Source organism: Podarcis melisellensis, assembly GCF_964234715.1.
Source record: "Podarcis melisellensis genome assembly, chromosome: 5".
NCBI classification, from domain to species: Eukaryota; Metazoa; Chordata; class Lepidosauria; order Squamata; family Lacertidae; genus Podarcis; species Podarcis melisellensis.
In genome coordinates, this window is record NC_138537.1 from 65244625 (window position 1) to 66280661 (window position 1036037).

The 1036037-nt window shown below is 41.2% G+C and overlaps 7 protein-coding genes and 4 long non-coding RNA genes across 28 annotated transcripts; 4 read left to right on the plus strand and 7 right to left on the minus strand.

Annotated features, from left to right (window-relative positions):
- Window positions 1-11563: 11563 nt before the first annotated feature.
- PTEN (phosphatase and tensin homolog) lies at window positions 11564-61078 on the minus strand. The gene is made up of 9 exons (XM_081912986.1): window positions 60365-61078; window positions 39969-40053; window positions 37035-37079; window positions 33928-33971; window positions 33103-33341; window positions 22151-22292; window positions 20002-20168; window positions 15704-15931; window positions 11564-14395 (listed from the first exon to the last, which is right to left on the minus strand). Exons 1-9 carry the CDS (start codon window positions 60441-60443, stop codon window positions 14210-14212), a joined length of 1215 nt encoding a protein of 404 aa, XP_081769112.1. The 5' UTR covers window positions 60444-61078; the 3' UTR covers window positions 11564-14209.
- A 15221-nt stretch (window positions 61079-76299) lies between these two features.
- ATAD1 (ATPase family AAA domain containing 1) lies at window positions 76300-97466 on the plus strand. Of its 2 annotated transcripts, none has more exons than XM_081912894.1 (10): window positions 76300-76523; window positions 83563-83738; window positions 85503-85601; window positions 86168-86288; window positions 87396-87596; window positions 89023-89129; window positions 90896-90985; window positions 91460-91510; window positions 91837-91970; window positions 92920-97466. In XM_081912894.1, exons 1-10 carry the CDS (start codon window positions 76511-76513, stop codon window positions 93038-93040), a joined length of 1113 nt encoding a protein of 370 aa, XP_081769020.1. In that variant the 5' UTR covers window positions 76300-76510; the 3' UTR covers window positions 93041-97466. The 2 variants fall into 2 exon arrangements, with proteins under 2 accessions (XP_081769020.1, XP_081769021.1); XM_081912895.1 differs by lacking the exon at window positions 76300-76523 and adding an exon at window positions 79688-79808.
- Window positions 94220-99006, minus strand: LOC309370798. The gene is made up of 2 exons (XR_014168696.1): window positions 96556-99006; window positions 94220-96512 (listed from the first exon to the last, which is right to left on the minus strand). It is a non-coding gene; the product is annotated as an uncharacterized lncRNA (long non-coding RNA).
- A 1361-nt stretch (window positions 99007-100367) lies between these two features.
- On the minus strand, window positions 100368-144733 carry PAPSS2 (3'-phosphoadenosine 5'-phosphosulfate synthase 2). 2 transcript variants are annotated; one of them, XM_081912975.1, is made up of 13 exons: window positions 144575-144733; window positions 120189-120303; window positions 119083-119318; window positions 117982-118120; window positions 117370-117488; window positions 117130-117243; window positions 114535-114646; window positions 113414-113443; window positions 108717-108922; window positions 107229-107364; window positions 105930-106198; window positions 104536-104765; window positions 100368-103625 (listed from the first exon to the last, which is right to left on the minus strand). In XM_081912975.1, exons 1-13 carry the CDS (start codon window positions 144599-144601, stop codon window positions 103484-103486), a joined length of 1875 nt encoding a protein of 624 aa, XP_081769101.1. In that variant the 5' UTR covers window positions 144602-144733; the 3' UTR covers window positions 100368-103483. The 2 variants fall into 2 exon arrangements, with proteins under 2 accessions (XP_081769101.1, XP_081769102.1); XM_081912976.1 differs by lacking the exon at window positions 113414-113443 and having other exon boundaries at window positions 144575-144731.
- Window positions 144734-162901: 18168 nt separating this feature from the next.
- MINPP1 (multiple inositol-polyphosphate phosphatase 1) lies at window positions 162902-188081 on the minus strand. Its single transcript, XM_081912981.1, has 5 exons — window positions 187003-188081; window positions 177885-178082; window positions 174808-174905; window positions 173448-173581; window positions 162902-164813 (listed from the first exon to the last, which is right to left on the minus strand). The coding sequence occupies exons 1-5, from the start codon at window positions 187592-187594 to the stop codon at window positions 164402-164404; spliced, it is 1434 nt and encodes a 477-aa protein (XP_081769107.1). The 5' UTR covers window positions 187595-188081; the 3' UTR covers window positions 162902-164401.
- Window positions 188082-209459: 21378 nt separating this feature from the next.
- On the plus strand, window positions 209460-276230 carry SGMS1 (sphingomyelin synthase 1). Of its 5 annotated transcripts, none has more exons than XM_081912997.1 (8): window positions 209460-209663; window positions 237209-237267; window positions 246443-246514; window positions 264380-265220; window positions 268440-268557; window positions 271936-272089; window positions 273813-273979; window positions 274601-276230. In XM_081912997.1, the coding sequence occupies exons 4-8, from the start codon at window positions 264601-264603 to the stop codon at window positions 274778-274780; spliced, it is 1239 nt and encodes a 412-aa protein (XP_081769123.1). In that variant the 5' UTR covers window positions 209460-209663; window positions 237209-237267; window positions 246443-246514; window positions 264380-264600; the 3' UTR covers window positions 274781-276230. The 5 variants fall into 5 exon arrangements, with proteins under 5 accessions (XP_081769123.1, XP_081769126.1, XP_081769124.1 ...); XM_081912998.1 differs by lacking the exon at window positions 209460-209663 and adding an exon at window positions 209728-209797; XM_081912999.1 differs by lacking the exon at window positions 209460-209663 and adding an exon at window positions 209873-209895.
- On the minus strand, window positions 275780-279445 carry LOC309370883. Its single transcript, XR_014168723.1, has 2 exons — window positions 279234-279445; window positions 275780-277797 (listed from the first exon to the last, which is right to left on the minus strand). It is a non-coding gene; the product is annotated as an uncharacterized lncRNA (long non-coding RNA).
- A 79-nt stretch (window positions 279446-279524) lies between these two features.
- On the plus strand, window positions 279525-937105 carry PRKG1 (protein kinase cGMP-dependent 1; the record flags this gene model as incomplete). Of its 9 annotated transcripts, none has more annotated exons than XM_081912963.1 (20): window positions 279525-279656; window positions 280579-280667; window positions 360860-361279; window positions 472936-473102; window positions 630926-631039; window positions 757287-757392; window positions 788167-788230; window positions 813148-813225; window positions 817772-817866; window positions 851009-851074; window positions 865410-865484; window positions 900417-900513; window positions 917558-917697; window positions 918889-918978; window positions 921380-921521; window positions 922966-923129; window positions 925545-925667; window positions 926177-926239; window positions 927011-927077; window positions 928399-928752. In XM_081912963.1, the coding sequence occupies exons 3-20, from the start codon at window positions 361014-361016 to the stop codon at window positions 928750-928752; spliced, it is 2271 nt and encodes a 756-aa protein (XP_081769089.1). In that variant the 5' UTR covers window positions 279525-279656; window positions 280579-280667; window positions 360860-361013. The 9 variants fall into 9 exon arrangements, with proteins under 9 accessions (XP_081769089.1, XP_081769090.1, XP_081769087.1 ...); XM_081912964.1 differs by lacking the exon at window positions 279525-279656 and adding an exon at window positions 280084-280103; XM_081912961.1 differs by lacking the exons at window positions 279525-279656; window positions 280579-280667 and adding exons at window positions 310643-310903; window positions 930412-937105 and having other exon boundaries at window positions 928399-928503.
- On the minus strand, window positions 408662-411128 carry LOC309370448. The gene is made up of 2 exons (XR_014168573.1): window positions 410582-411128; window positions 408662-408927 (listed from the first exon to the last, which is right to left on the minus strand). It is a non-coding gene; the product is annotated as an uncharacterized lncRNA (long non-coding RNA).
- Window positions 927085-974440, minus strand: LOC309370878. Of its 4 annotated transcripts, XR_014168715.1 has the most exons (6): window positions 974355-974440; window positions 973244-973538; window positions 972702-972805; window positions 930525-930575; window positions 928428-928548; window positions 927085-927823 (listed from the first exon to the last, which is right to left on the minus strand). It is a non-coding gene; the product is annotated as an uncharacterized lncRNA (long non-coding RNA). The 4 variants fall into 4 exon arrangements; XR_014168716.1 differs by lacking the exon at window positions 974355-974440 and having other exon boundaries at window positions 927085-927632; window positions 973244-973747; XR_014168717.1 differs by lacking the exon at window positions 974355-974440 and having other exon boundaries at window positions 973317-973741.
- On the plus strand, window positions 955560-958970 carry DKK1 (dickkopf WNT signaling pathway inhibitor 1). Its single transcript, XM_081913056.1, has 4 exons — window positions 955560-955972; window positions 956112-956274; window positions 957390-957527; window positions 958382-958970. The coding sequence occupies exons 1-4, from the start codon at window positions 955763-955765 to the stop codon at window positions 958630-958632; spliced, it is 762 nt and encodes a 253-aa protein (XP_081769182.1). The 5' UTR covers window positions 955560-955762; the 3' UTR covers window positions 958633-958970.
- Window positions 974441-1036037: the final 61597 nt, after the last annotated feature.

A 1036037-nucleotide genomic window follows, 5' to 3' on the forward strand; every position in this document is an offset into this window, starting at 1 on the left:
AAGACCTGAACTCAACATAAGTCATAACCCAAGGGAAGACTCAAAATGTAGTAATAAAAACATGGGTCTAGTTAATTAGAATATTAGACAAAGAACAGTACATATTAAGAGTATGACAAAAACAGAGAAAACTCCATTCCTTTAAGGCAGAGTTGCCTTTATTTTTCTCTCCTACTTGGGCAGGGGTGGGGAAATAGTATGCTTCCAAAAAACTTCTGCCGTGACAAACGACAGCTCAGCTCTTCTGGATTCCATGACAGCAGAACAAAACTCTTTACTTTTTACCACACTACCACAGCCTTGCAAATAATGGCACCACGATTTATCAGACCACGTTACTTGCATGTGTGCAAGTTTCACAGTGTCTTACAAGGTACTTTCCCACAAGGAATCCTTAGCAATTCACTTTCCTAACGAAAACAATATGCATGGCTGCTGTACTCAGTGAAGGATGCCCACAAATGTAACACACACCTCTTGTGTGTCTGTGTTTTCCACTTAACATTTTACTGATTTTGTTAAGAAGTGCAAACATAACAAAAAGAAGAAAAGCAAAGAATAAAAAATTCTTGGAAGGACAAAAGTAGAAAGGTACAGGGCAGCTCCAAAGAAGTAGTCTGATTCATAGAAAGATTCCCTTTACAAGTAACAAAGTTATATAAAAATAAAAGTATCCTCCACCTGTGAGTGACATCATTATTGAGAGCAAACAATTAAGGTTTGGATGAGCCAGGCGTTTGAATATTATGGTGACACTGAGAGACCTTGTGCCTCAATATTCTTACGAGAAATAAAATCATGCCATAAAGCAAAAAAGGAAAAGGGGATGAAAGGTCATTCGAGTCTGCCCTTTAGATATTTTTAGTTGATGAGGTATATTTCCAAAGAGGGCAATGCACGCCACTTGTGAGCCATTGTGGACAAATGCGCCCAGCTAGCTATGACTCTCCCCCTACCAGATGCTCAAAATTCCCCTCACTTCTGTAGGTGCATCAGAAGCTGCCTTATACCAGGTTTGACTGTTTGGTCCATAAACCTACTAACTGATCCTTGTAACTGGAGATGCCAGGGATTGAAGAAGGGACCTTCTGCATACTGTTGGGGGGAAACTACAGGGCCAGGAGATGAGGTGGTTGGAAAGATCCACAAACACTCTCCAAGAAAAAATGGAAGATTTGCATCCAGTGTCAAGGTAGCAGCCCTACCATATAAGGTTTGAGGTTCCAACCCATGTGACTGAGGTAGACACATTACTTTTAATACAGGGTTTGCAATACATAGCAGGTCTTCCATGGCACCCAAAGGGTACCTCCCCCTACTGAAATTGAAAGAAACATTCTGTTGTAGCCAATAAGTGTAGCTTGTGGTGCGTGAAGTATGCCCAAATGTTTCTCCAGTGCACAAATGTGCCCATGGGCCCCGAATGGTTGGGGGACCCTGTTTTAATAGCATTCCCCAACTTTGTAAGCAAACAATGCTGTTCTCAAAACACAAGGGCAATTCTTCAAGGGTCAAGAATGGCTTGTCTTCATGTGACTTTTTAACAGACCCAGCCTCAGAAGTGCTTAGAACTGTTTGCAGATTTGCTAATCTCAACTAGACAGTCCATTGGTGCTCACTGGAAATTGGTCAGAACTACTCATACTTCATACTCATACTTGGGGTCTTTTCTAAATAAACTTGCATATTTTAAAATAGATGCACAGTGTACAGACAGCTTAACAGAGAAATTTTGTACATTTATAGATGAAGCAAAATCATGATGTCTACCTATATACTTTATTTTCCCTTATTTACTTGGCTTTTAACTATTTTAATCTTTCTGATCTAATATCCATGTATTTGTGATTTCTCTGTATGTGTATGTAGGCACATTTGCCCTTGGTACAGATCAATGAGATCTTTAAATATGTTGGCTAGTAAGAGGATATTTCTCAATATCTTAATAATAAAGAATGGTTTTAGAATGACTTAGGAGTGCTGAATCCACTCTAAGCACAACATCAAAGATGATGGGGGGAAATCCACGCTGACCAATGTCAAGCCAGCACTTCTCTCTCCATTAAAGGCTGGGTAAGGACTCACTTGCATTCCTAAATGACTGTGCCTTTGATCTACTGTGTACTATTTGGTTTTGAGGCATTTGTTTTGTTTATTCATTTGTTTTCATCTTTCCTGGTCAAAAAGGCATTTTCCCACATACCCCAATCTGCCTCCAATAAAAACCTGCCTGCTAGCATTCATTCCAGTCAATTTTTGCTCTTTCCCCCTCCCACACCCTTAAATCTAATTTACAGGTCGTAACTCTAATATCTTGTCCGAAATTGCCTGCATACATTGGCTAGGCCCATCTCAAATAACCACTTTCAACTTAAAAAACAAAACAAACAACAGCTAATTTAAAAGTATGGAAAGCTTGCCATACTTGAATCCTCTTGCCAGACAAGCAAGTTCGCAGTACTGAGGAAGCAGAACATTATCTATTCTGAGCAGCAACAAAAATAGGGACAAGGACAAGGAAGATCTTGGGAACAGATGCATTCCATGAAGTGTCTTCAGTGAGTGAGCTGGGATACTAGAGCGGGTTAGGTCAGGGTCACCGCCATTGCCATTTTTCTTGGCTTTTTTATTATTATTATTTAAAAAAACAAAAACTTGTCACTCGAGCGTAAACCCTGCCTGAATCCTAAAATACATCAATATTCTCAAAGGGTTAGTGCCTTTCCTCTTTTGTGAGAAGTAACCCGAAAGAAAATGTACATGTGGTATTGAAAGGTCTCTTAGACAACACACTTGGCCTCAGAGAAATACATTCTGCCACCTGAGGCAAAGGGACAGATGCCACCTTTCCCATTCCACATCTGGACTGGCAGCTGAATTTTCCATTAGCGGTGTTGAAGTGACACCATCCATCATACCTAAGGGAGACACTACCTTACAGGGCACAGGGAAGGCCATGGGGTACATATAGCTTTTGGCATCCCCACCCTCCAGTTTATGGCACTTTACTCTGCCCAATGTTAGGGGCTGGCCCTGTCTCAAAAACCAAATCAGCTATCAACACATGCTATTCAGGAAATACTCCCTCCTGTCAACATGGGGGGAAATGCAAACTCAGTTTTCTTGAAGTGATACAGTCTGAAGAGCAGCACATCTAGTGCAGAACCCAGTGCACTAAGGCCTTCCTCTTTTGGAGATTAAGCGGGGAAGGGGGCTTTTCATGGATGGCACCCCAACTCTGATATAGCTTCCTAGGCTTCCTATACCTCTTACTGATTTGTGATTTACTTTGTTGCTGGTGAATCATTTTAGATGCTGTCAAAAAGCTACTCAAATGTTTTAAAATGAAAGTCTCTCCACAAACAGAAGTTTATCACTTCTTTTGCATGTTCTTAATTGATAATAAGAGCTTGTGAGACAATGTAATCATTTGAGAAGTGTAAAATAAAAGCGCTTTTCAGTTTCCAAAGCATGTTTAGCCACTCATAAAAAGCACTACCGTCACTCTTTTGGGGGCTGGACTAATATTGCCAAGCAAGAAACCATTCAAAATTTATTTGAGGCTGCTTTTGAACCTACCATGTGCCATGATGAGATCTGAGGTTTCTTCTAGATTGCGCAGAGTTATACTGCCTTGCTTTTGTACTGGTTGGAAATTTCAGCATATGCAAGGTACAAAGTTGCCCCAAAAAAACGCTATTTAGAGCAAATTGCTAATAGATGTGCACAAAGCTGGGTTAATAAATGTCAAACCCTCTTAACTCAGCATGGACTGTTTCCCAACCTCCTTAAGGTTGCAACTCCAATAGCAAAAGCAGTGATTTAAAAATAAGGTTAAAGAGTAGGATCTCTTGCTAACTAGATGTGATCTTCAAGCGATGCAATTTTCATCATTTTATTATTCTCAGAAATATGATTATGGTCTTTCAGATTACTTTTCTGAATTATCTGCTTATGCGGTGGGGAAAGCATTTACAGCTTTGAAACTCCAAACTATGCCCACAGGGGAGATATGCTAAAATACCTGTAAGCTGGCATTTGTGCATTTGCAGTCAGAGGATTGGAAATGATTGTTCCACAATGCATTATATTGTTCTCTCCACAGCTTCTCTTTGAAAGAGATTCTTCAGACAGTTTGACTATGTACACATTAGCAGCTTGAACTGCAGCGAGGGCACCCATTGCATTTCAAGTTGCATTTTTATGCTGATGTTCACACCAGAGTCTCCTGCCAACCTAGCAGTTCGAAAGCACGTCAAAGTGCGAGTAGATAAATAGGTACCACTCCGGCAGGAAGGTAAACGGCATTTCCATGCGCTGCTCTGGTTCACCAGAAGCGGCTTAGTCATGCTGGCCACATGACCCAGAAGCTGTACGCCGGCTCCCTCGGCCAATAAAGCGAGATGAGCGCCGCAACCCCAGAGTCAGTCACGACTGGACCTAATGGTCAGGGGTCCCTTTACCTTTACCTTCACACCAGAGCATAGGTGGGGAGGCCTTCACCCAATGCCCATTCCCTGATTTATTTCTCTCACTGAACTCCAGAGGAATGCTGTGGACATAGTGTATCTTGATTTCAGTAAGGCTTTTTGACAAAGTCCCCCATGGTATTTGTGCGGAGAATATGGCAAAATGTGGGCAGGACGAAGTTGCTGTTAGGTGGTTTTGTAGCTGGTTCATTGGCCGACGAGTGTTCACAAATGGTTCCTCATCATCCTGGGAAAAAGTGACAAGTGAGGTGCTGTAGGGTTCTGTCCTGGGCCTGTTGTTCCGTTCCTTTATAAACAATTTGGATGAAGGAACTGGGGGGAATGCTCATCCAATTGCTAGATGACAGGAAACAGGAGGGGTAGTTAACACCACAGAATATGGAATCAGGGTTCAATACGACCTTAACAGGTTGGAGAAGTGACCCCCCCCCACACTAACAAAATGAATCCCAATAGGGTCAAATGTAAGGTTCTACATTTATACAGGAAGAACAGCTGCACAAATATAAGATGGGGGAAGCCTGACTTGCTAGTAGTACATGTGTAAAAGATCTAGGGGTCTTAGTAGATCACAAGCTTAACATGAGTCTACAACATGATACAGCAGCAAAAACACACAAAACAGCCCTAATACTATTCTTGGCTGCATCAACAGAAGTATAGTGTCCCAATCAAGAGAAGTAATAGTACTGTTCTATTCTGACTTAGTGAGACATCACCTGGAACAGTGTGTGTAATTCTGGGCCCCACAGTTTAAAGATACTGACATGCTGAAACGTGTGCCCAAGATGATCAAGGGTCGGGAAACCAAGCCTTATGAGGAACAGTTAAGGAAGTTTGGCATGTTTAGCCTGGATAAGAGGAGGCTGAAACGAGATATGATAGCCCTTTAGACATTTGAAGATGGCTGTCACATGGAAGATGGAGCAAGCTTGTTTTCTCCTGCTTTGGAGGGTAGGACTCAATCCAATGGCTTCAGGTTACAAGAAAGCAGATTCTGACTAAGCACCAGGAAGCACTTTCTGACAAGAAGAGCTGTTTGATAGTGGAACAGACTCCCTCAGAAGGTGGTGGACTCTCCTTCATTGGAGGTTTTTAAGCAGAGGTTGGATGGTCATCTGCCATGGATGCTTTAGTTGAGATTCCTGCATTGCAGGGGGTTGGGAGTAGATGAGCCTCAGGGTCCTTTCCAATTCTACAGTTCTATGACCTTTGGACTGTGACCAAGTACATCATGTGTTTTTTGCATCAAACACCAGTGGCAGAAGCATGCTGAAACCCGTGTAAGCAGCAAAAAGGCTATACATAGCCTTAGTTTGCTACTGGTAGATAGCAATAAATGTGTTTACATAGGTTTCTACATCTGCTGCAGCGGCCCAACTTTGTGTTTTCAGAAATCACTTTTATGAAGGTGAAGGCTATAGCTAGTAAATATTTTGAAGACAGTAAAAGGAGTTCTGCTCACCTCTGTATCACTTTCATTTTGCATAGCTCATTAGTCCCTTTTTCCTTATGAGAGGAATTTAAGTCAATTTCATGCAGCTTTGTTCAACCCTTTTAATGCTGGAGTCAAATTCAAGAGCTGGGTGAGCGAAAGTATGTAAACTAAATCAGACTGAATTTATGGACCTTGGAGTGGACAGTTCTTTCGCTCAAGATATACACCCAAATATCTGTCAAATATGGTGAACCTCTAAAATGAATAAGGAAAGCTGATTGTACAAACTATCCAATCCAACAACAATAAATACCAGGAGTAAAGGAACAGTATATGAATAAAGCAAAACTACAAAGACAACATGCTTTCTGCCAAAGCTGGTGGTAGCATGCCTAAGTTTTCCTTCTCCACTGGCCTGAGAAGAGCTGAATGGGATATAAAAGGACAGAAAAGAAAAGTAGCTTATATAATCCTTAAGAGGCAAGATGGCCTCCTCCATATGCAACTGAATGCATCAACTGAGGGCACAGCAACTCAGGTTGATCATTTACCAGAGTGGTGGGGAACTTCAGGCCCAGAAGTATGTCCCTCTGGTCTCTTTCCAGGCCATGCCCTCTATCCCTAGACTTTGCCCCTCATGGTCTTACTCTGTACCTTCAAGTGCTTTTTTCTGGCTGGAATGTGTCCTTGAACTGTGGCAATGCCCCTTGCTTGACTGGCTGGAAGATGCTGAGGTATGTGTGGGATTTCATTGTATAAAGGTAAGACTCCTACCTAAAGAAAGGGATTTTTAAGATGAGACAGAAGGGATTCTATAGTAAAATAATGCTATCTGTAAAACAATAATGGCATTAGAACTCACTCACTACATCTTATTTAACTCAACATCTCTCATTAGGTCTGACGGAACATTCTCAACGTCAGTAAATTATGAAGTTTACTCAAGACAGAGGAAGGACTGCAGCATTTGCTAAAATTGTGGTTGACAAAAGAAACTACCTTAGTTGCAGAGAGGGAAGGGAAAGCAGACCTAACATAAGAGCCAAGCTCACGCAGCAGCAGTGCAGGAGAGACCCACCAATTATGCAGGACTGTTGGCTGCAGTGAACTGCTTTGCTGATGTGTTCCTGCAGTGAACATGCCAGCATACCAGGATCCAGCAGGATTGAACCATTATGCTCTCTATGGTTCATCAGGAGGTGGGGAAACAAGCTGCAGTGTCATTGTCCCCCAATCCCTAATGAAACATTAGCCTCATTCCCAAACTGATCTGAACCTGGGCTTTTTTATTATTACTTTGCTAATTTTTATTAAAGCTTTTTTTTGATAGGTAGGTAAAGGTACCCCTGCCCGTACAGGCCAGTCGTGTCCGACTCCAGGGTTGTGCGCCCATCTCACTTAAGAGGCCGGGGGCCAGCACTGTCCGGAGACACTTCCGGGTCACGTGGCCAGTGTGACGAAGCTGCACTGGTGAGCCAGTACCAGCGCAGCACACGGAAACGCCGTTTACCTTCCCGCCATAAAGCGGTACCTATTTATCTACTTGCACTTAGGGGTGCTTTCCAACTGCTAGGTGGGCAGGGGCTGGGACCGAACGACGGGAGCTCACCCCGCCGCGGGGATTCGAACCGCCGACCATGCGATCGGCAAGCCCTAGGCACTGAGGTTTTACCCACAGTGCCACCCACGTCCCTTTTTTTTTTAATACAGCAAAATAAAAAGGGGGGGACGGGAAAAGAAATGGGACTTCCAATTCTCCATCTGTCAGTTACATTAAAAGAATTATTCAAAACATTTGCTCCATGACAACATCCAACTATTGCACTTTCAATAAAAAAGTATTTGCCCAATCTTCAAACCCAAATATTGCACAAAAAGGGTCCCAATTAATAATATTGATCTGTCCCTCTAATAGTTTCTAATTAAACATAACAATTTGGCTGCCAACCATTTCAGCAACCATGCCTCTATGGTAAATTATGATAAATCTTTCCCGCTCTGTGCTGATAAGTCTCTCTGCTGTGAACACATCGAGACAATATTCCATATCCATTGGTCCATGCTCAGTTCTGTATCGTCAGTTTCCACTTCCTGTTGTATCTACCATGTTTTTCCAGCCTTCTCTTTTCAGTTTCCATATGCATTTCTTCCATTCTTTTTCCAAAAAGAATACCAGGGATTTAAAGCTCTATCCCCTGGGATCACTCCCAAGTCATAGATAAAACGCTTCCTCCCTCAATTCCATAGATGTCAGATTATCAAAATATCTCTCCATTTTTAACTTCGTTTTTCTTTTCCAGAATCTCAGCTTTATCATTTAGTTTCTTCATTTCTCCATAGTGGATAGTGAATTCTTCCACCTGATCAGTTGCTCCTTCTAGCTTTGCCAGTTTCATCCCTCAGTCCTACCTGTTTTTTATCATCTAGAGCATCTATAACATTTCTGATCCCTTTTTCCATTTCATTCATCTCCAATTTAGTTTCATTCCTCATTTCATTGACTTTTCCGTCTAATCTTCTCAAATTTTTATCTATTTTCCCCCTCTAAAACCTTCATTTTTGCATTAAGAGACTTTGTTTGCTCTGTCAGTATCTGCTTAAGAATAGCCACAATAAGAAGGGACCCTGAAGATCTCCTTTCTTCCACCATTTTTCCTTTTGCCTCCTTTTTTCCTTTTCATTCTTGTGATATTCTGGATTTTAATGCTTTGCCTGCATTTTTATAGACCCCATATTTTTCCGTGTATAATACACCCCCATGTATAAGATGCCCCCTACTTTGGGGGACCCCAAATTTAGAAAATGGGCATATGCACTATCTGTGTATAAGACACCCCCAGATTTTTAACCTTAAAGTAAAAAAAACCCTAGTCTTATACACAGAAAAGTACGGTATATTACTTCTGTCTCTTAACAGCTTCCATCACTACAATTTCACAGCTTGCACCTGCCTCGTTTTGAAAGCAGCATATTCCATTCCCAGGAAGTGTCAGCTGGCAAAGTAACTTTCAATTTCCTAAACACACATTCGCCAAAATAATAATAAAAAATAATCCACTTCAAGCTCCATAGATTCCCCTTGTCAGGTCAAAACTTTCTCATTCCATGCCATAAATCCAACTTTTCGTCACTTTTACTTGACGCTATAAGCAGCAGCTTTTTCCTTCTCCTTTATTCCAGAAAGCTGTTAACCTACGATTTTCACTGGCAGACACAGAAACGCTTCCGAGTTGTAAATTATCTTGTTCCGAAGATAATTAAGAAAGGGACGTGTTTGCGGTCAGTGTCCATAATAGGACTGCAGCATGGTTTGGGCAAGATGACAGTCCTTGGCCTCCTGTCACTCAACCCACAAGGCAGGAAAATTTGCAATCTCCCTATCTCACAAAGAACAAACTTTTTAAAGCAACAGTTCCATTCCTTCGGTTCAACTTCTTTTGACAAACATGTGTCTGGCTATCATCAGAGGCTACACTGCTATGTCCATCAGTAAGAAGCCGATGAGAAACCTTCAGTCTGCCATGATCCCTCCCCTCTGAAACACCCCGGACCTGGGCTTTGTGTATAGCCCAGAAATCAACAAATTAAACAATCCATTAATAAATCTTGGAGGCTGTTGTGTTGTTTTGGTTTCTTATCATTCCCAAGCAACACTGGGTTAACTACCAGTTAATTTCATATATTTTGCATACCGGTATTTTATACTTGAAAAGTCTGTAATTTTATCGGGGCAAGTTGTTTGTTTACTGTTGCAACAATTGTTTTCTCAAAATGAACTTTCTGTACCACGAAAAACAAATAAAAACATTTTTTAAAAGTATGCAAGAACTTCAGATAAAAGTGTCATCAATGTAGCCCTTTTCACACATTATGTGCATGCAGAAGGAAAACCATGGTGGAAATGGCAGAGTTTTTAGCCCAGACCCCCAGAATTGTGTTCCTCCTGCTGTTGCTCCCATCACCGTGCTAAGCATACTTTCTGCAGCAGGGGATCTTTTCTGATGGAGGCTTCTTACAGGGTTTAGAACCTTGATAGAACATTCTGCAGCTGTTAATTTTTCTTACATTTATATCCCGCTTCTTCTGTCATGAAATTCAAACCAAATGTGGCTTCCAGGCGGTCACCCATCCAGACTAAGGCCTGCTTTGCTTTAGCAGAAGGTAGGCTCATGCGCTTTCAGACCATACTCTGGGAATTACATTCATCACAGTGGCAGTGGAAGCAGGAGAGGTGTGACTTTAAAGGTGGAACTTACAGAGTGTCTGAAAAGGACAGTTGTGTCCTCATTCAATTTAGAATGTATGTTTCCATATGATGAAAGGGGAAATCAGGTAATATATAATGAGCAATACATGGGTCTTTTCTCTCTCTTCTTCAAGTGTTACTATCAAAAGCTTGACTACTTGTAGGAAAGAACTGAAAGGTTAGGGATTTTTAAACCAACAGATAAGCAAGCACTCCAACATGATTTTGGGACTATGCATCACAAAATGGAAAAAATCTGAAATGAAATGTATCATAAGGCTCAACTTTTCAGTTTTCATTTCATGTAAACATGGAACGGTTACAGTACAAGGCTTCTCTGAGCCTCCATTAACACTATTCTGTGGTTTTAGACATACATTCGTATTATTCTGAAAGTATTGTACAAAGGTCTAGGAAAATTAGGAGCAATCTTTGCCCCATACAGCTTTTCACAACTTAAGGTATTAAATGAACACTAACATGGCAACGCTAGAAATTAGACAATCTTGCCTAATTTAACAAAAGCATATAGTTTCCTTTCTTCACGCTTTATAAAAAATGGTAATGCAATATATAGTGTCCACTGTAAGATCTGAATAGGCTCTTTTGGGCACAATAAATACAAAAAACTAGCATCAAAAACCATTCTGGACCAATAGGAAAAAATTGATTGTTCAGTAGCAGTCACCTCTGAAACAATGCATCAAAGCATTTGATTTCTTACACAGGAACAGGTTGATATAAATACTTGTTTCTGGTGGTAATATTTTTAAAGCTACAAAATTAACCCATCTCGGATGTTCAAGTTTCATTTACGTATTCAGGCTGACAGTTTACCATGAAAATAGCTAGGTGTGCAAATTGCCCTGTGCTAGATGTATATTAGAATGAACAGGAATAGTTTAATTGCTCTAGATCTGCACAGATATAAAGGAATTGCCAAATAACCATTTTAGACCAATGGCCTATTTAGCAAAGCACTGTCTTTCTTAGCTCTAAGGTCTCAAACAGGTTTTTCTTGTCCTTGCAACTACAGTACTAAAAACAGCCATTGAGGATATGCTCTATATTAACCTAGAACTTTATTATGTAATGCTTGAGCTTTACCCCACTAAACTACACCCTCTTTCCTGCACCAGAAAAAAAGTTCACCATACTGAAGTTATTACAGAAGATTCAAAAATACAAAACCAAATTATGTAGTCATATTCATATTCCTACACTAGTCTAATCACAAATTGTCAAAACCCCACCAATTTCCCCCCCCCCAACATGTTCGTCTCTATTAAGCAATGCCCAGGCTTTTAATCACATGTGCTTTTCATTATTTTACTGAAATATAAGTGATTTTATTCCATGTGCTTCCATATAATAATACACCCAACACAGTGACAAGAATGAGACTTTAATCAGTTTTAAGTGGAGTTTTAACACTACGATAAAGGGCTGTTAAACACAATAACAAACGGACATCTGATTTGTATGAGACATTATCCTGTACATGTCATTTTCTTGTTTTGTGTATCCTCGGTGCATAGCATTACACACAGAGCCACTGTTGCACAGCACAATAGTATCTGAAGAGGCTGAATCAGAATAAGGCTGCTTAACAGACTTTTTTTCTTAGTGTATATATATATGTATATATATATATAATATTCTATATGAAAACAGACTGAGAATTTTGAACTGGCGGAGTAAAGAGGCAGCTCTACCAAACATTGCAGTTAAAGCCTCCTTTTAGTGCACAGTTCCACCCCTTCCATCTGCATGCATGACACATTTTAACAGTATTTTAAAAAGGTAAACGAGGCACTTTGTGGCAACCACAGGCATCGTTAACATATTGCACGTTTGCTAGAATTTTAAACATGGAACTGCACACTGGCACCCCAAACTCTTTTTCCTTAAAGCTGAAAACAATTGATGCTGCATGTAAACATCCCTTCAGTTTACAATTTGTGCCACAGCATATAACCTTGGTGCTATTTTATACAACTGCCCTTTAACTACTGTGACAAACTATTTTAAATGGGGCTACAGATGATGAGGGATGGCACAGGGCCTAAGAGTAAGCTCCTGTCAAAGTGATGCCTTCAAGTAATTTCAGACATGTAAGCTGCTGCACATCCAAGAATTTAAGCACACAGTCCAGAAACTCAAGAAATTACCTACAAGAATGCATTTTCAAGCTAAATGATGAATACTGTCATAAATAAAGTTTTAATTAGGACTCAAACCTTTCAGTCATAGTAATTCTTGCCATGTTCTATGGGGATGGTAGCTGAAATAAAGTATAGGAGAGTATGCATAATATATATTATATATATAATATATATATAATACCATTTTCCTTTTCCAATGACTATACCATAAAAACGTAAGCAAGGCTTCTCAGAACCACTGACACATTCAAAATCCAAACCCTCATTCAGACCTTCACATTCCAAAGGAAGAACAGTGCAAAAGGCCACTGAAATATTTCCAATCTGACCCTCCCATGTTACACAGTAGAACTGTACAAGACACCGAACACTGTCAACATCCAAACATTTTAAAGCACAAACTTTTTAGTTGGCTAATGTGGCTTTCAAATTGTCTTAACATAAATCAGGCTTAACGTAAGTTGCAGGAGAAAGTCAATGGTGACACGGTTGTCACCTCTCACCAATAAGGTCCATCTATGGTATTGTAGAACTGGATCGAATCTGAGGACATCTGAACATTAGCTTTGAAAAAAGTTTACGTAATAGATGAAAGCTATGATCCTGTGCAGTTACACGCAAGTTCCACTAAAAATAATATGAAGTTATAGGCACACAACTACACAGATTAGAAAAGGGAGCAAATTTACCAATGAATGTTGAAGCAGCATGCTGCCCCTTTGTTCGGTATTCAGCCTGAGTTCTGCCTTGACTAGTTACCATATATACCCTTGTTATCAATGCTAACGGACTAGGAAAAATGGATTATTCCAAATTCTTTTACTCAAATGGGACAATAATAAACAAGTTTAACTCCAATAAACCAATGGGATTTTACACCATGAAATTCGAAATAGCAGTTCCAAATGTTTGAAAGACAAGGATTTTTTTTTATTTTCTTTTTTTAGAAAAAATATTACTTCAACATTTATCATCCACAGCTGGGGGCATGGCAACTGTAACACACAAACAACTGTGTAAGCCCATTTCTGGTAGACAGCCTCCACATTTGTATGGTTAAGTCATTGTTACGGTGTCTCACATGTAACCAAATTTTCATATCCCTTCATTTGTAGATCTTTTAAGATGCTGTAGAAGGTTCATTCCTGTACCCCTAATACAGAACCACTCCCTCTAGCTGCCTTTTCTAGCACCATTATGCTTTAAAAAAAATAAAATGCACAAACAAGCAGTGACAGCGGCGATTCCTCAAATGTCCAGGATTTATTACTGTAGCATGCTAAAGAGGTGCATGTAAGTAAGCTGGAAATGGTACACAGTCCAGGGTCCAGCACAAAACAATCCTTTCTGAGCTTCTCTTTCCACTCTCCTACCCATATTACATGCATTTGAATGTAGTAAAACCCGTTACTTCTCCAAGCCAACTGCAGACTTATCTGTTGCCACATAAGTGCAAAGAAAGGGGCAGGATGTGAACCTGTGTATTAGAAAGAGCTTTACAGCCACTTCAATTGGTGACAGAACACAAAAGGAAAATTCCCTACGTATACACATCAGATCTGTCTCCACTTTTATAAAACTGGAATCAAATGGGAAAGTGCCATCTTTGTGTTTTCCTAATTGAAGTTTAAATGTTCTCTTGACACGAAAAGGTATATACATAACATAGCTACGTAACCTTTTTTTTCAACTGGACAAGAAGTGTCAAGCCCAGAGACTTCATAGGGCAAAATGAGATTGGTCAGGAAAAGAACTGTTCCTACAACTGATAATTGTGACACAATGTCCTATTGCCATTTCAAAAGGTCCATAATTCAGTTTATTCAAGTTTTCTTCTTTGTGGTATTTTTTCCCAAATAAAAAAAAATATTCAGACTTTTGTAATTTGCGTATGCTGATCTTCGTCAAAAGGTTCATTCTCTGGATCAGAGTCAGTGGTGTCAGAATACCTATAATGATCAGGTTCATTATCACTAACATCCGGTGTTACTGAAGTTGAGCTGCTAGCCTCTGGGTTTGATGGCTCTTCTACTGTTTTTGTGAAAAATAGCTTCACCTAGAAAAAAAGACAAAAGATATCAGTCCATATTTGCTTGGAAAAGAAGGAATAGGTTGCTCCCTGCATCTGTAGTTCTTTGTGTGGTCATCTGTGCACAGCACTGTTATGAACAAGAAAAGCGAACGCAGAATATTATCACAACCTAAGCATTAACACTAAACAGAAACCCAAATAGCAAGTACTTTATGTGATTAACTGGGGATCTTTAAGGCAGCACCAGTAATTTCAAGATTTATTAGTATCTTACATTTTTCATTTCTTCTAGACTGACTGACTGATCCAATCTTCTATTAATATGGCAAAGCCTCATATTTTTAGCTTCTTCCTAGTTATTCTAACAGTTATTCTACTCAGGATTTGGTCACTGTCTACTCTATCAAAAGATTTTAGCGAGATCCCAGAAACCTTAAGAAAAGTCTAACAAAGTACTTATTAAATGTGTGCTTCTGAAATAGAATTATAAAAGGAAGCTATCCCCCACCCTCACATACTATAGACCAAACATCAATTAAGAGAATTCAGCTTGGGTTCTGCCAAAATCAGCTCTTGCTGTATTTGTATGCAGGTACGGATAACACAAATGAAAGAGGAAAACAAGTCAGTGTAATAGTAGTTTTAACATACAAATAAAACAGTTTAACACAAAATTCTCTCAAATTTCAACATCTTCCTGTTATTGATATTCAAAGGTAAGATTGCCAGAGTAATTCATGCTCTAGTAACTGCCAGTTAGATCACTATAATATGCTTTACATAGGGGTGCCCTTGAAGATGACCCGGAAGGAGTGCAGTCTGCTGAAAATCTTATGATACTGATTCTGAAGCTGCCACTCTCATTTTATATTTATTGGGCAGAATGATGTTATTTTTAAGTTGTGTTTTTGTACCATACACTGGGATCACTTGTGATGAAGAGTGGGCTAAAAATATTTTAAACAAATAAATTCATTGCTGGGTTGTCACACATTTACCCTTAAGGTATACAGTGGAACCTCAGGATACGTACCGTCTTCCTTACGAACGCTTTGGGTAACGAGCTCTGCTAACCCGGAATTAGATGCTCCTGGTTGTGAACTTTGTCCCAGGATGCGAGCGGAAGTCGTGCGGCAGCAGCAGAAAACCCCATTAGCGAAAGCGCTCCTCATGTTAAGAACGGTTTCAGGTTAAGAACGGACCTCCGCAACAAATTAAGTTCATAACCAGAGGTACCACTGTACAATAAGACCCCGGATTTACTATGCATGGCATACTTTCAATCTCTCTGAGTACACTTCAAGTTTCTTTGATGCCTCTGAATATACCTACCTTGAAGTTTGGAGAAAAGTAACGATTTGCCTTGTCTTTATTTGCCTTGTCCAAATCATTTTTTGTTAGTGTAAGTATTAGATATTCCTTATCATTATCTGAACGCTCTGTACTGAAAATCCCATCAAGTTCCTGATCTCCAAGAAGACTTCCGTTTTCTACTTTGTCAGAATTTTCTTCTGGTCCTGGTATGAAGAATGTATTTACCCAGAAATGAAACATTTTGTCCTAGAGACAAAAAGAAAAAACTTGTTTTAACATAACATAAACATGGCACAATATGAATATATTCTATTGAAATTTGGCTGCACAAATAGATACACAAGAAGTTTTATGGTGGGGAGAGTTTTCCCCCATCTTCATTTCTGCACTGACACATATACCTCCACTGCCCTCCTTTCTGGTAGAGCTGCCCCAATGCCTAGCATGATTATTCATTAAAATTTTGTTGAGTGCTTAATTTCAAAATCTTTTCTCCTCTTTTTTACCATTTGAAAATTGACTGCAATAATAAGTAGCTTTCTAACTGGCACAAAGACCAGATGATCAGTGCTGCATATAATGCCTTCTCTGAGAAGAGGGCAGATGACACTATAAATATGAAAAATTGGGGAGGTTACCCCTAATTCCAATCTTGGGGAGAAGGCTGTATGTGTTAGAATTCGCTGCATGCTCTTCCCACTCTGAATTTATATATACCTGTATACACAGCTGTTACATCCTGAAATCTGGTCAGCCGAAATCATGAGAATTAGGAGCATTCTGTCCCCCTAACTGTAACTACCATGGCAAGAATTTTAACACAACCCCACCCCACCTCAGTCCAACTCTTTATTGGCCTGGGGAACTGAACTTTTTCTTCCTCTTCTCTCCCACTTCCTTAAAAATTGAGAAGTGGCTTGACATATTTCAGGAGTAATTATAAGTTGAACTTGTGATGATTGCAATGAGGTTGTGATGGGGTCACCTCCATCCTCAGCTTCCTTTTCCAGCAGAAGGTAAGCTGTATATCCACTTTATACAAGTGCTGGTACATAGGTTACAGGTACAGCATCAGACCAGTGTCACTGGAGGAGCAGGAAGAGATAGATCTTCCTCTGCTACTGCTGCAGCAGCCACCAACGTCAAGTGAATGCAGAAAAACGGTATGGATGGCAGTTGGAAGGGAAGGAGAAAGATTTGAGTTCTCTCACTCATATTCAACCATGCACTAAAAAAGAATGCAGTGACTGTAATGCTCATCCTCTTATAAAAAAGTGAGCACTATAAACCAGGGTTCATATTCCAGGCCTGGAGGTTACAAGATGTGGCAGCATCAGATGCAATTCATTAGAGGCCTTTCCAACAATTAAGGATCACGTCAACTAAGTACCACCACTCTGTACAAGTACAATTAAAACAGGCCTAGTACAAAACAAAACATTCACAACCTCTGATATGTGTATCTACTGATGTTAAACATCCATGAAAGTCTGTATGGTAAATTAGACACTGCTAGTGGTAGCTGCAATTGGTAAGAAACGAAAGTACTCATTAACCGAGGAATAAAATTAACCACAATGGGGATACTAAAATTATCCATTGCTACAGTCAAATTCTCTTCAAGAAATGTTTTCCATGATATACTTCCTATAAGAAACTGTTCGTTTTCTCACATGTATATTCTGCCTTTTAAGTTGAAAAAGGAGACAACCTGCTTTTCATCAGTGCAAGGAAAGCATAAAAAGTTGCCATATTAAAGAAACATTGTTTCTATAAGGAGTAATTTTGCTGTTACAGTAATGTTAAACAAGATAAAGAACAATATGTTGCCTTACACTCCACTAGAAAGCTATTGCCATCCCGTCCCTCCAAAAAAGTTTGTGCTGATTGTTTTAGTCAGATGTTTCATAGTTCTATACTGAAAGGATCATAGAAAAAACAGAAATGATTCTAGACTTCTATATTTACTTTCCTGGTCTGGGGATTCTATGAAAAGGCTGCTAAACCGAGCACCTGTACGCCATAAACATCACAATTATAACAAATAAAGGCTTGACATATCTCGCTTTGCATGTCATGAATCTATCTCATATATTAGTTTCACCTTTTAAGTTGAATTACTGAAATAAATGAACGTTTCCACAATATTCTAATTTTTCGAGTTTCACCTGTATATATACAAGGTAGTCATGTACGCAAGAGGGCAGATTACATTCCAAGTAAAAGGTAAAGGTACCCCTGCCCGTACAGGCCAGTCGTGTCCGACTCTAGGGTTGTGCGCCCATCTCACTTAAGAGGCCGGGGGCCAGCGCTGTCCGGAGACACTTCCGGGTCACGTGGCCAGCGTGACGAAGCTGCTCTGGCGAGCCAGCACCAGTGCAGCACACAGAAACACCGTTTACCTTCCCGCTATAGAGCAGTACCTATTTATCTACTTGCACTTAGGGGTGCTTTCGAACTGCTAGGTGGGCAGCAGCTGGGACCGAAAGACGGGAGCTCAGCCCGCCGCGGGGATTCAAACTGCCGACCATATGATCGGCAAGTCCTAGGCACTGAGGTTTTACCCACAGCGCCACCCGCATCCCACATTCCAAGTAGTTATGTGTATTAAGACACCATTGTGATAGTCAGGATCATAACCTTCTAATGTCTTAAATGCACACTCATCTGTGCTTTCAGGGCATAAAGCCAGGTAAATCCACAAATCTCTAAAGGCAGACCAACATAACTAGATTCCAGAATTATTTAGGAATTACTAATTTGGATAACTGTTGATGATCTGGGTGAAAGATGTTGGCTGCAACTATATCTCATTATTACAGTGGCAGAGGACACTCTGGTATATAGGATACAAGAGGTTACTAAAAATAGGAATGAAACTTACTAGAAATGCAAATTTGTGCTGAAGCCAATTATAGCAACATCTTTTTAAAAAATACTCTCATCGTGCAAAAATCAGCAGCAAAGAAAGCTTACTTTGCAGGTGGTACGACTGTACCAAAGCACAGTTCAAAAGTGCTCCCAATGACCTAGTGCAACTGGGCTGCTTCCATCCCAGAACACATTCTGCTAATGCAATACATCTGAAGCCAGTTCAAAAACAAAAGTTACTTTTGTTCAAAGCAGCTCAATTAGCACAGGCTGAAAAACTGGGTACAGTTGAGCCAACCTCGTCCTACGAAATTATGTTTCAGTGTTTTTGCTCATTTCTGTTAAGAAATGCTGACTGGTAGTTAGAAAAACTAACTACCAACCGGTCAGCTTGACATCAATACTAGGAAATTTTGTAGAACAAATAATTAAATGGTCAGTCTGTGAGCACTTAGAAAAGGATGCTGTGATTACTAAGACCCAGCATCAGTTTCTCAAAAACAAGCCATGCCAGAACAATCTCATTATTATTATTATTATTATTATTAATTATAAAGTTACAAGCTAGGTGGATCAGGGGAACACTGTGGATGCAGTGTATCTTGATTTCAGTAAGACTTTTAACAAAGTCCCTCTTGAGATTACTGCAGAGAAGCTTGTAAAATTGCAATATCTCATGCCAATATCCTCTGACTACAAAGAACAGCTTTTCTGTGGCAAGGGGAATGGACTGTAGCTGTGGGAAAAGGCTGGGAAACCCCAGTTTACAAGCCCAGTACTACTGGTACCACTTGCAATGTTTGGGCTTCAGCCCTGCAATCTCATTTTTCACAAAAGGTTGCTCAGATGATAACAGCAAAAGAAGATAAGACTGTACCAACATGTTCCCTTTTATGCTAAGATTAGACCTATCCTACTTTAATTCTTTACACATAAATAGGGCAGGCATGTGAGCAGCAGCCTGCCATAATATTCGATTTGGCCCTCAGACTTGAAGCACTTGTGGGTCCACTGAAGCATTTAGAAACATTTAACCACCTAATTAGCAAGTTGCCATTCTTTCTGATTTGGGCTCAACAACCACCATTCATGAATATATAAGCTAAAGACTTCAGCAACTGATGGTTTGGAAACTTCAGATAGTGCAGAATGTGGTAGTCCACATCTCTAAGGTAAAGTCATGGAAAACAAAACAGAAATCAGTCATCTGCACTGACTTCCTATAACATTTGATACAATACTAAGTGAGCAGATGGCATATATACATTGTCCCCTTTCACACAATATCCAGAAGCAATGACAAGAAAAGCATGAGTGAGTCATATCTCCTTCCTTATCACTTTGGTAGAATGCCTAAAGCCACCAATAGCAGACTGAACTGCAAGGAATTTTTTTTTGGGGGGGGGGGTTGGAATCAATATTTTTTCAGATTAAAACAAACACACCTTTTTCAACATCTTGTTTTGCTTATGGAAGAATTCCACCTTGATATCACCACACACTGGCAATGGCTGAGGGAATTCGAAGTACATGTATTTGTCTTCACGTCTTGGGGGTCCTGAAGAGGAGGTGAATATCTTTACCTTAAGTTGGTAGACCACAAACTGAGGATCTGCAAGATAAAAATAGCCAAGCAGTTTAAAATTAATTTAAAGTCCAGAATTAGAAAGACACTTACCTAAAGCAAGTATTTTTAAAGCGTTTGAGTCATGACTATCAATATGAATGTTGTTATACTAAGCAGTCAACCATTCCAAGTTAAGTCTGTTGTGAACAGTGACATTTTCAATACATACATCAATCTAGCACTGGATTACTTAAGAGCCTTCTATAAAGGTAAAGGTACCCCTGCCCGTACGGGCCAGTCTTGCCAGACTCTAGGGTTGTGTGCTCATCTCACTCTATAGGCCGGGAGCCAGCGCTGTCCGCAGACACTTCCAGGTCACGTGGCCAGCATGACAAGCTGCATCTGGCGAGCCAGCGCAGCACACGGAACGCCGTTTACCTTCCCGCTGGTAAGCGGTCCCTATTTATCTACTTGCACCCGAGGGTGCTTTCGAACTGCTAGGTTGGCAGGCGCTGGGACCGAACGGTGGGAGCGCACCCCGCCACGGGGATTCGAACCGCCGACCTGACGATCGGCAAGTCCTAGGCGCTGAGGTTTTACCCACAGCGCCACCCGCGTCCCTTCTATTGAAGAATGTTAATACAGTGAGCCTCAACTAGAATGCAAGTGACTGGCAATTTAATCAGCTGAATTAGCTAGAAAACGTCTAGCCAACCAAGGAACAAAACTACTCAACAGAACCACAGATTTAATATAATGGCCTGGTTTGCATAATGGCAAGCAAAGCTATGGCTTACTGGGACTATGTGAAGGCCAAACTAGTTTGTTCACTTCAGACTCATAGCAGCAAAGTATTGTTAAATATCAGTTCTGCTTTTCTAAACTGGGAAGAAAGTTTGTTCTATATACTTGATCACATACAAGTTTAAATTAATGCAAACAGTTAATATAATAAGAGTTGAAACAAATTAAGCTCTTGTCAAATTGTCAAATTACACGTGTAAAGATACTGAATCTCTTAAAAATTAGGTATTCTTGCTGCCAAGTATCCATGTGGCAGGGGAGCTCATTCCTTTTCCCCTTCTAACACAGCTTGTGCTTACTGAGGACAGAGTTTAACTATAAGCCATGGGTCAGACGACACACTAAGCCAATTCCTGGCTTGGTGCAGCAGCAAAAAGGACCAGGGAGTAACAAAACAGCTACAAGCTTCTCTCTTGAAAGCCCATCTTCTCACCTCTAAAGCTTCTCAGCATCTTCTCACCAATTATGTATATTATGATATGACGTTAAGTTTTTAAAAAACCAGAAAATACAGTAATGAGAATTTATGGCTTGAACTAAAGGCTAGTATGGAAAGGTCTTACCTTGCCTGTCCAAGAATTTGGGCAAAAGCAAAATAAGCTTGCTGACCAAGACAACAATCCTATGCATACATATGTGGGAATAAGCTCTATTCAACTCATTGGTACTTATTTTTGAACAGCTTAAACATGCATATGATTAGGCTGCGTGCCTCTTACATGGAATGTAGAGTCGGAATTTCATAATTCATTCTGAATTACAAACTAAACTAGAAAGGAGAAGCGACAGAAAAAAATGTAATGAAGCATTTAGGTGAACAAATGAATACTCCAGCCAATTTCTTTAACAGGCAGGGAGGGAAGAGAGAAAATGGAATTCAACGTTGTACTAATATGATAGTTCCATCAACACAAGAATTTTTACTTGCCAGACAAATGGCCTCTCCTCTCCTCCCATGTGCTGTTTTAGGTGTCTCCTGACCCTCCAGAGAGGATCTGAGGGAGGTGGGGGGCACAGAGGAGGACAGCCCTATTGTGCTAGTATGAGTCCTTACACTAGCTGCCACTGTGCACCAGGCTAGTTGACTCTGATCCTTAGTCTACAGACATGGCTAACTTTGCCAAAATTAAAGTGGTTATGAAATGAGATCAACAGTGAACAGATGTAAATACAAATATTAGTAGACAACCTTTCAAAGTAAAAATGTTTAAAAAGATACTTACTGCAAGTGCCGCCACTAAACATCGGAATAGTTTCAAACATCATCTTATGAAACAGGAGGGCCACTGGTCTGTAATCCAGATGATTCTTTAACAGGTAGCTATAGTAATATACATAGCGCCTCTGACTGGGAATAGTTACTCCCTAAATAAATAAAAAAATATCTATAAGATCAAGAATACTAATCATGTATGCCATTTTCACACTTTGTTACTTGACTTTCATACATTTCTGAATATGAATCTTATCTCTCAATTAATTCCTATGCTCCTTAATATGTACTCTTCAAAGCCAGTATGAGAGCACTTAAACATTGGCAAGCCTGTAGCATGCTATAAAATTAACTGTAACCAAAAAGAAAAGACAAAAGCTATCAGTAAATGCTTTCCCATTATGTAAATCTTGGAATGGTTTTCTATGTATATTCAATGTTTCTTGAACTTCTTCTTTTATAACAGTTTAATTCCATATTCTGTCACTCACTTCCATGATGCTGCATAGAAGACTGGTTACCTACAATAGTTGGTTTTTATTATTATTAAAAAATTTCTTGGTTTACAAAAGTACGTCTTGTCTCTTTTTACAAGTTGTACAGTCTTTTCTACAGATCATTTACCTTTGTTATAATAATAATGATAATAATTTTTTATTTATACCCCGCCCTCCCCAGCCAAGGCCGGGCTCAGAGCGGCTTACAAGCAATAATAAAAGCAAAATGAATGATTACAACTTAAAAACAAAATAAAATACAACATTAAAATAATGGAACATTAAAATATTAAAATGTAGCCTCATCGCAGGAGGAGAAGGAAAAGAAAAAAGAAAGAGAGGGAGGGAGGGAATCAAATTGGCTCCAAGCCAAAGGCCAGGCAGAACAACTCTGTCTTACAGGCCCTGTGGAAATAAATCAGATCCTGCAGGGCCCTGGTCTCATGAGGCAGAGCCTTCCACCAGGCCGGAGCCAGAGCTGAAAAGGCCCTGGCTCTGGTTGACGCCAATCTAACTTCCTTAGGGCCTGGGACCACTAGGGTGTTGCTATTTATGGACCTTGAGGCTCTCTGTGGGGCATACCAGGAGAGGCGGTCCCGCAGGTACGAGGGTCCTAGGCCATGAAGGGCTTTAAAGGTCAAAAGCAGCACCTTAAATCTGACCCTGTACTCCACCGGGAGCCAGTGCAGCTTGAAAAGCACTGGGTGAATATGCTCCCATGGCAGAGACCCCGTGAGGAGCCTCGCTGCAGCATTCTGTACCCGCTGGAGTGTCTGTAACAGCTTCAAGGGCAGCCCCGCGTAGAACGAATTACAGTAGTCAAGCCTGGAGATGACCGTCGCATGGATCACTGTGGCCAGGTCGGGGCGGGAAAGGTAAGGGACCAACTGCTTGATGCGGTGAAGGTGAAAAAATGTCACATTTTTGAGATATTATGAGATATTAGTGTTGAGTACAGTATAAGGTCAGGAAGAAGAGCGGAGAGAGAAGGGGTGGTGGTGAAATTTATATTTTTTACAGTGTACGTGCAGGGTTTTGTGTCAGCATCAACTAGATAGATTATTTTTCTAGTCACTTGTTACTTTTCCTTGGTAGTGAGAGAGTTTGGAGGCCCAGGGTGTGGTTGGTTGTCTGTGATTAGTTGCAATGGGGTGTGTTTGCATGGGGGGCAGCTTGCTGGGTCAAGTAAGCCAGGTTGATTTGTATGCTGTTGGTGGGTTCTTGTTGTCTAGTTGGGCTGTGTATGTGATGAAGTGGAGCCATATCGGGGTGAAGGCGCCCTCTTCTATTTGTCCCCGTGTCAGTTCCAGTTTATAGGTTAGCTTTTCTAGCAAGGCTGTTTCCCATATGATTTGGTACCACTGGTCCATGTTCACCCTGACAGGTCTCTCCAGTGTCTGGCTATGAGGCTTCTGGCTGCTGAGAGTAGGTGGGTTATAAGCTCCATATAATGTGAGTTGTCATTATGGTCTTGGAAGGTGTTCTGTAGTGCCAGTTCTGAGTTGAGTTCTAATACTGGTTTAGCTATTTGGCATATTTCTTGTAGGACTGCTGTCCAGAAGAGTTGGATTTGGGGGCATTCCCACCACATATGGAGGTATGTGCCTGTGGAGGTGAAATCTCTCCAAAGTTTTGGTGAGGTTCCTGGGCATATCAGCACCTGTTTCCATAGTGTTGAGTACCACCTGTAGGTGAAGTTCAGGGTGAGTTCCCTTCTTTTGGCTGAGATGGACTAAAAGGGAGATTTAGACCACATTCTAGTCCATTGGGTGGGGTTAATTAAATAGTGGATTATCCAGGTCCTGTCTTCCATTGCAGCAAAGTTACATGCAAAAATACATAAGTAGTTCATTATAAGAAGTAGAAATATAAGAAGAAACGGGCAGAAGGAGAAATTTCAGCAGGCCCTGTAGTTCTGATATTTTAAATGGTAGCAGGAAGTATCCACAGAAAGCATCAAGATAACACTAATTTATTCTACTAGACTCCACTGATCTTCTGCTTTTCTCTACTTTATCGTGTATAAAAATACTAATACAGAAGATTAAGTTCCAGTTCAGTTGTTCAAAACAGACTACACATCACCAACTATCACTAGTCATCATGCTCCTGTTATTGTATGGAAATAAGTACTAGTCCTTAAAACAAATAAAGTGCAGTCAACTGTTTTAGTCATGGAAATCACAGCTGAGTTGTCATAGTTTATCTGAATATGGGCCTAAATTCATATATATTCCACACAGAGAATAGGATGGATTATTTGTACAGGTCGAATTCTGATCATGAGAGCTGAGCTGAAAGTTATAGTATAACCACTATCCTTTTCCTTTGCAAACCAATACTGAGAATCGTAAAACTGTTTTCAAAACCAGGACTGTACATTATTTTTCCATTCTGCACTTTACTTTGATCTGCATGCACATGAAAGCATCTGCATTGTAAACTATGGAGGCTTTTTCTTCTATAATGAAGTAACTATTTTTCAGAATTTTCTATTCACAGACATGTTCTTTTCCAATTTCTAAACACACCAGTCATTTTTCAGAAGTTTGGAATATAGCTAAATATATTAATGACCGAACTTTGCAGCACATACAAAATATTTTGGTATACTGAAAACAATTTATTTTAAACAAGGGGTAGTTCTCGTAATTTATGCCATATTTGTTCAATACTGTAAGCCATTTACATGGTACAACTCAAAACAAATGTTGATTCTATTCAGCCCAAAATGAAACAAGGTATTTATTGAGATTAGAAACTAGAAAATCATGTTGTTTGTTTTTATTAAATTTTCTGTTTTACAATTTCAAATACTCATTTTATATCCTTAAGATATCAGTGACTTCCGTTCTTCTCTTTCCATGGTTCATTTTACATATCTTAAATCCCTGCATATTTTACAAAAACTATACCAATCAGTATTCCATTATTGCATCCTTCAAGTCTTATTTACACTGGTGAATTTATCTTAATGCTGCCAGCGTTTTCAGCTGTAAAGAATTATTTTACATATATTCAATAAATGTTTAGAAAATCATTTTGACCTTAACCAGTGCTGAGCATCAATACACTCAGGTATAGTTACGTAAAGTGTTCAGACTCACTCTTGCCAAACTGCATCCAAATGAAACAAAAATCACTTGAAAATTTCTCTCATTAACTTTCACAGTTCGTAACATTTCTATCCTCCAGATTCTTCTTCACATGTAACTGATTTCTTTTTCAAGCTATAAGTCATTGTTGTTGTCCCCAAACATAAATGCAACACTAAAACTTCAGACAAAAAAAAACCTCAAGCCAGAATGTTGAACCAGGGGTATCACCTGTAGAAAACCACTAAATAGCAGTACATTAATGTACTGAAAATGACAACTCAACTCTGATAACACTGAGTTAATCATGCACTTCTGAGGGTATATACAGAATCCAACTCCAGCAAGGTACCCTCAATTCTGCATTCCAAATGAAGAGAAAAATATTGATACCTGTACATTCAGAGATTTTCCATTTGTTTTGATGTTCAGCCTACTAAAGCAAGATTAATTCTGAACCTTTTTAGGCGCTTTAAAAAGCAGCTCAATTCTGCAAAAACCTCAAGGCTCCAAGCAAAACACTGTATTTACAATAAATTTCTTATGTCACAATACCGAATACATAGATATCACATCCCCCCTTCCCCTCCCATGAGCAAGATCAACAGGAAATGTATTCAACTAGCACTACAGAGAACAGGGACCTAAGTGAAAGCATAAAAATGTTACTGGACCCCATGTGAAAAGAAATAGTTATGAAGTTCAGAGCTACCAGGGGATGGGAAGGTGGAGAGAATTAAAGAGCTTCCAGGTATGCATCCTATTAAGAAAGGTAGCTTAGAGGATTAACCCTGTTATCCTCCGAAATATATTGCAGTGGAGAAGCTCGTATTCTTCATAGGCTGCAATGCTGTGGAAGAAGAGAAAGTTAAAGAACTCCAGTTACCTCCTGAAGCCCTTGCCTGCTCAGAGATCATGGATAATTAAATACGGCTCCTTGGATTTTATAATGATAGTGCAATTAATATAAGACTTTGTACAAGAACACTAGCACCATGATGCCTCATGTTTTTCAAGGTGAATCTGAAAAGTTACTGCTTTTCCACCTCGCAGCAGCTCTATAAAGATTGATATACTATGACGATCAAGCACTGCTATTTCACACACCAGACCATGCCCCTACCAGCCTAGGTCTCTCAACTTGCTAATGAAAAGTAGCCATGTCCAAATAATACCGAATTGATACAAGAAGCAACCATGCAAGTTCTGTACTCTAAGATTCTATCAATACTGATGGCTAAAACTCTCTGCAAGTTCAAGCACAACAGCATGTTCTTCTCCAGAAACCTTAGAGGAGGAAAAATGTTGTGAGTAACTGTTGTGGAAATCATGAAATTAGTGGATTAAAAGCAGGTAAGAGTTAACATGGGACGTGGGTGGCACTGTGGGTTAAACCACAGAGCCTAGCACTTGCCGATCAGAAGGTTGGCGGTTCGAATCCCCGTGACGGGGTGAGCTCCCATTACTCTGTCCCAGGTCCTGCCAACCTAGCAGTTCAAAAGCATGTCAAAGTGCAAGTAGATAAATAGGTGCCACTCCGGCGGGAAGGTAAACGGCATTTCCGTGCACTGCTCTGGTTTACTCATGCTGGCCACATGACCCGGAAGCTGTACGCCAGCTCCCTCAGCCAATAAAGCGAGATGAGCGCCGCAACCCCAGAGTCAGTCACGACTGGACCTAATGGTCAGGGGTCCCTTTACCTTTAAGAGTTAACATACAAAGCTGAAAATTCACTAATATGACTGGCTGAAGTAAGTGCCAAAGCAACAATATTGTAGGATCACAATTTGTACCCTATCTTAACTATAGGTTCCAAGAGTTTACTTATGACTGATGGAAGAGCAAACTCCAGGTGTGGTACTCAAATTAAATATGACAAGAAAGTTTTTCACTATGGCATATCAACCACAGCATCTTGTCCAGAGGCAAATGGGAAGCCCAACCTGCCAGTGCATGTACTTTGATCAAAGATCAAGATGATTCACTACTAAGTACAATACATAGAGGCACCCTAGGAGGAAAATAATCAAGAAATCCAGAGAGAGAGAGAGAGCCGTATGCACTTAGATAAGCAAACCTTGTGGGTGGAAAGTTTTCAAGCATTAATAAGTATATCCACACTCCCCTCCACCAAACATGAAAGGTGGACAAATAAGAAGTGAGGTGTATTGAAAATAATGGACTTGAAAGATAAGTGCTTAACTGCAATGGTTACATGACATGACCAAAGAGGTCATGTAGGTGAAGCCAATAAGGTCACATGGGCAGGGCCATTTGGTTTTATCCCATCCTCTCTTGCAAAGAGAGGAGGACACTAAAGCATTGCAGTTACATACTTAGTGCCTAACCAAACTGAAAAGTGTCCAATCTTCATTTAGAAGGGATCCCTGCTGTCACAATTTTGAGTGTGTGTTAATGTCACAATAACCATATATTGCTCAGAAGTAAACCGACTAGATTTCATGGGGATGGCTCCCAGATAGGACCAGAGCCTGAACTGTTTAAAGGTGCCAATCTGAACTGCTAAAAAAGGTAATGCCCTAAACTTTCAACCCTACTGATAATATAATCCCCACCCCAATGTATTCACTTCTTTGCCTTTCCAGAACATGGGCGGACTAGGATATAGGAGACCAGAGTTAAAATCACCACACAACTATGAAGCTCCCTGGGTGACCTTGGGCTACTCACTATCAGCCTATGTCTCAGTCATAAGGATAGCACGTGGAGGAGGAGAATCATAAATTCCAACATAAGTTCCTGATAGGACAGAAATACAGTTGTTTTTATATGATGAGATATATCTTCAAAGAAGAAATTACAAACTCAGTGCAATCAACTACTGTAGAGCCAGATGCCATTTCCCAAATCATAATCATTTGAAAGTAACCTTGTATTTGCTATCAAGGGAGATTTAGCGGCCATGGAATTAGAAATAACAAAGAAGGAAGGTTCCATAGCTTCCGATCTAGAAAAAAAATATCTCAATGCCAAGATATAAAAAGTAAAATATCTCAATGCCAAAAATTTAAAGCTAATCATCTTGAAAGTGGAAGGCTTGCATGACAACTTTGAGGACAGATGATAAGTCTTTGAAGAAGTGGACCCTGTAGCTTGCATGAACAACACAGAATGAATGACCGTCAGAAGAGAGTGCCAGAGGGTGTTGAACACAAAGTGCGACCACGATAGCCTAAAAGTATTTGTCCAATAAACATTAAGCTTTCTGGGTTTGACCATTCTTACTTGTGTCAACAACAGGATCCTCTCCCAAGCAGATGCCATGTACCGTATTTTTCGCCCCATTGGACGCACCGGCCCATAGGGCGCACCTAGTTTTTTGGGGGGAAATAAAGGGGGGATTTATTCCCCCCCAGCCACGGCTTCAGCACGCCCCGCATTCCGGGCAGCAGGCTGCTATCCGCAGCCTAGGGAGCCCTATGGGAACTCCCGCAAGGCTCCCTAGGCTGCCGATATCTGCCCGAAGCGCGGGGCGCTCTGAAGCAAAGAACTCCCGCGGGCTCCCCAGGCTTGCTGATAGCTTCCTGAAGCCTGGAGAGCGAGAGAGGTCAGTGCACACAGATTTCACCTTCATTTTTGGAGGGGAAAAAGTGCGTCCAATAGGGCGAAAAATATGGTAAATGACTCTGAGAATTTACTACTGCATTTTCAGCATGCCTTAGAACTCATTTTGTAAGTTGCTTTGAGAGCCCTTCTGGCTAAATGGCAGGGTATAAACGATGAAAACAATTAATAAAAAATACATAATTTCTAAAGTAAGGTTTCAATTATTACAGAAGCAAGATGAAAGCCACTATGTTGATGAAAAGGTGAACTAAGAGATTCAAACACCACAACTGACTTACAGAGCTCCCAAAGAGAGGTCCCTTTCTGATGCTATTTCCTGTGTGGTCAGGAAGAAACTAAAGCGGAAATTACAGCCTCCGATCCCCATGAGAGAGTGAGTTTACTGCATGATTGGTAGGCAATGCTCCTAATTTTCGAGAGCTTTTTAGGTTCCAATGGCAATCTGTACAGGTGTATTTCTACATATAGGACTGCACAAAGCCAATTAGTATTTGGATTAAAATATAGTATGACAGAACCTATAGGGTAACAATTTAAAAAGGTAGAATGTCAAAACACCCTTAAAATTATTGTAGTCAAATCAGTAATGTTTTTATTATATATTTCTCTAGTGGAGACTGGTCTATTAGGGCTAATGGTCCTTTCCTGGTCCTGCCTACCTGCTTACTTGTCTCCAATCAGAAAGGTGGCCCTGCCTGTCAGTTTCCTCCTCCTTACTCTCAGTGTTGCCCTTCTAGAACACAGCTGGGAGGAGGGTGGGGAAGAATTAGTTGGCTCTGCCCTTCATTGGCTCTGTCTCCACCTGCTATGGGGACTGCCAGGCTTCTGTCCTACCAGTCCCAATGGGCACCAGCAACTACTTTATTTCTCATGCTTCATGCTCAAATTCAGATTCTGAAATAAGTAATCATATACCAATTATATTACACTCCATTTGACTGTTTGAGCTGCTATTGGAAGGAAGAAGAGGCTCGGCATCTGTGAACTGAAGACCTATCTTCTTTTGGCAGAACTTGTGTAGATGCTATAATAATTAATAATAATAATAATAATAATAATAATAATAATTTATACCCCGCCCTCCCCAGCCAAGACCGGGTAGGAGAAAGGAAAAAGAAAAAGGGGGAGGGAATCAAACTGATTCTGAGCCAAAGGCCAGGTGGAACAACTCTGTCTTACAGGCCCTGCGGGATCTGATCTCTTTCCGCAGGCCGGAGCCAGTGTTGAGAAAGCCCTGGCTCTCGTTGAGGCTAATCTAACTTCCTTAGGGCCAGAGACCTCTAGGGTGTTGCTATATATGGACCTTAAGGTCCTCCGTGGGGCACACCAGGAGAGGCGATCCCGTAGGTACGAGGGTCCTAGGCCGTGAAGGGCTTTAAAAGTTAAAACCAGCACCTTAAATCTGACCCTGTACTCCACCGGGAGCCAATGCAGCTGGAAAAGCACTGGGTGAATATGCTCCCATGGCAGAGACCCTGTGAGGAGCCTCGCTGCAGCATTCTGTACCCGCGGGAGTTTCTGAGACAGCTTCAAGGGCAGCCCTGCGTAGAGCGAATTACAGTAGTCAAGCCTGGAGGTGACCATCGCATGGATCACTGTGGCCAGGTCGGGGCAAGAAAGGTAAGGGACCAACTGCTTGATGCAGCGAAGGTGAAAAAATGTCGCCTTGGCGGTTGTTGTAACCTGCGCCTCCATGGAAAGGGAGGCGTCAAGGATTACACCCAAACACTTAACGGAAGGCAATGGCACTAATTGGGACCCCGCAAGAGAAGGGAGTTGGTCCCTCATCCCCATACCATCCCGACCCAGCCAGAGGACCTCTGTCTTCAAAGGATTTAGTTTCAATCGGCTCCCACGAAACCATCCAGCCACAGCTTCCAAACATCTGGTCAGTGTGTCAGGGATCGAGTCGGTATGGCCATCCATCAGCAGATAGAGCCCAGTGTCATCAGCACATTGGTGACAACCCAGCCCAAAGCTCCAGATAATCTGGGCAAGGGGGCGCATAAAGATGTTAAAAAGCATTGGGGAGAGGACTGCGCCCTGCGGCACTCCACACACCAAGGGGTGGCGCGCCGACAACTTCCTCCCTAGTGCCACCCTCTGTCCCCAACCAGAGATAAAAGAGCACAGCCATTAATGGACTATGCCCTGTATCCCCACATCAGCGAAGCGGTGGTCCAAAAGATCATGATCGACTAGTTCCAATAGAGTCTAATCCATCTCTGTGATGTTACATTATCGATGCACACTTTAATATAGGAGAGTATAGCATCTGTGTATCTATGCAGATCTTGATGTTCAAACACGCTCCAATCAGTGCTCTCAAAACAATCCTGGAGCTGACTAAGAGCACCCTCTGGCCAAATTCTAACTGTTTTTATAACTGACTGAATTCTTCTCCTGAGAGGGATGTATATCGGACATAGAAAACCTGAAGAATGGTCGAATGAGCCTAAGTGGGAGAAGGGGATTGCCCTGTATGCCTGTTTCAAGTTGGAATACGTGAGATCTAGAATATTCTGTCCTCTAGTGGGAAATTTCACAAACTGTTCAAACTTAGGAAAAACCGTCTTTAGGCAGGCTTGATTGATGTCCCCTGCCACAACAACGGCACCCTTTGGGTGGCTATGCTGCTGCTCGGAGATGACGTCATATAGCTTAGAAAGTGCCGCACTGACATTAGCATCGGATAGAATATAAACAGCTATAATAATGACAGTTCCTTCTCTAGGCAAATAAAATGGCCGACATGTAACTGCCATCAATTCTAGATCTGGGGAGCAATACTTGTAAGCTACTTTGCTGTTAACGCACCAACCATTGTGTATGTAAATACAGACTCCTCCGCCCCTAGCTTTACCAGAATTACCATTTCTATCAGAGCGATAAATTATTCTATTTATCAGCTCAACTGCCGCATCCGGTACTGATGAAGAAGCTTGTTTGCTGCCATCAGCAGCTACAGTTGGTCAATTTTGTGGACGAGAGATCTGGTGTTGGTAAGGAAGACGCTTGGCAGTGCTGGTCTCGTGGGTTTTTTTCGAAGCCAGGTTAACAGACCAGCTCTGCAACCACATTTTTGCTTTCGCTCTTTTCTCTTTCGCTTCTTTCGGCACTTCCCCCTCCCGTCGACAATCCATAGAGATCCTGGAGGTCTTACTATGCAGTGAGACCTTTGAAACTCTCTAGTTATCTCTATTTTTCTTGTGAGCCCAATGTTTACCAGTTTTGTGCGTGAGTAGGTGAGGTATTGGGAGCTCAGAGCTGCAGCGTATGAATGCGCCGCCATCTTGGAACGGAATTCCTGCCCATGACTGCCCATACCTAATACAGGTAGGTAGCCATGTTGGTCTGCCGTAGTCAGGGGGAAATAAAAAATTAAAAAAAAAATTACTTCCAGTAGCACCTTAGAGACCAACTATCTGGAGGTATCTGAAGAAGTATCTGAAGAAGTGTGCATGCACATGAAAGCTCATACCAATAACAAACTTAGTTGGTCTCTAAAGTGCTACTGGAAGGATTTTTTTTATTTTGCCCATACCTAAGACTGAGTTTCCTCTCCCCCAACCTTTTATTGGCAAAGATTGCTGACTCCATTTGTGGAAGAAAAAAATCTAAAAAATTGTACCATTTTTTCAAATACTGTACATTCATGGCACAAACATAAGCATGTCAAAAAAGCAAACATAAAACAAACCACCCACCAGTTTCAAGATACCCTACACAATTGATTTACAAATAAAGGCATAATGCATATGTAGTAAAATCAAGCTTCTTACCTTTTTATCTCTGGTCCTTACTTCCCCATAGAAATCTAGGGCTTCTTGTGCCTTCTGAAATCTTCCTCGATGTAACAAATATGCACAAATCATTACACCAGTTCGTCCCTTTCCAGCTTTACAGTGGATTGCTGCAACATGACTGCCATCTTCACTAAGCCATTGGTCAAGATCTTCACAAAAAGGTTTGATAAGCTCCAGCTGTGGTGGATTATGGTCTTCAAAAGGATACTGTGCAACTATAAAACAGAGTGTACTGATTAGTCAAGAGTCAGATTACTGTTAAATCTAACATATCAATATTAGATGTTTTAATCATTATAGGATTTACAGTATACAAATTACATAAGCAATCATCTATTAAAGGCTTGTGTAATTTGTCACATACTATGGCAAATGCAGCCCATCAGGCATTTATTATGACCTGCCAAGTGTTTGGGAATCCCAGTAAAGCAGCAAAAAAATTAAGTCACACGTGGGCTACTATATGCTGTTCATGGCCTATACAGAGTTTGGTATGTCATAATTTGGTGTGGAATAAAACAGAGCCAGCCAAAAATCAGTAATTTATATTATCAAAAATTTATAGAGAGACAAGTCTCTTCCGAATAAATTTTGAATGATATAGAACAGGAAAAATTGATTCATTGAAAAGATAAATTCCTTTCCTAATCATTATTTACTGTCTGGGGCCAACACAGAAATTATGGATATCAAATTAACAGGAAATCTGTGGCTTGCTACATTAGCAACATCCCTCTCTAATCACTTGCAATCCATTTTGCTTCTTAGTTTAGGAGAAATAATATGAAAGAACAGGCATACCTCTGCAGTTAAATTTGGCGGTGTCATAATGTCTTTCAGCACATCTGAAATAAAAGTTGCAATACATTAACTACAAGTTCAACAAAACTACTCACCAGGGAGAAAATTTATCATTTTCAAATACATTTTTAACTAATACTATATCCATATTAGAAACAACACTTCCATTAAGCTTAATATATATGTTGAGCCAGAAGTTTCAGATGTTCTTCAAGCCATATAAATAAATATGTGGTGCATGTAAGTCCACAGATATGGAAGGGAGGGTAAGTCTGTAACAGTGAGGCATCAGACCTGGATCAGAGAGAACCAAATCCACATTTCCATGCTCTCATGAAGCTCAATGGGTGACCTTCACGCTCTGTCAGACCACCAACTCCTGGCCTAATAAGCCTACTCCAAAAAGTTGTTATGAAGACAGATTTAGATGGAGGTTCCCTTTCTATTATATTGCCATATGACATTTTAGACGATTCCTTTATTTCGTCAATTTTTCCTTTTTTTGTTTCCTACAGTTTTGGGGATCAATTCTATCCCTACTGGAATGACTGAGAAAACTGAAAACCATACACAGATGTTCCTGTGGGTCTATGTGACCCTGCAGGCTGCTATGTATTAGGTACTCATTATGTCTACAGATACTTAGCACAAAACTAGTTCTTTAAATTTCTTGTAAAAGAGGAGCATAGAGGGTAAAAACAATACTTTCAAAATAGACAACTTTTTCAGTTTCCTTAAGATCACTACAAATGGTACTGTGAATTTAATAGTACCCCATAGGTTTACAAAACCCAATGTATATATTTGGTCCCCAAAAACTAAATGCTGTATTCCGTCCTCCAACCGCAATCAACAGGCTGTTGGTAAACTGCTTTATAATGGTAACATTCTCAACTGGCCAGCAAGCTATTTCTGAATTTTAGATTGAAATCTGCCCTGGTGAAAGGCACATTTTTGAGAGTGCTGTGAGCACCAATTATGGCAGTCATGGAAGGAGCATCGCATAGCACATTAGAGAGACAACACCACCCCGACATGCTCATCACAGGAAGTCAGCTGTATGCTGCTGGTCCTGATTCCTGATTCTGGAGACCACATACACAGAGAAAGAGAGAGATGCTGTTGCTGTTTAGTAACAGGGAGCATTTCTCACTACCGGGGGGGGGGGATGAGGTAGCCACACTAATCACTTTAAAGATACCTGCACATTTTGCTCCACAATTTTTCTTCTAGGAGGGCTAGGCATTTTTTTAAAAAAATGAAAGCTCAGAGTCTGGGACACCTACTGGGTTGCTGATCCCTGTGCTAGATCAATACCACAGCTGTCATGAAGCCAGTTACTGAAAAGTGAGCAATTTCTTCTAAAGCTAATATGGTTGGAGTTGTAAAAAATGCTTCCATTGCAAGTTGTATATATTACATTTAAGGAAGCCTATGAAATGCAACATTTTGAATCTACCATGGAGTTTTTAAAAAGGTATTTAAAAGTTCACCATGTACAGTATCCAAGTGACAGTCCTGAGTACCACATAGGTAAAACATTTAAAGCCAGTAGAAATAGGTGAAGTTAAAACAAAAAGAAGCTCAGCAAATCAAAATACCAAGCAGATTATTCCACCAAACTGTATTACTATTAATGAGTAACATTCTGGAGAAGTAACAGATATTACAGACTTGAACAATAAAATGAACCTGTAACACAAAAAAGGAAGAAAGCTTTGCTACTGATATTCTTAGTTAAAACCAATCATTTTGCAGAATTTGGATGTCACTGTGATTAGTTCTAGAGGGAAAGCTTTCAATTTTCTCTGTGCATGCACAAACTAGGAAGACAGACAGAACAGTACAAGTCTGAGGCTTGTGTAGGCTTATTCTTGTAACATAGGGTAGAAAACCTTTTTGGCCCAATGGGCCAGCTCTTTAGCTGACCCCAAACTGCCAGCTAACTTTGACGGAGGGGCATGACAATCAACCTGTCAATCTGATCTCATTATGACAAAAGATGGGTGACAGGTAGGTTGTCATGCCCACATAATGTAGCTGGATAGTACTTCTCAAGTGCCTGACAGCCAGCTGTTTGTCAGGCACCTGAGAACTGCAGCATAAGAGCTTTGCTGCTCCAGTAGCACCAAGTGGTTTGCATTGAAACTGCTGCTAAAACTGAGCTTTCCCCCTCTATTTTACCAGCTGTTGCAATGGAAACCACTTGACACTATTAGAACAAGACTGAGACATGTTGGTCTGATCATATTACATCTGGGTTGAAAAAGTTTTATTGGGTCTTACCGAGTTCCCAGGCACAATTCAAATGATTTTGACCTTAGGTACTTCAGGGATAACTTTCTCCCATATGAATGTAAATTTATGTTGTTGTTTTTAATGGGCAACTGATGGCTGCTGCTCTTTTTATTGGTTTTCTTTGCTCTAGCTGTTACATCAAGAAATGTTACATCATTTCTTTTATTAAAAATCCTAAACATTTAACAGCTTGAAAAACATAACTTTTTTAAAATGGTAAACTGTTCTGGATTTTAAAAAATCAACTGTTCAGTTGATTAAAAATCAAATCTGGAACATAAGTATCATGTGTGGATGTAGTCATTCTTATGTTTTTCTTTATATATATTTTTCAATTGATAAAAATGTTACTCATACATCTGTTTCTTTCTAGTTTACTATAAGCCCTAGGATCCTTGACATGAAATTTAACCATATAGCAAAATCTGAAAGAATTCAATATATAAAATGTAGCCTGAGAGTAGCAAACTAAGGCTTTCAACAAAAAGTTTAATGAAACACATAACAATTTTGCTTCAATGTGACGATGTCATCAAATCAACAAAAGCTGCCAGAATAATTTCACTTTATCATAAGGTTACAAGCTGCAAAGTAGGCATTCTACCATGTTATTTAAAGCAGCCCAAGTAACATTAAACTGCACGATACCTCCACCCTTACAAAATAAGTTCCCAATGCTTACATTCAGCATTTTTTCATGTTTAAGTCTGTTGAATATCTTTGAGATCTACCTCTCAAATAAAAAGGAACTTAACTTCCTCTGTTAGAAATATTTGGGTCAGTATATGTAAGAAGCAAAGTATACTTACAGATTGTATATCTTGTAATGGTTTTTATGTTTTGAATCCAAAAACCTTAAAGAAAAACACACACAAGTCACACAAACATATATTTGACATCATTATTTTACATAGTTGCTCGATAAGACGTATCTATCTCCACCTAAATGTTGATATCAATTTTGAGGTGTATGTAGTACCTACTATTGCTGCTGCCCTTAATTTGCACAAATGTTTCCTCACAATTACTAATGTGGGAAAGTGTGTGAAATTAAAATTGCAGTTTACTCCACGAAGCATTTTTAATGATAAACTGAAGCAGATGTTGTTCTAAAGATGTCCTTATTGTTCTATGCAAGGGTAAGAATTAGTACTCTTTAATACTAGCATTTAATTTTAGATTTCATAGAATCTGCCTCAGAATAAGGGATTCAACCTCAATTTAGATGAGGAAAACTAAAGCAGCTAAATGAAAGTTAATCACAAACTACATTAATTGCCCAATTCCAAATAACTTGCAAAATAAATGCAGCTGAGAAAGTGCAAGCCTTAATCTCATATAATCAATCCCTACTCATTGCATAACCAATGAAAAACACTGCCTATTGTTCTATGCACACTTTCACTTTTGCACAATTCCCCAGTACTCTGCTCTCACAAAACAGGGAACAAAGCAAGGTCACAGTGAGGAAGCAAACAAGAATTTAGCAAGGGTCCAAACCATGGGTAGGCAAACTAAGGCCCGGGGGCCAGATCAGGCCCAATCGCCTTCTAAATCCGGCCTGCATGTAGAATCAGCATGTTTCTACATGAGTAGAATGTGCCCTTTTATTTAAAATGTATCTCTGGGTTATTTGTGGGGCACAAGAATTTGTTCATTCCCCCCCCCAAAAAAAATATAGTTCAGCCCCTACAAGGTCTGAGGGACAGTGGACTGGCCCCCTGCTGAAAAAGTTTGCTGACCCCTGGTCCAAACCTTAAGCAGAAAGCATTAGTTATTGGCATTATGCCACTTTTGATATGCGGTAGCTCTTTCACTTACAGGGTAATAAAGGCCACTGAAACCAACATCCCTGATAAAATTCACTAACTTATTTAGATAGATACAAGTATATCTTGCAAAAACATCACCTACCTTTATGAATCAATACCTCTCAAACTCTTTTTTTTTAAGCCCTGATACCTGCATATCACTTAAGTATCTGCTATTTCCTTGACCATTTCATGTTAAAAATATGACAAGAAACTCACTCTATGGTTTCAATAGCAGCCAAATTTTCTCCCTCCCCCGCTCAACTGCATTGTTCACCAAGTAGTCTGATGAAGAATTCTGAAGAACTTGAAAGCTTGCAAAATATTTTAATATGAGCTGTTTTTTGGTTGGTCTACTAAAGTTGTTAATAAAGGTTTTGTGCTAATATTTGCAATTTTCTTACCTTTACTTTTTGTGTAAAAAAAAATTTTAGAATGGTTTTTAAAAAGAATTAACTCATATGTGTCTATTCCTTTCTAAATATTCAGAAGTGCTCCATTGTAAAGCTATTAGATAACCAGCATATCAAACCACAACTAACTAATAAAAATCTAGGGAACTGCATAGTAGCCACCAATATGAGGACATGCAAGCTCAGTAAGCTATCCTGATGCTCTGCTCCATACATTTTTGTGGTAGGTAATGAGAAATTGGACGAAGGTGGAAACACCTGAACTACTTTGTGAAAGGTTGTAATTTTATGTACAGATGCAACTGCAACATCCAAAGAGTTCCAGGTGCTTATACATATGCCAGTGCGATGCATTTTCCTAAACGCCCCCCTCCCCATTTTTAACAGGTGAAAATGAAATGCCTATGTTGGAGATAAGAGCATGAACATTCATATTTCAGAAATCTTCAAATTCTCCTTTAACTCAATTGATCTCGTAGAAGCATCTACTTAGCTTAAAGATTAGTAACAGGACTTACATGCTTATATCCATATTTAATATTAGTCTAGCATGTAATGATTCCCCCCCAAAAAAAAGTGGGTTTTCTTTTAAAATAATGTTTTTATTAAATCATTGATCTTATTTACCCTGGTTTTAGATGAGTTTCACCTTTCAGCACTAAAATATGATACTTCTCTATCACCAGAACTTTGTGTAGCTGCCCTCCCGCAGCTTTTAGATTATAACGCTAAAATAAATTGTTATAGTCACCCTAGAAGTCATTTACGGTGGAAAATTTTGGGAGGGTAAATACTTGAATTACAGTTTCACAAAACAATGACAAAAAAAGGAACAAGACTATATAAAATCATCATGAGGTCATTCCTGTTCTGTCATCCCCCTCCCTTTCTTCCATCTATTGTACGTGTGTGAACTGCTATCTGTGGGCTGGCATGGAAGGAGAGGATTAGAAAAAAAAGTGAAGGGGATTGGGATTGGAATCTGTTAATGTTACACCTAATACGCAGATTTCACATACTAGCAGAGATTAAAATTAGAGAGGCAAATGTTCATTGAAGAGCTGGAGAATTAACAGCCAAACTTGTCAACTAATTTCTGCCTTACACAATATGGCTATTAAGTGCATAGATGAATTCAGAGGTACTAGATTTGCTGAACTGACACCAAACTGCAGAATTATACAAAAATAAAAATAGTAATGATGAATGCACTAGCTAGATTAAACATAACGCTGATATATTGTCATGTAAAAAAGTAATACTTCAGTTAATTACCTTAAAACTTCAAATCTTAATATTTGCTTTTGTTTCAGATTTGGCAGAGAAAAACACACTGCATTGTAAAAGATACCAAAACATTGTTTTAGTTCTCATTTGAATAAAATATGTGATAATCTCAGAAATGGGGAAACCTGTGGAAGGGAACATACAGAGGGATGTAACATTTTGTCCCCAAGAAATCTCATATTTATACATTTACTCCCAGATGACATTAAGATGCACAGACACAAATTCTTACCTCACAACGTCATCAATATTGTTTCTGTATACTCCTTCAAGTCTTTCTGCAGGAAAACCCATTGCAATTATATTTGGATAAATATCTGAATAGTCAAGTTAAGAGAAATATTTACAGAGCAACATTGTGAAATAGTACATAAAGTGTTAAATATTTCAAGTAAGTAACTATAGAGACTGAATTTAAGCAACCATTTCAGACACTTTCTATAGAGAAAAAGGTTCTAGTATTCCACCATCAGGGAAACAACTGTTTGGCAGGCTAAGAAGAACAGGACTGGGAGTACAGAGGGGCACAGGCGGTGGTTTGCCAATCCCATAGGGAAGGTCTTTGAGGGCCTTGGATTGCTCACATGTAATCTTAACAATTACAGTACTTGGAAGCAGAATGGTCTTGTTTTCAATAGAGAGAAATTAATATCTACCATTCTGAAAGATCAAGCAGTGTAACAACAGTATTATATGTCATATAATTCACAATTTTATTCAGTCTACCCTTCAGCTTGAGGGTCAAGAAACTGTTTCATACCCATGCAGCCCCTATCATCAAAACAGCCACCATGGATCTAGTGATTTATGCATAGTTGACCACTAAGTTTGACTTAGTTGCTCTCTGGTGTTTCCTAGCTGCCAAGACACAGCCTTGCAAGGATCAGATTACTGAAGAGCTACAGAATCTCCACATCCAGGGCGCTTCCTTCCCTTCACCAGAACCTCCCAAGTTGCAAGCTTGCTCCAGTCAGACCATCTGTGGAGTACAAACAGAAGCATTTGGGCTACTTCGGCAAGCTCTGAGTATTCAGAGACTGGGTAGCTGCATATGCTGCCAAGAGATATAGAACATCTCCTGTTCCTGTACCACAGCATCATATGGCTCCAAGCTTCTCACACACAACACAGGGGAGAAGAATGCAAGTCCTGGGAGCTTGAAAGCTGTCCTTCAGCTCTTTTGTATGCATGAAGGTACATATAAATCTGCATATAAACACAGGGAAAAGAAAATGTTCCGATTTGTTAAGATCTAGTCTCTACTCCAAAAGCCATCATCCTGTCTCTCACCAGAATAATGCACTCAAATCCAGCTCACACTATTTTATGTACTGCAAGTTTTACAATTTGTTAAACTCTCATTGTTATAAATATTACAAAACTAGACTGACACTTCCCTTTCCATCATCTGCAGCAAAATGCACCTGCTCAACAGATACCAGCTGTTATCTCCAGAACCTTCTGTATAGTAATATCCACTGAGTCATGGTGCTCACTGGATTACCTTGGGTCAGTTATGGTCTCACCTACCTCACAGCCTAACCCACAGCATAGGGCTGTTGCAAAGATAAAATGGAAAGGGAGAGACCTGTGTAGGATACCTTGAGCTCATTGGTGTAAAGGCAGGATATAAACGTAACAAAATAAAAAAACTTTTCCATGCATGCCACTCATTTTAAACTGATGACAGCAACTCATTTCACCCAATCAGAGAATTGTGATTATTATACATGGTAGGAAACAAAGCCAGGATCGTGAACCATATTTTGAAGTTGGCTTATTTCCCGAAATCATAGTCAAGTCTAACCAAACAAAAGCAAAAACCTTCACTTGCACCTGCAAGTAAACAAAACAGGTGATTACAAACCAAAATAGCACTTATCAAAGTGGTAAGCATCCATGTTGTTTGGTTGATCATGCTACTTTTTAAAATTTGCAACAATAATTCATATAGACACACACAAACTGTGATATGTAAATAAAGAAATACACAAACGCCTTGTCCTCAGAAGTAATTTTCTTTTTTAAAAAAATCTTCTACACAGAAATTCATATCGTATGCTTGATAGAAATGAGATTCATTTCAAGGTAAATTCAGAATTATCTGATTTTATCTTTTTTAAAAAAACAACCTATACACTATCTTGTACACTAGTAACTTTTGTGTTGGGGTAATTTGCAAGACATCCAGAAAGAGAGTAAGTTCTTCTATTACACACTTTTCACCAGATTTTACATAATATGATTTTAAATCAGTCTTTCGCTGATTTCTGCACTTCATTGGGAACTTATGTAAAAGGAAGTGAAATCTTAATTCCACTGAAGAAATTTACATGATCTAAGTTCAGGTATAGTTCAAAAATAATAGTAAGCTACGTTCTGACATTAACATCCTTGGGCCTTAGCCTTGCTGACATGGGATATTCCTCTCTCCCCTGCTGATGTAAGGTAGCCATGATGTTCCATTTAATCCAAACCAGCAAACATATGGTTTGCCCTTGCCCTACTAACTAGGAAAGAAGATCTAATTTTAAAGTGTGTTTTTTTTAAAAAAAAAAAAACAACTTACCGTATTTTTTGTCCTATAGGAGGCTCCGTCCCATAGGACGCACCTAGTTTTTTTTTGGGGGGGGGGGAATAAAGTAATTTCCCCCCTTTATTTCTCCCCCAAAACCAGGTCAAGGAACCGTGGGATGGCGACGCCGGGCGGCAGGCTGCTATCCGCAGCGAGGGGAGCCCTGTGGGGAACTCCTGCAGGGCTCCTCACGCTGCAGATGTCTGCCCGGCGCGAGGGGCGCTCTGCTTCAGGGCACTCTTCGCGCCGGGCGGCAGGCTGCTATCCGCAGCGAGGGGAGCCCTGTGGGGAACTCCTGCAGGACTCCCCACGCTACGGATGTCTGCCCGGTGCGAGGGGCGCTCTGCTTCAGGACGCCCCTCGCGCCGGGCGGCAAGCTGCTATCCGCAGCCTAGACAGCCCTGCGGGAACTCCCGCAGGGCTGCCTAGGCCGCGGATGTCTTCCTGAAGCCTGGAGAGCGAGAGGGGTCAGTGCGCACCGACCCCTCTCACTCTCCAAGCTTCAGCGAAAGCCTGCATTCGCCCCATAGGACGCACCCAGATTTCCCCTTCATTTTTGGAGGGGGAAAAGTGCGTCCTATAGGGCGAAAAGTACGGTAACCATGTTGAGAATTTTATTTAAGTATAGTATATATATATATATATAAAAATAAAGCGAGGGTGGAGAAAGCAATGAGGCCAAGAGTCCAGTCAGGCTCATTTGCATAATTTCAACCATCACGGGCTATACACAGCCTACATTCCTCTTAAGTAAAACTACAGATAATTTTCTATAGGTTCTCATACTGGATCTTTTTATATAGCCATCTCATCCAGGAATTGAAATAGCAGAATTTCAGCAAACAAATAGAAGCCTCACGTTAACATTAGATTGTCAGTAAGTACTGAAATAAAGAAGCAAAGTATCATATATTTAGCCTGATATACTGTACTCTATCAAATTACCTTTGCACAAGCACTTAAGCCTACTAAAAAGGAAAGGAACCATTTTTCTTGTCTGAAATACGTTTCTCAGATGGCATGGTGGGCTATGCTACCCATTTTTGCCCAAAGACACAAAACACAGACCTTTCTCTGTTCCTTGCTCCTTCATCTCTTGACCAGTCTGTTTCATTACTCATATACAGAACAAATCACCAAAGCAATGCAGCACAGGAGAAAACCTAAGAACATAAGAAGTGTCTGCTGAATCAGGCCAATGGCCCTTCTAATCCAGCATCCTGTTCTTACAGTGGCCAATCATTTGCCTGGGGAAAACCAGAACCTGTGCTGGACCTGAACACAAGAGTATTCTCCCCTTTTGTAGTTTCCAGCAACTAGTATTCAGCAGCATATTGCCTCCAACTGTGAAAGCAGAACAATCCTCCCTACATTCATTCATTCAATTTATATAGCACGCTTCATTATAAGATCTCAGGGCAGTTCACAGAATTAAGCATTTATGCAGCCTGCCAGTCATCCCCAAAATTCAAGGACCTACCATGTGTTCAATGCCTCTGAGAAACCCCTTTCAAGTGAGAGCAAGGATTCCTTCTCTAGAGGTGCTAATATATGGTATGGTGAGATGCACTAAAGCTAAAAACCTCTCAGTGGGAACCATGCAACAGTTGCCTATTAAATAACCTGCTGGAGGACTTCCTCCCCAAAGCTGCCTTTGCTGAAGAACATTTATCAATTTTGTAATGCCTAATGAATGCTGTTGGTGTAGCCTGCATAGCCACTCTGCATACCTTGCAAAAAGGCGCATTTGCTGAAAAAAGCTGCTGAAGTTGTCATGGTTGAATATGCTGAGATGTTCTGGCACAAATAACTTCAGTGATTCATAAGCTAATGTGATGCATGCTTTAATCCACCTAACTAAGGTGTAGCTTCTTACTTTCTATCCCAAGGTGTTAGGGTGGAAAGAGTTTGTTTGCCTCAGTAGTTTGTTCTATTAACGTATGCTCTAATAGCTCTTCCCACATCTAAAGAATGCCAAGCCTACTCATGGAGAAGTGGGATAAAACTTTGTCAATATCAATTCTTCTTGTTGCTGCAAAATTGAATTTATTTTAGGCATGTCCTCAGAACCACGCTGCCTGAATGAAAATACATACAGATGTTTTGCTACTGAGAGCTGATACATCTTAAACTCTAGAAGCAGGAGAGACAGGGTACAGCTAAACAACTTTCTCTTCAGAGAAGCTGAGTGAAATGAAACAAACAAGAAATCAGATTGTCTGAAAGGTTAGGAACAATAAATTAATATCAAAAAGTCCTGCACACATCAAGAGACCGCCACCATTCTCAGAAGGTTAGGATGTGACCATGTAGAGATTCAACAAACTTTGTGTAGGGTATTATTTGCAAAAACTGCAGATACTACCACCAATCTGCAGAGTAAGCCATAATGTTAGATGGAACACGTAATTTAGAGTAACCTTTCCCAACCCTATGTCCCCATATGTTGTTGAGACTACAATTCCCATCATCCCTGACCACTGAGCCATGCTGGATGAAGCTGATGGGAGTCATAGTCCAACAACATCTGGGGGACTCAAGGATGGGAAAGGCTATGTCAGAGAATATGAAAGCAAGGAAAATATAGCCTTTTATTCACCTTGCTCTGGTGGACGCTCTCCCTGTCATTTTGGCTGAAAAGGGTTAAAGAAAGCCTCTGACTGCCTAAACTGTTTTGCTTCCAAAGCAAACCTCAAAGCTCTTCACACATCCAGACAATACCATGCCCTTTCCAAGGCTGGAAAGCAACAGGTTGTAAGGACAAGCTCCTGCTCCTGCTGAAAATGGAAGCATGTTTATGAGATGAATGACAAATTTGTGCAAAGAACCACCACCATGACAGACTGAAGTGATGACAACTAGGGGTTAAAAAAAAACCAATCTGAGAAACAACAAAGAGACACAGATTTTAACAACACAAATGGCAGCTTCTGCAATGCTAACAAGGTAGTATGAAGATGCTGCAGTAATCTCAGCATTCTTTAAATGCAGTTGACCTTCTTTACACTGTCTAGGAAGACTGATCATGCAGAATGATAAATGCAGAGCACGGAAGGATACCTGGATGACAGAATGGTACCTACCACTTTAGGTGGGTGGCCTTTAGGAGCCTTCTATTCAACTTCCAGGCAGAGACATTCAGCCAAGGCAGACTGGAATGCAGAAGCATACCTTGAGACATGGTCTTCTCAATAGTGGCATTGGTGGAAAAGTGAAAAGGAGACCTGATGGCTATGGTGAGTGCAGAGCAGTGGTCTAGAATGGTGCCTGCCTAGAGAGTGTTAAGTTTTCTTAACTATACAGCTAACTCACAACTTACGTGCATTTAACTTGCACGCATCCAGCTTTACACAGTAGGCAATTCTTTATTTTTAGAAAATTGAAAAGGAGGCAGAAAGAGGGCAGGTGTCCAGGAAAAAACTATTACTTTGGCAATCCCACCCACCACTGAACCCAAAATGTGTTTTGACTATATGAGATTTTGGCTTTATGCACTATCCCTGGAATGTAACCCGCGTGTAAGTTGAGTCACCTGTATAGGATTCACTCCTTTGCAATCAGCACTAAGCTCTCCCTGATAAAGAGGCATGGAACCTGACAGATATTTGACTACTTGCTGAAGAACCCATTAAGCACTGCACTGCAGGCTCACCTGAAAACTTCAGAATTCTACTGAAAGTATAAGCCAACTGCACTGTTTAGGCAACTAGAAGTTGAAAGTGCACAGATGAAGTCTTGAGTCAGATAAGCAATCAGCACTGGAAGAAATTCTGAAAGTTGAGCACTTGAATGAAAGTAATGTTCTAGCGCAATTGTCTTCAGAAGCCTATCAGAGTTCCTTGTGGAGCTTCTGGCATTGGCAGAAAAGACAACACACTTCATGGAATCCACGAACGGTGGGGAGTTCCCTTCCTTGACAGCCTCTATTATTATCTTAAGGCTTCACATGTGTTTACATACAAAGAAAATGGAATAAATACTCCAAAACATTTCTGGCTCAGTACCTGAACTACAACCAGAATACTGGAATAGATATATCTGCTCAGCATCCTGTAATCAGAGGATGAAGAGAACCACTAATGGGCAAAAGAAACAAAGCCCCACTTTAAAGTCAGTGAAAGAAAGTAGTATCTTCTCAAAGCTCCAGGCAATGGCAGAATATTGTCATGCAATAAGAACTTGCTCAGTGCTAGTCATCTTAATCTTAAACTGCTATTTAAATGGACACAAAGGAGCAGTATAAGACCCAGAAACCTTATTTTTGGTTTAATTATACAATATAGAAAGACTCATCTATTTGTCTTTGATTCTAAAGTACTGACATCTTCAAAAACTATCCAGAAGACTATCTGTCAAAGAAACGATTAAAGCCAATTTAACTTACATTTAAAGTATACTTACTTTATTATTGTACTGTCCATATATACATAGTATCTCAGCTTGCATCTACCATCCTGTGTAAACCCTCAGCCAAGTCACTCAAATTCTACCAAGAACTAAGTACTATCAAAGGTGTCATTTGTTTTAACTGTTTTAATGATGAATTTTAAACTGTTGCAACCCAGCCTTCGGACCTGATGGTGAAAATCAGATAATAAAAGCTGGGGGAAAATGATGTTGTGGGAAAACACCAGTAAGGTAAAACCTGGAGGGGGGACTTCTGGCAAGCAATACAAAACACAGATCAGACAAAGACTAACCATACACACACCGACAAAATGTATTTAAAACACCAACCACAAGTCTGAGGAGTAGGCAACTGAGGAGTACACACACACCTCTGCTCCTGGTCAAGACAGGAAACAGACTGGTCAAGAGGAGGAAGGGAGCTATTAATGGACAAAGGTATGTGTTTCCTGACTCTCAGCACAAGAGGGCAGCATAACCCACTATGCCTTGTGTTCACCACCTCTGCACAATGAGATATTCAGCAGTGAAATCTATTACCGTAAATTACACTCCTAGAGATTATTCCAATTTCTACTTATCAAGCTTTCCAAAAAATTGTGGGGGGAAAGATTAACAGTAGCATTGTAGCTTCCAATGAGTATATGCATGAAAGAGCAGCACAAACACTTCTGAAGACTAGAACTCAAAAATATTATATCTATAGGTACACCTAAAGTGCAGTTATGACCACGAGAGACAACTGTTAATACCTGTGGGTATGAGGAGAAAGACCAGTGAAACAAATTTACTAAATTGCATTAACAAGGAAGCACAGATAAGCAAAGGCTACAATCAAAAAAAAACTTTAACTAGCCATCCAGTCTGCAACTTGCAAGGGAAAACCAGTTACTGTCCCCAGTCTTAGGTTGCATCATACTTACTCACCCTACCCATCCACTATTGCTGCTATTCCTGAAAAGCTATTTTAGGAGTCAGGTGTCAAAGTTAATTGCTGCACTTCTCTACCTTTTTCATATTTAAGGGCCAACTAATATAAAAGCCTGCAATAGAGAGCATAGGCATGCAAACATACTAACAACCACAGTTCTATACTGTTTCACCAAGTTAGGAAAAACTGCAGCACAGTGCTCTATTACCTGTCAGTTCTACCTCAACATTCTATCACCCATCTCTTTCAACCACAAGTGTTAAAGACTTACGAATCCAGATATCCTAACCATGTAGATTTGATACTGAAGTCCAGTTATCAATTAACCTGACTTTTAAGCTCATGGTGAAGTGTCGCAGCAACAAGAAGATAGCACATTTATAGTAGGGGTACAATAGTAGAGGCAGAATGGGGTAGGATGAAGGAGCAGCAGCACAAAGTATACAGGGTTAGTTAGGGCGGGCAAACATTCCCTGTGTAATTATTTGCAAAGCTGCTTAAGATGTTTACATAGACTAAGGAGCAAACCAGACATCATGGCAGCAAACCAGTGTCCGAGAAATCTAGTCACTGCTGATTTCCGGGGGGGGGGGGGTATAAAAGTGCAACAAGGGCAGGAAGGAGGTTTTTTCAGTCATAATAGCTGCCCAGCTGTTCTTCCCCAGGTGGGGCTGTGTATAAAATGGAAGGACAAAAAAGAAGAAGCTAAAATGTAGATGGTTTCCAAGAATCACTCCAACCTATTGTACTTTTCTACCAGAGACTTACCTTTGCAATAAGAAGTCTAAACCAGTGGTTCTCAACCTCCCTCGCCCTAAGAACACTAGAAAACAGCTGATGGTCTTGGTGGACAGTTTAATGGTTTTTCTGCCTGTTGTAGAGAGTGTATGAGATATACTGTATAATTTCTTATTGCTATTTTTTTGTTTCTTTTAAAAGAAGCAATAAAAATGCAATTAAAAATCAGTATGAATATTTAATGGTGGACATACCAGACCACCTGAATGAAGATAACAGACAATTGGTGGTCCATAGTTTGGAAACCCCAAGCCTAGACTCTAAACATCAGCAACTGCCAAATATTATATATCATTTATGCATGCCCTACTCAATGTGGTGGACTGCACACTGGTCTCGATTTGCAAGCCATCAGCTACTGGTCCCTGATGACTCTACCACAGCCCAGTTTGTGTGGGACACTTCAGGGACTGGTCCCTGGCTTATTTGAATGGAGAGGGTTTACAGGTCCACCACATCAGATAGCTTGAGAAGCACTGATTTATATAGCCTATAGATGTGGACTGATCTCCAATTTACAAATAAACTACTATCAATTTTAGGAGGTTTAATGTAATAAATAATTATTTTATCAGCACTCCTGGAAGAGTAAGAAAAAATAGTTGTCACTGCATAACCTCAGTGTGCCTTAACATTTTTTTAATGCTGTTTCAGCACAGCTATAATGCAAAGAGGTTAAAAGCTTGTTTTAGAAGTGGAAGCAAGCTACAGTTGAAGACTTATGGCTTATTAGCTATTGGCAGTGAATTTGGTTTTGCTATTCTACCTGATGTCCAGCATTCCTCTTTGCTAACATTTTAGTACAAAGTGATGGAATGGGAGAGCAATGAACAGAGCAGGAGGGGAACATGACATCAGAAAACATAAACTCATCTTTCAGGAACAACAAGTTCTGACTGACCAGCTTAAATATGCAAGTATTAATCTCCAGGAAGAAATCATATGTGCACACCCTTAGTCACATGCCCTATTTCTTTCTCTAGCACTTATCAACCCTGCAAAAACCTCTTTGTAAAAGGCCTCAGCCATTGCATACTTTTAAATACCTGGCATTTTAGGAGAGATCTTACTCCACCTCTCTGCAGTTGACAGCAAGATATAGTTACGTTCTGGCTGGAGGTGTCCGAAGTAAAACATACAAAACCAATACTCTTATGTTGAAGCTGCACAGTACAGCATAGGGCCTGCAGAAAACACAAACTTGTGTCCTATCCACACCTATTTCAGAATAGGTCCCATTGAACTCAATGATATTTTCTTCCTAGAATTCTTCAGAAAAAGACACCAAAGGATTTATTATCAGTGTGCACTTAACCTCTGAGAATGCTGATCTAGGCGCAGGCCAAGGAACAGCTTTTCCCCCTCAAAGGTACCAGCCATCTCTGTACAGCCATTAATTTAAAAACTTGCCTCCTTAGTATCTCATGGTTTGATAAAAACAAAAGCCTAGTTTCCCCCATATTGTTTCTTCTCTAGTAGAATGCAAATTACTGAAAAACTCATCTAGCAGCAGCGAATTTCTAGAAAGCATTGCTCAAATAACTAGGAATGATTCAAAAGACCCAAGTACCAAGGAATGGTTCAAAACAACCAAGTACCAAGTCATATGAATTAAGCAAAAGGTATGCAGTGCAATGTGACTTAATTATGTAAGGAAAGCTATTTATAAAAAGTAATAAAACATAGGATATTTCACAATGGGGAGGGGGACCAAGGGAGAGAAAAGGTCACAGATCACGAGTTTTAATTTGTTTTAGTCTGTTCTATTGTGTTTTTTTAAAAAATTAGGTTTTAAATTATGATAATAATTTTAAGTAATAATTTTTTTAATCTTTTTTGTAAACTGCTTTGAAGTTTTTTTCAACAATCAGGTAGTATGTATATGTGTGTGTGTGTGTGTGTGTGTATATATATATATATATATATATATATATATATATATATATGAAATAAATAACTTCACCATACTCTTTTTGTCACCTGCTAAAAACACTCTTGTCTGGACAAGCATACTGAGATACTTAGATAGTTGAGGTAATTTTTTATTTGTTTTAGTATTTTAATTTTTCTAAGTATGATTATGAATTTTTCTCAATGTTATTGTTTTATTTTTTTGCACCCTGCTTTGAGGGGGGGGGGTTACCATCAAGTGGTATATAAATAACCAAAGAGGAAATCAAAGAAATATTGGAGAATGTAAGCATATTCAAGTCGGCAGGTCCTGATGACATTCACTCAAGGATCCCATGGGAGTTACGCTGGTCTCTCAGAACCACTAGTAATTATGTGTGTGAACTCATGGAAAATGGCATAGTCCCAAAAGACTACAGAGCAAAAGTAAAGTGCATCTTTTTTATTTTAAAAGGAAAGCAGAAAAAATTATTCTGGCTTCTACATTTTAAAATTGGAGCACATACTGAAGCACAGAGAAGAATATGAGTGACTAGCATTCAATGGTTATAAATTGTACTGAGCCAAACAAAGTTGCTTTTTTAAGAAGCCAGACTGGATTAGGTAGAGAATAACCCACTGATATATCTTAGCTATGCCGAGGCTTCTGATCTCCGTCTTCATGACAACCACACCAGAAAGGTTATTTGGGAGGGTAGCAAACAAGCAACAAACTATTGCAAGAGGAATATAATTTGTTGAAAAACTGCACAAAGAAATAAAATAGATCAATATCAAATTGTAAAGAGATTTCCAGCCGTGCTGGTAATTCTCTCTTCAATTTCTTAATCAACACAGCGGAAGATGACCATACACCATGTTGGATCCAAAATAAAGGGATTGCAAACACTAAAACGTTAGATGTATCTATGAAAAGTAAGGTACACAGCAATATGATAAAAACAAAAAAAGTTGTATATTTAAAACAAAGAACTATACATAAACACATACAATACTGTGGGCAGGGGAGACGATGGAGAAAAAATTTAACTGGGTGAACAGCTGCACTTCTAAAAACTTCAGCTTATAGGGAATAAACTGAATGAGTCAATGTGATGTAGTGGAACAAAATAACAATGCCATTATAGACCACATTAAGAGCAATACTGTCTTTAAGATACAAATGAATAACCATAGCATTCTATTCAGCACTGATGAAGATCTCATTTGTGTTCAATTCTGGGCAACAGAAGTCAACAATGATGTAGATAAACTGCAAAAGATTGATAATATAATAAGAGCAGCTTTGCTGGATGAGAACAAAGATCAATCTAGTTTAGCATCCCGCTTCTAACACTGCCTAGTCAGATACATCCAGAAAGCATACTACCAGGTCATGCAGGTAACAGCCATCCCCTACTGTTCATCATCCCCCAGCAACTAGTCTTTATTAGTTTACTCTGATGGCAATATTTTCCAAGTAAAGAGATAAAGGCAAGTAGGAGACCATGGGCCCTCCTACATTATATTCAAATTTAAAATGACAGCACTAGTTAGGAACCACCACTTTCTAACTGAACTAATACATCTTATGGCAGACTTACTTGGCAGTAAACCTCACTGAGTTCATTGATATTTATACCCAAGTGTGCATGTATAGATTTCAATCCAAGTTCTTAAAAACCTTAAAGATCAAATTCCAGTACATTAGTGCATGCATGTAAACACCAACTTCTGGGAGGAAAAAGGTCTGGGCATTACTTGTTTTGAAAATCACTCAGTTGGAAAGTTCTATGCATACATCATGTGAATAAGACATAATAAAACACCCTTTTAGGTGTTTTTATTCTACTGTCCCCCTATCAATGTAAGGATTTTAAATTTGCTAGAGACTAAGGACTCATTTTCATTTAGTTGGGGAACATACAAATGGCCTGTTAAAACAAACAGCAAAGTAGTAATGGATTCTTACTGTAAAAATGGCATTTCTCTGAGTTTTCAATCAAGTCTTCTTAAAGCTACTGAACTGTACCATTAGAATATTTACCAAAGCAGCAGTATGATGTTATTAACCACTGATAACTCATATATATGTGCATAACACACACACGCAAAAAAAAAAAAAATCCCTGCCAGGAAAAATACACTTTTTAAGCCAAACCAGAACTATTTTATAACTCATTATTCCTTTTCAGAGTCATCGCTACTTTCCCTAAAAATATGCACTACCACAAGGAAACTTTTCTGCATTAAAATATTACTGTATTCTATCATTATTGTTCTTGAGATAGGTACAGACGCATTTTTTTTAATCCAAAAAAATACAATCCACTGAGGATGTCAAATATATGGTCTTAAACTATAATACTGCTCTTTTCCCAATGAACATCTGGCGCAACTTTCAGAACATTTATGACCCGACTTAATTTATTTCATAGCAGAAAAAACGTTTACTACCTACCCATCAAAAAAGCCTGTCCAGGGAGGAGGCCCCCCCATAATGGTTTTTCTATGGCAGAAGAATAAAATTCCCATTTTACGTGAAACTTGTTATATTGCGTAATATGAACTTTACCAAATTCATAAAAATCCAGGAGGATTAGAAGCAGAAAAAATGAGTAACAGCTTTCACATACCAATATATGGCATGGGAAGACTGTATTCATTGCACCAAAGGAATCAATTTATTTATTTTACTTACTTATTCATTCCATAAAAATTTATACACCATATGATTGTAAAAAATCTCAAAGCACTTTACAGAAAACAAAACTGTAAAATAAAATAAAAAATTACAACCCTACATTAAAATCTACAAAAGTTAAAGTAATAAAACAGTTTAAAATTATCTCAACTTTCTAAGTATGCCAAGTATGCTAAGGTGCCAAAGAGTATGGTGAAGGTGCCTGCTTTATGTCAATAGGCAGGGAGTTCCAAAGTGCAGCTGCTGACAAACTAAATAATTTTGTTCAAATAGCACTGAAACTACCTTTTTAAAGTATTTAACCCCACTGCTTTTTAGGTATTAGTAACAATATACAACAAAAAATGTGAGCAAAGGACCCATACACTGCAGGAATACCAAGGGACACAATGCTTCTGTAAGCTATGTTAGCTTACAGTTAGAAGAATACATGACATTCTTCTGCAAGAACCATGTTAGTGGGGGCCAAGTCACATAATATTAAAAGAAACTGTGCTTAATTTGCACTGACCAGTGTTGCTAAGTACAAAGCCCATAGGAAAGGCATTCAGCAGTTTTCAGGAACTAGTGGGAAATGGAGATAAATATCAGATTTACAATAGAATTATTTCTGGTTTCTTTGCTGCCAAGAGTAAATGCACATTGTACATAGTATCGAACTTTATGAAAACGACGCATCCTTTCTGAGAGGAAGTGTACAGATTAGAAACACTATTTAGCCTTGTTTGCCCAACCACTGGAGAAATGGGAAGGTTCTGCTATTCAGAACTCTTCTTCCCCACCCCATTTTCTTTGGCACCACAAAACTAATGCCTTTACCAGTGTACCCCTTCTGGATGAAACTTCATCTACAGAACCAATCTACAGAGAGAGAGAGAGAGAGAGAGAAACACACTGTATTTTAAGTTAGATATATCTTACAAATGGAGCCGCTAAAAATCTACAATCTGAAGCATTTTGTTTTAAGACATATATGTATGCGTATATCTCTGTGCGCACAAATAAACACAGAATGAATCCAGTTCTCAAAGTGAATATCCTTACATAGCAAAAACAGGATCATACAAACTCCAGAGAGATGCATCAACAGGCTTGGGGGGAAACCAAGTTGTGTAGAAGTAAAAGCAAATTAGGAAATCCCTAAGGTGGGGGGTCCTCAAAAATCAGGACGACTGAGCATGCTCAGCTTCTATAGAGTGCAGACTGACTGTTGCAGGGGGGGAATTACAAATCCTAGCGGTAGGCTAGAAAGAGCATGGTGGTTGGCTGACACCCTGAATGGGAGCACTCCATGCTGCAATCTTGTGTCTTCTATTTTAAGTGCCTGTCATAAGAAAGTGCAAGTGCATACATGGAAATAAGCATCAAAAGTGGAAAGGTCTTCCAAACATTGCTTCCATTCAAACCCTGCCTTTCGTTCTGGAACAGATTGTATAGCACCCTATCTGTCAGAAAAGACATACTACAATCACAAAAGTCATTGTGGTATAGTTAGTGGCAAGGACATCTGGCTTACAGGAGAGAAGACATAGCTTCAGATCTCTCACTCAAAGAAGTCACTAGGTGACCTTGGGCAAGTCTTTCTCTCAGCCTAATCTATCTCAGATTATATACTACTCTATACTGCTAAAGTATAGCCAAGTATTCACAGAAACATGCATTCAATTTAGCCAGTCCAATAAAAAGTCAGGTTATTTCTGGATCCGTTTTACACAGGAATTACATTTTAGGCTGGTCCAACCTAAATCCACAATACCAACACTTATAGGTTGATTTACAATATTTTGAACTCTTTAAGCAAGATAAAATTGACATACTAAGAATAATATTTCATGATCTTCACAAATACAAAAGTTAAACAATCTTATTGAAGTTAAACAAAATCCTATTGAATCAGCTAGCCAAATATAGCCAAAAGGCAGTTCATAGCTGCACAGGAGCAGTGTTGCCATTTTGATTTTGCCTTTTGTGGTAGGATGCAACCGGCTAAACCATGATGCAGAGAGAAACTAAACTCCCAAGACAAAAAGCAGGATCTGTCTCTAAAGGCTAAAAAAAACCTGGGAATCAACCACTCAACCACTCAAAATGCACCTATCAAGACTGCATGACCAACAGTCAATTCAAATGGAAAGCTTTGCTACTGGGGGTGAGGGGAGTAACTACCTGTTGAACCTATGCTGAAAAAACAGAGACAAAGTGAAGGGAGTTCCATCTCTCTGGAAAACTACAGTAAGCCACTGAGCATTCCCAGAGGCAGAAAGAAGTCCAGATAGAGAAACAGTCTCCCAGAAGCCTGCATTATATTCACTAAATTAAAAAAGGATGAAAAAGATTATTACTAGAGATGATATGTTTGTGTTATATAATCCAACTGACAAGGTACACTCCATTGCAGACTACCATCTACTTTGTGTGGTACTTGGCTCACCTCAAAGCAGGTAAAACATTATTTGAGACCCAAGACAGCAAATGAAAATGTGCAGTTAACACCCTGAATTTCTACAAATTTTCCATCTTTGAAACACTTGTGTTAACAAGGGACGCTACTGACAGAGTAAGCCATTCTACCTTCTGCACACCATAATCTGGATATTTGCAAACTAAAATGTTTATTTTATTCCTAAACTCTTAGGAATATGGGTATAGGGAAATCCTGGGGAAGACTCAGCTTTAAAGCACTTCTATGCAATATCTAAAAACCATGATATTTATAGGTATCCATTATATGCATCATTACTCTGAAATAGTGGTTTTGTGTCAGAATTAGTGAAAATAAACTGTAGATGCCAAAAAAATATTTTCAGTGGGACATGGGAAGTGTACTCCTTACCCACCAGGAAGGACAGAAAGTGGTGTTTTCCTTGCTACTTGACAGATGCTGAAGATGCTTATGAGTGCACAGATTGACTTGTAAATTACAGATATTAAATGTGTAATTTGTAACACAGTTCAGAATCTAAAGAGATTTAAAATATTGCTGTAAAAATGCATTGTGTCTCCTACGTCTAAAATAAAGCCTCTGATTAATCTATCCTCAATATGGGAGGAGATACTTTAAAAAGCAGTTTGAAGTGAGTTTATAAAGACGGATGCACAAGCATCAGAATATAACACATTTTGCATTCATAAAGGCCCAAAGTTCAAAACCTAGAACTCCAATTAAAAGGTGTATTCAACAGTAAGGCTGAGAAACACCTTCCTGAGGTCATGGAGTGCCACTGCCAGTCCAAACAAGCAATATTAATCTAGACAGAGCAATGGCCTAACTTATACACACTCACAAAGTCATAATCAGGGAAAAAACAATGCCATTTTCAGTGCAAATTAATGTATAGGTTACCCACCATTTCAAAGTTTCTACTAAAACATAGATCATATAGGTACTGCTTGTACTACAACTATTACTGACGAAAAGAGGACCAAAAGTTGAGACTTAAACTGTGTACACAGTAACACTTGTTAATTGTTAACTTCATGTTTAACTTGTATAACTTTACAAATCTGCACATTCTATATACAACTTTCTAAAACACAAGTTAAGTAATTCCAGCTGAAGGGGATGCCATTCCACATCACTTGAAAGAACTGAGGAAAACTCAAAGGAACTACAAGAAGAATCAATCAGGTATTTAAATTTACCACTATGTACCAAAACTATATGATCTCAGATGTACGCACAATAAGAGAATCTATTAACTATCTATTTTAATGACTTTCGAATTGGCAAAATAGAATAATTACACCTTTTGCAAATAAAATGTAAATCTTAAGGAAATTAAGGTAAATTCTACTACCTCTTTCAGGATCAAATATCCACTCTTATTCACATACTATGACTTACATTGTCATCATATACAGAGTAACAGCTAATTTTTAAAAAGCATGCAATCTTTCAGATGAGAAATTCTACCTATATTAGGCTGCAGTCCTAAACACATGAACATGTAAACTGCATTGAACACAGAAGATCTTACTTCCATGAAAATATCCACAATTACTCCATTTATCGGGTATTTTAAGTGTACAGCAATTTAGATTTTGATAACAATGCCCCTCCTAAAAAGAAAGGATGAAAAGACAGATATACTACAGAAACAGAATTTAAAATATACGAAGTCATGTCTGAGAAATCAAGACATCCCTTTCTGTTTTCATTAAAGCTAGGTAACTAAATTTACAAAATCCAAACTACAGCACTGCCTTAATCTTATGTACTCTGAAGTAAGCTCTATTTAATTCAATGAGACTTATTCACAGGTACATGAGTTTAGGACTGAAGTCTCCCAAGCCCACTTACCTGGGAGTAAGCCCCATTACATTAGGTATTACATTCCAGTGAAAGAAATGGAAGAGGATTTACAATACGTAATTATAAGCATGTATACTCAAAAGTAAAGTCTCCCCAAGTTTAAACAAGCTCAACCAAGTATGAACAGGATTGCAATTAGCTGCAACTAACTTCTGTTTGATCATGTACACTGTCTTTCATATTAGCGAACAGGACATATAATTACTTGTCTCATCAAGTTAAGTAGGAAGTACAATTTTCTACAAATGGAAGAAGTGAAATATTTCCAGGCTACATCCAAGGAAGAAATACCCATGCCACAGCACAACTACAATCCTTAGGTACCGTAATTGATTCCAGAGGAGTAATTCTGAAATAGGTATTTTCATTTATTGCTTTTTGTATATATGACTAAGAAATGCCTTGTACAATATTTCTATGCTTACCAATAGGTTATTTCTATATATGAGTTGATTTAATTTAAAATCTATTGGCTTAACAAATGGTTTGGATTATTTTTGTTTGTCTAACAGCACAGCCATAGGTATGTTTTCTCACAAATAAGCCCATCTAAGTTCAATGGGACATGCAACATAACACTATACATATTTCCTTGGAAGCAATCTGTGTTCAGTGAAGCTTATTCCCAGGGATAAGTTTGCAACCTCAAGATCTAAGAAATGTTGCTAATATTGCAGAATAAGACAGTGGTGGGCAGACCTCAGGTTTGCAGAATCTACTTATTTTTTACCTTAACTCCAAGACCCAACAACTAAAGCCAGGTACAAAAGACATTCACTTAGAATTAAAGAAAAGGATGTCTCTGAGCAGCTACTGATCAAAAGAACCAAAAATGAGTTCAGTTACTTCCTACAAAAATCTATTCTTGGTTACCCAAAGGTTTGCTTATGTCAGCAACTTATTTGGGGAGGGGGGCACTTTGTTGTTCTTATTGTTAAACAATTTGAGACTCAGATCTTTGGATTATTGCAGTAGATCAAGAATATCTGTCAGTAGATTCTGATCTAACTTCTGCCTGTGCCTGGCCTAAGAGATTCATTTTAACCTTGTGATGTGTGAAGAGATTTCAACTTATTAAATGGCTGGAGGATTCTCCAATACACTGGTGACACTTTACTGTTCCAGTATCAAATATTTAACCTTTGGATTCTCTGTGCTACAACTTCACACACACTGTCCAACAGTGAGTTAAAAGAGCTGTCTTTCAATTATGTATTGGAATAAGAACTAACTAGTTTTCATTTTTAAATATTTTTTAATGCTGTTAGCAGAAACACCAGTAGCAAGATAATTTGAATTTTCTTGCTCTATGATCAAAAATCTTGCCATGTAAAAGCAGCTCTATTATTCATATATTTAAAATAATCAGTGATATAATTAAGTTATCACTTTCATGCAGTGTGAATTGCTTGCTACAATATCAGCAGCACAAATATACTATACATATTTACCTGGCAGTAAGCCCACTGAACATAGTCATACTTCTGAGGAAACATACACAAGTACTGCAAATGTGGTAAACTAATTGAAAGATGGAATGTAATTTGAGCTAATAAAAAAAAATAAGTTTTGTTGCTTAAACGAGTATTTTATTATAAGAATATGTATCTTTCACCAATTAAGAATACCTAACATTCAAAAGATTAGAAAAACCACCAAAGGGTTAAGCAGATGTAACAAACTGTTTGGTAAGCAGTTCTGAACACTTGAGATTTCAATTAGAGAAATCTAGAGTAAGACCACAGAGCCTCTCAATACAAAATCTTTACAAATTTAACAGCCTCCCGCCCCATCAGTTTTCCTTCTAAAGAGATATTAGCCTAATGCTGGTATACTGTACTGAAAAAGTGTTCCCACTTTCATTGTTTCTCAAATTTACTAAGCTACAATTTAACACAGAATCACTTCCCTATAACATGCTGTTTCTATTGGGGGAGGTGAAAGAATTCACCATGTTAAACAATGTAGGCATTTGCAGATGCAACATAAACTATTGGATGAAAGTTTTGTTAAGAACCAACTTCCCAGTTCTAACTGCTTTGGGGTCATATTATCAATGCAGTATTTTAGGACTGTTAAAGAAAATTGTCTTCTCATCCCTATGTATTTAAAGTGATGCTGCCATCAACCATGTGTACATCAACCACACCAACACTTTAACAGAAAATAGTTACTGCAGTAATAGTCTGAAGCTTATTAGGTACTTATAAGTAGGACGTAACACCCCACATTAAATGCATGTTAAATAATGCCACGCAATCATTTTATTCCAAATGACCACTAATACTCTTTGCTTAAAACATATAAATATGCATTAATCTATGTGGCATTATCATTTAGGAGTTTTATTTTAATAGCTATGTTAAAACACAAAAATTGCAACTTATGAACAACCCTCAATCTACTCATTCTACAGGCAAGAAAAGGAACAACACTAAGTACTGTAAATTGACTCAGTGTGCATTTTCTATACTCCAAAAAGGAGCATTTTCCAGAAGACAAAAGGCATTACAAACTAACCAACCAGATCTTTGTCACTGTAACTGGTAAAGTCTTAAACAGACGAAGCTGCAATCCTAGATTGCACTACACCATGTAACGCATTATACAAAAGACACTGAAAGAAACATGCTAAATAATCGCTGCATAATTCTGATGCAACAGCTGTATGTGCACTACTGCTTTCCACTTGAATTTCATCTCTACCTTTTAGTGCCAGGCCTAGGCCTGAGCCTGCCAGATTCTAGCTGCTGCAAATCAGCGAGGGGGGGAGGGGAGGCGAGGCGAGGGGGGAATCACAGCAGCTTTTTTGAAAAAATTACCTAAGGGGGAGAGAGAAAGCGATGAGGGACAGGGGGACACAGGTCTCCCTTTGACTGAGGGTGGGGGTGGGGAGTACAGGGAGGGTGGGGGGATTTAAGACATATGGGTTCCACCTCCCCTAAGGAAGAAGAAAAAAGGAAAAGCCTCCCCGGCCCAGCCAGGCCAGGCCTGCACAAAATTTGGGATACAGGTCAGGTCTAAATCGAAGCCATCCTCCTGGTATCGCCTTTTGTTCCTGCTGACGATCTCTTTGATGATGGCGGTCATGTCTGGGAGCCGGGAGCCGCTCAGGAACAGCGCGGATAGGCACGGCGGCGGCTGCAGGGCGCAGATGGCTCGGAGCCTCGGCGGAGGAGGCTGTTCCCCCACCTCTCCCCGCCGCCGGTGATGAAGAGGGCGGCCGCGGCGGCGGCTGGAAAGCGATGCTGCTGCTGCTGCTCCTTCTTCGGGCGCTGCGAGGACGGCGGCACCGCGGACAGGGCCCGCTGCTGGTGGTGGTTGCGGCGGCAATTCAGGCGAAGGCCCCGCAGCGGCACAAGGGCCCTGGCCAGAAGGCGGCGGCGGCTGCTGCTGCTGCAAGGAAAGTCCTCCTGCCGCTGCTGCAGCTCCCGCCACTGGCGCGGCTCCCCTCAGCTCAGGCAGGCTATACCTTGAGCGCGGCGGCGGCGGGGGAGAAATGGGGCCCCGAGTCTCCTTAGCGCTGCTGCTGCTGGGCGAGAAAGAGGAACCGCCGCCGCCGCCGCCGCGCTCCCTTTCCCTCTCGCTCGAACGGCGGCGCTCCAGCACAAACGGTGACAGCAGCTCCGCGGCCGCGGCGGGGCTCTGGGCCCCCGGCTGGCTTCCTTCTCTCCGCGCCCCCCGCCGAGCACCGCACCCCGCGTGAACCGGGGCCGGGCGGGCGGGCGGGCGAGCAGGCTGAGGCTTTTCCGCGGAAGGCGGCCGGCTTTAAAGTTTCGGTGCTCCTTTGGCTCGCACCTCCGGTGGTTGGGGGGGGGGAGGGCAGCAAGCGGGGAAAAGGGGGGGAGGAAAGGGAGGGGGAGGCGGCTGGGCCTGGAGGGAGAGGGAGGGAGGGAGGGAAGCGGAGAGGGAAAGAGCAAGCTCAGGTCCTGAGGGGCGCGCGGGGCTGGAGGCTGCCCCGTGTCATTTTCCTTTTCTCTGCTGCCGCCGACGTTATAGTTCCTTCTCCCTCAGTCCATCGGGGCGAGCGCGCTCCCTCGTCGCCTCAGCGCCAGATCTCTGTCACCGCGAGCGAGCGAGCGCCACCCCCCCTCCCTCACACCGCCGCTCCCGCGTCGTCGTCGCCGCTGCTGCCGTCTCCTCCGCGCGCCCGGCTTCCACGAGCGTCACTGCCGTCAGTTCGTCCGACCGTTCCCTGGCCGTTGGGCTGTGGCTCCCGAGCCCCAGCGCCAACCGCCTGAGCTTCAAACTGCCATCATGGCTGCAGTTTCCGAGAGGAGGGGGGTGGAGGAGGAGGAGAATGAGGGAAGGGAAGCAGGGAGGGGGGAAGGGAGAAGAGGGAACGGCAGCGAGAGAGGGAGAAAGAAGCGGATGGGAGGGGGGAGAGACTCAGAGAGAGAGAAAGAGAGAATCGGAGCTACGGCACCACTCCTCGCTTAGGTCCTTCCGCCGTTGCTGCCGCCGCGTACGAAAAAATTAGTTCTCTACCGCCACATCACCGCCTCCTCGGCTCCAGCGGGCTCGCTGCGCGCTCTGGCCAAGTAGCAACCCCCTCCCCCTACCGCCGCCGTCCAGGTTCCTTATAGCGCTTAACGAGAGGAGGTTTGGCTCTTCTCACACGGAAGGGTCTGGCCGAGACATAAGCGATCAAAGGGGGGGGGGAGGGCGGGAGGAACAAGGAGAGCAAGCGCGCGCGCGCACACACACACGTACTGAGTGGCGGAAGGATACAATAGACTATTGCCTCATTGCAATGACGGGCTGATTCCCTGCGGAGTCACGTGACGAGCGCTAGGAGCGGGGGGACTTCCCGCTTCCCTGTCTCCCTAACCACCGCCGCTGCCAGCTTCGACCGCGCTCCTATGCAGCGACGGGGCTTCCCCCCCCCCCTTCTTAAGTGGTCAGGTTTTTTGTACTTTAGTAACAGGGACTGGAGATATTAGACGTTGGCCGTTGCAAATCTTGTCGCTTGAAGTCCGGGGCGTTTGCAAATATGGTAGCCAAAGTGACGGGGGGGGGTAGCCTGACCTCGCCTGCTCTTGCGCTTTTTGCAGCAGTTTGGTTTTTGTAGAAATCGGCAGGTGCAAGTTTGCAACGGTTATCGCCTGATAATGTCTGCAGATATGTGCGTGTGTGTGCTTTAATGTTGGTAAAATTAACAGATTGGGCCTTGGAAAGCTGGCTCCTTCAGCAGCATTATTCGATAGAAAGCGGTGGGCGAAATGGGTGGCTGCGTCGTCCTTTCAGCAAAGCTGAGCGTTGGATCCCTGCAATGTGGCTCTTAGCCTCCTGCCTGGTGCTGGATCTTTAATTAAATAAAAAAGTGTTCTTTCTCAGTCCTGTAGACACCTGTAAACTTTTAACAGGGAAGGGTTGCCTTTCGTGGCCTTGCGTGCCTAGTTGCTGATGTCACCCGGCGCTCAAAAAACTGACAGCAAAGTCGTCCTGGTCACAAGTGGCTGCAGGAAAAGAGAAGCCAGGCCAGGCGAGTCGGGGCGATCGTGCAAGAGCAAGTAGTGATCAAAAGCAGCGGGGCGAATACAGGGAAGTGCCAAGAGCAGCCCTGAACGCGGTGGCCCCCAGGTGGCTGCAACGCAGCGCCAACTATCAGCAGCAACCCTTCGCTCCATGGCTTCCGTCTGAGCTTGGTCTTTAACAGCGAAGCATGGCAAGAAACGGATGCAGCGGTCGCCAGGGCTGCTGCGCCACCTATTGCCTTGGAAGAGGGAACCGCAGTTGCAATGAGCGCACGCAACGCCCGCCCTCACCCCGCCGCTGTCCTCCTCAAAATTCCCAGGGCCACCGGCCCAGTCGGCCCCACCCACCTCTTGTTAGGGCACCCAAGCTATGCTTCAGTGCTTGCACGTCAAAAAAATAAATACATGGGCTACTCCTTAGCGAGAAGGGGTGGGGTAATACTCAAAGCCAAACAACAGCGAAAAGCAAAACTGATCACACACCTCTGCTTTCCCAACCTTTAAAAAATGTTCTCCATTATGTGGGCTAGAGAAGACATTAAAATATTTATCAGTCCTTAGGATTCCATGGTCTTATGTGGAAACTTATCTTGCACATGCTGCAGATTTAGAGTTGCCAACCGATATTTTTTAGCAAACTATATCTTGTGTCTTTTACAGCACTGTACAGTACTTTGCTTTGCATCAGTTTACAGTCTTCCCCCCCCCCCTCAGGCTGATGAACATTTTTCAGCTGATGGTCCTTCACCTTTGTGAGGACAGATGGGGAGAATTCATTAGCTTTTCTGCAACGTTCCTGTCTTAAGTGGTTGTCTCATGCCTTGGTGCTCTGGTGGCCTGGCTAGTTCTTTGGTAATTTTCCTGCCTTTAGTGAATTTTAATGTATCTTTCTATCATGAGAAAGTATGAGCACTTGGATTTTACTCGTTTTAGTTATTCTGTTAGAACCTGTGGCTGTGAACCATTAATATGCACACTTTAGTTTTCCTACTTCCCTTCCAGGAACTCCCTCATCAAACATCCCTAAAAAGCTTTTAAACTAACTTGAATTTTAAAAAGGCTAAGGTGCTTCTAAAAGGGTTCACAGAACACTCTAGAGAACATGCACTATTTTTAAACGCTGATTACTATCCTACGATTTTTATTACTAAACTCACATCAGAGTGTAATGAAGATTGTGATTTCTCCCCTTTCTTCAAAAGATGTAGAAATGTATTTTATTCATTTATAATAATGGTTGCAACTTCCTACCAGCTAATAGTTTGCTTATGGAATCCACTCCACTTGGGGCTCCGATAAAAGGGGGAGAGCACAGTGGTTTCCTAAACAAAGCAAGTGGAATTGCATCTATCTCATTTTAACTACTTTCACAGACTTATTTCACTTTAGAATGAAGGAGAAACCTTTAGGACAGTAGATATTTAAGTTGATGCTACACCATTTATGAATGCCATGCCATGCCATGAGACTGCTTTGTATGACAACAATATTGCTGCACACCACTCCAATCCCCGAACGGTGCAGGATTCCAGGCATTCCAGGTTCCATGCTTACACGGGGTGCATGTTTCCTTTTGGAAATGAGGCATAGTGGAGACTGGTGTCTATATGTTATGTGGTTTATTTACATATATATTCAGCCCAAGCCTGCAATGGAGGGGTTCACAGCATTAACACCTCAGAAGGGTCTTGTTTCTCCCATAGCCGCAGCCTTGCATTCAGCCACAGCGCGCTCTGCCTTCATCAGCCAGCAACCTTTTTTTCCTTTGGGTCACATTACAGCCAACTCTCAACTCTGACCTTGTTGTTTTCACTATTTAAAAGCTGGAGGAAGGGCCCTACTCATTTGGTGTCTAGCACAGAGTCTCCCCTCTCCTTTGCTCTCTTAATGGCCTATCACTTTTCCTTTGCTCTTTTCTTAATGGCCCATCATTAGGAGATTGCCTGAAGCTTACCTGGTTTATATTTTTAGCACTTTTGGATACAGGGATTTAAAAGGTCTGGCATCCAGTTTAACATCCCAAGCCCTGATTAAATTCTAACACTTCCTGGATCCATGTATTATAGATGTCTGGCACCCACAAACTCATAGCATTATGCTCTCGTGAGGAGAATAGCTATTCTAAGTATCAGTCCACCAGTCTTTATTATTGCACTAATACCCCAAGTCCATTCTTACTGTCGTCAAAACATCATTGCTATAAAGGAATTGTTTAGACAATAACATTTGAGTTTGCTCACAGTCCAACTTTATTGGACTTGTAAGTAGAGTTCTAAGAATATTTTTTGGGAAAGCCCACGAACTTAAGCTCTTGAGAACTGCATGTAGATGCTACATGTAATAACAGGTTCAAAGAGAAGATCCAACTCCAACTTCTGTGCCTTGAACATATCGTGTGAAATTGCTGTGGCCTGTACATAACATAATTGGAAACTTCATCACCATGCATTTCGGAAATAATTGCATGCTCACATACATTTTGTTTTATCTGAGGCAACTTCAGCTATTCCTAGGGAGTGTTGGTATACTTTGGTCTCTATTGTTCTCCTACATCCTCTCTACCTCCAGATGCTTACTGTGAGAATTGTGCGATTGTGTATTCATTGAAATCATTTGTACCTGCTTTAATTAAAAATGGTTTTGCATTTTCAAGGTTATTTCCTATCTAGGAGCCTCTAGAGACACATTTAATGCACGCCTCAGATTGCACGAGGGTAGAAAAGATTGGGAGGGGGGAGATTGCTTCACCTTGGTAACAAGGAATCGTTACGGGGCAGGAACTAAGGAGGGGGCAGGAACAGAACAAGCTGGTCACAGATGAGGCCTCTGGTGTCCCATTTGCATATTTTTGTCTACAAACATTTCTGAAGTGTTTGAAGAGGGGAAGCCCCTATTCACAGCCGTACTGTCTGATTTTCTTTGCAGCAACACTGCATGTTGACATCACAGCTCAAGCAAGGCAGTTCTGGTACATCATTTATAACTAGCTCCAAACAACCAGCTGGTTTCAGAGGGAGGTGGAATGCACTCCACATCCTCCTCAATGGTTGTATATGATTACTGCAATAGAATGAAACTGGCCTATACTAGGTGCTTGGCTCATCTGCGTAAGTGCTACATTTTTTTCATTCTTTGCAAAAACTCAGCACATCTACAGTGAGGATGTAAAAGTTGAGTAACCTCCTAGCGCTTGCTTCAGCCTTTCAGCCTTTTCAAAATCACTGTTAGGCCAAAATATGTAACCCAATTATTGCTATGTACACCTGTATTCGCTGCTTTTTACCTCCCAATTATTTCCCTATATAAAAACTAAATCCCAAAACAAAAATGATGGAACAATGCTACCAGTGCAAGCCATGCTAGGTAGCATGTTCCAAACCAGCAGCTGAAGACCGTTAACTGATAGTTAAGAAAACTGAGGTATAGCGAGAAAGCAAATACTTGAGAGATCTATAATGGGCTATATAGCTCGCCACTTGAAATCTGTCTCAGTACCCACATTAACAAAGGCAAATGGCTTTAATTTCTAGGCCTACTTAATGTTTGTCTCAGTTTAAATATATTATCATCCAACAGCTCAGCCTGTGCTGGACATTAGGTGCAAAACCATGAAACAGTAGAACAAACATTAAATCAGATGTACAGTGTAGGGACTTACTACACATACTTGCCTTTAAAAAAAATTAACTTTGCTAGGGGCAAAATTGTATCAACTCAGGATTTTCTCTTACAAGTCACCTTTAGCAGCAGCTATTTATATAGCAAGCTCTTCAGGGTAAAGAACACATCTTAATCTGTGTTTGCAAAGCACAGTGTAAATTTAAAGTCCTGTAAAAGTGGAATGTCCGGGAATAATAAAGCTGTATGAGCTTTATAATGAACTGTTTGCCTCTCAAGTGGGATGAAATAGAATCCTCCAAGCCAGTTTTTGTTTGGTTTGGTAACAGCTCCCCCATCATTTTCCCCCACCCACTTTACAGAACACGACAAGATGAGTCACACAACTCTCTTTTCGGGAATGTCAACAAAAGAGACTAAAGACTGTGCAAAATTACATAATAATAAACTATATTAAATGGAAATTAGCTTGCCATTTGCAAACTGCAAGGCTGACAATTTTCATACAATAGTAAGACCACTGTAGTTGAACTAGTGTTTTCATTATTAGTGGAGTAATATGGAGTAGCCCTCTGGATGTAGTCTAGCAGATGTAGACCAGTGGTATGTAGGCTTGGTCAGATGGTAGGTAGTCCAACAACATCTATCAGTCTCTACCAAAAAACAGTAAAAAGCCTGCCTGATAAAAGCCACATCTTAACAAGACAGCAGAACAAAACAGGAAGGCTTACTTGAGAAGGGTATTCCATAATCCTGACATGGCAAATGAAATGGCCTTCTTTCACAAAGTCAATGGTGGAACCCATTGCAGGATCTCTTGAGTTCTCAGGAATGAATGTATAGAATATGGTCCCTAGGCCATTCAGTGTTTTTCCAGACACCTTGAATTAAGCCCCCAAACAAGCAGAAAATCAATGGAAATTACAAAGGGGCATAGTAATGTGCTCTGTCCAAACAGCCCCAGACAAAAACCTGACAGCAATCTTTTGGACCTCATGCTTTTCAATGGCAGCTCCACGTAAAATTTGGTAAAGGTGACTAGTTTGGAGTTTTTAAAACATGGAAAAATCATAAAGGTTTATGTGATGGGACGATGAGCTGCTTGTGCGTAAAATGCAAGTCCCTCAGAGTTTGATCAGGTTTTCAAACCTCTGCCTGTGACGGAGCCCCTCCAGCATGGCTGCGTCAATCACTAGTAGAATCCGAAAGTGGCTGCTTTCGGAATCGTTTCCAACATAAAAGCTCTTTAACGGAAACACGTCGTCTGGCCTCTCGGCGTGACAGTTTCCGGCGAGGTGTGGGTGTCCCTATAGGAGGTCCTGAGACCTCCCCACTGTTTTCGCTGGAAGCGTCTCTGAGCCATCCCTCCGACTCACTTTCCCTTGGAGTTCTTGCTCGCCCTCTACTGGTTCCCTCTTCCGCTGCTACTCCTCTCTCAACCTCAGTGAGCCTTTGCGCCCCCGGCGCTTTAGATGTCAGTTCCCTGACATCCACCTCCCCTCCAGGGCCCCCTTCACCCCCTCCCGTCTCCTCCCCTACTGGCGGTGAGGAGGTAAAACCCCTGAAAGAACCTCCTTCGTCTTCCGACGTCGCGAACACTTCCCTCCACTTGTTGCTGTTCCTACTCTCTCGGTAATCTTCGTCATCGGAGTCCACTCCCTCTTCCAACTCCGACTCCGCGAACCCTTCCATTTCCTCTTCCTCATCGGTGGTGCCGAAATACTCCCTCCTAAACCTTGCTATCGGCTGAGGTTTCCTCGGGAACCTTTGGTGGAACGTTTCTGTTAAAACCTCGTCATTGACTTCCTCTGCATTCACCCAGGTGTTTTCTGACTCCGGTTCCCCTTCCCACGCCACCAAATACTCCACCTGATTTCCCTTCCACCTGGAATCGAGGATTTCCGCTACATGGTTGCGGCGTTCCCTCTCTTCCAAGGCTGGTCCCCTGACGTACTCCCCTTCACGTCCCCCCCTGTATGGTGACAGTAACGACCTGTGGAACACTGGGTGCAATTTCATGTGGTTGGGTAATCGGAGTTTGAAAGCTACCGGGTTGACCTGCTGAATGACCTCAAAGGGTCCCAATCTTCTGGGCCTCAATTTCTTACAACCCCCTTTGAACGGCAACCCTTGGGTTGACAACCACACTTGATCCCCCACCCTTATGGTTTCACCTTCCCTTCTGTTCTTGTCTGCCTGCTTCTTATATTGTGCCTTAGCCCTTTCTAAGTTGAGCTGGAGCTGATGATGGATCGCTTCCATCTCTTCTACAAAATGTTCAGCCGCTGGGACGCTCCATCTCTCCCCTCCTTCCCCTGGAAATGCCCTGGGGTGACACCCGTAATTAGCCAAAAAGGGACTCATCCCTGTGGACACATTCTCCGCATTATTGTAGGCAAATTCTGCCAACGCCAACTTTTCGACCCAATCGTTCTCTCTGTCATTGACATAACACCTCAGATATTGTTGAAGAATGCCATTTGCTCTTTCCGCCTGCCCGTTGGTTTCAGGGTGCCGGGCAGTTGAAAAATTGACTTCCACGTGTAGCAAGCTCATGAGCTTCCTCCAGAACCTGGAAGTAAATTGTTTGCCGCGATCTGAGATCACCCTCAAGGGAGCCCCGTGCAACCTAAAGATGTGTTCTACAAACAACTTCGCGGTTTCTTCCGCTGTGACTGCATGTGAGCATGCTACAAAGTGGCACATCTTAGTTAACAGGTCTACTACTACCATGATGGCTGTTTTCCCCTTGGACTTTGGCAGATCCGTCATAAAATCTATTGATATCGCTTCCCAAGGCCGTTCTGGTGTGGGTAATGGTTCTAATAACCCTGCCGGCGCCCTTCTTTCCCCTTTGGCTCGCTGACATTGGTCACACCCTCTTACATACTCCCTTACATCTTCCCTCACCTTAGGCCACCAAAATTCCCTGGTAACCAACCACATGGTCTTGTGTTGTCCAAAATGTCCCGCCGTGGGGCTATCATGCAACTGCTTGAGTACTCTCCCCCTCAATTCACCTTCGGGTATATACAGTGCCCCTTTGTAATACAATGCCCCATTTCTTTCCTCAAAACCTCCGGGGCTCTCGCCCTCCCCCCTGAGACCTCTGAGCTTATCCTGGGCATATTCATCATTTTCCGTTTCCTCTACCAGTTCTCGTTGCCCCACCAGCGCCGCCCCACACACCCAGCGGTCCTCAGGGATGACATGTCTCTCTTCGATCACCCCCTCCCCTTCCCAATACTCTGGTTTGCGTGAGAGCACGTCCGCCCTGACGTTTTCTGGGCCTGGCACATAACAAATTTCAAAGTTGAATTTGGAGAATTCCTGTGCCCATCTCACTTGTCGTTGGTTGAGCACTCGAGCTGTTCTCCAATACTCTAAATTCTTGTGGTCGGTGCACACTTGCACCTTGTGTTGTGCCCCAATTAATAAATGTCTCCACCTCCGGAATGCTTCGTGAATGGCAAGTAGTTCCCTGTCATACACCGTGTAATTCCTCTCGGATTTATTCAGCTTCCGCGAGAAGAAGGCACACGGTCTCCACTCCGACGCACTCCTCCCCGGTTGAAGAAGGACCGCCCCTACCGCCCGGTCGGATGCATCGGTTTCCACTCTCATGGGTTTTCGTAAATCCACATGCAGAAGTTGTTCTTCCGAGGCGAAAGCCCTTTTCAATTCTTCAAAGGCTCGATCCGCCTCTACCGTCCAAACAAATTTCTTCTTGCTGCTGAGGCAGTCGGTGATGGGCGCCGTCAAGTGGGCAAAGTTCTTGATGAACTTCCGATAAAAGTTCCCAAACCCCAAGAATCTTTGCACGTCCTTCTTGGTCTTCGGTGTCTTCCATTCCAGTACCGCTTGGACCTTGCCTGGATCCATGGCCAATCCCTTGTCTGACAAGCGGTACCCCAGGAATTCCACCTCCTTGGTATGAAACTGGCACTTCTCCAGTTTCACCCACAGCTGGTTGGCTTGCAGCCTGCCCAACACTTCTCGAACGTCCCTCACATGCTGTTCCTCATCTTCCGAATACACCAACACGTCGTCTAAAAAGGCCACACAATTCTTGTAGAGCAAAGGTCCCAGAACGTGGTTTATAAAAGCTTGAAAACACGCGGAGCCCCCTTGTAGACCGAAGGGCATAACGAGGTATTCAAAGGCTCCCAAAGGGGTAAACATGGTGGTCTTCCATTCATCTCCCTTCCTTATGCGTATCAGATTGTACGCCCCCCGCAGGTCCAGCTTTGTAAAAATCTTTCCCTTCCTTACTCTGGTCAAAATGTCATCAATTCGGGGCATAGGGAAAGCCAGGGGCTCCGACACTGCATTGAGGGCCCTAAAGTCACACACCAGTCTCGGTTTGTCTGTGTTCTTTTTGTCCACAAAAAACACTGGGCTGCCCCCCACCGCTCGGGACTCTCTGATGAAACCTCGCTTCAGGTTTTTGTCAATGAACTCCCTCAGCTCCTGCATCTCCCTGTCTGACATGGCGTACAGTTTGCCTACTGGGAGTTGGGCCCCAGGGAGTAGGTTGATTTGACAGTCAAAGGGTCTATGCGGTGGCAGTTTGTCTGCTTCCCTTTCGCTGAATACGTTGCTCAGATCTGCGTATTGCGGGGGCACCTTCCCTTTGTCCATTACTTCCAGCCCGGCTAGGGTGACTCTGTCTCCTCCCGAAACCTTCCCCTCCTTGCAGTGTTCTAGGCAATGCGCTGACCCAAAGGAGACCACCCTCTGATGCCAGCCCACTAGCGGATCGTGTAGCGCCAGCCAGCTCATCCCCAAAATGATGGGCGCTCCTCCCAGGATGGCCACATTAAACGCTATCTGTTCGGTGTGCCTTGCCACCCTCATTATCATCGGGACAGTCTGTTGGCTAACTTCTCCCCCCAACAGCTCTCTGCCGTCAATCGTAGTCACCTGCAAGGGGTTACTTAAAGGGATGGTTTGTATCTGGTGCTCAGCTGCAAACTCCTTACTCATGAAATTACAGGAGCTGCCTGAATCTAAAAGCGCCTTGATCTTTAGTGGGTGTCCGTTTGGCAGTTCTAGTAACACCTCTATCACTAAAGCGGGTCTGGGAGGTTCCGGCATGGGCACTTTCACTGCTCTTTGGCCTGGCTGCTGTGCCCCGACGGTGGCAGCCAGGCGTTGGCTTTTACTTGCTCCTTGCCTTCCTCTTCCTTTCCCCCAACAGCTCCTGCCATCCCTTGCCATTCCTTTCTTTGTGGGCAGACTCTGGCAAAGTGCCCTGGCTGTTGGCAGAGATAACATCTCTTGGCGCTCCTTCCCTCCTTCTTCCGCCCTTCACTGGGATTTGAAACTGCGCGCGCCCGCGCTGTTCCAACTTCCATCGGCTCTGCCGGCGGGAAAGGTGGCTCTGGAATGTCTGGAATGCGGAACTCCCTCCAACGGTCTCCTTTCCCTTCCCGCTTTTCCAAAGCCCTCGCCTCCTGGCGCGCTCCTATGCTCAACGCAGATTTGGTTAACTGATCCATAGACTCCGCCCTGGGCCCCCGGGAAAGCTCATCTTTGACGGTTGAAGAAAGCCCCTCTTCGAAAAGCATTTGGATGGGCTCCGCCGATAGGTCCCACCCCAATTTATGAATCAGCATAGTAAATTCAGTCCAGTACTCACGGACAGATCTGCTTCCTTGCTGGCAAGCCATTAACTGCCTTCGCACCACCCCCTGCTCAATATCGCTGGAAAACATCAGGTCCATGGCACGAAAAGACTTCCTCGTGTCCTTTAGGATCTCATTATTCGCTGCCATCAGGGGTCTAACCCAATCTTTCGCCCCGGATTCGAGATGGCCAATCACAAAAGCCACTCGCGATTCCTCGTCGGGGAAGTCATCAAACTGCAAGTTTAGAGCGTATTGCATCTCTGTTCTAAAGGCATGATAGTTCCTGGGATCCCCCCCGAATTTCTGCACCAATCCTGGCACCTTTCTGGCGAGCGGGGTGGTTTTCTCCTTTCCCTTTTCTGCATCCTGAGCCCTCCTCTCCTCAAGCCTCGCCGTTTGCAGCGCCAACTGGATCTCCAACGCCCTGTACCTTTCTTCCAGGCTTGGACCCCCTCCAGCTGCTCCTGCTCCTCCGGTTCCGGCTGGGTTGCTCATGATGCTTTTCCCTGCACAAGCTGGCTTTCGGTGACTTTCGGATTGCTGTGATGGGACGATGAGCTGCTTGTGCGTAAAATGCAAGTCCCTCAGAGTTTGATCAGGTTTTCAAACCTCTGCCTGTGACGGAGCCCCTCCAGCATGGCTGCGTCAATCACTAGTAGAATCCGAAAGTGGCTGCTTTCGGAATCGTTTCCAACATAAAAGCTCTTTAACGGAAACACGTCGTCTGGCCTCTCGGCGTGACAGTTTCCGGCGAGGTGTGGGTGTCCCTATAGGAGGTCCTGAGACCTCCCCACTGTTTTCGCTGGAAGCGTCTCTGAGCCATCCCTCCGACTCACTTTCCCTTGGAGTTCTTGCTCGCCCTCTACTGGTTCCCTCTTCCGCTGCTACTCCTCTCTCAACCTCAGTGAGCCTTTGCGCCCCCGGCGCTTTAGATGTCAGTTCCCTGACAGTTTATTTATTTTGATTTTCATATCCTACTCTGGTTTGGGGAGGTTGTGGGAGCTTATTACAGAATTAAATTTTATATATTCCACGTCTGTCACAAGACTCAAAATTGCAGTGTATAAATTATCCCAGAAGGAAAAGAGGAGACTAAAAGTTGGCCAAGGTCCAACTCTCATTAGTAAAGCTGCTTAACTAGTACTTGTCCTAGTTTACACTGTGGACTCCATAGAAAGCTCCATCTTACTGCAGCTCAAGCGAACTAACTAACAGTCCATCCTTCTGATTCTTCAAATTTCTGCCAATATGTTCAGTTAAAAAAAAGACAGGTCACGTGAGTACAAGGTCAGAGTTAAGCAAGCCTACCTGGTATGGGGAGGAAAGAGTTATGGTGGATGCAGTAACAAATCTGAAATAGATTGGGAGCAGGCCGGGGTTTTCCTCCCCCCCCCTCCCCTTTGCATCCGTGGGCCCCCTTCACTCAGAATGTTCCCTGCAATGGTCAGTAAGAGGGAAAATTAGTAAATCAGCTGGTACTTCCGCCCCCTGTTCCCCCTTCTCAGGACTGAGAGGACTCTGGGATCCAGCATTCCCTCTTTTTGCCATTACAGTATGACAGCAAGAAAAGTGAAGGGCAGTTCTGAACATGCAAGAGGGAGATTTCCAAGGACAAACGTTTTCATTCATGGGTCTCCCTCTTCACAAGCCCCATAGGATCATTCTATAAATCTCCTATTTAAATAAACGGGAGTTAACTTTGGTTGCATTGTGCCCATACTGTACATAATATTCATAACATAATACATAGCTCTAACAAGGGGATCTGCAACAAAAGTTGTTGTGTATAGTACTCCTGTTCAGGGCACAAACCACTCAGGAAACCCATCTGCTGTGCCTTCCGCCACCCACACTTCTGCTTTTCCTGTTCCCCACCCACCCAACAGACAACCAGCATTTCATAGCCACTGAGCATGCTCACTGAATTGGTATATTTGAGGTAGGGGGGGGCTGCCCCCTTAGGGTCTTTTTTTATAAGGGGGGGAATATTTCTGCAAATCGTGGGGCTTGTAGAAGTCTGCTGATACCTCTCTCTTGTACCTGGTGTCAAGGATCAACACTCAGAGAACGAGTTTGCTATGCATATATCATATGAATTTGCAACTAGCTGGTACACTGTAGTGGTCAGACAGTGTCAAATTCAGATCTGGGGGTATCCGGGTACAAATTCCCACTCAACCATTAATTTCACTGCTTAATCTTTGGCCAGCCATTGTCTCTCAGCCTAACCAACCTCACAGGGTTGTTGTAAGGAGACACCGGAGAGGGGAGACAGACATCTATGCCACCTTGATTTTCTTGTACAGTAATAAAGAATATACCATATATAAATATGATTAATGCAAGTGTGTTGCAATAATTCTATAATTACTACCTAGTTCAGTTTGCCATAGCTTTCCAACCACTCAGAAATAAAATGAAGTGGTGACATACTGTTTTACAAATACATTCAAGGGCATTCTTCCACATGCAGGTAAATCAGAAGTTGCAGGTGGCCTACTTACAATAACATAGCTCCGGGTTATAGAGATAGGGAAAGCGAGCACAGCTGAACAGTTAGGAAAACACAGCATCTGGAACCATTTTATGCCTCATCTATCAATCTGCTTTATGGGACTGGAGAATTAACATTTCAAACCACACATCATTGCTTCATGACTGATATATCCCAGAACTGTGGTCATTACTTCACCCCAAAGCAATGCGGATGGACATCTGCAGAGGTCACATTGAAGGATCATGGGTAACTACCTTCCAATGTCTTTCAATTAAAAGTTGCAATAAAATTTTATATGTTATAAAGTTAGCAGAGACTGTAAGAAATATTCCAATATAACCCCACATTTCCACATCTCCAAAGGTCTTTTAAACATCTCAGTAAGCTTATATTTCTCAGTGACAGCAGGGGGGCAAAAAAACCATGAATACCTTCAGATAAATGCAGCAGTGTTTTTTTAAAGAGTCATTTCAAAGTTAAGAGTTTCTGCACAACTTAAGAGGCTTGGTGTCATACAGTGTAGCTCTTGTATTATTTGATAATTCTACCCCCACCCCCTACCCCCCAAAAACGAAGACACATTTAGGAAGTGTATTAAGAACTATTTGTCATGCTGGAACAGATTGGCCAAGCTATAGGAAATATATTTGATATACTGCTTCATCCCCAATCCCAGCCCACTATTTCACCAATGTAGCGTTGAAGTTGGAGACGGGCAGGATCTACTCTTACAGGCTTTTACGGTTCATTGAAGCTGTAGAGATCTGCACAGTCCTGCATCAGCCACAGGGACTGGAGTTTCCAGAGAAGCAGGGCAGTCTCAACTCGCTCAGCATTGAATTCACCTTCACTGGCACAAGCCACTACTTGCATAACAGCAGCTTAGGCCAATAAAACAAGGTCAAGGTGCTACATAGAATGTTATCTCCCAACGAAAGGTTTGCAGAATGTAAGGGTTTGTCTATACGGTGTCAAAATTGGGTACAGTAGCAGCTGATCCCAGTAGTTATACTTGATGCTAATCTGGGAGGAAAAATACTTATACTGTACTATAAGGACAGTGTAGTGGGGGCAAACAAAGCACCCACAAATCTGTAGACAGTCTTTTTCATACTAGAAAGTACTGATTAAGTCATGGGGCAGTATTCTAACAAGTCCCGTCAGGATTTCCTATTGCGCAACAGAACTTCCCTTTCTCTCCTGCGGTGAGGCCTATGATGATAATGAATGTCATTGTTAAATTTTATGCCACATTTACCCACTGCTCAATTTTTATTATTGATTCTGTGGGTCATTCTTCAGCCTTATATTGCCTGTTTGGGAGGCACCCTGAGAAGACTTTGGGTGCTTTTCAACTAAGTTTTACTCAGAGTAGGCCCATTAAAATTAATGGACCCAACTTAGCCATATTCATTCATTTCAATGGGTGTGCTCTGAGTAAAACGTAGCTGATTACCAACCTTTATGTTGATGCATATGCATCTTAGAAACAAAGTTATGATTTTAGTTTATAGACTGCAGATTAAAGGCTAGCAAAATCAGCTTCAGCTCAACCTATCTCTGTAAAAGACTGACACATTAGTCAAATTTTAAAGATATTCAAAATACTACTGTCTTATGTCTGTGCTGCTCCCATACCTACTGTATTATTATGCGTGTGGTAGTCACAAGACCATTGTATTATGCCTGTACAGATCACACATCCTTAACATCTGGCCTTGCTGATTTTTTTTAAACCTGTTCAATGCACTATGTAAATGTCTTGAATTGGATTAGGTATAATGTACTGTGACTATATAAACAATCTAAATTTGCAAATAAAGAAGAAGGATGGGATGAGGAGCCAAAACAAGAAAATGGGAGGTGGAAGAGGGGATTCACTAGTTAGTTTTCTCAACTGTTAAGACAGCAAGTGATTATACCACTTAGAAAAACATGGAATCTTTCGGTAAGGCAAGAAATATCTGAAATATTGTTTTTTCACTTTTACTGTATCATTTACATACGGGCAGCAAAGCCGTTCAATCTTTCTGAGTTGTATCCAGGTAAGTCAGATTAGACACACTAATTAAGTTAGTCAAAGCTATTGATTTCAATGAGACTATTCTGCATGTGACATAGGCCGCAATCCTAAACTCAGTGATTTTTTTCCTGGGGGCACTCAAGGGTATGCAGTACCTGCACCTTTTTTCTGGAAGAAAAGCACTGGTTTAAAATGTGGCACTTAGTGTAACAACTTCATGATGAGTACTGGCACCTCCCCCCTCCCCCAGAACCCCACTGGTTTCAATAGGACTTCTCTGAGTAGACATGATTTGGATTTTGCTGCTAATTGGCTACAACGCTTTGATTGTAGAAGCACTGCCATGAGTGCATTCATTTAATATTGTTGTACACCAACCCAATCTCTGAGCAGTGCGAGATTCCAGGGGCTTACCCAGGGGCTTACCTTATACTTCAGGAATAAGGCATAGTGGAGACTGGTGACTTTTAAAATGCATGGTTTATTTACACATATATACAATTGGAGCCTACAATGGAGGGGTTCACAGCATTAGCATCCCAACAAGGACTTGTTTCTCTCATAGCTGCAGCCTTGGATTCAAACAGAGATCAAACATTACTCTCACTCTTTCTCCAGCTTGCTGCTTTACTTCTAGGTCACATCACTGCAACTCTCAACTCCAAAATCTGGCTTCCTTCTTCTAACTAACCACAAGCTGGGGTCCCACCCATTTGCTGCCTCACATAGAGCGCCTTTCGTTTGTTTCTTTTAATGGCCCATCACCTGGTATATCACCTTAACGCAGGAAGATAGCCTGGGTTATATTTTAACACTTGCTGGATCCAAGAGTTAGAAGGATCTTGCATACAGCCTACTTCCTCTACCCCAAACTCAAAACAATATGCATATCCCACCTCATCTAATTTGTTTGTGACACCTCAGACTCCTTACATTAAGACAAGAATGAGTTGACAGAAAGTAGATTTTGATGGTGAGGTACCATGAGAATCAGGACCATGTTAGGCAAGTTCAATGAAAATAGATTTCTCTATATCTTATTCTGATGGGTAGTTGTAATCTTTCCTTAAGATATATTTAAGGTAGGCTACAATATTGCCAGGTAGAGTCTAGTTCACAGTAGAACAACTACAAATACAAATGTCCATATATTTGCATATATAAACATGCAGCAAATGGTGTGGACCTCTTGCAGAAAATCTATTTTTCCCTCATGATTGTGGAGAAATGGTGGGAAGCGTTCACAAAACCCAATCCATGTCATGAGTCCTTATAATTTCATTCATTATTGGGCCCCACACTGTTAAAAATACAATTCCATTTTGGAACGTCGTGCCTGTGCAATATACTGTGTAATTAAGGTCATCCAACATGTTTGCTGGAACTGTGATATTTTTAAAGCAAACCAACTGTAAAATAGGGATTTATGGAATCACATAGCACTCGCCCTGGGTGGCATCTTTGTATCATGTACACTGTCAGGGTGTGAGACTACGAAAGCTTAAAAGGAATGAATTACTTCCTTTTAGAGACCAGTTGGTAAAGTATTGGTATTGCTCCTGGGAAATTTTGACCTAATCTCATTTCAGACAATGACTCATTTAGATAAGTCACTTTCAACCTCAGTTCCTTAATTTGGGTGGGGATTTGTAACATTAGCCAACCTCACCAAATTGGGGGGGTTTTCTCAGGGCAAGCAATAAAATAATGTAACACTCTTCATAGTAGAATCCTAGGCATGATTACTTAGGAGTAAGTTCCAACATGTCCAAAGGAATTTAAGGTTGTAATCCTGTGTACACTTACCTGAGAGTAATCTCCACAGACACAACAGGACTTCTGAGAAAACATACAAACAACTGCAGCCTTAGATTGTAGTGTGCATGTACAGGATTACACCCTCATCCTATTAAAAATATAAATACTTTGTGATAATTAGCATTTAACTAGAGCTCAACTCAATAGCCATACAGTTCCTACGCAATCAGATCTTGTGCCTCAAGAATATCCCACTGAAATCTAGAGGATGTAGAAATGAACTAAGAACACCAAACCCACCCCCAATAATCTGCTTTTAAAATCTGACCAAACTCTAAAAGAAAATGTTTTTTTAAATACTAATAACTTGCTTGTTTAATAATAGGCAGAGTGGAAAATATGTGTGGGTTACATAGGGTTGCCACAGCTCCCCACCATAATGTCAATGATTCCCATCAGCTGCCCGAAAGAGACCGCTTTTCACAACTTGGAAGTACAGTGAAAGTAAGAACTTCACCTGCTGAATTTCTGCTTGTCGCTGCCAGTGTGGTGATGTAGTGGTTAGACAGGGTCTGATTAGAAGACTAAGGATGGGAGCAACCCAGGTGTGAACCCCAATTCAGCCACGGTATCGTGAGAGTTGTGAGAATAAAACGAGGGAGAGAAGGGGGAACCATTTGGGAAGCCTCGACCTCCTTGGAGGAAAGTCGGGATGAAAATGATTTTTTGATATATATTTTTTTTGTGTGTGTGCACGCTCAGGAACTTGCTACGAGGAAAACACCCGCCAACTTTCATATCAGTTGTGCTGCCATTAATTCCTCCCCAAAACGAGTACGATGCCCAGAACGCTGCGATGTACTGACAAATAAGCAAGGACAGGAAGGGGCTCCCGCATGGGAGCCAGTCCCATGATGCTTAGGACTCAATAAATATATTTGGGATTGTGCTGCCTTTACATCCGAAGAGGCAGTTCTGTATAGGGAAGCCTTTTAACGCGTAATGTTTATATATACATATAGAGAGAGAGAGCCGCCCAGAGTGGCTGGGGGTGACCCAGTCAGATGGGCCCTGGGTACCAATGATAAAATTAATAATAATAATAATAATAATAATAATAATAATAATAATAATAATAATAATAGCCTGGGCTCTTGACTTCCTGCCTCAAGAATGCGTGTCCCCACCCCGCAGCGCGCACCCAAAGTCAGAGCAGAGGAAGTCCTAGTAACGAAACCACCCCCGTTCGCCGTTGCCACAGCGGCAGCTCTTCCCCCTTCCGTCTCGAGCGGAACCTTTGCGACGAGGCTCCGGGGCAGAAGCGGAGGGAATTCGCAGGCGGCCCTGGGGCAGGCGGGGAAAGAGGCGAGGCCTACAAGGCACTGGCGGCTGCTGCTTCTGTTGGTGCCGCTGGAAGCCGCTTCCTTTCTCGTCGCTTGCTGGCCGGTCGGGGTGAGTGTCCCTCGTGCTGCAAGCCCCGTCTCCTTTGGGGGCTCCGCGCCCTGCTCCTCCTTTGCCCCGGCGCCGAGGAGGAGGAGGCGCTGCAAGGGGAAAGGAAGCCGGGCGGGAAGGTCACCGCGAGGGAGCCCGGCGGCGGCGGCCGCTCCTTTCGCTTTCGTATTCCTTCACGGGCTCGTCTGGACCGTGTGAAGCGCCTTCCTGTGCAGCCTCTTTCGAGAGGCCTCAGACCCTGGGTGACTTTGCGGGGAGGAAGGCGAGTCTCTGGGAAACCCAGCCAGGTGGGCGGGGTATCAGTAATAAATTATGATCATTAATATATTGTGTCTCCTCCCCTTATGTGGTCTTGCTTTCCCTTTTGTGCGCTTGCCAGGCTCAAAGCCCACCCACCCCGCTTTATGGTCAGTCTCTCTCCTCTCGCTGACCCAAGGTCACCCCAGGCATTGGTTTCTCCATTTCCTCCCTCCGCATCCCTCCACAAAAGCTGCCTGTACGGGTGTCGTTAATACCGCTCAGAGCACTTGGCATCTATGCATTGCTTTGCAAGCAGCCTTCCCCAGCCTGGTGCCCTCCCTGACCAACTCCTATCCTCCCTGACCATTGGCCATGCAGGCTCGAGGTGGGGCAGGGGGCGGGTAAGGCACCCCTGTTGGTAAACAGGCTCCAAGCTTTTATGGGGATTTATATACTGATAGCAACACTTTAAACTGGGCCCGGTAGCCAAATTGGCAACCAGTGCAGGTTTCTGAGGAGAGGTGTTGTATGCATGCATGCATGTATGGTCTCGTTCCTTTCAGGAATCCTGCTACAGAATTTTGCAGTCATAGAAGCTTCTGGTCCAAACACGAGGGACGTCCCATATAGAGTGCATTGCAGTAATCCAGGCTTGAAGTAGCTAATACAGGAACTACTGTGGTGGTAGTTTACCGGTTGCAGATAGTAAAAGGTCTTCTAGCCACTGAGGGCTCATTCACACTTCTGCTTGTTCTCTGCTTTCTAGGCACAGGTTTGAGCTATCTTGCCTTTGCCATGCTGCTTCCTCCCTGTGGAACACACTGCCAATGGAAATTCAGTGGGCGCCTTTTGTAAAAACTTTTAAACGCCTGCTGAAAACTTTTCTAGTCTGTCAGGCCTATGCAGGCAATTAAGAGTACATCCCCCATAATTGTCTACTGAAGTTTGTTTTTAATTATTTCCCTTTTTTATTATTTTACTGTATGGCTTAACATTTATATATTGTTGTAAACCACTGTGATATTTCTGTGATACAATGGTATATAAATATTTTTTTTACAAATAAATAGCACTCCCTGCCTTGCTTCTCTGAATTTCCAAATAGTTGTCCAAGGCTGCAGTCCTAACTCCCATTTACCTGGAATAAGTCCCATGGAATTCAGTGGGACTTCTGAGTAGATAGGGTTAGAATTGTGCTACAAATGTTATAACATGCTGTACATCATGTCAATGCTTCTCACTGAAGTTGGAGCTATCACAACACAGGTTAATAGTACTGTGGTCCTGGCTCTTTTAACTCAGCTTTTTAAAGAAACTCAGAAAGCAGGTAGAGAATGTCATACAATGCCTATGTACTTGGCACATCTTAGCTAAGCAGCCTGGCAGCATAGGACACTGGTGATATGTGAGGTCTGCCATGTTCTTGATGAATCCAATTTTTGCCTGAGCAGGCAACAAGAATTGTGACTACAATGCACCTGACAGGCCACAACTTATTGATAATATTCAGTATATGGCTTGAGGGCTTCAGCTTTTGGCTGTATGTGGCATACTAGCTATGGATGCTTGACCACTTTCTGGCAGATAAATAGTACCTCTTGCAGTCTACTGGCCTTACATTTGATTTGTATTTGCGTCTATATAAATGTTCCTATTTAAGAAAAGAGAAGACTTAAGAGTGGTAAACTTAAATGTAACTCTTTAAGTCAATATATAATAGTGAGTGATGTAATTGGCTCGACTTTAATGAAACTACAGTATTCTTTTCACTGAAGAGCTAGGAGAGGCAGTTAGCTGTTTGTTGACATTCCCATTATGTTATGGACAAACATTTAGAGCTAAGTTAACTCAGTTGTTTTGAATGTAAGAAGAAACACTGAGATAATGTAAATTTCCTTCTGTCTTCTCAAATATCCTTGTTGTGGGCTTTGGTGCTCTTCGGGGGGGGGGACATTTTCCACTGAAAAAGCTATTTTTAGTACCAGAAGTTCTGCTTATAGTAAATTAAGCACTGTTGAAAGGGGGGGAAATGACGCATGTTATGAGAAAAAGATAAAAAGGTTGTGTTTAGTTGACACAAAATCTCAGTTTGAATTAAGATTAGGAAATATGTTTGGGCATCAGGATTCAGTCTCTGTGTGGAATTGCTTTGCATTAGTTCAAAATGCAAAATTACCAGTCTTGTTGGTTGCAGGGAGGGAAGGGGGGACCATAGAGCAGGGTATGAAGTAAAGTGACAATAGATGAATAATTCTGATCAATAAGTACTTGTAAGAAATGCAGGCATAATATATCCACAGGGCAAATAATCAATTTGACCCAAATACCAAGTTGATCGCTGTGTGCCTCTCTCCAGTTATCCTCTTCTGTTGCAGTAGGCTCTGGGTTGGCCTACGGCCTGAAGCCATTGAAGTTGATATGTTTTAATTGCAATCATTAGTTGGAGCATAAGCTGTATGGAAGCAGAGTGGAAAGTGAGAGCAAAGACTCTTAATAGGTGCCTTCTTTGTTTTTCTTGGGCTTCAGCTCCTTCTATGTATGTGAGATTTGGTTGGAACTCCATCCACGTTGTATGACTTTCTTGTACTGCCTCTGTCCCATCAGTGGTGTAGTACATTTTTGTATCAATATCATAAATGAAGGTAATGTATTCTCATGTTTTATCTGGAGGATCCATTCTAAGGGCAATGCTCACAGGTCCCCAAAATTATGTAGTTCTGGGGGCGTGTATCAGATCTGGCTCCTGGCAAGAGTTTGTACTTGAAGAAGGGCTGAGACATTTTGTGTGTGTGTGTTCAACTGATACGCGACCACTGATGCGTGAGTCCTTTTGGACCCAGAAAAGGGTAGAGCAAGGGGTGTAGCAGGCTTATGCATGCTCGGCCAACACATGCAGAGGCCAGGAATGGAATCCCCATGCAAATTAGTTGCCACCTCTATTTGTAAAGGCAGTAGTAGAAAGCAGCATTTTCACAGTACAAGGCCTATGAATTCAGGTGATGTTTGCAGTTTGCAATTCCCTCTAGTATCCAGAACTTAGCAGCTGTAATTCTTGCTTGGTGTGTCCAAGGTTGAGGACATTCTGCAGGCTTGCATACAGTAGTACCTCGTTTTGTGTCTGCCGCATTGAGCGTCCATTTTGTTGAACATCCGCAGCAAACCCGGAAGTACCGGAACAGGTTACTTTCGGGTTTGCTGCATGTGCAGAAGTGCAAACTGCTCCGTGCACGTGCGCAGAGCAGCGTTTTGCCATGTGTCCTTTTAGTCTAGTGTCCGGGGCTCCAGAACGGATCCCGGTCGCAAAACAAGGTATGACTGTAGTGGTATAGACTGTTTTTAAATACTGTCTATCTTAAGATGGGAACAGTGCTTCAGATGATGGCAGTTTCTTGATAGCAAGTAGGAATAAAGACACATGAGCTGGACACATCAATAGTCTTGCCACTTTGCCAGTTAAACACAATATGAAAACACTCTTTTATAAGAACTTTCTCTTTCCTTTCTTTTGTCGTAGGTGAAACAAGCAAAATGGTACATGCTGAAGCCTTCTCTCGTCCTCTTAGTCGGAATGAAGTTGTAGGTTTAATTTTCCGATTGACAATATTTGGTGCTGTGACCTATTTTACTATTAAGTGGATGGTAGATGCAATCGATCCAACAAGGAAGCAAAAAGTAGAAGCTCAGAAACAGGTAGGAGCATATAAAAATATTTCTTCTTAAATATCAATTATTCAGAATGTTCATTTTGGAGCATAAAAGCTTATGAATGGGAAGGCCAAGTGCTCAAGGACGTTTTCCAAATCCTTATTGTTGTCATTAATGGCTGCTAATATTTAGACATGGGAGTGAGGAACTGAATCTGGCCAATGGTGGGCCATTTTTAGGGGAGGTACAAGCTAGTCAATCATCTGATGTCACTGGTGTTAGGTGACCAATTTTCCTATGTGCTGTAGGGAATTAAGGCACGCTAGAAAGGAAAATCCAAGCCCAAACAAACAGGGCTTTAAAGTGACTGCCAGTGTTATGCTCCACTTCTTGCTAGATCTCACAGAGCATAAAGTCAGCACCTGTCAGCTGAGATGTTTGGAGCCTGGACTTACTCTCACTCACCTGTCACATCCCTGGCCTAGGATTTTTTTAAGGAACAGGGTAAGCAGTAAGGCACTTGGCTGCTTTCCAGCTTGACTTTCATGGGGCATTTCCTCAAATTTGCCCTGAGCAAGTGGTGGCAAAGCATTAAGCTCCCCCGCTTTACCAGGACAGTCAAGCCCCTTTTTGCTATGTCCGCTGCTCAGCATGGTCTGAGAGGCGAGAGCACATTTGATTTGCTGCTCCCCTTCAAGCTTCTGGAAAGTACTTGCTACATTTTTTGGATTTGCATCACTAAAGGCGGAAGAAGGAAGGAAAAGCAGAAGCCAGTTTTACACACACACAGTGCCTTTGCTAGAAGCCTGATGTGCTTTCCCATGAATCACTTCCCTCTTTTTCTGATCCACACACACAAAAATCACGAACCTGCATACTCACACCATCTAACTGATACAAAATCAGCTGAGGAGCAGGAAGAGGTGTGTGCACATGCACATGTAAGTGTGAAGTGGCTTCGTGTGGACAACGGACAACTAGCCATGAGTGAGTGAAGCCCTAGGGCTATAAATGGTCCTCAGCTCCTGGGCTAGTTAGAAATATAGGAAGAGGCGTCAGACCATTGATCCATCTATCTTAGCGTTGTGTGCTGACTGGCAGTGTCCTTTCATACAGGAGTCTTCCCAGTGCTACCTGGAGATACCAGGGATTGAACCCAGGATATTCTTCACACAAAGCCCTTGCTCTGCCATTGTGCTATATCCCTTCCCCAAGCGTTGATTTACGTCTGCCCTGCATCTCTTACGTGGGTGTTGCATTGTTCCTTTTTTGAAACCACAGGTGTGGTTTTTTTGCTGAGGAAATATTATTTCTCCCAATAGTGTATGTTGCTGTCTTAATTCCTGCATGAAAGTCAGCTGAGTTTTTTTGTCACAGGATCTCCCTTGAATATTGTTTGTAAACAGGGCAAGGGAAATTTGCATCAAGGCTGTTCCCCCCCCTTCCCCCTTCCTGCCCCAATCTGTTGTGCTGCTGCCTTACTCTAACAGTAGTAAAATGCAGATGGGGCTTGCCTTCATTTATCACAGAGGAAGACCCTGAGACAGTGGCCTCGTTCTGTGTACTTAACCTGTTGAACAATTATCAAATAACAGAGGAGTCACATTTTAACTAAAAGGGGTGGGGGTGAAGTCACGCTACATTCAAACAGGTGAAAAAATTGATGGTTCTGTGTAAAGATCTTCGAATTTCAATTCTTTGGCCTTCAGTGTTTTCAAGTAACAACACACCTCCAAATTATTAACTTTAAAAAGTGAACAGTGTAATGTTATTGAATGTTAACTTCTTTTTAAAAAAACCTCTTCATAGGCAGAAAAGTTAATGAAGCAAATAGGCGTGAAAAATGTGAAGCTTACAGAGTATGAAATGAGCATTGCTGCACATCTCGTAGACCCTCTTAGCATGCACGTAAGCATTTCTCTTTCTCACTTTTTCTTACTTATTTAGAAAAACGGTGCTTCGGGGAGACAATAAAGTGTAATATTTGGGATAAAACTTTGTAAAATGCAGCTGCTGTTACTCATGCAGGGATTACACTCTAATAAATGAAGAGTCCTCCTAACTTAGGAAACTTCCAAGTGTTCCTGACTGTTTTCTAGCAGGAAATCATCTATATTTTACTGAATGGGAAGTTGGTCAGGAGACTTTACTTCAGGTCCAACTATAATCTGCTTTGCATATCACAAAACTAATTATAATTGCAGTCAGATCTGTACAATAGAGATAATGTGATCCTATTCATGTTTACTCAGAAGTAAGCCACACTTAATTCAATGAGATGATTTAGGATTGCATCTTAAATTGACTTAAAACATGATAATCAAAAAAGTAATACCACAAATCTTACTGTGGCTCCACTCTTATCTGCTATATCTGAATACACACAATTACAGATAGACATAAACTTCTTTAGCTGAGAATGTGACTGTTTTCTTACTTGATGATGACTCTTTAATGTTGTAATTGTGCCTCAGGTAACATGGAATGACATTGCAGGTTTAGACGAAGTTATTACAGACCTGAAGGACACAGTAATTTTGCCAATCAGGAAGAAACATCTGTTTCAGAACTCCAGACTCTTACAGCCACCGAAAGGTAAGTATAGAGAGGTCATAGAGGATGTTTTCTTGAAACTGGCCATGGTAGATTTCAGTTGCATTCAGACACTTGTATCTCATCTTAATAAACGAAGACATGAACAAGCCTTTTCAAGTGCACACACAGAGCCCATTTTCAGAGCAGGTGAGCAAATAAATCGGGAAGTCTTCTCTTAACTACAATTTTCTTTCTTCTGAATCAAGAATCTGGTTAATAGCTTTGGCATGATTAGCAAGCCATTTTTATGATTAACACTTACACTGATTGTACATATATTAAAAGGTAAGATAGACCCTTCCTGCAGGCTAGTAATCCAATAGACATACAAAAGGAAAAAGAATGGGAAGGGAAGAGGAAAGCAGGCACTAGAGCAGCCACTCTTTCACTGGCCGGTGGAGTGATTGTTCTGCCCCTTGCCATGATATTCTTCCGGAGAGGCAGGGGCTAAGATTTCAAATATTCAATTCGTAGTAATCAAAAGGTTTAAAAAATGTTTCCTTAACAAAAAGCAAGAACCCTTTATGTCGAGAGTTGCAGAACCTGTATTTCTCCAGGTGTTGCCAGACTGGATTTCCCATCATCCCATGCTGGCTGGGGCTGATGAGAGTTCCAGTGTAGCAATATCTGGAGAGCCGCAGGATCCTCTCTTACTCTATGTAAACCGAAGAATGCAGATTGAAACGTTACGACCATTTCCTATGAATATTGGTGAAACACAAGGCTATGTGTATTTACATGAGAGCAACTTTGGGTAAACTCGGTGGGATTTATTTCCAAATTCACCTTTCAATGCTAAGCTGTATGGAACCAGTGCTCTTTAACTTTCAGCTGTACAGATCTTAGTGACAGTTTATGCCTCTGTTGCTCCCTTTTCTCTTCCATTGAGATCACTTTTGTTTTTAACAGAAAGATTGTAGCCTGAACAAAGTAACATGTTCAGGATTCATTGGGTATGGGAGCCATATATGAATGGCGGTGCAAATCTTGAGTATCTGAAGACACTTAGGAGCAATCTTATTAATAGCAAATGTGACTCCGTTGGTGTTCATGCTGTGTCTGTCAAACCAAGCGGCAATAAAATGTTAACAATGTGTTGCTTTTTAGGAGTACTTCTCTACGGCCCTCCAGGCTGTGGTAAAACCTTGATTGCCAAAGCTACAGCAAAGGAAGCAGGTTGCCGATTTATTAATCTTCAACCCTCCACACTGACAGACAAATGGTACGGGGAGTCTCAGAAGCTGGCTGCAGCTGTTTTTTCTCTTGCTATGAAGCTTCAACCTTCTATCATCTTTATTGATGAAATAGGTAAAATACGTACTTTCTGTATGTAGTCATAGGAAAATATAATTGCATTGAAGTTTTAAAAATGAAATGAATCTCATCAGGTATGCATGCCTTATTTGGCAAAATATCAATGTTAAGAAGGCAGTCACTCTGAAAATAAGGAAATGCTTGGTAGCACAAGTTTATCTTGGTTGCAGCCAAAGATGTTTATTGCTAATGCCACATATATGTGGTGTTTACTACAGGAAGAAATTGAAAGGTTTTCTGCTTTCATTTGGATGCAGAGATTGATGATGTAACAGAGTTATCTCACCCACTTCAACCTTCATTTACATTCACTATGAAACTCCAAATTTCAAATGTAATGTACAAATTAAACCTCTTTAAATTTTTGCATATTTTAATTGTTTAACTCTTAATTTATTATTTATATATTGTCAATTTGGCTATTCCAGGAGCTGAACAGTTAAAATATGGTGGGGAAAAATTAAAGTAACGTTTGCCTAATGTTGTGCTTAGGTGTGAATATTTATATGTTGTATGCCACTTAATTCTTACAAGAGTGAGGCAGGAGGCATGCTAGAGGGGGGACAATTCTGGACCAAGCAAATACAATTTATTTGCCCAGAAGAAATCAACAATAGTTTGTGTTAAATCAGTTTAGCAGTCCTGTACATTTGCATACTTCATTCTTTGTTGAACTTGCACTTGTTCATTCACTTTTTAAAATAGTAGTTGTGTGTTGGCAGATGGATGTATTGTTTAGGGAAAATGGTTGGAGGTGATGCTACTTAGTAGATATGACAGATTCTTCTTTTTTATGATGGCACATCCAGTTCTCTGAGAGACTAATCCTTTTCATCTAGAAAAATGAACAGCATTAGGTGAGGCAGCTTGTATTGCAGGATCTGAACAAAATCCACTTAGTTCGACATTCCTTGAAGTCTTCTCTCCATTCTTCCCATATCACAATCAGAAGTAGTTTATGGCAGGAGAGGAACTGTGGGCTTCTTGCTTGAGAAACACCAGCCAAGACCCCCACCTCCCTTAAATATATACAGTGGTACCTTGGGTTAACATACGCTTCAGGTTACATACACTTCAGGTTACACACTCCACTAAGCCAGAAATAGTGCTTCAGGTTAAGAACTTTGCTTCAGGATGAGAACAGAAATTGTGGTCCGGCAGCAGCAGGAGACCCCCATTAGCTAAAGTGGTGCTTCAGGTTAAGAACAGTTTCAGGTTAAGAACGGACCTCCGGAACGAATTAAGTACTTAACCCGAGGTACCACTGTAGAACTAGTTGTATGGTTTCTGGGAATCTTCTAGTGTTTTGTAGTTGGTGCATGTTTCTTCAGTAATGTTCAATACAGTAGCGGTAGCCAGAGTAATAAGATAAAATAGCCATGAGCACAAGCTTTAATTAAAACGCTCTCTTAAAATTCAGATTCCTTTCTACGAAGTCGTTCAAGTTCCGATCATGAAGCCACAGCTATGATGAAAGCCCAGTTCATGAGTCTCTGGGATGGCCTGGACACCGACTATAACTGCCAGGTAAGTAATAACTCTAAGAGAAAAGGGCAGAAATTTATATGCATAAAAAGGCCAGGACAACTTAAATGCTAAAGAGCAAGGAAATGCAAAATTCATCCGTTTCTGCTAACTGCAGCTAAACCGGTATTTTATTTTACCTTTTTGCCTTTCTTTGAGATCTCTTTTCCTTGAGAGCAAGGAATTAACACCAAGGTTCACTTTCCCATGTGGAGGTTTTGAAAGGTTGAACAGGAATGCCCCTCTCAAGGCAGCTACACAAGGCAGGCTCCTGGGACTTTGGCTTCAGTGTTTTGTAGACGGCCACCGATCTTTCCTGAGATGATTGTCATATTGGGTATTTAATTGGATTCACTCTTACTTGGCTTGGTCGTGTGTGTAATTCAGGAAAAGGGTAGATGACTCTGGCAGTTGAGATCTGTATCTCTGAAGCGTCTCAGATTAAGAAACTTGAGGTGGTGATCTCATAACCACAGAATTTTGTGGTTGCCACCACAGAGATCAGAGAGGGAAAAGGCCTCAAGTCAGCTTTGCAGGAGGGAAATTGGCCTGCAAGTTACAGATAAAGCCTCTCTGTCCAGTATAGGCTTACAATAGGAAGCCCCCAAAATTTCAACGAGATCCCATTTGCTCAGAGGCCCTGGTGATATTCTTGGCTCTCACTACTAATGACTAGTGTTGTCCTGTTGGCAGGCCAGTACCGCACTTTCTCCTCTGCGTAAAGGGGAATTCTTTTGGCATGGTTTGTCTTTTCAACTCTAGAGGGCAGTCTCTCTCTCTCTCTCTCTCTCTCTCTCTCTCAGCAAATAGAGCAGTATTTCGAAGCCAGGCTCCTTTACACATTGCATTTTTCTCTGTATAGGAAAATAGGGTTGTCTGTGGCACAAATGTGTGTTTGTCTCATTGTGGGTGTTGTACAAAAAGTGATGATGCTTGGAACAAATGTAAGCCAGTGGCATTTGCAGGGCAAGGGTACAAGATTGAGAAAGCAGTATTTGAGCATGAATGTCGAACTAAATGAATTAAAAAGAAACCCCCACTCCACAAAAAGTCTCAGTATTTATGCTTGGTCAAGTTCAAGTTTGGGAAATGGTTGCTGGGAGACACGTAACCTAGAATGGTTAAATATTACTTTACATCAGTTGTAGAAGGTGAACATCATAACTTTCCCCCATTTGATCTGATACTATTTTATGTTTCTGAAACCACATGCAACTTTGAAAATGTGACAATTGACTCCAGATACCAGTTTTGTTACTAGCAGATAACTTTTGGGGTGGAAGGCTTCTAAGACTATTCCCCAGCAATTTATTGATGGCATCTTTAATCAGCCTGTTTCTTTCATTGTTTAGAGGCAATATGGTGGTGTTTTCTCAGGTTTTTGAGACTGACCTATTTTGCTTCATATTGGGCAGGAGAGCTTTTTAAACCAATTACACCAAAGCACTTTAGTACTTGAGGAAAATTGTGGAATATATTATGGAACATACTGCTTCATAAAGTACATTGAGCTGAGCCAAACCTTTTAGAATCTCGATTGTCATGCCAAAATTTTCATCTTCAGCTGTGGTGAACTTATTTTGTCTTTCAAAGCAGGAAGTGTATCTCTACTTTTCACCCAAATCCTGGGCACTAATCACTTTTGGTTTTAAATACTCGTGGGAGCTATATATTCCTTGAGTTTGTCTGGCCTGTGTTGACTTCTGATTCTGATTTATCTTGCAACAAAAAACCTTTCTGCTCTTCCTTCCTTTTTTGACTTCTTTTAGGTGATAGTGATGGGAGCTACCAATCGCCCTCAGGATCTTGACTCAGCTATTATGAGAAGAATGCCCACACGATTTCATGTCAATCAACCTGTAAGTCATAGAAGATTCACAGCCGTGAATTGTATAGCCTGAATCCTCAGTTATCTGTTGACCATTATTATTTATTATTTACAGCTACTTTTCTGACCAAAGGATCCCTAAGACAGTATACAATATACTGATAAAAATGTAGTTTGGGTAGTTTAAAAAAAGTTTAAAGTTCCTTTCCCTGGAATTTATTGTCCCAGCCAGTCCTAGTTCTTCCTTGAAGAGGGAAGGGAACTTTGGGCGCTGCTAATGGGGGGAGAGTAAAAGCCTATTGCTTCAAGGGGTAGTCTTCACTTACTTTAGAAGATTGTGAATGTATTACCACTCTGCTGTCCTTCTGCAGGCCCAGTGACACGAATGGGAATTGCACAAGCGTGATGCCGTGCCATTACAGCACATCAATTTCTGTTTATCCAAAATCAGTGAGAATGCTGCCACCCTGTTCTTTGTAACAAATGTTTTGTTCTCAATTTATAGGCACTGAAGCAGAGAGAGGCAATCTTGAAGCTGATTTTGAAGAATGAGAATGTAAGTCGGTTGTTTCTTATGCAGCAGAACTTGGAAAGGTTTGCATTATTGGAAGGGCTGTAAGATCCGTAATGGTTTCAGCCAGCTATTGCATCCCAGTCATGGTGCTTACTTTTCTCTAATGGATGCTGGTTAAACTGAAAGGGCGCAGCTCTCACTGTGGATTGTGCCCATAGCCTTTTGTTGTTGCTGCTGTTTGCTAAAGTCCATGTTGGAACAGAGTCAGTTGTGATAACGTTTCTTAATCCTCCTTCAATCTGAACCGCTGTTAGAACTTGGTAAAATGTTTTCAAGGCATTCATATCCTGCTGCTCGTTTGCTGGTAGGTGGACAGGCGTGTTGATCTCCTTGAAGTTGCTAAGGAAACAGACGGGTTCTCAGGAAGCGACTTGAAGGAAATGTGCCGTGATGCCGCGCTGCTCTGCGTCAGGGAATATGTTAATTCAACATATGAAGACAGGTAATTTTCATTGAAACTACAGAGATTTTTAATATGAGCTCTAACCCGGTGTCTATCTTTAAAGTGGTTTTTTAAAAACAGAAATCATAGACTCATAGCATTGTAGCGTGGGAAGGGGGGAGAGTACCAAGGGTCACCTAAGCCAACCCCCTGCAATGCAGGAATCTTTTGCCCAGCTTGGGGCTTGAACCCATGATCCTGAGATTAAGAGCCTCGTGCTCTACCGACTGAGCTATCTCAGGATGTTGTATTGGAGAGTACAACTTCACATTTACTTAAATGTACACAGAGTACAAAGGGACACGGCTGGCGTTTTGGGTTAAACCACAGAGCCTAGGACTTGCCGATCAGAAGGTCGGCGGTTCGAATCCCCGCGACGGGGTGAGCTCCAGTTGCTTGGTCCCTGCTTCTGCCCACCTAGCAGTTCGAAAGCACGTCAAAGTGCAAGTAGATAAATAGGTACCGCTCTGGCGGGAAAGTAAACAGCGTTTCCGTGTGCTGCTCTGGTTCGCCAGAAGCGGCTTAGTCATGCTGGCCACAAGACCCGGAAGCTGTATGCCGGCTCCCTCGGCCAATAAAGCGAGATGAGCGCCGCAACCCCAGAGTCAGCCACGACTAGACCTAATGGTCGGGGGTCCCTTTACCTTACACAGAGTACAACAAAAATGGGAATGACATCCTTCCTATCCCTTCACTTTCCCTGGTGGGATCCGTGTGCCCCTGAGGCAGGAACAGTGTGCACATCTCTCTGCCTATGGGGGGCAGAATATTCATTAATTCCACATTGGACTTTACAGAGAAGTTCAAAGAACAGGAAGTGAAAGTCATTCAAAGCACTCACCTTTTATATGTACCATGTTCTTTGTGTGTTTCCTTACTGTGGATTAAACTACCATACTTGTGTTGCACAGCATTTAAACCCTCTTTACGCTTTTTGGGGTTTTTTTAGTAATGAGGAAGATGAAATTCGACCCGTGCAGCAGAGGGATCTGAACCGGGCAATTGAGAAGATGAGGAAGTCCAAGGATGCTACAAATCAGAGTGTTCTAATGCACGTTAGTTTAGATTAAGGCTAAGGAATGCCCTCACACGGTCTCACTTGGTGACTGTTTTTTTGTCGTTTAGATAGTGGAAATGAATTGGAAGCAGAAATATCCTTTTAATAAGTGTTGACAGAATTGTTTTTTTTATATGCAGATATCTTAAGTTATTGAAATCTGATAATATTGCAAAATTGGATATGGCCTCTGTAACAGATCATGACATGGGAGAATGTAGTCTAGCTCGAAAACAATGTCTTGCTTCATGGTTTCAGCCTTAAAAGCCTGTTGGTTGGTTCAAGTATGGCACATTGTTTCTTTGGGGAGGAGCAAACTCAGTTCATGTATATATATGTATGAGTGTGTGTATGATATGTATATATATATATATATATATATATATATATATATCCACACAGTTTTTATATATAGACATAATGTGTAGATATCTTGAATATGAAAAGCCTTCTCTCTCTCTCTCTTTTTTCTTTTCCCTCTTTTCCTTAAAAAAAACAACCTCATTTTCAGGATCAAACCAAGTCAGGGGATTAAAATATTTCAGTAAACATCTATTTTTTGTGTAGTACCTTAATATGAAGGAAGAAAACCTGCTTCAGGAAAATAAATTTCTGGAATGCAGACAAATTTGACTTCTTCCATTTAACCTATGGTATCCACTGGTGCCAATCAGTTTAGATAGAAAAAAACACATAATGCCTCGTGAACCTTTTGATTTTATATGAATCCAATACTTTTTTTTTTAATAACTTTTTTTATATGGTCACATGATAACCATTACGGAACATCAGTAACTGCATATTACCAAAATTTATTTTTCTACTTCTGAATTTCTGAACTTCAAAGACCTGGAGGGCTCCTATTGCTGAAGTTCCTTTATCACTGTAAGACTATATTGTCTCACTTGCTGGTATCTATAAGTGGTCACAACATTATTACATTAAGTACAATGATCTGAAACATTTGCTTCATTTCATTTCTCCCCTACCTTTGCTCAATTGAGAAGCTCTCCACAGGTCTTGTAGTGGATAGAGGGAATGACATAACATTCAGATATTCTTCAGTAATGGTGAGGTGGCATTTCAGCATTAAGAGTAAAAAAATTTTCACCCTTAAAGCTGTTCAATGGTCATATGAATCCACACTAAGCAAAGTAGCCAGTTACCTAAAACAGTCACAGCCTTCATAAGCTTTTTAGTAATTGAAATGAGTGTTGAAAAAGATGCGTAAAAAAGCTGATGAAGGGAATGATTAATTCTAGACTTCCCTCAACTCATTATATAACTTGATTATGGTTATTCTTGCAGGTGCTATTTTGGGCACAACACGTTTATATAAAATGCAGAATGTCCCTGCATCTCAGCTCATAGGCTTGCATTTTCTTTCAAGGAAGGAAGTTAGCAAATGGTTTGTGGCTAAATAAAACCAAGTGCAGTGCAGGTTTCAGGTCAAGATCCAGAGGGGCTTGTGGGTGTGGGTTTATAACCTGTGTTTACATCACTTTTTCTCAGTTTTCTTCCCAAAAGGAGCCTGTAAGAAAATCCCCAGATCCGTTTTACTATTTGGGTTAGATTGAATAGGTATTTGAGGTTTTGCATGAAGCATTTCCTTCTTTAAGGGGAAATATTGCTGCAGTATGTGATTTCTTTTACTCTGTTAGTCTTTCAAAACCTCTCTCATCCAGTCCCAAAATGGTTATTGGGGACGATTTTGTGGAACAACTTCTAAAGGAAAATCCTGATGCTTATTTACGTGCTGCTCTGGATTTCAGCCATTTTTTGTCTGAAATGTTGTTACTTGTTCTTGCAGCTAGTGTCTACCCATACATCTGTGTTACTGAATCCTTTTAAGAGCGGTTTATGTGAGCTGCTTTTGCAAAACTGAATCCTTGGACACTGGAGTGCATAGGTAGAATTATGACAAAAGTACTGCTTTGTACAGTCTGTCACCTGTCAGTTCCTTTTGATAATCATGAGTGTCTATATTTTGAGAGAGTGAATAGATAGCATTTTTATGTTCATGCCCTTCATTTTTTTTCCCTGAATTTCATTAAAAGCACAGAATTCAAAATCAGTATAATTATCTGAGCACCTCATAGGCGTGCTGTTTGTTTCTATCATTTCCTACTGCTTGTGAATAAAAAGGTCACACAAATTGAGCTAAACCTCCAAATAATGAGTTCATATCAGAAAATTTGTGCCTTAAAAAAAAATAATTATGACCACTTCCTGCAAAAATAAGAAGTTGTCAGTGTATTGTTCCTGCTTGCATTCTACCTAATATGTTAATTTACAATTTTGTTAACTCAGGCGCAAAGCAGCCCCAAATAATAGAAGGTGTGCCATTCAACAGGAAGGTTCCACCCCCCAATCAAGTGAAAGGCTTTATTGAATCCCTTTTCCAGTTATTTACAGTTGCCAATTTTCCTGGAGGAAAATGGAATTTCGTTTGCAATTGCTAGGCTCCAAAGGTAGTAGCAGCTCAGGAAACTCAGCATCGTCTCTCTGCCTCCACAGAAATACTAAGTGTCCATACAAGTCTCTTTGGATCCTGCTCAGTATTCCTGTGAATTCAAACAATAGAGCCTTTGAAACAAGAAGCCTAGCTATATCACTATATGTGATACATTATTTGGAAATTTCAAAGTGTTTGTGTCATCCCCCCAACTGCTTTTCCCATAGTGCTTGTTTGCTGGGCATGATTTAGAATGGTTGAGGGCAGTAAACCATACGAAGATTTTAAATTACTAATGCAACATAAATTGGACCATTCTGCCATAATAATTCCCAGAACAATTCTTTGGGCATTTATCCTTCCAAATAATTCTTTTATACTTCTATTTCTACCTGCTTTGTCGCTGCATGTTCTGCACGTTTATCTCTTGTCTGCTGGTATGTCTCTAGCTTTCCAGCTAGTGACTTAATTCTTCACTATAAGTGTAGGTTCTGAAGTTGCTATACTAAGTTGTTATTCGCAGCATCCTTTCCCCACCCTCTCTCACTACATAGGGTCATGTTAAAGTTTCTGGTTACTTCCTCAAAAAGGAGGGATGCCCCAGTCCAGCAGATGTCTGCCTGAGTTTTGGGCACTTCTCTCTCTCAGTTAAAAATCAGGCAAATCACATTTTCTCTGGATTGAAGTCTTTACTGTGATAACATTGTTTTATTTTTTTATTGCTCCCCCAAATACCCCAGTAAACCCTAACAATGTTTTTTTGCCTTTTTGCTGAAACAACTGCCTTCACTGCAACCAAGCCATCTCTTCCTTACATTTATTTCAACTTAATGCTCTGCTCGTTTTCTCCACCTTTTTCAAGGCTCAGTCTTAAGCAGTATCCAGTCACTTATTCTGGAGAAATCTTTGTGGAGCTTTTCAGCCCACTTGGGATTTGTTGTTGGTGGTGGTGGTGGCGGCGGCGGCGGCGGCGGTGGCGGTGGAATTGTCAAGTTATGCTGCTTCATGGCTTACCCTACTTCTTGGAACACTGTAGATTGATTCAGCAACCTTTTTTTGCGCAGTGAAAAAACGTTTGAACACCTTTCCCCTGTACCATGCACTTAACATGTGAGGTTGGGGTTCATTGTGTGCACCTCTTGGAAAAGAGACAGAGAAAAGATCAGGTGTACGTGTCATGTACCATGGAGCTGTACATGGAGCTTCTGCCGTGTGTGTGTGTGTGTGTGTGTGGAGGAGGAGGAGGAGGAGGGAAGGAGTCTATACTTGTTTCTCCAACACACAAAGATGTCTAAAGTGGACCTGCGAACAGTAGTTTTGTGGGTGGCCATTGCTTATCCTTCCTCGTTTTGAAAGCTGAAAAGTTGTCTTTCTTTTCACTATTTTCTCCCATTTGCTTGAGGAAGCTTTGCTTTGGTGAGTTACCGTATTTTTCCATCTATAAGACGCCCACATGTATAAGATGCCCCCTATTTTGGGGGACTCAGATTTAAGGAAATGGGGGGGATACATCCGTGTATAAGACTCCCCCTAATTTTTGACATTTTTTTTAGAGGGGGGACCTAGTCATATGTGGAAAAATACGGTACTTAACATATAAGCAACGAACAAAGTGCTTTGTCTCTAAGGCACACCTGCTCCTACCTGAATGCAAAGCAGAGTTCCTCGGGTCTCAGGAGAAAACAATACAGCTACTACCGTTAACCAAGAATTGTTATCTGTATGGTCCCAACCCCCAAATAAAAAAAAAATATGTTGTGACAAATGAGACTGGCCTTGGCGCTGTTTAAATGGATGACGAAGCAATAAGCTTGATGCTGATTGTAGCAAAACATTTGCAACTGTGCTTTTTTTTTCTGTGTGCTGCTGCAGCAAGAACATTTTCCACATGGTTTTTAGGATCAAGCAAAAGTACACGTGTTAATGGTGAAATGTAAATGAGGGGGAAAGAAATAAAACTTATCTGGCCTCCTTTCGAAGTCCAGCTCTGTCTTTGTGTTCCATTTCATTTCCCAAGAAGATTCTTCCGTTGGAGTGGTATGGGTCAGTCCCCCCTAAGTAAGAGGCAAACTGCACACAAATGTAATGTTCATTTTGTAAAAGAAGCTGTGGGTGGCCTTGGGCGGAGGTGGGGGATAGAGGTCTAGCCCCTTTCTGTGTTGCTGTGAGCTCTGCTACAGATCCCCCTGCTTGAGTTGCTGCTGTTAGTGTGTTCAGGATTACAGTCTTCGGCCTGCATGTTTCCCCTGCCATTGCAAAGGTGTAAAGTTGGTTGAACATAATAAGATTTTGCAGTGCAGCTTTATTCAGTAGTAAGCTTTTCCCTCAGTGACTAGCAAGACTAGAGCGGCATCTGGTTTAGCACGGCTCTCTCCCTGCTGCCATTATAATCCAAATTAGGAAGTCCCATACCTTTTATAAAAAGAAACTTGCATTGGAGTGATGGCAAGCAGAATGTTGATGGATTTGAGTTAATGACGTTTTGAATTAAGCTTGCCTCCTTGAATGCCTGAGCATAATTTGCATGACCCTTGTAGAAAGTTGTAATGTTGGCCTCCCCAAAGGCCTTTGCTTGTCAGGAGAATTATTGGTTTCCTTTTGCAACTTATTTCTGACCCTTTATTTAAGCTCATAGTGTTTCATTCACGCTGGAGGACTGTCTCTTGTTCTGAGTGTTACACTGTGAAATTTGTAAGCAAACTGGAATGGATTGCCAGGAGGGCAACAAAGATGGTCAGCTGCATGGAAAACGAGTCTGATAAGGAAAGGCTGAAGGAACTGCATGTGGTTTTCCCAGAGAGGACTAAGGGAGACCATGATGGCATTCTTAAAAATACTTGAAGGGCTTTCTCGTAAAGGAGGCTTTGTTTCTGCTACTAGAGAGGGCAGAGTAGATCTAATGGACTTAAGGTTCAGGAGGGTAGCTTTCAGTTGACCATTAAGTTCTCCTGTCTGTAAACTCAGTTCAACAATGGACCAGTTGCCTAAAGGGATGGTGAAGTCTGCCTCACTAGAGGGCTTTAAGCTGCATCTGGACAGCCATCTCTTGGGAGATGTTCTAAACCAGCTTTTCTCAGCCTGGTGCTCTCAGATGGTGTTGGGATCAACCCCAGCCAGTGTGGCTAATGGCTGAGGACGATGGCAGTTGTAGTCCAAAGAATGTGGAGGGCACCAAGTTGGGTGAGGCTGCTCTAAACTGGACTTTCCAGCTCCAGCAAGAAGTTGACAAGATTCCTCCAACTCTAATCTTACCTGTATTTATGGCCCAACACAGCAGTTTTGCCTGGGTGCATATTAATTACATGCAAATGCTATTTAAATCCTGCTTTCAGAGTGCAGGATCTAATAACAGTTCCTCTGGATGGAGACCAAAAGCATAATGTATGTCCTTGTGCCAGTAAATGCTGTTCTTATCAGCCCTCCCTTGTGATTTCTGGAATCTCAGTGAACCTGAGTGTTCTAGGGCTTGCCAGGCAGCTGCCACACCCTGCTGCCTGTGCACAAGCGATGCCAGCAGGAAGGAATTTGGGGTCTTGTGTGTTGTTGAGAAATCAGCTCACCTTGAGTGGCACTCCTCTTTTAACACGCTCTGTACTAGAGTTTGCATAAATTTGCTTGAGCAAATTTCAATTTAGCCCCTATTTTCTCCCTCATGGTAGTAAGTGCCAGATGGTAGTAAGTGTCAGATGGTACTCAGGCCAGATACCTGAGTAAAGTTCACAAACATACCTACTTCTGGTCTCAGACATCCCTTGTAAAGAAATCTGTTGTATTACAGAGCTCTAGAGCACCAAAAGGTGCTTGTTGTCCTTCAAGTGAGCAGTTAAATCTCCAAAGTGTGTACATGGAAAAATAACTTCCACTCCCCCCCCCAATCTCATTTTTCATTAAACAGGAGCTCTTTTTTCTCCCTTAAAAGAATTATTTAAGCCCCTAGAGGTCTTGGACCATTTCATGCTGATTTGCTGTGTGACTTTTACATATGGCAAGGCACAAGAGCAGGACTCAGGTTAGCACATCTCCCCTCACCGTATGTCAAAAGCCCACTGCCTGGATTGGACTTTAACGTACATCCTTCCATGCATCTATGCCTCACCCACCTGTGGTGGATGACAGAGCATAGGGACTGGACATAGCTGCATGCATGTTTCAAGTCCAGTCCCTTCTGCACATTCTTGGGCTGCCCAAGCACAACCTGTCATGTGCAAACTGGTTGTTTGAATGTGAGACAAGTGGGGAATAAGTGGAGAAGAGTTGGGTTTGTAGAACATGTAACCCAGTCTCAGTGCAGAGCCCTCCCTACCTGAAGCTCCAGTCTCATTCCATATAGCCATCTTCCCCCTTCAAACCAGGTTAAAACCAGGTTACCTCATTCCAGTGATAGTGTTGCCATAACGAAGCAGCAGGGGAAAATCAGCTGCCAGAGGTTTCTGTCTCGCCTTTGGGTTTTTTCCCTCAGCTCTCTCTGTGCTTCTGCTCAGTACTTCTGAGACATTTCCATGGAATCATCTTACTGACTCCATTAGCTCTCCTTTTGATTTAAAATACTTAACATCATGCTTTTTAGCAAAAGCTTGCCATGTGATTCCTTCCTATTATGTTCTCGGCCTTCACTCTGCACAATGCGTACACACACCCTGTTTGTTCCTGCCTCCATCTTGCCTTCCTAGTAACAGCACATAGCTCTTCTGCCTATGTAAATGAAGCTTCGCTTTCTTCCAAGTTGGACCCTGACAACATTCTGCCACTGGCAACTTCACACTGAGCATGACACAGTGCCACACAGAACATTCCATGACATCACAGCATCTTAGCCAATGGCTTTTGGGGTTGCAGACAGTAGGCAGCAGACTTTGGCCTTCGATAAATAAGAAATGTCAGGAAATAGTTAAACATAGAAATATTTATTGATATTAAAAGCAAATTCTAGTAGTAGAATACGAAATTCAGAAGACATTTTAATCAAGATATCAGTTAAGGCATACATTCCAGTCTCGTGTCTGTAATAAATATGCTATAAAATATTACAGAATATTCTTCTTTTAACTATTTAAAAGGAGTAGTACCCCATATATATTTGAACTGATGGCAATGGATATAGTAGTATAAGGTTAAAAAGAAAAGAAATATATAAACACTATTTAAAATATCAATTAAATTATAAAATGGCAAGATCGTTTCTATCTTCAAAGTCCCTTCCAGAGGGCTTGGATACAAAAGGCACTCTTGTTAATATACATTAGCTGATTTTCAATCTCTAGTTAATTCATTGCAGTTTGCTGCAGATCCCATGCAGCCTGTTGTACAGCAAAAACAGCTGATTCTCTCTGCCCAGTGGCTGCATTTGTTTCACACAAGTTGTAAGAACACATGGGCTGTATCTGACCAAGTCATCCCATCAGCCCAAGGACTTCTGCTTGCACAATGGAACTTCCCCTTCCTCTTCCTGAATGCTGCCGCACCCCCAACCACAAATCTGTTCTGGAGTTTTGGAGGAACCACCAGAACAGATCTGGGGTGCACAGGGGGAGGAGGAATTCCAGTGCACAAGCAAAAGTCCTTGCGCCAACAGAACAACTTTTGGATGCAGCCCTACTATACTTTTAGGGTTTTTGTCATGAGGATTCCAAAACTTTAAAAGCTGGAACCGTTAAAAGGCATTCTCAAATATGATTTTGAGACGGTAAAGATGCGTTTGTTGCATGATTGCTACAGGAAATAAGAACATCATTTCGCAATCTTTAGAAACCTTATTATTTCATTCCTAGATAAGACAGATGGAGAGACAGATCCTTTTTTTAAGTTTGCAATTTGTATTGACTTAAACACTTGGCCAAAGTTTGGGCGCAATCTGGTCCATGCCCTGGCCTAGGGCCTCTGTTGGGCCAGCTCAGCTCTCAACATGTTGGGAGGAAAACTTATCGGAAGAAGAGCAGGGAGGGAGGGAGTCCCACATATGCAATCTGCTCACATGGGAGAAGGGTTTGGTCCCCCGTGTATTGTCATTAACCTGTTATATTCTTAACTTTTACAGCAACTTTACATACACAAGTACTGCCTGTTTCTGTGCTCTGTCCCTTGTACGACTGAATAACATTCAGATCAGGTGGATTTGGTGAAATTGACTTCAATGGGTTTGTGTTATCTGAAATCCAACTACTACTACCACCAGCATTTTGTGAATTCTGCGGATAAGCTGTCCCCTTCTCCAAGACAAATAGATGGGACTCTCTCTGCTAAATCTATGGTTCCTCTTCTAAATCTATGGATGCTTTTCATGACCAAAACACATGCTACGGTTCCAGAATCTGTAATTTGAATGTAAAACCTACGTGGGCTACAAAATACATTTCTCTTTGTATTCCATATGAACAATGTTCACATGTGGAAGAAATTAAAGCAGCAATCCTATACTCACCCGAGAGTAAGTGGCATTAAACTTAATGAGACTTCTGAGTTAGCATGCATAGGAATGCACTGTTAAAAAAGGCATTTTTAGCAGACTAGGGAACTATTTAGTTACTATTCTGAAAGAATAAGGTGGACTGATACCAGTGTGCTAGGTCTTGTGCCTAAATCAGTGTTGGGCTTCAAGTCCCTTTTTTATTTTAACTACAGCAGTTAAGATTGAAGAGAATGAATATATCCTGCTTTCTCCCCCCCTCTATGCTAAAGTCTCATAATAAATTTAATATGCAGTCACAATCGACTGAAGCACTGGCACAAACAACCACTGCTTTTGTAAGTGTATTAATATTTGTATAACAAATCGTGTTTGCACTTGAATGCCTAGATCACATTTCGGAAGAACCTTAGATTAATCAGAAACCTCAATGAGGTTTAGTACAACTATTGCTAAATTGTGAGAATATGACTAGCAGCTGGAATTCCCATACAGCACCAGGGATGGCTGATCTGTTCTGCATTATGGAACAATCTTTGCCAATACAACATCCAGTCTGCATTCATGAAGGCTAGGGGTTCACTTAAAAAGCTTGGATTCAATAAAAGTTCCAGGCTGTTCCAAAGAGCTTCACATATTGAATGTGGCAGACAAACCTCAGCAATGGATTCATGGTATCAACTTCAGACCACAACACCCTAGTTCCCTCACGGCACCTGCAATGTTTACCGTCCAATGTGTAAAAATCTAGGAGTTCAAAAGTAGAACAATGATCAAACCTGCGATGTTGGATTTATCAGCATCATGCTCTAACCAACTGAGCTGAGTTTTCTGCCTCAGGTGCCAAAATAACTTGACTGGCTTTGGATTCTATGCACTTTGAACTGGAAGGCAGGGCACTGTTTGCTGTTCTGCCTCAAACAACAAAGTGCTCTGAGCTGGCCCTGCAACCCCTGCTAAGTGTTAAATCAACTTCCCAGGACTCTCCAAATTGCTTGCAACAGTTTGAAAATTGATTTGAGATGATGGGGGAAATCTGATGTGGAATTATGAGGGTTTCTGCAGATGAATCAGGAGATGCTGGTGTTTATTAATAATCACCATAATTTAAAAAACAATGTCGCATCAACCCGCTAAAAGGGATATGAAAGGCCATGCCAAAGTTAGGCAGAAGGTAAACTTCCCATTTAGTGCTGCTCAGGAGGAGGAGGAGCAAAAGTCCTACTTAATTGCATTGAGCAAGCTGGGAATGAATTAAAAGCAGCAAAGAAGAACAGATAAATAACTCCAAATTTTTTCAGCTGCATAATTCTGCACAGTTCAGACAACCTCTTTCGAAAGGCTGTGATAAATCAGTATATGGCTTTGGACTCCTATAATCTTTCTCTTTATATATATATATATGTACAATAAAATCTCTTCTATGGCTTTCCTTTGAAATTAAGAGGAAATTTCCTAATAACTTCAGAGGGGGGAAAGCTGGGAAGAAAATGCCCACAAACAGCAGAAAATTTCAAAGTAGAAGATGTAGAACAGCATATAAATCAATTGAAAGAGCCCATCTTTAAAAACCAAGACGCACTTGGATAAAAGCAAAATTAATTATTTTTCCCCAGTGACATGTAGTATTCAGTTAGCACTTTCCAAGCTTTTGGCGCCATGAATCCTTCAGGGGGGTTTTCGCCTTCACGAGCCAGCTTCCTCATGCGTGTTCCAGAAATGAAGTCAAATTCATTGTGCCTAGTAAGCAAAAAAAGTTATCCATGAAAACATTACAAATACAGTTCTACCTTGGTTTTCGAACAGCTTAGTTCTCGAACATTTTGGCTCCCGAACACCACAACCCCGGGAATGAGTGTTCCGGTTTGCGAACTATTTTTGGAAGCCCAACATCCGACAGGGCTTCCGCGGCTTCCGATTGGCTGCAGGAGCTTCCTGCAGCCAATCAGAAGCCATGCTTTGGTTTCTGAATGCTTTGGAAGTCGAAGAGACTTCCGGAAAGGATTCTGTTTGACTTCCAAGGTATGACTGTAGAAAGAATGAAATACCAGCAGCAACACACAGAAGTTGCAACTTTTCTGTTCATCTTAATGAGCATACAAATGAGATGAATATGGTTGCAATGGCCTCTCCAACAATCCTAGAACTGAAACCCAGATTTCAAGATTGCGCTTCACAATATCACGCAGGAACAAATCAAGCCCATGAACCAGAACGTAATGTTTGCCGTGCTATTTCTCTATGGGCACTTATCAACTGGGCAGGTATTTTTGTAAATTCTGATTTTGTGATTTTCAAAAATGAATCTTGGACAGGGCGAGCTGCCACACAGCTACAGGCAGTTATATTTCAACATCCTGGCTAATCCAAAACCCAGAAACAGATTTTTCAAACATTTTCGCATGCTGCAAAATGAGCCTCCCCACAGTTTTGAGCAATTTGAATTAACAACATATACTTTTTTCATCTGTGAGGCTTCAGTTGCCTTTCAACATACCTCATGCCATTTCATTTGAAGTCTCATCATAGTTCATGTGGAGGAGAATGTGGGAAAGAACCGTTTCTGATGCACATGAGCACATAGGCCTAGGTAAGCTATTACAAAACCACTAAGCCTCTGCTACAGGTGGTCATTTACCGTGTCACTTACCTGTCCGGATCATAGAAGACCATCGCCTTTTGTACTATGCTGTATGCTGCTACTCGGAAGGGAATGATTTCCACAGAGTTCAGTCCTGGAGCCATGCTGAGCACCTTCCCACCTTGTGTGGGTTCGTACAGATCTTTCTTGGTCTCTGGGTGAGGCATACCGGCCGGATCACGGCCCACAATGTAGAAATTGGCTCCAGCAATCATCCGAGCCCGACAGTGCCACTGGACCTGAGGAAGCGCCACAGGATTAGAGTTTGACGGATGTATGGATTGAGTTTGGCTGAAAAAACTTTGAGGGATCACAGAATGGTAGACTTGGAAGTCCACAACTCCCTGCAATGCAGGAATCTCAGCTAAAGCATCCATGACAGATGGCCATCCAACCTCTGCTTAAAAACTTCCAAGGAGGGTTGGATGAAAACCCATAACAAATTCATGCTCCTCCCTCAACTTTCAGCAGCCATTCCATCACACTATAGGAGAGGAGAAAAGACAGGCTACAGGACTTCTCTCTCGGCTTTGCTGGAAGTTCAGCAATTTTACTCCCCTCTCCATTTCCCCCCTGCTCCATATGCTCACCACAAAATCCCTGTAACTAAGAATTAGTGCCTGAACTTGATTTTGCCTGCTCCCTCCCAAGCCCTCTTTTGTGTTGCATCTATACTGAGCCTGGGGACGCGGGTGGTGCTGTGGGTTAAACCACAGAGCCTAGGACTTGCTGATTAGAAGGTGGCGGTTTGAATCCCCGCCACAGAGTGAGCTCCCATTGCTTAGTCCCTGCTCCTGCCAACCTAGCAGTTCGAAAGCACGTCAAAGTGCAAGTAGATAAATAGGTACCGCTCTGGCAGGAAGGTAAACGGCGTTTCCGTGTGCTGCTCAGGTTCGCCAGAAGCGGCTTAGTCATGCTGGCCACATGACCCGGAAGCTGTACACCGGCTCCCTCAGCCAATAAAGCGAGATGAGCGCCACAACCCCAGAGTCATCCACGACTGGACCTAATGGTCAGGGGTCCCTTTACCTTTACCTTTATAGTGAGCTTGAGGGCTGTGACTGTCTTCTCACTGATATTTGTAAGCCCTTTTGAGCTTACAATGGTTTTGCACCAGTTTGCAATGTTTATCTCCAAACAATCCTGGAAATAATAGTTTAGGCAAAAATCCTATACACATTTACTTGAGAATAAGCCCCACTGAACTAAGTATGTACAGGATTGTTCTGTTAGGGCATTGGATTGTTCTGTTAGGGCATTGGTCATGTTCTGTTGGAGATTTGTAGTCCCCATCACTGCAGCTACAATTCCCAGGGAATTCCCAAGACTTAAGAGAAATCATTTAAAAGGAAAAGAATCCCACTGTAGGGAGAAGCAAAGGAGGACAGCAAAACGATGCATACCTCTGTTGGTCCAGCATACAGCATTGGAGAAGGGAAAATGGCCACAATGGTGGACTTTGGATCCAGCACGTGCTCCTCCAGCACTGCAGCATGCTGCTTCATGCGCCACTCGAGGGGCACATCATCATCCTTGGTCCATCCCCCGAGAGGGTGCAAGAGCAGCACAGGATGCTTATAGCCCCTCTCAAGGAGGCGCCGTTTGGTATCCTGCATCAGCAGGGCATGTCCGTTGTGCACAGGGTTGCGCAGCTGGAAAGCAAACACCGCATCTGAAACATAAGAAGGGGGAAATGCAGATGTGAAAGGATCCAGGACATGCAAAACTGCACCATGATGTTAAGCAGTGAAAAGTAGATGATATGGACCTACATTAAACGCAGCAGCTTTAATATTTACAGGCTTAATAATAATATAAAACATACACACAGAGATCCCTAAACCAGGGTCGTTATAAAGTAGGGATGGGGAATCTTCCACATTGGATGTTGCTGGACTGTAATTCCCATCATCCCTGACCGCTGGTTGGGGCCAATGGAAGCTGGAGTCTAGTGACTTCTGTAGGGCCACTGGTTCCCCATCCCTGTTAATAAAGCCAACATCAGCATTGGAATTCTAGCATGAATATCATTCACTCCTGGGAGGCCTTTGACTTTCAAAGAACATAACTTTTCGTTCTCTCCCCACCTTCCATGAACAAGAGAATCGCATTGTTTTCATTTCTAAACATTTTATGGTCCGCCTCATTTTCAACATCTCTTGACTTCCACAACAACAAAAATCCTAATAAAAGAACAATAAAGCCGTCACAGAGACACTTGCAAATCTGCACATCAGAAACAATCATCCTAATAAGAAAATTAAGCATCCTAAATCAAAACCTCTCTCCAACATTGCTCTCCAACAGAGCTGCTCAACGCCAGCTATGCGCTCAGGAAAACTCCTGTTTTACTGCCTTTTTGAGGCTTCGAAAATGCTGCTGTCCCATCATTTGGAAGGGCAGGACAGCCACCTCTGTGTTAGTCTCAGTGGACTATAGAGCAGGGTCAAACTATCTGCTTCTGCAGAACACCTGGAGGGTGGGAATAGATGAAGGCAGGAATTGGTGCAAATCTTTTTAACAATTTACCTTAGTGGGGGACGCCACTTGGGCTCAACATCAGGCAACATAATGCCTTGGATCAGTGTGGTTTATATATGTTCCTTAACACTTGCAGGGCATCTAGTTCCAGAGTGTTGGAACCCTCTGCTCCCTGCTCCCTGCCACATGGTATAAGCAATGTTGCAAATGCAAACACTTACCAGCATTCATTTCTGCGAATTTCTGTCTCAGCTCCAAGGGAGTCAAGCGGTATTGGTCCAGCCCATCATTCCACTTAATTCTCTCTAATACAAGGAGGTCTCCACCAGCCAACCAGTCTCCACTTTCCATCACCATCTATCAAAGGACATCACAGTTAATTAAGGCAAAATGATACTTATAATGTAACTGTGGGGTTACAGCTGCTATCCATGGTAAAATGAAGGAGGGACCTTATCAAAGAGGTTTTGTGGTGCTGACTGCTTAAAAAGCAGAAATTGTAGCAGGAGTGGCAGGCAAACTGTGACTTCCAGGCAGTTCAAGAAAGTTCAAGATAATTTGAAGCAGAGAATGACAACTTTCGCTTCTCCTCTCCCAGCTACATGTTTAGAAAAACATTGCTTGAAAATTCTGATATCATGGCCATATTGCCATATACTTAGATCTCAGAACTTTGCCTATTTACAGTATAAATTGTCTACTGTTGCTAGCTTCCGATTCATAAACTTGATTTTGCAATGAGTTCAGAAAGACTTTCCAGGAACTAGGTTGGAAGGAGTGACATGTGGAGCCCTGAGCATGCCAGGGAGGGCAGATTCTGTTCTCACTGGTGCATTCTAATCTGTCCCCGCCCCCCATGCGCTGCCATCCTTTCAATTTTTCAATTTTCAGGCAGTGCTTAGGTGAGAGTTGCAAAGGCTCAGGCTTAGCTGGAAGGCACAAGCCTTCAGCAACCCCAGCAGCCATTCAAAAGGCCAGGGGGTGGGAGGTGGACTGGTGCAAAATAGCCATTGAGACTTCTGCATACTTCCTTCCTACGAAACCTGCTATCTTTAGCTCCTAATACAAAGATGCATTTATTTCAAACCTTGCCAACCTTCATTTAAAAGAAAAGAAAGGAAAAGGAAAGGAAAGGAAAACTCAAGGCATTTAAAAACCCAGTATTAATAGCCACAGTAAACAACAACAACCATGTGTTGTATTCAACGTAGAGTTAAGCATATTGTTCTGTCAGCACAGGCATTTCTCACTGTGCAACGGAATGATCTCACCCTCTCCTAAACCCCCTAAATCTGTTCTGGGGGTTCCACTAATTCTCCAGAGCACAACTGGAAATGATATAAGTGGCACGTGGGGGGACAACCCATCACACTAGTGCAAATCCTTGCACTAGCATGCGACTGTATCACCTTTCTCACCTGCCCCAAAATAGAAATGTTGTGAGAAATTTAAAAACATAGCAGGTGGCTACTGAAATCCCAAAGTTTTTCCTGATAAGTGAGTGAGCTTTTACATTGCCGTTGGGGGAGGGTATGCAACCGCACCTCTTGAAAGAGTCCTGGGGCCACTCCCGAGGGGGGCCTAATTCTTGCTGCAGGAGAATTTATATTTTCTATTGAAGTGATGCAGAGCTATCAACCTAAATAGGTAGACAGGTTGCTCATATTCATCGCCACAGAAATAGAGGAACTTATTCTGTGATCACTTGCCTTTACATGCGGGTGCTTTGCACATGTGGTTCCCCAAACACGTGCGCAACGTTCTTCTTTCCTGTGCTCAAAAAATTCTGGATTTTGCAGTATGGCCACCCTCCGCCCATTGTACTCCAGTGTAAACGCATTGCATCCTTCCAGGCGTTTCTTGTCTTCCGCAGTTATTGGTAGTACAATTGGAATGGTCAGGTTAATAACGCCATCTGTTGAAAGAAATTTTATTTCAATTAACTTTTTATATATATATAAAAACAGTACATCAGGGATGGCTCCACAGATGTTGCTGGGCTCCAGCTCCAGCCAGCATGGCCAATAGCCACTGATGATCAGAGCTGTGGCTCAACAAGATGGGGCAGGCCACACAGATATGTGAAAAGGATGGTTAAGTTGCTTATCTGGAAGCACTGAAACGAGAAGGTCCTTTGGCGATTTACTTATTTATTTAATCAATCAATCAATCAATCAATCTATACATCATGCTTTAACGTTAAAACAAAACAGCCAGGGAAGCTTACAACATAAAACTTAAAAGAAAAGAAAAGAAAAGAAAAGGGTGGGACCCCCCAGGATAAAAACAGCAGCAATTAAAAACAGATCCAGCATAAATTGATATGTAAAAGAGGAAAACTTGTCCCCATCCAATTTCTCCATGCTGAGACACCTCCCAATCAGCTGCCCCACTTCACAGTCTAACAACCATATTTTGAACTAACTGTAGTTTCCAAACAGTCTTCAAAGACAGCTGCACCTTTAACATATTGCAGTAGTCTAATCTGTAGGTTAGCAGAGAATGGATCACTTTGCTAAGGTTGTCTCTGTCCAGGAGCTGTCACAGTTGACACACCCAATGGTGAATATATTTGTTTTATAAATGAACCTTTTGGTGTTTCTGCTCCAAGGGCAATACCCTTCAAAATGCAATAAAAAACCATTTGCAATAATTAAAGCATCGGAGCAATGAAAAACATTTTACATTAAATCTGTGATTAAAACCAGGTTAAATAACACCAAAGCACGGGGAGTCACAAGAGAGTACACTAGATGGCATAATCTCATACTTTAGACTTAACTTGAACTGACTTGAAAGGTTGGACACCAAATGAGGTACTAAATAAAAAGTTTATTCGCCTTGTAAAAAACAAACACCCTTTCATACCACTACAGTTTGTTGGTACCACATCAACCTCAACAAAGATGTTAGAGGATGCAATATCTACCTCCTTATTGGACTTTCAAGTTGTTGCTTTTATTTAGAATGTTACAGATCCATACACACTGGTTCCTCGCATGTTGCCACAAGGAATGAGCATTCAGGTGCAAGTAAGGATTTCTTCATCCACTTCAATAGGAGGAGTTCTGTGTCAACATCCCTTTATGCACACAGTACTGTGCCCTCTTATTGGAGCAAATGGGGAAAAACACACAGGAACACTTAGGAGTGGCTGTGCAACTCCTGGATCAAGGACAAAGTGAATCCCTTAGTTCAGAACCAGAGTTCAGAATGATATGATGTCTTGTAATGATTACTGGTTTGTTTGCTGATTGCTTCCAAGACTCATATAATCGTTAGCATTTTATATGAGTGATCTTCGGACCTTTGCTCTTCACCAGTAGCTACTCTCTTCTTTTTTTAAACTAAGGTTCGTTTTCTTTGATTTTGCAGCAAAATTTATCTATAAATTTGTAGGGTTGCCATATTTTAAAGAGCGAAAAAAGAGGAGACATTGGCCAACTTCTACTTTTAATTATGGATCTCTAGGATGACTCTACCCATGAAAAAGAGGAAGTGTCCTGGAAAAAGAGGACATATGATTGCTACACTGATCAAATGACATATATAGCCATAAACTCTGCACAAATTGCTCCTTCAAGTAGGTGACTCAGTGGAGTCACAGCACAGCTATAGCAAGACTGACATTTCAGTTCAGTTCGGTTCAGTGTGCTCTCAAATCAGCAGAGTGGCCTGCTCAATTTCTTCTGCCACAGCTGTATTTTGTCTGCAGAATTAAGATGCCAACCAACAAAGCTTTTTCAAAGTGTTTTTAGAAGGTCTGCCTCAGACTCAGTCCAGGCCTATATTTGGTCTGGTCAACTGAAAGGCCTGACTAGGAAAAAGAGGAGTTTAGTGAGCAAAACCAAAAGGGATTAATAAATTAGTAGGGAGTTCTCTGGATTACGGTAGTTCAATGACTGGATCTCCTCTGCCTGTCATACCCAGCTGAAGTTAGATATTTGTCTTTCATGCAATGGGGGAAGGAAAATGGTGAGTGTAGCACTCCTCCAAGATATGTATCCATACATATATACATACATGTGAACTATGCTTTCATTAATGAAAAATTGGGCCATTTTGTGCTGAGAGTGTGTGCTCCATGGATTTGAAGGGCAAGGTCAAACTCTTTGTAGGGTCATCAATTTGCAATAACCCTTCTGCAATCCTCACCCGTATATTTGCTACCAAAACCCATCATGCCAGCACCAAAAGGCTGGTAAGTGCAAACACTGGACTCAAAATGAAAAGCAGGACCCAACAATTTGTGGAAACAAAACACTTCTAATACATCCATTATAATATAACATCATTATAACATCAAAATATATAATATAATATCAAAACACCAGCTGTGTTTGAATAGACTGAAGAAGGAACACAGGGTGTGAGACAGGCCTAAGGCACAAAACAGGAGTACTTTGAGAGTATTTACAAGGATGCAAAGAAGCATTATCTTCTCAAAGATGAAGGTGCAGCAAAGGAGGTTCTGGCCCCAGAGAAAAAAGTCTTTTAATACAGTAATATGGAAACTCAGTGCATTCTTTCCTTACATGATTGTGTTCATATTGCCCTCAACACAGTAAAGTGCTTAATAAACAAATATACCTAGCATGTCTCATCCCTCACACCAATTTTTCCAAATGCACATTATATTTCCAAATGCACATTATTTTTCCAAATGCACATTTTCCAAATGCATATCCACCCCCCCCCAACCACACACACTAAAAAACCCTGTTACTCATTCCCTTGCTCATTCCAGTATGTACAATACTGGGTAATACCCAACATCAGACCTACTCAGAGTTATGTAAATTGATTTATTTCAATAGGTCTACTCAGACTGTGACTAATGTTGGCTATCACACGTTGACTTTATGCCACTTCTTAGCATCAAAATATCACTTTGCCTTTCTGATTTGTTGTGCATCCAGTGTTCCTATGCCAGGATATTTACAATCAGTTTTGTTTTGCTGTTGTTCAAACACAACATTTACTTTGTAAAAACTATACCCTCTAGTAAACTTACCCAATATTTTTTTTAGCTGGTGGTTGTTTTTAATGCTCGCAAACATATTAAAACTTTTTTGAAGGTTTCAGTTCATAAAAAATATAATCAATGACAAATTTGAAATGAAGTATCATGGCAGTTTTAACCATTGAATGCATGTGATTTCCATTACAATTTCAAAGTAAAATTTTAATGGATTTGGTGATTATTTGCACTACTCTAACTATCCTTGAGATTATCCAAGGATCATCTTGGTTATGGGTTGGATCCAAAGACGCACAAGCAAAAAGCAAGTACAGTCGTTAAGCACTGTTCTTTGAAGACTTTATTTAAATCTCTTTACATTTGGGCAAAGCAAGCCTTAATGGCTGGGTTACAAGCTGAAGGTCTAATGCAATAAAGTATCTTGGACTACACTGCAGCATCCAAATTAATTGTGCAACTACATTGGACACATGCCGTTCACCCCTGGAAAGTATGACATCATGGCTGGAGAGCAAACATGCCCCCATTGAAAAGTGCTTGCAATAGCCACTTAACAAACATTAGGAAAGCCAGGCTTGCTTGGCTCTTGGTGCTTGGGGATTTTAAATAGCTGTGTTTGCAAGTGGCTGCTATAAGTGCTTTTCTGCATTCCAGCTGCGAGGGCTTGCTTTGCACATATGTCAGGGATGTAAAGTAAAACTAGTTACTGTATGGAATCCAGAGCAATAATAGCAAATGGTATTGCGGAAACAGAAGAACTGTTCTTATGCAACACTCTTCCACAGCCCTTCCATGATCAAAAGAGGTTTTCTGCTCACGGAGGGGGAACCTTTGAATCCAAGCCACCGTGCAGATTCTGCTGACCTTAGTTTAAATTTTATACTTACCAAGTCTATAGGTCACCCATATTTAATCCATGCATAATCAGGAACTTTTAATATATTCATAGTGCAATTCAACCAGATGCATTTTTATTTAAGTCTTGTCAAAAGCTCTTTGGAAATATATAGATTTTAGAGATAAAACTGCGGGTTCCGCCAATGGCCTTATCATCAAATATTCAGCGTATGGGACTGAAGAGCTGCATGTGGGTCAGTGGTTGACAAGTTGCACATGGCTAATATTCAGTGAGGAATCGCCTTAAACAAAAGAACTGAGTGCAAGCCTGATCTATGGAAATTAATAAGAGCTTTGCCAATCAGGGATCAAAGCCAATTAAGACATATCCTTTCCCAGCCAATAAAAATGCTTGAGGAACCTGGTACTGGTAACTGGTTGGATCACGAATATACTCGTAACAGATTGCAGCCCTCTACATCAAAATTTCATTTCTATAACATACGTTTTCTAACTTTTTAAATGAAAATCTCATAACTGTAATTATTTTCATACCATAGTGGGGGAAGAAAACAACTGAATACGTACCAAGCTCGGATATATCAACTCTACCCCTTCCTGGCAAAATATAAGCACAATTATCAACCATATTTTAACTGGCCCACCCCCTCACCCCCAGGCAAATAACTTCAATTTGATGTTCTAACCCTCAACATCCTCTTGCTTCATTCAGACCAATGCAGGAAGAGAGGAAAAGGTTCTCAAGGGTGCAGCTAACACAGGTGCAGTTGTGCATCCTGTTCTGTATTATGATGCAAGGCTGGAACCCATTGACTGAATCTGTCCTTTTATGCAGGTGAGAATGTAGGTTTTTATTTGGGGCCGCTAGTTGCACATGATAAGGGCTCTGAGGTTTTCCTATTTTATGTTAATAACAGCAACTCCATATAGTAGGCAAGATTAAAAGATCACATGTGTTATCTCACAAAGGTTCTTTGCAAATAAATATTATGGCAAGCAGTGGAATAGGACTTAAGTGAAGAGGGCTCCATTCCACTTTCCTAAGATTTCCAGGTTGTGTATTCTTTCAAAAAAACAAAATCCTATTTGCAGGGGGCAATGGTGGGACATAAGAAATGTGTGCATACCCCATGGGATGTGTGCATACCCCAAGCATCCTTTAAATGTGTGCATACCCCAAGCATCCCTTAAACTACTTTCAGCTCTATGTTTCAGGGGAATTTAGTTACAACTAACTTTTGTTGCATTATGCCCAGTAAGTGATCCAAGATAACTAAGTGAGATTCATGCATGTGGGGGTTTGAACCCAAGGCTTCCTAGACCAAGGCTTCCATTACACCACAAATAGCATTTTAAAGCCCAGCAACTTGGGAAATAAAGAGGAAAGCCTGAAATGCTCCCCCAAAACAAAGGCTTAGGCTTTGTGCATTTTCTGTGGCCCTTGGGAGTGAGGCTAGGTCTAGTTCAACTGGACATGCCCAGAATCTGGCATGGATGCACCTGTGATCAGCAGGTTTTTTCACATCTCCCAATACAGCAGTAATGTGAACTGTTTCATTCAAAAGCTATGCTCCAGTCACCTCAACAGGTAAGTGTTCTGAACTGATTTCTTCTGCTGAATTTCCCGCAATGTGCATATAGGCAGGCAAAAGCTCTAAAGACAAAGTGTAGGAGCCGGCAAATCATACCATCAAGCAAGGTGCCAAAATGGATAACTTGCAAGTATTCTTTCTCCCGCATAAACCCTTTCAATGGGCTGGCCCAACCTTCACTTAGGACTTGAACCCACTGTAGATCCAACTGAAAAAAAGAGAACACCATATGGCAGATTTACAACACAACTAAAGACTGCCTGTTTTCACACTTTTAAGTATTGCAAATTACTTTCTAATTAAATACAATGGAGCGTCCCCAATTCTTGTTTGGCCCCCTCAATTATGCAATTAATAATAATACACACACAGCCCTCAAAAAAAAAAAAAGCTAGCATTTCTACAGAAGCAGCCGGATATTAATTTCTAATCATGCAGTTGTAGAAGCGTAAATGGCTGCACCTGCAAATATTAGCCAGTAGATGGCCACAGGTGTCGTGGGAATCATTTTGAGTCCAATTGCATTGGGATCAAAAGCATCAAAGATAAAAGAAGCCTGGGATAAACTCAGTGTTTGTTTGGGTTTTTTTAAAAAAAGAAAACAGCAAGGGCATTGCATTTAAAGAGATCTATTCTTAGCTAGTACAAGGAATTTCAAACATCTTGCCCTCAGAGAATCCTTTCTAAACTGATTTGTCTGTAAGTCGGCCACAGGACACCTGTGTGTAGCTGAGTACCTTAAGGAATGTTTTAGACCCTGGAATTAACACAGGGTGCAGACTGGGGCCACTGGGCCTTGGTGTAGTCCTGGCTGAAGTGAATGACTAACCTAGAACATTGGTCTTCAGATGGTGAAGTTCCCTCACACTTACATGGTTGTGGCCTGATCTGAAGTGGGCTACAACAGCACTACCACCATACAGATGCACAGTAAAAATAATAATAACAATTAGGAAATGGATCCCCAAACTCACAGGTAAGTTAAAGGTTGGTGGCCTAAGCATACATCAAACACTCTCCTTTATCAACTTAGTGCATTCTAGAGGGAGACTGGCAGTGACAAACAAGCAGCCTTTTACTCCTCTTATTATTATGAAAGTCTGGATAATCTTTAGAGGGTTCCTTAGAATACGGTTTGAATATTATGGAACTGGGAAAACCTAAGGTACACGCAGGATTTTGGATTCTGGCTCCATGAGGCATAATGGCAACCCATCTTGTAAACTCTCTCATTAGCATGTCCATGACAGATAAGGGGGCCAGCAACTTCTGCCAGAGTTAGCTGAGCGGAAACGGGTCTTTCTGAGGAACCTTTTCATAGTGTAAATCAGGAAGGGAAATCCTTAATTCTCCAGATGTAACTCCCAACAAGCCCAGCCTGCATAGCCAATGGTCAGAGATTATGGGAGTTATAGTTCAACAAATAGTTCCTCACCCCTGGTGCACCCAATGATGACACAAGGCATAAGGTAACAAAGAAATGTTTTAAGTACTGATTATATATGACTGTATTTTACTGAACACACTGAGAAGGATACATATATTTAGCTAGACCCTGATTTCCCTAGTTACACAGTAGACAGAGTGATATGGATGATTACCTAGAACAGAACTATTTATCCAATTTACTCTCCCATCTCGCATTTGAATAAGTAGATCCTAGTCTACAAAGGCATATGACACAGTGAATGTGTCGGGCTTTAAGGTGCCCTGGGAATGTTTATTTACCACCTTTGCCAGCCGCCTCTCTACCAGGTAGGTGGACAAGGTGACGGGCAATGAAGTTACAGTAAGTTCATAATTAAAATCTACAAAGATCACTTCCAAAATGCATTACAAACAGGAAAGCAACTATTTTATAATAAGCATATATCCATTAAAATCCAGAAGTAGTTAAAAGAAGCCAGTAAAAATCTAGGATTGGAAAGCATTCAAAAGGCAATCCAAGAGATTTTGATACCCGATGCAGAACGTTCAGATGGTACCCCTCCAAGAGTAATAAAAATATACTAAACTATAAAATTGGCAAGCTGATGCAGTATGCTCGATCGGCTTGATGGCAGAGCTAGTTCTGGGTCTTTTTTTTGTTATCTTCTGATAGAACATATATAGAAATAAGGATTGGAGAGCCTTCTTGGGAATATACTGCCACAGGCTTTAGTCCCATCTGCACTACACATTTAAAGTAGCATCATTTCACTTTAAACAGCCAAGGCTTCTTCTCAAAAGAATCCTAGAAACTGTAATTCATTAAAGGGTGCTGAGAGTTGTTCAAAGACCCCCATCCCCTTTACAGAGCTACAATTCCCAGAGAGTTTTTAACAATCAAGCCCTCTTCCCAGAGATCTCTGGGAATTGTAGCTCTGTGAGGGGGAATAGAGGTCTGCAGTCCTAACAACTTTCAGTGCCCTCTAGCAAACTACAGTTCCCAGGATGCTTTGGGAGGAAGCCATGACTGTTTAAAGTGGTATGATGCTGCTTTAGATGTGAATGAAGACAGTGGTGAAGAGGCAACAACAAGAATTAGTGGCTCCATGCACTGATAGACCTCCCTGATACACAGTGCACCAAACAATGCATAATCTTTGGAACACAGGAAGGAATGTAAGGGTGAAGAAATCCACTACCATTGGATGGTTTTGCTACAGCAGATTAACACAATTTCACTCCTCCAGGTTACTACTCTCTTACCTTGGTAATCTTCACAGAAGGCAGTATATTGGCTTCAGCCCGAGCTTGTTCAACTTTATTTTCAGGGACAAACAGTTCAAGAACATCTTTGATCGCAGTTGGCGGAACAATGTTCTAGAGGATAAAAAGAAGATGTGTAGGCCCTTAGTGACAATATTCATTTTTTAAAATGGGTCTGGGAAAGGGGGGGGAGAGAGAGAGATTCATGCTTTTCTAGGTTTCGTTACTTAAACAGTGTACCTGGTCTTGCAAGAGGTCCACAATCTGCTGGATGCATTCAGTGACAGAATATATGTTGGTTTTCAGCACAATCTCAGGCGCTTCTGGTTTCTCATAATCTGAGTCAATTCCAGTGAATCCTAGAGGGTGGAATATTCATTTACATAAACATAAGCATGGCAGTCAAAGGGCAAGGAAATGTGTTCTCTTTCAGGACACCCATTCTTAGGAATGGCTTTTGCATCTTTTGCACGGAACTGCTGGAGACCTCTCATCAACTACTTAAGTGAAAACACAACAGAGAAATCGCTACATTCCAAGGCAGCAGAGTTCCCTATCTAGCTCATTGGGTTTCAAACAGGAGAATGTGTCACCAGAGTGCCCCTTCCTTCCTGCAACACAGCTGTGTTGGGTGCATAGCTGCAGTTAGCCATGGCACAGCCATGGGAGGCCCCTGGCATCTCTCAGCTGGGTATCTAGTAACACACAAATTCAGACTGGAGCAGAGTTCAGCCAAAGCAAGTCTGCTGCTCAAGGGAGACTTCTGGAAGAAGTGGTGTGGGGGGTGATGTGAACTGGGGATTTCATGTGGGGAATAGAATACATTATCAGTAGACGCAAAAACTGGCATACCTTTTATTTCTCCAGCTCGTGCTTTTTTATAAAGGCCTTTCACATCCCTGCTCTCACAGATATTCAGGGGAGCATCCACAAAGATTTCAAAGAAAGGAAGTCCAGCTGCCTCATGAATGTTTCTTGCATTCTGGCGGTCCTGTATAAAAGGAAAGCAGAGTAAATAATAGCATACCAATGCTAACATTTGTTTCCTTTTACGTTACAGTACAAACACTCACACTCACACAGAGAGAGACATGACAGGACATTGATACAAAGCGCTCTCTCTCTCTCTCTCTCTCTCTTATATATTTGTTCATTTGTTTCTAGGTATTTATCCTGCTTTTTCAGGGCATCTATCCACAAATAGCAGCAAAGCAGCACTATACGGCAGCATTAAGATAACATTTAAAATAAAAGAAGAGATATACCCACATTTAAAATACCAATATCAATCCAAACATGGGACGTATCCAGACCTACAGGGCACACAAACACAGGACACAGCCTCTCTCTCTCTCTCTCTCTGCCAGAAACATGTTTATATTTTATAAACAGAATTCTTTTGCATAATGCTGAATAAAAATATTGGACCAACCTCCATTCCAACACTCCTTGACAATGCTTTACATGGAAACAATATATTTAAAGGACTGTATTTTTAGCCCCCAAATGTTGAAAGAGGAAGAAACAAAGTGAGGTTTGGCCAAAGGGGTTGGCCTCTTTCCCTTGGCCTTCACCCCACCCCCAGCTGGCTGTCCATTGTCCTCCCAGGCCGGGGGCCGGACGATAGCCACCCTGACCCAGGTGGGAGGCACCAGACCAGGTAAGCCCGCTCAGTGTCGCAAACCCCGCCCACCTGTTGGGAAGGGAGGGCGGAAATTATGTATCTTCTTTCCACAAATAGTAGCAGTGGCATAGCGTGGGTTGTCAGCACCCAGGGCAAGGCAAGTAATTTGTGGCCCCTAACCCATGGATTTGCGCCCCCTAACCCTAACCCCCAGATGTTGCGCCCGGTGCGGCCGGCCCCCCCTGCACCCCCCCCCACTACGCCACTGAATACTAGTAAAAGTAGCTTTTACAGCATGGGAAATATGCTGTTTTTCTTGAAAGGTTTACCTTTGAGAATGGAGAAATGAAACTTGTTATACAAACAAGTCCGGCATCGGCAAACAGCCTGGCAACTTCAGCAATGCGGCGGATATTTTCTTCTCGGTCATCAGCAGAGAAGCCAAGGTTTTTGTTGAGTCCGTGACGAATGTTATCCCCATCAAGGGAGTAGCAAGGGATGCCATGAGACACAAGGTACTCTTCAAGTGCAAACCCAATGGTTGTCTTGCCAGCACCAGAAAGACCTGTATTAATAATAGGCAGTGCATAAAATCTGTGATTTTTCATGTAAACCAAAGGACCCATCACATTCACAAATGTGTTATAAAATAAGTTCTCAAAGATCATGCAACTAAACTCATTTAATAAAACATTTTTATTCCTTTATAGACAAGTTATCTAACTTATCAAACAACAGGTATGTGTGTTTGTCTTTGGTCATGTATGTGTCTCTTTATCCATTGACTGAGCTGCTGGGAAATGTTCACAAATATTCTAACTGCTCAGGGAAAAGGTGTCTACAGTGGAGTGTTGACTAACAGAACAGTTTGTGCAAGCTTCTTTCAGTCCATTTTGGCTACAGATATATAAAAAAGCTCTAGCTGGGGAAATGGGAGCCAGGGAGCTGCTGTGGCCACCCAGGACTGCTCTACATGAAGTATGGCTCTACATGAAGTCTCAATTTCTGAGCATCCAGTGACAGTAACAAACACGTTGCCTCACATATGCACCTATGCCACATGCACCAAACACACACAGATACAGGGCACACGTAGATCAGCTGACACACAGGAGTTGTCACCCCCTAACTATTTGTCAGATGAGCCACGCCACTGGCAAGGTTGGTGGGTGTCTGTGGCAGGAACAAATGAAATAAAAATAAAATGGTTGGGGAGACAAGCACAAACCATGGGCCGGCAATTCCCCACCACTGTATTAAAGCATTTGGAACTCACACCTCTTGGCCATGCTGAACTGAACATTAAACAACACCTCTTTCTCCTTATATGTGACTTATTATAATGGACCCATCAGTTACAATACAGTAACTTTGTTCACTGTGTGAATAGCTTTTCCCATGCGCCAACTTGCTGAGTTAATCATGAGTACAATACCTGTGAGCCACACTGTACAGCCTCGAAAGCCACCTCTTGAGCCCACGACTTGCCCTCTCTTACTCCTGCTAACGTGGTGAGCTTGGTAGACCACATTGGTGGACCTATGGAGATTCTAAGCACACAGAAACACACACAGATAACATGAAACGAAACCGTTTATGTCATGACTGACAGTAACAAAACAACCTGAGCGTATCATAAAGCAAAAATAAGAAGGAACACATGTTGCTGCGCAACCACAGGGCTATGAGGCTTTACAAAGGAGGAGGGGTTTGATCCTCAGGAATCTTCAGCCCTCTCAAGTGGGCTCTGGGAACAAAGCCCCCAACCCCCATGCTTGCAGAAGGTACTTCTGTTCATACAAGACAGGGCACTATACACTGAACCATTCTGTGCTATATTCCATACTGTTTTGGAGTACCCCTCAATCCTCAGAAGCAGATTTTGGGCTGGGGCGCAAGTGGCTGAGCAGGGCAGGGGGTTGGAATCAGTGAAAACCAGGTCCTTAGCCAATCACAAGCAGAAGTCCTTTCAGTTAGCTTAAAGGTCACCATTGGACAACCCTCCCTTATCTCAATAAGTCTTACAACAATCCTGGAAGTCAACACCCCCACATATTTTGATTCTCATACTGCAGAATCAGGGACTAAGACTGCAGATACATTTAAAGCACATTTCCACCCCAAAGATTTCTGGGAACTGTAGTTTACAAAGCTACACTTCCCGGCACCTTAAACTAAATTTCCCAAGATTTGATGTGGCAAGGTGTGTGGTTTAAATGTATGGTGTGTACACAGCCTAAGAGTCACAGACAGAAGCTTCCTTATCACAATGAAGAGAGACTTGAAAGGAGGACTTTGTATATCGCACTCTTTGAATCTTCACTATAGCATCTCCCAAAACTCTACAAAATTCCAACTAAAATCCATTTTTGTTTATCACCACAGAGTCCCAAGTAAGAAGCTTGTCTTTATAAACTCTAGAAACGTTCAATGTTTGTTTAGCTCTGTACCCTGCTGGAATTATTTAGCTTGCAGGAAATACCAGCATGGGCCCAAACTCCCTTTTGACCTGTTCTTTCTTCGCCTTTTAGCTGAATCATTCTTAAAGAGACAAAAGTCCCTAGCAGCTGTGTTTTGTGCAGAATAAATCCACACTCTTATTCATCCCTCCCAACAAATCTCCTGTTGTTTTCAATATGCATAAGTTTCATATTATTACAGTCAGGCAACCTTATGAACCTTTTTAAAAAATCAGATGGGTCGAAAGCAGTGTTCGAAACTCCCATTGTTTTAGGTGCATTTTGTGACAGGGAATTTCATTAGCGCAAGCAGTTTCTGAGCTCTGGGTGCAGTACTGTCCCCAAAATTTCAGATTAAAACTGCAGAGTGGAAGGAAAGGAGGAGCTTTTTCTGCCTCCTCATTTCCAGCTACTCTCTGAAGACTGGAGAAGAGACCCTCTTAAGAATATTAGGGGGGTGGGCAGGAGAAGGACTAGATCATGTGAAAAATGAACATAATATTTTAGTTCATTCATTTTCAGCTTGGTATTCTTATTTTAAAAATGTGCCTAGACATTCTGTTGTTGCACCCATAACCTAAGCTTAAGATGCCATTTAGCTCCTAGCTTTCATATCTCAGTTTCTAACACTGTTTGAAAGTGGGGTATACAAGGTCTGATTGTTCACCAGGACATACCGCCTTAATCCACAACCATTCAGAAACGTAAACAGCAACAACTAGAGTACAGTCAAAAATGTCGTCATCAAAACTCTCTGTATATAGATCAGACGTTTGAGAATGATTCCTAGAAGAAGATTGCAACTCTATAATATAAACATAATGTTGCTATGTTTTTGTGCAACAAGTTGTAAGCAGAATATATCTGCTCTGTTGGGAGAGAAATGCTTATAAAATTTTGACAAACGCGGAAAGCTGTTTTTACCAGTGCATATAACTGAAATCTATCTTTCTGATCTAAAAGAAATCACTGTTATTCATAGACCTTATCAATCTAATGCAAATATATTCTAGAGAAACATGTATATTTATAATGCCATTGAAGTCCCAAGTCTTTAAAGAGAGAGACAGTGTTGTTTTTTCACAACACATCTGCATCCCAGATGAAGAAACCAATCTAGAAAGCATGAAGAAGCAGGCAAACTGCAGACTATCAACTACTCACTCACTTCCTAGGATTCAAACTATAACACTGCTAATGTGCAAGGCAAGTGGGGTTGGGAACGCTGATACTTTTGAAAATCCTGTTTCAGCGACAAAAAACCCCTCCAAATTAACATGCAACATGCCCGTACCTACTACGGCATCCTAGGTAAAGGACCCCTGGATGGTTAAGTCTAGTCAAAGACAACTATGGGATTGTGGCGCTCATCTCGCTTTCAGGCCGAGGGAGCCAGCGTTTGTCCACAGACAGCTTTCTAGGTCAAGTGGCCAGCATGACTAAACCGCTTCTGGCGTAACGGAACACTGTGACAGAAACCAGAGTGCACAGAAACATTGTTTACCTTCCTGCTACAGCAGTACCTATTTATCTACTTGCATTGGTGTGCTTTTGAACTGCTGGGTCGGCAGGAGCTGGGACCGAGCAACGGGAGCTCACTCAGTTGCGAGGATTTGAACCGCTGACCTTCTGAAAGGCAAGCCCAAGAGGCTCACTGATTTAGACCACAGTGCAACCCGCGACCCACTGGCATCCTACCGCGATACAGATTCCAAAGTAATAATAACATACAGTTTCTGTTCTTTGTCACTTTCAGCATTCACACTCCCAACCTAGCCAGAGTTGGTGCTGGGCACAAGTCCCAGCAGGGACAGAATTAGAGCCTGAGAGCATCTGCAGAAGAACCAAGGTGGAGCAAAGGTAGCTGAAACCAGCAAGACTGTTATTAAGAGGCAAAGGGAACACCTGCTTCCCGTCAAAACTTGCTTGTGTTACTTACATAGCACCAGCAACAAGGGCAGAGTGCAGGTTCAGAGCCTCTCTAGACCTCCCCCCTTACTGTGCATTCATGATGATTTGTGCTGCTGATGACATTGAGGGGGTTAAATGTGTCCTTGCTGTCCTTGTGAGAGCCAGTGTGGTGTAGTGGTTAAGAGCAGTAGACTCGTAATCTGGGGAACCAGGTTCGCATCTCCGCTCCTCCACATGCAGCTGCTGGGTGACTTTGGGCCAGTCACACTTCTTTGAAGTCTCTCAGCCCCACTCACCTCACAGAGTGTTTGTTGTGTGGGAGGAAGGGAAAGGAGAATGTTAGCCGCTTTGGGACTCCTTAAAGGGAGTGAAAGGCGGGATATCAAATCCAAACTCTTCTTCTTCGTCGTCTTCTTCTTCTTCTTCTTCTTCTTCTTCTTCTTCTTCTTCTTCTTCTTCTTCTGTCGGTCCTGTTTGCAGCTGCAAGGGTTTGGGGCCGTCTTAGTGCTTTGTTTTCAATCAGCACGTGTCCCATAACTCAGAATAGGCCCCATAACTTCCTGATGGAATCCTTTGGTTTTTCTCCATAGCTGGGGTGTGTGGCACTAGTGGGGGGTTTTTGCCCAGGGTGAAGCTGCCCAAGGGGCACCATGAAGCTCCCAGCCTGTGCGTGTGTGTGCAAATGCACATGGGAGGTGACAAAACGGGTCTTTCACCTGGGTGAAACAAAGCCTAGTTTTGCCCCTGCTTGAAATACATTTGGAAAAACCACAGGTAATCAGCCTTTGGAAGGGGGCAAGGACAGCAGGCGTGATCACTCCCTGCAACACAGAGAGAGAGAGCATACATTTTGAAACATTTTTTAAAAGAACAGCAGAAAGGAAACTATTTACCTGCATCCCCAAGGAATGCGACGCAAACGACTTTATCCTAGATGGAGCTGAATAGAATTAAGAGTCAGCAACTGGAGACTCTTGGGCCAAATCTGCCCCGCTATGAGGCAAAACTTGCTCCCTCAAGTGCTGATGTAGGCCAGAAAATAATGTGAAATAAGGTGGGAACTGAACTTGCCAGCAGGCCCACTTAGGAAGCCAATGGAGCTGAGGAGATGGGCTATAACCCCTCATTCAGTTCTTAAAGTGTTCTTCCAAGAAAGCTAGCTGACAGCCAGGGATCTAGGTTGAAGTTAAACTTTAAAGAATAAAGTTTAAATCAGAGCAGCTCGTTACAGTAGCAAGTCACTAACAGTTGTACACCTTGTACCTTTTGAGGTTTTTCAGGGAAATGGTGGAAATACACATTCAGGGAATATTTTAGATAGCAGGGCATCCTCCCTCAGAATAGGCAGGCCCCTGAACAAGATGTTCCTTTAGGAACTCTACAGTTTGTGTACACGCTGTCCTCATTCACTCCTGCGTAGTGCATAATTGAGCAGGGTATTCCTGAGTCCAGCCTTAGTTCTCAGTGTCTCCAGTGCCAAAAAGGCTTCCTTGTAGCCTAAAAAGCAGCAGTCTGACATGGAGGTACAGAATCTCCTACATAAATATTCATTTATTCCATGGCCTCAGCTATAGTTACCTACCAGTGCCAGAGCAATTGCTCTTTCAGAATCTCATTTTTCATTCAGTGCTCTTTGAGCAAACTTGAGAGAAACCACTTTTGCCCACTGGTACAATCTTAGCACTTTGTTCCTGTTAATTTTGGCACTAGTACCCCAGTCTTTCGCCTCTACTGGGATATGTAACACAGAAGGTTTTTTTTCTCCCAAGGAGATCCACAAAGACAACCTAGTTACCTCAAACAAGCAGCTATTCAGCTTGGAGACAGACAGACCAAAATGCCAAGGTCTCTGAACTGACAAAAAATTTCCTCCTCAGCTGCTAACCCAACAATACTCTAGCTGTTAAGAAATCAAGCTTTCATGTATCATTCAACATGAAATGCAGCACATAAAGTTCATTTTAATATACCTAGATCTTTCCGTCTGTGGAACTGCAAGTGCTGTTACACTGAGGCATAATCAGAACCAATTAAGAATATACAGTCAAACGCCTTGCAAGTCAAACGTTTTGGCTCCCGAACCCCACAAACCTGGAAGTGAATGTTCCAGTTTGCCAATATTCTTTGGAACCTGAATGTCCGACGCAGGTTCCGTGGCTTCCAATTGGCAGCAGGAGCTTCCTGCAGCCAATCAGAAGCTGCGTCTTGGTTTCCGAACATTTTGGAAGTCGAACAGAGTTCCAGAACAGATTCCGTTCAACCTCCAAGGTGCGACTGTATTTATATAGGTGTTTATAAGTCACTGTGTTTCTGTTCACTAAATAAGTAATTATCCATACTTCAGGGACCCATCAGGAATAGGCCACACATTGAGGGGAAAGAAAGGAATCACAAAGTGAATATTTCATATTGGTTTTATTGATTTGGCCAAAACATTGCTAAAATATGACAAGGAGAAAGTGGCAGTTTCAAAATTTGTTACAAAGTGTGATAAACCTAATGGATAGTCTTCCCAAAACAGAGAAAAACAATGTGTTTCAATCACATAGTCAAAAGAAATCCACACTGTTTTGTCCTCCTGCAGCGATGAATCAGCAGTTTCATTAATAAATTCAAAACTCATTTTGCATAGTAACATATAATAAAATACAACCTTTCCCCCTTCTATTACTAATAAATTAAGGAAGCAATTTATAGTCATGGTAAATTATAGCAAAATGAAGGAAGCAATAATCTTTCAACTGTAAATCGTCACTTTACAAGTGGAGATTTTTCAAGAGATCCTTAATCATTTGAGGTGGAGTGCAAATTTGTTCTGAAGTTCCACAAGCTAAAAGGGTGCAGCAGGGCTAACTAATACGGTGCCCTCCTTATGTTGTGGGACTACAACTCCCATCAATCCTGCCAACGTGGCCAATGGCCAAGGATTATGGGAGTTGTAGGCAGCATGTTGGCACAGGTGTAGTGACATTGGGAGAGGCACTCTGGCAAAATGGCGGAATGGGGCCATCTTGGGGAAAGCATAATGGCAGCAAACCCCTGCGCCCTTTAAATCAATGGCCACAACCCCATGGATGGCACAACTTTATACCAGCCCCAAACCTGGTGCAAGAAATCTCCCCCCCCAATAAAGTCAACATGAGGTTTTTTTAAAAAAAAAACCAAAACCAAAGCAGTACTCTGTCAACAGATCTGCTCACGTCACCATGGCAGAGCCTAGATTATAGTGTAACTCCACATGCACCCTATGAAAACACATTACAACCAGTATGCAAGCCCCACAATGGTGAGACCACTTCTCTGATATTATGGCATGTGGCATGGAGCTGTATCTCTCTGGCCCCATCTTCTGCACAATTAGACCCTTGCACAGCAGAACTCTGGTGATGGAAACCTGGAGAAAGGGCACTGCATACAAAAAAGGGATACCATTGCACAAAACAGTCTGTCTTCAGAACACACCTGAGAACTTAAGCTCACTGCTACACTTCTCTGCCTACAGCTCTAAAGCACCTCAGCTTGAGACTCCAGGTACAAATACACCATACGAAACTCTACGCCACTCCCAACAACTGGGGGTGCCAGGCAGGACTGTGTGTACTCTCTGCAGGTGTCCCGCCCAAGGGGAGCTGCATGGGCGCTGCATTGTACAGGCTGTCCTTCCTCCCCTTTGCATGTTGGGCTCATAAAGCAGTGCTTGGAAGGAGCATAAGGGGGCTTCGGACCACTGTCTGAAGGGATGCTTGGGGTTTGGCAACAGCAGACTTGTTACGGGCTGAGTCTGTAGGGCCGATGAAACTGGGGCCCTGCAGGATTGTCTTGCATGTTGTGTATATGGTGGTGCAGGGATGTGGACTGGGGCTATATCCTTATCACATTGTGTTGGCTCTCTCCATGTGTGAGCAGCATTGGGTGTCATTGCTGACACAGATCTTGACTGGTCCATTGGCAGCGTTTCTAGGGATGCCTGTCATTTTTATGCCATTTTTGTATTTTCTAGCTGTATGGTTTTTCCATCCCCTCCCTGAGTATTCATCACAGCAGCAGTATAGCTCCAGTCCTAGTGAAATGTGAATATGTGTGCCCTTGGGTAAAAGGGAATGTGTGCAATGCCTGTTTTCCAACACAGGAAGGGCAACTGCACATAAATAAGATTTTAAAGCACACAAGAAAAACTTGCCAAACAGAATCTTTAAAGTCTGTAGAAGTTAACACACCATCCTGCTGCATTGTAAACACACAATACATATATTGTATATCACACTATTTTCCTCTCAATGTTGAAATGAATCGATTATTTTGAGTCATTTCTGTAAACTGGTGAAATTTGTGTAGAAGGCTTGAAAAGTAAGTTTTGCCAGACGCCTGGGAATTATTACCCATGAGCTGGACAATACATCCAGAGTGGCCCTGCTAGCCTGAGAGACCAGCGAAAATAATAATAATAATAATAATAATAATAATAATAATAATAATAATAATAATAATAAATTTTATTTATATCCCGCCCTCCCCAGCCGAAGCTGGGCTCAGGGCAGCTAACAACACTAAAATAGTGCAACATTATAAAAACATTATAAAAATTAATTAAAATCAAAATTGATGGCAACCATAAACTAAAGTTCTGTAAAGATTGCCAAAGGAGGGAGTCAGGCTGCGCCCTGACCAAAGGCCTGGTGGAACAGCTCTGTCCTGCAGGACCCTTGTCTCTTGTGACAGAGCATTCCACCAGGTTGGAGCCGCAGCCGAAAAAGCCCTGGCTCTAGTTGAGGCCAGCCTAACCTCTCTTTGGCCTGGGACCTTCAAGATGTTTTTATTTGAAGACCGTAAGTTCCTCCGTGGGGCATACCAGGAGAGGCGGTCCCGTAGGTACGAGGGTCCTAGGCCGTATAGGGCTTTGAAGGTTAAAACCAGCACCTTAAACCTGATCCTGTACTCCACCAGGAGCCAGTGCAGCTGGTATAGCACCGGATGAATGTGATCTCGCAGTGAAGACCCCGTAAGGAGTCTCGCCACGGCATTCTGCACCCGCTGGAGTTTCTGGGTCAGTCTCAAGAGCAGCCCTATGTAGAGTGAGTTACAATAATCCAGTCTGGAGGTGACCATTGCGTGGATCACAGTGGCTAGGTCAGGGCGAGAGAGGTAAGGAGCCAACTGCTTAGCTTGGCAGAGATGAAAAAATGCCGCCTTTGTTATAGCTGCAATCTGCACCTCCATGGAGAGGGAGGTATCGAAGATTACACCCAAACTCTTAACAGACGGTGCTGGCACTAATTGCACCCCCGCAGCAGATGGGAGTTGCCCCCTCAAACCTATATCGTCCCATCCCAGCCAGAGGACCTCTGTCTTCGAAGGATTTAACTTCAACTGGCTCCCACGTAACCATCCAGCCACAGCTTCCAAGCCTCTGATCAGTGTGTCTGGGGCTGAGTCAGGATGGCCATCCATCTACAGATAGAGTTGGGTGTCATCAGCATACTGATGGCAGCCCAGCCCAAAACTCCGGACAAGATGGGCAAGGGGGCGCATAAAGATGTTAAAAAGCATCGAGGAGAGTATCGCACCCTGGGGCACTCCACACACCAAGGAGTGGCACGATGACAATTCCCCCCCAAGTGCCACCCTCTGTCCCCGACCAGAGAGAAACGAGCGCAGCCATTGAAGGACTGTGCCCTGGATCCCCACGTTGGCAAGGCGGTGGTCCAGGAGTTCGTGATCGACCATGTCAAAGGCTGCTGACAGGTCTAGAAGAATCAGCAGCCCCGACCCGCCTCGATCCAGCTGCCTGCGGAGATCATCTGTTAGGGTGACCAGTGCCGTCTCGGTCCCATGACCAGCGCAGAAGCCAGACTGGAATGGATCCAGAGCCAATGTTTCATCCAGAAACCTACCAAGCTGTTCAGCAACTGCTCTCTCAATCACCTTACCCAGGAATGGAAGATTCGAAACCGGGCGGTAATTGGATCGATCTAAGGGATCTAATGATGTTTTCTTTAAGAGTGGGCGCACCACTGCCTTCTTCAGTTCCCCTGGGAATGTCCCGGTGCCAAGGAACAAATTGATGATATCCCCCAGGGGGGCCCGCACCTCGTCTGGACACGCTCTAATCAGCCAAGATGGGCATGGGTCGAGAGGACAAGTGGTGGGCTTTCCAGCTCAGAGGAGTCTGTCCACATCGGCCGGGGAAATCCGGTCAAAGTGGTCCAATACTGGACCCGAGGATAGTCGAGGGGCCTCCAGTTCCTTTATTGTATCCAAATTGGCAGGAAGGTCATGGCGGAGCAACAGGACCTTCTCCGCAAAAAAGCTCGCAAATGCCTCACAGCTGTATGTCAAATTGTTATTTAAATTTGGCTGTCCTTCGAGGGACGTTAAAGAGCGAATTATACTAAACATTTAAGGTAGTGGAAGATGATACAGCAAATAAACAAAACAGAACACCAAAAGTTACACATGAGGTTCGTGCGTTTTTATTTTTTAAAGAGAATTGTAAAAATAAAAATCCAACTGCCATGTTGAAGTTGCTTTTGTTCACTGTGGCTGCTTTTGAGAACTGCCACCAAAGTTACTCTAAACATTGGTTTTAATTAAACAGACTCGAGTTGAAATGGCAGCTAGCCAATCCTGTCTGTTCATTAGTCCAGCAAATTGAAGGGTTCCACTTAACATTAGTTCCACAATCTAGTGAAAAACTAGATCAACTGATTTCCGATCCTATGTTGCAACAATAATATAGAGGGAAATCCAATGTTGCAGGAGCAAACCTGCTCATGCAATGGAATTTTCCCTTCTTCCACTTGCTCCTACAGCCCCCCCCATCCCAAAATGTGCTCTTAAGGGTTGGGGGACCCAATAGAGCAGCCCATGGAGGTTGATGGGACCTACAGGGAGGATTTTTTGACAGACCGTCTCTTATTTTCAAGTTAATAAGCTACTCCAAGAAGCATTTAGGGTTCCTCAGTTTGACAGAATAATTGCTTTCATGGTACTCTTTTAATGATAGTGACTAGTTAAAAAAAAAGTTAAGCAAATATGAAACATAGGTGGAAAAGGTGGAATAAATCTCATAGCATACATTTTCCCCAAAGCAAAGTGAATGCAAGTTTCTACAAAACAATCAAAAGGGCCAACGCACATGAATAAAAAATGGGAAATGCACTTGAATGTTCTGTTCCTTCCAAGATCAGCCAGTGTCTGAGTATTAGTCTTTTTAGATTATATTAGACACACTTTTCTTCCATTGTCATTTCCTTTAAAACACATGCAAAGATCAGACAAAAGCCAAGATCCTGGTTTTACAACAGCTTGCTGACCACTGAGGCCATCTCCCATTTTTTGTGTGAAGCCCTAGACAAGAAACAGTGGCTATTTCTCCATCCCTCAAGGAAAGATTTTATCATTTGCACACTTCTCAATTCACTTCTTCCTGATCTTCTGAGCACAGGAACTGAAGAGTGTGGATAATTATGCCATATCTATGGTTCAGCTTGATGAGCCCTTCAAACAACCATCGGCCCTGAACAACTGCCCTGCCTTTCCAAATGCCATTACCAGCCATATTCCTCAGGCAGAGTAAAAGTTTAACCCTAGACTACCTTATCCTAGCTTAAGTTCACATATAAAATCCTGTCTACGCATGTACAACAGCAGGCAAAAAGGAGCTTTGTATTCAGAGTAAGGATGGGTTGCCTATGGCAAGCAACATGAAATTTGCACAACATAGGCAAACTATAAACATATCCAAATTGTTATGGAAGGATCCATAACACTGAAGGACAACCAAAGCTGAATCCTGAGCAAATTCATCATATTTAGATCCCACTGGGCTTAAGTTGATCGTGACCAACTTTCCACAAATAATAAGCTCCAAGCCCATGTACTATACTGTAGCAATGGAAGAGCAGGTTTAAAGAAAGTTCTTCACTACCTTAAATGAACCTGGGACTCAACTCAAGTCCCTTCTGTCCAAGGGGGAACCATAAAAGAACATTACCGTTGTTACTGCTGTACCGGTTCAAGATAAGCAAGAGAATCTTCATCATCATAGATCATAACACAATAATCTGTTAACTGCAAAGCTTATCTAAAACTGATAAACCCAAGATTAAAAACAGAATGTCTCCCACTTTTAAGGAGTCGTATTGAAACATAGTTGTTCTCAAGTTAATGCAAGCTTCAAAACCATTCTGATGAACCAAAACATAGCTCCTGATAAGGTTGGGGAAATTTCATTCTTCTCCATTTTCCTGCTAAAAACATATGACCTCCAGCTCAAGAATTTTTATTTATTCATTTGTTAAATTTGTATACTGCCCTATAACCATAGATCTCAGGGAGGTTCACAATAAGGAATCCCCTTGCCAACAAAGGTCTGTATAGTTAAAGCTATGGTTTTCCCAGTAGTGATGTATGGAAGTGAGAGCTGGACCATAAAGAAGGCTGATCGCCGAAGAATTGATGCTTTTGAATTATGGTGCTGGAGGAGACTCTTGAGAGTCCCATGGACTGCAAGAAGATCAAACCTATCCATTCTTAAGGAAATCAGCCCTGAGTGCTCACTGGAAGGACAGATCGTGAAGCTGAGGCTCCAATACTTTGGCCACCTCATGAGAAGAGAAGACTCCCTGGAAAAGACCCTGATGTTGGGAAAGATGGAGGGCACAAGGAGAAGGGGACAACAGAGGATGAGATGGTTGGACAGTGTTCTCGAAGCTACCCACATGAGTTTGACTAAATTGCGGGAGGCAGTGGAAGACAGGAGTGCCTGGCGCGCTCTGGTCCATGGGGTCATGAAGAGTCGGACACGACTGAACGACTAAACGACAACAAAGTCCACAAAGCTAACCGGCACTCCTGTTGCTGTGCTTGACGTTAGCCCCGCCAGACAGATCTGTTAACAGGGCTGATCATCTTAAGAAGGAGAGAAAGGAAGTGCCTGAAGGCAGACTGGTGCTGTGAGGGTCCAGGTGGCTAAAGCAAAGAAAAAAGGATTGGAGGAAATAACACTTTTAATCTGAAAAGTTAATATTAATATCAGTCTCCCGAATGCCTCTATAGCAGCTGGCTCTCTGGGTCTGTGCATAATCAAACTTGACAACCCAGTGCTGCTCAACAAAGCAGATAGCATTAAAGTCAACCTAAGGCAAGTATTTTACACATTAAAGTGCTGAATAAATAAATTTAAAAATCTGCTTTCCATATTGAGATGCCTACTGGACCTGAAAGATATACTGAAACTAAATTATAAAGCAAAATGGAATGTCATATATTTTAGACAATGTTTGTTTTGCTTTACAAGGCTACAAAATCTCTACTAACTAGAAATAAACCAGCTGTATTTCACTAATACTGTGTAACGTAATGGCATTATATATCACAGCTTGGAAGTAAACACACTTAAGGGGAAAATGTCAAGGGGAAAAAATCCATCATGTACAATTGCAGTAAAATCAGTTTATTGCAGTGTTGGATGTTAACGTTTCACTATTTTTTTTTTAGTATCTGCGATTTCTTGAAATGTTCAGAGCAAATTTATGATGTAGTTACTGGCCAACCTTATGACATTTTGTGCAACCTTATCTAAATATTCATACCATTCACAACACATTATAAATCTCCCTTTTTTAACATTATGGTTTCAGCTGAAGATGTTCAGCTAATGCAATGTACTTAATTTCTGCAATAATACAAGAACATTGTGTTTGTTTAAAGTAATTGCTCTTCTCCATAAAATGTTCTTTGATAAGCCATTGTAGAATAGCAGTCTCTTTGACCTCAGTCTAGAAATATTTCAGGTGTTGAACTCTGGCGTTCAAATTCTGATTGAGAGAGGAACCCAAGTTAGTATTTAACATACTTAACATATTTGCTGAAGTAACATTTTACCACTGTTAAGGAACAAGGAAGAAACTTGCCCCAAGGCAAATAAGATTACCGGTAAGTAATGAGAAGAAAGGGGTGGGATGCAGGTCATATTCACACCAAACATCCAATGCACATAGCTTCCCCCAAAGTATGCTGGGAACTGTAGTTTGCTTAGGATACTTGGAATTGTAGCTCTGTGAGGGATAAAGTGCATTTCCCCTTATTCTTTGGGAGAAGCCATGTGCATAAACAAACAAAAGAAATTATATTTGCCATAGTCCTGCCGTACTCATGTAGGGATTCAAAGTTATGCTAACACCAGGTCCAAATATTTGCATCAATGTATTGGTACAAACAAGGCATTAGGATGTTCTGGCAATGCAATTATTTGCACACTCCAGTCTAAGCTCTTACTGCACGTGCTCTATTCTTAACTATTAAAAAGCCACTTCCCTTTGAATGATAACCTTTAAACTTCACATTACAGTCTTAAAGCAGCCAGTAAGGTGGAATGTAAAGAAATGGCTTCCTTGCTTGCTTGTTGCTTTTTGTAGCTATAACTTTTCAAAAGGGTTGCAGACATACAGTTATTATACAGTATTATAATGTCCAAAACTGGTTAGAAGATCTCAGGAAGCTCCAAACTTAGGGCCAAGAAATAATGCACAAGAGAGGTGATGGTGGGGAGAATGGCAGAAAACTTCTGTTATAACAAACAGATCTTGCTTGGCTCTACAGTTGCTCATTGAATCCAACAAAATGCCTTTTTTTTGCCAAAAATAAACTAGAAAAGAAAAGAAAAGAAAACATTCACTTGTGTTGCATAATCTTTCTGCAGCCCTAGATCACCAGTCTTCTGAGTTCTTAATGGTTTGGGAAATGAAACTCTTCTCCCCTGAATATATACATGAGAATGTATCTCAAGCACTGTTTACATTCACGACCAAAGTTTTAAATGAAATAGGCTAGCTTGCTGATCCTGCCTCCCATGGAGCCATGCAACTGATAGCAGCTGGACTACTGAACTGTTATTTGTGGATCAGTTGTAACAGCTTGTTTCTCTTCCTGTCTAGTATCTTTTTATTGGTGCAGATGTACTCTGTGTATCTTACTCGATTTGTGTTTTCTGAGCGGCCTTGGTTTCGTGCACTTTGTATCTAGTGAGTTGCGTTTGCAACTCCATTGTTAATGGACAGCTATAATTCTGTCTGTCTCTTTCTGTGTGTAGTATGTTGATCCATTTATTTTCAGACACCTGCCATGACTCTTGGGTTGGCAAGCAAAGGCATGAATTCTAACTTGACCACTCTCAGCATTGCTGCTGCTGCTGCAAGCCTTTAAGTTTGCAATGATGAGAGAACTATCCCTCAAAACCACCTCATCAGCAGTGACGAAAGCAGATCCCAAATTCTTCCGTAACATTACATTGGCATTCTATACTTAGTGATATATGTGGGTGAAATGTTTTCATTCAGCAACTGAGCCCTCCACCAACCTATTAACCTATGGTGTCTGAGAAGAAACTAGCTGTTTGTGACAAAGAATAACATAATAAAGGAGAGCAGTAGGGAAGAAATAGTTATTTTTCTACATGAGGGAGTTTCTGTTATGAAAATAAGAATCCTTAGTGTAACTCATATCTTCTGGGGGGAAAGTAATTTCCTTTTTTGGTCTCCACTGGATAAGTCTGCTTTGTATAATCTGGAACCAAATTAAAGTTTTCACATGGCAACGAAGTCATAAACCTTAATTTCCACAGCATCACAATGTTTACACCTCTAACACATAAATGGGGATCACAGGAGAACTGTACAAAAAACCTTATGACCCAGTTTCTCACAGCTACACATAAAATATACCAGCTGCATTGGATGCCCATACATTTTTTGTTCGAAGTTACACTGCTGGTATGGACTTTTAAAGGGACCAGGTTCTCTGAAGGGCTGCCTGCACTCCTATGAATCTGCCTGGGCCTTGAGAGAAGCCTCAGAGGCCCTGAATGTGTACCTGAAATCAAGATCTACTAGACTGAAATAAAAGCTGTAGAATTCTGTCCAATTTCAGAGATGGATGGGACTAGGATACTATCTTCCGCTTGTAGGACAGATGATTTTTAGCTTGTTTTGCCTGAAGATCTGGACAAACTGCTTGGAATTTTAAGACCTACAACTTCCTTGCTTGACCCTTGCACTTCATTTTGAGGTTTGGGGGACTGGGTTGTTAATGCCACTTTGAGAGAGGGAATTGTTTTTCCTTACCTCAAGGAGCTGACAGTGAAACCGCTCCTTAAACAGCCAAATTTAGAACCTTTGGTAATGAACAACTACCATCTAGTCTCTAATTTGCCTTTTTTTTGCCAAGAGAATAGAGTGGGTGGTGACTTCAAAACATCAGTCATTTCTACTCATAGGCCTGCAGTACAAAAGCCAAATACTTTTGATGATCATTCAAACATGTAATTAGCTACTCCTCCGATAACTTGGGGAGACCAAGAATTCTGTCCAGTTGACCAGGCTTGGAAACTTTTGAAAATTTTTGAAAACTGACTATAATTCTCTCTTAAGGTCCCTCACATTTCAGAAATAACTAACGTGTCTTTGTGTGGCAATACTTTCAAGACCTAGTTAGCAAGGCTATCTGTACAGAATAGTAACTATCTGTACAGAATAGTTTTAAAGCACATTATTTGAAGTACAACAATTCTGCTGTTTGGAATGTTGGGCATGTCTCATTCTTTAATTCCAAGGAAACGGTTCCGTCTGGCCTTATTTGAGCTGTTTTAGCGTATATAAAGTGTCATGTGCAAAATAAGGTCCAAAATAGTAATGAAGATTAATCACTGCAGATTTCTGGATTCCAAACAGGCTTTTACGAGTAGGAAGAAAGAATGTGGAATTATTACAATGAAAGACACACAGTCATACGTTGACTTGATCTACAACGGCCTTGCCATGATTACACCTTGCAGTTTTCTAACACATCTTGGCACAGGACACATACAACTGAGCACACAGCATAAGCTAACCAGATTTTACATCCTCTGGACTATGACAAGTCCCATGAGGATCTCTCTCTAATGATTTATTTCCAGCCAAAGAACTCCCCTAATGAGTAGTGACTAGGAAACAGCACAATTAATGTGGAAGAACAACAAAAGCAATGCAACATGGTTTTGCTGCCAAAAAGGACATAAATATTACTGTAAACCGTCATCTTATGCACACTCTGTTGATTTCATTGTTGTCTGAGCTTGCATCTACTCTTCTAAAATTTGCTAAAGTCGGTTTATGTGATTATGTGTCAATTATCAGTAAAAAAAATAATGCTGTCCGAAGCAGCCTTTCAAATACTGTTGAAAACCCACCCAGTTCCCACAAGTCATTTCTTCCCCTGCCTAGCTGCTCACCATTTCTGCATTCTGTAGTATTTCCCCAACTCAAAAAGAGCACCAAAGCACAAATTCACATTTCTCTCTCGGATTAATCCCAGATGAGCAGCAAACCATACCTTATGGTTCTTAAGGTTTTGATTTAAAACAGGTATAGCACAACTCTTAAAATAATTGAGTTATCTATTCTAGAGCATGTCATTTGAGGACAGCAGTCCTGGGTCTCAATCTACAACATGTTTGCTTTAAAATAAGATCCATTGGAATCAGTCAGTCTACTATGGAGCAAGCTGAATAGCTAGAAGCCGATTAAATGTAAGTTAAATTTCAGGTTTTGCCCCCCCCCCCCCGTTTTTAAAAAGGAATAGCAAAGCAGAATGCAATTCTTACTTCTAGGTCGATTCCTTCATTGACCTCTGTATTGAAAATTTTAAACAAGTTTTAAACCCAAGGTTTATTAGCTCACAGTCCTGAAGTGTACACTGACAGATTTATGAGCTTGATTCAGTCTGCCTTGCCAGTACATGTCAGCCATGAGTGGCCTTCAGACTCTGCTCCCGATGTGAGAAAATCATTCACTCGCCAAGTGTATTGTCCTTTAACTTCCAGGCTGCCAACAAGGTTATCAAGTTAACATTTATTATGGCAGCAAGTCCATAAGGTTGACAGCTTATCCACTCATGTCCTGCAAGATTATTTCACTTATATGTATTACAGAGCTGTTATATAACATTCATCTAAGGAATTTCTAGAGGGCAGAGTAATAGTCTCATCCATCCTGGTGACTCCTACGTAGAACATTAATCCACAATGAAACTGTTACAATTTTGAAAAAATAAGATTGTGAACTAGTTAAGTGTTTAGGTGACCAATTTCCTGGATTTTAACAAATTAATTTAAATGTTTTGCATATTACCAATCATATTAATATGTATTGTCTGCATGCAAAGAGAAGAGCCACAGCTCAGTGGTAGGGCATCTGCAGAATGTCCCAGGTTCAGCTTCCAGCATCTCTACGTAGGGCTGGGAAACCCTGGAGAGCCGCTGCCAGTCTGCAGACAATAGATGGTCCAGTTACAGGGACGCTTGCTCTGTCCCAGCTTCTGCCAATTTAGCAGTTCGAAAGCACACCAGTGCAAGTAGATAAATAGGTACCGCTGCAGATTAGTACATAAACAATGATGAGAGCTAACTAATCTACATTCTCTGAACTACAGAGTGGTTATTCCAATGCATATTAGTAATGCTGGTAACAGAAGAACAATATCCCCCCTCCCCAGGTAAATGCACCCAGAATGTAAGGAAGCAATTGCCTGACTACACTTCCTATGCAGAAAGCTGTCCGTGGACAAATGCTGGCTCCCTTGGCCTGAAGTGAGTTGAGCGTCACACCCCATAGTCACCTTTAACTCGCTTTAATCATCTAGGGGGCCTTTACCATTTACCTTTACACTTGCTATGTATAGTGTTTGTACAAATAGAGCTGTTAATCCAGGAGAAGTGTTAAAAACACTTATCTGATTTTTACTCAGGATTTGCCTGTGAACTTGCGCATTACCCATGTTTACATTCTGCACCTGTGTATTTAGGAAGCATGACCAAGTGAAGATGGATATCCAATTACATTGCTCAGTACCTTAAGGTTTAGTCAGGTCAGGTGGCATGGGGGGTCATTTTGAAAGAGGCTGAGAGTGAGAGGAAACCTGGGAAATAACAAGTCTAAACCCAGCTCACTGTGAGGTAATGGTAACTCACAGGCAGTCTGAGTATAGGTTATTTCCTGCCTATACTCCCAGAAGTGAGGGGCAGGCAACTAACAGGTGCCCTATGTCCTAGGTTGCAATCCTATGCACATGAGGACTTCTAACTATCCAAGAAAAAGGGGGAGTGGCATTCTTGTGTGCCTTTCAGAAAAGCTGGGTACGCAGAAAGCAGCACACAAACCTTTTGACAGCATGCAGAGAAACATCACCATCTGATTGTCAGTGTTTGAACATCATTCTGCTGTCACAGGCAAAGCTACAGTGGTTGGCTGGCTCAAAGCCAGGTACCCCCAGAGTACAGTGGTACCTTGGGTTACAGATGCTTCAGGTTACAGACGCTTCAGGTTACAGACTCCGCTAACCCAGAAATAGTACCTCAGGTTAAGAAGTTTGCTTCAATATGAGAACAGAAATCGCGCAGTGGCAGCACGGAGGCAGTGGGAGGCCCCATTAGCTAAAGTGGTGCTTCAGGTTAAGTACAGTTTCAGGTTAAGAAAGGACCTCCAGAACAAATTAAGTTCTTAACCCGAGGTACCACTGTACACTTATTTGGTAGAGCAACCCTAGATCATGCCACACACTGACTCAGGAGGAGGAGCAGCCTCCACTGGAAACAATAGGACTTAACTTTCCAATACAGTGGTACCTCAGGTTACAGATGCTTCAGGTTACAGACTCCGCTAACCCAGAAATAGTACCTCAGGTTAAGAACTTTGCTTCAGGATGAGAACAGAAATCACGCAGCAGTGGCAGCAGGAGGCCCCGTTAGCTAAAGTGGTACCTCAGGTTAAAAACTGTTTCAGGTTAAGAAAGGACCTCCAGAACGAATTAAGTTCTTAACCTGAGGTACCACTGTAAATATGACCGGGATCAGGGTACATAAAGTAGGCTGAGGTAAGCCCCAACCCAAAGCTAGGCACTTTTTAGTCTCATTGATTTCCCATGCTTAAACAAATGGGACTTGGTGGTACTGAAAGGACTTTGGCTGCAGTGAGCCCTTAGTTTCAACTTTTAATATCCTGGCAAAGTTCCTATTGCCAAGAATTGTCAAGCAGTTCAATGTAGATTATATATAAATACACTGGGTATTTTCTTTTCAGACAAAAACAAACAAACTACAATACTGTTTAAAAGCGTGCATTCCACTCACCCAGCTCTAAACATTTTTAAAAGCAAGGGGTCACTAATTCTGCTTTGTCTGTTGTCATCAGTTTATTTATGGGGTTTCCTCCCCTTGTTAGATACAATACACCAACATATCCAGAAAACATGACAGCTGCACAAACCCTGAGGTGTCCCCTGTGACAATGTTAAGCATTTAAACTGTTGTGAGATGCAATGTGCCTAATTGGCTGTGATTAATGTTGGTGAGTGAAACTCTTTATCTACACATCCATTCCTGACATTTGGAGTTGTTTCTTAACAAGCATAGTTCGGATCTAAGCCAAGGACATGAGGTTCTAAAAAAAATAACAAATAGTTATGTAAGTGTAACATCCAACTAGGGAGAAATGGGCTTCTTTCTTCTTTATTTTGTTTTCATATACTGAAAGATGACAATCAGCTAGAGACAAAAGTAATCATGCTTTATAAGAACCACCCAACCTATGTTGGCAACAGTGCTACAAGCTTTCACGCTTCATAGTTCTCTTCTCTTGTAAACAGCTATGTGAAGTCTGAAAGTGTACACACCCTGATTTGGGGACTGCAAAAATCCCAGGCACATCAAAATATTACGTTGTTTCCTGGGCATATATGACATCTTTATACAGGCCTTCTATAAGTCTGGGTCCTACAAACATGATTCAAAAAGACAAAGAAAAGAAGCAAACTTCAAGGAGGTATAAAAAGAGAGTATTTATTCATTCAATTACATTTCTGAACACATTCAGGGAAAACATTCAGGGCCACATTACTGTTTGGTGCTGTCCTTTGTTGTTGCTTCCCCCCCCCCGCCCCTAAACAATTTCAAATATTTTCCCATCACTGCTCACCCAAAAGAAATTAGAGCAATAAAGAGTTACATCTTCTGTATTGTCACTTCAGTCCTGTGTACAATAAGATTTTTGAGAGAGCCTTCAAACAGCCTAGGAAACACAAGTCAAGAGTGCCAATTTGTCAAACAATGAAGCTGAACGTTAAAAAGGAAGCAAATGAGATTAGAGAGCTTCCTAGGCTGCAGTAATCACAATATGAAGAAAACCATGATAATAGTGGAGGGAGGGAGGATCTTACAGTGTTTCTACTCTCCTGTCATCTTATATCTCTTAGCTACTTCTTCAAGAATGCATTGCAGTTGAAGCAGAATATATGCTACCAGCCGAGTAACTCTGATGAAATAATGTAAATAATACAGCGGGATCACCTAGCTACAGGATATAAGAACTATAATCTGGGTCCCAGCCTTGTCACTCTGACATCTCTGTACCCGAGCCCTGACAGCAGTTTCTGATTTATTAACATTCTTGAAAGAACCATATAACCCCAGCCCAGCCACAAGATTATATGCTCAGTATCTGGCAAGTCTCCTAACGGGCACAGAGGATGATGTTGTAACTGCTAAGCATTTCAGAACACTAGCTTTTCTCTTTGCAGTTTACACTGCTGGTGGTTTTCTTGCCTGAGCCACCTAGGTGTGTCTTGCTAATATCATTCCTTCTCCTGAAACAACCTCTGGCTTCCCGTACTTTGGGCCCCTCTTTCTCTCTGCTCTAGAAACACTGCATTCTGGACCATAATTCCTACAAGGACGGGACTTTCCAGCATTCTGTGCTCAATGAGGACATTTCCAGATACAGAAGTTGTGTCCTGCAATCTAACTCTACTGGCACCTTGGAAGAAATGGCAGACAAAGTAGTTAAGATGGTCACTGTGGAAACTTTGCAAATTTTGCTGTGCAAAATAACTCTATCTCCCTAGTGGGTTTTGTTAGGTTCCCCACCCCCACCCCCGGAGTACCCCTTTCTCCATGCTGCTTTTCAGTGTTTTGCTATAGCAATCAACTGCAGTAACTGTAGCCTGGTTTTAGCTGATCTTTATCCTTAAATCCAACACAACTGATATTTATTGCTTGTAAGCATAGGTCATTGCAAATACTGTAAAATGCTAATTAGCACAGACCTAAAATGTGGATGGGGATGCGGGTGGCTCTGTGGGTTAAACCACAGAGCCTAGGACTTGCTGACCAGAAGGTCTGCAGTTCGAATCCCCGCAACGGGGTGAGCTCCCGTTGCTCGGTCCCTGCTCCTGCCAACCTAGCAGTTCGAAAGCACATCAAAGTGCAAGTAGATAAATAGGTACCGCTCTGGCAGAAAGGTAAACAGTGTTTCCGTGTGCTGCTCTGGTTCGCCAGAAGCGGCTTAGTCATGCTGGCCACATGACCCGGAAGCTGTACGCCGGCTCCCTAGGCCAATAAAGCGAGATGAGCACCGCAACCCCAGAGTCGGCCACGACTGGACCTAATGGTCAGGGGTCCCTTTACCTTTAAAATGTGGATAAATTATACTCCATTTAAAATGCAACCAAATTTAAAGTACATCTTAAAACGTCCTGGGGTTAGTCTTAGATTTGGCTTTTTCAAATTAAAAATCTCCTTTACAAACCCCTGACATTTGGATCAAGTGTCTCACTTGGATTTTCTTTGCCGCAGTTGCAAACAGTGCAATGTAATTTTATGGAATCTGTATCTTTTGCCGCATCCCAGTATCCAGTGAAATGAATCCAGAGTTATAAATGCTCTTAATAAAATAACCACACCTATCTTTTTTGAAACAGTTGTATATCTACACAGTGTGACTTAACATATTGTTATCACTCATGTCTACTATGCTGATGGGCAGGGGGCCGCATAGGTTAAACTTTGGGTTCTGTGCAAAGAAAATGATGCTGGGTACTGAAAGGAAAGATAAATCAGCTAAATCACCCTGTCAGGTAAATGTCTCAAATACATCCCCCACCATAGCTAAAGCCTTATGCAGTCATGCCCTAAGCATCTTGACACAATACATCAGCGCCTGAATACTATGGCACCACAAAATAGACACTTCCAACTTAGGCAGCTTTCACAAGTCATGCCAAGAAAGTATTTGAATCTATAATTCATCACACATGTATGTTCCTGTTAATGCCAGGGAGAATGTCGAAGGAAACCACTTTTAAATGGAACATATATTTCAGACAATATAGAATTTGTACATAAATTCCCACGGGTGCAGAAAATGCTAATAAATCAATATTAATCAAGCACCCCTTGTTTAAAACTTGTTATTTTAAAATGTTAATCTAGAAACTTTCCAGCAAGCATTGAACTGATTTAGGCTTCAAATCCAGAATCTATTTTCAAAGCTTTTGATGCATGGAACCAGACTTCTTTCCTCTGTCCATATGCAGAGTGTTTTTGCCCTGTCACTGAATAATCACAGTTGCCACAGTAGGCAAGCAAGAAGCATCATCAAAATTCCAGGACACATTCCAACCAAGCAAAAGCACTTAGGGTGTGAAGCGGGACCACTATGGGGTGTGTGGCCTGAAGAGAGTTTCAGGGGCCAGATAGGGGGGCCCTTGGGGTCACTTGGGGGCCATGGGTGTGAGGCTCCCCATCCTTGGCATAAACAATCCATAACATACCACTCAATGAGACAGGGTGATTGAGAAGAGGCAGGAGCAGCTGCTGCGTTTCCATATAATTGCTCAGACTGTTCTTCTCTTGACAGGAAGGATCAGGCAAAGAATGGCTACCCCAGTGCCTCTCACTGCTTGCACATCCTTGCTCCCTAGGCTGTGCAATGGAATGACTGGGCCCCAAAGAAGCCCCCGGATGAATGAGTGAGCGAGCAAAAAGAGGAAATGGCCACTGCTTCTAAGAAGACAAAGCCCAATCTGCTCACTCTCTTACTTGCTCTCTACAGGTGGTGAAGCACAGCTGAAGGTCAGGGAAGGAGCCACCACCTGCCACTTGACCACCTGCGCTCTCCCTGTAGGCGGCACTGTTATGTGGACTGGGATGACAAAGAGGGTGGGTTAGTAGACAGAGGTGGCTGCTTGCAGTTCATGTCCAATCTCCTCTGCATGGTGCCAAGAGAGGAGAGCTTATGTTTTCCTTGAAGTTCCATTGTACGTAACAGGACTGAAACCGAAGCAGCTCACGTTTTCAGTGTTCCCAAATGCTTAGCTTTGGAGCATACAGAACAGCAATTCCTCTGTGTCCCTTCCTGAACGCTTTCACCAGAGTGACCCTAGGACCCGATCCTCAGCAGATGACTCACCTCTTTTCACTCTGTCTCCAATCAGCACAGAAGGTGAGAAGATTTCTTCTCAGGAGCTACAAAGCTCTCATTTCTTGCTGACCAGGCAGCTCTTAGTTGTTGGAGGCAGGGGCCGCACTAAAGAAATAATAGTCACAAGGTCTTTGACTCTCCCCCTGTAAACCTAGACCAGGACACCTGTGGTTACTTGGCCCTGAGACTTGCAGCCCAAACTCCTATACTAGGAAACGAAGCCCCACTAACAGTGCCAATTCTGAAGACGATGACTACTATGCCTTTAAAACACATTTGAAGAACACACAGAGAGAGAGTTTATTAAGGAGTCCTGGGCACTGTAACTCCATGATGGGTAGACTACACTGCCCAGAAATCTTTGAGTGAAAGAATAGCATCGTAGAATTGTAGAGTTGGAAGGGACCCCAAGGGTCATTCAGTCCAACCCCCTGCAATGCAGGAATCTCAGCTAAAGCATCCATGAATGTGCTTCAAATGTGCTTTAAGGGTACCATGCGTCTGAACGCAGCCACGACTCTACAACAAAAACAGGATATTTGCCAAGACACAGGGCATCATGACTTCAATGTCCTCTCACACTCACACACCAGCCTAGCGGACTCAAAAGTTTGCTCAGCATTCATGGCCATAACCATGGGGTTTGGGAAGACACCCCAACCATAGCTGTCAACTTTTCTTGCGAGGAATCCTATTCGGAATAAGGGAATTTCCCTTTAAAAAAGGGAAACGTTGACAGCTATGACCCCAACCCACCTCAGCCACAAAGTGCCAGTTTAACTCTTAGCCACAGGATGCTAACGTAACCTACCTCCTCCTCTAACGAGGGTCTCTCTGACAAAAATCACCTTTCTGGCTAGTAAAGGGAGAGGATTTCCCCTGCCCCGCTGGTGGGAGACCCGGGGGCTGCTGCGCGGACCAGGATGGCATCTTCCAGCTGCGCCCTGGCGCGACTGCCTCTGCCCCAGCGGAGAAGGGGGCTGCAGCCAGCACGCCCATCAGCGCGAAGAGAGAGAGAGAAGAGCGCGAGCGCAGTGTGGCGGGGCAGATGCTTAAAAAACAAAAAAAGGCGCCTCCCGCAGGGCGCCGGCACTATGCCGCTGCCGCTGCTGCTACTGCTGCTGCCGCCGCCGCGAGAGAACTGCTGAGGCAGCACCTACCATCCTTTGCTTCTTGGTGTCGGACATGTCGCCGGCTTCGCGGCTCCCTCGGCTCCTGGCAGCAGTGACGGGGTGGGGTGGCGGGCAGGAAGGCAAGCGGCTGGCTCCCGCGGGCTGCTGAGAAGCTGCGAGGGGAAGGGAGTAGGTATAAAAGCGGCCGAGGAGACACGTAGCACTTCCCCGGACCGCCTTTCCAGCCCACGGCTCACACCCCGCGCCCTCCTCTGGCTCCTCCCCTCGCTACTTGCTCTGCTCCCGGCTGCCACAGGCAGGAAGAGTGCGGGGTTTTTTCCCCTTCCCTGTGAGGGGAAAGGGCTCCGCGAGAGTATATTCACAGGAAAACTTTTCTCCTCTCGTGCCTGCGTCCTCCCCCCCCCCCGCGCCAGTTAGGACCCGCGCTTTTTTATTGTTTAAATCGCCTCAGACGGCGCTCGCTTAACAAAAACGTGTGTTCTTGCTCGGATAGGGGACACCGTCTCACCCACGCGTTTCCCTGGCTATAGGTTTGCAGGCTGGTGCTGGACGGAGGCGAGGTCCAACCCTCGCCAAGAATCTCACCTTTGTGCAACGAACAAAAGCAACAACAACCCCGGGCTTTCCCTCGCCTTAAACGCTGGTTTAGGGAAGCCTGAGAGCAAAAAAAGCAAAGTACTGTATGTCAAAGGACACTCTGGGTGATTCTGGGCTGGGAAAGTGGCTGCCTATTTTGTTTTTCTATATAAACCCTGCTTCCCAGCCCAAAGCAGCTTGCAGTGACACAGCCACGCAGGCAAGTAAAGGCGCGATATATTAGGGATACTTGGAGGTGTTTATAGCACTTCCTTCTGGTCCTCGGCAGTTGTTATCATAGCCTATCACAGCCAGCCACATCCTCAGCACACCTTTAAAGCACTCTGATGACACTTACAACAGTCATGGAGAATCAGCGGTTTGTCAAAGGCTGCTGACCTTAGAGAACTACAGTTCCCAGCACCCACGGAAACTACATTTCCCAGGATTCTCTGTGGCTGCTAAAGTGGCGTAAGAGTGCTTCATATGTGTTCTAGAAAGAAGAAGCAGTAAGGTGGAGACATGGGCCGATGGATCATAGTAAGAATAACGACCCAACAGTGTGTTTCAACCCTACAGGCAGGGCGTGAGGTGGCAGTGCTACCAGCACATTTAAAAGACACACACACAGCTTTCAGACACAAAAGCAACACCGTGGCAGCTTCAGGCAGTAGTGCCATGAAAAGTCCTCTCCTCCATAAAGGTAAAGGTGACCCCTGACCAGGTCCAGTCGTGACTGACTCTGGGGTTGCGGCGCTCATCTCGCTTTATTGGCCGAGGGAGCCGGCTTACAGCTTCCGGGTCATGTGGCCAGCATGACTAAGTTGCTTCTGGCAATTTAGAGCAGTGCACGGAAACGGCGTTTACCTTCCCGCCGGAGCGATAGCTATTTATCTACTTTCACTTTGACATGCTTTCGAACTGCTAGGTTGGCAGGAGCAGGGACTGAGCAACGGGAGCTCACCCCTTCACGGGGATTCGAACTGCTGCCCTTCTGATTGGCAAGTCCTAGGCTCTGTGGTTTAACCCACAGCGCCACTTACCCTTCTGTCCTTCCTCGCCTCCGCTTCAAGCCAACTGCATCCCTGTATTTTCTTTCACTCCAGCTGCAAAGAAGCAGCAGTGCTAGGAGAAGCTCACACACTTGAGACAATTTCCACAGGGGCTGCTCTTGTTAGCCTGCTGCTACATAAACAACAGGAAGCTTAAAGACGGGCAAATTTTATTATGGCATAAGATTTTGTGGACTGGAGCCCATATCATCTGACAAGGCCACTATATATAATACAGTATAGAAAGGGCAGGGATTCGTTGTTGTTTTTCAGGAATCCCTAGTATCAAGAGTAGAAAGCCAACAGTGCAAGATGCACAGCCTGCCTTGGCCCTAAATTGTTAAGTGTTGCCTTGGGGAGACTGGGAATGTGACACTAGCTGTGTGTGCCATGGAGGTGTGAGATGTGTGAGAACTTCAAAAGTTATAATAATACAGTAATTTATTATTTATACCCTGCCCGTCTGGCAGGGTTTCCCCATGTTGGCCCCAAAGAGCTGCTGCAGATACATTTAGGTGGTCATTCTTCATTTACTGCAGTGAGGAAGGCAATTTAATTGGAAAATAAATTTATGACACCTGTTCTTTCTTCTTGTCATGTGTGTAAATAGTCAGGGCTAGCCCAAGACATTTTGGCACCTGAAGCAAACCACAAAAGGGTGCTCCTTTCCCCATCAGGGAAGAATGGGAGAGTAAAGGTCTACATTGGGAACAGAGGGCGGAGAGATAAAGCTCTACATCAGGATCTGCTGCCCCTGTGGATCCTGCCACCTGAGGCACTCATCTCACCTGGCCTCCTTGCTGGGCCAGCCCTGTAAATAGCATTATAGTGGGAAGGTAAACCCAGCATACATCTTGTGGTTCATTGCACTAAAATAAACCCTTTGTACAGAACAAGCAATTGCTCTATCACACATTTTAAGTGATATAGAAGGAGAACATGCTATACTCTATAAGCAGTTGATTACATAGATAAGAAAATGTAAAACCAAGCCATAAAACGTGAATAGCTAATCCACAGAAAGGTACTTATGGTGTGATAAAATTTCCATTATGTCACACACACGAGTTTGAACCAACAACATGCTTAGAGTCTCTGTACTCATTTGGAATGTAATCCATTGAGATGTGTTTGTTTGTTTGTTTGTTTGTTTGTTTGTGGCTCCAAGAGTTAAAACCGGGCTGGAAGATCCAGCAAAAGCTTTGTCACAAAGGAAATTGAAGTAAAGTGTTAGAATACTATATAACTGATGTAACTCCAGGTAGGTACAGATAAGCAGAGATCCTTTTTTCAAAAGCAGCACTCTTCTCACTCCCTTCCTCAAAGAACTGCAAAATGTACACAATATTTCCTGGATAACATTTTAAACTGTTGGTCACTTTTGCTAACAAATATCTAAATAGAGTGAATATGTTGGCCTGAGATATTTCTTCTTGAACAAATAAAAACTGCCCCCCTGGCAACACAACACAGCTCCCTTCTTGTAATAATGAGGATTAGTTCAGATTAGTATACATTTACTACATTTATTATTCTATGCTTCTGTTGTTTCAGAGGATTTACTTACACACTGTGAATTCTCTCAGGGTTACTTTTTGTCCTACAGCTGGTGAAAAATAATATCTCATGAGCACATATTCTCATACTTGTGACAATGAGCTTCCCTAAGACAAGAAACATTATTCAAGCTTATTCAGGTATTAGTAAAATTAAGATGGCTGGCTGGGAAACTGGGGAAAGTGGGTGTGTGTGTTACTTCCCTGCACACATATCCCAGGTCTTTCCAGCAGTTCATAAGTTGTTAAAAAAAAAAAGTGTCCACTGATAAGAGCAAGGGAAGGGGCTTGGCCTTTTTTTTTGTTTGTTTGTTTCCATACACTGGCCCATTGACCAATGTAGTTGCTGACTGTTATTCCTAAATATGGTTTGTTCTCTTCGAACAATAAATTGTAAAACCTGAAAAATGCATACTGAACACTCATAGGTAATGGAGCAAAACTGATTTACAAACAACGGTCCAGTTTGCATGTGAAGCCGAGCTAAACTATGGTTAAGCAAGAGCACAAGGGTGTGAAAGTACAGGCTGTGACCATTTTGCGGGCATTCAATTGACTTGTGGGTCATTTTGGACCCAGAAGAGGGCAAAACGGTTGAAAGGGCAGCTAATAAATACCAGTTATCACCAGGGAACATAATCCAACAAAAACAAACTCACACCTCAAATAAGTCAAAGGTCTGCATGAAGAGGAAAACTCAAATTGATGTTTGTTCCGACTGAGCACTTAAGAGCAGTTTTCCCCAAGATTGAGAGGAAGCAGTGGGTCAAGAGGAAGTGTGGATAAACCCACAGTGAGTGCACAGTAAATGGGAGTGTGAACACAGTCTCCACAAAATGAAACCAGAGATCCATCTCACTGTCTGGAGAGGGAGGTTCCAGGTTTTTATTGGAAGTGATTCAACTTCCCCAAGGATGGAAGTGAGTGCTACCCATGGAAATCAGTGGAGAACACCAACATCTTAGTAGTGGCTGGGCAGCAGCATGCCTACTGCCATGCAAAAGTATCAGCAGAGATAGGATTTACTACTCTATTGTCATATTCCATGAGAAAAAAACATTTTGAAATAATCCTGCCAATGAAACGCCAGTGTAAATATAATATATTATTCCCATATTGCTGTTTTGGAGGTTGAGAGAGAGCAAGAGAGAGGTTCACAACAGCCATGCAATGGAGCCAATATCAATACTGCAGGTTACAGGTCAAATGCTTGTGAAGTTTGTCCTTGCATAATAGGTTTTAGGAAAAAATAACAGGAGCTTTTTTAAAACCAAACAAATGTGTATTAAGTTAAGCATGTAAAATACTCTCCTGTTTTGATGAGGTGTTGAAATACCCTTGTGTCTGCCCAAAGGAAACAGAGTACTGCACTCATCTTTAAAGATGTTTGTTTTCCCCCCCTAATCTGAGGCTGAACATCCATAGTAACTCATGGGATTTTAACTTTTGCTGGGCTGGTTGCTCACTCATGCTAGATTTGTTGCTTGCCCAGCCAGTAGGGACTGCAGCTAGAAAAGCGGGGATATTGCTTAAGAGGTTGCAAGGCTCCAGAATCCTGTGGATGGAAGGAATCAAGGAAACCAGTCGAAGTGCCTGAGGCTGCTTTTCATGGGAGATTACGGTAACTGGAGGGGAGCGACAGGCCTAACACACACACACACACACACATCCCATTTGTTGCAGTGCTTCCCAGGTTGAACAGGTTGGCAGGAAATGTAGTACAGGTTGCTCCTGAAATAAGCTGGCAGGGGCAGGATGAATTTTACAGCCTGAGGACCACATATCAGAGGCGGGTAGGGCCTGAAGCAAAAGTGGATGGAGCAATTAAAGTACAGTTTACCTACACACAGTCCAGAAGATGGGAAACTGCAAGCCTCAGCTCTGCCTCCTGAACTTGCAAAAGGAGCACAGACGATTGGGCAGGCTGTTGAGAAGGATGAAGAACTCTCAAGCCACATGTGTTGGATCCAACCTTAAGGTGGGGTGTGCTAGCCCTGCTGGACAAAGTGGGGCAGCAAAGGGAGGGGATTGCATGGACAGGTGGAGTCCCCCCAGCCCCAGGCGACTCTCGAGTGGAATAACAACTCAAGACAACGTGCTACAGGATTAAAATTGGCCACAACTTTGTTAAAGTTTCAGATGTACGGAGACCTTGGCTTAGGCATTGGGCGTTTATCCCTCCCAGTCCCTGGCCGGGGATCTGGGGAACATCAGGGTTATCCAGAATGTGTGGGGATTGGGCTGGCTCTGGAGAACATATGTTCAAGCAGGGAGCCCGCCCCCCGTTTCGCCGCCATTGCAGGGAAGAGCAATGACATCCAATTGGCGTATGGCCAATGCCTCCCCTCAAAACAACCCCTTTAACAGGGAACCCTGGGATCACCGCTGCAGGGGGAGCGTGGGCCACTGCTTCACCCGCCCCATTAAGGGAAGATAGAGTAAAGGATTCTGCCCAATGCCTGAAACCGCCAAAGTTGTGACATTTTGCTATAAGGAAGGCAAAACCTGCCAATGCAGGAAAATTCCTTTCCGGCCCTTCAACAGCGACCATAATGTAGCACCGCCCTCGTACCTGTGGAGAAGAGATTAACCTGCAAAGGAAGGCTTAACTGAGGGAGGGCAGGGTGGGAGAAGCTCTGGAGCCAACTGACAATTCCCAGGTAAGATCTATTGTGTGAGTATGGCGGTCCCTCCTCCTACCTGGCCAGGTCCCCTGGCAACGCCTCCCCAGGTGGGATTGGGTAACTGCTTGAGGTAGGTGGAGACCTCCAGATTTCCAACCTGGGAAGGGCGAAGCCAGGCTATATGGCTGGGAGCCACATAGGATCTGGGGGACTGCATGCGACCACGCAAAAGGTGACCCCCATTTGATGTGGGGAGCGGTCATTCCTGTCTTAGGATCTGTAGAGCTGGTAATGATGTTTGGAGAGCGCTGCAGGGTCAGGGAGAGTTGTAGCATTTGGCAATGTGCCACAATTGTTAATTAGAATTTACATTTTTTAAAAAATTGCAGTCGTGTCCACAAGCTGCTTAACACCAACCAATCTAAGCGAGTGTTAGTTAGGCAGCTCAAATGTTTGCTTAATGGTACCCATGTTCTCCAACACACTGAATCGATTTCAGTAGCTTACTCTGAGGCTATGGGAAGAACTGGGGCAAAAGTTGCTATGAGGCCCCAGGCCTGTGCAAAGGCTTGCACAAATATCTTGCATGACCTGGAAGATGTCAGGTGGTAACGACCTCAACAAACACAGGTTTATGATATACCGCACATTTGTAGGGAGAGATTTCTCACGCAATGCTTTCATCACTGTTAATTGCACTCCTCTTGTATGTAGACAGGATTATGTTGTTGTGGCACAAAGGGGAGCCTGAAAAATGTAACCTTTAGTGTGAGTTTTGTTACCTCGCTCACATCAACTGCCATTTATCACCAATATTTTAAAATGATACTAGTTTGCCCCTTACAAAGCTACAGTTCCAGCACCTTTGAAGAACTACAGTTCCCAATATTCTTTTTTTTTTTAATGTGCTGAAATGTACACAGATACATCCTCCTAAAAGCTTAAGAATTATGTTTTGGGCATTTATGGAAACATACATACGTTGTGATGTCAGAAATTTGTTGACATTTATTGCTCTTTTTTAATATTTCAAAAATCCCAAAGGGAAATGTTCATATTTGTTGGCAAGTCTGCTGTAGTAGGGAATGATCTGCTGATCCCAAACACTCTCACAGCTAAACTAACCAGGGTAACACCCAGCATCACAACATTGTATTTTGCCAATATTCAGATTTGTTTATTCACCCACATCTAGCCCATTAATATCCCTCCCGAAGCAAAGATCCACAGTGGAGAAAATGACTCCAGGTCGACTGAAAATGAAAAATAGACCTTCAGCCTTCAGATGATCTCATCCAGCCCCTTCTTACAATGTTAAATGGGACCATTTACCCGTCCTGGAGAAGTACTTCATAGTGGCTGGCCTTTGCCTTTGTTTACTTCTTACAGGGAAAGCGCAAGACTTGTTCAAGGGAAACACTTCAATGGAGTATAGGTAAGAACAGTTCCCAAGTTCTTGTGTGTCCTGGAGCTCCTTTGAGCTTCAGCTGTGCTGTTTCAGCACATTCAGCCACCCCAACAGCAATAAGGACTGGCCAGGTAGACCTTAAGCGGGTCCTACATGAATTCTGGAATGTAGTTCAGTAAACATTTAGAATGATGACACAACATAATCAATGGAGTAGTCTTGCCAGAAACCTCTTCTCTTGTAATACCAGCCAAATATATTAACAGAGATAACCATCAGCTGTGGCTTAACTCCACTGCTTTGGTACCACACCCCTTCATCCAATCTTTGGCTCTGAAACAGGAGTAGCCAACACCCTCCAGATGTTATTGGACTACAATAATCAATGTTTTATATTTGCTGTTAGCCGCCCTGAGCCCAATTTTTAATCTGGGAAGGGCGGGGTATAAATAAAGTACTACTACTACTACTACTACTACTATTATTCCACATCAGCTGTGGGAAAGGGCAGTAGATCAATGGCAGAAGATCAATCAGGTTTAATCAGCAGCAACTGAAGGCAGGGCGGCTGGGAATGCCACTTTCTGAAATCCCAGAAAGCTGCTGCCAGTCAGTGTCGGCTCAGTATAATGTCACTTCCTATGTTGCTCTGCAGCACTACACTGGCTACCCCTGCCCTAAAACTTTAGATTCTAAACTAGCCTTCCTTAACCTGGTGCCCTTTTAGATGTTTCACATTACAATTCTCATCGATGCCAGCCAGAATGGCCAATGAGTGATATTTGTCATTCACTAAAATACCTGGAGGGCACCAAGTTGGAGAATGAAGGATGAATGGGGATGGAGAGAAGCCCCAGAGACATAGTGTGAAAAGGGATACACAATTCTGTCCCCCACCCCAAAAGAGAGTCAAAGTGGATTATGCAGGTCTGAAAGACCAGGCCTACATACATCAAATGTAATCGCTGTCTTGGGCCAATGGTTTTGTGAAACTATCATCATATTCTGGGTGTAACATTTTGTACGGCACTCAAAATCTGTCTTTGTGCTTTTGAGGAATCTTATCTGGAAATGACCCAGTGATTAATTTAAAAGTACACCCACACCATTTCAAGATATGGCGTCCTAGCATATGTTTTTCTAGCTTTGCTTGAAAAATGTATGAGGCTTTCTGTTGCTCAAATTATAATAAAATGTTGTGGTTGCACAGTGCTGGTAAATTACATTTCATTGCCATCTTTAACCTCTCTCTTTCTCTGTGCTCTAGATGAATCATGTTAAGCAGAAGTGGAACAAAAAGAAATATTATTCACACAGCGCATGCTGAAGAAAAAATATCTAGAATTTATCTGGTTAGCCTTCAATATAAACATACTAACTAGGGAGAAAGCCCTTTTCAACACAATATGACTTGCTGCCGTGTGAACATTGCATAGGATTGCAAAGTCAATACAACTTTTGGCTTTAATTTTGCATCAATGTTAATGTTTTCCCCTTGTTAACAAAGCTAAGAAAACAGCAAGCTTTCACACAGCTAAGATGTTTGGCAAGAAGTTCTCTGAATAGAGAGGGGCGGAGAAGCAGTACAAAAGTTCTATGAATGTGTGTCTGTTATGCAACAAGCCCTGTGCAATTCCTCTTTTGGATCGTGGCAGTTATTTTGACTCTGCTAATCTTGGCAAGTATTGGGTGTGTTCATAAAGTATGCTTGAGATCTTCGGGGTGGGGGGGATCTTCACCTAGAAGCACTCAAAACCAGCAAGGTAATTTGAAGGGATTCAGTTAAACAGAATGGAGGGAGCTCAGTTTCAGATAATTCCCATTATCCCCTTTTCGTAGTTGCCTTTAAGCTAGTTATCTAACATCACACAAAGTTCACAGCCTGATCAAGGTACATTTTCTGCAGGTAGTTATTTGCTCACAGTTTTGTTTTTTTGTCAGGACTCTGAACGGAGTTGTGTAAATGGCTTATTCAGCTATTTGCCACTCACATCTAAACTCAGGCTATGTACACACCAGCAGCTCAAAAAGCAGCGAGGTCATTCCTGCCACTATCCCCCCCCCCCCCGCCACCCCAGCATTTCAAGTCACTTTTTATGTTGCTTTTCACACTAGAGAGGAGGCGTGGATGTCTTCACCTGGTGCCCATTACCTGATTCGTTCCCCAGTGCCAAATTCCAATTCATCAAAGCTGTCATCTGCATGCGCTCTCACCTGTTGCATGTGCAACAGCTTCCTGAAATGCACACACCACTTCAGTTTAACCATGACTTCCGTTTGCTAATTGGATGGAAGATGGTAAGAGCGAAAGAGCAACAGATGGGGCCATTTCTCAAGAAACTACACAACACCTTTGCATTGCGGCTAATGTCTTCTTCAAAACAGCAGAGGTGGGAGCGCTCTGGAGCCAGAGTAAGCGGTAACATATACACAGCCTCAGAATAAATCCTTTTGCCAAAGGATTAAGAAGGCAGGGGCATTACTGTGTAGAGGTCCCAAGCAGCTGAAAAATGATCTAGTTGAGAACATTTTGCTTCCTTCTTGCCTCCACATTGACCTCAAGCAACAAAGAGGAATGCATTTGAAGCTTTTGCTAACACAAAGATGTGTTGGATTTCAAACAAATGCGAAACTAATCTTGCCTCTGGCAAGTGTTCAGAAATGGGAATTACTAGTTTCCCAACAGCTGTGTTAGTCTTCAAATTAATTATTACTAAGCAGACCGATCCTGTGCACATTTACTCAGCAGTAGACCCTGAGGTGTTCCACTTCCTCCCACATAAAAGTACGCACAATTAATTAAGGAGTATCCCACCTCATGCAGTTTTATTGGTTGCAGATTGATCACACAACACCAGTAACAAACAAACAAGGACCCCCCAAAAAAACCTAAAATGCAACAGCAACGTTAATTTTATGCACTGATGAGTTGAAGCAATGTGTCTTGCTACTGTAATGTGAGTGTTTTCTTTATAGGCTTACTGGGAAAGGTGTGTTTTCATGAGGAATCTAAAAGAAAAGAGGGGGGAGAGGTAACTTCAATGTGTGGGGTATTCCTGGACAGGGCAAGGCAAAATTGGCTGAAAGGGAGAATGAACTGAATAACATAAGGGAGGAGTCCAAGAGACAAAGTGAAGGCCATGGGCAGTTTATCGCAGAAAATTATAACACAGTGCTTTTTTTGGGGGGGGGGTACTCAAGGGTATGCAGTACCAGCACCTTTAAAAATAAAAAAATCATCGGATGACAGTAAGACTGGAGGAGGAGACTGTAATGCAAGAAGGAACTAATGTGATTTAGAAATGGTTTTTGTGTGGAACAAGTTCTGGGTGACACCATCAGGGAAAGGAAGCTAAGAAGACCTGAATCATTTCAGTTTTGCATATAGTTTGGTAAAAGGTAAAGGTAAAGGGACCCCTGACCATTAGGCCCAGTCGTGACAGACTCTGGGGTTGCAGTGTTCATCTTGCTTTATTGGCTGAGGGAGCCAGCGTACAGCTTCCAGGTTATGTGGCCAGCATGACTAAGCTGCTTCTGGTGAACCAGAGCAGCGCATGGAAACGCCGTTTACCTTCCCGCCAAAGCAGTACCTATTTATCTACTTGCACTTTGACGTGCTTTCAAACTGCTAGATGGGCAGGAGCTGGGACCGAACAACGGGAGCTCACCCCATCACAGGGATTCGAACCACCAACCTTCTGACTGGCAAGTCCTAGTTCTAATCCAGTATCTGAGGCTCAGCTAAGATGAAATTGTTTTAGAACATAGAGCCAAAATGCTTTGTGAAGGGACATTTTTAAACAGGAGCCTCCTGAACTCATTGTTAGTAGGTGCATGAGGATAAGCGGAACGTAGAGCTCTACAGTGCCATAGTGGTACAAGCTGTGGAGTGGAGCCACTCTCTTGACACCAGAGCCACCTCTGCTACTTTCTTGCATGGGAGTAGAACTGGGCTATGTGAATACTGGATTGGCTCCACTGGGCATTCACATAGCCCTTCTCTGACTACTGACCCATCTCTATCCTGGTCAGGTCAGCCACAACAATGCCAGCGTTGGGAGGCTGGTTCTTCCATGCTATATTACCTGGGAAACTACAGCTAAGTGTGTACACACTTGATTCCAGTGGGGCTGTTCAGAACAAACAGCCTTTGCAGAGCGTTAGATTTTTGTGTGTGTGTGAGAGAGAGAGAGAGTAAACAGGCCAAAAGTTGACAAAGGGAGTTTTCAGTGCGGTGGGGGATCACCGCCTTAAAGGAACAAGCTGGAGGTGTAAACCTTTGTCCCACTACAAGCCAGAAACTCACATAGGGAACATTATCATTCGAAAATATGCCTTTTATGCATTAGTCTAAAGTGAACAGTTAAGAGAAGACAAATCTTCCATTCATGTAGAAGTCACTCTAATTATGCAATTATACACTGCATAGGCAACATACGTCACACTAGTAACTGGTAGAAGTGCTGGATCAGGCACAATGCCTGTCACACTGGAACAACACCATGGTAACAGCTACCATTGGTAGATGACAATGCCTTTAAAAAAACAACTTGTCTGCATGCACCCATGTCCTACAACCTTGGGTCCCCAGATGTTGTTGAAGTATGACCACCCTCAGCCACCATGACCAATGGTCTGAGATGACAGGAGTCCAAAAGCACCCTAAGGTTGGGGAAGGCTGCCCAAGAACTTGTTAGGTTTCAACCCTTTCCACCGGATTTTCTCTCAGGGTTGGAGAACCTCAGGCACAGGAGCTGAAAGGTCCTTCGGGTCCTTCTACCTAGCCCTCAGAATTGTCTCCTGAACGCAACCATCAGTGCTTTTGTCTGACTAAAATGTGTCCTTGAGCTCTAATAATGCCTCTGAGGGAAGTGTGAATTTGTGTAGCAATTAGCGCACTGCAGGGAGGTAAGATTAGCATATCTCGCTCCACCTGCTTTTGCTCCTGGCCCTGCCCAACACTGACCTGCGACCTTCAGAAGGTTTTATAGAATTGTAGAGTTGGAAGGGTCATCAGGCTCAACCCCCTACAATTTAGGAATCTTTGGCCCAGCATGGGGCTCGTACCCTTGACCGTGACTCTCATGCTCTACCAGCTGAGAATGCAGCCCTTGGGCTGAAAATGCCCCTCAGCTCTGCTCTAGAAGTTACAGTTTGGAGGATGTGTGTGTGTGTGTGTCAATCTGACTTCAGTGTGCATGCAAATAAATGCATACGTGAGTGTCATGCCCTTCTACCTCATCCCCTCAATAAATGTCTGTATACACAGAATAAATGTTTATGGGTGTGCGTGACCTGCATCTGTTATATGGGAAGAACAGCTGAAACGATTGTGATATTGTGCTTTCCTGTTTCTTTTTAATAAAGCAAACAGCTATAGTCAGATTACTGTCAAGCAGGTGAAAGAGAACCTCCAACTATATGGAAGGGAATGGTCTAGCATTGGAGTGGCGAGAAGAGAAGCAATACACACACACACACACACACACAAACACATGTATGTGTCTCTATTCTCATCTGTGACATATAACAAGGATAAGAAGCTGCCCGCTGCAAGCTATACTTCCTGTGATGCATTTTGAGTGATTTTAGCATCATTCAACAAGAGTCAGGAATTGGAGAGAAGGACTGCTGAAAGAATTACTCAATATTTACAGGGAAACATAAGTTGCCAAGTCATCACGAGTTACTGGCACGCACATTTGAGCCCAATCATTAGGAGAGCTATGTCCTTACGTGACTACAAAAAATGAAATCATCATACTATTAGTTCTGCATGAACTACTTTCCAAGCACCTGTGATGTTGAAATTCACAGCCAGTTGTTCAGATGATGGGGGGCATGGGGGTGCTAGGAGTGGAGTAGTACTTCTGATAGTGGACATGATGTGCTCTTTCTGGGGTAGTTTGTCCCCCCTCAGTCCCAACTCTGCACTCAGCTCTCACCTATGGCTCCTAGAAGCTGTTAGCATAGGACAGTAGCCACACCCTGGGAAGAGCTTCACCTGGCCGGCTAAACCAGGTGAGGATAGCCAGTGGGTCTCAAACCCTCAGTGAGTCTGGGGCTTCCCCTGCATGTGAAGACAGTTTCCAACAGGTTGAGCGGACAAGACCAATAGCGGGTCCACTGGTCAGGAAGATGATTGCTGTATTGTAGAGGGGAGTGAGTGGCAGATGGGGTTCAACCACCTCTGAAGGTAGCTAGGAGAAGGAAAACTCTGATCCTAAACCTCCGCTGCCTAGCGGGATATCTGTGGGAGAAGAAATGGCTAAGGAGTAAACCCTACACAAATCTAGAGTCCCTAAGAAAGTTGGATGGTGCCTTGAATGCTTCCTTCCAGCAACTCCTGTAGCCAAGCTGGTTCCCAACACATTGCTCTGCTTTCCTTTGGGCCACATCAGTGAGGCCAAGAGGTGGGGTCTTGTCATCTGGACAGCCCAGGACCTCCCTACACACCACCAGGCTTGCATCCTGGAGAGATCACGTCAGTGCTGCTAATGCAACCACTTTGACTTCACCCCTGGAGGCACACTCCATTGTCTATTGAGACAGACAGAAACTAATCCCAAATGCTCACATGATGATAAGAAACGTGACTTCCCACAATAATTTATATGCATAAGCATTCTATACCATTCACAGAAGACTGTCATATGGAAGAGATACTATCGCCCTCTTCTCTCTTTTGTTGTTATTGCTGGTAAAAACATTGTATATATAGGTATTAGGGGAACTCTACTCCAAGAAGATTTGAGTAAGATCAATTCAAAGCTTTTAATTCAGCTATAGGTAAAGTGACCCCTGACCATTAGGTCCAGTCGTGACCAGCTCTGGGGTTGCGGCGCTCATCTCGCTTTATCGGCCGGGGTAGCCGGCGTACAGCTTCCGGGTTATGTGGCCAGCATGACTAAGCCACTTCTGGTGAACCAGAGCAGCGCACAGAAACGCCGTTTACCTTCCCGCTGGAGCGGTACCTATTTATCTACTTCCACTTTGACATGCTTTCGAACTGCTAGGTTGGTAGGAGCAGGGACCAAGCAACGGGAGCTCACCCCGTCACGGGGATTCGAACTGCTGACCTTCTGATCAGCAAGTCCTAGGCTCTGTGGGTTAACCCACAGCGCCACCGGCATCCCTAAATTCAGCTATTATCTAGTATCTATTCTGGGAAATTGTTCATTGGTCCACTGTGCACTTGGACACCGCTTAAGATATCATAATCATTTTTTTACATGATGGTTCCTGAGATCAAGGAGCAGGGTTTTTACCTGTTTGGATACAATTGGATTCCATGTTGAATCAAGAAGGTGGACTGAACCCTTTCAAAATTGTACTGATTTTTCTTTTTTTCTTAGGACTTCCAAGCAATGCCAGACACAAGCCTGCTAGTAATTAATGTTTTAGGAAGGTCCTAAAATCTATAACGCTGTGTGTGCAAAAGCCTCTGTTCACGTGATGTATTAACACATATGCAACTTGCTTTTATGTGTGTCCATTATTCCACCTTCACTTGGGACTGCTTCATCAATGCAAGGGAGGGTGTGGTGAAGAGAGGCTGAAAAAGGAGTCATAAAGCTTTCCATGGAGAAGCTGTGGCTTTTCACTACGGAAACAAACCCACACCTTTTCCCTCCCAAGAGCTGCAAAGAACAAACAAGCAAAAAACCCAGCTGACTGCAAAGCTGGTTATACAGGCTTAAATACCTTTGCTGCTGCTGCAGCTAGACAGCCCTCTACTTCCCTTTCCCTCCATTTGCCTGATTAGAAATATCTTTGCCACAACATGCAAATAATCAGTATTACCTGTTTCAAAAGGTTATGTGTCACTCAGGTCCTCTAAGTCTAAGCATGCATGCAAGGCCTATGGAGATGAGGAGCACTGGCTTTGCATCAACATGTTTACTCTTGCATTTTAAAACATACAGATTGCTGCTGCAGTCTAAGGCCAGTCTTCAAGAAGTCAGGCAACTGTTTGCCTTGCTTTTAGTCAAAGATTGGGAAGTACACCCAAAGATCTTACAGATCGTCTATTAGGCAAATCGTATTCCAAGTACCGGCACTAGCTACCCCAAATGAGAAATGAGATTCCTTTATGGATGCTGCGATATGCGAACAGCAAACGAAAGCGAGCAGCAGAGAACGTTTATGTGAGCAAGCATTGCATTGTCTCCTCATGACAAGGTAGTATAAGTGCAAGTAGATTTCTTTATAGAATTTGTAATAAATTTACCCACGTTATGACTCACCAAAATATTTGCATGATGCCAGAATTCTTCCTATGGTTGAAAATGCAGAAAATCTTTCTAGAGCAGGGATGGAGCCACAATTAGGGAGCCACTAAAAAAGTCCATTTTGTTATTTTGTTTCTTAAGAAGGGTGTTTGTGAAGGGCAATGGATTGCTAAGATATTTTTGCATGTGTGTACAAACTGACTGCCTTGTGAGAAGGAAATTTCTCTCCAGTGAGCCATCAATGTGACTCTTAGCACCTCCATCTGTCTGCATAATTTCTCTATGCTCTTATTTCTCTGTATCCAAAACTGTGCATTGCAGTGTATTACCATTATTGGGTTCGGACTGTACACAGAACAATTTAAGTCTGAACCTTTTTCTGTCTCTCTCTCTCCCTCCCCCATCCCTGTTCTAACAAATGATCTGTGTTTTCAATTCTGCTGTGTCAGCTTCCTGATCAGCAGGAAGGTAGAAAACTCATATGGGTAAATTGTGTAACCATTCAAGAAGACAGTTTTACCTTAAAAAAAAAAAAGAAACTTAATTGCAGGGAGTTTTAATTTCTTTGAAGCAATGTAAACAATACTTTTTAATCCACTTGTCATCACTTCATTGAAAGTTGTTGAGGACTAATGGCTTGCTGCCAAGAAGAAAAAGAAAAAGCTTACATAAGGCAAATACAATGCAATTGTTACTTTGTAGGTAGTAACTATTTTGGGGTACCATTGCAAAGCTGCTCTGTAAACATGAAACTGCATTTTCCTGGACATTTGACTACATTTAACATTATACAGTCGTACCTTGGTTGATGAACGCCTTGCGACTTGAACAATTTGGCTCCCAAGCACCGCAAACCCGGAAGTGAGTGATCCAATTCACAAACGTTCTTTGGAACCCAAACATCCAATGCTGCTTCCTGAAGCCAATAGGAACCCATGCCTTGGTTTCCAAACATTTTGGAAGTCGAACGGATTCCGTTCAACTTCCGAGGTACCACTGTAGTCTTAAAATATGGAGATATCTTTAAGTGTTATGACCCATGCTAGGACTACCAATGAACAGCTGAATGAAAGACCCAAGGGCTGCCAGCTTAAAGCTCAAGGACAGAAGCATTTGACCCACTTTGTAAATTACAGAAGCCAAAGCCTGTTCCTGCACTAAAATACATTTCCCCACCTTCTGCAAACATTTTTAATTGATTGCAAATCATGTCCCCGTTTTATCTTCAATGCTTTAAAAGTAGCCGCTCAAATCACTATTTTAACAAGCACTTAGGAGTGGCAATTTAGAAAGCAGGTGTGCTACCATAACCTCATACCACATTTAAGTAGGGCATCAGGTACAGTGGTGCCTCGCAAGAAGAAATTAATTCGTTCCACAAGTCTTTTCGTCTTGCGAGTTTTTCGTCTTGCGAAGCACGGTTTCCCATAGGAATGCATTGAAAATCAATCAATGCGTTCCTATGGAAACCGCCTTCAGACCAGGTCCAGGGACAGTCTGTCCCCCGACCTCTTCTGAAGGCCGGCGGGGGGCGAAAGTCTTTGCTTCCCCCCCGCCTGCCTTCCCGGGACAGCGGAGACTTCTTAAAATGCGATCTTAAAATGCTGGCGGGCGGCAGCGAACCCTTCGCTGCCGCCCGCCAGCATTTTAAAAACCTCGGGACAGCGGAGGAATTCTCCGCTGTCCCGGGGAGATTTAAAAGCCCCCGGGAAGGCAGGCAGGGGGGACAAAGACTTTTGCCCCCCGCCAGCCTTCAGAAGAGGTCCAGGACCTCTTCTGAAGGCGGGTGGGGGGCAAAGGTCTTTGCTCCCCCCCCCGCCTGCCTTCAAAAGCCCTCCGGGAGCATTTTAAAATCGCCCCGGGACAGCGGAGGAATTCTCTTCCTTTTGATGACTCATCACTTCCTGTTGATTCTTATCTTAGGACATGGGTTGCTGAACAGGTATAAAATTGTGCGTGTATATGTGTGTGCACATACAGGTATATATGTATAGAATACAACTTCAAGCAGAGAGGCAGAGGCTGCAATGGGAGGTGCTAAACCCTTTCCCAGCCCTGTCACCACAACACCTTCCTGAAACTGAGCTCATTTCCAGTCTCCAAGCCCAGACAGGGGGAAAAAAGCAGCTGGCTGAGAAAAGTTCACTAGCCTCTCTAGTTTGCTCTTCTTCCACTTGAAATGACTACTCCCCACATTTTAGGTCTGTATGGTGCATTTTGTGCCTTAAGCCTAAACATCTATCCTGCATTTAACAAATGAGACAAATCAGTCCAATAATTACTTTTTTTATTTAATTTTTTTTCTTGGAATGGCGTGATTTAGCTATCTGACAACATTTGAGGTGTTTAAACAGCTTGTACTATCGTGAAGTTTTCCTTCCTTTGTTATACAGCAACCAAACCATTATATGATATGCAGGAGTTTGAAACCATAAACTGAATTATAGGCACACAAAAGGCTCCACTGTAAGCACACACCTTAGCAACCACATTGCTCACAAATACTTATATTTATCCAGTTACAGATAGGTAGCCGTGTTGGTCTGCCATAGTCAAAACAAAAAATATTCCTTCCAGTAGCACCTTAAAGACCAACTAAGTTAGTTCTTGGTATGTTATATTTATCCAGTATGAAAGTAGCTTTATCATGTGATATGCTACATTTCATTTCTCCTGTGGAATTGGATAGAGGAGACTTCAGTGTCAACAGACCTATCCTTACAGGTTTGTTCACCTGACACTCCTAATTAAGAACCTCCCCTCCCCACCCCACTCCCCAAAATTGTCAGTATAACCTTCTCTTTAGAAAGAGCTCCCTTCAAAATGGTGGTGTATGGTATCTCACGTTATAGACCAGCAATTTAACACAGAGATACGCTGCACACTGTATAACCACGATGCAGTCTCTTTTATGGATAGTTGTTCTTTATTAATTTTTCTTTAAAGCATGGTTTTTTTTAGCAGCAACTCTTGGTAAAAACCAAAACCAAAATCTTCAAAGTGTTTAGCAATACTGTATCCAAGATAATGCCCCACTAAAAAAACAACACTCCGGTTTCCAGGAATGGTTCATAGGAATGAAAAAAAGTTACAGAGAAACAGAGAGAGAAAAAGCCAAGACTGAGGTGATAATACTATTTTCAATTCTGAAAAACTAATTCCTGCTTCAATGCATGATTGAATATATTTAGTTGGGAAAAGCAGTCTCTTTACAGTTTACATATGGAAACCACACCCAAGAATGGATTTAAAGGGGGAAGCCATATTAAAGCATCATGGATTTCCTCTTTAAAATGTACACTATGCACTACAGTTGTACCTTGGTTTCCGAACAGCTAAGTTCTCAAACATTTTGGCTCCCGAACAGCGCAAACCAGGAAGTGACTATTCCGGTTTGCAAACTATTTTTGGAAGCTGAACATCTGACGGGGCTTCTGATTGGCTGCAGAAGCTTCCTGCAGCCAATCAGAAGTCATGCTTTGGTTTCCAAATATTTTGGAAGTCGAACGGACTACCAGAATGGATTCCGTTCGACTTCCAAGGTACAGCTGTGCTCTCTCTAGCTGAGCAATTTTGTTCGTTTTGAAACTGAACTCAAAGCAGTGACCCCCTTCTCTTCAATGTTATTATTATAGAATACCTGAATGCCCATCACAGATTGGCATCTGCCCAATTGGCAAACGTACGACGCCTCTTTTTGAAGCCACAGAACCACATTATTGCTGGGCAAAAGCTACCAAAACAAAACACAAAAAAGACTGAATTATGAAAATAGATTATGCAGCACTGGTATTCTATTGCTTTACAATTTGGGGGTTGTGCGCAAATAGGTCATATTCAGAGCAGACCCATTAAAAACAGTAATTAGTAAAGCCCATTATTTCAGTGGACTATTTTGAGTATAACTTAACTAGATGCAACCTTTTATGCAAGGTCTCCAAAATACTTGGCAAAAACCAATTATTTTTTGTAAAACATAACCATGAAAACCACCTGGAATCTTATATAAGAGATGTTTATACTTAGGAGATGTTTGTACATAAGAGGCTGTATTCACAAGTGAATATTCCAGTGAAGCAGCAATTGAGATCCACGATAACTTCCAAACTATTCACATTAAATAACTGGCATAGCTATGAAGTAAACTGTATGCCAAATACCATGTGGTTACACCTAGATAATTCTTGATCCTGAAAAAGGCAGCTTTTTTCCCAGAAACAGCTTCAGAGGTTTGTTTGAATGTTTTGAGATGTCCTGTATCTTTGTTTTTGTAATTTTGTTTTTGAATTTGAGAAACCAGTTTATGAAGTTGTTTTTTTAAAGTGTGATGGTACATCTTCCTAAAAAGTAGCAAAAGCAAAAGAGCTACATTTTATCAAACACTTCCACACACAAAAAACGCTTCCTCTACTTTGTCCCCTTTATATACAGATCACCTTCAGTAGTATTTTTTGGCATGTCGCACACTTCGGAAAAGTGACAATTTTGGAGGGCTTCATTATAGTGGTTTTTCAGGTCGGTGTACAAAGCAACTGTTTCTCCTGTGTGTGGAAATTGCAGCAGCTTCTCGTTGAGCAGTATCTGGATCTTGTACTCTTCCTTTGGAGTTGCGGCTTGATCACAGTGATAAAGCACAAACAACAGGTTTGCGGCATAAGGGACAATGCGGCCACTACGAAATTTCCGGTGCATCTGCCTGTGGTAGTTGTTAGCTTTAAGAGGCTCTTCGTCTTTGAAGTAGCCCATGAGAGCAAGGAGAGGTTGAAGGGTTTCTGCATGTCCAAACTGGAGGATCACGGGAGAGGAAATAGGCTTCGAACTAGAAAGTTTAAAAGCCAAGCAAAAGATGATTAGTCAGATGAATCTAAGGGTGGATCTACACATTCGGGGGAAAACACGCTATAAATAAGTCAGAAATTAAATCGTTATAACAAAAGAAAAAGAAACGCTATGGAAAATCACATATATATTTTTTTACTCTCCAGCACCATCTGGTATTGCATGTTTATAACGCATTCAAAACGCTGTTTTTTTTACTAATGTAGTGGAGTTCCAAGCAGTGAGGCACAACTACTGTATAGTTACAAGAATTAGCAAACTATGCTACTGTAAAAGAGTTGTTTTACTTTTGGTGGTCTGAACCGTAGGAATGGCATGCTAAAAAACACTTGGTCAAGAAATCATTTTTTAAATAATAATAATAACAATAATATGTTATTTTAAAGAAAAGAACTAGAAGATTACAGAGTTCAATCTCATTCCCGGTTAAGAGATGACCTGCAGTTACAGCTGAGATCATGTGGATATTGGGGTGCAGTGGAAGAGAGCAATTCTCTAAAGAGAATGAATGGCAAAGCAGAGAATGTGCAACTCGCAACTCATCTACAGATGATGCGCTCACTCTGTAGTGATTTTTTTGGCACATGAATGGCGACGACTTCATTCATCCTATTGTCCAGGCAAAGTGTCACAGCTTCTCTTGGATTAGTTTCTCTCCACTGCTACCCACCTGTTTAGAACGGCCATGTTATGGACCTTTCTCCCTGTACAACATACTAAAAATCCAACTGTTCCTCTCTGTCCTCGTGGCTACAACTCTGGTTTATGTAAGCCCTCTGGCCTCTTCCTCTTTCACATCTTAGTCCTCTCCCGTCTATCGAGAAACCAAAACCAAAATTATTCTCATTTCTCACTGATCTGACCACATCATTTGTTTCCTTCCCTGACTTCCCATGATCTTCTATAGTCAACAGAAAGCCTGGCCTTCAAGACCTCTCTCTGCCCCTGCTCAACCTATATTTTGACTCCTATTTCTCATTTTATCTCTGCCCATGATCTCCACTCCTCCACCTTGACAGTCAACTGACCCAATGCCTGTTTCATTTCAGATTGTAAGTTCCTACAGCGTCTATGTTGCTTAGGTAACTCTAATGTACCGCGGTGATGGTACAATATAAAAAAGTAATGCAAAAGCAGCTGTCTAGTTTCTTCTCCCCAAAACTATTATCATCACTACTATTTATAGTTAATATATTTTTTAGAAAATTTAAAGGTCCGAGATCCCATGTTACTCATGATTCCATGTGCTCATGTTATAGTAAAGCAGAATGTCAACTCCAGTATTTTTATTCTTTGTATGCTTTGAAGTAAGGTTGTGGATTTTTCTCAGTTTTCTCTTTTTGTAAACTGCTTTGAGGTGTGCCCCCCGCATCAAGTGGTGTATACATTTTAAGAAATGAATAAGTATCTTTAGAGAGTCCCAGCTAAACCAAGCTTCTCAGTAATAAGCTTGATAAGATACTTATCACACTATGCTGCCCCTACCTTTAGAAGCTTGTAACATAATCTATATAAAGGAACATACAGGTGTAACTATAATTTGCATTAGGGGAAACCATGCTTTACATATGTTGTGTTTTGTGAATGGAATAAACAAAGCCCAGTTCATAAATCCAGGTTTTCATCACAATTAAATGTAAAAACTTTCAAGCCTTAGAATTATTAGCAGCAGCTATGACAAGCATACGAAGGCCAAGCAACAAGCCAAAGCTAAAATACAGTTTTTAATTCAACAGAGGAAAGTTCTTGGTACTTTAAGTTAACCTGTAACATCAAGAAGGAAATAAAATGCAACTACTTGTTTGACCTGTCCCATTTAGAGAAGAATGCTTTGAAGTATCCTGCTTCTGAAGTTTAAAAATGACACTTTGACATAATAAAGTACTGCACAAGTTATGTTATATCCTCAATTCTTTATAACCGGTCGCAAGCATTAAGGAAATAAGATAGATTACTCATTTCTCCAAGAATTCATATACATATTTTTGTGCTTATGGTGGGGTAGTACAGAAGAAATTCCCCACCATACTGTGATTTAGCAAGCCCAAGAAAACAGACTAAAAACTGTTTTTACATAAGGAAATGAAGGTATACAATTTCCCCTTTCCCATAATTACTGACCCAATGCAAACAACAAATACCAAATTTCCTTCTTTTCTTTCTTTCTTTTATTTTATTAAGAAAACCAACACAAGTGAATTTAGTCTTTGGTCAGGATGAACATTTTAGCTGTTTGATGAGATGCTTCCTTTACCAAAGTAATTGCTTCCTATAGTCTTTACCATGTGGCCTGTGCTTCTTAGTACATGCTTCTTACATTCAGGTTTCTCTGATGCATAGCCTAAAGGTAAAGGGACCCCTGACCATAAGGTCCAGTCGTGGCCGACTCTGGGGTTGTGACGCTCATTTTGCTTTATTGGCTGAGGGAGCCGGCGTACAGCTTCCAGGTCATGTGACCAGCATGACTAAACCGCTTCTAGCGAACCAGAGCAGCGCACGGAAACGCCGTTTACCTTCCTGCTGGAGCGGTACCTATTTATCTACTTGCACTTTGACGTGCTTTCAAACTGCTAGGTTGGCAGGTGATGCATAGTCTAATAAGGCGCATAAGAATAAGCTAGGTAACTCCAACATAAAACTCAAATAAATGAAGCCTGCACCAATGTGCTATCGCACATTTTTGAACACTGATCAGAAATCAGTATCAAAATTCTGGGAGCAGAAATGTTTCTGCCAACATCTGACATCTGAAAGAACAGCATAAATTGCTTTCTGTTTAGTAAACTATCATAGCAAACAGATCTTTGTTCTTTTTCTTTAGGCAAAAGGTGATGTTTGGCATTTTCATCTGTTGGCTGCCAGCTTAGAAGCCTCACCCACAAATGAAGGCAGTGTCTAAGTGGTTTAGAAAGAAGGCGTTTCTCTCAAGCATGAACTCAGGAGTTTAATGCCTAATGAGATAGTCCACTGTATCCAAAATTATCTTCTGACCAAACTGTGGGAGGCAGTGGAAGACAGGAGTGCCTGGTGTGCTCTGGTCCGTGGGGTCACGAAGAGTCGGACACGACTAAACGACTAAAAAACAACAACATCCAAAATTCTCTAGCTTGTGTAATAAGAGTTTGGGAGTAACGTACAAACCCATTCAGTAAAGAGATATCAGAAAACAATCAAATCTGAATTTACTTGCTGGCATTTTAAAGTTTTATTTCTGTTTCAAAGAATCGGAAGTGGGTATCCCAAAGTCAATTCAGCACACAGAATTCCTTGCCACCAAGCTGTCAAGATGTGTTCAGAAACCCTAAAACCTATCCCTTGCTATTGGGTGAGCTGCTGCAGGTCACAATACATAACACAGGGCTGGATCGGCCTTGGTCAATCTGGCACTCTCCAGATCAGGCTTCCTCAAACTCAGCCCTCCAGATGTTTTTGGTCTACAACTCCCATGATCCCTAGCTAGCAGGACCAGTGGTCAGGGATGATGGGAATTGTAGTCTCAAAACATCTGGAGGGCTGAGTTTGAGGAAGCCTGCTTCAGATGTTTTGGACTTCAAATACCACCAGTCCCAGTCTAGACTCTACAGCAGAGATGGGTAACCTCCGGTCTACAAGTCTAGTCAGGCCCAGCATGGGTTCCAGTTTGGTCTATGAGACCATTTTCCCCAAGCCACACCAACCTGCCTGACACCTGATATTATCTGCAATGTTAAGTGTGGAGCAGGTAGAGACGTGTTTGCCAACAATTAGGAGCCTTAGAGAGCACTCTCTATTGTTCCTTGACAAAGCAAGGCTTGCTGTCAGTGCAAATCATCAAGTCTGCAGTCATCGGAGTTCCCATTGGACCCCATCTGCCTGTCACGATGGCCCATGAGAGGAGGTGGGAGCTTTCAATATGGCCCCAGGAAAAGATTCCCCACCCTCTAGAGCAGTGTTCTTCAACCTTGGATCCATCCAGTTAGCCAGTGGTCAGGGATGTTGTCGTGGTCCAACGTTACCTGGGAACCGAAGGTTGAGGAACACTGTTCTCGCAGATGGACAGATAGTATGACTCAGAAGAAGGAAGGTGTTTAACCAGACTACACAATCTCAACTTCAATCATTGTTAAAGGACTCCTGTTACTCCTTCTGTTGACTACCAAATGCCTTTTGAAATGATATAATAACTAGAAGCTACCCTCTCATTTCTAAGCTGCAATGAAGAAGAAAGCTCAGTGTAAAACTCAATTCCAGGCAGCATGTTGGGAGTTGTAGCCCTTGTAGCCCTAGAGCATTTGAAGGACACTGTATTGGCAAAGGCTGAATCTGATGAAATAACACTGGAGCTATCTGACTATAGTGGCAGTGTCTTCAGTTCTTGCTCTGCTTCTCCCTGCCCTTCTGAAAAGTATCTGACAGTGTAAACCTGTGCATGTCTTACGCATACACATGCCTTACTGTGTTCAGTTATGCTTGTAAAGCAGTACTACGCAGGAAGACAAAAAACAGGCAGAAATTGGCACCAAGCTTATAAGGCAACGGTGACAGAACTCGGCACTCACAGCTCAACACTGAATTCTCAAACCAACCCTAATGCTGCCCTCCCTACCACCTGTTGGCCCGATGACAACCAAACAGCTCTGATCTGTGTACTGTTCTCAGTAAGGAAGAGAATGTAATGCATTATCTCTATTCGAACATCAGCTGCCAGCTGATAGCGTCCCAAAGGTCACTGGGTTTGCAGGTATAGTTGGACTAGATGAACCTTGAGATCCCTTCCAACTCTGCAATTCCATGATTCCAACTATGAGGACTGCCATTGCTCCTTCTAAGTTTTCTTCAATTTCTTTCTATAGCACGCAAGAGGACTAAAAACATGGCCGTGTCTTTGTAAAAATAAACGCAATCCACAACAGAAACACAACCATTCACTTCATAGGGCTTTGAAAAATTCAGTGCGCATTGTTCAGAAGCTGAGGCTGTGGCTACAGTCCACCAGGTGGAGTCTTAACTTCTGACAGGAATCAAATGAGAGAAGTTGTTCCTCAACCTCAGGATGCAGTTTTAAAAGTCACTGCGGTTGGGACAAGTCAATTTCTCCCCTAAATTGTTTAGAGCTCTTAAAAATCTTTACAAGGTTATATAATTAAACATTCCATAAAGCCATTCCAAACAAAACTAATCCCTAAACACACAAAGATTAATACACAGAGTAGCATATCTCATATAGGGTCAATAATAAGGCTGTATTCTGATGTCAAATAGTGATCCCTCCCAGTCACTGAAGAGAATCTTTCTTTCTTTCTTTTTTTCTTTCTCTCTCTCTCTCTCTCTCTCTCTCTCTCTCTCTCTCTCTCTCTCTCTCACACACACACACAAACACACACACCTCCACTGATTCAAATAAATCCTTGGTCATAAGGTATTAATGAATCACAATGCTGAATAACCCAATTGAACTTCTGAACGTTTAAAAGTTGTGTAGAAGAAGATTTAAGCACACAAAGTGTCTCTTATCCAGGCATAGGATAGGCTGCACCTGCTGAAATTCCTCCCTCAGTTAAGAAGCACAGAGGCAGTGCTTTCCTTTGCATATGGTCACTCTATTAAGGCAGGGGTTAACCTTATAATAGGGGACGTGGGTGGCGCTGTGGGTTAAACCACAGAGCCTAGGACTTGCTGATCAGAAGGTCGGCGGTTCGAATCCCCGCGACAGGGTGAGCTCCCGTTGCTCGGTCCCAGCTCCTGCCAACCTAGCAGTTCGAAAGCATGTCATGTGCAAGTAGATAAATAGGGACCGCTCCAGCGGGAAGGTAAATGGTGTTTCCGTGTGCTGCTCCGGTTCGCCAGAAGCGCGCAACCCCAGAGTTGGTCACGAATGGACCTTAAGGGCCAGGGTCCCTTTACCTTTACCTAACCTTATAATAAACATATCATATACAAATTAAAATTCTTAAGGGGGGGAAACAATTTACGAAGTGAGGAGGAAGAAATTATGAAGCAACTATGCATCTGCCTTGGATGCTTTGCTTGAGATTCCTACATTGCAGGGGGCTAGACTAGATGACACTTGGGGTCCCTTCCAACTCTACAATTGTATGTTTCTATGTAGCTTAGTCCAGGCATAGGCAAACTCAGCCCTCCAGATGTTTTGGGACTACAACTCCCATCATCCCTGACCACTGGTCCTGTTAGCTAGGGATGATGGGAGTTTGCCTATGCCTGGCTTAGTCAAATGTCTGGTCATATATGTATATGTGTGTGTGTGTGTGTATATGAATGATACTGAATGGAATTGTGGAATAGGACATATCTAGAGATGGGCACTTCTCAAAATGTTACCTTCGCATGGAAGAAAATTAAGTTCTACCCCAAATTATAATAGAGTTTAAAGACTCCCAATGATTTCACAGTGTTTTTTAAACATTAATTCATGTTGTGGGAAAGAACTGTTTGCCTCTTGGTACAAGTAACACTTGGTACAAGTAAATACTCTACTATTCCATACTAAGTACATTTTAATAGAAAAATGGTAGATAAAAAAGTGGCTTGTTATTTTGAACGAGGTATGAGAATGCTTCTTTTACATTAGCTCTGCATACGTTATCTCATCTAGCTGCAGCTTTAATTGAGGATTAGTGACTGGAAGTTAAACTTATCTACTCGAAATCAGTGTCACATACGGCAAGTCACTTTGTTTCCCTGTGTGTCTCAACTCACCCTCCATAGAAGGCAACAGCTGCCCTCTGCTGTCTTGTCAGGATAAACAATTATCAGTATTCAGAAAAAGCTGGTAGGTGAAAGGAGGCAATTAGGTACTTTAGTTTACTAAGCTTAGTTAAGAGAAACCTATTCAAAATTTAGATAAGCATCTTCTGTTTATACTGCCATCAACTGTTAGGAAAAGGAACAGCACTGTTTCACAAAGCTCCTAATTATATCAAATCTAGACACGATGCAGGCAATTCATAACTGGGATCTCCTGCAGCTTTTTGTTGTTTAACAATCAGCTGCCTACAGACTGCCACTATTTTTCAGGAGGGATTCAATAGCTTATGGATATTTAGGTCTGCACAATTTAAAGTGCTCTGGTGCAACAAATCCATTTAAAAATAAAAATGACTTATTGCAGTAAGGAAAGTGACAGGGAAGGGCCCTAAAAACTGGGATAATGTTTGATGGGAAGTCATACTGCCTTTCTGCAAATGATTCAAAATAAATGCTCACTAAAGAACGGACACCATATGTTCTCCACTTATTTTAGAATATAAAAAGTTATAGTCATGTGTTTGATATCCTGGCATCCAGAAACAAACTGAAGGGAGGTTTTGCCACAGATCCAAACTGAAGTGGGAAATCGGTCGCAAGTGGGCTGCAAGCCAAATAAAATACCTGCTCATACACCTAACTGTGACCATAGCGGTTCAATTGAATTTAAATCTAATAATAATAATAATAATACAATATATTTTATTTATACCCTGCCCTCCCCAGCTAGAGCCGGGCTCAGGGCAGCTAACACCAGTAAAATTACAATAAAAACATAATAGGAAAAAGAAAAAAAACAATTTAAAATACAAGTTAAAATACAATTTAAAATGCAGCTTCATTTTAAAAGTAGCCCATAGATCAAAACCATAAGGGGAGGGAAACATAAGGGTCAGACTGAGTCCAAACCAAAGGCCAGGTGGAACAGCTGTGTCTCACAGGCCCTGCGGAAAGATGTCAAGTCCTGCAGGGCCCTGGTCTCTTGTGACAGAGTGTTCCACCAAGTCAGGGCCAGTACTGAAAAGGCCCTGGCCCTAGTTGAGACCAATCTAACCACTTTGCGACTTGGGACCTCCAAAGTGTGTCATTTGTGGACCTTAAGATCCTCCGTGGGGCATGCCAGGAGAGGCGGTCCCGTAGAAGAGACTTCTCTCAATAAATCATCCTCTTGTTTTGTAAGCATCTATATCTGACATTCAGGACTTTTTCCAGGCCGCCCCCTCCTCCCTAGGCCACTTTCCCTGCTCTGTGGCCTCAAGTGCTTTTGGCTGGCTAGAATGAGTCCTTGAATTGAGATGCTTTGGGCTTTTCTGACGGTAGGAAGAGGCAGGGGTGTAGAAAAACTAGCCTACTGTACAAAGTTAACATTCAAACTTGTTGCTCTGCCTCTTTTTGTCCCTGGAACATAGCCCAGAAGGGTATGCACCCCTTGGGCTGAAAAAGGTTCGCCAACCCACATTCCCTGTCCCCTTCTTCCAACACCTGCTACACCAGAGCTTTTCAAATTGCATGTTACACCACATTACTGTGTTAGCTGCAGTGTGTGGGTGTGTTGTGTGAATGCTCCTCGCACTCCTCCTGGGGCTGAAAATGGGTTAATTTAACCTCTGGTTAGCTAGTAAAACTGAATTACTGTTTCACAAAATGATGCATGTCTAAAAAGTGTGTCACCAACATGAAAAGTTTTGAAAGCTCTGTGCACACACTCATTTTGGTCTTTTAAAACATAAAAAAGAATGCTTACATATATTGATCATTCCACAAATAGCAGCTGTGGCACATTCAAGAAGGTGGAACCATTTTAGTGACACCTAGAATGGGACCACGAAACAGAGTATGTGTTTTCCCACCACCACCACACACTTTTTACCTTTTACTCTCTGTAACAGCCTGGTCCAAATGTTTGAAGATATCCTGCATAAGAATGCAGCTGGAGCGGCTGTTGATAGGATACCCATAAGCTCTCTTCCAGTACTGCTTCAGATCATTCAGATACTCAAGAACCTAGTATCACACACATTTAAAAGTTGTTACAGAGAAGGGTTATTTTAGTAAATTGCAGGCATGCCATTCCAACGCACACAAACTTTCATATAACTATTGGTACCTAACCCATCAATATAGATAGATAACACGTTTTCCACCCCAGGCAATGGGTTCTTTCCTCTTCCTAACCCACCACCATTGCAATCAGGAGCAAATGCTTTGGCGGAGAGCTGCCTTTATAACACTGCAGTTGAAGCCTCCCAGGGGCAAGCCAGGAACAGCAAACGGGAATGAGCACTGAAGTCTACAATTTAATAGGAATATGAGTGATTGTTTTCCTGCACAGGAGTGAAGTCAATAGGTGCAGCTAATGCTAAAGACATTGGTTATGAGCCCTGTTAAAAGCAGATGCTACTTTTAGGAACTTAGTATTCCTTAGAAAGAGACTGAAAATAGCCAATATATATGCATCTGGTACCCTAAGAGTCTACATGCAGATGTTCAGGGTGATAGGCTGGAAGGTTGGGCAGAGTAGGAGAGGGTATCTAACGAGAGCAGGAATGTTAAATGACACTCCCCAAAACCAAACCGTGCTGGTACCATTTGTATTTGCCTCAGTAGGCTGTTTTGGTCAAATTAAATCATGTTAAGTGAGTGCCAGATTTCAGCTCATGGTTAGAATTCAACTAAGTTTTCCTCATGGTAGACCACTGACATTAATGGACTTAGCTGAGTAATGCTGATTAATTTCAGCGGCTCTAGGTAAAGGTAAAGGGACCCCTGACCATTAGGTCCAGTCGCAGACGACTCTGGGGTTGTGGCGCTCATCTTGCTTTATTGGCTGAGGGAGCCGGCGTACAGCTTCTGGTCATGTGGCCAGCATGACTAAGCTGCTTCTGGCGAACCAGAGCAGCGCACGGAAATGCCGTTTACCTTCCCGCCGGAGCGTTACCTATTTATCTACTATTATCTAGGTTGGCAGGAGCAGGTACAGAGCAATGGGAGCTCACCCCATCGTGGAGATTCGAACCGCCGACCTTCCGATCGGCAAGCCCTAGGCTCTGTGGTTTAACCCACAGTGCCACCCGCATCCCTTTCAGCAGCTCTACTCTTGGCTGAATACTACCCGCTATGTCCTATATAATTCTGTGAGACCGAATAATAGTTTTTTTCACAATACATTGCAACATTCAATTCTCCATTTCTTTAGTTAAGCGGGTTGCAGATGTGTACACAGTACCTACCTTGCCATCTTCTTCACTGAAGAGTGAACACCAGGGGGAGCTAATGTTTTTTATGGCCAGCTCAAATGAGCAAGTGAAAAATGCCACCTGAACCAAATCTGTTGTAAAGAAGAGCAACAGTTAGCAACACACCGACAGTACGTCAGGCAGGATGCCACAAGCCATCAATGAAATGTTTATGCAGAAAGGGCAAGACACAAGGACCACATCAGTGGTGAACAAAACCCCCCTTTACAAAACTGCTATGAAGGTACGCAATAAAAAGAGATACAATCTGGGAACCAGGTCCTGTGTATAGAACAAGGCTGGGGAACCCTTTGTACGCTGAGAGTCATATTTCCTCAGGGATAACATCTTGGGAAATGGATAACAAGCGTGGGCAAGGTCATGATTTTCTCTCATTTCTGAACTCCTATCCTCTGTACATCAATTAGGCTTTGAAAAAAAAAGCTTCCATTGGCAACAACAGCTTTTTTCTAGTCTAATTACTGTGTCAAGGAGGGGCAAAGAGGGACGAGGCAGAATGGATCCAAAGGCACCAGGAGCTAGATCTAGCCTGCAGGCAAGAAATTCCCCTATCCCTGGCACAAACAGAGGGGTGACAAGCAAGAACTATGCTTGCAATTCCACAAATGGGTCCGTAGTCTTCTGTATCCCTGGAATCAATACATATAATACACTACAAACTATAAGCAAAAAGAAATGAGCTAGTAAATATGGGATTTTTATGTATTTCAAGCATGTTTTTAACATATGATACAAACACGGAATACATGGTGGGTATTAAATATTAGCAATGAATTATTTGATTAGATTTGTATGAACAAGAACACATCAGTGCCTGGAGTGTTTTATGCATGCATGCCCTTCTGAAAATATTCACAAACTTGTTCAAAAACTCAACTTAATTAGAATTGCAAACTGTATAAATATAAGCCTCGTTTTTAAGGCTGTTAGGTGAAACTTAACATGTTAAACTTTCTACCATTGAAAGAATCATAATCATATATTCTGTAAAAAACCCAGCATGCATCCTACAAGTGAATACGTATACTCAGACAACATCTTACTACCTGCTCTTGTTTCAATCACTCTTAGAAGGGTTATGATTAAAGTAACTAGAAATCATTGTTGCATGTACACTACAGGAAACTCGATATTCTTTAGTTAGTTCAGATGGTCAAGTGAAAAAGGACACCAGAACCCAATCTGTAGAAAAGGCAAGTGACAAATGAAACTGTCAAAACTGCATCAGTTGGAGTTACGGAAATGTCAATACTATATCATATGACACTGACCTTCTTTACTACATTTATATCTGCGTATCTTAGAGCTCCTTCTCCATTAATTATGGTTCAAAATCCCTTGCCTAATGAATTCAAGAGTGAGACAGAAAGGGCTTTTTATGCTGCTAGAAAACTTGAATTGATGCACCTGCCTTTATCTATCACAAATAAAAACAGGATAGAGTTGTTTGCAGTGGCTCTGGGGAATAGTGAACTGTAATAATGATACTACCTATGTTCATCCGATAAAAGTATGTCTTTCCCCCACTTTTTGTGTTTGATTGGTGCTTAGTGATGTTCTGTTGTATTTTAAATGGAATATTAACCACCTGAAACGGTTGATAGGAATGGAATGTTAACCACCTGAAACGGTTGATAGGAAGGATAAAATACTGTGGAATGAAATAATACTTCCTGATTCAGTAAAAGGAGATCCATAATGCAAATAATTAATGCAAATGCACATCCAGATGCCCATTTCACTGTTCATCTGTGTCCCACTAAACTGGGTGCATGTGGGTTTTTAGTACCAGACTGGCATACCTAACACCGTCTTGATTCACAAAGTTATGTGGAATATCTATCACCAGTGCTTTTCTTCTAAAAATATGTTTAGGGGTACTCTCATTTTCCTACTCGTATTGAAATACTGTCCCTCAATGAGGCCAAACTTAGATTCACAAAATGTTTAGGGGGTCCCCCACAGAAAAAAAGCACTATCACCATCTGGATCCATAAAGTTTGTACAACAGCAAGATGAGAACCTCTCTTTTCTCATGAAAATACTTTCTTCCTGGTGAAATCTAATAAAGTTAGCCTGTGGCCCAGGAAGGGGGGAAAGGTTGCCACAAAGAACTTTGTGTATGATAGTTGGTTTCTCATGCTTCTTAAGTGTTTGACCACAAGCCAAAGCATTCCTTTAGGCAGCCCCAAACATCTGCATGTACCCAGGAGAAACAGACTTACAAAGAAAACCAACCACAAACATCCTTCCTCTACACTTCACCACCAGCAGTTCTTTAAACAACTCTGGCAGCAGCCAGTTGTGGGTAGATATCAGCTGGGCACAGAGAACTAGTTGTGCATTTCTTCTAGGCATAATTTTGGAAAAGTTGCAGCTCTTGTGGTAGATAGTTTTAGTTGTTTGCTCTTCCTACAGAGGTTCTTGAAAGGGTGCCGACACCAGTAGCTTGTGCCACACACCAAAATAAAGCTTATTAAAAGACAATGTTGATAATGGGTCGTGACATGGATATTGTTAGTTACTAGCTACAGAGCTTGCTGGTAGTGGATGTTTTGTAGTTAAAAAGAAAAAGCACTGTAGCAGTGAAATAGGCATGTGTGCACCATTACCTGAAAACCGCATGCAAGAGTTGATAGGCCATTTCCTTTCTGCATTCCGCACTTCATCGTACAAATTTTCCCAAGCATCTTCAATACTTCTATGAGTGTGTCTCAATGGAGCACGACTGTCTGCTCTCTCCAGGCTACCACAGAAACATGAACTAGGCTTCAGTTTTCGCTCTGCGTGGCACAAGTGTGCATCTCTGCACTTGTGAGAGTCATACAATGCATGGAGCGGAGATACTTTAACTTATGTGAACCAGTCCCTAAGAGTGATGAAAATGAAAACAAGGCACTGGGCGGGGGGGCGGGTAAATATTTTATGTCCCCCAGTCAGGTTCAACAAAAGTTAACCTTTAAAGCTTTTCCAACAGATGTTTATGTTTACTGCTTATTTGCTCTTCGTAATAACTGAGAACAGGTAGGAAGCTGATAAAAGAACATTACCTGCGTTTAAGTCATTCACTGGTAGACACAAGGTATTTGCGATTTTCCCCACTACTTCCTTCATCTCAGGACCTTCCTTGAAGGCATCCAGCTCATGCATAGCCGTATCATTGTCCTCTATATCTTTAACAAATCTTTCACATAGATCAAAAAACCTCATCAGTTTGTCGTTGGTTTCAATTCCTTCTGTCGTCGTGGCTGAAAATGAAAGGGCAAAAGGTTGTTAAATGTCGTAAGTGGCTTTAAAGTGGAATATAAATTCACAAAAGCAAGCACGTTGCAAAATACACACTCTTAAAACTGAATAATCTTCTGTCAAACACTGAGTTAAAGGTAGTTGCTTCAAGTAAACTACAGGGGGCATAAGCTTTTTTATATAAAGCATTTTGCACAGAATTTCTCAAAAGGGTTCTGAAACCAAGGGTTCTGTGAATTCCTCTATTAACATAAAACCTTGCTAAAAGTAAACTGGACGAGTGGTTTGCGCAAAGAATATTGTGGGCTTGATTCTAGAAACAAGGGACTATAAACTTACATCACCACAGGCAATGGCCTGCCTGACACTATTCAGGGTCTCACTAAAATCAACCATCTGAATGATCCTGGACCGCTCTTATTTTATCCTTTCCAAATACCAAGCTCTGCACTTTCCCTAGTTCATAAAATTATGATTATCTTCCCAGTAACTACCACCCCTCACTTCTGGGCACTTGGAACTTAAGGAAGTGATTTTGCTCAGTGCCCTTTAGCACATCCATTATTCCTTATCTCCCAACTTTGTGCTACAGCTCTTTAGCATTCTGAGCGCCCCTACCTGAAATCCCAGTACAAAAATCTGAGACTGATCTTCCTCTCTCCCAGTTCCTACATATAAACAGAATACACAACCTTGGAATGTTTCATGTGTTTCAACATGCCTATCTTCTGTGTAACAATTAATATGAAAATCTCATGTAAATTTAACCTACTCTGACATCAATCACATTGGTTTTTCAATCTGTTGGTTGCAGTTCTCAGTATGCACTGTTTTTATCGTGAGCGAGGAACAAATGGCCCAAACGTTGAATATGACCCAAGGAGCCTTTGGTTCAAGATTAATTTTAACTGCTGGCATACGCAGTACTATCCAGTTACCAACAGTGTGTCTTATGTTATTTGTTTATTTAACACAATTAGTGTATTGCTTAATCATTGAAGTGATTTACATAAAATATTTTCACTTTATTTATTCATTTTAAATTTCCTTAATATTACTAAAATTTGTATGTTTAAATATACTGCAATATTTCATACCTGAAATGTCTTAAATGCCAACGTTTCCAATCTATACTGAGTATCACGTTAGTTCCTGTGCAAGCATATCTGCCATGTATTATTAGTAGTAAGTGCTATCTCTGTACAGTACGTGTCATTTCATACAATAACAAAAGCAAATGCACGCACAAACGTTTTTGAAGATCCAACCTAACCAGGGTGCAGGGGGGAGAGTGAGGCTAACTTTTGAGGATCAAGGTTAGAGAATGATAGTTATACACTTCAGCTTAATTTCTGTTGTGGAATAAGATTTAATCTAAAGGTTCTGTGGTAAAGCGGACACGTGTAACATGCAGGAATTCTGTGATTTATTAAATAATCCTCAAAAAGTAAAATGGGTAAGTATGGCTTTTGGAAAAACAGCTTGAGTAAGCAAAAGATCAGTAAAAAATCTGGCTGAACTAGTTCAAAATCCATCTAATCCATCTGGAGAGTAAAACACCCACTTGAAAGAGAGGGAACCTTCTATTCTGAAGCTAAAATGACTTGGACCAGAATTGATCAGATTTGGATTACTGGAGAAATGGCACCGAAGATAAAAAAAGTTGAAATCTGCCCCAAAACATGCTCCGACCATAATGCGGTAAAGATGGTGATGGATGTTACAACAACTGGTACCTTCAGATGGAGGATGAATGACTCATTATTTAGAGATGAGGAGTTTTGTAAAAAGGCCCAAAAAACATTAAAAGACTACTTTGAAATTAACATGAGGACTGAAGTAGAAAAAAGAATAATCTGGGATGCAAGTAAAGCAGTGATGAGAGGATTTTTGATACAACAGAACACAATTAAAAAGAAAAGTCAGAATTATAAGAAAGAAAAAATCCTGGAAAAGATAAAGGATGGAGAAAGGAAATTGAGATCAAATCCAAAATCTCGGGACATTTTGAAAGAAATTAAATATTATCAATCACAATACTTGGAACTGACGAACCAAGAAATAGAATGGAAAATTAAACAAATGAGACAAAAGTCTTTTGAATCAGCTAATAAATGTGGCAAATTGTTGGCTTGGCAGATAAAAAAGAGACAAAAATTGAATACTGTTACAAATTTAGAAGTGGATGGAAAGAATATCTATAAACCAACAGAAATTAGAGACTGCTTCCAGAGATACTTCAGACGACTTTACACACAAGGGCCTCAGAAAGAGACTGAGATAGAACAGTTTTTGGAGAAAAACGGACTGAGAAGGATCACACAAGAAAGCAAAAGAATCTTGAACCAGAAAATAACAGAGCAAGAAATAGAAGCCGCCATTCAGAATATGGCTATAGGCAAATCTCCAGGACCGGATGGACTGACTTCCAAATATTACAAGGTGTTGAAAGAGTGGTTGATACAACCTTTGAAGGAAGTTTGTAATGAAATATTGGAGGGAAAGAGGGCACCAGATACGTGGAAAGAGGCTTTTATCACACTTATACCGAAGACTGAGATAGAGAAGACTCAACTTAGAAACTACCGTCCTATCTCCCTATTGAATGTGGATTATAAAATTTTTGCTGACATTTTAGCAAAAAGACTGAAAGTAGTTTTGATGGAGGAGATTCATGGGGATCAAGCAGGCTTTCTCCCGAGAAGACATTTATCAGACAATGTAAGGAACTTAGTCGATATTTTGGAACAGTTGGAAGAGAACATTAACACTAAAGCAGTTCTGATATTTGTGGACGCGGAGAAAGCCTTTGATAATATTTCTTGGAGTTTTATGATAAAAAATCTACAGGGGATGGGGGTAGGTCAAGGGTTTGAAAACGGTATAAGTGCGATATATTCTGAACAAAAGGCAAAATTAATTGTAAATAATGTGGTCACAGAAGAGTTTACCATTGAAAAAGGAACACGACAGGGATGCCCAATCTCTCCATTACTCTTTATATCGGTCCTGGAGGTCTTGCTGAATATGATCAGAAAGGACCAGTTGGTTAAAGGAATACAGGTCGGAGCGAAACATTATAAACTGAGAGCATTTGCAGATGATTTGGTACTTACATTACAAGAGCCTGAATCCAGTACTAAAAGAGCTTTAGAATTAATTCAAGAATTCGGTCAAGTGGCAGGATTTAAACTGAATAAGTGTAAAACGAAGGTTTTGGAGAAAAATTTAACAATAACGGAAAAAGAAAAGTTTCAGAACGAGACAGGGTTAATGGTGGTTAAGAAAGTGAAATATCTGGGTATAAATATGACATCTAAAAATCTGAACTTATTTAAAGATAATTATGAGAAAACTTGGACGGAAGTAAAAAAAGATCTAGAAATTTGGTCAAATATGAAGCTTTCCTTGTTAGGTCGTATTGCTGTTATAAAAATGAATGTATTGCCTAGAATGTTGTTTTTGTTCCAAACATTACAAATATTGGACAAAATGGATTGTTTCAAGAAGTGGCAGAAAGATATTTCCAAATTTGTCTGGCAGGGCAAAAAGCCAAGAATAAAATTTAAGATACTAACTGATGTGAAAGAAAGGGGTGGATTTGCCCTGCCAGACCTTAAACTGTATTATGAATCAGCGGCTTTCTGCTGGTTGAAAGATTGGCTACTCCTTGAGAATACTGATATATTGGACTTGGAAGGCTTTAATAATTTCTTTGGGTGGCATGCATATTTGTGGTATGACAAGGTTAAAGTTCATAAAGGATTTAAAAATCATATTGTCAGGAAAGCATTATATAATGTCTGGATTAGATACAAAGATCTGTTGGAAAGTAAAACTCCGAGGTGGTTGTCGCCAATGGAAGCAAAAGCCGTTAAAAAACTGAATATGGAGGCTAATTGGCCGAGATATTGGGAAATTTTGGAGCAAGAGGGGGACAGATTGAAATTGAAAAGCTTTGAGATGTTAAAAGGGAAAGTAAGAGATTGGCTTCACTATCACCAGATAATGGAAGTCTTTAAAATGGACAGGAAAATTGGCTTCCAGGTGGAAAAATCAAAATTAGAAACTGAACTGTTAGAACCCAGTACTAAGAATTTGTCAAGAATGTACAACCTGCTGTTGAAATGGAATACACAAGATGAAATGGTCAAATCGGCAATGATTAAATGGGCACAGGACATTGGTCATAACATTATGTTTGCTGACTGGGAAAAGTTATGGACCACCGGGATGAAGTTCACGGCATGTAATGCCTTGAGAGAAAATATTATGAAAATGATCTATAGGTGGTACATGACCCCAGTCAAACTGGCTAAAATATACCATTTGCCCGATAACAAATGTTGGAAATGTAAGGAAATGGAAGGATCGTTTTACCACCTTTGGTGGACGTGCCCTAGGATTAAGGTCTTCTGGGAAAAGATCTATAATGAACTGAAGAAAGTACTTAAGTACACCTTTACTAAAAAACCAGAGGCCTTTCTCCTGGGCATGGTTGGCCAATTGGTGTTAAAGAAAGATAGAACTTTTTTTATGTACGCCACAGCAGCAGCAAGAATACTCATCGCAAAATACTGGAAGACACAGGAGTTACCCACCGTGGAAGAATGGCAGATGAAGGTGATTGACTATATGAGCCTGGCGGAGATGACGAGTAGAATTCGAGACCAGGGAAGAGAAACCGCGGAAGAGGACTGGGAAAAATTTAAGGACTATTTAAAGAAATATGCAAAGATTGGTGAAAGATAGGTTGGTGCTGAATGGGAAGATAGGGGTTAACTGCGGTAATAGATAAGAGAATGAAAATGAGAGTTATTAAGATTAAGTTGAAATAAGCTGGGGATTTGCTTAAAATTTATTGACAGGAGAATGCAGCAAGGGGAGGTATGAGGAAGTCGAGAAAGTAAGGCACATGAAGCTAAGATTCAGAAGTATATCTGTTTTACGTTTAATTGTTTTGTATTTGTTTGTGTTGAAAATGTTGTGGAAACTTTAATAAAAATTAATTAAAAAACAAAAACAAAATCCATCTAATTCAGCCTACTGTTCCATACAACAGTTGCTTCCAGGAAGCTCATAAAACAGACACAGACATGTTGACCCTCTTTATCCAGCTTCTGATATTCTAAGCCACTGCAAGTTCTGAACTTGCAGTTTCCATTAACTTACTTAGCATGGCAAATAGATATTGATAAATGTAGAAGGGCGAGGGGGGGGATGTCAATTTAAGGCTGAATAAAAACATTTAAGGAAAGTTAGGAAACAATTCATAATTTGCCAGTTCTGTTCCGGAAGAATAAACAGAACCTATAAGGCATTTTATGAAAAAATAAAATAGAAATGCTTGCTATTATGAACACAAGGAAAAAGAACAGATGTTCCTGAGCATAATTGTTGCTGGTTTCTATCAGTCTCAGGAGCCAATGTAGGAGTGTGCCTTCGAGGATAAAGTCGAACCGTTGGGAGAGATACAGCGTCTGCTGTGGCTGTAGAGACCAATAAGGGAGAAACATGTTTTATTGCAGCTGGGGCGGATGAAGGAGTCTGGCTGCACTGATGCAGGTGTGCTATGGCATTTCTTCTGTCTGCATTCCTCCGAGTAGTCATTCCTCCTCTGGTCACTGCTGTAAATGCACAACCTGTCTGTCGTTCTCCAGGCACTCCAATCATCTGCAAGGGATTCCCATACAACGGGACTGATGTTGCCAGACTTTGTGTCATGTTGGCAGCCATCTTTGTAATGCAGACTTGGTCTGCCAACAGGTCTAGTGACAGCTCCCTTTTGGGGATCCTGCCATCTTCCATTCTGTGTACATGACCAAGTCAGCAGGGATGTCACTGAGACAGAACTACGAACATGCTGGGAATGTGGGTTTGGGAGAACATACCTTTATTAGAGACTCTGTCCAAAATCTACCTGATGCAATGCATATGGAAGGCACTGAGGCATCACTCCTGGTGGGTATAAGTTACCCATGAATTTACTTCCATAAAGCAGCCTGCTCAACACACAAGCCCAATAGACCTTCATCTTGGCATTGGTTGTTAGCCTCACATTCTCCCTTACCCTTTTGAATAGGGAAACCATTGCCATAGATAGATGCCTTGCCAATGCACTTGTCCAGCTCAGCATCAATGGAAAGGTTGCTGGTTATGGTGGAGCCCAGGTAGATAAAATTGTCTACCACCTCAATGCTGATGCTGGAGTGCTGGTAACATCTTGACCCAATATGTTGATCTTCATCAGGGTGGTGGTGAGGCCGAACTCCATGCGAGCTTGGACAAAACTGTAGACGAGTCTTTTCAGAGCTTGCTTAAGAGTGTGCTGTCAAGGCTGCATCATCTGCAAACAACATTTCGCAGACAAGAACCTGCCACACTTTTGTCTTGGTGTGGAGACATGTCAGGTTGAACAGACCTCCACCTTGAATGGTGATCATTAGGCCAGGCACTCCTGAGCAGACCTTGTTTCTTCCAATAAAGAATTAACATCACTTACTCTGTGTGATTTATTCCTGGCATCCACTTCTGACACTGTGGTGACACATGTCTTGTGGCATGGATCCTTGTTTTCAACACTGCAAGAGAAGGCTGTGGAGGTGTATTATGAGGGAGAAATTGAGGCCGGCTTTCAGCACTTCTGTTGGGATTCTGACCTGTCCTGGGGCTTTACCACATGCCTGAGAGTTGATGGCATTCCTCAGCTTGCCAAGGGCAGGAGATGAACCTAGCTCTGCTGTCAAGAGTCTGGATGTTGAAAATTGTTGTGTCAGATAATTGTTGTTTTCCTGTGAGTATAACTCTTAAAAGTGCCCTGCTTCACCTGCTTGCTGCTGTAATAATCTCTCTAGAAAAGGTTTTCAGTAGTGCAGTTTTCCTTACTATTGGTCCAAAGGCTGCCTTCATGCCTTCAAACATTTTGCGAGTATTAAACCACAACAATAAAGGCTGGTATTTAAGTTAGCTGCGCAGTGAGCAGGAATATTAGATAAGCACATTAACTATGATTTGAAAGTTCTGGCCAGGTCTTCTTTTTTTAGGAGAGGGACCAGTACCACACACAAAGGGGGACAAAAGCAACCCTTATCAAGAGAAAAGGGCTGGGACTGGGGTCTTAAATGATTATCCAACCCCCTAAGTTCAATCAGGGTTTAGACCCAGTTTTGGCACAGAAAGAGGAGAGAGACAGGGAGATGTCCCCCTGTTGATTCTCCTCAACCTCTCACCAGCTTTCAATACTATCAACCATGAAATCCTTCTGGATCAGCTGTCCACGTTAGGGGTGGGTGGTGCTGCTTTGCAATGGTTCCAGTCCTACTTGGACCGTCATTTCCAGTGCATGATGCTTAGGGAGTGCTGTACAGCCCCATGGAGACTTCAATGTGGAGTTCCTCAGGGTTCGATTTCATTCACCGCGCTGTTTACCTGAAACTCCTGAGTGGCATTATCTGGCATTTTGGAGTATGTTGTCAGCAATAAGCTGATGGCACACAGCTCTGCTTCTCATTTACACCTGCAGGGTGTGGTAGTAGATGTGCTGGATTGATGTCTTTCCTCGGTAATGGACTGGGTGAGAGACAATAAACTGAAGCTCAATCCAGATAAGAACGAGACACTGTTAGTGGGTAGTTCCCTAGAACCGATGGATAGGAAGTTGCCTGCTCTTGATGGGGTTACACACTCCCTCTGAAGGAGCAGGTATGCAACTTGCGGGTATTTCTGGATCCTTTGCTGTCGCTTGAGGCTCAGGTGGCCTTGGTGGCACAAAGTGTCTTCCATCCGCTTCAGCTGGTGGCCCAGGGACAGTGATAACCTAACTTCTGTCGTCTATGCTCTGGCAACCTCTAGGTTAGATTACTGCAACATATTATCTGTGGGGCTCACATTTGGCAGCCAGGTTGCTCATCAGAGCAAGACCATTTGAACATATAACACCAATCCTGGCCCAACTGCACTGGCTGCCAATTAATTTCCGGCCCAATTCAAATTGCAGGTTTTGACCTATAAAGCCTTAAACGGTTCAAAACTGCAATACCTCCAGGGCTGCCTCTCCCCATTTGAACTGACCCAGACCCTGTGATCAGCATTGCAGGACTTTTCCATGAGAGTCCCAGAGGGTGGCAACACCAGAAGGTGCCTTTTATGCAGTGCCTCCCAACTTACAGAATGCTTTCTCCAGAAAGTATTGTCTGGCGCCATGATTATATATATTTAGACGCCAGCCTGGCATTGCCAGGCAAAACCTTTCCTCTATAACTAGGCCTTTAACTATCTCTGTGGCCTTTTAGAAGTGGATGGGGTGTGTTTTAATTTAATTCCTTTCCTCTTGGTTTTAATGTATCTGCTTGGGGGTGGGGAGGGTCTCATATTGCAAACCTAGGCTTCTCTACTGACAACCCTGTCCTACTGAATTCAATGATGACACTTACTCCCAGGCGCCAAACTGCTTTCACGTGGCGCATTTCATTTTGATGCTTTTTCTTTGCCTAAAGTGCCTAATACGTGCAAATAATAATAATAATAATAATAATAATAATAATAATAATAGTAGTAAGTGGGGTACATTATTGCCACCGTGGGGTCTTTAAATGATCTGGACCTCTGCACCCACACCCCAAAGTGCCATCAGCTATCATGGGCATGGCTGGGGGGTGGGGAGCAGGGGGGCAGTCGCCCCTCCAAATACTTAACTGAAAGTAGCAATTGTAGAATCACTCTTGGGGTCAAAAGAAAGTGGTTAAAAAACCTGTTGTTGAGACATATCATTCGGAAACTGCTGGACAGAGCCAAACAGAGGACGATGACAGGTGGGTGTCCCCGCCCTCACTAACATAAATCCTAGCTACGCCCATGCAGGTTATAATGAAGCAGAGAATGGACGGCTTGCTGGGAGTGGAAACGATGCGGGGTTCCTCTCACCATGCTTTTGGGACGTGCCCTGCCGCTGGCCGTCGAGCGCCTGCCGGAGCCCTTCGCGGAAGGCGGCGGCGCTGTCCAGGCACCGGTGCTTGGAGCTGCTGACGAAGGCGAAGCGTCGGTTCCGGGCCAGGAGGCTGGGGAAACGGCGGGCGAGGCGCCTGGCCAGCATCTCCATGTCGCGGCGCCCCCGAGGGGCCAGCTTGCCGTCCATGTCTGGCCGGAGCCACATGGTCCAGCGCGCCAGGCGGGAGGCGGCGCTGGCGTTGCATTTCCCGGCGTTTCCCTGGATGAGTCCGTGGAGGCGGCCCAGCTTCTGGATCTGCTTGCGCGTCGGGAAGCGGGTGCCGTGGCGGAAGACGGCGCCGAGCTGCAGCGGGGCGCAGGAAGCCGGCGGCAGCGGGAAGCCCGGCTGCGGCGGCCCGAGCGACAGCGGGTCCCGCAGGAGCTCCGGGTGCAGCTCCTCGTAGCGGGACTTGGTGCCGAAGTAGGGGCTCAGCCTCTCGGCCGCCGCCTCCGCCTTCCCCTCGGCGGGCCCCGGCGCCAGGAGGAAGAGCAGCGGCAGCAGCAAGAGGCAGCCGTCGGGTCGCAGCATGAGAGCGGCAAGCAAGCGGCTGTTCTCCTCCTAAGCGCGGTGCCCGGACCGCAACCCCGGTGTAAAGCGCGAAGCCCACGCAGGAAGTCGAGCCACAGGGGCCTCCCCCTCCGCGCTGTGGCTTTTCCTTTCCGCTGATTGGTCGGCGACTCCCCGCCCACTTTCTGCTTGCCCGCACCCAAAATGGCCACCCCGCCGCATGACTTCTAAACGCTTTAAGCCACTGCCGCCCTCAAGCAAGATGGCGGTTGTTGCTTCCCATCCCTCCCCGTTCTCCCCGCCATCCTATATATACAACAGTGCCCAGCCCTAAGTGGCGTTCAGCCTCCTCGGGAACCTGCTGAGAGAGGCTGAGGAAGCCTGACAAGATCTTCCCAAAGCCGACAGGGCAGCTGAACAGAAACAAGCACCCCTCTACCACTATCATGTATTCTTCCCTTTCCCTTGTTCCCTCAAGTCCATTCAGCGCCTTGGGAGGGCGCAATAATTGTGCAAAATAAGCACACGACCATGTATCTTACTGAGGGTCTTGTCAGAAATACTCAAACAACAAAACAATGCTGCTGCGGATCCCAGTTATTATAAGGCTGCTTTGACTGCAGGTTGAATGGACTTTGGGTGATGCCAACGCTGTTATTTTAGATGTTTAGACTACCCACCCCCGTGGCTCAAAGTAGCCCTGTGCTCATATGAAGCTGGGGTCAAGGCTGAGTGAGTGGTTAACAACAACCTTGCAATGCAGTCCAGTCCTAGTATCCTCATAATCTGGGAAACAGAAGAGGCTAAGGCTGAAAGATTTACAGCAAACTTGCAGTGCAATTTCTCTGTAATTGTTACATTCTAAGGAACATCTAGGTCCTTACAACAAACAGGCTCAAACTGTAGATAATACTGGCAAATTGTGAAAGATCTGGTGGTTTTGCCTTTAAAAAGCGGGGGGGGGGGGGGAGAGGCAGTGCAAGGCTACCAAGCTGCTTGCTTGCAGGAATCAGAGACAATTCCTGGTCTGAGAGGACCCTGTGCAGGGAGCTGAGATTCTCACTCCTCCAGAGAGGGGAGAGCTGCTCTTTATGAATATTCTAGATCCTGCTATACCTCAGCCAAACTCCTGCAAAAAGCAATAAAAACCACATTGGGGAGGGAAGAGGGGAAACTGTATATTGAGCATATGCTAAATTTCTGCATCCAAGCTACAAGATTCCAAAACAACAACAATGTGCAGTGATTCATACCCATTGATGAGAGACTTCTCCCTGGGAGAGCAGGGGAAATACTGAGGCTATCTAATAAGCAGAGTGCCAGCTCATAGAAACTAACCAGATTGCTGTTATTAGCAGGCCACAAACAGATTATTAAGCATTGCAAACATCCCTCCCTGGCATCTTGCAATCAATGGATAATTTACATACAAGGCGGATAATAAGCATGGAAAAACTAACGTCAGTGTTTAAAAATAGAACCAGAAAAGCCAGATGAAGTCTGGCTAGCACCCTGAGTGGGATGCTTCAAATAAAGAGTTGTAATGTGATACCACAGATAGAACATGCATTTATGTCTCAGTGCAATTGTCTCTCTTTAAGTTGTCAAATAGCACGCCCAGCAAACTAGGTATCATGTCAAGGTACTCAAAAGACTGCCTTGTGCAACGTGATTCTGTCTTTCCGCTCAGGTCTTTGGCAGAGGCCATCGTCCGCCTCCTACCACAAACTGAGGTTGGTGAGGACATAGCAAGGCCTTTTCCATTGTGGCACCCAGGCCTTTGTGCCCAGGAGGCCCAGCTGGCCCCATCATTGATGGTGTTTTCATGCCTTAGACAAACACTTTTATTTTACCATGTTTTCACCTAGAGCAGGGATGGGGAACCTGTGGCTTTTCAGACACTGTTGGACTACAACTCCCATCATCCCTGACCATTGCTTAGAGAGTTCTGAGTGATAGATCTCTAAGTGAGATGAAGTTATTTAACATTAGCAGCAAGAAACTTATACCCCACTGCCCCAAAACAGACACTGCTGAAATGAAGAAAGCTCAGGTGGGGATTGGTTAACCAAGGGCGGGGTTTGTGTGGGAAGAACGTAAGCTCCATTCAGTTTTTTAGAAAACAAACAAACCATGGCCCTTCAAATTCCTTAATTCTTGGCCTCATAATTCTTTAATTTGGAGTGTTACACCAGGCTCCAGCACTCAGTACAAATACAAGAAGAGTTTCTTGTGCTGAGGACCTGGTGAGTGACACAGAAGAAGAGAATGATTCTAATCCTACACTTTTCACTAAATATGTAAAGTGGCTCACACTATTTAGAAGGGGTTTCACATACCCCTTCTATGTGAAACCCCTTCTAAATAGTGTGAGCCACTTTCCATATTTAGTGAAAAACTAAATAGTGTGAGCCACTTTCCATATTTAGTGAGGGTGAAGAACTGTCTCAAAGAGACAACTCCCAGTACCAAACACACTTTTCCTTAAAAACTACAGAGCAGCTCCCTTTTAATAGCTTAGTTCAAACACATGCGAGTCAGTGACTGAGAAAGACACACCTTTAATTAGTGCAGACAGGGAAGCAAACAGAAGATGTTAGGAAGAAATGGGAGGTATTCACAAATACATCACCACTGTGTACTCTGAAAGAAGTTGCAACATCAGCAAAGCAAAGGTAGCATTTCTGGCAGAAGGAAAGTTAGATCATCTGTTTTGAGTCCACGTGGCTCTGAGTCATGTCTCTTTCCTATTCAGTCTGTGGTGCTGGGTAATCTTTGCATTTATAAAATGAAATAATGAACAGATCATCACATTTATTTCCCTGTAACTCTGAATGAAGGGCAAGCACTGAACAAATACATGCAGATTTGAGCACAAATGTTTTGGAAGCATTTGGGCTTGGTGTGTTACAATTCCAAGGAATAATGAAAGACCCTTTAGATGGCCTAATTCAAATCAGATTGAAGAGAAAGGCAAATGTATCAAAGACTGATGCAAAGACTGATTTATTATTATAAATGTGCTTATTTGTTACATTTGTATCCTGACTTTTACCCACTGTGACAGTTAATATAATATAGATGCAAAGAAGTGTAATAAAATACAAATAAAAAACAAGGCACACAAACATAAACAAACACAACTAGTAGAAGCCGATTTATACAAATCTGCATCAGGAGCCTGAAAAAGTAGGCTTTTGCCTACCAGTGGAAAGTCGTAAAAGACAGTATTATCTTGGTCTTCTTTGGCAGGTAGTCTGGGAGCAGCCACCAAGGAAACCCATGGTGTTTGATTTATGTAAAATAAATGAAAAAGCAAATAAAATAAATGAGGTACCAAAAGCAAACATAACACAACACACTCTGTGTGGCTCTACTCATGAAGGCAATCCAGAAACCAGTGCCAAATGCAGCTAGAGTGTTGAGCAAACTAGAAGCAAACAGAAGCAATTAAAAGCATATTTGAAACTCTAGCTACCATTTAATCCAGGCATGTCCAAAGTCTACTTTGGGGGTCTAATCCAGCCCCCGTGGCAGTATATGTCCTGGTGTAAAATCCTAGCTCAACAACTTTGGTCAGCCCTCACACATGTTCACTTCATCAAATCTGGCCCTCTTTGAAAAAAGTTTGGGCACCCCTGATAATCTATTGGTTACCCTGGGACTTCAGAACTGAAGGGAAGCCCACATGGTCCCCATCCATCTGACAGAGGACTCAGAGACAATAGGACACCGTACTATTTCTTTTACAGAAAAAATACAAGATCAGACAAGGCCCAGCCCTTGGCTAGAAAAATCACATCTTCTTCCACACCCACTGCCAGTAACTACCAGGTGCTCTGGGACTGCGAAGTCGAGGGACAGTCTGACTCTATTTCATTGCCAAATAACTTGAAGCCAATGATAATTTTTGTTACTAACTCTAATCATGAGAAGTGGGTGGCATAATTAAGTGTATTATGAAACATATTCCTTAAGCTTTAGAAGAAAGTCAGCTTTATGGCTCCTGAGTGTACTAAATCTTTTATATACACACAGCCAACCACATGCCCAATGCTTCAACATAATTGTTGCATAGCTTTCTGCCCAGCCTAGGGTAACCCTGCTTTTAGTAATACTAGTGGGGACATGATTCATACTTGGAAAAACACCCTGCACTTTTATTGTTTATAGACCTATCACTGATAATGCATCCCTCCCCCCCGAGTGCCTTCAGTTTGCATTCAAGTTGGTGCAGTATGGGTGTTTTAAAAATATATGCCTGCATGTGTCCCTGAAAAGAAAATATACCGTATTTTTTGCCCCATAGGGCGCACCAGCCCATAGGACGCACCTAGTTTTTTTGGGGGGAAATAAAGGAAAATTTCCCCCCCTTTATTCCCCCCCCCAAACCAGGTCGGGGAATCCAAACCAGGTCGGGGAACAGTGGGATGGTGAAGCTGCGCCTCCCTGCTGTCCCCCGAGCTTGCGGGGATGGCGCGCTTCTCCCCGCCACCAACCTTCAAACCATGTCAGCCTTCAAACCATGTCGGTGCGCACCGACCCCTCTCGCTCTCCAGGCTTCAGCAAAAGCCTGCATTCGCCCCATAGGACGCACACACATTTCCCCTTCATTTTTGCAGAGGGAAAAGTGCGTCCTATAGGGAGAAAAATACGGTAGTCTGATGCTAATATAGCAGTCACATTTTTTTGTCTTTAACTCCATATCAAACTTTTGAAAAAGATCTGTGGCAAAAAGGGATTGGAACCAAGGTCTCCTAGTCTGATTATGGGGCATATTTAAGGAACTCCACAGAAGACATCTATCTTAATAAGACCATCAGGTGAACCTGAGAGTGAATGGAGGAACATGTTAGTGACATGGAATCATAGAATTGTAGAGTTGGAAGGGATCCTAAGGGTCATCTAGTCCAACCCCCTGCAATGCAGGAATCTTTAGGCCAACATGGGGCTCGAACCCATGACCCTGAAAGGAAGAGTATCATGCTTTATCAACTGAGCTATTATGAACAGAGTTCTAAACATCTTGCCATATATGTACTACATATGATATATGCAGTGATTTCCTACTTGCAGACTAGATGACCCTTGGGACGCCTTACAACTCTACAACTCTATGATTCTATTACTGAGTAAACATGTTGTCTAATTATTCCATTGCTGCATGTGTGAAATACAATGTGCTGCAATTACTAGAGTTAATTGCCACCAATCCCACTGGTAGGACTGGCTCAGCCAGCTGGTATGTAGGGTAACTTCCTCCTCCCACGAAACTGATGTGGGCTAGAGTGGGTCAAAGTGATCCCCAAGCTTATACTGGGGACTATGAGTCCCTACCCCCCACATTATCCTGCCCCCTCCTATATCACTGTGCCAAGTTGCTTAAGAAGTGATTACCCTATGAAGAATATTTTTGTACCATATTTATTTAAATGATTCTTATACTACTTTCCCCAGCGTACGAAGCAGTTTACATAGCAATAAAAGAATACATTTTAAAACAACTTAAATACCACCAGCAATACCAAATATTCTAAATCTTAACAGTTCCTACAGAAACTGGGCAAAAATCTGGTGGAAAAGATTACATACTCCTGCAGCCCTTTCAAAGGTCCAGGCCTGCAAACTTCTTCCCTTCCACTGGGAAGACATTCCAGCGTCAGCTACTGTAAAAATCTTAATATAAGCTGCCATTCCTGCTGCAAAGGTGGCACAGATGAGAAAACCTGTAGGTGGGCTTTTATAGGGAAAGGCAAGGGACTGGGGTCATGGAAGGCTTGAAAAGTTCAAACCAGTGTTAGAAACTGAGATATGAAAGCTAGGAGATAAATGACATCTTAAACTTAGGTTATGGGCGCAGCAACAGAGTGTCTAGGCACGCTTTTTTATAACAAGAATACAAAGATTAAAATGAAAGAAATGCAGCTAAAATATTATGTTCATTTTTCACATGGTCTAGTCCTTCCCCTGCCCACCCCCCTAATATTCTTAAGGAGGTCTCTTTTCCAGTCTCCAGTGAGGAGCTAGAATTGGGGAGGCAGAAAGGGGTCCTCCTTTCCTTCCACTCTGAAATTTTAGGCACAGTACTGCACCCAGAGCTCAGAAACTGCTTGCCCTAATGAAATTCCCTGTCACAAAAATGCGCCTAGAACAATGGGAGTTTCGAGCACTCATTCAAACTAGTACCTTGAACTGGAACTGGAAGCAGACTGCCAGAAAATGTATGGCACAGAACAAAACGGATATGGGTGAATCCTTAAAACCACTTAGAAAGCGCAAAACTGGAATCTGTACCTGTTGAAGCTGCATAGTAGTCGTCAAGGGTAGCCCCACGTTGAGCACATTGCAGTAATCAAGCCTAGAGCCGCATGGCAAGGTCTGGCCTGTCTATTAGAGAAGGAGGATTGATTAGCCAAACAAAAGGTAAGAGGTACTGGCAGCACATGTGACCTGTTTCTCATGAAGTAATACAGAAACTAGTTAGGCGTATCCCAGGCCTAAGCTATATGCAGCAATGGGAACACGCTAGCCATGGGTATTGCCTCAGCTCCTTCCCTGCACTGTGTACATCAATCAGGCTTGATAAAACTCTTCTACAGGAACTCATTGCTATAAAGGGGGGGGGGGGCACATTGCAGCTTCCCTCCCCATGAGCTTGGCTCTCTCTGCAAAATCACTACCTTCCCCTTTTACAGAGCAGTCCTTTCCACAGCCGTCTCCTATCTACATCACTGAGGAAAGATATATCCGAAAATAAAATCTGATATAAGGAATGAAATGTGAATTAAGAGATAAATATGTAATATCAAGCAGCAATGGGGGGGGGGAGGAGTAGAGATGCGTCTAGGGCAAAGAGTTGGGAGCCAACTTTTTTGGGGGGAAATAATTTAAATCTGATGTGATTTGATATTGATTCGTTAAAAAATTGGAAAACTAAAAAATATTATTTGACAGAAAATAAAACATATAATGTGATGCAAAGACAGCAGTCACATATTTTGTCTGTTCTGAGCGAAAGTTAAAATTCCTGGGGCAGTACCTCCCATTATCTGTGCAGTTCAAGGGTTTTATTTCAAGATATGCACTTTCAAACAATACAATCCCTCTGATATAGGAAAACAGCATTACAGCTTGCTGTGGCCAAAAAGGATATTTACAGGGTACTGTTTTCTACAAGAGCTTCAGAGTCAGGTACACACCCGGTTTCAAGCCAGCACATGGGACGGATGCCATATGTGTATCCAGTCTCTGTCTACGTAACCAGCTTGAATTTTGAATGTAGAGGTGTTCCCAGTTGCTAGCGTAAATATCCTCCCACTGCCTCTGTTAAATAACGTAGGAGGCAAAAATCTCTCCTCATGATGGATTGTGGTTTGTCCCAGATTCAGATTTACATTCCCAGCCTCCCTTACATTCCCTTCCCTGCTCCACAAATCTGGTGTTCATTTAAGAAACTAGCACATTCTGGCAATCCGTTGTCCATATGGACCAATTGTTACATTGAGGTAATATACGTAGTCCAGGTGCCAAAGAAACTGCATAAGAAAATATTATTTTCAGATGTGTCTAAAATGCAAGATATATTGGAATCCATGAATATCAGTTATCTGTCAGGGGAAAACCCAAGGAATTTTGATTCTCTTTTGAGTCTGTCAGTCACTGATGTCAAAGCAAACCATCCATCTATATAACCTGTAGATTTTCAGTTTCCTAATTTAAACATCTAATCATAACTGAACTATTGAAACACCTGCACTGTGTGGCAGATTTCAGCTTTTGCTTTTCTTTATGAAATGTCCCATTGAATACTGGTACTGTCAACACTACACATTTTAAGCACTTTTATTGCATCATGGCTTTCGCCAAAGAGACATGGGGATTGCAGTTAGTTAATGGTCTCCTAACAACTCCAAGCATCCTGACAAAACTACAGTTTCCAGGTTTCTTTGCAGGAAAGTCATGATTGTTAAAAGTAGGATAAGAGTGTTTTAAATGTAGGGTCTGGATGTGCCTGAGACAACACATTTGAATCAAGCGACAGCTTATGTGAACCAACTCTAGTCATTCTCAAAAAAGTGTCTGTGTCTTTCACACAGGACTGAGTAATGATCCTACTCTATGGTATATTTTCAAGAAGGGATGCATTTTATTGCCAAGTGCACACAAGTCATCCTTTGAAGAGCACTTCATTCTATTTCCTGGATTTCGCTTTCTTTACTGCTAGAAAGCAAATTAGCTTCCAGGAACGAATCTGTATAATTTAGACAGTGCATTGCACCACCCCCTTACATGCACATACATTTTATTTATAAATTTTTTAAAAGATCTAATCAGAATATCATAGAAGGTTAAAGCTTTGTGAACTTAGAAAATATCCCTTGCTCTTCTTCATACTGCCTTAAGGTGCTGTGTTGGTATATTCCACTTGGGGGCATTACATTTCTATGCTACCAAACAGGGTCAGAGAGGCATATACTAAGTGTTATTATGGCTGGATCAGCCTCTTTTCAGCCTGTGTGAATTGTGCATGCAGGTACTCATTCACAAGTCTGTTCTCCCCTGTTTACATATTAATTTGTAAAAATATATCTTTTTAAAAAACCATGAGAATTATATTTAACTTTGATTTCCCCCCACAAAATATGTATCTTATCTCAAAGTATGTGTTTCTAAAAACACATTTTAACACAAAATATACATTTTTAAAATATGCATTGTGGTATGTTTTTGAGCTGAGAAATGTATAGGGAAAATTCAGAGAAGTTTGAAGGACAATTATGTTCCAATCCACATGCTAGTTGGGGTGACGTGGATCAAGTCAGTCCACTTTGGAATTCACAGATATCAAATTCCACCTGCATTTTTAATGATAAGTAACTTCTTTTCTGTTAGCTGATTAAGAAACAATGGAAAATGTTGAGTATGTTTCTGATTCAGCAGTATAAATCAGGAGGCATCTTCATACCTTCCCATATTTTCTTCCTGATATTGTCCCTCAAATTATTTAGACTGATAGTTTTTCAGGTATAGTTAAAATGCTATAGGTTTTTAAAAACTATTTATCAGTAAAGACCATAGTTGAAAATGACAAAATGGGCACTTTGTCAAAACCCATTTTGCAAGACAGAAACATCATTCCTTACAATTGGTGTTAATCTATGTTAGGTACCCAATACATTTAGTAATGAAGTAGATCCCAGGATCTTTGGTGATGCTAAAAAGTCAAATGAATCCACAAAATCCCAGGAAAAGTAAATTCATGTTACATTTTTGCTATATAGACTTCATACAGCTCCAGACTGGATTGATCCTCTTGAGAATAGGATTTTAAATAATAAAAACAATAACAAATAATTTACTTAAAATAAATGTGCATAGGATTTCAAACTTACACAGCAATTCTAAGCTTACAAAGAAGCACCCCCGCCAAGTAATCAGTGTACATCCTTCCATCTAAATATGCTTTGGATCAGATACTTAAATTAGCTTAAAAAGCCAAAGATATATGACTGGGTCCAATGGAGTCATTCCCTGAGCAGTACAGCACCTTCAGATCCAATCCAGAATCTCTTTTGAAAATTGTTGTACTTATTTTCCATTTTTTTGTTTCCTCTTGCTTGATCTTCTCCCTTTTATTTATACAGACAGGTTCCAAAGTGGTGTTTTGAGCCAAATCGTTTAAAAAAGCATCCTCTGGCAGATTCCCTATAGTTTAGCTAAGTTTCTAAACTAATTCAATTTACATTCTCTTCCTCAAGGGTACTGGTTATTTTTTGTCCCTTGCGTTGGCATTATAATGGGTGGCATGTCAGCATTAATAAAGATTAATGGTAATGTACTTCCTAGCAGGGACAATGCGAGCACTAAAACTCAAAACCTGTTTTCTCCTCCCAGCGTTCTTCTTACTGATCTTGGTTTCCTAATGTTAATAGTTCTATTAACCTTTCTTATCTTTGTGCTATCAAAACACCAGAAATTTATGGCATCTCCTAACTCCTTAAATGTTTGAGCATGCTGGGAAACGCCAACGAGTTAACCTTATCCCAATGTGCACTGGAGATAGGTTTATATAAAATTTACAAGCATTTTGAAGGGACTGGATAGGGAAGAGTTATTTATACACACAGTGCAAAAGCTCAGGAACATCCAATGGATCTATAGGTTTAAAGTAGTACTTAGAATGCATATGGGCCATTGCTCAGTGGTTCAAAACCTGTCTTACATGCAGAAGTTCCCAGACTTAATCCCTGGCGTTTCTGAGCAGGGCTGGGAATGTCCCCAGTCTGAGCTAGACGGAACAATGCGTCTGATTCAGTATAAGGCAGATTTCTAAGTTCCTAAATAACACCATTTTAAAAATACAAACAAAAATGGCTGGTGGTTGTTGAAAGGAGACCTCACGGTCTTCCTTTCTTTTTTAGCTTCTGCAAGTACCATAATCACATCTTGTTGTAGCGGGGAGGTGTTCATTCTCAAAAGTAAAAAAGTGAATTAAATAATTTGAAATTAAATCTAAAAGCGGCAGGGGGAGGACGTTTAATTTTCTCAGTAACACTATAATGCCTGCCCCCCCCACTTTTGGGGGTTATGATAGTTTTTATTCACTTTCATCTTTAAACTGTTGAACATGGTTCCACTGATATATACATACAGTGGTACCTCGGTTTAAGAACAATCCTGTTTACGAATGATTTGGCTTACGAACTCCACAAAACCGGAAGTGGTGTCCCGGTTTGAGAACTTTACTTTGGTCTAAGAATGGAATCCGAATGGTGGAAGGGCACTGGTGGCGGGAGGCCTCATTAGGGAAAGCGCACCTCGGTTTAAGAACGGTTTTGGTTTAAGAACGGACTTCTGGAACGGATTAAGTTGGTAAACCAAGGTACCACTGTATTTGTTTACTATAGAGTATTGTACAATTGCATAAAATGAAAAATTAAACAACAAACACTCAGGTTCCTTCTCCCCTTTTAGCCAAAAAAATCCCTATCGATTTCCTTTCAGTGTTGTTTTCAGCTTTTTATGAAGAAACTCACCGCAGGCCAGGTTAATGGTTAACAGACTCGATTTCTGATGATGTCAGGGAAACTTCTTCGAGTAGTAAAAAGCTTCTCCAGCCAGACCATACTTCTGAGTCCGCTGTCTGGGAGCAGGCTCCCTGGGTCATAGCTATTTTTCTTACAGGGCTCATGTGCCAGGATGCCTAGTTGATAATGCACACATTACACTGACAACTGAGGAGCTACTTTTCAAAACACTGCCTCAATCTTTCATAATAAGCATAATATGCAACCTGGAAAAATCTAGACTACAACACTATATATGTGTGTGTGTATAATATAAATCAGTATTAAGTTTGTTCTCCTATCTCCATTTCAGCACTTTTATGCTTGCTACTGATACCTTCATTTATTTGCTCTCCTACGGAGGATGTCGGATAAAAGGATAGAATGTCTTGGTATAAGGTATAAGCAGTGTTTTCTTTAATTTAAATATTTATTTAAACATTTATATTCCACTTTTTCAGAAACGTCCTCCACAAAGCAATCTATAATCTCAAATCCACCTGACAATAAAATAAAAAGATACAAAATACAGTACAACTAAACAATAAACCAGCATAAAAAGTGGAGTACAGAAATAGAATATAAAACAGATTAAGTCATAAAAACAAACAAGAATTTAAAACTAGAAATAACAATGATTAATTTGAAAATGTAACAATGCAAGAGTTTTTGCCATTTCTAAGGGGAAATAATTCAGGTTCATAATTCTCTTTGCTTAAAACAATAAAATAATCATAAAAGCTTTGGTGGATTGCAGAGGACTTAATAGTTCTCCATTTTTCTACATGCTTATTTGTCCCCTATTTTTCTCATCTCCTTATTATTCAATGACCAATTAAAGTCAATTAATCTTAACAGAAAGTCCAAATTGGCTGCAATAAGTTATTTCAAACAAGTAATTAGATCTTTTCCCAGGAGAGAAGCTGTACATGTATCTATTCAGACAGCAAAATATATATTATTTGCAAATACAGTACTTTATTGCATGGGAAAATTAATCACAGCTATTGCAAAAAGCAGCAATAACATTAGCTGACTAAAGACAACTGGGTCATTTCACCGAGAACCTTTCATTTTGACAATACATTGAACCTGGAGAGGATTATAAGGCTAGAATAATGGTGTGATATAGTACAGTTCCCGACCACTAACTGTGAAATATTGTTGTGCTGGCTGCAATGAACTCCTATAATAAAATTCTATTTTAGTCTCCATATGACTTTAGCTTACAAAATTGGTGTGGCTTAACAATATCACTGCAAGCACAGAGAAGAGCCCTGTTCGTTTCACAAATCCCTCTGCTGTCAGAGACACCCACTACCACCTAAGACCAGAGAGCAAAGATCCATCAAATTTAGCATTTTGCTTCCCAGAGTGGCCAGCCACATGTTGGCCTAGAGCGCTGGTAATCCATTAAATTTAGAGGAGGGCCAGCTTGTGGGCAAGAAAGAGGCTGAAGACGTCTCTCCTACTGTCTGTCAAATATTGTTCCACAGATTTTACAATAGTAGCCAATCATTATACTGGCTACTGGAAGTGCTCTTCGCATTGGCCCCAGGATTAGATTGCTGAGCCCTACTGTAAGTTACTTTAGCTAGATTTTTGGCCAGCCTTGTGATGTGACCCAGAGCTTTGCCTTGAGACTATTGTGTTTCTGCTGCCATAAACCACTTCTTTGCAGGCTTCTAAAACCACCTTTCTTTCTTTCTTTCTTTGAACATTCACTTTCACTGAGGCAGTAACATTTCAAGCGAAATATGAGAAGCAGCAGAAAGAAAGGGCCACATGGATCCTATGTATCTTGTAAGAGGCAATATGCTTGCAAATACAAGTTGCTGCAAATCGCAAGTGGGGAGAAAGCTATTGTACTTATACCCTGCATGTGGACATCCCATGGGCATCTGATTGCTGCGAGAAAGCTGGACAATATTGCCCTTTGGCCTGATCTAGTAGGCCTCTTTTTATATAAGAAATATGAGTAAATATAAGGCTGTGTGGGGTGTTAGGGGAAGGATAGTACCAATGGTGAGGGACATGTTGTGCTCCTTCTGGGATAATATGTCTTCGTAGTCATTGTAGGGATGTGGGTGGCGCTGTGGTCTAAACTACTGAGCCTCTTGGGCTTGCCGATCGGAGGGTCAGCAGTTCAAATCCCCAAGACAGAGTGAGCTCCTGTTGCTCTGTTGCAGCTCCTGCCAACCTAGCAGTTCAAAAGCACGCCAGTGTAAGTAGATAAATAGGTACCACTGTGGCGGGGAAGGTAAACAGCATTTCTGTGCGCTCTGGCTTACATCACGATGTTCCGTTATGCCAGAAGCGGTTTAGTCATGCTGGCCACATGATCTGGAAAGCTGTCTGTGGATAAAAGCTGGCTCCCTCGGCCTGAAAGTGAGATGAGCACCACAACCCCATTTGACTGGACTTAACCATCCAGGGGTCCTTTACCTTTGCCTTGTATGTCTGCTTTTGGTCCTCACCCTGCATTCAGCTCTCACTTGTGCCTCCTAGAAGCTGTCACCATGCAACAGTGGCAACACTCCAGGAACACCTCTGACTGGCCCACTAAACCAGATGAAGGTAGCCAATGGGTCTCAAACCCTTGGTGAATTAGGGACTTCCCCTGCATGCGAAGACAGCCATTGGTGGACTGAATGGATGAGACTAATAGTGGGTCCAGTGGTCAAGAAAGCAGTTTTTGCATATGCTGTAGAAAGAAGTGAGGGGCAGATGCAGCTTGTCAACCTGGGAAATAACTCATCTAGAAGGAAAACACTGATCCTAAATCTCCACTGCCTCGCGGGATATCTTTGGGAGAAGAAAGGCTATGGTGTAAACCCTACAGAAATCCAGAGTGGAGTCCCTAAGATGGTTGGATGGTGCGTTGTATGTCTTCTTCTGGCAACTCCTACAAGCCAAGCTGGTGCCAAAGCGTATTTCTCTGCTTTCCTTTGGACCACATCAGCGAGGCCAAGAGGTGGGGTCTTGCCATCTGGACCTCCATACAGACTGCCCAAGTTTGTGTCCTGGGTAGGTCACTTCAGTGCTGCTAATGCAGCGGAGGCACATTCCATTGTCTTGCGAGACATATGGATGCCAACAACGTGAGTTTTAGTTAAACTAAAATAATTAAATTGCAGGAGCATGGGAAGAAAAAAGGCAAACATCTTTAGTTTAACAGTCATGTTCTAGATCAGGCCTTCCAGATGTTTTGATACTACAATTCCCATCATCCCTGACCCCTGGTCCTGCTAGCTAGGGATCATGGGAGTTGTAGGCCAAAAGCATCTGGAGGGCCGAGGTTGAGGAAGACTGTTCTAGATCTCAGGATCTAGGAAACTTAGCAGAAGAAATGGGAATCCCATCTATACAAATATACTAGTTTCAGCATTTTCAGTCATGTCATTATAACCCAGGATGAACTCTATACAGATTTAATCTAAATAATTATGCTGAGAAGCTGTTTAAGTTTCCTGTAGTCAACATTTTGGAAAACCCCACATTAAAAGAAAGGTTTTGGAATGCAGCCACACAGTTTACATAACCTTTAATAAAGATACCAATATGATTATGCATTAATTGTATGGATGGAAGAAAAAGCTTTAAATGATGGGAAGGGCCAAACTGGATAATAGCAGACTGGGGAAAAAAATATCAATAGTGGTTCTCTTTCATTTTTCATCTTGCCAGATCATGTATTAGAAATCTCAAGAGCAACCTCCCTTGCTCACTGTTTGAGCCACTGCTAATGAAATACCACTGAAGGAGCAACAACAATAAATTGCTTTTCTTTGAAGCCACTAAAGGATCCCAATTATTGTTATGAAATGTTCTTGGGAGTCCTACAACTGGGAACACCACCTTGAGAAAGCAGGATAGTTCAGTGTCTTAAGGCTAAAGCTGACTTTAGGTTCAGTACAGTACTGTATTCAAAACTAAAAGTTTAGCAAATAGTTAAACAAGGACAACATTATGGATGTGATTATATCCTCTTTTGAGAATTAACACTACAAAGTTTAGGATGAACTAAGTCACACTAAGGATAGGCTCACCGAAATCAGTGGATTTTGACTGGATCTATTCTGACTAATGTCAGAGACCACCTTTACAAAATATTTGAGAAACAAGAAAGAGTTATCCTTGTCATCCGGAAAGCAATGAACCTCGGCGTACATATACAAATTGGTTTTTCTAAGTAAAAATGCACGAAACCTAATTTTACAAGCGAATATAGACAAAGGCATTAGGTAAAGTACCACATACTAAAGCCTGACACAGGATCTACAGGATATAGTCTTGCTCTTATTCCTTTAGTGCCAACAGATGAAATGGCAATCAGCCCAGAAAAAGATTCTGTACCTCTACAACAGATGCTGCAGAAATAATCTTATGGGAAAATTGCACTGGCTTATGTGGATTTACTATGCAGGAACTCAACAACCACCAGATCGCAGTCAAATCATATTGGAAAATCTCCAAGGGGCCCAGGCTGTTTCATTAGTGTTAATAATTATTATTATATTGCAATGTATTCAGAGCCGAAAGTCCTCCCAAAGCTGCTCACAATCAAAAGATTATAGACAAACCACACAACAATACAATAAAGCATAATCAAAATTCCATTGCTAAGATCACATGTAATTTTTTTCGTGAAGGTATTAATCTGTAAAGGACAGCCCACACTTTTATGGAGAGCTGTATTGCGTCAGGGGGGTGGGGAACAAAACAAGATATACATATATGCCAATTCACTGAAACTAAAGCAATCTACATTGGTCAAATGCTTAATGTAATGCAATGAAATCTGAAATGAATGCCTTACTGTTTGAATATGTACTATGCTGCTGCAACCACCCAATTTTAAGAAATAGGCTAAATAATAAGGTCCTTTCATTCCCCCACCCCAACTCATCTCTTATTAAAACATGGTGCCGTATGATCTTCAGTGGTTATTATCATCAACTTGGTAATAACTGACCTGCTGATCATGAACCATCATTGGAATAAATGACTGGAAGCCAGGCTGAAGCACAAGTGAAGTCAGGCATGTCACCGTATTTTTCGCTCTGTAAAGCCCTCCACTTTCGCCCTCCTAAAAAGTAAGGGGAAATGTGTGTGCGTCTTATGGAGCGAATGCAGGCGGGAGGCTCTGCTCAGTGCTCCCTTTAAAGAGCCGCACAGCGATCCTGCTTGCTGTCCTGACTTCTGGGATTCATAATATTTTTTTTCTTGTTTTCCTCTTCCAAAAACTAGATGCGTCTTATGGTCTGGTGCGTCTTATAGAGCGAAAAATGCAGTAGGTAGAAAGACAACCACAGAAAAGCTCATTGTATGAATGAGGCCAAAGGTATACTTAAGAGTGAAATTCACACAAAATGGAATAAATCAATAGATGCCAGGAGCTGGAGTCAGGGATAGGTCAGCAATAAAACAATAAAGCAGCCAATGTCAGTGAAGTTAACTCTTTCTTCAAAGAAAGCAAGCAGGTCAGTCCTAGCAGCTGCAACAACCCTTCCCAGTAGGTCTTGCTCCAATGAAGCAGTTGTGAAAGTCCTCACCTTCCCACCACTAAAGCTCCCCACCCCCTGGTTCCTTCCCTAGCAGTCTAAGGCTTTGTCAACTTGCCTCTCGTTCATTTCTCTGCATGTTCTGAGAGACCAGGGGAGAGGGGAGCTGGTTGCAGGAGGAGTGGGGGCTTCCCTAGATTCTTCAGCAGCCTGCCTTATCTCTATCTCCTGGCCCCCCCCCTCCTTTCCTGCCTCTGAGTCTGGACTGCCCTCTGCCACAGCCTCTTCCTGCTCACTAAACTCTGTTGCCTCTTCAGCTTCCAATGCCTCCTCTTCCCAGTCTTCTCCCTCTGACTATTCATCATCATCCCACCACCACTCCAGTGGCCCTGAGCCTTCTTCCCCTGGGGGTTTCCCAGCTGGTGCCTCCCACCACTCCATGGCATCCAGCCAGTTCATGACAATAGATTAACAGAAGAGTTTAGGCATGCTGTGGTCTTTGCCTTCTGTCTTTCAGAAATAGTTGACATGAAACACATATGTGCAGCTTGAAAGAGGATGTGGGAATGTGCTCCCAAGTCTGGTGCCACCACAGGATTTTTGTATGAATGTATTTGAAACCTCAGGGACTCTAGTTCAAAACCGACCAAGACACTTTCCCTGCTGTCTTAAAGGCACCAAAAAAAGTATTTTCATTGCACACAGTCCAAATAAAGTAAGGTTTGATGGGTTTCCTTCAAGTTCCCAGAGGGGAAGCGGCAATAAACTAGTTGCATAAACCAGAAAAACTGCAAACCTTTTGAATAAGAACAGCCAATGGCTGTGGTAGCAGCTTGAGGTTAGAAGCACACAGGAGGCTGCCATGGATTCTGCTTTCCCAGTTTACTAGTCTTTTGAAACCCTCTTTAATCACTTTCCATTTTCCTGGATTCTCTTCTAGAACTTCCACCCAATTCTTTTTCTTTCTTTGTCTTTCTTTCTTTCTGCTTGCCTCTTAGCTACTTTGAAGAATGACATTGATTTTATGGGGTTCTAGGTTTTATTTGATATGTTGTATTTTAACAAAATGTTAGATTATTGTCAGGGAACTGCCATCGGAAGTTCAGGAGGTGGAAGGGCTCACGAAAGGTAGGAGAGACTTAGCAGCAGAAGAGGGAACCAGCAGGGGGAGAGAAGGAGCTCCGAGGGAAAGTGAGTCGGAGGGATGGCTCAGAGACACTTCCAGCGATAACAGTGAGGAGGTTTCAGGACCTCCTATAGGGACACCCACTCCTCGCCGTAAACTGTCGCGCCGAGAGTCCAGAAGACGCATGTCCGTTAAGGAGCTTTTATGTTGGAAGAGATTCCGTAAACACCCACTGTCGGATTCTGCCAGCGACTGACAGAGCCATGCTTAAGGGGCTCCGTTAGAGACAGAGGTTTGCTGATTTTGCCAAACTCTGAGGGACTAAGTTTTTACGCACAAGCAGCTCATTATCCCATCACAATTATGTTGAACCTTATTGAAATGTTCTGAACTGCCCTGAGAAAAGGAAAGCAGGGCAATGCATTTGGCACCAGCTTGGGGACAGGAGTTGCCGGAAGGAGGTGTACAAGCCGCCACCCAACCGTTTTAGGGACACCACTCCAGATTTGTGTAGGGTTTACTCCTTAGCTCTTTATTCTCCCAAAGATGTCTCACAAGGCACTGGGTGTGGATTTTTCCTTGGGGTTTACTCCTGAAGCCTGTGAGAGTAGAGTAGGCATAATTGTGCTGGGTTTCCAAGTGGACAAGGGCTACTCCTTCATTGTCCATGCAGGTATGCGGTTGCATTATCTGCCTTCAGGAGAGTTTGCCTGTTGCAATTCTGCATGAGCTTCTGCTCTGCACTTGCCTTCTGTGCATACTTTTATTAAGAACACATGCTGTACATGCAAAAAGTCAAAGCTTCAGTAACTGGAATCTCCAACTACAAGGTTTTCAGGTCCAAAAGACATTCACTTGATGCTGAGAGCCAGATTATGTCTACTGGCATAGACAGACCAATTGCTTGTAATGTGTTTCCTCCCAGTGTAATGCAGTTTCATGTGCATTCATTTATAAATGTTTATTTGATGTTAAATGCTTTATACTGTTAAAAGTATTCAAGGTTGGGCCCACTCAGCCACCTCCTCCCTTCATTTTAGAATGCTATATAATAAATATTGATACCTGTAGAGGCACACTGTTTATCATTATGATTGGGGAGAGGGCAGGATATATAAAAACCTGAGCCCAACATCCCAAGAGGAGAAAGTGTGTTTTTCTACAGTCAAAAAATGAGTAGCAGTTTTAGGATAAATGGAAATGAAATGTGACAATGAATGATAGTGTAGAAGTTGCTAAAACCAAGATTCACCTTGTGGGCAGTGACCTTCCTTAAAAAGGAAGCACAAGCAATTGAAAATAATAATAAAAACTCCTGCGTGTTTCTCCCCAAGTATTTTGCTTACTTACAGAGGACTCCTCTTTGGCTGAGTATGTCAAGCACTGAACACTAGTTGTATTATACAGTCAATTTTACAGCCCATTAGTTGCTGAATTTATGTAGGAGAGATGAATTGCAAAAATTCCAAGTGCTTATTCTCCTTTTATCCAATTTATCACACCTTGTTCTTTCAATACACCCCCATTCCAATTATTTTTAAAGTCCCTTCTTTGTTGTCCTTCCTTGTAATGTAGCCTTTTGTGTTTCTCTTCCGTAACTACTGAACTATTTGTCATAGAGCTAGGTCTAAAGCTTATTAAAGTTATTGGACTTCGAAGTATAAGCATTTGTATAACTGTCATATGCTATGGTTGCTATTTAGAACAGTATTCAAGGCTCCTTTTATGCCAGTTACTGCCTGTAATGTTTTATTAACCTCTCCCTTCCCAACAATGTCTGGACATTTTAGATATATTTGTTGAGAATTGGTAGGCGGGGGGGGGGGGGGAATCATACATTGCTTTCTAGGTTCACCCACCACAGAGAAATACTTCCTTCCTAGAGAGCAGAGTGTGAGCGGAAAAGATTCTAGGTCAGATATACTGATTTCAGGATGATTTTATTTATAGGGGGAAATAGAGAATGTACTTTGGTATTAAAAATATGTATGTAATTAATACAAAGGGTGCCCTTCCATATTGTTTACATTTTATATTTAAAAGCTCCCCCCTTTACTTAAACTGTTATGAGGAAGCGGTGTTTTTTTCTAGAAAAAGAGGTGTCGGTATTCACCATGAAGCTATTATAGTATCACACTTTTTAACCAAAAAGAAAGAGGTGCAGGTACTCACCATTGAGTTGTTACAGTACGTCAAGTGCCACACTTTTCAACAACAAAAGAGGTATCCCCTAAAAAAAAAGCACTGTGAGGAAGCATTATAGTATAGTGACTATGAATGTAAGCTAGACAATTCGCAGTTCAAATCCCATTTCAGCTGTCACCTTTTCAGGTGGCCCCAGACAAGTCACTGTTCTCTCAACTTCTATCCTGCTAGTCTATAATACAGAGACAGACAGGTAAAGTTTACTTTACAGGCTAGCATCATCTGAAGTATTACAAAAATTGTGTATGTTGAAGTGGTTTCATCACTGAGGAAATGGAGCTATTTATAAACACCAGGCACTGTCTATTGCTATTTATGTCAGTCTCTTTCCTCCTCTCCAATAAAACCACTACTGCTACTTTGCACCAGCAGAATTTCTCCAGATCAAACTCCCAAAACCAGGGGCGTTGTCTGGGGTGACCAAAATACTGTTTTGTGCACAAGTCTTCTCACATACACAGGGTGTCAGAAATTCCCATTTTGTAGCTTAGATATATCCTAGGGACATGCTTGCTTGGAAACAGATACTACTGTACAAAACAAAGAAAACTTCTTTGAAGTTACCCTGGGATAACTACTCACTCTCTGTAAGCGAATGTAATTCGCTTTAGCAATCTTTTAACAGTAAACTGCCATGCAGAAATACCAGCAGCTTGAAGCTCCCAACTAACCCCAATCCGTATATACCGGGAAAGGTTTCACGCGTTCAAATGCCTGCATGTGGGGACGCAACCCTCCACACCCTTGTTTAGGAGTTCTGGATCCCGGTGGGATTCACTGCTCAGTTAAGAGCAACAGGCTCAAGATGCAACCCTGTGCACATTTGCTCCACTGGGCATAATGGGGAATATTTGAGCAAACCACTCAAACAGCACACACGTACTCGCAGCTCCTAGTTGGGTTTCCCCAGTCGGTGGTTTGTCCCTTTTTAATTCCTACTCACACGGACACTCCGCTTGGCCACCCGAGGAGCTCAACTCAACATGCTTTCCCCCCCCTCCCCACTCCCATTTCACCCTCACTAACAACCCTGCGAGGTAGGTGAGGTCCCGAGTAACCTGGCGGCTTTCACACCCGAGTCAAGTCACCGGCTTTTTTCCGCCAAAGAAAGCGCTGCCGGCGGGTCTCCCGCTGCCCCTACAAGCCGGCCGAGTAGCCACCCTTGCATGCATCACGTCCCTTTTCCCCGGGCCGCCTCCTCTTTCGGGAAACCGTCTAGGCCGCGCCTGGGAAGCCAGCTCCGAGGCCGACGGGATGCCGCTGCCCTGTCGCCGCCGCCGCCTTCTTCCAGGAGGAGGCGCGGCAAGGACGCAAGATGGCTGCGCAGGATGACACTGCCCGTCACGTGGCGGAGCCGTCGCTTTCCCTCCCTCCCTCTTTCCCTGCTTGCCTGCCTGCTCGCCCGCCCGGCCGACAGTCCCCTCCTCCTCCGCCTCCGTCCGAGACCGCACGGGCCGCCGCGCGCTCCCCGTGTTGCTGGCGGGCGAGGAGGCGAGGCAGCCCCGTCCAAAGAAGCCTCCTCCATCCCGTCGCGAGCTAGCCCAGCCGGCGGAGAAGCGCCTGCTGCAGAACCACAGCTGCTGCTGCTGCTGCACGCCAGGCACTGGCAACCGGGAGCCTCCGGAGGGAAAGCGGCCCACGGAAGGTAGGTGAGTGCCCGGTGGGTCCCCTCGGGAACCTTCCCCCCGCCCGCTGGCTAAGCAGCGGCGCCAGCGGGAGCAACCGGGATTCCCAATATAGCTCTTGACGCGTCAGGGGAGCGCGGGCAGAGGGCCAGGTTTGGAGACATATGCGAACTGGTGGCTGGAGGGGGGAGGCGGGAGCAGAGGCGAAACGCGCCGAAATTGGGGGCGAGGGAGGCGCGAGTGTGGGGTTGGGATGTTTGCAAGAGTGGCCGGGAGAGCGGGGGTCGACACTTGAGGAATTGCACTCTAGCTAGTCGCAGCAGCAGCAGCAGTAGTAATAATAGTAGTAATAGTGGTGGTGGTGGTATTTTTTCGTCCTCCTATTAAGCCTTCGCTCTGGTAGCAACGTCGGGGCGGCTGAGGGCGGCGGGGTTTCTGCTCGAGCGAGGAGATGCGGCCGGGGCGGGGCGCGCGCTGGCGAGGAAAGGAGAGCAGCAACTCCGGCGGCCGAGGTCGAGGTGCGGCTGGTGTGTTACGTAGGACGGGGTTGCGGTTGTTGGCCAGGTGAGTTGCTACGATATGAGGGGGGGGCGAGGAGGAGGAGGGAATTGAGGCGGAGGGGCCTCGTCGCCTCAGCTAGGAGCCGGTCGAGTCGAGAGCTGTTGTGTACACACGCCTTGCCCATCTGAAGTGACCAGGTGAAGTATTTCGTGAGACCAGTTGCTGGGGAACGTGGACGGCAGAGAGGGCTGTTGTGCTTTCCGCCCCGCTTGTGGGTTTCCCTCACCTCTTCCAGGTATCATCTGCCTTGGCCAACAGAAAGCTGGACTTAACTTGGTAGGCCTTTGGTCTGATCCTGCAAAGGCAGCTCTTAGGTTCTTAAAACTATGACTGGAGGCAGTTACAGGGCCAGGTGTGTGTGTGTGTGTGTGTGTGTGTGTGTGTGAGTGTGTGTGAGTGTGAGTGAGTGGGGTGAGACAGCAGCTTTGTAGAAAGGCTGGGCCTATGAAGTCCCAGTGACTTAGATGGGTTTACGCTCAAGTGTGCATAGGATTACAGCCTGGGGTAAATATATAAGGCAGGAAGTGGGATGAGGTGGGGCTGGTGATTCTGGTTAAGAGTAGTAAGGTTTTAACGGTGTGTGTGTGAACAGGAGGCTACGGGATGTTTTGTGTGAAAACTAGATAACACCTGTTGTTCCGTCAAACTGCTTTGTGTGCATTTATATCAGTGCACATGCACAGTGCGGCAATATTAGACACCATGCAGATGAGGGGCTTTGGGTGATGGCATAAAGCAGAGGTAAAACTAGGCTTTATTTCACCTGTGTCAAAGACTCAGTTTGGCTACCCCCCCATGTGCATTTGTGTACACACACACACACACACACACACACACACAAGCTGGGAGCCTCAATGGCACACCCCTCTGGGCAAAAAACCTGGCTAGCTGCCCCTTAACTACGCCTCTGGCATAAAGCCATCATTTGAGTTCATACCTGATGTTGGCTTTGAACTAGTTGGTTAGGAAGCAGCTCTAATCCCACTTATGTAGAAGCAATCCCTGTCAGTTCTTTTGAGTAGAAATTATTAGAGTTGTAGCCTTAGCATGCTGTCTGAAGGTGTGCTAAGATTAAAATTAGAGTTTTCACCATAGAGGAAATTGATTTGGAAAGAAGATTTGTGTGCTATCTGAGGTTAATGTGAAGGTTGGAGAGGGGTGTGTTTGGGAAATATTGGACCTGGCTAGTGTGCTGTTTGTTAGTCTCTTTTAGCAGTGCTATGGATAGCAGTTCTTAGGAGAACATTTAAATAACCATATCACATGCCATGTTGCATGCACTGTTAGAATTGTCAAAGATCTGTGGTTGTAAAGTATTTTTTTAATACTATACCTAGTTCTTGGTCACTGGAGGAGTGGAGCATAGATGAAAAGTTTAACTTTGCTTTTAGAAGGCAGGGTCAAAACTATATTTTAAAAAACGGTTTGCTGTGGCTACCCAGAAGAGGAAGGAACCTTTCCCCCACAGTTTTGACTCTTTCAATTGGAGAGCATGACTAATTTTTAGGTCTGTGTGCTTTGCAGGCAGGAGCAGTTATGATTTATTTCCCTTTCCTTTTCCTTTGCTCTCCAGCATCACATCTTTTGAAGGAAGGGAAGCTTCTTATTTTATCTTTCGTTCACACCCCAGCGTTGTAACCAGGAGAGACAGGGATCCAGATTAAGGGGAGGGTATATCTAGAGGCCCCTTCTGGCTCTTCCCCTCCCTAGCGTACCACCTTGCAGAGGGACAACAACACGCTTTTGTACAGCTTAGCATGTTAGCTTAGCTTAGCATCTGTCCTTCCACCCCCCCCTTTCTTCCTGAGCAAACAAAAAATTGGGGCCAGTGCTAAACACAGCATGGCTAGCTCATGTTGGTGCTCTGTTTCTTTGGGGCCATGTTGATAGGCAAGGAATGTGCTCCAGGCAGCTCTGTGTCTCCTCACCATCTCTAAAAACAGTAAGGAGGCAGGTTGTAGCAGAAACTTTGGCCCATGCCAGTTGCTTGGGAATACAGACTATATGTTTTGAGAGTGTAGGGAAGGAATGGAAGGCCCAACATGTCTCTTAGTGAGAAGAGTGGGACGTGCTTCCATTGCTTGTGAGGCATCATCTCCTTGGATGGAGGGAAACTTCAGACATGTAGCAAAGGACAGGAGCTTTTATCTGGGGATAGCCCTGCTGCAAGGACAGTGAATCCTTCAGGGGATCAGATCCACTTGCCCACAGAGATATTGGGCTGGCTTAATGAAGAGGTTATGAAAGAAACACTTGCCGAATGTATTTCATGCCTGCCTAGGCACTGAGAGCATAGATCAAAGAGACAAAGGGAACATTCATTTCCCCCACCATCTTTCTCTTTTTCTTCATCAGCTCTTCCAGAAAGTGCTGCAGGGACATAACCTGTGGCTCAAACCCTGGTAAGGCAATCAATAATCTAAATCAAGGTTGTCCACCATACCTTTTTTGTAGGGGGAGGGTGTGTGAGTTGTTCTTCAGTCCTTGGCACTGTTGGCCCAGCTGTGGCTCATAGGGGTATACTCCTATCCTTGTGTCAATGGTAAGATGTTCAGGGTCTTTCCTACACCAAATCAACCAGGAATGTTCAGGTTATTTTTTTCATCATGAACTCATGCTCCTTCAGATAAGAATCACTGGAAGAGTTCTCTCAACATTTAATATTGAATTCAACATCTTGAGGTGACCATAAGCACTGCTCAAAAGAGAGAGAACTGGCCAATTCCAAGTTTTAACCATTAGACCATGGACTTTGCTTGCTTTCAGGGCTCCATGGCAGTCATCAACTTGCTGCCCTAGGGCAGTTCCATGCCACATTCACGGGTGCCCCGTGCTCCGTGCTGCAGGCTGCCGTCGGCAAGCCTTGCACGCCCGGGGGGAGATCCCCCGGGCGCTGCAGGCTTGCGGACACCTGCGCAAAGCACGGGGCGTCCTCCGGAGGGCGCCCCGTGCTCCGCACTGCAGGCTGCTGCCCGCAAGCCTTGCGAGCCTGCGGGAACTCCCGCCGGGCGCGCAAGGCTTGTGGATAGCTTCCTGAAGCCTGGAGAGCGAGAGGGGTCGGTGCGCACCGACGCCTCTCGCTCTCCAGGCTTCAGCGAAAGCCTGCATTCGCCCCATAGCACGCACACACATTTCTCCTTCATTTTTGGAGGGGAAAAAGTGTGACCTATAGGGCGAAAAATACTGTATATTAGTAGAGATTCATCAACCAGTGAAACCACACATACTTGGATCAGCAAACTTTGCTCACATTGTTTGATGAGCGCACATGATAACATCATTGCATGGGAACCAAGTCAGTTGCTCTGTGGTAGGCTTAATATAAAACTCTCAGGCAAGAAAAGAGAAATGAAATTCAGGAGTGTTTCTACAAGCACAAGACATTTTTCAGTCTCTTGCACAATCATCATCTAACACAAGACCTAATACAGCAACTTGTACAATATGTCAGTATGCATGCTTGTGCTATGTTCCACATTTTGCTAACACATTTTGCAACATTTTTTGTGGAAGGCTTTCCAGAGGTGCACGTGACACAGTCTGCCATTTGGAGGCCAGAGTCCCAGTAGTCCTGGATTTCTTGAAGGCAGATCTGAAGCAAGGCCTTGCTCCCAACATTTTTAAACACCAGCCAGTGGCCCTGGATAGCATTATGTGGGTACCAGAGTACACCTCAGTTTTTGTGAGTGGCTTCCATAATTTCCCCTCTGGTAATCCACATACCTCCTGACTGGGATGTCTCTTTTTATGCAGAGGACCTTCATGGTATCTTCCTTCAAATCATTGGGTTCCATCCCACATGAGCTTATGTGGAAGTTTGTGTTCCTGGTGGCAGTTGCTTCCATGAGCAGATAGGGAAATTGTGGGTGCTATCAATCAGTCAGTCAGGAACTATGTGGCATCTATCCTGAACTGAGTTGCCTTGCATCCTGATCTCAGTTTCCTACCCAAGGTGAACTCTAGTTGTCACCCGTTCCTGGGGTCTATATTGCTTGACTTCTCAAAGCTAGGAAAAAGCTAGGAAAAGAAAAAAGAAAGCATAGGAAAAGAAATGGCATAAACTGGATGTCCGGAGGGGAGTCTGGATCTATTTGTCACGTACCAAAGAGTTGAAATGCACAGAATCCCTATTTGTGTTTTACAAGGCAGAGGCCCAGGGCAAAGAAAGTGTCCAGAGGAACCATTAACTGGTTGGTCAGGGAATGTATAGCACTGGTGTACCTACCATTCTAAGTCTCAGCCTATTCTCTTAGGCACTGTGACCCATTCTATCTTAGCCAACCACTAAGCCCATTGCTTCATCTTTGGGAGTCTCGGCAAGGGAGACAAATATGTCCTTGACGAGGTGGCCTTTAGCAGGAGGGTCCTTCAGCAGGTCCTGTGACTGGAAATTCTCCCACCTAGTCTTGTGGATACTGCTTCTGAAAAAAACATTTCCTGTGTGCTCCAGTCCTCGGCTGACTGACAGTGGAAAGTTGAATTTACCATGAAGTGTTCCTTGTGAGTTCAGCCTGGAATATTATGAAGTGGGGAGAGATTTCTGTTTTGTATCTTCTGCACTTTGCAGTGTTCCTTTCACTATTCTATCTCAGATTTATTCTGGGTTCCTTGTTCTCTTCTAGTTACCTAGTTCTGCTTTGCCACTGCTCTAGAGTTGTCTGTGGGAGACACTGTTATTGCTAGGACCAAGTCTATGGACTGGGGGACTGACCCCCTCCTCTTCTGGATGGTCACAGGAAGTTTAATACCGTTTTGACCTTGCCTTCTAGAAGTGGAGTTAATCCTTTCCTCTGTGCCCCACTCTCTGCTGACTAGAAGAATAATTAACAGTAAATACAGCTTTCCACAGAGTATAACAGAATCTTGGTCAGTTCTCCTGATCAGTAGGCAATGAGAGCTTGAGAACTTGTGTATTGCAATAAGGAGCTTGGGAAGACAGTTACGTTGTGTAACAGTGGGATTTCGGCCTAGTTAGGAAGCTGAAAAGAATTGTAGGAGGAGCTTGCATTTAATTATTTTTGGCTTATCTTCCACTTGCTCTAGTATAAATGTAGCAGCTAACAAGCCTGTAATCCATAGCATCTCTTGTTAAGCCTGGGGAAAATTGCTATATCGAGTCCTGGAGAACTGTTGCCAATCAGCAAAGAAGGTAATGACCTAGATGGGCCACTGGTCTGACCCAGTTATAAGGCAGTTTCCTATGTTTCCATGCATCTTGCATAGTAGGACTTGTGCCTAGCAGGTGGTTTGCTATGATGGTGGGAGCAGAGCATGTGGCTTACCTCAGTCCTCTGGGTCAAGTAGCACTCATTGAGCTAGCAACTATTTGTACACAATACAGAGCAGCTTAGTTGAGTTTCACATGTTAGCATTGGCAGTGATTTGCCTGCTTATAAAACCGGGTGGCCAGCTGCCCTTTATTTAAGGCTTTTCAAACTATTGAAACTTGATTGCTCATGGAAGAAAGTTTCTGCATGAACGGACTAGAAACTTTAACATTGCTACTTGTCCTAGATGCCATTGTACCATAAAGTCTCTCCACCCATCCCAAGTCAGTTCCAAATGTTGCACACAGGAACTGCAGATGTGATGCAGAAGTCACTTGTTCATCTGCTGTTGCAGCAGATAAAGTTGTGTTTAGAAGCTGTTGTCTTTGATTTGGAAACAATAATAAACATGATATTTAAACAATTCTTCTGGAGGGGTGGAGTTTTTGCTTTGAAAAGTGCTTCAAAGTAAAAGAATGTTAGGTCCTTTTTCTTCCCACACCCTCTTCTCTTTTGTAGTTGAGATTACTCCTGAGCTTACTGTATTCCAGCTGTGGCTTTGTATGAAATATTAATAATGGTTAATAACAGCTAAGTGAGATAATGCAATTTTCAGTTACAGAAGATGATCTGAAGAGCTGGCATGAGAGTTTTCACTGTGAACTCTGCACAGCAGGGAATTCAACTCATAATCAAGATTCTTACAACTTGACTATAATGAGGTTACCTGAAAGAGACTCCTGGCAATTTCAATGAACCGCACTTGCAAGTGTGCTAAGGACTGGAGTCTTATATCTTTATTCAGTACTCTGCTGCACATAGGTTTCTGCTTTAGCTTTGCCACACAAGATAATCAATATATCTGATAGTTTTATTTTGTTAATAGTTTGACATCTAAAAATAAGTTTGTGTTAGCTTAGCTTCCTCGCAAAATAAGTCGTAAACTTGGACTTGTGTGTTGTAGTTCATCAGTAGTTCCCTTTCTTCTTTAGGTTTTTGATATTAAACTTTGATTGCTAGGTCTGATTTAATGCTAAAAGATAACCTGGAAAATAGGTTATCTATAAGATTAAGTCCTGTCCCTGCTCAGAAGATACATTTTATACAAACATGTTTGTAAGCCATTTTAGAGACCTAGATAGCAGAAAGTATGATATAAATCTGTTCCATTAATAAATAATGCTGAACAGGAGAGCATATTATGGGGCAGGAGTAGGGAAACCCAAACTCTTCCAGTTGGTCTGAATGGAGTACAGCTCCTGTCATTTCTTACAGTGTTGACTGGGGTTGGAGAGAGTTGGAGTCCAACAACTTGTGGAGAGCTGCTAGGATAGGGCTCCCTTTCATATTTATTTTCTATTCCTATTTTATGTTTCTTCTTGCAAGAAATGCACCCACAAGCTTGGATTGTCAAAAACCAAAGGAATGAGGCTGTACGTGAATTTATGATTATTGTTGTCAACAGCAGGGGGAGGGGGGTTGCTGTCTGTCTGTCATTACAGGGCTTTTATTTTCTTGAAGGGGTGATTTATTAATAGAAGGTGGTATGGTCTATTTGCTGTATTACAAAGATAGAAAACATATGTTCCTTACTTCTAAGTAACCTCCACTGGACATAGAGCTTACATTTGTGTAAGTATGCATAGGATCAGCCTGACAGTTAAGATCTGGCAGCTGTTTGAGGGAATGACACACAGCAGTGTTCACCTAAAGTAGTGCTTCAAATATTAATGCAGTCTTTCATAGTGATGTTTCTAGTACCTTCTCTGCCACTTCCTGCTTAACATGTGGGTTAATTTTGTTGTTGGCTTTAACACGTTCTGCTGAAATTGCGAATGCCAGGTAGCTTGTTGTGGCTAAGATTGCAATACTAAGAACACTTAACTTGGAAATAAGTCCTATAAATCAGGAATTTCTCTTATGGTTGGGCTGCAAAATACATCAACAAGTCTCTAGAATGTGTCTCTAGAACGTTGTCATTAAAACTGAATAATGAGTACTTTCTTGATTGTTTTCTTTTTCTTTTTTTAAAAAAGCAATATATGTAGACTGTATAGAAAGACTTTCAGATAAACAGTACTACATATATTACAGCACTTTAAAATACTTTTTTTTTTTGTACTGCATAACCCTTTCTGCAAATTGTTCATTTTTGTTACTTTTCATTTCTTGTCTCCTGTCTTCTGTGGTTATTTTCAGTAGATGTTGTAGATAGCAATGGTATCCATACAGTATATATATTTTCTGTATCTAAAGAAGAGGCTGGTTGCAATGATATTGAGGAGGGTGGGAATAAGAAAGTTTCTGTTTACTGTGCACTCAGACTTTTAAAATTGATACTAAAAGTAGTATCCTCTCTAATACTCTCGATGTGAACAATGGAAAGAATTCTGGCAGTGGTACTGTTTTGTAAAATGTTGCACAAGAGTTAACAAAATGTGGCACATAGCACAAGCATGCATATTGACATGTTGTACAAGAAGCTGCATGAGGTCTCGTGTTAGCTGATGATTGTGCAAAGAGATTGAAAAATGTCTTGTGCTTACAGAAGCGCTCCTGAATTTCAGTTCTCTTTTCTCACCTGAGGGTTTTATATTAAGCCTACTAAGAAGCAACTGGCTTGGTTCCCATGCTATGATGATTCATGTGCTCTCATCAAATAACGTGAGGAAAGTTTGCTGATTCAAGTGTGTGTGGTTTCACTGGCTAATGAGTCTCTACTAATATAAGCTTCATGCCTCATCCATAGTGACACAATGCTGTCACTTGTCACAATGACTGCATTCAGATGGCACTTTCCCCCCATCTTCCTGATGTTTCCTTACCTGTTAATTTCCACATTTTATCTGAACTTTTACTATTTTTTGTTGGGAGCCACCCAGAGCGGAGTGGCTATGCAGCCCAGTCAGATGGGTGGCATATAAACAACAACAACAACAACAACAATTATTATTATTATTATTATTATTATTATTATTATTATTACAACTTAAAAATCACTTTTGGTAATCCAGTAGAGTCTAGCAGAAATCTAGTGCTCATTTCATGTTATCCATTTTCGGATAAAAATGGTTAGCAATCCTGTTAGCTTGGAAAACCACAGAGATTTGCATTGTGCTTTTCCTCAGGTTTACATGATTGCACCACTGCTGGTGATGTGTTGAAATCTTGGGTGGTATCTTAGTATGCCGTTCTTTCCTTCTATATAAAAGTTAACACAACTTGGCAGTATATGGATAAAAAAAGCCACGGTTCCATAACTGCAGTGTAAAATGAATGGTTGAAATTGGGACAGAAACACTAGCATTATCAGTAAAAATAAAGCAATAAAACCCACCTCTAGGTCCTGGCTGGGTCTTGGGTTTTTGACAAAAATGGGTAGGCAGCCCACTTCTGTAGCATCAGTTTTGGAGGCTACTCTGGTCATTACTTCAGTGCTGTTGATTGTGGTAGTATGCTGGCATGACTACCCATGCATGTACATCTCATTTCTGAAAGACTGAAATGATCATGCATAGGGTTGAGCCATGAGTATGTGTGTTATGTGTAATAGCTATGTAATCAACTGAAGTTTGTGACAACCATCAGCAGCAGATTTCTGCCTCTACAGCAGGGGCGCCCCTACTTTTTTCAAAGAGGGCCAGATTTGCTGAAGGGAACATGTGTGAGGGCCAACCAAAATTGTTGAGGTTTTCTTTAGGATTTTACCCCAGGACATACGCTGCCATGGGGGCGGACCGAATTAGGCCCCTGAAACGGACTTTGGACATGCCTGCTCTACAGTATTGTGCCCTTTTAGGTAGACTGTCTCACTTGCCATCTCAGACTGCTCCTTAAGTTCATGAAATTTTCTTGTATTGAACCTTTGACCTCCTACTGCTGACTTGGCATACTATTGTCAACTTCTGGTGCAATCTTCCATTTGCTTTAAAGTAATAACTCACCATGCTATTGAAGCTCCTCTTGCTCTGCCAAACCAGAAGAGACCTATTTATATACAGATTAGAACATAAGTATTGTGAAATGTTCTGCAGAACTACCACCAGTGTACTGAAAGGAATTGTAAAGATACATGCCTAAGGAGGCTCAAAGCAATTAGTCAGACTTTTTCAAAGGTGCCACAGCATTTTTCAGTGTTTGGGCTCTGCAATGTAGGTTGGAAATTAAGTATTTTTCTTCCTAATAGGGGCAATATGAATCTTTGAACTCTGTCTGTAGCAGAGACCTATATTTCATTGCTCTGCAACATAAATGTTCTTTTTAATTCCAAAATGTAGCACAACAAGTGTTTATAACAGAATAATAATAAAAAATCCTATGGGGAAACCCATTGGGCATGTAAAACAATATTGCTTTCTTTGTGTCTGGAGAATACACTTTCTCGTCATAATAGAAAACAACATTTCAGGTGTCTAATTAAATGAAAGTCTGGTTGTACTCCCTTGGTTTTCACATTTGGCATTTACTCATAACTATCCAAGTAAGAAAGGAATTGGTTTCAAAGTCAAAGGGTTGAATCCAGCATAGCATTAAGGAGAGCCATTCATCAGCATAAGGATTTCTGCTTGTGCCACAGAACTTAATCCTCTTCTCCTTCCCCATGCCCCTAAATCTATTCCAGGTGTTCCCTCAACCATCTGGAGAAGATTTGAGGTAGGTGCTGGACTCATGTGGGTGGAGAAGAGGGTAGGAAAGGCCTGTTGTAGAAGTCAAAATCCTTGCACTGATGAGAATCGTTAGTGGAATACTGCCCAAAGATCTACCAAAGGAAATACCACTGTTCATTTTTTACTTACATGAGGTTCCGCTTAGTCACTTCAGCAGAGTACCACCTAAATGGGAAGTGAAACCCTGAGTTTTGTCAAGATAAAATGTCCAGCTTATGAAACGACAAATGGATTTTAGTACTTGGTAAACTTATAGTGATGTACAGGAAATGAAGTGAGTGATTCCTTGTCTGACACCAACATTCACCAGTCAGCACTGATATCTAGCCTTTCTATATCTCTTGAAGACAACAGACATGTTTTCAGTTTAGAGAGGGAGCAAAAGGGTAACAGTGATAAAGGCTTTTTGGGAATTATTTGAGACTACAAAGAATGTAATGCGATTACAGGTTTAGTGGAATCCTCACAGCATAAACTATGTGTTCCTCTTTTTAGGCATATAATAAAAGGCAACTGCAACCTTGAAATGTATAGGTGGATAGAGATTGGTTAGTCAAGAAAAAGGAGGAAAGTTCTGGGATACTTTACAGACTTAATAATTTTATTGCTGCATTAGGTTTTATGGACTAGAGCACATTGGGTGGATTAACTATTTAGTTTTAAAAGTTGGTAGGTATTGAGGGATTGAGAAGAGGAAAAGTAATTTGACCTATTGTGGCAAACCAAAAAGGGCAAGATATGTCTACATTAGGGTAGGAGACTAACAAGGCTGTTATTTGGGAACTATTAAAGACATTTGAGAAATATGTATTGCAGATCTGGTTATTAGTTGCTGCAGAACTACTCTGTCATTCTCGCTTACCTTTTGGCTTGAGTGAACTGCAATGTCTTGCTGTGAGAAGTGCAGTACACAGCTGTTTGGGCAAGATAGCCCAATAATAACAAGGATACCATTCTGTAGCTTAAACAAAGAAGCAGTTTTGCTATCAAATGAAAGCAAAAGTTGATAGGGGGTTTGATTTATAATGTGAGTCCCTGGAATGTGGCAGTGTTTCTTGTGCTGGGCAATACAGTTGCATTGCATTGCTTAAATAAATGCCATTCCATCCAGGCACAACATTTCTCTACGGCATAGAAAAGTTTCCCTTCCCCTTCCTCAAGATATTTAGGGGAAATGAGAACGTTGGACAGTTAGTCATGCAGCAATTGTGCTCCATAAGCAATTCAGTAGAGAAATTCTGGTAATATTTCCAAATCTTTTCTAGCATTTGGTACTTTGAGTTGTTAGCAGCTTCAAGTAATGGGGGACAGGAAAAAGGAGAACATTGTTTTATTTACTCAGATGAAACATGTATACGTGTGTTCACATTTTTTTCTCACATGTGCTGCATGCCTTCAACAGTTTCTTATGGGAGGTTTTGTTTGCCATGTCTCTCTTACCAGCTGATACTTCTGTTTAGCTAGTATGCCCAGGAGTCTTGTAATTGCTAACTCAAACATGTTTGGATGAGAGTGAGAAACAGCATACTTGACATTCCCTTTTGCCTTCTGAATATCAATCATACACCTCTTTTTCCTTAACAGTGGATGCTGGAAATTTATTATTTGTGTATTTATGTCAAAGAGCGAGTTGGCAGTAAATCAGACCATTCAAAGTTGGGAGTTAACTTTTTGTAAGCAAAAACATGATCTCCACAGACTTGGCAGAGTGTCAGGCCTAATGAGCACTCCACCTCATTCCTGGTAGGTCTTATCCCATGAATCAGTTGCTAAGACCGAAAGTTCCCGCCTCCCCAGAGTTTTCTAAATTCTCTCCTTTCCAGGGCTTTCCCCAAGCAATCAGACACTTCACCTGCATGCAGCCTGTTGCTTCTCCGCCCGTTTCAGCCCCCTTCTGGTTCTGGGATATGGGGAGGAGGGGTGCTTGTTGGCATAGTAGGAGGGGGAGATACCATGATTCTTCACCATCCTGACTCATTTCTGCCTCTTGCCCTCATTTCTCCTCCCATTCGCTGGCCTTGGCTTCCACCTCTGATTCTGGACTTCTCTCTGCCGTAGACTCTCCCAGCTCACTAAGCTGTGTTACATCTTTAGCTTCCAACACCTCCCTTTCCCAGTCTTCTCCCTCTTCTCCCTCTTCTCCCTCTGACCAGTCGTTGTAGTCATCCTACCACTGCTCCCCTGGCTCTAAGCCTTCTTCCCTTGTTGGTTTCCCAGCTGGTTCTTCTCACTATTCCTCTGTGTCCAACCACTCAGTGACAATTTGTTACTTAAAACAATTATATCCTCTCCTCCATAAAAGTCCAGGGCAACTTACAGTCAAAAAACAATAAGCAGTAGTATGAAATAACATTTTAAAAAAGCAACTCTCTCAGCTGAAGCTAAAATATTTACTGTTTTTGATAGTCTTATAAGTGGGGGAGGGGGAGAGAAACAAGATTGAGAATTGAAGCAAGGGAGAAGTAGCTCCTTTCCAAGTTGTTTGAGAACTGGTACTAATATAGATGGTTAAACCACTTTCCTTTGGGCATTTTCCTGTTGAAAATTTTCTTACCAAGCTGCTTTTACATTTGCAAGGGAAGAGGCTTTACAGGAAGAGACTGGGCTCAGATCTGGGCACCACAGTTTAAGAAACATATTGACAAGCTAGAATGTCTGCACAGGAGGGTGGCCAAGGTGACAGAGGGTCTGGAAACCAAGCCTTATGAGGAATGGTTGAGGGAGTTAGGTATGTCCAGCTTGTATAAGAGAAGACTGAGATGTGATATGATAGCCATCCTCAAATAACTGAAAGGCTGTCACATGGAAAATGAAGCAAGCTTGTTTTCTTCTGCTCCAGAGGGTAGGCTCTGAACCAATGGATTCAAGTTACAAGGAAGGAGATTCGAACTGAACATTAGGAAGAACTTTGGTCAGTAAGAGCTATTTGACCGTGGAACAGATTATCTTGGAAGATGATGGACTCCCCATCATCAGAAGTTTTTAAACAGAGGTTGGATGGTCATCTGCCAGAGATTCTTTAGTAGTGATTTTTGCATTGCAGAGGATTGGACTAGTTGACCCTTGGGGTTCCTTCCATGTCTACAATTCTGTCATTTTATAAACTTATGGGGAACAGACAAGCTGCTTTCTTGGTGCAATTTTAGGACTGCATTATGTTTGGGGTGCCGTTTATATGTATCACAGCAGTGAATTCTTACACTGAAATTTTCAAACATATGGGAAATTCATATGATTATTGCACTATATGGATACACTCATGTATAAGTATTTTTTCTCAGTGATTCTATTTTGCAGTACATTCAATATTTAGACAATGGAATACTTAGAGGTGTGCATGAGCACACTTATGGCTGTAGCCTGTGAAACTATTCTTAAAAGAAATGGCAAGCATGTGTAAGGGCTAAGTAGCTGGAGCTGGGAACAGGCTTTGAACACTACTAGCATGTTGGACATCAGCTACAACTATTGTCATTCATATTGCACTTGTCAGAACAATTATGACTAAAAAGAGGTATACAAGATCGTAAATAAAATGCAACTATCACAGCAAGTTGAACTTAAAAGTTAATTAACAGTGCCTTTGCATGACTGTTCCAGTCACACACAATTAGTATGCACTTCTTAGGTTTTTTCCCAACAGAAAGTAATTTACAGGTTCTGGAAATCTGATAATTAGCTCATTAATGGCCATCACACCCCTGTTTTTGCACTGTTTTTCTTTTATGTTTCATATTTGCAGCAGAATAACTAGCTTTAGTGTATTATGCACAACTTTAATACTTAGAACAACAGAAATAAGGTAGTCCATTGATAGGATTCTTATCATTTGGAAGTGAAACTGAAGACCAAAATGTGATGTGAAAACTTATTTTGAAGATATATGGGTTACACCTTGAGGTGTTTTGGACTAAAATTCCTGTCTTACCTGACCATTGGCAGGCTGGCCGAGACTGGGAGTTTGAGGCCAACAATATCTGAAGGACACCAGGTGAGGGAAGGCTGGTTTAAACTGCGATCTCCTCTAAACTATGGGGTGAGAGCATTCGCAGAGCCTAACCCCTGAAAGCAGTGTTCGAAATTCATCAGGCACCAGGCGCATTGTATGTAGCTTGTCACTAAGTGAAGATGCCTGGGTGCCAGGATGGCACCTGATGTCTCCACCATCTGGAGGTGCATGCCTAGGAATCCTTGGATCTTGCCTTTTTCCCAAACAAGCAACAATAATTCTATCTGTAATATTTTATTTGCACAATCAGAACAAATTTCAGGAACCAAAAATGCATATTGAAAAATACGACTTTCGAGCCATCTGGCCCCCAATGGCAACTAGGCATTCAATTTTGGTGGCCATAACCCTGTTTTAAGAAGCCATTTGGTGCCTAGCTTACATATCTAAGTTTCTAACACTGCCTGCAAATGTCCAGTTTATTATTCTCAGGCCTCAGGAATTGAAACTGATCCCACAGATCTGCAGGACCTGCCTCAACTGTGGTGTCTAGTTTGATACAGATGTCTGCAGCTTTGTTCTCGGTGCTTTTGTAAATGCATCCCAGTGCACTTCTGAGTGATTAGCTGTTTCTCCCCCCTCAGATTGGGTTTAACCAGCCTGTTCAGCCAGAGCTGTTCTGAGGATGCAATAGAGGCAGATAAATAGACTTTCCACTCTGCCAACAGCGCCACATGGTAGCCATGGTTATATGCTTTCACATATTCTCTGCTGTATTCACCCAAGACTCGTGCCACCTGTGCTCTAACCATCCAGCCCATTTCATTGCCTGGAATTCCTCAGAAGATCAATAACGTTTCTGGGTTTCCTGCAGCCAGAGAGGGTACTGGGGAGTGATCATGTCACTCACAAATGCATCCAGTGTTGTCGTGTCTGCATTTCTCCATCTCCATCCACAATCTTGTTGATCAGTTGTCTTGTTATGGTCCCTGGGGCTTTGCTATAAAACCATATTGAGCTGCTGCTTCCTCATGCTCGTTAGAAAGCAGATAATTGCTAATTCTAGTTTTGAAACTTAAACCAGCACGTAACAAGACAGGGTAAAGGTAAAGGGACCCCTGACCGTTAAGTCAAGTCGCGGACGACTCTGGGGTTGTGGCACTCATCTCGCTCTATAGGTCGAAGGAGCCGGCGTTTGTCCGCAGACAGCTTCCAGGTCATGTGGCCAGCATGACTAAGCCGCTTTTGGCGAAACCAGAGCAGCGCACAGAAACACCGTTTACCTTCCCGCAGGAGTGATACCTATTTATCTACTTGCACTTTGACTTGCTTTCAAACTGCTAGGTTGGCAGGAGCTGGGACTGAACAACAGGAGCTCACCTCATTGCTGGGATTCAAACCGCCGACCTTCTGATTGGCAAGCCCTAGGCTCTGTGGTTTAGACTACAGTGCCACCCGTTTCCCCAACAAGACAGGGTACTTTTATTAAAAAGAAGAGTAGGATTGGCTCAAGGTCCAAGCCATGCACATGGCTAAACCTTCTCTTATGAACAAGATACTGAATGCTCGTAGACAAGTCAGTAGGTTGACATATATAAAGTGGAGTTTTTCCCACCAGAATTAAAGGACAGAAGACCTAAATTCAGTTATATAATCTTACTGTTACATATTTTACTAAAAATAACCAATAGGTTTGTGGTTGTTACCAGGACTTTTTCTGATTGAATTGAATTTTGTCTGCTTTATAAAAAATTATTTTCATGTTTCTATGTGTATGCCAGGCTGGGCAGCCAGGAGTGTTATCCTGCTGAAAAGACAAACAAATTTGCTTTGCCGATATTCAAGCATTTAGAGTTTAAGAAAATTGCCGTTGAGAGCTGGAGTGACAATGATTGTGTAAAGAATCTATCTTAGAATATTACAAGTATAATATTCCCGATCTTGCCTTGTTGAGGAAGATAATGGTAACCCCATGTGTGATATATTAGAAGAGAATGTGTTGAACAAAACTACAGCAAAATAGAAGCAATATCTCTCTCAGGTTTTGTTATGACCTTGTAGGTGTGTGTTTCCAGAAAACAAGATAGTTGTTGTTTGTAGACAATACGGGGAATACATCCATAATGTGGAGCTTTTTCAATTAGCTGGGACTTTTGTTGTCCTGTGTAGCAAGTTATTCCCTTGGCTTCCCTCACCCTGTCCCATAGCAAGTACATTAGGTCCTGAAGGAAATGTCTATTGTTTGCTGAACACTTGATCTCTTCCAAGAATATTTTGGGCTGTTCTTGAACTTTTGTTTTGTTCTTCAGATAATAGAGCTATTTTTCTAGAACTGCTTCCTTTTCGTGCTATAAATACAAACATGTTTTCACACAGATATCAAGCAAGAGACATCAAAGTTTAAAATTAGTTGGCAGTAATTTACATTTGATCAAGAAAGGGTGCAAGCGAGCGTAAATAATTTTGTTGACCGCCTCATTTATTAAGCAGGCAATATTTTTTTCACAGCACATTTTATAGATAAATGGAATGCGCACAAGACATATATGCACAACAATTTCTGCCCTCTTCTTTTGAAGGGAAAGGTTTGCATTCAGTGAAGCTTTTGTGCACCTGGAGCTACAAATATGTATTGGAGTTGCTGTAATCAAAGCGTTTAAGCTAAAACCCTCTTCTTCCTTTTGGTTTGTAATTCAGAATTCAGTAAATGTACTAAGTTACAGAAGTTAGAGCTTGCTTTTGTCTCGTGGAGAACAGTAGCTTGTTGATGCTGAGGAATTCTTTGTTTGCTACAAAATGTCCACTCAATCTTTGCCACAGCAGTCTTTTCTTTTGACACTTTCGTACACCTGACATACAAGAAGTGTCAAAATTATGTTTCCTGCCCCATTCCTGCTTTAGACCCTGAGTAGAGATTAGCCTTACCCTATTAAAAGACGGCTGCTTCTTGGGAGAAAAGCAATGACAAACCTAGACAGCATCTTAAAAAGCAGAGGCATCACCTTGCCAATAAAGGCCTGTATAGTTAAAGCTATGGTTTTCCCAGTAGTGATGTATGGAATTGAGAGCTGGACCATAAAGAAGGCTGATCGCTGAATAATTGATGCTTTTGAAGTATGGTGCTGGAGGAGACTCTTGACAGTCCCACGGACTGCAAGAAGATCAAACCGATCCATTCTTAAGGAAATCAGCCCTGAGTGCTCACTGGAAGGACAGATCCTGAAGCTGAGGCTCCAATACTTTGGCCACCTCACGAGAAGAGAAGACTCCCTGTCCCTCAGACCTTGTGGGGGGGCAGACTATATTTTGAAAAATAAAATAAAATTGAATGAATTCCTATGCCCCACAAATAACCCAGAGATGCATTTTAAATAAAAGCACACATTCTACTCATGTAAAAACATGCTGATTCCCAGACCGTCCGCAGGCCAGATTTAGAAGGTGATTGGGCTGAATCTGGCCCCTGGGCCTTAGTTTGCCTGCCCATGGTCTATACAAAATAAAATATTGTTGTTTAGTCGTGTCCGACTCTTCATGACCCCATGGACCAGAGCATGCCAGGCACTCCTGTCTTCCATTGCCTCCCTCAATTTGGTGAAACTCATGTTAGTAGCTTCAAGAACACTGACCAGCCATCTTGTCCTCTGTCGTCCCCTTGTTCTTGTGCCCTCAATCTTTCTCAACACCAGAGTCTTTTCCAGGGAGTCTTCTCTTCTCATGAGGTGGCCAAATATAGTTATTGTTAATTCTGGGTTTGTTAATGTTGACATTTTGGGGCACACGGTTCCAAATGCTGTTCAGTTGGAAAAGAGGCTTTCTGTGTCTCCAACATTTTTAGAATAATGTTAGCTTGACAGTTCTGCAGAAATCTTTGTGGAACCTGGGTCTCTCTTTCATGAGGGACTTTAAAATTCCTGCCAAGCTTTTCACTTATGTAAAGACTAACAATGGAACACATTCTCTTCTCCTAGAAACAGCAGTGACTAGCAGCACCCTATGAATTCAAACTTTGCTGCTCTTTTTCTCTCCCTTTTCTGTAGTAAAATGCTATGAATAATTTAGGCAGATGTTAATGATTGTCTTTTCAGTGTGCTATAAATTAATACTGTAATTGACACTTTTCTGCCTTAATAAATGGAAAGTGTTGGCAGATCTTCCTGCCTTTGATTGCTCTCTATGTATTCTTGCAAATAAATTGTTTTGCTGAAATAGAGAAGAATTGGCTTAAAGCTTGTAGGCTGCATGGATTCTGCATTTTTCAAAAGCTGCAAGATAGACTACAAAAGTTCATTGTAACCTGTGGTGGTGCTACGATGGTCTCATGCTGACACCATCAGTACCATTATACAATGCTGACCCACACAGAGACTTTTGAAGGCAGCACCATAATTGTAGAACAATTTGATGTTTTACAGCTTTCCCTAGATGTTCATCAGTGCCCTTTATAAAAGTCTACTGGAAGTGATATAAGAGTTGGAATTATGACCAAAAAATAGTATTCAAAGGGGTATTTTGAGGCAATCATTGTTTTTCAAAAGGAACTTATGCGTTTATGTCAATTGCATGAAATTTTCTTTCAGTTGTAAATCAGTACAGGAGCACCCTCTGGATTTGCCACATGGATACCTCTGTTTATATGTATATTCTTTCAAAGGCATTTAATTACACTTCTTTAGAATTATTCTTAAATTTTAATTTAGTCTAAGTTATCTATAAATGATGACTTTCTGATCCTAATAGCTTCCTAATGTTGTTTTGCCAAATGGATGATTGGGGGAGGGTGGATTTGAGTAGCATTGGGTGGTGGGGCTGGAGCAAAAAGTGGGTAGGGCTACCCTTTGTCACCCTCACATACAATCTTCTCATCCTAGTGCATGGGTAGGCAAACTAAGGCCCGGGGGCCGGATCTGGCCCAATCACCTTCTAAATCTGGCCCACGGACGGTCTGGGAATCAGCATGTTTTTACATGAGTAGAATGTGTGCTTTTATTTAAAATGTGTATCTGGGTTATTTGTGGGGCATAGGAATTCATTCATTTATTTATTTTTCAAAATATAGTCCTGTCTGACGCGCAGCACACGAAAGCTCATACCAAGAACTAACTTAGTTGGTCTTTAAGGTGCCACTGTAAGGAATTTTTTTGTTTTAATAATGCAGAGTTTTAAAGAATAAAAGCTTTACTGAATTAAAATAAACTTCTTCATAAACAACATGGTTCCAAACAGTTTGACTGAGATTACATACTGACTGTTCACAACTGAAACAGACTGACTCTGACTGACATCTTACAGAGAGCACAAAAGGGAAACTGGCTGCTAAGTCACATGCCAGAGTGACTCAACAGTTAGCAGTTAGGCCTGAAGAACCTTAGTAGGCCCAAATGATTGTGCAGTCCCAGCACTTCCCAGCCTGCTTTGCTGCTTCTGCTCTCATGTGTCTTCGTCACATGACACGGTCCCGCACAAGGTCTGAGGGACAGTTGAAAAAGTTTGCTGACCCCTTCCCTAGTGGGTTACCTTGGAAGGAAGAAATTGCTGTTGTCTGAGGTCTGAATTGCATGCTTGAATAGGGCTTTCCCCCTTTCTCTTCACATTGCTCCATTCGTTTTAGTATTCACCCTCCATCTCTCCTTGCAGACTCCCCCACCTCCCTAAATTAAGCGGAGGGCCACAGGTTCCCCACCCTTCTTTATCTCAGTGAAACCTGATAATCAATGTATGTTGTTTGTATTAAATGGATGTAAATGTTGATAGCCATTCAGTCCCTTGTGTACATATTTACTTATGCCGGAGTCCAGAGGGAGATAGGCGGCCAAATGTCCTTACACCCAGTGGGCTATAGGAGCTTCTGGAGCAGCTTCCAATAAATATAAGAAGCTAGCTACAGCAGTTCATTTAATCAAGTAAAAACAAACCACCCAAGGCTGTAATCCTACTATACCTGTGACTAAGCTCCATTTAACTCATTGGGATGTACAGTTATCTTGTCCATGTCTACTCAGAAGTATGCCTTTAGTATGTGTTGGTCAGGTCTAGCCAACATGGTGCTTTCCAAATGTTGTTGAACTTCAGCTCTCAGCAGCCCCAGGCAGCATGACCAATAAGCAGAGATGATGACAGTTGTAGTCCCAACATCATCTGGAGCACATCACATTGACTACCCCTAGTGTTGGCCATTGATGCTCTTTGGAACTTACCAGTTGTTCACACATTCTTTTTGAAAGTGAGTTGTGTTGAAATCAGTGGGATCTTAAAGAATTTTATTGGTTTTGATTGATTTGCATCTAACCCTTTCCCCATGGGTTTTAGAGCAGGATCTTAGCCTCATGGTGAGCCTGCAAAGTAGATGTAGATTGAGGAATGATGTTATCTCAAAGGCAACTGTTAAGATTCTAAGTTAAATTGGCTATTTGAACATGGGATATTACACCCACTTCTAACATAGTGAGAAAGTGCATTTTGGAAGTAAAACTGTTTCCGTTTGGGGAATGTTTTGTAGTGGCGTTATTTCATTGCCTGGCTTTAAAAAAAACCAAGAAACTGTTATTTTCTTCTAGATCATCTTGCACGGTAAATATGATACATGCTTCAAATAAATATTCTCCCAGCTTTAACAATTTATTGCCTAGATAAAGGAAGTCTCATAGCACCTGCCAGGTTTTGCAAACCTTCAATAAGAATAAATATCCTGTGCCAGACAAGGTGCCATTAAGGATTTACAAGGGAAAATAATTGAACTTATTTATCAAATTCTGGTTTCAGACAGCAGGCAATTAGCAGTGTTCTTTCCATTTAGGAACATCATTATTTGCAATAGTATGAATAGTTTTAGTAGTGGATGCATATATTTTCACCTTTTTTTTGTTTGTTTGTTCTCCACTACAGAATTGATTATTGGAACTCATTTGCATTAGGATTCTCTTTTTTAAAACCCTTCAACTTTGACATTTCTGTGATTTTCAAGTACGTAGCTGCTATTTTGTCTCATAGAAATAAAGGAAGGCTAAAAAAAGTAAAGCAAACACTTAAGAGTTGCACATATGTAGAAATCTATATCCCTACTCTCCTCTTGTTGCTGATAAATGGATAGATTCGGGTTAATTTATTCAAAGAGACTGCGGACCTAAAACTCAGGTAGGGGCAATACAACATTAATCTTCACAACAGCCCTATTGAGTATTATTAAATGAGTCTTTCTGAGTGCAGGGTCCTCAATAAAAGTCCAACATCCCATATACTGGACCACCGTTCTGATTCATAGTTAAGAAGCATAGAAATATATGTGTCTAAAATTTCACCATTTGACATGAAGGGTTTCTAGCATCCAATAGGCTAGATGTGATATGTTAGTAAAAATTTTTTTCTCTTTTTCTGGCTGACCAAGTAGCAATAATCTCCAGCCAAGCAGGTGTGCTTATAATGTTGCTGGGGTTAAGTTACAACACTGTGTTTGCATAAGGCTGCAGTATGAGGATTGGTAGCTCAGTTGATAAGAGCACGGTGCTGATTAATGCCAAGGTTGCAAGTACAGGACAGCTGCATATTCCTGCATTCCAGGCATTGGACTACATGATTCTTAGGGTCCCTTCCAACTTTACAATTCTATGATTCTTTGAAATCCAGCGGGTTCCCTTCTAGTTTAAAAACACACAGCTGAGCTACGGGTACTCATCTCCATTTTAAGACTTGGCACTCTCTGGGTGGCTTTAGGCAAGACAGGGTTGTATTCAAGTATATGGTCTTTCTCGGGGTATGAGGCTGAGAAAGGGGGGAAGCCTCCCAGCTGGGAGCTAGGAGGAGGAAACTCTGTATGTAGATGGAAGATTAAGATTAAATGATGATAGAGACCTATGTACATAAATATATAACTTCGTGTTTATTAGAATCAGTACTATTATGGCAGTTGTTACTATTTTGTTTCCCCCCTCTCTCCTGCCTTCTTTCCTTTTTTATATATTGTTCTCTATTATTTCTTTCTAGATTAGTTAGTTTCTTATTGTATAGTGTGTTGGAAAACCTTAATTAAAATTGATTATAAAGGAACAAATAAATAAAAAGTGGCACATTCTGATCCTGGAGGTAGCAGATAGCCATCGTATCATTGATATGAGTTTGTCCAATCCCCTTTAGAAGCCTCCAGGGTAGTGGCCATCACCACATTTTGTGTTGCCTAATTTCATAGTTTTTGCACAATGCGAAGAAGTCCATTTTGTCTGTTCTGAATCTCCCACTTTTTGACTTAATTGGATGGCTTGAGGTTCAGTATATTGAGGGAGGGGTGGAAAAAGAAGCTTCGTCTAGACTCTACACCCTTGCAAGGTTTTTATGAACATTGGTCATGTTCCTCTGTAATTTCCCTTTTGCTGAACTACAAAGTGTTGAAACTGTGGGCTTTTCTTGTAGAGAGGATGCATCCGTAAAGTTAGTACCTAGTATTTTTCAAAATCCCCTTACATGGTTGCTAACCACATGATTTAACGTATTGTCTAACTTCAGCATAGGTTCAGGGAAGGCAATATTCATCCAGAGCACGGTGCAGAGGAGGAGAGGCTTAACCCCTTCCCTGCCATGCTTCTAATGAAAACTAATCCTTCATGTGACAGTATGCATTCCAGCTCAGCTTCTTTGAATGCGTTTTTGATTAATCCCCAAAGGTGCAATTCAGTATAGTGTTAAAATATAAAAGTGGAAATTCATGCCCCAAACCCCCTGAACCTATTCTGGGTTTCCCCCCAGCCCTCCAGAGCAGATTTTCTTTTTTTGGGGGGGGGGAGACTGGGGAAGTCCCATTGCACGAGCGAACCTCATTCTACTCATACAAAAACTTAGTTGGATCCACCCACAGTGTTCTGGAGAGAATTGAATCCATTGGCTTTCCCTTTTAACTTTTTTATTAGCCCTGTCATTTTAGATAAATTTCTTTTTATGAAATCAAATGCAACAGTGTTGGACTTTCCTGCCAATCTCTGAAAATGAAACTATCTAATTCTCATTTGCTGTTTAATGTTTCACAAATTACAAAATAACCGGTAGTGACTGATTTCTATTATTAGAAGGTTGTAATTTAAAATGTGTCTTTAAAAACAATATTTGTCGTGAATTCCAAATGAAGGCTTGTTCCTTAGAAACCTGACAAGAAAAGCCCAGGTTCATGTTTTTTAAAAAAACAATAAACTTCTTTTGCACCCCTTTATAAGGTAAAGGTAAGGTAACCCCTGACCATTAGGTCCAGTCGTGACCGACTCTGGGGTTGCGGTGCTCATCTCGCTTTATTGGCCGAGGGAGCCGGCGTACAGCTTCCGGATCATGTGGCCAGCATGACTAAGCTGCTTCTGGCGAACCAGAGCAACGCACGGAAACTCCATTTACCTTCCCACCAGAGCGGTACCTATTTATCTACTTGCACTTTGATGTGCTTTTGAACTGCTAGGTTGGCAGGAGCAGGGACTGAACAACGGGAGCTCACCCCGTCACAGGGATTCGAACCGCCGACCTTCTGATCAACAAGTCCTAGGCTCTGTGGTTTAACCCACAGCGCCACCCGCATCCTGAACCCCTTTATATTCACTTTTTAAAAGGCCATTCAATTGACAGTTGTCACTTCCCATAGTTTAGGCAACAGTTCCTTTAAAAAACAAAAAACCCAAACATTTGAGCTAGAATCCTACTTCTGGAATATTTCATAGATAATTCTTTCAGGTACAATTATATTTCCATGTGAAGTACTTTGTTTTAAGCAAGGAAATGTTGACCCTGTTTGAACCAGATTAATTTCCCTGTGCGGTAACACCACACCTATATTCCCAACTGTTGATATTGCAGGTGGGATTCCTGTTGCAAGGACCCCCAGGCTGATAGATACGCGAGGTTCGCACAGACCAATGCTGTGACTCATAATGTTTATATTAATTTTTGTCTGATGATTGCTTTGAATTTCGACATAATTGTATGCCAGGGAAATGTCAGGTTACTCCCCCCCCCCCATTTGCTGGCTTTTATAGCTTGATATTTGGGTGAGGTTTTTTGATATTTAGTACAGTGTAGCAATCAAATAATTATTCAATTCATATACAGATACAAATATATTAAATTACTTGTGCTACATCCTGATGGTTGCAGGGAAATGGCAAATATTTTAAAAGTAGGTTTCTATCACAGTAAAAGGAAACTTGCAGTCCTTTGGTAAGGAAAGGGAATTGCTTTCTATTTTGAATTATTTCTTATGCAGAGGATAGCAGGTTAATGTGAGCTTATTTGCTCTTGTCGTAGAAAGTGAGATGATGCTTGATTAGACAGAAACAATGTACTAACTGTAACAGTGACGAAAAGTTCACCTTGTACTGTACTGAAACTCAGAAGAGAGAGGAATGCTAAGAAAGGCAAAGCTAGAACAAAATACTTGCAGGAAACACAGGGAACACAGTACAGGTGAGGGGGGAAAAAAGAAATACTGTATTTTTCACCCTATAGGATGCACTTTTTCCCCTCTAAAAATGAAGGGGAAATGTGTGTGCGTCCTATGGGGCATATGCAGGCTTTTGCTGAAGCCTGGAGAGCGAGAGGGGTCGGTGCGCACCGACCCCTCTCACTCTCCAGGCTTCAGGAAGCTATACGCAAGCCGTGGGAGAGCTGCCTCCACCCCAAAGCCTGGGGGCGCGCTGAGCTCAGCGCCCCCAGGCTTCGGGCTTCACGCAGCTCTCTGCAAGCTGTGGGAGGGCTGCACGAAGTTGCACAGCTCTCCCACGGCTTGTGGAGAGCTGCCTGTTCTGGGGGCTGGGGTCGGGGGAAGCTCAGGCCGAAAAATACGGTAATAAAGAATTTGCCTGAAAGTGCTCACTAGCGTCTCCTCATCATTCTGGGGGGAAGGTGACAGGTGGGGTGCTGCAGGAGTCTACCCTGGGCTCGCGGTTGTTCAACATATTTATAAACAACTTGGATTAATGTATTGAGGGAATGCTAATCAAACCTGAAGATGACCAGTGGATTCAAGTTACGAGTAAGGAGATTCTGACTAAACAGGAAGAACTTTGACAGTTGAAAAGACTCCTATGAGAGGTGGTGGTTTCTCCTTCATTGAAGGTTTTTAAGCAGAGGCTGGATGGCCACCTGTCAGATTCCTGCATTTCAGGGGGTTGGACTAGATGACCCTTGGGCCTCCCTCCAAATCTACTATTCTATGATTATTTGACAGCTGCAAGAATGGAAGTGTAAACAGATATATGCAGAGGTCCCTCCAGCATTTGGGGGGGCATTGTGTGTGCATGATGTCACACGCCACCCCCCAACCTGGCCAGGCCGACTTGGCCCGCCGCCCACCCACTGCCAGCTGCCTTACCTTCATGAGACGGATGCACCGGGGTGAAGATGCTTTGCCATGCTGCGTACAGTGGTACCTCGACTTACAGACGCTTCAGGTTACAGACTCCACTAACCCAGAAATAGTATCTCGGGTTAAGAACTTTGCTTCAGGATGAGAACAGAAATTGCATGGCGGTGCGGCAGTAGCGGGAGTAGTACCTCAGGTTAAGAACAGTTTCAGGTTAAGAACGGACCTCCAGAACGAATTAAGTTCTTAACCCGAGGTACCACTGTACATGAGGGGAATGGCCAACACTCCTATTAGGACTGTAGAGGTCAACATAAGGCTGGCTTTCTTTGTATAGGGCCTTAAACTGGGAAGGAGCAGTAGGAAATGGTATTACCACTGATTTTGGAATAAGGATGGTGTTACTATCAGCTAATTGGGGATCTTCAGCCATCCCCAATTCACAACAAATAGGCAGAATGCTGTTGCATGGTCTATACGATTTTTGTGTGTATGTGCCTTAATTTATTAACTGGAAAAGGGAACAGTATGTAACACATGACCCAAGATACCCTGGAGAATGTGCCAAGCTAATGAGGGTTAGTATGAAAGATTACTGAAATTACATAATGGACTTGGCCTAGATAGAGAATCTTCACAATCAGTACCAAAGCTTGGGTCACAGATTTTAGGATTGGGTAGATTGAACATTGAAAGGGGTTAGATTTAACTCTTTAACATTTAACTTCAAAATTTCCTTGGGTTGGCTAGGTTTATGATACAAGAGCTCTCTGTCAAGAAGATAGATTAGGCTTCAAGTGCTAACCCCACTTATCTGTTGAATTCAGTAGGATTTTCTTCTAAGTATACATGATTAGAATTGCATTGTTAATGTAACTCAAGATGGAAAAGGTGAGTGCTTAATGCCTGCACTACTCATAGGACATGTGGTATTAGATGCCACTGCTCCAAAATATGGAAGCTAGTGGTGTGTTCCCAGAGGAACACATGTGTAGTTGCAGTCTTTTATTTAAATCCATGAAGTGTGGACTTTCCCCATTATATTTCCCAATAATTCATATTGTATCTTTCTGTGGAACACGGTGTGGATTTGTAATGGTGGCAAGGACAGCAGTTTCTCTATGTACAGCTGAATCAAATGACTGTTGGGGGCCCCATTCTGTTGAGCATGATAATACCATTGGCTTACTATTTGTTTCCTGTTAATTGGGCTTGTCACATTAGCATAAAGTACTGATTGCTTTGGATGCTAGGAGGATAGGTATGCACAGTAAAATGGTTCTCCTGTGACTCAGGCAGGGATATAACAATCCTTCATGCTGCACAGAAAGGTCAACATTTCCTTTCTTGCCTGAGTCAGCCACCAGATCGGAAAAATGTGGAAAATCCTTCCTGATCCCTAACATAGCAATCAATTATGCTCTGAGACCAAAAATAACATTACCCATAATATCAGTATCCGTTGCCGTTTCCTACTGCACATACTGCACAGCTTTTGATGGCGGAGGGAACTAGTTTGTTTTAGAAGTTATCAACATACTTTCCAAGTCATTATTCACAGTAAGAAATAACAGTAAAATTATGGCTATAAAACACATTGGCGATGCTTCATTTGAGGGCAAAATCCAAAGTTACACTGGATTTCATCTGTGTTGTAGGCATCATAAGTAAAATTTCTAAGTTATTCCTAGTTAAAGTGTAACTAAATCTGGTACTTAAGTGCATTGGCGTAGCCAGGATTTAATTGGGGGGGGGGGAGGCAGGCTTTATGTTTTGGTGGGCAGAACCGAGTCATCTGTGATGCAATTGGGCAGTTAGTTAAGCATTTTTATTTATTTACTTGAATGGGGGGCAGCTACCCCCTCTTCCCTATGCCCATGCTTTCAGCATCAGAAAAACCTGGCAAAGAAAACTGCTGGCCATAAAGAAAAATAATGCTTTAGCCTGTTAATGTATGTAATTAATATGGTTGGTTACAGTGCACAAGCCATGGGGGACATAATAGTTTGAGAATATTTGAGCAATATCATGCCTGAATCTAGGACCCCTTCAGGAGGTTTTTTTGTTTGTTTGTTTTTTTACACAAAGATAAGCTGCCTGCAGGGAAGAATGCACACAGCCTTGAGTGTTGTTTCACGTGCATAGTTTGGGAAGCCAAGCTGCAGCAAAAGTATTGTGTGCATGGGATAGGTAATGATGTTAACCCCCTTTTGTGTATCCAGTGTTCAAGAATGAGAAACTAAGCAATGGGGAATGCATTCACTCTGAAAGCTATAATTATCTGAAATATTAAAAAAGAACTATAGGCTTACTCATTCTCTCTCTCTCTCTCTTTCTAGAAAGAGACGTTTGAAGCTAAGAAGAAGATAAATCTCAGATGGAAAATTGCATTATGATGGTAAATTCCCACTATTCTGTTGAGTTTGTTCAATTTAGAAAATAGAATGCACTTATCTGAAACTATGTCAATGGTTATTCTGGGACAGTCCGTGTAATGAGTGGTTTCTTAAAGTGCTTTTCACCTATGTTGTTAATGGTTTTTTTTTTAATTTGCATAGCCTTTGGGGAAAAAAGTGATTAAAAATTACAAATTTGTTTGCTGCATTTATACCTTCCTTTGAAGATGCTCAAGGCAGCATCAATAGTATTCTCTGCCTCTCCCCCCCCCCTATTTTGTTAGGCAGATTAGGCTGAAAAATAGTGACTGGCCCAAGGCCCCCAGCCTGGCTGAAGGGGGATTTGTGGTTTTGTCAGCCCCTCTATTATACTTATTCACAACTTGTTTTTCATATATTTTTTTTTGCTTGGTATTGTTAAATTGCTTAGCTATTATTATGCAAGTGTACATTTTCTACTCCTGTAAAGATTTTCACTGATCTGTCAGTTAATTAAATTAAATTGAAAATATTTTGATTACTTAAAAGCTGCCCTTGAATTAATTGGGCAACACATAAATATACAAATAGTTTAAAAAGACTAAAAACCAACAACTGCAGACAATCCCTTTGTGGTTATAGTTGGAGCACATAAAAGCGTAATTTCAGAAGACCAAAAAACTGACAACATGTATAACAACTGAGCAAAATGGGAATTTTGTATCTTAATGAAAGCCCATTGCTGAAAGAGGTTTCATTAACAATGAGCACCCTGCTCTCTCCAGTGTTGTTGCCCACATGATGTAACAGATTATATAGCTGCTCTTTCATATACTAAGTCAAATTTAGATGTATTGACTGGACTGTAAAGGAGTCAAAGTGTGGATGTTTCAGTGTGACCTCCACCTCTTATTTTAATGTTCCTACCCTCTAGATCAGAGTAATCAATGTGATGCCTTTCTGGCCTTGGTGGCCTACAATTCCTATCATCCCTATGCATTGCTGGGACCACTGGCAGAGGAATGGGGAGGCAGGGGGAGAGCATCGCCCCTGGCACCATGGGGGAGGGGAGTTCCGTCATGGCCGCCCCCGAGTGCGCCGTGCACCCCCCCTGTCGTGCCAGGCAGCGCGCCACACCCCCGGGATGCACATAACGCCCCTGGAATGTGCGCCAGCCACGTCCCCGCCTGCTCTCCACCCCAGCTGCCGGAGCATGCAGCTTTGCCACTGGCTGGGACTGATGGGTGTTGGTTTCCAACAGCACCAGGAGATCACCATGCTTGTAACTTTGCTTATTAATGTTTTGAATCAATCACTTTACACAGATAAAATGTCATTTGTTCTGCTAGGAGGTTTGTGTGTTTTTCTATGTGCTCCCCACGCAGACTTGCACTGTACACAGATTGGATTTGGAAGGGCCAAGACTCCCATGTGTTTCCATCCCATGCTGTGAGGCAGAGCTATTCATGCAGTCCCCCCACCCTTTACTTAAATGCTGATTTTCTTACAACACGTTTTAATTAAGGGTTTGAGAAATAAGTAAATTGCGTTCGCTTGGAGGAATATTCCTGTTCTGAATATTTTAACACATCCAAGAAAAATACTTGAGGCAATATTAGGAGGGAAAAAATGTAGGGTAAGAGAAGAGGAATTAGTTTTAGACCAGATGCAGCAGAAACCACCTTGCTTGGTTTCCCCCCCGGTTTGTAATGGTGCATTTGGGATTGTATTGCTGTTTGTCTGCCACAGGGTTTCTTCAGTAGTTCATTCTATGATGACTGTGAGAGCACTGTAGGATGTTCATGAAAAACAACAACAACAACAAAAACGCTTTCTTGCCTAGCCTTATGAGAATAAATATAAGGATATTATTTTTTTGAGATCTGCTTTTAAAAATACGTAATAAAACATCAAGTACAGCTTCCAAGATCAGTTGTCAGATAATGGTACAAGTAGAAGAGAATTACACATCTATGGACCCTACAAAATGTATAGCGGAAAATTAATACAAAAACCAAATAAAAAATAACACCTCACCCACCCCAAATTCAGTTGGTGTACTTAATTCAGAAATGATGAATGTTGATCCTGCTAGCTCCAGCCAGAGGTTTAGAGCAGGTTGGAAAAAGAGTTTGTCACTGATATGGAGTAATTTGTCCTAGTTATTCTTCTGTGTCTCTAGAATAAAGACAATGTATCCTTAGGTACATAATAAAAAAGATTATGATGAATAAGTGATGCATTCTGGTTCAGATAAATAGACAAGTCTCCTTGTGCAGTCAGGGATATAACACTTGCTGCGAAAGAAAAATATTGAGTGTTAACATAAATGTAACAATGGTTCTTTTTTTAGTGTAGGAATATGCCAGTTGGGTGCAATGAACCAAATATTTGAAAAACTGTCACTTCTTCATAGAGCCGAGCATACAATATGAAATTATTTGAAGGGTTAGACCTCCATGTACCTAGGTTTGTAAGACAGCCTATGTCAGAAAGGGTATCTGCAGTGTACATTAATTTCTGCTTGTACCAGACAGCACTCCACAATGGGTAGTGTCTCTTCTCATCCAGTAGGAGCCTACTTCTTCCCAAGATCTATTGGTAGATGAAGATTTCCATTCCCTCTTGAGTCAAGCCACCACTAGATCAGAGAGGAAGCAGTCTTGAAGGGTGAAACTCTGAAAGGGTTTTCCCACTTTTTTTGTGGCATGATGAGAGTGAGGGCACTCTTCCTGGGCAATTTGTTGTAGATGGGCTTGCTTCTAGGTGAGAGGTTGTGGCAGCTGAGGCATGGGGTGGGAGAGATATGGGTTAACTTGGTTTATGGGAGAAAGTTATGCAGCGGAGCTGTATCTGTAGTGAGAGCATGAATGCAGCTTACAAACTCCTACCCAGTGTGGCTGGCAGGTATTTTGTGATGTTGCTGTCGTACATTGTTTTGATTTACTGTATGTGTTGTATTTTTACTGCATATTTATTCTGTATTAATATATTCACTGTTTGGGGGGGTCGGTGGGTCAAAAAGCAGCATAAAAATAAACCATAATATAACCTATTTTAGCAACTATTAATCAGGCCTTGCTACCTGAAGGATTGGAGCTTTCCCTCGATGTTTTTGAATTTTTCTTTTGCCATACTTACTGAGGAATTGATCATTCTCTAAGAGAAAGGGAGGTTTGCCTCCCACACCCCTGCCTGTGCAGTTTCTATTAAGATAAGTTCCTGACCCCACCCTCTCATACCACCCTCCAATTTTAAATGGTGCATTGTGCCTTTTTGGGACTCTTTGCCAATTTCACAATTTTAGAATTCCACTAGTGAGTTAAACAGTGGTGAAGTGGGTATGATTGTAATTGTTCATACTCGGCGTACAGTTTTACCTCGGAAGTTGAACGGAATCCATTCCGGAAGTCCAGAACGTTCAGAAACCAAGGCACGGCTTCCGATCGGCTACAGGAAACTCCTGCAGCCAATTGGAAGTCGTGGAAGCCCTGTCGGATGTTTGGGTTCCAAAGAACGTTAGCAAACTGGAACACTCACTTCCGGGTTTGTGGTGTTTGGGAGCCAAAACGTTCAACTTGCAAGGCGTTCAGGATCCAAGGTACAACTGTATTATTGCTTACTGCTATTCTCTTGATAGTATTGCATATAATTTCCCAGTGAACATTGCAGTCTCGTTCAGAGTAACATCCAGTTCTTGACTTGTTATATATTACAGTTCATAAAGTGCCCTTTCAGTTTCTGTTGAAATCCTGGCAGTTCAAGAGTTGCAAAGAGGACATGACAGTAGTAAGTTGCAAAGACAGTGTAATCACAAAGTAAATAAAAACTCCATTGCATGCTGTTTCGAACCTAATAAATGGGCCAATGTAATGTGATGGGATGCTATGATTCTACACATGACTGTGGCCTGATGGGAAGTCTTGCACATGACTGTGGCCTGATGGGAAGTCTTGCTCCTAAGCTTCGCTTCTGTACATAATGCTGCACAAACCATTCTAATACTAAGACATTGTCTCACCACCTTAGAATATTCAGTTCACATTGAGTTCAGGAAAACATTGTACCTGACCCGTTCTTAATGCATAGTTGACCACATCTACGGATAAATGCTATATCAATCACTAGTAAAAGTTTAATAAGGAGGTTTTCACGCCTGACCAATTCTGTGTTCCCTTTCCCAGCCTTTAATCTATTGGTGATTAATGCTTATATGCAACCCTTGTATTGTATTTGTGTTAACCAATCAGCAACAAGCACATACGTGGCAATGCTGTAATATTCAATAAAAGCGACTCCTCGAGACTTGCTCGAGAGGTGCCTCCCAGATGACACTCGCTACCTGTCTGTCGTTATTTCAACCCAACAGTAATGAAACCTGTTTCTGGACATGTGCTGTATTAAAAGTGTAGCAATACTGACAGAGGGTAGAATTTATTCTGTTGAAAGCAGAGTAATTTTAACTGGACAGGGTATAGTATTTGTGATGTAGATGCATTTTCACTATGAGTTTTCCACTGAACTGGTAATAGTGTTGCATCTTGGTTACTTAAGCCTTTGAAGAAATAATTGGATTTCTCTCGTCAAACCACATCATGTAAACTAGCCTATGCTATCTATCTCATTCCTGGTAAGCACAGACTTACTGGATTATTGAACTGCTTGGAGTAGCAAGACATTCCAGGAAAGTCATGCTAAACAAAATGAGCTCTTCTTTCCACAAAAAAAGAGCCCAAGCTCTTGTTGCTCCTGGAAAGTTGATAAGTACTACTAGTTTATTAACCAATTTATCTTGCACATCAGTAGTTCAGAGCAATGCCTCAGATTATAGGACTTCCAGTGACACCTATGATAAACAGCTCTGAGTACATCAGGTTCTTTCTCTTTCACAGCTGGCAGGGAGAAAGTCCAGCATGTGCTCTGGATTGTGGCCAGTGTTTAGAAATTTGGACTCTTTCATAAGATCACATCTTCTCTCACCTTTCTGTTGGTGAAGATGGAACTGGTTATTGACCTTTATGATTTGGTGCTAGCAACAGTAGTGAAATTACGGAAATTGACTTTGGTTCTGATCCAGTGGAAGTTAATCACAATGAAGTTCTGTTGAAACCCATCAACCAAGTTAATTGCAGATCAAAGGCCTCTAGTCTATCTCAGCAATAATTCAAAGTGCTTGCAGCAAGCGATGAAGTTCTAAACGTCTTGGGACCTGGGTTTCCGAGGGACACCTTCAAGCTCATGAACCTCATGTTTGGCTTTGGGCATACTGAGCCTGAGCAATACCCAATCCTGATCCTCATTAGTAATTTTTATTTATAATAACACTCTGGATTACACTTGCTTAGTACATACCATGTTCTAACTCAGTTTTGTAACTTTTTGGGGGGTATTCTGCTCAACATAGTGAAAAAGAGGGCAAACTGTGTTTTGATGCCAATTATTGTTTTTCAGTTCCCTGGCTAGGAAGTTCTCAAATGCTCAGATTCTGAGTCTCCCTAGGGAGGTGGTAGACTTTCCTTCCATGGAGGTTTTTAAGCCACCTGTCATGGATATTTGAGTCGAGATTCCTTCATGTCAGGGGGCTGGACTAGATGACCCTTGGGTACCACAGGCAACACTGAATTTGATTTAGTTCTTCACTTCAGCATTGTCGTAAAGCTTGTAAGATCTGCGGCTCACACCAATTGTTTTGATCCTATGCTGTTAACATTTATTTATTTTTTATTCCTATTGTTTGGAGTACTCCTGGAGCTGAAAAATGTGCTGAGAACCCAAAGAACTAGCAGTGTGTTCTGCAATACAACAAAGTTGGCAAACCACTGCCCCGTAACACGTGATATATATATATGTTTGCTTTCATTAACTGCCACTATCCATAGTGTGATCATCTCTTCACCCTTGTTGAAAACCACATTTTTCAGTTCCAGGAGTACTCAAATCAATAAAGCTCTCAATTCCTGGAGTAGCTACAGGTCTACCAATTGCTAATAGGAGAGGAATAGCCTTCAGTTTGTCATCCCTTCTTGAAGAAGTAGATATTGTGAATTTTATTAATTTGATACTCGTCTGTGTAATTCCTTTTCACAGTTTTGCTAAGCTGTCTGTGAGCATGCTGTTGGAAGGGCAGGATGTACTTTTAATAAATAAATAATGTGGCTAAGCCTGCAGTTAAGTTGCTGGTTAACAGAAAGATTTGATGGCACTTGGACTACCAAGTCTCAAGGAAATCACTGGAGATTGCTGGCAAAGTTCTCCCAGGTCAAGAACTTTGAGAATAACTTTGATGGCTCCTAAAAAAGCCTACCTGATGGTGGAGGTGAGCCTTACAAGTTCTCTGGTTTATTTCAGTCTCAGATTAAATTCCCTGCGCACCTTTCTCTCTCTCCCCTCCCCACCCTGGTGATATATAGGGAAGGAAGATCTATCTCCTTCCTCCATTTCCAGCACACTGGCACAAATGCCCTTGATATGTATGAACTATGACACCCAAAGTGCCTTTCTCCTTAGTATACAGTATAGCAAAACACTAGAGTGATGAAGAGGTGCTCCCATTTCTACACGCCAGTAACCAGTTGGAAGGTGGGGTGTTTGGAGGGGCCAGCAGGAAAGTTGTTTTAGAAAATGCAATATCTGTTGTGCATGGAGGAACACATTTTCTAAGCCCTGAGTTGTCTTGGGAAATGATCACAACTCTTTCTGGAGGTTTTTTCATGTGTTTTTTAAGAACTTGGATAATTGCCAAGGACAGCAGAGGAAAACACATCTATCTCTTGGGATTTATTGTACTTGATTAACATGCATCTTAACAAACCTTTCTCAAAATGAGCATATTTAATAGCTTGTGTGGAGACCTCCTCAGTGTTTTAGATGCAACTTTAGAAGGTGTATTTGTAAAAGCACACTGCTTCATCATAAGGTTTTGGGTAAGGTAATAAAGGTGGCATTTGTCTGCCACTATGGCAACGGATACTGACATGGAAATGACTGACTTGAAAGTATTATGTTATGATTCATTTCGGGGAAGAACTGAAACTGTTGCTGTTGAATATTGCAAATTATTCATGGCTGTACAGGGCAACTGTTTTTGTTTTGGAGCTGTTGCCACAGCAAAGCATTTGGGGAAACACCCTTTTGGCTTAAGAAGGCTGAGGCAGGCTGCATGTAGGAAAGTGACTGCAATACAGCCCCTTATGCATTATTTTTTTTTTGGTCGGACCCTTCAGAGAATACCATCTGCTATGTGTTTATTTAAAGTTTCTAGTTCTTACTGTTAAAGATGGCAGAAATGCTGAAAAGATTGAAGAGGTTTTTGTTTGTTTGTTTTTTTAAAGAGAGACCCAACTGTGGTTACTGTGCATGTAATCAGTCAAACACTTTCTAGAGTTTTTACAATTCTAGATCAGACTATTGTAAAGTACGCACATGCATCCCCCACCCACTAAAACTTGGCATTTGTCCTTTGTTAAACAATTTATAAAATAATACGCAAGTTAGCTGCAGTCCTGCAGGTTTTATACACACACACAATTTAATGTTTGGGCTGAGTGCTCCTATACCTCACCCCTTCTAGTTTGTATTAAGCCACCGTTCCCTATTGCATCCAAACAGGGAACCCTGGCTTAATGTCTGTATGTCTGTCTTGGCTTATTTTCCTGGTTTGTTAACAGCATGAGGATGGGGAGTATAAGAGAAACTCTATGCATATAACTTACATGGTATGCCCTGTGCAGTTATTGGTAGCCTATCATGCAAGAAAATCACTGATCTGATCTTGTTCCAAACCACTGAAGACAGCTGAATTTGAAAGGCCCCACATTCTCTTAGGTGACTTGCAGAAATCCTTATTCTGTATCTTTAGAAACCAATAAAAGTAACAACCCAATTCATAGTGTGCAATTGTTGAGAAATGTGCTGCTGAGAATAGGCATCTCAAATAAAATCAGAATGGGTGACCATTTTTTATTATATATAGCCAGCTGATTCAAGGATCTTTATCCCAGAGAGGTGGGATAAAGCAGAGAGAACAGTGACTTGCCCTAGACATTCTGTGAATATTGCAGCTGAGTAAAGCTCTTTAACCTGGGTTTTCCCACACCGAAATCTAGCACTCTGACCACCACTCCACACTTGTATAGCAATGTGTGTGCCTGTTCCTGCTGTTTTTAGTTTGAAACAGCATCTGTTTCTGTTCCTGGAAGCTGGTCAAATTCTTCCAGCATAGCTACATTCTTCTCAAAATGTATAAGGTTGGTCTTGTTGCATTCTGGGGCCCTGTATCTCAGTGGATCAAAGAATGTACTTGTTTGGCTTGCAAACAAGGGACAGGACAATCAAGCAAGGAATTTTCACCTCAGACCTTGTGCTGGCCGCCTACAAGTGCTTTGTCTGGCTCTTGCTAGATATATGCGGGTGCAGATATATGATAATGAGATGTTGTAGTTTCAGTAAAGTACAGTGGTACCTCAGGTTAAGAACTTAATTCGTTCTGGAGGTCCGTTCTTAACCTGAAATTGTTCTTAACCTGAGGTACCACTTTAGTTAATGGGCCTCTTGCTGCCGCTGTGCCGCCGCCGCAAGATTTCTGTTCTCATCCTGAAGCAAAGTTCTTAACCTGAGGTACTATTTCTGGGTTAGCAGCGTCTGTAACCTGAAGCGTCTGTAACCCGAGGTACCACTGTATTTTGTTTTCTGATGAGTTAAATGAATTTTCCTTAACTGCTGCAATTACACTTGTATTTTACCTATGTTAAGTACCTGGAATTGTTTGTGAACATTGACTTTCAAGTGTCTCTATGTGATGAAGCTTGATCTTCATTCACTCGCTGAAAAGTGATTGAGGTAGTTGAAATTTGGCACAGATACTGTTCTAACTCCCCTTTGCCTCCTATCATCACAGCAACTGGCACAGAGGCACAGGAATGCTGCCATGTGAGTTCCAAATAAGTATTGGATTGGGAAAGAGGACATTTGTAGTGCTGCCCAGGAATAAAAATGAGACCAAAAAATATACATTGGACTTTTGTCCAATCCTCAAGATTGTGTGTGGGTGGGGTGTATGAGGAGAATTACAGCAGCAACCAAACACGTTTGCAAAATTAAATTTGTATTTCCTGGTTTATAGAATGTATGTAAGAAAAATATATATGAAACAATGTCATTGAGTGAGAAATTAGTGAAAAAGTTCTTCTTGCTTGGTAGGAGACAAATGAAAGGCAAGACAGCAACAAATTGAAAGGATGGGTGACACTATGACTTCAAGGAGCAAGATAGGTAAGGCAGTTCCATTTCTTTATTTTTAAAAAGTACATGTGTAAAGTATCACACCAGAGAGAAAAAGACTGGTGCTGTTTAATTCGTACAGGCATGTCTTCTTAGCCCAGTTTCAAGTCACCAGCTATCTGCACAGTTGAGTAGATTCAGAGGCCATATTTCTGAATTAAGAATTAAGAAGAGGTTTTCCCCCAACATGTGTGACATCTGATTAAATATTTGTTTCAAATACTTGTTTGTACTGTTCATGATAAAATAAAAAGCTTTAATTGCATGGAAGAGAACTCTGATGTTGTATACTTAAGATGTTAAATTTGTTCCTGCTAGGGTGTTACAGTAGCCAGTTTAGGAAATAGTATAGATAGATGTATTAGTACTAGATAGATGTATAGATAGATGTATTAGTAAGAGTTGTCTAAAAGCACCTTGCAAAGTTCAAATCTTAATCTGGCTATTTCGCACATTTTATAGTAGTTTGGTTTTTTTTAGTGTTCATTTAGAATATACAGTCATACCTTGGAGGTCCATTCGACTTCCAAAATGTTCAAAAACCAAAGCACAGCTTCTGATGGGCTGCAGGAAACTCCCGCAGCCCATCAGAAGCCGCACAAGCCCTGTTGGATGTCTGAGGTCCAAAAATAGTTTGGAAACTGGAACAGTCACTTCTGGGTTTGCGATGTTTGGTAGCCAAAATGTTTTGACTCACAAGGCGTTTGAAAACCAAGGTACGACTGTATTTTTTTTTCACCTTCAAAGTTCATACTATCCGCTTTGTTTTTACAAATACTTTGAAAGCAAAATTGCAATGTAGTTTGGTTAAAGTGTAAGTGATCCTTTCATTTGCAATATCTGGGGAAACTTTGAAGCCAAGTTTTTTTTTTTTTTAAAGCATGTGAAATGTGTTTTGTTGTAAAGTCTAGATAGAGGGAGGGGATCTCTGGATTTTGACAAAACAAGAAAGCTTACATTCCTGAGAAATGCTAGTAACTTTTTTTTAAAAAAAACCCAACAACTTGCAGTTATCACTGTACTGCATCAGTCATCCCTGAAGGTAAAATCTCTTGCATTCTTTCACCTCTCCCATGTACTTTTGCAAGCACCATCAAATCTCTCCCACATACAGACATCTGTGTTTGTGTGTGTGTCTGTGTGCAAACACAGGCTACAGTACTAAAAGTGAGCACATGAAGTAACATCAGCTTGACTAACAATGTGGGATATAAGATTTTCCTGCAAGTTTCAATTCATATTTTAACGGTCCTGAAATTTGCATTATGAAGGGAGGTATATAAATGTGCTAAATAAATATTTTGTGCATTGTTTTGAATAGCTTCCCAAATATGTATTCTAGTGGCTGACAATCTTTTTTTGTAAAGGTTCTCGCCCGCTTCATATAGCAGGGATGTCCGGCGTCCAAGAGACTGCGATCTACTCCCACTATAAAAAAGTGGCAATGATCTACCCATTGATTGAGCTTTTTTAGGGGAGCCTTTACCAAGGTTGTTGAGCTTTTTGGGGAGAGGAACACCCACATTTGTTGAGCTTCTACGAGGGAGGCTTCAGCAAAGTTGTTGAGGTTTTCTCTCTCTCCCCCCCGCCCCCCTCTGATACTCCTGCAGGTCCTGAAACAAGTTTGCCACTTTACAGTTTACTTCCATAGATTATTTCTTGACTGTGTGGATGTGGCTAATCTTCTACTATTCCCTCTTATTTTCTTTTTCATGGAAAGAAAATAAGAGGGAATAGTATATTTAAAGCAAGGTTGCTGTTAAGCTATAATGCTACTGTCTCAACCAGCATGGCAAATCAGGAATATTGTAGTTCAGCACTATGTTAGCCACACCTGAGCTGGCCCATGAACTGTAAGGAACCACTCTGAGATCTATATCTGATACGAGATTGCAGAATGTACTCCATGCTTTTGAGGTTCAGAGTGCAAAGAAGCTTATATCATATGTAGAATTTGCTAATCTTTCTGCCTTCATCAATCAATCTCTTTGTTATGGTCAATGACCAGCATTATTCTTAGAACATAAACTCTAGGGGAGAATATAAATCTTTTGGCTAATCTTTTGACCTTTGTCCTGTCCATAGTCCACATAACACATGTTCTGCGTTGGTGATGTAGATGGCAATTCTTATGGAAAGGCAGTGGCAGTGAGGCAAGAGAAAGAGGCAATGCCCGACCTTTCTGTTTAATCCTGTGCAGACTTGAACTGCATTTTGCGTGGGAAATGTTAAAACTCAGCAAGTACACTTGCCTTCTTTCTCTTTCCTATTTTGATTCGAGAATTAATTTTACACTTCCGTTTAATTTTTGTGACATTGCATTTCAAGAGTACCTTCCTCCAGCAGGCACCACTAGCAGAGGGACTCAGGAGCGGTGACGGATTCACCAGCGATATATCGCTGAGTGAAACTGCCATCCCATTGCCCTCACACGACGGAGAAGAAGAAACAAGCTGTATCAGCTAGGTGTGGATAGAGCTTGTTCCTCCCTCTGTGTCTTTAGACTGCTTGACTGAGGGGAGTTGCAGTTGCCGCTCCCTGCAGCGAGCAGTTAAAGGAGCCCCAATGATCTTGCCATTCACGTGCCAGTGGCGAGAGCACCGGGGCTGTCTCGGGGGGGGGGGGAATGTTCCCTCACCACAACTGAGAGGCACAAACAAGCTGCATTGTCCCAGCCCGTGAGCCTGGGTGAGACCGCCTCAGCTTTCGAGGTGAGAGCTGGGGCAGTTTTACCTGATGTCTCGCGGGCAGAGGCCAATGCATCTTGTCTTTTCAACATTGCGATATATTGCCAAACTGCAGTGTTTAGCTGGTGATACACTGCGATGTTGAAAATCATCGCCCAGCCCTACTGTGCATACTTACCTGTGCATACTTACATTACCCCATTTAAGTCAGTGGGGCTTACTTTTCTATAGACATGCACTGAATTGTAGTTCTGGTTTATTCCTTCCCCCATGTTACCATACTAAATGATTTTCTATGAATGTTAGTTATTTGTTGCCTGGCTGAAGTTGCTTTGATATTCTCTCTGACCACACATGGAACAATTTCTACCTTTGTGTGTGTGTGTACTTGTAGTTTTTTCATTCTTATTTAGGAACGTGTGCTGGAACTTTGATTATTTACACCATGTGTTGTTTTTTACTTCTTGACTCTTGCTCTTTCTTACCTCTTCTGCTGACTCTCTTAAGTGCTAATATTTTTAGCAGTAGTTGTTGCACCATTGGTATGCTACCAACCGTGGTAACTTCCGTTGAGAATGTTTACTTGAGCAGAACCACCTGCTTCAGGTGGTCAAAGCGCAAGAGGCAGAACTCCGCCCACCTCGCCACTTCCACTGCTGCTGGAACACCCCTTCTTGCTGGCAAGAGGAAGGCATTCCAGCATGCAGCATTGCTGCTAGTCTTCCCTCACCCAAGGTGGAGAAGCTGAGAGGCAACGTTTTGAGGAACACTGCCGAGCTCAGTGAGAGCTGGGACATTTCAGTGTTGGTGGGAAAGTAGGAGGGGGCAGGAGGTGGTAATTCCTCTTTCGCCTCAAGTGGTGAAATGGGATGGGTCATGCCTAAGAACCACAGTAGTTATTGGGGACAGCTGTTATATCTGGAGTGTTGCATTGGAGAAGTGTTTCTAAGACCAGCGGTAGTGTGTATCAGTAGTGGCAAAGGAACATTGAATGGCAGTCAGACTTTGTTACAGGTGTTAACTAGTAGCAGGTAGCAACTGCAGCTACAGTAGTAGCATTACAATATGAATTGGTCTATAAGCTCTTATACTGTCAAAAAGATCAGATTGGCACAGTACAATCCCTTGACCTCTGATGTGTCTCTGTTAAGGGAAAGGTAAAGGTAAAGGGACCCCTGACCATTAGGTCCAGTCGCGGATGACTGGGGTTGCGGCGCTCATCTCACTTTATTGACCGAGGGAGCCGGCGTACAGCTTCCAGGTCATGTGGCCAGCATGACTAAGCCACTTCTGGAGAACCAGAGCAGTGCATGGAAACGTCTTTTACCTTCCCGCCGGAGTGGTACTTTTTTATCTACTTGCACTTTGATATGCTTTCAAACTGCTAGGTTGGCAGGAGCAGGGACTGAGCAACGGGAGCTCACCCTGTCGCGGGGATTCAAACCGCCGACCTTCTGATCGGCAAGTCCTAGGCTCTGTGGTTTAACCCACACCGCCACCCGTGTCCTGTGTTCTGTTAAGGAAACTTGGGTTTAAAAGATCAGTTTTAGAAACCTCCTTTTCCCTGTAATTGTTTAATATTTTGACAGAGTAATTTGGTAAAAATAGGATTGCCTTTTCTCAGTTTCCCCCCTTAAAATCCAGTCTCTGTGATTTTGCACCCTTCTTAAAAGAATTAGCTTTGTTTGTAAAACCATTCAAAACAAAGGCTTTCTTTACAGTAACTGACTGTTGTGTTTTCAATTTGCAACTTTAGCATCTGCAAATACTTACATAGGTAGGAATTGGAATGAATTTTGGATTGCCACATTAATATACTTAAGATACTCAAAACTGGAGTTTAGTAACTCAGCTTTAATTATCTAGGTTGCAGATACTTTTCAGGAGCAAAAAAGAAATTAAAAGCAATATATTTTAATCCTAAAATTGCCCCACCATTTTTAAGCACTGGAAAACTGAGCTTGCTGAATACCACCACACCCAACATACCATGTAATCTACATTCTCTTGGCACACCCTTCCTCATTCTCAGATCTGTGAAAGCTGCAGTGAAATAAATCTTTCATTTGTGAATGGCGATAGGCTTAAAGTTCTCTCTAACGGTACATAGTTCCTCCCACATAAGTTACAGGCTTCCTCCAGATGAACCGAATTCCCCAGTAAAGTCTTCTCCTCCGCCTCTTTTTCTTAAAAGCTACTGATGTCACACTTTGTACACATTGTATGGAGAAATGCAGCTGGAGGGGGAAAAACGTGAGTGTTTTATTTAAGAGCTTTATCTAGGCATGTATGACTTGGTCTGTTGTGGCGTTGTTGCTCTCTGTGTGACTTTCAGTGAAGTTCTGACTCTTTTCTTTTTCCTTACGATTTCATGTAATCGTAGCCTCCCCTTACTCTCTGATCACACAGCATGGGGGAGTTCTCACTAAGGCAGGGAAGTAGCAGTTCTCAAATGTGAGCACTCTGAAGCCAGTCTGCCAAAGTGCCTCTTGCACTTGCACATGGCAAAGGCAGCGGTTAAAGAAAACAAGGAACCAAATTTTCTCACTTGAAATAGGGATAATGATTGCAGTGTTGTATTTCACTGTGTGGACCTGCCGATTGGTTGCTTAGAAATTGTGATAAATTGAAAAGCAAATTAAAACCTACTTAAGACTTAACAATATTGTTCTACACCAGGGGTCAGCAACCTTTTTCAGCCGTGGGCCGGTCCACCGTCCCTCAGACCATGTGGTGGGCTGGACTATATTTTGAAGAGAGAAAAAAATGAACAAATTCCTAGGCCCCACAAATAACCTAGAGATGCTTTTTAAATAAAAGCACAAATTCTACTCATGTAAAAATACCAGGCAGGCCCCACAAATAACCCAGAGATGCATTTTAAATAAAAGTACACATTCCACTAATGTAAAAACACACTGATTCCCGGACCGTCTGCGGGCTGGATTGAGATGGTGATTGGGTCGCATCCGGTCCCCGGGCCTTAGGTTACCTACCTCTGTTCTCTACCATTGTATGTTTTAGAATATAGAAGTTGCCATCACTGTTTCTCTTTAGGGTGCACTTTCTGTATCATTACAATAGTGGGCAATTTCAAAAGCGAACAGGTTTCAGGGTCCATTGTACTGGCTGTTTAATGGGCACTTTTGTCGGCGTGTTTCTTTCATCCAGGTTTCCATAACAAAGCTGTCTTCATTATCTGGGTCAGCTGTAATCTCTGTATAAAGGATTTCAGCCAAGGGTGCCCTAATACTTTAGTAGTTAACTTGTTTAGGACTGTGCTGCGTCTTTAATAGTCACTTGGTGACTCACGGCATAATAAGATTATGCCATGGCACAATTGTATTTTTAGCATCTTCAAATGCAGTGTAGGTGTTGGGATCTGAGGAACGGCCAACACCTTAGCAATGGATCACAGTCTGTGAACTTCAGACTAGTGTATGAGGTTCATTGTCTCCATGGTTGACTAAACAATTTAGGTAGTATTAGGAATTCCTGATGGGAATTCTCCACTTACTGCAGCTACATATATTTTGTAAGTGAAAGGAACACTGGTGAATGCAATTTTAGTACCCCAAAGTGCCTTGAGTCTATTACGTTTCTGCATAGTGTCTTGCTGAATTTGAAGATATTGCGGAAAAAATGCTGTTCAGCGTTGGCTGCTTTATGAGTAACAAGGCAAAATCTCCATCTAGAAATACTAAAAATATCAATAGACGTTGACTGTAACTTTAGGTAAAACCGTAGTAAATTTGCTTTCCCCAAACATTGTAGAGATCTTGCTCATCTTTTGAAGAAGGCTTGAGTACTGGACTGGTTGTACATAAGAAAAGATTATGAAGTGAGGTAGTCTTTATAGCTAAACATGAGTAAAATAGTCTTAAAAGATTTAACACTTTTTTCAGACAGGAGTGCATGCACAATATGGATCCCCTGTGATGAGTGGTTGAGCTCGATGTAAAGGAAGAAATGCATCCTTTAAAAAGTCAAAAGAGAGCACAGAAGTATGTAAAATGTGCATGTGCTAATTTACAGGTACACACACAAATTTAGAAAGAATTACTATACGTAGAAATATTATATATCTTGCCAATAGCAAATAATAAGACTGAACAGGTGACCACTGTGTCTTTCTCGGTCTGATGTCCTGATGTTAGCTGTTAATGGCAAAATTCAGGGGCTTTGCTCTCCCCTTTGAAAGTTATCTGTCTGTTAAACTGGACTTGGACTGGACAGCCCTCCCAACAGAGGACTGTCATTTGTAGTGTAGGACACCTGGTCACTGGGGGCCAACACATTGGAGGCTCAAGGTGGGGGGAGGGAGCAAAACTATTCAGGTTCACATAAAGTATTATGCTAAAGTCAAAAGAGCCAGGACAAATCTGAGGTCTCCAGTTGTTGTTTTTAAAGAGAGTGGAAATAGGCTGTGCTATGTTCTTAATCTTTAGCATTTCAGATGCCACTCCCAGAAACCCACAGGGCAATGTCTTCAGGATAATTTGTGGGCAGTGATGTAATTAGGAGCAGCCATAGTTGTTGTCTCAGAGAAGCACCACACAGTCTGCCCTTTTGCACCTCCCCCCATACTGTCCACATGACTGACATCTGCTCCTGCGCCTATGGCTCATTCTCAGTATCCACAACATATGTGGTGATCTTTTGAAATCACTGCAGTTCCACGTGAGTAGGGAATAAAGATAGTATAACTGGTTGAAGCCGTAATATATGTTCAGGACCAGCTTCAAGTTACGTAAAAGCACACAATTCAAACAACTCTAAGCTGCAAAACTAAGCTCAAATCTTGGCCACAACCCAGAGAACAATGTGACTAGCTAGGAGGCACACACTCTCCTCCCGTCAAACAGCAACAGCAGCACTCCCTCCCTCCCTCCCTCCCCCTTTCTTTCTTTCTTTCTTTCTTTCTTTCTTTCTTTCTTTCTTTCTTTCTTTCTTTCTCTCTCTCTCTCTCTCTCTCTCTCTCTCTCTCTCCCCTCTCTCCCCCTCTCCCTCTCCCTCTCCCTCTCCCCCTCCCTCCCTCCCTCCCTCCCTCCTGCCCCTCACCCCAGGTCCATGGTAAGCTGCTTTAGAAATTAAAGAGGAAACTCTCTAGTAGGCCAAAACCACTGGTGCTTTCTGGATTGTTGCTCTAGCATGAGTGGAAAGACCTAGCAGCATGTTAGTGCTTTTCAAATTGTGGCTAGAATGGGTATTAGGTGACTTGTCTTAATTCTGGAGAGAGTCTCCTGTTGAAAAACAAAATTAAAGTAGTGTGGCTAACGTTTTGCAACCATTTAACACTTGTTTTCTTACACTAGGTAGGAAAATAATCATACCCTGAAGTTGTTGGGAAACTGGCATTGCTAGTTTTTGGGTTTTTTTTACTTATACTGTACAAGTGTTAAGATATGATAGCAATATTCAGCCTGTTTTTCTCATGCACGCCAGCCTACAAAGTTATTTTTCTGAGGGCTGCAGTGTGTTGTTAGTGTAGCTCCACCTTCTCTTATCATAAGGGTCCATTCAGCCACGCTATAATGTTCTGTGATGGAGAATTACTTTGTCTTATATGCGCAGAAACAGCCTCTATTTCTCCCTGTTGATTCATCAGATGTATGAAACAGTTTCTGTTATACTCCCACCATTATTGTATGTTTCAAAACCCTTTAAGCACTGCCACCATGTGATCTATGCTTTACTGTTTACAGACATGTTAAACTATAACCCAGTAGCCAAGCAGCTTTGTAAGCAAATCAAAACAACGAAATGTTCTTTATTTATTACCACCCGCAGGGGTAAAATAAGGGCAATACTGCAGTTAAATTGGTCACTAATGCTTGCTTTTATAACGACACTGTTATAATGACAGTTGCTTTCAAATACAGAAATTGAATTAAGATGGATTTGTAAAACGCAGTTCCTAAAAGTGCCAATTATCCATAGTCTCTTTTCCTCAGGCATGCAGCTATCACCACTATCGGGTGCAGATGGCTTCTGCTGGTTTTCCTATCAGCCAGGCTTGCTGGAATTTCTCTCTGTTCAGCTCCAGAAGCTTTCTTGCTATAAACTCTCCCTTCACTGCTCACAGACTTTTCATGGTTTCTCTGCTAATCTTTGGCATAAGCCAGTGAATCAGCTCTTTTGGGGGCAGACTGTACTTCCTGGTTTTCCCTTGCCTCAGTAGCCTCCTGTCCACCCAAAAGCCTTCTGTCTTCTATCCCAGCTTTTTCTTTTTTCTACTCCTTCTGGTCGACACACTCGGAACAGTGGTAGACCCAGTCTGCTTATGTTCCTGCCAGCCCACGCTTCAATCAATCAGATTTGAGTGGCATAGAATTCTCTCTCCTCATAAGACCGCTTTTCCTGTGTGGCGAACGATCCAGAATTTCCGTCCAGCAGGCCAATTAGAAGCGAGGTTTTACAATTCCTCTAGCTCAGTATAAAAAGAACCCACTTTTCCCAGGCTTATGTGACAACCACCAACAGATACAGTACTCTGTATTTTGAACTGAACCTTTCATGTAATCCCACATACATTGTGAATTTATATACACTGCGTATATAAAACGAAACCATGTCCCAATATGTTACAAGGTAAAGTAGCCATAGGGACGCAGGTAGTGCTGTGGTTTAAACCACAGACCCTAGGACTTGCTGATCAGAAGGTCAGCGGTTCGAATCCCTGTGACGGGGTGAGCTCCTGTTGCTTGGTCCCTGCTCCTACCAACCTAGCCGTTCGAAAGCACACCAAAGTGCAAGTAGATCAATAGGCAGGAAGGTAAATGGCGTTTCCGTGTGCTGCTCTGGTTCACCAGAAGCGGCTTAGTCATGCTGGCCACATGACCCGGCAGCTGTACACCGGCTCCCTTGGCCAGTAAAGCGAGATGAGCATTGCAGCCCCAGAGTCGGTCATGACTGGACCTAATGGTCAGGGTCCCTTTACCTTTACCTTTAATGTAGCCATAGATACCATGCATTACAGGCAGGGATACATCATAACCTACAGACAGAACAGTGGTGTAATGGAATGGCTTAAGACATGTGGGTTTGAGATGAAAGTTTCATATAGGTAAAATTTCCTTGGGAATTTTAAGACAAGACATGGGATTAGGGGGAAAATGCTGGCAAAAGCAGCGTGAATATTTTGTGCTACTTTTGGTTCAACAGTAACTGGACAATTTTGTCAGGTTTTGATATAAGAGAGCTATCTGAATAGGAGTCCCAAAGAAAATGCTGCCTTTTTCTACATACTTGTGCCCTTAAGTAGGCTTCACGTTTGTGGTAGAAGACAACATTCTTCTCTCCTCCTTTTTTTTTGTCCAGTGCATATACACCAGGTAATGCATACGTGCATTTAAAGATCAATCCAATGTCATTTAGGCTTTTACTGAAAACTCCTTTGTTTGGTTTGTTATTTTGTGTTTGCCCTTGCAATGAAATTCCAGGCATTAAATGCATAAGAGCCAAGCGGGTTGAGTAGAAAAATGGGTAGTTTTAGATCTCAGTTCAAATTCTCATTCAGCCTTGACTTAAATAGATAGTAAATCAATAGCAGCCAGTCTCTCTTCTTCAACTCTGGCTCACCTGGTTCTTGGGGTAAATATTTTAAAACACTCTCCTTCTCAGAAGGGTATTTAAAATGACAAATGTCAGACACTTGGATACTTATGGTGAAGAAAATTTCCAGTTAGTATTTTAAAATTACTTGCATTGCATTTTAAAACGGCAGAGGCTGGAAAGTTTGCTGATTGGGTTGTAAAGAAGTAGGAAGTTTGTTTTGCTTGCCATGGTTTTTCTGAATCACCTCTTTGGTTTAGGTTGACAGTTTAGTGTTATTACAGTGACTCACTCTTTTGTATCGCAAACTCCTTTAGCTTCACAATAAACTGTCAAGGAAATTGGTAATGTTATAGTTGGCATCCGTCTGTCTCAAGATACAACTGAGTGCGTCTCTGGCGGTGAAGTCAAACTGCTGCGTTAGCTGCAACAAAGCGACCTCTCCGGGGTGCAAGCCTGGGCGGTGTGTATGGAAGTCCTAGGCTGTCAGATGACAATACCCCCAGCTTCACTGATGTGGTCGAAAGCAAAGCAGAGCAATATGTTTGGTACCAGCCCGGAAGAAGGTGTACAAGGCACCATCCAACTGTCTTAGGGAGTCCACTCCAGATTTGTGTAGGGTTTACTCCAGGGGTCAGCAAACTTTTTCAGCAGGGGGCCAGTCCACTGTCCCTCAGATCTTGTGGGGGCCCGGACTATATTTTGAAAAAAATAATAATGAACAAATTCCTATGCCCCACAAATAACCCAGAGATGCCTTTTAAATAAAAGCACACATTGTACTCATGTAAAAACACACTGATTCCCGGACTATCCACGAGCCGGATTTAGAAGGCGATTGGGCTGGTTGCGGCCCCCAGGCCTTAGTTTGCCTACCCATGGTTTACCCCTTAGGTTTTTCTTCTCCTGAAGATATCCCACAAGGCAGCATAGATTTAGGATCAGAGATTTCTTTTTCTTAGATGGAAAAGGTTGAGCCTCATCTGCCCCTTACTTCCCTCTACAGCAGGCTTCCTCAACCTCGGCCCTCCAGATGTTTTGAGACTACAATTCCCATGATCCCTGACTTCTGCTCCTGCTAACTAGGGAGTTGTAAGCCAAAAACATCTGGAGGGCCGAGGTTGAGGAAGCCTGCTCTACAGCATGTGAAGAAACTGCCTTCTTGACTGTTGGACCCACTATTGGTCTTGTCCGCTCCATCCGACAGGGTCTATCTTTGCATACAGGGCATGTCCCTAACTCACTGAGGGTTTGAGACACATTGGCTACCCTCATCTGGTTTAACCAGCTAGTTGAAGCCGATCCCAGGGTATGGCCACTGTCGCATTCTGACAGCTTCTAGGATCCACAGGTGAGAGCTGAGTGCAGGATGAATAATATAGCAAAAATGGCAAATAACTTGCAACTGTTTCTTATTTCTCCCCTTAAGGCAATGTGATGTGGCTGAGTGAAGAAAACTTCACTAACTGCATTGCTGCACAGCAGTGAAATGCTTCATCTTGCCCTGTTTATCTTTTGCAGTGAGTTCAGCAAAAGTGAGGGAACAGAATTTCAGCAATCCATAATATGCTTCAAGGTGGCAAAGCACAAAATAAATGTATGCTTCTGAGTCCCTGCAGATTTATTCTGATGGCCAGATGCTCTGCGTTTTAATTTGAAAGTAAATCCCACTAAAATCAGCAAGGCTTAATCTGAAGTAATTGTACATAGGTTTGCATTATGCAGCCCAATACTGTGCAGGCTACTTCGTAATGAATTGCTTCAAGGTTCAACATAAATGTACACAGAACTGCAGCCGTAGTATATTTTTTATAAACTGCACTTCAAAAGCAATTTCCCAAAGTCCTCAAAGTGATTCACGTATAACATCTCAGTAATTCTTATAACAGCATTGGCTTGTTATCTCCCAAGTTGTAATGGGTAGCAAAAGGATGAGGCTGATGCTACCAAAGGGTTTGCAAACGAATTCTGATGGATAGCTGCCATTCTGTGGCCTACTTCAATAAGATTCCTTTTGCCTGTCTGTGAAAGTGAACCTTTAAGTTATGGTGAAGAAATTAAGCTGTTTCCCTACCACCTGATGCATAAATATGGCATCTCAACCTTTGGATGCCTTCCTGTTTTTCCAGAGTTCTGTGGCTCTCATGAGACAGGAAAAAAATTCTACAATTGCATCTAACACCACTCCTTCTCTTCCCTGTTCTTTCATTTTCCTGTAGCAAAGCTCTTAGGATTCCACCTCACAATTCAGAATTGGGTGACTCTCCATCTCTAGTCTTATCTCTGCTATAGTAACTAAGCATATACACCAGGCAACACTTTGGGGTAGCCTGTGTACGCATTAGTTTTATAGTGGCATTTTAAGTTGCAGCGACATTTTTTTGCTTCGGAATCATTTTGTTTTGCCACGTTACTACCTTTAAACCTTTTTTATATGAATAAATATCACACTTGCAACAACAGTGTGGTTATTGTTGGCTCTGTGGAGCAGGCACACTAATATCAGGTTCTTACTGGTCTTTGCCATATCTCTTGTAGTAAGCACCACATTCAAAGCCAATGGTGTTCTGTGTGTGCACAATTGTCGCCAGTAAAGTTCCCAGCAGTAATATTGCTAATTCCCCAAAATTAGCTTTTCTGTGAGTACCTATTTAAGACCTTGGAAACAACTGGATCCAGGTTGCTGACAGAAAGAAGCTTTTAAATGAATGGAAAACATAAAAATAGCTGCTTGTATCATATTCTAGTGTACAGTACACCACAAAATCTAGTCTCTCTACCCCACTTTTGATAACCAATTTCACAACCGATTCTCTTAATCACTAGATTACATTGTAGTGTACTAGTTCTCTTTGAAAAGTCACACATTAGTTTGGCTGTCATTTATGAAGCAATTAATAGAAACCGTTATAGGGAAAGATCAGAGCAAACTTTGTGTCTCTTCCAGCACCTGTTTTTGTCTCCTAGGGTTCCTGAAAGTGACCATTTACAGACCAGTTGTTTTGAAAGTAGTCTACAAAGAAATAGCACTCTGGCACATTTTTTTAATGAATAAAGTTTCCACTGATTGTGTTCACAGTAAGCATACACTTTTGCCTTTTTGTCTTTTTAATGCTCTGTAGCCTTACTCACAGAAATAACAGGCTGTCAGCACATTATTGGCTCAGCCTGGGATAGTTTGAACATTGGTAAAGCCTATTGCAGAATTAATTTGAGTTTTGTTTGAGCTAGCAGATAGATTACAGCATGGTTTATGCACGTCAGATTCTTTTTATTTTACCATGGGCAGATTATGCCTAAAAATGCTTCATTGAAATAAATTTTGGGGAAGAGATGTGACATAGGCCACTACAATTTTGGATACATCAGTTTGGCAACTCTGTTGGGCTATATATACAAAAATGTCTGAAATTCACAAGCATGGAAACAAGCATAAGAAAATAAGCTAACCATTTTTAGAACTAGTGCTCACCAATTGCATGAGATGCGGTAGAACCAGAAATGCAGGAAGAATAAGAAATGAAACATTTTTGTAAACTACAGCCTATTTATTGCCTATGCAGTCAAGTGCTACACTGCTACCAATGATGCAAATTCTGGAGAGGAGAACTTGCAACAGGAGCAATACTTTAAGTTTAACAGAATGCAATGAAGAAATTATTTTAGCTCCTTACTGATATAAAATGACCCAGAACCCTAATAAATAGTTAACTGGAAAACCTGCAAGTGACAAAACAAAACAGCAATAATGAAATGAATAATTCCTACATATGTATTACATCAAAGGAATGAATCGGTTTAGTCACTGATCATTCTTTATTCTTGCCTCTATTCCCCTCCTCTTCCAGTGCTTTTTATTTCTTTCATTATCTAGATTGTAAACCCCTTGGGCCAGGGAGTTGTCCTCTAATTCTTTGTAAAGCCAACACACTGCCCTCCAGATGTTGTTGGACTATAACTGCTCATCATCCCTAATTACAAGCCATGCTGGCTGAGGCTGATGGGGGCTGGAGTCCAAAACCATTGGAGGGCGCCATATTGGCTACCATTGCTGTACATATGGATGACAGCATGTAACTATATGATTTTTTTACTTCTTAAAGCAGAATCTGTCATCAGAATCATGATACCAAATTACATTGGGCCATTTTGGCTAGTTAATCAGACCGTACATTAGCAAGCACAATTTTTCAATGAAAACTTCTGCCTTCTGCTTTATATATTTCCTTGGTTAAACATGTTTACTTTATTTACTTGAATCTATATGAACTTCCAAACAATAGATTGAGTAACAGTGTGTCCTGAGTCCCTATTACAGTGGTACCTCGGGTTAAGAACTTAATTCGTTCCAGAGGTCCGTTCTTAACCTGAAACGATTCTTAATCTGGAGTACCACTTTAGCTAATGGGGCCATCCGCTGCCACCGCGCAGCCGTGCGATTTTTGTTCTCATCCTGAAGCAAAGTTCTTAACCCGAGGTACTATTTTTGGGTTAGCGGAGTCCGTAACCTGAAGCGTCTGTAACCTGAAGCATCTGTAACCCGAGGTACCACTGTACTGTGTTTATATGGGAACAGGTTCAGTATTGCTGCACCCATTTTTTTCACCCACTCCATTTTTTTCACCCACTCAGTTTCCAAACACATGCTCCCATCTTATGTTTTACTGTTCAACCCAACCTTTCACCTACTTGGATTGCACAGACAATTAATAGGCAGACATCTCTGCTGAATTCTTGAAAAATATTAAACTGTTCCTCTGCCAGCAAGTTAGCCTTGTGCAATCCCTTGTCTCTTGGTATCTCCACTGAAGTTAATACTTTGCTTTATCCAAGATTATTTACCCAGATGTCATTTTTCAGCTAGCATGCTGTTCTAAAGGGAGAAGTAACCAGCATAAGGCTAAACAAATCCCAAAGAAACAGATTTCATTTTGAACTGCCGTAGTCCAAACGACCCCACTATAAAAGACTTGGATTTGCACACACAGGGGTGTTCCAACCCCAAGAATTAGCTTCTTATTCTGCCAAAGAACCTTTTGAAAACCAGAGTTTCTGGAGTCTTTTTTCCCTTGCAATGTGGTTGTGGGGGCTGCTTTAGGGGACTTGATATTTAAAAGTCTCACTATTCACAAAGCTGACTATATTGCCTTATGCATGGGGGTCAGGGAGAGAGAAGGGTTATATGTGTCTCTGTGGGTGGATGTGAAATTCCCTTTTCAGCAACAGTAGGCTGTCTGCCCACATGCACTGCCCACATGCTTCCAGGCTTCTCCCCCACCCCCCCACCTCCAAAGTAGGGCTAGGGACCCGTTTTCATCATGTGTTTTGTTCTCTTCATTGACTTGCAGAAGGGTGAATGTGACTTGCACTTTCAGCCTAAGAACCTCTTCTTGAAAGTGCCCTTTAATTCTCTGTGTAAAGGTAAAGTGACCCCTGACTGTTAGGTCCAGTCGCGGACGACTCTGGAGTTGCGGCGCTCATCTTGCTTTATTGGCCGAGGGAGTCAGTGTACAGCTTCCGGGTCATGTGGCCACCATGACTAAGCTGCTTCTGGCAAACCAGAGCAGTGCACGGAAACACCGTTTATCTTCCCGCCGGATCGGTACCTATTTATCTACTTGCACTTTGATGTGCTTTTGAACTGCTAGGTTGGCAGGAGCAGGGACTGAGCAACGGGAGCTTACCCCGTCGTGGGGTTTCGAACTGCCGACCTTCTGATCAGAAACGTCTAGACTCTGTGGTTTAGACCACAGCGCCACTCGCGTCCCAATTCTCTGTGTACAGTGGTGCCTCGCAAGACGAAATTAATTCGTTCCGCAAGTCTCTTCGTCTTGCGAGTTTTTCGTCTTGCGATGCACGGTTTTCCATAGGAATGCATTGAAAATCAATTAATGCGTTCCTATGGAAAAAGCCTTCCCCCGACCTCTTCTGGCGGGCGGCATTTTAAAATCGCCCGGAACAGCGGAGGACTTCTCCGCTGTCCGGGGCGATTTAAAAGCCCCTGGGAAGGCAGGCAGGGGGGACAAAGGCTTTCCCGCCCGGCCGCCCGGCTTCGGGACATCGTTCCGATGCCGGGCGGCTGGGGGAGGCGTTCCTGCCCCACCGCCCGGCATCGGGACGATGCCCCGAAGCCGGGCGGCTGGGGGAGGCGTTCCTGCCCCACCGCCCGGCATCGGGATGATGCCCCGAAGCCGGGCGGGGGGGGAGGCTTCAAAAGCCGTCCGGGGGCTTTTAAATCGCCCCGGACAGTCCCGGGGCGATTTAAAAGCCCCCGGTTAGGCAGGCAGGGGGGGCAAAAGTCTTTGCCCCCCCTGCCTGCCTTCAAAAGCCGTCCGGGATAGCGGGAAGCGCTTCCCTGCTATCCCGGACCGCTTTTAAAATGCTGGCGGTGGGGAGCAAAGCCTTTCGCCCCCGCTGGCCTTCCTGGACCTCTTCTGAAGTCCGGAGGGGGGGGAAGGCTTTGCTCCCCACCGCCAGCATTTAAAAAAAGGTCCCCGAGATTTCCCTATGGGCTTTCGTCTTGCGATGCAAGCCCATAGGGAAAATCGTCTAGCGAAGCGTCGCAAAAACCGAAAAACCCTTTCGTCTTGCGGGTTTTTCGTCTTGCGAGGCATTCGTCTAGCGGGGCACCACTGTAATTCACTTTGAAGGAAAGCTATGCTTAAGAATTGCGGCCCAAGGTATTGTTTTCTGATTCTCCAAACAGGTTGCCTGTTGGTACTTATGTGATCTCAAACCATCTTCTCAATAGAGTAATTTTCCCACCCACACCCCGACACTTGCCAGAAGAAATTGATCCGAATGACAATTTCATCATCTCTTTTAATTTTAAGGCATCACAGGTGGAATCCCTTAACCTCCTGTGGTCCATTGAGATTGCACCAGTGAATAAAGCCTTCCCACTTAGGGCAAATTGCTTCGTCTTGGGTCATGCAGTATATTTTTGCCTTTGGTCACATACAGACACAGTCACAGCCACAACCATACCCCCCCCACCCCCATGCTTTGCTATATGGCCATCCTCTGTCCCCTATCTTGCTGCCCTCTGGTGCAGAATGAGATGCTGTCCTGTTGCCAGTGTCAAAGTAAGATTCAGCTGCCTGATCATTGAAGGGATGGGGCTCCGGTTACCTTATTCTCTACTTCCGCCAGCAAGTTCGTGCCATCCGTGATTCAAAGTGTTTGGAATGACACAGACACACATTGGCCATGATTATTTGCTGGCACAAAGTAAAGAGAAGCTACAAATTGTGGAATGAGTCCCCCCTCCCCCAAATCATTATATGTTTTTATCCAGGCCTTTGGTTGAGTAAGGGTTATCCCTCCTGCTGAATTGATGTTCTGTGCCAGTTTGTTAATTTCACAGTTTTTATTTTATGGGTTTACTACAATTGTAGCTTATTTTAGTTTTTTAGCTGCTTTAATTTTGTGGGGGTTTTTTTTGTAATCTTCCCTGGGACCATTGGTGAAGGGCAGGTTGTGAGTACAAATAATAAATAAATGAAATGCATCTGATTCTATTAAAGCAGATATTGCCTGAATATCATGTCTTTTGCAGCAGTAAGAAAAATGAATGTTCTAACTGCATTTCTCTCTTTCTCTCCCTTAACTGTAGAAAGGCAAATGCAAAATGAAGTGAACATTCCTTTTACATGCCACATGTCAATATCTGTACCAGGCGATTTGAAGCTGTTGTGCATCAACCTGCAAAACTTGTTTCTACTGATCTTTAGACAGGATGAGCGAGTCAAAGAAGGACTTCCTGTTAAGCAAAAATAGTGACAACTGTCCTGTTTAAACGTGATTTTTAAGACTGCAGGCAAGTGTTTGGACGAAATGAAAGAAATCGCACTCTGGTCATGCGAGGAAGTGGTCGATTGGTTGTCAGATGTTGTGCCAGAATACTGTGAGCCATTGAAGAATTTCACTGGGCAGGACTTGGTGAACCTAACGAAGGAGGATTTCAAGAAGCCCCCTTTGTCGCGTGTGTCTTCGGACAATGGCCAACGTCTGCTGGACATGATAGAGACTTTGAAAATGGAGCACCATATTGAGGTACACAAGAACGGGCATGCCAACGGCCACTTGGTCATCAGTACGGAGGCCCTCACCAATGAAAATGGTTTCAGCAGCAAAAGCAAACCAAACGGGATGCCAAATGGGTACAGGAAGGATATGATACAAATCCACATGCCAGAACCGGAACGTTCTCAGTATCCCATGGAATGGGGGAAGACATTTTTGGCTTTCTTTTATGCACTTTGCTGTCTAGTCCTGACAACAGTGACAATCTCAGTTGTCCATGAACGAGTGCCTCCCAAGGAGGTGGATCCGCCCCTACCAGACGCTTTTTTTGATCACTTTAGTCGAGTTCAATGGGCCTTTTCTATCTGTGAAATTAATGGTTTGATCCTTGTAGGACTCTGGGCAGTTCAGTGGCTGCTCTTAAAATACAAGTAAGTACATGCATATTTTGATAATATTTAATTCAGTCCCAGATACTAATATTATTTTATTTTTTATACTTTGCTGATTTATTTTTTTCAAGCTGACTCTGCTTCTTTAATAATGAGCCTGGCTTGTAAAATGTGGTGGAGAGATGTGTTAAATACAGTCGGAGGCAAGAACAGTAATTTTATGAAATCTGTATGTTAAACAGATATATAAGGATTTTTTTATACTAAGATGTTAACTTGGCTTGTAAGTAATTATTTAGAAATAAGTTTCCCACCAGCCCCAATACTGCTCACTTGCATTGGTAATTTACCCCTCCTTCTTCTTGCAGGATGACAATGCTTCTCCATACTAGTTATGTTGCTCACCTCTAGTATCAAAGGACCATTTTATCCATTTTGTTTTCCTTCCTTCCATGCAATTCAAGGCAGTTTGCATGGGAGTCCCTGGCAGTGTCCCATCCAGTTTATACATGGACCTGCTTAGCTTCAGCCAGGCTGCTGCATGATGTGCCTTCAGAGCCATGTCCATAGGAGGGGAAAGCACTTGGGCTGCTCATGCAGCTAAGATCACTGGTGCCTGATCTGCTGAAGCCCTTAAAGCAGACATGGCACATCTATGACCCATGGGCCAGATCAGGCCCATGAAAGAGCCTAGAGCAATCAGCCTTTCCTCTGCCAAAATTGGGCACCTCACCTTACTTTGGAAAAGTGCCTCTTCTCTCTCTGGCATAGCACCATTAAAAAGAAAGCTGTAGAGGTTTAGGTAACAAGGGAGGGAGTTTTCCTTCCGGGGGTTGGGGGGGCATCAGAATGTGTGGGGTGTATGTATGTCAGCACATGTGCATGTGTGAATGTGCATTGGCCCCTTCAGCAATTCCTGTTGCTGGCATGCCGCTGTCAGAGGGTTGGCCAACTCTCTGTGCTGCCACCTGGCTGAAAAAGACGGCCACTCTTGCTTTTAAAGGGCATGAGGAAGAAGGCCCTTTATAGTAGTATTGCAGCATGGTTTCCCCCTAGAATGCTGCCTGCACAAATGCAATCTCAAGCCTCAAGTTCATTTTTTGTTCGTTTGTTTAGTTTTGAAAATGTGTTGATGTTTTATGAGGGAAAGATTCCATTGTATTTCAAAAATAGCATGTGCACAAAGATAGCTCCGTGCATCTAATAAAGCTTTTTGCATAGCAGCTCCTGCCTCATGGCATGGGATTTTTTAAACTGGGAGGCAGGAGGGGGATTTGCAAAAGCAGTATGAGATATGGCCTCGGTTATGAAGTGTATGTTTGCACTTAAGAGAAAATAGCCTAAAGTCCCATGCCGTTTTGGATCCTGTTTATTGTTATCTACATTACACCTCAAACACATTTGTGTGTGTGTGTGTGTACATTATACACAATATAGTGTGTGTGCTTGTGCTTGCGCATGAACACACACATATTCATTCCGTGAGTATATCCTCTGTTCTCAGGTCATTATCTTCACTTCCTAAGAGATAAGAATAAAAATTCTTCACAGGCTATAATGCACTGATAGTTTGGAATGTTATGAAAATTGTTTATAACCACACTTTGCTACCAGTACAGCTGAAATTCTGCCTTATAAGGCTATAAAGAAAACTTCAAAATGTGTTTCATAATATTTTTTTCTAATATATAAAGTACTTACTAGTTCCAAATGTAAAAGGAATAGCAATAAATGGCATTTAATGTCTTGTGATATTTATTTATGTTCCGAGCTAGCTTAGTGTAGATATCAAAAAGACCTAGAATGAAGCTATACTAATTTGCTGGCTGCACTTAAAATTGGCCTGTACAGAACAAGTGAGGTGCCCATAAACATGGCAAGATACATTTATTTTTCTCTCTTGAATGCCTTTTATTGGCTTATGTGAAAGAAAGAGAAGTCTGTGTAAACAGGGAGGAGGGTTGTTGAGGCAATAGGGGAGCCTACCTTCAGGTCTTCCCCATTTTCTCCTCTAAGCCTCTTTCTTCCATAGAAACAAATGGTTCACACTGATGTACTGGAGAAACAGAAGCTTCTGCACAATGTTCATGGAAGCCTGTTGCCTTCCTCTGCAGGAGCATTGTCATACTGGACCTCCAGTGCACTTCACCTTTCCCCAAAGGAATAAATGACAACCTCTCATTTTGGGGGCATGGGGAGGATAAAGGCATTTATTTAAGGACCCACTTGGAGTCTAGGCTGTATTTTGCCCCTTTAGAGGCGGGTTCTGCCCAGTGGCGTGCGGTCATTGGACTAGGGAGACTAGGCTAGTCCCCTAAATGTTCTCCTGGCGTCTCCTTCCCAAAGCCCGGGAAGCTTCTACCCGGCTTAAGGAGGGAGGCATGATGCTCCAGAGGGTCCAAAAGCCTGCCCACGGCCTTCCCAAAGCCCACCCAGCTTTGGGAAGGAAGCAGGAGGGCTCCAGCATCCTGCCAGAGGGAAGCACGATGCTCATGTGCGTGACGTCATCTGCCTTGCAAGCTGGCGCCTCTGGCCCTGACTGTTCCCCTATGCAAAAATTCACCACATGCCACTGGTTCTGCTCCTCAGCTGGATCCCAGATTACAGCCTGTGCTTTGTCCAATAGCCTGCTGATATCTGGATGATTCTGCCCACAGTTCTGTTCTTGGTCAGGTTAGGAGGGAATGTTTGGAACCGATTACTCTGCTGCCATTGCTATCTTGATTTTTCTGGTCTATTCCACTAAGTGAGAATAATAGCTTCCATTTGTTTTTAAATGAATGTTTCATTTACCAAAATGAATATGAATTATTTATTGTCCTAGAGCACATAAATTGCATCTAGAGCCCCATGCTTATTTTGCCTTGAAAACACTTACAATCCTGCTAGGTTAGAATATGTTAAGATAATTATAGGATAGAAAACAGAGGAAGATGGAAAGGAATTGCTGAAACAATTAACAGAAGTGGAATACAAAAAGGGAGGTGTGAGGAGGTCGTTGAAATAAGTGAATGAAAGATAAGATACTGAAATTGATTGATGTGTTTTAAACTGTTTTTATTTTGTTTTGTTAGTCTAATGTGTTAGTGTTATGTAGTGTTTTTATGTTATGTTATGTAGTGTTTTTGTATTGTATTGTATTGTTCATTTTGTTTTGTGGTGTTTAAATTGTTGGAAAAGCAATAAATATTATTTTGAAAACACTTACAATCCTGAAGAACTTCAAGTGATGCATAATTTCCTCCCTTTTCTCTCCAGGTCCATTATTAGCAGGCGATATTTTTGTATAGTTGGCACACTGTACCTGTATCGGTGTATTACGATGTATGTTACTACCCTCCCGGTACCTGGCATGCATTTCAACTGTTCTCCAAAGGTAACTCCCCCCCCTTTGTGTTATTGTTGTCTAAAATCTTACTCTTTATTTTCCCAAAGATTTGGAAAACTTTAGTCAGGGTGAGCTGCGAATCGCTGGCCAAGGAGAATTGGCAACAGTTCTTTCACGGCTGATCAGTATTGCTTGTTGCTCAACCATAGTGTTTGATAATAAACAGGTTCTATCAGAATTTAGCTCAGTACCACCTTCCTTGGATCACCTGAAACAAACAGTGTTCAATTTGAGAGCAGTCATATGATTGCCATTCTGAAGGCAGTCCACATTCCCACCAGCCCTCTTGAAAGGTGATCAGCACCGTCGGAGCTTGAGCACAACTACTAGTGACTTCCTCACTACAAAGGATAGAGCTGTATACATTCCCAGAATGTAGGGAGTCCCCTATTGCCACATTTTGAACATGGTTTTTAGACAACACATGTAGCAGGTTGCTGAAATTTCGAGGAAGCTCAGTAGTGTTGATTTCCCTCTGCTGGTATAGAGATGCAACTCATACTATGGTTTACTATATCTCTGCCTCGTGCTTAGGCCAGAACCTGGACAAGAACTATAGAACCGCCACTTCTACAGGTGCCACATAATGTTGCTGACAAACTTGCAGGGAATCATCACTTTCAGTGCAGTGGCGCCTACAGTACACTTTGGAACTCCTTGCCCATTGATATTAGGCAGGTGCTTTTGCTGTACTGTTTTCAGCAACCACTAGAAAGGGTTGTTTTTTTGTTTGTTTTTGAGGGAACCTGCCTAGAGACATGCATTTGACATGTGTTTAAACATGTAGCTTGATTTACAATGCCTATTTTAAAAACTCTTTGATTTTATTTTGAAAACCTTTAGGCTAACTTTGTGTTGGAATACCTGAGTTTTATTAGTAAATTTTGTAACTCACTTAGGTTTTGATGATTAAACAGTATATAAATCCAGCTAAATAAATAAATAAAAATCCTTGAAAAGCCAGGGTAGTCAGGAGCTGAGTTGCATCCATCAAGTCACCATCCCTGAAACGAAAATGCGAAAGACTGGTTCATCATTTATGGGATTGTTTGTGACTACCATCTTCAGTGGCAATTGTTACTTTTATACCATGCAGTAGAGCACTGGGGATGCTTAGTGATTTTCACCAAGCAGGACAGATGAGGTCCGTTGGTTGTACAAGCAAGCATGACAGGAGGTTGTTGTTGCTATCTCTGGCATCAACCTTGTTCTACCAATGGCATTTCAGATTATATACATGCAAGCGTTGCTATCTGCACAATATCCCACAAAAATGCCATAACTCTGTCACTGGAAGAGGAGTAGCCTCAACAATCCTCTATAAGTCTTCATTGCATGATAGAGGGCAGACACAATAATGGGAAAGAGTTATATTCTTCACTGCATAATATTTTCTCAAGCACTGTGCATGCCATTTGCAGCAAGGTTTTTGTGAATCTCTTGTCCGTTGTTTGCCTTGCCATCGCAAAGCTCCCTGTTTCTAAACAAACCCAAGGAGAAGTGGCCCTACAGATGATGCTGAACTACAGATCCCATAATCCCTGACAATTGGCTATGCTAGCTAGAGCAGATGAGGCTCCCACAACAGCTGGATGGCTGCAAGTTTGTCACCCCTGGGATAGAGAAAGAGGAGCTCCTAAATATACCATGTCAAGGGTTAGCATACTATTCCAGTGGACCTGTAGGTCTTTATTGGATGCCAAAACAGTCATTGGTGTCGATGTACAAATCCTGCAGACCAAGTTTTGTATATACTTGTATATCCAAAGGTGAACCTTCTTATTTTGTAGAACTAATGTTGGGGTGAGAGGAATCCAAGACGATGGCGAGCAGCTTGTGAGAGGCAGCTGGAGCTTCCTGTTTATCTGTTTTGACCCGATTCATGCAGAGTTAGTGCCTGCAGGGCTCCACTGGATATTGCAGTTTGACAAGTTTAATTACTATTTGGCTGAAATAATATGAAGCCATGGTACTTATAAGGAACATCTCACACATGGTTGCTATTGGTTTATTGTCTATGTTCCAGCACTTGTATATTATAGAAGGCAAGTGCTAGATACAAGATTGAACAGCTGTTCTTCTAGGAGGAGCTCTACATCTCTCCTTTTCATTCCACAGTGTGCTGCCACAGTTTACAAACCATTCTCAATTATGCCTTTATAGCTACTGAGAGAATACAGACAAGTTACCCATTTACATGGCTTGAGCGGGAACACTTTTTCTACACAGTAATGGGCATCATTTAACATTGTGAGCCATGCACACCCGGTTGGGGGCAGGGACAGGATTTTAAATGGGAGCACTTATAAACATTTCGCTATTCCTTGCTAGTTTTATTTTATTGTATCTGAATGGCCATTTATCTGCTGTTAAGATATGCTCCCAGGCATGGTCATTGGAGGTGAGCTGCTTACAGCCTGTTAATTATCTTTAGCTCCTTTTGTTGCAGAGGGAAATCTCAGAGAGAGAGAGAGAGAGAGAGAGAGAGAGAGAGAGAGAGAGAGAGAGAGAGAGAAATGTAATAGCAGTGAGAGTAATGATCTCAGAAGCCAATGTGAATCCCAGATGTTTTATGAATTCCAATATCATGATTTTTCAGGCGAGATTTATAATGTTTAATAGGCATGTGTTTAACATGTGAGACCATTGGCAATTAAAAGTGTGCAACACTGGCTGGATCTTGCCTTATGTACATAGTAGCCACAGAGGATAACATGCATGTCAGCCATTTCTTATCAGCCAACAAGCTTCTTTAAAGAAGATGCCAATTGATTTCTTTTTTGCCAAATTATTCAGACCTAGCAAATGATGGTTCTGGGCAAGTTATTTGCTTTTTTGGCTTTGGATTGTATCGAACAAAGTCATACTACTAGCACCTGTGCAGTGGGAGTTCTTCTCTCTGAATGCCTCCCAAATGTGTTCAGGGGCTTCCTCAACCCTCTGGAGCTGATTTGGAGGGAGGGGCAGGGAAGGTATGAGCAAAGAAGAAATCCAATTATGCAATCAGAAGTCCTAGCGCTAATGGGATGGCTTTGTTCGATACAACCCTATATTTTTAATTACTCATGCATTTGCAGTTGAAATAATTAAAGTGATATTATTTCAGTTCTTAAGCCTTTCCCTTGCTGAAAAATTCATGAATGCAAAGACATGGTTGTTGGCTTCTTAGGATCGTGTGTGTTTAAAAAAGATATTTATTTATTGAATGCTATGATACATTAAGTGGTATAGAGTTTTAATGCCTAATAAGATTTATTTTTTTAAATTGCCAGGTTCTGAATGTAAATTAAGCTTTCTTTTATAAGATTATTCTTAATGCTATCGATGAAATGTGCTGATGTTTCCTCCCCCCTCTCCTTCCACCAGCTCTTTGGAGACTGGGAATCGCACATGAGGAGGATAATGAAGATGCTTGCTGGAGGCGGGCTGTCCATCACAGGATCACACGATCTGTGTGGTGACTACTTGTTCAGCGGTCACACAGTTATGCTAACACTTACATACTTATTTATCAAAGAGTGTAAGTTTGACTTTTTCAGTTTCGGACTAAAAAATGTATCTTGGTTAATATGAGAACACACTGTAAAATACTGCCTTGCTGTTAGCGCTTTGTACCTTGATATTTTTGCTAAAAAGTATGTCAGTGGAAATAAATATCCAACAATGAAAGTAAACACAGAAACTCTTAACAAAGAACGCTAGCCTTCCTTTGAGCATGTTTTTAGAGGAACATACAATGGGATTAAAATGTAATTTAGCCCTTCTATCCAAACTCATTGCACAGCATTCTCATCCTTCTCTTATTATGACAACAACAACTTACGGTGTAAAACAAACTGGGGGGAAAAGGAAAGGCACATCTCATCTTAATAATATTTGTTTGCTGGGATTGGAGTGTAGTCTATGTTAATGTATTTTCCAAGGAAAATAGTTGCTGAATAAAAGTTTTACCTGACATCACATCTGAATGCTAATACAGTTATGCTGGTCTGGTGTGGCTGGCTCGGTCATTTCTGATCTGCAGCCAAGATTAATGGGAAAACCAATTCAACTCTAAAGCAACTGAGATTGGAAGAAGATTAGCCTAAGTCTTTGGTTCCCTTTGTCATGATTAATTCTCTGCTACCAAATTTCAGTATTAGCCGTTTATAAAATAGTTGCAGAGTTGAAGCATCAATAAATACCCATACACTTGTAATTCTTGGAGAATCATGATCCTCCCATTCATTTTGGTTCTTTCAATTTTGTTTTTGTATGCTTTATGGCTGATAATTGCTTATTAAAAGTGGAAACTAGTACAGTATACAGGCAACTCCCCACTTATGTTCTGAGGCACTGCGTGTGTAAGTGAAATTGCATTGAAACACCATTGATAAAGCCTGCAAACACCCCACCCCATCCCATTCCGGCAAGGTGCTCAAGAAGCTGGTGGCAGTCCACCTTCAGGCATGCTTGGAGGAAGCTGGTTATTTGGATCCATTCCAATCTGGTTTCAGACCACTTTGCTAGCCGTGCTTGATAACAATTATTGAGGGAGAGATGGAGGGAGTGCAGTGGTCTGTGGTTCCCTTCAGATCTCATATGACCCCTGTTTAAAACAGCTGCACAGGTTGCCAGTAAGTTTCTGGGCTCAATTCATGTGTTCATGTTAGTGTTTAAAGCCCTAAATGACTTAGGCCCCAAATACCTGGAAAAAAGCCACCTCATTCCCTACAGACTGCCTTGGATAGTAAGATGATTGGAAGGAGCACCCTTCCACAGCCTTCAGAAGCTTGGAGGGTGATGGTCCAGGGAGAGGCATTATCTGTGGCAGACCCTAGGCTGTGAAACTCCCTTCCAACAGAAGTGTGTCTGGCAATTTTAAATTGCTTTAAACTGCTTTTAATACTGTGTTTTAATTGTGGTAACCCACCCTGGGACTTGGGGGTGAAGAAGGGCAGGTAATAAATTGTAGTGACAATGATAGCAGTAGTAAGTAAACAAGAAATGCATGCTTAAATTGAGCTCTAATTTGAATGGCTGCACTATTCCCTGAAACGTTCTCAGGGAGGCAATGGCAGCTAGAATTCTGAAGCCACAGATATCTATGATATTGTTACTATCCTCTTTCCATTCCACAGAATGCTGGGGGTTATCCCATTTGAAGATGTTCAGCTTATGATACTGTGTTTAATTCTTCATCCTGTGAAGGAGAATGTGCTATGTGCATGGCATTAATGCTTTCCACCTTTCCTTGCCTTCAGATTCACCTCGGCGACTCTGGTGGTATCATTGGGTTTGTTGGACTCTCAGCTTAGTGGGGATGTTCTGTATCCTCTTGGCTCACGACCACTACACTGTGGATGTGGTGGTGGCTTACTACATCACTACAAGACTTTTCTGGTGGTATCACACAATGGCCAACCAACAAGTGAGTCTCTCTTCCCCCAATAGCTTAAGCTGACCTATTCCAATACATTTGTTCTTGTACTGGATCTGATTTTTTATCCAGACCCTCTGGGAAGGCAATATATATATATGTGTGTGTGTGCATTCACACTTTCTGTCATGAGGAGGGGACTTGGGGGGAGAGTGGGAAGCAACAAGCTCAAACAAGTTTGGCTACTCATATCTGCCTTTCAGGCTTGTCCTGAATATGTTAAGTACTTCCTGCTCGGTGCTTTCCTACTTGTGAAACAGTCAGGGACAGGGGTTTTTTTTTTGAAACCATTATTAATAGATAGTATGCAAAAACATTGATTGCTTCCCAAGATATAATAAGGTATGATAAGGAAAAAGAGTTCCTGAAGCACATTTAAATCATAGTTTCCTTGTGCCACTTCTGTTGTGCTCTTCTTTTCTGTTGGTGTGATGGGGTACATAGCAAGCTCTCCCCTGTGTTTCTTCTGTCCCCCTGCCCCAAAAAGTAGTAGTCATAATGGGACCCTCATAATGTGTTTCAGGCATGAAATATATTGGAAGAGCAAATAAACTGCTGTCTGTGGGGTTTTCCTTTATTGAGGCTTCATTTGTAAACACTGTTGTTTTGCAGGTGCTAAAAGAAGCTTCCCAGACAAACCTCCTTGCACGAGTGTGGTGGTATAGACCCTTCCAGTACTTTGAAAAGAATGTTCCGGGCATTGTCCCACGCTCTTACCACTGGCCATTTTCCTGGCAAGCTCTCCGACTGGGTAGACAGCCTAAGTACAGCAGATTGGTGAATGACACATAACAGCTACAAAAAAGAAGAAGAGATGGCAAAAGAACTGTCCAAAAGTGCTAAGAACTCCGCAAGAAGAGATGCCATAAAAACTGAACTGCTCCCTTTCCTCTACCTTTTAACCATTACCTTGACTGTAATCTAGTCTCTTACCTGGTAAGCACTGTGATCTTTTTCTCTCTCCAAAGGATCTGCGATGGACAACAATAAGGAAGCCGTAAATTATCATGCACTGTATACATTTCTTGTTAATAGATTTTGGATTTGCATTGCTCATCACCATGTTTCTTTGTATATGATGCAGCAGCGTAAACAGAAAAAGAGGCTTTTATATCATAAGTTCTGGTCTTTCCAGTCTCGTCTGGGAACAAAGCGTATTATTTTCTTGGGAAAACATAATTTTCATATCTCTTGCCCCAAAGATTGGGCTGTAAGCCATTTTCTAGCAAATGTCTATATGAAGGTTTCTAAATACCTGATTGGGATAATAATATACAGGAATCTTTCTACCTGTTTCACTGAAGCTACTAATGATAGACACAGAAAGGTTTGGTAAACTTTGATTTTGTAAATCTGCAGTGACAGTGTCAAAAAGTGCAAAAAAATTATTCTGTTGTAAAGTGATTTTTCTAAGTATTTCCTAACTTTATTTTTCAAAATGATATGCGTAAAAATAAAATCTAAAAAAGATTTTTACATGTCAGAGAAAAGAGTTAAAATAAAAAAAAGCTTCTTGGGAGAGAGATGTATCTGTTTCTAGTGCCTTTCTTGTCTTGATAGTATGGTCAGTAGGCAGTCTTTACAAGTTTTAATTTAAAATAAAGTATTCCATGAAACAAATATTATATGTATTGTATACATTACAAAATTTTGATTTTATATCTAAATTAAATTGGGAATCTGCTTGCAATGTTCAGATGACTAAATTGGAAGAAAAAACCAAATACCATAATCAAGTCTTCACATATTGTGGAGATGTTAGAGTGAAATTTGCTTCTTAAATTATTTTATTGTCCATTCCATACATGGATTTTAACTATAGCAAAAAAACAGCTATGGATTCCTTTTTATAAGATTATTTTTCTCTCCAAATGATTAGCAAATCAAAAATCAAAACTATAAACAATGTCTCATCCCTGAATGAAAATTTTGTTGAAAAACAATTGATTTCTTGAAAACAGAATTGTGCAGAAACTGCATGTAACTCTAAAATTTCAGTCCTGCCATACATATTGTGTCTGGGGGAAGTATTCTATCCTATACTTGCCAATGTGCAGAACAAAATAGTTTTTTAAGAATGAAGAAGCATATATCTATCTATCTATATAAAAATATATATATTCATTCTGTATTTTACGTGAAACAGAGTTATCTTCTGTAGGGTTTTTTTGTGTGTTCAACAAGGTGAAATTTGTATTGTAAAACAATAATGGTGAAGGAAAATAAAAAGGCTTTTAAACAAGTAGTCTCTTTTTTATAACGTTAATGCCATCTGTGTTGGCTTTGGCTTTTTGTGGGGCTCATTCTGTTTGACTTGGCTTTAAATGTTCAGCTTTGCTAGAAGGATTGTACAATTTTAGGTATGCTGAGTTCTGCAAACAAACAATATATGATTTTTCTCCTTACCCCTCGGAATTTTGAAACTATATACTTAAAAGTAGTTCTTTTTGCCCACAAAGCAACCTACGCTCTGATCATAAACAATATACTTTTAGCTCCCTCTCTCTTTCTGTGTCTCTGGATAATGTAACGGGGTTAAAAAGGAGGGGGGGAATGGTATATGGTAAAAGAAAAACAAAGAAATATGAATCCTGTGCCTTATTGAAAGTGGGGCCAGAATTTTAATATGTTTAAACCTGTTCTAAATGTAGTGGATCTCATGCTTTCACACCTATCCAACACCTTACTGAGTGTTCCCACCTGGCTCCTGCATTTCTTTCGCGGCATCGTCTTCATCCGCTTTCCAAAATGCTCTTATTGTGCCATTTCATCTCTCCAGCTTGCTGCATCAGTTGGGAGTTTTCTCCTTAATGGTGGGGATGACTGCGGCAACACCAAACACCAACTCTGTGCACTGGTTGCAGTCGGTTCTTGCTTGCAGCTTCAGATTCAAACTGCAATGGACACTAGGTGAAGCAAGTAGCCCATCAAAGTCCAGTATCCTCGTTTCCAGCCATAGGCAGCTTGGGATGTATGTTATGGGACTTGTAGCAACTTGTAGCCCTGTTGCCAGCGCTGGTTGAAATCTTATCAGTCTATGTGCTGCTGTACAGACTTAAGCCCAAAAGACGAGCTTTTGCTGAGAGAAGCTGATGTTAAGGGGCAAGGGGTGGGTATGAATGAATACATGTACTTTAGATGCTGCTACTGCTACTATTTATATTTATATACCTCCCTTCCCAGTGTGGTTCACAGGATGAGAACACGAGATAAAAACACAGCTTAAAATTTAGCCGGTGATGGTGACTTAAGAGGGTAGGCCAAAGGTTTTACCAGCAAGGTGGAGCTTAAAGGTGGGGATCTGAATGAAGACAAAAAGGGAGTACTATCTAGATCAGGGGTAGCCAACGTGGTGCTCTCTTGGTGTAATGGGCTTGTATTCAACCTAACAATAAGGAGAACATTCCCCCAATGCAAGATTTCTCCTTGTACAATAGACTGTTCTCACACACACCATGTATCCCCAAAATCTGTACTGGGGGTTCCTCCAACCCTCCAGAGCAGATTTGGTAATGGTTCAGGTCACACAGGAGGGGAGGAGAGGGAGGAAATCCCATTGCACTGGTGCAAATATTTAATGGAATATCACCAGTGGAGTGCATCTCCCATCATTCTTCCCCATTGGTGATGCTGGCTGGGGCTGATGAGAGCTGTAGTCCACAAAACATCTGGAGGGCACCACGTCACCTACCCGTTCGCTAGATACTCTTGGAAGTAGGCAGCACGAGAGGTAGCAAGGAAGAGTAGGTAGAGCTGGTGGCTGAGCTGGTTTCAAACTGGAGGACTGAAGCTCATGGGGAGAGATAGAACTGGAAACAATGGTACAAAGATAGGGGTGAAGATATGGAGAGAGCTAAAAAAGGTAAGGATGCAATTTGGGTGTTCTCTGTGATTCAGTGTTTCTGCTTACCTAGGTAGCATTGGTCTCTAGAAACACTTTTACCAGCTTTTGCGAGGCTGCCAAAGCACTGGTTAAATTCAGACTGGGCTACTGGCATTGCTACCTGTCTGTGGCTGCCTTTGGAGATTGCCGTTGGTTCGATATGCAGCCAGTAGGATGCTGATAGGAACAAAATAATCAGCACATTCTACTCAGTGCCAGGGGGTGGGGGGAGAGGACAATTTTAAAGATTTTGTTTAAAATAATTTCAATGAAAAGTATTTGTAGGGAGGTTAAGTAAACAATGAGGATAAGCAAAAAGCAAAGGAAATATTGCTTTATTAATAGTAAGTTTGCCTGAGCCTGTGGGAACAGGGCAGTTTAATTAAAATAATTACATCAGCAGTAAAGGGGGGGGGGATATGAGAGTATGTATGAAATTAGACAATTTTATTGCTGGGATCCTAATAAGTGGAGCAGAAGGGTGCAACCAGCTATTCTGGTTCCTGCAGCTAAGTGTACAAAATGTTCCAGCCTCAAATGAGCACACCAAAACAAAGAATTCAAAATAAAGTTGTTTCCTCAGGAGAATAAAATGTCAATGTATTATTCATTGCAAATAACCCCGACATTGCATTAACAGGTTCCTGGTGCAAAGCAAGCACAAAAAAAGTTTGTCAGATTTCAACTCAAAAGTAACTGAAATAGTGTGGGATGAAAATGGCAGAAGCAGCTGCAGCAGCAGCAATGGAAGAATAAACACGCCCTTTTCAAATGTGTAGCAGAGCAAAAATACATTGAGAATGGTTCTATTTATGTTCCAGCCAGCCTACACTTGCAACCAACCAGTCAGATTTGAGGGGCATATAATTCTACCCCCTCACCAGACCACTTTTTTGGTGTCCAATAAGTGACCAAGAATTTCTACCCAGTGAAATTTTACAATCCTCTTGGTTCATATAAAAAGAACCCGCTGTTCCATGACCATTCTTTTTGCAACTGAGTAGCTGCCAACTGCCATCTACCCTCAGATTCATGGTATTTTAAACTTAATCCTTCACATAACCCCACATCCACAGCAAACTTTTATTTTAAAAAAAACAAAACCCTGTCTCAGGAAACACATTTTAAACGGTAATTTCTCCACACATCAGACTCTAATTGACAATGATTTATATTTGAAAACACATTTTAAAACCATTTAAAATATCTGTGCCGTATTTTCTAAAAGCCAGCAGGGAAATAGCAAATAGCCTATTTAGAAACTAAGCCGCAATCCCATTTATACAGCAATATTTGCAATTAGCTTCGGAAGGCCATAAAAAAGGCCTGTTTAAAATTATCCAGGGGCGGGGCTTGCCTGGCCTCACATGGGATGAAATTCCACAGCTGTGAGGCCACCTCTGAGAAGGTCTTGTTGCATATAACCACCAACAGAATAGTGTTTGTGATAGACAGCAGAACCAGACCAAAGTCTGGTGATGAAGTCCTTCAGAATTGCACCCAGACCCTGATGACCACCAAGACAGCTAGCTGGAGGGTGGGTGTGTTTGTGGAACAGCACTTTGGAGGGAAGAATAAAAGGAGCAGTTCCTGAGGGACAGAGTTAGGGATAGAGAAGGGACTGAGGGCTTAGTTTGAGAGAGAGGGGATGGGAGATAGGGATTAGGAGAGAGTTTGTCTGAGAGAATCTGATTTGAATTGAACATCTGCTCTGAGGAGACCATCAACAGCAAGAGGAAAGAGCCTTGCAGCAGATAGGAAGATGGCGTTGATTGTCTGAGGAAGGTAAACAGAGTTCACTGGAGGGCTGAGTCTGAGGCAGGAGAGGTAGAAGCTGTGGGAATACAGACTCCCTGGGTCTCATTCCAGTCAGAAGGAGAGAGTTTTTATCAGAAAAGATTCCCAAGCCTCACAAGGGGTGAGGTAACTCCCTGGGTACTAATTGGAGTACCTCAGTGGTAGAATTGCAAATAGTGTGGATAACTGACGAAAAGTGTCCCTCATTTGTGAACCAAAGTATTATGCTGTGAAGTGCCAAAAGCATTTTAACTGTAACACCTGTCATTAACTCAATAAAGAAACAAGAGTGAAGTGACAATATGGGCATGATATGCTCTGACTGACTGACCCCAAACAGCATTTTGGAGCAGCTGAAGTTTCCAAACCATCTCTAAGCGTTCATTGAAGTAGGGCATCCTGGATAATAAATAAGGCAAGGTCCATTCTCTCCAGGTAGGGCAAGCAAACCTAAGTTGATAATAATAATAATAATAATAATAATAATAATAATAATAATAATAATAATAGCACCCATGGATATGAAGGGTCATGAGGCAACCACTTTGCTGAAGTTACACAGGGAATCCCATGCAACCAGCTTGAATTCCTTGAAGGAAGGAGGGATGTAAAAGTTGGTTAATAAATAAGCACCAGCACTTTGAATTCAGTAGAGAAGAAACAGGAAGCCAGTGAAGGTGGTTGAAAAGAGATATACTATCACACCCTCAGTTGAGTATTGTACAGTGTTAGTCATACTGAAATTAATGGAGATGACTACCTTAGGTCTATTCATTTTGAAGGGTCTACTCTGTGCAGAGGTTAGCTGGCTACAACTGCATGTTGTCAGTTTAGCCATTGTGTAATGCTATGCACCGAATCAGTTATCATCTTACAATTTGACATCTGGCTGTTTGCATTTTTATTCCAGGCTTTTCACACTTTACTTGCAGAGGAGAAATATTCAAACACTTCAGGAAATGAGCAAGTAATTCATAATGATGCCTCGTGGGGCCTCAGGTGAGCAATTCTCTGGTGACTTCTTGCTTTTTAAAAAGGCTCTTCTCTGTTGAGAATTTTTCACTTAAGAGGATTATAGATACAGATATATAAACACCCACCCACACCCTGAGGACTGCAGGTGTGTCAATCTTTGCCTTTGCCTCAAATGCGTAACCTAGTCTTATCAGAGAGGGGAATTGTACCCTTTCCTAAGCGCTCTCATGCTTTGACCATTGACTTCCTTGCATGGGGAAAAACCTGCTGGCTTCTTTTCCTGCTGTTCTGCTTTGCAGACTTTGACCTTGTGTTTATGCACTTCCCAGCACTAGAAGGCTGGCGAAACCTGTCACAAGGCATCTGTTTCCCTGTTACCTTTTGCTGCCTTACATATGCCTAAGGTTTGTTCTTTCATGTTGCATCTTTGACGGTTTTTGCTTTCTATTTCTTCTCTTTGGAACAAGCTGCCTCCATATGTCAATTTATCTTACCTATTCAGGCTTGCAAGCGGCATCTAATCTAGCAAGAGATGTTGATAGCACAAGCAGGTTTACAGATGTGCAATGAATGAGACTGCAAATGTGAACCTGAATACTCATTTGTATCCATGCGCTAATGCTCAGCTGGGCCCTATTAAACTAGCTCGATAACTTCTTTATATGAATCCCATCCAAGGCTTTTAACAATTGCAGAAGACTAAACCTGGATCATGTGTCATTATCCCTTTCTCATTTGCTTTCCCCAAACTTTTCCATTTTTGGATTATAAAAAGAGTTTAGGATGGAAGGCATTTAGTAGATGCTGATAATACTGATTGACACTTTCAATCTCTCTGTGTGTGCATGGATAATGCACATGGAATTCTTGGATATTATCTCCCAATTATTACTGACAAAAATATTTTCTAGGGATAAGTAATCCATTACGCAGAATGCGTGAATAGCCATTTCAGGTTTAAAGACAGAAGGAACAACGTGATGATTGAACACCCTTTTCTACCTGTTGCATTTGTAGGTGTCCTGAAAGAAGGGCACGTGTTTTTTATCCGTCAGCTAGGGGTTGGAGTTGGGGACTGAATTCATTTGCACATTCTGTGTCAGAAAGCCCAAGGCAGAAATGAGCTCATGTGCAATAGCAGTGTAAAGCTATTGAATGTGAACTGTCCATTGCTGTTGTCTTGGAGATGGCTTGCCCTGCACCCACTAAGCTAGCCGTTGGCCTTCAGGTGTGGTAAAAGACACTGTCTCATTGCTAGAGTGTTGAAATATGATTTAATTTGCCAATCTGCTTGCTTTTTGTATGTGGAATGAGAGGGTGGCATCTTGCCCTTTGCTTCAGGCAACAGAACATCCTGCATTGGACATTTCAAATATAGGAAGCTTCCTTGCTCTTAGATATTATGGTCCATCTCAGTACTGTCAACACTGACTGTCAGTGAGTGGTTCCCCAGGGCTTCAGACAAAGAGCATTCCCACCCCTAGCTGGAGATGCCAGGGATTGAACTTGTAACCTTTGGCATGCAAAGCAGATGCTCTACCACCGAGCTATGGCTGGCCCTGTCTCGGAAGCCAGTGGGCAGGTTTGGCTGGTTGGAGAACTTGAGGAAGTTGCTCAGCTACAGTAGCTTACTTCAGTGCGATAACAAAAATGCTCCCTTTTGTATGTAAGGGCTAGGAAATGCATAAGTTCTGTGGAACAGATCTAGTACTATGACAGTCTTAGAATAGAATTGACCCCAATAATTTCCTTTTCAAAAATGTGCTGAAGTACATTCCAGACATGCCTAGCTTGGCTGCTCTTTTCTGGAAATCATTAAACTGTGATCTTTACACTTGATTGATGCCCTGTATTCTACAGCCACTAAGGTCAGAAATGTGCTTACTTGCTGCTGCCGCCACTGCTGCCATTCCTGTTTCTGCAAAAAAACAAAACAAAACAAAAAACACCAAAAAAAAACCCTGAAGCCTTGTTGATATACTCCTTTTTCATAGACCTTGGTTGTTAGGCCTGTTCTTGAATGCAATGGAGATACTGTTTTAAAAAAAATAAAACTGTAATGAGTACAAGCAACCACCGGGTGTCACTAGTGTTCCACATAAAATCAGAGACCTCCCTAAGAAAGCATCCCAGTAAATTCTAGGCTGCTCTTTTGTTTGAGTTTATAACTTTATTCTAATAAGACTCATGTCCCAGGCCTTAAACAAGCTCTGCACAGGCCTGCTTGCAGAGGTTGGGGTGCTGTTATGTCTGAATAAGGGGAGGGTGGGTGTAGGGCATTTACATCAGACACCCTTAGCATGCCAATCCATAAAGTCCAAGGACAAAGGAGGGACATGTCACTTTTCTATGTGCAAGAAATGTCTATTGGAGCGGGAGCATTTGGCCATTTCATTACCCAGGGCTTTATTTCTAGAAAAAGAGGTGGTGGAACTTTTGAGCACCCACCCAAGGTTGTTGAGCTTTAGGACCTCCACCTTCTAAGAGCTGCCAGAATTCAGTTCCAGGGAGTTCCGGTTGAAAGAAAAAGGTCTGCCATTACCCCTCCTTCCATCTGACATGGTACAGTCCACAAACAGGTTTACCACCTCATCTGCTCATTGGGAGGACTAAGCCTAAAGTAGTGCCCTTCAAAGCATGACAGCGCTTTCAGCCGCACCAAGCAAGAAAAGGAAAGGAAGAGGTGTCTGAGCAGCACTAGAGAAGGCAGGGCTATAACATCCTGTTTACTGAGTGTTCATCCTGATTTGCTTGTGTAATGCTAATGAGGAGGTTAGACTATGTCTTTTCTTGCTTGGGTGTTTGTTCTGACTTGTTTACGGGAAGGTCATATGACAACAAACAAGCACTCATCCTGATTGCGTAGTGTTCATATGTCTTCCCATGAATCTCTACCCCACACTTTTCAATGAATTTCCCCATTACTTTCCAAACTGCAAAAAGTCCGCTTTTTTTTTTTACGTGGCTTTATTGTGTTAGGCCAAACAGAGCACTTTAATCCACTCCAGTTGTGCAATCCCTACATGCACTTGAATCCTTCCTGCGAAACCCTAACCAAAAACACATTTTTTTTTAAAAAAGCAATTCCTTGGTCCTACCAATGAAATCACCTGAAAATAATTGAAAAAACACCAGAGTTTGTTTGATTTCATAGTTCCCAAACTTCTTTCTAGCTGTCAGCTCATGGAATGCCAGAAGTAAAACGAGTCTTTATATGTGCTAAAAAATGTGCCTGGTTGTCTAGCATGCTTACAGATTTTAGGTGTGGTTGGTATGTCTGGGTAGTGGTTTGTTTTCTAGTTTTCTCAGCGCATCTGAAACTATTTCACAAAAACAACCCAGCGTGTAAAGGGAAGGACAGCTGAGTGCCAGCATAATAAACTGAACAATAAATGGAATTGTGGGTGGGAATAAATCAATTTAACAGAGTTTCCAAGTGTCACAAGAATGGTGATGTTGCCCTGTTGTGTACTATTGCCAGGGACATGTGGCTGTTCTGAGTGCTCTTAGGATAGACTTTGAAGTGCCACTGTTCTTTTTCTGCTCCCAAGTAGCCCCTTGAACACCACATGGAGCTATAAGGCTAGTTGGAGCTGACTTACTAATCTAGGCTAAAATCCAACTAAAATTCTGCACCTGGGCAATTCTAAGCCTGTGGCAGGCCACAGTAAACTCTGTGACATGCCCAAATAGTACATATCGAGCAAATTTGTATTTTTATCTTATTTCCCCACCTCATCTATATTGAAGTTTTCCATGTTTTGCTAAATTGTGAATGCTTAACTCCACCCACTGAAACTCTTATTCTGCCATCTCTCTGGTACTGTTTTGGGGGGACAGGCAGGTGTGGGAGACTCCCTGGTCCTGAATGGGGTAACTGTGCCCCTGAAGGACCAGGTGCGCAGCCTGGGAGTCATTTTGGACTCACAGCTGTGCATGGAGGCACAGGTCCAGGGCAGCTGTCTGCCAGCTCCATCTGGTACGCAGGCTGAGACCCTATCTGCCCGCAGACTGTCTCGCCAGAGTAGTGCATGCTATAGTTATCTCTCGCTTGGACTACTGCAATGCGCTCTATGTGGGGCTACCTTTGAAGGTGACCTGGAAACTACAGCTAATTTAGAATGTGAAAGCTAGACTGGTGGCTGGGAGTGGCTGCCAAGACCATATAACACTGGTCCTGAAAGACCTACATTGGCTCCCAGTACGTTTCCGAGCACAATTCAAAGTGTTGGTGCTGATCTTTAAAGCCCTAAACTGCCTTGGCTCAGTATACCCGAAGGAGCATTTCCACCCCCATCACTCAACTTGGACACTGAGGGCCAGCTCTGAGGGCCTTCTTCACAGTGAAAAGTAAGGTTACAGGAAACCAGGCAGAGGGTCTTCTCGGTAGTGGTGCCCACCGTGTGGAACGCCCACCCTGTGGAACGCCCTCCCACCAGATGTCAAGGAAATACAGTGGTACCTTGGGTTACATACGCTTCAGGTTACATACGCTTCAGGTTACAGACTCCGCTAACTCAGAAATATTACCTCAGGTTAAGAAAGTTGCTTCAGGATGAGAACAGAAATCGTGCTCCGGCGGTGCGGCAGCAGCAGCAGGAGGCCCCATTAGCTAAAGTTGTGCTTCAGGTTAAGAACAGTTTCAGGTTAAGTACGGACCTCCGGAACAAATTAAGTACTTAACCTGAGGTACCACTGTAAACAACTACTGTATCTGACTTTTAGAAGACATCTGAAGGCAGCCCTGTTTAGGGAAGTTTTAAATGTTTGATTTTTCAATGTGTTGTTAATATTCTGTTGGGAGCCACTCAGAGTGGCTGGGGAAACCCAGCCAGATGGGCGGGGTATAAATTCTTCTTCTTCTTCTTCCTACTATTAATTTTTGGCAAGCATCATCCAGCCCGCTCATGTTCACACATATATTTATAGCCCTGAGGGAAATCATAATTGGGGCAGACCCATTGATGCTAATGAACATAACTAACTTAGGACCATTTGTTTCAATGGACCCACTCTGAGTAGGACTAATCGGATAAATTCCTCGGTTAGGTTTATTATTATTAATATTGTTATTGTTATTATTATTAAAATGGAGATTCTTGAGAATTCAAATTTTGTGCTCATGCCCATTCCATGTCAGGAAATTTAAAGGTACAATGTAATGATTTAATTACATTTGGAGCTGAAACACAGGTGACTAACAAAATCAAGGGCCTTTTCACAAGCACACCCACTTTTTAAAAGATCTCTGATATTTTCCCCAATCAGACTTTGAGGTCTTTTGTATAGGAAAATGGTAGCTGAAGTCAAAACCTCTCTGGTTGGCAGAGTACAGCACATCCATAACAAATGAGGATGCCTCATTAAGGAGGCAGCAAGAACCTAATTTTAATGCTACCTGTTTCTCCCTCTGGGAGAAAGAAACACAACTTGTTTCACTGTAGAATACAGAATTAATGCAAGAATGGAAGCTATAAATATTCCAGAAGGCAGGTTAGAGTATTCCTCAGCCTATTTTCTTCACTTGGATAAGATCAGTGGCAACAAAACTGAATTTGCTTCTGCGGGGATTATACAGGCAAAAATCCATTATCCAAACTGTGCACCTTGAATGATACACACCTGCATTTGAAATCACATCTCACTCATTTCAGTGGGAATTTGCCTCTGTCTCTTTGTTATTCTCCTCCTCCTCTCTGCATGAAGAGTAATGTCTAGACTTTTCCTGCGCAGCCAGCAATGAGGGGGAAATAAAGAGGCACTCAAAGTTATGCCCCTTGAAAGGCTGGTTAAAATGTTCTTAAAATGGTTCCCATTTTACAAGCCCTACCAAGAGCTGTTGTCAAGAGGTAGCTAGCAGTCCATCTAATAGCAAACTCAGGTGGTGAGTGCTGACAGAACTGGAGTCAAAACAAAACAACTGAGAAATGAGGAGGTTATCAGCATGCTTGGGGGATCCTTGAGATTTGCAAAATGGCAAGTAGAAAATAGGACCTTAAAGATGCAGAAACTCACAACGTTCCAAACAGCCCAATGAGGACTGAGCATGCCGCAGAGTTCTAATGACTGGAAGAAGAAGAAACTAGTGCTGTGGGATGGGATGGAATTAAGTGGAATGGCCTATCCTCCTGAAATGGGACATGGCTGACTAAAACCCTAAACAGGATTACGGCTGATAGAAGGTGAGGATTTACTGCAAAAGGGATTTTGTTGCATGTTCCAATTGTATATATTTAATGTAGTGTAACCCACTGGCAGTGCCTGTGCTCTGAATTTAGAAATCACCAGATTCACTGCCCAGCTTTTCCAGATAAAGGATCTTGGTAGCAGGATCCATAGAGACCTTTGCCCTTGAAGAGCTGTTGTTGGTTTGAGTAAGCAGCACTGGACAAGATCAATGAATGGGGTGATTTGCTGTGAAAAGCTCTCCTGTTAAAAGCAAAACAAACAAATAAACAAAAACAAAACAAAAAGCAATCATGAGAATATTTAAACATAATAAAGAGCCTGCTGGATGAGGTCAATGGCCCATCTAGTCCAGCATCCTGTTCTCACAGTGACTAACCAGATACCTGTATGTAGGAAGCCCACAAACAGGATCCAACAGCATTCTCTCCACATGTGATTTCCAGCAACTAATATTCAGAAGCATACTTCCTCTGATTACGAGTAGTGGGAATGCAGAAGATGGATGGTTACCAAGGAGGTGTAGGTGGCCTTGCACAATGAACCCTTCATGTCACCATGAGCTCAGCAGCAGTGATTCTAATGCTGAGTTCTGCTGACTTGACTGCGTTCACAGGAGGGCTTCTGGTACAAGTTACTTTGCCTGCCTGCTGGCCTAGCTCATGATATCCCCAAGGCGGGTGAAGGTAGTAACAATCAAGCCAGGTGAAGGTAACTTGGGAGGTAGCAGTATTGATGCAGGCCTAAACCGATGAGTGTGCTGTATAGTCTGGCCAGATTAGGGTCTACTCTGCTGCTACATCCTTGGTGCTTCCAGCAGCTGAAAGGAGGGATTCTGCCATTTGCCTGGTATGTTGGTGCATTCTATTCTTGTGTCTATCCTTGTGTAAAGGAGGGATTGTTGCTTGCTTGATATCCTTGTGTAAAGGAGGGCCTGGTATGTTAGTCTATCCTATCTTGTGCCTATGCTTGTGCAAAGGAGTGATTCTGTATCCTTGTCAAAACAAAAAAAAATCCTTCCAGTAGCACCTTAAAGACCAACTAAGTTAGTTCTTGGTATGAGCTTTCGTGTGCATGCACACTTCTTCAGATACACTGAAACAGAAGTTACCAGACCCTTCTATATAGTGAGAAGGTGGGGAGGGGTATTACTCAGAAGGGTGGTGGGAATGGGTGATTGGCAGATAGCTGTGATGAGCCTGTTGACGACTATTAACGACTGCAATAGGTCTTACAGGAAAAAGCAAGGGGTGAGAAGGTGAAAAATGGCTTTGTCATGTATAATGAGATAAGAATCCAATGTCTTTGTTCAGACCAGGTCTCTCCATGGTTTTAAGTTTGGTGATAAGTTGCAATTCAGCAGCTTCTCTTTCCAGTCTATTTCTGAAATTCCTTTGTAGTAAAACAGCTACTTTGAGATCTTGTATAGAATGTCCTGGGAGATTGAAGTGTTCTCCTACTGGTTTCTGTCTTGTGATTCCTGATGTAGAATATGCTTTAAAAGACAGCTAGCAACAAATAAAGTTTGACCACCTGGAGCTCACAACACAAGAAAATGCCCTTTGAGAAAGAGCACACCATCTCAGCAGACGTGTGCAGTGTATCTGAGTGAATGGATGGTACATACGTTTCAATGTTTATTAATATCATTAAATGTATATACTGCTTAATTGGCAAGGTGGCTTCTGAGCAGTTCACACGAATAAAAATAAACCTTCACAATTAAAATGGAGCAACAAAACAAACCTATTAACACAGCACGGCAATTAAAACTGTCAAGCCAGCGATTAAGACAAGTAAAATAGGAGGTTGAATCGGGAGACTGTTTATGGAAGGAGGTGTATCTTTAAAAGCTGGTGGAATGCCAGTACTGAATATGACTCCCAGTATGTCAAAAGTACCTTGGCAAGAGAGAAGACTAGGAGTTTCTTTGACATACCCATCTGTTATGGATGCATTAGTTTAGATTCCTGCAGTGCAGGGGGTTGGACAAGATGACCCTTGAGATCCCTTCCAGCTCTACAATTCTATGATTCGATATCATCTTTGCATGTGCAGGGAGTGGGGCAGGACAAGGGTAGCGGAGCAAAGTCCCAAGGCACAAGCAGAAATCCTTGCACTGATGGGATAATTGCTTAGCGTTGCATTGGATACAAGCCTTGGTACATCACAGAAAAGACCAGCTAGCTAGAATACTTAACCCTCATGTGCATACCTCCCATTTGCAGGAGGGGTTTTTCTGAGAAGGGTTGAAATCTGACACCTCCCATTCTGTAATCTGAGATGGAACAGTTGCAAGAAACGCTGCCGGCTCTGTAGATCTGCTTTTAGTGTCCCCCCAAAGGAAGAGAAATTGGGAACAGCAGAGCTCTGCAACATCCAATATCTTGCCTTTGTACCCTGGTTAAATATAATTGCTATTTTCATTGACACCTCATGGCAAGTAGGTCATTGTTTCTAGTGGAAATTTTGGCACGCAGGACAAGGTTAATTGTGCTGTGCATCAAAATGCATTAAGCAGTCTGGCATTATCTTTTGAGACAATGACGCCACTATTGCCGTTCGTCAGCACAGCTGCTTATTTCAGGCATTGCTTTACTCAAGATAGCAAAAACTAAAAGACAGCGTGGAAGCGATAGAGAAACCTGAACTTTTGCAGACATGGCACCAAATGAACTGCAGCTTTCAGATGTCAGTGAAGGGGCTGACTGCCAGGCGTACATAACCCACTGGTGTAAATCGGAGACATTTAAATGCTGTAAATCTTACTCCAGGAAAGGGTTTACGGTAACTCAAAAGCGAATCCAGTCATTGCTTACAAACCTCAGTGCAGTAGCAGGCCATTTGCAGTTCACTGCCTTATGCAGCTTGGACTAGTGTACTGTTTATCTCCACTATATTTACCCTTTCTGGCCAAGTACTTACACTTATTTATGCCACTGGTCAGTGATAGATGCTGGACTGTTCCTTAGTCTTCCTTCATTCTATATTAGCCCATTTTAACTGGTCTAATTACTTTTTGTTGTTGATGTTAATCTGTCTCCTGCTTGTTTTCTTTCCCATGCTGAGGATTAGTGTTAGTATTATTATATGACTACAGGGCATCAGCAGCGTGCATGTAAATATAGTCTTTGAGACCGCTGTAACTGGAGTCAGCAAGCTTTCTCTAGATGGTTTCCCTCCCTAATCTATGACTTTGATTAAAATATAGCTTAGTACTTAAATGTGACATTCCCTTGCACAGTCCAAATTATGAGCAGAAAATGAACAGGCCAGTTCTATCATCCCATAACCTCCTTCCAGTCTAAAGAACATTGACACAGTTCAGTAACACCACGTGAGCCAAGAGCACAGATGGACATGCATTGCCCCATCTTTACAATGACAGAAGGATGCAATGGATACTGTGTTAAACTCTGCTGGTCTCCATTTAGTTCATTTGGATTGGTTCAGCACTGCCTTGCAAGAACCACTTATTCCTGGGCATTGTTGCACAGTGCTGATAGTTGATGAATTCATCCTGCAGTTTTCTGCACAATTCATGCTACGATTTGCTGCTGTGAGCAAATATGTTTGACTACAAGGCATCACTCCTACAAAATGGCAAAGATTCAAATTTTCAATTTTATTACTTTACACATTTTTCACTAAACTGAGCTTTAAGACTTATCAACTGCAACATCTGAGATTTTTAAAAGGTTGTGTCCAAGATATTGTTGTTGTTAACTATCTTAATTTAAAGCATGTTTGCTTTGCTCTACATCTGAAAGCTCTCAGAGCAGCTTACAAATCTATAAAAAGACAGTCTCTGCTTGTATGTAGGCTTACAATCTTAAAAGACATGACATGAAAGGAAAAACGTCTAGGGAAGGAGGAGGGGTTTTTAAAAAAGAGAACTCATGCCTCGTTCTTAAAGGAGGCATGTATCATTTCACATCACAGCAATTCAGTTTTGCATCATTTCGCGACACAGTAATTCAGTTTTACTAACAAATCAGAGGTTAAACTCACCGCTATCCAGCCCTGGGAGGAGAGTGGGCAGCGTTTGCACAAGACACCTACACACTGCAGCTGACACACTAATGTGTCACGACCAGTGCTTTTTCTAAAAAGATGTTTAGGGGTACTCTCATTTTCCTACTCACATTGAAATGAGGCCAAACTTGGATTCACAAAATGTTTAGGGGTATGCGTACCCATGCGTCCCCCCAGAAGAAAAGCACTGGAAAGCTACACAAATTTGTAGTGGAGTCCCTAAGATGGTTGGATGGTGCCTTGTATGCCTCTTTCCAGCCAAGCTGGTGCCAAAAGTATTGCTCTGCTTTCCTTTGGACCACATCAGTGAGGCCAAGAGGGAGGTCTTGTCATCTGGGCAGCCCAGGAACTCCATGCACACCACCAGGCTTGCACCCCAGAGTGGTCACACCAGTGCGGCTAACGCAACAGGTTAATTTCACCCCTGGAGGCGCATCCCATTGTCCCTTGAGACAGATGGATACCAGCAACATCAACATTTTGTGCTTGCTGTGCATGTTGTATATATGATGTCTGCCAGAACAATCAAGAGGTGCCGATGAAACTAGAATACTACAGTGGTGCCTCGCAAGACGAAATTAATTCGTTCCATGAGTTGTTTCGTATTGTGATTCTTTTGTCTTGCGGAGCGCGGATTCCCTGGGTATTAACGGCTTTAAGAAAAAGGAAGCAAACTCGCAAGACGTTTTCGTCTTGCGAAGCAAGCCCATAGGGAAAATCGTCTTGCGAAGCAACTCAAAAAACGAAAAACCCTTTCGTCTTGCGCGTTTTTTTGTCTTGGGAGGCATTCGTCTTGCGAGGTACCACTGTACTAGAATTTCAAGACTGGAGGGATATATATTCATAAGTACAAATTTGAATGTAGAATGAAACATATTGCTTTCAGTATTTGAGTGATGAAACTCGACATTTTGATAATTTTTTAAAGAAACTTTTGGCCCAGCTCTTGAATTTGTATTTTAGCATGTTTTAGATTATTATTTCTTAAAAACAATTGTTAACCAGTCACCCTAAGTCTGAGTGATAAAGGAGTTGGGAACGAAGTTACCTTTGCTCAGAAAGAGCCCTTTGGTTTTGATGTGGAAACTCTGGTGGCCCTTTGAAGCACGAGAAATGGGGGCTTGTTTAGTTGCTCATGAAAGGTAAAAAGAAAAAGTAGCCATGTGCTTTGAAAATGGTTGGGCTTCCTGCCTCCCTCCCCACCCCCCCACCCACTCTGCAACAGGTCAGGTCTGGCCACATTTCAAACAGATGCTGTTATCTCACGCTTTGGAGAGACCTTGACTGTACAAAACAATTTGCTATTATCTGACCTGATGGACTTCAGTTGCATGGAAAAACAGAGACTGCTGTGGTGATGTTTTTACTGTGCACATATTGTTTTGTATTGTATTGTATTGTATTGTACTTTCTGTAGTTTAGAACCTAACATAAAATAACAGAAATGTGCAAGTCTTTTCAAATGTTCAAGCTATACATTGGGCCTCTTTTTAGGAGAAACAGTCCCTCCCCCCCATGTGAATTTTCTGCTCAGTTTTCCACTTCTGTTCAGCACAGGGCATTTCCAAATGACTGGTTTTGTTTTAGCATTTATCCTGGTTAATTTGTAGAGAGATTAGATGGTGCTGACTATTTAGTGAATATTAATCCTGATTTGTTTGCTGGGAGGTTAGATGTTTCTGTAACACAGCAAGTGTTGTCCCACACTTTGTGGTGAATTTTCCTGCCTCTTTCCTTATCACAAAAAGTCCTTTGTTTTGGAGGCCTCTGCATCTTGCACTGAGGAAGGGGCTTGCTGCCATTTGCAGGACCCTGTCTGTCTGTCATCACATTTTATCCTACCCTATCCTACACTCACGACAGCCTGCTAAAATAGGCTAGGCTTAGACAGTGACTTTCCCAATGCCACATTCTAAGCTTGATATCTGAGCTGAAATTTGAACTCTGCTCTTCCTGATCTAGCACTGACAGTCTGTCAGTCCCTCTACAGTATGCAGGATCCTTTTTAGGTTGGCTACAGTTCCACCCCCCGCCTCCCTCGCCATGGCCCTTAACTTTGCAGCCACTACCAGTGATGGTATCAGGGCAGGAGTTTGAGGCAAAATTCCAGCAGAATGAGCAGGGGATTCCGAACCCCAGCCACATTTTGGAGTAAATGAAGTAACACACATCACCATGTAAGATGTTTTTACTGCGCACAAATTGTAGTTTCTGGAGTTTAGAACTTAACATAAAACAACAGAAATGTGCAAGTCTTTTCAAATGCTCAAGCTATACATTGGGCCTCTTTCTAGGAGAAACAGCTCCTCCCCTTCCCATGCAGTGTAAGTCCTTTGCTCCTATGGATCTGGGGCCTAACTCTGACAAGCGGTAGTGACAAAGTTCTTCACATCATTTCTACAACATAACTGGCACAATTACCAAGGAAAAAAAGGAGCCCAGCCTCCACTAGATGGCACAATCCATGTTCTTTCAGAACATCAGAATGTGTACCTAATGCACAGTTAGTGGAGATGTTGAATCCTGATTTCAAGCACCTTTGCCCTTTGATGCAATTTAATTTCATTGTTTTATTTGCCTGATTGTGGCACACCTAGTGGAAAGGTGCCAGCATGTATCAACACAGTATATGGTGTCTATAGGAAAGGAACCGGGCAATTGCTGGCCTAGACTTAAATGGGCATTTATAGATGACCCATGCATCTTGCAGTAAATGTTGGGCTTCAAATGTCATGTTTCATGTTTCTGTTTTTAAAACTGCACCAGCAATTGCTTTTTAAAGAGCCAGACATTTTAGTAGCCCTGGGCAATATACCTAGGAAATATTGCTGCTGGGTGGGCTAAGGGGCAAAAATGGGTGGAGTAATGCACACTCTTTTCCATCCCATATCCAGAGAAAGTAAGGGGATGAGCACAGTTCAGGGACAGATTTCAGCCAGGGAAAAACATGCAAGGAGGGTAAAGAGCTGTTTATTAAAAACAAATAAACAAAGGAAACTCTTTTAGTCTGTTTACTAGCACATCGGATTCAGAAACCAATGCAGAATATATTGTTACGGAGTAAATTATTGCAGAATATAACCAACAAAGAACCTTTAGTTAGCAGAATATAGTAGCAGAGAGGGTCATGATCCTTGGTGTGAGAATGAGTATGTTATGATGCCCACATAAGAGTGTTCCTACTTTCATCCATTAAATGTTGGATGGAGTGGTTTCAAGTGGTCAGAAAGAAGACACCAGTTAATATGCTAGGGTTGCCATACATCTGGAATTTTCTGGACATAGCCGGAATTTGGCAGTCGGAAACAGTGTCTGAGCGGAAATCACTGAGATGTCCAGAAGTATGTATGGCAACTCATGTTGGAAATGTAGCTATTGGTGAATTTCCTAAGAAATAGCTCAAAAACTATTTGTTGTTATTGGGATTTTGCCCCCCCCCCCCGGGAAAAAAGCTCAACAACTTTGCTAAAAGAAGCTTAACAACTGCAGCCATAGATAGATGGCCATGGAAGTAGAATCAGATGTTGATATTCTGGTGGATGTTAAGTGTTGTTGGAATACCATCTTTTAAAGATATCTGTCAGGCAGAATGCTATAAAAGAAGCAGACACGTCAACATTATTTAAGGAAGTTTAATCATTTCTTAACGTCCATTTGATCACAATTTGATTTACAACACAGTTTTACAGAATTTCACACCTGACATTATTTTTCTTAATTGATGGCTCACTATTCAATTTGCTGAGTTTCCATTTTTGAAATGAACAGTTGTTCCAAATAAAGTTACCTCCATGATTTCACAGTGTTGCCGCAGTTCTATACAAAGACTACTAAAAGTATGAAAAATATAAGTGCTTTTATGCACACATTTTAATACTGTTTCTGTGTCTCAGGCACCTGCTTTATCTTACTGTGTATAAATAATAGCTTGGGGGGGGGGAGTATACAGTTAAATAAAAGTAAGAAATGATTTCAACCAGATAGAAGTATTTTGTTGCTAACATTAGAGGTGTGAATACAGTGACACTAGGCAAGTTTCACAAGTGTATAATTACCAAAAATGATTTAGGTTGAACTCACACATGGAGGCTGTTTGAAGACCCCTATAAACTCACCCTCCACCTACAAATTTGGTGCTAGCATGGAAAGAAAGTTCCAATTTAGCTTGATTCCAATGCATACATATGGATCATCCGAGGTGGCGGAAGGTGGATTGGTCTGCACGTGTTCAGAATACTGGACCTTAGAAGTGGGATCATAGATGAGTAGAATGTCATAAGGTTCCAGGTTCAATCCCTGTCTGAAGTCCAGGATGGCCTGGACTTTAGACAGGGGCATCACCTCTACGAGGCCTCCACAACCCCCAAGTTCTGCTGGGGTGGGGTTCAGCCCCTCCCAATCTTGACGGGGCCAAGAGGCCTGGAGGTAAGTTACCCTGGGCTGTGCAACTTCTCCCAATGCAGCACAGCTTGGTGTGAAGTCGCTCCTGGTCGTGACACATTAAGAGATGCTGCACAGCCTGGCAGGATGTTGCACCACGCCATGCACCATTGGGAGAGGCCACACAGACTAGCACAGCCTGGCAGGCAACTGTCGCATCAGGAGGAAGCCTTGCCGGGGTCTCCTGGTGCAGTAAGTCATCGTGCATGCAATGCACAGCTTCCTATCTTCCTGACACAGAATGTGGTTTTCTAGCAATAAGGTTCTGGCAGTAGTCTAAATGTCAGACACCTGCAAATTGTGGTTGGCCTTGGAAGTCACCCCATGTTTCTGGCAGGTGGCAAGTTTTTGCTTTCTTACCTTGCTCCATGGAAGCAAATTAATGCTGCCCTTCTGCATCTATTGCTGAACAAGCAGTGGTGATTTTTTTTTTGGTGGAGGGGCAGCAGCAGTCCTGTATTTGGTCTCACTGCAAGCTGCAGCCTGACAAAATTATAAAAGAGGCATTTTGCATTCCTGTGTTGTCACTGGAGGCTTTTTAGAGGCTTTCCCTGTTGGTCACCAGGATTAAATTTATGGTCACTGCCACTGGACAACTGGACACATGAGACAACTATGTTTGTGGACCTCTGCTAGAGGTCCCTTCTATATTGCAACTTCTCACCAAATAGTTGGCAATCTCCATGACACTGTAAGCCGTCTCAGTAGTTGGCAACTTTGATATTAGAGGCCCTCTAAGAACCACAAGCTTGAGACTTGCCTGAATCAGCTCAGACAGGCACTATCCACACCCATTGCAGTTGTGCTGCAATACAATAGCCAAATCCACTATTACTATCTCCAAACCTGCTTTTATTTCCTTTCAGGTGCAGTACTGCAACATGACTTTTTGGGGGCAGGTGGCCGGGCGCACAACATATTATCCTCCCCCAAACCCATGCGCAAATCAGTCAATTTATAATCACATTTGTGAATATGCTAAAATAACATCTTAAGTCAGGAAATCATCATTTCTACATGATGCTCATAGAAGATACAAAATGATCCTTCCCATCTTTCTTTCAGGTGTATATTCTAGTTTATCTAGGGTTTTCCTTTGGTTTACAAATGTGGGGATTGGATTGCACAATTCAATTAAAAATCACTTGAGATAGCTATGCTGCAATCCTATGCATGTTTACTTGGAAGTAAGTACCCATTGAACAAAGTGGCTCTTGCTTCTGAGTAAAGTTGAATAGGACCTTTCTTTAATATTTGAAGCTAAAAATTCCAGAATAATTATTCAGCCATATAATGTTTCTAAATGATTGAAAATGAACATTGGGACCAATTTATTTATCTTTGAGACATTGCTCCCATACTTCTAAGCTCCAATATACTTTCCAGCATGCAGGACAGAAGCCAGTGGTACCAATGAGAGCCTTGGATGAATAGGGCAACCGTAGGAGAGGAAAGGGTTAAATTTCCCCAATCCTGTCTGCAGTGACCTCAGCAATATTCAGGGTCCCCTCCCCTGCAGTGTCTGCTATTTGCATTTAAAAACACCTTTAAATGCAGTCAAGCATCTAATGGAGCATTAGTTTAGCCCTAAGATTATAGCTAGCACACCATCATAAGCAGGATTCTTACCTACTTGAAATGCTTTACAACAAGAATATCTGAGAAATATAAAAGCCCCATGACTTAAAAAACTCTACGTCAGAGGTTTTCAACCTTTTTGAGTCCACGGCTTCCTTGACCAACTACATTCTTTCTACAGCACCCCTGTGGGGCTCAGGAGCCCAGCTATGTCACCCCTTGCCTGCAGAGCTGGCAGAGCCTCTCACCCTTGTTTGAACACCCTCCCTTGTGGAGTATTCCCTTAGCCTCCTCTCCCCTCTCCTTTGGAGTCCTCCAGGCAGCTGCTGCCGCTGCCCCAAGGAGAGGTGCCTCCTCACACTGCCCTACAGGGGCCTGGGAAGCACCCCCTGGCCAGCCCCAGAGGCACCATTCGCCTGGGAAGCTTGTAGCCAGGGCTGCTGCAATAAACAGCTGTGCAAGCCTTGGGGAGGCAGAGATGTGAGAGGGCATTAGAGGAAGGGAGGGGAGGAAAGAGGGACAGAGGCCAGTGTTGCCCATGGCCCACTGACCATCATTCAAGGCACCCAAGGGTGCCACGGCATAACGGTTGAAAACCATTGCTTTACATTATTACAAAAATACTATTGAAAATTGCAATTAAGGACCACCGTTTGTAAACACAAATGAAACAACACACTCTTTAAGTTTTCTTTTCCTTCTTAGGTTAGGCTTACCCCCCTGCTTGTAAAAAAAAAAGTGGATTTAAAAATAAAAATCAGTGTCTACCATTATTAAACTGCTATTCTAAAAGCAGTGAAGCCTTGCTACATCAGAATTTGCCCTATCACTAATTCAGAATCATATTGAACCTGACTAATCATTAGCTTGAAGTAGCTCCTGCCCCCTGCCATAGCTTGATTAAATGTAAGACATTGCTTTAAATTACACAGGCCATTTGGGTTGTTTTTTTAGAATGCTCCATATCCATCACTCCGAGTAGCTACTGCAAATGCTGGATAAGCTTCATAGGTTGCGTAGGTTGCCAAATCTTGTCCCAGAGTCACTGCTTGCTTGAGCTGAGTAGCTGCCACTGCGGCAGTTGCATTAGCAATGTATCCTGCAGGGACATTAAAAACAAAACAAAAAACACAAGGCTATTTTGCTATAGCTGCAGAGACTGACTATAATGCTTTATTCACTTCTTTATTTGGGAACAACTTAAACATTCTTGTTCAAGGACTTTGATTTAACTGAATGTGCAGATTTGGCTGAAAAATGAATATAATAGGGTTGCTGTATTTCAAAAAAGTGAAAATCCAGACACAAAAGTAGTTGAGCCTTTCTGGGGGCAAAGTTGCTGAGCTTTAAACAGCCATGTAAAATATATAATAATGAGGATTTTCATTGGGATTTCTTCCCGCTAAATAGTGCCATTCACCATTCTAAGAGATACTATTGGCAAAAACCTCAGCCACCCTTGCAGTTACTTTTGGGTTAATGTCAGACAGATAGAATCTGATATTTTCATAGTGCTGTGATGTTAGACTACCCAAAAAAAGGGGGGTAGCATGGGTTTGCATAGCTGGTTGTACCAGTGGTGTAGTGTGGGTTATCAGCACCCGGGGCAAGGCAAGTAATTTGCGCCCCCTAACCCATGGATTTGCGCCCCCTAACCCGTGGATTTGCGCCCCCTAACCCATGGATTTGTGCCCCCTAACCCTAACCCCCAGATGTTGCGCCCGGTGCGGCTGGGCCCCCCAGCACCCCCCACGCTACGCCACTGGGTTGTACAATGGACAGTAGAAAAGAATATGCTATTTCCGCCCAGACGCTGTTTCCAATGGCCAAATCCTGGCTATGTCCGGGAAATTTCAGGTTTATGGCAACCCTAAATTACACAAAACCCCTAAATTACACACACAAAAATCACACAAGCCAAAACAAAGTTACCATGGTCATCTAGTCTAACCCCCTGCAATGCAGGAATCTTTTGCCCAACATGGCGCTGTTACCCACAAATCTGAGATCAAGAGCCTCATACTCTATCAACTGAGCCATCCCAGAGCTATTGGTGCTATTTAGTTTTGTTTTACTGTTGCCATATATTGCTTTTACTGATAGCGCCTGCCTTAATTATTGACACTTACAGCATAACCCTTTACTCAAAACAGTAGAATTACAGCCTTGATTTGTTTTATCTTGCTTCTATTTGTACACTTTTTTATATACACATAAAAATGGTAAATAGACTGTAAGGAGGCCAACATTCATCCAACACTACAGTAAAGAATAGCATCCTTCCCTTATGTAGCCTCTATAAATGACACTTAGCCCTGTTTCGACAATGAATATCTAGACAACTCCATTCTTCCACCAAGAAGTAGAAGAAAATATTCTTTAGAATGATGCATTTTCTGTTAGCTTTGGCTAACCTGAGAGATTGTTCCCAGACTACCAAAGACACCTGAACTGGAATGGAGAAAAGGCACCTCTCAGTCTTCCAAGTCGTATGTAACAGAAAATAAAGGAAAGAGAGAGGTCATTGTAATTAAGCCGTAAATGGCACTGGGTTCAATAAAGCATCAGTGTATCTTACATAATGCGGAAGCTTGAACAAGCCTAGACAAATTGATTTTTCTCTGTGGCAGGAAGCTGGATAGATTTTAAACTTTTTTTCCTTTTTTTAAAAAAGCCTTGATGTTCCTGAAAGATTCCATATTAATCAACACATATTAATATTAATGGGCACATATTTCCAGTAATGTGAAAGAAAGAATTATAAATACAGTGCAGAAAGCTTTACTTATAATGTTATTTCAATTTATGTTTCGGCTCCTTATATGCACTAATTTACCTAACCAAGCTTTCTGTATATGAAAGATATTCTAAAAAGATGTTAATTAAAATAACCATATTGTTCCAACTAGCTAATTCATAATATGATCAGTGTGCTATGAAACAGTCTTCCTTTCTCCCATTTGGCACCCATGAGTGCTGCAATGAGTACAAGAGACCTCCTTGGTGCCTGTGAGACCCCTGATGACTTCTTTTAAAAGATAGTGGTACCTTGGTTCTTGAACTTAATCCGTTGCAGAAGTCTGTTCGACTCCTAAAATCGTTCAAAAACCAAGGTGTGGCTTCCAGTTGGCTGCAAGGGTTTCATGCACTCAAGAGGAAGCTGCGTCGAATGTTCAGCTTCTGAAAAATGTTCAGAACACTTACTTCCAGGTTTGCAGCGTTCGGGTTCCAATTTGTTCGACAACTAAGCTGCCTGAGAACCAAGGTCCCACTGTGTTTATTTACCTGGCTGTAGTAAAGTGTGCATTGCAAAGTAAAGTGTGCATTGCAGGGGTGGCCAACTCTAGAATTCTATGCCTCTATGAAAGTAAACAGCTGGCCACCCACCAACTTCATTTCCCTAGAATGCATCTGGGATCCAAAGAGACAGGTGAGGACTGGGAAGGAGGGCAGAGTGAAATGACCAGGACCCAGGCAAGGGGAAGAGCCAGAGAGGGAGAGGGTAAACAGAGCAAGAGATAGAGAAGTTGCACAACACGCACGCGCGCACACACACACACACACACACTAGTGAAAAGATGCTCATGAATTTGCATGCTCATATTTGAGAGATCAATTTTCAAACCATGTGGGGAGCCTAACATGTGGTGCGGCACAAGTTTTTACTGTGCATTATTGATAATTATTTAATATTAGTATAGGAACACTGCTTAGAATTGCCTTTTTAAAATGAAGTGGCTAATAGACGGGAACGCCACTCTGTTGAGTTTTTGTTTGTTTGTTACATTTATACCCCAGCTTTTCTCTAAGGAGCTGAAGGTGGCATACTTGTGATCATCTCGGCAATCTTGTGAGATACATTAGGCTGAGTCTGTGTGTGGCTGGGCCAAGGTCATCCGATGAGACCATCACAGCTGTGTTGGGATTTTAACCCACGTCCCCTTGGTCATTGTCTCCTGGGTTTCAGGCAGACAGGGAATCTTTCCCAACACTACCTGGAGATGCCAGAAATTGAATCTTGGACCTTCTGCAGATTCTCTACCACCAACTGTGGCTGAGCTACCTATGAGGTGCAGTTAAATAGCCCAGAGAAGAAAATGTTTGCACAATCTTAACATACCTGGGAAGGTTGCTGTAGCCGCAGGGGCCTCTGTTGCTTCAATGGAAATGCCCAAGGTCTGAAGAGTATATTCTGCTGCATATGTTTTGGCTTCATCTACATAGGCACTTAGCTTGGATGGCGTGAAGGGATGCCTGCAAATCAGTGGTAAACATTAATTTCATTTTCCTATGGTTGGCATCTTGGCAAACATCCATCGTATCCTTTGATGCAAGATGTTAAAGTGTTGTTGTTTGACCGAATCACCGAAACCACTAATTAAATAATGCCCCAAACTCTGAAAATCTGCTTGTTTAAAAAATTGAGAGGATAATGGTTCAGGGTATGTACAATTTGCACCTGATGGCAAACCGCAATTTATGTGGGTGGAATTCAACAGAGCGCTAAAGAGATTGTTCTGTTAGCACAAGCATTTCAGCTTGACACATGGAACAATCTCCCTTCTTCAGCTCCCACATGCTGTTTTGGGGTTTCCACAGAGCCCCCAGAGCTAATTTAGGAGTGGGTGGGATGTGCAAGGGGAGGAGAAGGGGCAAAAAGCCTTGTTGTGCTGGAGGAAGACCTAACAATGGCTTCTGAAAGCAGGACTGTTTGGTTGAAACTAGCTCTAAGTATTTTTAAAATATATTTTAAATTATCTATATTGTTAACGTTTCCCCTTCTTCCCAAGTTGCATATATTATAAACAATGTATTGTATGACTGAGGGATTAGTGGTGATATCAAATGCCTTTATTTTATAAAACTTTACAGCCCTCCCCCCACTCAAACACAAGGGTTAAACCCAGCAAGTGCAGTAGTTACATACATAGTTGGATTTTGACTGGCAAGGGCAGGAATGGTGATTTTGTACAAGAACAGCTGTCTTTGGTCTTGCCCAATGGCAGAATGAAGTTGGTAGACTGGCTGTCCCCAGTTATTCTTCTGGCAGATCTCTTCTAATATCTAGAATGAAAAATGCAGCCATTGAATAACAGAATACATTACTGCAGTCTGGAAACTATATTATCACATCCTTTTAATTTTTTGAATACATTATATTTGCCCGGTTATTTGTGCCCTCCCTTGATACAGGGTCACTGTTTCTTCAGATCAGCAAACATACTATTGTATTTAGATGCATAGCAATGGGAGACAGGACATTTTCTGGGATGGAAACTTCACTATAGAACATCCTTCCTGGAAATATTTGCTTGGGGCCCACTTTTATTCTTTAGGCACCCAAGTGAAAACTATTTTTTCTCCAGATTTTTAGTTCATGACATTATGATCTTATGTCATCTTTATGTCTGCTGCTAATTGACTTTGTTAATTGTTTTGTCTTTTGTTGAGGCTGATAACTTTTATTACTTTTTAGGCTGGTCATATTGATTCTTTTAAAATGATGGATTGCAAGATGCCTTGAAGTCTAGACCTTGAGGTGGAAAGGCAGGATATAAATTACGGGTTGGATCCAAAGGGCATGGGAAGTGACTTCAGCTCATGTGAGGGGGATATCCACTGCTGCCTTCCTCCATCCGCAGACCCCATGCTATTCTCTAATGACCCCCCAACCCTTAGGACCAACTTTTTTGAAGGAGTGCAAGTAAAGGATAAAAGCACTGTTTTGCAAGCAAAACAATTTATTCAATCCAAGCAATTTAAAATAAACTGAATAAACACAGTTTGTAATTTGAGACACACTGATGCTGACTACAACTAAATTAAACATGCTGTATCTTTCTCTGAGTAGTTTCTAGGTTCTATCCAGTCTACAGACCCAAATCAGTCTACAAGATCTAATCAGAAAGGCCACAGTGCAATGGGGCAAACAATGTTTAATCTGACCTCATCAAAGCTATCCTGATTTGTAATTTGCAGATTGTTTGGCTGGAAGACACTTTCCTTCTGGATCAGTCCCACAAATAACATTTACATATATTACCCTAATCTGATCTTGCTGTGTAGTAAGCCTTCTGTAAGGGATGAACTGGCCATCTCCTGCTCTGCTGGATTATCTCTAGCTTCCAGGACACAGGAACCTGCCTTATACTGAAGCAGGCCATTGGTCCATCTCAGCATTGTCTATAAAGGTAAAGGTACCCCTGCCCGTATGGGCCAGTCTTGCCAGACTCTAGGGTTGTGCGCTCATCTCACTCTATAGGCCGGGAGCCAGCGCTGTCCGCAGACACTTCCGGGTCACGTGGCCAGCGTGACAAGCTGCATCTGGCGAGCCAGCGCAGCACACGGAACGCCGTTTACCTTCCCGCTAGTAAGCGGTCCCTATTTATCTACTTGCACCCAGGGTGCTTTCGAACTGCTAGGTTGGCAGGCGCTGGGACCGAGCGATGGGAGCGCACCCCGCCGCAGGGATTCGAACCGCCGACCTTTCGATCGGCAAGTCCTAGGTGCTGAGGCATTTACCCACAGCGCCACCCGCGTCCCAGCATTGTCTATAGTGATTGGCAAAAGCTCCTGCCTGGAGATGCCAGGAATTGAAACTGGGAACTTCTGCATGCAAAGCAGGTGCTTTCCCACTGAGTTACAGTCCTAGTAGCTGGTAACATCCCCACAGTTTGTCCACAAATAGATGAGGAAAGTGGAGGATTTTTTTTCTTATGGACATTTTCCACTTAAAAGAACAATTGGATCTATCAGCCTTAAGACAGCTATTTCAGATTCAAATTTGGCTTGATAAAATTGGGAGAGAGAGAGAGAGAGAGAGAGAGAGAGAGAGAGAGAGAGAGAGAGAGAGAGAGAGAGAGAAGCAGAAGCAGAAATTGTAGCTGGAAAAACCCCATAGCCACTGGGAAGACAAAGATGAACCCCAAGAATTATTTTTCTTTACATCTGCTTTACGTATCGAGAGCTAACAGAAAGACACATGCATTGGCCAAAAGCTGGAGCATCATTTATTCTAAATATGTCTTACCCACCTGTGGAGCAAGTTTGATTCCTTGCGGTTTTAAACTGCCATGATTCATTGGCGTAAGCTCCATTCCTGGCAAAAGGTCGTAAAGCTTGTCCTCCCCTTTTTTCTCTCCCTTGAGCTGGTATGCACGACCCAGGGCAGGGTTAGCCAAGTAGCCACGTCCTCCTAGTCCTCTAACTCCGGCAGCCCCTACAGGTACATTCATGTAAATTTCTAGGAATGTAAGAAGGTATTAAACTGAATCAAATTACCGGAAAATCTCCGATTCTTAATTCATTGGAAGACTTTGATCCCACACACTGACACATGATTACAGAGACTGGTGATGGCGATATAAAATTCTATTGGGCACCATGACCAGCTCAACTGTTGGGCAAGGCAAGCCCTACAGTTAGATAAGGAGATGTGGCTGAGCTCAGGCAGAAGATTTTGACAGTGCTGCGTAGACAATTTTTCAATCACTTCAATATATTTAGCCCCACCAGTGTGGAGTAAAGCTTTTATGGGTTGCATTCAATGCTAGTCCAACTCAGATTAGACCCATTGAAGTTAAGAAACATGACTGACTTAGGTCATTAATTCCAGTGGGACTCCTCTGAGTAGAACTTAGTTGAATACAGCCCTATGCCTCTTGATACTAAAGTTTATTGTGCTGTTTCCGTGTTTACAGAACATAGTTCAATGAAAAGTAGCCATGTTCAAAGCACAGAATCCCTTTATTGCCTTTGAAGTGAAGGGCAATAATGTGCATGGATATGCACAAGCACCGATGGGACTGTACCTTGTGGAGGGGTTTGTTATTTTTAGTATCTGTAATTTTAGCTCACAAAGCTTCAGGCACCTTGGGTTCATTTTTTTAAAAAAAGGCCTCAGTCAAGAAAACAATGTGAACTGGGGAACTGCTATGTATACGCCACAAGTGCATCCTTCCAGCAGTATCATTTTGCACTGAATTCCAGGCATACTGTTAATAATACAAGCCAGGTCTCGGGCCAGTCTTCATTTTGTGATTTGCCGGAATATATGGTGGTTTGGGTAAAAACATATTAATTATATATTGCTCTCCTCATCTCCTTTCTTCTGTTTGGCTTAATGTGAAGCTTACCTTTCCATTGAGCTCATGCACAGATTATTTTGATTTATTATACCCATTTTTAAATCTATCCCCATTTTATGGATGAAGAGCAATAGCTACAAATTAGACTGATCAACATACAAAGGAATAAATTTAAATTTATCAGTTTCGGTGTTTACATTTGACCCCATTTTCATCAAACTAGGAACTTCTTTTTATATGCCACCCCAATCCTATCACAGATTCCAACTGAGATTATGGGATGGTACACACTCACATGTATGTAATTTTGTAATTCATCCCTCACAGTGCAGTCCTATATGTGCCTACTCAGAGGTAAGCCCCATTGAGTTATATATACCACATTGTTTAAGATTCTTTGTGCAATTTTATTTTCATTTGCTTAAAGTCTAATTTTTATGTGGAGACTCATAAATGGGAGAGGTGGTACTTAAGTTAGATGTGAATGCAAAATAAGAGGGTGGGGGGTAGAGACTGTTAGGGCAAGGATGGAGAATTTGTGGCTTTCCGTATGCTGTTGGACTACAACTCCCATCATCCTTGGCCATTGGCCATGTTGGCTGGAGCTGATGGGAGCGTGAGTAAAGCAACATCCACAGATTGCTGGAGGAAGGGCAGGATAGAGAACTATAATAATAAAATATGTGGTAGCACAGACAACTGTATTAAGGGGAACCATTGTAGTAAGCTTTAGGGCTTTGTGGCCCTCTAGGTACTGACAGACTACAACTCCCACCATTCCTGATCACTGATTATGCTGGCTGGAGGGCCACATTCCTCCTTTAAAGGCAAACTGAAGGTATGCAACAGAACGTTGACTTTTGCTTTATTTCTAAGCACATTTCAAATATCTGGTGCTTACCTGAAGGAATGCCTGATCCCAACCTACCTGTGCGCTCAGGTTGCCTATGGAAGCTATTATTTAGTTGCCTTACCATCTGAGAGAAAGTGCCCAGGTTTTTGGTTTTTTTTTACTGCAATGATGTAATTACTTGCCATGCTATAAAGGATGTAAACAAGATTCCTCTGAACTTTGGCTGTACTGGTAACATTATATACTTCCAGTGAGCAAGCATTACCTCTGATGGATGGTGGCCTGATAATGCCCCTGTTGGTGAGATGTCCTTTTGCAGCAGGAAAATGAAGGTTGGGAATAGCAGCATAGGCTTGAGGTGCATAGAATACTGGGGCTCCCAAGTAGGCTGCAGTAGGATCATATACATGCCCAAATGTATAAGTATATTCTGGCAACACTGTTCCTCGCCCTCCTGTGCCTCTGGTGTATCTAACATAGCTGTCTTTGTCTACTGGCTTGGCTAATGTGACTTCAATGGGAGAGCCATCCACTACCTTTAAACAAAAAAAGACATGACAGAAAAATGAGGCATATCAATGCATGAATACACTCTCCAATACTGTGGCAGATACTAAACCTCTCACATCTCAGATATGATCTGGGATCATAGTACCTGAAGGGATGCTTCCTTCTGTATGGAGCTTCCTCTCATATGAGGTCACCCCTACAGGCTCTGCCGTTTCCCATCTAAGAGCCCTCATGTGGAAGGTTATTGAAGATGTCTCCATATAACACTGGGTCCATGTAGGAGGATTATGATGTTTGAAAGCCTGCCATCACATGGGTGCATGAGCAGTTTCCATGCCAGCACCATGCATTTCTGGTGCTTTGGATATGCCCACACGATTGCTCAGTGGGCAAGTGGCAGTCAAGTGGTATATGAATTGTAATCTGACGGTTGACCTTTCCAGAGGGAGGGGAAATTGCATAATGAAAGGGGAACGGTTTGCACTGGTACTTGGAACAATTCTAGAACCATAAACAGGAAGCATGATTTTAGTCTTACTGCAATGGTGTCAAGATCCAAACCATAACAATGGAACAAGTATCACAGATGTGAAAGACCAGTAAATAACTTTAGCGTAAACCAAAGCCATTCAGGTCAAACCTGCACAACTCTGGCAAGCCTCTGCTAGCGCTATAGTGCATATACACACATTGTAAAATCTTATTTTGCCATATACATGCAACTCTCTCTACATCCCTTCTAGCCAATACTAAATTAATGCAGCATTACCTTTCCATTTAACACTTTCATGGCTTCAACAGCATCTTCTCTGTTATTAAAGTGCACAAATGCATAGTCTCTGATTTTCTTTACCCGTTCCACTGACCCTGTAGAAAAGATTTGGAGGTTAGGTCTGTCTTGGATATTGCTACAGTGGAAAGTTGCTTGAGTTGTGTCCTTGGTCATTAATCTGCCATGCTAATATGATTAATTTTTTTTAAAAAAAATATTCTACAGTAAATAAATATTAGATCTGGGCATTGCAAGCCATGGACCATTTATAGAAACTTACTTATGTGCCCAGCCTTGCTTATTTTGTCCTTTGGTCTGCAGAAAGGTGCTCCTAAAATGGGTATGATGAACCTCTTGGCACATTGTCTTATCCACCTATTAGGAAGCATCATGTTAACATAAAGACACCCCCTCCCCAAGTGCATGTGAAAAGTAGTTCTGAGACATGGTCTGATTTTGTGTGTGGATGTCAGCCTGATGTAATTAATTTAAGGAAGGTCAAGGGTTTAGCTTAAAAGCAAAATATTTCTACACTATCTCAAATTGTTAAAACATTTTTATGGTGAGGAAGTCCATAGTTAGAGAGGGGGATCTGGGTGGGTAGTGATGGGAAGGTTTGCAGTCCTTACTTAATCCTCACAACCTAATGTTCCAGATTTTCTTCTCAAGATTTGAAACCCGATTTTCTGGATGAGTGGGAATTTCCCAAGAATTCTTGCCTGAATCATCACTTTGCTGATAGATAAGAAGCAGAAGCGACTACCAGCAAAGTTCCTGTGTCTAATCTCAGTTACTTAAAGTTGAATGCACAACAATAGATGAACACATGGTACTGGGAAAATGGTAGAATGAGGTGCCATGGGTGGACATGTTTGGGCTGTGGTTTTGATTTCTGAACACTTGGGTATTTTACGTCTACTAAATTTGTTGTGAACCCCTCAGGGATAGAGGAAGAGTAAAAATCCAAAGTAACAGAACTGTAATATTGAATAAACACACATATAACTTCAGGAAAAATAAAGCTTAAAAAATATCCTCTCACAGAAGCTATATCTTTAGCTAAGCATGTAGACTTCTGAAGCTGAGTATAATTGCTTCTCTTATCACTCAGTTTTTATATCGTAGCTTTGGGCCTATAATGAGCCACTGGAGAATTTGTGTTCAGAGTTCTGCGCAATGGAATGGAAGTTTTACGCCTGTTAATTTCTGTTTTGATGGCCGATTATGCAATATTTTATTAAATTATTTCAGAGAGTATGATCTGTTAAAAATGTTAATTGAGGTCCTGGGTTTGCAGAACCAAAAAAAAGGGGCGGTTAGCTTTCTTCCAAGCATATGCAATTAAACAAAACTGAGTGTTAGTTGGTTTATGGAAGAATCCTAACTTCTGGCAGCCGGCAGTCCAGTTTAACAGAGTGGAGGAGCCACCAATGATGCCATAACTTGGTTGCTTGCACAGGTCAGAACACAAAAATAATCTGCATGCTGGCTATGCGGTGTGCCAGTTCCAAGTCCTGGTCTGACAATTTGATCATTATATCCTTTCATCAAATATTTCTCCTAAGGACTTTGTCAGGGAACTGCCATCTAAAGCGCCGGGGGCGCAAAGGCTCACTGAGGTTGAGAGAGGAGTAGCAGCGGAAGAGGGAACCAGTAGAGGGCGAGCAAGAACTCCAAGGGAAAGTGAGTCGGAGGGATGGCTCAGAGACGCTTCCAGCGAAAACAGTGGGGAGGTCTCAGGACCTCCTATAGGGACACCCACACCTCGCCGGAAACTGTCACGCCGAGAGGCCAGACGACGTGTTTCCGTTAAAGAGCTTTTATGTTGGAAACGATTCCGAAAGCAGCCACTTTCGGATTCTACTAGTGATTGACGCAGCCATGCTGGAGGGGCTCCGTCACAGGCAGAGGTTTGAAAACCTGATCAAACTCTGAGGGACTTGCATTTTACGCACAAGCAGCTCATCGTCCCATCACAGACTTCAAAGTGGCATGCATGGTGTGTGTATGTGCCCCCTCCAGTTTTATCCTCAGGTTTGGCTGAGCTTCATGGTTGGGTAGGGATTTGAAATGAGTCCCCCACTAATTTTAGTCTTGCTCTCCAACCACTACATCACTGCCTCCTGACATTGCAATGAATGACATTGCCTTGCTCATGCCATCTTCTATGTGCTGGAAGGGTGGGCAGGAAATCTTTGGGGTGTAGGTCTTGAAGAATGAGCTTGCTGAGTTCTTGAAAGGGAATGCAATGCTGAATTCTATAAAAGTGAAATATTGCTCTTAAGAACATTCCATAGTTGTTTTGAAACCTGAGCACTTAGTAACATCTTAGATTTCATATGATTTAAAGCAGCCAGTAGTCAAACTTCATACGAGTAGGAGAAAGCATATCTGTTTTCTTGTCAAACTTGCAGAGGATTGCCAATTTCTCCCATTAAAAATATCCATTCTGGCCATTTTCTAGTTAATGCATCATCCTGAATGAAATAAAGTTCTTATATTTTATTATATTTCTGAAATATATATTATAATAAAACATTTCCTATATATATATTTCCTAAATTATATTAGTATATTATATAGCATATGTATTCTAGTATTTAGCTCTGGATCCACAAGAGGAAAGTGGAGAAGATATATTCTCATAGTAGCGTGTAAATTGTGGTATTCTTTTTTCAATCCTAGATTTTTCATGGAAAATGCTTTGTTTCTTTCCTGATATTCCCACATAAAAAATATTTCCTTTTAGTACTTTTGAAAAACAGTTTATTGTTCTTGCATTAGTTTACCAACAAACTCTGAGCAACTCTGACCAAGCTGCCTTTTAAATTTTATTTACCTGGTTTAATATTGTTGAATTCTTTTTCAATTGTCTCTTCCGTGGTTGATAACATAAGATTTCGCACATAGAGGATTTTGACTGATGACATTGTATCTTCATCAACCTCAACCTCTGGCTCTGCCCAGTCTACAGCTATGGGATGTCCCCATAATTGTATCCTTCCTGTGGAGTAATCAGAATTCCACAACTATGACAATAAATAAAATGAAAGATAATGGGACGAATAAGTCCAATTAAGTCCTACTCAAGAACAGTTCATTGAAATCAAGTACATTGGTTTCAGTGTGTCTACTCTGAGTGTAACTTAGATACAACCCATTAAGTAGGTGATTTTGACAATACAGGTTTTCTCTACTTAAGTTTATTGCTAAAATGATTTTACACAATTGTAAAATGTGCTATTGATTGCATATAGATGAGAACACACTGGCTCTCATAGTTACTATTTGATTTCTTCATTGCTCAGGCGTGCACTGTGAGTGAAGCTTCACTTTGTGAAATAATCAGAACTGTGCTAACGCTTACCCTAAAATGCTAGCATATAATGTACTGAATCCTAGGGGAATTTTTCCACTATTCATGTTCAAATTATATATAAAAGAGGCACAAATGATAGCTAAAAGCCAATAGGCATAAGGAATGGAGAAAAGTGAAGAGTGTAAGACATGCTAAAATCCCCTTTCTTTCCACATTACCTGGCAGCAGTTTCCGCCTTGCCATAGCTGCTGCCCGATGGCTTCCATATTCCACAAAAGCGAAACCACGATTCTTGGCTTTATCGGCAGCGCTGGGATATACAATGACATCAATGACACCATCTGTAACTTTCCTCATCTCTGCCAAAATTTCTTCCCTCCTCTTCGTTTTCGGGATTCCTCCTACAAATAAACGGCAGTTGTCTACACTGGCACAAACCCCTAGGAGTCGACCATTCCTGCATACAAACAACAGTTCCAGGTTTGTTTGTTTTTATGGTGAAACAGGCTTAGCTCTTTGTGAAATCTTGACCCATGATTACAGTTTAGAGCCAATGCTCTCATGTCAAACTTTCTGAACAGTGTAGTTAGTCAAGCAGAAGTCAAGTGAACCAGCCCTTAAAAATATAAAGCAGGCATAGGCAAACTCGGCCCTCCAGATGTTTTGGAACTACAACTCCCATCACCCCTGGCCAACAGGACCAGTGGTCAGGGGTGATGGGAGTTGTAGTCCCAAAACATCTGGAGGACTGAGTTTGCCTGTGCCCTGATATAAAGGGCTGCAGAATACCCAGTTTTCATTACTCAGCAATAAAATTCAGAGGTGTTTTTTTTAAGAGGAGAAATGTTAAGAGTAGCCTAGAGCAGGGATAGTCAGGGTGGTTCTCTCTAAATTTTGCTCTGCTACAGGTCCCCTCATCCCTGACCATTGGCTATGTTGGTTGGGACTGATGAGAGCGGTAAAGCATCAGGTGAATATCACACTGGCTATCCCTGGGCTAGAGAATTTGCTCATGCAAGTAGTTCTCACCAAAAATAATGATATTAACAAGATAAGGTTTCACATGCAACAAGCACTAGTTAACACATAATCAACAGATGTGTATTTATTCTGTGACAAAAATAGTAATGATTTCTTGTTGTAGTGGTAGTAATAGTAGTCATCTCTAGACACCAACTATGCTTCTCAAAGTATCACTTTGTCAGTGGAGTTGGAGATCAACTCCTCTTGCACCCAAACTGGCCTTCTTGAATTCTCTTTTGCCACAAAGGCCACTTTCCTTCTATGACCTTCTTGCTTCTAGTTGGCAGCTGTGGAGTCTTAGGCATACAGACATGGCCCACAGGCTTTTCAGCTGCTGATTAGTAACATGACGCTTTGTTCTGCTGCACATGGTTTTAGGAAAGGAGCACCTACTCCTGGTGTTAATAACTGTAGACAATACTAAGCTAAGCAGGCCAATAGTCCAACTTGAGATAAGACAATTTCTATAGTTTTCCCTTTTTTGTTTTTGTTTTGAAGAGCACAACTTTTATTGCATTTGTTGCATTATATTAAAATTGAGACCTGCTTTGCAGGTGTCAGCAAGATATGCAAAACTACTAAACAAACAATGCTTACCTAATTTCATAATTATTCAGTTGCCTGATTGCATTTTTGGCCTCCTGTTTGTTAGAAAATGTCACAAAAGCATATCCCCTGTTGTTTCCATTGAAGTCCATCATCATCCGCATTTCATAGATTTTTCCAATCTGCAAAAGCAAAAGCATGAACTTCCATAAACGAGCACGGAAAGTGAGCTTTTGTCTGCACTAGAGAACATCTCTGGACAAAGTTCTCTTGTTCTTGTGATTCTGTTTGTATTTCTGCTTCACTCTAGATTAGCTTGGCCATTGCCTTGACCATAAACCAGAGCACATTTTACTCAAGATTTGCTTTCTGACCCATGTACAAAGTCAAAATAAACAGAGGCAGCATGTATCGAAGTCCAGGCTGTGCTGAGCTGGAGCCCTTGGGCAGGTTAGCAAAGCAAATGACCTCAATTAACACACCTTGATAACACCCTGTCTGAGCTCCTGTGCGCAGATAACACCATAAACTTGGGATGGGGGACACACACGTGTGTATCTATGTCTTGCAGGGTGCTCTGGCTTAGAGCAGCTTTCACACATTAGACAATAACACACCCTATATTACTTAGCTACTGTTTGGATTTGCCGGGTCTTGCCTTCACCCAAAGGGTTATGATGACTGGATCCCTTCCAGCCCTCATTAAAAGCCTGGGTATAAATACTGTACCACTAGCCAATTGCCCCTGCATATTGGTGGTGTGTCTCATGAGAGGGGAATCATGGTTTGTGCACTCACTAAGAATCACTACAAGGCATCAAAACAAGGAGGTGTTGGCATATGACGCAGGACTGTGTCTGTGCTAATGATGCCCTTAGTAGTCTTCACGGGCATTGCAACCACACTTCAAAATTCTGATGAACAATTCCAGTTCCACAGACAGCAAAAACCAAAGCTCTGATAACAGCAGAAAAGACAATGCTCCATTGCCCCTGAAGATTTAGCAAGATACTCACGCAATGCAGTTTTCTTTTTCCACATCTTTAACAGCACTGTCATGAGCAGTGGCCATCCTTTTTTTTGGCTAAGTAGGAAATGGGCTGTGGTTGAGGACTTGTCATATTTACCCCATCCACCCATTATCTTCCCCCCATACTTTGTCTCATCGCAGAAACCTTTGACCCTGTTGCCAAGGCTTGTTTCCCTAGGCGGTACTGTCAAAAATAGTTTTACTGATGTTAATGGGAGCAATGATGTGAATAAAGGCTATAAGAATGTTCTCTCAGGACGCAGTTATAATAATTCATGTCTAAAGAGCTCACTCTGCCATATTCAGAGGTTCTATCACTCAGAACTAAGCTGCAAGAAAGTGATTATTACGGTGCTGAATATAAAAAATGGGACATAGATCCCAAAATGCAGGGATAATGCTATTGGAGGAAGATTTGTACTGTTTATTTTATCATGTTTGCTTCTTGTTCTTCTTCCAAGGAGTTCAAGAGAGTATATGGTGTATTCCCATGATATCACCACAAAAACTTGTGAAGTACATCTGGCAAGGGGGGCAGGTGCAAAAGAAGACTGTGCTGCTGCACATTTAAGAGTTGTGTGGAAGAGGGAAATTTCACCTGCTGAAATTCCATCTTCTATATGAATATCAAAAGTGCAGGCCACCTGGCCACCTGATTACTCACTGAGTTTCATAGCCGAGCAGGAATTCAAATCCTGGTCTTTCCAGGCCCAAACTCTGTCCATTGCACTGTATGGGTGTCACTAGTATTGTCAATATCAGTATTACAAACAATACAACCTAGTTCAAGATACCAACTTTTCCTTGTTTCTCCTGATTCTGCACTTACATTTCAACCAAGATAGTGGGATACAGGTGGAATAAGTGATAAAGTGATATGGTGGCTGTTGCTTGATTGGCAGCCTTGAGCATGTAATAGATCATCCCAACTGCTCTGGCGCTCCCCATTTTAACCTATGGGTTTACATTGTGAATCTTAATATGAATTGATGTTTCCAAATGAACGTGGATTGGTTAATGTGGTATCTCAGCATAGAAAGCAATTGACTTGTTTAGGTATTTTATAAATGGGCTTTGAGAATACATAATCCAAAAGCTACAGAAGTTTGTCCGCTGCAAGAAAAAACAGCAATGAATCCTGTGGCACCTTTAAAGACATAACACATTTAATGTCTCAGGAGACGAGAGGAAGCAAGTGTCAACCTCATCAGATGCAAATTGCCAGACATATAAAATATGCTCAAAACATTTATATAAAGCAGTGGAAACTATTGTAAGTATTTGTGGTTGGTTCCAGCTACTTTGGTGAAGGGGTATCTGGATCTGAATTAGCATTTCAAAATTCCCGTAACTGGAAATGAAAATAGCACCATATGCTCCATAATTACATTCAGTTAAAAAATTCTCTTTCCATTTTATATATCACACTAACAACACTTAGAAGTGGCATAGACAAGGCTAAAAAGTATTCTTAGTATCACTTGTGAAATCATTCTTAGGCATTGTGCACACAAAGTCCTCCTGATACTATATACTTAGCTTTCTGTAGCTTGCACCCTGGAAGCTGGAAGATGACTTGAGAATTGTATTTGCAAATTAGTGACCTCCAGTAAGTACTTAAAACCACACAGGGTCATAGTCATATGCAAATTATTAGAACTGTGTTTTGTTCAGAATTGCATCATAAGAATATAAGAATGGCCCTGGTGGATGAGGTCAAAGGCCCATCTAGTCCCCCATTCTGTTCCAACTAGATGACCATGGGAAACCTGCAGTCTAAGAAGCTCAAAGCAATATCTTGGCCTTATAAGAATCACTCAGCAACTATTAGGTTGAAAGGTAGGACTTTTGTGAGGCCACCTAGTTATAGCTATAGTCAACCAGAGATTTGACCCTGGGCTTTTAGACACAGAAGGCTAATGCTTGAGCCACTGTGGCACACTGGCAGTTTCCCATATGGCAGTGTTCTTCTTACTGGAGACATTCTCAGAGTAGGAAACATGCCTGTCCTATTATGTGTGAAGAGATGCATGAGTCTTTTCTATTTTACCACCCTGATTCTGCTGAGAGGTTCAGGATTGCTGCTGTTTGCACAGTCAAATTCCGAGAATATGAATGTGTCTCTGTGTGTAAGTGAATGAAATCTGCCCAGTTTAAATCATTACTTTTTCACATAATGGGATGAGTTCGTCTTCAAAGAGGTCACGGGGTAATTTTCCAATGAAAATCTCACAGCCTCTTTCTGGTGGTGGTCCATCCCAGCCTGGTGGCGGCCCTCCATATTTCCTTTGGCCATTTTCCTGAATTGAAGAGAACAAAAGATGTTGTGAAAACTGGCTTAATTCTCAACACTGCATATCTTTTTACACACACCAGAAGGTTTTCTTTGCCTGGTCATAACTTTTGTCTGTTCTTCCATCTTGGCTTTCATTAGACACATTTTAGAAAAATTGGGAGTTTTAGTCCAAAACAGTTGGAGAGGACCCAGTTCAAGACTTCAGCCAAGTCAATATATTTGGTGCCCCCCAAAAAGCAACACTGTCCCATAGCCCACTTGATATTATGGGACCAGGACAGACTTGAGAGGGTAGAATATACAGATAGTAGGATTTGTATGGTTGCAGTGGACTTTTGTTTTGCCAATTAAATTGCTTACATTGTAGTGCTTGACTGTAGAGCTATCATGTGAAGCTGTCAGAGCATGCAAATGCTGCCCTCACCATGCGAACCAAATGTCCCATTGCATGCAGCACTGTACCTTATAACAGAATAATGTTTATATTTTTGCAATACACATTTGTGGGTGGGAAGGGAGAGACAGCTTATTTAAGCACTAAGTTCTGAAAGTCATTGATCGAACTTTAGCTGGGGTGCTTAATTTACCTTTAAATTAGCAGTCCCAAAGGAGAAATAATTTGACAGGGAAACTCCTACCTGAATCAAACTATATCCTGTGCGCTGCATTAATGTGCGGAGGGTAGCTTCTTTCTGTGTGCCGGCCAATCCATCCCCGGATTTTTGATTTGATTCCATTGTGAGTGATTATCACCAAAAAATCAGGTTAATTAGGAGTGCTCACTGTAATCAAATTTGAGATAAATTAAGCAGATTAATATTTTTGAAAAAGAAAGCACCACAATATGGGTGGGGATACTGTACATGTATCATTCAAAAGAATTAGAAAACAAAAGTAGAAGATCCAACACCTGAATGAAGCAAAGAGAATCAAGGGGGGACTTGGGGACTTTGTAGATTTCTCAGGCAAGAAATGTACAGCAGGCCTCACTACAAAGTGAACTATAAAGGCTATTTTATTTTGAAGATTTATAAAACACTTCACACCCACAAGCAACCCAAGTGGTGTACGATAAGATGAAATACATAAGACACAGACTCAATAAACTAAAAACAATACAACAATTTCTACAATTGTACAGTTAATATTGTATAACATGACTGGATCATGTTTCAGAAAAGCCTTCTTCAGGGAATGGTTGTGCTTAGGGAATGTGTGAGTTCAGGTAGTAGGCTTTGAGAGAAGTTGTATTTAAAAAGAGAGAGAACAAAAAGTCCCCCCCCATGGTCAAGTTCAGTACCATGAATGTGTGGGTTTGTTTCTCAATCACATCAGTATCACACACACACGTCATTAACCAGATGATTTGTGTTACTTGCATCATTGAGGGGCAATGGTGGCTGTTGTAGGCACCTGTCTCACTTCCCCTTAATGGGCCATATTTTCAGTTAACAACCCAGCATAGCAATTAACACCGAGGGGGGTGGAGTGGTGGAATATCCCATTGGTGCCCCTTGGAATGTTTATTTCCTTAAATTGCAGCATCATGTATAGTTAGGCCCTAACTTTATCTACAAAGGGATGCAGGTGGCACTGTGGGTTAAACCACAGAGCCTAGGACTTGCTGATCAGAAGGTTGGCAGTTCGAATCCCCGCGATGGGGTGAGCTCCCATTGTTTGGTCCCTGCTCTTGCCAACCTAGCAGTTCAAAAGCACGTCAAGGTGCAAGTAGATAAATAGGCACCGCTCCGGCGGGAAGGTAAACGGAGTTTCTGTGCGCTGCTCTGGTTCGCCAGAAGCAGCTTGGTCATGTTGGCCACATGACCCGGAAGCTGTCTGCGGACAAACACCGGCTCCCTCGGCCAATAAAGCGATATGAGCGCCGTAACCCCAGAGTCGGCCACGACTGGACCTATTGGTCAGGGGTCCCTTTACCTTTACCTTTATCTAAGGCCTTAAGTTTATCTAAATGTGCCTAATGTGCACAATTTTAAAAATGTGAGCTGAATCAGTTTGTAGGGGGCAAGGAGGCTGATAATTAATGGGCTGAGAGCAGGTGTGGAGAAGAAATTTAAGGCTTTCCTCCCTTGGTGTGGGTCTTTTGAAGTTAGTGTTTTGTGTCAGTGGGAGATTTCACCCATAGCAAATACTGGAGGGATTTCCCTCTGGATCACAACACAAGAGGATGAGGTTAAATTTACCTGCCATGCCTTCTCTGGTCTTTTAATTTTCAGCTCCCTCATCCTGCTGTTGCAATTTGCATTAAAAAGCAACATCACATGTAGAGAAGTGCCTTTTAGCCCTAACAGAAGCAGTGGGTGGATTTAAGGCAAACTATTATCACCCCCTTCTCTTTTCATTACTACTTGCTGGAGTTTTGTATATATGGAGCTCCTTCTCCTTGTAATGCGCCTGCCAACCTAGCTGTTCGAAAGCACGTCAAAGTGCAAGTAGATAAATAGGTACCGCTCCGGCGGGAAGGTAAATGGCATTTCTGTGCGCTGCTCTGATTCACCAGAAGCAGCTTAGTCATGCTGGCCACATGACCCGGAAGCTGTACGCCGGCTCTCTCAGCCAATAAAGCGAGATGAGCGCCGCAACCCCAGAGTTGGCCACGACTGGATCTAATGGTCAGGTGTCCTTTTACCTTTACCCCTTGTAATATAATAATGAAAGTTTCACCACTTCACATATCCTGCTTGTGTGACAGTGGTTGGTGATTTTAAACCAACGTGAAAACTGATGGTTTGCTTTGCTTTGTCAGTTTGAGATCTGTACATACCTTGAGTAAATGATGATGGCTTTGTGACTTTATGTAAACAATGCTGTTGGAATGAACACCTGTACAAAGAAACTCAAATTTTAGGAGCTTGTTTGTATTAGGATAGTAAGTGGGTATGGGACTGCATCCTAATTACAGCATAAAATAGAAGTTTTAATTTGGGGGAGAGAATCTACATTAAGTAATGCTCATGTTAGCACCAATGAGTGATGGATAGTATTTATTTATTGCATTCTATCCCACTTTTTTCTCCAAGGAGCTTAAGGCGGTGTACATGGTTCTCTTCCTCCACACTTAATCTCTACAACAACTCTGTGAGGATGGTTAGGCTGAGAGGCAGTAACTGGCCCAGCTTCATGGCCATATTTAGCCTGTAACAGCTTTGCAAACTATAGTAGCTTCCAGAATTTAGCAGACACCATCTTAGCAGTAGTAAGATGAAGCTGAAAACAATAACACTCAGTTTGGAAAGCCACTACCATCAAAGGATAATTTAAAATGTTTAAACTAGGTAAATAAATTTGACATACCTCTCGACTGTCTCAGTCTGTTTTTGCAAGATCACAGAGGCCTGCAAATGCACAAGATTGCAGAGTCCCAAAGTGCACTTTTCTGGGCTCTGTGATCTCATGTGGGTCCTGTGACTCATGTGGGAACATGGCTGGGAAGATGTGCGTGCTGGTTTTTGGCCTAAATATGCTGGAGGATATGCTTTGATAGGTAAGACTGAAACGAGATATAACAGGGCAGATACATGGATTTAAGTATGTATCTGCCCCTTTCACATATAAAACGGGGGAATGGGAATGTGTGAAGTGTTGTGATACCAGAAGCAAGCCTGGGTTGGAGGATACAAATGTTTGAAGTCATAGAACACAGTGGGTGGTAGTCAACTAAGTTTTACTTAGTGTGGCCCTACTGAAATTAATGGACCCAACTTAGTCAAGTACATTGATTTCAATGGGTCTGCTCTGAGTAACAGTTGGCTGAATACCACCCAGTGAAGTATAAGTGTCTGGGGTGTGTTGGGGGGGGGGTTAGCCACCCTCACCCGTGCACTTTTTTGCTCCCCCCAAAAATGTGCAGGCACACCCATTAATACATATGGCTGCCCCATTCATATCTAGTTTTAAGCCTTTGTTATCAAAGTTACTTCCCTGCTTTAACAGGGGAATTTAACAATTTTTAATTGTTGTTTGATTGTGAAGTACTGTCTGAAGTTGCATTACCATTTCACATTTACAGTATCTCACTTCTTCTAAGGCGGCTTCTGTTAAACACTGGAAGCTGCCAATGTTTGCAAAATTGTTATAGGGTGGATATTATTCACTATCAGATTGCTTTTAAGACTCTAATTTCCTTTGTAGCTCAGAATTGGAAGCACAGTGTTACAAAAAGAAAGGAATTCTATTGGCCAGTTAAAATTAGAGCATCTTTTTTATTCCCATTCAAAAGCTGCTTCAGAAGGGGACTTTTAATATAATTTCTCCTTTTTTTAGTAGAAATACTTATAATCTTTTTGCCCTTTTAATATAATTTTGATGTGGGCATTGTCAGCTCATGCAACAAGTAAAATAAATAATTAAATCTGAGTACAATAGAGGCTCCCTTTGTCTAGACACCCATTAAATTCCCATCTTCTGGGAATGCATCTCAGAGCACTGAAACCAGCAGAAAACCTCAGACAATACACATGACTGTATCTAAATTACTTTGTAATACATAGCATATTTTGGATCACCAAAGGAAGGAAAAACCTGACTGACACTATTTTGCCATCCAAAGCAACATTTCCCAATTATTCTCCCACAGACCAGACCACACAGTGTGTTTCTGCATAAGATGCTGATTGGAAGGAGGTGAGCCCAAAGTGTTGGAGAGAAGAAGTAGCAGCTAGGAATGTGCACTGACTTACATGTGCACCCCAAATTATGCAAATCAAGGGGAAGCAGGGAAGTTTCTCATGTTTCCAAGTCAGACTTCACAATTAACAAGGCATCTCAAGGCCGATCAGGGACTCTGAGCAGTCACTCTGCAGCCTCGACTGTCCAAAAACTTCACAACCATTTCTTCCCTCTTTTTCTTGAAAAACGCAACCAAGCTGACTCGGGAAATGACCAGAGCTTTATAAGGCAGGGGATAGAGAGGTGAGGAAGATAATTCATTTTGACAGACAGATCTAGTTTTTAATCACAGCGAATTATTTTTCCAGGGCATTCCAGTCACAGGGATTTGGTGGAGGTTAAAAACAGTGTTTGCTTTTCATGTGAATCTATGCTTTCCCCTGTGAATCTATGCTTTCCCCTGTGAAATATTCATTATATCTCCGCAAATATCTCAGGACATAAGTCCACCTCACACCAGCGACCCTTGGGCAAAAAGAGTTCTTGCTCCAAAGTGTTGGAGAGAAGAAGTAGCAGCTAGGAATGTGCACTGACTTACATGTGCACCCCAAATTATGCAAATCAAGGGGAAGCAGGGAAGTTTCTCATGTTTCCAAGTCAGACTTCACAATTAACAAGGCATCTCAAGGCCGATCAGGGACTCTGAGCAGTCACTCTGCAGCCTCGACTGTCCAAAAACTTCACAACCATTTCTTCCCTCTTTTTCTTGAAAAACGCAACCAAGCTGACTCAGGAAATGACCAGAGCTTTATAAGGCAGGGGATAGAGAGGTGAGGAAGATAATTCATTTTGACAGACAGATCTAGTTTTTAATCACAGCGAATTATTTTTCCAGGGCATTCCAGTCACAGGGATTTGGTGGAGGTTAAAAACAGTGTTTGCTTTTCATGTGAATCTATGCTTTCCCCTGTGAAATATTCATTATATCTCCGCAAATATCTCAGGACATAAGTCCACCTCACACCAGCGACCCTTGGGCAAAAAGAGTTCTTGCTGGGTGTTTTGTTTTTCACATTTTCTCCACCCCAATCTTTCTGGAGACCCATGCTCTCTCCACTCCATGATTTATATTTTACCCACCCAAAAATGGTGAAGTCAGAGAACCACTGTCATGGCTAAAATGGCCGCTGTTTCTTTAATGCTTAAAAAAGCTGGGTCAGCATGAGTCAGCAGCCTGCACCGGGTTGTATATATAGAGTGAGAAATGTTAGTTTGGTGTTGAGTTGGGTTGGTTGGTTAGTTAGTGAAAGCTGGTAGTGTTGATGTGTGTGCAGTTGGTCAGTTGCTTTTGCAGAAAGACTTTTAAGAATAAAAGCAGAAAGTACTCTGCAAGGATACTTTTCTCGTGGACTCTTTTATGCTGACAAGGGTTCGAGGACCAGGCTGAGGTGACAAAGGGAGGTCAGAAGCCTTTTTTTGCTTTTTACAAACACTGACAACCACTGCAGCTAGTATTCTGAAATTCAGAAAGCTTCATCCCCTTGGAGGGGGAGACCATGCCGCCAAATCACATCCAATTCTAGCAGAAAATTTAAAAAGGAGTTGAGGTCCAGCAACATCTCTGATGGTCACAGTTTCCCCACCCCTGGTCTATAGTGACCAGGTATTTGAACCTGAGTCTTCCTTCTCTAAGGTAGCACTCTAGCCAGCATACAAGACTTATTCTCTTCATTTCATATATATATGGTACATAAGTAAGAGTTCCCAAGTAAACTGGGGAAACATATTCCTTATTGCTCACTGTGGCATTTCATTTCTGGGGTTGGGGTGGGGAGGTGGGTTATATTTCCCTAACAGTATGTCATCCACTATGCATTTAGTAAGTGGTTTTGGTTTTTTTAAGGAATAATAACTTAAGAGAAGACTGCTGGATGAGGCCAATGACCCATTTAGTTCAGTATCCTGTTCTTGCAGTGGCCGACCTACTGCTTGGGGGAAACCCACAAACAGTATTTGAGTACAAGATCTTGTGGTTTCCAGCCAGTGGCATCCAGAAGCATTGCTGCCTCCAGTTGTGGAGGCAGAGCCTAGTCATCATGGCTAGTAGCTTTCAATAGCCCTCTCCCCCATGTTTTTTTTTAACCAACTGATTACAGCATTAGATTATATAAGATAACTATCCCATTACCATCTCTTTTCATCTTAATCATTGCTAATCTTGCCAATATATAAAATAGTCTTGAAGTGTTGGTTAATATCTGTGTTTATTATTATCTTTTAGAATGGGATAAAACTAGGATCCTCTGCATGCATGGCACCACTGAGCTGTGGCCACCCCACCTTTGCGGCATGTTCTTTTGATGCCAGCTCCTTTTTGTTTGCACAGCCATGGGCAAATAATAACGCCAGCATTGCCAAAATAACCAAAGATTGACAAGCCGTGCTACATGTTGCGCTCTCATTTGAATGGCTGGCTCTTGGTTCCCTTTGAGGATCTAGCTGGAACAGTCTAATTCATAATGCTTCACTCTGCTGTGGCTTCTCCTCCCCCTCCTCTCCCAATCTGCAGACACATTTGTCTTGACTGTTCAAAGATCAATGCACACTGCGAAGATAGAGATCATGGGATTTCTCAATCTGATGGAAACACAGGTTTCCAGTGTATTACCATTCCCTCCAGGCTCCTGCTGTGCTTTCCCCCCTTTTTTGCTTCTGGAGGCTGCTTGTTAGCTGCTCTTGCTGGAAGCCTAGTAACTGTGCCCATGAATAAGATAAGAAAAATGGTGTTTGTCTTCTGCAGATCAATAGACCAACTCACTTGAAAACACTGACTTGCCAGAGACACTTCTAGACAAATCGCATTGGAATGGTACAGTATGTTTGGGAACAAATAAAAAAAGCAGACCACAACTTCATCTTAGGTGAACAGATGTTATATCTACATACATTTAAAGCATGCTTATAGCACTTTAATCCTGGGAACGGTACTTTTTTGAGGGTGCTGGGTCTGCAGAGGTCTCGTGTCAACTCTCAGCACCCTTAGGAACTACACTTCTCAGGATTATTTCAGGGAAGCAATGACCCTTAAAGTGCTATAAGAGTACTTTAAATGTATGGCGTGGATGTAGCCTGAGTGTGGAACAAAATGTACTGCAAACTACAGTTGCCAAGCAATTCATAAATGGACTACATCATGATTAGATTTTTCTCACTACAAGATACCAGCAAATTTCAGTATATATTCCTTGGGCTTGAACAGAAATTATTCCTACTTCCAAATCTAGGATTTCCCCCCCAAGAGTGGAATAGGGAGTTAGCCCTCAAGTTGATGCACTTGCCTGTTCTCCCCTCTGCCCTGCCAATATTCCTTTCATTGCTGGGAGAGAAAGTAAGAATTATTGTGGGAGCCCAAGATCTCCTACCTGAGGATAGCAGCTGACAGTATGCCAGCAGCTCCAATACTGCAACAAACACCTCTGATTGTGTGAGATAGGATTAGGGGTTGTGTGTGTGTGCTTGTGTTTGTTTGTTTGTTTTTGTGTGTGTGTGTGTGTGTAAGCAACACATGTATATGTCACAAGGTAAGTAGTCTTCAACATCATGCACAATCCAGTTCATGATAAAGAATAACACAAAGCTTGCCCTTTTAAGGTGCAGCATGAGATAACTAAACGTGGTTGATGGGAACTACACTAATAACAAACTCATTTCTCTGAGTGCTGCTCTCCTGTGTAGCCAAAATGACACCAACTTCAATCAAGAGAGAAATGTCAGCATAGTCAGGAAAGCCCCAAAGTTTACAGAACAAAAAAATTATTTTTTTTGTGGGGTTATCTAAGCGTACCAACTGTTCTGCAAAAAAGCTCAAGGAAGTCTGAACATGCTCAGGGGCTACAGAATGCTGACTGTTAGGAAGGAAAACACAAGAAACCGAGGTGCAGGCTGAATGGAATGGGGTCTCCTGAAAGAAGAAACGGCTGTCTTGAACACTGCATAGGTGTGCTCCACTCTGCAACATTTTGTTGCTGATTCCACTTGTACAGTAGTTGCATTTCTCTCCCTGCCTTGACTGCCCATGATATTGCTTCTTTAGCAAGAAGTAGTAATCCATTGAACACAGAGGCAACAATAAGGCAAAATACATCATTTCTTTCTCCCATCCCCTCCATCCATAGATGTATGCTTTAAGTTGTGTTCAGTTTTTCTTGCAATGAAACTGTATCAGTAATACAGATACCTTTATTTGTTCAGTCCCTGCCCTCAAAGGTATAATGTATGTCATCCTCAAAAGGTGACTCTGGGCCCACAACACTAATAATTTAGCAGGTCGGTCTTTTGCTGCTACCCTATTTGCATTAAATGCTGAACTGTCAGCGGGCAATTTAATATGAACCATTTTGTTTAATTTGGTGTTCTGTTCATCTTTTCCAGATCTAAAATAGAGGCCAGAGGTAGTAGTTGTGAGTAAAAGATACTACTTGTTATCTTGCACTCCCTGGTTTTAAATTATAGTACACACTTTGGTACACGGTAGTGAAAGGCACCTATCTTGGCTAGCCATACAGGTGCTTGCTTACAAACCAGACAGCTATGGATGCAGAAATAGAACAAGAATTCTGTTTATCTTAGAGAGTAGCTGCTTTGTAAGTGAAACATTCACACAATGATTAGCCTCCATGAGTTGTGTTTTAACAAATCTAAATTGAATTGGTGGAGCGGGGGAAGTCAGGAACTCCTCTTTTACCTCCTCCTCATTTCTTTCTAAATGAAAGCAACCAATTTCTCTCTGGTGGCTGTTTTCCTATAAAACTGGATGCAGTGTCTGCATTTGATGTCCAATGCTTTGGGCGAAAAGCTAGAGAAGGCAAGCCATGCAAATAACAAGAAGGCAACTTTTTAGCCTTTGCCGCTAGTGTATCTATCTCAGCAGTTGTCTGCATCTTGCAAATACTAAAAATCAACATTCTCATGCCATTGGTAAACAACTGATTACCAGCACTGGGGAAATTGTATGATAAACACATGATTGCAGACAAAGCCATATACATCCTGCGAGCTGCAGACTCGTGCAATTGAATTTTTACATTTCACATGCTTCTCTTGTTCTGAACAAGCTGAGATTAAGTCCTTCCTTACAAATTATAATAACTGACAGTAAGAAACTTAGCAGCCTACCCCCTATTTTTTAATAAGGTATCAGAGTGAATAAAACTGTACCTGAGCAATTTCAGAGATCACCACCTGGAAGGGTTCTCCTTGATTATGCTGAATTTGCGACGTGTCACTCTGGTTATACTCTAATCATCATATCAAACTCCAAAGGTTCAACAAACCCCAGGTTGGTTTACAGTTCTGTCGGTTAAACTTTAACTGGCCGTATCTCTCTGCTCCATGCAGCCCTTTGACCAGATAGCTAGGTCATTGCAGCTCACTGTCTACACAATGTTTACAAAATGCACAAGGCAAAAGTCAATTGTAGGTCTGAATAAATGTGTGCGAGGTGAGAAGGATATCATTTGAAAACCAGTCTGCTAGGTTAGCTGGGGAAATGTTATTTCGGACAGAGAATTTTTAACTGAAAGTAATTGACTTTATCACATAGCTGAACGTTCCTTAAATAATCCTTAGAACTTCAGAAAGTTTGGATTGTTGACCTGAGTTTGTATGATGTCTAGCTTTTAAAGTCATATGATCCAATGACAAGGTTTTCTATGTTGCTTGATAAGAATCTGTGTCATAAACAGAAGTTCATGGTCTTGTGGGGAGGGATAATAGATCTTACTGTAACAAAAAATGCCTCTTTATGATGATTTCAAATTTCCTTCTCTGTCTTGAAGAATTGTGTAAGGATGTATAATCCAACAAACAGCAAAGGGCACTTAAACCTGTAATTTTTTTAAAAAAAACCACACACATTAAAATGAGTGCTTTTTATTGTAGTTTTTTAAAAAAGTTTTGTTAAACAGATTTGTTATTTAAAGAACAGAGAAACTGCAAGCATAGGTAGTCACAAAGGTGACAACCCTTAGGAATAGTATATTTTTATACAAACACAAATGAAAAATAGGTCTTTTGAGTGGGTAGTTGTGATGGACTAACAACTTAAACCCTAACTCAGTACAGTAACTGGGATAAATTACGCTGACATAATATTCTATTAATTAAAGTGAGTGGGGACAGTCTTTGGGTTGTGAGAGGAGGCCTCCATTCGTCTTTTGTCTTCTGGAGGCTTGGCACCACATTGCTATTCTTGGAAAGTGGGTTGAGTAGTCAGGTAGTAAAACTGGGATCTGAGCATGAAATGAAGGGATCACATGAACACTTTGCCACATACTCACTGCAAAAAGTTCAGCTTCTATTTACTCACCCGTCTTCTTGCTACCAATTTGCAGTTAATGATGTAACACAAAATACACACAAATGCTAATACATACCAAACATGAGAGATGGAAAAATACATAGTTAAATAAATTATTAAACAATATGTATGTTAACATAGATTTAAGCAATATTTTTAGACATGAAAAACCACACACACCATTGTCTCTCTTGCATCAGTTTTAGAGAAACAGGCTGTTTTTGTAGGGAGGTTAGATAATGGAAACTCAAAGTGAGCAAAATCTATTTTTGTCTTAAGAGCAGAATCTGGTTTCTTTTGTTCATGTCTCACATTGTGCTCTGTAAACAGGACACACAGCGTTAATTAGTAAACAGGACACAGTGTTAATGAATTCATGCCTAGAACAAGATAACAGATTCTCAAACTTCCGACACAGCAGTTTTTATGAGGATAAGCTGAAGGGGGATCGCAATGCAATCCTATGCAAGGTTCCTTTTAAGTAAGTCTCGCTGATTTTGGTGCAGTTTACACCCAGGTTACTGTACATAGGACAGCAATCTTAGACAATGTTTATCCCAATGCCTAATGCCAGGCAGATTTTTCTAATCTTCATAGCATCAACGTTTTTGCTTATTTGCATATAATAATACGTTATACGATTCAACCCATTTCTATCTTTTTGCTGCATAGTATTTTTGAGTATAGAACATGACCATATACCAAATAAAATGGATTTAAGTCTATTCAGAGCTTTTTTGTGACAATATTCACCAGAACGGAATATTGGCACCAATTTTCTCGTTGCCCATGGCCACCATTATGTGCAGGCACCCATAGCGCTTTTAGCAAGATGTGAATACTGGTACTTAACTTTTGAAAACAAACCAAAAAAGCACTTATTGTATATTGACTGGATTTCTATCCTGCCTTCACCAAGGACTCAGCCTGACTACAGTGCAGTTTATGATTATCTCAAATATGTGTGTATATAGACACATATAATATATAAAAAGTATGTTTGTGTGTGTGTGTGTATAATGATTTGCTGTTCACATGAGTCACATGGCAATTTGCAAACATACTATAAAATCAATTAAAAATTCTTTTAAAAACTGTATAAGGAAAACAACTAAAGACAGGTATGAGTAACATGCAGAATAGATATCCAAGGAAGAGGCCTTTTACTGTAGGACAGTGGAATAGGGGCATGAAAAGCTAGCTCTGTGGATAGTGAATAACTCTAGTGAACAGTGTACAGACTCTGTGGTTTTGGTTTGGTTTTTGGAACCTAAATTAAGACCAATTCCTCTCTCTCTCTCTCTCTCTCTCTCTCTCTCTCTCTCTCTGTGTGTGTGTGTGTGTGTGTATAATATATGTATGTATGAATCAAAAGATTTACATTCTATTAACCCCCCAAGCTGTTATAAAGTGATAGCTTCCACTCATAAAGTTCGAACCAGAAACTTTGAAAGTCACCTATAATAAGTCCCAAAGTGGGCTGCCTTAATTAGCAGCAATGCAGATAAGTTTGAGTTTAAAGTTTGGGACTTTAGGAAGAAGCAGAAAAATGTTAGGGAAAATGGCCTTTGGAGATAAATAAGCCATTTTCATGTCTTTTTCTAACAGTTGAATCATCAAGATTGCAGTGTGCCCCCCTTTTTGTACTATAATGGGAGACACATGGAAAATCAGTGTTGAAATATATTTGTCAGAGTTCAGGAATGCACGCTGTTTAAAAAGGGCCTTGCGGATATTTTAAGCAAGACCAGCCTTCTTATGATGTAATGGCAAGTGGTTGCTTTGATGGCAGATTCCAGGAGGGGGCTCCACATTCTTGCTTCCAACGCTAAGGATAGACAAATTTGTCAACTATAGTTTCACAAAAAATGGTTAAGGTTTCTGTGCACATCTGACATAATGTACACCTATTTGTATGTAATTTTCCAAGCAATTCTCCCTAATACAATGCATTATTTTATGTTAATTTCACCAATACAGTGGTACCTTGGGTTAAGAACTTAATTCGTTCTGGAGGTCTGTTCTTAACCTGAAACTGTTCTTAACCTGAAGCACCACTTTAGCTAATGGGGCCTCCTCCTGCCTCTGCACTGCCGCTGCACGATTTCTATTCTCATCCTGAAGCAAAGTTCTTAACCCGAGGTAATATTTCTGGAGTCTGTAACCTGAAGCGTATGTAACCTGAAGCATATGTAACCTGAGGTACCACTGTATATGTATTTGAATGCATGTTTCCGCCCTGATATATGCATTTTGCACAACTTTTTGGGTTAGAGAGCTGCACTGAAAAATTCAGAGAAGTGCAAAATGTGAAGGAAAGCTCTGTTTCAGTTTGCATATTTTTCCCCCTGGAAGTGTGACTCAGATAACTTGGAAGTAAATTGTGAAATAAACCATATTCCCCTCCCCCACTCCTACAACCTTCATATCTTTGCTAGGGTTGCCATACACCTGGAATTTCCTGGACATATCATGAATACTGCAGTTGGCAGCAGTGTCTGGGCAGAAATCATTCTAATGTGCAGAAAAATCCGGACATATGGCTGCCCATGTCGTCAGTGCCATTTTTGCTGATTTCCCATAAAAATAGCTCCAAAAGGGCCTTTTTTGTGATTTTCACTGTTTGAAATATGGCAACTATCTTTGCATCATTTGGTAGAAGGAGGTGCTTTGGTTCAAAGCACTGTGAAATATGTTTCATTTTTTCTTTTTGATTTGGTACAAAAATTATCCAAAGCCAACATGGATTTTTGCTCTTAGTCAACCTGATGCTCTCCAGATGTTGTTAGACTACAACTCCCATCATCACAAGTCAGCATGGCCAATAGTCAGGGATGATGGGAATTTTAGTCCAATAATATCTAGAAGGTATATTGGAAGGATACCTCTGCCAGGGTAGAGCTTTGTGCTAGGTAAATAAAGGGTGAGATTTCTTGAGGTATCCTCAAGAACATCCTTATTGTACTCCTATTTTCAATTCTGGTAAAATATAGAAATGACAGGTTAAAAGAGAACTGGCACATTGTGGGAAATTCATCATGAACACACAACAGTTCTTTTATATTTGTCATATTAGAAAGAAAGTGCTTCTTCACACAGCATATAGTTAAGCAATAGAACTCACTTCTACAAGGGCAGTGATAGCCATCAACTTAAAGATAAAGGACCCCTGACAATTCAGTCATGAACGACTCTGGGGTTGAGGCGCTCATCTCGCTTTACTGGCCAGGAGAGTCAACGTTTGTCCACAGACAGTTTTTCCGGGTCCTGTGGCCAGCATGACTAAGCCGCTTCTGGCGAACCAGAGCAGAGCACGGAAACGCCATTTACCTTCCCGCCGGAGCGGTACCTATTTATCTACTTGCACTTTGACGTGCTTTCGAACTGCTAGGTTGGCAGGAGCTTGGACCGAGCAACGGGAGCTCAGCCCATCACGGGGATTTGAACTGCTGACCTTCCAATTCGCAAGGCTCAGTGGTTTAGACCACAGCACCACCCATGTCCCCTGCCATCAACTTAGATGGTTTTGTAAGAGAATTGGACAAATTTATGGAGGATAAAGCTATCAATGGCTACTAGCCACAACGGCTGTTTAGTGGCTCCACAGTCATGTACTGAATACCAGTTTTTGGAAGTCACAGGAGGGGAGTGTGCTCTTGCACTAAAATCCTGCTTGCAGGTTTTCCATAGGCATCGGGTCAGCTACTGTAGAAACAGGAAACTGTACTAGATAGGCCAGTGGCATGATCTAGCAGGCTCTTCTTATGTATACATGCTGATAACAACCTCAGATTAGACATCATCTTCTATTTTTGAAGTCAGTTCAGGGTACGTATAAATTTTTTAAAACAGAAAAGTGAGATATAAATATATAATAGTACTGTATCCTTCAGGTAGGTTTCACATACTTACGGACTAATGCAACTTCAAGACATTTCCTAAACTACCTAGCTTCATCAGGTGCCCTCCAGGTATTGTTGGACTACAAGACTCATCTTCCCCCCTGACCATTGGCTAAACTGGCTGGGGATGATGGGATTTGTAGTTCAACAATATATGGGAACTCAAGGTTGAAAAATACTGTCCTAAACTGTGTATCTCCAACATGGACTTCTCAAAGTGTGTGGCAATAAACCTTAGCACACAATACGTCACACATAATAATTCTGCCCACTTTTCCCACAGGAAATTATTTCTCTCAGGGGGTGGGAATCATTTGTTATATAGTCCTTAGTCACATGACAGTCTGAAGTTGATGTTCCTTTTGTTTTTATTAAGAACACATTGCTTAGTTCTTTTCTCTCTTTGTTTTCTATTCCCCTTTGTAGTGTTTGGTATAAATTCCTGCCTGTGTTCTGTGTAACAGATCGACTCTTGACCTAAGATTCATTTTTTAAAAAATCAAACTGAAACCAGTTTACTGTTTCAGCCACTGAAGCTTTTTTTTATTTAGTATTTTAGAAAAGCTATGTCATTTTGATCTAGCTTAAAAATTTGGGCGTGTTGTTAAACATTTTTTATTTAAAAATAGTGGAATGGATTTCACTTGCTTTTACAGAGACAAAATTATTCATCTCCAATTGTACTGAGGTTGTGTAGAACAGGTTTATAGGGTTGAGGGTGTGAGGAAGCATCCACCTCCTGCTAGTCTTGGTGCTCAAATGTCACATTAGACCTGATCATAATTTAAATGCTTGATCTGCTGTAGGTGGCACACAAGAACTATTCTTCCTGACTGCCCAGAGAATGTCAACCATCTGGTGAACTAATGATGGGAAGGAAATAAATGCAAAGGCTTAAAGGGAGAGAAGCCTTACAGTGTGTAAATGCCAGGCATTTTGAAGGCTGTTGCAGAAGGGCATTTTGGAGTTGGGGGGGGGAGTGAATTTTTATTTTTATTGACTTCCAATGTGTTATCTTTTTTCTCTGTCTCTTCTAGCCAGGGGATTGGCAGTGGGCCTTGCTTCTTCCCTGTATGTCAGTTGAGCTGGTCAAGAAGATGCGCTGCCCCTCCGGCTTGCGCAAGCCAGAGGGGCAGTGGAGCTTGCTCAGCTGATGCACGGCGAAGTAACAGCTGATGAGCTACCCTGCATGTTAGGACATCCTCTTCATGCTCTGGGGAGGGTCTCCTTGCGAGCCAGGAGAACTCTGCAGGGTGCTCCCCATTTCCGGGTTCCCGGCACCACGTGTATGCACAGTCGTACGCAAATAGAGCTTGTGTAAATGGGGAATTGCCTGTATTTAAATCATAGTAATTCTTTCTAAATTTTCAAACACACACAACCATATGCAAATCTCATGCAAAGTGGTGTGATTTTTGGTCCTCTCTCTCTTTTTGGCAGTGCATAACATGCATTGTCTAATTTCTCTCCCCTCTGGGGCTGCAAAAGAATTGTAAAACAATATTGAACATTCCTGCTTTTCCTTGAGGATATGAAAAGCAGAACTCGGGAAACATTTGGCTTGAATGTTCACAGAAAAAAGAAACAGTGGGAAATGTAAATGTTTAGCTTTTTATTTTAAAAAAGAGTCACATGCTTGGGTGATGTGGGTGGGATCATTCTATGGAGAAAAAGGGTAGCTTCTCAATCCAAATAGAACATTTTACAAGGTACAGTATACTGTAATTTCAGTATACCACTGAAATTAACATGCAGTGGTGAACGAGTTTCTGCTTTGGCAGATCCTATTTTATGTGTGCCCTTGTGATTTGAAGGTGTGAAAACTATAATCATATTGGAAGTGTGTGATGAAAGAGTTTAGAAAATGTATGAAAAGGACTTGTTTAATCTTTCGTTCCCAAGACTGGTGGCTCTTTATTTTGAGTTTCATATTATTTTCCATTTTAATTTCAGTTTTAATCATAGTGACTACATCTACCTGGTGTGTTAGATATTTGCACCAAATTTTGTTCCTTGCTGGTTTTATACAGCTTGTACATTTTATATGACTTGTAAATGTTTTAGCTGCTTACACTTATGCTTGTTTTAGATAATTCTTACTGCTGTGATTTGTATATTTGATTTTAGTGTTTTTACTGGGCAAGAATGAGGCTCACTCTCGGGTAACTGAGCACTGGATTTCAGCCTTCATGTCAATGTTTGCTTTTCATTTTCCCTTCACCGTAGGTGTCTAGTATGAAATACTATTTGGTCATCATACCATCCATATTTTTCTCTCTCCTTTTCATCTGAAGGCTGGTATTATTGATATTTAGCCACTACTGCCATGGCATAATGATGTTTGGGAAATGCTACTATTTTCAAATGTTGACTTTTAAAACAAACCACTTGTGTGTGTGTATGTTTAAACAGGAGCCAACTTTCAGCCTTAAAAGTTTCCTTGTATCGTTGTCCCTTTTTTTCTTTTTTTTAAAAATGTGTTAGTTTAAATAAATAAAAAATTCCACATCTGTGAGAGTATTTTTCCAGTCCCGTTTTCCAAACTGTTGTACAGAAATGGCAATTCAAGTAACTGAACAAACATTTCAGGTTCATTTTTTAAAAAAATCTTTTCATAAAGTCTATTGGGGAAATAGTTTTTGTAAGCTTTAGAGCACAATTTTGTAGATTTCTGCTCAGAAGTAAGACCCACTGAGTTCAATGGAACTTACTCCCAATGAAGTGTGTATAGGATGCCTGCCTCAGGAAGCTGTGCTCTTGCAGTTTTTTAGTAGTTTTAGCACACAGAAAATGCAGTGAAAATGAGCAGGCAGGAACAGTGTGTAAAAAAATAATATTGAATCCTGTGAACTTTTCAATGGATGTGGGTGGCGCTGTGGGTTAAACCACAAAGCCTAGGGCTTGCCAGTCAGAAGGTTGGAGGTTCGAATCTCCGTGATGGGGTGAGCTCCCATTGCTCAGTCCCTGCTCCTGCCAACCTAGCAGTTCAAAAGCACGAAATGCAAGTAGATAAATAGGTACCGCTCCGGCAGGAAGCTAAACTGATTCCCAGCAGCTCATATTCAGAGGCATACTGCCTCCAACAGTGGAGGTAGATCGTAGCCCTTGAGGCTAGTAAACATGGTTAGTCTTCTCTTCCATGAATTCATCCAATACTCTTTTAAAGCCCTCCAAGTTGGTGGACATCTCTTGTAGGAGAAAGTTCAGCCTGAATGCCCAGGTGGGAGAGAGCGGGCTGCAAGGCCAACTCCATTAGTTCAGTTGATAAGCCATCTGTCATCTGGCTCTCCCCTTCCTTGGACTGCCTCTATTCCAGCTGGTCATTTTAAGATCTGTAGTTTTTGTTTAGAACTGATTATATATTTTCTTTTCCTTCTCATTCCTTTTTCTTTTTGTGCCATATCTTCCAGATTGTGAGGCTGTGGGTAGAGACTATCGTGTTTTAATCTGCGTGCGGTTACAACACCTTACACAATGTGCTTAAGGCTGTTCCCAGTGCAAGTAATTATGTCTTCCTGGGGTCTTACTCCAGTTCATTATATAACAACATGCACTAGATGGCTACAGTTGCTGATTTCCATTAAAAGTCTTCATACAGCATAAACTTGATAAAAACTGATGGACCTGAAGATAATACAATGGGTACAGTTTTTCCTGCATCATACGCTTTGCTGATGCACCATGAAAAATGTACTTGATCAAAGTTTGATCTTAGATATAAATAGACGCACTGTCAGATTAATATTATTTTCCTCCTTAAATTATTTTATTTCCAGGTAGTGATGATGTGTGTGTATGTGGGGGGGGGGGGGAAATAACCCATTGCAGTTAAATAAGGAGCAGTGTGAATCTATCTCAGTTTTTTTTTTAATGTGCAAAATTTAAATTTTAGGAAATACAATTCAAGCATTCATTACGTGGCTGACTCAGTGTTTCCACATTTTACATAAATAATTATAGAATGGGACCAAAGCATGACTAACCAGCCCATTATAATAACATTTTTATGAAATTTGAATACTTCATTATTTAGCCTTTGCACATATGATTAATCAACCAATCTTACAAAAACGTGCTAGTGATTGTTTAGATCAATAGTCTTTAACCCATTGTTTTTAATTATTATCATTTTTTTAAATGTTTTTATTTCTCCAAGAACTTTCATTAGAGGATCTGGAGACCATCCTGAAATGAGGAACCCACTTCTATTTTATTTTTTCACTGTATATATTATTCTCCTTTATCTGCTTGCCCTTTAATTTAAGTTTTTTAAAAGAGAAATTTACAGTGGAACCATTGATGCATTTTACCTGACTTTGCACCTTCCATCAATTGAAGAGTCATGCTTCAGTATGGGATACATTGTGGTTCATACAAGGTGATCCAATGTCCCGCTTCCAAATCTGCAGTTCCACTAAAATGATACGATAGTTGAGAGAAGTGAAGAAAGAGACACTTCAGTGATGGAAACAATAACAGTGGTACCTCTGGTTACAAACTTAATTCGTTTTGGAGGTCTGTTCTTAACCTTAAACATTTCTTAACCTGAGGTACCACTTTAGCTAATGGGGCCTCCCGCTGCCACCATGCCACTGCCGTGTGATTTCTGTTCTAATCCTGAGCTAAAGTTCTTAACCCGAGGTACTACTTCTGGGTTAGTGGAGTCTGTTACCAGAAGTGTTTGTAACCTGAAGTACCACTGTAATAAGAACCAATTTAATAGGAGACAATGATCAGAATCATTGCCAATATAAAGACACCTGAAAGAACTTGAATAAAAGGTTTTGCAGGTTTAATATGATAGCTTTTTCCTTTTCCCCTCGTGGGAAAAAAAAGCCCTAGTTCATTGACTCTACTAGCAGACATTCTTCATTTAAGTAAATTAGGATTATGGCAGTAGGGTGGTTGAGAACAGGACACAGCCATAAAAATATTTTTATTACAAAATATTTGTGTGATTCAAAAAATGTTCTCTGAGGGAAGATCACAGGAATATGGCACAACCACACCTTAAATATATAGTTTAATTTTTATTTTTTTTAAAGAAATGGGCAGAAAGAGAGAGGAAAAAGCACTTCTTAAAAGGATACTTTTCTGACTAATATTTCTATGGCTATACCTCCAAGGGAGAAATTTATAATGCTAAAATAACCCAAAATACTGAAATTACATTCTGCACACCAAAAAGAATAAGAACAGGAGAACATCCAAAGTAAATCCATGTATGCAGATTATTAACTAATATTAAAAATTCATTATTTTGTACAATTAATGGTCACAACCCAGCCAATGGTAGGAACCTTAGTGTTAATGCAGGGGCAGCCAATGTCGTATCCTCTAGATTCTGTGAACTTCATCTCTTATTAGCCTCACCCAGAATGGTCAGTGGTAGAGGATAATGGGAACTGCAGTTGAGCAACATCTAGAGATCTCCACATTTGTTACCCATATGTTAATGGGATAGTGACTCATGTGTTAGGTCTCTCCCAGTGCAATCAATATAACTAGAAATGCTTGATTTGATCAAATCCTTTGACTGGTGTTCCACAAACAATGGGCAGAACATTTTTAACTTTTCTTCACAACTTTTCTTCTCCTTTAGAAATCAAAGACCACCTTGAAGAGCTTTGTAAGGTTCCCCTAAATTTTGCTTTTGAAAATCTCTCCATGCTGTCAGCTACCTGAGTTTTCAAGGAAATCCCTAAGAATTCTGTAATGGCAGTAGCAGCACCCAATATATCCTTGATGTCAGAATGCCTGTGTGTAAAGAATAAATACATATGGCAGAGATGTCTTTGGGGTGTGAACCAACATTACAATCTAGCACATTATAATCCACTCTCTCCCCATTGTTAGTTATAGCAGTGGAAATTGGCCAGTTTGTGTGAATGCTCCTCCTTTCATAGTCAAGGATTAGACCATGGATTGGTGGTTGTGATGGGTGTATGCGCCCATTTTTGTTTCTCTCAGTTTTCCAATTTTTCCACTTTTAAATTCAGTTTTTTATATTTCTGTATTTATCTTCATGAAAATTCACCAGTTGTTTTTTTTTTTTTTGCAAATTTCTCCTAATGTACACATTTCTGCAAAGTAATTTGCCCTAATACGATGCATTTTGTAAGTTTTCCCCTAGTAATATTTGCATTTATATATTTACTTTACCCTAGCGTAATGCATTTTTGTACACTTTATTTGCTGATAGACCTGCATTGGAAAATTCAGAGAAGTGTGAATTTTAGTTTGCTCATTGTTTCAGTTAGTGAGAATTTGCTAGGTTCATCTTTAAATGAGAACTGAATCAAATGTCTCTTCCACCCCTACTAGAGCCCTATGGTGTTTTGTAATATTTGAGTAGGCAAGGGTGGATGCACAGCTGAAAAACTCTGAAACTTCAGATTCACTGCCAGCATAAGCTCTCCAGGGAGAGGCAGTGAGCACCCTATGATGCGGTTAGCTTACAAATTTTATTATTATTATTATTATTATTATTATTATTATTATTATTATTATATTAATTTGTAACCCACCCATCTGACTGGGTTGTCCCAGCCACTCTGGGCAGTTTCAAGCATCTATAAAAACATTCTTGCTCCATTGTCTTATTTTCAGCTCTACATCTAAGCCATTTTACCACATAGTCTGCTGGAAATGTTCCAGCTCCATTCTATCTCTGACATGACCCATTTTTCCTTAGATCGTTAGCCATAATCTCAAAACTCTAGGTACTCATTCTAGCTCCAGGATTTGGGAGCAACCTTTGTACTAGAGAACAGCAGAATGCATATATTTGTGTAATTGCTTTACCCAGGGACATGCTGCAATTCTTTGTTATTGACTGCTATGAAGCACAACCTGGAAATCTAAGTTATCAAGGATTTTAAATTTCTCTTCTATCTTAACACAAGCCTGCTTCCTTTCCCAGAATTGTTTTGCCTTTCTTTGTCAACGTTGCCAGAAGAAATGACATGAACCCTCAAGAGTTAATTTTTTGCAGTCCGTTTCTCCCTATAATTTTATTATATTAATATAAACCAAGAAAAGAAGGTGGCCTTTTTGAAGAGTGCAAATGTGCTGGGATTTCCCCCCTCTGTTAGTTGTGCTTTCTTTGAACTAGGAGCTAGCCTGAAATATATCTGAAACTCAGCAGAGGCTTTTCTCTGTTTGATTTCTGGCCTCCAGCTGAGTTTTGGCAGCCGAGTGCTCCCTGATTCTACCACATAACATTTCAAATTGGAAAGATTCCACATCAAAATCCTTACAAAGTTCTTGACATCACCTAATTACGACTAGCTCTTCTGGTCTAAATTTAGACAGAAGTTTTCAAAAAAAAATGCTGCTTTGTTCCGGCATTCTTTTTTTTGGCAACGTTATAAGGTTCCGAGTGTGCGTTTAAAAGCCCTCTTTGGACAATATAGCCCCAGCCCAGGAGCAGCCAGAGGTTATGGATGTGGCTTCCCAGAAGCAGTATTGGGCATTGAATGGGATGCGTGGGTTTCAGGGCAATTAGGATGATTGAGGCAAGCCGAACTGGCTCCCCCCGTGCACCTGGACTGCCCTTACCTCCTGCACCATCCCAGAAGGCCGCAGCACTGCTAGGGTGCCAGGTCCATAGCAGCACCCCTCGCTGACAGCCACTCCTGCCCCACCCCTTAGCATCCACTAAGTGCTCAGTCAATGGAAGCAGACAACCAACAATAGCAGACCCCTATGCTCAAACATCTGCTCATATGCTATTGGACCAGGTCCAGGGCTCTTGTGTTGAGATTCAGAGCCCTGAACAACTCGGATCCTGGCCACTGAGATCACCTGGAGGAATGCTGCTAGTTTCTCCCCGCCCCCCATTACAGAGGCATGACTGGCCTCAGCCAGAAGTTGAGCTTCGCCAGTCCCAGGCTGTGGAATGCTCTTCCAGGAAAGATTGGGCAGGCGGCCTCGCTTTTGATTTTCAAATGTCTCTATGCAGCTATTTAAAACTTTATTGACTAGCCAGCCATTTCAATGATTGTTCTGCATAGCCTTTAAAAGTTTTTTTAATCACTGTGTTCCACCCTGATGTTTGATGAGAGGGCAATATATATATAGATACTTTTGTAAATAAACAAATAAATATTCAGGGCTCAACAAATAATTACATAAATAATGTAGGCCGCTTACCTGGGTGTGTGGCCCATTGGACTCAGTGCGACTTATGTCTAAGCAGACATGCATTGGATTGCAGTTCTCTTTATCTTAAAGCTTAACGATGCGGGTGGCGCTGTGGGTTAAACCACAGAGCCTAGGACTTGCCGATCAGAAGGTCATTGTTCCAAATCCCCACAACGGGGTGAGCTCCCGTTGCTCGGTCCCTGCTCCTGCCCATCTAACAGTTTGAAAGCACGTCAATGTGCAAGTAGATAAATAGGTACCGCTCCGGCGGGAAGGTAAAGGGCATTTCTGTGTGCTGCTCTGGTTCCCAGAAGCGGCTTAGTCATGCTGGCCACAGGACCTGGAAGCTGTATGCTGGCTCCCTCTGCCAATAAAGTGAGATGAGCGCCACAACCCCAGAGTTGGTCACGACTGGACCTAATGGTCAGGGGTCCCTTTACCTTTACCTTTATCTTATCTTAAAGCTTAAAAACTCACCCTTTCCCACTTCCCAATAAAGTGGATTACAGTACATTACTTCATTAAATGCAGTCTTTTTTTATTTATTAAAAAAAGCAATTTATTTATTTTATTTATTAAAAAAAGCAATTTAAAGAAACAAACATACCATAATTTCTATAAGAAAGCCTTGCATTGCTAACATCAATCTACAAGCGAATGTCAAAGCTTCATCGAGGCTTACACAGGTGACCCTGGCTGTCTGGTCTAAGAGTGGAGGTATAATTTGACCAATTGTAATAAATGCAGAGTGAAAGGAGTCACCTTGAATACTTGCTTTTGGCAGATTGCTTTATCCTTATTTGTGAAAATCATTTTCCACAAACAAAACAAAAACACAAGTTATATTGGTTTTATTTCCCCTTCAATAATATTCTCCCTCCCTTTTTATTCCAATACAATAGATCTGTTGCTAGGCACTCACCAACATTTCCAAGAGCCAAGCAGCATACTGTTTCTCAAACTTTGTTTCTACGGAGTTGGGCAGGCTCATTATTAAAACCATATTGCCTATTAAAACCATATTGCCTATTTTAACACATATATGCTATTTTAACACATATATGCTATATACATGCAGCCTGATTCAGCAAAGGCAATCTGTGTTGTTTTGTGTATGGGTTCACTTCTCTGAGTTCTTCTTGCTTTGCACCCACAGAAGGAAGAACGCTGCATCCATCACATGAATATGCTCCCTCTTTTATACATTATTCATTTGCATTGGGTCAGCTTGAGGTTTCAGAGAACAAAACTGAGCACTGATTTAATCTCCTCCTTCCCCAACAAGTAATCAGAACCACCAAAGCTGACAGTACTAATAATCTGTTTGGGGAGACATGTGTTTTTGTGCCTCCATGTGTAGTAACAGTTATGCAGCTCACTGCCTTATTAGGATATCTTGATGAGAGATTTGACTTTTACCCACATTGTTTTAAACTGTAGCAAATTCCTTTCCTTTTTTAAAAATCCAGGTGTTCTCACTGGACTGGGAAATCGCACAACACATCTGCTGCATCTGTTATTTGAATACAGTGATTAGCAGAGCCCATGCAGAGGTCTTTTAAATGCAAAAAACTGTCTCAGAGCTGGAGAAGCTTAATGGCTCAAGGGCTGAGGTCCAAACAAGGAAGTGCCCCAATTTAAATCTCACCTCTCTGACCTAAACTCACAAGGTAGGCCTTATAGTTTGCAATAAGTTTGGGTTCAGTATACTGAGTAGGGAAACCATCTACAGTCATTCTATAGTCTATGTTCCAGGGGTTCAAAAATGAAGTGACTGTTATTATCAGTCATGTTGGTCATTCAGCCCAATAACATTTTAATTAGGGCTACATACATACTGCTGCCAAAGAAGAAGCCATACATACTATACATTTTAAGTGCATTTAAAGCACATAACCTCTCCCACAGAATTCTGGAAAATGTACTTTACTCTTCACAGAGTTGCCATTCTCAGCACCCTTAACAAACCACAGTTCCCATGGGGAGTAAGTTCGTTGAACAGCTCTCGGATCTACAAGGACTTTAGACCAGCTTTGTTCAAAAATTTAAATCTCCCACTTGGGAGATCAATTGAGTATTTGATTAACTTTTTATTAGGGGACAGGTCTCCAATACATCTTGGAAAAAGTGGCCTGTTTTGCCTTTAGAGTGGCAATCTTAAGCAGAAAAGTTTGTGGGGATGATAAGTTAAATTATTCAGGGGACCAAACTCTCATCTGACAGGATGTCTGGTTTTAATAATTATTTTAACTGTGCAATGCACTTTATTTTGTTTGCATTCTGTTTTGTTTATTTTATCTTTTGTAATAGTTTCAGCTAGAAAAAAATGATAAATAATAATAATAATTCAATCATATAAAATAATTCTAAGAGCTAGTGAAATCCATGAGAATAGCAGCATATGCTATAGAACAATAAATTCAGAAGTTCTGAACTGTCCTATCAAATAATGTAGCGTTTATCACTTGATATCCAGCAAACAATAGCACTTTTCAGGTGTTCAAAAGAATGTGCAATGACTGGGAAGAGGGCATGAGTGTGCATGTGCTGGCTTCACCCCAATGTCTAAGTGTACACCACTCCCTCCTCTTCCTAGACCCATAGAATTGTAGAGTTGGAAGGGACCACGAGGGTCATCCATTCCAACTCTCTGCAATGCAGGAATCTTTCACCCAATGTGGGGCTTGAACCCACGACCCTGAGATTAAGTGCTATGCTCTACCAGCTGAGCTATCTCAGTGACATCAAGGTCTGCAGGGACTGCAGCTGTGTTCAGTGGAATCCTTCCTTTGATCAGGACACCTGTTTGTGAAGATGTCTGGTTCTGGGCAGTACCTGGGCAACTGCTTAGAACCCACACGTTCATAACTTTAGGCCATACTGTGGAAGAACGGTGGGATATATAGGTAAGAAAGCAAGTACGTGAACTATTTTAAAGTCCCTTTTGGCTTCACAGCACTGCTTTAACGTTCACCGTCAGGATGCTGCTTTGAAAGCAGTCCCTTTGTGATTAGTATCATTGAGAACTATGGCAAAACGAGTAGACTTGTCTAGGAAAATGGCTATACTAGTTGTGCATGGAGAGAAAGTCTTTATGGCTTTGAAAGTATAACAACAAGACAGAGTACATCCAAGGTGATTAGAAGAACACACCTAAGCTTTCCAGGCAACAACAGAAATAGAATAAATGAGATTGGGTTCTGCAAGCCTCATACAGAGTTGTGAGCCAGGTCTAAAAAAATGCAAATTAGCACGTTCTGAATTTTATGCTATTCTTCGCTTCTGTGAATGTCATAATCACTTCATAAAACAGAATGTAAAATAATAACTAACTGGCAGGTGCACTTAACAGTTTCCCAGTGACTCTGCATGGTTTCTAACACTGGGTAATTACAGAGTGTCTCTTAAACCACATAGAGGCAACCCATGGATTGGATGCAGCTCCCATAAACTGCCCTCCCACCAAATTCCCCAATTGCCACCTGCCTATGGCCAAATCATGCTGCCCAGGAATTCTGCTGCCTACCTATGCAGCACCAATTTTTAAAATTAGGCATTATTTATATACATGCACAGAGACAAAAAGAAAAGAAAAGAAAATTGTCCAAGTTTCAAAATGAAAAGAAAATTGCAAATACTAACATCGACCATAACTTGTGGTTCTTGGGCTTAATAATAATAATAATAATAATAATAATAATAATAATAATGTGTGTGTGTGTGTGTGTGTGTGTGTGTGTGAAGTTTGTAGCTAAAGCCTATCCATACTCCTTCTCACACACCCCAATTTTTATTTTTTTTGCTTTCTGTAATGAGAAGGATGGTAAGTCATCCCCAAACATCCTCCTCCTGAACAGCTGTAAATCATCCGGAACAGCTCTTAAAACACACAGACTCGCATTGTGAAAGAGCTCTATTGTCCAGTGTTGTGAGGGATCTATTTTTGTATTGTATGGTGTTTTTGTATTGTATTTCCATGTGAGAGCTAGAAGCATAGAATTTTGAAGGAGTCCTCATATGGTCAGATGGAGAGTGCCCTCTCATCACATACTTCAGAAAGGAACACTATGAATTGCCCCACTTTTATGCAAGGGCTGGTTCAAGCCTACATCCATGTGCATCACTCAATAGACTCTCAACAGAATTTGTGGTCTGATTTAAATGGTACTGCAGGGGAAAAAGCTTTCAGATAATAGCTTTGCCCCTTTCTGTTATGTAAATGCCACTGGGTTAGTTTCAGATTTCAGCTTAGTTGGGCTGTGTACACATTACCATTTACTGTGGCTCTAGTGCACTCCCCAAACTCGTGTTTGAAGATGAGAAGACGGGACATTTTTTTGCATAGGAGTTCTGTAGTTTCTTGAGTAATACTGTACTGGTGTTTGGCATGTTTTCTATCAAACCAGCTTCAGATTGGAAAATGTAAGCCAAACTGAGGTGTATGGATTTCAGACATCTTTAGCGTATGCACAGATCACAGCTTCAGTGAATGAGAGTTTGGGGGTGTTGCAAGCATGGGAAAATATATCAGATGAAACAAAGCAGGTAATGGAAAGTACTTCTTCACATAGCACATAGTTAGACTATGAACCTCACTTCCACAGGAGGCAGGGATGGCCACCACTTTGGATAGCTTTAAAGGTGGATTAGACAAATGTACGGAAGATAAGGCTATATTAATGACTATTAGCTTTGACGGCTAAGCTTTGGCTCCACTGCCATAGGCTGTAAGCTTCTGAATACCAGTTGCTGCAAATTGCAGGAGGGGAGACTGCTCTTGTGCTCAGATCCTGACTGAGGGCATCTGGGCGGTCACAGTGAGAACAGGGTTCTGGACTAGATGGCCAGATCCAGCAGGTTCTTGTTGTCTCTCACACTGTCATAACATATATCGTTAACAGCATGGGGAAAGAACTTCTCTGTTGTGGTTATGCTGCCCTGGAAGGGTTTGACCACTGGGCAGGAGTGATGGAAGCTCTAGTCTACAACATCTGGAGGACACCATGTTAGCTAGCCTTACCTTACATGGTACAGCGTATGATTCAGAAAGGAAAGTTCAGAATTTCAGAAGGGAAAGTTTGGAAGCTATGTGCATACTGAGGGTTGAGACTAGCAGATAACCAAATTTTCTGTGTAACAGTAAGTCTGTTCAGTCTTTCCCCCCACCTGAATACGACCCAGTGGTACCTTGAATATTCTGCAGAAGCCACACAAAAGATTTACTGGAATGATACCTAAATGGATAACTGCAGCCACTGTGTGAGTAATGTCTGTGTGATTCTGTCTTGTAAAGTGATCTCCTTTTGTCAGAGGGAGTTCTCAGTGAGGAATGAAGGCACCCGCTCTTCCTGGTTCAATAGCTGGCGAGTCTTTGATATCTACTATCTGCAGTTTCTTTTCTGCAGGGGTGGGGAGTAGTAGTAATAATGCCATTAGGAGTTGAGACAATGTTCTGGCAATCTTGGCTGTGTAAACCCTGTGAAGTTAATGATAAAAAAGCCACAGAATGACCCCCACCCCAACCCCAAGCATAACCAGAGGTTAGATTCTTTGAAAAAATCAGTGGCTAATTTTTGTGATTAAGGAGGAAATCAGGGCCATGTCAGAGGCTGCTTCATAAATCTGTGAAGGACCCACTGGTTCTGCTATGTTGCCTTTTTTTAGCTGTGCAGCACTCTGGACTCTTAGGAAGATCAGATACAGAGCAAGTCTCTCTTGCATCAAACTTCAAAGGATCCAGTACAAAGGGAGATAGGCTGCCCCTTGAGTCTTTTGTGCATTGCACAGCCAACAAAAGGGACATGATGTTCTCAGTGTTCATGCTGGGCTGCCAGGAAGGTTGAAACAGCACAAAACTAGGTGATGCACAGGGCTAAGGATGGAGCAGGATCTCATTGCATATGCCCCAAAAGCAGGTAAACCCAGAGAGGTCAGGAGATAAAGGATCAAATGAAAGCTGGATGAATGACGGTTCTTTAAAGCATTGTGGGTTTGGGTGTCTCTGGCACTTGCCGATTACTCATCAGGGAGTTGGCCTGTGGAGTGGATTCCATAGAGAAATCAATGCAATGGAATATATTTGCACTGACTTTGCATCAACGTATGGTGCCGTACAGTGGAAAATCTTTGCCTGCTTATTTGGAAGTAAGCTCAATTAAACTTAGTGGCACCTACTTCTGAGTGAACATGTTGCAAGTGTATCTGTGGTGTACTTGAACCAGAAAATTAATTCTTCATACATGCACAATTACAGTTCAACTCTTTTTCAAAACTTCCATGCCTTGGGAATAGTTTCAATTGCCGCCGTTTGAGAGAGAACATTGGAGGAGTGTAGCAGGGCCTCATTGGAACTGGGACACCCCACGAGTCACGCACTGTAGTCTGCTAGATGCATGACAATCCCTGTTTTTGCATTCTTTGGTGGGGGAAGGGAGAGAACAAAGCCATAACTTTGGGCCCATCCAGGTTTCATTACAGGTGTCTGCAGAAACCTGTTGCCAACAGCACATTTGAAGGGGATTTATACTGGACTGACCCCATGTTATCCTGCATTATTAGGTGTTCTGTGGTGCTTTCCCAAGGTCCCTGCTTTATTTCACCCACAATTTAACTCTGCCCATTCCATTGTCTATGTTCCCACTATCCTTTGTTAAACCACTTGGAAGTTTGTTTGTTTTTTACAATCAAGTGGTGTATACATTTTATGAAATAAATAAATGAATCCTCACATCTCCCATTCCTGCCTTTGTGCAAGTTAATTGCCTTATGATGCCCAGTGGTACCTCGGTCTAAGAACAGTCCTGTTAATGAACGCCTCATTAGAGAAAGTGTGTGCCTCCATTTAAGAGCGCTTTGGTGTAAGAACGGACCTCCGGAACGGATTAAGTACGTGACCTGAGGTACCAACTGTACTTTCATTTTTTACACTTTTGAAGTTTTTGTGGTCAGGCTGCAATTGCTGTGCTAAACCACCACTCATTTCCACATGCATATACAAGGCCTTCGTGGGAATGCCTCTATTTGGAACATTTAAGAAGTATGTGCAACTAGCTATGCCACAAGGAAATGGATATATCTCAGTGTATTGTCAAGGAACTCTTGTGCTATAAAGCACATTAAAAATGGGAGTAACCCCCCCCCAACAAACAGAACACCTGTAGTACAGAAAGCTACAGGATCCTAGCAAGAAACTGTGGGACACACATCAGTTGCAGCTGAAGCAGTACCATTCTAAAACTTTTGCAAGCACAAATGGTATTGAAAGCATGATCACGTATAACTGCCCTGACAGCATCCCAAGTACTAATCATGAAGAATGCACAATAAACAGTATGTCTTGAAGGTCCCATCATACATGACTGATGGTCTAGGTTGGGCTTGGTGTGGCAGAAGTTGTGCAAGGGTGAGTCTGAGTAATGTTTGAAGGGTTAAGAGAGAGGAATGATATTCTCAAACTGTAGCTCGCAATAATACTGTGGTTCACTTTAGCTCGGACATTTATTCATTTCTTCCATTAAAAGGCACCTCAGAGCAAAGGAATGGAAGTTCCCCACATGAAGGCCTTTGGGAATATTCCAGCAAACAGTCTCCCCGAAACCACAAACACAGGACTATTCCAGGATTAAGAGCATGACCTTTTCTGACTTTGTGCATCAGGTGGTTTTAAATAAATTGCCCTTTTTAATCTGCTTTCAGTTTTAATAAATATAATTTAATATCCTTCAAATTTTTTAAAAAATAATGTGCTCAATCTCTACACCGTGGTTAACTTGACCTATTAAGATTAGAACTGAACATAAAATACCAAGTACGAAAAGTAAAATTGTCATGGCATTCATGTACTACTTAGAATATACAAGATCACGGTATGGGGGCAATTAGGAATGAAATATTATGCCATGTAGGTCCTAAAATAACAACTGGTCTTCTAGTGTTTCTACCAAACTAGGCCAAATGTATGCTGATTTCCAGGAGAGGCAGAAATGAATTCAGTAGCTGGCAAATGCCTTCTGTACCAGCCACACCATTTAAATATGACACAGGTTGGCATGTGAGATAACAGTGACTGATCCTGAAAATTAACAAGGCCTGAGGCCCGAGTGGATTCACCCCCCCATTTTTTTATATTAAAACCACTGACAGAATTATAAACTACCAGAAACCTGCTTTGAAGTAGGGAGCGGTGGAGGAAATAGTCGGCATACCGTGGTATCAATTTATTTATTTTAACCAGGAAATGTGTCTGGCAGCTTATCAGGCTGATGCCAGTGAGATGTGTTGCCAAATGGCAAATCATTTATGCTAACGGCAGGAGGTGTTAAATTTCAGCATTGAGAAACTTCTGCAAAAAAATTCCTGCAAGGTGTTCAAAACCTATTTTTGTACAGCACAGGAAAAAAAGAGAACTTAAATCCCATTAAGACCTAGCATGATGCAACATTTCTACCTAAATCTTAAAACAATATATGGCTGTAGTCCTAAACTTGCTTACCTGGAAGGAAGAGCCAAGATAGACAAGTGTAGGTTAAATCAGCAATCTGGTTTCATTTTGACCTAGGAGCAGCTGTGGTTCAGAGGAGTTCTTGGCCCTTTCTCTCTCTCTTCTGCAATATCCTAGGGTTGCATATTTCAAAAAGTAAAACCAGGACACCCCGAAAGTTGTTTTAGGTCAGGGAAATGGCAGACTGCCTATGACAGGGATGGAGAGCCTGTGGTCCATCAGATGTTGTCCAACTCCAGTTCCTATCACTCATCTGGTGGACAATCTCATCCTTTATTTCCACACTGTGGCTCCAGATCAAATCATCTGTCAGGAGAGCTATGACCTGGTCAGGGCCATCATTATTTTTTTAATGATACCATCATTGTGATATAAATTACTTAGAGATGTTTATAAAGCTACAACAAAATGCAAAGAATACAGAATCACAGAATCAAAAGAGCATTCCATGCTCAAAACAAAGGTTGCATGTTCTCCAAAATAAAAAATCAAAAAAATCCAATAAGTTCCCATGGTTCCTGGGAGAGCAGAGAAAGAGGTCTCCCTGCACCCCCTTCCAGCCAGCATGGAAAGAACCATGCACATATCTCTGCACAGCCAGTGGTGTTGCAAGGGAGAGCGGGGTGTGTGTGTGTTCGCCCCGGGTGCCAAGTCTGGAGGGGTGACAAGAAGGCATCCCATGGGGTGTTTGCCCCGCCACCCCTGGGCACGGCGGTGCGAGCAGCCATTGCGCCGCCACAGCCACATGTGGAGGATCTGACCACCGTCCGTACAGCGCTCAGGTGCTTGCGGCAAACTGCTATGTACCACCCATGCGCGGTGTCACATGCATGTGCTGTATGTAGCAATCCTGCACATATGCTGTACATAGCAGTTTGCAGCTGGCGCTGCCCGAGCGCCATATGGACAGCAGTGGAATCCCTCTGTTGCCGCTACAGCTGCGGACGATCCCTCCGCCGCTGCCACTGCAGCCGCGAGCAGAGGATCCCACCACCGTCCGTACAGCACTCGGGCAGCGCTGGCGGCAAACTGCTACATAGCAATGCCGCACATGTGCCCTACATAGCAACGCACACGTCGTACATAGCGGTACAACGCATGCGCAGCCAGTGGTTTGCCCTGCCCCAGGTGTTGGTTAGCCTTCGTTCACCCCTGTGCACAGCTGGGCACTGGCAAGTTCATAACTGACATCTTTGTGGTATCGGAGAGTGGTGGGCACACCTCTCTACCACCACATGAAGCCCTTTATCCTCATTTCATTTATGTACTTGTAATAACCAAGTCCAAAGGCTGTTGACCGCAACACATTCAAGCTGCAACACATTGACTTGTGGGCCAGGACGTTAAACGTAGACGTTAAACGTAACAACTGCAAACACACAGGATTAGGATTATTAGGATTATTAGGATTAGGATTATTAGGATTAGGATTATAGCTTGATTCCATCTGCAGTTATCAAGATTATCACTGACCATACTGGCTGGGGCTGATGAGAGTTGGGAGTCCCATTAGGCTTCCCATCCCATCAACTCTCTTTACTGTCAAATAACTTCTCAAAACTCATGTTTCCTAATTTGACATAAAACCCTACGCAATTTAAGTACTAGTGAAAGAAAAGGCACAGTTGTTCTTCCACATTATTTTTTCTCCCCTCTATTTTTGGTCTTCACCTGCACTGAAAATTAAATTGTAAGCTTCTTGGGGCAGGGGACTGTAACTCTGTAGCAGTCTGTAACTGTAACAGGCAATGGGTCATATGTAATGCAATAATAATAAATAATAATAGTAATACAGTTCCCCCCCCATGCAGTGCATCACTTAAAATCATTGCTTGCTCTTCAGATATCCTTTAAAACAGCAGGCAGGCTTAGAAAGCTAAAAACAGCCCAGCCAGGGAACCAGTTTAGACTGCTACAACGTCAAATACCTTTCACCAAGTATCATTTTAGTTTTGTATTCTGGGACCATGGTCATATTTCTTTCCACATCCTTCAGTGCTCTAACAAGGTGCTTTCAGACACGAGAGGGCGCTGTTTTCCTTTTATTTGTTTTTTTAGTTTGTTTTTTAAAAGAAAAAAGACCTAACCAAGCCTTCTGTTACTTACAAGTAACATGCAATATAACATTTAATTCCCTTTTAGGGCTGCTTTCACTTGGGAAACTTCCCCACTCCATGCTTCCATAAACAGGAGGGAGCTTAATTCTTCAGATGAAATCAACAGGACTTGAGTAACGCTTCATTTCCCCTGATTTGTGTCCAATGATTTTGTGCTTTCAGAAATCAGTTTAAATATATTTAAGTCTGACCAGGCCAGAAACTTATGAAGTAGCTTATGAAGAAACTATTTTCTGTCGTTAGGTAGGCTAATCTAAAATAGTGAGAAAGGCTTCCATCTCATCATTTTAGAACTGATTCTTTTTTTTCCCATGAGAAGATTTTTTAAAAAAAATAAGGATTCCTTAAATAGCAACTTGAACTTTCTTTAAATAAGCCTCCTCCCTCCTCTCTGCTATGTTTTTGGCAATTGCCTGAGCGCAGCCCTTCTCAAGTTACTCAGATCTCCCACCATCCTTCTCCCTGCAAAAGGATGGAACTACATGCAGAGTCAGCACATGTGTGTTGCCAAATGCACATTTTCTTAAGAGTTTAAGGGCAGGGTAAATGCTTGCAGAATAAAATCAAGCAAGGGATACAAATGTCTTAAACTCCACACTGCGTGCCAGTTCTCCACTGCACTGTGGAGCCTGGCAAGGGTGGTGGGTGGGATTCAAAACTTCCCAGGGTGGATTTCAGGGGAGTATTGGGCATCCCTTTTTAAATTCTCCCCAAATTACTGTTATGAAGCATAAGCCCTTTTCACACATTACTCAAACGTAAGGCATGCCCATGTTTACTTTGGGGAGGGGCCATGCTTTTAGCCCTACTTCTGAAACTGCACCACCTTCCTCAAAAGAGTTGTGCCTTTCTTCTGCACAGCTGGGGGTCCTGACTGCTTGAAGCCTTTACAGGTGAGCAAGACCACCTGCATATAGATTTCTCTACAGACAAATAAGCGCATCAGATGGTTGCTTGTCAGGGGTGGCAATAGAAAGCACAGGCCTGCTTCCGGCAATGCCATGCCTTTGTGTAATGTGTGGATAGGGCCATAGAGCTATTGGTTACATCCTTCTACCTATCAAAGTTTATGTAACGTACGGTAATTTCTATTTTAGAAGCATTTTTCATTTTTGTTAATGAACCAAGTATTCCATCAAAATATTCCATAAAAAGTCATATCTGTCTTAGCTTTGTACAAAAGTGTTGTGTTTCACCATGGCTCCCCTTCCCCATCCCCCATAGCTAAATTCCTTGCCTACGACCCATGAGAATTGTTCAAGTATGGTATGCATTTGCAGAAGCACTGACTGGATGGAATTCCATTTTCCTTTTTGGATAAGGACACTCCCTAAAGAGCCTTCCCTCTCATCCATTCTCATTGAGCTTGAAGTGCCAGCTTCTACCAACAGCCACACATCTGTGTAAGGCACCATTTGAAACATTTGACAGGAGCAGCTGTAGAATATCTGTTTTCACTTAAACTCTGTTTTCTGCCTGCCACCATTTCATCTGACTTTTATCTATTTATTTACACCTCACCTTTCCTCTACCTATCCTTTTCATCCATCCCACAAATCCCGCAAAGTCAGTTAGGTTGAGAGTGATGGAAATAATAATAATAATAATAATAATAATAATAATAATAATAATAATAATTTTTATACCCCGCCCATCTGGCTGGGTTTCCCCAGCCACTCTGGGCGGCTTCCAATATTTGTAAATTTTGGTTCACCTTAGTTTCTCACTTTTATAATCTTAAATTCAGTCTTCCAGGTTTCTGCAGCAATTTGCTTTAAAAAAAGAATTCTAAAGAAATCCTTCAGCATTTCAATGTGAATTTCACCTAATAAAAGCATACTATTTAATAATGTACCCATTTTTGCAAGCAATTTACATTTTGTATGTTATTTTTACTAGTATATTCACCTTTATGCCCATTTCCCCCTAATACATGCATCTTTCAAAATGTTGTTTGGATGAAAAACTGCATACCAAAATTCAGATACAAAATTCAGATAAGTGTGAATTTTTAAGCTATGTTTCAGTTCTTGTGCTGTTTTGGAAATTTGGCTTTAAATGTGAACTGAATCAAATATATCTCCCACCCTTTGTTGAGAGAAAGCAATTGACCCAAGATCATCAAAGAAGCTTCATAACCAAGTGTGGATTTGAATCTAGCTCTTCCAAGTGAACGTCTGGTGCTTTAACCCCACTGGATTGGCAATTGCTTGTAATATTTGAGGAGGGGAGATTTGCACTAAGAAGATGTAACAGACAGGGCAGTATTCAAGTAATGTGTTCCATCCATGCAAGGATATCTGCTTCCCCACATATACCCATCCTCCCCAAATCTGTTCCAGAGGGTTGGAGAGAACCTAGAACAGATTTAGGAGGGAGCAGACTGGGTGGCCTGGTGCAGGGTCTGACACACCTGATAGCAATCCTTTGAGCATCTGGGTCCAATCCAGCTGGGAGGAAGTTATGCACAACCTCCATTGCCATATCCAACTTGCTTCCACTGTATCTGGGCAGTCAACTTCAAGGTCACCAATGACTTAAATGGGCTTTATTTTTGAAACTCTTCCCCAAAGCAGAAGCCAACACCACTTATAAGCTGCCTGTGAATTGTCTCCCCAAATAATTCCAGTAACATTGGCAGGAGTGGTTCTCTAGGGGTGCTAAATGTGGGAGAGTGGCAATGTGCTGAAACTGTGGGGCTTATGAAAAATAGATTATGTACGTGACTGATAGGAAATAGTATAATTACAACTGCATGGAATAAGATTCAAGCATCATGCTGGCTGTAAATTGGGATACAAGGTGTTCTAATATGCCTTTATAATTTGCTGGTGAAACCTAATTGGTTTCATTTTAAAACTATCTAACTTTCCACTTAATTACATCATGATAGTTTCTTCAAGAAGTGACATTTTCAGGTTACTGGTTTTTTTTAAATATCAAGCAAGGCTTGCTAATTATGTCTCTGATATATCATGTTGGAGCTATTTAGAGCTGTCTCTCTCCTTTTTGGAACAATAGAGAGAGTTGTATTTAATTTTCTTTTTTAATGTGGAAACATTTAAGACTACTTTGCAAATAGCACCATAAGGCTACTTCTCACAAGGCGGCAGTGGCAGCATGAACAGGGATTTCAAAGCCTAACAAATTTACAAGGAAAACTCACATATAACAACTGAATGCCTGTGGGCATTGTTTATTTGATGCTGTGGATGCGTTGATAAAGAGAAAGGAAGATAATGGGGAAATCTTCACATACAAAACTCAGAATGGTCATATCCTAGCTGTATTGTTTTTTATTATATAGCATTGAAGAAAAAGTCACAGTTGTATGTTTCCAAAGGTCACTTTACAACCAATATCTTTACCAAAGATATGTTCACACACAATTCAGGGTTTGGAGGCTGCAAACAATAAGTGATGACTTCCATTTGTGGTGTAGCTATCAGAAACCCAAAAGTTTATATAATCAAGCATAGCTTTCTCCCAAGCCAGTGCCCTCCAAATGCTTCAGACTACAACTCCAATAAGCCCAGTCAGCATGATGGGAGTTGTAGTCTAAAACAGTTGAAAGTCACCGGGCTGCTTTCAGTGGAAGCTATTCATGTGGTCAGGAGCAAATCCATAAATGATAAACATCACCCTATGTGCAAAGTTCTACTATTCAGAAGGAAGCCCCACTGAGTTAAATGAAGCTTACTCCCAGGTAAGTGTGCATAGCATTACAGCCTAGGGATGCAGGTAGCACTGTGGTCTAATCCATTGAGCCTCTTGAGTTTGCCAATCGTAAGGTCAGCAGTTCAAATCCGCACAACAGGGTGAGCTACCATTGCTTTGTCCCAGCTCCTGCCAACCTAGCAGTTCAAAAGCATACCAGCACGAGTAGATAAATAAGTACTGCTGCATCAGGAAGGTAAACGGTGTTTCCTTGCGCTGTGGCACTCATCACGGTGTCTTGTTGCACCAGAAGCAGTTTAGTCATGCTGGCCACATGGCCCGGAAAAGCTATCTGCAGACAAACGTCAGCTCCGTTGGTCTGAAAAGCGAGATGAGTGCTGCACCCCATAGTTGAATTCAACTGGACCTAACCATCCAGGGGTCCTTTACCTTTACCTTTACCTTTTGCAGCCTATATCTTACCTTTCATGTGTTACTTTTTTTTAAAAATAATATTTTATTAAATTTTAGAAATAAAAGATTAAGAAAAATGCAAAAAGACAAAAATACAAAATCACAAAATACAAAAATACAGACATTCAGAGAATTCTTGCTGCTGCTGTGGCATACATAAAAAAAGTTCTATCCTTCTTTGACACCGTTTGACCAACTATGCCTAGGAGAAAGGCCTCTGGTTTCTTCAGAAAAGTGTATTTAAATACCTTTTTTATTTCATTATAGATCATCTCCCAGAAAGCCTTAATCCTTGGGCACCTTACCTTTCATGTGTTACATTATCTTACTTGCAGGTAGTGAGGACAGCAGGCATTCAATTACAGTGATGGCTCACAACCATAGATGCAGGATGGTAGCCATCCTTTCTCATTAGGTGGGGCTGCCGCATTTCCAGGTGAGGCTCCATCAGAGATTTCTGTAACTCTCTCAAAGCTCCACAGTCTCTGTATATTTTAGTGTCCATGAGTTGTTAGCAGGAGAAACATGTATGCTGATAGAGACCATTATTTTTAAGTTCAGAGGCTTTTACTGATACATCCACAGCACTTTCCTTAAATAAACTAAAGTTTATTAAAAGTTCTTTAAAGTTTCCTGAAGTTGCCCCTTTAAGCTCTCTGCCATTTCTTTCAGTATAATCAGGATCTCTTTCAGGATCATTTAAGTATAATAAAAGTGGTGATAATGATTTTAAAACATCCACCAGGAAGAATTTGGGATAGGCAGAGCTTATTGGGTAAGCTGGATAGTATTTAGAGCGCTATTATTTTGGGTGGCAACAAAATGATATTTTTTGACCCCCCTTTTTTTTCTTATCCAGGAATTTACATGTCATTTGGTTTTGCTGGACCTTTCAGGAATGTTTGATGCTGTTGACCATTGTACACTTCCAGACAGTCTGAAGGGAATGCACCCAGGACAGGGCTGGGGAACCCATGGCCCTCCAAGTGTTGTTAGGCTCCAACTTCCACCAGCTCTGACCATCAGCCATGCTGGCTGGGGCTTACAAGAGTTGTAGTCCAACAACATCTGGAGGGCCACAAGTCCCCCACAACTCCTGCCCTAGGAGGTACTGTGCTATGGTTCTGGCTCTTCATTGAGTGTCAGAAAGTGATGCTGGAGGACTAATTAAATGCCTTGGTCATTTGCGTATGGCATCACTATCTTCTTTGGTAGGTTGTTCAATATCTACATACTACTGAACGGGGTTGTCTGAATGTTTAGAGTGTGTTGTAATCAACATGCAGATAGCACAGAGTTTCATTTCTCCTTTCCATCTAATACCAAGTTGTTGATGTTCTGAACTGCTGCCTGCTGATAGCAATAGGCTGGAGGTGAGGGCTAATCAACTGAAGCTTAATCCAGATAAGAGAGCTGTTCCTCATCAGGAAGAAGATAGACTCTAGAATAGAACTTCAAAGTGGGGTTTTTTGGGGAGGGGGGGAGAAATCAAGTATTGAGTTTGCAGGTTGAAGAATCAGGTATTCAATTTGTGGATGTTCCTAGATTCATCCTTGAACCTGGATGCCCAGGTGGTGGCAGTTGCTAGGAGAGCCTTTGGCTAGCTTAGCTGATGAACCAGCAGTGCCTTTTCCTAAAGAGGTCTGATTTGACCCTAATTAAATGTGCCTTGCCCTTTAGTTACATCTGGACTATATTACTGCAACATGTTCTACACGGAGCTAACTTTGATGAGTCCTCGGGAAATTACGTTGGTCCATCATGTGGTGGTCAGGATGTTTGTCTGATCACATTTCACTTGTCATGCAGTAACTGCACTGATTACCAATTTGTTGAGGTTCAGGGTGTTGGTGCTTGCCTTTTAAAGCACTAAATGACTTGGGTCAAGGACACCTGAGGGATTGCCTCCTCCCATGCCAGCCTGCCCATTCATTAAGATCTACAGGGAAGAAATAAGGCCTTCTCAGTAGCTGAGTGGTTCCATCTTTGATGGCCTTTCACCATCTTATGAAGACTTTTTTTATTCTAGCATGTGTTTAATTTGTTAGGCTGGGTTGATTCTAGTGACAAACTTTGTTTTATGTGCTCTGCCTGCCCTTGGCGAATTGCATCTGTCACCTGTGGATGTTACGCTGTGATTTTTATATTGGCGATGTTGCTTTTTTATTTTTATATTGTGATTTTAATTGATGTAAGCTACTTTGTGTAATGCATGTGAGGTTGCTACAATGGTTTTATTATAAATAAAATAAATATTCTCAAAATGTTTTTACTTTAATGAAAATGTTACATATTGTATACACAGATTGTATACAAGGCAATTGTATGTTGCCTTGTGTTTGTTGGTAGTGAATCGGTAGTCCAAGTAGGGCAGTGCATGCTCTAGCCCCACCTCAACCAGAGTTCTGTGATAAGCATGGAAAATGCAACTAGAAAAGCAAAACTTTTCCTTGCTCTGTTCAACATCGGAACCCAGCTAAGCTGTTCATGGGGACAACACAATTCTTCAGCAATGGAGATTAGCAAAGGGGACAACTTAAACAACCTCCCCAATCTTTAGCTCCCAGATGCTGTTGAACTGTAACCGCAATACCTCAAAGACCTTCTCTCCCCTTATGAATTTACCCAGACCCTGAGATCATCATCTGAGTCCCTTCTTCATGTGCCTCCTCCATGAGAGGCCCAGAGCATGGCAACATGAAAATGGACCTTTCCTGCAACAGCTCCCCCTTGTGGAATGTTCTCCCCAGGGAGGCTCACCTGGCTTCTTTGTTTCATATCTTTAGGCACCAGGCAAAAACATTCCTCTTCTCCCAGACCTTTGGCTAAGTAAACAATCTATGGCCTTTTAAACTGGGGTGGTGGGGCAGGAGGGGGAGTATTCTTTTTTGTTACTATGCTATGTATTTTTGCATTTTTATATTGCAAACTTCCCTGTGATCTTCAAATGAAGGGTGGTATATAAATTCAATATAAATATATAATTAAATAGATTTCGGTGGAACTTATGTCTAGGGCATGGGTGGCCAATGTGTGGCACTACAACTTCCATTAGTTCCAAGTACTATGGCTGGTGGCCAGAGGTAATGGGAGTTATAGTCCTACAACATCTCAAGGGCTACTGGTTTCTCCATCCAGATATGCATCTAACTATTTTGTAGTTATTTTGTAGAATTGCAGAGTGGGAAGGGACCCTGGGGGTCATCTAGTTCCAATCCTTTGCAATGCAGGAATCGCAAGGAAAGCATCCATGACAGATTGCCAAAATCTACAGTTGCCCCTCCCTGAAGCAGAGTGTGACACACTGTTCTCGGCCACCTCACTTAGTAGTAATAACTCACCTGTCCACAACAGCAAGATCCCCACCCCCACCCCACTGCAGAGATGCTTCGAGCTTTCAGCAAGGCCTTTTTGCTCTCAATTCTCCTTTCCCACCCCAACTCCTTTCTCCTCCTGGTTGCATCACCTCCTGGCAAATAGAAGGGGCAGAAATGGAAGCAGTGAGAGATTTTGCTTTCTTGGGCTCCATGATCACTGCAGATGGTGACAGCAGTCACAAAATTAAAAGACGCCTGCTTCTTGGGAGAAAAGCGATGACAAACCTAGACAGCATCTTAAAAAGCAGAGACATCACCTTGCCGACAAAGGTCCATATAGTTAAAGCTATGGTTTTCCCAGTAGTGATGTATGGAAGTGAGAGCTGGACCATAAAGAAGGCTGATCACTGAAGAATTGATGCTTTTGAATTATGGTGCTGGAGGAGACTCTTGAGAGTCCCATGGAGTGCAAGAAGATCAAACTTATCCATTCCGAAGGAAATCAGCCCTGAGTGCTCATTGGAAGGACAGATCGTGAAGCTGAGGCTCCAGTACTTTGGCCACCTCATGAGAAGAGTAGACTCCCTGGAAAAGACCCTGATGTTGAGAAAGATTGAGGGCACAAGGAGAAGGGAACTACAGAGGACGAGATGGTTGGACAGTGTTCTCGAAGCTATTAACATGAGTTTGACCAAACTGCGAGAGGCAGTGGAAGACAGGAGTGCCTGGCGTGCTCTGGTCCATGGGGTCACGAAGAGTTGGACATGACCAAACGACTAAACAACAACAACGCTAGAGTTAGGGGTAAGAAACCTGTAGCCCTCCAGATATTTTGGGGACTTCCCATCTAGCAAGGGTAATGACCAGAGAATGAGTAAATTGTAGTCCAACAACCTATGGAGCTACACTAGAGGCTTGTCCCCTTAAAACAACAACAACAACAACAACAATTTTTATTTGTACCCTGCCCTCCCTGGCCGGAGCTGGGCTCAGCGCGGCTAACATTATAAAACTAACACAGTATACAAAGAACACAAGAACATAAAAACAGGCAATCAGTTAATTAAAATACATCTGAAAATTAGTTCAGAGCAAATTAAAATATGGGCAGATGGCAGTCCACGGGTAAAATTGAGAGTGCTTAATATTCTCCAGGGCCAAATGTTACCACTGGTCTTATAAAGGACCTGTGAGCAGGCTAGGAGGCCTCTTTAATGCTTGTTCTTATACAGAAAGAAAAGAATCAGACTGAACCCCGACCAAAGGCCTGGCGGAACAGCTCTATCTTGCAGGCCCTGGGAAAGATGGCAGATCCCGCAGGGCCCTTGTCTCTTGTGAGAGAGCATGCCACTGGGCCAGGACCACGGCCGAAGAGGCACTGGTCAAGGCCAGTCTAATCTCTCTGGGGCCTGGGATCTTCAGGGTGTTATTATTTGCAGACCTTAAGGTCATCCGTGGGGCATACCAGGAGAGGTGGTCTTGTAGGTACGAGGGTCCTAGGCCATATAGGGCTTTAAAGGTTAAAACCAGACCTTAAACCTGATCCTGTACTCCACCAGGAGCCAGTGCAGCTGGTAAAGCACCAGATGAATGTGCTCCCATGGCGAGGACCCCGTGAGGAGTCTTGCCATGGCATTCTGCACCCGCTGGAGTTTCTGGGTCAGTTTCAAGGGCAGCCCCACGTAGATGAAAGATGTGCAACTGGAACATCCTTGAACAGCATGAAAGATGTGCAGCTGGAAAATCCTTGAAGAAGCACAGCTTGCCTGCAGCTATGGCCCTTTTAGGATTTCCGCCTGGTGCTGCAATCGTTTCCAGACTTTCTCGAGGAAAGCCCCATTGAACCCAGTAGGTGTACTTGAGAACATTGCCTTTCAGCACCAACCTCTAGCCATTGAAATCAGTGGGACTTATTTTTTTGTTATTATGGAAGGGTTACACTGCACAATGTGAGAACAGTATCTTCACATATATGTTATTGTGAAGATTATATACTCTAAATGCATAGGCACTCACCAAAGCAGCACTTGGGGTACTCGAAATGGGAGCAAGAGAACTCTGCCCTGGAATTCTGAGAGGCCCCAGTAAGGAAGGAATAAAAAGATTATTAAGAGTAAAAAGGTAAAGGGACCCCTGACCATTAGGTCCAGTCATGACCGACTCTGGGGTTGCGGCGCTCATCTCGCTTTATTGGCCGAGGGAGCCAGCGTACAGCTTCCGGGTCATATAGCCAGCATGACTAAGCCGTTTCTGGCGAACCAGAGCAGCGCACGGAAATGCCGTTTACCTTCCCGCCGGAGCGGTACCTATTTATCTACTTGCATTTTGACGTGCTTTCGAACTGCTAGGTTGGCAGGAGCTGGGACCGAGCAACGGGAGCTCACCCCGTCGCGGGGATTCGAACCGCCGACCTTCTGATCGGCAAGTCCTAGGCTCTGTGGTTTAACCAACAGCACCACCCGCATCCCTATTAAGAGTACTATGGTGTAATAGCAGACCATGAGCTGACATGTCCTCAGTTCAAATCTCACATCAAGTGACCCTTATGTGGTCAAAAGGGTAGGAAGCAGAGGTCAGCAATAAACTAGCAAGTTTTCATGCCCAAGGAAAGTCAGCTGTGTTATTCAAAAATGGCATCAGGAGTGAGCAGCGAAGTTGCCAAATTTATTTGATTATGAAACTCAAGGTAGCCTGTGAATAAATATTGGAAGGATTTCTCCATACTGCATGAAGGTACAGCAAAATGGTGAATGAGATTTAATATAAGTAAGTGCATAGTCATACACATTGGGGTGAAAAAGAAAACCCACAACAAAACCAAAAATCTATATACACACACTGATGGGGTCTGATTAGTCTACGACTACCCAGGAAAGATTAGTAGTGAATAGGTCACTGAAAATGTCAACTCAGTGCGTAGCAGCAGAGTAAAAGGCAAATTCTATGTCAGGAATTATAGAATAGAGGTCAAAAAGAAAACTGCCATTGTCACAATGCCCTTATGCAAATCTGTGCCCCAGCCACATTTGGAATTTTCTTGTACTGTTCTGATCACACCATCATTAAAAAGAAAAAAGAATACTGCAGTCCTGGAAAAGATATAGAACAAAAACAAGCCAGTTGATAAGAAATGTTATCCATATAAGAAAAGGCTACACTTTTGGAATTGTTTAATTTGGAAGGGAAGGGGAGACGTGACAAAAGTTAATACTGTAAAATTATGAATGAAAGGAGAGATTTCCCTGCTACTCTTTTAATATTAGAACTTGGGGTCATCTAAACAATTTAATTGGGAACAGGTTCAGAAAAAGAAGGCGCCTACTTTTTCAAACTATGCAGAGTTAACTTGTGGAATTAGTTGCCACAGGATGCGGTGATGGGTTTGTTAGGTCTGCACTATAGATCTATGACCCTCCCCCATCAGCTGTAATAGCTGAACTTCCATGTTCAGAGAAAAGTATATCTCTGAATAGCAAACACCGGGGACAAACGTGCGGACGCCAGTTTCCTTCATGATCTGCTCCTTAGCTTTTTGGAGGCGTTTGGCCGCAGCTTTTGGAGCCCTCCTCACATTTACCCTACGTGTCCTATTAAGCGAGCCACCAGTGCCTTCGGTTCCCAATTATAGCAAGCCAGTTAGTAACACTGAGCCACTTTACAAGGCTGTTGTTAGGATTCTCCAGGAGAAAAATGCGTCAGGAGTGCTTGGAGCCCTTGACATACGCCTGGCCAAATGCTAAGTACCATTATGAAGGAACCAATTTGTGGAGGTTATTTTGAGGGGAGGGGAGGGATCAATAATTTATGAAGGACATCTAATTTTACAACCCGGGACCCGAAGCTTTGGTTACAGGGAGCTGTGTCACCCTTCAGGCTGCATAGTAATAATGGTTGCTATTTTAAGGACTGCATCTCTCTCTCCATCAACTTTCTTCCTCTCTGTTGTCTGTACCACTTAACACAGAAGATGTGGTGTGTGTGAGAGAGTGAGAGAGAGAGATGGAGGAAGGGAGAGCTCTTGTCCTGATGAGAGAGCTTAGGAGTTTGGTGGGGCTGCTGCTGGCTATTCGCATGCCTCTTCTTTCCATCCTCCTCCTCCTCCTTCTCCTCCTCTTCCTCCTCCCCGAGTGAATCCGGTAGGTATGAAGGGTGGCGGCGGCGGCGGCGGCAGCAGGAGGGTAGCTCTAATTGCTTTCTCAATGAAAGATAATCACCCGGTCCCGAGGGACGCTTCCAGATTAGCACTCAACATCCAGTGATCTCAGCCCTCTCTCATCCTGCTGCCTCCATTTACAGCCCATTCAGCAGTAAGTGGATCGAAGAAAGCCGCTCACCACCACCCATTAGTGACAGCAGATCTCTCCCCACTGCTTTGGACTGACTTTCCCCCCCTTCTTCTTCACTCCCTCTCTTTCCCCTTTCCTCTCTCTCCCTCTCTTACTTAGAGGCTCCATTCACTCCGCGCTCGCCTGGGTCGCTGCTGCTGCTGCTGCTGCTGCTTTTGCTGCTGCTGCTCCTTCGCTCCCCCGCTCGCTTCCTTACGGGATACCAAAAAGAAGAAGGAAAAAAAAGTTGCAGCGGAGCGAGGGCTTTCGAAACATGAGCGAGCTGGAAGGGGACTTTGCCAAGCTCTTGCTGCTGAAGGATGAGCGGATTAAAGAGCTGGAGAAGCGCTTGTCCGAGAAGGACGAGGAGATCCAGGAGCTGAGGAGGAAGCTGCACAAGTGTCAGTCCGTGCTGCCCGCGCCCACCACCCACATCGGACCCCGCACCACCCGGGCGCAAGGCATCTCCGCCGAGCCCCAGACCTATCGCTCCTTCCACGATCTCCGGCAGGCGTTTCGGAAATTCACCAAATCCGAAAGGTAGGGACGGTGGACGACGAAAAGGGAGAGGGTGTATGTGTGTTTGGAGAGGGGAGGGGGATACGTGCGCGCGTGAGCGCCTGCAGATACGTGTGTCACATCTTACACCCTTGTCTCCTCCAGCCCCAAAGTCTCCTTAAAGCTGGATGGCTACAGCCAAGTGAGGGGCGGAGTTGGGGAGTGCGCAAACCCCCTCCTCGCTCTCTGCTGCCTTTTCTCCTTGGCGGGGCTGCCGCTTCTCTCCCTCTCCCCCCCCTCCAACCAGCCCCGCTTCCCAAGGTTAGGGGGACAAGTTTCTCAAGGGTGAAGAAAGCGGTGGAGCCTTCTTGCCCTGCCCATCACGTGCTGCCTTGGAGCGGTGCAGAAGAGTCCAATAAAATAAAAAAATAAAAAATAAACCCGGGCTGACAGCAAACCCTCTCGGGCATCTGAATAGTGCGCTCTCAAAGCGTGGCAAAGTTCCTCCAGGAGTTCTTGGGGATATTTTGAAAGAGTCCTCACCCACCTCCTGTGCCCCCCTCCCCTCCCCTGCTTCTCTTCTTTGCAAGCCCATCGCCTACCGAGATGAAGAGCCTCTTTTGCTCCCCATCATTTGGCAGTTGGGCTGCCCTTCTATTTTTGTTGAGCATGCCTGGATGGCCGGGCATGCGTAGTCGCGACGGTCGAAGCCGCTTGCCCTTTCCTCCCTTTGCCCTTAGAATTGGCTGCTCTCACAACGCGGGGGGGGGGGGGAGGCGGAGGAGGTGTAGAGTGGGCAATCTAGAGACGTTTGGGAAATAAAAAAGGAGGGGAGATGAAGAAATGTGGAGGGGAGGTCCTGGTGGAGAGAAGCCCAAATCCCTCCCTTTTCCTTCACCCCTTCCTTTCTCCCCCCTCTTATCCAAAATAATCCCGCCTCCTCTAGCCCGTCCCTTCCCAGTCTGGTTTATGTTGCTGCTTTTTGCGAAAGAAAAAGTAAAGAAAAAGAGAGAGAGATCGTGACACCAGAGGAGCCCCATCGATCGGCCCCAGCATTAAACCCCCTGTGGACATTAGCGAGAGGAAGCACAGAGCGCATTATGAGCTTTTAAGCCGCTGGAAGTGCAGAGCTCAAAATGCATGTTGCAGGATATTGAATATCCCATTAAACGGCGTCTCTCCTTCTCCCTCTCTCACCCCACCCCGACTCTTTTCCTTTCATCATCATCATCTGTTACTCTCCTGCCTAGTTTGAATGATCATACCTTGGAGGGAGGGGAAGGATCTTAGTGAGAAAAGAGAGGTACCAGGCACGTGCTGGACACGTGTGTGTGTGTGTTTGTGTGTAAACTTAGAACTCGAGGGGGCCAAAGTTTTGTCTGGTAGGGATGGGACGGTTTGAGTTAGAGACTTCGTTTTCGTGCTGATGAGGATTTCAGAGTTTGTATTAGAATCAGTTATAGAGTTGGAAGGGACCCCTGGCAACACAGGAATTTCAACAAAAACATCCATGACAGATGGCCATCCAAGCTCTGTTTAAAAACCTTTGAGGAAGGAGAGTCCACTACCTCTCCCACTGTCAGAAAGTTCTTCCTGATGTCCAGCGGGAATCTCCTCTCTTGCCACCTTTACTGCTGTGTCCATATTTCTCGACTTTTTTAAACTGGCCCTCAAATCTCTCTGAGACCCTTTTGCATTGTTTCTTGTGTAGAAATGTTAACCTGAGGTAGGCTCCCAGAGCGATGAAGGTGAGCAGGAGAGGTCATTGGAGCGGCCACTGTTCCAAGTCTTGGGATCTGGGAAGCACAATTACCTTCCAACTACAATAGGAAACGTAAAAGATTCCTTCTTTATAGCGCTACAATAAACTTAACTGCTCAGAATGGGCATGGCTCGTTTTCTCCTTTTTCAGGGATGATGACAGATTTAAAACCTTCCCGCATCTTCATTCACTTTAATTTACGTTTAACTGTAAGCTTCTCAGTGCAGGGACCCAACCACTTATATGGGTCTACAGTACCATGCACCTTGTTGACACTATGAAAACAATGAACAATAAGGAAAAGTGTCATTAATAAGGATTTTTTTAAAGTACTTAATGAATCATGAGTTTTAATTGATTTGCCCTTGAACAAAACAATAGCTCTAAAGGGGGGGCACCTATAAACAATTTTTTTAGATGATTTACAGGCACTGCAGCAGACACTATCTGCTAGAAGAAGCAGTGCTTCCTGTGTGTGTGGAAAATTCCTCTTCTGTGGTAGTGCTTTATATTCATTCAAGTAATAAAAAGGTAAAGGTAAAGGATCCCTGACAGTTAAGTCCAGTCGCAGATGACTCTGGGGCTGCGGTGGCCAGCATGACTATGCTGCTTCTGGTGAAACCAGAGCAGTGCACAGAAACACCGTTTACCTTCCCGCCGGAGCAGTACCTATTTATCTACTCGCACTTTGATGTGCTTTCGAACTGCTAGGTGGGCAGGAGCAGGGACCGAGCAACGGGAGCTCACCCCGTCGCAGGGGATTCGAACTGCCAACCTTCTGATCAGCAAGCCCAAGAGGCTCAGTGGTTTACACCACAGCACCACCCGCGTCCCCCATTCAAGTAATACAGACATAATAATAATAATAATAATAATAATAATAATAATAATAATAATATAATGGATAAAAGTAATATATAAAGTTATTTCTATAATAATAAAAGAATATAAATTGCATGTTTTATTTATAAACACTGCTTGGTTACTTGAGGAGATCTTTTTTTAAATATATGAGAATGTTTTTAGTCAATTACATAAACACTGCTGACTCTTGTGACATCTGTATGTTGGCTGCAGGCCTAACCATGCTTGGAAAAAAGTTCTACTGAATTCAAGGGAACTTGCTCCCAGGTAGCCTAAACCCTATAAGAAGTTGTCTAGAACGGGGAATCAGCAAATGTGAAATAATTGTTACTGATCTTAAATCTAGGAGAGGGAGTCTGGATGGGGGGGGGGGAGATGAGGTTGTCTGAATGAGGAACAGTAAAGATTTGTTTCTGTTGAAAAAGAAGTTGCTGGAGTGACAAAATTACACAGCGGTCCAAGTGGTCTCTGTAAAACTGTGTTAGACACATCCCGTACAAAAAAGCCAGAAGGGTGTGATTAAAAATTGGCTTCCTCACAGTGTCAACTGTGGCTTGAATGTGTGTGAGTGTGTGGGTTTGGTGTAGTTCCTTAGTTTATTTCTGTTTTTGGGTGTCTCATCTTTCAAAACGCCTGGAGTTTGGGAGGTCGGGGTAGGATTGGGGAAGGCTGTCATCAACTTTAATACACCCAGTTCGCTTAGAGGCTTTTTAATTATTATTTTTTAAAATAGATGCACTGGCCCCTTTGCTGCAGTCACCTTTTAAAAATAAGGCTGCATTAATGACTGGGGTTATTTTATGAATTTTGAAAGTCCTGCTTCTGAAGCCACAGCTTCACTTGAAAGAGAGCACTGTAGGTCTTTTGTGTCAAAATTAAACTGGCCTTGTAAATATAGGATTTAAGTGAGGGGTTCCATGAGACTGATATTCCCACTGGAAAAATGACTTTCAAAGAGGTTTCGCAAGGCTGTGGATGTCGCACTCCTGCACGCTTCCCCGCTCTTTCCCAAACTGGGAAACTTGTGGGGATGGAGAGTTAGTCTCAGTTCACAGAGACAGATTTATCTCTTCCATCAGATGTCAAGAGCACACATTTTTCTTCCAACATTCATTGCAATTATTAAGTCCCAACTTCCTCTTCTTTGTGGTTTACACTAGGACAGAGGGTAAATTCTCGCCGCCCCCCCCCCCCAATGTTTGGGCTTCTGCTTTCGAATAGAATACAAGCCATGAAGTTTATTTTCAGCACACTGACTCACTGTAACAGGGAGTTATGACAAGTATAATATATGGAGATAGTAATGGTTGGAATTGAGGGTGGGAGAGATGCACAAGAACGTTTAAAGGAACAGAATGTCTTTTTAGTAACAATACCACAGGCAGTTTTCTCTCTACCCCCACCCCTAAAAGATACAAAATGTTGGCTCTAAAGGTTTTTAGGGTTTTTAAAAAAGTTATATCTGTGTTATTATATCGTACTATGGTTTTATAGGCTTTACTTTAAAGTACTTAAATTAAAACTAATTAATTAAACTAAATTAATACACACTTACCTGGGAGTAATCCCCTTTGAACTCAATATAACTTACTTCTGAGTAGATATGTATACAGTGGGTCTCAAACTGCCCCCTCCCACGGACCACTGAAAAGTTGCTGAGGGTCTTGGCAGACCACTTAATGATTTGTCTGCCTGTTGAAGCAATTTTAATTCCATAGTATTCAAACTCTAAGGCAATATAATACGTCTATAATAAATAATTCTTTTTTTAAAAATGGAAGAAGAAATAAAAATACAATTAAAAATCAAGATGAACAGTAAGCCCACAATTTACTCGAGGGTTTGGTTCCCAGGAACCATGCGCAAACACAAAAAGGTGTAAAGCCAGGAAGACCATCTCTGCTTTTTAGCTCTCCCACCAGTTGAAGAGGAAGCTGTCTTGCATTTTGGGGCCATGCTTCAGATCACCTCCCCTTGCTCTTAGACTACCTTTCTCTCTGCTCTCGCTATGACTCTCTGATGATGCCTGAACACACTCCCAGGGTGAGTGCAATGGCTGGTGGGACTGCCAATTGTTGTTTCCTCCCCCCACCTCCTTTTGATGTTTTTCTACTGATTATTTTGATTCCCCCTGCATTTTCCCGATTTATCTGTTTTTTGATTAACCACATAAGTTTGCATCCATGTAAAAAAAGTGAGAAGTTGCGAGTTTAGTGTATTCAGTGGGGCAAGTGGGCTAGCCCCCATCTTCTATCACAAATCCACAGACCAGTGATGGTCCACAAACCGCAGTTGAACTCTATGCGGTTAACTTCTGATGTAAGTAAACAGGAGTAAATATGCTTAAAATCAGGATGAAAGAGTATTTTCTGGATTTCTCTGCTAAAAGATGATGATAAATAGTGACAAATTAATAGTGATAGATTTAGTGCTGGAAATGGAAAGGGCCTTATACTGATGGATTGAATACTAGAGATGGAAAGATGAATTGAAGAGTCCGGTCAAACACAGATCCTAAAGTATACAGAGTGAACAACAGCTGTTAAAATGGCAGGATCCTCTTAAAAATTTGTTTTACTGAAACTCTCCACCTTGACCTCTCTCATTGTTGGGAAAACAAATACAAATACTGTATGTTTCATTCCCACTTAAATATTATTCCTATAATATTCAAACAACACAACTTCTGTTGGGCTGAGATTTCTCTGATTACGGAGGTGATGTCTATGAAGCATTTTGAGCACACGATATTCACTTGGTAAATGCTAAGGGTTTTCCCCGGTAATAAAACAAATATATACATTAATCAAAGTCTTTATGCTGATTTATGTGTCAACACATGATATGCTAAAGGCTCCTGTGAATGATATGAAACGTTTATGGCATTTTTCAAGTATGTGATTAAATTATTGAAATAGTACCCCTTCCCTTTCCCTCCCTCAGGAGTCCAAATGCACTGCTGAATAATTTGGAGTCCCTCTGGCAATGCATAGTGCAGATTGGCCAGATTGCTTGAAAACTGTAGTGAGGAGTCTGAATCCAATAATAGGAGCTGATCTGACATTTGGGCAATGTGACAGCTGGACATTTAAGGTGTGGGGGAGCAATGCTAAAATCTGCTCACATAGCGGACTCCATGCATCCTTTTTTGCCTCGTAAGAAGTGCAAACATAAAAGATGCTGCAAAATCATAGAGTTTCCCTACGCCATGCAAAACAACTTCCTGGTTCAGAGCAATGGTCCAAATAGCACTATTCTTGATAGTACTAGATACTTCAGACTGGAGGTATCAGTTCTGTCAGGCTTCATGGATTATTTTTAGATTTCAGCAATCACTTATTTTGGCACATCAACTGCATCATAATAGATGGCCTGGTTCACCATTCATATTTTGTCACTGGAATATTTGATTGAGCCATCTGACACAGACAGAACTTTCGTATCAACCATTTCACACACAGTGGTTATTAATGGGGCGTGTTTTGTTTGTCCAGGACAAACAAAAAATGCACATGCATGTGTGAATTTGTGCTCAGTTAATACGATCCAGTGATCCTCGCTACTACATTTGTCACTCAATAAAATAAATCTCAACCAATTTACAGTATGAGTTCTAACACTGCAATCCTATGCAGAAATACTTAGAAATCCAATGGGGCTTTCTCCAGGTAAATGTGTATAGGATTGCATCCCAAGTCAATTTATTGCATCCTAAGTCAATTGTATAGGATTGCATCCTAAGTCAATTTATTAAGTAAACTTGTTTATGATTAAAAACAATAGTTTGGAAGCATTCTTTCTTAGAATGTTTTAGAACAGGCTTTTCCTCTTAGAAGAGGAGGGATGTCTCTTTTCCAAAGGTCATTGCAGTTTGCATAACAGGGTTAGCATTTTGTAATGATTGTAAGCCTGGAGGCCTTGGCTCAGGGGTCAGCAACCTTTTTCAGCCGTGGGCCGGTGTACCGTCCCTCAGACCATGTGATGGGCCGGACTTTTTTTTTTTGGGGGGGGGGGGGGAATGAACGAATTCCTATGTCCCAGAAATAACCCAGAGATGCATTTTACATAAAACGACACATTCTACTTATGTAAAAACACCAGGGAGGCCCCACAAATAACCCAGAGATGCATTTTAAATAAAATGACACATTCTACTCATGTGAAAACATGCTGATTCCCAGACCATCCACAGACCAGATTGAGAAGGCTCACTGCAGGACCTTGAGTCAGTCACTCTCGACCCTTACCAACTTCACAGGGTTGTTGTGAGGTTAAGGGGACTGGGGAAATCTTGAGATCCTTGGTAGAGAGATGGGAGTGAAATCTAATAAGTGTTAAATAATAATAATAATAATAATAATAATAATAATAATAATAATAATACATTTAAAAAATCTGCTGCTTGGGCATCTTACAGATTAATCTATTAAGCAATAAAGCCCTAATATCCATGTCTTTCGTGAACTGCTTGTTCTGATTTGGCAATGGAAGCTTGGTACTTGTGTATGCTGAGGTTCTCCAACTGAGCTCTCATAGTAACTGCGGAGAGGTTTGAAGATATAATAGAAAAAAACTACCCAGCAAAGAGCCTAGAAGCTAAGTTGCAAATTAAGAGGCACCCAGCTTAATTGTTTTTTCCAATTACTATTCTCTTTAATTCCCTCCAGCAAGGTTTTAAAGAGTTGCTTCAAAAGCTCTTCTTCGCCCTTTTAGACTAAGAAAAAAAGCTCATGTCCACAAACATAGCTTGGGATTCATAATGCAAATTATGTTACGCATGCGAACGAAAAAATGGAAAATATTTGTGACTGTCAATATGGTTTATTTCTGTTGCAAGGCCCTGGATTAGTTCTTTGCAGTATGCTATCCAGATGGGCATTATCGCATGACATTACACAAAATTCCAAAGATCAGGCATGTGCTGTGAAAAAAACACTTCCTTTGGTTCATGTGATAGTGTTGCAAGTTCTCAGCTCCTGGTATGTGTGAAACGATAAACAAATCTATCATAATTGCTTGTAATTCCTGACTTTATATACCGTTAACATGAATCCTCCGCAGCCATTTCTGTTGAGAATTTTGAGAGCTGTGATGTTGTTAGTGATGAGCTGGCATCTTTGCTTGTGGCAAAATTATATATGAAGCTGTTCTCTTATCTTTTTGTTCCCCAGATTTCTGGTAGCCAAAACACACTTTCTTTCTGAATTGAAGGCACATTTCCTGTTGCACCCATAAAAAGTTTCCTTTAGCATGAAAAAAGTAAAAAGGGTTCTGAACAAACCACTCCACACTTTCACAGCAGCTTCCTGGAGCTTGGGCCACTGCTACCCTACAACAAGCAGCATTTTAAAGTGTAATAAAAAGGCAAAAACTTGCTGCCACCACAGTAGCATACCCTCAAACATTCAACAAATGAAAATTGGGACAGATTATAATAGGGAAAACAGGGAAATGCAGATTCTCCTCCCTCCTTCTCCAAGCCTGGTAAGACCTTGCCCAGTTTTGGGAAGGAGGTGCGATGCTCTGGCAGGGTCTGAGAGCATTCCTGCTTCCTTTCCAAAGCCCAGTAAGTACTGGTGGAGGGAGAGGAGTGCGGGGGGAGCGCACCACCCCCGGCAGCGCTATCCCCAGGGTGCCATCACAGCTGCCCCCTGCCTATGCTTGGCACCCCGCCCCTGCAGGCAGCGTGCCCCGCCCCCAGGACACGTGCCAGCCCCGCCCCCGCCTGCTCTCCGCCACTGCCGGTAAGTTCTTGCCAGCTTCGGGAAGGAAGCAGGAGGACTCTAGGATCCTCCCTGCAACCCCACCTTTACCCAGGCACCCCAGGCCCTTCTACATTTCTGGGACATTCCCAGATCAAATCAGAAGCCAAGATGGCTTCTGTATTTCTGGGGGTGCCATGGTTAAATCATGGCACTTGGAAGGTATGCGGTAGCTGCTTTTTCCTGAAACTTGAAAGCGGGGATGGGAAGTCTTTTTCTGTCTGAGGGCCGCATTGCCTTCTGGGCAACCTTCCTCGGGCCACATGCCAGTGGTGGCCCTCTCCATCCTGCCTTCAGGCAAGGAAGAGGCATTATCAGAGTTGATGGACACAGGCTAGGTCAAAAAACTCAAGGAACGTGTGAAGGAGGGCCAATGATGGTTGAGGTTTGATGAAAGGGGGTATGGCTGGGGAGTGTCCTGACGGTCAGATCGAGGGGTTTAGAGAGACACATTTGTTCCCCAGGCATGAGGTTTCCTACCCCTGCTTTAAAGGAAAGTCTGGGAGCTGTCCTTGGTGCCCCAGTAGGTTTTGTCTCTCACTCACAATACTCGAAATGTCACCTCTCCTGACATCCCACTCCACCCTGAGTCAGGAGAACCAGTGATTTTGTGTGTGTTTAGTTCAGCCTCAATGTATATCTTACATAGTAAAATGGTACCTACCACTTGCTGGATCAATTGATGAACAAGTTACAGTTACCTAAGTAAGTACATAAGACGAACTTCTGCAGCAGTGTAATTGTGTGCGTGTTTACTCAGAAGTAAGTCCTGCTGTTTACAGTGGGACTTATTCTTTAGCCACTGTGCTTAAAATTGGAGCCTTAGCCACACAGATGCAAGATAGCGAACCTCAGAATAGTTTGGGTGCAGGTAAGGCAGTGGTGGGGGACCTTTGGCTCTGTAGATGTTGAAGGTCTGTGACTCGCATCATACCTGACCTTTGGGTCTGCTGGCTACTGCAAACTGGAGTCTCATCAGGAGAACCACAAGTTCCCTTCCTTGATGTAAGAGCTGGACTTCCTTACTGCCCTTTCATCAGTGTGGTGAAGGTTCTTCTTCAAATCTCATTGAGTCTTCCATTTCTGGTGGCAGCTTAAAGAAAAGTGCAAGAAATAATAATGGCTAAGCAGGGACGTCTAAAGCACAACTACTGATTAGCCAGAACTTGCAACCTTGTTGCTATTAGCACCATGCTTTAACTAGCCAATTGAGCTATCCTACCCCTTCTTTGAAGTGGTGGCAGCATTGACTCCTACAGAGAGGCTTACCTGGCATTAGGAAGTGGACATTTTGGCACCAGATGAAGAATTTAGCTTCCCAAGCTTTTCCATCTTAAGATCTTTTAGATCGGGGTGCAGATCTTCAGGCCCAGGGGCCAAAGGCAGCCTTCCAAGCCTCTCTCTCTGACCCTCAAGACACTCCCCAGAGTTCCCTGCAAAGAGGGTTGATTGTTAAACCACTCTGGAAATCGTAGCTCTGTAAGGGGAATATGGCTCTCCAGTCCTAACAACTCTTAGCACCTGTCACAAACTACAGTTCCCAGTATTCTTTGGGGGAATCCACGAACGCATACAAGACCTCAGCTTGGATCCAGTCTTGTGTTTTAGTTTTTATTTTTAATTATAAGACACCTGGTGTAATTTTGTTCTCGGATGATATCCAATTATTGTAGATCAAAAGCAATAAAATGTATTCTTAATCTTTATTCTGGACCTCCTTTAATGATACCTTGTGTTGCAGCCTTGTTAAATGCTATAAGGAAGGGGCAATCATTTGGGGAAGGTTTGCGTGTTCTTTTATATGCGGCATTTGAATAATATATGTGTCAGCAAAAGGTCAGCAGCCTGAGGAGGAAATCTAGCTGGCAGCCAACTGTGTTAGGTAGGAGAGGGGGAAATGCACAGCATGGTGATGTCATGTTATGGGTTGTGTTATACTACATTAGGGATGGAGAACATGTGGGCCACCAGATGTTGCTGGATTGTAACTCCTATTATCCTTGACCTTTGGCCAAGTTGGCTGGTGTTGATGGGAGTTGGAGTGCGGCATCATCTGCAGGGTCACAGATTCCCTACCTCCATACTCCTTGTTTCTGGGAGGAAGGGAGGAAGAGAGAAGGAGTGGAGACAGCTCCATGAATCTTATACTGTAACTTCTAGTTCCATCTTTATTTGGGAAGTGCTAGTTATTTTTAAAGCATTGCAAAGCCCTATGCACATTGAAAGTGCTATATAGCTAGCAGAAAAGGGGATGGTCATCACAAGTTTAGACGTCAATAGATTGTAGTATATATACTTTAAATTTAGAAATGTGTATACCTGAAGTGAGAAATTTAGATTTCCGAAGTGCAGCTAATTTTAGGGGTGTGTGTGAAACACAGCTCTTTGATATTAAATATCCACCCAGCCGTTGCAATTATGGTGACAACAGTCGGTAGTCTTCCCCCTCCCCCGCCCCCTTAATTAATGCTGCTTTGGTTTATTTATTTCTAGGGTGCCATTCATACAGTCAACTGTAAAATTATACTTGAGTACTAATTTAATGTGTGAAGTTTAGGGCTGTAAAGCTTGTTTTATGCCTTGGGATAGCCAACAGTCTCTTGAAGGAGAACTTTTCTTTCTCTCTCTTTCTTTCTTTCTTTCTTTCTTTCTTTCTTTCTTTCTTTCTTTCTTTGCAGTTTGGCATAAAAATAAGGCCACAGCTAATTGCAATTCTCTCCAAGCACCACCTTTGCCTGAAGAATTGACAGTGGTGAAGTTTGTCTCCTTTCCTGTTTTGCCAACAATTTCTGATCAACAGTCATTCTCTTGTGGGGGCAGACACCCTCCGTGGAGATAAAACTGTAACCAAGCACAACTAGTAAACAGAACCACTAGCAAAATGGGAACGTCCCAATTATTGATTGATTTATATGAGGGATGGGGAACCTGTGGCCCTCCAGAAGTTGCTGGACTCCAACTCCCATCAGCACAGCTGATGGTCAGGGATGATGGGGGGTTGTAGTCCAAAAACACCTGGAGGGCCACATGTTCCCTATCCTTGATATTATGCTGCTCTTTCCTTTGCGCCTGCCATTCAAGCAAGTTTGCAAATTACAATGAAACATGTTTAGCTTGTTGTTATTTATCAGGGCTGGCAAACCTTTTCTTGGTTTTGTTACTGTGCTGTAATTATGAGGACCGTAGAATGGTGCAGTTATAGCTAGAAGGCTGCTTCTCTGGCTTTATTTGCATAAACTGTGAATAGCATTGAATAGCAACATAAGAAGACCCCTGCTGGGTCAGCCAGTGGCCCATTTATGCTAACATGATGTTCTCCCGGCAGCCAACCAGATGCCTATGAGAAGCCCACAAGCAGGACCTGAGCACAGCAGCAGTGACGGAGCTTCATGCTCCGGCACCAGGGGGCGAAAAGCAGGAGGGGGTGGAGCTGGCCTGTGTCCTGGGGGTGTGGCATGCGTCCTGGGGATGGGGCATGCCACACATAGGGGTGTGGTACACATCCTGGGGCGTGGGGCCCAGCACGGGGGGGGGGGGCAGCCATGATGGCACCCCACCGGGATCGCGCTGCTGGGGTTGGTGCACTCCCCCCGTACGCCTCTTCCTCCACCAGCGCAGAGGAGAACTCTTTCCTCCTGTGGTTTAAACCACCTAGTATTCAGAAGCATACTGCCTGCAACAATGGAGGCAAAGCATAGCTGTTGGGGCTAGTAGCCATTCATAGGCTTATCCTGCACAAAACTGTCCAAATTGGTGGCCCTCGCTGCCTCATGTGGGAGTGTATTCCATTGTTTAAGCATGTGCTGTGTGTCATAAATTTATTTCTTGCTTCTCCACCCAGAAGCTCAAGGTTTTGAATGTTTTCTTCCTCTCCACCTTTTGTATTTGCAACAGCACTTTGAAGTAGGTTGAGCTAAGTTTTTAAAGAATGTTTATTTTTTCAAATTATTATGGAGCTGCAAAGACAAGTAAACAAATAACAAATATTTAATAATACAGTATATCCCACTAAAGACAGGACATACAAAACCTAAGCTTATTAAATAACACCCAATATAAAATCATGACCACCATCTTTTTTCTAGACAGCAAAGATACGTTTAAATCTGAAACTAAAATATTTGAAATAAAATCCCACCATACTGAACCTTACTTGTCCCTTAGAGACTCTAACTTATGCCTTATTTTTTTGTCCTGCAGTAACCAAATTTCAGAGTTTTTTTAAAGTCACATTAAAAAAAAGATTTCTGCTGTTGTGCTACAGACATCCTGGCAGTTGGCAGTGTCCATGTCAAAACTTCCTTTTGGTGAGATGTCTTCATAAGTATCTGTCCACATATTTAGTAGGGTTAACTGGGGAGAAATTTAAATATGTTGTTTTAATAATCTTTGATATCTCCTGATAAATTTTATTTCAGAATAAAGCAACCTGTATGCATTCACACCAGTGATGCAAGAAAATCACTTTAGTCTCACAACCTAAGTTTATTTTATTTATTTAATACATTTATTTCCCACTGTTTCCTCCAAGAAGCTCAAAGTAGCCTACACATTTCCACCTCTTCATTTCATCCTCACAAGAGCCCTGTGAGGTAGGCTAGCTGAGTGACAGTGACATGCAGTGTGCCTCTTAATGCCAGTTGCTGGAAACTACAGATGAGAAGAGTGCTGCTCCACTCAGGGTCTACTTGAAAGCTTCCCATGAACATCGGGCTGACCACCATGAGAACAGGAAGCCACTGGTCTGATTCAGCAGGGCTATTTTTATGGTCTTATGCTGGTCTCCAAGGTCTTGGACGGGTCACATGTCATTCCCACCAACTGTTACCATGATCCCTTTGCCCAAAGAGGCCAGGAAATGAATCCGAAAGTTTCCGCTTGTTAAATGTGCCCTCTACCGTAGAGTTATGGTCCCTGAGTTATGGTAGATTGAGATCTGAACAGGTGAATAGATACCTTGAGGGCCTGCATGGTGCAGTGGATATAGTGTTGAGCTTGGTTCTGGATTAGTTTGAACAAGGCCACAAGAAAGTTATGGCTGGTCTACTTTTTGAAAAAAATATAATCTTTAAAGGTGGCTAGTCTGAAAACTCTGGGAGCTGTCTTCTAGGAACATTCTTTCAGCTTAACCTACTGTACAGTATGGTAGGAAGTGGTAAAATGGTGAGAGGGAGGGATCCATACCCTGATTTCCTTGGAGAGATGAAACCATAACAAATGTATAAAGAGTTATTGAGACTAGAACTACAATAAAGCTATTTTAATAGTAATTGAGAATATTGGAAAAGAAGTATTTAACCTGGGGTTTTTTTTGTAACCATTTTTACATTCTCATAACTTCCTCAAGCCATTAGGAAGCGTCATGTTTCCAGAAATGGTAAAATGCTATTTAAAAGTGTCATTAGAAGAATAATATATGGCAGATATATATGTGTGTGCCTGCGTGCTAATACAGCTTTATGATTGTAATCAGGTTTATTTCATGCACAATTGAACAAAAGTCATTTAAAACATTTCATAAGCATTTGGAGCAAAAAAAAAAAAAAGCTAATAAGGAAAAGCATTGCCATTTGATCCTATTTCCATTTATTTTAGGTAGTTTGACTTTTTGTCTGCGTCAATGTAGATTGAAAACTGGCCCTTACAAAGTTTTATTCTTCTTGCCATACCATGAGGAGGAGGAATAGAACCTCATCCTTTGTCTTTTCATAGTGTATTGGAAGCCACCCAGAGTGGCTGGGGCAACCCGATCAGATGGGCAGCATAAAGATAATAAAATTGTTGCTATTGCTGTTGCTATCCTGGAAACTGGACAGAAATAACTATTCCTTGTATGGGTCTCTGGATCCATCTTTGTACCTGGAGGAAGACATTATAGTGGTACTAACAGTTACATGTGAGAAGAGAAGACTCCCTGGAAAAGACCCTGATGCTGGGAAAGATTGAGGGCACAAGGAGAAGGGGATGACAGAGGACGAGATGGTTGGACAGTGTTCTCGAAGCTACGAACATGAGTTTGGCCAAACTGTGGGAGGCAGTGGAAGACAGGAGTACCTGGGGTGCTCTGGTCCATGGGGTGATGAAGAGGTGGTTACGACTAAATGACTAAACAACAACAACAGTTACTGTAAAAGTGTCTTCTAAGAGTTACATTAAAGATGAAGGTACTGCCTCTTCTCAGAGAAAGAGAATCTGACCACCCACATCCACATGTGCACACCCTTTTGGCTTGACTACTGTAATGCGCTTCATACGGGGCAGCTCTTGAAGACAACTCAGAACTTTCAGCTCATGCAAAGTGCTTTGGCCTGCTTCCTTAATAATGTGAAGAGGTGGGCAAATAGTCAACAAATTTTGTGCTGGCTGCACTGCCTTCCAGCTGCATTCTGAGCCCTGTTCAAGGTTCTGTTTCTATTCTTTAAATTCCTTTGCCACCTGGGACTGACAAACCTTTAAGCCTCCCCCTCTCCCCACCTGTTCATATTTGCCAAGGAAGATACTCACTGAATGCCTGGCTGCCTTTTCCATCATTGTAGGAAGTAAGGAAAGCCTCTACAAGAAGCAGGCCATTATTTGTACTTGCCCCATGTAAAGAAGCCCACCAGAGTTCACTCTTGCATGCATTCAGGAAATTTTACAGAATTTCCCTTTGTGGTAAGACTTGTTATGAATACGGCCGTGAATAAATGATGCTATAAGGCGCCATAGTAGCTATTTTTCTGCAGCAAACCAAAATATCTTCTATTATAATGCAGAATGTTTACATTCCTGTGAACACAGAGGAGAATCTTCTAGCAACAGAGACATCCTGGCATCAGAAGCTGCTTGCCTGGTGGTGCAAAGCCCCACTGCACAAGCTTCTTAGCAAGTGAAGTAGCTGTTGCTCACTGGAAAGGTATGGGACAACATGGTGCACATTCACCAGCAGAAGTACTGGGTAGACTCTGTTGGTACATTTGTCCCTTCCCTCTCTCTCCCCCTAAGCAACAGTGCCTGCTGGGAAGCTAGTGTAGTAGCTTTACCCCATCCAGCACGCTTCTCCTGCCTGGAATAGTAAGCCAATTAAGACAAGTACGGCAGATCCACACCATACATTTAAAACACACCCAACACTCATTTAAAGCACATGACAACCCCTGAAGAATCTTGGGAACTGTAGCTTCCCCTCACAGAGCTATAGAACCCTTAACAAACTACTGTTCCCAGAATGCTTTGAAGGAAGTCATGTGCTTCAAATGTATGTTGGCACATAAGCTTTAATAATGTTTTTAGATTTCAAATACCAAGAGTCCCAGATTATGTTAAAAAGGGGGAAATGTAAAGGATACAGCACATTTTGAGGTAAAATTGGATATAATGTGGCAGTGATGGACTGCTGTTCATTAAAAATGCCTATATTTTTGATCTCTTCCCTTTGCTAATGTTGTTTTTCTTAATATACCCCATTGCATATACACAGAGAGTTATGCCAAAAAGTATTTATTTTTGTTTAAAGCTCTAAACTCTAATTTCTCACAGGGCTGTCATGCAGTTAGCCACAAGATGGCAGCGGGAGCTAAGGTTTAACTTGCATTATTGGGGTGGGGGGTGTTCAGTTTTCAAAAAGTCTGCCTTTTCATCTCCAGGCAGCAATGGTTTGGGGGGGGGGATACTTACCAGGCAGCATTAAATGAGTCTGTTTCATTTTGCAATTTCAGGGACACAGACTGGTTTCCACTATATATTTCTGTGGTATTATGGTTAGTTATGGTAGACCAGAGTTCAAATCTTTATTCAGCCGTAAAGCTTACTAGGTGACCTTGGGCCAGTAACCATCTCAGCCTAACCTACTTCACAGGGTTGTGAGGAGAATCATGTGCACTACCTTGAAATCCTTGGGAGAAAATTTGGTATATAAATGTAACAAATCATAAGCAAGTAAATAAAGCAAGTTCCGAGTTTTTAAGATCAATAAAATTTAACTTATTCTGTAAACTTAGGCAGTTTACAGAGTTAGGCAGACATGAAACAGCCAACACTTTAAAAAAGCCCCATACAATTCCACTGGAATATGTTTTATAAACTGCGAAACTTCCATTCCTCTATGGACACAATTCTATCCATGTCTATTCAGAATTAAATTCAGTGGGACTTACTCCTAGGTAAGTGAATATATGATGGCAGTCAGATTTGCTTTCTGCCATCCTACATCATGATTTAACTTTATGAAAGAATTAATAGTACAGTGGTACCTTGGGTTACATACTCTTCAGGTTACATACGCTTCAGGTTACAGACTCCGCTAACCCAGAAATAGTGCTTCAGGTTAAGAACTTTGCTTCAGGATGAGAACAGAAATTGTGCTCCGGCGGCGCGGCAGCAACAGGAGGCCCCATTATCTAAAGTAGTTCTTCAGGTTAATAACAGTTTCAGGTTAAGTACAGACCTCCAGAACGAATTAAGTACTTAACCCGAGGTATCACGGTATTGACTGAAGGGGGGGGGGGTTGAGGGGAGAACTCCCAAAACAGGGAACAGGTAGGAGGAGTGCGGGGGAGATAATTCTATCAAGCAAGTGCAGAAGCACTTGTGCTGATGGGACAACCTCCTTAGTGCTGTGTTGAACTCCTATTGTTCTTTAATTGCCCTGGCTACTGGGCTTTATTTTATATGCCAGATTACAAAATAGTCAAGAAAGGAAGAGTGTGCAGAGTGTTTTCAGTTTTCCCTGCATTTCATACCCCATGTGATATTTCCCCCCGGTTCTGTGTACCTGACTATGAAAGTCTGCATATGTACTCAGTAGTGGAGCTTACTCCCTAATAAGTGTCAGCATCGCCCTTGAGCCAGTGTACCAACTGGACTCATGCACTACAGCCCCGACTGGGCTAGGCGAGCTGGGTAGCACTGCCGGAGACCTCCTTTCTCACAGGAACTGGTCACAGTGCTGTGGACTCACAGCTTGGAGCTGAGAGCACCGGATTCACTGTCTCAATAATGCAGTCGTTGCGCAGCAGCGTTTTGCAGAGTCTTGCAGAGTATAAACCACTCGGAGAGCAGCTCTGTAAAATATCTTCTTTTATTCTATAACTACAGCTATAATACAAACTATATACAGAGCTAAATATTCTGAGCATACATCAATGCTACTCTGAGTGCCTGCAGCTGCTCTTAGCAGCAATCTTATCTCTAAATACTATCTCTTGCACTCTCTCTCTCTGCACACTGACTGACTCTCTCTCTCTCTCTCACACACAGACTCACTCACTTGACTAATTAAGTAGAGAGCAGTACATTGCTCCTCCTCTCTGTAGAGTCAGCAGAGACCTCAGGAGATGATCAGGAGATTCTTGGGTATGGGAGGGGTGAAATCTCCTCAATAAGTGTGTTTAGGATTGAGACCTGACTATTATTATAATAAGCAATTGGATGAGCCCAGGGCTTTTTTCAGCCAGAACTTGCTAGAACTCAGTTCTGGCACTTCTCGGGTAGGTGCCATCGTCATTGTAAGAGAAGAAGGGAGGCGTTCATGGTGAATTCTGGCACCTCTTTTTTTCTAGAAAAACAGCACTTAATGAACTAATGCACTAGGTATGCTTACCAAAGGTACAAATTCATTTGCTTAGAAATAACCACAGTTATTACTTCAGCATGGATCCAAAAGTTGTTAAGAATGAGGGAGGTCCAGATTCAAATCCCCACTCAGGCATGAAACTCAATGGATAAACTTTGGCCACTTACTATCTCTCAGCCTAAGCTACCTAACAAGACTCTTGTAAGGGGAAAAATAGAAGGGAGAATCATGTTTGCTACAATGTGCTGCTCAGAGAAGAAGCTGAATAAAAATGTCAGATAATAAAGTGCCCTTCTACAAGAAGAACCTATTGTAAGGCAGAAGTGAGAAACCTATGGCCTTCCAGATGTTTGACTACAAATGGAATCCAACAAAACTTCTTGCTTAATGGCTGTTTCCAACCTAGCAGTTTGGAGAACAGTGAAAGCAAATCCAGAGGAGTTATCCCATCCATGAAGGTGTCTCTGTGTGAAGTGTGTGAAATGTTGCGGTACAAATACCATTCACAATTTTTTTTATGTGTGCATGAAAGTGCAGAAACTTTATAAAGTCTCTCCCTCAAAGAAGACAGTATCTAGGAAGTGCTATCAGCCTTTTTTTGTTGCAAGGAAAAGATCCATTTCCCACTGATGGGGTAGCACAGCAGGGAATGAGATATAATGAGGTCATGTCTAATTGACTTCAATTTTCTGAATCAATATTCCCCTGGAGCATTCCATTCAGCATTTTGCAAGAAGGTGATTTCATTCATTTGTACCTGCCTGTAATCGCAATAATCCCCCAGAGCCTGGAAGTGAAGCAATCTTTTCTGATGTCATGGCTTGCATTTTATAACACTCAGTATGAATATTCCACAAGAACATTAATGTACAAGTCCATCAATGGAATTGTGCTAAGGTTGGTTATGAATAGCTGTGGGCAGATTTTGCATGTTATAGCTGGCTAATTTTCAATCTCCCTGATCCCCAGTGGTGCTTGCACAAATCATCTACTTGTACAAGCAGTGTAACATGTATTATGGGAACTGATGTAATCTGGGAACAGCAGTAACTAATGGCATCAAGGAATCTTAGAGCTTCTCTAATAACAAGAGTTGCTTTCACACACTTTTGTTGGTGTCCAGTTTACATTTATACTGCTTATGTGAACAAACCACTCATATGAGAGCTGGAGAAAAAGGAAGGCCAACAGCCAATTGTACTGTGTGAATAAGGCTTTAATAATTCCTTTCAATGGACATATAGAGAATGTGAATAGCAGCAAGTGAAACAACGTCCTGTTTATTGAACATTCATTTTTACAAAGCTCATGCTAAAGTTAGACTATTTGGGAGGTTTTACGACAATGAATATTTATCCTGATTTGCTTGTGCAGTGTTTATATCTTTCCATTAATTATTCATTCATTGTATACTTTTCAATGCATTTCCTCATTACTTTCCTAATTGCAAATGGCCTGTTTATTTTTCCAAGTTTATTTGTTGCACTATGGCAACAGAGCATTTTGATCAGCTTTATTTGCATAAACCTAAATTTCCAGTATGTACCTGAACACCTCCTGCAAAACACTGGCAGTTTGAAGGCAAGCAGTGGGCATTGTTGCACATGAAACCTTATGCATTTCTTGCTGCAGTTGGTTTTTAACTGCTTTCAGGGGCAAGAGCCCACTTTGACAGATGCATGGAGTCATCATCTAAAATAGATGTACCCTCTCCACAATAATGACAAGCAGTTTTTCACATGAATACCTTGAGAGAGACTCAAAGACAATGACATCATCACATATGATACCCTAGATCTGATTTTGCAAAAGGCATAATTTTGTGTTTCTCCAATTCTGAGAGTAACATTTAAATAAACCCAAGGTAGGGATCTTATTAACTTGAAAAATTACTGTGTACAGTGGTATCTCGGGTTAATAACTGAGTTCATTCCGGAGGTCCATTCTTAACCTGAAACTGTTCTTAACCTGAGGTACCACTTTAGCTAATGGGGCCTTCTACTGCTGCCATGCCACCGCCGCATAATTTCTGTTCTCATCCTGAAGCAAAGTTCTTAACCCGAGGTACTATTTCTGGGTTAGCGGAGTCTGTAACCTGAAGCGTATGTAACCCGACTTCAACAGCTTGGGTTACAAACACTTCGGGTTACAAACTTCAACAGCTTGGGTTACAAACACTTCGGGTTACAGACTCTGCTAACCCGGAAATAGTACCTTGGGTTAAGAACTTTGTCCCAGGATGAGAACAGAAATCATGTGCCAGCGGTGCGGCAGCAATGGGAGGCCCCATTAGCTAAAGTGGTACCTCAGGTTAAGAACTGTTTCAGATTAAGAACAGACCTCCGGAACGAACTAAGTTTGTAACCAAAGGTAGCTCTGTAGTTAATTTAGTTGGACCAGGCATGTGCATATATTTGTGAGAGTTATAGGATGAGTATTTCATGCATTCCCACCCCCACCCCCCGAAAAAATAGGATTGTTCCCAAGAGTGTTCACTAAAATGTTTTTTTCTGCTCACTTCCATATGACTGAAATGATAGGAGGTTCCCTCAGGGAAGTAATCCACTGTCTTATAGATTTCACAGGATTTGAGATATTACATTTTAATACAATGTTCAGCCTGCAGAGATTTTTCATGGCTTTGTTATGAATTTTCAAAAAATATGGTTATACAGAAACCTAAGAAATATTGTGGAGGTGCTTCAAGACAATGCTGTGATAAACTGCTCCAATCGATCACATCTTTCATATGAGCTCATTTTTTAAATTGCAGGAAAACGTGTTATCTATTCTTTGCATAATTCCCAAGATAGCATGTGGGCAGGATAGAATTCTGCTGTGGCAGACACTTTGATATGAGTTGCTGGTGGTAGGATTAAAAAGGGCACTGTTGTGAAATCCTCAAACTATGTACTTCGGGGAAATGGCTGTGTTAAGTCTGTATAAACAAGAAGGCAAAAGTATCCTGGTACCTTAGGAACCAGCAGCACATTCCTTTAGTTTAGAGGTTTTCAACTGTTTTGAGTCCACTGCTCCCTTGTCCAAGTACATTATTTCTGTGACATCGCTGTGGGGCTCAGGAGCCCTTGCCTGCAGAGCTGGCAGCCTCTCATCCGTTCTCAAACACCCTCTCTTGTGAAATGTCCCCTCAGCCTCCTCTCCTCTCCCATCTCCTTGAGAGACTTTAGGGAGCCACTGCCATCTGAAGATGTTTTTTAAAAAAGTCCCATCTAATCCTAGCCTGTTTTACAGGACAGTTGTACGGATTACTGAAAGAATATATGGTAAGCCCTCTGAATACTGAAAGTAAGCTATTTAAATGTTAAATATTGTTGTGAAGAAGAGACAAGTGGCTGCCAAGCATGTCCTCATATTAAAAGGAGCCAAACTGCAACTTCACAGGTGTGTGGATTGGGTAATGGGAGATAATGCTTTATAGCCACAGCACAGACTTCAAATCCTTGAGCAGGCTATAGCTGCAGTGCCATTCTAGGTGCCGATGAGGAGTCGGAAGTGAAATGATGGCTTTTCAACTAAGTCATTGTTGTCTTTTTCTGAATGTGGTATTGAATTGTTTCCGAATTATATTTTACTGGGGGGGGGGGAAATGACATTGTCTAGAAGAATGTACATTCAGGCTGCAATCTATTCAGGAATTAAAAAAATAAAATAAAGACAGAAATAAGTGAAAAGCAGTTTACAACTAAAACTTGTACTGTAAATACCAGTGTATAGTGGTGGAAGATACAACTGTGAAAAATATGCACATGGTGTTGTATCTAAAAGTTCCATTTACCTTCCATGGTAAAAGATGTACAGTGAAGAAAGGAAGGGTTCGTCATTCTTCCTGCTCAGCATTTCTGTGTATTTCTGAAGCAGAATTTGAACAAGCACCTGACAGAAACATGCACAAGCTGTCCTTTCCTTAGAAGCACCTCACAGCAAGAGGATGTGTATTCATTCTAGTTGAGGCAGTGCAAAAATAGATAAATAGACAAACAGAATGAGCTGCTTGCACTTCTTGCTGTTGATCAGTTTCATTGGTATTCCAAACTATCTAAGTAAGCCTTCTGTCAGCACAAGGATTTCCCTTTGTGCAATGGGACTTGTCATTCTCTTCTTCCCCCATGTGCCCACTAAATCTGTTCTGGGGTTCCTTGCCAACCCTCTGGAGTAGATTTCGGGTGGGCATGAGTTGTGCATTGGGAGGAGAAGCCCTATTGCACAAGCCAAAATCCTCTCATTTGATGAGTCATGCCAGTTGCATACCACCCATTCTATCCAAAGCTACCTTTGCTCAAATTTTGAGTGTGCTCATAAAATAAGTACACCTTGACATGACTATTCAGAATCAAAGTGCTTCAAAGAGTATTCATGAAGGCTGATTTTGCCTGTCTAATCCCCATTTCCCCAGGACAAAACATTGTGCCTGTTTTCATTTCATTTCATTCTTATTTTTACATTTATACCCCAGCTTTCCTCCAAGGAGCTCAAGGTGGCATGCATAGTTCTCTAAATTTCATCCTCAAAACAATCCTGTGAGGTAGGTTAGGTCACCCAGTGAGCATCATGGGTGAGTGCGGATTGAACTTTTGTCTCCCATATACTTGTCCAGCACTCCCAACTACTACACACTGGCTCTTTTGCCTTAGAAAGAAATTTTGGGGATTATCATTGTAAAATGTTACTGCATATACAAGTGGAAGGTTGGTTTCCATTCCCCACCATTACTCACTGACCATAGCTCAGTGCTAGAGCACAAGCTTTGTATATAGAAGGTTGCTGGTTCAAACCCAGGCATCTCCAGGTAGGGCTGGTAAAGAGACCCAGTATGAAACGCTGGAAAGTGGTTGCCAGTCAATGCAGATATAACTGAGCTTGGTTGACTAATGGTCTTGCTCAGGATAAGGTTTTCTATGTTTCCACCCATCCACTCTTTTTGCATCTTGCAAATGCATATCTGGATAGTACACATGTTTGAGTTGTTCCAACCATGCTACAATAAGTGAGCATCTAGTTAACATTATTCAGTTTTAAAGAAATAGTTTATGTTATGGTCAGTTTGCTAATGTGCCACCCTTCAATGGCCATTGCAAGGCAGGTTACTGGAGAAACCCCCCCCCCCCCCCGATGTGACTTCAGTAGCAGGTCTGAGTTAACTGATTCAGACATCTAATCCTTAGTGTGACTGTAGTAGAGCTGTGAGCAAATGGCTTGTTCCGTTTTTCCACCCTATTTATGGGCAAAGGAATTGAGGAATTTACTATACCACATTTCTCCAGGAGGAGAATAAATTCTCTAGCAGTTTTTCTGAGGTGGCCATTAGCAGTGGCACTGGCACAGCTTTTTCTCCTTTCCTGATACATGTTTTGCTGCCATGGCAAGGAGCAGCAATAGCAATAATGCTGGCCACTCGGCTGCCGTTTTGCACCATCCACAACAACCCAGGCATATTGTCAGTCAAGGAGATTGCTGGGTAGCAGCTGGCACAAAAAGAATTCTAAAAAGTGGAGAATATCCTGAATACTCCTTTGGGGGGGCATGGGTAGGGGATGGGAAAGAGAAACCTGATCAGATACAAAATGACCCCAGACTCAGGTTTGACATAAATGGCATGTACCACTGAGAGGCTGTGATGTAAAAATTGCAACTTTAGACAAGAAAAAGCTAGTGGCTGCTATAACTTCAAACCCCAGAGGACATGACATTGATTAGTTATTCTCTAAAGACAGCCTCTAATTTGAGTTATTTTAAATTGCTTTCAGAGGTGGGGCAGGCAGGGGTTGAGAGAGCCCTAAAATGAAAGCAGTACTTTATGTTAGATAAGAGCAGGACCAAAAAGAAACTCAATCCGACCCTACTGGACCCAAGCACTGATTTTTAAAGAATTTAGTTATACAGAAGCCAGTAAAACAGTATGAGTTGTTTTACAGTTTTTCAGTTTAAAATGTTACATCTCTGATGTGTGCTTTTCTCAAAAGGGAATAAAATCTGTTCAGAATTATTGCCTTTCCGAAATACGTTTGGACACTAAAAAAAAAGTGAAATATTTTCATGTGCCTAAAAATAACTAACTATATAAAGGAAACTGTAAAAATAGTTTTCAAAGGCAAAAGAAAACCAGCAAGTTAGACTATGGTAGAAGCAGCAGAGGAGGAAAAAGCCCCATTTTAAGAAGCGGTTTGAATGCAACTGCTTCAAGCAAGGGCAGCAAGCCCTTTTGAAGGATGGCTCCCAGGGCCACTCAGCTGATCAATGCTGGAAGAGGGCCTTTGAAGGAGCTTTCTCCCTTTCAAATCCCTTCCTAGCACCGTTTTTGGAAGCTGCTTGAATGCAAACCACTTTGAAACAGAACAAATGAGCTCCCTCAGCTGCACTAGGGTGTCCCCAAAGGGTAAAATGAGTGTTTGGGTGAACTTGAATTTAACTAGTTTGTTTTGTAAAAGGATGAACTGGAACTGGAGTTAGTTCCTTTTTTGGACAAGATGATTCCTGCATTTGCAGGGGTTGGGGCTAGATGATCCTCGTGGTTCCTTCCAACTCTGTGATCTATGAACTGGAACGAGTTCCTGTTAAAAATGGACTTTCCAAGCACCGCTTCCCATCTAGGACTGTACCTTTGGTTGCATTTTCAAGATCATTTGAGAAGTAATGAAGCCAGTGTAATTTAGTGGTCAGAGTGTTGGAGTTGGATTCGGGAGACCTAGGTTCAAATCTCTACTTAGCTACAAAACTCACTGGATAACCATGTACCAAGCTAACCCACCTCAAAAGGTTGCTGTGATGATAAAGTTGGGTTTTGGGGGGGTAAGGGTGGGGAGCCATGCATGCCACGTTAAACTCCTTTACATGTAATAGGCAAGTACATTTCCTTCTGTGTTTGGGTGCTGAAAGGATTACTAAAGCCTTCCTCTAACCCTCCAGATGTTTTGGACTATAATTTCCATTAGCTCCATCAGTGATGGGAGTTGTAGTCCAAAACAACTGAAAGGCACCAGGTTGGGGAAGGCTGGATTACTAAAAATGAATTTTCCATTCCTTCTCTCCTCTTTCAGTATGTGTGCTTGGACTGGTTAGTGTTTCTAAATTGTGTCCGCAGTGGTGAGCTAAATTAAATTTTTACATAATAAAAGGATGTGATTATGCATGTATACTTTGGCTTCAAGCCTAGAATTTTGCTAGGACCTTCCATTTTTTGTTCACATTTCTCTAGAGATATCACCCTTTTTTGTATATAGCTGCTGACAAATGTGACTTGAGTCTAGCTTGGAGAAAAGGTGGATGATTATCACACAAACATAAAAGTGTGAAACTGAAGTAAAGCACAATATTTCTGCACAATATTAAGGAAGAAATTCACTTCTGCCATTATATATATATATATATATATATGCAGGTTTTGGTGTCCTCGGGTGTCTTCCCGTGTAAAAGTTGGGGTGTCTAGGCGACGTTTCGACGAGGTCTCACTCGTCATCTTCAGGCTGGTGCTTTCGGCTTCTTGTTACTGGAACAGAGCAGGATCTCAGTGTTTGAGTTCCTATAAATACTGTTGAGGGGGTGTGGTGTATAGCCTCCAATGTTCTGGGCAGAGAGGAAGTTTGTGCTCTGCAAGTTGTACACAGCATTGATCATTAGGGTAGGAGGTTTTTCAAAACTAGCCTGGAGCCTTTTGGATTTTTACTTATTTAACAATTTCATCTTCACCTGAAACTCTTGCGGGTCCATCTGCGACAGCATGAAAACCACATATAATTTCAGAGAGATAGAACTGCCTTTTCCCCCCTTAGGACTTGTGTGTGACTTTGAGCCAACAGATTCTGCTAGTGTTTTTCTTTCTTTCCGCCATTATAAATGGTCGTACATTTCTGAATATTGACCCATTTGATCTGTGGATCTAAGCACCTTTACTTCAGATAGACAACAGCAGCATTCCCTGCTGACCTCTTGTCTATAATTTATCATCTCTGCCTGAGACATCTGTGCAGGTGGGGCTGCCACATTCCCAGGGAGGTAAATGAATGGTAATCAATTGTAGCATGCATGACCTATCTCTTTAAGAGCAGACCTGGATCGTAATAGCAGCTCTTCTCCTTGCTTTGGTGAGGGTGATGGCCTTGGTTATATTTGCTTGTATATTCAGCATTTTTAAAATATTTTCTCATGTCTGGCCCCAATGCAATGTAGCAGAATTCCAATCTTGAAATCTTTTGGTTTGTTGTAATCAATGAGGCTTATTTCTCAGTAGAAGCATAGGATTGTGCTGTATCAAAGCAATCCTAAAGTGGCAGTGGAGGAGAGATTCTGTGGCAGAGAAACAACCAGCTTGTGTTAGGCAGGGGGCGGTGACCTGGTGTGTACATATGTGTGTGTACATTTTCCATTTCCTCCTATTTGGACTCCCACCTCCTCCTCTCTTCCATTGACCCTGATAATTGTGCCAGCTCTGGGGAAGGTAGACTTTTCAACTCTTCTTTCACCCTTCAAAAGAACGAGGGGGCTTTGGATCTCGCAGATCCAGTGCTCCAGTGAGATCTGGTCAGCTCTCAACACAACCCTTTTTTTTTTGCCTTTTACCACCACAGAAGCATTTATGCCTTTGGAGTTTTCCATGGTTGTAGTGGGAGTTAATGGGGTCTCCTCCTGGTCTGTATGTTCCAACCTCACAAAAAATAGCTTGTTTCCACTAGTGAAGTGGCAGCTCTATAAGATCTTATACAACCCATTAGGGACCAGTTCAATATGCTGTAAGAAAGATATATATCACTATTAATCATAAGAAATAGGAACAGTACATTTTTCACCAGACTTTTAGTGGTTGATGGGTTATCTTATAGTGCTTTTAATTATATTATTTATGTAATGTATGAGAATTGCACCTTATATTTTAATATTTTTGTTATGTATTACGTTTATAAATAACCCCCTTTCTTCTTCTTTTTGTAAACCACATTGGGACCATTTTTTGTGATGGGTGGTAGAGAAATCTCTGAATAAGTAAATAAATGACCAGGAATGTATTACATAAATATCTTTGGCTAGCAGTTAAATGAAGGTTGTTTTTTCCCTTTGTAAGCCTTGGTTAAAACTTACCCTTGCGTGAACTGTAAATTTTTGTTGTCATTGTTCATTAATAATGCACATTTGTTTTTGTTTTCCAAAGCAAATATTCTTTAATACTTAAACAAAATTGTAATATTGTGGCACATTAAAGAAGCATTACATAAAGGCATCACAGATTTTAAATTAACTCATCTAATAACTTCTTCAAGAATAGAGGAAGGTTGATAATGTGCTTCTGAATAAGCTGTTACTCTGCTCCTGCCACCCTTCCTTTCCAGCTGTTGTAGGGACATGCTATCTCATTGCCTCAAAATAAATTTTTATTAGTTTTCCAATAATAGCCCAATTATAACAATAGTGATTGCTTCCCGATAAATACAATTACTCAAATACCAATTTATTCCCAATTCATACATTTTGGTTAAAGCAGCTCCCCACATGCTGGATTTGATGCATTTCTGATCTTATATTTATGTGCTTTTCTTTTTCTGGCCTTGATGTCCCTACCTCATGTTCCCACAATTAGCTTAATTTGTACAGTGGTGAAGCCTCCTTCTCCATGGGATTATCCCATACCTCCCATATTCTTCCAACTTTGCACTCCAAATTTAGGCAGCGGTATCTGCATGTTGGATGAGGCAGATGGAACCTGTGTGGGTCCTCCACTATGACTAAATATTCCTCTCACTGGTCCTAAACTACTTATTGGCAAATGCCCATAGCAGCCAAGGGAAGCACCAGGCATGATGCAAAATAAGCAGTCCAATCCCTGGCTTCCAGCCATTCTTCCCCATTACAAAGCCATCTTACTTTAACTTATAAAAAAAAGAGGGAAATCCATCAAGTATGTCCCCTCCACCCTTGATTCTTTTTAATTCACATTTTTAAATCTTTTTTCATACTCAAATGTTTTTTGTTACTCTTCCTTGTCCTAATTGTTTTTTCCATCACAAGGTGTAAGAAGCTTGGGTTTCAGGAAATGCAGTTGCTCAGCCTCCAGAAAGTAACTTGATCTCTATGTTAAAGCTGGAGGAGGGCACACAAGGTGAAACATCAGCTTTCATTGTCAGTGATGATATGAAAGGGCATTCAGAGAGATAACATTCGAGGCCATCCTGTTTTTTGTTTTTTCCCCTTCCAAAAAATACACCACTTTCAGGAGAGTCATCAATACACAGAAGGACTGGCTGGATTATGTACCAGACTTCCACTGCACCAACAAGCACCGCTCTTCTTCTTCTGCTACTAAAGGTTGGGGCACAAAGACTGGATTACACTCAAAGAAAGAATGAAATGGCACTTTCAGTCAGTGCTGGCCTAAGCCATTTTGCTGCCTGAAGTGGAGCCCAAATGGCATCTCCCTATTGCTTGGGCCAACACTGAAAACAAAAACCTTGCTGCAATATACAAACATCAGTTCCTTTCTTCATCTATCCTTCTTCATGGTGCCACACCTGAAGCAGGTACCTTCATCCAGTTGCATGGCAGGGCTAGCACTGCTTACAGGGTGGCCAATGGTCTACCAAGATAACTGCAAAACTATAGGTGCACATAGTGGTTTCTTTGTGAAGAATTCTGTCGAGCTTCGTGAGTAAATATATCACTAGCATTTGGAACCTTTGCTATGTACGTTGCTCTATGCTACACCAAGCTTGTCAGCTTGTGTAGGGATCATTTTCTGTTCTGCCCTGCATTCATCACATGCAGCACTGTTTATGTTCTGTTGCAGTTCATCTTCTGCTAAAAAAACTGCACTATTTCTGTCCACTGTGCTGAAAATACATACCGTAATTTACACAATTCATTATATCATTACATTGTCTTTTTCTCTCTCCACCCAATTCATTTCAATGAAGGAAACATATGGTAATACAAATGGGGTGGAGAGAACATAAACAATTACACAGTGGTACCTCGAGTTACAAACGCCTCAGGTTACAAACGCTTCAGGTTACAAACTTCGCTAACCTGGAAGTGTTACCTCGAGTTGAGAACTTTGCCCCAGGATGAGAACAGAAATCGTGTGCTGGTGGCGCAGTGGCAGCAAGAGGCCCCATTAGCGAAAGCACGCCTCTAGTTAAGAACAGTTTCAAGTTAAGAACAGACCTCCAGAATGAATTAAGTTCGTAACTAGAGGTACCACTGTATATAATTTGTGGATTGAAAGCAACAGTGGCATTTACCGGTAATACCAATAGTATTTGCTGAATTGAATTCTGTTCTGGACATGGAATGAATAAGCAACACCGGCAGTTTCTGATCATGTTTCCATTTTTATTGGAACTCTCTGATATCTCTGCAACTGGTGGCAGTTTAACAGTGGAAAGAGACCAAATTCAGTTTTAGGTGAGCTGTGAATGGGATCATCCTTGCAGTTTATTTTATGCAATACAATGGTACCTCGGGTTACAGATGCTTCAGGTTACAGATGCTTCAGGTTACAGACTCCAATAACCCAGAAATAGTACTTCGGGTTAAGAACTTTGCTTCAGGATGAGAACAGAAATTGTGCTCTGGCAGCACGGCGGCAGCAGGAGGCCCCATTCGCTAAAGTGGTACCTCAGGTTAAGAACAGTTTCAGGTTAAGAACGGATCTCCAGAACGGATTAAGTTCTTAACCCGAGGTACCACTGTATTTTATTTGCTGGAGGAAGTAAGCACATACTGATCCTATTTTCAGGTGATTAAAAAGGAGGAGACATTTTACATTTCTGATGTAGTTGTCAGAGACCACAACAGACTTTTGAAAGTGATTTTATGAACATGGGCACATGGGAATGTTATGTGGGAGTTGTCTTTTCCATTATTCATCAAGCTCTTTCAGTGGAACTGTGTCTAAATATTGGATGCAACAAAAATCTAGGATCTTGGGTAGTGGAGCAGTTCTCACTGTACCTTTTCTACTTGGAGGTACTCATATGCTTGCTTTAAAAATTAGACAATTTTTTAAATAAAGCCTGGATCAGAAATATCCCACATATGGAGAAGAATCCACAAATCAAACAGAATGAACTGAATTTAAGTAACAGACCTGCTGAACTTCAGTAGTGTAGAGTTCAAGGTCATGCCTCTGGGGACAGATAATTAGCATTTGCGTCACTGGGTGGGACATTCAGCAGTGGGAAATGATTGAAGAGGGAAAAGATATCAGTATAAGGATTTTATCTAATGTTAAATTAACCCCTAAGTGTCTTTGATGCCCCAGTACAGAAATTAAGTCTTCAGAGATGATCAAAAAATGTAACTGCACTATGGGCCAAAACACATCTGACGTGAGAAAATTGTGACCATTTTTATTATTTACTGCAAAGCAGGCCACATGAACTGAAAATTAGAACCAGAACATGAGGTGGTGAGGTACAGAACTCTTTTTATGGCACCATTCCCCAGTCTAAATTGGCACCTGACCCCCATCATCTATTATTCTCATTTTGGAATATCAGCTTTGTTGAGTACGGACAGCTTTGGAAAGTACTGACATCCTTGTAGCAGGCATTGTTAAGACTGTGCATTCAATAATGTGCCCACTCTAAATTATTAAGGTTGAAGAAGGAGGCATTCATGCTGAAACACATGAGACCAGGCAACCAAAATGATCAGAGGAACAGACCATTTATCTTACAAGCAGATAATGATAAAGCTTGTTCTGTTAAGGCAAGCAAAAAGGTCATGGAGGGGGATATGATAGCACCCCACAAAAGCACCACAGAAGCTAACACAGAAAAGGAAATGGCTAATTAGGTAAAGGAATGCTATAGATGCAAGAACCAGTGTCTACAACTTTAATGCATTTAGATTAGACACAGATATGGCTTTTAAATGTTAGATGCATGCAGTTCTGGAATAGCACCCATGGACCACATGCAGAAACATAGAACCATCACAGACTCAAGAAAGATCTGGATACATCTGCATGAGCTGGATAATGTGGTAAGTATTCATCCTACTATCTGGGCCCCCCAGAAGGTAAATGCTTATGAATCTGCCCAGATACTGCCATGTAATTTGTGAGCACATGAAGTGTAAGCACTCCTGTAAAATTATTATGAACAACTGCCTAACAAATATGAGAACTTTAAGTAGTTAACTTGATGCACCCAAGCTGTGAATTGTTGGAGTGCAATGGATGTAAATTTAAATTGTAAATTCATGCATTAAACTGCCAGCAGTGCAGCTTTATTGTTATACCAGAATGTTCATCTTCTACATCAGTTCATCTATATATTTAGTATTATAACATGGAATGAAAAAGGCAGCTATTTGAATAAAAAAATACTACATGAAGCTCAGGTTTGCCCCTGTGTTTATTATTCTTGATACTTGATTTTTCTTTGCCTTGGCATTCATCAGTAAGACATGTTATATTTAATTACAGCAGGAGAACACTTCTCTTGAGTGCGATATTTAGAAGAATAAATACTTGTCAGGCTCAGTTAGTATAAAGTACAATTACAGAATTTAATTCCTGAGTGCGTATGAGAGGTTAGAAACTTTTGCAGGGAGTAATAGCCGACTTTTACCATAGACTCTCTTACATATAAGGCTTTCCTCATACACTATGCTTCATGTGCTCTGGAGTTTTGCTTTGTATCAACTTGTGCATGCTCATTGCAGGTGACATCACCTTGTTCAAATAAGGTTGTTGTTGTTGTTGTTTAAGTCGTTTAGTCATGTCCCACTCTTTGTGACCCCATGGGCCAGAGCACTCCAGTCTGATGCTGTTATAGCGACATAGCAATTGTTTCCTTTCTGTCTCCCACACTTTATGCAGTCTGGTATAAAGGTAAAGGTAAAGGTACCCCTGCCCGTATGGGCCAGTCTTGACAGACTCTGGGGTTGTGCGCCCATCTCACTTAAGAGGCCAGGGGCCAGCGCTGTCCGAAGACACTTCCGGGTCACATGGCCAGTGTGACATCGCTGCTCTGGCGAGCCAGAGCTGCACACGGAAACGCCGTTTACCTTCCCGCTGGTAAGCGGTCCCTATTTATCTACTTGCACCCGGAGGTGCTTTCGAACTGCTAGGTTGGCAGGCGCTGGGACCGAGCAGCGGGAGCGCACCCCGCCGCAGGGATTCGAACCGCCGACCTTTCGATCGGCAAGTCCTAGGCGCTGAGGCTTTAACCCACAGCGCCACCTGTGTCTGGTATAGCAGCTCTAAATTGTGCCATAAATTGTGACTGTGGAGCAGGGTTTGAATAATTGCTGAATTTAGGTGCAATCCTTAATCCCACTTATTGGAGGGTAAAACCCATTGAATTCAGTAGGAACTTACTTTGTGCTATGCATTATTTGCTGGCGTTCTCCCATTTGGCATATGTTTTTAGAAAGGCATCTGTAATCCATGGAAGCTTCTAAAGCCCATTGACCTGTCTATTTTCATCTTCTCTGCCTGCCTTAAGTGTTTGCAGAGGGTGCAGAACACCTTGTTACAGCTGAAGTGACTTATCTAGAGATCAAACAGGCTCAGAAAACACACAGGTAAAGATTAAGGAACAGTTGTGCAGGAAATGACAGTACTCTTTATTTCTGATGCATTTCAATATACAACCTTTTACAAAAGATAATGCAACCTTTTACATTAAAATGTGGCAGTTCAGTCCATGCACCCTGACCATAGTGATGATTAGTATGGTTAAGGTAAAGAAGTAGACCTACACAGAAACAATCCTCAAGGTAACAACTTGCATTTTATTGCAGTGCAGTGCAGAGCTGCAGTTGTGAAAGGAATAGCTTGTGCTTGACTGAGTACAACTGTACCTTTAAAGCATGTTTGAAGCACATTCTTTCCCTCGAAGAATTCTGGGCACTGTCGTTTATCCCTCACAGAGTTATAATTCTCAGAAACCCTCTGCATGTTCAGACCCAGAGACCTCCCCCCTAAATAAAAATACATTTGACTCATATTTTAGTTTGGCTTTTGGTGGAATTTAGGCCACAACTTTATGGATTACAGAAAGTGAGTGGTTGCATAGGCTCTGGTTCAACTAGCTCCCTGCACCTTTGCAGGTAGCGCTGACCCAGAGCTCTGTCATAGGTCAGCCAAGGGTGAACACCTGGGGTAGGTGGAAAGCCTGGGTACAAGCTATGTCCACTCCCCAAATGCTCCCCTGGACTCAGGCACGGCCACAACCCCCTCCTGGGCGTTGACCAAACCAAGTTGAGTCCCTGGATTCCTTTAACAGAATATCCTTCAGATAGGGATGGCGAGACTATTCCTCCATCCCTATCACCTGAACAAGTGTCTATCCGCAACCTTACAAGTTGTGACGATTTGCTATGCGGTAGGCGAAACCCAAATGGCAACAGCCAATCAGCTAAGTGGGGGAAATTCCTGCCGTGCCCCTGTCCCAATGACAGATGACACACGACGGCATAGCAAGGTCAATCACAAAATTCCCTAAATATAGGGAGGGGTGGGGGGGTGTTCTGATGCACAAGCTGAAAGAGGAAGCTCTGGGTCATGTGCATTGGTATTTATAGGTCCCTTGATCCGCTAAGACAGCACCCCATTGGCCAGATTAAACCCAGCAACGGGGGACCTACCAGTCGGGTGTTGTGGCTGTCCAGTATACCCACCCAGCGGCGTAGCATGGGTTGTCAGCACCCGGGGCAAGGCAAGTAATTTGCGCCCCCTAACCCCTAACCTGCCGCTGCTGCCAGCTTCTTCTTGCTGCTGCCTGGTCTGGTCTGGTGTGGTTCTCTCCCACGCTCAGCGCTGCGCTGGGCGGCCGCTGCACTGTCCCTCCCCCAGATAGTCCCTTGCTCTCTCTCCGCACTGCACGCCTGGCACCCACCCCCTTCACAGTGGGTGGCGACCCGGAGGCTCGGATCGGATTCGCACAGCCAGCACTGCAGTGAGAGAGAGTGAGTGAGCCAGGTAGGGGCAGAGAGCTGCGAGTGCGAGCGGCCCCCCCAGATGTTGCGCCCGGTGCGGACGGCCCCCCTGCACCCCCCACGCTACGCCACTGTACCCACCCACAACAAGAAGGTCAGTCTCCAGGTCTCACCGCAACACATGCCCTGTTTTAGGGAGGACACGCTTTACAAACTTCAGTGCCCAGAATTCTTGGAAGAGGGAAATGCGCTTCGAAGGTAGAGTGTGTAAGCAGCCCTGATGTAATTATAGCAGCATCCTAAACTAAGCAAAGGGTGGTAATGATTGCATCCTGTTATGATTTCTGTTGGTTGCAATACCCTTTATAATTGCTTTGCTTAGCAAGTGAGTATAACTATATTTTTATTCCTGGATTTTAATGGGTCTGAGGGTTCCTTAATACAGCCTTAAGTCCTTCCACTAGCTTGACATTTTCCTCTCTTCCCACTTCTCTGTACCCTATAGTACTACATCTGTCAATGGTAGCTGTTTCCATGGTGTTGTTCCAGTGTAACAGACATCGTGCCTGACCCAGCATGGGTAGTTACTAGTGCAGCTGTTAAGAGAATTGTTAAAATGAGGTTAATACTTGAATGAAGGCTAATTGGGTGCTTAGTAACCCAGAGCAAAGTGAGGTTCTAGCGGAAATTAGCAAGGAACATTTGTAATACAGTATATGTGGTTACTGTGAACAAAATTAATTCCATATTCACTTGGAACCATACAAGACAGTACTTTTTCCTTTTTCTTAAAGCTGGTCTCGGGCATTAAAAGAAAACAGGAACAAATTATGCACTTTCTGGAAACACAATAGCTATAAAACAAAACTTTTTTGTCCTCATATTTTGGGGAAATGCATCTTGATGCAATGATCCTTTTTTTAAAAAATGGCATTAAAAGGTTGTAAGATTTACATCTACATTGCTGTGAAATCACACTTCTATATTATGAATTATATTAGTTTTATACAGTTTGCCAGATGGGCAGACTATGAAGAAGGAGGAGGAGTTTTGCTGTCAGGCCAGGATTATGGGAATTGTAGTTTGGTGAGGACCTAAAGTTCCTCCCTCCTGAAAGTACAGTTCCCAGAGGGGAGGGGGGAAGGGAATCACTGTTACATCAGTTTAGGATTGTTTTTATGCCCTCTTCCACATCTCACAATATGATTGTCCCATCTGAGCACCCCACCCCAAAACCCCCAAATTTCTCTGAGAAAGGAGAGAGCTTCTTGAGTAATTTTTTAATGGGAAAGGGAGAAAGGTACAACTTGATTCTCTATCATGTCAGCTCTGACCTCTTGGGAGGGAATAAGTCACCTAGGGTTGCAAGTTTGTGTAGGAGGGTAGGCATCAGAACTCCAGTATTAGATGCAGTTGCCTGTTGCTAGATTTCATAGACAGGGCAGTATTCATGTTTCTGCTGCCACCAGGACCCAGGCAAGCCATGCTAGGATGCCTTCTCCAAGTACAGTACCATGTCCAAATTCAAGTGGTCATCATGTGGTCCTGCATGATGAAGGAGAATGAAAAGGAAGCTCCGTATCTGGACACTGTTCCATATATGGCAAGAGGTTCACTTCCATTTGATTCACACATAATTATGTTTGAAAAGTAGGTAGTTGCAGATATTTAGCAGGAAAAAATAATGCTCTTTAAAGCTGCATTCCTGTGTGTACCTTTTCCTGATAGCAAGCCCCACAGAACTTCTGAGTAAATGTGCATAGGATTGCATTGTAAGTGTTGTGTGGGACCATCATTTTAATTTCACTTCCAGCTGATTGTACAAGAGCAATAATGCCTCAGCCACATTTAAAGGCCTTGCTGCAGAAGCCCCGTAATATTTGGTGTAGATGTGATCTTTGTAATCAGCACACTGGCAGGCACTAACCCAAATTCAGGAAAGCACCACAATTGGGGGCGGGGGGCTGGTTGTGTCACCCAGATCCATAATGTATCATAAGGGATGCTGCTGTATATGGAATACAGTACTGTAGCATGTGCAAGGAAGTACCGACCGTGAATTGCTCCCTTGACACGTTAGGTTGCAATGTGGGTCAATGTAATCAGTATCACAGCTAGGCCTGTGACATCTGAAAACAAACTCATGGAAATTATAGTCTCAAAATTATCTGTAGCTAGATAATTTTAATTTGCCCTGTATTTATAATAAGCAACAATTACAATTAATTGTCAGACTGAAGTTTGCTCCACAGCTGCCTACCCTTTTAAAGTCCATTGTTGCTCAACAATATTATATTTACATGAGCTGTCAGAATTGACTGGGCTGTGATCAGAGTTTGGTGCCTATGACAAAACAGAAATCCACAAGAACCACCAAGAAGGATTTGTTTAGTTGAAAGCCAAAATATTGTTCACTTAACTCTGACTTTTGATAATACCTACAGTATAAGCTTGTAATCCTAAACACACCTTCTAGGGAACTTCTAGACTCATGTCCAGGTGTATTCCACAATATGTTTTTAACACAATAATAGTACATTTGGGGTGGATTTATTCTGTTCTAATTTGCTCTGCAATGCTTCCCCAATATTATTACTACATTATTGCTGTCTGGAGGGGCTTTAGTGCAACAAAAGTGATGCAAAAATAAACCAGATTTGTGGTATAAAATGTTACAGGATTTCAGGAGGAAGTTATGGGGTATGCACTGATTAGAAATGAAGTGTGACCACCCCAAAAATTTTGCAGCCGCAAACTCTATTGAAAGTGGGATTGTGCATGACTACTCCGGTAGCATTATGAGCACAAATAATCATGAATGCACAATAAAAAAGACATCTAGAGTGGCTCTAGGTCTTACTGAAATTAGGGGTCCTAACTTCTGCTCTCTAAAAGTATTAAAACAGGCCTGTGACATTTCTGAGCCACCACGCCAAATGCAAATCACCAGAGTGTATGGCACTCCTCCAAGGACTCAATAAACCTCTTGTTGCTGCCTGCCTGGGACTATAAGAACAGTAATTTTGTCAAGGTGTTGTGTGTGTGAAAGGGAGCTTCACTGTCTGAGCAGGGCTAAATTAAAACTATATTGATTCAATACGGTGCTAAGAAACCAAATGCACAGACTATTCCTTTAGGAAGCTTTGTGCCAGTAGGTACAGTACATTGTCCTCTCTTTTTTTTAAAAAAAAAAATACTATTATTTTGCTGGCCTAAGGTAAAGGTAAAGGGACCCCTGACTATTAGGTCCAGTCGTGGCTGACTCTGGGGTTGCGGTGCTCATCTCGCTTTATTGGCCAAGGGAGCCGGCGTACAGCTTCCGGGTCATGTGGCCAGCATGACTAAGCCGCTTCTGGCAAACCAGAGCAGCGCACGGAAACGCCGTTTACCTTCCCGCTGGAGCGGTACCTATTTATCTACTTGCACTTTGACGTGCTTTTGAACTGCTAGGTTGGCAGGAGCAGGGACCGAGCAACGGGAGTTCACCCCGTCGCAGGGATTCGAACCGCCGACCTTCTGATTGGCAAGTCCTAGGCTCTGTGGTTTAACCCACAGCGCCACCCACGTCCCATGAAGCTGGCCTAGTATGCAGAAAATATAAACAGGCCCAACCCCACCATTAGGCAGACTGATGCAGCTGTGGGGAGTGGACTGGACTGACATGCCCTGCATCCCCGAAAGGCCCCATCAAAGCTTATAAATTTAAAATAATATCATACTACTTTGAACAGTTGATTGTTTGTGCTTTTCCCCAAGGAATCCTGGGAACTTTGGTTTGTTAGGGTGCTGAGAGTTGTTAGGAGATCTTCACAGAGCTGTATTTCCCAGAGTTCCTTGGGAAGAGGGATGAACTTTTTAAACCACTCTTGTGATAGTCAGCTGTGTCCTAAACAGTTCCTGGCATCCTTAACAGACAACAGTTCCCAGGATTCCTTGGGAGAAGCCAGGACTGTTTAAAATGAGATGATAGTGCTTTAAATGCTTAGCACAGGTGTGGCTGGGCTGTTGCCCTCAGGTGCAGTGAAGCATATTATCCCATCACCAGTACTGAAGTAAGATTTGATTGCCGGTCTTTGCTTCCCTACGTGGTTTGGAGGGAGTTGTCATTTTGTCCCTCACCTTAGGCAGCAAAATGTCTTGGGCCAGTCCCGAATAAGAAGGTATCTTTCCCCATATATTATTTTTGTGCTGGAGTGCTTTGTCATGTTGTGTAGTTTATGGAAATGGTTGAGCTTCTCTCACAGAATCCATGCGACTGCCAAACATTTAAGCTGTTATAGTAGTATGCTTATTATGCTAGGCACATTGATGTGAAGCGGCTTGGTCTGGTAAAAAAAAAAAGGCACAGAAAGCATAAGCAATACCCTTCATTATTATAGTCATTTTTAATAGATGTGAGAGAATTATTTAGGTTCAAGACAACTGTGAGCACACCATCTATTCAACCGTTAATGACTGCACATTGAAAATCAGAAGGCAATTTTCTAAGTATTAAACTGGCAATTAAACAAAGTTAGTAGTGCTAGTTAAGTTCAAAGGAATGCACCCGAGAAGTATAAAATTATGAAGTGCTCTCCCTGAAAGGGTTGTGAGGGAAAAGAACCTCTTTTGTGTAACTAGTGTGTGGGAGACTGTGGTTTGGTATGTTTTGGAGGGAGAAAACTCCCCAAATCCCTTTAAAAGAAAACTATGAGCAAACAGGCATCAGAAACTAATACAATTTTTAAAGGTTTTAACAAAGCCAGAAGAAAGCAAGACTTACTTATTGAAAGTTGTTGTGTGCTGATATTACCTTGTACTGTTGTTTGTTACTGATTTTTAGTATTACTTTAAAAAGGAAAGAAAAATAAAGTTCTATCCCTTTAAGAATTTTGGTATGTTTTTTGGTGGGAAACCCTCTGGAAGGTTTATTTATATTTAACTGCGGCTGGGAGTTATGTGCAAGGCAGCTAGCACAGTTCAGAGCTAAAACTATTCCCTGAAACCACATTATATTGAAGAAATCTGATACTTGTCTTCCCTGGTGAATTTAAGAGAACCTTACAGCAGGCTATTTTGTGATTTGAATTACCTTGTATTTTACTTGTATCCATTTGCAATCATGCAGGATGCCCCTCAGTAATATCCTGAAGCATATCCTGCGTTAAATATAAATAGAATGAACATTAATAAAACATGTTTCTTCCCGTAAAGCTTGTTGCTTGGGTCATCTGAAGCGAGTCATCTCAGCGTAGTGCAGCTGAGCCAGCCTCGCTCTTTGCATGCTCTAGGCCACTGCGACCAAACCTGGGTCAAGTGGGCCAATTGTGCTTCATAGGTAGAGGACCTTAGGACAGTGATTGCTTCTGATAATGGCCTTCTTGTCCTTTTTTTGCTTCTGTGTTTTGGTAAATGCTTGGAAAGTGGAGGTGATTTTAATGTGTTCTAGTATTTTAACTTTTGTTATGAGTTAAAGTATGACTGTAATTTTTCTCTTGATTTTTCTTGGGTTGGTTTGTTGTTGTTGTTGCTGTTGTTGTTTGCAAACCACTTTGAGAGATTTTCTTTTTTTAAAGCAAACAAGAATTTCATAAATTGATTACCTCTTGATTTACCACTCCGAAGCACCGAAGTGTGTGTGTGTGTTTGTGTGTGTATGTATGTGTGTGTGTGTGTGTGTGTAGAAAATTCTGTCTTTTGCATGGTTGGAATGTAACCTACTGGACAAGTTTCACTTCAGTTGCTCTGCCTACTTTCACATCTAGTCCCACCCACCACTAGTATGTGGCCCCTAGAATGTTGCTCATGGGGAAATGTGGCTCTCAGGTTGAAAAAGGTTCTGGTCATATATTGTTTTAGAAGGTCCTGCATAAAGGAAAGAAGTACTGTACATATTTCAGAAAAGTTTACAAATGTTACAAATTATTCCTGGTTATGATATTTTATGCTTTTGTATTATATTTAGAGTCAGATTGACTACCAAAGTGGCTTACACTTACATTACATTATACATGGGTGTTTGTGCAGCAGTTGAAGTCAAAGTTCATGTTCCAGGGCTCTTTCCAGCAAAGGGAAGAGACAGAACAAGCTGAAGATGGACTGTGAAACTGTATGGTGGCAAAGATTGCTAGTATTGTTTGTATTATTGGTACTAGATGGTGAACCAATTAATGCCCATTTTCTATTTGACAATTTGACAGAGAGTTAACCTCACAGTTATATGTGTTTCCTCAGACGTAACTCTCATTGAGTTCAGTGGAGCTTAATCTTAAATAATTGCTCACAGGATAGTAGCGATACATGCTTATTTAGTCAGCTACACTAGGGACATATAAGGCTTTGAAGAAGTTTGCTCTTCCCACTATCAGCTGGAAGTATAATTAAAATTGAGGTTCCATGCAGCAGTTAATATGCCAAAATGTTCCCCATAACAGTTGCACAATGCCTGTCCCTATAGTGAAGATCAGTACATGTACCTCAGTTTGTGCCTTTTCTTGCCCGCATCTGTGGAGACTGTGTTGTTCTCTCCTTCCTTGCAAAAGTTTGACTTCTGCCACCTGAGAAAAGATGGAAAGAGTGTGGGGGAAAACAGAGGACACTCTTTTGGTGATAATATGTAGATACCCCATAAAAACCAGTGCAGAGCAGTGAATGGCAATTATGTAATAGTCACCTAGTGTGGAAATAAGTTCACTGAGTTTTCCAGTAACTATGCTAAAGATTGCAGCCTTAGTGCCAGAGAAAGTGTATATGGGTTGTATCTAATGAAGCTTTCCCATTTACACTAGGAATTCAAGTTGCGCAGCAGAACTTCCCCTCCCTCTCCTCTCTTTCTTGCTCATCCCCACTCACAAATCTGCTCTGGAGGGTTGGTGAAATACTTCTCACAGAGTTAGTGTGCACAGGAGAAGGAGAGGTTGAGGTGGTTCTGCTGTACAAGTAGAAGTCCTTGTGCAAACAGGAAAACTTCACTGACTGCAACCCTGGGTCAACTTGGCTAAAGTGTGCTGTGTGACTATTTCTCTGTGAGCTCATTAATAAGGAAGCATGTAAAGAGCAATTTTGCATATTACATTTTTTGCTGCAGAGATGTCACAATAAAAAGTTGTAAACCCTAGATGCACAGTCACGTGTGAAAATTGACAGAGCACATAATTTGCCTTACAAAAACATGTGGTGCTTTCTAAAACATGTATGCATAACAAAACATGTACTTGTGAATTACATGTGTAATGGTATACACATGCCATATTTTGTATCTTACATCTGTGTACACATATGCAAGAAAACAGTCAAGCTAAATGTCCTTCTGATGCTGTATTTTTTTTAAAAAAAATCTAATTCTTTAGTGCTAGCATTGTTAGATTTTAGACACAAAACTTGGTCCATTGGAAATTAGTCTGTAAGGACGAATGAAAGCCATCTGTTGATACATCATAGGAAAGTACAATTTGCATTTCAGAAAACATCTTTGATTTTACTTGCAAATCTCAAAGGAGGCCAAAAGAGGGTCATTCAGCTCTGGAAAAGACTTGCGTTTTATTTACGATTGAATCAGTTGAGACCTAAACATATTTCATTTTATTAGGGGAGGTAATGTTGGAAGATATTTGTGCATATGCACTGTTACACATACAACATGCTATGCTATGACACATAGATATAGCAAACAAGAATTATTCTCAGGATAACAAGGTATTACTAGTTTACATTTACTCACCAACAAAATCACATTTTGTTAATAAATAAAGGTTAGATTTGGGGGTTTGAAGCTCTGAGTGATTAAACATGAAGAAAATGCAAAACTTTCCACAACAACCACTCTTCCACTCCCATGTAACATAAAAATTACCCTATGCATGATGGGAAATCCAAGCCAAAGCCTGCCTAAAGTTTAGATTTCTATTTAATACAAAAAATGAGACTACAATGTGAAAAACCAAAAACTTTTTTAAAAGAGAGCAAACTGAAATAAGCTTTTGGCCATATGGTACTTCAATGTTTCACAAACATGTTCAGCAATGGCATTATTTTACTAGTTTCTTCCCCTGCTTCTGTTAATCCCTGGTTGCTAGGATGGGAATAAATCATCTACTCATTTTACGTTTGAATGAAGTGGATGGAATGGTTAGTGGATAAAATGGGTAGTGAATGTGAGCCTTTGGACATCTTGATAAAAAGTGTTCTGCAATATGTTACTGTTACAATCAATAAATTATAGTTCCTGTGATGTTGTTAAGGTCAAGTCTTGGGCTTTGCATCCTTTAGTGCTCTACAAATTTATTTCCCCTTAGAGTACCTGATCTGCTTATAGTCCTAAATAAGCCTGCTGTTTTTATTAGCCTGGGTTACTGTTTCCCACTATTTCAAGTGTAAATCTAATGAACTTTAAGTAACCTTCATATAGCTATTTATTTCAGGTATTGTTAGTGCTGTGCTATCATAGTCCTTTGTATTCCAATAATTGGTTACAATCAGCTGTGTTTATTTCACTGTTCCTTGCATATTATTTATGCACGAACAACCATTTTCTGATCCAATATGTAAGTTCTGTAGAATGACCAGTAGGTTCACAGTAGAACGAACACTTCTCTTTGGTGGGTGGATGGGTGCATTCATGCATAAGATTTGCTTGTGCTAGTGTGCCTTTGTGAAAAAATGGGGCTTTGTGATCATGATGCTACACTATGCTACTGTGTTGCTAGCTAGCTGTCTAGGAGCCAACACTTCACAGAATCAGCAGATGACGCACAAGAAAGTGCCTTGAATTAAACACTGTATAAAATCGTGGGTGGGGCACATGTCATTCACATTCAAAGTTCCAAGCTACTTTGTGTCTGAATGCAGCTGTCTCTTTATAGTTCAGGAAAAGGCTAATGAATATTTTAACTATGAATATCAGAGTAGCATAAAAGGTTCTCATATTGATTTTTTTTTAATGCTCAGTAAGACAATAAATATGCATCTGTCACAACCTAAAAGATAAGAAATCTGCGTACATTTCCATTTATTGTGAATCCTTTCAAGCAATGCTTTGCTGATACATTATCTCATGCTATTAGGAGCAGAGGTCTGACTAAGATAGCACAAAATGGAGCTATATCTCAATTTATTGGGGCCACAATCGAAATAAAGAGGAGACTTCTCAGGCCAGAAAGACTTAAGAAAAGAGGAAATGTCAGTTTCTCCCACTGTAAATTATTTATGAATTGCATCTCGGAACATATCCATGTGAGGATTATAATGTTTGATCTGGGCTGTAACTAGCTAGTATGAGGGTTTCTAATGCTTGAATGGGAGCCTCAGAGTCTGTGGGTAGGACCCAAGCTAGTGAGTCTTATGTGTTCAGGTCTCACCCACTTCAGGTGTAGAAGACAATACAGTTCCTGTGTTTGGCAGACGGTATAACACCTCTAGATTTGTTGGAACTGATATTGTTGTTTAAATCTGTTTTAAATATAGTGTGTTAATGTTGCAGGCTCCAGTATCCTCTGACCTCAGGAGAACACACACACTAAGTCTAGAGATACACATATGGTGGTCCACAGTCACAGTATGGCTCTGAATCCCAGGAACAATTCCTACAACTATTGCAGGAAATGTGTGCTGCCATGGTTGCAGAAATTGCAAATTACAACTCTATGCATGAACTAGCAGGTCCACATTGTATTCTTAATGTGAATGTGTCCATGGAAATAGTCAGCGTTCCCTTTTTTTTAATTAAAAAAAAAGTTTCAAGTGTCTAAACTACAGAACAATGCATGCGTAACGTTGAAAAGAAATGATTAGCTGACATTTCATACAGAGAAGTAACATTTTGGAGATGTAATGGATCAGTTAAAAGTGAAATCATGGGCATCTGTCAAAGAAATATGAGTATATTTGGATTAGGATCGTGACACTAAATTATTATTATGGCTATGTATTTGGATTCTGCTCAGACCAAAATTATGGGGTTGGGGCTGAAGGAGGCAAGCTGCTCTGTAGAGGGGGAAATAAAACATGTCAAAGATCTATTGAGGAGTATTTCACAGTAGTTTTGCAAAAATCAATAATTGAAATAGTGTAACAAACAGCTCATTGCTAGTTTCGAGAACTGAGTATGTGGTGTTTTCAGTTTCAGAAGTTATAATTATGGGGGGGGGTGGAATCAAAACATTTCAACTATCAGCTTCGTTTTGTCAGCTCATTGTCTGACTTACATAAGGGTGAATGTTTAAGAATGAGGCTTGATGAGGATTCATATTAAAGCAGTCCGTATGAGCAAGTGATCTGGTTGAAGTCCCTGTCTTACTGTGGAACAGTGGGATGCTTTGGGCTCTTGCCTGGAGATAGTTCACACCTTTGTTCCCCCCAGTGTTTGTACTTTATACAATCAAACACCTAACATTTTTCCAGCTGCACATTTATAAATCCCTGTTATGCTCCCCAGTGACTTTTTTCCCAGAGGAAACAAAACCTGAGTAAGCACTGAGAGCCAGTGTGGTGTAGTGGTTAAGAGCGGTAGTCACGTAATCTGGGGAACCGGGTTCGTGTCTCCGCTCCTCCACATGCAGCTGCTGGGTGACCTTGGGCTAGTCACACTTCTCTGAAGTCTCTCAGCCCCACTCACCTCACAGAGTGTTTGTTGTGGGGGAGGAAGGGAAAGGAGAATGTTAGCCGCTTTGAGACTCCTGAAGGGGAGTGATAAAGCGGGATATCAAATCCAAACTCTTCCTCACTGCACCCCTGGAATTTCTCACCATTTGGAAAAGTTAGGGCAAGCCTTAGAGTATAATAGCTGCAGCCAGATTCATTGTGAGATTAAGTGTTCTTTAACTTTTTAAAAAAACAACCCAGCAACCTTAAGCTCCAGGGGCCTCAAAAGTAAGTCTAAACAAACAAATAAGGAAACTGTGATGAGGAAGCAAGCCAGTGCAGAACAGTCTGTTGCAGAGTAAATGAACACAGCACAGAAGAACCTTCTACAATGTGTAATAGTGTGCGTGGGAGTTCTCCGGCAGCAATCCATGGTGTTAGAATAGGGCTGTTGCAAGTATGCTGGTGTGCGACTATTTCCATCTGTGAAATGTTAAAGGAGATGCAAATGTATTAGCACTAAACACAATTCACAACACAGGAAAACCTGTTCCAGATTATGTTACTTGTTCAAGAAGTTTCAGAAATTTTCTTTAGCTTCTATATGCACGTGAGAGATTTGGATAAAAAGAAACAGTGCAATCTTATTCATGTCTACTCAGAAATAAGCTCTATTGAGGTCAATAGAATTTACTTCCAGGTAAGTATATATAAGATTGCAGCCTAAGGCAATTTCAAGATGAAGAGCTAACAGTGAGGCAAGAGTGTCAGAGAGCAAAATCTGTGTCGTGAATGGAAAATGCTTTTAAATTTGGGGCTGCATGTTGTCCTTTCATAGAAAAGAGCCTCAGAGAATCCCGAAAGACCAAATTTTCAAACAAGGTTTAATGTTTTGTCTCTCTGTGTGTGCTTTAAACAAGCTACAGTACATAGTGCCACATTCTCAGTGGGGTTGCACAGATATAAACTGAGGCTGGTGTTGGGCCTGGCAAGGCGAGAGGGAATGAAAGGCTCCAGTGTTTAATCACTGGTATTTTTATCAGTTCTAACCCTAGAGAAGAATTTGTGTCAAATCCACCCGACTGGAAAAAAAACAAATGTTAGGTGGGGAGAAGCCTCTGAGGTTGGATTCCAAACAGAAATGGAATGCAGCAAATACTTTTACTGCTCAGAAAACTATATATGGAATATCCATTTTAGATGGCTGGAAAATGCCCAGACAGAAAAGTTCACTAACCTAATGTTATTAAAATGGGAGGTGGGCACCCTTACAGAGATTAAAACCATGGCTGGATGCCCCACCCTTTTCCTGGATTGTTTTTTGCAGAAACATGCTGGGGTGACTTTCCCTCAGTTGTAGATTACATCATGCTTTGCATGCAAAAGCCCCCATGTTCAGTTCCTGCCATTTCTAGCTAAAAGAATCAAGTAGCAGATGATGTGATAATCATATGCCTGAACATCTGGAGAGTCACTGTCAGTCACCCTCACAAACCTTCAGAAGTTTTGGGCTTCAACTCCCATCAGTCCCAACCAGCATGACCAAGAAATATGGGAGTTGTAGTTCAACAATCTCTAGAGGCCATCAGTTTGTGGGCTGGAAGAATAAATATTCTAACTGAGCATAAGGAAGCTTTCTATGTTTTTGCTTCAATGAGATTGTTTTTCTTTTTGCCTGCCCCCTTTTACACGACCGTTTTCCAGCAGCTGCATCTGCTGTGGGCTCCTCTTGGCTTTTTTGTGGCATGGAAGCCACTGCAGTGTCACCCTTCCCAAAGCTCAAGAAGATAGTGTCAAAAGTAAGAGATCCTTTGGGAATAGTCTGCACTATGCCTCCTTCCCGTGCCAGTGCTGTTTTAGTTCCTTGCAAGGGTGATGCTGACATGGGAAAGAGCAGTGACATGGTCTTCTCCATAGCAGGCTCTCACACCACTAATGATATTTTCAGAAAGGGCAGAGAAGTAGGATTTTCATTTATGGCTGTTTTCACCTTGCTTTCATCAGGACAGCAGCAGGGAAGGAAAGGGTGGCCCTAGTGAAAATCAACCCCCTCCTTATGCCTGCTACTAACGGGGGGGGGGGGGGAGACGACCTGATTTGGTCCCCAGTGATATTTAGTGTCATGTGTAATGAGGCCTTAGTTACACTTGGAAGGATCAACTATTTGTTATTTTGATTTGAGGAGGATTGCAAACCTCTGGTCCAGAACAGAAGCTTAGTGGGGGTGGAAAGAGATCTGTTTATTTTTTTAAAAGTTGTGCTGTTGCCATATTGTATTTTTGAAGCTGACCATTTATTCAGAAGTGAGGAACAACTAGCAGCCCAGTACCCAGAATACTCGGGAATTTTTACCCCCCCAAAAAAATAAACACCACCACCACCACTGCTATTTTGAAATCAGTGATTAAAATTAGTACAGTTTTGAAAGGCTTAGCCCACCATCTTTATTCAAAAGGCTATCCAGTTGTATTGAAACATAGATTGATGATGCAGTGTAAGACGTCTAGTCAGTGTAAGAGGTCTAGTCCTTGCTTAAAGAAGCTAAAATTGGACACTGTGGGGTGGGGTGGGGAGAAAAAGTGAGATAGGAATGGGAAGAATATGCATGCTGTTCAGTTACAGCTGAATTACAATCAGAAGTGACCTGCCAAACAGGTGAGAGCCACAAAACTAGCTTCCTGCCTGGTGGGTGGCAGCCACTTACCCGGAGCAGGAGGTGGTAGGGATGCCAGTGTGGTGCAAACAAATCAGCAAAAGCACCAGATTAGTTCCGCTGCTACCATTGCACTATGCCAACCTCCCTGCTGTTTCACTTCACCACCCGGTAAGCAACAGCAACCCATCTGCCAGGTAAGTGCCATGGTGGCTCTTGTCTCTCCTAGTGAATTTACGAATGTAAATTTGTGCCAACACCTTCATAGCAAAGTTGAGTTTTGAGGAGTGAAGTAGTATAGTAGAAGTATGCCAGGCACAGGGAACAGTAAGGGACAAAAATGGATTTATTTGAGGTGCAAGAGGTCTTTTTTTGGGGGGGGCAGTTTGAAGGTTCTGGAGTTGGAAGAGTGAAGGTCACGGGCAAGGATTTATCGGAATATGTGCTAGACAGTAAGTAGAGAGGTAATACAGAGTCTTCATCATTTGATGGAGTTAAAAGCATGTCCTGCATCTCTTCGGTGATCCACAGATGTCATCATGAGTAAGCCAGCCCCTTTCCCTTCCCTGTGTAGTTTACCCTCATGAGACAGCACTTTGCTTTGTCTGCCAAGCCTAATAACCGCATCTGGCTCCTAATAACTTCCTTGAATGAAATAAAAAGATGTAAATAATTAATATGTCTTAAATAATTCAAGCTGGAAATACAGTACATAAATTTAGCAAACTGACCATGATAATGAGTAATTATCCTTAATTAATCCATAAAGCTCACAGCTAGGAGGAAATTGCATATTAAAGTGATATGGTTCATATAGTTGTGTTAGTGGAAACTGGATTATAAAGTATAGATCTGACAATATCTACTGTATATTTTGAAAAATGGTTTGTTTGTTCTCTCTGTGTTTGGATACCTCTCAGGATATTGTTGCAAAACTCATCTTGGGGATTTCTGAAGTGAGCGTGTTGGCATTGCATTTGAACCCCAGGCACCATTTGGAATCATTTTCCTCCTTTCCCCCTCTTATTAAAAAATAAAATGTTATTAAGATCTTCATAATACATTACAATAAAAAAACTAATCTAAGCAAAACCAGAAACTTAAAGAAGAAGAAGTCCTTTTTCATAGATAAATCTTAACTTGCCCCACATAGAGAAAGGTGAACCCTACCAGGTTTTCACCTGGGGGCTTCCTTTTCTTCTCCCACCCTCCTACCCTGGGAGTTCTTCCCTTCCCCACATCACACTCAGGGATCTTCATCAACTATTCATCAACTTCAGCTGCATGTTAGCCCCTCTTTAATGCTGAATAGAGAACCACAAAAAATATAAAAGACCAGAGCAGAGGACAAACAAAAATAAAGCAGAAAAGGAAAGGGAACAAAGATAATATTATTAAAGGAAATAATATAGGAATAAAGAGGAAAATAAAAGATAGAAGTAAACTATCCATGTCAGTTGTAGATATAATAATTCTTCAAAATAATCAAATGTTACTCCTCTGAATTCAAACCTCTGCTAGTGTTTAAAACTGCCCGTGTTTAAAACTGCCATAAAACCTGCCTTCTCTTTTGCTCCCTTCCCCTACTCAGAATTGGGATGAGGCACTACAAATTCTCCAGTGGTGGCTCCATTCTGATTTCATGCAATCCACAATTATGATACCGCACTATAAATCCTTCAATGGGGACTGCATGATGGCAGCCTTACATTTTTATGTATATAGGAAGATACACCACTAACTATCAAAACTAGCTGAATAAAACCTTAATAGAATTATTGGCCAAAAGCCTGAATGAATAAAATACAGTCTTTACATGTTTCCTGGATGTAGTTAAAGAGGGGGATGGCCTGCTTTCCCTTGGGTGAGGTGGGGTGAGATCCATAGCCTAGGGTGCCACTGCCAAGAATGCCCTATTGTAGGTTCCTGTTCTTCATACTATTCCTGCTGGTGGGACCACTATTTGGCCTATGTCCTAGATCACAAATTTTGAGTTGAAAGGTATTGGAGAAGGCACTCTTTCATATATGTACTTGCTCCCTCAGGGGGAATGTTACATAGACCAGAACAGGTCAACATTCCAGTTACTGAACCTGTGTATTGTTGACCCACAGGACGACTGTCAGTGTCCAGATACTGATTCACTTGAATACCTTCTCTTGATTCAGGTAGAACCAAGAGATAGTACTGAGTATCATCTGCATGCTGCATGCATAACAGCTTCCAATAGTTTTATATAGATGTTAAAGAGCAGTGGGGTTAGATGGCCCCTTGAGGAATGCATAGCACATATACATACCATGGACCTAAACAGTAGTCACTCAGTACTGTTCTTTGGTAATGAACCTGTAAGCAGAAGTTCAGAGTGATCCCAGAAGGATATCATAATCAGTGATAGCAAAAGCTGCAGAGATATCATGGAAAATCATAAGCGTGGTACTTTCACTATCTCTCTCCCAGTAAAGGTTATCAGTGAGGGGGACTAAGGCTGTTTTGGAACCATAACCAAGCCTGGAGCTCGACTGAAATGTGCCTAGATGAGTAACATGCCTTTAAAATTGCTCAGTATATAAAAGTTAAATTCAGTCATCAGAAATCTGACAAAGTCATTTGACTTACGATCTTCAAATACTTCTCTAAAATATATGCTTATTTCATTCATTTTGAAAAGTTTGGATGAATGATTGAAAGCCTAAAGGCAGGTTTGTGTTGCATTCCGGTGAAGTGATGTGATGACTCATATATGGTCATGGAACACGAGACACTAGAGGGCACAATTGTACCTTCAGATTTTGTATTTTATCCTTCCCATAAATTAACACAGAAAGAAAATCTGATGAATGTGGTGCATGTTAAACCTACAGCCCATTTAAGGCAACAGAAAAAATGCTAAACAAAAAAAGCAACAGAAAAAAGAAAGGAGGGGAAATAACTTTCTGATTGTTTTCGGCTAAAGTAAGAAAGAAAAACATGACATCCGCTTACTAGAAGGATAAAAATACAAATTATATTTGAAAAAGAGAAGTCAATGTATTCGCAAAAGAACAGTGACATTTAAGAAAAATGGCACAGAAGTTACACTATTGTATTTGAATGGCAGAAATGCATTATAAATCTATTTGCTGTTAGATAGCCTATCATTATGAAAAAAGGCAAGATGTTGCAAGCATTATCTCTTTCATGATGTTATATCGGCAATGCAACCACTAATAGAATGTTTAGTAACTAAAGTGAGAAAGCTTTTTGGCCTTGCAGATCTGCAGCTTTCATGAAATGTCACCAAAGCTATTTGATGCAGAATTGAAATAGTATGTTAGCTTTATAGCCTTAACAGAAGGGATAATTATCATGACCCCTAAAGGTATATTTAGAAAGCATGTAAAGACTTTTAGGAAGGTCATAGACTAAAAAGGTCACTTTGTATCCCTTAAAACTCTTTAAGAATGCCATTCATGCCAAGTCACATAATAATAAAGGAATTTGTAGGTTTAAAAACTGAGTTTCACTTGGACACATGCCACTGTTCTGGGGTACTGTCTGAAGGCGCATGGAGCAGCACCCTTGTGGAACTAAGTGAACCAGGCCTAGTCAATGTTTGAATGAAAGATTGCCTGGGAGTCCAAGGTATGTGCAGGACAAAACTGTACTGTGCAGGACAAAAACAAGAATACCATTTCGGGGGGGGGGGGCGGCGGCGGCGGAATACGTCAAGGTGTGGCAAGCAGATAGATTGTCCGCAAGGTTTCACAGCTTGCGGTGCCCTCTAAAGGTTGAACTATGAATCCCATCATTCCTGATCATTTACTATACTGGCAATCAATCAATCAATCAATCAATCACAGGTAGACAACCTGAGGCTTCCAGCTTCATTTTATGTGCCCTACCCAATACCTCAAGTTCCTTCCTTATTATTTGTTTCAACCTCCTGCTTTTTCTGGGCCTTTTAGAGCACACCCCACTCTTTCTATGTAATTTGACGCAATTGTAAGGGGCAGTATTTTATTTGATTAAAAAATTAACTGATGTTTTAAAACCTTTTCAGATTATATTGCTTGGGAAACTTTTTTTTTTACACTGCATCATCCATATGAGAACAAATGTGTAGGATTTTGTCAAGGGTATGTGTGGAGGACACTGAAGTCAGAAAAGCATTGCTTTCACTTTTTTGCCAGAACTGTAGTTGTATTTATCTGTTGTACTTAAAAAAACCAACAACCCCTCTTCCTGCTTACTTGAGAGTAATCCTGTTAAACCTACCACCAGCATGCAGCCCCCAACAGATTTTCCTTTCAACAGAAGAAACATTGTCTACCCCTTGGGTAGTTAGTAGTATTCTTAAGACTTCTGTGCTTGGAATGCTAAGAATGTGAATTTTCATAAACGCTTTCTGGAATTAATGATTATGCAGAAATACTTGAGAACATGACTGCAGAATAGTGTAGCGTCTTAAAGGCAAAAGGGTAGAATATTAAGATATATTACAATTATTGGTAAAACTCAGTGCTTTGTAGGTCATTATTGAGGAACATACAGGGAAGCGGTAGCAGTATGCATGGCATACTATAATTACAAAATATTTACTTGGACCTGGATTGTCAGGACTGAGGAGCACTGCTCACTGCATATGCGTATGCACAAGAATGTTATGTCAAATGTTGCCAAATTTGGAACTTTGTGTAGGCTGAAGACAGAAAGAGATTAATTCTAGGACACTAACACTAAGGATGGGAGGGGGAAAGAATGTAATGGCTGATTGCAATAGTCCTCTGTGGTGAAACACAATAAAGTCAACTTAAAAATAAAATTAAAAAAATCCAACTGTGTTTCCCCCCCACATAAAGACTTTAGGGTTATCTGTACATTAAGAATACATTTTCATTAAAAATGAACCTGGTTACTAAACCAACCTCTTATTAATTTTCAACATATAATCTTATGATCAGAGGAATTAAAAGGAGACGTGTTTTTTAGAACTTAAAATCAGTTTTTCCTGCTATAGGTTTTGATGGAAACAGCAGAAGTTGGGTTGTTTTTTGTTTTGATTTTAGCATTGTCTTCTGTAATTAAAGCAAGTGCCTAGCTCTATGACAAGTACAGAGTCAGCCCTATACATGTTGGTGCTATTCCCCTTCTTCATCTTTACCTACTTTGGTTTTCATACAGTAGAGATAGTTGCCTACTAACCACACTTCTTCTGCTATCCTAAGTCCAACAACATGGCAAAGTCAGGAATTTAAAAAATGGCTTAGCTGTTGTGATGTCACAGGGGGATGACATTCTGGGGCCTCATGATTGACTGCTTCGACTTAGATAGAGGCAGCGTACACACCATACATGTAAAGCACCCCCCTAGAATCTGGGGAATTTGAGAGTGCTGGGAATTGTAGCTCTGTTAGGGGAAAGCTACAGTTCCCAGGATTCTTGGAGGCAGATGTGCTTTAAATAGATGGTGTGTCCATAGTCTGGAGTGGGCAGCATGTACATTGGGGGCTGCTGGGAGAACTCTGGGTGATTTGCAGCAGATTGACAGAATTTCTGACTCAAAATTGTTTTAACAATAGCAACAAAGGTGCCTCCTCCTGCCCTAAACTAAGACAGTTTGGGGAAAGAAGAAACATGGAATACATTTTGGTTTAATGGAATGTAAACTCAATTCTAGTACTGAGACAGATTTCTGGGCTGCACACATACTGAGATGCATCCTGTTCCTTAATTCTACATGTATGTCCATACTCACTCACCCCATCCCACCAGCTAGGCTTAGGAGTAATATGTATTTGAATTACAGCAAGCAGAGGGCCGTGTGTGTGTGTGTATGTTTACACAAACACACACACTTTTTGTAACTGTCATCCTGTACAATATTAAATGCAGAATTGCAACTTTGATCTCACTGACATAATGTTCATTTATAAAGGATCCACTTCCGAGTATAAGAAATCAGCTCTTCTGAGGACTTGCTATGTAACACATGGGCCTAGTTGATTATAAATTATAGCAAAGTGGTCTATTACTGGCAGGAGGAGATAAGGTGTGCTGCTGGGCTTAGAAGGCTGTTGGATGAGTAGTCCGGAACTCCAGACATCAGACGTTGATAGTACAGCTGACTGTTGGTACTGGAAGCTAGCAAGAGCAGAAGCAATAAAATATAAAATGAGCTATTTATACATACATACATACATATATATAATGACTAAGGTATCTATGAATGTCTTTCCATTTCCTGATATGACTTACAGTTGTGGTTTTTCTTAAATTTGTTATTCTAAACTGTTTTATTATTGTCTCACAGCTACAATAAAAATGTATTCTGCATTTTGTAAGAATTGCTGTAGGCTTCTGGAAATGGGAGATGACATTTCTGGTGTTGTGAGATGAGTTACGTTGAGTGCAGATGCTTGATCTTAGCTGCCACAGCAAATAATGCTTTGAAAGTAAACAATGCCACAGTGGTAACACGATAGCTAGTGTACAAATAAATTTGATATATTTTACTCAGCTGTGTTATAACCCATATTTATGCATGAGATCGCCTAACATGATATTGAAGGGTGATGCTACAAAGATGCTATTGAAAGCTTCAGGAGCAAAATGTTGAGGAGGGAGGTTGCCATATATATTATACATTCATTTAGGAAATTCTGACTTTGTTTCATACAACCAGCTTTAAAAATATATCAGAAATAGTTAGGTCAAGAATAGGTCGAGAACCAAAGGCCAGATGAAATATTAAGATAGGAGCTGTTTTTCTGATACCCTGCTCCTGCAGGGGTGTGAGACTGAACTTCTACAATCAGGTTACAATGTCCTGGGAGGGAGGGAGGTTGCAATGAAGTAGAGCCAACCAACACCAAGGAAGAAGTTGGGTCTACAGTAAGCCCTCAAAGCTGTGGCGGAATAATCTTTGCTGCTCACACCAGAGAACTTAGATATAGGGATCAGCTGCCTTACCAAATCATCTGTTCTGGCCAACTACTGCCCAATAACCTTTTTACATCTAGTTTGTGGTTTCACAGACCCAACCCACAGCTTGGGTTGCTTGGATATAGGAATTGTGAATGGCAAACAGCATGAATTCCTGCCCAGCAGGTTTGAAGTTCCAGGTCCATTGGAGTGGTATTAATGACACTTACAGATATGGTGAAGTTACAGATAGGTAGCCGTGTTCTGAAGAAGTGTGCATGCACACGAAAGCTCATACCAAGAACTAACTTAGTTGGTCTTTAAGGTGCTAATGGAAGAAATTTTTTTTTGTTTAGATATGGTGAAGTACAAGATAGGCAACTCAGGTAGCTACCTAAGCAGCTGAATTAGGTAGTAGAAGACAGAGGTAGTGAACTGAGGCAGTAACGTGGGGGAACTGAGGCAGCTGGGGGGAAAGGTGCTGGCCTTGTTCTCTCCTTGCTGTACTAATACTCTACTTACACAGAGGTTTTTTTTTGTTTTTGTGTGCGAGTGTGGTATTTTTAAAAAATGTTATGAAGCACTGAAAAGTGTGGTTGCTGAGGCCAGCTCTGTATACACAGCAGATTGAAAAGTCAGAATCCTGACATGATATAGAGCAGGGGTAGTAGTCAACCTTTTTATACCTACTGCCCACTAATGCACCTTTCTTGATGGTAAAATTTCCTTACCGCCCACCAGTGCTTAGTGGAAGGAGGATTCAGCTTGTGCCATAGAACCCCCTACCCACACCTAGAATCCTGAAACGTCCACTCACTGGTGGGCAGTAGGGACCAGGTTGACAACCCCTGGAGTAGAGTGTTCGCAACTGAGGCATGTAAAGGCCCTGCAAGCAAAAGTTACACATCAGAGACAAATGCTTTAGCTCTGCTCATTCCTTGTTGTGCTGGTGTTCTATCTGCAGGGACTTCTTCAGGTAGGAGAGCAGCACTCAAGTGCAGCCTGAAGTGGTATGGTCCACTCTCCAACTCATTCCCAATTAGTTCAGTTGCAAGTGCAAACAAAGCCTCAAGAGTCTGGACCTTTAAGAAATTACAAGAGTACAGAAGTGGTAGAGTTAGAAGTAGTCTGTAAATGGTCAATTGATGGTGCAAAAGTTTCCATTGCCCGCTAGATACAAACCCTCCAACATTTTTCCACTGCAAATAGGGACATTGTATTTAAAAACAACAACAAAACACTGAGCAGTGTCCAACATACATAAAAACATAACAAAACATCAAACGTTAAAAATAACTTCCCTGTGTCTTCTAAAGGTTGTATAGCAGGCATGGCCAAACTTGGCCCTCCAGATGTTTTGGGACTACAATCCCCATCATCCCTGACCACTGGTCTTGTTAGCTAGGGATGATGGGAGTTGTAGTCCCAAAACGTCTGGAGAGCCTAGTCTGGTCATGTCTCTTGTATAGTTACTTATCTCCTTGGCTCAGGAACCAGATAACTGCCACACCCACCAACATTTCTCCAATGAAAATAGGGACATCCTAAGGAAAAGCTGCATATTCCAGGATCAAATCAGAAACCAGGACGGCTTCTGTAAATCTGGGACTGTTCCTGGAAAATAGGGACACTTGGAGGGTCTGTAGTTATCAGTTCTTCTTTTTGTTGCTGAATTAACCTATTTCCGCCTATGCCTAGTTCTAATGTCAGCTAAAGTTTTTTGTGAGGCTGAATGAGACAAATACTATTCTAATTTGGAACCAGATTTGGCTATATGAAAGTATCTAAAGCTGATTTTATTTATTTTATTTTTTATAGAATAACCTAATAAAAACATTTCAAAACATGCCATACTTGGCACATGCAAGGTTTCTGACTGAATAAACAGCATTGTTTGGCTTAATTATCTCCTGTGCGAAAGTGATTACCTGTCTCTGAGACTTGTTTCATCTCAGCTAAAGAAACCCTGCATGAGGCTTTCAGTTATGCTCATGGCTCATTGCTGTATATTAACTTTTATCTCTTTACAATCTTATAGAAAATAGCACTGCAAATTGGGCCCTCTGGATTTGTCTTTTGGAGACTGATTTGAACATGTATGTATATACATAACTCGAATGCTCAATCATGGAATTATTTGCACACACATGTGATGTTTCAGTCCTTGTGTGTGTATCGTTGTGTTGTTGCAAATATGTGTGTGTGTGTGTGTTTAAAAGGAGGGCAATTAGATATAAACTACAGTGGTACCTCGGGTTAAGAAGTTAATTAATTCTCGAGGTTCCGTTCTTAACCTGAAACTGTTCTTAACCTGAGGTGCCACTTTAGCTAATGGGGCCTCCCGCTGCTACCATTCCGCTGCCACACAATTTCTGTTCTCATCCTGAAGCAAAGTTCTTAACCTGAGGTACTATTTCTGGGAGTTTTTAACCTGAAGCGTCTGTAACCTGAGGTACCACTGTATATAGAATAGTTCTGCAGCATGAAAAATGTACACAGGACAGAAATAATATTTAATATGCAGGACTGCTAACTGCTCAGATTTGGCTGGATCTTGATTTGTGTTCTTACTGTTTCCCCACTAAAAGTGTTATTTTTGTCCTGCAGCATGTCTCTCTGCTATGTTCCCTGTGCCTCCCTTTCCAGTTCTGTGTGAATGCACACATGCATCAGCGGTGTTGCATCCTTTTCTTGGTGCCCAGGGTGTGCATGCCAGGCGGGGATGGGGCATGGAGAGTCAACAGAAGCCACTGCGCCAGCCCTGGTCTCACCGTCAACACTACTGTGCGTGCACACACGGGGTGTGGAGGATTCACGGAGCCCATGTGCCAGTTCAGCCCTGGCCACTGGAGCCAAGCAGGGCTGCAGTGTGCCCCAGCCCACCCATGCAGGAAGGAGGCAGGCCCTTGGTGGACAAATCCCCCTGACACTGGCCAGGCGGCCATTCAGCAAGGCAGCTGGGGATGCGGTGGCGAGGCCAGGCTCCAAGGTCCAGACCTCCAATGGCAGACATGGCAGGATGGGGATCCTTGCATGGGGGCATTGGGCTCATGCCTCCTAAAAATTGTGTGCCCGGGGCTATGACCCCCCCGGGTCCCCCCGCACACTGTGTCCCTGGTGCACACCCATCTGCGCATACATTTGCATTACAGAACTGCTTAAGGATGGGTATAGCAAGCTATCTGGAAGGACATTTTACTGAACCAGTTTAACTACACTGCTGTTTTTCTTCTACCCCACAAATTCATCAAGGATGAAGGGATCTACCATATTCAACAACAATAATAAACAAGGAGAAGTTGGTCTTTGTGAACATATTTTCCCTTTTATCTTATTTATTATTTTGGGTGGTGCAAGGAAATGCAAAAATAACATTATCTGTTTATTTTACAGAGCATGGGATGATAGAACAGAGGCAGAACCGACTAATTTTATTTGCAAGTGCAGTAATGCTTCAGTTTTAAATTGCGTGACTGCCATTCATTTTTGCTGTTCTTATATTATGGCTCTAATGAGATATAAAAAGCTAAAGTATATTACCAGTTATAGCTCAGTGCATCATTTATTTTTAGTCACTGCAGCAGGTGTCTTTTTTTTCTTTCTATTGTAGCATAGATTTGGTCTCTCTCTAGCCCCCTCCTCTTTGTGAGCCATCTGCTTTTAGTTATCTAAACTCTTCCTTGGTTTCAAAATACCATTCTTGGCCAGGTAGCCTTGAACAGACATTTGCTCAAACAAATGCTATCTCTAGACATTCTTTCTGGGGTTTTTTTTAAGCAAGAATCTACATTTTGAAGTGATTTCAACTATTTCACAAAGTCATATAAGTCATAAAATGAGTCATATATGTAACTTTATATGCCTTGTGTTACCTGTGGCCTGCAACCGACCCTTCAGATTCTGTCGGTTATTACTCTCTCACACTCTTATAACCTTCTGTAGTAGAGGTGGGAACAAGTAGATTCCCCTCCCCATATTATTGCATTGGATGTTAATTTATAGCAGATGAACAGGTAAAAGGTAAAAATGCAACAGTATCAATATATGGAACATTTCTTTCAGAGATACCGGAAAGGCAAAATTCATTCCATGCATTTGCAAATGCAGCAGTAATCTTGATAATTGAATTATCTTGAATAGAAAAATCTCCATGGTGCAACAGTCATAGAAGACCCATTGTTGACTCCTTGCATTGAGCTCCTTGCATTCCAGTGCTGCAGGAAGATGGTGGCAAACATTTTGCCTGCTTTGCAGTTGGTTCCGGCTACTAGGCCTGGGTGATACCTGGTTTTCAACATCTCAATATATCACCAGCTAAACATCATGATAACCCTTATATAATGATGTCTGAAATAAAGATGAAGCTATGTAGAGGCATTGGATGGCCTCATGGTTCTCCCCACATAGTGATCTTTGTAAAGTGCATGCAGAAACATGCACAGACATCATGATTCATAATATATTGCCAGGTCAAAAATTATGAAACCAATATCATATTTTGGTTTTGGATGATATATCTACCAGTCCTACCGGCTACTGCTTTTCTCCCAAGTATGCAACATAGTAAGATAGATCAGTGGGAGACTGAGAAATGGTGGCTTGCTAAAAGCCATCTGGTAAATTCATGGTTGAGACGAGATTTGAATCAGGCTCACATTCTGATTAGCCCTTCTTGAACATCAACTCAAGTGACGGCCCAAAACATTTCGCTGCGTAAAGCAGAGCCTAAATGGCATCTCCCTTCCTACTATAATATACTTTTAAACTGCCTTGCTGCACAGTTTAGAAGCCAATACCTGCCTTTATCCAATCCCTCGTTTTAATGCTGCCTGAAGCAAGTTGTTCCAGGCTGCTACATGGCAAGGCTAGCCCTGCAGCAGTTCTAGGGCCACTGAATCCTAGGAAGGCCTATATCATTTGCAGTTTGTGATTTGCATTCTAAACAAAATAATGTGTGTGTGACTGGCGGGGCTTGCTTGGAAAGGGAGGAGTTGCACAAAATTATTCAATCTACACAATTTTCCTTTTCTGTCTCCTAGCCCCTATGACCCATCCTGCATTGTTTAGGAGGGGCCCCTGATCTTCTGGGGAGACTTTTCAGGGTACTGTAAATGGAGGGGGGACAGGAAGCCTTATTCAAATGAACTTGTTGAGTTCACTTATCTTAAAATCCAGGCCAATGTACTTCATTATATTTTTGTTTTCATAATCTTTCAAAACCAAAGAACCAGCATCCTTATGAATCATTATCTGTGTGAGAATTATAGATTGGGTGAGCTGTATGTGCACACGTTTCTATACCCAGAGCTGTCAATTAGTTGTTACAGAACACCATAGGGTATGTGCTGCTTCATAAATCATATCATTCCTGACCTTCTATGCTTGTTATGGGATTATTGATTGTATATAATGGTTTGGGCTCCCCCCTTGATTAATATTCAAGAAGCCCACTCTATAAAATGCTTTTTCTATGATGTTTGAATAAATCAATATACGATTGTTCTTAAAAAGTTATGGTATCGGGATGTATGTGCTTTGCAGCAATAGTCTTAGTTTTGCTGGTTCTGCCTGATAAATATTATGACAGTAATCACTTTTCATTGTGGGAGAGAGAAAGAGAAGGATGATGTGTTCTGAGATGAGCTGAAAGAAGGAATGGCTACTTTGTACACACACCACAGTTATGTAGTTCAGTAATGTTGTGTTGTGCTGCACAGACCTTTGTGTAGGATTCCAGCCCCACAAGTATTTTGTGTCTTGTACTTTCGCAGACTGAGCTGGTTTTATTTCATGGTGGTTAGGTTTCTTCCTTTCATACAGAAAGAAATCTTTCTGATGTTAAGCATTTCTTTATAGCATTAATTGCAAACCCTTTGATCTTAGCAAGGCATTAAAGAATGTGGTTGTGCGGATTGTCTTTAGAAGGACTTCCACAAACCACTAAGATTCAAATGTACAGACCTTTAGTAACCTAATTTTTTGGAAATTCCAGTTTTATCAAGGCTGTAGCACATACTACCATTGTGAAACTTGTAATGGGGCTGGAAGGGGCTGGGAGGAACTAAAATATGTCTTTTGAGAAATGTATGTCAGAAAATGAAACCTGCCTTGTCAACTATAAAAACAGAATGACTATCTGTCCTTCTGCAGTTTCATTAATCAAATCATCTTGAAATATTTTGAATGAAGTGCTTGACCTCCTTTTGGTGTCTCTGTCACACTTATTCTGCTTTAAAGGAGATAAATTCAATGGCGACTAGTCAGTTAGGGCAAGAGGAGCACTGCTCCACCACCCCCAGGCTGCCCTCTGCCAGACCCCATCTGCCTGCCTTCTTACTTACAACCAGGCTAGTGGGTGGCACTTGCTGGCTGGCAGTCTCTTCTGCCATAGTCTCTGTGTTACCTCTGTAGAACTCAACAGAGGGGAGGATGGAGATAAAAGCAGAATTAGGTGGTGCCAGCTCTAGCTCTGACCATGATTTGCTTTGGCTCCTTATTCTGTGATTGCAAAGTTTTCTCAGGACTGTTCCGTGAAGAACTTGGTCAAAGGCTTTGTGGAAGTCTGAACATACAATGTTTACCAGATTCCCCCCTCCCATCTACATGCTCATTGATACTATTAAAAGAATCCTGAGAGATGTGACTCAAGATTGTTACAAGTTGTTTCAAACACTTACAGCTGATTTTGATAAAATGTTTTTCTCACATGAATACTCATGAAATTATGCATTTGCTTGTGAAACCGTACAAGATGAGCACTTGGAGTACTTCCAGAGGTTGAAAGCAAGTTATTCATCTGTAATATGAAGATTGAAACAAACATCACATTACAGATGTTTACACAAAATAGTCTTGCCCTTCTATGGACCCCAGCACCACGCACAAATACTCCCCCAAGCTTGCATTTGATAGCATTAAGACCATTAACTACTAGGAAGCTGTACTGTGATTTCAAACATGATTTCATAATATACCCGTCATTCCACACACCAGTCAACCACAGTTCAGTCCACAAACTTTCCTGCCAAGAGACTCATGGGAAATGATTGCTTGATTTAAAACATTTGTTGCCCTGTCTTTCCGCTATAGTATTCAAGGCAGCTAAAAATGATCAAAACAAACAGTATTCTATAAATAATTATAAAGATTTTAAAAATAATCCAAAAATAATATTTAAGAAGGGGAAATGCAATTCCCATTGCATCACTTGGATTCAAAGCAAAGATGAACAATAGCTGAGTAGAATCAGTATACTAATTAATGTCCCAGCACTACTTGGCACTTTCTGTCAGGCAGGAACAAAACCACAAAACAGAGCTACTAGGGGAGTGGCTGCTTTAACCTTGTACTTTCAGTCATTTTTCTGCTCAAAACCTCAGTCTCACTAGTCTCTCTCACTAACACACACACAGGGATTGTCCCAGGGAGGTTCAAAAATCTTGCCTCTCCACTCTGGCTCAGAGTGGCTATGAGCCCATCCACCTGCTTCTTGGGCCACTCCTCCGTTCCTCTGGATGCCTCAGTGGAGGAAGTCCTGCGAGGCCCCCTCCCCAGTTGGCTGGTGGCACTATTAGAAGTATGAGTGGAGGGCCCAGCAGGGCTCTGAGTGAAGGCAGACAGAGAGAGTTTCAGGAAAAGGGAAGGAAGGAAGGAGAAGGGAAAGCAGCAAGCAGAGGGAAGGAGGAAGCAAGGGAAACAGATAGACGGACCGATGGAGGAGGAGGCAAAACAGAGCAGAGCAGGCTTAATCCTAATAGATCCAGAGGAAATCACTGGTGGGGCATGAAAGGTGATGAAAAGCTAAGTTGTTGAATTTCTGGTACATGATCTCTCCCAGCTTTGGATATGCTTATACAGCTCTTTGCCAAGGGCACAAGGAATGGGGGGTGCCAATATGGCTCCTTGCCAAGGGTGCAAGGGAGTCTAGATACAACTCTACAAACACAAATGGTGCCTATACTTTCCAGGGGGGAAGGGAGTGGGGGAGTAGAAGCCACTGAGGTATTATTCTGAGCAGAAGAACATAGCTGGTGGGAGTGGAGGACAGCTTCTTTTCTTGCTAGTCCTCCATCCAAGGATGCTCTTTCTTTAAAAATGAACTGTATGTGTTGTTTGTAGTCTCTTCCATCAGAGTCGAAGCATTTCTAAGAATCCAGCCCAGAATTCAAAATCTTCACAGATCTTTCTCCTAGTACAAGAAAGTACTGTAAGAAGGGATTATAGTGTTATCTGCTCGTGTTCATATATCTTTCTTGCACAATCCATGTCAATTTTCCGTTGTAACGTAACATTTTTCATGAGTGTTCCTCTATGGAGGAAAAATGTCAAACCTCATTGTACGCCTGTTCTTCATAAAGCTATGAGCAAACCTGCCAGCTCAACTACTTTGAAGTGTACATTTCTTCAATAGGGGCATATTACTTTCATGCAGATACCCTCCCTCCAAATTTGTCACAAAAAGAAACATCACATCTGTCTTTACTGACACAGCTGCCCTTATTATGGTGTTTGGGAAACAAATGTAATAATTGTTCCAGTGCATCAAGCCATTCTAAAAATGCAAACAATAAATAACTCTAAGAGAGTTAGGCAAGGAAAGTACTCATCTCTGAGAACAGAAAAAAATGCCTTGCTGTATCTCACTGAAGACCTACGTTGTCAGCCTCTGCCTTCCATTAGCTCCAGCCAGAATGGCCAAGGGTCTGAGATGGTGGGAGCCATACTCCAGCAACACCTGGAGGGCCACAGATGTCCATTCCACACCCCTGGCCTGTCTAAACCAGCAGCCCAGGAACAGCCAGCCAATTGCCACTGGGAGCCAACAACCAGAGAATGATGAATACTGCCACCCTCATTGTTAACAGTTTATAATCTGGCTCTACTGCCTCAGTACATAGAAGTTCAAAGTTTAGCTGTGATGGCTAATACCATTAGATAATACATCTCTCCTGCTAATTACCTTTACCTTACGTGAGTATGCCATTTCAAACTCTTGATATTTGCACCACACATGTATGCTTATCCCTTGGTTTATTAAAACCTTAGTACTGAACACTTGGTTGGCAGTAGCTAAATGTGTGAACTGACTCTCCTGAAAAAGCATTTCACTTGAGACAATGTGAGGAGATACTAAAATTCTGTGATGGTAATAATGATAATAATAAATAATTCGGTGGCATGTGAAGTTGATGCTATTGCACGACAAACACATATGTTTGCATCAATCCTGTGAACCATGTTTGTAGAAGGATCAGTGTAAACTTGATTTTCATCTGTGTGACATGTTGTGTTTAACAGCCTGACTACTGTTGTCCACGTACTAGTAATTTCCAGTTTGAACCACTGGAAGATGCTTTTTGTATCAATGAGGTTGAACTGGAAGCTGCAGCAACTATGACATGCATCAGCGTAAGTACTCACTGCAGCAGAATATCTCTCATCATTTTATGCTGCTGTTGAAAGACTTGCCACTTAGGTAGTGGGCAAAGTTCAAGATGCTAGTGCTGGTGTATAAAACTTTGTATAGCTTCCAACCAAGATATCTAAAATATAATCTCACCCCTCATTTACTGTGCTCTGCAGGAAAGGACCTCCTGCAGATACCATCTCATCAGGAAGTCCATTCCATATGATATATGAATCAAACTTTCCGAGTGGCAGCACCTGCCCTTTGGAACTCTCTCCCATTATATATCAGACTTTTACTGTATTTTCAGCACCTACCGAAGACCTTCCTCTTCCAACAAACCTTTTAAGTAGACATTATTTTATAGTGTTCATCTGCATTGGCCAATAAATTGGGTTTTTTAATGTAGATTTTGTTGTTGATGTTTTTATTGTAAAACCACTTTAGGATGTTTATTTGGGAGCATTTCATTCTATAGCATAGAAGTGAGCTGAAGAGCAGCTCCACCTTTGAGTTTTGTGGATGAACTTAACTTTTATGCAGATTTGGCAGGATTAAGAAGCCAGAATTGTAGTTCTGAGTTTGCACATAAATCTATAAGGCAGAAATAGCCTGCAGAAAGAAGCATGAATAATCTGTTTTTGCCATGATATGTCATATCTTAAAGCATTTGTAGTAAGACGCATTGCACACTCTACCTCCTTTCTTCTTCTTCAGCAAAGGGGTTTCATGGCAGTGTTTTGTTTCCTGGTATGAGATTTCGAATTGCAGGTGGGAAAGAATATTGGCTAGAGTGTGCAGGATCCAGGTGCTTTATCTGAAGTCATGCATCAGTTGCTAAGTAGGGACAGCCTGGGCCTAAATTAGTTTGGATTTTGGTGCAGAATGAAGGCTGCACCTGTTTCTCTCCTCTGATTACACAGTTTGAGGGTGTGAGGCCAAAACCCAGCAAGATCCCAGGTTGATGAAACTCTTACCTTTCAACCCATTCATGCCTGAAGCAAGAATGAGTATGATTTTTTTTTTTAAAAAAACTTTATAGTCAGTAGCCTTTTCCAGTGAGCCGTTCCAAAGGTTTTCTTTCAAATCCCATTTAAAATGTTACTTTTCCCAGCCTCTGGTGAATTAGTTGTTTTTCTTTTCAGATAATTGCCTTCTTTTTGTGTGTGGCTGTAATGGAACAGTGGGTGAGTGAGTTTACTACCCAACTGTAATACAGTAGGACAAGCGACATAACTGTCCTGAGAAAAAGTGGATGTTCTGGAAAAACTAATTATGCCCTGTTTCCTTAAGCTTTCAAAAATGGAAATTCAGGTATCAGGAAGCAGAAAGATAGAAAACCCCTCCAGGTTGCTATAGGGCTGTTTGAAATGGCCTGGTAATGGCTTCACAATGAATATTTTAGATGTGTGTGTCTCTAAGTGTTTATATATTTGCCGGTGCTACAGATAAATCTTTCCCTAAACCTTGAGATTGCTTTGGGCAGGCTAGGTTGCTTTGAGCAGGCTATTGAAGATCTGTCTTTTACTAGGAGTGCTTAAGGAGAATGTGGAGGAGCAGTCACTGTGTTCTCTGCAACATGTGGGGCTTTGGCATATACAGAGTGACTTGCTTTCCAACTGAGTGACCATAAACAGTCCAAAATACATATTGGGGGTTAGTTAAAGCACTTCCTACTATTAAGTAGAGTGCTTCTGGGTGTTATAAATGGGCAGCGAACTCTTAGTAATTTAATTGTTGTTGTTGGTTGTTGTTTTTTTAAAAAAACCAAACCAACCAATCAACCAAACAAAACCCTGGAAAATAAATGCTTGTGCTATTTTCTGCCTTGGGTTCCAAAGCAACCTGTCCAGCGCTGGGCACTATGCACTTTAACTGGGGCTGAAGGGGGCATTCGCCAACCCCAGACAGCAACGTGCCTCCGGGCTGGCTCTGCAGTCCCTGTTGCTTCTAATTCATTTGTGCGTTTTTAAACCGCAAGGCACTGCTTGGTGCGCGTGTGAGATCTTGCGTGTGCCCATCGTCCAAACGGAACTTCTACCACAGCTGGACGTTGCTTGGGGGGACGGCTGGAGAAGGTCTGGCCAAGCCCTTACTTCTGTGGATGTTTATAGCCGAAGTGCCTGTCTGCGTGCGTAACTAAGGCTGTCTGCCCGCCCTCCCGATGAAAAGTGTCCAGAGAGGCTGCACATTCCTTTGCAAACGTGGCGTGCCCATTTCAGCGTGAAGTGCCTGGCATGCCACACCGCCCACCCCCTCACCTACCTCGAGCAGGCGGGGCGGCCAGGGGTGTGGGAGTGGGGAGAAGCGAGCCGCTGGCTGTCTAGTTGAGCCGAGTCCTAGTAGCCCTCCGAAGAGCGACGGAGGGAAAGTGCCTGGACTACGGCATGCTGCAGACGCCCCTCGCGCGCTCTGTTCCTTCCTTCCCTCCCTCCGTTTCCTTCTCTCTCTCCCCCTCTCTCTCCCTCTCGCTGCCTTTCTCTCCAGTCTAGCTTGACGCAGGCAAGATAGAAATCACAGTTAACCACCCAGCCTTCGCTGAACTGGTGCCGATGGGGCACCATTTAAGACGATGATGTTTCTTCGAAGCCTCCTCGCGTAGCCTGAATCGCCGCGCCGAGCCAAAAACAGCGCCGACTCCAAGCCAGCCAGGCTGGAGGAGGCGCGCGTTAAAAGGCTAACAGGAGCTGCGGGCGGAGGTTGCGGCGGCGGCGGCAACAGCAGCAGCAGCAGCAGGTCGATCGGAGGAACGATTGGCAAAGTTGGCTTGAAGTGGGACAAGCGGCAGGAGGAGGAGGCGGCGGCAGCGGCGGCTACTACTACTTCTTTGTGGGGCGGGGGGGAAAGTTGCCACGCGCGGAGAGGGGGGCGCAGGCAGGAGCCCCACGGAGGTGGAGGAGGAGGTGGTGGCGGAGGAGGAGGAGGAGGTTGAAGGATGGGGACGCTGCGGGATTTACAATATGCCTTGCAAGAGAAAATCGAGGAGCTGAGGCAACGGGATGCGCTCATCGACGAGCTGGAGCTGGAGCTGGACCAGAAGGACGAGCTGATCCAGAAGCTGCAGAACGAACTGGACAAGTACCGCTCGGTTATCCGGCCCGCCACCCAACAGGCGCACCAGCAAAGCTCCACCACCTTGCATGGCGAGCAGAGGACCAAGAGGCAGGCCATTTCAGCCGAGCCCACCGCTTTTGACATCCAGGACCTCAGCCATGTCACCCTGCCTTTCTACCCCAAGAGCCCACAGTAAGCCAGGGGTTAAGCGTTGTGTCCGTGTGGCGTCCCTGTGATGTGGTCTCGGTCTCTCCCTTTCTCTCCCCCCCCCCCGGTGTATCTGTCTCTGTCGCCCGCACTGCCCATTCACTCGCCTTGTGGATCCCTGTGCGCCGCCTTCTGCTTCCCATCGCTTTCCTCCTCAGCTTCAGAAATTGCTTCCACCCAATCTGCCTTCCCTCCCTCCTAGCTAAAAACTCTTTTATCTTTTGAGCAGCCCACATTTCCAACGCCACATTCCTCTGTGTCCTTTTCAGATATCAAGGTATCCAAATCCCCCTGCAGAAAAATGAGAGTTCCTAGAGTGTGGAAATGTGAAGGGCGGGGGAGCACAGTTTCTCTCATTTTATCCCCTTCTCCCTTTCTCAAAATTATCACAGCAGTAACCGCATCATCAGACTGTCTCTTCCAGTGTGGTATGTCGTTTCTGTCTGGGATTTTGATATTGTTGTGGCTTTCTGCCCTGAATTTAACTGGGGACTGCCTGCCATTTGAACTGTGTGAACCAAATTCACGGACCTTTTTTTTTTTTTAATTGCACCCGTTTCCTATTTACAAGGTATTTATCAAAGAGAGAGGGGTGTTTTTGCTAACATGTTCTCCTATAGTTTTCTTTGGAACTTACTCAGGCAAAAATATTTGGGGTAGTTTCTTTAACCGTTCTGTGTGACATAAAAAGGTGACCTGGATGCTCTTTATCTGTGACATATATCTATGACTTAGTAGCTCTCTGCAAAGCTGCTTTTCACTTCTTTGCCTGCAAGGCCATCTATCTGCAAGCTGAGCATTGGTGGTATCACAAGGTAGAGGTAAGAATGTGAGCGACAACCTTCCCCACTCAGTCACTTTCCTCTTTCTGTTCCCAGTGAGAATACAAAGACTATAAGGGTTTAGACAGCCCCTTCACAGTACAGTCCTATATGTCTACTCAGAAGTAAACCACTTTGAGTCAAATGGGGCTTACTTCCAGGTCAGTGGACACTGAATTGCCATCTTTATTGTCCTCTCAGAATCTGAAGAGGCAGCCTTATCTTTCTACACCTCAGAACAAGTTTCCTTTTCTACTGTGGATAATTCTTTGTTCCTCTGACCCTCAGGTGGTTGTTGTTCTCTCCTCCTGGGTAGTGGAAGGCTTTGGGTCTATTTACTCTTTCATTTCAAACTTTGTCTGCAGTTCCTTTACTGGTGTATTGAGGTGGGGGCTATGAGGCTGCAAAGAAAGAGAGGAAACACAGAAGACCAGAGCTTAATTTCTCAAAAGAAAAGTGCCCATAATTATTTATTTGTTGCAATTATTTGGTGATGAAGTAAAGACAGGGACGCTGTGCACACTTTGCATTTATTGGTTACTGCACCCCATGTACGGGGGCAGGGGAGACTCAGTCCTTGCACTCAAAATATTTACTGTGATAGCCCCATTCTCTGCATTCTTCCGAGTGACCCTGAGAAGAGTGTGGCTTACTCTTAGACCTTCATCTCTTCTGTCTTTCTTCTTGGCTGTACTGCTGTCTGAAACAGAAAGGTGCCTTAGATTTATACTGCCAGTGCTGGTCCGCATGAGTTTGCAGCCTGGGCTTTCTCTAGTACATAATTTAGTGTGTCTCTGGGGCACAGCGACACCAGTGCAGGACTTCCTTCTGATTCCTCTCCATTCGCCAGCATTACTTCTTCCTCTCATCTCTCTTGAGTCTCTTTGGAGAAGTCTGGTCCGCTTCACCGTTCACAGCTCATCAAGTCCACCAAGGCAGTCAAAACTGACAAGGCTTTTTAGAGAGAGAGCAAGGGGGAAAGGTGTCTGTTTTGCTCTTTCTGACAACCTAAGTTAGAATTTAAGAGGTGTCAAAAGCTAATGCAATGTTTTTGCTTCGAAAGCAGGAAGCTATGGGTTGCAATAGTCGACAGATGTTGTTGTGAGTTCAGTTGTTCCTTTGGACAGTATGATCCTATACACATTTAGTAAGCATAAGGGGGCATTGAGTTCAATTGGACTTACTCCCAAAGGGAGTAAATACAAGGGCTTTATTCTTGAGTGAAGAACACCCATCCCATATCGTTCCCTTTTCCTCAGGATAAATAAATCCAGGACTACATAATGACAAGTCTGTGGAGTAAATCCCATTGAATTGAGCCGTACTTCTGAGTAAAATTGAAAAATGAGTGTTGGAAACTTACATCCATAAAATATACATTGCTTTTCAATTTCCTCATGTGGTTTCAAATTCTTGTTGGACTTTGGGGTTCTCTGAGTTACATAGTTTTTCTTTTCTCAGCTTAAGGAAAACTTTTGATCAACATAAGCTGTAGTTCTCAAGGCACATATATTTGTGTAAATCCCTTAACACCAGGTTTTTATTACTGAGTGAAAACATTTTAAGAATACCCCCCCATATCATACCTTTTTCATCAGGATAAATAAATTCAGGATTACATAACAACAACTCTGTATATTCCTATACTCATAATCATCAACACAAGTTAGAATTGCTACTCAGGATGAAAGCATGAATTGAAAGACTCACAGGAACTTACCGTGTGTAACACAATGTGTTAGAACACAGAAAATGTGTTTGACTTTCTTGGGATTTCACCTCTGGGTTATCGTTACCGTCAATCCACATTTGTACATTTTTAGAACTCCCTGGTTGGCCACAGCATATGGAGGACATCATGCCGGTTATCCCTGTTGTACTAGAATGAAACTCTAGCAAATTCACTTGTGTGCTTATGTGACACACACAAACACTTTTTCTGGCTCACACTCTGGAAGCTAAAGATGCCTCCACACAAGCTTATGATTGAGTCGCATATTCAAGAGTTGGCTCTCAGTTTGTGGCAACATTAAGGGAATCCATTGCATGTTGGAGCCGGCCATTTGGATAGGCAGTTGCCAAATTGCTCCATCATTGCCACATTTCTGTTCAACCAATGATGTGAGTAATTCCTTTCATCAGCTTTCAAGGCCAGTTTAAGCCTATCTGGGTGTACAAACAACTGGTCAGCTGGAAAGTACACTGAGGTGGCTTACAGTTTGTTTGTTTTTTTGTCAGATGAATAGCCAGCCCCATGTTAGAAGGCTCAAAGAGGCTGAAAGAAACATTGGATTTAATTTACCCACATGCAAATTAAATCACTGAATTGTAAAGGTTCACGCAGTTAGCAAAAACAAAGAGTTTTCTCACTTCAGCGTTATGTTCCACTGAGAATACAGAATAAGTAAAATTCTGTTAAAACAAATGCCCCAGTTTACATTCAGCTCTGTGGAGACATGAAGTACTTTGTGATTCCAACACCAGGGCATACATGCTTCTACATCACCATCAACAATATATATGCAAAAACGCTCAAAGGGTAGGAGTATAAATGGTTTTCTTTGTTTCCCAGCTCCATAATGTTCTGATACATATTTTTCTATATGACTTCTGTGAAAACATTCCCTTTGTTCAAATGCCTGAGAATATGTTCCTCTTGGGATTTCCTTGTATCACTGATGCCTGCTGTCCTTCTGTATGTGATAGAAGAAAGTGATAACAGAGGATGTAAGAGGTGATTTAGCTTGTCACTTGTCAGTTACCATATTTTTCGCTCTATAAGATGCACCAGACCACAAGACACACCTAGTTTTTGGAGGAGGAAAACAAGAAAAAAAAAAATTCTGAATCTCAGAAGCCAGAACAGCAAGAGGGATCGCTGTGCAGTGAAAGCAGCAATCCCTCTTGCTGTTCTGGCTTCTGGGATAGCTGCGCAGCCTGCATTCGCTCCATAAGACGCACACACATTTCCCCTTACTTTTTAGGAGGGAAAAAGTGAGTCTTATAGAGCAAAAAATACGGTAATTGAATCCACTGGCTGTCATATCCAGAGCCACAGATAAAGGGGGAGTATAACTTGTGGAGGGGATAAGTATTCGGTTAGAGATTCTCCCTTCCAGTGGGAGTCAAAATGCAAATTGTGGGCCAGCCCATAACACAGGAACATGAGAAGTTGCTTTATGCCACTGTCTGTCCATTTGGCCTGGTATTACCTTCTCTGACTGGCAGTGACTCTCCAGAGACTCAAGCAGAGGTATTTCTCACTTGCTACCTGATTAACTGGAGATTGAACTAAGAACCCTCTTCGTGCAAAGCAGGTGAGCCATCATTACTCCAGAATATACTATTGGGAGTCCTAATCATGCCTATTTATCTAATGATGTTTCTGGCTCTTTTAAAAATAACAATACATGTTCAGGTAAGGAAGAATTTGCAAAGTGCATTTCCTTTACGGAGGGCAGATTTGTGGCATCCCATTGGATTTATACATGGCTTCAGAATAAAAAAATGGCCAAGCAATAAAATTATAAGAAATGACAAAATGGGAGAGAGGTTGTGACAGTGTGTTCTGAAAAAAGGGGGAGGGAAGGTACAATACTCTCATAAAACAGAATCCAATTGGAAACCTTGTGGGCAGCAAACTGTGGAGCAACAGTCAATAAGATGCTGCTGAGTGAATGGGCATTCAGTGTAGGGAGCTCCTTATTGTCTGACATTCTTTGCAACTAGCAGAAAAATCAGGGAAGATCCATTGTGACAAAGATAAGATACGGAGCCTGAACATAGCACACAAGTCCCATTTGGCACTTACTCAGAGGATTGCCCTAGCGTTCCTGATCTTGCTTCTCTCTGTGGTTTTGAAAATGTCTTCAAAGGAGAGGAAGAAGAAAAAAGAATCCTTTCAGAATATTTTCCCTTTGCTTGGCTTACCTGCTCAGAAAGGACAGTTGTAATAAATCTGACTTTGAATATTTTAAAATAAATTTGAGGGAAATAATCTATTCTTGATTCTCACTTGCTGCCACAAGTTTTTAATTGAGAAATTGAAACCTCCGAAGAAGAAATACAGCATCCTTCACATGATTCTTAATTTCCTTTCATGACTCTCCAATCAATCTTCATGTATACGGTTTGGTAATCATGAAAAAGCATGCATACTTCTTTTTTTAAAAAAGAAGCAATTCATGGCTTATGTCAAAACACACTATATGATTTCATTTATTAGTAGCATCTCAGTTGCTACTTGCATTGGTATTTTGCAAATAGAGTTCATTTTGACAAATTTAGATGCTATATTAAAAATTCCTGTGAGGTAGATAAAATACCTGCAGATGTGAGAAATCTTCTCAAAGATAGACTATTTAGCTTAAATGTTGATTTTTGTAAACACAATGTTGCTGTCTACGTTTCCCTATTTGATACAGCTCACTGATGAACTAATGTTCTGTTTAGCCATTTGACATGATCAAATGCATGATCTGCTTGGGGGTTATGCATAACCATCAAGCTTTTCTTTCTTAGAGTTAACATTCAGAACTGTTGCTTCTGTGGAGAGTTTCTCCCTTACTTATGGTCACTTATAAGTAATCATAGACCAGAAGGAGAGAGAAACCTCATTACCGGTATTTCAATGTCTAATGTTTATGCATAACATTTCCCTCTTATAATATGATCAATTAAATTGTGAATGAAGGCAGGTTTGCTGCTCACTGCTCTGTATAGCAAGGAATTATATTACACATTAGCTCTCTCATTCAAATAAATACTATAAATGAGAGCATTCTTTGCTGTTTGCTGGGATCTGTGATTATTGTTTTCTTGTTAGTTTGCATTCTCTTTTCCTATAGAAAGGTGACTCCTATGCAAAATAACCTGGGCGTAAGTAAATCCCAAGATAAGCAGTAAAAATTGCACCTTAAAGGCTACAGGTTTTTTTGTTTTTTTGCCCCATTGCTGTCTTGGGTCCTGCACTTGGAGTAATATGGGATATAAATAAAACAAACAAACAAATAGCAGTATTGATCAAAATAAAATACAGGTTTATTTTGCACTTTAAACATTCAGTAAATTTCAAGCGTTGCAACTAAGTTGGATGTTTCGAAATGAGGCCTGTCTTTACTCATCTGTTTCTCTTAAGTGATAAAACAGGAAAACTTTTTTTTTTTTTTTAAATCTGTTTTAACAAGTTTTTCGATTATAGGCTAGCCTCCCTCTCCCGGTCTCATAAAACAATAAAGTATGTAGTTGTACTGTTTATTCAGAAGTACATTCCACTTATTTCAGTGGGAATCAATTTCCAAGTAAATATATAGGCTACATTACAACACTAGGGATGGGCAGGTCAGTCCTTGCCCGTTTTGCGTATGTTCGTTCCATCCCATTTCCACATTAAGCTGCAATTTTAAAAAAATCTCTATGGAGTGTGTATTTTATCCTAAAGTACACATCTTTATATCCATTTTTGGACCTTATTTTTTGAACCACTAAGCACATGGTAAAATATGGAGATGTGAAATCTGCAGAGTAACTACATTCCAATCATTGCAGTAGCATGGGAATTGTAGAATCAGGTTAGTTAATGTATAGCAAAGAACAAATTTTTAAAGCATCTCTGCACAGCACACAAGTGCCATCAAGGTCTATTGCACAATGATCCTAGTCCTTTACAACTTTATGTTTGCAGAGTTACCATTGTTTCTCATTGTGGGAGTTTGCTGAGATTTTTATTGTGAGGCTGGGTTTCACCCTTTGACTAAGCCTGAGCTGCCAAACAGATATGAGGCAAAATGCTTTTGAAAGTATTCATTATGTACCTGCAGACTTCATGAGAAATTTTGGCACAGACTGTAGACTGATTTGTATAAATGGGAGGTGAGGGAGAGGACTCAAAAGGATTTGCGTAAATTGTATTTGCATTTACTCAAGGGGAATGTAATTCTCTGACAGGGTGGTGAATATAGGCCAGATGCCTATGATCAGGGCTAGCTCAAGAGCTTTTGCTATTATGTGTGGGGAAGGGGTAGGAGCAGCGCAAGAGGATCCATACACAAAATGAAGTGCGTCCCAAAATCCATTTCAGTATCACTGAGGAGGCTTCTGAGATCTTGCTGATAGGGCATGATTGAGAAGATGTGAGGGGGAAATAGGAAGTGCAAGTGTCATTTCCTGCTTGTGTGCTGGTGTTTCTCCACAATGTCCCCATGGGGAGATGTTCACATGGCCCAATTTGTTGAAATTAAAAGTGGGGACAGGGCTTTTGCATTCAGGTCTTACAAGCAGGATTCCCATAGGCATATGGTGGGCTACTGTGAGAACAGGATTCTGGAGTAGATGGACATTTGACCTGATCCAGCAGGGCTCTTCTTATGAGCTTATCCCTTCTCAGAGAAGTGTGTGAAAATTCTATTTGGAATGCTGTAGAGATGCTTTCATGGGGAACCAGCTCAGGCAGATGTAGTGCGTAAACCTGAGCTTTTACCCTATTTCCAGAAGTGGTTTTTTTTTTAATATATATGTGCCATTTCAAACAGCTGCCTGAATGGTTGTGCCAACCCAGTCCTAGCTAAGCTATCTGGATAACTACTAATGGTTTTTAAATAAAATAAAATAAAAATGGGAAATGTGCACTATACATGGCAGCTTCCTTTTGAAAAGCGAGTTAACATCAAAATAAATAACTCTCTCTCTCTCTCTCTCTCTCTCTCTCTCTCTATATATATATATATATATATATTGTACAATATATTCACTTCTGTTGTTCAGACTTCCATTCTGTGTGGTAGTACACTGACCATTTATAACCAGCTATAAGATAGTGGGAGGCTTAATTCACTGTGTTGTGTCAGTATTTGCTTCAGCCATTTCAAAATAAGTTACTTTGCCAGTGTCATTCTGTTTAAGGAATTCAGTTACAAATGATGCATTTTATAAAATTGTTTCAGCCACCTTTAGAGCAATGTAGGAGAAAGTTGTGGGTTGTTCTATAACACGGGAGAAACTTTTATTTGGAATAGTTCACTATATGTCTTAGCGAAGTTTTAGAATACAGTTACTTTTACAACATAAATTTAGGATTTGTAGGACTGTAATCTTCAGTCCCTCTGAAACTGTGAAGTCTATTAGAAGCAGTGTGTTATGATCATCATTAAGCAATACCCATAATATATTTTGATGTTGGCAGTAATAACTGCTAGAACCATGCTGTTGAAAAGAAAATGCAAACATTGAGATGATGTGAATAATCTAGCCCTGTTCAGATGCTCATATGTTACCAGACGTCCCCGGATTTGCAAATCAGCCCCGATACAAAATCCATCTATTTAGTAGGAAGTTGTAAAGTGTCCCTCGATTCATTGAAAAAAATCTGGTAACCTTATGACATATGAACATTCAAGGGATTAAAGTGGGGAGGGGTAGCATGCATGCAAGGCCTGCCCACAGTGCCCTCACTCAGGCAGGGTCCTCTTCAGACCTTTGCACAAAGGTCTAAAGGCGGCTTCTACATTCGCTTGGTTGAACACATGCAGAAGCCTTCTCAGGACTGGAAACCCTGATAAGGCAGGGGACATGTGTAGTAGATGAGTTCTTCATACCTTCATGTAAAACACACATAAAGGTCTGAAGAGATATCTGGATGCACGGGGGCACTGGGGACAAAGCTGAGGCAGTGCCCTCTCCCCATTTTATGTCCTCATGTGTTCGGACAAACAGCCAAATAAGACTCCTGCTTACGCTCGTTAACCCTTCAGCAAAAATTTCCTGGCAGTTTTATGTGGAATGACACTGTAATCTTTCAGATAACCTCTCTTGCATTAATAACTACTTATTAAAGAAGAAAATAATCAGAATTGATCTCTCTCTCTCTTTCTCTCTAAATAAAAAAGAGCCCTGCTCATTGCCATGGAAACCTTTAGGACATTGATAAGATAACCTCTAAATGCTCTAGGGGGTAGGGGAGATTTGTGTCCTAGAAAACTGGCTTTCAATTTGCAGACTGAATGGCCATTAACCAGAGGCCCAGTGTCTGCTGCTCTAGAATATGAATTGTCTATTCTTCTCCTTAGCCTACTGAGTAACAGTTTCCAGGTTTGTAAAGCATATTATTTCACCGGAAACTCACATCATTCGCTAGTGGAGATGGGCAAGAGGAAGCAGCATCTTTCTATTGTTACTGCTGTTTGTCCATTTGTCCATAGGGCCTAGGCACATATTATTATTATTATTATTATTATTATTATTATTATTATTATTATTATTATTATTTTCTTCGTTGTCTGCTTAGCAGCGGAGGGTCTCCACAGTATCCTAGCAACCACAGGCTAAAATGCTTGGCTGCTGGTCTTTTTGCCATCTCTGCCTCTCTCTCTCCCCCACCCATTTAGTTGCCTTGCCTGTGTCAATGAGGTGGCAGGACTGATGCCTTGGGAACTCGCCTCAATCTGAAGGGAGATCTCTAGTTTACAGAGGCAGGTTCTTCAGGTTAAGTAGCATCAGAGCCTGCTACAAAACCTGAATGGTGCTGTCGCTTCTCTGTTTGTTCTTCCTGCTCCTTGTTTTAGAATCCACTGTGATGAAGCCTCAGCTGTATGCTGTAAAACTATTCAGTGCTTGATGGGCAGCACAGGCAGAGGACAGTCTCTTTAGATCTGTCTTGTTTCGCTCACTTACTTCAGGTTTTTGTCTCTCGCGGACCCAGATAGCACATGAAGGCTGATGCAGACCTGGATGTTTAATGCAGATTTGCTCCACTGATATGTAAGGAATAAGGTGAAATTTCAAGGGCTAGAGTAGTATGTGAGTGAGAAAGCATTCAGAGCCTTTTCCCTGCTTGCTGTTCATAACCCCCAGTCCATCCTTCCAGGGATACTTTTCTTCCAGTCCAGTTTAATTTATAGTATCAGAGAAGGAAGTACTACATAGGGAAGCATGGAGTATGTGGGGACGTCACACATTCTTGTGATTTGTGATAGTTCACCCAGATGTGAGCTGTTCAGTTCATGCTGCAGTGATCAGGTTGTGAAAATGTGTGTGTGAACCATTAGCAGTGGCGTAGCGTGGGGGGTGCAGGGGGGCCCGGCCGCACCGAGCACAACATCTGGGGGTTAGGGTTAGGGGGCGCAAATCCACGGGTTAGGGGGCGCAAATCCATGGGTTAGGGGGCACAAATTACTTGCCTTGCCCCGGGTGCTGACAACCCACGCTACGCCACTGACCATTAGGACTTTGGGACAGAAATCTGGGGGTGGGGTGGGGGGCTTCCAAAGGCAGCAAGACTGACTTCCCAATTTTTGAAATAAATGAAATAATACATGTTACTAAAGCTGGTGGATGTAAGACCACTGAATTATATTCAGCACTGTGTGAGAATTCCATTTGTACAATGGGACTTCCCCCTTCCTCTTCTCTCTCCACATGCTCCTCCCATCCCCATCTGCTCTTAGAGTCCTCTGGAGCAGGAGCTGAGGTTGTGCAAGGGAGAGGCGAGGGAAGATTCCATGGCACAAGCAGAAGACTGTTGCACAAGTGGAATGGCGGCAATGGATGCAACCTTTATGTCCAAAATTATGTAACTGCATCAAGCAGGCTCAAGTCCGTACAATTCAGACTGCAAACAGGAACACCACCAGCACATTTATAACAACAATGCTCTTCCCAATAATAATACCATCCCTTGTGCCGTTCTGTAACCAATAACTTTCCCTTTGTCCTTACTGGTTTGTTCTCAGTTTCTAGGAAGCTTGTATTTTCTTTGTGAAGGAGTAGGGCATTCACAATAGTGACTAAGTTGCTGTAGACCTCAGCATCCCCTTCTTTCCTGTCTTTCCAGCTGAAGTTTATTTTCACAGATATTTTGCCCTTTTAAGGCAAATAGCTTGATCAGTGCTGAGTCTCGATTTTAAACAGACTACACTAGCAGTGACAGAGTACCAGGACATTTTTTAAAAAGCTCTCTCTTTATTTCCTCTGTCCATCCCCTGCAAACATCTGGCTTTCTGCGAAAAATCACTGAGCTACGTGCTGCTGCTGAAAGTACTAATCGAGAGGAAAAGCCAGGAGAAGGGGAAGCATGCTAAAAGAAGATTGGGGTGGACAGTGAAATGGGATTTAGCATTCAATTTCTATCCCCCTTTTGGGTCTTTCATTACCTCCCAATTCCTCAAGATAATCTCCCAATAGCACTATTCTTCTGCAACAGAATCCCTCCCCCCAAAAAGAGAGAGAGCCCAAACCCTACCATAGGGGTTGCCAATGTTGAACCCTCTAATCTAGATGTTTTGAATTACAATTCCTGTCATAGGAACCTAGGAAGCTGCCATATACAGAGTCAGGCCCATTGGTATTCTGGCTCAGTATTGTTTACACTGATGGGCAGCAGCTCTCCAGAGTTACAGAAAGGACATCTTTCCCAAACTGAACCAAAGATGCCAGGGACTGAACCTGGAATCCTTTGAATGCAAATCAGGTGATCTACCACTATCTACAGCCCTCCCCCTGGTTGGGCACCATGTCAGCACCCCCTGACATACCATGAAACTAGTATTTGGAAAGATGTATATGAACATTTTATTTCAGACTTGGTTATACTTCTGGCCAGCATCAAATCCCAAGACGTAAAACCTGGATCCTGACATCTTCTAGCAGTCACAACAGATCAGCATAAATTGATCCATGTGCAAACATTGCAGCTGATACCTGTCTCCTGTCAAAGGTTGTGCTTTAATTCTGTAGTCTGAATTCAATGTGGAGACTACCTTTGTTATTTTTATTAGTACATTTGCATGATATTGATTGGTGACCGATAGGTTTGAATGCAAACTGTATCCACCCGTCTATGTAGATTTTTTTCTAGCTTTGGGAGTCTTATGTGCAAAGGTGAAAAGTGGTCCCTCCAGTATATGAAAGACAATGCTCATATTTTCTGTATGTTTTAACAAAAGCATTTTACTAGCAACTGTATTTCATTTTACCTGTTTGTCTAAGGAATTGAAATACTTCACCTAAATCCATTCTCTAATAATATGCCAGTTCATGGTGCTTGTGTTTTCTCTTCCCCAAACACCAATGGAACTCTCTGCCTGCCTCTGCTGCTATAAAAAAAGTGTGTGTGTTTTAAATGATGACTAATTGTCTTTATGCATAATGAGAAATGGATATTTTGGGAACTTGGATGCAACACACCAACAATAGCTCCTCATCCACCTCCACCCCATCACCACTGTCTATCATGCTCTTGATTATATACTAACAGGATTGTACAATTCGTGACCCACCAAGCTGAACCAGCCCACCAGCAGGTTGGCCAAATGTGTGTGTGTGGGGGGGGGGAGAAGACATGACATAACTCCTGCACCTTTCATAGTTAAGCAGAGTTGAGAATTTCAGCAGATGTCGCTTGTCATTCTACCTACTCCCCAGTCATGATGATAACTTGACAGCTTCCCCTGTATTTGCAGTTCCAGTAAGCCAGCTACACAGGGCAATCATACATATGGGCTGCATTTGCTTAATGGGGCATATGTCCCTCAAGCATGCACACACTTTTTAAAAAAACAACTTTGCTGGTGTTCTGAATGTTTGTGAGCTAAATTTGTCAGGTTTGGGGGCCATTTGCCAAATATAAATGGTCACACACAATTCTCCAAATAATCTGGAGAGCAAAGAAGTTGCTGAGGACTCACAGGCTCACTCCTCCCCATGCTATCTCAGAATTATTTGGTTATTCAATCTTATGTATGCTTATTCAGGAGTAAGTCCCGTTGAGATCAGTGGTTCTTATCCCAACCTAACTGGATTGTGTTGTTACTGTTAACACAGACCATAGTTTCTCATATAATATCAACTGGAAAATTACAGTCTGCACTTGCCCTCCAAAGAAGATATTGACCATGTATTTTAATTATGGGATTTTGACTAGGTAGATTATTACATTTTAACGCAGCTGTTCCCTAACCTGCTATCTCAGGGCAGGAACACCTTCTAGACTACCATAGCATCTGTCTAGGAGGTTGTATTTTTTCTCTGCCTTTCTGTACCATTAAACACTCTGGTAAGTTGCTACATGTTACTAATTGTTCCTGATAAGGCCCATTTCAGTATGTAATTTAATCATTATACCTTGGGCTAAGATTGTCAATATGGAATGCTTTATATGCAGGGTGAATGTTTAATAGAATTGCAAATAACTTTTAATGATAATAAGCTTCATCTAATCAGTGTCAATGACTAGGTATTATTTTCATTCCTGGTTTTAAAATATGAAAATGCATTCAGGAGATATAGAGCATACAAAACACATTAAGTGTAATAAGAATTACTAGAGATACTGGGGCATTCATTACAGAGAGAAAATAATAAAAAATAAATACATTCATTATGAATGCATTATTATATCATAAATCTGCCTATTACACTTAAATACTTTGAATAACACTCCAACAGACACTGCTGTTGAACAGTCATTATTCACTTCATTGCAATTTCTCCAAGGAATTATAACCCCTGCAAAATGGATGTTGTTTGCAGAATAGTACCTGTGCTGGTGGGCTGCATTTTATAAATGCAGTTGTATATTGAGAGAAAGAAAAATAGTACATTAATAATTATTCTTTATCTAGGTGAATTTCAAGTGTGTGGAATTCACACTTGAAACAGAGAGTTGCGGAAGACAGTCTATAGTTCATGAACTAGGACAAGAGTTTCTACAGCTTTTAATGTTTGGTTTATATACATCAGATGTTTTTCTTCTCTTTTTAACGAACTATGGTTAGTCATTATGCTTAGTGTCAGCCATGGTTTAGGGACCAAACTGTTTATAATCCTGGTTTCTCCTAACCACAGTTCTTGGCTTAGACAAAACAAATAACCGCTGTTCGTTTAAAATGGAAGTGAAAGCTTCTAGTCTCTTCGTGGCTGCATGTGAGCCTGTGGCTCACTCAGGCATACAGTAGTGGTAAACTGGTTTAGTATTCTGTCCAGTTGCAGCCATCCATCTTTTCCTGAAGGCTGTATCTTGCATGTTTCTGAAGAAGACATCAATAGCTATACACCTTTTTAGAAGTCATTACTAAAGTGGATAATGACTGAATTGTAAGGTTACCAGAAATTTGAACATAGGCAAATGCAATTTGTTTTTACTACATTGTTTAATCTTTTATTATTATTTTTTTGCCAGAAATATATGTACTGTATTATTATTGTAAAGAGCATGGTACGTTATGAGGACATAATGTCTAGGAATGGTGCTTAGACATTCTGGCACCTGAAGCAAAAAAATTGAAATAACCTCTGTTAGAAGGGATAAACTAGAGTAATCATCACTGATATATATCTCCTGGATGTAATAAAAGAAGAAGGTGATGCTTAAACTAAGGGTTCTTCGAGACTGAATCTTACCTGAAAATAGGGACATTCATGTGCCAGCAGATTCAGGTTGTGCAATTAAAATTCCTTTAGTGAACAACAAACTCATCCTGCCTGCACCCCCAAAATTAGACTTTTTGCAATTAGGAAAGTGATGGGGAAATGCAGTGGAAAGTGTGGAATAACATTTGAATGGTGCAACATCCTGTAATCCTGCCAGAAACAGATCAGAATAAATAGCCAATGGCATTTAACCTCCCTGCAAACTGGATGCCCCAAAATCAGGGTGAATTCTCAATAAAAGATTTGTCAGGAAATGACCTATGCCCTGCAGGACAGCCTCCAACCCTGAAACTGCTAAGGTGGGAAACTGTGATTCTGAGAAGCTAAGATAGGAGACTTCTTCTCAAGGATCCAGGAAGAGTTAAGGTATAGGAAGACTCACAGCCAGCTGCCAGATAACATTATTTACTTATAAAGCTGCTCTTTTTTTCTTTTTTTGGGGGGAGGAGATTCTTTCTCTTGGTCTCCTATCTCAGAAGCAGCTGTTTTTTTCAGTGGCGACTACAGCAGGGAAGTTTCTGTCTCCTCTTGTTTTTGTTTCCAGCATGCCACACTCCAGCCTGAATTGATAGTTTATGAAAGCTTCAACCAAGCAAGCTTGATAAAGATGCAGCACTTTGGTCAGGGCAACCTTGTTGCTTCAGAGTTTGCTCCCCTCTTTAGCCAGCAAGTGTATCTAAGCTTGTATTTCGTAGGAACATACCAGTGCTGCTCTGCTCCTTACAAGTAGGTGTGTGGGAGAAAGGCTGGGTTGTTATAACTCCTCAGTGGTTGCTGACTGCACTCTTGCCACCCTGGCCTTGCAGGATCTTTCCTACCTCACCTCAGTTTGCATCATTATTGCCTTAGGAATTTGGCTTCAGTTTAATTCTAGATTTCAGTTGGGATTTTAAACCCTGTTAAATATGTGGCAGAAAGGGAGAAGATGATGCTGTGGTTTCTCCTTCTCCATTTCCCAGCCACATGTTTAATCAGAGTTTTAAATTCCTAATTAAACATACAGTTGGGAGGGGGTGGAGGACGATGGAGGGAATGGAGGAAGATGGAGATTCATTCCCTCCTGAACACACTACACAGAGCACGACTGAACCTTCGACTTCTTGTTCTGTTTCTACATGTGCTTCACTCTAGCTTTCTCAGCCTTCTTTCCTATCTCCAAATGAACAAGCTTTTTCAGTGTTAAAAAAAGTTGCTGTTAAGTCTAACTCAACATGTGAACTTTATTTTTTGGGGAAAGGTGTGTTTCCAAAGCTCGTGTCAGTGAAAAACCAGTTTCTGTAAACAATACTCTGTTTATTTGGAAAATAAGGAAAATAATGTTCCTACCACAAATATGTTCGTGCAAAATGGTTAAGTGCGTAAGTTGTGGCCTTAAAAAACACAACATGAATGGATCAGTCTTTTATCCTAGCCTGGAATGAACTCTCTCATAGCAGTTTGTATTACAGAAAACTATTTTTAGACCGTGTGCTTCAAACTGATCCTTAACAAATACTACACTTTATAAGGGCCCTTCTATTATTTCTTCACTATGGGAAAAGAACTATGCTTTTTAAAAATGCTTTCTTTTCTGATGGGCAACAGCTGTATGCATTTTGAAAACTGTACAGCATGTCCCTGTGGAAATCACAAACTTTGCTGGGAGTACATATTTTATGTCAAACAGAATAAAGAGTCGAGAGGGTACACATTCTACATTGGATCCCTCTCCAGCTCTCTTCCAGAGGTCACTGCTATTAGTCATAGGGGAAACAGGACTTGGATGACTGATTCAAAAATGCATATCCATTTGTGTGTATTGGTGTACAAGACTGGAGTAGCAATTCCAGTCCTACTTTTAGGCAGAGTGAGGTGGTTGCCTCAGACTCCTCTGAGCACCATAAACTAGCCTGCCCTGCACTCCCCAAACTAGCCTGCTGCCCTCAGGGGCAGTGTGGGGTGCAATTCAGCTGTTAGTGTTGAAGCACAATTTAAGTGCCTGGCTTTTCAGCTACTGCATATGAAATTGGGAGAGGAGACCATCTTGTCCTTTGCCTCAGACGCCACCTCATTTTGCCTGATGATGGCATTGGCCCTGGTTTTGTACCTAGCCATGAGGAATGTGCAAGCTGATGCACAGGTTAGAGCCATATCACATGCAGTTTTTATATTTTGAAGAAAAACAGTTGTGGTGATCCTATACGTGACTTTCCTGTCTTTTTTCCCATGGAGGTGCTGTCCCCTCTCTAATGTTTGAAGCAGCCCCCACGAAAGTCACAAAGATCTAAGTTCAACTAACCCTGTGTATTTGGAAGTAAATCCTAGTGATTTGAATGAATTCCAAGTAACAGCCACAGGTGTTGCCTGGGATCCAGAGAGCTACTTTAAGTAAGACCCATTCAAGGACTAGCACAGCCTTCCCCAAACCTCCAGCTGTCCAAAACAGCTGGAGCCAGGTTGGGGAAGGCTGTGCTAATTTTAATTAAAACCTACCCAATTAATATTCATCAAACCATTACGCTAATCGAAACACAACTAGCCTTTGAAATTTGCACTCTGAATTGTGTGATATGGTTCTCCAACTAAAATACACATATATTAGGGAAGCACATGCATAAAATTGTATGTATTAGTGGAAATAACATAATATTGCATTATATTAGGGAAGATCGCTTGATAAAATTTGTATAGTAAAAGCTTCATACGAAACACAATTATTAGGAGAAATGTATACTAAAATGCTACTGAATTTCCATGAGGATTTTAAAATTGCAAATTGCTGCAGAAATATGTAAAATGGGGAGAACAGCATTTAATATTGTTTCTCATTTTTTTCCAAAGACAACAGGTGTCTCCATCCCTAACTGGTGCATTCTCAAAAGGAGCTTTGGCTTTATGTTTTTGGAGTGGTGGACTAACTTTCCAGACTTTTTTTTTTTTTAAAGCTGTGATGTCCTTGGTTGAGCTTGCTAGCAATTGCAGGAATTGGGGGGGGGGCCTTCCTATTCTGTAACAGCAGTTCATATTTTTTAAAGTAACACATTTTTACTTTTGAAAAAAATCATTGCAGGTTCCCCACCCAATCTGTAAATGAAAGGAATGGCTTGCCTTAACAACAAAATCAGTGAGTGTACCAACCTCAGGCATTCAGTAGCAGGCTTCTCTAGTTTTCCATCCTTCAATTAAAGCTCAGGGGAAGGCAGCATGAAGCAATTCGTCCCATGGGTCTTTTTTGGTTCAATGTGCAGGTAGTTAAAGAGGCTGCAGGGCACTGGAGAAGTGCTTAATGGGGGAAAAATGCACAACTCTCATCCACTTCACAATTATCCACAACATCACATCACCAACCATTCCCAAATAAAGTACCCTGAGAATGAGGCAGAAAAAATGAAAACCACTTTCACAGGGAGAAAGGGTTTTAGAAACCAGAAACCAGATTTTATACATTTTATATAAAGAACTGTTCTACACATTCAATGAAATTAACATCCTACCTGATGTGCTAGTTTTCTCAATACAAGTAAAGTGGTGTTCGTTTGTTTTTTTAAGTGGGAGTCAAATATATGTGGTCTGAACTAGTTTAATCCAGAGTTACTACGATATTCAGGGCTTGCCCATGACACTTAGCTGTCTGAAGCAAAGGACAAGATGGCACTCTCTATTCCATGTACAGAAGTTCACTGAACTGGAGAATCTTACTTCAACAATGGCAATGGCTTAGTGTCTTCCAGTGCTCCGATCTTTTTTACAGAGGGGTTTGGCTGGGGGCTCAGGAGGAATGACCTAGGGTTTGGGGCTGCTACTGCCCCTCTGGCATCTCTCACTCCAGCATCTGCCACCTGAAGTGACTGCCTCACTCTGTCTAATGACCACATCCTGCAAAATGTGTAGAACAGTACTTCCATGATATCACTGAAATGCTTTTTGTAGACATGTATAAAGGTCTGCAAATGTATGGCACTCTTCCAAGATTACACTACAAAACAAACAATATATCTAAAAATTGTAGCCAAACAGTTTTTGACACTCTTTCAGAAACAGGCCTAAGAAAGTCATAGCTTTCCAAGTTCTGAAGTGAGGCTGAAGGCACAAACATTTGCAATATGAAATGTCTATCATACAACATTTTAAAAACAAAACAAAACATTTTCATGCTGCACTGTGAGAAATGGTATATTGCGCCAACAGTTGTAATTGATGCATGAGGCCTTAGTCTTGGTGTGCTCAACTTGACTCTACTTAAATAAAGTTATGGCACCCAGGCATAGTTCATCAGGCCCACCTGGGGGATGAAGCCTGGTGCACCCTGGGCATAGCCCAACAGAAAAAAAAAATGCAGCCTAGTACACCCATGGCATGGTGACCACAGAAACCACTGTGTTCATCTAAGGCAGAGTTTCAAAACTTGGGTCCCTATCTGTTGTTAGACTCCCTTCATCCCTAGCTAGCAGGACCAGTGGTCATGGATGATGAGAACTGTAGTCCAAAACAGCTGGAGACCCAAGTTTGCGAAACCCTGATCTAAGCTGTACAACTACTTGTATGCACTTCTAAGTCACCTATGTAGGGTTTTAATTTTAGGAGGATTTTTAATTAGTTAATTAAAAGTTTGATCTGGAAGCTCCTTCTAAACTTCCTTATCACTTTCACCTGGTCTGTGGAGCTTTTGGTCATCCACTGGACTTATGGTGTCAACAGAACAAATAAAGTTATGGCTTAATCTCACTTACAGTTTAACCTTTAGCCTATGGTTTAACCTCTAAGGGAATAAAGGCACATAAGCATATAAAGAATAAACAAAAGAGACATTCCTTACATTCCAAGACAGCAGGGATATTGATGCTGATCTGTCTGCCTGGACCACTGTTCTGACATAGTCCATAAGTGTAGGGCTGCAATCCGTGTAAGGTGATGTGCCTCAATTGCAGTATTTATAAACACCTCCTTTTCTACACATGTGAATTTGGCCTCTGTCCCAGAAGTCAGACACATGGAGTGGTAGTCAACAAAGTTTTACTCAGAGTAGACCCACTGAAATTAATGGACCTAACTTACTCATGTTCGCTAATTTCAGTGGGCCTACTCTGAGCAAAACTTAGTTGAATATCACCCATGTACTGTCTATGAGTGTCCCAGGAAGTCCATAGGTGTTTACTTCCCATCATGTGCCTCTGAACTTTTCATTTATTCTGCTTGCTTTCTATTTTTGATTCAGTCTAACTGCAAGACTAAACACATCTATTTTTCCTGTTCTGCTGCAGACAGCTTTTTACGATATGTGTGAAAAAGAACACATGCCCTATTTCACCTGCCACTGAGCAATACACCCACAAATCACATCAGGCTAACACAGATGACCCTTATACTGCCCAAACTATATCTGCATCACATGCAGTAAGCAAGAACTGTAAACATTCATGCTGAATAAATAACTCAAGCTGGGGAACTCAGCAGTATACTACCTGTATAATACACACATTTGCAGCATACTGTTAAGAACTGAGCATTTAGAGAACATTCTAAAAATTATGCTCCCATTCTGCTAATGGTGAGGGTCACCAGTGAATCTATGGCAGAGAACTCAAATCACATGCAGAGTGAATCATTCAGGAAAATGTCAAGCCATAGGCAAAGAAAATCACACACATGCATTATGTGGTCATAGAATCAAGCACATAGAAAACACAAATGGTTGTATTTACCATGGCATGAGGAGTTCCGCTTTCATAATGCAACTTCTGTTTCTGCCATTTCATTCCCCCCAAAAAATCTGTTCCTGAGGGTCCCCCAATCCTCTGGGGTTGATTTTGAGGGCACTGGGGGCAGAGAAGAAGCCTGTTACAGCAGTAATAGAGAGCATGTGGGGCTTTGCTGCTCACATGACTTCCTTCTAACTGAGTGGCTGCTCCACAGCCTGATGGAGAGAGGAAGGGGCAAGATGCTGGTGAGGTGCAAATGTGCTAGCAGTAGCACCAAGTTGGCTTTGGCAGCCTTGCCCTCCTGGTATTCAGCCATGACTCAACCAGAAAGAGATCAAGTAGCAGCACAGCCCTACCACACCATCAGCTATTGGTCAGCAGAGCTGCCACATTAGTCCAAACATTTCTCATGGATTGCGTGATCCAGATTCATTATAGACTGATAACCTAAGAGGGATCAGGAATTTGTGGCCCTCTATGTGTTGCTGTGACTCCAATTCCTGTCATCCCTGTCCATCAGTTGTGATGGTTGGGGCTGATGGAGTTGGAGTCCAGCAACATCTGAAGGGCCACATGTTTCCCACTCTGGTCTAAGATCAGACCTATGAAATTTGCTCTGTTTCTCTCCTGTCCTGCTCCTTGTGTTCACACAGACCCAGGTTTTCCCCTCTCTTGTATAGGAACTGGGTATCCAAAACCCGCCTGGGTCATTTTCTTCTTGTGCAGTTGGCATCCTTACTTATCATGTAGCAAGTTATGAAGAAAGCCTCATGTTAGCACCTGACCTTTCTGATAATGATAAAACTATAAATGTTTGTTTTGTTGTATAAAAATAGTAGCAAACTAAGATGTCTTGCCATTTGTACGACTAAAACAGTCTGAAAGGGAGGGATCCTCTAATAAGCTGTCACTGTTCTGTTAGCTCCTATTAGCACACATAGACTAATCCTGCTGGGAAACTGATAGAATTTTAAATGAATTGGCTGTCAACTTTGTTAACAAATACAATTTATGTGCTTGTGTGTGGGAATTCTGTTAATTCTCCATTGAGTGACGTTCAGGAGCATCAGTAAGATTCAGCTACCTTGGAAGCAAGAGACTTGCTTTCCTAATATTTTTACACTTATCCACAGTGGGAGGTAGTAATGCTTCTGAATACAAGTTGCTAGAAACCACAGGAGGGCTCTTGTGCTTAGGTCCTACTTCCAGCTTTCCCATAGGCATTTGGATGGCCTCTTTGAGAACAGGCTGCTGGATTAGATGGGACATTGTCCCTTCTTACATTCTAAGGAACTGATTGTATACACATAATTTATGAGATACTGCATGGAGATTTTTGGCCATGATGTATTCTCTGCATATCTTGCAACATATTACGGTACTAGAGTTGTTTGAGAAAGTTGTATCATCTGTTTTCTTCTTGCCTGCCAGGCATAAGGGTTCCTCAAATCTTTACATCCCACCTAGACAGTGTGTGATTCACCAAGCTAAACACAGATCACCTGCCATGTCTCAGTAGCATAAGTAGCATAAACTGCCTTAGGCTGAGTCAGACCATTGGTAGATCTAGCTGAATATTGTCTACAGTGACTGGTGGTGGTTCTTTAGGATTTCAGAGAGGGTTTCCCCCATGCCTACCAGGAGGTGTCAGGGATTTACTCTGGGATCTTCTGTATTCAAAGCATGTGCTCTATCACTGAGCCACAACTATTCCCATTGCTTAATGTCTTTTACTGAAAAATGATAGGGACATAATTAAGTACCTGGCATTAGGACACCCACTCTCATTTTGCCACCAGAGGCAAAACAGGAATTGCTGCCTCCTGCACCCCTGCCACTATGCACCCCTTTCTGCTGCCCTTCCACCACTTCCTGGGAAACTGAGCAGCAACACAGCATGCAGGAACGCCCCAGCTCTTGCCAAGCTGTGGGACACAGGGCATCCCACAAAGCATTGTTGTTCGGCTTCTCCACCTGAGAGTGGGGAAGCAATGTTGCATGCTGGAATGCCTTTTTTCAATGGCAAGAAGGGTGCATTCTGGTAGTGGTGGAAGTGGTGGGGTAGGAGGACCATTGCCTCTTGTTTTTCTGCCACCTGAGGTCTCACCTTGCCTTATGGATGGTTCGGCTTGTATTATTGATCCCATATTGTACTAATGGCATTTTTTTAAACCTCGGTAAAGGGAATTGTGTTTTTTTAATCTGGGTGGGTAGAGGGTGGCTCTATTCCTGGTATTAAAATAGCGCTAGTGAGTGGAACTTTTTTCAGGTGTAGCATTTTATTTTATTTTAAATCTCTTTTCAAGGAGTTTATCTTGAAGATTATGCCATCTCAGCTTTCTCTGTGTTTAGAAGTAAATCCAACAGTCTTCAGTCTGTTGCTTGAATCAAATGCACTGTTGATTGTTGTAGGTTTTTAAGAAAAAACTATTGAACAAACTGTAATGGGGGTGGGGCGGGAATTGTTTCCCATTTTTCATATTCAACATTGTTAGAGAAACGTTAAGCAAACATGTACCTAACAAAGATCTTCAGGTGCAGGCAACAGTATTGAGGCAGGACCTTCTGTACTAAAACATTACTGTAATGCACTTATGGCAAATGATTCCAGATAGCCAAACCAGAGGCAGAAGATTAAGGATAGAAGCCTTCTCCAAAAAGTCGCACTGGTTCATAGGCACAAAATCTGATAAACATACAGTCCCTATTCTTATTCTTTTTGAGTGTGTTTGCCTTGCAATAGGCCAAGCTAAATATATTTGTTCACTTCTAATGCAGCTGGGATGTACAGCTAGTGGTTAATTTCTAAAACAAGGAGTGATGCACTTAAAGTGTAACAAGAACTCACACTCTCCCATAGAAGCCTTTGCATATAATTTCAGGGGTGTCTGTAATAATGGAGTTATGGTAGATGTGTGTCAGTTTATAGCAAGCTATAGACACTCTCCTCCCCGTCCTCCTCCTTTGAGGAGGTCTAGGTTTCCCTAGACAGCTCCCTCCTCACCCCACTCCTCATTTAGAATGGATACAGATGTGCAGTGGACATACCTTTGAATTTTTCTTCAACTATAAAAGCACCAGTAGCAGAGCATATGCATGTATACCTTCAGCATTGTGGACTTTTCGGTGCAGCAACAAACACAAGATCCCTCCCACCCCATGTGGAAACTAGTGCATAAGAATGTATACCAAAACTTTTAACACCAGACTTTGGTTTTTAATATTACCAGCAAATAATAGGTGTTAAGATTTTAAAACAGGGATGCAAGATAAGATTCAAGTGATTGTTTTCCCCTCCCCTGGTAGCAAGGCCTGTAGTGAAATCCATGAGGAGCTTTCCTGGGTAAGCTTCACCAAAATACGTACCTTGCTCTTGAACAGGTCATACTAATAATAAGGTGGTTTGTGCAAGACAACTTTCCACCCGGGAAAGCCCAAAGCTCCCTCAGCATGACCCCAGTACAAACCCAGAACCGCATCTGAGTCATCATCAGAGGTCTGAAAGGACATATCACTAGATGAGGTGGAATCACCATCTCTGTGCCTCTTGGCCCTCCGCTTGGAGCGACGACTCCTCTGCCGCTTGCCACCAGATGAAGGGACTCTAGGCACCGGAAGATCCTCCTCTGAAGACTGGACACTGAGCGCCTCCCTCGCAGGGGCCAATCAAACCTGCACAGAACTAAAAACATGTGAGGTGCTTGGCTGGGAAAAGACACTTCCACCCACATGTTGAGGCCCAACATTCCCAGACCCTGGGGTGCTGAGTGTGAACAACGCAGTCCCAACCAAAAGGCCCACTGCATCATGGCACTCAGACTCTTATGGCAACCCCTAGGACTGGCTAGAAGGGGGATCCTGGAAGGCTGAAATTGAGAGGGCAAAGCACCCGAAGGGTCATAAGCCTCACTCCCCTCGCTCACATCTGAAGGACCATGAGCCTCAAAAACAGTGGATGACGTGGAAGGGCCAGACTGTAAATCAGGCAGCCTCCCAAACTGCTGGGCCAGGGTCTCAAGTTCAGTGTTGAACCTAGCAATTGCAGCAGGGTCTGAATTGATATTAGCCACAATTGCACCCAAATGATCCAGTGTGTGCCGGGGAACCGCAGAGACTGGCACAGAACACAGGGATTGCGACTGATCCCTAATCATCCTCTTAGAAGGCAGAGCGGGGCTGGGATTCCTTTTAATAGGCATCTCTTTTGATCCCTTTCTTACTGGGTGGGAGAGTATTGAATCAAGACCCCCACTATAAATTAGGCACCCCCAACACTTAAAATGGTGCTCCCGCCAAAACAAGATGGCCCCTCCTGCCAAAACCAAGTGGAGCTGAACCTCTCCCAAAGCAAAAAGGGAACCCAAAATGGCAACCGGGCGGGGGGGGGGGGAGATTCCCGCCCTTAATAACAAACTCCAAATAGCCTTTTTACCCAAACTGAAAACAGCAATTCTTTTTAGGAGAGGGAACTCTCATAACTGGAACCTGTTAAAGGCAGCCGCCCAAGGCGGCAAGAATCGCGAAATCCTCCAAGCTGCCCTATGGCTATAAAGCCCTGAAGCCAGCCAGCCAAAGTCCAAGAACAAAACCATTGCAATTGCGCCCGTCGGCGGAAATTAAAAGGAGCAGCGGCAAGCTCCATAGCCAGGAGCGCTCAAGGGGCTTAAAGCCACGAGGGGCAAAGCCACCGAAGGAAGAGAAGGGATGGGGAAGGGGAAGGGGAAGGGGAAGGGATCAACTTAAAATAAAGGGGGAATGGAAATAAATAAATAAATAAATAAATAAATAAATAATAAATAAATAAATAAATTGAAATGAAATGAAATGAATGGAATAACGGAAAGGTATCACCAAAGACGATCGTTGAAGGCAAGTCTCTTGGCTACACAGAGGACATGCTGTTAGCTGTTCCGATGCACGAGCCAAAAGAGGAAGCTCTGGGTCATGTGCATAGGCATATATAGGTCCCTCAAACCGTTTAGACTGCACCCCATTGGCCAGATTAAGCCCAGCAATGAAGGACCTACCAATCAGGTGTTGTGGCTTGTCCAATATACCCACCCACAACACAGGAGGTCAGTTTCCAGGTCTCACAGCAACACGTGCCCTCTTGGAGGGGGGACACGCTTTAGATTATGAAAATATTTTCTGGAGATGTTAAAATGTAAAACAACTGTTATGACATAACAGTGGTACCTCGGGATGTGAACGGGATCCGTTCCGGAGCCCCATTCGCATCCTGAACAGAACATAAGACTCGACAGTGCGTCTGCGCGTGTGCGGGTCACGTTTAGCTACTTCTGCGCATGCGCATGACGTCATTTTGATCGTCTGCGCATGCGCAAGCAGCAAAACCCGGAAGTAACATGCTCTGTTACTTCCGGGTTGCCGCGGAGCGCAACCCGAAAATACTTATCCTGAAGCGTATTCATCCCGAGGTATGACTGTAGCTACATTTTTCAGACCGAATATGAAATTATGTAGCATTTTGATGGCCTGATCCAAACTATTATGGGTGTGTAACAGACCATTAAAACATATGTAAGGCATTTACAAAATCCACTATTGAATGTATCTCAGAATGAAAGGCATTCTTGGTGATCCTTGTGAAAACAATCTAAAGGTTTGCTATGGAAAATAAGAGACGATACTATCTTTTAAAAATGTGGATAAATGCGCTAAAATGAACAGATTTAAAAATAAGGAAGTGAACTCAGTTCACATCTTTAACTATATTTGTAGACAAGACCTATTTAATATTACATGGTTATGGAAATCGTTATTGCTTCAGCTGCACCTCCCCCCCTTTTGAACTGCAGTTTGAAAAGTGTGTGTTTGCATCTGTACTGGTTCAAATGCACTGTGCATGACAACTTGGATCATACTACAGCTTGTTTAAAAAGTATACTTAAAAATATGTTCCTCAAAAGGAATTAGTCTTTGAGGGAAGAAACTGTATTGGTTTCTGCAGCTTGGCAACCACAAATTCATATAATACCTTAGAAAAATTAATTGCAGACATAGAGGCTTTAAGTCTTCTTTTCATCCACTTCACATCACAATAACAGCGCTTAGAATCTGCCATTGCTTATTACTCTGTCTATACACTATCTGATGTGACTCAGGTAAAAAAAATCCATCGAGGAGGAGATAAATTGATTTGTGTTTTTGTGACTCTAAACGTAAATGAAGAAAACTGCTTTCAGGAAATGGACACCATGTCTTAATGGACAGATAAGATTAAATGGATTAAATCACATTTCAGAAGACATTAAGTCCAGATTCTAATTGTACTGTGGTATGCCTTTTATGAAAATTTGGAAGTGTGTGTAGCTTTAGTGGACCAGTAAACATACAAGTGCAGTGCTCTTTGTATTAACAAAACAAATGCCATTAAATAGGATGGGAAAGAGTTGTAAAAAGTGGTTTTACATTATATCAGCCTGATTAGCTACTGTTGCTTTATCATGTTCATGCCAACATTTGCTATAATTCTTTGTAAAGGTGGTGGAGCCCATGAAAAAGTAGGAAAGCATGAAAGTCTTTTCTGTATGTTACACACCTTATTTGTTCTCTCAGTGAGCTGGTAACCAGTAGCTACACTTGCAGGTAATAATACTAAGCTTAACCATTGCTTAGCATCAATGTATAGGCTCCCTGGAAGGAGACTGCAGCTGCTTGACTCTTCTTTGGTCCTTTTAGCTCAGTATGGTGTAGCAGCTAAGCCAAAGTTTAGAGTATCATCTGAACCTGGGATCAAGGTTAAGCTCCTCTCCTTAACCATGAGCTGTAGCTGGGGCTTGGCTACAGCTCAAGGTTGAGAGAGTTTAACCATGATCCTGGCTGCAGCCAACATGCTAAGTCAACTTTGGCTTAGATGGTGGCCTGGCCTGAAAGAACAGGGATGAAGGAGAGTTGGCACTTTTGGGGTGCCAACATATTTGTGTGGTCCTGGTAAGCCAGAGTTCGGCGTGCCATGATATGTGAAGTAGGCCAGCAAGATGAACCAGAACTCTCTTGAATCTTACATTATTCACAGAATCTATTGGACTATTGACATGTCATGTTCCTAGTGCAGCATCTGAAGTAGGATCTCATCATGCTTTTTCCCCATGATACAAATTTCCAGGTGTGGAAAGTGCTCATGCATTTCATCACAGGGAGAGGTTAATGAGCTCCTTCTTGAAAGCTACACCAGAAGTCACATTCATCTGCGTTTTCACCATTGCTGCCTCTGCATAACCTTTGAAACCACTAGCGGACATGGTATGACAGCCGCAACAGCTTGCTTCGTTCGTGCTCCAGATCTCATTGACATTGAGCTATACTGTATAGACAAAACATGATCATGCAAACATTGTGCTGAATGAAAACCCAGCAGTGATTGTTTTTATGTCTTTCTGCGAGTCATCATAATAAAGGGGAACTTTGACTCTACTAGACTATTATAAATCTTTTCATTCCTAAGGATCTGATTTACCAAGATGTGGCACCAAATTTGGGGTTAATGGAAGTAGCTGAATAATTTGGCTTCATATTTGCATGCACTTCAGTAATTCCATTGTTTGTGTCAGTGGAAGTAGAAAAGGCAGAAGGAGAGCTGTTTATCCATTTATGATGTTCTTTCCAAGTGAAATAGCTGAAAATATGCCTGGGGGAGAATATGAGTAAAATTTGCTGTACCATTATTGGAAAAAACAATGGTTTGGATTAAGGAAGTTTATATAAGAGACGGCTGCTATGGAGAGTGGAGGGGAAATTCCTATGCACTTCCTAAGTTAGTATATTACGATTCAAGCTTGACTTGAGGTGATTCACCCTTCACCCCACCCAAGCAATCCCTCAAGTTCCATCCCATCTTATTCAGGAGGCTCCTGACCTCCAGAGAGTCTTTCCAAGAGACCATGGAGGTGGCGTAGGGAGTAGAGAATTTCTTCCTTCTGTGCAATTCCTTAATTTAATGCAGCTTAGAATTCAAACCTATATAATTAAAATCAGCTTTCTAGGTTGCTTCTGCTCCTGGAAGAATCCTATAGCAAAGAAAACATCATATGGCTCTGCTTTAAATTAATTTCCAAATGGCACAAGTGCTCAACCAGTGGTCTTTCCTAGCCATAGCCCTGCCTATAATTTTTGGCACTTGACTTGAATAGGCTACTGTTGGAATGGCAAGGAATAAATCAGTGAAGCACAGCTGGCATGGTGAGGCTTACCTGATCGCAATTTCCATTCAAGTGGTTGATTATTGCTTAAGCAAGAACTGATATAAGAAACCTGACTATCTGGATGCAGATATATGTAAATGTTTAAAAGCACAATTTTGATTAGTATTCCTTTGGCTTGCAGTTTTATTTTAGAGTATAAACACGTGCTGCCCTTTGCTATTTGAAATGAAGTTCTCACAATGGGAATAACTTTCTCATTTTTTTTTGGCCTTCCATAATATAAAGTGGCAGGGTTGTTTGAATTCTGTTCTTTTTCTTTTGTCAATTGCTGTCATTGACATGGCATTTCATGCCCAGAGATAATGTTGGCAGAATAAGGTCTTATGTCATTCTAAGGAGAGAAATTCTATCTCTCCTTCATATTCTTTCCATTCTGTGGCCATATACTCTTTTTCATTTGAAAATCTCCAGGGAATGAGCCACTTCTGAACTACCTTTCTCAAAGCATTTGATAGATTTATTAATCTGGTTGATCTGGTTGCAGGAAGAAGGCCAACAGGGTGTGTGGGCATTTAATTGGGGAAATATGGCAAGGCTGAATGGCACAATTTCCCCACCAGCAATACAAGCCCTGTCCTTTTTTGTGTGCCATTCTTGTTTATTAGATATCAGGCACAAGGGGGAACTCTCTTTGATTCTCATACTGCCAGATCCCTGCTCCTACTAAGCAACAACATCTGCTATGCCGTCTGCTTTTCCAAGTATCATTATCTTCTCCATCAACCATCCTGGTATATTTCTCAGAAACATCTGTTATCCAAGACCAAGAACAATCTAGCTGTCCCTCATCAAAACTGGCTGCCACTTTTATGGTGGTCCTCTGAAGTTTATCAATTAGTCAAGAGGGAGATGCTTATGATTCTTCAGATCATCAGCAGTAGCATAGGGCAAAATGAGGTCTGAGAAAATGATTGCAGCTTACATTGTAAAGTAATGCTGAATTCTGCAGATATGCTTGTCAGCTTATCAGCTGGTGATATTGCATACGTTGGAGATGCTATGCAGTGCCAAACAATGGAACTATGGTAGTAAGGCGTATTCTGAAACTCTAGCGACAAACTGTGACTCATTTGCTAAGCATTTTTCTGGAAAAAAATGCTCAGATCTTCTTAGATGTGGATTCCATGTTGGGTACAGCACTATCACAGGACATCCTGAGAGATGCGCCAAAACTTAGTGGTAGAGCATCTGCCCTGTATGCAGAGGTTCCCACATTCAATCCCTGGCATCCTCAGGCTGAGAAATGTATCCTTCCTGTGAAATCATGAAGAGCTGGTGGTGGTCAGTGTAGACAATATTGAGCTAGGTGCAATAATGGTCTGTCTATCTCCTTATCCATTTTTGCTGCTATTGCTTGAATGAGCCTCATTTACTGCCGCCTGAAGATGCTGTTAGGCACTAGGAGAGTGTTGACCTACAACTAGCATGCTCAACCACTGCCCATGTTGCTTAATAACATTCATCCCAGGAGGTGTCTGATTGGCTTTAGGAAGTTGTGAATTCCTACATTGTCCATCAAATGATATGAATCTGTATGGCCTACAGTTAAGAGGCTATGTGACTGCAATTCCCATCATCCCTGTGTTGTAGAGATCTGGCTTTGGCTCACCTTTCTTTCCCTTTGTGCCTGTTCGTCCAGGAATGGAGGAAGCAGAACTGCCTTAGACAGGATGATTGGAAGCTGCATACAGAAAAGAAAAGGGAAGGAAACCTCTAAGGTGAAGGGAGAGGAACCAAAGCAGCCTGATGTAGACTGAGTCTGCTCAGTGGCCACATAATGCTGAATGACTGGGTGGGGTGGGCAAGGGGGTTGCAATGGAGTATTGTGTAGGAAAGAATGGCTGACAGACTGGGAGAGTGAACAAGAACACTGCACACTGCAACATTTGGTGCAATTTCCACTTGAACCCTCCAGTATATTTTATCTAATGAAAGCAAGAGCATCTCTTTTATATTACTATGGAAGCTACCTTGCTGCAGTTTGTCTAGGAAGCAAACAAAGTAGACACAGTACTTCTGTGCAGTCTGGTGCCTTGCTCAGCCCACTGACAATACTGCAGAACTTCAAACAGACCATTGCCATAACAACACTTTAGGAGGGGGGGAAAAACTTGTAGACAACAAAATGGATATATTTTCAAGGTGCTATGCAAATCTAGCTTTTACTCTCTGTGACTGGTTGCTTTTTAATTTATTTTAAACTTATCTAAAATGGGCAAGAGAGTAATTGTAGGCAATGCAGTATTATTAAGCAAGAGTGCAAGATTTGCAAAGGCTTGTGAGAAAGGTAACTGTCTCCCCCTCCCCCAGAATAATCACAGCTAGCAAAGGCAAAAGAGTGTTATAAAGAAATCACTGTCTCACTATACTCATTCAAGAAGAAACAGCTGTTAGTCTTAGTTAAGAACAGAGTGTAATTTAGCTATTTATTTTAAACTATGCAGCTAAGCTTAGCCTTTACTAGTTATTAGCCCTTATTCTTCCTGTCACATTTGTACTTCTGTTTCTAGGCCTAAATTCTTAAAGTAGTTGTGATTATTTGTTTCAACATTGTGTTGAAAGGATAGTAGCTGAACTAAAGCCTACCACATGGTATCAAATATCAAGACATAGATGAGGTGTAAGATGTGTAATTGGAATATCTTGATTATTATTTTAACCACGAAGCAGTTAAAGCAGGGCGGGGGACACACACCAATATCTTTTATTTGTTTTGAGTGTGTGTGTGTTTGTACTTGGAGGAGTGTGTTGAATTTTTTCCTACATGTAATTTCTGTATGGCAATTCTATATGGCAATTCACATGTTGGAAACACTTATTGTAATGCAATAATTGTACTCCATCAGGTTTAGTGGTACTTGGATCGCCCTCCTTTTTCTTGTGGAACTCTTCTTCTGAATGCTTATTCTCCACAGTAAGTTACAGTATGTCTGCTCAGGAGCAAGCCCTATGTATTTCAATGGAACCAACACCAGGTACCGGTAAGTATGTCTAGGATTGCAAGCTTAATAGACACAGTTGTTCTTTTAGTGCCAAGTTGTCAGGAGGCATTTTTGTGCTAATTTATGACATCCTGGCAATCTGATGCATTTATTACAATCCCTTCCAACTGGAAGTGCCAAATTGTTACTCTTAAATGGAGAACACAACCTTAAAGGTTTATTTTTCCAGAATGGTTGCAGATATATTGGTCATCTTAAAAAAATAAAAAATAAAAATAGGTTGTTTTATCTGCAGGCATGAAAGTGAAGTAGTTTACACTGGCTGAGAAGAGATCTATTGCAATTTACTGCTGACCTAAGTGCATTCTTACATTCTTGTAGCAGCTCTTTCGTTCTGTTCTTTGTTATGGCAAATTATGTTCCTCAATGTTAACTTTTAGTTTGTAGAATGAGAAAAGGCATGCAAGTGAGGGGAGCTGTAAGAGTGTTTAAATCAGGGGTCAGCAAACTTTTTCAGCAGGGGGCTGGTCCACTGTCCCTCAGACCTTGTGGGGGGCTGGACTATATTTTTTTTGGGGGGGGGAATGAATGAATTCCTATGCCCCACAAATAACCCAGAGATACATTTTAAATAAAAGGACACATTCTACTCATGCAAAAACACGCTGATTCCCAGACCATCCATGGGCTGGATTTAGAAGGCAACTAGGCTGGATCCGGCCCCCGGGTCTTAGTTTGCCTAAAGGTAAAGGTAAAGGTACCCCTGCCCATACGGGCCAGTCTTGCCAGACTCTGGGGTTGTGCGCCCATCTCACTCAAGAGGCCAGGGGCCAGCGCTGTCCGAAGACACTTCCGGGTCACGTGGCCAGCGTGACATCGCTGCTCTGGCGAGCCAGAGCTGCACACAGAAACGCCGTTTACCTTCCCGCTAGAAAGCGGTCCCTATTTATCTACTTGCACCCGAGGGTGCTTTCGAACTGCTAGGTTGGCAGGCGCTGGGACCGAGCAGCGGGAGCGCACCCTGCCGTGGGGATTCGAACCGCCGACCTTTCGATCGGCAAGCCCTAGGCGCTGAGGCTTTAACCCACAGCGCCACCCGTGTCCCCTTAGTTTGCCTACCCATGGTTTAAAAGGATAATGGTCAGAAGAGTGACTTCCAGTGTGTTCAGTAAATTTCAGAGGTTGTAATCTTTTGTTCCTGGGTGCATTCAGGGCCAATTAGTACACTTTTGTAAGTTTCCAACTTTGAAAAGAAACTTTTGCTATGAAGAGGCTTTAGGTTGTCAGAAAAACTTGAAAATTGTGGTAACACAAGGTAAAACTCTTGCAGTCCTGCAAGCAGCTACCGTACTTGCCTAGTTATTTGTAGTAGGCATGAATCTCTTCCACGTGATCACACAGGAAAACCTTTATAAATTGGATAACTATCCCCCCTTCTTTTTCTTGCATGCCATCTATGTGGCACAAACATGGGTATGTGTGGGTAGACAGACTGACATGAATGTTTGGGCTAGTAACTTCTGTGGGCTCATTTGCAAGACTGAGAGAACAGACTTTGCAGGCCTTCTAAACACAACTGCTAATTATAATTACAGAAAACCAGCAGTTCTACCATTAGGCAGAATGATTGAGGCACAGAAATATAGACACAACACGTAGGCTAATAACTGTTAAAGCATATATAATAGAATAATGATATCATTCAAAAAATAGAAAGAAATCTATTAGAGTTCATATATACATATAGCAGACTAGTGGCACAGAACATCGAGCCATGTGTTCAAGATAGCCGTGTGATCACGTGACCTGTGTGTCTGCTCATTTTGCTGTATCCCTGCTGCTAACTGTTGATGGAAAACTTCAGAGTCCCTGCTCTCCCTTCTAGTGGTTCTTTATCTCTAAAGTGGATTAGGACTGGAGACATTCATAGATGGAAAGAACCAACAGTCCAGAGTAGGGAAGAATGGCAAGCCAAACTGCTGGACATGGCAAAAACTGATCAGGAATCAGGAAGATAACGACTTTTAAAAAGAATGGGGAAAATGCATAACTTACTTAGGAGACCATTGTAAACAAATAAAAACATTAGCTGGACTTTAAAAATAACTTGTAAAGAAATGAAAGACATGGATAATTTAGAGAGATGAAAACTGTGGAGAACGTAATGATATGTAGTCTTAGAAAAAATATTTTAAGGACCCTTGCAAGGGATGGGGAAGTCATGAGATTCAGAAAATCTCATATATGGATATGTTAAAAAGCTTTTCTTCTTCGTTGTTTTAAATTTGTTCTAGTAAAAACAAAAACAAAAATATTTCGAATAGGAGTGGAGACATTCAGAGGACTGCCCTCTGTAAAATAGGACACCTGGCAACCCTAGGCACCAGCCAAGGGTTTTCTCTGCCTCTCCTGCCTGCTCCACACTTTTGTTACAGAGGGCAGGGCTGTGTGTTCTCTAAGATAGCTGACAGCATTTAGGTGCAATTCATGATCACTTTTCAACAGTCTTAAAGTAAGATTCAAATGTCAGGCCAGTCAGCTTTTATCAGGGTGGGGGCGGAGGGTGGGTAGCATCTTGTCCTTTCTTTCAGGTAGCAAAATGTCTTGGGAGCTGTTTGCCTGGGGCTCAATACTTCCATGAAGCTGTTCTTTCAGTGTTGGAATCAATGGGTTTAATTCCAGATACAAGTAAACTGGTAATCAGTAAAGGTTAGTCCATTAGTGTGAATGAGAAACTGCCTCATCACTCTCATTCTGCCCTCATCTGTATGTTGTGTTGTTTTTTTACATACAGCCAGTCAAGCTCTGCCTGTCATTGCCTCTGGGTCTTCCTACTATTGGTCACTCTTTTTTCTATCATACATTCCAGTCTCAGCCCTCACATTCAAAATAGACTCTGGATCTGAATTCTGATGGATGCTGGCCTATTTACACAGTACTTGGTGTGGGGTTTGCAGTACTGTACATTTGTATGTAGAATTTGATGCTTCCTTTTCAAACTGTAACATTTGCAAACTTACTAACCCTCCGGGTCCTATACAAAATTAGCCAGTTTAAAAAAGGAAAAACCAACCTACTTGTTAAAGTGAATGTACTTGATTCACACAGGAATAAACAGTAAATTACAAAGACAAGGTAAACAAGGTTCTCTATCTTTCTAATCAGAGCAGCAGAAAAGGAGCATAATGTATACAAATGACATTTTGTAGTGGCTGCAGAAGAGAGTACAGTAGAATGTTACCCCTTGTTTCTCAATTCCAAAATACATGTATCAGCATTTAACAGTCCATGTTACAGCTGCATCTCAAGTGCAATCAAAGAAGGAAAAGGGGAGGGGGAAGAATTGTTGCAAGTTGTCTGTCACTCAGGATAGTAGAAATCTTTTGAGATAATTTAATCAGTTGATCCTTCTGGCTCTGTGAGTAGGTCTCCTGGGTATACTCACCTACAAAGAGAAACTAGCAAGCCTAAGAAATCGCTAAGCTGATTTCCCACTGGCATTTGAACTCCAGGTTTTGTGGTGGAATAAATGACAGGTAACTATATTTTATTTCAATTAGGAAACAAAAAGAACATGGTAAATCACAGGTGTATCTGGTCTGGGGTGGTCAAGTGTTGACTGACCATGTCCTTATTTATGACTATATTCCTTTCTCAATTTGTTCTCTATCACAACCAGCATTATTTCTGCTGTCATATACTTGTTAAAGAGATGCAGAGCTCAAAGAGAGTCTTAAAAGGTTCATTAGCCTTTTGAGGACCTAAAGGGTGAATCATCATCTTTTCAGACAAAACAGCTCAGCTTCCATTGAGAATTTAATCTCCTAAACACGTTCTGGAAAGGAATTTCCCCAATATAGAGCATAATACAATACAGGAAAGTTTGTAATTACACTAAGCCATGCGTTTTAAACTTGTAACATTAAATTTTAGTGTTGATGTAATACGTTTTATTAATGCAGCCTGAATATTTATAGCATCAAGGAAAGAGAAGAGAAGGAGACACCACAAAATGTGATGTTCATAATTTTTCTCATGGAAAAGTCAGTATTAATGAATTGGTAACCTCTGTTTTCTTCTCTGGTAAAGTGCCTCTAAGATGGTGCTGGCCATACTTCCTACATGCAGACTTCTTAGGGCAGGGGTACCCAATGTGGTGTCTCCAGATGTTGCTATAATTCCATTCACCCTTCTTCTTCTTCTTCTTCTTCTTCTTCTTCTTCTCCTTCTCCTTCTCCTTCTCCTTCTCCTTCTCCTTCTCCTTCTCCTCCTTTGGCGATCACTTGTAGCCAAGTAAGATTGTCTTCCATGAACACGGTCTTAACAGCAAATCCATAAGTAACTGTGGAGGCCATTTCTGGATCCACACATCCTTCCACAGTGGAGACAACATAGGTTACCAGACAGGAGTTTTTCATGGTGAGGGTTTGCCATATTGACTAACCCTGTCCTAAGACCTGGAATAGTCCCTCTTGGAATCATGCAACCAATGACACTTTGCATGTGCTTCCCTTCACTGTCATGGGAGGTCAGAGCTGGTATGCTGAGGTAAAAAGGGTGCATATCGTAAAAATCAAAATGTGGCATTTCCACATTGTACCCCAAGTCTACTTGCAACTACTTCATCATTATGCTGACATTGAATTTTTCTGAATGAGTTAAAAAAGTTGGAAACAGATTGTATTAACTATGTGTTTTGCTTTGTTTTTAAAAGCTAAATATTAGATAATGGTAACTAGTATATTCAGTTGGATTGTGTGTGCTTAATATAGAAAACAACATCACTGTATATTCAAATCCTGGAAAGCAGTGTTCTCAGTCTTGGCATCCTTTGGCCATGGGAAAATTACCAGAAATCATTTTCCCCTGCTGCCAGATCTGTAAGCCTTCCAGAGACAACCATCCTCCTTCCTCTGTCCTAACAATTTGTTACTTTGGCTTTTCTTCCCTCCCAGTTAAATCTTGTCAGATTGTTTTACAGTCACATTGTTTACACATTTCATTCTTGAAACTTTCACACACAAAAAAGTTTTAGCTGCTGTTAGGGTGGGCCATTTGACCTGCTTTTAAAAAAAGAACGGTCCTCTGTTTGAAGGGCCCCCATTCCAAGTCCACTTTAAAGATTAAGAACCTTGAAGTTGTCCACCAACAGTTAGCAACACCTGGATGGCAGACTGAACACACAGGTCACCTGGTCATACTTGGTTCCCCACTATGATGAGATGTATTACATTTCTATTTAAATTATAGTAATTATTGCTAATTTTGCATATGAATCACCATATGCATATTTTATCCAAATCTGAGCATTCTGAGTCATAATTCAGCTCTCAATGAATTGTGTATGTTAGGTAGGTTTGTTGGTATTTCTGCAAATCATAGGATTCTCCTGAACATGTTGATACCTCCCTCTTGTTTCTAAGTTTCTTAGCCATGTTTTGGCTCCATTTCTGTCAGCACTCACCACCTGATTTCTGTATTAATGTCACTGACTCTAATTCAGGCTTAGGAAATACTTCTCTCTGCTTTAAGCAAAAGAGTTCACAATGATCACATATGTTCTTTTAAAATTCACTTTCAATAACAGCCTTTAAGTAGAGCAAATTAGTGACTTTGCCTGCGCTTAGTGAAGTCAAATTTCCCAGTGACCTTTGGCAGGAAGAATTAGCCTCTAACTCTGTATGAATGACGTTGTCTAGTTTAATTTGGGAACCCTAATAATTCCACAGGTAGGGTGGTGGAATGGGATTAAAGTGAGACAGATGCTGCAGTGTTCACTTTCAATAAATTAAAGTGAAAAAATATTTTCTCTGGGTTTAGGCCTATATTATTTTTCAATTCCCATTTGGAGTGACTTCCATTTCTAAAATAACGATACTCACTATTGTTTAGAAAGTTGTCTTGGTAAACTGATTGATGTATAATCTTATTAAACCTTCTGCAATAGATAGCTTTGGGGGGGAAATATTAGATACATATGTGGCATAGAGGTCTATCAATGAAAATGAGGAATGATAACCAAATGATGCCTTAACATGCCTGGGTCAAACAACACTTTCATGCCCTGCTTGCAAGTTTCAGAGACTTCTGGAGAAATGGATCTTCAGCTATTCATAAAATCATAGGAATATAGGAAGCTGCCTTATGCTGTCAGATCATTGATCCATCTAAGAATTGTTGACACTGACTGGTAGAGGCACTCCATGGTTTCAGATGAATCTTTCCCAGCTTAATCTGGAGATGATAGGGGTTGAACCTAGAGCCTTATGTTTTTAAAGTATGGGCTTTACCACTGACCCATGGCCCTCTCTCTTGCAGCAGACTCCCATCCAGGTACTGACTTAGTCTGGTCCCAGTGAGCTTCCCAGATTAAATGGGATTGACCTTGTTTAGGGCAGTACAGCCCCCACTAATCCAGAGAAACAATTCTAAAATTTTAAAGATTTCAGTGCTTTGGCTTGAAGACTCTAGTCAGTGAGGAAAAAAACATGTTAGAATCTCCTGCTGTATTAAGTTGCAAAGCAGCAGTGCAATGAAAATACAAAGGTTAGTTAGCCTGTCACCAGCATCTGTATTAATTTTATACAGTACTGGGTTCATCTGCCATCAGGAATTGCCATCAGGAATAAGGAGGAATGAAAGAAAGGTCATGCCTTCACCTTCCCCCACCTCTTCATTCAAGCAAACAAACCTGCCTTGACTCTCTGTGATTCCAGACTCTTGCCACTTTCAGTGGCATTCAGTCACGTACCAACAAACTCAGGTTGCATAAATATAATTGTGTGGGTCGCATTGCACAACAAACCTGCTTCCCTGAAAGGCCCCATTCACTTTGGGCTGTGGTCTCATCCACCACCACTGTGTGGTCCCTCGCAGATTACTGTCAATATTGCCCTACACAAAAAAATGAATCTGCACTCCTGGATTAAATGAACAAATAAAGAAATGTGCATTGGCTGTATCCGCTCTCTGCCCTTTGGAAATGTTGACAACCTTGGTGTTCGTGCTTCTTTAGAGCTGTTTTTGATGTCTTTTGTGGTACAAAACTCAGCTGAAATTCAAGCTCGGTTGTATGTCACGACACCTTGTGCACTTCCTGAGCTGTTAAAAGTCTGAACCCCTTAATATAATGTAAACTCATCAGGTGTTCAATCCAGTTCTGAAATTCTAATCTCTGCTCTTTTATGCTTTGTGATTGATTTAGAAAGAGATGCTAATTAACTTTTGTCATAATGTTTATTATATGTGACTGATGCTATTAACCCTACGAGGAATTAAAATGTCCACATTGTCCAAATGTTTTCAAAAGACTTCCATAAACAGTAATTGTGCTCTGTATAATTTATGTATAACTGGCAGATTAACTCTACTCAATCACTGCACTGTGAGCAAATTACCTGCTAATTATACTAGTCTGAACTTCTCTTGTTTTCTAAGTGTACAGCACTTAATGGTGTTCTGTATCAGTGATCACATTAAACCTTTCTAGTCTTATGAAATGCAAAAAAGTGAGAGGCTTACATTGTCTTTTGGTATTATTCCCTGGAAAACCAAAACAAACCACAACCCCCGCAAATCAGCCAAGCAACAGTCTGTTCCTCCCCACAACACTCCCCCCACCCACAAAAACACCCAACACATCACCCTCCTCAAATTGTAACAGGCAGCACTTCCAAATGCTCTCCCTTCCCATCATTCCCCCAGTTCTTCCAGACACCAATCAGGCAGTTCCTCTTCCTTTCCTTAAAAAATATAGAATAGAATAAAAAGTCAGCTCAGCTGTGCAAACTGGAAAGCAAAGCACCAGCTCCAAGCGCGCTTCTTCCTTTCCTATTCTAAGAGTGCCTCTGGGGCCAGGTGCAGTTCAGAGGCATTTTGGGAGAAGACAGTGACTGGAAACTCAAGCTTTACTCCCAATGGCAAAACTACATATCAGTGAACCATAATAACTCCCCAAATTTGCTACTAATTAGGAAGGACAGGAAGCATGGGGTGGTGGTGACAATGGAGATGTCGGGGCACCTCTAAACACAACGTTGGTGGCCCCAAGGCTAAATGAATATTCCCAAAAGCCTACCTACCTTGAAATGTGTCCAGTAAAAATGGTAGGCTTGTTTAGATTGTCTCTAATAAACTCATCCTTTAGCTCAGTTCAGTGAAGTGGCTTTTTGTTTCCAAAAACAAAGGAAAGTACAGTAGCCAAAGGCTATTTGTTGTCCCGAAAAAGAAAAGCAAAGGATGAGCTAAATGTCTTATTTCATAGATAACAGAAATTATGTAAAACTTAAGCACAACTGTGTGGGTTTGGTTTTTAATAAAGCATGATATGAGGTTCAGATACTTTCAGAACTGTCCCTAATATCAATGTATTTTTATCTGAAGTAACTATTCAATTATACAAGATGTAAACTGCATTTCATTAAATGCTCTAGAGGAAATTAATCACTGCTGTTTGGCAGGTACCTGGGAAAAATGTGAATGTACAAGATTTGCAATGATGCTAAGCTGCTCTCATGGTCTCTGTAATGAATTAAACCTCACCAAGATGAAAAACACATACTAGTTGTATTTTAATTAGTTATCTGCCATAACACTGTGTACAACTAAGTAAGGCAAAAAGATTCTTCCACCGCTGCTACACTTCTGCTGTTGTTCTTTTGACTAAAGTACATGGTAGGATGAATGAACTGAGCAATATAAGATGGGACTTAGGAGAAACATGATCAACTTTTGAAATTGAATCAAATGATAAAATTGTGGTTTTAAGTGTGAGATTACACGAAATCAATACAGTGGTACCTCGAGTTAAGTACTTAATTCGTTCCAGAGGTCCGTTCTTAACCTGAAACTGTTCTTAACCTGAAGCACCACTTTAGCTAATGGGGCCTCCTGCTGCTGCCGCGCCGCCGGAGCACAATTTCTGTTCTCATCCTGAAGCAAAGTTCTTAACCCTAGGTACTATTTCTGGGTTAGCAGAGTCTGTAACCTGAAGTGTATGTAACCAGAGGTACCACTGTATATGGAAACTGTGAGCACATGGAGCTTTTATAAGCATTGGCAGTTGTAGAAGTGTTGCTCACAAATGGCGTGTGTGTGTGTGTGTGTGTGTGTGTGAGAGAGAGAGAGAGAGAGAGAGAGAGAGAGTGTATGAGAGAGATGCCAACTCCAAAACCGTTTTAACAGGGAAGTCTTGAGATGCAAATATCACTTTCACTTGGAATTTGCTGGTGTGAATTTTGAGGGAAATTTGGTTTAGATTCCATTTTAATGATGCTGCTATTATCAAGAAACATCACTTGGTTGTACAAAGAAACAGTATAATTGCAGCTTTTCTACAAAGCACTTGTCTACACCTACATACTTTGCAGTGTGATTATTGTATATTACATTATATATAATAACTTTTCAGTAAAATGCACAACATTTGTTTGTGTTTTACATGAAAATCCCTGCCAGTGTAATATTTGGGGAGCAGTGGTGATGATAATGGGTTTGAGGAGACCCAGAGGCACACGGGTCAATAAAAAAAAGGTGGACATATCATTCTGGATCTTTGCTCCACCAGCAACGGTGCAGCCATTGTAGAAAAAGTTTAAAATGAAGAAGAAAGAAAACACATTATGTATGACCTGTGTCATTAATGTGGCACTATCATTTTTGTAAACTGCTTAGAGGTCTCATCACAATCAAAGGGCAAATATACCGGCATTTTGTTCAATGAATGTAGGACCCTCCGTAGACCAACCCTAGTAGTGTCATTGTTTGAGAAGCTGTATCATTTTACTAGCAAGAAATGTGGCTTTAAATATTTAGGTGTGTTTCAGTTCACTTCTTTCTGCAGAGCTTTTCAATCCCCCTAAATGCTCAATTTGAAGTTTATGTTAGCAGCAAGTTTATATATAAAAAAACTGTGCATAATATTTAATTTGCTTGTGGGATTTGTCCGGGGTGCAGTTGTCCAATTACTGCAGGAACCTTTCGCTGTTGTCATTCTCAGTTAAGTATTGTTTGTTTACAATTTTTGTCTAAAATCCCAGCTTGCAGGGCTAGCACAAACCATAATTTGCAAGTTTGGGAGGAATTTCCGTGTGCAAGGGGGAAGATAAGAGAGAATCTTTGAACACATGCCTAATTCCAAGCTCTTCAACATAGTGCCAAATCGTACTAGTTTGCCATCATGTCTGAACTGAGCCAGAGATGTCAGTCAAAGGTCACAGTGGGTCAAGGTATACAGAACTGGAAAACAGTTTGTATTTGATCAAAGACAGAAGAATAGCTAGTGGAGATAACTGAAAATAATTTTTATGCAGTCTGCACAGCTAACAAGGCAAATAATCCTACTGACCAGAATTTGAGAAAGATGTACTAAACTAAAGGAAGATCAGGGAGAAGGAAGTTCCTGTACTTTCAATAAAAGGTTACAAGAATGAATTTTAAAAGAATAAAAGAACAAAGATCTTTGTATTGTGGTTGAAACTTGAAGGACATACTGGAAAGAAATGTTAATAACCTACAGCTATGCACACTTACCTGGGAGTAAGCCCCAGTGAACACCGACTTACATCTGAGTAAACATACATGCATTTATGTTGCAACTGTATAATATTCTATAGATTGAAAGTTGACTGTTATTATGGAAGAAGAGCAATGTGGCTTTGTTCTCAAATAGGTTACCTTGGTGTCAGTGTCGTAGCGTGGGTTGTCAGCACCCGGGGCAAGGCAAGTAATTTGCACCCCCTAACCCGTGGATTTGTGCCCCCTAACCCGTGGATTTGCACCCCCTAACCCTAATCCTAACCCCCAGATGTTGCGCCCGGTGCGGCCGGCCCCCCCGCACCCCCACGCTATGCCACTGCTTGGTGTTCTTGTGAAGACACTTCTACCATATCAATTTGGGGGGGTAGAGACTATGCGATGCATTAAATATAATTATGCATGCCACTTAGACTCCTGGCCATGTCTAGCTCTAGCAGCTGCCATGGCTGGGCATGTGCTGTATGATCCAGACTGGTTCAGCAGCTAACCAAAGTGACAGCATGCAGAGATGTCCCCAGAGGCACTGCAGAGGATAGAGTATTGAAAGACTGACTTGTATATCTTTTTGGAAGAGTCACAGATTACATCATGTGTATTTTTTATATATAAAAAAGAACAATACTTCTAGTTTGTGCTGTTAAAATGCCAAGGTGTACAGTTTGGTGAGGTGATTAAAATACGGTTGCAACAGACTATCTGATAGGGCAGCATACATACTCTCCAACATTTCTGGTGAAAATAGCGACATGCAGTGCTATTTTTCTAGGAAAAGAGGTGCTGGAACTCACCACGAGCACCTCCCTCATTCTCTTAGAATGGCCATGGTGCCCACCTGAGTGGTTCTGGAACTGAATTCAGGTGAGTTCCGGCTGGAAAAAGGCCATGGGGATGTCCTATTCCATACCCTCCAACATTTCTCTGATGAAAATAGGGATGTTCTAAGGAAAAGCGGGACATTCCAGGATCAAATCGGAAACCAGGATGGCTTCTGTAGATTCGAGACTGTCCCTGGAAAATAGGGTCACTTGGAGAGTCTGAGTGTAACAGCATGAGAACATACAAAGCTTGAGGATGAGCTTACTTATGCCGAATGACCTGATGATCAGCTCGGTGCTATGAATGATGTAACAACAAATTGTAACTCATTACGAAGACCATTACTCCTAGATTTATTTAGAAGGCTATGTATAATATTGTTATTAGTTTTTTTGTGGGGGAGAAAAGAAGGCTGTAGGCTTGAGCCCCGCTTCAAATTCCTGGATGCAGCATGGATTCAATTGCTGGAATAGCCAGGCCAGCCTTGTAATGGTCCGTTAAGTAAGAATGGGTCGTTAAGGTAACAAAGGGAGTGGCTCTGTGCCAGAGGGAAAAATGAGTGGGTCTCCTTCCCTCAACTGTCTGTTTGTTAAAAAGACAAAAGGCCAGATTTATGGAGAGTTGAGTGATGTGAGCTAGAAGCCAGAAGCAAAACCAGCAGGCTAGAAAGGTAGAGAGAGAGAGAGAGAGAGAGAGAGAGAGAGAGAGAGAGAGAGAGAGAGAGAGAGACCTGATTTCTGTTGGAATCCAAGGCTATGGCTATGAGAGAAGCAGGACCTCATCCAGGCTATCACCTCAACACAGGAGGATAGCCTGGCTTATACAGTATGTTAACCTTTGCTGGATCCAGGGGTTAGAAGAGCCCCAAATTCATAACACTACTTTGTACTCCCCAGCAACACCAGGAGAGCCACAAGTTTCCTACCTCTGTATAAGTTTTTGAAAAAACAACTGAGAGGGGGAAAACAACCTTCAAAACATAGTTCTCTAAGCAATTAAACCAGCCAACCTTCTCTCCCCTGGTTGGTTGGAGAATCTAGGAAACAGCAGATGTTTCTGCTCCGCACATTGTATGTGAAGTGCTATTTGCATGCGCCCACAGTCACCCACATGCTCTTCCTTAATGTTGAAGCTACCTTGAGTTCATAAAATATTTATTTTGCATATATTTAAATAATAACTAAAGGCAGGATTTGGCAAACAAAATTAACCAAGAATCTCACAAATACACATGGATGTATGATATTTATCTTTTGAATGTTACCATTTATAAATTATGTTCTTTAAGCCCCTGTTTGTTCACATTTATAATTTTCAGATGCTCATTTGCACAAAATCCCTTAAGAAGCTTTTAAACAATTATTGTCTGTAATCTTTATGTCGTTCACTGTATTATCAGATGGATAAAGATAGATTTGATAGACATACTGGGGGAAATTCAATATGTAAATTATGATGACTAGAGCACAGTTAACATTTGTGCTTGAGTGATTCAGAGTAGTAGATAATTCTTCAAGTCTTATGCTGATGCTTCATTAAAAGCTTTGTAAAACATTATGAAAAAACAAAGGGATTGGTCCTACCTGCATTGTTGAGATACTGAACTATGGGGATTTTTGAAAAGGTTATTCAAAAATTACAGAACTATTACAAGTACCACTGGGAAGAACATGGTCCTTTTAACGGTTATTGAAAAATATAATTACGAAAAGCTATGTGGTTACTCTCTATTTCTTTCATTAAAACCAGATGACCTCAAACCTTTAAAGAAGTTTTTATGTAACTAAGATACTTCTATAATTTTTGGTATTTGAAGCTGGGGGAACTGCTGAGGTAAAGTTGGTGGGAGTTAATACATGAAGTTATTGTTGTTCATAACAACATTCCGTATTTTTTGCTATATAAGACGCACCAGACCACAAGACGCACCTAGTTTTTGGAGGAGGAAAACAAGAAAAAAAAATATTCTGAATCTCAGAAGCCAGAACAGCAAGAGGGATCGCTGCGCAGTGAAAGCAGCAATCCCTCTTGCTGTTCTGGCATCTGGGACAGCTGTGCAGCCTGCATTCACTCCATAACACACACACACATTTCCCCTTACTTTTTAGGAGGGAAAGGGGGAGTCTTATAGAGCAAAAAATATGGTAGTTTTTCTTGCAGAGATGTCTGAATTTTGGACTGCTTTATTCCCACAACATGATTTTTTGTTTTTTTGACTAAGAGAGAACAATTAACAAGTCCCCAGTTTATGTACATTCTGTTTCAATGGGTGCTAAGCATAGACCAAGTAGTGACAGTATTTGCATAACTATCCTCCTCTTGTGGTTCATAAACAGGAAAGGTCAATCTTAAAAACAAATTCTGAACAAACAGGTGTTCAGCACCCCACTTCCCACCCCCACTCCCCTGCTTCTAGATTTAGATTTTGTGAGTAAGTTGTATTGTATATGCATGCAGTGGTGTGTGTGTGTGTGTGTGTGTGTGTGTATGGTATGTGAATTGTTTGTTATAAGTATTTTCCCAAACTGAAAAGTAAGAAGTTTTTTTTAAAAAAAATATTTCACATCACACAATGACATTCACACATGCTGCTTTTGGGAGTTGATTAGCACATTTTGACATATCTTTCCTTTCTCTCCATAGGTCAAAGGATCTAATAAAGGAAGCTATTCTTGACAATGACTTCATGAAGAATCTAGAACTGTCACAGATCCAGGAGATTGTGGATTGTATGTATCCAGTGGAATATGGCAAGGACAGTTGCATTATCAAAGAGGGAGATGTCGGTTCACTGGTATATGTCATGGAAGGTATGTCGTACAGCTGTTTCATTCATATATATATATATGTTTTCCCTCTTAGCTGCTTCCAGAGGGACTATCGCTATATTACATGGAACATTCCATAGTGGCTAGAGGAGGCTACTCTTATAAAGCGTTTCCACTCATTGCATGTTGCTTTCATACCCAATATGGTACTTTAATACTAGAATCCATCTTTAACTATATCAGTAAGTGCAGTGTATCTGCACTTACACCAATTCAGGATTGGGAAATCTGTGGCATTCCAGGTGATTATTGGCCTCAGTCTCCTATTATCCTTGACCATTGGTCCTGATGGCTGAGGCTGATAGAACTGGAGTTCAACAACACCTGGTGCAAGGGTGGGCAGAATTCATATTTGAGTGATCTTTTTTGTTCTTTGCTCAAACCCTGAGACTTATGAGCCAGAGCCTAGTGCAAAAGACACACACTTAGATGTAAAGAATTCTGAGCCCAGGACTTGTTTTGAGTTCTAGAACTGCCTGGAGCTCATAGTCCACTCCTTGTTACCTTCAAGGATTCTTCATTTCAATGCTATAATTTAGGGTGAGAGGGGAAACCCGTCTTGTTACTGCTGTTCTTAAATAACTACGACTAAGAACTCCTTGTCTATTTCAAACTACCCAGAGACCTTGCAGTAGATCCATATCTGCCCACTCCTGGTCATTAGGGCTACAGGTAACCCACCCTGATTACAGTGCATTGTTTTGAACAATACCGCTGAAGTGAGAGTGTTGCAAATCTAGTCTCTTTCACTTTGAGTGAGAAACCATGCGGTGGTGTGTGGTACCCTGCTGCTATTCAGAGGTTGTGAACACACTTATCTGCAGATTGGGTGCAGGGCTAGAGTACATATTGAGTGAATGGATTGGACTACACTGGGCAGAATCCAGTGCAGATTTTTGTTGATACAGACACAACCTGAGGATTGCTTCCTAATACTGTATAACAGTTTAGAACACTGCTATATTGTGCATATTCAGCTGAGTGAAAGGCACACACATTGCAGAACTACTTAGGAAATTTCACTATGCGTATTATTTAGATGTATATTTTAATCACGTTTGCATGATGTTTTCAGATCTGGGGATGATTCACAGTTTCTGTGAAATTCTAAACTGGAAAGCGGACTTAATACTTTGATCATACCCTAGGGTTGTCATATTTCAAAAAGTAAAAACCAGGACACCCCAAGCTCTTTTTTTCCTTAAAAAATAATGCCGAAATAATGCGATTGATTTGCCTAAGATCCAGGACAAAGTGCCGCCTTTCAGAAATCCCCCTCGGACCTCAATTCCACGTTTGAAATCCTGGTAATGTCTGGGAAAATCCAGGCATATGGCAGTCCTATCATACCCTATCATCTCTTTAACTATTTGGTTACATGTGGAATCCTGTTGTCATCTTTGGAGTACACAACATAAGAAGGTAGTGACTGTAGTTTTAGACTGTCAAAAAACTAGAAGTTTGAAGACCTGTATTTGAAAACTTGAAATGACCTGTTGTCATTACTACATATACCATATTTTTCGTCCTATAGGGCGCACCGCCCCATAGGACGCACCTCGTTTTTTGGGGGGGGGAAATGAATAAAAGAAATTATTCCCCCCCCCCCAGCCACAGCTGCCGCCCCAAGCCTTGCGCACACCTGCCCGGCGCCCCGTGCTTCGGGCTGCAGACTGCTGCCCGCAAGCCTTGTGAGCCTGCGGGAACTCCCGCCAGGCTTGCAAGGCTTGCGCATAGCTTCCTGAAGCCTGGAGAGCGAGAGGGGTCGGTGCACACTGATGCCTCTCGCTCTCCAGGCTTCAGCGAAAGCCTGCATTCGCCCCATAGCACGCACACACATTTCCCCTTCATTTTTGGAGGGGGAAAAGTGCGTCCTATGGGGCGAAAAATACGGTAGATCATTCATTTTAGGAGATCAGAAAATTGAAAAATTATCACTTAGTGCAGTGTTTTTAATACTAAGATTGCTGATTATAAAGTACCTTGATAGCTTCATGCATTATAAGTATCACTTAATTGCAAAATATTGTTCTTATCCTTAATTTGTATTACATGATGTAAGAAGTTTTATCATGTTGCTACAGCACTGTCAGATGTTCTGAAAGGAGGAACTGAAGAGCTTTTCAGTCTCAAGGGCCCAAGATAGGTTTAATAATCTACCTGTTTCCTGTATAACAATTTAATTTCAGAGAATATGACAGGCTTCTGAGAACTGACTGAGTTTTCTCCATGTGTTTTCAACACCTTTGAAAAACAGCTGGTGGTGCAGTTGTTGGCACTGCATTTATATGTTTTATTTGTCATTATCAAAGGGTCTAATTTGGCAGATTTTTGTTCATGTTTGTGGGGTTTTTTTTGCACCAGTAAACAACCCATGCAAATTGATACATTTTCTGGTCACAACCTAATACCATGGATTTCCAAGATATTTAAGGCTGCTTGCTAGGGGTTGGATTGTAGAGTTTTTACGGGGCTCAGTGCATCTCCTATAAGTCTCTAGCTTTCTGGTTTGGTGTGGAAAAAATGGACCTATTATTACAATATTGTGTGGTATATTGATTTTCTGGGTAAAATGGTCCAGCCTGGATTGAAGCATTTTTAGTTAAATGTTTTCAATGACAGAAATTTAAGCACATACTTACTCACCTGTTGAAATCTATGAAACAATGTTTAACTTTGCCTGTGTCAATCATGCCCTTCCTTGTTTTGGTTGCTTAAATAAATAAAAGGAGCCTCAAAGTTACAAATTATGCTTTGAAATGTAATTTTATTTCAAAACCTTAATGCTACTCTTAAATCACTTTTTTAAAAAAGCTGCTGTCGTAAGTTTGTTTTCCTATCCTTTTAAGGCTAAGCCCTTTTGTCGAAGAGCAGTTTTGTTTTTCTTTCAGCTTTGGGAATGCATGCTTGACTAGAACAATGTTGTGCATTATGAATTGGTGACTGAGAGAGGTCCCTGAACTTGGTAGCTCAATCCTAACTATGTATACTCAGATTTAAGTCCTATCAAATTAAATAGGGTTTACTCCCAGGTAAGTGTGGTGGTTATGATTGCAATTTTTCCATACTGTGTAGGAAGCAGTACTAACAAATTTTATGTTGCAGTTTCATATAGGAAGCGATAACTTCAAAATTTCCATTGGCATATGAGAACAAAAAAATACATTACCAGGAAATAATGGCGTTTCTCAAAATGTTAATATTATATTGGTATTTAAGTGACACTGGCAGAGGAAAACTTCAGGTTCAATTAAGAGCGCTTAATCCTCCCGCTACAAAAGTCTCCAGGACATTTTTATTACCTCCCCTCATCCTGGCAGTTTCTGAGACTAGAAATAAGCGCAGCTGGGGGGGGGGGAATGGTCTCAGGGATGGGACTTTTGCAGAGAAGAATCAGTGGGTGCTGGAGGGTTATGCACCTCTTCCTCCCACCTAGTGATTCTCCCCTGCAAGTGTTGCCCTCAGTTCGTGTTATACTTTTGGGAACACTTATCACTTGACACAATTATGCAGCATCATCCTAGGTGAAATAGCAACTACTTTATTTTGTAAATGAGCTGCTTCCAGCATCTGGATGTGTTAAAATGCATGGGCATGGGCACATCTTAATTTTATGTGAAACGGAAGTACTTTTCAAAATGAAATTCTCGTATTATTTATTTATTAAAAAATACTTGTGTACCACTGAATCATAAAAAATATCAAAGCAATTTACAACAATATCAACGTATAATAAAAACAATGTAAATGCTTAAAGTCAAGAGCCATCAGCTATTATGAAAAGAGAATTGCATAATTTTCTCCATAGGACTGGTGGCACAGAAGTGCTTTTAGCAGGTGTTGTTAAAAGCTGAAACAGAAGGCACCAGCTGAATCTCTAGTGGCAGAGCATTCCACAAGACTAGGCCAATGACACTAAAGACTTGGGTTCTTGTTGTCTGATGAGCCTTTCCAACTCCAGAGCTAGCCAATGACATATCTTGATGACTGAGCTGGGATATAAGGGTTTTGGCTGTTCTTAAGGTACAGGGCTTTGTAAATTAATACAGATGGACCATGGTTGGTCTGGAGTGAGATAAACCAGGAGCCTGGTTTTGGACAATGTAATGTTAAGCCAATCCATGGCTTACCTGACAGTTGTGCAGTAGTGGCAAGAGGGCAGAAGGAATAAAGCAGCTGCTACCTTATCTCTGGAAATCTACAAAGCTTCCCATCCACACTAAGCCATGGTTTGGCAGACTGGGTCAATATATAGATATAAATGGGGTCCAATTTCTACAGAGCTCTTGCAATAAAAAGGCTCTTTCACGATACCGGGGGGCGCAAAGGTGCCCACCGAATCTCCTTGTCCACAGGCTTCAGTGCCTGTGATTTTAGGGGTCCCCCGCTCGCCGTAGCGGGTCAGACCCGAACACACGGAGCAGTCCTGCTTCGGAGCTCGAAGCAAGGACCGCCATTAACGCTGGTGCCGACCGGAAGTCTCGGCTCCCATAGAGTTGTAAGGTCCCTGCAACGTCAGCTAGCTGTTACTGGGAAGTACAGCCCAGTCTGTTGATGGTCACCAGATGTGATAATGCAGAGAATGCTTTCAGGCTTCTGGAATTTATCTGGCTTAACCAGTCTAGGTGTATCTGCGTACTGAAAATGAAATTATAAAGAAATTAAACAAAGTAATGGATAATGGCAACTAGAGTGATGTGATGGTAGCAAGATCAAATGCTTGTTTTCACTGGTAATATACATTTTCACTACAGCTTACTGATTCATGACTACCTGCAGAATATACTGCTTATTCTGTACTCATTTACCACACAGAGGAGCATATATTTAATTAGTTGACATATTTTGTGTTTCAACATTTATGTGGAACCTTAGAAATACTTCCAGAAGTGTCTTCTTCTACCTGCACTACATCTGGAAGAAAACACATTTTTTTGTTCTTTAAGCTTCATGAAATGTTGAGCTCCATAATTCCAGGGTCTTCCTGGGGTCAACTGTTAGCAGTGATCCAAAGTGGACCAGCCTCCCATACCTTCCTCTTTCCTTATTTTCCTTTACAACACATATTGTTTTCCTTTACAACACAATTGTTTTAAGAAACAATTATTCAGAGGGGGGCAATCTGCTTTTCAACTGCAATAGAAATTGGTGCATAGATGAACGTTCTCCTTTCTGCAGCCCCTAATGAATTTTCTTCAAACAGTTTTAGAAATCTGTATGCAGTTTGCAGCATATGTAAACTCTAATTGCTGCTGTGGAGTTTACAAAACCCAAAGGTGCAGCTTACAGACATTCTAAGCTCTGCATGCTAAAATGTTTATGATGTCCACAACTGCATCTCTAGTGCAATAATTCCAGTATATAGAGTAAAGACTGAAGTGTACACTAGATACATTGCCTGTAAAATTATATGGGTAGAACTTGGATGTTTTATGGAATATTATAAAGGGAACAAAAGTGCATCAACTCTAGTTCTCTTCTGCAAAGTGGGGCAATCAAGCAGGCCTCCTCCCCAACGCACACTATCTAGCAACAATTTGCCAGTGATTAAGCTCTGTGATATTCTGGAGTAGACGGTTCACTGGTCTGATCCAGCAGACTTTTCTTATCTTATTAGGAATCTTGTGTTATCCTTGTTTCTTCATTTGCAGTAACATGTTCTACTGCTTTACTAAATGGTTTACTTTACTTTTCTGTGAACAATGGTGCAAGAGATGGTTATGCATCCAAGAGAACACACTGAGTGGAATTCACTGTTGTGTTATGATGTATTTTCAGTGTGTGCAAGCACTGGCAGAGGAAAGGGGGGCAGGGGGAGCACATTGCCCCTGGCAGCACAATCTCGGTGGGGTTCCATCATGGCTGCTTCCCTGCCCGTGCTGGGCGCCCCACCCCCGCAGATGGCGTGCCCCACCCCCAGGACACGCGCCAGCCCTGCCCCCGCCTGCTCTTTGCCCGCCCCCCCAAGTGCCGGAGCATGAAGCTCCGCCACTGTGTGCGAGCATTTCAGCTTACTAGACAGAACTATTCCCCCTCTACTCCCTCTGTATGTGGGCAGGGGGAATGTGGGGGAGGAGAGGGTGATTGTTCTTTGCAGGGTTTTTGCTGATGGAGCTCATTAGGTGAATTCCACCCATTATGTTTAAAAGGGAAATTAGTTACATAGAAGTATTACATTGTATTACTTATATTGCATAACTACCAATATTTTTCTTTATTGTTATTGTCTATGCCCATGAGTGTTTGCAATTTCAATACATAATTTTGGTTTTGATGATTGTGTTATTAGCTTGTCTGAATTTTCCTAAACCCACTTGATTTTTAGCAGTGTTTTGTTATTACACTTTTGGCAGTGTTGGTCATGTATCTGCATGAGAGATTAGTTGTATAACACCATGCAAAAAACAATATCATAAACATGATGTGTTTGTTGTGGTTATACATTCCCCATAAGAGCACTCAGTGAAGAAGCATGGCATTTATTAGCATGAATTCCGGCAAACACTTTCCCCTCAACCTGTCAACGATTTTTTTCCCAATCGTCTTCTGACCTCCCACTTCTCATTGGTGATTATGGTACACATTAGTATTTTATGATGCCTAGCATGTGCTAAGCCTTTTAAAAACCAAGACTGGAAAAAAGAGAGAAAAGTCTGAAAGGTTATGCAAACCTGCACTTTCTCCCTAATAAGGATGACTGTTACTGGAATGGTATGAAATAGCCATGCACTGCCCCTAGTCATGGTCATTGGATGCACTAACAGAGCAGTGTCAGAGCAGCCATCAATAACAGCAACCATGCTTCCATAAGGGTTGTGTGGTTTGTGCATGAAATGAGACAGCACATGCTCCATTTGTACTTTGCTTATTGTTATCATTGCAGGCTTCCCCCCACTTACGCAGGGCTTACATTCCAGGCCCCTGCATGAGAAGTGCAATCGCATAAAGTGGGGAGCACCCCACTTTATAAGGAGGGAATGTGAGGAGGAGAGAGATAGAGAGAGTGCACAACATGACTCCAGAGTAAGAAGATTTGGAAGCTGGCGACTCTCCCAGTGTGCGGAGAGGCAGTGGTGGGGGGCAGGGGGCGTGAGCTGGACCAGGCGAGTGTCAGGGGGATGAGGTTGGGCTAGGCAGGTTGACCTTCTGCCCCCTCCACTTTCCCCCCAAGCCCAAGCATGAGCAAAGTCAGGGAGAGAGAGAGAGTTGGTGCCTCATTCCCAAGCGGGGGATTGGGGTGCTCTGCATGTGTGCAGGCTCCACCCCAAAGTACACTGGCTATAACATGCCACAGACGGGCATGGAGCGCCGCCCAGATGGGGCGCCAGGCAGAGGCAGGTGGATAGTCTCAGGAGGGTGAATGTGCTGCCATGGCCAGAAGGCAGGCAAGCGAACAAGCAGGTGGTCAGAAGCCAAGCTGAGGCACCTCTCCCTCTGTGCGCCAGGAGGGCTCCGGCTACTTCAAGACTTGGCAGTTTTGAAAGTGCTGTAGCCCTTCCCTTGCTTGGACAGCAGCTCTGAGCGACTTCCAGGCAGGAGGGAAAGCCAGCCTATTTATTTATTAATTTTGCAGAGACTTGGATGCACCTAAGGGGGTGGGGAGGGTGATGCTTGTATTACATTTCTATCCCATGTATCCCCCATGGAGCTCAAGGTCATGTACTGTCCTAAGTATACCCAGCTTCCAGTGAAATCTCTCTGCTTCTCTGCCACTGATGGCAATGATAGTCAGGGTTACCATAGGGTCACTACCTGCCTAAGTGCACATCATGGGTGGACCAGCGTACATACCTTCACTTCAGTGACATCGCCATTTAGTTCCCATTGCAAAAATTAGTTGTGGGATGGTTGGTTTTCATTTCTGTGCACCTGCTTTAAGGCATCAGCTGAGGCTGTCACACCCCATGAACCTGAGCAATACCTGCAGGTAACTTAGCAACCATGTCCTAGAGCGAATAAAGTGTTGGAAGATTTGTGTGTGCGGTGTGAGTAAATGTCCTCTGGAGACTGCTTGAAAGCATCAGGCTAATTCTCCATGACCTCTCAGAACTCCTAAATTCTGCTAGAATGCTGAAGCTGACACAGAAAAGGGAGAAGTGAAAGAAAGGAGACTTTTAAAGTTGAGGAGCAAACAAAGCAAAATTGGGCTGGACACGTATAGTACAGTCACCAGGGCCAAAGCCAATTATCCTTTTTCCAATTATACTCGGCCCAAAACATTGTTACAGTGTTCCAACAGCGTTTCAAAGAAATGTAGTTATGTTTACTGTAAAGTCCATGAAATAAATTTCTGTGCGATATTCAAAACCACGCTTCCTGCCATTGATGCCACAAGGCAATAATTTTTGGTTGGTTTCCTTGTGGCCTTCTAGCTGTTGTTGGGTTCCACCTCCCATTATTCCCAGCAAGCATAGCCAATGGTCAGGGAGCAATGGGAGATGTAGTCCAATAACAGCTTGAAGGCCACACTTTCCCCACCTGAGCCAGTATCTTTGCTTAGTTTAGATACAGAATAAACAGCTGAAGCTCAGAGCTCAGTTATACTTCATTTTGTTATCTTAATGCAAAGCAGTAGTTCACTGTTCTGCTTTCTTTGTGCGCCTCCTTTTGCTAAACATGTTCAGCTTTCTTCAGTCATTATTTTTAATTAAACTATTCGCAAAGGTCATTATGAAGAGATGGTGCGGCATTTTAATACCGCCAAGGCTGCACTAGGTTAACAGCTATCAGATGTGTGGGTGTTGCTTCTTCCTAATGAGGATCAATGTGTTATTTCACATTTTGGAAGTAGAAATCTTTATCCTATTGCGCTTCTTCCAAAGGTGTCTACATTAGTGTGCCATATTTAACAACTGAATCATCATGATTCCCCCTCAACAATATAATTGATCACTTAAATGATAGCCCTATTATAAGCTTTTTAAAGAATGCCAATATAAATAAATTTACAGTTTTAAAATATTATTTCACAAGAATTGCAGTTTGCATGAAATATGAGGGCAAGTAATTAATAATATTTTATTTTAGAGCTGGATGCTCATAGGAAGAGATCAAATTTTGATTTAAAGCAAATCAGATCCCTATATTGAAAATACATAAACTAGAGGTGTTTGCATTACTTCACAAAATGCTAGAACAAATAAATGAGGATAGACTAGCTGAAATTCCATGTTATGTTGAGCTATGTGATCTTTTTAAAAATAAAAGACCCCCCAAAACTAGTCTGGGCAGACTGTGAAGTAGAGCAGGGAAAGGACCGGCAGGGCTCAACATCCTCTCTGGTTATCTTTCAGTTCGTAATCACCTTCCTCACAAATAATTTTCACTCACTGAAGTCGGATCAGGATCAGCAAGGGTAGATAATGGATTTTGTTTATTTACTTTATTTAAATATTTATTAATCCTGCTCTTCAGTCAGAAAAAGTCCTCAAGGTGCTTTACAGATCACAAAAAGGAGGCAGCCCTTGACATTGGGCTTCTAATCTAAAAAGGCATGACACAAAAAGGAAAATGGGTTGAGAAGGAATGTAAGGAAACTCCTGCGCAAATTCTTAGTTGCAAGTTCTTCTAATGAGCAGCTTGGGTGAAAACGTTCAGAGAATAGGAAGCAAAAGTTGCTTGTTTTTTAGGGGCTCCAACAGAGTATCCTTTCTCTTTCCTCCTCTGTAGCCTGATATGATGGCTACTGCCAAGTGACTGCTGATAGAGGGAGGAGCCTGGCTCCCAAATTTACTTCGGAACAGGGAAATGGAATCTTGTAATTAATAGCAACAAACTTAATGCTGATGTTGATAGGATTGTTTTCTCTGTCCGCATTGCAGAAACTGCATGCATAATCTATGTGCATAATCTGCACATAGTTCAGCTCAAATTTTGTTTAGTAGATAGGACACCAGAGACGAAGCAGAGTGTTTCATAAAATAGCAATGTGTTGCTGCTGCATATCAACACAGATGATATGGTACAGATCATATGACACAAACTGACATAGAAATAATTTGGAATTTCAGATGTACAGTGGTACCACGGGTTATATAAGCTTCAGGTTACAGACACTTAAGGTTACAGACTCCGCTAACCCAAAAATAGTACCTCGGGTTAAGAACTTTGCTTCAGGATAAGAACAGAAATCGTGCTCCGGCGGCGTGGCGGCAGCTGGAGGCCCCATTAGCTAAAGTGGTGCTTCAGGTTAAGAACAGTTTCGGGTTAAGAACAGACCTCCGGAATGAATTAAGTACTTAACCCGAGGTACCACTGTACCCTCCATTCTGCAGCACTGATTGGAAGTGAAGGTATTTAGCTCAGGGAAAGTCTTTGCAAATACTGAAATGACAGTTACATGATCATTTACAACATAGGTGGACAACCCACAACCCACCCAGGATTTCCCAGTGCCCTATTAGTCTGCTAAACAGGGAGTATAATTTACATTGGTAGGAAGGTGTGCATGAATAACTTTCCCCATGCACCTTCCTGCCCATCATAGTCACTCTTCCCTCCTTACCAAACAGCTGTTAGTCAGGCTATGGGAAGCATAACTGCCAGCAGCAATCATCTGGTGAAAGATGGGATCACTGTTTGTTGTGCCCTTCTATCTGATTCCCAGCTGATGAGTATTGAGAATTCCCACACTTGCATGCCAACGAACGTATTTTTCCGTCTATAAGACGCCCCATGTATAAGACGCCACCTATTTTGGGGGACTCAGATATAAGAAAATGGGGGGGAGATGTATTCATGTATAAGACGCCCCCTAATTTTTGACTTTATTTTTAAGAGATAAAACCTAGTCTTATACATGGGAAAATACAGTATGTCTGCCTTTGGTTGGTCTATGGTTTGTTCTGGTTTGTGTCCCATGATTCAGCATAATTCAAAAGAATGAAAGGATGGGGTGGGAACAGGAAAACCCAGCAAATTCAGAAACATTACATTAAGGATTAATGGTCAGGTGGAATGGCTGCTATTGCTGGGAGAGGATAAACAAAATGTCAACTGAACACCTCAGTCTGATGAAGTGGGCCTCACTCTTCTGCAGCCAGGTATAATATCCACGAACAGATAATAGTACTGAGAGGGGAGGATTCAAATGGCCTTTGGCTGAACATGAGCTGATGACCATGAAGCTTTATATTCAAAAGCTACAACAATAGACATTGGATGAGTATCCATTGCCAGTTGCAAACTTCCTGTGGGCATCTAGTGGCCACAGTGAGAATGGGATGCTGGGCTAGATGGGTCTTTGTGTGATCCAGTAGGGCTCGTCTTATGTTCTTAGGAGCTGGCTGTGGTGGTTGGAATATGCTACGCTATTTTTGTAATAATTTAGATTCACAGCAATGGATATTTTTATTTTATTTATTTTTACTAGCATGGAACAAAACAATGTTTCATTAGTATTGTTAAATGATATCTAAAAATGTGTCTCTGTTCCTTTTCTTGCAACACAAGTATATTTTTTAAAAAGAAGTCTTATGATTTAAAGCCGTCAGCTTTTTGTTAATGTAGTGTGAAAAGCTTGCAAGAAAAGAAAATCAGCATAAATTATGCATGAAATCAAAGGAGTAGTTATACAGTTCCTGCAGTAGTGCCTGAGATTTGGTACAAAAAGTGACAGCATATTTTGACATGTAATTGAAGCCCTTATGCATATAAACAGTTTTGGTAGGATGTAGAAGTCATACAGAGAGCTCCTTATTCATTACATAGCTTTGAAATAATAATAAGGAGGAGACTGAACCACTCAGAAAAAAAATTGACATAGTACCATTTGCTAAAATGGGATGGGGGACTGTTTTCCCAGAGACTCTCTCCACTTTCACTTTGATATGGAAAAAGTTAGCACGGGAATATGAAACAGCCTTGCAGATTTCTAGAAGCAGGCTGAGAGTTTAGGCTGCTTCAAAAGCATTTGCTTGCATGCCTTTCCAATGAAGTGTGTGCTCCCACACCGTATTTTACTGGGGGGGGGGGGAATCATTCAGTGTGGTAGAAACTTTACTATAGAAACTGTATATTACAGCAAGCATGTTAAGTTAAATTAATTATTTAAGAATAATTTTGAAAATGCATAATAAATCTTATCAGTAAGTTAGTAAGCTGTCTTTGCAACAGAAATATCAAATTTCATTTATGCAATAAGATCTTCATATTCTGTACAGTAAAGATAAATAATCTCTCAGCCTCACAACCACTTGCAGCAAGTGTTTCTATTCAGGTTCAATGGGTTTGATGATTATGATTATTCAACAAAATACTTTAATCAGTAGCAGTAACAATGAAAGAACAAACTTTTATGAATTGGATTGTTAGAAGAAAGAAAATACGTTTTGTGAAGTATGGGAAGGGAAAGAAAAGCTGCTGCAAGTCAGGAACTATTGCCTTTTTCCAGGGTGTGGAAGAGTATGTTGATCAGGACCAACAAAATGCTTTTAATGTCTCGCAAGCCCCCGGTAAAATTTGTGCTGCTCCTTCTGTCGCCTGAGCTCCATGAGTGGTGGCTTTCAAAGGGAATGAGAAACATTTTTGAAAGGAAAGCACTGGACAGGGATATCTTTCTCCCCATCCAGGAACCTTTCCATCCAGGCCAGTGTGTAATAGGAAGGAAAATATCTCTCTCTACTCTACAGAAGTTGATCTTCACTCCTCCTTCCACTCCTCTACTGATTGGCAAGGATTGGCAGAGGAAAGAGGGGACACTATTATGTCTTCCTGCGTGTCTTTCCATAAACTGGCTATGTCAGTTTTCACTTTAACATGCACATCACTGGCATTATTTGGAAGATTAGCCAGCAGTCAATGTGGCCATTGGTGTGATAAGGGTTAGGTGCACTGATATTATTATTATTATTCTATTGTGTACGGCTGAGAAGACCTTGGTTGGAATCATGAAGGATACCCTTCTCCCCACGTCTAGTTGTAAACTTGAGGGGGGAAAAAGTCATGATCTTGGGGGATTGCTTTTGCTTTTCTGCCTTTTATCACAAGCTATCTGAACACATGTAACCAAATGGCCTGCAAGCATCTTTAACACAGTTCACCTTGGAAGTTCCCACTGATTCTGTGTGACATGATGAACTGCAGGCTAAACTGTCCTTTCATTTTTGTGGTTGTGTAATTCTCAGGTTGCATAAATGGACAGTGAGAACAGTCGGAAGCCCGGTTATAAAGGACAACATTGTAACATACAAAATAATGTACAGAAAGATGAATTGGGGCAGTCATTTTTTAAAAAAAAACACCACACCATAAGATAAACACAAGAAGGCATCTAGAGAAACTGAAAGGTGCCCTATTTAAAATGGTTAAAAAGAAGGACTTTTCGTAACACATAATTAACCTGTGAAGCAAGATATCATTGACTTAAAGAGATTAACTTTATTCAGAAAGATTAGTCATTAATGAGATCATCCACAGTTACATTGTATGGGATTAACAACAACATTTGGGAAACATCCTGCATGCTTCGTGGATGGGGGCTGTGGGGGAGGGATTTTAATAAGAAATATGAGAAGTGACTACAAGAGATGAGCTTTATGCTGTTTTATGTTAGTACAAAGTTACAATCACTCTCTGCAATTATTGTTCTTAAGAATTCTTGGCACACTTATTTCAGCCACTTCATAGCGGTTATTTATTTAGTTCATGCACAGATCCTCATATGTGCAGAGATGTCCGGTTTTCATCCTTAGTAAATAAACTTCCTTCTTTTTGTATGTACGGAAGAGAATTTATTCTCAATCTGTACAAATGGACCACAGGCATGTATGTTTTTAAAGTGGGTATGGCATGGGCAGGCATCCTAGGAAAATGTACTAGTTCAGAAAAATAGCAGGGAGTAGAAATGACCTCCTGTCTTACCCTCCTGCCTAGCACAAGCCCATGTGGAAACGTTACGGCAAAACTCTTCCCCATGAGAGATCAGAGGGTGGCAACATGAGAAGGGCTTTGTCTGCAGTGGCTCCCAAATTGTGGAATGTCTTTGACTGATTACTATGCTATACTTCTTTTAAATGTTTTTATTGTGAGGGGGGGGGTGTTATTGGTTTGTGTTTTTTTCTTCTTGTGATTATTACGTAGTTTATGTTTTTATATGGTATTCTTATATTGTGACCCAGCCTGACATCTATGGATGAAGGGTGGTATCTCTCTCTCTCTCTCTCTCTCTCTCTCTCTCTCTCTCTCTCTCTCTCTCTCTCTCTTTTGACGAGACTGAACAAAAGGGTCTTTTAAAAAACAACAACATATGAATGAAACAAATAATAACATTTCTATTTTTATGTTGTGAGCTGCTTTGTGTGCATGAGTACAGAAAAGTAAAATGCAGTTGTTTATTATTATTATTATTATTATTATTATTAAATAATAATAGTTAATAGCACCATATGTAGCAGGTCTTACAAGAGGATCTTGGCACTTAATAATGTTCATATACAGTGGTAACTTGGGTTAAGTACTTAATTCATTCTGGAGGTCTGTTCTTAACCTGAAACTGTTCTTAACCTGAAGCACCACTTTAGCTAATGGGGCCTCCTGCTGCCGCCGCGCCGCCAGAGCACGGTTTCTGTTCTCATCCTGAAGCAAAGTTCTTAACCCAAGGTACTATTTCTGGGTTAGCAGAGTCTGTAACCTGAAGTGTCTGTAACCTGAAGTGTATGTAACCGGAGGTACCACTGTAGATGCTATATTGTCTGGTGGAAGAACAATCAGGCAGGACATAGTCACTTCTGTGTACTTCTTTCATGGATTGTTCTTTAGCTGTATTTGAAAATTTAAGAGTACTCTTGAGTACTGGTGAGCGGAGGCCTTTTTAAAATAAAACCCTCAAGCAATGCATTTGTTTGATAAGTTAATCCACTCCGACAGAAGTGTCAATGAACGCAACTGCGGTTAATGAAAGCTTAGTGGTTCAAGTTCTGGAGGAAACAATTCAAATATAAGCTAATGAATATGTTATTAACAAATTGCCTTGCAACCCAATCAATTATTAATTATACAGATTCTACAGTAACTAAATCTAGGAAGCTTTGTCTAAACTGTGAGCAACAGAAAAACCAAACATTGTTATAGTACTGTTTCCCCTATACATTGCATTCAGCCTGTCTCCAGAGGTGTGGTACTATCTCTGTTGGCAGGCATGTAAATACAGACTTTAAATTGCTCTGTGGGGAAAATCCCATCTCTGAATCATGTATGAAATTGACCTGGAGATTTTGGCAAGGTATTAATAATTTAAAGGTGACACACTGAGTTTGCTTTAGGACTTGTCCATATTCACCTTTTTTCTGATTAGTCCTGACATTTTGCCCACTGTGTGTCCTTAGCTTTCTTTAAAATATTAGCTTTTTGCTTTCTTCCCTTTGCTTAAAAGTTAGAACTTCAGTGTACAACGTGCAGAAAGGATAGATGTAAGGATGACATAAACATATTAAAAACAAAATGGATTTTTGTTTCTGATTATAAACAATCAAACTGATCTTGTTCTAGCCTGTGCTCTTTTAAAGACTTTTGCTACCTATTAGTTTGTTGCCAGCTTTACATTCCTAAAGAAAGTCAGTGAATGCTGTGCTTTTCCTCATTCTGTAATCATAGTTGATGTTGATGTTGTTTGTGCCTGCTTCTTTCCCAGCATTATAGACTCAAGCAAAGCTTTCTTTTATCAAGCAGATCACTTAGATAATGGACTCATTTATTTTCATAGAAGTTAATAGAGCCTCAAGAATTTTCTTCTTGTCAGCCCTCCTTTCCCACCACTCCCACTAAATACCATTTATTTTATCTTTTCTAAAAACAGCTGAAATATATCACAATAAGGGTTTTAATAGTATTCTGTTTATTTTTATTTATTTATTAAATTTGTATACCACCCTTTATCTGAATACAAAATACATAATAGCAAGTGGTTCATAAGAACATTCAAGAAATCCTACCATCTCTCTCTCTCTCTCTCTCTCTCTCTCTCTCTCTCTCTCTCTCTCTCTCTCTCTCTCTCTCTGTGTGTGTGTGTGTGTGTGTGTGTGTCTATATAGTGTGTGTATTATTTTTATCCTGTGAACAGCCCTGAGACCTGTGGGTGTAGGTCAGGATAGAAATTCAATTATTATTAATAATAATAATCCCAGTGCTGGGGAAAGGACCTAAACAGTAGCTTCAGGGAGCGGATTTTTGTCAGAGCTGTGGTCAGGTCTGCTCAGCTTTCTTCTCAACTGCTGTTTACACAACAAGAAATTTACACATTTGTTGTTGAACTCCCATCAGCCCCAGTCAGTATGGCCACCAAGGGTACTGGGAGTTGTAGTCCAACATCTGGAGGGTTGCAGATTTCTCCATCCCTTTGTTAAATCCTTCAAGGCAGCTCATCACACTCCAATACCTTATTTGCTGTCCTCTCTGATACAGTCCAAGACACAAGTCCTGCTTGCACCTGCTCTTAAGTGGAAGTCAGTAAAACTCAGAACAGTAAAATGGATGAAATTGGGGGTAAGGGGATTTTTTAAAAATGGATTACTTACATAAGAAGCCTGTCCAAATCACATTACACAGGCGGCATTGTTCCAAAATGAGAGATGCAATTAAGAGAGGCTTTCTTTAATTTTCCTTATGCCCCATTTAAAGCTAATTTACATTTACTTAGTTGCATTCACACCAAAGCTAAGATTCCAATTATATCTAATTGTTGCAGAAGTTTATTAGACGTAAATTCAGTTCCTAACTTGCATGGATTCAAAGGGTTTTGAATGGATGGCATGATTGGATCTCAGGATGAATGTCTTGGCTCTGCTGGTGGGTTTCTTGAAGAAATTTCATCAGCCTTTGCTGTGATAAACCTGGGTGGGAGTTTTGGTAAGGCTCCAGGATGGATAAAACGTTTGTAATGAACCATGGATGTGTGCGTATTTCTCCACCATCTGTCTTTTGCTTATCACCAGAACAGTCCTCTTGGACTAAAGGTAGGAAATGATTGCAGGAAAGTTGCAAAGGTAATTGTATAGCGGTGCATAAAAAGAGTGCTGCTGGATCAGCCCTAAAGCTCATCTAATCCAGCATTAGGCTCCTGGAGTGGCCAAGCAACTGCCTTAGGAAGTGCACAAGCATGTCATGAATGGAATAGTTGTCTTCCCCCCATGAGCCCCAGGAATTGGTATTCAGAGTCTGTATTGATGACAAATAGCCATCGGTAGCCTTATCCTCTATTGATGAATTGAAGTCATCCAAATTGCCAATGATCTCAACATCTTATGGACTAGTTTAGCTATGCATTGGGTGCAGCTTATATTTGGGCCAATACGGTATAGAACAGCAAGTTAGCAACATAACACATTTAATATCAAAAAGTGTCAGTAAATGTGGTAGATGCAGACAGAGCAGATTTGCATGTAAGCCACTATTTATTTTATTTTATTTTATTTTAATATTTTACAATTACACAATTGTAATCCTTATTCAAAAGAGACTCCTCTATCACTTGATGAATTATTATTATTATTATTATTTGGAAAAGAGGTTGTAAGTAGGAATGATAAAAGGGTGGATTACCACAAAACTGTGAGTGAACGGGGAGATGAATTGCTGGGGAAAGGGGATGAGAGGACTACTTTCTTGAGCTCTGTCGTCACCTTGATAAATTCTTTATTGCTGAAATGGGGAGAATGGAATGGGGGAAATCACTTTTTCCTATACATTTCCATTTGAGTTCTCCCTTGATCCCCTGGGGCCCATTCATGGCGAGGAGAGAAATTTGGTTTCAGAGACTTGCGTCAACTAAATGGTGTTTTCTGAGGTGTGTGCTGTCTCTTAATTCAACTTTTCTTCACCTCACCTCCAAATCCTGTGGTTGCATTGAAGAAGAAGGTTTCAGCCTCACTTTGCCACCAGACAGCCATGCTAGCAGTGGGAGAAGGAGCAGGGAGGGAAAGTTGCAGGTTACAGGCAACATACCAAAAAGTCCAGTCTTGAAGCCCAATTATTTCCTCCTCTCCTTTTGCCCTGAAGGCATCTGCAGGAGATAAGGATTCATGGCTCATTTCATTGGCTAGGCAGTGCTCATCCAATGCAATTCATCCAGAACTATTTGGGGGGGGGCAGGGCAGAGAGTGTATTCTATTCTATTCTATTCTATTCTATTCTATTCTATTCTAGTCTATTCTAAGCATTGCATTTTATTGCTTAATTAGGCTTCTGCACTGATTTTCAGGGAAGATTGTCTCTGAAAGCAGTTTACAATAAAAAGAAAAACAATAAAGTATTTAAAAGCACATAAAGCATTTAAAATTACAAAAAAATGATAAATATTTTACAGTGGAAATATAAAAACCAGCAAAACACAAAACAGCACAGCTAAACCTATTACCAAACACCAACTTTTTAATTTAAGTCCACACTCAGAATTGACTACCAGAATAGGGGGGACGGGGGCTACTATAAAAAAGGCCCTGTTTCATGTGCCCACCAACCTATTTGTTTATTTTCTTATTTCTACCGAAGTGTCATGCATCTGGTTTTATGGAGGCACTGATTAGATCCAGATCTGCTTAGCTTTAGAAAGTTGGTGTCTTTATACCATTCCCTAGGACCATGATTTTTTTCACCCTACTCCTTAACAAAAATATAGTTAAAGAGACATTTTCATCATCCTGTATTTTTCTACAATACTAGGATCTCTTTTACACTAGTAAAGATCCACTCCTGCCATGCTCCCTCTCAATTTATGATTTCAGCATGTCCACATGCTTCTTCCCTGCTTCCCTGCTTTATCTATATATAGTAGGATATAATCCATATCTATTTATCTATCTGCACACACATGCACACTGGACACACTCACAAATGAAAGAAAACATTAAACATTTCTCATCTGTCTTGTTGTCAATTAAGAACATAACAATGAGTGAAAAATTATGACACCTTTGGATTAACCTGATTTTTCTGTTCCATTTCAGCTTCTTATAAAATACTTTGATTACTTTTTGAGAAGGGTGGAGATTAATAGTAACTTCAAAAGGGCTTTTCTTGAGCTGAGGAAAATTGCATAGAAATTTTCTCTCTCTCTCTCTCTTTTAAAAAAGATTAATATATGGGTGTAAGAGAGAAACAATTATTTTTATTCTCTCTTGTTCACTTTTTGCTATTGTCAGACTAAACAGTCACACAACAAAAAATGTGTATTAAGCTCCCAATTCAGTCTACATGTCCAGTGCCAGAATTCAATCCAGCATCCATTCCTATATATATTTTAGCTAACTTCCAGTTGTAACTGTCTATGTGCCTGTTGCTACTGGGTCCAGCTTTGATTGTCTTTTTGCATGCATGGCAGAACTCACATAGACTGTTGTTTTCCTGAGCTTACCCCAAATATGTTCTGGATTCCCTCCCCCCCACCCTCTGGAGTAGAAGCCAGGGTGGCGAGCAGTGGTAGATAAGGAGTGCATGGGAAGAGGATAAAGAGGGGGTCCTGCTGCACAAGTGGAAGTCCTCATACAGATGATTTACCTTTTTTGTATGTACCTGATGTTGTATATTTGAGTTCTGCTCATGGCAGCACACTGACGAGGCCTGTGTCATTATATTAGTGAATGCTGAGCATACATTTCAGCTGCTTATAATTTGACTTTTGTGGAGATGCGCAAAAAACCATTCAGCGCAGTATGCATCAGTGGTACTTGTGTAACATTACTGGGTATTTTCTGGAGGCAGAAACACACTGTGGTGGTTGTGTGTTTAGGTTGTAATTCAGCCCAAATCTTCCGCTGGTGTATTTGTAAGTAGTACTGTACAATATATTATTGCAATTGTCTTAGTAATATGCAAGTTACTTTTGCTTTTATCCACTTGAGAGTCATTAAGATCCTACGCTTGGCTTTGAGTAACAGTGGAGTACAAGATCAGATGATGAGCCTCAAGTTGTTCAAAGTGACATAATCACCACGCTGGTGTCAGCTCTCTGGAGAACTTATTGCACGGTTCAACTGCTTGTGGAAAACCTCTGTGTGGCTTCTCCGGGAGAGAAGAGTGCAAGTTCAGACCGGCTGAAGAAAATGTTATCCTATGCTTCATTGTACATCTCATCTCCTTTGTACAACGCTAGCATGATACTAGCATAATTAGCATTAGCAAATTGCCCTTTCAAGGGAAGAGAGGGTTTTCTAAAGGGAACAATACCGTTCCAGTTAATTCAGCACAACTGTCTGCTTGATCCACCGAAACGAAAGTGAGAGGACTGGGTTGGGCTTCCGGCAGCTAAATAAACCCCATTAATATTAAAAAGGTACTGAAAGAAAAGGTAGAACAAATATATATGTAAGGCCTTTCCGAACAAATGTCAAGCAAAAAGCATCCAATATCTTAATTAGCCACTGAACTTGAAAAATATGACATTTTGTCTCCAGTAAATAACTTGTTGGAAATAATGCCTAGAAATTGTCTCATTGTCCCATTAGTGTTCAGAAAACTGTTTCCCCTCCTAGTTCTGTGTTATGTCAAGGACTTAAATACACTGAGTTTGCCTTTCTCATATATTCCTATTATTTGTCTACAATCTGTACTGAAGATAAATGATTCTCATCTTTTATTTTTATGACGAGATACTGTACATTATGTTGTTAATCTATCACACTGATGCAGAGGCATGGGAATTGTTAGTATTACTCAAATTTATTTGATGAGTTGATCCTTATACTCACAGTGCTTCTTTACATTTTAAATACTACCTCATTTGGCCTCTTGAATCACAATGCACAATGGCAAGAGATAATTTAGGAGTAGCTCAGTGTTGAAGGAAAAAAAAAGGACAAAAATTTCACAGTGAATAGTATACCTTAAGGTAGCACAGGTGAGAATGAGTGCAAGTTCAGGAGTGTGTTGTTCACATTTTTTCCATGATGCTTCCATCTGACACTGTTCCTTCCCACAACTGCCATTTCTGATCTTCGTATTGTGTTATGGGTCCCTGTGGCGCTCTTGATGCTTCACATAATCTTAGAATTTTACAGATGGAAGAGACCTTGGATGTCATCTACCGCAACCCCCTGCTAAGTACAGGAAGTTAACAGCATCCTGTTTATACTTTGTAGTATCTTATACATGGTGCTGACTTTAAAAATGGTCCAGATACTGCAGCTGGTCCAGAATATGTATAAAAGATTTTTAAGTGGGTTGATCATATTACATCTGTGCTTTGTTAGCTGCACTTTCTCCCAGTCTGCTTCTGGTGATGGCTTGTTTAACAACTCGTGTAGTTTGAGCCTCTTGACAAAAGTATTTTCGCTTAGGACACACTATGAGTTTTGTTTTCTTGCTATAGTTATGTGCCTTTTTATTTTATGGTTTTGTTTTGTACTTATATTGTTTTTTAATAGTTATTTATTGTAATCTGCCCAGTGGACCACATGTGGTTGGGTGGCATGCAAATGTCCTTTTAAAAAATGAACTAAAATCCCTGAGAGCTCCAGCCTTTGTTTAAATCACATGGAATCATAATACTCAGTAATGACGCTAGCTGGCTGATCATAGGACAACCACTAGCTCTAACCCTAATTTAACTGAGCTGTTGTGAGCATAATATGGAATAATCCACAGTCATAGAAACATGATTAAAATAGAAACATACTTATAATTTAATGGCAAAAGTTGTAGCTGTTAGAGACTGGTTGGATGATGAAGAGTGGTGGGAGACACCAGCCCAAGAACCCCCAAGGGATGACACAGAGGAAGAAGACCTAGACGCGGGACAGCGGTAGTGGGACACTCAGCACTGGTCTGTGGAAGGGTCAAACTGGGAGGTGATAGAGGCAGGAGGTGGCTCAGAAGAAGAAAGCCATTCCAGAAAGAACTGGGTGCCGAGGGTCGCAGTGTGAGCACAGACTCTGACTGAGAGGAGAGGTAGCACTCTACAGCTAGCTCTCCTCCTCCATGGACACCCACATCATGAGGAGCCTTGCACATTGCTGATTGGCACAGCACTAGAGTCAGATGGATGCCAACAATATGAAAATAGTAATAATAGCAAAAGCTTGGTTTGCATTAATACACAGGAAACGAAAAATGCAATTCAGTAAAAAAAAAGTTGTCATAAATGTAGAATGCAAAATGCGGTAATAAAGGGGAAGAAGTGTTGGCGTTATTACCAGCAGGTATTGTTGTTGGAATTCAAGCCACTATCGGGAGAAGCTGGCATCTCTCCCAGGCACCCGGCTTGATCCCCGGTTGATCTACTTTGGCTGCCCACGTCCCGGCAGTCCAGGCAGACCTTGATAGGCGACCCTCCCCAGCATGGGAAGAGCACACCCACTCTTTCCTGCCCCCTGGCAGGGGAAAGAGATGGTCAGAAACGTCTAATTACATGGCTTTATTTCTGACTCTTCAGCATTACAAAAATCATGCCTGCTCTGTTCAAGCATCGGCAAACAAGTGAGAGATACTTCCTGTACATACGCAAGAGGAAGGTCTCATATTACACTCTGAGCAAATTCCGGTGAACTGCCCTGTGAACTGACTGAAACGCTGTTTCCCACAGTCAGCCAAATCACATGGTGTAAACAAGCTGGATGTCGGCAGTTGCGATGAGCTCATATGCTGACAATTGTATGCCTCACAAGTAAACCATGAGCAGCAGTACTGCAGAAAAGCATTAATGTAGATTATCAACATGTATTACTCTTTATTGCATTTATTCATAGTTTACTACAAAAATGTGTCAACAATATGAGGTTGCCCCATAATGAAATCAACCCACTGTTGACATCAGATTGCCAATCTTATACCTGTTTTTCCAAACTTGTAGCTGATATTTTCCACACATGCCATGCCATAGAATGCAAATATCTTTATTTGCAGAGGCAGCAGTACCTCCGGTGATATAAAAACAACAGCCCACCTTGGAACATAAAATATTTTGTAATTATGATTAACCTCTACCAGGTATTGCTATAATACAGAAGATTATGAAAAAGCAGAAATTAATATCAGCATACTGGCATCCCTGGGAAGCAACTTATATAAATGATATTTATGTTGCTATTAAATGTTCTTACCTTGGCTTTGATTATAACTTTGTAATAAAGGTGCACTGCAGTACATGTGAAAATGGAGAATTATAGCATATATTCAGAGTGGAACATTATTCAGTTAAAAAAACTACTCCTATTCTCAGTGAGCATTTCACTATTCTTATGCTAATCTACCCTTGGGTATTAAAAAAATTGCTGCTGTATTATATATTGTAAAGGAAGTAGAAAGCAAGGTGGTACACTGCCTCTGAATGGTGTAGCAGTTGTCACCCCTACTCATGAGCTATGCCAACAGCTTTAATCTACATTGCCTCCCAATAGAATAACATTTTGTAACGGTGCATACATTAAATTTCTAATGGGCAGAATTAATACACTTTTTTGTTTCACTCTCATTCTCTCTCTTTGTGTGTGTGTATGTAGTGGATAGAATAAATGACCGAATGGACTACGATTGCGCTAAACTTGAAGCCTGGATCTTCCACATCACATGGAAGATATTATGTTACAAGCACAAGGCAAGAGCCAGCAAGATGTGCTACCAGGTTGTCCCCACTAAGTAATAATAGCCCCCAAGTGACCAAGTGAGGAAGTGCTATTTCATACCGTGATTTGTGGAGCTGGCTTGTTTCAGTCATAAACTATAAACACGCAGCTCAGTTTACAGTCATTGGTGAAAAATAAAGAAATAACTTGGCAGAAATTGACTATTTTTGAGTCACAGAAGGAAAATATTGGGGTCAGTTCAGGGTCTTGTAACCTCATTCACATGGTTACTATGTTGCTGGCTCTGTTCCTAACAAAAGGCTGCCACACAGAAATTTAGCAGGGAAAAGTTGTTTCTATGTCCTTAAAAGCTTTGCCACCTTGATTTCTCTGTGCAATGCTGCTAGTAAAGGCAGGGCCAACAGAAAGTAAGTGATCCTAGATATGCACCTGGAGGTTAATGTCTACTCAACTGTATAGTGACAGCATTCTGACTTCCTGTTTCTTAAAACAAAAACAAAGCGAGAATGTGCTTAGATGAGTACAGGGGCAGAGAACTGTATCTGGCCAGTGGGAAGGACTCTTACCTCCTCTTGCCCACCCCCATGGGACTACTGTGACTGGTGGGTGGGGCTTCCCATCTCTTGATGCAATTGGAAACCACAGGCACAGGGTCTTGCAAGCACCGACAACCAGCTGATCAGAGGCAGTTGTAAGACCCTGTTGTGCTTTGCAACCTCCATGGACCAGCTGTTTAGTGGTGCTTGCAAAGAAACAGGTGTTACAAAGGCATAGCTAGTCAGAGGTGTCTGTAAAGCCTGCTCTTAGCAAGCTTTTACCTGCCTCACACCTGATATTGTATATGACACAGTGTAGGGCAGATGGGGGTGGCTTGGATTAAGTAGCTTCCTTGGTCAAATGAGGAGTGGCAAGGGGCTTAGGAGAAACACGAAGGTCTCTGCTGTCCCTGTTCTCTCAAAATCTGCCACCTGAAGCAGTCACTTCACTTTGCCTAATGGTAGGACTGGTACTAGGGAGCACTATCTGGATCAAGAACTGTACAAGCAAACCAGTGTTGTTTGTACAGTTCCTTACCTAATCCAGAAGAAAGCAAGTCCAATCAGCAGATACCGTAACTGGTGGTAGTGCTGACTGTTGGTTTGGGTTGTATGAGAGAGCAGGGCATTTTTTCAGGGGAACTTGCAGGAACTGAGTTCTAGCATCTCTCAGGTGGGTTCTGGTACCCCTCAGATGGATGTCATTGCCATTCTAAGAGAACAAGGGAGGTGTCCATGGTGAGTTCTGGCACCTCTTTTTCTAGAAAAAAAGCACTGGGAGAAAGTGAAATGGGTACATTCTCCCTTGCCTTATCTTTGAATAGAAGATTGGCAGCACTATCAATGATCTGGCTGGAGCTGTTCTGTCTGTGCATGTAGTTGGATTGTTCCCATTTTCTTTTGGAAACTTGCTAGCAAATTTTCATAACTAGGTGGTCTAATAAAAGTTGCTGTCTCACCGTAGTTGTTTAAAATGCAGTATATTATCTTTCGTGGCTGCATATAAATTTTGTGTCCATTGACTGCTCCCTTGCAATATGGCTTATTAGTTACGTATATGTAGTAGATATGATCCCATAATGCTTGAAAGTTCAGAAATATTGTAAGTAAATAAAAGACATAAAATGCAGTAGTTGTGCTTTTGAGCTGCCAAAAAGTATAAACCTGTTGATACTGGATCATTATCACACTGATTTTTTTTAAAATATAGCCGCTTGCCATATATGGTTCATCATGGCAGTGATGCTGACAGAGCAACTGAGCTCTAAATCTGATCTTAGGTTGTATGAAAAGAAAATTAGCCCCTGTGAAAATAGGTGATTGCTGAAGTACTTGAAATGTGCTTGCCAATATCTGCAGCTAGCCTTATTGTAAACACCCTTTGTTATAAATCTGGGCATGAATGTGTTTGAAAATTACTTCTAGCCTGGCAGTATTATGGTTCAAACATGTCATGAAGCCAAATGGATTAGAGATGTGAAATTGAGTGACACACACCTGTTTTGTTACTGAATATAACTTTTGTGCAGTTCTGTTTAAGCAATATTAGTTATAGAGGTTTCAAAATACCATGAAAGGGGGGGGGGACCACTTGCTAGGTCTGTAAGAGACCACTATAAATATTCAAGTCATTTTATTGCCTCTCTTTTATTAAGCCAAATGGATGGCATTTTGTTAATGATTTTATTTCAGCCCTTGGAAACAAATAGGCAAAACAAAACATTAAGTTTCTGAACTCTCCAATATTTGCATTCCCTGAAGGTCAAAGTAGATACTCATTTGTGCCAATAGGAACTTCAAATAGTAATTTTGGTGAGGTTTTTTTTTTTGTACTGTGCAGGGTGGGAAAGAGAGCAACGTCCCCATACCAACACTAACAATCCCAAGGCTGCATAGGCTTGCTCACAGTTGTCCTGTACATTAATAAAAATGTGTATGCTAACTGCAATTCACTTCATATCTAATTTCGCCCTTGGAATCTTTCAGCAGGGGGCATCCTAGATTATCATGAGACACGGTATGTCTGGTTAGCTGGAACTTCATGAACATGCTGGCTCCTGCTTGCGCCTGCTTGCATCTGGTCCTTTTAGCTCAACATGACTTAGCATGACATGGGTTCATGGTTAAGCTCTCTCCTCACTAATGTAATGTTGAGGAGAAAGTTTAACCACTATACCACGTTTTGATGATACACTAAGCTAAACTTTGGCACAGCTGTCACACCATATTAAGCCATGCTTTTACTTAGTATTGTGTGGTAAGCAGCCACAGTCTATTTTTCTACAGCTAAAATAGGTCCAGATATTTAAAGCAGCTGGGGTAATGTAGAGGAAATACAAATCAGTTGCTTGGGGGAGACACAGAGGCTCTTCATTGGCTATTCGAAATCTAAATAAACTGACAGAAATTTAATTCATTGCAGTTTTTCTCCTTCATTTCTTAGTTGTGAAAGACATCTGGGTCAGATAGTTTTCAGTTCATTTTTTATGCTTTTGCAATATGTGGGTAATAAGAAAAACGTGTTGCAGGGGGAAGTTGCACGATGCATTAGGTGCTTCTGTCTGAGGTTCACACATTTCATTGCAACAAAGTTGTGCAAGTTACACTTCAGAAGTTGCAACTATATGCATAGAACTTAAATTACAAACCACACTTTTTATTTCTCCCTTGAAATGTGAAATCCTAAACTAGTCCTAGGCTTCATTCCTAAAACTGAGAGTAAGCCCCATTGAACAGAGTAGGGTTCTTTACAGTGCCAGATTTATGTATAGGCTAAGTAGGCTGAAGCCTAGGGCCTCTAAATCTAGGGGGCCTCGCTAGCCCTCCCGCTCCCATCGGGCAGTCACCCCTCTCCCAAAATTGCAAACCCAAGACTTCATGAGAGGGCAGGGCAACTCGGGCCTCTAAGTCTAGGGAGCCTCACCCTTCTGTCCTCTCCCCAGTGCCGCAGTCTCCACTCTCTCAAAACTGCAAACCCAAGAGTTCCTGTGAGGGCAGGGCAACTCAGGCCCAGCAACTATGAGACTCAGGGCTAGCCAGTGGGGCCCAATTTGAAGCAGTGGGGCGCAACTTTTTTTTTTTTCAGGGCACCAGTTCACAGCCAAAATCTGCAAAATCTTATAGATATAAATAAAATCCATCTAGATTGCCCTGGTGTGGGGGGCCCCCTAGGAGAGGCATACGGGGCCCAATTTGGCCCAGTTGCTCAAATTGCCTTAAGGTCAGCCCTGATGAGACTGTGCAGGGGTTGGATTGACAAGCCCTGCACCTTCTAGGTCCCTGGTGTCACTATTCAGAGTACAGACTCAAGTACTTGTTATGGAAATAAAAGGGGTGCACTTATTGGAAATCAGTTTTGTCACCTCTTCGCCCTCTGTTCTAAATCCAGCCCTGGTTATTTTTGAGAAAATAGCCATGGGATTTAGCTATGTTTGTGGGGGGAAAGATGGCTTTCTGCAGCCTGAGCTATTGGATGACTGTCTCCCCACACTGTCTCTTAGATCCTCCTTGTGAGACTTTTAAAAGTTGACAAATAGCTTACAAAGGATCTGCTGTTTCCACCCTGTATTACATCTGATGCTGTAAGGAGGGCCAATGCGTATCCTATAGAGTTGAAAGGCTGCTGCGTGTATCAAGTTCATTGAGATATCAAAGGCAACCCAAGAGGTCTTGCTAAAAAAGGAATGATTTGGCAAGCAATCAACTTTCCTATTTGTCAGTCTCAGTAGGAGACCAAATATTTAGTTTTCCCAGGTCAGCAATGCATTAAAAAACACACAACCCACACAGATCTTTTTATTTCAGTCACTGTGATGATGCAGATGTTAGTGCAGCTGACTTAACCAATATTTCAGCGCAGTGCAAATTTGGCAATTCAAGATGGTGATTTTTTAAAAAAAGCTGCTACAGGGATGGGGACACAGAATTTCATTTACCATGAGTTTGCTGGTTTTTCTCTACCCCTCCCCTTTCCATTTTGGGTTGTGCTTTTTTATATGATGGGCCTGACAGCAGGGACCATATTGCTTTTATAGATATGTAAGCTATTTTGGGAGTCTTGGCAATATCCATGTTTTGAATAAATAAGTGGCCAAGGGTCCCTGTCCCTCCATCCCACTTTACAGTTCTGAAAAAGCCTTGTCATATCTGTCTGCTTATAGGAATGCTGAGTCTTTCTACATGGCAGCATATATTTGCTGCCATATCTCCTCAGGCAGATCTTTTCATAGCAACTGACAATGGTCTCAAAGCAGTGACATTTCCTGGGGTTTGGGCCAGAAGAATGTGCAAAGGAACCTTCCTGTTGAATGCCCAGTAAATGTTGTAGGGAAGAAGTGTGGGCCTGCACAGAAAAGCTTCACACTCACTATGGGGGGATGCAATGGGGCTTTCCCTGCCCCCAGGAGATGCAATGGGGAAGCACTGGGGCCAGGCAGGGAGCTGCCTTATTGCTTGTTACAAGAGGACACAATGAGAATATAAAAAAACCTGAAAATAGGGAAGGAACTCTTATTCCCCTTGTAGTACACTAGAGTAAATTAACCCCCTTGAAAAACTCTGAGAATTTTACTGCTCTGCCCCCTCAAAAAAGCAGCAGAATTGGTATGTGTGTTGCAAACCCAGGAGTGCCAACTTGAATAAAATATTGTTTATTTTATAATCAATCACATGACACAGTGCACACACACCATTTGAATGACAATGCCCATCAACTTTTTGGGGGTCAGCCCCCTTGAATATTTTATGGGGGGTGAAGCCCCCATGGCACCTAGAAGTTGACTCCTATGTGCAAACCTGTGATTTTCCTTCTATGCTTGGAGAAACCAACACTTGCTTTAGAGAGGGAGATGTTAGTTCCACTGACCTGCATTCCGCCCCCCCTCCATCATAGAGGTAGGACTGAAATTTTCAGTTTGTCTATACTTGTCAGTCATGAACATGTGCAAAATTTGCATGGGTAAACAACTTCAGTAGTATCTGAAATACCACTCACTGCATACCCTACAAATCTGAATCCCTCCAACAAATGAATATATAGCAGTTGTTTTTCCTGCTCCCTTTCCCCTTGGAAATTAAGCAAAGTCCTGGATGTAGGATTTCAGTGTGCTTGTGGATAATAGAATGAATAAGTCAGTGTACAGACTTGAGACATGATGGTGAGTAATTAAAAAACCACTGGTTTTGGTTTGTTGCTAATGTGTGTTAATAAAATATCAAACCAGCTCTATAAACAATATGCTGAAGACTCCTTTCATTAGCTCTGTTTGCATTTTGCAGACTGCAGAGCTCATTTACATTAGCTGTGTATACAGTCAGATGATTGGACAGATACCATTTAATTATGCTTTTTCGTTTCTGAATGAAGGTACTGTAATGCCAAAGTAACTTTTTCTGGGAAACTGGTCTTATCTCCTAATATTAATTCTTTCAATTATGCTGAAATATTAATAAGAAATGACAGCAGGGGACCTTCTTAATTAGCTAAGGAGTGGAATATAATTAGCTTGAGAGGAAATGTTCCCCCAAACCACAACGTTTTCGACTCCCACCCCCCAGCATTCTGAACTACCACAGTTGGGATATTAGATTTTTAAAATATTGCACCAAACTGATAGTGTGAATTTGGTAGGTGGGTTGGGCAGTTAGGAGCATGACAGGATTAATTCCCAACATTTCTGTTTGGTAAAATGAAAGCTATCTGCATATTAAGTCCAAACTCCACATAACATTTGAGGGTGCCAAATATACACACACCAAGCTAGAAGACACTTGATTCCTGTGCTGTCTAAAAGCTCAGAGTTCACAGTTTTGTAATGTGAGTTTTCAGCCATGCAACCATGTGCGGCAGAGCTTGGTATTTACATCCCCCAAAAACGTCCACACAAAACAAGGGGAAATCAAAGCTGTATACAGTATGTTAATCAGAATGTTTAGAAACATGCTCAAGGTTTTTGCAGTGCCTGTAATTCTGAGAATATTGGAAATAATTGTCTGGATCCAAATTAAGGTAGTTGCACTGATTTCCCATGACTAATGTGTCCCATTGATTTCATTGGGACCAGTGCTATTTTTCTAGAAAAAGAGGTTCAGGAACTCACCATGAACACCTCCCTTGTTCTCTTATAATAGCAATGGCGCCCACCAGAGTGGTGCCGGAACTGAGATTGGGACCAAAGTTCAGTTCACTTAAGCCACCTTATTCAGGCAAGTATACCCTTAGTGATTAATTTCCCATGAGAGAGAGGGAGGGAGCAGAGCTGTATCCATCAAGTCCACCCTGTCATTGTGTCTTTACCAGTCTTTCACAAAAATACACAATACCTGGCATGTGACTTAAGAGTAAATGTAGAGAAATTATTGAAAGGCCAGTCAAAGACAATAATTGCAATGCGTGGCCCTCCTGATGCTCTTAGATTCAAACTCCCACCAGTCTCAAACATAATGGCCAATGTTCAGGGATGCTGGGAGCTGCAGTCCAGCAATATATTGGGAGCCACATGTTTCTCCCATATGGTATAGTGCAATCAATATATAAATTTAATCAATGCACATACCACTTAACATATTTTTTTAAAGACCTCTAAGTGTTTTACAAACTAAAAACCATTAAATGACATTGCTAAAATGCAAGTAAAAACAAATATATATATACTGTCAGTAAAAATGCAGAATACAAAAATAAAGTTCAATAAATTAATTATAAGGAAATGTCCTCTGCAGTGTATGACTATAAGGGAAGACTGCATGCAGCATGTGGACTTCTGAATTAAATAAATTAATTTATTAAATATTAAATAAATGAGAGTTTTTGACTACTGCATATGTTGAAAAGAAGGCAGAGGCATCCAATCCTCAGAAGGCAAGTAGATCACCATTCATGCACTCTGTTAGTCTTGCTGTAGCTGCAGCTGCCTTTTCAAATCCCCCATCCCTAAAATGACTGTGTAGCAGATGGAAGTTGTACTGGTCCAAACCATCTCTAGCTCTTCCCTAGAAGATGCAGCACAACATGATGCTACTTCACTTACTGCTGGCTTTTAGGTACCTGATGTTTTGTAAGTAGCGTGGCATGACTGGAGACCACTTGAATGGTAGCTGAAGGCTCTTAGAGAACTTACGGGTGCTGAAATGTAGAGTCCCAGATATAAGAAGACATATATGTGGACTGCAGAAGCTTCAGTCTCCCGAATATCTTTAATGGATATGTATTCATAATTATTTTCTTGATTAGTGTGAGGCTGTAAAAGACAGAACTATTCATTCATTCATTCATTCATTCATTTACTTACTTACTTACTGCATTTCCATTCTACTCTTCCTCCCAAAGAAGTCCAAGACAGCAAACAGATATAGAAATGAGAAAACCCTTATAAAATGGCTTAAAATATTGTAATAGCAATTGCAGTTAAAAACATCTAAAATCAGTTACAGTTGCAAACATTCTTGGGTTTGCCAGGAATTGTATTCTTCAGGCATACTGTTTCAGGGTAAAGAGTAAAGTTTTCAAATTCCTGCTGAAAGTTAATAATGATAGAGGCAGACACACCTCTTTAGGGAGAGTATTCCACAACCTGGGAACCACCACTGGAAAGGGCCTGTAGTAACAACAACAACAGAAACTTCCTTAATTGGGCAGTAGATGAAATTAGGGTGGTGGTCTTCAAGCTCATGACCTTTAATCAGTTACATTTCCGTCCTTTTCTGGGATATGTCCTGAAACTGAGATTTGCCCCAGTGATTATTCCCACCCTACTCTGACTGCTTCTTTGTGAGTCAACTGGTTCTTTACACCCCTTCCTTTCATATCCTGGCTTTCCTTATTACTCAACACTTTAGACTCTTTTCTTTCTAATGAGCTCTGATTAAGCTCTAGAGACTGCTAGTTGCAATTTTCTGAATTGTGTTGGCTCTGAATTGTGTTCTCTCCCCACACCACTTGTTGTTTGCCTGGTTCCAATGGCTTGCTATGCCACCAGTTGCCTATGCCCATTTAAACCTCATTGTAGCTTCAAGCTAGTGGCAAAGCTTCAGTGAAGATTTCGAGGCTCCCATTGGTTCTGGCTCTTGACATCTTGCAGGCTGACTACCAGAATACTGTCACTGATTATTTTGCAGCTATTAAACCCAAGCACTGGCTCTGTAAGAACTGTCATCTGCTCAGACAAGGGTATAAGCTGGCAGTCCTTTATTTGTAAGGAAAAAGGACAGCAGACCGGTTTCTTTTGTTTCCTTTCCTTTTGTGTAAAGTTCTTTTTTCTTCGGGGTATTTGAAACCAGCATGGAAGACTGATTTTGTACATGAAGGAAAACTTCAAGACATCTAAGACAGAAGGGCAAGTTCTACTTCATGCAGTAAAAAACACGACGACTGTAGTTCCGCACAGACCTAGACTGCACCTTTCCAACTATAACATTGACCACAAGGGGAGTTAAGTAGCCTAGCTGTATGCAGGATTGCAGCCCCAAACAATATGATTTTTTAAAAGGTTGGGTTTTTTTAAAAAAAAAGTACTGAAGCATATGTCAGCTGTGTTCCTGTGATCAGGAACACTGGAAGAGGCAGAGTCAGTCTTCAATCACGTATTGTAATGTACAAAGTGGCTTTAGTTGGTTAACTGTAAAGCAGATTTATGTCAATTGACATTTTAACCAGTCTGTTGAAGCAGACCTGTTGGACCTCTAAGCTGGAAAATATATATATAAGATTTCAACGTGAATTTTATTCCTAGCGTTGATATCTGACTCTTTCTTCGTATAATAAGGAAGTCTAATGTGGCACTGTACATTTCTAATAAGATTGAGCTGCAAAATTTGGGTTTGTAGAAACTCTGCTATTTGTCAATTTTGACACATGTTTCAATAATCTTATATTGTAATTAAATATCAGTGAATTGGATCCCAAGCCCCCTGAGGCAACCTACCTGCTATTAGCATTTGAATTGCTTTCTTGAGATGGACCAAACTTTAATTTTCAATTTCTTGATACTTCTGCCTTCAAATTAATCAAATGAATCAAAGATGAAATGTTGATGGCTTAGTTTCTATAGTTACAAGAATCACATTTCTGCAACCTACAGGCAAGGTCAATTGTGGGATGATGTTTCAGTAGTTTGTGGTATTAATGCTTAGGTTGCAATATAAATGACAGAGAGGTCAAGCTTTTACAAAGCAGAGGAGGCATGATTAAGATCCCAGTGTATTGGAGAGGACCTATTTTCTTCTGCCTATGTATACAGTCATACCTTGGGTTGAATACGCTTCAGGTTGAATACGCTTCAGGTTGGCAACCCGGAAGTAACAGAATGCATTACTTCCGGGTTTCACTGCTCACGCATGCGCAGACAGTCAAAATGATGTCACGCGCATGCGCGGAAACGGTGAATCGCGACCCGCGCAAACGTGCAGTCGCGGGCTGTGTTTGCTTCAGGATGCAAACGGGTCTCCGGAATGGATCCTGTTGGTATCCTGAGGTACCACTGTATATTCAGCATATTTTGTAGACCAGGCTACTGTGATAGAAAAAAACTTCTAGTTATACGTGGGGAGGGGAGCCAATCATTGTTTTAATGTTATGCAAATACTTCAATTCTATATGTGTGTACTGAGGCGTAACTCAGTGGAACTTACTGTGATGTTACCATGTATGAGAGAGTGCTGGAGGGGAAATAGTTAAATGGGTTGCACAGACAGGACCCAGGGGGTTGGAGTCAGTGGGTCTATAAAGGAGTTCTGGGAGGAGTTCTGGGGGTTAGTTAGTTGGGAGTTGTGGGTGGGTGGTTGGTTGGTTTGACTGGGTTGGCTGGTTGGGAAAGGCAGTTGGTAATAGAGAGACAGTTAGGGCAGTTGGTCCTTGAGTGTGGGGAGGTAGCAGAGATAGAGAGAGGAACATAAGATCTAAGAAAGTAAAGAGGAACACCGTTTGGAATGCTGTAAAAGTTTTGTTTTACGTCTGAAATAAAATACACTCTTCTTTATTAATTGAAAAGCTGACTGAGACTGAAGTGATTTTACCAGGGAGGACCTGGTTGGTGGCAGCGGATTAGTGGTGTACGGGTCAATAGTCCGTGAGACGACTGGGGGCTCCGTACGAACGCCACACTTACTTCTAAGGAGATAATATAGAATTGCATGGTAAATCTGTTTTATGTTTTCAAAAGTGTGGAGGCTGGTGGTAGTGTTGTAAGAAGTATTGTAAGAAGGCATTGGTTTTCATTCTATCCTGCACATGCAGCAATATTTCTGTTCTGCTGCAGTTCAGCTTCTGACAAAATCTATGATGTACACCTCACTGTCTGCAATGCTAAAATTTTATGTAATTTCACTCTATTCATTTCAATGTAAAGAAAATGTAATGCAAATTGTAGTGGGAATAATCAGATGCATAATTAAATAACTTATGTGGACTTAAAACAATAACAGTGGATATTGATTATATTCCTGAACTGATTTCATTTTCCAGACATGGAAAGAATTAGGGAACATTGGCAATTTCTGCTCCTATTTCTGTATTTGTTGGAATTATCTGACAGCTCTAGCTGATTGCTTTCCTAATTGTAAAAATATAATTTTCAGTAGCTTGTTGCACAACAGTCACCAAACATTCAGTAAGAATATTTAGGATTTTTAGGAAAGGGATAGTAAGAAATATTTAAATTATCATGGCTCTCCTTGAGACATGCTTGACTCATTCATAGCTTAAAATATTGGGTTCAAGTATGTAATTTACTCCTTGTGAGGGGGTATAGTTGATCAGGGAACACCTTCCATGTAAGAAAATACTGAAAAGAGTTGAATGGAGAGAGAAAAATGGTTAAGAGGGAGGTGATTGACACATTAGAATTCTAGAGTAGATAGAAATAAAGTACCATCTCATCTTAACCTTGTGTGGTTGAAAACAGATTGGTTAAAATTCCACAAAGCAGACAGCTTAAAAGCTCCTTTTGCACCGGGTTTTCCCAGTGCGGAAAGAGTTTTTAAGTTCTCAGATTTGCCTGCTGGGCTCTGGGGTGCTCTTGGGAGATCTCGTAGGAACTTGGGCAGTCCCGTGAGACCTTGCAAGAGCATCCCACACCCTGGTAATTAAGACAGAAACATTAAAAGCTCTCTGCTTTGCTTGGAAGGTAAGGATGGTCTGTCTCGCTGGGGCTGTTTCAAGTGTGCAGTTTGGCTATGCACATTTTGGCGTATATGCACTATCCCAGGAACATGCAAGACACAGTTGTACTCGGTGGGGTGAGTGTGTATGCTTATGTTTGTTGTGGTGCCCCATTAATATAACATTTTCCCTAAGTAGGCTCCTCTGGCAGCTTGTCGTTGTTTAGTCGTTTAGTCGTGTCCAACTCTTCATGACCCCATGGACCAGAGCACAACAACAACATGAAGGGTCATGAAGGGTCATGAAGAGTTGGACACGACTAAACGACTAAACAACGACAAGCTGCCAGAGGAGCCTACTTAGGGAAAATGTTATATTAATGGGGCACCACAACAAACACAAGCATACACACCAGGCACTCTTGTCTTCCACTGCTTCCCGCAGTTTGGTCAAACTCATGCTGGTAGCTTCGAAAACACAGTCCAACCATCTCGTCCTCTGTCTTCCCCTTCTCCTTGTGCCCTCAATCTTTCCCAACATCAGGGTCTTTTCCAGGGAGTCTTCTCTTCTCATGAGGTGGCCAAAGTATTGGAGCCTCAGCTTCACAATCTGTCCTTCCAGTGAGCACTCAGGGCTGATTTCCTTAAGAATGGATACATTTGATCTTCTTGCAGTCCATGGGACTCTTAAGAGTCTCCTCCAGCACCATAATTGAAAAGCACCAATTCTTTGGCGATCAGCCTTCTTTATGGTCCAGCTCTCACTTCCATACATCACTACTGGGAAAACTATAGCTTTAACTATACGGACCTTTGTTGGCAAGGTGATGTCTCTGCTTTTTAAGATGCTGTTTTGTCATTGCTTTTCTCCCAAGAAGCAGGCGTCTTTTAATTTCGTGGCTGCTGTCACCATCTGCAGTGATCATGGAGCCCAAGAATGTAAAATCTCTCACTGCCTCCATTTCTTCCCCTTCTATTTGCCAGGAGGTGATGGGACCGGTGGCCATGATATTTGTTTATGTTGTTGTTGAGCTTCAGATCATATTTTGCGCTCTCCTCTTTCACCCTCATTAAAAGGGTCTTTAATTCCTCCTCACTTTCTGCCATCAAGGTTGTGCCATCTGCATATCTGAGGTTGTTGATATTTCTTCCGGCAATCTTAATGCCGGCTTGGGATTCATCCATCCCAGCCTTTCTCATGATGAATTCTGCATATAAGTTTAATAAGCAGGGAGACAATATACAGCCTTGTCGTACTCCTTTCCCAATTTTGAACCAATCCGCTGTTCCATATCCAGTTCTAACTGTAGCTTCTTGTCCCACATAGAGATTTCTCAGGAGACAGATGAGGTGATCAGGCACTCCCATTTCTTTAAGAACTTGCCATAGTTTGCTGTGGCCTCTGGCAGCTATCTTGGTGTATTTCCTAGGTTTGTTATCACATTATGTCATTGATACCCTATCATAACACTTCCTATAATTCATGGCATGTTTTCAATCCTACTCTCCGTTGATGGTATTCATTTTCCTTCTGCATCATTGGAAAGAGCCTACTATGTAGCTTCATTTTTTGATGCTTGTTCTAAGGCTGTGTACATACCATGCATTTAAAGCACAGCTCCACCACCAGGAACTGAAGTTCACAAAGTTGTAATTCCCAGTGCCCAAACAAGGTCATTAATTACACAGGTCATTAATTGGTGTGAAGATTGTGTAAAGCTAGGGACCACACCAACCACCCTTGAGCTTCACTCCTGTTTTTAGCTCCTTTTGTTTTAATTTGTGTACCCTGATAGCAATCCCTATGGGACATAAAGTCAATAGAAGAGAATGTACAGGGAGAACCGTGTGTGTTGTGAACTCCTATATATTTAATGCTGACAAGAAGCTTAGAATGTGCTGCAGAATTCAATGCATCCTAACAGTGTATTAATATTCCCTTCCCTCTGCAAACATCCCAGAAGCTTGGGTCCGTTTTGTGTTTTGTCATTTGAATTATAGTATACACCTCCTTGACTTATGCATAGATAAGAGCATAGTTATCATTCTGATTATATACTTCTCTGAATTTTGAAATGCAGTCCTTGGATTAAAAAAACACATATTAGAGCATATTTTAAAATCTATACTGTGAGATAAAATAAATTTACAAATGCAAATTCAGAAATATGCAGTTATGTACAAATGCTTGTGTGGATTTATATATATATATATTTTAATCACAGAGTGAATACATGTAAAAGTGACATGAAGCAGAAATAGACTAATGCACCCGGCTTCCATTTCCAAATGTAGGCTGACGTCAAAAATCAAGCAAATATTGGGCTACTAATCTCAAAGATTTAAGTGGAAGTAAGTAGGGACGCGGGTGGCGCTGTGGTCTAAACCACAGAGCCTAGGGCTTGCTGATCAGAAGGTCGGCGGATTGAATCCCCGCGACGGGGTGAGCTCCCGTTGTTCAGTCCCTGCTCCTGCCAACCTAGCAGTGTGAAAGCACGTCAAAGTGCAAGTAGATAAATAGGTACCGCTCCGGTGGGAAGGTAAACGGCATTTCCGTACACTGCTCTGGTTCACCAGAAGCGGCTTAGTCATGCTGGCCCCATGACCCGGAAGCTACAGACAAACGCCTGTTCCATCGACTTCTACTACATCTCATATGGTACATTCCTACATATTCAAAAGTAAATATTGGTATTCTAATGTTAAGTGGTATAAAAACTGGTGTAATAAAGAAATTACATAAAAAATAAGCTCCCGTGTGACCAAAGATATTTATGCCAAGGAAAGCATACTTAAAAATTACAACCATACTCTTTCATGTAGGATGGAGGGGGGGAAACAGAAACTTTCAAGTAATCTAAAACAAATGTCTGCAGAGAGAAGGAAGTGAAATATTTTAATTTGTTCTAAAAATGTAAAAGGATGTTTATATTCACTATATCAGCTTATTTTTCATAGATGTTTCCAAGTTAAGCCTGGGAAATAAAATATGAGAAATGGCTAGCCATTCTTAATAACATAGATATATTCTTCCAAAGACAGTGCTAATTCTGATTATTGTTATGCTGTTTTGTTTTTTGGCAGTGTGGTAAAATGGATAAAATAGACATCACCCATGGAAATGTTAGAGTTATTCTCTCCTCCATTCTATCTGCAGAAGAACTACAGGGATAAATGCATTTCTGCAGTATAACCTTATAATGCCTCAGGGGTCGGTAATTGGCACTAGCATATGAAGATGAAACTTTACAGATAGAAATAAGCTCTGTTAATATATATTAAAAACCATTCTAAGTGGCATGCAGTTGTCTCATCTTGGAGAACTTCCTACCACCTCTCTGTCATTGTTTGGGATTTTCATAAGTTGGTAACAATATGAGATCCAAAAATACGTGTACATCAGTTACCATTTTGGCTGAGTGATAGATGTGGTTATTTAAATCAGTGAAAATTTTATGTCCAATAAATGCCTATGTATGCCTTGCATTGGATGTAGTTGGATTACATGATAATGCCCCACTGGTATCGTACAATGCATGTGTTTTATCTCAGCTTTATTAAATAAAAGCTGTAAGCTAGAGAACTGGGTTATTGTTCACACAAGTAGTTAATACAATTAGTTCCCCAGTAATTGATCTACTCAGGAAATATCTATTTATAGCCAGGTTCTGTAGCGGAAGGCTAAATTTGATGCTAATTTACATGAGGGGAATGCTTAGCCTCTCCAAAGTAAATCAAATGAGTATTCTTCAGATTTATTACTGCAAAAAAGAAATGAAGATGTCTTATATGTTACAGCATTTGAAAATTGTAATGCAGTACATATAGATTATTTGTTCTTAAATGAAGCTACGAAGCCCCTTTTATTTTTGGGGACAGGACAAGGGGACAGAGCAGGAGTGATTAAGCTATAGTAGTGCATGGCACCTTTGGGGTCCTGTGATTACAAGATCCAGGAGGAAAGCAGAAGGATTGCCAGATCCAGTTCTGGGTACCTAATGCGTTCTCTGTCCAAGCTTAGTAAGTGTGAGGGGCACAATGCGGACTTTCAGGATTCTTTTCCATTAGGATACCATCTTACTCTCCTGGGGCCAGTAAACAGGCATACCTCCCTCCATGCTATTTAGTCCTGCGCAGAAGGATTGGACAGTATGTTTCCAAGCACAATTCAAAGTGTTGGTGCTGACCTTTAAGGCCCTAAACGGCCTTGGTCCAGTATACCTGAAGGAGCGTGTCCACGCCGATCGTTCTCCCCGGACACTGAGGTCCAGTGCCGAGGGCCTTCTGGCAGTTCCCTCACTGCGAGAAGCCGAGTTACAGGGAACCAGACAGAGAGCCTTCTCTGTAGTGGCACCCGCCCTGTGGAATGCCCTCCCACCAGATGTCAAAGAGAACAACAACTACCAGACTTTTTAGAAGACATCTGAAGGCAGCCCTGTTTAGGGAAGCTTTTAATGTTTGATGGATTACTGTATTTTACAGAGTGCCTGGGGAAAGCCAGCCGGATGGGAGGGGTATAAATAATAATAATAATTATTATTTATTATTATTATTATTATTATTATTATTATTATTATTATTAAAAATGTCACTGAGGTTTACTGAGCTTTCCTTTACTATGGAACTCCCATAAAGAAGAATAGAAGAAGAGTTTGGATTTGATATCCCGGTTTATCACTACCCGAAGGAGTTTCAAAGTGGCTAACATTCTCCTTTCCCTTCCTCCCCCACAACAAACACTTTGTGAGGTGAGGCTGAGAGACTTCAAAGAAGTGTGACTAGCCCAAGGTCACCCAGCAGCTGCATGTGGAGGAGTGAAGAAGCGAACCCGGTTCACCAGATTACAAGTCTACCACTCTTAACCACTACACCCATGCACTGTATTGGCAGCATCCAAATCAATAAAATGTTTCCATTCCATGCTTGTACAGCCCAGGAACCTTGCTTTGGATCACTAAATGAACAAAAAAGCCTTTGTGCTTTAGCAGCATGCTAATACACAAGGTCCTAAGGAGTCTCTGAGGGGACCTTCTTGCAGGGGATACCCTCAAAGCCAACTCTCCAGGAATTACAAAAACAACAACACACATTTTGGGGAACATTCTCCCTTCAAGGGTAGCACCTCTCTCCATATGAACCTATCTGGACCCTGAGATCATCCTCTAAGGTCCTTCTTTGTGTGCTTTCTTTACGAGAGGTCTGTATGGTGGCAACACGAGAACGGGCCTTCTCTGCAGTGTCCTGCAGTAGAATGTTTTCTTCAGGGAGGTTTGGTTGGCACCTCCATTATGTACATTTAGGTGCCAGGCGAAATATTCATTTTCAACTAGGCCTTTGGCTGACTTACAGCTAATGCCCTTTTAAATGTGTTATGAGAAAGGAGATTGTTTCTTTTATTCTTTATTCTGTGTTTTTTTATATTGTAATTTTAAATTGTGTCACCCTAGAGTGGCTGTAGAATCTCAATCAATTTTCTTTGATGAAAGTACCAAGAGGGATGGGTGATGTGGTCTATTTCTGCTCTACGCCACTTTCCCATGTTTCACCAGTAAGTCAGTTCAGTCCTGTTTCTGCACTAATCAGCATTTTTTTAAAAAATATGTATTTTTAAACATGTTCTCTCTTAAAACACACATTAAAAAATATAACTTGGAAGCATTTTTCTGAGCCAAGGAGAACATTGGAGCAGTCAAGAAAGGCAGGTGTTGGTGGAGAACAAAGTTCCAATTCTTGCATTAGTCTTGTTCAGTTCAAATCAAAATTTGCCAAAAAAAATTTAAAAATCTAAGTCCTCAACGGCCCTTAATTGCAGTACAGCTTATTTCCAAGTAAGGAGAAAGTCCAGGAGATCAGGCACCAGCTTTTAAAATCTGAATCCACTTTGGAAGCTCAGATGTGAGACTTGAACGGGGCCTCTCAAGTTATTTCCTAAACTGTGCATACAGGCATTATGCTTCCAGTAAATAAATAGTTATCCTAACTTCAAAACATTTCCTCCTATCTGACTCAAATGTTCAGGGACTCAGCAGAAAACTGTAGCCAGCTTTGTCAGGTTTTTCAACTGTGCAGCTCAGTTTAGTAAAATGAGATGGTGAAAATAAACCAAACAAAAAAATCTAACTTAATCAAGTGTTGAAAAGTGTTACATGTTCAGCATTCTATGTTTTAGGAAAGTGCTTAGTACTTCATAAGAGCCCTATTCAGGGATTTGCTTTCTTGGGTGAGCAAATAAACAAGGGGGAGAGGAGAAGCGCATGCGTGAATATGCTAGCTCCACCACCCACCCATGTTCATGTCACCTTATGCACGTCCAACAATGGAAAGATTTCCCAAGGTTCCACAGCATACAAAGGCTCCCCACAAGTACAGGAGAATTCTCCATTGCTGGAGTCACCCTTGAATATATGTAAGGTTATAGGGATGGGCAGGCAGAGGGAGCTGGCACACTCAAGCATGCTCCCTCTCCTTTTCTATGTTTGGGCCTGGGGTTCCCCATCCCTGGGTTAGTAGAGGCCAAATGTGGTCATTGAAACATTTCAGTTTTTCACCTGCACTCTCTCCAGGCCACATATGATCCTTAGCCATGCACCCTTTCCCCAGGATACACCCCTCACCACCCATGCTTTGAATCCCCCTAAAGTGTTCTTGGCTGGCTGAAACAAATATTTGAACTCTGATAATACTACTTGCTTGCTTGGGTGGATATAGTATGGTTGCTGCCTTTGTTCAGGCAAAATAAAGATCAGGTCGGGCAAAATATGGAACAGGTCAATTGGGGAGCTAAAAATTACTTTACCTGGTGCAGAAATGACTTCAAAGTAATCCATTAAAATGGTACACAGGGTTTGCAGTGGATTATTCAATGCAGAAACCCCTCTTCCTCTCTGACTCCGAGTCTCCATCTCTGAAACACCCACTTCTGCTCATGCAGAAATTCTCTTTCTTCCCTGCTCTCCACCAGGGCCATGCAAACCCCATATCTTGCTCTCTGAGTCTGACCCACCCCTGACCCTTCTGCCCACATTAAAAGCTCTCTCTCCCACACCAGCCCAGCCCTCTGCAAACCCCCTCATTTGCTCTCTGCAACCCACCCTTTGCCTGCACAAAAACTCTTTCTCAAACTCCTCCTCCTGGCTCCACACCACCCTATGCTTGGGTCACCCGATAACTCTCACACTCACTTTCAGCTCTCCTCCCCATGGACCCACCCTCTGCCCACACAAACTCCTGCTCAGGCTCTCTCTCTCTCCCCCCCCCCCCCGCACTGGACCCACTCTCTGCCGACACAGTTTGAGGAGGCAGAGGAGGAGGAATTTGAATACGTGAAAAAAGGTACTCAATTTGAAGTCCAAACAGGACAGGTGACACTTTTATCCCCAAAAAAGGTGATCACATTTTTCTAAGGACATGCGGCAACCCTAGTGGAGAGATGGATAATAGAGAGGTGTGCAAGTGCATCTAGAAATGGTCCTACTGCATAAAAGTAATATTCACATTTATTGCTCTGCTCAGTTTTGCCTCTGTCTGCCGGCAGGTTGCACATAAGGGAATGCAGCCCTTGGGTTGGGTTCCCCAAGAGTGAGTTGAGTTGTTAAGGGGAAGCAGAGGAACTTTTATTGATATGGACATCTTGGTCTGGTTGTTGTAAAGGCCCAAGTTAAGAGCCTAGGAATAGAAGTTCCTTGATGGATCTGGCCAAATATTTCTGTGCTAGTTTTATAGTCCTCCTCTAACACATTCCCCTTGGTTTTCTCTTCTAATCGAAAAGGCCTTTACTTCTAAAGCCCTTCTTCCAATAGAAAATACTACCTGAAGAGGTTTTTTAAAAAATAACTGTGCATGTCTACTCAGAATTAAGCCCCAATGAGTTCATTGGGGCTTACTTTCGGGCAAGTGTTTTGTAGGATTGTAGCCTGTGAAGTGATTGATGATTGATTTAGGTTAAGAAAGCTGAACTTGGTAGTTGACTGAGAGACTTCCTAGATGCATTGAGGAGCACTGAGTGGTGGGGCTTATGCACATATCCCACCCTTTTTCTCTTTAAACCCATAGCTGCTCACCTTGGAGGCCTTATACAAACTATGTAAACTGTCTGCAAAACCAAAATTGACATAAATGCTCTTAAAAAGCTCATTTCAATGGAATTGTACTGCTTACTCTAAACACGAGCACATAATAGATATAAGACAAAAGCACTCTGATGTGCTGATATATTTTTATAATAATTTCCAACACTGAAAGGTCCTTTTTAAAACTGCCTCATACCTTGAGCGGATGTTTTCAGTGACCTTTCAGCAAATAATCTATTTTCTGGGTGATTTAGCAAAATATTGGGCCTCCATTGGCATAGATGTGTTTAGGTTTATATCACTTTTGCAATAGATGGTTTTTTCCAGTACAGATTAGTATATAATAGGTCAGTTTCCTTTCTCTGCCTTTCTATTGATCTGGTCATAGTTTCCTTTTGCTTCAAAGTGTATGAAATACATCTTTTTAAAAATGCTTTTAGCCTCCTTGGTGGTGCTAATCTTCCTGTCCTGCTGTGTTCAGAAAATCTGTCTCATGCAGTGCTGCCTGACTGTTGACTTTTGAGAAAAGACAACCTATGTGGAGTTGGTGAGTCAGAGGGGTGAAAAAGGAAATAAGAAGCCTAGCTGAAAACACATAAGAAAGCATCCAGCTGTGAGATACTGTGAGATATTTATTTATTTTAAAGTGAGGATGCTAAAGTTGTACATCAGCAGTAAAATGTCTGCTTACCTCCTTGAATCTACCAAAAAAAAAAAAATTTTTTTAATGTGTCAGACGTTTTGATCAGAGTAAGGATGAAAATTGTCAGGCTTTGTACTACAGACAGATCGTACTTTCCACTGAACCATGCTATGGAGACAGAAAGTCAATAGTTTTGGTCAAGTATTGTAGCAACTTGGGAGATCTTTTTCCTCCTGAATATATTTCCTGCCACTTCATCTCGTCCCCAAAACCTAGGAGACCAAACAGGCAGGCAGGAATTTTCCTTGCCTGTAAAAATGAACACCCGATTCAAATGTTTGGTTTTACCAGTGCCATGTACAAATTTTGTCATTATTCAAAGTACATACCACTGTTAAAACTTTCAGTCAAATGCATTCCCGAAGTGTTGGACATATTTAATGTGGCTTTGGATTTCTGCTCCACATGCTAGTTTTGCGACACAGTGCTTATTATACCTTTGTTGTAAACAAAAATTGCCCTTTTCCTTTATGGGGTATCCAAGAGCCCATATAGAGTCCTTGCGTAGGTTCCCTATTGGTAGGAGAAAATAACAGAGGCCAACCAGAGAATATTGAGAAGCAAAGCAGCTAGTAAGCCTGATCTTTATTCATTTGTTGCAACAGGGTCCTCACTCACCACACGAAGGAGGGAGGAGGAACCCAGAACAATGGTACGCAAGGCCTTATATGGACTTTTGAAATTGCCACCCTATAAATTAAGACCACCCCCAGAAACATCATACATACATCACAGAAGGGGTGTAACCTAAGACCACCCCCCAGATACATCATACCTACATCACAGAAAAGGCGGTCTAAAACAGAAATTTGAATGTTGTTTTTCCTGTTTGCCAAGTTATCTGATTGCCTTTCCTGATTGTCTTTCCTGATAGTCTGTCACCCATTATCTGCTTGCCTTTCCTGATAGCCTGACGCCCATTAAAATGCTGATTACTCAATTCCTGAGACAATGGGAAGGCTCCCTGATCACCCCCTCCCTCCTTGTAAGGGAAAACATTTGGTCAGTTTGGGAATCAAAATGGTTTCAGGTCGGTCTTCTTGTGCTGATCTATGTACATGCTTGGCTGGTATACTTATGAACATTTAACATATATCTTAGACCTCAGAATTCCTATCACACCTTCAAACATAAAAATACAGCTCCTGTTATTGAGAGTTTAGGCACTGATGCTTCCCTTTTAATTCTCCCTATTTTTAAAATGCTCCCCTCCTTTTTTTTGCTCTCCTGTTGATTCTATTCCTTCTCCAAATGCTCATACTGATCTTTCCCATATTCAGTGCTTCTCATCTTCAGGCTTTTTGAGAAGAGCTGCTGATTGGAGATAACAGGAATCTTGCTGCAAGCAACAGGGAGATTCCTGATGTGACAAATTCCCAGTGGTGACTAGCACCTTGGCCTTCCTGCGGAAAGGTTTGATGTATTCGGTTCAGTGTGAAAGAGCCAAGACACAGACATTAGCCTGTCACAAAACAAAGATCACACACAATTGGTACAAACACAGTGTTCCTTGGCCCTTAGCGCACAATACAGGACAGGGTGGATGTTTTGATGTTTTGTGGTTGAGATGAGTAATTGGAAAGGCTACATTGCATATTTGTTCCAGTTTTAGTAGGAGAATTATTAGTACTTTAGTAGTTTGCAATATTCGGTACCAAAGCACAAATTTTGTCAAGAGAAGGGCATGAATTAAGAGGTAGAGGTATGAATAGAGACTACATGACCCATAGCAGATTTCTTCCTGAAGATAAATTATTGGTCTGATTTTTCCACCTTTGCAGAGAAGAGATTGGGGGGGAAAGTATCTGGTGATTCATGAAGCTGAAGAAAGTCTGAGTCCAGTTACAAGGTTTGAGGCAAGATTCTTCCTTCAAATCCTATGAGATTACTTTGTGTTGTTCAATTTGTAGTTGGCCACAAGCAAATGGAAAGAGTTACAAAGCTGAACCATGCCAGAGGTAGAAGAGAAGAAATAAATTGATGAACCCTACACAGATTGCTTAGGCATCATGATCGGATACGTTTGGGCAGGAGAACGCTGGTGGATGTGGAAGAGGTTCACTCCTAATCACATATATAACAATGAAGTGTAGAGTATGAAAACAATGAAGTTGTCCTTGTCTAGTTTCATTATTGGCATTTATTTTACATACCCGTATAAGATGAGAATGCTAGGGATAAGAATGATAGTGGGCCAGCAGTTTACAAAGGACATTTGGAATATTCATTCCTTTTGCTCATCGTTACTTTTCGGCAGTGCTCATTGTCCCTACACCTATTGCTCTATGTTTCAGCATCCATTGAAATGAAAAGGAAGAACTTAACACCATATAGTGCTTCTCCCATTTATTTCAGCAAGGCTTATACAGGATAACTTCTCGTTCTGCATGATCATTGCAACAGGAAAGGAAAAAATGTAACACAGTTGCCAGATTTAGGTCCCCCTCGCTACAGATATCTTTTTAAAAATTTGTATCTGTTTTAACTATTTTCTAATTGTAACAAACTGACAGAGATGTACAGAAACGTCAAATGCATCAGGTTATTAATGTACAGTATCTGCTTTTGCTCCAGATAACCTTTTTATTGCGCATTTAACATGATTTCTGCTCACGATTTATTGGGGCAGTTACAAGTGATCACATTTTTAATATCATTTGTGACAGCCATTGTTTTGGGGTGATCATACCACTTTGTTTGCAGTAGTTGCATGCCCTGTAGTTTCCTGTTAAATTCCTGTAGCTTTTCCTACTTTCTGGGTTTTGTTCTGTTCCACTTCTGTTGTGCTGCAGGGCAAAAGTGCCCCTCCAGATGGCTGTAGTGCAGTAACATTGGAGAAGCATTGCAGAACTGTGATGGGATGATGAGCTGCTTGTGCGTAAAATGCAAGTCCCTCAGAGTTTGATCAGGTTTTCAAATCTCTGCCTGTGACGGAGCCCCTCCGGCATGGCTGCGTCAATCGCTAGTAGAATCCGAAAGTGGTTGCTTTCGGAATCGTTTCCAACATAAAAGCTCTTTAACGGAAACACGTCTTCTGGACTCTCGGCGTGACAGTTTCCGGCGAGGAGTGGGTGTCCCTATAGGAGGTCCTGAGACCTCCCCACTGTTTTCGCTGGAAGCGTCTCTGAGCCATCCCTCCGACTCACTTTCCCTTGGAGTTCTTGCTCGCCCTCTACTGGTTCCCTCTTCCGCTGCTACTTCTCTCTCAACCTCAATGAGCCTTTGCACCTCCGGTTCTTCCGATGGCAGTTCCCTGACATCCACCTCCCCTCCAGGGCCCCCTTCACCCCCTCCCGTCTCCTCCCCTACGGGCGGTGAGGAGGTAAAACCCCTGAAAGAACCTCCCTCATCTTCCGAAGTCTCGAACACTTCCCTCCACTTGTTGCTGTCCCTGGTCTCTCGGTACTCTTCGTCATCGGAGTCCCCTCCCTCTTCCAACTCCGACTCCGCGAACCCTTCCAGTTCCTCTTCCTCGTCGGTGGTGCTGAAATACTCCCTCCTAAACCTTGCTACCGGCTGAGGTTTCCTCGGGAATCTTTGGTGGAACGTTTCTATTAAAACCTCGTCATTGACTTCCTCTGCAGTCACCCAGGTGTTTTCTGACTCCGGTTCCCCTTCCCACGCCACCAAATACTCCACCTGATTTCCCTTCCACCTGGAATCGAGGATTTCCGCTACATGGTTGCGGCGTTCCCTCTCTTCCAAGGCTGGTCCCCTGACGTGCTCCCCTTCACGTCCCCCCCTGTATGGTGACAGTAACGACCTGTGGAACACTGGGTGCAATTTCATGTGGTTGGGTAACCGGAGTTTGAAAGCCACCGGGTTGACCTGCTGAATGACCTCAAAGGGTCCCAATCTTCTGGGCCTCAATTTCTTACAACCCCCTTTGAACGGCAACCCTTGGGTTGACAGCCACACTTGATCCCCCACCCTTATGGTTTCACCTTCCCTTCTGTTCTTGTCTGCCTGCTTCTTATATTGTGCCTTGGCCCTTTCTAAGTTGAGCTGGAGCTGATGATGGATCGCTTCCATCTCTTCTACAAAATGTTCAGCCGCTGGGACGCTCCATCTCTCCCCTCCTTCCCCTGGAAATGCCCTGGGGTGACACCCGTAATTAGCCAAAAAGGGGCTCAAAAAGGGGCACATTCTCCGCATTATTGTAGGCAAATTCTGCCAGCGCCAACTTTTCGACCCAATCGTTCTCTCTGTCATTGACATAACACCTCAGATATTGTTGAAGAATGCCATTTGCTCTTTCCGCCTGCCCGTTGGTTTCAGGGTGCCGGGCAGTTGAAAAATTGACTTCCACGTGCAGCAAGCTCATGAGCTTCCTCCAGAACCTGGAAGTAAATTGTTTGCCGCGGTCTGAGATCACCCTCAAGGGAGCCCCGTGCAACCTAAAGATGTGTTCTACAAACAACTTCGCTGTTTCTTCCGCTGTGACTGCATGTGAGCATGCTACAAAGTGGCACATCTTAGTTAACAGGTCTACTACTACCATGATGGCTGTTTTCCCCTTGGACTTCGGCAGATCCGTCATAAAATCTATTGATACCGCTTCCCAAGGCCGTTCTGGTGTGGGTAATGGTTCTAATAACCCTGCCGGCGCCCTTCTTTCCCCTTTGGCTCGCTGACATTGGTCACACCCTCTTACATACTCCCTTACATCTTCCCTCACCTTGGGCCACCAAAATTCCCTGGTAACCAACCACATGGTCTTGTGTTGCCCAAAATGTCCCGCCGTGGGGCTATCGTGCAACTGCTTGAGTACTCTCCCCCTCAATTCACCTTCGGGTATATACAGTGCCCCTTTGTAATACAATGCCCCATTTCTTTCCTCAAAACCTCTGGGGCTCTCGCCCTCCCCCCTGAGACCTCTGAGCTTATCCTGGGCATATTCATCATTTTCCGTTTCCTCTACCAGTTCTCGTTGCCCCACCAGCGCCGCCCCACACACCCAGCGGTCCTCAGGGATGACATGTCTCTCTTCGATCGCCCCCTCCCCCTCCCAATACTCTGGTTTGCGTGAGAGCGCGTCCGCCCTGACGTTTTCTGGGCCTGGCACATAACAAATTTCAAAGTGGAATTTGGAGAATTCCTGTGCCCATCTCACTTGTCGTTGGTTGAGCACTCGAGCTGTTCTCCAATACTCTAAATTCTTGTGGTCGGTGCACACTTGCACCTTGTGTTGTGCCCCAATTAATAAATGTCTCCACCTCCAGAACGCTTCGTGAATGGCAAGTAGTTCCCTGTCATACACCGTGTAGTTCCTCTCGGATTTATTCAGCTTCCGCGAGAAGAAGGCACACGGTCTCCACTCCGACGTACTCCTCCCCGGTTGAAGAAGTACCGCCCCTACCGCCCGGTCGGATGCATCGGTTTCCACTCTCATGGGTTTTCGTAAATCCACATGCAGAAGTTGTTATTCCGAGGCGAAAGCCCTTTTCAGTTCTTCAAATGCTCGCTCCGCCTCTGCCGTCCAAACAAATTTCTTCTTGCTGCTGAGGCAGTCGGTGATGGGCGCCGTCAAGTGGGCAAAGTTCTTGATGAACTTCCGATAAAAGTTCCCAAACCCCAAGAATCTTTGCACATCCTTCTTGGTCTTCGGTGTCTTCCATTCCAGTACCGCTTGGACCTTGCCTGGATCCATGGCCAATCCCTTGTCTGACAAGCGGTACCCCAGGAATTCCACCTCCTTGGTATGAAACTGGCACTTCTCCAGTTTCACCCACAGCTGGTTGGCTTGCAGCCTGCCCAACACTTCTCGAACGTCCCTCACATGCTGCTCCTCATCTTCCGAATACACCAACACGTCGTCTAAAAAGGCCACACAATTCTTGTAGAGCAAAGGTCCCAGAACGTGGTTAATAAAAGCTTGAAAGCACGCGGAGCCTCCTTGTAGACCGAAGGGCATAACGAGGTATTCAAAGGCTCCCAAAGGGGTGAACATGGTGGTCTTCCATTCATCCCCCTTCCTTATGCGTATCAGATTGTACGCCCCCCGCAGGTCCAGCTTTGTAAAAATCTTTCCCTTCCTTACCCTGGTCAAAATGTCATCAATTCGGGGCATAGGGAAAGCCAGGGGTTCCGACACTGCATTCAGGGCCCTAAAGTCACACACAAGTCTCGGCTTATCTGTGTTTTTTTTGTCCACAAAAAACACTGGGCTGCCCCCCACCGCTCGGGACTCTCTGATGAAACCTCGCTTCAGGTTTTTGTCAATGAACTCCCTCAGCTCCTGCATCTCCCTGTCTGACATGGCGTACAGCTTGCCCACTGGGAGTTGGGCCCCAGGGAGTAGGTTGATTTGACAGTCAAAGGGTCTATGCGGTGGCAGTTTGTCTGCTTCCCTTTCGCTGAATACGTTGCTCAGATCTGCGTATTGCGGGGGCACCTTCCCTTTGTCCATTACTTCCATCCCGGCTAGGGTGACTCTGGCTCCTCCCGGAACCTTCCCCTCCTTGCAGTGTTCTAGGCAATGCGCTGACCCAAAGGAGACCACCCTCTGATGCCAGCCCACTAGCGGATCGTGTAGCGCCAGCCAGCTCATCCCCAAAATGATGGGAGCTCCTCCCAAGGTGGCCACATTAAACGCTATCCGTTCGGTGTGCCTTGCCACCCTCATTATCATCGGGACAGTCTGTTGGCTAACTTCTCCCCCCAACAGCTCTCTGCCGTCAATCGTAGTCACCTGCAAGGGGTTACTTAAAGGGATGGTCTGTATCTGGTGCTCAGCTGCAAACTCCTTACTCATGAAATTACAGGAGCTGCCTGAATCCAAAAGCGCCTTGATCTTTAGTGGGTGTCCGTTTGGCAGTTCTAGTAACACCTCTATCACTAAAGCAGGTCTGGGAGGTTCCGGCGTGGGCACTTTCACTGCTCTTTGGCCTGGCTGCTGTGCCCCGACGGTGGCAGCCAGGCGTTGGCTTTTACTTGCTCCTTGCTTTCCTCTTCCTTTTCCCCAACAGCTCCTGCCATCCCTTGCCATTCCTTTCTTTGTGGGCAGACTCTGGCAAAGTGCCCTGGCTGTTGGCAGAGATAACATCTCTTGGCGCTCTTTCCCTCCTTCTTCCGCCCTTCACTGGGATTTGAAACTGCGCGCGCCCGCGCTGTTCCAACTTCCATCGGCTCTGCCGGCGGGAAAGGTGGCTCTGGAATGTCCTGAATGCGGAGCTCCCTCCAACGGTCTCCTTTCCCTTCCCGCTTTTCCAAAGCCCTCGCCTCCTGGCGCGCTCCTATGGACAGCGCAGATTTGGTCAGCTGATCCATAGACTCCGCCCTGGGCCCCCGGGAAAGTTCATCTTTGACGGCCGAAGAAAGCCCCTCTTCGAAAAGCATCTGGATGGGTTCCGCCGATAGGTCCCACCCCAATTTATGAATCAGCATAGTAAACTCAGTCCAGTACTCACGGACAGATCGGCTTCCCTGCTGGCAAGCCATTAACTGCCTTCGCACCACCCCCTGCTCAATGTCGCTGGAAAACATCAGGTCCATGGCACGAAAAAACTTCCTCGTGTCCTTTAGGATCTCATTATTCGCTGCCATCAGGGGTCTAACCCAGTCCTTCGCCCCCCGATTCGAGATGGCCAATTACAAAAGCCACTCGCGATTCCTCGTCGGGGAAGTCATCAAACTGCAGGTTGAGAGCGTATTGCATCTCTGTTCTAAAGGCATGATAGTTCCTGGGATCCCCCCCGAATTTCTGCACCAATCCTGGCACCTTTCTGGCGAGCGGGGTGGTTTTCTTCTTTCCCTTTTCTGCATCCTGAGCCCTCCTCTCCTCAAGCCTCGCCGTTTGCAGCGCCAGCTGGATCTCCAACGCCCTGTACCTTTCTTCCAGGCTTGGCCCCCTCCAGCTGCTCCTGCTCCTCCGGTTCCGGCTGGGTTGCTCATGATGCCTCTCCCTGCACAAGCTGGCTTTCGGAGACTTTCGGATTGCTGTGATGGGATGATGAGCTGCTTGTGCGTAAAATGCAAGTCCCTCAGAGTTTGATCAGGTTTTCAAACCTCTGCCTGTGACGGAGCCCCTCCGGCATGGCTGCGTCAATCGCTAGTAGAATCCGAAAGTGGTTGCTTTCGGAATCGTTTCCAACATAAAAGCTCTTTAACGGAAACACGTCTTCTGGACTCTCGGCGTGACAGTTTCCGGCAAGGAGTGGGTGTCCCTATAGGAGGTCCTGAGACCTCCCCACTGTTTTCGCTGGAAGCGTCTCTGAGCCATCCCTCCGACTCACTTTCCCTTGGAGTTCTTGCTCGCCCTCTACTGGTTCCCTCTTCCGCTGCTACTTCTCTCTCAACCTCAATGAGCCTTTGCACCTCCGGTTCTTCCGATGGCAGTTCCCCGACAAGAACAATCCATAAAGTAGAATAAAGTGTGAATGATCCAGTATAAATTTTCCATTAATTCGCTATTATTGCATCAATGGCATGTTGCAGAATATACATGGAGCAAGGGGGGGGGGACAATCTGGAGAGACGTTTAGATTCCAATGAATGAATGTCTTATTTTTCTCATTGGAAGGACAGTTTGAATCTTACACATTTCCTATTATTTTGCATATCTCACATCTATTTTTTGGGTGGATTCTCCTATTAGACCATAATCCAAATGCTTCAGGACAGTCAGATTCGTTGTGAGCTGTGGTTTGGTAGAATCATTGTTTTTTGTTTTCTGTTTTAAATGCAACAAAAGCTAGTGTAGAATTGTAAAAGGTTCACAAAAAGGCAACCCAAATGGTTTTGGTGTTGGAGCAGCTTCCCAGTTAGGAAAGGTTTGGTTTAGACCTTTCTGGGAAGAAAAAAGGGAAGAAGGGGTATGATAGAAGTGAATAAGCTATGTATGATGTGAAAGAAGTGGATAAAGGACATGGTATGCCTGTGACCTCACATATATATGCATCCCACCTCTCATATAATAAGCAAATTAAAATGTTTTGAAACTGTATTTTAAAAAAACAATTCAAACAAGGCCTATTACAACACCCTGGACCTAGTCAGTCAGCCCCCGCACCACTTGCCCGCCACTAGTTTGAATTAGCTATGAGGGGCTAGGCTCCAGATGGCCTGTGGTCAGCTGAACTTTTGTAACCACCTCGTCCACATCCTCAGGCCTCAGAGGTGGAACTGGTCCCATAAAACCAGACTAGATGGTACACTGGGATGTCAGCTGGACCCATTGACAGAATGGTGTCCAAGTAGTTGTTCTTCCCAAGCCTCTGTTGTTTGCTTTTGGGTGTTTTGTTTAGGGGAAAAAATGCCTTGTGTTTGTGCACCCACTAAATGGTAATGACTTTATTAAGTATTTTAGGGGCTACGGGAAAGTAATCTCTCTGGCCTTAAATTAGTTTTCTCTGTAAACATGTTTATTTTAAAGGTACTTTCCCCCCCTATTAGGGTAAGGGTGAAGTTGTGTTTGCTCCTTGGCAGCTGTCTTCGTTTTTGATAATGAACAACTTTTGTCAATAGGTTGTTAATTAGACTAGTTTAATTTTCTTTGTTTTAAAAGCATTCAGCTTCTAAACAAAAGGCACCATCTGCTGCTAAATTGTTTCAGGTAACAACACATCTCAAGCCTTGATGTCTATGTTTTTGTGGATGATTCTAGTAATTGCAGACAAGGGACAAGTATCTTTGAAAATTATGTTTGCAAGAAAAACACTGATTAGGAAAATAATGTAAACTTGTGACTCATCTGGTCACTTTGGGTGAATACAAATTGTCTTTAGGCTACCAGCCAAAGAAGTTTTAAAAAACATTGCCCCTCTCCCTTTTAGGCTGCAAATTTCTCTCATTGATATATGTGGTCAGGCAGGCGAGTGAAAATATACATTGATTAGTGACTTTGGGGAACTTACTTGCAAGTCTAGAAAGATGAAACTCCAGTGCTTTCACCTCCATAAGAAAATGACCCTATAAAGCTGCCCAGAAACGTTGCAGTGTTCAAGGCAAGTACATGCAGCAGATAAAATGCAATAAGTGTTTTGCTGTCGTAACTATAAAGTAGGTGTAGGTTTTTTCAGAAAGTACACTATTTTGAATCTTAATTTTGCTTTTTGGGTTATAGAAAGTAACTGCATATTGTGCATCCTGCTGTATTCGCAACCAATTTCAGCAAACTGTCATTTTGACAGCCAAACAATGACAAGTAATTTGATAGACTACACTTTTTATTGGCATATGAAAGATACAGCAAGAGGGTAGCAATTGTCAGACACAGAAGGACAGGTATGCAAATTTACTGATGCTGTGAGGAAAGTGCTGAGGTCCACCTGAGTAGTTTCAAATAGGTGAAAAGGCGTTGTTTTTGTGCTGGCAGCACAGTGCTGTCTTGTCTATGTCAGCCTTTGAAGAGAAACCTAATGCATGGGGCCGTAATGAATTATATTTACATCTTTTTTTGAAAAGTTAAGATAACATTACAAATTCAATTATTGCTGTCAATTCTTCTTACTGAATCCACCCCCAAACTACTTTGAAGTTGTTTGGTTTCTTTTTTTCTTTTTACTATCCAGCGGTATATAAATTTTATGAAATAAATAATAAATGAAGTGGAGAAAATGCTGTCAGTATACTTGATTATCAATCCCTTTTAAATTGAGAAGGGTAACTAATTTTTTAAGACAGCTGTTTGCCAGTAGGTTTTACAATGTTTAACACTTTCTATCTATAGCTGGTGTGGCATGGTGACTACAATAGAGAGCAGAGCTTTCCAAACTGTGTGTCACAACATGTTAGTGTGTTGTCTTCAGTGTGTAGGTGTGGCATGTGAACATTCCCTGTGCTCCTCCCAGGGCTGGAAAAGGTTTTGTTTAACCTCCAGTTTGCTAATAAAACTGAAGTACTATGTCAGGAAAAGAGGCATGTCTAAAAAGTGTGTCACCAATATGAAAAGTTTTGAAAGCTCTGGTATAGGGTTTCAGTGCAGGAACACATAATTCTAGAATGTGAATTGAGTCAAGACCTGGGCAAGTCACAGTCTTGCCATAATCTGCATGGCAGGGTTTTAGTGTGAATAAAATGAGGCTATCCTATGCAGTGCACCCTGAGGTCACTGGAGAAGGTGAGGGGAGGAACACAATTATGACAAATTGATATCATCTGTCCATTACCTCTTCATTCATGCCCTCTTTAAGCCTCTTCAGTGCCAACTGATGACATCCACATTCTAGAATACCTTTGATATGCTTAACTTTGAAAATACTATTTAAAACATGATCTCAAGATGAACAGTAGTTATTTTAATATTTTACTTCATTCATTAGGTAGCTGAGGTGGCTTTTTTCTCTTTAATAGACTTCTATGTACAGTGCGGGGGATGCGGGTGGCGCTGTGGTCTAAACCACAGAGCCTAGGGCTTGCCGTTCAGAAGGTCGGTGGTTCAAAGCCCTGCGACGTGGTGAGCTCCCATTGTTCGTTCCCAGCTCCTGCCCCTCTAGCAGTTTGAAAGCACATCAAAGTGCAAGTAGATAAATAGGTACCGCTCCGGCGGGAAGGTAAACAGCATTTCCGTGCGCTGCTCTGGTTCTCCAGAAGCGGCTTAGTCATGTTGCCCACATAACCCGGAAGCTGTCTGTGGACAAACGCTGGCTCCCTCGGCCTGTAGAGCAAGATGAGCACTGCAACCCCAGAGTCGTCTGTGACTGGACCTAATGGTCAGGGGTACCTTTACCTTTACTTTGTACAGTGTGAAAGGGCAACATTGCAGCCCTGAAGCTATTGCTTGAAGATGTATGCATGCAGCAGTAAGTGCCGCTTTGCCACTTACTTAGCTTATACTTTAGCTGATAATTATGGTTTGAAAGTGGCATTCAATCACATTGCAGTTAGATAGGAAATGTAATGTCTGTGTTTGCTACTGCTTCTAAATATATGATGCTAATGGTGATTGATGAGATGAGACTCCCTGGAAAAGACCCTGATGTTGGGAAAGATTGAGGGCACAAGGAGAAGGGGATGACAGAGGACGAGATGGTTGGACGCTGTTCTCGAAGCTACTAACATGAGTTTGACTAAACTGTGGGAGGCAGTGGAAGACAGCAGTGCCTGGTGTGCTCTGGTCCAGGGGTCACGAAGAGTCAGACATGACTAAACGACTAAACAACAACAACGGTGATTCATTTCAAAAAAGATAATTCTGATTTAATATTGAAACTGTAAGTAAATACAGTTAAGAAACTGTATCAGAAGGACCATATCACACATGAAAGTAGCCTGTGTGGAACCGACAGGGTGTTAATGAGCTAGAATGCCCATCATCACTGACCATTTGCCCTGTTGGCTGAGACTGATGGGTGTTGTAGTTCGTAACATCTAGAGGGCACCATATTGACTTTACCTTTTCTGTGCAATCCCTTCTCAGCTGTGCTCTCATGTGGAACCATGTTGAAAAATCTGTGAGAAGGGACTATAGAGAGCCACAACCAGCTAGTGGCTAGCAGCAGTCTTTGAAATAGTGTCATTGAGCTGTTTTTACTGCCATCGTTGTCATCACACTTGGATTCTGCTAGCTCTTGTGTGAACAAGAGCAGTTTGCTCTGGCATTCCTCATACCCCATACCCATGGATGTCTGCATGAAATGTATGTGTGATTTGTATCTGTGAAACAACCCTTAGCGGTATTAGTGCTTGCAAATAATATTTCATTAACAAGGCATGGGAAAATACCTTGACATGACTCATATGTTAGGTTATAAGAACCATTTATTACATTTATATTCCACATTTCCTCCAAAGGAACTCAGTGTGGCATGTATGGTCCCACTACTATTTTATCCTCCCAACAATCCTATGAGAGAGAATGATTGGCCCAAGATCACACAGTGAGCTTCATGACTGAGTGGGAATTTAAACCTATGTCTCTTCAACCCTAGTTCAACATTTTAGGTTTGTCCAGTACACCACACATTCATTGTTCAATTGCAACAGCCCAATCTTTTCTATGGTAAGTGAGAAACATAGGATGTGAGGCATACATTGGGTTATGTAAAACTACTCAGGGTAGACCTACTGAATGGAATGGTCCCAAGTTAGATATACCCATTAATTTCAGTGGATCTACTCTTAAGTAGAGTGCATATTGGCTCTGGCATTGTTTAAAAAGGTGGTTTGTGGAAGGTTATGAATGTATGTGGAGTTTAAGCCAACCCTTCACCTCCAATACAAAAAAAAAATCCTTCCAGTAGCACCTTAAAGACCAACTAAGTTAGTTCAGTGTATCTGAAGAAGTGTGCATGCACACGAAAGCTCATACCAAGAACTAACTTAGTTGGTCTTTAAGGTGCTACTGGAAGGAATTTGTTTTGTTTTGACTATGGCAGACCAACACGGCTACCTATCTGAAACTTCACCTCCAATGTTATTTTGTATTTGTCCATGACAGAGTGTTGAGTGTCTGCTAGGCCCATTACCCTACAATGTTTATGCAATTTCCAAGAATTCTATTATCTGTTCTATTGCTTATTTATAGCTAAATTTTAATTTAAATGTTCTTCCTCTGTGGCATAAGTTGAGAGCCTTCAGATTTTATGTCAAGGAAGGTCTGAAGCTTGAAGCATTTCACAGTGTTGAGGGTTTCAAAATTCAGAATGTCAAAACTGCATTATAGCAGTAGCCTCATCAAGCACAACTCTGCCTTCATTTGAAAGGGGATGGGATTAGAAGATTTTGCTTTTACTTTGTGTCAAACCATAATACCTCTTCAGAAATTATGCAGTTAAGGAGAACACACATTCAGATAGCAGGACCCGCTCCTGTTATCCATGCATGCAGTGCAAATGTCTGTAATGAAGGAAGAAGCTTTCTGCATGTACAGGCTTCCATACAATTTGTAACCTTCAGTGATCATGGTTCCAAATCGCAGAGCAACCTTTATACACAAAGCACTCCCTCCTTCACATATTAGCATGCTTGAACTGTATGGATAGATGCTGAACAGAGAGGGGGCTACCGCACACAGGCCCACTCTATCCTTGCATGTTCCCCTTAATTGTAAATATATCATCTGAAGTGTGTAGTAACTGCAGCACACAGGCATTGTGAGCAACCCCTTCTGTTTACATCGGTCTTCATCTTGGTCTGAAGACATGTCGAACCATAACTTCTTTAGCAGCCATTATGCCTGCAGTTAAGGAGAACATTAACTTACAGTAAAGGAGAATATGTGCAAGGAGTGGGGCTATTCCTCCTGCTATCCATATGTACAGCACAAGTGTTTGGAAAAAAAGGATGTACATACAAGCTTCCATAGGATCTGGAACCTAAGTAATCAGGGTCCCATTTGGAGTGGCAGCCTGTCTGTGCAAAGGCTCTCTCCCTATAGAGGTTCTAATCTCTGCACTGTGTAGGTAAGCATAAGAAGAGTCTGCTGCAACAGACCACTAGCCCTTCTAGTCTACTATCCTGTTATAGTTGCCAACTAGATGCCTATGGGAAGCTTAGAAACAGGACCCCTGCTTGTGGGTCTCAGCAACTGGATGCCAAGAGGAGGAGTAACTCACTGCAGACACACTCCCTCCTTGCATGCTCTTCTTATCAGTAAGTAACTGCAGATATTATATTCCTTAACTGTATGCATAACATCTGAGGTTTGTAGTGGCTGAATGCAGCCACTGTGACCCCCTTTCCTACTGCGTCATGTCAGAAATGGACAATTGCAGCTTAAGCTCCTGGCCACCATTTACTAACTTCAAGAAATATCGTCTTAACCCAGAGACTCCAGGCCAAATCAAACTGACAGTAATGCTGTTTATTTGATGGAAATGCTTTTAAAATCTCAGGCTTGCTGCTGTTAGCTTTTAATAATAATAAAAAAATCCCCTCGTGGTAAAATATATAAACAGCAACCCCCAGAAGCTAAAACTCTAATTCCCTATCAGGGTAAACTGAATGATCTGGATTTTTCATGTTTCAGTCTTTGTATAATCTGCGTTTTTCTGCCATGGATTTGAACAACAACAACAAAAGTTATATAGAATAAGCAGAGTCCATTATCTTCATTTCACACTACAGTGATTAGATCTTCTAGAAACTTTTCCTATTTTATTTTTGTTTGTTTTTATTTTGACTTAACAAGATGAAATTATAGGCTCTTCACCTCTACTCAGACAATAATGAATTTCTTTCCAGAAACCAATGAAGAAGATAGAACATGCTGTAGAGATTAAACTTTGCTGCTACTGGTTCAGGAATAATGCAGTTTCCTTGGTGCCTCTAATCCTTCTTTCGTTTAATATTAGCAATCATGTTGACATTGGCTTCATCAGAATTTTTGTCTTCATTTTCACACTTCAGTTTAGCTTCACATTACCAGAAGGAAGGAGCCAGTGGGTCCAGGTAGAAGCAATATTTTGTATCACAGTTTAACTGTTGTGAGATTACATGGAAGAATGTCACAACTATATCATCTATAGCAGGAATCACCAGCTTTTTGGATCAGTGGACACATTTCAGATTTTGAGTATGTGCTGTGGGCACCACTCAGAAAATAGCTTCTCCACACAATCTGGTACCTCACCATCAACAAAGTCCTATAGGGTAGTTAAAAAAAGTTGTGAATCAATAAATCCCAAAATACAATACATGTATTAAAAACAGCATTTATGCAATGAACACTAAACCATCAAGTCCAGCATTAAACCAACACAAACTGAGTACAAAGGCTAACATCAAATCAGAATAAAATCCACTCAAAATACAGTGTAGGAGAAAATAATTAGTGTCAAAGATCCAAAAGGTGGTAAAAGCATATACAGCGGTACCTCAGGTTAAGTACTTAATTCATTCCGGAGGTTCGTACTTAACATGAAACTGTTCTTAACCTGAAGCACCACTTTAGGTAATGGGGCCTCCTGCTGCCACACTGCTGGAGCACGATTTCTGTTCTCATCCTGAAGCAAAGTTCTTAACCCGAGGTACTATTTCTGGGTTAGTGGAGTCTGTAACCTGAGGTACCACTGTAACTAAAAAGCCTGGGGAAAGAAAAAGGGTATTCGCCTGGCATTAAAAAGACCACAATATAGGCACCCAGTGAGACACTCTGGGGAAGTCATTGCATATCTCTGGCACCACCACCGAAAAGGCACTTTCCCTAGTAACTGCCTCCCTTTAGAGATGATCTTCTTTGTGGCTTGAAGGACAAGACCACACCCCATTCCACATGCAGAAATTACTTGGAGGTTCAAGACAGACTCACCATCACTCAGCATATGCTACCTGAGGCTTCTGCCTTCCAGACAAATGGAAGGGCCTATAAAAGGCCAAAAGAGCTTTCTAATTACCTGGGCAGGTTAGTTCCTGACTTGCACTGAGAAACTATTTTTAAATATCCTAGGGAGGGAAAAGAGAGCAGCCCATGGATATTAATTCACATGTTAAAACAATTTAATACATTTGGGATCGGCTGTTTGTATTCACCATTGCCCCCCAACCTCAAAACACCCCATTTAGGGAGAGGCTCCAAATGGAGGCGAGGGAGTCTAAAAAGGCTCCCTTTTTAGAGTGATGCAGCTCAATGGGCACAGAATGTTGTTGGAGCATGGAAGGGAGGAAAATGAAGGGGAGTAGATGGTGTGGAATGCTGGGACTCTACACTGCCACATGGCCAAAATGGAGGGTTTACTAACTACACAAGGCTTTCTTTGTTTAGCCAAAGATAAGGAATGGTATTAAGTAACTTAAAGGAGAAGATGGAGGAGTGGAGACAAAGATCTAAAGAGGGTAGAGTACAATATCTCATCGTTTGGATAGGCCATTTCTTGGTTCACACTGAGAAACTATTTTAAAAAATATATTCCGAGGATTAGAAAACAGAAACACCACAGGGTCTAGGCAGGATTTGGTACCAGGCTCTGTCTCCTCAAACCCCCACATAGAGGGTGGAAATAAAAAATGTGTGGGGGGTGTGTGTCTCAAAATAAGGACTGAGATGCTCAGTGGGCATAGAATACTGAATGACTAGGAGGCAAAAAAATTAAAGGAAAACAGACTCAAATGGAAGTGTTTTTCAACCACTGTTCCGCGGCACACTAGTGTGCCGTGAGATGTTGCCTGGTGTGCCGTGGGAAAAACTGAAAAATTTGAAAGATTAAAAAAAATATGTCAAATTTTTGCCCACTAGGCGGGTGCCAGACTGTGTCCACCCTATTTTCCATCCGTCCTGGGTGGGGATCAGATCGGATGGGATCGGATGAGAGCGGACAGGCGGTCCGCTCTCATCCGATTTCCCATAGAGAGCAGCGGGGGTCTGACATCTCCCTCTCCGCACACAGTGCGGAGACGGAGCAATCATCCGCCGGCTCAGCGGGGATCAGAGGATCGATCCCTGCTGAGCAGAGAACGGTCCGCAACGTTTTTGTTTGCCATTAAAGAAAAAAATATTAAACATTTTCTAATGGTGGTGTGCCTCGTGATTTTTTTCATGAAACAAGTGTGCCTTTGCCCAAAAAAGGTTGAAAAACACTGGAATAGAGTGTGTGGTGTCTTGAAGTGATATTGAATTAGGCTTTTTTTAAAAAGACATCTAAAATATAGAGGCGATTCACACATTATGCATAGGCAAAGCTAGCCAAGCAGCGAAGATATACTAGCATGTAGTTGCAGTAAAAACAGTTCACAGACAAGGATAGCTCTATAATGCATATTTGGAAGCATGTGTTAGTTGCATTTACAATTTCAGATGTACAGGTATAATAGGTATACACCTAAAAAATGAAGTGGGCTTTAGATAGTGTCAGTGTGAATTCTGAAACATGTTGAAAATATCTGTAAACAAAGCACAGTAATCAGGTTAGGCTTTTAAATCTGTATTTTAGTGGTAGCCCAATGCCTAGACTAGGCAATATTCTGTTTTAATGAAGTACTCTGTGCTCTCCCATATTTTTCCTAATGACAAAAGCCATTTCTGCATTTTCAGCATAGAAATGGACTTGAAAATTCATGAAGTCAGCCATGCATAGCAGATGGCTTTCATTGTAGATAGGGAAAGAAATCAAAATGTTCATGAACAGTGGCCTATATTTTTAAAGCAATTATCTACTCTGCCAAAGGTGTCATAGGTCAGTTTCCTTGCTTCTGATGTGAGTAAAGTTTATCTTTGCCAATTTTGCTGTAATTCTTTATATGAATAAGCTAAATGAAGATCAGCTCTTTCAGAAAGTATTTTTGGTTATATACATAAGACATGGTTTTTTCAGCAGAGTTGGTGATACTGACAAATGATTGTACTATAAGCTTCCTGTCTATATATTGACATGCTTTGCGGAGGACATAATGAATTATGGAATAATTGCATATGTTTCAAGCATCTACATGTGTTCTTTTTCTGATATGGGAAGCTCCTTTTGAAAGAGCTTGGCTCATTGTTTCTTATTTACATAATTCCATTGACATGCATGGCACTTGACAGGGCAACGCAAGCAAAAAGGATTGCCCCCTGCTTTGAGGAGCTTAGGTAGATTCTGCTGCTGTTAATTTTGCCAAATTATTTTAATTTGGCTTCTAGTTGCATTTTCTACACTGGGATGCTTATAATACTGCTACCTGTGCCATTTGAAATTATCCCTATGGCAAATCAAAGGATTAATAAACTCAGATTAATTATCTGATTCAAATAATCTTTCCCCCCAATCATAATAGGATACAAATAGGTAGGTTCTCTGTAAATCCATGCCCTATCATTTCTTCTCCTTGTTCCTACAAATCTCTCTTAATGTTTGGACAAGGAGCAGAAAAGAAAGTAGTGCCCTTTAGTCAGGACATGTTTTTTTTTTACTGTTCATAAATTTGCAAGAGGCCAAACCAATTGCAGCTGGGCCACTACTGCTAATTTGTTGTTGTTGTTGTTGTTTAGTCATTTAGTCGTGTCCAACTCTTTGTGACCCCATGGACCAGAGCACGCCAGCACTCCTGTCTTCAACTGCTAATTTAGTCAACTTTAATTTTGTCACCTGTTAGTGACTGCTAATAGGAAATAAAGGAATGAAGATTGAGTTTCAAACTGATATGGTGGTTAACTAGATTGTACAAAGGTGGGGAGCAATCTATTGTTGTCATCTATTATTCTGTGGAAAATACGTGGCACTCTCACAGTAGTCATCTAGATGCTTAAGGGCTTCCCATAGTCATATGGTTGACCACTGTGGGAACAAAATGTTAAACTTGATGGCCATTGGAATAATCCAGCAGAGATCTTCTTATGTTGCCCTTTATGAGCTCATTTGGCATTTCAAATTGGAGAAGTCTTGTTTCCGTGGTAGAAACAAAATGACATTCGCCTGCTTATTAAGTGACTGGAAGCATGGTCTTTAATGTTGGCTTATGCAGCTGCTGCTTATTTTGTGTGGGAAGAAGGTGAATGACATGGAAGGAAGATAGCAAAGAGGGAAAGGCTGAAGGAAACAGATGGTGTGGGACAAAGTGAAAAAAATGGAACCCTGCTTTGCAATGCACAGCAATCTTTCCAAGTTTTCCTTTCAAATTGGGGTTCGTATTAAGTAATTCAGTATACTTGTTGATTGGAGCTTTCTTTTCTAAAAAATGATTTTTATTAAATATTTTCTTGGTTTACAAAAGTACGTGCATTGTCTCTTTTTTCAGGTTATAGAGTCTTTTATACAGATCAGTTACATTTGATGTGGGACATTAGTGTTGTATACAAAATAAGGTGGGGGGGAGAAGAAAAGGGGGGGAGTGGTGAAGTGGTAAAACATATGCTTTTACTTAGTATATATGTGGGGGTTTTATGTCAGTGCCACTTGGGTATGTTCTCTTTCTAATCATTTATTATATTTCCTTGGTAGTGATAGAGAGGGGTTGGTGGGGAGTTGAGGCTTTCTTACAGAGTGCCTAGTCACATTAGGTGTCCTGGAAGCTAAATATGTCCCTTGTTTCAGTCTCCATACCTTTCACATTTTATTTTACTCCTCATAAGTGTTACTTCCTAACTGGTAAATGGATGTTTAATGCATAGCTCTTATTGAATTGTTAATCACTGGAGTCCATGTCCAGCAGGGCTTGATTATTTAGCTTTATTTGCATGCTTAGATGCTAAATGTTGTTGCTTAGATGCTAAAGGATGGTGCTTGCAGCATCTTGAAGGAGGCATTATTTCACAATTTTATGCTCTGCTGTTGCCACCACCTTCATAGCCACTATGAAGCTAAGGATGTGGGTGGCGCTGTGGTCTAAACCTCTTGGGCTTGTCAGTCAGAAGGTCAGCTGTTCAAATCCCCACGACGGAGTGAGCTCCCATTGCTCTGTCTCAGCTTCTGCCAACCTAGCAGTTTGAAAGCATGCCAGTGCAAGTAGATAAATAGGTACAGCTGCGATGGGAAGGTAAACAGTGTTTCCGTGTGCTCATGGTGTTCCGTTGTGCCAGAAGCGGTTTAGTCATGCTGGCCACATGACCTGGAAAGCTGTCTGTGGACAAACGCTGGCTCCCTTGGCCTGGAAGTGAGATGAGCGCCGCAACCCCATAGCCACCTTTGACTGGACTTGACCTTCTAGGGGTCCTTTACCTTACTTTTTTACCTTACCTTTATAAAAATCATGGTAAATAACATCCCTTCTATTTCTGATGGTCAGACATATGTGCCATTCCTAGGCCATTTTGAAAAATTAATAGTTTTGTCCCCTAATGAACATCCAGACCCAGCTAGTGGACACCCAATATATATTATTTCGAAACATATTATAACATCAGGTAACACGGGGGAGGAATTAAAGTCATAGTGACATAGCAATTGTAAACATACATTTTTAGTAACATTTAAAAACATGTAAAATGAAGTCGCAAGCCTAATTTCAAACAATATTAGTAGTTCTGTACTAACTACTAAGTACATCAGCCATTGCAGTTAAACCATACTAAAAATGTGTTAATTCTAGGGCTGTGCAGCAGATTTGGTCAAATCCTGAGATGAAACGGGATGCTTTAAAAGGATAATGGGCTTGCCTGAGATATAGTAGGGTCTGCCCTGTGCTAAAATGCTTTAGGGGATATGAGCAATTCAGATGCTAAAATAAAAGTATCTGCAGACACTGTTTCTGATAAAAGGGAAAGTATGTCTTTAAGCTTACCATATATGGAAATTGCCAAGGTATGACAATTTCCTTTGTGACTGACAGATCTAGTTTGTAATCAGAGGGAATGATTTCACAAGGGCTCTGCAATCATAGTGCTCTGGTGGAAGGATGTTGATGCAATGAGTAGCTTTGTTCTCCAGTGTTTCTTGCTCTTTTGTAAGAACTACAGTCATACCTCGGGATAAATGTGCTTCAAGTTAAGTATTTTCAGGTTGCGATCCTCAGCAACCCAGAAGTAACGGAGCACGTTACTGCTGGGTTTCGCCGCACGCGCAGATGGTCAAAATGGCGTCATGCGCAGAAGCGGCGAAACGCGACCAGCGCACGCGCAGACGCGGGTTGCATTCACTTCAGGATGCGAACGGGGCTCTGGAATGGATCCCGTTCACATCCCGAGGTACCACTGTACTGTAAGGAACAGTATGCTAGCTGAATTCTAGTGGGGTTATTTGGAAGCTTTTTTTGCATTCTTACCAGTATGTTCCAAACCATATACTCAGTTTTTTTATTCCCCTTCCCCAAGTCTTCATTTTACATTTATTCTGTTTTGACTTAATCTTGCAGCTGTTTGCTTTTGACACTGTCTTAAGTGTTGCTTACTCTATTACAGCGGTACCTCGGGTTGCATACACTTCAGGTTACATACGCTTCAGGTTACACACTCCGCTAACCCAGAAATGATACCTCAGGTTATCTTATGCTTTCTTATATTACTTCTCAGTCACTCACTCAAACTTTTAAAAATAAATTCATTTCTATGTCTGTCTGTGTGTCTGCCAAACCCAGGGAAGTCAATTGCCATGGAGGGAGGAGGCGATAGTCAACAAATATATTAAGTTCTGATCCACATATTAGTTTGGGGTGTGAGTGTCTAAAAGGTTCTACACACACCTTACCTGGGATTAAGTCCTGTTGAACTCAGTCAAGCTTATTTTGGGGTAGATATGCATGGGGTTGCAATGTTAATTTCATACATATCAAACTTGCAGTCTGGTAGTTTTCCCACAACACATTCTTGTTGGCTTTAGTGCTGTTTTTAATGATCTTACACAGCTTTCTATGACAAACTAATTTTGTGCTGATGCATTTTTTTAATTTGTTGTTTTAGCTGTTGATCTATTATAATTGCATGTCTTGGTTATTGATTTTAAATTATGAGCTGTGCAGATGACATGGTTGATGGGGCAGTGTATGAACGCTAAAGAGAAATTAACAAATAAGCCTCACTTTATTTACACTTTTGGACAACAGGACCTTGAATAACACAATGCGCAGTGGACCTGCACATCTTACGTTAAATTGTGGATGAGTTGAAGAGCATAAAATTATATGCCAATATATTATGCTCAGTCCGATGGATGTTGAACAGTGCTTGGTCTTTTCTGAGGTTCTGAAGCAAACATTCTCTAAGCAGTGATCTATCCACTGCCATTGCGGAAGGATTGGCTGGAGATGTTGAGCTTTTTTGCATAAAATCGCTCACACAACACTCTGCCGTCCTCCCTCGTCCCCCCACTCTGTAGCGGCAATGCAACATAGCACTATGGTGAGCTGTGACGCGATCAGTCAGGAGAAAGCAGGCAATCACTTACTTTAATCCCACGGTCGATCTGGAGCAACACAATGATCTACCTGTCAATCGAAGTCAACCAGTTGAACATGTCTGGACTATACTGATGTCTATTAGTAATGAACTGGTTTATTCTTTGTGTGGCAATCATGTTTGTCATTTCCTGCATCTGGTATCTATGACAGGGTCCAAAAGCACATGATGTTACAAATTCCATGATTGAAATGTCTGATGTCTTTTTATTTTCCAAAAAGCAATCATGGGACTGCAGAGATTTTTATTGGGGTGGCAGTTTGGAGTTTGCACTGCAGCCCAGATCCAAATCCCACCCCCATTTGTGTGCTATTAGCCATAGGTAAAAAAAAAGTATAGGCTGATAGCAAATACATAAAGTGTGGACTACACACTTGTGTTCATAAGACAGCCTGTAGATAGCCTGTGTACATGTTTCTGGGGGCCTTGATTGGCCATGTATTTCTGATATATATGTCATTCACACTGGTTTGACAAGGTCACTGGGGCTGTGTGGCATTCACTTGAAAGTCCTTAAAAAAACTCAAATGTGACATTGCTTAACCATTAACTGCATTGAAACATAATGCATATTTACTTACTTAAATTACTGAAATAAAATGTTGTCATGGCCACTAACAGAGATGGGTTAGGGAAGGTATTTCATAGTGATTGGTGTTGGTTGCTAATAATGTAATCTCCATGATCAGAGACAGTAAGGTTCCTTGTCAGGAGGTATTGGGGACAAATTCCTTTCGGCATCTGGTTGGCAGCATCAATAACTCTTAAGAGGACTGTGTCAAATGTCTGCCTATGAACCTTTTCAGTGTGAAAGTAGGTGTGGCACCCACACTTGCCCCCTCACCATTTTTGCTGATTATTTGCTACCTGGTAAGTATGCTTTTTTGGACTGTGTGTTTTCTTTGAAACCGGCTGCTTCTTGATGATAATAGATCCCAGTCAACTGGGAATCATGTCCTGATATCTGATGACATGAAAAGGTCACATAGCCAACCATGTGTGACTGAATAATGATATCACAAAGCCATAATGCTTGAAGATGTGTAGGCAAATTGTTAGTTGTGTAGTTAGGCCACAACTGCATAGAAGACCTAACACTGTATCCCAAGTACAGGAAAACAGGGTTTAAAGGGCATTTGCATCTTAAATAATTAATACCGTACATATCATAGTACCATGTCTTGCTATAAATACAAATCTGTAGGGAGATTCAAACTGTTAGGAGATTCAATAAAGGGAGTGAAAGAAGCCACTAAAGGACATCACTCAATATTCCCTCTGACCCCACCCTCCACCAAAAAACAAACACAGACAGGCAAGGCCTTGGAAGCAAAGAAAAGAAGGGGTTCTCTATATGTTTGGACAAAGTTCAGAGAAGCATTATGCTTGGGCACTGACTGTAGTGGCTTCTGTTTTATTGGAAAAAGACAAAGGCCAGAATAAACAAAATAGGGAAGATCATGTTTACATAGTATTGAAGCACTAACAGATAAAAACTTCAGAGCAAATGTTCTCACTTTAAATGAAGTAGTGTTAATATATTTGAAAGACAGGCCAGCAATTTTCATATGCACTGCTCATGGGCAAAATTAGGTAAAATTTAGATGGTTGAGAATCCTGTGAGAAAGGAACAGCTTAACAGAGTAAGCCTAACACTTGAAATAAAAACTGCTGAATTAGACACGGCTTCAAGTTAAATATCATCTTCTTAAAGGCCAGTAGAATCCTGTATCCCAGAAATCCATATATCAATTCTGAGGTTAATGTGTTGCTATGGTTATCTTTTGTGAATTACTTTTTGGGAGAATAGGATTTTCTTTCACTTGTTGTATGCTATACAGAAAGCTAACTAACGTAAGGGAAGATAGAGAGAAATGTAGAAAAATGAGATGATATCATGCTGCTTTAATTCAGAGTAAATTATTAAAGAACTAGCTTGAGGCTTAAGCTAAAACACACAGAAAGAAGCTTAACATGTATCATGAGACAGATGTTTTCCAGCAGCAGATTTCAGGAAGGCTGTCATTCTCATCTCTTGTGTTCACAACTGAGTTCCGGTCCAAAGCAAACATGGTGCTAGAACATTATCTATGTATTCATTTATTTGATGCACACAGCACCTTATATTGGTCAAACCCATAAAAGGGTCATTTTGACACTTTGCTTCAGGATCAAAAATCAAGTCAAATGGCTATTTTTTTATAAAAAAAACATTGAAAGTTTGTATTTCATTCTGAAACTATGAGGTGACTGTCACCACCACATGTAACAGTGAGCATGGTGGTCCTGTACATATAAACAGGGCAATGACTGGGACTCCTCATAGAGTTTCTATGCCCTGAAGAAATTCACTATGTATGCATAACAACATTAATTTTTAAAGCATGCTCATTACCCTTCTTTGAGCCATGGAATATCAAGGGCAGTTGAGCATCAGTTTTTAAAAAGTTGGGTTTTGCCTTGGCTTGTGTGAGCCCCAACAGTTTATACAGCTTGTTGATTATTCATCCCATATTTTATATTTGTAGCTATATAAGTCTTACACATTCATCAAAAGATTGCCAGTTCTTTGCTGCAGACAAAGCTGACCTTGTAAAACTCTTGTTGATCTGCTTCTTCTGAGCACAGGGGGAGCCTTTGCCTAAGATGTGCATGTGTGTGTGTGTTTAGCATGGAGGCATGGCTTTCAACATCATAGCATTACACTATGTCAGGAAAAGATTAACCTGCAGATGTTTTCCCTACCATACAGTTGTTACAAATATGCTTCTTGTAAGTTAGAAACTTGCCCCCCACCATGACGCTACAGCTAACCTAGCTTGCTTTTGTTATGAGCATGAATAGGTTGTGCCTTTTTGATATTAAAGCAGCTGCGGTTGCACATTTTTGGGTTAAGAATTTGACAGTTATGCACTACAACTCAAGCAAGACCTGTGAAAAATCTATATCACAAGTTTTACACGTCGGCTGAAGTGTGACAACCTGCCTCATCCTGCAGTTAAATAGCCATGCTTAGGTGATGAGCTTGATAACCGCTGGTGGCTTTTTGAGATGATGGCTCTCCACACCTGCTTTTGCACAGCACTTGTAAAATGAAAGAATGATGAGAACTATTTAAGTCCTGGTCTTCCTGCTTAAAAAGAAAAAGCGCAAAGCTTTTACTTGAGTCATGGCCCATCTGAACTTATTTCCAGTGTCATGGCTAGATGCTTCAGATGTGAGATAACATCTGACCATGTGCAGGGAGCATCACTGAATAATCACAACCAACCTCCATTTGTCCAGAATGAGAAATAACAGGGGTTTTTTGTGGGGTAGGGGGAATTGCCAGTTTAATATCCCATAAAGGATAGCGTAGGTTGGCTGAGTCATCACATGACTCACTTGACTAAAAGTTGGCTTAAATTTGAATAGATTAAACCAAAACTAATAAGGAAAGTGATACACCATAGGCACTAGCTCCTAGGAGTCAAAGCACAGGACATCACATCAGGCCCCCTCAATCGTGCTGAGAAGCTAGAGCCTCTGTGGTGCACCCCCTTATGAGGGGGGGGGGGTGTATGTGAGAGAGAGGGGGGAGGGAGAGAGAGTAAATACTGTATCTACCTTTGCTCATTACTTTATTAAAATCTCTCGAGGCCCTTTCTTTAAAAAACAATAAAAATTGCATATAAATCAGGGTTGTATAAAAAAAAATCAGCAGATACACTAGGCCATTGACTCAATTACTATGGAAACAAGCTTGCTGTCTGAGCTACAAGTGCATCACTGGATGATAAAATTTGCTCACAAAATACCAGAACATATTATTTAATATGTGAACTTGAACAAAGTCATTGACTGTGGTGAACCACCCACCCCTAATTATATTTTTATCACAGTTCCTTGGTCATATGAGGAGTTCCATCACAGACTCAGATCAGAGCCAGCACACTATCGCCCAAGCAACGTGAAGGCTTGTCATAGTATCTTCAACCTCAAACTATGTCTTGTGCTTAGCTTGGAGAAGCTGATACATTCATAAATTTTCTACGACCCAAAATAAGGTTTCTTAAAATAGGCAACACTATGATGAAACAAGTAACAGCCACTGGAATATAACAATAAATTTACATTATAATTAAAGTCACCTTAGTGGGGGTGTAGACAAAATGACAGATAATATCTATTGTCAATCATCCTGACAGATGAAGCTGACCTGCTATGGCCTCCCTGGAAATGCATTTTGATGTTTTGCCCCCAAACCAACTTTGATCAGAATCAAGTAAAATATAGCCTAGATGCATTTTAACCTAATTCATTGCATTTGCACTGATTTTAGGTGGGAACAGATACCTATTTTACCACACCTTCTATCACAGGTCTGTGTCCAATGTGTGGTAAACCTAAAATCGTTCTAAGGGTCATTGAGACTTCCTTTCGTTATGTGTTTCTAGGCACAGGTCTGTGTTTTAAAGCGCTGTGCCTGAGTGCTTTTATTTATTTTTGTCCCAGCGCTTTCCCCAAGACAACCCACCTTTTCCCATTGAATTGGGGCAAACTGCAATCTGCAGAAAACCAAAATTGCTGTTTTTTCCTGATTCAGTGTTAAAGAGCAATTTTCCACAGGGAAAGCACCGGGACAAAATAATGTTTTTTTAAAGGGCTTGGACATGGCACTTTAAGCGTGGACCTTTGCCTAGAAAGTACAGGGCTAAATGAAAGTGTAAACCCATAGCAGGATGATACAACCAACCAAGCTTTAGTGTAGTCACCCTCTGCGAAGAGGAAGCAGTGATCTGAAGAAGAACCCTGCTAAATCTGTGCAGACGAACTTTTCATCATAGAGTGAAAGTTGTTCCAAATGTTGAAACCACAAAATCTGGATTGTTTGTAAAACTGCAGGAAACCCAGCTGTTGCGATGCTCAAAAAAGCACCTCTTTGGAAACAGTTTTACTGATTGGAAAATTGTGGACAATCTTTAAAAGAGGCTGCATACAGTACTTTAGCACTTGTAGAAGATGATTTTATTAAACAAGCAGGGCACATTGCCCATACTTGCGCAAACTGTACTCCCCCCTCCTTTTCTATCGTTTTAACCCGGCACTCTATATTCAGAGAACTGGCCATTAGATTTCACAGGTAAGGTACATCTGTGGCATACCTTTGCCTGCAAGACAGGTGTTTTTTTTTCTTTGAAGTTTTCGGATATATAATTTGATCCTTGATATCATGATTTTCTTGGAGGGTAGTTTGGCATGTGCCTTTTTTTCCTGAGATAAAATGAATGAATAAGATAAATCATCCTAACTGATATAAAGTGATGTCTGCTTGAAACAATGTTGAATGTAAGCCGAATGTTGGCAGATTCAGGAGAGATAAAACTATGGAATTTGCTCTCTCAGGTGGTAGTGATGGCCACCAACTTGGATGACTTTAAAAGAGGATTAGACAAATTCATGGAGAGGATAAGGTTATCAGTGGCTCCTAGCCGTAGGGGATGTGCTCTGCTTGCATGATTGGAGGCAGTAAGTCTTCTGAATACCCATAGCTGGAAACCAGAGGAGAGGAGAGTGCTCTTGTGCTCCAGGGCTTCTTGTGGGTTTTCCCAGGCAACTGGCTGACCACTGAGAGTACAGGATGCTGGACTAGAGGGGTGTGTGGCCTGATCCAGCAGGCTCTTCTTATGTTCTCAGTTGTAAAATATCTGTTTGCATTTCATGACAAAACTGAGCTGCTGTGATGGCTTGTGTATGCTCTTTGCAATAAGCACTTCTGCTCACTCAGAGATATTTACTGTTCTTTATTTTACATATGTACAGGCAGCACATTACAATCATGCATCTGAATCCTCCAGTTCAGATTCTGGGCGTGGCTTTTGAAGGCTTCTCCTCCAACAGCAAAGATGGGGAAGTTTCCTGTGACACCTCTCCCCGCTCCTCTTTAACTCTCTCCTCTCCTGGACAGATGGAATAGGCACCACTTCACCATCGGTGCCAGAACTTCCTGTGCGGTGCTGGGGCTCTGCTTCTGCATCAAAGAGCCTTTCCGCCTCCTGGCTCTCTCTCCCTTCCCCATCTGTCACTTCCTGTCCACCTCCCTCTGAATGTTCCTCCTCCTCCCCGACATTCTCTGGCAGTCCCATGGCAGCTCCTAAGGCAAATGTCCGTTTATGTTGCATGGCTAAGCTAGTTTTTACAACAGGAAGTGTTATTTTACATTGGTTGATTAAGCCAGTGAGTTGATCCATAATTTTACACATACAATAGAAATGTTGCTTCTCTTTTTGTTTTTAAAGATATAATATGATACATTGCAACATTTTCAAAAAATGCAGATGGAAAGACCTCACTTTTGCAGCAAGAGTTCTCAATAAAAGATAGTCCAGAAAATAAAATCATATATTTAAAAACCCGGGGAGAGTATTCCACAGCCTAGATCCTACTCCTTAGAAAGAAGGGCCATGGCTGAATGGTATAGAACTCTGATGCAATGTGCAGGAGAGCATGAGGTTGAATTCTTCCCTGGGTTAGGAGTCAGGACCATGTGATGGATGCCAGTACTGTAGCCATAAACATTTTTGTCATCAGTTTTTCAGTTAAAGGCTGAGAGTTGCCAGGAGAAAAGGATATAGAGAGGATGAGTGCTCTGGAGTGCTCTTCCAGATTGATATTCAGCTTCATAAATTGTTTGTTTGCTTAGCATTTTCCAGGCCCATCAATAATATTCAGTTCATGAAGTTATGGTTCATCCACATTCCATTTTCAGCATAAAGCTCATTGGTATTTATGAAGATTCTGTGACCACAGATGCCCAATTCTTGTGTGCTCGTAATAATGTAATGTGTGTGTGTGTGTGTGTGTATGTGTGTGTGTATATTTATACCTATGTATCTTTTGTAGTGGCATATATGTTTATATGTTTCTCATGTGAAAAACATAATAATTTAGAACACTTCTAAATGAAACAGTAAGTCAAACAGTGTACATTTGACATTTTCAGAGACATTTTCAGTACAGTACTTAAAAGAGTAGCAAAGTGCAGGAAACAATTATTAAAGCCAAAGTTGTGGAATCAGGCTTTTACAATGTATTTTGTCAATTTCAGATTTTACACAACACAATTAACAAAAATGTTAATGAATATCCAAAGAAATAAGCAATGTCAGCAAGTCATGAGTATATTTTAAATATGTTTCACCTCTGGATCTGTTTGTTATGCCCTCACCCTCCGCAAGTACTCTTTATCTGTTCAACAAGACAAGGAACTAAATAAAACAAAAAATAAAGTTTGGGATGTAAAGTAGTCCATGGCACAGTCAGAGCACTTCCAAATGGGCATGAGAGAGGGGAAATTTGTCCTCCCAGTTACAGCCTTAATGCTATTTCAAATGCTGCTCCCCCAGTTTCAAGAATTGCTATTCAGGACCAAAAAGTGGTTCAGTGAGGTTTTGTGGGAGCTTGAAAAGACCATTGTGAGGATATTTTACAGTATGTATATCCTTTTTGTCATCTGGCAAATTTATTATTACTACCACTACTATTATTTTTAAAAGCTGTCTTGAGGAGAAGTATCAGGTTAATTACCCTGTGTAATTGTATTATACTGTAGATGAGAGCTTGAACTGTCTTATATATTGAAAGCTATCTAATTTCATCGAGTGCTCAGATTAATTTAATGTAAAACTGCACTCCAAATTTTAACCAGCAAATTGCTCATCTCAGCTTGTAAAGCAAAGGTGGAGCTGAAAGGAAGAGTGAGACGTAGCCATTTTCAGATAATAGAGATGATTATTTGTGTTACATTTGAGGGGCAGGAGCAGCATGACAGCCATCCAGTTACAACAAAAAGTAGATAAAATTAAATTGAAATCCAGCTAATAATAGCAATTATGTTTTACCAAAGAGAGTCATTCCTCTCTACTTATAGCACTAATATTGTGTGCTTTTTTAAAAACAACACCAACACTTGTGGCACTTGGAGGTTGACCCAGTCTGTATAATTAAGGTGTTGTTGCGGGTTACCTACTACTACCTTTGGCAGAAGAAAATTCTCTTGCACAAACCCTATTTTTTCACATTTCCCTTCTATTTTCCTGGAGTCTATACAGTAAAAGTTCCTGGTGAACTATGCCTTTATATTATCTAGTCCATACTACTTATTCACATGCAAACTACTTTTTCATTTGGTAGGGGACATAGCTTAAGCTTTGCATGCCAAAGTTCCATTCATCATCCCCATCCTTCCTTCTTTAAAAAATAAATTCAGGTAGCAGGGCTCAGAAAGTGCTCTACCAGAAACTCTAAGGGGCAGCTTCCACATTTGATTTGCCATTGTGTTGTTTCTGTTAGCTCCACCAACACCAACATTGGCTGCAACAACATACAAATATTTTTTTTAAATGAAAAAAGAACTGCGACCACAGGTTAGTCTGTCTTATGCACCCTTAAATTACCCCATTTCGCCTCATGCCCCCCTAATCTTGACCCAAAAGTTCCCAGTAGAAAACCCTCAGCTCAACATGAAATGATTCTTTAGCATTTGCCTTGTATTCTTAATTTACCACATGTCTGATACCTGTTTCAATCTGTTTCGAACTAATTATTTTCAGTAATTTAAATTAGCAGTATCTGGTTCTTAATCTCCCAGCTGACTGGAAGCCTAAGTTGTTATTAGCCTCACTTCCCAATACTGTATACAAAAATATTTTTCTGAGTCCTTAGGATATAAGATGAACCCTACTAGATGAGCCCCCAAATCCATATTGTCTGGTTGGTCTGGTTTTAACACTCACCAGCCAGATGCCTGTGGGATATCACAAGTAGAGCATGAAGGCAACAGCTGTCCTCTGTTGTTTTACATCCTTGCAGTACCAAAATATGCATACTGAAATTATTAGGCTAGTAGGTAACTGCCTGGTAACTGTTAGCTAGATAGGCCTTTTTTATTTGATTCACTAATATCTAGCATCTATGTCTTTGTCATCTTCTATGATTTGCTTCTCAGTTGGTTAAATGTTGCTGTATCTCCATACTTATTTTTTAAATTCTTGTTTGTTAAAGTGAGGAAATCTTATTCAGAAACACCCTTTTTTATCTGGAACTAAATTAATGACATCAGTTGATTATTGTCATCTTAAGGCAAATGCCTAAATAGTTTGCCTTCATCACATTTTCAGTTTCTCGCTGTTATTTTTCTCTTTCCCCCTTATATCTCCCGTGTCATAACTCACCTCTCCTTGCTGTCATCAATCTGTACTGCCAATTTCCCACTTTGCTGTCAACTCCTCTGTTTTCTCTTTTCTTTTCTTCCTGTCTAGTTCTTCTTAAAAACCTTTCACTCTCATGTTCTTTCATCTTTGTCTGTATCACATTTCTACCCTTTGCTTTTCTCCTCTGACTTTTCCTGCTTCTGAGGCACTTTGTGATACAAAAACTGAGTTTGACAAGACTACCAGGTCATTGAGTTAAGCTTTTGCTGTTATATCTGGCTTACTGTTTTCATGAAATCACTGCAATTGCCTTCTTTTCAATTAAGATACCAAGACATTCCTTCTTTATTTCTTACACGATAATTTCTATAAGTGTCATTCAACCTTAATACTGCATCATACTATTCTTGTTTTAGTATAGGCAGACAGAAAAGATTGTGCTCTTATAGATAATTACATTTTCCCATTACATTGGTAAAAATACTTCCAGTAGGTTTTTGTTCTTGATGTTATGATAAACACCCACCTCCATCATAGCCCAATCATCCTGCAGTTGCTGGCCAGTTTTGCTAAGAAAGTTTATCCATGCATAGAAGGTGATGGAATTAGTGCTTTTTTGACCTTGGTCTTACCTGCCACCGTGTTGGTGGCTGGAGTGGTTAGGGTGTGAACCTCCCAAAATGAGGCATATTGGGCTATGATGGAGGTGGGGTGCCAGAGGTTTGAGACCTGCTGGATCCTAAGCCCCATCAAATCCCTGAAGGGCCCAGTCCTCAAGCCTTACTAGCTTTACTAACTGGAGCTGACATACAAAAACTGGAACAGAAAAACACCCTCCACCTTCTCTCCTGGCCAGCAGAAGCCAGCAGTGTTACCGATGTAGTGAAGGATGTACTGTTCTGTGCTTCCCCTGCCCCTCATCAGGATTTCTATGTTCATAAACATCTGATCAAATAAGTCTTAAATGTTTTTCAGTAGGTGTATTTATAATTCCATGCTCTTTAGGGCATGCTATGGTACAAAATGCCAAAAGTCAAGGGACATGCAGCATTTGTCAAATGTGTTCAAGCTGATGTGATAGAGGTTTCCCTTCCATTGTGTACTTAGGTGTACTCTCCCCTTGACAATTACTGTGATCAAACAGGTTCCATATGTTTTTTTGAAACCTTTTGCAAAAATTGGAAACCCATTTGCTAGAAGCGAAAATGGCATGAGCAGCCATTTCTCTTTCAAACTGCCTTCAACTCTTTACCCATCCTTATGTCTCCTTACAGCCAAAGTTAATGACACTGCCTAGTAATAGTAGCTTTTTGTAGGGATAATGAAGTATTTTGTACTGACACAGGTCCATGTAAGCCCACTGTTCTCAAGATTTATGTACTCAGACCCCTTCTGAATATGCTAAAGACTTTTGTCACCAATTCAACACTAGTACTTTGTTTGTGGGTGTGTATCCCATTGCTGTAGACAATGATTTGTAGATCAGGGTAGATGGATATCAACTAATACTAGCAGGAATGCTGCTCCCATTCCTCCCTCTTTTGCTTAGCTCCAGTATCACAGCTGTTTCATCCAAGCAGATAGACAGCTTCTGTTTCTGAAATGTGCACCTTCTGTCTCCATGCTGTTTGCATAGCTTGTGGTGGAAATGCAAAGAAACAGCTAGAGAGGGAGGGGGAGGGGGAGGGAGAGAGATGCCATGCATGTGTGCATATTCATGCATACACACTCAACGCACTTCTGGGTGAATGCACCCAATGCAGCACTGTCTTCTTGTAAAAGTAGATCATGGCCTTCCATCACTACTTCAGCATGGATGTGTACCAGGTACAAACCAAACACTTGTCTGAAACAGTAATCTTGTGGTTAGACCATTGCAGCACCATTTGCTTCCCCTTTGCCTGAAGAAAATCTTACTTTGTATGATGGGAGGGGGAAGAAGGTTGATCCAATCAATTGTTGTGACTGCTACCTTCTTTTTCCTTGTCTTCGCAACTTTCATACAATTCATTGTGGATAATTAGTTCTTTCCCCACTTGTGTTGTGTCTCAAGTGCACTCCAAACTTACTGGCTTTTTAATTTTATTTACAAAGGACAGTGTAGCACCACTTATGTGGCGCTTAATACGTTCTGTTAAGTAGCTCCTGCTCTTCAGCAGGTACTACTTAACCTTGTTCCATTACACCTTCCATGCATTAGAATCAGGATATGGTGTTTATATACTGAATCTTATTTCCAGCATATCTTTTTTTAAAATCAGGACTTGTACATGGGAGTTTTAGCATAAAAGCTGTTTAGCAGAAAAGGTGCTATATTATCCAATATTTTTCACTCTATAAGACACACCAGACCATAAGACACACCTAGTTTTTGGAGGAGGAAAACAAGAAAAAAAATATTCTGAATCCCAGAAGCCAGAACAGCAAGAGAGATTGCTGCGCAGCGATCCCTCTTGCTGTTCTGGCTTCTGGGATAGCTGCGCAGCCTGCATTCACTCCATAAGACAGACACACATTTCCCCTTAATTTTTAGGAGGAAAAAGTGTGTCTTATAGAGTGAAAAATACGGTAATTTGTAAAAGTGGTCATAATAATAAATAGAGTAATGCAAACAGAAGTCCCAGGATTAAACTGGTGCAAATGGTTCCTGTAAGAAAATGAAGGGGATCTTTAGCAGGGATGTAATAATGACACTTTGAAATAAGTCCAGTCTATTCATATAGCCAGTGTGTGGAGGGAAAAGCTGGACCAGCCTCATCCCAGTATCTGTCCATTAAAAAGAATGTCAGCAGGGTGGGAGAGGCTGTGTGCATACATAGGTATGCATAGAGTCTCTCCCTACCAACAGGAGTCCCAACGCCACAGTGGTCCCACAAAGGGGACTCTGCACATCCTATATGCATTTACTTCCCATTGATAACAATGCACACAATAAACAGACAGTGGTGCATGGCTGTAAATGTTGTGGATGAGACTATCAGGGTCAACTTCTTGCCCCTTCCACACATTGGCTGTACAGATGGAACGGTCACCCTTACAGTTCTGATGGTTCCTTCTATCTGTATTTATAGTATATTCTTTCTTCTGAAGTTGTTGTCTTGAAGAGCTGAATGCGGAAACAAAAAACCCTTTATTAAAACCTTCTTTGACAGAAAGGAATGCAGAAAATAAAACCTCCTCCTGCAGTGAGAAACGCATGATGTGCAAATAGAAGCCCAAGCTAAAAGCTTTGATAGCTGTGAGCTAGTAATACTTAGCTGGTGTAGGATATGAACTGGCAGCAAACCACTTAAAGCCTTAAGTACATGTCTAAAATATCCTTTTTTTGTACAATAAAAGAATAGACCAGGGATAATACAAATTGTACCACTTATTGTTTCACTTATCTCTTTTGTCTTTCTCTGCCTCTCTCTCTCTCTTTTTGGTGGGTCAGCTCAGTTGTTAACTTAATTCAAGGAGAACTGTTTGAAGTTTATTTGTACAAATTTTCATATTGCATTTTATCATGTCTAGAAAACAAAGGCTAAGAGTGCTTAAGCTAATTTGAGAGAAAGGCTGCCTGAAAGATCAGGGGACTTACCCAGCCAGGAGGTGGATTTGAGGTTTGAAGGTATTTGATGAGAGGCCAAAGAAAAGCATTCAGCCAAGCACTGCTGCTCTCCAGCCTTCATTAATCTCATGCTCGACTGCCCTTAGGGTTCCTTTTGTCTTTTGCTAATGCCAGATTGTAACTGCCAAGTGCCCTCTCAAAGCAGGTCCATGCAATCTACCAGGCCAAATATAGTCCATCAGCCTTACCTGGCTGCTAGTGAATGTTACCTGATAGGTGCCTGGCAACTTGCTTTTTGCAATCTCAGACAGGCTGCAAAATCAGGAAGGTTATCGAGCTCCTGGTGGGGCTTGGTAGTTTATGACATGTCAGTCGGTAAAAGGACTATTCCCTTCCTGTTTACAAGTGAAATGTTTAAAACTGGTGATGGAGGACTTGCAGAGGGGGTGGGATTTGTTGACTTTAAATAAATACTGATGGCAGAAAGTAGTTTCAGTGGGGAAGGAGCTGGATTTTCTCTTAGCATTGCAATCAGAAGTTGAGCACAAACAGGCGATTATTGCTTCAGCAATTTTTGTTTGCCTAAGTTGTGCTAGGCAATACCAACCACCATACATGCTTGTGGAAGATAAAAATATTAAGCTCTACTTCTGAACAGGGCAAAATGGCTGTTGAATTGAATAAACCATGAAATCCAATGAAGATTTCTCAAAGCTATGTTCTTTTTCCAACACTGAATCTCTTAAGCTGTTGGAGTTTCAGATCTGCTGGGTCACGTTTCTGAGGACTAAAGTGAAAAGGCTAGTATTTCTTCCCCACTGAAACCTGAAAATGAACACACAGTATGTACTAATGGAAGCTGATGATCTAATCTTGTATGCTGACTGTGGCATGACATTACCTTATTTTTTCCATCCTGAATGATATCTTTATACTTCTATTCACTTCTCATCCGCTGTGCAGCTCACAAAGGCAGCTCTATCTTTCATGTATAATTAGCTGACCTTGCTTCCTCAACAAATCTGAGTCAGAGGGCAGATATTTCCATTTATGATTATTGTAGTCACTTTGTTTGCTGAAATAATTTATGAAGCAGATCATAAAGAGATAAACATTCCCACTTCTGGTTGGGGGAGAAATCTTAGCACCAGAGGCAAATTATATTTAAATATGAACTTACTTCACCAACATACAAAATCTCATTTGCTTGGCCTTTTGTGCTACGGCTGTTGATTATGTCCTATAATGAGGTGCCATTGCTTCAAGTTATTACAAATAAGCAGCATTAATTTTCAGACAAAGTAATAGCTTCATGCTATTTGAGAAAGAGGGTGGGTGTAATTACTGTTCAGTTCCATTGAAATGGCGCATCCTTAAATATTTTAATGACTATTTTTTCAACTTTCTTTTTTTAAAAAAAGAAGGGAGGAGTTGAGATATTGCTTACCTTTATTATTAGGGGCAGGAAGCCTTTCAAGTTACTGTAAGAAGAGGACAGATACGTTCCTGTTTTCTCTGGCCAAGCAACTACGCAGAAAAGAGAAGAATGAACCTGACCACTTAATTTTTTGAGAGGCTTGTTCCCAGGTTGTTCAGGGTAGACCCATTGAAATTAATGGGCCCAAGTTAGCCATACCCATTATCAACCAAGTTGTAACTTAGAGCCCAGCTAGATATTCAGTGGCAGACCAGAAACATGGAAGCTAGGTGGAAGGGTAACAAATACAAAACAGTAGAGACAGTGGTGTAGCTAGCCACTCGGGTGCCTGGTGAGTCGCACATGTCCTGCAGCCAGGGGCGGGGCAAGCTGCCCATGGGGGCAGGGCGTGCTGCATGGAGCCTCTCCGCTGCCTCCCCCTCAGCTGTAGGGCGGTAAGTGCCGGCCGCCGCAGTGCGGCGCCCAGTGCCAGCCATGTTTCTTTACGTTTGTTGACTGAACTAAAAAGTTTTGTGAGCCCAGTTTTTTTCAACTCATCTTTTTGGCCTTTTTTCAACCCCCTCAATGATGACACCCAGGGTGGCCCGCACGCCCCGCACGCTCCTTCCTCCATCACTGAGTAGAGAGATGGCATGATATGCTGCAGAAATGTAGTAGAGGAGATGCTTAACACTTTCCCTCTGTGCCGCTTTCCCCAAGCACTTCCACCATAGAAGGCCACATGGAGTTTTAAGCACTGCTAATTGGCTGACTGATTCCGCACTACAAAATGTGCTCACTCTCACTCCATTGTTTAGCAGCAACCAGGATTCCCAGATCATGGTTTCTATCAAAAGCTCAGCTGAGTCCTCAGTAACTGACTCCCCCCTGTCATAAATATATTTAATTATATAAATTGTTCTGGAACCAATTTTGCTGAAGGGTAATATAGAAATATTTCAAATAAAAATAAATACTGGGGGAGGGTGTGATTTAGCTCAGAGATTGGCTAGTTTCTGTAATCTTGGGAGGCCTTTTTGTGCTCTAGATAGTAGCCTAGGAATTTATTGTGCCACATAAAGTTGGTCAGTATTTATGTAATAGGTTGATGCCATCAAGCATAAAAAGTGTCACAGAGATAGAGCACATGCACTCAGATGTAGCTTCATGCCTTACATTTCAAACCTGTTATGTAAAGTATGCTGTTGAAAAGTTGAATCTTTTAGTTTTGTGAATTTGGCCAGTAAATAGAGAGTTCCACACAAGTCCTTGTTTCCATAAAATAAATAGGGCTTGTGTAACAATTATACATTAGCAGTAATTACCTTTATTTAAGTATCATTTCCAGTTTTTTATTGGCAAATGATGCTTAGCAGTCCACATTGCAATGATCAACTCAGTAAAAAGAATCCTATTTCAAATTATGCCCATGTGTGGTTTGTCCTACCAACCTTGAGAGAGTAATTTCAATTTGTATGCAGAAAATGTTTGTAACCCTACTGGTCCTTGAGAGGAAATGGAGCAGCCTACACTTTGTGATACATTTAATTGGTAGCTGGTATTTGTTGGCCCATCTTTAAGGATTCAGAAAATGAGTATTTTCTGTATTCTTCACTTTTCTGTCTCTGACCCTCTAGTCTACAAATTTATTTTCTGCTCATTATCTAGGAGAATTAAGAAATGAACTCAAATGTTAGATACAGGTTTTTAGATATTGTTAAATACACAAAAATGACTTGCTTGAAAACAAAACAGAACAGAACAATAATTCATCATTAGTTCATGACAACCCACAGTGGTGACAAAAATACTTGTGTAAAGCTGCAGCTCTGTTAAACGTTCTGCAAAATTTCATCTGTACATTTTTACAATTGCCAGGTATTCAGTATTCAGTGCCAGTGTTTGACATCTGAAAGCATATCACTTCCATATTTGATTTTTATATTTAATAACTGACCCTTCAGTAGCTGATGTGCAGTTGTATTTAGAATTTTCTAGCATTTTGTGTGAACTGTGAGGCCTGCATAGGGCAATATTTTCTTCCTGATGACCCTGTTACCTGGGTGGTGGAAAATCAGGTCTCACTCACTGAATTCACCCACTCTGTGACTGTCCCACTGGATGGTCACAAAGGAGCACAATATTGCAATGCAGCCTATACATATATAAAATGCTAAATGAAATGCACGTGAGTTCCCAATTAAAGGAGTGATTCTCAGGCTGTATGATGGAAATGAATTGTGAGTTTAAGGTTACACAAATTGGGTTTTCTGTACATATTTCTTATTCAAATTTCATATTCCACCTGGTGGCTTGTGGGTGGCAAGCTGTGATTTTTGGCCTTTCAGAGCAAATATTGGCTACACATGCATTTTAGTGTGAGAGAAATCATAGTTGAGCTTTTACTTGATGAATGATGGCTTTAATTATGGTTTTTGTTGTGGAATTTTTGACCCATATAAAAGAAGGAGTAACAGGTAATATTCCTTAGATGAAAACATATGGTGTTTGTTACTAATTGAAATCAGTGATTCATTCTCTTGTGTTTCTTCAGTCAAGGTTGCTGTGGGCAGTGTACAATCTGGAGAAGCTGGAGAAATGTTTTATGTCATGTTATAGGATGGATAGCCTCACACTTTTCATTTCTGAAAAAAAGAATACTTTTTAATATGCCATATTATTTATATTTGTAGAAGTTGATTTTCTGACCAGTTGTTAGTATATGAAACTAAGTGGCACCCTTTAATTGCTTTTCATATGTGTATTGCTGGTAAATAAATTACATGTATATATCTGAAAAATATGTTTTTGAAAATTTGAGCTAAAATAACTAATGGATGATTAATTCAAAGAGTGGCATAAGTGGTGGTTATCTGCTCCAAATTACGGTTTCTTGAGGAAAGCTCTGACCTTGACTGATAATCAGTGTTAACTGGTTATCCAGTCTATGCAGAAAACTTTGAGATGGTGACTGAGGTGTGTGGTATGTGTGTAGGGATTCATTTTATCCCCATATCATCACCTCTGAGGAATCAAATCAAATGTGTAGAAAGGAAGAATAGAGTCCTGATCTAACCCACATGATAACTATTGATACACAGATGGAAAAAAATTAAAATGTGGCAGTGCATAATAAAATATTTGATTGCTTGGGTGTAGCCATACTCTGGAACTTCATTTAAAGCTCTTAGTTAAAATTAATTGGGGGCAGCGAACAACAAAGAGATGGGGTTTCTGACTATTGGCTGTGGAAGGGGAAATAGCTCCGTGAACTTAAGGAGATCTATCAGGTATACAGCTGTCGCAGAAAGCTCCATAAAAATATGGAGTTCTGCTTAGATGCATTATATTTTTGCAATTTGGCAAAGTTGAAAAATTCTGATCTTTAAGAAATGTTATGCAAAAATACCATGAAATATTAATTTAGTTGAGAGACTATCATCAGATGCCTTTTAAAAGTTTAAGCTATCATATTTTGAGTTGAAGTAAAACACATTTTAAAAAGAAAAATGAAAGAGGAAATGGTATCACACTGTTTCATATTAACATAATATGTGAAATCGTTTTGTGTTGGATGAATCAGCGCCATAGAAATGCTATCTCACTAGTAGAGGAACTCTGAGAAATGTTGCATTCTTAAGCATAAAGTAGATTGATTGCAACATCTTTTTATGGAGCATAACAGGTTCACATGACAAGCACTAGAACAACTGTTCTCTCTGGAATTGCACTCCAAATGATAACCATTTATCAGGCAGATGGAAACAAACCGTGCACAATAAAATGAAGAGGAAATGAGATTACTCAGGGATCTTTGCTAGAAGTATTAAGTAGATAATAAAGTATGTTCTTGGGAAGAAAATAAATACAAAATTAGTGAATTATAATGGTTTACACAGATTCCCATGAGTGCATACTCAGTTAAGAAACTTTATATTTTATCTCTCCAGTACTTTATTTTCCTAGGAACACATTGCACATACGTAGTTGAAGGAGCTGGTTGTTTTCTTGTGTGGGGCTGAATTTCTTTCAAAACTACACAGAGTAGAATGAGGTTCTCTTCAGGGCAATAAATGTTCCTGGTGGTGCATTATGCCAAATGCTATTCTGCAGGATACATTTCCAAAATTAAGAAATGGAGCCATGGTTGACCTCAGTGGGGCTTAATTCATGTCCTAATCCTTCAAACACACATTGTGTTCAAAATATTTGTCAAAATTTGCTCATTGTCAACAGTGAAATATTAGCTTGTAGCTAAAGTATGTGTTCTTCCTAGATTGACAATGTGTTGATATGTGGAAGGTCATAACCAAAGTGAAAGAAAAGGAGCTATGAATGCACAATGGAGAGGATAGCAGTGAATCAATTTATGTAGCTATTCCTTTTCTTTCAGTCTGTCATTCTGATCATTGCTGTTATACCCCAATGTCCTCACATACACTGAGTGTACATGCTATATCCTCAATCTTTCTGTGTTGAGCAGGAAGATCTGAAGTGGGCTTTTATGAAGCCCACTTACCTGTTTAAAGGTGCCACGGTGTTGTGGGCTGGCCACTGTCTCCTCTAACACTATCCTGGCAGGGATAATGGAATATTCTTCAACAGCAGGCTTTGGGGCAGGCACTCAGCTAGAATGGGCCCAAGTGAGCCAGTAGGCTTCACTTGGGACTGCTCCTCAAGCATATAAAGAGGCCTGGCTCCTTCCTCCACACACAGTTCCTCCTTGAATCTCCCACCCAACCCTCCCTTTTAGTTTTCTTCTCTGTATATGCATAGCCTTGCTATGTACTATGTTGGTCACCATATTTTGGGCCAGGCAGAAATCTTTCCCTCTGGTTAATTGCCCCTATCCAGGGTTTTTGCCTATCTCATAGCAGTCATCACAACTTTGGTGGTTTGGGTATTGGGTTGGCCTTACTATTTGTGGAGGGGAGGTTGTAAGCTTCTGCCCACGCCTCCAAGGGAAGGGGTATCCCATTAAAGGGATCTAGGAGGAGGTGCTCCATAGCCCAGGAGGGGGCTAAGCCATAGCACTCTTCAAGGCAGGAATCCCACAGAGCCGATCCTCTTCACCTCGGGGCCAATCCCTATGGTTATACTTCCAGCAAGCAGGCTGGTTGTTGATGGTTATACCCAATGGGTATGCCAAACCTCCTACATCTGTAGTCAATAAAATTTGTGGCCTTATTTGACCCCAAAGTGTATTGTGTCTTATCTGGTTATTATTCTGAAAGTCAGGGTGTCAGGTCTGCGGGCACCTGGGCACGCAAGTCTACCGACAATCAGAAATTAGGATAATGCAGAGCTCCTAATCATGGTGAGGAGTTTCAGCAGCCCTACCTGATCAATATGGAAAGGTTGTAGGCAGAGCCAGCGTTCATGAGGCTGGGAGGGGGCTGCTCCCCTACAAACCTTATGCCCATGTGCATGCATAGGGGGAAAGTATTGGTACCAATGAATCTGATACAAAATTAGTTCACTTGGTATCTAAATCATTCATGTATCGAGAATTGACATTGAATGAGTTTTTATGGCAGGGTATAAAACTAAGGTTTGTGACACAGAATGTTAAAACCAATTCCCGTGTAATATTTGGTATGAATAGTAAGAATACAAAAATGGAAACTGGTTACCTGCATAACATTTGCAAGCATGGATCTCCCAAGCAGGATTCTGGATGTCTTTCATGTAGGTATTGGAGCACTTTCAGCTCTGGAAATACAATATTAGTCCTGACCTAGTCTTTGTTCACAGGATACTTCAAAAAATTGATGTTACTTACCAGTGCTAAATATTATTTTGCCAGAGGTCTGCAGTGCCATGCTTCCATTTGCTAGGTATTCATGTAGGGAGATACACTGCTTGCTCTGTCAGGTGGATGTTAGATGAGAATATTGTATTGCTAATGACAAGAATAGAATCTCCAGTGTGAACTGCAGACAGTGGTTCATTATGTAAGGAGAGGTTATCAGCAGAGAGATTTACATCTGTTTATGTAAAACAGCCACACTAGAGAGGACAGATAAAATCTTCACTCCTTTTTCTCCTCCTGAATGACAGACAAGTTGCCTCCTTTTTCTGAGAGATAAGCAGCCCAGCAAGTCACTCTTTAGTGGGGGCAATATGAAGGAAGAAAAGTATGGGTCTGAGGATTCATCAGCCATCCCTTGAAAGATAAAGGAAGTCTAATGTTCACCGCTGTTCTTTCTGTTCTGGGCCTCCTGAGGGTACATGAGTGGTGGGCTGCAGTATACAAAATGATGCAGATACAGGTCCACCATCTATATCTATATAGTTATATATCTGTTGGCATCCAGGGTTGGAGTCAAACTGCTGTGTTAGCAGCACTGGAGTGACTTCCCTGGGGTGCAAACTTGGGTAGTGTGTATGGGGGTCCTGGGCTGCCGAGACAACAAGATGACACCTTCAGGCTTGTAGATGTGGTTCAAAAGAAAGCCAAGCAATACATTTGGCAACAGCTTGGATGCAGGAGTTGGTAGAAGGAGGTGTAGAAGGCGCCATCCAACTGTCTTAAGAGATTCCACTTCAGATTTCTATCTTTTCTTCTCCTGAAGATATCTCACAAGGCAGCAGATGTTTAGGATCAGAGTTTTCCGTCTCCTAGATGGGCTACCTTCCCAGGTTGATGAGACCCATCTGTCCCTCACTTCCCTCTACAGCATGTGAAGAAACCACCTTCTTGACCCTTGGACCTACTATTGGTCTTGTCTACTCAATCTGCTGGAGCCTGTCTTTGCATGCAGGGGAAGTCCCTAACTCACCAAGGGTTTGGGTCCCATTGGCAACCGTCATCTGGTTTAACTAGCCAGTCAAAGCTGTTCCTAGGATATGGTCACTCTCACATGCTGACGGCTTCTAGGAACCACAGGTTCCTGAGTGCAGGGTTTTAACCCAAAGTGGACAAACTACCCCAGAAGGAGCAATATGTGTTCCCCCACCAGAGGTACTACCCCTTCCCAATACCCCATACACCCCATATATATATAGATAGATAGATAGATATATAGATCTATATATAAATTTATATATCACGCCTTTCAGGTTACAAATCCTTCCCAGGTGGCTTACAAGTAACATATAGATACATTATTAAAATCACAATGAATAATATTAAGATTTTACCATTCGTTAGCATCCTTTCCATAGGGCGGTTGGTGGTAGAAGTGAATAGGGTAGCCTTCTTAGCTACATGTGCACATTCTGGATCAGCTACACTTGTAGCTTAGAGCAGGCATAGTTCACCTTCGGGGCACATCAAACCTATATGTCTTAATAGATAACACATTTGAATAAATATCAGTGCTTAGGCAAGACTTTCCTAATTATTTTTATTACAGAAGTGCTCCTAAGAGCTTTTTTTTTTACACAGATGTGCACTGTGGGATGAACTTTTTTAAGGAGACCACCCAAACTGTTAAACTGTTGAGCCCCCATAAATATAGAGCCTGGCAAATACTGCCTGCTTTGAATCAGAGGATATTTGCCCGTTAATGTTACTTTAATAAACCCATCAGTCTGTGTGGTGTGGTGGCTGCACCTGACCTGAAACCTTGCTCAGTCATGAATTATCTTGAGGTGCTTGAACAAGTCATGCTCCCCATATTTAAAATGAGAATATCAGTGACCCAGTATGTGACATTTAGTAAGGATGGAATGGAACATCTCCTGAAAGTACTGATGCAAACTTAAATAAGAAAAAAAAGATGCTTTCCAATAAAGGTCCGCTGTTGTCACATTTTAGCAGTTTAACACACTGCTTGCAGAATGTTCCTCCTTTTGCCACAGACACCACATGGAGCCTTTTGGTTAAAGGTGCTATCCATGGTCTTTCACACATACAGTGGTATCTCCGGTTAAGTACTTAATTCGTTCCAGAGGTCCATTCTTAACATGAAACTGTTCTTAACCTGAAGCACCACTTTAGCTAATGGGGCCTCCTGCTGCTGCCGCGCCGCCGGAGCACGATTTCTGTTCTCATCCTGAAGCAAAGTTCTTAACCTGAAGCACTTTTTCTGGGTTAGCGGAGTCTGTAACCTGAAGCCTATGTAACCTGAGGTACCACTGTAGTTTAATATGTTTATAAAGTGTGGTGTGTATGTGTGTGTGAAATGCCTAAAAAGCATAAAGCATTGAATGTGGTAAGGTACATAGCTATACCTGTGGGGCAGTTTTTACACATTGGTTGTGACGCATGTTGCTGGCAAACATAGGTATGTTGCCATGTTGACGTGTGAAACGTGTGCAAAATTTCACCATGTAGCAATTTGGTTTGCTTATCCCCAGTACTCCTGTATAGCCTGCTTAAACCAAATTGCTCTTTGCAGCAATATAAGAGCGCCATATAAGGTGTTTGACGTTCCAAGATAACTACCTTCCAGAAGCAGCGAATGTACTTAAATGAAGAAGGTGAATAATCCAGATTGACATGCTATCCAATAAGTAGGAACAGAATAGCTGTATTATATATGCAGATGGTAAGACACAGATGGAAGGCAGCTGACTGCACACACATTTCCAATGAAATTTGCTATGCTCTGGAAAATTACAGGTCTCATTTTTCTATGGAAGAAAGTATTAGTTCTTTCTCCATGGGATATTAATTAGCAAATTAAATCTTATCATTTAGTAATGGGCTACAGTGTCATACTCAGATCCTTATGGGAATGTCTAAGGCATTTCTTTTGTTTTACTGTTGCCTTTTTTATAACTTGTTTTTAGGTATGATGCTTCAATGGACATTAATCATGTATAGTGAAATTAATTAATCATTTAAATGCATGTATTACACAGCGTTTAAAGTTCAAGAGTTACAACACAGGCAAATTACAATGGGGAGCTAGAGCACAGATAAATGACAAGTAAATTATATTTAATATGGCTGCAACCTGAGACCACATTATATGCACGCTTACACCTCACTGGCTCACATGTAAAGCATGTGCTCCTTGACATTTTTAACAGCCTGCAGCCTGGATGGTTTTAAAATGACTTCAAAAACACAATGCACATTTATCATAATTGCTCACATTCCTACTGTCCTCTCACATAAATTTCTGTCTAGAAATCTTTTATTTATTTGAGCAGATAATTGTTATAGGGATCAGCTTAGAGATTAAATTAGAAAATTTAAATATTTGATGACCAAAAGCTTTACACTCTAGCCCTAATAGTTCACATGTGTATTTATATGTATGTTAATTCTTTTGTGAAAGTATGAATTGCAAAAAGAAAGATATGCCTAGACGTTATATCCAGTAGTGTCAGGGTTTCAGGGAGAGAAGAGCAGATGGGGGAGGAGACAGAGAGCGAGGGGGAAGAATCCCAGAGAGATGAGGAGGAGGATGACGATGACCAAAGGTCGTCCATGAGTCTGTCCAGTGAGTCAGAGGACTCCCAAAAGGGCCCCCCCCCCCTGGTCAGACCAAAGGGAGGCCAAGGGGGAAGCAGTGAGGAGCAGGGGAGTGAAGGGAGAAGCCCCAGTGGGAGTTGGACACCGGAGCCGGCTTCTCAGCCGGAACAGAGTGAAGGGGGTGGAGTTACCAGTGTGTCAGAGGGAGCAGAGCAAGAAGGAGACAGGGGAAGGAGATCGGAGCAGGACGCTCAGCCGGAAGGGGTGGAGAGCAGCACCGGGAGCAGTGTAGCGGTCGAGAGAAAGGTCAGAAGCAACGTACGCGCACCAAGTTCAAATGTAGAGGCGCGCGGAAGTGAGGAGAGCCCTGGGGAGGAGCCCGGCCCCAAAGCGAGAAGGAGGGGGGCAGAGGCGTCAGAGGATTCAGCCTCGGGCGAGTCCCGGCGAGGGGGAACCCAGGGGGGCAGAAAGACCCTGCGGAAAAGGAAGGAGAGGAAGAGGTGGTCCAGCACAAGCCTCTTAAATTGGTGTAGAGGCGGTACGGATTCAGAGGGTACTTCAGCGGTCTAGCGTTACAGACGTAGAGTCACAGAGATGGAATGTAAATGGAGCAATGATCTTCAATAAAGACTTTTTGTAAATAAACTGGATCGGATTTGGGTCTCTTGTGAGCTGGGACCAGACAGGTGGCTCTGACAGTAAGTACCCTCCCAAGAACGCAAAAATTTTTTTTGCAAAGCTCACCAACGGGAGCAGCCATGAGCATGGAGGAACAGCTGCTTACGCTGAGGAAGCAGGTTACCGACCTCACAGCTGCAGTCATTGCATCTCAGAAGAAGAATGACGAACTGGAGAAGGCTTGCCAGGACCTGCGAACAAGGTGGGAGCATGCAAGCGGGACAGGGGTCCCGGGTTCCAGATCGGAGGGAGTTGCACTTGGACGGCGGGGGGGCGCCCTAGTTACGCACTTTGATGGCAACCTGCAAAACTACCCTAACTTCAGGGCAGACGTCGTGTATGCACTGCATTTGCTTCGTCATGATTTTAAAGATGAGGAGGAAAAAGTGGGGTTCATAATTTCGCATTTGCATGGGGAGGCCAGAGCTTGGTTGCGCAATTTGTGGCGCGAAGATGGCCCTGCCCGCCGCAATTCTGATGAATTTATTAAAGCGATGGATGCTTGTTTCCAGTCATCTGTGGATGTGGATATTGCTCGTAGGCAGATGCACGGACTGCGGCAAGGCAAAGCCACTGTACGTCAATATCATTCCAGATTCTTTGCGTTACTAACTGCGTTAGGCTGGGAGAAGGATAGTAAACCAGTAAGAGATCTGTTCTGGGAAGGTCTTAGCCCCCCCGTCAAGGATGAGATCGCCAGAGGAGATAGACCCCAGACCCTAGAAGACGTAGTGCAGAGGGCTTTGGCAATCAGAATACGACATGAGGGACGCCCGTGGCACGAGGGGGAGGGACCCCAGGCGCGTGCACCAGCGAGAACCCCCCCTTTTGTCCCCAGGGACTTCAGCCAGACGCACCCCTCGCCCTTGGGGAGGCAGGAAGAAGAGCCGATGGAAATTGGTGGTGCTAGGGCTCAGACACCATCCAGAGCCCCTGTTTCCGGTGCAGTGAAGGCGAAGCCTCCTAGAGGGACCAGGAAATGTTACATCTGTGACAGTGCACACCATATGGCGAAAGAGTGCCCCCAGAGGCTCCAAAAACACACTGCAGCTCTAGCAACAGTGGCAGCGGAAGTGGTGCAAAGAGAGCAGCCTCGGGGAAACGACAGTGCCTGGCTGGAAGCGGAGCTACTGGGGCTCAGCCAGGCGGATCTGTAGAACAGTCCCCAGCACCCTTGCAACGCACAGACCCTTTACCACCCAAGCCAGCAGTGCAACTCACTGCAACCCTTCAGCTGCCGAATGGACACTCCCTGGAAGTTCAGGGAGCAATGCGGATTTTGTGGGAATACAATTTGTCAAGCAGCATAGCATAGAGCTCCTGCCTGCAACGACGCCTCTGAACGTGGTCACGGTGGACGGCAGGAAATTGCTGGGAGGGCAAGTTGTGCAGCAGACGCCTCCCATGGTGATGCAGATTGGAAATCATCGAGAAGTCATTAGCTTCAATGTCACCCACCTGTCAGACACGCCCATTGTGTTGGGCATGAGTTGGCTGGAGAGGCATAGTCCCGCTGTAGCGTGGTACCAGCGGCAAATCACCTTCTGCTCATCGTATTGTGCTCAGCATTGCATCCAAACCAATCAGGAGGAGGGGGCTGAGCAGCAGCTGCAACTGGGCATGGTGCAGGCAGTGCCTCACAAATACGAAGGATTCTTGGAGGTTTTCTGCGAGAAAGAAGCTGACAAGTTGCCGCCTCACAGGCCTTACGACTGTGCGATCGACCTGGTGCCGGGGGCGCAACTGCCAACTGCAAAGCTGTATTCCATGTCTGAGGACGAGATGCAAGAGCTCAGAGAGTTCATAGAGCATAATCTGAAGCGCGGGTTCATCCGGGAATCCAAAGCAGTGGGAGGCAGTCCTGTTTTCTTTGTGAAGAAGAAAGACACACCCCAAAAAAGACTCGTTGTGGACTATAGATTCATAAACAGACTGACTAAGCCCAAGGCCTTCCCCATGCCCAAGATTGACGACCTCCTAGCGACCGTTAGGAAGGGTAAGATCTTCACCAAGTTGGATTTGCGTGGAGCGTACAACCTCATCCGCATCCGGAAGGGCGATGAGTGGAAGACTGCCATGTTCACGCCTCTGGGCACGTATGAATACAGAGTTATGCCGTTTGGTCTCCAAAATGGCAGCCACGTTTTCCAAGCATTTATGCATCACGTGCTGGCGGGACTCCTCTACAAGAAGTGTGTATGTTTTCTCGACGACATCCTGATTTTCTCGGAATCGCCGGAAGCTCACGAGAAGGATGTAAAGGAGGTCCTACAGAGGTTGCGGGAGCACAGGCTGTACGCCAAGTTGGAGAAATGCCAGTTTGATGTGACGGAGGTGGATTTCCTTGGCTACAAGCTGTCCGACGAGGGGCTGGCCATGGACAGAGTCAAGGTCCAAGCGGTGTTGGACTGGAAGAGCCCACGCAATCGGAAGGAAGTCCAGAGATTCATCGGATTTGCCAATTTTTATCGCAAATTCATCAAAGGTTTTGCAAAGGAGACGGCAGCAATCACGGACACCCTCAGTTCCAAGAAGAAGAAGTTCGCTTGGACGGAACAGGCAGAGCGCTCTTTTCGGAAGCTTAAAAGCCTCTTCGCCTCCGAGGAACAGCTACTGCATGTGAATCCCGGCAGGCCCATGCGGGTAGAAACTGACGCGTCAGACAGAGCGGTTGGAGCCGTCCTTCTGCAGGAGGATCCGCAAGGCAATTGGAGGCCGGGCGCCTTCTACTCCAGGAAGCTCAGCAAGACGGAGCAGAACTACACCATATGGGACAGGGAGCTGTTGGCCATTCATGCAGCTTTCAAAGCGTGGCGACACTTCCTCATAGGAGCCAAGCACACAGTGCAGGTGCGCACGGATCACAAGAACTTAGAGTATTGGCGAACGGCGAAGCTGCAGACCCAAAGACACATGCGCTGGGCAGAATTCTTTGCGGATTTCGACTTCAAAATAGAATACATCCCGGGGGACTCCAATGTTATAGCCGACGCACTCTCCAGGAAACCGCAATACCTTGAGGAGACGGCACCAATAGCAGCGAAGCACATTTTCGCACCGCAGGCGTGGGCGTGCGCAGCCATCGCAGTCGACCTGGACGCGGTGCGACGCGCGTTGCAAGCGGATCAATTTGCACAATCCAAGATGGAGGAGCTGCGCAGCGGGTCGCAGAGAGACGATGAGTTCCAGTTGCGAGACGGGCTCTTGACTCGCAAGGGTGCCCTCTACGTGCCAAACGACGAGCTTCGCGCAAAGGTTCTGCAGCAATTGCACGACGCCCCCAGTGCGGGCCACTTCGGCAAGGAGAAGACAATAGAATTAGTGGCCAGGGACTTTTGGTGGCCCCAGATGCGGGGAGAGGTGGCGGATTACGTCGCCAGATGTGACACCTGTCAGAGGTCCAAACCAGTACACCAGAAGCCAGCGGGATTGCTGGAACCGCTGGAGACGCCGCAGCAGCCGTGGGAGAGGGTAGCCCTGGATTTTGTTACTGACCTGCCCAGCTCCAGGGGCAAGACGGCGGTACTGGTGGTTGTGGACTTGTTCACCAAGATGGCGCACTTCATTCCTTGTGCCAAGGTGGCGACGGCAGAACAGACCGCCAAACTCTTCATCGACCACGTGTTCAGAGTGCATGGACTACCGCAGTCCGTCCTGTCCGACAGGGGGCGCCAATTTGTTTCCAACTTCTGGCAGAAGCTCCTGGGTATCCTGCACGTCAAGATCGACCTAGCGTCGGCGAGACATCCACAGACCAACGGCCAAGCAGAGAGGGTCAACGCGATCATGCAGCAGTACCTGAGGTGTTACGCCAATCAGCGACCCGCAGCGTGGGTGGACCACCTGCCGATGGCTGAGTTTGCCTACAACAACACGAAGCACGCATCGACGGGGGTGACGCCGTTCTTCGTGAACAATGGCCGTCATCCCAGAACCTTTCCGAGGCTTATAGCACCAGGAGAGGGGGTGCCGCAAGAGGCCGACCAGTTTGCAGCAGAGTTGCAAGAGGTGCACGAGGAGCTGAGGAGACATTTGGAGCTGGCCAAACAAGCCTATAAGGTGCAGGCGGACAAACACAGAAGGGCGGGAGAAGACATCCAGTTGGGGGACTGGGTATGGTTAGCGGCCCAAGCGATGCCAGCCAAATCGTTAGCCAAGAAGAAGCTAGGACACAGGCAGCTAGGACCATACCAAGTTGAGGCTAGGATCAATCCTGTAGCATTTCGCCTGGCCCTTCCAGAAGGCTCCAGAGTACACCCGGTCTTTCATAGGTCGGTGCTCACTCCCTACAAGGCCCCGCACAGGTTTCAAGAGTCAGAAACAGTACCAGACCCACGCAAAGAGTCACCCTAGAGAGGGGGGTCGCCTAGGGCCGAACCCCTCAACGAGGTCACAGAGATACTGGACTCGAGATGGGGGGAAGAGGGGGTTGAATACTTTCTCGCCAGAGAGGGCACCCCAGCCACTACCAATAGTTGGGTGCCGGGCTACGCGTTAGACGAACCCCTTTTGAAGGAAGAGTTCCATGCACTTTTCCCACATAGACCCATGCCAGCTGAGTACTTTGATGACTGGCTTTTCACACCCACATTGTCAGATAGCACGTTCAGGGGTTTCTCTTCCTCCGAGGAAAGAACAGCAGAATCGAGCCCGCCCAGGGGATCGTGTTCGGGAGTGGACACACTACCTTCGGATTGGTGGGAGGAGCAACCAGAGGAGGAATGGCGTAAGAGGTGGATGATGGGGCCTTGGCGGGCAGCACCAGAGGAAGTAGCAATGGAAGAAGAGACTGAGATGGCTTTGGGTGAAGAACCCGAGTTCGAACACACATACACAGAACTGCCAGCAGAGAACATTGACGTAGACGACCTGTATCCTGAGCCTACCCCCGAAGAGCCGCAGTTTCCACAACCGACACCCGCCGAGCGGGAGGGGGCTTCGAGGGGGGGCTTCGAGGGGGGGATGGATGTCAGGGTTTCAGGGAGAGAAGAGCAGATGGGGGAGGAGACAGAGAGCGAGGGGGAAGAATCCCAGAGAGATGAGGAGGAGGATGACGATGACCAAAGGTCGTCCATGAGTCTGTCCAGTGAGTCAGAGGACTCCCAAAAGGGGGCCCCCCTGGTCAGACCAAAGGGAGGCCAAGGGGGAAGCAGTGAGGAGCAGGGGAGCGAAGGGAGAAGCCCCAGTGGGAGTTGGACACCGGAGCCGGCTTCTCAGCCGGAACGGAGTGAAGGGGGTGGAGTTACCAGTGTGTCAGAGGGAGCAGAGCAAGAAGGAGACAGGGGAAGGAGATCGGAGCAGGACGCTCAGCCGGAAGGGGTGGAGAGCAGCACCGGGAGCAGTGTAGCGGTCGAGAGAAAGGTCAGAAGCAACGTACGCGCACCAAGTTCAAATGTAGAGGCGCGCGGAAGTGAGGAGAGCCCTGGGGAGGAGCCCGGCCCCAAAGCGAGAAGGAGGGGGGCAGAGGCGTCAGAGGATTCAGCCTCGGGCGAGTCCCGGCGAGGGGGAACCCAGGGGGGCAGAAAGACCCTGCGGAAAAGGAAGGAGAGGAAGAGGTGGTCCAGCACAAGCCTTTTAAATTGGTGTAGAGGCGGTACGGATTCAGAGGGTACTTCAGCGGTCTAGCGTTACAGACGTAGAGTCACAGAGATGGAATGTAAATGGAGCAATGATCTTCAATAAAGACTTTTTGTAAATAAACTGGATCGGATTTGGGTCTCTTGTGAGCTGGGACCAGACGGGTGGCTCTGACAAGTAGGCTTTGCCATATATTTACATTTTTCCCAGAGGTTTTTTGTTGTTGTTCAAGTGATTTCAAAATGGAATCAACCAGAGGTTGTCCCCATAGAAGCCTATTTATGCATTAATTATGTGAAAGCTGCAGGATGGGTTTTAATAGGTAAAGGGACCCCTGACCATTAGGTCCAGTTGTTACCGACTCTGGGGTTGCGGCACTCATCTTGCTTTATTGGCTGAGGGAGCCGGCGTACAGCTTCCGGGTCATGTGGCCAGCATGGCTAAGCTGCTTTTGGCGAGCCAGAGCAGTGCACGGAAACACCGTTTACCTTCCTGCTGGAGCGGTACCTATTTATCTACTTGCACTTTGATGTGTTTTTGAACTGCTAGGTTGGCAGGAGGAGGGACCGAGGAACGGGAGCTCACCCCCTCGTGGGGATTTGAACTGCCAACCTTCTGGTCGGCAAGTCCTAGGCTCTGTGGTTTAACCCACGGCGCCATTGCAGTTTATCCCTCCAGGCACACGTGTGGCGGTTTATCAGAGTTGCAAGATCACATCCTTGGCAAAATTAAAAGCATAGCCATTAGACTATAATAACCCAAGGTACTATTTCTGGGTTAGCGGAGTCTGTAACCTGAAGCATCTTTAACCTGAGGTACCACTGTACAGTGTAAGTGCCTAATGCTGGAGCAAGCAGAGGCATGTCTGCATCCAGTGCTGGTCAAAGCAATGCTTCTTGCTCTCCAGGAGAGGAGGGGAAATGACATCACACAGAGGCCCCTCTACTAATTGTATTTCTATGATCTGAGTATCTGCGTATCACCAGTACAGCTCTGTAGTGTTAGCCCCTTCTCATGCTAACTAGCAAGAATATGCATTAGTTAGGTTTGGTTACTGACCTCCCACAAAGCGGCTCCATGAAATGACTGGGGAACAGAGCTGTGCTTCTGATCTCCCACCACCCTACTTTCAGGCACATCATTGGTCAGCTCTTTCGATTATCCAGATTGGTGATTCCAACACCAGAGGTGGGGCCTGTGCAGCCCTGCTCCCCAGTCATCACATAGAACTCCCCTCATACTATTAACACACAAAAGGGGCTAAAGATGCAAGGAGAAGCAGGAATTCTAGCCCATATTTCAATCTCACCAACTGGAATAGAAAGTAAGTTGCTGTCTTAATTGCTTGCATTTTTCCTGCTGCATAAAAGGTTGACCCAATCAGAGTAGGTAGAATGACTATTTAGGCCAGGCATCCCCAAACTCGGCCCTCCAGATGTTTTGGGACTACAATTCCCATCATCCCTGACCACTGGTCCTGTTAGCAAAGGATGATGGGAGTTGTTAGCAAAGGATGATGGGAGGACCACTGGTCCTGTTAGCAAAGGATGATGGGAGTTGTAGTCCAAAAAAAGCTGGAGAGCCGAGTTTGGGGATGCCTGATTTAGGCAGTGAAAGGTGGAGGGGGGTTGAAAAAACTATCCAACACCAGAAGATTAAGCATATGATGTTTCCATATATTATGCAGATTAAGGGGAAGACAACCTTCTATGGCTTGTGTGACCTTGAATTCACATCTGACTCCCTGTGTTTGCTAGAACTCCTCCACAGAAGACAAACAGCCGAAAATTGAATAGGGGTGTGTGTGTGTGTGCTTTAGAAATCAGAGCTGCACAGGTTGACCAACTTGTAAAAATCAGGCTTCTTTCATGACATTGGCATATGCAATGTTCATTAGTATTAGCCCACCTTTACTGACTTCTGAATTGAGCGAGTTAGTAAATTGATCATAACAATCTCTTTTTCATTTATGTTACTTTTAAATATATGTCCTGTGCCCTGTTTTTAAGTCCTCTAGAAGGGGTGTTCAATTGATTTGTTTTTTTTTCATAGAATAGATGCAATTCCGTTCTATTCAGCAGTGCTGGGAGGTGTCATGTGGTAGGAGGGATCAGGATATAAGGAAACCTAGTGCGTATTGGCACACATTAAAATGTCTCTCCTAAAGACAAAACAAGGACTATGATTTATTGGTTAGCACCTGGTGAACAGGGATGGTTGAAGCATATGATATACTCTTTTTATGACATAAACTTGCTGCTGTTTCAGATAATATTAGCATATTCTTTAGGAGAGCTGCTTGAATTTACAGCCCACATGTCTCTCGTGATGCAGTGACTTTTAAAACTCCGATGCTTTGCAATATACAGCTGAACTTAGGATAATTAATTGCACAGGGAATTGGCATAGCACCTTTATGAAAGATGGAAACAATTGTGAATGGCCCCATTGCATTCCTTGATTAAACACAGCATTATGAGAAAACAATGTCAAAATAAAATGTTTGATTTATCATAACATCATCATTTCCCTAGAAAAGGCCCAGAGCCAAAACAGTAGGGGAACATGTTTTGTTCCATATTTCCCTTTATGACCATAATATTTTCTACCTCAGTGTTTTGTTTTGTTTTTGAAAGGCAGGCCTTGTGTGGAAGTGAATGCAGTGGGAATAATGTATATTCTGAGTTCAATAACTGCCACGACTGCAAACAAAACACATTTTTCTCTTTGCTATAGGGCAGACAGATTCTAATGCTAGTGAAACCGATTCCCAAAATGTTTGCTATTGCTATTGCATTTTCCCCAAAGCTAAAGACTATAACATTTTATTGAAAATCCAAACTTTCTTTAAAGAAAACAACAAATACTGCAACTCAAAATATGACCCAGTATTTACTTCTGATTCTTTTTTCCCTTTGCACTTGCTGTAATTTCTGAACACACTTTCAAAACTTTTAGTAGCATTTGAAATGCATACCTACAGCATAATATTGAGGTTTAGTAGAAATGCTTCTTTATAAAGCATCTAAACAACAACTACACTTCCTTGAGGTACATAGGATAGCCTGGATCATCAACATAAACTTTGTTCTATGCTTGTAGCCTTGTTTGTGATGTTGGATAATTCTGTCTGAAACAGAAATGAAAATGACTGCTGTTCATGTTTTCGTCCCAGTTCTAGAACAGAAACCAATCCAGAAAATATCATTGGTATCAGTCCAGTGAATGTGATTGGTATTCATTCACAATATTCTTGTGTTTTTTAAAAGACTGAAAACGATACGTATTTCCCCCCTTTTACAATGTTTTTATTATGACATTTCCTTTACATTGAAATGAATTTTGTGGAAATAATTACATCATTAATTATATTCACATCAAAACTTTCATAAATTGTGTAAATAATTACACAAATAATGTTAAATAGCAGATGGTGAAGTTAATAGCTTAGTATTTGGTGGAAGCCAAACTGCAGCAGAATGGAAACAGTACTGGGATGGATGAAGGCAGGTTGGAAAGGAAATAACTGCCTTTTTACCTCCTTAAACCTTATGGATCTCAGGGTCTTAAAGGTATTTATTGGAGTAAGATGTACTGAGTTATCAAAGTATCCTGTTTGGCTGTTTCTCTTGCTTCAGAACTGCACAGTTTGTGATTGATTAAGCTGATGTACTCTTTTGAGTGTTATATGGACACTCACTAGGAACTGCCACTAGGTTTTGCCGGTGTAGCTGTAGGTTTAAAGTTTCTTATTTCAGCAGGCATTTTAAAATAGCTTTAGATTTTTATGAAGAGTTTTAATTGTACAACATCCTGATTAGGAGGAGTGATGGGACATGTGTTGCTGGGAAGCATGCTCCCCCACTCCCCATTTGATTGGATGTGCAGGCCCTTTGGAGGAAGTATGGTATAGAGTCGGTTGTGGTGAACTTTGCACAGAAAGACCTGGGTCCGAATCCTCACTCACCCACGAGCCTTGGGCAGGCAGGAGCCCGGATAGCCTTGGACAAGTCTTGCACCCCAGTTTAGCTAATGTTGCATGCAAGCAAAAACAGGAGGGCTTCTCTTCAGCAATCCAAACTTCAGATCTGACAAGCAAGAGGTACCTATGGCTTGCTATTCTCTCTGGTGGCAGCGTAACAGGAGAGCAGTAAAGGTAAAGGGACCCCTGACAGTTAAGTCCAGTTGCCGACGACTCTGGGGTTGCAGTGCTCATCTTGCTTTACTGGCCAAGGGAGCCGGCGTACAACTTCCAGGTCATGTGGCCAGCATGACTAAGCCACTTCTGGCGAACCAGAGCAGCGCACGGAAAGGCCATTTACCTTCCCGCTGGAGCAATACCTATTTATCTACTTGCACTTTGATGTGCTTTTGAACTGCTAGGCTGGCAGGAGCTGGGACCGAGCAACAGGAGCTCATCCCATCATGGGGAATTGAACTGCCAACCTTCTGATTGGCAAGCCCTAGGCTCTGTGGTTTCGACCACAGCGCCACCCACGTCCCTTACAGGAGAGCAGTAGGCACATGCAACCTTTACACTGCACCAATCTGGGGGAGGATTGCATAACACCCCACCTCCATTGGTAACTAAGGGCTGAATAAATCAGTGAATGATTCTGTAGGCAACAGGGACCATGTCAGTACTGTGCAAACAACAGTTTTTCATAAAATGCTCCTGAGAATCATGAAATATCTGCAGACAGCAGTGTGAATTGTTTCCCGCAACCTTTCTGCTTTCAAGCAGGGAATTACTATTAAAGCATTATAACCAGCAACAGCCAGAGAGATATATGGCTTTAGGCAGAAGAAGAAAATCACCTTAATATGTGGACTAATAACGGAGTTGAAGCAGGCCAGCTTCAAAATTTCTTTTTGAAAAGCAGAAGTGTATAAGTACGTCAGTGCAATGCTGTTTCCAAGGCTGAAGCGCAGAGCATCATTAACTCAGTTGATGTTTTTCTGATTATTATCTAAAAAATCTGAACTATTTTTTTTCTACCAGTATTAGGGGGAAAGTTATACTTTTCTTCTTTGCTTTGGTTCATTAACAACAGATTAATGGGAATTTGATTGTCTTGAAAGTTAAAATTGAAGAAAAGCATTTTAGGAAGGGATAAAAATGGATTTTCGCATATTATCTGGTGGTGGTTCATCTCCATCATAAGATTAATAAGTGACTGATGAAAACATCTGCCTAAGTAGTATGTACTGTATGAGATCATGCATGGGACTATTGCTTTTATGCAGCATATTCACTTAAATTTAATATTGTTTTCAGCTTGATTTCCCCTTCATCCTTCATAGAATTGCAAAGGAGCGGATGCAATTCTGTTATGTAGGTAGTGGAAATCTCACTCTGAGGCCAACAAATCACACCTATCAGGTGGTACCAAGAACAGGAAAGAAGATCCTCCATTTGTCATCTTGGTCCATAGGTTATTGTCTGTGGAGGGCACACCTCTGGATTCTTCAAAGGCCCACTGTGGCATGTTTGCATAAGACTTTGAAAATAAAGTCACTTGTATTTAGGTCAACTATATGATGGCAGTTCCTAAGGAGGTGTTTGGTATTGTATCTTGTCCTTTTTTGTGGAATCGACTTCAATTATTCAATTGATTCTGATGACCTTGTGATCCCTTTCAGCTCTACAGTTCTATGGAACTGGAAACTGATGGAACAGTTAACAGAGGTCATTCAAGAGGCGATAATGGGGCCCCCTCCCCACACAGCAGGCTGGAAGCAGGCTGCAATCTACAGAACTTTCTAAACCATGGCCACTCTGGAAAGCTGCAACCCCCCCCCCAAGAAATCTTGCTACTTGAATAATAGGGTAAAGACTTTGGCCTTGCTATGGACTAATGTCAGTTACCTTATTGTTGAGGCCAGGTAGGAATTTTTCCACTTGGCAAATTGGCACCAGCCATTTGGTTTTCGCCTACCTTGTAGCAATCCTCACAACTTTGTAAGGTTAGGTGGTTAGGCATTGGGTAAGCCTGGTTCATGGGAGGGAAGGTTGTTGCCTTTGCCTGCACCTCCTCGTTAAGGGTATCCTGTTAAAGGGATCCGGGGGTGTGGATCCTGTCCGAAGCCTGGGTGTGGGCTAGGACCCTGCCACGACCCCATCAGTGACCCTGGGGGTGCTCTTAATTGATGTATATCTTAGGGCATCCCCTCTTTGTGGTTGACCCTTTAGAGACTTTCTGTAGATGGGCAGGAGAGTCAGGATATAGTCTGGCTTCACCCAAACGCCTAAGACAAACCACTCATGTCTGTAACCAATAAAGTTGTGGCTTTATTTATCCCATTAACTCAAAATATGTGTGGCCATCTGTTTATTATCTAAGGGGAACTTTGGGTCCCTGGGCCTCGCCACACAAGCTGCATCCCCTCCCCAAGAAATATTGCTACTTGAATAATAGGGTAAAGGCAGTAAACTTGCAATCGAAGGCTCTGCCTTGGAATGCACTGACATTCCAGCCCTTATTGAATGGTATAGTAAAATAGTGTATGTAACAGAATATGAGCATCAGGGCCAGTTCCAGGTTTAAAGGGCAAAGTGCCCTTCCTTAATGTGATAGTGAGTTTGCTGGTGCTGCTGAAGGCGGCAGCAGCAGTGCTCTGAGGTGTGCTCTAAGCAGCATTGGGAAACCGACACTAGCTCTCATTTCAATTTTCTGCAGTATTCCTAATGTAAGATCATTCTTGGGCACTGTGAGAAATTAAGATAGTGGCCAGCAAGCTCTACTAAGAGTATTAGGCTGGAAAAAATAGTTTAAAGGAGAACCTAGAGAGGGTATCAACTGTGAACTCTGCAGGAGTGCCAGGGTCCTGGCAGCTGTCCTGGGATGCCAACTTGTCCTGATGTTGAAGCCACCTGCCCCTGATCCCATCTCTTGGGAACATTCAGCATAGTTGTGGAAGAGCGTGCAGGTGTTCAAATAACATTGTGATTGTGGAGTGGACTCTTTTTGTGGGGGGCGGGCTAGGAAGGAGTTTGAAATATAGGTGCAGAACCTACATGCATATAGTTTATGCACTACCATACCTCCCTTCCTGTGCACATGTTTACCATAACTTCTAGAAGGGCTTCTGTTTCCTGATCCATTGGGCTGGAGACAAGGGAACAGCTCACACTCCTCTTGGTAAGTGTTATGTACTGAAGTTCTCACCCTGGGCCAGCAGGGGGATACTGTAGATAGTTTTCACTCAGGTCCACATATACAAATAAAGGATTGAAAAAGACGTTCAGTGATTGGATAGTTACAGAAAATGGTTACTGTTGCGTTCTAGTGCAGCTCTATATAAGCAGGCTGATTGAACCCTTCAGTTCAGTTCTGTTCTGGCCTGTGAATAAACAAGAGCTGTTTGAAGAATCGCTGTGCTGTCTGATATGTTCACCCACAACTTAACAGTAAGCATCTATGCTTGACTGGGAAGGCCTGCATCACACTTCAAGCCTCTGCTTCAGCATGTTTCCTCTATGGCTTTACTGCTTGTGTGTAGGTGGGAAGAAAATAAAGCACAAAACCTAAACTTAGGGAAGCATATAATTAGCTGAAGGGATGTGGGGTGGGGGTGTGAGAGAAAAAGAATAATATCATATTGTAAATGTTTAGTTGCTTTTAGTTTCAGGGTGCGTCATTCAAGCCCATAATAATTATATTAGTACCTGACTTTAAAGCATATTGCAGTCATCATTGTGATGTTGACATATTCTTACTGCTTGTGTTTTCAGAAGGAACCAGGGCACTGCTTACTAGTGGCACATTGCTGTGTTGGGGTGTAAGCTTCCTTTTGTGGTGTTAAACTGTTAAATCTTAGCATTTCTTCCCATTTTCAACATAGCAGGAACATCTTGTCTAAATAATACTCTCACACTTCCGCTCTGCTTCCCTCAAGCGGAAGAAACCAAAGCTTTGCAATATATTTATTTTTTTACACCCAAATCAGGGAATGCTTTTTGCAGAACAGAATGGTCAGCAAATGCTAAGTGTTAAATAAATGTGTGGGGTTTTTTTTAAAAAAAAAGTTTGTGCTCAAATAATGAAGCAAAGGGAATCTGTACATAATTAAGGTCATTCTAGCACACCAAGATGTTAGCCAGCAGCAAACTATCAAGAAGCAACTATCTTTTTTTGTAAATAGAATGCAAATGAGGCAGCACCTATTTAAGGCTGTATCTTTTCACACTCAGTTCTCTTTTCACATTCATTCACATCCATTCACATGCTGTTTAGGGAAATCCTCAGCAGCCCTTTTTTATTACTCTAAAAATAAAGGCAACTGAGAAATATTTATTTCCTCTCCTTAGCTTACATGACGGGGGGGGGGGGGGCTCCAGCTTCCATCAGCCTGATTCACAATCCATTCAAGCTATTGCATTGTGATTGAAGCTGATATGCAGCATAATCCCAAACAGGGATTAATTTGTACAAGAAGAATTAAAGTGTGTATGAGAGAGAGAGATACTGGAGCTTAAAACATAACCACTCCGCTTCTGACAAAAGACGTGCCTTCACAATAAGCCTAAGGTGGACTTAGATGTTCTGATGCAACTGGGAAATCTGGTTTAAGTGACGAATAAATTGCCCAGGCAAACAAAAGAAGAGAGAAACCTTGAAGGTATATTGGCCCAGGACTTGTTACTGCTTCATAGATCATCATGTATTTAAACTGGACAAGATTTTCTGCACTAGACGAGTTTGATTCCAAGAATATCTGGTCAGTTAACAAAACCAAGGAATATGGCATTGCCTGCTGGGGAGAGCCAGTGATGTGGATGCATTTGGAAATAGGGGCTTGAGGAATTTAGGGCAGATTAGATCACATCAGGGAGTTTGCTGATTAAATACGAAAGTGTAGGTAAAATAGTGGGTGACCCACAACCTTAAATAAACCCCGCCCAACCACTCCCTTCAGATATACGCTCCTTAAATTAACTTGGAAAGTGTCTAAATAATAAAATAATAAATAATAATAAAACCTTATCATTAGTATCTGTGTATTGACTTCTAAGTTGAGGTGTTTGGTATCAAAGCCGCATGCATGCATAACAGCTGTTGCTTTGAGAAATCTTGTTAGGCAAACTATTTGTCATCATACAAGAAATCTTAAGAACATAAGCATTGCCTTGGAACACCCCCTCCTTTAATTATATAAATAGAATACCAAAAATACAAAACAAAACACAACCAAGTTACTATATCAAGCTGCAGCTTACTGGGGAACAACAGCCAGGTAACCTGTTCACAAGTACACCTGCTTCTCGAAATCTAAAAACAAGGTTTGTGCAAGACATTGCACCTTCTAAGGGTGTTCCTACCTACCACTGCATCTCCTCCTTCCCCCCATTGCCTTCTCCTCCTGACCTCAGCTGCTGCCTCTTTCATCTTCCTCCACAATTCACTGCCAAGAAAATGGTGATTGTGCAGCCTTTCCATGTCACAATCTCGGGGTTCCTTCCTCAGAGTGAGGGATTGTAAGTGAAGTGGCTGTGGACTAGATAGATGATAGATGATAGATAGATAGATAGATGATAGATAGATAGATAGATAGATAGATAGATAGATAGATAGATAGATAGATAGATTTAAACTCCTCACCGTCTAATAGCTTTAAAGAGTAATTTGGTGATGTTGTGGCAAAGCAGTGGTTATGAAGATGCTCCATAGCTCTCTTTACCTACAGTGCCTCACACAGAGTGAGGCCTGGAATATCTGACTGCTGCTGCTTTCTCAGCAGTGGGCGAATGAGCAAGAGGGAAGGAGCTGAGGAATGGCAGTCAGAAGGGCTGGAGCACTGAAACAGTGGGGCCTGGCAATGCAGTCATTTGTGCCTTGCAAGTGGCCGTTCAGGTAGCATCCTTTGGATCTGGTTCGTGAACCCACATGATTCTACATAACTCATGACAAGGCCAGTTGTGTCTAAATATGCCTCTTAAGGTTGCTGGGAATCAAGTGGTGAAGATGCATCCCATATTCATCTAGTTGGCACCATAGGTACATAGACCTATGGACTTTCGATCTGATAAAGCAGAGCTCTCCTTATGAGCCTTTCATTTTTTAAAATCTGTTTTTATTTAGAACTATAATTTTGCATCCAGTTATTGTATGTACCCCTGCTTGTGTCATAATCAGCTCATTGTTCTGGAACACATAATCATATTATTATTATTTTTTAAAAAGGAAAACAATATTTGTATGTCTATTTGTGAGTTGTTGGCATTGTCAGTAGGTTGATTCAGATGAGGCTTTAGGTTAGTTGAGTCAACGTAGGGCAGGGAAGCAGATCATGATTTATTTTTATTAAATTTGTATACCCGGGTGGCACTGTGGGTTAAATCACAGAGCCTAGGGCTTGCAGATCAGAAGGTCAGCAGTTTGAATCACCGTGACAGTGTGAGCTCCCTAGCAGTTCGAAAGTACGTGAGAGTGCAAGTAGATAAATAGGTACCGCTCTGGCGGGAAGGTAAACGGCGTTTCCATGCACGGCTCTGGTTCGTCAGAAGCGGCTTAGTCATGCTGGCCACATGACCCAGAAGCTGTACGCCGGCTCCCTCGGCCAATAAAGCGAGATGAGCACTGCAACCCCAGAGTCGGTCATGACTGGACCTAATGGTCAGGGGTCCCCTTTACCCTTTTATACGTCCCCTTATCTGTAGATCTAAGGCAGTTCACAACAATTATAACCTGCCATGGTCCTTGTGGTTCCTTTTCTGCCCTCTCTGGGCCTGCTAGTTGGCTTAGTCATGCTGGCCACATGACTCAGAAGCTGTCTGCAGACAAACGCCAGCTCCCTTGGCCTATAGAGCGAGATGAGGGCCACAACCCCAGAGTCATCTGTGACTGGACCTAACAGTCAGGGGTACCTTTACCTTTACCTATGTGGATAAAGAGTGTTGCATTTGACCCACATTAAATATGGAAGCAACTACATATTTGGATCTGCACACAGTGATGGTGCTTATATACAGTGGTACCTCGGGTTACATACACTTCAGGTTACATATGCTTCAGGTTACAGACTCCGCTAACCCAGAAATAGTACCTCAGGTTAAGAACTTTGCTTCAGGATGAGAACAGAAATCATGCTCTGGCGGCATGTCAGCAGCAGGAAGCCCCATTAGCTAAAGTGGTTCTTCAGGTTAAGAACAGTTTAAGGTTAAGAACGGACCTCCAGAATGAATTAAGTACTTAACCCAAGGTACCAGTGTAATGCCTGTTCATGGGTATTTTACAAATGCATAGCCTGAGTAGTGGGAGAGCAGGCAGACAGACCCAGACAGCACTGGAACTAATCCTGAAGCAGCAACAGTTTCTCAAAAACAAGAGCATGACCATGAATCTCTTCCAGGCTGCTTCTTGTCATTTGTCTCTATCCAGATTAAAAAAAATTAGCTTCTCGCTAACTGGTAGGATGGATGGTGCAAATTCCAGTGACTTGGAATAGCCACGATGTATCAAAAAGCATTAATCAGGAGTGTATCGCAACAGTCAAGAGCCAGCAATGCATACGTTAGATACAGCTGACTTCTTTACATACCTGCAGACCATCCCTACTAGAATATTTCATATGTTTATGGAGTAAGATTTACAGGTCTGGTCCAACAAATGTTTTTGGTTTTTTTAACCGCTGACAGTCTGACTTTGCACCGCTTCCAAATGTTATTGGAGTGCTTTGTCAAGTAAAAATCAGTTAGAAGTTGATTCTCTATTAGATATGATGCTCTTGTGATCTAGCCATACCAACTCCATCTTTTCAAATAACTTTTTGGGATTAATCGGCATGGGTCCTATTGACACTAATGGGAATCATATGGCTAAATCCACATAACTCTTTGAAAACACAAACATTACTAAATCTCCTCTTATCAGGAAGAAAGGTTGTTTCTTTGTGCTTAAAAAAAAAACACATTTAAGAAACTTTAATCCGTAGAAAGAGTCCTATAGCTAGGACATTGCTACAGAGGAGGCAGATTGCATCACTGTGGGGTAGGAGTGAGGGATGGGGTGTGGGGAAACACAGTTGCGTTTGTTAATATACTTTGCAGCTTCTGTCCGAAGCATTTCAAATCTCTATTTTTCTTCAGCAAATACGAACAACTTACACTTAGTAATTGTTCCATATAGGACACATGTTAATTGTACAGTTTTGTAAACATGCAAAATTACATTGAAGTAAAGAAGAATTAGAAAGTGTAATATAGTAGATATTCATGTGAAATTGGGAGAGGATTAGATATTAGATTTTTTTCTTTTTAAATGTTGCCTAATGTGGACCCTTTCCTTCATTTTCACCACCCATTTACAACTAACACCACAACCTTAGAATGGCATGGAGGCAGTATTCTACTCAATTGTTTACTAAACTTTAAAATATTTCCTTTTTATTTTTGCTACCTTTCCTGGTCCTTGTGTGAGAAAGAACCATTTTAAATAACTTCTAGGGTTTGATCTAGGCAAGACTATGCTGTAATACCATAAAAGATAGGAAGGAAATGAATTTGTAATAGAACTTGTGTTTCAAGGAGATATGTCATGTATGCCATCATTCTTCTTTCCTGCTCTGTCACTTTTTCTTTGCCCTCATATTTTCTTTGTTTTTCTTATTGGTGAGAGCAAAACAAATACGCCTTTCCCCCCACACTTGAACTTCGCTTCTTATGCACACTAACCAAGGCCATATTTCATTGTTAAACAAAGAAAAGAAATGCAAAACTTTGGTAATCCTGGTTTTGTCCCTGAACAAAATAAGAACATGAATACAGATCATACAACTGAATATTGTATTGTATTGTATTATTTCTCAGATAATATTCCACCAAATCAGGTATTAAGCATCAAGAGGAAGAGGGACCACTATGGATAAATACTCAATAATGAAAATATATAATGTACAAATAAGGATAATCAGAAATCAGAATGTTAGAACATTGAGACTTTCCAACCACTATAGACAATGGTTCAGTTCTGAAGACTTCTGGAACAGTTTAGTAAGGGGACTGACAGTTAACTGGGATGGGCGAATTTATCAATTTCAATTTATTTCAGTTTCTCATTTTTTCCATTCTTAGGTTCAGTTCTCCTACATCAATTTGAGATTTGTTTTCTTTTTAAAAACAGCACGAGAATTAATTATCAAACTTCTCTTTTGCCTAAGAGACTTTTGTAAAGCAATGCCTCCTAACATAATACATTTTTGTGTGTTATTTTCACTTATATATGCACCTTAGCATATCAATTTTTGTACACATTACTTGGCGGGAAAACTGCATTGCAAAATTTGGAGAAGCTTAAATTTCTAAGGATGGCTGTGTTTTGTTTGTTTGATTCACTTTGTCAGTTTGATTCACTGAAATGCAATCTGAAACAATTTTTTCCCTCAATGTTACTGGTCACACATTCTGTTTTCTGAAATCGCCATTTAAAAGTTAGTTCCACAACAGCAATCAGTCCATATAATACGTTTCATAACCTGATATATGCTTTTCCAGAATTCAAAAAGTACATTTTGTGCTTCAAAGCATTTCAAACCCTGGGAACTTCAATGCAGAGCAACCCATTGTGGCACAAATGGCCACTGTAGCGAACAGGATGTTTATTGTTACTATTATTATTATTATTTATTAAAATTGTATACTGCCTTTCACCTGAAGATCTTGGGGTGGTTCAGAGGATGTTGAACTAGTGGGTACCTGTGGTCTGATCCATCAGAACCTTATGTCCTCAAAGGACACTCTGTACATTGACACACATTTATTTCAGCAGCACTCAGCTTTTTCAAGGAAGCAATCCTCCTGGTAATCTAATGCTAAAGAGCCATCCCTAAAACTAAACCTATATCCAACAATCCATCTTAATGTTTAAATCCAGCTGCTATGCATTTGCATTAACATGTTAGTGGGACAACTGGCTGGGTTAGTGATCCATGGCAGCATGCTAACATTACACCTGAGAGCCCTGTTTTAAGCATACAGCCAAGTGAAGCGGTCACCACATAGGAATGCAGTTTTAGTAATCTAGGAGCATATTTAAATCAGGACCCAATCGTAAGCCTGAAATCCTTAATGTAATTTGGCTCATGCCCATAAATCACTGAGCTACAGAAGGGGAGTAAAAGGTGCTTCTCCTCATCCCCAGTCTTACTAGAGACTTCCATTGCTCAGTCTGTATATCAATATATAGTGATTGCTGTGTTTTAAAAATAAATTTTGCCTGGAGACAAAGCCCTTAATAAAGGAGGGGGGGATGAACCTTTTAGCTGTTGAACACTTAGCTTTCATCGCTAACCTGTCATTTTTTCTTACTTTTGAGATCTCTCTCATGTAATCTCTTTGTTTCTGCACAAAGATAATAACACAGCCACTGCAATGCAGTAAGCTTCAAGGATTTAGGTTGACACTTGCAAGTAAGTAAATTTGTACTGTGGCCAATGTTTTTTTCAGAAGTGTGTCAAGCTTTTCTTCACCGAAACTATACACACCATTCTTTCTAATAAGAGATTCATTTTTTTAAAATAACTAAATACTTATCTGGACTACTATTCTGGAAAAGTATTGCATTTCCAGACCAGTCTACAAGATCAGCTTTCCCCTACTTGGCACCCTTAGAATGTTGTTGGACTTAACTCCCACCATCCCTGATCATTGGTTCTGCTGGTTCTGATGGGAGGTGTAATCCAAAAAATCTGGATGAGACTAGGTTGGGAAGGCTGCTATGTATGATTTCTCAGTTGCGTGTCGAGGTCCCCAAGCCACCCCTCAAATAACTCACAACTCACACATAATTTTTGTTTAAGGTTTTTGGCATAATTTTAGCCACAACTTTATTAAAATACATAAAGTGGTGGCTTAGGCAATGGTTATAACTATCTGTCCCCCTGCCGGGGGACAGAACTGACTTCTGGATTCCAGCGAAAGCCATTAAGGGAAAATAATATTGGGGAGAAATGGAGCTGAGCCACAGGCCCTCACCTCTCCCTGCATGCTCCCCGGGGCTTGCCGGCCCTAGCCCCATTCCAGGGATTCGGACGAAAACATGGCAAGCCCCTGGATTCCTTTAATGGAATTCCCTTTCAGCAGCAGCATTGGAGGGGCAGGCACAGCCAATCCTTACCCTTCCTCCAACCAATTTGATGACCAGTGCCTAACCATAACCTTACAAGTTGTGACAATTTGTTACACAGTAGGCAAAAACCAAATGGCCCAGCCAATCAGCCAGATGGACAAAATTCCTACCAGGCCCCTGCCCCCAAAGCAGATGACTCCATGACAGGCATAGCAAGGTCAACGCAAAAACTCCTGAAATTAGGGCGTGTGGGCGGGTGATTTGGTGCACGCAGCGAAAGAGAAAGCTCCAAGCTGTGTGCACATAATATAAAACCTTTGATCCCTCCCACCGAATTGGCAACATAGAAATTACCCCAGCAACCCAATAATCCAACTGTTGCCACAGGCCATCTTTCTAACCCTGCCTGGCAGCAGAGGGGTGGCCTAGCAGACCCCACCACAACATGTGCTCCCTATGAGAGAGAACACACTTTGTCCTTCCCACTGAATTCAATTGGACTTTGCAGTGGATAAGTTTGACAGCAATAGTGTGCATATTTTTATTCTATAAAAGTAAAATAATAATATTGAATCTATGTAGATTTAATAGTTTAACACATACATTTTATTTTTAATAAATTTTGTAATGTAACTTTACTTTTTGACCAACCATCTTCAAGAGCAGCTTTCCTTCTCATGGATATTTTTCCATAGCTAATTTATGTTTACTAAAATAAGCTGGTGAGAGAAAGTCCTAGCTATTTCGGTGCTCCAGAGAATGCAGCTGTGTGTGTGTTTAAGAAGATTCCAAATTAGGAAGAATCAGTAGGGAGGCCTAAGGGGTAAACCATTATGAATGGGGTTATTATGGACAGCTGTATGTAGGTTTGAGGCACCATGGAACTGCAGTGAGATCTCATTAATTCTTAGGGGATCCTGCCCTAAGACCTTGAAGTATCCATTATAATCATAGAGTAGTCCTTGTAATTGGCTTGGCTGTGCTGTTTCAATGAGGCCACTCCAAAAAAAGTTAATTTATATAGTACTACTAAATCTGGCACAGGCAAACTCTGGCCCGCCAGATGTTTGGGACTACAATTTCCATCATCCCTAGCTAACAGGAGCAGTGGTCAGGAATAATGGGAACTGTATTCCAAACATCTGGAGGGCTGGAGTTTGCCTATGCCTAGTCTAAATATACTGAGTGTCCCAGCTCATCCCTATGACACTGACAATTACTTGTTGAGTAATATGAATTATTGGCTCTCTTAGGTATATGCATGCAATGCTGCTAGTTTTTGAAAACTGGTGGCAAAGATGTCAGGCCAAGAATGGTGAAGATGAACCCACAAATCTTTTGGGAGGCATCACACCTGATACTTCATATCTGAATATTTTTACTTCCCAAAATGAAGACTGAATTCAGCTAATACATTTTCTGAGTTAGAATTATCTAGTGATCTAAATTTACTTGCTGCCACCCACACAGTCTCATGTCAATGGTACGTTTATGTAAGCAGCACATCCTTTTCATCTGCTTTTTCTTTCATTGCCTCAATGTCTTGGATGTCCATGGTGTCACTTAAATAAACAGGATTATCTATACCACATCCATTATATGTGTAGCACAGGAGTGTAGAGACAATATTAGCAAAATGTTATTTAATATGCTCTTTAATGTCCTTGTGCTTCCTGTTTATGCAGTATGAGCTTTCTAGTTTTCTGTCTTCATTTCATGATGAGTCTAGGAGGAGCTTTGCGTAAGCAGGGCTTGCATTGGTTATAGCAGGTTGGTACATATAGCAAGAGCATAGCACTGTGTATCCACTTGCACAATGGGAAGTGGAATTGGGAAACAAGGGTGGTCTGGGACCCTGGACAAAAATGTGTTTGCTGTTACTTAAACCCTTAGCTGTATCCTGCCTCCTGTGTTGGAGGTGGTATGCCTCTGGTTACAAGTTTCTGGGAATAACAAGTGGGGAGAGTGCTGCCACGCTGATGTACAGCTTGCAGGCTTCCATAGGCATTTGACTGGCCATTATGAGAACAGGATGATGGACTTGATGAGCCAATGGCCTGATCCAGAAGGGCTCTTCTTATGCTTTTGCACACCCACCCCCCATCCGTATCTTAAAGGGGTAGCCCTCAAGCCTGGAAGCTGACACTCTTGCCTGTCCATAATCTCTCACTTGGTACTCTGACTGTGATGGTCAACTGGAACATGATAAGACCCTTAGTGGTATCCAGTCCAGAAATACAGTCTTGAGGGATACTAGTTCAGAAACTTCTGGTTTTCATGTCTCTAGTTTAGGAGGTTCCTGGTAGCTAGAGTTAGAGCTCTGATCCAGTATCTACATAGTCTGTGCTGTGTAGGCTTTTGTTGGTATTCTGAGTAAAGCTTATGCTTTACAGTAAGGCAGGAAGTGCTCTTGTTCTCAAGCATGTTTCCCATAGGCATTTGTTTGACTACTGTGAGAAGATGCTGGACTAGATGGGCCATTAGTCTGAGCCATCAGGCTCTTACATATTTACCTTTCACATTTCACAGTCAAATCATGGTTTGATTGCCAGGGCTATGCCTCAGGCTCACGTATTTCCTCTTTACCTTGTGCACTCTGATTTCCTCCATTGGTCCTGGTTCATGATAACCATAACTCGTAATGATGTTCACATTTGGCAAATGATGGTTACCATGAACAATTGTATGCCTGCAATTTAGAACTGCAATTGTAGCTTGAACTTGGCTTGAATTAGAAATGAAGGTTTGAACTAAGCCCAAGGCATAGTCCCGATGATGGATAGGACATGGATTGGTCATCCTGTGTCAACTGGGCCAATTTAGTACGAAGCAACGAAGGTTTTGAAGGTAATGATCTCTCTGATGCTGCTGGACTTTAAGAAAAATGTTTTATTTTTCTTTGGGCAGAACAACAGCAGAGGATAGGGTAAAGTGGAGTAGCAACTGAAAAAAAGGCCAAAATAGATTGTAAGAGTTTTGTTCGTGCTTTGTGGACTGCTGTTGTTTTTTACTGATGGAAATTCAAGCTCACTCGTATATGTTATATAAAGGTACCCCTGCCCGTACGGGCCAGTCTTGACAGACTCTGGGGTTGTGCGCCCATCTCACTTAAGAGGCCAGGGGCCAGCGCTGTCCGGAGACACTTCCAGGTCACGTGGCCAGCGTGACGAAGCTACATCTGGTGAGCCAGCGCAGCACACGGAAACGCCGTTTACCTTCCCGCCAGTAAGCGGTCCCTATTTATCTACTTGCACCTGGGGGTGCTTTCGAACTGCTAGGTTGACAGGTGGTGGGACCGAGCAACGGGAGCGCACCCCGCCGCGGGGATTCGAACCACCGACCTTTCGATCGGCAAGCCCTAGGCGCTGAGGCTTTAACCCACAGCGCCACCCACGTCCCTATGTTATATAGGTAAAGGTAAAGGTACCCCTGCCCGTACGGGCCAGTCTTGCCAGACTCTAGGGTTGTGCGCTCATCACACTCTATAGGCCGGGAGCCAGCACTGTCCGCAGACACTTCTGGGTCATGTGGCCAGCGTGACAAGCTGCATCTGGTGAGCCAGCGCAGCACACGGAATGCCGTTTACCTTCCCGCTGGTAAGCAGTCCCTATTTATCTACTTGCACCCTGGGGGTGCTTTCGAACTGCTAGGTTGGCAGGCGCTGGGACCGAACGATGGGAGCGCACCCCGCCGCGGGGATTCGAACCGCCGACCATGCGATCGGCAAGTCCTAGGCACTGAGGTTTTACCCACAGCGCCACCCGCGTCCTATTTGTTATAAAATGAGGAAATAAACCTCATGAAATGCCTCTCACCCTTGTTAAAATACACCACTTATTATTTATACGTAGAGGACTTATTAATAAAGATACTGAATCAGAGTTTTTGCTTATGTGTTCTTCTATTATTTCTGCTTCCTAATTACAGAATTCTGGTCATTGTGAGGGACACAGCAGGCTGACGACCTGTCACTCCTTTCTGATTTCCAAAGAAAGCAACCTTAAGTATCTGAGTTTTAGTCTGTCGGTCTGTCTGTCTGTCTGCCTGCCCCCCCTCCTGTTTGTGTGTACTAACATTTCTGGCAAGCGTTTTGAATACATAGCCAATCAAATTCTATCCAGCCACAGTTACCTAGCAACGAACACAGAAATAAAATTTAAACTACCTGCTTCTTGATCATGTCTGAAATGCTTAAATATATGAATATGGAACAAACTTTATGTTGTTTGCAAAACAGATGGAAATGGGCTGGCAAACTTTATTGGTTCTCCTTCTGTTAATTATCACAGATAAAAGCAACAAAAGAAATGCAGAAAACAGCAGATTAAGCAACTGAGAATTTAGATGTGGGCACAGGTTCCCAGTAAAACCAATAGAACATGCTAGTCATAATTAACCTAAATCCATATATTTTCAGTGGGACATAATCATTACTAAGCTTGGTTCTATTGTGGTATGAGGTGTTCAGAACCAGTTCATATGATCACTTTGATTCCTTGGAATCAAGCAGGCCTGGTTCAACTTTTACAAAGTTTGTCTCCTCATTTTCAGAAAGTGGTGAATTGTTATCTCGACAGATGATGTAGCATTTACAAGATTGGTTGACCCTACAAAAACCACTGGAGAAATCAAGTTGTGATGACATTACTCTTAAAAATCCATCCTGTGGATTGGCACTTAATAGCTAGATGTTAGAGGCAGGACAGGAGATAGACATTAAAATGGTGTTGTAAATTCAGGTCCATTGACCTCAGTAAAATTGCACTAGGGAAAGTGATACAGAGGCTTGAAACATTTTATTAATAGACTTTAAAAAAAACACCCCTCTTTACTGACATTTATTATAGTTTTCAGATAATTTTTAAGTTCTTTACAACTTTTAAAAAAACACTGCACCCAATCTGCCTCATTTTACTAAACCGACTATGGCAGAAGCATTTTATAGTAATTATTTGTTTTGCAAATGATGCAAAGGCAAGGATGTTACAACAGGTGAAATCTTAGCCTTAAGAAAGTGTGTGTCACAACAAAATGGATTGGGAAGTATAAAATTAATTAAGATGATTGTGTTCATTTTACAGAACATCCTCCTACTGTATATTATTTTTGCATTGACAAATGTTCATGTGCTCAGAATATAAGAATGCATACATTAATCATTACCAACAAGCAAGTCTTTTTGACCCTGAAGACCACAATGGGAAACATCTGATGTTCAAACTTACCTCTGCAATCAGGAGACTTGATAGGATTTCAGCAAACAACTAAATAACATTTGGCTAAATGTTGGGGTCAGGGTAAGGAGAAAGGAAAGATGATAGCTTCAGATCTTGAGTCATAGAAATTTTTCCTTACTGAAATGTTTCACTATATTCTGTCAGGAACACCTTTTAGGAAATGGTGTTACCTCCCCTCATCCCCTGTTTCAGACCATTTTTAGCTGCCCTTTTTTCTTTGATTAGAATGAAATATTTAAAAGTAACCTCAACAAATATTGGGATAATTATTCTTGAGTTTTGTCGATAAATGTCAGTGGACACAAAGACAAATGATATTCCATTTGTCCTCTGGGAAGAGGGTTGGAGATGCTTCTTGATGAGCTGCCCATAGAGACATATTAACCTTTATTCCCTCCCTTCAGCCTGGTCTGAAAGATATTGTTGTCATGTGTCTTCTGAGCTTTTCTGTCACTGAGCTTTAGTGATATATTATAAAAAATCACTTATCCATAGACACTGGGAGCCTGAAACCTATATGGCCTTTACTTTTTCATGGTCTTCACAGGTCACCATGTGACTAATGAAGTGACAAGGAAGGAAGCTCAAGTGATGATGGGAAGAAATGCACTCCGAGTCAGATTGATAACAGCAGAGAGAATTTTTATGTTCTAGTGCTGGGAGTGTGACAGAGACAAAGAAGTTGTTCTTTGCTCATGCTGTGACAGCCAGCTGAACAGTTCAGAGCAATGGGAAGTTTTATGAAATCTAAATTCCTTTGCCGTTCCACATAGTTAGGCTCTCTTTGAGGCTGAAGCATTTTGCAAGAGCAAGCAGACACTTGCGATTCTTCCAAAGAATGAATTATCCAGTAAGATCAGGGCGTTCACATTTTAGATTTCATTGCTCTGTGCAGTACGGGTTGACCACATAGTGCTTCAGGAATAGAGTATTTATCTGTGTGCCTTTAGTCTCCTGGAACCTTGGCGTTTGAAGAATGGAAGCCACTGTATTGTTGCTCCTTTTTTATGCAATGAAAGTAATACCAGAAGCCATGGGCCACATTGGTTCAGGTTCCTTCACACCTGCATCACCTCATTTGGTGAAGGAGAAAACATTGAGGTCAGAAAAAATATCAGTGTAGCCCATGCCTTCTGACATTGCCATTGCAATAGCAATATGTGAAGGCAGTTTGTTGCAGCAGTTCCCACACCATAAATCTGACATGAGAAAGCCTAGGAATCTCTGATTAAATGGGGAAAGTGTTACTGTGGCATTTGTTATCCATTTCCTCAATGGAATTCCTGTTCTGGTATCGTTTAAGATAGTATTGTCTGGAAATCCTGTGGTAAAGTAGCTTAGTTAGCCCTCTTAGATACTCCGGGTGGTATGCAAATCAATTTTACTCAAAGTAGACCCACTGAAATTAATGTACATGGCTAAATTGGACTCATTAATTTCAGTGGGTCTGCTTTGAGTAAAATTTAGTTGAAAACCACCCCAAGAGAATGACTTGTTGCTGTAACTCATTACAGGATATGGGTGTCATGCAGCTCCTCTTGAAAACTATAGGGGCAAAGTAAGCATCTCAGGGGGTCAGCTGATGAAGAGCTAGCACAAGTCAAAACACTTGGGGACCTCTTCATTTCCTGTACTGCTACATATAACTTCTTTCTTGGTTTGTGACATTAAACTCTTCCTTCATTGTCAGTATCTATGATTGTAAAGAAAAAGTTTCAACAAAAATAATTTTCATTGTAATCAGTGTTGCTTCCCTGCATAGCGGTATCAAAATCAAGAGCTATCTTTTCCCATCCAGTGCAAACCTCCCTTCCCCCGGCAGTCCTTTATTAACCATATTCATGGTTCACTGTTAACTTCTGCACCTGTGCTAATAATGGTTAATCCTAGTTAGAGTTCCCATCTTCTTATGTGTTCAGGTGTCCTAGCTAATTTGCTATAGCTAGTTCTTCAGAACTATCCATGTGTAAAAAGAACACATGAGAAGGATGGGAAAAGGAGACAATAGCATCCATGCTATTGCATCCATCTTGACTTGTGGAAATTCTGTGTTTCAGCCCATCTTAATTTGGAAGCTGCCTTGGGGTTAGCACAAAGCTGGCAGGCCTGCAGCACCCCCACTTTTCATTGATTTCATGTACAGGGGTACCTCAGGTTAAGAACTTACCGTAATTTGTTCCGGAGGTTTGATCTTAACCTGAAACTGTACTTAACCTGAAGCACCACTTTAGCTAACGGGGTCTCCCGCTGCCGCTGCGCTGCTTCTGCGCTGCTGCCGCACGATTTCTGTTCTCATCCTGAAGCAAAGTTCTTAACCCGAGGTAATATTTCTGGTTTAGCGGAGTCTGTAACCTGAAGCGTATGTAACTTGAAGCGTATGTAACCCGAGGTATCACTGTATAAGAATTCTGAAGGGTTCCCAACCATTTTTCACCCTGTTGAAGTAGCAGCAGAAGCACTACCTTACAGAAAGCAGCTGGGTGTTTACTAGATTTGCAGTAATTGCTTCATTTAATTCTTCTAAGTACTAGGATATTAGGCTTGAAATTTCAGAACGTTGCAGAACGTTGCCATTTGTCAAGTGTCAAGACTTCATTCTGTACTGCATCTTAACCATGTTGTGAACGTGGTTTTCACTGATTGATGCCTTGCTTTTACGATTCAGTGTTTAGGATCTGGGGAGAAGTAAGGAGAAAGTCAAGATAAACAAATGAGATTATGTTAATAGGAAGGACAGCTTTTGGAATTTCCTCAGGTTTTGTAATATCTGCTCCAAATGCCCTCCACATGCATTTTGGAAAGGCTTGTATACACTGAATGAATCAAGATAAAAAGAGGAAGAGCAGTAACAGCTGTGCAGAAACTATCTAGAGGAAAGGGAAAGGAAAGCACGTCCTGTTAAGTGAGCTTAAGTGCCAGGTGGGAGCTGCGAGATGGAATGTTGGGTTTGACCACAGAAGAGTCAGATTCAAAACCTTGTTCAAACATGAAGCTTATTGGACATCTTCCAACTCACTGTAACTGACACGGTTTTGGTTACGGTGCATTGAGAAAAGAATAGGGCAGGAAAGGAATTGAGATAAATTAAGTTTCCCATTGATTTCAATGGGAAGAACTTTTTTTTTGTATGGGAGAGTGTGTATCTATTACCTCTTCAAGTGTCATTTGAGGTAATTAACTTTTCTGTGGAATTCAATCTACTCTGATTTATTAAGTGAAAGGAAATCAACTGTAGCAGCAATTAGGCAAGTTGAAATGGTAAAGATTTGCAATTTTAAAGTCCGTGTGCTCTTACCGAAGCAATTGTTTCTCATTTCAGTAATTCCTAATACTCTTTTGGTCTCATTATGCTGGCTCCTTTTTCTGCCTTGGTTCCTCCGTTGTTGCCATATAGCAGCTGGTGGGGATAAATCTTCCAAATCTCAAAGATGCTGATGTGCACAGCACCTTTCAAAAACAAGGCATGTATGGGTGAAAAGAACCCTGTGGTGTATAAGAGCATGCAAAATGCCAGCTGTCAGGACTTGTACAAAAACAACCAAAAACACCCTTCCCCTGTTCCTGCTGTAAGAACTACCAGGGATCTCTGGATTCTTTCAGTGTTAAGTATGAGGAATGGTTAAGCAATGAAACTGTGAGTAATTTCCCCCCACCTGGTAATCTGTTTTTATAGATACCATCAAGGAGTTTGGGAACAATTAGCTCCATTATCAAGTGATGAGATGAATAATTTCACACACGCCTGGCTAGAAAAGAGCATGGATTTTGATATTCATGAAAGCTGCTGTGTTGGCTCTCAGCCTAGTAAATGAAACACAAAAGTTAAGTCCGTAAGAGGTAACAATAAGCTCTTGAACCTCATCAGCATTTTCATTGGTCAAAATGTCCACTTTGAGGTGGATTTAAGGGGTAATGGTTGAGCATGTTGGTGAATTGTTTCTGCCAACAATGATGATAAAGTACCACTTACCTGATGTTGCTTTTATTTTCTTTTTCATCATGTTTTGTAAACAGAGATGACCCAACAGGTTCCAATCACGGGCTACAGGCACATCCACTGCCATCTTGGACAAAAATGAAATGGTTATAGAAGCCTTGGCAAATGCTTCCCATGCCCTCTTCTTGTCCTCTTGCACCCAAGTGCGTACTGATCCTCCCAATATCTGTCTTCTTATTTATCCATCTACCATGTTGACCCTACCATTAGACAAAGTGAAGCAGATGCTTCGGATGGCGGGTTTGGGGAAAGCAGGGAGTGGCAGTAAGGTACAGAAGGACAGATCTGATCAACATTCTATAACACCCAGATACTTCTCCCATTCATGCACTCCATGTACAATGATAAAATACTGTGCAGATTGCATTATTCAAGAGAAAGGCCAGTATCTGCTGTTCTGCATATGGAGAAGTAATTTGAGCAGCATCCTTGTTGGCTTGTTCTTGAAGGCTGCCTAATTTTTTATTTTTGGTGTCTGCCTGTACCTGCTTCAAGTGTTTTCTTCATTTTCTGGGGTTTTACTACCCTAATTGTGGACCTTTTGTCCTGTGTTTGGGGCCGCTCCAGATGACCTATTTTTGGGCATTCATCCTCATTTGCTTGCATGAAGCTTATTCATTTATATCCAGTCTTTACTGAGTATTTGTTCTGACTTTTTTTTTGGATGGTGATACGACAAGGAACATTTGTCCTGAATTTATCCTGATTGGCTTGTGGAGTATTTATATGTCTTCCTATTAGTCATTCATTCGTCCCACTTTTTCCAGTATATTTCATCATTACTTTCCGTTTCACAAAAAGTCTGATTCTTTTTTTAGAGTGGATTTGTTGTGCTATGGTGACAGAATCCTTTAATCCGCTTTAACTGAGCAAACCTAAAGTTCCGTTACGCACTTGATTTCCTCCCTCACAGTAGTGGAGCATCCATTGAAAGAGGCTGCTACTGTAAGTAATATTGGGATTCAGTCCTATCCTCCTGCAAGCTTTAATTATCAGGGTTAAGATGGAAAGGTCATGGGAATGAGTGCTGTCCACCTGCTATCACCATTCTGATCATCGTTCATGAGTTGGTTTAAGAAGCTGGCTTGTTTCAATAATAGTTCAGGGTACAGACATATTGCTGAATTGTGGTTAATCTAAAACATAAGCACAAGTTTCCAACCTCCTTGTCACCGCTTTGGATGAAGGCAGCTGGGAACAGGCAAGCCCTAAGGCTTATTGAAGTTTGTCCTCATAATATATACATACACAATTGTATTTGTATGCCACCTTTCCACAGTTCAAACCATGCTCAAGGCAGCTTATAGCATGAAAAAATATGTAACTGCAACATTAAAAAGTAGTCATAAACAAAACATCAAAAAATACACAGCTAAACTGAACAATTTCTATATAAATCACAAAATCTAAAATAAGAATACTAAAAACTAACATCAAGAACAGCAACATCCCCCCCCCAAAAAAACCCCAAACAATACCCCAGTCCAAGAGTTTGCTAAACTGTGGTTTAGTGGTAGGTGTGAACCATTGCCAATTAATGGTATATCTGGTATTAGGAAAGCAAATTGTCAGCATTTCTGGACAAAAAATAAAAAAGGCAGGCATGATGGGGGCTATATGTGCTCCTTTGTGTTAATAGCAAGGATAGCAAAATATTTCCACATACTGTTTCACCAGAGCTAGCCAAAACTTGGTTTCTGATGTCTAGTTATTGTTAGTACTGTAGATGAATTTAAATAAACCTCAATATTTCAAGCCCTCAAAAAAATGAATGGAATCCAAACACTACACTGCAGCTTAATGTACTGGTCTTTATCAAATGTCAAGTTTTATGGAGTCGTTTAGATCTTTAAAGAAATTCAGAAATACTTCCATGTGTTAGGTAGGTAGATTAATATTATCTTCCTCCATTTTCCAGACTGGTTGGCATGGCTTGTGGAAGAGGACAAATTGTTCAGTTTGTATTTGCCAGCAGAAGCTGTCACACAGAAGTGGTGTCTGGTATAATAGCTGCTTTTACTGGAGCAATGACAGTGAAATTCTCTTTAGAAGTGCTGAGTTCATTTGCTGACTTCATTTCTCTATCTAATAGTGCAGAAGACTGCAGTGAAACTCATTTCCTTCTATGTTTTCTTTTAGTCTAAGCATCAGAGAGCCTCCCACTAGTTCATGATCTTGATCTCCATAGCTAAGGAGGACTCTGGATGTTTTAGTATATCAGTTCCTTAAAAGATGCAAAAAGAACTACTTATATCCCACACATCTTGCTGGATTGCCCCAGCCACTCTGGGCAGCTTCCAACGTATATAAAAAATAGAAGAACAGTAAACATTTAAAAAAACCTTCCTTATACAGGATTGCCTTCAGACAGCTCGGGGGTCAGATAACTCCATATCCTCCAACATTTCTCCCATGAAAATAGGGACATCCTACCATGTTCTCCGAGGGATGCGGGTGTCGCTGTGGGTTAAACCATAGAGCCTAGGACTTGCTGATCAGAAGGTTGATGTTCGAATCCCCGCAACAGGGTGAGCTCCCATTGTTCAGTCCCTGCTCCTGCCAACCTAGTAGTTTGAAAGCACGTCAAAGTGCAAGTAGATAAATAGGTACCGCTCCGGTGGAAAGGTAAACGGTGTTTCCGTGTGCTGCTCTGGTTCACCAGAAGCAGCTTAGTCATGCTGGCCACATGACCCAGAAGCTGTATGCAGGCTCCCTCGGCCAATAAAGTGAGATGAGCTCTGCAACCCCAGAGTTGGCCACAACTGGACCTAATGGTCAGGGGTCCCTTTACCCTTACCATGTTCTCCAACATTTCTCAAATGAAAATAGGGACATCCTAAGGAAAAGTGGGGCATTCTGGAGTCAAACCAGAAACTGGGATGGTGTCTCTAAATCAGGGATGTCCCTGGAAAATAGGGAAACTTGAAGGGTCTGCAGCTGATGGTTCTAGCATGATAGAAGTCACCCATCCCTGCTCTAGTATCTATAACCCAAAAGGCTTGATATCTTGATATATCTTTTAATGTTTAATAGATGACCACTGACCATTGTAACAATGAGAGCAGGGAGTGGCTGAATTTCACATACTGATTTGAACCAGCCAGGCAATTCCCAGGTTGCAGGTTATGTAGTGGAAATACATGTTTTATTTTCCTGTTTAAGAAATCAGTGGACATGGAAGTTATTCTTTGCTCAAGTAATAAATGAATACTGAAGCAAAAGGCTGCTCTTAAGCAAAATGAAGAGCTTGGTTATAATGTGAAGAATTCCTTAATTCCCTTTCCCTGTTAATTTATTGCTTGGCATTTTTTAGGGCTGGAATGCACAAATCTTTCAAAGGCCATCATAGAATGTAGTAAAGAATCCAGCTGATACATGCCAACATTTCAAAGTGCCAAATGCCTAGATTCAGGCTTCACCATCCAGTTTTATGATTTACTAATAAAACCAGGTTAGGTGTTCTAATATTTGGATTCAATGTTATGTTAAAAGCCAAGACACTTCTTATTGCTATATTCTGTCAGACCTGACTTGTTGGCAGTGCAATAATGCAAAGGCAGAGGGAAAGGAAGGCAAAGGCGATTCAGGTCTTCAGTAAATGCTGTTTACTCTTGTGATACTTACAGAGATATAGCTTCAACTTCTCTGATCTTCACTCTTAAAAAGTAGAATTTGTGTTTCTGGTATGGACCCAAGGCATTGCTAACATGTTGTGCACAGTGTTAAATAACGATGCATTAACAGTCAACATCTTTCTACCATTTAGAGTTGTGTATGCTATGCAAATGTCACACCAAAAGTGCTTTTTCTGCACCTCAGATCAGCTCAGTAGTTGAACTTATTCGCAATAAACAGAAAGGGCAGTGCAGTTTAATTGTGTAAGAACATTAATAGACTCCTTGGAGATGTGTGTACATTTTCGTAGTAATGGTTGCTCCCCCCCCCTTTGGTGATAATCCAAGGGTTTTAATTTTCCTTAATATGTAAGCATACAGATAATGCATGGAAAAAGTGGAAATTAATTTAGGAACTACGTATGGTTTGCATGCTGGCCCTAGGAAAGTAAAACAAATGCATGCTTAATATCCTTTTTACCTTCCTGCATATGGCCATCAATGAAGGGTCTGGGCAAGTCTTACTTGGGAGACAGCTCCAAAGTCTGGATGTAGTCCCTGAAAGGCCTTTTCTTGAGTTTTCACCTAATGCAGTGGTACCTCGGGTTATAGACACTTCAGGTTACAGACTCCGCTAATCCAGAAATAGTACCTCAGGTTAAGAACTTTGCTTCAGGATGAGAACAGAAATCATGCAGAGGCGGCAGCGGGAGGCCCCATTAGCTAAAGTGGTACCTCAGGTTAAGAACAGTTTCGGGTTAAGAACAGACCTCCAGAACGAATTAAGTTCTTAACACGAGGTACCACTGTATATCTTAAATGTTGGTTGGACAGATAGAATGAAATCTTGGGAGGATATCAGCACTTGAGATAGCGTGATCTTAAGCTATTTAAGGATTTGTAGGACATAACCAGCGCTTTGAATTGTGTCTAGAAATGGACTGGCAGACAGTCCTGTAACTTAGGATGCTGTAAGGATTTCAGCTAGATAATGCATTTCAATCAATTTGAAGCTCTGAAAATGCTATACTGTTAGTTAAAAAGGTAAAGGTAAAGGTAAAGGACCCCTGACAGTCCAGTCGCGAATGACTCGGGTTGCAGCGCTCTCACTTTACTGGCCGAGGGAGCCGATGTTTGTCCACAGACAGTTTTTGCAGGTCATATGGCCAGCCTGACTAAGCTGCTTCTGGCGAAACCAGAGCAACACACGGAAATGCTGTTTACCTTCCTGCCGGAGTGGTACCTATTTGTCTACTTGCACTTTGACATGCTTTCGAACTACTAGGTTGGCAGGAGCAGGGACCAAGCAATTGGAGCTCACCCCGTCACGGGGATTCGAACCACGACCTTCCAATCCGCAAGCCCTGGGCACAGTGGTTTAGACCACAGCACCACCCACGTCCCTTTATACTGTTAGGTAGTGTTGCTATTAATAGTTTTTAGACACCAGGCCAAGTCTGTCCTGTTTGCCTGAGAATATAATAGTAATTAACACTGCTTAGCTCTAACAAATTTATTGGTATTTTTGCTGCTGTTAATGTGCATCACTAATTTGTTTTAGACTGTTTATTGCTTACTATAAATATTCTTGCTCTTTTAAATTTGTTTTAACAGGTATTGCAAAGCATCTTGGTGTCTATTACAATCAAAAGGCAGGATAAAAATCTTTAAAATAGATAATACATAAGTACAATATGATCTGCAGCCCAGTTCTGCATTGGCACTTTAGCAGATGTGCCTTCGCAGTGGTGACTTGGAGGGGGGAAAGCAACAAGTAAACGGTACTATGTTCACTGGAAGTTCAACTCTGCCCCCATGTGTCTCTTAAAAGGATCCTGTGAAAATATTTTGCAGTACAACTTTGTAGAATATGGAGATGAGTCACTGGTCCTTTGTGCTTCACTGCAGGTTGCAATGGTGAAACAACAGACCATGTCTCTTTGAATACCCTATCCACTTTTTCATTACTGATGCACAAACGTTCATAGGGCCATGCTGCAAAATGTACAGTACACTGTTTCCATTTTTTTTCTGGTGCAAATCTGCATTGTAGAATGTTAATGGAGGAAAAAAAATGGTTTTGGGTTACTATGATCAAATTCAGTAGGAGTATTCGACATTTTTCTCAGTTCTTTGAAACTGAGGCAGACAAGTACCTAATAATTCTAGCTTTTTACAGAGGGAAATACTTATTTTAAAACAGCATTAAATTGAGGGTGTAGCTACTCCCAACCACATTTGAAGAAAATAGGTCATATATACATGGAATTCACAGTATGGTTCCTCTCCATACCGACAGCACTCTGTCTTGGGAGCCATGGGAAGTAACCACCACATAATGAACACTGCTACATACAAGATCACTTCACTTGAAATAATATTGGGAGCAGAATGAAAGCAGCTACATTACCACTGCTCCCACACTGCTTCTGAAAACATTGAAAAAATGTTAAATTAACTTTAAAAATTATCTAATCTGCTCCTGAGAATCAAACCATATTTGCACATATTCACTGGATAAAATGACACAATAAGCTCACAGCATAACATTGTTTCACATTTTACTGTACAGTTAACAGTGGGAAAACATGCAATTTTTTAAAATAAAGATTTTTATTTATATGACAGAACTGTACAGTATCAAAAATATTCCATATAACACAAAAAAACCATTGTTAAGAAAAGAAAAATTCTAACTCTGTAGTTCTTGGATATGTTGTAATAACATTTGGGTCTAATAATCTTGCTATTCTTAGTTGCCATAATAATTTGTAAATCATATACCTTTCTATTTTTATGTATCATATGGAGAAAGACAAAAGGGAATGAAAATTAATAGTTCTTACAAGTAATATTGAAACAGAAATAAAAAAAACATTGTTACTAAATGTTCATTATTAGGGTCATACTTTCAGTGTTATAGATGATGGAGGATATTCTATCCTTTGATTTGTACATGAAAAAATTGACATATTGCATTAAAAAACTTGGGTTTCCCTATGCCCCTTATCAGATTCATTTGATATATTATTTTTTCTTGTATAGTCATTTTAAACAGATTTAATAGAATGGCTGGGGGAGATGCCTTGGAATTTCCCCCTTCTTTCATAATAGCCATCTGCTCTATGAAATTATTTAAACCTTAAATACCATTTAGAACAAGACATTACTTTATGTTGTCTGGGAGCATGTTTTCTAAATAACAGCAGGAAGCTTTTGAAACAAAATGAAACAAATGTGAATGACAAGTCAACTTTTATGCTAAAAATAGTGACTCACTACCAACAATGGAAAAAGTATTATTGGTGCTGTTTGCTAGATAAAATACACAGTTCATAGTCACAGGGTAGGTATTTATGGTCTAATTCACACATCCACATTTGTAGTTGAGGACTACACATTAAGGGATAAAATCCACGTGTGAATGAGCTATTGCAGTGGCACACTGAAAACAAACCTTTTTCTTTGCAAGTCATCTCTCAGACACAATTATTTTCAAATGTATCACATTCTAAACCACTGAGCCTCTTGGGCTTACCAATCAGAAGGTTGGTGGTTTGAATCCACACAATGGAGTGAGCTCCTGTTGCTCTGTCCCAGCTCCTGTCAACTAAGCAGTTTGAAAGCACACCAGTGCAAGTAGATAAATAGGTACTGTTGTGGCGGGAAGGTAAACAGCGTTTCCGTGTGTTCTGGCTTCCGTCTCAGTGTCCCATTGCACCAGAAGCAGTTTAGTCATGCTGGCCACATGACCTGGAAAACTGTCTGTGGACAAACGCCAGGTCCCTCAGCCTGAAGCAAAATGAGCACCACAACCCCAGAGTCGTCTTTGACTAGACTTAACCATCCAAGGGTCCTTTCCCTTTTTTACCTTACACACCATACATTTAAAGCACTCCACAAATATTCTAGGAACTGTGGCTTGTTGGGAGTGCTAGGAATTTCATGTCTGTAAACAGTAAATTTCTAGGGGTAAGTGATCCTTTGGGAGGGATGCAATGTGCCTTAAATTAATGGCTTGCACGCAGTCTTAGAGTCATCAAGGGCTGCAACTAGGGCAACACTAGCACACGATTGATCCGAATTCTGAACCCAGGAGCTTTAAGCATTCTGGAGAGGCACTTTTATGCTTTATTTTTATTTTTAATTCGTTTTCAGGAAGGTTCTGCTGAAAAAAGTGACGTTTATTCTCTGTTTTGTTCTCTCAACTTAGATAACAATCCATTTTCTCTTCAAAGAAGCTTTAATGGCCCCTGAAGCCCAATTTAAATGTGATGCTGGGGTTTGTACAAAAAATATATTTATAAGACTCCTTTCAAAAGGTACTAGGTTTAAACTGGCCCCCAGCTGCTGCATTTGCAGTGCTAACACACCAGTACACCCCTGCTCCGTGGTGTGCTAGTAATGCATGCATAGTTGAGATAAAAAGAGTTTAAATGAGATTTTCTTACACATCTTGCACTGCATTTAAATTAGTCCTCCTTGGACCTGGGAGGAGGGCTTCTCTGACGTCTTCATCCACACACAAATTCCTGGGTACTGAGGAAATGGCCACATTGCTTTCTGTCTTCATCTCTGCTCTCTCTTCTCTGCCCAGTTTTACCTTTTTCACCATCCCATTCCAGGTTTGCTGTTTTCTCCATCCTATCCTCCTTTCCCAGCTACTTGCTAAGCTTATCATCTTTAGGTAGCAACAGAATGATTGCTAAGAACGGGAGTTTCACCACAGAAAGAAGAAAGTGCCATTGAGGAGGATGTAGTGGTTAGTGTTTGATTAGGCCTAGGTTCAAATCCCCACTCAGCCAATGAGGCTCACTGGATAACGTTGGCCCAGTCACCATTCCTGAGCTTTGCATACTTCACAGAATTGTTGTGAGGATAAAAAAAAGATGCAGCGGACCATGTACACTGGTTTGAGTTCTTTGGAGGAAAGATGGGATATAAATCCAATAAATGCATTTACGAATCCCCAGAAGTAACTGCAAGGCTGAAAATTGCATTATCAAGACCTCTGAATTGTTGGCTCAGGTTCTAGAATCTCTGGCAGTAACCAATGAAGATCTTGTTTGCATCACTGGTCAGCAGAGGAGAATAGGCTTCACCCTGCTGCCTAAACTGCTGTTTCTTTCTTGTCCTAATTCTTGACATTTTCTTTATTTTGTTTTATCAGTTCAGCAGCTGTAATGGTTGAATATTTTAGTGGCATGTTGCAGTGTTTTCTGTGGTCTCTACAACAGGCAGTTTGGCTTAGGCAGTGTTGTAATGTCCAGTAAGAAATGTTAGCATTTGTGCAGTTTTCCATATCAGTGGAATGCATGCTCTTGATGGCTGCCACTCTGTTTTACACTTCAGCTTTAATTATCTGCAGAATTGCAGTGTGGAGCTCTTGCTGTATGCATGTCAAGAGAAGATAAGTGTTGAAAAAGCAGTAAATATTTCATGACTTCTTTTGGTAGTAAACTGAGGAAGAGCAACAAAATAGAAGACTGATTTTTAAACCACAATACAAATAAAAATGCAACAGTGTCTCTTCACCAGTGTGGGTTAGTGGTTAAGAGCGGTGGACTCGTAATCTGGTGAACCGGGTTCGCATCTCTGCTCCTCCACATGTAGCTGCTGGGTGACCTTGGGCTAGTCATACTTCTTTGAGGTCTCTCAGCCCCACTCACCTCACAGAGTGTTTGTTGTGGGGGAGGAAGGGAAAGGAGAATGTTAGCCGCTTTGAGACTCCTTCGGGTAGTGATAAAGCGGGATATCAAATCCAAACTCTTCTTCTTCATTTCATTATAGGGATAAATTTTATACATCGCTGTGGCAAATAGCGTTTCTGGCTCCTATCCACCCTCATTTACTCAGTCTTCTGCTGAATATTTTTTTTTTTTTTATAATAATGTTTTTATTTGCTTTTTTCCAAGGTCAAATACATCGTCAGTTATTCAACAAAGGCAGTTTTACAGAAAGAGAAGAAAAAAGGTTATAAGCAAAAAAGAAATCGTACTTTGCAAAACAATTTTTCATGATCTACTGGACTTCCCCACATCTTCCATCCCCTGCATCTTTTTCAATAAAATAAAGTTACAGCAAATTAATACCTTGTTTCCTGTGTTTTTGTACTTTCCTCAATTGTATATTAGGTTTAGGGAAAATATTATTAGTTCACAATTCCAACAGTCCTCAATATAGAAACTTTACCCTAGACTTTAGTCATTTCACAATCAGAACTTAAATTCCAGCAATATCAAAATTTGGAATCTGAAGCTTGTTGTCTAAAAACTTAACAAATTCTCAACATTCATATAACTTATAATGTTTTTGTAAATAGTCCTTAAATTTTTTCCAGTCCTCTTCCACTGCCTCTTCTCCCAGGTCTCGGATTCTGCCAGTCATTTCGGCCAGTTCCATATAGTCCATCAGCTGCGTATGCCACTCTTCCAGCGTGGGTAGCTCCTGTACCTTCCAATATTTAGCTAAAAGAATTCTTGCTGCTGTAGTTGCATATAAAAAGAAAGTTCTATCCTTCTTTGTCACTCTCTGGCCCACGATGCCCAGGAGGAAGGCCTCTGGTTTCTTAGTAAAGGTATACTTAAATACCTTTTTCAACTCGTTATAAACCATTTCCCAGAATGCCTTCACCTTCGGGCATGTCCACCAGAGGTGAAAGAATGTTCCTTCAGCTTCCTTACACTTCCAACACCTTTTATCAGACAAATGATAAATCTTTGCAAGTTTGACTGGGGTCATGTACCACCTATATATCATTTTCATAATGTTTTCTTTCAAGGCACTACATGCCGTGAATTTCATACCGGTGTTCCATAACCTTTCCCAGTCTTCAAACATGATGTTGTAACCAATGTCTTGAGCCCATTTAATCATAGCTGATTTAACTAACTCATCTTGTGTGTTCCATTTAAGCAGCAAGTTATACATTCTTGAGAGCACTTTCGTCTTAGGTTCAAGTAGTTCTGTCTCTAATTTTGATTTTTCCACCTGGAAACCAATCTTTTTATCTTTTTTAAACATCTCTTGAATTTGGGCATAGAGAAACCAGTCTCGCACCTTGTCCTTTATTTTTTCTAAACTCTGCAACTTCCAATTATCTCCAACTTTTTCTATTATCTCACAATATTTAGCCCAACCACTCTCCATGTTAAGTCCTTTGGTGGTCTTCGCCTCCGTTGGTGACAACCACCTCGGCGTCTTATTTTCAAGTAAGTCCTTGTATTTAGTCCAGACATTAAACAGAGCTTTCCTGACAATATGGCTCTTGAATAATTTATGTACCTTTACCTTGTCGTACCACAAATATGCATGCCATCCAAAAGCATTGTTAAACCCTTCCAGATCTAGGACATCAGTGTTTTCTAGTAGAAACCAATCCTTCAGCCAGCAGAAGGATGCTGCCTCATAGTATAACCTTAAGTCCGGCAGGGCAAACCCCCCTCTTTCTTTAGCATCTGTTAGTATTTTAAGTTTTATCCGGGGCCTTTTGCCCTGCCAGACAAATTTCGTAATGTCCTTCTGCCACTTTCCAAAACACTCCACTCTATCCACGATCTGCAGGGTTTGGAACAAGAATAACATCTTTGGCAATACATTCATCTTTACAGCTGCAATTCTTCCCAACAAGGTAAGTTTTAATCTTGACCAGATTTCTAAATCCTTTTTAATTTCAATCCAGCATTTTTCATAATTATCTTTAAATAAGTTCAAATTTTTCCCCGTCAAGTTCACCCCCAGGTATTTCACTTTTTTAGCCACCGTTAACTCCGTTTCTTTCTGAAACTCATCTATTTCTAAAGAAGTCAGATTTTTCACCAAAACCTTTGTTTTTTGTTTGTTCAACTTGAATCCTGCCACCTGACCAAACTCATAAATTAATTCTAAAGCTCTTTTAGTACTAGATTCTGGCTCCTGTAGTGTTAAAACCAAATCATCTGCAAAGGCCTTCAACTTGTATTGTTTACCTCCGACCTGTATTCCTTGTACCTCCCGATCCTTCCTAATCAAGTTCAGCAGTACCTCCAGGACCGAAATAAATAGCAGGGGTGATAGGGGGCACCCCTGTCGTGTTCCTTTTTCAATTCTGAACTCTTCTGTCACCACATTATTCACTATCAATTTAGCTTTTTGCTCTGAATAGATTGCTTCTATACCATTTTGAAACGCCCCTCCCACTCCCATCCCTTCCAAATTTCTCTTCATAAATTTCCAAGATATATTGTCAAAGGCCTTCTCTGCATCTATAAAAATTAATACAGCTCTTGTGTTCATATTTGTCTGCAATAGCTCCAAAACATCTATAATGTTCCTAGTGTTGTCAGACAAATGTCTACCAGGGAGAAAGCCTGCTTGGTCTTTATGAATTACTTCATTCAGAACTTTTTTAAATCTACTTGCCAAAATGTCAGCAAAAATTTTGTAATCCACATTCAGGAGTGAAATAGGACGATAATTCTTGAGTTGAGTCTTTTCAGATTCCAATTTTGGTATCAAAGTGATGAATGCTTCTTTCCACGATTCCGGAGCCCCCTTCCCCTCCATAATTTGGTTACACACCTCCACTAATGGTTGAATCAAATAATCTTTTAAAACCTTATAATATTTGGAGGTGAGTCCATCTGGGCCTGGGGATTTCCCCAATTGCATGTTCTGAATGGCACTTTCTATTTCCTGCTGTGTTATTCTGTAATTCAGGGTTGTTTGTTTATCTTGGGATAATTTTTTCAATCCATTACTTTTTAAAAATTGAATAATCTCCTCCTCCGCCTGTGGACCTTGAGTAAACAGTTTTTTGAAATATCTCTGGAAACACTTTCTAATTTCTTCTGGTTTCTGAATACTTTCTCCATCAACCTCCAAGTTGGTAATAGAATTCAATTTGTGTCTCTTTTTCAACTGCCATGCTAATAGTTTTCCACATTTGTTTGCTGATTCAAAAGATCTTTGTTTCATTTGTTTAATTTTCCATTCTACTTCTTGATTTATCAATTTGGCGTATTGTGCTTGATGGAACTTAATTTCTCTTAACACTTCTTTTGACTTTGGGTTAAGTCTAAGCCTTTTTTCACCCTCTCGTATCTTCTCTAAGATCTTATCTCTTTTCCCATTCCAAAGTTTTTTCTTAATAGAATTTTGTTGAATCAGAAACCCCCTCATTACAGCTTTGCTTGCGTCCCAGATTGTTCTCTTGTCCACCGGGGTATTCATATTGATTTCAAAATAATCCTTCAACGTTTTTTGGGCCTTCTTCACAATCTCCTGATCTCTAAACAAAGTGTCATTCATTCTCCATCTGAAGGATCCAGCTGGCACAAGTCTCAGATCCATTTTCAATGCGTTATGGTCGGAGCAAGTTTTAGGGCAGATCTCTATTTTTTTTGTCTTAGGGGCCAGCCCTCTAGTTATCCAAATTTGGTCAATTCTTGTCCATGATAGGTGAGCCTCAGAAAAGAAAGTCCCTTCTTTACCTAGTGGGTTTTTGGTCCTCCAAATGTCAATCAAGTCCATATTGTCTGTCAGTTCAAAAAAAGATTTAGGTAGTCTGCCATCTTTAGTCAGATTTTGGTTTTGTGACTTGTCCATATGTGTAGAGACGACTCCATTCATATCTCCCATCAAAATGATGTTGGTGTAGTCTATATGATCCAACATTATCTCATGCAGCTTTTTATAAAATTCCGATTTCCCCTCATTTGGTGCATATACTCCTACTATCAGAAATTTTTCTCCTTGTGTTTGGATTTCAATCGCCAAAATTCTTCCTTGTTCATCTTTAAATATCAACTTTGGTGCTAGGTTCTCTTTTGCATAAATCACTACTCCTCTTTTCTTAACTTTGTCTGAGGAAACAAATTCTTGGCCTAATCATTTGTTAATTAAAACTCTCCTATGGAGCCTAGTCACATGTGTTTCTTGTAGGCATATGATGTCCAATTGTTCTTTTCTCAATATGTGAAAAATCTTTTTCCTTTTCTCAGGGGAATTTGCACCATGAATGTTCCAACTAAATAGCTGCAGAGACATCTTGAGTCAAATTGTTAGCCAATAGGAGTGTCTTTCTTGCCGTCCAGATCTGGAGGTATTGCACCAGGCGGAGGTGGTGGCCAGGCACCTGCTACTCCTTTCCGAAGGTCCTCCCCGTAGTCGTTCAAAAATTTTTCTTGGTCTTCTGCTGATCTAATTCTCACTTTTTTCCCTTTGATGCTGAAAGATAGTCCTTGAGGGAATTCCCACCTATAAGGGATTGTGTTGTTTCTCAGTAGGCTTGCGAGGTCTTTATATACAATTCTTAAATCCAACAGCTGTTTCGGTATATCTCTGAAGATTTCTGCAGTCCTTCCCTGAATCACCAATGTATTTTTAAAATGAAGGCCGAGTATATTATCTTTTTCTTGCTTAGATCTCAAAATGACCAAGCAATCTCTTGGTTTGTCCTTCTTTGCTACTCTTCCCAGCCTGAAGGCGGTGACAATTTTAAAGTCCTTGTCTTCTGCAATACCCCAGAACTTTGATATTTCTGCCGTCAAGTAGCTGATCAAATCTTCTTTCTCAAGTTCTGGTATATTCCTGATCCTAAGGTTGCTTTCTCGATTTTTCAGTTCTGCCATGGACAGGTAGGCTTGCTGTTCATTAAGCTGTCTGCTCAGTGGTCTTACTTCTCCTCTTACTTCCTCTATCCTCTTTTTGTTTTGGTCTGCCTTTAAATTTGCTTCTTCAGCTAATTTACGATTTTCTGCTGTTGTTGATTGCAGATTTCCGATGGCCTCTAAATTTTTAGAAACTTGGTCAGTCAGTTTGTTAATTGTGGCTGTCACCTGATCAAACTTAGAGGCCTGCTCATCTGCCTTTTTATTTAACGCTGCCAGCTGTTCCAAAATTTCCTTAGATACAGGATCTAGTCCTCCTGCAGCCATGTCCCGAAAAGCTGGCTGTTTAGTTTCTCCTTCTTGCAGACCTGTAACTATTGGAACTGATGATCTGCGAGGCTGCACCGGCAAAGTTGTTTGTACTAGCTCAGATTGTTTTGCTTTTTTGGCAGCTCTTGTTTTTGCGGCACCACTCATTCCACAGCTGTCCATGTGGCAAGGTCAAATTGTAAATCCCATGGGAAAGACAAACCGAAAGGAAAACATCCAGGCAGAAGCTTTACAAAAACCTGCAGTTCCCAGAGACTAAATATTCCACAATCCAGTAGGGGGAGCTCCCCGAGAGTTAAGGAAAAAAAAAAAAGTGAAAAGTTTCCACCATTAAATTCCCCACTTTAAAAGTTCCAAGAAATTCCAAAAGTTAAAAAAAAGAACCAAAAACCAAGGGGTAGAACCTTCAAAAGTTCGTTTTAACTAGCAGAGAGTAAGTGTTCTTTACAGTGGTGCATACAACAGTTCCTTATTTGTAACCACAAAAGTAGCCCCAATGTATCTTTAAAGTTTTATATACAGTTACCGCAGTCTGATGATTTTTGTATCCAGACAGCCCGAGAGCTGGGTTTTGAAACTTTGTAATCCACACAAAAGGGAAAGGAAGAGGTTGCTGTCTATATCCTCTTGTAAGAAAAAAGTTCTCCACTTTTCTTAACTTTTCATGCACTTTAATCCGAATTTGCAAGGTATACTCCAACTTCTTAAAAGTCCCTCTCAGCGCTTCAGATTTATAGCTCTTTGCTTGGTGTTTAAACAGAGCCGGAAGACGGACTTCCCTTTTAACGTCTCCCGCTTTCAGCCAAATTTCAGAAATTTAGAGTCCCAAATCTCAAAGATCTTACTCACGAGTAAGTTGATTCCAATCGAATGTTCAAGGAAGAAAGGTCAGCGCTCATCAGCAGCAGCCGCGCGGCTTCACTCCCGCGGAAAGAGCGATGAACTCACAGCACCGCTACCCCCTCCACGTTCCGGAGCCCCTTACGGGGTCCCTTCTTCGTTTCCGAGGTCGCTCTTGGTGCCCGCCGAGTCCCACGACCACAGGCTCACTCTACCTGTGGTTTTTCTTAACGGGTCTCCGCTTTGCCGTAGCGGACGACCCTTTTCCGCGGGGCCCCTCTTCACAGCGCGAAGAGGACCGCCATTGCTGTTTCGCGCCGCCTCCGGAAGTCCGCCGCCTATATATTTTAAAATATATAGTATTTTAAAATACTATATATATTAGTCACCACCAGTAACAAGAACACATTGCATATATTACCCTGCCATGGAACAGTAAAGCAGCTGGAAGAGGAGGAGGAGGAGAGGACAGAGGGTGAAGAAAGAGCTGTAGCTGGAGTGGGGCCCTTTCCACATCCTCTGGAGCCCCTAGGAAACTCAACAAATCTGCAGCACCTGGAACTGGGTATGAATGGGACACAGCTTTGGACAGCCTGAGGAAGTACCAGGCACATTGGGCCTGTCATAAAAAGCAAACACCTCTGTTTCCAGGAACTCTTCTCATTGTGATATTTTTGTGGGTGAGTTGCTTGCTTGTTTGTTTGAATCCTGAGTGAAGACCTGGAGGCTGAGGGAGGGTGTGTCAGAAGGAAAATGAATTGATACTGATTTTTATATATCAGCAACTTAGTATTAAAGTAACATTTTTATATGTACAGTAACTGCACATTTTTGTAATATTTAAGTGCCTGTCGTTGCTTCAGGTTTTTGTGCACAGCTTAGAGATTTATAATATATTAAGCAAAGCAGAAATTAAACAATCAAAATAATCAAGAGATGATTTGCACTGTAGCAGTCATTACTGGGAAGTTGCCCCTGTATGAACAACAGGCATGGTCAATATTCTAAATAAATAACCCAGCCACAGACTATGACACCCCTAATTCAGCTCTTATCCTCTCCTATATCATGTATATAAAGTGCCTGGTTCTCATCACTTTCTTGCTTATACTATAGGGTTGGGAGCATTTTACAGTCCAAGGGTCGCATTCCCTCATGAGAACTTTCTGGAGGGCACATTCTAGTGGTACTTGGGGCTGGGGGTGCAGTTTTCTCTTTTTTTATGCCTTGGTGGGAGGTGTTGCAGCACATGGGTAGAAGAGGATTGACCTTCCCTCCCTATTTGTGCCCTCCCCTCTAATTGCCTTCTGGGAAATTATTTAAATCCTAAAAGCTGCTTAGAGAGAGGGTGCGCAGAGGTCATAATGTATGGAAAGCACAATTACGTTTTAGGGGGGGAAACTTTTATTCAATGGGAGCTTTTTAAAGCTTAATTACTGCATGAGGATGCAGGTTTCTGTGTAGCATCCGCTGTTACATCCAGCTTCCCTGGGGCAGAGGTTTCCCATTCTTATTGTTATACGTTATTCTACCGTGAGAGTTGTGTATACCAGAACACTGAATTCGGTTCCTGGTTTGCAATCATATTCATTAAAAGAATACCCTCTACCACAAAATGTTATCTACGTATAAGGAATCTGTGCTTCAAGGCTTCTGTTCCTTATTCACTCTCCAATACATAGTCATATATAGGCATCTTTAATATCTACCATGTGTGGGAAGAAAATAATTATATTTACATAACTCTTATTTCTCCACACTTTTGTAATTGAGTCATGATATGGATCGTGCTTTGGAGTGCCTTGCACCTAACTAAACTAAATAAATCATACAGGACATCAACAAAGGGACAAAACAAGAAAGCAGTAGTGAGAGTAGCAATAATACTAGCAGGCAATGCAGAAAAGATACACTGGGCCAAGAAAAGGCTTGCAAAAGAAAGAAGTTTTGAGGAAGAGATTTAAAGGATGAGATCTTGATAGGAAGGGAAATGACTACATAATGAAGGCAAGAGTGGGGGAAACAAAATTGGAAATCTGAGGATTCAATTAGATGTAGCATTAGAAAATCTGGGGAGGGGGAAGGTTGTGGTGCAGATGTGTCCAGTTAGGACCATGGTGCTCGAGGGGAGACTATTACTTTCTTAATTTTTGTGTGGGGAGAAATTGCCCAAGTTTGCAGCTGCAAAGGAAAGGGTTAAACCCTCCTGACCTTGCACACTGTGGTCTGATGTTAAAAACCCAGTGTAAAAATTCTTGTGCTGAAAATCTGGATGTAGTTGCTAAGTATGCATTGAAACTAATGCTTTGTTTGAAAGAATCTATTTCCCCAATATACATAAACATGCAATCCTGTCTTTGCATTGGAAGATTTGTAGTGCTGCATCACAATCTTGGATTTGCATGCAGTTAGTGGGTGGGTGGAGAATAGTAGTTTTAAACAATAGCACATGGTTGAATAAAGCAGGAATGGATGGAAACAGAGGAAAGGTGGTGATGAGTTTAAACAATGACAGAGGTTTGAGTAACATACATGCAAAACGGGGCTGCAGAATAGAAAAGGGGTGGGAAGGAGAAGCTCGGGGGGGGGAGTTGATGTGAGGGGAATGGCTGGGGTTTTGGTGAGCAGACTGAACAGGTGTGCAGCATGTGAGAATCAAGTTATGTGGTCGGATGCCTTGATTCAGGGGCCCCTGAATTAGATTGCAGCAGCCTCATTGTGGCTTTTAAACTTTTCCCCTGATACATTTTTCCTAGTTGATAAGGAGAAAAGTTACAATCTCCCTTTCCCGCCAAGACTGCAGTTATCCCTACTGAAGGAAATGCGCAAGTATGTTTCCTTCAGTGGAGCAAATAGCAATGAGTTGGGGGAATTGGTGCAAGGACTAAATCACTATTCCCATCCAATTTGGGGACCATGTGACTGCTTTTAAGTGAAACACCAAATATCAGATGATCTGTCATATAACGCATAATTTGGCAACACACCTAATTCTTTCCCCCTTTCTTAAAATAGAAGATGAATGTATCTTGGAGTGCAAAGAAGTAAAATTTGTTTGCTTGGTGGAGCTGATATGTGATATTTATTCTTTGGGGTCATGAAACCATAAACTTTGACCCTTTTTCAATTCCTGTTTCTAAAAGGAAAGAAAGAGAAAAATAAAAATAGAAAGAAAGGATTTGTGGTATTTCAAGGTCTGTTGTAATTGTGTAGAGTTTCTTTCTTTCTGATGAAGCCTTGGTACTCTAGCCCTGTGAAGGAGACTGAGAAGAGAAATCGGTTGGTGATTGAATTGCTACCAGTATGATTAATCCTGCTTGGGTGCACACACAGTCCAAAAGGTGCTGTCTGTGATATACAGGGCCTACCCTTGATACTGTCTGGCATGTCATCTTTGTTTTATGCAGAAATATTTATAGCGTTACATTTTCTTTTATCCCTGAAGAGAAATTCCAAAGTGTCATCTCCATCGTTAATGTTTTCTCTCACATTGTATCAGGGACTCTTTCATCTGGATGTTACTTTTCTCCAGACTGTTTTGAGTCCTTTAATTTCTAAGAAGGCAGACATAAAACAACCAAAATGTAAATCTGGGTGGGCTACGATAAAATTGATGCCATGAGCAACATTCCTTATCTGGCAATTCTAAGATACCACAGCAAAACAAAATTGTAGAGTAGTATGTTAATTACTTTTCCCTGAACAGCTTTGTTGTTCAATGACATTTATTGTGGCAAGGTGCATAGATTAACATTTCCCTTAATATATTTTTTATAACGTGGCTCTCTCTGACACATACAAGATGAATCATTTGTAGAGATATATGTTCTTGATTCTCCTTGGCATTCTTGTCCTTTTCCACATCTTCACCCCTGCATAAGCAGATTTTTCTAAGCTTATTTCTTTCTCTTCCCCCTACCCACATCCTCCCTAAATCTAATTCCGTACCAGGTTGAGATAAAAATTGCAAATGTTCAACGATACACGCTGACACTCTTTTGCAGTTCATTTTTGATATTGACAGTATGCTAGAAATGTTGAAGCAACTAATGTCTAAACGTTAATCAGCGGCTTAAACATTTCTTATCATTTCAGCCGTCTCTCACAGCTTCAGCTCCTGTCAGTGTTAGTGATTTGTTTGCATTAATGCCAAAATAAAGAGGAAAGAATGCCCCTGCTGCATTGGACAGCTATTTAAACAAATCAAACATGCACAAATAAATCAGAAAAAACTTATTACGGAATTTGTGTTTGAATAGCTGACATAAGCTCCAAGCTTGAGCTTACTCCCCTGGCAAGAGGTCCCATTGAAAGCAACGGGAATTCTTATAAGTTAAGGACTGAAGCATATTTGTCTTTATCAAATTCCTGAGTGTCAGAACTTTTAGAAATATTCTGAAGAGCTCAAGGCGGCGTACCTGTTACATGCCTAGGTACAGGGATTATGCTGCCCAGCCAGGCTGCTCCCCACCCCTTGGGAAGAAATAAAAGAACATCATTATTTGGGTTGAAATAGGCCACAACGTTTATTGATTACACATGGAGTAGGCTTTGGTACACTAACTGGCTGATGATGGGCTGGGTCAATCCTGGAAGGGAGATCGCCCTATGACTCAAGCCAAATTGGGGTGCTCTTCCCCAAGATCACCATCAGAAAGGTGTTATGGCCCATCAGCCCCAGACAGCTCCTAGATACTCTTTAATGGGGTACCCATTTAGCTAAAATTCCAACCCATTGCCTTAAGTTGTGACAATTGCTATGAGGCAAGCAAACACCTACAGACAGTCAACTCCCAATTACAATATTCCATAGTAAGTTCTAACTGGCAGCTGCACGCTCATCTTCAGGCTGGTCCAACCAAAAAGGGAGGGAGCGAGTGGGGACCCAATGATGATCTAAACATTGTGATGATATTTCAATGCCAACATCATCACAGAGGTGTCTGTGGACAGGATATATTCATTGAAAATGTTAGCTTTTCCCTCTTTTCTTTTTTTAAAAAACGTGTTAAGTCTGGCACCAGAAGTCCTTCTCTAAATATCCCAGTCACTCTGTAGGCTTTCTTAATAATAATTACTATTATTTATATATTGCCATGTGACTGGGTTGCCCGGAGAGCCACGTTTTAGACATACATATACATACACACACACACACACATGCGCGTGCGCTCGCGCGCGCACACACACACACTCACACACATATGATTGCACTGGATTTTAACTGATTTTATATCTGATACTTTGTGTATTTTTATTGTTGCTACAATAATTGCTTTTGTTTCTGATGTTTTGATGTTTCATATTTGTTTTATGGTTCTCTTTTGTAGGCTATCTTGAAAATCTAGATTAATAATAATAATAAAAATTGTGATGAGGTTGTAAAAAGGCAAACTAAACGTTTTTACAGCCTTGTAGAAAAACTCAAGAGAAACTGCTATCCTTCAGTCTTTTTTGGTGGTTTTTTTTTTTTTTACTAGCCTGTTATGGGCTGACAGAGGAGAGGTGGAGAGCTCTGTTCCTCGTGTAGCACAGTGCTGCATTTCCGTCTTAGCATCCTTGCTGGGTACAGAGGAGAGACAGAGCACTCCATCACTCTTCTTCCAGCCCACTGATTTGCTTGCGTGCAATTTCATGCACTCACCTACATGCAATTCCTTGTCACCTTTGGAGTTTGCATTGCAACATTCATGCTGCGAACTGATGTGTGTATGTGGGACATGCAGCTGGAAATCAGGAGGCAGGAGGGCTTGCTTCTCTTCCTTTGTCCGTTGGCTCTCCCTTACAAATCTTTTCCTGTCCATGCATCCACACTGGTAGATAAGAATAGATGGATTACATTTCTTATTCATTTATATCTGTTAGTTTCCTTTTCATAATCTGGATTCTCTGGGTGATGTTTTGAATAAGCACATTAAATAAAAATGATTTTATGCCAATGTTTCCTAAGACTATGTAGGCTTCTAAAATTATGAATGAGCTGAACATGAAAACTCAGGGCCACTACTTAGATTGTTTTCAGATGTGGTTCTGAATAAGCGTGTGCTATTATTTCCTTCATATAGGAAGAAAATTGGGTTTGGGATTGGGGTATTTTGGAAGTGGTTGCCAGAGTTACATTGTAGCATTTTTCCTGTCTCTGTTTGTCTATCTAAACTAAAGTAATGACTTTTGAACCATTTTATTTAAAAAATAAAGCCTGCAAAAGTTTTAGGCATCATTGGACAGGATTGTGCTGATTTATTCTGAAAGTTGGAAATGACAAACATTTTATATATGCCACAAGTAATGGAATTTGGATTGCAGGCTCTAAGCTAGAGGGAAAGTGTGTGAATTTTGGGATGAGCACCTGATTAAAATGAGAAATAGTACTCCAACTTTTGCAGGCCAAAAGTAGAACATTGTGACATGTTGCAGCCAGTAGCCTAGGACAGAATGGATAATAGAAACATAATCTTCCTTATTATGAGCACATTGGATAAATCTTACTGCATATATATATATATATATATATATATATATATATATATATATGCAGGTTTTGGTGTCCTCGGGTGTCTTCCCGTGTAAAAGTTGGGGTGTCTAGGCGACGTTTCGACGAGGTCTCACTCGTCATCTTCAGGCTGGTGCTTTCGGCTTCTTGTTACTGGAACAGAGCAGGATCTCAGTGTTTGAGTTCCTATAAATACTGTTGAGGGGGTGTGGTGTATAGCCTCCAATGTTCTGGGCAGAGAGGAAGTTCCCAGGCTAGTGTGCCTTTTCTTCTTTTGTTCCTTAATTACTTGAGGGATATCTTGAGTGATTTCTTGATTGATATCCTGAGTACCACTTAGGTGGGTCATTAGGTGTGGATTAGTTGCTAAAGTCTTTGTGTCTTGACCTCTTGAACTTTGTGAAGAGTTTTTCTGAGAAGATGGCTGTACTGCACTTAGTTGTGCTCTGGCTTGGCTTCGTGTATAGGGGCGAGCTGTGGTTTTGTGGCCTGTGTCAGCCAGATCTGTGTAGGGATTGCAGGGGGGTGCAGCATCCGGAGGTGCCACCATGGTTTGGCTACTGGGTGGTGTCTGTAATTTATCTGTGGAGAGGGTCTGGGTTTGGGTCTGGTATGGTTGATTGGTGATGGCGTTCTGTGTGCCTCTGGATCTGGTGTCAGTTTTTGTGGGGAGGGCTAATTTCCAGATGTCTGGCAAGCGGGATGTGTCGTCACACTTGTTCATGTTGTGAGGGTGTTTCTCTATCTCGATGGCTTCCATGATTATTCTCTTGTGGTGATGTTCCATGTTAAAGAGCAATTTGGAATCTGCAAAATTAATTTCGTGTCCTGTTTCTTTCATGTGTTGGAAAAGAGAGGAAGTTTTTTCTTTCTTTTTCTTCGTGCCCCTATACACGAAGCCAAGCCAGAGCACAACTAAGTGCAGTACAGCCATCTTCTCAGAAAAACTCTTCACAAAGTTCAAGAGGTCAAGACACAAAGACTTTAGCAACTAATCCACACCTAATGACCCACCTAAGTGGTACTCAGGATATCAATCAAGAAATCACTCAAGATATCCCTCAAGTAATTAAGGAACAAAAGAAGAAAAGGCACACTAGCCTGGGAACTTCCTCTCTGCCCAGAACATTGGAGGCTATACACCACACCCCCTCAACAGTATTTATAGGAACTCAAACACTGAGATCCTGCTCTGTTCCAGTAACAAGAAGCCGAAAGCACCAGCCTGAAGATGACGAGTGAGACCTCGTCGAAACGTCGCCTAGACACCCCAACTTTTACACGGGAAGACACCCGAGGACACCAAAACCTGCATTCCTGTACCCGTGAAAATCTACGAAAGCATATATATATATATATATATATATATATATATATATATATATATATATATATCAGGGTTAACTTTGTCCTGACCTTTTTGGAACAAAAAGAGCTTTTATAAGAGGTCAAATATTTAAGTATGTGGTTATCACCTAATAGTTTGTTATTGTTTAGTCATTTAGTCGTGTCCGACTCTTCGTGACCCCATGGACCATAGCACGCCAGGCACTCCTGTCTTCCACTGCCTCCTGCAGTTTAGTCAGACTCATGTTTGTAGCTTCGAGAACACTGTCCAACCATCTCGTCCTCTGTCGTCCCCTTCTTCTTGTGCCCTCCATCTTTCCCAGCATCAGGGCCTTTCCAGGGAGTCTTCTCTTCTCATGAGGTGGCCAAAGTATTGGAGCCTCAGCTTCATGATCTGTCCTTCCAGTGAGCACTCAGGGCTGATTTCCTTAAGAATGGATACGTTTGATCTTCTTGCAGTCCATGAGACTCTCAAGAGTTTCCTCCAGCACCATAATTAAAAAGCATCAATTCTTCGGTGATTAGCCTTCTTTATGGTCCAGCTCTCACTTCCATACATCGCTACTGAGAAAACCATGGCTTTAACTATACGGACCTTTGTTGGCAAGGTGATGTCTCTGCTTTTTAAGATCAGGGTTTGTCATTGCTTTTCTCCCAAGAAGCAGGCGTCTTTTAATTTCATGACTGCTGTCACCATCTGCAGTGATCATGGAGCCCAAGAAAGTGAAATCTCTCACTGCCTCCATTTCTTCCCCTTCTATTTGCCAGGAGGTGATGGGCCCAGTGGCCATGATCTTTGTTTTTTTGATGTTGAGCTTCAGACCATATTTTGCCCTCTCCTCTTTCACCCTCATTCAAAGGGTCTTTAATTCCTCCTCACTTTCTGCCATCAAGGTTGTGTCATTTGCATATCTGAGGTTGTTGATATTTCTTCCAGCGATCTTAATTCCGGCTTGGGATTCATCCAGCCCAGCCTTTTGCAATCCCCTAATACCAGAGATCATATTTACAGCATTTTGAGGTAAAGTGTTTTTTGAATGTCAGTATGCCTCATCTGCATACCCCAAAGAGCTACTAGGGTCAGTGTAGATGGCACAGACCAAAGCATAATGTAAGGCAAGCCCTTCCTCCTCTGATAATAGCTGGGCATCTTCACATATATTTTACTCCACCTGTTTGAGTTAGCATTACAACAGTGAATCAGGGGAAGCATCAACATTCTTAACTGTCTGAAACTCTCCAGTCTCAGTGCATCGTCTTTATTGTTACGGAAAAAGAGTGCCCTGCGTTTTGATGATCTAGGACTGTGACATCCAGCTTTTCATTGTGTGAGGCAGCTTTCACAAATGTGATGATGGGAAACCAGGTTTTTCTTTCTTTCTTGCAGGCAACAGGCAGGTTTCTCCTTATTACCAGCTGAGTGTTACACTTTGCATTCAGTTCCCAGCTTCATGTTTCATCTGGCGGTACAGCAAGCTTATTCCATGCAATTAAATTGGCAGCAGTTGCTTCTTTATTCACAGCTACAAAGCATGGGTAGCATCACTTTAGACTGAGGTCCTGCATTATAAGCATAGCTCCATGCAAATAACGTAGTCCCATCTTGGCTGCTGGGATGCCTTGTTTCTACCATCACATCCAACTTCTTACTCTTCATCACTTGTTTTCTCTCTCATGCTTAAGTTCTATTCTTTAGGGTTCTTTTTCATCGGTCTTCCATTATTATTTCATATACAACTCAATACTGTAATAAATAGAACAAATTCCTACCTTGCTTGAAAGTGGTACAGGAGCTTCAGCTTGTGCAGAGTGCTGCAGGCTACTTCCTAATTGGCTTTGGGGAAATAGGAACATAAGCAACCAGGATTATCACAGCTGTTTGGCCTGCTGGTTTTGAACTCTAAAGCATATGTACTGGGGCCTGCACATCTTAGAAACACATTTTATTGCATGAATTCACTTGTGTGTTCATAAATACATTGGAAACTGTCTTATATCAAGTCATAACTTCGGTGCATCTAGCTCAGTGTTGTCTACTCTGCCTGGGATGTGTGTGGTGCTGTGGTCTAAACCACTGAGCCTCTTGGGCTTGCTGATCAGAAGGTCAGTGGTTTATATCTGCACAATGGGGTGAGCTCCTGCTGCTCTGTCCCAGCTTCTGCCAATCTAGCAATTCAAAAACTCACCAGTGCAAGTAGATAAATAGGTACCGCTGTGGCAGGAAGGTAGACAGTGTTTCTGTGTGCTCTGGCTTTCATCATGGAGTTCCATTGCACCAGAAGCGGTTTAGTTATGCTGGCCACATGATTCAAAAAAGCTGTCTGTGGGCAAACACCGGCTTCCTCGGCCTGAAGCAAGATGAGCACCGCACCCCATAGTCGCCTTTGACTGGACTTAACTGTCCAAGGGTCATTTACCTTTTTACCTTACTCTGACTGGCAGCAGCTCTCTAGGGTTTCAGGCAGTGTTTTCTCCCAGGCCAAGGTGGCAGGGATTTAACCTGTGACCTTCTGCGATCAAAGGAGATGCTCTAGCTTTTCCTCTTCAGATCAATAAGTAGGGGGATAGTTCAATGAAGATTATTTAGAGCAGGGATGTCCAACCGGTTGACCACTGGGTGATATTAGTCGATTGTGGGCTCACTTTCCTCCACAGGGGAAAAGAGCATCTGGCCCGGCTACCTCTCTCTTCCCTTCATTCGCACAAATCCCCCCCCCCAAAAAAATGCTCAACAACTTTGGCTCTACCCCTCTAAAAACAGCTCAACAACTTTGGTCTGCCCTCCTAAAAAAAGTTCAACAACTTTGGGTTAGCATCCCCCAAATGGGTAGATCATTCTTTTTTTTATCTGGGAGTAGATCGCAATCTCTTGGGAGTTGGACATCCCTGATTTAGAGTGTCATTTCTCCCATTTCCACCACCATAGCTGTATGGTTTAGAGCAGGCAGGTCCAACCTCAAGTAGACTGTGATCTACCAACAAGTATCAAAAACTGGCAGTGATCTACCACCCTCCAAAGTCATTTAAGTTAAAGAAAGAAAGAAAGAAAGAAAGAAAGAAAGAAAGAAAGAAAGAAAGAAAGAAAGACAGGCAGACCCACTACCAGCTACTGAAACACTGTTTCTGTCTCACTACCCTGAAATAGATGAAGATCAGATGGCACCTAAGGGTAATATATGTCAAATCACAAAAAATACAGTTTCCCCAAGTGAGGCTTATCTCAGTTTCACCAGTAATAAATGAAAGCCACATTTGCAATTGATTAATATGTTATTATTTCAGAAGCTTATGGCAATTGCATCTTTTTACAGGGGAAGCAGTCTATAGGAAAGAGTTAAGAAAAAAAATCAAGATAAGGTACAGAACTCTGGGCAGAAAAGAAAACAGGAAGTCAAAATATCATGCTGGTTATAGGGTAGAAAGTTCATGGCTTAGAAGCAACAGTAGCTTTAATCATATTTTTGAGAATGTGTATTGTTCATGTTTTATGGATTTTGTTCCAATACGATACTGGCTATTAAGTACTATTCTTTGCATTACTCTCTGATCTTCACCAGCCTCTGTAATTTAAATCACTTTCAGCATTGTTAGATAATATATTTTTCTTGGATTGGTAGCAATTTCCTAGACCTTTGCTAACACTGTATTTTTTTGCTGCAGTGTTAACACTTTGTTTATGAAAGCAGTATGTTTTATTCCATGTTACTTAATTCAGTTGGAAATGATACAGTTTTCTCTGGGTTAAGCATTTGAAAGTTGTTGCATGGTATAACTTAGCACAGGATGAGTGAGTGATTTTTAATAACTCCTTATACTCTAATCTGATTATTTGCCTCAGTTTTAATGATATTGCTTTGTTATGTTTATCGTAAATGATTCCCATAGTCAGGAAACTGAACTGAACATGTCAATGTTTCCATTGTTTAATACCAGTGTGTTCAGATTCACATGATGTCCTTGGAGTCAAATCACATGTTTAATCACATTAAGTCAATGTTACAAACAAATCAAAAGATAATAAAAAGTACACATTTCAGATATTAAATATCAAAGATATTGGATTAACTAGCAATATGACAAATTGCAGCATTATTGGTGTAAAAGTTTGCTTTGTGAAGCTTGTTCAATGTATACTTGGTTGCACACTTAATTAAAATGGAATTTGCCTTCTTAGTTTCAGACACCTGAGATTGAAAACTTGTATACACTGGATACAACTGTTGCTACACAATATCAATAGTTACTTTTTCTGTTTAACAATTTGACTTTGTGAGCACCCACTCACAACCTCCTGCAGTTCTTCCTGATTTTTTTTTAAAAAAACTCTTTTACGTTTTCCCTCTGTTGTAAATTCATCACTTCCTGTGCCTGGCTTGCACTCCGTCCCAGAAACAAAGGTTTAATTTATCAAATTGTTTTCTGCTCTCCATTTTACAGCATGTGAAAACGGTATTTAGGGAAGGAGCAGCTTTCTTTGCATGCATTGTAGAAGGACAATGAAAAATAAGAAGTGATTATAGATCAGTATTTATGCGTTGTATCACATAAAAAAATAGGCGTCAAGATGCGAGGCAGTAAAATCTAGTAGTGCTGTTTCAACAACATATGGGGCGGTGGTATTCGACTAAGTTTTAAGCAGAGAAGAACCACTGAAATCAATGGACCTAATTTAGTCATTAGTAATTTAGTATTAATTTCAATGGGTCTACTCTGAGTAAAATATAGTTGCATAGACACTATTGGATGGGATTTGTACAATGGGGAGGGGGCTAAGAGGTGGCCCTCCATCTCTTTCTAAACTCCTCCTCCTCCTACCAGCCACAGCCATCCTACTCAGTGGTTTAGAATGAGATTAGAAGAGTTGTAGTTTTGGCTTGTTTTGCCAAGTTTGCTTGTCTGGTATCTGAGAAGTTACACAACAGGGCAACTACTTCATATCTGCTATAAATTAAAATGTACTCATTGTTCTGCCAACATGATTGTCCATAAATGTGAGAAGAATGTCATTGTCATTGTCAAAGGGATAATCACCACCTTTGGCCGTGTTTCATTGTCCGTCATAATGAGAGACTGCAATGTGTTCCCCCTCCTTTTTCAGCACAGCTAATACTAAACATGTGCTCCATTGTAACAAAATGAATTAATTAAAGTTGCCGTGGATGGTCAGCTCTAATATTTCATGGGGCTATAATTTCTAACACCTGATTTATTTATTTATTTGTAAAGCCTTCAACAAATTTATAAGATACATTGAAAAGCCAGGAAATGAAGAGCATAACCCTGAAAGGGAAAAGAATGGCTGTTGTGGTTAAAATATAAATTTGAATGGTATAATCCAACAGCTGTTTAGGACTGATGAACACAATGAATCTTGTATTTTAGGTGATTATCAGAGACACTTGAGATAGTGTTCAGAAAGTAATCAGATCTCTTGAGTGACATAAGCAATCTAGGTACTTCCAAAATAAATCAAGGGGTGCTTTTTGTACAAATGCATTTATTTTTCTGAAAACAAGCTGATGTGATATTGTATAAAGGGCTAGTAAGCATTTAATATATGAAGAGTTAACACCAAGATCTCTCCTAAGGTTGGATCAGAGAGCTAAAATGGATTGTAGGAAAACTGTCTGACCCAGGTAGAATGCATTTATTAACAATTGTTCAAATATGACAGTGTTTATTTTGATTAATTACTGTATTTCATGTCAGGATGTTTTTATTAGGTAGGTTGTATGTTTCTATAGACAGCTTGAGTTATGAATTTGATAAATAAATATTTGAGCTGAACTGGTTGGCCGTAGCCCTCCATGTTATTCAACACCCACATCAGGGGGCACTCCATAGAATCGTAGAGTTCAAAGTGACCCTGAGGATCATCTAGTCCAGGGGTCAGCAAACTTTTTCAGCAGGGGGCCAGTCCACTGTCCCTCAGACCTTGTGGGGGGCCGGACTATATTTCTTTTGGGGGGAATTAATGAATTCCTATGCCCCAGAAATAACCCAGAGATGCATTTTAAATAAAAGCACACATTCTACTCATGTAAAAACACACTGATTCCCAGACCATCCGGGGGCCGGATTTAGAAGACAACTGGGCTGGATCTGGCCCCCGGGCCTTAGTTTGCCTACCCATGATCTAGTCCAAACCCCTGCATTGCAGGAATATGCCGGCTATGTGGGGATCGAACCTGCAACCTTGACATTATCAGCACCCTGCTCTAACCAACTGCATTAGTATTTAATGAGTTTCCAAATAGGAATGATTTTATGTGTAAGTTTTGAATTAGAACAGGGCAGTCACTGCCTCCTAGTTTTTGTTTTCAAGTAAAATAGGAATAGGCTTAACATGATACTTAAATGGACTGGGCATCACTGTTCATGGTACAGTGGTACCTTGGTTCTCTAACACCTTGGTACACAAACAACTTGGAACCCAAACAATGCAAACCCAGAAGTAAGTGTTCCGGTTTGCAAACTTTTTTCAGAAGCCAAATGTGCTCCGTTTTGAATGTTAAGTTTCTGATTTGAGTGCCACACTTCTGTTTTGAGTGTCACGCTGAGGTCTGTCTATTTTTGCTATTTATTTTGTGTTTTTGTTTTTGTGGATTTTTTGTTTTGTTTTTGTGACTGTGTGGAACCCAGTTCAGCTATTGATTGATTGTGTGACTTCAGTACAGTGTTTATTGCTTTCACTTTATGGATCAGTGGTCTTGTTAGGTAGTAAAATTCATGTTAAATTGGTGATTTAGGGGTGGTTTTTAAAAGTCTGGAATGGATTAATCCATTTTGCACTACTTTCTATGGAAAAGCGCGTCTTGGTTTTGGAATGCTTTCGTTTAGGAATGGATTTCCAGAACGGATTAAGTTTGAGAACCAAGGTACCACTGTACTTCACAAAGGCTCCTCCTCCTCTCTGAAACCCGTGGTCATAATGTGTGCCTGCTCCCTGTGGCAATTTGCAGGAGGCCTGAAAGAACTTGCATCTCTTCTGGCAACAGCTTGCATTGCCATAGTATGACCTCTGGCCTCAGATGACAGTATAGCCAGGGCAAAGGTCAGAGCAAGATTTCCTTAGTCTACCATTCTGTTCCTAACAGCAACCAGCTAATGCCTCAATAGCACTCACAGGCCAGTTATAAAGGTGACAATAACTTTCTGCCATAGTTTGGCCCTAGCATCTGGTATTCAAAGGCATACTGGCTGCATTCGGATGTCATTATGAACTATGGTTTATTGTGCTGAGAATTTATTTATTTTTGCAATGTATACAATGCCCTGCTTTTCACTATTTGAGTCCCAAAGCAGCTGACAAAATAAAAACAAACAATATAGAACATTTAAAACATAATTTAATAATTGAGGAATTAAATAATCAGAGCAGCATTCATGGTGCAAAGGACCCCTGGAATAAAACAGTTTTAACCAGGCATCTGAAACTGAGCAAAGACAGTGCCTGCCTGATTTGTTGGGAGGGAGTTCTATGAAATCCAAAAAACTCCATATTGGCATGAGTCATGCTACTGGTCCATGGGGGACTACAGTTAGTGCTTCCCCATATGATCTCAGTGATCAGCTTTGGATATGCAGGGCAAGGTTGTCCTTAGTTGTTATCCTGGGCTAAAGTTGTTCAGCCCTGCCTAGAGGTGCAAAGGATTGAAATTGGGATATTCTCCATGCACAGCAGATGCTTTGTCACAGAGCTATGGCCCTTCCCCATAGTTGTTGCATCCGTGTATCTTAGGATATAATTTAGGAGTGCACCTTTGGGGGAGAAGTCAAACTGTTGGAAGGTTATACTGCCTGCTGTGGCTGTAGAGACTGATACAGGAGAGACATGTTTTGTTGCAGCGGGAGCAGATGAAAGTGTGCAGTTGTGCTGCTGCAGATGCACTATGGCGTTTCTTCTTTCTGCACTCGTTTAGTAAAATATAAATAAATCATAAGGCAGATTATTGTGATATCAAGTTCTTCCGTCTACTAATTACTGAAGAGCATCTCTCTTCAATGGGCATTTGGTGTCCCCCAAATACTTTTCTTCACCTCTCTCTTTAGTGCATTCCTCTCATCTAAGCTTTGCAATAGAATTTTTCAACAGCAAGACAACTTTAACTGTGTGTTTGTATGTATTCCCAGATAGCTGCCAATTCTGTTATGTGCCCCCAGGCTTCTGCCTGCAGATTTTGAGGCTCAGCTCTCCTATTTCCTTTATATATTTTAAATCCTTTCCCCCTCTAGACTTCTTAAGATTAGATTTCAGCTTTGTGTACCTTCAGTAATATAGCTTTGGGGGCTGAAAAATCTGAAATTGTTACCTCTTAAAAGTCTCAGGACTCAGTCTCAAGTTTTGTGCGCCATTTAGTTTTCATAGGTGAACTCATTACTCCTTAACATGCCATGTATGGAACGGTTTTGAAACATCAGAGGGCTTCTGGATTGCTGCCTAAGTATTAATGATGTGAGAGGCAATAAAAAATAAACACAATGGTAAAATAAAAGTGGAAGAAATGTCAGCAAAAAATGCGTAAAGAGTGGGCCTTTTGTGACAGTACTCACAGGTATGAAGCGACAACACCCCTTTTTATGCCTACGGCATCCATGCTGTGCTGCTGCCTATGGCACCTTTATTGCTATCTGAGTATCGCCCCCTCATTCCTCCCCCAAAAATGTATTGCATAAAGGTGACCCAAGAGTTGCTATTTTGCCAGAGGCCCTGATGGAGTGGGTGTGTGAGGTCCCATCTCTTTTGTACAAGTAAATTTCTGGAAAAGGAACTAAATAGGTCTATCAGGAATGTTGGCAGACTATGCAGGAAAAACATGGTGAAAGAAGCCTAGTCCCTGATTTGTGAGCTTTGGACACGAAGAAAGATTTAAATGTGGAAGTATCATCTGCACATATGGGAGATAAGATGTTTCCTACTTATGATGATTTGAATCAACCTAGATTATTGCTATCTCTATATTTCAGACAATGTTTTTGCAAGGCATACTCAGTGTCAAATCAAGACTCTTTCCAGGGTGGAGCTTCTCCCTAAAAGAAAAATAGCTGTCACTAAACTGAGGAGACTTTATGCTGCTGCAGCTAATAGGTTGGTGAGAAGAGGAAGTAGGGTTTCTATCTGTATTTCTGTATGTGTGTAAGTAAGCACATTATAGGACATAAAATTCTATCATTGAGAACCTGGAACGCAACCCCCCTACAAACAGGGAGTTGTTGTCAAAGAAAAAAGCCCTTCCCCCAATTTTTCCATTTTGACTGGCAGGACTTTGTGTTTAATGCTCAGAGCAACACCAGTGCAGAGTTAGTTTCTGAAAAGTTAAAAAACAGTTGAGAGTGATAACCTTCTCTAGAAGACAGTTCCACAATGAAAGTGTCATCACTGAAAAGTTCATGTCTGATGTAGTTGTTGGTCTGGGCTTGAATATGGCATTCAGAAGAAGGTTGCAACCAATATCAGTGCATGTAGGGAAGTGCTCCCCCCCCAAAAAAAACCCTGAATGCAGAGTGGGGAATTGTCATTATCAGTGAGGAAGCAATACATAGCTCATAGACTGCATCTAATTTTGTGGGTTACAAGCTATACAAGCCTGTATTATAGCAGCAACATTAGTAGAATTATTTTGCTAATTCAACCAGAATAAAGATGCTATATATTGATAAAGGTGCTTTTGAATCAAAATGATCTCAATAAGTGTTTCGATTTCATAAAACTATATTAACCCTAAACGGCAAAACTGGAAGTTAGTAATAAACCATTAGATTATTGGCCATTATAAGATGGATATTCTCAGAGTCTGTTAATCTGTTTTTCCTTCTCGCTGCTTGCAAGAAGTAGAAAATAGCCATTTAATTATTGGAAGGGGGGAAATATCCTTACAATAAATGAGAATGTGATAGGGCTGTTTAGTTTATAGACCAATTTATGAGAGAAACGCAAGTGCAATTCTGCTAAGGATGTTATTTAATTTTTAATTGGTTGGACTGAATGTGCTAAAAGTACCAAATGTTCACACCGTAACCGAAAAAAGCAGCCCTTAGTTTATTTTCGCTTTCATTGTGGAGGACAAGAGAATGTGCGATTTTGCCTCCATATTGAGTTAGGTTTTTTGAGGATCAGAGCTTGTATTTGGATTGAGCAAGCAGACTTCACCAAATAGAGTGGAACAGAGATGTCACTTTCCAGTATATTCGCAGGCCCTTCAAAATACCCAACTTGATACGAATATGCCTCCTTGTGAATTTTGCAAAGAAAAATCTTCCACTTGAGGGCAAACCGCATGATTAACTCCATGTGCTGTTTAGTTCTTGGGGTGGTAGTGGTGTTCATATACTTTCATATACTTTGATAAAATTCACCATCCGTTACTGAAGTAATTTGCCTTCCTTGAAATTCATTGGCTATTTTGCCAAGCCAGAAACATCAGCATTTCTCAGTAGTCAAAACGCAGCAGCTGCAGCAGCTCTCCCTGGGACCTGGATCCTGAAATAATAGTCTACATACTATCTTCCCTAATGAAAATGTTCATTACTGGTCGTTTGCCACTGTATTGCTATTTTCATTTGTTCTTCTTTCTCTGAGTGCTGTTGGGGCCTGTGATGTCCAACATTATTTGTGCAGTCTCCTGACTTAGTGAGTTAATGATTATATTCATTTGTTCCAAGCTTCTGGCAGTTTTAAACAAGGGACCTTAATTATGCAAAATTCTGTTGTTTATCTGGAAAGCCTAATGTAGGATGCAGGCAATGAAAATCTACCCCCCCTCCCCCAGCTCTACAATGGCAGAAATTGCCCTACGGCAGTTCTGTTCTGGTTGCTTGACTCCTGACTGGTACAACATATTTTTGGAACTTGCAGAATAGTATATAATAAATGAGCTAACAAGGATTTTGATATATATTTTTATAAAAAAATATTGCAGGGTTATTTTACCCTCAGGCATATTTTTAAAGAGATCAGGGTACTAACTATTGTAACTGGAGTGCTTTCAAATTACTGTTAACTGTAGAAATATGCATATCTAATCATCAAAAAGTTGATCAGTTTCCTACAGAGATCTTCAGACATTCTTTACATGAAGCATGTGTATGTGTGTGCAAGCAGTACAGTAAGCCCTGCCTTCAAGCGACAAGCTCTCACTACAGGAACAATTACTATGGGCAGACAAATTGTGCATAGACTTAGTGTGCCCATATAGTTTGAATGTACACTGCCTAGTGAATCTATGCAGGGCGGGGAGACAGCTGCTATACCGAATAACTGATGGGGTTATTGCTACCCCCCCCAATTAAGCTTATTGGTTGCTTTTCTTACAAAAGTGCAAAGCGACTTTCAACACTAAACACATACCTTACAATGTAAACTATATATATATATGTGTGTGTGTGTGTGTGTGTGTGTGTATATATGGTGTTCATATTTTTAAAAGGCAGGATTAAAAAAAATCCCATCCACTCAAGGAAGCTACATATAATCAAAAGCCAAAGGCCTGGCAGAAAAGAAACGTTTTTGCCTAGTACCGAAATATATGCAATGATGGTGACTGAGGAGGGCATTCCACAAACAGGGAGCCACCATTGAAAAGGTCCGTTCTCATGTTGCCAGCCTCTGGACCTTTCCATGGAGGGAGGCACACAGAGAAGGGCCTAAGATGACGATTGGATGTTCTGGGTCCTTGTAGTATTGGGATCCTGAGATGCATAAGGTCCAGCACTTTGAATTGTGCCTGAAAACTAATTTGTAGCCTAGCAGCTGAGCCAGGATTTGTTTTATGTGCTCAGACAATCTTGCCCTGGTGTGGAACCTGACCACCAAGTTATACACCAGCTTCAGTTTCCGAACCATCTTCAAAGGCAACCCAATGTGTAATGCATTGCAGTAATCTAACCTAGAGATCAGCAGAGTGTAGACAACAGAGGTTAGGCTATCCCTGCCCAAATATAGGCTATATAATATTGGTAAGACATAGAGGTTGGGAAATTCATAAGACAGAGGTTGCACACATGAATTCTCCAGCAAGCAATGGCTGGTGTTATTCAGTGCTTGATAAGGGGCATCCTTACCTTGCGTTTTGTGGAAAGACCTTTGAACATGTGGCTGCCATTAAGCACATTGATGCTTCACCTAAGAACCCTTTTGGTCCTGCATGTACTCAAGTGTTTCCTTGTGTACACAGTGTTTCTGTAAGTGCAGTCTGGAGACTGTTTAAAATATATATAGCTTCAGAAATGATCTCCCAGTGTATTTGAATTTACGTAGGTTACTCAATTTTGTAAAGATGGAAATGTTCCATGGCTGCCTGTTGCAATATATCTGCCATCAATTTCTTGCGATTGGTATAGATTTGCTCTTGCAGTGGTGGATAATTATATATTTAGTGAGTGCCTGAAAAGCCAGACTTGCTGGTTGGTTGGGAGGTCACAGGTCTTTGAAGTCTACACAGATGTAACACTAATTCCCTCAATTATGAAGAACTGCAGAACATATTTACTCAAAAAAATATTTTTGCACAGAAAGGGGTGGTGATTGGGCAACTCCACATTAAGTGGGCTCTAAGGAACTTGCATTTTTGGTAGTCAAACCTAAAGCATACAAATACATGGGTGTATCATGCCAGTTGAAGTAGACAGATTGGCCATGGCTTCTTTCTGCCTCTAGATATGAAATGCTTCATTTTAGACATGATAAAATTAGATTAATTTAATTTAAAGACATGATAAAATTAGTTTACTTGTTTTGAATGTAAATACCATGTAAAAGCAAATTATGCAATGGAAATGGGTCAAAATAATTTCTTTTGAGAACAGCTTCTTTCTTCATGGATGAATGTTCACAAGGATTAGGATTTTCCCCCTTTTAAAATGACCAAAATTAGTTGCTTAGATTGCTTTATAAGAAAAGGGCTTGCTGAACTGAGTATCATGACATTTAACTAAAAAAAAAGTGAGTTTTGTGCTTTCTGGGAAGACGTCAGTGTCCAATCCTTTCAAGTTCAGAAAAAAAGTGGGAGGCTAGACTTTTTCAATGTCTGTTTTATTTACTACAGTTCCTGGAATTAGTAAAAAGTAATTCCCAAATGATGTATCCAGATTCTTACACTATGAGTCTGCATCTTTGGCAGCCAAGGAATATGTTTATTTAGGGAGTGGGGGTGGGAACTAGGGCCCATTCCACGGACTCTGCTGAGAAAGTGCTGCAGGCTCTGCTGCAGCCTGGTGGAAAGCCTGCTCTTAAGAAACAGTAGAAAAAGGGACAGCTAGGCTGGTTCTGCTCAGTCTAGCTGCACTTGACTCCACTCCCTCAATGGTCACTTTTCAGCTGCCATTCACCATTGGAACAGCAGAGGGAGAGTTGGGATTGCAGGGTCCCTCAATCAGCTAGGCTGAGATATCAGCCTTGTTTGGCTCCCTTTCTCCCTGAACTGTTACCATTCGTCTCCCTAAGAATTTTGCAACTTTAAGAATTAGTGTCTAGGTTTGCTTGTTGTTTAATGCATAGTTACCCAGTCTTCAAAGCTTATCCGCTTTTGGTTTGATATCATTTGAGGCTCATTTCTGGATATGTAGAATGTATATGTATGTGGAAATGTCTCTCTCAACTACAGATTGAAAGATTAAACAAATGGGAAACAAAGCATACTTACACTGTAAAGCATGGCATCATTACAACATTGATTTCTTCACCATCTATGCAAAGTGAGAGGGCAGGGATGGGGAAGCTGTAATCATATAGATGTTGTTGGACTCCAACTCCCATCACCCTCAGCCAGCATGGTCAATAGTCAGGAATGATGGAAGCACCATCTGAAGGGCTACAAATTCTCCACTCTTGTTACAGCAGTTCATGCTCATGAACTGTTATGCAGGACAAATTCTAAATGATATAAAAGTTTGTGATGTGGAACTGTTCTTTGTTCACAGATGGAAAGGTTGAAGTGACAAAGGAAGGTGTGAAACTGTGCACCATGGGACCTGGCAAGGTATTTGGGGAACTCGCTATCCTTTACAACTGCACCCGGACAGCCACCGTCAAAAGTAAGGATATTTTGGAGTTTAATCCTGAAGTCATAATGTTGACAAATACTGATATTCAGTCCAGACACACTTCGGTCACTTAGCAGTTTTGTGAAGTGCTCGTATCTGTAAAAAGAAACAAAAACGCTCCAGGTCTACACATTTTTGAGGAACGTTTGTTCTTTCCAAGGTAGTCTTTGAAGAGTGAGTGTATCATGGCATGCTATAGAAATTCATGTTTCATATGTCAACAAAAATTGGTGTTTTACAGTAAGTGGTTTAGATATATGACAGTTTGCAGAATCTGTGTTTCGGAAGTTCAGTCAATAGATTCTGCACCCGCTCTCCTTCAGTTCTCAAAAGCTTCTGCAATTGAAACTGTTACATTTCCTATTCAAATTAGGGGGAAAATGCATTTTAAAAAACTTAGATGACTCTAGTAGATGAGCTAAAGGAGCTGGTGGAGAATAGAAGTGTTGCTGTGATAAAGATATAGAGTCTCACTTATTTTTTCATTGTTCACACGCCCTTCTTTTTGCACATACTTAGGGCAAACAGGCTAGAAACTGTTAATGTGTATAGCCAGCCAGTGCGGTTACACCTATTATTCCTCACAGCATCTCCCTTCTCATCCACCTCCTTCCCAAGATGTTGTTTTGTATCTGATATTTAACAGCAACTCTCTTTCTTCATTAAACTGGACTGGTGGTGAGGCCAGAACTATTGTTATCCTGAAATGAGAAATTCTGAAGAGAAATTGGCAGTATATTTGTTAGTAATTTTGTACGTGTTTTATCCCTCCCCACCTCCACCCCATGGATGTTTCAACTGATGGCAATTATGCATCTTCTGTAGGCAATGACTTTGTGCACAATGCCACTTAGAATGCTAACAAGTGACTTCATTGTAATTTCACTCGCTCATTAATGCATAAATAACTGAATGGCAGTCATAATTGTAATTAGCTTGATATTCCTTTGCTCTGACAGGGAGGTCACCAGTTAGCATTTGGAGGCGTTTCTGCTAGTTCTAGATAAACACATGCAATTCCTTGAAGTGCAGAGAGCTTATTTAAGAAACATTATTGACTAACACATTTACATTATTGCTATTGCCTCTGAAACTGGCTGGAACATCTGTCTATTCTGTCTAAAGACAACTTGGCTTATTTGTTGCAACTCTGAATATGCAGCTGGTAAGAAGGAATGGCAACCGTATGGAAACAATGATAATGTTAAGCATTCAGCTTCAAAAATGCAACCTGAAAAGTTTGTCAGTTCTGGCAGAACCATTTCTCTTTAACTGTTGCATGTTAAAACCTTGTTCTCACCTTCCAGAGTAACTTTAAAGTTCTCCAAAGAGCCGGACCTTTACAGTTCTGGCTCTGTAGCTTTGTTACCGGAGGAAATTCATCAGTGCTCCTCATTTTTAGTCTTCCTAAAGAAGTGAGGTGTCAGTCTGCTTGCAAGGGATTTTGGGAGCTAGCTGGGTCCTCTGTGATAATTTAAGTATGCTTTGTTTTTTGTTTTTTTGTCTTTTTGTAAATAGTTTTTTGTAAGCTTTCTCAAATGCCAGTAAAATATTGTTACTGGCCACCCCAACCTCTGCTGAGCAGTGTACAAGATACCATACCAAGGGGTATTGGCACTCAACCAGGGTGTTCCTTTGGGGAAAATGAGGTGTGGCGGAGTCTGCAGCATCTTTGAAATATGATTTATTTACACATATGTACACTGGAAGCTTTCAAAAGAGATTTCACAGCATTCACATCTCAGGAGGATCCTGTCCTTCACAGCAGCCCAGTATTGGATTCCCAGACATCTCTGCCCTGCATGGCCTGTGCCTGGAGTGCTGGCTCCGCCCTTCTTCCCAAGAACCCTTGCTCCAAACAACTCTTCCCCACCTGTCTGCTCCCCCCTCCCCGACCTGGACACATTTTTTCCTGTGTGACATAACACCTCCTATAACCTCCACCCCCCAACTCTGCTATTTCTTCTGCTAACTAACACACAGCTTGCCGGGGGTGGAGGGTGGGGAGGAAAGCATCTGCATGATCAGTTGTTCTTTAATGGCCCAGTACATGCAAATTGCATGACTTGAGTCTTGAAGGTTGCATAGGTTAAACATGTCAATGGCAATCAGGCTTGTTGTACAGCAAACAAGGAGGCCTTAAATGCAGTGCATCTCATGTATTGCCCAATGGCAGTGGTACTGCAGTGTAGTATTACAATAGGGTAATGACATTTGGAAGTGGAGCAATCCATATATATATATTTGCCCGAGAGGTACTCAGTTGGATTTTGAAAGGTCACTGCACCTAAAAAAAATTCTTACTTTTTGCATCCTGCTCTTCAAAAAGCACATGATATTGATGTTTAAAACCATGTCTTGCATGCTCATACACTGCATCTGTAAATGTGTGGATTCATATCTTTACAGTATTGCTGCCTGTGTGTCTCTGCTGTGTTTGCATGCCTTCCCATTCAAGTCAGTCACTGGCACGTGATAACGCTCTTGCATTAGTTTTTTTCCCCTTCCCAAATAATCAGTATGCAAACACACACACACACACACATACACACACCCCAGCCTTCTCTCTGAATAAAATAAAGAGTGCTGCTTGCGGGGCTCAACAGTTTCCTTTTGTGCTAGTTTTTACACTTGACAGCTCCATTTGTTCATATTAAGTGATGGGTCACTGATTCAAATTCAGAATAAAGGAGACAGCACATAAAGTATTATTGATAAAAAGCAATTCTCTGATCTTTCAGAAATAAGATATTAATCTTTTTTCTTGTTAACAGATGGATATTCTAACTGAAAAAAGCCCTGGCTCAAGCTGTCAGATCCAGTAAAAGACATACAAATTGGTTATTATAAGTATCTTACAGAATTATCTATTTATCTCATTTAATCATATTGACCCCAAAACTAGTTAGTCATTTGAAGTTGCACTACAAGTGGAATGTACAACAAAATGTTGCAGCATAGTGTGCTCCTGTTATGCATTCCTCTTCGTTTTCAGATTACATTCCTCTTCGTTTTCAGAGTTTTGAAAAAATAAAAATAATTAAACATTTTTCTTTCTGTGGCTGCCGAGCATTTTCAGTTCTTGTTGGACTGATTTAGGGGTGAAGGGTCTACTTAGGCCCCCCCAAAAAATTGTTTTCATACTTCTACAAACCTTAGAGTTCCCATAGCCTGTTGATACTTCTCCCTCATGTATGTGAGGTGCAGTTTTAGGCATATAATAATCAGCACTTACACCTGAACATCACTATTATTGTTTTTGTTTTAACTATTTATTGTGAGCAATAGTGGCAATGGCAGCCTTAGCAAGGAAGGAGGTTCAGGGCAACTTCAGATGATTACAGCTGCACCACAGTCATCTGAGAGGTATAGGACTAACCACATTATCCACCTGAATTAACCAAAACTGCCTGCAGAGGTTTAGTGAAAGAGCACTTTTATTTCAGCTTCTTTGAACTTTACAAAAATAACAAATAACTCTTCCTGCTCCAGCCACTCAAAAAGAGAGCAGCAAAAAACAAGTTAAACAACGTAAGACTATTAAGAAAATATCACGAATATTGATGATGTATGGAAGAGAAAGCAGAAATCAGGGCAGATGATTAACTGCTAATTTTTTGCCTGTGATTGAAATGGTTCCAAATAATTATTCAAAAGATTACGCATTCTACAGTGCCAGGATAGTAAACAATTAAATTATAAATGGCACCATTAGCTGTGGTGCTAATAAAGTAGCACGACTGCAGTGTTATACTTGTTTTTCACCATTCTAGAGAAAGTCAAGAGATCAACGTACCCTGATAATTAGAAACCTATGTCATGTCTATTTGGAAACCAAAACATGACCGGGGGTGGGGGGAGGTGAGAATAACTGTTCTTTGTTTCCTAGTAAGATTTCAACATTTACTACTGGGGATCTAGGGAAAATTAAACAAAACCAATTGAAATGGATCTAGAGAATCAGTTTCCTCCAAGAGCACCTAGAACTCATCTGCAATTACCCATTCAAGAACATTGCCTAAGAAGGTGAGACTGGCAACTGGCCAGTAATTAGTTAGATTTTCTGAATCCAGTGAGGGTTTCTTGAGGTGTTTTTACCACTGCCTCCATAAAGCAGGCTGGATTTGTAGCCTTGGATGTTACTCTTGCTGTATTTTACTGTTGTGATTTTGATTATCATAAACCACCTGGGATAGTAAGTATGCCTGGGCTATATATCTGTATGGTAAATAAGCAAACATTTTTTTTCAGAGAAAATATAGACAGACACACTTTTCTTTTAGTATTGTCAGTGGTGAAAACGTAACCTGAAGTCAGTCAGCATAGTGGGAATAAATACCGGTAATTGCATAGATCTTTCAAAATTTTTTTTAAAAATTAAGGGTAATGTGGGTGGGTGGGAAGTAATTTATCATTGTCATTTATCATAGTGGAAAGCACAGTGGAAACATCCTTATAAAACCTTGAGACCGCTTTCCCCCCCAGCTAGTCAGCTGTGTATACATGAGGTTCACTTCTGATCTGCTGAACAGCAAAGAATCAGATACAAATGCAAGACAAGTTCCTGCTGCATTTATCATGTAGGTTTGAGCTGTGATAGGGCATGCAGTAGATAAGGCCTTTTCATTGTTCCAGTCATGCTATATCTAAAAGTCTTATTCTTCCCTCCAGAGCAGTTTTTAGTGAATGCGTAATCTTAGACTCAATATCACAGTTGGAACTCATTAGGACAGCTGATGCCCTCTGGAAGAGTGATATGGCCATTTGGTCTTACAGTAGCTCCTCTGTGAATAAGACGATGATTTCAGTCTCTCAGAGCTGTGTAATGCTGTGATCACGGCACACGAATGTAAGATATCCACTGCACACTGTGTGTGTATAATGCATTGCAAACGGAAATGTTGTTACTTGAAACATTTTGAGCTTTTAAGTAACTTTGAGCTTCTAAGGACACTGAGATCCAGTGCCGAGGGCCTTCTGGCGGTTCCCTCACTGCGAGAAGCGAAGTTACAGGGAACCAGGCAGAGGGCCTTCTCGGTAGTGGCGCCTGCCCTGTGGTACGCCCTCCCATCAGATGTCAATGAAATAAACAACTATCTGACTTTTAGAAGACATCAGAAGCAGTGGCGTAGCGTGGGTTGTCAGCACCCGGGGCAAGGCAAGTAATTTGCACCCCTTAACCCGTGGATTTGCGCCCCCTAACCCTAACCCCCAGATGTTGCACCCGGTGCAGCCGGCCCCCCCTGCACCCCCACGCTACGCCACTGATCAGAAGGCAGCCCTGTTTAGGGAAGCTTTTAATATTTGATGAATCATTGTATTTTAATATTCTGCTGGAAGCTGCCCAGAGTGGCTGGGGAAACCCAGCCAGATGGGCAGGGTATAAATAAATTATTATTATTATTATTATTATTATTATTATTATTATTATTATTATTAGCCAATAAGCAAAAAAAACCAACCAGAGCTAACAGTAAAGTGCTGTAAAGAATAGGGATCCTACAAAAAGATAACAGTGAATTATGTAAAGGAGAACCATAAGTATGTGGCTGTGGTTCAGCACAAGCCTCTTAGACAGGCATAGGCAAACTCTGGCCCTCCAGATGTTTTGGAACTACAATTCCCATCATTTCTAGCCAAAAGGACCAGCGATCAGGGATGATGGGAGTTGTAGTCTCAAAACATCTGGAGGGCTGGAGTTTGCCTATGCCTGCTCTTAGAGATCTTGAGCTTGTTACCTCTTCAAGCATGATGTCAATTCACCACTTTGTGACATTGTCCAAGAGCTTAGTATTACAACATTATCTCTCTGCAACTGCGTAACATTCCAAAAGAATTCAGAACTTTAATGAGAATCAGATGAACTGGCAAACACAACGTATACTTTTCATTAACTTATGCATGGTTTTCAAATCAGAGTGCTGCAAAGCATGGAGACTCAGAGGAATTAAACAGGTGAAAAGATTGCATTTTTAAAATTAGATAGAAAATGTCAAGGAGAAGACAAATAAGCACAGCATCGATAAGCAAAAAATGTTTTGAGTCTTAACGGGGTGTTGTTATTGAACAACAGAAAGGAGACCAGATTTACTGTATATTTGGATTGCTCTAAAGTGGCTACATGCTATAGTTTAGATGTATAGAAGCAAGCAGAAGAGCAAAACAATGGTTTTTAAATTTTAATTTTTGCCTAGGAATCTTTTGGGACCTGGAGCTTCTCTAGTTGTAGACAAATACAGCAAATATGGCAAAACTGTACAGAATAATGTGGGTTCAGACACTTTACATTGTAACTAACAACGATGGTTGCGTTCTGAGTGCAGATTCAAGATTATATGAACATAATTGGTTGCAGCTTTATCTCTTTTCCCAGGCTTTGAAAAGTGTTAGCCATTCCTCTTTGGGATAATCAAAACCATATTTCCATTTCTGGACTTTAAGCTTGTAAAAATATTTTATCAGCACTTTTCCTATGCCAAAGTCAGCTAAGTTCTGGGTAAGGGGGAAGATTTGACACAATATACTTTTTCTTCTTTCTTGTATGCTTTTGGTATTCGGACATTCTCTTTTTAGGTAATAAAAACCTGAAAAATGTAGAAGCAGCTTCCGCCCTACAACAAGCATAAAACATGTAACTTTTCCCCTGAAGAAGAATGTGTGCTTTCAAACTGCACTGGGAATTCTGGAAAGCACTAATATCTATCCTTCAGTAAATCACTGTTGGCTTTGACCTTCTGTTTTTGTGTGTGCGTGTTTGCAGTGTACTTCAGTGATAATATCCAGGTAGAAATTTTCAAGGCATGTAGCTAATCTCCCAGACTTGAGCAGTTTATTTGCTGAGAGTGAGCCACTTCCAATATTCCCAGGAAAGTAGCAAAGAGAAGACATATGAACTCTGCCCCACATGCTTCTTGGTCTCATCTAAAGAGGGAAATGTGCCCACAAGGGTGCTCAAGTACTCAGGTGCTGTACCCAATCATTTGTGGCTTAACAAACTATGGTTTATTAAACAGATGTCATTTTGTATGGACTGGGACATTCTCTTTCTTATCTTTTCTTTGTTTTTGTTTTTTAAAAACTTTAACAAACAAAAATGGAAGTAGTGCCGTTGCTGCAATTCACATCAGGTTTCAAACAATCCACTTACGGGCCATGAATCATAATTCAAAACATCATTATAGTGACAGAGGCTTATAAAATTATTAATTGTCAGCTTTTCTCAGCATTTTGTAGGGGTGAAGGCATTCCTGAAGATTGATTCATCATCTTCAGGGTGATGGTGGGAATTCTTAGACCTTTCAAGGTGGTGGTGGTGGTGGTTACCTTCTTCCATGGAGAAGTAATCATGGGTTTTCCCTTTATTATTGTCTCCTTTTGATAAGGAAAAAGTCTTGCTGCTGTTTCAAGAATGCCCTTGGGTACGGTGCATCATTTCAAGGGGCATTCTGTCCTCAGGAATGCTACTTGGCTGCTCAGAACACCCACATGAAGCAGCAAGACTTTTTCCCCATAGAAGAAAGAAAAATAATAATAAAGAAAAACCCACAGCTGACTCATGTTAAGGTAATGCAACCCTTCCCACCAAAGGTTTTTAAATGTTGACTGTTTCCTGCCAACACCTTCACAAACGACAAATGACCCAGGAAAAGTGTATATGTGTATCACATACCTTTAGTATGAATGGAGTGGAGAGTGAGCACTCAAGCACTCAAACTTTGTGTCAATCAATAATACAAATGGGTGAGAGCATGGTCCACCCAAAATGAGTGCGACTTGTGCAGGAACGCGACCCAGAAGATGTGCACCCTGGTTTTGCACTGGAACATATTGGAGGGAGTGGTGGCACCATTCACATATCACAAACTACCACAAAGATACTGGCATTCCCATGGTTTGGCTTTTGAAAAACAGGGGTTCCACATAGCTGATTGGGAACCACTGCTTTGTGCAATGCATAATAAACTTATGGGATTCTTTGTGGCAGGGAAAGAGAGCACTTAATAGCTCTTTCAAATAAGAATAGGATGCATTCATGGAGAAGATGCATCCCTAAGGCACTTAGTCAAAATACCGGTACTTAGGAATGGAGCCTCCCTGTTCAGAAACAATGCACAATGATTACTGGATGCATTACATGCGACTTGACTCTGACATAAATGGTAGATTCTGAGGGAAGCTAGTTTTGTTCATACAAAATTATTTTCCATACACTTGAGTCCTAATACCAAGAACTGCAGGCAATAAATTTAAAACTTGCAGAGGACAATGCTAGGTTTTTTGTGTTGTTTGTGTTGTTGTTGTTTTTTTAAGTTACCAGAGATGTAGTCAACCTCCAGTTGGCAATCTGCTTGACTTCCCAGTTTTTAGCAAGGATTTCTTTGAATGCCTTTAAATGAAAAAAACAAACAAACCAATACAAAAACATTCCCGAGGGTTTGCTATTTGTTAAACTGGCTAGATTACATTGCTGGTTAGTTCTTTTGTATGTGTTTATGCTTAACAAAATTGAAGCTTTGATTTTGTTCGCCTCTTGGGAAGCATTTGGGATCTTTAATTTGTCTTGCTCCTCTACTTCTTGACTCATTTCTTGTTCTTTAGTACTCACTTATTAGAATTATTTGTTTGCCTCTAGCATTTTCAGTGTTCAGCCTTCCTGCTTTATTTCCTGATGCAGAGAATATTGTCACTTAACTTTATTATATCTTAGTCCTATGGGCATTTTCTGTTGTTTTCTTGCTAACTTTGTCTTCTGTGTGGTCTGTCTCTCCCATTAAGCTCTTTTCAGAATATTCTTTTACTTGGTCATATTATCCAATTCCCATAGTTCCCAACTTTTAAAAAATTCAGAACTTGACAAGGCTGCAGTAATACTGAAATGCACGTTGCAGCAACTTTCATAAAATTTGGTAACGCTTAATGTAAAAATGAACAGAATGGGATTTGGCTGACTCTGCTGACTGATCCATGATGAACCTAAAGCCAAGACTACCAGGATTGATACTTTTATTCTTCTAGTTTATATTTGTAAATTATAATTTCAGTTATATCTGGTATCACTGCACTTAATCCTTGGATATGTACTCATATGAGTTAACATAATGTGTCTGGAATGTTCTCTAATTTTCCAAACTATTGTTTGGAGAATAAGGAATGAGCTGTGAGCATGTTCTTTCCACCCTTCCCCTTTCATCTTCTTATGGTCTTAATAGCATGCTTACTAGTTTATTAAATCTCAGTTTGTTGTTGAACTGGAAAACTATGGTTTGATCAAGTCCTAAAAACCAGGATTGCAAACTTGGATCAAACAGTGGTTGGCAACTCTGGTTTGTAGAGATGAATCCAAAAAGTTTTCCATTTTGATTGACACAGCAGAATGTGGTTTGATAAACCAGAAGTATGTGAAAGGAGGAGGAAGCATATGCACACATACCTTATTCACTTGGCAGACTGAGGAAAATGATGTCTGTCCAACTAGAAAAATCATACTGTTCATGTAGTATGTGTACCTGGATTACTTGAAACTGTTCACATGGACACAAATTGAACTGTCCTATCAGCCTCATTACTCCACAGAATGTATATTTTAATAGACATGAACAGGATTGGCCTGCATGTCTGTTTTCGAAGTTATAGATACAACTGCAGGAAGAGTTCAGAGCAGGCTCCCTCAAACTCAGCCCTCCAGATGTTTTGAGACTACAATTCCCATCATCCCTGACTACTGGTCCTGCTAGCTAGGGATCATGGGAGTTGTAGGCCAAAAACATCTGGAGGGCCAAGTTTGAGGAAGCCTGGTTCAGAGAAAAGAATAGAATAGGGACAACTTTTTTTCTTCACTACTTTAAAGAACACCCCCCCCCCATAGTACATAGGTACAATGTGCTTAGCTTTGGGCTGGGCAGTTAGCCCTTTATACAGCACTGCGGTAGAATTCTTCAAGTGGCTGGGGGAGGAGGAAGTGTTATTTACATGCCCTCACCCCCAGACACAGTTTCAGCCAACCCAGCATTTTGTTGTGCAACCATATCGTAATTCCTGACTTGCCAGCTTGTATGTCAAGATGACATTGAGATTTCTGCAGCACTGGTAACAAGCTTATTTTGTGTTTTAATGAAACTACATGTTCTGTGCAGAGAAATTGGTGTAGGATATGAATGCGTCCCTATAAGAGACTGAAATGTTCTTCTTAAAAGAGAAGATTACTAGCATTTCTGTCTTCTGTTGAGCTAGATGAACATGTGCAATTTCTGGTCAGTTTACACTGTGTGTATGAGTGGATGGGATTGCTGAGTTAGAAATAGTGCTATTTTTCTAGACAAAGAGGTGCTGGAACTCACCATGAACACCTCTCTTTTTCTCTCAGAATAAAAAATAATAATAATTATTTAAAACCCGCCCTTCCCGGTTCAAAAACTCGGCTCAGGGCGGCTAACAACAAATTTAAAACACTTAATTGTAAAAACAGCATAAAATACAGTATAAAAACATGAATAACAATAAAATTCAAAATTTAGAAATCAATTTAGGGGAAATAAGCATTAGATAATCCCTAGGGCTAGCTGGCTGAATTGGTCCTACTTGGGCCAGCGAGGAGGTCATGGGAGAATTAGCTGTGGGGTCTCAGAGCGGGTAATCTTCATAAAAGGGGAGGGGAAGGGAAGAAAAGGGAAATAAAAGATCAGGCTGAATTCAAATTAAAGGTCGGGCAGAATAGCTCTGTCTTACAGGCCCGACAGAAGGAGGTTAAATCCTGAATGTCTCATAGGACAGAGCATTCCACCAGGTCGGACAATAGCAATGGCACCCTCTTGAGAGGTGCCGGAACTCACTGAAGAGGTTCCAGAACCCTCCTGAGAGGTGCTGGAACTGAGTTCCAATGAGTTCCCCCTGAAAAAAAGCCCTGGCTAGAAAGCTGACCTGTATAGATCAGTCCTAAATATATTTATTCATGGATTCAATTGAGCTTGCTTCTTGATATGTCAGTTTAAGAATCTAGCTATAAGAGCACCAGTGAGAGATTCTTAACTAGAAATGGGAAAATCTTTCAGTTTTGGTTTCTCATTTTCCAGTTTAAGTTCAGTTAACCTTATTCCTGCATATTATTCTTATTTATTTATTTAATATCCTGCTCTTTCTTTCAAGAGAGTGGCTTATGTCAGAATTATTTTTTAAGTCTCTATGAAAGTTCATACACATTTTCATGCACATTTCTCCCAACATATACATTTTCAATACAATTTTACATAACGTGGCTTATTGCAATCAGTTTTCCCATAATAGAATGCATTTTTCTACACTTTCTGTATGAACTTTTCACTGTTGTATGCAATTATTGTGTGCATTCTTTGATTAGAGAACTACATCACAAGGGAATTTAGCATGAAAGGCGTGCTGTGGTTCATATACTGGTTTGTGAAGTCCATATCTGGAGGTTCATACCAAAATGCAAAGTGAACTAATTTATTCCCCTTACAAGGTCATGATGCCAGTGGCGTAGCATGGGGGTGCAGGGGGGCCCGGCCGCACCGGGCGCAACATCTGGGGGTTAGGGTTAGGGGGCGCAAATCCACCTGTTAGGGGGCACAAATTACTTGCCTTGCCCCGGGTGCTGACAACCCACGCTACGCCACTGCATGATGCAGTAGTAAGAAGAACCTAGAGAAAACTATTGGTGGTGAGATGGGGGAACTCAAACAGAATTTCTATTGAAAAAACACCAGCTTCTCCTATTACTGTTATGGTTAATTACAAAGTACTACCATACAGGTTATAAAGTACAGAAGTTAAACCATGGACAGAAATCAAACCCAGCTGGAGATCAGCTACCAGAAGAAGCAACTGTCCAATGTTAGCCTGATTCAGAGCTTAAAGCATGTAGGTATGAAGCAGAGAAGCTGGTGTTTGTCTCATCAACTGATCTTCAAAAGCTACAATACATCCCAGATCACTTTTGTGACTCCAGAGAGATATGGAAGAAGGGCCATAAGATTAATTTTTAGCTTCAAGGAACCCTATTTTAAAAGGTCTTTTGAAACTTCAACAGATCAGGTTACAGTAGCCCACTGTCAGATACTTTCATCATCATCATCATCAATCCCTGGGTTTCAGATCACTACTTCTGCAATACAGGTTTTTCATTATTATGTGTGTGTGAATCCTGCTTTGTGAGGGCTCCCCGAATCACAGGAACAATTAATATTTTTGGAGCTGCTTGAGCTGTTTTATCAAATGAAGATATTGCAATCCTATTTAATGGCACAAGGGAAAAGAATATGCCCTGAGGTGCTTTGTGAGGCTCATTGGAAGTCTTGGATACAATTAAAGCTATTTGCAGTATTCCAGGGACATTAGGGAACAGAAAATTGAAGTATTCGTCTCTGATTATGTACCTATTTTAAGCAAGTGAGACCTCCTACTGAAGTCATACTGAGTGGATTCATTTGAACACCTCATGTGCTTAAAGCTAGACTATTACTTAAATACCTAGCTCATTCAGGGTCTTCTAGGGGCTTTGTGAAGACTTACAGTTCGCCTTGAAAGACAACGGTTTCTCCCTGTTTTTCCTCCCTATTAACTTTCAAGTGATGAGTCTCAACAGCATATACTTACGGGTTACATACAGTTTTCTGGCAATGCAATGCTAGGCAGACATTTTAGGAGTTACCAGTTAAAGTTGTTCATTTCTGATTGAAGTGCTGTTGCTTCTGTGCAATGGGATTTACTCATTCTCCTCTCCCTTGCTCCCAACAATAAGTTCCTCATTGTCATAATGTATACCTTCTGAGTTGGTGTAATGCATATTTGAAAGAAACATTCTTTAATTAGCATTCTGAAATTAAGAATTTATGAAACACTAAAATGTGCCTGACAGTTAATTTGATTTTCTGAATATTTTGATATCTATTACCTGAAAAATATATCAGGGAAAAAGCAACAGATCATTAAAATTATTGAGTATTTCCATAATTTCAGTAACTGTAAAATAAATACTGGAAGAAATACTGATTATGTGCAGATTTCTGATATTATAAGCCTGTGAACCAACAGTGGGCTGTCTTGGGTGTAATATTAAAATATAGTTTAGCATTACAAAAAATGAGTCTAGGCTCCTTGCTCCCCTCAGGCTTTGTATGGTCCTTTATCTCTTCTAGTTCTGCTGCAGTGAGGAATTTTAAACTGTCCACTTATGTTTATGAATAACTAGTTTTCTGTTTCTTCCAGATCTTAAACTTTGGCTCATCTTAACTGTGGCTAGTAAAAACAAACTATGGTACACTATAGTTTGAACTTGGAAGGTGTCTTGCTTCCACTAGCTATAGTTAAGGCAAATCACATTTGCCTAGATGGCATGGCAAACTGTATTCAATCTAAAACGCAAGTTTCCAATCTCCTTGCAGCTGCACTAGAGAATAGGGGGCAAAAGAGCCTTGGCTCATTCTTGTAATGCTTAAACCATAGTGCAGCTTACATCCAAATACATCCTTTGTTGTTGCAAAATTCACTCTACACATGTACAGAATATGGAGAAATTTGTTGGGACATCTTCATCAATTTAGCCCTGCGCCTGAACTCCTGAATTGTTACTCCTTCTCTGGATAAAGATTTCTTTCTTATGTTGTGGATATAGGGCATAACATAGACCTAAACCTCTGGGAGAAATTCTGGAAAAATGATTTGACATTTACCACGTTATACTTTGAAAGAGATTTATATGAAAATGATGCCTAGATGGTATTTAACACTGAGAAGGTTGGTCAAGATGTATAAAGTTGGATCAGATCTGTGTTCGAAATGCAGAGAAATGGAACCATTTTTTCACATGTGGTGGCCATGTAAAAAAGTTAAAGGCTATTGGGAAATGATTTACAATGAGTTAAAAACAACAACACTCCCCCCCCCAAACCTGAGGCTTTTAAAAAAAGGAATAGTTCAGTCTGAAGCTCCCAGTTATCAGGGGGGGGGGAACATTTATGTATGCAACCACAGCGGTTCGAATTTTACTAGCCCAAAGATGGAAAGGGAGCAAGATCCCTAGTGAGGAAGATTGGCAACTTAATATAATAAAATATATAATAAAATATATGCAAGCAGCAGGCTTAATTTATAGAATAAGAGAGCAAGAAGAATATTTTTGCTGAATATTTGAAAAATAATTGTGTACAATTGAAAATGCTGGTAGCATTTACATAAATTCAACAGTATGGTAAATATTTGAAGGATGTAAAATGGAGAAACAATTAGATTGCCTATAGTAAAATAGGCAGGAATAATAGGTAAGTAAAATGAACCATGAAAGGGGAAGGAGGGAAGTCAGTTGCTACATGGTATTATGTAAAATGTTTATTTTGAGATATATAAACTGAAATATTAATAAAAATTGTTTTATATATAGAAAAACTTTCTTACTTCCATGAAACAGTCTCTCTCTCTCTCTCTCTCTCTCTCTCTCTCTCTCTCTCTCTCTCTGTGTGTGTGTGTGTGTGTGTGTGTGTGTGTGTTTGTGTGTTGCATGGCAGAGCACTTGGCCCACTTTCCTATATTCACTAATGCCACTGTCTGAATAATTGTGGACCTGCTTCTTATGCATGCTTGTTGGGACCAGGGCTGGTGTAATTCAGATGCTGCTGCTGTTGGGTTTGGCATGATGTGTGGATCTAGCCATCTTCATGTCCCTGCCAGCACCCAGCAGAGCCAACTTAGCTGTAGAACCAGTGGGCCTTTGCTTGGGCTCTGACAGGTTCTTAGTATGCCCTGGGCTGCCACTTGGCATGATCAAGTGCAATGACTACACAGGGAAGGTGTGTGCATGTAGGATAGCAACTCCATTAGAACATTGCTCTGGAGAAAGAAGTAAACGCAGACCAAAAGTACGTGTAAAAATATTCTGGTTCAGCCTCAGGAAATTACACTTTTGTTCAACCTCTAAATTAAAGACTTTATTAATTAAAGTTACAACACACTGACAAAGTTTCTCGTCTCAATAGATCCTCAGGTATCAAATGATAATTTATTTAATCTAAAATTGTCTTTAACAATTCATACGCTAGTGACCAAATGATTCAAAATTACCCTTTGGCACGGGAATATTTTATTTCATTAAATTGTGATTCGTGGTGTAGTTGACATAGAAGTAAATTATGCATATTTATTTCAAAAGTTTCTACACCTGCCAGTTTAAAATATTGTATCTCTTCTGACTTATATTTTAAGATCTCACAATGAGATTGGGATCATAACATAGGCATAATTGACAAATGTACATTCTCAAATGGCTCAGAAACACTGGAAGGAGCTGATTCTGGCTACGTATAGAAATGAGAAACAGTACAAAACCGGAGTGGGGGGGGGAGTGGGATCCAAACCATGGAATACAGAGGGCACAATACTTTTCAGGTATCTTGTCTAATAAAATACTATTATGCATTCTTATTTCTGACGTGTTCAGAACACAGAGAGTGCTGGCTTAATATTAATATTAATGTAGTGCAGGAAGTCTGAGCATGGAAACTGCAATTGCTTTCCATCAACTTCCATATAAATCACTAGATAAGGAAATATGTGCTGTGTAAATTCAGGTATGTGGGTATGTGAATAATTTGGGAGGGAGGATTGAGACTGTTTGAAAGCCACCCACTATCTAAGACACCTGTTATTTTGCTACCACAATATCTCAGTATTTTATATTCACTTCTGCAGTGTGGGAGGAAAGCAGTTTCTTCTTTGAAAACCAGAACTAGGAAATTGTGAAGTAGCCAGGTGGGAGCAGAGCTTGTTCTACCAATATGTTGGGAAGAAGGAGCCTGCCTCAAGGAGCCGATATTGAGCTACAAGGAAAGGGCAGAAAAGTTGCCTGCTACTTGATTTACTGTTACGTTTTCACCAATAGGAAGCACCAATTATTTATTCTTTCAAAGGCACCAATATGTATTTGGTTATCTCTGGTTTGAAGTAGGTTACTTGTTGTTTTTTAAAAAAAATAGCTGATCTCAGTTAAAAAGATGCATCAGGACAAAAAAGAATGATTCCTTGACAGAAAGAAGGGGTAGACGAAAGGGATGACAAAAGTAGAATCTGTGTGGAATTTCCCAGGGTTTTCTGAGAAGGCTTTGCCTGACAGTTTTTGAAACAGAGAGTGTCAGCTGCGAGGGCTAGAGAGGAAAGTGGATGGTAAAAGTAGAAAATAAATTGACTTGCTCATGCCACTAACATTTTACTTACAGTGAGTATCTTGGAGGTGGAAGGAATGCATACTTCACTGTTCAAGGATGTTTCAGAAAGACACATTTTCCCCATTTTCCAGATTCACTACACTCACCCCCAAGCTACAAAATGTTTATGTTCTGCTCTCTAACATAGAAGAGGAAATCTCAGGGAAGGGGAAATAAAAAGATAGCATTTTCCTCTTTCTCCACTTATGTCCCCCCTTTTTGTGGGGCCTCAACAGGCTTACAAGGCTCCTTCAAGGCTGCAATTCACTGTGACATTTTGTTGCAGGGTAAGTCCCACTGGTTTCATTAAAATGCATATCTCTGGCTCATCAAACTGTATCAAAAATGTATTTTCAGCATCAAGAAGTATTGGGAAATGATGAGTCATGTGGGTAATGCATATTGAAAACCATGTGCAATTCATTAAAAATGTTTTGTTTTTAAAAAAATCATGTATACCTTTTTCTTGGAATAATAACATTTGTGTATAGTATTCAAAATTCTGATCTCTTGAAATAAGCTGAAATTCTTTTTCTAACCAAATTCTGAATGGGCTATGAGTATCATATATTTCTAGCATTGTGCAATATCAGTTATACTGTTGTTGTGGTGGTGGTTTTGTTGTTGTTTATATACCGCCCTATACTCAGAGGTCTCAGGGCAGTTCACATGGTTCACAGAACAAAATCAAAAAATAAAACCACAAAACATATAATCAAAATAAAAACAACAACCCAATACCCCTCCCCCTGCAAAAAACCCCACCCACATGCTAAAAGGGCATAGGATGTCAATCAAATCAACTAAAGTGCTGTGACAATTTTCTGCAATTGGGATAGCAGAAGTCTGAAAAGCCTATTGAAACTATCTTTATTATCATTGGCAGTCAAAGCATTAGCTGGAACAAGGCTGTTTTTAAATATTCTTTATTTTTTATCACTGGCTCCCGTCCATCAGGGATTACATACTTAGCACCATAGCATTGCTTCATTTATGACTATGTTACAGCATCACCGAAGACTAACAAAGCTCTTGCATATTTGATGGGCCATGGAGGCTTTCTGTTCCTTTGCCAGCACTTTGCCCTTTCAGGAGGCCCCTGTCTCAACCACCAAGGACCAATCAGATAACGACTCCTGAGGAGACTATGCTTGGACATTGCCTGAAGGTTCCACCTGTGTTAAAAGGAGTAGGGTGGGGCCTTCTCATAAATCTGCCTGATGGGCGGGAAGGAGTACAGCTGTAGAGCCTCAGCCAGAATGAAGGTTGGTTAAACCTGGAAGATATAGAATACCTCACAGAGCGGGGAAGAAGTCCAGAGGATAGTTTGGGGCTGCTAGGCCTCCAAGTGAGGGCTCCTCCACACAAAGAAGGGAGGTTTGGCCCTACTCCTCTGCCAGAGACTCTTTCCCTAAGCCTATTGGGTTGGGCCAAATATGGAATATCTGCATTCCACCTCTACCCTGCCCACTTCCTCCATAGGAAATTCTGGGCTATTCCTGCTGAGGCAAAGGGCACAAAAGCCAGGTACCCCAAGACTAGAGGCCTCCAGGTTGACTGTACTTATTATTGAGAGTAACCTGGGATATGGTCGAAGTTTGCCTGTGAAGCGACAGACCTGAAAAGAAAGCCAACACTCCAGCAGTTCCTTCTTTGACTTCTTGGTCATGTGTGGGCCCATGGAACATATGGAATACCTCTCATTTGATGTGCCGCCTTCTGTGAGGTACAGTACCCTAAACTATACTGTTTGTTTCATTGCCTGCCTGGCGGTGCTGTGTGGGAAGCCATTTACTCCAGCCCAGCTCTAGTCACACATAGTTTCATGCAGTAGTCATGTAATTATTAGGGCAAATGGGGGGACTGCTCTTCTAGTCTGTCTGCCCTCAGCCAGTCCCCACTTGTCAGGCTGCCTGCCTTCTTATTTACAGCCAGTCCATGGTGTGGCACTACTTGTCAGCTCCCTCCTCCTCAAGTCTCAGGGCTGCTTTTGTAAAACTTGGCAGGAAAGAGAATGGGAACAAAACTGGAATTAGTAGGCTTTGTCTTTCATTGGCTCTGACTCAGCATACTGTTGGTCTCAATGCCTTCTACCCTACTTGTCCCAGTGGTGGTGGTTCTGGAAAGATGGATGGAGATGTGCATTCAAATATGCCTCCCACAAACATAGTGCAGATAAATGGCAGCTCTGTTTACATTCTGCTCCAGCTAGTCATATGTAACAATGTGTATTTGGATGGGGGAAGGTATCACTGCTCAAGTTGCCTTGGGTTATTGTGATGTACTTCCTCACACACTTCTTGTGAATGCATTTACATACTTTCAAAAAGGGGTAAAAGAAATCACTGAAAAGAGAAACACATAGAAGAAAAATGGATATAGGAATAGTACACACACACACACACACACACACACACACTCATGACTAGTATATTTATGGGGAACTGCTGTATTTTGAATTACAAGGTGACACATTTAATTTATTTGCAATTTTGTCCAAAATATATTCCGTGATAGGTTGGATTTAAAACCCGACGGAGTGAGAACCTTTTAAAACCTCTTGAATATAGAGTAAATCAATAAAACATCAAATAGACCTTTGAATAAAAAAATGGTTCTTAGCATTGCTAGAGTGAAAACCTCATTATGTAGCAGGAATTGCCTCTCCTTTCTGAAGGTAATTAGAATGGAAAACTTTTAGTTGTCTCGCGACAGATTTCGAGAACCCCCAGACAATAGACTTTGACAACTTTATTTGTTTCTTGATGATGATTGTGCAAACCTTTACATCTGTGCTGAAAAACAATCAGTACTTCAGATGCGCTGGAGATGGTTTCCAGTCTCCACAGCTTCTACACTGCCTCGTAAAATGAGAAGAGGCAAAAACATTATGTTGCAGCAGCAATGGCAGTCAGAAACATCATCAAGACGCTTGTATCGCCAATGCTTTGATTTAACAATATCGGGTACAGCTAGCACAGACTGAAAAGATATAATCTAGAATCAAAATATGTTCCAAGGCTCAGAGTAAGGGTTTGTGCTAGCTGAGTGGATTTTTTAAAAAAACAAACATTGAGCTGACACCCTCCTCCCCCACCATATTGCAAAAGCAGCTTTTCAAACACTTCTCATTTTCTAAAAAAATGCTTTATAATGTAACAAGGTTCAGGGCAATGTCTTGGTGACAAAGCACATGCACTACAGAAGATCCTGGGTTCAGTCCTTGGCACCCCTGGTAGGACTGGGACTTCTGTTTGTAATCATGGTGAGCCACTTCCAGCATAGACAATAAGGAGCTAGATGGACCAAAGGCCAGACTTGGTTTAAGTCAATCTCTTATATGCCATGAGTGGTCTAAATTCATTGTGGGTCTGAAACCCAGCCAACACAGTAGTAGTAACAATCGATTTATCACTTATACCAAGAGTAGCCAACATGGTATCCTCCAGATGTTACGGATTATAACTCTCATAAGCCCCAGCCAGTATAGTAACTGCTCAGTGGTGATGGGAGTTGTAGTCTACAACATCTGGAGGGCACCATGTTGGCTACTCCTGGATTACATAGTCAGATATATTAAATCAGGTTTGCTGGTAGTGGAACTCGGGCACCTTACTCCCTGCACTGTCATAATAACTTGCCAGAGTGACGAACTGCTGGCCTTCTCTTACGACAGGAACATGGTAGTATTGTGTGTAGTCATCACCTTAAGTGACACAAGAGTTGCAGATGGTCCAATGAAACCTTTTGCTTCTTTCTGCCTTGACTCCTCAGCCTAACCAGTAGAGTACAGACTTGGCTACTTTCAATCTGGTTGCCTGCATACTGGAATATGTCTCTGTTATTACTTCTGCTAAAGCTTTTCTGCCTTCTTGCCACATTTTGAAACCTCTTTCAATCCTCATTTTGAAACCTCTTTCCTCTTCACTCAGTAGGGCCAATGGTCAGGGATGCTGGGAATTGTATTCCAGGACACCTAGAGAGCCCCTTGTTGACTACCCCCACTTTAGTACATAGATTATACCTTTTGCCAAGAGTTGCACAATCTGTCAGGAAACTGCAGTCAGAGTTTGCAGTATGTCCCTGTACCCTCATCAACCTAGTTGATGGCAGCAAAATTTAGCAGATATCCTGCAGGTACGGTATTTCTATGCCTGTCTTCTAGTCTCACTTGGTCCAAAAATATATTTGACCCTATTCCATTAAGGCAATACATTTTGCTAGAAGCTTCTGCCTGGTCTATCATAGAAGAATCCAGCATGGGTAGACATTAGGCAGGAGTTTCTTGCCATTCATCTTTATCTTCCCCTGGTTCAGATGTAGCAAAATCCAGTAGCCACAGCTGCTTCTCAATTTTACTATTCATGGAGCATTTCTACTTATAATTAGTCACATTGATTTTAATGACTTTTACTTCCAAGTAAGTGTGTTTAGGATGGCAGCATTAATTACTCTATTTAACATTTAAAAATGTTAGTGCAACCACTTCATGGCATAATCTCTGTGTCAAGAATTTGGTGTGTGGGAACTTGCTAGAAATCGAGGCTAAGTGATTGCTAGCATGGCAGAAAATTAATGTGGTACATTTAGAGTGTGCATCGAGCCACTTGGTGACAAATTTTGTTTTCTCAAAGAGAATTTTCCTCTGCAGCTCTCTAGAAAAAACTATAGCCCTGATAGGTTAGAATGGAAATTGTGTTTCAAAGACAAAACCATTTAAAGGACTACAAGTGCTATCAGTGAAGTAATTTTGAGTGCATCACATTTAATGTTGAACTATGCTACTAAACCAGTACTTTGTATCTTAGTGGTTATAAGTTTACTTGCTTACAAGTTTGCACCAAACTTTGTTTTAATATAAGGTGAGGCTGGTGGTGAGGTTGCCAAGAATTTGGAATCTTGTGTGGTTTTATTGGTCTGTCCATGGCAGTATTGCCCCTCCTAGATGAGGGATCTACTGGAATCTGGGAGTTTTGGATGTTTTCGCTGATTATATAGGTCATGTTGTTCATCCGTGCAGTCCTAATTGTGCCTGTCCACAATTAGGCCTCTGAATACATGCTACTTACAACCTTACTGATTGTGGATCATATTCTGGATGTTCAGAAAAATCCAGTTTTTGTGTGTGGTTGATTGGGAGGAATCTTGTTTTACTATCTGTTTTAAGATTAGAACAGTGTAGATGAAATTTTGTGCATAGTGCTGTTTGTGTTCCGTAGGTCACAAATCTGCATTGATGGTTCAAAATGTTGCTGGGTTGTTTTTTACAAATCATGAAACGGTCAGTTATGTCCTCAAATTTCATTCATACCATTTCATTATGATTTCATTCATACCATTTACTCACATGTGCCCTGAAGAATGTGCTTAAACTTCTGATATTCATAACTCATACAAGATCAAGGTGATTTTAAGCTTAGATGCTTTTCAGCTATATAAAGGATTTTTAAAAAATGAAGAGAGAGGAAGGCATGATAAAGAATTTCTTGCAAATGAAGAAATGTTCTGCCTTCTTCACTGGAATGTCAAACCCTTACGTTTGCACAATAAATTTATCTTTCTTTCTTCACATGCCAGTAATTTATATAAAAATGTCCAATGTAAGCAAAGTAAAGCACTATTTAAGTCCCCCCCAGTTTTTTTGAAGCCTTAATTAACTGAAACTCATCCAAATGTTGAGTGCCATCCCTCATATTCAGAATACAATTCTGTTAGATCAAATTTACAAAACTAAAGTTGCAATCCTTGCACACTTATCTAGAAGTACCATAATATTTGCACCATAACACTCACTTTTTTCCTCCTAGAAAGTAAGGGGAAATGTCTCTCTGTGTTATGGAGCCTGCTTGCTTTAAAGGAGCAAAGTGGGAGAAGAGAGGAGTCTTCTCCCCTTATACCCCTCTTCTGCATTATCCTTCTCCACACACCCCACGCGTGCTCCTTGTCCCTTGAGTGCTTTTCCTTCCCTCCCCACTTAAAACGTGGTTACAGAGCACGGATCCATATGGATCCTCAGGATTTTTGCATTGGGCTACTCCAAACTCACTGTCAGATCACATGTCTGTGGCCACAGCATGAAGCACAAAAATCATACATCCACTGTTTCGTTTAGAATATTTTTTTTCTTGTTTTCCTCTTCTAAAAACTACGTGCGTGTTATGGTCGGGTGCGTGTTATAGAGCGAAAAATATGGTAAATTCCTTAGAACTCAGCTAGCTTTACTTCATAGAATCAGACTGTATGGTTGTGGGCTATTTGATAGTCCTCAGACTATTGTGCACTAACCCTATCAGTATCAGTGGGGCTACTCTAAAAAAGTGGTTAAAAATTATTGCTTAATTCTTCATTTTAAGATGTACATTAGGAATGAAATTGTTTTTGTTTCTCAGTGCTCATAATCCCTCATATGAAGGACTTTCTTATTACTGGTAAATGATTTTATACTGCAGATAGGTGGATTTACTCCTATTTAATTAGGTGCCATCCATATAAAATTACTGCTGTTTTAAGAGGCTGCATTTCATGGCTCAATGTTTGGGAAGAGGCAGTTTGGAGGCCCAAAACTTCACTCATACAAGGCAAATGTATTAATTTGGGACAATTAGTGCCTCTCCTATCAGTCTTCACAATTCACATTAGGAGGTTCCCCAATTCTGCAGAGTGGCTTTGGGGGACCCTACGGGGGAATAAAATTCATTTTTCTGAATTTATTTCCTTTCACAGATCTCCGATTCCAAGCCATGCTCCTTAAAATAAATAGCTGGTCCATATTATTATCCCCATATTTCAGATGGGCAGCTGAGGCTATGAAATAGCAGCTTTCCTAAAGTGAGTTCATGACAGAGGCAGTATTCAGCTTGGTGACTTTCTGCTTCATATTACACTCCTGTAACTATTAGACTTTACCAGATTCTAATATAAGAATATTGTAAAAAATAGTTACTAAATCTGTAAGTGGAAACACATATGCTGAAAATGGATACGATTAGCAGCAACAGCAGCAACAACAAAAATTTCCTCAAACAAAAGTAACTTTTTGAACTAGATGTATGAACTCAGTTTGATTTGAATACCTATCAGTGTCTTAGGGATTCTAATAGATTATGAATGCTCGTTGTCTCCTTTGCTAAGGATCCTTTAAAATTTTGGACATTTCTGCTCCTCCTGAACAGCAATAATGATGGCACAGATTACTCTGTTCCCTTACTTTCTGAAGATGATAACTGCATTTGACACAGGATCCCTGGAGTGCATTGTGTTCAGAATATTTAACATGGAGGTTTTCTGTTGCAAACACTTTCAGATAGTAAGCTTGGAGAAGCATTCCTGAGTTTACTCATTTTTCAGTTCCCTTTGGAACACAGTCAGAGATCTAATACTTCATTAAAAAAAAGAAAAAGAAAATGTGCATCCTGTGTGTCTAATGTGTCCAAGACAGATTTTTCCTCTAATATATTTTATCAAAGCTGTTGAGGACATCGGCACAGATGTAGGGTTGCATACCAGTAGTATTGCCATCTTTTGTCCAGCTCCTCTACCATAAGTTTTTTCCCTACAGAAACTAGCATGTGATAATGTTTGTTACTTGTCCTACAAAGCTTCACAGCGGATTTCTGCATATCAAAATTCTGTCAAAGGCACAAGAGCAAGACAAGCTAGCTATTGATTATCAAAAACTAAATATTTTACAAAAGCAAATCTCTCATTTGCTTAAATCTGAAGCTCTAAGCTGCAAGAGTGGACAACATTTTTGTCTGACGTGCATAAAAACAAGTTGCAAAACTTAGTAAATGCTAAAAAAAGAAGAAGCCAAGCGTTTAAATATGAGATGCTCTTTGAGCTTGATGCTCGGGCAAAATGAGCTTCTTCTCCCCCACCCCACTCCCACCCCCGACTGGCCCTAATACCTGCAGCTAGATTCCTGCAGGGACTGGACATTGTAGTACTTTTTTCATGCGGAATGTGGCAGGTTCAATTCTTAACTAGACATATCCATTGAAAGGAGTTCTGGTTAAGATCTTTGGCAAAGACCTCTGCCTACTTATCCTTATCAGTCAAAATATAGTACTGTACTAGAAAGACCAATGTTCTGAATCCCATGAAGCAGCTTCATGTGTTCATGTTTGTTTGTGTGTTTGTGTGTGTAAATTCAGGAGGAAGCGGGGATGATTTCATGAGTAGTTTATTCTGTGTTAGGAACAGTCAAATGTCTTTTAAACTTGGATTTACTGTCAGTTCAAGTCATTGTTCACATTATCTGAAAGTTTATGTGCTGTGCACGCAAGCCTGATTGATGGGGAATGAGTATCTAGGAGGTTGAATGATGTGGCTGTGCACAGCGACCCCCCCCCTTTATTTTTTTGGTCAGGAGCTGCACTTTTCTGTCAGATTTATACTACAAGAGAAGAATTTACATCAGAAGAATTTATACTCTGTGAATAGCTGCTTTTGTAGTCCTTTCACCTCCTTTTGAGCTGAAAACCTGCTACTTCCTGTCTCACTAGTTCTCTCTCTCTCTCTCTCTCTCTCTCTCTCTCTCTCTCTCTCACACACACACACACACACACACACACACACACACCTACCTCATGGGACTAAGAACATATCTGTGTGTGACTGTGTGCTACAAATATCACAATAAGAAGGGCTCTATCCATCTGCAGCAGAAGAGAGAAAGAAACTTGAGCAGGGCTGCTTTTTTACTCTCTTTGCCCAGAATGTCACCTGCATTTTCTACTTATCTACAAAAACTGAACAAAAAGCATGTGGCACACTATTAATGCTCAGCCTACAGCTGTATGGACCACTACTACTCTTACTTAATTCATCTAAGAAAAAAACCAAATTTTTGCTTACCTTTAAATTCTGTACATCTGATTGGTGTGTGTGTTTATTTGCTTTCAAGCAAAATTGCATTGCCAGCTCTCACTTTCTCCTTTATTATTTTCAGTTCTTTTTTGTGAGGAAGAAAAGGAAATTCTCTGTGATTGCAGCATTCCCTTAAAGACAGGGGAAGATACCCTTATGGGACAAACACAGTAATCTATCCATTGTAACATAAACCGGGAAGGTGTTTATAGGATTGGCAGCTAAGCTAATTGCTCTCATAGCTCTCAATTTGCCCTGTTACGGTGTGTGACTGATATTTTTTGGGGTGTTTTTTTTTACACTTTTACTCATTGCTTATATTTTCCTTGATCTGCAGTGCAAAGCTTGGTCCTGATCCTGGAATAATTGATAGGATGCTGACCTGTTTGTTCTTTATTCTTTCACCTTTTATCAGCTGTTGTGCCATATAAATATTGTTCTATTATGCTCATAAACACAAAATGTTGACTCAAACCTTAAGTACAGACCTATCCTGTTCTTATAGTTCTTTGTGTGGACAAGAATATAGAATCAGCCTATTCCTTCAGGTGTGTGTGTACAGTGGTACCTATGGTTATGTACTTAATTCGTTCCAGAGGTCCATTCTTAACCTGAAACTGTTCTTAACCTGAAGCACCACTTTAGGTAATGGGGTCTCCCGCTGCTGCCTCCGCACGATTTTTGTTCTCATCCTGAAGCAAAGTTCTTAACCCGAGGTACTATTTCTGGGTTAGCGGAGTCTGTAACCTGAAGCGTATGTACCACTGTGTGTGTATATGTGTGTGTGTGTGTGTGTGTGTGTGTGTACGCCAGATACTTGGGTAAACCATATCTTTAGTTACTCTGCATATATATATGTAATGGTTTGGATGGGTTTTTTTTATTTTTATGGCTTGTGTTTCATCTGATATGCCTTGAATACCCAAGTAGCCAAACTGCAGAACACTTGGTTCCATTATAGCAAACATTGTTATAGTTATCCATAATGGGCAGCTGTTGCTTGCATAGCAGCTTATTGTTTCCTGTTTGTTTGCTTTTGAAGTTGGCTGCACCCTAGGGAAATGTAAATGAAAAAATGCATGTATTTTTAAACGCTATGCATTCATTCAATCTTGAAGTATATCTTTAACCTTTCAAAAACTTGTAAGAGTCCTTATTAAAAAGTCATTTCCCAGAAACTTTATTAAATCTTCCTGAATCCTGCCATTAGTTTTAAATAGATTTGTTTATCACTAAGCTATTAGTAAGCAAAAGAAATACAAGGGAAGAAAAATACTTATTTAAGCATGTGGTAGGGAAGCAGCACCAAGACATGAAAGTACCATAATTGCTTTTGTTAAATCTTCAGGGCAGGGCACACGTCTGCTAATGAATTATTCCTGGAAATAAATAATGACGCTTCTGCCTAATTAGAGACGCTTCTGCCTAATTAGAGATTTTATTTTGTGACGTTGACCATTTGCAGATCACCAAGCACAACAGATGCTGCATAAATTTATTTGGTGACACATGAAGGACACATTAGGAGCAAGGGGAGGGATCCCCCATAACCTAAAATCCAAAATGTCATCCCAACTCCAAATATGGCTGGTGTAAGTGCTGAATAGATTGTTGCTTGTTCTTTAGATACATGGCTTTCTACAATAACATAACCAACAAAAGACAGGTCCCTGCCAAAATGAGCCCACAATCCAAGTTTCAACAGTTCAGCAAACAGCAATCAGGAGAAAAACGAGGAGATGGAAGGGAGAGGCAAGGCAAACACAAACAGGGAGGAAGTGTCATCAAATGTCCTTTAATGCCATTTGAATTGAAGAATCTTCTTCTTCTTCTTCTTCTTCTTCTTCTTCTTCTTCTTCTTCTTCTTCTTCTTCTTCTTCTTCTTCTTCCTTATTTATTTTATACATTTTTCAGATTTTGAATATACACCATACCTTTTTTGCAGTGGCGTAGCGTGGGGGGTGCGGGGGGGGCCGGCACCGGGCGCAACATCTGGGGGTTAGGGTTAGGGGGTGCAAATCCATGGGTTAGGGGGCACAAATCCATGGGTTAGGGGGCGCAAATCCATGGGTTAGGGGGCGCAAATCCACGGGTTAGGGGGCGCAAATTACTTGCCTTGCCCTGGGTGCTGACAACCCACCCTACGCCACTGCTTTTTTGAAAGAAAAGAAAAGAAAAACACACACACTTCCCTCAGGACTTCCTACTCCACCCCTCCATGGCATTCTAATCAAACCTTATTTTGCTGCATATCCTTTTCTTCCATCCTATTTTATCCGATAAACATCCTTTATTGTTGGTAACTGCTGCTCATACTGTTATTCCTATTTGTAAGTTAATGTAAATATTATCTCTCTTTAAATATTCTCCTGGGTATTTCCACTCATCCTTTATCTGAATTTCGTCTTGGTTTCTTATTTTCGTTGTCATGTATGCTAGCTCTGTGTATTCTATCAATTTATTTTGCCATTGTTCTTTGGTCGGGATTTCTTTCCTTTCATTTTTTGGCATATATTATTCTGGCTTGCTGCGGTTGTATATAAGAAGAGAAAAAGTGTCTTTTTAGGGATATCATCATATGTTATGCCTAGTAGGAAGGCCTCACATTTTTTGGGAAATGTAACTTTAAAAAAACACTTTTTAGTTCTACATAGATCATTTCCCAATAACCCTTGGCTTGTTTGCATGTCCACCACATGTGCATTAAGGTTTCCTCAACTTCTTGACACTTCCAGCACAGTTTGGATCCTTTTAAATCCATTTTTACCAACTTGCTGGGTGTCAGGTACCACCTGTACATCACCTTTTGTATGTTTCTTTAATAATTTTTGGAAAATGAATTATGTGTATTCAAAATCTGAAAAATGTATAAAAAATAAATCAGTGCAAAACTGAGTTAAAGAAGGCTTAAGCCAATGGCTTTGTGGAATACATGGGTGCATTCACACAGCAGTTTATTTCTTTCCCCCAACATTTCCCCAACTCTTAATTCCCACATTATATGCAAGCTTACGCACAATGTAAAAGCCACTTCTAGAAAATGTAGCGGAATGTAGTGGAAGTTTAGTGCTCATTTCCATGTTAATTGCATCAATAAAAAATAATTTGCAACCCCATTAACCCAGAATATTGCTGGAGGAAAGTTGCAGAATGTTGGGCAATCTGCTGGCATGCATTTCTTTCCTGCTGTTTTCATGGGGAAGCAGAAGCATGCATGTGCAGGAAGTGTGAGGGGGTTGCAAGCTTGTTGTTGTGTTACACAAGACTCACTAGTATGAGTGATACCTAGCATGGCAAGCTACTACATTTTTGACCACACTTATTGGTCAAAAAGCCACAGTGCATCAGGTACTGCAGTGTGCAAGGAACATCATAATCAATAAAATGCAACATTTTCTACAACAGAATGCACCTGGGGTCCTGCCTGTCCTGCACTGTCCCAGAATAGCCCAGGATACTTGTGAGATTTTCATGAACTTAAATAGTGCTTCCTCCCCCTCTCCCACTAGGTCTAGGCCATTGAAAAATCCAGGAAACTCTTAAATCGTGCAATAGCCCGTTGTGTGCACTTTTTGTATAGCAGAGTCATCTCTCATGACCGTATCCAGATTGACGACCAAGCCTTGTACCGGAATGATGGGCTTCATCTTTCAGACCAAGGGAATGACATTTGGTTAACTAGCAGCAGCAGCAGCAGCAGCAGCAGGGATTGGTTACAGCTGTGAGGGTATTGGCGGCGAGCCCCTTTTGGGTTCGGGTGGCGGTTAAGCATTGGAATAATGTGTTGTGGTGTCGAAGGGCTAGGTGTGGCCATCGCCTGCGCCTTCAATTTTTGGGTATTCTGTTAAAGGAATCCGGCGGTCGTGTATTCTGTCTGATGCCTGCTTGGCGGGAGGCCATGGGACGACCCTCGGTGACATCAGGGGAGAGCCTATAGTTGGATTAGCATCAACAGGCTCCACCTACTGGTGAATAAACCCCCTTTGTTTTTTAGACTCACCCCTCTCCGCTGACGTAATCCAATGCCTAAGCCAATACCTTTTCACTTGCTGTAATCAATAAAGTTGTGGCCTTTTCTTGCCCATTAACCTTATATCACATGTCCTTGTGTTTCATTTCACTGTGCAGGGTTCAGGTCCACAACAGAATGCACCTGGGGTCCTGCCCGTCCTGCACTGTCCCAGAATGGCCCAGGATACTTGTGAGATTTTCATGAACTTAAACAGTGCTTCCTCCCCCTCTCCCACTAGGTCTACCAATAAATGGAGCTGTTCAAAAGCCCCAAACTCAGTGAAACTGTCTCACTAAAATCTTCCTCATTCCAACCCACGTGATTATATAATGGGTTGGAGGACTAGGACTATCATGAGATGCAGGAGGGCTTACAGAGTGTATGTACCATACATTTGTATAAACTCAATCAGGCAGATTTAGGCTGCAAAGTTCCCTCCTCCCCTGAATCCTTTGGGGAGGCTCGGGAGCTACACAGGTCATTAAAGGTAAAGGTAAAGGTAAAGGGACCCTTGACCATTAGGTCCGGTCGCGGATGACTCTGGGGTTGCGGCACTCATCTCGCTTTATTGGCTGAGGGAGCCGGCGTACAGCTTCCGGGTCATGTGGCCAGCATGACTAAGCTGCTTCTGGTGAACCAGAGCAGCCCACAGAAACGCCGTTTACCTTCCTGCCAGAGCAGTACCTATTCATCTACTTGCACTTTGACGTACTTTCAAACTGCTAGGTTGGCAGGAGCAGGGACCGAGCAACGGGAGCTCACCCCATTGCGGGGATTCAAACCACCGACCTTCTGAACAGCAAGTTCTAGGCTCTGTGGTTTAACCCACAGCGCCACCCACGTCCCACACAGGTCAGGCACACAGGTCAGCCTTTAGAGTCTTAAAAATTAGCATTTTGGAAACAGGAAATTTTGTGCTTCCTTGTGCAGCATGCTCTCTTGAGAACGACCAGTCCCACAGTTCTTTGTGACAGGAGAGTAGAACAAAATAATAATCAAGCAGGGATATTGATAACTCATAATACTGGGGGATAGTGATGCTGCAGGTAGGGTTTCCAGCCTAAATGTGAATAAATTTCTTTTCAAATTTAAGACATCATTCAAGAGAAAGAAAATATGAAGAGACAGACTTGTCTTGAGATCTACAAACTGAGCATTGTATTGTTTTCCATGTCAGTTTTTTCCTGAAGCAGTAGTAGTATGTTGGTAAACTAAATGAAGGCTATTCACTAAATGTATGTTATCTTATATCTGGCTTCAATACACACTCACAATCTTTTGGAAGAGGGTGTAAATCCCTCCATTCCTTCATCTTATTTTCAGTGGAGTGTGCATAGTCCTATGGGTTATTTGCACACAGTCATTGACTGTGGTAGATGCTGAGAAGTTTGAGCAAATTGGCACTTGTGAAAAACAACAACCACCTAGTTATTTTATCTGTTGATAGTGACTTTGCAAGATAAACTGACTGTGGGGAAATAATTAATGGTTCTGCCATTAAAGGACCAGAACAATAAAACCTTACAAAACGTTTGCAGCCAAATGGGTCCTTTAGAATAATGATTGTAAAAAATTGAAACATTGACAAGATAATATCTTTATTAGGACCAAAGAAAGTTATAAAATAGTCAACAAGCTTGGGCAGGACTCTTCTTTAGAAGGAGTGTTACATTTTTTAGATATATATTTTATTTTATTTAATGTGATTTCAGAATTAAAATAGAATGTTTTCTTTCATGACTCATTAATCTATGTACGGGATGGGATTATGGTATGCATGTGCAAGGGGCCCTGTGTTACATATTTGTACAAGCTTGAAAAATGGTTGCTTGAGCCCTCATTGTACACATTTTTAGGATCCTAGAAAACCTAGGCTTTTTACAGCATAGTATGCCAATTAATTTCCTCTCAGCTATTCTGAATTGCTTATAGGGTGTTTGCTTCTGGAACTATATACTTGCTATGCAATATCTAGCAAGCCAATTCTAGGGCATGTCCAAAATCTAGCCCTGTCTTGCTTTTTTACTAGAAAGTTTGGTGACTGTTACATTGCAGCCTAGCTTCCAATCTAATTTATCAAACTAATTTATCAAGTACATTGATTTCTTAGATTTCCCATGCCACACAAGAAAAATTGCTCAATTTAACTTGAGTGGTCAGCTGAGAATTTTGGCATAGCCACCCCACTCTTTTCAGCTTTATGTGCTTTGCCAGCCATGTTCTTAAATGCAGGTACTTACTTTAAGGAGTTATAAGTTGTTTAATTTTCAAATAAATAGACCAAGTCCTCTCATGTCATTTGTACATCACAAAACAGCATAGATTTGCAATAATATCTACAACATATGGTTCATTATTAGTGGTCAACATACACATTCTTGGTTCATGGAGTGCTTTAAATAAAAGCAATAACAATGGAGAAACGGGGCTTGCCGAGTTATAATTTTCATCATGTGGTGAATTCTTAAAGGAAAGAGATTTCATGTCATCACCACTTGAACAGGTAAATGTGCCTTAACCTCCTTAGCTGCTCTGTCCACCACCAGTCCCAATGAGCAACAACCACCACTACTTGTTTTCACTAATGGCTGAGTCTAGGACTAGTGTAGGTAGATGAAGAATCATAATCCAGAACATGAACACAATGGCTAGCTTGTCTAAACTAGGCTTCAAACAGGAACATAGGAAGCTGCCTTATAGTTAGTTAGACCATTCTCCTCCTCACTCAGCACTGTCTACACCAGGGGTAAAGGTAAAGGTAAAGGGACCCCTGACTGCTAGGTCCAGTCGTGAGCGACTCTGGGGTTGCGGTGCTCATCTTACTTTATTGGCCAAGGGAGCCGGCGTACAGCTTCCAGGTCATGTGGCCAGCATGACTATGCCGCTTCTGGCGAACCAGAGCAGTGCATGGAATGCCATTTACCTTCCCGCTGGAGCGTTACCTATTTATCTACTTGCGCTTGACAACCCCCGGTCTACACTAAGTAGCAGCTATTATCCCATGTTTCAGATATGAGTTTGCCAGCCTGACCTGGAGATCAGACCTTTTTGCATGCAGAACATGTAGGCTTTGTAGCAGAATACAGCTCTATGATGCTCCAGTAGGACCCATTGCTGACACAATGAACCCCCCCCCCCTTTGATTTTGAGTGGCTAGTACTGATAGCAGCATGAGGCATAAGTGGCTGGATTTGCTGTCATAAGTACCACTTTAATTTTCCCACAAGGAAATGCCTGCAGCACATATGTCATGGGCACTACATTATGAGGAAATAAAAATGGTGGCATAGCACCAGCAAATCCAACAGCATAGGCTCTTGCAAGATTCCTGTCAGGTGCTTTGCCCCTATTACTAGGCCATCAGAAGCAATGCTGAAAGGTATGGCTGTTCTATGAAGCTGGAAGCTATGGCAGCTATTTTAATTTATACATAATGCAATCCAGGCTCTGTGAGTCCAGTTGTGCAAGTCAAGTGCTTATCTCAGCTCTGCTTTCAGTTTGCGTGTCACCCTGAGCAAACTCCTGCTACCTGCAGTCAGGTAAGCCTCATGAATTAGGCTTCTCGTTGGACTTGTGATCTATATGGCAAATACTTTAATCCTTTTCTTTAATACCCAGAGGAGGTTGTCCACTATGTCTCTGCTGGTTTTGACTCCTTGCCATCCTCTACTGGGGGTGCACAATTCCTCCCTGTCTCTCCAGCAGGTGCAATTGAATCAATCATTTCCAATAAAGAGACACAACAGAATTACTTGCCTCTCAAGGTGGCACACAGATATCAACAAAACATGCAGAAACAGAGTGTGTGGGAGTACATCAACACTTACTCTTACACACTTAAAAAACAAAGCTTTTGGAATCAAGTGCAAGTCAGATTAATTTTTTTAAAGCTATTGGAAGTTAGAGAAACCTTGCAGTACAGCATTTGTGCATGCATTAATGACAAACTGATGGAGGAAAGTTATCAACAAGCATTGTGTGGCTTTGCACAGAGCTGAGCTTGTATGAGTACTGTACTTCTGTGAAACTGTATCAGGTAACAGCTTTGGCTTGAGACTTTCTTTGAACACACTTGATTCCAGTTAAGGCAGCTAAATTCCTTTGGTCTTCCATTTCCAAACACTAAAGAGTTTAATCTGTATGGAACAGTGAATCTTGTACAATAGTCACTGTCCAAAGATAATCACCCACCGGCAGAAGGTATAAGGCCATATTAAAAAGATTACAAATGTAGACTTGGCTGATCTGCCCAGAGTATGCTATATTTAGAAACCAAGCTGAGCTAAAACAGAGCGTATCAAAGTCGGAAATCTTCACAGCTTCCTTTGGCAGTCTGCTGGCATATATTCCTTTCCTAGAAATTCAACAGAATCCCATTTGTATAAGGCAGGCAGGCAGGCAGGCTGGCTGTTATTTGCAGCTAAAATGAACAAACTAATTTGATGAGTGTCAAAGGATAAATAAATAAATAAATAAAAATTGAGAGAGCTGGCTCTCACAATTTCTTGCATCTCAAGTAGTCTGTCCTGGAATATGAATTTTAACGCAAACACAAAGTATATAATGTGTATCTAGTTAGTAGCAATAACTGATTGTAACATCTGGAGAAAGTCCTGCCATAAAAATCAGAATCACTGTCTTCAGTTTCTGTGATTACCTGGCTTGCATTTTACATTTATTCATGTGAGAAGATTTCCCCAGAGTAGTGAATATTGCCCAAATGTAGAACAAAATATCCTGTGAAAACCAGGCACTCTGTTAATGAATTCAACATTACAGTGGTACCTCGGGTTAAGTACTTAATTCGTTCCGGAGGTCCGTTCTTAACCTGAAACTGTTCTTAACCTGAAGCACCACTTTAGCTAATGGGGCCTCCTGCTGCTGCCGCACTGCCGGAGCACGATTTCTGTTCTCATCCTGAAGCAAAGTTCTTAACCCGAGGTACTATTTCTGGGTTAGCGGAGTCTGTAACCTGAGGCGTATGTAACCTGAAGCATATGTAACCCGAGGTACCACTGTATTTGACATTGTCCCATTAGGAAAGAGAACTCAGTAATTATGTAACTATTTACTCTTTTCATATTTGATCCCTCTCAGATCTTCTATAATACCTTTAGTGTATTGAATTAAATATTCCAGCCTCTTTCTACATATCCACACTTAATACAGCCAATTTACTTAAATTTCCAACCATTCCTTCATGGATTCTTGTGAGCCATCTCCCTTTTAGTTATCCATTTCTCTTTCTCCTCCTCCTCTCCAGGTCTCAGGATCCTTATGTACTTGGCATTTATGTCAAGATAAGTTTCGCATTCTTCCTCTGAAAATATAATAAAAAACAGGAAAGCTCAGAAGAACTAACCTAAGTTGAACTAACCCAGTTGGATGAGATCAAAGGTCTGTCTAATCTTGTATCTTTTGGCTAGTCAAATGCCTCCGGGCAGCCCACAAGCAGAAAAAGGCAATATTCTTCCCCTGCTTTGCCCCTATCTGAAAGCATATCTCCTTTATATACGGGGAATTATTTCCCTCCCACTTTGTTTTATTAAAAAGTTCTGGTCACTTATGAATCCATAGCACTCACCACTTAGGCAGTCAATAAAATGAAAATATTTTTATGACCAATTAAATGTGTTCTTTAATGATAATGAATAAGACTTGCAATAAGGTTGCAATCCTAGGCATATCTACTTTGAGTAAACACACATAGGATAATATTTTCACTCACATTGTAAGATGTAACCATCAAAGAAGTGAAATAGAAATGTTACACATCACATTTAGTGTAACCACTGAGAGGCTATGGTAATAAATAGTTTAAAGTATAACATTCACAGAGACTTGTTTCAGATATTTTCGATTGGAAAAATGCAGTTGGTTCTATTGATTCAAGAACTTTAATCTTGACAATCTGCTAAAGGCTAGTATTAATTTTTCACACATTTCCATCTGCTGAAATCCTTATGACGTAGCAGAAAGCTGCTGTCTTTCTAGATAATAAAGAATATATACACATTTTCCCCTAAAAGCCACACCTCTATAGGCCTTGGGACGTTTTTGGAATTAAGATGCAGAAACAATAGTAACCAATGAATTATTGATTTCATTAATTTCTGCTTTTGCATGTCACTTTTCAGTCTAAACCCCTCCCAAGTCCACTCACATTGAAATAGAATATGAAAGCATTGGTACACAATGCTTCGTTATACAAATTAACACACACACAATCAGAATTAGACAACACACACCATCAAACAAACATGGAATTTATAAACTGAAATCAACTCTGGGAATTTTGAAAGATTATCTGCAACAGCATTGCATCAAACAGCTACTTGATTATTCAAGTCTTTCAGGAACACTGTATCTGGAATTCATCAGCATGTAGACAGTGATGTGCATAAGCTATACCATTCCTCTTAAAACTGTGACATTGCAAACAGCTTTCAATACAGCACTACTTTTGTTATAGTATAACAGTCTTAGCATTGAATAACTTACTGCCCAACCCGCCAAGCCAAAATACAGCCTTCCAACCATATAGGACAGCCCATCAGGGACTTAATCAACCAGCTGTTTCTGGTGCTTGCCTGAGACTTCAAAAACAAGGAGGTTATCAAGAACCTGGCAGCCACAATACGTAGCTAGTGAGCTGCATACAGCTTATTGGGTCGCAAGCTGTGCAGGCTTGAACTGCTATGTTAAACGACAACTTAATTTTTCTTCTTACAGTTATTTGCCTATGGTGAGGCTCACATTATGAGCCTCATACAGAATTGAACTATGTCACATATTTGTTTTTCCCCATACACCTTTTAACTTTTGTGATAGAGCAGAATGCATTCTAGAGCTTCTATAATCCTATAATTTTAGACCACAGAATGAAAATAATCGGTCAATTCGGGGACGGGGGACAATAGTCATACATCATGTGCTTGACAGCTGTGAACACACACACAAAACAGATGCAAAACCATTTTACCTTTAAATTGCTAGGATGATTCTGAGAGGATAAGATAGATGATGAATGTCACTGAAATGACTGTAGCTATCTGACATCAAGTCACTCTTTTCTAAATGTAATTGTCACTTAGCAACTTCTAACTGTGAGTAATGCCTTACATATTAAGATGCACTAATACAATTACTGGCATCGCTGCTGCTGATTCAAAATACTGAATAATCTGACTTGATTCTCCTTCAGCCTGCATATTATTAAGCATCAGGTTCAGCCTTTAAAAAGGTAAAGGACCCCTGACAGTTAAATCCAATCGTGAACGACTCTGGGGTTGCAGTGCTCATCTCGCTTTATTGGCTGAGGGAGCCGACATTTGTCCGCAAACAGTTTTTTCCGGGTTATGTGGCCAGCATGACTAAGCCGCTTCTGGTGAAACCAGAGCAGTGCACGGAAACGCCGTTTACCTTCCTGCCAGACCCGTAGCTATTTAACTACTTGCGCTTTTATGTGCTTTTGAACTGCTAGGTTAATACACATCTGAGTATTCTAAAACTGCTGCTTTAGAATATTCAGCAGATGTCACTGGGAGGCAGTCCTCCAAAATAAACCTTCAGATGTACAGACATGTTTGCATACTGCAACATTTTAATGGGGTTTTGGACTCATTACATTTCGTTCTTGTTTACTCTGTGCCAAGACAAAGATTTAGGTTTATACTCTCTGGCACAAAATGTGGGATTTTGAAAGACCCGAGTGAACCCACATGGGATGCTAATGGTCCTAATGGTCAGGGGTCAGGGGTCCCTTTACCTTTAGTAAACCCACAATAAAGTGTAAGGTGGCATCTAGTTTTCTAGTTTTGGTTTCTTTCAGATGAGGCAGGTGATCTGTTCTCTCTTGGCATGGTACAGCTGCTATGGACATAGAAATGGAAATAACTGATGAGCAGGATGACCATGTTCCCCACTCCAGAGGGAGATGTTAAACTGGTGAAGAACAAGAGTGTACACATCCTTATTACTAAGTTATTTACTTGTAGGAATGTTACATAGAGCTTTCTTTTCAACTTTCCACATATCCATTACGTAGCCTGACTTCTATTGCTGAAGGAATGGAAGATCCCTCCTGGATAACATCTATGTAACTCCATAGTAGTTTAAATCATATCATTTGAATGCAGACTTGTTTCATTCAGCTATGACCTTGTTTTTCCAAGTATATTTGCAAAGTTTATATATAAAAAAATTGATCTCATACCTTTACCTTCAAGACCATTGGAAACCGCATGCAGCCAAATGTGCTATAGGGCTACAGTCATATTAAAATACATTTCTAGTTTATTTTGTTTCAGCTGGCTTTATGATGATCCTTTCTTCAATGGAATCAATGGAATTCTCAGAACAAATCAAACATATGCTGTAATAACCTTGATCTTCTTTTGATCTTCTTAAGTGTGGATCTGCGTGATTATAATTCTGATACAGCTGAAAGAAACAATACGTTTTTGCATAGTGCAACACAAGACACCCAGAATTACAGAAGTAATTCTTTTGTAAATTCAAGGGGTTTTTTTTATTAATGGAAAAGAAAAGAGTCTCCAGGTTGATTCTTATGTATCTGGTAAAGGACAATGATGCCAGAGAAACAAAAACTTCTGCTGCTTTGTGTTGTATCACCTTCATCATATCACCTATCTGCAGTGTCACTACATGCCATCATCAGTCCTGTTTCTGTCTTTATTACTGAGACTCTGCCAAAGTGCTTACTGACAAGTGCTTACTCTTCCCCACCATGACCCTATCCCAATATGGGACATACGCAGCAGAAAAGGTCCACTGCTACCCTGGAGACTTCATGCATATTGTATCAAAGAGCCTTCCATGACAAGAGAGACCCAGTTGGATTCCCTGGCTACAGAGACACAGTTGTATACAATGCATAACCATCAATTGTCTACTAAACTTTAAATGATGTAGAATTAGCAATGGGTTGATGACCCTGTAGATCATCAGGAAGGAAGGAAGGAAGGAAGGAAGGAAGGAAGGAAGGAAGGAAGGAAGGAAGGAACCAGAACACATACTCAGGATCTTCAGCACAAGCATGTGGACCTGCTGTCTGAGCTCTTGGAAGATTGCTTCTGTTGGAAACAAGATGTTGGGACTAGATGGCTTTTTTTTATCTGACCCAGCAACACAGTTCTTAAATATAGCACTATGAAGTCATCAGTGGTTATAAACAAATTCTAGAGTTCACCATTTTTTGCATTTTTTAAACACAAAAGCAATGTGTGATTAGTACATGAAGACCAAACTAATTTAAGCACATTTATTCCATTAAAAACCATAAGCTTTTCCAGTGTAATACATGGAAGGATTACTTGGCACTGGGCTGGGTCTGCTCTTCTAAGCTAGCCATTTTTATCTCACAACTCTGACATTTAAAATCTTTTGGCAAGAATCTCATTTATTATGCATTGTCAGCCTAATTCATTATTTGTGTGACTTTATAGGCAGAAAAAGAAATAATGGATTATATCAACTGCATGTCACTTAATGAAGATAAAGAGTAACTTAATTTCCATATTAATTTCTCTATTAAAATGACAGTAGGTAGTAGTGTAACCTTTGGGGTCAGGTTAATTGTTTCAGTTATGGGCGTCTAGACAAAGTATAATGTAGTTTTAACTTTCCATATGCTCCTGATCCATTTTATTCTCAAGTACCAGCACTGCCACCCCTCTTGTGAAAGTTAATTGGGAAAAGAATGTTCAGAGTTGAAGGGCAGCATTTCTTATAGGAGCAGTTTCCATTTGCCCTAGTGATTTATATGAATGTGCACATTAGAGCAATGTCGTATCATTCATTTCAAAATGTCAGTTGCGGAGTGAAGAGACCCTGGAGTCGATTCTTCTCTTTTTTTAATGTGTGGATTCTCCCATGGGTCTCTTGTTGCCATGGAAAGAGTTGTGCTCCTGTCACCATGCTTGTTTTTTGTGCTTTTTCTTAGCTTGCAACTATTAAGGGTATAATGCAAGTGTTCCCATGTTAAAACTAAAGGTAAGGGGACCCCTGACCATGGGGTTGCGGCGCTCATCTCGCTTTATTGGCTGAGGGAGCCGGCGTACAGCTTCCGGGCCATGTGGTCAGCATGACTAAGCCACTTCTGGTGAACCAGAGCAGTGCACAGAAACGCCATTTACCTTCCCGCCGTAGCGGTACCTATTTATCTACTTGCACTTTGATGTGCTTTCGAACTGCTAGGTTGGCAGGAGCAGGGACCCAGCAATGGGAGCTCACCCTGTCGCGGGGATTTGAACCGCCTACCTTCTGATCGGCAAGCCCTAGGCTCTGTGGTTTAACCCACAGCGCCACCTGCACGGGGCACTATTACCCATAAATGCTATGCATACATAAACTTTGATATCCATTTTCTTTACTGCCTGCCAAAACTCCTAATGAGCTCAAAGAATAGTGTGCAGTAAGTGTGAAAGATAAGCCCAAACTAAGACCTCACTTGTAAAAGAGGGAATCATGAAACAGTTTCTTTTGGTTTCTCATTGGATTCACTTGCTAGGTTTTAAGCTTCTAAAAACTCAAGTTTTCAATGTAACAATAGGAAATAAATGTCCATGGCTTCAATTCTGTGCAGCCATTGAACATATTGACTTACTTTCAAGAGAATCTGCTGAGGACTGGACTTCATACTTTTAAATCCACAAGAACCATGGTCACCATAGGCCTGGTAATACTAAGCCAAACTATTAGTAAGCTTGAATGAGTGAGTGTGTGAGTGCCTGGAGGGAAAATTGTGCCTATGCATCTCTTCCTCGTTCCTGCTTCTGCCATTGTACCCAAAGCTAGGTTATGGTTTGACTTACCATTATGTCTGAACCCAGGCTTATGGTTTGTCTTACTTGAGAAAAACCACCAGCAAGCGTTATAGATTATATTCTAATCTCAAGATTCGCTCACAGCTTTGTAAGGAAGTTCCAAGTGGGCCACAATACTCTGAGTGACCACCTACCTCTAATTTTAGAGCTTGCAGGTCGGCCTTTTGACTATTCTATTGCCGAGCCACAATATATACCTTCTGTAAATTTGGGTATACTTGCTCCCAAAAGACTTAAATGGTCCCCAATATTGAATGAAAATCTAACCCCCCTCCTTCAGTCAGCGGAGTTTAAGCTTATTCGCTCCGCTATTGTGTCAGGCAATTCAGTAGATGCGATTATGGAACGCTTTAAATTACTTTTGGAAAGATTGAAACCCCATTTAACAACAGTGATACATAGCTCCGCTACAAAGAGGGCAAAGGACGGAGCTAGTTGGTTTGACCTGGAGTGCAGGCAAACAAGGAGACAAACGAGAACAGCCTACCAGAGATATAGGAAATCAGGGACCGCCATCCTACTTAATGCTTATATTTATCTGAGACGGTCTTACAAACAATTATTAAGGAGAAAGAAACTGGAAGCTGAACGAGCCGCATGGCAAAGTTTGGTTAAGGCATCGCACGAGAAAGATACTACTTGCTTTTGGCGAACCATATCTGGTCTACTGGACCAGGAGCGCACTAATTCCATCTGTACAGTGGAATCAATGGAGTGGTTGCGCCATTTTCAATCTTTGTTCTATGACCAGGAAGCCCAACATTACAAACTATGCATCCAATTGGAGGACCTACCCCATTGGCCACCAGTAACTGTAAAGGAAGTTGAGAACTTAATCGCACAATTAAAGAACAACAAGGCCCCAGGGAATGATTACATCCCTGCCGAACTTCTGAAGTCCAACATTGGCTGGTGGGCCCCCCTGCTGGCGTCTCTATTTTCTTGGATCGACTCAACGGGTTTACTCCCAGATGGTTGGACTGAGGCAATAGTTATTCCAATCTATAAAAAAGGACCTATGCCAGACCCGGCGAGTTATAGACCAATCAGCCTTCTGCCTATACCCAGCAAACTATATGCCAAACATCTTTATATTAAGCTAACTAGCTGGCTGGAAACTGAAGCTATTCTAGCGGAAGAGCAAGCGGGTTTCAGGCAAGGCAGATCCACCATAGACCATTGCTTCACTCTAGCCTATTTAATTGACAAATATGCCAAAAACTCCCGTGGGGTGCTATACGCAGCCTTTATCGATCTAAAGGCTGCTTTCGATTCAATTCCACGTGCAAGACTCTGGGATAAATTGAGCACATCAAGTATAGACAAAAGACTATTATTTCTGATCAGCTGTTTATATAAAGACACGGTGCTGTATGTAAGAACTTCGTTAAATGGCCATCTTATAGGACCAGTTCCTGTCAGCAAGGGGGTCAAGCAAGGTTGCATCCTGGCCCCAGTTCTATTCAACTTTTACATCAATGATATGGTTAACTGTTTGTCATCTCCGGACTTCCATGCCCCCAAACTGGCTGACAAATCAATATCAGTGCTTTTGTATGCTGATGATGCGATACTCCTATCTCGAACAAGAATAGGCTTAAATAGGCTCATAGGGGAATTTTCAGCATACTGTAGGAGAGAGCAACTGGCAATAAACTATCAGAAAACCAAAATCATGGTTTTTGCAAGGAAATACAGACAGTACAGCTGGAGGATGGATAACCAGACAATTGAACAGGTTAAAGCCTTCAAATATCTGGGTATCGTTTTCCAGTCGACCGGGTCCTGGGATGTCCATCAAAAATGTGCCAAAGAAAAAGCAGCTCAAAGTATTAAGATGCTGTCCCGCTTCTTTTACACAAAGGGGGGCAGATACATCCCAGCAGCCCTTGAAGTTTTTCAAGCAAAACCTCTGGCGCAGTTACTGTATGGGGCACAAATCTGGACGGGGAACCACTGCTCCAGTCTTGAAACTGTTCAGTCTAAATTCCTAAGGCAGATATTCGGCGTCCCCTCCTGTGTTCCAAACGCAGCATTACGACTCGAGGCCTGCCTTCCATCTGTAGAAACTCAGACCTGGCAAAGAACACTCAACTATTGGCTTCGTCTTAACCTAAATCCACCCGGTCTACTGCCTCTAGTAATGCAAGACCCTCACAAAAGCAAGTGGTTCAAAACTGTGCATCAAAAACTCCTTACATGCGGTCTGCATTCGCAGTCCCTACTATCAATGGGCCTCATTAAAGCAAAGAGTCTAATAGGCCAGCGCCTGAAAGACATTGAACGGCAAAACAACCTGACTACCTTAAAGAAACTGTGCCCATGGTATACCTACTTTCCCCCTTCCCATTTTGACTCTCCAGCTTCATATTTGTTTAAATTAACCATCCCAAAATATAGACGTGCCTTTACATTGGCTAGATGGGATGTTCTTCCTTCTGCTGTACTCGAAGGTCGTTACCAAAAGACTCCATTTGAAAAACGACTCTGCCCATGTGGAGATGGTAACACGGAAACAGTGTCCCACGTCCTCCTATCCTGCCCCCTTTACAAAGACCTAAGGAATGAGATTATTACTCCACTCATTCTCTCTAACCCCGGCCGTTCACAAGACACTACACTGTACTTTCTCTTATCTGATACGGATAGTCAGATAACAGAGAAGGTTGCGAGGTACATCGAGAGAGCTGTGAAATTGAGGGCCACCATCTGAGTGACAGACTTGTTCATCTGACGGACCTCCTTCTGCTTGTTCTTTTCTTCCTTTTATTCTTACTTTATTTTTAATTCTTGCATAGCTGTGGCCTGTTGGCTTTGCTAATAAAGTTTTGAAAAAACCACCAGCTGTAGCCACAGATTGTTTTTAGCCTTGTAGGCCTGTGAACATTTGGGACTTACCTGGTTGTTTTCTTTGTTTTTGATGTTCTTAACTACATTAGCACTCAGTACTTGACTTGGGGATGAGGCTGAATTTGAAAGCTAGTTGGATGCAGGAAATTGCTGTAATGGAAATGGAGATAGATGTTGCATGCATATATATATATGTCTCTCTGTGTGTATATATATATATGTGTGTGTGTGTGTGTGTGTGTGTGTGTGTGTATGCTGCATGTATGCTGTTGGATCCTTTATTTTCAAAAATGTCAAGCAGCTTGAAGATTAAAATGAAAAGCAAACCAACTTCACATAACATAAGGTTATTGGGGAGGGAAACCCTTAGAATTTGCAGCAGAATAGAAGAGCTACTGTATGCATTCACATAATAAATATCTGTGTTTTCTTCATCTCTTTTAAGTCTTCTGTGAACAATTTATAGCCATACTTTTCAAACATTATACCTTCACAAGAACCCTATCCACATTAATTAGTCTATCAAGAGATCCGTGGACATTCGATGTTCTAGGAAATTATTGGACGTGTTCTGATATGCACACGCATTCCCGTTGATGTGTTGCTCAGGCTTGTTGTTGACCTATGTGAGGAAAGAGTGTCCCTAAACATAATATGCTCTCTCAGTTGGTTGCACATTTCAAGGAATACCAACAATGGTGGGCAAACAGTCTTTCAGAGATAATTGTTAGGTAATTTATTATTATTATTATTATTATTATTTAGAACCAAGTATTTCCATGTGATTGACAATTTACAAAGTAACCAAATATCTCCTAGATTTAATCCAAGTGTGTATCTTGTTTAGGTATTTATTGTCAGGATTTCAGCCTACAATTGAGTAGGACTCTGGCAGAGACACATGCCCGACTGGCATGTTCCCTCCCTCTTGGTCAATCATTTGGGAGCTTCAACAGCTTTCTTCTGCCCAAACATCACAGCGACCGATGCCAACCAACACCGGCACACTTAGGGGTCCACAGAGTTTGCACAGTTGTGTAACAGACCTCAGCAACTCAGCATTTTAGCTAATCTACTTTATTTACATATAAACACACAGATGGAGCAATGCAACATGGCTCCCTCTTTCTCTAGCATCAGACAGCAAAGAGAAAAAGAACAATGGGCAATAGTTCCACTTCACGGAACACAGTAACACAAACATCCTGTCTTTGTCACTTCCCACTCTGTGGAGTCAAAACATATACCATCATGTGAAAGACAAAAATCCTATGACTGCAATCATGGAGCAGGAATTCTAACATTTATATGTACTACAGTAGTTGGTTTATTCTCAAAGTTTGCCTCCAATGCAAGGACAGGTGTATTACTCTAATCAGCCTTAATGGCACGAAATGTTTCTAAACATTTGCAAGCCATCATTTCCTTTTACTTTTTAAATTCCTTATTTTTATCTTGGATTCTGTCCCAAACATTTGAAAGCTAATTCATTTATATTTGTTTTGTGTACACACACAGGCACACTGAAATTTGTTTGCAAGCAGCAATTCAAATTGAGGAAGAGGGGGTACAAAAGGCTTCTCAGTTATCAGTAGCAGGCAGTTTTATCCCAGGAATTATGTGGTCAATGCTAGAGGTTTATAAATGTCAAAAATCCTAATAAGCTTTGATTATGTCAGGGGCTGCTTTTCCATTCTTCTCAAGAGGAGCATGTTTCTGTATAATGTGAAATGGTAGGAAAATGTCTGCTGTTAAGAGGTCACAATATGAATTTGATTACTATCCTAGAATTGTTGCAAGCTTTTGATTCCACCAGGCTTCCCAGTGCGTTCAAGTCAATTTTGTGGCTGGCATATTGCTCAGCTTTGCTGAATCAGATCCAAAGCAGATTTGGCAGGCTCAGATTCTAGGAATGACATTATTCTAGGCTACAAGAGGGATTGCTCCATGACTTGACTTGTCCTCATGCTTCTTTTTACAGGTGTTGCTTAGCTTCTTACAACCAGATGCCAGAAATAGCAGGAAAAGTTGGGCTGGGGGAAGCTTATCTTATGTATAAGAGAGATCAGACCGGCAACCTGGCTATATTAGCAGTTGTCAGATTTGGAATGGCCCTTCAACAATCCAACAAGTTGTAGTGCCAGATGGATATACAGTGGTACCTCTACTTACAGACGCGATCCGTTCTGGGGTGCCGTTCACACCCTGAAAAGTCTGTAAGTAGACCACCGCTTCTGCGCATGCATGTGACATGAAAGAGCGCTCCTGCACATGTGTGAAGTGTGCAGATCACTCCTGCGCATGTGCAAAGTGGCGAATCCGGAAGTAAACACTTCTGGTTTTGCCACATTCGTAACCTGAAAAAATGCAATGTGAAGCAAACGCAGCTCGACGTATGACTGTAATGCTAAGCTTGTTACAAATGCATGGCCTATGGCTGGTGAGTGTTGCCAGAACAGTTGCTGGAAGAGTTGCTTCCAGCATGTGATTCCATGTACCTCTGAGGTCTTTTCTGGTTGTGGGGCCTGAGTGGATTGGGCCAGAGCTCCAGATGACCCCCTTGTTCAGTGAACTGACACAGGGCTTGCAATACCCCTGCAAAAGGGTTGTGTTGTCTACCCATGATGAACATTTATAATCCTGCCCACATAGTACCACAGGAATTGAGTTCGGAGCCTCTTGTCCAAGCATGCTAGTTAACCTTACCCCAAATATAAAAGCTTACCCCTTGGATAAGAAGTGCTTCATTAGTTTACAATTTGTATAGAATTCAATGATGACATTTGCCCTGTATTTTCATTCAGAATTATGGCTTAACACTATAGATATTAATTTTCTACAAGAGTTATTTCCCTCATCATTAGGTAGTTATTTTTGAGATGCTTAAACTTGTTCTCCCTGACAGTAGTTTAAAGGAGCATTCAGGGAATGTAATTGGTTGGGAAATTACACTCTTTACTACCGCTTCATGAATGCAGCTTTTTGCATGTTATCAGAAATAATTTTGCTCTCTTGTTTGCGTCAGGTTCTTCACTCTCCAAAGACTGAAAGCAAAGCTTTCAAAAGAGACGAATAAGATAATAATCACTCTACAGAATACCCCACACTGTTTCTTTAGCAAGAAAAAATGAGAGGGGCGGCGATTGTACATGGATTGGCATGCAATATGTAGTTTTCCCCAAAACCATGGCAACAAAAACATAGTTCTTAAAAAAAAATTCACATGAAAGCTCATACCAATAACAAATTTAGTTGGTCTCTAAGGTGCTACTGGAAGGAAATTTGTTTGTTTGTTTTGACTACAGCAGACCAACACGGCTACCTACCTGTAAATAGTTCTTTCAGATAATCAATTATGGAAAGTAGCAAGTCTTTTTTTCTTTGGTTGCTTTGGGAAGGGTTCCCCTGATATATGCTGGATGTTTCTTGTTGTGCATGGCCTACTCAGGGCCAATCACCACATGCAAACATGTAATAAAATGGGGGGTGGGGGTGGCAAAGACTAACAGAATTATTTATTTATTTAATAATTATTTTCTCATTATAACAAAAATAAATGTACACAACCAATTTAAGACTCCAAATCTTAATATCGACTCCCCCACCCCCTTTGTGGTTACTTATATATATATTTACCACTGCATATCCAATTCAAATCTGTTTACTGGTTATCTATATTCTATTCAAGTTATTCTTACTGCATGGTTTTATGTGAATCCTGCTAATGATTTAAGCTGTTTACAACAATACTTCTACTAATCTATACATTTCCCCCCCCCCCTTTGTATTAAAACATCTATCTTCTTGGTTTCTTAATCTTCTGGAAAGTTTTGCCATTTCTGCATACTCCATCAGTTTTTGTTGCCAATCTTCCTTGTTTGGAACCATTTCCTCTTTCCATCTCTGGGCATATATCATTCGAGCACCCATGGTATCATACATAAATACTTTTTTCCTGTTCATTGGGTACCTCTGAACCAATTATTCCTAAGAGAAAAGCTTCCGGTTTTTAAATAAAAGTTATCTTCAACATTTTTATCAACTCATTATAAATCATTTCCCAGAATGCTTTTGCCACCTTACATGGCCACCACATATGGAAAAAGGCACCCTCTTTCTTGTTACACTTCCAACAGATATCTGATTCTGACACATATTTTTTTGCTAATTTACTAGGTGTCAGATACCATCTAAGGACTAACAGATTTATTATGGCACAAGCTTTTTTGGAGTACAGTTATCCGATGCCAATACCCACCCCCTTCAGCTGCTTTCCATAGAACAGAAGCTGCCAGTGGGGGTCTTTCTATTTCCTTTTTCTTGTAATGTGAGGCTGCAGTTATCAAGTGATAAATATACAGGCGAACTATCCTTAAAAAATACCAAGACTGAGGGTAAAAATGCACAGCCAGTGCTGACTTGCATCGCAGATCAAATACCACAGGCTTTTTTACATCATTCCAGATCTCCTATCTGTGATGCAAGTCACCACTTAATAATAAATAAGTTTTGGAAACAATCAACGAATTTAGTCATTAGGGCTAAAAACATGGCCTTATTTATCTATACAGACATGCATCTTAAGTGTCGTACACATATGATTTATTTCTTTTGATTGCCCTGATTGTATTTGTTAGTACAAGAAAGATATTATTTTTCCCTGGAAGGAAATGGATAAAGATGTTGGAAAGAAGAGATACTGCTTTTTAAAATCTTCTCGTGTAAAGCCCCCTCTTCTTTGGGAGCTGTTTATAACTACAGAGATGGGCAGTGACCCTCCGGGGTAGTAGTATACCCCTGCTATCTCAGATACTGTATTTATTAAATATGGCCCATGCAAAATATGTACTCTACTGGCGAGTAAGAGCCCTTCCTATATCCCAGGAATTTGCTCACACCTGTGTCTCCAGTTCAGGAGACTAGCATGATGTCTGAGGCAGCCTCAGCCAGCACTCATACAAATAGTCAACCTGTGCTGAAATTTAATGCCTCTTTAAGACATGCAAGGAAGAACAAAAAAGGAATAAAAATGTACTGCATGGTTTTTAGTTTCTGAAATAGACTGTGACAGTTAAACCTTTCAGGAGATGAGAGTGATCACAATGATTGATTTAAATTTGCTTAGCAGTAGCCATTCAAAATAGCTTTTAAAGTAAGCAAAAAAAAAGTGTCCTGCCAAGCTCTACAGAACTTAATAGGGCTTGAATGGAAGTGGTACTGGGTTCTCTACACTCATTGAGCCCACTGTAAGCATTTCGGCATATTTCACTGGCTTCGTGCCCCAAGGGAAAATCTCAACCAAATTTGTCGTCTGATGCACAACTATGGACCTGTACTCATCAGTACATATGAGTTGTGATTTTCAGTCAGGTTATGACAGGAGTCATCAACCTTTTTCAACCGTGGGCCGGTCCACCATCCCTCAGACCATGTGGTGGGCCGCACTATATTTGAAACAAAAAGAACGAATTCCTATGCTCCACAAATAATCCAGAGATGCATTTTAAATAAAAGGACACAGTCTACTCATGTAAAAGCATTCTGATTCCCAGACCGCCCGCGGGCCAGACTGAGAAGGCGATTGGGCCGCATCCAGCCCCCGGGCCTTAGTTTGTCTACCCATGGGTTATAAAGATGTATAGGTGTGCTGTCCTCTTCTCACTAAGTTCCTGAACACTTGCGGTACTTTTCAGCAGCAAGACCAGCATGGGCAAAAAGAGCAACAGTTTCCAGGGTAGATTCAAGGTCAGGGTCTGAGTAATCAGAGTCCAAAACAAGGGGGTCAGGCAAATGGCAAGATCAGGGTACTCCAGGGTCATGTTCCAATTGTCCCATGGCAAAGAAGGGAATACAATGGTACCTCGGGTTAAGAACTTAATTCATTCTGGAGCTCCGTTCTTAACCTGAAACTGTTCTTAACCTGAGGTACCACTTTAGCTAATGGGGCCTCCTGCTGCTGCCACACCACTGCCACACAATTTCTTTTCTCATCCTGAAGTAAAGTTCTTAACCTGAGGTAATATTTCTGGGTTAGCGGAGTCTGTAACCTGAAGCATCTGTAACCTGAGGTACGACTGTACACATGATAGATTAATTTTATAAATAGCACTCTGGAAGAATGCATGAGACAAGTCACGGGCAATCCACGGTCAGGTTCTGACTAGGAGGCTGGAGATTGATAAAGCATAATGTTGGTACAAAGACATTGTTCCAGCTGCTGTTCCAGCCTAGCAGTGGGACTTTTGAGCTGGAGCTGCTAAAACACACCCCGACCTCAGGTGACTCCTAGCACCTATCTTCATCTAGATGTCTCCTTGAGAGGAGGGTCTTATTCCCAAGGAGACCTTGTCTGTAGTTAACTTCTCTAGATGAGACAAGTTTCTTTCTTGCCCTTCCTCTGCCTTATTTATGGATCCTGGCTCCTCACCCCTAGACTGAGCCTGATCCAGGGTTTGGTATAATGCTGGGGATGCCATGTTGTTCTTTGATGAGGAATTTGCCAGCTGCGACATGACACACGTTTAAAATAAGTTGCTTTGTTAATAAACAAATGAATGAATGTCTATTATTGTGGTCAAACAGCTAGTGTTGTTTTGTTAGTGACATTTTTTATGCTGACAATGCTTTATTGTTGGTATTTTATTGTGTACCACTCTTAGATCCCTTGTACTGAGGAATAGGGAAATAAATGTTATAAATAGATTAATAAAGTCACTTGTTTGGAGCATGGTAGGACACTTATGAGTCAGTGTGGGATGGTGAAAAATTGTGGTTGTTGCAGCCTAAAAGATTTGTGAGAATAACACAGCAGACGTAATACAAGTCCAAACTTTACTGTTCTTCCTCTCCACATAATGAGGCAGCCCAGTAAAGGGACTGCAAATGACATTACATATCAGTCTTTGGTTTATTTCCGTGTAATGAAGTTACATACTGTTCTGCATAGTGGTGTGGACTCAAGAGATGCTACCTTTATTTTAAGTTGCCACTGCCACCACCTTTAAATCTCCTGAACAGAAGCAGAAGACAGTTCAAAATTATGCATAAGTAAGGAACTGGTCACTGTCAGCTGAATGAATCTGCAGTATTAATGTGTACTTCATCTTACAAATTTATAATTTTGACTAATCCAGCCTCTGCCAGCCTGTTGCTGTACAGATTTTCTGCATGACAACTCTCATAAACCCCAGCTAGCACTGGCAAAAAGTTGGATTAAGCCAGAGGTCAGCAACCTTTTTCAGCAGAGGGCTGGTCCATTGTCCCTCAGACCTTGTGGGAAGCCGGACTAAATTTTTTTGGGGGGAAATGAACGAATTCCTATGCTCCACAAATAACCCAGAGATGTATTTGAAATAAAAGCACACATTCTACTCATGTAAAAACACCAGCAGGGCCCACAAATAATCCACAGATGCATTTTAAATAAAAGGACACATTCTACTCCTGTAAAACATGCTGATTCCCGGACCGTCCGCGGACTGGATTTAGAAGGCGATTGGGCCGCATCCAGCCCCCGGGCCTTAGTTTGCCTACCCATGGATCAAGCATTTCTCTCAATACTTAAAGTAGGCTTAATGGGTATAGCCAATCAAGTACCTCTACCATGCAAGCTCTAAGAAGTTTTGTAGAGCTTGGCAGGGTGCTTACCTTACAGCAGAGCTTTCCAAACTTTTCATGTTGGTGACACACTTTTTAGCCATGTATCATTTCGCAACACAGTGATTCAGTTTTACTAGCAAACCAGAAATTAAACTAACCCCTTTCCAGCCCTGGGAAGAGCATGGGGAACGTTCGCACGACACACAATATGGAAAACTCTGTCTTATGGTATCAACAATCTTCATTAGGTTTGCTTTTAAATGGCTATGACTAAGCAAATGTAAATTTAAAGCTAGTTATATGTGAGTAAGACAAGTCCCAAACTATACACCAAGTCAGTCAACTTTAGACTTCTGATTTTCAGTACATTTTGAAGGTTTTAGTTAAGGAATTAAAATAGTAGGCTGCTTTGGAAACAAAAAGAAAACATTAACTTCATAACTAACGCACTAGAGTCAAACCCGACCCTCCAGATGTTTTTGGCCTTCAACTCCCATGATCCCTAGCTAGCAGGACCAGTGGTCAGGGATGATGGGAATTGTAGTCTCAGAACATCTGGCGGGCTGAGTTTGCCTATGCCTGCACTAGAGGTATACTAGATTACTACTAAGTGGACTTTCAGCACTTACTTAATGAACAGCATCCTTTATATGTGGAGCATAAACCATAGATCACTGTGGTGTAACAAGCAGAAATCTCCAGGCAGACTAAGACAAAACATGTAAAGAAAAATAGCCGTGTTTATGTTGCACAAGAAGCAAACAGAGTGTGTGCTGCATGGGAAAAGGTGACAGCATCAAAAGTATGTTGGATGCTGCTAAATGCGTCATGCACAGAGAAAACAATAAGTATCTGGAAATGTCCTCAAAAGGTGTAAAGCTGAGGATATTTCTCTATTTTCTGCCAGATGTTTTACAACTCATGAGCTGAACATTTTGGAGAATATGGACAAAAAGAAACTTCCTCGCCTTGCAAACAAGGCCTTGTTAAACAGGGCAGAGGTTCTTATACAAGAAAGGCTCACATTTTGATCATGCATTGCTAAGAGAATGAAAGGTGGCTTGTTAAATGTGTATTTTGTAAGACCACCTAAACTTAAGTATGAAATTAGTGACAATTGTGTTGTTGTTTTAACAGAATCTTACATTGAAGGGAAGATAATTATCATATAAATCCCTGCCTAAAATAATGGGATGTGCTATGATTAGAAACCAATTTCAAATTCTCCGTGTATCTGGTAAATCATTTGCAGATCCAGTGTAGCATGGCATTATTTAGAGGACATGTTTTCGTTGTATGTCCATAATACTATTTGAGAGTGACAACTTGATTTGCACTTTCCTGTTCATGCAGACAAAAGTGATTTGTTCTCCTTGTTGTGGGGAAACAAAAACACCAAACAAAATAAACAGACAACACAAACAACCAATTTGTGAATATGAGCAGCACAGTGGACCTTATTAATCCAATATTGATAATTGTTCTGGAAATAGCTGCTGAGTAGCCTGGGAACAATAAAGCTGAGGAAATAAGGAATGTAAACAAACTCCGGGGGGGTTATTTGGGAAGGGGAGAGGTTGAAGCTGTTTTTAAAAGCACAACAAATGCTAAAGGTCTCATCTGTATCTTCCAAATAACACAACAATTTAAAATTTGGTATATTAAGTCCTACAGTAGACTTGTTAGGCAAAGCAAACAAAAATATCACCACTCTGTTGTAGACTGCCATACATGGCTGGTGGGCTATATCTGGATTGATGGGTCCAAAATCCTAGCCTCTGCCTTGATGTTTTTGGACTTTCTAATAATAAAAAGTGGCCTGGTTCCATTTCCTGGGAAAGGCAAATGATAAAATTGATTTTCTCTTTCCCAGCACCAACAAAAATAGGGTGTATTTACCCAAAGTGTGGTGGCTTTTGGTCTGGTATTAGAATTTTCAAAATATAATTTGAATTATAAGCACCACAACTTTATACTCATATCGTAGCTTTTGGGAATTTCATTGCTGATTATTGGGAATTCTACTTTCTAAAGACTAACATATATACCTGTTATACATTTTCTTACAATGGTCATTTTAAAATATTGCTTCTGAGATTAAACAACAAATCTAGAGATGAATTCCAAGGTCATTGTTCCATATAAGACACACATGGTTTCATGCTGCTGAAGAAATTGCTTTAGCACAACTAGTATTTTTCTCAGCTGTGACCTACGTAAAAATTGCTCTCTTGTTTTCCTCAAATGGATCCCTGCTATATTGCTGGAAATTCACATACCAATAGGACATCAGCAGCATAAAATCAACATCTTTGATATTGACTAGAAGTCAGTAAATTTAATAGATAATAAAAATATGTTTCTTCCTTAATATCCTCTGGACAAAGTTTAAGTGCATCTTGTTATAACTTATACCACAAAGAAATGTTTTAAGGTGTAATCAACTCATCTTATAGGAAAATCATTGTTGCCTATCTGTCCAAAATTAATGTGTGCTTCATTGCTTGACAAGCTCTGACGTTTGTGTGTCTACTGAAGTAAATGATCAAATCGTAAGAATGCACAAATTCTGAGAAAATACATTAGCTCTGGTGGAAAATTGTACCCTGTCAGGCTTCAGTATAGACAATTTGTTTAACAGTTTTTAAAACCAAAATGTTTATTTTTTTTTGTAATTGGACCTGCCAAGCAGCAATGTCTCAAAATAAAAACTAGCCAAACACTGAATTTATCTCACAGCTGTTCAAATCTGTCAGTTTTGATTTCCTGTGCAGCTGAAACTTACTGTCAAGGTTGGTGAGATGAAAGTTTGCCTGTAAGTGTTCTGAAATAAATTTTCTAACATTCCCTATCGTTTTAAAAATATCAAATTTGACACTCATTTATTTTGCTGTATAGTAAGATAGACACATATTCTTCTAGGCCTCTGCTTTTCATATCATTACAAGTGACTTTTTTTTTTAGCCTGCCAAATAGAAATCTCTCAGTTGATAAATGTTGATGGCGGCCTGTGTGAACTGCATTTTGCTGATGAACATTTAACTGGATTACAAGTGCACTCAACTTTTGGAGTCAATACAACAACAACAGAATGTGTTTCCTGTCATGTAGGAGACCTGACATCCTTGACTGACTTTCTCAGTCTTGCCTAGAATGTTCCTAACAGGTATTAACCATAGATCTGCAGTATAAAGGATGAGATGTAAATTTTGTCTACTGACACAGCATTAGTGTGCTGAATTATCACCAATTTCTCTTGCTATCTATCACTCTGAACTTAAAACTTGTTCACAAAACCAGTCAGGGAGAAGTTAATTTAAATTGCTCTATAGACTAGCTGGAAAACAATTAATCTCCTTTGCATAAATATCAGGGATGAGTGGTGGCTATCCTGGACCTTTCTAGCTTTTCATTCTCTTAGGGATCTATTAGAAGAACAATAGGGATGTGTGTGGTGCTGTGGTATAAACCACTAAGCCTCTTGGGCTTGCTGATCAGAAGGTTGGCGGTTCGAATCCCTGCGACGGAGTGAGCTCCCATTGCTTTTCCCCAGCTTCTGCTAACCTAGCAGTTTGAAAGCACGCCAGTGCAAGTAGATAAATAGGTACTGCTGCGGCATGAAGGTAAACGGCGTTTCTGTGCGCTCTGGTTTCTGTCATGGTGTTCTGTTGTGCCAGAAGAGGTTTAGTCATGCTGCCCACATGACCCGGAAAGCTGTCTGCGGACAAAATGCTGGCTCCCTCAGCCTGAAAGCGAGATGAGCGCCGCAACCCCAGTCGCCTTTGACTAGACTTAACCATCCAGGGGTTCTTTACCTTTTTACCTTACCTAGAAGAACAATACTGGATCCAATCAATTGCTATGACAATGCTTGTGAGTTTTTAAAATCAACCTCTCATACTTCTGTTTTAAGTAAATTGATATTAGTCAAAAAAATGTCTGGCAGATTTCTCTTACAGTGCCTTGCACAGGACATTACTATCCAAATTTCATCATGTCGGGTCAGTCAGCCAAACTACAAATAAAGTTTCCACTTATACTTTCCCTTATTAAAGTGGAGCATGTGAGGAAAGGGCAGAGGCAGAGCATGCAAGCAAAGGCTCATACGTGTAACACAGGAGTGGCAAATCTGTGGCCCTACAGATGTTGTTGGACACAAAATCCTACCATCCCTGACCATTGGAAATACTGACTGGGACTCATAGGAGCTGGAGTCCAATGGCATCTGAAGAATGACATGTTAGCTGCCCCTGTTGCAATACCATGCTTTCACATTACGTACATGTGAACTGGCCCATTGATACTTTATATTGGAATGGTCTAGCTTCTAAGCTTTTAAAATAATTGTGGTGTTAGGAATTAATGCAACCTAATAACGCCTGTTTTAACCAGTAATGTGTGCAACACTTTCTATCAATGTGCATTTTGCATAGTGAAGAATGTTTATAAATTTAGAGCTTACTTTCTTGGAGTACCTCTGATCTAGGGCCTGAATCTGGCCCTCCAGGCCTCTCAAGCTGGCCTTCAAGCCCCCCCCCCCCAGACCACAACCTCACTGGCTGTGCTTCACACCACAAGTGTTTTGCCTAGTTATAATGTATCTTTTAATTTTTATCATTATTATATTCTTTATCTGCCCATCATCCTAAAATCCCAGGGCAGATTACAGCATTTAAAATATTACTATTGCTATTATTATTATTATTGGATGGAGGATAGAGAGATGTGTGTGTAGAAATTAGCTTTTGCAGAAAGGAAGATGAACTTCTGATATAACCCAGCAGTAACTGACATGCTTTACAATTAATGCTAGAAGCGCCCTCAGTAAATTCTACTCAACCAGTTCTTAGAGATCTTTCCTCTTGGATAAGTCATCAGAAAACCTTCTGTACCTCAGTCTTATGTGTTGTCATTCCCTCCCAACTATTGCTAGTTCCACCCACCATTCTGCTTCTGCTATCCTAATTATCTTGTGATAATGATCTTGATTCTCTGTAAGATGAGACTATTAGTCTTGATCTCCAGTGGGTGTTAGACACAAGACCCGTTAGTTGCCACAAACACCCATCATGTGGGTTGTTTATACTGACCTGCTGTGGAAAACTGTTTATACTTCTTTTATACACACACACACACACACACAGAGAGAGAGAGAGAGAGAGAGAGAGAGAGAGAGAGAGAGAGAAAGGTGATGCCACATAATTGTGAATTAGATTATAAGTACCTGAGCAATGAGTGCATTTATGCATAAAAATTAAAATGTTTCTCAGAGCTGTGAAAAATTATTCTTCATCGCTTCTGCGTAATGTTCCCAAGGTGAAGTGGCAGATGTTTGAGTTATTAAAGCTATCCCCCAAAGCATGATTAACGTAAAAATTGGGAGGGTTTCTCACCTCTCTTGGATATGTGTAAATGTGCTGAAGAACTTACATAATTGTTTATGAGAAAATTAACTCTGTTTAAGCTAACACAGCAGCCTTATAGGGCTTTTTCTGCAGTGACTGTAGAGCAGACAGCTTTATGTAGAAAAGAGATAGCAACATGCTATATCAGTCATTAGTATCTAACACTTTAGAGATTAAACATGTATAAATATCTCAAACACTGTATCATTTGCTAATCTGGTTGTTGGTAGGCAACTCACTGTTACCTCTTGGAAGGGTATTATTTTAGATTATTTGCTGTGATTGTGAAAGCTATTTATGACTCATTAATCTGACAATTAGAACAAAATAGTGCGACTATCTACTCATAAGTAAGTTCCATCAAGTTCAATTAGGCCAGGGGTAGTCAACCTGGTCGCTACCACCCACTAGTGGGTGTTTCAGGACTCCTGGTGGGTGGTAGGGGTTCTACAGCACAAGCTGAATCCTCCTTCCATCAAGTGAGTAAGGAAATTTTACCATCAAGAAAGATGCATTAGTGGGCGGTAGGTATAAAAAGGGTGATTACCCCTAAATTAGGCCTACTGCTAGGAAAGTGTGCGCACAATTGTGGCCTTAGACCATTATTGTAACAGATAAAAGCAATTGATCTCCTGTAAAATTTGCACTTGTGGGTTAATACAGCTGTTTGTGGGTTAACACTGGTGATGATGATGATTTTCAGATTAATACCATAATTTCTGAGTTGTATACAGTAAGGTTAAAAAGATACAATAAAATAAAAATAAGATCAGTTCAACTGATCATAAAATCTGAAAATTTACTCAAAATGGCTGCTGAAATAAAAAGATTGTTGCCAGGGATTAGAAATTCAACAAGGGGGGGGGGAGGCGTGTCTAATCTCAGCTAGGGCTGTCCTGGCTCCTGTCCAGACCACAAAGACAGAGGCTCTTATGTGACAGTAAGGAAGAAATATTTATGGCAGCAGAGAAGGAATTCAGGCTCAGCAATGTGTAATGAGTCCCAGTAGCTGTTATGCACAGGCTACATGACCGCAAAGGTGAGGCTGGCTGCACTAGGAGCAGTGGTCCAGGTTTATGGAGTTTAGGGTCAGGGACAGGAGGTCGGAACTGTACAGAAGCAGCAGAGTCATCTTAATGGGGTGGGACTCCCACATGCCAAGTTTTTACCTAGCAAAGTCATCAATCATTCTGATTTAATGCCATGCAACACCCATCATTTGGGATCATTATAACAAGTGTGGGGTATGTATAATGCTAAATTTAGAAGTTTAGCATAATAACCTCTAACCTCCAAATTGATCTGCACCTGGAAAGACAAGCCTGCACTTAAATCAGTAATGGTCCTGTTTGAAAAGCATTTGCCCTTTCATCACCACCAATACAGACGTTCTGATTGCATTAAATAAATAATAGGTGGCATCATATTGATTTCAATAGAATCAGTATTCAATAGCATGAGTCACTGGGAAAATTTCACTTCCGACTTCATGTAATAGCACTAAATTTCACCCACATTAACTTAAGTTGCAAGTGAATTGTCTCTTTGAAAGTATCCAAAATGGTTTGGATGATGCTTTCAATTGGGCCATTTGTGTTAGCAAGATAAAGCTCAGAATTTATTTAAAGACAGGAAGAAAATCAAGGAAGGTGGAAAAACCCTATGCTCACATGAATTTGCACCAAATCATAGTCCTGTAATCAGAGAGGTTGATTTATCTGATGTGTGGCATTCAGGGGGGAAAGCCTATAGAAGTCGCTAGATTGTTTGAATGTAAAATAATCAGATCACTTTTAGGGCACAATGAAGATGCACAGGTAAAGTTACTAAAGCTTTTCCTTCTTTGGTAACAACATGATAAGGTAAATATTCATACAATTATTGTTCATCTACTGTGTTGCCTTAACATTATTTAACCTGTGCAGTGACATATTTGAATTATAGAAGCTGATATAAACTGAACATTTGTTGGAAATAATCCAAAAAGGTATTTTGAAGATTTCTGATGAGAGCCTTTTCCATCTGAAAACAACATATTTCTGCAACCAGAATAAATGCAGCAAACTTTTTGATCAAACTAAACCATCAGGTCCTGCTTTGTGTTCAGCTCAACACAATCCTGCCCCATCTTAAAAACAAAAGTTTTGTCTTCACTCACCTGCTACTAAGCTGCTTTCATTTCCCATGAGATGTTGAAGTGCCTCTGAGAGAGAATTAACAGATAATGCTACTTCCCTACTGAATCAGCTGGTGAGCCAACAAGCAAGGTTTGATAACTCTCATGGGCCCTGTGGCAACATGCTTTTAGTATCTGCCAGCCACAGTGAAAGACCCCAAGGGATTGTTCTAATTGAAAAACTGAACGGAAATGTTCTGATGCATGGGAAAAAAATAATTTGGAAGCTATCAAATTGGTGTTGGAATCACTCAGATTAAGTTAAGAACCGGGATACAAAACAGAGTAAAACTTCCTAAAACCCATATCAATCAGTGGACTTAAGTGTGTTGGACTTCACTCTCGCTAGGTTGAGGGTAAGCTAAGGAACCTGGTGGTTGATTCACATAAAGGATCAGGAAGATCCACAAACAACTCAGAAGCCAGAGACTGACTCATTCTGACTAGTTCTGACCTACTGGTGCAAAAAAGGTTTCCTTGCTAGTGTGGGTGGCCTTTCCCTAGGGTGACCACTTACAAATTACCCCTCACCCCATCTACCACATATTTTGGAAAGTGGTTTATCTATTGGTCCATCTGTTCTCAATAGTTTTGGACACTTCTTGAGACAACATTGTCAAACTTGGCATGAGAGTTCACAAAGTAGGAGTGGTAGCCTTCATAAATGATGGGGTGCTAGGTGCCATTTTGAATCAATACTTGAATGTGACATTGGTGTGACTTTGCCCAATTTTGGGCATGATGGACTCAAACTACGCTGATCAGGACATGTCTGAAGTTACTGTCACCCAGTTTGGCACGACTTTGCCAAATTTAGCATGATTGATCCAACATGTGCCGATTTGGATGGCTCTGAAGATATTGTGGCCAAATTTGGTGTGCTTTTGCGTCATTTGGCATGATGGGATCCAAACTACAACCATTTTAAAGTCCCTAACAATATTATCACCCAGTTTGGGGGTACCATCACCCAATGTTCAAAATTGCACCTGATCAGATACCTTTCAAAATATTGTTGCCCAACAAGGTTTTCTGAGGTGGAGATGGCTTTTACTATGTTTGGATGACATTGAATGCACTGAACCATGTGTCAATGTACGTATGTGCACAACCCCCAAACTCACAAATTACACTATTTAAAAGTGGCAATATTATTTGGTTTCTTAGAATTCCTGGGCAACACCAGGCACCCCATAGTCACCTTTGACTGGACTTAACCATCCAGGGGTCCTTTATCTTTTGTTGTTGTTTAGTCGTTTAGCCATGTCTGACTCTTCATGACCCGATGGACCAGAGCACTCCAGGCACTCCTATCTTCCACTGCCTTTCGCAGCTTGGTCAAACTCATGTTCATAGTTTCGAGAACACTGTCCAACCATCTCATCCTCTGTCGTCCCCTTCTCTTTGTACCATCCATCTTTCCCAACATCAGGGACTTTCCCAGGGCCAAAGTATTGGAACCTCAGCTTCAGGATCTGTCCTTCCAGTGAGCACTCAGGGCTGATTTCCTTAAAAATGGATAGGTTTGATCTTCTTCCAGTCCATGGGACTCTCAAGAGTCTCCTCCAGCACCATAATTCAAAAGTATCAATTCTTCGGCGATCAGCCTTCTTTATGGTCCAGCTCTCACTTCCATACATCACTACTGGGAAAGCCATAGCTTTAACTATACTGACCTTTGTCGGCAAAGTGATGTCTCTGCTTTTAAAGATGCTGTCTAGGTTTGTCATTGCTCCTTTACCTTTACCTACCCTCTTTTAACCAGAACTAGGTGCTAGAGAACAGCCTAAAACCCCCTGTGATGTTCCTCAGGTCACCTGCTCAAGGCAAATTGCAGGCTTGAGTCTTGTTTTGGATTTGGGTCAAAATAAGCCATATATATGACTCCCCCCTTCCTCCATGTAGAACTCACATTCTCAAAATTATATTTGATCTGAAAATGTCAACATAAATGTCAGTCTGTGAGCTGGTTCATTATTATCAAGTGCAAAATTTTGAATTAAAACAAGGTGAACTAGCAATGACAGCCTTTTAGAAGACATCTGAAGGCAGCCCTGTTTAGGGAAGCTTTTAATGTTTGATGCATTACAGTATTTTAATATTTTGTTGGAAGCTGCCCAGAGTGGCTGGAGAAGCCAGATGGGTGGGATATAAATAATAATAATAATAATAATAATAATAATAATAATAATAATAATTATTATTATTATTATTATTATTATTATTATTATGTTTGGATGGGAAGGGATGTTTTTCTGACTTTTTAAAAACTTTTTAAAAAGCAAGGTTTGTCTCTTTCCCCCTGTATTTCTGTATTTGAGCTAGTAAAGCAGCTTGAACCTAATCATACCCTAACTTTTACTGCCGCATGTGTGTCTAGTCCTTCTGGAGTTAATGTATTTACTTTTCAAAGCAAAACACAAAGATTGCATGAAAGAATCTGCCATAAAATCATTTAAGCCTAGCAGAGTTGATGTCACTTTTGGACCAGAATGAGAATAACTCACAAACAGGTTTCAAGTTATCTCTGCAGTTGCCTGTGGCTAAGCAGCAGGTCCCCCCCCCCTCCTGATATTACGGTATATTCATCTAACTAGAATATAAGATATATAAACACAATCACAGTGAAGAACAGCACATCACATATTGCTACATGCTATTTGTGAGAGGTACAACATTCCAGGGGTTCAAAATGCACTAACCCAAGGTCCATGTTTCCTTTAGGCTATCACCCTGTGGAGGCTAGTCCTGGCTTAATTAGCTTTTGACACATGCTGGTTCCAGAGGATTGGAAGAGCTAATGCACAGCTGGAATACACATAGATTTAGCACAATTTTAACACTGAACTCAATAATTTAAAGGAGTCTAGCACCCACATACTCATAACAGTATAAATCAAAACTGGTGTGTTTGAATATCCTAAAGATGGAAGAGCCACCCAAGGTTTTCTTTTAGCAGTGAATGCTATCATTATTACAGCAACAACAAAAGTTTAGCTGTCAAAGTTGTGACTGTATTTGTTTGAAGAATGTGTGTGTGGTCCCAGTTTCCCAGGTCTTAGTAAACTCATTAGGCAGAATTTCATTACAACCATCATTCTTTTTGTTTATCTAGTCCACCGACAGTCAGGCGCTTAGGTTTTTAAAAAAATCTCTTATCTTTGCAACTGTCCTTTGAGACGCGACAATATACATCTTTGCAGATGGCATATGATACTTTGAGATAATGGCTGAAATCAAATATCATCCATACAGGTTTTTTTTATATAGATTATACAATACTGTTTGTGCTTCGCTATGGGTACAGTCACCCATGCTTCCAAAAGTCCTGCCATATCCCAAACTCAGAAGTTTTAAAGGAAAAATAGATTTGTTTATATATGTAGCATGCCCTTAACCCGTCTAGTCTGGTGGTTGAACTTAATTTGCCACTTGCCCTGGGCTAATCATGGAACCTCTAACAATAGTTGGGATTTGAACCCCATGTTTTATGTTTCTTTCCTTCACCCCTATTACCTACATTAAAATTCTGCCTATGATCCCGAGGACAGAAGTACCGGTAACTGAATGAGGGCAGGCAATGCTAAATGAGAGTGAATGCATACTTTCAGAGTTGCCTGTCAATCTATATGCCATGTAGTTGTTGGTTTTTGCCTCTTATATGGCATCCTCATTGTGAGACTGAGTGAAAGCTCCAACCTTTTTCATGCAAGCTACCAGCAGAATCTATTGTTAATAGTGTTGTAGGTAACCAGGCAGTACTGGGAATGTCAAGAACAAGCCATCAGGTGGTAACCTCAAATGCATGTCAATAATGGCTAGTGATAAGCAAACTTTTTTTAAAAAAAAATTGCATTGTTAACGTTACATGCAGTTGTTTTCCAGCTTTCAAGAAAACAGGACTGGGGGACACCAATAGGAATGGAGAACAGACTATTTCTGCTTCACAATATCCATTTCTTGACAGCACAATGATATAGCCACAAAAGCAACCAAAAAGTGCCATTTTTCGGAAGATGAGTCTTGAACAAGGCTCTTGGCAGAATTTCTTTCCTCTCACTTTCTGTTCAAAGACAAATCCCCTGTGTATAAGCTTAGTCATAGAATGGATGTCGGAGGTGGAATGCCTTTTTTTGTCATTTCTTTACATTCATTTCTTTTCAAATCTGTGGTTAGGCCAGGACATGAAGTTGGACACTGAAGGGTATTTTTTGTTGCTGCTTCAGTGACAGGTTTTCATACTGTATGTTTCTGCATTTATTTATTTTTGTCTAGTAAAATGTTGGTTCTTCAACAGTATACCAACTTCTGAAAAGCCATAAAAATGACCTAAAGAGCAATTTCTGGAAAGTAGAAATAGCCAAAGATAGCAGAAAGTTACAGATATTTTATGTTTAGCATTTGCCTTCACACTTACCACCTCCACAGCCCAGCCCAGACTCACATACAAAGCAAAGCAGAGTGGCAATCACTGTTTGTTTGCTGTTTATTGAGACATCCACCCCACCTCTGCTCACTGCCCCCCTAACTACATCTGTGGCTTCTTAGTGTTTATGTAACAATGCCATCAGCTTGATAATAATGAATAATTATTATGCTACAATATTATTCCATATGTGTCAGGATTTGAAACCTGCCAGATGTACATTTATGGAAGAAATGTGCTATAAATTATTAGGTAAATAGGGTGAAGGCAGTTCCTAGTGTGCATGTACGGGTGTTATATACTGGTGAAAATGGAGACTTCGTGTAAGAGATATTTGTGCACTTGGTCACTCCCCTTTCTTGTGTACCATGAAGAAACCGTATTGCCCGGTGCTGTAGGGTTTGAACCATGCAGGATAGTGTTACCATAACTGGGGATCTGTCTGGCCTGAGAAATCAGATGACACTATAGGACCTCTGTTTGAAGGGCTGTTTTAAAGATAAGGAAGAGCAAGCGCCTTGAAGTTGCCCATCAGCAATTAGAACCTGGAAGCAGACAAAGCAGACACCAGATAGCATCTAGTCTCAGTCTCCCCCATTATGGTGAGAAGTGCATCCCCTCCTAAAGAAGACCACCCTGGATCCTGTGGTTTCTAACAACTATCACCCAGTCACAAATGCTCCTTTGTTTGGTGAGGTGGTGGCCAGGCAGCTGCAGGACTTTCTGGAGGATCTGAATTACATGGATCTGGGTCAGTCTGGGTTCCGGTGCAGTTTTGTGACTAAATCAGCCATGTTTGATGGATCACCTGTATCAAGAGCAGGACAGGAGTAGTACCCTCTTGGACTGGTTTTGTGGAATAGGCATAGAAGATAGTTTTACAGTGGCTCCACTCCTACATACAGGGTCATGTCCAGATAATAGCTTTGGGAAACTGCATTATCACCTCAATGGTCCTTGCTCTATGGTGTGCTGTATTTGGGGTTCAGTAAGCCAATAACTCACAGCTCCATAACATCTGAGTTAGGAGAGTCTGTACATGAGCTGCACTATTGTCTAGGCACAGAAGTGAACTGGATGAGGGCCAATACACTGAGCTTGAACCCTCAGATGATGGAGGCACTGTGGATGGGTAGGAGGTCAGGAGAACCCCCTGAACAGCTTGTGTGGGAAGGGGAGGGGGAATTGTTCCATCTGACAAACTGAAATGTGTGACATAGAATTCCATCCACTGCATTCAAATAAATGTGATCCACCCATTTCATTCAATTCAATACTTTATCCCTGCAGAGAGGGGAAGAGATGCAAGAGAGACTCATACCGCTTAGAGAAATCTCGCTAGAATGTGCTAAATGAGATTTGAAGTTATCTTCTAAACCCTAATAGAGAAAGGGAGGGGATAAAAAGCTTATAAAAGTAAGTGTTATCTGTAAATAAACACAAAGGACAAAACAAATATTTAACAGAGAAAGCAAAAAAACTCAGCTTGATAGTACTATTTTTCTCTTTAGTGCTTATTAAACTGTAAACTGTATGAATACCATTGAATAGGCTGACAAGAACCATATTGTTATTTTTAAGCATCCAGGAAGATATGGTCTTTTTAAAAAACAAACAAACCCCAAAACAGTAAATAGAAAAAACACATTAAAAAATTATAACAGTGCCTGAGTTAAACTACGAATGATTTCCTGTATTAGAGGACACTTGTAATTGTGATCTGTTTTTAGTTAATATTAATATCATTGTGAAGATGAATGGGAACTATTCCTTTATTTATTTCCCTCATTCATTCATTCATTCATTCAAGGCAGCTTTTACAGGATTAATATCCTTGGGAAGAGGGAATTCTGGAGATGTTTCTTTACAATAATCCAAGCATAAATGTGGGTGTAAATACCGGAGTGCACCAGTTTTAGAGGAACATGAACTCCTCCATCCAATCCTAATTTGCTCTGAGAACAGCAAAGTCTAGTCTTCTTAAAAAGCCTTGCAATTTCAGTTAGCCCAGGTCCAATCGAAGGGTCCGTGCAAGGGTCATATTGTTTGCAAGCTTTGCAAAGATTCCATCAGGTAAGAGTACAGCAGAGATGGGGAACCCTTTGTCGCTTCATGGACTAGATCCTTAGCATGATCGGCCACATGGGCCACATTTGATAGGTGAGTGTGCCCACCTGTCAATTATCTGTCTTCACAATGAAGTCAGTGCAAGGTGCTTTGAAGTCTTTAACCAAGGCCTTCAAAGCACATTGCAAGGCACTGCAAAAATTAAGGTTTTCCTGCCTGTGCTTTAGCGGGGGTTTCCATGGACTCTAGCTGAACTGAGCAAGATTTGAGCCCTTCTCCATCAGGTGATGAGGAGGGGTTAAATCCTACTCAGTTTGGCATTGCACTGACTTCCTGCTGGGCACAGATGCATTGAGTCAACACAGGTTTTAACCCTGACCTCCCACCCATCAGATGACATCATGAATGGTTTGGGGAAAATGGCCTCATGGGCCGATTTGAACCATATTTGGCCCATGGGTCAGAGGTTACTTACCCCTAGTGCGCAAACCATTCATGTGATTAGGAAGCTTATAAGGCTAGGTGGTTTCCAAATCCCCCAACTCTAAGAAAAAATAATTGCACAATAGCATTTCCAGTTGTTTCAACACTGAAACTGTAAATATTGAATCTAAAGCAAGCTCCGGTTGTTTCCATTTATTTTAAACATAAATTTAAGGTTGTATAAAAGTAATGTTATTAATTTAAACTGGTGTAGGAAAGATTCATTTTTGCATTATCCGAAACAGTGCTATAGATCAATGAGAAAAATAATTTGGAGTAAAGTTGGAAATCATGTTTCATAAGACACATTGCAAATACAGAGAAGGATCAAAGGAATAATGTTAGAATGCAATAGGTAATTATGTTTTGTGTTTGGATTTCTGAAACCTTGTTTACTATATTTTGTAAAAATAAATTTCAGGTATTTGTCACACCTTACAAAACATGAGCAAAGGAACTCTTGATAATTCAGAATTAACGATGCAGTATAAATGTAAGCTATTCCTGCAAAATGAATCTACACAAACCATACTTGTATATATCAAACCAGTGGTTTGCTTAGTGACTCATGCCTGATCTTGATTACACCGGCATAAAGCTTAATTTCCTGCAGCTATCACTACATAATTTCACTACACAATTCAGATATCAAAAATAATTTCCATTTTCTGTTTATATACTGAAACTGAGCACAATTATACAAAATGTTAAATTTCCATGTTTTTAATGATACCATTTTGTAAAAGCCTGAAAAGAAGAAATAACTTTAAACACAAATACTCTGGGAAAATTTAGTTGCTATAACAACACACTGCTGTTCTGGTTGAGGTATCGTTTTTAAATGTATTTTTTAAAGTTAGGTTGCCATAACAATAGAATGCATTTCTATATTCAATTACCATTGTTTTTTGGCTTTAAAATAACAGAATGAATATTGCATGCTTAATCAAAAATCTGCAGAGGCCACTTATATTCCTGTGGCCCTGCTTGCCATAGGATATTGTATTCCCCAGAGTCGCTGGGGAAACCCAGCCAGATGGGCGGGGTATAAATAATAAATTATTATTAATTAATTAATTATTATATTGTAGACCTCCTGCTGTGCAGATCCTCCTTTTACTAGCAATAGAAAGCTCTACTATTGGGGTAACATAACATTTGGTGCTTCATAGGTTGTTAGGGCAAAAGGAGTGCGGATGCTCTGGGGGTATTTAAGAATATAAAAATAGATCAGGCCCATCTAGTCCAGCATCCTATTCTCATGATGGCCAACCAGATGCAGGATTTGCTACAAGAGCACTTTCCCCTTCTGTGCTTTCCAGCAACTGGTATTCAGAAGCATTGCTTCCTCCAACTGTGGAGGCAGAGCAGAGCCTTCATGGGTAGTAGCCATTGAGAGGCCTCTCCTCCATGAATTTGTCTCATCTGCTTTTAAAGCCATCTAGGTTGGTGGCCATCACTGCCTCCTGTGGGAGGGAGTTCCACCGCTTAACTATGCGCTGCATGAAGAAGTACATTATTTTATCTTTCCTGAATCTCCGAACATTCAGCTTCATTGGATGTTCCTGAGTTCTAGCATTATGAGGGGGATAAAAACTTTTCTCTATTCACTTTCTCCGTGTCATGCATAATTTTATAAACTCCTATCATGTCACTTGCCTTTTCTCTAAACTAAAAAGCCCCAAATGCTGGAACCTTTTCTTTATAGTGGAGTCACTCCATCCCTTTGATCATTTCCGTTGCCCTTTTCGGAACCTTCTCGAACTCTACAATGTTTTCTGAGGTAAGGTGACCAGAACTGTACACAAATGTGGTCGCATCACAGATTTATATAATGGCATTATGATGGCGGAAGTTTTATGACCTACTGAAATTTAAGGACCTAACATAGTTGTGTTTTTCAATTGCAATGGACACCAGCCTAAGCAATTAATCTTCTAGTATGGATATGGGGGCACTTCAAATCTTAACTTTTTACCATTTTTACATTAAAGCTAACAGTGGTTTAGAAAGCTCTGATTGGGACCTGCCAGCCTTTCCAAAGCTTTCTTTACGTTAAGGGTTTATATTGAGACTTTACAGTATCTTGAGGGTTGCAGCAGAAAAATTGAACAATGCTGTGGGGCTAAAGAAATGGAAACTGTTATTCAGTAAAAGGCCTTGTTTCTGGACTTACAGTGCGACCCTCTACACGTCTGCTAAAAAGTAAGCCCCACTGAATTCAATGGGATTTACTTCCAAGTAAGAATGTATAGGGTTGCAGCCTTAGTAAATGTTGACAGTTCATAAAGCCTGGTAAACTTTGCTGTGAGCTTAGAAACTGATGCAACTTCCCCTCTACCTTTGTTGGTCTTAAACACACGTATTTGAACCACTGGTTGACATTTTCGTATTGTTTTCAGGACTTCTTGGTTAAACACTAAATTTGACTTGGATGATTTTTTAAATTACACTTCTGCCACCATTTGAACTACAAAGGCTGCCTAGCATGTGGCAGCTTCAAACTTATTTTCCTCTTTAGTTAACTCACCAAAACCTTTAGAGATGCTGTGTTAGCTGTTTCTGCCAGAATTTGTGTTTGTTTCTTTAACGGGATAAGGAAGTAGTGAAACCTGAATTTTTTTTAACAAACTTTGAGAACTATTCTCCTAAATGCTTTTTAATATATAATATAAGCCTGTAAATGTAAGAATATGACCAAAGAAGTAGAAAGATTAGGTCACTGCAGATTTTGTGATCAACTTTTGCTCTCCTATGCTCTCCTAATTTTCTGTCATTCTCAATTCCCTCTCCTTGCAGTAAGGAAGATGCTAAAAATATACTGCTTCTTGTTTAACTACTTTAAGTGGCAAACATTCAATTAGGACTACTTTAAATTAAAGGGGAATTAAGTAAACAATGAAGGAGTCCCTCCGTTTTAAAGTTGTTTTGAGAGCTTATGTTGCATAATGGCTACAACAGAGGCTGAAGTGTCAACTAAGTGTAAAGTAAGAGTCAAGTAAGACAGTCCCAGTTCAATTCTCCCCTTTGCCCTGCACTGGTCTTAGCTAAGCAATTATCATTCAGCCTCAGGCCCCTATCTACAGTTTGGAAGTACACTACCCTAAGAGAGTGTTGTAAGGATGATAGCTAAGAGAGTGTTACAAGGATGACATATGTTACACTAAACTATGGTCTTGGAAGGGCATGAATGAGCAACAATAGGTATGTGCTCCCCCTTCCCTTCCCTTCCCTTCCCTCTCCTCTTCCATAGCTACAAGGAAGAAATTGGAAGCTTTTGCAATTTAGCATTATGTCCAGATAGGAAGAGATTGTTCTTAGTCTAAACTCTGGTTTGCTGAAACACCAAACTGTGGTTTATGAAGCTGACTTGTTAAATGATAGTTAAGGCTAACCACTGTTTAGAATTTAGCAGTAACACTAAAGTGTAGTTAATTTAAAAATGTATGTGAAAGCTTCCATGCAGCCATGCTAAAGGAGGAAGGAGGAGAAAAAGTATTATGCAAGTCCAAGGCTCCTAGTTTAGCACTATGTCTTAATGAGGCCTCTGTATATGAAGGAGTTTGAGCAGTTTAAAGTGATGTATTGAATTTAATCATTATTTTGTTCACTGAGTACATCTTTATTTCTTCCTTATTTCTTTAGATTGCTTTTACATTGTTTGTCAGTCCTATTGTATGTCTGGGCTCATATTATCTATGAACTTGTGCTATAAGGTGATATAAATCTCTGCTTTTGTACGTGTTTCTAAAGCAATATTGCCACATCTTGTGAGCATGTGCATGTTTCTAAAGCAATATTGCCATCACTTGTGGAGAGAAGAGACACTTCCCGGTTTTAGATATTTGTAGTATTCTTGATTGAATGTGAATTTTATGGAAGGCAAATACTGCTGGAATAAGCCCTCACATGATGAAAAGTTCTTGTGATCGTCCCTTAAATTCTGCTGGTATGTTACTTGAATACTGATAGTAGATTAGATTCTGACAGAATTGGTTCTGAGAATGCCTTTCAGTTGACAACTTTGTTGGAAGAAAAAACCTACCTGAGATAATGTTACCTTGTAACTTTGCTTTCCCCCTTTTTCATCTCTCAGCTGGCATTTTCAAGGCTGTTCAAAGGAACACACTGAAAATAACTAAAGCAAAGACAATAGTTTCATTTTTAAAAAAAAATATATAATTTGACTGTTGATGGGGATGCTAGTGCTTTATTATTATCTTGCTTACGTCTGATCACATTCATAGTTCTCAGCCTCTGTCTGCCATTTCTCATTTGCCAGGCACCAAATCAAAGCACACTGTGTGATTGTTCTAACATGTACAATGATAGAACCTTACTGCTTTTTAACCAACCTGTCATATTTCATTGTTGCTTCTTTGTAAATACAGTTGGTGGGAGCAACAGGATTACATTGGAATTTAGAGAAGGTGTTTTGATCCCAACAACTTATGGGTAGAATGGTCATCCTTAAGCTTTGCTGAAACCACTATGTTTGTGTGTGAATACATACCCACACCCCAGGAACTTGAAGCGGAACAGTCCAGGCTATTAGAAGAGTCCAGGTGCTTAGCATTTAAAGGTGAATACATAAAAAAGGAAAGTGCTTCAGTTATTGGCTGCATTATGTATGCCTGGAGCTGCCAATCGGAGCTAAGGTCCCACAGATACATAGTGGGAGGACAGAAAGTATTGCAGTAGTGATCAGCTCTTCGGTATTTTCTACGGATGTTATTTTCTTCTTATCAGCGAGGAGTACCAGTTCTGAAGGTAGTATAGTGAAAGCACTCAAAAGGTTAGGGCCAACACCTGTTGTCTCACCTAGGGTCAGAATGAGGAAATTGTAGTTTGGTCTCCTGCCTAATGGAGGATGTCTGAAAGAGTCCTGATATGATGGCTTTGTGTGACATTGTAAACTATCCTGTGATCCTTGGATGAAGGGTGATATATAAATTTAATAAACAAATAGGCACAACATGGAGAGCCTTCCTATGACTGTCAGGCACTCCAGCTTTTGGCTGTAATGAATATACTTTTCAAACAGTTGGGACAATGCATAAGTTGACTAATACTACATGTTAGGTCAACTACAAAGCCAGCCCAAGGTGTTTTGCTGCTTAACCAGCAACAAGAGATCCTTACCTTAACTCCTCTCTCAAGGTGTGTAGTACCCAAGATTGGTCAAATTATTTTGACACTTGAAGCAGCGAATCTTACAAGTTTGGGCCTCATGTCTGCTGTCAGAGGCAGTATCCCTTTGAATACCAATTTGGTGGAAACCACAGGAAGGGAGAGTGCTATTGTGCTTCGGTTCTGCTTATGCGCTTTACACATGCATCATGGTAGGATTAGTCCTCAGTGAGGCACACTTTTTTCTTCATTGAAATCAAACCCACAGCTTGTTGTTACAGGAATAAGCATAACCTTGAGCCCACCCTGCCTCTTCTGCAACTTTCCACAAGTCATCCATGAAGTTCCTTTGAGTGCAAAGTGGACAGGGCTCTTCTATCTTTATCTCTTACTCACACCTGCTCGCTATTCTATATCAGATAATAAATCAAACCAACATTCATGTGGTCACTCTTTTGAATCTATTATTTTGCCACTGGATTACTGAGTTGGAATACTTAGCTTATGCTCCTTATTGTTCCAAAGGCTGTGTTAGCTGTTCAGACAGCGTAGCATTTTGAAAGTTCTGCATAGTATGATATTTTTATATAAACATAAATAACTTGGTTAGTGGCATCTGCCTGCTTTTGGAGGATGGAGAGCACAAAAGGAACAAGAATTCTATAAAATGTTTTGTTCATATATTTACAGTTTTGCCTAGATAATCAAATCAGGTTCCAACGTGTCACTAATTAAAAATTGTGTGGCTATTACTTTGAGTAAATGAAACCATATTTAGCACAGGTGTGTGCATAATTATGATATATAAAAGCATTACGTGGTCAGTCAACCTAAGAAGCACTTAATGTGATCTTTGTGCAGTGATCTAGATACCAAACTTCAGTGAGAAACATTCATGTTTATAAAAGACTAGTAAAGAAAGGTTGCTTTTGGCTGCCACCAGAAATCACTCCCCCTCCCCCACACCTTGTTTAAGTGTTCAGTTGCCCAGATTCAATTAGAATCATGCAAGTAATGCTCTCTCTGTCTTCTTGTTCTCAGTCTTGCTATTGCCCATGCACAGATGTTTGTTTATGCATTTAAAATATATTAATTTAAAATATTTATAGATAACCCTTCCTCCAAAGGAGTTCAGGGTGATTCTCAGAGAACATGTAAGCATCATAATACAAACAGCGAAAATATAGCAGTACGAATAAATATTAAAACACTGCACCAGACTTTGCTGCAAAGGATTAAAGACCCAAGCCACAAAAGATAAAGATCTTCAGTTGCTATCTGATGACGAGCAATGAGGGCAGCAGACATGCTTCCAGGGGGGTGTCATTCTAGAGTCAGGGCCACACCACAGATAAGGCCCTTCTGTGTGGTGCAGTGGTTGACTTGTAATCTGGTGAACCGGGTTCGTGTCTCCGTTCCTCCACATGCAGCTGCTGGGTGACCTTGGGCCAGACACACTTCTCCGAAGTCTCTCAGCCTCACTCACCTCACAGAGTGTTTGTTGTGGGGGAGGAAAGGAAATAAGAATGTTAGCTGCTTTGAGGCTCCTTAGGGTAGTGATAAAGTGGGATATCAAATCCAAACTCTTCTTCCTCAAATTCTGATGGGGACTGTAAGAAGAATTCCCCCACTTCCACCCAGGCGGTGTTAAGGACTCAGTTGGCTGGCAGTGAAGGAGGCCAGTTATTTCTGTGGGCTTTCCTGACAGTAGCTCTCTGGAGTCTCAAACAGAAGTCTTTATCACCCCTTGCTACCTGATTCTTCTGGCTGAGGATATCAAGAATTGAACTGGGGACCTTCCACATGCACTCTACTGCAGAGCTATAGTGCCCTCCTAATTACCGTACATCTCCCAGACCTCACATAGGCCACAGCATGCCATCATACCTGCAGGAGCCCTAGTCTAGAGTACTGACCCCTAATTTGGATGCATACCTGTGATAGCCAGCAGACTCGTGACTGAGTGCTAGTAGCAGGCCTTGCAGGGTGGGGGGAGCCAGGTAAACTTGTACTGGGCCTTGAAGGGCTCATCTTATAAGCCTTTTTGTTTGAGTTTATAACTTTGACAAGACTTCCGCCCTTGGCCTCTGATCAGCTCCCCGCAAGCTGGGCATATAGCAACTTGCAACTGGGCTATGTGCCTTTTTGGAGCCTGTGCTTAACTGATTCACATTATCAACAGATGTATAGAAAGTGTTCGAGTTTGTGTGGGGGCTGGAATGGAAGCTTGCTAAGCATTCCTAAACTAGTGCAATATATTTGTCTTACATCCCCTTCATTCTAACGGTTTATTAAACTACAGCAGTCAAAACATGTAGAACTGAAATGTTAACCTATAAAGATGCATTTGTCATAAATGGGGGGGGGGGAATGCTATGATGAAACCACCGGTCAAAGGTCTTGCTTAATAATAAGTCAATTATTATTCAGATAGACAAAATATGCTGCCAGAAAAGGCAGCTGTTGCCGTATTTTTAGTGGGCTGTTATTCTTCTTGTTGTTTTCCCTTATACATAGGGCTGGACACTCTTCTTATTAATATTTAATTATTTCAAAGCAGGAAGTTCTTTCCATACACCACAGTTTATTAGGGCTGGGGTGTAGGGTCAAGCTAAATGTTCTAAGGCTGTCATGTATTCATTCATTCATTCATTTCAGATACTATTTATTCCTCTCTTCAGTCCCAAAGGACTCCCAGAGTGGATTACAGACATTTTTTTTTTAAGAGTAGAACACAAACATCAATAAAACTGTACAATGAGTGGGGGGAAATGGTAGAGCAGGCATGGCACACAAATGTTTAAATACAAATCTAGAGACTTAAAAGATATCAAAAGCCTGGACATTTAATTATCTTTCATATTGTACCCCAAAACCTCTTTCAAAAAGAAGTATGTGTATGTCTGGGGTTGTACTTTGATTCCATTTACCCCTTTTTATGTCATATGTTATCAAATTAGTACTACTTACAGAAACGGCCTTATTAGCGCCTGTAGTTGCTTAACTTCCTTTACTCTGTTGCCCTCTTGCTTTCTTCATTTGCTGTTGGGCTGAGTCACTTCCTAGTTATCGTTCTGTCTCCGTCCTTTCTGAGTCACTGAGTTATTCTTCCTGTCTGCTTTCCAACACCCCCTACTTAGTTTCACCCACGTTGATACAAATGGGGTGTTGAGAAACAGCTGCTGATGTCACAAAGCCACTGATGTGTCCTTAAAACTAGGAAAAGCTGTTCCTCTATGGATTTCATGGAGAAAGAAACATTTGGGGAAGGGGGCACATTCCATTATGTTCCCTTTACTCTCAGCTTTCCAGTTAATTCTCTTCAGCCCACACCAACAAAACTGTTAGGAGGAAAGACAGACGAACAGAAACATGACTATCACCTTTGTTTTTCAAATAGGTTGCGTATTTACAGTACATTATATAAACTAAACTATAAACCAATAAGATAGGAGGTTGAGAAACATATTGCCAGTGCTGTGACACATTTAGACTGAAGCACTAGAGCATGTAATGTATGTAATGTTCTGAGATGCCAATCATAGGATTCCCCCCCCCCCCCATCACTAAGTGCTCATAGACCTCTTTGCACTTCACACTTCAGGTACTGGATGTGCCTATACAAATTCAATGAATTGATTCCCATCTAATAATGATATTTAAAGATTTTTAAAGTTCCAGTAACATGGGGCGTTGAAATTTAATTTGCTAACATGAGTGTATTTTAAAGTATACTCAGGGTATGGAAGTTGTGGCTGAAGGACACCCTGAAAGTTGTTGAGCTTTTTCAAAAAGAGCTCAATTTTTTGATTAACTTTCCTATGATTCAGGACAAAGCACCACATTCCCCTCGGACATCATTTCTGCCTTTGAAATCCTGGACGTATGGCAGCCCTGGTTTTCCTAAGCAACAGAACCTTCATAGCAGATTTATCTCTGTCCACCATAAAGTTGAGTTCCATATTGGAAGATACTGTGCCAGTAATAGACTAGTAACTGAAAGAGAGTTAAATGGGAGCAAAAATAATACATCATTTCCTGCATTGGAAGAGTAACTCCACAAATGGCGAAAAGTGAGACGAAGACCTGGTCCACATTGAACACAAAGCCAAAACATAGCTTTGCATGAACAAGCAAATGTGGGGCTCATGGAGCAAAACTCACAGCTGCTGCACTCCTTAAGTCCTGCTGCTGCTGCTGCTACACTCCCCAGGTGGTTTGGCTTAGCATCCTATCTATACCACAGGTTGTGGTTTGTCTTGCTCCAGACAAACTAGTCTGGTTCAGGGATAAAGATCAGCCAAACCTAATGGCTGGGCCGGCTCTGCATGGACTAATATGAGCATGGAGCTGCACAGAGAAGCCTTGATGGGCAAAGATGGGCTGTGTTACCTACAGCTGACCTTGTTTACTATCCCATGATACTAGAATGAATGTTCAGAGGATACTGAATTGTAGCTGGTTCTTCTATCAGCCTATAGGTGAATTTCTATCAGAGATGAATACTTACAATGGCTTACTTCGACTTCCGGGTTGACGTGATCGGTGTAATGGCGGATTCCCTCCGAGCTCCGGAGGGAATCGGCTCCACTGAGGACGGGTCTTGCCGCGCCGGCGACGCGGGGACCCTCAGAAACCGCAGGTGCTGATACCTGCGGACTTGGTGACTCAGCGGGCACCTTAAGCGCCCCCCCGACAGTCGAAGAGCCTTTTTAAAGGCTGCGGAGAAGGTACGGGGGGTGGCGTGGTGCTGAGAGTAAACCGCTATCTCAGTGGAGTGAAGCCGCAAGCCATTCACCGGAGAACGTCAACTTTCTACCTGAAATTTGGACTGGAAACAAACACCCCCGTGAGTAGAAGGAAATTTGGACTTTAAAAATCTTTTTTAATTGGGCGATCGGGGGGGATGTGCTAAAGGGAAGTCCGCACCCCCCCTTCATACAGGCAATTGGAAGCAAGGAGCAAAAACCTAAGATCGGAAAAAAGATCTTGTGTCTATTGAGACTGATAAGAGATTCCATTAATTTTTGAGAATAAGCTTTTATCTTTTTAAGTTGTGCTGGAGGGAAGAGGCGAATTTTGGAAACTTTTGTGACCCCCCCCCCTGGACCTGGGAGCGTCCTGCATCAACCTAGCCTGAAGGAATTGGAGTTTGACAGCTGTCAACTGAGCTGTCAGACAGCTGAATAAAGGATAAAATTGTATCTCTTTGGTTTAAAGGTGTTACATATAAGTAGATGTGACTTGAAACAAAGTAAATAAACAACAGGTAAAAGGATTGTTGGCGTAGAACTTTGAACAATGGCAACCCCCCTAGGGGAAACTAGTGACATTACAATGGCTGCAGAAGGAAAATTATTAGCAGAAATAGAGAGAGCTTTCTTTCTCGTGGGAATCTTGCAAGAGCAGACCATGGAAATGGATAAACAACTTACGTCCTTGAGTTCTAAAATAAGCAATCCTGTTGAAGGAACTAAAGACTTGTTTTTGAAAGTCCCCGCAGTCGAACCAGAAAGGATATCCTTGGAGTTGGTGGAAAAGGAAGTCGGAGGAGGGAAAGTGTGGACAAAAAATCTTGAACAGAAATCTATGCTGCCAGGAAACAAAGAAACCCTTTGGATTACAAAACTTGAACAGACGAAACTGAGGAGAAAAGTTAAGGAAGAAGTCCCCGGAAACCATGGAATTTTGAAATTTAAAGGAATAAAGAAACATAACTGGGACTTCCTCCTCTTTTCTGGCCTTGATTATTTGGAGCTTGGGGGATTTTTGGTAGAGTCCTGGCAACAAGTTTCCTCAATGAGGTTTGAATTGGGAGAAGACGAAGCAATCGTGACAGACACCCTTCGAGACCTGAAGACCAGCAAAGAGGACTATGGGCAGAAAAGCCTGAGAGTGACTGAAAAGGATTTGAGAGCGGTGGATGTAAGGAATCCTGGCTAGGAGTTTTACGAGAGGAGAGTTATTTGGGAAGGGACAGATACCCGGGCAGGGAGGGAGGGGAAAACAGATTCTTAAAATTTTAGAACTTTTGGTTATTGTAAATTTGACTCATATTTTAATATAAAAAAGGGGAAATTATGGTATAAAAATTTCGATTGATCTTAGAAAAAGGATTTATTGCATATAAGAGAATAGGATAATAATATTGGGCCTAATAGGGAGAATTAAATTGGAGAATAAGGAGAATAAGTTTAAAGAGGGAAATAAGAACTTGCTGATTTAAACAGGGGAAGTGGGATGTATGTGGGGGGGTGGGGGGAAGTCATATGTGTTGTTTGTCTTTATAAAATGTGAAAACCCAATAAAAATTTATAAAAAAAAAAAATACAATGGCTTACTTCAATAAAATTCTTGGGAACCCATCCCTAGGCCTAAGTAAGACATACAATCAACACAGTTTTGAACATGAGCTTTGGTGAAATCAAGCCCAGTCTCTGCTGGCCAGGGATATAAATAACTCCCAAAATAGTTGGGTATGCAGTACATGCCAGACAGAAAGAAACATGTAGGGCCATATTACAGCAAACACAGAAGGTTTTAAAACAAAATTGGTGCAAGCCAAAAGCAAGAGTAAATGGCTATCTATGTGCATTTTTGAAATGAAACTCAGCAGGTGGAAGCTTCCCACACATCCAAAAAGACATTGCACATCTGTGTACTAAGGAAGTTTTTTAAGCCCTGCTGTTTTCTCTCAAATAGCTGTAATTACCTCTGAATCCCAGAAGAAAAGGTCTTAAAATCACAGCCTTTATAGGACATTGTCCACAATACAGCATCTATTACAAATTATTTTAAAGTTGGTCACTGCAAAAACGTAGTGTAATTTTTCAAATTCAAAAGTTTCTGCTTTTAATTTGATCACATAAAATGTGATTCTTGCTGACTTTTCAATTAAAAAAAATCAAACTATGTTATGGTCATTAATCCATGTAACAACTGCTAGAATCAAGGCAAAGCAAATAAGCATAAAAACCTCTTTGAAATCAAGTATTGATCTTCTGTTTTGTTTAGGAAATGCATTCCTCTTGTAAAGCTAAAAAAGGGAACAGAGAAAAGTTAACAACTAGGCTGGAAATAGATTTAGATATCAACTACAATGCCATGCCACTGTCATGCATGCTCCGATAACATTTCAACTTAATGAGTGCATTTCATTGTAGTTGATGCTGCTCATGAAAAAGTTTGGGAAATTTCAGTTGGTTCATAATATGGCAGCCCTCACTTTTACCTGGGAAGGACCACTGGTAGGAAATGACAAATCTACCAGTTTCTCTGTCTACTTTCTTCAATCTAAAATTCAGTTCTCCACATTTCTGCAGCACAGACTGTAAAAGGATTGCAACAAAATACAATGAGATGTATGAACAGTATGAAAAGAACCAGCTGGCAAAGTTATTGTAGCACTGACAATTCTGTTTAGGAAAAATAACCGTGCATTGCTCTTCAACTGGGGAAAGGAAGGTAGCTATGGCAATATCTGATTTATCCTAATATTGGGTTATAAACTGGAAATCTTCTATAAGTATAGGCAAGCATGTGACAGTAGAGACTATGGGGCTTGGACTTGGGCCTCATTCTTTAAGTTTGGGACCTAGACTATGTGTAATCAGCCCTCAGAACCCCCATTCAGGCATAGAATGATGAAATGGTGGAATGAGCTCCAGTCATTGGCAGTAGGTGTATCACCTTTAATTGTTGATTAATCCTTTGGATTAATATATTAAAATCCAAAAAGGTGTCCCTGATTATTGGGGCAGACATTAAAGAAAGATAACTTACCTTTAATATAAGACTACAGACAGCACGCCCCATCTTGGAAGAGACTGTCACCCTTCACATTCGCACAAGTGGGAATGTCCTTATCATTGTAATTTTCCTGCAGAGTTTGCTTCAGCAGGAGGAAAACCTGTATATCTTCCTGCTTGATCCTATTGTAGCTATTAAATGTCTGCCATTGTTTGACCTAAACAGATAGAGGCTAATTGAACTTGAGGCTAAAGCATAATTGCCCAAGTACAATTTAAATTCTCAAGACACAGACCATGTTTAAAATGGAAGTATCCACTTATCCTTAGTGAGTATAAGATAGACTATTCTTGAAATACGTTATAAATAATTTTCCTATTAGGCCTCAAATTATTTCAGACTCTCCAAAGTATAAACATTTGTCAGGTGGACTTATGACAGACAAAACAAGTAAAAAATAAAATGTAGTTATGTTGGGTCAGAGATTTATCTAAATTATTTTATTATTTTTGAAAAACAACTCAAATTACTATTTGTGTTAAATGGGGATTAACATTTCAGACTCCTCAAGAAGAATCTTCCTTTGTCTCCACAATACTAACCTTTGATAAAAAAAACACCTTTCTGATTATATCATATCTGCAGGTTCTGGCCCACAACAAATACTGTCAATGTTGAAGTCACAGGTATAGATTCTGACTAAATATAGGTACAGATTCTGACTAAACACCAGAAAGAGCTGGTATGAGCTGTTCAACAGTGGAACAGACTCCCTCAGAACATTGTGGACTCTTTGGAGGTTTTTAAGCAGAGGTTGGATTGTCATCTGCTATGGATGCTTTAGTTGAGATTCCTGAATCGCATGAGGGTTGGACTAGATGAACCTCAGGGTCCATCCCAACTCTATGATTCTATTAAAAGCAGCAAAACAGAGCATGGAAGTCAAATTTCATGATTTGGTGAGAGAAGAGAGTTTTGTATATCTGAGTTTGACATGTAAGAACTGAAAATGTATCAAATGGCATAGAATTCTTATCTTCCTTACCCTTAGAAATGTGTAATTTGTGTGTGTGTGTGAGTCCCGTGGCACTTACTGTAACAACATGGTGAGTACCAGCACCAATTTTTCTAGAAAAAAGCACTGCCTGTAGGTTATTTGAGAAAGCTGCGCAGGAATACAGTGCTGCCTATGCTGAATTTTTAAGAAGCATTCCTTTATATAGGCTGAGATTGATTTGTAGGACTTAGGATGCCCATATTGCATTCCACTTAGAGTCATCTATTTTTAATTGTAGGTCCTTCTCCCAGGTAAATGTGAAACCTAATAGGCCCACAGAAGTATCAAGAAGCTTGTGCCTTGAGAATAGGATCAGCCAATAAATGCTGGAACTGACAAATACGCAGCCAATTAAGCCCTGGACCTCCAGCGACTAGGCTGACTTGTTCAGTATAAATTGGAGTACCATTGTTATAAAAGTTACATGAGCTGAACAAGTTCTTTTTCTATTCTACCACAATAAAATGATTATCTGCAAACCCACATCTGTAACCTGGAGCTTAGTGGCTGGAGTGCTGAACAAACTGGAGAAAAGCAGCACTACCATTTCCCCCCAAGATCCTCAGTGTGTTTAGAGTGCATGGATTATGTATAGGTTGCAGAACAGAAGGAGACAGATTAAATGATGGCAAGACACAGAAATATTTTTCTTGTATCATACACAGCAGTTTTGAAAGGTTTATTTCTTCATCTTGATTAAAAATCGTGTCCAGCTGTATCCAGACATAGACAAAAACCTGCTCATTGATCAAACCCTGCCCAAATAAATACAGAAGTTAAATTACTTCTTTACATTACTGGAAAGAACAGCAGATGGTATTTTGAGGAGTTAAGACTGGTATCAGGTGGGATACTTGAATGTTGTAAATGAATTATTTAGAAATCTTTCAGTGTTGTAACCTGTGAGGTAACCTGCCAGCTGTTTGATCTATAAATGTCCTCCTTGCGAGGACAGAGGCAAGGTATTTCCCCTCTCTGCTAGAATGCATTCACTTGTTGTAGGGGCTTCTACTGTGTAAAACTTATTTCTCCTAAATTATTGCAGTCAGTTTATTTTTCTGTACTAGCAGAAGCCCTCTGTTTGATAACTACCAGTATATTTTACAGGAAAAGCAAATCCTTGGGTAATGTACCCATGTGGAAAACACATGAGCTAAAAACTCATTTTGGAAAGGGAACTGAGGATTTTTATAGCAAAATCCATAGCCTGAGAAATGCTGGGAGGAAAACATGAGGTCAATTTAATTAATTAATTAATCAATTTAATTAATTTTGCCTATGGCTATAAGTATGGAGGGGGAAAGGGATACTTTCTCTAATTTTTCACTTAAATTTGAAAGTGCAAAGGAATGCATTTTCTTAGATAGTACTTGCCACCCATGTCTTTGTCTTTTATGAGAAATAATTAAGAGTTTTGAGGAAAGCATCTGCTTTATGATTAGGGACATTAGAGGAATCTGTTGAAAACATACTAAAGCAAATTTCCTCCCAGCTACTCATTAGGCTACATTGCAGAATGACTCCTGTGAAAAATATTTGCATTACTTCTCTGCTCTGAACCCTTTTTAAACCTGCATGCCTATTCTATGCATAGCTGTCAATGTTTCCCTTTTTTAAAGGGAAATTCCCTTATTCCGAATAGGATTTCCCTTAAAAAAGGGAAAAGTTGACAGCTTTGATTATATGTGGTGCCGTCATTATTGATGAACAAGAGTTACACTTGTCAAAGTATGTTACACTGAGGAGTCCAGATTTTGAGAAGGATAATGTGTAAAAGCTTTGACTCAAGGCAGACATGTAGATAACAATCAATGGACAAGGCAGTAATCTATTTAAGAATGCTGCTCTAAAGCTTTGACAAATTGAAACAAGCTTAGGTTAATAAATGCCAAAGTGTTAAAAGATTTTGCAAGGTACTAGAAAATTGAGATGTTTGTAAAACAGCATAATAATTGGGGGATTATTTTGGTACTGGTCATCAATAAAATGGATTGTATCACAAAGTTAAGTACTTACTACATAATGAATTTTTCTTAGTATATTGGAAAGGCACGTGTGGACTGGTTAGGGACTCTTAGGGTTTCAGTAGCTGGGAATGAGGACAATGCAGAGATCTAGTTTCTTCCAAAGAGCCTAGGGCTGTTGAACCAGGCCCTTCTGAAGGCATTTGTGGTACTCCAGAGGCCAGTGACGGGGGGGAAACAAAAAGTATAGAATCATCAAGAGTACTGTCATTAAAGTACTGTCTGTATATAGTTGCTGTTTGGATATAATTCCCACTGCCAAATAATTCACAGAAAGGCATTTCGATTCCACATTTTTATATTAGTTTTATTCATTTTCCTACCTTGGGGGGGGGGGAGCTAACTGGAATTACATCACATTGCAAGAACCACAGACATTAAAAGACTGCAAAGACTTGAGAAGTAAATATGTCATACGCCATAATGTTTTTCTCCTTATTTGTTTAACCACCACTTTCCTTGGCTATTGAATTACCAAGGGAATACTGGAGCTAGATATCTAAGATACCCTTTGAATTGCTGTGTGCTTTTAAGGCAAGTAAGTGCAAAGCTTCAAATGCTTTCTTAAATGAAGATGGAGAAAATGCTTTCGATGTATAATGCTGTATGCAGCCTATGAAAAGTATAATGATTCACATTTATTTCATGAAGGCTTTGTTCGCATTTCCGATCAGCATCCCCACACTTGAGATATAGTGATCCTCTGGGATGCTTCAAGCTGTACAGGATGTCTCCAAGCTGTATTTGGCCCAGAGTTCTGAATCACAGACACTAAGTACTCAGTGAACAAATTAGCAGGAAAAGTCAAGAAAATAAAATTAATTAGAGGGGAACAGAACATTACAGCTATGAGATAATGAGTAAATGTACTTTTTATTTAGGGAATTTAATGTGTGGTCAGACACCAGTGTACACATTATATAGGTGTTTATAACTGATGTATGTAGCCTGAGCCCCTAAGAGCAGATATTATTGCACATAAGAGCCAACTCCTAGGGGCCATGGGGACTTCGGCTCCTGCAATAAAACATTTGAGGGGACCACCCTCTCCAGTTGATGGGCATTGCCATTCAAATGGTGGGCATACACCATGTCATGTGATTGATCATGCAGGGTGGAGCATACTTGGTCCCCCCACCAATATTTTATTCATGTTGGCACCCCTGTTATTGCATATTATACTTTTTTCAAGTGTGCTGGTGGTATGCTTTTGACCTGATGCCTAGATCGGAAACATGTAGTAATCGAGGCCTAATGTGACTCTGGCCAAATGTACAAATATTGTACTGGAATCTAAAGTGTTTGGCTTACAGAAGAAGTTAGGGTCTAAGTAGGATAGAGTGAAAGGCCATAGTGGAGAAGTACAACTGGGGAAGTAAGGTTAACTTTCTGTCCTTGCACTGCTTTCCTGAGCAGAATATTACCTCCCCAATTGCTGTTGGCATGTTTTGCATGAAAGCCAGGCACGATACAGGCATATGTTCTTTTCTTCACTTGGGCTAATAGCTGCTCAAAAAGTTAGGAGACCTTCTGAGTATTTCTACCCTAATCAGCTTTGTACTGCCACCACCCTTGTGGCTGCATTGTATGCTCTCCCACGTCTCATATTGTGACCTCAGAGTAATCACTCCTTTCACAGTATGCAAGAAGTCACTCAGAGGGTGTCTTGTTGCTCAGTTTCAGTCATTGAACACTGTGGCTCCTTGAGCAGGAGGAGAGATGTGCTCATGGAAAGCATCCCAAAGCACAACTCTCCTTCAGTGTGTAGAGTGACTCTGCCTTCAGCAGAGTGGCAACAGTTATGTATTATCTTAAATTATAAAACACATTGAAAGACCTTATCTGTAATAGTCTTTTCAATAGTGTTCATCCTTCTCTCGCCAGCAGCTGCCAAATAAGAGAGCTATGCATTTGCTCTCTGCTACCACCAGGCTACTTGTGAGGAGACTGTCCCAGCATACAGCATACACTGACACAAATGTCACTGTCATGTTGTTATGTATTGAAATTTTGGGTAGCCGGTATTCTAAGGTATTGAATGCAGACTCAAGAACAGCTGCACTAGAACTAGCTGCTTGTATTTCATTAAAATGCAGGCCAGTCTCTTCCAATACAGTTTGATGCAAAAATCCAGTAGGTGTTTAAAAGAAGATTCAAGAAACTAGAGCTGTGGTTTCTTGGGCATGAAAAAAGATTGAGGTGTGACCCCTGTGGGAATATGGTATTTGGCTTGTAAAGGTTATAAGGGCTGCTGGTAGTTGTGTTGGAATCTAGGTACTGTAGTAGATACTCACCAGAAAACTTTGGTCTAAACCTCAGACTGATATGCTAACTCTAGCTGTGTCCTCCTAAATAATGCATATAAGTGAAGTCTACCAGTGACAAGTCTGGTAATGAAATGTATAAAATGTCTAGACACTACACAGCGAAAAGTTAGTTCAGCTATGAAAGCATCCCAAAGGGACATGTTAACTTTACAGTTGTTTCTACAACTTGAGATACCAGCATGACTATAAAATTGGGTGAACTTTCCTGACATCTGACATGCCAGTGAGTAATCTAATGCCTCCAAGTTTTCCTTCTAGATTTGCAGACTGCCACAAAGGGCCTGACTGCGCATTTCTTACACACTCAAAATATCTAGTGCCATTTTTAAAGGCTATGAATGGAGGATTGTAGCTCGTATTTTTTAGTCATAAACCTCAACTGCCTCCCTCCAACTCTCTCTGCAACATAACTCACTTCCTCTGGTGTGGCTGGTACAGTGCCTCAGATATTTATTTTTCTAAGGAAAAACACGGCCCAATGCCCCTCTGGTAAAACTGAAAATATTCAAGCAGGGACACTAGGGAGCCATGTTTTAATGCCGTAAGGTCATGTTTTGCTGTAAGTTAACTTACGACAGAATAATATATATTTTGTCCAGAATGAAGCAACTGCTGTATGATATATTCCCTTAGTTCTGAAGTACAAAGGGAATATATGGAATTGTTCATGTGTGTACAATGGCTAAACTCTTAATGAGTTGTATTCTTTAATAATGACACATTCATGACACATAGCTTGACATGGATGACTCCATTTCTAGGGAAGCACACATTGCCTGCTGTACCAGGCTTGAAGGTTAAGAACCTAAAAGCATTTTCTTGACATTGATTTATTTCTAAATTTGCCGGAGTCATTTCTACCAGTAACCCTGACGAACTATGATTAGACATACATAATAATGAGGATGGTTTAATTTGCTGTGTTATAATAAGATGGGACTTGACAGTCCCTCCTTCCACCAGCAAAAGTAGCATTTTTTTTAAAAAAAGAAAGATCTAGTTGAGCACAGTTTGATAAATTGCTGCAATTACCAGAATAATGTGATAATTAGTTTGTAAAATACCTGTATAGAGAAGAACAGTATCTTGTGCCATTGACAAATTAATGAAAATAGGTAGAAAATGCATCTCCTTCAAAGGTCTGGAGGTAGACCCCAACATCCATTAAATTTAACGGCTCATCCTTACATGGAGGGTTCATAAGCAAGGGCTACAAAAACTGCACTCAAAGCATAGATTTCAGTGTAAAATTCAGCATCCAAGATAGTTCTTATAGTTGTCAAAATAGTGATGCATGTGTGTCGCCAATGTCTACTGAAGCTTCATAAGTCAGGGAGTGATCTCATTACAGCTCCTTTGAGTAGTATCATTATTAATGTATATACTGCTTCTAAACAGTTTACAAGTATAAATTCAATCATAAAATATGCGTACATAATTAAAATGAAGAAATAAATAATTCCATCAAAACAGAAAAAGCATCTGTAATTATATTATATAGTAAATCAAGCCCATTACAACATACAGTATAACAGTTAAAACAGTTAAAAGAACAATTTAAACATTTAGATCGAGGAGTCCATATTCAGGGGAATGCTTGCTAAACAGGAGGAATGGGGCCTGAAGCAATGAAGTCGTTCCACTACATTGGTGCTACCAGTGAAATATCCTGCCTTGTTACCACAATCTGATAACCATCCGTTCATGGCAAAACACTGGGTAATACACTGAATGGATGGAAGTAGCAGGGCTTTAGAAATGGTTCATTGGTTAAGAGGAAGCGAATGCAGATTCCTTAGCACTGGCATGATATGTGTTTGACATGAAGCACTATATACCACCCAAGCCACACCATTTGTAGCCTCCAGGCCAATCAAAGCTGAGCAGCTGAAACAGAATGAATTATGCAACATAAACAAATCCGGTAGGATTATTTTGATTTCCTTGGTGTAATATTTGGTTTTCTTTGCCATACAGTTTCATTGGGTTTATTGCCGAAATAAAACGTCCGGGATTCAATGAGGCTTTGCTCCCACCAGTGGGAATATTTTGCAAGTGGGGTTCTCCCCAGGGGAAGATTCCGCCACTGGAGGCACTGGCGAGAGCCAGTGTGGTATAGTGGTTAAGAGCAGTAGTCTTGTAATCTGGGGAACCGGGTTCGTGTCTCCACTCCTCCACATGCAGCTGCTGGGTGACCGTGGGCCAGTCACACTTCTTTGAAGTCTCTCAGCCCCACTCACCTCACAGAGTGTTTGTTGTGGGGGAGGAAGGGAAAGGAGAATGTTAGCCGCTTTGAGACTCCTTAAAGGGAGTAAAAGGCGGGATATCAAATCCAAACTCCTCTTCTTCTTCTTCTTCTTTCCCAATATCACTCCCAACACTGTCCTGAAGGCTTTGGGGTCTGCTGAAACCAGTGGCGTAGCGTGGGGGACACAGGGGGGGCCGACCGCGCCGGGTGCAACATCTGGGGGTTAGGGTTAGGGGGCGCAAATCCACGGGTTAGGGGGCGCAAATCCACGGGTTAGGGGGCACAAATTACTTGCCTTGCCCTGGGTGCTGACAACCCACACTACGCCACTGCCTCATCTTCATGTGGGATATGACACTGTAACCACAGGGGAAGGGGAAGCTCCACAAAAATTGCTTCTACCCCTCCATCAGTGGGATCCCTCTGCTGGATTAAAAGTATTCTGTGGATGAAAATGAATGTTTCCATTTGCAGCAGGCAAAGTCTGGCTCAACCCATATTTGGGTAGTGGTTTCATGCTTCTAGGGCTGACCCACTGCTGCACTGCTACTGCTTCTCTACACTCTTACCTCTGTCAACTGGTGCCTTGCTCTTTGTCACTGACGTATTTTCTGCATAAGGGGGTCCTCCATCACATCCCCACTGCAGAAGGTGCCATTGGTTTTTGCTAGCGCTTGGCTGGCTGCATATGTATTGGGTGGGTGCTTTGGATACTCTAGTGCACTGGTATTCGAGGACATGTCAATTTCTGGTACTGTCTGCAAGAGAGATAGATGAACCTGTATTATTTCAATAAACATGTTTATCACCAGGTTCTACCCTTCTGAAACATTACACTGCTCTAGAATAATCTGTTGAGGCTCATGGTTCCACTTACATGGCATCTACTGCAGAAACAGGACCCAAACTCTGTGTTTGAACACTATTTCCCCCATGCTAGAAGGCATATTACTGAATTCTTCACTAATTTTGGACTTCATTATATTTAATAAGGAATGGTATGTTTATTTTAAACCATAGCTTTATATGAGAAAATACAAACACTTTATCCAGCAGTTTGTTTTGTAGTCCATTGTGGCTGATAATTAAATACTGGAAATATGATTATTTGGTTTTGTTGTTCTAATTATTTCATTTATAAGTTTTTCTTTAAGAATTATTCTCTTTTTTATAAAATATTTATTGAAATTTCAACAATTATATAAAAGAAAAACAATGATACAAACAAGACACAAACAAAAACAAGTATAATTTCAATCCCTTATTTTCTTATACTTACTTCCCCGACCTCCTCATACCTCCCCTTTCTGTATTCCAATTTCTAATTATTAATTCAGAAAATCCTCTCCCTTATTTTTCATTTAATTTTTAACCTTTCTTTTCTTTTCTCATTACAGCTGAAAACCACTTAATTTCTAAACCAACATCATTCTAACATTCATTAATTTTGCAATGTTTCCTAAAATAGTCCTTAAATTTCTTCCAATCTTCTTCCGCCGTCTCTCTTCCCTGGTCTCGGATTCTGCCAGTCCCATCTTTAAGAATTATTCTCAGTTAAAACTAGGTTAGCCAACTTGTGAGCCTTCAAGCAAATGGCAGCCTGCTAGCCATAGGGCTTGATAAACCACTTGTTTCTGCTGTTTGATAGGGGGAGGTATCGCTCAGCTGTAAGCAATACATGACTGGTAGCATTTGGTTTTGTGGTTACAAGTTGTAAAGGCAGGTTAGAGCCTTTAGTGAAACTCTGGTAATGATTCTGATTTCTGATCATGGAAATTAGAAAACATTCATTTGATACGCTGACTTGATTTTATGGTGAATGAAATAGTACTAACTGAAGTATGATCCTTCTAGAAAAAGGAGAAAGTAATTTTTCCTTGTTTCACTTCAATTAGAAGAGTCTCAAATCATTCTATATTCAGTCACAAAACACTGCAATTATGCACATTTATTTTCTTATACAAACAGCTTCACCTCTGTCTAAATCACAAGCAAGAAAAATGAATACAGCTGATGACTAACATCTTTTAAAAGTCTGCCTTATTCAAAGATTTTCAGCCCAAATGCCTTGTGAGTCAACAGTTTAAAAGATCTTGGGAAGAAAAGCAATTTGCCTAATTGACAGATGTCGGTCTGGCTAATTCGCCACTCTTGATTACATCCCTCTTTGAAAGCTAAGTACCAACCACAACTTACTCTCTAGCATTTTATATAGGATTTTCACTAACAACTCTGCTCCATCTTACAGATATGCATACTTGCAGTACTGCCATACAGAATAGTTTCAACCTTAATTCCAGCAACATGTAGCATGTGGGGATACTATCTGTGATGTTTATGACTTACAATTTGATTATAAACACTTTCCTCAATGAAGGAAGAGTGTGAGGGGCGGCTTCCTCCTCCCAACTCAGGCTGCACAGTCTCTTGAGCTGCCCCTTATGATACTCTATTCTTCTCCCCTTTCCATTTGTTTTTTTATGTCACATTCTTTGCCTTACCCCACCTGTGGCAACAGTCGTTTAACGTTTTGGGGCCAGTGAGCACATTCAGTCTTCCCTGAATTTGTTTGGAATCTCTGTCACCCCTCCATTTATGAATAGACTTTCTTTACTGATACTTGGAAAACTGCTTGGGGCAACTCTTTTTTTCTTTCCTTCTTTCCAACTCACCTAATCCAATTACAATATAACCATCCCACCAGGATGGATGTGGGTATGGGGGGCCCGCTAGGGGGCGCCTTGGAAGATGGCGGATATTAACATCTATCCAGCTCTCATGATGTAATTAGAGGCTGATTATGGGGAGTATATCAGTCTCCCTTCATCTCTCCAAGGGGGAGAGATGCCATTTTCACCCGCTGTTGCCATAAATCACCCCCAAGTTCGGAAGGAGGGGGTGAGGCACTGGGTGCACAACCCTCGGCGGGCCTCGGAACTCCTCCGAAGCTGCTTCCAGGTGCGAAAATAGTTGCATTACTTAAAAGGAAAAAAAATGGGAAAGATAACACACATGCTTCAAGAGAGGCAGGAGGTTTTTATCTGCTAACAATTTTACCACTGAAAGGAAGAAGACTGAGACGGACTGAGAAGGAAGATTACATCAAAGCACTACAAATATGGTATGTGGATTGGAATGCCGGAACTAAGGGGGGGGGAATGACTTTTTATTTCTTTTGCTCTATGTGATTATTAATAACCCTCCCTCTGAAGATCTGTCACAGAAATTAATTGCAAATGGGACTAAAAATGAATTGTGTGGGAATAATTATGAACTTAAAGGTTTTACTCTGTGAAGGATTTGGAAAGAAGAAGGGCTCTCTCTTGTGACGCAGTAAGAATGGAAACTTGATAAGAGACCTGTGTTGCTGGAGTTGGTCTTGGGGAGGGCGAGACGAAGATATATCATTTTCGAGGAGATTGCGTACTGGAAGGGGCAGCCCTCCTGGAAAAAGACTAATTTACAATGCAACAGGTCGGAAAAGCTAAAGAGCGAGTTTCTAGACTGTATTTCATCGGAACGACAAAAATGGCGATTATTCGCTCGTGCGGAAAGGACTGTTGGAGGAGAGTGATTTACGAGAGAGCAGCACAAAGCCCACACAGAAATACAAATAAAACTGTCTTTTTCAACCCACTTGCGGAGCATATTGGAGGAAAATGGAAAGGAAAATAAGTAATGACAAGTATTGAGAAGAAGAGACTGGAAACATCATTCTTAATATGGAAGCAGAACAAATATTCGAGGATTGGACTCCTGCCAATCAAGAAGCATGGGTACCCCCCACAAAAATTTATAATTTGGAAAACAATTGGATTATATGATATGTATTGTTATAATTTGGACTAATTGATTTGATGTGTTTAATTTGGAAATATGAAATTTAATAAAAATTATATATATATTTTTAAAAAGGATGGATGTGGGTATGAATCCAGACAGAATCTAGACTAGATTCCCCATAGTACAACTGCCTCTCCTGCATTTAGTTTTCCCTCTAAAGATATGTTGTAGTTCTGCAACCATGACTTTCTCCCAAGCCTGTTGATACCTCCCTCTTACATGTGGAGGATTTCGTTTTAGCTATGCACACACTCCACACTTGAAGACTTGAGACTGCTATTTAGATAGAAAGATCGATGTATCCATGGAAAGGAAGTAGGTTTCTGGCAATGTAGCTGGCTTCCTGATGACCAAAAAGAACAAGGTGACTGAATTGTATTTTGCCGTCCCACTAAGGAGCACAAGGTGGCATATATAGAGGGGCTTTTCCCTATCGCTTTACCTGTTCCCTGTTGTACTATTTCTCTACTCTCTTTCTTGGCCACATAGTGATTTACTGAGCAGCACTACCACATGCTCCTGCCCCAAATGAGAAGAAGTTCCAGACCAGGGTAATGATTCTGATGAGGCCCTGTGCTTATAGTCAGCAGATTGTCACTTGGTGACAACATGGAAGCAGGTCTTCATGACGATAGCACCCACCTTGAATGCCAACCCTTGAGGAATCTGTACCCAAGCTTTCAAGGACTCTCACTCTTAATTGTTAATGTTTTATCTTCTACATTGCTCAGTTTTATTTTAAAAATATCAGTTGATTATTTTACGTTACATATGTCAAAAAAACCCCACAAAACCCACATACATACAGTTCTACTTTGTTTTTATCTGGTTTTAGGGAATTTTATTGAATACAGTTGTATTTTTACTGTTTTTATGTAAGCCTCTTAGAGATTTCTATATTATAGCAAGCAGTACAATCTCCAGTAAATAAATAACATACAAGGGCCGATACACCCGGGAGGATTCAGGAAGCAAGGCAAATAACAAAAGAGTAAGAAAAAAGTTTAAATCATATATGTAAGTTCAAATCATATATGTATTGCAACACTAATAATAAATAAATGGGGGGGGGGAGTTCAGAGCACAGCGAAGGGGAGTGATTAATAACACTAGCCGGTCGGCAGCCTCTGCCTGCTTCTTTTTTTTAAATAAGGTTTATTGCAATTGAAGGATACAGGGCAAGACAAGTGTCCTCAGGTGAATTTCTATAGCAAAGCTGAGCAAGGCTTAGGAGCCATTTCTGATAACTTTTGAAAGTGAAGTGTCTGGGTGCATTTCACTGCAGTCCCTTCAAGGGCTAGAGTCCTGTTCCGGAGCAATATGAAAATTAAATTCCATGGTATGTTTGACTGATTAAGCGTTCAAGATCTGGATTAAAATAATGAAATTTAGTAGTTTTTCCTCGTTCTATCCCTTTCCCCCAAGAATAGCATTTGGGGGGTTTGTTTCTTCAGGAACGATCACCATAGGTCATTTTAATTGGGTGAGTCCGTTGAATCATTAAGTGCTTGTTGAGACATAATCAAGTTGATGTAATTAAAAGAAGGGGTTTTTGGTGAGAAAATATTAATGCAGTTGCTTCTTAGATAGCCCTTTGGCATGCAGGGACAAAATATTATTTCTATCAAATCTATGCTAATATATCTATCTGCTTGTGTCAAAATTTTGCAAAGGTTAATTAGATGTAGCAATTGAAACTTGATATTCTCTGATGAATAGTCTGTGATTTTGTGACATTAGTTTCAAAGCAATCACCCCAAGTTTTGGGAATAAATATTAATTATAGGATTTATGCATAAGCAGGTGAGGGATTACCTTTGCAGTAGCATTGGGCCGGTAAATGCAAACACTCAAAGAGGCAAATTTAAGCTTATGGTGACAACAAGTAAAATTAGTTATAAAAGGTGTAATATACCTTGCATGGTCTCTAGAAAGGAATGCCAAGATGTAAACTTGGAAGTCCAGGATTTAATTTCCACCTGTGAAAATTTCCACCTTAAGAGCTGAACTAGTCTTTCAGGTGAACTTATTATCTGTTAAAACTTCTGATCAAGCGTTTATACTTTTAGATAAAGACTCTCCTCCTGCAAGAGAGGGGAGTGGTTGTGGTCGGGAGCCGGACTCTGCCTCAAGCAGGGGGCATTAGCCCCCTGCCTCCCACTCACCTGGCCCCCCACGCCCACGGGCAGGCACCCAACCAGGTGCCTGCAAGGGGGCGTGTTTAGCAGCCTAAATTGCTGTGATCAGCCTTCCGGCCTCACTTTTCGTCGTCCCGTCTTATTATCTGTTAAAACTTCTGATCAAGCGTTTTAGATAAGCAACTGATACTGATACATGTTTCTTGACATGTCAGTCACAAGTGTCTAGATCACATAAGAATATAATAATTTCTGTTTTTCTCTGCTTCTTGTTTTTTAAAATCTTTTAAAATCTTAAGTTGTTTGCCACATCTTCATGTCAGTTTGCATTTTTAAAAAAATATATAGAGAATCCTCTTGAAAATGCATTCGCATTTTAGTGGACATTTCTCCTAATATACACAATTTTCTGTGCAATGTTATGTAATATACACACTTTTGCAAGCATTCCCCCCAATACAATTCAGTTTGTATATTATTTTCAAGAATGCATGCATTTTTATACATACTTTCTCTCCCCATGCCTAGATTTGGTCCTGAGTAATCTTAACTAAATAATTGTGTCCTGATTTTGTGTTGTGTTCTGCAGAAGAAAAAGAAAGTGAATTGGTGGGACAGATCTTTTAAATACTCGGCAGTGTTTTCCATTTGATTTTAATCTTTCTGGAACTATGCCTGTCAAATTAGACCTGAAACAGGAACACTATAGGGTAATTCAGTGAAATGCTTAAATGTGTGCTTAAGAATTAACACCTGAATGAAGTACAGAAAGTGTTATGGTATATTGTTGTTTAGTTGTCTTAGTCGGGTTCGACTCTCCATGACACCATGAACCAAAGCAAGCCTTGGAAACTCTCACTTTCTTCTTAAAGCTTCTCCTTTTTATGCCCATGGAGTTGTCTTGGCAAAATACTGGAGTGGTTTGCCATTTCTTTCTCCAGGTGGATCACATTTAGTCTAAACTCTCGGCTATGACCTGTCCATCTTGGGTGGCCCTGCACGGCATAGCTCAGAGCTTCTCTGAGTTATTCAAGCCCCTTCGCCATGAGAAGGCAGTGATCCATGAAGGGGTTATGGTATATGCCATCAACTTTTTTGATGGTAAGGTCTTGAATGCTCACCAGCCTGCTGAAGCAAATTACTAGCAATGTTACAATGAATTAAGGTGTGATTGGCTTTTGCTGAGACATGTACCAGCTGCATTAATTTTAGGAACAGGGCATCCACTACTTCGTCAGCATAGGAATTTAGTGGCAACATGAACTACTTTACAACATTACTAGTCCATGTGTGAAAATTTACAGTTTTGTTTTTTGCTAGTGCTGCTCATTATAAGTTTCTGAACACGTGCAGCATCTCCACACTTGAACTGGGCAAAGCAGACCCACCGTCATCCATCAGTTTCCCATTATTTTCACCAAGTGTGATCTGGCTCTGCAAATGTTATTAGTCTGATAGTTTTTCAAAATCCTAATTAAAATGAGTAAGCAACACAAAAGACTATTGTACAGCTTCTTTCATAAAGATTTTGGCCTACTTCTTAAATATTATAAGCACTGTTGCTTATATTCAGCTGCATGTTTTGTTCAAATTTTCACTCCTGCAGCCATCAATTATTGCCAGACAAGCAAACCACATTTTTAACCCCCACTGGTTCAACAGAATAGATAGCTTATCTGAACAGAAAGAGTAAAAAAATAAATAGTTGGAATGATTTTCAGAATTTTATTTCAGCTCTGCCTAGCACAAGTTGCTTAGTGACCATCCTCGATCAAATGATCCTTCTGTAATGCAGACAGTTTTCAATGAATCTCTGCAACTTTTGAGCTTCTTTTTGCAAGGCACATCTTGGGCTCATTACAGATTTCAGGGAGCCTAGACTCTAGAAATGTCAGGCGCAGCGAGCTGTTTTTCATCTAATGATCATAGGTTCTATGCTTGGCTTATAAAGAGGTTGCAAAAGAGGTCATTTTGCTGCCCCTTTGAGAAATGCATATTGTCAATATATTCTTTAAAGCCTCTTCCAGCAAATTTGAAAGGGAAGGAAATATAATGTCAATCTGAAAAAGGGTCGAGTTCAGAACTGTGTGTAGGTTTTAGGCAGCAGTCTTTGAACTGGAGATGAAACCTGCTGTGAAGCAGAGCCCCAAAGGACTGTTTAGCACCTTTGTTGGGCAACTTTGGTTAGCAACTTGACAGACAACTGACTGAAGTTGGTTTATCCTGTTTGCTATTCCCAGCAATGCTGTGTTTGCCCTGGGGCCATAAAGGCACCTGATGAGGAGTGAGATTGTTTGGGTACCTTTCTGACTCTTTACTATGATAATAGGACTGTAAAGTATGAAAGTTTTCATTATTCCCCCCTCCCCCCCCTGAACTAGAGTTGGTAATGCTGCTAAAGTCAGCCAATTAAATTGCTGGCAAATGCTAGCGGTTTGGAATAATTAATAACATCTGGCTCAATGTCACACTAATGCCCATCACATTTCCTCCATCACAATAAGTCACACTTTATTGTTTACCACAAACACAACAATCGTGTCTGCCTTGCTCCTCCATGCTAGCATGCAGGAGAACCAAACCACAATCTCTAGTGTTATGTCCAACCTGGGGGTCATAGCTTATCTAACTCAAGGCAAACCGTGATTAGGAGATAAACCTTGGCTACACATATTGGTTTGTTAGAAAAGAAACAAGCTAAATCCTTGGTTAAGACATAAAGCCAGGGATCATTATCCCCTCTTCAAGGCATTAGGAGAAGCAAATCATGCAGCACCAACGTACCAGAAGTACTTGTCCCCACATTTTATTAATCACATACTTGGTATGAATAAGCTTCACCAGCTGACATTCTGTCTGTGAGACATCTTATAAATTGTGTGTGGCTCCTGGTTTACTTTTAGAACCTATATTTCAATGTAGAAGTTTGTAACATTCTGAATACTGAATTCTGATTTTTCTTCTTCAAATCAACTTTTTATGAACTTGAGCTGAACTAATTCATTTTGTAAAAGGGTAAACTGGAAATAGTTCCTTTTTAGACAGAGTGAACTAGAACTAGTTCAGTTTTCCAAACACTGTCAGGATTCCTACTCTCTCGTGCTATAATCTAATGTCTCAAAGTTGGTACCTCTAATGGGTAACATATTTCCCCAAGAAGAAAGGTTGAATTAGCAACCTAACCATGGATATGAGCTGAGATGAATTCATCACACAGGAAAGACAGCTGGTGCTAATATTTCCTAATAAACTTGCAAAGAGTGAGATAAATATTTCAAACAACATCTTTACAGTGTTTACAGAGTACAGTAATAATCTCAAGCAGTTGAAACAGTCACAGAAATACTTAACTTCCTTTTTTAATCATCTAATGAAAAACTTGATCCATAATGCTCTGATGACTTGCTGATCATTTTGACCTTATCAGCCAAATTAAATCATTTGTTTCCCGACAATGAAAGGATTTCCTGTAAGGCTTTTGTGATACATTAAGTGGCACTTACATTTTATTTTTTATGAATTTTGTTTTGCTTTTAATCAGTTCTCTATGAAAAAGCATCAGATAACTATAGCCACTTGAATTAATTCTGAATTACACACCAAATTTAGGGATGATTCATTGATATACATGTGTCAATAAACATGGCATGTAGTCAAGAATAAAATCACATCAATATTACTTAACTAATTTTTAGCTTTTCCTGTATTTACTTGTATAATGCTTAGAGACATTTATTTTTATTTATTGCATTTGTAGATAAGTGGTACAGGCAATGACCATTTCAAGCAAGGGGTTCCATTTCTGGCCCCCACACATGTCAGTGGAGCACATATAGCTGCCCCCCATTATGTCTTGCCCTCTTGTCCTGTTCTGCCCTCTTTCTGTGTCCAAAAGGACCCACACATTGGTGATCAGACGTCAATTAGAAGCGCCTAAAATGGTTGTTGCTTCTATATAAGTTGTTTCAATAAATAAATATTAAATAAGATTGCTAGTAAGCACCAGTCTTTACAAGACCCATTACAGAAGTGTTGGGGGGGGGGGATAAAATTATATACCACTTAATATTAAAAGAAATCTGTAACATGATGTAGTATTAGTATTCACTGAAAAAAGCATAATGTATTAGCTGAACAAAATACAAGAAAGAGGGGCCTCTTTATTTGCTCTGGCCACACCAATATTATTAAAAAGAGGGGGCTTACTTATTATGTATTGTTCACATCAGGGGTTTTTTAAAAAAAATATGTGGGAGCATGTGTATATTAATATGAACACAGTGGAAAATTGAAATACAGTGGTACCTCCGGTTACAAACTTAATTCGTTCTGGAGGTCCATTCTTAAGCCAAAACCATTCTTAAGATGAGGCACGCTTTCGCTAATGGTGCCTCCCACTGCTGCCGTGCCACTGCTGCGTGACTTCCGCTGGCATCCCGGGGCAAAGTTTGCAAGGGGCATCTACTTCTGGGTCAGTGGAGCTCATTACCCAAAGCATTCGTAAGGAGGATGGTATGTAACCTGAGGTTCCACTGTACACAGTGCTTTGTACAAAATTCAGAAATAATACAAATAATAACAACATTAAGAAATAATAAAAAAGTAGAATAAGACCTCTCATCTCTACTGTGCAGCATGAGGGTTTGTAGTGATCAGTGAACGGCATTTCAGTATAAATACTATGGTAGTTGGGAGTTCCTAAGCACTGCCAGAAATTAAACATAAACCAGAAATGGGGCTATTTAAACCAGTTTCCTGCACCCCTTTCCACTTAATTTGAGCCACTCAGGCTTCATGCATGTCCTCCTATTTTTTTCTTATCAGGAGCATGTGCCCTATTTTTTCTCTCAGGGAAATACTTTTAAATGGATCACATGTGGTAGAATATGTTTTTCATCCTCCCCAGACACTGATGGAGGGTTCAGAATGGAGCCAATTTATACATGGGAATTCTTAGTACAACTCAGCAGGTGGACCAGCAGTGGAGGAGGAGCTATTGGGTGGAAAAGAACACACACACACAAATAGTTGGATTATAGGGAAGTGATCAGACAGCAGCGGATACTGTGATTTCTCCAGGGATAGTAAGGGTAATATATGGATGGTGGTGCTCAGGAGACTTGAAGAGATCATTGCTCATCCTTGGTGGGAGGGTCCCCTTGCCCAAATATAAACAGTTCATGTTGACCAGAGGGCTCATGGGAGGGACATTTGTGGCAGGAGAGCCAAACCAGTCCTTTCTTCACCATTGGCCTGGTTGTTGTTTACTACATAAATTTGTGGCCTTTTAAAATCCAGTATCAGGTCTGTCTCTTTTGTGCTGTCTGCACTGGAGAATTTCTGATGCATTGGTTCCGCCTGGGAAACAAAACCAAGCTCCAAAACCTGGAGAGACATTGAGATTAGGTGAACTTAAAATGTGTCCTAAAATGAAGCTTTATTTTCTGTACTTAAAGCTGCTCATATTGTTTTCCATCTGTTTCTTCGCTTCTTCAGTGAGGAAACACATATTTTTAGACACAAATTCTTTCAGTGGTTGTATATTTAAAACAACAAATGTATCGTCTTTCTGTTTTCCATCCTACTCATACATGAATCTTTAAATGACCACCCGTGGTTGTTTGGCTTTGTAGAGTTATATGTTTTGACAGGAAGACATTCCTTGAGGGGGCACAACCAGTTTTGCAGTATGCAAACAAGATCAGACAGTGGTTTCATTGTATCATTTATTATTTTCCCCCATGATAATGTTTGTTACTAATGAGCCTGTGTTATTCATAGGGTGGATTTTTATATGCTAAAAATATATGTACCCCATAAGTGCTTTTGTGATAGCACTTCAAAGCTGTCAGGTAAGATATACTCCACTGCATTTATTAATACAGCAAGAAGAGGAAATGAGAGGCTAAAACAAACAAACAGCACAGAGGGAAAAACCAAGTTGATTATGAATAGTAAACAGAACTCTTGACCTTTCTACACTTTGTGTGTGTATGAGTGTGTGTGTGGTATTAGAATCAAATAAATCCCAGTTAAATTACTTTTGTTGATGATTCCAAATTAATGTAACAATTTATTAGGATATTATTTAGAGTATAATCATCCAGGGATAGTAGGGTAGAACATTATGATGGCCTCACACACTTCTGAAACCTTTCCTACTCACTTCTTACCTCAAGTCTATACATGAGGTTGGGGTTCAGATTAACCACTCACATTTAAAAACGTGAGGAGGCTTTAGGGTCACACTGTATAGCCTCAACCCCCAAAAGTATCATTCTCAGCCATATGTTCAGCAAGCATGAGGTGTTCTACATGTAAGGGGTGGATCCTGGCTCAGCCATGTATAAACATTGCACAAGGAGCATTCCAGATTGGCCTAGGTTTCCCCCTTGTGTGTGGAATCCTTTCTAATGCTTACCAAACATACAGCGATTTGGTGTTTTGGCCAATGGTCATTTGGGGAACAGGCAGGGCTGTGCTGTACATCCTTACATGTATGGGGTTGTACTGATTTGCTGTCTTCTAGTTAAAATACGTGGGGTGGGGGGACCACTGAATGATTCCCTCCTCCTTAATTATCAACGTAAAGTAGGTATCCTGCTGTAAAGTTTTCACAGTGCTGGAGTAATTTAGGTCCCAATACCATGCTGTTCATTTTTCTTCTCATGTTAACTGCAATTTAACTTACTCTAAATCCCTTTTGATGAAATCTTCACACCATTGGAAACACATGCAGAGTGTGAGAAAGGGGTATGAAATGTCACAGAAGAATCTTCCCCTTTGTGGAGGAGAATACACCATCATTATTAGTACTACTACAACTATTACTTACTGTATACACTGCATAATGCCACAATAAGTTTTTAAGCAGTCACAAAGTACGGATACATAGAATATAATCATGAGAGAAGAAAGCTTTTTTATCTTTTATCACTTTGGGAATGCTATGAGCCCAAATAAAGTTGATACTTAACATTTAACCCACATAAATGTGTAACTGTTTATCCCACGCTTATATTGCAAGGCTGTCAACAAAGTGTGCTAAATAAAATTCAGTTCCTTTAGGCAGCTGAGTAGGCAGCCAAATAATTTCTTACACCCAGCAGGATACCTAGTGCTTTGTTAAAAAACACAGTGATGGGAGAGGAATGTGTAAAAGAAAAAAAAAGTAGACTGAATCAGGAGCGGAACATGTTTCAGATTCTGTTGTTATCTCAGAAGTGCATAAGCGATAAGGTTGTAACCAGTGGGCAAAGATACTGATTCTAAAACCCTGAGAAGGATGTTGGAAGAAAGCAGTGTGTTTTAACAGAAATTATCTGACTATAAACAGATGCTACAATAAATGGCCTACATCTGAAAGAGAAGGAATACTCCACTGATTTTATCAAGACACTTTATCACAAACTTCTGTGACAAGTGTATTTTTTAATCGCTGTCCTTTGCTCCCTTGTCACTGAGATATCCAGTTCTTGGATTACCTGGGGGACACAAAAACAATAATTTCAGTGGTGAAAATATGAAATCAAAGGATTGTAGTTTGGAATTTGACCACATTGAAGCTATAATCCACAATTTTTTTCCTGCTTTGTGAAACTTAATGCTGGGATCATAAATAAAATAAAAATTGTATTATAATACTGTTATGCAAATAGGTGGTAAAAACACATTTTGAATAATGTGTGCAGTTTGGTCACCTAAATTCAAAAAGGTTATTGTAGATTTGAAAAAGGTTCAGAAAAGGGAAACTAAAATGATCAGGGGTGTGAAGAAACTTCTACATGAGGAAACTTTACAGAAGTTAGCGCTTTTTAGTCTTAGAGAAAAGGCAAATAAGAGACAACGTGAAAGAAGTGTGTAATATTTTGCATGGCATAGAGAAAGCGGGTAGAGAAAAGAGAACTCATGGACATCTCGTGAAGCTGAATGTAGGAAGATTCAGAACAGACAAAATAAATTATTTCTCCACTATGAAATGCTCTTCCATTAGAGCAGTGCTGGCCAATGGCTTGAGTGGCTTTAAAAGAGGATTAGACAAATTCACGGAGGACCACGTTCTTAATGGCTACTATTCACAATGGCTATATTCTGCCTCCATGGTTGGAGGGTTAAGCTTTTGAATACCATTGGCTGGAAACTGTAGGAGGTGAGAGTGCTGTTGTGTTTAGCTTCTGCAAGTATACTTCACATGAACATCTGGGTGGTTACTGTGAGAACAGGATGTTGGACTTGATGGGCCATTGCCTTGATCCAGCAGGGATATTATCGGTATTATGTTCCTATGTTAACAGGTGGTACTGGTTGTCTAGTACGATGAGAGTCCATGAGCTTTTTTATCGTAAAAAGCATGAATATTTATGGTACTTTTTGTAGGTAGCTCAGGGACTGCACAATGCCCTGGATTATTGAAAGCCAGCCTTTGGAGGCTTTTGCATAGTGCATTCCAGTTTTCCAGGACTTGCAAGATGAAAGCTAAATGAAATTCTGAAAAGGGAACTGAAAGTATAGAGGTGGGTTTTTTTAGCAATAGTGACAATGAAAACAGAACTAAAAAGATTATTTCAGCTTAGCTCTGCTTATGTTATGCCTTGGGGGTTTAGCTGTCATAAATAACGCTTCATAGGCTGCAGTCCCATGCAGTATTATAATTTCCATTGAGCTCAGTACAACTTGCTTCTAAGTAAACATGTTTAGGGTCTGTGTATTTCAGTATACAGCAAGATGCAGGACCTCTGTTTTTCTTTCTTGCTTCGGAGGTGAGCCACAGTTCCAGCCACTTAGGAGTTGCTCCATTATCAGAAAGCATTCACAAAATGAACCAGAAATTTTAACTAAAATAAAATTAAGTGTTTCCTTTATAGTAGCTGCATGAGAGCACATTGTTGCTGCAAAAAAATCTATTAAAATGGAGAAAGGGTGCTTTATATCTCAAGTGCCAAAGCAGATGGAGAGAAAATGAAAAGTGCTTTATTAAGTGGTGTTTCAGCTAGAGATCATATCAGACCTGAGCTCTAGGAGCTACACTGAGTATTAGCTGAATCCTGGCTGGTGTTAAAACAAGTTGGTTTTAGCCTTTATTTTGGGATCTGCAACAATTCTAGGTACTTCAGTTAATATAACTTACTTAATAAAGAAAATCTGTGGCAGATGGGTATGCACTTTAAATGTTTTCCAGTTTGGGTTTGTAAACCTTTCAAACCTTCAAAACACATGTGTCTTTTAAATAGTCTTTTCTAGTTCTGGGAATGTATTTTACCCTGGACATAGGTTTCTAGGAACAATTTTTCTTAGAAATGGACCAAACCATTGGTTTCTTCAGAATTAATCATAGCCCAATAATGACAGGAGATCTTCATGGAGCATCCAGGGAATCAATCAGAATTCATTCGTTCTCTCTTGAGTCATTGCAAATGTTTCAAAGCACCAGCTCTCAGTAATATAACTAGCACATGCAAAAACTCAGTTCAGAAGTTTGCCGCAGGTTGACAAAAAAACCAAGGGCAGTTTGCAGAAGAGAAAATACCAGTTTTTTTCTTACTTAAAGACAACCAACTAGATATGTGGTGGCTCTAGTAAAATCCACTTGATGAACTGCAGCTTTTATTTGCCACGCCCAATAATTCAGCCTAGATTTGCCATTTTTCAAGCATTTCTTACATGCTGAATCAAACATGTGAGATAAGCTCTTTCCCACAACTTGTAAGAGCATACATGGTTCTGTAAGTACCCACCCTGCCTCCTGATTTTCTCCAGGGAAACCTGTAATTGTTTTATTTCTTGTGTGTTAGCACACATGCCTTTACAGGCAGGGCTGAGACAGCCACCTTGGGTGGTGGAACCTCAAGAAGTAGTGCCCCTTCAGGCTTCCTGCCCAGCCTGCTGCCTCTTCTGGAGAAGCAGTAGTCTCTTCTGGTAAGATCTCACCGAAATCTGACCCTCCCCTAGCTCGCGGTTAGTTAGAAGAATTAAGCCAGAGTTTGGAGTTGAGAGTTTGCAGTAATGTGACCTGGAAGGAGAGTCACAGCAAAGTTTGAGAGCAATGTTTGCTTTCTGTTTGAATCCAAGGCTGTGGTTATAGGGGAAACAAGAGCCTTTTGGGTTGTTAATGCTGTGAACCCCTCCCTCGTAGGCTCAGGTTGTGTATGTGTAAATAAACCATATATCATAAAGAAACCACAGTCTCCACTGTGCCTCATTTCAAAAGAAAACAAAAACCTTGGGTAAACGCCTGGGACCCCTGGAATCTTGCACTGCTCAGAGATTGGGGTGGAATGCGACAATATCAAACATCAAGAGAGCAACTGGATAAGATACTTCAAGTAGAAAGCGGGGGGGGGGGCAATGTTTGGTCTAGCATTTACAATTCCGAAGGATTCATTTCATGGATTTTATGAAAGAGATGTCTTGTTGCATTAGAGGAATAAGGAACTGAAAACAAATCAATACTAAAGTAATACCAAAGTTTATATGGTTGCTTGAGAAATGATAGAGCTGCCAACATTTATAAGCTTAATAATGCTGAGTTTGTTTTGATTGTGTGAAGCTTAGCACAGCTTTTGGTCAATTTAGCAGAGTTCTCTTCCAGAGAACCCCATTCCACTGATTATTATTTTCTTTTAGACTAGAATTTCTGCATCAGAAAACTTGTCTCTGTTCCATATCCCAATGTAATTGTCTGTCTAACCTTCCAGAATCAGTGTGCCTGACACTCAAAAAGCATTCCATCTGGAGGTCTCCTAAGAATGAATAATTTTAGATAATAGTAGTAGTAATAGTAGTAGTAATTATTATTATTATTATTATTATTATTATTATTATTATTTATTTATTTATTTATTTATTTGTACCCCGCCCATCTGGCTGGGTCTCTCCAGCCACTCTGAGCGACTTCCAACAAAGATTAAAAATACATTAAAATGTCACACATTAAAAACTTCCCTCAGGGCTTCCTTCAGATGTCTTCTAAATGTCAGGTAGTTGTTTATCTCTTTGATGGGAGGGCATTCCACAGGGTGGGTGCCACTACCGAGAAGGCCCTCTGCCTGGTTCCCTGTAGCTTTGCTTCTCGCAGTGAGGGAACCACCAGAAGGCCCTCGGCGCTGGACCTAACTGCCTTTACCAAAGACATTAGATTAAGCTTAACATGAAGAGTAATAAAAAGCTGTTTCCTTTATTAAAAGAAACCTGACATACAGCCTGACTCTGCATAGACGTTCCTCTGCCTATGAGGAATGAGCAGTTATATTTAATTTCACATGAGAATTATCTCCTGTCGGAAATATGCTGTACATGTTTTCTTAATGCTTTTCATCTTGTAGTAAATTAAGAATAATGTTTGCGTTTTAGCTGGTGACATTTTTGTTCATTATAAATACATAGAATGGAAAGAGTAATAAAAAAATCCATAAGCATATGATAGCCTGTAAAGACAGATTTATATATTCAGCTGTCCCAACAAAGCATGTGCTTCTCTAATGCATATAGAGTCCCTGGCTTTGCAGGCCACACTGTTCATTTCAATGGAAGTAGCACTCTGTGGCAGAGCTTTCCAAACTTTTCATGTCGGTGATACACTTTTTATACGTGCATCATTTTGCGACACAGTACTTTAGTTTTACTAGCAAACCAGAGGTCTGCATAACACACCTACACACTGCAGCCGACACACTAATGTGTCGCGACACACAGTTTGGAAAGCTCTGCTCTATGGAGTCATGTCTGCATGTACACAGGAATGCCTCTACATGCATAGATTACATTTCCCAAATTATACCATTACATTTCCCAAATTATACCATTTGTAGATTCTAATTGTAGTTTCATAAAATAAAGTTGAAGCTTCTTGACTTAAAAAAAATAAAAGACTGACTAGGAGTCAACTTTCAGATGGTATGAAATGATGCGTCTGAAAACTAACCAGAAGTCATCATTGCGCTCAATTTTCTGAGTGCCGGTCCTCATGTAGACAAAATAGCAGAAAACATACCCCACACACACCAAACTATGTCATTAAAGCTGGAACTGGAACTGCTTAATGAGGGTTGACTGACTGCTGTCGGGTAGGGGATTGAAATGAAGTATCCTTGAAAGGGGCATGGCAGACTGGCCAGAACCCTGAGTAGGAGCACCTCACAACACAACATTATGCAGCAAGCACCACTTGTTTTGTATTTGGTTTTAATATGTCCTGCCATAAATAGATTGGGGAATGCAATCTTGCAGCCCAATGTTAAATACATTCTGTGGAAAGTGAGGGATGGTTCATAGATGCATGTACGTCATTTTACTGCATATGTAGACAGCATTTGTTATGTTTTATAAATGCTAATATTTAGAATAATACTAGTGTGGTTTTGTTGCCAAAGTTGTCCAAGAGGTTCACAAATGAAGATAAGCACCGCAAAAGATAACAATGAGTAGCACAATCAGGGCTTGAAGTGAACTAGTTCAGTTTAATGAAGTTCGCTGAATTAGTTCCAAAAAATCTGAAATATACATAAAAGTTGTTCTCATTACTCCTACGTGAACTGACTGTAAATTAAATTTGTTTCGGGGTAGAACTTTGAATGATCTCTAGTTAATCTTCAAGTTTATTCTCTTACATTTTTTGTTTTACTCCTTATTTGTTTTTATTTGTTATTTATTTATTGCACTTATATCCCACCTTTCCTCCAAGGAACTCACGTGGCATACATAGTTTTCCTCCTCCCCATTTTATCATCACAACAACCCTGTGAAGTAGGTTAGGCTAAGGTTACCAGATTTTTTTCAATGAGTCCAGGGACACTTTTCAACTTCAATGGATTTTGTATGGGGACTGATTTGTAAATCTGGGGAATGTCCCTGGGAAATGGGGACATCTGGTAACCTTAGGTTAGGCTGAGAGTTAGTGACTGGCCAAAGGTCATGGCTGAATGGAGACGTGAACCCTGGTGGCCCAGGTCCTTGTCCAGCACACTAACCACTACATGGCACTGACTCTTTGGGCTCTTAAAGATCAAAACTGCTGGGGGAAATAATCTAGACAACTCACATCCTACTGCATGTTTGCTTTGATGATTTCTTAGTCTCCTTAAGTATATTTTACACTTCAGCACAGCAGCTTGTAACATTATGAATGGTTAAAAAAAATGCTGGTGACCATTTGGATTAACTTGAATTGAATTATGAACAGAACTTGTTTGTTTCATAAAGAGACAAATGTGAGCAAAAATTAGTTCCTTTTGGGACATGCTGGACTCGAACTACAGATAGTTCCTTTTCAAAACAAACTTTCCAAGCTCTGAGCACAAGTAATTAAAAACAATTATTTAAACAGATGGCTATTTAAAAAGCAGCTAACTAGGTAATGCCTGACAAAAAGCTGTATTTCTGAAGCTCAGTAAAGGGTGAACCTGGCGTGTCTGGGAAGTTGATTCTGTAACGATAGGGAAATCACTATAGTATATTCCGGACTTCCCACCTTTCTTCCATTAGCAGGACACTCTGAGAATTGCCTCCTTTGTATAAGTAGGATATAAAATGACAATAATTAAACTTCATGATGATGGAGAAAGAAAGGAGCAAGAAAACCCAGGTGTGGGTAAATATAGCTGAGCTTGAAGCACAGATGCTTGCCTTTGTGACAACTGCCATTAGCACAGCTAGTGTAGAGACTGTCAATTGTTACTGGGGTTACCAATGAAGGCAAACTCCTAGGAGAGCAAGAGGATATGCTTACCCTTACTCAGTATGTTTTGGGCTTTGTTTTGTTCAGGTTGAACTGTCACCAGCTCAAAGGATGCTGAACTGGTTTTGAAACACTGTTGTGTTTTCTGTGCTGAAAAGCCCATTAGATGCTATGTTTATGTAATATTAAAGATATCCTGTCGGCTTCTCCTACTTTCCCTCCCTACATCTTTCTTTTAGGCTGTAGTCCTAAACCTATTTATCCAGGACTCAGCCCTGTTGGACACTGTGGAACTTGCTTTTGAAAAACCGAATGCAGGATTGCATTGTCATTCTCTCCCCCCCCCCCCAAATCAAAACACCTTCTTTTCCTGTGGGTGTTTTTATCTTAGTATCGTAGTTGACTTATATACAATTCATAATCAAATCCATAAAGTGTAACTTCAGGTGTTTTTCTTTAATGCAACATTGTCATTTGTAAAATTTGGCAGGTTTCATTTGGAGCGAATTAACTCAGTCTAATGTATAATGTGCCTTCTAAAATATTTGCTCTTCTGTGCCATCCTTTTAATTAGTAAACGGTAATTTATATATGCTTTTCTGTAGAAATGTCTGTCTATCTGGCTTTCACTCTTGATATGAATGGCATCTGTTTAGATTTTTGTGTGTCTAGATTTGTAGGTGCTACACAAATACAGTGGCCCCCTAGGGTTACGTTACCTTCAGATAACGTAACTTTCGGGTTGCGAACGCGGCAAACCAGGATTTTGCCATGCGCAGAAGAGCTCTATCATGCTGCCCGTGTGCGCAGAAGTGGCACCTCTAGATGCGGACTTTTTGGGGTACATACGAACCCCCGGAACAAATTAAGTTCATATCTGGGGGGGCATCCACTGTACAATGAAAAGAGGCACAGTAAGGAGAATGAAGGAGCAAGATAAACGGACAGTGTGTATTTGCATCTATTGCATTTTTCATTGAACTTGGTTGTGTGTGTGAAGCTGACTGAGTAGTCCTGGAGGTCATGTGTGCAAGAAGTAAGAAACATGGCTAATTAGTCTTCTTCAAGTAAATCCTGTTCTAGATAAACAAGTGGAACTGAAAATGTACTCTGAAGAAGCTGGGTTTGTTTGAAGAGAATGGCCTGGTTTGCATGTCATGTGATGCCAAACTATGCTCCCACACATGTAGGCTCCTGGGGAGGAGATTGTGGACATTTTATTCCTCTCTGCTCATGTTGCTGCTGTGCCACACTTCCACAGGTTGGCTTAGTATAGCGATGGAACCCAGGCTTGTGGTTTAGCTCTCTCCAGACTAACCATGAGGCTGTAAAACCAATGTTTATCCTTGGTTTATGTTGGTGGGTGACATAAATTATACTATCACATACCTAACAAATAACAAATACTATGCTGAAGTTGGTTATTCATTCTCAGTCCCCTATTTGCATGCATGTTCAAAACAAAGTAAATGCACAGTTGAAGTCTATATATGCACTTCAAAAATAGCTGGAAAATGATGATAGAAAATAAGGAACCAGCAGAGGCCACTGAAGAATATGCTTTGGGCCACCACAAATCATACATCCAAGCTTCTGGGAGAGTGTTGAATCCTGCCAGGCCAAAGCTTCCTCAAGAGATGGTCAAGTGCATATAAGCACACCAAAATGTGTAGAAAAAGAATAAGGAAGTGGGGGTAGACACCCAAGATGATTCTTTGGAGCACCACAGGTCAAATGTCCATACATCAACAAGAGAGTTCTCTGCAAAATGGTGTTTAATCCCACAAATGTCCATACTGGGCAAATGCACATCCAAAGCAGCTTAAAAGAAATAAGTTTAATACAACAACTCAACCTCAGAAAGATTGAAGAGAGCCAGGAAAAAATAATAATTCGACTAAACGGGCACCCTGCATTTCTGACACTGCTTTCTTCATTATAATTATTTATATCCTGCTTTACTGGTGGGGTAGAAATTCAATTCGGTTCACATTTTTGAACAAACTTTAACTAACTCACACTTTCTGAAATAATATGCAAATGAAAACACAGCCTTCCCTCGAAATTCACCCTTCTCTGAATTTTGCAATGCAGTTCTCCAGCCACAGACTGCATACAGAAATACATCTAATAGAGTAGTGTGTGTATAAACAATCACATATTCATAAAAATAGCATAACATGCATTATATTAAGGGAAATGGCTTGCAGAACTGTATATATTATGAGAAATTCACATTAAAATGCTCATAATTTTTTGTGAAGGCTTGTTTTGATCTTATTTACCGTATTTATTTGCAAAGCTGGTGTGGAAATCTGTAGAACAGATTGGAAAACTGAGAAGCTGAAACTGACAGATTCACCCATCCCTATGTACTGGGGTTGAGTTTACAAGTTGGACTAAAAGACATTGATAAGATCACATTAAACAACAGTAAAATAATTGTAGCAAGTAATTGGGAGTGGGGGGAGAGGCCATAGCCTCATGGTAAAGCATTTGGTTTGCATGCATAAGGTCCCAGGTGCCATTTCCTTTTCTCCTCCACCTCATCTCTGAGTATTTATTACAGCAGTTTATGGTCAGTGCCGGATTTACTTAAAAGCTAAACAAGCTATAGCTTAGGGTCCCACTCTTTTGGGGACTCCTATGATGTAAGTAATGGGCCCTGCCTGCTAGCCTGCTCCCTAAAATATTCAACACAAAAAACAGCGACAATTTATTGTTGACAAAGGACAGCTGGACATATAAAGGGCCCCATAACCTTCAATAGCTTAGGGCCTCATCAAACCTAAATCTGGCCCTGTTTATGGTGGATGAGCTGGTTGTTCACTGGCCCCATAGACTCATCTAAGAGTGTTTCTGGACCTCGCCCTGCATGGCCATTCCTTTCTCCTTCAGATACCTCACTTTCCTCCCCTTGAAGAGGAGGAATCTGACTCCAGCATAATGGAAGAAAACTACTTTTGTAAGAGAGCAAACCTTGGCCTTGATCTTGAAGCCACTGCCTCAATAGTGCTGTCTCTGGACACAGTGGAAATGACACCACAACAGCCCCTGCTACTTAGGTTGTGTTCACATGAGCACTGTTCTATGGGTTGGTTTTAATTTCTATTGTACAAGCTGCTTTTGGAATGTCAGCTGAAAAGTGATATTCCATAAATAAATGAAAGCAGTAAGTATTCCTGTAGCCATAATTCAGTATTTAAAAATGTTTTCTTTTTGTGCTAAGCAGAGTGTCATATGCTATCCTTTACATAGGTCTGTACTCTTTCAATGAGGGCAGGAGTTTAATTATGTTTATTTCAGCTTCCGTCGTTTTAAAGATACGTGCATTTCGAAGATAAAAATAAATCAATGCAACACAGAAAAACCAGTTGCTACATCCATTTGGCAAAATCTAAAATGATGTCTGCTGTACAGAGATCAAGTCCATAGAGGGACCTTAGGTAGTTGAAATTTTGTTGAAAATCTGCAGTACCAATGAGAGGAAGTAAAAAGCAGGTTTTGAAGGAGGTATAGGTAATAGACACTGAAATATTTCCAGCAGGAGCTGGGGAAATTTGCTTTTAAAAGCAAAACACAGCCACTTCTGCAAATGATGTCATCCTCTCTGGTTTCCCAAAATAGCTTATGCTTCAGGAAATCTCTAGTTCCCTTTGGAGCTGCTCTGAGGTAACTCCATGTGCAAGGGTAATATCTGGGTGATGTAATGCTCGTGGCTTGTTTAGCATAAGAAACAGAGTTACAAAGAAAGCTGTTCCATAGAGTGATATCTGTAGAACCAAGAAATATCTTTGTTTCCTTGGGTGAGTTCTGTTGTTTTAATGTGTACATATCACAGACTTGTTGGGTGTCTGCCATGCTTGAAGGATAGGAGAAAATTTCAATTCAGTTGACATTAAAAGCTGAATCTTATCAGACTTGCACCTTCTCAAACAATATTAGAACAGGAATACATCCATCCTTCAAAATTTGTATATATCCCAGTTTTGCAATGCAGTTTGCAGTCAACCAATGTTTCTAAAAATGCATATAATGGGTAAAATGTGCATACAAATGAATATGTTAGTAAAATAGCACACACAAATGCATTGATTAGAATGAACTGCTTGCAAAAATGCATACACTATTCAAAATCTACATACAAAAATAGGCTTATTGGGAGAAATGCACTAAAACGCTGAACAATTTTCGTGATTTTTTATGGGCAAATTGCTGCAGAAATGTGGAGGGGTGAATTTAATAATGGGAAAATGAGAAATGGAAGAAGAAGAGGAGTTTGCAATTGATATACTGCTTTATCACTACCCTAAGGAGTCTCAAAGCGGCTAACATTCTTCTTTCCCTTCCTCCCCCACAACAAACACTCTGTGAGGTGAGTGGGGCTGAGAGACTTCAAAGAAGTATGACTGGCCCAAGGTCACCCAGCAGCTGCATGTGGAGGAGAGGAGATGCGAACCCGGTTCCCCAGATTGCGAGTCTATCGCTCTTAACCACTATACCACACTGGCTCTCTCTGGGAGAGAGCAGGCAATCTTTTCATTACTCCTTGAAGTGTATTCATTTTTACTTTTGGGAACACATGCTAGAAAACGGGGGTCAGTCATAGCTCACAGAGGCCTAAACCTGTAGTCTTGTTTATGTAGGATGCAAAGGCAGCTTCTAGGTATAACTCACAACTTCTTTAAAATGGACTGTCCATAATGAAGGAACTGTCCATAATGAAATTCTGATACTGAGGTAGATTGTGGACTGCTTTATATTGCTGATCTCTGTGATAAGTTGAATTGTAAAGACCAGCAGAATTTCAGCCCAGTCCCATGGAAAACTACATGTTCTCAGCCCACCAGATCTATGGTATTACTTACACCTAATTGCAGCCATTGTTGGTGTCTTACAGTGCAATACTATGCCTGCTTGCTCAGAAGTAACTCTATTTGTTTCAATAGGGCTTACTCTCTGTAAGTGGGTATTAGTCTCTATTGACATCAGTGCACCTGTATGAAATGCCCACTAGGAGAAAATATGATTTTCCTTAAAGATCTATTTCTCTCTACAAAAGAGCTCCCTTAGACCCTATTCAGCATGAGTTCTCATTTCAGACAATGATTTAAGTGGTATTTTTTTTTATTTAAAAAAGAGATTGTTTATAACAGTAGAATGGTGCCTTTGTATTGCAGCACTATATTTCTATTCACTTTCTATATTTATTAACAGCTTGTGTTAGATGTGCAACCCACACAGTTTCAAAGGAAGCAGAAGGAGAGCTGTTTCCCCCCCCCTTAAGTGCCGTCCTGCAGTGTATTTTGAAAAGCCGCTGCTTTATCTAATAAAATGTACAGAATTGTGTTTGATTTGGTATGTACTCAATAGCTTGGAAAATAGCCAACGAAGTATAAAACTCATTGACAAAGAAAATGAAGGGATACATCTACTTAAATTTAAACAGTACAGTGGAACCTCGGGTTAAAAACTTAATTCGTTCTGAAGGTCTGTTCTTAACCTGAAACTGTTCTTAACCTGAAGCACCACTTTAGCTAATGGGGCCTCCTGCTGCTGCTGTGTCACTGCTGCACGATTTCTGTTCTCATCCTGAAGCAAAGTTCTTAACCTGAGGTAATATTTCTGGGTTAACAGAGTCTGTAACCTGAAGCGTATGTAACCTGAAGCGTATGTAACCCGAGGTACCACTGTATATTCTTAATGTCTGGATGTGATGTCAATAGAAAGAACATACCAAGTTGTGAGTCATCTTTCAGGTTTTAGCCAGGAAAAAATGACTTATTGTTTAAGAACTGAACTCTTAACAGGATTCATGATATTTTGCAAGAGCGCTTTGCCATCCTGGGAGAGCCTATGTGAGAGACTAAAGAGGCTGGCTGTGATTTTTCTGTCATGACCAGAACAAGCACAATCTGATTAACTGTAGGGGAATATCCATTCCATCTGTTTAGATGGTGTTGATTCATCATGGACCAGTGAGGACTGAGCATGCTCAGTAGCTAGAGGATGCTAAATGTTGGTAGTAGAAGTAAAATGAAAAGACCGGGGTGGGGGGTGGGGAGAATGGGATAGCTGGAACCCTGAACATGAGCACACCAACTGGGAAGAATAACACTGTTGCAGCAGAGGCAAATTTAGAGGAGCATGACTGATTTGGTCGCACTGGGGCATGGAGCCTCTTGGGCGCTGCCAGGGCCGCCACTACTATGAGGTAAAATGGAAGGTGAGAATCAAAGGGGGTGCCAAATTTTGCTGTTGCACAAGGTGCTGCTGAAATTTAAGACTCTGAGGTCCACCGCTGGTTGAAGGTCCCATTTGTAACATAATTAAAAATAATTTAAAATGCATTCACATATAGACTGCTCCTAGGCGAGCTACTATGCATTATTCTAAGGGCCACCTCACACACAATATTGTTTTGCACTCTTCATTTGCCTGAGTAATAGGGGTGGATGTCGCATCATCATTTTCTTTGTGAGTGCTAAAGACTGAGGGCAGAACTGGATTTTATAATGACAGATATTTTCCCCAAACACGCACCTGCTGGTTAATGCTAATCTTGGAGCAGAGGCATTTGGAAGGAAGGATTAGTAGGCGAGAGAGGGATGTTGAACATTTTCTGCATTGTTGATTCCCTTCAGCAAATGCCCATGGGATGCTTTTTCTTTGTTGCAGTTTTCTTTTGGTCTCAAAGCCTGGGGTGGAAAAGGGGAGACAGAGAGACACCTTAAAATGGCGGGGGTGGGCAGCATTTGCAGGAGAGATTTGGAATGCAAAGAAATTATTAAACACTCTTCCTTCTTGCTGATTTACATCTGCAGATGTCTGCCTTTGTGTTCACATTATGAAGGAAACGGGTGGGAACAAAATCCTGTGTCTCCTCATGAGCCAGGATCCAAAGAACCACATGGTGTGTGGCTTGCATTTCTAGCAGATACCTATTTCTGATCACTCAGAAGTCGTCGTTAATGCTTAATCCACTAAGCAACAGGGGAAATAGCTTTTGGGGCAGGAGGTGCTATTTCTCCCTACACAGTGATACAAAGCATTTGCTGTTGACTGAACCTCTGTAAAAGGAATGGGGTTCCTCTTTGACAGATTGTACAACCCTTCCTGTTCTGGAAGTTAGATAAGCTTCTGTTGCTCAGAACTTGACTTTTCCTTATGTGGCCCATCTTATTATGGGAGATTATCTAAATTAACAATATGGGTTCTGTTGCTGCAAATTGTTTCAGTGAAGTGTGCACAGATCAGGCTTTTCTTCTGAAATCTTTAACTCTTTCTTCCTTGCACTCCCCACATAAGCCAGCTAATAACCAGCATGCAGTAGTAAGTTTGGTGCTCCACTGACCTAGCCAGATTTGAGCAGTGACCCCAGAGGTGAAGAGCTTTATGTGCTATTTCCAGTCTCTAAGCCACACAGTCCCCAGATAGAAAATGGTTTTTCTTTTTCTCTTTCGCACAAACAAAAGTTCAGTGTTAGAGCAATGAGCACTTTGATTGAATTCATGGGAGAATATTGTGAAAGCCGTTCTTATTACCCACTGTTATCGGTTATCATCAGAGGCAGCTGAAATATGGTCACTAGCTTGCAAAGCTTGAAAAAACACTTTCCTTTCCTCCTGGAAAAAGCTTCACTGGCAGCAAATCCTTCCTGTAATCCAGCTGATTTGTTTTCTAGTACTATTATTATGAAAAGAAAGGATGGCACCATGATTAGATACTGACATCCGATCCAATCTCTTCTAGCTAAAAGCAAGCATGGTGACATCAGCAGAATGGTTGCCACCTGAGTCGGATGATTTCCATTTGGAATTCTTGCTCAGACTCCTAATCTGTTGAAGCGATCAAGAGAGTATCTGTTTAAGAAAAAAAAACCATGCAAACCATTCTGATCCATCGATAGGAAGTACCCCCAATCCATCAAGGCAGTCCTGTGGTTGCAGCATCGTGAAGAACATACTCCAAATATAGTCAACCCTTTCCAAGCTCATTCCCCCTCACCTGAAACATGTGGGCCATCCCCTTGCCCTGAAGGCAAGCAAGTATACTCCTTTGTGTGACCTCCTACTTAGTGTGCTCCTTGCACTGTTGGGCAGCATTTGTGAAATGGGTGGGTGTTCAGATGAATCAGGCTTGGGTGAATTCATCCTACCTTGGATTCTGCATGCTCCTTCCATGCTAACCTCATGTTCAATATTAGGAACCCATTTCAGTTCTTCAGCCAGTGATACAGAAACTTTGGACATGGCTAGTCATTTTCCTCTGAACTTGGAAGCTAGGGCAATGACATACCTTCCCATACCAAGAGTCTCCATCGCCACATCTTCCTCTTCCAGAACTTGTGCCAATCCCTCATCGTTATCAGAATGTGCAACCCTGCTGCTGTTTCCTCATACCCACACCAGCCGTTGCAGTCCCCTCCTGGCCTCCATCTCTGCACCATACTTCTCTGCTGTATCTCTCCTCAACAAGCCCCGCTGAAGCCTCTGCTTACTCCTACTAAATCAGCAAGAAGGCTATCTTTGGTAAAGTATTATTATATGCTTCCTATCGTATTGCTATGAAGGAGTCTGAGTTTCTTAATAGTTAATGGCAACTTCCAACCATATCTATCATCAGGTAGATTTCAAGCAAACAGCCAGAATAATGTAAATAAAAACAAACTCTAGAAGGTTTTTCACTATCTAGGGCATCTTTTTGGTAGAAGTAACAGACATGGAATTGCAATACTGTATCTATTAATATGGAGCAAACCTTTAGTAAAAAATAATGTTTTAGTTAAACAAAGCTGCCTTTTAAATTCTCGAGACCACTCTGAACTTATTAAGGGTTTAGTTTTGATTTTTACTATGTTGTGCATAGCCTTCCCACTTTATTTTCATTTATCAAGGACTTTTTTAAAGCCAAAAAGTGATTTGGCAAGTTGCAGAGCTTTTTCTATCTTGAGTAGATTTAATGCATCTGTGGCTTAAGCAATAATCTGCTTAACATTGTTGTGGTTAGAAATATTAATTATCTTCTACTTCATTTCTGAATTTGGCTTCCATATGTGTTTGTTTGAAAATGCTGTCAGTAAACATGTAGCAAAAGTAAACATACATGAACAATGCAAACCTTTAATATAAATGGATTCTCCCTACCATTTCTGGAAATAAAGAGTATGCTTTAACAACAGCTGTGTCTTCTTGAAAAGAGGGAGAAAGCCTACTCATTGCTTTGGCATTGGCTTTCTAAAATGGATCATTGTGTGGCACATTATCTTCAGCTGTTCCACCCTGTAGGGCTGCAGTCTATTATAGCTCTCTCCAGAAATGTAAATCTCTTGCTGTGCTTTCTCTGAAGCAATGTTCTGCAGACAGTGAAGCTCCCTTTGTCTGCCTTGTTTTAATAAGTATTTGTTCATCATCTGTAGCAAATGTTAACACCTGGCATTTAGTTCATTACTATTTTTTATTTTTTAAGGCTGAAAGTGATTTATAGAGCTTCATGTGGTGAGATTGGAAGAAGTTAATACTACTAAATTATATTTCTTCCATCTATTAACAGTTTAACTTTGGTCATGGTGCTTGTTATTAATATATATTATATGTGTGTGTGTGTTTAACACACACACACACATACACCAAAAAAGGAAGGTAGGAGGGACACGGAGAGAGGAAGGGAAAGAGATTCATTAGGTGCTAGGAAGAAGAAAAAGGGAAGTAAGTAAAGATTTGGGGAGAAGTGAGTGAATGTTCAAAATGGGAAAGGAAAATGGAGGGGTGAATTATACTTGAAGAGAGTTTTGAATAAAATAGAACATCACCATATTGGCAGTGAGACAGAAAAGAGTGCAGGGAGAAGAAAGTTCAACTAAAAGAATGCGTGTGGAAAGGCAGGTAAAGAGAGAGTAAGGAAGAGGGATGGGGAATGCCAGGCCCATCAATACTTTTAAAAAGTAAGATGGAACAACTTTATATGATGGGGGAAGTTGATGATGAGAAAAGCGAAGATACTTGATCATTCCCGCAAGGGAGCTATATAACACAAAAAGAAGAGGCAAAGATGTATTTGCACTATGAAACAACTGAAAATAAAGCTTTGCAGAAAGTGCAATAAAAGCTAAAGCATTTTGCTGAGTCAGTAGAAAGTAAAACATGAATTTCAGCGACATCATAAAGAAGCAATATGACTTAGCTGCAGCATCAATTTAGAGATAGAAAGAAAGAGAGGGAGTACAGATAATGGTCAACCTTTGACCATGTTACACAGAGTGAAAGATAAGTTTGTACATAGAAAGTGGTTGACAGAAATGAGTCCAGGAGGAAATTCTACATTGCAAGATTAAAATTTGCTTGAACGAGAGAGGTGTAGAAAGAAAATATTTGCTTCTAGTGTGCATAAGGTAAGCTCAAAGTATTAGAAAGGCTGTATTAAGCAGATAAAACAGGTTTCCATTTAAATAAAGGACTAACATATTCAGACACCATGAGTAATTTCTATAGGTAGTGTGGAGAACATAGTTTCCTTTCTAAGTGCTTAGCAGATGTTTGCTATAGGGTTTGAGGATGCATAAATCTGCCAGGGGCTTTCATCCTCAGATTTAAGAAAGCAGACAACACAGGTATATTATTGTCCATTAAAAATGTTGAAAGAAATAAGAAATGTTGCAAAATTCAAGAAGGCAGTTTTGTTAGGAAACATTTTAGCGGAATTCTATACAGGCGTGTCTCCACTTGCACATGATCAGCACACGCGCTGACAAATGTGCCAAAAATGGCACTGAACGGGGATAGAGTAGAGCGAGGCATGGGCAGAACAGGGAATACCCACTTGTATGTGTCATGGTGATGTGCACAGTGACCCAGAATGGAACTCCAGCTTTCCTTATAGTACAACATCTTAGACCAAAGGTGCTCAGATTAGTTTTGCCTCTTAGGTACCTCAATCCTGTATATTTATTCTGACAAATCTCCCTCCATTCCAGTACCATACTGTGTTTTGTAATACCCTGATAGTACAGTTTTGGGCATGTCCCTTCCTAAACATATATGTTCAGAATTTGCTTTTTAAAAATCTGACTGTAATTCCCCCCTGCCCCCCAGCCCTGCCAATGTACTGTATTCTTGGTGTGTGGGTGGTTTTTGTTTTAACTTAATTTTATCTTATCTTTTTTTTACTAAGAATTAGTGCTGTATGTAAGTTTTTCTCTCCTGCTGAAACAATCATTGAAATTGGGAGAGTTTACTAGGATGAAACATTTTTACATTCTCAATGCTGTTCAGATTATACACTGTTCTGTGAGAGAGAGAGAGACTGTTAGATGAGAAAGTAGTGAAATTGTGGATGAAACCCTGGGGGACTTAATAGGCTTAGCAGTAAACTCTGTATTCAAAAGTGTCAGGTGCTACCATGCATAATATAACCATGAGATGCAGTAGTAGAAGGATGTTTCAATGCTTGTTATACTCTGCGTAATGAATGGGGTTTCTCTTTCTGCTTTTACTAATGTTTGTGGCTCTAATTAGAGGCAAGAGGTTTTTATTTTTATTTTGAGGTATTCAAATAATAAAAAATGAATTGCTGTGAGATGCTCTGTGAGTTTCTCAAACACAACAAAGCCATGCCCAGTCCTCATTCTCTCGCCCTCTCTCTTTTTGGGGGTTATTATTATTCATGAATTAAAGTATCCAGCAGGGCCGGATTGTAAGTGAAAGTATCTAACTGCGTAAATGGATTTCCACATGGCTTCATGCTGGTCTGTTGCTTGAATAAGCTTTATAAGGAGTGTGCTCCACTAGCCATTTTCCATATATCTGTCCAGCTAATGATGTAATAGCACAAAAAGCATCCTTTAGAATTGGAAGGACATGAAAATAATGTCTTTTTTTTTAGTTATTATGAAACATAATGAAATTAAACTACCTCCCACAATTTGTTTAGTCATAAATGTATTTTACCAAAGTGTTATATGATTGACCTATCTTGAATGAATTCTTTATTTTCTAATCTGTCTTCTTAGCCTGCATATAGCTTTGCACGACTCTTGAATGCTGTACTTGGATCACAGCTGGAGTCTTTCTTAAGCTCTAGATGCACATGGGCAAGTCATTTTCTGCCATTCTGTAAAAGAACAGTAACAATCGCCTATGTCAGCAGGCTATCTTAAGGACAAATATGATAATTAGTCTCCAGACTAATGTGCTGTAGAAATTATGTAGAGATGTGCTGTAGAAAATATGAATGGTGACAGTATTATGCATGGTTAAATCCTAAACATTAATCCAAGTGTTGTTGCCATCTGTTTTTCTTTTTCCTTTTGGTGAGTAAGATTCCACAATTCTGCATACTGGTGGACTTTTATCATTCTCTTTTATCCACAAGGTGGGGACATATTTTCAGTTTCTCAGATTTGATAGGTTGATAATTTAATCATTGTGTTCAGCCCATAGAGAAAAATCTAACACACAGTAGTAGATAGCATGTGGGTCTGCTGCTCTCACCTGTCAGTTGATTGAGGTGGCATAGTGCAGAGCCAAGCTGGCACTCCTGGCTGGTGTGTTTGCACCATGCTGACCTCCCTACCTCCTTGGTTCTCCTCTCTTCCTCACAAATTAGTAGTGGTTCAGCTGTCAGAAGGTCAGGTGAACACCACACCATGACCATTCCATCTATTCCTGCCTACACTTAGCAGTGGTGCAGTAGATGCAAAACTGCACATGGGACCTCACCACCATGCCAATTATTATTTTTCTAACCTTATCCAAATGCTTTTAGCTTTCGGCAAAATTCATCAGGTGTTTGCAACATGTAAGAGCCATCAGTTGTTAAATTTGATGGACAACTAGTTAAGACGAACAGTTCTGAGTTGAATTTTCATATATGCCCTTGTCACATGCTGCTTTTCTGCCAAATCAGCTGTAATGCAAGACAGGACTAAGCCACACACTGTGGAGACCCTCATTTCTCCTCTTGGTAAGGTCTGGGCTTCTTTATAAAGCAAGTTGGAACACAGCATCTCACTGAAGGGTAGGGCAGAGCCATAAACCAAAAGAAGTAAGTTGAGGTCAGTTCACCAAAACAGAAGCAGACAACCCACCCACCCCGGAAAACAGACAGAAAAATATGAAGATAGTCCCCTAGCACTGGCCTCACTGCCATTGACCAGGATACTGAAGGGGAGAGGCAAGGTCAGGGTGGTGGCGTGGGCTCACTGATGGGAGCACTGGATTGTCTCCACTGGCGTGTTTGCCTTCTGCAACCTCACTACTGCCTTGAACCTCCACATCTTTGTGCATAGCAGTGATGCTGGTGCCAAGAGCCCAGGTCTGTGGCACCACCCCCTCCCTGCAGGCTGCTTCTGTTGGAAACTCCATTTTGGCTTCCCATTTCTCCTCTTCAGACTCCAAGCTCTAGATCCAAACAGCAATGCTGTACATATTGCAGTCATAAATATATTGGGCACAAGCTCGCTGTGAATGTTATGCTACATATTTAGCTAGACATTATTGAAAATTCTGGGTGTTTTGCCTGACCTATTCTCTGACCTATATCTTCTTGCTAAGGAACCACATGCTTCGTTTCTGACCTCCATAGCAAATCCGGCTGCAATTTCAAAATCCCCTTTTGCCTTCTGACCAGCTTCAGAGGGACCCACGAATATACTATCACAATTCTAGCTGCCAATGTACAAGCTTCTTATCTAGTTACATACCAAGTTGATTCATATTATCATCTGGATACCTTTTTATCTTCAATTCCAAATTTTATAATGTTTCCTTAATCCACATTAGTACAACATAATTTTTATAGCCTAAGAACAATGGTTTACTTGGGAGATGGAGAGGAATGAATTCCTAGCAAAAGAAAGAAAAAGAGTAATGCCTGGTGTATACTACAATTATTGTAGCAATTCAGAAGAAATGTTGAACAGAACAGTTCATATTTGAAAAGATAATCTGCAATTCTTTAATAGATTTTCTAAAAGCTTGTCAAGATGATTTTACATCTTCTGTACATTATTGTGGTTACATAACAACTCTTTAATCTTAGCATTCACTTCAAAGTGTCATATCCAATCCTGTTGGTGAAAATGCTCACTCTAAACAAGATGTAGCATATAAATCAGCTTGCTTTAAATTATCATTTTGGACCATTCTTGTGGTATCAGTAACTTATCGATGGAATTAGGTATCATGAATTTATATTATGCTCTTGCCTGGTTTTGAAGCATAGGGCATCACTTGACCTTTTTCGGACATAAAAGAAAAACTACTAAATTCACTTGTGCTGCTTCTTGATGAAATTTATTTTCTTTATCCCTTTATCCAGAAAACTGTAGGAAGTAGAAATCGAAAGAAGAAGAATATTCTGTACTATTAATTTTTTTAAAAAAATAAAATAAAATAAACACTTTCTTAAGCTAACAGTAAAAATGTTCTTTTCTATAATTTATGTGAATAGAAGGATGAGGGCAGGTTGTATTAACTGGTAGGAGCCAAAACTTGGCAGAGGCAGAAAATTGGGGGTGGGCCAGCATTCGCTGCTCTAGGTGCCATGATCAACACCAACCAATGTAAGCAAGCTGTGCCAACATACTGTACTCCGGGTTTTTAATCCTGGTTCACCTTTTTCCTTTGCTGCCACCTAGCAACAAGTACAACCAAACATATCAGAATTGTGCTCCCTCCCCATTAATTGGGACCACCTGGACAGTGCACTCCATGTCTTGCTGTGTCTCTCAGTCTGTACACTAGCACTGCTGAGGTGGATTATTAATACATACTAAGTTAGACGGTGGGGGTAACTATTGCATATGTTTTGCTTCAAATTTGGCAAATTTCAGGTTTTCAGGTCTGGCTTCCATGTTACATATGCAGGGTAAACGCTCGTGCTCTCTCTCTCTCTCTCTCTCTGTGTGTGTGTGTGTGTGTGTGTGTGTGTTTGTGATGTATATTCTGCATTTGCAGCAATAGAGTTCTGTATAAAAATAGTAGTAAATATGCAAGATCATAAAAGGGTAAATTAAAACAATACATCAAATTCGGAGGGATTGGAGAACAAAAAGTCTTTACTTTGGTCTAACAGGATAACAATGTGGGTGTCAAGCAAACTTTTCTTTACAAAGGTAATTCCAAACATTATGTGTGTGTTGCAACTAAGAAGGCTGTCTCACTGGTCACTGCCTGTCTCACATAAGACTGAAGGAGCACTCAGTGGAACGCCTTTGTAGATAACCTTGGTGCATGAACAGGCTGATCCCATAGATCAGGCATTCTCAGATACCCAGGTCTCCAAACTGTGTATGGTGTTAAAAGTGAGTGCCAGTACTTTGATGTCTGCTAAAAAGGAAGACGAAAAGACAGGGAGCCATTTAATCTATTAAAACACTGGTGTGCTATGTTTCCTGCACCCAGTCCCAATTATTACTACCCAGCTTGCTGTATTTTGTATTAACTGCAGTTTCCAAATAATCATCAATGGCAGCTTGATGTAGAACAAAATACAGCAGACATTCCTGAATGTCACCAGAGCATGGATAACTGTGGCCAAGCTATCTCTGCTGACGAGAGGAGAAAGCCGGCACAGCTACCTCAGCTGGTAGAAGGCACTAAGCTCCACAGAGGCTGCTTGTTCTTGAGCGTCTAATATCAAAGATGTATTGAGGGGCACCCCAAGCAGTGTACCTTCCGGGAGAGTGTCACTGCATTGTGGGTTGTGGAACCCCATCTCCATTAGCAGATGAAGCACCTACCAATGCAACTTCCATCTTGCCAGGATTTAGCTTCAGTTTATTTACGCATCAAAGTTGGGTGTCACATACCATAAGATCCAAACTCGGGGCAGACAGCAGTGTTTTGGCATCTGTGATTCCTGTGAACTTTTTCTCTTTGGTGAAAGGTGGACAGTTGGAAGGGAGAAGAAGCAACAGGAGCTCAAATAAGGGGCAGCGGCCCATCCCCTAGTGAAATTGTAAGCCTGGACTAAAATTACATTTATTTGCGCTCAGCACAGTGAATGCCGAGTATAATATTACATACATTTGAAAGTAAACCATTCAAACATGTAATCACAACTGCCACAATGTTTCTTGAATATTTTAGTAGTGGGTGAGTTATAGCTCGAAGGAAAAACAGTGACATTATAATGGTCTGTCTTACTGGAAAACGGCTATAGAGAGGTTACCGTGTATTATTATTAAAATAGCTTTAGCCTGATAGCTCTAAGCAGACTTTAGAAGCGTGTGTGTGTGTGTGTGTGTGTGTGTGTGTGTGTATCCATCCACTCTGGAATATGAAAAGGAATTAGCCTTTTGCTTGTGTTTTACAAAAAGCTGAGATTGCTTTCTATTCCATATATACTTTACAATCACTTTCCCATGCTTCAGCATGGAATAAAAATGACAGTTTCAAAACAAGCCTTTGACTTGCATTGACAAGCATCATTTTTTTCTCTCTCTGCCCCACAATTCTACTTGTTTTGGTCCTTTCTGAATGGCATTATTTTCTCATTTTGCTTTTGATGCCATGCAAACGCAGGTCAGTTTATATTTATTTTAAAATTAGAATATATATATATATATAGAGAGAGAGAGAGAGCTTGAGTTTTACTTTGTTCTGGGGTATCATAGCTTTGGATCGTGCTGTAGTAAACCCTGTCCTAAACAATCAAAAGCAAATTCACACTCTGGATCATTCTGTAGATTCTTTCTAGTAGTCCTATGTTGAATTATTATTACTACTATTCAGATGTGTGCACAAATGTAGAATGAAAGACAAAGCTCTTAACATCCCAACCCCACAAAGTAAGTGAGTTCACTGTGACTTAGCCTGAGGAACACGAATATGGATTGCAGCCTAAAGCAATTTACAAAAAAAGTGTTTTGTTCTTTTACTGTTGAATACATTATTATCCTCAGAGTGAGAAAGATGATAGTCCTTAGACACAATTCATAGTCCTTGGCGGAACCCAAAGATTATAATTATTCATTTGTGATTTGTTTTTGTTTTTGCATAGTACCCAAATGTGTACTAAAATGTTAACTGCATAGTCCAGCACTTAAGTGTTTTTCAGGTTCATATATTAATTTGCAGCTGAAAGGGGCAACAGCATAAACAGCAGCCGTTAAGTGTGATTGATTATAGGCCAACCTAATTTACCTTTAATAAGTAGTCCATGTACGTTCATTACATGGCATAGACTTACAGCAATAAGTTTTTTGCCAAAAGCACACTAAATTGAATTCATTGGGCCTTTGATTGTGAAACAAATTATAAACAAGTATGAACCCAGCAAGTGCATTAGAGCAGTGATCCTCTGAGATATATTTTGTGGTGCAAGGGTGGTGGAGAGGGAAAGATGTTCTATTTCAGAATGCCTTTGCTGACGAAGAACATACAAGTGTCTACATGTGGTTTATCGCAACACACACACACACACACACTTTGAGGTGTGTTTCGAATGAATGTAGTATCTTCACAAACCATTGACAAGTTTTTATGAATCTTATTGTAGCAAGTAAAAGATACTTTTTATCTAAACAATTCACTGCAGTCACATAAGATACTCCTGATCTCTTGCACATAGATCTACAGTGGTACCTCTGGTTATGAACTTAATTCATTCTGCAGGTCCGTTCTTATGCTGAACTGTTCTTATCCTGAGGCACGCTTTCGCTAATGGGGCCTCTTGCTGCCGCTGTGCCGCCAGCACACGATTTCCGTTCTCATCCTGGGGCAAAGTTCGCAACCAGGAGCAGCTACTTCCGGGTTAGCAGAGCTCGTAACCTGAAGCGTTCATAACCCGAAGTACCACTGTATGAATGACATGCACAGCAAGTTTCAAGGTGCCACAACAAATTTATAAGAATTATGCATTTCTGTCTAAATAGAGACGAGTCTCCAACTGTACCTGATTGAGACAGGCTAGTGGTTATTGAAAGTGTGAGGGAACTGCCACATTCAGTAATGTTTCAATTGGTTTTTGAAAACTCACTGGAAATCAGTATCAGAGTCACTGCAAACATGGAACCCCACTGGAAAAGGCTTCATGGGAAAAGTGGGACCAGGTCAAGGGTACATACCCCCTGCTTCCATTTCTAAGATTACTCTTCTGTAAGCTGATTTCGTATTTAAAAATGGTCAGTGGAGTAATGTTGCATGCATGTATTTGTTCTTGATAAATATCTTGCACTATCAAAGTGCAAGTAGATTACATTTTTTTTTATTACTATGTATATATCCTGCATTCTCTCTCCCCTCCCTAACAAGAAGCTCAAAGTAGCACCCCCTCCATCCCTGCGGACTGCAGTTCCGTGAAACAGGTTATAGACTGAAAAACAATGATGGTCCCAAGGTCATCCTATGGACTTTGTGCCTGAGTGGCTCTCCTAAATCCTAGGCTGAGAATCTTTAACCACTAAATATTACAGCAACTATAACTAAAATTGATATTTGTGAATTTCTGTTATATTAGTGGATATTCATGGAAGTTGATAATGTTGCCTGAGATGATGTTCCTCAGTAAGGGAGACATTAGTAGAGGGTATCTATTAAAAAATGGAGACTTGGAGAAGAACTATGTATTGTGAAGGAAATTCACCTTCACCTCAGGATAGTAATGCGGAGGTGGGACTGAGACAGGATTTGCAGCAGACAGCTAATGGGCAGGTGCCATTGTTTAACCCTTCCTGCAATTCTTTCTTGCACATGCTACCTGGCCAGGTTTCCCCTATTTCCTCCTCACATAGAGAAATGACTGAGGAAGGCGAAGTTATTTCCATTTTAAAATTGACTAACTCATGAAGGGTTAGCAACACAAACACACGAAGCCATTTCTGCCCAGCAAATGCTTTCCTTCATATTGTATTTATCACCAGACACATCTTTGGGGAGCAAGTACAACATGTTCTTCTTTCCCTAGGTATTTTAGCTGATAAATTCAAACACAAAGTGTTCAAACACAGAATACCAAGTCAAATTCAAAAGCGTTTTCATGTCTATCTCCACTTCACAGCAACGTCTGCCCTCACAATTATGCCTTTGTATTATGTCTACATATGAGATAATATTTATATGCACGGATATAGGTAATCCCTCAGCAAAACTGAACAGGTGGCTATTGATGAGTTTTACCAGATGCATGAATGCACCAGAACATTTTCATTATCTTCAAGGCAACTCTTCTGATTTTTTAGTTTTTTTGTGTGTTTTTTTACTATTCAGCATTTTGAATCGTTTTGTGATTGATTTAGAGAACCAGGAAAATAGGCCAAAAAAGGATGCAGCAGGCATAGCAAACTTCAGTGGCAAAATTCTAAGTGACTTCTTAATCCAGCTTCAAACGCATGACAGCACACTGCCTCAATTCATTCTGCAGTCGCTCTATCATGTTGCAGACAACCAGAGTATTTGCTATTCAGCACCATGCAAGTGGCCATGCATTCATTCAGGGTACGGAAAGCCCCAGCCTGAAAAGTTGAATGACAATCCAAACACCTAATGCAGGAAGTTTTCAAATCATGAGATCATTTGAAATTTTCATTCTGCTTTCTTAGTTTTGGACTCATGTATTTTTGCTCTATTGAATTAAGATAGTTTTTTATATGAAAGAAGAACTGAGCATGGCATTTAGAGGGAGGAGTGGCTTTGGTCGTTTCTGGTTATTAATCCTAGGGTGGAGCCAAACTTTCTCAGAGAAGAATTTTTTTGAACACCGCCCCCCATCCACAGCATATGTTTAGGAAGTCAAGTTCTACATGCTGCACAAATAAATGGAAGCTTTTTCTGTCAGGATATATATCATTTGGCAGGATACAGTGGCGTAGCGTGGGGGGTGCAGGAGGGGCCGGCCGCACCAGGCACAACATCTGGGGGTTAGGGTTAGGGGGCGCAAATCCACGGGTTAGGGAGCGCAAATTACTTGCCTTGCCCCGGGTGCTGACAACCCACGCTATGCCACTGGCAGGGTACTGTGGGTAGGAGAAAGTGTGATCTGTGGGGGATCTATTGTGGAGAATTTTTGAGGGTGAAAAACACATTGTGGCCGGAGGAGGGGTGGAATTGAGGAATGGAGATGTTGTGGTTATGGGGAGGGAAACAGGTGTTATATAGATGTTGCGGTTATGGGGAGGGAAACAGGCTGGCAGAGGGAGGTATTGTGGTCCTGGAGAGGGATATTCTGTGGGAGAGAAACTGAGGCTGGGAAATTGGGAGTGGGTGAGCAGTCTAGTGTCTCAGCCTTTGAAATGCATGGCCTTCAAATTGCCATGGTCATCATCATAAGAATGACTAGGCATATTTTAAAAACTGATGTAGATATTTGGGTGTGAAAAGTCAAATCAGCTTTTTAGGTTGATGGACTGTTACACTGGTTAACTTCAGTGCACACTTGTAGTTGCCAACATTGTGAACTTAGCAGACTTTTGAAAAGTGAGAATTTTAAAAAATGGTTATATATCCTAATGTATATATTTTGTTTGTTTTTTTAAAAAAACTTTTCTGTAAAAGTCATATGACTCAATAAACTATTATAATAGTAGACAGTCATAAATAAGTATTTATTAACTCATATTTTGTCAGCTTTTCATTGGAGAATCCTATTTGTTATTTTAGATGTACTTAGGAATTTGATTGTTTATTTCAAACAAAACAAGAGAAATGAATTTATTCTACTACATATGTCATATGATCATATGAACTTAGGAAAGGGTTGTGCCGTGTCAAAAGGTTTTTTTATTAAATTACTAGCTGTGAGCTCTTCTTGAGAAAACTCATTTTGTATCTTCCTTTCATTATGCTTGAGGATATGACTCTTTCTAAGTTTGTTTCCAAATTTATGATGAGATCTTTGAATCAGCTGATGATGAATAAAACTTCTTTAGTTAGAATAATGCATCTGAAATCCATTGCTTGGTAGATTTTCTTTCTTTCTTTCTTTCTTTCTTTCTTTCTTTCTTTCTTTCTTTCTTTCTTTTCTTTCCTTTTAATTTTATAGTTTGGAAAAAGAAATTGATCATTCTCACGTTTTCTCACAAATTATTTTCTTTGCAATTCACAAAGGTTTTTTCCCCTCGAATTAAGATTTGCTAATTAAAATTTCCCCTTGTCTTGTTTTTTTTTTCCAGCTCTCGTAAATGTGAAACTTTGGGCTATTGATCGGCAATGTTTTCAAACAATAATGATGAGGACAGGCCTCATCAAGCATACAGAGTATATGGAATTTTTAAAAAGGTATGACACTTGTTTATTTTTTGAAACACACACTAAATTTGCTGCCCTCACTTCTTGGGTTTTTGTGGGGATCTTTTTTTCTCTTTCTTTTTTGAATGCAGTGTAATGAGCACTCATTTCTGCTCATCACTTTTAATTTTATGTTTTACCCACTTGTTTGGCATAAGAGCTTGAAGAAGGGGAAATGATAACTGAAAATCTCAGCCTCATTAACTGTTTGCTTTTTACTCATTATAATTCATCTGCACGGTTGTTTGTGGAAAAATAACACCAACATCAAACATACAGTAAGCATATAAATACCATTTTCAATATGTGCAAATCAAAGATCTCTCATTAAAAAAAGACATGTTGAAGAAAAATGTGTTTCAGAAAAATGGTATATGACCTAATTTGCAAACTGTTCCACTTAAAACATTTTTTCATATATATAACTTCCAAATAGAGGCAATTTATGAGGCTTAAGAGAAACAAAAGCTTTTTTGCTGGAGGCATCTGCAAATATGGGTCAAATGAGTCATAGAAGAAGAGAGGCATAAGGATGTGTCTTGTTATCCCTTAAACTTGAATTTAAACTCTCAACAATTATGCTAGTATTTCTTCCCCGCCACATCATCATAAACCTACCACAGTGTGAAGATATATAACTATGCAGTGGTTGCTGATTAATGTATATATTAGTTGCATTTTAATTATAAATAATCAAAGATTAAAAATAAACATGTGGTCCTTGTTCAGTGAAAAAACGAATATCACCAAAAGCCACCAGGAATATCCAACAAGTCTTGTTGCCTGGGCAACAGTGTTCCCATTAGCCTTTTGTCCTACTCCCATTGAATCTTTCAGCCCAATGATTGGTTTGTTTCTATGTGTCAAGCTTGCAGAGCCCTGAAAAGAGAACAGATCTTGTAAATTAATGAACTGAAGTACTAAGTAAATATGCTAAAGCCATTTCCAAATGAAGTCGATTAATCTCATGGTGAATTTGGAATTGTAAAAATTAAAGCCATTATCAATAAATAAGCTTTCATCTTGATCCCATGCGGAGTTAGGGATAATGTTGTGCAAGCAAGTATGGCTCCTTCCTCTATTCCCTCCCTGCCCCCCCCTCACATCACCAAAATCTGTTCCAGAGAGTTGGGGGCTACAGGGCAAGTGAGAAGAAGCAGAAGCAGAAATTTGTTTTGCAACATGAGGGGCATCATTGTATGTCTCCCAAGAGGCTTAGGTGTACCTGACTCAGCATACTCTGCATGCTTATGTTGAATTACTAGAGAGCAAGTCTCATTGAATTTCTCTGAACTCACAAAGATCAATGGAAGCTCCATAGTGCCCTTTGATAAGAATGTACTTCTCCTTCCTCTGCTTGTCCGACATCTGTTGCTGTAGCAACTGAATACTGGGTGGTGGTACCCTAGAAAACAGCTTTTGGGAATACAGTGGTACCTCAGGTTAAGTACTTAATTCATTCCGGAGGGCCGTACTTAACCTGAAACTGTTCTTAACCTGAAGCACCACTTTAGCTAATGGGGCCTCCTGCTGCTGCCGCGCCGCCGGAGCACAATTTCTGTTCTCATCCTGAAGCAAAGTTCTTAACCTGAAGCACTATTTCTGGGTTAGCGGAGTCTATAACCTGAAGTGTCTGTAACCTGAAGCGTATGTAACCCGAGGTACCACTGTATCTGATATATGGTTTCTGGACATTCTCATAGTTTTACTACTAGGAATATCTGGGATGATGAAAAATGTGTCTCCAAGCTAGATTGCTTGTTTTTCCTTCTTCTGGGGTGGAAGAGGATTGAGTGACTTGGCACACTTACTTGAATTATCCAGAGCTATTTGCTTTGAACATAGTAAGCTGAATTATGGTGCTGGAGGAGACTCTTGAGAGTCCCATGGACTGCAAGAAGAACAAACCTCTCCATACTGAAGGAAATCACCCCTGAGTGCTCACTGGAAGGACAGATTGTGAAGCTGAGGCTCCAGTACTTTGGCCACCTCATGAGAAGAGAAGACTCCCTGGAAAAGACCCTGATGTTGGGAAAGATGGAGGGCACAAGGAGAAGGGGACGGCAGAGGACGAGATGGTTGGATAGTGTTTTCGAGGTTACCAGCATGAGTTTGACCAAACTGCGGGAGGCAGTGGAGGACAGAGGTGCCTGGCGTTCTCTGGTCCATGGGGTCACGAAGAGTCGGACACGACTAAACGACTAAACAACAACAACAACAACAAAGCTGAGTCAGATCATTGGTCCATCTAGCTACACTGACTTGTTAGGGGCTATCCAGGATTTGAGATAGGATTTCAGACAGGCGTCTCTTCCTGGAGATGCGAGGCGTTGAACCTGGAATCTTCTGTATGAAAAGCAATGGTCTACCACTGGGCTATGTCTCACCTTGTATTTGCATCTATTACACTGTGCTGGTATTATGTTGTATCACTTTGCTTATATGATACTATATATATAAAATATTTCATGGGTGAATGGGTGATGAGAGCTGAAGTATAAGGGATTTTGCTATACAGTAGACAACTTGACATTAATTCTGAGCCTTCTGTGTTTTTCTGAAGGATTTTTTTTTTTTTTAACGTGGGACCTACTTATAAGATTTACTAACCTTCAGAGTCCATATAGTATGTCCCCAAAACATACAAATGCTGCTTATATCTATTAATCGAGTGTGTCTGATGTAGGTCTGGACAAATCAGACTATTTCCAATCCATGTCACTTTTGTATGTGTTCACTTTTAAATCTGGGCTATCTTTTCCTGTATTTAGCTATGAATTATTATTTCTTAATTGCACAGTTTTACATAGAATTTTAGAAACATAGAATCATAAAATTGGAAGGGACTCTAGGGTAATCTAGTCCAACCCCCTACAATGCAGGAATCTCAACTCAAGCATCCAAGATAGATGGCCATCGAACTTCTGCTTAAAAACCTCCAGTGAAGGAGAGTCCACAGCCTCCCGAGGCTTGTTCTTCCTGATGTTTATTTGGAATCGGCTTTCTTCTAACTAGAAGACATTGGTTCGAGTCCTACCCTCTAGAACAGGAGAAAACAAGCTTGCTCCATCTTCCTTGTGACAACCCTTAAGATATTTGAAGATGATGATCTTATCTCATCTCTGTCTCCTCTTTTCCAGGCTAAACATGCCAAGCTCCTGTATTTGGTCTCAAAATATTCATTTTGATATTTTTTAAATTGAGCCAATAACTGTGTTATGACATTGGGGAAGTGTGATATAACCTGAGTTCCAGCCTGCACATTATTATGGGTAGTGTGGATTAGATCAGCTGGTATAGTAATTCATGAAGAATGCCTAATTTGGCATAATTTGTTAAGAGAACACTCTGATCAGCATATCTTTAATGGAGGAAAGAACAGTGTGGTTAGAGCACCAGACAGTGCAATGTAGACTGGATATACCATGTGAAAAAGTATATTAAAATTCCATATAATCAATGAAGTCAGAAAATCTGAATAGTTATTAAATTTGCTTATTTTGTACAAATTTAAACATTTTGGAATTTCCCATATAGTAATAAGAATTGCACTCTTCATAGTGCCTGAAATGATCTTTGTAAAATTGTCTTCTTCTTATTGCCTAATGCCACCACCCTCTTTATAAGCATTGTCACTACAATCTGTCACAATGTGCTGTCTTGCACAATTCTAACCTACAACACAATAACAGGGAGTGACAAGGGCTTGAGACTGGAGTGGAAATCTTTTTTCAGCTTAATTGAAAACAAACAGGGGAATCTTAACACTAGGACATGGACTTTGGTCCAGCCAGTCGTATTGCTGAAATTCAGATACCTGCTCTATTACATTGAGCCCCAAAGCACAGCAAAATGACAAATGATTTACTGGATGTGGAAAATACTGAAAGAAAAACTTTGAAGACTGAAGAATCTATGCCTGTACACTCACATAGTAGAATTGTAATGTATATGTCACTTAGATTTTGTTCTGAACTCCTTAGCTGAGGTCTAGAAATTCAGATAATTTGATCTTCCCTTGCTGTTTTTATTCATTAGTGAATGGTTTTAATTATGCATTCTGTTCATTAACAGAACAGCTCTTCTAGTCCTAATGGGCTGAGTGGGCTATTAGGCCCAACTAAAGCTTAGTTCTTAGTGAGGTGCCAATGTTATGTCTAGCGTATATTAAATTATGGGATGGTACTGTAGTGTTCAAATTATAAGAGAGAGGGGGCCGTAATGGAATTCACAAGTCACTCCTTGATATCTGCAAATTTTAGCCATTTTATATCTCCCTGTAGCTTTTTACAAGCAGTCACAAAGATGACCAACAAAACTGGTAAGGGCACCAGAATCCCCCCATGACCAGTGTAATTCAATAGATTGGGGCTCACATGATAAAGAATTAGGTTCTGTGTAGACTCTGTGTCAATTCTCTACAAACAAGGAGCCACCGCAGAACAGGCCCATTCTTGTGTGGCCACCCTCTGGACCTCTTGTGGAGGAGGGGCACAAAAAAGGGCCTCAGATTATGGTTGCAGGGTCTGGGTTAGTGCATATGGTGCGAGTTGGTCCTTGAGGTATTGTGGTACTGAGTTAGAAAATACAAAAACCGCTGTGAGAGCCAAAATACACTCACTCTCTCTCTCTCTCTCTCTCTCTCTATATATATATATATATATATATAAACACACACACATATATATAACTTATATATAGCCAGAATACTATATATATATAACATATATATATGTATATATTTTACATTATCATAACTGCAGTGCACCATGCAAATATAAATGATCATACTGATGATTACAGAATGATAGTAAGGGTCCATTTCAACTAGATGCAATCTATTGTGATTGTACATCACAAAACCCAAGGGCAAGCAGTGATTCTTACCACCAGGTTTTGATAAAGTAAAATCCATTTGACATTCATGTGGTAAGAGTGATAGGTTGTATTCGGGGGGGGGGGTTGACATTAATTAATGGCATAGGTAGTAAACTATTGCAAATGGTACAAGGACTGAGTCATAACAGGAGGAATTCTGTTATCTCCATTCAGGTGGATGGGTTGCAACTTGGCAGAATTTCTTATTAGAATCCAATACAAAAATAATTTTCCTCAGGAAAATAGGATTTCGTTATACTACACCTAGTTGAAACAGACTTGGTATGATTACTCATAGTTTGTAAAGTGAATTGCAACTATGATACTTCATATATATAGTTTAAATTTTCTGGATCTTATTATTGCTTGTAGTTCTGTAATCAAAACAAAACCAAGCAGACTTTGGATAGCCTAATATTTAAGGCTTATTCTGTTCCTAGTGCTGGTTCATAGCAATTGAGTGGAACAGTGGAGAAGGAGCTACATAATAGCCTGAGCTCAAATTATGTTGCAGTTAAAGACACTCATGTATTAAAAGGCAAATGCAATGGACCATGTAACCCATTGTACGAATATGTTCAATAATCATAAGCATAATGACACTATAGTGCTTATGGTTGATCCAGTCCTTAATCGTCACCAGGATGCACAAGGCCCTAAGTAACTGCAGCATAGACATATATAGAGCTGGAGACATTTCAAGACATTTCTGTGTTGGCATTTGGCATCTATTATTTCTTACAATAACCAGTTCACACCAGGGGCATAGTGGTCACTATCTCTTTGGTTCCAATTTCCTTGTTGATTTTGGTCAGTGCTAAAAAAAACCGCAGGAAAAATGATCTGATTGAGTACACCGATTAAGTTATTATCTTGCCTATGTATTGTGCAATCAGCCGCTGATAATTACTTTTGTTGCACTTGGTTTCCATCCCAGTCTAAAAGAGAAGAGATGATCTCCATGGAATCAAAGCTTATTGTTTAGAAAATATCCCAAGATGCCAGTTAGTTTCATATAGTATAAGGTAATGTAATCAAAAGTTTTAAGTGGAAACTATATTGTTGACCAAAAATAGAGATAAACTAACATGCCTCTTTCAACAACCAAAATGGCAACGAGACATTCCATTTTGGCAACTGTAACCCTGGTTTAAGGAGCCTTTTGGCGCCTAGCTTATATATCTGAGTTTCTTACACTGTACAAAATGGTTCTGAATCATGATCACCACAGATTTGTCACTTTTTACTTTATTTTGGGTGAAGGCATGAAAATGTTGGTTTGTTCTTTTAAGGAGATTTCTGAAATTATGAACCCCCCAAAATGATACACTGACTACTTTCAGTTCCAATCTCAGAATTATAATTTTATCCCTCTGTCTTTTTCAAAGCTCTTCCAATATTAAGTGATTAAGCTTCAGATTTTAGTAGAGCTTTTCTAAAAGATTGTCAAGATTAATTTAGATGCAGACTTCACAGAGTTTGCTCATCCTTAATTTGAAAGCAAGCAGTATGTGACAGAAATTAAGAGGAGCTTTCTAATACTGGCCTGGTGCAGATGTAAAGTCTCTGGATTTCCTAATCATTTCTGAGGCTCACCAAGCCCTTTCCTCCTCTTGTCTTCCCCATTCCTTTTAGGCCTGTGACCCAGGACTATAATAAAACTTATAAGTATTTTTTTGACCCATGTTACATTCCAGTTTATTCTATTTCTGGAAACAGGTAAATGCCCACTCTCCACCAAAGCATGGTGGGTTTTCTTGAGATACTGACTCAAGATCTCAGTATTAGGCCTGGGGAAGGGATTATTAGTACATTTAACCAACAAATTTGTCAGCCCATGGCTAAAAACTATGGTCTGAAAAGCCACCTCGATTGGACTGCCATCATCCCTCTTATATCATCTGGGTTCCGACACTGCCCTTGAATCCCTGAGGCAAAGGCTTTGGGACATCTTACATAGCGACCTGTGATCCCAATCTTATGTAATTTGTTTCCCAGTATCAGCTGGAATCCAATACGGGTACAATTTTCAGATACCCTCATACCTTAGGAATTTCTCTGTACCTACCTATCGGGGTTTATTTACCAAAGACAGACTAAATGTATTTCCCTTGGAAGTTCTAAATGGCAGACTGAGAGGCATCCCCTATCAGAATAGGCTTTGTTTATGTTCCCAGGACATCAATTGTATGAAGCATATCCCACTGCATTGTGGGCAGTATGAGCAAGCAAGGGATCAACTGATCAAACCCTTACTGGCAAATTTGCCAGGAAAATCCGAAGCCTCCCATATTAAATATCTTTTGGAAGACAGGTCAAATGATATTACACTGGCCATGGCAAAGTTTCTTTCGGAGGCTATAGGAAACAGAGATCATTATGCCCTGGATAAAACAAAATGACTGCCTTGGTTTCTTCCATCTGTCTGTCTGGTCTTTAACTGTATCTTGTTTTGAAATTGTTTTGTGGGTCTTTGGACCGCAATAAAGTATTGGTTTATTTTGGGATACTAAAATGCCCCACCCCACTCCCCAAATGTGATGTCTGTAGATATTTGCTTTCCTGGATCAGTTATCGCTTGAAAAATAGGATGGAACATTTTTGCAAAAATCAGAATTTCTTGGGGCAGTCCCCCCCCCCCCAGGCTCTTTTTGGTTTTCAAAAGAAAATTTCTAAACACTTACATCTTCATCATTGGATGAGTTTCAATTACTACAGTATGTTAAGATTAACTAGTACAAATTGACATCCCAGCAGCAAATTCAAACTCTCCAGAAACATTCTGTACAATTTTTGTGCCAGATACAAGGCTGTAACGTTAAATGAAATTCGGGGACATTATTTGCTTCTATGCAGGTATCAGAAGCTAAAATATGAATGGAGAATCTGTAGAACTGAGGCTCCCACTATATTTGACTATTGAACATGATGGCTGAGTCTTATGGGAGTTGGAATTCAACAACCTTTGGAGGACCACAGGTTTTCCATCCAGTCCTAGGATGACTATGCAATAGGTCTACTTCTGTGTAGATTATGCAGTGAAAAGAGGACTGGGGATCCAAGATCTGGATCCCAAGTTCTCTTGGTACAGCATGTTGGAAAACGTCCAGGAGTGTCCCTGCAGCCCCCAAAGTCTGAGCGTCCTCTGGTATGCGCAGCTCTGGAAAAGGCATTTCCCTTCTTCTCCAGTGCGCTTCAGCGACATATATCAAATGATATATGCACACTAATCTTCTAGCATAACACAGCAAGAAGTATGAGACATTGTAGAGCTAATCTACATATTTATTTACACACTATGTACAGACAAAGGAATCATGGCATCTCTCTCTCTCCAGCTCCAAGAGAAGATATGGGCAGAAGTAAAAGCAAAAGTACAGTACAAATAGTACATACAGTGGAAGAGATAAGACTGTCTTCCGTTCCCACACTCTTCCCCAGACAAGCATGTGATTTACACCAATCTCATCTGCAGCATCAGAGGTGTGAAATGCTAACACAGAGTGTGTTATATCTACATTAGCTAAACAGATTTCATTGAAGGCTAGTGATAACCTAATTCACCGAACCAAGATTTTGGCAGCTTCCATGTCACACATTTGCAGACATATTTATAATGTCTTCCCTATAAAGAGCCGATTGAAACAGTTCTTACATGCTGAAGGCATATAAGAGCGCCAGGGAGAAGAATATGCTAAAGAGATTTGGGGTGAGAACGCAGCCCTGCTTCGCACTGCTCTTTAGAAATAATAAGAACAAAACTATTATTAAAAATAATAGTAATAATAAATAATAAACTGGCTGGGGCTGATTGGAGTTGTAATCCAAAACATCTGGAGGGCACCTGGATGGCAAAAGCTGTTCCTCCTGCAGTATGTGGTCCTCCAGATGTGTGGTAGGAAGATTTATTTCATCACCAGTGAAATACCATCAAGCATTGGCACAGACAGGGCAGCTTTCAAGCCACAGTGCAAGTTTCTTCCAGCGTTGGGTAGTTTTTTTACGAGACAAATGTTGGGCTTAAAGTGGGTCCTCAGGGCAGCATATGGCACAAGTTTTATAAGAACAGCAGGTCCTTTCCTTATTTATCCTCTTTTTCCATACTGATTTAAGTGCATCTAGAAGTCCAAACACATGGATATTATTTCTGAAGGAGGTTTGCTTGTAAAGAACTGAAAGCAATAAGGTGTTTTTCACTAAAACTCTGAGCACAGCCAAGCAGTGGAGCAGAACTAAAGTGCCAAAGTATCAAGCTGTCAATTTCATACTCCCCATTTTAATAAGTTTGGGTTTTTTTGCCTTGGTCAGTTCACTTTCTATTTTTATTTAAAAGTCTGCATAGGATTGGGATGGCATTTTGAGAATTTTAACATTGGGTGTGAAAGTTTAATAATCACTTCTCAGCCAGGGTAACACCGAGCAATGACTAGCAAAATATGTAAGGTAGATTATGTTATATTTTTATATACATGAAGTCTTTTTCTCTGGACTGCGTTTTTCTTAGGAATTTTCTCTGGGGTGTCTCCTGTAGTGTTAATATGCCCCAGCCGAAGAGGAAATCAGTGAGAAGTGTTAAATAATGCTTGTGCCTTTTCTGTCACATTTTTTAAAAAATGGTTCACTGGTTTTACACAGAAGGAAATCTGAATAATGGAAATGAACTTTTCCTTAACAAGTCTGTGGGGATTTATATAACATACCTTAGGCCTACTTACAGGTAGTAAAGTGATTTTAAATTAGGTATTCACTGTATTCAATATTTTGATTAGTAGAGCCTTCACTGATTCTTTACTATCATTATAAAGTTCAGGGACATCTATGGAGCACTCACTTTAATGCTAATGGTTCCTACAGCTGGAGAACCCATGCATATCAATAAGGGATTGTACTGGAAGCTAGATGTGATTCAATGTGAAAGTCAGTTAAGTTCAGAATTAAGCATGAGCTTCAAAATATTTAAATAGCTGACAGCAAGAAAAATGACATGTCGTTAGTGGCCAGCTGTAGTCTCTACAGAAGGTAGTACAGTAAAGATTAGAGATGCTATCACATTTAAGAGTCACATATTGAATATTAATTTCCAGATATCACCACCTGCAGTGTCAATGGCATCTATTTTAGATAAATTAAGGGTGAACTCCTCCTATGCACACTTACTTTTGAGCAAACATACATAGCATAGCATAGCATACATAATAATGGACCCATACAGTTTAGCTGTGGGGGTGGGGGTGGAAGTAGTAAAGAATGAAAAACACAATCTGCACTGGATAAAAATAGACCACAACTTTATTAATTACAATGTAACAGGTTGGGCATAGGCACTGGGCATATATCCACATGATCAACCAGCTCGTTGTTTGACAGCAGGGGTTGACAATTGCTGAGATTCACCATGGTATGAGCCGCAGCTAGGGCATCATGGCCCATCAGCCCCAGAGCTAGACTTCAGGACATAAATCACCCCCACCAAGATACCTTAAGGGGGTCCCTTGTGGGCTGTGACAGAGTGCCCCTCCCCTATCCCTTCAGCCTAATGCATGGGTCGGCAAACTAAGGTCCGTGGGCCGGATCAGGCCCAATTGCCTTCTAAATCTGGCCAGCAGACGGTCCAGGAATCGCCGTGTGGATCAGCAGCGCACGCGTTTGTTCCCTCTCCCTCACACAGCATCAGCGGTGCCTGCTCCCTCCCTCCTCCTGGCTTCTCTCTGCCTTGCCTAGAGGAGGAAGGGGGCTGGGCTTTGTTGGTGCCAGCCCCTCTCCGGAGCCCTTTCGCGTGCCACTCATTGTCCCTCCGCCGCCAGCCCCTACTGCTCACAAGACACAGGAGCCGTGGTTGGCTGAGCACTCCTCTCGAGCGGCCGCCATTTAAAGCAGCCCCTTTCCGGAGCCCTTTCACGCGCCGCTCATCGTCTCTCGTTCATTCCCCTCCCCAAAAAAATATAGTCCGCCCCCCACAAGGTCAGAGGAACAGTGGATCGGCCCCCTGCTGAAAAAGTTTGAGGACCCCTGACCTAATGCCTCCTATGCCACCAAAGATGGCAGTTTACCGGCTTGCTGACAACCCTATTGCTCCTGCAACCATTCTCAAATACCATTTGAGATGTCCGTAAGCCAAGCGTTGGTACCCTCTGCATACCACCAGGCCATTGCAGTTCTTCATTTTTGTATGAAATAGAGGAACAATGAGAAATTCTTGCTCCTGCTCTATTTCTTTTTCAGTCTTGGGGCAAACCAGTGAATATATATTTATGCAATAATCATAAATTATCTGTTCCCTGACTTTCTGTGGAGATGGGTCCCTGGTAGATATTCTGAGGCATATCTTCTGAGAAAGAAGGCTACTCATTGGATGAATCTGTGCACAGAACCCACAACTCCATTTGGCCTTGTGAGTACCCATGGCTTTTGCCCCTTCTCCAAAGGGCTCACCCCGGGAGAATATTGGCAGAATATTTCCCACAAGGTTCTCCTACCTTCTGCCCAGTCAATTGCAAACTAGGAGAACTTCTTTTATTTCTTCTTTTATCTCATAATAATATAGCTCAGCACTTGCTTCCGTAACTAAGAACAGTGGTTCCCTGAAAAGGTGTAGAAACAATTTGGAAGGAGACATGTATATTGGGCAATATTTTCTAAATGAAATAAATATGCATCAGTATAATGAGAATGGCAATTAGGTTGTAGGGCTCTGCCCTTGGCAGTTTAGGTTGTCCCCAAAAGCTTTTGAAATATGGAATTCTGAAATCCATTGATCCCACTCTCTTAACTTTTCAGCAATGGCAGCAGCTGAATAAGATCATGTGGTTTCAATCTACAGCTACATAACCTGGTGTTTATTATAGTTATATAATTACAGGTTCTGCAACAAACGCTGTTGATGCTTTCAGTTTTCTTTTATTTCTTATAGCTGCCACCTGTATTTTCGCTGCTTCTTTCATATGGATATGCTATTTTGCGTTCTTACCAAAGGCCTGCCTAATAGCTAAAAAAACCAACACAATACATCCCAGTGCTATACATATGATTACCTCTGCCCAGGACAGTTATAATTCTGACTTGTCAAATAATTCACAAAAGGCTGGGGGTTGGCTGTTCCTGTTCTCTGTAATGTCCATCTGTGGGGCAATTTAGGGCTTTCCTGAAATGATGAATTGGTATGTCTGCTAGGAAACAGCTTGTTATAGAGAACTGTAGCACATAAAAATGAAAGCCACAGACTCTGCAACAGAGGCCACAGGTGGTAACAGGTAATAAGACATCTGCGGATGTTAAGGATTTTGAAGTATTCGACTTTTTTAAAAATGTCCTTTTCAATAGAGCCACGAGTTTTCTTACTGGGATAAGGTCTAATTTGCCAGAGGGTCTGTTGTTTTAGAAGATATAATGTTAAGTTTCAAAGCAAAACAAACCAAGACCTTCATTGTAAGTGTTCTTTTCACTAGATTTACTCTACTGGCTTCTAATGAAAGGAAGAAACTGCTTTTTGTTGGCAAAGAAAAGGCAAATGATCTGGTTTTGTTAAAATAAACTTAACACATAGCTTGGTGGTGTTTGAAAATGTTATCAATGCAAACTGTAATCCAATTAAGCTGTGTGTGTTTATGCAAAAGATCGGTGCATACAATGAGGGCTTTATCACAGGTCATAGCCAACCAGTCTCCAAAGAGTGGTGCAGATCTTTCCCTATAAGAAATGCCAGTGTAAGATCTATTTAGGGGAACTGTGATCCTTAACTGCATACACAGTAATGCATCTGCAACTCCTCTAGCTCACTGCCACAATATAACTGGAACTTCTGCAAGCAAATTACAGTCTGCACATGCACAGAAGGTTGCGTAAACTTGGGATCTGACCAGCCCTCCAAAATGGATACCGTCTGCAACCGGAGGTACCACCGTATATAAGTTTGCCTATGGATTCTGATGGAAGAATTACTGTGAGATTCCTTGGATTTTGTTGGGTCGTCTCCCAATGAAGCATGCATTTGCATAGCAATAAAAAGGGGAAGGGGAGGGTTTTAAAGTACAATACAGTGGTACCTCGGGTTACATATGCTTCAGTTTACATACACTTCAGATTACAGACTCTGCTAACTCAGAAATAGTACCTCAGGTTAAGAACTTTGCTTCAGGATGAGAACAGAAATTGTGCTCCATCGGCACAGCGGCAATGGGAGGCCCCATTAGCTAAAGTGGTGCCTCAGGTTAAGAACAGTTTCAGGTTAAGAACGGACCTCCGGAATGAATTAAGTACTTAACCTGAGGTACCACTGTAAAAACAAAATAATCAAGATGATATGTAGGCTGATTGGTTGGTGTGCCAGAGAAGCAAGATCTATCTTATAACCTACCTTCCCATAAATTTACCCACAAGGACCCTAAACCTTCCCTAGGTTTCATCTCACTCTCCCAGTGTGCAAGTCTATATTCACATTGGGAATGGAGGTTTTGTAATCTAGATTAGGTAGAGGCTGAAACTGTATTTAGCATGAGCTAAAAATACGGGTAGGCATCAGGGTGTGCATGCAAACCTTGCCCCAAACATCCCTGCATGTGGCTGTTCCACTTCAGCCCTTTCCAGCTTATCAAGATTTTCAGTCATGGGGCAGATTTAAAGCACATTTAACTAGACATACTCTGAAGCCCCTTCATACCTCCCCTATCAGTGCAGGAAGATCTGAAGTGTATCCAGCACATGTGAAGGCCCTGAGGCAAGGCTTACATGTGCACCCTGCCTTCTCCCCACTTTTAGCCCACAGGTTTTGGGTAAATGCCAGCATAGTCTAGGCTTTTATAAATCTTTGCTTCTATTATTGATATGCTGGTGTAAGAAGCCAATGAGACAGCCTTCTATTTTTGCAAGGTTTATCTAACCTCAGCTGTCTGTTTTGTTTTTAGTCCTTGTTAAAGCTTAGCAAATTTCAAGTACTATTCCTTTCTCCCCCACCTGGCTTGGGAATGATAATTCATAAAGTTTCAGTGTCTTTAAAGAGATAATTGTGACCAAGTTGGCTACACTTTTTGTGAACCTTTGGGAAAGCAATCCCCCTTGGAAGAAATAACAAGTGGATACAGTAGGTGACCATCGCATAGACAGCTGGATGGAATAGTACAAAGAAGCCTTTCTGACAAGAAATTGGCTCAATTAGGCAGCAATTTTCACTAAATCATATTGGCCCTTTAGGTGTTCAGCTGTATCTTCAGATATCGGAGAAATAGCTGTAAGCAATCAAGTGACCTGTCTCACACTATAAACAAGAAAGATGGGGTCACTGCTCTGGCTGCCAGAGATTTGGGGATTTGCTCTTAGGTTTTTCAATTCTTCCAGATGTATGACTGGAAGCTTTACAAGGAGTTATATTTGATTTTGTTCTCCCAAGTTATTTGCTGCAATTTTCAAAAAAGTATCCTCTAGTCCCTGTTGCAGTCCTAACATACATAAAACATCTGGCCATTCAACTTCAGACATTTGTTTATGATGAGCAGCATGAGCTTAGAATCACTGCAGTAGAACAAGTTTCTTGCTTCACATGGGTGTATAAGGGTATCTAGTTCTGTTGATTCACTTCAGTCGCATGAGAGGCCCTTTCTTGATGCCTTTCTTGTGTAAATAAGAAAACTTACTATATTATTTGGTCATAATATAGTAAAGTTTATATACTAGCTTACAGCTATGCACTGTATATGTCAAAGCCTTGTAAGTGGAAATAAGTAATTATGTTCGACGGATTCCAAGTCCGTAGGTACATAACAGCTTCCAACTGTAGATTTTGGAGCAGCCAAAGGAAGTAAAGGAGATCAGTACTTATTTTAAAAGAGAAATATTTGTTGAGGTGAGCCTGTTTTCAGTCTACAGCATACTGCTGTTTGATATTAAGTGGTTTATCAATGCCTTTGAATAAATAAATAAAATAGCAACCACTTTAAGGCTACTGAGCTAACTTATACTAAAGAACCGTATTGCCCATTGGCACTGCCTCCTCTCATAGTCATCCTGTCTCCTGTCCCAAATCATCGAGCTTTATTTGAAAAGTTGGAATTCACACACTTATTGAAGTAAGGAAGAGAAATTAATTTATGGTTAATAAATAAAGACAGGTTGTCAGATATGGTTAGGGATGCTTTACAGATGTTCCTCAGATTACAGCTGCATGTAGGATATTGTGTACAGTGGGATCCAGTTGGTGCCCGTGCATTGGTGATGTCCTCCACCCTGATCTGAAAGGTCTGAGGGAGCCAATTTTCAGCTTTTGCCAGAGGCTGCATGGGGGAGAAATATGCAAATATCACTTTCCCTCTTCTTTTATTGGTGGAGGCATCCACCAGACCAAAAGCCTTTACATATGTAAATAAATACATGTGCATGGCTATGTGTGACTATTTCCTCATCGGTATCGTTTGCAAGAATATGCCATGATTTTTCTTTAAGAAAAAAGATTAGTTGCAAATATCTAATCTACAGCTGTTTCTGTTTTAAACTGCTTCTTTAAAATGATTCTGATATAAAATGAAACAGCATTGATTTTTAATTTTATGTATGGGTGGGGAGCTATGCATTAATTTGTTTGTGGTTGTGCATTCTTTCACTTGTTTTGAGGTGCTCTGCAAAACAGGATAGAGGATACTAATACAAGCATTAAATAAAAAAGAAATAAGGAATCCAGCTTTCCTGCCCAGGATAAATGTGTGAAAACAGAGGTGTTTAAGAGTCTGAGAAGACCCTAAACTAGCCTTGAAGACCCACATTTTTGTTGTGGCTTTCATTGGCTCATTTTTAATTGAGCTGTGGAGACAGCGTTGTGGTCTGGTTTTTGGAGTTTTCCCTTATGCTGGGCTATTGGCTTCTTTTGTACTAACTTTTTTATAGTATTGTTTTGATAGTAATGTTTTAAATGGGATTTTTTTGGGGGGGGGAATGTTGTAAGCTGCTTTGTGAAGGATGTATTTTAAAACACGAATTAGAAGTTTGTTAAGCAAATAAATATCACATCATTCCAAAGACTATCAGTTCAGTAGTCATAGAATTTTTGTAGAGCTGGAAGGGACCATGAGAGTCATCTAGTCCTGCCACAGCCATCAACCTACTGGTTAATAGCCAGACACACTGACCCATTGCGCCACCTGAGGTATTGCTACTTTTATGTATATTGGATTGGTTCCAGAATTAGTTAGTTACATTTAGGTACCATTGAAATAAATGGGCAAGATTAGTCATTGCTTAGTTCTCATTGAAATCAATGGAACTTAAGTTCAAACAACTTAGTCTGGTTCATCCCATTCTCAGGAAAATTGCCAGTAGATGCATACAGAAAGTCTATTTCTAAAGTACACCCGGGGCAGAAGTCTAGCATTTGCCACAAAAAATTAACAAACTTTGTTTCCACTGGCTACCATTGTGCTGTTACATCATTGGCTTATAATGTCTCCATATGGGTTATATATGATTACTGTGGCTTTCAGCTGCTATATTTTATAATATGCTTGCATGTAATTTTTATTATTGATATTCATGCTCTCTCAGCTTCATCTTGGATGAGGATGGACAAAGCTCAATGAATGTAAATGTATTTCTTTTCAAAAACAAAATAAAGCAAACGCTGGACATAAGTCAGCTGTATAGGCTAATGTTTGCATGAACTACTGCAGGGCCAAAGATTCATCCTATTTACAGTTGTACTAATCAGGACAATTATTTAATGATAATATGTAATAGAACACACATAATGACGATTGGTTATCGTGGCCATGGGTCTGTATTTATTAATCTACACAGCTGAGCGATGGTAATTTTAAGCTACTTTAAAAACAAATAATAATAATAATAATCTCCAGTTCTAAATGCATGAAGTGGAACCAACGTGCTGTATATCTCTAATTAAGAAAATGAAAGCGCTTTCCTGACTTTGTTTTGCTGTGGTTCCTTGAGTGCAAGATTCTTTTTTTCTTTTTCTTTACAGATTTCCTGATCATCACTATCTATTTTATTTTCACAGATTTTGTTCCTTCATTTCCTGATTAGAGTAATTCACACTCGGGGAAAAATGAGAGAGAGCTATCCAAACAAATGTAAATTGACTAATTTTAGGCAATTATCCTGTCAAATGATTACGTTTGCTCACATTATGAAAGGAAATTGAACAGCATAAACAGTGGTTTATTACGGCTGTGTGTAGGAATGTGTGTGTAGGTTGAACTGCATACACATAAATAACTATAATTTGTTATTAATGTTCTATAGCGTGTTTCAGTGCACAGTGTTATTTGTTAGTATCAGTAGTCTCTGGGTTACCTATGGATTTGATTCTTCAATATGCATTGCTAGAGTGGCCAGATGATTGATTGATTGATTGATTGAGGTGGCTTGACCTGTAGCAGTGTTGAGCTGGAGGGGGCCAAAACAAGTGAAGCTTAATGCACACAAGGTAGCGGTCTTTCTTGCGAAGAACAGGAATTTGGTGTGTTTTGGATGGGGCAATACTCCCCTTGAAGAAACAATATTATTATCTATTTATTAAACTTCTATACCACCCTTCATTTGAGGATCACGGAGCACAATAAAAAAGCACAAAAAATACATAACATAGTAACAAACAAAAACCAATAAGCCCACACACAGTTTGAAAGGCCATAATTAGGCAAAGGCCTGGGAGAAGTCAAATGTTTTTGCCTGGGGCCTCAAGACATGTAACAAAAGGTACCAGGCGAGCCTCCCTGGGGAGAGCATTCAGTAAGCAGGAAGCTGCTGCAGAAAATGCCCATTGCCATCCTCCAGACCCCTCGTGGAAGTAAGCACATGAAAAATGACCTCAGTAAAATCATTGAGTTATTTAAAAAACACCCAAAAACCCTAAAATGACCAAGGCGTCGCAGTTTCTCTCTCACACAGACACACAATGATTTTAGTTGTTGCTGTCTTGTAAAAAGGAAGGAAAAGTCATGAATTTTTATTGAGTGACAATTGGAAACAGGGCCCATTATGCTTTTTTTGTCTGCTTCATAGTGACATTTCAGTGGAATTTCATGTTGTCTTAACAAGCTAAAGGATATTAAATAAATATCGGGGGGGGGGGTTGGGGGATGATTTGCCTTTTTCCACATGTAAAATGATTGTGTGAACGCTGCCTGAATTTAGATGGTGACTTTTTATTAAATCTTTTGAACCGTTGTCACTTGATTGACTGCAGTGATTTCCAAGCAAAAGATGGAAAGGACTGAAAATAAATATTCTTCAAACCCATTTCCAGTATTTAATACAACAGCAGACACATCCTTTGGAACTGAGCAAATTGAGTGCCTAAATACAATTGACAAGGAATAATAATATTTTATTGACTGGGCAATTGGTCATTAATTATTACAGGGTGATTTAGGAGGCAGATCTGGAGGATTAGAGGATGCCACTTCATATATAAACAAATGGCAATGATTTGAAACTTAATTAAATTCAGATTTTCTTTCTCCCCAAATGTAAAGTTCCTTAACCTGTGGGTTCAAAAATTACCTACTGTAACATATCAGCAAGATCAAGAAAAAATGCTCTCTTTAATCTCAGTCTATAAATTACTGAAATGTTTGATCATGCAGAAGCTATGAGACACTTCTGTTACATATCTCCCTGTTTTTTTCTGCAGAAGAGTTCTCACCGCCATCTAGTTTCCCCAGCTTGTCAGCCTTTTCCTTGCTTCTGTTTCCAGCTTTCCCAGTAGCCAGAACTGGTGAGACCATCAGCCAGTCAGGAGAGAGTGGAGTTTAAGTGAGCTGCTGACAATTTAATAGTCAGATAGGGACTTTCTCTCTGGGTGGGCAGATGAGATCTCTGTCTATCTGAGTGGCACTCAGATAGGATACAGTACTCTGTCAGCGGAGACAGATAGTGAACTGGCTCTCAGAGATAGGGATTGTCTGGGGGCAGACAAAGTTGGACTCTTGAGTGGGGTTCGCTAGGCAATGCAAGCAGGTTTTGATTCCCTGAGGGAAAGTCAAATCCTTGGAAGGACTGAGTGGGTGTTGCTGTTTAGGAACATTGATCACCATTTTAGATGGGAAGAGTCTACCTGAGACTTGGTTGGAAAATAGTGCTGATTAAAAGTTTATCTGTTAAGAGTTTACGGTAAACTAAGTTTTGTGCCTCACTTGCAAAACCATCGAGCATTAAACCCTTATAGAGTGTAATTAAATAAAAATACAGTTTTGTCTTCCTCCTTGGAACCTTTGGGTGGGGATTAAGTGGATGATACTGGCAGCCTTCACATAAATATACTGTAATACTTTGCTACGACAAATAGTTAATTATAGATTTTCTCTGTGTGAATACAGAGTCTTCTCTGTTAACATACCCATAACGCTGGCCATGTTTCCCAGTAGCTATCTTCAATGAGGCGATAAAACACAACATCTCCAAAAAGAGAATAAAAGGGGGCACAGGTTTGCAGAAAAATTGTATGTGCTCATTTGCAAAGCTATATGAAAATTAGCTTACAATTACTATAGTTTAGATAGAAATGCAATATATCTCATAATAGCAGACTTAGCAGGTAAGCTGTGCTCCAGCTCACTGGGTTGTCTAGGTAATAATTGTTGATTGACAACTTCAAGGCCCCTGCCCTTGGGATTATTTATCTTTAAATCAGACTCGGACTAAACAGTCCTTCAATGGATTAATCCAGTTTATGATTGGTACAGCCCAGGAGCACGTCTACTCACAGCACGGGATGACTGTATATTTTGAGCTGCACTGAATCTGTAAAAAGGCCGTGTTTGTGATTCAAATCCCAACTGCTTGCATGTAGAAAGATTCTATTGAATTCTGCTATTAACATGTTGCACACCATCTATTTTGAAAGTTCAGAAGTTGTACCTTCCACTGAAGCATGTGCTGCTATACTTCATTCATTCAGGCAGCATAATGTGAAACACCAGTTCTTTCTGCTTGTTGCACACGGAGGTCTAGATTGCATTAAGTTTGGTGGCAGACAGTGATTTGTGAATCCTTCTGATGGGAGTAGGGTGAATTGTATAGCATATAAGAAATTGTCTAAGGCACTTAGGGGTTGTAGGCAATTAAGTCCTACTCAGAGTTAAACCACTGAAATTAGTAACATTTGTTAATTTCAATGGATCTTCTCTGACCATGGCTGGTACTTGATTCAACCCAGAATTTTTGTTTTCATGCATGTATTATGTTTTCTCTGTGCATATCTTCATTATCTGAGTTGCTCTCACCTCTGTATTGTCATAATTATTGAAAACTGATTTTAAAGCCCCATTAAACTGTAAATGGTTTTTTCTTCTCTTCCCTCCTCCCCAATGAATTTCAACCAGATTCCTGCTGGGGGGAAAGTGCCTTTTGGGTACCTTATACAACTATATATAGCTTACCTACTTTAAGCTGAGCTATAATTCATTCAGCAAAATAGTATACTGAGAATGATGACCATAAGATATAAAAGTAGGGCTGGCAATACAAGCTTTGTTGCTATGGCAATGATTTAATATCTGGTTTATATAACATTGAGGGTGACTTAATGCAAGGGCCTTTTAAAAACTGTATTAAGAAATACAACCCAGCTTGAGTTCTTAAATGTTGCATATTACTTTTCTTATGGTGATCTGAGTTGTAGTTCAGAGTATCTCCAACTTGCTAATCTTTCTTTTGTAGCCTGAATTAATGTTAAGACTTAAAAAAACCTCAGTAAATGTAAATTATTATAACTGCAATGCTATTTCATTTCTTGTGAGTGCCAGTTTACGTGTGAGAGTCATTTTCATTCTCAGAGAATTTACTTCCAAACCCCTATATAACTCTTCACCATAGAAACTATACAGATTTGGCTTTCAAAAAAATCCTGTGTATTTCAAGGAACTAGCTACATCACTTACACAAACTGGCTAAATAGTCACTATTTCCCCCCAGGGAGCCTTGGACCAATAGTTATACAATGACACAACACTATTGTTGCAGGATAGGGGGAGGAGTGGCTCTGATCCGTGGGGAAACCCAACCAGATGGGCAGGGTATAAATAATAATGAATAATTTAAATTCTTATTTTTTGGTAATTTTTATGCGCCTTTTGTTTCCTTTGTTACCTCCAACTTTTTTACCTCTTGTTTAATTGAAACACTTTCAATGCAAAAATTATAAAAAGACAGCCTAGAGTGCCCCGTATTGTGAATATATTGAATGAGCAACTCAATAACCACTCCAACCACATCCCAAGCCCTGCCTAGATTCTTGATTCTCCCGCTTCAGTCTCAGGAGTGAAGGTAGCAGCAAGCCCAGTGGGAAGCCTAGAGTTACCACAACACCAGAGCAGCAGGTAATACCAGGGAGAAGATCCAACTGCAAATAGTGACCCACAACCAGAAAATAAAATATACTAGCAGTGAGGATATATGTCTTTCAGTCTCCTCTGAACTATTACTACTGAGCTATGTAATGTCTAGCTCACTTAGTCAGCTCCCAAACTCCCCAATTTACCTGCTGCTCATCTTCATGCTTTATTTGTATTCTGGAAAATAATTAAGGAATGGAGGTGATCAAAACCTGCTTTATATAAACCTGAAAAATGGTCATAAAACCCACCCAGTTGGTGCAAACTATCAAAATTCTCAGAATTCTTAAGAGATAGGAAAATATCTAGTATAGTTCTATTCATCTATGACCTTTTCGGCAACTATCCATGCCCTTTTTGGAAGGCCTTCTCTACACAACTGCAAAGGGAGGGCTAAATCTTGTCATTTGTGAGAATGCTTTGACAGATATTTTGACCTTTCAATTTACTTGTTGCACAGACCATGATTTGCAATTGACTCGAGATTTGGCATTTCGCCACAAAGTACCCATAATGAGCTTATCCTAAAGGGATTATACAGGCTGAAGAACTAAGATATCAAATGTATTTTGATACATACATATCAGTGTTTATAATTAATAGAAAATAAATTATAAGAGAAAGAAGCAGTGTCTAATGGAGACCTTATTTAAAACCCTACATTTAATAGAGTGTGTTGTATAAAAGCAGTTGTAATTTAACTTCTTGTTGACTATGACTCACCACACATGAAATCGGGGGAACCCAATTTGCTTTTTTTCCTTGTGGCAAAATGGGTGGATTACTCACTGTGGTAATCTATGAGAAATGAACAGCTGTTCATAAGTGCTTTTGCTAAGATGTTTGCATGGCTTCTTAGAACTCCTGCATTTCTTTAATGTGTGACATGAAAAGCAGCCATCTGAAGCTGAATATACTAAATAACGTTAGAACAGAATTGAAGGATCGTACCCTTTTAGTCCAATATCCTGTTTGTAACAGTAACTTCAAAGGAATTGTATATCACAGCTAGCAGCATTATAAAGCTTGGAACATGAACATGTCCTGCAGTCTTGAATGATGAAATACTAGCATAGTCAAAAATAGTAGATCAGCCTTCTAATTATAAACACTTTTACTGGGAAGTAATTTCTATTGATTTCAAATAAAACTACCTTATCATGGAACCTGGCAATCAGCAGAACAAGACACTAAAATATCTAACTGCCTTTAAACATTTTAGTTTTTAACGGTGTAGTGGCAAGGAATTATCTATTGCTATGGGACAGAGTGAAATATATCACATTTCTGTACTCCCAAGTCTAAGTTAGAACAGTGAACCCAGACTTGTGGTTTCTCTCACATGGCCAAGACATGCCATGAGTTTGGATTTGGATTACTGCTAAACCCAAGCCATGGCTTAATTCTGGGTGGTGTGGCAGCAGCACAATCACATGAGGCACAAATCACCCATGACATGCAGTCAATGTGCTTGCATGCTTGCACATGGATGCTTAGCCATGGGTTGGGTTAAATATGTTACATACAAACTGGGCCAGAATTGTGAAGCTTGCAACTACTTGCATGCTTTACTTATCATCATCAGTGTCAATGTTGGGGAAATCTTGAGCAGAACGTCTAGCAACTCTTGGAATATGGCATCTCCATTAGCCCAGTTGTGCTCATGATCCCCATTCTCATTGACCTCTAACCCACACCCAGGTGAAGTTGGGATGTATTTGTATGCAAGATGTATTTCTGTACTGTACACATTTTGGTAGATTTTAGTAAAATATACACTTTTGGTGCTGATCAACAAGTTATTGAAATAATCAGATTCCATTATAATGGGAAAGCGGTAGGCCAGATCATCTGTTGAGTTTCATCCTGGCCAAGACATAATAATATTGATAACATCTGTGAATGAAGCCCTAATATGCTGAGACTTTGGAACCAGTTTTGTCACTGTTTCCATTGTCAAGAGGAAGAGATATTTTACCACCAGAGAACATGCTTCACATGCAGAAATTGTCAAATAGCCACCACCAAACATATCCCCAAATGGATATTTGGTCCAGCCCTACTTTTGTCTGTTCATTTGTCAGATTAACAGTAATTGTTGGTGATAGGATATAGTGTCTGTGGTTCTACTAAACCACTAATTTTGTAGCAGAAGGAAGGTTTCTTTATGGAAAATTGTGTGAAAAGTAGATGGTTATCTGTAAGTAGACAAGTGTAGTGGTACATGCTGAACTACAAAGGACACAATTCTTGAACATAAGTCACTTACATGTCAAGTTAAACACTGGGACAGAGGTCAATACTGAACAGTGATAATAAAAATCAGGCCTAAATTCTGAATTAAAAACATCAACTATTCGTTAGTTTTCAGGAATCCACAGAGGGTAAATGTCCTGAATTACAAAACATACAATCAATAATGTCTGTTCCATTTATACTTAGAAAACCAGCAAATGAGAAGATTGCAAAGATAGTGGTGACATTTCTTAAAATAGGCATAGACATGTTGTCAGTATATTATTGCCTTGGGCAAATCCTGAAGTGGGTATTCTTCCTCCATCTCTGCACAAGTCTCAATTATTGAAGCATTCTGCTTAGGTTAGCCTTTAGCTTGTGCAGGTTATATGATTAAGAGGATACTTTGTTCTTTGCTATGTTAGATGGGAGACACAGGAATTAGTCAAACAAGAGTTTTCATGGAGTCCTGCCACACTAATTGAACTGCTCAGTGAAATTAGCGTTCAGAACTAAAGATCTCTGAACCGATGTATCAGCCTTTCAAGAGATCTGGAACACCTTTACTACTGCTGTTGGCATCTCTGCTTGTAAACAATTCTAAATATATTTGGATTCATTGTGGAAAAGATCCCATTATCAATGCATTATAACATATACCTCTTTTGTAAGATAAATATGAATACCTATTTAGACTATAAAAAAAAAAATATCGTGACCATTTCTCAAGGATAGCAATACCTTCCAGACAGTTTAGTGTTCATTATTGATATCAAATATTATTTGATTATATTTTACCATGTTTTAGTTTAAGGCATTGTAAGCCATCTTGAGTATATTTATTTTATTTTATTAATAAATTTCTTGTTACCCTTCATCTGAAGAGCACAATATAAAAACACAATAATACATAACACAATAATAAACAAAAAATAGTAACTCCCTCACAGTTTAAAAGGCCATAGATTGTTTCATTAGCCAAAGGTCTGAGAGAAGAATGTTTTTGTCCAGCTGATGCAGTTCAGCTGGGAGTGATGTGGCAGATGTTCCTTGGAGCTATTGAGTCAGAGCTTCAGTCCAGCGAGGAGCCACGTACCCTCAAGTGCTCCACTGCAAAGGTGGATTTAGGGGAGCACAACTGGTCCGGTCGCACTGGGTACTGAGCTTTGGGGGTGCTGCAGGGGACACCACAACTGTGATTTAGAATGGAGCATGAGAAGCAGTGGGGAGGTAATTTTGGCATTGCACAGGGCACCACTCAACTTTGAGACCCCAAGGACCCACTGGGAAGCAGTCAACTGGCTCTTCCTCCGATGTTCCTGGAGGACCTTTCTACCTGTATACATTTTGCCTCCACATTCAAGGTTATCACATTTTAATATAATTAGAAACAATAAATTCCTTCCTTCAAGGAGTTTGCATCAGAGGTTGCATCTGAAATTTGGCAAAGCAGAGTGTACTGAATATGTTAATATTGCATGCAGTGAAAAACTTGTTGCATTTTTTTGTAAGGTGAGGACCTACTTTATGCTCAGAACAATCTGTTTGTACCAAAACTCCATCAGAAAGGGTATACAATTATTTTCATACAGAAGATCCTCATTTGCCGAAAGATTATGTTCTAGGAAAAATACAGCATGGTGTATGACTGTATAGAATTCTGTATAGAAAATGTGTAATATTAGAAAGGAAGCCTATTTTATTAGATGAATGGTACAATTCCTTCCTTTTTTGTTGAAAATAATGAGAAAAATGACTTGCATTTGTCCTGCCAAAGTAATATCCAAAACATATATTATTATGCTGATATACTGTCAAGTGTAGCAGGCATAGCTGTTAGACTGAAATCAAATGGTCAGTTGAACTTGATTTAGGTTATCATAAATATCCTTTGTAGATATTGTCAGTGAATATTTAACTAGTTTTGAAATCATAAGGCTCATATCTCAATGAATGTAAATTGCAGTGTAGTGATGCCTTTTCTTCAGTTAGAAGCTTTGACATTCACTAAGACTAAGGAGCTAGTGTTGTCTGTGACTTTGAGCTTCAGCTTGTCTTTTACAAAGACAGTTTTGTTTTTATTATCTCTAAAAGTGTCAAAATAGTAAGAGGATTAGGTTTTGGCTTTTTTCTCCCTCCAGTATGCTTTCTATGATTTTATGGGGATTAGATGCTCATTTTGCCATGCAAAAGAATTCATTTAGATTGTTACATCCAGTGAGACCCCTTTAAAAAAGATATTCTATGGCTGGGATAATGCCCGCAACCTTTGCGTTAGGGCTGGGGAATTTTTTTCCCACCCATGGGCAACCTTATAGGAGCTGGATGCCAGTGATAGGTGGAGCCAGGGGGCAAAAAGTGTGTAGTGCAATAGATGTGACTTAACTTCATACGTCAGGCTATACTCCAGCCACACAAAAAATCACAGGGTTCTGCACACGCCCAAACACCACCCAAGCAAGCAAGAGGCTTTGTAGCTCAAGGGCATCTTTCAGTCAGACAAAAGTACTTGAGGTGGGCACAAAGCAGGGGCAATGTGGGGTGTGTTCTGGCGAGAGTCCTGAGGATGGGTAGAGAGGCCTGGGGCATTTGGCTCCCATCACTGATTGAAGACATATCGGACAGGGTTCAGTACCCCTTGCCCTAATGATCCCATTGGTCTTTAAGGAGAGTAATACCCAAATGTCTAAATATATAAAAATAGCCTTTAGAGACAGTACTTCCTTGGACACTCTTAGAAGAGTGAATGCACAATTCTGAAATGATATTCCAAGTCAAGGATGCCTATGTAATTGTTACACTTGTATGGATCATATATTCTGTGTAGAAGCAAAACTTTGTCCATTTGGTACTCCCTGTCCCTTTTGACAAATATTAGTATGGCTGACAGATTGGTAAATGCCACGCTTTATTGGCTTCTCCTGTTAAAATTCAATTTTCTTACACTCCCTTGAACAATGCAATGGCTGTCCATGCAGAAATCCCTGAATACCAGGTGTAACATCTTGTTAGTGCCAACATCATTCTTAGATAACAGTGTTGCCACAGCTCCATCTACTTAGGCTTCTAAAGTTGTCATATTGTACCTATAGCCCTTATCACACATCACTTCTGTTTTCAGGTAACTTGCTAAACAGAAAAAAGAAAACCTATTTCTTTATGTCAAGGTACCATGCATCTTTCTCGGAAAGCAACCTGTATTGCATACTATTGCTTCCTGGTGGTCTTCAAAATGATTGTCAGTTGTATCCAGTTTGCTGACTAAAGACTCTTTGATTCAGTGGAAGCTCCAATCAATATAATGGGCAAGGATGCAATTTTCACTCCCCTCTCCCCACTGTTTTAAAAGCATATCCCAAACTAGGGGTGATGGAGCTGAAGGGAGGGTGTAAATATGGGAGGGGGGATGTTTAGTTTTCGTGTTCCACTAACAAATGCCCCTGCAGATACCAACAGCCTTCAGTTATCAAAGGGGCATGATTGAATACAGCCTCCTAGGTTCAAATGTCAGAGTCTTGAGGTAATCTTGTGTCCAACAGATCCATAAATATCAAAAAGAAATTGACTGTCAAATAATGCAACTATTCTTCTGAAGACTTTTTTTTTGTTCTTATGTTGAAAATCAGAAACCTGGGGGTGATTGAGGTCTCTCTATCTGACCCTCACCCCCCCTTCGCCGCCCATCATCTGCTTCATATTCCTCAAGTGCTTTTGCTTAGCTGACATGAAGTGTGAAGTATCTTCATTGCCTGGTGAGGAGGATGGAAAGTGTTTGTGTTTGTGTGTGTGTGTGTGTAGAAACTCCTGGCTTTAGTGTGGCTTGAATGTAGCCTGCTATTCAAAGAGTGTTATCGCATCCATTGCTCTGCCCAATTTTGCCTTTGCTCCACCCACTTTCACCTCTAGCTCCGCCCACCACTGCTGTGCAGTTCCCAGTTGATTCTCCAGAGGGAATGTGGCTCTTAGGCTGGCAAAGGTGTTCCATCCCTGCCTTACACAGTAACTCATGAAGAGTCATGGGTGTGCTACAGCCAGCATGAAATTGTGGGATCCCATGCATAATAAATTATGTTGCCATACTTCTGAGTTGCTGCAGAAATTTTGCCTGCTAAATGCAGGATGGTATCAGAGTTCATTTCATCATTCACACTTCAGGCAACCTAACGTAATGTGACTTGATAGCTCCAAATCATGTGACTGGCTGATTTATTTATTTTGGGCATTTTTATTATATATAGTTTTTCCTTTTGGGTCATTTCATGTACCATCCTGCCCCAATTTTGTTACATGATAGTTTAAAAATGATGTTGTGATTGGAAAGTACATGCTGTGGCTCATAAGTCACAGAAGCATGGGGGGAAATAGAGAGTTGTTCCCATGCTCCTTCTAGTACTTTGTTCGTTCATTATACACATCTGTAAAGACTGCTGGCTTAAGGAAAAAGTGAAGGATAAGCACGGCACCACGATTACTACCAAATGGCTTTTGTAAAACGTTTGTTCCCCTTATCAGCAAATCGCAGAAGTGCAAACTAAAATCTAGGCTTTTAAAATAAGGAATATTGAAGTTCCTTGATAAGATCAGTACTGATGGAGAAATATCCCTCGAAAAACAGCCTTTCTACCCTTCAATATGCAACTGTAGGGGAGCTTTTATATTTTCCAGGTTACATCTTAGTGCATGTGAGCCACATTGACCCAACAGAGATGGTGATTTCCAGAATCCTTTGCAATGCACAGGAGATGCTTTGTAGCAGAGGAATTATTGTTAAAGTTAAAAGTGCTTAATGGGGAAGGAAGTTTGAAAACCAGTGGGCCAGCCAGGGAGGAACTTCTATATTTCATTTTGGCATTGCTGTGATGGTTCTCCTCTACCTTTTCCCTCCACACCCATTTCCTTGTATGTTATGCCTTTTTAGTTTTTAAACCAAAGGGCACGGTTTATTTCTCATTTTTAAAAATTGATGTGAGTTGCTTTGGGAAACAATATTTGAGAAGTAGGATAGAAATAAAATTAATTCCAGGTGCTAGAATTATTTTGGTTTTGCAGACATTTAAAACTTCAATACATGTAAGAAAAAAGACTATTTCAGAGGGGCTGTTCTGTACCCTGCTCCTAAATAATGCATCGTGACAGAGTAGATTTGTCTTGCTATGCTGTATAATCCTAAACCTGTAAGATCTCCACCATCCCCAGCAGGAAAAACGTTACATCGCAGGAGGTATAACATTTACTGTTTTTATATTGATTTATTACAGCCTTGTATTTTAAACGTTGTTGTAAGCCCCTCTGAGCGATGCAAATACACTGGAAGGACCATATTTAAATCTCTCAGGTTGGCTGATAATAGATATAGAATCCCCCCCCCCCTTAAAGAATCTCCTCTGCTTGTTTTCTATATGCATAGAAATTCCACAGAACTTTATGTATGGGCCATGCTGTCGAATCATTTACTGAAATGTTGTTAAGTCCTTAGTCATCAGTTTGATGATGCCAAGGAACTCAAGCATATTTTTTGCTGATAATTCAAGTATGAAATTCTGCATTTATACATTCTTGTAAATATGTATTTTTCATCGAGCTCTTTTTTAAAAAAAATACGCTGTCTCAGTAGTATAAATATATAAATGCTGTCACTTTCCAGGTATTTAGAAGCATTCATGGGTTATGTGTACTGTTGGCAATCCTTGTTAAAAGTGTCTTGTTTACTATACTAGTAATTTTGTCACTCTGGGACATCATTTATTTTGGACTTGTGCTCTGTCAACATTTCTAATTGCCTAATTATCTGCTCTGTTGCTGAAATAATGCTTTAGAAATGAATGCTCCCCCTCCCCCCAATTTTCCCTACTTACGTGTGAACTTAATTTGCTCCTTACCTTATATTTGCAACGTTGAGATTTTTTAGTTCATTGAGATAAAGTTCATCAGATATATCAAAGATCGAGGAAATGATTTAATCAAGTCCAGCAGCAGCCCTCACAGAAATCTTTTCCCTGTGGGCATACCCTTTGGTAGCTCCATCTTTATCCATTATTAACAGTTTGAAATATCATTCCATTTTCTGCCTGCACTAATTTGCTGAGTTAGCTTCTGTTAATTATGACTTTAATCTGTGATTCAGAGCACGACAGGGGGCAAAATTAACCAATTTCCACAGCAATTTTTTACTGTGCTACTTCGTTCTCTTTTTTCCCCCAAGTGACAGTGTGGAACAGAGCTGGTGTGAATACGTTGCCTACAAAGAGATCTGGGCATTACCACTTTGTTGCCTTTGTCTTTTCACTAACCATATTGCAGACTTGCACAACATTGCAGAGTTTATTTCCTAACAGAATTTTATTCACTACTGGAAAATACCTTATCTTAGATAGTATGCTCATGGATAGGAATTTTAAAGTTCTCAGAAGGATGGATCTGTGGTTTACTGTTATGTGAAATGTCTATTGCTTATGTTACTGTATTCTTGTGAAAATCTATTTTATATATATATATATATATATATATATATATATATACACACACACACACACACACATACATACATACATACAGGCAAGGTAAATATAAGGAAGGACTTCCCATTTAAAAACAAACCACCAAGAACGCTGATTTGCGGCACTTTGTAGCCAGCTTCCCATGCTTCAGTTAAAGCCCAGGGAAAGACATGAGTTAATTCTATCCATGGGGCATTTTCATATCAGGAAAAGTTGGCAGCAGAGCGCTAGAGAAATGTTTAATGGAAAGAAAAACACATATATTGCAGTGATAAGTGCAACCTCCTACTTCCCAAAATTCTAAAGAAATTTTAAAGTGCCCTATGAATGAGCAGAAAGATGGAAGCCTCTTTTTTTGGTGAAAGAAAACTTTTAAGAAATTAGAAGACAAATTTTGGCGCAACACTGATTTTCTATTTTGTATTCTTACTCACATCCTTATTGCCAGGAAAACTCAGAATAACCTAATATCATTAAAATTGTGGTGCCGATTAATATTACAGTCCTTGATCTCCTTTTGCTAGACACAGAAGTTCCTCATGAGTATATGCATGTACACAGTTTGAAAAGATACACAGAATTTCTGATCTGCCTCCTAAAATGGTGTCAATTTTTTCTGCTAGTATGTTCTAAACACTTTGATGCTTCTAGCTAAATATAAAATTGGCATTTAACCTTTTATTTGGAAAAGAACTATTGAACCTGTGTTAATCTGTATGGATGTTTAAAAGCTATAACTTACTTTGCTGTTGTAAGTGGTTACGAGCTTCTAGATGTGATTTTATCTATACCCTTATGGCCTTTTTCACTTTATATTACAGCGTTCCTACATTCCAGAGCCTTCCTGAAGAGATACTCAGTAAGCTTGCTGATGTCCTGGAAGAGGTATGTAACTTTTAATGTTTTGTGTTAGTAAGTAGAGTATAGTAGAAAGTCTTTTGTTTACAAAAGTAGTTCACCTATGCCAGCCACTTCTGGGGCACTTCTACTGAAGTAAAGTATCTTCTCTTGGATAATGGTGTTTATGGTACAACTGATGTCCTTTGGGGGAAAAAATAAGGTGAAAAGATCAAGTGGCATATAGTCTACTTCAGCAGAAATTCTGTTTCTAGGGAATTACAAAATTGACATTTTCCTGAAGACTTGTCCACACAGCGCTTGTAGACTAAACACTGTGAGTTAACAATGAGATCACACCTTAAAAGTGTATTTAGCATACTCATACTCGTTGTATTGGATGTGAATTAGCACGGCACCTGATACTAACCTCAGTCCTCAATTTGGGTTTGGCATTCATTTAATAGTGGTGCTTGGTGCTGTTATGGGGTTGTGGTTGGAATTGTGAATTCAGGAATGATCCCCAGCTCTTTGCAACCTGAAGCCTAACAGCCACCCCACCACAATCAGCTCAGAATTTCCTAAACGTAGCCTCCAGTGGGAATGGAGAATGGCTTTAGATGGTAGGGGATTCCTTAGTCATATAGCAGCCATAGTTGCCAAGAAAGCCAAAAGCATCGATTTCTGCTAGGGAGCTTAGAGACCTCAGGAAGAGGTCTCTGCCATTGTCAGCCTTCACTGTTAGGTTCCCTTTCCTCACCTTGCAAGGGAAGTTTAAGAAAATTTGGAGAGCAGAAATTGTGGAGGATTGGTAACAACTCACTTGGGCTCAGTCTTTCCAAGCTCTCTCAGAGGAAAAAAAGTGTAAAATATCTAGTCAATTAAGATTTCAGTTCAAGGGAAATCACATGTCCAGTTGTTAACCATAGTTTTTTGTACAGTTGAGTTCAGCATGTACAGCTGACATAGTGCTCCTGGATGTCAGACTGGCTGAAAACCGTAAGTGATAAAAGACCTGAAGGAATGTTAAAACAGGGTCTCAGATACCTCTCTACCAGACTTCCTTGTCTTTTCTGACTGGTCTGGCACTACAGAAGTTTTGACCAACTTATGCTACTTGGTCTAACAAATGTTTCCATTGAAATTAAGCTCACTAGGTTTAAAATACATTGCCTTTCAGCAGTTGCACTGCTAGCATGAATCTTTTTAAAATGAATACATGTTTCACTGCGTATAGGAGAGTCGGTGCCTTCTTTTTCTCCATCACTCTTGTAGCCTTATGCCTTCCATCCTCTCTGCAGTTCTGCCCCATCTAACTTTTCAATGGAATTCTGATGAGCTAGGCTTCATATAATTCCATGCAATTAAGGTATACTAATGCTAGAATTTTGATGAACCATTTTTAATGACCCTCAAGTCCTGGGGGATCTGGGAAGTCTTGTATCCGCTCATTCAAAATGTATTAAATACATGTTAATTTCACATCAAGCAACTTGTGAATGTTATTTGTAATTTGCTTCCTAATTACTACTTTTGCACCTGCAAAATTGCATACTAGCAAGTCCTGTAGGCACAATTAATGTCCATTAATATGTCATCTTATGTGCGTTAATTATATGACATCTATACATGCAAACTGTGTGATGTTCTCCTTGCGATTATGTATTTTCACATGTTCTTGGTTTATACAAGAAAATAAGCTGTGTTTCTTGAGCAACAACTCACTATTTAAATGTTCACAAGGATAGTTTTGACATTTTAAAAGCAGTTACCATCTGACCTTCATTAATATTTATATACTGCCTTTTTCTGCTTTTATCTAGCTGCTAGATTCTAGCACATGGACAATGAGATTGAAGTGCAAGGAAAAATAGTAATTTGGGGAAAGAGCTACAAATTGTATAACATGTAAACTGTTCCTTTGAAACATAAGGTATATGGGGAAAGTGGTGAGCCCGCAGAACAAACACTATAATTAAATATTCCCAGGCGACACCACATGTTAAGAAAAATTGATGCGGGGAGCCATAGCCCCTTTTTCAAGTACCTGTTTTTCTCTTTCTAGTGCCCGATGTTATGACAATGAACATTTCTTTTGCCTACTCTACATAATTGGCTGCTGCTAGTGTGGATCTTAATGATATCAGGCTGAACTAAATATTATTCAGTGAAGGAGCCCTTTGTTCTTTGTGTTGTATAGTTCCACCCTAATTTTGCATCCTAATTTTAAATACATCAGCCATCAATAACGATAAGAAGCATGACATGAGATGTACACAAGTATCAGACTCCTCCCCTCTAGAAATGAAAACCATTCTAAAAAATCTCAATGTTGGGTTATTCCGCACCATTTTCCCCTAATTTCTGTCTTGCTCCTTGCTCTCAGTTTCCCCATTCCAGCTTGCATTAGAATATAAACAACTACAATTGTGCGCTCACATATTATATGCTTGTAAACACTGCTTTCAATTTTTTTAAAAAATATAGATTAAGCAGTATCAAACTGATCTAAATAAATGAATAAATAAAGTGTCTATAATGGATATATCATTTTAGCAATTTCCTTTTTCTGCATACATTGCATTAGGCCATAAAAGAAAGTTCAAAAAATGTTCAAATCAGTTTCCACTTCCTTTGAGAATGGCATGGCCCTAGAGAAATCTCTCTCTTTACATAACCGAAGAGTTGGTCAAGTAGGTAACTTGTTGACATAGGAGCTAATGGCTGGAAGCAGAGTAGAAAAGTGCATGCAAGCCTTCTCAATAGCTTTTCCTTTTGCAAATACATCCAGTTACACTTCCCTCCATCCCATTCCCATCCCTCTGATCAGTGGCGTAGCGTGGGTTGTCAGCACCCGGGGCAAGGCAAGTAATTTGCGTCCCCTAACCCGTGGATTTGCGCCCCCTAACCCTAACCCCCAGATGTTGCGCCCGGTGCGGCCGGCCCCCCTTGCACCCCCCCATGCTACGCGACTGCCTCTGATTGCATTTAGGATACTAAGGGCTGGTTTTGGAACTTCAGCCTCCATCAGACAGCAAAGCAGAGGAGTTTTAATTTGATTTTTTTTTAAGGACCCCAAGCTGAATCAGGTGATCTGCAGAGCACATAAGCAGGGTCTGAATCAAATTCTGTGGTTCTGCACACTGCTGATATATAGGATTGCACTATTACCAATACGTGTGCTTAGGAGCACAGCTTTTCTTTTTCAACCTTATCTAATACAGTTTATCTCGGAAGGTTTTCTGGATTTCTGTTTTGTTTTTATTTATGGATAGCATTCCATATGCATGATAGAAATCTCTCTGCCTGTGATGTTTCATCAAAATCAAAGGTACTTAAATTATCTTTCAAAGTAACTGCATTTTATCTAGGTTGGTAGTCTTACAAGCACTGAATGAGAATAGCTGACAGGCACTGTTTGAGGCAAGGAATAATCTCTCCTTTCTTCATAGCACAATTTAATATCCTCTTTCTCCTTATGAAACTGTGAATAATCTAGCATGGCTGCAGTGCAGCTCTCTTACAAACTGTGAGCTAATACACAGTAGCAAAAAAAGCTACTTGAAATTGCCCATTAGGCAATTCTTATGCGCAAATGCTGTTGTGAGGATGGTGGTAAAAAGGCTGTTATGTAATGAGATCACATCTTTAAACTTGGAAATTGTATGATGATTTTATTTAGCATACTGTAATGGATGTGAATTATCAAAGCACCAAGTCATCAGGGCCGTGTTACCCATAGGCGCTAGGGGTGCAGGGCTCTCAGGGGTGCCAGGAACGAGAGTCCGGGGCCGAGATTTGGAGTCCGGGAATTGGGAAGAGCCGACAGCCGCTGCTGAGCGGAGCAGAGCCCGTCGGAGCGCCGCAGCTCTTCTGCTATGGGCGAGCGAGGAGCTGAGTCAGCCGGCTGGCTCCGCCCTCCTGCGCACGCTGCTAACACGAGGTGCTTGGCTTTGCTCAGTTGCCACCGCCTCAGGCGGTGTTGCACTGGGCTCTGATTGCTCCTTCCCCGGCGTCTGGCCCAGGCCTTGCTCTGCCGCCACTGCCTCGGGCTCCTCTGTTGTTGCTGAGATGGCCGGCCAGGCCAGCTCTGCCGTGTGTGCCTCACCGGCCCACCCTAAAAGAAAAGGTCAACTTTGGGCTTATCCCCCCAAAAAAGGGGGGTTGACCACTCTGGGCAGCCAGGGGGGCGCCAGGCAGATCTTTGCACACCAGCACCACATATGCTTAAGACGGCCTTGCAAGTCATCATCCTATGGCATGCTTAATATCAGTGAATTATTTTAAATATATATAGTATAAGAATAATACTGATCATTGAATAGCTTAAGACCACAATTGTGTGCAAACATTTCTGTCTGTTCCAATGCACAGTGCAACTTTAGACTAAAGGTGAGAGCTAATATGATTGAAAGCTCTTTCACACAAAAATAATACCCTCCCCCATCTCAGTGTGTGTGGATGGTGTGCACACCAGCCCCAAGATCTAGCTTGTATTTGTAGCTGTGGGAAGCAGTGTGATTTGTTACTCTGGGCCTTTCCAATTTGACTTGTTTTACTTTAACAACTCTGGTTTCAGCCCCATTCACTATATAAGGGAATCTAAAAATGGCTGCAACTCCCCCTTTCCCCACCCCACATAATTTGAACTGTAGTATACCCCTTCAGAAGGGGCAAGCTTCAGAATGCCTGCAGTGGTTCTCCCTTAAGAACAGATCTCACCTTGGAGCTGGGAGTGAAATAGGAATCATAGCAAGTAGGTAGTGGGGGAGGGGGAAGGAACATGGATCCCCAAGAAAGACGGATGTGAGAAAATGTCTATCCCCAGTAAGGTCCCTGTTGCCCAAAGGGTTGTTGCTGAGAAGTGGACTTCTGTGCCTTGCCCACCCCCAATTTGGGGGGCTATAGCCTATTTTCCCTGGAGACAAGAGATATCTCTCTTGACTTGTATAGGTGGAAAAAGACTCTGGATGACCAGAGAAGATGGTAGTGGAAGAAACTGTCCCCTTTCTAGCAAGGACCCTCATATCGCAATGTCTTTGGTGGTGGTGGGCTCCCCTACCCCTGAGTTTTGGTTTTCACTGGGGGAGAGAAATCTCTCCATTAACTTGAGAAGAGATTGAGGGGGAAAGAGCGGGGGAAGACCATGGATCCTGAGGAAAGACTGGGGCTGGATCTAGACACATCAAAGAAGTATTTCAGTTTAAAGCATTGTAAATTTAACCAGGGAAAGCAGGTAGAAAGCAGGGACTCCATGTCACCATCTGGTAGTGCCATGTCATATCGCCCATACAACGCATATACGGTAAATTGTTTTTTCTTTACCAGTCTAGTTGAGTCCTGGGAGAAATGTCATCTTCCCAGCAAGGATGATTGCTAAGACATAGGACTTTCTGCCCCAACCACAGATTTTGGGGGATACAGCCTCTATCCCATTAACTCGCATAGAAAAAAGGTGATAGTAATAACATTAAACAAAAAAAACCCAGCAGAGGTCCAGGTAAAAAACCTGACTTTTAAATATTTACAATGTTTACTGGATTTGAGCAACAGTGTTGGCATTTAGCAAAAGATGCATGCATAGATCTGGTGCATATGTGTTGTACAGACAAAGACCATTTTGTGTGTGTTCAAGGCACGCATGACCGTACATGCATGCACCATGGTTGGACACTGAATAGGGCATAATGTGGTGGGGTGGACTTACACATGGCCTGCTATCGCACACAATGACCCGGAAAGCAGCCCCCATGCAAATTGGGGGTTGCCTGTATCTGTATGCATTGGTTTAAACTGCCTTGATATTTTATGCAGGTGGTTGGTTTATAAATATTTTTTATAAATAAAGTAAGAAATTGCAGCCCATGACTGCAGTCATGCACACACGTACCTCTGTGTGAGTCTTAAGTATGGATATGTGAATCACTGGATGAGAGAAAAATAGTTTCCCCTATTCTATCAACAAAATTCTAGCATTTCAGTTTAACTGGCTTTTAGAGCAAGCTGTTAAAGTGACCCTTTTTTTGTTTGTTTCGTCAGACTCAAGTATTTGTCACTAAAAAGTATTTTTGAAGTGGGGAGGACTCAATTGTTCAATGCTCCCATAACAGGTTTGTATTCAACTCTCTGTGAATAATGAGAGTGGAGAGGCTGACAGAATTGAATAGCATACCTCATAAAAAGAAACTGATCTGTAAACTCAAGATAAATTCAAGTGCAATAGTGTGGCACAGAACACTCTGGGAGCATAAAGGAGTCTAGAATAAAAGGTATGGGGAAGTCAGTCCCAAACTTCAGGAAGAAGAGAGGAAGATTATTAAATTCTAAAGTCTAGCTAACACAGAAACAAAACTAGTTCTGAACATTAGATGGCACATTCTGTGCTAGCAAAGCACATTGATTTCTAAACAGTAGCTTACTACAGTTCAGCCTAGACAACCAAGAATCTCAGTGCACTTTAATCAAATAATATGTTCAAGGGAATAAAAGAGGTCCATAGAGCAATAGTTCCATGAAACATAAACAAGTGAGCCAATCCACCTGCCATTCTGTAAGATGCTTTTGTTAGGGCTAGGGTTTCATGGGGATTTTATTCTATTTCCTGTTGTTATCAACGTGACCATAGAACAAATGACAAGTAGATAAATGCCCTTCCTCGGAGGTCAAGAGGCAATATGAACTGGAGGTGGGCAGAGGCTGTTGTGCTCATGTGCTGCCTGTGACTTTCCCACAGGCATCTGCTTGCCCACTGTTAGAACTGGATCCTGGACTAGATGAGCCATTGTCCTGATGCCACATGCTGTTCTTACATTATTAAATAGTATAGTTATATAGAAATCTGCCCATTAACTTTTCACAGCTGGAAGGTCATTTTCTCACAGCAGAGAGCATTTGTACTAAGAAATGCAAACATCTTTCTCCTCCCAAGATTGTTACATTCTGCAAGAACAGAGCTGGCCCACCCATAAGGTTTTGTGAGTCATCTGCCTCAGGTGGCAGGCTGGGGGCAGCTGGGAGGGTACGGCAGATCCGGGTCCATGAGGAGTGTGCATCTCTCCACCATCCATACTTGTCAGCCACTTTCCTCACCCTCTTCTGCCCCCTCACTGCTGCCTGCTCCTCTGTAGCCTCCTGTTTCCTCCCCTGCCACCTTCAGTCACCTCACTGCAGTATCTCCACTGGTAAGAAATATGTGGCAATGCTTATAAATCTGAAGCAGTCCTATGCCTGGTTTTACTTAGAGTTTAGTGTGCTTTACTTCCACCAAACTGTGCATATGATTGCACTATTGATTGGTGTAACTAGGGGCACAAGTTCTCTGATTCTTGTACACTATGTGAAGCACAATACTAATTAGGTTTATTCAGAAGTAGAGCCCACTGATTTTAATGGTACTTACTATTAGGTAGGTGTACACAGGATTACAGTAATAGTGTTTTTTTCTTTTTTTTAAAATCAGGGGTACTCTCGTTTTCCTACTCATATTGAATTACTGTCCCTCAATGAAGCCAAACTTAGATTCACAAAATGTTTAGGTGTATGTGTAACCCTGCGTACCCCCAGAAAAAAGCACTGGTCATAGCAGATCCCCGCCACCCACAACAAGAAACATGGTCTTTGATTATGTAATAAAGTAAAGGTTCCAACTTACATGCTTGGGATAATGTCTTTATAACCAGTATAACAATACCAATGTGGTAATGGATTCATAGAAACATAGGGTTGAAAGGGACCCCAAGGATCATCTAACTGTAACACAACCCTCCACAGGAATCTTAACTAGATCATACATAGTGTCATATTTTTCTCTTGTTGAATCTCCAGTTTGGCACTGACCCTGTTCTATAGTGGTCCATGCCCATTTCACAAATGTATGAATCTAAGCCAATGTGTGAAGCTAAAGAAGTAAAGGATTTACATAATTACATAATTTCCTTCTTGGTATTTGTCAACCCCTAGGGGTTGTGTTGGTGTTTTGTTATGTAGTTGTGATAGAAACGAAAGGATTGACCCAGCGATGACACACCATCTTTGTTTTAAGCAAATAACAAAGTGTGTTGAAATCCAGAAAACATTGAATTGCAAGCATATAAAGCAGATTAAAATGTACCTTGTGATCATCTGCTGGTGGTTTTATAAATTAGGGTGTTAGCTCTGGAAAACTGTTCAGAAGGGATTTAAAACTGCTTTAACTTTTCTGAAATTCAATTAGGCCATGTATGCACAGCCATCTCATAAATATTATATTGATGAACACTGAAATGCTGTAACTCAGAACATGGTGCTCTCCTCAGCATTCATTCACCTTTTCTATAATTAGTGATGGATTTTACTCACTGCAGGAGAGCAGTAAAGAGGGATAGAATGGGAGGTGCATCAATCATGCACTTCCTCTAATGGTCTGCATATAAAAATTAATACTAATTAGCTGTGTCATTTACCTTCCGTAGAATGTGTGTGTGGGGGGGGGGTGAAAATTCTTCCCAAAAAGTGTTTTCAGATTGAGCAGTTTAGTTACTTTCCTCTCATTTCCTCTCGTTAAAATTAAAAGCTAGGCAAAAAAAAGTTTGTCTCTCCTACCTCAATGCTAGTTTCATCCTGTCCTTGGTTTTATGAGTTGGATTTTGTAATATTTTTGTTTTTATTTTCTGACATCATCATCATTTTATTTGTATGCCACCTTTCCACAGTTAAAACAATGCTCAAGGCGGCTTACAATATGAAAAGATTTACATAATTACAAACATAGCAAAGTAGTCATAAACATAAATAAAACACATCAAAACTACATAACCAAACTGAACAATTTCCACATAAATACAAAGAAAAGAAACAAAAAATAATAATATAAAAAAGTAAAGGTAAAGGACCCTTGACAATTAAGTCCAGTCGCAGACGACTCTGGGGTTGCGGCGCTCATCTCGCTTTAAAGGCCAAGGGAGCCGGTGTTTGTCCGCAGATGGTTTTTCCAGGTCATGTGGCCAGCATGACTAAGCCACTTCTGGCGAAACCAGAGCAGCGCATGGAAATGTCGTTTACCTTCCTGCTGGAGTGTCATTTACCTATTTAGCTACTTGCACTTTGACAGGCTTTCAAACTGCTAGGTGGGCAGGCGCTGGGACCGAGCAACGGGAACTCACCCCATTGCAGGGATTCTATCTGCTGACCTTCTGATCGGCAAACCCAAGAGGCTCAGTGGTTTAGACCACAGCACCACCTGTGTTATAATTAATATAAATAACAGCAAAAACTCTTGACAAAAATTTTCCCAAAATACCCCAGTCCTTGCTGGGCAGGAGCAGCAGTAGTTCTTATGAAGCCTGTCAGGCCCCGCCCTAGGTGGAAAGAGGCAGGAACGGGGGGCCTTCAGGTCAGAATCCATACTTTACCCTTTTGCTGTTATTTCTTTCCCCAACAGTCCTTTGGGAAATATTTTTTAGTTTCTATATTTCAGTACATGGAAGATAGGGTTCTGGTCAAAAGTGCTAATTGTTGTTAAAGGAGAAGTTACATTTCATTCATATATATATATATATATATATATATGCTTTCGTAGATTTTCACGGGTACAGGAATGCAGGTTTTGGTGTCCTCGGGTGTCTTCCCGTGTAAAAGTTGGGGTGTCTAGGCGACGTTTCGACGAGGTCTCACTCGTCATCTTCAGGCTGGTGCTTTCGGCTTCTTGTTACTGGAACAGAGCAGGATCTCAGTGTTTGAGTTCCTATAAATACTGTTGAGGGGGTGTGGTGTATAGCCTCCAATGTTCTGGGCAGAGAGGAAGTTCCCAGGAAGTTCCCAAGAAAAGGCACACTAGCCTGGGAACTTCCTCTCTGACCAGAACATTGGAGGCTATACACCACACCCCCTCAACAGTATTTATAGGAACTCAAACACTGAGATCCTGCTCTGTTCCAGTAACAAGAAGCCGAAAGCACCAGCCTGAAGATGACGAGTGAGACCTCGTCGAAACGTCGCCTAGACACCCCAACTTTTACACGGGAAGACACCCGAGGACACCAAAACCTGCATATATATATATATAATATATATAATAAATTGTTATAAGTTTATTCTTACAAAGAAAAAAATTGAATTTCTTTGGATTTCTAAATAAATAAATCAAATATTTTTAAACACAGGGCTCTTTTCTGGTTATTTCATCGGGTATAATCCTGAGTGGTTCTGAGTGAACAATTGGAGCAGAGCCTAATAGACAGCCAAGTAATTAAAGGACTGAAGAGCAGAAAATGACTGTTTTAATAATGAATTATTCATGTGTAAACTTTAGGCTGATGAGCTACTATTTAAAGAGTGTGGTGTTATAATACTGCCTTAGGGTGTTGCTTCAGAGAAGTTTGAACAAGTGTGTAACTTTTCCTTAAGACATATTTTTAAGTGAAAGACAGGATGAAAACAGTTTTATAAATAGTAAAATAGGAAGCCATGGCCTTTTGACCTTATTCATACATTTGAGTACCAGATGATAGAAGGGAGAGGTAAAATTAAACCATTTTATTTTTGCCCAAGATACACAAGAATAGCTGTTCTTGCTTGCCATTACCGTCTGTAGTAACACGTAGCACTGGTTAAGGCATATATCATCAACATAATGGAACAACATAATCTTGTCATAATCATAATAATGGACAACATAATCTTGTCGCACATCTCCTTTCCTTCCTTTGCTCCCACAGTCAGCAACACTGACCCCTTAACACAGAGCTTTCCAAACTTTCCGTGTGGGTGACACACTTTTTAGACAAGGATCATTTTGCAGCACAGTGATTCAGTTTTACTAGCAAGCTGGAGGTTAAACTAGGTGCGACAGACCTACACACTGCAGCCAACACACTAATGTGCCGCGACACACACTAATATTAAAGCTCTGCTTTAACAGAACCCAGGCTACTGTGGAACCCTTGAGGCAAGAGGAGTGAAAATTCATCCTATTACAGCCAATGTACATTAGTTCATATCAATGTTTAGGCAACCACCGATTTATGCGCATATCACTGTGGCCTGGAAGTGGCTAGAAAGGGGTCGTAACAGGGTGGCGTGGGCTTATGCATGCTCTGCCGTCACATGCAATGACCCAGAGTGCAATCGGGGGTTGGCTTTTTGCACTCGATTCACAGACAATGGAACACAGTGCTGAACATCACTAGAACCACTTACTGCTTCTTGAAAACACTGATGTTTTAGATTTGGAAGGATTTAACAACGCTTTCGGATGGCATGCATATTTGTGGCATGACAAGGTTAAAATTCATAAGGCTTTCAAGAACCATATTGTCAGGAAAGCAGTGTTCAATGTCTGGACAAAATATAAAGACTTATTGGAAAATAAGACCCCAAGGTGGTTATCACCAATGGAAGCTAAGGCCCGGAAAAGACTCAATATGAAGGCCAAATGGCCGAAATATTGGGAAATAATAGAAAAAGATGGAGATAATTGGAGGATGCAGAGTATGGAGAAATTAAAAGATAAAGTGCGAGATTGGTAATGGCAGATGCAACTGATAGACTATATGGAACTAGCAGAAATGACTGGCAGAATCCGAGACCTGGGAGAAGAGGCCATGGAGGAGGACTGGAAGAAATTTAAGGACTATTTACAAAAGTATTGTAAATTGTATGAATGTTAAGAAAGATGTAAGATTAATAACAATATGGCACCATTAAACTAGTTAAAAGGAATATGAAGATAAATGAAAAATTTGATAAGATAAATTTTGGATAAATATTAAGCTAAAGTTAAGCTTTTAAGGTTTGGGTAAAATTATCTGAAATTAGGGACACAATATTGGAAAACTTTAATTTAAGAATTGATACAAGGTAATAAATTGCTGGGTAAAGCTCGAAAAACTTGGAACGCAGGAACGAGAGACGTGAGGAAGTCCAAAGAAGTGAAGAAAATATGGCTATTGTAAAATTATATGTCATTTTGTTTGTTTTTTCTATTGTATTGAGAAAATTGTTAATAAATATTATATAAAAAAAAATAGAACCACTTACACATATTACAGAATATATGTATGTATACACAAGGGAGAGACAGAGCCACAGAAATATGTACAGTGGTACCTTAGGTTAAGTACTTAATTCGTTCTGGATGTCTGTTCTTAACCTGAAACTGTTCTTAACCTAAAGCACCACTTTAGGTAATGGGGCCTCCTGCTGCCGCTGCGCCGCCGGAGCACAATTTCTGTTCTCATCATGAAGCAAAGTTCTTAACCTGAAGCACTATTTCTGGGTTAGCGGAGTCTGTAACCTGAAGCGTCTGTAACCCGAGGTACCACTGTATATATCATCTTTTAAAACATCCCTCAGATACTATGCTTTCAACATACACTGAAAATTAAACTTCTGAAATGACACTCATTCCCCACTAATGACTAATATACAGAGGTGGGCATAGCCATTAGTTCTTATGCCACTTTTTCTTTTTGCTTTGCCATATGATTTATTCTCATATTGCCATGTGGGCTCAATTCTGCAAGAACCGCTGAGCAATCTCACTCAGTACTGAAATCAGCATGTTCCAGTGCTGCCCTCTGCTATGATGCAAGCCATACTGCCCCACTGCTGTGTCTGTCTCTCTTGCCGGATGACAACATTTCATCTTGGATTTATATCTTAGATTAGAAAGCTTTATGTAGTGCTCTGCTACGGCACTTTGCCCTATCACTCTGATTTATTAGTTGACCCTGGTTGCTCTTAGAAACGTGTGCAGTTTTATCTTTTTGTATAAAATATAGCAGCCCTGAAGATCTTGCCTCATATTGGCCGCATCTTTCTGTCCCAGTGAAAATAGATTATTACTCTTTGTGACCTAATTCATATTGTGAAGCAATGCTGAAGATTAAACATAGAGGGTGAAATGTTTTAGAGAATGCTATTCTGCCTTGCTTTTTGAAAATAATCAATAAGAATATCTATCTTTTTCAAAAGTCTATATATATATATATATATATATATATATATATATATATATATATCTGCATCAAAAGCAAATTTCTTCCTGTTTAACCTTCTGTGGTATAAATACATTGCTAAGCTGAATCTAGTTTTGTGATATTATGGACTTGTGATGCAAAATCAGATTTAATAACAAATTATTTCAATTAAGGAATAATTAATATTGTATCTACATACACACCACAACCTTCTGCCTCAATCCAGATGTCAGTGCTCACCTCGACACCAGCTGCTTTTACGCATTTGTCTTTTGTTGCCCCTGGCAGATATTTCAGACAATTTTTTCATTAAATGATTACATTAAAATGATTTCTGAGACCTCTGGGTATAGGGCGGTATATAAATTCTAATGATGAGGATGATGAATTTCTGACCCACTTTAAAGGAACATTTTCAAAGTAGCCTACAAAAATATACTGTAGGTTGAAACCAGTAATAAGTCAGCTAAAGCGTGTGAAGAGAACAGGGGTTAACTAGCATTAGACTGCAACCTAGTTAACTAAAATTTTAATGCACTGTACATAGGGCTGCCTTTGATGATCTGGAAACCAGCTGGTACCACATGTGGCCACTGGTGTGACTGTTGAGGCCAGACAACATATTTTATTGATACGTTTAAAGTGCTGGACTTGACCTTTAAAGCCCTAGTTTGGGCCCACCTTGTTTAAAGAACTGCCTTTGCCACACAAACCTGCCCATGCTATAAGCTTGGCATTGGAGGCCGTACTTTACTTATTAGTCTTGAGTTAGACTGGTGGGCTGTAGGGCTGGGTCATCTTAGTAGTGATCCCTGCCTTGTGGAATCCAACCCCACCTAAGAGGTGTGCTTGGACTCTTCAAGCTTTGAAAACCAACCAGTTATGCATGTCTCTTAATGTATGTTTTATTGTCATGCTGCTGTTTTATTGATGCTTTATTGCGATGCCTCTGGAAATGGCTTTCATACTGGTTGGTTTTCATGTACTGCCTTCTGACACATATTAATTTTAAAGTTTTATTATAATACTGCATTGTGTTGTTATGCATTTATTTTGTTCACTGTCTTGCCTGGACCTATAAGGCAGCATATAGCTTTTAAAATAATATACCTTTATGTAAAAAGGACTTGGCACTAATATTTTATTTCATACTAGGAATGATTGTTCAGTTTTAGATCTCACCACCTGTTGAGTTATATGCTTTGAGAAGAATGCTCTGAATTTAACACGAGGGGTAGAAGATTCGTTGTTGTGACTTATAGGTGTTTGGATTGGGACATTTCTCTTTCATTTGTTCTGTATATTCTTTTGAACATGACATTTAACAACTTAATAAAGTGTATCCTATAAAAACAAAAAACAGCCTTTAACCTTTAGTCGAAAAGGTTGATATTATAAACATTTTGTTCAAACAATTATTTTCCATTAAATAGAAAAATGGTTTTCAGCTCACCATCATGATTGTTTGTTTGTTAATATTGTTTCAAAGGATTCTGGGCATTAAAATGTCACCCAGCAGGGTCAAATAGCAATACACAAACAGTGCACTGAACCAAAGTTGCCAAAACGTGTTGGTACATGGACCAGCATCTTTGCTTGCCAAATGAGGTCTAGCTGCCTGATTGGGAAGACACATAGCCCGATGCTATCCCAAATTCTCTGTATCCATGAGCACCCAAGATCAGTCTCTGGAATCTACAATTTAGATCAATCTTATGTAGCAAGGCTGGGAAAGACCTAAGACCATGCTGCCAGCCTATAGTCTGACCAATAGTAAGGCATACCTATATGTTCCTATGTAAACTTCACAATGCTCTTTTGCTGTTCATTAGAATACAACACCATTATGTTAAACAAAAGTGAAAAAACCTAGTGTGGTGATGTCGCTCAGTTTTTCACAACAGTTGTGCACTTTTTCAGAAAAGCACTAGATTTATACTGGCTGTGGACTAATACATGCTGATATTTTTCAGATATGTGGAATAGCAATGCCTGCAAAGGCAATTAAACATGGCATAGCACACACTGACTTCAAGCAGTTGTGCACTTTTTCAGACACCATTGTGCATTGATACATAGTGATCATTTTCAGACATTGGAGCATGCGGTTCAGCACCAACTTGTTAGGAGGAAAACAATTTGCCTATCAGATGGGTATGAAAACACCAGAAACCCAGGTGGAAGGGGGAAATTGTACATTAAATGCCCTCATAAAAATGGAAATAGTTTTCATAGGAAAACATAGGCAGAAAAAAGAAAATTTTGCAGGCTTTTGTAAAGAACTTGAGCTGTGCCTTTCAAATACAGCTTTAGATGTTTATTGTTTAACAGGAGAAGATACATCCAGCTGCACAATGTGCAAGCCTTAGTGATTCCTAGATGTTACACACCAGCTGCAAGGGCAAGTGTCAGTTTTGAGTGAATCATGTTTGGTTTCTCTCTATGGACCTTTGTTATACACAGTAAAAGGAACTTTAATCCCCTGATTCATGATATTTGATTCTTCATCAGCAGTTTACAACTTTGATATAACAGATGTCTAGCAGTAGAAATGAAATATTAGCTGTCACAATGACTATATGCTTGAAGGCTATAACATGAGCTGCCTGCATCATTTTTCTTATTTACCAAATCCCTATAGCTAGGTCAGAACTGACAGATGTGGTGTGGCAGAAGCCCCTCTATGTGGAGTGGGCCAATATTGTATTTAGATTCCAAATGCAGGGGGAATCCTCTGAGCGCTGAGCAAGCAGCCTGGTTGACATTCACAACTATTACATGGTGCCAAAATGATGGCATACTTGGAAAACATACTCCAACATTAAAGCAAGTAAACTTCTCTGTTGTTTTGTTTAATTAAGAAATGGGGTAAATTAAAGAATATTGAGAGGGGAGAACTAAAAAGAAGCCGCCAGTAACATCAAAACGAATCCTAACATTCCAGCAGGCAAGAGGTTTCAAAGGGGATCTAATAATCACATTGCTGTTTCTTTCAAGTGATAACATACTTATCTCATAACTAAGGATGGAACTCGCTGCATCTGGTTGACCAGTTACACTGCTGGACTAGGTCAGCCTGACCCAGCAAAACTCTTCTTGCGTGACTTGGCTAAGATAATACATCTAGCTTCATGGACGAGCAGGGATTTGATTTGACTCACTTCCCTTGGCTTGAATTAGCATTTTGTCCACTGCAATGTACTGCACCCTTGTTATTTTATTTGTCTTGGATTTTAGGAAATAGTAAGCCATTTCCTATAGGAACTTGTGTTCCCGGTTTTCTTACGTTAAAAAATTTCACTTGCTTAACAGGCGATCAAGTCCAGGAGCTAGGCAGGAATCTGGGCATTGTTTTTTCCTGCCTAGGTAAAATGCCAGCTACAAATGTATATGGAATTTCAACTTTCATATCACAAGTGGTATAATTATGAAATCAAGATTTCTAGTCAACAGAATGATTCAAAAGTGCCATAAAATAAAGCGTGTGCTTTAGTGTAAGCTACAGTTGTCAGCAAGTCAGTATACCAAAGTTCAGAGTCCGAGAGTTGATCCATGCAAGCAAAGTTCAAAATTCAAAGATCAGGAAATGAGGTTCAGGGTCAATCCAAGTAGCCAAGGCCAGCAGTCAAAACACTAGAGTCAACCCTGAAGCACAGTCCCATGGAGGTCCAGGAGCATCCAAATCTAGGCCCATCAACATAGGCAGTTGAGCAGACACAGCACCTCAGCTCTGCTTCCCTTTTGCACTTTGCCTGCTGATTGCAGCATCTGGGCTTGACGAGGCTTATGACCCTCACCTGTTCCAAGCCTACTCCAACTGAGGAATCACACACTTCCTCCCAGAGCTAGTTAGTGGGCTCTTGCCTGCCTCAGCCTTCTGGAGCACCCTGCCTGCTGCTCCCTACACCTCAGAGCCTGCTGTGTTAGTGGAGACAGGGCCCACTCTGGTGATGCGTGTTGCTGCTCTGGTTCCTATGCACTGACTCCCACTTCATCCTCCTCCTCCCTGTGAGTATTTCCTATACCAACCTCTCTTTCCCCATCCCCAGCTTGCCCTGGTGTGTCCCAGTAGCAGCTATAGCCCTTGCTGGGATCCTCCCCTTCCTCCCCCTGTTGTCCTGCCAGTTCATGACATCTAGTATCCCTTTTTCTTAATAACTCTGGTTTCTGGTGCAGAGGATTACTCCATTTTAACATGGGTACTGGGATTATTTATGTACTGGGATTATGGTTCAGAGAGAGGTAGTTTTTGTTTTGTTTCATTGAAGCGTACAAGGTCCAAAATGTTTGCCTGATTTGTTGGTATTAGAAATAAGCTTGGTTAGATTTTCATTTTTGGCTCTGTACCTTCTAGGGAGGAAAATGGATGTTAAACATTCAAATTGATTCAGCCATATTTGCAGTTTGAAATGAATGTTTGTGATTGTTTTCATTATCATGGCACCCTACTATTTTAAGTGGAAAATGTGTGTGTGTGTGTGTGTAATTGTAACAAAAATCTCTCATTTTAAATAGCAGCTTGAGCAGACTATTGTTTGTGGTGACTTGCTGCAAGGGTGTAAATAAGAACAAAAGAGGAACCCTGCTGGGTCAGATTAGAGGCCTACGGTTCAGTGATCTACACTCGCAGTGGCCAAGTAGAAGCCCATAAGCAGGACATGGACAAAAGCACCCTCTCCCTAATTCTCCAGAAACTGGTATTCAGATGCACGCCACCTAAGAAACTAGAAGCAGTACACAGCCATTGTGGCTGGTAGCTATTAATAGCCTTATCGTCCATGAAGTTGTCTAAACCCCTTTAAAGCTGTCTAAGTTGGTGGCCATTACTACAACTTGCGGCAATGAATTCCACAGTTTAGCTATGTGCTGTGTGAAGGACTGCTCTGTGCTCCATGATCAGATTGAAGTGGCTGAGGTTGGTTAGAGCCTGGTGCTGATAATCCCATGGTTGCAGGTTTGATCCCTGCATGGAACAGTTGTGTATGGCTGCATTGCAGGGCGCTGGTCTAGATAACCCCCCTTTCCAACTGTACAATTCTATGTCTCTCTCTTTTGCATAATTCTAAAGCTATGCAACTCAACAATACTGTAACTTTTCTCTTGGCTTAAGTAATAATTTATTTGTTGATATGTGCATCTCTTAAGGCCTTGTGATTTGTATGGTAAGCCTTGCAATCTAGGCTCTAAGAATACAATTATATTGCAGCATGTCACTGAAACTGTATGAACAGCTCCAATTAATCTTTTTTTTAATCTTCTTTCTTTTAAACCAACACCCTGTATTTCACCAGAAAAAGTATATATATTTTTTCCTTGTGGCAAAATATGAAAAAGGGACAGAGTTGGGGAAAGCAAATGTCTTTCAAATTAAGAGGAAATGTAATCACCAATATGTTGGTTTACACTATGTATTGTCAGCTCCTGTTGCACAATATTAAATTTCCTATTTAGTATTTGTGCAAATGATGCAAGGATTTATTGAAGGAGTAGTAATGCTACCCTACAAAGGGGGTCTCGAAATATGCCAGTCCTCTTTAGCCAAATAAAGGCAGCAACGTCATGGAAAGGGTTCAAAATTATTGCAGAATAAATTATCCCGAGGAGTTCTCCAAATTCTGGAGCGCAAATACAAAATTCAAGATACCTTTCTTTACATTTTCTTTACATGCTTAGCTCATGAACAATCCCTTTCAGCAACATGATTGGATAACAGAATGTGTGGACAGCTTGTGGACTCATGTTTACTTCTAATTGGTTTACAAATAAGCATGGCAACAAATAGTTCTGAACAAAGTTTATAAATTCACTCCTCTTCTGTCTTGTTCAAAATGTTGCATTTTTGGTCATCTGTTACATGAAGCGATCATTTTGGAGCTTCTAGTCTCTTCAAGGCCACTTCGCATTTCTGGTATGTGAAGCTGATAAGCGAACCCCTGCTTATTAGCAAAAAGACAGGTTGAGGTGCATGAAAAACCTCTGCTTAGCTAGTTATATACCTTTATGCAGGACAATGGCACAGATACGTTGTGGTTGTGACTGAAAATGGTTATGCAGGCTCAGCAGGTTGAGGTCAGTTGTGTATCAGAAACCTGTTCTGTGACAGAGGGCAAGAGCATGTCAGTATGGGGGTACTCTGTACTTCACCTTCCAGCTAGCCTGAAGGAACTTGGCAGATCTCCTGCGTTCTTAATCGGCACAACCTCTACTTGCTGTCCTGCTAGCTGCTAATAGTGGACTGTAAGCTATCGTTCAGCAGAAACTGACTCAAAGCAGAAATAGAGTGCTATGAAAGCAATGTATGCTTAGAAACGCCTGCCTGCTATGTTGACCCCAGTGAGTCTCAGGTCATGACATTCACCTGGGTCCCAGGTAATGACACTCAGGTATCAGTGAAACTTGATCATTGTCATATTTGCTTTTTGAGAACAAGTTGAGAAGTTAAGAAATAAAAATGAGTTAATTAAGAAAACATACATGAAAACTATCTTCCCAAATGGGGCATGTTCCATGACATTAATTGTATTTTGGCAACAGTTAAAGAAGTATTTTTGTCAAGCATTTGTTGATTTTAATAACAAGTTGTGTGTTGTTGTTTTTTACTGTGGTTTGTTGTGTTGATGTTTAGAGATACTGTTGTTTTAAAATACGCGGTTTATATTTTGAAAGCTGACCTGGAATTTGGTAATGTAGGGCAATATATTAAATACCTAAAATAAGCTCTAGTCATCATAAACTCTAAATACAGATTACAGTCAAGACATCTGTCAAATGCAATTATAGTGCCATTCAAGAGCTTGGTTTTACAACATTCAGCAGCCCAGAGAAGGCACGCTGTCATCCAGTGATGTTTAGCAGAAATTTTACGCTACCACTTCTCACTTCCTCCAATTAATAGAATAACCAGAGAATACATGACTTGAGGTTGTTTTCCAGCTATTATGTAACTGCTAAATAAGTGAATGACTCCAGGAATTAGATCAAAATAGGGGAAATTGTGAAGGGCTTGTAAATCCTCTTCTTACCACTTCTTGGGAAATGAATGCAGTATTGATGGAAAGGGGTTGTTTTAGTTCATTTCATGCAGCAGATTTCCTTCAGGAACTGTTTTTGTGATTGTTTTAAAGAGGTTTTATTGAGTATGCTTTATATTTCTGTGTATTTTGGTAAGCTATCTTGAGGACCTGTTGACCAAAAGGCAGACTAAGATAAAAATGGTAATAGCAACAATAATAAGCAGACAGTGCCACACCCCACTGAAAGGTTCTCATTACGAGAGGCAATCATCATTTGCCACCTGCAAACAGATTAATCGCCAGGCAGCAGACCTCCTAATAACAGTTCTCAATCTTTGTTAATAACTCAACTGCTACTTTCCTAGCTGTCCCGTATTCCTAGACTGATTGTAAGTACAGTAGCTGGAAGAATTAAATTATCAACATGGAATCAACTATCTTTGATTATGATTTGTTGTCACCCTGCTTAACTTAATTATTCACCTGGAATTTAATCCTGTCCACAAGTACCACTGACAGGATTGTAGCCTTCATTCTAAAACTCCTAATTAGTTGTATGTGTTTTCTGATAGCATCCTGGTCTACCAGCCTATCTAGATGACTAGCCCCATTCAGTTGTCATAAATTATTGTGATTATTAGTCTGCTCTAGTTAACTGATGGATCAATAAATTAAGCCATTGGCCTTTTAAAACAATAAACGTTCATTATTAAATGTTGTAGAGTAACCAAAGGAGATGAATATTACCATAATGCCCCTGGTTTTAAGTCTCTCTGGAACATTTGGCTAACCAACCACTGCCAGGTCACTGTAGTTTCCCAAGGAGCCTGAGACCTTAATATGAACATCCAGCATCCTTAAAGATACATGTCCCATGTGTTACTGAGCACTGGGATGTCATTTCTGACATCTCCCCTAGGTGCTCAGGTACCTCAGGAAAAGATTCAGCATCCCCAATACCAGGAGGAATGTTAGATTATGAGTTTGACTAGAATTTTGTGACAATTTTGTGCTTGTCTCCTTTAACCATCAGGAGTGCCACCTCTGAATTGTTGTATACTGCTGTGGTTTAACACCTATTCATTTGTTCAATGTGTCAGTATTCTACTAAATGCAAACTGAATCAGCTAGAAATCTAATTACCAAAATTTTAATGTAAGCCTTCACGGGACAGTTTTAAATGGTAACAAACTTTTTATTTTTATAATCCTGAGAGGATCTAGCAGGTTTTTGACTTTGCTTCTGAGAAGGGGTTATTTGAATAATACAAAAACTAATTGCTTGATTGAGGAAAACAAATAATCTACAGTGGTAAAAAACACACACCATAAATTGTTAGGGCTTTGCTGGGTATTTCACAAAAATGACCCATTTTAGATTTCCTGCGCATATACAAACTTATAATGGAACTGCCAAATAAGTTTGGCAGTTCCATTAAGCCCTCTGTGGGGAGAGAAAAGGCATAAAAAGTGCTGGCTGCATCTGTGCAAGTGAAAACTATGTTCCCCATTTTGCTCATTGGATAGTGCAGTAAACTTTTCCACTGAACTTAATGAGAGATCCAAGTAACTGTTATTGGCAACACTGCCTAATTGTCAAGATTCATGTGATCCTTCAGCTTCTGCTATTAGTGAAAATACCCCATTGTGAGCCCTATTATTCTTGGCTAACTGCTAGCTAAGGGAATTTCAGCTGCGTTCCAGAAAATGCAAGATGTATCTGCAGAGGGCTTCCGTGGGGAGATATGCCAGATAGCAAAGTTGAAAAATTGAGTCATTAAGACAGCAGAAGACCTTAGGGCTATAGCAAGAAAAACCCAGAAAGAGGCAGCATGCTTTTAACATTATACCTTGCCTCACCTACTGCCATGCCATTTCATCACCAAGTGCTAGCAAGAACAACAACCCATGAATGCCACATATAAGCAGATTATCTCTCAGGGTTTTGACTGGTAAATCTCAGTTGTGTTTATGCAATATATAAGGCACCTTCCCATCCTGGCTTGGGTATAGCAATGAGCATTATTATTATTATTATTATTATGGCACTGTGGCCTAAACCGCTGAGCCTCTTCGGCTTGCTGATCAGAAGGTTGGCATTTCAAATCTGCCGGGGTGAGTTCCCGTTGCTGTGTCCCAGCTCCTGCCAACCTAGCAGCTCGAAAGCATGCCAGTGCAAGTAGATACATAGGCACCACTGCAGCGAGAAGGTAAACTGTGTTTCCTTGCACTCTGGTACTCGTCACGGTGTCCCATTGTGCCAGACGTGGTTTAGTCATGCTAGCCACATGACCCCGAAAGAAGTCTGTGGGCAAACACTGGCTCCCTCGGTCTAAAAGCGAGATGAGCCCCGCACCCCATAGTCACCTTTGACTGGACTTAACCATCCAGCGGTCCTTTACCTTTTTTATATACTGCTACTACTACTATATTTAGGACCAACAATTAACTTATTCCAAGAGGAGGAGGATTTAATAATGCTTGGCCTTTCTTAACCTTAGCAATTCAACTTCTCTAGTGTGAATGAAATTCAATGTCAATCACAGTAGTGCCATTCACATTAGTGGAATGGAAGTAAGTAATGTGTCTCCTGTATTACTGTCTGTACTGCATTGCTCTACATGGGTAAATTGCCTGGAGTGTGATTTGTAAGAAATGGGATAGAGAGGAATACAGAAAACACCATAATGCTATTATAGAAGTCAATGGTTCATCCTCACCTGAAATACAGTTTGCCATACTGCTGACCTCATCTCAGAACGGATATTGCATGACTGAATGTAGTTCAGAAAGGGCAGCTAGAACGATTAAGAGCATGGAGTCTAAAAAGAGTGAAGGTGTCTCTTTTGGAAAGGAGATGGGGAAGGGTGCTGCTCTTTCAGAAATAAATAATTTAAACATAAGAATTGGATATAATTTCAGGATGGTATTCTATAAACTTTTACCTGGGAGAAAGCATCACTGAATCCAATAAGACTTAATTCTGAGTAGACATGTATAGGATTCTGTTGCTACTCTGGATAATTTTACAATAGAATTATTTGCCTCAAGGTATTAGGTATTAACATTGTAAAAAAAACAGCAACAACTAGTTTGCATATATTTACAAGTCTTAGAGTTATTGTAATGTTATGCTAACAGTTAATAGAATACATTGAAATGCATGTTTGCCTCTAAAAAACAGGGAAAGGAAAACGGGGAAAACAAAGAAAATTCTGGATTCTTTCAGGGCTTAATTAGCTACAGCATCTATGAAATGTTATGCTATTTTATTGGATAACTGAGGCCTTCCTATTGGTCCCCCCCATGAAGGATTTACAATTTCTCCCTGAGGTTAATTTAAAAAACCCCACTAACAAATGTATTATTTACATTCTACAAATAATTGCCATGCAGTTAGTCCTGTCAGAAATTAAAATGAGGCATCTTACTATTTCTAAACCTCCCCCTTTAAAAACAATAATGTGATTACTTCCAAAGCTGGCCTGATATATTTTGGCAACTGAGTTTAACCACAAAATGGTGCTTCCCCGCCAGAGATGAGGGGGAGTGAAGATCTACATTGGGAACAAGGGGGCGAGGAATCAAATTAACTTCACCCAACAGCTGAACTGGGAAACAAAGGTCATTACAGGATGAAGAGGCCTGTCCAGGACACCCCAGAGGGCAGTCTCCACATTCCCTTCTCAAGGGTGGGAGGAGACCAGCAGTGCTGCGTCTTTGCCCAAAGGTGCTGTGGAGGTAGCGGGGGGGGGCTGCTGAGGAGGAGGCTGACCCAGCCTCCAAGTGGCTACAGCCACTCTTGGCACTGTAGCAGCTGGTAATGTGCTCCTTGAAGGCTGGGGCACCCCTTTGGATCCTGCCCCCTTGACTTTGCCTCATGGGTGGGTCAGCCCTGATTACTTCTCATGGAAGTATTCACTGTCTCTGAACCCCAAATAGACACACAGCCATCACAGCCAAAGTTTCTTGGTTTAAATTTAGGACCTAAGCAAGCAAGATGTGGAAAATCCATTATCTTCTCCAGACAATAATCCCTCAAGGCCTTCCCCTATACTATTTTCCTGATCTACACACAAACACACACACACTTGCTTTTCTCATAGTTGAGGGACAAGCATATTGCTGTGACTGTGTTTTATATGGGAGCTATAATAAATAGCTGACATTGTCTAATTTCCTTACAAGCAAATCAGGATGTATGGTGAACAACTTTCTGGAAGCAAACTGGGTCTATACTTTGTTACACCTTTTCAATACTCCTCATTTTTTATGCTTCAATGCTTATTTGTTTGGGTTTTTCTTTTCTTTTTTACATTGAATTCCACATAATAGAATGTCATTTAATGAACAATGTAATTTAAAACTTTGATAAAAGACACTGTCCCCTGATTATCGTTGCTGGAGAAGAACTGACTACCTCAGTGGACTTAATTTTTGGGCAAGAGGAACCTCCCCGTCCCCCGGCTTTGGGAATGTAGCCTCTGTACTGACATCAGCTACCTTTAACTCATGTTCTGCCGGAAGGACCTTTCCTTTTTTTGCAGAACTGTCCATTTAACAGGAAAATATGCCCTTGGATCCTCTGCAAATGACAACTTTGGGACTGGATGTTTTGGTGGGTTAGATAGCCAAATTCAGACTGGTTCAGAAATAAAATTATATCTTGCCATTTCCATCATGACTACTGATAATGGGAAAAGTGAAAAGCAGAATTACTACTACAAACAATGATAGGAGGACTTGTGAAGTGACACTTATATGTATATGACAGTGTGTGAAATATACTTTGATGAAAGCTATGAGAAAGACTTATTTCTTTTGAGTTGTTTTACTCCTTGCCACAGGTATTTTCTTAAAGTTGCAATGCCTGAACAAAGTTGTTGTTGTTGTTGCTGCTGCATCACTAAGAATTATGTTATGAAACTGTAAAACTGCAAGTTGGGTGACAAGCATTCAACATTTCTTTTGTTCTTGTAATTTTTTATTTTCTGCAGACGCACTATGAAAATGGAGAGTACATTATCAGGCAAGGTGCTCGCGGGGACACTTTCTTCATAATCAGCAAAGGCAAGGTAAGCTCTTGTGGCACCCTATTTAAAGTGCATGTCATAAGCAATAGTTGCATATTATAGGGATGTAACACCAACCCTCGCCTTTTCCCCATGCAGTGCCAAGGGGGGTGCAATATTTCACATTTAATTTGATGTTGTGACTTGGTGTTGGCGATGGAGGCTGCACTTTTCAAATGAAAAACCTAAAGAGTTTTATTACACAGAGCTGTACACATTTTTCCCTTGCAGGGATCACATGATTGTGTAGCTGTTAAAACTAATTTACCTGTTACATTTCCCAAACACGATAAGACTCCTGTGAACGATCCCCAGATCTGTACAGAAATATAAACACGCTGGTTTATAATACAACAAAGTTATATCCAGGAGATCTGCACGTTTCTCTGGAGTTTTTGCATCTGTTTTGACACGTCAGCCCACTCAGACTGTATAGGAAACGGCTTTTGAATCTCAGCAGTTTTGAAACTTGGTACTTACATAAATTGTGAATTACAGTCAATGTGCAGATTAAAGATGAACAGGCTCAGATAGGAGCTCCAGAATTTATTCTTTGGCTTCTCCAATACCTCAGACCTCCTCACCATCAGTTCATTGATTCCCTAATCCCTTTCCCCCTAAATAACACTTGTAACTGGAAAGTGGGGCAGCAATAGCATTGGCAGGCAGCATCAGAGACTAAGATAAGGAGACAGGCAGTAACCCTTGGAAAAACTACAACCTGCAAGGGCTGCCAGGACTTCTGGTCCTGCATAGTAGCAGCATATTAGAGGGAAAGATTGGAGAGGGCTTATCTCTGTCCTTGCTGTAGTCTTCACTGCCATTTCTGCTCCTAGTGTGCCATCACTAAATATAATTTGAACAGAAGGGTATAAGGGGTTTGGGGGCATCAGGGGAATATCAGGGAAGACAATTCAGGGATGGGATGACTAGGCAAGAGGGAAGGGGTGGGCAGTTAGCTTGCCTTTTTTCTGAGCCAAACTATCTTTATTATTTTCTGGAAAGGAGCTCAACTTCTTTTATAGAAAATCTGGTTAGGATAGGAGGACTTGGCCTGTCACCAATGCTAAGTCATGGTTGTGTTGTGGTCGGTGTAGAATTCTGTGCCCCATCTATCATGACCAGGTTATGAGAGCACATTATTCCATTTCTAGATTGTCTGAAAAAGCTTTCTTTCTATTTTTCAGACCAATTCAATGTGCTGGTTATCATCTTTACTTGTCTAAATAGTCTGCACCATATGAATCTTATGGCTTGTCTCTAGCTGATTCATCTGATTACTATTCTGTATGCCCTTCTGTTGGCTCTCCAATCTGCCAGGCCCCATGGTAGGTGGTAGGGTTTCAGTGGAAGTACCCACTCAGTAGAGTTCTTTATTTATTACTAATAAACAAAGTAAACCAAAGATGTAGAGCATAAATAAATACTGTTACAGCAGGCTGAAAGTAGAGTTCTTTTTTGAGAGAAAAGCTATTTCCAGTTTAGTAATATTTTAATCTGGCTCTGAGATTTTACTGTTGGTGCATTCTGCATTAAATTACATGCTTTGTATTAATTATACCCCAATAGTTTTGCTGTGCTCTATTTTAATTTTTATTAATATGTTTTGTTTAACAAGGATGAAACAAATTAGTATGGCAGACAAAATAAGTTAGATGGAAAGTCCTGAACATGCATTGCCTCTTATTGCAGAGATCAGGTTTGTTTATCGAGAAAGGATGTAGGGCAGCCTGCCAGAAACATGGCCTTCAAACTTGCAACTGTCTCTGACCTGTTATGGAGACCTTCTCCTTAAACTGCATAATCTGCAGTTCTTCTGTTTCTCAGCTACTGGATGTGAACTTTGCTTTATCTGTTTGCTTAATATGGAGGGTAATTAGAATGAGCAAAGACTAGTTGGTAACCGAACATAATGACCCTAATGTTGGATATTTACTTAAGCTCAAAGCATAAGTTATGTGAATACCTTAGAAATTAATAAAGTGGATTTATTATATTTATGTTAAGTACACTACATATTAGTTTTCTCTCCTCCCACCCCCACCTCCCTGGCCATAACTCCAGCAATTGATTTAATGGCAACTGTTTAGGAGGAAACATGTGGAGGATTGGTTTTTCTAGAGGGAATAATGAAGCTTAGTATCAGTGTAGGAAACCTCAGCCTACAGGCCTAATTACAACAGTTCAGCCTCCCCATTTGACCTGTGCTGTGACTTGGCCCAAAACACACCCATCTGCCCATCATCTAATGTCATATGATACCAGGCATGGGACAGGTAAAGCTGTAGTACCAAATTCAAAAGAAATTGAAATGCACTCCTAATTCTTCCTTTCCCACCTGTGGGTGGAGTTCAGTTTTTGAATTTGACGCCTTTTTCTGCCTCTCTGACAACAGAATAAAGAGCTAAAGCACCAAATTAAAGCTGGAAAAGACGAAGTGGCAGTATACATGATGAGCGTTCAGATAGCTGTTTATTCCACTTTCACGATGTTTCCCTAACTGTTAATTTCCACATTATATTGGAGCTTTCACACAATGTAGAAGCCAGTTCCAGAACTATAGTGGAATATAGCATAAGTTTAAAACTCATTTCCATATTATTTGCAAACTGCTTTTTTCTGGAAGTAAATAACACAGAAATTGATACTAAACTTACACTATGTTCCACTATAGTTTCGGAAGTGGCTTTACGTCGTGTGAAAGCTCAGATATAATGCAGAACTTAACAGTTAGAGAAAACTGCCATAGGAATGCAGTCACCGTGTGCACTTCTAGTTCTTCCTTTGCAGTTGCCACTGTGGCTTGAATCAGACACATGTTTGAATTCAAGTCATGGCTGCAAATGGAGAAGCTTCCTTTACATCCATAGTTTGAATCGATTCATCCATTGCAGCCTGCTTTTGAAGTTGAATCACCTGGTGTCATATGATGTCATGTGACTGGCAGGTGGGGAGCCCCACCTTTCATAATTGCCAGCAGAAGTTGGGCCAGTTCTGAGTCTGAAACCTCACCTTATGACAGATATGAGCCCCTCACCCACATGCCTTTTTCATTCTCCCTTAAATATCTGGAGATCCTTGATGTTGCATGACTTTATTACATTGCAAGTTTCCATTCTCCACTTTTAAACAGGAAAACTCGCAGCTGTATGATGTCGTCGGTGTCCCATGTAGCATATTCCTGACATTATGAACAAGGGGGTAGAATGAGGGGCTGCTATTTTGGGCAGCAACCCAGCACCTGCCATAACATTCAGTTCCAGCCTTGTGAAACTATTAGGAGAAAAGTACATCAACCCAAACTGGGAATGTGAGTGAACATTTCCTGCGCCAGGCTCAGGAAAGAATTTCATGGGCTTGTTAAATTGCCTGTCTCAAAGGAGAGATGCAAGCTCTTAAAACCTTCATTCCCCCCACCCCCGCTTGGATGAAAATCCATCAGGAGAAGAATTACTGCCTTCTCCGCCTGAAAAATGCTTTGTACTGCCTGAGCAAAGCCTTTGTCAGCCAGGGATTGTGTGCGCTTTGGCAATTGTTTCAGCTGGCAAAGATACCCACAACCCTCTGAAAGTTGGCCACATACCCACATTGCATTGCATATTGATGATTTTAAAACACGTGAGGGCCAAATCTAGGGGTTGGACAAAGTCCCCATGCCCCAGTGAAGGCCTCCCCTCCACAGATTTATCTCCTGCAGCATCTTTTCCCCACCCCTATAGTAACCAATGGAGCCAATCATACCTCTGGGAAAGGAAAAAAAGATTCCCAAGTATTTTCTCAGTTCTTTAAAATATAACTTGAGTTCTTTGTGTGTGTCCTATAACCCTGTTGTTGAACTGCATAAATGGTTGAGTATTGTTTAGTATTTCTGTTGTTTTTCTGTTTCAAAACAGGATGAGCCAGGGCTTATATAAATGTAAGACTTAGAAAACTGGCCCAATCCAGCTCTAGTTATGTGTTGTGAATTATGTGAAACAAAATCTGTTGGCTTTGGGTGGAGAAACACATGATATTCTGCATCAAAAGATGCTTTTACAAAATCTAGGTATTTGACATCACAGTGTTACGATGAAGAGGATAGCAAAGTATTGATATGACATCTTTTCTTTTTGCTCTGTAAAAGGTAAAAGTACCCCTGACTGTTAGGTCCAGTCGTGGACGACTCTGGGCTTGTGGTGCTCATCTCGCTTTATTGGCTGAGGGAGCCGGCGTACAGCTTCCGGTTCATGTGGCTAGCATGACTAAGCCGCTTCTGGCGAACCAGAGCAGCACATAGAAATGCCGTGCTCTGTAGTATAAATTAACTTAGTAACACTTGCATTAAATTAACTTAGTAACACTTGCAAGATTCCTAGTCCAGTATAATAGCCCCGTTTTTCAAGATGGGGCCTACATTTGAAAATGCTAGCTTGGAAAAGGTCTCTTGAAGGCTTCATTATGGAACTGGCATATGAACAGAAAATTTAGTTTACAGCTTTTTCTCAGTACAATATACCTTTTCAGAGCCAATATCCTTTCACTGTCATTTTTTAAAAACTCTTCTGTTCAGGTAAATGTTACTCGTGAAGATTCGCCTGGAGAAGATTCAATCTTCCTCCGTACTTTAGGAAAGGGAGATTGGTTTGGAGAAAAAGCACTCCAGGGGTAAGTATTAAACTTTGCCTACACACACAATTTAGATTTGCTTCAAGTAATGTTTGTCTTGAATAGCTGAAAAATTAGTGGCATAAATGCCACATTATAATGAAAGCTGTGCTAAATTGTAAGCTAGAACTTAAGGAAATAGAATTCTCGGCCACTCTCACTCATCGTTTTGTACTAAAGCAGAAGGCAGGCTGCATATGATTTATAATTCTTTGCAATTGTATGTAAGCCTTGTTGTGATTCTAAATGATCTATCAAGCTGCTAAAATGTTTGCTTTCATTCCTGCCTCCCACTTTCCCCTCTTTTCTTTTCTCTTCATTGAACTTTGCTGGGGCATTGCAAGAAGTCAAAAGATGTAAAATAAAGCTGTGGTTGGATTGCTAAATAGACTTTTCAGATTTGTATTTTATTACTTTATGCAAGAATGGTGAAGAGAAGACTCTGTGGCTGGTGGGGCAGTTCACTAGTACAAACCGATGATCATAGCTGTGGTGTGAAAAAATCTCCTTCCTTATTCACCTGTTCCAGGGTAGTACTGGAGACAGGGGGTCATTATCCAACAATGTACTTCCAAGAATGCAATGACTTTTGGCTGAAAAGTAGAATTTCCCCTCCTTCCCTTGCACCCCTCCACACCACCCCCAATCTGTGTTTTCCCCAAACACTCTAGAGCAAATCTGGGGAGGGCCTGGGGTGGGAGGGAAGGGAGGAGACGTTCCATTGCACTAGCAGAAGTACTATTTTAGATACTGCCCAGTGAGTGCTATCTAGAGAAACATCTTTATCTGCCCTAAGCCTGTCCTGTTGTTTTCATTAATTTGCATTGGATATTTAATAATTCCCACACAAATTCACATTTTAATTCATATAACCCCCCCCCCAATTTCTAAACATTTTTCCCCTCAAATAGCGTTTTGAAAAGTATTTTAATATGCATTTTGAGCTGGGCCATTCAAGAAATGTGATATCTAGTTGATCTATATTCTACTCTGCACATTAGTTTGGGAGGTGCACATTAACTCAGTTTATATCAGATTTACAGAGACTGAATTCCTCAGGCATCCCTACTTCTAAGATAGGCATTAATATTTACCAAATATTATTGTATTGTACAGCTCCATTCTTTCATATAATAGATAATACACATTCTCCTAAATACTCTATTGGTACACAAAGCACGGTGTGTTCCTCATCACCTCCCAGTATTGATACTTTATAGTTGTCTTGTTATAAACTATCCTTCATTAAATTAATGTAAAAACTAGAAGAAACCAAACTAATCCATTTCAGTAGAAGACCAGATGCTCAAAATGAAATGATGAATCTCCCTAAGCAGTTTGTATTGATATTATTTATTCCAAAATGGCAGTTCTTACTCATTTGAATTCTTATTCATTGACAAGGGTACATGGGCAATTTTTGTACATTAAAATACTCCATTACTTTGATTTCTGAAATTCAGGTGAAACAGTGGGAATATTTATCAAGCGTTCCCAGTTTATAGAGGAAAGCTTATTTATGCAAATCCTTTTTGAATGAAAATACATTCTTGAACTCCTGCAGGGCCTAGATTGCTAGCAAGTTTGTTGTGTTCGAGCAAGACTTGATTTCAGCAATATTTGTTAAATTGCTGAGATATCGCTACATATCAGTGAAATATGCTGGTGAATAGTTGCCCAAGATAAGCAGCTGGCATGTTATTATTTTCACAGATTGGATCATTTTTCCCCACCTGCGTTTTAGCATTATATTTTCAAAGCCTCTTTGGCATTTTAGCTGATTGTTGTCCGTTGATTCTCATACGGGGCAAGACCTTTAAACCAGTGCTGTGAATATTTACTCTGTGATTATGAGATGTTAAACTTTTTGAAAGGACAATTCCAGCTCTGGGAATCTCTGCACAACAGAAGTTGCTGCAGTGCGGCTCCTTCACAGACCACTCAAGCAAAGTCAGAAGGCATGGACCATATGAGAGGAGGTTGTGTTGTATGTTCTCCTCACGGCAGTGTTGCCTCGCAAACACCTTTCTTTATAGCATAAGGAGGGTGAAGCTCCTAATGATGAGCTGATTCTACAATCTTATCTAATTTCTTACAACTACAGGAAGAAAAAAAAATATTTGGGCTAATCCAACTTCTTGACTTTTTAGAGCAAATTTTGCACTTTTACAAGATCTTCCCCCCCCCCCAAAAAAAGCCTTCCTTGGTGCTAATTCTCTCCTTTTTCCATAGTAGTTTGCATTAAACAACTGCTGCAGCAACACTATGTTTTCTTCTTCCTCTCTGGCAACCTATACATACAAATAAAATTATGACAGGAATTAAATTATATCCTAGAGGGCAAATGAAGCTAATTGCTTTTCCCTCACTCTGAATGGCTAATGCCTGAGGGATTCCGAGGCAGCCTGGCCCATCACACCCTATGATAGCAAACTCAGATGCTGAATGGCGACAGCTATGTTGCCAAACCTAGAACACTGGCAAACAAGAAGGCAGTTTTGGCTTAGGTGAAGTCCAATTTGCAGAAGTACTATTAATAAAATATTGGGAGGTGGGCTGTGAATACACATTCCCACACTTATTTAGTAAGGGCTGGACATGAAGAAAGACTACAGGATGCTGTGTTTCTGTTTGTGGGAAGCAAACCAGAAAATCAGGCTAGGGGTGAAGAAATGGAAAACAGTATCCTGAAAATGGGCATGTTTGGCTAGCTGGAACCCTGAACAAAAGCATGCCACCATTAGAGATGGGGGGAAATTTGGTACACCTCACATTTTAATGCAAACCTACTTAATTTGCATTTCAAAAAAAATGCACAAAGTGAAATGCAGCTGTGCTTCCAAATTCTCATTTCTTCCATTTTTGTGAGATGGCGATTCTCCAGCAACAACAAAAAGTGTACAAAAATGCATGTCAGTGCAAATAACCAATAGAAATCCATTGTAGTAGAGTAAATTGCTTTTTTAAAAAAAATGTGGCCCTTAGGATAAATGTTTTGTACTAAAATTCTGGGAAATTTTCATGAGGCTTAAAAAATAATCTTTAAAGTATGTGCACATCAGGGAACTACCCATCTTTTATACCATGAGAAGGTCTGTTGATGGTAACTTTAGCTTGACTATTGGTTGAGCTTCATCTTCTTTGCTATCTGATGGACCATTTGACAAGGGCACTGTACTATTCTGTTTACTGGTCCTTCCCCCCTTTTAAATGTTTAAATGCTCCTTTGACCACAAGCTTTGTTATGCTTCCCTGTGTGTGACATTTTCCATTATAATCGCTATTTTCTGTAGTCTGATAGATATCTACAATGTGTTCCGTATCCTTATTGCACACTAGTAAATCTTAAATTAATGCCATCCTTTTGTGTGTCCTGTGACACACAAGGAGGAACATTTCTGTAGGGTTTGCCCCAAAACTAGGAGACTGCACTAGATATGACGTTTAGATTTCATGCAGTTTTGCATGAAAGATAATCTGTTTGGGATTTTATTTTTGGCTCCTCTTATGCTCCCTTGCCTAATGTGCAGTGTCTTTTTGCTTGTATTCACTAGAGTTTAAAAACCCCCAACTTACCATGAATAGTTAGAAAAAATGCATTAGGAAAGGTTGGTTTTCAGATATAGAATTTTTTAGAGCGTAAAATCTATATAAAGTTTTGTGGATTGTAAAAGGAGCCAAAGAGAGTTTCTTAAGAGCTTATAGAAGATGATATTTGCCCAGAAATCAATATGCATTAGAACACTAATGCACGGTGGCTTGGGCAATGTTGCTGATTTTTTAATATATACCTGTGGCGGGTGGGGGTTATGCATGCATGCTTTAATTATTCAGAGGCACAAATACAAATATTACATTTTCATTTTAGCACCTATTTTTTTCTCTTCTAGACCCCGGGAAGTTTTCTGTGCAGTATAATCATTATATTTCTCATCCTATTTGTTTCTTATTTCACATAAAGCCAAGCAGAGTATTATTTTTCCTTGAATGGAGGAACATCCCAAAGCTATAGCTGATAGGAGTCAATTCACAATCCAACAGAGCAAATAGGTCTTGTGCATCTGAGTTAAGTTAGTTGTATATTCCACTTTGAATCAAGATCAACCTTTCAACGTTCAAGAGTTCACTCAGCATCATTGCTGCCCAAAAGAACTTTGTGTGGGATACCATATTGATCATCAGTAGCTATGATGGATTGGAGAGAGAATGCTTGCTGGGATTTTTCTGGGTCTGAGACACACCTGGCATACACGTAAGGCTAACCATGTTTTGTGTAAAGCCAATGTTTTCTTAACAAAACGTGAATTATTCATGAGTTTTCCCACAAGTGATGGAACAAACTACATCTCCCCCCCCCATTCCTCTTGTTTTTCAGTCACTTTTGCCTAGTATTTTTGTAGTTTTGCAAATATCTGCAGTGGGGTGTTCAAACAAGTCCCGGTTAAAAGAGATGCTGAGTTTGCATATAACACTGATCTATAGTTAAAACAAACCAAGCTTCATATTTTAACAAACAATGACTCCAGACTGTGCTTTGTTGGCAGTAAAAAAACTATAGTTAAGTTGCTGGGAAGAGTTCACACATAATGCTAAGCCATGGTTTAATAAACTATAGTTTCATAAACCATGGTTTAGTGTTATGTGTGAACCAGGTCTTTACTTCAACACGTTGCAGAAGATCTGTCTGCCATTCTTTATTTCCAGCATAGAACTTGCACCATCAAAGTAGAACTGTAGCAAAATTTTATCTATCCTGTCAACATAGCTTCACCAAGCTAAGGTACAATATCAAGGAACAATAAAAACCACCATGAAAGCAATAAAACTGAAACCACAGCATATAAACATTCTTTTAAAACAACAGCTAAACAACAGTAAAACTAAAGCTATCCCACACAATATGTTCAAAATAATTGTACTATGTTTACTTGAGTTACTGAACTGAGATGCATATTTTTTTCCATAATTGCTTCTTAATTTCCTCCCTAGTTCAAAATGTTGAAAAATGTCAAACTTTTGAGCATATTATATATATATACTTGTTACATATTCACAAGGTGGTAAGGGGCACGAACCATCTGCAAGTTCTTCTGTATAAGCCTCACTGAAATGAACAAAAGCTGTATAAAAGCTCTGGTGCAATTCCCCACCAGAACTGTAGCAGACCCAGAGGATGTGGCCTTGAGCTTAGTCTTCCTGAGATTTGTCTTGATATTCATATTCATTTCACTGCCACTTTCATGTTAGTGACACAGGATAGCATCTAGGTAGATTCGGCCCCAGTTTCACAAGGCGACTATACATTTCCACCAAAATCTCAGGTACAAAGTGAGATTCTGTTGAAGCTAGTCTCCTGTTACAAATAGAAATAACCTGCTCTTTCAGTCCATTGTTTGCCAAATGGCTTCCTATTTTCCTCTTCATTTGACACAGGGACGTTACAACGTATTACAAATCACCTGTTGGGATAGATAATGCAAGTTTTAATTTACTAAATTCATTCTCATTTCTCTCAGTCTATGCTATGCCTGAATAGTTGTGTATTTTAATGCCATTTGAATCGCCTTCGGTAGATTTATCATTAAATATCAACATGCATCAGTTCTGGAGTCAGTCTGATTGTATAATGCCATGCCTTTCATTTGAATCTCAATAGCTGCTGGATTCTTAACACAATTATCTCCAGCTTCTGCAGAAAGTAGGATTTATTAGACAATTTATATCAACAAATCTGGAATTTATTTAAGCGATCTTAGTGTAGTAAAAATACGGCAAATTCTAGTTACCTGTAACTTCTTTGATGCTTGTACCTTCTGATCCTTAAAAAGAGTGTGTGAGGAATAACCTCAAGTTAGGGCAAGTTTTAGTGAAATCTGAGAGCAGTTTCAGGTTTTACAGGTGACTTGTTATCAGCTACTGCCTAGGTTGTTTTTACTTACACAGCCAACATAACTTTCCTTTGCACTAAATCATTTGAACATTGCAAAGCAGTTCTTAAGGTAGAAGTGTGCAAGTAATTGTGCAGGCAGCTGGTGGCATTTGCGTGCAATGCATGTTCAAAGCCACTCTGAAAATACCTTAGTGCACATGAGTGCCCCTGTGGAGATCTTCCTGATGCTTCTGACAGTCTGTTTGCATGGATGTGTAAATGCAGCTTAATTTGCTCCAGATAGACCAGGTGCTGGGAGCTTTTTCATCCTGAGCTGATTAGTAAAATGACTTAATATATAAACCAAAGGGATGAGTGGGAAATAATATATATGGCAATATTTAATGGAGGAAAGACTTGCTGTCTCCCACACCCCGCAAATGTGTGTGTGGTGGCAGTGGTGGAGAATTGGAAATATGTGTAATTTTGTGTGTGTGTGTGTGTGTGTGTGTGAGAGAGAGAGAGAGAGAGAGAGAGAGAGAGAGAGAGAGAGAGAGGGAGAGAGAGAATAGGGGGATTGATGACTGTCTTTATGCGTGCCACATTGTTTATCTTATTATATATGTTTCTGTTATGTAGTAAACCAATAGTAAGACTGTGGGAATCCCAATGATTAGGTAAGTTTGATCCCAGTTAAGTAAGATTTCAGGTGAACTCCAATATACAAGGTGGGAAGTACTAGAGAAAAAGTAGTAGTAAAAATAAGATATTACGTTAAACTAACCTCTGAGCTCTTCTTTTTAAAAAAATAAAAATAAAAATCTGCTTAAAGTTCAGAGGAATGCTATTCAATAAGACAATGAAAAATGCTGAAGCTGTGTTGTGTACATCCCCTGAGCTAAAGCTGCAGACCTACGCAATAGAAATGTCCTTAGTAGCTTTGTGTTGATTGAATGTGTGTTTCAGCAAAGTTTATTTCATATGATCAAAATACTGAGAGCACAAGCACATACATCATGTGCTTTCAGTATAATTTTAGTCAATGTGTTTTTTCCAGCCGTACTACATGAGGTTCTTTACACGGAGAAGCTATAGGTTTCACCTGTACCTTCTGCATACAAATCATGAGGCTTCCCAATGAGCTATGGCCTTGCTCCAAATTATAGCAGCAGACACCTTTGTTTGTTGCACATATGTGGGACCATAGGGACTTATGATCACATTTTTTTAAAAAAAAATCATACTTTTAGTGGTTGGCATTGTCATGGAGAGCATGTTGCTTATATTCAGAAATAACCTTCCAGTGCTGTACATGTGATCCCCTTGGGAAAGGTTAATATAGTTTCCTTTTTAAACATGAATTCAAGAACATCTTTAATACTATAGGCATGTAGGCCTATAGTAGGCAGCTTAAATGACATTCTATTTTTATTCTCATTCGTTCAACGTTTATTTATAAGATACTGTCATTTTAATTCTTCCATTGTTTATTTGAAAACATTTATTCGAATTTGATATCCAATATATTGCATATTCCTTTTTAGTATGTCAAAACTTATTTTTGCATACATATTCTGGAAAATGGCAAAAAATAAAAAAATACATTTGTAGTATTGACAGTGTTAATAGAGACAAGTTTGATGGAGTTCAAGGCATGATTCAGGCAAACATAAGTACTCTAACATACCATAGAGTTCAGTGGAAAAGCTAAGTACTTGCTTAGCATTCAGAATAAATACAAAATGGTTGGAGTATGATGCAGGCAACATTTTTGGAGAAAGGGCCATCACTCAGTTTTACATGTTTATGGAAGTTGATTGGCATGGAAGATTACAGCTTGCTTTGAATGATTCAGGCAATCACTTCTTTGTGTTCACATTGCAATCTGTGCTTGAGGAAAAACTGCTTTTTCAGATGCATAGATATCACGTGAAATCAGCAGCTGGTCATCTTGAATTCTGATACATTAGCGTTCAGCAAGTGTGCATCTGGGAGACTTTTCCAGCTGACATACCTGAGAGAATTTTCATTAGGTTTTTCAAGTGGGAACATGAATGTATTTGATGGGGAGGGATTATGACTTAAATGAAACTCTTTTGAAACTCTGTTGTATTAGTCGCATAAAAAGACTCTAGCCATATTGGATTTAAGTAATGCAAGAGCTTGTTTTATTATTAAAGCAAGAGCTTATTTTTCAACTTTTCAGCAAATGTCTTAAGACTTTTTGAAATGATGTGCAATAGCCTGTGTGCTTTTATGTAGACTTCCTATATAATAAAACGGAACCACAGCAATTCATCCCAGTTGAACAACATTAGCAAATACAGCACTATGGGTAATGAACAAATGAATATAATATACACTGGAGCTGGAAGATCAGTGAACACTAAAACTGAAATCTTTTGTGCCTTATCAGCTGTCTGCCTTCTGTGCTGAATTTCAAATTGCCACTTTGCATTTCAAAAAAACATGTTTACATAAAACACAAAATAATGAAATGCATTAGATACTCAAAGGAAACAATCGTGTTAATAAAAATTCCATGAATAAAACCTGCTTTCTATGTATTGTAAGAGGGATAAAATGCCAAATTTTAATTGACTGCCTGATAAAAAAATAGATCCCTTGGCAAAAGTCTATTAGAAGATAAATTATAGTTCTATTTAATATGCCTGAATAGTTTATGCTTCTTTCAAGAAAAGAGAAGTAAAGTTGTCCACTCTTTTTTAATCTGTAAGACAAGTATTTTTATAAAGTGAAGTTCCAAAATCAATACAAGGCTTCAAGCAAAGGTAAAAAGCAGAGTTTAATGAAAAAAATTCTTTGGAACCATTTGTTTTTGTGGGAGGTAGAATATTGGTTGACTTTGTCAGAAATTTCTTATTTAAACTTCCCATGTTCTTGCTCTGATCTTGCATTTCTTTGTCAGTGCTCCTGATTCAGAAGTGCCATAAATGCAGGGCATTCCATTCCAGACCTGGAGCTTGCGCAAGTGATTCAAAGAGTTTCAAGTGGTGCTGTGGCTTGCACATGGCTTTTGGTACACATGGTATCACAGAGAGCCCAGCTGTGCCTCCAGTTTGTGAAAGCCTAGCTTCCCCTACTGGCAGTGTGCTAATTTAGGAATGACACAATTGGTTTTTTTCTAAAAATAAGTTTTTGCTGGGACTGGAGATTTAGGCATAATTCACTGTTGTGAAATTAGAATCCCCCCCCCCAAAAAAGTCTCTAAGAATGTCCTATTTTGACAAATATGGGTTACCCCACATGAAGAGAAATATAATTAAAATATAAATTAAAGCTGTTTCCAGGTAAGTTAGTCACACATTTACAAAGAAAAAATACTAGGTCAGGCTTCATGTTTAATTTGTCTGGCCATATTTTAAAACAACTGTATGTCTTTCTGTGAAGAAATCAGATCTTTATTGGGAGAAATTCTCTTCTAACAGTTAACTGTGTGGAGGGGAAACGACTGACCTTACCAAAACTAGAGAGATATTGGGGTTCAGTTGACAGTCTACAAGAACAGATAGAGCCAATAGTGTCACTGGAGACTAGAGACTCAGCTACATTAGTCAAAATACCGCTATTTGAATGTGTTATAAACATGTAACTTTTGAATTATGGTGCTGGAGGAGACTCTTGAGAGTCCCATGTACTGCAAGAAGATCAAACCTATCCATTCTTAAGGAAATCAGCCCTGAGTGCCCACTGGAAGGACAGATCCTGAAGCTGAGGCTCCAATACTTTGGCCACCTCATGAGAAGAGAAGACTCCCTGGAAAAGACACTGATGTTGGGAAAGATGGAGGGCACAAGGAGAAGGGGGCAACAGAGGACGAGATGGTTGGACAGTGTTCTTGAAGCTACCAGCATGGGTTTGACGAAACTGCAGGAGGCAATGAAAGACGGGAGTGCCTGGCGTGCTCTGGTCCATGGGGTCATGAAGAGTCAGACACGACTAAACAACAACGACATAAATACCAAATGGCACCAGAGAGCACATAACCTTCTTATAGCATTTTTACATAGCATTGCCCCCCCCATCTTTTGCTGTAATGATTTATGTAATTTATAGCAGTTTTTTCCCTGTGTTTAGATCCACCCTAGGTAACTTGTGAGGTATTTAGGAAGAATGGCTGTGGAATTTAGCTTTTAAATGATGGGGTACAGTTTAAAAGGTCATTTTGTAGACATCTCTCTGAAACCAATTGGTTCACAGTTATAGGCCAACAAGGTTTTCGATTTTCAATAAGAACCTGGTGATTGATTGGAGGGCTTTGGAGAGAATAAAAGGGTAGGCTCCATTTAGCAGCCATTAAATCAGTTGGCTAGTCTATAGGTGACGTGATGTGATTTGTTGGGGCACTAAAGAAGAGGTAAGAGACAGCTTGAGAGCAGGCCTGTGCCAAGGGAGGGGGCAGCCAGGTACAGTTGTCCCAGGCCTCAGTGGGCTAAGACAGCCAGGAGGTCCTGCCAGGGACCAGTTGCTTTTTTTGTTTGAGTTTATAACTTTATTCTAAAAAGACTCCCACCCTAGGCTTCAGATAAAAGGAGCAGGAGCTGCTGCCACCAAGGGAAACCACCAAAGACAGTTTAGCAGGTGAGAGAGCCTTCAGACTGGGAAGCACTGGGGCAGCACTATTTGGGGGTCAGTCAGTCAGTGTCATCCAGCAATTCTGCAGAAGAGCTAATAGTCAGCTGGGGGCAGTTTTCTTCAGGAAGCAATGAATCGGACCAGAAAGAAGACTTTGGGTAAAGACTCTGGTGAATTCTGTAGGTTTACTGGGTGAATGAATCCCTGAGTGGAAGGAAGACTTTGGATGAACTTCTCTCTGTGAATTAACAGAGGAGGAGAAGCATAAAGGCAACTGGCTGTTAGTTTAGGAAAGAGAACAAGAACAAGTAAATAGTCTTCTCTTTAAAGTATGTATTACATCTTAAAGCAAATAACTACCAAAGATGTTACATGTTACTTGTCAATAATATTATATCATATTGTATTCCTAAATACAGCCATTATATTGGGGAAAAGGTGAATACTGGAATTATTTGCAACTAAATGGTGGCAGTGGAGTTATAGAAGGGATAAGAAAAGCACTCACCTTTAATACCTGAAGTGCAGAAAAATAATTTTAAGGATAAAACTGGGGCAAGTGGCTACAACCACCTTAAAAAACTTACCTAATAATGTAACAAATGAAGTTTATGGAAATAAAGTTCCTTGTCCCCTTCTTTTCCCCTGCAGCTACTTGTGCCCCACCCCAAAAAGCCTCCTGAGAAATGGGAAATGAGAAGTAGTGTACTGCTAGGGAAGGAGAGAATTGCCCAAAATAAGCTAACTCAAGGAAGTTCATGGGGGAAAAGCTTCACCGCCACCTTCCCCAATAGCCCCTTGTGTGAATCTAATTAGGTGAACTCTTAGTAGCTCTCTTTCGGAATAAATAGTTTGATTACAACCTATGGAAACATTCAGGTAATACAGAAGTGGTTGATCTTCATAGATTTTACTGTACCATTTCTAGTCTTTCAGTTGCCTATGAGATAGACCCAGGCAATCCTTTATAACACAGGAAATTTCTAAATAGAAATTAAGAGTCTTCTCACTTGCTTCCCTGGCCTGAGATTGCTCCAGCATTTAATGGAGCAAAATAACATGTCTGTTTCTTACAGCTTACTGTATTTTAATTTTGCTGCATCCCTGTCTTCAGCTTATCATCTCTCTCTCCCCTCTCCGGCCACCTTTTTCCATTCTAATTATCTGAGTGCTAATGCATCCCAGAAGGATTTGCTCCCACTTGTGAGGGTTGCCTAAGGTATAAAGGGCTGGTTTTGAAGCAAGCAGGGAAACATTGGCTGTGCTTTGTGCCCAACCCTAAGACTGATCTCCAAGGAAGCTGGAAATGGAAGCAATTAAAGTATGTGAAGGGAGAGAATGCAAATGAAGATGTGGGAAAAAGTTACTCAGCACAACCTTTTCAGTATTTATAGAGCTGGGAATGGTACTTGAAGTCTTGCAGAAAGATTATAGTAAACACAGAAAATAATTTGGTGGAACCTTAAGGAAAAAGATTCTGATGAATGGTACACAAATCCTGTTCCACAATGAATCTAACAGGGTTCTAGAAGGTTATTTCGTCTTGTAAGTACTAGAAGATTATTTTTGTATTTTCTTAAAATACGCTGGTATTTTAAGATAGCATTATATTAGAAAGAACCAATTGGACATCTAGCCCAACTTCTGAGGCATCAAACACCCTCCACTCATTAGCCTCTAACTTCCCACACAAAAGCGCTCATACACCAGTTAACTGGCACAGTCTTGACACGCTTGAGAACAGTATTTTACATTAAGAGTATACTCAATAACAATTCATTGTATAGGAATAAATGACTAAATTCCACCGTTCATTTGCTTTCTGTAGAACAAGTATGTTTCTGAAAAGAGGACAAGAAAACATGAATAGAGAGCACAAGGAAAAATGATTGCTTCCCAATTACTTTCGCTCCTCACCTCCCCCCCCCCTCTCTCTCTCTCTCTCTCTCTCACACACACACACACACACACACACACACACACACACAAACCACTTCATTCACACAGCCTCTCAAAGAGCATATTCTGTCTCTCTATCCTGCGGACAGGAAATTCCAGTCTGCCAAACTGCAACTGGTCTCAGTTCACTTCATAGGTGTTTGCATGAGGCTCCTGAATAAGCCCAGCTGGAACAAGCAGGAGTGCTGCTTGGTGCATTGTGCCCACAGTGTTTAAAAATACAACGACAGTGCTATTAATAATCGTGGTCACATGTTTTTTTTAAGTAAACAAGAAATCTGAGCATGGCCTTCCAAATGGAATACATATTGTTCTTAACCTTTGCATGCATAGAAGGGGTTGTTCTAATGTCATTTTCTGGATACTTTTCTCACTTATCATATGTACATAGAAACAGGGCTGCCTCGATCCTTGTACCCTGACTCTGGAACTCCATCCGCCTGGAGGTATAAATGGCTCTGTCACTGATGAGCCTTTGTCGCTTAATTAAAACACATTCATTCTCCCAGTCTTGAATTCAAGGGCCATATTTTAACTGTCAAAGGGGACAGCACCTAATCAGAGGTATTTTTGGTGGCTGTGCTAGATATTTTGGAATCATCTTCACGATTATAGCTATAGTATGTTGGGAAGGAGAGGGAATGATTTGTGATGCAATAGGGTTCACCTTTTGAGAATTAGAGTAGCTTTGGGGAAAATATGCACATCCTAGTGTCAAGATGAATCTGACTTAAAAATAAATAAGGTGATTTAATTTGTTATCTTTTAAAAGTAAGTAACAGAAAGGAGAAAACCAAGAATGTTTGAGTCATGGCGTAGTGCTAGAGAACATACATTTCGCTCAAAAGGGAATGTGTTCAACCCACAGCTTTGTCAGCTAAAAGCATTGCTGTGAGAGATGTCTGCCTACCTTAGGCAGGTATTGCCAGTGGGGTATGTGGCCCAATCCTTGGTGGAGCAAGCCGATCAGACACCTGGGGCGGCACGGGGGGGGGCAGCCACCCGCGGGGGTGGGGTGAGCCGATGTAGGATGTTCCGCAGGGCCTCCGAGAAGTCTACCTGCCTCCTCCCATCAGCTGCCCTACAGCTGGGGGGAGGCAGTGGGCGGACTGTTTGGGCAGCGTGGAGCCTGCGTGCGCCAAAACCACCACGTCTCTCCCAGGAGAAATGCATGGCTCAGGTGTGCTGCAGGCCCCGTGGTGAGTGCCACCTGGCATTTTGTCATCTCCCCCTCAGTGTTGACACCTGGGATGGCCCACCCCCACCACACACACCTTCCTCTGCCCCTGGCCCTGGCCCAATGTGGGTTTTTGTTGTTGTTAGTTTTTTGCTTATTTGTTTTGTTTTTTTGTATCCTCATTTTATGTTTTGTGTTGCATCTTCGGATGCAAGGTGGTATACTAATAATACTAATACTAAATAACAACAACAACAAGGGAATCATAAGTTCATGACTATACCTGTTCACTCTGAGGTAAGTCCCACTGAGTGCAGTGAACCTCCCAAGTAAATGTGGAAAGGGCTACAGCACTTTGAGACTAAGAAATATATTCAGGGATATAAAGCTGTTATCTGCATGGAGCACTTATGACAGGTTGAAAGATAAACACATGTAAATCAGTAAACCTTTAAATGCATGGCATTATCATTTATTACTGACCATCACTATGCTAACTTTGTACATTTGAGTTCAGTTCACTGTTCCTTCTTTTACACTCATGGCTGTTTACCAGAAAAATAAATGTAACTGTGAAGATTTTCTGGAACACTTTGTGAGTTTGTGGAATGGATGTTGTACTGCCAAGCTCTGGTATAACCTTCATAGTTTAAATAGTAGCAGAACCAGGGAATATGATATCAAGAAACATCTATTATTGTGTGGTTCACTTAGCACCCTCGCAGAAAAGGGCCTTGATTTCTTTTAAATTCAGCTCTTGGGAAACTTCTTAAAAGCACACATTTAGGAATTTTAAACATTTGCATCAAAATGGTTAGACATGTCAATGGGAGGCTAGTATTTAAATGGTAAACTACGCAAGTGGTATATTCTTGACAAGTATGACAAAAGTGAAATCATCATAATTCAGGCTTGCATAACATCATGTATCTGCAGATAAACACAGCCATCTTTGAATTTTTTATTTTAAGCAACTTGTTCTCTCTTCCATCAACTGTTCCTCTTGGCTACGTATCAGATGGTTTTCCTGTTCCTTGGGCCATGAATTGAATGGCAGTGTAATTGTAATTAAGAGTTCTTTGACATAATGTCAAAGAAACAAAGATATTTCTATCATTGTAGCCTTGCAGAACAGAAAAGCCTTTGCAAAGTGGTCAAATTTGTTTGAAATGCTTAATGATTACAAATAACACTTAACAAAAGTTGTAGAATGGGGGGGGGGGGAATCTTATTTCCCAATGCATTAAAAACCTGTGCACCCTTTCTTGGGAAGAAGCCATGTTGGGGCTTACTTTTCAGCAAACATGCATAGTAAATGTACACTATTAAATCAGTATACAGAGAGAAAGAAAGTACTATTTTAAGCTTATTAGCTGAGTGCAAGTGTCTAAATTGATTGATAACCGCATAGGAATATGTGTGTCACACAGAAAGTGCTAATTTACCTCAAGAAGTAATTCTAAAGGAAAAATTGTTTACTTTTCAAGGAGATGTATGCTTCATAGTGGCAACCTAGACCAAACCTAGGTCTTACTTTACATAGTAAGTGCATGGTATTTGGTAAGCAATACCAAATACCATGAAGTGTGCAGGAAATGGCTGCTCACCAGGTTCCAGGGTGGGTGGCTGTTTCCATTTATTCTACTCCCATAGTTGGCCAGGGTCCTGGAGGTGGGGGTGGGGCTCTCCATCTAGGTACATTTAAAGCCCTATATGGCCTAGGACCCTCATACCTACGGAACCGCCTCTCCTGGTATGTCCCACAGAGGACATTACGGTCTTTAAACAAAAACATCTTGGAGGTCCCGGGCCACAGGGAGGTTAGGCTGGCCTCAACCAGAGCCAGGCCTTTTTTGGCTGTGGCCCCGATCTGGTGGAATGCCCTGTCACAAGAGACTAGGACCTGTGGGACTTGACATCTTTCCGCAGGGCCTGCAAGACAGAGCTGTTCCACCAGGCCTTTGGCCAAGGCATAGTCTGACCCCCTCCTTTGGTAATTCCTCACAGAACTCTAGCCCAACGATTGCCATTAATTTGATTTTGAATTGATTTTAAAATGAATTGATTTTAGAATGCTGTGTCACTTTTATTGTTGTTAGCCACTCTGAGCCTGGCTTCGGCTGGGGAGGGCGGGATTTATTATTTATTTATTTATTTATTTCACAAGACAGACAGATATCTCCAAATACTTGGGCACATGTGGTGGACCATAAGAACCATGGTTGGTACTGGGCTTGCTGGTAAAAATCCAGTGTGTCCCCCTGTTGGCAGACTTACATTCCTTACGTTTTATGGAGTTGGAAATAGGAAGTCATCTTATATAGATTCAGAACACTGGTCTGTATAGCCCAGTACTTTTAGTCTGGTTTGTACGGGTTTTCCAGACTCTCAGATCTCTTCCAAGATCTTTTAATTAGAGATGCTAAGAGCCCAACATGGGATCTTCTGTAGATTGCAAGCAAATTATGTATCAGCAAGCCTTTAGCTCTGCAAACATTGGTGTCCACATAGCTGGCGTAAAATCGCTCAAATAGGACAATCTCAAGATGAAGATAAAGTTCCACTTCCAAGATTAAGATCTTCACAAGTGGTTTTATTAGGTACTTTGACGCATTATGCTGTGAATGATGTATTTGCACTGAATGCCACTGACTTCATTTTTAATTCTAATAGAGTGCCATTTATTTCATTCCGGTGTTGTAATGTTGCGTGAGGCCATTTGTGTAGGATACCTGCCTTTCAGCTAGACAAAGAGCCACATCCTGTGAGCTAAAGGTTTCACTCGTCTCCAAGAAATAAATTAACAGCTTGACATTTTTGCAGAAGAAGGTCCTATGTAAGAGACTTGGCAATACTTTGAACACAAAATTCTTTTGTTCCTGTTGGTGTATTGCCCTGCTGCTGCAAAATAATTACAAAACGGTTTAAGTTCCATCCTTAATGCCATTGTGCGCTTGTGAAAGATTTGACATTTTTCAAATATGTTTCCAAGCACGAAATCACAGAGGAATACAGACTAATTTAGAAAAGCATGTTATAGTTTAACACAGTTCTTCTTGTTATGTCTAAAAAAAATGTTTGTTTAACCTTCCGCAGAATTATGCTCTCAATTTACAAGCAAAGGAATGAAACACCGTTTCTTTTTGTGTGCTGAACTGGAGATATCAAATGAAAGGCAAAGGGCTGTTCTGTTTCCCCTGACTAGTATATTAGTGACCACATTGTCCCTTCATTGGGGCAAGAAGCTGACACCAGATGACCTCTGCCTGTGTTTATTCCTCTTAAAGCACAAGTGGGCCACCAGTGACTGGGGGGCCACATGGACCCCAACCTCATTTTGTGCAGGCCCTAACACCTCCATACACACCCCAATTTTCTCATCCCTTGAAAGCTCCTTCACTCCTGTATATTCTATTATTATTTTTCCTGGCTTTTTAAGGTGTCCTCTATAGTTTTAGAACAATTGGGAGGCATTTTATTTGATCAAACCAATTTCATTTCATTTCATTTTTGTTGTATGGATTGGGGAAAAGAATCCCACCCTACCTAGGTATCTGAGAACAAACTGGCAGGCTTTGCGATGTGTGCATGTGTGGCACACTAAAGTCAGGCAGGAATTACTTTCTGTTGCTTTCCAGAACAGCTTTATCTTTTATTGCAGAAAAACCATGTCTCTGTACTCTTATTGAGAGAGTAACCCCATAAAACACAATTGAGGCTTACGTCCGCATATACCTGCATAGGACTGGGAATTCTAATTTGAGATAGCTATACTGAAAATGGAAATTGAAGAAGGGTGACCTTTAGCTTCTGGCTCTGAAAGGTCACCAATGGCAATGAATTGGGGGAGGACGTGAAATAAATTGCAGGCCTTGTGGAGTGGACAAGTGCTTCTCTTAATGCAGAAATATACTACTTAGCCCCTGAGTGTGGTGTGGCCTTTTCAAAATCTTAGTCCCTTGTTTTCTGTAATTTGTTGTATCATTTCAGAGATTAGATTGAGTTGAGTATAACAGCAGTCAATCTGCTACTCTTTTAGAGTTTGGATTTGATATCCCGCCTTTCACTCCCTTTAAGGAGTCTCAAAGCGGCTAACATTCTTCTTTCCCTTCCTCCCCCACAACAAACACTCTGTGAGGTGAGTGGGGCTGAGAGACTTCAAAGAAGTGTGACTGGCCCAAGGTCACCCAGCAGCTACATGTGGAGGAGCGGAGACGCGAACCCGGTTCCCCAGATTACGAGACTACAGCTCTTAACCACTACACCACACTGGCTCCAGGTTTCAAAAACTACCTTGATCATATTAAATAATGATCAAAATTGTATTCTGTGAACTCTTTTGAAACAACTCATTCATAACCCTGAAAGTCATTTGGGAGCCTAACATGATATTGGCTTCATCACTTTATTTACAAGTAGAGCAAGCAGCAAGCAAACACTCAAGAAGGCAGTGCTATTCCTAAACCAACATCAGCCTCACACCTCAAAATTGCTTATTAACTAGAAACCCCGAGCACCTGGGGTTAGCTCCAAACCCAAACATAACCTGTTCTCCTTCAGCTCACTTGGTGCACATTGGTTTTCCCCAAGACTACAAATTAGCTTTCAATTCCTACTCGGACCACTCTAATTACCTCAAAATACTTGGGATAGTTAATAGATTTCTTTCCCCTATGATGTCATGCCAAGCTCAATGAAGGAGCCACATTCCACAATAGAAAAACATGCCTATAACAATGGGTGATATTAATTTCAGTGGGTCTACTTTGAGTAAAATTCTGTTGAATGCCACCCATTGTTTGTATTGTCAGAGAAATATTAATACAAGGAAAACCTCCACCCACCATTTCTTCCTTACTTCCCCCTCCTTTGTAAAATTTAAATGTGTGAGAATGCCTTAAATTAGGACATGAAGGAAAGGGAGGGAATCCATATTCTTGACTGATTCTGTTCAAGTTAATCCAGAGAGCATCTGTTTTCCTTAGCTAGACTTTGATCCTAGACTTTCCTCCTATTTAATTACATGAAATTCAGCTCATTAACATGATTTGAAAAGTCATTGATTCCCCAATAATAGGGCTTTGTTTCCTTCCAGCCAATGCTTTTGATCTTTTAATCAGATTTAGTTATAACTGTATCCCAGGCTAGGCTATACATCAAGAAGAATGGATTCCCATATGCTTTCTTTGTATAGACTGACCCTAATGACATTATTAAATATATTTGGGGCAGAGGTCTCTACATAAGCAGATTTCTCAAATGCCAGCCTGTTTTATTTTCTCAAATGCCACTTTTCTGCACTCAGGAGTCCTGAAGCATCTTTAGAAAACATTGTCACACAGATCTGTAAATGGCATTTAAAGATCGTTATGCATTTCTGCTATTCGTCTTTCTATAGATAAGTCAGTCAGTATGATGTTGCTTTTCAGAGATTCAGAGTGGGGGGAAGGCAGCAACTGAGCTAACGTGGAACAGGCCAAATAAAAGATGAATATACATAGTTTAGGTCCAAAGAAATGGAAGATGGACAAATCTACAGAGATGGTTTGATTCCGTCCTAGACATGACCTATCACAGAGAAATGGTTTAACAGAAACTCCATTCAGTACAATGCACATGGGTGTTATCCATTGACAGGAGCTCTGGAGATTAATTTCACTGGGGTTCCTTGCACCTAGGATATGCAGTTGCTAAATTCCAGTCTCTGGAAGAGAGACAGAGAACATGACAACGGGAGGCAGAGACCGCCAGAGAGGGTAAGGGACAGGGAAGAAGAGAGAGAGAGAGAAAAAGACAGTGGCAGGCCTTAATCATGTGCCTGTCTTGATCTCTAAGGAGGCTTTCTTCTAGTACCCTGTTTACTTAACTCATGCAACAGAAATTGAGGTGAGCCAAGAGAGTGTTAGCCAGTAATGGGGGGAAAACTGTACATAATGAGGAAGAGGAGGAAGACCACTGATTGAAGGTAAGCCCTGCTGGAAACATAGAAGCTGTTTCCTCAGAAACTTCTCTACTTTGCAGACCAGCCAGACACATTAACCTCTGAATTGAAGGATTTCATGTGGAAGGAGAAAAAGCAACAAATATTTTTCCATGTCATGAAAGAGGCTCACATTCCTTAGAAACAAACAAGCCGAAGGGCACCTGCACATACCTTTCTGAATCCAAGAAAGCTTTGGACTGCAACCGATGCATTTGCCATCTTCAAAGGTTGCCTCAGAAATGTATTCCCTGAGTCTTCAAGTAGCTTCTCAGTGGGAAAGTGTTTACATGGGGAAGAAGTTGACATCAAATTCCACAACTGGGATTTTGAAATGCAGCCAGAGGCTGTGAAAGAAGCATGTACAGTTATTGTTATCTCCCTGCATCTGAGTTGCAAGAATAGGTAAAAGACACCTGTACTTTCTACTTATCTTTATATGCCAACTTTTCCATTTACTAAGCTGTTCGTATTCAGGTAGGTAAATTGCTTTGTAACTTTAATGAGAAATACATCTACATGGGGTATTATTTTTTAGCAACATCTTCCAAAGCCATAATTTCAAAGGACTTAATTAAATGGCATAAATATCACATTATCTTTCATGGTATAAATTTGGGACATCCAGTTTTTTCTTCATGCTGCAAAGAAATACTTGGCTCAGTGTTTATACACTGGGAAATCTTTTTCACAGAAAACTCCTTCAAGCTATAACATAGAAAATGGTAAAAGAAATAATATTTATTCAAGAAATCTCAGTGCATTATAAACAAACTGAACTCTTCTGGGGGAATAATTCAGGGGAACAAGCATTGTTCTCTAAGCACATGGATTCCATTAAGAGTACTCTACTTGATCCCCCTACTTGATTTTAGGTAACAAGCTTTTTGCTAATTTTACCAGTGAACCAATAATTTGTTGTACTGAAAGAGTAATTTGTTAAAACAGCTAACAGAATTTGTGAATAATTTGCATTAATATCTTAGTATCTGTTTTATTTCATTTGACCTTTAAAATCGATTTCAAAACCTAAAATAAAAGTGCATGTTCATATGAAGATTCTCTTCATATTCCCTTATTAATTACTATTTTTTCCTCTACTACCTATTATAGTACATGTATGCAGGAGAAAATCCGAGGACCAAACTACAGGTTATAATGGCTTTCCGTAAATAGAACTCCCAACTTAACGTTCTTTTTCAAAAATCAGCCAGAGATATTTATTTGTTTAAATTATTTATAGCCTGGCCTATACCACACTGGTCTCAGAGCACTGAAACAATGCTGAAGTCAGCGCCAGCCAGACCTCAGAGAAGGGGAGAGTTTCCACAGGCAGGGTGTCACCATGGAGAAGGTCCCCCTTTGTGTCCCCATAGCTTCTGAAAGTGAGATGCAGAGAAAGGCCTTCTCAGAAGATTTTAATGTTAGAGCAAGCCAATACTCAGGCACTCAGGTTCAGCTGTCTAGGTCTAGATGTCTGCCTCTTATATAGACTACATGGATCAATTTTTGATCAAAACCTTTTATATAGTCATCTTCCGATTTACATTAAGCAGAGTACCTTTCCTTTAGATTTCTGCATGCATTAAATAAAATACACTAAAAGCTTGCAGCTGTAAATGGCAGGTAAAATAACAGAGAATTTCTGAAGCTGCTTTGCAAGACAACAATTACCGCTACTTCATTATCAGTCTTACTATCTATGCAATCAGGCTAGTAGGCCTCTTCCTGTAGAATGTGTTGTGTAAAAAGCTAATGACAGAAGTGCCTTCTTACACTGTTTACAAAGTATGACCCATAACTGATCAATAAACCATGAGCACCAGAGGAATTTGCCTCATTTGTTGGATTTTTCTTTAATTATCTAGCATTTTCCACAAACTGCTCACGACCTATGTGACTATGACACCAATTAAATAATTCAGTGGGAGTTAGAAAAAATTGTTGCAAGAAGGTAAAGAAAATCTCTGAACGGGGCTGCTAATACCTTGAAAACCTGTAAATAGAATATTTCTGAATTTCTTTTGTTTTAATGTCAACTAACTAGAAGGAGCAAAATGTAAATGCTTAGATTTATTCCATGAGGTGAAAGTGCATTGCAGTATTTGTACAAATATAATACATTTTTTATATATATACATCAAGGGATAAAATAAAAACAATCCTTCCAATAGCACCTTAGAAACCAACTAAGTTTGTTATTGGTATGAGCTTATGTGTGCATGCACACTTTGATAGTACACAATAGAATTCATTTTAAAGGGCCCCCACTTATCAGTGCTCTTGGATATAAAGGAATATATATAATGGGCCAGCAGAGATCTTCCTGCCTCAGGAATTGAATTCATTTCAACACATTTTTGTCTAACTTGCTTTGAAAGTTATCCAGCAATTAAGATTTCACCATATCCCCTGTGCAGCTAGGATATTCTGCTTGTGTTACGTGGAACATCCAACCCTGGTTTGTTTGAACTGATTATTTATTTCCTGTGCATAGTAGCCAACTGAACCTTATTTACACTTTGGTGATATCCAAACCATACATTTTAATTACATTTAAAGAATGTGGCTTCACCAATGAATCCTGGGATCTATAGTTTGTGGTTCGAGGGCCCGACCCCCGCGAAGTGAAATGAAGACACAAGGACACGTGATATAAGGTTAATGGGCTAGAAAAGGCCACAACTTTATTGATTACAGCAATGAAAAGGTATTGGGTTAGGCATTGGATCGAAACAAGCGGGTTTATTCACCAGGGGTTCATCACCTGTTGATGCTAATTCAACTATAGGCTCACCCCTGCTGTCACCGCGGGTCGTGCCATGGCCTCCCGCCAAGCAGGCATCGGACAGAATACACGACCGCCAGATTCCTTTAACGGAATACCCCTAAAAATTGAAGGCATAGGCGATGGCCACACCTAGCACTTCGACACACCACAACACATTATTCCAATGCCTAACCTACCCAACAATACCACAAAAGTTGTGACGATTGCTACGAGGTAGGCGAAAAAACCAAAAAGCCTATTGCCAAATGGAAAAACTCCTACCAGGCCCCCCGGGCAACCAGGGCGACCAACCTAAGGTCCATAGCAAGGCCAATGACCTAAGCCCTAACTAAAAGGGAGTGGAGGGTGGGTGACTCGTGGCGGGACGACGATGAGGAATGAGGCCAGGGAAAGGCTGGCACTGCAGCAAAAGGCTGCAAAAGGCTGAACACGCCCCCACGGCGGCTTTGTTATGGGTTCTAGGAATTGTAGCTCTGAGAGGTATTCTCGGCATTCATTGGAGGAAACCATGTGCTTTAAATGTATATTGTGGATGTGAACAATGATAACCTTATATCTTGTGTCTTCCCTATCTTCTCTTTTTCTAAGCTAGACAGATGCATATCTCTCTCTCTCTTTCCATCTCATTAACCTTTCTTGGCCCTTCCTCTAATACAGGGATGTCCAACCAGTAGATCGAAATCTACTGGTAGATTCCTGGCTGATCCTGGTAGATTGTGGGATCCTTATCGTGTGCAAAATGCTTTAAAACTCTGTGCAATCCTCACCAAAAAATCTAGATTTCTGATTTATCACTTCTCCCAAATACTAATAATGAAATAAAAATAACAAATGATAACACTCTCTCTCACTCTCTCTATATATATGGACTGTGAAACATATTCTCTGAAAAACTGTTCATCTAAGAAATCAGTCTGCTTAAAAATGCAACCAAGTTGTTTGCCGCCTACAAACAGTGAGATCGTGAATTAAACAAAAACTAGAGTAGTGAAGTGAAATGTTGCTGTTCTCTGTTCCTTGGAGCTGTACTTGATTTACAGAGCAGGTGTCATGGGAATCTATTGAAGAATCCTCACTGAGAAGCAAGAGAATATAACTGTCAAAACTTTGCAATTATAATGCTTTAAAACAGATAACATGCTATGCACAAGTGGTAACAAAGAAGAACATACATTTCTATATATTTTCAGCACTGTTAAAATTTTATTTATTCATTCTACATGAATGCTTTCCCTCCAACCTGAATCCTTCCTATGCTACTATGATAGCTGTCTGTCAAACCTTTTACTGTCGTGGAAACCAAACAGAAAACTTTTCTGAGTGCCTCATAAAAAGTGATCTGATCCAATGTTGCTCTGCAGATCATTCAGGGCTTCACAGGTCTTTTATTAACAACCTTAAGAAGCTGTTTGTTAGGGGAAAGGGGCAGGAGAGACTGAGTTCAACCCCGCAGTGCTCCTCACATCATTATGTAGCTTTTTTATTAAAAAAAAAACACCAAAGTACCCTGGATGGGCTGCCCTGGCTAACTGAGCTGAGATGGAACTGCACACGAGGCCATAAGTTGCACACATGATTTCCTGTTCAAATGGGTCATGTGTGCAGAAGGCAGCCACTTTGTATCATCACATGGATTAAGTGGGTTAGAGCTGTTTGCTGTTGACAATATGCACTGTCTGTGGCATTTTTCTCCTCTTTTGCTTGCAATGGCCTTGTTTGTCTTCACTGCTGTTTGATTTGATTGGCTGTGGAGACCTTTATTTTCATTGATGATGTCATAACACTATGCCTGACGTGATGACATCACTGATATCCCTAAGCAAATCCCATTAGCTTCCAACCAATCAAATCAGGCAGCAGTAATAAGCTGAGTGCCATGAGGGCAAAAAAGAAGTTAAATGGTATTGAGAAGCAGCAGCGAAGGGAAGCAAAAGGGCATCGGACAGTGAAATAAAAACACCCTATGTTTAGAAAGGTCTGCTTAAATCAAGCCATCCTACTCTGCAGTCTGGGATTATAACCTTGTGGGTCACAGGCCTGAGTTGTTTATATTGTTCAACCAAATAATATGTCACTTTAGGAGTTCCTAGCAGTCGGCCCTTTTTCGTATTTGATCTTGATCTCTTAGTTACCAATGTTAGTAATTTTAAAGATTTATGTCAAAATTGTAAAAAAAAAAAATCATACATCATTTAGTTGAAAATAGATCCTTGGATTTTAAATACAACCAAGCGAATTGCAAAATAAACGAGTGAAATTCAGAGCACGTGGCTATCTGACAGTTGCTGTATATCATTCTAATGAAATCTGACATTTGTGGAGGTAGTCTCATTTTCCTCTGTGCTTGCTTTCCCTGTTTGGTAGTTACATGATGTTAATGACCTAAAGAATCCCTTTGCCTTATGTAAATATGGTTAATCACATATTGCACTTAGGAAATTTGTGTGAAATGAGAAGGGAATAAGAAGACTGTAATCTTGTTTATTTCTTTAAGTGTGGAACTTTGCTAAATTAATCTGCAGTTTATGGTAAATTAATGCATCTAATTAATCAATTATTCAGAGCTTACTTCTTATTGGGAATAAAATTAACTGTACCTACTGCTATATTCTTAGACACACAATAATTTTTGCAATAGGAAGGGCACTTTCAGTGTTCAGTATAAATGCCATGTTCCATTATGGCTCTGAAAACTCACTGGGAAATCTAAGGATTTCTAGAATGATTTGAAATGCAAGGAGACACATTTTGAATATAGTAGCATAAGAACACTTGCCATACTTTCTAAGTGTTGTTGCATTGTGTGGGACTTCCTTGTATGTGATGGGGAAATATAAATGGATGGAGTGTCTATAGTATATTAAAGATATTTTAATAACATCTAATACCAATTGAAAACTATTTCTCTAATAACGTCCAAAGCAAAAATTTTCAAAATTGATTAGTATGGCTCATGAACTTCCATAAAAATATACAAGAATTAAAACAAACTGAACAAATAAAGGTAACAGCCTTAAGCATAACCAAGCACGTTTCAACCAACATGGTCAGAACTAAATAAATAGTTTCGCAACTAATAGGTCAAATACTGTATGTGCAAACCTCACCTGTATGTAAACGTGCTTCGTGGCTCTAAGAAGCTATATGAAAGAGATATGATCATATTGCCGTTTTAATACAACTTTTTGCAGGACAAGGCCAAAAACACACACACATTGTTTGAGCATTAAATAGGCCACAAACATCTATCAGGTTTTCTGCAAATTGACATTTTTTCCAATTCAGCAGTAAACAGTGGGTTTTCATGGGGAAAACAGCAGGCCAAACACAAAACTTCTTAGGCCTGTGACTTGACAAACAAAAGTGTGGCTGGGCCCTAAGTGGCTTTGTCTAAATGTGTAGAAACCTTCTTGTGATTTAGAACACTGATAATACAGATCCCAGTTATAGGGAGCCTTCAAAATGTTCTTAGCTGAACCTGCGTTGAAACTCTGCGCAGACATTAGTGTTAAGCACACAAAAGTTGGGAGTGGAGAGGATAGCACATGGGGTGCATTCCCCCCCCCAATTACACTACACTTTGTCCTCCCTAAAGTAGGTCTTTCTTTTGGGAAACTTCTTCCCAGTTTCTTGGAGGAAGTAACTAGCATCTTATAACTGGTTCTGAGATTCCCTTACCATCTCAACACATTGCATATGGAGGTGATCTGTTTTTAGAATTTGCCATCATCTAACAGAATAGCTGTGTTGCTCTGTTGTGAAACAGAATTATAAATATCAATACGCTTTCCAAGAAACAGAATGGATGGCTCCATCCTTCATCTTGAAGTTTTGAAATCCTTCAGGAGAATGGTCCAACATGCTTATTCAAGTGTTTCAGAAGTCAAATTTATACCCTGTCTTTCATCTTTTCCCATCCCTCACTGTATGCAGGCTAAAGCTGTGACACATACATAACAGCAAGCCAGAAAGCAAGTGTTAACAGCAGAATCAGTAAGAACTAAAACCCTGAACACATTTTGCAAGCTTGAAGAGGTGAGGGAAGGCAAGGTCACGAAGGCAAAGCATTCTGACACCATGTCAATAGCCAATTGTGGCTCCTCAGAGTTTGCTAAATACCAAACCTCGACCTGTGTTCTAGCTGTATTTGATTATATGCAAATGAACATATACCTAATTTCCATAAAGTTGACCAAAAAATGTAATTAATGCATTGGTTAGAAGTCAGAACGAAACCTCAGGGATGGATTTTCCAGCATAAAAAGTAAAGTAAAGTGGTACCTCAGGTTACATATGTTTCAGGTTACATATGCTTCAGGTTACAGACTCCGCTAACCCAGAAATATTACCTCAGGTTAACTTTGCTTCAGGATGAGAACAGAAATCGTGCTCCGGCGGCGCGGCGGCAGCAGGAGGCCCTATTAGCTAAAGTGGTGCTTCAGGTTAAGAACAGTTTCAGGTTAAGAACGGACCTCCGGAATGAATTAAGTACTTAACCCGAGGTACCACTGTACAAACTTTGATAAGCCTGCTCTTTGATTTTAAGATTCGATTTAGAGAAGAGTTACATTCAACAGCAAGGCATTGTCCGTGTAAAACACAGAAATGAAAATCCATCCCTATCCTTCTGGGAATATGGTGGATGACAGCCCTAATTGCTCTCTTAACACTCCTATCATATGCCCAGCAACATAATTTCCTGTAGGTCGAACTAATGTCACCCCCCACTGGAGCTAGAGAGTAGTTAATTTCTTTTCAAGTCAGCTCCGTAGTTTGGATGGACTTTTTAAGATTACAGAGCGCAGCTTTGCATAAAATATTTATGATACTTCAAAAGGAGTGTCGGTAAAAATTCATTTTAGAGTTTATTTTCTTAAAGCTAATATCTGGTAACATAAAATATGTTTTTGCCATTGGCACTGTTTTAGATTCGAAATTATAAGATATTGCTGTGTTATTTTCAGCTGTGATTGGAGTGTGCAAACAAACCAATACTCATGCCTCCCTTCTTCCTCAACCACTGCCATAGAAGGCAGGTGGCATTGTAATGATGATGATGATGATGATGGTGAAGCATCCTTTCAACGCAAAAGCTGGAAGCTTTCTGCTAAACAAACATAAAAATCCTTTGACAGCATATCTTACAATTTTGAAGCTACAGTTATCCCAGTGGCAAAAACATGTTTTAAAATGCCCGCGATTAAGCTTATATCCCTCAACCAAAACCCCTAGAGGTCCATTCTGTGACCTCTGGGCATTACTAGGGATGAGTGGGTGTTCTCAACTCTACTCTGTTACCTTTGTGAGGTTTCATTATTCCTTGTGTTCCACTCTTGTTGCCCTCCAGCAAAAAGGAGAATTTAGAAGTATTTATAACACATTTTTCACAACAAAAAAAGTTAATTTCTTTGAGTTTTATGAATATAAAACATTAATGATGATGCCTGGGCTGGGGGGATTACTTTGGCTCATACCCAAGATTATGGTTTGACTCATGCAAGGCTAGAGACTGATATTCACTGATCAGTGAATCATTCGGCCCATACGGCCCAGTGACCGTATGAAACCCCAAAGACTGCTTCTGAAGATTGGGGCACCCTTCAGAACAGAATGGGATATAGCATGGGGGACTTGGGTGGGCCATGGGGAACCTCAGGGCCAGGGGAGGGGATCATTGGTTTCCCTCTAGACTTCTCTATGCGACCGTTGAGATTCTCATCAGGCCACATCCTTGCTGGTTCTGCTCCACATCCTCCTCCAGTTCTTTTGTCTGACTGGAATGTGTCCTACAGCACAGCAATGCCTTTTGCTTGTCTGGATATATATGTGTGTGTGTGTGTGCATGTGTAGAAACGGTGGGATTTTTCGTGGTTGGACTTCAGCCTACTGTACAGAGATAAGAATTGCATCCGTTGCCACACTTATCCCTGGCATTTGGCCCCCATAATGTTGCCTCTGATGAAATGCAGCCCTCAGGCTGAAAAGGGTTCCCTACCCCTGAATTATAGTCTAAGGGTGGTGCTCCATGTTGTTCCCAAACTTATGCATGCCAAGATCACACACATGCATGGGCATAGACAGAGGTGTATCGGAGTGGTGGGGGGAGATGCCAGTCGCAAGAGGATGCAGCAACAGTAGAAAATATAAAGCAAAGGCGAATAATATGTCTTGGCACCAGAACTTCTGTGGTGCTAGCAAGGGAGTAAAAGAAAAGAATCTCACAGCGTGAACCTGCTAACAGAAATCAGAAAGAAGTGCATGACTAAATCATGATAAAGGGGACATTTCAGAAGCATCTAATCTCCAGGACTCAGTGATGGTTATGAATTACACACGGCTGATATAATTTTCTTCTGCCTGCTCTGTAATCTGAAACTTCTTTGGTGAATTAAGAAAAAAATTAATACTGTCAGTTCAGCATAGCCACCTGCTTAGCACAGATTGTGTACAGCAGAAAACTATAGCTTGACTGTATTAATCAGGGGTTCATTTGAAAAGCTACACTTAGCAGGGTTTCAGTGGCAATTAATAAAAAATATTTAGGAAACATGGCATATGGTGCCATAAATTATATACTCAAGCATAATGAATATTAAATCCATTTCCTTCACAACTTCTCTTCCATTTGATACTGAGCAATGAGATCCTCAGCTTTTGCAGTTTGCAGCCACTGCAGACAACTGTCTTTTATTATAATGGCCAGTTCTTGGAATGCTTTCATAGCAGATTGGCTAAAAGAGGTTTAACAGGTTCTGGTTTCCCTGTCAAAATCCTGCATTTATAGAGATTATGCCAATAAATAAATGCTTTCATTCTTCTTTGCCCTTCAGTTTACAGTGGCATGAGATACTCTGTCAAATGTGCAACCTCAACCAGGAACCTCTTGTCTCCTTTTTTGAAATGGCATGCACTTGGAACCACAGGGATTTGTTTCAATGGGTTTTGGTGGGAGACATGTATTTCTCATTCATATTTGCCTGGAGGCAGTGTGGTGAAGTGGATAGCACTATCTGGGCAGCCAGGAACAAGTCATTATCACTCATCCTACCTCAAAGGGAAGATAGATAAGAATTGTAAAACACTTTGGCCACAATCCAACACAGGATTAAACCCATTTAACTGTACATGAAATTGTAGGCAGGATTTCCATACTGAAATCAGATGTAATAGTACTTTGTGAAGATCCCAGTAAAACATGACACCTGTGTCTGACATTTATTTTTAAAAACATATATTGTGTATTTCTCATTTGAAGTACAATCAAATGACCAATAATTTAAACCTCAATTTTTCAAATAATAGTTGTTATCCTTCATTTTTCATATATCAGGTGGTTTTCACAATCAGATGTTAATGAATACAACAGCAGAAAGTTTGCATTTCCCTGCAACCTACAAATAACACTTAACACATGCATTGATATAACTAGAAAGAGATAAATATATCTGAATTATATTTATGGACTATTATTTTTATTATTACTATTAGCATGAATATTCATGAAAATTTATTCTTCTCCAGAATAACACATGGTGTATTTCAATTAATAGTCATATTGCTCTAGTGGCCTGTTTGGGGCTGCAATCTTATTCATACTTGGGTTCCACTGCAATCAATGGGTTTTACTTATGAGTAGCACTGTCATAAAACTATTATGCATCTTGAACCAATTCTAGGAATCATTAACCAAATAAAGCTCCTCCCCACCCACCTTTAAGGGTTTTCTTTTTATTTTAGCAAGCAGCTTCATTTTTATACTGAAGAACAGAATGTGTTCTTCACAAGGAACTGTAGGAAACTGCTGAGCTAGACAAGAAAATAAGAATAAAAAAAAGTTTTGGCATGCAGATTAGCTCGATCTCTTGTGGGGTTAACAGGTGTCATGTTTAAGTGTGTGCTAGTATAAAGCATTTGCCACTACATCTGTTGGCGGCAGAAGGTCTCAGTGCAGCAGAGCTGTTAAGAGAGTGCGGATGATGAGAGGAGGTGCCTTCAAGTAGATGAACTTTGTGCTGCTTTGTGGCTCAGCAATATGCTCTGCTTATATTTTGCATCCTGCTTGCAGGAGATACTTCCCAGAGCAGCTGTGACCTTTTCCAAGCCTAAAAGGTTTTAAGCTGGAAGGTCTGTAAAATTCCTGAGCTGTGCCAGAGCCCAAGGTAGGGTCGTTGGATAGAAGGGAACAGTAGTTTTCCCAAGGATGAAAATGGTAACCGCAAGCTCTTAACTATGGGCTACTCTGACAGTGAAAGTGACTCTGAGAATGAGGGTTATCTCTCTGGAAGTAGTGATGAAGAATACAGCCTAGAAGTTGAACAAACCTGCGAGTCAGTGCTCACCAGATTGTATTTTCATAATGATTTTATGCTGGTGGGTTGGGGGGGGGGAGCGGGGTTGGCACTGTGATTGTCTACTGTGTACTGCATTATAATGAACATTTGGATTAGACTAATAGAAAGGAGTATTAATAACTTGCTGCATGTTTGGAATTGGAATCATTTCTCACATCTTAATCTACTGACGTAAACAAACTGTTATTAACTTAGAGGTATATTAAGCACCATAGCCAGACAGATATGTAACTTAATGTAATTGGGTTAGTATTCCTAAATTGTAATTAAACTTGGCTCTTTTTTGCTAGTTTTCTAAAAGTTTGAGCTCAGTTTCTAAAATAAACTGTAGTAAGCTCTGTTACGTTACTGTTTTCATTGTGTGTTACTCTTTACATTAAAGAAAACATTAAGTAACATTTGTTTCTTCCTGATCTACCCCTGCCTTCACAGCCAGTACTGAAATGCACTTTAAAAAAAGGAAAAGAAGGCATGTGTAAATTCTGTGTTTTACACATTGTGCTTCGGCACTAAAAATCAATTTTCACTAGGCAATACATATAGTGTCATCAATGACGGTAACCAAAAGGCAGCATTAAAGATGCATACACAATGCAATGAAGAAATGGAGTATTCTGCAATTAGCTAAAACTTTGAAAGCAGTGGATCAGGATTGATGTGTTACTGCAGGTTTGCTGATACCATAATTTTATTAAATACATACCTTTTTAAAAAGCCATATTACACTGCCAACTTCATATCAGATTTTGATTTATAAAGTTGAGAGTCAATTTGTATACTTGTATATCATATAAAAGTATCATTTTTATCAGTAAGAGAACAGAGTTCTTTTGTACTAAAACCCCTTTTGATTGAGCAGTACTTCTACGGAAAGTGTTGATAAGCTATCAGTGCAATATTGCAAATGGCCTTCAAACAGCATTACAGAGATGGTGTTGCAGGTACAATATAAAATCCAAATGTGAGGATAACAAGTGGCAGCTACAGTGAAATGTTGTAGTGTGACATTTTCTTTTCCAGAAGACTGTTCCACTCAGTTCCCCCGCCTCCTTTAATAGTCACTGTATATTCTATTGCCACTGATCATGCTCAATCTTCATTGGGCCATTGTGACTCCCACCCTCAGAGGCCCTGCTGAAGTTTTAGCACCTTATGTATTGCCTCCTGAGTTTGCAATATGTATATATTGAGGGGTGAGGGACCTATGACTCTTCAGATTTCACTGGATTAAAACTCCCATTATCCCTGGCTGTGGGCTATATGGTAAATACCGGTACTGGCTCAAAATAATGATGGTATAAAGGCCCAAAACTACATGACTGTGGCAGACTGGAGGTCTGTAAATGGGCCCCTGCCAACTGCTTTTGTCCCTGCAACCCATCTCTCCCTCCCTCCCTCCCTCCCTCCCTCTATCTCTCTCTCTCTCTCTCTCTCTCTCTCACACACACACACACACACTGGCAGTCCAGTACCAGAATTGGTCTACTAAAAGCTGTAGGGGGGAACCCAAGCAGAAGGGGAGGCTTAGTACATTTGACTATTTAAATTGCAACTCAGCTGCCTGTTGTCAGGTACAAAGGTGAGGGCTTTCTCTGTGGTGGCCCCATGACTTTGAAGTTCACTACCAGCAAAGCTGCTGCATTTCGGTTCCTCTGAAAAGTCTTGAAGACCCAATTAATTATTTTCACTGGCATGTGTAGGTGTGATTCTCTGTGATGCTGCATTTTAGTTCTTTAGTGGTCTTTAAAAAATGCTGCGTTTTGCCTTAGGGCTGAATGTGTATTTGTTATCACTGGTTTTAGTAATTGGGTTTATGGGAAGTTTTGTAATGTATTATATTTTATTATCATAAGAATTGTATTTTACCTGCTATTTTGCATGTGGTATTGAGTGATTTCAACTTGTAAAAGTGGCCTTTAAATAGTCTAAATAAATAAATAAATAAAATAGATTTTAATCCTGAACAGGCCTGCTTTTAAAGCCGCAGTTCTGCAGCAATCTCATCTAGTTTGGGATGTGATCTTCTGAATAACTTTTTTGGCATCTTTAAAAATGACATGCAGATAATGATAATAACACTCAGTTAAATATTCATGCTTCTTACGTGGCCCTTGGTGCTGAATTAGTTGCTCATTTCTCTCATACTGAACCGCAAAGTCAGAGAGACCCATAATCAAGATAAATGAATTTGTAAAAAGGCATAGAAATGACTGAGTAACCTATCTGCTGAGAAAATGACTTCTTATGATAATGTTGTTTTGGAAACATTTCTAAAGAGCCGCAAGATTTAAAACAAAACAAGACATTATAGTGTAATGGTTTAAAATATAATAAATCACTAAAACATAATTCTCATTTGTTTACTTTACTGTAGAGACTGTTGGCAAATTGTGTAAAATGCATATTATTGTCCTTTCAGGGAAGATGTTCGGACAGCCAATGTTATCGCTGCTGAAGCCGTAACATGTCTTGTCATCGACAGAGAGTAAGTGTGCCATTTTTTACCCTATGATACCAATTATCTCAAACTGATCCTTATTGAAGTTGTGTGTATTGCCCTTCATCATACAAGTGACCACAGGATGACTTTTAAGACAATACTGTATACAGTTAGGTCCCGCTAGCCAAATGCTCTTTATATGAAAAATTCACTTATCCAAACATGAGGAATTGGTACCCAAACCTCACTGTACACATTGTAGATTCAGATACTCAAACAGCCACACCTTCACATAGTACGGCAAAGAAACAAGCAGCCTTAAACAAGTCTTACTTTTTGTGCTTTACTGGTCCATGGCAGCGGTTTTGCCAAAGATATGGTGCAGTTTCTGGACCATCCTCAAGGGAAGCATCGTGCAGTGTGTGTTGTTAAAATTTGTTTACTACCCTTAATCCAAAGGTCCCAGGGCAGTTCACAACAGAAAAATTCAGCAGTTCCAAACTTCCTGGGGATGTGATTTTTTTAAAAAAAAAAAACACCACAGAATAATTAGCATTTCTTTATCTTAATTCCTACATCAATATAAAGCAATTATTGGGTTGCTAAATGAGAGTTTTCATTTAAATTACAATATGTTGGATGCACTCTTATTTCACTTTAATCAGTCTATAAATGATCCCCATACCCTTTTAATGAAATCCTCAAATTGAAATACACTCAAAGGGATGGAGGGTAAAAAATTAGATAGTAATGTTGAGAGAATACATGGAGTATGGCAAAAAAGTTCTAGATTATTTTGTTACTTTTGAGCTCTATTGTGACCATAAATGTGTAAGGGGGGGTTAAATACATACATACATGCATGCATACATACATAGTAGCTGCAAGAAGTTAATTTCACAATGTATTCTATTTATTGAAGTGTAAGAAAACACTCCTTCAAAGGAAATACATTGTTAATTTAACTTACGACCCACCGGAATTTCACAGGGGCTGTATCTGATATAAACAGATGGGGGCTGTTAGGAATTTGAACTAAATAGCTTCTGTGACACATTTACAAGAAAGGTTCCATGCTACATAAACCAGCCATTATGCTGCATAAATCCATAGGGAAAGATGGAAATTAATGAACCCAATTAGACACATTCGACAGATATTCATTGAGGAAAGCCGCTAAATAATTACTCACATTTTATTTGAACTATTCAGTACAAACATTTTGCAATTGGAACTTAATCATAATCAAAATAAATAGGTAGAATTAATCCAAAATTAGTCTTTAATCATTTGGTAATTATTTTTGATTCTTATGACAGTAGCTTAATATGCTTTTCTTTTACTCCTGACAATGTCCTTGAAGTAGCAGGAGAGTGCATATATAACTCTAAACTTCTGGGACTCAAAGTTAATCCACTGCGTACCAGAGATTTCAACAATGTCGTGCAGCTGAGTGTGACTGCATTCATGCTATTTATAGTGGAATATGTACTTAGTTGTATTGTGACCCTGGAGAATCTGATTTTGCAGTCAGCGTATCCATTTCCAACACTCAATTAATTATATACATGAAGCTAAGTGGAGAAACTCGTTGTAGATTATGGAAAACCTATTAGGCTTTGTAAAAAATAAATAAATAAAGTACATGCTTGAAGTCTCCTTTAATAGCTTACGTCAATGCTTTCCCCCCTCACACATTATTCAAGTTGCCTATAGAGTATGTAGTCCTGAAACCATTAATCATCATCATCATCTTGCTTATGTCCCTTAAAATCAATGATGTCAAACTTACATATTTTATTGTGGGTGTCAGAGCTCCCTTGATGTAAATGAATATTCTCTGATTAGTGTATGAAGGTCACTGCCACAAGAATATGACAAAGTTAGATGGCTTTAAAAGGAGGATTCAACAAATACATGTTTAGGTCCATCAATGGCCACAAGTCATAGTGGCTATATGTTATCACCATGCTCAAAGGTATTATGCCACTGAATGTCATTCATACGTAGGATGCTGCCTTACACTGAGTCATCCCATTGGTCTATCTGGCTCAGTATTGTCTACATGTACTGGCAGTAGCTCACCAGAATTTGGGAATATCTTGGATTTTCTGCATGTAAAGCAGATGCTTTATTAAGCCACAACTCTTCCCCCAAATTGCTGGGCTACAACAACAGCAGAGGGTTATTTTCTTTAAGAATTGTCTCTGGGTTTCTCAGAGGAAACTTGTTGTCCACCACCACAAGAAAGGGGTTGCTGGATTTAATAGGCTTTCGATCTAATCCAGAGGAGCTGCTCTTGTATTTTTAAATTCTATTCAATTCCGTGAAGGTGGCGGCTCATTAGGAACAAAGGGAGTGGCCCCACAGAACTATCCCTAGCTTTGTAGTGAATGAAATCTGCTCTCACAAGACCACTGAATTTGAAAACTTGAGTGCAACCCCAGAGAGAGTTAATCACAGGTAACAGAGAATCTAAATCCCTTGGATTCCAATTTAACCAGGCTTGCAAAATTTTCACACTTGAGTATTTAATCACATTTGAGCCTCTCCTGTATAATCCCATGAAATGGTTAAATCTGAACAGAAAGCATAAAGAAGGTTTTTGTTATGAGAATTACCATTTACCCATACCTGCAATGAAAGGTCAGCAGATTGGGTCTTGGCTCTGCCCGTAGCTCAAAGGTAGCTAGGAGCATTTGGGGATGCAGGGCTCCCAGAATTCAGTTTGCTTATGCCTTTGTTGAGTGTACCCAAATCTCCATTTGTCCCATTCTTTGCTCTCTCCTTGGGTGTTTTTAATATACACACCTTGTCTTGCCCCTTCTTACATTGCTGTTTTTAATTCATTAGCTTGTTCTTGTTCTTGCTCTGTTCTGCTGGTCCACAAGCTCCTTCTCTGGTGTTTTCTCCTCGGTTCTTTCTCTCTTTGTCTTTTCCTGTCAAAATTAAAAAAGGGAGTTAGATTAGCTTGCCAGAAGCATTTACAATTTCTGCCTTCACTAGGCAAGAATGTTGTTACCTCATACCACACAGATAAACGGGTAACCAGAAAAGACTTGGTGGCAAGCATTCGCTGGGGTGGGAAATCGCAGGGAGACCCCTTTCTTTATTGCTAAGGCACCTGTTGCCTCAGATCACTTTTGATTTTTCTCCTCCACCTTTTTCAGTCAATAGAAGCCATGCTTAGGGGGGCCACTAGGTGGCGCATCGGAAGATGGCTGACAATAACATCTCTCCGACCCACACAAGGTAATTTGGAGGCTATGACGGGGGTAATTAGCCTCCTTAACCCCCCCAGGATTGTGGGGGGGGGGGCGGCCCTTGCCTGCTGTGCCCTATACCACCCCTGAATTTGTGGGGGTGGGGGCACTAGGCACAAAGCCCTCCTATGGGATTCCGGCACTCCTTGATGCCGTCCCTGATTTGCGCCGCTAGTTGCAACGATCTTTAAAAGAAACAATTTGGACGGGATTAATTGCACATGCTTCAAGGAAAAAGGGGAGTAAAGACTGCTGACAGAAGAGATCTCTGATAACAAGACAAGAATAAAATATGAGAAGATACGTCAGGATACGGTACGACAAATGACTGAGGGGGGAGGGAGAAAAAAAACCTGCCTTCCCTTTTTTCTATGTGATTTAACAAGAATCCCCTCCCCTAATGAGTCAGAAATTAAGCTGTGGATTTAAGGCTGTGTGGAGATAAACCTTCGATCAAAAGCAATGTTTCAAGATGAAGCTGGAAAGCTAAGAGTTTTGGAATGATGCAGTTAAAAATGCCGTCGCCATTTTGGGAGGCATTGTTGGAGCTCTTGGGTCTGGGAGGAGAAAGAGAGAAATAGAGTTGTTTACATATCGTGGATCAACTCCTTGGTGGGACTTAAGAGCGACAAATTCCAAAATTTACGATGGAAAGAGTGATGTTATCTATGAAGGAGATATATGGAAACCATCTGGACGTAGTGGAGGAACGGGAACTCCACACAGGATTATTATACTTGCTATCGGCTTAAGGAGACTAACAGAAGAGATTGTAAAGGAAAAAGAGAAATAATATGAACAAGATATGATGTGGAAACACCAAGATAAGACTGGATAGAATTATGAACTTTGTTTGGACTGATTGGGACTGATTTGGACATTAACGCAGTAATAAGAAGATGATCTGAATCCCCCTTTGGATCTTGAAGTATGGGTTCCCCCAACAAAATTTAGAAATTTGGCTTTGTAATTTGGAATTTATGCGATGTGATTTAATTTGGAATTTATGCGATGTGATTGGCCAGTTAATAAAAATTATTTGTTAAAAAAATAGAAGCCATGCTTATACAGATTAAGCAGGCTGTTTGTGGACATCTTCCTTCAGGAACCCTGCTCCTGGCCAGTGGCACAGCATGGGTTGCCATCACCTGGGACAAAGAAAATTTCCACTCTCAACACCCTCCAGACTTATAGGTTCCTGGTAAACTTCAAGAAGAGCCAATCCAAACAATCAGCTAGTCTACCTGAAAACCCTGCTGGGCACCTCCAGAGGCCCAACTTCTCTTCCTCCAGAACAAGTAGAAAAGATCAGCTCAGAGGTTTGGATCTTTATCAAATCCAAGAAAGAGGATCTCATGTCTATTGCATGGGTTCTATTTCTGTGCATCTCAGTGACACACATCACTGTGGGCAAAGCACCACACCTGTCCTCTCCATTGGGCTCTACTGCCCTACCAGTAGACATCACATCAAGCAGACACCTGCATGTCAAACTCTCCAAACACCTCTGCCGAGCCTCGTGATCCAACCAGCAGATGGGTTCTCCTTTTCACAATCGTGACTTTTGAGGCAAATAAGTGCCTGTTCTGAAGTACAGCCCCATGTTTAAACATTAGGAAATTGAAGGATAAAAATATTGTGGCACCAAAAAAGAAAAAGAAAAAGAAAAGGTTATCTGAAACCAACCCTATGTTAACAACAGATGTATGAGCAGACAGGTTAGGACTTAAAATAGCTTGGTCTAGGGCAGCTGGTATAATATAACACTAATGGATTTACCGAGTATTCCCAACATCAATTCTCTGAATTTGTTGTTCTGGTTCTTTTTTATGTTTTTTTAAAGAGAGCCTCATTAGTGCTGACAGAATACTGGTGATATGAAGTGAAATACCATGCTGAGAATAGCTTACAGGATTAAAGGAAATATGCCAGTAAAGTATTTGCAGCAATTTCCCATTTTATCCACTAGCCAAATGAGTATATGTGTTGAAGTCCAAAGTAACAACAAAATAGACAATTGAAAAGTAAATAAATAAATAAATAAATAAAAGTAAATAAAAACACAAGAAGAGCCTTGCTAGATCAGATGAAACATCCATCTTCACCCTAGGACTGTGCTGAACATTCTTTTGAGAATACTTTTGGCACATTCGTGAGGGTGTGGGCAGGGCAAGAAAAAACAATGTCATGAAAACATTATCAAGATGCCTGGAACACTTTTTTGAGCAGTGACTTATTGTTATAAGTAATTCAGTGTTTCTCAAACTTGGGTCCCCAGCTGCTGTTGGACTACAACTCCCATCATCCCTAGCTAGCAGAGCCAATGGCCAGGGATGATGGGAGGTTGTGGTCCAACGGAAGCTGGAAACCCAAATTTAAGAAACACTGTAATCTATGAGTCACCAGCAGGGGCTTCTCTCCCCGCCCCTTCACTTTTTATAGATTTTTATAGATTTTATCAGCATAGGCAAGTGGTGGCAATGATCACCCCCATTTCCAGGGCATTGTCACCACAGCGCATCTGAGGAAGAAATTCATAGTTTCATTTACAGATAGAGGAAAACACGATTGTCTCCTGTTCCATACTACAGTAGTAGTAGTAGTAGTAGTAGTAGTAGTAGTAGGATGGTGGGCTTGGCGATGCCTCCTCCCGCCATGCACTCTGAAGGATACCACAATGTGATGTAGATTTCTTCCTCAGATGCTTTGCAGGCAAAAATGGACCCAGATGGGGCAGATCACTGCCACCACTTTCCCACAAAGGCAAACCAATTTTAATAAATAAATAAGCATGTAAACGACAAATAGAAACATCTCCAGTCTCCCAGAATTCTATAACGGTAAGTTCATCACTCATCTCCCACTCCTGAAAATCACAGCAATTACTTTAGTGCCTTCACAAATGTGCAGAAACTGAGTTACCATCTCTACAGCCTGAGAACAAGGCTTCAGAGATGGTGAGCCACTTTCAGGCCAGTCCTACCTTCCCCAGCAGATAATTGCTGGAAGCCAATAAGCAGGACATGAAGGTGACAGCCTGCTTGCATTGTTTTTTCTCCAGCAACGGGTGTTCAGAGATGCACCCCCTCTAAACACAGAAACAGTGTTCTTCTGAATATGAATGATCTTCTTTTTCCACAGACAAACATAGCAATCCCAACTCCCCACTGCCACCACTGGGGCTCTGGAGAGCAGCAGAACAACCACCGTACAGTATCTGCATCATGGTGTCAGAGGTTGAGAGTGAGGTGAGGCGGGCAGATTGGGCCTGACCCTGCACCAGCTCCAGGCTGAGGATGTTGTTTCCAAAGCCACAATCAAATTCATAGCAAAACCGTTTGGAGTAGATGTTACAACTTTTGATGTCCTTTCAAATTAAAAGGAGCATCTACCATTATCTAGCTTTACATCACTTTACCAAACGATCTGACTAATTTTATAGAAACCTACTTGCTGCATCTACTTTCAATACCATTTATTCCTGTCAGTTTTATACTCTCTTGGTCACGGAGCACTTACATCTGGTGATTGTTATAATACCAAACACATTTTATTTATGCAGTATAGGTTTCAGACATGGTTTAGATTTCAAATACTTCTTTATTTTTATGGACTGACTGTGGCTCAGTTCAATCTCTTTGGATAAATTATTTTTTCCTCAGGCTTTTTGAAGAGCGTATGTAAAAAAGGAGTGACTATAGAATCTAGTTTATCTGTATTTCAGGTCAGTCACCCCAAGCAGATTTTTATTTTTATTTTCTACTTCAGCCCATAGCTGTTTCCTAAAGGCTCTTTCAAAAATCCTAACCCCAGCAGTCAGTGCATTGTCACATCACAAAATGCCTGTTGATCAGGGATGGCCAAATTCTGTAATCTTGTGGGCCATGCTACTCTCCAGACAGTGGTCTCAAGAGCAGCCAGCTCCATAATAAAGTTGGCACTATTTAGCAGTAAATATTCAACAGTTGCTGGAATGAGTTTGTGGCCCGAAACAGCTAAAGTTGTTCTGTGGGTATTCACAGCTAAATCCTTATGAAAAGATTCAAAAACCTGCATATAATAAATATAAAAGCAGAAGAGAATTAAATGTTGAGCCAAGTATACATGCTTGGGGCAGCATGAGGGAAACAAATATTGATTTGCCCAAACCCATGCAGTTAAGACTTGTTTTGTTGTTTTCCTGTGTCTCAAATAGGAAACTTCTATGGTTGCCTGCTCAGACTACGCAGTTCCCACCCCCAGCCCCCACCTCTCCAGTTGTACAGTAAATAAAGGACACAACAGCTTGAATGGGCTCAGATCAGGTCACAACTTTATTAACAACATATGAAAGAGGTGTGGCATAGGCTTTGGATAACCATTTACATCCAGTCCACCTGCCGGAAGTGATGTCAAGGGTTAGTCTGGCAATGGGAGTTCCTGTGACTTCCATCAAATGGGGGGACCCCCATGGGGGTTTCTGCCTTGAGGAGTGCTGAGGTCCAAGCCCCGCCTGGGCATACAGACAGAAGCACCTCCTCCCAGACCCCTTTAACTGGATACCCTAGATTTTGGGAAGGGCAGGCAGAAACTACAACCTCCCCCAACCAAGACAAATGTTTGCCCAATGCCTAAACTTCCAAAGTTGTGATGATTGGTATGAGGTGGGCAAAAACACCAGGCTGGAGCCAATTTGCCTAGTAGACAAATTTCTGCTCAGGCCTGAACATGGCGACCACCAATACCATAGCAAGGTCTGAGACAGCATGAAAGGAGGCCGCCTTAAATCTCCTGGGAGTGGACCTGAAGGGAGCCTACCTGCTCCATCAGGCCCTCCCCCTGGGACAGCTCTGCCTCCAAGCGTGCCAGTCATTGGCCAATTTGCAGGCAGGCTTGGATCCAAGACACCAGCCAGCAAGGTGAGCTCTAAGCTGTCCCATGCCAGCAGGGCAATCTTCAGATGCCAAAGTCCTCATCAGGTCTCCATGCCAGGAGGCACTGCCAGCCTGCAATGCGGCTGCACCCAAGGTGGGTAAGCAGACTGGTCTAAATTAATATGTATACACAATGTTAAGAGCAAAAGCTGTTGAGCTGCATTTCATTTTTTGCACATGAGAAGGAGGTTTCACCTTCACCACGTCTATAACCGTGTTTCATTTTGCTGTGAACTGAATTATGGTATCACAGTCTTCCCCAAGTAACTTATTGTTTCTTCGTTTAGGATATTTAGTTGAACTCTGCAGGATGGTATATTAAAATAATAGAATTCTTCAGCTTTTATTACCCCAGGAAGTAGGAAGTTCGAGCAACATTTGCCAGGGCATTGTCCTTTGGAGAAAAGATCGTTGGAGTTGTTTGGTGAATTTGTGAAAATATATTTGTTGTTAGAAGTCTAAAGCTGAGAAGGAATGGTAGAGAAGGAACAGCCAGCTTAGACTGATGGATTCCCAAGACAGAATCCAAGCCCAGCAAACTCAGAAAACTCCTGACTGTTTCTGCCCAAAGCCCCAAACATCTGAAAAACCCAGTTCAAAACTACTTACAGTTCCCTTAGACTCACATTTGAAGTCTCTGACTGTAATCAGGTTTATCTGCTTTCCCTACCGCAGTTTGCATCACTGAAGGTTGCCAAGCTCTTGAAATCAGCGGTTTTGGTACCAGCAGTTTTTAGGAGGTCTGGAGCCACAGCTCAGCACAACCATTGTTGAATCAAATTAGGCACATAGCAAGAAAAATAGGAAGGAATGAGAGTGGCTGGGGAAACCCAGCCAGATGGGCGGGGTATAAATAATAAAAATTATCATCATCATCATCATCATCTTGCATATCTGGCAACTAGCCAAAGAGCAAATAAAAATAAAAGTGGACATGCCATATTTCCCCACACCCCTATTTATTGACAATTGTGCACTCCGAAATGCAGATTGTTTTTTTTGAGTGCTTAGGGGATATCTATAAGCAGTTTAAATTTCAGCACACCATTTTGGCATAGTGTGTATGCTATTGTTGCTTCTTAATTGTGCCCCCTTTTGACTGGTTTCTATATTTGAATGATGGGACCTTCAACTGAATACTGCAGTATGTTTCCTGCTAGAAGGAGTATTCATATTTAGGATTCCTCTGCCGCCGCCTCCTCCTTGACAAAGTAATAATAATAAATAAATAAGGATAAGAATGTGCACCCCACCTCTGATACCATTCCAGTGAGACTATCCAACCTCCCAAACACCTCTTGCGATCATTTGTACAAATTCTACAAAAACTTTCCATATCTCCTCAAAATCATTTTCCTGCATATTTAGCCATGTCTTTCTCCAGGATATTTAAGGGGATAAAGCAGGGCATTCCATCCTTGACCCCAGTTTTTCATTTTCATTTTCCAAATGGAAAAGGAATGTTGATACTCCCCCCTTTTTCCAGCCTTATTTAATGCCTGTGTTTGCTATTAGAGGGAGTGATTAAAGAATGAGGAAAAAGTGGAGCAGTTAATAGCAGAAAAATATGTTGTCCCTATGTTGGGAACGCACATGTCATACCTTATCATGAAATCAAACTGGAATGTTTGTCCTCTTGTTCAACGCATCATCTGCATAATTGCTTGACTAGGTTTCTTTCTTTTATTACCGCCTCTGAGTAACAGGAACGAGTAAAAATGTGCTGATTGCTGCATTACATGTTCTCAGGCTTTTCAGAGTTACAAATTCGCCATTTGCTCAAAGTACCTTTCTAAATTTTTAATGTGATTGCTGTACCATCTCTATAAATCCAGTTAAGTAACTACATCTTCTGCTATCAGATAAAACAGGAATAGTGGCTTCACACTGGGTGAAGAAAAAATGAATTTTGGTAGATTTGGTTTCCTGTGTGCACACCATGCATTTAAAGCACATTTAAAGCATGTAGACTTCCACCAAAGAATGCTGGTAACTGTAGTTCACACGACACACCTACACACTGCAGCTGACACACTAACATGTCATGACACATAGTTTGGAAAGCTCTGCTATTGATATTGTAATTTTGAGGATTGTTCCTCCAGCAGCTCCCAGCCATTTGTCAGACCCATATCTTTCAATCAGGCTGTTGGAATCGATGGCATTTAGACATAGCATTGTACTGAACTGTCCCAGAATGTTACTACAGCTGGCCAACCTATGAATGCTACTCTATTCACATGACTGGTGTCATGTCAGAGGAAGAGACTCGCAGATGATCTACTTCCATGATTTTTTAAAAAGTGCAGTTTTTCTACTCTCGGGTAGAATTTGGGAGCTCCCAACTCTAGTCCCTGCTGCCTCTAATTAATGGGTTTCAGCTACAAACTTTGGAACTTTGCAGAGTTTCTGCCAGATGGACTGTACAGTACTTAGCTAGATGAACCAAGAGCCTGAGTAAAAGGAAGCTCCATAATATAACCTGAATCATTCCCTCAACTTTGCATTACTCATGCACCATTAATTCTACAAGAAAACTGGATGCAGTACGGTCTCCACCAGCTTATTGTTGCATCCCATAAAATATCTATCTAGCTATGGAGTTTCTGAAATAAGTGTGCTGCAAGATTTAACTGGTGCCTGGACTGAGAATGGAGATCTGAAATCAAAGCCAGAGCTTGACGCAAAGATGTTCCAAGCTGCAGTTCTGATAGCTCACCAGATGGAGCAGCCACTCACAGGTTCTATGCATGCCCCCTTCTGAAATTAGGGTCATCATAGCTTTTAAATCAGGCATAGGCAAACTCGGCCCTCCAGATGTTTTGGGACTACAACTCCCATCATCCCTGACCACTGGTCCCGTTAGCTAGGGATCATGGGAGTTGTAGTCCCAAAACGTCTGGAGGGTCGAGTTTGCCTATGCCTGTTTTAAATATTTAACAAGAGTATTTTATTGCAGTACACTAGTGTATTCCAGCAGACAGTATGGAAAGCACTAATCCAAGGCAACATTGCCCTGGATAGACCATTCCTTCATTTTCCTTCCCCCGTTCAGGTATTATGCCACCTTTTTTTCTCAGCTGATTAGCAAGGCAACATGTCTTTCCAGTTGGCATGGAGGAACCTTAGCCCTGGAAAACACCTCCTAACAACAAAGGGAAACGGTAAAGGGACGGTATCCGCAATATACAAAATACTACTCCAAAATCCCGCAAATCCCCTAGACGCAATCAAAAAACAATGGGAGAATGACATAGGCTATGAGATTAACCCCACTCAATGGACCAGAATGTGGTCTAAACCCCCCTTTAAATCCATATCAACGAAAAGAAAAGAACTCACACTGAAACTCACCTACAGGTGGTACCTAACACCAAGGAAACTAGCGCTAATACACCCAGGAACCTCACCAAAATGCTGGAGAGGGTCACCTCCACAGGCACATACCTCCACATGTGGTGGGAGTGTCCCAAAATTCAACTATTCTGGACAACAGCCATACAAGAAATATGTAAAATAACTAAGCAAGTAGTAGACATCACCCCAGAATTGGCCCTACTAAACATCTTCCAAGACAACAATGCCCATTTACACCACAAAGAACTCATAACCCACCTGCTCTCAGCAGCCAGAAACATCATAACCAGACACTGGAAAGACCTGTCAGGAGTAAGCATGGACCAATGGTTCCAAATAGTATGGGAAACAGCCCTACTAGAAAAATTAACTAATAAACTGAAACTGACACGGGGACAAACAGAAGAAGACGCCTTCACCCCGGTATGGCTCCCCTTTATCACATACACAGCCCAACAGGACAATGACAATAATCCACCAACAGCATACAAATCAATATGGCTAACCTGATCCAAAACACCCACCCACCTCACTCACACATGAAAACAAAGATCACCACAGCCAATCACAAGCAAACAATCACACCCTAGGCCAAACCCAACCTCTCTCACCACCAAAGGAACACAAGTGAACAACACAGGCAACGCTGACACCAAACTCTACATACATTAAACATAATAGAAACACCGCCACCCGACCCCACCCCCATCCATCTTCCCTCTCTCCACCCCCTTTCCTTTTTCTTTCTTTTTTCTTCTCCCCCTAATGCCTCAACAAATGAAACAGATTTGTAAAAACGCTACGTGGAAGAAGAAGAAAAAAAAATACGAGGCACTACACTTCTGTAAAACAAGAAAATCCTTAATAAAAAATTTTTTTAAAAAAAATGTTACAATTTATTTCTGTAAGTGCAAAAACAAGTAGGTGCAGCTGAGTATGTGCAAAATGTTTCTCTCTTCAAAATATTGTTGGTTTATGATGCCTAAGAGATGAATCCCATCATATTTTAAATGTTAAATTATTGCAAATAAAATTAAAATTTGTGCTTATCTCAACCATATATTTTAACTAATCACATATGCCATAGTCTCCATTATTCTGGAAATGTTATTTGATGCATGACTTAAAAGTGCCAAAAGATACATGTTGTTAATTAGTCAAGGATGTTGATGTGCTGTGATTTAGGGGGAGCTCCACCCCCTTCAGTGTGAGAGAAGGATTAATATTTACCTTTGAGAGAGGTCTCTGTGTTTTCTTTGCTCTTCCTCTCTTTATTTTTTGATGTTATTTTGTTTTGTTTTTATTTTTTTTTAGATTAGATTTTTTTTTTAGTCTATTTTACGATGAAAAGTTTCAATACAATTTATGGGGTGGGGGAAAACCTCCCATGTTTGTGTGTGTAGATACCTTTTTTAAAAAAAGAAGAATGACAGGTAAAGTAGAAAGCACAAATGAGTGGCTGGAGGGGATTATGAGGAATCATATAATTCTGCATGTGAAAAACTGTGAAATCCTTTTCCTATGGTTTTGTTATGTTTAATAGTATGTTTATCTCGTATTTTACAGCTGAATAAAAAACAGAGCCAAAGCAGCAACCTTTTTAATTATTAGTTCAGAGAGTTATTAATTTAGAAAGTTGCTGAAGTTTAATTTAGTTTCTTACATTTGCTTTGGGCAATTACCACTAGCAAATAATTAATTAATGGTTTGTATTTGTTGTTGCTATGATCAGCTTAATGCTCCTTATCTCATTTCGCAAGGTGATACTTTAAGAATTGACTTTACTGGCCCATGTCCTTAATATTTCTGCATTCCTGTTGAAGTTCAAAAATTGTGAAAGTTAAATACATATTAATGTTCACTCTGCCAAGAATTGATTTCCCCAATATTCTTTACTTTTAAAATACCATTTTAGTTGGTTATAACACATGAACCCTCCTATAACCTTCCATTTCAAAGGAGAATTGAACTCTGGCCATGTTGCTACTGTATTAGCAGGCAGCTTGTTCTTCTTTCATTGATATACTAATGTGAGAACATAAGAAGATCAGGCTAATGGCCCATGTAGTCCAGCATCCTGTTTTCACAGTGGCCAACCAAATGCCTGGGGAAAACCCACAAGAAGAGCACTGTCCCCTCCTGTGATTTCCAGCAACTGGTATTCTGAAGCATTGCTGCCTCCAACTGTGGAGGCAGTGCACAGACATCATGGCTAATAACCACGGAAAGCCGTCCTCCATGATTTTTTTCTAAACCATTCTTTAAAGCCATCTGGATTGGTGCCCCTCACTGCCTCTGCAGGGAGTGCTCTCCAACACTAGGAGAAAGGTCTCCGTAGTATCAGATAAATAGTGCTGATTTTGTCAAAAACATATCCATTCTTTGCTTTGATGAGCAGGTATTCTGGCGGTTAAAAGCTGTCCCCCCCCCAAAAAAAAATCTCAAATAAGTAATCACTAAGATCCACCCCATATTGAGCATCCCATTATTATCCACTTAATTGTTGTTGCTGCTCATTAAAGGCAGATAATTCTTCTGTTGCATGTTACCACAAAGGCAAATTTGGTTCTTCTTTGTACTTCATCTTTCAGTCCTTCTTAACAATAAGTTGAAGCCTCTGGCAGGCCCACAAAGGCTTTTAAGAAAGCAAGGCAACTAGGCTTGATTACTGGCAACAAACAGGACCAGTATAGAATTGCAACCTCTATTATATTCCATTCCCCCTCTCCCACCATGATGTTTTAGAAGTTTCTTGAAAGGAAGATGTAATTAATGAGTGATTTTTTTAAAACGGTGTTTTTATTATACTCGAATATTTTTTTTAAATATGTGCCTTTTACTTTACAGCTCTTTCAAACATCTGATTGGAGGCCTGGATGATGTTTCCAATAAAGCATATGAGGATGCCGAAGCAAAAGCAAAGTAAGTGTCAGTCAATGGTTCTTTTATATACTTTCTTTCAATATACTTGCCTTTGTGCTTCTTTATTTAAAAGAAAGGGGAGGGGGAACCAAATTAAAATATTTCTGAAAACAGTCCTTTAGTGTTGTAAAAGAAAACTCCTAAAAATATAGAATTAAAGAAATGGGATCAGTACCAATGTATATACAGTGGTACCTCGGGTTAAGAACTTAATTTGTTCTGGAGGTCCGTTCTTAACCTGAAACTGTTCTTAACCTGAGATACCACTTTAGCTAATGGGGCCTCCCGCTACTGCCGTACCACTGGAATGTGATTTCTGTTCACATCCTGAGGTAAAGTTCTTAACCCGAGGTATTATTTCTGGGTAAGCAGAGTCTGTAACCTGAAGCATCTGTAACCTAAGGTCCCACTGTATATTTTTTTACCATATTCCAAAAGTACAACTATGTTGTACAGTATTTCTTTGAGGCAATAAATAAAAGATCAACAAGTCAAAAAAATGTGTGGCTCTCAAGTAGTGCAGACCTGGGCTGGCTCCTATAGCAGCAATTATTCCCATTGCTTGTCCTGCCAAAGAGGAGTGGTGACACAAGGAGATATGGGCCTGGGATGGGCTGGAAGGAGGAAGGCAGTTGTCCTTCTGGCCTAAGACATGGAGAAGATGAGCTGGTAGATTCACTCTTAACACCAAAGCAAGGCAGCTACATCCCAGGATCGGCTGAGTGACCACATTGCAGCAGCAATTGCAACCTCTGGATTGCTTGGTCCTGCACATAGAAAGGAGAGGACAATGGACAGGAGGACAGCCTGATTTCTCCCTTTACACCATCCTTTTCACCCCTAGTTGATAAACCCAACTCCCCCCCCCAATCAGGAATTATTACACAAACTGCAGCTAAAAATAACTAGCAGGTTAGAAAGGTTGGTTTGACAGACTAACTAGTGCTTCAGTCAACATTCATATTAAGAAAGGAATAATATTCCCACCAGCAGACTAGCTGGAATCACGGCACCGACAACTTGGGAATATGTTCTCAACTCCTCAGAAATCTGTATATAATAGTACACATTCCAACAAATTGATGATAAGGGCTGCTATAATTGCGACTTAGACATTCTCCTGCCTGAACGATCTTAATAGAAAGTCTTACAAGTGTGCATTATAGTTTAATCTTCTCTGTGAAACCAGAAATGACTTCTATTATTATTATTTTTTTGCAATAAAACGAGCAGAATTCAAGGTTCTTGAGAGGCACAAATTGAAAGGTGCCTAAACAGTATAAAGTTTAAATGGTAACTTGTTATTGCCATATTTACAACTACTCTAGGGCATTGTTGAGAAATGTGTAAGAGAGCCTAGTATGTTTTTGATCCTGATGTTAAGTCAGAACATTATAGATGTCTAGCAAGCTCCAGTGGTAGCCAGCAGAGGAACCTGACACAGGGCATTAATTTTTAGGGTGGTGGCAGAGCTGAGGCATTCATAGATCTGCTGAATCATTTCCCAGAGGGGGCCTGATTTGGGCCTCTGCTATGCCAGCCTGGGGCTAGTGCTGCAAAAAATAATCTCCCATTGTTCCTTCCTGGTTGACAGGAGCTGGCAGGGCTGAGGATGCTATGGATAATCTGTTTCTCCACTCTTCCCAGGCCCCTCTTAAGACTGCTCTGCCCATCCTTTTCTTGCATGTCTATGCAATCCTAAAGTGGCTGAATTAAGTGGTCTTTGACTTTGTTAAGCTGAAGGTATCACTGCTTCATACATCTAGAAGTTACAAAGCACAACAACTTTTCAGAAAATATATTAGTCAAATACCACACAGAGATTTGCTAGGATTGTTGAAAGTATCCATATGGAATACGTTGTATCTAACAGAAGCCATACTGAAACCTGCTTCATAAAGGTGTTCTGTTCAACAATTCCTTCATCTGGCAGAGCTCCTATAAGATGGTTTTTCATGTTGCTCTAATTGACTTCAACTAATTGCCTTTCAAGGGAATATATTTCAAGTATCAGGCTGTGAATTGACAGCAGGAGATACAGTTCTGTGTAAGCAAGGTGCACACTTGCTAATAAGATAAGTGGCAGAATATTATTCTTTTCTGTCAGTTTGCACTGGAAAATATCACATTATTGAGCACCGATCATAGTGACTTTGAGGAATGTTTAAGTTACTTATTTATATATAGAAAGCTGACTCAGTGATTGATTCCTGGCCGCAATGTGTGCAATTCAAAGATTTATCACATCTGAGGTTCCTTCTAGTTTGCTCTATAAAAGAATATAAACCCCAATGTGCCCAGGTATTTCACATTGTGCAGTGTTATCTTTCTTGGAGAAGGGAATGGAGAATTCCCCTCACACAGAAATCTCATTGTTTGCATTTGAACTGCTGGATTGCAGCCAGTGGCTTTATTTTGGCCTCTCCTACTAGTGGCAGTGACAGAGAAAAATACTAGATGGGGGGGCGGCGCAGGTACACAAACAGGAGAAAGTGAATTTCGGGGAACCAGCTTGAGAAACATAACTTTCCCTCAGGTAACCAGAAGGATTCATCACTTGCAGGGACATAGACTACTTGTTTGGCAGCACCTATGCCTGAATCCCAATTTCACATTCCCATGCATGTTGCTGTCTCCTTTTCCCATCACCAGATCAATTTTAATCTATCATGCTGAATAATTCTCAGCCAATGAGCATTGGCTAGTTATCTTGTACATATCAATAATATCACTGTACTTGGTTGTTGTCAGCCTGAGCTACTATTAGTAGCTTCGGATAAAGTGGCGTTGCAAAACAACATGATGTGTGCAAGGGAACGCAGACTTTTGATATCACTCATTTGGGGATGTGCAACAGAGACGTGGGAACAGATTGTGCATTTCCCAGATAGTGAAGAAGTAATATATATATTTCAGATAAAAGTGCCTTAAGTAAGCTTAAAGTGTTTGTGATTCTTCTTCCACAACATAATTGCATATACAGTGGTGCCCCGCAAGATGAATGCCTCGCAAGACGGAAAACTCGCTAGACAAAAGAGTTTTCCGTTTTGGAGGTGCTTCGCAAAACAAATTTCCTATGGGCTTGCTTCCTGCAGTTTTTTTTCCTTCCCCCCCTTTTTCTAAGCCGCTAAGCCGCTTATCCGATAAGCCGCTAAAAGCCGCTAATAGCGCTAATAGCGCTAATCCGCTAATCCGTCAATGGGCTTGCTTCGCAAGACGAAAAAACCGCTAGACGAAGAGACTCGCAGAACGGATTCTTTTCGTCTTGCGAGGCACCACTGTAACCTGCTATGAATAATGAAAAGATTTTTGCCATGTTTGGATGTCGCTCTAAACCATACTGTAAAAAAGGTAAAGGACCCCTGACAGTTAAGTCCAGTCGCAGACGACTCTGGGGTTGTGTCTCTCATCTCGCTTAACAGTTTTTCCGGGTCATGTGGCCAACATGACTAAGCCGCTTCTGGCACAACAGAACACTGAAACCAGAGCAGGGCACAGAAACACCATTTACCTTCCCACCAGAGCGGTACCTATTTATCTACTTGCACTTTTTTTTGGCATGCTTTTGAATTGCTAGGTTGGCAGGAGCTGGGACCGAGCAATGGGAGCTCACCCTGTTGCAGGGATTTGAACCACCGACCTTCTGATCGGCAAGCCCAAGAGGCTCAGTGGTTTAGACCACAGCGCCATCTGCATCCCTAAACCATACTGTAGTGCAGTGTAAATGAGCTGGAATGAGCTTCAGCAAGCCTTGGGCACTTGCACTCCCCTCTCCCCTGGTATAGCTGCGAAGAGCTCAAAAGCTGTTGCTTTCATTTTTACTTAACCACAGCTTGTCGTGTCTGAACTGACAAACTGGTTAACGTTAACCGTTTGTCTCTGAAACAAGCACAGTTGAAACCGTGGCTTTGTGTGATGTCTGAATGTAGCCTTTGTGCTGGCAGTGCTCTAGAAAACTTTGCTTTCTTCCTATAGACAAGCAGCCACAAGGGGATGCCTTTCAGTACCACATTATCTTAGTTATGGTATAGTCATAAATACTGTCAGCCTGGTAAATGCATATACAATATAAATCTTCTCTAATGTATAAATCCTACATATGAGTAGAATTCCAGCTGTAACATCAAGTAAACAATGAATGACATCCTGTGATGCGCAGCTGCAATTTGTTTGCACAGTAGAACATCTCTTCTCACCCTCCAGCCCATTGTGTCCCCTCAAAACCTCTGCAGGGTCCCCCAACCCTCCAGAGCAGGGGGTTTTTTGAACAGGGGCAGCTGCCAGGGCTGGCAAAAGAAAGGAGAAACCCTACTGAGTGAACAGAGACCCACTTGCACTATGGTGAATCTCACCCAGCTACTTACATTTAAATACTGATATAAAATAAACAAAAATTACAGTGCTTCAGTATATCATAAACAGACATTTCAAAGCAATTCCTTCATAAATTCTGCTTCAAACATCAATATTAATATCATGCTGCAAAAAAAATATGTGGTAGTGCCAAAAGAACAAGAATCTACACGTTTTCCTTTAAATATTCTTGAGTTCTCAAAAAAAAAGCATTGTTTTATTGATGGCTTAATTATGCTGCACATGAAATAAGTCTGGAAAAGAACTCCTATCAACTTAAATGAATTACAGATGGCAACACTACAAAAAATAATTTCCAACCCTATTTTCGCTCTGCATTTTAGATTAGGACTTAATTCTTGTTGCCTATCTGTGAAGCAAATTCCATATGCAACAGCTGAAGAAAGCAGTTGACTCATTGCCAGCAAAAGTCTGCTTTTTTAATGTTTAATTTGCTTCCTAAGTTATGGAATATCTAAATCTTTATTATTTTGGTCTCCTGTCTTTCCTTCAAGACACTTGGTTTGGCATACATATGTATTTTTTATCCCATTTTCCCTCACAGCAGACAGGCCCAGTTCTGATTTGGGGAGAGGGGTGAGCAAATGGACACACCCTGGGAGCTTACCAGACAAAGATGTGCTGATGAACCTGCTTAGTTTTTGAAAACTAAATATTTTAAAGGCCCATCGTTTAGTGGAGAAGAACCGGGCTGGGTGGTTGTAGCAATCATACTCTGGAGCAGCACTCTGTGTGCTATGACGGGCTCCTCATCAGTAGTGATTACTTGTTCTGTCTGCCCTTAAAGGGACATGGCCAACAGTGTGTTCCACTTGTGCGAGAAGAATTGGATCTTACCTGTTACGTAGAGTTGGCCCTTCCCCCTTCCTTCCTTCCTTTTTTAAATTCGGGACTCCTTGCCTTTAATAATATGAAAGTAACAGCTACAATTGGAACCTCTGGAAACCCTCCAAATCAATGGTGGATGGATCAGGATGGAAAGGAACACAGTGTTTGACAGCATGTCTTTTGCTGGGTGCTGCTAGCTCTTCAACAGCTCTGCACCATCATAGTGCTGCCTTTAGCACCCCTATTTCTGCTGTCTCTCCTCTCACTGATGCCTTTTCATAAGAAAGTGGAGGAATCATCTCCCCCTTCATTGTCCCTCAGCAGTTGCAGCTCACTAGTATGTAGTTGTGCTGTTTTGAATTATTGTTTTTAATTTGCTGTGTATTTTGGAGTGATCCACCTATTATGCTTTTTTTAAAAAAAAATCCTTGAAGGGGTTGCTGGGAGGCTGTGTAGAAATATAATAAAATAATAATAAACTACCACTCTTTAAAAAGAGTCAATCTTCTATAATGGGAAGCATCAACTTTGGATATCAAAGTTATCCAAGACTGTTTAGTGTATGTATATATATATATATATATATATATATTTGCTTTCGTAGATTTTCACGGGTACAGGAATGCAGGTTTTGGTGTCCTCGGGTGTCTTCCCGTGTAAAAGTTGGGGTGTCTAGGCGACGTTTCGACGAGGTCTCACTCGTCATCTTCAGGCTGGTGCTTTCGGCTTCTTGTTACTGGAACAGAGCAGGATCTCAGTGTTTGAGTTCCTATAAATACTGTTGAGGGGGTGTGGTGTATAGCCTCCAATGTTCTGGGCAGAGAGGAAGTTCCCAGGCTAGTGTGCCTTTTCTTCTTTTGTTCCTTAATTACTTGAGGGATGTTCTCTTGTGGAACATCACCACAAGAGAATAATCATGGAAGCCATCGAGATAGAAAAACACCCTCACAACATGAACAAGCGTGACGACACATCCCGCTTGCCAGACATCTGGAAATTAGCCCTCCCCACAAAAACTGACACCAGATCCAGAGGCACACAGAACGCCATCACCAATCAACCACACCAGACCCAAACCCAGACCCTCTCCACAGATAAATTACAGACACCATCCAGTAGCCAAACCATGGTGGCACCTCCGGATGCTGCACCCCCCTGCAATCCCTACACAGATCTGGCTGACACAGGCCACAAAACCACAGCTCGCCCCTATACACGAAGCCAAGCCAGAGCACAACTAAGTGCAGTACAGCCATCTTCTCAGAAAAACTCTTCACAAAGTTCAAGAGGTCAAGACACAAAGACTTTAGCAACTAATCCACACCTAATGACCCACCTAAGTGGTACTCAGGATATCACTCAAGAAATCACTCAAGATATCCCTCAAGTAATTAAGGAACAAAAGAAGAAAAGGCACACTAGCCTGGGAACTTCCTCTCTGCCCAGAACATTGGAGGCTATACACCACACCCCCTCAACAGTATTTATAGGAACTCAAACACTGAGATCCTGCTCTGTTCCAGTAACAAGAAGCCGAAAGCACCAGCCTGAAGATGACGAGTGAGACCTCGTCGAAACGTCGCCTAGACACCCCAACTTTTACACGGGAAGACACCCGAGGACACCAAAACCTGCATATATATATATATATATATATATATATATATATATATATATATACACAGCTTGGCCCTACCTGCCTAAAAATTATGAGTAATATTCAGCTAAGTTTTACTCAGAGTAGATCCACTGAAATTAATGAGCAATACAAAGGTAGATCCCTTTATCTGAAATTAGGCTTGTATATTCTGTTTCTCTGTAGGAATTCATTTTTGTTTCAGAATCCTTTATGGCCTTTGAGCAAATGCTGTTGCCTAATGCATGCCCTGCTGTCACTTTTATGGACTGCTCAAGAAGCAATTGCGTGGCATATATTTGTTACGTGATGGTTTGTGTATATACCATAGACTCCCAAAGTGGTGCAAAGCAGATGAATATAAAAGAAATATACAACAATAGTACAATAAAGTACACATAAAGTTATGTGTAATGTTTATCCTTGGTCCCATGCATTATACTTGGGTCACATCAAATTGAAACAAATTACAATTTTTTATTGATACAAAAATCCCTTCTATACATTTACTTAAAATTAAGACAGACTCCAATTACTTTTTACACATACAGGATGTCATTTTTGGGTTCCATTGCATTCCCCCCCCCCAATAAGGAATTCTCTATTTTAATCATGTTTGGCAAACTACCCTTCTTCCCAGGATCTCAAGGGGAGCATACATGGGCCTTTTGTTGTTGTTGGTGCTATTTTTCTAGAAGAAGAGGTGCCGGAACTCACCAGCCTCCTTTGTGCTCTTATAATGGCAATGGCGCCCACCTAAGAGGTATAGGAACTGGTGAGTTCCAGCTGAAGAAAAACCCTGGTTGTTGTCTTGCATGTTATACTCACAACATAAACTGTGAGGTGAAGAGATGGTGACTGGACCAAGGCTTCATAGCTGAGCAGAGGGTTGGTTTCCAAATCTGTCCAGCATTCAGTACTGGCTTTTCCTCTAGCTTTAGGCAGTTTTCCTCATTGGAATTATTATGCTGCTGCTCAGGCTCCAAGAGCAATGTAGGGTAGATGGAAACAAAGCACTAGAGGCACTGAGGGGAAGACGCTGAATGGCTTCGTTTTGATCTTTAAACAAAGAAAATACTTGAATAAGAGCAACTTTTTACATTTAAAAAGTGCCAACAGCTAAGAACATGTCTTGAAGGCTAAGAATGTTTTCCTCCTTATCCATGAAACTTCAGTAAACTTGCCAATGAGTAGAAGAAAGACCAATTAAGCTAGTTCAAGGGAAAGCTATAATGAGAAGTTGAATGTGTTTATTGGCCCTCTATTCCCAAATTAAACATCTTTCCACAAAGTAATGGGGCTGCTCATTATGTTAATGTTTGAAAATAACAGGATAGTGCTTTTTCTTTTCTTTACAAAAAGTATGTTCTGGCTTATGTAGATTCTAATGTTGTGAAATCTAACACTGCTTCAAAAAGACCACTAAGTTCATGTGAGTGAAACATTCAACCCAATTCAATTAACAGAAAACGTTCCTGCTTCACATGTTGTGTTAAAGGCCAAAAGCAAGTAGGGGGACAGTTTATTTGCCGCATATATTCCAGTCCTTTGTCCATGGAGTTCTCTTGGCAGAGATACTGGCGTGGCTTGCCGGTTCCTGCTCCAGGTGGATCACATTTGGTCAAAACTCTCCACTATGACCAGTCCATTTTGGGTGGCCCTGCTCAGCATAGTTCATAGCTTCTCTGAGTTATTCAAGCCCCTTCGCCATGGCAAGGCAGTGATCCATGAGTTTGACCAAACTATAGGAGGCAGTGGAAGACGGGAGTGCCTGGCGTGGAACTCCCTTCCAGTGCATGTTAAGCAAGTTCCTTCTGTACTAGACATTTGCTAAAAATGTATTTGTACACAGTTTTCCCTGAAGTGTGACCAGTACTGCAATGTTAATTATCTAATGTTGAACAGTTTTAATGTCCGAAGTTTTATATAATGTATGTAACCTTTTTAATTGTCAACATTTGTGGAAGTTTATGCTTTTCAATGACTCATATATAAATTTGCTGAATTAAGCCATTTTTCTAAGTAAAAGCTGTAGCACCTACCCCACCCATCTGCTCCAATTTCTGCTTATAAAGGCAGATTCATTTGTGATTCATTTGTCTCACCCTTCACATAAAGCCACAACTGTAGCCCTATAATACAATGGAGGAGATTTGCTAGTCCAAACTATTTAAGACAATGTCACTATTGATGTTTCATTACTATGAAATTTCATTGCTGTACAGCAATGTAAATAATGCAGATAAAGCTTAGCCGTGTAACCATTTTAGGTAAAGGATTTTGAAGCCTCTGGGAGGCCTTCAAGATCCCATGACTGCCATATCTAAAAGAGAAGAAAAATAACAGGACCACAAAATAGTGTGGGCAGTTCCCCCCATCAGCAGGCTGGGGGGGGCACATTATTCAGCTACTTCCACTCTCACAGAGAGAAGCTGTACTGAATGGGATAGACCGGGGGGTGGGCCTCAGATCTGGGGACCAAATATGGGCCTCCATAGCTCTCTGCCTGGCCCTCTGGACTGGCTACATCCTTCCCAAGCCTCATCCCTCATAGACCCTGCTTCATACCCTCCTTGAGTGTTTGTGTCTGGCTGGAAAGTATCTCTGAACTCTGATCATTCTTCTTGCTTGCCTATATGTAGTCTAGAGAGGGGTGTGTTGAGTGTAGAATTTATATAAGATGATACTCAGGGATAACGTTGAATGTGGTTCAATTGATCGGGGCAATAGCTATAATAAAAATTACTATAATAAGCAATAAACTGTAGTAAACAATAATAAAGCAAAATAAAAAAGAAGTGTGCATGCACACAAAAGCTCATACCAATAACAAACATAGTTGGTCTCTAAAGTGCTACTGGAAGGATTTTTTTTATTTTGTTTCGACTACGGCAGACCAACACGGCTACCTACCTGTAACTAATAATAAAGCAGATTGATCTGAGTATTGGTTTTTATCTGCGCTTTTTGTATAGTATGCAATTCATGTGCATTTTATTTATTGTTTTTCTATGTTTAGAACATGCCTGGGTATCAAAAAGGCTGGGATAAATAAAAAAGCAAAACAAATAAAACAAGAATAATGCTTAGGTTGTTTTATAAAGGATAAAATAAAACATACATTTAAAGCATCTACTTGCATATTTAATATAACCAATTTTAGTTGGAAGAAAGACAAATGACTCTCTGACTCCTTTTAAATTATTTCCTATGAAAATTTGCATGTGTTTCTTTTTATGGTTGTTTGTAGCTCAAAGTATCTGAGTTCTAATTGCTATATGTTTTCCCCAGCTTATTTATGAAGTGAAAATGCTGCTCTAGTCTCATCTGAAATTTCAGGTCCCAGTGCAAATCTAAATTACTCTTATTTTGTGTCTTTAATTCATCAACGTATCTAATTTACAAAATGCATTGTTTACAGCATCATAAAGTGATTCCCTTGGAAAGGATCAGGACATACCTTTGAGTAACAAAAAGGTTTCTGAGATAAGCATTATAAGTTGTTAAAATAATTCTGTTATCAGCAATAGAAGCTGTTGTTTTAGTGAAAGCGACTCCTTATCGTATCAGATGAAATGAAACCATATGTAAGGACAACTCAATTATCTTTGCATCTGTTCCTCTAAACTGCTCTAAGCGTTCAACAGCTTACGCATGAGAAGTTCTGTTAAAGTCAACGAGACCCTTGAGTAGTTAATTAGTTTCCTGATTGCATTCTTAACCTACATTTGCAAAGGTGAAAATCTTTCAGTTGATTGTGTGTTTGCAGCTCTACATTGAAGTACAGATTAGCCATACATTGGAAGGAAAGTAAGAAAAATATACTCTGTGTGCATACACACCTGCCAGAAACAGGTGTATATAAATTGGGCCTGTACCAAATAATTATCAGTATTCACTGGGATAGTGTCTTAATACTGGATATTTGCTTTAAAATTTGCATATGTGTTCTAAATAACAATAGCTGAAAAAATACTTTGCCAAACATTGAAAGTCTCTCATTTTCATAGTTCAGCTAAATTCTTGTTCTCACTTTCCTTGGCCCCATTGGACACCATTGATATGTTATCTGATTAGCTGTGCTTATACGTGTGTGTGTGTGTGTGTTGTGATGTTTATGACATCAGAACTTTAGAGGTAGCATCACAGTGGTCAACAAAACCACCAGGCGCATCACAGCCAAACATATTTAATGCCATAATGGCAAGTTGGACTGGCAGCAAGGACAACCTTTTTAAGGGTCTAATAAATGGCAGCAGCCACAGAGACAAAAGAGTGTCAAATAGCATAGAAATGATGTAAATATATGTAACACACATAGTTTTGTCCCAGACAATCTGGTGGCATATGTGGCAGAAAAAGCCCATGGATAGCCATCTGTACTTAAAAGTTGAAATAGCCATTTGATTTCTACTTCAAGAAAGTTTTTAAGCAAGTGTGTTTTCCCATCCATGTCTCATGTTTACTTATTGTAGACCTGTACTATTTATTTCAAGTTACCAAATAATTGTACTGCTTTAATCAAATTCATTTCTCAGCTGTTGTAGATTCTGATGCAAATGTCACACCAAAGCTGGAGCACCAAAATTTCAACAGAAATAAACAGTAATTTTCACAAAATATGGTGATTGAATGTGCTCAGTTTCTAATATATAGCAGATTATCTCATTTAGCACAAGTGTGTGCTATTAAGGTTTATCGACTAGTTTTCACATTAAAACGCAATATCACTTTTTACAATACTTTGTAACCTTTCTAGGTTTATATCTAGTTTGTTCATTCCATAACTTCTTGGCTTATTTGCATTTTTATGTATTATGAAACATAACATTGTCAACTTACTCCTGCTCATTTAGATTTTACAATTTCCCTATTTCGTCTCAGTTTCCATGGAAACCTGAATTGGTATGACAACAGAGAATAAAGAGATGAAGACAGTTCTTCAAGGATATAAATGAACTCAATATAGAATTCCATGGATTATATACCCGTCAGAAATAATCTAGGTATTAGCATTTGAGCTGTGTATATTCTAGAAAATAAAATTGCAAATTTTATGGAGGGAGAGTGGAAAGGGCATAGTCTAATTTCCTAGTCTGTTTCTATTAGTAATCCATGCACCTATACTCAAAAAGACTGGCTGGAATATTGGATAAAGAACATAGAAAGTAAGCATTCATAAGATTACAAAATTGCTTACATTTGGGGAAATGTTTTTATAGAGATATCAATGGGTAGGTTCTGATCTAACACACTAGACTCTCACAAGCTCCAGGGATACTGAGTCCCTCATGGTTGGTTTAAAATGGAAGAGTGGGGAATAACAAGACCAGCATGTATGACACAACCTAAATGCTAGATTCCACCCTGTGGTTTTTTTACTTTCTTTTCTCAGTATATCTTTCTAGTTTAGCACTTAAATTATCTCATCAACACTATGGAAAGTGTCCTATCTGGGGTACATCCAGTATCCGTTTGTCATGATAAATGCTAGCTATCTAGTTTTTAATTTCATTAGCATGGAAATGCATGGAATCTAGATCATCTCACGTTAATCCCTTTACTGCTTGAATATGCCATTAATCATCTTCTACTGTACTATCTGTTATACGAGTCAAAGTAGCATAATTAATGCTAGTTGAAGTGCAATGTGGGATCACTGTAAGAAGCAAGTAAGGGTGGTTTTGTCCTGTGCTACATCGTTGACATCTGTCTGTCTTGGGAGACAATGGAAGAGTGCACCTTCAGGGATGAAGTCAAACCATCAGAGAGTTACAGTGCCTGCTGTGCCTGCAGAGACCAATGTTTAAGAGACATGTTTTGTTGCAGCAGAGGCAGATGAAGGCATCTTTCTTTCTGTGGTCCTCTCAGTGGTCAGTCCTCCTCTGATCACTACTGTGGATGAACAACCTGACTGACTGTCTCCAGGCACTGCAGTTGTCTGCAGGAGGTTCCCACATGGCGGGTTTTATGTTGGCAACCTTCTTGTCACATTTGCAGACATATTTGTAGTGCAGAGTTGGTCTGCTGACGGGCCTGGTGCCTGAAGCCAATTCTCTGTAGAGCACATACTTCGGGATCCTACCATCTTCCAATCTGTGGACATGACCAAGTCGTGTAGACATTGGTGATGTGCAAACATGCTGGGAATGTGGTCTTGGGAGAGCACATTGTTGTTTGAGGCTCTGTCCTGCCATTTGATGCCCCAAATCTGCCCAATACAGGACGTGTTGAAGTCACTGAGGTGGAGATAATTACATGATGATAGATGATAGCCAAGGTAATCTTAGCTATCAAAATTCACTCTAGAGATAAGAATGAATGGAGGATTAACCTCTGATGCTCTGGAAAAATCACTAAGTTGGGAGACTGAGAAGCTGCCAGCTCCTGGGAACATAGATGAGGGTGGGCAACTTAAGAGGAACCAACATTGTGCCCAAAAGCCATGTAAGAGCCTTAATTGGCAATTAGGGTCTGCAAGCTTCCCTTTCTCTAATTATCTCTATCCCTGAAATGGGTATAATCCATGACTTGGAAAATTTTCTCTGTCTGCCAATGGAAATTTACATATGGTGTCTGAGCTACTTTCTGGCTTTGAGAAGAGCTGATTATAAAAGGCTGAAGGGAAAACAAAAAGCATGCTCTTTAAACCAAGAAAGTTTTAAACAGACAAAGGAGTTCTGAGTGTTTTATTTTTAATTTTCTGTTTTCCTACGGATATCGAAAGTAATTTTTCTACATCGCATATCCTCCCCTGGGAAAGGAATGTGGTTCAAACAGGAAGAATGCTGTGAAGATCTAATAGTGGAGATAGGAAATTGAAGTTCTTAAGGTGGAGACTGTGATGATCTTAAGGTGGAGATTAAAGAACAAGAACAAGACCAAGAACATTCAATATGGCAAATACATTGTGGGACATTCCATTGACTCTTGGCACCTTACAGCAGTTATTGGATAAGCAATTAAAAGAAATTAGAACTGGGATTGATGAAATGGAGCGTGACATTGGAACAGAGAAGGATGAAATTAAAGGGGAATCAGAGACTTCAGATAACAATATTGATAATGGATTGCCAGAACAGGAGAGTGAAATGGTAGAATTAGAGGCAACAGATGGTGAAATAGAGAAGTCCTTCACACAGGTGTCTAGAAGAATTGAAACAGCCAAATGGCAGAGTTGTGATGTTGGAGGAGTGGAACAAAGGTGTGGATGGAGAGATCAACAGATATTCTAAGATGGCAGAGATAGAGTTCAGAGAGAAAGGATTCTGTGTATAATTTGGAATGAATTCAGAGGAAAAGGCTATAAAACCTCTCATGCTTCTTTGGAAAAAGAATGGAAGAAAAGGAAATGGAATGAAAATTATGGCAAATACAACAAGAAATGGGACCGAATATACTGAACTGGGTGCAAAATAATGAATACATAGTAAGAAAAGAACTATGGAAGAACTATGATAGCAGAGAGCATTGGCATAAACTCTAGGGGGCTCTGGGTGCCTTGGCAGCCACAAAACTTCCACCAAGCATGTCTGCGGCCACAGCAGGCCCCAACAGAGAGCAGGCAGCGGGCAGCACCAGAAGGCAGAGACTATGCAGCGGGTGCGCACACGTCATGTGTCATGTTGCGCTCGCGCTGCTGGGCACCCACAATCTGGGGCCCAAGTCAGCGCCGCTGGCAGAGAGACACTTATATAGACAAAGATGAAAAGCTTTATTGTATCACGAAAAATCTTTAATAAAATCTTATAAATAAACCCAGTCTTGGAAGAGGCTGACACCTGGCCTTTATCCAAATAGGAGATTTCATAAAAAGGTATGTCCATAATAAGCTGAAAACCATAATATGTTTATTTCAATAGCTACTAAATTCCTACTCCTAAAGAACAGTGGTTTTCAATGGACCAAATCAGTCTTATAGAGATATAAATAAAAATCATGGTGCTGTAAATGTCTAAAAGGAAAACATAAGTATATTGTTGTACGATGCAGAGGACATGTCAACATGTACCGAATATATTTATGACCATGGAACAGTGTCTTTTTTATCTTTCCACTGGTGCCTTTCTGCTTCATTGTTGAGAATTCACATGTTGCTGAGATAATGAATTCTTACATTTCCACAACAGCGTATTTTCCATGACATTTGAAGGACACTGTGTGTATGGGACCATAGTTCAGACATAGACTACATGCTTTGTAGGTCCCAGGTTACTTTCCTGGCTTCTGCTAATAAAAGAATATTGAAAGGAAAAGGAATCGGGTAGAAGGTAATGTGAAAGACTGTTTTTCAGAGAAAAGCATACCTGGATAGATGAACAACTGACCCGATACCTTTAGTATGTATGCATGAAAATATGTGGGTAAACTTGCCCCTGAGAGCATTGAATGGCCATGTGAAGCAGACCTCAGGGTGTATTCAACTGACAGCTACCTCACAGAACTAAAGTTGGCAGGCAGGGGTCCTGAGAATTCAGTGCCTTCAGCATAGGGAAGCAGCCATGCCCGCTGCACGGCCTATTCTGTTCAACTTAATTATTAACTTGTTCTGGTCCTCCTGACATAACTAAAGTGCCTGGTTCATTTATGCACTGAAATGGGAAGTGCTCTGAAGGAAAGAGCTTGGTGAGATTCCCAAAGGCAGCCCAATGTCAGACCATATGGTATAAGCAGTCCTTTTTCTTTACTCAAGGGTATGCAGTACCAGCACCTTTTTTTCAAATGTATTGTTCAAATTGCAGGGGTTCACAGAATAATCTGTTGGAGGGTTGTGCATGACCAAAAAATATAAGTTGCATCACCAAAGAAAACTATAAATTAGGACACTACTTTGCATGTGGTTGTTTTTATGTCAAATTTATAAACAATTACTATAGTGTTATGAGTTTGTGGGTGCCAGATACCTATACAGTCATACCTCAGGTTACAGCCGCTTCAGGTTGTGTTTTTTCGGGTTGCGGACTGCCGAAACCCGGAAGTACCGTAACAGGTTACTTCCGGGTTTCATTGGTCGCGCATGCACAGAAGCGCTGAATCGCAACCCGCACATGCACAGACACGGGTTGCGAATGTGCATCCTGCACGAATCATGTTCGCAACCCGAGCGTCCACTGTAATTCCTGAATCCAGTATGTGTTAGAAATTAATAAAGTTTTCTTAAGCCCTGGATTCAGTAAGTATTTTTGAAAAAACAAGGCAGGCTAGCTTGCTCATGAGGTAATTGCCTGGGTGATGGGTCATTAAGAGAAAAGAGGGACTTTGATGGTCCATTGAGAGAGCAAAGGGAAAGACAGCAAATGGGTGAGGCCACTCCTCCAACTCTTAGAGGACAAAAGCCTGAGTTTAGAGATGAGAATTGGCAGTAATGTGATGGACAGCAACGTTTCAGAGCAGTGTTTTATGTCTGTTTGAATCCAGTCCTATGGGAGAAACAAGACGCTTTCAGGGTGTTGATACAGTGAACCCTTCCACCATAGGCTCAGGTTGTATATATGTGTAAATAAACCATATATCATAAAGACATCACAGTCCTAGCTGTGTCTCATTTCCAAAAGGAAACATAAACCCTGGGTCAGTGCCTGGAACCCTGGAATTCCACACCACTTGAAGATTGGAGTGGTGTGCAGCAGTGCTGTAAATAAAAATGCAATCTTACCACAGTAGAGAAAACGGAAGGGAATTTGTATATCTGCTGAGTCTGCTAGCCATGTGTTTCTAATTGGCAGCTTCAGGCTCCTCTTCTGTTTTATAGGTACTTATTCTCAAACCAGACTCAGACTAGAGAGCCCACAAATCTTCAAACCTACAGCCCATGGGCCAATCTGAGCCCACTGGAAAGTCCAGTTTGGCCCACAAGCCCATTTTTCCCAAACCATGTCCAGCTGTCCATCAGGTGCCATAATGGGTGATGTAAACCCACCTTGCCCTGATCCCTTCAGTCTCCAAAAAGAATCAGCATGTGCAGTGAAAGCAAGCAGACTCTTGTTTTTCTTTCTTTCTTCATTGCTGCATCCCTGCCAGAGGCAATGCCTGCTTTATACTGGCATTGACTCTGACAAGGACCACCCAGTTGCACAGTGATAAAGAAGCAGGCACATGTTTTTCAGCACTATTTGAAGCATTGTCCCCCACCCCTCCAAAGGTTGCTGGAGTGATCTTTAAAGGGGCGTTGAGACTGCTGCAAAGAGCATTGAGTCCCAGCTCTCCTGTGTTCAGACAGGATTGTGGGGTCAACCTTAAATGGTTGGCATAAGAGATTTGATGCCACATGATAGACAAGTGTATTACCCCACCCGTCTGTCAAAGTTGGTCCACAAAGTGCCAGCAAGGTTCCCCACCCCTGAAATAGAGGACTCATCTGAAAGCTTCTGAGAATTGAGAATTGTCATCTGTTAAACAGGACACATGGCCACCCTGATCTGTCTGCTCCACTTGGTGCAAGTTAGGTTCCACTGAGAGTTTCACTCTGAGAGTCAACTGCCCTACAAAAGAGGTGTATAGTCCCCAATCAAAGTCAAAATGAACCCCAAAGAATTTTAAGCAATATACTGTCTTTCTGGGCCACTTTGCATTTATGTGACTGCACAAACAGATTTGAAAAAAACATGTATCATATGTGATTAGTTGCAGTTCCCTGCTGAATGTACACTTGGTTTTGCCTCTGCATAATGTGTGAAATGATTCTCTGTGAAAATCTTGACATTAATATTTTAGACATACTTCAAGCCATTCTGAGAATTGCAATTGTACCATAGGGCTTTTCCTGTTACTGTATGACTCCCATACTATTTGTTTTCTCTTCATCCAACATATTTTCTACTGCTATCTTGATGTCTTTAGCCTGTGTACAATTACTGCCCCCCCCCCATTCAATTAGAGTGTAAAAACTGTCACAGATCATTTTTCTTTGCTTTTTTCATTGGAAGCAGATGTCTAGTAGATAGTGAGATAGATATACTTAATGAAGTCCTCAGGTAATGAAAATAACATCTTTAACCAACCCATATATAGATTGCCACATTATTTTACACCACCTGGTGGAGGTGCTCAGTTGTTGCAGTTAAAGCTTAGGGACTTCTGAGGGCAGCAAATTTTGTGATGGGAAGGAAATGAGCAGCTATCCTATCTTCAAAAGACATCTGAAGGCAGCCCTGTTCAGGGATGTTTTTAATATTTAATGCTGTATTGTTTTTCCGCCCAGAGTAGCTGGGGAAACGCAGCCAGATGGGCGGGGTATAAATAAATTATTATTGTTGTTGTTGTTGTTGTTGTTGTTATATTGTGAGTCAAGAGATGCATGCCTCAGTACATTTGAGCTTCATGTTTTTATGGTTTTCTAATTGTCTCTCTAAACCAGTCCTGTGTTCTGCCAGGTCCTTTAGAGTTGGGTTAATAATCAGCATGTTTAATCATTGAACTGACTAGACATATGGTTTTCCTAAGGAATTATCATTATGGAATACAAGGAGAGGTAGCACTTCTGATGGATTTACATTCCCCTTCTTTCTATGAGATGCAGTAATAATAATATTCTACTGAAGTTGTCTTCCAATCTTTTCACAATTCCTGGTGAGGACCCTGTGGCCCTCTAGACATTGTTAGATTCCCAACTCCCATCAACCCCAGCCCCTGCTTTATATAACAATTGACCCCACTTGGACTGTGGATATTATGTTGTGCATTCTGCTCTCATGTCATCTCCAAGTCCAGGGTTATTGCCCGTGGCATTTCACGATGCCATTTTCAGATTTGAATTTTCTGGGGCTAGGAAAAGAGAAGGTTAGTGATTTCACTACTGTTAATCAGACAGCAAATTCTATATTATAGTCAGGTGTTTTACAGTAAAAGGCCCAGGAAAGTTCAGACTTCTCGAGTGCATTTCCAGCTCCAGATTGTAGAAATAGATACTAATTTGAAACCACTAGTGCTAATTTCCGGAAACATAGAAGCCATTAAAGCTCTGCTGGGAGTTTCAATTGACAATATGCCCATTAAGGGAGAGGAAACGCAGAAAGATGATCTTCAGAATAAGAGGGAAGTGTAAAGTTACAGAGCTGTTTCTCCTAAAGCCATTTTTCTTTACCTTTGCTTGATAATGCTCCCCGTCCCACAAGGCTAATTGTAGCATGGAGTGTGTCGATTTATATTGGGGAGATGATGCTGCAAAGGGAACGTTGACTTGTTTTTCGCACATGGGTCTGATAACAGATTTGAGAGAGGGGCTTTAGATTGCAAAAATGGTATTGGAGAGAATGGTTACCTTCCTCAGTTATGCAAACTGGTAGAACCCAGACCCCAACTGCACTTAAATATATATACCAGAAATACAATCACTGATCTCTTGTGTAGTGTATAGCTTTACCCTAAGGAAAAATTCACATTGATATCCGTACTCTGCCCCCTTTATTGAATGATTTTAAGTGTTCTGCTGCTGTTGCTGTGGTGCTGCTGTTTTGTTTTGCTGGTACTATTGTGCTTTGTAGCCATGTTAGCTGAATTTCTTTTATATGCTGGCTATTTTTAGGGATCCAAGGTGTATTAAAGCATCAAATTGTGCTTTGTATTGTTATCATATTGTTACGATTTGTGTGGAGTAGGCTGTATGCAGAGACCCTTCTAACTCCTGGATCCAGCAAGTGTTAAAATTCAAGCAGGGACTCAAATTCTTGGAATAGCCAAGCTCGCTTCCTGGTAAGGTGGTGTATCTCTGTGCTAGGCAGCAAATGGATGGGTTCCCTTCCTCAACTGGCTAATAGTTAAAAAGACAAAGGCGAGAGTTGAGGGTTGAGTGACAGAAGCTAGAAGCAGCAGGCTGGGAAGCCAGTGGGGCAGAGTGATGCTTGATCTCTGTTTGAATCCAAGTCTGTGGCTATGGGGAAAGCAAGGCCCTCTTGCAGTATTAAAGCTGCCAACCCCTCCATTGTAGACTCAGGTTGTATGTATGTGTAAATGAACCATATGACTTGCCAGCTGGATAGCTCAGCCTGTAGAGCATGAAACTCTTAACCTCCAATTCGTAGGTTCGAGCCCCATGTTGGGCAGAAAGTTTCCTGCATGGCAGGGGGCTGGACTAGATGGCCTTTGTGCTCCCTTCCAGCTTCTGTGGATAAAGACACCTCAGTCTCCTCCGTACCTTATTCCAAACGAAAATACCCTGGGTAAGCACCTGGAACCCCTGGCGACAGGCACCGCTTGGAGTTTGGGGTGGTATGCAACAATATGTTATGTTTGCTGCTTTGTGAGGAGATTCAAAAGTGGAATCAGCAAGTATTAAATAGATTAAATGATGCATAATCAGATTGGTGGGCACAAGAGTCAGGGCCCTTTCAGCAGTGGCCTCATCTTTGTGGAATGCTCTCCCACAGGATGAACATTTGGCCCCCTCATTAGCCATTTCTAAATGAGGCTTAAGTAACTCACCCCCCCCCTTCAACCCACTAGTAATAAAATCTGATGGATTTTAAAAATACCACTACTTAGTCTCATGTTTTCTGTGGATTGCAGAGCTGGGTTTTCATTCTATTAAGTTGTTGTTTTAGTTAGAATATTTCATTTCTGATACTATTTTTGTTAATACTGTGAGCTGTCTTTTTATCTTTTCGGCTCGGAAACATAGCACTTTAAATGAATGACCGAATAAATAAATAAATGTTTACATAGGGGAATCGTTTTTTCCCCTTAAGACTGCATACATTATTTTTAAATGCAGGCTTGTGCTATATTCAAATAGTTGCCTTTTATAGCACAAAAACATGGAGAGCAGGGATTCCTCTGAAAGCCCAGTTGTGATGTAGATTTTTAAAAATAAATAAATCTAGATTGGTAAGAAATCGAAAGGAAATCCCAAAGCTTACATGATATAAAAACCTTTCCTCAAGTGAATGTAAATCCATCACTGTGTATGCTAAATGAATGACATTTACAAGAAGGGCTTCTTCCTTTTTAAAGACTAGAACATGTTTGCCCCCCAGTGGAAGTATAAAACATGCCTCACAGCAGCCTTTAGCACATGTTAAGTCTCCTGTGTAAGAGAGACTGCAAAAACTTTTTTCAAAACTACCACTTCACTATACAGAATTCTGTGTTTTGCATTGCATATGCAATCACCACTGTTCTCAGGCCATTATTTGGTATCATCTCATTTATTAAACCTGTATCTATGTGCACCGATATTTACACATGGACAATTTTACACAAAATCAATTTTAAATGAACTTAAATTGTTGTTTTTTAATCTCCTAAATGACTTTTTAAAACTCCAAACAGCACAAGTAGCCTTTTAAAATTTATGTATATGTGTTGAAATCCTGCAAATCAGCTGTTTAGAAGGAAAATGAAATGTGAGTGTGGGGGAATGAGGAAATGCATTGACTCTAGCCTCCCCTCCCTTCTAGACAGAGTTTTTTAACTATCCAATCTGCTAAACTGGTAAAACAATCACTATTAACTAATTATAGGGAGACCACTGTAGTTAATATGTTCTTGTATGAAATCACCAGTTGCAACAACGAAATGGGAAATATAAACAGAGCAACAGACAACACTGATTAGAATATATTCACCTTCATTGTTTTGTTTAAAACACTCAGTCCTATGAAATCAATATAGATATGGTCCTGATTCTTCATTGCTAGGAAATATGGTTGAATACTTTGATTACAACTTTGGAGTGGGGGCAGAACCAATAAGGATGGCAATAAACGTTCATTATTTTACACTAGGGAACTTTGTGACACGGGCATAGCTGAAAACTAAAGAGTTTAAAATGTATTGTTTAAACCTGAGTCACTATCAGAGATGATGTTTACGTTTTTTAAATACTTGATGAATACAAAAATCGATTTTTGGTTTTGACAAAATAGCTAACTAAAATCCAAATGTATTCTTCTCATATTATTTATCTTTTCATCTTGCAGACATCTTACTATAAAATGTCTCAAAATGATTTACAGTAAATAAAGATTTGTAACAAGAAGTCAGTGCATATAAAACATACAATGAACTCAATATTCATTGTCCTTGGATATATTTACAGGTCCAAGTGCTTAAGCTTGGAGGCTATGAATTTGTCAAGGGAATATTTCCAATTGATTTTGAAAGGAAATCTTTGAACATGGAACATGTTAATATGATAGTTTCCCAAGAGCCAGAGATCTGAGCAGTTGCAATATGAATTGTTCCCCATTGCAATTTCAATCAATACATAGTTATTAAAGGACATGAAGAGCAGGACAAATAAATATGCACCATGCCAAACAGGTTATATATGGCAGGCAGATGGTATGTGATTCTTTTTCTCCTTTCCATTTTTTTTTGTTTCTCTTTTTAAAAAATAAACAAAAAGAGCAATTAAGTTATTCAGCAGAGCATTGCTGTTGCCGTGGTGAACATTTTATTTATGCAAGCCATGCTATCTTTCAGTCTCCAGACTAGAGACAAGAGGCCCATCAAGTATTTACATGCTTAGATGATCAGATTTTGAGTTCGCGGCCTCTAATTAACAATGTGAAATATATTTATCTGCTCGTGAGACTTGGTAAAGAGGTAGCGTGGAATTCACTGTACAAAATTAGCACAGTTGACCAATTAGGAGCTCTTTGCCAGTATTATAACATCAGTGGAACAGTCCCATTTGCTGACTCATAAAAAAAGATCATATTTTAATCTATTAGCATTGCAGAACTCGATATGTATTTATCTGCCTCACTTAAGCTATTGAGAGGTAGAAGCAAAGACAGGTATTGTAGGAGAGCAGCAGTTATTTATAGATGCAGATGTTTCACAGAATTCTGCATGAACGGCAGTACAACCCAAGAAAATAATTGCAGAATCCTGAATGGGGGTATTCAGGAGAGCTCAAAGTGCTGTATGCTGTGGTCACCTAACATTTGCCATAATGATGCACATGAACATATGGGAGATTCCCACAAGAATCCTTAAAGAAGTTTCATAAACCTAAAGCCTCATGCCCCTCCAAGGGTACCAGTGTGGTGTAGTGGTTAAGAGCGGTAGTCTCGTAATCTGGGGAACCGGGTTCACGTCTCTGCTCCTCCACATTCAGCTGCTGGGTGACCTTGGGCCAGTCACACTTCTCTGAAGTCTCTCAGCCCCACTCACTTCACAGAGTGTTTGTTGTGGGGGAGGAAGGGAAAGGAGAATGTTAGCCGCTTTGAGACTCCTTAAAGGGAGTGAAAGGTGGGATATCAAATCCAAACTGCTACTACTCCTCCTCCTCTTCTTCTTCTTCTTCTTCTTCTTCTTCTTCTTCTTCTTCTTCTTCTTCTTCTTCTTCTTCAATAATAGATGTGCTTACATCAGGGCCGGCCCAAGACATTTTGCCACCTGAGGCGAACCACAAAAATGGCGCTGTCCTCACTGCTAGGGAAGAAGGGGTTAGTGACAGTCTACATCTGGAACAAGCAGGGGATTAAATCTATACATCAGGATCTGCTGGTCCTGTGGGTCCTGCCACCTGAGGGGGTTGCCTCACTTGGCTTCGTGTGTGGGCCAACCCTGGCTTACATCCTCTGATTATCTGAGAATGTACATGATGTCTCTAAATGTGTGTTAGGAGAACTGCACCTAAAATTTGGTAGAGAAAGGTAGAAAAATAGCTCTGTTTCCCATGGCTACACTGGTTTTTAGAAGCTGATCATGTGATACAGAGCCCTGCTTGGTTTACTGCCCTGTCTCCATTGCCTAATCTTATTGAGATTTTCCACTTTTCTTAGTATTTGGATAATACCTGTATTCCTTGCTTGACCAATAAAGATTGGATCACAGTGGCATGCCCTAGTGCTTGTTTTTAAATGAGAAGAAAAAGGAAAGAAGCCCTACCAAGCCTGAATTTAACAGGTACCAGGCCTACACTATCTATGATATACTATGGTATAGCAATTTGAGAATTTTTTGCAATGAACCAAAGAGAGTATCAGAATATGGTGGGTTCTTGAGACCAAGTCATTGACCCAGAGCTGTTGTTTTAGAGCAGTGAGACTATCTATCATAGTCAACTGCAACTGATTTATATTGCCAGTCCATTAGTGTTTCCTTTGAGTTTCATGAGTAACAAAGCATCATAGTTGGCAGCTTCATCTTGGCTACTTTTTTTTATAACCTACACCTGCATTCAGCCAGGCCTAGACCAAATGTTTCATCCAAAATCTATTATTACACAGACACATAAAAAAAACAACACCATGTTGGCTTGCATAGCTATTTGGCTGAAGTGCTTTTATGCTAGCTTGAGCCAAGGGTTCACATTAATCTTGGCAGCGATATTTGAGCACAGAAATTATGTCTATACTAGAAAGGAATTTCTTCTCACATATTCCTTAAGAGGATCAAAGCCAAACATGAGTCCTGGCACCATTACCTTGAGAAACAAACACACGTTATAATGCTATCTTTGTTTAGCTGTACTTTGCAACTGAACATTTGCCCCTTGCTCTCTCTGCTTTAAAATAATGTATGCACAAAATGTCCTGAATATACTTTCTTCAGCATAGTCTCCTTGAACTCCTATTATATTCTTCATGTGGATATATCTGCAAGCAGCCAAGGGGATACGGGGAGCAATTTTATTCAGTTCTCATTTAAAGGCAAGCCTACATAATTCTCACTTTCTGGAACAATATGCAAACTGAACAACAGCCAGCCTTTGAAATTCACAAATTTTTACAAACGCAGTTCTCCAGTGGACAAATGTGTACAAACAAGTATATACTAGGGTAATGTGTGTATAAAAGTGCATGTATTAGTGAGAATAACTTACAAAAATACATTATATTTAAAAAATTGCTTTGCAAAAGTGAATATATTAGGCAAAGTTGAATACAAAAATGTGAATTAGGAAAAATTCACACTAAAATGCTGGTGAATTTTCATTAGGACTTTTTTTTTTAATCAAATGGGGAGAGCTGAATTTAAGATAGGAAGAATTAGAACCTGAGAGGAATTGAAATGGATGCACTCATCTGTAGTTAGGACAACAAATATATATGTACATACAGAACGTGGAATACTTCCTGTTTAAGTACATAGTAGTACAAAGACTACAGTGATATGCAACCAGCAATAAACAAGATAATGGGTGCCTGTTCTGCCATCTGTGGGATGAAAGGGAAGAAGTTAAAACAAGGAAGGAAGGGGAAGGAAATTAAGCAAGTGGGAGTGATGTGGGAAGGAGCTGCAGCCCAAACTCCCATCTGCTTGCCAAATTGACGGGATGTGCAAAAGATATAGGGCTGATTTTTCTACCCTGAGCTGGCTACTTGAGTACTCAAGGAATGTGTCATTGTTTAGAAGAGGTCCAAAATGTGGCAAACCAGTTAGGGAAGTTGCTACCACTATATTTTGACTTGTAGCCTTACACATTATACTACAGTGGTACCTCTGGTTACGAACTTAATTTGTTCTGGATGTCCATTCTTAACCTGTAACCATTCTTAACCTGAGGTGCCACTTTAGCTAATGGGGCCTCCCACTGCTGCTGCGCCACCAGCAAACAATTTCTGTTCCCGTTCTGAGGTAAAGTTCTTAACCTGAGGTACTACTTCCGGGTTAGCTGAGTCTGTAACCTGAAGTGTTTGTAACCCGAGGTACCAATGTACTTGGAATCTTTCATGCAGAATGCATGAACGTTCCTTTTGAAAGACAGGTCTTCATCATTTAATGTTAGATTATTTTGATTTCAGATATTGCTGTCTCCCAGCTGGCTATAATTCCTGTCTACATAGTAGTTTTCTGTGTAGCTGAATTAAGCTATGCTGCTTATCTGAGAGGATGCTGCATGTAACAGATGTCTGATGTTTCTCAACACATCTCCTTTATTTACTAAAACCAAATTCATAAACCTAAAGCGGAATAATTACAAAACTCAGACCTCATTTATCATTTTGTGAATGATTAGAACTGTGGTTCCTTTTAAGTAAAATGGAGCATTTAAACATAGGGCTTGCAACAATTTGCTTCTCACACACTTTTGCCTATTTGTTATGCAGTTTTCTACTATAACAACAAGAATTGTTAGAGGTTTGTATTGGCACACTTTTGGAATATCTTTGTTCATTGTCTTAGAGATATGCTGCATTTTGATTAATTATATTCCAATGTGCCATTAATAATTAACTATTTCATAGCAGCTGTTGTATAAAACCAGGACTTGGAATCAGGACAGTGCGTGGGAATGTGTCCATTGGGAAAGGGAGAATCAGCCCACAGCCACAAACCTGCCATCACAAGTAAGAACCAGCTGAGAAACCACAAGAATAGGAACATTTATGGAGAATCCTACATAGAAGATAACACTTACAGCTTCCTAACTCCATCTTACCCATCCAAATTCCCATGTTTGAGAGGGAAAGGATTGCTCACTCTTACACATAGGTACCTCAAAGTATCCAGCCCTTACAACCTTTCTGTGCCCATTCTTAACCAAACACCCAACTTTTATCCTTCGAAATGATAGATGTCCTTTGCTCAAATCCCGCCCCACCCCTCACAATTCATCTATTTTAAGAATTGCTAATTCATAATGGTCCATTCAGTGGGTGGAGCCTGAGATACCTCTGAAACTCTCTGTGAGTTTTTTCCTGGGCACTTAGAGGACAAAGTCATTCATCTCTGTAGTGAGATAGATGCCACAATAGATGCAATCTCATGAGGTTTCCAATGACATAATAAGCCATGTTTTGTGGGATCAGTTTTACTTTTTGCAGCCTGATGAGGTTTACGGGGGGCTTGCAAGTATGAGCCCAATGATGGGTCCTTTGGACCCCCTGCCAGTCATGGCAATGTAGCTGCAGGCAGGAACCAATTATCTTTTTTTCCAAATTATTTTTATTGATGTTCCAAATTTCACAAGGAGGAACCTGATTATCTAGACCCATTCCAATCTGAACTCATGCCTGGGTTCAGGACTAAATCTGACTTGGTTGCCCTAGTGGATGATGACTTCTATAGAGAGAGGGGCAGGGGGAGTGTGACCCTGTTGCTCTTACTAGGTATCCTCCTGGGCTGTCTATGGGAGATGGGTATAAGGGGCACTTTTCTGGAGTGGTTCTGGTTTTATCCCCAGGGATGGTTCCAAAAGATAGCACTGGATGAATGCTTCTTAGCACCCTGGTTCTTGAGCTATTAGTGGTTAGTGTCTTAATTTGAAGTCAACTCACATTCGTATTTTTCATTTCTCCTTCCTTGACTTAGAATGCCTCAGAATTGTAGAGTTAGGACCACGAGGATCATCTAGCTCAATGCCCTGCAATGCAGGAATCTTTTGCCCAACATGGGGCTCCAATTCATGACTTACTTGACCACCTATCTGCTCAATTTCAATAGTTGCTGCTCTTGAAATCTGGACATCTTATTGATGTTTTGCAAACTGCCAATAGTTTATTTTCTCCCCCTTCTTCTGTCATTAGATATATAATGGAATATTTTATGCTATAACACTTTCCTATTATATTTCCACCCTCAGTCTCAGAAATTGGTCTGTGGTTTATTCTGTACTTTTCTTTTTTCTAACGAAGTCTACAATACTCCTGATACTTTGCTCCAGTTGTTCAGGCTGTCATTTTCAACTCTTGTCATCCAACTTCCCCTCTCCCACTTTTCTTATTGTCAGGCCTCTAAAGTGCTTCTAATTTCCATTCTTATTGGAGGAATTTGCTCATTCATAGCTCTTGACAGTATTCTGGGTGTTTTGTTTTGTTTTTTGATTTGCTCCAGGGCGATTTTGTTACATTTTTACAATGCAATGCTTTTCTGCATATATAGAGTGTATGCAGAAACATGTGCCTTGTTTGTGGGTGACCCAGTTTCATTGCCCTTCTAGTTGGCTCAAAGCCACTGTATTTGCTACTAGAGGGAATGGTTATGTGATCTGTGCGCCAATGAGCTAACAATCTAAATTTTGACAGTGTATGGGAAGAAGACTACAGATGGAAAGGTAAAAGAGGAAGGAGTAAAAAGAGATGAGTTTAAATGTAGCCGTGTTTTACATACTTAAACTTCATAGCCTTGAGATTGGATTTTTCTTTGGTGTTTGCTGCTATAATTGCCTGTTACACCAAGTTCAGCCCAGGTGAACTATGAAACACTGACAGGTATACACAGGAGTTTCTTAACTTTAGAACAATAAAATCTCCCTGCTGCTTTTGGGCTTCTTTGTATGAGCTCCTTCTGTTCCCCCATAATGTTGATGTACAAGTTGGATCCTCCTAACAGAGGGTCCATGTTGTGCTTGGCCCTGAAACTCTTCCCTAATCAGCTTTGGGGGGGGGTTGCCCCACTCCAGGCCGGTGGTGCCACAGTTATGCCAATTAGCCAATCAGCAGCGTGGCAAGGCTGGGGGTATTTATTTGGCAGTACGACGTAGGGACCTCCTTTTGCTTCACGCTGCCGAACACCCACCCAACCACCCGTTAATTAGGTCATGTTTGGCCTTGCTTTGGACTTTGTTGGTTGCCTGTTTTGGAATGGGGGCCAGGTAGGAATTTTTTCCAATGTGGCAAATTGGCTGTGGCCACTTGGTTTTTGCCTACCTCTTAGCAATCGTCACAACTTTGTAAGGTTTGGCAGTTAGGCATTGGTTTAGGGGAATGTGGGGAGGGGAGGTGCAGCCATCACCTGCCTCAAATGAGTAGGGTATTCTGTTAAAGGAATCCGGGGGTCTGGATCTTGTCTGAAGCCTGGAGAGGGGCTAGGGCCATGCCAGGACCCCTGGGAACCCCAGGGGTGAGCACCAGTGTATATACATTGATGGAGCCCCCTTGTGGTTGTTTACCCTTCCAGGCTTCCTGCAGGGTGGGGCAGGAGCCAGATATAGTTTGATACCAATGCCTAAACCAATACTAGTCACATTTGTGTATTTTAATAAAGTTGTGGCCAAAATTTACCCATTAACATTTAAACTAAATTCTGTCTCCACTGTGTCTTTATTTCCATGGGGGATGGGTTTGGGGGCTCGAAGCACAAGCGGATTTTCTCTTTATATGAGCAATTCACTTTAAAATTTATAAAATGTTATGTAATATAACTGGTTTCAGAAACATGATGAGACAGAAATTTAGTTTTCTTTTTGCTCCAACGCTATGTTGCTTTCAGTACATTTCAAAGAATTGCATTTGAGATTTTGCCATTCCAGTTGCATCATGCAGCATTAGAACTCAAGTGGTGCATGTCCTTGTAGGTATCTGAGTAGAGAGGTCACCAAAGTGAGTTCTTGGAGCTTAGATTGGAAGAAAAAATGAATGTTGAGGGGGAGAGGAATAATGAAATTTGATAGGGGTGGTATTGGCACCCAGAAAAACATTAATGCAAGTTGCCCAACTGTGTTGTGGACTATCGTCTGCTTCTTACCAGGATTAGATGTCCTGTTTGGTGTTCTGAAACAATTAAGAAATTCTGTGTGGGCAGCAAGGGTGATAGTTAGGGAATGCCTTTGAGACAGAAGCCTTTGCTCCTCACTCAAAAAAATGCAAGAGGGTCCTCAAATGCAGCAAACCTGGTTTACCATGTTTAGAAGTAATCCATGCAATACACATTGCCATCTATAACAAGAGACTCCCATAAGACCAGGTTTACAGTGACTTAAATGCACCACTACTGTATCTACCAACTATTCCATGAAGCATGATTTCCAGGTGAATTTGGAAATTCTTGCTCAAGAGAAAAATTTGAGGAGTATAAAGAGGAACAAAAAACTGCAACATGACTAGTAAATTTTCTGATTTTGCTCATGGCAGATAGGGTATGAATCTAAAACATTATTCTCCATGCTTGGATGGCCAGTAGAGGCAAGGACTTATATGTAGCAGCTGTGAGTTAAAAGCTACATTTTAAAGGATTCTACAAAATAGGATGTTTGGAACAAAAATCAAATACAGTGGTACCTCGGGTTACATACGCTTCAGGTTACATACGCTTCAGGTTACAGACTCCGCTAACCCAGAAATAGTGCTTCAGGTTAAGAACTTTGCTTCACGATGAGAACAGAAATCGGGCTCCGGCGGCAGAAGGAGGCCCCATTAGCTAAAGTGGTGCTTCAAGTTAAGAACAGTTTCGGGTTACGTACAGATCTCTGGAACGAATTAAGTACTTAACCCAAGGTACCACTGTAGGCATTTCCTTGGACTGTCAGTGTGGCTACAATTAGGTGGTGAATGTGGTTATGATTACTAGGATGTTGTATGAATATGCAAACATAAGGAAAATACTCCTGCTGCATCACACCAAAGGCCTATCTATTCCAGCTTCCTGTTTCCCAAAGGAAACAAGATGCTATGTTATTTTAACAATGTAGGCTTAAAGTGGATTCAGACAATGTGTTTAACAGCCCATTAATATGGAACTGTCTTTCCATTAAGGAATAGACCTTGTATGGCTATTTACTGTTTTATTAAATGCAGGTTAGGGACGCGGGTGGCACTGTGGGTAAAACCTCAGTGCCTAGGACTTGCCGATCACATGGTCGGCGGTTTGAATCCCTGTGGCGGGGTGCGCTCCCGTCGTTCGGTCCCAGCGCCTGCCAACCTAGCAGTTCGAAAGCACCCCCGGGTGCAAGTAGATAAATAGGGACCACTTACCAGCGGGAAGGTAAACGGCGTTCCGTGTGCTGCGCTGGCTCGCCAGATGCAGCTTGTCACACTGGCCACGTGACCCGGAAGTGTCTGCGGACAGCGCTGGATCCCGGCCTATAGAGTGAGATGAGCGCACAACCCTAGAGTCTGGCAAGACTGGCCCGTACGGGCAGGGGTACCTTTACCTTTACCTTTAAATGCAGGTTATCTTTTAGTAATCATCATGTGAATGGTGTGGTCCTCCAAATCCATTCTTTTGCTGTAATCCTCAACAGGGAGGATTCTTCTGAAGCACTTGTTTCTGGATTAGTGAGACTTGCTTCCACATAAATAAGATTAGTAATTTCAGCTAAGACTTGTGACAAATAAGAGGGACGCAGTGGCGCTGTGGTCTAAACCACGGAGTCTCTTGCTTTAGACCATAAGGTGATCCAAAGGTCAGCAGTTCAAATCCACGTGATGGGGTGAACTCCCATTGCTCTGTCCCAGCTCCTGCCAACCTAACAGTTTGAAAGTACACCAGTGCAAGTAGATAAATACGTACTGCTGTGGTGGGAAGGTAAACAGTGTTTCCGTGCGCTCTTGCTTCTGTCACAGTGTTCCATTGCGCCAGAAGCAGTTTAGTCATGCTGGCCACATAACTCGGAAAGCTGTCTGTGGACAAATACCGGCTCCCTTGGCCTGAAAGCAAGAAGAGCATCACACCCCATAGTCACCTTTGACTGGACTTAACTGTCCAGGGGTCCGTTACCTTTACATTTTACCTACATTACAAATAGAAACATCCCAGTATAAACTATGATGGAAAATGTAAGAGCTAAAAAAAGCATCCTAACTGGATTAAAAATAGATCTGTGAAGTACATTGACTAGGTTACAAAGCTTATCACAATATGTTCTTTATAATTCAGCTATGAAGAGATTTGTAAGCTGATCTTCCATTTGGCAGCATTTTAGCCTTCTACCCCTTTAACATGCACATCATGGCAAGTGTAAAATGATCAATAAGCGACTGTGTCAAACAAGGTTATTCCATGAACCACCACAGGCTCTGAGCTGATTAGCTTCCAAGATCAGATGTAATGTGTTGGCCATAGATGCAAGGTTATGGAAAGGGCCTAATAAACAATCAAATGGAGTTTACTTTCCATCAGAACCTTTTGAAATAGGATTACCAGGATTGCTTCACAATATGCTTTTGCAGTTTTTTTATTTACTTTTGCTTTTTGTAATCTTTTTTTGCGCCTCTGACTTCTAGCATCCCCCTCCCCACCTACGGCCATTAGGGGACAACATAGTTGGGAAGCTGCCATGGCCCAAGTCCCAGACAGCAACAGCTGACTGGAGCCCTGATTGGAGTTCCCAACATTGTGTCTGAATTTTCTTTATCACTGTGTGTATGCTCCTCAGTGCTCATAAGATTATCAGCTAAGGGAGGGCAGCAGCAACAGGGACTACCACAAGAACCAGAGCCTTCTCCCTCTGGGTCCATCAGGTAGCAGCAGGAAAAAGGATGAAGAGCATGAACTGCCACATGGCATGCCCAGAGAGAGAGGGATGTTGGTGACTTTTGCTGCAGCTGCTTGTCACCTTTATGTCTGGACCCACTGAGTAGTGGACACAAGGAAAATAACAGCTGTAGAGAGAGTGGGAACACTCTCTACCTTAAAGCTAACCCATGTTTTGTGAATGGACCAGTGGATCAAGGGGCAAAGAAGACAGCTGGCAATACCTCAGCCACCCACCCAAACAAAGTTCTTTAACTAAAGGAGAGCCTAAGCAATGTACAGTGGTACCTCGGGTTACATACACTTCAGGTTACAGACTCCGCTAACTCAGAAATAGTACCTCGGGTTAAGAACTTTGCTTCAGGATGAGAACAGAAATTGTGCTCCAGCGGCGCAGCGGCAGCTGGAGGCCCCATTAGCTAAAGTGGTGCTTCAGGTTAAGATCAGTTTCAGGTTAAGAATAGACCTCCGGAACAAATTAAGTACTTAACCCGAGGTACCACTGCACTATATGTGGGGGTTCCCTTACACTTTACCTGGAAACTGCAGTTGCTGTCAGCATGTGACACCTCTGCTCAAAGATCTGCACTGGTTAACTTGTTTCAGTCTGTGGAACCAGCACTGCTTGCTTACAAATGTCAAATAATATCTGTGCTTGTAAGAAATTTGTACATTGTGTGGCAGCTACACTTTGGAACTTCCTGCCTATTGACATCAGGCAGGTGCCTTTGCTGAACTCTTGTTTGCACCTGCTTAAAACATTTTTGTTTACACAATCCTGTCCAAACACATGGATTAGATTCTAAACAGTTACAGGTATGACAGAATCATTGCTATATACATATAGTAAACTGGGAGAAAAATAATATTCATGAAGGTCTATCAGAATTACATTCTTTTTTTAGTCTAGCAATGTGAATAAAATGTTGAAACCTTAGTCAAGCATAATGTCTTAGGGTTGCTTTGCACATGCATTTAACATATATATATATATATATATTTGCTTTCGTAGATTTTCACGGGTACAGGAATGCAGGTTTTGGTGTCCTCGGGTGTCTTCCCGTGTAAAAGTTGGGGTGTCTAGGCGACGTTTCGACGAGGTCTCACTCGTCATCTTCAGGCTGGTGCTTTCGGCTTCTTGTTACTGGAACAGAGCAGGATCTCAGTGTTTGAGTTCCTATAAATACTGTTGAGGGGGTGTGGTGTATAGCCTCCAATGTTCTGGGCAGAGAGGAAGTTCCCAGGCTAGTGTGCCTTTTCTTCTTTTGTTCCTTAATTACTCAAGATATCCCTCAAGTAATTAAGGAACAAAAGAAGAAAAGGCACACTAGCCTGGGAACTTCCTCTCTGCCCAGAACATTGGAGGCTATACACCACACCCCCTCAACAGTATTTATAGGAACTCAAACACTGAGATCCTGCTCTGTTCCAGTAACAAGAAGCCGAAAGCACCAGCCTGAAGATGACGAGTGAGACCTCGTCGAAACGTCGCCTAGACACCCCAACTTTTACACGGGAAGACACCCGAGGACACCAAAACCTGCATATATATATATATATATATATATATATATATATATATATATATATATATATATATATATATATAATGTTGCTGGTCATGTTAGCAGTCAAATGCGGTTATTTTTGGTCATGTGACAACCAGCAGAAAATAAACATGTGTAATTAATAAAAAATGCCATTAACACCAAACATTCACATTTTTATTAGGCATGCTAGTAAATTAAACACACTGACCAAGGTGTAACTAGTTTTAAATGCCCAAGAGTTTCTCCTGAACTGTGTTCACCCCCATAATACATGGTCACCTGTTTTTGAAACCTAAAGGAGTATACTTAAAAAAAGAAGCAGCGCTTTTGAGTGTGTTTCAGAAAGATACCTACATCCAGCTGGAATAAATGAGCTAAAAGGGCACGGCTAAATAAGTACCCTCTAATTTTTACTTAGTTAGCCCATGTGACCTTACACATAGTCTGTTTTGGAATGCTTGAGAAACCATCTGTTCTGTACATGGTAAATGTTAGAACCATATACAGTTTCTGAAGAACAAAGGTGGCAGCACATGCATGAGGTCTTTTCTTTTTCTGGCACCCAAGTACTTCCCAGATGAAACTTCAGTAAGTGAGTGGAACCTGTTCTCCCATTTGCCCTCTTAGCCTTTCTAAAAATACTGCAATCCCCAAGAAGAAGCTATTTTGGGAGATGCATCTGCATGGGTATACCCTTGGGAGGCTTAGTTTTGGCATGCGCACATGTGTCAGTTTCACATGGCTTACATAGCTCGTACTGTGCACACTTATTACAAGCGTCTCTGTACACAGACTCGAGAGACAACTCCTGGATCTGGGAACCACAAAGCTTTTGAATTTGTAGGCTGAGTTTCTAAACGCAGGAGGAGGGGAAATGTTCTTTTAGAAATGTTAATGGGTGTCTGAAATAATTCATTTCAGACATCCACACGCCAGTTCCTCAGCTTATTGGATCTGATTTCATAAAACCTGGCTGTGGTTTCTCTCCGGGGACCTTAATGATCTTGCCACTTTCAATAAACATTTATAGAAACTGCCAGCTTGCGGACAAGAGAAACTCATATGAAAGACTTTATCTTCCAGAAATATTGAAAAGCAAAAAAAATTAAAAATCCTCCAAAAAAAAACCCCACCCCTCCCACCTTCACGAGAAGATTAATAGAAACTGTCAAGATGTAGCCTTCAGTTGATAACTGGAATTGAATTATAGCGCAAAGCATTTGCATTACACAGACATTCTGTTGGCACCTCTGGTTTATTTTGGGGGCGGAAATGCAAACAGGTTTTGAACGTGGACCAATAAGACAATGGGCGAGAAAACAAAGAAACTTTGAGAGACAAGATGGAAATTAAGCTTGTAAACTCCGTTCAGCGCGCATGTCATCCAGGAACAGAGTTATGTAGCACTCATGTTTGCACTTCTAAGAAATTTCCATTTTTTCGCATTAAAAAATCCAGATATGAAGCCGAAGCTGCCTTCTTTGCCAACCTGAAACTATCTGACTTCAACATCATTGACACACTTGGAGTTGGAGGTTTTGGAAGAGTTGAGCTGGTAGGTAACAGTTCTCTTTTTAACATGTTAACTCTGCTTTGTGGGTTTGCTTGTGGGGGGGGGGGAGAGGGGATTGGGAAGGATACTTATCTTTTCCTTGTTCGGTACCCAATGAAGAGAAATATTGGTGAAGATAAGGGTGTAAAGCTGTCAGTCACTACAAAGCAGTGATAAACTTTGCAGTAGTGAGGAAAAAAATAAATCTGAATAAACTCCTGTCACTGCCTTTGTAAGTCTGGGTTTTTCATTCTCCAGGGTACCTTGTATTTAAATAATGTGACAGCTGGGGGAACAGGGGAATTTTCCAGCCAATATATTGAAATAAGGACTCACGTGGGCTGTGGTACAGTTTCAGAAATAATGCAATATTTATCATTTCCTCATTGCTATTATGTTTGCTCTGCTCTAGGTATTTGCAATTAAGAAAAAAAACAACCATTTTCCAACTTGTAATAGAATTATGCAATAACCAAAATAGCAATTTTAATGTGCTGTTGTTGTTGCTTTAATTTTATATATTCTGTTTGCATTCTGTTTTATATGGCTTTGTATGGTTAGGTCCCGTGGGAATTTATGCTGGAGGCATGTGATATATATATTACACAAAGGTTTATGTTGAAGGCATGAGATATATATTACATAAATAAGTAAATAATATTGATAGAATTATATTGACCTTTAAATATATATAAAATGAAGATACTGGTGATCAATATGTATTTTTTTTTCTATACATGTGTATGCATCAAATGTATAAGAAGAGAATATATTATTAGTTGGGTGACTCATTTGTGAGTAACAGATTTATAGCAACAAGGAGGACTCCCTGATACGTGACACCTGTCAGACTCTTAGGAACTCCTTTAAGTTATGTACAGTGCAGTAAACAGGTTTTCTGCTGCCTTTCCAAAAATAAAGGGATATCCCTTCCATAAAAGCAAGGCAAGCAAGCAGTCATGCCATTAACAACCTTTTATTTGGATTGACTTGCAGTTTGTGAGCACAATCCAGAGATGTACACACAGTACACCCATAATTATTTGTATTTAAAGTTTAAGCAGGCGATTGCTATGAGCCAAAGAATTTTGCAGCTAAGGATGCAATACTAAATGCACTTACCAGGGAAGAAGTAAGCCTCACAGAGTGGGAGTTACTTCCAAGTAAATATGCATATGATGGTGCCACAGTTCCTTGAACAACAGCTCATACAATGCATATTGAAACAGACGGGGGTTCCAGGTGAGATTGTGATATGGCATTGGGGGCCTGCCATTTGGGAGGGATGTCTGGCATTTAATTGGGCATGCCCGGTTCATCTACCTTGACTAAGAATAATCTCAGCCAACCTAACTACAGGCATGTGAAAAGAAAACGCTAAGCTAAAAGACTTCATATCAAGCAAGTTCAAGAACTTTGGAATGGGTTAGACCACTGTGAAAAGTGGACCAAACCAATTTCTTCTCCATTCCCTGCCAAGCACCAAGTTACTGTGCAGTGACAGGTGTAGAATGTCATGCACATCTGGTTGGTCAGTATGCAAACAGGATGCTGGTCAAGGTGGGCCACTTACCTGATCAGCTTGGCTCTTCTTATGTTCTTAGAGCTGTATTTTTTATTTCTCTGGAAAAAAATTAAGTAAAAAACAGCAACACATTGCTTAAATGCTGTTTATAGCACTAACTTGACTTTTGTGGTGGGAATTCTTCCATCACCAAGGTGTAACTTTGCTATCATGTAATCAGTGGTAAGACTGAAAACCGGAATGTCTGTGATTCAGAGCTAGTACTGGCTAGTGGGCTGTCAAGAATGCACTGGCCTACAGTTTAATGTTCAGATGTGGCTTGTTATAAGTACATGGATAGTGCTCCAGATACCTTTGTGAGTGCCAGTTGTTTTAAGAATGTGTTCCCTGGACCAATTTAGATGCAGGTACATGTCCATTAAACGAGACAGACATTTAAATAATTGTCAATTCAAGGAAGATTGGAATGACATTTAGGAAATTTGGAGTTTTCCTCAGCATAAAAGGCCACATCATAGTAAGCCACATCATAAAACTTAATGCAGTGAAAAGTGTGAGCTATCTTATGCAGTAATGGGGTCCCTCCTATATAATTTGGTTGTCTTTATGAGTTAATAGACATTTCCAGAAGACTTGTATTCATGGAATTCATGGAGTTCCCTGGGTGGTTTTTTGTTTTAAGAAATCTGGCCTTAGTCTCATATTACCCTATCTCTCAGTAGGTACTATTTTAGTCCTGTTCTTCACCTCAAATGGCTGGTGGTGTCCATAAGGATCTTGCAGAAAGAAACAGGAAGAGATTTGTTCTATTTTCAAGCAAACAGTATAAACGGCTTACAGAGTTGGGTTTTTAGTGAGAGTAATTAAAAATCTATCTCCACACATCCTCTAAGAACATAATGAAATTTGCAAAGTGCTTAGAAGCCTATTTTGGCATCCAGTGGAATATAAATAAATAAATAAATGCCGGTATTAATACTGATAATTCAAACAGAATAGCCTTGGTAACGTTGCCTTTAGAAATCAGGTTTTTGAAATATGGGTTAAGTAATCATACAAAGGACTGCAGGGTTTGTAACTCTGGCCCCTCAGTATTCATTCCTATCAAAGAACCATAGAAAATAACCTACGCCTTTTGCCCCCTTAGTCTGTTTTTGTAAATAAATAAATAAATAAATAAATAAATAAAGGTTGTGCATAAAAATAACAGTTTAAGACGCCCACAATCTACACCAGGCATAGGCAAACTTGGCCCTCCAGATGTTTCAGGACTACAACTCCCATCATCCCTAGCTAACAGGACCAGTGGACAGGGATAATGGGAAAATTGTAGTCTCAAAACATCTGGAGGGCCGAGTTTGCCTATGCCTGATCTACACATTTATCAGACTTAGTGACCTCCTAACAGCCACCATCATAAATCTCCACTGAGTCTGCCAAGTAAGTAGAGGCTATTCCAAGAAATGTCCAGCTCATGTTTCTGCCTAAGATGAAATAAAAGGAAGCAATATAAGATAGCCAGACATCCTGTTTTAACAGCTATAGCGCCACAGAAATAAACAAAGTCATTCTTGTCTTTTGACTAAGAGATGAGCTACACATTACCTTCCCTCTGGGAGGATGTTTCCACACGCTGACTTTTTTTATGCCTGACTCTAAGACCTCATACATTGTGCCATACGGAACATCTCTTCTGTAAAGTACATAGGCTGTAATGCAAAAAACTAAAATCTACCCTTTAGCAGGAACTACTTCAATGAAAGACAGGAAATGAACAAATCTAACTGGATAAGACCCTGCTTATACATTGAAGACAGTTGTCAGCTGCTGTCAGAGGAAAGCCAGGTGCTGGGAACTAAGAGTTGAGTCAAGGATGAGGGCCAAATCCAGGAGGCAAAGCTGAAGAACACGTCAGAGTCCAGATAGGAAGATTTTATACTTTGTCCTGTCTTGGAAGAACCAATGGGGAGCAAATCAGAGCATGGGAAGTCCAACAGTTCACCGCCTAAGAAGATTCTCTCAGCTTCAGCCATGTTGGCTCATTACATGGAGTAGCCAAAAATAGGAAACCAAGAATACCTGGTTTTAGTCCCAACGGGGCCTGTTAGCTATCAACAATTATGAATGCAACTTAATATTTTCTGCATAGTGGCTTCCAAACTCCCTACCCACAGTGAATCCTGTCTTCTCCAGAGAACTTTAGGGCGTATTCTAAACTACACACTTAATTCCTAAAGGGTGCTGGTCAGGCCTGATGGGCCTTATCATTCAGGTTTTCCACCTCTTTTTGTCCTTGTAAAAACCAGGGAAAAAATGTAAATAAAAATTAGATGCAATTATGTATTACTTTATTCTCTAAAAGCATTGTCAACTTGCCTTGCATGAGTAAATATTGAAACCCACATTTCACTAACTGTGTCTGGCATAAGCCTTTAGTTAAACTACATGAAAGACACACTAGCAGTGGGTTTCCATTGAGGCATCACACTGCCAAGATCCTTCCATATGAGCACACACTTGGAGGGAGATTTTGATGGTAGCAGGGAAGTAGCAGTCATGAGAGCCTAATATAAAATATTATCCAAAGGATCAAGTTGATGCTAATTGTCATTTGCTCTTGATGCATGAGGTTCACTGACATGTGCCAAAGTTTTGAAAGCTGTGGGAAAGTTATTTTGTTGTTGCTCCTGGAAAAGAATCCTCCCAGCAGCTGGATCTAGGCTTATTTCAATGTATAATCCAAGTTTTTGAGTTGGGTGCAGGGGGCTCGATCTCCTATTGATAATGAATGTAGGGTGTTGAAAGCAAGACAGTATGATCTCTCTGCCTTCCAATGGGGACCTGACCAAGAACTAATTATTATTATTATTTGTTGTTGTTATCCTGCATTTCCACGATTAAGCATCCAAGGCTGCTAACAACAATACAATGCAGGTTTATCCCATGTCCCAATGAGATAATGGTGATCCTAGAGCAGGCATGGGCAAACATGGCCCTCCAGATGTTTTGGGACTACAGCTCGCATCATCCCTAGCTAACAGGACCAGTGGTCAGGGATGGTGGGAATTGTAGTCCCAAAACATCTGGAGGGCCAAGTCTGGCCATGCCTGTCCTAGAGTGTATATCCAGAAAAAAAGGGAGTGCATATACTGCTCCCCCATGCATTGATGTACTATTAAGATCACCATCATCCTCATGGACTCTTGAAGCTAAACAAAAGAACCTTATTACTGAAGTTGACTACTGCTTTTTAGTGGCTTGCGTTATATGTTTTTATAGTTTTATTTTTTAAACTTTTATTATGTTGTAATTGTTATTTTGTATTGTTCGCAAAACTTGGGTGTATAATTGTGGAAAGGTGGGATAAAATTGTTTGAGTATATGGCGGGGAACACTTTTAAAGTTGAGAATATTTATAGAAAGACAAAAAAGAATCATCAGTGAATACAAAACATATCTGAAGCTTTTGGACACTTTGGCAGAAATTATAGTCTGTTCCCCAAGCCCTGTCAGTCAGAACTATTGATTTGGAAATGCTTTCCGTTTACCACTGTTCTTGTGGGTCCATTATATAGTGGCTGTCTGCTGCAATACCTATCATTTAAGCATAACATATTGCTATCAGAGAGGTTCTGTTATTGACTTGCTGTGTACAGATCTTGTCAGTACATTGGTACAAAGCCCAAGATTCCACTTCAGTATATCATTTCTTCCTATGCTTTAAAACAGGAATAGGCAAACTCAGCCCACCAGATGTTTTGGGTCTACAACTCCCATCATCCCTGACCACTGGTCCTGTTAGGTAGGGATGATGTGAGTTGTAGTCCCAAAACATCTGGAGGGCTGAGTTTGCCTATGCCTGCTTTAAAATATCTACTCATATGCCTTGTGTAAATTAGCATGTGCTTATTAAGATATACTTTATCCATCAGCTTATTTTGTGTGTGCCCAAAATAGTGCCAAGAATGTGCACTGACTTCCTATGGCTTTTCAGTCACAACTCATAGTGGTTGCTTTACATGCTTTTGAAAACCACCTTCTCCTTTCCCTTAAAATCAGCGGAGTTTCTTTTTTACAATGTCACTGGTGCTTCAAGTTCAAATAATATTTCTTCCCCACCCCCTTCTCCACACATATACATGCACAAAATTATGATAGAGGAGCTTTTTTCTAACTGCTTGTCTCTGTGGACTGCACTACCCACTCAAGAAGGCCTTGCAATATATAATACTTCTTATCACCCATTGTAACAACAACACCTATAGGTAAAAATGTGTGTGAGAGAGAGATTCAGTTCCTGGATTCCATCTTTTTGTCACACCAGTATGGCCAAGAAATGAGTCACAGGACAGGACTGTCTAGAATGGATAGAGGCAGTCTTGCTTTTTCCGTTTTATGGTGCAGGTTTATCCCATGCTCCAATGAGATATCCTTATATTATAAAAATATTATTTATACCCCGCCCATCTGGCTGGGTTTCCCCAGCCACTCTGGGCGGCTCCCAATTGAATATTAAAAACACAATACAGCAATAAACATTAAAAACTTCCCTAAACAGTGCTGCTGCCTTCAGATGTCTTTTAAAAGTAGGATAGTTGCTTGTTTCCTTAACATCCGATGGGAGGGCGTTCCACAGGGCAGGCACCACTACCAAGAAGGCCCTCTGCCTGGTTCCCTGTAACTTTGCTTCTCGCAGTGAGAGAACCGCCAGAAGGCCCTTGGCGCTGGACCTCAGCGTCCGGCTGAACGATGGGGATGGAGGCGCTCCTTCAGGTATACAGGACTGAGGCTTTAAAGGTCAGCACCAACACTTTGAATTGTGCTTGGAAACGTACTGGGAGCCAATGCAGGTCTCTCAGGACCAGTGTTATATGGTCCTGGCGGCCACTCCCAGTCACCAGTCTAGCTGCCACATTCTGGATTAATTGAAGTTTCTGAGTCACCTTCAAAAGTAGCCCCACGTAGAGCTCATTGCAGTAGTCCAAGCGGGACTCTGGCGAGACAGTCTGCGAGCAGTTATCCCATTCAGGGCCAGGGAGTCCCCCACACCTGCCCACCCCCTGACCCCCAAACAGTACTTCTGTCCTGTCAGGATTCAACCTCAATCTGTTAGCCGCTATCCATCCTTGAGAATGCTTCTTTCCCTGTTCCCATAAATGCATTTGCAGAGAGTTGGTTGGACTCACGACTGAAGGACTGAAGGAAAGTATGCTCTTGTGCCTATCCTCCAATGAATTAATACTTCTCAAGTGGTGCCTAGGCATCACTTTTATCTTTACAAATGAAGACCTCTACACGTGGCCTGTCAGAAGTACACATACACTTTGTGGATCCATTAATTTAAAGGAGGGTTTGAAGAAGTGGGGGCCCACTTAACTCTCCCAACACAGCACATACCAGGGCAGGTGGTTTACATTGGTTAGGATGCTGTGTCCTATAAAAACTGTGCCATTCTGCAGAGCAGTAATCACTCTTGACCACTCTAAATGTTCTCAGAGTGAATAGAGACATTCAAAAAAAAGAAATGCATGTAACCATACTATGGAGCATAAGCTCATGAAACAATGTAAGTTCATACACCAGAGGGCCTAGATCATTAACTTACATCCTGTGGAGACAAATAATTGTGAATTAGCTGATTGCAATTTCTTCATCTAATCAATATTCAAAGGTTACATTGATGAAATGAATAGCAGAATTCTAAAAGATTGTGAGCATTCAGAGTATCCTTTGCTTTGATATGTCCCTTTCTTCCCTCTCTAAGATAATTACAGTGTTTTGTGCTTCCTGGTCTGCTTGCTTGCTTGCTTGCTTGCTTGCTTATTTATTTATTTATTTATTTATTTATTTATTTGGGCTACATTTTGGAATAAGTTAAGCACTTTTCAGTCCCATTAATTCTCCCCTTGAGACAATTTCAAACTTAAATTGTGTAACCTTCATTGGATTGTGGCCTTCATTTATCTTTTTAAGCTTTTTACTAACTTAATCAATGGATGAGATTCAGTTATACAATAGAGTTTAAAGAGCAAACCCAAGCAAGTATTTGAAGCAGAGAAAATAAGGCAAGACATGCAACTCTTAATTATTCACAAGTGTGCTCAGGAATTCCTTACTCCAAAACCTGTAAAACACCATGAAGCTTTTCAACGGGGTGGTTTTGTTTGTTACTTTGCTTCCGTCATTTGTTAACTCTCCAGCAAAATGAACATTTATTTAACAGTTGATATAAAAAAGAAAAAGATCAAAATATATCTATCATTGTTTGAAATGATACAAGAAAAATGTCAAACCTTGTATGCAATTAGTGTAGCAACCTAGGACCAACTGCTACAAGGAAACATTTTATATGAAGCTGAGTGAACCATACACATGTCAAGAAAATGAAATGGGAACTTCAGGAACAGCGTGGGAGAATATTCTGCCTAATTTTAGCACCTCCTGACCCAAGTGATCTTATGTGCAGTGTTCAGCAAATTTAATCAGGTACAAAATTAGTTGAAAAATAAAATTAGAGCCTGACTACAAGTCTAAAGCTCCAAGTTATTCATTGTAAGACGAATGTGATAAATACTTTGGATAAGAATTAGGAAAACAAAATAATACCATAATGTTGTGTGTAAAACAATCAAATTAAGTGATAGTACAATCGGTGTAATCGGAAGTCAACTTTATTTTCTCTTAATTCTCTTTCTTTTCTTTTTTCTTTCTGTTCTGTAGATTAGTAATAGATAACAGTAATGATTGATGATGTATAGATTGTATAGTTGTGTGTTATTGTATTCTGAAGTGAATTATGGTGGGATGTTGTTTAATTTAATGTTGTTGTTTTTTAAAAAAACTTACTCCTTGTTTCTAAGATATCTCAGTGAATATGTACTGTACTTATGGGAACTTTAAGAACTGAGCATTGTTCATGTGGAAGAGTGATCAGATATGAAAGGGCAGACTTTACAAATTGGCAGTACTTCATCTATTCCTGAATCAGTTTTAGAACATGATGTGATGTCTGCATGGAATAGGCCTGACTGGTCTGTATCATAGTTGTTGGATTTTTCATATAATTCATAGAGCCCCGTCATACGCAGGATTTTTAATGTGGAAATATTGGTTGAATACATGTGGTTTGAGATTTTCCTCAGCTGAGTACGTGCTCATGCAATTGCTTCTGTGCATGTCTTGATCCCAATCTACACTTCCACTCTGTAAGTTGACAAGTGGGTTAGATGCAGAGGGTTTAAAACAAATAGCATAGTATATCTTTACCTCATGGGGGTAGGGTATATTGTTGTTGTTGTTATTTCTGCCATTCACCCTAAGGTCCCAGGGCAGATTACAACATTAGAACACAATATTTAAAACAGTTGCAGAACAACTTCCAGTCATGGAAATAAGGTTGATCTTAAAAATATGCATCTCAAATGTCAAAAGCCAGGGTAAAGAGGCATGTCCTCAGCATTTGCTGGAAGCCAGAGGTTCATCTGGCTGAAGTTGCCAGATGAACCTCTGTGGGGAGTTGCACAACTTAGGAGCTATATACTTACGCAGTTACAGTATTCTTAAGAGACCTGAGTCCATGTCCAAGGCTATATCTAGGACTTAGCAAGGCTATAACCTGCCTCCATTATGCTCCAGCACATATTCTCCATGACAACAAAAAAGAGGATCAAAATTACCCATGGCAGAGAGGTTAAACTGAAACCAGTTCTCCAAATGAAACCTGAATCTCCCAGAAGTGAGACTGTTAACTTCAACAGAAAAACACACAGATAGTTTTAATCATGATTCCCCCCTCCCCCCCCAAGGATATTCACTAGTCTGTTTAGTCATTGTTGTACAACACTATTATTTATTTATTTTTAAAATCTATAGCCCTCCTTTCAGTCAAAATTTTCCCACGGTTGCAGTAGTACAAACACAGACACTCCGGCTCATGCATATGCCTTAAATCCAGTAGCTTTTAGTTCCCTGGGCAATGACAGAACCAGGACAGGTTTTCCCTCTTACTCTGCAGTCCCAGTGTTCTTTCTGGTAGGGAAGGAGGGGAGAAGCAAATCCTCTGCAACTTCTCCTTCTCTGGCCAAAGGATAGGGCTAAGCTGGTCTTTCCTTTGCCATGTTTTTCTTCCTAGAACGCGAAGGGATGCAGCCTCCCTAATGCCTTAGGTTTCCTGTCTACAATGTGATTCCCTCCTGCTCTGCACTCCCAGACAATTCACTCCCCCATGCTCCTTCCTTCCAAACCACAGTTAAGCTTGTCAAATCTATTTTAAACAGTGGTTTCTGAATCTATAAGATGCATAACTTGTGAGACAGAGAAAAAATAGAGGTGCTCAAAGCATGGTGACCTCTTTCACTTTGTCTGGCAACAAAGTTGATTAGTAGGTCAGCTGAGCATCTGAAGAAAAAAAAAAGAAAATGGACAAAGATGTCCAATTATTTAAATTATTTAAGATATTTGGGGGAGAGAAGAGCTAATTTCCTGTTGTCATGGAGATGGGCCAGAAATTTATATAACCTCTTAGAATTGAAGTTTGTAAGGTTAGGCAGGCCAAATCTTTCCCATATACATAAAGACGAAATATTCAAAATTAGCTTCAATCCAGTTTCCTAAAAATGGGTGTAAATCAGTCTGGAGGCTGATCAACATCTTTCTTGCACTTTGTATTTGCAGCAAGCAGCACGTACAGGGTGTTAAGAATGCATGTTGTTCTGCACATCCCAATCATGGATACGTGAGTAGTTTCAGAGGTCCAGCCGTACCTTGAGTTTGGTTTCCTTGGAATGAGGATTACTTGAGCCTGATTTTATTCACACAGGTTTGTATTCATATAGGCTAAGCCTAATGTGGGAGGTTAAGAGCATCAACATTCCGTCAGATCCTACGCCCCCATAATGTTTCTTTTGTTGGTATCTGCCTATCTTGGGAGACCAGGACTTCAGAAGCACTGAACTGCTTAACTGTAACTTGTAGTGAAGGAGTTTGCTCCAGGAAGGAAAAAACCTGTAGCAGGAATGCATAACCCATGGCACTCAGGATGCTGTTGAACTCAAGCTCCATCAGATCAGCCCTAGCAAGCAGAGCCATCAGTCAGGAATAATGGGAGCTGTAGTTCACAACATCTGGAGATGCTGCAGCGTCTTTGCTCTCCAGGGCAGTCTTTCACTACATAGTTAAGCAGTTCAAATACTTTGAAAAGGATGGGTTCCCCATCCCTGGGCTACAAGGAGGAAGTGCACGTTCATGAAGCTGGCTCCCATTTTTTCACTGTAATTAGCAGGGAACCAATGTTACATCTTCATTGGCCTGCTCTCTATATGTATCAGGACCAGTTACAATGTCCCCTAAAATGTGGTTGGCTGTTTTTGTTTTCCCTGGCCAGCTTGCATGGCCAGCAGGGTCAAAAAAATGGGCAATGAGACAATCCACATAACTTTTGCGGAGATGCCATAACACACAAAATTCAGCTGATCTTGTCACCATGAACATAGCAACCTGAGCAGGAATACACTGTACTGACCACATGCATTGGCTAAATAAGGTTCTGTGGTTTAGTTAATTATCCATGCAGCATTTTAGGCATGATGGTGTTTGATGAAGCAAGGCATTTCAGAAAATAAAAAGGACACAGCTTTTCTCATGTTTCAGCTTGTGCTGGCTAATTTATTTTTAACCAAGGATTCGTTTTGCTCATGTCATTAGTCTGCAGACCATTTCCCCCTCCCTCCAAGAGAGACAGAGACCCTCAGTTCTATTTGTGTGCCTCATGTACAGTTATGCTGAAAATATCAGTGTGGGATTCAAGCACCAAGGTTACTTTTAGTGTTTCATTATGCATGAGAGAGCATTCATTTACGAGAATCCATAAAGATTTTGTTATTCAGTTAATGCCCTGCAGAAATAGACCTTATGTCCAAACAAAAAGATATTTAGCAGAAACTGTAAAATGTCTCCTAAACAGGGTGCAGAATATGCAAATAGAAAGATACACAAAGGCACGAATTGAGGCCAATTCGAAATAAACTGCAAAATAAGCACATTCTGTAAAGCCTTAAAAGATTATCCAGCTGCAGGATTTGGGCCCACTATCACAGAATTTGGAATGTTACAATGAAGAATTTAAGAGTTTTTAAATGTATATTTGAAGGGGAAAAAACCTTTGCTTGTGAGCTTTCCATTTCCCCCCCTGCAGACAAAATGTTCATAAAATCATTGCTTTATTGAGTCTACACAAGAAGTTCCACCTATAATGACCCTAGACACAGACAGCGTGTGGATGTTTGTCGGAGACATCAATCACTTTTACTCTTTGCCCCTAGAAAAAGCGACAGAAGTTCTTTACTTATGTATGACACAGTTTATTTAAGATTGATGAATTCTAATGATATCAGGAAACTTAAGATAGATAGCACTCCTTCAGATTACTTAGATTTTCTGCACATTGCTTGCCAGGAATCCACTTTCTGCAAAGGTTCCTGCCTGTTTGAAGAAAAAAACTGCTTTGTTTCAGAAAAGCCAGTTGAACGGGGTTCATTTCTTTCTTGTTTCAAAAGCCTGGTGTGCTTAAACTATTACCACGACTGTCGGAGCAACTGTGTTGTCGCCTTTTGTAAAAGGAAAATGGACCCTATGGAATAAGAGGCAATATATTTTTCTGAAATTCTGAAATTCTTCAATCTGGATCCAGCTAGAAGTCAGGTTCCTAGAGGAGACTCGTGTGTAAATGAATGCTGAATACAGAATTCCCCACTCCAGTCTAGCAACCAAGATGCTACATACAGAGGCCAGTAAACAAAGAGCTGGAATCCCTGGAAATCTGGAAGAACAGAGCACTGGATGCAGCTCTGCCCCAGCTTCTCTTTCCTGTCAAACAGTGGGATCCAAGCTTCTTTCACTGACCAGGCTATGTGTGCACACCCTTGGCTGTTGCACAAACATTAGGATGGATCATGGCTTTGGAGTTTCAGTATTATTTCATTTCTGGTGTTTGAGCTTTTCCATTTTTGGCTATCAGTTTCAATCCATCATGGAACTAAGCATGGGATAAGGGTCATAGTTCAGTTGCAGAGCAAATGTTTGCATGCAGAGGTTAAATCCCCAGCATCTGCAGACAGGGATGGGATTGTCCCCTGCCTGATACACTAGAGAGCCACTGCCAGTAAGTCTAGAGACTCTAGTCTAGACAATACGGAGCTAGATGGTCCAGAGGTCTTATTCAATATAAGGCAGCTTACTGTGCTCTACCAATACTCCTAGGATGACATAACTACCCTATTGCAAGGAAGAACCGTTCTGCTTTTCACAAGGTTACACTCATTCATGCAGTGCTTACATTTATGACTGCAATTGATGTAATAATGTGTAGTTTTGTTGGTCAGCTGGAAGGAAAATGTTTTCCTTCAACTTCCCACTGTTGGAAGTTTTGCATTTATCCTCTATTTTGTGTGTTATGTCTACAAAGCTTTAAAAATTAGTACTGTATTTACTGCACAATCCATTTAGCATTGCCAAATTGCCCAGGCTCCTCTCAAAATTATGCATTCAATAAAAAGAAAACAGCTGCCAACATGAATAATTTCAAACAAAAGCAAGTACGCCATCCAGGCTAGTAATGCAGGCATTACAAATAGGATTTGTTTTCTTTTGTCATTTATTTTTATAGCTGAATAGTTCTGCGACAACCAACCAATACATAAACAGAAAATCACTGACAAACCCTATAAAAACATATATTTTTTTAAAAAAAAATAAGCATCACCCACCTAATTTGAATTGTGTTTGTTTTTATCAGGCTGTGTGTATTTTGGTACCCCATATAAGCATCCCTCACAGTCCATCTGTACTTCGTTTACTCTGGATTATAATGAATTTTTGTAGTTGTCTGAATGGTTTTCAGAGCAATAATTTGCCAGCTGTATTATGGTGAAGAATCAAGTCAATTGGGGAATGACCCAGTAGCCTCTTTCCTCAAGCAGAAAGGAGGGCATGGAAGAGCGCTGTCTAGGAATGTGTCCTAATTCTGCTATCCCTCACTCTGCCAGCTCTGAACTGCTGTTGAATGTTCAGCTGTGATATTAAGCCTTCTCATGCCATAGGACAAACACAGATGGAACTTTTTAAGAACAATGGGATTGGTTCGTAAGCATCTTCATTACATTCAATTCATACAAACTTTTTCTGTCCCAAGACAACTTCTGAAACTACCACCTCAATCCAGCAGCTCCATAGTACATATAGCTCTCTGCATGAGCTGTCCAACTCGTTTTAATGTTGAGGAAGGCCCCAGGAACCCCACAGGTATTTCATTCCTAGCTTATGTGCTTTTCAAATGTTAAAAAGAGGTTCACTTAGAAGCCTTTTAAAAACACTTTGGTTTAACTCTCCCATTGAAATAAATTGGAAACTTCTTAAAAGTTAATGTCTATTAATTTAATAGACATTATTAATAGACAATGTCTATTAATTTAATAGACATATGAGTTAATGTGCTCATCAATGGTTCCTCTTCATCCTGGAGAAGAGTGATATGTCTATTAATTTAATAGACATATGAGTTAATGTGCTCATCAATGGTTCCTCTTCATCCTGGAGAAGAGTGACTAGTGGGGTGCCACAGGGTTCTGTCTTGGGCCCGGTCTTATTCAACATCTTTATCAACGACTTGGATGATGGACTCAAGGGCATCTTGATCAAATTTGAAGATGACACCAAACTGGGAGGGGTGGCTAACACCCCAGAGGACAGGATCACACTTCAAAACGACCTTGACAGATTAGAGAACTGGGCCAAAACAAACAAGATGAATTTTAACAGGGAGAAATGTAAAGTATTGCACTTGGGCAAAAAAAATGAGAGGCACAAATACAAGATGGGTGACACCTGGCTTGAGAGCAGTACATGTGAAAAGGATCTAGGAGTCTTGGTTGACCACAAACTTGACATGAGCCAACAGTGTGACGCGGCAGCTAAAAAAGCCAATGCAATTCTGGGCTGCATCAATTGGAGTATAGCATCTAGATCAAGGGAAGTAATAGTGCCACTGTATTCTGCTCTGGTCAGACCTCACCTGGAGTACTGTGTCCAGTTCTGGGCACCACAGTTCAAGAAGGACACTGACAAACTGGAATGTGTCCAGAGGAGGGCAACCAAAATGGTCAAAGGCCTGGAAACGATGTCACATAGAGGAGGGAGAAAGGTTGTTTTCTGCTGCTCCAGAGAAGCAGACACGGAGCAATGGTTCCAAACTACAAGAAAGAAGATTCCACCTAAACATTAGGAAGAACTTCCTGACAGTAAGAGCTGTTCAACAGTGGAATTTGCTGCCAAGGAGTGTGGTGGAGTCTCCTTCTTTGGAGGTTTTTAAGCAGAGGCTTGACAACCATATGTCAGGAGTGCTCTGATGGTGTTTCCTGCTTGGCAGGGGGTTGGACTCGATGGCCCTTGTGGTCTCTTCCAACTCTATGATTCTATTACACCTGAATTATAGATGACCTGCCATTTTTCTTTTCTTTTTAGGATTTTTAGTTTAGCTGTGAAGCCATTAGTTGTAGGATACTTCTGGTGGCCTTAATTAGTCTATTGTAGAATAAAGCCCCCCTCCCCCCCTCTCTCTCACACACACACACCAACCAACCATACATGTGAGCCATTTCCACATGTATCTCATCCTAGCTCTTAAAACCAAACTGCTGAATTGCTCAAGTTTGCTCCTATTGAAGAAAATGTCAATTGAATTCAAAAGAAGAATCCAGGCATAAAGCCTTTTTAAGCGATCAAATTGTCTCTCTTTTGGTGACTGTAAAGAAATTGAAAATGAAAGAGAGTTTTCCTCATCGACTGCAGACTGGTGATATCAAGTCATCCCAGAGCACAGGGTTGTTAAACAAATCAGCTTTTGGTCTGGAGTTGCATGCAAATGGATATTACTTGAGCAGTGAAGTTGCTCTGGAAGTGTATGCACTGAATTGTGTTCAGGTGAACAGTTTCCTTTCCAGGATTAATTTTAAGAAAATGTGTTCCTCCAGTTAGTAGAAAGAGGTTGTACAGAAAGGTGATTGGATGGTAACTGCCTCATCACAAATCTACCTTTCATTGCCACCATTGCCCACTTAATCCATGGGGCAATTTTCAACTTTTTCATTCTTCTTCTTCTTCTTAAAAAACTAACATGATGAACAAACATCTAAAATGAGTAATGGTGTTTTTGGGGTGTGTGTTTTTTGTTTGTTTTTTAAAAGGGGACAGCCACCAGAAGTATGTGAGAAAGCAAATGTTAGAGAACTGAATAAGCAAATTTCTCCAAAGTATGTCTGTTTAATGGATTGCAAATGTGGTTTTGCCCCAATGGAGGGGGAAATGTAGTAATTGGGGCCTGTTTAAAGTTGTGTTTGTATGCACTCTGGTAATCATATTATTAGTGGGCCTGACCATTTGTGACCTGGGCAAGGTGATCAAGAGAGAGATGGCTAGACAGCTTTAGGCGTTCTTTTGGAGATAGACAAGGAGAGTGTGACTGTTGATTCTCCCAGATCTCTCGGTAGTGTTCAGTTCAATTGACCAATGTATGTTACTAGATGGGCTCTGCAGGGTGGAGGCATGGTGATATGGTGGCTCTATTCCTAACTGCAGGGTTACTTCCGGAAGGTGGGATTGGGTGACTTTTGCTCTGCTCAACGGCAATTAAGCTGTGGAATACCTCAAGCCAGTGGGAGTGGTAATCAGGGGATTCAGAGTGTGGTGCCATCAGTATCTACTTCTAGCCATCTGAATCAAGTGAGCAGGATAAGGGCTAATAAACTGGATCCTGACAAGATACAGGTGTGGGTTTGTGGTTCTCAGCTCCAGGTATCAGGCAGATGACATACTCTAGAAGGGGTTACACTTGGAGGTATTTCTAGGCCCAGCTGTGGACTGGGTGACCTCAGTTGCTTGAAGTGTGTCTAGCCCACTTTGGCTGGTCAGCCAGCTGCAGCCATTCCTGCACAGAAAATCCACAGGAGCCCATCCTCTGGTAGCCTCTTGATCTGATTACTGTGATGACCTTGAAGATGACATGAGAACTGCAGCTGGTGTGGATAATAGGGATTATAGGGTTTGTTTTTTGTTTGGTAAACATGTTTTTAATATCAGTTTGAAGTGCACATATATCAGAGAAGCTCATCTGTTTTGTTGGAACTGATAAATTTCTGAATTGAAATCAATGCTAGCATGTGGTTCATTGCAAAAGGCTCTGTAACTGAAGAATACATGATGCGAGGAGACAGGATGCAGTTGGTGAGCATGCTGGAAAGGGAAGTTTGCAAGTCCTTCCAACAGTTTGAGACCAACTATTCTTGTGTGTGTGTGTATAAATATGTGGCCACCTATTTTGTGTTTGTACTTTATAGGGTCCAGATATTAAAATATATCAACGGTATTAACTTTTATCTTCACTTGTAGTTCAAAGTTCAGCATTTTAGCTACTTGAGAAGTCATTATGTGCCCTGATTCCAATCTGCCATTTTCTCCCCCCCCCCCCTTAAGGTCCAGTTGAAAAGCGATGAATCAAAAACGTTTGCAATGAAGATACTAAAGAAACGCCACATAGTGGACACAAGACAGCAGGAGCACATCCGCTCAGAGAAGCAGATCATGCAAGGGGCTCACTCAGATTTTATTGTGAGGTACTATTATGGTTTCCCTTGATAAATCCTTACTGGTTGAAGGTTGTATCTCAGCGTTAGAGCATTTGTTTTGCATGCAGAAGGCCCCACCACACTGTCTCCAAGTAGGGCTTAGAGAGACCTGTCTGAAATCCTGCAGAGCTGATGCCAGGCAGTGTTGGCGATACTGAGCTTGAAGGCTCTGACCTACCATAAGGGTGTGTTCCTATGTGTGCAGATGGAAGGTGCTTTTCAACCCCACTTGCAGTGTTTGATTAAACATAGATTATTCCTTATGTGTTCTAAACATTACAGCTGACATTCAAACGGCCTGAGGCATCAAATGCAATGCAGGAGTTGTGACGCACAGCTTTGATTTATACCAATACCTTGATAATCCAATCTCAAACCCTTTCAAGGAAACTTCAAAAGCATGGGAGAACATTCAAACAGGGGACGGGAACACTCCCTCCATCCCTTCTTCGCTGGCAGTTTTGACAACCTTAGCAAGAGAGGGAGGAAGGGGTGGAGCAAGCTGTGCTTGTGCATGTGTGCATATTGTGTGAATTATCTTTTATTCTCTCTTTATGTACGATTTATGTGAGAGTTGCAGTGTAGTCTGTATTTGAAGGTAAAACCTAGCGCAATATAAAACTTCCAAAATAACAGATCAAAATACAGGAAAATATATATATGCATTTTATTAGTAAAGATACAAGGCATTTTTCTTCCAAGCGGACTCAACATAAGATGGGGGGGGGACGACGACAAGAATGCTAAGCTTTAAGCCCCATTGCTGTCCACATCACTTTCAATGAGTTGGAATGTTAACTTCTGCAGCCAGGTGGCTCTCTGCCTGTATAGGCTGCCCTATACAATGTTGCTGGATGCATCTATTGACTAAGTGCAATCATATGCATGTTGACTTAGAAGCGAGGCCCACTGAGTTCAATGAGTCACATCCAAGCAAATGGGCATAGCATTATAGTTTCAAAGTATCAAAAATATCATCCCTAAACTCTCTGGAGATCAGTACTTCCTTCCTGCCCCCTAGATTATAATAATAATACATAGATTATATTGATTAAAATGTTCAAATCCTAGTATTAGTATTATTAATTAAATTTGCTTAACACCGCCCGCCCCCCGTACCTGTAGATCTCAGGGCAGTTCACAACATAAAATTACAGTTTTCTTCTCCCTCTCGAATAGGCTATACAGGACGTTCAAGGACAGCAAATATTTATATATGTTGATGGAAGCTTGTTTAGGTGGAGAGCTTTGGACAATTCTCAGGGACAGGTAAGGGAAACTGCATCATTCCTTTGGATAGGAAATGAAATTCTTCCAGCATACTGAATGGTCACTCTGAATTAAGAATTAGTGAGAAAAAACTACTGATAATAGGGAGAAAGTTAGTAACCAGCTTCATTAACATAATAGCACAACAAAGGGAAGAAGGGTATAATAATTATTTATCAAAAATTACTTTACTTTTCTCTCCTTCAAAAAAATTTCAGTAGTAAATTCCTAGCCTTTAGTAAAAAAAACCCAAAAAACCACATACACAAACACAAACACATTCAAATTGCAAGGTGCTGGGGTTTGTTTATTTACTTATTTTAAAAAAACCCCTTTGAAATGCTTGTAATTCTTTTTCTCTGCTAGTCATGGCATATACTGCCATCTAGCTTTGAAAAGGGTTTATCTTTTGCTTTTCCTCAGGCCATCCATTAATATTACTTAGTAACTGAAACATTATGGCATCAAAACAGCATTCACCTCTGGAAATAGAAAAGGTTTCAGTAGATTTAAAGGTAATTTCCTGACCAGTTATAAGGCAGAAATAGAAATGTTAACCTATGATTGAAACTCAGCTTACATTGAAATTCAAGGTAGAAGCTGAATTTATATTGGGGAGGAAATGCTTGGTACAATATTTAAATGGCTCGTAAATGATTGGATTTTTGAAACACTTTCTAAGCTTCAGCCCAGGGTTTAAAGTGCTCTCTGTAAAGTATTTGTGGGGAATGTAAGAGTAGAATAGTTGTTGAAAACAAGTTTGTACCTGCAGACTTTTTTTCTATTAACGGGGGGTGGGGGGCATACTGCAAACAGCTTGCTAATAAACAGTTTGGAGTATTATTAAAGAATTTAAGATCTAATATTTCCAGTTCCTGAAATACAATGTTTGACAGCTGACTGTAATATATACCAATTATTTTCGACCTTGCGGTATGCTCGTGAGAATATTGTGGTATTGATACCTTTCTTTGTTCCCACTGGAATACTTTTATTTTTATTTTTAGTGCAGCATGTGAGGAAGATATTTGTGGCTTTTAAAAAATCATAAGCCTTCAACAACTAAGCAAACAAGCAAAGAAATATGATTCCATGATAACCTTACAGCTGTTTCACAGTAGTGTTTTTCTGGCAGCCAGTGGGGCTGCTGCAGTCAAGTCATTAAATATATGAAATATGCTTTCCTGACACCACAAGTCCTTTAGGTTGTTTTTATATGCATTACATGCTAAAAATGGTTGAACAATGCTTTCTTGGTTTGTAAGGTTTACTGCTGCCAGTGGAGATCAAAGCAATTACTCCACACTTAAAACCCTGTATGTCCCCCAATGTCCCCCAAAGTACTTTTCAGCCATGCAAAAGCAAACCTTTCTTATAGTGCAGACCAAAATTAATCTGATGCCTACCTTCATAACGATGGAGCTTCTAGGTTCTTTGCATCCCAGATCAGACATGCTCTGTGGTTCTAACTGGCCAGTTCCTGCTATTTTGATCCTTCCCTACAGGGTAAGGGGTGGGGGTATTTGTCACCTAGGATTTAGGTTTCTAAGGAAAATGGACAAAGTGGCTTATGAGTGTTTAGGGTGGTTTGTGAGAGATTAGCGATTGGTGAAGCCTTCTCTAGTATGACTTGTAACCAAGCTCAGCAACCAGGCTCAGCAATTTCCCCCTCCTCCATCCAAACAAAACTGGGAGATATCTAGGCTTATTCTGAACCCAATTACTAGTCAGATTATACTGCAGCATCCACTGTGTCATAACGAGGACCATTAACAGGGTCAGATTCATCCTCAAAATCCACAAGAGGCCCCAGTACCCATTACCTGCTCAACTAGCAGGTATAGAAGGAAAGGGATGCCTCTTTGTTCCTTTTCACATCCAAACCCTCCAGCACCTGCTGCACACTTCTATATCAGTAGCACTAGGAGAGCCCTGTCTCACTGTATGTCAGATGGTAGGGGGATAAAGCACTGGGCATCAGATGAGCTAAGTTGACTGGTTTAAGTTTATATCAGAGGAGAGAGTCCTTAAAATGGTTTGTTTTGCCTCTCTGCTTATTCGTACACTGGAGCTGGTGTTGTGTAATAGCTAAGACATTGAGCTATGAACCAGGGCGCCCTAAGTTCATTTTTAACATTTGTCATGAGATGATGTCAATTTATATCCTGCCCTTCCTCCTGAAGGGGCTGATGCTGGCAAGTGGCCTTAAGGTAAGTTGCTACTGTATTTCATTATCTGCAACATGGAGATTAAAAAAATCCCACAGATGTGTTTGTTACAGAAACAATGTATATGAAACGTTTTAAATACAAATAGGTTCATGTGCAGCATAAATGTAAAGCACTGTTGATCTCTCAGTCTTTCTCCTCTCACTTCCCACACCCCGTATCCCTGGTTGCAGAGGTTCATTTGAAGATTCTACAACCAGATTTTATACTGCATGTGTGGTAGAAGCTTTTGCCTATCTGCATTCCAAAGGAATCATTTATAGGGACCTCAAGCCAGAAAACCTCATTTTAGATCACCGAGGTTATGCCAAACTGGTGAGTACTCATGATGTTTTTCTTCCAAATAGCAATAAAATATTACATTGAGATGCTCACTGCATTGTAGTTAAGGGTCTGTCTCCTTCGCCATTATAATAAAATGCCTTCTCCAATGGGTTTATAACAGCCATAAAATAGTCCTTCTGGCTGAACAGCAGTACTCAGCTCTGTACTGCCAGGACAAATCAGTTTGTAAAAAGGACTAATGAAAACAAATTAATCTCACTGTTTCCGAATCTTAGACGAGCAGAAGTTGAAGTTCACAGTTGGTTTTAAATAGCCTTTGTGGCATTATGCTTGGAAATTGATTGTTGTTACCACATGATTCCACTACTAGATAAAGAGCTTGACATCTTCCCCAACATTTCATCCAAAGAAACACTGAATCTATAACTGCTCTTTTTCAAACCATACCTTTGTTATTTCTGCGAATAGTCCGTTATTTCAATCCCCTAGTTTTTGTGTGCTGTGCTACACTATTATCGATAAAAAAATAATTAGGCCTCAGACATGCCTGACTTATTACATGCTGTTCTTGAAAGAGATCATCATGGCTGCAGATGGGACAATCGTTAAGGCTGATGGGGGTGCCTTTCCTTTTATGCTATAAACCATCAAGTGTTCAAGTACAAACCACACAGCATCACAGAGCTGGAGGAGGGGGCTCATTGCCCATCTAATCCAACCCCTGCTTGATGCAAGAAATCCAGAACTAAAGCGTTCCTAACAGATGGTTGCTCAGCCTCTGCTTGAAGACCTCCAGTGAGAGAGAACTCACTACCCATCTAGGCCATTAGTGCCATTAAGAAGCTTATTTTAATGTTGAGACAAAATCTACTCTCTTGTAACTTAACCCCAATAGAATCATTTTGAAACTAGGGACAGCTGAACCTTTTTAACACTGCTCTACGTTATTTATTTACAGGCAACCCCTGCTTTGCGTGGGGGGTTACGTTTTGGGTCATTGCGTGTGTTGGTGGAGTGTGCATAAGCTCGCCCCCACCCCACCCTCTTCCTGATTCGGAAAGGCCCCATGCGTGCATGGTTGCACACTTTTTGAATGCGAGCAAAACGGGAGTTGCCTGCATATGGTTAGCTCCTACATAAAATAGCCAGTTATGATGGCTGACGGATGGACAGATCAAATTATTGACCATCTGTAAAACTTGAAGTCTTAAACAAGTGTTATGAACTCTTTTATTTTGTTTTTGTACAAATCTTAAGTCTGAAAGATGTTCCTACATAGCTTCCTGTACTTCTGCTTTCTGTGACAGCCCTATATGGCAATCAACATTCTCACTCTGAGTATATTCCCATGAAAGATTTCTTTCTGAACTGGTTTATTCTAAGCAAAGCATGAGCATCTCCTCAAGCCTTTGTGTCTGCATAATTGCTCTTTATTTTTTTCTTTCTTGATGGGTGTGTGAACTTTCTTTCACAGGTTGATTTTGGCTTTGCAAAAAAAATAGGATTTGGAAAGAAAACATGGACTTTTTGTGGAACTCCAGAATATGTAGCCCCAGAGATCATCCTGAACAAAGGTCACGACATTTCAGCAGACTACTGGTCACTGGGAATCTTAATGTATGAACTCTTGACTGGCAGGTATGGGCATTGAATTGGAGCTACTGATAAAAATAGATCAGCAAATTAGAGAATATTTCTGCCTTTGTCACTTTGATTAGGAGCACTAGAGATTCAGAGCTTGCATATGCAATGATTATGCACTCCCCCCCCCCAAAAAAAGGTCTAAAAACTTATTGTTGAGGCTGCTCATTATTATTTTGCCCTGGTTCACAATCAGCATTCTAGCAAATAAAGGGTATGGAACAGACAGCAGAAGGGGAAAGGTTGGACAACTGAGGTGCAGAGTTACAAATTTAAATCTTTTGGTTTCCATTCCTTGTTCTTCTGGCAGCCATTTGTTGTTGTTTTTTGTACAGCAAACGTGTAAAACAGGTCTGTTTTTACACTTCTAAGAGAGGCAGCATAAGCATCTGTCAGGAATGATTTAACAGTGGGTGGCTAACCTGTGGCCTTCCAGAAGCATGGTCAGGGATTGTGGGAGTTGGAGCCCAACAACATCTGGGCCAATAAACATCTTAGCCTTTAAAGCAGGCATCCACAAACTCGGCCCTCCAGCTATTTTGGGACAACAACTCCCATCATCCCAGACCACTGGTCCTGTTAGCTAGGGATGATGGGAGTTGTAGTCTCAAAATATCTGGCCGAGTTTTGGGATGCCAGCTTCAAAAGGACAATGGATTCCTGTAAAGCACTTTGAATGCTAAGATGTGGTACTGAAACCATTTCTAATAACAATAGCACACCTTGTGTAATTTCCAGATATTGTAACTTCAGAATACTATGTACCGTATTTTTCGCCCTATAGGATGCACCGTTCCATAAGGCGCACCTAGTTTTTTTGGGGGGGAAAGTTTATTTCCCCCCAGGCGCGGGGCTGGGGCGGGGGAAGCCCGAGCTTCCCCCGACCCCAGCCTCCAGAACAGGCAACTCTCCACAAGCCGCAGGAGCCCAGCGCAGGGCTCCCGCGCCTTGCGGAGAGCCACGCAAAGTCTGGGCGCGCTGAGTTCAGCGCGCCCAGCCTTCAGCATGCAGGCAACTCTCCGCAAGCTGCAGGAGCCCAGCACAGGCTCCCACGGCTTGCGGAGATCTGCGCGAAGTCTGGAGAGCAAGAGGGGTTGGTGCGCACCGACCCCTCTCGTTCTCCAGGCTTCAGCGAATGCCTGCATTCGCCCCATAGGACGCACACACATTTCCCCTTCATTTTTGGAGGGGGAAAAGTGCGTCCTATGGGGCAAAAAATACGGTAATTTGGTAAGCAGACAAATAATCACTTGTTGTCTAGAAATAACAGAATAGTCACAAAAAGTTATTCTGTTTTAACTCACGCAGGGCAAAACAATTTCATGATGCTATGGTCTAGGTCCTCATTATTTTAGCATTAGCAAGCTACAATTCACAAAACATGCTGGAAAAATATTGTCCTCCCAAATATGTTTTGGCCATGGTTAGTGGCATTTTTTTTTATTATTCAGCTAAACTGTTGTGCTAGTGGAATGTAAAAGTTAAAGGAAACATTACTGTGTAAGACAATATTTCACTTAGTTGGGGAGTCATTAAGGCACCCTATCCTTTCCTTTTTGTATCCATGAACTTTAAGCACATAGGAATTCTGAACCAACCCCTTTTCTCTCTCTCCTCTACAGGGGAGTTTTCAGAATTGTTGTGTGATAAAATCAGGGTCAAATATATGCATTTTAAAGTACCTTTGACTGTTCCTAGAATGATGCACTTCTTCAGACCATAATTCTCAGATTTCCCCAACATGATGCCTATATTGGTTTAATAAATCCATGTAGAACTGGAAAAGTATTCTCACGTTGCAAAAAAGCAAGATTTTCAAGTGAAATCTCATCCCATATATATATTTATTGTAGTACCTGCTCTTGTAAAAAGGCACAATTATTTGCCAGGTATATAGAAATAGGTTCATCACTTTATAGATTTACAACTCAGAAGGAATGATGACAAGAGCTGCATTACCTTACACCAAAGAAACACAAAAATTCTGCATTCTGTCATAGTTTAAATAAATAGGCATATTGCATTAAAATGTGTGTTTCCCTGTGTTTAAAGTTGCAGAACTTAATATGTATTTGCTGCTGGTAACATGGGTATTGCTGGTTTTAAGGGCCTACACATCATTCTTTCCCAACCTGATGCCCTCCAGATGTTTTGGACTACAGCTTCCATAAACCCCAGCCATTGAGTAGTAGTCTAAAACAACTGCAGGCAGGGCACCACAATGGGGAAAGCTCCCGTAGATGGTACAGCATCTAGTAACAGCACTAAAATAAGCTTGAACGTAACTGCTATATAATGAAAGCTCTTTCAGGAGTTTAACACATTTTTATTGCCTTATCTTACAACATTTGATGACATATTAAAACAGATTTTTTAACTTTGGGTTTTTCTTTTCTTTTCTTTTTTCTTTAGTCCACCATTCTCAGGCCCAGACCCCATGAAAACTTATAACATCATACTAAGGGGGATTGACATGATTGAATTTCCAAAGAAGATTGCCAAAAATGCTGCTAACCTTACTAAAAAACTATGCAGGTAAACACTTTGTAGATTGCATTAGTAGTTTTGTCAAGAAGGGAATGTGAATTAGCACCACAAGTTCTTGCTATTTATATTCTATAGAATTTTTGTGCATGTTCTGGTATTCAGGTTGGTCCTGATGTACTTCTGAATAGATGATGTTGTTATCAGTTCTTTTACCTGCCCTTCACCAGCAGGTCCCAGGGTGGATTGCAACAACCTAGTGTTCCAAATTAAAGGCAGTTTTAAAGCATGCTACATTCACAATAATAGGGTGGGTCTTGAAAACATATCTCAGGTGCCAAAGGCCTGGGTGTAAAATAGACATGGTTGAGATTACAGCCTTAGAGTCATACTTGGAGTACAGTCCACTGTTTTGATTGTTAGCTCCCTTGCATGCTATTGAGAACAGTGGGATAGAGAATGTTTAAATAAATAAAGGATAGCAGAGAATGGAATTACCTCCCAGCTTTTTCATTCTACTCTATTGTGCGCTTGGGTGTTATGTTTTCTTTTTCTTACAGGGACAACCCATCAGAAAGACTAGGGAACTTAAAAAACGGTGTCAAGGATATTCAAAAGCACAAGTACGTATGTTTCAGATGCTGAAAAGTTATTACCATCAGTTCACAGGACATTTTCCAGATGGTATAAGAAGCAACAGTCCTGTCCCAGTACTAAACAGAGGGAGAAAATTCTGACAGAAGCAAGGGCAACAGGAGAAGTATATACGCAGTGTTTAGGCTTTCTTTTAGTTTGAAGCTTGAAACAAGTTCATTGCTTATTATGAGGCATCTGTTTTGAATTTAAACCACCTTAGGCTTTTAGGGTGCAACCAATTGTGCAGTCCCTATTCCCACTGATGGGAATTCAATGGACTTGAGCTTTATAGCTCCTAAAACTGGGTGCCATTGGCTCTGTGAGCTATTTGCATTGAAACAAATGCATGGAACGTTGGTTTATATTGGTGGTTTTTAATTGACAGTATCTTCAAAGAACATAATCTATATTTTTTAAAAAAATACCAATGCAGGAATAGTTCCCTCAACATATAATGAGGTGCCAAGCATCATGCTTTCTGTATATATATATATAAGTCCCATTTTGTTTGACATTTACCATGTATAGAGAAATGCCATTCTTGTTCCTATAGTGCTATATGCAGTGTCACTTTTCACTAACATAAGTGGTTGTGGGTGGTGCATAATGAGGCACTCCGTTTTCACCACTCCCCCTACCAACTGCCACCCTCTATGCCATATCCCATACAGTTGTAGACAGTTCCCCCAACCCGCAGGAGACTTAAGGGGGCTGCAAATCCTGCTCCTGACCTTATATTATCATTTCCCTGTTTTTAGGTGGTTTGAAGGCTTTAACTGGGAAGGTTTAAGAAAAGGTACATTGACACCTCCTATAATACCAAGTGTGAGTATACCATTTATTCTGTTATTCGTTCATACGTGCTAGATTGGAACAGAGAATGAAGGGAAAAAATTGAGACACTTTGCTACAACAGCAGCCAGCTTTGGTTGAAAGCCTTGTGGGCCTCCAGCTATACTGGAGCTTATCTATATAAGCATGTTTCTCACTGACGCTGTTGTCCAGGGCATGCATTAAGAGTGCAGAGTTTCCCTGACGTTGATGCATCAGAGCTTGTGCACATATGTAGAGATGGAGTCCTGGACTGAGATGTATTTCCAGAGACATTTTGTTTTCTTTTTATTGTAGTAAAGCTGCTTGTTCTTCTTTCTTAGCCAGTTTGCTTTAGGTCTCTTGTGCTTCGCCTTACTCCTTCCTCTTGTCTCTCCAACATGCCCTTTATTTCCTTACCAATTGCCTGCAATTCTATACCAGTGCTAAAGGCTGTGCTTTTGCTGTCAGGCATATATCTACCACCTGCAACTGCTGTACTAACACCATGCTAGTCCAAATGATAAATCAGGGACTAAGCAAAGTCAAAGCTGATGGCACACTCCTCCCCTGCCAAAAAAAGTACAGTAGTGCAAAATAGTTTGCTTTTTGGTACCTCCTCTTTGTTGTAATCACTTCCCTTCCATCAGTCATACAAAAGATTCCTCCAAACACAGTAGTTTATTAAGTGACTGAACAGAAGCACAGCTGTTTCTGTACCAGAGCTCCAAACTTCATGGATGTACCTCCAGGTTTCGGTACTGAATGAAGCAATGGGAGAAAGCTCTCTGTAGTCACCCTACACTTGCAAAACATTCACCTTTTAAGCCCACAGACCTTTCCAAAAGGAAGGATGGTGAAAGCTCTGGTTGTTTTAGGGTTTTTCTTTGGATACAATCTAATTTGATATATTTTATTTTAGATAACAAATATTCTCAGATCCTCAGCAACCCTTTCCCCATATTATATAGCTAAGCAATGTATATCCTGAAAGCATGAGCTTCATGACTTAACCAAATTGTGTTTTTCCAATGTTCGAATGAAAGTGAATTTTTGATTTTGATTCATACAGTGAACTATGCTTTAATATTTCACTTTTCTAGTTTTAAGAATTCACTGTGAAAACTGAAGCACCCACTTCCCCATCTGCAACTCATGTGATATACTGAAAAACAATCCATCAATTTTGAAAATCCCTAAAACAAATAGTAAATTACAAATTAAAGCAGTAAATTATGAGTGAATTTATCACTTTTAAATGTACAAAACCTTGAAATTTATTTAGGAGTCATGAAGCTTAGTTTTCTGAAAATAGTGGGTTCCCCTCTATCTTTAGGTACCGACTGTTACCTTCTCCCCACTTACCCAAGCAGTCAGAAGTTCCAGGGGCAGCGCTTCCGAGTTTAGTTTCCTATGGATGAGCGAGCACTGGAGACTTAAGGTGTCTTTGTACTATTTGCTTTATTTCCAAATATCCAAGCAGAACCTAAGTGGAGACAAACAGGCAGTCTTGAAACCTAGAAATTCCATTATGCTGTATGGATCCCTAGAGAGAGAGAGAGCTCCTCCATCACCCCAAGATGCTTTGCCTTCAGCCAACTCAAAACTCTCTTTCCTTCTCTCCATGTTTCCAAATTTAACACTGTCACCTGTTGTTTCTTTTCAAAATATACTTATATGGATAAAATAACATTTCCTTCACTACCAACTTCTGCTGTGGTCAGGGGCTTTCCCCCCTTGACCCTACAGAAAAAGAAATTATGAGAAATATAAAGGATGCATAAATAGCTTTATGAATTTGTAAACTTTATAACACACAAATGTGCGGTCTCCTGGAGAGGAGCTAAATCAAGGCTTGGCTTCCCAAGTTGTCCAAACTGGGATTTGTGGTTTAGCAGGCTCCTCACTAATTTTGAGCTGTAATCAAGAACAAATCTTGGCTGCAGCATTCATGAAGTCACAGTCTGGCTTACTGTGTCATGCAAACTAGCCCACGTTATCACTGGCTTTCATGTTTATAATCCAAACATATATTTTTGTATCTGTGGAGCCCTATGCTTAACCATTGCTATTTGGGCCCAACCATTTCTAATTATGTCTGTTCTACTAGCGTTGTGTTTATTCTGGCCATTCTACTGGTTCTTGTTTTTCTACTGCAACAGCCATTTGTATATAATTCAATAAACAAATCAATTCTTTTCAAGATTTAGTTAAACACAAAGCATGTACTATTTTTATCTGTACCTTCTAGAATTTGTATGATGATTATTGCTACATTTGTGCCCCACCTTTTCCTCCAAGGAGCTCAAGGTGGTGGCCATGGTTCTCCCCGTCCACTTTATTCTCAGAACAAACCTGTGAGGTGGGTTAGGCTGAGAGATGGTGAATTGCCCAAGGTCACCCAGTAAGTTTCATGGCTGAGAAGGTTTTACAAAGTCTCTTTTTGTACCCTGACCCACTCAGCACATTTCTCTCATGTCATTTTATGCCTTTTCCAAATTGCTGAATGCTCCTGAACTGCTGTTTCTCATGCAAAATATTCCAAGACAGTGACAGAGCATTCATTGTGGGCGCCCAATGGAGCTAAACAGAGCTGTGCTGTGCCACCTTCCAAACTGCACAGTGGGAAGCCCAGTCCTGCTTCTAGGGGCTCACTCATGTCACCTATGCAAAACCCAGCACAGCTTTGCAAGACTTACGAAAGTGGTGCAAGTCAGGCAAGGTGCATGCCTGTTGCATTCTTCTCAAGCCACCCTCCAGTTTGAGAGCAGCTGAGAAGGACACAACAAGGCAGGGTGCAAAATAGCGCTAGGCTTGCAGGGACTGTGAACTCTTGTGTCCTTCTCATGGCACCCTCCAGCTATGGGGGCACCGTGAAAAGGACACAACAGCTCATGACGCCCTGTCAGGCCCATGGGCTGGCAGGGCATCATAAGAAATGTGCCCCCCAAAAAACTGTGCCCATGGCCCCAGCCCCCCCCATGCCTCTGTTCCAAGCATTCATCACAGATCCCATTGCTGCAGACAAATTTCTCATCCAAGTGACCATCAACAGCCAGTAAAAAAACATTTACATTAGTCAGATCGCAAACTATATAACCAGAAATGCAAAACCCATGACATGCTTGTTCAGAAAATTTAAACAAACAAAACATCTCATGGCAGTACTGTAAATGGAAACTCTAGTATCTGAATTATTGTGCTTTCCAAAGCTGTTCTTTGGAATTCTCACTGGCAAGCATGAAGCTATAGTTTTGAAATCGGAAAACTGTCTAATGATTCCAAACAGCTTGGGCATAAATCATCATCATCAACAGTACAAAGTCTGTTTTTTCTCCCCACTGGACAGGTTGCATCTCCAACAGATACAAGCAATTTTGATAGCTTCCCTGAGGACAACGATGAACCACCACCTGATGACAACTCAGGATGGGACATAGACTTTTAATGTATTTCTCTTACCTGCTTCTGCCTTGCTGAAGACAGCTTCCTGAGACATGGCTGCCAGCAGACCTGAAGGAATTGGGAAGGATTAGTGCTCGGGGTCACCATGATGCCTTGATTGATGCTGCTACAGTAACACTACAGTGGCATTAGGACTTCTTGCTTAGATGACAATAGTGCTCTTCACATGTTTTCTGTTTGAACTTAACATAGCAGTTGACATGGTGGTCCTGAAGCAAAGCCTTTTTCACCAGTAATTAAATGTGTTTTCTATCACTGTAATGAACTCGCTCCAGTCGTAATTTGAAAGTTGATAGAATAAGATGCACATAATTCTAGCTGCAATATCATTGTATTGCTAATTCTGTTCTGAAATGTTAAGTACTGTAGAATCTACAGTGTAGGATCTGGGATACTCCCAAAAAAGCAAAAGGAGTGTGTTGGGCCTCTTAAAGCGGGCCAACGTATTAAACCAATGAGGACCACAAAGCTATTTGGTCCTGGAGTTCATGTCAAAGCAGTGCTATATAGGTTGTCTTTCTTTTCGAGCAGTATTCATGACAAGAATGAATGTTACCCTTTTCCATATTTAATTTCTGATGTGCTTTTCCCCTCCCAAACTGATAACAAAAGCACAACTGCTACAGTTTTTATTGAACTGTTAAAGCAAGTATGGGTCGGTCGGTTCTCACGCGTATCTGAGAACATGGTATATCTAACATTTAATTTTGTTGGTACAGCTACATAAGAGCATGTAGAAGATTATTCATAAAACTACTCATTTTACATATTATATATATATATAATAACTATATTATAAACAAAGACAAATGTGCTTATCAAAAGGTCCTAGAAAGGAAATGATAGCAGCCAACTGGTTCAATAGGAATTTACACTGAACTTAAAATAACATTTACCTTTTAGAGCCCAAGGAGGGAAAATGCAAGGCTCACTGCATACTATTATAGGTGCTATGTACATTTTTTAATCCATGAAATAACCAAACATCCACAATCATTTTTCAGGATAATATGTAGCAAGGAATGTGATTGTCAACTAAAATCTCAAAATAATAGTCACACACACACACACACACACACACACACACACACACACGTTTTTGCTGCTCCTTCATATAGCATTGCCATCATTTGTTTTGCTTTTTGCCAAATTCTTAGTCCCACTGTTTTCTAGCTGTATTTTGATTATTTATTGCAAACATTAAATAATTCAGCTCTCCTCCTGAAACATAATACAACCACAAGTTATATCAATCAGTCTAAAAAGCATGGAGCTGAAATGTGTGCAGCTGAAATGGGCCACTTCAAAATCCCATTCATGTCAAAGGGAGAGTTGAGTGCATACGGAAATTAATGAGAGTTTAAAATGTTCCAGTTTGGGTGAATCATACTTACTAGGCTTGAGCCTTCTAACATATATGTGTCACTCTTTTGACAGTAATAGATTATAAAAACAGAGAATAATGATAGCAATCTCGGTGAATACATCTACCAGGAAACGTGTACTTCCAATATACTTGCACCTTTAGATGAAGTAATCTCACTGCTAATGCAGCCTTACGTATACAACAGTTTTTATTAGTTCAATAAAAAACAACCCCTACAACCCACTTTTAAGATGCCATCAAATAATATGAAATGCCACTGAAGATAAACACATCTATCCCTTGTTCATTTCCGTCAAAGTAACACCACTGCAGTCTTACAATAACCTGAATCCAAAAAAGCAATTTTCATCTCCAGTTTTGCTCTTTATGAGTTAACTTAACCCTCTCTCTTTTTTTTAATCCGTGTTTCTCCTAGCTTCCATCTTTTTTGTACTTACACCTCCCTCCTCCTTGATTCGCCCTTTCCAATATTTCACTTCCTTTGGGATTAGAAGGGTTTAAGTTCAGGCAAAACTAACTTGTTTAACTTACTATAAAATCTTGACTTATTCATTGATTCCAAATGGGACTTAAGTTCAACTAACTCACAGGATGATCCAGTGCATGCTTTACTCAGAAGTAAATCCCACTGTTTTCATGCAAAGAAAAGAATGCATAGGATAGCGGCCTCAGTGTAGATCCAACCCAATTTGTTTAATGTAAATTTTCAAACCCTCCCTAGATTAAATGCATTCAAAGCCGTTAGTTATAACTTGCAACAGCACTGTCTGTTAAATGTATGCCCCTGCAATTTTTTAAGAATTATATGATTTAGAAAACAAAGCAGAATTGTGCTTTCAGTTTGCAATGTTTAGATACAATGCAGTTTTTTTACAAACTCAATATAAACTGCGAAATAGCCCTCAAAATCTTCGTATCTTAAAAATTGGCAGCTGCTCAATCAATCATTTCAGTTTCCCAAGGCTGCCAGGCTCCTGGTCGCATGTGGGTTTAAGGAGTGAAAAAGAGATACCATGGCCTTCCTTATATACTTGCACATTTGACATTAGCATATCTCTTTCAGGAGTCATTCCTGTTTGACACTGGTATACATTACAGCAAACTTCTAACCCTATTTCCACCTCATTACTGGTGGAAATAACCAAGATATTTAAGCCCTTTTTAGGGGCAGGAATGCCTTCCCACTATTTGTTGTGGCATCCACCTGATTGTGACAACCGTGAGCATTAGTGGTCAGGAACAACAGAACCGCTGGATCTTAAGAAAGCACACTCTTCTTCCAGTACATAGGAATATTTGTGGGAACACTAGGATCCAACCACAAAGGAAACGCAGCAGCACCATTTGCAGTCTACTTCAGAGCTTCCAAAACTTACACCACTATAACATGACAAGTCTTCCCCTACACTGATGCATTTGAACACTCTTCCTCACACAGCTTCTTATGAGCTACTTAGAGTTGTTCTGGCCAAACCCAGCATCAGCAAGGACTATGAAGCCTTCTTGGCTAGTGAGGTGCAGCTAGACAGAGATATCACCATTTCCTAAGTACTGTACTGGATTGTGCTGAAGCTGAAGGGGCATGCTATTTGTTTGCTTACTACAATTTATCAAACGAGACATAAAAATATATTAAAATATTGCAATTAAAATATGGGTAAGTAAAGCAGAAGGAAGTGAAGTAAAAACAAAAATAAAGTGCTACTTTTATAGGTCTACAGGAGGTACTTTATTATATACCAGGAATTATTACAGAATCTGCATATGGTAGCTGTAATCACAGACCTTCCAGCATGCAAAAGCTAGTTAACCATTGTGGCAATAATCCCAGATAGTGCTGGATGGACCCATAATCTTTCCAGGGGTTAGCAAACTTTTTCAGCAGAGGGCCAGTCCACTGTCCCTCAGACCTTGTCAGGGGCCGGACTGTATTTTTTTGGGGGGGATGAACAAATTCCTATGCCCCACAAATAACCCAGAGATGCATTTTAAATGAAAGAACACATTCTACTCATGTAAAAACATACTGATTCCTGGACTGCCCACGGGCTGGATTTAGAAGGTGATTGGGCCAGATCCGGGCCCCGGGCCTTAGTTTGCCTACCCATGATCTTTTCTGTCCAAATCTGGACAGACTTTTTAAATGAGTAAAAAAAATGGGAGGTCGGGATTTTTCTTTGTAAAATTAACCACATTTACCTTGATTTTACCGTTTGTCAAAATCATTAAACAGGGTTCTCTTTGCTTGCAAGTGCATGAAATCAAATATGCCACTTCAGAGCATATCCTACAATTTAATCCAACAATTCTTCACATTCATGTAGCTATCAACAACTTGAACAGAAGTTTTCTAAACAGCTATACATGATTCTCCAATAAGTAAATATATCAACAGTTTTCTGGAAGAACATAATTTCATGTAACTCAGGCTTCTAAAACTAATAGTCAGCCTCCTGCTTTTTAAAGTATAAACCAATAAAAGACAGGAAAAAAGCTTTACATCATCATTGATCATTTCTGCTGCTCATTAAACCAGTATGGCACAGCATTTGTTACATCTGCCAATTACTTTTATACACCATCCAACACATATGCAATTCTAAACTTAAGCATTTGAACACTATCCGAAGCATTTCCTGACATTTTATACGATAGGGCTAGAACATGACTAGTCATCTTGGTCAAAAGTCACCTTGTTTCTACATTGCAGGTGGACTCACTTCTAAAAAGCACTCCCAGAACCCCAGCTGAATTCATACTCCTATGCTGAGTGAACTTAAATGCAAAACTTGTTCTTTTTGATTAATTGACTTTTCCTGGTTATAAACACGAGAACATGCTGTTTCCACTCTAAATAGTTCAAATGACAATGTGTTAAACTAAAAGCATTCAGCTGAAGAGTAGTCACACACAAATTTAGTAATAATTATGCAAGGAAAGTTTCAAAGTGAGCTTGGTATGAATTATTAGGCTTGATTCCTTCCGTTTGTCCTTGAGCCGCATTCAATAGTATATAATTGGCGCGGTGTGCACTTAATACAAATTTATTTTTTCATATGACTCACTTGCATCTTCTTCACCAAATGTATTTTAAATATCTTAAGCTAGCGTGTGTGCATTAATAAACCCTGCATTTATAAGTAACACATTTTATTCACACATATATATATACAAAAGCATATACACACACATTCACATTTCAGTGTACTGCAACTTACAACTGGTGCACATGCTACTCTATCCATGCAGATACCACAGGAGAATGGAATCCATCCCATGGTGAGTTTTCTGTGCCTGGCTAGGACATGAAGCAGGGCCATACTATTACAGACATCTCTAGCTCCATCACATATCATTAGTAGCTGCAGGCCAAAGTGGAAAAACCACACAATTTGAGGGTGAGGGCGGGGGGGGGGGGAATAAGTCAACTACATCCTATTCAGAGTAGACCCACTGAAATCAGTGAAGCTAAGTTGGTCATGACCATTAACTTCAATGGGTCAACTCCCAAGTAGCACTAGGACTGAATATCACCCATTGACCCAAGTCCAAATCACATGGCTGGGAATGAAAGCTTGCCAGCAGTTCTGCTTGGAAACATAGTATGCGGACTACTTATTACTTAAGGCTGCAGTCCTCAGATCAATTTGCTCATGAGTAAGGTCCATTCATTTTGGTAGAGTTTACTCCCTATAAACGTGCTTGGGACCTCTGCTTCCCTTTAACATATGAAATGATGGTGTATCTGCATAAAAAAGAAATTTGCTGTCATAATGGAGACACATTTGCTAGAACTGGGTTCTAAAGGTACAGGTAAGCTTTAGCTTATTATTACAGTGCTGCATCATTCACAGAAAATTCTTATTTAATAATAGGACCACAAGCAAATATTTATGTAAATAGATATTTTTTTCGTGTTGATATTTTGTGGTACACATATAGCTTTTTATTTAGAAATTCATTGCATTATTCTTTCATTTTCTTATTTGTAAGGTAATGTTTTTAGATCAAAGTAGACTTGAATTAATGTCATAATTGTCAGTATTACTGAAACTTATGTCAACTGTACCGTTGTCCATCTGTCCCATAGTTTTTAGATCATCATCTAGTTATTTGGCATTGTTGCAAGTGCCTTAAAATTCATGGCATCCTATTTAAAAAAAATACAAATTTGGTGTTATGCTGCATGACAAAGACAAACACACCTCAAAATGTTGTCCTTTCTTAGCTTGCTGCGTTTTACAGTTCTTTCGGCTAACAGTTTATAAGCCTTTATTATATAATATTGATGAATTACAGAAATGATGAAGTTGTTCTCTTATTTCTGTTATAAATGTACCAGAGCTGTGTATCTGTTAATGAGATACAGCGTCATTTCTGTGAAATGTATAAATGTATGTGCAGGTCAAATTAATATATGACATACTATCAGTCTGTATACAGGTATTCCTGTTTTGCTAAGCTGTGCAAATTTTAAAACTGTAGTGCAGTAAAAGTTCTAACATATCACATTTTATAATAGGCTCCATTGCAAAAATATTCCGATCAGACCAATGATTAGCAAACTGACTGTCAAATTTACACCAAACAAAAAAAAACATATTATTTCCATTGTGAAACCAATGACTGCAGAAGGAGTGAATCTTGTTGCACCACTGAACAAAACAGGACCAGTGCTTTCTATGAGTTTCCTTGTATATGCAAATGTTTCTGAGACAAACTCTCAGTAGTACACCTAGAAAGCTAAACACTGAAAGTGTGTTATTTGTCCTCTTCCTCTGTGAACAGTCCACTCCATAAACAGACCACAGCACTGAGACACTGATGTTTCAGGCTTTAATAGCAAAGGGAAATTGATTCAGCGTTGCCTACTACCGTACTTATTCCAATGTATGCTGTTTTTACACTGGTGGCTTCCTTTATAATCTTAATGGCTATTTTTCCTTTGGTTTTCTTCTTACTGAGGATTCTACATGAAAGAGGAGGATTTAGTTTTGTTTGTCCAAGAATACACTTTCATCAAATGGTCTTTGACCAGTTGCACTCTTTTGATGTAGACTAAAACAAAAACAAAAACTTTTTATCATAAACTTAACTGCTTTTGTTTTGCTCTGTATTTTCCCTGCAGCTGTAATTGCCGAGTGCCTGTTGTATACTTTATAGAGTTGAAATAAAAAAAATTACTTTTGAATATTTTTGCCTTGTTCATATTTCTACCTTCTGATGTGTTTCGAATTGCATTTTAAACAGTTTTTAAGCTGTCAATTATTTCAACACTGAATACTAGCTGAAGGAAAGACAGCATACAGCATGGGTCAACAAACTTTTTTAGCAGGGGGCCGGTCCACTGTTCCTCAGACCTTGTGGGGGGCCGCACTATATTTTTTGGGGGGAAATGAACGACTTCCTATGCCCCACAAATAACCCAGAGATGCATTTTAAATAAAAGGACACATTCTACTCATGTAAAAACACGCTGATTTCCAGACAGTCTGTGGGCCGCATTTAGAAGGCGATTGGGCCAGATCCGGCCCCCAGGCCTTAGTTTGCCTACCCATGGCATACAGTATTGTCCTGAGCTCAGTACTTTCACAACTTTGTGGAATCATATCCCTTACTCCTCATTTCAGGGTAAAGAAGTTACGCCTGAAATTAATACACACACAAATTCACACACCCACAGCCCTGTGTGGGTATGAAGCCATGTAAAACCTATTGACAGGCAACTGCTTTTGCAAGGCGGTAGGGAACCTACCCTAAAATATTTGTAAAAAAAAAGGGGGGACGCAGGTGGCGCTGTGGGTAAAACGTCAGCGCCTAGGACTTGCCGATCGCATGGTCGGCGGTTCGAATCCCCGCAGTGGGGTGCGCTCCCGTCATTCGGTCCCAGCGCCTGCCAACCTAGCAGTTCGAAAGCACCCCTGGGTGCAAGTAGATAAATAGGGACCGCTTACCAGCGGGAAGGTAAACGGCGTTCCGTGTGCTGCGCTGGCTCGCCAGATGCAGCTTCATCACGCTGGCCACGTGACCCGGAAGTGTCTGCGGACAGCGCTGGCTCCTGGCCTATAGAGTGAAATGAGCGCACAACCCTAGAGTCTGGCAAGACTGGCCCGTACGGGAAGGGGTACCTTTACCTTTTTTTAGGGAGCCTAATGATATAGCCCATGCCTCTCTGCACACACCCTGACTTAACTCCCACTTAACTCAGACCCTCCAACAATTCTCCAACGAAAATATGGATGTCCTGTTTAATAAATAAATAAATAAAATTTAAACATTTAAAAACTTCCCTATACAGGGTTGCCTTTGGATGTCTTCTAAAGGTTGTATGGTTACTTATCTCATTGGCTTGTGAGTTGCATAACTTTTTCCTCTCCCACATTTCTCTAACGAAAATAGGGGCATCGTAAGGAAAAACGGGATATTCTGGGTTCAGATCAGAAACCAAGACAGTTTCTGTAAATCCAGGACTGCTATCCCTGGAAAATAGGGACACTTGGAGAGTCTGTTAACTTCTGTTGCTACCTCTCTACTACTGCCTTATTTAATAATTAATTGGCTCTGTTTAATCAATAAAGCAAATTACATACACCTATTTTGGAATTGTTCTCTTTTTTTTATAACTATTTATTAAAGTTTTAAATACAAATGCATAGATAGTAAACAATATAACATATGTCATAACATAGTTTCACATCTTCTTTGGACTCCCTCACGTCTCCCGCTCCCACTTTCATCATTGTAAATTTTTACCAGCAATTTGTCGTCTTGTTTACATTCTTGTGTCCCATCTATTTATTTATAATCTAATAATTCTCCAAAAGGTTTGTGTTTTCTCAATCTCACTTATCATCCTAAATCATCTAATTTAGTGGTGCTCAATTATTTATGATCTAGCATCCTGCTTAACATTCACTATTTTGGAATTGTTCTCAAATAGAAATATTCCATAAATCCGTTCAGGCTAATATCTCTGATATTTACCTCTGGAACTTAAATGATTTCTGCTTGGTTATCTCAAAGGCATTACTTATTACCAAAGAATACGTGCAAGCCAGCCTAAGAGGTTTATGGGGAATGGATATGTTTTACAATATTTTGGATCAAAAAATTCATTTATAACGTCCAACTTTATGCTGCTTTCAACCTGCTGTAACTTCTTTTTGCTCTTTATCTTTGATTTACTTTATTAATAAAATAAAAATTAAGTAGACATGTAATCTATAAAGAAGCATTAGTGTTATGAATACTACACAGCTGTTGGACAGTTGTTTATATGGTCTTGAGTAAAATATAGAAAAACCAGGGTCTTTTAAGTAAATATTTTAAAGTATTTTTAAATACTTTAAAAATGTAAAACCATGACAGCCACACTAGTCAATAGATTAAATTAACAAACGTTTTTATAAAAAACTAACATTAGAAGAATTGTCTGGTGCTGAAATGAAAATAAAGATGGTGCCAATTGATAAGTTGGTTCAGGGAATAGAGTTCCACATAAGAAAAGACCCCATATCCCAACTCTGGAGCAGAGCCTCAGAGGCTGATCTTAACTCGAGGGTACATTTATACAGAAATAGGCAGTCCCTCTTATATCAGTCGTAATTATATAAGCGATTAATAAACAGAATGCATCACCAACAGCATAATATAAAACTTTAAAGTGATGGGTGGAGTGGAAAGGAGCGGTCCACTAAACACGTCAGAGCATTTTAAAGACAGGTTAAAAAGAAATATCAGCATGTTATACAGTGGTACCTCGGGTTAAGTACTTAATTTGTTCCAGAGGTCTGTTCTTAACTTGAAACTGTTCTTAACCTGAAGCACCACTCTAGCTAATGGGGCCTCCTGCTGCCGCTGCGCCACCAGAGCACAATTTCTGTTCTCATCCTGAAGCAAAGTTCTTAACCTGAAGCACTATTTCTGGGTTAGCGGAGTCTGTAACCTGAAGCGTATGTAACCTGAAGCGTGTGTAACCCGAGGTACCACTGTATTGGTGTGCTCCAATCTCAAACCATTCTAGAAACGGTGAGAATACCCTTTTCCTTTTTCTTCCAAAAAAAAAAGCAAATCCCTTACATGACAAAGAGTGTTGCAGTTTGCAATACTGAAAAGGTTTTCTATCTCCACACACTTACTGGCCTTACCTAAATTCCTTGCAAGACCTGACAATATCCTACCCACAACAATGCTGACTGTGGGTGGTCAGTTATTACACAGCTGTAATTAAAGGATTGTATTTTATGAAATAAACACCCAGTTTTTAAAGGGAAATTAATATTTATAATCTGTACTGCTTTGATGAAGTGGGTATTGGTGCAATCTTGAGGGGGATTTTTTATTGCTTGCCTCTTTCTGCCTTCAAAACCATTTTCATGCTGATGATAAGTTTAATGATATTTTTATCTATCCTCAGTGAAGGAAATCAGTAAAATGAATTGCCTGTGCTCTCTGGGAATATTGAGAAACTGTTCAAAGGAATCGGAATGAATTAAGCAACATGGCTCAGTGCAGGGGAAATTAAGACCTGATGGAACCCCCTAGCGATGAATGCATTTGTCTCAGTGCCACTGCGATACACCATTCTCTCCTTATAGATTAGGCAGCAACTGCATCCTTTCACAATGTCAGGAGGGGACATATAATCTGGAAAAGCTATCTTATGCAACTCATCAGGAATTCTGTAATTGGCGCACAGGAGAACAGTGTGAAAATATATTGATTTCCTGGGTTTAGGCAACATGCTGAACTCTGCACAGAATGCCTGCAATCCTATACACACTTACTAAGCAGTAGGACCAACTGAGCTCCATGAGAACTACCTCATGCATTGGATCAGGCTGCAAGCAAAGCTATTTGCTGCATGCTTCCCTAAATAACAAGTTTCAGTGATAGACTCCGAATAAATGCTTGTTCCTCAAAACATATGTATGGCAGGTTTTCTTTGCTTTTCCTAAAAATAAACTCTGTGGACTCCAAGGAACCACATCACACCACCACTTGAGCCTGGGAGCAACTCTGGTTTTCAGTCACCCGTGCAACGTTCAAATAGTGTTGAATTCTATATGGATTAGCTCCTTACAGAAGACTGTGTTGCATTGCACTACATCATCTCATCATAAAGTGATCTAAAGTCAGCACAGGATTGAAAAGCATGGTTTCCATAGACTTGAGGAATCATATAACCCGATTTTGACCGATTTTTTTGGTATTAAATCCCAGTTGCTCTGTCACCTTTTCATTTTATCAGGAGAATTTTCACAGCTTGGTGGCATTTTCAAGAGACACAAAACCAGGATGGGGCTTTAGTAACTGGTTTATCAGCTTCCCCTGCTGTCCTTATTATAAAGTGTGTTAGTTTCAGGGTACTGGTGTTCATTCCTCATTAGAAAGTAGAATGACCAAATAAAATGTAACTGCCTTCAACCTCCATCAATTTGAAGTCCTGCCTGTGGTCCCATTAAATTAAGACCTGCAATTTGGAATACCTGAATTAGGACTGAAATTGATGGGAGATCTTGACAGTATAGGAAAGGTCCTATAATGTAATTCCGCTTCCTTTATGCACAGATTAAAGAGAGGAAATTATTTTTATTCATTCATACTCAAAATAAAATCAGTTTATACTAGTAGGTTTAGGGTTCTTAGTGGACCACAAACTTAACACGAGTCAACAGTGTGATTGATGCAGCAGCAAAAAAAGTTAATGCTATTCTAGGCTGCATCCACAGCCATCCAGATCAAGGGAAGTAACAGTACTGCTCTATTATGCTTAGGAGTACTCAAATTGCCAGTAGCAGTATAAAATTAATCTGAATTCATTCAAACCTATTTGCATGGTATTGTTACCCATTTATGGCGTTACAGCTGAGCTTTGTCCAACACAATAAAAGAAAATGGAAATACTAGATTGTCTCTCCAAAAAGAAATGGTTATAAATCAAGCCCACTTGTCCTATTTGAATTTAATTGTTTGGGGCATGGTGGGTGATAAAACCCATTGGCTCTTTTACATGTAGCAGCCATTATACCAAGCCACCACAGAAGACATGTGTTATGCCTCAAAGTCCAAATGGCTTGTGACCAGGGCTGGATCTACACTGATCTGAAAAAACGCTTAAAGAAATATAACTCTCAATACAATTTGCCATTGACGATGGATTGCTGCTCTACAGCGCCTTCTGGTGTCACATTTTTATAACAAATTTTTAATGTTGTAACTGACCAGTGTAGATTAGCCCCAGGTTTACTTGAAGGCCACCTTCCTCCATATCACCTTAGGTAAGAACTGATATCTTCTACAGAGGCCCTTCTCACTATGTCTCAGGTATTCATAAGGTGACAACACTTGAACGCTCTTCCCTGAGAGGTCCATATGGCTCCTTCATTGCTTGGGTTTAAGAGGGCAGTTAAAGCCTTTCTTTTTAATAAGGATTTTGAGCCCTCCTAGATGTTTTAGTTGCTCATTCTTCAAACATGGCGGTTGCAATTAAGGCCAGTCCCTTGGGATCTACGTTGCCTGCATAGTTACTAACCATGACATCTGATGCATCCTCATGGATTAAAGTCTTCTGACATTCTCTGATGAGCATAGGAGCAACTACAGGTAAAGGAATGTCTAAAGGAGGTCTAGCAGGATACTTGCAAGGAAACAAGTCAAAGCCTGAGACAATCCATTATTCTTCTATATGGGATTCTAAGCACATTTATTTTACAAACGCATCAGGTTTATATCACTTTAATTGCCGTCTCTCCTCTAAAGCATCCTGGGAATGGTGGTTTAGCAAAGGTACATGCTTTTAGATGTTTTTAATTGCAATTGTTTTTAGAATGTTTTTGCTTTCCTTTTTGTTTTTAACTTGTATATGTTTGTATATTATTGTTTATTATGTATATTATTGCTGCCCTGGGGTCCTTGCGTGGACTATAAATGCCTTAATATTAGTAAAAATAATATTAACTTTTACAAGAAATTTACAAAACATTCCTGTTTACAGAGGCTTCTGCTGGCTGAAAGTTCTGACCCTAGAAACCCTGCAGTTGAGAGGACACAATTACTTTTAGCAGTTTCAAATTGTTTTTTAAAAGATTGCTTTACACTATCCTTTAGAATTTTTAATTGTATTAAGATGGATATGCTTGTAGCTCTGGGCTCTTTCAGAGAGAGGTAAAGAGTATGGATCCAATAAATGATAATACCAATGCCAGTGAAACGTTACCCAAACTCAGAAGACATACCCTCCAACATCCCTCAGAGGAAAAAAGCGACATTCCATTCTACATCACTGGTGGGGGGAGGGTTTTCTTGCACGTTAAGACTTTTAGCAAAGTTTTTCATGATAGTCCAATATAAAGTATACATTCAAAGCAGCATAATTAACAGGAAACCAAGATATTATCTTAAAGATGGCTCTCGGCTCAAGAGCAGGGTACCTGTCCTCTGAACACCAGCTGCCACATAGCACAAGAAAAGGGAAAGAGCATGAGGCTCTTCATCTCAGAGTTGTGGGTTTGAGCTCCACCTTGGGCAAAAGATTCCTGCATTGTAGGGGGTTAGACTAGAGGACCCTCGGAAACCCAGCTCTACGATTCTATGACTACAGTATTGAGGATCCACAACAAACAGTAAACTAGATATAATAAAAATTAATACAAGTTATGGGGGGCACTATCTTGTCCCTTTATACTGTATTCTACTGCTGTGATATCCTAAGGGACAAAAACTTTTGCATTTGCACGAGGGCCCTTCCAAGCTGCCCTAGCCATCCACTTGGATCTAAGGGAACAATGGAGGTGGGAGTACATTTAATTGACCGGCACCAGAACCGGGGGCTCTGGGATCTGTTCAGGGCTGCCCCGAGTCTTCTGCAACTTATTGTAAGAACTTCATGGTGAGTTCCGGCATATTTTCATCTTGGGGAAAAAAATTACTGGATATGGCTATGGAACAAGTTCTACGTACACAGGCTGTGTACACACCATACATTTAAAGCACATACCTCCAAGAATCCTGGGAACTGTAGTTCACCTCTCATAGAACTATGATTCTCAGCACTCCTAGGAAAAAATTACAGGTGAAACTCAAAAAATTAGAGTATCATGGAAAAGTTTATTTATTTCAGTAATTCAACTTAAAAGGTGAAACTAATATATGAGATAGACTCATGACATCAGCTGTACGCCATGATCATCAATTATAACAAATAAAGACTTGACGTATCTCACTTAGTATGTCATGAGTCCATCTCATATATTAGTTTCACCTATAAGTTGAATTACTGAAATAAATAAACTTTTCCACGATATTCTAATTTTTCGATTTTTACCAGTATAGCGGGCTAGGGTTCCGATTACTCTTGGGCAGGGTGCTTTAGGGTGCGTACACACTGCATGATAATGTGAATTCAACACTGGATGCACTAGGAAGATGAAGAAGCCCAATGTTGCTACATCACCATGTTCTAATAACCTCATGCTTCACTTCTCATCCCTTCTCCCCTCTTACATGATAACATCTTAGCGGAAGATCTAAGCGTTAGGTGGTGAAAAGTTAGTTTGCGCTTTTCAACTTTGTGTAAACTCTTTGATTTTTGACTTTGCATTCAGTGGCCCAGTTCCTTGGAATACATCTTAGCCTGGGCTCAGTTACATTCCTCTTCTCCAGTAACAGAGGCAGAGCTAGGAAGAGGGTGAAACATAAGCTCCTCTCTCTGACAACCTTCCCTTCCACTCTAGGAACTGGAAGCTCTATTGCTGCTGTTAAACCTTGAGTCAAGCGGCAGGAACCTCTTGGCTGCTCCAGGCAGAGAGCAAGGAAAAGAGGCCACAAGAGTCATCTAGTCCAACCTCCTGCACAATGCCAGCTACAGTTTTAAACCAGCCTTTCCTATTCCATGCAGAAAATGCAACACTTAATAGCGCAGCCCTATGTCTACTCAGAAGCAAGTTTGCACACAGAAGATCCCAAGTTGCAAAAAACACACACAAACAGACCCTTGCCCTTGTTTGAAATCACAGTGAGCTACCATTTCTTGCAGGATATTACAGTAATAATTATCTCTTGTCTCTATGTGAGGATCTGCTATTCTTGCACAGCATCACTCCCTCCCCCCCCCTTTAACACACACACACACTTACTGCTTAACTCTTGGGTATATTCGGAAGGGGGCAATTCTTCACAAGCACCTCTCCTTTCAGAAAGGTGGCGTGTTGAGTGGGAAATGTATTGGAAATGTGTTGCTATTACAGTGTGTGACAGGAAAAAAGGCTGGAGTTCAGAATCCTGGCAGGGCTATGTCCTACTTCGCCCACAAGAGGGGCTTCCCCTGGTAGGCCCACCAATTTCAACAGGGCTGACTCCCATGTTAGGGGTGTGTTGCAAGGGGGAAATTTGGAGGTGCGGGAGAACAAAGTGAACCCCTCATGCATTGCAAGAGAGAAGCAAGAGGCTTCTACGGGCAGGAGGCAGAATGGCTCTCTGACAAGGCCCCCCGGGTGCTTCCTCCTTCCCAAAGCCTAGTAAGCACTAACTAGGATTCCTTCCCAAGGCCAAAAATGAGGCTCTTGAGTGGTATGGGAATAGAGATACTATTACCAACTTAACATAAACAGGCTTGGCCTGCTCCTGTGCCTTTCATGCCAGCTTGGTCCTCACTTCTGACTACCAGCAGGGCCGTGACACTTGTCCCCATGCCCAGAGAGAGCTCACCTGCGCAACCTGCCAATTAAAGGGGGGGGCATTCCTGCCCTCTCTCTCTGCTTTTTTTACTGACATGTGGTTGCTGTTGTTTTAAAGATCTTGAATTTTGTACTCGCCTGCATCCAGATCATCTCTACACTCCTCCAGATCTTGCAATTGGTGCAATAGTTGCTCTTCCAAGTTCTGCTTCAATTCACTGGTCTCAATTGTTCCCCTTCAAGCCATTTCAAATTTTGTGCATAACAAGACCACCCTAAACCAGGGGTGAGGATCCCCTGCCCCCCCCCCACACACACTTACGCAGCCCCCCACCCCTCACTGGCCTCGCACCCTCTCCCTGAGCCTTTTTCTGCATGGACGGATTATTCCCCCCGCCTCTAGTAATCCTCCTTGCTGACACGAGGAGAGGACCGCTCGAACTTGAGAGAAAACATGCCCAGCAGTTTTCTGAGAAAAAAACACGTCATGATTAATAAACCGCCCTTCGTAGCCAAGTCCCAAAAGGGAAAAAAAGCAAGAAAAAGCCATTTTCACGGAGGCGCACAAGCCAAAACTTTGAAGTCTCCACCAGAGGGAGCCGAGCGAGCCCAGTCGCCCGGCGAGAGTAAAGCGAAGCACCGGCGGCCGCCGTTTATTTCTCATCTCCCGCCCTTTCATTAAAGCCCCTCGAATGCGCCTCGTTTGTTTGCTGTCCGGGCCAAACAGGCGGCGCCCGTGGTCGTGTGAATGGCTTTGAGCGGGGCTCGGATGTGCTGAGCGCGGTGTCTGCCGAGAGAGCAAAACGGGCGCAGCCAGCCGGGCTGATTAAGGCCTTGGGGTGGGACGGGGGTCTCGGAAGCGTTTGATCTCCCGCGCTTCAAAGGGAGTTCTGAGCTGGAGCTTCACTCGACGCCGCTTGCCCGGAGACGGCTTGAGAAAACACGGCGCAGGCGCCAATGGCAGCGAGCAAATTACGGCTTCCAGGCAGCTGCGAGGCCGCTAGGGGCTGCCGGGCTTGTTTGTTTTTTCAGGCAGTGCCACCACAAGTCCCGCGCGCCCGGTTTGGCTTTTATAGCTGGCCAAGCAGAGCGGCCGCTTGCTTACCTGCAACAGGCGGCCTCCCATTTCGCTTCAGTGCCTCGCTTTGTGTTCACAGGCCGGTCAGGAGGAGTATTTTGCGCAGGGCGCACAACCCCAGCTCTGTGTGTGTTGTCCCTGCCTTAGATAAAATTCCCCTCCAGATCTAACTCGGGGCAGGTCTTTCCCTACCAAAACACAGGGGCTAAGCGAGCCCTGAGGCGTGGACCGGGGCAGTTCTCAGCACAGCACAACAACTCAGCTGTAGCAAATAATTCCCGAATTGCGGGTACGCCCAACAAGTGAAGGAAGCGGCCTTACACACCCAGTCAGGCCATTGGTCCACGTGGCTCAATGCCGTCTACACCAATTGGCAACAGAATTCTCAAAAACGGAGAGGATAGAAAGTTCCATTGCGTTACTGCCGTGTATTGGCACTTGTACACATGTAGTCATATTACAGAATGAGAGCGAATATGCATAAAATGGGAGGGGGGCAGAGCGAGCCACCATAATTCGGCCTTTGTCTGATGTATGCTCATTGAATATCTGAAGAAGGCTGTTTGGAACATTGAAACCTTGTCCACATTTGGAGCACTGCTCCATCCAACTCAGCACTGTTTACACTGACTGGCAGCAGCTCTCTAGGATTTCAGAGAGTGGGTGGCCTTTCACAAGAAATATCAGGATTTGAGCCCAGGACCAAAGCAGATCACCACTAAGCTGCAGTCCTTCCCTTTTCTAATGGTACCAGGACACAGATACATTTAGTTTCCTTTTGTGCTGCTATGTACACCTATGACCCATCTCAACGCTCTACAATACATCAGGGGGAGGGGCTCCAGGTAACCCAGCATCCAGTGAGAGCTAGTGAGACCATCAGCCAGTCAGGATGGGAGGGTGGTTAAGTTAAGCTGGCGCCTCAGTTGTGACACCATCACACATTAAACCCTCACAGGGTGTAATTAAATAAATGCTTAGGATAAAATATTTGGTCTTCAGAACTGAAAGACTTTGCTTCTGGCAACTACCAGCCCCAACCCGTGTGTATGTGTGTGTTTGTGTTGGGAAGGCGGGTGCTGGTGAAAAGCGAACTAATCCAAGTGGCCTGGGAAATTGGCTCCTTTGCTATTTGACTCCATTACTTACAATATAAAAAAGAATTCCTTTACATTCATCATGTGTATATACCTAGTAACTGAGGATAACCCTTCAGAGAGCAGATGAAGTGAACTAAAGTCCATCAAAGCTTAAAGGTAAAGGTAAAGGTACCCCTGACCATTAGGTCCAGTCGCAGATGACTGGGGTTGCACGCTTATCTCGCTCTATAGGCTGAGGGAGCCGGCGTTTGTCCGCAGACAGCTTCCGCAGACAGCATGACTAAGCCACTTCTGGCAAACCAGAGCAGCGCACGGAAATGCCGTTCTACTTGCACTTGACGTGTTTTTGAACTACTAGGTGGGCAGGAGCTGGGACCGAACAACAGAAGCTCACCCCGTCGCGGGGATTTGAACCACCAACCTTCCAAAGGGCAAGCCCTAGGCTCTGTGGTTTAGACCATCAGAGCTTACGCCATAGCAAATATGTCAGTCTGCTACATGCTGTAGGGCTCTCTGTTGCTACGGGGGTATGTGTGGCCCACTTTAAGGTAGTGTTACAGCAATAGCATTCAACTTCCCTATGAAGTTGGGTGGCCTGTCTTGTGCACTGGATTATGCTCCCTAGGATTGTATAGCTTAGTATATGCAAGCAGCAAACAATTCCTCCTGCCTAATTACTTTATCTCTTAACTCCCTCTCCTGGAATTTAATTCTTTCTTGTCGGGAGATTTTCTTTTGTTTCAAAGCCCTTGATGTATAAATCAACCCACTCAGCCTAGCAGTCACCCCCCTCTTCTTTTCCTGTTAGTAATTTGTTCAGACTGCTCTTGAAAAGCTAGATGGCATTAAAATTCTTCCTTTGTTTTGTTTTTTTATCATCAAGAAGATACAGTAAAAGAATGCACTCACCTATTTCCTAGTAGCCCCCAGACCGACAGCCCTCATAAAGGACTTGGCTGGATGTATGGCTCACAAAGTAAGTGCCACAGCTAGGGAGACTTCCTGCCCTCGTTAAACAGAGTGCTTGTAGCTGTGATAATTTGAGGCAGCTCTCCAATTAGAATAGCTATCCAAACTAGGGTATGGGTACCCACCAAACAGGGAGAGTTTATCGTAAAGGCAAGGTAAAATGGGTTTAGGTTACTCTGCAGCAGCATTGAGAGGGCTACTACAGCAGTGAAATGGAGAACTTTATTTCTATTCAGAATGTGTGTGTCTTATGTCCTGGAATGCATTAAGGAAAAACAGCATGTACTGCATGCTCTCTACTACTAAAGGAACACACAAGCAGACCACGTTGGGTTGTCATTTGCAAAAATGGGATTCTGCCCTTTAATAGTTGTGTAGATGTGGGAATTGCAGTAGGTGTAGCTTGTCATGCATGCTACACCTGCTGAAAGTCCCTGTTCTACACAACCATTAAAGCTGCAGAGGTCTCATCCTCCCTTGCATCTGGTCACGATTACGATTACGATATCTTTATTGTCATTGTCCCTTGCGGAACAATGAAATTGAAAAACTACATAAAACTACCACAAAACTACATAAAAACCACATAAAACATTCAACCCCCCCTAAAAACTCTAAAACCCCAATTTAAAATACACTATACTACAGAGACCCCTTATGCTGCGTTTAGAACCAGAATTGCATTAGCGTAGAAACTTTAGTCCACCACCCAAATGCCTGGATCAATTCAGAGATGTGACTTAGGAGTTGAAGCCTGGACTTCCCATAGGCATTAACCACTGCTGGGTGCTTCCCTGTACAGGGAAGGAAGCATGAGCATTCCTGATCACGTGATTCTCCCTATTCATGTACATCTGGGCATACATAGATATCATTTTTATGAATTTGGCTAAAGAGGCATTGATATCAGAGGTGTGACTTATACCCACAACATTGGTGTCTTCTGCTTAGCACATGAAAAAATGCACAGAGAAGTAAAAGGTTTGAAGTTTGAAATCTGACTATAGATGTCGGGGTAGCAGACCACCAAGGGAACCTACCACAATTTCTACTTCTACAACAAGATGCTAACTTACTTGGAAATCACTGATTTCTAAGAAAAATATCTCAGAATCTAGGCCTGCTGACCAATAATAACTTGTAACAGTACTTTTAAATACTTATTAATTCAATGCATACATTTTGGAAGTGAGCACCATTGAACACAGCTATATTTACTTTTATACAAATATGCACAGTCATAGTAACTTTTAGGATAAGGTTTTCCTATTGTATATAAGCCCCTATGCACACTAACAGGCTCTTTTCATGCAGTCAGCTGAATGCACCAATGTCTGGGCTATGGCCAGGATGAAACCCTGCTGACGTCAACAGGGTAGATTACTGTCATTTCCTCTTCCATGCCTATGAAAATGGGAACCTGTGAACAGGACTTAACATTTTAAATCATAATCTTATTCCAGTTGCAATGGAATCATAGAATCATCCAGTTGAAAAATAATTTTTTCCAGCAGGCAACTGTCCTAAGGTGCAATGTATTTGAATGATTATTTTTTATAGTGTCTTATGGTTATGTAGGTGTCTATAACCATAACCTCCTTTAGGCAGATATTGCAATATCCAACTTTACTCTATTAGGTTTCTCTAACTGGCCATAGAAATAAGGAAGTTAATGGTTCAGAATCCCTGGTACACAAATCAACCCACTCAGCCTCACACACCCAAACACACACACACCATATTGTTAGACTACATTTATTAGTATTTCCTAGCAGTACTTCCTCACTGCCCGGAATTTAATAACTGGAGGTACACGATACAAAGATACAACAGAATGGTCAATTCCCAGCAGCAGTTTGGGACAAGTCAAGGCAAGAGCAATTAATCATGCTAAGATAACAGACAACCCTCTCCTGTGACTGGTTAATTTAGAAACTGAATTCACTTAAACAAACAACATCAAGTCCTACAAGAAATCTGCAAAATAACAAAACAGGTATTAGAATCAACTCCAGAACTGGCCCTATTAAACAATTTCCAAGACAACAACATTACAAAATGCTCATAAGACACCTACTCTCAGCAACTAGGAGCATCATAACTAGACACTGGAGGGACCTATCAGGAGTGACCATAGACCACTGGTACCAAACTGTATAGGAAACAGTCCCACTAGAAAAGCTAACCAATGAATTAAAACTAGCACGGGGGACAAACAAAGAGCCCAACAAGACAACAACCTCACCTCGCCCTTGACAGCATATAAATTAATATGGCTAACCTGACCCAACGATCCCCCCACCACTTCACACATGCAACCAAACTTTGCTGCAATAAACTGAATGCAACCAACCAGGCCCTGGGCTCTCTGACCTCTCACGCTACCAACAAAAACAAAAAAAGGAATACATAAAGAACCTACCCACGTGACACAGTCAAAAAACTTCACGCATAAACTATCATTACCCCACCTCTTTCTCCCACTTCTCCCCCCAAAAAACCTCACAATGACTATGATAGCTGTGTCTTGCAGCAAATATAACTGACTTGTAGAAAGGACTTTATGAACTGAAAACAGACATTATGTGTATCAAATTAAAAGTGTGTACTATAGTGTGTACTATGAAAGGACGCGGGTGGCACTGTGGTCTAAAACCACAGAGCCTAGGGCTTGCCGATCAGAAGGTTGGCAGTTCGAATCGCCATGACGGGGTGAGCTCCCATTGTTCAGTCCCAGCTCCTGCCCATCGAGCAGTTCGAAAGCACGTTAAGTGCAAGTAGATAAATAGGTACCACTACGGCAGGAAGGTAAACAGCATTTCCGTGCACTGCTCTGGTTCGCCAGAAGCGGCTTAGTCATGCTGGCCACATGACCTGGAAGCTGTCTGCAGACAAACGCCGACTCCCTTGGCCTATAGAGTGAGATGAGCACGCAACCCCAGAGTCGTCCATGACTGGACCTAATGATCAGGGGTACCTTTACCTCTGCCTTTACTATTATTTAATGATTGGAAGAGATGTGACTTTCAAAATGCAAAGTCTTCAGGGGTCAGAAAATTGTATTTTCAGGGAGTAGAAAATAAGCAGCTCAGAAGAGCCTAGTAAGGCACTCCTGGCTGGTTGGATTAAGTTAAATTGTGGTTGATTCATTTTAATTGGACAAATGAATTGTTTAATGCAGAGGTGGCTAACAAATTGCTCTCCAGATGTAACTTCCATCATGCCTACCCATTACCCATGCTGTCAGGGACTGATGGGAACTGGAGTCCAACATCTGGAGGATTATAGGCTCCTCATTGCTGGTCTAGTGTAATAAATCTTTAGGAATTGAATATTATTTGATTGCCTACTGAAATTATTTTCCCAGAGCCAGCCCATTTTCAGTTTTCATTATTGTATTGAACATCATTATTCGCAGCAATCATTGTTGGATTTATTTCTGGTGCGTGATAGTCATCAGCTTGGTCAAGATAGTTATATTCTACCTCCACTTTTGAAGGCAGTATATCTCTAAATACCAATTACTAAGGATCATAAGTGACTGGGGTGCTGTTGCACTCAGGCCTGCTAACTGGGCACTGTGAGAACTGAATGCTGGACTAGCTGGGCCTTTGGTCTGATCCATTTGTTTTTTGTTTCATTTTTAAGCAGTACTCTCAATGTACCTGTACCACAGCAACTGAAGAAAAGTTATATAAAAATAAATCTAATATGACTACTTCATTTCTCATTTGTTACAAACTTGCTTCAGTAAAGTGATTCATATGGATATGTTCTATCCTTGCATAGGGATAAATTTGAGGCAATAAAAAAGGCCCTTCCCAGGTATACCAGAGAGCTGTTAGATGTCATAGTGCAACACAGCCTAATTACAAAATGCAAACTGCCACGATAACATGTAATTGGATACAAGCAGAAAACAGATGACATGAACATCCCAAAATGTTTATGAACTAGATATGCCAAGGTTATGGTGGCAAGGTTAAAAAGATAAGTACCTGCATAAGAGGGAAGCTCAGCCGGTGTAGCCCGCATGACAAACTGCACCCACTGAAATTTGCTCCTATCTGCAATTTAATGACAAGGAACACCTGCTGAAATTATGCCAAATAATTATTAAAGGTGCAGGAGCCTTTTCTTCTTTTCCACCTGGCCACCCTAAGTTACAGTTTTTGGTGGAAAAGTTCAATAGGCTTTAGGTTGCAACAACAGTTTATCTAAATCTGTTGTGCTATATGTATGTTACATATTTGTTCCAATGCTATAAATATAAAATCTGTATCTGCGTGTATTTTATAAAAATATTGGCTCAATAGAGCTTCTAGCACACTGCAATCCTTAACAATATTTTATAAAAATATTGGCTCAATAGAGCTTCTAGCACACTGCAATCCTTAACATACAACCTGGGAGTGAGTCTTTTGGACACAGTGGGATTTACTTCCGAGCAAACATGCAGAGGAGCGTAATATAAATTTATTTATTTTCAAAGCTATGATTTCTCCTGAGATGTAAAAACAGGATAATTAGCAGAGTTTATTTTAGATGACAGAGACTGATGTTGTCACAAGGAATTCCCGTCTATTCGCTCTCTAGTACATATGGCACAACCATTGTTTTGAAGGAACAATGCCAATTTAAGAACAAAAGGGACACAGAAATGGTTTGTGGATGGCGTGGCTAGCACCCATTAAAATTGTTCCTCTTTGAACTCCTTGAACCTAAGCTCCCTAGGAAGATCTAGGCCCATGGCTAGAAACAATTAGCTCTCTGCACCTCCAAAGAAGCTGCAGTTCAGAGGATTCCTTATCAACATGAGCTGATCAAACTACATATGGTTTGAGAGGACTAAAAGGGTGAGAATGATTTTTGTTCATAGCCTGTAGTGGTTCTTTGATCTCCATTGGCTGTTTAACTAGCATCTCCAATGATACCAAATTCAAAAATCTTAGCAGTAAAAAAAAATGGACGATAGGGGGAGAGGGGTGGAAAGCAGACTAGGCTAATCTTGCATTTAATTATTTATTTTCAAATTCCACAGTGCAACTCATCCCCTCTCTAATCTGCAATTAACAAACTCCAGACTATTGCCTTGCCTCTTAATAGGCCATCAAAGAGCAACTTGAAAGCTCTGTTCCCATTGGTCCATCTCTTTTGATGCCCCAAAATTAAAAAATGAAGCCTCGTTATAGAAGTTTGCCCACACCAAAGGTAAGAGTGGGAACGGCTGGATGTGAAACATCAAGAGAAATCCAGTTGTGGACAGTTTTCAACCCCCTATTACGAAGTTCTGCAATGAAAAATATATCTTTAAAACAGAAAACTGGAAGGTGGGAGAGGGGTCCTTTCATCAAGTTGCTTTGAAACAGCCCAGAATCTACAGACACTAGTCGTAAGATACTTCAGTGCAACATCAGTGCCATCTCAGAGGAAAATGGCTTGCTTTAACGTAACCTGTGGAATCAACTACACTGAAGCATCTTTGATAGTCGTCTCCAGGGCTGGCTCTATCCTTAAGCTGAGTGAGGCAGGTAGCAGATGTTGAAGGAAGCATAGGCCTTTATCTTCTTTGGAGGTCAGTGCTATGTGTGCCATATGGGCAGCCCTGCATCCACTATTCTGCCCCCAGGTGTGGGGGGGAATGTGATGCCATGAGGAGCACTGAGGTAAGATTCAGCTGCCAGTCCAGTTAGCTTCTGTACATGGGATGGGAGGCAGGAGCACCAGTGTGGTATAGTGATTGGTGTGTTGGACGGTAAGACCTGTGAGACCAGGGTTCAAATCCCCGCTCCGCCATTATGCTTGCTTGGTGACCTCGGGCCAGTCACTCACACTCAGCATAACCTGCCCCACAGGGTTGTTGTGAAGATTAAATTGAGAGAACTACATGCACCACCTTGAGCTCCTTGGAAGAAAAGTGGGATAGAAATGTAAACAAACAAACAAACAAACAAACAAACAGAAAAGCACAACTGTCTTGGGCTTGCCCCGATCATCACCTTCAGTTATTATTAATGTTCCATAACAAAGGAATGTTGCCCTGTTCCACTGCAACTAATTTGTTAATGGTAAAAATCTTGTACATGTCTACTCAGAAGCAAGCTCTACTGTGGTCAGTGGTACCTACTTCCAGGAAAGCTTACTTAGGGTTGCAGTCTAACATTGATTGCAAAGGTAACACTCTCTTCTCACTAATAATCTAATTCGCTACTGAATATGATAGGGGCTGCAAGAGAAAGAGGGGCGACATTGTTATAAAGTCAGAGTCACCCTTCGTTGCCCATCTTCTCTTCATTTTACTCGAAGGTAAACACTATGTTCAGTGCTTCAAAGTTACCGTGCTTGAGATTGCAGCCAGACGCGTTCACTGGAAAGGGAGTGTTTTATTATGCGTTTTTACTCGGAAGTCATTGCCACAGAGCTAAAATATGCACAGGGGGGTTGCCCGATTCCCTAGGCAACGCACCTTACATGGACAGCTAAAACACGGAACTGTCTGAAGAGAATTCACACCAATAAATTTCCTCTTTGGGTGCTCCGAAGGGATAGCTGCTGCGAAGCCAGCGGAACGCTCACCCCCCGCTTTCTATGAATAATCGTCTGCATCCAAATCAAATCAAGATTCATGGCGTTGCAGCAAGTGAGAATTTCCCTGCCGGCCGATCCCCAATTAGGACATCCGCCCAATGAGCGAATGGCTTTGCGGGGGTGCGTCGCATCTTCTCCCCCCCCCCACCTCCGCCGGATGATCCTTTTGTAATCCCATCCTCGGCGGGGCTGCGCGCCCTCCCCCTCCCCCCGAGGGGCGGGAATTAGGACCCCGGGGAGTATAAAGTCAGCTCAAAGGAAGCGAGCGGAGATTCCTAAACTCCCCCGCAAGGCTCGAAGGACCCTTATCTCCTGGGAATTTGCACACACACTCTACTTGGGAGCTTTGAAAAATAAAAATAAAAAAAATCAAGACCGAGTTGGATCCGAACCCGTGACCTTTCGAGCTGCTATAAAATATTATCGCCGTCGCAAATATGCTAACGTTGTGCGCGGACGGATCCTGCCGTCTAGTTACAGTGATGGTGCTCGCTCTCTCTTTCTCTGGCTGCGTCGACGCCGCGGAGAACTCCGCTTCTATCTCCAACGCCATCATTAAGAGCTCTGCGCCGGCCGGATTTCCAGTCACCCCGGCGCCGTCGGTGTACGACGGAAGTAACACGCACCACCCAGTCAATCCGCACCAGGTATGTGTTTGGGGTGTGTGTCTCCTTTTCTGCGCGCGAGAGGGAGAGGCGGGGTGGGGGTCACCGTCTACCCACGGGGTTCCTGGGAGCCTTCTCCTTTCCGCTGGCGCTTCCTCACTTGGATTTTCCTCGCCTGCAGGGCTATCCGTGCATCGGGGACGACGACTGCAGAGCGGGAGAGTATTGCGCCACCCCTGCCCTGCCGGGCTACCCGGCGGCACAGATCTGCCTTGCCTGCCGCAGGCGCCGCAAGCGCTGCCATCGCGACTTCATGTGCTGTCCGGGCACTTATTGCAGTAACGGTGAGTGTTGCTTGGCTTTGGTTGTTTGCCTGAGGCTGGACCTGCCGGGTGTCGATAAGACCGGCATAAAGTGGAGGGGGGGGGCAAGGTGCTCTAGTGCTGGAGGCAGAAAGCGCCCTTCCTCGAATGATAGCGAAATAAAATGATGTGGGTGTTTAAAGAGCACACTCCCAAAACCTGCCCATCTGGCTGCGGGTGAAGTAATGGAAAGTCTATTGGCTTTTTGGCCAGCATCCTTCCTGTCAATGGAGTTGGGGGAGAAGCTTGGCTGGCAATGTGCAATTGCTAGAGCACTTACCTAGGAGTAAGCTCCGTTGACTATAGGGAGACTGACTTCTAAATTAAATGCAGGATGTGCTTGCTTATGGTGAATGTTTGGGTTTAATCTTGCCAGAGAGCCTTGGGATGCTCGCTCAAAAGTTGATGGTATAGTGAGGGACTATTACTTACGCAGGCCGACTGCTAGGATTTCAGAACTGATGATAAAACACAGTAATAAATGACATTGCATTAGCTAGAGTCACTATTGCTACATCTAGGCTGGCATTGTCTACCCTGAATGGTAGCGGCTGGAGAAGAGGGCTTTTCCATCATCAGCTACCTAATCTTCTTAAATGGAGATGTGGGAGATTGAACCTTCTGCATGCCTGATTGACCTTCTGCATGCCTGACATGTGTTCTGAGTTATGATCCCTCCCTGAAGTTGGCTCCAGAATAGATTGTGCTGTCTCAGGCTAAGCGTTTGAAGAATACAGAGGAGCAAGCCCATTCCAGTGCTTAGGCTTCTTTTCGTTCCTGGTGGTGTTTCAGGTTTTCAGTAACACCTGAAGGAAGACCCCAATTGTAGGAGAAAGAACTAGGTAAATTACCCAAATCAGCTGGGTTACTGGGCACTAGCACTGAGGTCCTGAACAGGTTATAGGCTTCAGGGATAAGAGGCATGCAACTTAGCATTAGTATTTCACTGTGTAAATGTGTTTTATAAACGGAGCACCAAGCTTTTCTCCAGCATCTGAGGGAGTCTACCCAGGAACAACAAAGCAGAAGACTGAAATGGTTTTCCATAGCTATCAGCTTGTTTTCACTGAGTTTTGGTTTTTGTTTGTTTTTATTAGGGATCTGTGTACCAGTGGAATATGATAAGTTCCATCCTGGGGAGATTGAGGAGACTATCATAGAGAATTCAGACCATGGCACTTTGGACCTTCACCCCAAAAGGACCACAATTTCATCCCAGTTTCACTATGCAAAAGGTAAGGGTGTTAGCAGCTGTACAGGCTGGGGTGGGATGGGAAAGAAGGCAAATATGGCACTGCTGAAAAACCTTTAAGGTTTTTCAAAGTCTTGGAACAATTGTAGATCTTGACTGATAATGGATGCGTTGGGAGTGATTGTCCCACTGCATGCTGCAAACTCATGTGTTGTAGAGACTGCTGTTTTGACCACTGCAGTGGTGCTTTAAAAATTTGACAGCTTTATGCCAGTCCCTATATAGGCATTTCATCCCTTCCAGGGTTCTCTTAAAATTGATGCCTTCCGCTGTGAAGGCTTCCTTTCAAAACCTCAAATGGTGACATTCTCAATAACTATGTACACATTTCTAGCACTTGGGTGGCCAATATTTTGAGCATGTTTTCCCCACAAAGTTTTCCTTGCAACGGATGGTACTTCTATAGTGGGATGCACATGTCAACAACTGTTAGCAGCAACTCAAAGACATGCTCTCAGAACTGGGCAACATCCTTTGTCAACACATGGCTTGTTCGGTTCAATGGCTTGCAAATTCCTGTTTACGGGGAACACTTTTACACAATGGATCTGCTAAGGAACTCTTAATATTGTCAAATTGTGTTAGAGGGTTCTATGGCACATACTCAGCTTGTGTGGCACTGGCCTTTGGCCTTCCTATCCTCCTGCATAAACACACATATATACCAGTGGTATGAGCAAAGCATGTGTGAGTTATGGTGAAATTTTCAAGGGAGCACTTTGAAAACCGTTGGTTCAGTGTCTTCTCGCTTTCACTGCAGTTGCTTAAGGAGAAAACGGGACTAGGGATAAACAAGTATCACTCTGTTCTCAATTACCCTTTCCTTTATTTCCTCAGGTGAAGAAGGTGACTCATGCCTCCGCTCCTCAGATTGTATGGAAGGACTGTGCTGTGCCCGTCATTTCTGGTCCAAGATTTGCAAACCGGTTCTTAAGGAAGGCCAAGTGTGCACAAAACACCGCAAGAAAGGTGCTCATGGTTTGGAGATCTTCCAGAGATGCAGCTGTGGGGATGGATTGACTTGTCGGATACAAAGAGACCACACAATCAGCAACTCACCCAGGCTACATACTTGCCAGAGGCATTAACTGATGCATTTTTATTACTAAACCTGATGGACTTAAAGAGACTGAGGTGTGGGATACTCTTGTTCCGGAAAAATCACCTCCAAGGACTGACATGTTTTAGAGTTTACACTAAAGTACTCCAGCATCTTGCCCCCTCAAAACTGGAGGATGAAGCATGTTTCTTTAGGGAACTATTTTTAAAAGTGACTAATTACAGTAAATTACTGTGTCTGTAAATTCTTGGGTGTGGCACTTAACTGTACATGATGGGAGATTTTAATTTTTCCTGAAGTGCTGCATGATCTTGTCTATTGTGACATGTGTTGTACACACTGGTTTTATTTTATTGAGCCTATTGTTTTGACAAGTGAAATAAATTTCTTTTAATTATCTGTTGGGTGGTGATTCTGTTAGTTGTAATAATTATAGCCATCATTGGTGAATCTTTTTGTACAGTAATATCTGATCACATACTGTCTCCGTGAGTGCAGAAACACCAACCTAAGAATTATAGGCAGGGATTATACTTGCAAGTTAGAAAAGGTTTGAAACATCTGACACTCTTCAGTTTTGATCAAACATTGGGGAAGAGTTTCAGATCTCTAATTGTAGGTGTGCTAGGCTGTAACTCTGGTAACTGTTTCCCCATCACTTCAGCCCATTCTGTGGGTTGCAGATTTCTACTGCTGGGTTTCTACAGTAAGTCTAGAGAATACCTAGCATGAAATATTACTCTTCCTCTCTCCTGGCAATTTCAGGGGTGGGTTCAATAGCAGTACAAGTATAGGGGTTGCAGCAAATTGCCATCTAGATAAATTTTCTATCTCTGCTAAATGAATTGGGCTCTGAAAGCGTTGTGTGTACAATTATTGCACCGTTATGCTTGACAACCCTCAAAAGTAAAAGGTGAATACTGTGAATACTGAGCACTTAAGTTGCATGAATTCCCCCCACCCACAGTAATCTTCACTCAGAACTTTTTTTATAAAGTATGCTTTCTCCAGTGAATAGATATCTAATGTGTGTTCTGTTTGTAATTCTAAGAACACACGTTTCATTGATATTTCAAGGTAGCTAACAATAAAATGTGCAGCTACCCCAAGCAAGCTTGAGGTGCATTCATCTGTATCTCAAATTGAACTACTTTGGAAATTCAAGCAAGAGCTGAAATGCCATCATACAGGTCTTGCTGAAGTTTCCCAGGATATCATTGTTGAGGGAAGGATGGCTGGGACTAGAGGATGCTCTTGTGAGTACTTTGAGTTCTTTACTTCATTGCATTCCCTTCCAACTCATCATTCAAGAGACAAAACCTAGGGAACACCAATTCTTCTTGATAGCAATACTTTTGCGATAGCAATACTTTTGCTTTAGGGTTGTGGATTAATTTTAATGGGATAATACGTTGTTATTGCATGATGGGGCTGTTGAAGATGGAGCTTTCTGATTTCAGGAATGCTCCATCATTGACAGAAGGTGGTCTTAACAAATGCCAACTCCAGGAGAAAGCATTCAGATAGGGCTGCTTGTCATTTCTATTTAGTTTCCTCTTCCCAGATGGATTTGGTCACTCTTCCCTTCCCCCTGCACTTTTTTTTAAAGCTAATAATTTGGCTGTGAGGCCTTTTCAGCAGTATACATTCTCTTGGCATGGTGAATCAGCACTTCTTAAAGGTTAAGGCACACAATCCCCCATAGATTATTATCAGCTGCATTCTTTATTCAGGCAAGGTCAGCTATTGCTCCATTATTTGTATGTTTCTCCAGTGCCATCTTAAGCTTCAGTAAATTGGCCTGAGGGGCTTTGCTGCAAAGACATCAGGGTGGTTTCAAAGCAAAGGAAATGTGATTGCTGTGACACTGCCTTGTGGTGGGGTGGCCTGAACTGATGAGGAAGGATTAATTTCCCCCCTCCCTCTGCCAGCCTTTATCTGCCACAAGAAGATGCAGCTCTCCTCCCAGTGATCATCTGTGGCTAGGGTCTCAGGAAGACACAACAGAGGAGAGGAAACAGGAAACCGCTTGCTGCAGAATGAAGAAAACATCATTTGCAGGGAAGTGACAGGCAGCTCCTTAGAGGGAGAAAAGCTATTAAGTGTTCCCTTTTCAAACCACATCCTCCTTCCCCCTTCCCAGCCCTGCTGCCACTTACAATGGCCCAGATCAAATTCACCTGTGCAGCCTTGGGAGACATAAGGCCATAACAGAGGAGGAAAACTCAACCCTGGAAAATGACCTGAATGAGGAAAGGGAGAATGCTGCTTCTATAAGAACTCCGGCATTAATCACCATCATAAAGGGAACTCAGTTGAATGGGCACAGAGGCAGAAGCAGTGAAATATTGTTTCTCAAAGGCACGTGCTGCACGCAAAGTCTTCCACCTGCATCCATGCAGCATCTTTTAATGTTTCATTTTGGGAAGTACTGTGTTGAGGATTCCAACCTAAACACGTTATTTAATGGCAATAATGTAGTGGCCCGATGCAGTCTTCAGTGGAATCCCTTTGCCTGGCATACAGATGATACATCTGAGCACACAGCACAGAGACTGCTCCCCGGTGTGGGACCTTTGTGAGATGAAGGAATTTTATCCTACTCATGTTCACGAGTCCCACTGAGCTCAATTAAAATTTACCTACTGCAATCTAAGCCTGAGCAGCATTAGGCATGACTAAGGCTATTGAAAGCAATGTGTTTAAATACATCTGATTCTTCATGAGCCTGGGCTGTTTATATAGAGTTGCTCATTTGAGAAAATACTAGCTTGAGGTTACTTAAACTATCTTCTTAATTTTGATATACATTTTATGGGTATAGTCTGGGGACAAAAAAGGTTCAAGTAAGGGTTTGCAAAATAAAACACTGCTGAGCTTTGCTTCTATGAGAAACTCCAATTTTTTTGGCTTCGACTCCCCTATTTTATCTGCCTATATAAATTGCGCTTGTTATGCAAACCAGATTAGCGCATTGATGTGGGTTATCTCCCAGCTGTGGCTTCTTTTTGAAGGCAGTTTTATGTTTAATAGGGACACCCAGTATAATAGCTCTGCAAACATAATGCAGTGCACACAATGGTACTTCACTTCCTTTGTATCCCATTTCAAACTGTAGCTTATACCTTCGGCTTCCCTTGGGAATCTAATAGCACTTTGAGCAAAATTAAACCCTATTTCCATCGAAAGAGAAGCCAATTCGCTCAATGTGCGAATGGATGTTGCGGATGAGAGTAAGGAGCTACATGACCATGAGACTTCTGCTTTCTACATTCATTTCTACTTGGTTCATGTATGAAGGGGACTTGAGAATTTGAAGAGCGGTTAACGATTCCTAGAACTACCTACGAGCACCCAGGAAGGAAAATGCAGTTGCAAAGTGGATAGTATAAAGAGACAGAAATAAAGAAAGGTTTAGCCCTGTGAAGGTACCATGTAATAAGAGCTGGACTAAAAGATTCAGGCAGGAAGATTTGAGAAACAAATTGAAAGCTGATGAGACAACAGAGACTGTGGATAAGGAAGCATCTCAAGATTGTGGAGAGGAGAACAGCAGCCTTCTGCTCACTTGCAACATTGCATGCAAATTCCATAATTCACAACAAACAGTAGCGCAGGGGTGGGGGAGATTTTGGAAAGAAACTGAGTCTCGGGGGCCACAAACTAGATTCTGGATGGGGATCTGTATGTCCCTTGTATATCTTGCCACAAGAAGTGACAACAAGGAGAGGCTGGACTAACTGAGCATTTAATCTGAGCACCGATACTGGATCTGGAAGGAAATAAGGAGCCTATGGGATGAAAAGTATCAACTCACATGATCAGAAAGCTGCTAAGTGGATAAAGGTGGTCGTGCGTACTGGGCTACTCCACCTTTAAAAGTTCTGTAGAAAAGTGGATTGTCACAGAAATTACACCTACTGAAATCCCATTCTTTGCACAACCATTAAAGGTGTACAAACGCTGCTACACACACACACACACACACACAATTATATTATATTATATTATATTACCGTATATTATATTAATTATATTATATTATATTAATTATATTATATTATATTATATTATATTATATTATATTATATTTTTTGCATCTTGCCACCTAGTATAGGCAGCAGAATTCTTAACAAGAAGTGAAGCTGGAAGAAAAGCTGGCTGGAAAACAAAGCTTTACACTAATCCAAATGAGAAGTAATCAAAGCCTGAACCAGTGTCTTCAGCAGGTGATTCCTGTACCTTGTTGGAGCTGCCCATGCTTTTGTATGCTTCAGCAAGTCCCCCACCCACCTTGGCAATGTGCCCGACCCTGAAGTTTTAACAAGCTGAGATCAGAAGCTCCCTGCTTTTATCTTCCCACCTTGAAACGCCTGCTGCGGAGCGCACCTGAAGCAAATGTCTTTGAGTTGTTCCCTATATTGCTGTCCTGGATTGTATTAGATGTTTGATGAATGTGTGTATTTCTCATATGTAAGCAGTGATATTAATATATGATTATACGCTTCCTACATTGCCGAAATAATCACATCTGTCTGAGCAATCTCACCCACTGAATGCTACAAACTGTTCTTCCATTACAGTGACCTTCGCCATGCTAAGTCCCTGTGAAAATGCATGGAAGCATCTAGATATCTAAACTCAGCTTTGAATAGTTAGAAGAGGCCCTGTCTCCACAGCCACTGGACTCTCTGCACCATTAGGAGGGGTGGACTTGGGTAAAATAATGCACTGAGGACAAAATTCAGCATCCTCCCTTCTCTCGCAGTGCGTTCTGTGCATGCTCTCAAGTGCATTTTGTCATGGTTTTCCACCCCATCTGCTCGATGACATGGAGGGGGGGGGACTGCCCACACCACCCTAAAACTGGCGCTGACCATTAGACTGAGTGAGCTGACTACCGCAGGCAGCTGATTTGGGGTGTCATGACAAAGCATTAAATTGGAAAATTCTAAATTTATTGTTACTGTATTCTTCATCCCAGGGGGAGGTGCTTTGGGGGTTTTGGCCTCAGGTGCCACTGTGATAAAATAGTTTAACTCCTAGGTGCAGGGCTGTTTCCAGAGAGTAATGCTGGGTGGCTTCTGCTCTGTCCAGTGGCAAATATTCTGTATAGTTCTACGGGATTCCACTTTGTCCCCAATGCTTTTAAATATCTGTATGAAGCTGCTGTGTGCAGTCATCAGAGAATTTGGGAGTCTGGTGTCATCAGTATGCTCTTTACTATCTTAGCCATATGTGTTGGTGTTGAACCACTGCCTGGAGGCTGCATTGGATTGAAACTGGGGTTAATAAATGGAAACTGAATCCTGACAAGACAGAGACCGATGCTTCTTGTATCTGAGCTGGATATTTGATCTGTTCTACTGAGAGCTGCACTCCCCCTGAATGAACAGGTACTGTAGGTGCTGTTTAGCTTTGTTACTTGAGCACACCTGACCTTGGTAGCAAGGAGTGCCTATTTACAGCTCTGGCTGGTTTGCATGCATTGCTTGTCCCTGTGATAGCCTGGCTACAGCTTTATATGCTCTACTGATCTCATGTCTCAACTACTGTAATATGTTTTGCAAAGGGCTACAGAAGAATGCAGTGTTTCGGCTGGGACTTCTATATAATGTCATGCAACATCTGTTCTGCAGGATCTGCAATGCCTGCCTATACATTACTGGACCCAATTTAAGGAGTCAGTGTTAACACACAAAGCACTAAGTAACTTTAGATATTTGGCACAGTCGTGCCTCCCCACCCTCGTTTCAGCTGACCTGGGCCCTGAGATCAACAGGGGGCCCCTTTCCCAGTGTCCCACCAGCAGGTGCAGCTTGCTGTGTAGTGACATGGGGTAGGGCCTCCTCTGTTGTGGCTCCCCAACTGGAATTTTATCTCCCATGGATGGCCACAACACAGTGGTTCTTCTGTTACTGAATAGATAATTCTTCAGATTATCTATCCCTTCTTAAAGTGTCCTTTTCCAGATTAGATGGTCAGAGCATAAACAGTATTCCAACTGCAGTCACACCATCAATTAGAAGCAGCTTGAACAGACATTCAGGAAATAACCACATTGAAGGGGTTCTCCCACCCCTTCCAAGGACTTCTTTGATGGACATTCAATTGCGCGCACCATTTCGAAAAAGTCTGGGGTGCCCTGAATTCTGGGTGTGTGCTTACTTTCTGATCATCATGTAACACCTAATATGAATCTTCCCCTACTTTAAAGATAGTTTACATACAATGTTCTAGTCTAGAGGGTTTTTGTGGGTGTGGTGCCTTTTTAACATTTATTTTCTTAAAAGAGTGCTTTGATAATATGAAGACAGAACATCAAAGTAACCCATAATAATAGCTCTTTGTATTTACACAGTCCCATTAAGGAGAGGATCTCAAAAGTGTTTTCTGTTTCTTAAATAACAAATACAATTAGTTGCAAAATATCGTTTCCCCGAGGTCACAGAAGCACCTAATCTGAGGTCACTTACTTTAACTTCACAAAGAATTTCCCCTGGAACAAATGGTTGGCTGCTTTCTGCCACGCCATGCAATTGCCTTCTGAAACTTTCCCTGTTAGTCATCAAGCACATGTGGCCTGCAATCTTGTGCACGCTTACCTGAGAGTAAGCTTAGTTGAACATAGTGGGACTTCTGAGGACTACAATGGACATAAATCAACAAGTTTCCTCTGCAATGGAGCTTGGTTGAAATAATTTATTGATTCAAATGTGATATTAATTTATAAATCACATCTGACCATTAAGATTTTTGTTCGGTTGTAAACTAGAACCAGGTGTCTGATCACACAAGGTCAAAAATTTTGTCTGCAATTCTTTGTACATTTATCTGAGACTAAACACTTGGAACTTACTTTTCAATAAACGTGCACAGGGATGAGACAACAAATGGCCACATTATGATTCAGGCAATGCATTTGAACTCACAGGATTCAGGGGAACCTTTGACCAGTGCAAGGCTCTTACTCTACAAGGCTTTTTCCAACTTAGCATATATTTGTTGTGTGAGAAAAAAACTGAAATCTAGACGTATACTTCTCTTAGCGCCAGATTGTTGAGTCTATTGCACAGTACCTCAAGATGCCTACTAGCGTAAGGCACTGTAAAAACTCTTACACCCTGCCTTGCAAAAGGTGTACTGGCACAAAACTTTGTACAATCTTATGCATAAGGTTTGCCTAACTCTCAATATGTTTGCTGGTTTGCAAACACCTTCGCTAACTTATACAGTAGTTTGCAGGCACTACCAGCATGTTAAGCCTGAGAAGAAGACTAAGGGGAGACACAATGAGAGTGCTCTTCAAATACATGGACTGTCACAGAGGAGATCTCTGCTGCCCCAGAGGACAGGACTATATTGAATGGGCTCAAGTTACAGGAGTGTAGATTTCAGCTGACCATTAGGGGAAACATTGCCATGGTAAGAGCTGCCCAACAATGAAATCAATTATCTACAAAGGTGCTGAGCTGTCCCTTCTATCCCTCTCTGGAGGTCTTGAAGCAGAAGATGGACAGAGAGCCGATTCCAAGATCATGAAGGTCGGAGTCTAAAATTTTCCTAAATGCACCACTTATTGGAGTCCTAAATTAATAATGGGGAAAGTCTTGCAAGCATGTAGCCCAATCACACGTATGTTTATTCATAGGTAAAGGTAAAGGGACCCCTGACCATTAGGTCCAGTCGTGACCGACTCTGGGGTTGCGGCGCTCATCTCGCTTTATCGGCCACATGCTGGCATGTGGCCAGCATGACAAAGCCGCTTCTGGCAGTGCACGAAAATGGCATTTACCTTCCCACCGGAGTGGTACCTATTTATCTACTTGCACTTTGATGTGCTTTCAAACTGCTAGGTTGGCAGGAGCAGGGACCGAGCAATGGGAGCTCACCCCGTCGCAGGGATTCGAACTGCCGACCTTCTGATTGGCAAGTCCTAGGCTCTATGGTTTAACCCACAGCGCCACCCGCGTCCCTTGTGTTTATTCATAAGCCATGGCTATTATACTCAGTGGGCTTTATTCTAAATTAAATGTGAACAACCTTTTCAAACAATAACCCCCTTTGTCAGTTTTGATCATTTTAGATTGCTTGTACTTTTATTTTTATAACATTGTTATATACCTCGGTTGAGGTATGCCCCCAAATGTGGTATATAAATAACCCTGCAAATAAATGCATGAACGAGACTGCAACATTCATTATATTAGATATGCCCACAATGTTCAACTCAGGATACACAATTTCCCTCTTAAAACAAATGCCACCCTCCTGACAATTTACTTGCCAAGCATGTGTAGTTTTAATTCCATTTTGGCCGCAGAAGGGTACAGAGAATCAGGTTAAACCTTTTTCAAGCTTCCTTGTTTGATCCCACTAAGTAAGTGATATGTACAGATTTTTAAAAATAAAAAAACAACCACTTACTGAAAAGCAGGGGGGGCGGGAGCAGGTGATTTGCTTTCTGGTAGAGAAGTTTTAATGATTAAACAAAAGAAAAGAACAAGGTACGCCACCTGCTTAAGCTGTTCACTCCTGTTCTTCTAATTTGGCTACAGGGCTGGGTAACTGAATCTTGATCCCATTTGAGGTTGGGAAATGCATACAGGTGGCCAAATATCCAATTATTTTAGTTCTAATAAAAACTACTATTGTAAAGAGAGGGGGGGGAGCTGTTTATTAAACCTCATCTTTTTCTTCAACAAAGGGATTACATCCCTGGGCAATTAAAAACAATGTTTTAATTTTGTTTGTTTGTTTATATGTGTTTGATTCTGTTCTCTCTCTCTTTTTTTGCCAATAATTAAAGGTTTTGGAAATAGTATTGAGGGTAGGGAAGTAGGTTAAGGAACATCTGCACTGCCTGTGTTGCTCCATGAACGCAACAGAAAACGGGAGGAGAACCCACTTATTGGCTTATATTTCCAAAAGAAAAACAAACAAACAAACCCCCGCAAGTGAATGCCATTCTAGAAACAATGAAGTCACAGAGGGGACCACATCACCCTGCTTTCTCTACACCTCTGTGCACTAACCCATTTTTCATAGGAAAATGTACTTTTTAATCTGGAGTTCAGTCATGCCTTGACCTCAACAACCTAGATTTATTCTGTTGCCCACAAGGGTGGGTGTGGTTACTCAATACACATCTGCAAACCTTTCTACACCTTTTCTTCCTTGCACATCTCCTGGGTGAATGAAAAAGGAAGTGGTGATTGTGATCTTGGTATACACCCACCCACCAGGTCACTAGGCAGGTGTGGATACACAACCTCCATTGTAAGGACAGTTTTAATCTGTTTTAAAAGGGACACACTGTGTAGTAATGCATAATCAATCTACAATGAACTTTTTGGGTTTTTGTTTATTTTTATTTTTGCAAATGAAACTAACTAGCTGAAATGCTTTTTAGGAGCAAAAAAAAAAAATATGCAACAGATTTTCCTATGCAGGAAAAAAATTACCCACTCTTCATCTGCAATAAAATGTTGTGCATTAGCAACCTAAATTGCTCACTCCAGTCTGGAGTCATTTGGAAGGTGGAATCTGAACAGAGTGAGGTGTGGTGAAGGAAGGTTGTTGCAACTGGCAAGTTTCCTGGGAAAAAGTGGGAAATCTTGCATCGCTTATTCTTGAGTTGAGTTCTTGAGCACACCTAATACACCTAATACAGTGGTACCTCAGGTTACATACGCTTCAGGTTACAGACTCCTCTAACCCAGAAATAGTGCTTCAGGTTAAGAACTTTGCTTCAGGATGAGAACAGAAATCGCATGATGGCAGCGCGGCAGCAGCAGGAGGCCCCATTAGCTAAAGTGGTGCTTCAGGTTAAGAACAGTTTCAGGTCAAGAATTGACCTCCAGAACGAATTAAGTTCTTAACGCAAGGTACCACTGTACAGGGATTGCAATATGGTTGAAATCATGCACAGGGTTATAGAAACAGAAAACTGAAATTGTGGTTCCTGATTTGGGCTGTTTCAATACTCCTTGATTTATAACTTATTTGCAGTTCTGACCTTAGAGGTAATGATAATCAGAAGTTAATTTAAAGCAGGAAGCTGATGCTTCTAATCTGCTCCTAGCAGTCTCACTGGATGGAAGGAGGAAGCACTCATGCCCTATAGGCTCGACCAGGTTCACTGCTGTAATGTTAAACTATGTTACATACAAGCTGGTCCACAAGATATGTTTGGTTTCATATTACTCTGCTTAGGTGGTGAAGCAACTTGAGCTGTTTTATTGTAAATGATTCTGTACGTGGATTCAATTAGGCTTGCCATACGTCCAGAAAATACCAGACTTGTCCTTTATTGTGGGGCCTAAATGCCCATCTGGGGGGATTTTTAGAATTTAAAGCAAACTTTTTTGTGTCCAGATTTTTACCTCTCCGAATATGCAACCCTAGATTCAATGGGCCTTTACTTTTGCATCTAAATACACTCCAACATTTCTTAGATGAAAATAGGGAATTCCTATTCCATAATAACAACAAGAATAATTTTATTATTTATACACCACCCATCTGACTGAGTTATCCCAGCCACCCTAGGCAGCTTCCAACATATATAAAAACGTAATAAAACATTAAACATTAAAAAACTTCCCTATACAGGGCTGCCTTCAGATGTCTTCTAAAGGTTCTATAGTTACTTGTCTCCTTGGCCCAAGAGAGAGGGGCTGGGGCCTGGTGGACGGAGTATAAATAAAATAAAATGAAATAAAAACAATGGAATGGGATGTCCCTATTATCATCGGAGTAATGTTGGTAGGCATGTAAGTGCCCTTGCTTTGAAAGGTAGAGATGCATGTATGCTACAACTAGTTCTGATTTGAATATATGGGAAACAAAAATGCTTAACTTTGGCTGGATCATGTCTATTTATCTAGATTCTAGAATATAACATTATTAATAAATTTTGGAAAAAAGTATTTTTTGGTCTACATTCTTTAATAATTTAATATTTAATATGATAGTTTATTGTTATGCACACACACTGTGTCTCTTACATAGTACCTGCCCTATTGTCCTTTCTAAATTAAAAGCCTGCTTTTAGAAACATCTGAGAATATAAATGTCAGAGTTGCAGCCCAGTATTACATACTGTTTTTAGGCCTCCCCTGGTGAAAATAGCCAATTCTCAATTTATTTTCATATTGTCAACAGACAAAGAGGCAGAGGAAAACCATATAATTCTATTCTAAACAAATATTGGCTGCTGTCCTACCTTCAGGTGTTTAAATACTACTGTTGCACAATTCCCACCACAAATTCTAAGCAGTGTGAGATTCCAGGGGTTTAAGGCATGTTTACCCATGTTGCCTTTTGGGAATGAGACACAGCGGAGACTGTGGTGTCTTTATTATATGTGGTTGACCTAAACATATATACAACTTAGGGTCTTGTTTCTTCCACAGACACAGTTTAGGATTTGAAACGACACCAGCTATTGTATACTGACGCTCTCTCCACCTTGCTGACTTTAACAGCCTGGAACCTCCTCCCCCCCCCCCCAGGTCACATCCAGCCAACTTTACTTCAAACTCTGCCTTTGTTTTCTTACTATCTTAGAGTCCCACCTACTAACCTCTGGCATAGAGCTAACTATCTTAGAGTCCCACCTACTAACCTCTGGCATAGAGCTCCTCTCCATAGCTATCTTAATGGCTCATTTTTCAGGCAATTACCTCATCAGGAGACTGGCCTGATATTTTAACCCCTGCAGGATCTAGGGGTTCAGAAGGCTTGATTAAATTCCAACACCTACTAGACCCAGGAATTCAGGGTCTCTAGCACCCACAAACTCACAACACTAATTAAGTCAATAGGAGCCAATGTTACTAGTTACAGGACTTGTTGCTCTGTGGGAAAAAGTTGACAATGAAAACTATTTGGAAACCTTATACATTTACAGGTACTTATTGTGAACAGTTAATATCTTTCTTTGTGAATGCTTGGAAGTGGGAGCATGAGCATATGGAATTATACCAGAGTTTTGCTTCCTGAGGCACTAAGGTATGTTAAGGACTACAAACTTACTTTGTCTAAAAATGCAAGCTAAGGTTCTCAGGATTCTGTAAAAGTTAACATAGTTATCCACTGCACATGGCACAGTAGTTTTCTAAGCCTTCTGCATTTGCTCACTATAGTGGTACCTCGGGTTACAGACGCTTCAGGTTACAAACGCTTCAGGTTACAGATTCCTCTAACCCAGAAATAGTACCTCAGGTTAAGAACTTCAGGATGAGAACAGAAATCTCACGGCGGCAGCGGAAGGCCCCATTAGATAAAGTGGTACCTCAGGTTAAGAACAGTTTCAGGTTAAGAACGGACCTCCAGAATGAATTAAGTTCTTAACCCGAGGTACCCCTGTACTGCAGATGTATTTATAAACACCTCTTGGATATTTGTCTTGAAGGGCAAGCTGGAGAAACAGAGAAGCAAGGAGCAGGTTGGCTGACAAGTAATGAATGGAACTAAAGTATTACTGCTGGAGACAGCAGCTGTCTGGTTTCTAAGAGACGGAGTGCATTAGCTGCATGGAGGGCATGATTTCTGAAAACCTAATTTAGTTTTCTTTTATAAGAGGATGAGACCTGAGGCTGTAGAAATGTGGAGGGATTCAAGAGGAAATGAAATTTCAGGTCTGACAGGTTATGTGTGTGCGAGAATGATGAGTCAAAGAGTTTGTTGTGTCTGGAGATGAAAGATAACCTGATGATATGTACAGAGCAGAAAGTACTATTTAACTAAGGATGCTGTGTTGCCCATCATGGAGAAAGGATGCCCTACTTGGACAACTCAGAAAGCCGCTTTGCTGTATTGCTATCCCACAAGGACCATGCTGCTAGAAGACATTTATTATAATTTTGATGTAGTGTTTTCTTTTTAACCTATTCTATTACTTAAAAAAACCTCTCTTTGCGCCATAGCATGCACTCTCTGCATCGCTACAAATCATGCCAAATCTATTAATAAACCTACTTTTGCTTCTCTATTGCACAGCACTGTACACAGATTCCTTTGCTTAACTCCTCAGTAAACATATTGTCCCTCCCTGACCCGACACAGGTCTGAACCCCGTCTCCATTAATGTAACAGGGATTGCAGTGCAAAAGGAATGTTAGAAACCAGGACGTAAGTGCTAGCATTATAACCAGTAAAATGAATGCAACAAACCCCATGTCTGAATGCAGCCATAGAAACATGCACTTGGAAAGGACTGCCAAGGGAATCTAGTTCAGAGCCCAACAAACACAGGAAACTCTCTACGATCACAAAACGAAACAGATTCTCACTTAGAAGTCAAATGAAAACATTGCAACTTATTATCAGAGAACCATAAAGTTGGAAGGGACTCTGGGAATAATTTAGTCCAACTACCTGCAATGTGGGACGCGGGTGGCGCTGTGGGTTAAAGCCTCAGTGCCTAGGACTTGCCGATCGAAAGGTCGGCGGTTCGAATCCCCGCAGCGGGGTGTGCTCCCGTCGCTCGGTCCCAGTGCCTGCCAACCTAGCAGTTCGAAAGCACCCCCAGGTGCAAGTAGATAAATAGGGACCGCTTACTAGCGGGAAGGTAAACGGCGTTCCGTGTGCTGCGCTGGCTCGCCAGATGCAGCTTGTCACGCTGGCCACGTGACCCAGAAGTGTCTGCGGACAGCGCTGGCTCCCGGCCTCTAGAGTGAGATGAGCGCACAACCCTAGAGTCTGTCAAGACTGGCCCATACGGGCAGGGGTACCTTTACCTTTTTACCTGCAATGTAGGAATATGCAGCTGTTCATTATGGGGATCAAACCTGCAACCTTGTCAGTATCATGCACAACCGTGTCATTTTCTGGCTATTATTATTACAACACATAACATGCTTACATGCAGGCAAGCTGTAAAATAAAACTTGACATAGATACAAGATGTCATTGTGTAACGTTTACTGTTGGTTTAAATAGATGTTACATAAAACATTTATGGTGTTATTCTTGCTTTACGGAGATAGCTAGGTATTTGCTCTAGCTCCTTTCCCTCTACAATAACTTGAGACAAGTGCCCTTCCTAACTTCACCCTCTATTAATTAGCAGGCTTGTTAAGAGAGTTTTACCTGAAATCTTCCCTCTGGGTGAGTGTTAGGTTCCTTTCTAGCTTTATAAAGGGCCTCATCAGAAGTCTTCACTCAGGACAGCTTCCCTCTGCAGTCACTATGACCTAGAGATAGAAGAGAAATTGAATTCCATTCATATTTAAAGACAAACCAACTTGATTCAATAGGTGAACCAGAACACAGGCATCATTTGAAATTCCCACTTTTCTCAATTTTGCAGCACAGTTCTGCAGTCAAGCAAGCTAAGGAATTTATTCAAAAGTGCTTATACTAGGCTAAGCATAAAAATGCATGCATTAGTGAAAATAGCATACAAAAACCACATTTTTGGTAATATTGCTGGTTTTAAAAAAGCCTATTAGGCAAAAGTTGCATACAAAAATGTGCGAACAGTATTGTATTAGGAGAAATGCACACTAAACTGCTAATGATTTTCATTTTAAAACTGCAAACTGATGTGGAAGGATGAAGAACTGAATTTAAGATTATAAATATTATAAATACTGAAAGAAACCAAAATGGACAGATTTGCCCATCCCTACCCTGTCCTCAGCTCTTCCAAAGCCTGATGCTCAAATCACTCACTATGCTCTTGGAAGCCTTCTTAGCTCTCACCTCAAGTAATTTCAGATTCCAGGTGGGCTTCCCCAGCTGCTACTACTTCAATCTCTCTCTTTCTCTCAGATTATTTTTTTTGGCTTTCAGAGTTTGTTCTTGAGTCCTGGGCTGAAGCTGTTTACAGTACACCAAAGACTGTCCAACTGACTTACTTCAAACAGTGCCGGACCTGACCTTAAATTCCTTTCAGTCAAGACTATCAAGTCAATCCATTTGTTCCTGTTGGAATTCAAACCTTTCATTGGCCTATAATTACGGACCAATAGATTTGGATGGAATGTCCACCAAATGACCAGCCATCAGCTGTCCACATTTGGATGCTACTGCTTGGTATATATATAAAAATCAAAACACAGCATGTACTCTGCCATCTTCTTAGCAACAGGGATCAACTTTGACAGTTTAACTGTCACTTGGCCCACTGCTGGCTGACCCTGTATATTTCGGCTCTAGTCAATGTAAAATACATGTTTATTCTTCTTACAGTTAACTCTTTACATTCTGACCAGCATTTAAAGTATTAAAACATTCTTACAATAAAACACTTCCCAGAATATGGTTTTTATACAGAGGAGAAAGCTGTATCTGGAAGAATGGCAGCCTTCACAATTTGTACTACAAATACCGTTACTTCAAATAAGACATCTCCCTGCCAACAACAGCAATAGGGACAGGAACCAAAAAACATGGTCAGAGCCTGAGAATGTGTAGAAAACACAAAAACGTGATTTTTAAATTGATAGGGTTCACAATTTTTTAATTGTGAGTTCTTAGGGCCGACACACCAAAAACCAGGTAAAGTTGGTCCAAAGATGCATTTCAGTCCACCATCTTGCACCAAAATGGTACCCAGCTTCCATGAAGACCACCAGCCTTATTTTGGAAGCATTCATGCTGCATTTGGCAATGATATTTTGAGAGGCGGCCGAACCTATGCCATAATATGGGCAAAGTCATGCCTAAACCATGTTTTGGACTGTCATCTTGATTCAAATTACAGCCAGCAGTCCAACATTGAAAAAAATTGCCACCCACAATTCAGAAACCCTTGTGCCAAGTTTGGTGATGATATCTCAGGATGTGGCCAAACCCATAGAGCAGTAGTTTTTAACCAGTGTGCCATGGCACCCTGGGGTGCCTTGAATAATGGTCAGGGGTGCTGCAGGCACCTCTTTCCTTCCCTCCCTCCTGTGATGCTTTTTTGTGTCTCTGACTCCCACTGGCTTGCACAGCTGTTTGTTGCATCAGCCCTGGCTACAAGCTCCCCGGGCGAATGGTGCCTCTGTGGCTGGCTGGGGGGTGCTTCCCAGGCCCCGGTGGGGCAGTGTGAGAAGGCACCTCTCTTTGGGGCAGAATGGCCCAGAGACCAGAGCATCAGCTGCGGCTGCCCAGAGGAGTCCTCAGGAGAGAAGAGAGGAGACTGAGGGAACACTCCACAAGGGAGTGTGTTTGCAAAGGGGTGAGAGGCTGTCAGCTCTGCAGGCAAGGGGTGACATAACTGGGCTCCTGAGCCCCACAGGGGTGCCACAGAAAGAATGCAGTTGGTCAAGGGCGCCGTGGACTCAAAAAGGTTGAAAACCTCTGCCATAGAGAACAGACAGACAGACAGACAATCAAACCACTGTTCAGAATATATAATAGACACACACCTGCATGTTGTGCCCCTTAACGTGCACAACAGAGAGTTCAGTTTATCTTCTGGGTTTCTCTGCTTTGAATCCACTCAGCCTCTTTCTCTACATATTACCTTGAAAAAGCGCTTCTTAGCTACCTTCACTGAGCCATCCATTCTTCTTAGGTCTTTTCCATATGTTTCTGCTGAAAGCAGTTTGCCACAGTTGGCTGTTTCTCCCCCATAGAGATATACGTTGCACTTAAATAAACATGATTATACCCTATGCGAAACTACAGTTTTCTCCAAATGGTAAAAATAAAGCAGCCAAAGTTTAAATTAGATTGTGGGTTGCCCAACAATTTAACTTCCAATTGGCTTGTGGTTCTTCTCCTTAGCAAGGAGATTTATGGCCCTTGAACTGGGGTTGGGGGGAATCTTTCTAAGAAGGACTGACTCTGAAGGTCTGACTCTGACATGCCTGAAAGGGAGACGGAGCTGGATGGATCATCCATAATACTAATCTGGGTGTGTATGTATGTGTCAGTCAGTCAGTACATAGTGTCAGTCAGAACAATGTATTATTTGTGCAGGTAAGATACTGGAAACATATTTAAAGATCCAATCCTATGCATACTTTTCTAGGAGTTAAGTCTGACTAAACACAGTGGGACTTGCTCCAGAGTAAGCATGCATTGGCCTGGGCAATTACAGAGCAATCTTGGAGCAGCTTGTAGGATGAAGCGTGTGGTGGAGCTACCACTGTATTCACATCCTTGCCAACTCCTGCTGTTCGGGGTGGAAGGTGGTGGCATGTTTTTCTCGTTGCCCCAGCTTCAGGCTGGCACAACAGAGGAACTGTAGATGCTTTGGATCCAGGGCAAGCACAGTCAACCTCAGCCTGCCAGATGATTTGGGACTACAATTCCCATCATCCCTGACCACTAGCCCTGTTAGCTAGGGATCATGGGAGTTGTAGTCCCAAAGCATCTGGAGGGCTGAGGTTGCCTGTGCCTGATCCAGGGGGTCCATAGCCAGTCAAGACCCACCCTGCCCCCTTTTAGGTGACTTCTGCCCACTCCCACTACCAGAAACCTCTTACTCATGGACCAATAGTCTGACACAATACAAGGCAGTTTCCTATGTTCCTAAACATTGACCCCTCTAGCCCAATATTGTCTATTGAACTCTGGCTGTCAGTGACTCTCCAGAGTCTCAAGCGGGTCTTTCACAACACCTGCCATTTGACCCTTTACTACTAAGCTATGGTTCTTTCTTTGGAAGAATATGCCAGCACTAAAGGGCAAGCCTTCTTTTTAAATGAAGCAGCAGCAAGTAAGGCCACCCCTTTGCAAAAGCACTTGCCCTCCCTACCCATCACATGAGTATTACATTTCGCTCCCCTATAGCACTGACGATAAAAACTAGTTGTAATTTTTTTAAGAAACAAAAACTTAAAAAGATAATAATTTAGAGATCTCCTTGTCACATTACATATTTTTGTGTGCCATTAAGATGATGAAGTATGGCTAACCCTTTGCATGCCTGCTGATATTGCTGTCAAAATTGATCCCCCTCAAGCTATTTTTTTTTTGCTCTGAAGGGAAAAGGGAAACAGATTTATGTATAACGCACTGGTAGTCTTGTCAGGCAGCTGTGACTGATGTGTGCTCAGTTGGGAACTCTGCTTGTCTGCATCTCCATAATGTGCCACTTGGCCCACAGTAATTATTCCTTTCCCCCCAACCCAGCCCCACTATATTCAGAAAAGATCAGCGGCATCAATTCTTGTGGATCATGCCATTCAGCTAGAATGGGGGATGCTGTGACCTGCGGCACTAATTTGGTGTCAGCTGTAGAAGTAGCTAAACAACAGGAACAGGAAATAAGTACCCAAGGCTTGCCAGCTGCCAGCCAAATTCCAACCTGCTTAAATGACTTTCTAGTCCAACTTGCTAAAAACTGTGATCTTGAGTTAAAGATAGCACATTGCAAATAACATAGGGCAAAGGTTGGTTTGAACTGAATGGACCCTTAGTTTTAGTTTACCAAACTTGGAATAGCCACATAAGTCTTGTTTATTTATGGCTTGACAGTACAAAATACTGGGCATCTACTCTAAGGTGCCAAGCACCCTCAATTTTCTAAGCACAAAGAGAGACCAGAAGACCCTTGATAGCAGGTTGCTTGTCTGTTTGGCATGCACAGTATATTTAGGGATGTGCTGAAATGAGAGACTGTGGACAAAATAAGGACTTAGCATCTCTCCTTTAAACTGAACAAATGCACTACTGGCAGGCTGGATTCTGGGTTAGGCCCAAAGCCTAACCAGAATTCAGTGTCCACTAAATTTCTAGAAATTAATGTTTGTAGACCAACCTTCGTTTATGTCCCTACTCTACTCTACTATGTTAGTATTAGTCATGTTCCATCGATGCAAACTGGAAGTGTTAAGTGTCCAAGTGTTCCATTAATGTTGGTACACCAAAGACATGACTTGATGATTCTTCCTGGTGTCCAGCCTGTTATGCTTGCTTTTGACAGACCCTGCTCCATCAATGTGGGCTGCTCCATAAGTGTGAATGGGGCATTGTCCCACCAACCTCAGCCTATTCTCAACCAGCCCTCCCCATCCTTTTTACTTATGCGTCCAGATGTCAGGGACTGGACAGAAGAGGAGGGCACTGGAGGGGGGGTGATGTCGAGAAGGAGACCACCTGCCCATCCTGACCCTTCCAGGGAGACAGTGTAGATTTACAACAGTGGTTTGTGGGAGGTCACAGCTCCGCTGTGCCTCTCCCAACTGCGGCTCCTATGCCTGCTCTTGAGAGCTGCAGAGGCAGCGGCGGATGGACCAGTGGCCCCAAAAGGAGCCCTTTTGGGCTGCTCCTTCCTCCTCCTTCACCTTTGCCACTGTTGGCGGTGGTGGCGGAGGAACGAACAGCCCGCTGCCGCCCCTGCAGGTTTGTGGTGTGGTGAATCTACTTATACGTGAGTCAATAGGTTTTCTGTGCTAAAATTAGGTGCCTCGGCTTATATTCCGGTCGACTTATACTCGAGTATATACGGTAGATCCTGACATCCATTAGTTTCTTGGGTTTAGGGGGTTCTTCCATCCTCATCTTGTAACAGTATAGCTCCCTAAATAGAAGTGATTTCAGTGAGTAGGTCCTGTGAAACTTCCAGCACTAGGTATTTTCATCTGTTTCTTCCTTGGGATGCTTCAATGAATTTAAGCCCTGGGTAGCCTATTTATTAATTGAACCTGAAGCTTCATTTATTAAAAAAAATAAATTAAATTAAAATTTAAAACATCTCACTGCTTGGCTTTAATGAGCACTTTTGTTGGAAACGAATATGTCCCTCCTGTAAAGTTAAACGGACTGAGTTGGACTGCTCAAAATTAAAATGATTTGAAAAACTAATCTTCTCAATTCCCAAAGCAAGTCATTAGCTGCTTTCATATCACTTAATTTTGCTAATAGAGCGGAATGTAATGTTCTTCACTGCCAAGAAAGAACACTTAACTTTAGGGAGAAAGCATATTGTTCTCATTAATGAAAGAAGAAAATAAATTAACAAAAAAAGTTTATCTTTATGGCAATTAAGTCTTCCATAGAATCAGCATAAAATCCAGTTTTAATAATTAACCTTATAGCTGGAGCAGAAAACCAAGGGAAGAGGATAGGGCAAAATGGTTGCTTGACCGCATACAAGTAAACCTTCCTTTCAGCTGTGATGCTCTAGGAATTGATGAAGGCAAAGTTGACAGCAGGGATGAGGCATCTCAGTCCCGGGGTGGGGAGCAAATGCAGATGTCTAGGCCTCTTTGTTTGGCCTTCAGATTGTTCTCATGCACACCCTGCTCCACCCCTGAGTCACATCCTTATTGAGTGTTTTTGTCTGGCTGGAGTGTATCCTGGAACTCTGATACAGCCTCTTACTTGTTTGAATGGAGAGGGATGGTTGGATGAGTGTGTGCAGAAGATAACCTACTGTGCAAAGGTACAGTGTACATTAATTGCTCTGCAAATTCCGCCCTCTAGCTCTACCCACCACTGCAGAGGCATAGCTAGGAGGGATGGTGGGTGGGACACACCAGGCGCCACACCATGGGTGGACGGCACTTACCATGGGGCCTGCAGCACACCTGAGCCATGGGTCTCTCCTGGGAGTGATGCAGTAGCTCTGGCACCTGCAGGCTCCACACTGCCCAAAATGGCAGTGCAGGGCTTGCGTTTCCCCACCACCTCCCCCTCAGCTGTAGGGCGGCAACAGGTGGACAGCATGCAAGCTCCGTGCTGCCCGAAACAGCTTCGTGGGGCTTGCATGCGCCCGCTGCCTCCCTCCCAGCCACGCTACTGCTGAGAGGGAGGCAGTGAGTGGACTCCTTGGAGGCTCCACCGGGTGCCCTGCCCCAGCTCGCCCCGTGCCATGGACAGCTCACCCCACCCCTGGGGTCAGGGCATATGTGCTGCCCCAGGCACCCTTGCTGCTAGCTACACCATTGCATCATTGGCATGGGTTTCTCAGATGGGAATGAAGCCCTTGGATCGTAAAAGGTTCTCCCACCCCTGGTTTAAAGAGAGAGGGCTTCCATGAGGCAGGAAGAGACCATTGCCTCAGGTGGGGGTGGATGAGCACCCTCATCCCAGCAGAGTTTCTTTCCACTCACAGGCCTTGCGTGTGGGATGAGGAAGCACAAACCCTAGTTGAACCGTTTGACTTTTTCCTCTAATGCAAGTTCAGCCCTGGATGAGACCAAGCAAAATGCTTTCATTCATATTAATAGTGCAGCTAGATAACTGTGATCTTTTAAAATTGTAATTAGTCCAATATATTTGTAATTGTAACCCTCAAGCACTTATTAACCTCTTTATCATGAACACATGTGGGCAAGAAAGGAAGAAATATATTTAAAAATCTTGCATAACATAGTAATAGATAAAGGAAAGAATAGGCCTTCTTCCCTCTACTCTCATATTATCAATCCGCTCATTATAAATGATCATGTATGAACAAACACAGAACAGGAAGAGATGTTGCAAGTCCCAGGTGGGCAGATGCAAACAGATATGAGATCATAGTATCGGTTTCCTACTCATGCAACTCCCTAGGTAGCTTTCTAAATAGTTGTTATGTTCTGGATCTAGTCAAGTCTTCGATATGCTCCTGGGAGGCTCATAAACAGAGCATGATGTAATAGCAGTAGAGAGGATCCTCTGATCCTATAGATATGGGAAGTGTTCTAGTAACAGGTAAATGCATCTGCGTCCTACTGAAATTTGAAGAACCAGGGTTCATTAATGAGTGGCTTTTGAAAACTAATGAAAGTCTGATCAATTGTTTACAATGGAGGTTTAAAGCTAATTGTTTTCCTCTCCTAGTCTGAAGTTATACATGCAAGAATCTAAGTTGTTAGTATGAATTACAATGTTTCCAGCAGTGCATATTGTTCCACCCTATCTTGTGTCTTGTTGCACCAGTACATAACAAAAAGGCTCCATTTCTCAATGAAGTGATTATTCTTCCCCATCTCTTTGTATTGTCCTCCAGTGTTAGTGCATTGATTATTTCCACCAAGTGTAACTAATAGTTGTGTGGGCTGTTAGCAGATGTATAACCAAGACTAAATCTTTAGCATAGCTATTAGATATGCTGGTAAGTCACACCTAATAGTGATTTCTATCTATTATAACAGCTGTTCAGAAATATCATATCTTTGAGCAAGACCAAAAAACATGGTATCTATCACCATTAATTGCTTTAGACTTCCAACATAAACTATTTAATCTCCCATAAATATTGAGGGTGTTCAATCAATCAATCAATCAATCAATCAATCAATATTTCACAGCAGTGCTGTTTGTTTGCTGTGAAACCTACTGTCACAAATATTTTCATGCAGATACAGGTATTTCATGTCCCAGATCTCTTCGTGTTGAGCTTGATAGGTTTTAATTGCTGTTATCTATATTCATAATACCATATATTTTGCTCCGTAATTTCTGAGACTGATCTTTTAGCATCAGAGATTCAAATTCGGTGTTTTCTCAAATAGGGCCATGTTTTAACTTCTGGGTAGTTCATAGTTGTCCAATATAAAGGATCTGTTTCTAAACAATTTTTAATCTCAGTCAATCTATACATTTTCCAGAAATGAAAATTGCCTGGCAAAGTTGCTTTTTTACATTTATTCTTTATAAAATAAAGTTGTTGTTGGGGATAATCCAGGACTTAATTTTCTCTTGAATTTACTGTGTAGCAAGCAAAGCTTTTGTACATGGGGTAGTTCTCATCAACTCTTCATAAATAAATAAATAAATAAATAAATAAATAAATAAATAAATCCCAAAAACAGTGTTCTCTTTTGCAAGTGGGATGGACAGCACATATAGTCCACCAGGTCCAGAAAATCCTGCTAGCAACTGTTTTCTCAACATCTTTGGTACCCTCCTCTGGACATTTTCCAATTTGTTGATATCCTTTTAACATTGCAATGCCCATAACTGGACATAGTACTCCAAGGTGAGGTCTGGCCGAACAATATTAATGTTCTATTTCTCACAGTCTTTGCACAGAACTCTGTTGATGCAACCTAAGATTGCATTAGCCTTTTTGTTGCCACATCACATTTCTCATGTCTAGCAAATATATACAACATAGTACGTACAACTGCTGCTGCCATTCCCAAGAGTCAGGGAGATTCATTGTTAAGACGGGCAAAGTTTGTTTCACCCCTGCTTCCAATAGGCTGGAAACTGTGGGAGTTATGTTGGGTCTTGAATGTGCCTGCAGAGATTCAATGAAATGCAAAAAGACAGTGCGTAGTTTCACCATTTGCCCTCTACAAAACACAGACTTCAGCCAAGACCAGAAGATTCTAGAAGTGTCTCCTTTGGCTCCACCGGCAAGCAAGTAATCGAAGAAAGAATAGGGAGGACTTTGATCTCAGTGAGGTGCTAATTTGTAAGATCTGGAGGCTGTTAAGAACTTAGGAAGCAAGGAATCAGTACATAAACAATGACCTTTATCTCGAAGGCCATTACTGACGCATTACTCTTTGGATACATTCATTTACACAACTTTTTGAAGACAAGACAATGTGTCAATAAAGGAATTAGACCAGACACCTTGAGTCCATCACATTTATCTCAGTTTGCTGACAGGAACAGTAGGTGACACTAAGTCACAGAAAATACTTCAAAGTCTCCTGGGCCCTAGGTTTTCCACAGAAGCCAAACAACATTTACTGCTTTGGTAACAACAAACAATGTGTTGGGATAATGCAGCTGTAAGATGAAAGCCTAGTCCACTTAGCAAACACAAAGCTTTCACATCCAGTATTTTTTAACCAGATTTAATTCAATTGCCGTTGGCTTTTGAAAATTGAAATTATTTCTAACTTTCATCTTGACCATTTTGAAAGGAACACTTATTTTTAAAAAGGATGTAGCAAGGTTGAAAACTAGGATGTTTAAAGCCATGAAAATCCAGAGTATTTGCTTCATGCTGTTTAGAACAAACACAGCATGTGGTGAGACTAAAAGGTGAGGATCATTTACCAAGAAAAAAACCCCTAATTTCTCTGTAATAATTTGGACTTCTGCAAACAATAAGTTTTTCTTCCCAACCCTCCCCACTATACAATTTATAATTGTTTGTAGCAATGGAATAGTTCTCAAAATTGTGCAGGGCTTCCAAGATGCTATGAAATAGAAAACTCAGGTGAACTGAGCGTGCTTTTAATAAAGAACTAGGTTCTCCCTTGAATAAATATCCTGTTTACTTAATGTTGTCGGTGGTCAAATCTAAAACTGGCAGGGTCTTTCAATAAAAAAAGAAAAAGAAAATTTTGTTCTGCATTTCACCTACCAGAAAACTGAAACATCAGTCATTTGAAAAGTGATTCTGATAAACAACAGCAACAATTCTATTATCACCTCTTTTAAGTCCTGCTGGCCTCACCACCTACGGTGACTGTAGCTACAATAAGGCCACTGAGAAACAAGAAGGATAAACTGGCATGCAATGTCGGCAGAAGTATGACACTTACTTAAAACAAAAATCTCAAGGGGGGCAAAACCGTCAATAGCCCAGTGAGAACTGAACATGCTTCATAGCTGTGGAATGTAGAGTGGCATGTCATATCACATATGGAGAGAGCCCTCCCATTCTCTCTTTTTCTTTCCCATCATAGAAAAATAGTACATGGTTGGTGGTGGGGTGTGTGGAATGACACGCTTGGAGGTGTGACTGGACAGAAATAGAGGCACTATTTTTTTTAGGAAGGTCAGGAAATATTTCAACGTTTTGTTGCAGGTCACACATATTCATAATTATCCTGCTTTAAACAGTCTTTCAGAACACCTTACAAAGATTAAGAAGACCAGTAAAATTATATGAAGAATAACCAAAACTTTAAAACAATGCTAAAAGCAGTTAATAAAAGAGATTGTTAAAACAGCATATAGTTTATTTCGTCAACACCAGTGTAGGCTGGTTGACTTTCGGTTGAAGAAGGCGACGAGTAAGGCTGCTTGTCCTTGAGCTCCATGGTCTGTTTTAAGTTGTTTTAATTTTGAATAGTTTTAAAGTCAGTTGACTCAGCTGTTAAATGTTAATTGAAACATACAGGCAATCTGTTTTATCTATTTTACTTTTACTTTTACATGGGCTTAAAAGCCATATATTTTAATTGGAGGGCAGGTGGTGGGATAACGGCTGTTTTGGCTCAGCGCTTAGCTGAACTGAAGGAGACTGCAGTTTTAATATGGTTACCACGCAAGCACAGACCTGCAGTGCTTCAGATAAATCGTCCGGAACTCCATTGCCAAATTTAGTCCAGAAATCTATGCTAGACTTTTGTGAATCAACAACTGGAGAAGCCAGAGCAAGAGAGGCAGAAGTGACTGTAAAGCATTTGTGGCAAGATGCAATTCATTTGTCTTCTATGGACAGTCCTGGTTCTTTACATGCTGAATGTGCAAGAAATGGGGCTGGAGATGCCTGATCTCAAATAAGAAGTTTTGCAGCATATTCCTCTAATGAAAGCTTAACCAACTTTAATCTGATAACTTTCATTTGATCAATTAATCCAGACTTGTCAGGAGCCAATACATATGCCCCCAAGCAACCTCAGCTTCCTCCATATAACAAAACCTCAACCATGCATAGTAACAATTTTGGCATAATAGACTTGGCCACAACAGAGGCTGAAACCCCCTCACTGTGGGAACTTTCACGTGACCAATGTCTCTTGACAAAACAAACAGCAGAGGGAATCTCTAGCAGAACCAACATATTGGAAAATGAATTTCCAGTTCGAATGCCATCATTAATACTTCTGTAGTAAAGTACTACGGCTAGTCATCCTCATCCTCACTGTCACTGTCAATCATCAAGTGCGTTTATAAATCACTTCCCATAAGACCACCTTAAGCAATTCAACTATCTGCATTTAAAAGGCTTCTGGGAAGAGGAAGGTCTTCAACAGGTGCTGAAGTATTTCCACACAGCAAACACTACTGTACCAGATAGGCATTTCTTTATTAGTAAGATTGGTTGTTAATGTGGTGATTAATGTTTCCTCAATAGAAGCTAATAGTCGAGATTGATCTTAAGTATTAGTCATAAGATGGAGGAAGGGGCTTATGTAAGGCAGGCAAAGTAGTAGTAGTAGTAGTAGTAGTAGTAGTAGTAATAATAATAATAATAATAAATTTATACCCTGCCCATCTGGCTGGGCTCCTCCAGCCACTCTGGGCGGCTTCCAAGAAAAGATTAAAAATACATTAAAACATCAGTCATCAAAAGCTTCCCTAAACAGGGCTGCCTTCATATGTCTTCTAAACGACAGATAGTTGTTTCTTTCTTTGACATCTGAAGGGAGGGTGTTACACCAAGAAGGCACTCTGCCTGGTTCCCTGCAACTTCACTTCTCACAGTGAGGGAATCGCCAGAAGGCCCTCAGAGTTGCACCTCAGTGTCCGGGTAGAACGATAGGGGTGAAGACGCTCCTTCAGATATACTGGGATCAAAAGAAGCATTTTGGGGGACAGAGAAAAACGAAGCATAGAGAGAAGAATGAGCTGAAGGCTGGAAGCATCTTGGGTCCAAACTAGAGATGACTTTAACTTGAAGTCTATGGTTTGTTTTTAACCATATTCCCCCAGCGATGATTTTCATTGGGACAGCTGCACACAGGGAGGGGAAGTTAATCCTTTGCTTCCTTGCTGTGGTCATGATGAAAATTCCTACTGCTATAGCTCTTAATAATAGCATTGCCATGCTTAGCATCAAGGTTGGCAGTGGATCTGCTGCCTGGTAGGCGTGCAAGTGCTGTTTCCCCTCCACCTATGCTCGGCTTCTAAATAAGATATATATATATATATATATATATATATATATATATATATATATATATATATATATATATATATATATTTATTCACAAAAACAGCAATCATTCAGTGTTTTTTTCCTCCAATAGAAGCCAAATCCAGATAGTGCTGCCCCTGGATCTTTCCACTTCTCAGGGAAGTGGGGTGCTTGTAAAAACAGTCAGTGTCATTACAGCATATAAAACTTTCTTTATATTGTTATACTGTTTAACAGATTGCAGCCTGATTAACTGATTCTTTTGGCTTGGCCAGTGCACATCTCAGACCAAGAGCTGCATGACCGTTTTGCAGAAGAGGATAGAGAAAGCAAGGGTTGTGTAGCTCCTTAGAGCTTCCACATCTTCCTCAAGTCCCTCATGTTGTTCTTACAACAGCAAGAGGATTTGAGACAGTGCTTCTCCCCTTCCTATTCCTCCCCCTTTATCTCCAACTCTTCTAGCTGAGTTATGCTGCAGTTGCAACTCAAGTCTGAACTGCGCAAATGTTGTTCTTTTGGCACACTAGGAATGTTTATGGGCTAGGTCGCTTCTCCATCCCCCTCTTCTGCTAAAGCACTACTTTTTAAAAAGAGCAAACTGCCTGTATTTACACTGTCACTCCTGAAAGTTCCACGTAGATTATTATCTATGTACCAGGCTGACAAACGGTTTCAGCCTGCCAACAGTCACTTCAGAATAAAGTATATATAATTTTAACTTATGCTTATGATTGTCGGCAACTGGCTCCTAAACACTTTATTCAGTAAACAACTTGTACATTAGACAGAAGGGTGATCAGAGTAACACAGTCTTTTCACTGTATTGTGTGTGTGTGTGTGTGTGTAAGCACGCGCACCCACACAACCATCCTATGTTTCAATATGAAGTTTGCCAGCCATGGGCAAGCTTATGATTTAGTAAGTATAGACCAGCAGGCTAAATGCGGTTTTCAGAAGTTATCCTGTCCCAAAATGAAAAATTTCAAGGGCTAATATGAATTTTGATTGTGAACCTGTAAGATAAATAGGATCATCTTAAAAGATGGTCCTGGTTGCGGGCAGGCCCTCAACCCAGATCCCCCGCTCCCTGGCGTGGGTGGAGTAATACCCTCATGCCAGGGTGGCACCACGATCACCCCAGGCCTCTTGGCCAATCATTTTGAATGGGGTGATCGTGAGGGGGTATAAAGGTGGCAGCACGTGTGCCAAGCACCTGCTTTGCACTGCCAAACACCTGCCCACCCACCCTTTAATTTAGTTGTCCTCTGGCCTTGCTTTGGATTTTGGTTGGGTTGCCTGTCTTAGGACGAGGACCGGGTAGGATTTTTTTTCCATTTGGCAGATTGGCACTGGCCATTTGGCTTTCACTTACCTCTTAGCAATCGTCACAACTTTGTAAGGTTTGGCAGTTAGGCATTGGCTTATTGATGTGTGGGGGAGGGGAGGTCGGCCATCGCCCGCCCCTCCATTGTCCAAGGGTGTTCCGTTAAAGGAATCCGGGGCCTGGATCCTGTCTGAAGTCCGATTGAGGGGCTAGGGCCATGCCTTCTGATCGGCAGGTCCTAGGCTCTGTGGTTTAACACACAGCACCACCCGCGTCCCTGTTGAAGCTTACTGTGGGGGGAAAAGGTGAGGCAGTGGGGAGGTTGGCATGATGCAAATGCACTGGCATCAGTGCTTTCCTCCTTGACCATCCACCTTCTGGTAAGTAGTAGTGACCCTTCTGATGGGAAGCCTGCACAGCAGAACCACCCCACCACCAGTCAAGCCACTTCTGGACCCAATAGAGAATAAGTAGGCCCATTCCTTCATTTATCTCCCTATTGGAGCCTTATAGGCAGCTCTGCACCCATACAGGTTTGCTCCTAGGAACAGAATGCATTTGTCCACTTGCAGAACAAGTAGTGATGCATTTGAAAGTGCAGAAGGCCACCCATACATCAACAGTTCTACTGTTGGTTTACACACAAAAAATTCCTTCTTATGTACTTTATTATTTTTAATCTCTTGTTTGCGGTTTACAGTGTTGTGCTGTCTTCAATTTGTGGCCATTCGCTAACCACCAGTTGTGATTCTCTGCCAGAAGCTGTCCCCATTACAGAAGCTCTTCTGGGCAGCCACAAAGATTTGGAGAATTGGGATGCAGTGGAATACTTACAGTGAGATTGTTCAGCTGTTGAGAGAAACAAAACCAAACCAACAGCAACTAGACAGCAACGCTCTAAAAATGGTAAATGCCAGTGAAGAAACAACAAGCAGGAGTAAATTTCTGAACACTGTGCAACAAATCTAATCAATTTATCATGTCAAATCTGACAGACTAAAGACCTATCTAATCTGGGTATGTGTAAGATGATGCTGGAAACTGAATTCTCACAAGACCTGCTGAAATCCAGCTTGCCTCCTCCAGCTACTAAATGACAGATGGAGGAGGGGCATTGCAAAGAGCATCGCCTCCCACATCCCCATTGATTGCTCTTCCTTTGTACCATGCATACTAGTAGTGCATGGTTCAAGAAGGTCTTTTCAGACGCCATGAAGTAGTAGCTAGTATGGTGCAAAATAGAGGGCTGGACTGCAGTGCAGTTGTTAATATTTATACTAAGCATTATACGGATATAAAAAATAAGACAGCCTGCAGGCTCACCATCTAAAAGCTATGATGCAAAAGGAGAGCAGAGAGGAGGAAAGCAAGACTTGGAGACTATGGACCACACAGGACCAGAAAGCCACAAAAGAAGATGGGGGAAAGGTAAACCCACAGAGGCTGTATACATACAATGCATTTAAAGCACTTTTTAGGACCCCATTGAAAGAATCTTTGGAACTGGAGTGTGTTAAGGGTGCTGGGAACTTTAGCTCTGTGAGCGGTAAGCTACAGCTCCTAGGATTTTTTTGGGGGGGGGGTGTGTGCTTTAAATGTGCATACATAGCCAGAGACTATGGCGTTAAGTGGTATACAAACTGTTGAAACAAGCCATTGCCCAAACATAATCTATGGGGACAGTCAACAAACTACCTGTAAAGCACAATCCTATTCAAAGCAAATATTACTTGATTCAGTGGGTCTTACTCTCAGGTAAGTGTATAGGATTGTGGCCTAAATGAAGGAGTGATACTTTTCTCCCTCTCCCTGCTTCCATGATTCAAGATCCAAGCCTAAATAAGAAATTTGTCCCCAATGTCAGCTTCCTAAAATTACAACATCTGTTTTTATTTGGTATGCCTCCAAATCAGAATTTGAGAAGCCAGCTGGAAAGCACACGTATGTACTGTAGGCCTTTTGTATATATTATCTCAAGGCACTCCCCAACAAGGCTGTTACCTTCTTGTAGTGTTCTTACTGATGGGATGTGTGTGTGTGTGTGTGTGTGTGTGTGTGTGTGTGTATGCAAAGTTTACAGTTTACAGCTAGGGAGTAGAGAGTTTGGGCAGAACTACACCATATATTGAAAGTGCATCCAGCACACATTTAAAACACATGATTTAAAGCACATGGCAAAGGATAATGGGAATTGTAGTTTCTGTGGGAGTCAAACCTAACCTAGTTTCTGTGGGAGTTAGTATATGAAGGGGTTAAGGACCACAGAGTTCTAATTGCTGAGGTAGTGTCAGATATGCCACATCTCCTCTTCTCCTAAGAGGGAGGAAGTAAGTCTTGTTTCCTGTTTCTCTTCCCCCTCCCCCTCTCTCCACACTACATGCAATGGAGTCAGACATGCCTCAACATAGGTATCTGTGTCAAACATGTATTTGAAGCTCCCTTTGCTATATTTTTCTACCTAAGAACATATACCTGCATTTCTTATTGCTACATAACATAACACAAGATTGTGACCTTGGATCAAGTAAGTAAATCATTTTTAAACTTACTTCAGAGTGTGGTCTGTTTCATAGCATTAGGGTATTATTATTATTATTATTATTAATTCAATTTATACACCACCCTATACCCGGAGGTCTCAGTGCGGTTCACAAACAAGACCACAACATATAAAATCAAACCAAAAACAATAACCCAATTAAAAAAACCCCCAAAAGAGCCACATTCTGAAAGGGTGTTGGATGTCAATAAGATCAACCAAAGACCGGGTTAAAAAGGAATGTTTTTGCCTGGTGCCTAATGGTGTATAATGAAGGCGCCAGGCGAACTTCCCTGGGGAGAGCATTCCACAGAAGGTGAGTCACTGCAGAGAAGGCCCATTCTCATGTTGCCACCCTCCTGACCTCTCGAGGAGGTGGCGCACAGAGGAGAGCCTCGGAAGATGATCTCAGGGTCCGGGTAGCTTCATATTGGAAGAGGCGGTCCTTGAGATATTGTGGTCCTGAACAGAGGGTGGGGGCAGCTACCTTAAAGCAGCTGGAGTGTATTAAACATGGTTTAAAAGCCTATTCCTATGCTTCACTAAATCTGCCTAATGATGGATTTCTTCATGCTGCACTCATGAAGATTGTACTTTATTATAAATGCTCTCCAAACCGCTTCTTACCGAAAAAAAGTACATGGCACTTACTGGTCCTTGATCATGAATATGCGCTGCAAATAATTGTTAGACTTCACACAGAGGCTTCTACCAGCCTGTTTCCTTGCAAAAGATAGAATATAGATCTTAATCATTAAATGCCTGAGAACTACTTGGGGAATGGCATAGATTGCCTTGCCTCACGTGTAGGGCAAGATACTTGGATCTAACACCGCTATGTCCTACTAATGCTATTGAATCAATTCCCTCCTGCTAAATTAATTAGCACAACAGATTACAATGCATGTTAAAGCAAGTTTGCGTAAGAGACCAACAGTGATGAGTGAAACCTAAGTACTAGGACTTCAGCCATCCAGCATGAAGCTTTAACAAGCAGGAAAGTCAGGCTTTTAAGTTGTGCAAAAAGTCTGAACGATCATGTTAGATAGGTTCACGAATTCATACATAGTGTTGAATATTTACAGTCACAGTCCGCAAAGATGATATTTACCATGTCCAGGGAACAAACCCTTTCCATATACTGGGGAATCTGATCCAGAATCTTAGCATAGTACTCCTCATGTCTCAGTTATTAATTGGCATATATATAAAATGAAGACGCAGGAGTAACTTGAATGAACTCTCCCATGACTAACAGTACAATCTGGTACGTGTTTATTCATGCCAGAAGTAAGCCTCACTGGTTTCAAGTTGGGTTTATTTCCAGGTAAGTGTGGAAAAGATTGCAGCAAGGGTAGCCAACATGATGTTCTCCAGATGTTGCTGGACCACAACTCCCATAGTCTTTGGCTATGATGGCTGAGGCTTATGACAGTTGGATTTGAACAACATCTAGACCAGTGTTTCCCAACCTTGGGCCTCCAGCTGTTTTCGGACTACAACTCCCATCATCCCTAGCTAGTAAGACCAGTGGTCAGGGATGATGGGAATTGTAGTTCAAAAACAGCTGGAGGCCCAAGGTTGGGAAACACTGATCTAGACAGCTCCCCGTCACCTACTCCTAGATTGCAGCCTCAAAATTATAATCTGGGAAACTCATGCCTATGAAGAAAGGAAAAAACAACTACCGTAATTTATTCTGTTGGTATACACCAATATCCTTTCATCTCTTCCAGCAGTGTTGCTTTCCTCCTGATTTACATGAGAGGGTGTGACCCAATCAGTCCCAACAACCGATGCTCTTCCTAAATGCCTGCATTCCTGGTCTGAGCAGTATACTTCCTTTCTCCATCCACTATTTTCACTTGGGTTTCCTCCATCATGGAGAGTGCTACTAGCTGGAAATCCTTAGCACCCCAGATGAGCAAAAGTATAGCAGGAGTGCCAGAACGAATGTAAACAGAGAATTACCTTATTACAGCTGCATGTGGTGTTATAATTAAATAAGACTGCAGCAGAGCCACTGGTGCATCACATGCGCCACAGTGTCGCCAAATCTGCAGATTTTCATCCTTACTTTTATTAAGCATGACGATGCCCAGCAGGATCTATTTTGTCTGATTATACTCGACTGGAGAAGAATAGTAAAAGGCAAGATAATTAGAAATATATGCCGAAACAAAGGATGTGTCTACAATTCCTTTTTTCCAAGGCTTTGAAATAGTTCAAATTTCTCAGTTGGCTCATATGTATACGGAACCCAAAGGATGTCTTAAATTTAGACATATGTCTTCAGTCTGTTTAATGTGCCAGAACAAAAAACATTGCTTGGGACCACCATGAATTGATCTCCAAGTGGTGGCTTGACAGAGTGATCCTAATTTTTAATATGCAACGCATGCCATCATCATATATCTACAGATCTTTGTGGAGGAAACTGCTGCAGCCTCTTGTTCATGATATTTCTGAACTGCTGTAAGTTTTCCCCACTCCTCCCTGTAGTAAAAACTAGGAAGTCTTTGCTGACATTCTCATATGAGATCTTAATTTTAGAAAATCATTTCTTTGAAACACACAAAACAGCAGCAGCATCATACACATACTGAACTATTTGCTGTCTTCCAATTATGTGGTTTCTCAACTTACTGAATGAGTAAATTAAGATAGACATGTTTGTGTACAAAATGATAGCCGTTTAGCAGCAGTAGTGGCCACAAAGGCAGAAAAAACACATATGGATGGAAGCTGTACATGATGCATTTAGGCTGATCACCAGGCCAATATTACTTGCTCCCACCCAGAGGACAATGGCTGTGCCTTGTTTTCTTTTCAGGCTCCATAAATAAAGGCCAATCCATGTGTTATACATGTATAATCAAACAAGCAGATTTCCTTCTAGCAGTTAGTACTGGCAGCGGTGACTGGAGAGAGCCCCAAATAGACCACTTACTGGCTGCTATGGGGGGCAGTGTTTGTGGTCTGGTATGGCCCCAATGGTGACTGGGCGGACTTCCGGTGCCGGCGCAGACTGGAGGAGGATACCACTTCCTTCTCCCTAGGCTTCCAGGGCCTGCCCACAACTGCAGCTAATTGTGGGCAAGCTGAGGGGCATGGCTTCGGAAGTGGACCAGAGGGGAAACCTCTTTCCTCTGGTCTACTCCCTGCCTATATAAGCTAGTCACGCTCTGCACCTGGGCTCAGTTAGCACTGAATTCCCTACCATCCCACACTTAGTGTTACATTCCAGGTCTCAGAATTTTTCAGCTATTGTATTCGGGGCCAGGGAGGAATTGGTCTTCAGACTGCATTGGACTGGGGCTTTTGCCACAACCTGATAGCAGTTAAGGCATAGGGTGGGATTCTTAGACAAGGTGGACATCCTTGGAGTCCCACCCATTGTGATCTTAAGGAAGCAGAGTATTTGTCAGGGACTGGGCAGAGGAGGAGTGGTGGAGACCACCTCCCCATCCTGACCCTTCCATGAAGGAGAAAGAGGAAGACAGCATAGATTTACAACAGGGTTTGAGGCAGGTCACAGCTCAGAGGCAGATGAGGGGGAAAGCTGGGAAATCATGGGAGAGCCGGAACAACATGTTGTCATTAAAAAGCATTCCAGACCCTCCATCTCCCAGAACCCGATGATCCTTGAAAGTAGGAGAGCAAAGAGCTCAAAGACAGAGGGCACGTAGCAGCACCCATAGAGGGGGTGATGATGATGACGGATGAGGAAGTGGGAGAGATGGGGCAGTGCTGATGGAGATTCACTCAGGACAACACCATTATCCAAGAGGCTGGGTTCTATAGCCTCTCTCTGTAAAGACTGAAATAAAAAAAAGACGGTAAGAAACTTTTCCTTGTCTTTATACTTTTCTGGGCAACCGGCCAGGAGCCGCTGACAGCATACTAACAATATCCCATTAAGGCAGCCTTTCTCAATCTGTAGGTCCCCAGATGTTGTTGAACTACAACTACCATCACCCCTAGCTAGCAAGGCCAGAGCTCAGGGATGATGGGAGTTGTAGTTCAACAACATCTGGGGACCCATAGATTGAGAATCGCTGCATTAAGGGGATCCAAGGGGAGGTGCTTCTGTCCAGATGCCCAAATGGTGGCTGATGATGATCTCAAAATGGTGATATTGGAGAGTGGCCCCCATTTGCTGTATGTCATAGGGCAAGTCTTAACCTTGGTTAACCCTGCCAAACAATCAATCAGCTGTGGATTCATTGATACTGGATACACACCCAATACCTGCCAAGATCCTTAATCACTCAGGTTGTGGCCTATTTTATGCCAAAGTGATTGAACTATGCAGGGCTGTCTTAAGGATATGTGGCGCCGGGGTGCACAGATCTGCCCGGCGCCCCCCCAAGGTTGCCCAGAATTGTCCACCTTTTTTTAGCAGAGGAGCCTAGCACAACAAACCACCCCAAGGAGCGGTCTGGGCAGGCCGTTGAGGCGCACACAGCAGAGCTGGCCAGCCGACTCAGCGGCAACAGAGAATCCCAAGGCGGCGGTGCCATCGCCTGTGTGACCTCTTTATTTTGAAGTGAAACTGCTCACACTAGGAGACCACTTACATGTGTCACTAAGGTGGCTACGGTAATATTGTTGTCGACCCTTCTTGATCTGTTATTTGCTAAATTCAAGTTTTAGTGGGCTATAGGACAAGGAGCAAAGAAAAAAAAAGCATTATGGGAAATATAGTTTGCTAAAGATACTGAGAGTTGTTCGGACAGCCCTGTTTCCCTCACAGAATTACTATTCTCAAGAGTGGTTTAACTATCAATCCCTCTTCTCAGAGAACTCTGCAAGAGTGTATTTTTTCACTTCAACTCTTGTTTGCTTCCAAGATACAATTGAACTGGTTAACTATTTTATTTTTAAAAACTAACCCTATGACACAAAGATGGCGCCTGTAGCTATAAGTGGTCTCTGGCCTTGGAGCCATTCCTAGTGCCTCCAGGAGCCAGCTGGGAGATAGTCACCTGGATTTTCTGCTAGGAAAGGAACTACAGGAATGAAGAGGACGATGCCTGTCCCTTTACCTGCAGGTATGGATGGGCAAATATATCAATTTCAGTTTCTCATTTTTCCAGTCTCCAGTTCTCCATATTTCCTCATCACTTTGTGATTACTATTATTATTTTAAGAAAAGCACTCATGAAAATTCATCAGCATTTTTGTGCAAATTTCCTCCACAATACACATTTTACAAGTGTGTTTGCCTAATTGTAGACCGACTTGCTTAACAAAAACTGGTGGAAAGTATTTTAGATAAAATAACCAAGGATGTCAAAAAACAAGACTTTCTGGAGCAGAAGCAGCATGGCTTTTACATAAGTAAATCCTTTCTCACTAGCCTATTACAATTTTTTCTTTATGCATCGTTACCTAATGTTCACATTTTTGAAAAGCAATTTCTCTTAATATAATGCTTTTTTGAATGCTATTTTACTAATATATGCATTTTGGTGCACACTTTACTCTAGTGTGTTTCCACACAAACACTTTACTTGGATGGAGAAGTGCATTGCAAAATTCAGATAAGTTTAAATTTCAAATGGTAGCTGTGTTTTGCATTGCACATTGTTTCAGAAAATATGGATTTGGTCTTGTCAAACTGCAGCAAAAGCTTTGTATCAGGCTTAGTGTAGTAATACTTTCAACAAAATTAGGAGGAAAATGTTTCCTGTGTGTTAAGAAAACACACTGCAGTTCTCATCAACTCACCTATGGACCTTAGCCCTAGGAAGGGACCCATCCAGTTATCTGTTCTTGGTATGTTAGCATGCATGCATGCATGCTAGCAATTACTTTTCCATGTGTTCCTCTGAGATTTGATCTGCTGATAAAACATTTTGTTCAGCATGCAGCACTTATCATGTGAGGTCAGATGGAGGTGGCACGCCCACTTCCTGTTGACTGTTTGCTGCCACACTTCCTCCACTATTACACGAACAGTTGGACACTAAGCATCCTCTTTAAGGAGGTTTTAAAAAAAATTCCGGAAGTGTCGCTTACACAGTGTTGAACCATGTGGCCCAGAGTCCTTTCCAATGAGAAGCTTGCTGTAGCACTCTGCTGTATTGATTTAATTCTTTTGTAGTCCCTAAGACTCCCCCTCTGTGTCTGTACAATTGCCAGAGCCAGAAGATTAAAAAAAAAATCACATCAGTCTCATTAAGAAGCAGTATCTAGGCACATCCGGTTAAGAGCTTGCTTCTCCTTTTTTTTTTTTTTTAGCATGATTGAATTAAAGGCAGTGTTCAGTCAACTGAGGAAGGAATAGGAGACCTCTCAGCTTTTTATGGTGTCTATCACCTTGTACCAAAAGCATCTCAGTTTAGTGTTTCTGCTTCTACAGTTTCTTTTATTGCTTCTGCCTACATTCTTATCTCAGACAAAACACTGACTCGCTAGTATTCCTGATCTTCCACTGGAACGATTGGCCTTTCAATATGCCAGACCTTTGAGGAGTGCTGTAGTACAGAGCTGCCTGTTATTATCATTATTTTTTTGTGGGGATGGATATTCCCAAAACATTAGAGTTGCTTCGATTGTTTCAGTACAGCTAGGTTACCTTTTCATTTGAGTTTGGTGTTCAGCGAAAATTATTTCCTTTCCCTTAAAAAAAGAATCTATTTCATTAGTGTATACTTGCAATCAGAAGTGCACAGAGCCCTTCCCTCAATAAATTGGGAGTGTTTTTATCATGTGCCCAAGCACCAATTCCTGGATATGTAGTGATTTGTTTGGCACCATTAATGTTAGACGCTCCACAACCTTTTGGACATTGTTGGTCAAGCTGAACTGAATATGCACCCTCTTTCACAGGACCATTTATCATCCCCAAGAAATAGGAGTGGGATGTCTGGGAACTAGGAGGGTGGAGAGGTGAACGTTACAAATGTTCATCTTATCATAATTATAAGGTTTTTCTCTTTATTTTAAACAAAAAAACGGTCTTGTTCCAACTTTGGAATGCCCCTGAAATGACAATAAATAGGTAGGTTATAGAACTGAATTCAACTAAGCTGCAGATGAAGTCTCACAAATTTAAGGATTCTATTGCTTTGCCTGCTATAGTTTATAAAACAGGAGGGGAAATTGCAGGCGAGAAAAACACATGAAACCATTTCTTCCATGTGGTTCTGGCATTTTCTGTGCAATGTCATCTGATGGAGGGGGAAAAAGTATTTAAATATAATTCACGGGGGAGGAGAAGGATTTCACTGAATGTATTGTAGGAGGAAGCAGTTTATAGAAATTATCTGTGGTTTACAAGAAATTATCTGTGGTTTATGCCATAGCAAGCAAGTGTCCTTTGTGGCTGGGAATGCCTTTTAGCAGCTTCATCTGGTTCACCAGCTACTGCCATTCCTGAACAGGGATAGCCTAAACACTATAATCCATGTGCTGGTAACCTCAAGGCTAGATTACTGTAATGTATTCTACGTAGGGCTGCCTTTCAACAGTCACTGTAGACAATATTGGGCATGGGTCTGGTAGTGGTCTAGTTCAGTACAAGGCAGTTTTCTATGTTCCACTGCTAAGTTGAAGAAAAGTAAGATAGAAATATAAATATAAAGATCCAATCTGTTTTATAAGACAACACCTCATTTTCCCCAAAGACACCCAGGCAGTTCAGTTAGTTTTCTTAAAGCCTGCTGTTGCCCCAAACATATTGCACACGATCCAAGGTACTATGTAGCAGTTATTTCTAAGTGTTTGTGATCACTTAGAATCCTATTAAGGGCTGCAACAGTTCAACTATGCATTTGTCTGGGCAACCAGGCACTCCAATCAGCTTGTAAGTATATCTTATTGGTTGGTGCAGGATTTGACAACAATAAATGTCTACCAGCTCCATCTGGTACACCGGCTGAGACCCTACCTGCCTGCAGACTGCCTCGCTAGAGGGGTACATGCTCTGGTTATCTCTCGCTTTTTGGGAGCCAGGAGACTGGAGTTTTCACTAAGCACTCATCTTTTGCAAAGCCAAAACTCTATGGAACTTAAGAGCTCATAGGAAATATGTCTTTAATTATCAACAGTATAAACCACCAGCAAACAGTACAGAAATTAAGGAAGGAAGGAGTTTTATGTCCTAATTTAGTGGAGGGTTTCTAAGTTGTAGCACATAAGTTTGCAATCCCACTGCCATATATATATATTTATAAGGGTGCAGCAAAAAGCATATGTATTGGGTGGTAATGGTGTTTTCCTTAAACAACACATTTCCTCTGTATAGCTAGCATCCTTTATTCTACTATAAGCAGCACATCCTGTGGTTGTGACTTAACATGTACATTTTAATTATTTAAATATAGGCCAGAGCTGGACTGAGACCATGGTTTGAAGCTGATATCAGCCATAGCTATCAATGGAAGGTCCCCACCCAGACATTACTAGTGGGACTGAGGTGCCTTGCAGGATATCTTCGGGAGAAGAAAAGGCTAAGGAGTGAATCCTAAACCATTCCAGAGTGGAGTCCCTATGACAGTTGGGTGGGGTCTTGTACGCCTCCTCCTGGCAACTCCTGCAGCCAAGCTGGTGCCAACTACAGTGCTCTGCTTTCCTTTGGACCATATCAGTAATGCCAAGAGAGGGAATTGTCATCTGGGGAGCAGGACCTGCATACACACTGCCCGGGCTTGGTTTGACTTCACCCCTGGAGGTACAGTCCATTGTCTCTTGAGACAGATGGATGCCAACAAGAGGTACATCAAGGTGCAAAGGAACCTGACCCTCCTCCCCAGACCCTACAGTTACAACCCTGCTCCCTCATGACTGATATAGTTTGAAATTGCACCAAGACACATTTCAGAACTGCTACCTGCTAATATATAAAAGGAGAAACACTGCATTCAGGACTGTTCTTGCCACTGGCAGATGCTGCAAACAGTAGTTCTGGTGACATTGTGTGCATTGGTTATTTGAAGCTAGTTGAAGCACTACTCTCCTCATCTATAAACTGACTGTTCTGCTTAGCATTTTTCCATTGTGGAAATGGGAATTCATTGGATTATTGAGTCAGTAATAGACTCTCCAAATCACGAGTGATTTATTTGCTTCATCATAGTCATTGATTTGTTGGACAATGACTGATGGACTCCTTTACACACGCTAACCTACATTAGAATCCCCATCAGTAACAAGTTAACTGCTTAACTATGTCAAAAGACAGTCAACATCCAACTCTGAAGCATATATGGCATATAGTCTTTTAAGGGATATATGAATTTTGTGCATGTGTGTGTACGTATACATACATACATACATATATACACACAGTGCTTTTTTCTGGGGGGACGCAAGGGTACGCATACCCCTAAACATTTTGTGAATCTAAGTTTGGCCTCATCGAGGGGCAGTATTTCAATAGGAGTAGGAAAAATGAGAGTACCTCTAAACATTCTTTTAGAAAAAAAAGCACTGTGTGTGTGTGTGTGTGTGTGTATTTGCTCATTGGCTTGCATGAATGAATAAAAAGGCAACATATTATGGCTACTCACATTCCGCCCCCCATCTTTTCTGTAAGCAGTAAAAAAAACGACATTTCAAATGTATGCATTGTGTTATATCCCTTATGGAAGGCCTACACACTGTGCTTTGTCACTGATGGATTTTAATTTTATGGTTGCAAGCAACAACCTGCAACAACCTAGTTACATTTCCTTCCGCTGGTCTTCCACACATACCCATAAAAGTATTACATCACACATGTTCTTCCTCCACCATATGGCCAACATACAATCAGGAAGTAGGCCATCATTTCACTGGCCTTGTTGGTAACATGGTTACATTCCTTTCATGGTGATCAAGCTTTTCCCTCCATAGAAGGAATTCTATCAAGAAATACAGAAGCATCAAAACATGATCCAGAGCTTACTTGGCTAATCATACTGCTCTTTGCTGTATGGATTGGGAATTGCCCTCTTTCCTTGTACACCTTCATCACAACATGTGTGTGTGTGTGTATTATATGTGCACATAGTGTGTGTTTATGTGTGTATAGATAGATATACACTGTAGTGTCAAAACACCAGTAACATATTATGTGGCAAGTGCTGCTTTGGGCAATATACATAGTTTGGTGATAGAACTAAATGGTCTATCATGTCCCCTTCAAGTTAAAAATTATTTAAACTCTGAGCAGCTTGCAAACAAGCAAGAACAACAAACTGGGTGGAGTTAGGATAGTATGCAGGGGTGCCAAGTGGAATAAAATATTGGGGGAGGAATGAAAGCCTCACCCCATATAATCGATCACAAGAGATGGGGTGCACACACCATCTGAATGGAAATGCCCATCAACTTCAAATGTGACTGTGCTGGATTTTCTTAGCAAATGGCCATTTACATGTAGATTTAATTTAATAGCACTATAATCCCTGCTCCCAACTAGTTTAATAACACATCTTGCACCAGATCTTGGGCGCCCCTTAAGCTCCTTGATAAAAAAAACACCAACGTACTCAACTTGTTACACTGGTTGTTATTACGAATCCAATTGCTCAAAATGTTCCTAATAATTGCCTGTATTAATATATTGCCTTAATACAAGCACAACATACAAGGATCGTGAGATTTTAAAAGGATAAAAAAATCCCCCCTCCCCCCGTAGGTAAGCAGCTCAAATCTTCATTGATTTCAGTGGATGTAGGATCAGATATTTCTTCATTTTTGAATTTCTTTCCTTTATCTAAAATCATTGGAGCCCTGATTCATTAATACCTCTGCCAGATATCTGATGTAAGAAACATAATTACAGCTCAAGACCTTGTCTTACATCATTAACCAGAACTTTGGCTTTTGTGCCCACAATGATTTGAGTGAAGAATTGCTTTTCAGAGGCTGTCATGACTAAAAAGTCATTACAATCAAAATTTCCATTGTTGATTTATTCCTGCTATTTGGGCTCTTAATTTTCAGGGCTTACCAATTAGTTCCGATGATTAGAACGAGAGCTGTTACGCTTAAACTAAAGGATGTTGCCTCCATTCTTCAGAGACTTCTGTGTTGGTTTTTTTTAAATAAAAAACTAAATGGACTTCTCTTATTGTTCATGTTTTCTCTCGTCTTAGGTTATTAATTGCTATGGCTATGATGGGCTTTGATTTATTTAAATCAAAACAGGCCTATCTGGCTTCAGTTACTCTTCATTTAACTTCACGTAGACATCGTTAGAAGTCTTACTGATACAAAGCACATCTGGTTTTGATAAATGACATCTGGGGATGCATGGCACCAGTCAGCTCCAAAAACATCCGCAGTTTACCATGCATCATTAGATGCATGCAAATTTTGTCTATGGCTCTAATAACACTGAGTTGATTAAGAGGGTAGAGGTGGTAAAGCACAGGAAACTCTCAACAACACAGGGGTTCAAGAAGTAGACTATCGCAAGGAGGCAATCCATATTATTGAAAATAGAGAGGGAAAATGTTATACAGCCATATATTGTATGAATTGTGTAAAAATCTACAAATATAATTGATAAAGGTGTGCATATACACATTCCTATACATAATAACTTGGGAGTTTTTCTCTGCCCTGCAAATAACAGATTGACTTCTAAGTCTGAAGATGTTGAAATCATGCGCTGAAAATGGGTTTGGAAATGTGCATTTTAATTTTAAAAGCATATTTTGAAAATAAGTCATATTAAAATTAATAGGACTTGCTTCTGTGTAGTTAATTAAGGCAGAAATTACTAACCTTTTGGATCAGTGGACCAAAATTTTGAATTCTGAGAGGGTTCTGTGGGTGCAAGTCACAAAATGGCTACCTGGGGATATGGCATAAAAAGTCAAATTGTGACTTGGTGTGGCATTTCCAAGCAGCAACTCTCTCCAACTTCCCTTTCTTTCCGTTCCAGGCATGCCTACATCTGCTGTCAGTTCTGCAGTTCCTTCCATGTTCAAGTTCAATTCTGCTGAAACTCATAGCCCCAGTATCCTGTGTGTCTGGCCATCCATAGCCCCAGCTGTCAGGAAGGCACCAGCTATAGTTACAGATATATGTATATTTTGGCTACTTCCCTGTGGTCTGGCAAAAGTAAAAGAACAACAGCAGATACCCACAGCAACAATTCTTGTCATCATGGCAGTGAGAAAAAGTACAGCCACAACAGCGGAAATTGCAGCCAGATGCTGCTACCTCTATCTGTGCATACTCAGCCTGGTTCACACTGACATTATCTATGTGATCCAATATTTAGGCATGATGACGAGTGATTTTCATGGAGATTAAAAAATGTGCTGCTTGAATATATAAATTAGCTCCTAGTTATCATAGAATGGGGGGGGGCAGGAAAATATGATAGAGAAGCAAGTGCGAGAACGCTCTGTCACTATTAAAGAAATTAAGTAAAAAGTAATCGAAACAATCTGGGATTTTCAATCTGAATTAATGAAGCTGTGCTAGATCTGCAAAATTGTAATAATAATATACTCAATGCTTTTATGTTTTACCTTAACTACAATTATGGGGGTGCAATTTCTTTAATGTCGGTTTTCAGAATAAGATAGAAAGAAAAAATGATTTCTTATTCTGGATGCAGTCTCATTCCCTGGCAGGAACAAGTGTATTGTTTGTTTAGATGTTTGTGTCTTAGGCGGGAGGAGGGGGTTACTCCTTTATCTATGTTTCTTGAGACCCAGGTGGTTTTGGTGGCTGTAATGGCCTATTTCCAGCCATTCCAGGTAGTTCACCAGCTATGGCTGTTCCTGGACAGGGACAGCCTGACAACAGCGATCAACAATCTGCTAACTACCAGACTAGACTACTGCAAAGTGCTCATTGTGGGGCTACTCTTGAAGATGGTTCATAATTTGAAACTAGTGCAGAATGCTGGTGGGGGTTTCTGACCAGACACACATTATCCTGGTCTTGAAATATCTGCACTGGTTGCCAATTTGCTACCAAGCTCAATTTAGGGTGTTAACACTGAAATATAAAGCCCTTAGGCCCCAAATAGTTGTCAACCTGTCAACCTGCCTGGGTGGTTAGGATTAGTGGGGAAGTCCTGTGGGACTGCTGCCACTGTCTGTGGTTTGAGACAATGCATGAGAGAAAGAGCCTTCTCTGTGGTGGCCCTACAATCTGAGGAATGACATCGTCTCTAAGATGTGTCTTGGGCCATCATTTAATGCTTTTTGCCAATTGGTCAGCATGTACACAAGGCTTGGGCTGAGTGGTTGTCTTCTCTCTTTCTGCACTGCTGTTCTGAGTTGCTATTTTGTTAACTTTGTTATTGCTTAGTTGTATTCACATATTTTATGATTTTAATATCATTTGTGTTTGTTTTAATTGTGGTATTTTTTGTAACCTGCCAGAACCATTATAAAGTACAAATAATAAATAAATATTTTATGGATCTTGAAAAGCAATGCAGAGGAAGATTTGGAGTACCATGTTAAATGCTAATGCTCTTTGTTCAGCTTTTAGAAAATTTGTTTCAATTTCGGAATAAAATGAACAGAAACTCAAAAAATGCTGCTGCTATAAAGATAAACATCTTTATTCATAATCTCCCTGGCCTGATATTTCAATAATAATAATAATAATAATAATAATAATAATAATAATAATAATAAATTAAGCAACTGTTGAAGATGAGTTCAAACTAGCAGATCTTAAACTGTAGAAACTGCAGATCTTAAACTATTGAATGATAACAAGGAAACATTTGGAAAACTGCACTCTTGGTAGTACATAAAATAATTTCCTATTTCCAATGACTTGTCTATATGGCTCATTCAATATGAATTTAATGGGTAACTAAAATATACGTTGGAAAAGAAAATGGCACAATATTCCAGAGAAGTGTTTCCATATGTATCTTAGAAGAAAGGCTTTCTACTGGCTAATAGAAACATGTCCTTTAATCTCAGTGAGTACAATCAAATGATAAGGATCCCAAGTATAAGACAAGGCTCATAACGTCTGCAATTTTATAAAAATTAAGGCTACAAAACAGAATTAAAACATTGTGTAGTATTTGCTGCTAATCATCCCATCCTCTTTTAAGTTCTGGTGCCTCATGTAATCAGTTGGCCAGATCGCTTCCTGAAAGGGCTATTTTCAGTTTTGACAAGGTGCCTTTCTGAGTCCCTCCACCCCTGCTCACTTACTGAAGGTCAAACTGTGTTGAGTTTATAAGCTGGTTAATGAAGGGAGTACATTCGAAATGGATGCATGAAGTGCATTGATTAGATCTGAGCTTAACAATATTAACTAGTATGATTTGTCATTGTGTTAACATTTATGGATCTTGAGAGACATGGTAAAGTAAAAATGCAGATATAATTCTTCCATCATTCATCATGCTATTTCATCAGAATGTACTGGTGCCCCAAGGAAAAAAGGATTAGGAATTTAGCCACAATTTTATGTTAAATGCTTGTTTCTTTTATATCACCATAAACCTGCATTCCACTTATTTTGGTTGAATCACTTAAAATCCTACATCATTGTATGGGATGATAATTTCAAGCATCCTAGAGCCAGGATACATATTACACATAACATTTAAAAAGAATCTAGTCTGTCTCATTTAAAGTCAGCAGCATTTTCTTCCACAAGATATTCCAACAGGAAACAAAGAGTAGACATTGGGTGGATTATTGAAATAGCTGAAGATAAAGTTCAGGAAACTTTATCTTATGTTCATGGAAACAGCCTTTGGCTATCTTGGTGGAACAACTATACAAGAAAAGGGGCAGAGAAAGTGTGGCCTCACTTCCTATGGCTGCTTTGATAGGTGGGCAGAGGTGCCCACCTGCCAATCACCTGACATCACCAGGTGACCCAACTCTGATTCTTTCAATTCCTCCTTTTCAGCTCAGCTTGAACTCAAGTTGAGCTGCAAAGGAAGAGCGTTGCTGGAAGTGCAATTTGTAGCCACTGCATATCAGCTGATCAGCATTGGATGCCAGCCTCAGTTTTGGCTTGTCTGGATAATTTCCACTCAGGAATTCCCAAGTTCAGCTGATCTCAGCAAGGTTGCAGCCGCTGCCAACCAGCTGATTAGCACCAACTGCAACCCCCTCCTTTGGCCGGAATCGGCTGCAATCCAGAGACTCTTGAGTGGAGCTGATTTCACTCAGCTGGCCATTGCCAGATGCAAACTCTAATAGGGAACTCCCAAGTGCAACCAGTAGGTTTTGCCTTTGGCACCAAATTTAAATGATGTCAAATACAAAGGAATATGCCTGCCAAGGAATATGAACTTTAAGGTTCCTTTTTCTCTCCCCCCCGGCATATCTTTACCTGCCTCACACCTGGTGCTGCTTATGATGTCAGGTGAGGGGCAGGCGAGTGTGGCTTGGGATAAATTAGGCTAACAAGCTGGATATTTCCACCGCTATCTTAGATCTTCCAGAGACATCAGTATCCTTCGAATCACAGTAGGAGCCACCACCTTTAATCCCTTAAGGATCTGGCTTACAGTTGTGAGCGCACCAGGACATGCAAGTGGAGTACTTAATACTCTATTAGGAAAGCCAAAAATTATTTTATATCATGGAGACGGAGATATGTGTGTCTGTATTTGTTGTATATATGACAAAATTCCACCGAACAGGATAGAGTTTTTCAGGATCCTCTGAGCCTTTGGCAACATGTGGTTTATGAGTTATTTTTTCAGCTAATGCTCAGCTCCGTATTTTGTTATATACAGTCTCAAGTCCTGTAAAGCGCTAGCTTTCCCCTGCCCTTTGTTAGCCAGCAGCAATTTACAATGCAGCATCTAGGTATAAAAGGAAAACTGCAGCTACTACAATCCTGAATCCGTTAGTCATTCATTCCAAGGAGCAAAAAAACCTCCTGTATGGCATTCTCCAGTTTCTTAAGATATTTACTCTCCCCTTTCAGAGCACCTTCTGTTGGCTCTAAGCCAGTTCAGATTCTGTTGGCTCTATGCCAGTTCAGATTTACATTTTAGTGGGAAATGGAAAAAAGGAATGATTGCTGTTAGAACATGAGCTGAACAAGACTTGATTGATACCTTTGATCTGAAAATGCATAGTTTATGAAGAAAGGAAATAATTATATCACTTATTTGCTCATACATAGTATAGATAACCATTTCACCTACATTTTCCATAACATGGCATGGCATTTGACATTAAGTACTATTTATGTGCCCCTTATCAGCCCCTTGCTTATGATAAAGCAACTTAATGGCAGCTTCAATACCTGTAATTGCTTGGGATACCATACCATTAGGCAGGGAACTATAATTATCAATTCTCTAAAGGAGACAGCCTTGAAGACCAAGGAGCTAAAATGTGCAGTATCCAAACTACTTAAATACAGGTCTTCCCTGATTCCTCATAAGGTTGGTCTCTTAGAGCCAGACAATGTTAGTTCATTTCTTCTGTTTACTATGCTGCTCGAATATCTAGAGGCAGCTCTCTTCCTGAGTTGTAAAGTCCAGGAAACTCTGTGAATGATAAGCCTGAATATATATTACGGCAATTGTGCTTTTAAAAAAGGGCCCAGGCACACTTGGGTGAATATGATTTTTTGGATCCATTTCAATCATGGTTTAGTTTGGTTTCAGTACTGAAACTTCCTTGGTTACCTTGTGGAATGACTTATTCTGGGAGAGTGCAACCCTACAGTTTCTTCTGGACCTCATGGGGCTTATGATTCCATCAGCCATGGTATCCTTCTAGATAGGTGGGACTGCTTGACCTTTAAAGCTCTTCATTGCTCGTGCCCACAGTATCTGAACAATCACCTCTTCTGGTATGCACTTGAAACCATCAGTGACAGGGCCCCTCTCTGATTGCTACTGTCAGTTAATATATAGTGGGTGGCTACAAGAGAAATGCTCTTCTCAGTGGTGGCCCCATTGCTATTGAATGGGCTCCTCAGATAGTACCTACTTTGATATCTTTTTGGCAGCAGGCAAAACCCTTTCTTTTCTCTCATGCTTTTAAAACTTGCTGCTTTTTAAGCTGGCTTCATTTAAATTTCCTGTTTTTAAATCCACCGTTTTTGTAGTTGTTGTTTCTGCTGTTTGGTATAGTTTTTAGTCCTTTTTTGGTTTAAGGATATTTTCATATTTGATGCTGATTTTTGCTTTGTTTAAATTTCCATTTCTTTCCCCCTTTTCTCTTTCTCACATGCTGAAAGAGCAACAGCTATTAGCCGTCTAATAAAACCAGTGAGTATTTTAACTAAATCATGGTCTTGTCTCTAGATTTTTGTATAGCTTGGTGACCAGAGGATGCCTTGAACCACTGGGATTTGAGACATGTCTCACCTTCCTGAAGGAGACGGTGGAGCAGATTATATTCAGCTGGCCAAAGATCTCAGGTTTTAGCCACTGGCTGGCAAGAAAAAAATAATCTCAGGACTGCTGCTAATTTTGGGGATTGATATTGTTTGAGGAGCTGTGCTGCTATTTATCCTGTGCACAGAGTTCAGGTTGTAAATAAATGGACTGGGTTAAAACACGTCCTCTCTCCCTACAAGGAAAAGGATGGTGTGTGGAAGCCTTCTCTTGGAATATCCTACCACTCAGGAAAACAGGGAGCATGGAACAATATAAGCCACAGTACTGATAACTGGCTGATGTATGGGAGGTTTTGGTTCATTAAGGCATCTCAGATGAACATACTCCTAAGCCAACAGTAATGAGAAATGCTTAGACTCAAATTGAAGGAGAAAGTTCACTGACTGATCAACCTGAATCCACACATAAGAATCGTAGAGCTGCCTGCCCAAACCCCTGACCATTTCATGTTGAATGGGGAAGTCTGAAGGCTGTTTGTAAGCCCATTCAGTTGGACACACAAGCCTCCTTATCAGGCTTGGACACACAAGCCTGATAATGCATTACAACACAAAGACCTTCAATGAAGGAAAGTTAGAGTTGGGTGGAATTATTCTATCACAAGAAGCTAGGAACCTAGGAAGTTGCCTTACACTGAGGTAGACCCAGGGAGCGGAGAGCAGGCAGGGGCGGGGCGCACCACCCGGGGTTGTGGCACACTGCCTGTGGGGGGGTGGCACCCTGCGTGGGCAGGGGGGCAGCTGCGATGGCACCCCACCAGGATCGTGCTGCTGGGGGTGGTGCGCTCCCTTTGCACTTCTCTTCCTCCGCCACTGGGTAGACCATTGGTCCATCTAGTTCAGAGGCTCACCAGGATTCAGAAAGGAGTCTCTCTTAATCCCACCCGAGATCCTAAAGATTAAAAATAGGTCCTTCTGCATGCAAAGCAAGCACTCTTCCACTTAACCATGCCCCCTTCCAGGAAATTGCAAATTTGCAATTGCAGCATAGAGGGCATAGTACTGCAGAGGAAACAGCTTTAGTCGGAGGTAAAGAACCTTTGTATCCAGCTCAATATATTTGAGACATGATCAGTCTTTCAATGCTAGTTCCCCATTTCAGAAAGGGCAGAACTCCCTGAAACCCGGCAGGGATGCCTTAATGTTACCCATGCTCATTATGAAAATGTATGGCAATATTCCGCATTGTGCTAAGCTAAAATAAATAATCTGAATGAGGTTCTGAGACCCCCCTTGCTAATCTTCAGATTTCTCTTCTTTGATGGAATGCCATGAGAAAACTGCTTTTCATGGTAGTTCCCACTATAAGCACATGGCTTTCATCTGGGCTGTAACCACAAAAAGAAAACCACGTGTTTATGGCTTGAGAACACCAAGGAGAGAACCCGTACTCATTGAATTTCAGGCTAGAAGAGATGCGCTACGAAAATGTCTTGATTCTCTTGCGTCACCAAGTCCTACTATTATTATTAAACAAGATCAAATGGGTCCAGCCAAGATTAACATGAAAGCAACAGACTTTTTGGGGGGATGGGGTGCAGGGTTGGGGGGGGGATAAGGCAGTGAAAAGGAAGTGTGGAAGCAATAGAGAACAAACATTGTGTGCAGGAATTTGTAATTTAACTTTTAAAAATCCACCACATTTGGTATCCATGTCACTTCCAATATTTTAAAGACATGCATTTCTGAAACCTACATAGACCTGGTGTATTAAACTGTGAAGTCTCACTGGAATGCCATTCCCACATTGACTTGACATGGTCAACAACAAGGAGAACTCCATGAAGGCAGGCTTGTGGAGACCAACGATCAGTGGCCAGCAATTTAAGTTCTCAAGGAGGGAATTCTTGAGTCTTGAAATCACTGTATGTGTAAGTGCATGAATTATAGGTGTGCAACTGGCAATTCTGAAGTAATAAGAAAATTTTAAAAATGTATAATTACTTTTTTCCCTTACTTTGACGTGTACAAAGTTCATCTTATTATGAACAGCTTAATCCAAGATTATAATACAATTAATTTTAAAGGAACACACACACACACACACACTCCAGGCTAAAGCTGCATTCAAAAGCTGCATTTAGCCCCAGGCTAAAGCTGCATTCAAAAGCCCCCCTCTCCCATGTCTTAATTTATAATGTAGTTCAAATGGTGTCAAGGAAAATATCTTACAGCTTAAATTCTAGATAGGCAAAGGATTTAGTAATATGCCTAAACTATCCAAGGAATGCTTTGTTGTAAAACATCATCATCATTATTATTTTACAAATGGTTAGACTCTAGAGGTGTAATTCTCTTAAATTATATTTTCATTCCCATGAGATTAACACAGCACCCTTTTTTGTAGATTTGTGTGTGCTGTTGTGTTTTATCTGACCTGATATTTCATTGTATCATTTGATTAGCGCTTTCATTTTTTGTGGAATTGAGTAAGTTGTGCACTATACAGTGGTACCTCAAGTTTCAAACGCCTCAGGTTACAAACGCTTCAGGTTACAAACTCCACTAACCTGGAAGAGTTACCTTGAGTTGAGAACTTTGCCCCAGGATGAGAACGGAAATCGTGTGCCGGTGGCACAGCGGCAGCAGGAGGCCCCATTAGCGAAAGCATGCCTCTAGTTAAGAACAGTTTCAGGTTAAGAACAGACCTCCAGAACGAATTAAGTTTGTAACCAGAGGTACCACTGTACATGTATCTTATCAGATACTTGGCATATGAACTGAGATATCACTGCACCATTTTTAAATAGAAAATGCATCATTATCGCATGTACTGTGCTACACTATTGACCAGAAATGTGATTAATAGTAGGTGATTTTATTTTCAACTTTGCAACAATCATAATGCCCTTAAAGTGACTTTAGATACCACAATAGAAAGTTTTGCTTTTTAAATAATGTCCTTCATTTTAACATTTCAGCTAGAAACCGTAGTTTTGGGATCTCCATGTAGTTTTCTTAAGACTTTTAAGCAGATTTCATTTCATGTTGTATTTGTCCTTAACTCATTCAAATATATCCCCAATTAAACTACTTTCCCCATAATTCATTTTCTCTACATCCAATTACAGCAGTTTAACTTTGCCATGTGGTTTACACCGTTGCAAAGAGGAAACTTGAGCTCTGCACAAATTCATGAAAACTCAGTCAAAGATTTACTGAAAACAACCCCACTGAGGAAAGTTTAGCATTAGGTAGTTGTTGCCTTCTTGTAGAAACCACAGCTGGCAAACCATGCTTAATGATCTGTCTTAATTACTACCACAGAAAATGAACAGATTGAGTCTTTTGAATACAAAAGGTGCCTTCCTACCAACTGAAGTTGTATATTAGAGCAATATCAATTACTACTGATCAGAGTAGCCAAATCATAAACAAGGTAGGCTTCAGTCCCAAGCAGTACTAGGATCAGGAAAAATGGTGACATTGTATATCCCAAGAAGGTAACAATTTTGCCCCTCTGGAACTGATGTATTTTTACAGGTTGGAATTATGGGGCTTTTAAAAATTCCTAATGTGATACGCTCCATGTGGCTGGCAATATGATGAACTGCTAACTGGGAGTTCTTAAACAGCACACAAATGGAAAACCTCAAAATATTGTCTTGCCCAGACTCAAGTGTTGAAGAAGTCGGGCTCGGCACTCAGTTTGTTGCACTCTATTTATAAACCTTTACACAGAAAATGCACTTTTTGCTGGGCCAATATGCAAGCATTTGACTTACACAGAAATATGCCACAGCTTAAGGTTTTCAGAGCCAAAATTATCTTATATATTACCCAGCTGAATCTGCTTGCTCTTCCCAACGAAGAAACCATATTGGCAAAACACTATCTCAACAAGGTCTTCAGACTTTTTTTTATTATGTGCTTTAATTGTATGGCTCTTCCACAATGTTATAGGAAACAGGGAGATTGTGTTGCTCTTTGCTTCCCCTTTAAAGAAAGCTATAGCAGTGGGACAATGTCCTCTTGCACATAAGAGTGGCTGCACAGATTCAGTGGCAGAAACTGTTGTGAGGGCTATCTCAGAAAGGAGCTCATAAAGCAGTTGCTGAATGAGTGTCCAACACTTGCCTGCATGCAACAAACAAGAAAAAAGGGTCAAAAGTAATATGATTTGGGAGAAAAAATTGTTTCCTTATTTGCTTATTTAAGGAATTAACATTTCTAAACAATGTTGCATTGGTTATTATTCAAGCCACAGGCGAAGCCCAGTAGAAGACGCTCAAAACAACCACCTTCCATACTGTAACCACATTATGAATAGTAGAATTAGTAGGGATGCATAGGATCAGATTTTCCCAGTAACAGTCTGTTGGCAGATGGGTACAATATACATATGCTATCATTTTGTAACAGGATCAACGTCTTCTTGAAGGGGAATATTTGGATCCTATGCAACTGCTCATTTATTTAACACACACACACACACACACACACACGAGTTTGAAATGTCATTTGATTGCCTTGCTGGGAATGTTTAAGTTACAGATAGCCAAACAAACATATCTATGAAGTACATCTCAATGGCTTGATTTGGACAATTGTTCACAGCTTCCAGCCAGGAACAAGTGTTGGGCTTGAGTCATTTTTCACATGCATCTCAAGATTCTTGACAAGCACACCATTGGTTATGCTGTGAGTAAACCAGGAAATTCTGGCTTAATGTTGGGTAACAAATTGGGCGAAGACGTCAGGATCATGTCTAACATTAAGCCAGAGTGGCGCAGTTTTTCTGTAAACAGGAAATCTGCCTTAATACAGGCCAGGTTCTTTCTGCCAAAGCCAGCGCGTGATAGGACTAAGGGATGTGCTTGACCACATCACAAGTTTCCAAATGCATAAGTGATGGACTCCCTTGGAATGAGGTGTACTCTCCTTCATTGAAGGTTTATAAACAGAGGTTGGATGGCCATGTGTCAGGAATTCTTTAATTGTGATTCCTTAGCTGTAATTCTCGCATTGCAATGGGTTGCAGTATATGATCCTGGGGATTCCTTCCAACTCTGTAATTCTTTGAAGTCTTGAACCATCATTTGAACCATGCCACTGACTTCGGGTGAACTTATTTCTTGACCTGCCAGTTGAGAATGACACTTCATGCATCTGATGAAGTGGACTTTAGTCCATGCAACATTATACCACAAGAAACACATTCAACTTTAAGGCGACCCAAGATGTGCTGTTTTTGCCTAATTTTAAAGGTTTTATAAAATGAATTACTAAAAAGAAATGTTAATGTGGTTGTAACGACTCCCAGGAATATTAAAAGCTTTATGTTCGCAGGACTCCCTACAAAAGTCAAAGCTGCAGCAAGTCACATTTGCTAATCCTTGGTTTCAGAACTTTGGAAGATAATACCCCTAGAGAGGGAAAGAAAGAGTGTATATATATATATATATATATATATATATATATATATATATATTGCTTTCGTAGATTTTCACGGGTACAGGAATGCAGGTTTTGGTGTCCTCGGGTGTCTTCCCGTGTAAAAGTTGGGGTGTCTAGGCGACGTTTCGACGAGGTCTCACTCGTCATCTTCAGGCTGGTGCTTTCGGCTTCTTGTTACTGGAACAGAGCAGGATCTCAGTGTTTGAGTTCCTATAAATACTGTTGAGGGGGTGTGGTGTATAGCCTCCAATGTTCTGGGCAGAGAGGAAGTTCCCAGGCTAGTGTGCCTTTTCTTCTTTTGTTCCTTAATTACTTGAGGGATATCTTGAGTGATTTCTTGAGTGATATCCTGAGTACCACTTAGATATCCCTGAGTACCACTTAGATATCCCTCAAGTAATTAAGGAACAAAAGAAGAAAAGGCACACTAGCCTGGGAACTTCCTCTCTGCCCAGAACATTGGAGGCTATACACCACACCCCCTCAACAGTATTTATAGGAACTCAAACACTGAGATCCTGCTCTGTTCCAGTAACAAGAAGCCGAAAGCACCAGCCTGAAGATGACGAGTGAGACCTCGTCGAAACGTCGCCTAGACACCCCAACTTTTACACGGGAAGACACCCGAGGACACCAAAACCTGCATATATATATATATATATATATACATACATACATACATACATATATATACTGTCTTGTTGAAAGTGGTTTGTGAAATGATAATTCCTGCCCACCCAGTGTATAGAGGATTCAGTGCTTTGAAATAACTTGTTACAGAAATCTATTTTTGGTGATATTTAATTCAGATGTAGGAAGGGAGGCCTACTGAATACAATAGACACATATAGCAAGAAACATCTTATGGACTGCATTTGTGTGTGCATGTGTGTGCATGAGTAAACCGACAACCGACACACAAATCTGTCTCTGGGTGTTTTCATTCTCCCTTTCTCATATATCACATGAAGTAAACAATATGTTCACTTCAACAGGCTCATGCTTTTATTCTTGTCTGTTCAAGAGAAGCAAAACAGTGAAATCTAAACTGCTCAGCAATCTTGCATACCCACCAACATTCCTCAGATGAAAATAGAGACATTTCTCACACTCACCCAACTGATCCTCCTTGACCCCCTCCCCATTTTTTGTGTCTCTCCCCCCAAGCATTTCCTATCAGAAGAAAGGCAAAAGCTACCACTACAACCGGACACAGCACACCCACCCTCCACTGTCCCGAGAAAACTCCTTAATCCGTTTTTTCATTGCTTTTTGGTAGGGGAAAGATTAGATGTGGACGAACAAAGCATTTTAAAAAAACAAAACAAAACCAAGACTCCTCGAACTCTGCTCTGCTCACCCTTTCTTCCCTTCCAGGGTAGCCCGGCCCTCTGCCTGCCCCTCAGAGCTAGCAAGTCACACAGGGCTGGGCCTTTCCTCCTCCTTGCCAGCCTTTCCTCCTCCTTGCCTGCTCTCCAGCAGCTGCTATGAACTGTCCAAGGGAGGAGGGCTGTCAGCAGCGTCCATGGAGAGGCAGTGGGAGGCTCCCTCACAGCTGCCACTACTACCACTACCTCAGGACAAGCGTTGGCTCCTCCTCGAGCTTGGCACTGGCAAGGAAAATGGGGACATTCCAGGATCAAATCAGAAGCTGGGGTGGCGTTCATGATTCTGGGACTGCCCATGCAAAATCGGGACGCTTGGAGGGTATGAGCTTGTGATTGACCTTCCCTCCCCATGTGTTGGCTTCCTTCACTGACACATGCCAGTGTCCTTAAAAATAAATTAGATCAGCTTGGTCTGCAGTGCTCTCAAAGGCCCTCTTGCTTTAAAGCTGACAGAACCTCACATTTGTCCCTATTGAAATTAATTTTGTTAGCTTGGCACAGATTGGAGAAACTGGGCCAACACTAATGAAATAAATTTCAACAGGGACAAATGTAAGGTTCCACACTTAGGAATCAGCGGCAATAATATAAGATGGGGGGACACCTGGCTTGCCAATAGTACATGTAAAAATCTAGGGGTCTTAGTACACCACAAGCTGAACACAAGCCTACAGTAAGATGCAGCTGCAGCAACAATAACAAAAAAGCTAATGCTATTCTAGGCTGCATCAACAGAAGTCTAGTGTCCCGATCAAAGGAAGTAACAGTACCAACTCTATTCTACCTTAGTCACAATTTTGATGGATAGCTGTGTTGCACTTCTCATATTGTTTTGGAAAGAGTGATTTTTTATAAATTTGATTCAGTTTGCATTCATTGCCAAATTCATCTTCACTTCTATCCATGACCAGCAATAATTTTGTGCAATGTCACCAGTTGTGCCAGTTATAACTTACCCTCCATGCACCCACACTTTTCTTTGGTTGCCTATGAAAGATGTCATATCAATTTATCAATATAATGAGTGGGCAGTGGAAACATTTATTTATAGATATACACAAACAATAAAATGTCTGCAGACTGGACTAAAAGACCACTTCCTGACATTAGATTTATTTTGAGCCCAACGCACTGCAATTTGATTTCTGAAGGTCTTGCGCACACTGCTTTTAAAGTGTACTTCCTGCCTTTGACCAAGCAGTTGGGAAAATGTATAAAACAGAATTCATGTCAAATTTCCCCTCTGTATTGGTTGGTTCTCTTCAAATATATGTGAACACCTCTGACTTTAAATAATAATTCAGGGGTATCATTTCAGATAAATATTTTATAAAGCTATTGCTTTATAAAAAAGCTCTAAGCTCTGCCAAAACCTTGCTCACATTGTTCTTGTCATTCCTCTGCATTTCCAGATGTTACCACGATTGCCATTTTGGGAATCTGAACCTTAAAATAACAAACACATCCAACTTTTTAGAAATCTGAGGATTAGTTGATTAGACTTTTAGTTAATCCTGGTACGTCAAGGAACACAGAATGTAAACTTTGATAATTACTGTAAAATCAAAGGCCTCTATGACATACCTCTTCCAGGAAAGAAAAAGGCATATTTTATATTAGAGCATGACACAAAGTAAACAGAGAAATGTTGTTATCTTACAAGTGCTGTTCCGCTTCTTCAGTTTCCTCTAATTATTACTCTTTAAAAAAAAATTCTATGGCAGTTTAATAATCTGTGCAGGCATCTTTTAAAAAGGTAAGTAAAAAACCATGCAATTAAGTACCATTCAATGCACACATACTTCTGGGTTGTGTGCAAAATATACATAACTGAATACTGACATTTACATGTAAATGCTGACAACAATCCAACATGCCTTTTGTGAATGAATATATATCTCAGCTTTTAGGACATATACCAATGAATGCTTCCAATTGTATCAGTGGCAGAACATCTGCTTTGAATGCAGAAGGCCTCCAGTTTAGTCCCACGTTTCTCCAGGTAGTGCTGGCAATGTCCTGTCTCTGAAATCCTGGAGAGCTCTTGCCAGTCAGTGCAGACAGTATTGAGCTAGATGGACCAATGGTCTGACTTAGTATAAGGTGGTATCAGGGACAGTGCTGAGGAGGGCAGCACTGAGGAAGAATGGTGGGAGTCACCCCCTCCTCCTGACCCTGAATCTTCCCAGGAGCAGGAGGACAGTATAGATTTGGAGCAGTGGTTTGCAGAGGGGCATAGTTCAGAAGGCAGAAGCTGGGAAATACTGGATTGGGAACAGCTAGAAGGAGAGACACTAGGAGGGAGAGAGTTAACAGATTCACAGTCTCTAGAGAGTATCCACCCCCTTCCTTTCCAAAGTCACAGAGAGCTCAGAAAGTGTCAGAACAGAAAGTGCAGAGGTTACAAACTCAGATTACAAGACATAGGAGTGACATATATTAATAGGGACAGAGTGGGGAGTGGCCCTTAATTGGGAGCACCGCCACTCTAGGAGACATGTTCTTTGTTCTCTCACTGTGATTATTAAAGATTCCAACTGGTAAGATGTTCCTTTCGTTTGATCCTTTCTTTACTGCCACGGGGAGCAAGTCGATTCCCTGAAGCCTGACAGGTGGCTTCTTATGCTCCAGAGCAATCCTCTCTACTAGGAGAAGGCCCAGAGTCTTGCTGGCTAGTAGCAGCTAAGATAGGAAGTTGGGGGAGAATACGTTTATAATTTTGTCCCCTCCCATTGCAATCAGTGGGAGAGAATTTACTATGCCTGCCCCATGGCTGGTAAAACTCCAAGCATGTCTCACTCTTCCAAATTCCTACTCTATGTACTTTTTAAGGAGGCAAAACGATAACCCTCCACCTGACGGCAAAGGGTCCCAGAGGCTTTGTGGGGATCAGACTTCAAGGATGCAACATTTGCGACCCCTGCTGTAAGTGACCATTTTCATAAGTTTCCAAAATTAATTCAGACCTACCTTATATTACTGATTAATAAGTACGTGGAGGAAAGATATGGAAACACTCTCCTGCAGTACGCATTTCAAATTGTTATTTAGTGATGCTGAAAATTACTTCTAGGTAGTGGTGCCTGCCTACTGTAGAAGCCTGTGGTCTCTGATAACCGGATTCTAGTTAAATGAGTCCCATTTACAGTGCAACTGAGATTTAGAAGGGTAAAAACCCAGCAAGTTAATAGATGTAAATTTAAGTAAAAGCGCTAGACCATGCCTGCTCACTAATATCAAGACTCGAGCCAAACAATTTGCTTTGGGCATCCAGAAACTATTAAATTTGTTTTGCACATTTGATGGTGGAAGTCATGCAGAGAAACAAATGGATTCGTGGAAATGTGGGATTCAACTATAGTTATAGATTTAAATTCATAAATTATATAGTCATGAAGAGATATTAATGTAAAAATAAACACGAGCATATTAAATGGGCTGGGATACAACCCAGAGGCTACTGCTACTTTCTAGAGCAGAGAATGGGGAATGTCTGGCCCTCTAGGTGTCATTAGCTTCCAAGTTCCATCAGCCTGAGCTAGTGGCACTCATGATCAGGAATGAAGGGAGTTGTATTCCACCAATATCTGGAGAGCCACAGGATCCCAATTCTGGTCCTAGAGGATTCTAGCTTTGATTTTTAAAAAAATCGATATGTGTAGGGCCAAACAAGAAATGATGGTGTTAAAGCCATCACTAATAATAATAATAATTTATTATTTATACTTCACCCATTTGGCTGTGTTTCCTCAGCCACTCTGGATGGCTCCCAACAGAATTAAAAGCACAATAAAACATCAGACATTGAAAACTTCCCTAAACAGGGCTGCTTTCAGATGTCTTCTAAAAGTCAGCTAGTTGTTTATTGCCTTGACATCTGCTGGGAGGGCGTTCCACAGGGCGGGCGCCACTACCGAGAAGGCCCTCTGCCTGGTTCCCTGGAACCTCACTTCTCGCAGAGAGGGAATTGTCAGAAGGCCCTCAGAGCTGGACCTCAGTGTCCGGGCAGAACAATGGGGGTGGAGACGCTCCTTCAGGTATACTGAACCATAGTGTCTTTTTTTTATTGTTAATAGCCACTGTGATCGTTCTACAGTTTTCACAGGGAGGAAGGTTTATCCTTTCCTCCCTGCTGCAGTCCAGATGAGATTCACCTCTTCCCCATGCTGACTTTTCAATCCAGAAGGCAAGCTCATATGGACATTGCCAACCTGGCTGCCTAATGGATTTCTTCTTCTTCATTTTACATGTTGACTGGTGCGTTTTACTTCAGCTGTGATTATGGAAACTAACAAACCAGTTACCTGGATTGACTTTACTACAGTGCCAGGTTGTTGGTCTGCCTTTGGCAATGTAAAATGACTAATAATACAGATTTTTGCAAACAATATAATCCACATTATATGCATTGTGTTTTACTAATATTTGCATTTTCTATGAACACCTTCCCCTAATATAAGTATTTTAATACAATGTTTGGCTGGATAACTGCATTACAAAATTCAGGGACATAAGAATTTCAAAGGAGAATTGTCTTTGAGTTAACATATTGGTTTAAAAAAATCAAAATTGGGTAGTTACTCAATAAAGTGCAAACAAAATTGAATTTCTTCCCCATTTCTAGGTGCAAATTGGTTTCTCAGTTACACAAATTCAGATGGAGGAGCAAGTTACATGACTGCACACTCTTCCATAGCAATCATTAAAATACAAGGGGCGACCATTTTAATCACTTCCAAATGACACACAATTGCCAATGCATGGTCCTTTTGGACCTGGAGGAGGGAAGAATGGGCCAGAACAGAACAGGGCAAGATGCGCTTATGCACACACAACCGACATGCACAGGGGCTGGGAACGGAACCTCTACACGAAATGGCCGTTGCTTGTAAAATAAAACCCCCCACATAGCAAACTAGATATCAGGAAGTGTACAAGCCTAATTCATCCCAACATGCACATTTTCTATGCCGTGGAATTTTTTGGTATGGAGGAACATGAGGTTCCTATGAATACAGATGTATGGGTTAGGACTAGGTTTGTGCACATGCCCCAATCCAATTTGGGGCCTGATTCAGCATTTCAGAACAGCCTCGGAATGATCTGGGGTCGACCCAACCCATATTCAAGTCCTAAACCTGGGATATTTACACAGTGTGTAATTAGTTTTCTATCCTTATTCAACATAAGGTTATGTGATTGGGGAGGGGGTGGAGAGGAGAGGGAGAGAAGGAGACACAGGCAATATTGGTCCACTTCGGTTTGGAATCTGTGATTTGGGCAGAGTAATTGCACAGCTCTAGTGAGGACAAAACTGACTTTAAAATGAGTATGCAATATATTTATTAGATATTACTTTATGTTCTGCTAATTTATATTTGCACGCTTATAAATTCACATTACATTTACATACCACTCTCTGTCAGAAGGCTATCAAAAGGTATACTCAAAAGACTTTATAGTCTCACAACATCTCACTCTCTGCTTTTCTAAAGTCTGAGAGATCCCAATGTAGAAACCACACAGAGTTAATGATAATTGAGATCATGTGTTCTTTATCAAAGCTTCCTCAAGAAAGCAGCTTAAGGGGAAAACTCATAAATCTGTCTTGACCACAGTCTACCAGTCTTCTTCCACATTGCTGCCTTTAGCTAATTTGTTGCTTTAATTTGTGTAGGAAGAGGAAAGTCCATAAGAATTATAATCGAACGTTGTTCAGATAATCAGATAAAAATAAGCTTGATTCAGCAAAAACTCTCGCCTACCTTTTGCAATCTTATACCCATTTACAAGGGAGTAAGATCCGCTGAACTCAATGAGACTTACTTCTGAGTAGACGTGTATAAGATTGCACTGTTAATGATTTTTAAAGAACATACTGCAATTTATTATATTTTAGTCTGATTTTATTTTGTATTATTGTTTTTGTAAACAATCTGGGAATCTTTGCTGAAGGGCGATACATAAATATTTTAAGTAGTAATAGATACTACAGCCTTGCTATAGGGTAGCTGATATGGCCAGTTAAGGCAAGGAGTGAAATCTTTTCCTGGTCCCATTCACTAGAGATTGACACTGTCCACATTCAAAACTACTGCAGTTGAGGATGGGTGGGGAAGCTGGCACCAGTGAGCACACCACAATCATGGGGACAGGGGAAAAAAGTGTCCTCCCATGGCCCTCCACCCCCAGCAGCCAGCTTGATGTGGAAATGTGTCCAGGTGGGAGTCAGCAGGCCTACCCTGCCTTCACTTTGCCAGTGTGAAGAAAGGTTGCTCTGCAAAGGCAGTGAAACAGTTCTTATGCATGCATGAAGTTTGTCGTGGCAGCCAAGCAACACTCGTGGGCCATGCTCCCCCCCACCCTGCCAAATGGGTGTCTTTTGGGGCTGTGATCTTGTGGGAACCAAAATGGAACACCTCAGGTTCCAATCAGAAGCCGGCATGGCTTCTGTGGTTCCGGGATGTCCTACGTAAGTCAGGACAGTTGAGCAATATGGTATGAGTAGAAGCACATACCTTGAACCTCTGGTGCTTATAGTATGCATATAAGGGAATGAAAAGTGGTGGATTTAGACAGTCTGTGGTTGCTCCTTTTATCCTCTTTCCTATATTAAATTGAATGGATTGTGTGATATGCAATGAGATTTTGAACCAGCATTGAGAGCATCAGCACCATGTGAAATGAAAGTGAGGAACAGGCGGAAGTGGGTAACTGAGCAGGGAACAGATGATTATGAAAGTACCTTTGAGGAGTCTGTATGTCTGCCAGGATGGGGGGGGGGGTGATCCAAGGGGGGGAAAACAGGAAGTAAGTTGTTTGCTAAAATTATCACTTTCAAGTCCATGAACCCAGAATATGTTAGTGCTAGGATAAAAATGAAAAATGCTGTCCATAACTTGTCATCAAAGTTCCTTGTCAGAGTCAGCACAAAGGCAGCGTTTTAAATATAGAAATTTATAAGTAGCTATTTATGTCTTTAATAAAATGATACTAGCCAAGGAGAGCAGAAGGAACAATGGGGAAGTTCAACTGCAGAAGCCTTGTACACAGGCTTGCACTGAACTTTCAGATCAAATTGGTGTCTATTTGTCACAGTTTCATAGAATTTGAAAATCTTTCCTGTTGAAGAATACAGTGGAAAATTCAATAGCCTCTGTGTGAAAAGCAGATGATTAAGAAATCAGATTGCTATCACCTGCAGAACAGAAAGATAAAGGAGGAAACATAAAAAGGATATTTGGTTGCTGCACAAGTAGAAATTGTGATGATGGGATCAAAGGCCCTGGGATCTAACTTCCCAACCGTGTGCTTACATTTCATTCATTTCAATAGAACTCCGCAGTATTTAACACTGTCTGGCTCGCAAGCTTCTTTTTTAAAGTGTGAATTGCAAAAAATCATAGGAAATCAGAGAAAAACATCATCATATACTGGCTACAGGTATGTATTACTACGATCTGTGTCCCTGTCCGCTATGCTTGCCTACCTCCTTGCCATTCCCCCCACATTAACCCCCTAGAGCTTCCCCTAACCACCCTATGCAATTACTACACTACTGTTTCACCTTCCCAACCCCATTTCTGAAGCCACTTTTGTCTTCTATTCTGCCGCCCTGCTTTGCACCTCTGTTTCCGCATTCACCCTCATGCCGATGCCTCAGCCCATCCTTTCGTGCACACAAACCACCCCTGGTGAATCCTCTTGCATCTTCATCCTCTCACAGCCTTTTCACTTTCTGCCTAATTATGAAGTTGCCACCCCCTCTTATTATTCAGACCCTTTTATGCCCCTGCTTTTGTCTTCAACCCAATTCCCGTGCCTCCTACTCCTTCCTTTTCTGCATACCCCTTTGCACCCCGATATTTCTTTTACTTCTTTCCCCCCACTTTCCCTCCCTCCTTGCATCTCTCAGCTCTCCCTTGCTCACAGTTCAATATTTCCATTTCCATTCCTTTGGTATGAAATAGATACAGTTCTCAAATACAGGTAGTACTTTATCAATTCATGAACAAAAAAATCAGGAACCTAAGAAACATTTTGATCCTACTTCTCTTCCACTAGCAGGGGAACATAGGAAATGGGTTTATAGTGAGACAGACCATTGATCCATCTAGTACTGTATACAATGACTCTCAACAGCTCTCTAGGATTTCAGACAGGGTTCTCTCCCCAGTGTGCTGCCTAGAGATGCTAGCATAGAACCACTGAGATATGGCCTTTCCCAATATTGCACCAACATGGTGTACCAACCTACCTAAAGAGACATGTATTTATAAATACAAGCCTGTCTGCATGTACCATTTGCTGGACTGGGAACTCTGCGTAATCTGAATGTATATATGAATGTGAACTGGAGTGAGGACATGATCTATCACCACTGTAATGCTTTGAATGGGATAAGCATTCCAAATATGCTGTTGAATGCATGTGCCTGTCCACATTTGCATGCACCTAGTCATGACGTGGGTGGCGCTGTGGTCTAAACCACAGAGCCTAGGACTTGCCGATTAGAAGGTTGGTGGTTTGAATCCCTGCAACAGGGTGAGCTCCTGTTGTTTGGTCCCAGCTCTTGCCCACCTTGCAGTTCATAAGCACGTCAAAGTGCAAGTAGATAAATAGGTACCGCTCCAGCGGGAAGGTTAACGGTGTTTCCGTGCACTGCTCTGGTTCACCAGAAGCGGCTTAGTCATGCTGGCCACATGACCCGGAAGCTGTCTGCAGAGAAACGCCGTCTCCCTTGGACTATAGAGCGAGATGAGTGCGGAACCCCAGAGTCATCCGCGACTAGACCTAATGGTCAGGGGTACCTTTACCTTTACCTTTTAGTCATGTAGTAACAGCTTGTTTAAATGGGATTAGAGCTGGATGACCAAGAACATGTGCTAGAGAGCCATGGCAAATCAGAGATCCTTGGTGTATATCCACTGCAAGTCCCTACATCTTTACAAATGTTATCACCTGCTTCCCCCAATGTGTCTGACGACAGCCAGGACATAGATCAGATTTTTGCAACTTGGTGCCCTCTAGAAGTTTTGGACCAGAGCAACTCCCAGCCAGTAAGGACTGATGGGAACTTCAGCCCTAAACATATGGAAGGCATCAGGTTGGGAAAAGCTGACCTGGACATTGTTATCTTCAGATAAAACTTAGGTACCAACCCTGTCAGTTGTTCCTGTTAGTGACTTCCATTGAAATCACTAAGATATTCCATTCTACAATAGTTGTGCATGAGATCAAAGCCAATGATCCAAATCCTGCTAAAGTTATTCATGACTGAGTCCTATTGAAGACAATGGGGCTCTGGCTTGTTCACAGTGAACTTTAGCAGATATAAAAGAACTGATGCAGAATTTGTTTAAATAAATGTAGCAAACCAAAGCTTTTTTTCTTGCCACAGAAGAAAAGACCGAACAACAACAACAGTAAAAAAATAAAAAAATTCATTGTGATGCCTACATCATGGAATATGCTTGAATCCATTACCCATACAATATTACTTACTATTTATTTCATGTAATTTATAAACTGTTTTGTAGAGCTCATAAGAAACTGTGAGCAAAAACAGAAGTTAAACTAATGAAAACACTATAATCAATAAAATGACACTAAAAGGCAGCGGGATCCCCCTTGGGATCATTTCACAGTTGGGGAGCCATCGCTGAAAAGGCTCTGCACCTGGTATGACCGCAGAGGTTGACCTGATGATGACAGGGTCTCTGAAGCTAATGGGATGACTTAGACAGGTTCATATACACAATTCCCTACCAGAAGCTGTGATGACGGCCTGTGGCTTAAATGGCTTTAGGGATGGTTTACACAAACTTAAGAAGGTGAGATATTTCATGTTCAATGACAATATACCAGGCTGTTGCCTTCATGTCATAGTAGTCAGTAGTCATAGTAGTCAGCTTCCCACAGACATTTGACTATCTAGAAAAAGGATGCTGAACTGGACGTGTCTGATCTGGCTAGGTCCTTCAGCGTTCCCTGCAAAATTCATTTGTTCATTCTGTAGCTTCTGGGACTATTAGTTTTAAAACTTAGCACAAAATAGGTTAAGTATTTGTACTTAATCACAGCGACAGACAGGAGCGGTTTATGCCTAAACCACTTATTTGCAGACAAAAATGTTCATTGAGCTAGCCAGGAATCCCCCATCTTTAGGCCTGTCAATCTAGCACCTTTCTGAAGTGCTACTCTAATTAAAGCCAAAATCTTTCCTTTTGAACATAAGTGCATCATCAAACTCTGAGCCGAACAACCATCCTAATATGGGGTCACCCGCAAAGGAGACACAACAGTCTTTATCTGAACTCCCCGGCAAAGGAAAATTGAGGATTTTGTTGTTGTTTTGCTTGTGTTTCTTAACTTTGTCTCCACTAATTAAGCAGCAGTTTATCTACTTGCACTTTGAAGTTTCATTCAATACCTGTCCTGTGTTAAGTCAACAAAAGGCTGAGCTCTAAGGCAGCGAGTGGCTGGCTACCCCTTTCTGACTGCCTAATTAAATGTAATTACTTTATTTTGTACCAGAGTTCGTACTTGTAACATTGCCTTGTAATAATTTAAATTGCATGCGTGCTTCAGGGGGACTGTTTGACGCCAATGAGGAGACATTCCTGCTGTCCCTCCCCTTGTCGTAGCATCAAAGTCAAAAGTACTGGGATGTCATCCCTCTATCTGCTTATTAACCTCACTACAAGAGAATCTTACCAGAGGTGGTGCCTCTGCTTAAATGGACAGGATGTATCCCAGCGGACCCCGTTGTATTGCTAATGGGGAATGGAAAGGATCCTGTTTCTGGAAGTTTGTAAACAGACCTTTCAAAGAAATACATGTTTTAACTGGCTAATCTGCCTCTGTTTCATCCATTTTTAAAACAAACAAACCAGAATACGTAATTAGTGGCACAATATGGTGATATGTAACAAGGTAATGGCTTCTCTAGACAACTTAAAACACAAGATCTGTATGTAAAACTGATTTCACTGTCACTAGACAATACCTTATCAGCCAGATATTTCTCTCACTATATATATATCTATATATATCTATATCTATAAGCTTGGGTGGGATAGATGTTTAAATGAACTTTTTCAACTTTACATCGCAAAGTACGGAAGTAAAACAGGGTAATAATAGGGGTTGCCCTGTCTGTCACTTGTATACAGTTTTGCGCACGCGCACACACACATATGCACACACACACACACACGCACGCACACAGGAAATAATTGTTTCATTTCTCATTACCTTCCTTAAAGAGTTTGGGAAATAGTGTTCCATCATAAATTGCAACAGGCTCTCCCACCCACCTTTATGTCCTGAGATGCTGGCAAAAAATATTAAATCAAAAGAAGTTTATTGATATCATAGAAATAGTAAATTACAAGTCCTATTAAAAAAGACAGGTTTAATGAGCTCTGGATAAACTCTCAGTAGCCAGCCAGAATTTTGATTCTGACTTCAGTGATTAATCATATGGTAAATCTGTGTGTCACTAGCACTAATAATAGGGTTTGCTATTTAATCTTTGTTGGCTAGTGAAATAATAGCATCTTTTCTGAGTGTCAGAGCCCTCCCCTTTTGTTAATGGTGCCAGTAGGTCTACAATGCTAGCAGTTAAAACTAATATGAGACCCAAGTCTCTCAAATTGCATCCAAGTTTAAAGAGCAAAGGGGGAAATGGAGAGAAGAGAGCCCTATTTCTTGACTTGGGAGACACAACCAATTTGTGTATTGTGCAGGCAATATTACAAAGAGTGCAGGTGGAAAAAACAATTCACCCACTTTAATTCAATAAACAAATATTTTATTTATGTACTTATTTTATTTGTTTCCACACCACAAACTTGTTCAAAAGTGATGTAACATTTTTAAAACACTATAAAATTATAAAACCATAAAATGCAAAAGAAATGACCAAACCGATTCAAATTAATTCTCTAAAAGCTCTTGGTGAAGCAGAAATGTTTTCAGCAAGAGGGAAAATATCAGAATTGCAGTGGCTTGCCTGATTTCAATAGGAGCAGTGTTCCAAGGTACTGGTGTCACTACTATAAAGGACTTCATTTGCATAGTAGAATAAAAGCCTATCATAAACCCCAAAACTACTTTAAAATCCCTGCTGCAACAATGAGTCTTAGTCATGTCCCTGCAGTTCAGCTGTCTAATCTCAGCTGAGGAAGGAGTTCCACAGGCTTTGGCCCACTATGCTGGATGCACAGCTTCCATACTTGCCAAATGTGCCAGGAAAAATCACTTTGTTCGGGGCAAGAGTGATGTGCGTCACATGACTTGTCTGGCAGCGAGTCCTAGAAGACATGCATCCCAGTTGGATGGTAAGAGCTTCTAGCAGTTACAATCCATGCATCCGAGTCACAGGGGACCACCAACAGAGACTTCCCCAACTACATAGCTGTCAAGTGTCCCTTATTTGAAGGGACAGTCCCTTATTCCAACGCCATGTCCCACTGCTGTCCCTTATTGATGGATGTCCGTTAAATGATGTCCCTTAAATTTCAAAGGAAGCAGCTCCTCTCCCTCTCTCCCTGCTGGCCAGGGAGGAGGGAGGCTTCAACTGTGTTGCTTGGCTGTGTTGCTCACCCAATAAGAAGTCTAAGAACGACGGGGGGGGGGTGGAGCTTGCATGCCTTGTGTGTGGCTAGTTAATGCAAGCTGAGGGGAGTTTTGAATGCTAGACGCCATTTTGTTGCATGTGCTGCTGCAAACTTTGCAGTGCAAAGCCAGGCCGGGGAGCCATCTTAAGTTGAGGCTGCATAGGCCTTGTGGTGCATGTGATTCAGATTCTAGTCAGTTGAACCTCTGGTTACAAAGTTGGTTGGACCGTGTTCTTGAAGCTACCAGCATGAGTTTGACCAGACTGCAGGAGGTCAGGAAGACTGGAGTGCCTAGAACAGGTGAGGCTGCAGGGCCCTTATTTTCAAGGCTGCTGGTCCCTTATTTTCAAATCTGTAAGTTGACAGCTATACCCAACTATCACAGTGATCAGGCTGGTATATAAGGAACAACATAATTGTAGCATTGGAAGGGACCCCAAGGGTCAACTAGTCCAACTCCCTGCAATGCAGGCATCCCAACACATTGTCCCCCATCCAATTCAAAATGTTACTGGACCCTGCTTAGCTTTGCAAATGTGCAAGCAGTTTTATTGCAGCACCACTATCATCTTAGGATACCCCGGACTATGTTGTTAAGGGCCATGCGAATTAATACAAGAACACTGAGCTCAGCCTGGTAACATACCAGCAACCAATGCAAACTTTTAACCACTGGGGTTTTGGCATGGTGGTAGTCTATCCCCATCATCAGTCTAGCCACATCATTTTGCAGCAGCTGGAGCTTCCTAACCAGGTGGAAGGGTAGCCCCAGGACTCAGCTATACAGCTGCAATCATAACATTTTAAGTGTGTTTTTAAGTGCATTATACAAATGTGACACTAGAGGGTGATGGTGAGTTTATGGCAAATTGAATATATTTTTCAATATGCTTAAAAAAGGAGCATTTTCCCAGTCGTTTTTAATATATATATATGTGTCTAGATTCTACCCCACAGAGAGCAAATTGCAATGATGAAGTTTTGAGTTTAACAATGAATCCCTGCAGCCAGGCTACCACTGTCCAGGAATGCCTGTATTTGGTGCACTAGTCAGAGCTAGTAGTATACACTCCTAACTATGGAGGATACCTGAGCCTCAAGGGACAAGAATAGGTTGAGGAGCACCTCCAATCTACACGTGTTCTTTCAGAGGGGAGAGTAAACCCACAGAGGACAAAGAGATGGCCAATCTCCTGGAACAGGAACAATCTTTCAATCCACATCATGGGTCTTAAGCACTTTTTAAACAAGCTATTAACATAATGTGTAGCTTAGCTCTCATTTAGCATTCCAAGCCAGGGACCGAGGATCTACTTCTAACCATTATACACCACAAATGAACATTCCTAACGTTTTTAGAGAGTATGGCCTGTATAAACCTGGAAATGGACAACTCACTTTCCATGAAATAAAACCTAGCAAGAGAACTCTGGGTCCTTTTTGATGTAACAATGTACAAATCGACTCAATATTTCTGCCCTCTTAAATAAACTAAGTATTATCATGCCACGGAGCATATAGTATATACATATATGTATACAAATGAATAAAAAAAGCAATTATTTGGGGTTACATAGAAAAGAGGGTGGGTATGGAAAGTTTGATTCAAGACCATTTGAACACAAACAAAATCTTTTGATTGCTGTATCAATCAGCAGTTGGGAGGGGGGGAGGCAGTTCCTGATGTGATAAATGGCTGTCAGTCATTTATCCATGGTGAAGTTGTCGCCAAGCATCCCCTCCACTAATACAAAACACACGCAGCTGGCTGTGCTCTCCCTGTTTTCTTGCACAGAGCCACACCACAGCAGTGCGTCTCTGCCCTGCTCCAGGCTGTTTGTCTGTGCTAATACCCATGGAGACAACAGCCTGCTTATGTCACAAACCACATCTGTCACCGTGAGCTTTGTTTCTCTAGCCTAGAGTTAATGATTTTTGAAGGAGGCACCAGATCACTCTTGCTCTCTTCTCTTTCTTCATCCCAAGTATGGAGCCTGCCTTTTGGTAGAGGTGGTTGGGAGATCAAAACCATGCCTTGGACAGTGATGGGTGGCCCTGAACAGCGAGGATGACAGCGTCAAATCTGTTAGATAAAGCTATAATGTGAATCTCTGCGGCGAGCCACGCTGCATGGTCCAAATGCTTTCTCTGTTGCTGCCGCCACCAAGCGCAACGCTTGGCTTTCATAGCTCTCTGTTTTACTAGGGCAAGCACATCCTCTTCCATGCTAATAAAATAGCTCATTTCTGTCATCACATTTCCTGATTAATAGCATTCAAGGACCCCCTACTGGAGCGCTTTTGGAGAGATTCTAGGGAAGGCATATCATATGAAGGGGGGAGAAAAAAAAACGACATGCCAGAATCAAGCTGCCATACAAAGTTTCCTGCAACAACCATAAGAGCAGGAAATGTGACCTGCTTTTCAGCTATACCCCTGGAAAACCCCCATTTGGACAACATGCTGGTTTCAATTTGATTTCATCTATAGAGTTAGTGTTAAGTTGTGGGTGAACATATCAGACAACAAAGCGATTCTTCAAACAGCTCTTGTTTATTCATAGGCCAGAACAGAACTGAACTGAAGGGTTGCTTATATACAGCTGCACTAGAACGCAACAGTAACCATTTTCTGTAACTATCCAATCACTGAACGTCACTTTCAATCCTTTATTTGCATATGTGGACCTGAGTGAAAACTATCTACAGTATGTATCCCCCTGCTGGCCCAGGGTGAGAACTTCAGTACATAACAGTTAGAGCAACATTTGGGTCAGCTCTAGGTTTGAGAGTCCCCACTGAACTAGGCCTGCTTGACAGGGCTTGCCAGCATTGGCATGTGAAACTGTGGCAGGTGGTTATGATTCACCCACAATTTTAATTCATTTTAATTTATTTATTACATGTATTTATTACCTTGATGCACCATCCATTCCTCCATGAAGCTCAACGTGGTGTATATGGTTCTCCTCCTCATTTCACCCTCACAAGAATCCTGTGAGGTACCCATGTAAGATCTCCCACATAATGTATTTAGATTATGAGCCATAGAGAGGGAACATTTGGGAATATCTGAGTAGAATAGCTCTTTTGCTTGACTGCCATAATTACAGACACTTTGTCCCAGCATCTGACAAGCCTTAGTTGGGTCTTGGCATGATTCAACAACATAATTTGTACGCCTTTTTTTGGTTTTCGCAGGCATGATGTAGACATTCTGAGTATTTCAGTCAGATTTAAATCAGTTTTATGTATCCTGCTTTTCTTTTGATGGTATACTGGTTTTAAAAAAAGTATTTCCTGTGCAGTGTCGCCTGCAATTCTGTTTATCATTCCATAGGAAATCCTACTTTTAAGTTTATTGGTCCTTTAAAGCTCATATTTTTGATTTTTACCATGGACACTCAAGGTCAATTTCTACATTCCTTAAAGAAGCAAAATTCCCTTTTATGTCAATCATCTATTTTCTTGATCCTTAGTGCTCAAATCTGTTGCTTTCTCAACAATAATCTCCCATTCCATGGGAATGCTGAGTTTTGCACTTAGCAAAATAATTGCACACATAATCACATTAGAATATAACCGTTCCTTCCAATAAATCAAATATGTCATACTTGAACAAATGTGTCTCATTTGAATCTATTTAAAAAGCGTGGGTCTATTGCCCAGCTTGCTAAACACTGGTTTAGCATTCTGAGGATGAGCCATGGTAAGAACTGGGCCTTCATATACTGTACTCCTCCTCTCTTCTCCTTCAGTTTGGCAGACAGAAGATCAAAAGCTTCTGTTTAGATTGAACACAGTCATGCCATCCAGGCCTGGACAAACTATGGTTAATCCTAAGTATTCTTAGCTGAAACAAACCAGCTCCATAAACCATAGCCTGAAGTTAGCTTCTATAATCTAACCATAGTTAACGTCCACAGGCAGCTCCCCATACTTCCCCTAATTCTGCTCTGGAGGGTCACCAGATTTAGAGAAAATTCCTTCCAGTAGCACCTTAAAGACCAACTAAGTTAGTTCTTGGTATGAGCTTTTGTGTGCATGCACACGAAAGCTCATACCAAGAACTAACTTAGTTGGTCTTTAAGGTGCTACTGGAAGGAATTTTTTTTGTTTTGACTATGGCAGACCAACACGGCTACCTATCTGTAAACAGATTTAGAGAGTTAGAGAGGGTGTTTCCACTGATAGAAACCCAGAAACCATCAGTTGAATGACATCACTGGATCATACCCATACAGTTTATATATTCTATGCTTAAACTGATAAATTAATCTAATAAAAGGTATAAATAATAAAATAAATTCCTCATGGTTAGTTGGAACAAGTTGCCTGCAACTAAATACTGTACCAACAAGACTAAAATGACCAAATACAACAATAAAGAACCTGCAGAAGATACAGCCTCTTTTTGGTGTGATGAATCCCAGTCCTGAATTCTACAGCGCCAGACGTCAGTGGATATTGTAGCATAACTACAAAATATCTCAACCAGTCCCTTATAGAGAAGCCCCCTCCCCTCCCTTCAGCCAGATGCCTTTGCCTGTGAGTCACTGACCTAGAACTATGATGATAAGAGAAGCTTTCAGGGAATCTCAGTAATGTGTGTGGACTACAAAGGTATTACAAGCTGTTTTCTTTTGGGATTCCATTAGATCTGCCCTTTTCATCTCTTAATCAATCAGTTTAGATCCTACGTGTATTCATTTTAAGTGCATTTTATAAGTCTGAAACCTTTGAAGAATGCTGCCCCCCCCAAAGGAGATCAGCATCAATACATTTCCAAGCATTTTGGGCATTTGGTACCAATTTATTTGTCTGTTAGGACAGACCACACAAGGTTGGCCCTTGAACCAGACACCGATTCAGGTGAGGTGCAGGGAGAGCAGGACTCTCCAGCACAGGACTGGGGAACCTTTGGCTCTCCAGATGTTGCTGAACTACAATTCCCATCATCCCTGATCCCTGATGCTGACTAGGGCTGATGGAAATTGGAGTCCAACACCTGGTTGACCACAGGTTCACCATCCTTGTCCTAAATAATCTTTCCAAGCTACGATGACATAAACAAATAGAACCTTCACTCTTGAGACATTTCATAGGTTCACTGGGCCCCACTCCAGCAGAGGTTCTTCCATTATGTGCCTCAGCTGATCCCTTCCTTTTGCCTATGTTTTGACTTTCTCATGCAAGTCAGCCATTGAGGTACATAAAAGGATAACCTTGTCATGGTCCCTATTGCAGGTCACACTGGGTATTATTGAGATCCACTTGTGCCATGGTTTACAGGGGAGAAGCGGCTGTAAAGTGCATAAGGGATATAAGTGCATAAAGTGCACAAGTGCCTTAGGATTATGCTGAATACATTTGGGATGTATCCGAGTTGTATATCTTATTTATTTACTAAATTCATATTCCACCTCTCTTCCACTCAAGGCAGTGTACACGGGATTCCTAAGCAGACACTCATTTAGGCAATGATCAGACTCAGACTGGCTTAACCTTCCGTAAGGTGGATAAATTATGTGCAAACAAGCCTTTGAAATATTCACAAGTGAATTTGTGCTTTTTTAAAAAAATTGAATTAAATGGATGAAAATGCAAATTGGCATTTTGATGCCAGCAAGATCATGTAGACTCCAGGGGGCGGGGGAGACCCTTGCCAGCATGAAGCATTGGTCCCACAATAAATACATACTTGGAAGCAGCTTTGGTTGTCTTCAGAATATGATCTGAGCTTGAGGAGATCAGGCTTTTGATCTGAGCCATCAGTTTTCTACATGCAACAAATATTGAAGTTGTATTTTTAGAAACAGATCTCAGCAAGAAGTGAAGTGAAAAAGCAGAGAAGTTAAGCTACTATGATAAAAACAAGAAACTATACAGGGAGTATGTTACAAGAGGTTCTTCCATTCTTAGTTGCAATATCTACCTGGGATCTGTACAGGGCCAGTCTGCTGCTGCACAGTTTATGAATACAAAAGGGTTTTGCTTTTCAAGGAGGGTGAAATTTCCCCGCCCCCGGATTATTTGAAGCTGTATTGACAGTTCTTCAAAATGCTGACTATACACATGCATTATCAACAGAATAATTACAGAAGGGCTAGTAAGACTTCATTGAGATGGAACTTCACTTTAAGACAATGGTGATTGAAGAACAAATAGGGAAGAGACTGATTTGGCAAAAATTGTGTATTGCATTGTTAGTTTGGGTGGGTTTGTCTAGATATCATTTAAAGGGTCCCTTGAAGCCCTGTGCTTCTTGGCTGAAGGACTGAGGTTTGATCAGGAGAGGGCTAAGGGAACAAGCAGGACTGCTGAAGATTGTCTTGATGGCCCTGGGACAGTTGTCAATGACTCTCTTCTTTTAAGGAAGTGTCTCTAAATGGATGGGCTTTTCTTAAAAGGAGAGACCCACATGGAAATCATGGCTGTCACTCTCCTCCCTTGAGTGTGAAATAAGAGCAGCTAGTTTAATTTTGCAGCTGGAGCTGGGAACATCCATAGGCCTGATTTTGCTCTTGGTGAGAATCCAGTTATATCATTTGGGAGACCACCTTGAAACCTAATGGGGTGACTATTGCAGCACCAATGCTCTGAGCCCTTCTATCTTATGCTCAGACTGAAGTCTCATCTGCACTATACATTTACAGCAGTGTCATAACTCTTTTCAAACTGGCCTGGCTTCCTGGGAACTGTAGGTTTTTGTTTTGTTTTAAAAGGGTCCTGAGAGTTGTAAGGAGATCCCTATTCCTCTCACATTTCTCAGAGCTGCTTAACAGTCAATCCCTGTTCCCTAGGAACTCAGAATTTTAGAAATAGAATTGGGGTTATCAGCATTCATATTTGGCTCCTATACGTTGAAACAGTCATATTGACTGTGCAAGTTTATTAACCCCTGGGGTTTGCATCAGCCTGGTGGAAGGGCAGCTTGGCCAACTTGTGGCACTATTGGTTGGGGTCACTGAGTGGGGCTTGTGGGTGTCAGGAAGGGTCCCTTGACCTCTTCTCCCCTCTGCTGGCAATCAGGAGCTTGCAGGGCAAACCATCCAATCCGGGAGTTACCAGATGTCCTTGGATTTACTAATGAGTCATTATCTTGGTATTGATGGGCTTTCTGCAAAGCAGCACTGAGACTGCTGTGGCATGAGGAACTCAAAATAGAGGGGCAACTAACGTGATAACAACATTCCTAGGGCATAACAGTTTCGTAGCAGTAGTTGGATTATTTGGTGAGGCTAACCCACAAAAGAACCTTATCAGGGAACAAGAGAATGTATTAGCTCTGGATGGACAAGAGCTGCTGGGCAGAATCAACTCAAACAGAGAAGCTTCCAAACAAAAGGCTGCTCAGTTGACTGATCTGGTCATGTTAATTGCAATCCACAAGAAGGTCCTTGAGAGCAAAGTCACTGAGGGCAGTATCAATCAACTTCTTCATGCACTGTCAATGAACATGGCAGTTTCACTGAGAGGGAAGCTAAATATGAATGCACTTTTGTAGCCGACTTGGTAATTCACTACAATCAGTCTTGGTGAGAGGAAGGTGCTTAATGTGGAATATCATGTTGCACCTGCAGTTACAGGGCTCCTGGTCTGCTGGACTTTGGTGCCACAGGGCAACACTCAACCCACCACCCTGGTTTGCAGCTTTCTCCACAAACGAAATTCATTTGTCCTCATTTGGCTTCTTTGAGGGATTTCTCTCTTTTACAGCTGTTTCCCCCCCTAATTTTATTTTATTTTTTGTACTTGGGCAAAACGCATAGGCCGATTCCACACTTTTGTTTATTGGTTGTGCTGTTTTGGCTACATTGACACCCAATGTCCCAGGCAGTGGAAAAAGAGGGAGTGGTGCTTTTCTCTATGGGGAAGAGCCATAGCTCTGTGGTAGAGTATCTGCCTCACCTGCAGAAGGGCCTAGCTTCCTATTCCCAGCATTTTCACATAGGCAGGGCCAACCCAGGACATTTTGGAATCTGAGGCAAACAACAAAATGGCGTCCCCCTCCTCACTAGGGTAGAAGGGGTGAGGGGAGATCCACATCAGGAGCGGATCCTGCTGCCTGAGGCAGTCCCCTCATCCTGCCTCATGGATGGGCCTGCAAGCAGGAAAGGGAGAGATCCCTGCCTGAAACACTGGACAACCACTGCCAGCCAACCTAGAGGGACCACTGGTCTGATATGGCATAGGGTGATTCCTATGTTGTAATTCTGTGATCTACTCTGTCAAGAGTATAAATATAATTCTACCATAAGCTTTGGAAAATGGTTTGTCTGCCCATCTAACCTCCATAGGTCCAGCTGCCTCTTGAGATATTGTTTCCAAATTTGGCATAAGGGTTGCCAAGGTGAGGGGGGAGGTCTTTATTGACTGTTGGATGTCGGGTACCATTTTGAATCAAGATGATGGAACCGAGTGTGGATTTGGTTTGACTTTGCTGACCTTTAGCCTGAAGGAGAACTCGCAAATTGCACTATCCATTTAAAAATCACTTTTTTTGTTGTTTCTGCAAATTCCCAGGCACTCCCCACTAGTAAATACATAGACATTTCCCCGGAATATCAATGTATTTATTTGTAATACATCTATGCTGTTTTTTTAATACTGCCATGATACTATGACTATTGTGTGTATTCTTCTAGCTCACTGGTCATGGACGGTAGCCCATCAGACTCTTTTTCTGTGCCTGCCAGGAACTTAAAAAACAGGTGGACTGTCAGACACTCTGCAGGCTATCATACATAAGCTAATGGTATCCCATTTGGTTTGGTGGACCTTAACTTGTGCAGGTCTGCATTACAGTTTGCTGATTACTTTGACAATGTAAAAAAGCCAGTGCTTTTTTCTTTAAAAAATGTTTAGGGGTACTCTCATTTTGACTCAAGAAAAATCACCATTTTATAGTTCAAATTGGGAAAAATAAATACAGTAAATGGACAAAAGTGCAAAGGTTCACAAATGTTTAGGGGTACGCGTACCTCTGTGTCCCCCCCCCCCAGAAAAAAGCACTGAATAAAGCTATAGCTGCACAATAGCTGCACAAAGCTTCCTTTGCAAGATCCCTCTGTATTTCCCCCCCCCCCTTAGGAGCTTCAAAGAGATGTCTGTTTAAGCCTGAACACACAACTTCATTTAAGCTTTTGTATAACAAGGTTGTGATGTCAGCTGGGAAGCTCTTACCAGAAATTGTTGACCTTTGTATTGTGTGGATTTTGACATGAAACTTCCAGGTTCGGCTAAATGGCTTATACCACAAGAAGTGTGGTTGAAGAAAGTCACAAGTAGAACAAACAAAGGGCATAAATGATTAAACAAAACGCTTCCAAAAAGAACTCTTCCCTCCAATGAATGAAAGTGAGTCTTTACTGGAAAGCTGTTTTGTTTTTGTTTTTTTTTAAAAGACTTATCAGAAATGCAGGCAGCGCCCTCTTCTGCCTAGTTTTGGAATAGGCATAATATGGATAACAAATACTGTACTCCCAAAGAAATAGTTTTTATCCGGCATTACATGTGTTCAAACCAAGTGAGATTAGGATAATTAACACTGGTCAACACTGGGAAGGAGTAGAGGGCTGAAAAATAGTGTTTTACCACCCACTGAAGAGATGATCTCACTGGGGCGGCAAATGAACAATTCTCCTTCTTGTTTGGGATGTTTTCACCCTTGTGCAAATAAGCATGCCACATTAGTTAGACCTAGAGGTGCCAGCTTTCAAATCAACTCTTGAAAGCACTTAACTCTGATAGCTGTGCCTATTTAAACCCCCCCCCCTTTTCCAACAGTACATGAAATTCTTTCAGGTGTGGGCACCCTCAGAACCGATAAATGCCAATATGATTTCAACAGTTCCTTCCCATTTCTGTCTTGATTGGCCCGCAATCAAAAATTGAAAGTGGTGTTAAGATGGTGAGGACAGCAAGAGCCGATTTTTATTTTTATCTTTTGCTATAGCACGAGGTGATGGTGAAATGTGTATGTCTCCAAAAGTTACTCAATAGAACAGTTTTATCTGTATTAAATACTTATATTTTAGAGTCACTTTTTGAATTTTAGCTTAAACAAAGGCTGTCTACTGAAAGTGAGGCAAAGTCATTAGGCAGAGTGAAGCAGCTGCCTCAGGCAGCAGATGCTAAGGA

Excerpts from the sequence above, each read along its gene's own strand:
- PAPSS2 (XM_081912975.1), bottom strand. The coding sequence starts at position 144,601 with ATGTCCGACACCAAGAAGCAAAGGATG. Across the intron at positions 117,244-117,369 it reads TGGACCTCTTGCAAGACCAG|AACATTGTTCCGCCAACTGC; the intron begins GTACACTGTTTA and ends TTTATCCTCTAG. Across the intron at positions 104,766-105,929 it reads TGTATGCTGGACCAACAGAG|GTCCAGTGGCACTGTCGGGC; the intron begins GTATGCATCGTT and ends GCGCTTCCTCAG.
- DKK1 (XM_081913056.1), top strand. The coding sequence starts at position 955,763 with ATGCTAACGTTGTGCGCGGACGGATCCTGCCGTCTAGTTACAGTGATG. Across the intron at positions 955,973-956,111 it reads ACCCAGTCAATCCGCACCAG|GGCTATCCGTGCATCGGGGA; the intron begins GTATGTGTTTGG and ends CCTCGCCTGCAG. Across the intron at positions 957,528-958,381 it reads CCAGTTTCACTATGCAAAAG|GTGAAGAAGGTGACTCATGC; the intron begins GTAAGGGTGTTA and ends TTATTTCCTCAG.
- PTEN (XM_081912986.1), bottom strand. The coding sequence starts at position 60,443 with ATGACCGCCATCATCAAAGAGATCGTCAGCAGGAACAAAAGGCGATAC. Across the intron at positions 37,080-39,968 it reads AATATTGATGACGTTGTGAG|GTTTTTGGATTCAAAACATA; the intron begins GTAAGAATTTGT and ends TTTTTCTTTAAG. Across the intron at positions 14,396-15,703 it reads ACTTTTCTCCAAACTTCAAG|GTGAAGCTATTTTTCACAAA; the intron begins GTAGGTATATTC and ends CTTTTTTTCTAG.
- ATAD1 (XM_081912894.1), top strand. Across the intron at positions 85,602-86,167 it reads TAGACCCTCTTAGCATGCAC|GTAACATGGAATGACATTGC; the intron begins GTAAGCATTTCT and ends ATTGTGCCTCAG. Across the intron at positions 90,986-91,459 it reads GATTTCATGTCAATCAACCT|GCACTGAAGCAGAGAGAGGC; the intron begins GTAAGTCATAGA and ends CTCAATTTATAG.
- SGMS1 (XM_081912997.1), top strand. The coding sequence starts at position 264,601 with ATGAAAGAAATCGCACTCTGGTCATGCGAGGAAGTGGTCGATTGGTTG. Across the intron at positions 265,221-268,439 it reads TGGCTGCTCTTAAAATACAA|GTCCATTATTAGCAGGCGAT; the intron begins GTAAGTACATGC and ends TTTTCTCTCCAG. Across the intron at positions 273,980-274,600 it reads ACACAATGGCCAACCAACAA|GTGCTAAAAGAAGCTTCCCA; the intron begins GTGAGTCTCTCT and ends GTTGTTTTGCAG.
- MINPP1 (XM_081912981.1), bottom strand. The coding sequence starts at position 187,594 with ATGCTGCGACCCGACGGCTGCCTCTTGCTGCTGCCGCTGCTCTTCCTC. Across the intron at positions 174,906-177,884 it reads AGTGAATGACTTAAACGCAG|ATTTGGTTCAGGTGGCATTT; the intron begins GTAATGTTCTTT and ends TCTTTACAACAG. Across the intron at positions 164,814-173,447 it reads GCTGTTACAGAGAGTAAAAG|TTCGAAGCCTATTTCCTCTC; the intron begins GTAAAAAGTGTG and ends TAAACTTTCTAG.